A 1,153,433-nucleotide genomic window follows, 5' to 3' on the forward strand; every position below is an offset into this window, starting at 1 on the left:
CCAAGGGGTTTCAGCAGCCTGACCTGCATCCTCTGGGCTCTCTGCCTTCAGATCTGGTGCAGGAGTGCCTAATAAAGGAGATGGTTTTGATGCTTGGCGTCACTTCCATGAGTGCTTTCATGGGCCAGGAAACACCGCTGCCAGCGTTTTGCCATCTGCCCACTGGCACAATTCAACCCTGAAAAGGGTGACGTGTCAACCCTGCTGCGAGGCAGAGGAGGGGAAAGCGACACTATTTGCATGCTGACTTTGAGCCAGCTGTGTCTGAACTTCTCCCAGTGTGACCATCAAGACCAGTGAAAACAACCTGGAAATTAATTTTGAACCCCCTCCTCTGCAAATCCTCACTCCATCTACCTCTGCCAGTATCCTGGATTATCCTCCCCAGCAGTCAGGGCACCATGAGCTGGGGTGGATGATCCTTTGTGGCTGTGGCAGAGGTAAAATGTTCACTTGAATTGATCCACCCATCGATTTTTTAGGCTTGTCTCAAACATTCATGTGTCCAGTCCCACCTATGAGGAATCACATAATCCACAGGCTCACTCAGGAGCTGCAGTGTGCTGTAGTGTAAAGCACCAAGTTCACTGCTAAATTATAGATAAGTACTAAAGAGGAATCACATGTGAATGTGTGTGTTTATTTTACACCATACGTTTTATTTGTAAGAATTGTGGATTTCCCACCACCACCACCACTTTATATAAGCAAAGGAGGAAGCTTCCAAATGAAAATCCCTTTTTCAGTGGCAACCATAAAATGTATTGAAATGACAGCAAAGCCAATGCCCAGATTTTTTCAAACTGGGCCTCTAAACTGGATCAGAGCAAGAGCACCCATCTTCAGAAAGCTGGCAAAGAAAGGGCAGCAAAAATGCTGGTGCCATGCAAATGCCACAACATTGCCCAGAAAAGCCCAGGCACAAAATTATACAAAATCTGGAGAGAGCTGAGCTGTGCTGTCTGAAAGGAGACAGTCTAAAAAAAATTTGTCTCTACAAGCTCCAAAATCCAAGATGGAGTGATTCTGGCTTCTTGCTCCCAGCCAGGGGCAAGACAGTGCCGAAAGCCCTCACCATCAGCCAGCGCTGGAGTAATGAGAGCAAAGCCGTCTGCCTGGCCATGCTGCGCTCCCTCTTCCAGCCCCGAGCAGGGATCCCTTCTGGTAACCCACTCCATCGGCTGGCGGGGGATCTTTTGCATCATAAATCAGCTGTCCGGGGGGATTAGGAGCTGGGCCTTCTGAACAGCAGGGAAAGGAGGGCATCCCTGGTGAGATGTCAGGTGAGGGTTTATGGTAATAACTCTTGGCACCGTGCATTTCTTTATCCAGTTTTTCACAATGTTATTCTGCAAGCTGCTTAGTTTAATTAAAGCTCCCCAGCATGGGCTTCTCCCTGCATGTATTAAGTGCTGCCTTTAGGTCTTTCAGTGAGCTAACTATTAATTTCTGTAAATTAATCTGCGTGCCTGCCTGCTCTTTTGCCTCAGGGGACAGGAGGTTTCTGTGTTCCCCACTGTCCCATCAGCCACTCGGTATCCCTCTGCGGATGGGCATGGCATCGTCAGACCTTCATCTGTTACTTGATGCCTGAGGGCTGCACCCAGCTTTGCCCAGAGGTACCAGTGGAGAAGCTACAAGCAAGTTTTCCAGCAGAGACAAGAGATTTTAATGTGCAAATCTCTTTCTAAGGGGTCGTGAGGTGGCCAAACACATAGTTTGGTTTGTCTACCTGTTGTTTTAAAAAGCAAACACATGAAGGAAAAGCCTTGCCCTGGTTATGTACACCTACTTACAGATTTAATACACCCAGCAAAGCGGGCGAGTGCCCGCCCCGAGGTCAGAGCCAGTCTGTTCACTTCTCCCCACCCCTTGTTTCTGAAGTTTTCCTCATATCCATATTTATAAGTCCCACTGAATAAGAACAGAGCTGTCTCCTCCTGTCATCGAAATGCCAGGAAGAGCCTTTAGCTCCTGAAGAACTAATAACCAATATGCTGGGATTGTTTCGCTCCCTGTCCTTCCTCGACAACACATTAAACAGATGTCACAGTGTGCATCAGTGAGATGCACGTGGATAAGCAGCAACTGTCTGGAGTTTAACAAAACTGATGGTAGAAGGAAAAAGAAACGTATGGAGGAGCTAGTCAAAATCTGATTACCAGGATCTGGTGGGGACACCTGCCCTCTCAACAGCAAGGTGAACCAAAGCCTCAGAGGCACTGGTTTTATTTCTGCTCACTGAGAGTTACGCACCCGCAGGAGCAACTGCACCTCCAGTGCACAGTAATGTCGCTGTGTTTCTTGGGGAAACATTGGGTACAGACACGTCTCCAGGCTCTCCACTACTGTGCTTCCCTTACAGCGACATTTTCCTTAGACTTCTGCCGAAGCCCACTGTGGCTTTGTTTCATGCTATGTCTTTGAGCAGCCAAAGGAGCAGATACAGTCTGAAAACATATCAGGTGAGGGCCCTGTGCTCAGCACTGCTTCTACTGCAGTGCAGGGTCTTGAATTTAATCCTTGAGGCAAGCTGGACCATGGCTTCCCTGATGCCTGAGGAATTCGCCCTCTCTATACCCAAATCCAGGGTGGGAGGGATGGCACCAGCTTGCTGAGTTGCAGAATGGTGTCTCCAGTAGCGCTGCTGCTGGGTGAGCGCTTCTTCTGGGAAATCAGTATGCACGGATCATGTTCAAAACTCAACGCACACCTCATTTCCCCCTGGCCTTCACCCAGAGGATCTCAACGCAGCATGTCTAACAAAAGGAGATGATTGATGAATGAAGGAGTGTATAATCAATTCAGACCCTTGGCTAGAAAGTACACAGAGCTGTTGATTATGGGTTGGTAGTTTGATTTGAGATGCCACGGTTGTGATCTGATTCAGAGTTTGGGAATAAGAAGTATTTTTGGCCAAGAGAAGAAGTCTTCTTCTTAAATGGCAATCACTCTGCTTGTGCCTATGTAAGGCTATGGATGTGATGTGATGAAGCTGTAATATAGCAGGTCTAATCTAGTCTATAGGTGCAGTGCATTTAGCACTTACCATTTCTGGGACACCTGTTCATGAACTCAAGCTCATCTCAAGAAAGCCAGAGGTGGGAGCAGCTGCAGCACTGAACTAATAGTGGCAAGGCTATTTTCCTGATGAGATATCAGATCAAACTCTTTCAAGATACTTCAGGTGACCAGGCCATAGTGGTGTCCCAGAAAGCAGAAATAATTTACTGTTGAGGTCGCATACTTGACAAGGTAAGGCCATCCTGCTCATGGTGAGCTCATGGTGCCCAGCTGAAACCAAGCATCGCGGTGCTTGGTGGACTCTTTTTTTCTGTTTAAGGACTTTGGCAGTCATGTAGGGTTTCACCAAAGGGTTTCACCAGGAAAGCAAGGGTTGGCTAGAAGCTGTCTCCTCCTTCAGCTATAGTGGTTTGCTCTTGTGTCCACACAATGCAGATCCCTGAACTGTCCTGCGTATGCCATTTCCTGAAGCCGTGATACGTAGCATCATTGTTGACAGGCCATTACTGTTTCCTGTAAGACTTTTACTGGTTCTTCTGCTATATAAAGAAAGGTTTATGGTTATGCCTATGAGCTTCGAGGATGCTTTGCCCAGCCCACAGGCACCTGCTAGCTGGAGCAGTCTGTCTACATGCTTTGCTTATTCTTAAATTTCTTTTTTGGCCTAATTTAGACTGATGGCCCAAGTAATGAGCTTTCTCAGAAAGCCTTGAAAAGCTTTGGAAGCATTGTCAGTGCCAGGGAGAGAGAGAGACCAAAAGAAAGGTACATACTACAGGCAACCTGAGAGCAAGAAGTGACACAGCTCTGTCTCTTTATAATGAAGAAAATGTTAATTAAAATCCTTGTAAGCCTAGAAAGAGCGGTTTCAAAAATTAAGTACCTGTTTTGTCATATAATGAGGAACATGAAACATTATTTTGCAAAGGCTGAAGAGCTGTTTCGGCATCTGCTTGCTGGGTTTGTGACAGTCTCTTTTTGAAACAGAAAAACAGTTCCCCTAATTCCCCCTTAAATGAGAGAGCTTTGTGCCTTTTCTTTTAACTGCTGGTGCTGCTGGACTGCCATTATTTTAATGTATCCCGAGGTGAGGGAGAGAACGGCTCAGGTTTGTCAAGGCGGCGATGGCAGAGCCTAACGTGGCCGTGCTGCAGCCTATTTGTGCTCTTTAATGCTTCGGAGGCTTGCGCACGGAGTGAATCATGCCAGAATAATAATGCCACATCTTGCAATTCATTCTCATCAGTTTTAATGAAGATAAAGGGGCTCACTTTATGAATCCACTTGGGCTTAACAAATTAAACATGCTGCTGAAAGGGTACATGTGAACAGAATATTTGTCCTTATAATGTTCATTTAGGCGGACGAAGTTAACCAACCTGATTCCATATATTTTTGTTTTCTTCTTGCTTCCTAAGGAAGGCCTCACAGCTGCACAGTCGGCTCTGATCTTGTTCCCTGCTTATTAAACACATTGTTTAATATCATTTTACCACTGTTCCTGATGACGTAGCATCATTTTGATTTGAAAAAGTATTTTGGGTGTTGGGCGATCAGAGGGAAAGAGCAGCAGGGGGCAGGGGAGAGGGCGCAGCAACATGAGGAGATCTCCCTTGTTTTCTGCAGCAGCAAAATCAACCACCAACCAACCGGTCCCACCTGCAGGCAGTTCTCCAGCTCCTCCGCGAAGCTTCATTTCATGGCCCTGTGTCTATCGATCGCTGCCAGACTGCAGCAGCCACCTGGAAGGGAGAGAGTAACCCTCCCACCTTGCTGGGGAGGTTGGCTTCAATCTGCAAATTGCTCAGATTTGTTAAGAGCAGATGCTACGAGGAAAGCTTAAGGATAATACCAGCTTTGCCTCCAGAAACTCCAGAAATCCAGAAATAGATACTGCAAAGCAAGCGATATCTATTACCTCCTTTCTGTAAACGGTGGAGAAGAATAAGATAATAAACACTAGAAAGGAGGTCAATTAACACCCTGACAAGATTTGTTTCCAGCAATAAACAATCTCCTGCAAATAGCCAGGGAAGGGTTGCAAATACTCACTCGCCTGGAGCTGTGACCTTGGATAAAACACAGAGCAGAGGTGGACAAGCCGATGGGAAACAATGCTGGGCCGTGCTGGGGATTAGCATTTATTGCTGCGATCTGGGCGGCAAGGCAGGCTGCACACAGGTGGTACTAGGAGCAATGTCAGGACAGGTTCCCAGCGAAGCCGTGCCATGGAGCCGGTGCAGCCGCTCCCTGCCCACAGCGTCCTTCAAACTGCCGTGATGCCCATCACCACTTGCCTTTTCTGCCCTGCTAGTGGTAGGGAATAAATAGCTACAGGGAGTTGCAGGTGGTAACTTGGCTTGGTCACTAAGCAATGCTATGTAGCTAAACAAAATCCATGATTGGCCTTGACCTCTCATAGACACTCACTGGCATTAAAAAATGTTATTTTACCTTTCTCTTTCTTTAAAAAAAACGAGATGCCCCCAGTTCAGCAGTCTGTTGAGATGAAGAGAGGGCCCAAATGTCTCCTGGAGGACAGGAGGGCCAAGAGGGAAAGTTACTTGAGCCCTTGCAGTTGCTTTTGTTATGAAGAGTAGATCCTATTTTCTTGAAGACAAAAGAGTAGGTGCAAACACCAAAAAGGAGAGATGAGAACACTGACTCCAGAAAATGCAGCTTTCCTCTCTGCTGTTGTCTTTTCCTCGCAGCTTCATTGCTGAAGAAAGATAAGCACAGTATGTGGTATTATCAGTCACTTGAAACCTCAGTCAATGTGTGCCAGCATCTGTCTGTTCAAACTATTTCAAGCTTTGTTTTTGGTCACGAACTCACAGCAGTTGTTAGAAAAAAACCCTGGCTGGATCGGCGGCATTGGGCTGTTACTGGCAGGAGGCAGAGAGGGAGGAAGAAGAGGAGAAAGAAAAGGATGCAGAGGCCAGCAGCAGGAGCACTGGTGTCCCACAAATCAACTTCAAAGATCGAAACAGATTCAGTGATGCTGACTTAGATGAACTTACACTTATAGAGCCCTGAAACACCATCCGTCACCAGCACAGGCAGAACCCACAATTAGGATGCAGAGGTGGGCATCCCAGCCCCACAGGGTGAATTACACCTGAATTACCTTAAGATTTTCCAAAATAAAAACCTCCCCCTATGGAGCATGGACAGATTTGTGTGGACACAGTACTCAAGGTGACAGTATTAAAACTGATAGCTCATAAAAAAGCAACTAGACCAAAAGTTAAAGTACTTATTAGTGTAGCAGTTATTTAGCTCAGTGGTTTTCTTCTAGAAAGGACCAAAGATTTTGAGGCCATTATTTAAGAAAACCTGTCTGTGGCTTTTAAGAAGCAACATTTGAGAAGAGGTGATGGTGATTATTTCTGAAGTATCTGTAATAATGATTTCCCACCAGTCATCCACTCATAAGGAAGAACAAAATTTTCATCTTTTATTGTTGTCAGTCTTATCTTTTTTTTTTTTTTTTTCCCCTGGTGAAAAGCCTTTGTCAGCAAGAATTCCTCATTAACCTGATAAGACAGCTGTCCCTTTCCTGAACCGTTTCAAATGTAACCCCCCAGGTTCTGAGGCGGCTTCAATCTCTAGGTCACAGTATAGCATTTCATCTTGTAGGCAAGACCATCCAATTCAGGAATAATAAAATAAAAAATAATGAATAATAATAATAAAAGAGATCTGACTGAAGCCAGAAAAAGCCCCAGGCATCTGTGCCTGGTCAGGTTAATCACAGTGCAGATCAACCTGACCAGCGTTGCGCCTTCCTTTTCATTTCCCTTTCCCCAGCATCATCTCTGAAAGTACATCAGAATAACACAGCACAGGTGTTTGCTTGCCATGTGCTCTGGCCACCTTTGATTTGCTTAACCATCTTTGACCTTTTGATTCCTATGGCCGTGTCCGAGTAGATTTTGCCCAGTGAACCACTGCGGAAAAGATTCGGCTCGCACAGCTCCCTTGGACATTTGTGAGCCAGGATGGAGGTGCTCTTATTGCCCTCCGTGGGGTGATAACACATTAAAAACCCTCTTTCACCGTTCTCATTTATTACCTGAAATTGCATCGCACCGAAACATTAGAAGATCCAGCATCCACCGAGATAGGCTAATTTTAATGATTAACTGAGGAACTGTTAAATTTTACTTCAGTGCTCCACTGTCATTATGGAATTAGTATTAACGGCCATGTACTGCAAGAGCTATAATGAGACTGGCTGGAAATGACAGTGCCAGGGAGCTGGAGCTCTATAATTATAAACTTAGCACATATCATTAAAAAAGAAAAAAAAATTAGAAAAAAACTCTCAAGAGCCTCACTTTGTTGCCAAATTGTGCTTGGGTCCCTGGAACGTGGAGTCAAATAACTTTATTTTTCCCACCTCTCCTCCTCCCTCTGTCTCTCTTGCTCTCTCTAGTTGCTTTTAATTAAGCCTGGATAAAATTAGCGGACAGAAAATCAACACTTGTAAAAACGTCTCATACAGGATGATGGCGGGACAGCTTCCTGAAAACTCCAGCAGTTTTTCACTACGCCGACCATAAACCTGTAGTGAACAGGTGTACAGAAGAGGCAAGTAGATACTAAATTCAAGACTTCTGGTGTTGCCCTTTCCCTCATCCCAGCTCTATGTTGTTCTGTTAAAATTTGCCGCCGGTCAAGCAGTCTGTTTTATCACTGCTCTGAAGCCCACATTCCCTCCGCTCTTTGCTCGTATCTGCCTTTTGTTAACGATCAGCCTGAATTTGCTGCCAGCAGAATTGCCTGTTGTCCCGTGGACGTTGACAAGCTGAGGCTGTGACCCTTGCTTTGGTGGCGCTTCCAGCTCCCTCACATGAAACGCCGGCTCCCTTTGGTCTCCGCTGGTGCTGTGCTTTGTGTCATTTGTCTTTGGCCCTTACCTTCATCTCCATCTCCTTCCTGCTCACTCCCCACCCCCTTTTGAATGCCTTCCTGACTGTATCCTTTGCTTCAAAGCATCTCTGTCCTCTAGTGAATAGCCTGGCACTATTTGAAGATCTAAGCTCCCCCTTCATCACTTGTTTTGGCTGTTTTCACTTTTCTGTCATGAGCATCTGATCCACCCACTGGAGCTTCCTATTCTCTGACAGCCATTTATGCCTCATTATCTCCTTGACGGTTGCATTTTTCACTCTGTCTTCTCTACTTGATCTTCCCAATCTTTTTCAAACATTTGTTTTCAAAGTTATTTCAACTTTCTCTGTTTTCATGTGCTAATGTCTCACATCCTTACACCATCTTCAGGGCGATGCTGACCTTGACAGTCCTCCCTTCATTTCTGGATAATCTACCTCTTATCTGAGTCCTGAAGAACCTTCCGTCAGTCTCTCATACACCCAATAGCCAAGCAAGTGACCCTCTGGGCAGATTAATCAGGTAGGAACGATGTTTCCATAGTGAGTCCTGGTCCTCATCTGCCAAGAGGAAGAACATCCTCTTGATGGCAGAGAATATAAAATGGAGGCTCTTCTAGTACAAAGAGACATCTTGGTGCTTTTCTCTCCAATTCCTTTCCCCAGGAAGATGCACAAATGCAGTCCTTGTTGTTACCGACGGTTCATAATACCCATAGGGGCTTGATGTGCAAGGCTGTCCACTTGCTGTGCAGAATTTCATTTTATCTTTAGTCCTGCATGTTTTTTGTTATCTTAAACACAGAACTTATTTATCACTGACCTTGAAGAGCAGCTCTTGCACCATAAAAAGTGTGCTGTTCCTTGCTGCAACCTCACTTAAATTTCAGTTTTTTCTTTGGCACTATTACAGTGCAAACACCTGCTTTGTACACCACAAAACCAATTTTTTTTAAAACGCTCTTCTGCAAGGTGCAGCCTGTGCACTGCTCTGTTACCTGCAAGGGATGCACTCTCTTTCCTAACTGCCCTCTCTAACATTTATAACAACTACATCTGGTACTATTTTAAGCTATTGTTTTTCAGCTGAAAACATGGGACAGTACTTAGATCCAAAAGTTTCATCAAGTTCTCTTCTGTGTCTTCTCTTTACGGAGAGAAGAGATCTCTTCTGGATGGATAGTCTATAGTGTATCCTGAAAAAGCCGTCCTGAGATGTTCCAGAGCTTGCAGGAGGTGCCACTGTGCATGCTTTAAAGCTGATTCTAGAGATGTCCTTGAGTGCCCACGTTTGCAAAGTTGTTAGAGGGAGGGCTGGGGAGCTGGCAGCAAACCATTGCTCCAAACAATGTACCCAAAACATGTTAAATGTTAGAGGCTGCTTCTGCGTGAGCCACAAGAAAGGAGTTATCCAAAGGGGTTTCCATTGCCAGGAGGTACAAAGGAGAAAAAGTGGTTTGTGTTGAAACCCTATCTCTAAAATATAACAATGCAAACCCAGTTAACCCAATGGCTTCCAGTCTGACCTTCAACCTTCAGGCTACATCATATCCCATGTAACAAAGAAGTAAAGTATTTTTGTTGCACAGCTGGAAGCCATGGTAACCTATTTCTTTAACAGTACATCAAAATGCAGCAGTTTACCATTCTGGGGATTTGTTTAGACCCAACCAAGTTGCAGGTAGTGGTTGATATCTGGTCAGCACAAGATTTTGTACTTTCTGTCTGTTGGTACTTGCGTTAGCATGGAGGAACTGCTTAGGAGCAAGGTCCTGCTTTGTTATGTATGTTACAGACAAATATTTGGAGATAGTGCTGCCCTCCTGAAGAGCCTGCAGTGTAAACAGAGAGGAGGCTTAGGAGAAGAAGGGCAGAGTTGCAATCCCCGCTCTGTCGATAGCGAAAGTCAACCTCATGGCATTCACAAGGCAACATTGACCCTCCAGTATGGGCAGTGTCAAATCTCCCATTGCCTTCAGCAGCAGCACGATTTTTTTCCAAAGTGGTCTGCCTGGCTGCACTTTCTGATAAGCTGAATCATCTTTCTTTTTTTTTTTTTAAATTGTTATCAGTTTCTGTAACCTCTGCATCAAAACAAAGAGAGAATTGCACATGGCAATGTGGTTAAATAGCTGTGTATTTTATCTCTGGAGTAAGAAGGGATTAACTGACTTTTCTTAGATGAATCTGACCTGTGCCTCGTCAGAGACGAAATTATGACAATTTTTTCAAGTCAAATAGCTTTGGGACTTAAAATAGTTAATTGCATGGTATTGTAATGGCAGCACAAAGCACCCCAAGGACAGAAAAGCCTATTGGGCTTCATGAATTTGCATGCCCTCCCCCTTTTGCATAAAAACTACTTCCTTACATAGAAAAATTCCGAAAAATAATACCTCTTTACCCTTTTCATATAGATTCATTTCCTATCAGATACACCTTAGAGTTGCCCTGTTCCTGTGGTTCCTTGTAGAACCAGGATATCGCTATGTTAATGCTTTAAATGCTGCAATTCAACAGAAGCGGAGGATTCAAATGCCTTAAAAAACCTCTTTAAAACTAATTTGAAAACCCAGCTTTAGGTCACAGGCATTTATTGATTTTTTTTCTATATATCCTCCCTCTCGTGTTCCTTCCATTAGAAGAATTTTTCTGAAACAGTAATATCTTGCCGCCATAATTTAAGCAGGCCTTTAAATTTCTGCAGGTATTGCAAACTTTCAAACCAATCTCGTGATAATCATTTATCTTAATAACCTGCTAACTTTCTGGGTTATTGATCTGGCATTGCATCCTCATGAGGCCTCTTGCATCCGTACGTTTCTGCAGCACTTCTGTTGTCTCTTTGACTTGCATTGGCATGCTTGCCTAAATGTGACACTGTTACAATTGACTTTATAAAAAGAATGTGAACGTTGAAACCAAGAAAAAGAGAAGAAAAATATGATCTTACACCCTGAAGGCTTGAGCTTCCTTTTGGGAATGTGAAGCAACTCAATTTGCCCAATTTTTACCTTTGGAAATTTCCGTTTGGCTGAGGCCCTTACCTCCCAACTTGCAATAATCACAACAGTTGACAAAACTGGGAGATTTGCTTTTTATGTCATCTTTTGTTCATTACATCTGCAGGGAAGTGGGCTTATTGCGGTCCTCAGGAACTTCGCCCCCCTGCCTTTCTGGATGATTTTGTTTCCCGGTGCTGCCTGCCAGAAGTGTCCCACTGAATTTTTTCCTGTGCAGTAAACTAAAGGTGGGTAAGCACTCTGTAAGACTAAATAAGCTGCCTGTGTTATTTCCTGGAAAGTCCTGTGTTTTCCAAAAATCAGAATTCTCTTTATAAGCCCAGTGAGGTTATATACCATGGAAATGGGTATATTTTAGTAAAATATGTTCATTAAAATCTCTTCCCTTCAGAAAACTGTCACGCTAGTGGATGCCCCGCACCATTTTCTTTCTGAAGGTAGTGGCTATTACATACCACCAAGCATTGCTCTAGCACTTCAGAATAAATTAGCCAGTTGAAAGGATGTGGGAAAATTGTGGGGAAAAAAAAAAAGAGCTAGGACCTGATTTGAGATTTTACCAAGTCACTGGAAAACTTTTATTCATGTACAAGTATGACATAGTTTATGACGACACACTTCAAAGACTTAGCTTATTTATTTTACTGACAAGGTGGCACCTCACCCAGTGGTAGATCTGACAGAATTGGCTTTGTGTTGATGAGCAGCAACAGTCTGAGCAAGGGACAGTGTTTGGGCCACCATTACCATTTTATGGATTATCCGGTTTGCTCATTGAGCTCTCCAAAATCAATTCAAATGGGGTCCAACCCTCCTGTGTGATTTACCACACAGTTATGCAGCAATCAATAATATCAGCTAGAGTGAAGAAAAGTCCAGACCATTATGATCTAGAGTTCAATATCCACAGGAGAGAAAAGAGAGAGAGGCAGATATCTAGCTGAGATATTCTGAGCGGCAAAAGATAGTGTGGAGGAAAGGAAGGGTGTTTTAGGAGTGATGTCTGCATCCTTAAGCATTGCACTGTAGACAGATTATGTGGGTCAGAAAGGAGCACAATGGGAATAAAAAGATAGATCCACGTGAATGAAATAAGACATTGACTATTCTTGTGTAGCAATTAAAAAGAAAAGAAAGAAGCGGGCTAGAGATACAAAACATCATAGCAGAGTGGAAATTATGAAATGGTCTGCAGTGGGGAAATAAAGAAGCATGTTTGATAAGGATTATTGAAGCAGGGATTTGAACAAAGACAGAAGGATAAATAAAGGTAAAAGAGGATCTGAGCTCCGAAAGCACGCAAGAAATGGGAACCCAGACAGTGTGTCACTGGGGCTGTGGGAGAGCTGAGCAGAAGAATTTAGTGACAAATGAGCCCCACACAAATCAGCAGCTGTCAAATACAAGAGGGATCTGGGAAGTGGCTAATAGAGCAGTTGTACATCCCATAAGACTCCAAAAATCCAGGGATGTCCTACAGGACATCTGGCCTCACTGACGTCAGGAGTTGCTTTGCCTTCAGCAGTTAGGATTTCTTCTCTGGACTTTGGGTGGCATGTGCCTGAAACAGGTACTTTCTTGACCAAATTGTTTAACCTCAGAGATCTTGACTGAGTAACCAAATCTGGAGGAAAACACCATGACTCTAGCACTGGTTGGTGTATATTGGCTTGTACGCTTGTTGTCTCCAAAGGACCTGTATCAATTCAGGCCAGCCAAAGGGTCTACGTTGGTGGATCTAATGTACTTTGCACAGAAGACAGTAGAGGCAGGATTTAATTGCTATAATTGATCCAGACTGGATTACCAGACAGTTGTTGTAATGCTTTGACAACTTTCTGTAGAACCAGAGGAGACAGTTTCTAGCCTGAGGAGTGACATCTTTGTAATAAGGTATGAGGTGATGTCTTTGGGGTTCAGAGGAATCTGCCTACTCAAAACTTCAGTTAGGGAAGGCTCCACAAGGCTTTCACTAACATTAAAAGATAAGAGTGTTTTCTTGTGTGGCAAGTTATTATAACTTGTCCAAAATCAAGAGGTTAATGGAAGGATCAGAAATTAAATGGGAATCTCTTTGTAAAGGCCATGAAAAACAGCCTATTTCACAATATTTTAAATATGAACCTTATTTTTTCTTACTGTTTCATATTTTTGTTTGAAGATTGACTTTTCCAACAGGAAGTTCATTAAGTCATTGCAGGATATCTCATTTCAGCACACCAATAGCTTCTCCATTTTCCAGATGAAGCATCTAGAAGGGCTTTCTAAGAACTCAGAAGTTTTCTGGAACTAGGTGACATTTTCAGGAAGTTTTCTCAGGGACTTTATCCAGAATGGGTGAAGTCCAGATGACTCTGTCAGTTGCTTTTAAGATGCTCTAAATTAGGTCTGTCTTGCAGGATACCTTCCAGTACGTCTCAAGCTTGGTGAGAATTTCTGGTCCGCATAGGCAATGCATGCAAGAGCTTTCTTCCAAACTAAGCCAATTTATCAAATTTCTGTTTCCTGTAGGTTTCTTGAATGCATGTCACTTGGATCTCATGCTTGGTTAACATCAAGAGCCTTTGGTCTCTTCGCTCCCCACTTGTCCAGCCATTGGCCTTGCCCCCTGCTTTGCCCCCTGCAGACACTCCCTAATGCAAGCAGAAGGGCTCTTTAGAGAGGAGCCTCTTTGGGGAGCTGCCATTTCACCATTTGGCCTTCTCGCTTCCTCGTTCTGCTGCAGGCTCGCACGCCAAGTATTTGAAGACCAGCTTTGGCTGAAAATGCTAGGCTTAAAAGTTAAAGAAAGCTGAGAACACGTCCAATTTGCACCAGAGGGAGCCTCTGTAATTCGTTTTGTTGGAAGATGGCATCCAATCAGCAGTACACATATGGCGTAAATGTTTGAAAAGTTCATAGCCTGGCAAGCGGAGCTGTGCTGCTCTTGTCCAAGCTAGCAGCAAAGAGACTGGCCCATCTGTGAGAAAATCTTTGGGCTGGGGGCTGTTCTCTCCTTCCCTTTCTTTTATCTATGATTGGGGTTTTTTTTTTTCACCTCCTTCATTGTCATTTTTTAAAGGAAGTAACAGCGTTTCAGGAAGATGGTGCAGACAGCACGATCAGGATTTATAGAATTTCCACTATCTGCTTCTCATTAATATTGATTTTTTTATATTTCAACTCTGACAGCAAACATGACTCTTACCAAAAAAAAAAAAACCCACCTCTTCAGTTCCCAGCTTTTCATGAACGGGAGATAACGTGCCTTACTCACTCTGAGCAAAACATTTACTGCTTCTCTACATGGTTAACTACAGTTTTTTGCTTTATTGTCTGGCACTCTTAAACAATTGCTGCAAGTTTCTCACCGAAGTCTGCAACTGAGAAAACAATTTCTTGAGAGAGAACTCTATTTACTAAGTTAAATCATAACATGCCGCTCATTCTTCTAGACTTCAAGTCTTGTGTAAGCTGGGGCACTATAACACACTCTTGTAATTAATAAGATTGCAGATTCCTGGGAAATGAACTAGAGAAAAGTTCCAAATGGGGAATTATTTCTTGATGCCAGAAGGTGATTTTTTTTTTGTTAGTACCACTCCCACATGTTCAGACTAAGGAGTTAATTCCCCTCCCCACCAAATTAAGGCAACTGGCCTAAAATGGTAAAGACAGATATGAGAGCATTTAGCTTTTTTTTTTTTTTTTTTTCCCTGTCTGATATCTGCAGAGCTGGAACAGTTTGAAGCACAAAGGAAACACCTTTTTTTTCCACCAGCATGGGTAACAAAAGCTCTTCTGAAAGCTGCAAGCTGCTGTTCCTGCCTAGCAGACTGCAAGACTTGGGTGGCTGCTTTGGACCCCGCACCAGGTAAACTGGGTTTGCTCATCACGTTGCACCGTGTCCTCTTCTAGCCTATGTCCAAGAAATGCTGTGATCTGCCTTATTGTTTAAACTTATGCTGGAAGGGAAAGGGTATGTGTGTGCCTTTGCTTAACGCCTAGTATATGTTTTCTAAAGAATGGAGATTTGGGGAGGAAGGGGGAAATCTGTTAAAAGGAAAACACTCAGCTTATCAGCCTGTTTTTCCCCCATGCCAGGGCAGATGCATGTGTGTCTGGAGATGTATGATGAGATCATAGCTCTTCAGGAAATAAGGCCCAATGGATTGAAATGGAAACTCACTTTTATTGACTATTTGAGAATCTTCTTAGTTTTTCTAAAGGTAACTTGCTTGTCACAGGCAAAGCAAAATAAGGACTAGGCCTCTGTCAACATGTGAGCTGGTCCTCTTCTCACTCCAGAAAAATCCCCAACCTGCCCAAATTAGTGAAATTGAGAAAGGTCAACCCTTCTTCACAGGCCAACCTATGCCCATAAGCCAAGGTGTCCTCCAGGGATGCTCTGTGCCCCTGCTGTGCTTGAGGGCTGGAGGTGAAGAAGTGTGCACTTCACAAAGCAGATTAAAAAATAAATAAATCCCTTTTTGAGAGCTGATCCACTGCTTATAGCTGTAGCTTTTCTCTCAATATTGAAAAACGCATTTAATTGCCATTCAAGCATCCACGCACAGCCTAGCCATCATACTTGGGTTTTCTCACCACATTTCGGGCTGATTTAGCATTGGGTACATTGCAAATCCCACAAAATAAGGAGAGTGACGAGGACTGGAAGAGAGATGGGGAAATTGAAATGAGCACGTGGTGATGGAGGACTGGAATAATGGGGTCAACACCTTTTCAGTCGCTGGGTGTTCCAAAGGGGTTCAAAACCGGGTGTGAAGTTATCAATAGCTGTCAGGAAGCGATGCCCGTGTTTGCTGCTTCAGTTGCAGCTTGGTACTTAAAATGGAAAGATTGATTGGTTTCAGAGCACACTGTAATCGATACGGCATGTTTGGATGAATATTGCAGCTTTCCACTTAATTAGAGTTGACTCGGTTGTTTAGTATTTCAAATCAGTAAAATGATCGTGTCAATGCTGTAATTTCCTATGAAGGGAAATACTGCCTTATTTTCTGGTCTTTGTTTTATGCATATGCATCCTTATTTCAGTCTTTACTTACGCTGTTTTCTTCAGTGAATATGCTTTAGTGGTTTTGCAGGCTAAGATTGAGCAGACTTTGTCTGTAAGCAGAGATTGACACAAAAGCTTCATCTGCAGCCGAAACACTTATTTTTCTTTTTTCTCACAGGGATGTAAAAGGAGAAGAGTAATTGCACGGAGCATGGTCATCATACTCCAGCGCTCAAGAACCAGCGGTCAGCGAGAAGCGCTGCAAGATGTTTTTTGCAGCATCTTTGCAAGGATCTGCAAAGCCTCCGGCACTTGTGTCGGCTGTCACCATCCACAGCGTTACAGAGACACATCTCAAAAACCAGGCTAACCCCTACTTAGGGCTTCATTTGTACCATGATGTTTTAATGCCACTGTAAAATGCCAAGCGATGCTTTACAGCAACATGATTGATAAGCACACACCTTGTGCCCCAAGTGGCCCTGGCACTCCCAGGGCTGTGAGGTGAGCAATGGGAGTCTTGCTGCCTCTCCAATTAGCCAGCTCTCCAGTGCACACCACAGGTGCCTGAAGGGGATTTGTGCCTGCTAAGGCCATCGGCTGTCCCTGCAGGGAGACGTGGTAATAAATTAATCATGCAGGACTGAAGTACACAGGTACAAAAGAGGAGAAGGACCCTGCTGTCACAGGTACTTTCAGGGTTAAGGGCAGACTTAGGTGCCCCAAACCAGAACTTTAACAAATTTCAGGTGTCTAAACCCCATAAAATCCAGATCAGGACAATGTGATCCAAAAATCTGGGCAACGCAGTGTCTCTGACCCTCCCAACTGCACACCGACAATACTGGGTCCTTCCTAAGTGTTGTCCACTTTTAAAGATGCATCTGTCAGAGAAAGGGGCCCGACCTGCCTCTCTTGTAGCTATAGAAACCGAGAAGAGCATGTTCACATGGGGGAAGGTGAGATCTGGCTTGTAGGCTTCACTGAGCCACGCTTGCAATCTGTGGTTGCCATCCCACCTAATCGGGTTATCATCTACCCCGTGGGAGCGAGGGGACAGGGAGAATGATCCCTGGCTTGCAGAGCTGAGACCAGAGGGCCAGGCAGTGCGGCGAGCGTGTGCATGCCCGAGCAGAGCTTTGTTGCCACACTGAGATGAAGGTGCTTAAGAATTCATCCTGAAGGCACCACGGGGATGAGCCCGTAGGTCCTGTCCTTTCACAGTTCCTGGCAGCCAGTGTGTCCTGGCATGGCTGACGGCCGTCTCCCCCAGGTGCCAAGATGGATGTAGCTTTGCCTTGCTCGAGTGCAGGGAGCGTTTGCAGAGACACCGTCTGCAAGACAGCAACTGATGAATGGACCCAGGGAGGCATGCAAAGATAAATGAGCTCCATAACCCTTGGCTTTGTCCACTCTTCTAGTCTTTAATAACACCCCAGACGAGGTTAATCTGCATCAAATGCCTCCAGCAGCAACCCGAGCATGCTGAGACAGCCTATCGCATAGGCTTTTAGCACACCTCGTTGCGGTTTTTTTTCCTGTCACAAAGCTATTTAAGCTTGGTGCCGGGCAATTAGCTGCCAGTCTGCTGCCTGGAGAAGCAGTACAAAACAGGACATTTGGTTGGTGGTCGAAGGAGCCTTTTTTATATGTAGGTAGGTATACATATATAAACTAAATATGGCCTTACACCCTCCCAGCAGCTGGGTTGGTCCGGTCGTCCGCTGGCTGTGAGCGCTCACAGGGTCTCCCCTCGTGTCACCAAACCCCCCTCAAAGGCATATTTCCTCCAAAGAGAACTAAAAAAGGGCAATAATCCATGGCTAAACTGTAACAGGAGCCTGTCTGGGGGCACTCAGCATCAGACAGCACAACACGCCTAAGCAAGCAGCCTGAGCTGCCTGCTGACTTCTGCCTTTGGTTTCACAGCTGAAGCTTCCAGTCCTCCCCAAACTGTACCCATGCCTGTGAGAAGACATGGAAAGGTCAAAGGGAAAGTAGGAAAGAAAAGGACTAAAAGCTTTTGCCCATTTTGGTCTGGTTTTCATTGCTGACATGTCAAAATTTGAAACACTCCAATTACCTCTCAGCAGCATGTTGGAGATTTCAAGTGGCTCCTGGGTATTTAAATGTGCATCAGGGTGGTGGGGGATCTAATTGGGGACTTTCTGATTGTGATGATGTTGTCCTGAGAAGCAGCGGTCTCGGAGAACAGAACAATCTCTGAGGTAAGCAAAGAGAGAGGCTTGCCATCAGAAAGGGGCTGCTATCATTCCCTGAGAAGAAAGAGATGAAATTAGACCATCCCTCGTTTCAAAATGAGATTCCTTCACCCACAGGTTACTAGGACTGAGCCTGAAAGAGGTGAGCAGTGGAGATGGGCAATGATGAGACGATGGCGACTTCCAAATGCTTCTTTCATTGTAATGGCTTGGAAATACTGTGAAGATGTGAAAGCTTTTTTCCTGACTGATTTGTACTTCAAACCAGCCTTTTCTAAGAGTATTTTTTATACAATTGTCCTCTTTTTCATCCCTTCTTCTCTTCTCTCTCTCTCTTCCCCTCTATAACCTCTCTCCTCTGCCTGTATTATCCACCAGCGTGTTACATTTCCCGCACCACGTGCTGCTCGCAAGGCAACAGGGAGGAGAGAGCATGGGTCTTTTTGAGGGCAGGGGTTGCCAGGCATTGCCTGCTGGCAGGACCAGAGATCTCTGGCTGCCCATCACAGGCAGGTTCCACAGCTCCCAGAGCACAGCTTCTGTTGAGGCTGGAGGAAATCATACAAAGTCAAATGAAATTCAGTTTTGCATCCCCCCTACTCCCATAGGTCTGTTTGCCTTCCTCAAACCCTAAGGCCTAAGCTGCCATTGACAAAAGCAGGGTGTAAAAACATCATGAAACACCCCTCTGGAGTGTGGCAGATGGGCCTGTACTTGGCTTTCCTCTTGAGATCTTTCTGATCCCGCTGGTTTTGGCAAGAATTAAATCATCTAAATTCCCTAGCGGTTTTATTTGCATGTATCGATTCCTGGAGAGGCAGGAAGTTTAAATTGGAGTGATTGATCAGTGCAGCGTTAGCTCTGATCAATATGGCACATTTAAATGAATACAGTCATCTTACACTTAATTAGAGATGACTTGGTTATTTCGCAGAGCATTTGATGTCAGGATGTGTACCCGACGCAGCTGTTCAGCTCGCTGCAAAGGGAAACGTGGCCGGAGGGTGGTTCTGGTTTGCCCATAGATGTATAAAAGCACATGGAGAGAGAGCAACAGAACTTTGGAAGGGAGGTATTAGCCCAGCATTCGATGCTTTCGCTGAGAGATGGTGAAAATGAAAAACAAATTACCTTCTGCATGAGTAAATCGTGCATGCAGCTGTGAGGCGGAGCACTGCATCCCTGCTTCGTGCTGCGGTGAATATCCAAGTGTCCACAGTGGAATGGCCTCCCTGGCAGCGGGGGTTGGAGCTTGGCCCCAAAAACCCTCAAGAACATAGCTGAGGCCCTTAGGCAGGAGAGGAGAGCGGGATTGAGAAGGGTACCAGACCACAGCCTCTGTGCTACGGTCAGTTAGTGGGGTAATCGCCAAGCGGACCTCCACCTAATTTGGCTGCAAAAGATGGTGTGTTTTTCAATGAAACAAAAATGTATTTGACCCATAGTGAAGTCACTTTAAGTGAAAAAAACCCTAAAAAAAAAAAAAGATAAAATAAAGGTAAGATGCCTGTTTATTTATTTCAATGTGGTCTATTTAACAGTATTTATGAATGTTCCATTTCCTCATCCTTGTGCGCTGAGGATTATTTATGTTGGGGGAATAAGTCCATGAGCTGCACCCCAGCGTATAGCTGGATACCACGAGAGATACCCCCAGCGTCCTGGAGCGCGGTGATCCCTGGGGCAGGGGGATGTGGGGGAGCTCAGGGCTGCCATCCCCTCTCCAAGCAAGGGATGGGATTCCCCGTCCATCCCCACCCTGGCACAAGCACCTGCTGGTCCCCGCCTCCAGAGGAGCTTCCTGGGTACTGGCATCCCCCATTTTGGGGGTTTGCCTGATGTGATGGGAGGAAAGGCGTGGTCTGAGCCCAGTGTCCAGGTCTGCCGGTGCTCGATCCTGCTCGAGTCGATTTAATTCCTGTGCTGTTTAGCACTGGATGTTTAGTCACAGATTCCCCAGTTGTGTGCAGGCAAAGCACAGCTGAGCACTCATCAGGCATCATTATTAAAATTTTATTATGTAAATTAATTGCCTACATAAGCACTGGCATAGCACACTGGAGCACAGGCTTTGCAGACTCAGAAAAATGCCTGCAACTTCTCTGGATTTTTGCAGTTTGAAAATGTTTCCTTTCCCTTCCAGAAACACCAAAGCACACAAATAGGTTTTTCTTACCCCGGGGCAAGGACATAAATCATCCAGCACAGAAAAGGGGCATCCAGCATAAAGAAGGAAGGATGCAGTGCGGGAGCCTGCCGCATACACAACTCCTTGATGCAGCAGCCTTAAGTTCCACCACGCCATCGCATCGCTTTCTGATTCATATTCTCTGATTTCAGTGCAAATGTGAAGCTAAAGGTTTCCCCAGATCCCCATTAATTGTTTCCAAATGAATGTTCTCTGTAGCTTGGCCATATTTATTAACGTTAAGATGTTTCTTTGCCCCCCCATCCGTTTCCTTGTGCCATTGGTCTTCAGCAATCATCACCCCCACGGTGATGCTTCTCTGCTCGCATTGGGCAGGCAGCTGTTTTACCTCTTGGACCATGTGTCGCAGGGAAAGGCTCAATCCTGATACCTGTTGGACTGAAAACTTCTCAGAAACAAACTCCAGAAGACTTTTTTTTCCCTCTGCAGATGTAATCCCACACTGGGTGGAAACAGAGTCTCACTGCACCACAGCATCTCCTGTGTAATGTCACTTTGATGTTAATTTAACTCTCTGGGAGCCTTTCATGAAGATGGGGGGTGTGCAATGAGACACACCCTCCAGTGGAGTAACTCTAACCTGTCTGTATCTTCCTTGTGCTCCGTGTCAAAAAAAAAAAAAAAAAAAAGGGGTTGAAGCATTGAAGCAGTTCATGGAATTAATGAAGATTTAAAAAAATAAATAAAATACAATAAAATAAAATAAAATAAAATAAAATAAAATAAAATAAAATAAAATAAAATAAAATAAAATAAAGTAAAATAAAATAAAATAAAATAAAATAAAACAAATAAAATAAAATAAAATAAAAGTAAAATAAAATAAAAATAAAATAAAATAAAATTAAATTAAACTAAACTAAACTAAAATTAAATTAAATAAAATAAAATTAAATTAAACTAAACTAAACTAAAATTAAATTAAATTAAATTAAATAATGGGTGCAGAAGGTGAGCCTGCGTACCAGGGGATGGGAGATGAGCTGAAGATACGCAGGCTCAGGGGTGTGTAACAAGCCCCCAGGTGGACGTCACCACAAAGGGCTGGAGGTAGGAAATGAGGGCCCCATGCATGCCAAGGAACCAGTTGTTTGATAAATTACCAGGCAAATTAAAACAATTAAGCCGCACTTCCTATCAACTGCTTTCAGTACTGAAGTTTGATGCTAACAAAATCAGCCACCCAATTTTTCCCTGCCCTGTCCTGGAGGAAAAGCTGTGGGAAGGCACAAGGAGCGAACCAAGGGTAAAAACTGACTCCATGCACTGCTTCATCCTGTGGCACTGAATTCCCCTCTCAGTGTTTGGGGGAGGATTTTAAACTTTTTTTTCCAAACAGACATGTTTTGTCACAGTGCTGCCCACCTCACACTTATGCAACCTAGACACAGCAAAAAAAAAAGAAGCAAGTGCTCCCTGTCCGTTGGTAATTTGGGACAAATAAATTTGGGAAAACTGGGATAAATATAGGCATGTGTCCAGCACAATGGGGTTGGGGGATGTCCTACAAAGCCACGTAGCTCCATACTGGTGATTCTGGGTGCTGCTGATGGCAGGCAGCAAAACGGTCCAAGACATGTTTCCTTTGTGATGCATCCCTTCTTAATCCTGTTCAGGTCCTTCCGTGCTCCTGGAAAAAATGAAAAGGTTAACTGAAAATCATGAGATTAAAAAAAAAAATAAATTTCAAAGCATGTCAAGAGCCAGGCAATAAATAAACCACCAACTCTTGCATTGCTCCCAAGAGATGGCACATATATGCAGGGACATGAAAATTTGCCTGCACTGCTGCTTGCACACCCTCACCCTTCAAGGTCAAGTATTCCCTGTTGGATGTATGAAATACTCAGACGCACACATGCACAAGAAATGTATAGAGGCTGTCAGCTTTCATAAGTGACACAATTTTTGCCCTAATAGGAGAGGTAAAAGGGACTCCAATATCGTGATTCTTATGAATAAGGAGTTGCTTGCTGCTCCAGGTCAATAATTTTGGGATCACTTCCTAAAGAACCCAAGTCTTCCATGTGCTCCATCAACAGAAGTCCTCCCCCAGCAGCAAAATCTGATTCAAAGGATGGGTTTGATGGATGCCCGTCTTCTCTGATGTGCTGGGCTCCTGCAGCCCATGTCCTGGCCAGGGACCAGAGGAGGTTTAACTGCAGATGGAAGCTCGGGTGAACCAAGGGGACCCAAAGCCATGCTGGGTAGATGCTCCTGGGTTGGAGGAGATGCACAGGACATTAGCCCCGCAGTGTGACCCCACAGCACCAGAGGGTGCCTGTGGATGGAGGTCTGATGTAGTGAGTGGCCTGAGTCAAGTTAAAGCACAAACCAAGCAAATATCAAGAAACAAACCACCTGGAAGGAGTTAGTTCCTTTCAGCGTGCATGAAACAGGGATTCTCTCAGAAGGTAACAGAAGATTTTTGTACTGAAACTGTTCCTTCTTGGATAAATACCATTTTTATCCCTATAGACATATTTAAATATGTTCAGTGTGAGACTGGGAAACCACAGGGGAGAGGGATGCAGGAGCAGGAGAGGCAGCCGGGAATGCTGGGGAGATGTCGGGTCTGTCTTTGGGAGGAGAAAGTCGTCCCATCACCCTTGTCAAGTAATCCCCTCCAGTGGCACCACCACCATGGCTCCCCTCCACATGCCAGGGTGGCTTGAGTAAGTGGCAGATGGACTCTAACAGAGGTCAGACTCAAGAGGATTTTTTCAATATGCCTTATTTAAAATCTGTTCCTAAGCAGACACACTCAAAGCAAGCCATAATTATTTTAGCATCTTTTCCCCCTTCCTACTCTGCAAATGCATGTGGCTTTGCAAATCCTCAGAGGCAATTTTATGGAGGAAAACGTGCTTTTTCAGTATTTGTTTTAGATACTTTCCTAACAATGTACTTGCCAGGGAACTGGGGTTTTTTGGGTTTTATTCTTTTTTTCTTATTGGAGATAAAAATGCCACCACAGGCCATTAGGGATCAGTGAGATCTGGCATATAATTGCAAACTGAACCCTCAGCTCTGCACAACCCTTTCTGTCCTTGGCCCCACATGGCAACCACCTAGACTCAAATCCACATTTGTTGGTCCTGCCTCCCTCCTCCCTCGCACCTTTGATGACTGTGGCTCCATCACCTTCCTGTAATTACAGACCAAGCCATGCTGCCAGGCAGCAGGGACAAGGTGCAGGGTGGCCCTGGGGATGACAAGGTAGGACTTACTTTGGGGACTGCACCAAAGCCATGCCAGCAAACACTTCCCTTGTGCTTGAGGGCTTTTTAAAATTTTATTTTGTTTGTCCCATTGTGTAGTTTCAAGTCAAACCTTTCAGCCCCATCCTCCTGTGGGGGTCCCTTTTATTAAAACCTTCAGGGCTCCCGCAGGAGTTCATGCTCTTCTTGGAGCAACCCAACATTTGTAGAGGAGCCTCAGATCTCTCCGCCCTGAAGGATTCACTAGCAGCCTGTGCTGCCAGAGGTGTTTGCAGCAAATTTGTCCAGTTGCTGTGGGTAAAACCATAAAGGGAAGAGCTGCCTCCCAGAATAAAAATAAAATAACACCACTCACCACCACCACCACTCCCCCCCCCAAAAAAAACCCCACCAAAAAAACAAAAGGGAGAGCTCATGCCCCACAGGTGCAAATGGTTCCCCCAAACAAGGTAGCACCTGGCAAGGCAGGATGAGGCCAAATGGCTGCAGCTGAGAGAGATATAGCACCAGCTTGCGTTGCACCTCTGGCAGCCTTTACAGGTCCATGGGGTGAGAGCAGGGGATGCTCCACTGCAATGGGAGCATAGCTAGAGTTGTGTGTGCTCTTCTAGCAAAGAGCCTCAGTGGAGGATGTGAGCCTGGACCTGGGAGGGCATCTCTGCCTTGCTGAGTGAGACCAGGAGCTGGGTGTGGGAACTGCATTTAGGATGGGAGCTGTGATGATACCTAATCTCCTGCCAGCCCAAGGTAAGTGGTGACTGGTTGCTTCTTAGTGGGTTATGGTTGTGAAAACTATTTTGATTAAACACATAGGAAGTGCCTGTTTGTGCAGAGAGTCTCTGCAGCTTGGCATGTCTGTAGATGCATGTTATATTTTTAGTGAGGTTCTAAAGTAAAAAGCCCCAAATCCATTCCTTAGAAAATTTGATGTCTCTGAGAACATCTTTTGAACTTATCTCCTCTCCCAAAAATGGGAAAAGAGAGGAAACAACAAGAGTGTGGTTTGAGGGTGAGAAATTTGTGGTCCTGGGCACATAAGCTGTGTATTTATTATTCCACCTGGGCATTGGATGCAAAGGTTCACCGCTTTCTAGCAAAACTGTTGGCTGGTGGTTGCTGGAAACAGGAGAAGGGACCCTGGGGACTAGCAATGGGAGAGGCCTGGCTGTTTGTGTGTGAGATCATGCAGGGAGAGGTGCTTGTGGGAGCACTGCACGGCTGATGGGCAAACCTGTGATAGTCCCTGCAGCCAGCTCCGCACCCAGCTCACATGAGCATGATCCAGAGCAACTTGGCCCTTCCAGAGGTCCAAAACTGGGCTTGGTGCACTTGGAGGCCATCTGCCCTGCCTCTCATTTGTGAGCAATTTTGACACTGCATTAATGGGGTTCTTGTAAAAGTACCTGCCAAACATTTAGTGCAGTTTACTGAAGCGTGTTTTAATGGTGTGACCTTCAGCTGTAGGGAATGTGTTAAAGCCAAGACAAAGTGCTTCCCCCTCCCCGATGCTTTGCTGCTTGCCCTAGTGAGGGGCAGCAGCAGTGACAGGCTGCGCTGCTGCAGCCCTGATGGCACTACAAACCTGGCCAGAAATTGGTGCCATGTTTCAAACACTTAATAAACTCTGCCCTCAGTGTATGACCTTTCTGAAGGGTAGCTTGTCACACTTGTAAAGCTGATGCTGTAATTAAAGCAGAAGCTGCTCCAGATGAAGGAGCCCAATCCCAAGGCTGCCATGGGGCAGGCAGACCCTGCAAAGACCAGGTCAGATGCTTGGTTATATCTTCAAACTCAGGGAGACAATACATTGTGCGCCAGGGGAAAGAAAAATGACTACCAGCCAAGCCCTTCTCCAGTTTCACCTCTCTTGCTAACTAATTATAGAAATTTGTGGGGTTTTCACATCTATTCCTGTCACTTATGCTTTTTATATCCAAGGTCATGTGGTAGACGTGCTTGATAGATCACAGCTCTTTTTCATGCACAGCACAGTCAATCTCTGCCGAGTCCAAAGGTTGACATCTAGGCTGTAATTTCCAGCCACTGGGTTTGTTTCTATGATTTGTTTTTGGTTTTCCTTCTCTTTGTGTTTCCTATTGTGCTTGCAGCCTGTAAGATGCTCACTCCAAGGAAGAAACAAGACATTTTCAAGTCATCCTCCTCCACCAACAGTGATGAATTTGGCCCGAGGTGTGGATATCTGACTAGTGGGAAGCTGGCAAATGCAACCCAAACAAAGAAAATGCATCCTCTGGCAAGGCCTGTGGCACTGACTGCTCCAGAGAAGCAGTGAGGACAAGAGCTTAGCAGGATTTAAGGTAAATACCTTTACATTTATTTACTTGTATGGAGATAAGGAATGTTAAGGGATACAGTTATATGTGCGCCCATGCGCTGCCACCCCCCCCCCTCCCCCCCCCCCCAAAAAAAAGACAGAAAAAAATAAGACCAAGCAAGCAAGAAGTGTAGGAAGGAAAAAGCATCTCCTGGCCCACCTGGGACATTAATGAGTATCTAAACTGGGATCTAGCAGCACTCGTTCTCTCTCTGGAGTCAGACACCAGGCTGTGGGACCTGTACCCCATCAGTGGGTCAGGGCTACCCAACCTCTTGGCCCTACAAGCCCATGTCCTAGCAGTCACCTGGGACTTCTCAGGAGCTCATGGCAGCTCAAAAGCCACATGGCACTTGGCGGTTTGACCCCCACAGCTGTCAACTGAGACTTTGTCTGGAAACAACTGGCTGCAACCTTGACTGTAAAGCTTGTGGGCTTTCTGAGATCCTGCACTTGTTTTCTCCCCTGAACCCATCCCCTGCTATGTTGGGGGACAACTCAGCCTCCTCCCCTAGAGGGGCCTGGCCCTGGGCCCATGTGTTGCATTGGGGTCATTTCAGCCAGGTTTGGTGCTGCTGTTTGCTGCTCCCCTCTTAGCTCTGCTGCATCGAGGCTTATGTGGTGGTCGAGGGGGTGACTTTGGCCTTGGTGCTGTTCTCAATCTGGGTCACCAACAGCAGTCCTCAAGTCTGTCCTGTAGAAAGGGGCTGTGTATGCAGCTTGCCCAACTCTGTCCCTCTTTGTTTAGTAATAGGGCTGGAAACCCTTACAGCTGTCTGCTTTCCACAGTCTTGCATGAATATGTGCCTTTTCACAGCTGTCAAGAACACCTTCTGCTTGTGTTTAGCCTGTCCGTAACAAGGGTGTCTTTGGGTGGTTTGTTTAATGATTATGATACTGCTTCAACAATTTTGTTTATGTTTTTTCAGGACCAAGAGATGCTCATGATCCCTCTTATGTTTCCTGGATATTTCATGCCCTTGAAATATCATGTATTACAGAAAGGATGTAAAGGCAGCATCAGGTAAATCAAAATATGGGGTTGGGTCTTATTTTGGTGTAAGGTGCTGCAGCTTCACTAAGAGCAAGGGGCTTATGTTCGAGCTGACCGTAGAGAGTTGTGTCAACAGAGTGACTGCAAGACAGGCTTTTCTTTCTCTTCATGCTGGCTTAAACAAGACCCCCACACACACCAGAGGCTCAGGTACAAGATGAGGAAGAGAGAACCCACGGGAGCCCAGCATAACTGAGGCAGCCCAGCATTTGCAGATGGCTTTGGGACATCATCTCACTCAAACAGGTCTTTGGGGATAAGGGGCTTGTGCAAGGGGCCTGCTCTGTAGCACCTCTGGAGCAAAGCTATCATTTGCTTCCTTCAACTTCTTCCTAAGTCTCCTTGGAAGATGCTGAGAGCTTCTACTTTTCTGCGACACTACTGTCTTTTTAGAAAATTTTTTAAGTCCATGGGTCCAGAACTTAAGCAGCAGCTAAGCATGTTTGGGTAGAAGTGATACAGCCAAATGCAAGTTTGTGAAAGACATACTGCTCCCAAAGTTTTGGCTGTAGTCTTGGGACTAGTGGTGGTAAAATAGCAGCAGAGATCCACAGCAGCTGTGTGGGAAGGGCACAGTAGGCCTCCCTAATTTGGGCATGCTAGAGCTGCCCATGGCTCAGGCACCAGGCCTGGAAATGTAACCTGGAAACATAACCAAAGTATCCCTTTACCAAGGAGCCCTTTCCCAGGGGTTCGGCAATGCAAGTCAGAGCTTTAGCAAAAATGATTTCAATTATGGCATTGCCCTTGCTTGACACAAGAGGTCAGCCATCGTGGGGAGGGTCTAGCAAGTTGTCTCCACCAGCAGGAGAAACTGCTGACAAGCTGGGTACTTTTTTTTTTTTTTTGTAGGATCGGAAGCAATGATTCATCTCAGTCCTATTTTCTTCAACCACAGTGAGGCTAGAACAGCAGGAGGCATTTTCATTGCTCACAGCTCCAAATCTCTTCTTGGCTAACAGCTAGTGTAAAGCACTCTGCTTTTTTTTGGGGTCATGCTGCTGGGGCTGCCACGCAATCTTCAAGGCTGGATAGACATCTCTGTCTGCTGCTGTCACGTTTCCACCATCCCCACTCCTTCCCAGGCACACAGCCATCCGCATCTGTCTCACACTCAAATTCTCCAGTCTCCTGATGGGCCTTTGGCCTCAATTTTGGGCAAGGGCTGCTGTTTCAGAGCCCTTGGCTCTGTGATGAGATTAGTGGCTGGCTGGCTCGAGCTCAAGGGCTGCTGTGGCACCCACCAGCCTCAGTAATTTTTTGCTGTCCCCAAGTCTAACTGTGTATGAACTGACACATCCCAGGAAAAAAAAAAAGTGCTCCAGGGACTCCCCTTTGCAGCTGGAGAAGAAACAAGCATGCAGCTTTGCCAGACAAATTTTCTCTATTGCTCTGTATGACAGAGGGGATTGCAGCCTTTCTTATTATTTTGTTTTTAAATTAAACTCTACTTTTATTTTTTACATTTGTCAGTAGGTTTGACTAGAAACAAACAAACAAAAAAAATTGCTTCTTGTTATCAAGGTTTTTAAAACTTTGGTTCCTGTCTTTAGATTATGGTGCAAATCAGCTTAACCACACAGAGGCATTTCCAGAGATGTGAAGCAACAAACCCACTATGCCTAGTAGCTTTATTCAGCTCAAATACCCACTATTCAAGTCGTGGTGTAAAGACCATCAATTCATCTGCCAGCCCAGCTTCATCTGGACCAATGTGCTTGCTGGGATAGCCAGGGCTTTACGAGGACTGCAATGAGCCGTGGCAGCAGCGGGGATTTGCCACTGCAACAATCCCCCCCTCCTCCTGCGTGGCCGGGGGTGACTGATGAAGCACCAGGATCCATAGGGCTGGTTTTTCTCTGGGCTGATGTGAGGCTGAGGACTAAGTTTCAGGTAGGCAGCAGCCTTGTTTACAACTTGCCTGGTAGGAGGGTTGCTGCACTATGCAGCCGATTTCTGCACCTGGCAGTGGAGTGGCTGGACTGTCATGATCTTGTGCTCTTTGTGTCCAGACAGCAAGGACCAAGCTCCCTGAAAGGACTGTCAGGAGTGGTTCCACAGCTGCACCCGTGTGTGCACGCTCACTCTCAGTGTGTGCTGGGCACTAACGGCAAGGACTTTACCGAGGCGGCCAGCCAATGTTGTTGTCTGGCATGTGTGTGTTTGTTTGAAAAGCCAGACGGTGGTGGTGGGGATATGTGATGCGATGTGGCCTCTTGTCAGTCCCTCCCTTTGATCATGGGGAATATGCCAATAGAACTGCTTTGGCAAAAGTCCTCTGCCTCCCTGCTCTCAGCCAAGAGGCCTCGTATACTGCTTCCAAAAGCCTCTTGGCCTCATTACCCCCTGCATAGTGTGCAGGACCAGGATGCTTCATACCTGGCTCTTGTCACCTTGCCCAGCCCTGGGTGCAGGGTGCCCTGTGCAGGGTGAGTGCCTGCCAGCACTGACCCTGCCCCTCTTATTGTTTTGCAGCAGGTGCTTCACAGCAGGAATGAAACAGCAGCTCTTGGCCACAGCAAGAGATTGTGCTTCCTGTTCCAGCTGGGCCTGTGATGGGGACAAGCATCTATTCAGAGGTAGATTTTTGTTGTTGATTTCTGCAAGTGCTTTGTGAGGAGGATGCTGAAATACAGCAGCAGAGCCTTCCTGCCACTCCATTTTGTGCAAAGGACTGTCCTGTTTGTAAGGTGGTTTGTTTCTTTTTTGCCCCCTAGACTGTGGAATTGCTGTACAGCCCAGAGCTCTCCTCTATCCTGGTATTACACGAGCCTTGCACGATTTGTAGGGTTCTTTCTCTTTCTGGCACTACCTTGTAGTGACAGAAAGAGCCCTGTCTTGCTTTCCACTCTATCTTGTCTGCAGGTAGATGAAAAGGGATGTTGTAGATTCATCAGAAGCAATGGTGCATCCAGCAAACCAGATCTGTGACCCACCACCCACATGCAAGAAGGAAAACACTGTTGTGTCAAAGTGTTGGAGTTTTTTGCTTTTGTTTTTGGAGTGGGGTTTTCCTGTGTATTGTTAAGTAGGAAGTATTTCTGGGCAATGAAAGCTCAACTTTTTAAAAATGTTGCTCAAGTCATAATGACTTTGACTCTGCAAAGGGGTACAGTTACAGGTGGCTGGAGAGCTGCCAGTCAGAGAGGGACCTGGGGGTGTTGATTGACAGCTGGCTGAACAGGAGCCAGCAGTGTGTCCAGGTGGCCAAGAAGGCCAATGGCATCCTGGCTTGTGTCAGAAATAGCATGGCCAGCAGGGACAGAGAAATGATCTTACCCCTGTACTCGGCACTGGTGAGGCCGCACCTCGATGACTGGGTTCAGTTTTGGGCCCCTCACTACAAAAAGGCCATTGAATGACTCGAGCGTGTCCAGAGAAGGGCAACGAAGCTGGTGCAGGGTCTGGAGCACAGGTCTGATGGGGAGCGGCTGAGAGAACTGGGGGGGTTTAGTCTGGAGAAGAGGAGGCTGAGGGGAGACCTCATCGCCCTCTACAGCTGCCTGAAAGGAGGTTGCAGAGAACTGGGAATGAGTCACTTGAACCAAGTAATAAGCAATAGAACAAGAGGGAATGGCCTCAAGCTGCACCAGGGAAGGTTTAGACTGGATATTAGGAAGCATTTCTTTACAGAACGGGTTGTTAGGCATTGGAATGGGCTGCCCAGGGAGGTGGTGGAGTCCCCATCCCTGGAGGGGTTTAAGAGTAGGGCTGGCATAGCGCTCAGGGACATGGTGTAGTTGGGAACTGTCAATGTTGGGTTAATGGTTGGACTGGATGATCTTCAAGGTCTTTTCCAACCTAGATGATTCTGTAATTAGTTCCCCCACAATATTAGTGGTTTGTTTTGTACTATTAAGTATTTCTTGAGTGGTACTGATGGAGTAATTGTAACAGCATGAATATCATTATTGCTAAAGTACTGGTTCATCTCCCAGAGAGCACTCAAGGTGAGAAAATAAGCAAGATGTCTGCAGAGAATGCGTTTCCAGACCACCATGTGGGATGTCTCTGCATCGTCAGAAAAGATCAATTTGACAAAGTGGTGTGAACTCTGGAGCAGAAGTACTGTGCAGAGAAGAGAAACAATGAGATCCACCATTGTGGTTACAACTCCTACCACAAGAAACCACCTGCTATGGATGTAATTCAGTCTTAAGTTGCTGTTTATGATGCCAAGAAATGTAATAAGAAACAGTAAAACCATACAATCAAAGCTGGGCTTAATGTTCAGATAGATCTTGAAGACTGTAAAAGAAAAGTACTAAGGGAGGGTGAAGAGAAGGTGAGGGGAGATAGAGGGAGGTGTAGCCCCTTCCCTATCTCCTGCCACCCCAAAGGAAAAGAATCCCTACCATTCCCCCACCCTTCCCTTCACTTTCCTGCCATTTCCCCAGCATTCCCTGGAATTCTCCACAATTCACCACTAATCCCAACCATTCCTTGGCATGTCCCACCATTGCCTGTGATTCCCTCCCTTTCCTTTACCTTCCATTTCATTTCCTGTCCTTCCCCCTCTCTTCCCTGTCATTTTCTGCTCTTGCCTTCATTTCCCTCCCATTCCCTTACTTTTCCCTCCATTCCATTTCCTACCATTGCCCGCCATTCACTCACATTTCCTTCAAGTCTCTGTCCTACCCTGTGATTTCCCTGCCTTTCCTTCCCCCTGATTAAAAAGAGAAAAAAAAAATAAAGCCCCCCCCCCGAGCCAGATAGGGGGGATATCCTTGGTGGGGGGGGTGCATGAATTGAGACATATCCCTCCTCACCCTCCCAAAGATATGGGGCAGTAAGGATATATGTCCCCTGCCACCTATGGGGGGGATATACTTAGGAGGGAGGGAAGGGACTCTAGCCCTACCCACTGAGTGTGCATGGGGTATGCACAGACACCTCTTTATACAGCTAAACATACACACAGAGTGCACAGCTATACAGTATATGCATGCATATGTACACACACATGCTGTATACGTATAGCTTATGTATGCATACAGCATAGAGTTTATATACGGTGTGCTTATATAGAGAGAGAATTATACCTATCACATATCTGCTGTATTTCATCTCTCAAAGTTTCCATAGCTGTGCATAGTATATCTGTATATCCTGTTCATGCACCCAGTATATATGTATGTATTTAGTACAGAGTACATATATATGTGTAGTGCATGCCTTTAGTATAAGCTAAGTACAGTATGCACTATGTGTTCTCTATGTATAGTATATAGCATTTATGTTTTATGTATTTAGAGTATAAATCACAGACTATATCATTAGAGGATACACTGTTCATGGCATTTTAATGTATGCACTACGTTATGCAGCACATGCTGTGTTATATAGTACAAATAAGCTATAACATATCATCAAGCAAATACTGTTCTTACATAAACTTCCTCAACAACGTCTAACATACATTGCATATTCTATATTATACACGTGGATTGCGTATACATGCAAGTATTCTTTGTGAGATGAGAGATGCTACATATTTTTTGTGTATATATATATGATTTTTAAAATGTTATTAAATGGGTATACTACATGACACATCTACAACAACATATATGCCATAGATGATATATTATGTAATGTATTGTATCTTGCTACTGACATATACAGACAAACAATGTAGTATGATGATATAATTACTATATAGTATGATACCAGTATAATCTCTTATATATAGGAATAGTACACATACCAGAATATTATAGGATAGACATCATATACTACATAACATAGACTACTCTGTTGTGTACAGATATAGCACCTAAGTTACATGTATACTACATAAAATGCCACTATTATGTTACAGAATATGTGTTGTTACATGTCATACATTGACCATTACACAGTATATAATATATATGTTATCTATAATAAGTGCTCTGTAACACTTTATTTGTAGTAGATTGCTGGTATATATTATCTCCATACTAGACCGTACCTGTAGGCTGTAGGTTACATAGTATTTATTTTAAAGGTATTATATATTTATTTAACATTACAATCTTTACCTGTATTGCTTAGAGTGTATAAAAATGAGTTTTATCTATAACACATTTTCTATAAAGTACACAGTTTATCTGACTTAGATATAGTATATATATAACATACACCATACTGCCTAAAGTATATAACTACACATCATCTGATATATAGTAAATACAGGATATATACCACATCACCTATTATGTGCTATATATCATACATACTACATATACTGCATACTAGATATTACATCTAATATTCTGTGTTTGTTAGAGTATATTTTATCTAAATCATGTATGTTAGATGAATTGTCTTATATATATGTATCTATAAAAAATGCATAAAAAAGGCAGCCAGAGGTGAGGGCCCAGGAAGGAGGAGCCTCCTCATCTCGATGGGCTGGGGTCAAGGCTGGCACCTGTGCTGTCCCCATTGCTTGGCCCGGAGCCTTCCTGGGACGAGGGACTCCCCTCCCCAGGTCTCCCAGCTGCCCTCCAGCTGCTCTCCATGGGGTGCCTGAACCGACCTGAGGACGGTGCTGAAGTGCTGCACCACCCATGCACAGAGGCACTCGGGTGCTCGCTGCTCCAAAGCTGAACCCATCCTCACCCAAACTGCTTTGGTAATCGCCCTCTCCTCAGCACCTGGCCTCTCCCCAATTTCCCTTTCCTGTGCAAAAGTAAACATAACCCCTCTCTGGTGCAGAGGTGATGGGACTCACAGGGCAGAGAAGGGAGTTTTAATTTCAGGATGCCCTTTGGATTGCTTCTGGGTTCGTGGGTCTTTGCTGCTCGTTTCGACTGTCTCACGATTTGATCCTTCTGTGCTCTGTTGGTCTCTCTTTCCGCTTTTATTTCAAAACTAATTTCCTGGCTTACTAGAGAGGGAGAGGATAAAAGAAAAAAAATTATTAAAAAATTCAAGTTTAGGCTTACATTTCCCATCCAGAAGGACGATTCTAGCAAGCAGGTGCTTGGAAGCTGGTGTGAAACGAGTAGGAGTTGGAAGTACACGGCACAGACCCAACCGGCTCCTTGGACTCTGCAAAACCCAGTGGCAGTGGCAGCACTGCTTCCCAGGCTTGCACTGAAAAATATTAGTAAAAGCTTGCTCCATTTTTGCCTGCATTGTGCGACTTTATGACATGGTTGTTCTTGCTGGGCTTGGTTTCCTTGCCCTTTTCCATGAGCGCTCATGTTGACTAAACACCATTTCTAAGGGGTAGGGGAGGCTTTTCTCAACTCTCCTCTGCTGGACATTTGTTTTCTTGGTGGCATCGTTTCTAGGTGAGATGTGACCAGACACATTGTGATGGACTATACAACCTATACAGTAAGAACATTTAAGTTAACTGGGTACTGTTTCCCCTGCCATCTCACAACAGCCCCATAATCCTCTTGAGTATGCTTACCTGGCGTCACGAGAGACCAGCAAAGCTTTTCTAGCACCGCTCTCTCCACAAGCTTGTTGAACTCGTTGAGACAAGGTTTATTTCAGCTCAGAGCACAAACACAACCGGGGGGGGGGGGGGGTGTGGGCCTTCCGCATGCTACAGGGGCTGGATTCAGAGCCGGCTTTGGGCAACGTGGATCTTCACGTAGGGGGGGAAATGGGAATGCGAAAATGCTCAGTGGCAAACACAAATGCTAACCCTGCTTTCCAACATCAACAAAGCGCACACACGTATGCTCTGCTATGAAGGAGGGGGTGTCGCTTGATAGGTTTAAACTGGAGGGAAACCTCACCTGACTCCTGCAATCCGAAGTGCCCCCCAAGCAACGAGCCCTGAGCTGCCACCAGATGGAGCAGCCTCCCCGAGTACCTTCTCCATCAGCTGCGTTTTCATCAGGACTCTCTTTTTTTTCTTTTTTTCTACAGGAATTCATTACGATAAATGTTTTATCAGTGAATTCCGAAGGAATTAACAGTGATTTGCCACATACTTGAAGCAGTTGCCGATAATTCTAATGGAATGAGAAATTAGGGTATTTAAATGTCTCCTGACACTTTTATTTCAGAAAAAAAAAAAAAAAAAAAAGCCCAACCCAAAACCCCAAGACTAATTAAAATCCCAAAGCAGAGTTTTCACCTTATGAGATAGATCAAGGTCATAAAGACCCCTTCAGAAGCTTCTGTGCAAGAGGAGAGGAGGGTGAGGAATCAAAGCCAATTTAAAGCATGCACAGAGCCCTCTGAGGAGTGGCAGGTTCACAAGGAAATCCTGAAAGACAACCCTCTGCCTCTGGGAGAATCTTTCTAAGAAGGCTGAGCAGGAAGAATAGTAACTAGGCCTCCATTTCTGCAGCCTTGGAGTGATCTCTGATGTTATCAGCTCAGCAAAAGACTTCCCCAGGCACAAACCTACCACTTTTCCAAGCAAGATCTGTAAGGGGAGGTGTCAATCTGGCCAGCAGCAACAGGAGTATAATTAAGAATAGTTTATTGTTCATCTCATCCTAGCAGATTCACTTGCTCTTTGCCTAATCCACATCATCTGGACAAACATCCATCGCTGCGATGGTCTGAGCAGCTTCAAACACATGACCTTCTTCATACTCCAAAATCACGGAGGTTTTCCTCTTGACGCTGTGCTATTCAAAAAGGGTGGGATGGACAGTACTCCTAGATGAGATATGAATTTATGTTTCTCCTTTTAAACATATATACCTGCCATAGACAAAAATGTTCCCTTGCAGCAGAAACAGGCTACAGCATGGGGAAAGTAGGCACCTCCTTCTAGGCTGTACAGATCTTGAGATACAATGAAAACAGAGTTCTTGACGAACTGAATTCGACAAGATGCTGCGTTACAGCTATTGCTGGAGTTTCTCAGGTTAACTCGCTGCTACTAAGACCACACATGACAGTTGGGTCCTGCATCCAGCAAAAAGGCAGGCATTCCCCACTGCCACACGTCTCCTGTGCTTCGTCCTCTTCCATTTGGAAGGCAAGGAAAAGTCAAATTTCAGAGAGGGAATCCATTGCTCAGAGAGCTTTGAACACACAGAGCCAGCTCCCTAACTTTGGTTATCAGCAATTAAATCCTTGGCCTTCGATAAGAAGAGTAAAGCAGGGTCGGTACAAGTGTTTTCATCTATATTGGTGCCATGGAAAGAAAAAAGCCACCTTCACAATTTTTGCAGTATCTTCTACCCATTCAGTCTTGAAATAGCGATGACAGGAAGGGCAGATAACATCTAGTGGACACTGCGTGTTCGCTATTATACCTGTAGATTGCATATATGTGAGAGTATTCTTTGATCGATGATAGAGCTGGGAATTTAGTACTAGTACAACTCAGGAGACAGGTTTTACAACATTTCTGGTGCAGCGATGGGACCAACCAAGCGACCTTTACCCCTCCGAGCCGCAAAGCTCCCGTTCCTACCTTTCGCTGATGCTGTCCAGAAATCCTTCCGATGTATCCATTTCTCACAAGACTCACCAAATTAACTCATTCAAGCCATCAAGGGAACGATAAGTGTAAACAAGGACCCATCTGCGTACGCTGGTGGCTACACGTCCAAACTGAAACACTGACAAACGAAATGACTGCTACACGATCAGCACAGTTAGGAGGGAATAAACACACAAGTGGCATTGCTTCGTCTTCAGGAGAAGCTTTATTAACGTTTTGCTTTAACAGACATCGCAGTATGAAGGCATCGGTTCTTTAAATTTTCCAACGCATGGCACAGACAAAAGGAAAAATAACAGACTCGGAGGCAAATTCAGCATGTAAATGACAGTAACAGAAGAGGCATGTGTTAACCAATATAGCTGCTAGACCATCTATTAGAAGACATTTTGCAAGCAACAGTCTATATTTCTTTGTATTGAAGTAGAAACATATTTTTGGATCAAGAAAATTACATTTTTTAATTTTTAATTATTTTTTTAACTTTCCTTTATATCACAAATGTCAGGGTAAGGCAAATCCTGGATGAATCATATGATAAAAACCCCTATTCCCCGAGAAAATAGATCCACATACTCTGTTAAGTTTGTCTTTTCAAAAGCAAAGCTGGCACATGCACTGCATATAGAGAAAAGTCTTTTTTTTTTTTTTTTCCTTTTTTTTTTCTTTTTTTATATTTTTATTCAAGTGCCTAAAGCAGAACAGTGTTAATTCACAGAGAGGCTTTCTCAGTGCTTTATAGAAAGATTGACAATTAGCTGCAGCGAATGTGTGACCCATTATTACAGATTGTGTCTCAAACATCCCCTTTGGATGTCTGCATGGAAGGAAACCCATTCGTCATTGGAGCAGTCACCGGCCCGAGGAATATTGTGCCTAATAGTAGGGATGAGCATTTCAGACATGGGAGAAACAAGGACCAAGCAGAGCCTGTTACTTTGTATGCAAACATCAGCATCAAAGGGCTGCTATTCCCTTTACGCCACCTACTGCAAACACATTTCGGGTTTAAACCAAAATCCTTGACATAAATCCCTGCGGGGCGATTCTTGCTCTGATGCTTGCTCTTTTACAAAACCAGCTCCCTGCATTTCTGCCGCTCCAGCAAGAGCGGCGCAGACTGCATCGAGGAGCGTGGGTCCAGCCTCGACTACTAACTCATCTGAAGAACTCACGCTGCCCCAACAACTCAAATCAAAACACACCTGAAGATAGATACATATAGATGTGGCTACAAATTGTCCTGTAAGGACTTAATCAACTCCTACGTTTTCCTTGCTTTACACTTCCTACCTGGGCTTCACGCTTTGCTGCTGCATCCTTGAGCAAATGGTTCATGGTTTCAAAGACTTGCTGCTGTTTGAGGACCAAGGCTAAATGAAAAGTGCAAGGAAATTACTGTCCGGGGTTAGAGAGTGTCTAATGTGACGCATCTTTGCAGTTTATTTCTTTTTAAACTATCAGACAGTCTTCACGAGGAGTCTCCCTTTGGCTCCCTCACTAAAACCAAGGCCGGCGATGGCGAGAGGGACACCAGGTAAGCAGCTAATGACAGCCTACAGCTCCATTAACATTGCCCATGGGTGACCATGATGGAAACAAGAGCAGAGGGGACTGGATACTCCACTGACTGGAGTTATCGCAGCTCTGCAGAGCTCAGTTCACCCTGGCTGAGGACCTGGCCACCTCAGATCTCCTCAACATCTCGCACAGCTCAAAGTCAAGCTTGCTGGGTTTGTTCCCAGCCCTGTGGGGCCCGTTCCCTCTCTTACCTAGATAGAGGGAGCCCTACAATCCTGGTCTTTTCACAGTGACCGCACAAAAGGGGAATTGAGAGGAGAGACACCCAATGTAGTTACTCCCCTTCCTCCCAAGGTATTCATCCACCCCTATTATGACGGGTTGTTTCAATCAAAATCACCTGGTATGGAAAATAAACAGAAACATAGGGGACGGGCACCATGTAGAGGTACTATCTGCAAGGCCTTCCACTGCAAAACTGCAATTGGCTAGAAACAAGGTGAAGGAAAGCAGGAAAAAAAAAAAAAATCCATGCCCCAAAAGACATGTTCTGTCAAGCATGACCACAGGGATGGGAAAAAAAAGCAGCAGGGACACTTCAAAGGAAATAAGGAGTCCTGTCAAGGGTGCTCTGAGGAGAACAAGGGCCAGAGGACGGGTATCTAGCAAATTTAGGTAAACTTAGCAATATTATAAACCCAAATCATAGGCTTACGTCAGCTCATTTACTCCTTCCGCAGTCGATCCAATTCAGAGTTATACATCCACCGATCTCCAGGACAAATGGGTGATGAAGCAGCTCCTCGAGATCTTCTCTGGCGCTAGTGCCACCTGGGTTAAAGCACCACAGGGCCAGCACACAGAATACTCTTCTGATCCCTCCACAAGCAAACATGCTGGAGCCACACATAGGGAGATGGGGACTGCCTTTCTTGGGACCGTACTCTCTGGGTGAAATCTGGGGCTTTTCTTGTTTTCCTTTCTAATCCTTGTTTGTCCTGACACCCTTCTGAATTAACCTGCAGCTGATGGCAGCCACCAACTGCCGTAGCCAGTGCTAGGTGTGTTAGGGCCACATTTGACTTGCTGTTACACCAGCAGACAATTTATCACCAAACCTACTCTAGCTGGGATAAACGAAGATCACAGGAGGATAGAGATACATCTTACCTAGTTTTTTACTTTTTTTTTTTACCCTTTCTTTCTTTTGGGGCCAGCTAGTAAACAACCATTTTGGGATTCATGCATATTTGGGGAAACAAAAAACTGAACAGAATCAATTACTTTGCTTGAAATGATCAATTACCAGCAGCTTTTAAAAATACAGTTTGTAGCACGTCACACCCTGGACACAGGCTGTGTGCTCTTCCATCAAGTGTATTGTCTATCAGTTTCGGTTACAGCATGGTTGGGAAATGTATGTGAAACCCTTTTGTTCCTTTTCTAAAAATTTCATTGCAGCATTTGCTAGCAGAACAATTGACATATGGTGAGACATTCTTATCCAAATAACTGTTAATTGCTTTTTTTAAAAATTAAAAAAAAAATCATGCATATGCAGTAGAAAATATAATGAGGGCTCACACAAGATACGGTGTGAAGTTGTTAAAGCCAGGAGCCATATTTAAAGATGCCTTGAATGCAGAGTGTCTGTTATCCTCTGTCACTCGCAGGCTTGAGGAAATATCTGTTGCCTACCCACACCCGAAGGTCATACTTACAGCACTGATTCTGAGGTGCGCAGAGCTAACTGGAAAAGAGCAGGACTGATTTGGGGTGCCGGCTGTTCGAGGCCACACGTGTCATTCACGTGTGGGACCCACAGAAGGACACGGCACAGTGTAGGCTTGTCATGTTTCAGCTTTCCCATGCTAGAGAGGAAGGCAAAGGGCAGAGCCACGGGCGATCCCGAGGCACTGTGATGATAGAGTTAATGTGAGAACTCTGCTTCCAGCATGGACTCAAGGGAATCCGGCCAGCGCCTCTTCTAGCAGCCAGGGATCTGGCACCACGGGTGCCAGCAGGAGCTGCCGATAGACAAGCCTGGAGGTTGGGAATGTACAGGGCTGTCTCTCAATATTTCTGAGATTTGGGAGCATCTAGTCTTTAAAATCCCTAGCACAAGGAGGGCAGTTGTTTATCAGTGTGTGTGGATTATAATCCTTTGTGGCAGTTCATGTTCTCAAAGAAAATCTCCACTTATATCCTAGGAAACAGTTTAAAAAAAAAAAGCTGGGGGGGGGTGTGTGGGGTGGGGCAGGAGATAAACTGGTTCCCACAGGTTGCCTGCAGACTGTACCATAACTGGGAAAGAAGATAAAGATGCTAGAAAAGGGGTGGGCCTGGAAACAGATTACTCATGATATGATGCAGGAGGAAAAGCGACCCAATATAAGACAGGGACTCACAGTTCAGAAGAAACTGTTGTAATTGCAGGGATAGTTGCAAAACATTGTTAGAACTGAGAAGTTAATGTTTCTTTCCAACAGGCTTACAGAACGAAATGCAATGAAGAACAAAGAGAAATTAAAGCAAAGAGTCATTTCCCCAAAGCTCCCTCCCTCCCAACCCACGGAGCATCTCTGCGTGCTCTTTTCTGCCAAGAATGATGCCCTAGGATGTCAGCGCCTGCCCGTTGGGTTTCCTCGGGTCTCTTCTCTCCTGCATCCTTCCTTCACCGCAGCGGGGGAGAGGGGAAAAAATAAGAAAAAAAAAGGCAAAGTTTCAAATGTCTGCACAGAACCCAGGACTCATCTTTCTAGCACAGATGCGTACAGTTTCTCTTTCCGTCACACGTGCAGCACGTGTTATGTGTCACACAGTTTATATATAACAGCCACTATTAACTCTATAGCAAATTGACTGTGCTCATTAGGGTTTCTTAAGTTTTCCATAGCACTATGCTACCTAGCTTGATATCAGAGGTCCCCAGCTCTGGTGGGTGTTTTGGTGCTAGAACAAAGAGCATATGTTAAAAACAACACATTAACATACTAAATATAATAGGCAAAGGGATCTCCTCAGCTCTGAAAGACCCTAGAAAGACCCTTTGAAGCTTAACAGGACCCGCTCCCTGCAATTAAAACAGCAGCAACAGGGTCGGAGGACTTCGATAGAGAGCTGCGAAGGATTCAATGTCTGCTTCTAATCCCGTGCCTGCCGTTAAAATGCTGTGCAAGACATGGTGCGCCCCGGCTTGGGCCCATCTGCTTCAGAAAGGTGCCAGCAGAGCCAGGTCTTGCAGTGGAATTGAGAAGATTCATTAATTGATTGCTAGCTGTGGTATTATTCCTGTGAACTCTGCCTTTGTAAAGCAAACACTGCTCCAGCCCAAAACATCCACAGGTATTCATTTCCATGGGAAAATGCAGAATGAAACACAGACTTCCTACAGGCTGTGTGAAAGCAGTAATAATTGTCAGATACATTTTTTTTTTAAATTGAAGAAGGGTATTAACCTTTCCGTGTATTTTTAACAGCAAGGATTTCATTAGTTCCTCTTCCTTTTTTTTGGTTGAACAGAACATACAACGAGAAGCTAGGGGAGGAGGAAGGAAGAGTTGTGGAAGCTGTATTTTAATGGTGAGGGCGCCTTCTAGTTTTACTTCAATACTTTTTACCAGGGACACCATCAGGCTTATTTCTCACTCCAGCAGTACAGCAGCACATTGTCTATATGCTGACAAGGACAAAGGGCTACGCTCAGTAATAAGACCTTGTATTTTGAATCTCTGTGATACAGCTGCCGCTGTTGTAATGCCACTATATTTGGTCTTGAGCTACATGAAATCCTGTTACAAACATCTTGTTGTATATGACATTGGCATCTCATGATATGTCATCAAAGGAAGCGGTGAGCATTAACTACTTTTGAGGGAGAAATGGCAACTGCTTCTTGCAATTGGGGATGAGCCTCGGGCTTCTGTCTTCCTACCAAATTATTCACTTTTATCTAGGGGCGAGGCTGGTTATGTCTATGAAAAACTCTGCCACAACAACCACCACTGCATGCTCTGCCATAGCACTATCTTTTAGCATATAAAGCCAAAAAAGCTCCAAAAGATGGCAGAGCTCCAAAAGGCAGCTTGCTGACTTTGCCTTGTTTTTCAGTGGTATTGCTACAAATGACGTTAGACATTGGAGAGCCAAGGGCAATAAAGCCCTCGTGACGTGAACCTGTTGTTCCCAGAATACAGATTGTACAGAACTGAGCTCGGTTCCAACCGGTATAAATTGCCTGTCATTTTCTTAAGCAATGCCAAAAATTGTTCACTCGGTTACTCTTCTGCTCCTTATCTCGGCACTGTCTTGCCTTCTGATGATCTAAGACAGTGCACTGTCTAAATCCATTACAGTTGCCGACTGTTACTATAATATTTACTTGACAAATCAAGTCTACTGGATATTTTCATTTTTTGGTGTAATACAGGCCATATTAGACAAGTTATTTTCCTTTGTATTCTGTCTTCCTCTTTTTTGGTAAATTCTATCTTTAATTAATGTAATTTTTAAAGCAAGTTTTCAAACAGAAACTGAATGGAAAAGGGGAGGAAAAGATAGCTATAAAGGTTTTACCTGTTACTTAAGCTTCCCGCTCTGTTTCCGTAGGATCATTTATACTTTCAACTTGACTATTCATTTCAGCTGAAAACAAAACGAGAGAGTCATCAAATTCTATTCATGATACTTGTTAAGTTTATCACATCGAGTAATAACCGCTTCTGCCCCAAAGGGGACATGTACTGCATTAAAAATTCTATGCCACAAATCTGCAAAAAGCTCTCCTAGGCCAGCCATCCTAACCTGTGGTTCCATGGAAACCCCAACAAGCAGCCCTGCCAGGGTGTAAGCTTTAGCATAGCTAGAGATGCAAGCCTCTGGAGCTAGAATTTCCCTTTGGTTTGCATCTACCAATTTGACTTTGGCACCCAACTGAGGCGCCCAGCTCAAGAGCTCAAGGACCCTCCTCTGTCTCTGTAGGCCACAGGCAGAGATACAGGTATCTCCAAAGGGTGATTTAGAGGTTTCGCTGGGCTAAGTGGTCTCAATTCTGTGATTCAGACATTCTCAGGCTTCTGACAAAGTCCCCGGCAGGACCTGGGGCTGAGCTATGGGTTGAACACAGATCTATACTAGATGATCTTCAAGGTCCTTTCCAACCTAGACGATTCTATCTCCAGTTACAGAGATGCTGCCGCTGCCTCCAGGTGTCCTTGAATTGCAAATTGCCGGAGGTGAGGATTCAGGGCAACATCACTATACTCCTACACAGACTAGTTCGCTCATGTACTATCCATTTACAAAACCAATCTTTTATTTTTTTCATTTAAAATTACTGAAAAATTAGCAATAATTTAAATATAAAGCTTAAACACATTTCAGCATGACTTGTCAAAAATACCATCTAAATCATGGCAGGTGTGATAGGTCCTATCTAGACAAAATATAAAAGGGTCACTTCAGCACATGTTTTCTTAAGATTAGTATTTAGTATTTGTTCTGCAATGAATTTGAATGGAGCCATTTATGTTAAGACTCTTTTTCTTTCTTTAACCTTGCTTTATGTTGTGGTATCAATTGCAGATTACGAGTCATTTGAGGCGGGTGATGGGGAAAAACCTCAAACCTGAATGGGAGATTTGGAAACTAAGGGGAAATGGGAGAGAGGAGGGAAAAAAAGCCAAAAATCAATAACTGTGCTACTTCCAGTCAGGCAGTATGATCTCTTTCTGAGTCAATATTGTGTCGATACACCTGTTAGGGTTTTGATAAATTATTTGTAAATTATGCATCATCTATATGCAGAACAGATACTGTAATGGCTTCCTGGATGTATACAATGAATAAGAAGAAAAGTATCTGTGCTCCTGATTATGGAGCTCTGATGCACATCGCATTTAGTGATGTTGCGTTCTTTACACACATTTGCATAGCGAAGACAGGATGCTTAATAAAAAATCATTAAGGGAAGGCTGCTGTGCGCTGATGACAGCAGCCTTTCTCAGCCTTATTATGCTGGCCAGTTTCAGTGGCTGGGTTTTCTGACTATACCATAAGGCTTCGCTCACGTTTTACAGAGATCTCCTGCAAAACTAAAGCTTGATTTGAAACCTGAGGTTAGGCTCCATCAGCATCCCAGATGAATACGCCTCCTTCCGCTTCCTTTTTTTATGGCTACAAGCAGCTGACCCCTCTCCATCACGCTGACAGTACGTCACACAGAGGGGGTCAAATTGCAAATGACCCAGGAATCCTTTAAAGGCAATGTGAAAGCACAGGGGAGCCCCGGAGGAGGTGTGGGACCTGGAGCCCCTGCCAGCAGAGAAGCAAGAGGAATTACTGAGTCCCACTGTTTTGCAGTGGAAATGGCAGCCGGGCATCCTGCGTCACTGGTGCAAAAAGCATCAGCTAAGGCACCAGCAGTTTCCACCGTTAGCTTTTTCCTATGTGTTTGTGACTAAGCTCAGCTCTTCATGCATTAATGCTGGTGGGAACAGGAAGATCTAACTGATGGATAAGCTTCTGCAGACCGCTGGGTGAACCCCAACAACAGATGTCACTACGAGGCCACCTACACAATCCTCTATATTTAGCCAGAGAATAACACAGCAGCAACACACCTACCACAAGAGCAGATGGAAGAGCTGCCACCAGGTACGGCGGGGATGTGACTCACAGCCCTCACTGCCTCCCAGCATGAGTTAGTGTCAGAACGACATCATTAGCCCTGGGCACGCCACATCCAATCGCATCACAAGCCAAAACTGACCTTCTCCCCACTAAACAATGTTTTTAGAGATGTTAAAACTGCTAACTTACATCACTGGCCATTTTGAACCTACAGTGATACACTACAACAGCCAGCAGCTCAGAGAAGCACCTGAAGTTCAAGGAGGGTGCGCACCTCCTAAATTCAGTTTTACCTGCTCCTTCTTCTGCAGCTTCACACAGAAGAGGGATTTTTTCTGGCTTTTTAAGCCAAAAATGGACATTTCTGTGAAATGGAAACAAACATTTCTCTGCACTTCTCCCTGTGTGTTTTCCCTTAAATTTAAGCCCGTTGGGGAGGACCTGTCTACACTCCTCTCTTAATCTATGAGCTGTTTAGCAGCTCTCAAATGATGACCAGGGAAGGATTTCCTCCCAAAAGGAAGCAAGTTCCCTGCAAGAGGAGAAGAAATAACCCAGCACGCAGTTCACATCTGTAAAAGCACTGCAGTTGCTGCGGAGCCGGTGGATGTGCGTCGGCAGCCAGGCATCCCGCCTCTCCCCCTACAAGAAAGCTACGTGCTTAAAGGTCAGCTAGCCAGGAGTCACAGCGCAGCATCTAAGTAGAGAAGACAGGCAAACGGGAGAGTGGAAACCCAAGTTCAGAGTTGTCTGCGAGAGAGCGAGCGCATTTCCCCACTCTAGGATATTATGCTGTAGATGCAGATGACAGATGACACCAAAATATTACCATCTTGATTTAAAGAGGAGCTCGATCGGACTCTCACTCACAAACATAACCTATTTCTGCAGCCACTTCCTAAACAATTTTTCCCCCTTGCATCCACATAACTTGGCCACAGCACATTCAGCTATGACTCCAGACTGCCTAAAGAGAAAACCATCTATCTTGAATTCAACCCGCTGTGCGGTGATGAAACACGTGCACCTGTTTACTTGGTAGTTACTTGCTTCTTGGATATTACATCAACACCATAAAAAGCATGAGGGTGTTACTGTTGAGATCTTCCTTTTGTATTGCTTTGGTGAATCACATGAAGGTCAGCTTGCTGATGGCGCATTCATGAGCCTGCACAAGCTTATAAAGAAAATGGAAATTTCAGGTTTGACACTGCCTTCATCTTTTTCTTTTCTCCTATTGTGTCAGCAAGTCAGGACGCAGCTTTCCACAGGCTTGAAATAAAAAGGGCGAATGAGTAACTCCATTATGAAAGGAGTGAAGAGTTTGATCCGCCTAATACCAGCTGGAAACGAACATCTACCTTAGTAATCTTTAAAGCTTTGGTGATGTAACTAAAAAAAAAAGAAGAATTAAAAAAGGCTGCCAGGAGGGAAACACCATCCAGGAAACCAATCACCAAAAGTAGGGTTTGTCATCATTAAAAGATATTAATCACCAAATCTGTCCTGGGTATAAGAAATTTAATATCCAGGGGTCTTTGCTTCGGTGGCCGATCGAGATTGCCAGCAGCAACCTGTATCTCTGTATGCACGTCCCTATTCAGGCTTATGTGCACACCTTCTGACACCTTTCCTGATGGGAGAATCACGCCCAGCTTTCAAATAATAATAATTTCTAAAATATATCACTATTACGGCCCTGCCCACTAGATGAACCAATATCGAGATCCACCCAAGCTGCCTAAACTCTCTGCATTTCTAAAGCACTTTTCGCTGTGACATGGTACATGAAATTAAAACACAAGAGCCGGGCTGCCAAGGGGTACCTGGTGATATATGCTTGTGTTTTCAGCTGTGAAGCGATGAGCTCTCCTGAGGCGGAAGCAAGGGGACCAGAGAAAAATAGGCAATTTACATAAAAATTGCTGTCAAAGGGAACCTTTTTATTTTATTTTTTTTTTTTTTAAATCTCAACTAGCACACAGTATATTTAAAAATTTTAGGGCTTTTTTTCAGCAAAACGTAACCCTTCAGATAAAACAGAGCACGGGGAGTTTGATCCTTCCTCTCTTCTGATTTTTTTAACCACGTAATATACGTCCACAAGAAAAAAACACCCTGTAATATAATCCCAATAGCAACTTAAGCTGTAGAGAAGTGAAGACTTCCCTGAGCAGCAGAGTACTTTTCTGCAGCCTTAGCAAACACCCTTTTCCCGTCCTTTCATATAACTTAGAAAGTTCACAGAAAAGGAAGTTACAAGACGAGTTTTATGTAGAAGACCTTAAAAGATAAGCAAGATTTGAAACAAAGAAACCTATCAAGGTCATAATTTCAGAGGCTGTCAGCTGATCCTCCTGTACTGTGGAACACGTTACGAGAGCTATACAATCGCTTTTCTTTCCAGTGGGAAATCCATTAAGATATTATTTTTGTAAATTTGGATTTGTTTTCACTAAGTTTCCACTGTTCCAGGGATTTGAAATTCAAATATTTTAATGTGACTATGACTTTTTTGTTTGTTTGTTCAGAGGATGAGGACAGAAAGCTGGTTTGGCTTTATTCTGCACACTTACTAGTAATAGCATAATCTCTAGTATTTTTTAAAAAAGAAAATCCATTATGCACACTTTCTTTTCCTGTGCTTGCAAAAACTTCCCTACAGGCCAGTATCTAAATCAGCCACCGATTCAGATGCTGCAGCACAATCTGACACATCAGAGAAAGGAAATCAGCATTGGATTCTTTGTGTAACTAATATCAAAAAGAATATAATTGTTTTGTCTTTGAGATGTAAACAAGTATGCCCTGAATTTATATTATGTCAAAGCTGAAGAGATTAAAGGAAGAGTTAAAAGTCAGCATTCGCTACAGAGAGGAGTCCACAATAATAAAACGAGGACTGGAACCCCAATTCCAAACCCACTGCCATTTGGAGCAGTAAAGACGACCCTTTGTGTAAAAACCAAGAAAATTCCTTACATAGCTCTGTTAAGCTGTAAGAGCCAATCTAGAGGAGTGATAAAGGGTCTGCCTCACCAAAACCTAAGCACCAGGACGCTGATCCCATCCATTATTTCTTTGCACACAGGAAAATCCTAGAAGGACAAAATCTTTTCTTTACAAATACGTTATGCACTGCAGAGCTCGAGCCCTTGGTACTCAACCGCTGCCAGGACTTTGCCAGACAGCTGGGTCATCTGCTCACTGAGGTCAATGTCAAAAAAATGTTATTGCCAAGTCAGGAGATTCGGGTTGATAATGTCCACAAACCTGACTGGAACTGCTGTTGGGTCACCAAATTGTGATAGTTTTATCACAATTAGTAAATGTCACAATCAGTAAATATTAGTAAATAGTATATGTCCTAGGGAGACACCTTCCATCTGCTACCAAACTGAGCTACACATGGACTCTGAAGGAGGAGGAGGAGGAAGGGAAATAGCTCCAAGCTAGGAGGGGGCCAACATATGAGTTTAGAGCAGTTATACATATAACATTTGCCCCAGGATGGAGTCGGGCACTAGCACAGAAATTTTCAGAAATATCTTCTGACTGCTGTGTGAGAGCACACACATCTTGGCCAATTCAATATCCAGACAAAAATTACAGTGGGCCTAAAATATTGTTTAGGTAACAGGCAGGTGGATTGAACATACCAATTGAACACATAAACCTAGTCAACTAGAAAAGCAGGGTTACGGCACCGAAAGGCATTTCCACCAGACTTCCAAGACAGTGAAGGTTGTGTAAACTCTCAAGAAGACTCAGATGAAGAGATTATAAATATAACTCCTATTGTGGGGGGGAAGTGTACAAACAAACCCCAGAAAGGCTTGCTATGGATCCACTTCAGCACAATTTAAATTTTAGAACAACATACCATCCTTATTTGAAACATCTGCTGCTTCACATGCGAGGTCAACATTCATAGGCTCCACAGAAGTTTCCTCTTTCCCTTGCATCCCTATAAGACAAGCCAAACAAGGAGAAAAATCAATACTTACAGTACTTGAATAATGTGTAATTCTCAGACTCCAGATACCTGTTTTTCTTCTTTTTCTTCTGGCACGTTCTTACCTTTATAGACTCTGCTGCTGTATAGTGGCAGCCATTAGAGAAAAGGGCAGAGGATACAGGGGGAGGAACATGGTTTGAAAATAATTGCTTGAATATTTGTAGCGATCTGCACTCTTTCCTAACTGGGATTGTTAAAGCCACATCATGGTGTGTGCTTCTGCCTCCCTGCCATTCTTTTCTCATCATTTTTGAAGAATCCTTTCTACTCATAAAATGCAACGTATGATGGAGACCTACTCACACTTGCGAAGTTTCTCTAGCTAGCAGAATAAAAATAGATACAATGAGAGTTCAAATATACCGGGTAGTCAGACACAAACTAGTATTTGAATTTAGGAAAATGCATTTTATCGCTGTAACTCAACATTTTTATCTCTTCTGCCTCAGGCTTGTCTGGAAGCTTAGATTCAATCTCCTAACAATATTTGAAATGGAAAAAAAAAGCGGTTTTGCTGTTTTGTACACAGTTCTACTATTCTTCCATTTAGAGTGCCGAGAAGCCAATTTTTAGTTAATTTCCATCATGCTACTTCTCTACTTTTGTGGCTGCTATAAAGTCTGTTGCAGCTATCCTGTGGTAGAACTACAGGATGTCAAGCTATTGGTTGCTAAGCGATCCAGACATTTGGGTGGCTATGAGACAGCAAAGTGTAGCAAGGACCAAGGTATCTCAAAAACGGTTTACTCTTAAGCTGAAATAATTTACCTCTTCAGCAACAGAGATTAAACATTCACAGTCCCACAAACACCTCCCTTCCCTTTCTATGGAAGTCTAGAGTGGATTTTTTAAATGCACTTCAGTGCACTATGGTTATTTTGTCCATAAACATGTATCTACCACTGAAGTTTGCAGCCAGTTTCCCTTCCAATCATATCTGCAAGCCAATACATTGTCATTCTCACAGGCAACTTCCAGCGCACTACCTACGGTCCTACCAATGCTAAAAAAAGGACCCAGCACATCAGAAACCAACAAAAAATAGCCACCGGAAAGCTCAATTAGGCATCTCAGCAAGCGTGGGGGAAGGCACGATGGATGACTTTACAGTGATGGAGATGTCACCCATCATTTTAACAGATCTTACTTCTACTGCAGAAATCCTTCAGTGAATCGTTGTAGCACCAGCTCCACCTCTTCCTCACTGGTTTAAAATCACTTCCCCATACAAACAAACAGAATGCCTGTAAACATCTGGGACTGTGAACCCCGCGTGTCAGCGAATGCCTGAGATGGCCCCTTTGCGGGTGCGTCAAATCCCTGATGCTTCTCCAGGGAATTCAGGAGAGTGAGTGTGGTTTTCCCCTGAGGTTTCTTATGCACCAACAGGCCTAAGCTTTCCCAGTGCTCGCCCACGACTGTTTTCGCCTCACACAAAGGATAAACCCAGGTCACCCTATCGCAGAAGCATGCGCACATGGCGGGAACTTGTCAAGTACAAGGCTGCGAAGGTACATTCAAAATCCCTGCATGACTTCTCCTAGCAATATCAATATTTGGGTGACTACGAAAACACTGATTAATCAAGGAAGATACAGTGAAATTCAGGTTGTGCTACATTTTGATTATCTGGGGGAAGCAGCTCTATAGAAAGTAAAGTTTTGGAAAATAAACTGTCCCACCACGAGTGCAGCCTCCAGCAGACGCAGCCTTTCCCACCAAGACACTCAGATGTCTGATGCAGGGATTTGGGATCCCTGCTAAACACCAATACACTCCGACGGGCAGCTGATGCTTATGCATCTGACTTTGCGTCCTCTAAAACACTATTAAACAAATAAAGCAGATATGGTATGACAGGTTACATCTTGACTCCCAGTTCCCGCTAACAGCTAGAGATACCTAGTTGCTCTCCTGTTGCCAGCTCCTGAAGGCACCCGCGTGAAGTTCCCAGGCCCTATGCTAAGATCTCCCATTAACTAGCCGGCGTGCTTGGCTTCACCACGCTGCCAAAAGTCTTCTTGCTTGAAATTGCAGAAATCTCCCATGCAGCTGACAGGTGCAAAGGACTATTGGCACGGTGCCAGGTGAAGACAGAACCTAATTAAAGAGAAGACCTTTTGTGCACACGCATGCGTGCGTGCATGTGCACACATGTGCACACGTGCTAATTAGGGCTGCTGTTACAGGGATGAAAGCAGAAGGCGTCGAGGGCACTCAATATCAAAAGCCACAAGTTCACCTCTTAGGGTGGGCAGCCCTGGAGAGAGGCTGGCAGGAGTAACAGCAGCAGCAGCAAATCTGCAGAATTACTTTTCAAGAGGTTTAGGGCCATAAACATTGTCAGAAGAGCACTAACGCATGTTCTGCTTTTTCACCTTCTTTCCAAGTCTGAATAGTTGATTCCCCATCCCTTCTATGAGGGGATTATTGCTGTATTGGGGTTTTTTTATAGTATATGTTGATTGTTGGATATTGTCAACAAGAAAATGATAGTGAGAAACAACATTCAGGGACAAGCAAGGCAGCAGATATTTTAGACCTTAACAAAGCCAAGCACCACCGCAAACCTTGGGAGGAGGCTTGCACATTATATTGTCCAATTTTGGGGAAGACTTTCAAACTTGGTTAATATAAATCTTCATTTCTTGCCTGGCTATTTTTGTGCGTGGGGGACAGGAGCATTCGCTATACTGCCATGCATGTGGAAAGGGTATTATCCAAAAAGCTTCTTCCCTGCCACGCAGTAAAACTGAGTGCTCCACAGAAATGAGCCCATTTCACCTAAACAGCAGAACTCGATCAATATCAGAACCGCCTTGACAACCAATTTATTCTAGAGGCGTCCCCTCACCCCCTTGTTTTGATTGCTTCAGGTTAGAGCACGAACAAGCGAGGTATTTCGGGTCTCCAAACAGGAGCAGAGAGTTACCGAAGGGGAGGGAGCCTGGGAGATACCACTTTCCATTTCAATTACCATTTCCAATTGCGCTCCTGACAGAGCTCGTTACCCGAACCCTCTGCAGACTGGTTACACAACCTGCCTAGCACTAAGTGACAACAGGCTCCCGGCACGGGCAAGGATGGCTTCCAGCCTTTTGAAATGCATAAGACAAGTATACACCAGGAAGATAGAAATCTCTGTACTGCTATTTCATCTTTTTCTCTCCTTCACAGTCACAATCTGCCAATAGTTCCACGTGATTACAGCTAACACTGTTCTTTCTCTAGAGAAACATGGTTCCAGATTCACATACGATTCACATGATTAAGATGTGGTCGTTGTTGGTACATTAGCATCAATTTTTGAAGTGCTCAAGTGCAGAGGTCAGACATCTATTCTCCACATCCCTGATAAATCCTAGTAAGTAAAAAGTGTAACCTTCCTCCTCGTCCTCCCTTTGCACAAGGTTTACATCTATTTCAAGTGATAAAAGCAGGCAACTATGCAGGCTTAGAAGCTGTAACACAAAACAATCCATAAAACTCATTTTTACCTGATCATCAGCCAGGCTTTGCTGTGTACTGAAACGTGCCTTTGTAATCAGGAGAGGCACATTTCTCTCCCAGGTAATTCAAAGCAAAATCCCAACATAGCCTCCCTAGAATCGATGAATCATTCCTGGAAGGCACCTGAACTGGGTTTCTGCTTTGAGCTGCCTGCCTTAAGGGAGATTATTTCTCTTTGCTGACTAGCAAGGGAACCTGGAAGGTTGGACTCTCTCAGCAGAGCCCAGCCTTCGAGATCAGCCTTGGCAGAGTCCTCACACTGGGCGTGGGTAAGGCATTGTCAAGTGGGCTCTGAATCAGGAATCTGGATTTCTGCTCTTAGTTCCTAGCTTGTTATAAGGTCATAGACTACCTTTAAGACAAACAGAAAAACAGATTTCATGCATACATTAATTCTGTCAGTGCAATCAGGCAACACCAAGATACTTTAAAACTTAAAAATTCCCCAATTTTAGAAGTCTTGCAATTAAGTGGGAAATCCCGGCCCTAAGGTCATTCTGAATATTTGAGGAAGAAAAGGACTATCAATAATACAACAGTCCAGACAACTACTTCTATTTTTACAGGTAAAATGGCAAGGTCATTGCTCCTGTAACATGTCTGCCCAGCAATTTTGGGTGTTGCCACAGGAATTCCAATAAAACACTATCCTGCCCATGGACAATTTGCAACCAGGAGAAATTCATTAGTCGTAAATTATTTGTGGAGCAGTTGCTTCTACTCACATTATGTACTTTGAAAAAATCACCTCTGTCATTATGCAATACGGAAACTACACTGCAGCTATTCTGAACGATGCAGATTTCCCTGATTCATACCCACTGAATAGAATTTATTATTTTGAGTTTAGCTGTAAATATGCTTCCCCTAATTGGGAGACTCTGAAAGATGGAGGCTCATTAAAATCCAAATTTCTCTGGTTAAAATTTGAAGGCACCATTTTTCATCTGCAGCAACAAAAAAGACAGACAAAGCTCTTCTGACCCACAGCTGCATTGTCTTATCTGTCAAAACCAGTTCCATTTTTCTTGCTCTGCAAATAGCCAGAGCTGGTTTTTTCCTTCTTCCCAGTCATTTCACTGCAGCTCTTTGCTAATGTGACTGTCAAGCCTTCATGTACTTTGTTTACCGCTGTATTTTAGTAGCATTATAAATGCTGCTTCACTTAGAAACTGAAGTGGTCCGTGATACAAGGGCTCAGTTTGACTCCTTTTTGACACCTCCGTCTGGGAGGAGACCAGATTCTACCACATAGAAGATTTATGCCGTCTTCTTGTATGGCTCTACATGCAAACCTACGCAACCTGCTGCTCTTGGGACTCTAAGACAAACACAGAAGTCGTGGTCTGTCCGTACTTCATTCCGTTCAAGTCGGTGGGCAGTTTTCCCCCTCGCTATCCTTCTGCAACACACAGGTCGAGCACGACAGCGCCAAGTCTGCAGAAATGGCACTGCTGCAAAGGTGCCTCTTGCTATTTGGCGTGGCTTCATTAACAACAAACGTCTCCATCTGTTAGATCAGGAATATTCTACTTTGATCAAAAAAATGCCCAGCAATTAGGCACCGTAGGGATGAAAAGAAAACTCAAGGATGTGAATTTCAGAGGAGGGTGTGCTGGCTGGGACGCTAGTTTTGCTGGGCTTTTGAAGGCACTGAGCATCATTTCTTAATGCCACGCGTGGGCTGTCAGGATTCACGTTGCAGCCCCTTCATCGTTAAATGGAGTGTTTACCCTCCCTTTTGGCATTTTGGCTTTGTCTCCCAGAGTAACCCGGTGCAATGAAGCTCCCCATCTCTCCAGTGTAGCGTGCATCATCTCAGCTCTCTGTGTTTGTGCACGCAACTGTACCTAAAGGCATCACACTGCTTCCAGCCACTGTTATTTCCAGCTCAAGCTGAACCGCAATTTTTTTTAACGCGATTTAAAAGTGTCTAAGATCCGCTTATCCCTATCCCCTTCCAGCCCTTTATTAAACATACTGTTAGTAAATCTCATTATGCCTCCTTTTCCCTAAAGGTGGGAATGGAGGGTAGTGAGGATTGTCTCTCAGCAATATGGTCCATAAGACCCATACAAATTGGGCGTCTCTAAAATCGCTAATGCCCATCAGGAGCTCTTTGTATCTTTTGTCTCTCTGTAACAACAGGATAAACCTGCACACAGCAGGCTCTTGATGAATACAAGGGCATATCGTTTTAAGGAAAGCCCTTTTGGAATTTTTTTTTATTCTGAAGAAGCCTTAGCTGTGTAAGAGGCCATGTTGCTGTTTTCCAGACGCTCTTTCTGTGAAACCTCTCATCAGGGAAGCAGCCTGCAGCACAGAGTATCTGAAATGGAGCACCCAGAAGCTTTCATCGCATTCCTCAATCACTGGCTGTTAACACAACTCAAATGTTGCCGGCTTGTATTCAGACTAGTAGGTCACCTGTCCCAAACAGCTTCCAAAGCCCCTGTGCTCTGTCTTCCTGCCTACAAATAAGGCAGACAGCACGCTCAGCAGTATTATGAAAAGTGAAGGGTTTCTGAATGAATAGAAATGGCATAATTATTTACCTTTCTTTCCCATTCTGTCATTTTCCCTGCCAGCTTCAACCATTTATAGAACTTGTAAGTAATTTAGTTCAGTTCCTGATCACTAGCTTCCTGATCCTAAAAAGCTGCGTAGGTGTGAGGAATTACAGCACTGGATGACCCTTTTGTGTAAGTCACAGGAAATCTCCAGGTCACCTAAGGCTCCGCTTTCACCACGGGGAATGATGTTGGGCATTCAGAAATGTTTTTCTAATTCCACGGCCACAGGAGCAAGGCTGCTGAATGACCGCCGGCTGCCAGAATGATACCTGCACCTCCACTCCCATCACAATGTTATTTTCTCTGCGCACTCACCACGCTCATTACCATATACCTAGTCTCTCCCCAGCTGTCCTCATACAGCAATTTTAATTCCTCTTTGCACTACTAATCTGGGGTGAGGACTCGGTCCTCAATTTGGAAGAACTGATCCAGGAGCCCACTGGCTTTAATTGGCCTTGCTTTCCCCTCCAACACGAACACCTTAATAGGTTGTGCTGCCACTGGGTTTTCCATCAGCACATACTGTGCCCCATTCCGTTTCAATCTTGCACTCACCATATTTTCTGAGCATTTCAAATGATCTTGAGGCAACCACAGCAAAACGATAGACTGTGAAAGCAAAGAGGTCCTGGATCTCCTAAGTAGGCCAGATTTGTGAGAACACCTTGCTATTTATTTCAGAAAAGAGAAAGAAACTTTCCATTTCCCTCCAAAGGAGCCGACCCAAACAGAAGACACTGTGCTAGTCCTCAGCTCTGAGCAACTGCATGAGAACTAAGTGGGTGCTAGGAGTGAACAGAAACAATATTTATTAAAAAAAAAAAAATAAAAGGAAAGGGTGCGGAGGGAGAGGGTAAGAACCTGAGAGGACAAAAATAGCTAATTGCCCACAAATTGGAAGTTAGAAAAGTTCCTTTCCAGACAAGCACCCTCATCTTTTACGAAGTCCCCACTCCCCAGCTACAGCAGAGAAGATGGTGGGGTGGAAAAGCACGCCATCCACACAGGACAAAACGAGGCTTTGCCTGAGTTTCTGATAACGTACAGGCAGGGCTTCTCACCCTTATGGCTGCAACCATTTATTTCTGGGGTCACTGCTTCTGAAAGAGATTACTGCCAAGTCAAAGAGGAGCCCTGGAAAATACTCTGTTCAATTCCTTTTCAATGAGACTATTGCCAAGTATATGAAGAATGAGCTTCAAAGTAGCGGGGAATAGAAGCAGAAGGGTAAATAATGAGGGTGTATGGATCTACCTGAAAGGCAGTAACAATATACAGTGTGGGAGAAAGACTCTTCCCTGTTATTTATCCACAGACACCAACACAAATTTTGCAGCTTAAAATAAAACAGAATATTTACAAGGAGAGGCGCATGAAGTTCAACAAAGCTCTGCTAATAGATGTAACCTTACAGGTACTCTGTAATTTTCAAACATTTTGTGATATAAAGATACAACAGCCAGCATGAAAAATAAAAAAATATTAAAAAACACCAAAAAACCAAATGTCAATAAAAACTTGGTAGAGTAGATAACACATCCAGCTGAAATGTCTTGCTCTTTGGAAAGAGTACTTGCATTTCTAAAGGCTCATCGTGTCCTGACCAAGCTCTCTGTTTTAATTTTTAGAAACCTGTTAGCAGCTAAAACCAAGCTGAACACAGTATGAAACACATTTTCTTGAAAATAAGTGGTAATTGGCAGCACCCAACAACAAAGACCTTACCGGTGATACTTATCGTATCTTTTTTCCCCTACCAAGATGCATGTTCAATAATAATTTTTCAAAAACAAGTAAAGAACTGTGCCCTTTTTTTTTAAATCGAGCTCTGCTCTGACTCCTTCAAAGCCAAAATTTTACAGTCAGCTTTAACTACATGGTGATAAACACAAATCTGCTATAACGGACTAATTTTGCTACGGAGCTCCTCACCTGTCCCAGTTTTCAGGGCTGTTGTTTCAGACCTGGATGGTGACTCATCAAAACATAACAGATGTTTAAACAAAACCCACACAGGCACACTTGTGTGTATTTATGTTCAAGGGCAGTAAGCAATTTTTCATAAATAAATGGCTGGGGGTTGTTTTCCCTCTGTAAAGAAGGAAATAGCCAAGTGATAGATGGCAGTGCTGGATGTATTACCCAAGGCAATGCTCCCCATTCTGCTTGGGAAGCGCCTTCCGCCCCGTGGAGAGAAGCCATCGCTGAAATCTGGCTTCTGGAGATTCGTGCGGCTTTCGCTGTCAGAGGATGTCATTAATGCTGATTGCTGCCCCCATGTCTCTGGTGAAAGCCTGGCATCCTCCTCTACAGCAGTGAGTGAGCCAACAGCGGCCAGCCTCAAAGAAATGGGAGGGAAAGCAAACATATTGCAAGTGCTGTATTACCTCCTAAGTGTGGATGATGTTTTTAATTTCTGTTGATAACTGGATGAATATAAGAGCAAAATTTTACGACGATGATGTGGAGTAAGATGTTTCCCTAGGAAATAACAGAACTATATCAGAGCAAGGGGTGGTCTAACCTCCTGCACTATGCCAACAGGCAATAACCACATCCTCCTCTGAACACAGAGCATATAGAAATAAGCCACGAGAGGACCCAAATCCTCAAATGACAGCGCTGCCAGAGGGAATCGCATGCCACCTACTCCCAAACTGAGACAAGCCTAAAAGAACAACCTAGCTAGTACTGCGGGCGTTTCAGCTCCATGGTGGCAATCACGCTCTTCCACCCATTTCAGTGGCATCTCTTAAAAATCAGCTTTTACCACTGACATGTTGGGGAGCGAGGGAGGTGCAGAGCCAGGCAGCGATAGCGTAGCTGGTGTTAAACACTTGAAATACCCACCCGTCCTCCTGACACTCCCCTCCTCCCATGAAGCCAAGAGTATTTCCAAAACATTAAAAAGCACAATGGAAAAGACGACTCCTGTGGGTTGCTTTTAGAAAAAATTAATCCACCAGCCTGGGTGTTACCATCTGCACCCTAGGAGCATATCACCACATGACTGGCTTGGCCAGTATTTCCTGGCAAGGCTAAAGGCTGGATTTAGATTACCAAATCAGTGAGGTTTATTTGCTCGATTTCTCGGAGAAAATTTTAACACCAAATTCAAAATTCACAGTGTGGGGTAGAAAAATGTTGCCCACCATAGAGCTTCCAGAAAAGCAATTTTGCAGGCCAGGAAAAAGCAAGTGTCAGTACTGGCAGTCATATGCTTGCTTCTCTTCCTTGTGGAGAGCCATTATGCAGTGTTTTCTAAAATTGTAAATGTACTTTCTGGCTCACAATGGGAAACAACACTAATATGCATCACAGGGTGTGAGATAAAATGTGCAGTGCTATTGTTGCCTTTGATTTGTCTCCCATTTATATCAGCTCTCAGTAAGAATTACACAAAGACAGAGCTGCAGATTTTTCTTCTCAACTTTTTCACATTTCATCCTTTGTTTGGTTCATAAATTCTAGTGTCTAACTAGGATGTTACATCAGAGACAGTAATTTACATTTAGATAACATAATGCGAAGAATACTAACAACCATAATCCTCCCCCCTCCAAACAGCTCCAGAGTACTTCCCAACTGACCTCAGCTTTGTAAAACAGGGATCTGGCTTATTTGCATTAAGCTGAACATTTCTTTCTCTTTCTCCAGTAACCTAACATTCAGGGGTTTTTTTGTGCATTTTGTTTGTTTGTCTTCCTGTCCCCCTCCCCCTCTTAATTTTAGTGAGTCGTGCTCCCTGTGCTGCCCCTGACTTAATCTCTACCTATGAAGATGGCTCCAGTTTGTAGTCTAGGAAAAGACCCTGAGCACAGTGGGGTAGTGTGCTAACTATAAGAGGAAGGCCACGTTGTTTCTTGTGAGTTACCTAAGAAAATAGGTAGCAGACACCCCCAAGAACAGCTCTGTGATTGCAGGACACTTAAGAGAGACAGCTTTTCTTCTTCAGTACCCTATGCAAGGACTCACTAGTCCTGGGCAAACAAAAAGCCGGCAACGAGCATTAGAGCCACAGTAAATCACTCTGGAGAAGTACTCAGTCAGGTTCATCACCTCTGACATCTACCAACGTGACACCCAGGTCCAGCGATTTACCAGATTTGCAGCTCAGTCTAGGTGGAAGAGACAAGTACGGGGGGCTTTTCTGTCTCCCAAACAGCTTTATTTCTAATAATGCTTCCCCTTATACGAGCTCATTCCCACTGTTTGAAGAGGTCCATCCTGGTGTTACTGGCCACTCTGGCAACTTCATAAGCAGGAGAAAAAGGGGTCAGAAATTTACTCTATGTTTCACACGTATTGGAGACTTATTTGTATCAAAATAAAGTAAATTCAAATGGCAAGTTAGACCAAGGCTGACTTAGGACTGTTACATTAGGTGGAAACTGGAGCAACTGATTTGGAAAGCTTAGGCTCATTTTTTCCTCAACCATCTTGCCTTTGCTCCAAATTACTGAAGGTTCCTCCAAGTCCTGTTATATCCCCAGGCACCAAATAGAAACTGAAGGCCAGAAATACAAGCCACATAATACAGAGTCTGAACAAAAGTCTTTAAGAAAAAAAGGTGGCGGGGGGTGAAATGAAACTTTCAGTTTTGTCTCAATATGTTTCTTATCAGAGAATATGCTTCAAAAAACCCAAGATTTTTCCCTTTAGCACTGGAGATCACATCCCCTCTCTCCATCAAACACTCTTTTAACACAGAGGTTGTTCTAGATGCCAGCAGACATAGGTCAGTATTTTCAAAAATAGGTGACTAACATTAGGAAGCTCTTTAAAATGGAGTTTAGATTCTGATTTTCAAAAGCTCTGAGAGCCCAGCATCTCCAGCTGGCTTCAAAGGGTCTTCCCTCATAAGGCGTTTGGGATGTGCTCAGCATTTTTGAAAATCAGGCCACCTATTTGGGATCCTAAACACAGACTTAAAAATTCAACGCCAATTCTCACTGAACTAAGGATCACACCACCTCTCTAACCTGTGCTTAGAAAGCTCAGTGACATTATAACTAACAATATGGCTTTTGCCTTCTTTTTCCCACAATAGAATTTACAGAACTTCTAATAAAACCAGTGTCTATCATGAAAACTGGCAGACTTTTGAGCCTAACAAGATAACTATAATTTTCCTTGAAGCTATTGAGCAGGTCTATAACATCTCCCAAAATCCTCTTAATGGCTAACACAGGTTCTTTAACAATGAGGTGTCCTGAAGGTCAACCAGAACACAGCAGCCAGTGCTGTGGGGTACTCAGAAGTACCACTTGCCATACAGAAGTACTGCAATCCATGCTGGCACACTGCAGTACTGAGCCCTTCCCGTAATGCCATCCCCCTGCTATGGGGTGCCAGAAAACTTTAAGGCTTATACTTGGGATCGTAGCACCAAAGTCAAGACCTCTACCAATTAAGCCAGAAGACAATAATTGTATTAGCAGTTGATAGCAGCAGACTTTCGTCCTGCTAAAGGAGGATGACACACGCACACATTAAAAGCATTTCCTCAAGCTAAACTCCTTCAGATTGCTGGATTTGGACCACGTTTTATGATTTATTCATAATGAAGAGCTTCTTAGCGCGTGAACTTGCAGCTGCCCAAAGCCTTTTCATTATACAGCTTTCAACTATTCTGGTAAAAAAAAAAAAAAAAAGGAAAGAAAGAAATTGATATAGTGTTCCAACCTTAGGTCAACCAACAGCAACATCTTCTTCTCCCCTTGAGCACCCACAGCTGAAGGACAACACAGAACACAGAGCTTTTGCCAGCACATAGCATGAAGGTCAGAATTAGAAGCTACAGATGTGCACTATTTCTCATGGTCCAGGTCTACCAATATTTGTACACCAGTTTAAGGATTGCCACTGCCCATAGTCTCCACAAATGCCTCAGCGTCTGTTACTTTCATGGGAACTACTGAAGCTTTCAAAAGAATGCAAAGAGTGCTAATCCCCCGGTGCAAGTGACTTCAGCCTTGACAGACATTTTCCCAGAGTCACAGATAAAACTGAAGGATTCGGCTGTAAAGGATTAGGAGTGGTGTCACCTAGAATTAAGTCACTGGCCTTGAACCACGTTTTTGTTCAGCCCTGTCAATAGCAAATTTCACAATCTTAAAAACAAGGTTTATTGAGTTTCTTTAAATATATGTATCTCTCTCTTGATTTCCTGAGTAGGTTTAAAGGTCTAGACAATTCACATCATATTGTTTTATAGTTTCCATTTTTTACTACACTTCAGTGCACTAAAAACCATCAATCTGACAGTCTGAGGAGACTCAACCAACTTCTTTTCACAACTGTGCACAGGATGTTTCTTGTGTATGTAAGGAAAGCAAGAAAACAAAATAAACACTTTGCATGGCTCTTTTCACATAGAATCTATTTTAAATACTACAGACCCTAAAAGGGGAGGGCCTGTTAAATAGAAAATAGGTGGTCTTTGACTAAAGAGTTTACAGTTCACAGCAAATCCAGATAAATATCTTAGCTACCCTGTTATTCTGATGTAAGCACCTAAAAGATGTCCCTACATGAGATGTGCTTTGAATTAGAAGTCTGCGGCCTCTCAGTTATCAGGTGTAAGAGTTTATTTGGGGTGGTAGGGAAAAAATAAGCGTTGGGTCTTAATGGGTTGTTTCAGTTCACACTGAGTATCTGTGACAATGATGAGCACTGACTGAAAATCTTACGAGGGTCCTAAGCACAGAGTACCACTGATCCTCAGCCTGGTAAAACCTGCCGTAATTTGGGAGTATTGTGCAAAGCTAACTTTGACGTAGTACCGTGAACTGCAAGTTGACGAGGAATTTACACGGCAGAGGCTAACCTGCGTTTACACATGATAGCCACAGGTTTTGGGTTTGTTCAAGGAATACGGTCTTGCAAAAATGCAACAACTGAATAAAAAAAACCCTACTTAAGCCTCAAACATACCCCAAACACGGGGAAGGGGGAGGAAAGGGTAAGTCTCCATGTCGTGCCACGTTGCGCAGCACCTCGCAGAAGTTTTGGCTGCTTTGCCTCCCACCATCAAAGCCTGAGAAAGCTCCTGGCTCAGGCTGGAGCCCGACCGGGCAGTCGGCAACAGTCCCGACACCGTGCCAAAGCCACCACCGCTACTGCATCCCGCAGGCAGCGGGTGGTCCTGCTGCACAGGGGAAACGACTGGAAAGGCACATGTGGAGTTGATCAAAATATTTCTAAAAAAACCCTTTCCAGAATCAAATTACTTTTCTTTTTTTTTTTTTGTTTTTTTGTTTTTCCTTCAAAAGAACAGATAGTTTTATGGGAAATGCCACGTTTTCAGGGAGTCATACAAACGTAGCCTGAGAAGCCCAAGATTTCCAGACAAATGTTGCTGGCTCTTGCCAAAACTATGAACTGCAGCTATCACATTTCTGCTAAAAAAAAAAATAAATTAAAAAGCAAAAAAACCTCCCAAATTCAAAAGGAAATGGGTTTTGATTTTGTAAAAAGTTTTCATGGAGGGAGGAACAGGAGAGAAGTGCTTCTGACTGGCTAGCAGGAAGCACCTATGAGTGTGTGTATTGGTCATTCATGCAACAAGTATTTCTGGCAGAACTAAGCGAGCTAGTCTTTAACCAGCAGGAGCTGGAGGAAGCCTGCTGGTCACAGATGATACATGTATAAGACAGCAGTACAACTGCGTTAGAAATCCATGAAACGGATGTTCCAAGTAGGCTGCTAAGCATTCAAAGCCATGAAATTTAGGCTGTGCATTCCCTGGGTAGAGACAATCGTGTATGTCGCACTGCACGATACTACCAGTTCAAGTTTAGGAACTGTGCTGCATGCTATACGGCTGTAATGATTCATGATGATAGTAACAATACTAATGGTTGAAAAGATCCTGCTTATCCTTCTGCATGTTCCCTGTCAGCAAAATTCTTCAGTTAGGTTTCATTTCCTTAATACAGTAGTAATTCATAACTCAAGAGACAACTTAACAGTGTACCAATTATGGTACAATAGAAAGTATAATGAAAATAGACCCAAATTAAAGCTTCCATTTACCAACTCTTCACTCTCATGGCACGTTTGCTATAGCAAGCTTAAAAGTTCAGATCCATTTTATTTCTGCGTGTCCTCTGGTTTACTAACTCTGAATTGATACAGCTCCTTCCACAGTCCAAACACAAAAGAACTCTGCAAATAGCTGAAAGAAACAATGAGGACTCCGGGTGACATAGATCACGTACTGTACACAGAATTACTTTCCCCAGAGTGAGCCCACGTAGCAGCGTTTTGTGACATTCATCATTAAAGTTCAGTCCTTGGAGTGCTGCCATTGTGGTCATGCGCAGCCAGCTCTCTGCTGATAGAGCGGAGCTTATAACCAAAGGCCATCCCTCCCGAGGGCAGTGCAAAAGTGATTTGAATATCAGGCCTCAGGAAAGGTGGTTTTCTATTCTTAGCTGGTTTTATTTCAAACAGCCTTTCAAGGGCTGCTAGTGGGCCAATCAGCTTAAGAGCATGATGGTTTATAGCAACAAAACTGTGAAGTCTCCGGAAACTAGAAGCCAGTGAAATGTGGAAAAAGAGTTGCCTTTTTGCCAAAACAAAGTTCCTGGTAATATATAGTGTTGGATAAAGACAAAGCATTTTGCAGAAACACAGAACTTGCACAAACATTGTCACGAAGGCTTTGGGGGCTGCTGGGTGGCAGCCTCTCTGGTGTCCTCAGCCACCCTGGCTCAGCACAGCCAAGGCTGGACCAGCCTCCTGTCCCTTCCTCCAGCTTCTCTACGGATGTATCCTCCCAGCTCTGATGTATTCCCCGTGTAGGGACACATATCACCAGCAGCAGGGCTGCTCAGTGAGTAACTGGGGAGCCCCTGCTGCTCCAGGCAATGCCTCCTCAGCAACTCCCAGCAGCATCGCAGCGAGAGGACAAGTGAAACAGTAATTGTGGAGCGTGCCTGGCAATTTGTACCTGCTGCAGTTGCTCTCGAAGGGTTAGAGCTCACTCCTTCACTTCCAAAGCTTGCAGGAGGCCTGACTACTTCAAGCTGTCAGACAGGACAGGGATACAGTAAAGCATGGAGCACCTTCAAGTGGTGCGGTTTCATTCTGCATATGTGTCCTTTGGGTCCTGGGGTCTTTGCCCAAAGACTCTTCCACCATCCAGTCAATTAAGAGAAGGTGCAAAATACCAGATAAATGGCATTTCCTAGCAATTGTAATGAACAAAGTATATAACCAGCTTCTGTAAAAGCAGACTTTGAAATGCCACTGGCTTGCTTCATTTTGAGCACATTCCCAGGGAGAATGTCAGGTCGCATAACTCATTTATCTTTACACAGAGGAGCTCCACTAAACACCAGCCATCATAAAAATACTAACATTCCTTTTTGTGGAAAACAAATATAAAAGAAAAACGCAGCATCTCTCTTAAAAAAAGCCAGTTAGCACTTCAAAGCTTGCCACATGGTCTGTAAATAGCAATGTCAGTACACCGGGGAGCTGCACTCCTCTTTGTTTAACAACAGCCTGAGTTACTCAGATGGAGGTAGCAATGATACAGGCCTTCCCTTTTGTGTGTAGACACAAAACTACATCGTGCATTCATTTAGATACACTCTTTGCATTTTATTTCCCTTGATGGCTTAAAAAATACCAAGAATTGGAATAGCATAAGAACAGCATTTCAATCTAGCCTTATATAAAGCACTGCTCTCCTCTGGGCAGTGTGCACCCAGCAACATCTACTTCATATGTACCATGAAGGGGAGTGTCAGGGAGAAAACTGCAGTAATTGAGGTCACGTCCTTGGCGTTTGTGAAGAAACCCCCTCCCACATTTTTCTGTCATCCAGACACTTCAATGTATTTACAGCTAGCCATTTTAATTATATCCAAATATTTATCTCCCAAGTGGCTAAATGAGTAGGTATTTAATTCTAGTGATGCAAACACCTGATGGCTGGGTGCTCTCATTTGCCTGTAAATGCAAAACACAAGCCACTGAATTGAATTATGTGGCAAATGTCCACAGGTACCTCTGAGGTATCCGACATCCCACACAAAATCTGTGCTTCACATGCTTAAACAGCTCTATTTCATGCTTTGTAGGGAGGAGGGAAGAAGAGAAAGAGTTGCGTTTTGGGGTTTTTTTTAAATCTCATTTGCAGTCGTACAGCTAAAGCTTGGAGATTAATAATAAAAGTGTGTATGTGACAATGGAGAAACAAATGCTGTTCAATGTCAAATACAAAGCAAGATGCAAATTTATTTTTCTGTTAATTAACCAAGCTTTCATCTCAACTGCTCTGATCTGTAAATAAAGCTCACAAGCTAGTTTCAAAACAAGTCTGGGAAGGAAGCAAACAACAAAAAAAGAAGCCCCTAAACCAAAATACCCCAAACTACAGTCTCCTAGCACTGGTTAGCTAATTATGTTTGCCATTTTTCGTTCAAGGGGATCTAAACAGATTAAAACAAGTTAAAAGCAAAAGTACCCAGGTGCTGGCCTAAGGGCAACAGCCCTCCTCTGACTATCACCAGTCATCAGATGCTGCCAAACTCTACCAAGAACCAAGGGGCATCCCTGAATATTCTGAGATAAGAATGGGAAAGGAAAGATGGACAGGAGGATGGATGGGAGGACAGACAGACAGAAGGAAGGGAGCAAAGAAAGAACAAACAACTGGTCCTCAACACTAAATGACATTACATTCTCCTGCAGCTATGCCTAGCCTCTAAGGAGTTGCTTTCCAAGGTCTTTATTGAAATTGTTCAGGTCCTTAACTGATCTCCTGGGGGGTGAATGGGGAGGGGGGGGGCGGGGGGGGGGGCTGAAAAGCCTTAAGCTAATTAAGCATGGCTGAGACATGCTTGATGAGATGGGAAAAACACAAAGCTTTTGAAAGGGTGAAAAATCTCTGACCATCTGGTAGTGGCGTTGCAGAGAGAAGAAAGAGGAAGGACAAAGGGGCAGCTCTCCACAGCGAGGAGATACAGGACTCCTTTAATTACTGGGTCACTGAGACCATTACCGCTCCAAATGCTTGTGAAAGCCCGCAAAACAAGCTTAGGAGGCTCAGCAAAAACAACAGCTCTTAGCAAGGAAAGCATCTGCAAGAAAGTGAATTGGAGCAGCTTTCCCCAAGATACATCCGCTAATTAGAAATGATAGGTAATAGATGGGGGCGGCAAGGCCCCCGGATCAGAACATGACTTTTTCTGGCGACCTTGCTACCTGTCTCCTCTGATTGCTGTTCTCCAAGGCCCCGCAGATGGTGCTCTCTTTAAATTAATACCACTCCGCCAGCCAGAAGGAAGCTTCTGTTGTACTTGGCAATACAGGTGAACAGCCTGCATTTAGGTTTCAAAATGAATGCCCCAGGTGTTTCATCAATATGGCAAGCAGCTGATGTGCTCCAGCCTCTTCAGGCCTGGTTAAGGCTCATCTGTGTTTTCCCATCTCTAAGACCGGCTAGAGAAAATCACAGCATTCCGAGGGCAAACTTCGCACACCGGAGCAAATCTGAGCTATCTTTGCTCTAAATGGCTTTGTCAGCCATGAGCTGCAAACGCGCCAGTGCGATCCAAATGAAGAGCCCTCCCCTGCCTTTTCCTCTCAAATGAGCTGGATAGGGCTACGGCTGACTACAGGTGCAGGCTAGCAAAGAGCAAGCTGGTTTTGACACCAGAAGCTGTGACCAAACCCTTGCCAAGAAGCAGTGCTACGCTAACTCTGGCTTCAGGATGTGAATACGTGCAGCTGATTTCCTTCCCTATCACATGCAAATTCTTCTCCAATTATTTCCGCTGTGTGCTGTGATCCAGTCAGATTCGCAAGCTGCGCAAGAGCAGGCTATATCCATCCTTGGATGGGAGACCTCATTAAAAGGAGAAAGTGGTACCAGCAATCTAAGGCATTGCTCTGCGCTGCTGTCTCCAGGAGCAGATATAAAACCCAGGCCTTGACTACCTGTGGTCATTAAATATCCCGTAGCAGTCGTGATAAGAACAAACAGCATTAACCCCGTTCTTTGGCCAAATCTTGACGTGAATTTCTCCCCTCTAGGCTCCCCTTGAACGTTCATTTGGAAAGAGTTTCTGTGTCTTAAACTATCACACTTTTAATTCAGTACTGTTAAACATTGGCTGCATTTAATGCCAGAAGGAACAGTTTCACAAGCAGATTCTGTGATCTCTGTATATATCAGCTTCTAAGATAACTTGGGTTCCTTTAGATAGGTACCGGATATATATGTATTTCTTATCATCTGCTTTTCATGCTCACACACTTCAAAAGCCAGCTGGATCTGCATGCAGAACTGCATCCAGAAAATCTACTCCCCTCCACATCCTACGTAATGCTGGAAGCAGGCAATATTAGAAATAGTTTAAAGATTTTTTCCTTTTTCTTTTTTTTTTTTTTAAAACTTGCCTATGTTGCAGGGCCAAGAGATTCAAAACCAAGCTAAAAAAGCATCCAAACTTTTGGACACTTACCTGAAAAGCAGCTGTGCTCCTGCTGGCCCTTGATGTCGTGGGGGACTGCAGTACCACTATGTGATTACCGAGTCACCTGCTGCAGACCGTGCAGTTCATGACTCAGGTTTATATGTGCAAGCAGATTTATGATGAGACACACATTAAAAAAATTTACAATTGTATAAAGTGACCACAATAGTTGTATTTACTACACACTGGACAGTTACTACTTTGGAAGACAGAGAGGTAAGACAAAACCTCAGAGGATGCCAGTTTTGCCACTCCAAGACCAGTGTGGGAGTTGTTACACTCATGTAAGAGTAACCATAAAATATCTGCTGCCCCAAGGTGGAGGCCCCAGAAAATGAGAGCATAACTCTGGTCTCTTTTGGAGATCCAGCTTTGTAGACCAATGTGACCACCAGAGAGGAGTTCCTGCTTATCCACAGGAAGGACAGGGCGTGCTGGCAGGGATCACACCAAGACAGAGTGAAGGTGTGAGGTGAGATGCCAAGAGGCAGGGTCAGGACTGAACTGAGACATGATTGAAGCAGCCGTGCAAAACTCAGAGCCATAAGCATCCAAACCCAACTGAGGGAGAGGGACTGTGCCAGTGCTTACCCTTGGTCTCGTACCCTGCTGATCAGAGCATACTGGAAATAAATCTAAATTCGAGTCTGTCTCTGTGCTGGGTCAACCCCCGACCCTCATGTCCTAGAGACCCCTGCAAGACAGCCATGTGGGAAAGCCCCTTCCATCCCTTCCATGCACTTTGGGACACCATCAGTGAAAACGCGTGACATGCAGAGCCCTTTCCACACTCAGAAAGAGCAAAACAAAAGGCAGTGTAGACGCTGCACACACAAAACAGCAAGTCCTTCTCAATTTTCTGCCCTCTTCAGACCAGCTGGGTCCTGGGCCAATGGGGGCACCACGCTCAGGTACTGGCACCCCAGAGAGGGAGAAATGGTAAGACACAGCCCTGCAGACTACCTCCCTGTTCAGTCTACGAGCTTTTCTGCTAATCTTCCCTGTTGCCTGGACAGCTGGAAGAATCAACCAATTTAATTTCCTTGAATTGAGCTGCTGCACTTAGGTACTGATTTTTCAGCCCAGTGACATCTTATTTTGAAGCACCTGAGGTATCTCCATTTGCGCTCATTTGACGCTTTTGTGCTACGCTGACAGATCATACAAACACATCCAGCAAATGCGTTTTAACTGATGAAACACCTTGTAACCATGATAGCATTTGGCCACAGATTGGGAATCTCAATTTCTTCCAGGCACTGAGACAGTGACTTTGCCACCCTGACCCCCTAACTGTATACCATTGTTAGATGTAACCAGGGGGCAATGGAGAAAAGATTATTGACTTTTTCTTCTCAGAATCCAGACACAGTTTAACTGATTTTCTATCCAGGTAAGAATGGTATAGCCTGTAAGTGACTGCTTATTTCCTCCACAGAGAAAATGCTGAATGTGTAAACATGCTGTCTTTCAAGGGCTGTCAAGTAATGTAGGTATTGAGTGTTTTTTGACAGGATGCTGTAAATGGAATAAAGGAGTTTTTGGCCTCTGCGGTAGCTATGATTACTGGCAGAGCTATGCCCTTCACACTAGTGATTGGGGAACAAACAAACAAAAAAGGCTGCACATCTGCAGAGGAGAATAATGAGATGAAAGGCTTACGTGTCCCAACATTTCAGGGTAAAGACCCTGGACCAGTGAAACAATAACGAAGGGCATTCTGTGGTTGAAATGTGCCAGCTGCAGAAAGCTATGGATTTTAAAACTCAACATAGAAGCCACAAGCAAATTCTGAACATGGGAGAAAAATCCTTAATAATTGTTAGAGCAAAGAACAGTGTTAATCAGGTACGGAACAATTATACTATGAATATTCCAGCATGTATATGGGTAAGTAAAAGACAACACTGTTCCATACTCCTCATATTTCTCTTGGATCTCTCAAATAAAACCAAGTGTTTTTGCAGCTGCCCATAGACTGTCTATAGCTGCAACTCAAAGTGCATCATCCAGAGCACCCACTTTACTGGACTGGTTTAATTGCAGCTACGAACACATTCACAGCCCACAGAAGTGCTCCAGGAGAGGACCTTCAGAGCTCATGCAAGACCCCAAAAAGGAGATGCTGAACTTTTTGTTAAATAACAGGAAGTCCCAAAAAGCTGCGCTCCTGCGCCAATATGTTGAGATACCACTACTGCATGATTAAGATACAGGTGCAGTTACAGAGATGTAGGAGGCGAGATTAAATACTAGCTTCCTCCCTGGCAGATCATTCAGTGTGACTAGAGACAGGGTCAGCTTGGGCTGCTGGGATAACACTATGGGCTAGGTATACTGGTGGTGACCTCACATGCTCATCTGGAGACAAAATGTGATGAAAGCCAACCAAGCGGAGGAAAACTGTTCCAGATGGCAAGATCTGCTCGAGAGAACACTCACCTGTCAACTGCATTAGGAAAAGGTGAGGGGATAAGAAAACCTGCTGCCAAAAAATAATGGGTAACGGGCAGAAAAAAAGAAGAGAAAATACAGAGGTATGAGGAAAGCGTAATGCTTCAAGGATCTGAATGAGATCAGGTGGGATTCTTCCTGCTCTGGGTCCACAGTAGTGAGAAGCAGATTTAATCTCAGTTGGGGTCATGCCCTATCAAGGCAACCTCCACTTTGCAAGTTGTAGACACATCTTCCCTCTCACAGTGTAATAGTCCCTCCTTGTACAGCACTGGCCTTCCTCTCCAAGCGCCAGGAGCAAGGGCACCTATGAAGCCATGGTGTACCTCCCTGGCAGAGCCCACGCTGTGGGGATGTGCAGAAGAGAAAACAGAACCAAGCTGAATCAAAAAATGTGCCTCCTGACCCACCTGATAGTATGCAGAGTAGATACCACCCTTCTCAAGGTCAACTACTTACCCACACCACTGGGCACAACTACAGCAATAAAGCTACTGACATTGAAGTGACAACGCTGCTCCCCTGCTCTCCCAAAAGAACAAGCAAGGGAATCTTTTGGTCTTAGGACATATGCTGCTTTCTTTGAATTTGATCCTGTTCTATACTTGAAATAAAAGACAGTTCTCCCAAATCGTCCCTTCTCCACTCCCACTGCTTGTGGTTTTTTTCCAACTTAGTTATGACCGCACTCTACTCACTCTATTTCATTAAAAACACTGGCTAAGTGAAGTTTCTTTCTCTGCTGCCCTAAAGTGTGTGGCCATTTGTGTTCATGAAGTTGCTATAAAATAGTGCAACAACCTGAGCGGCGTGGTACACCTATATGTAACGTAAGCAAGGGGGAACATGGAATTTCCATTTCCCAGAGACAGCTCAGTTGGATCTGTGCGTATTCCATCATAAATAAACTTTATTAAAGGAGGTAGGATTCCAAAATTAGTCAGTGCATAACAAAATTAATCCTCCTTTTGTAGCAGACAGGGCACAGGAACATTAAATTTGACCACAAGGGATCAAATTCTTTCCTCGTGTAGCTCCCTGCACTCCATCGGTCTGCTGGCCCTATTCTAATTTAAGACCGAAGTTCTCACTGCCACAAACAGGAGTTAAGCCCACTGCTCAAACAGACGCCTCTGTAGCCATATAGTATATTTAAAAATGGTGCCATTTCTCTGGAGGTGCTAAAGCTAATTTCCAGATATACTGTTAACTATGATGCCATCTGTAACAGTGCAGTCCTTGGCCAGTGAGCCCTACTTTTTCAATATGTTACAGGAAAAAGTTTCTAAGATGTCAGTGTCTCTCCCATATTCCTTTCACTTGTTCCTTGGGTGCTATTTGAGATGATTTGAAAGAGATACACGTTTCGTTTGCATAAGGCACCGCTGCCTCTCTGGAGCTTTGAACTAAACCCAAAGCCTAGTAGACTTGGACACCACCACATGAAATATGGATTCTATTACCTTTCCAGTTTTCATATGCTAAAAGGGCATTATCAGTATCTTAAAGCTCTTTTAAGCCTTGTAGCTCACAAGTACAAAACATGTAACAACATGTAATACTATTATAAACATATGAGGACTTAGAATGACTTCATAGCATCTGCTTTTCAGTGGGATTTCATTACTTTAGATTTTTTGGCATTCCTACCATGGAAAATAAAAACGAAAATGGCACTTCAAATTATGCTGTTAAAAATATCCAGTTTCTCCTCCAGCTTCTCAGAGGATTTAATTTTTTTTATTTCTTTTAATTTTCTGGATATGGAAAAGAGTTCTAAAAATTATTTTACTTGATTTAATGCTGAGTGTGTTTCAGTTCAGTACTGTAACATGAGTTAATTAAACTAAACAAAGGCCACATTGTCAACACTTTCAGCAAGAGCAAAGAGATGATATTTTAAAATGAAATAAAAATTGCCAATTTATAATAGTATTTCTATTCTGCTTACTGAAAATGAAATGAAGCAAGCAATCAAATACACACAATAAACCTTAAACACTATAATTGTTAAAGTGTTCCCTTTTCTTGTTTCTTTTTTTCTTTCCTTTTGGCTTTTTGTCTTGTACCCTACTATCAAGCCTGATAACATAAAGTGACTGTGACAGCAGGCAAAACGTTTAGGCTGAAAAATTCCTTAACGTTTTCTACTTTTTATTAGAAAAGCACACAGAAAAAATATATCATTTGTCATTGAAAGAGATGAAAAATAATTAAAACTTAAAATTGATCTTGCACCACCTATTCTTTACGTACATTCAGGCTAGAATCTGATATACAGAGAGTAATGAAAAGAAACAGGTTCCTTCTGTGGCAGGGAAAAAAATATGACTTTTTTCCCCCCCAGGAGACTGAAATCCATATCTGGAGCAGACTACTGACAGTGTAATAACCATCCTGTCCTGCCAACGCACAGTGCTGCTCAGCACAGCCCAGGCAGTACCCTTAGGGAAGGTTTGCGGGGGGTCTGCATCCCATTTGCTGCCTCTCTCAGAGCCTGGGAGGAACATCATTTTGGGCAGCATGTGCTGCCTGATGTGGTATGACTTCTGCACCGGCCTGGGCTTAGAAAATGAATGAACCCCATCACCTCTGTGGGCCTGCTGGTGCATACCACTGGCCACGACAGCCCGCAAGGGGACACGGATCAGCAAAGCTGGTCCACAGAAGCGATGCTCCCTCCTAATAATACTGCTGATCCTTTGCCACCAGTGAAGCAATTGCTCATAGTAAGTACCATTTGCTGATATAAGAGCCTGGAGACCTCCCAGTTCAGCACTGACAAAGCCACCACAAATATAACCATGGAGACTGGAACCAAAAAAAACCCACCCCTCCCTTTCCAAGCTGCAACATCCAAATGGAGCACAGAACATGCTTGCACAGAGCCACTCACAGGCAGGTCAACTTCACCTGTCTTCACCTTTTAACAGAGCTACCCCTATTCCATACCTATGCAGGACATTTTCAGCGCATTCATGAAATTCAACGTACCGTTTTGCAAACCTGTAATACAATGCTTCCTCCCCTTCTAAAAGTAAACTTGTGATAGGCTAAAAGGTTTCTTTTCCCTGCCTACAGTTATGGCCTTTGCTTCTTCCACAAGAAATTACCTGCATATGCTTTTCTGCCACAGCTGTGATGCCTTCAGAAAAGCAAAGTGCTTTGCACTTTGATGATGAGATACAGACCAACCAGCCCTTGGACCACCACAGACTGACCACAGCAGGCTGGCAAGTAGAATCAGGTCACAAAAGCTCCTCACCTGGCTGATATTGCAGCTGCAAAGTTCACTTGAGTTCCGTAAAGTTCTCAAGAAAATAAAGGCACATAAAGCGAGGCTTCTTAAAACCTAAAGGTATCCCCTGAATAAAGGCACTTTTTTGGCTTTCCAGAGATAATCTTGTAACTGTGTACCACCAACTACTTCCAGCTACTTGCTTTGCAACAGTCCATCTCTCTGCATAGCTTAGAGCTTTAGACATGCGAGTTTAAATACCCATTTGCAATTTTCTGGTTCCACAGCACTTCCAGCATTTCTGCAAAAGGACTAAAGATGCACCTTTTTTAAACTTTGCCAAATATCAATACCTGTCAGAGAAGATTTTAAAGATTTCATGATAAAGATTAAAGATTTCAAATTCAGGGCCAGACTATTCTGTAACAGCCCCCAAAATGTCATCTGATCCCTTCAGTATGGGTGGCTATCAGAGACCAAACACACAGTATCTGATTCAGGATATTTATTCCTTTCTTCTTTGTGCAACTGAATAAAAGAAGTTGGAGCCTTTGTAGTAGCTATTCAGAAGCCACAACACTCCAAAATACCTTTGTATTCTTTTCTTTCCAAACAAAAAGGAAATATCTTTTAAAAGATATATAAGGAAGATTTTTTAAATCTTTTTTTTTTTTTTCAAAATGCCTCATCCATCTCCTCTTGAAGCTGAAAAGTTTGGTTAAGATATAAAAGGTAGTTACAATTGCCATGACTCAAGAACAAAGATGTCAGATTTGTCTGAAAAGATCTTTCTCAAGAAGTACTTAGTTTCTCTATAGCCACAATGTCATATCAAAGAAAGTCATTATTTTGACAATATTTACGATGATACCAAGACATGTGAAAATTCTATATACACCCAAGACAGAAACTGTAAAGAAAACTGAGAGCTCTTTTCCTCCAGGTTTTGGAATACGTTATTGTCTCCAAGATTATGTCATAAAATTATCTCTCTTGCTAAAGTACAGATGCGTAAATGACCTGAAAATCCAGCTCTTTAAGTGCAGAATGGATGAAATGAAGGCTATGGAGTTACATAGCTATTCATGTAACAAAGACTGTTGAACAAAACTGGGCTTAGCTAGAACAGAAATTAGGCAGAATTCAAATTTACAGTAAACAGGCACTGGCCAGAAGACCAGCAAAGGAAATTGCACATACTGCAAATGATTTAAACCACGAAACTTCCCCCAGCCTATTCCCAAGCCTGCCTTAATATTGCGTGAGACATACAGAAAAGAAGTTTAATACAGTTCCCTAAACACGGCATTCCAACAGGCTAAGATGCAAGTGCACAGAAATACTAATTGTAAGGGCTGTGTCCTGCTCTTAAGCTAAATCCCTAGCTACTTTAATATCCATTTTATAGGCATTAATTGTGGCAGTTTGCTCCTTGATTGTGCTTCAGCAACAACATGCTTCTGCATTTCTGGACTTGTCCAATGGAAAATAAATGTGTCCTTTTTCCAGGGAGGATGCTACCCAACCACCTAGATCTGTTTCTTGGGTGGAAAAACATCCCAGGTCAAGCTTGAATCATGTTCCGAATGGCACAATAAGATGAAATATTTTAGCCCAAATACAGAAGAGAGCCAACAGAAAAATAATGGCTCTGTCTGTTCATATTCCAGTGCTCTGACAGAAATCCTATCCTCCAAAGAGTTAAGCAACTTCCAGAGACGATCAGTGAGGGAAATCATCATATCTAATGTCTTTATGAAGGGAGATAGAAAGAGGTGGGAAATAAGAAGATAGAGGGGAAAGCAGGCTCAGAGGAGGAAATGGCTACATATTCACACAAATAAACAAGAATTTTATTTCCATGTGCTGCAAATTGTGTTGTGGAAAAACTGGGCTGATTAAAGCTACAACTAAATGCTGTCATTGCAACATGACGGGACTATTTCCAAGTGTGCATTTAAAGGGACTGCTGAACAGTATATTAAAAGCATGTGCACTTACCTAGTCAGCAAATAGGTCAGTGATCACCACTTACTCTGTTTTTTAATAAAGGGATTTGAGATTATTCCCTAATCTTATAAGAAACACAGATTTTCATTATTCTTTTGTGAACTAGAATGAATGCATTATAGTAGCTAGAAAAAAATTAAAAAGGCATCTTAGTTTGTCTTTCTTCAGTTGCTCCCTAGTAATATATAACTTTAAGTTATGGTTGGAAAAAAGGGAATAAATTGGCACACGCTATATTTTATTACTGATTTTGGAAAAAAGCAACAGCAGGTTTTCATGAAACACACACAGTGCCTCACATTGTTAAATCCTTCAGGGTAATCTGGCTTCTTTCTTACTGCTGGCAATGGGAAACAGTAGTGAGATTGCCAAGACTTTGATTCTTCGTTCCTCTGGGCTCTCAGCGCCCCAGAACTTCGAAAGCACCAGGATCCATAACTCCTTGGTAATAGGTACTACGGTGTGACCCTGGAGCTGTGAAGCCAAATGAGCTATACAGAAAGGACCCTGCAAGGCCTAAAATCCCCCAAAACACGTAGATGAGCTGGTAGTAAAGCCTGCACAATTAGATCAGAAGTTTTACCTATGGTTTTGTCAGAAGTTTGCGAAAACTGAGACACATCTCAAAACCAGCAAGAAACAGTGATTTTTCCACGGAAAACCAGATCACTGAAAAAATTCCTAGCACACTTCAAAGCCATAATCAGTAACTAAGCAGAAATCTAGCTTTAGGTTGAAAAAGGGACTTTGATCTTTGTTGGTCATTTAGTGGCTTCCACAGCTCCAGTGCTGGGGACAGGTCACAGATGACTCCCATTAATCTAATGGGTCCCGGCGAGAGAGAGGGAGAGAGGAGAACAGCAGCTATGTGCTATCCTTCGCTCCAGGATGAGCTTGGTAACACCAAAAAATTATCAGGCGTAGAGCAGAAAGACCAGGTAGTTTGCAGTTTACTTGCTACGTTTGGCTATGCATATAGCTCTAGTACAGGTCAAAGCCACGTAAGATCTGTGTATTTCTATTTAATGGGACTAGCAGTCCCACGTTAGCTTTTTTCCACGTGTTTTTAGACAAAAACGTGGCGTTTCATTGTATTTCAAATGTACGGTGGATGCTGCTGGAAAACTATTTAACTGAATTAGTTTATGAGACACCACTTGGGTTACATGAAATAAAGTTATGTATTAAATCCCTGGTTTATGCCAGGTAATCTCCTTCCGTTAAGAGAAGTTTCTCTCTGGGGAATATACCTTATTTTATCAGCCTGAACTTCAGCTGTTTTTCTTTTTTTACCTCTCTTTGTCCGGATCCACCTTGCTTTGTGGAGAACTTTCAAAACTCACATGGCAGTGTATGTGCCTACCAGAACTGGAAGCATCTAGCAAGATGAGTGCTGAGGGTGCTCTACGTGTTCTTATACCCATAAGAATGAAACAAAGCAAGGGAATGCCTTAATTTCCTTTCCTTCTCAAAGCCCTGAAAAAGCAGAGCCTCAATTGCCTTTCCTTCTCAAAACCCTGAAAAAGCACCCATTTATTTTCCCTGACCCAAAGACAGTATGTTTGGAAGAAGCTGAACAGAATATCTATGCAGTAACCTAAGTGCTGTTACCCTGCAGGTAGACTCAACACATCGTCTCCTTTGATCATGGAACTGACCAAAAGTTCACTTAAATCAATGAGAGTCCTTCTATGAACTTCAATGAGCTTTGGATTAGACGAATCTTGTACAGGAGCAATACCTGAGCCCCCGGGTAGGAACACATTCCAAAACGTTTGGAAAGAACCTTTTACTTATTTAGTACTTGAACCTTTTAAATCAGAGGCAGGAAAAGGAAAAGTGCCAAGAACAACCCTTTTCTGACATTACCTTCGTTTCCTTAATGTTACATATTTTAATAGTAGGTAGAACAGATGGTGAAATATAATCTCTCCACTGAGAACTAAATGACAGTGACTAGCTGTAGGGGACACTAAAGTATTAAAGAGAAGGAAATGTACAAATAATGAAAGTACATTTTGTCCAACTTGCTTTTGATGAGGCATAAAATAAAATGTAAATAATTTCTATTAGGAGGAAATTAATATAACGACTTTGGTATTTGCAATCAGAGTGAGCTTGTATTATATAACCTGGATTTGCAACTGAGGTAGTGCAATACCATTTACTTGGATTTGAAGTAAGGATTATATCAATTCTATTTTCACCATCAGTAATAAAGCACAAAACCGATACCATTAACATGACTGATAATAAAGAGATGTGATTAGTCTCAGCTTGGATAGGCAATTAAAAAAAAAAAAAAGGAGAGGAAATGTTGTTTAGCTGTATATGAACAAAGAGGTTCTATTAACCTGGGTTTGCAGTGAAGAAAAGTGTCAATATTGCTAACACAGGTTTGCAATTAAGTTGGTGTCAATGTGGCTGGGAAAAGGAGTTCATAATTAGGACAACACAGTTAGTATTGACCTGAATTTTCAATAAAAATCATGTCTGCATTTTAATTTGGAACTGTAAAATTCATCCCTGTGCTCTGCAAATGACCGTATAATTATTAACTTGCAGTTACTTTACAATTAGAGAATTATTTACATAATATGTTATTTTTTTATATAACCATGTGCCTGTTACAAATGGTGAGCTGCATGTAGGGTTCCCAGAAGTGTCCAACACTTAAACTTCTACATTTCTTTGCAGAAGCATTCCTAAGGATTTAAATACTTTACTCACAGAAAAAATTACTGCTTCAGCAAGACTATGCTCCTGCTCCAAATATGGGTTTCTTTATTAGAATTACTAGTTCTAGTTAATTACTAGTTAAATCTCTATTAATGACCTCACAAATAATTATCATACCCATTTATTGTAAATATTCTCAATGCTTCTAAGGAACGTGATCGAGAGGGTACTTAAATGGACATAAATTGGTTGTTCAATCAGCCTTATGTACTTCAATGCAGAAAACCAACAATGAGAAGAGTATTTATTTTACAGTCACTTTAGAACCTGAGCCTGCACTTTTTTGCACTTACTTTCCTATGTAAATCCAAGTCCAGTATATCAAAACAACACTCACGGATAGGCAAGGAAGGATTTTTCTTAGGAAAAAAACCCAACCCGCTTTTATGTGCTCTTTCCATGTTTCCTCACAATAGAAAAGGAGAACATGAGCCCAGCAGCATTCTCTGTCTCAGTCTGTTTTAAAAGTTAACCTCACCTCCTTCTTCTTCTTCTTCTTCTTCTTCTTCTTCTTCTTTTCCTGCTTCTTCTTTTTCTTCTGCACCATGAATCAAAGGTATCTCAACTTCTGTTGTGCCTTCTTGGTTCAACAATGGCTCTGAATAAATTTGATAAAAAGAAGATGAACAGCGAGGCTTTTTAGAATGGACATAAAAGGATTAACATGCACTGGAGAGATTACCATTAAAAACACTGGCAGAGGAAAAAGATCCTTTTCCCCAAAGGTACAGATACAAAAGCTGTCTGAGGGAAATCCAAGGGGCTGTAGTTGAGAGCAAGGCCTTGATCCTCCAAGATGCTGAGCGTTCTGGGCTTTAGCACAAAACCCCCACGTGCCTGGCTCCAGGCACAGGCCATCACTGGGGCTCACCACAAGGGGAGAGACACGCGTACTCAAGTGTTTTGCTGGACTGGGGACAGAGCATTCACTGCTCTGAATGTACAAGGCTGAAATCCTTGTCATTAGGTATAAGAAATGCAATGTTCACTTGTTTCTTTAACAGTTGCAGCCATTAAGAAGTCAGCTTTTATCACAGAGAATCCATAGGTACTCCCCTGCTCAGGGTTGAATTTAGAGTTACCGTAAGATCGGGCTCCACAGATTTAGCTTAGTAGGTATGGAGAAAGAAAGGGAACTTAAACACTACTGATAATATCTGAGCAATAACTAGTGGTCCTGCCTGTTAATCTTGCTCTTTGGTGTCAAGGCGTGTGCAGTACCTTCTATTTCCATGCAGGAGCTTTGGGAATCTGCCCCAGTTTTCATCTCCTCCTCTGCAGAAACATGCTGTTGTCCTGTTAACACAACAAATTGAAAACGACATCAGTGTGATGGCCGCGTGCAGGCAGCAGCAAGTTCATCAAAACAGGACACGAACCTAACATACCATGGCCCTTTTCAGCCAAGCGCCGCTTTTTAAAGCGATTAAATGAACGATGTTGGACTTTATATATGAAAATATCACTTAACAAACTCTAAGCGTTAAGTATGTTAAATGTCTGGTTGAAACCGACCCTGAATCAACTTTTTTTTTCTTCTTTTGTAGCTCAGCCTTGACACACTGATTCTCATAGGAGCTGTTGCAAAGCGCTGGCACTTGACAGTCGACTTAACAGAAGGAACAGAATCACCCCACAGGCTTTTAGAACAACAACAACAAAAAGGACAATAATAACACCAGGATCAATATGGTTAAACCCACATATTTGAAGATGTATGTTTTCCAGCAACACCAGAGATTACTGCACCACAACTGGTTGGCACACAACCTCTACTAGCCAACAGCGTTTCCTTAAGGCAGAAGAGGTCAGGCTGAAAACCACTGGATGCTGAAACTGGAAGAACTAAGGTTCCCAACTGGTTCATTATCTCTGTCTTAAAGAATTTTGATACAAAACTTTACCTTCGGCTTGATCTTCCTTACATCCCACAGGATGCACTGGGTCATTCTCCTGTGCGCCTTTGGAGTCTTTCAGGGAGTCTGAGGAAACAGCAAACAAACAAACAAACAAATCCTGCAGCGGTTTTCATGCTGGAAAAGTCTGTTAGTTACTTCAGACACAGGTAGCCCTTAGGTGCTAGCTTCATATCTGGCATTCTGATACGCTGACAGATTTTCTATCTGTTTAACTACAGACTTATATACTACAAAAGTATACTCATGGGTTTCAATTATTCAAATTGATTTCAAAATCTGTACACTTACTGAGCAGTTTTTTGCCTGCAGTACAAACCTTAAACAAGGAGCTGGCACGATAGGACACGTAAGAATAATCAGCAGTGCTACCAAGAATTTTATTTCTAATGAACAGAGCGGCACAAAGCTATGAGAAACAGCACAAACAACCTACTTGATAAATAAAGTGATTCCTTATTTATTTAGAACAATGCCAGCACTTTTCATGGTTGGACTTCCACGAGCTTGACAAACATTAAGTCCTATAAATCCCAGTGCAAATCCTAGCCTCATTTTACTTGATGGCAGAACTCCCAATGTCATTATCGTGGCCAAGCTGCTTTTCCTTTTTGAGGGAGACCAGCAAAATGAACTGCTCAAAGCCATACCCTGAACCAGTGGCACAGTGAGGTTTAAATTAGATGATGTTGGTGCAGTTGCTATGCTATCTGCAGCCTTCACAAACACAGGGCATTATTTTGTTGTGCCGAATGACATTTTCTGACAGCTGCCACTTCTTAGTTCTTGTGCGGGGATGGAGAAATGCATCATTCCACTGCAGTCAGGAAATCACAGCAACACAGCCACCAGTTTTAGCTCTGCTCATCTGCATAACACGCAGCTTTTACTGAATAAAGAGCTCTCTTTGAGCCTTGTTAAAAAACACCGCTGATCTAACTGGACATTTCTGCAAACTACAGAGGTAAGTACACTTGAGGTCATAACAATGGTAACAGATAATCACTATTTGTATTCCAGAGTGGAACACATTCTAACATGCTGCTAGATGAGAAACTTAAGTAACAGTGCCAAAAGATCTATGGTGCATGATAATAAATTACGCTATGACAGTCTTGTTACGGCTCTACTTCCAGAAGGTCCCTTTCTACAATATAGCAGAGTAAATCTTACAACATACCAAAGGATGCCCCTGTAAAACTCCGTTCTTGAAACTTGCCCAGAACAATCTCTGATGGATAAGTGAGAAAGCTGGGTTGTTAACATCCGATCCAAATTTAATAATCTGTAGAAAAGGTATGTACCGAAAGTGTGTGGCTTTAATTAACTGCAAATAATCCCCCAAGGCAAATATTTAATTACCTGCACAGCTTCTTACTTCTTTCGTGGCATGACAATAAGTTTATAAATCCAAGTTTGAAAGCAGAATATCTCACTGATGTACAATTTGTTAAAATTTGCCCTTGCTGCACTTTTTTCACCCTACTGAGGACTTAAAACGCTACTCAGTGCTATCAGCTGGACCACTGCGCTGGCCTTTCATACCAGGATGCCACATTGTGCTACGAGTTACAAGGGATTACCCTATCAGCCCGAATCAGAGCAAAAATAAATTACAATTTCATCAAATTCCAAGTTTAATCAAAAAGAGAGTTGAAGGACCTCTTGGTATAAATGGGAACGGCACTAAAAATCTGTATGGAATTTTTCAGGCGAACTTTAAACCCATTGAGTGAAAATCTGGCTTTGCTGAAGTTTTTGACAAAGCTTTCAGGATATCAAACAAGCCAAGAGTTGTACCATCTGTAGCCCCATACCCTAAGTTAATATTATCTTTTTCTGTATGATTTAGTTGCATGTTCATAAAAGGAACTGTACTGAAAAGCTGGAATTGCAAGTCCTCTGCCTTAAGTAGCCCTTCAAATAGCCAAAAGGGCTGATAAAGAGTGATATTACCTGCTACAGGTGGGAGAGATGCATGTGGCTCTGTCCCATCTGACCCTTAGAGCTATCTTATCCTACACCTATTGCACAGTACTTCATACTCCCAGATCTGTGCCTTTAATCTCAGTTCACAGGTGCCACTTTTCCTCCTAGAATGAGGAATGACTCCAATTTCATGCAAAAATCAATCCCCAGCATCAGAGGAACAATTACGCGCTTTGGTCAATAATAACAAATGGAGTTTAAGGAGCCTCGTGCGTGGCTGATGTATGTGCCCCATTACGCTGCTGTTTGTGGTGCAGCATCGCGTAGCTTATGGCAAACTACGGTTATCACACGGCGTGGGGAGCTGTCGCTACTCCCAGCCTTTGGCACAGCTGGCAGTCTGACCCCGCAGCTGCGCCAGGTGTCAGCATTAGGCACCACAGCCAGAGACCACCTCTGTGCTATTTGGCACATCTTCACACAGTCCCATAGCTGGCTCTGCACAGTTTCTTCTCACAGGATTGTAATTTTGTGTTAAAACTTTCATTTTTATCATAAACAGTTTTCTAATTGTTCCAGGGTTCAAAACCGCAATTTAATTGCCCAGAATTCCAAATTATCCCAGGCAATATGTAGCGATAATTTTGAGCAAATTATTTTTTGTAAAGCGTGTTTCTGAAAAGAGCAGAACATGGACAGAAGTTACTGTAAGAGTCCGCTGCTCTTATTTCAGCAGTAGAAATAAGTCTTTGCATTAGCATGCAGATTCTGAGTTTCAAAATCTTTAAGGTCAGGACCATGTCAAAGATTTCTTCTTTTTAAATGCAAATATTAGATCAAATATTCAAGCCAAAAGGTCCAAAGACAGATTTACTTTTAGGATTAGCAAGAATAAAATAAAGCAAAGGAATAAACCCAGATTTATGCAGAAAATCTGAGCCAAGCACGAGTAAAAGTGTAAGACCAAATGCACCAGTCAATAAAAGCCGTTCCCAAATTGGATACAAGGCAGCAGTGCCACCTCCAATTCAGCTGGCAAGCAGCGATGGGAATCCCACAAATGCTGATGATATACCACTTTCTGCGTGCAAGTTTTCAGTAGGGTAGTGGCATTCCTTGGGCTCAGCCGGTCCTCTGTGCTCGCTTAGCCCTTTAAAGCCTTATGCAACTGGGCATAAGCCAGTATCATAGTCCTAAACAATTACAGGGTCTACAAAAGCTCTAGCCATCCCTAAAGCCTTTGTTCATCTCTAATTGGCTAGGGAACTAACTTCGATTTTTTAAATGGCATAAAGCAGTGTTAGTCTTCCCCTAACACAGCTACTTATCTGTTAAGTCGTACTGGAGAATCCAAGTCAGGATATTATTTCATGGCACAGTGTACTTAGTTTTTTGATAAGATGTGCTGGACACTATTTACCTTGAGTAACCACAAATTGGGACTGTAAGAGTTAACATTCCTCCAGGCAGGACTGAAAATAATCAGTGTTTTTGATACTACACTGGAGTACAGTTCCTAATGTCATTGTTGATCACACATGAATGAACCAAACTTGACATTTAATGACATAAATGAACCAAAGATAGGCCACTTTGATCTACTGCACATCAAGCATCGAAGTGCTCACTGAAGTCTGAGCATCCCTTAGTTCCTCCAAACCTGCTTCTACTTGGTGGCTGCAATGACAGTATCCACGTCTGGAGCACGGCGCCCTGCACCCCTCCGTTGTATTGAAACAACTGCCGTGTGGGGCTGCACGGTTGAATGCACCTGGGAATCTTCCCCAACCTTTAACAACCTCTGAAGAAAATATCTGGACTTTGAGTAAGCTGATCGGAATACTCCCCAAGTATATCCACTGTTCCAATATATCAACAGTATGTTGAATTCAGCTCCAAGAAAACTGTGTAGCTTGCAATAATCAATCCTACCCTTCCGGCTAATAATCAGACACTATTTTGTCTAAAAGCTGCATAAACCCCCATGCTTTTCCACACCATTCATACTTTTTTTTGACTGTATAAAGCAACGCTACTCAAACAAAATTTTGCAAATGCTAAGGAAGAGGAGAAATGGTAAGATCTGAATGTTAAGTGGTTTTAATGATCTTTTAAAATTCACTTCCCCAGCTACTCTCTGTATGGCTTATTTACTGAGTCGTTTCTAATGTGCAACACACCTGGGTCCTGCACACAGCATAGATAAATCACCATGTTTTAGGGAGCTGTAAGAAGATTAAAGAGGGAAAAAGCTGGTCATTATGAAAGAAACAGGTTCAGTGCATTTTATTTTTTAAGCATGATACTGTGAAAAATGACTGGAATATTTCCAGAGTGAAAGAAATCAAGCAGGCGTCTAAAATTACAGGTAATGGTGTGCATGGAGGCTGCCACATGATTAGGGTATTCTTTTGCCTCATAAACCGAGGAAAATGTGTTAAAATGAAGTACTATAAAAAGGTGATTTATGAGAAGTTAGGGAGATATTCTTGAGCTTTGACTTTAAAATGTTATTTTTATATCCACCAAGATTTCATTTTAATCTGTCTTTATGACAGATTAGATTTATTGGAGCCCAAGTTTATAGGGCTTGGTAAAACAGACCTTTTTAGGTGCAACAACCTGTAGAGATATTTTTGCAATAGACCAGGCAGTTCATCTCCACAGGTGGGGTCCACCGTGTAATGCTCCCTCCCGCTTGTGCTTCGAGCTGACAGACTGGCATCTTCACTAACCTCACCTTATGTCCACGAGAGAAATTTCAGTGCAGCTGGTACGATAACCATGGGCATTCTGCTGCTGCCATCAGGGGCAGGGCCTGTTGAATAGGGCACTGGGAAAGGAAAACGCTGAGAAATACCTGGCTGCTTTGGTTAGGCCCTTCCCAGGAGAAGATGCCACGCAGCTGAAGGTAAGGGTTGAGGGGGACAGATGGAAGGAGAAGGTGCTCACATCAGACTGACAGGAGCACAGCTGGATGGCTCCAGGTCAGCTAATCTTTAAAAATAAGTAGGATCTAAATAAACCAGCTAAGCAGATTAGTGTTAGCTGTTGTGGCTGCCTGTACTGGCGAAGAGTAGAGTAGAAACATCTCTTGAGTCGTTCATGGGCTGGACCCTGTCTGGATGCACAGTGCTACAGAGAGGCCAGATTAGAAGGAAAAGCGAATAACCTGCATTATGTACAGCTCAAAGTAAACATTACGCGGGGTGTTAGGAGAATAGGTGCTAGGTTAGATGGCAATGGTTATGTACGTGGTTTAGAAAAAACCCAAACCACACCATTTAGCTTGTGTTAGCCAATTTGCTTTCACAAAAATGCTTCTAACCAAGGGAGAGAAAAATGTTATCACTGTAGCTGGCATGAAGAGCCACAGCTACGGTTGGGGGTGTTGAAACTCTTCCATTAAAAAGGTTCTTTTTCAGTTACCTATAATTGAAATTTTTCAGGCTGAAATTTTCCAGGTCTAATCATAGCCCAAGGGTGAAGTAAAAACATTTCATTGGTAGCTGCTGAGCGCTCAGCACTTCTGAAAACCAGGTCATTCATTTAGATGTCTTAATATATACTTAAGAGCTGATTTTAAACACCTCTTTTTGAACATATTGGCCTTTCAGTCAATCTTTTTCACCCACTTATCAGTGTCTAATTTATGTTGATTTGCACAGCTCCCCTGCATTTGAAATGCTCTATCTTTCAGTTTATCCCTTCTCAATCATTTATGGCTTTAGGACATCAGATTTTTCCATGGTGAGAACTACAGCTGGCCAAACAGGAATTTTATATCCATTATGCTTTACAGGCAGGATACTTAAAGGCTTCTGGGTTGCACAAAGTGAGTTTTTAGGGCTAGACCCTAGCCAAGGCATATACCTAATTCTGCTTTTGACAACATCAGCCCCCCAGCTGACTGAAGCTGACTCCGTTTCAGAGAATGTAGAAAAATAGTGACTTGCTTTAAATGGCACTCCCACCGGAGCACAGACTTTGGTGAACACCTGGAAATAATTAATCGCTACTTTATTTTTAAAATTAATTAGCATATGATTTAATTTCGTTGACCTTCAAATGAAAATTCAGTTCTTATTAAGTGCTAATGAATTAAAATCAGCGTATTGTGCACAGAAACTTTGCCATGATTGCATAATGGGGAGTTCATTCTTCACCTGTACTAAATCCAGTTCCTTTTTTCATTTTTCTACCAGAAAGCCCTATCAATAAATCAGGTTAAATAGTAATTGGTAGGGCAGATAACTGAGATGAAGATGCAGAACACTCTCTCTCACACACACACACTCATGCGTATGCACACACATTCTTTTTTTTTTTTAAAAAAATCAATCACAGGTTCAAACCAATCCACAGCTATATACAATACGGTCCATTTAAAATGAGTTTGTAGTCCCAGCACAATCCTGTATGGACAGGCACACTAGACTGAGTGCAGCCTGTCTGATACGTGTTTTATCTGCTGCATAAACATTAATGACTTTAATCACTTTGTTCTGCCCTTACACTTCATAAAGAGAAGCATCTCTAACTTGAAATACGCTGTATATAAAGGATCTACTTCCATATGCACAGTAATGAAGCGCTACGAAGGTGCTGCCTAGAGATGTCAGCTCTCCCCCAAGAGCTAATAGTTATGCATGCAAGTTTTCAAGGGTAAAATCGCAACATTTCTTTGCAGCATTTCCAGACAGTGGAAATAGAAACTTGGCACAGACTGGAATAAGACAATACCTCCACAGCATAACATCAAACATCTTGATATGCTTGGAATAAGACTATTCTCCTTTTTTTTTTTTTTTTTTTTTTCTTCTTTTTTTTCCTGAGGACAGTCAGAGGAGTCAAAAAATTCAGTCTGCTCAAAGGTGACATGTAAACTGGGCCCATGGACTTTTTTTTCTGGACAGTGTCTCTTCTACCGTGAATAACAGAAGAGATATACTTTCACATTAATATGAGATTTGTAATCTCACATTAGGTTTTAATTTTAATTGGAGCCCCTCAAAACATGATTCTTGAAATGTTCCACGCACTTATCATGAAACACCCCCTTTCATGTTCCCATCCTTCCCCTTTTCCTTAAAAAAAACCTGATAAAGATGACTCAGGTAAGAAAAAAATACTAGAACTTCATGGTAGCAGAGATGCATGTGCTTTGTTTTGAATATCACCACATTTTTGAGCAATAAATAACTATTTCAATGTGTTTGCTACATTCTAATCCCAGAAATACAAGAAAAAATAAGCAGAAAAATCACTAGTCAACTCTACTTGGAGTCAAAATACTTGTTTTGGTACACTCACTCGAACTGACATTTGAAAGACTGCTGTACTTCCATAGAAGGCTTGGAAACCTCCTATTCTGAGTGATTTAAACTACGCATTTTGGAAATATGTAGCCTAGACTTATTTGCCACAAATCTCCTTTCACAGTAATTAAGTGGAAGGACTGGAGAAACGTAATTTCTTTAAATGCATTGCATCCAGTTCATTTAGTTGAAGATAAACTACAGAAATGAGTATGTTCCAGAACCTGGCAGGTTTTAGCTGTGTTAACTCAGTGGGCAAACAATTTGAAGGCTGAAATTTATTTCAGGAGCAGCAGGTGTTTTCAGAAATGCCAGGATTCTGTAAAAGCGCCATTTCCCAAGCGGTAGCTAGTTTTTTGTACCACTAGTACTCATTTGAAAACAACTCAAAATCCAAAATCTGAGAAGTTGAAAATCTACTAATGGAAATAAGGATTTATTTAAACCATGGCCTGGTGGACGCGGCGGCCTCGTCATTCAAAATTCTTGGTTACATTTAAAAAACTAGCAGGCAAATCCTCAAACATGTTCTTTTCCCCACTGTTCCTTTTTTCTAGTTGTACGACTTTACAAACAAAATATATGGAGGAGAGTCGGTCTCACTCCTTTTTGCCTACCAGATGCTTTCCATCTTACTTTTGAGGAGAGGTAGGACATCAAAGAGAAACTGCCCTTTGGATTTCTCAGGGCACTATCTCTTCTCCCAACCTCTCAAGATAAGAGGGGAAGACACTATACTCTTAGCATATTATAGGAAAAGTAAGACCTACAGTACCAAGATGGCTGCTTTCCTGAGAAGAGACAACTAATACAATGCATCAAAAAACTTGAGTGGTTACACATTGAGATGGCCACTGAAAAGCATATCAGAAGACACTGGCTATATAGTCAGGAACAAGCACTCAAAGCAATACTAAAATGTTGGGATCTTCAGTAAGTCCACAGACAGCCAAAAAAAAAAAAATCCAAACTCAAAGCCTCACTGTGACCCTCACATTACGAAACATAAAAACCACATCTGATGGGGGATCTTATAGATACAGGATACATAAACAAGTCAAATGCCAGCAAAAAAAGAGAAATGAATGGCAGGCAATCACCAACTATTCTGGGGCTGAATCCGTCACTATTTCTGCCTTCCACTAGCCTTGCCATGACTTTAATCTGTGAAGATATCAAAAACAAAAGCCAGTGCTCCAGCAAGGGTTTGTGGGGTTTTTTTTTCCCCCTGCAGGATCAATCAATCAGTTAAGAGAGCACTTAAATCAATCTGCAGAAGGCTTTGAACTCATAATCAGGTAAGTATGTGGGCTCTCTAGCATGTGTCTTTGGAACAAAAGGGCAAGATCTCACACCCCGTCACACTTATCTAGAAAAATGAGAAGAGAGTCAAGCAGTGATGCTGAATTAAACATTAAATCTTCTAAAATAAATAAGTTAATGGACGTTAATAATTATGTTATCTCAGTAAAATGCATTAAAATTTTCTATTAGTCTTTCTTGAAGGCTGTACTGATGGACTGTATTTATTATAGATAGCATAACTCCTGTTTTGAATTACCAGTAGCGAACATTTTATAAATCACTCAGGCTTTTTCCTGACGTACCCCCACAAGAATGCCAAAAACTGTAGACCCGCAAAAGCAATTAATAGCGTGATATCATAAGAGTATCAAAACCAGTATGTCTATGCACTGGTTCCTATCCGTAAACCAACAACTCCACAGGAAGAATCTCAGCTTGAAACATTTAAATTAGATCATCTCTCTTTCTTGTTTCCTAAACTCCCTGTCATTTGGCCCCGTGACACTTTTAAATATTTATCACAAACTAAATGATCTGAGTGCCCAGCACAGTCTGCACAAGATAAACATTACTTTCTCTCTCTCAATTATGACTTCATCTCCTCCTGTCTCCTCTTGATGTGTTTATAGCTATTGTGTTTTTCTTTTTCCCCGTCAGGAGAGCACTGAACAGGGAGCTAATATTGCTGAGATAGATGTGCGTGCTTAACTTTACGCCTGTGAGTTGCCCCAGTGAGCCCAAGCTTTGGGCTTATTTCTGATGTGTCATATATGATATTTTAGTATTACCTCTATAACAAGGGGACTTAGGAATTCACAGCATCTCTCCTACCAGCACAACAGCTGGTGTCAAGTACTTCATTACAAAGACTTTTGTAAATGAAAATCCAAGGGTTTCCCTATTTCTGAATTGTTTAACTGTGATTTTGGCAATTTCCAGACAAAGGAAAATAAGGCTTTATGAAATGTCCTCCTGGGACTGGATATTTTGAAACACAATTTACAACCTGTACCTTTATCTTCACTCAGCTCTGTTTCTTCTGATGATGATAGGCTGGCTGCGGCTGAAGGTTTCGTCTCATCTATAAAAACCAAGGAAAAGAAAGAGAAGTTATTCATTAGATAGCAAACTGATGAACCACTTTACTGAAAAAAAAAGTGTTACGCCTTATTGAGGCAAGATACTAGACCTGAATTTGATTTACTGGGCTTACATCCATCCATTCACATTGCATTCACCAGTCATTACTGGTCTGATTGCCCTCCTGAAGCCAGGGGTAAACTTACATTACAATACCACCAGATCAAGTCTATATTTCAATTTCTCATAAGACAGAGAGAGGAACAGCTATCAGTTTCATGGGTAGGCTGGTGTTTCTGTTTGCTTTGAGATTCCTTTTTTCATTTAATCCATCTATTTTGAGAAAAAACAATTACGCCGTTCTTAACTTTAATCATGTCCATGAATCCCATTGGAATCAAAATGATTCCATCCAAATGCTTTCCTGAAAAGAGAAGCTTTCATGAATCAGGCCTGAAATTTAGCAAGTTCCTGAAAAACTGTGGCTTGGAGTTTCTTAATGGTAGAGCATGCAGGTAAAACTACTGCAGATAAAACTAGTATCTGAATTTAGTAGAACTTTTTAACTTTCACCGTTGCTTTTTCTTGGCAATTTTTATAGTTCAAAAACCTTTATAAGCCTTTGTTTTCATTTCTAGCCTTTCATTTCTTTCAAAAGACTTGCCTCTGACGATTCTGAGAAATTTTTTTTTCCTAATATAGTCATCAAGTATTTTTAACTAGCTTGAAACAAGAGCTCTGAACCACCTGCCATTTTGTTTTTCCACGTGTTAACTGTGAAGTTCACTGATGATAGACTGGAGGCCAGACTTTTAAAAAAACCATACAGTAATAGCAAAAAAATTTCAGGCCAGTCTTTGTACACTATAAACTGGCTTTTTCATTACTGTATAATAAGAGTCTATAAATCTTCATGTAACGGACTGCGTAAGAATACAGTGTCTATTTTTTCTTCTACATTTCTTTCACATAATTTCTGATTTGTCGCAGTCAGATGAAGGTTATGCCTTTTGGTTTAGAAAATACAAATAAGAACCTTAACATTTGATGGGATTGCTCCTTACAGTGGTCATTCATAGTGATTAGAAATGTTTTAGGCATACAACTGCGTATCTTAGAAAATCAGGTCATTTCCTACTGCCAAGAAAAGGCTCAGAAGCAGCAGTCTCAAAGTTCCTGATGATGTTTTGTCTCCACAATGAGTAGAGTGGAAAGCAGCAGCAACTCATTAGCTGAATGTAACTAACTCGAGGTAATTGTACACCTCTCTGTTCTTGTCACTATGTGAACCAGTAGGGATAAATGTTAAGCCAAATAATTTTTTCCTGTAACACTGTGTGCCTGTGGCCGAGGAGGTGATTCATGGACTATGCGTAGGCACAACGCTATCTTTAGGCATGTACCTAAAACGTGTTCCTAAAGTATGACATTTTCTGGATCTGGGACCTAAAATGTCTGGATCTTTTCTCTGACGCTCTTCATGAGAGTAACAAAACATGACTACCAATACGAGATAGCAAAAGAATGTACATCATGACTGATAAACCAGCTCTGACAGCTCGTAACGCAACAAGTCATAATGACGGTTTTGGGAGAAATGCGATGCATTTAAGACACCTCCAGTAGCAAAGTAATAATTTAGAGAAGTACATGTTCCTTAATTCTCTTGGGAAAAATGAAATGTATTTCATTCAATCGAACTGTTTTGCAGATCTAAATACCAGGGAAATATGCACCCCATCAGAGTGAATATAGCTGACAAGCACAATGAGCTGTATTTGGCATCTGTAGACAGTAGTATAACCCGGCACCTCCGCAGTTGGAGCTAGGAGCTCCTAGCAGTACTACCTCTTAGGGGAGCTAGCAGCAAAGCAGTATTTGGTACGGTTAAAAGCTCAATATTGCTTGGGCAAAGATATCCCCCTGCCTAGTCAGAGATTCAAAACAGAGTCTACATTCACACAGAGTAACTCATGCCTCCCTTCTCCCTGGTCACCTTTGCCTGTTTAAAATATGGCTAGCATAAAAGTGAAAAATCCAGGAAAGAAAACCTGGTTGTCCTCCAGCACTTACAAAACATCACTGCATACTTATCTTGGGGAGGATAAAGCGCCTAGGTCCGAAGTTTGCTGAGATCCAATCTTTTTTATTCTGTAATACTGTGTGCCTATGGCTTCACCTCCCACTGCTTGCCCCAGGCAAGGACATAAAGAAGAGGTGATAAAGAGGACATGAAACACAGAAGGACTTCAAGTACTTGCGAACAGCATCAGCTGTTAGCACCTAGTTGCCAAAGACTGACCTGTGGAGGCAGAGAGAAATGCTGCACTTCCACATCACAGTGCCCAATTCATAGGACAAAAAGAAGGACCCTCACCAAATGAATTCTTTATCTGCAAACATTCACAATGCAGAAAGCAAACCAGGTAAGTCAAGAATCTAGGTCTTTTAAATATTTTTGCTGCATTTACTGGCTGGCCTTCTTCAGCTCAATCTTCCACATATTGAAAGCAATCTTCCATTCTGACTAAAACAAAAAAAATCTGAAGAAAACTCTTTCATGCTCTCTGAATTAAGTATGTGTAGGCAACATCCTGCACTACAATGAGAAAAAAACCCCAACCAGACAAAAAAGGCATTGTGTTACATGTAATACTACACTAAAAGAAATCCTTAAGAAATAAGGGGATTTACAGACATTTTGATTGTCACTTCAGCTCTTTTGATAACGGATTAATTGTAGTTGTCTTTTGCATTGAACAGAGTTGGGTAGGATGAAAAATACAACCATAAACAGAAAAAAATAATAGAAAATCTATTGTGAACAGAGTGACGTATTTTAAAATATTGAACTCACTATAATTTATAAGCATGCCATCTGCAAAACCCACTGCTCGTGAACTCTGACATTCATGCGCAGTATATGCAATATCTTTCTGTAAGGATTTAAATCTTCATAACCCCCGAGACTTGTGTAGACAATTTATTAAAACTTGAAAATACCCTTTAAAATCTTCAGAAGTACAGTTTTCATCAAAGGAAGTCTGTTTCCTTCTTCGCCAAATTTCCTTTTCCCCCGTTTCTATTCTGTGCAGAGGACTACTCTGTTGTAGGCAGAGGGAAAATTATTTCTTTCTAGTTAGAGGATTAGCTAGAGGTAGTCCACCTTAAAGGGAGAACTAGAGCTGGTAAGCTAAAGAGGGAAGTCTGCATTCTTGCACTACAATACATTCATTCATAATGAACGGAGTTGCGGTCTCTAATGGGAGAATTGCTCAAGACCTGAGCTAATCTGGTGAAAATGTACAAACATTCTCCGTCAATGGCTTTGACTAAGGTTACTGTTCACCAAGGTGGATAAAACCTAACAAAGTCCTTTAAGAAACTCGGCACAAACCTGTCTCTCGGCTCTGGGCCTCGGTTTCTTCATCGTTTTGCTTCTCCTCTGTGCTATTACCACCTATCGAGGAAAACACATAAAAATTATTTATGATATATCTTTTTTTATTGGTAACAGCAGCAGCAATATTAATTGCAATCAATTCAGTGCAAACTGCTAATTTACAGCAAGGTGCCGTGATGAAAGGGGAGAGATATAAAGGTAAACTGAAAAAACCTGCAAATATAACCAGTTACATTTAAAACAGTCACATTTTCACATCTCAAGTTGAGGAAGGGAGGTTAAAGATTTTATCTCAACAGCCACACTGGAAATAACCGTATACCAAATAAAGGCACGTTTCCCTAAACACTGTCTGCAATAGATGAAATTGTTGCTTGATCTTAGTCCGTGTATTTTATAAAGATTTTTTTCTAGGTTTATTTTCCTCCAGTAACATTCCCACAAGATCCTTGAGGTGGCTGTGTTTCTGACTTGCAGAACTTACTTTAACGCCTATGGAAAGTAAGACTAGGAGAGGGAGAATCACCCAAATTTTATTTTAGAGCAAAAGGCACACCATCACTTAGCATAAAGTATAAAAAACCATCACAAACGACTGCAAAGAAAAGAGCAAAATAAAACAAAGTAAGATTGCTAGGATTGAATGTATTTTTCCCCTTTTTACATTCACATTCATTCCAAATTTTCTCCACTACTTTGCATTCGCATTCATTATCCATTTTCTTCCCTCCAGCTCCCTTTCGGAAGGCAGGTAGCAAACAGCGAATTACCACTGAGAAAAGTAATACCCTGGGGAATGTCTATGGACATAAGATCAAGCTCTCTTAACCTTTGCTTGGCCCAATTAGAAATATATCGGGAAATCTGTATTTTCAACAATGGAGAAGGCTCTTTTAGCTTCATAATAATATTAGAGGCTGCAGTGCAGCATGCTGGATCAGATGCGATGGCTACGCTCCCTCTTTTCCAGCATGGCCATATAGACGGTGAGAACAGCTGAGTACCAGCCTTAATGAGGCATTTGAAAAACTGACTGCTTGAACATATACACTGGGAAAAAGGAAATTCATTCCCAGGCCTGTAAATGGCTTGATAATGATACACATATTTTTTTGCTGTGATCTTTTCTGGCTCCTGGGTTTTTCTGATTACAGCTTCTCTAAAGCAACACGGTTAAAGTTCCTTGTGCCACCACCTTACTTTTACTTAACACATGGAGTCTGTTGAAGAGAACAGCAGTAGCCCAAATGCAATTAGGTGGATGGAAGAAAAACAGAGAAAGTGCTGTTTCTCAGCAGCAAGTGTACATCTGGTGGTATGCCGCAATACTTAAAGGCTGAGGTTTGACGCTCTCCTGCTTTCCAGCAGGCAATACATCCTGGCATCCAGCAGATGGGACTAGCGGAGAAGTATTTCCAGGCTGACCCTGCACAGAGCTGCTCTCAGGAGGAGAGGAGATGGAGCAGGAGTTTGACACTTCACCTGACAGGGGAGAGGTGGGCAAGGAGCGGCTCATGGCCATCAGCAGGGACTTGGGCCTCCTGCCTGCTTGGAAACTCTTTGTACCGATTTTAACAACTCTTAATGGATGACTAGCTATAGTGATTTCTTAGCACATTAGTGAGCTCTAACCTGTAAAAAATTGCATTACATGGATGACCAAAATGGCTTGATAAAACCAGCTGGGTTTTTCCTTCCTCCGCTTGAAATCAAAAAGTATTATTTTCAAAATCAGTGTTCTGCCTGTCCACACACAATAGGAGGACCACATGCAAACCAGAAAGTTAGCTGTACTAGAAGAGAAACTCTTCTGTCCCCCTCCCCTTTTCTTTTAAAACATGGGCTTGCGACTTCGCAAGCTTTGCAGCAAGCAATTAATAAATAAGGAAGAAAATCCCTTTGCATCACCAGGATGTGTTTCAAAGGATAAAGTCACCTAGCTCAGGAGCTGCAGAAAGGAACAGTACGTTCAGACAATCCTGTAACACAACCGTGCAGTGACACTTGAAAAATCTTTACCATTAAGTCAGATCCAAAGAGAATATTGCATCACTGCGAAACAAGTGGTGCCAAAGCATAAGGGATTTCATTATGGCCAAGTGCAACACGTTTTGCTTTGCGCAGAAAGACTTTACATTCAGAAAAAGGAGGTCAGGCATAAATGGTAACTACTGATACATCACCCAAAATAATTTCAGCAATTACCTTACTGCATCCACAACATAAAAATACTTTTCCAGACGATACTGGTTTCGACATCCATTATAACATGTATGACCATAACCATGAGTTATTTGGCTGAAACCAGATATTTCAAGGATTCATTCATATTTATGACCAAGGGACTACTTCTCTTGATAAAGTCACTTACTCAGAGCAAGCTTAAACTACAAAAGAAAGTTTAAATGATCATCTGGTTCATCAGATTATCAGATAAAACACACATTCATCCGTACGCTTTCTCAACCCTAAGTCTATTATTTCACTGGAGGTTCGCTGTTTAAAACTGGTATAATAGAATGATAATTACAGCACTATATATTGGATTCTCAACATGTTTTCCACCTAACACTTAATTTTGTTCCTCTAGAAAGAAAAATGTAAAAGACTTTAAGCAGAAGCTTCACCTCTTGTACTCTGACCCAGTCCAACAGACTGACTGGATCGTGACATGAAAATTAATCTCGATCAGCGTATTAAAAGTATGTGTTGTGCCTGCCAAGTGACTTCGATAGAGAAAAGAAAACAGTAAAAAATTAAGAGTGGACAAGTGATCCTCAAGTAAATGACTTGCAGAAGGAAGGGTTAAGCTCTGCTTGGCCTGGAGAATCCTTTCCTCTCAGGAGAAAGGGAAGAAGCGGAGTATAAATACAGTGATAAGAAAGAAAACTACAGGGTGGAGAAGTGACTAATCCCAAAGTGTCTGACAAACAGTTCTTTCAGTTTTTTTAAAAACCCTTCTAATGAGCCTCTTACCAAGTGTCTTCTACTGATGAAGAGTCTTTCTGTAATTATTGCTCTCCATTGGAGCTGGGCGCAGAGCAAATGGAAAGGCTTTAAGAAGCACATGCTCAAAGCAAAGACCTGAAAATATATTTTACAAGAGTAGCAAGCCAGTTTTTCACCATATTTTTAATTCATCCCTGGCTCTCCTTTTCTCTAGGCAGAAAAGCCAGACCCAGTACATTTCCCTTGAGTCCTCCCCATGACATTACTAATAATAAAAATGTCTTTTCCACTGGATGGCTTCTACAGTATCTGCCATCCTTCTCTTTCAACTATTGCAGCAACTGGCGATTGCATTTCCTTTAGGTGAAAGCTGTCCTCACAATATCTGCTTTTCTATTATACTAGTAATTGAACAGCAATCTGTCACTCACTCCAAAGGAGATAGAAAAAGTGGCGAACGACATGTCGTGTCATTTTAGGCCAGTAAATGTAAATGATTTTGAGCCACATCAAAAGACAAATGGGAACATCTGTTTCTTTTCCCTGGCATGGCAGTCAGTCGAAAAAAACAGGAGTTTGAGAATTACAGTAGCACCGTAGAAACAAAATAAGCACATCAGACACTAAAATACCTACTTCTGGCCATATATTTTGCTTTCCCTTGCCAAGCTGACTACTGCCTGATAGGCGCTTGCTCTCTCCTCTTGGCCTTTTTCTTTGAGATCAGCAAGAAAATTCTCCCCCAAATGATATATACCCTCATTTATATTTGGTAGAAAACAGGCTAAACAGTGATCAATCAGCACACTCAGCAAGCTGGCAGAGCAAGCGGCACTTCTAACTAAACTAGAAAACCGGATACTCTGTGAGTGCCTGCCCACTTTACGTTAAGGAGAGGTATTTAGCATGCACAGTGATATGCCAGCTGCAGCAGCAGCCCCAAAATGAAGCAGATGATATGATAAATAATAAGCCAGCAGTCAGATGGGAGAGAGCTGGGACAAGATCCCTACGAAAAGTCCAGAGGACAAACTCTCCGCAGCAGCACCAGAGAAGGTTTTAGTATTCTTCCCATTTTCTCTGTGAGAGCCTGGAAGCACGTGGCTTTTTACATCTTTCACTATTCTTGCAACAAACATGGCAAGTCAAAAATATTAATAGCCTGCTGGCCTCTTGGCTCTTCCCATTTCAGAGCTGAATAAATGCCAGGTTCACTCATACACCTACTCCTCTTCAGCAGTACCTTTCTTCATAAGCAGTCAGCGACGCAGTTAGAGCTGAGGCTAAAGTCGGTGTCTCAAAAACCGGTGCAAAAAGACATCTCAAAAGCTAGTGCAAAAAAGACATTTTCCAGAAGAAAACAGAATTGCAGATAACGTATTTTTAGTTAAAGGAAGAAATTCTGCATAACCAGTACAAACCAATCTACTTCTACCCCTCCAACACAGATTTTATTAACAATAAAATTGTTTTCACTACTGAGAAAGCTGTACTTATATCATCCGTGTGTCAACAGTCAGAGTAAAGTTTCTTCAAACAACCTCCTCCTGCCTGGAGTAGAAATAAAAGAGATGGAGAGCCAATGCCTCAGGCTCACATCTGGTTTGCCACTCTTGCATGTCTGTGTACACACCACATCCCCTGAGTGCCAGGTTTGACCCTGTTACATCCCCGCACGGCTCTTGCCATGCAAGTCTGGGTGCATCCTCTGGTTCTCTGGGTGGCCAGCGACTGTGCATCTCTCCTACGGTCTGGCCTGAGAATGTCTCTTCAAGCTGGGCCACACTTCAATGACAAATGCAAATACAAACCAAGATCTGGCAGATAAAGGATGCCAGTTCTGAATTATCTTTTTTACAGCACAAAAATATTGCCACGGTAATCACGCTAATGATATGAAGGTCCTTCTAGGATAACAGGGAAACTAATTAATGAGAAAATTAAAAATATGGGCCTTGATCTTACAGCTGTTACATTCTGCACACATGAGTAGATATGCTGACTTCAGTGAAACTCCTAAAATGCGAAAGCACACATATATCCATATATACACTCAAGATCATACAGCCTGCAACCGTTTTCAGACTATTCCAGAGTCAAAATGATATTAGACATAAACTAAGAAGCACATACACACAAAGGCCATTATTGTAGAACTACAAATGCATTAAAATGAACCATTAGGGTGGTGGCCTGAGGTTACTGAACATTTTCCGTTTGCATTTTAATTTCTTTTAATTAAATTATGATTTAGGTCAGTTTTAATCACTACTTGTATATAACCCCTTTGGGGTAAATTTTAAGAAGGGTTAGTAAAGAGTTATCTGCAGTAATTGTTTAATGGAGTTATGAGACTTCTTCCCTCTGTGATGCTTCAACAATTTTCCTCACTGCAGAGGCAGACCTGAATGCGCTGCCGTCAATGCACCCAGCCTAGCGGAGTTGTCAGCATAATAAATAACAGGTTTTCATTTTCATGCAGCATTTTGTCAAGGATTGTCGAGGAGTGTGGGAAAAGAATGAGAAAACTGTAGCTCATGGGGATTATCTCAGAGGTTAAAAATAACACTATTGTATTTTACCTATTTAACGTCCTGAGAAATATAGAAGCCTGATCTAAAGCCCACTGAGGTCACTAGGCGTGTTCCCCTTGCCTCAGTCGTCCGTGGGTCACAAGGCAAACAACTCATTATACCTTTCCTGGCTAGGGAAGAACCAGGGCACAACAGCTACAGCATCAAATAAGATGCTTGGAAGTCACAAGCACTCAGATTTGTCCCAACCCACTTCACATACAACACTGCCATCCAGAGGGACCTTGACAGGCTGGAGGGGTGGGTCTGTGCAGACCTCATGAAGTTCAACAAGGCCAAGGGCAAGGTCCTGCACATGGGTTGGGGCAATCCCAAGCACAAATACAGGCTGGACAATGGGTGGATGGCGAGCAGCCCTGTGGAGGAGGACTTGGGGGTATCAGTGGATGGAAAACTCATTATGAGCCAGCAATGTGCACTCACAGCCCAGAAAGCCAGCTGTGTCCTGGGCTGTATCAAGAGAAGTGTGGCCAGCAGGTTGAGGGAGGGGATTCTTCCTCTCTGCTCTGCTCTCATCAGATCCCCCCTGCAGTTCTGCGTCCAGCTCTGGGGTGTCCAACATGAGAAGGACACGGACCTGCTCGAGCGGGTCCAGAAGAGGCCACAAAGATGATCAGGGGCTGGAGCACCTCCCTTACGAGGACAGGCTGAGAGAGTTGGGGGTGTTCAGCCTGGAGAAGAGAAGGTTCCGGGGAGACCTTATAGCGGCCTTCCAGCTACAGGAAAGGTAGGCAGGGACTCTTTGTCAGGGAGGGTAGGGATAGGAAGAACGGTAATGTTTTAAACTGAAAGAGGGTAGGTTTAGATTATATATTGGGAAGAAATTCTCTACTGTGAGGGTGGTGAGGCACTGGAGCAGGTTGCCCAGAGAAGCTGTGGCTGCCCCCCCCTGGCAGGGTTCAAGGCCAGATTGGACGAGGCTTTGAGCAACCTGGGCTAGTGGAAGGTGTCCCTGCCCATGGCAGGGGGTTGGAGCTAGATGACCTTTAAGGTCCCTTCCAACGCAAACCATTCTATGATTCCACGATTGCTGGGAATGTTGTGCTGGGCTGGTTTTTCACTGGGTCTAATTCTTCTGACACACAGTGCAATTCAGATTTTGCAATAAAGGTGCCTGGCCAGAGACATTTAAAATTTCATTGCCAAAGATGCTGATCATCGCTATTTCTGACAATCTGCAAGTGTGACTGTTCAAAACAGATGAAAGCAGACATCTCCTGGAAGCTTGCACTGTCCAACATAACCAGAATATGGACATCGCTCCCTAGACGTCATATGCAGCCTGTACAGAGGATAAAGATGTAATTGACAATTTGATGCAAAAAGTACACATGCTGTGCTGCACAAGTATTATCACTATTATCGTAGTATACAAAAGCAGACGGAAATCACTCATGTGAGTTGATGCATGTTGAAGAGCAGGCTGAGGCAGAGCTCAGAGCAGAGTTGAGGAGTCCTGACCCCTAGCCCTACAGGCAGTCCTGTCTAAGAGACAGAGAAAGAAAGGGACCCCATACGTGAAGGTGCACAGTATGATTGCAAATTTTATTGTTAGTGTATGAATTTACTTTCCTGGTATGCCTAAGAGACGAGGTAACTGCACACTGTTAAGGACTGCAGCACAGCTTATTTTCCAAGCCACGGTCAAAACAAAACATGAGGCTTATTTCAATTTTTTGGCATACAGGTCACAAAATCATGTGGTGTGGCAATGTAACAAAGTGAAGAAATGGACAGAGAAGCCACACAGGAGATCACACTTGTTAAAAATAGCATAAAACACAAACCAAAATGTGCACTATTTTGCATCAATATTTCAAAATAAAGGGACTAAGCCCTGTCTTCTTCACTGGACCTGAACAATCATGATGGTTTACTGTTATTCGCATCATGGTTAGAAATGAGAAATGAATTTCTTGACAGATGAGTCCCCTGCAGGTACGCTGGTTTGTCACTGTGTATAATTCTCCTCTGACAACATTGCATTAGTCACTTTAGTAACTTAGTATTTTGCACCTTAGCTCATCTCAGGAGAAAGAAAATCTACTCTGAAGCATCTAGTGTGAAAACAGGAATTGCAACTGTTTGCCTGGTGTGGTTTACACACATGTACGTTCGGCTGCTAAAAGAAACCCAAATGGGTAAACGGTCAACACAACAGGACTGCGTGTCACCTGCGGAGGACAAAATGAGCTGCATTTTCAAAGCTGTCTTGTGTAGCCACTGCACGGCAATTTAATGAAACAGTAGAAGCCACTTCAGCAATGAAAAGGATCTTCTAAGAAGGGTTTGCTTGGAGAGCAAATACAAATAAAAATACAGATAACGTCCTGTTTTTCCCCTGGCTAAGTGGAAGGTGATCACCCGATATTCTAAGAGCTGTAATCAGTCAAGACAGATGGTGGACTTCAAAACAGAAGTGAAAAAAGAAGCTATCAACCAAAGCGGATAGGGGTTAATAGCATCACTTCAAATATAACCAATCTGCATTAAGGTGAAAAATTTCACAGACATGTTTGATACACATGCTTCCCAGGGTACTTCTTCTGTAGTACTTTATCTTAATTTAAAATTTTATTTAAGGATTTGGTTTGGTGGCAAAAATAATACAGTAACTTCTAAGCTATCTCAATAAGAAGTAGCACTTTTAAGGCTGAATAAGAGAGTGTGTGTTTTTGAAGTATAATTATGTGTCTAGATGTTCATTTTTAGTACATTATGAGTGGAGCAGAAATTTACTGACGAATATTACTGCCCTGTGGGATGCAAAGAAGAAATGTGGCTCTAATTTCTCAAATGGTAAAAGACTTGCTTGCTATAAGCCAAGGAACATTTAAAAACTAATCAGAAGTCAAATCTAGCTAATCTTAATCCATACCTTAAAGACTGAGACAATCAGGCCTCCATAGTATTAGAAGGTCCTTAGAAAAGATGCTTGGAACATTACTTTGAACATACTTTGCTAAGTAATGGTAACACACAGCAGCTGTTGTATGCACCCCCCCACCCCAGCCCCAGGAAGGATTAAGCCACCTCAGAGGAAAGCAGCACAAGCCAAGCACTGCTGAGTTTTGTGTGTGCATACACTATATCCCTCTCTATGAAGCTAGGGAGCGAGCAGCAAAGCTGCAAAATCTGTGGCATATAAAGGAGAATCAGGAAGGGGAAGTCTTACATTAATCTCACAACCAGAGGACTAAGCCATAAAATGAGTTTTAGTTTCTAGTTCCAAGACTATGCATTTTCTGTCATTGGATAAAAATGTTTTGGGAGAAGGGATGAGGAGTGAGAGTGTCTCCCTCTTGATGAGCATCCTACCTAATCGCTGTGACCTGTTGAACCATTGAGTTGCCGAGATGGGATGCGACTCCATTTCACTTCATTTCTACTGTGTACTCCAATGGCTAGATTGACATCTCTCATGGCCAGAGTGTCCACTGAGCAACGCAGGGACCTGGTGGTGAGCCTCAGACTCCTGACACTGTTGAGCAACATTTCAGACATTTGATGTTGCCCTTGAAAGCCAAGGGGTCGACAGTGTTATGACCCCATCGGGCAAAGGAACCAACTCTACCAACTATCTTACAGGTGATTTGTGTTCATTTTGACCTTCCTCACTTGGCTTATCCATCAAACTGTTCTCCTTCCCACCAAGTGAACAGAAAGCAGACAAAGTTCACCCCGAATGAGCAATTCCAACACACCAGCTCCTCTCATATACACTGAGACTCAGCTAAGGTGATTGTGTGAGACCAACAACCTATCAATCCATCAGCAAGAATCTGGTCATTCATTTTGGGAGAAGCTTATAAGAAAAGCTGGAGCAAGACAACTTGCAGAGCTCCAGTCTCTCGAGGGAGGGCAAGGAGGATCCTGACCTCAGAAGGCACAAAAACAGCTTTTGCCACATGGATTGATCATCTTTCTCCTGAAGGAGGAGAAAGATCAGGCATTTGTGATGCTGTTATAAGATGTATTAGTCACCTTTGATACAATATTGATCACCTGCAGACCATGGTGGGAACGGATGGGGCAACTCTTGGGCAGGATCCATTTTATATCTGAGAAATCCCATAAGGAAGGAAAGGGCAGAGTTTTGCTTCTCCCAGTATCAAGAAAATCTATAGCTCACACCTCGCCATTCAGTACATACAGAAGGACATTTGGGGAGATAGCTAAGAGAAATAAGGAACATTTTAAACTTTTGTTTTGCTAGACTTGTAAAAATTGTTTGCTTTTGCTTGGTGACAATCAGCAGGATGAGAACAGGTGACCTGTGGCATTTGTGCTAACTCATGGCTGCTATGATGGGACAAGTACTGCCATTTTGCCTATGTAATTACTTTAGGATTGTGTTATGAAGCCACTGAAGTAAGATGTCCTAAGTTTTGTTTAGTGCTGAACATATTTTTCTCACCTGAGACTTTACAATTACTCAATCACTGAGTGTACCTGACTGAGGGGGAAGGCAAAATTGTCACTGGCTGATTTTACTCTCCCAGGATCAGGGAAAGGGGCAGGGGTGGGGGTGGGGAAAGACAATTACACTGCATGTTTGCACATGCCAAACATGAAATACTGCAGGGAACCTGGGAGTAAAGAATGTTTCTCCAAGTATCCAGTCTATCTGTTTCCCCAGATAATAATCCACGCTGCAATGAAAAACTACTGAATACAACCATTGACAGGAGAATCTGCTATGCAGTTCACACTTGCTTTTCTCTATCAACGGTCTGAAGGCAGAGAACAATATATCTAATAGCATAATAACAGACACCATTAATACTTTAGAGGTTCAGTATAAAATTGCTTTCATTAGCATGTCAAGTGTTTATTTTAGCTTACTGCAAAACAAGCTCCTTACATAGAGCCACTTATTTGACTTTCCTTGATTGCAGAGAGGGTAATAATGAAGGAGCCTACTTTCCCTGATCTTCTGTGGAGATTTTTACATGCACTGAAAAGATATTGCTCCATTACCTCTAGCCAATGAACCAGCTTGGCATGCTGGAGAAAAATATTACAGCAGAAATATTACTGAACTCAGTGGAATAGTTTTTACACACTGCCACAAGGGCATGCATGAGGCTGTTAAAATAGCAAGTTGTATTCCCATCTTCAGTCTAAAAGGACACTGACAACTAAGCAGAGGAAAAAATATCTGGTGTCTCCTATGCCTCAGAGTATATTTCTTAAATATTTTATATCTGGTCACGTTACCAAGGGGAAAATAATAACTTAGATTAAATGTAAGTATCTTTGGACTTGCTTTTATTGCTAAAAGCTATGGCTTGGGTTTGGTTTTTTTGTTGCTGTTGTTTGTTTGCTGGTTTTTTGGTTTGTTTTGGTTGTTTTGGGTTTTTTTTAAACTTGAAGTACCTAAAGCATGTGACCTATCCCAAAGTTAAAACACGCTGAACACAAAGCACTTCAGTTTTACCATGAGGAAAATTCAACAAAGTTGACCTCAGGCAGAGTTTGGCTTTATTGTGTTTTATTTGAGACTGTTTATATGCATTAGGTACTTAGAAGTTCTTTTAAAAAGAAAAAGAGGAAAAAAAAGAAAAAGGCAGCTTTCTGGAAGTGAAGACAAGCTCCTACCTAAATAAAATTATTCAGACACGTAGTTCTGGTTCATGTCACATATTAACAGCTTTCATAATCTTCAAGGCTCCCCATTAAAAGTTCTTTTAATTAGTCAAAACCAACAGCTAATAATTAGAACAGTAGAAACTAAACCCTATTCTCAGCCAAATGTGTGCAAATCCCATTTACTTAAATGGAAATGGCTCACAGGTGTGTTACATTAGACTCTCGCCACTTGGCAGCTTTATAGGATTTCAGTGTCTGGAGCCTAACTGCTTGACTCCTCTTCAAAACAGAGGCACAGGTAACACCACAGAAATCTGATCCAGGTTTCTTCCCCAGCCCCCCTCAGCAAACACTTTAATTACCTTTTTTTCCCCCATCACAACAACCCTCAAGTCTAAATTTAGACTTTCTATTCTGAACGTTACAGGCCTGACTCCTGCCTAAGAAGGAGTCCGTCACTGGCTAGATTAAATCCTGCAGCAATGTGTTACAGGCCTCAATTTTGCATCAGCAAAATCTACTGTATGGCATCAAATTCAAGGAGTTCAGGCATTTTACAGCTCAAGGGTAATGCAATCATTCTATTGCCATACTATTTAATTCCCCCTTCCAATGCATTTGTTTGTGCTCCACAAAGTGAACTGTAGGTCATCAGGAAACACTGACAAGCATAGTAAACTAGGAAACCGTATCTACTAAGCCACAGAAATAGTTAGTGAACAACATCAGTTATTTTGCCAATGGAGGGAAAACCTTACAGTATTGCAGCACTATTTCCCGCCCCCCCCCCCTTTTTTTTTTTTTTTTAAAAAGACACTGATACAATGGAAGCTTTTAGTCACACTCCATATAAAAACATATCATAAAAACTATTACTGTTTCACCTATTTAGGGATATGGAAAATGACACTGTGATCCCACACACTGTTTAGCCTCCATACAAATTGATATCTGGTTTGTCATCACTGAATTCTCTAATCCAAACATAAAACTGGTATTTTAATTTCAGCTGGGTTTAGTGCAGCATGAAAGGAAAGAGGACCAGTCAGGATGAGATTTCTTGGGTTCCCCCACACCTTCCAGGCGATGACAGCTATTGCTTTAAGTACTTGCCATTAACAACCAGTCACAATGTTAGTGACAGGATGTTACTAGCAGTTACTTAAAGTGATAGATGTTAACATTTTTCTGCTCTTTATGACTCAACACTATACCCCAGTCAGAATATTTTAGGAGCTGAATGCACAGCGCTAGGTCAAAATGATGAAGATCGTGGAGCCACTGGTTGAGGTGCAGAATGAGACGTGTCATTTGAGGAACATTAGGTCAAAGAGAATCCATGATAAGGAACTGTCATAGATTAAAGATTAAGGCTCATCCTTTTAACTACTTCACATAAGGGGAATTCTCCAGCATTGGAGCATTTTGCTCTTCCACACATACGAGAACAACATGAAACTCTGCACTATGAAGATAAGTCTTTGATGTTAACATCTTTTAACAACTCTCCCAATGAGATACTGATTAAGAAAAGATACTTTGATCCAGATTTAGAACAATGTAGACCACATTTACCTCCGTACACATGGGCAAGCTGCCCTGTGAAGACTCAAGTACAGGAAAGCTCTCTTACAGGAACAACACTATAGGCATAATGTTAAGCACCTGTGACTTTCTGGAGTGGAAAAGGATACAGCAAAAATTTCTTGTAGAAAAGGAAAGCAAGAATGTTATTGCTCTGCGTTTTGCAGCAGGTAGCTGATTTACTTGACCAACTTAACCAACCAGACTGACCCAAGCCCTTCATAACATGCATTACACTGTGTATTGTTAATCACATAAAGTCAGAACAGGTTAGAGAGAAATCAGTAATGATTTCTCATTTTATATCAGCAGTAATCAGTAGCTCATCACATAAAAATAGCATTTGTAATTCTGAATCTACCTTGAGATGACATACACTTCAGAAGAATTACAATCTCATGATCTAGGACAAAGGGAACTTTCCAGGTGTGTGCAAACAACATTCTTAAATGAAAGTTTTCCAGTTCTTTCCCAAGAATTCAAAGCAAACCTTTCCCCCCAAAATGCAAAATTGATTAATAGCTCTGAAAAGCTGTCAGACCACCTACCTTCAGCATCATCTTGCAGGTCCTCAGGCTGCTCTGCTTTGCTCTTTGTGGGAGATGGAGCCTGGCCTTTTTGTTCCAATCCTTCTTTAAACATTAAAAATAAAATACTTACTTATACTATTTTGAAATTGTTTTATTGTTTCAAATATTACTATGCATGATACCACAACTGTGAGTACATTTTTATCTCAGCACTCCATTCAGTACCTGATGCCTATCTTTCTATTATTAAAATTAATTACTGCATCATGTGTTATAAAAGTCAGAATAGGTGTCTTTCAGCCTAGGATGGACTTTCCCTAACTTTCACAGGACAGCAGTGAAGAAAGCTCATACTAAAATAACGTACTTCTTCACAAGCTCTTAATCTTTTCAGAAATAAAAAAAAAATAATGTTTTAATTTGTAGTTTTTAAGATAATATATATTTTACTGCATCACAGAACTGTGGAGAAATAATCTGAACAAAATGATTTTCTCCTCTCAGCTCAATTCTCCATTCAATGTTATAACACAGTAGCAAATGAATATTGACTGAAATTAGTAATGAAATGAAAGGTAGGGAAGCAAGTTTGACAGTGAAGTAAAGTTAAGGAAATTAAAGCTTTACAAGATAGAAATGTTCTGGTTGAAAAAATCCATTGCAACCTTCTAGCCAGAAAGCAACAGGAAGGAGGAGGACAGGGAAGATCTCCTAAGGAAGAACAGTAACTGGGGCCCATTAAGTTTAAGATCTCTCCTGTTTGTAGGGACTGAAGTTCACACTGTTTAATAGCAGTTGGTTAAACTTTAAAAATTATGCACTTTTCCTACAACATTTTCACAATATCCTGTCATCTCAACATAAAGGATGAAATTACTGTTTTTTTGCTATGATAGACCTCAAGGCATGAACCGTTAGCACAGAAAGCCCATTAGTACAAAAGGTAGGCCAAGCTGGAAATTAATCATAAAAGGTATTTGTAAATTAAGATGGTTAAAGAAAGCAGGTTCACTAATTAAAACATTCTTCAAACATTGTTGCTTAACCACGAAAGCAGAGAATGGCAGACAATTAAAACACAATTCATTGCACCTATTGAATCTATTCAACCACGACAAGAAAATGACTTTCTGTCATTTGACTTTCTGTCAAACCTCCCAGTTCCCTGTGGCCAGCTGAGGGCTTGGGATAAGGAGAAGCCTGAAGAAAACACACTTTTGTGTGTGCTGGAAAGAAACCTTGACCACTTGTAACCAGGAAATTTGGGAAGACACGTGACCTTGCTTGATTTACCCCTATTGCTGTGCTGTGAGAAAATAAGAATCGTGGTATTACCTCAAACTGATTAGCTGATTAGCAACTGGGAAAAAAGCTATCTACATGTGTATTATAAATTGCTTCAGTGTTCTGAAAACTCCCATCTCTTCTGCTGTCATACATACCCCGCACAATCATCTACTCTGTATGTCGTTGGATTTTTAAACAGCTCTCAGCAATCAGATGCCCAGTTCTCATAAAGTACTCAGCTCTGCTAAGAGCTGTTGATACTACCCCTTTTATCTTCCACCCTTCCACAACTACATATATCTAGAATTAAAATGCTGAAAGTTTCAAAACAGGAGGTATGAAAGAAGTAAGCAAGGATGTGGAAAGGTAACTTCCAGGGTCAAGGGGAATGCTGTGTTCGTGCAGGAGACAAAAAGGGAGTGAGTCATGGCTTTGCATGGAGCCCAGGAAACTCAGAAATGTTCTCTGCCTGCACTCCTGGGAAACTGGTTATTCTCCTGTACTTATGTCCAAAAAAAAAAAAAAAAAAAAGAAGAAGAGCCATGGATTGGGAAACTGGCAGGAATTTACATGAAGCAACAGCTCAAAATGTCAACAAAAATCCCCAAATTGAGATCTCTACGCAAGTACTCAAATTCCATCGCACTTGCTTAATTTTAAGGAATAAGCATTACCCCAAAAAGCCAAACTGAATATTGTTCTTAAAGGTTTATTCTAGAACAGAATTCCATATAGTTCAGGGCATGAAGGGCCCTTAGTGATCAGTAAGTAAAGCCAGTTACTGCAAAGCAGAACATGCTGTGAGGTTTGGCTTGGTATCAGGAGGCAGACCTTTCCCGACAGCACTTCACATAAGACATCATGTGTCATGTCATCGCATTTGCTCATGTGAATTTGAAATTAAAATACAATATTTTGAGGAAAACAAAGAGTTTTCAAGTGCTAAGATGAATTTATTTCTGGAGTGGTGAGAATGTAGGATTAACCACAAGAAATACTGTGGGGAAAAATAAAGGCAAAAACTGCCAAATAAAGAAACACTTTGTCAACTGTTTAAAGGGACCACTCAGGAGCAATGGTGATAGAGTTCAACAAGAACTTCGATACAAAAGAGAGATTCTGAAAATAACCAGGCTTTTAAAGATTGATTCCTGCCAGCATTCTCCCATTCTTTTAAAAAAGAACTTGAATATTTATAGTGGACCATATCGATGTATGGCTTCTTTGGTTCTAATGCCACTCTGAACTACCTGCTACGTTCCCTTTTTTGGTTGACAACAATTCACATCAGGGGACTGAATCAATAGGAGTGTTTCAATCAACACTCACTGCTCTAGTATGAATTTTATCATCTAACCAATCTGTAAGGCTTCCTCCAGTGCCACAAGTGAAATGTCAATCAAGTTTAAGTGCAAATGTCCAGCCAGGTCTTTCAGGAGTATCTGAACACGTTAGATAATATAACCAACATCTTAATTGAGAGCACAAAGATGGAGAGGGAGGAGGCTTACATTCAGAGAAGTCAGAAATGATACTATCTCAAAAGAAATGATCTTTGCACTCTATAAAGAACCTTAAAATACTCACAAAAGGATGTAGAGGCACTGTCCCAGGAGAACAAGATGTTAATCACAATTTCACTGCTCTTTAGCACATTTCCCCCATTCCAGAGACAGAAAAGGATTTGTGCAGGCTTCAAAATGATGTCTTTTTATTATGGTCAAAATACAACTCTTAACCCTTTCTGCTCTCCAACAGTATGTATGTCTTTCAGAACAGTTAAGCCAAATATTACAGAAATTTTGCGTGCAAATTTCTGTTTAAAAAAGCACACCTAGACAGGCGTCCGAACTGATCACATGATAAGCTTTTCTATTCGTCATCATCTGTGCAAAAAGGTTTCTGAGCTCTAACACTGGGAGAAATGATTCTTCTTTATAGGTTAATTCAGAGGGTCAACAAGCCACTTAAATCTCACAGTCTGTCTCCAAGTAAGCTATTCCCCAAATCCCTCGCAAGTTCCAAATCTCCCTGGTTACAAGGGATTGCTATTTTAATCTCAGAAAAAAAGAGAAAGTCTCCCTCCAAAAAAAGTATCGAAGTATAAGAGTGTGCACAGAGCGGAGTACACAAAGAAATTCTGTATTTATACAGCATTGATTATAATAAGGCTTCCCCTGTTAGTGTGAACGAGATCCTTCGTCCTGCCATTCTAGCTGGCTGTGGCTTCTGGAATAATGAATAGGTGGTTAATTAGGATGCTCAGTATAGAAACAGAATGACCAGCAGGGCATTTATGATGAACGACTACTAGATGGGAAATGAGAGACAGCAGTGTGGCAGCATTCATAGAGATGAGGACAAAAGGTTTTGGTACCTGGTGAAGAGGAGGCAGAATATAGATTGAGGGAGGGAGAATATAGATTCAGAACTGAAACTCTTTTCTGTGTGGGTTTTTTTTTTTTTTTTTTAATGGTAAGAGAATTAACTTATGTGAGTGCATAACGTGATACTATTGTGTAGGAATCTGGACCGTGCTTCTCATAATAGCACATGCTTCTATAATTTCCATGTGCAATCACTGCAATTGCACACACAATTATGGCAATATTAGGGCTTATTTTGCACGCTTCTTTGCATGGATATGTGAATCTATGGGTATAAAAGCAAAGTCCTTCGGAAGTTAAAAGTTTAGAATAATCTTCCCTTAATGGAGCTTAAAACATTAAGCATCATGACTCTGCAGTGTTAAATCACTGAAGTTAAAGGTGGACAAGACTATTAGGTCATCTGGTCCTTCTCTTTTCTTATGTAGGAAATCATTCATAAAGTAAAGCTGAGATGTAGAACTGCACAGGTCCGTACCCGCTATTACTATATCTGCCCTTTTGACTCAAGCCATTCTAACAGCAAACTGTACGAGATATGATAACATCAAAGCACTTTGAATTAAATGGTGCCATTAAGTCAGCAGCTGCTACAAGACACAGCATTCAGAATAACAAACTGATAGGTTAAAATCCTGAGTGTCAAACGTCATCAAAAGAGTGGTCTTCAGTGTGTATATTTAATAAGACTAGGTTATTTTTTATTTTTAAATGTTTTAAAATGGTTTTCTTATTCTAGAATATATGCGGTGACGTTATGTGATTAACTCGCTCAAATGATGATTCACGCTTGTTGATTTTATAGTATTAATGTAGATATTCATGAAGATTTTCTGGCAGATACAATTAAGATATTCCCTTATTTATTTTGAAGAGAAATCATAGAGAGAAAGGCCTTTCTGCATGTACTTAGGTATTTGCACTTCAGGGTGGTAGAAACACAAGACAGATTACTTTCATAATGTATCCATCACTCAATAATGCACACATTTGGTCATCTGTTATTCCTTACTCCTGGCTAATGCTCTAGCTGTTCCCAAGGCCTAATCTGGTGTGCACTGAAGTCCATGGACATATTTCCACTAACTTCAGCTGACACCAGACCAGGATCAGGCTTTTTTCCTCTAATTCTTGCCACCAGGTTTAAATTATGACTGATTCTGTAACCTCTACCTCATTCTACTACATTCTTCAAACAGAAATTGGTACAGATACAATGAGTCTACATCTCATTTGTGACCCTGTTGTACTAGTCTGTGTTTTCTCTTGGTTTGATATTGGCCCCCAGAAGCACCTAGCCAATAGGAAGTTGGAGACACAGGAATTTAGGTGAAATTTAGAATATTTCAATCTCTGCCAAAGGTCCTACATGTGTGTAGTCTGCAACATGTGCTCTCCAGGAATCCAACGTATTTTTTTTTCCTTTTTTTTTTTTTTTTTTTTCCGTTTTTCCTTTAAGAACAGGAATTGAAGAAATAACCCCAAAACAGATTGGATATGGACAGCTCAAAAAAACAGGGTCATCAATATTGGTGCCAACTGCTGACTCCATCTGCTGGAGTCATGACCCATGAAGTCAAGTGGAATGAAGAATGATTATTCAATTAATATCTTGAAATGGTGACTAGAAGCTGCTACTCTGGTTTTCCCTTAGTACAGTAAAAAGCAGATATCCTTCAAACTGATAAAAATCTGAATATAAAAAATGAAAACTCCCCTTAATGCAGAAATTACATTTGTATTTATAGTTCCCACAAACACATCCTACAATCATTAAGAAGTCAATACACAAATAGGTCAAAAGGGCATAACTTTTGTATATCTGTCCCACTACTTGAAGCAGATATACAAAAGATACTACTTCTCTTTAGCCATGTAGATATTGATTGCTGACAATCAATACACTGATTCCCAAAATATATCCAGGTGATAAAGAAATAAACAAGTATGTGCTGTCGAAGCTTATAGCACCCTACAGGCAAACCTGTGAGAGAAGCTATGATCTCAGCTATCTCATATGCACAAAGAAACAGACAGTAAGGGAAATATTTTCCTCAAATGACTTAATTCAATGATAATTTCCCAAAGCAGCTATGTAGCTTCACCTAAATCAATGAAGCTGTGAAGGATACAAGGCAAGAAAGAAGAGACCAGCTATTAAATGGAAATGTACTTCCTTTTAATTCTAATTTAAATTGCTTAAAAAAAAAATCAATGTAATTTGCATAATCTCCATAAAAGCAAGACAAAAATGCAAAATAATTGGGCTTATAAAAGTATACATGCCATGATAACTGTAAAAAATGAAACGTTAGATGAATACTGCAAATTCAACTGTAGGATAATCTTTGGCAAATGTTTGTTGTATAATGACAGTCTTTATTTTTTCTACTTTTATGTATGTATGTATAACTATATCAATCACGGTAATTGTATTAAAATTTCTAAAAGTTCCTATCCAGTAATCTTGACACCAAAAAGTAATTATAATTATATGTAATAAAATCAACAGGCCAGAACAGCCATAAAAGAATGTGCTAATCCATCAGTGTAACACATATCTATCTGTGTATATCCATGTTTTCACATCTATGCATACACACCATTCTTCAAATATTTCTAATTTCTAAACTAATTAACTGGTTGCATAAATCATCATAATCCATTTGTCTTTACAACAATCTTGCCAATTTAAGCAGCCAGCACACTGCTTCAAAAGCTTTTACCTCTGTTTTCTGGCTGGTATATCTCTGACTTTCTCCACGTGGCTCTCCTTTCTGATTCCGCATCTTTTCGTAAAGAGAAAAACTGGAAGTTTCTGTACAGTAACTGGGCTATGATGGGATCAGGGTCACAGAGACCTGGGGGGATAGTGCACGTGCCTGGTGCACTGTCACGGATGGGTACTAGCTGGTTAGGAAGGAGAGGCAGAGAAGAAGAGTAGGGAACTATGCTGCATATAAAAGGAGGTCCTTCACTGCACAGAAGTCTCTTATGGAACAGGATATGTCCACTGAGAACCTCTAGGAGAAGGTCAGCAGGGAAAGTAACACAGGGCGCTGTGGTGGAAGCCTGCTACAAAAAGCCAGGTCAAGAAGATTAAGCGGATGAAGCTCTCTACAAAAAACTAGCAGAAGTCTTCTGACTGGAAGCTTTTGTCATCATAGGAGATATCTAATCCTACATCTTCTCCTCTTCTTGTTCCTTGGGCCTTTCTTTCCTTTATACCTATCTATCATTTCCATTTCAAGTCTATCCACATCCACAAACCCTAAACACTGACACTTGTTTTAAGCAGCAAAGTAGGAGGACCAGGAAAAAAGCCCTCTGAAATACTGTCCAATCAAGTTTAATGTATTAAAGAGTTTGAGGTAGAGTTTTGCTACCGTTTTCATTGCAAACAAATCATGGCCGCTAATCAGAATTGCAAATGACTCAAGAATTGCTGTATTCACACCTTTTCACAGATAAAAAGACTGCAGAATTTTAATTATTTCCCACTGATGTTCAAACTAGTTATTAATAAGAATCAACTGAGTATCACCCAGAAGCTCGTAACAGATGACGACATTAAAAAGGTAGTCTCAGCCATTCTTGCCATGTACTATTTATTATCAGGGATGGTTTGCCCTATGTTATGTTAAAACCCAGAGGTGACTGTCGTAACATCGGCAGTAAATGACTGGCACTGCTTATCACAACCAAGGCAATTAGTTTCAAGAATTCTTTCAGTTTGGTTGCTGCTTTGGAGAAGTGATGTATTTTAGCATAAAATGTTGTTTACTCACCTGTCTCTTCACTCGGCTCAGTCCCTTCTTCATTAGCATCATCTGTCAAAAAAATTGAAAGAAAATGATACTAGGAAACATCTAAAATGAAATATTCCATGTTTCAAATTGCCTGTATCTTAGCTTGCCTCCTCCCATTTAACATTTTGCAGTGAGATCTGGAGGTGGATGGGAAAATAAGGTTTTGATACTAGACAGTTACTACCAGATACAGAAAATGCAGCAAATAAAGACAGGGAACAAAATTCTGCATAATTTACAGAATTCTGCAAATTATGACTTGTATAAAATGAAATTGCATTCTCTTTTCTAGCAGAGTTTTTGGTTTACTTGTCAAGTTTCAGTTTGCTTTGTTTCCTGGGAACAGCTGGCTATGTTAAGAAGAGAATTAGTTATCCAGAAATCATACCACATAAAGAAGTTACTATAAATTTGCCAGACAGGACTTTGGTTTAAGACCAGACTTGGGCCAGCCAAGAATTGAACACTTGTAATTAAGATGATATATGAAGAAAGCAGATTCCTTTTGCAACAAGTTGCATTTTGGTAACAAAGGAATTTCTTACCGCAATTTTTTTTGATGAAGAAAAAAAAAAATTAGCCTTAGTTAACATCTAGGTAATTCAATGTTCCAGAGCCTTAATCATCTAATGGAGAGCTCATTAACCACAGAAGTTTATGCCAACTATGTTCCTAATTCATACAGACTCCATTTATATCCTTTTAAATAGATTTGGGCATGGGCAAATTCTGTAGCAATCCTACAATTTCTGTCTAAAGCTTAACATCTTTCAAACTTGCATATGTGCATATTATGACCACCATTTGAATCCAAAGGAGTTTTGCAATATTACGATCAGTGGTAATCAAAACTAAGAGTAGTATTTAGGTCCTAATTTACAGGGTCAGATCTTTATACTATAAACTCTGCTGAGATCCAAATGCTGTGACACATGCTATGAGGATTAAGCTCTGTTTTCATCAAGATTTGAAGCCTGAAACTTTATTTTAAGTAGCGTGAGAACAGAACAATTGGTTAATAATAGAGGCTTCCACTGGGAATTATGTTTGCTATAAGCATTAAAATTACGAGCATGAGAATTTTCATGGGTGCTTGTGAATCTACAGTAGATGGATCCTTATCCATCCTTCTCTCCCTTCCATCTCATTCAGACATGATCTGGAGGGCAGGGCTTTCAGAAGCCACTGAACAACAGCAGGTTATGTTTCTCTTGAGTACGCACCCCAAAGGATCAGGACTGAAAAAAGTCATTGCACATTCTACTTCCTTTATTCTTATTCTGCAAACCATTATTTTGGAGATCAAAAGGGCACACGGACCCCTACTGTACAAATATGAATTCATACACAGAAACTTTAAGGAGCTTTGACAAGTAACTTCTGAGATAAGAAAATGAAAAATCTTGTTAAAGCTTATGGGAATTCTGCCATTGACTTCAACAGAGCCAGGATTTTCAACTGGAGTCCTGACATTTTTCAACAAACCACTCAGAAAACGTTTGGTTAACACAGAGATTATTAATTATTCAGTTTCCAATAACATGTTCTTTCTATGGAAGCGTTTGTAATGAAACCAGCATGATAAAATTTCAAATTACTCTAAGACTTGACACTAAATCAGCAGAATATAATATCTTAACATACATATATCACCTGGTCTTCTGCGGAAGTTCTTAATTATAGTGCTGTAAGTGACTTGGAATACGAAATTCCCAAAGCAACAGAATAGCTTCTAAGCTGGTGATAATGGACACAGACAAGAAATCTGATGTTATTAAAAAGTAGTGAAGTCATTATGCAATATAATTATGAAGAGGCAAAGACTGCTTTTGTGAACTAATTGTGAATTAAAGGCTGTTTTTCCTGGGAAAAGGAACCTAAGTTTTGCTGTAAGACAGTAAAGTCCTTGTGTCGCTACTGAAAATGGGAATTGGGCTCCCAACTGCTTGGTGACATGATCTCTAGGTCATTGTGGTGCCTTTGAAAATTCTACCCCAATCTAGATCTGAATCTGAGTTTCACTTTGGCACACAGCACTCCCCAGTCACTTCATGTGTCTGTAATTCTTACTCTTACACTATTAATGCATCTGGTGGAAGTGCTTCCCTGTCCAATATAAAGCAGCCTCTTTCACTGACCTTGGTTTGGCTGGCTGAAGTGATAAACACCACGTTTAGTTGGCAGAGCTCTATGCCAAAACCAATTATTTGAGACAAAACCCAGTGTTTTAGAAATCTATATCCAAAATTCATTCACTTCCCCCAAAAATAATGATATTACAGGCAGTTTCTTGGTTACTGGTTCTGAAGAAGTAAAAGCAAATAGAAATATTTTTTACTGAAGCTCTACATGCCTAGTATAAAGCAGAATCAGTGCTGAGATTGCTATAAATTAGATTTGTAATACCTAGGGTTTTGGAGGGGGAAGGGTGGTGTTTATGTTCCCTATGCATTTTTTTACTCCATGTAGAGGAAGCCTTCTAGAGGTTTGCTTTGGTTTGAAATATGCACCACAAACAGTCAAACTCAAAGCAAAATTAAGGAAAACCAGCGAAGAAGCCAAGAGTGAATCTTCGACACTAGTAAACATTTCCTTAAAGACATACCATCTGTATTTCTTGCCCAAACTCCCTCATTTGAAAGACTGGAAGTGAGGTCCTCTGTAACTCTCATCCTTACTCAAGAGCTGTTGAAAAATAACTGACTAGGAAAGCACACTATAGGGTGTGCATGAATGTACCCACTCTTGGTTACTCTTTTGACTGGAGAAGCAGAACAGCAAACTTTCACATGGCTTCCCCATTAAAGCCCTGAATTTTGGGAAGCTCTACCAAGATGACCTTGCTGAAAAAGGAATGACAGACCTTGCAGCCTGAAGTGAGAGGAAGACTGACAGCGACTCCCTGCAAGTGTCAGCCCACCCCCAAGAAAACTCGCATCACTATTTAGAAGGCTTAGGATACAAGGAAGCAATCTAATCCAAAATGTGTCATATGGTTGAGAGTACAAAATTTTCCAGCTTGTAGGTTGGGCTATAGTATATAAAATTAAGGTATTAGATGGCTGATGTATGGGAGAACAGTTTCCAGTCAAGTATAAAATAATTTACAGTTGAGAGTGAACCTATGATTGAAACTCGCCCTCTAACTCTCATGCTATCTGAGGCAACTATATCTCTAAAGATCACAGAGCTTTGCATTTGGGAGCAAGTTGCTCAGAGCATACACATTTGTATAAGTCATAGGCTCCCTGGTAGAGTCATGTTCCAAGTGATGCCTGTTACTCTTTCATTCCCCTCTCCCTTGTTACCTGCCGAGCTCTGTGAAACAGAATAATTGTACCATACCTGCTCTTACTGACACTGGAGAAGAGGATGCCTTCTTCTGTCATATACTTTATTTTTTTCCTTTTGCCTTGCTGGTCAGGTTCTTTCTCTGTCTCACTAGTCATTGCATACAAGCAAACACAAGCCAGATGGCTAAAACCATCAATCTGTGTTAAGATTTATGTTAGGAACAGAGAGGTGAAAGGCTCTAAATACCACTGCTAATCCCCAAAGCCATTAAACCGCCTCCTCCTTGTTGCTTTCGCTTCTATTTGCATTCTTCTTCATGTTAGCACGTGGAGAGTCAACACTGTACAAACACCTTTTATTTTTAACTGTGCATGCATTGAAGAGCCCTTACAGGAGAGCCAGCTCCACGCTGCAGGAGGCTGCTGTTTCATCTGCATTCAGGCCCTGCATCCCGGGCTGGCAGAGCTCCCCCAACAGCACTGCATGCTGCTAGCTCCTCCCTGCCTTTCTGCCTCTTCTCATCCTTCAGGATTTGCTCCTTTTTTTCAGCACTTTCTGCTGCTTCCTGATTTCCAGACGTTTCCTTATTCCCAGCCAACCCACGTGTCTCAGTCTGCTCCTCCTTGCGAACCCTGCATGGACTGAACGTAACCAGGGGAGGGGCTGGGATGGCACTGGGGGACCAGACCAAACTCCCCTCTGCAGCCTGTATACACACGCACTGGCAAGCAGGCAATGAGATGGGCAGAGCTGTACATGAGGTTGAGCTGATAAAATTGGTGATCATACTGCTGATGCCTCAGAAAAAGCCAAAACCAAAAAAACCATAAAACCTTTCAGCACTGACATCTGCAGCCATCCTTATAGTTTATTTGCTATACAGAAATAAGGGTCCAGCTGAAAAAATTCCTGCCGTCAAGCATTTGCCTAGCAAGTATTTCATGATCTGCCTGGACAGCTTCCACTAGAATAACAGAGAATATGAGGTGAATAGTCTCACAACATTGAGGAAAACGGATCCCATTTTGGGGCGGTTTCTGCTTGCTCAAACAAAAAACTCTTTGTGTCCAACCTTGGAGTGGGCAGCAGTGTGGGCCAGGGTACCCACCTGATGCAAACTGCCTAAATTGTGATAACATCAGGTTTCCAGCAGCTGAAAAGACCAAGTGAGTTCTCACTCTCCATATTTCTCTCTACCACAGTTGTCTTTCCAAAACTTTGTCCCAAAGCTTCCCCCATCTGTCTACATGATCATCTTAATATCCTTAGGGAGCTTTATGATCATGTGTTTCATGTCTATTTTCAATCAGTAATTGAAAAATCACTTTTTCTTGATTGCTTACAACCACTGCTGCTACCCAACAGGAGCTTCACAATAGTTTACAGGCTCTGTGTCCATCTCAACATAAAAGAGTCGATGTTCTTGTAGTATAGTAAACCACACAAAAACACCCTAGGGCTTGATGAAGCCCAAACATACATATGAGGCTTGCAATAACCTAGGAGCTCGCAAGCTCTTTTGGTTGTTTTGATCCCTCCAACACAGTTTTCCTCTGGGAGAATCCAACAGACCAATAGCACAGAAAAAGGAAATATTTTCTTTGAGGAAAAGCAGATTTGGAAAATTCTTCCAGATGAAATCAACTAAACCCAGGCCTGACTCTTTTCACATCTACTTGTAAAATATTGTATTTTCCATAAAGCTTTCCCTCATCCTCAGTGCTCATAAGAGGAAGAAGAAAAAAAGACAAAGGTAAACCCAACAGATCCTTAACAAAAAAAAAAAAAAAGCGCACATTCTTCTGCTCTGGAAGAAGAAATAGCACTTATTCTCGTTCTGAACTTTTGGATCCTTTAATCATGCAATCCTGCATATAGAGCAAGAGGCACTATATAAGCCTCCACCTGCTATTAAGCAAGTTGAATCAAATTTTTAGTGCGATTATAAAGAAACTTCCACTGATACACTCCGTACATCCTGGCCTTACTGCAGCACGGGTGCAGTTTTTCTTCCCGTGTTGCTTAGTTACACCAGTCCCACAACACCGGAGTCTCACTGAATGTAAAATGTGTTTGTAGCTTTTGAAGCCGTATCAAATAGAAATCCTTAGTACCAACCTCCTAAGAAGTTAGGCACTGCTTTTTTTTGTCACCACATAGATGGCTTCTTTTATGTATCATATCACTTGATCTGCTGTAAAATACATATACCCATATGAGACTCAGCCGCATATAAAGGCTACGCAGTAGCTGTCGTTCCCACCGCGAGTGAACTGGACAACATTGTTCCAGTGCAGGAAATGGTGCTTACAGCCAGGATCAGATTTGGATTTCTATTTCCCAGATGCTTCTACCTTACACAAAAGGAATGAGGCACTACTCAGGAAGATATACATCAGTTTTTAAAAAGGAACCTGTTGCAGAACTTCCTTATTTCCTCCCTGCCCTAAAATATTGAAAACAACTGAGTTTTGTTTACACAAGTGCTAAAGTGGGTTTCTCACCCCCATGTATGCTAATGTAGTAGTCACACACAAAATGGTATGTTTTGCATGTGGCGACACATTTCTAAATACGAACTTCTAACAAAATCTCATCAGTAACCTAAAGCAGAGGCAATCAGATGACGCAAACACAAATTTAACTGCATCCTTTGTAATTAGAAGCACTCGAGCACATGAAGTGACTCAGTGTCAGTGACCAGAGAGGACAGGGTGTTTTTGAGCATGACATAAAATGTATTTGGAATGCTTCACATGGGATGCTGCAATATGCAGCACAACAGGAAGAAAAGATCCCGGATCGAAGACATATTCATAGAAGGTATTATACAGGAAAAGCTTCTGCTTGTTCACCTTGTTGTACCAGGCATCCGTGTGTGAAGGACTGAGTACAGAACAGAACAGCAATACATTTCCCTCCCTCTACCAGTCTCTCCCTGAGCCTAAGGTTACAATATAGAGTGTGGTGATTAATAGCCACTGTTGGACCAGTCCTCTGTTGGTTGAGCTAATCCTCTTTTTAACTATATTTAAGACCTACAGGCTCCGCAGCACCTCATAGCAAGCATTCTTATACCCTAACTATATGTTGGGTGAAAAACTACTTCCTTTTGCTTGTTTTCACCCTGATTCATCATTTCCTGGGACACCTTGCACTTCTTGTGTTACAAGAGATGGTAAATAATTACTCCATATTCACCTTTCTAATTATCGCACTAATCATTTTCCCTGTGCTCTCCCATGCTGTTAACACACACAGCAGCTTGGTCCTTGCATCTGCGTGACCCCCGTGCCTTCAAGGGCATCCTCATCACTGTTTCAGTGCAGCCCTTATCCAGGTGTCTCCCAGGAGCCAGAAAGTTCAGGGATTTGGAGGGAATGGACAAATACACAGAAACAGCCATTTCCCCTGACTTCTGGATTGACCGCAGGCTCTACCGTGTCTCACAAAAGGAGACAAGGAAAATGTCTACAAGATGCTATTGGAGCAAAGAAGTGCTCCACGTAGCAAAGCAAAAGCTCCTGACAGCAGCACTTTAATAGGTTATGGTTCCATCGTCTGTCCATACCCTTCCAAGCAGTGCCATTGCTTCTATCAGGAATGAGGAGGCAAACAATTTTCCAGATCATACAGCAGACAGTATCACAAGCCTCTGTCAAACCACGTACAACCAGAGGATCCAAGCCCAAATTTTGAGGTTACCGGTACTTGCAACACACAGCCACAGTCTAGAGCAATGCTCTGTCAGCAGTCAGCCAGAAAATAATTCAGAAGGGATCATGCCAGGAAGTTTTATTGTGATTCAAACTGAAGCAGGAAACTGCCCATTAACTTTTTATTAGGTACTGGAAACCCACGGCCATGTCAGAAGGTGCTAGGAACCCTCTCTTGGTCTGCATATCTCTTAAGATGCTGAAAATAGTATCTGAGCCATCAATTACGTACTCTGACTCCCAAGCACCACTCCTGAGCTGCTTCTTATTCATCCTCCTGAACTACATCAAGACACTGGCAAAGGAGGCTAAGACAGACAACCCCAACGAGTGGTAGGACTGGCACAGTCATTGCCATGGCAAACGAAGACAAAAAGCCATAGAAAAATTTTGTTTCACAGTTTTACAAACACCTTTAGCTTTTTAGTTAGCTTGGTATTTTATGAGGTAAGTTGTTTCAGACTCTTTTTGAAACGGACAGATATTTTAAGCATTATGGCTATATTAAACTTTTGGGTTGAGAACAATTTTTACAGCATCCTATTTATGTTGGAGTGTACTTTATCGGGATCTGTAGGTGCTGTGAGAGAGAACTCGAGCAAAGCCAGCATCCTGTTCTGGGGCACAGGCTCCTCCAGCTCTCCCATATGGGTAGTGCTTCCTTCAAAGCCTCCGCTGCTGAGGGACAAGGAACCATCCTGGGAAACAGCGGGGCTGTGCTTTCCCCAGCTGTTTTAAATTAAGTCCTTCAGCGAGGGGTCTTGCAGAAGCCATCTGAGGATGACATCCTCCAATATAAAGACAGCTCAAAGGGGTGCAGAGAGCATTTCGCACCCATGTGAAATTGTCAGTGTGCCACAGCTTCTCCAAAACCACTGCTGCTTTTCACCCACTGAACAATCCTCACTTGTCTCTGCCTGAACACAGGACTCCCCCTCGAGATTTCCAATCTGGGGGGAACATTAAATGCCGGCATGGAGTCCAGAGCAGGCCAGATGGCTGTGAATGCATAAATACTGAGTGGTACCCTGGTATGCTCTCGATGGCTGGATACACAGCCCTGGAAAGGGATGCATGGTGCATCTCATTCACCATTTGAAAAGCCAAGCAGGATCTCAAAGTGACAAGTCAAAAGTTTCACAAGCCAGAGAAATCAGAGAGTCCCCTGAGCGTCCCAATGCAACAGCAGGGATGGCAGCTCCATCAGAACTGTGGGCTCAGGGAAGCGAGACTCGTTTTGCTCCTTCCAGCAAACAGGCCTGGGTTGCAGGTGATGCTGCCCACAACCAGGGCACAGGCCAAAGACTGTGACACCACGTCCCCATCAGCTGCTGCTGCTGTGGCTGGTCACTCCGGCTCTGTCCCAGCTTCTGCTCGGCCCCAGCCGTGTTCATGTACCCACAGCAGGTGTCTGGACACAAATTTAGGCTCTGTGTCATCAGCAAGGACCCAGCCCATCCACAGTGCTTTGAAAGCTTTGTGAGGGAAAGCAGTGAAGAAGGGGAGATGACAGTGTGACTGCCTCTAGTTTAAACCTGTGAAAACACAGGCGGTTATCAGCTGTGAACATGACAACCTGAAAAATCCACATGGAGACAGGAAAACTAACTGCAACCAAAACCTTCAGCATGGCCCTCACTGATCAGGAGAAGACACCCAAAGGGATTTCAAACTCCCCCAAATCTTACTCGCTAACGTCCATTTCCAGGGGGCTCCAAGCCCCAGTGGCCTTTGCATGCTTGCCCGAACCAGTCTGAAAAAATAGAGCCTTGTGACTTACGAGGCAAATCACTACCCAGGTGAAATCTCAGATAAAGGATATCAGGTACTTCCAGTAAACCGCTTGGCACCTATCCACATAGTAAAATAAAGGCCATGAAAAATATTTTGTGGAATACATTCAGGTGATGAATTAGGGAAACGAATCGGCTCATGAACACTGCAAATGCAAATAGAGAGGCTAAATTTATCAAATGAATTACCCATTTGATACAGGATTACTAAGGGGTAACTTATGATTCCTTTGCTCACACTAAGGACCGCTTCAGCCCCAGTGAAGTCTGCCATATTAAGCGGAGAGGGTGATGCTTCTCAATACAGTACAGAAATTACAATCTCTGCTTAAGAGTTCACTCACGTATTAGTGCAGGGATCTGCCTTTTTAATACAAAGCCCTTCATTCAGCCATTTAGATAGCTTCCAATTTGATTCCAAGCCTGGTAGATCTCTTAACAATGAATTTCCTCTGCAATTGTAATATATTTGCACATTTATGCACAACTAGGATGCTGTGCATCCTCCTGGAGTAACAGGAGGATTAATATGAGACAGGAGCTCTTATCCATGTGCCTTGGGTAGGGGGGACAGTGCTTTCGTCAACCAGGATAAAAGCAGAACATGCATTAAATGTCATAACCTGGAATAGAGGGGAGAGGAAGTTTTTTTCCCAAGATCAAGCAATTTCTCTTTTTCCTAACACCAACTGATATGGCTCAAAAAAAAAAAAAATAAAAAAAAGAACAAGCTCTTGTGCTCAGCATCCTTTCATTAGCTCTGAAAGGACACGGAGTCTAAAAGCTTGCATCTTCCATCTATCAACTGGTCTAATAAAAGTGCAAACCTGTCGTCTCTCCAACATTTTTAGCGATACTTTAGTGAAGTAATTTTGTTACTCTGTTTAAAGTAGTGAGAACGTAATATAACCTTGAAGGCTGCAGCTTCGGAGTATGTGCCCTTTATAATGTTATTTTTGTCTAAAGAACATTTTCAGAAAAAATGATTCTTCTCTCCAATCCACTGATAACAGGTGGTAGATTTAGAAATACTTTAAGCATTACAATTTAAGATAAACCTTTCATAATATACGACAACCACCATGAAAAATAAGCCTTTGCCAAAGGTCCTTACAAGATTATCTATCTGTCATATTAAGTAGGTAGGTATACACAGTATACAGGAGGGAAAAAAAAAGGTATCTTTGCCTCCAGCTGGCAACTGTTTACAAATACTCTTAATTTTACTCCTACGAATAGCATCCTAGAAGTACGTATCACTGTAAGGTAAATGTTGGTAAATCTAGCTTTTCAAGGGAGTCTGTATTTATACCATTTCCTGGTCAGTCCTATAAATACATATATTTAGCAATAAAAGAAATGCCTAGTATCCAGGCTTTATGCAAAATTCTGTTAGAAGAAACAATGAATTCCAAGAGAAAAAAAATGGTACAAGTACCAGCTCCTTTCCCGGAAAGCTCACTCATAATACTAGTAGCAATGAATCCAGCGATGTAAGAACTACACATTTGAGCCAGAACTGCAGGCAAGGATATTTTATTTGCCTGAAAGATATGCAGCAAGACATTCTCCCGGATTAAGCAGACAGAATTTCCCAACACAGCTGAAGGGAGAATGGCTGGGCTATCTCATTCCACTAGCAGATAGGACTCAACTGGTAAAAAGAAAAAAAAATAATAATCACTGTAGCACCTAATATATTAAAACAGTGATCCATCCTAAGCACAGAAGGTCGGTTGTTCTACCGAAACACGTCTTCCACCCTCGCTCGTTTTCTACCAGGACATACAAAAACTTCTCAGCAAAACCCCAGAGGTTAAAGAAAAAAATTCTGCGTGGACCAGAACCCTTTACTTTCTAAACCAGTGCTTTTCTGGACAATGACTAGGATGAGATCCTAAGTCTGAATTAAAGATTAAGTGGCGCTCCTCCTTGGAGCATGCTGGCTTTGACTCGGATTCTGTACAGGCGACTGATTACTGAGATGAAATCAGAAATGCTGAGACTGTGACAACTGGTCTGTTACTGAACAGCTTTGCTACACTTCTAAGATATGAAATTACTTAGAAGTCTGCCTCTTCCCCCTATATATTTAAAGTTTGCAAATGACAAGGCTCTTGGCAGTTGTCTTAATATCAGTACTATTACTCGACTAATTTCTTTGGCATTCCACTCACAAAATAGGCCTAATGATATGTTCAACTAATGGAACGATTTCCCTATATCTATATTCCACTTACTCTAATGCACTGAGGTGTAACTCTAGCTTCATTTCATTATCACTTGACTAGCTCAAGCACTTGGATGTCTTTTTGGATTTATTAATGCACCGGCTTTAAAGTAATAACTATTTATGTATATAACTCCATGAATATATTCTTCTTTCTAAGCATTTTTGTCCACATCTATTAAAGTAGATGTATTTCATAATGTTTCTGAATGCAAGACACACTTTAAAAACGTCTTGATATTTTTTCTCTAAGCTGAAAGCAGTATCTCAGTGTTATTCTCTCCCGTGAATGTTCAGATAGTGTCCTATCAATTTAAATTTAGGGCATGTCTCTCCTTAAAGACTTTCATTTCACTACATTAATAGATACACTTAAAAACAAAACAAAAACACCAGAGTTTTGTCAATTCCTTCCACAGCCTAAATATCAGGAATTTATTGCCAAAGGTAGAGACAGTTGCTAATTCCTTCACATAGAAATATGTTGACTAAGTCCTCTGTGCAAGAAACCAGTCCTGCAGAGAGATGGAATATCCCTACAGTAGGAGAGTCTGCTGATAACTTGTCAAAGCCTACTATGTTAAATGAAGATGGCAATTCACAAGAGACCAGAAAAAGGAAAAAACAGCAGACATGATGGTAATCTGGTGATCACCATCCAGACCTTGAGCTAATGTTCCCACCAGCAGGCTACAGGCAATTTAGGATGGGGCTTACTTCAGCTGACATCTGCTGAAGTGGTGATACCCTGTGGAAAAGTATTAATTCAAGACGGCAAAGATAGCTGGAGACTGTATATTAATCATTAGGGCACTCCTCCAGGAGACAGACCCAGATACTGATCATTTCTCCAGGGACACTAATGGAGAGTCATTTGGGTAGCCTGTATCTTTCCTGCTTCTCCCTGTCTCCTCCCAAGTTGAAGATCTAAGTGGCTCTTATAAGGGCACACTAAATGTCCATGGTGACACAAGATGTTAAAATCAGATCTCCCAAATCACTGACTACTGACCTAACCACAGGAAATCCTTCACTGAGTCAGGCATAAAGTTTTAGATGCTAAACTGGATCCTTTTAAAGCTCCGGCTCACCAGCCAGTAGGTGGTCACATCCTTCTGGAAACCAGCATCGTTAAGGCATATCAAAACTGGTATTCAGAATTGCAACAGGGAGCTTATGAAAATGGGTCCTAAAATCTTCTAGTAATCTATACCAAATTGTGGCTGCTGAGAACTAAAACATCTTTTCTCTGGACAGCTGTCTGTGTGTAAGCATTGGATCAACCTTTTGCATAGTCACATACCTGCAAACCACAGGATTTGCTGCACCTTAGAGGGTCCCCACCACAACCGCCTCTCTATGGTCACATATCAAATTCTCCGTTTTAGTTCAAGCAAAAAAATTGTAAAAACCTTCCATGCATGAGAATAAACATACTTTTAAAACTACGGTACAACTGATCATCTACATAATGTGGCATCTTTATATAACACGACACCCAACCACACATGTTCTCTGTAGACAGGAGTTCAACAATGTCAGGTTTTGAAAAACCAAAAAAAGAAATAAATCTCCCATCTTCCTCTCTTTTCCCCTTTGGGCTTGCCATGCTTCAGCTCTGAAGCATCTTCTTGTCTCTCAGGTTTTAACATTTATAACAACGATACCAGGCTTTAATCCATGATTTCAAAGACCTTAACAATGAAGGTGAGTACTAATACTCTAATTTGTTGACAAATTGACACGGTAGTCTACTCTCACTTAATCTGAAGGGCAGACACAGCCAAGCAACAGCAGGCAGGGTACTGCCACTTCATCCTGTGTGTTGGGGTACACTGCCAAAAAAAATAAAATCACACAATGAATGGATTAGACATGAATGCGGTCTTTGAAATGCATGTTCAATGTGCTCCAGACAAAAATATTAATAAGCAGTTAGGCACCATTCTATGCTACCTGAATAATTCAATAGGTCTTTAAGTTTTAGCTGCCAATCATTGCAAACTGGAGATTACAAAGTCATCTACAAAAAGCTTTGTTCTAGTGAGATGAGACAGAAACATCACAATTTCCACACTACCAGCCAAAGCGAAAGGAAAAAACCACTGTGGCCGCTGTGACAACACGGTCCTGTAGAATTAATGGAGACTCACAACACATCAAAGCTCTGCTTCCTATTACTCAAAGGTCCTTTCTACCAGACAGACAGACAGCATGGGGAATATTTAAGTGACTGCCACTTCTGAAATGGGTGATAAAACAAAATACTAAAATCTGGATCTTGTCACATATAGTAGGACTGATGTCATAGAAAACCAAATAAAATGGGAGAAGGTCAGGGTTGATAAAAAAAATGAACAGAGATTTCTAATGATATATGATGAAAATAAATCACAGGCATATGCGGGGGGAGGGGATTAACAAATTTACTATCCACCAGGTTTTCTTAAATTCTAGAAAGTAACCTCCTGCGTGAAACCTAAGATGAATGGCTAACATTTCCCAAGTGCTCCGGCGAGAGCCATCTTTCTCCCATTCATTCTTGCACAGGGACAGCTCAAGTTTAAAGTTCTCATTCAGACACAGTTGGGCTCTAACCCCTGCGGTATCTTTTCAGACCCAGAGAAACCCTACCAGCATTGTTAATGAAAGAGCAAAGCATGTACAAAGTGCATGGAAAAGCAATATACACTAGGTGCTATATACATTAGTGCAAATCATTTTCTTCTCAGAGTCAAGAGAGCCAGTGCCACGCACCAGGTTTCAGGAGCAGATACAGATACAGCAGAAAATGAAGAAACGAGCTGTACTGAGAATACAAACGCAGGCCTGGATTTTGCAAAAGCAGTATCACAAGTAGTTTTACCGGTTCACAAATTTTAAATGTCTGCATTTGTCCAGGATCAGAGCCTCTATGTACAGCTGATCTTTAAAGAAAGTTCACATTTTAATATTTGGGTTAGGCAGGGAAAGAAGAAAGGATGCCAACTGTTGTCTTTCTGCTGCATCATTTTTTAAAGTCAGATGGCACTCAATTACTACACCTACCTAGAGGGAAAAACTCGCCCATTTTCTTCTTGAAAATTTTGTAGTCAACCTCCAAAAAGACGCAGAAGATGATACGATCCACCTGTAAGAAACAAAATTATTCACGGTGAAATGATCGCAATCATAAACTTTGGCAATAATAGTTAATAAAAGCAAAGAAACTTTTAAGCCAACATGCTTTTATGCTCCAGGCAAGCAAGAAAATATCACAGGGATGCATGTTTTGACTTTATTGTGCATCTGTGTTGTAATTTATAAAATAACATTTGCGACTGCAGCTCACAACTGTATTCATTGTTAACTGCCTCCTGTTTATGCAAACCACTCTTGAGCACAGTATAAATGACTTTTGGCATTCTAGATGAGTACTGGGATGCAATGTTTGATGAAAGAGTCACATGGGGGGCTTCTAATAAGCATACAAATGAGTAAACGGGTAAGCAAAGAGCTCTTTTTCCAATCCTTGTCCGACAAACCTATTTGCAAAACCATTTAGTATTTTAAAATGGCTTTAAAAGGTTTCATGCGGTTTTAATTTACATGAAACCACTTGCTCTTGCTATAATACAAGTAGAATGCAGCAAAACCAAAAGCTGATTAGATGACAGGTAGCACACGGGGTAAATAAAACATTTAATATGCCATCTACTTAGCAAGGCTGAGCATATCAATGAAACCACGGCCCATAATGTATGCGCCACCCACCAACGATTTCAAATAAATTGTTTGGGACATCATTGTATGTGAAAGGCTTTTCTAAAAGAGACCAAAAAAACAAAGCCAAACAAAATGAAAAACAAACAGAATTCCAAAGCCTATTTAAGACTGAAAAACACCCACACTGGACTTCACTCTAGCCTTGCTATTTATTTATCTGTTTGCATAGCCCAGCACAAATTGCCTCTGCAGCCAAAACCCAGCTCCAGGAGGGAGCTGGGGAAGTCAAAAAGACCCTCCCACGGTTGAGCTGAGGGACCTGCAACCCGGTAATCAAGTTTTTCTCTGAAGTGCGCGAGAGCTTAACCAGAAAGGGATGAAGCCCAGCAATAGGAAATTCAGCATCTTGGCTGGCATTATGCTGTCCTCGTGTTTCTATGGGCAATAAGCCGATCTGTCGTAGCAGAGCTTCTCGAGAGCGCGTTTACACATACTAGAAAAAGCACCAGCCTCCCACCTGCAGGGAAACTGGTGGGAGGAACGCTCTTAAACAATGCCTTCTTTCCCTTATCTTCAGTAGAAAATGCTGTTCTTTTGCTAGAGCTGCTCTTCGAAGCAAAGTACAAGTCTTGGCTTCAAAGATACCATTACGCTGAGCAGCTCAGGACGTAATTTCAGAGTTCATTTTGGAGCAGCCTGGCAGAATATGAGGCAACAAGAAGGGAACAAGAGCAGGCGATAATCGGTTATGATGGAAAATGCTAGTAGTTGCTAACAAGGACATCTCTGAATCAAAGCTGACTACAAAACCTGAGAGAGCAAACTAGGTAGGAAATATGAGACTGAAGGTACAGGTTATATGGGTGTTAAGGAAGAAAGAGGCTTGTGAGCAGGAGAGAAAGCTTGGTGGGGAATGCTGCTTGCTGGGGAAGTGCATTGGCAGATCTGTGAGCAAGAAAACTGCCTGTTGCTGTCTGCTCATATGATGTTCACAGAAACAAGCTGTTCTGTGCATCCCTCAAACAAACCAGGCTAGACCTTAAAAATATGCTGGGCTGTGTCATCAGCTACTCTTCACAAGGGATATAATAAAGAACCCAAATACTAGTTAAGTGCTCCAGCCAAAAAGCCATACTCATCTGTGTACTCACAAATTTATGATGTAAAGCGCTGGTGGCAAGAGGTGCCACATTTTACCTGCATGAGAGTTTCCACCCAAATAAAGCTGTGTGTTTTCAGGGGGGAAGCTCTAGGCAGTGAATGCTTAAATTACATTTATTGGGAAAACTGGTTTAGGATAGTGTTGGGGTGATGCTGGATTGTTATCTTCTATTTCCGCCTCCCCAGCGGAGCAGATATTCAAGCGCTACAGTGATAGGCCCAATATGTGAACTAGGACAGACAAAAGAGCAAGGATGGAAACTTATAAACCAGAGGAGGAATGATATTCCCACGCAGAGAAGTTCTGAGTCGTCTCACTCTCTATATAGTCTTATATTCCCTGCTGTAAATACTTCAGATGTTTTCCTCATTTTACATAGTTCAACTTCTCAAGGTGCTCCCTTTTATTTATTCTGTGCAGTTCACAATGATAAAACTTCTGCAATCCTGAGAATTTCTACTACTTCTAATATAATTCCTTAATTCAAAGATAGGGAATCTCTCTAGAAACGGAAGACTACTTCAAAATTTCTAGCCTCCTGACTGTGTACATCCTATATATAAACCTGTTCGATTTCTTCCTGGTGTGAGAAAAAGGGCTCTATTTTTAAGTATGCATAAGATATTGTGATGACAGCTGAAATCCTGTGTTTATCTGATTGAATGGCATGTGTTGGCAGATAGTAAATCTGAAATTAAACCATATTCTATCATCCTGCCAGTCATTGACTATTTTCTCTAACATCCCCAGCTAAAATAACTTGAAAATAGGTACAGAAGGTAACCCTTGTCCTCACTGTTCCTGTTCCAGCTACAATAAGGAAAGGTTTAATCCAAGTGACTCCAAACCTGCCTTGCCTGCTTGCTCACAAAAGCTCAGCAGGCCTTTTGGGATGTGCACTTATGAAAGCTGCTTCTTATTCAAAGAGGAAATCTCTCCTCTCATGTGGCTAGGAAATGCCAACTTGATGAGACGTTTCATGCCGCCCTTTTACAGAGGGCAAGGAGTAGCCCCCAGGGACTCCCCCGGGTGTGCCCAGGGAGCCCCCAGAGCCTTTTGTAGGTGCCTGGCTCCTCCACAGCTGACCAGGCACCACTCAACTGCAGCAGAAGTTTAAAGGAGCTGCAAGTTGAAGGTATTAAAGCTCATCCTTGATTGACAGCTCTTTTTTGGAGACCGGTATTAAAATCAACCATCCCCTGTCAGAGCCTGATTAAATTCTGCTCGCTTCACAGCTATGAATAGGTGGATCAAAGAACCCCAAAATTAAGAGCGCCGCAACACAGGAAGAAGGGAGTTAAATTGCATGAGCTGTTCACTTAGTAGGCAGCTTCACAGCTCAAGGCTGTGAGTACATTGATTTTTTTTTTTTTTTTTTTTTCCTTGGGCCCGGCTCTTCTTGCCAGGCTCTATTTGATTTTGAGGGGGATACTTTCCTGGTGGCTTTGTTAGCTGCACCTGATAAGGATCAGTAAACTTCTAGGGCTCTGCGTGGCTCACAGGGCTGAGGCTGTTTTGCAGTCGAATGGACCCAGAGTCAGTCATTAACGCCAGGATTTTACAAGGATACAGCCAAATCTCATGAACTGGAAACCCTTCCACTGGGTATAAAAGCACTGTTGGTCTTAATAGCAGCAGCATTGATCTTAATACAAAGGTAGCAAAAATATTTCCTCCTGTTTTTGTTCAGTGGGGTTTTGTTTGTTTGTTTTTTTCCCCAGTGAATTTGCATCTAGTGAGTTTTAGGTTTATTGGTGGGTTAACACACCTTGGGTTAGTTTGCTCATAAAGCGCTAATGGTCTAGAGGAGCCCCATGGGAGGTTGGGGTGGGTGGGTGTTCAGCGACTGCATTGTCACTGCAGCATGGGAGCAATGAAAAGCTGCTGAGGGTCCCCCAAACCACATGGCAGACCTGGGAGCTGCACCCCTCCACGGCAGCAGAGCTCCACTGACACACAGACACCGCTGACCAGACACAGCTCTGCCCACAGAAGGCAAATGCAGCAAGACGGACATGTACTGCTTGAAGAAATAATTGCAAGCCTCACCATATCTAAAGCCACAATAAAACAAGAGTCTGCTGATGCTTTCTGGCAACTTTACACTCTTTTTTTTATGGATTATTTAAGAAGAAAAAGCACCCTGCCTTCCCAGCAAACTAAAAGTACATGCCAAGTTCCCTAAAGGATCCTTCCCTCCGGTACAGCGTGGCGAGGGGACGCCGCATGCGTACGCGCACATCTGTGCGTGCAGCCACTGATACAGGAGTTTACACTCTACCTATGCACATTTTAGGATCTCTGGTTTTTTCTCAGCTCTTTTGTTGCGGCCTCTGGCAGGTCATCCAATTCCTTTGACTTAATTTCCCTACCTGTTTAGGGGACAGTAATAGTTGTGCACTTATGCATCGCTACAAAGAGGTATTGCCAAGCACAATTCACAGGACATGCCAAATGTTGTCATACGTATAGCTCTGTGTATACCCAGGGGTTAAGCTGTATATATCAAGCACAGATTTGAAGCAGAAAACTGATCAAAAGACATTCTAGACTATTTTATCTAATGGCTGTTTCTATGTCATCGCCACCTTGTGTCCTAACAGCTTGCAATGAAAATAAATCCAACTGCATTTCAGCACTCCCAAGTATTTCATGCATATCCCCAGTACCAAGACATTTATCCAGCTGGCAGTGACTGCTTTTTATTATATGCAACAACAAGTTTCATCATAATTTAAATCTTACCAGAAAATACACAATAGAAAACCAATGCTAACTTGTAAACAATGTTTCCCAATCCCAAGGCAAATTAATGGTAACAAACAACGCAGAGAATGAAGCAGCTTTTTGCTTATTGTATGTATAGCAAACCCCTTTTAGGAAACACCCTTGCCTGATCCCACCAGGACCTATTGTAAAGGTGAACACCAGAAGCTTGCTGTAACGTTTGGTTTATCAAACATTTTGTGGACTTAATTCAAGCCCAGTGAAGTCAAAGGAGGCTTTTCTTTGACTTCAGCACGCTTGGATCAGTGCCTATACTCCGTAACACCAGAAGTAACATTTGCCTCCTTAAGAATTAAAGTTCTCCTGATATTCAAGTTTTGTTACCCTAAATCTTCAGATACTTTCTCAAACATTTCCTTAACAGTCACAGTTCAGAGCTGCTTGTACCCATTAAGACTCCTTGACTACAGTGCCTGTAAGGAAGAAGCCCTGAACCTTCAACTGTGCCACAATCCCACATTTTCCCTCTGTTTGGACCGTGGCTGCTCAGGCAGCCCTGTTGGCTTTCATTGCCCAACAAAACTTCCCTTGCAGGATTCCCTTTTAGTTCCTTGTAGGGACCCCATTTTCCATCTCTCTCTCTTCTGGTTTTCTGACAGAGTTCCTCCCTGCCCATGACCAAGCTGATGCACTGAATTGACTACGTGCAGAGGTACACTTCAGAGAGACTGATGTCTGTTTCTGCCCCCTTAAAGTACTGGGAAATGATGCTCCTGATGCTGACAGTCTCCCCTTCAGCATACCCTCTGCTCGATCTGCTCCTCTGCTAATCCTATCGCAATCAACTAACAGATGGAAATACCAGCTTTGTAAAATAACACAGGTATCTGCAATACCCCTCGCAGCAGTTGTGACCACTTTGCCAGAGGCACTGCCTTTCCTAAGAGCCATGCACATCTGGCCAGCTGTCCAGATAGCAGTCTGACCAAAAAGAAAGAGCAGAGAGGACTGCATCCCACTTGGAAATGAACTGTGGTGAAGGCCAGAAGTTTTCACACTTCCCTTCCAAAGGTGAATGCTTCAGTTCCCTTTAAAAACTACTCATTTCATAGCACCGTAAATTAAAATTCAGCCTCTTGGTACTATTACTAATTTCACAGAAACCATTAAAGCATAGAGCCTAGCTGACTGTCTGCTCCTTTTGGCATGACATCATGGTCTATAATTGCAGAATTACTCTCAAAAAGAACTTCAGTCAAGTATTTATATGGCAAATACAAAGCTTTGGCGCCGCTTCCATCCTCATAACAAGATTTAAGCAGGGCAGAGGTGTCAGACTGGTGATACGGTGAATTTGACAATCAACGAACTGTGTGATAACATTCACAAAGCAGTTCACCTAGCCTTAAGATCTTTACACCTGGCCCAGCTTCAAATCCCCTGAAGATCTGAGCCAAACCACCCCGCTGTTGACTTGAACTTGCAGCCACCCAAATGAGCCCAGCTTCAGGCAAACAGGCAATCTCTAGGTCACCCTTCAGCCCTGCTGGTAGAGGGAGAAAGATGTACTCTCTGAGAACAAAGCTCTTCGATTTTCATGGATTTGAGTTTTGAGATTCTTTGGATCCAAAGCAAAAATGTAAATAAAAATCCACATTACTGTGAACCTCCTACAAGTAATGGTATTAATGGAGCGTTATGATATCACATCAAGAGCAAATACCCGTTGATGACTAGCTGTGAAGAAGCAACTCTTGCTTAAACCATCATATTACTTAGGCAGTCATTGAAAGAAAAAATAATACAAAACACATGAATTATAAAATGATTTATGCTTATCACAAACAGAGTGGAATGTTTTCTATGGTGGTCTTGCTGAAGTTAAAAAACAGAAAGTTATTATTAGTGCTTTAATATGCTATTTGCTGATGGAAAGCATACTTTGCTTGGAGTGAAAGATAATTAAAAGTCCAAAGACAATTTAAAAAAACCCCCAACACATAACAAAAAACCCACCAGAAATTTTTTACAAGTTTAAAATATTAATACAGACAACATCCCAAAGGAATGGTCCATAAGGCTTTGCAGCAATCCCTGCCTCTAAACCAAAATGCAGTAGTAACACACTTAGCAATGAAACTCAAGATAAACTTAAAACACGGTCAGAATGTCTTTCCCTCTCTATTGTGCCTGTTCCTACAGCTCTGCTCATATTCAACAGGTGAGGGCAAATTACTCCCTGGATCACACGGGTACCACACACACCATTGCAGTTATCACTATGGCACAAGCCTATCTCCATATTACTGAAACACATTAGAAACCATAACACTTTCCAGTGGAGAAGCACTTCTACCACAGACCTCAAACACAGGTAAGCATTACAGTTTTGTGATAGTTCTGACAGATCTCTGCCTCCAGGTGGAGATCTGATGTGCCCAAGGTCACAGAGAACAACAGTAGCAGAACTAGACCAGGACCCTGGGATTTTTTTCACCTGTTCTCACTCAAGCAAAGATGCTACAGAAAAAAAAAAAAAGTCCTATCAATGACCACAAGCAAAGTTCACAAGCTTCACTGCACACCTCCAGTCTTCCTCTGGCATACCCTTTCGATGTACCCATGTATTGTGAGAATCAATAATGATAACTCTTTTTCCCTAATACATTGGTTGTTTTTTAGAGGTTATTTATTCTCCATGAGAGAATTCACTCTGTGTCTTCAATACCTTTTCAATACAATGTATTATTCACGGACAAGTAGAGCTTTCCCTTTTGGACCTGGCGACTCTTTGTGCTGAGATGTTACTTTTTTGTGTGAACAAAGCACCTGCCAGACAAGCAGAGTGGCTGTCCTAAAGAAACAATCTGGATCTAAACCAGGAAATTATGACAACATTTTTAGAGGAGTTTACAAATGGTCAGCAACAAAATTGTACGTGTTGCGGTTACTTATATATTGCATGATGATATGACAAATAAGACATGATAGTCCTGTAGTGCTAATATAAACACAGACAGACTATAAAATAACCAGTAGTTAATAGCACACATGTGGTTTTTTGTTCAACAACTAAAAGTTTTTCAGTTTCCTAAAGGTGAAAAAACCTGTAAAATCAGCCTAGGATTTAAGGCAACGTCTCAGTATATTTCTTTTGATGGTCACTAAAACTTGTCAGGAAAGGGGCAAGAGAGTAGTTTAAAAATGCATTTGTTTTTACCAAGACATCCATCAATCCGCACAATTCACTTTTATGCCACACAAACACGATGACATAAAGCCCATTCATCTTTTGCAGCTTAATACCTACTGTCCTTTGAAGATACATGTTTGGAATATCTGAAGGCGACCTCCATTTTTCACAGTTACCAGTCATAGGGCAGCTGACACAGCCAAGATAATCCTGTATTCAGCGAAACGGGGGGAATGAATGGATTCTGATGAATGTAATTTGCTATCTCAGTGACAAATGGCAAATGTGAAGAGAGGGTATGCATGCAAATATAACTGCGTTAAATAAGGGCTTGTGAAAGATAGTACTCTGAAAATATCTGATAGGCAGTTTTACAACAACCATGCGTTTTTGAGGAGATAAATCATCAGCTTACTTAAAGTTATCATTATATCCTCATTGTGGATCTCCACTGAGTAAGATGGTATTGTGGCATACAATCAAGCAGGGCACTGTAATCCCACAGGCCAACTTCTTGCACCACATTTTATCTTACAACATAAATTTTCTCAGTATCTTTTTAGCACAATTTGGACTTAAATACCTCAAAGTTCCCAATGATTATGAGCATCCTAAGCCTATTTGGGTGTCCAACCTGTGGTAGACTAATTCCCAGGAAATGTCATGTTCCGCTAACACCAAAAGCTCTTTGCTGGATCCCCTGAGGCTGAGGTGTCACTTTGGAACACTCTTGTATTCTTACTGTTTTCACCAGTTTGTTGTAGTACCACATAATATCTACCAATACAATTTCCACTCCTTCCCAGGGCCAGCAGCAGAATCAGCACTACTTGCTCAGAGTCCACCACTCAAAAAAAGAGAATATGCTTGAAAACAGAAACCTTATCTCCTGCTTGCCATCATCTCTGTGGCTGCTGCAAGATTCTGAATATAAAACAGCCCCAGGTTTTAAAACCACACAAAGACACCAAGTGATGGTACCTCCTACCCTTCAGACAGGTACGAGTAACTTAGGTTTGGATGCTAGAGCCCACGCCAGGAGGAAGCAGAGCTGCCTGAGGCTCAGGACCAACAGAGCGAGCAATGGGGATTCGCGCCCTGGAAAGCAAAGCTCCCTACTGCTGTGCTGCAGAGGTAGGGGATGGCATTATGAGAGGTGTCCAGGTCCCTGAGTGGTGGGAACCACATGTCTCTCAGTCCCCAAAAGCTCTGCCTCCCTCGCTCTTCCCTGTGGCACGGGTGGGCATCCCCTCCTGGAGCAGAAATCTTGGTGGCTGGCACAGAAACATTTGTTTCTGGCTGTGCTGGTGAGAAGCCCTGCGCAGGCTCCTGAGGATGCACAATAAATGTTTGAGCTGCAGAAAGAGAGCAGAAGAAACAGTTCCTTGAAGAAGCAGATGATTGCGTAAATAACTTTCTAAGTGTGCTGTTACAGGCAGGGCAAATTTGTAGTCATGATAAACTCAGCAACAATTTTCTCACCAAGGTTGTGCAAAGGTTTCACCTCACCTTGGGGCTGGGGTATTTTAAAACTCTTGACTGCTGTCACTTGGGCTTTTCGTATTATTTTGCAAATCACTGACAGATGAAAAAATTCTGGCTTGATCTTACAAAGTTGGTTTAAAATTCAACTTATTTAAGTATTTCCATCAAAAGAGACCAGATAAGCCCCACATACAAAATTATACACGCACCTAGAACCTGGAAGGTTTCACCTTAGAAAGCTTTGCAAAATACATGATTTGATGTACAAGTCCCTTAAACCTAATGCAGTTGAGAGAGGTTCCTGAAGGAAGCTCGCACTGGGTATTTCCCTTGTTTGCCATTGAATTTTCTTTAATCATTCTCACCTTCATCCTACATTAACGTTCACGTTAGTTACTCTTTATCCTAAAGCTGTTGACTTCAAAGGCGTTTTGGATCAGTGCAGCTACCCTGGTGGGAAGACAACAGCAGCACTTTGGACACCAAGTTTGTCTGACTACAGCTAGATTTTCAAAAATTCAACAACTGTCATAAAAACTGCCCTTGCAGGGATGAAGAGCGCTAACTTAACCACTGCGATCATCTGCAACGTATTGCAAGTTCTCGTCCCCAGCACCTCCATATATTCTCTATCCTTATTTGAGGGAGAACATAGGTAGAGATAACACTGGTGTGCAGTGTCAATAATAACTCCCCATGGAGGGGACTAAAACTCCTGTGGTGGAAGCAAAGTGAAGGGGTAACATACCTGCTACCCAGGTTATAAAGGAACAATATACACACACAGTTTGCAAAAGTCTTATTCAAAAAGTTTCTTGTAGATAAAGAAGAGCCCTTCTAAACAAAAAATTGCTTTCCCAAGAATATAGGCCACACTGCATAACTTGAAACAGCTCTGAAACCATTGCTCGTACTGAAACCTGGACTGAATCTCATTTATGTAAATATTACCTTATCTCTCTCCTTGAAGAACATGTTTTACGATTAAGTTATCTGTCATTTATAGATGAAATTAAACTCATTAATGCAAGCCATTAAAGACCATTTTTAAAGGACAAAGGCTGATTTTCTCAAATGCTGTATGTCTCTCATTCTAATGATATAGAGAATCTTTTTTACCATCAGAAAAAGACAGAACTAGGCAGAAGAGGAATTAAATTTCCAGTACTGCTAGAAAAAAAACCCACTTCCATTCTCAGGGTGCTCACTCCAGTGTCTCTTCCAAAAAGGAGATCAACTCAGGATCATTTGCTTACTGCGTGTCAGATAGATGTCAGGTAAAGTATATGTAAATTAAAAAAAAAAAAAAAAAAGAGTCTATTTATTTCCTTTCTACACAAAAGTTCTTTCTTCTTTTTGTAAAAAGTCACTTCTTACAGTCACAATTACACCCTATTCATGCCTGACACACCTAGGTAGGTATGACAAAATAATGTTTGGTTTTGTTAAATAAGAATGACTGTAGAATGATGAGTTATTGTCACAAGATTTTGCAATAGCTTCCCAACAACCTGGAAGAAACCAAGTCAGGAGTCTGTATGATCTAAATGCAACCTCTGCAGTGTTTCTGGCTACTCAGAAGAGAGATCAGGAGAAACAATGAGCAGCAAGACAAGAAAATTTGATGTGAAATACTTATTCCCCAAGAACTCAAGAACTTGAGCCGGCGACTGGGTCAGCTTGGGGAATGGCTGCACTTCAGAGCCTGCTTTTGGGATATTTGTACCTGTGAGAGTCTGGGACCAGTAAGGAAGATCTATGCTTGAGAGCACATGTGATTATAGATTTGGCATGTGAGCTCGGTCTGCAATTCAGCCAAAATGTCCTCATGTGAAAGGTCATTAAGCCAGCTTGATACAATTGATGAATGTCTTCCACAGAGGATACTGCAACTTTAATATAGGTTGTTTAGAAAAAAAAAAATAAATCTGCTGGGATATAAATGTCAACTGTATGCCAACATTTTTCACAAGGATTGGGAAGAGAAAAAAAAGATTCATCTCTAAGGGATCACTTTTAAATTAATTTTAATAGATGGTAATAGGCTGACAGTTCTGTGAAAATAGCCAGCAGATGTTCCAGTGCTTTACCAAGTCCTGATGTCTAACCTTGGGTACGCCAATTCCACAAAATCTATCTTCTGGACGGAGCTCTGTTTCTGCAGCTGGAATGCTAATGATGGCTCTTAGTGGTTTCTGACTTCTACCAATGTTTTTATTTCTGTGGCAGATCACAGCACACAAGCCACAGAGGCAAGTAAGGCCAGATTTACGTTTCATTAGAAAGGCCAAAAAGAGATCTTATTTATGGCATGTTGCTATCTACAGATAACCTTCGCTCTATCTAGCTGCTCATCATAAGATAAAAAGCATCTAAATTACTAAGATGTTGCTCAAATACAACTGAGAACATTAGCACAATTTATACGAGCTGCTCAAATGCACTGATGCGTATAAAGTCTCCAAAACCATTTATTGTCAAAATGTCAATGCTAAATGCACAAAAATGTAACTTACTTTATGCCATTAATTAACTAATGTTTGCACAGCACTTTGAAAATGTAAAAGCACTTTGAACACTGAGAGCTAAGCAGTATTATTTTTACTTGTGTGGACTCACTGTATGAATCATACATAATAATCACCTCTTGTGGAAAGTATTTTTGGTCCACAGCCAAAACCTAACCTAAGATTTGGCACTTCTATTCCGTAAAGCATCTGTAAATGGTCCTGTTCGTGTTTCAGCTGGAAATTTTCTGCAACACATTCATTACTGAGTTCTTCACAATATATACCAGGTATAAGGTGCCTTCACAGCTTTGTAATTAACGTTGTATAGCGAGGCAGCAAACATTTTATTGTATTCTCCTCATTTGCCCCACACATTTGAGAATAGTGGCTCACTAGTGTCAGCTGTGACTTGGCCTCTTCTCTTTGATCTGTTCAAGATGCAACAGGCTTAATGGATATAACACAGGATTGGGATTCCCTTTCACCTTTGTGAGAGCTGTAGCTCTCAAACTATTTTGTGATCTCCCGGTGAAAAGCATTACATAAGAACTAGACGGTATCATCATTATCCATCCTCACTCTGCGATTTCCTCCCCTCTCATGACCCTCTGTCTGGGCTTTTTTTTTTCCTTCTTGCCCTTTGTGACTGAAGAGATACCATGACCGTGAGTTTTCCTTCCCAAGTGAGAGCACAGAGAGCTTTCACAAGGTCACACTTTATACTGACAAGCACATCTGTTGCATCAGCCTTGAAAAAAAATGTGCTTGTGCAAAGATGGGATAGCCAAAATTGCTTCTTTGTGATCACGTTCATGGGGGAAATCTAAGTCTAAAATAACCAGAAACCAACAAAACCTCACCATTCTGCTGTTCTGATTAGTTAACAAGAACGGTGATGACTTACAGCTGGCCTGAGTACCACCTGCAATCAGGTCGTCCCCACGTTTCCAGAGGGTTTGGCTTCTTGGCTGACCTGGTGGTGATATGCTCCATCATTGTTATAACTCTCAAATCAGGAGATATTTTATGCATGCCTTGTATTTGTTTAAACACATGTCTATCCATAATATAAAATTAGTCTATGTGGGATTAACCTAGCCAAGAATTCCTCTTCTACAAATCCGTCCGGATGTTCAGATTTAAAGAGTTTTAAAGAACCTTGTCTGTAATACACCGCACCCATCTGCTATTAACAACTACCCTACTATACCCTTGATAGCTGAGAAGTATATTCAGCATTGTTTTTTATTCTTGAGCTAATGGAGAACTAAAACAAGAGTGGGAAATATCTGATGTGGTTAGCATTGATATATAAATCTTGGACCTATTTTCTCCACTTGAGATGGAGAAACTAATTTTGAGATTTTTAAAAAGAAAGAAAAGAAAGGAAGGATATTTGAACCGACTGACTTTGAACAGATGAAACATTTTGCAGTGTTTACAGTGTAAGTTTACAAACCACTCTGGGGCTGCCACACTGCATATCTCATCCATAAGGTAAACACAGCGAGATCATATACTGGCTCCCAGCATCGTGCGGCCTTGCAGGACTAGTACTCAATTCAGTGCAGCTGCCGGGCTGGGCTCTGGAGGGGCCCCGTGCTCAAAAGCGAGGGGTGCACCGAGCCTGTCGAGAGGGAGCTCAACTGCTGGAAATGTTGTTCAGCACCTGCTCTTATTCTGCCTGGCTCTGTGGCGAGCTCTCAGTCTTTCCCTCTCACAAAGCAACATCTTTATCTCATTTTAGCTAGGCACAAAAAGGGAAAAATGCAGGGAGGGCAGAGGAGAGTTGGCTGCTGTGAACGGAGCGGGCTGGCCCTGCTGTAAGTCGGTGTAGCTGCCGGGGGGCTACAGCAATATACAACAGCAAAGTCTCACGTCTGGCACCTCGCTTTCGTGCAGTTGCTCTCCAGGTTCAGTAATTCGTGGCATTAAAAATCTGTATGGTACAGTCAGGATTCCAGATATATACATTATTCAATAATAATAAGCTACAGACTTACGTAATACTCTCCACTGACTTTTAATCTGCTGTAGGTAGAGGGGGAACAAAAGAGAGAATAAAAGCACATCTCATGCAAATGTTGTAAATAAGCCATTTCAACTAAAATAACCAACTCCCATAACAGACACGAGTCTACCAGGCACCTCTTTTCCACAAGTCCTAGCAATTCCCAGCTCTCTGCAACCTTGAGCGACAAGAGGATGGGGAGTCCTTGATCTCATAGTCGAGGTAATTTGTGGCACTTTCCCCCGTTACACAGCCAGGATCTGACTGCAACACCTACAGAGACGAGCGGCTCCATTCCGATTCGTTACTACTGACTTCTCCTGCAAGACTCATGGAGCATCTGCAAAACTGATCTCAGAGACGACTCCAACTGTTTTAGCTTCTGACTCTAACATTCAGTGGTCCTACGTTAAAATTCACAAGGCATGTCTCTATATTTGCATTATTCATGATTATCAAAACCAAATTATTACTTGCTGTGGATCACGTAACACCCACCCAAAGCTCCACGTTCTTGTATCTGGTAACTCACCAACAAATTTCGCTTCTGTAAGTCTAGTGTGCTGAGCAGTAACTTGAACACATCTAAATCTCTGAAAAGCTAAATCAATTTTCTCACGTATTTTCTGTTATAAAAATATCTGCTCCAGGGCTGTGATTTTTATGCCAAGTTTCAAAGCAGAATGACTGTATACAGTTAAATTACAACCCTCTAAAATGGGGATTTACAATACATATAATGGAAGTCCTATAACTATAACATTTCAAATGTGACATTCCTACAAATGCCAGTTTTCAAGGGATGTTATATGATGGTTTGAACTGCCTCCTGATCCACAGCAAGATGATGCTTTCTTGGGGGAGGAAGGCTCATTATTTTCTGATTATTGTACAGAATGAAGATGGCATCTTCCTCCTTAGGAGGCAACTCTGCCTACTAATAAGAGATCCTGTTGGAGTGATAGATGATTGAGCTTCTGTGGGACTAACACGGTTTTTGGTTAGTACGTGCCTCATTCTGTCTGCAGAACTGAAAACATACTGTTGCTGTAAACACCATATTTACATCCTTAACCATCCAAAATCATGACAGCAACTGAAAAATCACAGCATTTCACAAACTAATAATTGTTGGTATCTCTTCTGCCTTGTCATTTCTGAGCTTTTGGGAACTCGGGTCATGTTTTTACCTGTGTTTTCCAACTACAAAGACACATTAAAAGCACACACGCGCCAATAGCTTAAAAAAAAATAAATCTGCATCTCGTATGCCTCCAAAGCTCAGGCTTTGAGAAAAACGTCAAATATCACAAGGGTTGGCAACAATATAGACTGTGCTACCCATACTTCAGAAGTACAGGAACACAAGACAACCACCGAAGCAGAGGCATACAGTCAAGTTGAAACTCCCTGATATGATTCGCAAGGTTGCTCCGGCTCTGACCTGTTCGTACTGAACTCAGCCGGGCTTCTTTGATTACAGGGGGACATGGGCCAGGCTTTCCACGATGGCTCTTGCACACTTCTGCCTCCATGGAAGAGAACAATGGGTCACATCCCTCCTGCCATCATCTGTATATAAGCGTCTCTGCATGGGTATCTTCTCTTTACTCCACTGAAAAGGGAGGCGGCATTTTTTTCTTTTTTGTAGAGTGGGTCGTTTTCTCCTGAAACATCCAACAAAGGACTCTGAGGATTTGAAGTAGCAGCAGAAGGAACAGCTCTGGGAATGAGCTTTTTATCCTCTGCCTTCTTCTTACCATGTGCCCCAGAACATACTGCCACTTGGATCTGTATTTCTAGGCCTCATTTCCCTGCTGAGCTCTTCCACCGGAGCCTGTGACGTGGCACCAGGGAATAACACCAATGATATGGAGGACCTGCTGCAGCAATGCTGTCAGGCACAGAGTGAGCAACTTAGGAGCGATCAGCTGTAGCTCACACTCAAAATCTACCACTATCCTAACACTTCCTTCGCTAAGTTGCAAGAAAACTCCAAAATAATCTTGAGAGGATCCTGCCTTTGGCCTTGGAAGCCTTCTGTGGGAGTTTCCATATGAGGTTGCAACCTAACCTATTAAGTTTACCTGGGAAGTTAATCACTTCAATAATATTGCCTGTTGCAAACTCCTGTGAGTGTGTGTTGCTTGATTTGAGAGTCCACAGTTCAAGGTGGTGAGTGGGGAAGTGCTGCAGACAGGATTCCTTCAGCGAGTATCAGTACAACTCAAAAAGAAAATGTTCGCTTTTCAGTAAACACCCCAGCCACAGACAGGTTTTAAAGCTTGCTACTAAACATGTTCTGGCAACAGAAAGTAGCTATTAAAAATATTTTCAATCAGAGGAACTGAAACATGCTCTCTGTTGAAATGAGACAAGTATACAAATCACTGTTTTTAGGAGTTTTTATGTTTTTTTACCCCATCATAACATTCAGATCCGTCTACTTCCCTTTCATTCATGTTGTGTTTATTTAAAAGGTTCAATCTGCCTTAATTCTGAGCAATTTTGATTGCAAAATGTTTTTCTATCATTCTTTTATGTGCCCTTCTTTTTCTTTTCATTTTTTTTTTTTTTTCCTCCTGTGAAGCCAGGCTACAGCAGCTCATCAAAAGGAAGCAAGGCGGCCTGAATTTTATCTTACTGTTATTGTGATATAGCTGCAGTGGGCAATCTGATCTCATCAAGAAACAATTGCAGTAAAGATATCTAAGTGGATGTCACAGCTCTGCTGAAAGATAATAAAGTGAAATGAACCAAAAAAACAATCTTTCCAATACAAATCACATAGTTAAGTTGTAGTGATTTGCAAGCAGAATATGAGTGCGGGAGGAGGGAGATATAGTCAGAAATGCCCGACTAACACTTTTAAATGATTTTTAACACATTTGGTGAGTGCATAATTAAGGGATTTACAACATTAAAACCTGGAGCTGTTGTGCAGTACTACACTAAATGAGACAATCAGTAACAAGGGAAAGGGTGAATTACACCACCTTCCACGGCAGTTTGAACTACTGTCTCCTAAGATAAACACTATTGATTGCTTTTGAGCCTCCTCTCTATTAGAAAGAGACTTCTAATTTTGGGAAATCAATAATAAAAGATAGCAGAAAAACCCAGATTCTCTCCACATAAACCTGCAAACAGGAAAGGGCAGAACCTCACATTAAATTGGAAGATCATCCCTGATTTGCAGGGTGGAGGATTTGCCCCTTGGGCTGCGTGCTTCTTCAGCGCTGAATCTGCATCAGCATCCACAAACTGTTGCTTTAATTTCCTGACAGAATAAAAATGTCTTGCCACATGTGTTTTAACATTTTTTTTTTCTTTTTTAATGTCAACTCTGCTTTCAGTGCCTGAAAATTAACTCATTAAGTAGTTTAACAAATATCTTTTCTTTTCTAAAGCAAAGACTTTCGTTAGAGACCAAAATAGCATCAGCTTTCAAGCTGTGGGGTCCTTTCTACTTCTTTTGTCTATGCAACAGCAAAGGAATGGCGTGGTGGTATTAAATTACCAATGCTGATGTGTTGGGAGGCTGTTTGGGTCTCTGCTTTCTGATGGGTTTTTTTGGGGGAGGGCTGTTATTAAAGGCACATACTATATAAGCCCAACAGACAATGCCAAATCTCTAAGAACAGATATACGCAGAACACTTCATAAACCAGATTTGGGCAGACATTGTGCATTATATACCATGCAAGATGCCCAACGCGCCTTCCAAGAAAAACACAACACTGACTGAACACAGGCCAAGGATTTTCTCATTAGCATGAATAGAGGTTAGGCAGGCACACAGCGTTTCCCCCTTCTGTTTTCCATTTACAGAGGCGACCACTCCTAGGCATATTATACCTAAAATACACAGCTGGATATTCTACAAAGAAATAGTTGTGGTTTTTGCCTGACTTTTGCTGCTAAACTCCTGTCTGCTTGGAATTCACATGATTTCCTCTGAAACTGGTGAGGTTTGCCATAATATGACACTGCTTTTCTTACAGTCTAACAGGGAATGGTCATCCCAGGCTGGTATTAAAAGAACAATTTCACTGGTGACTCTCTTGTTAAAGCAATTACCTGTGGCCATTATCTAAATGCATCACTTAGTCTTTGATGGCAAATTGTTTAAATAAATAAGAAGGAACAAAAATAGCTAGCAGATACCAGGAGATAATTGCATGGTTAACCCTATACATGACAGTCTTACGAGAACAGTGGAAGAATTTTTAATAAAGTAATCACAAACAGATTAATAGCTTGGAAAGCAACAGGGGATTTTTCTCTTCCACAGCAATGGGATTTTCAGCAGACCCAAACCAGTTCTCATCGAAGTAGAAATGCGCTTATCTATATCCATCTCCCTTGATCGCCTCACTTCTCACCATAAAGGGAAATCAATGTGAGGACTTGTTACTTCTGTGCAAGTGTTGTGATTGCACCTCTAATCCTGCAGGAATCTACTTCCAAGGACTACATCATAGCAAATGCAACAGGCACATTGTTTACAGCTGCTTTGCAAAGCCTACACTATAGGGAAGCAAATAAACCCAGGTATGGGGTATCCAAGCTGACCTCCTACCTCTGGGTCTGACTCAGTACCAGGAATAGTTGCACTAAAATAATCCTTCTGATTGCACGCATTTCTAGGATTGAGACCTCTGTTATTAGAGAAAATGGTTTAATTCTCTGCACATGTATGGATTTCTCTTGCACTCATTTGGCTGACCGATTAGGAAAACAAGGGCAGCGTTAAGGGTTAAACATCGATCTCTGGGTTCCCTTGGCATGCTAAGGAGCTGCTGCTAATAACACTGGTGGCAGTTTCCTGAGCTGTAACTCACAGCGTGATGAGAACAACTTCTGATCTGATGAAAATTCCTCCCTCACTAAAGAAAAACACCCTATCATTTACAAGTTTTGAATGTGCTAACAGCTAATTTATTAAAGGAACTCCTGCAGTGTCCATGTTTACAGGGCTCAGGCTGCATACAAAGGAAAGGCCTATTCCATGCACATAAGGGGAGCAGAATCGAGCTGTATTTTTGGAAAGGCAGCACAGTGTGCCAGAAGAAGGGCTGGACTGATGAAAGGAACAGCTATGATGTTGTGCTGAGACTTCTTTCAGCCTTGGCTAAAAAGAGCACAATTACGGATTGGAAAAGAAGAACAAATAAGAATAAGTTGTATTTTGCGAATGTCAAAAGAAAGCGAAACCAGTTGAGGCCACATTACAAGTACTGAGAAATATAAAGCTTTCCTAGATGCTCAGATATGGTAACGAAGGAAAACATACATGAGGACATACAGATATTTTAACTGATTCCTTGCTGTAGAGTGTCTTCTCTTTCCAGGAAGGTTTATACTTTTCCCTTTAAATCCCAAGCTAAAATTTCTCAGCCCAAGAACTAGTCTCTGCCCCAAACCAAGGGGCATAAAAGGGATGGAAGGAAGGAAGGCTGCATTTTCCAAAGGCTTTTGCTTTTAACGAAGAAAATAAGATACCTTCCACAAATTTTAAATGAAACAAATCTTCCCATCTTCTGCCCCAAAAAGCTGTAACAGACATTTTCAGCCATCTCCAATAACAATCACATTCCAGATGCCTCTCTCTGACAAGCTGTTAGACTGCCAAAGCCTGAAAATGGAAGAAGTCCAAGAAAGAATTAGGTGTCCTCTACATCTAACAACATTACCTCATTACCTGCAAGTAAATATTAGGCATAGCCTGAGTTTAGAAAATAAGGCTAAGTGCAAGGAGCACCTGGTTAACAAGCTAATGGGCTAAATAATTCTGTATAATTTTCAGACACTAACACTTACGTGCTAGATTTCCTCCTCCCAGCTGTGTCGCTTTGCTGAAAAGTGTTCATAATAATCTTAATAACTTTGCAGTATTCATTTAAATTAAATATATACACTTCAGCTTTTGCTAAAATACCATTGTTAGAAGCCAACCACTTGATGTGTTGTCAAGTGACACTCTAATGAGTATGATTTTTAATGGGCTTTAAGTAGCTGAGGGGAAAGAAGTAAAACCATGGATTGAACACCATGATGAAGGTACGCGTGCCTGAGGTACTGCATTGTCCCTCAGCCTCTGATGTATGCTCTGTGAAAATACATGTTTCTATAATGAGTATGCAGAGATAAATATGTTGACATTACCTTTTCCTTACTTCATTCAGATAATTTTTAAAGTATCAACTTAAAATATATTCACAATATTTCTGGCTCTGTGAATAAATTTACATATTAAGTAGCACTAATTATAAGAAGCAATGTTCTGCTCTTTCCTATGCACAGTCCATACAATTCACATATGTCTAGATTAACAACTTTCTTGCCTTGGTGGGGCCCCAAAACAAATGGTATGTGGTGCTTCCAGCATAGCACAGTCGCACATATGTGCACAATTTCCTCCTGATTCAGCTTTACCTTTTACCTATCCCTTACTGTTTTTAGCACCCCCAAGTCTCCTTGAAAGAAGAAACAATGCTCCTAAATCCTTTAGTGCTTACTATGTTTAATCCTTTCTGATTTACAAGAAGCTGTTCACAGCACAGCTCCATCCACTGAAGCGTTCTTAACTCCCCACTTGCCCAAGCTGTGATCCTACCACTGTCTTGTGGGTTCCTCGCCTTTTGAAGCAGTCAGGTCGCAATGCGTTGGCTAGTTTTATCATCTGAAGTACTGTCAATATCTCAATTGACCTCAAAAAGCTTAACAGTCATCTTCCATTTGTGATTTTCCTATGAACAGGATATTTCTGTGCCTCTGCCCCAGCCTATTTCTGCATGTGGCTGGCTAGTTCCGCCTCACTTGCCCTATAAACGGATTTATATCCAAGTTCTCCACCAAGGGCTCATTAATCTCCTGAAGCTGGTCAGCAGCCTTTTTAGTGCTTTTGCTCCCTGTACCAGAAAGGCGCCTAAACAACATTTTCTGCCACCGTTCTTCTCAGGGAGGCACAGTGGGAGAGTTTTAAGATGACCTTAATGCCCCGCTTTGGATGTCCTGCTTGCTAAGCTTCATTAGTGCCTGGCATGATCAAGCACAGGCAGATGTGGCTCCACGTCGCTATCAGCAAAGCTGAATGGCGATGCCCCACGGTGGGGACATTGGAAAAAAAAATTAGGTACAAGAAAAAGGGACAAGAAAAAACTAGTCTGGGGGAATGCACAGAAGGCCCGTGGAAGTGATTTAAACCTCAGGATTTAATCGGTAGGAGACCAGTACGCTCTTTACAGGAGCGCCAGGGCTGTGAAGTAACTTGAGGGGTTATTTTGATGCCAGTGGCTGCTCAGCCTATGGATCAGTGTGCTTTTGCAGCTATGGATGTATATATATCTTTCACCTTGTCTGCACCTCATTCACTGTGATATTGGCTGGTAGAACTATTAGCCTCATCATCTCCTTTAGTCATCATATTACTGTCTCGGTTAAAAAGCATCCTATATCATCCTTCTGAGGTTTCTGGAATTGCTCAAAATATTTTGCTTATAAATAAGTTTGTGACACTTGACATGAAGTCACCTATAATTATAAGGTACTGAAAAAATATAAAAAATAACCCAACATAATTTTTCGTGTATTTACTCTTGCAATGGTGATAATATGCTTGCACTAGGCTGAGAGGGCAATAATATTTTAATATCCATTTGCAAGGGGCCAGAAAACTTCCCTTCTGACAGTTATGTGTTAGATTAAATTAAGACAAATTCCTTACTTATGGATGACAGTCCCGTAAAAGTCACTACAAGGCCAGAGGAAGAGGGAAAAAGTATTTTATACATTGCTCTTCTGGAGTGTAACAAGAGAAAAAGTCTTGATGCCAGAAAGGACAATTTCATTGCAGTGGTAACCGTCCTGTTGAAAGACACACGTCCAAGCGTGTGATTCAGTCTGAGGTCTCTCTGGAGTGCAGCAGGAGCATCAGCATACGTTAAAAAGACTCACAAGAGGGGATATGAAAGTGCCCCAGCCCTAAAGGCACACGACAGGAGTGAGGGGGCCCAAAGGCAGCTATGGTGTTTCTGAGCCGCAGGTCTGGTTGCAGAAACGAGCAGCACCTTCAGCGGGGCAACGGGAAGTTGGGGAGGTTTTCAAAGAGCACGACAGAAATTCTGCTGTCCCTTCCTACTGCATCCTGTCTGAGAACTATTCTAATTTTACCTGATAACGCATGCATCAATCTGAGATATTCAGAAGAGTCTGAATTATTTCGAAGCACCTATCTGATGCGCTTTCAGAAGCATTGGTGCTAACAAGCTGCTTCCTTTGATGCTTTTGATTATTTTCCCTAAGCTGCTGGAGATTGTGATGGCAGTCATGAACCAGATTCCACAACAGATTTTAGTCCATAAAAACAAATTAGGCAGAGAAAAATTCTCTCTACTTATTGGTGCTGCATTTCCCTGTTTGTCCCATATATTCCAGGAAATCCTGGTCATCATATGGATCATAAAGGCTAAGTCAGTCACTGCATGAGAATGTAGACATCAGCTTTCAACGCTGATAAGGAGCCATAATACTGAATCCGGACTGGTTAAGGGATGCTGGTGGGGTTTGTGGTTGTTGATTTTTGGGGGTTTAAGTTCTAGCTTTTGTTGACCAAAAAAAGGAAAGCTCCAACAGAGATCAGTTATTTCTAAAGGAATATTTAAGTTCAAGAGTCAAAGCACCAATTTTGACAGTCTTAAAAAATGATACAGCTGCAGGATTTGCAAACAGAAACAGCAGAACTAATATCCAGGGCAGCATCTCTGAAGAGACATGTCAAATTTGTTCACCTGCTAAGTCCAGCAAATTCTGTCATCATTCGGTACCACAGAAATGTCTGTTGGATCACAAGGAAAAGCCTTCACCCAACAGTTAAAGAATATTTAAAGATTTGTTACTTATGCTCTCTCTAATCGTCTGCTCTGAGTCTGTGGCTGGGGACTAATTACAGTAACTACTGAAAAAACAAAACATACATTATGCCGTGTATTTTAGTGAAAATATACCATAATGAATTTCAGTGGGAGAAGAAAAACAGGGTATTTAAATCTCCTGGCAGAAATGTGTACTTATGAAAATCAGCCCCTAGGATGAGGCAATGAGAAGAAAGTATTGTTACCTATATGCTAACAAGATTTCTGACATATGTGCCCCTGTAGGTCAAATAACAGACAAAAAACCCCATCCTCGGGACTAAATTTGCCCTTTAACATTCAACAAATTGTAGACTAATTCTAACCTGACAAGTACAAGCTGGATGGGACAATTATTCTCAGAGAACAAACAGTAATTATGAAAATTAACACTGCTTTAAAGGACCCGCGTGAAGATGAGGCAGGGGTTTCTAACATTTTAACTAATTTTTCTTCATTCCTTTTTCTTTTCCATAAACCAGGACCTATTCCTCCCAATTCCACTCTTTTTAGACAGCTACAGCTTGGTTTTGGATGTGATTGAAGGAAGAGAACTTGTAATTCATAACATATTGTTGTCAAAATCTTTATGCCGTACCTGGCAGATGGCTCGATAAATAAACTAGGAACATCAATCAACACAGCAAAGAGCTGTTCTTTAAAGTGGAAAGTATGGTCCCAATCCTTGCTAACGTACACAGTGAAGCTCTGGCATATGCAGAGGACACCCGTGAGATGCTCTTGCTTGCCCCAGTGAGGAGCTTGGCTCACTCATGGCTTCCTTTGCTTCGATCAACCGAGCTGTTGCCAGTGCAGGCGAGGAGAAAACTGCCACAAGAGCAGGAGTCACGGGGTGCTCTGAACCCCTCTTTTTGCACAAGGATGTGTTTGCGAGGGACTGGGTTGCGCGTGGGTCCCTGAAAGCACCTCGCTCCAGAGGCCAGGGAGTCACTGACGTCACCTGCACTGCCCCTATCTCCCCATTTCATGGGGCAGCTTCTCTGCATAACCGTGGTTTCTTTGCTTCTCTTTGAGCACCAAAACAGCCCCAACGTGTAATGCACTTTGACCATGCAAACTGGGGAAAAGCTTTTCCTCAGGCTCTGTGCTGACCTGCATGGAAAGGAAGGAGAACCTGCTCCAGAGCCAGCTGGACGTGAACGTGAAAAGACCAGGCGATTCTGAAGTGAGGAATTAAAAGGGGTGACTCTTCTGATTGTATCTTACACATCAGAGACAAAGAAAAACCGAGAATAAAGAAGGAATCATTTCAGCTTTCCTGCATAGAAGGGCAAAAAGCAGCTTCAGCTACCAACTTCATTATATTTGCAGTCTTATAACTTACAGCTCAAACAAACTGTTCTCAGTTCTAACATTTGTTTCTGGTTTCAGACTAGTAGAAATCTAATTTCCTTCTCCCCAAGAGCAAATGTCAGCACAAGCGGGATCTGAAATTTGTTGCTTGACACCTGCAGCAAAGAGCTAAATTGAGAGTAATATTTCAAAGAGGTACTTGGGAGGTATGCGCTTAAATTTGGTTAACAGACAAGCAGGCTTGTGTATGTTCCTCTTGCAATCTGCCTCTAAAATGTATCCCCCACCACCCTGGACTGACGTGAGGCAAAGGAAGCGGAACTGCTAGAACCTCTCTGACTGGAACCATGCAGACCAAGTTCAGCGTTTTAGGAAACTTCATAAGCCTGGCTTCAGAAATTAGTACTATGATTTTACACTTCTAAACACACAGGCCAGAAGAGCTTGCCTGGCTTTTACATCATTTGATGGGTTAACAGTAAAAGCAGTCTACAAATAAAATAAATGCCTGATACTTGTGATTCAGGAGAATTCCAGATTAAAATCCTGACGGCTGTACACGGTTAGCATCCTCTCTCCTCCCACCCTTGCTTCGGTGTCTAGATTTCCACAGCACTGCAGGCAATCTGCCTCTGAGTTTTGCAAGAAGAAATCAGCGACCAGTACTGGCTGTGAGTTACTAACTGCAACCCAGGGATTTCTGGAGATTTTATGACACTCAGCAGAAATTCAGTATTTAAAGTGTCAAAGTGCATTTTCAGTTGTCACATCAGCCTGAATTGACACGTATCTTTTATATATATATACACACAAATGCACACTCAGGACAACTGAGCCACAGAAACGTAAGCAGGGAACCAGGTAAGATTAAAAATCAAATTGCCTGCCTTTTTGTCCTCTGCTAGAAACACAGGAGTGCAAGAATCTATACGGCATTTCAACTTACTAGAGCATAAATGATGTAAATTAACATTGCTTCCACAATGCAAAAGAACGCAGCAAAACTAAAAGGATGCGACACATCTTAAATTGATCTAAATTGGCACAGCTCCATTAAAGTCATAGGGACCAAGGTCGTAATCAGTTCGTCTTCAATACGGAAGTAGCAATATTTGGATAGGCTAACAGTTATTAGAAATTCCACTGGCATGGAGTTTCTTTAATCTTAAAATCAAGCAGTGTCTCAAAGGCGCTAACTGGAAGATTGCCATTACTTTCAGCACCCTCTTCTAAAGCTGCTACAGAACCAATAATTAATGCAAAGGGCAGATTATGCACATGCAGTAGTACAAACATATTAAAAGTTCTGATTTAAGTAAGAAAAAAGATTGCCTGCAGCCTGCCACCCACAGGGACCATTCTACTATTTTTAAGTCAATTAGTTCAACTTCTCTCAAAAGTCAGCCCTCTCTATCCTCGTTAGTGGTGACAAACACAGTTTACTGCACTTATTATTCCTTTAACAGCTCATTAGAACTGGAATACATTAGTGCCAAAGGATCTAAAGGCCATTTATCATCAATTTCTTTAAATACAAAACAAAAGACAAAAGCCATCTAAAATCTCCAGAAGGATTACAATTACTCTAAATAGGATAACTTAGAAAACTGAAACAAAACCCCAGCAACATCTGTATTTGTTGATCCTGACGTTCAGAAAGTGGGAATCACTGTTACCTCACTCCTACTGGGAAAAAAAAAAAAAAATTTAGTAGAAGCACATTCAAAAACCAATAGGACAATTCTCAAGACACTGCACTGATGAGAACTGATGTACCAAGGACAGGAAGAGTCTGAGCAACCAATACTATGAAATGCAGTATCTTCTTACAAGAAGCACCGTTCAGAAAGTGCCATATTCACCATAAAATCTGGTTGTTTTCCACGATAGCAACTGCACAGATCTAGTAAATGTCCACAGAAACCATATATTTCATTATTACTCACTTGGATTGGGCTTTTCCAGAACTGTTGTATTATGATAAAAAATCATCAGATGCATTTTAGGGAAAATAGTTAAGCTTTCTGCATGAAAAATTAATCATTATGTATAATTACAACATAATAATAGGAATTACTGGCTAAATAGTCTCATCAATTCCTATAAGGAAAATGCCTCTAGATGCCTTTAGCTGAAACTAATTGAGTTGAACAGGAAAATAGTCTGAAAAGCTGAAGAATTTATCAGAGAATGACAAGCTTTTTATATATTTTTGAACCATCTTATGATTTCTATCCCATGGGCATAACACTTTGTGCTTCATTTTTTAAAAAAAAAAAACCTCTGCAGAAATATTATCGTTACCTCTTAAATTTTACAGTAATTTTTCATAAGGGAAACACTTTTCACATTTGGGGAACTCTTTAGTACATAAAAAAGACTTAAACGTGTATGCATTAGTCTGGAAAAAAAAAAAAAAGAAACACGTATTTAAAAACAGGAGACTGAAACCAAATGGAAGTTCTTAAAGCCACAGCGCAACAAAAATCCTACCCAAAATGGATCCATGAAAATTGTTTACAGCCTACACCTGAGAGACTGTTTGAAATATAGATAAAGATTCGATAAAGACCCTTTTAGGTATCCATGCAGACTAGCTCTAGCATGGCTTTGTATTGTGAATCCTGCTAACATCAAAAGGGAGAGCTAAGAGAGGAATCCCAAATGCCAGCCCTAAAGAGCATCGCGTGTCCTCTCCCCTTGGTTAGCAGGAACAGAGGGTGGCTCAAGGTGCACAGCCAGCACCTGAAAAGCTGGCAGAGGGCTGAAGTGAAGCAGAGAGATGGTCCTCTGAGAATCTGTGGACCTCAGAGAGCATCGTTGTGTCCTGCTGAAAGCATCCTCTACAAGCAAGAGGAGGCCGACAGGCAAGAGGCGATTTACTACCAAGTTCCTTTCAGTCATAAAACACAATGCTTTTTGCCAAGAGGCTGGGATTTTACATTTGAAAATTTAGGTTAGAAGCAAAGAAAGGTGATCAAGTTAATGCAAATGAACAATTTACAGTTCCTCACTCAAGCACAGTAACCTATCGCTCCCAGCACTAGCCATTTATAAGTGAAACACTTTAACTTGCGGCACAATACTTTAACCCCGGAACTTGAATTCAAGCACACTTTTTAAGCAGCATCATAAGCATTTAAAATGGAGCATTACGGAAACACCTGCGATTTTTTTTCTATATGGACAAATTAGAGCCATTGACAGTAGCTTCTAATTTTACCCAAACCTATGCAGGTCAAAAAGTCAGTTTTATAAAAGCATTAATGCTTTAATGCTCTGAATTAATGTAGGGAAGCCTCAATTAGCCAACTTCTTTCTTTAGGGAGAATCTCTCTTCTCTATTTTAATTAAATACCAAACAATGTCACTAAAACACATCCCCAGCACTGTGCAGGAAACAAGGTAGTTAATCCAACTTTTTTTCTTTTTGAGGCTATAAAGACAAATGCATTCAGAGAAAGGGATAACTGCATTTAATATGCAGAACTGATATTCCCTACCTAACATGATAAATCGGAAAACACAAAAATATCTAATGCATATTTATGAAGGGCAGCATTTAACTGCTTTACAATATTCTGAATAAAATCCCGCAGAAGGTCTGCGCAGCTTATTCTGAAGGTGGCCTCACACCTACACAAGAGCAAAGGTGCAGACACTGAGGGTCGGGTGTCAGGTGCAAACCAACAAACCTCTTTGCTTGCTACGGAGTAATGATGAAGGACAGAGGAGGTCCCTGCACGGGCACCCTCTCCTGCATCCACGTGCACGCAGCTTCTCAGTGCTCAACGCTGCACGCAGGTGAGACGATCAGCATGTACAGGTACACTATGTTCTACTGTTCTTATTTTGAGTATTCCCTTCAACTTCATAAAAAAGGAGTTTGTTGTTCTCACAAACAGTATGAAAAGTCCACTTTTCAAGACAAGTAGTCTGAGACATTTTACAGGGCCCAAGTTGTCAGCATTATTAATGTTCTATAAGCTTTTTCATCATGTCATTACTAAATAAAACATCAGCTGAACCCTTCTAAAGTTCTACAGATATATGAGGCAATTGTTAACTATATTTATACGGGACATTTCTGCCATCCCGCTATAAACTATTCTTACTGCAGTAGATTCTGATTCAGCACTTCCCTTTCAGGTGTAAAATTCATGCAAAAAGGAGAAAATCTGTTGTTTTCATTTCCTATGGAAACACTAAGGAAAGTTACGCTTAATTAACTTAGGCACAAACACATTAATATGGTAAGAGTACACATCCATACCCGATAAATAGCTGTGCAATGATACCAGCCAATGTAAGAGGGGGGAAAAAACCAACTCTTTCCAGAACGACTGTAATTAGTAATAAGACTCCCCTGTAATTATATCAAAATAACCATAAGCATTATGAAGGCAGCCACCACTTTTCCCCACGCTCAGCCTGTCCAGCCATGGCTGGACACTGCATGTGCTCGGGGAAATGAAGATGACACCTCCACGCCATAGACACCCTGCAGTGGCGGCTTTTGCTGGCAAAGAGGAATGTATAAGGCCTAATATACAGAGCTGGTGGCTGGGGACACGGTGCGGTTCCCATCCGGTCTGTGACTTCTGTGCAAGGGCATCCAGGAAGGATTTCCTTCCCTTCCGCTTCCCTTCCCCAAAAGTACCAGCCACAAGAGGACAGAGATTATACCACCCATTTCAAAGCAGTGAGAAAGCCAAAAGGAAAATAAATATAGATCAAAAGAGAGATGAAAAAGAAAATACAGCTGTTGAAAGAACAAAAGAGAACAACTAAGGTGGTAAGGAGAAATATTAGTTATTTATTTTGCTAAAGACCATTTTCAATAGCAAATAGAGAAAGCCATCCTGGGTTATAATCCCTCCCCTCCAAATACATAGGAGCCCAAGGGGCTTCACACTGCATTTTCAGATCTGGCCAACCAGCCACAGGGGCTCTCCATTCCCACCTCCTTCACTCTGCCAGACTGCTGAGGAAAAGGGGGAGGCATTTTCTTTCTCTTATGGCCTGCAGGTTTGCAGTAGAGACAGAAGACAAAGGGCAATGTTGGTAAATGCAAGACGGAAGGTGAGGTGTCATAAGCTAATAAATTCAGAATTAAGGCTTTTTGCTTGTTTCAGATCATTTTTGCAGAGCTTTGTGCAGTGGGAAAGCTCCCAAGACACACCTAAACGTGGCTTTGCAATTAGGCATATGCATACGAGTTAAAGGTAGTGAAATCCCAAACTCTGAATTCTTAAATTCCCAGAGTTTAGTTCAAACCAGCTTTTGAACTAAAGCATTTTTACATTTAGCAGTAATCTCGCTAATAGATGGCCACTGACCATAGTCTCACATCCAAAGTACGTGAACTTCAGTTCTGAAACACAGGAACTGCTTATGTTAGAATAGACCGAGGGTCCAGTATCCTTGTCAGTGCCGGATACTTCAGAACAAGTTAGATTAAATTTTGCTGCTAGCAAGATTAATTCACATACTAATCAACTCAGCTGAAACAAAGATAGTGGTGAGCTCTCGACCAGATTTTGACCCTTATTGTACAATTTACAGCATTGCCAAATAAGAAAGATTTCTTCTGACCACAACAGATGATGCCCTGGAGCAAAGTGACTGATAAAAAGATTGGCACGCAATGGTAATTTCGTTTAAGCTAGCACATCCAATTTGGTGTTTTGATCTTTGAGGATAATGTTACAGGATAACATTTTCAGAAGTGCCCAAGCAACCTTAGCCCTTCGGCTCTACTTGCTTTTGGCAGGGTTTATACACTAAATCACCCAGGGACATTTGAAAACTTTGCCAATACACTTGAAGCTCTAGACATAAACAAACAGAGGCAGCCAGGCTTTGCACTGTGAGCTCCACAGGGCTTTTTTTGAGGGAGCAGAAGTGGCTTTTCTTTCCATCCCTGGTCTGCACCAATTTTTTACAGTCAGCAAAGCAGCAGTTGTCACACCTTCATGGCTTCACCCCACTACATCAGGAGAAACATGGGAAATGTCAGTCCTTCCTCCGGCAGACTCCAGTCCCCAGTTTGTGCTCATCTGGCCAGTTCCAGAATGGAGCAAACATGTTCGCACTTCCCAGAAGTTAGTGGGAACTTTCCTTGGGGCAGCCTGGTTTTTGTTCTTCTGTCTCCTCCCCTGGCATGAAGAGCTTTTAACAGGCACATTGCAAAGAGGCAGAATATTTCACACTTAGTGCAAGGGTAAGAAATGCAGGCCAGTTAATTTTGAGCCCTATTTTTAATTACAGACACCTCATTACTTATTTTGTACTCTGAACAGCTTATCACAAGATGATCCATTCCTTGTATCATTAATTAAATTCTGTGGGCATAATGTAACATCTCAAATCTCTCTTCCTGCTCATTGTGTGGCGATATATATCACCTCATCTCTTCGAATCTTCATTTCCTTGGAATTATAGGCTGTTTGTTTTCTTTAATTCTCCCAGATTATGTTCTCTGAGTTTTCTTTTTACATTGCATTCATCCCAGGATGTTAAAATGACACCCAGTACAACACCGCAGTGCGTGTCACTGATGTACTCCTGGTTTGGAAAGTATGCTCCCACTTTGATGGATGGGGTAAAGCTCTCTTTTTCAGGTGGGAATGTACTGCTAAATCTATGCAGATGGACTATTTTTTCTGTGGTAGAGCAACATGAATATGGATATCCAGCTGTAGTGCTTAGGTGTAATCAGAGAGGGAGATGCAAAAACACAATGACAAGAAGGTCAATATGTTTTGGTCTAATAACAAATCCTACTGTTGGTGCAGCTGAAAAAAAATTGCTGAAGGGAAAGGCAGGCATTAAGAGACATATATTTCAATAATTATTTCATTCCAGGAAATGTGATAATTGCGTATGCACAGAGTAGCCACCGGAGACCAACTGCAGGAGATATGTTGATTGAAAATGCATTAAAACAACAGATTAATATACAGTAAATATTGAAAAGATGTATTAAATGATGCATCAATTAGAAGAAATACATAATTTATGTGCATCTAAGTATTCTTAAAATAGGGGAAAGCCTGTCATGTTCACACACACATACACCTCTGGTTGCAAGTATACTCACAGTCAGCCTGTGTGTGTAGATGTGTTATATATAAACTGAGGCACTAGAGCAATCTCAGCACAGGAAGGCTCAGCTGCAAACAGCCAAGTCTTGGGATCGTGTAGCCAATGCCATGGAGTGGTCGCTGCCATGAATGGCAGCAGGCAGCCCTGGGAACAGCCCCATCTTCCCACCGCCTTCGCTGAGATGCCGACAGCCAACTCTGTGGCCTGTGGTGGACATAAGGAGCTCAGTCCTAAGTCCTCCTCGCTGGGCCATCGTACCCAACCCTGCAGCTTCCTACACAGCAGAACTGGGTAAATGGGGCAGAAATCCCCTGCTACAACGCCCTGCACATTGGGCACACACGGAGGTGCAGTGTGCCTGTGTTGCACTGGTCTTTGCATCGGTGCTGAACAGCACTGTGCCCACAGGGGAAGCATGGGAGGGTTAAAAACAAGCAAATCTCTTTATTTGCCCGTTCCCATGCCTACTGCCACAACAAAAGTAAAAACTGAGGCGCTCCAAAGTACAAAAAAGCCACACTTCTTCTGCATGCAAGTCTCTTCTCTGGGCCTGCAGGGTCAATGAGAATGACACCACGACAGCATAAGCCACCACATTCTGTACTTTACCAATTTCTATGCCGTATCTGAATCCTAATAGACAAGAAATATGAAAAGATCACATCAAAAGCAGCATCTGTTTTAAAACACTGAAAGAATTAGCAGCATAACTGGCCCATGTGAATCTCCAGTATTCACTTGTGCACCACTGCACATAAACTCTGCCTGCTAAGTGCAGCAACAGGTTAAACTGTTGACAGCAATTTACAATAAATCAATTCATTGATCCTTCCACTGTTGAACCAATATATATTCCCATACAACTTCAATTAGCCCTGTGAACAAACTGACACCTGGCAAACAGAGCCATAAATTACCCTTTGATGTTACCACATCCTAAGGCAAAGTACACAGGGGCTGTTTATTTTACTAGCCTGTCCACATTCCTGAGTATACTTTACAAGAAAAAAGGAACGAAATGCACTATTAACACCTTTGTCTAAAGGACACTTCTGTAGCTGTTAGAAAGTCCCAAGTCCTTTCTTCCTTAGAAAGGAAGAGACCAATAAGGAGGTGTTACCTGAAAAGACCCGCCACTGGAAGAGGCGTGACAAATATTATAACATCATAAAGTAACAGAAAATAGAAAATGCTGAGGTGTTTTCTCAGCACCCCTTCTAGTCAGCAAATACATCATGAAATGCAAAAGTGAAAAAAACAAAATAAAATGCTGAATGGGGAACGTTTGAAATTATGGAAGGCAATGAAGCATGTGTTTCAGAGCCCACAGCCAGAAGAGTCCTGGATTCTGCCACTAAATCATTCCTGGGTAAACAGTCCTTAAGCGTCCATCTCTCTATCTGGAAACTCTCATAACAGTAATTCGATTGAGTTTGGAGTAAATCACTTAATATTCAAGAGATATAAAGTCCTTTAATAGTGTGAAGTAATACTATAAAATATCACGGTTGCACAAACAAATCAATAACCTGAATCAGGAAGGACAGCCAAAGACTGAATCAGGGAGATGAGAGATGGCAGTCCAACACAATGAAACAATCAAAATGTGCTATTGATGTTTCTGAAGCTCTTATGTTCTGACAAACAAAGGTCCAGAAGGTCTAAAAGTTTGGAGTCGACATTTGAGGCTTTCACACTGAATGCTAAGTGAGCAAATAAGTTATGAAGCCATGACTCAGCTTTTACAACGACGGAAAGTTTCATCTATATTGAGCACTCTCAAAGCTGCTTCCTAAATCATCTGTGGTGATTGCTCCCTAACCAACACTTTGAACAAGTGCTGTTTAAAAAAATAAACGCATTTTTAAAAAGCATTTAAGTGTTAGAAATTCCTGACCTATATCCAGGATTTTGTCCTCTTTCTGCTTTGTTTTGTCAAGTTCACTGTCAAGGAGCCTGAGACATCAAGGATCCCCATCAGAGACCGGGATGCCCTGGCTAGATAATGAAGATTTTCTCTCTCAATCAAATCAGATTCTGGCATAGTTTAGCATTGGATTAAGTGTATCTTGCAAGATAAACGTAATGCACTCAATAATTGATAGCATGTTATGCTAAATTTGTTAAAAGACAAGCAACTAAAGCATTAAAACCCACAATATACACTGAAGATGAATAAATAGAATAATTAACAGCATACTCTGCTAGATATATTCCAAGTCTAATCAACCTAGAGGACAAAACGACAGACAGACACGGTACTTCACCAGCACTTCACAATCAGAATTTCTCTTCCAGAACAGCATATTCTGCAAAACTCAGTGCCAGTGAAAAGTATAACCTATCTGACTTTAAAGACTTAGCTCAACTATACAATAGCCTTGTTTTTTAGAAGCCCAACTCTTTTAGCTTCCAGCTGAAACAGTGCGGGCCAGACCCTCATCTGCAGTTAATCAGCATGGCTCCACCAAAATCAACAAATCTGTGCTATTTAACACTAGTTCAAGACTGACCCCATGTTATTTCCCAGCGTACTGTCTTCATTCGGGACTGCAGATGTAATTATTTTGATTCCAAAATCTGAAATATTTGATCAAGAACGAGTTAATTAGGTTACTGCCAGTAGAGTGTCTTAAACTCCCATCATTTTTGATGTTTGCTAAAACAATACATGTTCTGCAGCTGAGTAAATATTTCTTTGGGGAACGTAACGTATGAATTGGTTCTCACTCCAGATGTAGATTGCATTTATACAAATTTGCACTGTGGCTTTGATGTGAATCCTATCATCCTCTGGTCTGTGATAACTGAATGCCTGTAGACTCACAAGCTACATCAATAGTGATATTCTAAAATTCTGTAGTGCCTTTTTTCTATTTAGTGCTTTGCACACATTAATGAACTGAGCCACAAAGACCCCTGTGGGGCAAGAATTATTCTGTTCATTTTGCATATGGGAAATTTATGATGTAAAAAGATAAAGCCACTTGCCAAGGTTGTGTGAGAAGTCTGGAGTAAAGCTGGAGGGAATTGCAATCAATACATAAGAAAAGTTCCAGCCTACTGAATAGTGAGAAATGTTTGCGGAATTCAAGCCACATTTTAAAAATGTTGTTAGGTAGACAAGTGTCATTCAATATAAGAGCAAGGAAGAAAAAAACTGTGATGTTATTTTGCTGAATGAGAATTAAATGCAGTGCATATTTATTGAATATGAGAAGTTTTTTTTCCCAGCAAATCATTTTCCCAAAAGACTTAAACTTGCATGTACTGGAATTTCCTTTACTGGGAAAAAAAGTCTCCATTAGTGCATCTAGTAATAAAATAGCACAAGGAATAACTATTCTGGGTGGAACTTGCTGGCATTCATTAACAGTATTGGCTCATATGTGTGGCATTTCTGGAAGTGCTTGAAAAAAAAGGGGTGTTTCATCACTGACTTCACTGACAGCAAAGGTAGACCAGTCCTGAGCTATTTTTAGAATCCTGCCCTCTGTCATGACATGTTGAAGAACAACAAAAGCACGATTCACTGATCATCCCATAAAAAAATCAAGTTTTGAAACACAGATTGCGTTTTCAAATTAAATAGTGCAGAAGGATTGTAGACAGATATTTAAGAGGATAGTGCAGATCATACAGCTCAAGTCAGACAATGTTTTCAAATAACAATGGTTAACTTGACAGTCCCTAAGACAAATAGCTATCCCTGGCATTAATGGCTGCTGCAGCAGAATGAAACGCTTGGGGACCAAATAACCCTTGACTCCAGAATGGCTCTGACTTCTGAGGTGAGTATTATAGTGTGTTTGAGAATTACTTTAGGAAGGACTACCCTACCATTAGCCATGTAGGCTCAGGCTCAGCGGTCATAAGGATGGCAATGGAGATGCTGATTCAGGAAAGCTTCCTCCTTCAAGAGGGCAAAAAAATTTCACACCTAGCTGAAGTTAATGGACTTCAACTTGTGCCTTTGAAGAGCTTTTCGTGGGGGATGTACTAAATGCCTATGTCAATGTTCTAACAATACAGAAGAAAATGATAATTTATTTAAGGAGCAACAAGATTTAGCAAAATAGACTTTCTAACAAATATCTTGCTCTATTCTATAAAAAAACCCAGCCTGTATATCAGGTTGATGTCAAAAACTATTGAACATTTTAATTACTAGATAATATTCTCTCTTTATCATGGAACTGTCTCTTTTCCTAGCTAATGTTCTGTATTTCTAGTGGAAATATGACAATTTATTGAAAATGAGACTCTGGTCTTGTACATTTTCATATTTCAGAGGTCAATTTGCATACTAATCATGCACTTCTCTTCTGCTATATTCCACAATATGAACAAGTTCATTTGCAAAATGTGCTACAAATTGACAAGGCACAATAGTTTCTGTTAAAAATACAAATACATGAACACTGTTGAGTTACAGCTTAAAGCAGATCTTTCTTTTTGGCAATGTTAGTTTGCAAATAAGGTAGTCATGGAACTGCTGGAATTCATGGTACAGACAGGTTTCAGAAGAGGAGAAATTTATAAAGTGGAGAAATAAAGATGCTAGGCAACACTAGAAAGCAGGAAATGGCACAGAGAGGAAAAGGTGGAGACAAAAAGAAGTGGAAGGATGCACGTTCTAAGGAGAGATTAAAGGGTGGCAAACGAAGGGGAAATGGTAACAGAAACAAGGCTGATGTTCAGTACAGACATAAGGATCTCAGAAATAAAAGCTATTTTTTGAGCGCTAAATTTTGCTGTTAGATAGAACCAAATAATTCACTAATGTCTGCTCTGTAAATAACCACTTGCAAATGTATGCTTTCATTTAATTTTTATTTTTTTTTTAACCAGCTCTTCTGCTGGTGATAGACATTGGATAGACCTAGCTTTTCTAATGCTCTTTTCTGACAAAAAAATTTAGAAAGAGAAAATTTTGGTTTTTTTCTTTATTCATTCTTTAGTGACACACAAAAACACTAACTGCTCATAAAACACTAAAAAGAAAGCATCGCAGGAGAGTTCTTGCATGGCTGAAAATAAAATCTAAAATCACATCAAAAGTGTTGGCCCAAAGTCATTTTCAGTGAACCACAACTGTTATTTCTCATGCCAGCTGGGAACATAAAGAGATTTTATTAATGCATGATTTCTGCGTTTACCTCATATTTCTAACTTGGAATAAATTAGAAACAGACTTAAAGGCCCCATTCCACAGCATGAAGTAAACAAATGTGTTTTACTATATGTGCTTTTCAGAATGAATTAAATTCACGCAGCATTTGTTCTACTTGCTCACAGCAGACAGCTTTCATTCTGTACAAAAGTCTGCAAGAACAACAGACAACACAGTGAAGGCTGGCACTTAACCTTCAAACAACAACAGTCCCACCTACTTCTGCCTTGTTCCACCACTGCTGGGTCACTGCACTGAACGGCAATGGAGCCAACTATATTTTCTAAACAGTAAATACATTTCTGTGGCTGCCAACTGAAAATATAACTTCTATTCAGCATCGTGTTATCAGGCAAGAATGCTGATACCTCAAAATTTAACAATAATTTAATGCGGGAAGAAACATGCGAATTCAACTCCCTGCTCATCCCTACCAAAAGTGAAGCAGTAAACAGAAGCAGTACGAGACTGGGGAGGGGATGTGGCTGCCTGCTGGTTACATCTCATCCTTAACAGTTTCATCTCATGGCTTGTTCAGAGAAGGACCGTCCCACAGGTCAAAACGTGTGATGTTAACAATACCTAACCAGAAGAGCTTTCACTTCTATAAGCAACCTTAAATGGGTCTTGACCTTCTGGGGGACTCTTCTGTAAGTTGAAGGAAGAAAAAGAGCATTGCTCTTCCCAAACTTAAAACCATCAGACTCTTTTTTTTCTTTGTTCAAAGGGGAGCACCAAATTCTGCTCCAAATTCAACCACATTGATCGGAAGTTGAACTGAACTGAATGAAAGCTGGATCAGGATCAGGCTGAAGCTTTTGCCTTCTCTCTGAACAGAAGGACGCAAAGAATCACTGCACATGCTCCTCAGGCCACTTTTAGCAGCCTCTAGATCCACCACTGGGACAAGTGCTGCATGAAAATATAGCTCAGAAATGCAATAACTACCTTATAATAACATCTGAATTGCTGCTGTGAATGATAAAAGCAGGTTAATGCGACATCAACAACATCAACCCAGACGTTCAAAATATGTTTCTATCAAAGAGACTAACTGATGATGCCAACCTCTCACTGTAATCGAAAGCAACCCCCGCAGTTCATATGCACAGGATGTCTAGCTATCAATCAGGTAAATAACTTCAAAAAAATTTCATCACCGGAATGGAGTTTGAATTAAGAAGGGAGTTAGCAAGTCATTATTATGCACACCATATGCAGCACTTCACTCTTCTAAAAGACCCCAAAAAGTCACTAAAGTTGAACTAAACAACTTTTAAAAATATAGTCATAATCTTATACCTGGGTGAAAACCGCTAAGGCTAAGTATCATCTCTGGAACATCTTCTACTTGAAAAGAAAGGCTAAAAGCACCATCAGCGCTCAGTTCCTTTCTCATTTGGTGTGGTGAATACCCAAAATGCCTTGGTGTCTATGCAGTGGAAATCTTACTTAAGCTAAGCATGAGAATTAGCTTAAATTCAGAATTTCCCCACTAATTTTGGTTTACAGTGAAACATTAAGAATATATGCAATGAACAATATGTTGCTTATACGCCAGTTACTATTAAGGAAAAAAATGTATGGAAGAATTAATAATTATGAGAAACAGAGGTGCTTGAAGTTAAATACATAAGCAGTCCTTACAAAATAGATTTTCCAAGCTGTTTTTATGACAATTTTTACAGCCATATGGGAGTTTTAGTAGCATAAGCACAGATTTCCATAAAGAAATTCTTAATCAGATTTACCATGCCTTAATTTCTGTTTCATATCAAGTTTTAACATCAGTGAAAATAATCTGGCTGTACTGGTGAAAGACTGGATTCATACACTGAGGGGTCTCAATGCGAGTTACTAATTTACTGACAGCAATTTATGTTCCAAAGAAGGTGCATAACACATAGTAAACATCATTACATGAAATAAAATAAGACAAAATATTAAATCTTGAGTTAGCCCCTCTGGGATAAATATATTCAGGCATTCTGAACGATTAATGAATCGGGTCATCCATATAAATCTCTCATTTCTTAAGTGGAGTGTCTGTGTAGGTCCCATGTATGCTGCATTTATGAATAAACGGAAAGGATTGTATATATATCTTGTCCCTTCATAATGTGTCTGACCTGGTGTTTTCACTGACAGGGATTCTAGCTCTAGTGCAAATAAGCTACATCCCAAATGCAAAAGCAAACACATAATAAAACTCCATCTAGAAGCACAAATTGGAAGGAAAGATAATCACATTTTTAGCAGGCACACCTTAAGGTCACTGAATTCAGGTGTTAAGCAAACGTTTTAAACAACCTTTCATTACTGTGTTACACACATCCCTCCTAATCATCACTGGCATTGGCAAGCTCCTAAAGAAAGTTAACTAATCTGCCCATCACTATTTATTGTGAAAGTCTAATGCCACTCATTCAAATCAATATCAGGTTACTGTACATTTCAAAGGCAACACTATTTTTCTTGGAGGAAAGGAGATGGCATCTTTCAGGCCTGCGTAACCTTTCCACCACTATGTATGTTCAACCAACATGCTCAGCAATACAGTTAAATTAGTGAAATGCTGTCAATCAGAGAGCATTTCTATATACGACCTAGGGGCAAGAGGAATAGGGGTTTTGGGTACAAATTCTGGCTCCAGTTCAAGGAGAGCACTTTAGCATACTCCTGAGCTAAGCACTGAGGGTCTTTAAAGCCACTGGACCGTAAGCAAATGCTTAATTACAGAATTAGCTATTTTCAGAATTCAGTCCAAACAGCTTGATCTTGCAGTAGATAAACACTCTCGGCTGTCATTACACTGAAAGTTGTTAATGCTCAGTGCTGAAGCGACTGAAAAGTTTGAGTGTGCACGTGCTAGCTGGAAACCATGTCTCCAGTATTACAGAAGAGAGACAGAGCTGTGCTAAGGCCGAAGATCAGTCGCTCTTCCCCCCCTACACCAAATTCAGCAGTTTGAAATGTGGCACACCCCCTTTTATCCCCTGAAGATAAGAAATACAATCTCCAGAAGGATGAAAAACTCAGAGAGAAATTCAAGAACAAACAAACAAGTTTAACATCATAAAGAAGGTTTGAAGACATTATCCTCTGTGGCCAGGGTAGTTTGTCTGGGGCGACTTCTGAGAGCAGAAGAGCAGAAGTGGATTGTAAGTGTTTTAAGTGAATTGTAATGAAAGACCCCTTTTCAGCCCTACCTTGCTTTTAGCAGCGTTATTTCATTATTATTAGCATTCAAGTTTATTAATTGTCCATTGCATGCCTAAAAGTACTTTTGGGGAGCTATAATAGCAGGACTTTCTGTGATGGAGGGAAGACTTTGTTAGCAATTAGGCACTTGAAATGTGTTAAGTGGTTTGAGAGTGGTGCAACTTGAGCCCTGGGTGAAAGTGTAAGTAGATTCCAGAATATCTGACAAGCAGGATTTAGATACACAAGTTTAACAAGCGTGCACTAATGCAGATGAATGTCAAAACAGAAAGGAGATATGTCACCCTCGAAATGTCAGATTTTTTTTAACTGCTTGAGACTTTAAGAACGCATATTTGATTGCTCATTAAAGTGATCATTGTTATAGAGGTTCTTAAGTGCATTACACTGCCTCTTTGCAAGATTTTCTATCCAAACCATTCAACTGTCTTTGTTTTCTGTTTAAATAGCATTTAAAATATTTAACAGAAAAGTAGTGCAGTCTGGTGACCAGAAGTTCAAAAAAAAGAACTTCTAATGAATAAATTGCAGGTGCAATTTGGAAATTGTAGGTCTTAAAGAACATTATAAGTCTCATTTGAGGAAAAAAAACCTCCTCAAAGAATACTATTTATCATTTCAAACACATTTCCTTGCCTGCCGAGGAAGGAAGGAAGGAAGAAGCCTGCGATCTTTAAGACTGAGCAAGTGGATGAGATTTTGTTATGAGAACAGACTGCACAATTGCAGTAGCCCTAGCCTCAACCTTCAAAGCTCAAATGTTTCCTGTTGACAGTTTACGCACATCAGAGAGGCCAAAAACTTAGTAAACAACAAAAACACAAAACGTATGACCAGAAATCTAAATTTTTTAAGAGTACATATACATATTTCCCTCTTTCTTCATATACATCCATTATGCCATAGATGCATTAACCTGTAAGAAGATGCAGTCTCTATCCTAAATAAAGAATAATCAAGAAGCTTTCTTATAGAAATAATGGCAGTTATGCAATACATACACATGAACCCCAAAATCAAAATTTTACCTTCCATGTCTTGCCTAAATAGGAACCGTTTTAGAAACCCTGTCTTTAACTGTGGAAACCAAAATGTGAGAATCTGGCGCTTCATGCCTGTTAAATCCCTGACACACAGACAGGTCAAGGAAAAGGTAAGGAAGAACTGAAAGCAATCTGAGGATACTAATTTACAGAAGGTGGTTTCTATATACTTTCTCTCATGGATTTCTTGTTAATAATTTACAGGAACTACAGCTGAAGTTCAGTATGCAGTATATTACATGCAAGTCCACAGCATTACGAAATCTGCTTCCATTCTAGGAAACATTAATGAATCCAGCAAGGGTCGCTCATCCTACATGCAAAGATTAGCTCTCAAATTACTAGAAAGTTTCAAAATAGAAGAAACTTTTGCAATACGTTTACATCTTCCTCCTAAATATGTGGAATTACTTTTCCGCTAAAGTGTACTATCTTGAGTACTACTGTGAAATTCAGCTGCGGCACTGAGATAGCTTTCCTAGTCAAGTAAAGGTTATAATTTTTCAAAAAATGGCATTCACACAGTTGGCAAGAAACAAAAGATTTACTTCTAGATTCCTAGTTTTTCAATTATTTTGAGTACTGCAGATTTGGATTCATAAAGAGTAAGACACTTGGCTTTACCTAATATTTCCCAATTATAGACAAAACAGGGAGTAATATTATTATACTACCTGTCAAGTTCTTTGCAATGATAAAATTTACCGTTTTGTCTACTTGTAAAAACTAATATTACTCCAAAGATGTTTATTCAAAACATTTATGTTCTTCGTGAATATACATTTTTAAATTTTGTAATCATACAGTTTTCAATTTTTTCAATAGTTTTCTCCTAAAAAACTAGAGGAAATTTTGTAAGTGGTATCTATAGTCCCATAAGTTGACCAACAGCCACGTGCTGAGCATGAATCCAGTGGACTAGAATATCTTATTATCCCTTATTCTCGGCAGACCTGTATGGATACAGCTTTAGGCAGATTTGTAGCAGCTAAGGATTTGTTGTTCACAAATTAATACTTACATTAAGTTTCTTCAATTTTTACTAAATCATAAATTATAGGTTGGAAAACAAATCACCATGTAATTAAATTTAGAGACTGTTTGCCATTCTGGTAGTGTCACTACTGCACCCACAATGACATCATCACATCATTAGTAAAAGCACAACATGAAATCTCAAATGTAATTATTTTAAAATATTTATTGGGGTCACCATTAGCCGGGGTCCTTATTTCTCCGTGCGGGAACAGAAACGACGCAACACCAATGTGATGATCAGGTCGTCCATTTTTTTTTTTTATTTTTCCTTTTCTGGTTACATTTATATTCTACTAAGTTCCGTACACACACTCATCTATCTTCTAATAGGCTACAGGTCATCTACACGCGCTGTTCACGCGCCTCTACAAGCATTTGCATTGGTTAATTGCAATTAGCACGTAAAGCCCAAAACTTGCCAAAACTCCCTTATCTCATACCCTGTTTTGCTCAGACTTGTGTGCTTTTGCTGACCACAGGTGTTTCTCACTTATCTGCTATCTTGTGTGTTTTTGCCAGCCTTATTTTGCTGGCCTTGTCTTCGTCCTTGCATTCTTCTGTCTGCACTAACTTTCTCCCAGCGCGGCCCAGACTCCTACAAATATTCATGACTGGAAAGAAAAGGATATGAATAAAACTCTTCTGCGTGCACGTGATATCCAGAGCATTACTGTTTGTCAGTTTGCAGCCAACAAGCCAGGCCCCTGACTTGCAGCGTATGTATAACGGTGCCAAGCCCTCGCCATCCTTGCTTCTAACCTTCGCTATCCGCAGGACAGCCATGCTGTTAGCAGCAGTCTTTCAGGAGGCTGCCGACTATTCGACTTTGTGTCTTACAGGAGTTATTACGGAGCTATTCACTGTTTTGGTCACGTCCTGGCCTTACTGAAACACGCGGGCGTGGGGCCTAGAGGGCAAGGCCTAGCCTGTACAGACAGTTTTGCACAACCACGCTACATGAGTTTCGCACTTTGACCAGTTTGCTTTGCGAGGCAAGCCTAAGACAAAGTACAGTAAAATGATATGAATGTGTATTAAATGAGACAAAACATCTTTTCCTTTAAGGAGTTTTCCTGAGGAAAACAAATAGATTTAATGACACTTCCCACTAGTCTGGGAAACAAAAAGGACCAAGAGCCAGAACGTCACTAAGGAAAGCCGAGAGTGGCAGTAACAGAAACACCATTTTCACTATTTCTCCCTCTCAGCCACCACGATGACCAACGCTCTTGCAGGGCTGAGAGCAGTCTGTGACTTTACACCGAGGCAGGCTGCAGGGAGAGCTGCAGCTCCAGGTCCGCCTGCCCGCACCTCTGGAGGCTTACGGGGACACATTCAAGCTTGCTCCCAAATCCTGGACCTGCTAAAAGGTCATTTTTCACATTTGGTGGCAGTGTTTCGCAAGTCTCTGGCCATCAGCCTCCCAGCCCTGCCCTGCACCACCCTCTGCAGCAAGCCCAGCTGCTGAACACAGTGAATGGCGTCAGGAAACTGATCCATCACAGGATGGACACAGGGAAAAACTATGCTTTTTCAGCTGTCAGGCGTGTAAAAATCTGTCACAAGAGGTTGTGCTGGCCAAATGAGTTTTCCTCTTCGTTCGAAAGGCGAGATCTCTGCCCAAAGCGGAGACCTTCTGCAGGGTATTCCCTGCAGTGTGCTGGCTACAAACCCAGCTGCAAACGGCATGGCAGCTGCACACAGCCTGCTCTTTCCCTTGGTAATACATACAATCTGGGTAGCTGGCTTGGAAGAAATAAAGAAAAACTTGCCTAGCTACAATCTGGCGTTTTACTTCTTTATACCATGCACTGTACAATAATAGCAGTTTTCACTATCAGTCTCCCTCAGTCAGGGCTTGAACCTTTGCTGATGCCAGCAAATCTTCCATTTCACTTCCACGTGAACTGCAGAAGCCAGCAATCCTACCACAGCTTGTTACACTTTTGCTAATGTTAACCTACGCATGTTTGACCACCACTGTACGGGTGTATTTGAAAGGAGGCTGCAACCCACTGCCAGCTCCCCGTTCGGCTGAAGGCAGCATGGCCTGTCCCCAGGAGGAGCCCTGCGCAGGTGCTCAGATACCAACTGGACACACAGAAGGCAATGGGTCAGAAATGCCACCTAAATACCAGCTTATTTCCCCGTTATCCACCATGACTTCCTTTGCCTCTGTGCAGCCTGTTTTCATAGCTGTAAGAATCAAGTGAGGGACAGACTTACCGAAATCTCAGGTGCCTCTGTCAAACAAGCCATTTAAAGACTTGTTAATATATGGCATGGTATCAATTCAGAGCCGGTCCTCCAGCTCCTCGAGGTTACCTACTTTGGGTAAATGAGACAGACTACCCACAGCTTCCCAACACAAAATCCAGACTCTTTCAAAGCTGAGTGTTGCTGTGATAAAACGCACACAATGTAGATGCTTCTCAGTAAGCGGGAAAGCCTCATCGCCCTGATTGCCTGGAGGAACTTTTATTTTAGAACCAGGCAATAATCAACGGTTATCAGAAGTGATGTCTCCTTATTTTTGCTCTTTGACTTTTATTTTTTTTTTCAGGTGCCTGGGTTTGCCTTTTATATGATACCATCACCTGTAGAGGAAGTCACAGTAGTTACAGGCATCTTTACTCTCCCTGGACATGAATATATCCTTAATAGTTGAACAATTCTCAAATCCCAGATAAACCTTAGCCCTTGGAGGATCCTTCTGTGCTCTTATCTATGGCCTATCACGTGACTAAAACCTGCTTCAAAGCAAGTACAACACTTCTCCATAACAACAAAATCCTGCTGCTTTTAAAAGTAGATTATGTGAATTGGGGAACATGCTGGAACCCGTGTGATGAGACTCATGCCAGGATCTGGGGGGATGTTGGGACTGTGGCAGCCTTAGCTCCTTCCCCGCACCAGAGACTGGAGCTGACCCACATTGTGCTGTGGCTGTGGGCTTCATGGGCCAGGCCTGCATTAGGGAAATCAGCTGTGTTATAACTGCACATCAAGAAATGGGAAGTAACGAAAGCATATTAAAAAATAAGGAAAAAAAGTGGCATCTGCAGCAATTCAAGTTCTCCTTAATGGCGGCCTCAGTTAATAGTCCCAGGATGTTCACATACGGAGATGCAGGACTCTCCAGCACAAGAAAGTCTTCATTCTGTGTTTGCTTCTGGGGTTGATGCACTGCTGTTCTCCCAAGAGAAAGGGCAGTTGTTTTTTATCTCGTCCAGGAGAGCTGTGGCTGAATTACTGAACTACAATACAGGTGCTTGTGTGAAAGCAGGTTGCTCACCAGCCCACAAAACAAGTTTAAAATGGCTGGGGATCCCTGAAATCACGCATTCAAAACCCAGCAGGGCTGCCTCAAGCCTTCAGCTTTCTCAGCAAAGTAAATTGCAGAGGGTGCGTTTTAGGGCATGGGGTCTCCCTCACTGAGATGAAAGTGAGAAGGCAGGCAGGGGGCTGCCAGCTGCCTAGGAGAGAGCTGTGTCAGATCAGCCACATTCCCCTGGCCGCACGCTCTCCGATGAAGACCAAAGTCGATTCCTTTTCTCCTGGGCAATTCAAATGGAGAAATCATTAAAAGATGAGAGGGATGGGGGGAGAGTAAAACCATGTTATTATCAAACTGTATTTAGTGGTAAAGAAAAAAGATGAGTATATCTGAAGGTTTTATGCATCTTTAAAGCCAACACTGGTGTCCTCCAGACTGTCATAAGCCAACCCTGGTGTTTTAAACACAGTCATAATATACCTATACATTACCTCTCTGTCACTTCATCTGAATCATTAATGTCATGATGAAGAAAACAGTCTTACTTCCTAGGTAATTACTGTATATCTATTAAAATGAATTAAGTCTCTATTGAAAATGCTTCTTTGTTCCATATCCATCCTGTTAATGTACATCTTTTCCTTCATTATATCTGGTAAAATGTCAGGCCCGCTATGTTGGGAAAATCAATAATTAAATAGCTTTACAGTAATTACTCCAATAACACACATTCTCACCACGGAACAATACAAATTAAATTCACTATATTAAAATTTACACTAACAGACAAAGATGGGCATGCCAAGCACGAGCCCTCAAAGAGTGTCTATACTGGTCAGAAAGTCATTACACTGAGTGACAAGTCTCCTGCAGAATATTTTACAGAGTATTTTGTTTGCTCATTTGTCTTTATCGTCAGCGTGTTTCAAGGCATGAGAGGTGAGTCAATACAAAAACACAGCAAGCAGCAGCTGTAAGGAAAAGAGCGTACTTTTCTCATACGGCACAAACAAATTGAAATCATTTGCAAATAATTTCAGTGTAGCTGACCTCCCTGCATCTGATCCAGTATTTACAGTAAATGCCTACATGGAGACATATGTAATATGAATATAATTTTTAATATATACATACAAATAAAATATTTTCATATATTTATTTATAAGCATACATTCACTGCTTTGATAACATGTATAATCAGATGCATAAGATACTAGGCATTTTTCTTATTTCAAGAGGTTTCTTTTAAAATGTACTAAACACTGCTCACTTCATTATTTATCTGAGAATTAATATTTTGGCATATTCCAACTGAAGAAAACGAGTGCGTGCAAAGAGGTGCAGCTGCAGACATGTAGGCATGTTCATCCTGGATTATATATATGCTAAACACTTAAATTGCAATAGCTCACTCCACCATTATTAATCCCAACCTATAGGGGAGATCGATGGTAAATTTTTAATACCATGGGTTCACGTAGACAAAAGCCATAACAGAGTTGCACAGCTAAAATAAGTAAGCTTGTGCTCTCCCACCCACCCTGACTACTTCCTTACTCCTGAGTCACTTCCACCCCAACACAGCCTCACAGTAAAATTGATTTGGGATTGGAAAAACTAATTTTAATCTCCATCACTGCCATTCTCTGTTTCCCCGGGTTGGAGTGAGGAGAAGGGCAGGCAGAAGCCAGGACTGTCAAGCTGCTGCTTTGCAGGGTGGTGGAGACAGAAATTATGATCTGGCAATCCAAAAGCTGAGGTATCTGGAGTCTTGCTGAAGGACCAGCTACAGACATTGTGTTGTCCTTTAGGCCAAATTCTCTACCCAAGCAGTAATTTTAATGGCTTAGTCCTATCTGCTGAGATATGAACATTTTCAGATTCTCATTTTAGAATAACCAATATTTTGGCCTTGCCTACCTCAGGGAAAACGCTTCTTTTTTCTACAAGAGGAATAAAAGAAGTAATTCAAAACCCCAACTGAACTCATGGCAGAGGCAAGAATCCTGTAATTACTTTAAAAAAAAAAATCTGACATGACTATACTATATTCAAACCTACTCTCATTTTAACTATCACTTCTTCATAGATTGTAATAGGTATCTGTGCCCCGCACATGGAGTTAACCAGCAAACCCGAATTTCCCAGTTGCACTGCAGTACATACTAACATTATCTTGATTTTAATATTACCATATATATGGAACAATTTCATTTATTGAACATCATTACCCAGGCTTGAGCACTGAGCACAGATGGATGTAGGGGTGACCTCACGCTCTCTGTTCAGTGCAATGCTGCTCGCAGGGAAGCTTTGTGATGTGAAGATCTGGGCCCACAGAGTTATTTAGGCTTTTCTCTCATTTATAGCAAAGATTAGACTCACACATTTTTTAGTTCAGTTAAGCCACCGATATTCAATTTTTGCTGAAAAGTTTACAAAATAATCACTTGATATTTCACAAAATATCACAGTATTCTTCTTTATAAAAAAACCCTTCCTCAAGCCTTAGGTAGAGAATGTACTAGACCAGTGCTGCCTAAAGACTAAAGCCTTCAACCCACGCACCCTTTGGGGAGCCAATCACAATTCCTTCTAGTCTTATTGACTGAACCTTCACCAACGATGACCGAGTTAAATTTCAAGGCCACTGGTCCATGCAAACATATGCAAGATTATTTTAGATGTTGACATGCAAAAATTTTTACGTGAGATTGAGCGGGACATAGAGGGAGCACACCAGCCTCTCTATCCCGGACATTTCTGTTTTCACTCCATGCAGGACCACTGCTCAAACTTAAAAAGTCTGTTTTGGCAGCGGGGAAGCAATTCCCTAGAAGAATCTGAGAGTCATCTCTGTTATCATTGAACCTGAAGAAAGTGCTCTGCATTAGGGTGACTGATCCTTGAGATGAGGGCGTTTCAGATGCTAAGTGTACTTTCAATATTGCACAGGTCAGGAAAGGCTAAGAGGTGTGGAAGAGACCAGAGAGGGTGTAAAGGGTAATCACAGGGAGAAATGGGGGGAAAAAAGCAGCAAAAAGATCAGAGATCTCTACTGTGAAAAGCACTGCGTTATCTACTGATGCTTAACATAGCTATCACACAGAGCACTACTCGTATCTTTTTTATAATACATATCTTTCTTCTTTGTATGCTCCAATTTATATTTAACAAGACCTTTCATTCACCCTCTCTGCACCCAAATAATAAAAATAAAAAATCAGAAAGAAAGCCTCACTGGGACTCAAATAAGCTAACACTTATATACTTTTGATGTTAAGGTAAAGAGACCAACAAAATCATGGTCTCTTGACCTACATGGGAAGCACTGCTATTATGCTGAGGCAGCATAGGAAGAAAGATAAAATGCTTTCCCTTGAAACAGCTATGAAATAATGCAGACTTTGCTGTGTGCTAAGTGTACAGCTACTGCTGCTCTGGCAAATACTGGCGTGTTTTTTTTCCCCACATATTGCTTCATGAGATAAAAATTAAAATTTCCAGGAAAACACTTGAAATAAAGCTGAAGTTGAATTTTTTCCTGCTTTTCCAGTTTCGTTGCTAGATAGATGTTTGACATCTCCCTCGACTGCATCTGTGTTCATCTAATCCATTATTCTCACCCAGATTTTAAATTGTACATTAATTAAGAGGATATGGCAGCAGCTTCTGAACTGCTGCCCTGACTGTATTACAACTGGGAAATGGGATTGTATCAGCCTTCAAAAAATATAAATAGTGTGTGAGATTTGTGAGTTATGAATTATCCATGGATACTAAATTAACCACAGATAACCGAAATGTACCCTTTTCATCATATTCATCCAAAACAGAAAAAAAAAGAGTGCCAAATTGCCATCAGTTGCACGATTTTCAAAACAAAAACATACTTTCTGGACGTCTGCTATTTGTGTCACATCATGCTACTTGTAAGCTGTCATTTTGGGCCATGCTCTACCCCGACTGCAATCTCCTCTGCCCTCTCCAGATAAAGCAGCCCTCTGTGCACATAAACATTTATTCTCAACAGAATGGTCATTACTTAGGAGGGTGAGAGCATCTTGTTGAATGTTGTGCTAGCCAAAATAACAGAAGTAGGCGTGGACAGGCATCTACAGTAGCAGAGAGGTGATAGTAAAGACTGCCATACCTTTATATGCACATACAGGACAGAACTGACAGGTTTTTTTCCTCTTGCAGGATTATTGAGACTCCTGGAATAATTATTTAGCCAACTTGAGAACAGTTTACTCAGTGACAGAAGAACTATTTAATATTTATGGAAGCAATGGACAAAGACAACAATTGCATCTCATTAACTCTTGAGATAATGTTTATTCCAGAGCTGGGAATAACCATATGTTATTGCCCCACAAATGAGCAACGCAAACCTGAAGCGCTGAGCATAAATTCCCTGGCTGTGTAACTGAGCCACTTCCCAAATCCTGGTCCTGCATCACTGCCCCGGGGAGCTCTCCTGAGATGTGGCCGACAGGCCCACGGCCTCAGCTGCGGCTCGACGGGCATGGCATCAAAGCAAGTGGCAGGAACCTGGCTCAGCCTTCCCCAGGATTTGGCACAGTCAGACTGCTACCGAAGCAAAGGATCTCCTGAGCACAGCCCTGTTCTGGCATCTGCATGGAAGGTGTAAGTTGGTCATGTCAGCCCATTTCCCAGCTTTGCATCCAAATCTCAAACACTATCATTGAGTGCTGGAGACTACAGCGCAGCTCCTTGCTTTGGCTGAAAAGAAAATTTGCTAGTGTCTTTTTGAAATACTGTGATGGTTTTAGCAAAAATGAATACGCCTAGAAATATGGAGCACATTTGTGAATGATAAACTTCTCACAAAAAGAAAAAAGAGGAACAGTCAATTTTTCCAGATTTTCTGTGCATTTATTTAGGGTATGCATTTTCCAAGTATATAAATCATAATTAAACCTTGTGAAGGTCCTGCAAGACATAACAAGTATCTGACATGGCATGCTCTCAGTTTTTATATTGGTAAAGAATATGCTCATTCTTTAATTACACCGTGTCATTTATTTCAGATGCAAAACAAGAAAAGAATAATGTGTGCTCACAAAGTGCACCAAATCTATACATTTGCAGTCCCTGAGTTGGTGGTTATGGCAGGTTCCCAATAAAAGGGATTTGTGGGGTGATAGCCTCCCTAGCCACAATGTAGAGCTATAAAGACCAGTGAAAGAAATTCTTTGTTCAAGCCAGTTCTTAAAAGTAATGATTACAGAGAATGCAATCTTGCTTTTTATATTATTAAATGGTCCATTCGAGCAGTGGGATGGAGCTGTAATTTTTTCTAATTAAAATATCATTATTACCCTATGCATACTGTTTAAAGGAGCTTGAAAATTTTAAGGTTTCTGAAGAGAATCCCTTATTCTTTCTGCCTACTTACTGACTGCAAACTATGCATACCTTTTATATCACCAGTGAACACCTAGGATTCGTTCACTCCTAGTGAGCAGCAGGCTTATACTGACTGTCCAATTTTTATAGTTAGATGAATATTTGGGTAATAGAGTTTGTCTGAAGCCAAATTAGAAATCAAATAAATGATAATATTACATGCAATCATTTTCTGTGGCTGATAGCTTAATAATAAGGACCCATTTTAATGCTATGCCAACTCCATAATCCCACAAAATTGAATACATTGAAACGCATACCTCCTCTATTATATTTAGTTAGCAACTTGTTAATATTGTTCATCTGTTCCAGTATTTTCCCAAAATCCTCTGCTTGGAACAGGGCATTATTTTATGATTGAAAAATCAGCAAAAATAAAAGGAACAGCTGTTAACCTCAGCAATCACAGACCAGATGCAACTATAAACGCATAAACTACTCATTTTTTAACAATTACTTTTTTTTCATTTCTCTCCATTTGTTGAAATCCAAGTTTGGATACACCAAGATGTTGCCAATTAATCTAACACACACTGCAGAATGATCACTTAGCTCTAAGCAAATTATTCATATTACACATTATATCCCCATTCATATTTACTCTACAGCTTTACATTTGGACATAGCCAATAACCTCCTCAGCAGCATTAACTGCTCTGATATTTATAAATCCAGATCAAACAGGATGGACTGCAGCGGGAATCCACTGAACCATCAAAACACCACCGGGCTTCACACTTCTACTTTGCTCGGTGGTTTTATCAAATCTCTGCCAAGAACGTTACTTCTACACGTCGATTACTGAACGTTTATCCGGTGTCAGTGTCACCGGTACGTAAGTCATTCTAAAGTAACTACTTGCTTCTCAATTTAAAGAGTGTTAAAAAAAAAAAAAAGCTGATGAGAAACTAAAATGGCATGTGGAAAATGAGTCTGTGACAGAGAAGGGAGAGAGGTGGATCTGTCAAGACGGCCACTCTAAGGAGGGGGCTGACCTTGTTCCATGTAAACAGGTAAACTCTCCATGCGTAAACGTAAGCTGGGTGGGGAGAAAACAAACAAGTGAGGTGGACTGGTAGCACATTAAAACTGAAGAAGGTGGATACAAACATGAGGCTGGAGAGCAAGACCAGGATTGAGTCTGGGTACAAAGACCATGAAGAGCGTTGGGAGCCTCACAAGGAAACACTTGGCTTGAGTAGGCAGCGGGAAAACCAACAGAGCAGTAATAACTAGGAGACACCAAAAATCCCCAGATTAAGGGACCAGGCAGTTTCTCCTGTGGCGTGCCTGGAGGAGAAGTCACCGCAGCATCTCGCCACGCCCTGAGAGGCTCCACAGTGCCTCTCTAGTGCTGGGTCACGTCCAGGCTAACAGCGACTTCTGCCACCAGCTCCTCCCTTAGCGAAGTACAGAGGGCCCTGATGAGTAACAAAAGGCGTCAAGTGGATGCCTCATCACAGCTTCTTCTTTTAAAACCCTAGGCAGCTGCATTTAAAGACCTACACAAAAGAATACCAGAAAGGCTATCATCACTAAAAAGTTAAGAAATGCATGAAATAAATGGCCCTTCCTTCAGTTCCCTTCTCCATATGCAGATGCCGTGGCGACCCAGAACACGAGCGGCACCAGGCAGCTGGATTTATACTTGAGAAATGCTCTTAACATTGGCATTTCTTAATTTTTGACTGCTTTGCAACCATAATAAAGCTCGCTTCTTTTAAACACTGAGTGCCATTTTTATGTTCTTTAGTAGGGGGCTTCCAAATGCCATAATTACAGTGTGGCATGTACAATATTGCATTCGTCGTACCTGCTCTCTAAGGCTTGGTATTGAAATTGAAGCCCCTTGAGATCTTCAGTCTTTTTGTTCAATGTATGTAATCTTTTCTAATATGAACATATATGTAGGTTTTGTAGCATAAAACTCCTTCAGGCACACACTAATGCTTTTTCCTCCTGGACTAAATTGTTGGAACGAGCTGCTTTGAAAGCTGTCACAATGACATAAAACACTTACTCTATCTGCCTCTTCCTTCACCACCAGTGGGCAATATTATTTCATAAACAGTCTACTTCCTGGCTGTTGTTGCCCACAGTAAAGAAAAGCCACGAAGCCAAAAGGCAGTCTTTTCAAAACATGCATTTTAAGTATCCCATAAGGTCTAACCACATGTACAGTGTCACATAAAAATAAATGGGAATATTTTTACAGTACAAATTAAGTAGCCGGTGGAAGCAGAGGAGACGGTGGCAGAACAGTTACGGCATCTTGCTAGAGGTGCAGAGGGTTTTTCCAGACTCATGGAAAAAATACCCCCCTATTGACACAGCTATAATGGGCACGCATGTCCATGGCCTCACAGAAATTGTAATTTAACCAAGTGGGACTGTCTACTGCCACCTCAGAAGCTTTGATCTTCTGATTATGAATGTAGTCAGAGAGTATTTAGATTTCAGGCTGGACTCATCCTCAAATATGAAAAGTAGTTTTCTGCCAAGTCAATGCTCCTCCAAAAGTAACCACTTTGTAGAAATGCTCCACTTGCTGTGAAAAAGAGTGTCTTCTGAGAGTGGAAAACGTCAACCCAAACCATCCACCACTCCGGCACCTATGGGGGGGAGCTGCTCATCATCTCCTGCTCTCATTTTTTGTGCTCTGGACTCCCAAACCAGACTACAGCAGGCCTGGCACTTCAGAGTATTCCCTTTTTTCTAGCACACTATGAAAATCACAGGGCCATGACGTAAAGAGGCATCTGTAGGAAACTTGTTATGAAGAGCATCAGTGACTTTTCTGACACAAAGCCTTCTTCCCTCAGATGTTGCCTTTTTCCCCAGGGAAAAGGAACAAAAAAAGAACAAAAACAAATAATACATAATTTCTCAGTAACTTCTACAGATGGATCTTTAACCAGACCATCTGAAATGGTAAATCACAACTGAACTTTGAAAATATTTTTCCTTTATGATAATATACCTATATTCACCCTCTTGCTCATGAATGTAGTCTCTACCTGCCTGCAACTGCACAGAAACAATTTTAAAAGCCAGCAATATCTTGATCCTGCTGTACTCAAATGACTGCTGCAATCAAAAGGAAAGCCAGAAGTAGATGAAAACCTATTTCACTAATGTAATAACAATAATTCTATAAACATATTAACAATTTCCTGCCTCACTCTTAATTTTATTTTCCCTCCCTTATATTCATTTAGAAGGATAATGATATCATTTGTTATTCTGTCTAATTTTTGTTGAGTGTACAGGCTAGGAGAAAGACAAATGAGATTGTTGGCATTTAGACAAAAAGGCAGATACTGTGGGACATAATTTGGGTATAACAAATTATTAGGCAGGTACATACTTGTAATTGATACTTAGTTCTGCAAGTTTATTACAAATGTGCTTGCATTTGTAATGGGTCCACAATATGCTTCCAGCTATTACTCTAGAGAGTAAATCTCACTCAGGCATGTTCAACCGAATTCAAGGCAAACTCTTCCACAATGAAAGCTCGCTGAAGACAGTGCTGCATGAGTTGGGATTGATCAATATGTTCAGTGTCATTCATGGGGTTTTTTGTTTGGTTTTTTTTTGGTTTTGATTGGTATTTGTTTTTTTTTTTTTATTTTTACTTTATTACTTCAAATTAAATTTATCTGTAATTTCATTAGTAGAAAGTGGAGACAAAACATTAAAACAGCATGCTTTCAAATAAATCCTAATTACTTACAAATGCAAATGCATCAACTAAGCTTGGACATGCAATTAGATAGCTAATTATTATAAAAAAAGACAGTTGCAGATTGTAATACACGCTGTCAGGTCCTGTGTTCGCAAAATATAATATCATCTTCTAGTGGCCTGGGAAGACGCTTTTGCTATTTTTCACGGGATATAAATGATGGATGGAGTCACCGGGGGGATCGATAAGAGCCTGCCACAGTGGGAGGTGGAGATGTTTCACGTCGTGCTTTCCCTGTCAGGAGCTTACAAGAGAAACGGCAGGACTGGGGCGCTGGTTAGAAACATTTCCAAGTTGTGGCCTTCTCCTGCCAGCTGTACCCGGGCTCCCATGTGAGCACGGAGAGATTGTAAGAACTGAGCAAGAAGCACATTTGCCAGTTCCACAATTTCAGTGTCCGCTTTGCTTAGGGATTTTGACAGATGAGTTTTACAAAAATGAATATATTTTTACAATTCTGCTTGTCTGCGAAGAAACTTCTCCATGAAATTTTTCCTGTATAACAGTCTTATTCAGATCACAGGCCTACTCGTAATCCTTCGAAGGCCTCACGTCTCTTCTTACAGACATGTAGCCCGACCCAACAATGCCACTGCAACAACCACCCGTCACGCACAAAGCTGGGAGAAAGGGAAACCAAAGCTCTCCTGAGAAAACTTCCATTCCTAGGCTACTAGGAGAGCATAAAGCTGACACAAAGGTAATAAAGATGAAACCTTCTCTGCATGAGCCACCGATCAGCAGAATATGATTAGACTAAGATCATGATAAAAACAGATTTGCCCAAAAAAAGATTCTGCAGAAGCAATAACTCGCTAACGATACACCTCACGAGCTGCTCACTTGCTGATGTAAGAGAGATCTTAATCCTCTTATAAAAATCACCAGAGATGAATAAAAAGCTGTGTTTATTTTATACGTTATTTTTAAGCATTTTCCTGTTGATAAAGTCTCCACATTTCCAGATGCTTTTGAGACTTTATATATCATGGCTCTGATAGCAATTAAGAGAATGCTACATGAATCCATCTGATATAAGTTATCTTTTTGTGCCAGGATTTTGCCACGTAATATTTCCAGCTGCATGCGTTTTGAAGTGCTATTACCGCTTACAGAAATGTAAAACAAATCTGTCATTTACCTTTTTTTCACTGTACCAAACACACAAAAAGTATAAAAACACTGAGAGCATTTTAAAGCATTCCTAATTCGCTTTGCCTACAAGAAGCTAAAACAGTTTTCCAGATCAGCCCATGAATCGAGCATCAATATAAAATGCAGATGGCAGTGCTATTCCGCGTGCATCCACACCAGCCAACTTCCCCATCGGACCACTCTTTTCACTGAGTATTTTGCAGCCTGTGGCACTGGCGTGAGATTGGTTCAACTGATTGATTCAGCTCATTCCTAGAGTTACACGTTAGAAATGGCAACAACGGTAAAAAGCATGAGCAGAGACAGGGGCAGGAGAAGACGGGAGCAGGTGATGACCCTTGGTGTGACAGTAAGTTTAGCCCAGCGATCTCAGCAGAGGCAACTGTAGCAAGATGGGATTTGCCATAAATCCCTTTTAGATCCCCTACGGCCGGTATGAGTGCATTCAGGAGAGAGAAATGCTAACGTCATCTGCACGACCTAGGTGGCACTCGATGTACCTGACTGTTTCTGTCCTTTGGGATTTTTTTAAAAGCATTCTCAGGGATTTCTCTGCATATAAACCCCTCACAACTCACCTGCCATTTTTAAGGCTGTGCTTTGAAGCGGCTACTCAAAATAAATAATATCCTCCTGTGTGAGTAGCCCTGTTATAAGCGAGGAGACCATACATAAGCTGAAGCAGATCACTGTGATTAAAGGATTGCAGCACTTTTTCCTTAATCAGCAATTCACAGCCCCTTTTCTTTTCAGGTATACAGTACCATGGCTACTCTAACTACAGCATGAGATACTTTTCCTCTCAACAGATCCTTTACTTCTGGTTCCCCTTCATTCTCACTCATGTGCTTTCATATTATTTCTGTTTTCACAAAGCTCAACTTGGCTACAAGACTAACTTCTGTTCTTATTCCAATATTCTGGGGTGTCATATGATTTTTTGTTTTTCAAGATCGGAACAAAGTCAAGTCATACCAATTCCAGCCACCACAAACACAGAGGAAAACGCTTACAGTCATAAGCCACAGGAAGAAAATCCTCAAGGTGCTTGAAATGCTATATAGACAGGATATACACACTGTGCCCTATCCCTACTGAAATCTTTGATTGTTTAGGCAGCAGTCTATGTCAAAATCCATTTCAATAATACCCTGACTGGCTCAGCAGCCTCCTCTCATTTAGTAGATTCAATCATTTCTTGCTGATGGAAGGCAGAAATCACAACTAAAAGATGCCATTTACAGTACGTTTCACCCATGACTGTAAAGTTTTATCACTTACAATCTTTTGGACAAGATTCCGTATCTTGCTCAATGTGTCATGAAAAGGAAAAACAAACATGAGGCAGCAGCAGCGGCAGCTTTGTCACATCTTTACTGAACTCATTAATCAATGTTTGTACCGTTAGTGAACCAAAAACCAGGCAGGACAGCAAAGGCCCAGACTGCTGCCTGCAGCCTTGGGACTTTTATTTCCCCTCAACGCAAATAATTTGCCTGAATTTCATACTGACAGAAGTCACATCTATTATTCAGTTATTCAAAATACTTCAGCATTATTCATATTTTATGAGCCCATAGTAAAAGCAGGTTAATTGGTTTGCGTCAGATTATGAGTCTAATCCAGGAACTCCAAGCAGTCAGGTCAGATTAATAGTTTTTAATTCCTTTCTCAGAAAAATCCATTACACTGAAAGGTCCTGATCCTGTACAGTTGTGTGGGAAAACTGTCATTAAACTGAACAAGAACACTTTTTATCTCTTTTCCTAAAAAAAAAAAAAAAAGCCCAACCAACAAAACCCCCCCACCCTTAAAATATTTGGAAAATATTCATTTATAACAGAAGACATTAATTTTCAGATTGCTTTGGGGCTATATATATTTCTGGCTGATTAAGTAGATTATTGGAACTAGTTTTCTTTCCCTGCACATTCTGTACACTAAATTGAGGAGGAAGGAGATCTGGCTGGCTTTTGCAGTAAGAAGCATTCATTCAAGGAACGCCCTCTGATGTGTTTATGTCAACATCAGCTAATGACTATTCATTACATCAAGTGTACATCTTTACAGCTTGCTCCCCAGGTCTGCTGAAAAGAGCAACAACAAAACCATTTGAAAGAGTCTGAAAGTAATGCAAGTATACCAGCTCTGGAAAGCCCTGAATGATGCAGTCTTCCCAGATGGTCTCCTCATTTCTCATGAGGAAAGGCCCTGGTTGCCAGAGGTGTTGAGCACCTATAATTCAGTCAATAAAATTTCTGCCGTAGGCTCGAAACTGAGAACTGATTTTGTAAAACTATTAAACGCCCATAATAATCACTTTGCAAAGATTGCTTTTGTTGTCATATCTTCCATTTCCATGACAAAAAGGCATATCAGATATAAAGGACACAATGGATTTAGGCCACATCTTCCAAGGACATTACCTGGCAATAACACACAGAGCTGCTGGATACGGCTTATGCATTAAGTGTGCAGAGTGGCTGGAGTTGGCTGCCTTCGAACTCACCTTTCAAACTTCACCGCAGTTCTGCTTTGCCCTTTTTGTAGACAATTCCTCTTACCTATTATACTGCCTATGTCCTTTGCGCTAGGGTTGTAGAAGCCAAAAAGGGGTTTTTTTTAAAGGAATTGTCTTCAACTTTTTCTTGCAAGAAAGATACGAGAAGATATTCACCCTGCATAAAGACTGAGTGCTTATTCTGTGAGGGAAAGACATTGAAAACTCACAAGAAAATATCAGATTTCCATTACTGCTGTGAACATTATTCAAGCTCAGCTTTAGGTAAATAATTAAACTAGAAATAGCAATTACGGTCATCAGTTTTTCTACTCACATCTATCGCAAAACCCACTGGATCACGGATGATCCTCAATATCCCCCACCTCTCAGCCTGACTCTTTCAATGACTAATTCTATTTGTTCACATCATCAAAAGTCTCAGGTTACTACTATTTCATCAATTGCACCTGAATTCTTATCATCTTCATAGATGAGGTAATAATAAGTAACCAAAACTCATCAAAGGCTGATGGCTATGAGAGGACAGCCATTTCTGAACAGAATCTTCCAGCATCATTTATATTGTTAATCAACGTAAATGAAAACAGAACTGAATGCTTGAGATACAGTCACTCTTTCAGAAGGGAAGCAAAATGAGGATCTTCTCATCTTTACATTTTGGTGATGGCAGGTGAAAGGGGACATACACCCAATAATAGCCAACTACACACCCTGTATTTGCTGTAAGCGAATAATTGACCTGCAGATGCAACACACTAAAATCAATAAGCGCACCTGTAGGGATTCTGTAATTTACCCCGCGGCGAGACAGGGAGTGCAGGGCAACTGGTTATCCACAGAGAGTATGATTACCCAGCATGAAAAGGAATTTAATGACCTTGCAATGCCCTCGCTTTGATAGCCACTTGCTCTGTGTGATCAAAAGTATGAGGCTGCATACCACACCATAGAGTTAATAAACAGTTTCTCCAGGAAATCTCTTTCCGAGCACCAAGAGACTACAGATTTCTACAAATACAGTTGACCTTTACATAACACTTAATTCCCAGGAGGTATCCAAAAATGGCAGACCCATCTGTAAAGTCATTCTTTCATCAAATTAAATGTTTGACAGCATCCAGCAGATTTAACTTTCATCTAAGCAGAGATATAGTAACTTGCCCTGTTTTCGATAGTCTGAAATTTGAAGGTGAACACACTGATTAATTACCTCTTTTCTTAAACCATTGCCATTTTTAAGATAGAACTTCAGCTATCTAGTGGGGAAATATGCCTATAAAGTAAGGATTAAAAAACCCCTCAGAATCGAGCAATGCTTTATTGGAGATCAAAAGATAGGCAGGTGTCAAAATTCATCTTTGATAACACACCATCCATCAGCTTTGAGTCTCTTCCTAAAGTTTACATTTTTCATTCCACTGCTACAGTAATGACATTTTGCACAACACATCATGCTACATTTTATATTCTCCTATAAAAGCGATTTTCATTCTTGTTTCTAAGTCTGAATCCAAGCTTAACTTAAGCTTTGCATTTTGATAAAGAAAATCATATAAAAAGGTACACAATTGGCAAAAATCCATTCTTTCCTATTTTAAACTCCCCAGTGATTACTAGCAAAAGACAGCACACACCCCATTAAGAAGTGTTATGCTTCTGTATACAAACTTTACTCCTAATGGGTTATTCTTTCAGAATAAGATTACCTCATTAGCATGGTGGAATGAGTTTGGGTAAATGAATGGTACCTATATTGTCAGTAAAGCTGAAATACTATTACATACATACTTCTCTAGGGAGATTCAAGTAAGATTTAAATCAATTCACAGAACATTTTTTATGGTATAAAAAGGGGGAAGAAAACTGGTACATCTGGTGTGAGCTGACCTTCCCTTGGGACACAAAACTATTGATCCCATTTTCTCCAGCATCTGTTAGATGTCATGGTAAATGCAATTAAATATGTGGTATGCTGTAATTCTCATTTGTCGTGCTTTCCCGCAGGCAGAAAGCACCTTTCCAAATTCTAATATTTACCCCTTATAATATCTGTCCCCACTGTCAAGTAACAACAGCTGGACTTCACTAATCAGGAGGAAAGTTCACTTTACATTCCCTTCTGAACTCAGATGTTTCTCTAATGAAGAGATGACAAATTCCTCTCTTCTTCATCTGATTTCTTTATCATCTACAGAGCACTGACCTGCTCAACACTCAAATTCACAGGTGCTAAATGAACAAGCTCTAATTAAACCGATTACTACATACTTAACACAACAGAGTAATTTAAATAAACTAAGTATTTTAACACAGAGAAAAAGCTGTTGTTAATATGTTGGAAGAATACCTACATTCACGTACACTTCACATGATGACTTTCCACAGTTTTAAAACAGACTTGGTATCACAGATCCAAAGGATTTTAATACAAACTTCGTTTCACTAATCAAATTCAATGACGTGTGCATTATACATATAACACTCAGTCTTTTATCTCTATTCCAAACACAGATCATGCTCCAGATAACTACTTCATTATTAGCCAACAATACTCACACCGATACTCACACTACTCACTTTGTATCTTCTGTACGTAGATGAAAGATTGAGACCTGAGCTACATACCCACAGCAGTCAGAGACCACAACCTCCATTTAACCATGCAAAACCCACTTCTTAATATTTGGTAGTCATGCAGTCCTGAATGGCCTGAAAATCAACCCATACCCTTTCTATACCAGCCACTTCATCACCAACGAATAAGAATTTTATTAAAATTTCTGATTTTTTTTTGTTGTGCAGTTTTGAAGTCATTCATATAACTCCGTAGAAAATCAAGTCAATAGGAGGAAGCTTTAAAAGGATTAAAATCTGGCCAGTTTTTGAAAGAGTTGTTAGTCATTGTGAAGAACCAGGGCTTCGAAAAAGTCTGACCATTTGTTTTCAAACTAAAAAAAAAAAGTTTGGTTTTTACATGTAACACACATATCGCTTGGCACGAGGGTTTTAGCGAAATCTTCATTGACTTTTGGCTGCAGTAATTACAAAGCAATTGCTTTTACAGGTGACTTCCTTAAGATTCATGACTAAACAAACTCCAAACAACTCCACCCACAAGCCCTCAGCCTCGAAAACTTCTTTACAGAGGTCTATCGTTTGGTGCCACCGTGCACCACAGTGTTACAAGCTGAAAAGCAAACACCACACCCGAAATCAAACCACCCCACCTCTGACATTTCAGCAGGAACTTCAGTCTGCATTTCTGTGAGCACCTGAACAACGGTGGAAAAGGCTGGCCGCATAGGTGGCATAAGGAATCTTCCAAAATACACCGACCTGCTCTAGGGCAAACTCTGAGTAAAACACCATAATTCTCTCTTAGCAGTAGCCGTTATTCACAACAGCTTTGTCCAACTTCAGGATGAACTTTCAGAGAGATTTACCTACAGAGAAAATCTGAAGGTTGAAAGAAGCCAGACTTCAACATAAAAATTCCAGTTTCCAAACATGCTAAATTTTAAGATGCACCCTTCCTTCATATTTTAATAGGACCTCAGACAGATTTAATAAATCTCAGATAGATTTCTGAATGACTGCTTGTGAAGTAAAGCACCACTCAGCAGGAATAAAGCTCTGACACTGAGTGATCTGTAGAGTAAAAACTGTCAGACTTTGCAGGTTTTTACTAAATCTTCAGCCTAAATTACTTTATTAGTCAGAGCTATAGAGAGATTAATATGGCCTTAGAGCCCTAGAGCCAACTTAATTTGGTACTGCCATCTGTACAGGCTACTTAAATGTTTTTGTGTAGTTCTTTTTCTTTTCCCATCCCTCTCAGATGCTCAGACCATTATGGGAACCTGAGCAGCATTACCACTTCTAGCAATCCGAAGTGCAGAAGGCCTTTGCGTTTCTTTTGATGGGCGTTAAAATCAGAATTCATTATTTGAGAAAACATCTCTGTCGCTCTAATTAGGACTGGCCCCATTTCCCATACTTTTTGGGACAAAGGCACAGAAGCAGCAGGGTAAAATTACGCCTTCTGGAGACGGGTTGTGAGCAAACAATTTTGGCATAGGGGCAGCTGATTTTATCCATCTGTCCAGTACAATGTAATGACTGTACATTTAATATACGTGCTATAACTAATTTTCCCATATAAAGAGCCATCCTTCCTTTGCTTTTGCAGTGAAAAGGTTTGAGAACTTGGCACATTTGGAGTACACATTGGAACAACTTCTTGGCAGTCACACAGGTTTGGAGATCCAATTTGAACATGATGAAGGAGTAGTCCCTGACCCAGGAAAGCACTTAAATGTGCACTTTGCTTTACAGTAGTAATCCTGGGAGTTCACTTTTAGTGAGCTAACACTTTACTACTAAAACCCATCTATTTCTGAGCATGCAAAAATAGAGAAGGTGCCTTCATGAAGCTGAGTTTTGATTTGCAAGGGTTTGGGAAGTTTTTCCCTTTGCTGATTTTACAGCTCAGAAGAAGTAGAAAAGCAACTTTGCCTCTTAACTGAAGATGATGACTGTCAACTTTGCAAATAGAAATGCATGATTTTCTCTTTGCTGCTCAAAAGTAGTTTTCAAAAGAAGTGGAAAGACTGGAAAAAGTCGGTTTGGTATAAAACATTAAGGCTTTATTCTCAATCACCAGCTTGAGTTTTTGACAGGAGAGGGAAAGGGTAGGCTAGCTAGCAGCCCCAAAAGCTATCTCTGTGATAAACAAGTGGGAAACTCCTCAGGACATCTGACTTTCTGTTTAAGTGGAAACACAGGCTTGACTGTAAACTCTGGGGATCCTGATCAAAGCAGGTCACCCGCCTTTGCAAAACAGACCATCTGATCTCCATTTTATATCAACAATAGATGAACTGACGAACTAGCCACAAGTCTGACATAATAAAGGCAAAAAGCTTTCAGCCTACAATAAACTTACCTTGAGGCTACAAGAATGTCGTCTTTGAATGTTTTCTGGCATTACTTGATCTGTCTCACCCAATTAATACTAATACACTACCCAGGCTAATACAAGGACTTCAAGGATTTGTTGCCCATCATCATGGTGGTAATGAAGCATTCAGCACAAGGTAAGAGTCATAAGGTCATTTTGTTCTGGTTTTAAAAATATATTCAGTGAAGTAAAATTCCAATATTATGCTGCAGTACACTTTTATTATGTGGAGGTTTATAAAATCTTCTCCAGCACCCTGTGGCTGAAAGCTTCTTAAAAATGTTACTAAAAAAACTTAAAAATTCACATGCCATTCACTCTCAATGTCTTCTCTTTTTCTGGAAACTCAGTTTGAGATACACACACACACATATATAAGTATGCATACATAAGGGGATATACCTATAAATATACATTCAAAAGCATGGTTTATAATTGCTAATAATTCTAGCAGCACTATCACAAGTTAAACATTCTGAACAGTCTCACTCTTTAAAGGAAAAGATTTGTACTTCTCCTGTATGAGAGAATGCGAGATTTTCAAATTTCTTCCAGAAGCGTGCATGAGCTAGCAGTCCTGGCTACCTCGGCATGAAGGTTCATTTACCTTGATGAAAACCAGGGTCAGGGAATCTAAGCAGAGCCTCTATACACTTCCAGGCCTAAATAGCTCCTCTAAAGCTTTTATCTACACTGAACTCCCCGTGGGAGTGTCAACATACCTTGATCTCTTTGTACTCCATTCCCCATCTATAAAATGGGGATATTAGTCAATGCCAAAAAGGAGCTCTGTAATATATTAAAGAGTGTCAGGTTCTTCAATCACATGAACCACAAATTCCTAAGTACCACTGCACAAATAAGCTCGCTTCTGATTCCAATGCAAAAAGTTTTGGGCTTTAATTCAGTATTATACTTTAACATCTCTTTTTAAAACACAAAACCTATCTCTTTTGCAGAATCTGAACAAAAATAATCTCCTGAGATTGCTGCAATCTCAGCATCGTAATTACTGCATTTTTAATATGCTGATTTTAAAAGGCATACTTACTGAGAAAAAAATGATGTGATCCCCTCTATTTGGCTATCGATACCATAAGCTAAAAAATATTGTAAGAAGTCTACAAATGCATTTTATGGGCAGAGAGCATATTCCATAAAAATGGATCTTATTATTTTGCATATCTCTAGACATTGGATCCCCTCTGTCACAAATGCTCTTACTGCCAGCTCACCTTCAATTTTAACAGGCAGTCCATGCCTGACATTTAATTAGTGACCCAATTAAATCTTTTGCTGTTCTCAGCTTATTTTATCATTTAGAAGCAAAAGAAAGAAATCAAGACAGGCTTCCATGAGGAAGAAATTACAACTGCCTTTATTAGCTGTTAGAATAGTCATTCCAGCAATATAACGAGGTAAGGACTTTGACCATTTGCTTAATATTGGGATGTTTGTCTTAGGATCCTCAAAACCATTCCCATGGATTCTTTCAGCAGTTTTATGGGAATAAGGCAATTGCAAAAAGAGAAGTATCAATGCATTATGTACTGGCTATACTGACGTTAACAATACTAACACGTGGTTCACCCACCAAGGTATGCCAGAAAGATATCCATGGGGACAGTGGGCTGTCACGCATGGATAATGAAGACCTAAATGCTGATCTGTAGAGTTCTGTGTTCTCTCTTCAGTTCGATTTTCTCACCCTACAAAGATTTCACCGTTAGCTAGCTGTACATTGTGAAGTTGTTATGGCATCTGCTCAGCGTGGTTTCATTATGTTTATACAGCACAATTAACTAGTAATCCTGGGTATCTGCAACAGTATTAAGCTCCTTTCCCTCTTCCCAGCCAGGGAGATGAAGGTTTTTGTCCAACTGTTCCCTTTTTAGATACTTTTTCCCTGATGTTTTGTTTCTGAAAAGATGATCCCAGAGAGAAGTTTTCCAAAAGTTACAGCTTTTACTGAGAAGTCATTAGGAAAGCGCTGGTGCAACACCCGAGCTAGCAGCAGTGTCCCCAGCTGCCTGCCTGCCGCCTGCCTGAATGCGCTCCTGTGACAGTCTTGGGAATTACTCCATGCAGATGAACGAACTGAAGCCTAATCCCATGAAATCTCTCCAATTGTTACTGTTCTTATATCATCCTTCATCTGGATCCCATCATATATGCCTGGCGTTACCGTGGTACCACAGGGTCAGCCCAAAATGCAGCAGACATCAAAGATCTCCAGGAATTGAGCCCCTCTGCCTCGTCAGGCTAATGGAGGCAAACTGAAGTCCCCCAAGTTAACTTACAAAATCCAGCAGGCCACATTGCCCAACGGCCCTCAGTGCGTATCAACTGTGTTCACATGAGAGTAAAGCAGAGCAGTTAACGTTCTGTTAAATCCCACCTTGAATTACCGCACGCAATCATCCCACGCAGACAAACCCCGTTAAGGGCAACTGAAATCAACCGTTCCTCTCTTGCTAGCAGGGATCTGGGATCTGAGACTAGTGTTCGCCTTTAGCAGGGACAGAATCAAGGTAGGAAGGCTTTGTACACAAACCCACTAACTTCAGGTTTAATTTATGCCATTGTATTTATTTGAAAATCACAGAGAATTCTGTTTTCTTAATAATTAATTATGGAATTGTTGAAGCAACAGCCAAAAATGTCATCAGTAAGAGTCTGTGCTAAGGGTGTCTTATTAGAAGATCTGTTTATAGATTTTTAAAATCTATTTATCTTTCTTTAAATCAATTCGAAAGAGACTAGTGGCACATAAATTTCTATTTTTATTAATTACAACTAAAGCACAATATTAGGATGAGACGGTTATAAATAAAGCCTGTTGAGCAGCATGTTGTCATTATTTCATAAAGCTTAAGTTATGCCAAGTTAATAGATAGAATTTAGAACACGTGGCAAAACCAGATTTTGTTAACCCTTGCTGTGCTAGTAGCTGAAGACCATCGCTGTTTCATTAAAAAATGCTGTGCTGTATCAGTATTTACATCATTCTTTTGATGGTAGTCAAGGAGTTAACGAACATCTGGAACCTGCCTTTTTAAAGATCATGAACACATTCAAACTACTTTTATCTTGGAAGTGATTCGGTGCATCTGATCTACTGTGGTATAAAACTGGAGGAGCTGTCACATACAGTAACTGAACGGTTTGAAGGGAAAAACATTTCCAGCTGTAACATACAACAGTTTCCATATAACTCAGAATACATTTAGTAAATGATCTTTTTCATAAGAAAGGGGCTAAGTTGTATCACAGAATTGAAGGACAGCCAATGAATATACACTAAAACTAGGATTTAAAATTTATTATTGAGTATTTGACAACTGGATTTTCTGAATTATGAGCTCCATCCTCCAATTACTGAACTAACTCTTTTCCCTATCTGTGTCATGAGCAGTAATAAAGCTTTCGGTTTGAGTGGAAGAGTTTTGTTCAATTAATTTTTCTATTGCCAACACCACCTATACTTAACATGCTTTGGGGAGGTTCCAACAGTTTGCAAACATACACAAGTTAATAAGATCTGACAGAAGAACAAGGGGTCCAGCACTGAAACGAATTGTATGATGCAGAAATACATCTGTAGACTCACAGCACTGGAGATCCCTTGAATCGCAGCCCGGTGAAGTTCTGGCTGTCAAACTTCCATGTGGTTAAACATTGCAGTCTTTGACGGAGTGTCAATGAATTTTGACTACGTATTAGTCTGTGCACATGCTCTCCTTCGCCTACCAGGCAGATTTACAATCTGCAGCTGAGTTGCAAAACCATTAAATGATGTTGGAGTATAAGAAGATGGTCCTGTCGCTTAGGGTTGGAGTAGTAACAAGCCAGCCACCAGAACGATGTGTAATCTTTGCCAATATGTGGTTGTGGGCTAAAGCAGCTAGTGATAAGTGAATGCTTTGCTGTGGAAACACTGGCGTCTTCTAGCTGTGTGCTTGCTGGGAAAGACAGATGATCTACTTGGTAGGCCTGTCTTAGGATAGCACTGCATCTGCTGTTCACAGCTAATTTACAAATACTTAATATTTGTGACATTCTACAATGTACTAAGGAAATAATTTTCTACTGGACTTGGTCATTTTCTCTGTTCTGTATTTTAGGATATAAGAACAAACACACTGCAATTAAATTAGACTGCAAATAAACTGTCACATGGTGTTTAACTGAAAGCCCAGATAAGACATACATGGCCAGAAAACTGTGTCTGCTTTATTTTCTTAATATTGAGGAATGTAACCTCTGCAACAAACACTCTTACCTGAAGCTAATCTGGGTAACGATTGCATATGATTTTCTACCAAATATTTTGGAACGACTTACTGCTGGTCATGCAGGCTTATGTCTTACCTGGAACTATAGCAAGTCAGAGAGCCCTCTTCCGCTCAGTTTTCAACACATGAAAGAAGAGATTCTTGAAAAGCATTTCACCACCCTGATCCGGTACTAGGCAGCTGATGCATTTGAGTTTGTCCTCAATGGATAAAGAACATTAATGTGCGGATTTTTCAGTAAGAAAACTACACATCACCTATTAAGAGCTTTTTGCAGTATGACTTCTTTTGTAACCCACTTTCCTCTCCAGTACTGTGATGTTACCTGCTACAAGAGTCCTAATGTACACTATTTCAATTGACTATGTCATATTTCTGCTTGTTGATTCTCAGGTTTATGAAAGATTTCCATCTACTGTGATGAAACAGCTTTCTTCTAATACTTTGTCTATGTGCGGAAAATAACGCATAATTTTGTCACTAAAGACTGTCTCATAATATTCCTTAAAACTAATCACTCCGTATTTTCTCTCATTCTTTATCTTTATTATGTGCCAAATTATTCCATTATTTATCACTTTTTCCTTCTTTCTAGAGATCTCCTCCCCTTGATTTGCCATATTCTTTCTTTCCATTGTTCCTTCCTCCCTTCAAATCCCTGCTTGTCTGCATATTCAGAAATTCCTATTGTTCCTTTGTTCTCATCACTTAGTCTCACATCTGCGCAGTGACACACATCTGCCAGTCCCAGTCCTGCCGCTCACTCCAGCATTGCTGTCCAAATTTTCCTCCCTTTCTCAGACACTTCCTGCAGACTAACAGAGCTCACTTATTACTCCAGCTCTCAGAGGAAAGATGTCTTCAGTTCAAAACTAAGGTATCTATTATCCGAGTTAAATAATTTGCTGCTTAGCTATCAGCAGCGGCATACTCTCTGCCTGCACACAGGCCAGCTGGTAGACAGCGATATTGCTTGTTTTTCTGAGCTAGCTGGGTCTGTATTGAGCCCTGAGTTATACCCTTCCAAACTTCTACTTGTCTTCCAGAACCCGGAAAATATAGTCATTTACTTCATCCTCCTCTTGCTTACTGCAAGACTACTTCATCTTTCCCTGAAGAGGGAACAGAAGAGCAGGGCAGGCTGTCAGTCCCCACATGCTGGGAAATCATCCGCCACATGCATTTTTGGTTTCTGGTTCTTTGCTCGGTTAATCAGGCACAGAGTAAGCTATGAAATCCCAACATGGCATCTGCTATATCTAGAGAACACCCTTCTCTGGCAGACATGTAAGACAAGCTGCCAAATTCACTGGAGCAATGAAAAAGATCTTGAGCAAGTTTTGGGCGATGCCTTCTAGTAATTAAAGTCACTGTACAGCTTCCCATTTGCCTTCCACAACTATTAAGAAGTAAGTAGTATCATTTGTTGGTTCATAGACTGCAGGATGCACAGAGAGGAAAACAGTAACTCCAGCTTACATGAAAGCAGCATTTATACCCTTTATTCCTCACTATAGGTATTAGCTTATTCTTTCAAACAGAAGTTCTTTGCACTCTGTACACACAGAATGGACATGGAAATGAGGTTCCAATGCGCTAGAGTTTGGCATAGCAAAGAGGTGGCCTCTATTCCCACCAGTGTGACAACACCGCAAAAACCCTTCAGTGCTTTAATTTTAAATAAAAACTTAAAATGGCCCACATTCTTGTTCCAGAAGTCTTTAGAAGAACAAAATTTATCGTTTAAAGATTATTTGGTTTTATGTCATACTATAATAACAAAAAGTAATTCAAATCTATTAATGAAATTAAATTACCCTGACGAAGGAAAGAAAAAGAAATAGTTAATCTTCTTTTAAAATGCTCCCATTTCCGGCTGGCCTGATTTCTAAATGGTGCTTGTACCACAAATGCATTTCGATATCTGAATCCACAGGGCACAGAAAGCACTCTCACTCTTCCCAGGAACCAGCTGGCTAACAGGGCCTGTAGTGCTCAATCACATGACTCTCTTACAACGTTGAGAAACATTTCTTCAACAGACAGCAGTGGCCAGGTTTCTCCCTTTTTATTCCTAATTATCATGAAATTACCAGTGCTAAAACAAGGTCCTTCTAATGTTAAGGATGCATTCGCTACTGGGTACACTTCTTCCTCCTTAAAGTTATAATCTGCCATGATAACAGAACAACCATTGAGGAATAAGTAATACCGTCAGAAATGGGCAGCTTTAATTACATTTGGAACAACTTACAGGTACCGAGGAACTTAAAATTAAATGCAGAGATCCTAAAAATAAGTTTAGAAATGAAAGTAAATGGATATCCCCCATAAAATGCAATGGACATAAGATTTACCCATCACATGCCTAGACTGCAGTTGTTTAGGTCAATTTTGCACTCATATACTATTCACACCAGTAACATGGAAAACCAAGCAAGATAAAAATGAGGACAATTAATCCACATTAAAAAAGAAATAAATTGAAGGACTTGCATTAAAGTAGAGGGTTTTGAGCACTTGCTTGTAAGGATCGATCAAAAAAATGTACCATTTTAAGGCAGACATTGCCAAAAAAATACTATTAGTCCCTTTTGGGAAATACTTGCTATATAACTTGTCAGATGTCACAATCAATAAGATATTTTTTATTTTAACATGTTTCACACTAGTGTTTACAAATGTAATCTTTTGGTGTCGCTTTGGAAAAAGACTCAACAGAGATAGCATTACCCTGTAATGCAGAAACTGGTACAAACTAGGTCTTCGGATCCAGCTGAAATGAAAACATTGGCAAAAATATCCTTTAAAAAAATAGTAACGCGCAAGCCCACCCAAAAAATAAATACTCTAATGCCTTATTGTCTTTGAGAGGAACAGAAAGTCTGCATATATAAAGCTAATGAAAGGATTGCTCAATTTATCCGAGCAGAAGTGCTTTTAAAACCTTGATAGAACGTGCAGATACTCATTAAACATTGCAAGTAGCTCACAGGCAAATGGGCATAACTTTCTCCCATGGGAATATGCAGCAGATGATCAAAGACAAGCAATGAAGAATAAAACTGGCTAATATGACAGTCAAGGCTGGAAGGATTTGCTGAGATAAGAAATGGTTCTCAGCGTTCTGGCAAGTGCATTGTTGTCAGACGTTCAGCGCTTTCCATTTACAGAGTTTCATTGCTCTTTTTTATTTCAAGAATTAGCATATCAGAAGATGAAGCCTGAAGCTTTGTGTTTTTTGCTTATTAGCTAATCAAAAGCATGTGTTTCTATACCTTTTGATTTAGAGTACAAAGAAAAAATGAAGAAAATAATTCTATCCATCTTTCAAATTTCTAGCTTCCCTGAAAATACTTACAGGCTACCTTGGTTGAGGAAATTACATCAACCCTGCTCAGGTAATCAGAAAATGCGTAATGGTGAGCACTAGATGAATGTAATTTCACAACTAATATTACACAGTCAGTTTGTGATAATTTTTTCAATACAGCCATGAATTGTAGGGACAATTCCCTCAGAAATTCCAAAAACCGCAGGTGAAAATTCTGGAAGTCTATACAAAGCCAAATTCAGTATTAGATATCATCTTGAAAAATAAAAATAGACTGACCACATTAAAAAGTTATGAGTGCCTACAGGGAAATAATCAAGACGTGATTATTTTTATTCTACAAGGAAAACAATCTGTAATAGTTCATGGCTTTTTAAGGAGAGTGATTTCACTAAAACCAAAAATGTTTATGTACCAAGAAACAAAAATAAGTCTGAGTAAGAAATGTGTCAGATAATTAAAAATTGTTTAAATATATGTCATCAACTGCTTCATAACTCACAGTCAAGAAAGAAGGCTATCTATACACAGAAAATAAACTGGCACAAGGAAGAGAAAAAACAGCCCTCCATGAATAAACAGGCACACATACTCAGAATGGCTTAAGCAGAGGAAAAAGGGGTGGCCGTTACAAACACAAAGGGAATAAAAAGATTCAGTCTATGGTTATATACAGGCCTTGCAATGTAAACCTGTGGAGATATGCATATAAATAAATTCTATTACTTTTACTACAAGGTAGATCAGTAAGGCCCTTAACAGAGGTGATGATGCACTCAACTAGGAATTAAAGGCAAAGTAAGGAAGACAGAAGAAATTGGCAATTATTGGAGCTGAGAGTAATAATTTATTTTTTTTTTTAGAAAAACTGTGTTAGGTTACAAAAGGAGTCACAGCAATTTTGCTTGTTGATTAGCAAATGAAAATTATTAGTTGGCAATACCGATGTAAAAGGGTACAAGCAGTCAATAATTCCTCTGTCCTAGATCTGGAAAATAAGGCAGAAGAAAAAGTCATACCATTTAATGATGATGACCTTTATCTTTCATTCTAAAAGTAATCGAGGTCGATGTTAAAGAGAAGCTTCTAAAGTTAGATGTTTTCAAAGCAGCAGCCCGGCATAAGCTTCAGGCCAACACCCACAAAGAGGTTTTATCAAGGAGTAATTTTTACCATCAACATCAGTGTGGAATAACTCTTTGAACACTAAGGAAATTCAAGAGTAAACACGCTAATATAGCAAGAATAGTACTTAGTGATATAAGTAGGTAGAGACCTGCCACCTGAAATCAAACCTGGGCAAAATTATGGAACAAGCAACACAGCTTTTTTAAGTAAGTAAAGGACTATGTCAATCAAAAGCGTTTATGGTCTTGCCAATCTAACTCAAGATATGTGTTTATGACATTACATACTAAAGGGTTAAAAAAGTTCTATGGGGTTAATAAAGTTAAAAGTGCTGGGATGATAAACTTCCCCGAGGTATGTAATTTGGTGTTGTGTAATATTTTGTTTAAGAAATAAGAACACTACAAATTTAATGTAATATATTAAATATAGGAAAGATCAGCTGACAGGTTTTAAAATTGATTTGGATGCTTTCCAAGCAGAGGCTGAAAAGAAGCAAACTTCTACCCTACTGCTACTGAACATAAATCCAGAAACAAAGAATGAAGACCGTACTTAAGGAGTACCGACTTTATCCTAGAAAGCAGCAAGTGTTCTTCAAAAAGTTATGACAATTGTGCCCATGTCCAAGAAGGGAGACAAGGAAGATACAAGAAACTACAGGGCAGTCAGCCTCACCTCAGTTCCTGGGGAGCAAATCCTCCTAAAGCCATCTCCAAGCACATGAAGAACAAGAAGGTGACTGGAGAAACCATCAGGGATGCACCAAGGGCAAATCTTGCCTGACAAACCTGGTTGCTTTCCACATCCTCTAGGACAAAGGAGGACTAGCAGACGTTGCCGACCTTCATTTCAGCAAAGCTTTCATCACTGTCACTCACTATAGTAGCCTGTAGCCAAATTCTTGTGATGTGGTTTGGATAAATGGTCTATAACATGGGATCTTGATCCTTGAAGATATTCAAAACTCAACTGGACACAGCTCAGAGTAGAGCTTTGAGCAGGGAATTTGGATAGCGTGTCTCCAGAGCATCTTTCTAGTCTGAATTACTCTTTGATTCTGACTCTATAATCAACCAAGCATGAGTTCCTAATAAAACATTACAGAGTCTTTAACCTTGCAGATTAAAGCAAATGGGTAAAAAAAGAAGTTAGCTAAATTCAGGCTAGAAGTAAGGTGCAAAATTTAACAGCAGTGTAACTGGAACTTTAGTGAACTTACAACGAGTGATGGATTTTCTAAGATGTATTCCAGTTAAAAATTAAGACAAGACATTAAAGTCAGAGTACTTCTGTATCTTGTTTCCTTCAGAAGGCCTACGTGTTCATCACAGTCCTCTTCTCCAGCATATAATTTAAGCATCTCTGACAAGAAAACAAGATTATATTTTTCCCCATTCTAATTCTTAAGGGAATTATACTCTATTATCCCTGAGGTGGAAAGAAGAAATAATAAGGGAAGGTGAAACAACTGCAGCACAAATAAACCAAGAGTTATGTTCCAGCATTCAAAAATCCAAACATTGAAAGTAGTCCCGGCAGAACATTAAATCACTGCTCCAGGATGCCATCAGAAGTATAAAGCTGGGTAAACTATTAGGAACTCTACAATTGCAAGTATCACTTGGGGAGAAATTCTGACAAAGAGAAGTGATAGACACATCATGTTGTGAATATACAGCATTACTTCTTTAATGTTTATATGCCCAGAGTGTTTCGAAAACAAATGCTTTGTGCATAAAGAGACATAATAAAAATTCTTACCACTTCACAAGATCTCATTTTTTGCGAAAATATTTTTCCTATAAACATTTGATGTACACATCTGCTAGAGCTAAAAGTAAGCTAGAAACTTTTTTTTAAAAAAAAAATAAAAATCACTAGAACTAAAACCTGCAAAACACCCATAACATAGTCAGGGAGTAAAACTTTGCCTGTTATGTTTCTATACACCCGAAATCAAAAGATTTACAGGATTTACAGGATTTTACAAGATTTACATTTGTAACCTTCTCCATTGAAACCAATATTTTGAAAATTTTATTTTTAATTGTGTAACTTCTATGATGTTATTCAATGCACTGAAGTCCATGGATGCAATTTTCAAAATAAAATTAATTATGATTGGTCATAGCTTCACTGGCAATTTGAAGAAGTTAATTACACATTCAAAGTGCTTCTTTCTCTTTTCAAATTAAAAACAGAACTGACACCAGCATTACTTAACAACTTATATAACATAATTATATCCTTTTATTCATGCACAGGTTACATTTTTATATCACTGGTTTTGTCCAGTGTGTGTTAGTTCCTGCAGTCAAGAAAGTTCTGTTGTAAGATTCTGTTGTGGTTTTTTTTTTTTCCAAATTAACGACAGCAAAGCTCAATGGATTTAACGTGTAAAACCTCAAGATATTGCCAGATTTTCAGAAAAGAGTGCCACGAAAGCTGATGCAGCTTCACCAGTTCACCCCTATTTGGATCTGCCTTCTCCCACACTCAACACTTAGAAACACACGGTTTCTACTTTAAATATAGTTAAAGACTCAACTGTCATTTACACTTATCTTTTATCCTCTCTCTGCTATTGGATCATCCTTTCATCTCTGACCACCCACACAGCCTGACGGCTTGGATTTCAACGGAGCAGACATTCTGTAATGTCCACGATATATATAGTTTTTGCCATATGCACTTCTCTTACCACTTTCTTTTTAAGGACTTTTCTAATGTCACTTTCTGACAACAGGCCAAATGTTTCCCCTTCCATGGAGAAAAACAAAGAGGAGACGGGAGAAAAACAAAGCCAAAATCCCCTTCCTAAATAAAATTATTTCCCTGTAACAAGTAGCAATTAGCAAACTGAAGAGGTGATGAATCCAAAGCAAGGGTGGACATGGCGGCTCAGAGATAAAACATCTGAAATGCCACAGAGAAAAATACACATGCAATTACGCTGCAGATCCTCATGGGAATATGTACGAGTACAGCTGATGACCACCCTCCAAACATGCAGAGCTTGATCCAAGCAGAGTTTTCCACTGAATAACACTGCCAAAATTGCAAGTCTAGAAACATATTTCCCATCCTTTTTTTGTGCATTTGTTTTGCATTTGTTTTCTAGCATACTTGTAGGCCAGAAAAAATACCAAGCCAACAAATAACAGAGAGGTAAAGAGCATCTTCTACGTATCTATTTCAGATTTTTCTGACTATCATGCAGAATAAACAACAGTTACTGTTTGGTTACAGTTACTGAACTAATGGGTTATTTGCCTGACAGTGATTTTACAACATTCTGGTGTGAAGATATAAAATGCTGCAAGAAAAGATGCAGTAAGAAAAGAGCTTGTAAATACATTAGGAGCAATAAAAATGAAGAAAAGGAAAGGTCCTTTACTTATAAATACTAAAGTAATAGACAAATGGAGACAACTGATGCATTCAATGCCTTTTTGCTTCACTCTTCGCAAAAACATTCCATTGTGATCAAACCTTTAACGTAATTAATTTCAACAACAAAGAAAAGTGATGAAAACACTAAGAAGAATACATTTGAATGTATTTAGTTGAAAGAATTGTCAGTGGAGCCCGATGGAATTACTCCAGAGAGTCCAGGGGAATATTGACCATTCTCCTGAAGAATTCATGGATGATGAGAGAAATCCCAAAAGACAGGTAGGAAGCAAGGAAGGGAAAAATCAAGAGAATGAGGATTTAGGAAATTACAGAGCAATAAAATAAATGAGAAAAGTTCTAATCTAGAAAAAACATTTAACCATCCCTAAGCAAACATCTAGAGGATAACAAAATGCCTGAGGATGGTCAGCATGGAGCTGCTAAAAACAAATGTCAAACCAACCTGATTTTCTGTAGCAGTCTACAGTGGGCTAAAGAAAAAACATCAGATGGGATCTACCTTGACTTCAGTCATGCTCTTGATGTATTCCATGAGACATGCTCCTAAGCAAACCACAGAAATGTAGGTTAACATGAAACAACAACAGAACAGGTGCAGGACTATCTGAAAAACTGCTCTTAGGGACAATTACCAGTGATTTTCTGGCAGAACTAGAAAACATAACAGTACAGGCATCAATGTCCCTGATGCTTGATTGTTGATACCATTAATGATGGAATGAATGGACATATAAAATTGGCTGGTGAAAAAAAACTGAGAGGAAGTACAATTACTTTCGAGGACAAAATTAGAAAACAAATCTTGCTGAACTGGAGAAGCAGTCTGAAATGAAAGAAAATGAGAAGCACTTGACCTACAATACACAAGTCATAAATACAAGTGGTCAGTGTCAGACTATGAAAAACAGGATTTGAGGAATTTAATGTGCATCACAGGATAAATGAATAAACAACGTGACACAAAATTTGCCACAAAGGATGAAAAACATAATTCTAGGAATGCACTAAGAGGAGTGTCATTCATAATACCCCAGAACAATTAGTCCTTTGCTATTGCTAGCCCAACAATCATGAGGGCTCAGGTAGAGTACAAAAAAGATAACACCAGGCAAACTGGTGACAGCCCAGAGAACCACAGAGGAAAGGTTTAGAAATGTGCTTTTAGAAGGGCTTAGAGAAGTAAGTGTGCGTGTGCATGCTCAGCCTACAGAAAGATGACTGAGGAACATGCTCCAGCAACACACTCAATCATGGTTGAGTGAACAATGATCACCAAATGCTCCGTGCATCTGGTTTGGGGAAATGAGATCTCACCAACTGAACTTGCAGTGACATAAACTTAAGGTACTGGATCAAATTACCTCACTGTACATTCAGTTCATCACTGAAACAGAGCGACCTAAAGAAATAGTGCAATCCGCGTTATTGGAGAGTTGTTTCAAGATACAGGTTAGACACGTGTACCAGCTCAGTACTGACTCGGATCAAGAGGAATCACTACACCTTCCTGATGGCCTTCACAGACCTGTCTCTGTGACCTGCCTTTATGTTTGTTTATTGCTCAGGCACACATGTTTCTGAATTGCCAGCTGCTTTAATATACACATCACTCAGTAACAACTATATTAGTTGGATGAACTTGAATCTAGCTTTAAGAACAGTTCAGAGTCACCACGCATCCCAGTTCTGCACTTTTTTTTTTTTTTCAGCTGAACAGTGTTTCTTTGCATTATGGTGTGTATAAGCCTTTAATAACTGTGTAAAAAATGTTTGCACACCCAGCTACCATTTCCTCTGACAAGGCTACAATGATACACAATCGTAGAGCACATGAGGGTGCATGCTTTAATAGGGGTCCTTTAGAGCAGCTCATTCCCATGTGAAATGACAAACTCCAAACCTGTCCATTTTCCTGCCCCTTCAGACTAAAGGGAAACTCAGATCTCAGTCTTGTGATTAAGTGTCATTTCTGAAGACTAGTTAGGACTCAAAATTTACTAATACTGCACTTTCTGGTTGAAGCACTGTTACAGATACAACGGCTGGTATGTTCGAGTTTATCCCCTACTTCAACGGGACAAACACATTAATCACAGAACACACCTGGCAAGAGCTCAACATCAACAGCCTGATAAAAAGCAAAAGTCTGAAAAGAAGATGTGGGGCTGTCAACGTGAATGTGTGGCACCTTCAGTAACGACTGGATGCTTCAATTTTTTCAGCTTGAGTCACAAGTCCAGCCAGCAAAACCTGCAGAGAGGTCTTAGCCTGTTTCCTAAGGGTGAGAGCTGTTAACTGTGCCTGCTTGATCAAAAGGCAGCAATATAAAACAACAGTTATTTCTGCTCAAAACTTTCTAAGACTTTTTTTTTTTTTTTTTTTTTTTTTTTAAGATTCCAGAACTAGGAAGCTAAAATGAGCATGTGGCTACAGCAAGCACACAAATAGGATCTCTCAACCAGTAATTTATATCATAACAATCTTCTGCAAGGGATGTAAACAAAATATAAAGTGCTATTTTAGCATATACGCAACCTCTAGGGTTTGTTTGTAAGATGTTCTGGATCAGATTTTTGGTATCGGATGCATAAGTTACACCAGGAGAAAAATACAGAGTGCAAAGCAGACTTCACTGCACGTAGCCATCCCTTCCAGGCACAAAGTGGATTCTGCCTCACACAGCGTCCTGTCTTCAGTGTGTCATTCTCCTCACAACTAGCAGGGCATCAGGCCAGAAAAGAGACAAATACGTGTGCTTCATCCCATCGCCTTTGTATTTTTATATATTTGGCTGGTGAATTTGAAAATATACATGCTTAATGCTAAATATATGCTGCCATAAATAAATTGGCTGAAGAATAAAACGCAAAATGAAAAAAACACAAACCCCAGAAATGACAGAGAAGGTGCATGCTTACTTTATCTTTCAAAAAGACGACCAATTGCAAGTAAGTCTTTTCTCTTGTTCTTCCTCCATGAAAAATTGTGTTTTAACAGATCTTAAACATCAAACAGCCAATACTCACAATAATTTGTGAGACAGGCAAGTATCCCATTCCTTTTTACAGAAGAAAGCAGAGACAGATCAAGGTCCAGGCTGTAAGCATTTACTCACCAGAGTCATCGAATTGTTTCAACACTAATTCTGTGAAAGAGCTGCTCCGATATGGAAGTAAAGGTTCACAGGTGGGCTTTAAATGATTCTCTCAAGTTCACAGTGCAAATCATTATCAGAAATTCAATTTAATCACAGGAGTTCCCGGGGGTGTTTTATATGCTCAGTCCATTACAGTAAGCTACCACTAGGAACAATGATAAGGTAATAAAGTGGCTCCTGAAAAACTTATTAAATGTGCTTTTTGTATTACTGATACCCATGGAGATGACTGAGTTTTTCAAAATCATCATGCCATTCTACAGATTGCTTTATACAGAAAGGGTCACAAATCCACTTCAACTCTTTAGCTTTGTGTCTATAAAAAATTTAAAGTGAAAAGTTTCTTTCTGGTATTATGGTCATCAGGGACAGGGCTATATCGAATGAATATCAGGTCTGCAAAAAGCAAATGATGAAGAAAATGTCATGCATGAGGGGCACAAGCTGAAAATAGAATGGGAGAGGGCTGGTTCATAGAGACCACATTATGTGAGCACCCCATATGTAATCCATTTGGAAAACAGAGGCAGGCTAAAGTAAGGGCAAATGGCAAATGTGGAAAGACACAAGAGAAGAGTTCTGGCCCAAAGGAAGTTCAGACATAATTCTGGTGCTAGCATTTGGGCGAGATGTAATGTTTCCTTCTGAGCCAGAAAGCCCTGAAGAAGAGGTTATATGTGCAAAACGGAAAGACCTGCTATATATATAAGTGATTGCTCCACATCTTCAGAGATGCACGTGCCTCACACTATCCTCAAACTTCATTGCTTCTACTGGGGAGGGGCAGCCTCCCTTTTCCTTTCTCTTTAGCTGCTTTCTCACTTCTAATGCCATCCCCTCACATTAATTTCAGCTAATTACACTCTGGCCTGTGTTCAGAACCAAGAGCCTGGGTAACCGAGCAAGGTGATTCTTGAGAGCCCCCTGAATTCCTGAGTATATGGACATAAAACTTTTTCCACTGGGAAACCTGCTAGTTCTTTGGATGTAGCTCTTGAAATTCTCTTTCCAACACTGCTGCACCTGAGAAAGGGGCTTTCATCAGACTGTCTTACGCTACACAAATGAAAAAAGCTGCCAACAATTTACTCAATTTGCACACCTAACAAAATTATTGCTTAAAATATTTAGTTACAAAGTTATTTAAAAAATGATCACTACAACTCATGCATACTATCATTGCAGTAGTAAGTATAGTCTGTCATTGTCAGGTTTCTAGGTGTTTTAAATTAGGCCTGCTCTCTACAGGAAAGCTAGCGGAAAATGAGTTAGGACAGTAGCTTACAACATGCTATTTCACATCAATCTCAGTATGGCTATTTTCTGTCTCCACGGCGAGGATCTTTCAAAGGTGTAGGTTAATGTGTTTGAGAACAGGTCAAGCACTGGAAGTACCTGAATCTACACAGGTAATAGGATCTCAGGAGCTGAGTATTCACAATAGCTCATTTTAGGCACCTGAAGCAACTGTATCCATATTCCCTTGCAGAGCAGGCATCTGCTGGAGAGCTCAGGGCAGGTCCTTGCTCTCAACCACCACAAAAGCCTCCCCACCTGCTAAAAAAAGTGCCTAGGCAAGCAGGTTGACACCACAAGGCAGTAGAGAGCTGCTAGCAATCCATAAATTCACATTCCCAACCCTACCCTCTTTACACCCTTGAGCAGAAAAGTCCATTAGAATAAAACAGTGTTCAGACAAATAGAAGTCCCTCACAGGGGGACTATTTGTATAAAGAATTTTCCCAGTGACTGATGTCTTACCTATTTCATGCTCTCTTGCCTGTGCTGTGTATACCCTATCTAAAGGCACCCATAATATTTAAGTCTTGCAATAAAAGTTGTGGAACAGGGATTCCAGATGTTATTATTTCTTAAATCCTGGGTAGCATACTCCCCCAAATCGCTTGAACAATTCTTTCCCACGTTATGTATGCACTAAAACAACTTAACTCTGTTGTCAACAATTACAATACAAAATTACTCTCCAAGAAGCTCTGCACTTTATGATAAATGCTAAAAGGAGATTAAGTATCCGTGCTGCAGCATCACTCCTGCCTGAAAAATCATGGAGAAAACCGTTCATGTATTCTTGGCATTCTAACTAATATTTATCCATGATGTTCAAACAAATTCAATACTTGTTTTCAAGGCAAGCAAGGCCAGTGACTTCTAAACATTATATAAGCGATCGCTTAAAATATTTGGAATAGACTGTTCATTAATGATGAGTTCTATTATTACACTCCAAAACCCACTAATTATTGTCTCCACTGGTCACTTTTGGAAGGAAAGACGCAATAAGTTAGTAAGAGCGCATCGAGATGATGACGAGAAAGCTTTGACTTATGGCTTTAAGTAGATGAATAATGTGAATTAGCACCAGGATTTAGAACAGCTGGCAATGACAGAGTTTGCAAAATTTAATACCTTTCATTTTAGATGTGCTTATTATAAAATAATGATGTCCTCTTAAAACTTAGCTAGATACGAGTGCCAGTAAGCCCTCCATTACACACCACTGTAACACAAACAGTAAAGGCTACAGAAGAAAGGTTTCTGACAGTAAAATATGACGAGCAAATTTTTCAGCATATTGTTTACAGTAACTCAAAACTGTCATGGACAGTGAAGTCCCAGGAGGAATTAATGAGGCGTCAGTCCTTGGACTGCAAACGTTAAATGTCAGATAGTCACTTGCAGTTTCTTACAAATTTGTTACAGGTAAAGCAGACATCTTATGGACAGGTGGCAGAGCTTAGACAACTCCTTTTACTGTGTTGCTACTAGCAACACTATATATCTATATGTTCTTGATTCTTTTCCCATATGAATACAGAAGATTTAGTCAATAAATTTTTATGAATCCAAAAGTGCTATGCTGTATGTGATACAACTAAATCTTCTGTTGCTCCCAAAACCAGACTATGAGATATTGTAGTAACTGTTGGGAATACCAAGCTGATAAAAAACCCATACTTTTTGTTGCTAACATATCAAAACCCCAAAACAGACAACATTCCCCTCTGTCATTAATCTAATCAGTTTGCACAAATCATGCAGAATGAGATTTTATTAATTTTTCCTAGTTCTGACCCTCCCCCCAACAAAATTAATACAGGTACATGCCTGCAAAAAATCCATCGTTTCTATAAATTCCAGATGATTTTCTGATTATTTTGCACTTTTCTATATTCACCCATCTTTATTTCATACAAAGTAAAGGTGCCATTTCCTGTCACTATACCCTGGAAACCTCAGAGAGGGAAACACTGGTCGGAAACATTATTTTCTTGATACAAATCATTGCTGCAAACTATTGTCAGTTATTTTCCCTCTCCTCCCTTTCTTCAAACTGCAGTTCTCCACACCATTTCCTACATCCATTCATTCCCTCTTCCTGCCCTAAAGATAAATCTCTCAATCTGCTTGTAATCATCTATCATCAAACTCCTTCACTTGGCTATTTTGTACCAAACCGTACCGTACCCAAAATGATTTTATCAAAATTTTGTCTCTTACTCAACACTTCATTGACATCAATCTCTATTTCTCTATCTATATTTTATAGGTCTAAGCAAGGTGATGGACAGAGAAAAATTAAATTGTGCTTTGTTCTCTCAATTTACTGCCCCAAATGCTAAGCATAACTTTGAAGTAAGTAAACTCCATGGTTTGAGTTTTCTCTCTCCATCTCTAAAATCGCTGCTGGTGTCAGAAATGGTGGCAGACACCCAAGTATGGGAAAATCAAGGAAAAATACAAATAGTGCAGTTCTAGAAAGAATGACAAGTGATGGTGAAGTGAGATCAAAAGGGCTTGCTGAGACCCTAAAATTGCACTAAGGTCCCCCTGATCTTTTGCGCACCGAAGTTAACAGCGGATTGCTGAGGGTAAAGGATGAACTCTGCACCCATTTTACAAATTCCCTCCTGTCAGCTAAGTCTGCCATGTCGATCAACAAGCACTTTAGTAAATTCACTTCCAGTTACACTTTTTTCTCTCTTTCAGATACACAAAAATTATGAATCAGCTTTAGGCAGTGGAGTGTTTTCCATATAAACTGTACCCATGACCACTTCACAGAATTAATATAATCCAGTGACCAAACCACGGCCCTGCGTAATTTGCAGAAAACAATAGAAGGACCCATGGCCGTATCATGTCACTGATTTTTAAAATGAACTCCCAACTGGACTCAATAATGAAATATGCTTAAAAATCAATGACATGCCTACTACATAGTGATTAAATCTGTAAAATGAAGAAAATCCATTAAAACTTTGATACTTAAACACTCCCAAGTCACTAACATCCCTGTTTCTGAAATTCATCTTGACTGCATGTCAAGACAATATATGACTCAACTGCAGCAGTAGGAATTAATAATACAACTCTCAAAAAATCCCAAAAAGCAATTTTTTCTAAAAGCTGCAACATAGAAAGGCAGTGTGTAAGTGGCCTCAAAGTGCCTCAGGGCCAGTATTTGTACTTAAAACCACACAATCAGAGAATCACAGAATCATTCAGGTTGGAAAAGACCCTTGGGATCATCGAGTCCAACCATCAGCCCTACTCTACAAAGTTCTCCCCTACACCATATCCCCCAACATCTCATCCAAACGACCCTTAAACACATCCAGGGATGGTGACTCCACCCCCTCCCTGGGCAGCCTATTCCACTGTCTGACCACTCTTTCTCTGAAAATTTTTTCCTAATGTCCAGTCTGAACCTCCCCTGTTGCAGTTTAAAGCCATTCCCTCTTGTTCTGTCACTAATTCCCTGTGAGAAGAGACCAGCACCAACCTCTCTACAATGTCCTGTCAGGTAGCTGTAGAGAGTGATGAGGTCTCCCCTCAGCCTTCTGTTCAACTTATCCGAGTCTCTCTGAGAGCCTCCCTGTCCTCATGCAGATTGACATTCCCGCTTAACTTGGTGTCATCTGCAAATTTACTGATGATACACTCTATGTTCCTATCAAGATCATCAATAAAGATGTTAAACAGAAATGGTCCCAACACCGAGCCCTGAGGAACACCATATAAGGAGCCTCCACATTCCTTCCGGGTGGGGCGGGGAGACCCCCCAGCAGAAGGCCACAGCTGGCAACCCCAGAGATTCCTTAGCAACCAACGGACATAACGGTCCCTGGTGCTGCCACCACTGCAGCTGCCACTGCAGAGACGCCAGAAACTTCTGCTTCAGCCTCCCCAAAGGCTCCCCAAAACCTTCTCATCCCAAGGTAGGGACTCACCCTGACTCCTGCAGCCTGGGGACACTCTGGGGGGAAGGAGCGGAGGTGATCACTGACCATCGCTCCTGTCTCTCGCTCAGGCTCGGCCAACCTCTGCCCACTGCCCAGGCAGGAGCAGCATTTCCCCCGGCATGGGGAGCATCCCAGCAAGGATGGCACCCCCAGCAGGTATGGCCAGCTCAACCATCTCCCCTCCAAGCAGTGAGTAGCCTCCCTCCTCTGACACACCCCGGCCACAAGCTCCCACGGGCCTGGCACAGAGCCGGGGGACCTTGGCAATGGGGGTTGGCTCGGCAGGTGCCCCTCGAGGGTCCCCCTCGAGGGTGCCCCTGGCCCAGCACGGCTCCACTCTCCCACACAGGGCTGCAGAGGGCTCCCGGCGGCTCTGGATTTCCCCCACCACTCTCCTGCAGCCGGCGGATGGAAAACAACCTGCCTCCACCAGCCACTGCCATGCTCGGCCGAGGTGCTTCTTCTCTGCCGGGGGCTGCCCTGTGGGCCGTCAGCGACCGCGGCACCCCCCAGGGCCAAGCACACCACTCTCGGGGGAGATCGGATGCCCCAGCCCCTCCAGGGCTGCCACTGGCCTTCCCTGGCTACCAGCGCATGGAGAGGCAGTTCGCACTGCTCAGCCTCTCTGACACGGCCACCCCCGCAGGGGCGCCCCTGGGCACCAACAGCCCCCTGCGAAGTGACGTCCCCCTCAGCCCCTGGGCTGCTCCCTGCCGCCGATGGGCAGGTGACACCACGTTGCTCGGCGAGATGCTGTTGCGCTGCTCCCTGGCCAGCCACCGCGGTCCCAGCAGCGGCCGCACGCCCAGGGACCGTGGTGGCACTACCAGAGCCATCCCCCACCGCGACGTGCACTCGCTTGCGCTGCCCCAGGAGCTGCTCACGCCCAGCTACAGCGTCCCAGAGACCAGCGAGGATGCCAGCCTGGGCCTGGAGCACTTCAGCACCATTGGGATGGGGCCCCAGGACCTGTACTGGGATGCGCAGCGAGACCGGCCACCGCTCCGGCCTGCCATTTTCCAGCCTGGCAGCAGGGACACCAACACTGGGGCCAGCCTAGAAAAGCGGGGCCAAAAGCGCAAAAGCACCTGCCCAAACCCACCCAGCAAGCAGCCGGCACTGGGCTCGGAGCGGGGCATTAGACCCACGAGAGGCAAGAGATGAAGAGCAGGGGGGTGGCGTGGGGAGGGTGGATCTGGGCCAGCTCACGGCCTGCTCTGAGAAGCCAAGAGCTTCCAGGAGCATTTTCTTTTCTGTTGTTTTTTTTTTGTTTGTTTGTTTGTTTTTTTTCCATTAAAAGCCCTTTTACCACCACTGCTCTGTGCCTCTGTGGGAGGGGGAGGAAGCCAAGCGTGCACAGGGAAACAGCACCCAAGAGCTGCAAAAGCCCCGCTGAGCCCCAAAGCAGAGCCGGCCAGCCCCAAACCGCACCCAGCCACCCCCAGGGCTGAGTCACTGCCAGCGGGACAGGCCATGGCTGGGGGGGGCTCCCCCGGCGCCTTCCCTGGGGAAAGCAGCCCTTTGTCTGGGGGACACAGCACAGACGGCTCCTGCAGGACTCACAGACACAATCAGAGAATCACAGAATCATTCAGGTTGGAAAAGACCCTTGGGATCATCGAGTCCAACCATCAGCCCTACTCTACAAAGTTCTCCCCTACACCATATCCCCCAACATCTCATCCAAACGACCCTTAAACACATCCAGGGATGGTGACTCCACCCCCTCCCTGGGCAGCCTAATTCCACTGTCTGACCACTTTTTCTGTGAAAAATTTTTTCCTAATGTCCAGTCTGAACCTCCCCTGTTGCAGTTTAAAGCCACTCCCTCTTGTTCTGTCACTAATTACCTGTGAGAAGAGACCAGCACCAACCTCTCTACAATGTCCTGTCAGGTAGTTGTAGAGAGTGATGAGGTCTCCCCTCAGACTTCTATCCAACCTATCCAAGTCTCTCTGTAGAGCCTCCTTCATGCAGATCGACGCTCCTGCTTAAGTTGCTGTCATCTATAAACTTACTGATGATGCACTCTATGTCCTTATCAAGATCATCAATAAAGATGTTAAACAGAAATGGTCCCAACACCGAGCCCTGAGGAACACCACTTGTGACCGGCCGCCAGCTGGATTTAACTCCATTGAGTTAACAGACACGGCCCCAGGAGTCCCTGGGACGAGGACAGATCTCAGGGCCACAGGGTGGGGGACAGGCACACACCACAAGTCCTGCAACATCTTTGTCTTGAGCATCACCTGTATCGGCCCCTCCAGCGGGGACAGGGCTCACTGCAAAACCCTTCAAAGCCTCAAGACAATCACACCCTTTCTCAGGTCGCACCCTGCTCAGCTCTGGAGCCCGGCTTTGCCTCACTGCTGCACCAAAATAACCCCAAAGCACCCCTAGAATGGTGAGGGAGGGAGCTGCAGGCCAGGCAGGGACCATCTCAGGAGGATCTCAGTCACCTGGGGATATCTGCAGGGTCAACTTCTCCAGCTTCCCTAGCTGTGCCAGGGGGTCCAACAACACGTGAGCAGCAAGAAATGCCTGATTGCTTCCAGGGCTGTCCTCTGGAATGGGGTGACTCTCTTCCAGTGGAGGACAGGTCTCACTGGGGCAGAACTACCAATGCCCATGCATCTCTGAGACATCCCAGAGATCCCAGAGCTCTCATTCATGAGCTCTCATTCTCAGTGCTCACACAGACACAAGTGTTGAGGCTGCAGGCGCCAGACTCGGGATGGACAACGTCCCCTTTGACTAGTCTCTCTTCTGAGTTTAGGAGCCTGCCTTCCACAGAGACATTTATTCAGTCTCCTGGATTTGGACATCTCAATATGGAGGCTGAATCCAGGCGACCAGTCAGCATTTAGGCAGTTGACAGGAGCATTTCAGCCTGGGAATGTCTGAGACTCAAGTGCTGAACTCAAGCACAGGCCTGCTACATGCTGGATACAAACTGACCAGGCTGGCTCTGAATCTTGATAATTCCTGCACTAAACAAGAGCGGTGTGTCCCGAGTCCTCCAGTTCATACAGAGAGATGAGACAGACTCACCAGTGAAGGGCACAGACACTATTTAGAGGAGAAGATCTGCAGGCATGGGGGCCCCGAAGGAGGAAGGTGAACCTCTGGGCTGGAGAGAGGTCTTGAAAAGGGAGGAGTTCGATAGGGACAAGTGCCAGGGGATGATGATAAGAGCCCTTGGCAGGTCCTGCTTCAGACCAGTAACGACAAGCAGCCACACAGCACAAAACCGGCTGCAACTGTCCGCCCAATCCTCCAGGACCAGTGGGTCCCAGGACCCTGCTCCTACAAAACACTCTGGGATCACACCTGGGGTTTACAGCAGCTTCTTTTTTAATCCCAGTAGATAAATCCATCCGGGCTCCCACTGGCAACAGCCATGGCTGGCTTTGGACATGCCGCGTGTCCCTTGAGGTCGCCCAGGCTGTTGGAACGAGGACTTCTCCTGTCTTCTCCAGGCAGCAGCAGCTCCTGGCACCTTCCCACCCAGCCCAGGAGGTGCATCTTGTCCTCTGCTGCCGGCTGGGGAGAGCAGGGCAGTGCAGGAAGGCAAAGCACCAGCCCTGCTCCAAGAGATGCACCTGAGGAACCAGACGTGCTCTGGCCACCAGCCCTGCAGGGGCTTTGCTCTCACCCATCCTTCTGCTCTTCCCATTGGGCTTTGGCCACCTCTAACCCCTCGTCTGCATTGCCAGCAGGCCCGTGTGGCTGCAACAGCAGGGACAAAGTTGCTTTTGTGCCCTGGCTGAGACCCATCCTGCCCCAGCCCTGCCCCAGCCCCACACCCCTGTGGTCCCATTGGTACCCTCTGTCCTCAGCAAAGGACGAGCCCTAAGCACTCCCTTGGAGCTGCAGAGAGGTACCTGCAGGCAGGGGCTGACCAAGGTCACTCCCAGGCCAGGAAAAATTGGAGGATGCTGTATCTAACCCCATAGCTCAGGGTCAGGATCCTGCCACAAAACCAAAACTCTTGTTGCAATGTTAAAAGGCAAGAGCAGATGATATCTGCAATGATTTCTCAGGATGAAACTGTTGACTGAGTAATATTAGCTGCAGCTCTCTAATCATCTATTTTTTATTTCATCATAACACAAATTCATGACTATCTTCAGCCCTCCCCTAGGATGTTGTTAGTACAAATTATTGATGTTATGCTGAAACGGCACACAAAAATTTTGTCATTGCCACTGAGATAAAACCAGGTCCTGGCTACAAAACCTTCAGTTACTTCAGCAGCACTGAGAAATACTGAATATTAGCCAAAATTAAGGATGGAGTGATTAGTTTGCACCGATGTCCCATGTTAAAAAGAGAAACAATCTTTAGTTTCAGGTTCTCCAGCTGTCAGGGATGAAAGTGAGATAAGATGGACTACTAGTTTGGTCCAGATGGCAACCTCTGTTCCTATGGTTTTTGGAACTTCACTGAAAATAATACTGTGTTGTTTTCTTGTTATTAAAAGTGCAGGTAATAAGCACAGCATAATAGTGATTTACTGTACACAAGTGTACAGCAACCATTAATTATCATTACCTCTGGTTGTTCCAGGTGCAGACAGTAGCAAATAGAGCCATTTTCAATTATCCAGGGATTCCTCTTTAAAAGTTAAATACCACCACTCAAGTCCCCACCCAGAAATGTAGGAAAAGTTGAGAACTTCCCTTGGGCGATCTCTATAGGTAATACTACTTTACTGAACTGTAGGGTTGCTTTAATGAATTGAAGATTTAAAACACAGAGAATTCTGCTGGTAGGTGGGAAAGGAAGAAACATCAGGAAACAGTTGGAAAATTAGTAAGTAATAAATCAGCATAAATCTTTCAGGTGAGATTCCTATCCCCAAGGGCATCTGGCAATTGTTTTAGCTTCAGCTCTCCTTCCAAAATTTTGGGTGGTTAATGATGCAAAACTTGTCAGTGTTAGTCACTTTTCACCACTCTTTCCATGCCCACACACATTTACAGGTTGGCAGAAGCCAAGACTATTGGAGGAGCCCAGAATTTCAGCAGGTGACTCTGGCCCTAAAATGTGCAGCTTGGGCAGCTCCTTTACCACCTCACCTAGGGAAGCAGCTACGGCATTAAGCAGCCCATGCCAGAGCAGTTCAGATACACATCTATTTGTAGCTCTAGTCCTGTGCTTCAGAGAATATTTTGGTATTTTACTGTACTCTAGCCTAAGCTCAAAGCTACCTAACGACTTTGCCCTCCCCCAGCCAGGGCTCAAAACACAGCAGTTTCTGGAAAAAAATGCCACAGGTGAGAGCACTGACAGTGGGACCCTTTGCCACCATGGAAATCATCTCAAAGAAACCCAAACGTATCTGCCCTTTTAGTTAGTCATTTTCTTGCCATCTTTCTGGCTTGCAGTGGTTATCCAGCTTTGGCTGTCTCTGATCTTCACCTACATCCACTACATAATCTCAAGGGTTTGATACCTCCAGCTGATCTGGTGACTGTTCAATCAAGAACACCAGAAACTGATTCTTCACTTCCCAAGCCAATGGACACATTGGATCCTTTCCAGGTCATACACAATTGAAGACAAACAGAAAATTAGGCCCTGAGTTAATTTTCACTCAAGCACAACAGATCTGTATATTACTATAGACATCACCTTCTTAACCAGCAGAACCCAATCACTGAAAATATTGCCGCCATAGAGCACGACTTGACTTGGCTACAATAGCTTCTTTGCATGTTGCTTAGAAAAAGAGAGCCTGTGTTTTACAAAGTATTTCTGTGTCTTCACAGTTATCCGCTCGCTGATCTTTCTTTCACAGCTTTAAAGTCATAGAAAAGGATCGTTTTTCTTCAAGTTTACCATGGAGCAATGCACAGGAAACGAAAGTTTACTTCTTGAATTGATTTTATTCCAGCGCTTACATGCATGCATCATAACCATCTAAAAGCACGCATATAAAATGCAACAACAATTCAGATGCTGTTTCAAGAAACACTAGAGAACATGCTTAAATCCAGGCCCTGCGACTAATAGCACGCGTAAAGCTAAGCGATGTTGAAGTGTTTGTGAAAGAGCACCATGTACAGGTAAAGACAAAAGACTTGCATCCTCCTCTTCCAGCCAGCAGCCACATCTACTTACCACCGGTGGCCCTGAAAAGAAATGAGCCTTTGCAACGTGCCCCGAGGGTCAACGTAGCAGGTAACAGAAGGCGTATTTTAAATGACATGCTTTACAGTGAGCTACTAAAGCACCTGTTCAGCATTCACTTCTCCTAACTTAGTTTAAATGATTTGTGAGGCCTTTAATGTTTTAAGCATCTATATTCAAAACTCAGTTAACATCAAAATTTGAGGATGGTACTGCTACTGTGCTTTTCGCTTTGACCACTCTAAAAGCTTGAGATGAATTAATAGTTCAATCATACAAATATTGAGTGGAGCTTTGGTATTTAAGGTATTTTACCCCTGATCTTAGTAAGACAGATTTATATTTGGGATGCATCAGTTGACTTAGAAAACATCCAGAGTTAGGCAGTTTTGTTGGCATTAACCAAAAGATTGGGTAAATTATGGAACCAATAAAATTGCCAGGATTTGTACTTTTCAAAACTAGTTGCTTCATTCCTGATTTATGAGCTACAACTTCAAAGGTTTGTCATAAAGATAAATAAAAGAGCATGGATGGGAGCATAAATACATGGACTCGACAGCTCTAAAATACACTGTTTACAGTGAACTAGGAAAGAGCAGCATTTCAGGTCATATTTTATATCTAGAAGAGCGAAACATCAGAACTGATATAACTGATAACTGCTGTAAAGAGTGCAAAACCATTTTCCCAAAGATGGAAAACCTTTAGATACAGCTGACCAGTGTCCAGCTTTAAAAACTAAAAGCAGAAGAAGCGTTAGAAATGGACTCACGTTTACTGTGATCCCAGAGCCTTCTCAGCAAAAATTGATAGCCCTTTGGAACGGGGAAGAAAGCAAGATTTCTCTCTTGCATATGATGAACAGAATGTAAAAATGTGAGAAGTAGCCCAGTTAATTGATTATGAAGATTCATGCATCATAAAAAAAAAATCCCCCTTGTCCACCACCTTGATAAATTCAGGACAAGAAAAATGGTGATACTTTATCCGTCAAAACTCCCTATATTTGATTCATATGCTGTAATAGATAGTACTTACAGAGCCATGTGAGCAGGTAACAGACGTACGAAACAAGAGAAGCAGTTCAACCAATTTTATTCCATGAAGAAAAGAATCAAAGCAGATAGTGGCTCACAAATGACATCCTGGTACTCTGGTAAGGTCAATGCCAATTCTGCCATTCAATTTGCTGAGGTCAGGCTTTCACGATGTCCCATCACATTGTTTCTTGCCAAATAGTTTTTCACTTTGAGGACCAAGCTGTCATTTTTCACTTTGTTACCCTGCCCTTTAACTGTCACTAAAGTGACACTGATGTATATCCCAGGAAACAGAAGGACAATTTTTAAAATTATTATGTGCCAGAACTCGTTCTCTTTTAAATACTACAGTTGCTGAGTTGCTATTGCCTTATACCTTATTAAGACTAACATTTACAATGTTGGCGTGTACACAGTACGCTCATTAACTGGTTTTGTAGTTACCAAGTCTGAAGTTAGTATTTAATTGCCTGGAAACACTGGGTTTTTTTAATTCAAGTTCTCTATTCATACTATTCCTCTTAAAAATGAGTATGTTCAGTATCTATATCCAGTTTCACAAACATGAGGTTTTGGTTTGTTTGGGTTTTTTTGGTTTTGTTTTTGTTTTTTTTAAATAACTGTAAGCAATTAGTGGGAATATATAAACCAATACTGAATTTTCAAATTACTGATTAAAAGTGAAACTTTCACAATCTTCAAAAAACGCAGCTCGAGAAACATGTCTGTGATTTAACAGAAAAACGATGGCTAAACATAGTTAAGCCTTGGCATACCACAGTTGGTTTCTGGACAGAAATAAAAAATAATAATCCTGAAATAGTTAAAATCATTGGCTGAAAAAATACATATCAATGAATTTAGTGAACGTTTACCCTTTAAGGGATCAGATTCCAACCAGGGATGATCTTGTCTTGGGAGATGAGAGCACCATGAAGCTCTTGTGGGCAGCCCAGGCGGGGCTGGGCTGGGGAAGGCAGATGTGTCGGTGCCTGCAGGGCAAGTTCTTCTGCAGCAGCCGCACAGAGCTTCCGATCTGCATTCGCACAAACCAAGACTTTCTCCAACTCTTTAAGAACAATCCCCAGTCAGCCATTCCCTGCCAGGTGTGAGACACTGTTAACGAACATTTTAATAAGGCAGCAAAGGTCAGTTCCCAAAATTCACGCTCTAGGGGATCCAACCTCTAAACTCCTTGGCGCCACACTAGATATTTTCTTTGAGAGAATTGCTCCCTACCTGCTTTTATGCATCAGCAAAGCCTCCTACACCTTTCACAGAAGGATGAACAGCTGTCAACTTGGTGGTGTTTCAAAAAACATTTTCTTCCTCTCGGAAGTCTTTTTGTGTTTTCAAATTGGTCCTTGTCCTTTTTTCTTAACCTAAAGACATACCCTCAATACTTAACGCATGGAGAATTTTCACACCCGCTATTGCCATTCACCGTGCAAAAAATCTGGTACAGCAGGTTACTCTCCCCAGTGGCCACAGAGCTCCAGCACCACACGGCACAGCAATGAGAGGCCCCTGCCACCCAGAAAAACAGGCTCCCAAGCTCTGGGCCAGGGAGGACCAATTTTCCAGCTCCTCCAGTCAGAACCACGGTGTTAGGGAGCGTCCACAGGAATTGGGACATTCCTGGGGAAATTCAGCCCCTCCCCATGCTGCAGTCACCAAAGATTGACACTCCCTCAGGCTCCTTCTTAATTTCCCCCTTACATCAAGTACATTTTGGCCTCCAGAAAGGAAAACCGACTTCCTGGCTCCGACGTATGTTCTAACAGTTCATTTCAACATGAGTTTTGACAATTCACAAGGAGATGCGGAATCCGCTTCTGCAAACTTCTTATATTCTCCATATTTTAGTTTAATGGGGACTATTTTTTTTTTTTAAATGAAAAGCTTTCAATGGCTCTTTTATTTGAATAACGATGGAAATGGCACATTATCTTTCTGGCTAACATTTGGAATGAACAATGGTGCATTTACTTGGCCAGAGTCTCACCATAACCCAGTGATCTGACGTTTTCAGACTTCAGAGTCCATAAATATGCGCGGATGTTCTCAAAGGCTGTTAGAGTAGCCAGGCTGGGCTCATGATGCAAACAAAGAGAGCAAAAAAGCCAGTTTTCAAAAAGAAGTGTTATGTAACTGTTCAGAGACTAAAAACCATATAAAAAACCCCGAACTCCTTTTAGAGTAATGCCTCAAATTGAAAAGTTTAACCGATGACAAATTCAGTGAAAACTAAACCAAACTCTTCTAGCTGTCTTAACCTTGCCTATTTTTCCTCCTTTTCCTAAATACTTTTAAAATGCTGCTGCTCAGAAAAGTCAAATTAACAGCCCCAGATCCTGAAATCCTCTGCTCAAACTTTCTAACAATGCCACTGCATTTCAGAGCAAAGAAGGTTATCAGATTTTCTACCCATCTCACCACTGACCTCTGTCAAACCTGTGCGGAAGGGAAACAGAAGAGCAGAAAAAAGCATGTGCCCACTCTCCAACAGACTGTTCACTTCATAAAATTGGCCACCCAACAATACAACAATTTTCTCTAACTACCTGCCCGCACTCAAGTTAAAGTGGTCGAGTCTAAAGCCTCTAAGCTTTTAGTATTTCCCTTGCATGTCTAAGTATTTTTAATACCATATAAAACAAAATTTTACTATTCAAAGCTGAAGTTAATCTTTAGCTGTGATTAATAAAACAAAACAAAAAAATTTTCTGAACAATTTGATATAGTAAGTGTAACAATCCCAACTGAAGTTTTAATTAAAAAATCTGAAATATCTCTTTGTAAGATTTTTTTTCAGAAAACAGTGCAAACTTCAAGGGCTAGTTCTATGCTACAATAAAATTAACGCTATCCAGAAACGTAATAATTTTGCTTGACTTCTGACAGCGTTCCCACCAGCCTGAGGTGTTCTGTGACACAGAAGCAGCACACTGCTCCAACCTGAATGCTGTATTGAGGACCACAGGTATTTTTGAAAAAGCAGGAAAGGAGCTGAACTAAACAACAATACACCAATTTGAAAACTTGTAATTTTGCATTCAATTAAACAAAAGGATAGAAGCAGGAGTGAGAGGAAATCCAGTACTGGGAAACTAGAATAAGCAATACCAAATTTGCAGTTACATCTAAACATCTAGTAGGCTTCTAATACTTTATCTCTTGATATATAGTTCTATTTTCCGTAGCTTATAATTGACACAATTCCACCCAAAAAGCCAGAAACAGAAGAAATAGAAGAAAAAAAAAGTCTGATAATTGCACAGAAGCACCATACAGTTTTCTCCTGTAGCTTTGTGCTCAGGTAATGAAGTGGGATGACACCCACTTGGTGTGGGTGGAATTACCCATGATTTTCTGCCTGTCACTATTGCTGAGCAATGCATTGTCTTCTAATGGCTAATGTGCCTGCGTCCTTAAAGAAAGGGAATATACTGACACTCATTGCAGAAATACCTACTTTCTTGAAATTGAGCCATTTTGCTGTCTCTCAGCCTTACAAGCTGTATCATTAGTTACTTTCAAAGCCACAGGATTTAGGGATTTAGGTAACTTGGAGAAACTTGAACCCTAGATGATGCATATTTGTAGGGAATTGCGTGCCACACTGTTCTCCTCTCAGTAAGCAATACCTATGAACGTTCCATTTATGACATCTCAAACACATTCCCTCTAGTAGGTTGGAAGATTGAAATCTTCCTAAATATCTAATTCTCAGCAAAAAATTCTATCCTGCCTCAAAGTTAAACGTAGTAAAAATATGATATGAAGAAGCTGCAAACATTTATGAATATATCGTCTGTCACATACACCAAAGACACTTTGACTTCAGATCAGCTAAATCCATCTGACAATGCAGTCAGGTTTTCTTGTTGCTTCCTCAGATGGCATTCCTACTGCAGTCTCTGACAATGCTACACAATCAAGTTGCCTCTGCAAATTAGCACATCCTAATTGGCAGCAGCTGAGCTTAACTTCTAATGAGCCAATCCAATTGTATATGTAAATGTCTTCTGGGATTGATTATTGGAGCTAATAGCATTTGAAGTTTAGGTGGCTTGTTTGCCTCTCCCCGCCCACAGAGTTTTAAGGTAGCCTTGAAGTAAGCGACATCATCTTAATTTAGCTACAAGCTTTTTGGTCAGGAACCTTGGTTTTAGAAATGTTTTATTTCAACAGTTCTGAATTCTGATTTAAGTTCAGATAAAATAGGATAGCCGTGTGGTAGCACTTTACAATTATATTTGCAAAATATACTAATGCCCTTCTCAAGAATCACGTGTTCTTACAACCAAATTGACTCTCTGTCCTTGTTCATGATCTATCTCATTTTTTTCTGAAACCGATTAAAGAAAGCAGCAGAATTTCTGTCCTCTGTTTACATAGCCCACAGTCTAGCCTAGAGCACACAACTTCTGGACCTAGCGGCACGGCAGTGAATAAGGCGATTACTATCCTGTGTGGCAACTTTGGTCTCTCAACCTGTATTGACCAGGTAGCTATCAATACCTAGCTCAGAGTGGGGTCAGCATAAATTTAGAACTGCCTTTTCAGCGTGCCCTGAAATAGGACCTTTTTATGCAAGATTTTTAAAATATGTGTATTTATATATATATTTGAATATATGCTCTTTTTAATATATAAAAATAAGACTGATATAAACAATGCAGAATTTTGAACTTTGACTTCATCCATTTTGGCTTAATCCTGCCCTGAAGTCTTTGCAAATAAACCCACAATTCCAAAAAAGAGCAGTTACACTGGAACAAGACAAAGGTCTACCTGGAATCCAATTAATTGCCTTTATCACCAGCCAATAACGGATGCTCACATAAGAGAAGATGAACTGGGCATGCAAATAGCAGTCCGTCCCCTGAACATCATTTCATTATCAGGGAGAAAGTGTTTCCAAAGGCCAACAACTCTCAACATAAAACCACTCTGCACCAAGACCTCGAGGTGACTTGGCGGCAGCAGCAGCAGTTGAACATGCCAACAGTCAAAGTGGTGATGACTCATCCATGGAAATGTTCCTCATCTGTAATCACATCTTGAGGCCACCAAACCTTGACCACTTCTTTCTAGGATACACTGCATGCCGTAATCTGCACTCGAATCCTTCTGCTAAATAGCATTTCACTGTCTCCCCAGGACCCAAACCGAACCTGTTCCCATGCACCTCCCCACAAGTGGGAAGGGTTTTGCAATCTGCTGGGCAGCATTGCATCAATCCAGCTAATGTCATCTACACAGCACTTGCAAGCTGAACAGTGAAATGAGTCATTCATTCTTTCAGGAAGGAATTTCACAGTCTGTAAGTAAAAAGCTCTGTTTGTTATGAACATTTGCTTTCTGATGCTAAGAATTTGGAATCATGGAAAATTCAGATTGACTGGTCCCTGGAAGAGAAAAATGTCTAATGTAACACTGGTAAATGGACCGTGGGTATGGGTAGAAACATCTGTTACTTGAGCAACTTGGGCTTTATTTTTCTTTCAACGCAGTAATATGAAGCACCAAAGAGAAACGACATCTGGCACGGAATATTTCATTGTCAGCTAGACCTTTTGTGACTTGTAAATGCACTTAAACTGGGGATGCAGAAAACAAAACTAACTAATATTTTCTGGAGCAAAGGCATTGAGTGGAAAACAGATTAAGATATACATAGTATTTTTCCCATTTGAAAAGAAAAATGTCTTTCTCCTTTCATACTCCAAATGAAAACATAAAAATGTTCTGGAAACCAAAACATTCCTGACGAATTTGTTTGTGTAAGTAGACTAGGCAAACTTCAAGTGACAGCTGGCACCTGAAATTTTGTAGGAAATACCAATACTATCACTCTTCTGTATTGTTACTGACCAGATGGTTATTTATGGGCCTTTTGACCTCAATTTCTTTTAAAGTGGGAGTAGTAGAGTTGAACAGAATATAAGATAGAGGTAATTATTTTTAAAGAACTGCAATGTAAAACCAGAGCATTATTGTTTTTCAGACTGACATCAACTTCAATACAAACCAAAGGCAAATTGTCTGGCAGGAAATGAGACCATTTCAGCTGCTGATTCCAACTTTTCCTTCACATTTTTTATTTCCCTAGGTAGAATATATCAACTATAGAAATCATCACCAAATTTTGCTATAAATTACCCCAGAGAGTACTCAGTCTATATAGAGAAGTAAAAGATTTGTCTTGATATCATTTTGAAACCACATGGAAGTGATATCTTTTAAATGCAACTTCTGTTAAAGGTGGGTTTTAAATCACACCCATGCAGCAGATATTCAAATAACAGAGTGTGAGTAACTATGTTTTCTCTTCAAACAAAGGCAGCACGGAGGTTATAATCTTTCTAAATTCACCTTTTCAGACCCACTCAAAGCCTGGTGCATTTAAAAAAAAAAAATAGTTCAAAGCAAATCGCAACAGAACTAGATAATAAAGCCTGCCTGGGTATCTTATCTTTTTAGGCAAGAGAGGAAAAACTGGTCCTGAACACACACTGCCACTACGATTACAAATATGAACACCTACACAGCTACAGCTCCACTAAAAGCACGCATATTTTTACTAGAAGTTAACGTAGCTTATGATATTTCACCTTTACCTTTGAAGAATTCCAGACTTCACTGTATCCCCTATGGCCTTATCCCAGAGTCTTTTCAGTTTTGTCTACAATGGTATTTTGTTATTTGTTCTGTAAATCCAGCACAGAAGACCTGTTAGCTTCCAGCTCCCTGCAGATGTTACTTTGGATGATCATATACTTAAAAAGCTGATATTCATTTATACTGAGACATGCCCATTTTAAAGGATGCCAAAACTGTCATTTCTGATTCATTCAGAGAGAGGAGGGGCTGAAACTCTTTTAATGGTCTCTTATTCCAAAATTTAATTGTAAGAATTTAGTATTAAGCCCTTTATAGATGTACGGAGACAAAAGCTTGATGGATGAAGGTCTCAGTAATGTACTATCCGGGCTCTGCAGAAGGCAGGGATGCAGGACACGTTCTCACGTACCTTTATAGGTCACACACATTTATGTTTTCTGTTTGAAAGTGACAGTGTACAACAGCATCCAGAGAGCGTGTGTAATTGGTACGGCACTACTCCCCTACAACCTGCCTTATGAGCAGAGGTAGACAGATGTGGGAAAAGCGACCCAGTATTTCACTCGCAGAAGTAACAGCGAAACAGCTAAGGAAAGGATAACACCAGATGTGCTATGCGTTGCCCATGTCTAAAGAGCAATTTGTTGTGAGAACTGGTGCACTGTAGCTGGAATGGCAATTACAACAAACACACATCCACGGAAACAATCTGGGCCTGTTCTGCTTTACGGTGGCTCCATTCCCTACGTTGTTAGTGAGGAAGAAAGTACTCCATTTGACGTGCCATAAAGAAGAGGAGGACACAATATGAGGAAATAATGCACTGTGTGCCTTATAAATAGGTGCCCCTCAAGATTTCATCAGTATCGAAAAACGCTACTGAAAGCAAACATAAAATAAGTGGAGGACACGGAATCACAGAGAAGCATGGACAAAACAAGGGAAACTTGTTTGTATGACAAGTAATGAAACGAAACTCCAGAGACAGAAAGGATAGCCGTGAAAGAAACACAGCAACAAAAAAATGCACAATATAAGACCACAAATTCTTGCTCCCCCATAAAACTGCCATAGCTAACTTTATCATGTTTACATGGGATCTTGGCTTGAGCTTAAAGGAAACACTCACTATACTATATATAGTTGGCAAGAAAAAAGGTTCTCTCCAAAGCTTCTGGGAGCATATGTTTTTCTGAATACATGGAATAAAAGTAGCGATTTGTGCCATTAGAATATATATTATTCTAAAACGTGTCTGCATGGCTCAATCAGATTTCTTCATTTAAAAATATAATGCAATGTAATTCTATTCAACTTTTTAGAAGTGAAATACAACCCATGAATAACCTCTTTCAAATCTCTGCCATGAGAGCAAGTTCTCTAAATGTTATTCTGAAGCACCAGATAATGACTCCCAGCATCTAAACCCCAAACCACTTGTGAAAATTCAGCCTTTCAAAGTGCTCTAACTCTATTACTTCCAGCTGCTTGCATCTGCCCAAATGTACTGAATCTCACACATAAAGCCCGTAAATCAAAGGAGGAAAGTGGAGAAAAACGAGAGTAACAGAACTCTAAAAGATGCGTACTGAAAAATAATTCGCTGCTATTAGGGTCTACTGAATTCTATATATTTTCAAAAACATCACCAGCACCGAAGTTCCTAGACAGCTCTTTCCACAAAAGAAACCATTTCAATCTTAAACGTCCCTTATATTTCAAAGTAATTTTTCCTCTAAAACCTGCCCATTACTACAGTCAAGGATGATTCTCAGAGAAATCTCACAGTAAACATATATCCTAGTGTATGATGTTTTAAATATCTGCATATATATATATAGCATAAGACAGCTGAAACTGTCTTTTACACTACAAAGACAATACATTTTATAGAGGAAGCTTAAATACATATATAGCCATCCAAGTAACCTGCACATTCCTCATCAGATGCAAAGGGGTCAGTAAAAAATTAACGTCAGATTTCAGTAACTTTGAAGACAAATGGATACAATTTCTGATGCTTTATGATTTTAAGTATCAGACAACAGACTGACAAATGCTCTTCATTCTCTTAAAACACTTAAAGGTTTTTTGAAATGTCAGAGCGCTTTTGATTTCATTTTTCAAAAATACTTTTCTAGCCTTCCTGCTTATTTGGAAGGCAAGAAAGCGTGCAGTATTTCTTCACTCCCTTTGATTAGGCATACTTTTAACAAATATGTAACTGAGATAAAGCTCATATACAAATGCGCTCACTAACGAAGTCACCAGAACTGGACTCTTTACCCTTTACCTCTAAAATATTTTCCTTCCATCACCAGAGCTAAAGGACACTTGTTCCATTTGGTAATAACAGCAGTACTCTTTTCCTTCCCTTTTGGCTTGGTTACTGGAGAGCAACCTCTCTCACACACATGTAAAAGATCAACGTTTGACATGCCTCTCTCTACCATAAAATAGTACTGTCCTTTTTGTGCCTCTTTTCAGTTTTTCAATGGAACTGCATCTTCGACTTCAGTCAAAGGAAAACCTCAAACATAGCAAAATGCAAGGCTGGAGACATATTTTTAAGATACGTATCTTCATAGGTCTCATTTAAAAAAATCTTAATTGTATCGTCTATTAGCCCAAATTAATTAGTCATTTTAGTTATATAACTGTCTTCAGGTGAGAGGCATGTATGTCCATTATCTAGCTAAATCATATAGATCCCCTAATTTCCCTTTATTTTTAATTTCCCTGTATTTTGCCAAATCTGGCAAAATGCTTTGAAGTATGGCTAAACACAGGAAATAAAACCACAGTTTCACTGAAACCAAAGATTTTGCTATAAAATTCAACGGGAATAAGATTTCAGTTTAAGGACAGGCCTTGAACTGAGAACAAACTAAAACCACAGAGAGATTTAAGACTAAACGGAGTCGAGAGCAGACTATCCCCACCTGCTTTGAAAACATACCAGCAGACTTTGCCAGACCTCATTGCTAGCTCCTGTGTGTCTCTGTACCGTGTGTATACGTGAGCAAACAGCATGCTCATCCCAGTTAGAAATGGGATCATTTCACACAAAAGGTGAGGAGCTCAGTCCTGACATATTCCTCACCTCACTCTCAACTGTTGCAAATTTTCCCAAATTAACTACTAACATGCCCAAGTGGAGATGTTCTATGTAATTTATTATCTTGCAATCTAAACAGTAGGTAATGACACAAACAGAGTCTTAGGACACACAATTATTAAATGTTTGTGCTGATACTTTCCTAATTTAAATTGAATATATCAACAGAGTTGTGGTTACAGAATCCACTTCATCCTGAAGTGAGATTGTAATCTATGAGAATCTAACTCAATGAAATAATTGACCTTGGTGAATCAAGTGTCAGAAATATGGGCTCCTCTCCAAGCTGCTTGTGCATACCAGTCACAGGCCCTATGGCAAGTGATCCATCCTTCCCTTTGCTTCTGAATGGTCTTTCCACATTTTTCCACGAGGACCATTTTTAAAACCTGTGTACCTGAAGAAAGCGAAACACAGATATAACTTACACCATTTGCCCTTTTTTCCCTCATGTTAATATTTCAAGTTATTTTTCACATTAAGTAATTACTGTTTCTGTAGTTAAAAAAATAAAAGAATCTCTGTCATCCCTATCCCAAGCATTACATGGTTTTGTTTTACACCTTTGAATTGTGGTAGAAAGCAGGGCTTCACTATTTTACTAGTCCCATTAGTAAGGGCTAGTGGTTACAGTAATTAGGAGATTAAAATTCTGAGGAAGAAAAAATTATCAACTTCACCCTGTCACATCAATGAAATATAGAGATAAGCTCTTACACTTTCCTACCAATAGCTCTGTCAAAGAAATCTGTGTGTGTTTGAGCCTTAGAAGGAACTTTGAGCAAATAAAGAAGGTATGTCACAACCTTTCCCAAATCCATACTATGTGCAGAGCCACCCATTCAAACTCACGTCTGGGGCTTTGGCAGACTCTCGGTAGAGCACAACTAAGCCCCACCAGCAAGGCTGATGATTTGTATCAAACATGGTCAAAATTTCAGTGACTCACACTGATTGAACTGGAGAATGAGCCAAATCCTCAGCGCAGTTGAGCTGATGGGGTCTGGGATGTGACCTGTCTTTGACAGCTTGATCCTGGTGTTGAATTGGCACGACGGCTCCCACGTGCTTCCTACCCAGGCAGGACAAAGAGCAGATATCGTGCAGCCAGTAAGCTCGGGGTACATGCTGCTAGCGAGAAGACTCTTTGGTAGCCACATTAGGTATGCTAACCGTGAATTGTGCTTTATTACAGACACTTACCAATAAATATTCATGTGGTGTAAAGCAAGTACTTAGAGAACCGGAGGAGAATAGCATCTTTAGAAGCCAGCCTAAATGGTATCCACTACAAATTGCTCAACATTGAACAAAAGACACACTAAAATAACAGTAACATATCTCAACAACTATCAGGCCAATGGGTTAAATTTGAAATTTTACGGTAGGATTTGTAATAGAAAAACAAGTAAAGTGTCTTGCCTACATAAACTAGACAGGTAAACTAGACTAGGAGGTGAAAAAAAAGTTCCAAAGACACAGATGAATGATGCAGCCAATATGACAGATGGAGATTTTAACTAGAAACTCTGAGAAAGAGTAATGCTGATGCAAAAACTTACTTTCAGAGTCATTCCATAGAAATGATTGTGGTCCACAGTGTTCAACACTGTGCTAAAAGAGGGAAGGATAAGTATTTGCAAGGATCACTGATTGACAGAAAATGGAGAAATTATTTTTCATGCTGATAGAAGTACTCAGAAGGGAGGTATCTGGAAAGGTGAAATGGGTGAGGGATGTAATGCATGTTACAAGGGTTGAAAATGTGAGGCCTTCTTCAGGACTTGGCTAAGAAAGCATGCATTAGAGTCCCTGAGATAATGAAAACAAATAAAGCATCTCCTCAAAGTTATAATAGTTTAAACATTTTACCTAATATTGAACTTGAATCCTTACTACTGTGTGCAACAAACATAATTAAATCAGCACTCAATTGGTTTTGAAAAAATTTGACATACATAAACTTAAATCTTTCTTTGTCTTCTCGTGCTCTCTAACCCTCATATTACTAGTAGTGTTGTTGCTTAGTAGATAGGTCATCCTTTTCTTCTCCACTCACTTTATTTATTTTTTTTTTATAACATGCCAAGTGAGATACAGAAAAGGTGCACTTCATCTTGTCAGGTTGTGTCTTATCCTTGCTAACATTCAAAAAATACAGAATTCCTGTCTAAAAGAAAAAACAAATGGCATCAAGTGAAGCCTAAAATGTCAGCGTGAAACATGAAGGCAACTTCTTTTTCACACAACTTTGACCATAAGATATCAACATTTCCAAAGCTTGCCATTTCAAATAGAAAAGGAAGATTAGAGCCACAAGATAGCCAACTGAATTCATTCACTTGCAATCTGCTTCCGTGCTCAGGATCTCAGGCTTTAAGAGTCTACGTGGGCAACATAAACAAGCTCCTACAGGGAAAAGCCCACATTGCACTGCAGAGCGTGATAAGAAAACGTTCTTTATTTAGCTTCAAATGTAAGGCAGATAAACATTTACAAGATTAGCTCAGCACAGTTAACACAAGACTTCTGGGAATTTTGTAAATTTAAAGTTACATTTGTCACTCTGGACAAACACTTCCTCAAGTGGAGGCAAATTAAGAGAGTCTTTTCACTCTGTATTAGCAAATTTCATGGTGTGCTCATGGCACACTTGCTTGAAGTTTCAGAGTCACTCTAAGAGTCAAATTACTGCTTTATTCAGACTTACTCACAGCCTCTTTCAAAATACTAAATTCTTTTCAACCATATACATATGCAGCCAAACATCTAATTATATTTTGCCATACAAAGTAGTATGAAATAAACATTCACTTTAAATATCATTATCTTAATTATGGTAATGGCTTCAGGAGAAACCCACAGAATTATGGCTGATGATATTAGTCTGCTCCGTCTTAGAAAATAATACACAGCCAACAGCTACATAGATCTAATAATGAGAAACAGCAGAGCAGAAAGGTAGCTATAGCTGAAGCCATCCTGACAATTTAGTGAACGCTGCTAAAATCAGTGGATAAAGATGGACGAAGATGCCCTGTTTTCAGAGGAATCAGAGTTCAGCCTAGCTTTTTAAGTTTAGTCAAGAGAAGAGTTTTTATTTTAATCCTGATAATATACATGTTGGTTTCCCAGCTAGTAACACACTCCCTGCCTGATTGGGATAGCTCATTACTGAATGAGGTAGACTCCCATAGACTAGAAATCCAGAAATACTTTTCAAGAGTTTTCCAGCCTGTCTGCAATGGGCTGCACTCCAGCAAGAAAGACGATGGAGGAGGAAACAGAAACAAGAGAGCGAGGAGATGGAAAAATGTGGCATATGGATGAACATAGAGGATCTATGACTAAAGGAAAGATACGGGGGGAAAGAGAATCAGGAATGCCTTTACTCTGTGTAGATGATGTTGCTTTGCCTCTAATCTTGTGCCATTGTACTGCGCCTCTGGCAAATGTCACCACGGGATAATAAAGCATAAACACCATGACCATGAATGTGGTGTTTACAACAACCACATCTCCTTTATTTCAGACTCCAGTTTAAGACTTGATTTCTTTGCTTGTAATAACTACAATAGAATTGGCTGCAGTAGGTCTTAAAAAATCAACACAGTTTTGGTTCACTTTAAATGCATGATGGTTTCCTTGCTGCAGCAAGGCAGGAACAGGACCGCTGTCTGTGTGCTGTGCTCTACTGAGGGACATGCATGCCCAGCCTGGCTGTCCCACGCTTACTGAGTAAATCTGATGTTCTCAGGATGCCTCAGAGGAACTGTACTGTTCATGCAAAACTCCCTCCAATATGTGCTGTTATTGGGAATTAATGAAAAGATGCAGATGTGACCCTTGCTAGGAAAAGGAAAAGGCCTTTGATCATACTGTACAAACGGATGGCGCTGTTGTCATATTTCAGAGAAAGAGATCAGCAGTTTTCGTGCCATATGGTTTCTGAATCTGCGAGAATCACCACCACTCTGTAAACACCTTGATTTTGGTGTCACCTGCAACTGACAAATGCCTGCTTATTATAAAAAGGGCACAATAGCTGCTAACTAATCATAAAAATTCTTTTTTTTGTTTACTCAGGGATGAATATCCTTCTCTTCCTTCCAAGGACTTATATGAGTTGCAGAAAGTAGACTAGACTGTGCCTCGTATAGATAATGATGAAATTTTATGCTTCCAGCAGCAAATCTCAGCCTGTTGTTCTTAGAATGAAGAACAGCTGGTTATCTACGAGGTGTATTTTCTGGATTGCCAGGGATGTTATGCATAGTATACACTTCAGCAAAGCATAAGGAGATACAGAGTCTTCTCACCATCTGGGAACATCCCCTTAGCGTCATTTAAAAATAGGTTATACAAAGAGGACGCTAATGGCAAAGACCGTGATAATAATGCACAGGCAAAAACCCCTTCAGTTATCAACAGCCTGTCTGGCCCTGACAACAATAGCTGCTGCAATACTTCAGAGGTCATTGGCATAGGAAGGCTCACTTAAGAAATATTGTGTGAACATGAAAAAAATAGCCCTGAATTTTACAGCCTCATTATAAGATAAGAGACAACAGATGGATGCAGAGAGATGTCAACTATTTTGCAAGTATTATGCCAAAGGATATTTTAAGGAAGGACTTCAAGGGTTTAACAAATTTAAACAAATGTTTTCAGGGAGAACAAGGGGAATAATTTGCAGGACGCATAAAAGGTCTTATCTCAGAAAGTAACAGAGCGGCTGGCCCAGCTGAGGAGCTGACTTCTCGGTGTAGAATCATAAGGAGAAAAGGCCACAGAAGTGTACATGTCCATCTGTTGTGCTAGAAAAAGGCAGTGCAGAAAAAGAGGTAAGATGGCCAAGGCAAGAGATAAGGATTATGACCTTTACAGCAGCATCCCAAACAGATATGAGGCCACAGTTGAATTTAGGACAGCCAGTGTCAAAAAAAAAAAAGATAGCTGGAAACAAAACGTGAGATGTTTGGACCAGATTTTCAGTTCTGTGACTAGGTAAAAAAATAAGTGTTTACCTTAAAAATCTTCCAGCCTTAGACACAGCATGGATACGAGGTCCTAGAAAAAAACAGTAGCAGTGGCCCCTCATTACAGGATGAGGGGCAGCAATTTAAGTTGCAGTGACCAGGGAATGAGACAGAATTATTTTGGGAAAAGTGACTGTTTAGGAGCTGAGACAGGGATTAAAGAACAGTAAACCTCATGCTCGGATAAGAGAGAGCTCACCCTCACTTATGTATGTGCTTTAAACTGATTTCTGAGTAACAGACAAAAAAAACCCCACAACAGTTTAAAACCATTGTTCCCTCTCCCGCAAAAAATAATTGGGGTGACAGCACCGGTGCAGTTTTCTAACTATAGAGTTATTCTAACTATAGAGAATTGTAGTACTTGAGTCTTATGAGAAATAGTTTCCTGAAAGAAACTCCCTTAATGCATTAAGCCTTATGTGCTTCAATCATAAAGATGCACAAAGAAAGTGAGGGGAAAGCAATGTATTTCAGGCAATTAGATACAAGATGACATAGCTGTCATTGCTCATTGACTTCCTTTGACAATATCTACTGCAAATGGCACAAATCCCTGGGGAAGTCTTTCAAAAGCTCACACTATTTAATCTGCAGGCATTTTAATTAGAAATAAAAGTGATATTTTCTTCAAACAGTCTGAGAACAGGGTGAACAACAACGATCCAGACAGTCTTAAAGCACTTGAGAATAAGGCTTTCAACAAGTGATACGCCTTGTGCACGCTCACAAGCTGCGTACATAGCTTGGCATTTCAGAAGACTGAATGGCAAAATCAGGAATATGTTTTCAATGGCATGAGAAATGAGTGTTGTTTGATTCATTTTCCAAAGAATCTGAATATCTTGTTTAGCTCAGAGGCAAAAACTGGAGGCGGGGCGGGGGAAGGGGGGGAACAAACCACAAAAAAACCCAACAAAAAAGCCCTGTTCCAAGATGTGTCTAGAACGTAAAATCCTGTCTGGCATATGTTATGGCATGTTATTGAACAGAAACACGCTGTGCCCACATGCCGCTTACAAAGAGATGACCCTATCAGTAATTTTGTGAGAATGCCTCTTCTCCTGTCATCCTGTGGAAGAGCTCCGAAAAATCAGCTTTGGGCAAACATCTAACAGGAGGTGAGGATGAAACCAACAGCGAAAAGCTCTAACCTACAGCACTTGGTAATCAGCAAGCAGGTTTTCTAGGCTGAGGATGAAACAAGCCCCCATCTTCCTCCCACACTGGTAGGCACAGATCAGCATTGTGGTGTTTATGACACAGAGCACATGCCTCGGGCGTTCAGCCACCGTCCTGCCTTTCTGCTCAGTCAGCCCTCATCCCTGCAGAATCAGCTGCCGGTATTTTAAAAAGGGATGTACTGACTGTGTTCATTTCACGTGTTTATCCAGGTTTTGCTTTATCCAGGCTAACCCATCCCGTCAACATCCCCGGAGAGCCCAGAGTTGATTGTCTTAGCTGGATTCTCCCAACAACTCACAGCTTCGACAGCAGTTGGGCCATTCCCAGGCCAGGCAGCAAGCAAAGAGAGTGCTGCTCTGCCAAACTGAGGCATTAGTCCTTTAGCATTGGTTGCCACTTTTCTCCCATTTTGTGACAAATTCCAGACAACCAAAACCATATCAAGCAGTGACACAAGTTACACAAGTCACTATGTTTCTTCCAGCTGTATGCCTCTTCTAGGAGAGGAAATCCCTCACCTCTGAGCAAGGTGCCAAGCGAACACAGAGCTACTGACAGCGTTATGGTTATGGAAGTAAACAACATTCAGGCGTGAAAACAGGAAGGTATCATAGTATTGATTTTGCATCAAGTTTCTATCCGGAATCAACTGTGCGCTGCAAGACAAACCAAAGGAACCACGTAGTTTTCACAAATAGGTGATTTTCAATAAAGCCACAAGGCTGTTGCTCCTTCTCTGGGTTGGGACTCCCAAGATACAATCTCCGACATAGGCTTTTAATAGTTGAATAATTATAACTTAAATATTCAGAAAGTGGGACACATGGATAAGCCAAAGTCCAAGCAGCTGAGAAGTTCTGTGGTAGACTAAAAGTTAAATCAAAAAATGACCAGGTTGTTCCTATAACAGGTCCAGTTGTAAAAGTTTTGCAACTTCTAGCCCAGTAGAATATTCATTTCTAAAAGAAAAACGCTGCAGAGAGGGATGCAGGCTGAACAGAAGAACTACAGGCACAGCAGAAGACTATGGGATCTGTTTTTGTTTTAAGCCCCATGTAAGTTCTGTTTCTTCAACAATTTTCAGTTCGCCACTCTATGCCATGTTTCTCAGCAGAACAAGTCTCAAGATTTTTTCCTCTGGAGAAATCTTGCACAGATTGCTTGTACCAGTCCAGCCACAGGCTGAGCAATCTGTTCCTGGGTTTTTGTTTTGTTTTGTTTTTTTTTTTCTTTCTTCTTGGCTTTATCGCAATGAGCTCTTTAAAGGTACCACAAGCTGTTTCCTTCTACACCAGAAAACAAAAAATTGTCCTGAAATTTTAAGTTCACCTTTTGAATTCTTATGTTTCCCACCAAGAAGTACGTGCTCTAAGAAGATGTTTAGCTGAGAAGGAATACAATAGCAGACACAGATTGCTACTAGCAATTTGAGCATTTATTGTTTTTGACAGAAGACCTTGCAAAAGTTACAGCCATATAGGGGTATAATTTTGGTAATAAATTGCAAAGTGGTTTTCTAAAGACATCTTTTCCTCTGTTATAGACCCCAAACTTTTTAGGGGTTTTAGGTACTTGTACCAGGCATCTTCATGCAATTTAATGACAAATATGCTTCGTTCATGTATTTTCTTAGATCTACCAAGAAGTCTGGTAGCTTCTTGGTGCTGCTAAGGGATCAACAGAGAAGTTTGCCCTACTGTAGCAGTCCAAACCACCGACCCATTGCATTACACGTGATGCAGTGAGCTTCCCATTCATTCTTGTAACAGAGACAAAAAAGGCTGTCAAAAATTGCCCCAGAGGCTTCTAGAAAAGATGACTTGAAATTTGATGCGTCCCAGTTTCCTAATGGACAATCAACACAACATTGTTGAGACATGAAAGGGTTCTGACTACCTTTGGTTTGTGTAAGTCTACACTATTTCCCCATTTTACAGACAACAATGAAGCAGTGATTATCTGATTTAGAAACCCTAACAAATCTGGGAGAGCGCCAGAAAGAACCTCAGCCTGCTGGAGTCACTGCCCCACACACTGACCATGAAACTTCTCCTGTTATTGTCTGCTGTCTCTCAGGACTGAAGCTCTTAATACACAGTCACAGAATCTTGTTTCATGGCCAATAAAAAGTATATTGTTGTTGCCAGGGATTAACTGCTCTTGAAAAATGGAAGGATGAAAAACTAGGTAGTGAGAGAACAAACAACGTTTCTAAGTATAGATGGCTTGCTCCTAATCCCATGTACTTTAGGACATCTAACTGTCTTTACTGATCTGTGTCAAAAATAGGGAGGAAGCTGCTCCAATACTGCTGACAATAAGCATGAGCTGGTTTTTAATGTAGAACCCACAGAAAAAAAGAGAGTTGTCTTGATCAAATTACATTAACTTCAGATAACAACATGTGCTCATCAGGCAATCCTCAGAGCTACAAATAACACTATTTTTAACTCTTTGTATGTTCACTGATACCTCTCTGGGCATGCAGTTAAGCACTTTTTATGCTGTACATGGTAAATGGCAGATTACATCACAAAACAAAATTAATTCTTTCTCTCCTGTAAGAGGGAAGGGGCAGTGACTGAACATCGTTACAGAACAGAAGGATAAGTTATAAAGCTAAGTTATAAAGCTTACTTGTTCATGGGGGTTTTCTTGGTGGTTTTTTTTTGGTTTTTTTTTTTTTTTTCCCTCCCCGGGGCAGAAAATTATATGCTTTTAATGGAAGTGAAATGAAAAGGAACATGGATTTAATAATGAGAAAGAGCAGAGGGAGAAATTCACATAATTCAAAACTCATTTTGTGATATCCAAAACGTTTGGAAAATGTTTTATCTGAATTACAGAACTTCAAGCTGTACTAAGTTCCCCTATCCCTAACTTCAATTGTTAGCTCACTAAATGTTTTCCCAGAAGGAATATGAATTAAACATGAAAGGAAAAATTCCACTAAATACAGCCTAGAGAAAGCAGGTGCAGCTCCTAGAGAAGTGCCTGGCCCCAGTTCAATTTGATGGTGTAAATTACATCTCCAACGTCCATGTTGTTGGCATTAGATTAAATTAGGAGTGGATCCTACAAAATCCAAAATGTTATGCTGATGTAAAAATACGATAAGGGAAGGGAGAGCTGGGAGTGGGGAAAGAATTATGAGAAAAAGTGAGTGAGAGTGGCAGCGTAATGTAATGTATATGAACAAACAAAACCAGTATGAGTTATAGTCTCCATTAATTCCTTTCCTTCCTATATTTACTTTTTTTGCCTAGAGGGATTGTAACATAAAGGAGAATTCCTTGGTTTAGATTATGCTTCTACTATCCAAAAAAGAATTTCCAGAACCAACATGAGTCTGGAGACTTCAGTAATTGGACCCATACATCACAGCGGGTTGTCAAAATAAACTTTTACTCTGCTTTGCAGAGCTGGTTATTTCCTAAGCGAAGACCTAAGAAGGGACCAATGCTAAACAGTACTGAATGCCCCCTGCAAGGTGCTAAGTGCCTTGAATGTCCATTAAAGTAAGTGAGAATTGAGAGCAGCCAGAACTTCACAAAAGATGCTAAAATGCTTTGCAACACTGAGCTACAGATATGTCAGATCCTGAACCCTTTTTCTGTTGCTTTTTTTTTCTTTTCAACAAGGTCTGTGTGATGCCACTTTTATCCGTGTTCTTTAGAGGTGAGGATAGCACTGGAAATGTGCTTGTACGTAGCGCTCTGCCATTTTATAACCCCCTCTGGTTTTGTTCTACCCAGCATGTACTGCTGGGAAGGAGCAGGGCTCCCCGCACTACTGACGAGCACCACGGGAACCCGCTGAGCTGCGATGGCAGCCGAAACAGAGTCGGGAACCTCTGTCCTCCCCAGCAGTGGTATGTGGCCTTTTAGAGGATCGAGGGCTCCCGCCTAGCTCGGGCATGTTTCTTTGCTCCTGAATGCCGGAGCGTGGAGCAGAAACCTTACGGGAGCCAAGTGCACCTGGCACCTGCGACGCACACTCCATGACCCACTTCATCCATCCCTCAGTGCTAGGCTGGGGGGAACTTACTTGAACACATCTGGGACATATCTATCCTATTTACACAACAGTAAACAGCACGGGAAGGGTGATCTGCAACAAGACGCCAGTATCGCGGCACTCCCAACAAGGGAATAAGTCCCTGTTTGTGAGATGGTACAACTTAAAGTGGTGGACAGTGGTTCCTTACCAGTCCAAACATACAAATCAGCAAACAAATGAATTTACTATAATCTCACAGTTATAAATGTCTGGTTATAATGGAGTAGAGGATTTTTACAAGGAAATGCAGCAACAGTCATTGGCTGTGGTGGACAGCATAACGCAAGGCACTTTCATCTTGTATTATCACAGCTTGTCACATTAACAGAAGTACTTATTTCAATTTCCATGGTTTGGAGCAGCCAAAGGAAAACTTGCAGCCAATATAAAACGATGAAGCAGTCCGAGTAGCTTTAGAGCAGGCACAGTATTTTCACAAAGCAAGTACAAGTGCTTTCTGTGAATATAAAAAATACTGCCATGACATGACAGACTTGATCTTTAATTACCTCTACTCAGTACATGAGCTTTGTCTGACATAATGAACATCAGGGATAAAGCGAAGAGGAGATTCCGTTAAACAAAGGGTAGATACAAAAACTATTTCAGTGTGAATAAATTGACTCTGAACAATTTCTTGTCCACTGCTATTTTAACAATCTATTATATGTTTCCTGTAGGATGCCGTAATACACAAAACAAAGGCAGCAGCAGACTCACTTAAAAAACCAGACTTTTAAAAAAAGAAGTGACACAATCCATTTCCTGAAAACATGGGAGGAGGAGGGGGAAGGAAGAGAAAGGAAAGGGAAAATAAAAGAATAATCTCTCTTCAATTTGACAACATTTCATTTATATAAAGTTAGATCTAAGCAAAATGTAGGATGGATGGTATGATTTCAGCCTATGATTCAAAATCATAGGCTGCCTGATATAAAGTGATGAGGCATTGAAAGTATCCCTTTCTAAAGCACTGGTTCTAATTAATTGATTTCCATTTAGTGCTTGCTGATATAAAGCTTTGTTAAGTCTTTTCCCCCTTCAAATATCTGTTGAGGAACAGAAAACTGTTCCTGTGCTTTTGTTTCTCTTTAGAAAACATCTGACTTGAGAGTGGTAAATGGGAATTAGTGAGACAAGTGCAAAAATAATTGGGACCTGCATGATCTCTGTTGGTATGAACATCCCAAACCACAACCCAGCCATTAATAATGTAAACTGCAAGGCTTTGGGAGGCTGAGAGCATCTCCTAGGATACGTCCTGGCATCCAATCACGACCGTTTTGGAGACGAGCACCACCGGGAGCGTGTGGATTCGGGAGGTGTACGAGTGCTGAGGCCGCATGAGTCTGCTTGCGACTGTGAGTGACATTAGGCAAGTGCAAACTTGCAAATAGAAGAGACGGTGCAAACAGAGAGAAGCTGAACATGGTCGGATGGGAACAGGTTTATAATGCTTGACTGTCGTAATAAAAAGACATGCCAGAAAAAGGATTTGTTAAAACATATAAGGAGAAGGACTACATTTCCAACACAGAAATGCAGTCCATGTATCCAGACCTAACCTCTTTTGGATTAAAAACAAAAACAGCGGTGACATCGCCTTGCAAGTAAGACCCTGATCCAGGAAAGCAATGCAAATGTGCCATAGCTGTTCTGTGTGTTTACGGCCTAAGACAGATACAACCAATTTAAATAGCCAGAACGTAACAGCCTACAAGACACCAACCCTAACAGTTTACCTACAATGCTCTATTAAAAGTCCTAGGGTGCTTTTAGAAACCTTTAGCTACTAAAATCAATTCCCTGATTCTCTTTAAGTCAGAATCTCATAGCTGGCATCACACCTGTAATTGCCCATGAACCCTTGGAAAGGCATGTGCATCTCTGTAGCACCAAGAGCACAGCTTGGCTGTTACTCCTTTGTCCCTGCAGCCAAGGGAGCATAAGCACGGCTCTCCGTAGATCTGTGTTATCAGATTAAATTAAAGCTCTAGAGGGGAATTCTGCAGCCAGATCCTGACTGCGTGGATGGAGACAGATGAATGATGAAAAGAAAAGGCCCCGACATTAGTGCTTGACTTTCTCCACTAACGCAAAGTAGGATGTGGATAGTTCTGATAAATAAAATAAAAATGAAATAAGAACAATCTAGCTGCCTGGGTTTAAAAATTGTATTTCGCAGGGCACTCAGGCTGCTTTACCAGGCACTGGTTTTGAGCACTGGGAGCTGAAGAAACAGGAAGGATTTGTAGAAGTAAACACGCTGCAGTCCTGTGGAAGAAGAGATGTTCTGAAAAACTGACGGCATTAGTTATGGTTTTAAGGACAACTATCAAGCAGCTGCCTAAACAGGGGCTCATATCCCATCTCTGTCACAACGCAGCACAAGAAAGAAAACCTCTCTGTCTCCAGAGATGAACTGATACAAATGAAAGCACAAACCCCATTTTCTCCTTTGAATTTTTTTTAATTATTGTGAAGGCAAGCTATCTCCAAATGCATGAAAATAAAGTTCAGGTATAACACACATTGAATGCAGGACAAAGTTCAGGAACCCTCAACACACTAAGCTTGTTTACAATAAGTAGCATAAGAAAAAAGCATTTTTAGCAATTGCTGCCATACCCAAATACACAGATCAAGCAGAGACTGCATTTACTATCATGGGGCAGGTGTCCTCTTATCAGCATTGCAGATATAAGTTACGACCTTACACGTACACCAGAAGTGCATACACGTTTACATATTGGTATAGTGTTATGGAGATGACACTGGTAATCATGGGTTCTACAACACAGGATGCTATTTGTCAAGACAACAAAAATACGAAACGTTACAAAGTATATCACAGAATCACAGAATCATCTAGGTTGGAAAGGACCTTGAAGATCATCTAGTCCAACCGTTAACCTCACACTGACAGATCCCAACTCCACCAGATCCCTCAGCGCTGGGTCAACCCGACTCTTAAACACCTCCAGGGATGGGGACTCCACCACCTCCCTGGGCAGCCCATTCCAATGCCCAACAACCCGTTCTGTAAAGAAATGCTTCCTAATATCTAGTCTAAACCTTCCCTAGCCCAACTTGAGGCCATTACCTCTTGTCTTATCGCTCATTACTTGGTTCAAGAGACTCATCCCCAGCTCTCTGCAACCTCCTTTCAGGTAGTTGTAGAGGGCGATGAGGTCTCCCCTCAACAGGAGCCAGTGACACAACTCCCATTGGAGTTGACAGAACTGGAGTCAGCCTACAGTCCCTGCTGCAAAAAGCTTGTGAATTAGATTCTTAGCAATGGCGTAGATGGAGTGGCATAAAAATGGTTGGACAGTAGGATGAGTTGAATGTAAAATGAGTATGTCTGCATAATCTAAACAGACTAAAATAGCAATTTTCAGAGTAGAAGATTTTATAAATCTTCTAGGTGAGTTGAGCTGCATGGGTGTGTTTTACCTTCCCTAAGCAATGAAAGATAAGAAATGGATTATAAAGATATAAGAGATTTTCAATGCACTTAAGTTCTCAGTGTGGTAAGGCTAAAGAAAGAGTTCAATTATGGTGCAACATTCAAGTTAACATGGTGATAACAATGAGCAGACACTTGTTACCTGATTAGCTGAACAAAAGGAAAATGAATATTTGCAAGGAAAAAAAAGATTGGGTAAAAAATACTTAATCTTGAATACCTACACAAGTGTAGGCGACACTTGATAAGCTCATTCATTAGAATTGCAGAAACATTCTTTTTTAAGGAATTTATTTCACCGGGATTTCTAGACTCACACACCCCTTATTCTCCCTTTCCCTTAAAGAAATGAGATTTTCCACAACAATCTGCTCACTAATGAGAATTTAATGATTTAATATTATTTGTTGCTTGAGACTGCTCTAATAAAGTGAAGGATAGCAGCAAATCCAATGTAGAAAATAAGACTGATAAATTCCTTTGCACATTACCTGTCAGTCTTTTTACTTTGATTAGTATAAAGTAAGAAAATGTAATTCATTCTCACAATCTATACATATTGCCTAGGGCAAATAAAGAGAGAATTTATCAGTGGTGTTCATATTTCTCTGTTCATGCAAAAGGCCTCTTTTCAGAATGGCTATGCAGCAGCGAAACAGAGTAAACACAATTATTTATCACAAATACTGGACATACCTCTTACATAGAATTACACTATTCCTACGAATAGTAGTTTCATTTCTCACATAAGTGCAGGAGTGTGCCACATTCTTCTGAATATTTAAAGAAATGTATGCTACATGCAAACAAAACCACTGTTGCTAAACACGCTTCTACAGAAAAGGGTATTTCTAGGAAAATGTTTTACTCCAACTATCATCTCTGCCACTGTAAACCTGAGTGGGAGATAATATGGATAATGTAGTAGGGGCTAAGCTTTTTAGCAGAGAGGAATGCTACAAAACCAGCACAGTAGCATAGGATCTCCCAGTAAACCATGTAAAACCGTGCTGTTGCTCTAGTACTCGTTTTTTTCCAAAGCTTTACATATTTCCACAGTTACAAGTTGCCAGATTCTTAAAATCACATACTCTTGTCAGGTGACTTAATGTTACCATCAGGTAGAGCTGGAGAGAAGGAAACTATGCAGACTTTTGGGTTATCATTAGAGAGAAAATCTTGTGTGTTCTGTTTACGGTGAAGCAATATTCACTAGTGCCTGCGCAGGCTTCTGTCTGGCTTAAAAGCTGTTACAGATTTTCAGTGTTGACTTACAGCAGTTTTACTCCTCCTAAAAAGCAGTGCAAGTATTTTCTAGCATCGGACTCGTCACCCAACACATTTGTTAAAATGGCGATTTCAGGAGCTGCTATTTCTGGGGATAACGCCAAAGAGTGTAACTGCCTCCAATCTCGCGTGCTTTTCCATTCTCTGTGCTTTGGGTGTTGGAGTGCCACATTTCAGAAGCCCAGTGACTGCAGAGTCTCTGATCACTTAACAGTTATTAAAACCTCCACTTCTGTGTGTTTCAACTTTGTCTGCTAAGTTTTGGGGTAGAACAACGAGGATAGAATATGAATCACATTTAGTGTTGCTTTCCTTCAACAGTAATGGAAACTCAGCTAGTAAAAGAAGATGACTTCTAATGGCTTGACTTAGGAGAAATTTACTCAAGGGCAGTGGCCCTATACTGATGTAAAAGATCTTAAATATTAAGGGTCACTCCTCAATGAATATCTGAAAAAAACATTCCAGCTTAGGTGATATGATAATCACCTGAGAAGTATTTGATATTAGCTTCTCAGATTTTGGTGCTGCTAAGTGTGCCTGTGACAGAAGCTGCTGAGATAACCTCGGCATACAAAATTAACTGATAATTCTAAACAGGAGTAGGATAGAGAGCTAATTGGAAAGTCCCCTAGCATTAAATAATTCCCATCTGTCTTCAAAAGCATAGTATCAATCACAGCGACTGTTGCACTGGTCTTCCTTTTCTGGCATTCTCCAAAGAGGAAATGGGAAAAGTACAGAACATATAAATCATTTTGATATAAAAAGAAAGTGCTTAGGCAGCCATGTAATGAATCCCCGGCACTGTCATCTAGGTTAAAGGCCATGAAAAGTTTTGTAAGGTCCTGAGTATAGAGAGCATAGCATAATGGAAACCTGGTTTACAGCCTCACACAGCCGGATGAAACTCTATCTTAAACAAATACACAAGCTAAATTCTAAATAAACCCATAAACCAATAACCATAGTAATATAAGGACTAAGCTGTGTGTCTTCCTCTGAATCTTACTTTGGTTTTTGCATTTTAGCAGCAAATATTGGATTGCCAATTAGATAAGTCACTTGCAATTATTTCCATATTGTGAAAAATGTCTGGGTTGTTTTCAGACAGTCCTTCTTTCTTTCCCACTTATTAGAAAGCAGGAACTCAAGCATTCAGTGGAACTCAAGATTCAGAGGTGATGCTATCTCACACAGTACAGAAAGACTGCAGGTTAGCATTAATCATGAAAACCATACAGAACAATTATCAGATAAAGAATAAAATGGCTTGTACCTTCTTCAGAACAGAACCATACTCCTCTCTGTTTAAAAGAAAAAAAAAAAAAAGAAAAAACAGGTAGTGCTATTTTTAGACACGAACAGGTTTTCTCCATCCTACTCAACACATGCCACTCTGGACAACTTCTACGGCATGTCAGCAAATGTTTGCTGTGGACTCTGCAACACACTGTGCCTGCAATTGCATTCTCATTATTTGTGTATTTGTGTTGTGCATACTTATGTTTATCTAGAACCAGCGGCTCTTAATGTGAACTTCGAGATGATAGATACACATGCCCTTGCAGCAAAAAAATCAAAACTACGTAAGTTTTGTTTGAGGTTTCTGTAAAGAAAAAGAGTTGATGTCAAACAACATTGTGAAGAGATCTGCAGATTCGAGGTGGGTTGTGCCCTCCCATCCGCAGCCCTTCACTGCTGGGCTGAAGAAGTGGCTGACCTGGGTGTTTGGACTAGCACGGCCAAGATCAGCCTCTCCTTTTTTCATCTAAGTGGGCACCTTAAACTGCTCAGTCTGGTTTACCCCTGTATGCATCAAGCTGGATATAATGAGGTATATACGTATATATGCACGTATGATGTCCTCAGTAATAATGGTTTGATATTTGCCAATGCAAATTAAAATATAAAGTTTGCATATTATTAATAAAGTAATGCAAAAGAATAATTGGATGTTGGCTTGAGGACCCTTGGAAGATTCCTTGGCCAAAGTACGATGCAGAACAATAGACAATTTCAATAAGCATGAATATATTAAGGAGATAATTTTAAAACATACAAGAATTTGACTTCACATAAAATTATCATAAGACTAAGTACTGATTACTTTTTAAAAGCTAATTAATATAATGATGCCGATTTCTAATATACTTTCTATCAAGCTGATAAATATTCATGTTTCTTTAAAGCTGTCACACAGCAATGAACGAACATGACATACAGCTCACCGAGAAGCAGAATCTGAGCATTAAATGTATGCATTAGAGAAAGGGTATTCAACTATGACTATATGACTCTAAGCTCCATTTAGTGTGGTTTAAGAAGAGATAGGCAAAAAGCCAAAGATATTTAATAAAAACATTAACAAGGGCAACAAATTTTATTTCTGGTTCTGCAACTTAGCAGCCAATTCCATATTTTGAAAGTTATCAAGATCCCTCTGTCTAAGCTGTGGACATCAACATAGTGCTTACAAATCTGCAGATTACTCACAGTAGCTTGTAAAATTTACCTTACGCTTTCATCGGGCACCATTAGTCCTTCTGAAACTTTAGATATTTTTATGTACCTAGTGTTCTCCCCTGATTCCTCCGTGCAGGATTTTCAGTGATTTACCTTTAGCATATGCACTTTCACAGTACACTAAGTGGATTTCCCTAGCTTTTCAGGAACTTCTTGGTTCCTTTGCCAGATAAGTGAAAAAAGATTTAAAGCACTTCTGCTACTGACCAAATGTTGACATTCAACTGCGACAATCGGATTCAGATCTTAGGATACAAACCAAAATAATGCCCAGAATGAGGGATTAAAAATTAAATAAGTATTTTTTCTTAGCAATTTTGCAATCTACAGAAGAATTAGGGCAAAACCAAATAAATATTGATAAAGCAGAAAAACCTCAAGGTATTTCAATTAATTAAAAAAAAAAAATCAGTTCCATTTATTTGGTTTTGAATTTGCAGCAGCTTTTCCTGCACGCAGACAGCAGAAATGGACAATTCCGTCATTCTCACTAATGTTCTCCAAGGTAGTTGTTCTATGTGTCTCTTTATCTAAGCCTTTTTACACTCCTAATAAACCTAGAGATCTTGGTACCTCCCTTACTATAGCACTAGAAGACCACATTTGCTTTCTTTTAATGATTTTCAGTCACAGGGCACAATTCTACCAAATATGATGTATAGACCTTGTCCCAAGATAGGCAGTCCTGCAACAGAGCCCATCTGGCAATGAGCTTGGGTAGACAGATGCCTGATAGCTGTGGGATTAATAATACAGAAAGTCCCACTTTTGAATGCCCAGCATTAAGTTAAGAAAGCCTCCAATTCCATGATGCAAAGACTGACAGAAATAAATTTACTCTGTAAGATCACACTAGTCAAAAATTGTTTTGATGGTTAACAGTCCCACAGAAGGCATTAAGCCATATTCAGAATGATCTGTGTTTTCACCCTCTTTCCTAATAATTTATCATAAGCTCCATATCACATCCTTCAGGTAATTTGATCATACGTCTACATCAGATCAGAAAAGATCTGTACTTCTATTTGATGCAGCAATGGGTAAATCTAATATTTATAGGCATAAAATTGTGGTCTAAATTTCTAGTTCCAATTGTTATTTACCCAGCCAGCAATTTCTTTTGTCTTTTCCTTATTTCTTATTTCCATCCACAACAGCAGTAATGATTCTGAACTCCATCAGATACTCATTTAATGTAAGTGCCCACATAGCCAGTCTCAGAAAGGCTCAGTGTCAGGTAATCCTTCAATATGGAGAGACAGGTCCACATAAAACTCCTGTTCTAAACTCTCAGGCTGAGGGTCACTGAACTACATGCACGTAAGTGCAGGGAAGAAATGGGTATTTATGATCATTTTTGGTCGGGTGGGTTTAAAACTGACACACATCATGCCTTGCAAAGTCATAGGCTAAAAAAACTATATCTCACTCAGAGGGGACTTTCTAAAGAATAAGCAGTAACTTTCACTATTAAATAAACCTTTAGTCTATAAAGCTTTTGTTATACATTTCAAAATATAATTTTTCCATGAGTGCACTGCATCAGTAGTTACCCATTGTTGTCGTTTCTTTTATTTAGCTGAAAGTGGTACGGGCCTTCTGTGCCAGTATTAAAGGTGCCACAGTAATTGCTGTAGCTATCTAGGATAAACATGAGAACTGTCCTCAGTTTTCATTACCTCTTACTTGCATTCACTTTTAAATTTGGCTTTTGATCAGAGCATCACTAACTACACTTCCTACTATTGCTGGAAACTTTTGAAATAACTATATTTTCTTTTATTTTCATTCTAATTTTCACTATGAATTTAAATTTTGTGATTGATGAGACTTAAAAAGAAGCAGTCCTGATCCTGGAACTGCCAGATTGAGATGAGCAGAACTGTTATTACACTTTAAGTCAGGGACAGATTTCAGTATGTACATGGCTGTGGGCTGTGATGGTTTCACTAACTGGGACATTTGGTCAGGAAAGAAACACAGATTTTGGACTGTCACAGGGTGAGTTGTTATTCTCCCTCTACTAAGGATCCCAGAAAAGAGATGACCAGGTGAGAGGAGACAAGCAGAAGGGCTTGTAACTCTCCTGGAGACTGGCTGAGCAATCATCACTCTTTAGTCTGTTCTTGACAATGTTGAAGGAAAACTGGAGATTGGAATTGGCTGTCTCCCATTGCAGGGCCCATGAAGAATTTCTCCAAAAATGAGCTGTCTTGCCCCAAAGCAAAGACAACAGATACCGCACAGGGAAAAGCAAGCTTCTTGTGCACTCACAGCTCAAGAGGACACTGGAAACTAAGGGAATAATGCTCAGGGCAGCCAGAGAGACAAGAGTCAAATATCAGAGGTAAAAGAGAGCAGTAGAAACTTGGTGGCCAGAGAACAGCCCGCCACAACAGCTGCTGGGCTCTTGTCCTGTCCGAGACCTACAGATCCATCTGAAGGACTGCCTAACTATTTTTCTCAAGGCTCCTAAAGGGACCAGAGAATCTGGTTTCTCTCTGTTATGGAGCATGTACTAAGCCCTTCCAAGCCCCGCAGTGCACAAAGCTTATGCCAATTTACAGGCATGTAATATAGAGTCTAACCTAGCACTTAATCCCATCTGAGATACTTGTACAGGCCTTTACCCGAGCACTCAAACCAATGGTCTCATAACATCTGACTGCACCCTGGCTTATGTTACCACAAGCCACACAAACAAGAGCAAATCTTATTTCATTTGGATGATGGGGTCACTGGCATTTGGCAAATGCTAGGCTAAATGTTACTGATCATACTCAAGGAAAGTGGTAGAAAACTACTATAGCCAATAGGATGATGTCTCAAACTTTTTGGCAACTTGACAAATGCACTGCTTTTTTTAGTTGGACCCCTCATCCATAGGTGACATCTACACACACCAATACCTGAAGACACGGATTATGACAGGATGGCAACAGTCTTGTAAAGAGTACTACCAGTATTTTTGCCTGACCTTTTCTTTCTCAAAAACCATTTCAAACATACAGGAGAAGCTGAAACTACAATGACTGCATTAGAAGTCTGCTTCTACAAATTCCTGCTGTACAGAGCCTTTCTCACCATTTCTCACCTTTTATCCATTAAATTAATTTAAAACCGATGTTTAAAATATTCTGCAATAGGCAAGCAGCACTAGGCATTGCAGCTGTCCAACTGAATGTGTTAGTTGAAGGTTTTCCTACTTATATTGTTCATTTTTGTACTAGCTGTGAGAAACAACCAGTCTTGACAGTTTATTTTAAGACTCAGATGTTTGGTGTTAAATGACGCTGGGTTTAGAAAGTGAGATAGTTATTGAAGAAGTTTATAAAATATGTGTTAGCAATTATTAGGCAAACAATTTCTGTTTACTATAGTACTTCTGATAATAATCAGGAATAGGGGGGAAACCTCCTGAAACCATAAAAAGCCATAAAAACTGTCATGTTGCTATAAATCCCCATTCTGAAGAATGTTTTTCAATTGCCAGCTTTGCCAAGTGGAAGATATATTATTTGTTCGCACAGCTGGATTAGAGAGCTATATCAAAACACTTATTTTCCGTGGGGTTTCTTATCCACATTCCTGTACTGTACCTTAAAACATTAGCTTATACCAAGTGGTTGTTGCTTAAAGCTAAGTTACTGTGTGCCATGACAATTTCAGGTTTCTTGCCGCTAGCTGGAAATTCAGATCCTGATACTGCAAACATACAGACATACTGAAAATATTTAGATAAATCAGAATCATTAGAAACAAGCTTGGAAATAATGAGGGGCATTCACCATTTCATGAATCTTCATTGGTTCGGGATCTACAAGGGAAGAATTACCTAAGATTAATTTGCTGTGTGTAGTGCTTAAAGACTGAAGGGATTTACACAAGTCTGAGAACTGTATACACCCTAAGGCACTGCTAGATGCTTGTATAGTCACTGAATAGAGAAATATGAGTCCAGCCGCTCACCCTAGAGATCGAGCCATTCATAACACAAGTGTTGTACTAGCTGTCTTACAACCATTTTGCCAAGCACACTTCAGTAAGAGCTTCTTAAAAATCTTAGTGCCTCTCACTGGGACTTCCTTTAATATTCAGTGGGAATTGTAGGTGCTTAGCCCTTCTGAAAACCAGGCTGTTCATATAGGTATCCTACTTCAGAGAGCCATGTCAAAAAACGTCTAATAGTCAATCCCAAAGAGAAAGAGAGAGGCAAAATGTTTATCATAAATCTTCTCTTAACATGTTATGTGTTCTCTAAAAGTTAGAATTATTTTAAATTTGCACAAATGCTCAGATTTTAAAATTTTGTCACGTATCTCCATTGAGCAAGATTAGTAGCTTCATACAAGCTTTTATTGCAACAAACATGATTACAAGGATATTTTTAAGTCAAAATTTCACTACCATGCCTAAAATTCTCATAGCACTACATTAGCTCTGTGATCCTGAAGAGATGCACTTATCTCTACGCTACATCTGTTGCCCAAGTGTAGCTTTAAGCCACTTGATCTTCCACAGAGTTACAGTCGTGCGGATGGACTTAGGGAAGCCCTGGTAGGTGCAACAGGAGGGTCAACCTGCCCCACTGTTCCTCTTGGTACTCCAGTTTCTTGGCCATAAATGTAATCCTCTGGCCTTCAGCAAGGTCTGAGCATGGGTTCCCTGCGCTGCCTTCCTGGACTGGTGGCAGTGGACAGTGCTCACTGCAGGCTCATGGTCCTTAACAGCATAGACACAACTGCTCTACTGCTTGCAGAGATATAATAAACATCTGAAGACAATAAACATCTGAAGAGGCACAACTATTTCAATAAACCTGACTGGATGAAAGGGGGAAGGTTTTCCTTTCTGCTTCATTGAGAGCAACTTGCACTTTCGTTCTTCCACTTGACTCTTGACATGACAGAGAAAGTGTTATGAGAGGAACAGCACGTGAGAAGTACTTTCTATCAAGAAAGGAGAAACAGCAAACACTTCCTGAAGAAAAACACTTTTCTTCTCAGTAATGAAGATGATGACACAACTAGTGCAACTTAGCTTGGCGGCTTCTCTGAAGTACCTTCAGGAGTTCTTCTGCCACAGAAATCAGGGCACAAATCAATCTTGCGAGTGACAGGACAAAAGTCTCATCGGGACATGTATTTAACAACGGCTGTAAATATCAGAGCTTCTTTTTCTAACACAGTGAAGATTAAAACAAACCTACGTTATCAATCTGCCTGGAGAGACCAAATGTGAGAGAATCAGGTGGTGCAGCCTCACTGCATGAGATGATGATAACGTGCAAAGAGAATCTACACATCGATACTAAAAAAAAAAAAAAAAAAAAAGGTGGCCCCTTGCTTGTCTCGTAGACAGGGTGAGAAGAACACCGGACTAATCCCACGAGGAATTCAAGTTACTTGGCGCTGCCCTAGCACCCTGCCCTACAGGAAAGACAGACAGACTCCCACACCCTGGCACTGGGATACTGGAAACCCCACAGCAGCTCTCAAATCCCTCCCTGAGCTCACCAAAACTGCTGAACTGTCACAGATGTAGCAGGACAAAAAGAAGTGGTGCTCTTTTCTCATGCTATCTTCTTCCTTTGTTTGAGACTTCCAGGATAGGATTTATGCTATAAAGGGTGTCTATGGAGTGTCCAGCGCTTTTGGTCGGCAGTGCAGGTACTACTGTAAACTGAATAATAAACCACTACATAAATGCACCCTTGGAAATCCCATAGCCTGGCTTGCTGATGTGTCCCTCAGGATCCAAGTCCCTTACAAAACTTCCTTCTCTTTTGCCCTGCAAGCACCCATTTAATAGTAGTCACAAGCTATTTTTTACTGCAAAAATAGAACAGAAAAATTTGTCACTGATTCAACTGAAAATTACGTTTTAATATGAATCACACATTTTGTAATCCCTCCATATAAAATTATTCTCTGGATAACGAATCAGATATTCTTTTATTAGCATATTTCATTTCTAAGCCTTTCAATACCTAGAAATAATATTTTTTAGCAAGAGACAGCTCTTAGACAATGAAAAGATATTATATTGTAGGTTTAAAAATTTCCTTTCTACTGGAAGTCCATATATATTGAGAGGGTAACAGAACAATTGTGCTACCTCAAGATTCATTAACTGCTGATCTCACTAACAGACGGGCAAGAGAGAAAACGAGGAAGGGAACCTTTTGAATATTTCATTAACTCTGATATTCAATTATTATAACAATGCCACTCAGGAGGGCTTGCACTGAACTTCTGTTAGATTGTTATTTTAAGAAAATGATAACTGATCAATTTGAACACTCACAAAATTGTTTTCAGTTTCATGAATAACATATATTACTCATCCTCCCTTCGGAAACAGGAAAAAACTCTTCATACTGCACTAGAATTCTTGAATTTGAAGCAAAGTCACTTAAAAACAAAATTTGAAACTTACATATTTTTACATGAACGGAAGATGCATCTACAATTTCTGTATTTTATATAATGGAACATATACAGCAAGAGGACTAATATCTTTTTCTTTCTTTAACCTCACCAGAGCCTACTTACATGATACAGTGGCTTTTTTCAAATTGCCCTATTTTTCACATTATTACATTTATTCTCAAAATTTTCAACATTTCTCAACTATTCTCCTCTAGATTTTGGTAGCCTGCAGCAAGTCTTTTCCTTTTAATTATTAATAGGCACTTTTTCATTAACTAGACATCTACAATATAAACGGGTCCTATGAAATACTTGCCATGTCATTAAAAGCCCACAGTAGAAGTAATGTTTAAATGGCTCTTGTATGAAAGTGAGGCAGCATTGTTTCCCCCACTCCCCACCCTCCTTAGATACCTAGAACTGCAAAGGGAAAAATGTTTGTTTAATGCCTTTCCATTAAGCTAATTATAAGCAGAATTGCTTCTGAACGTAAATTAGTAATAACTGCTACAACAATAGACCCAAGGAAAGAAATTGTGTGTCTCAGCTGATGGAAAACCACTTGTCAGTTGGAGGTATGGCAACTGAGACAGAGAAAATTTACACATTTATTGCCAAACGTATGTAAGAGGTTTTCAAAGGATGTACATGCCTCATGTCCACTGGAATCAGCAGCTGTTTGGCACCTTGTTCCCTGCAAAGGAAGAGGTGGAGCTGCCCTTAGCATCTTGCTTTAAGCACCAGCGCAACTCTCCCGGCTCTGCAGATGACGTGACAGCCTGTGCACTGCTTCACATTGCACTGTTAATGGAAACTTATGCATATGCATCACCTGAAAAATTTTGGCTTTGGGAACTGTTTTACTGAAAGCACTATTAGGATATGATTCACAGATGAATTTTGGGGATAGTTTGTAATTTCAGAATACTCAATAGCTTGTCACAACTACATCTCCACAGTTATATTCAGAGTTTAATACGCATGTGAGAAAACACAGGAGGTTGCTGTTCTCCACATTAATCTTTACTTTTAAAATGCTAATTATTTTGCAGTCTCATATTACATCTTTGATATCGAGATCAGATGTCACAGCCACAAGTGCTGGTTATCTAATTACACACAAAGCACATCTCTCTATATTTTGAAAAACACAGTTAATGCACACATTTCTTTTGCTGAAAGCCAATTTCCTTTAATTTCATTGACTTCAGCAATAGTAGATGAGCAAAACTGTCCCTAGAACACAAGCAGACAAAACCATCCCAAGACAATCCTTTTATCTGCAGCTAACAATTATGAGCCATTAACTTTCTCTGAAAAAAAATTCACACAAAACCCACACTGAAGCTAACATAAGACATCAATTACGTTCAGCAGAAGCTAACCCACACATGAAAAATGTGTCTCTCCTGCACATAGCTCTAGCCTCAACCCAAGCTGTTGCAGTGTGGTCACACAGATAGCCATTTGTAAAATTACTGCTCACGTTTAAAAGGCTTTAGAACAAGCTTTATTCCAAGATTCAGGAATTCTGGTAATATATTTGAAGTCTGTAAAAAAAAAAAATCACCCCAAACCAAAAAGACCCAAGCACATATGAGTTCAGATGTTCAGATAGTTTTAACCTTATGTTCCCCATTTGTAAATCTAAGATGATCAAACCAGTGTCACCTACCAGGGCTGCCAGAAATTCGCTGGCTAATATTTGTGAGGAGCCAAGTGCCAAAGTTGCTCTTTGATGCTGACTTTGTCAAGATTCTTACTGTGCAAGGCCACAGTCCAATAAGGCTTGAAAACAAGCTGACCACTACAGATAGGCCACAATATGATAGACTGCACTTGAAAACTAGCTTTAAGAAACAATTATGTTTGCAGTTAACAGGACCTCTCTCTATACAATGATTGTGCTTAATTATTGTTAAATGCAATACACATATACAGAGAGAATTAAACAAACACATTTAACTTCAGCTGCTTTTGTTACAGGAAAGGACTCTGTTCATACATCATTGAGAAAGAATATTTTTTTATTTTCCTCAACACCGTTATTGGAAAAGATACTTAGCGTGAAAATTAGATACACATTCAGATTTTTTCTCTCAATAGATAACTGACACAAACATATAAATTCCCTTTATTTTCAATATAACCATTTTACTTCAGCTAAAACCATGTTTGTTAAAGGTTCAATGATTGAAGATAAACTAATCTTTAACTACTGTTGACAAACGATTGCTTGGGGACTCCTGCTCATCTAATAAAGGGAATCTGCGCTCCCCACATTTCTCCTTGCTATCACACCGTAAACTATTTTTATAGCATCTTCTATGCAATGCATCACCAGGCACTTTACATTATAAGACTAATCAGCAGATAAAACACCACTGGAGCTTATAACACTGACATAAAATTCAACATCTAGTAAAGTCTAAATCAAAAAGATTAAGTTTTCTACATCGATTTGCAAACTAAGAGAAATGCACACTCCTTGCACTTGAGGATGGGAGAGAAGTCCAGTGATGTGGAGCAGAGCAATTCAAAGCTTACATTCAATAAAGCTTGCACACAAACCTTAGAAGTTACTTTGGGAGATTTCAAAGGGCCTAACACACACAGAATGAAAATGTCAGATGCTTAACTCATGTAATGCACAGTTTTCTAAGAACACAGGTCTTAAATTTTATCAGAGCCTTGGCCAAAAGCAATTCCAATTCTTTCAAAATTGTCTGACGATTGCTTGTATTATCTCTGTTTTGGAGAGGAATAAGCAGCTGTTTCTCTCACTACAGAAGCAGTCAAATTATTTTATTGAACCACTGAGAAGGTAGAGAGGTAAAAATAGTTTGGAAGGTAAACTAACTCAGCCAAAACCCGATGAGAAACAAAATGATTCAACACTTAAGATATTTTGAAAATAACAACCTAATCTAACAGTTTATTTCAGAAATATTTGTTGGGAACCCTGCACTCCCACCCTCACTTATCAGGATTTGTGCCTATAATTACACAAAGTCAGTCCAAAGATAGATATCAATGAAGTTTAGAGAAAAAAATTAACTATGTTAACTTACAGTTGAAAGAGATTGCAATACTTATCTCAATATTAGTAAAAATACTCATCTACAGGAATACCACTCTTGCAATAGTGATTATCAACCAGATTATATGGGCAGAATTCAAAACTCATATAAATCAATCTTCAGTTTATTTCAGGGAAGAAGGAGCGTTAAGAGGTCAAAAAACTCAGCAATGAAATAAAACTCAGAACTTGTGAAAGTCCAGAGCTTAGATGCAAACCCAATTTGTTTCACAGTGAGCTGAGAAAACAAGGGATCTTTAGCTAAAATGCCCTGAACTATACAACATTTTAAAATAAACAGTAGCAAAAGACACACTTCATGTTGAAAAAAAACAGTGTAGCAAGTTCTCCAATGTGGGATGAGGATACATCACAAGCATCATCATAGGACTTTATATAGAGAAAACACCATTAGGTGGGCCATATGTGTTAACAAAACCAGCCTGAAGAGTTTTCATACAAATTGTCACACGGAAATATTTTAGCTTGCAATACCAAATTAAAAGACATCCCCTATAGAAATAACTAATAAAGGATCAGAGAGGAAAAAGGGGGTTGAGAGTGTGGCTAACAAGGCCAGAGGATGGCCAAGCCTATTAGCAATGCTAGAGCCTGTAATAATAAAATAAGATCTTCCGAGATCTGTGTACAATTCTGTGTATGACAAATGGATTTGCAACTCAACAGTCAACATATATTCAGTCATACACTGTGAAAGTTAAAACCTCCCATAATTTTATTCTTCTAAATCCAACTAACTAACATATTAGCAGGTACCAGTTAAGTTTCAGTGTAGTAAATGTTTGCATTTGCTGCAGTCACCACAGTGCTTGGCTTTTAATAAAAGCCCAAACTACACACCCTGTTACTTGCAACACAGAACACAAACAAAATGTATTAAACCACCTGATTATGTATCACTTGGATTTAAAAACCAGAAATTTTTGCACTCAAAAAAAGGAGCTGGATACACATGGCAGCTCAGAAGCCCTGACCCCACCTGGTGCACTTGTGTCCTGGCAGTGGTAGCGTTAACAGTATCCCACATGGGGTACCAGCACATCGCCGCAGTGGGAGCTGCTCACCGCAGCGAGGCCAGGTATTATACCTCTGCAACAACATAAACAGGCACAGACAACAGTCTGCCTTGGCCATGCTTCCCTTTCCTCTGGTGGAAAGAGGTGATATGGTAACAAACAGGAGTCTGCAAGGAGCAAGGGAGGATGACACTCGCAATTAACGTTTGAGGATTTGACTGGAAGACAGAATCTGACTCTACTCTGGGCAGCTGCTCCATAAGTACACTCAGAAATATGAAACAGTAAAGTGCCAAAAAAAGTATACTTTCATATGTGGCTTTAAATCCTTGCAAAATAATCCCCAATCCTCTTATATTTCCTAGTTTTAATCCACACAAATCATGAAGACAATAACACAGAGGCAGTAACCTTGGACATGGCCAAATGACCTTGCAAGATATGCCAATGATATTCACAGCGTTGCTTATAACCTTGCGAGGTCAAAAATGAAGTGCTTCAAGGTGCTCGTATGGCTCCTCACCGATCTTAAACCATCGAGGCAGAAGACACAGCAACTGCAGCATCATCTGCAACAGATGCAGTATACTGTATACTCGGACAAATTCCCTCACAAAGAGCCAAAATAGGGCTGTGAATAATTATAGACGAACAAGTAACTATTACAGGGAGCGTGGCCTGCACGTTGAACACCAGTAACAAAGAGCTAGATTGCGAGGCTTTGTGATGAAGAGCAACTGAAAACCCCTGCTCAGTGGATTGTGGTTTGAAAAGCTCTTCCTGAATTGGCCAGAAATTTGCATGATGATCAAAGGTAAAATAAGTTTAGCTGAAGAATAGCAGAAACGCGTTTCCATTTTTATAGACAGGGAGATGGCACACTGCAGGCAAAAAGAAGGAAAGTAGCCTGAGAGTTGCAAATCAAGGTTGAGACATTTGTCATTAGATCAAAAATTCAGCTGCACTTAAGATTTTTACTGATATGCAGGTGTTCGGTCACTGTCACATTAAGGCTTAGGATGTCGAGTAATGTGTACCCCCAGTGCTCTAACAGGACAGAATTGTGATCATGACCCTTGTTTACAGAGGATATAGGCTGCAGAGGCGGCAGAAGCGATAAACTGAAGATCCCTGTTACAGATCTGAAGGGCAAGGGGTCCTGAGAGTACTTCTGCTTCATAACTCTCTGTATTCTCACTGCCACAAAAATCAATTTTAATTGGTGCCTCAACAGCATAAATACAGATAGCCGCACATGCACGTACGTGTGGATGTGAAGAGTCTAAAACAGAGCTGCTCAAACATCAGCCACTCCTGTCCCATTCCTCTGCGCATTCGGGACTCACCTTGTTGTGTTAGTAGGACATTTCTATTAACAGCCAGATAAATCACATTCAAGAATTCACTGTACCTCTCATCAAACAAATAGACACGAATTTTAATACCTAAGGGACAGCCTCAACCTTAAGTACCACTTTGGTAGCATAGAATGAAAATAAGAATCTGTTGCTGACATAGAGCTGGTTGTCTTTTACGTATTCCAGATCCTAAGTTCACTAAGTAATTAAGCACTGAACTTTCAATAAAGCTGGTGTTCAATTGTGTTAGGTTAACTAGTAACAGGTAGTCACTTAGCTCACCTGTATTCAATAAATTGAAGTCCAGCAGAAGGCAGAACAGATACACGCAACCACGTGGCAAGAATATAATGGAAGGCATTAATGGCACTATTGAGAGGCACAGAGGATGCCAAGAGATTAACAGATTGTCATAAACTTAGTGTCCTTGAACAGCTTTCAATTAGGAGGCCTTAGACCAAGTGCAAATAGTAAATCATCACATATCTGAGCAGCATAAGTAACTAAACACGCTTGCTTCCTGGCTTAATTACGATCTAGTAAGAGAAGTACATTTTTATATATAAAAAAAGTCTATAATCAGAAGAATCATTATTCGGAAGTACACTGTTAAATTGGAGATGGCAGCCAATAGCTATATACATAATTCAAACAGTGAGCTGGGATTACTCACTGGTTCACATCCTCCTGGGCCTGAAACATTAGCTCCAACAGTCATCAAAACAGCAATGCAACAATACGAGTTGATGAACTCACAAACGAAAATCATCTCTCAACTGTGAATAGACATTTACTAATAATAAAACATAAAGAAATGAAAACTCAGGACAGTGTTAAGTCTAAAATTTGTAGGAAACATAGATGTGGGAGAGGAAGCATCTCCAACAATTCTATTTCTTACAGAAGAAAAATTTCCTGAAAAAGGTTGTTTCTAATTTCAGCTGCTACCTTATTCCCAATATTTGGCGCACACTGAGCAGATGATGAGGAAGAGACACTCAGCCCTAGTACTGGAGAATTCAGCCGTTGCAAAAAATCCACGTTCCCCGCAAAAAGCAGTTACCCCTCCTTGCAAACCTGTAAAATTTTTGACGGAGTGAAAAATGTCTTTCCAATGTAGACAGATGAGCTCTAACCTATGACTATCAAACATAACATTTCTCTACTCCGATGAAAACAGCAGAGTAGAAAAGAGTGAGATTAGGTTCTGATTTCAGTAACAGGAGTAAAATCAGAACAACTCCACTGACGTACTCTCCATACAGCTAGTGTTTGGTCCTTTCAGTCCAGAAATAAAACCTGACAACAGTCTCAATCATCCTTCTGAAAATCATGGTCTTAGTCTCTTTACATGAGCTGACTGAAGCATTGGCCTAAAGAGGACAACTAGAGGTTTGACAGTCGCTACATCAGATTTTCTGATGGAAACTGATGGAAATGGGATGCACCTAATGGAAAGACCTGCATGCAGCATTCATACAGACAGCAATATGCTGTGCAAGACATTTGGGTTCTGAAAGTTACTGAGGAATATGAGAAGAATACTAGAAAGCTGTAAAAGAACACATGGAAAACAAAGAGTAATCTTAATGAAAGAACAGAAGCAACATTCAAAGCAATCAGTGGTGAGCAGTTACCAAAAAAAAAAAAAAAAAGCTGGAGTGAAATACAAACTGAAGCCTTCAGTGCAGTGTGAGCTGCCTCTCAGATGGATTAGCAGACTATAAATAAGAAGAATCAACTTGCAAATTACAATGCAATTATTTCACCAGGTTCTTCCTCAGAAAAGATAATTATACTCTTGCAAATACTGATGGGACATGTAAAAAAATCTGAACTGTGCTGTTTCAAGAGACATTTGATAGTCCAGAAAATCAACAGGCAATTCTACCTTTGTCTGAGGTCAGAAGAGTATTTACAGGCAAGGTAAAGAGGAATAAAAAAAAAAAACAAAAAAACAAAAAAGAAGCATCTCGTATTAGCAAAACCCTGATTCAACCAACATTTAATTTTACGAACATGGATTACAATTACATGCTAGGGTGAAGAAAGTTTAAAACAAGTTACTGTATGAACTTAATGAAGAAAACAAGCCTGATTCAATGAGGAGATGGAAATCTGGAAGACTGGCTAACAGTTGTATCACGAACAACTAAATTCTTCCATGCCCTTTAGCTGCATTTGCGAGTAATAAAAATAATCTCATTCCAGATTTTAAGCATGACATCCTGGAGAGCTTGGTCTGTCCCTCACAAAAAGTTAGATTCTACTAACTTCATCGTGTATGCAACATTAAGCAAAACACAGAAGGAAAAAAAACCGCAGACTTAGTGTAGTTCACATCTCCTTTAGCTTTAGATGCTTCCAGGCAGAAACGATGCAAATAATAATAATAAAAAAAGGTCTCCTGTAGATTTTTAGGATCATATTTTTAAAGTCACATCATTCAGTCTTTCCATGACTTGAGGCATACATCGATATGTTCCTGTGAAATCCACTTAAAAATCCATGCTCTGCACCCAAAACCTGCCAGAGGTTAGGGAAAGCAATCTTCAAAAAATAGATGGTAATTTAAAAAATAAGATTCCTCTGTATAACTCTTTATAAAAGAAAACAGACTTAAAAATTAATTTCTGAGATTTCCTTTAAAAAGTAGGAAAATTAGGGTCTTTCAATTACTTCAGCCTTTGCTACTTCACAGGCTTTCTGCACTGTTTTTCTTTGCTGTGCCTTGGGGAACAGTAACTATGATTATACAGTGCAAATAAGTAGCATTAGCCCTAAGGTCAGATGAAACACCTAAAAATTTCTGACTCCTTTCAGGGTTATGAAAATGCACACTGACTTTCCCCCTCCTTCCTTAATGAGTAAGTTGTGCCTGCGGCCAGTCGAGTTCCAAGCAGCTTAACTAAAGGAGCCTTAGTATGAGTGTGATTAACCATTGGCTTCTTCTGGATGACCGTTTTGAGTTCCTCTGTACATATCAAATATGCCTTAAAAATGTACATGCATTTTTTTTCTTCCAATAAACTTGCCTTTAAGGTAACATTGCAACAGTGCAGGTGCAAATTTGCCAGACCACATCACATTCTCCGGGAAAAAGTGACCTTTTATATGTTTCCAAAGTTCCCCAATATCCTCCAATAAGAATAAAAAAGAAAAAAAAGATAAAACCAACTGTCTTCCCTTCCCCAGCTAGCAGTGTGGTTCTACGTAATAATGAATGCTGACCGTCCTTTTTAAAAACAAAATATGGAGAAAAGCAAAAAGACTCAATAAAAAGTTTGGCTGCACAGGTTGACAGAAGATTGATATTATGAAGAAACAACAGGAGTTGATCAAAATACTACTAACTTGGTCTAAATGTTTGAGATTTATAGCTATGCATGCATCGATTTATATAAGTGGTTTTGGCACGCTTTCATACTGCTAGAACAAAAAAATAGTGCTATTGGCTCATCCTGCAACTTAATGTCACACTGCAGTGAGTATCTGCACAGTGGAAGCCCACATCCCTCACTGTTTTACTGCTATAAAAAACAGGTTTAGCACAAGAGATGTTTACGACGCTATCTCATACATATCTGTTACAAACCTAGGGACACATGATGCAATGAGGACAAGAGATATTTGCAAGTCCTGTCACAGGTTTACCATATCCACAGGCACCTACTAACATTACTCACCCTCTTTGGATATTGTACATTGCCATCCTAGGCACCAAAACAAATATGTGAGGACAGTCCACAGCATACACCTAATGCTGTATGTAAAGCAGTAGTTACCATTTTACAGATCCACTATTTTACTTTAAATTAAGCATTGGTTTCAGTAATATTACTGTTTGCCCTAGGGAGGAAACTTTCAGCATTTTTAGGAGGTTATCAGAAGAACTAAAAATGAAATATTAGGGTTTGACAGGCAATTAGCACAAACACCTTTCCCAATAAAACTAAAAATGCCCTTTAAGTAAAGAAGAAAACATACTTTATTCTGTTAATTCTTATGGGTTCACAAGATAATACTCAAATCAAAGCAGCGAGAGTGCAAATTCCGACTAATATTGATAAAACTAGGAAAGGACGGTTGTTTTTGGCAAATCTGAGAAAGCAAGCAAGGCTTGCAAATCCTAAAAGCTTTTAACAGAATGACGCTGCTCACATGCAAAGTGAGGTTTGACATGGCAGGCTAGAAAACAATCAGCAGCTTGTCTCAGCCTTTCTAGGCTGGATGAATTCAAACAGAAAACAGCACGATAGGATTCTACCCATGTACATTTTATTCACTTCAAGGTCCTACCAAACCCTTTCTAACAAACTGTGAATTGTAGGTTATGTTTCTCCACATAACAAGGCTCCTAGGTAAAAGCAGAGCTTGCCTTTTACTACATTCAATTCAAACTTCTGTAATGAAACTATAATAGAATCAGGCCAAAAGCTCAGTTCATTTAATCATCTTAAAGTCACACTTGCTGGAACCAAATCCAGATAAATCACAGAATATCCCCCAGCTCAGTGGTTTGGCCACACTGTGATCCTAAAGTACAAGAAAAAGATGAGTAAAATAATGTTTAGACTAGCAGTATGTGCAGCATGCTCCCTAAAGACTTTAGTTTCATGCAGGCACCCTGATATTTTAGAAACACATGCCAGGCTCACGGCGCAATGCTCCTTCCTCTCCTGACCCCTGTGGTGCCAAGCTTTCCCAACTAGCTTACGTAGCTACAATGCTGCTACAGTTTAAAGCTAATTTAAGATGAACAAAAATAAAAGCATTTTATCTGGAATATCCAGAATAAGTGGCACAGTTACACAACTTTATAAAAGACATAGGTGTAGAAATTAAAGGAAAGCAATGCTTTAATTATACTGTCTCCTTCATACATCTCTGCTTATTGCACAGTTTCACTCTCTGTGCATAGTTTATGCCTGAGGTTGTACGTGCTAGACAGTGCCTACATCTGAGTTTTTTTCCGAAGATTTCCCTTTAAGGGAGAGTTTCCCCATGGAGAGCTTCCAATAAAAGAAAACCCTTGGAAGCACCTGTCAGAGCTCACCCTCACGTGGCTCCATCTTCCCTGACCATGTAAGCTTTTATAGCTAATCTCTCCTTTGAAGTTTCCCAGGTGTCCAAACAGATCTGATCTTTCATTCCAAAATGCACTCTAATCTCTCCTTATCCAGAAGATGGTCTTACTGTTTTTTTCTAATAAAATAATAATTGCTTTCCTCCCTTAAAGATGCAAACTTCTCTGTAAGACACAATGCCAGTACTGCGTGGTTACTGAGCAACTCTCCTTGTTTTCATGAAGGAAGGAAACCTCTCCCTGCTTCCCTTCCGAGACTTACTGCAGTGCTCCTGTATCTATCACTACAACTACATTAGATATAAACATCTAACAGGTACATAAACATGTGTAACTCCTGATTTGACTCTGGACAAACATGATGCCAACACATTTCTCTGAGGTTATAAAGGGCTTGTGGTCATCTTTTTTTTTTTTCTTTTTTTTAAATACTACATTGTATCTTTATTCTCATATTTAGAATTATACTGGTATCATGCCCACACGGTCAGAAATGTGTCCTCCACATCCTAACTTGCATCCCCCATTGCCTTTCTGAAATTTTGGGAGCAGCACTAAAATATATCCCACCTGTCTCAGGAGTCATCGCCTTGCTCCTTCTGAACAAAACACACTTTTGAAGTAAACACCCTGCAAATTCATCACATCTTTCAGACACTTCTCCAAGTGTTTCCAGGGACTGAATACAAAAAGTTTCAGTGTAGATACCTAGTGGGTATGAATGTTTAACTAACTGTATGGGCAATGTTGATCTGATGAGGAGTAAGGGGTATAAAGCACGGTACTTGCCCCATTCTACTTCCTTCGTTTCAGACCAGTCCTCTCCCTGTAGCTTGGGAAATAGGACTCAATGCTCATTCAGTACCCAGGAAAACACTGCTGTAGTTGAATAGGCAAAAAGATAATTGGAGCCATTCAGAACTCAGATCAGGAAAAGTGACAATAGGTATTAAATGCACAAATCCCTTTCTATTGTCCTCGTGTGTAAGCACGAGCTTTGCCATGCTGTTAACAAATTCCCGCATGTCATATGGACTCTCCCCAAGGTGAGTGAATGAATGTCTCATTCTTGTAGCAAATCATTTTGACAGCCTAGAAGTTTTAATGCAGCCACACTATTCTTGTGTATGTCCTGACATTTGGTAAGGCCATAACATTCATTTGGCAGCCCGCGCTACACAGTGAAGTAAGACAATGCATCTACACAAACCTTTGGTAACTTGCTCCTGACGTTGTCCTCTGTATGCTGTATCTCCCTGTAGGAAATGTAAAGTTTCCTGTTTGCTCTCTTTATTGCCTTAAACTCACACAAAGTCTGCTACAGCACTCAGATGGAAAGAGCTAAATAAGTTGAATCATAGAAGTGTATGACCATATACTATATTTTTCCACATTGTTTGCTCTCTAACCAGTACACAAAATACTAACGTTCACAAAACAAGCACAGGTTTAATATTCTGTACCTCTGAACAAAAGGAGAAACTAACCAGGTAAGTACTCTTTCCCGACATCCACATCTTGCTAACTGCGTGTTAGTAAAAATATTCTTAAGCAATATTAACTTTTCCCTAGTATCCAAGTATGGTGTTTCTCCAGTTTTACAGACATTCATGGATTTATGCCAGCAGGGTGAACAAGTAATACTGCAATACAACTTCCAGACAGGGAACCGGGGACAAGAAGAAGGATGAGCTAAAGAAATGTCCACTATTTTTGAGCATCCTATTTGAGGTAACTTACTTTTCTCACTAATGCTGACTCTAGTCGTTTAGCTGCTGAAAGCCAGATCTTAATACTTGTCCTCGGACATGTAAAGAAGTTGTGTTGAAGTCATGCAGGATGACTCATTCACAGGCCCAGACAGGCACTAGTTCTCAAGGCAGCTTTCTTGGTCACCATATGATCCTTTCTCTCTTTTACAAGCACCCATCATTTTTTTTCATGTTCTCAATTCTGCTACATATGGTGTGACACAACATCCTTATGAAGCTCCTTGAAACAACAGCATCTTTTTTTCTACTTAGCTGTGATTTGTCCAAAGCACATGCCATCTGTGCATCCTGGAGAAAAAAAAAAAAAAAACAAAAAACTGTAGCTAGTGAGTACTTGGCAAACTTTTAAGCAAAGGAAAGCAGGTCATAAAATGGGACATAATGGGCTATGTCAACCACGGATCTTGAAATCAACCCTCCCTAAATTATACGTGCTAGGACATTATATGTTAATTTTGCTGTTGCATATTGGTGTGATGCACAAATCTAAGCCACAGATCTAGATGACAAGCCACCACCATCACTACTAGTTTTTTCTCTGTTGGAGATTTGGAGATCTACTTATAAGAATAAACTCCAATGCCTTTCACAACACAGCAAACACCCATCCAACCACAGATCTAGAAGACCTGGCCCTTCTTCCTTAATGGGTACAGAGGGACTTCTCTGTAAAAGCACAAGTAATTTCACTCACTGAGCACAAAGAACGGGGAGAAAATAATCCCCATAACACCGAAAGTTAGAGACAGGCTTTCAGGATGCAGATGGATCCCGGTTAACACTTACTAATGCTATCTCGAGGTTTTTATTTTCTACGTATTTTAAAACATGAAAATAGTTAAAGAAACGACAAAAGCCTAGAAAGGAAATACTACTATTCACCCACGTTTATGACATGGAACTTGATGCTCTGCCAACATGCCTCTCCACAGAGACCTCAAGGGGTGACCATTCCCCACATCTCCTTCGAGGCTGCCAACAAGCACACTAATTACTGCCAGCGACAATAACACTTTCTGTGTTGTGAAACGGATACCTGGCACTGGGCTATTCAGCTAATTTCACAGAGGCGAACAGTTGTCAAACGATAATGATTTCTGGCCATGACAGAAAAAGCCTCTATGGAAAACTTTAGAAAAAAAGTCGTAAGACAACGACACAGAGGGAAAGAGAGTAACATAAGATACCACATCTTCTTGTCACAATGTTACATCTTTCTCCTTTCCCCTTTTAAATACGTAGCACGACCAAAAAGCCAACTGCTCTCATCATTTTGCTCTGATAATTCCTGGGGCTCCCAAACACACAACTGTGCTGCCACCTCAGCTGAAAGTGGAGGTCCTGGAAGGAGCAGCCTTGAAGACCCTCCCACACCCCTGCCAGTCTCTGCTTGTTTTCCTGATGCCAGTCCTGAAAGTGAAGCAGTAAGGGTTGGGAGAACAATGCTCAGAAAATGAACTATAAGACCCGTGAGGATTTTAGAAAAACTACTGTCCTCTCTGTACTTTTTTTCTTGATTATACAGAAGTATTTTATTGGGGATGGGTCCATAAGAACCAAGGAACAGAGTGGAACAAATGTCTGTAAGGTGAGAAGTGCTGTATTTTTACCACCAGACTGAGGAAATACAGTTCTCTTCCAACTTTCTTTACTTTAAACAAAAATGGTTTAAACACAGTGACTTTTCAAATTTTTACTTTATCAAGAAACCCTCCATATGAGCAAAGTTCATCCTCATTAATGCTGCTTAAGAGTACATATGTCCTTGACATTTTGCCATATCTGTGCAATAACATTTATTTTTTATTAAAGTCTTGATGCCATTTTTCAAATACTTGAGCCAGTTGTGTTCAGATTCACAAGAAAGCCCTCTTCAGCATTAGCATGCAACTTGATTTGCTTACAACACTGTCGAAATTATTCAATTTTGCCAAAACAAAACAAGCAAATAAAATCCCTCTAGAACACCACCCTAGCTATTAGCCTACATAACAGAAACGTTTTACTGAGAACATCTCCATTTTTTTCCTGAAAGACTTGATTATACAATCCCACATACAGTTACTACAGCATTTAGCAGATTTACAAGTTGTCCTTGGAAGCATCTTTTATCATTGTTTCAGTTTTCACCTATAGGCAACCTCTTTTAGGAAGTCTGAAAGTAAATTTGCATTTGTTAAGCATTCTGCTCAGAAACTTATTAAGGAGGTTACAGGTTAAGTGACAGGTTAAGAGGAGCTGCTGACAATTGGAAAACATTGAATCATTTTTGAAAAGAACTGTAAAAACACTACGTGTAAATAAAGATTTTATTGCAGAAAACAGAGCAATCTACTCTTTGTTCCTGTGATCTGTAGCTCTGCTAACCAAGGATTATGGTACCATCTACCAGCCATTCACCAGCTATATCAACGGCACAACATCCTCAGCAGGACGAGAAATGGTTCAGAGCTTTATTCTGTGGCATACTACAGCATGATGGGTGCAATCAGCTGCTGCAGGAGTAGAAGGAAGTCTAAAATAAAAATATAGTTCAATATGCAGAGGGTGAAATGGTGCTGGGGAAAAGAAAGCAGACTCATTCATATTCCCTCACGGGATAAGATACATCCTTCTCATCATTTCTAATTTTTTTACATATTCTACAGCCTGTAACAAAAGATGACCTGCAGGCACTTTCTGTCAAATGCCTGTCAAAGTTATGTTATGTATAACAACCTAGAAGGATAGCAACTAAAACGTGCTAACATTTTTTTAATGCATTATTTCAAACTGTTAACTGGTTTGGGGCTGTATTGTAATATACTTACTGAATATCTTTATTGCTATGATTTAAAGTGATACCAACTGACAGAGCAACTGGTGTAGCAAATACTCTTTCAGTGTCACTTGCCGTTGATACTAAACTGGGAACATGTCAACCATCTGGAATAAATACACGCACAAGGAAGTTTAGGGGGATCTAGTCCAAGCACAAGTTTTGGCTGATTTAGATGAAATTATTCAACTCTCCTTTTAAATAGCAAGAAGTAATGTAGAAGCAAAAGGAAAGAGGAGAAAATGCTGTCCTTTGTTTCAGCAATGGTCAAACCAGACCACATGAGTGGAAGGCTGCATAAACTTCTGCTCTTGCCACATACAGCCCAGAAGGATATACATGGCAGCGCACTCTTTTTCTAGCGAACTACCATCTAAAGAGTTGATTGAGATTCTGTTCCAGTCCAGCACAATGCTAATTTTTAAACTCTGGAGAATGATAAAGTGTATTACTTTGTCTGTATAATCACCTCCTTATTCTTCCACTCTAGGAAGAAAAATTATATTTCTGGGAGTTTGTTTTTTGTTTGTGTGGGTTTTTTTGGTTTTTTTGTTTTTTTTTGGGGGGGGGGGGGGGTTGGGGTTTTTTTTGGGATGGAGGTGTGTGGTTTTTTACAGGAAGGGGTGGGGGAGTGATGATTTGTTGATCAGTTAGATATTATTTTACTGTCAGAGGAATTAATACTGTCAAGATTTTACAGTTGTGTTTTGTAAAGCTGCTTGAAATATATTTCTGAATATTTCTAAAGCATGTGAGCCTCACACATTACATGCATTTAAAAAAACACAAATATTGAGAATGTGGGATATGGCCATTCAGAAATGTCAGTGTATCCTTGCAACCAGTCTCTCTGAAGATTACAACCCTGTACCAGTATCTTGAACAGATAGGAACAACATAGGGAATCTTGACATACCCATTTTAGTCACTCTGTACAGATCCTAGTGATGTACTTTTTTATAAATATTAACTAAAGAAACAACAGAGTAGATAGAACATTTTTATTTCTGTTAAAACACCAAGGTCAGATTCTGAAACCTCACATGTGGCTTCTGTAGTTTTATGATGTTTAAGTACTTTGTTCTTCTTGGTGTTAACCTCCTCGATGTGTTTAAATACCGAGGTAACTATGTGAAAGCCTGAGTTCTACAGATATCTCACTAAATCCAAGCAGATGACAGTACTTCCTGGAGAAACCAAAACTCTAGACTATTTTTGTTTGGATGTTTAAATACAGAATTAACATCGTAGCATTAGGTGTTCCTGTTTGAAAATTTAGACAAAGAGCAACTTGGACTCTACAACTCCAACTCTCCGAGTTCAGCCTCCTTTTGTCACTTGCAATCAAGTCATGAACTCCCTTCCATAAAGTGATTAACCTCTGTCTTAAAACTAACGGAGCTATTTTGTCCCTTGCTGGACAAGTTGCTCACAATTTCTCCACTCTGACAGTTAAACACCTTCTGTGTCCCTATTTTTACTAGCATATTTCACACCATATCTCCTAAGACTGCATTTGCCTTGGCCCTGGCTTCATCACATTGCTCATTCTCAGTCATTATGTGATTAAATAATCCCGAGTCTTTTTCCTCTGTCACTTCTGGCTGATGAACCTATATGATACAGCAGAAATCTGTATTAACCGCAACATGTATTACCTTGTAACTGCCCTGCAAATTTAATCATGTTTCTGTTACTCAGTCTTCAACGCTACCCGTTATTGTTATGGATAGCAAAAGCCCCACAACTTTCATCAACAAATTCTGTTGGCTTCATCTAACTCTCACACCAAAGCCATCAGTGGAAAAAACAAAGAAAAGCAAAACCATGGCCAAAGTTTGAGAACTGTGACCTTTCTCTAGTCCACCACTTGTTGTAGGCATCTCATCACCTCCACAACCTTGGCCAGTCATCATACAATTTTCCACAGATCTCCACCTTCTTCAGCTAATTAAAGTTTCCTATATAATATTGCATCATGTGCTTTATCAAAATGCAGGTGAGATCTAATGTTTTCCCTTCAAATAGGAAGTCAAGTCCATTATCAAAGAAAGGTATTAGCTAATATCTGAATCAACGTCTTTGGCAAAGTCATGGCTGCATTTTATCCCAGTTCTCCATTAACCTCTGTGCCTTTAATTATTCCTTATTTCCTTTCTTGCTCAAAAAATCTGCATATTGTTCAGAACAGATTAAAAAGTTTGTAATGGGCCAGATCGCTTTTGTCTTCCTCTTTTTATTGGTTGTCCCTGATTTGAAAGATTTATCACCAACCCTTGCTATTAGAGAAGTCATTTCGTATTATCAGGTCTTTCTGAATTCTGGAAAGGAGATTATGTTGGCTCCCATGACTTCAGGGCATTTATGTAAAGACTTTAGAGCTTGGCTTCCACCTTCATTATGATAATATTAATTTCCATATACTAATTCCTGTGAGGCACCCTGTCTCTGCCCTACCCTCTCAGTGAATGTCTTCATTTGAACTGTAGCTGTGCTAGCTTTAATTTTTCAGAGAAGCATATTTCCATCATGTAGTCAATATTAATGAGTGCAATGATGCTATGCATGTGCACACTGAGAATGTGTTACTTTGAAAGTGATGTGGAAATCAGGGGGGTTTCTCACAGAAGAGAAATTACTTGGTATGAATTGAGATGGCATAAGGCTTTTAAGACTTACTCTGAGAAACAGACCAACTGAAGAGCATCTGTAGGATTAACCTGGAAGGAAAAAAAATCAGTCTCTGAAGAAAAAAAAAAAAAAAAGCAGAAGTGTAATTGCCTCCACACCTCTGAAAGAAGTGCAAGCAGAAATGGGGAGCCTTCTGCCAGGTTATTTGAAGTAAGGGTCAGGACAAGAGACGCTTAACTAAATCAAAGCCTGCACCTCTTAGAGATGGGAAATAGCACAGGGCAACTGTCAGACTGCATTGCTCAGGGAAAAAAAGCAGCATCTCCAACGCTGCCTTGCCTCGCCTTCTCGTGGTCACCCACTTTTCTCCCAGGAGAGGAGAACAGAGAGTGTGACAGCAGCCGAGGACAGGCAGCGTCTTGTTGGGTCAGAAATATGAAACTCATCTATGCTAAGCTGAGAATGTGAAACTAATCTATACCAGGAGGAGAGCTGCCGACTTGGGCAGCTAAAACTGACAGTTTGAGATAGCTCCTGAATGTGTGAACTAAGGCGGGACGAGAACCACTTCCATAGTGAAAGGTGTGATCAGCCATTGCTAGGAAAGGAAGGTTGAAATAAGAAACGGGAAACACCAACCCATTATGGCAAGAAAAAGCTGTTTAAGATGTAGGAGGGCTCTGAGCTACTGCTATCCAAGTAGGAGTGCAAAGACTGGCGATGGCAGTGAGGACAGAGAGCGAGAAGGAAAAAGTGAAGTAACAAAGGCAGAAAGTCAAGAAGTTGCTCCTACTAAATAAGGCAATATTGCCACATCTAGCTACAGCGTTGTGAGATGAAGTCTATCTGGAACAGAACAGGGATAGTCAAATGAAATAAATTCCTGAAGAGGGTTTATTATCCTGGCCTTGGTCAAGAAGTAACCCTTCCCTGGGACAATCACGTCCATACCATAGGAAATCCAAAGTACTTTTCCCAATTTGCTGTCACAGTTTCATGTGCCAAAGACATACAAAAGGATAATTGTATCTGTATTCCAACCTGCTGTCCTAGCACACAGCAAATAGCGATGCCATGGTCCAGCACAGATCTCTTTCCAAAGCATTGCTGGCCCGAAGAGAAAATTGCCTCTAAACTGAACCAAGCTCCACTGTCTGTCTCCCACTTCAAATTCATCCTCAAAATTCACCTCTACTTTGAAGCCAGAAAAAAAACCCAGCTAGCCAATTATGGCTAAGTAGTAGCTGGGGACAGCTGATTAAAAAGATAAGCTTTTTGCAAACAATCATGCAATAAATAGCCAGTGTAACAGTGCAATTTTAGTTTGCACTATTATCTGTTTTCCTTTTCTGTTCCTTTCATTTGTCACACTTGAAGTTCAAATTAGACTGTTACCTCTTTAGAATAGGGACTTCTAGCTACATGGAACAATGATCTAAATGGTGATCATACTAAAATAATACATAATAGTATGTGCTCAGGGCAATAAAAAGGTACTTGCTTAACGTAAAGATGTCAGGAATAGATTCTTCAGTATCTCTTACTACACCACGGTTTGTCTTGATGTTTCTTTAAATTCCCTCAATGCCCCCCCCCGCCCCGGTTTATATTGTTACAAAGGAAAAAGCATCTCAAAACCACTGTGTGTGCCAGTTTAATGATAACTACTGCTAAATAATTTACTGCAAACAACAAAGGCTAAAGAGTTATCTGAAGATGCCACGGGAGCATTCTGTGCGCTTTCACCATCTTAATTTCAGTGCCAAATGATTTTGTTTGATTTTTATCCAAAGGCAAAACCCTGTCACTGACGAAGAGGTGCAAAAAGTGCTGATTTCAGAAAACAAAGCAATTGTGGCGATGACAGCATTTAGCTTTGGTCTGCTAGTGGCAGATATGTCACTTTTAAGCAACTTCATGTAGAGTACACTAATAAAACATGATAAAAGTCTGTTCTACTTACAGAGGCATGCAGCTGATGATAAGCCATAGTGGAAAGTTAATTTTAAAAAGTCAGCATTTAAATTCTGCTAGCTATGTTTAATTCTCCATTTTAAAAAGGACATCTTCAGAAAAAATGTTTGATTAGTAAAACTATATACTCTGTGTTGTTGTTTGGGCTGAGGTTCTAAAATATGCTGTCATTTACAGTCAAGCACTCTGAAATTAAAACTTCCTGAATGTTATGAAGTGTACTAAGATTTATTTTTGAAAGCGCTAGTTTTTGAAAAAGCAGCATACACTGAAATATGGGGAAGTTCGTGTTTGAATACAGTTTAGCGTATCCTGCCTGACACAATACCTAAGTACCAAAACACTCCAAACTTCTTCAAAGAAAATGCCCAGAAGATGTAATTTATGCCATTTTCTGAAGTGAATGGAACAGGCTTCATAATCTCACAAGAATACCTCTTCGAATGTAGTTTGTCCCTCCTGCTTTGAGCTCTAGCTGGATCCCAGAAATGAAGAAATTCAAGACATGTAGGATAATGACATACTTTGAAAGTGAGACTGAGTGCATGTGTTTCTGTTCCCCTGATGTTCCTTTTTATTTCAGGGATTAAATTTAAAGACTATTCTTATTCTACTTGAATCACATCTCTAACATTTGCCTATCCACAGGAGGGGAGACAAAAAAGGTAATAACATCGAGTAGTTTGGGGACCACTATCTGGCAGAATTCTCTAGCTGGCAGAATACTGGCAATCAAAAGTGGATCATGCACACTACATCTTATATAAAAGAGCCCACATGCCTCTTTGCACTAAAAAAACAGCTATGCTGTACTAAGCATAGTGTTCGTTGTCATCTTTTCCAGCAAAGCCATGACTGCAGAAGAAAACTGAGCGTGGAGTACTTTTATTGATTTATACGGAGTAAACATTTTTTTGGTCACAGCATCAGAGACGACTTTCTTCTAATACATCTGGGCAAATGCTTTAAACAAATAAATAACTTGCCAAAGCTTTTAGGTCACCACAAATATCAACTCTGACCTGTAAAAAGTAATGGAACAAACTGCAGACTTCTTAAAGGTGAACAGGTATTTGTGATCATTATAAATACTGCACTTAATATTTTTCATTCACTTCTGCGTTGTATTTTTCTTTCCCTAGATCTAATCCAATTTCCCAGAAAAGCTCTTCTTCTTCAGTCTCATTCACGTCCACACTCCAGCATTCAGAAGCTAGGAACATACACTATACAGCATATGCTGATACTTGCAAATACCACCATTGAAAGCAGTGCACTACAGTGCACGTCTCTGAAAGAGGCTATAATGAATCATTTCAGCATGCTGATTAGAATTTTTACTACTTTTAAATTTCAACTTTCATTTTTTTAATGCATCTTAATGCACTGTTCTTCCCCTCTTTGGCTGCCTGCAACTCACTGTTTGTAACTAAAGAATTCTTTTTCTGGTTTATCTCTGACTGTAAAGTAGTTTACGATGTTCTCCATGGTGAACAGCACATATAAAAATAAATTGTATGCTAAATATGCTCCGAAGGTAATATGATAGCAAATCAAGAAACAGGAAGATTTAAATCTCCCTTGCTGCCCAAAAGACAAACAGCTTAGCAGAGATGAGGGATATCAGCTTTGGTTCAATATTCTACTTCTCCCGTAGAATAAATATTTATATTACATATATGGATATTATGTTTTATAACAATAAATAGTGTTTCGTACCACTCTAGAATACCAAATAAGATAAAAGGCTGGACAGGCAGCTGAATTTCAATTCTCCATACAAAGCTACTGCATTTGATTTCAGCTCTTACTGCCATCCAACATTTAAAGGAACGATGCAAGCCTGAAGACATTGTGCGATGTACCCCATCACATGTTCAGAGGATTTAGCAAGGCACCCAGGCACGCGCCAGAAGTTATACACGTGCTGCAGTACTTTGCTGGGTAGGGGACATAACTATGGAGCAAGGCCACTGAAAACACCGACTTTCTAATAGCTATTCCTGGGGTACATAACGCTTGATGAGAGCTCACTGGAGCAACTGCCCCATCCTCCCCCAAAACCAAACAAATGAAGGAAAACTCTCCATCCCTCAGAAACAACTTTCTAGAGTGCATACTATATATTCCGAAAGGTTAGTGTTTGTGTATCTGTATACATACTAGTTATCAAATTACTCACATTAAGAAAAAGGAGCATTAACTTTAAACTAGGTCTTCAGAAGTTAAGAATAGCTATTACACTGTGCTACACACTTTACTACTCAAGATCACTGAGGAGGAAACATATAACCATAAATAACATACTACATTTAATAGGGAAACTATAAGAGGGCAGTATATCAAAACCTGCTATTTACTTGACACAACTCACACAGTAAGCTCATTTTTGTTCTAAGTAAATCACCTCAATATAAACAAGGACTTCAGAAAAACAAGCAAGAATTCATAGTCTAACTCAGGAGCACCATAAATCTGAATGTTTCCATATGAAAAAAAATGACACAAACCCACTACTTGCATCAAATTTTCAGCACACAAGAAATTTATCTTGTTAGCGTGCATCGTATCATTACAGCACTGCTCATTGAGATGCCAGAACTGAAGACTCCCCAAACAGGCTGAAATGGACAGATGGATAAAGCTTTTATGATGTTCCCAGAATGGCTGCTTTCATGACATGCCTGAAAGAAAACACAGACGTATATGACCCTTTTTAATTTTCCTCCTCCAAGTTGGTATGCTTCGCTGAACAGGACATAGTTCAGCAGCAGGTCTCAGAGACTGATCCAAGCGAGCGCTCCATTTATGACTCCCGAGAAACAAAGATCAGAGCACTGGATCCCAGATAAACTACCTTCAGTCAGAAACAGATACCTGTTCTCCATCTGAACGCTCTACAGAGCTGTAAATATCTTACTTGTACACCCAAACTAATTTGCAGAATTGCTTCGGGTGAAGAATTCCCGTTGAACAAGCTAAGCATAGGCCATAAACCTGAAATGTCATCAGTTCTCATCAACATCTTACTGGACTTTTGAAGCTCACAGTGATTTATTTTTAACTAAGAGCAAACCTCCCTGGATATGATACCACCTTCACACCACTATCCAATAGGCTGCTTCACTGCAATGACTTTTAGATTAAATTGTATTGATAAAACATGGAATTGTTAATAGGTTCACACAATGAATTTATATTTTGAATAGCTGAAACTACAGAAGCAGAAAACGAACTATAAATCTGCATTAGATAATTTTACTTACCTTTCTACAGTTGGAAATGTTAATCAGAGTGATTCAACCCAAATTCTTACGGCCATAATAAGAAATAAGTACTGGTGGAAAAACATTCTCTGCAAATATTCATTCCACGATACATTTCTGAACATCTATTTTGTGCTCATTACCCACAAAAATCCAAAGCACATGAGTTAACTCACAGTGCTACTCACCAACAGCATATTTTGATCTTACTTAGTAAAACATTCAGAAGAAAATTATCTACAGTATGTTCACGTGCTGACTTTCTGATTCATGCTGAGATGGCTGTTCATTCAACCCTGTAACATCAACATCACCATGTGACTTATAAGTCTAATTAGCACTCCATAAATTATGAATGGCAAATATTCTCAGCCAACCATTCCTAAATACTCTGAAGACTGAGAAATAAATACAGAAGTTTTTTATGACTTCTCATATTTAGAAAAAATTGGCCATTTTATTATCAGGGGAAAGACGTATTCTCTGCTATTTATCAACTGAGCAATAGGCCATGTTAACATGTACGAAAATAAATAATAAGCAACAAGAGGAAGAGATTTCTATTTAGCTTTGTGACCGTATCTCACTTTGCCTTCACAGCTAGTGAGATTTAGTGTCCTGTTGGGCATCAAAGAAAGGCGTGTCAGAGGAGTAAGACTTAGAGTTAAAGGTTTTACAATAACTAAGGTATTAGAAAACTATATAAGAGCATCTACTTCCCATGCAGAAGAACTCCATATATAACCACCATTCCCCAGAGCAGCTGGCTGAAGGGATTAACATTGTTTCTTACCTACATGGCATCAGCACTTCTTCTCTCCTCTTGCCGTCAGGGGTCCTTAAGTAAAACTTTAAAGAATGAAACTTGAAGGGTAAGAAATCTTTGTGAGGACTGTTCTTTCAATGTTGAATCAGCTGATATATAACTAAAAGTCCACTTCTCAGGAGTGAAGTGTGAGCAGCTTCAATGAGGCATTTGGTCATTTCATAACAACATTAAACAAACAAAAAAATAACATATTGAGTAAACCAAAATAAAATTCTATTTACTCACGTAAGTGCAAAAACTCATATACAGATCCTGTTGAGGTTGGAGGATCTATTAGTGTGAAGGGTTGCTTGTGAAAATAAACAAACATTCACAGTCAGATGCTCTTGCCACTACTCAGTATTCACCGAGTAAAATCCCCTACCATTAGAGTAAGGGATAGCGGGAGACCCTCAGTTACACAACATGTGAAGTGTTTATTTCCCAGTGCTTATCTAAGCTCACATCTAGCTTGCCTGTGTCAAAACTCTGTGATTGCTCTGGCACATACACAAATAAATACTTAATAGTCTGTTTACATCAAAGAAGCTTCATTAGTGGCACTGATCAGCAACAAATAAATTTCACGCTGCCAACACAATCCAAATACATATCAATCTCTGATTTTTCCCGGCAGGATTGGGCCACGACAAAAGACTCAAGGACAATCTTAAATCTAACATGGCACATCTAGTACTTTCCTAAAAGTTAATTATCTTGTGATGCCAGTCCAACAAAAATAGATCTGAGAAAGTACCGAAAATAATGACTGCTAGTATCTGGTAGAAAAGAACAGGGAGATGGGGGAGAACACTTTGTATTTAGCCTATTTTTTTTTTTTTTTTTTTTCCCCTCCTTCTAAAAGTACCTAACATCGGTCACTCAGAGAAACAGAATAGGGCCAGCCTGACATTTGATTTTAGTCATTGTGACTACTTCTACATTCTTATGTCACGTTTTTACAAGACCTGTTTTTTTTTGTCTCCGGGTTTGGGAGCTTTTTACGCCGGGTCTTCAAAGTTACCTTTACAGCCACCAGAAAAGCAAAACTCTTTCCTTTTCAATGAAAGCTAAGATTCTTAGCTTTTGTGATTTCATGATGCCAGGACCTAAAGCTTCAAGGCGAGCAAGCAATGCAAAATTAATAATAAAATCGTGTTAGCAAAAATCAAAATTATCAGAAGCAACAATAACAAAGTATTCTTCCTGAGGCATCAAGGTCATTTGGCATATATCTTCTGTGTGTGCACACTGGGTAAAATTCATTCCTGTGCAGAAGGATGGCATAAAACCTGTGAACCACTTCAGTCTCATTTAAGACTTTAAATTAGGACTTAAGTGATGCATAGGCCTTCAACTGGATGCTAGCATGGAGCTGAATTTTATTCACAATGGATATTGATCTCATCACAACTGGTGCTGGTCTTACATTAGGTATAAATTCATGTATAATTCATTTTAGATAAACAAAAAGATTCTACAGCTACAGACATTAACTCTCTTGCCGAATAAGCCACATGAAAATTTCATAAAAAAATGAAACCAATTTTTCAAACCCATCCTCTTATAGAGAAAACAAAGCACTCTGTATTACATTAGTTTCATCTTGTGATTCCTTAAAAATACCTGCCTATTAGCACATGCCAAGGCAATAAACCCAGAATAAGAATTTAGTAAAATAGTAAGGTATTTCCCATTAGTATGTCTATAACAACTAAGCAAGCATTTCATAACAGAAAGCCTTTGCTGCCACAACTAACACTGATGTGTGTATTACTAAGGTTATTTAGGGATATCAGAGTAGTTCGAGACCCTTTGTGCATATTATACAGCAGTAGATCACTTCAGGATTTACTGGGGGCAGCAAAGAAAAAAAGTACTGTTTTTATCAGGGAGTACGACCATGGAAAAGCAATGCAGAAATTCTGATGGCATTCCTGTGATTCGGAATAGATCTTTCCATTTACTTTGCACAAGAACATGCGAACTGAACTCCTGTGCTGTGCAACGTGATAGATAAAAAGAGAGGATCCCCCCTGAAAGTTAGACTCTCAAAAACTCACAATACAGAGACTACAAATTACTGAAAATTTAAAGGTTGCCTTTGGAAGCTGCCAACCAAGTGCACAGCAGTCGAGAAGGCTAATGGAAGATAGTGACACGTTAACTGTGTGATATATACAGAGGCAAGTTCAAAGCTGCAAATATACTGCCTGAGGAGAGTGGCGAAGAGCCAGATGCTGCTTCTGGCAAAATGTCTAGGAATCATTGCACTGACATCCATCAGAAGAGGACGGCATGTCAGGAGATGGTGAGTGTAAGCTGCATTTCCCCACATCAAACACCTAAAGCTGAATCTGCTTTCAGAAAGATTAATTAAGGAAAGGTTGATATTTGGGCAAAGAAAAAGCTAGGCAGAGAAAAACGTGATATCAAATTCAACAAAAAGGCACCATAAACAATGGTGCAGGGGCTGCTCATGGCCATGGATCCCACCAGTACACCTTGTGGTGGCCAACCCCACCTAAGGAGTGAAGACTGGCTTAACCAGGTAACCAGATAACACCTGCAGAGATACTGAAACAACATAGCTGCTGACAACTACAGTAGGATTCATCAAAGCAATAGCCATGAGGGCATGGAGAAGAGCTCATGTGTTACCATGACACAGAAGGAAGTTGCGCTATATTATTGAGAGATTTTGCTGTAAAGAGATACATCCTAATGGGCTCCTGCTCACAAATATCTGGTCATTTCCCTTCTGGGGCCAGGATGGTATTTGCATTGACACGTCCGTTTTCTTGGTCGCGACGGGTAGGAGGGAAGCTAACAATGTTGCTGATTCCCTTCAGCAACAGGAGGTGGGCAGGAAAAGGCATCATGGTGCTAGTGCCTTGTGGTGCAGCTCTCTGTTAGTTGACTCTGCAGAGGACTGGGGATGGCAGGGTGTTGAGTTGAAATGTTAGTGGAATATATTTTTGCATTTATTCTAAAAAGAACGGGGACATAAAGTTTTTTTTTCTGGCGCAAGCTAAGAATTTCTGGGTTCTTCCATCCAAGATTCTGACTCATTTTGCAGTGTGGGGAAAGACACAAGTAGGAACATTTGTAGCTCCTCTTTCTCTGTGACACGATCTGTAGTTGAGTCTTCTTAGTGGCAAGAAACATTTGGCTGGAAGTCTGCCTGGGAGGAAGGAAGTGAACGTTATCTAGTCAGAGCTTTCTGTACCATGTCTTAAAAGCAGCATCTAGATAGAAGAAGAAAAAAACATCCAGGGTTGGTTCAAGACTAGAAGCCAATTTAATGCTGTGGATTTTTTTTTTTTTTTAATGCCACTACTTATATCAGTTCAAGATCTGCAATGGCTTAAAGGTAGCAAAGGAAAAGGAACTCGATACCAAAATGTAAGATCTACTCTGAAAACGTCCAGATAAAATAAAAACAGAGTGAGAGAAACAGCCTTAGATGAACACAGGAATGCAGCTATCCTAACACAAAAAAAATTCAGTATCAAAAAGTCATTTACTGAATAGGACATATAGAAGAAAATAGAACACCTTCTAAGAAACAATACTTGGAAATGGAAGGGAGAAAGGAAACTTGAAGGATAAAGTCTAATGCAAAAATCTATTTCATCATATTTTACAGATGATCATTTATATAATTCCTACGGATGTTATTGGATTATATATTCCAAGACAGAGGACACAATGAATACTAATAAATTCATGAGAAGTGGGAAGTCTGTATCAAGTATTTAGGTCCAGCAGTAACATACAGCTTTGGTACGAACCCTCGGAATGAAAAAGGAACAGTCTCTGACGCATTGTTAAAAGCAAAACACTGGAGATGGTCATGCTTTCACACACAAACTGCTACATTTACAGCGCTCTAGGAAATACAATAGCTTATTTAGCTCCCAAGGTAGCTTCCATAATTCCACTTCTACTGATAATGTTGAAGACTGTGGACGTTTCTTCAACAGAACATTCATTAAAAAATACAACTTTGCCTTTTACTTTGTATGTTAACATTTTTGAACTGGTGTTAAACACTAGAAAACCAGTGTGAATCTTTACGACAGTGACATCACAAGTCAACCAAATCCTTCTTTCTATGCCAAATCCATAGAAGCTATCAGTTTGAAAGCACAGATAATATACAAAGACATAATCCAAATATTTGACAAACGCACATCTCAAAGTTACAAGCACATTTACAAAGACTTGAAAACTACTTTGTTTTACTTTCGTGTAGCCAATAGGGCACAGATTGCTAAATCATGAATTTTCATCATCTCCTCTGTTGCTAACTCCCCAAAGAGGGCCAATCCACATTTATTATCAAATATGAGGAAAAATATAATAACTTTATAAAATGTTTATGCACACACACTTTTCTCTCCCCTGTGAAACACATTCAGCAGATGGCTTCATCTAAGCTTAAAGGACCACTGCAGAGCGATGGACTTAAATAAAAAATCAGAGAAGCAAGAGTTAAACAGATGTAAAAGGCTGGTCTCTTTTGCCTGTCTAAAGGGCTTGATCCTGCTGAGAAAAAGCAACAAGTGCTCCATGGATTCATAAAGGCAAGAGATTTATTCCCCCAAGCTGCTGTGCATGTGCCCAGAAATCCTGAGGGGTTAATTTTCTGAGCAACCAAACTTAGGAAAAAATACCTTATTATTGTCTTTCATCTTAAAACTCAGAAAGAAGAGGAGCTTGGACGACAGTCTAGGAGAGAGATCTGGTTACAGCAGAGAACTAAACAGTTTATCATGATTACATTAGATGATCAACAGGGGTCTTGTGTAGTTGATTTGCAGCTTAATATTTACCTTGTACCACTGATTTACTGGCACATAGGTATTAACTGGACTGTGAGCATACCATGCAATTCTTTCATCTTTCAATGCGCTTCTTGTACCTTTGCCAAAAGTCATAATTTTCCAGCATCCTGGATAGTTGCATAGCCAAATGATAAATGCTTTCTCAATGAAGAGAACATCATTTGATTGGATTTCTCCTTAAGCTCAAGCCTCCCTAATCATAAATATATTGATTAAAATTCTGCCTGCTTGGAAACAAAGGACAAATTAAATAACTGCTTCAGTGTGAGAATATATGCGTGTGGGAATCTCCACTTCTATACACAGCTTCATTGAATTTGGTGAGACTTGGTTAAAAAAAATTTTTTCAACATCCATAGACTGATGCCTCTGCAATTCAGGAAACCATAAATCAAGTAAAGAAACCTGGAAGAGGCAGAATGCAATGACAATACACTGCAGTTGGTTAAAAGGCGTATCAGCTGTCAAATATTTTGCATGTATTCTGCTGAAGAGATGCTGTTTAACAATAAGAAGGTTTTTAGATATAGCTCAGTGAGCTGTCCTGCTCTGTAAGTCATATAAACAATCCCTTTTGGCTGAGTCAAATCTCCAGTCGCATTTAATTGTTATGTATGAAAAGATACAACACGCTACTTCAGAGGGTCTTTACCTTTAAAACAAAAGATATTTGAATGAGTTGCTTCATATAAACAACATTGACTGTTGCAGTACTGGAAAAAAACCTGACGTAACAGATTTACACCAGGGATTCCTCTGAGACCATCCATGATCCAGTCACATCTGTTAGTCCAGCCTTATCTGCTAATGGAAGCAGTCAAAAATGGTGAAATAATGAAAGCTTCATCCCACCCCAAAACCACTCATCCATGCCAAGGGATCTGATGGCTACCAACTATGGATGTCAAACCACTGCGATGGCCAAATAGGCCCAATGGGGCAGTGTGTACCTGTCACCACAAAACCTGGTCTATAAGTTACAACCATTTTAGGAAAAGCACTTACTAAACCCAAACATAGGTTGAAAGATTTGGAAAAATCTGCCTCTACAGCACCACAAAATAATGACTTCCAACTGGTCTTTGGTGGAAGGCCCAAATTTCTGACTCTGAGGGTTTCATAATATCAGGTCCTAAATGTCACTGATCCCGCAGAAAAGCAGTGATGTGCTTTGGCATTGGTTCAGCCCCATATGGGTATGTACCAGGCCTCACATTGGTTTAGTTTTCATTACCTGAAATGTCATTTTGAAGGGTTCCCCATTTAATATATAAATGCCAGATGCCAAAAAGATGTTCAGTGACCTTCTAAAATAATAGCACTATCATTTTGCTTTCAGGTACGCTGATTTTCTCCTAGGCACGGTGCCCACAAACCAGCCTATGACGCAGTAGCACCATCACAGGATGATACTGGTGGAAGCAATCTTAGACTAGAAGTGACAGTGGACATACGGTGACAATTACTCTGAGGCACAGTCTTGGCAGTTCAGGAGCATTTGTATTTCTATGCGAGGTATCTGAGTCCAACTGAAGTAAAACTGTCAGAACTACTTCACTGTCCAAGAGCTTTGGTCACATTTCCGAAGGTTACTTAGTCATTCAGCACACCAACTCTCATGGAAAGCTTTTGAGGTTTCTCACTGGAAGTTAATGAGACTTTGGCTCACAGGTGTATGAGATATGCTTGACATAAGACTTAAAAATTTGAGTAAAATAAGCATATGTAAAATATTTACCTGTATGAACCGCATTCATCCTGAACTTTGGGGTTAATGGCAAAGTTTCAAAACCTCTGGTAATAAATCCAAATTTTAGTCAGTTTTATTGTGTCACTGAATCACTGTATCATCATTTTATAGATGTTACTCCCTATCCCTTGCATCCTGGAAGGTGATGGCAGTATTATAAAAGCATTTCACATCGGTAAGAAAATGAACATAGAGTAAAAACTACTAGGGATTTTACTACGTGCACTGAGGGTAGCGTGGACGCTAGATGCTACCCGAATCTGTACTTGAAAGACTTGACTGACTTCATGTCAGTCTCAACATGGGGATGACAAAAACATGAAAAAAGAGAAAAATCTGGCAAGGGAAGAAAACGGCCAGTATTTTAAAGTAAATCATCCCACGGCAAGATAACCTAACACATTGCTTCTAAACAGACGTGAAAGAATGCAATGCAGGAACACTTTTATTTGATTATCCTCCAAGAGCTTGCATGTAGCTCAATTCAGGAAAACTTCTACAGCGGCCATAGTCTTGCAGTTCACCTGTTCAGAAAAAAGGGAGTCTCTCCTGCACGGTGCAATTCAGTACAATCCACCCCGGCAACGGGGAATGAATGCTCTGAGAGACAAGTGAAAATTGAACCGTCTGCAACAGATTATTTGAAGTGTGAACTGATACAAAATGTCAGCTGCAGCTTTCTTCTCCGATGTGGGCTCTCACACCTTCTGCTGTTCTACCTGTGCAAAAAGTGTCTTTAGCTGCAGGAAAGAGAGATGTACATCTGGCCAACAGTAATAAAAAGGCAACTGAGTGAGTGTTTTGGGGAAGATCTTGAACTAGTGGGAAAAAATAACACTGAAACGGCTATTGATTTCAACCAAACTATGTCTCTTAAAACCACCCTATATCTTTGGAGCATCATGCCTATACACAAACAGTCTAAGAAGAATAGACAATTTTGAGAGTTATCAAAACATACACGACACACTCACGTCCCCGGAGACTTTCAGCATAGAAAAATAAACTATTTTTAAACAAAGAACTGAAACCACAATATCCTCTGCCCCATACAATCCAGATGTAAGCTTTATCTGTATTTTTCAGATAGAGATACAAGCTGTATCCGCCTAAACTGATGCAGAAAAAAGGGATAGAAAACTATCCCAAAAATTCAGCAGTTTCCTCTAGGTCTCAAGGGCTGTTTCAAAAATCCTTCAGGAAATTATAAAAATAGTGTGACATACTTGTAACTAAAAGAGAATAATTCACTCATGACTCCATTCTATTGTCCATTTATGACCTTTTGTTACGCTGCAGGGATACAAGTACCAAGAGGAAGAAAATACTCGCAGACAACATCCTCCTTACCATTAGCCTAGTAGTGCATAAGGTCTTGCATGCCTTGTCTGGAAGCATGGAGAACTTCCTACAATATAGCAGTAATAGCTACAGTACAAGTAAAGTTGGCAAATTTGTCAGTGTTATGTCCAGATTCAAGGGGCGTTCTCTCAAAACCATGCTCTTGAACAATGTTCACCACCTTCACCAAAAAAAAAAAAGAGGAAATGTGTTAAGCTGTATAAATTTGCTTTTTAAAAAATTTACTCAGCTGTTTATTAGTTTAAAATAGAAGCTATGTTGGTTTTGAACTCTGACCTTTTGATTAGGAAAACTCATTAGGGAAGATAAAATTAATCAGATGAAATTCATAAACCTTATTCAAGAATGGCCCTGAACACTTAAATATGACTCATTACAAATAAAATGAAAAATTTTACAAGATTATAAAAAGAAATTTAGACTGTTCATTCAAGTTGTACACTCTGAGATGTGAAATAGTGCCTGTGAAATCTGTGCCTGAGCTGAGACGGTTAAACTGAAAAAAAAAAACCCAACAAAAAACCTGGGAAAAATAGCAAATCCGCACACCCTCATTAAAGGAAATTTAATTTCCAAGACACAAGCCAACAACACACCAACATGGTCCAGTTCTCTCATGAAATTTAGTAATATACAGTTCTACAATGGGAAACTGCAGAGATATAGACACTACTGTACTCTGATAGGGTATAAGAGCCTCTAGCTCTACGTACGTGCTATATATTAGATGACACAGAGGCCCAGGTCTTCACGTATGATAAAGCTTCCAAGCTTCACTGACAGGAGCTGGGAAGTGGCACTGATATTGTAATCATACTTCAGTGGTGAGAAACTTTCTTCACTTGTGTACTGTCTCCATCTATTTTTAAAACTACTCTTTCTTATATTTTATTCTACAGTTTAAGGTCAAATTCTTCCACTGTTTGAAAAACCTGCTTTTCTATTACAACAATTAGATTGGGTGCATCTAGATTTAAATAGCTTCCCTGTCAACATATCTCCAGAAATCTTTGATGTTACTCAAAAAGACACATCCAACATCGTGCTTTTTCACAGTAAGGCTGGGTTTGTAGGTATGATTTTAAATTGGCATCTGCTAGAAATAATTTTTCTGTCGCTTCTAAAACAATCAGTATGTGAATTAAATTATAAATCTGCCCGGACAAGCAATTATCAGTTTGTCGTAGCATCCTTCCATAATAATGATAGCGCAGAAGGACTTCATTTAGGATTTCTGCAGAAGGGAGATTGCATTTAGGTCCCTTAGAACTAGCACATTTGTTAAAGCTTTTATTATGCAAGTGTTGCTGCTGCAAAATGTTAAAGGTATCTTGTCCTACATCAAAAAATCATTAGAATTATCCAGAATCAATAACCTAACTCATAACTACAGGAATCACAGTTTGTTGTCCAAAGTAACTTTTAACTCAAGATTGAAAAGATTTTGCCTTGCTTAGACCAGAAAAGAAAGTTTTGAAATAAAGACCTAGCCACAATATGCTCCCCAGCTATATTTACCCATAAGTAATTAAGGAGTGCTCTGTGAAATAAAGTATTTATTCCAAAATCAAATGAACACTCTTGATGTCTACTTCCCCTCACTTGCTGACCCAGTACTCCTACTTCACCGTATTAATAATGAACCATTTTCAAAAAGCCAAAATGGTTAATACATTCCTCATAATCCCCTAGTCCTGGAAGCTGAAGATAGTAGTATAATTAATGTGCATGATGAATGTCAGAAAGCTGATGCTTTGTTTCTTTATTTATATAGGGGGAAACAGGAGAAGAGGGAGGTATAGAAAAACACTGAAGAAAAGCCACCGAGCCCTTTAATATGTAGTCGTTTTCTTCTTTTTTAAGTATTCTTACAGAAGACCAGTCTCTGAAGCTTTGGAAATAATTGACTCTTTTCACTGTTTCACAAAATGAGAAACGAGTGCCCAGTCTTGCAGTGTTGTCATTGTGCAGCAAAGACAACCCATGTGGAAGAGATAAAAAGCCCACACGTTCCCAGTTCACCTCCATGTGGATGAAGAAGAACAAAACCAGAGGGCGATGCATCTTTATCAACAGCTGCCAGTCACTACTGTTTTGCTGTATGCAAATGCATTAGTGTTCATTTGCTGAATTTGTTCATCAAAGCAAAATGCTTCTGGAAACAGAACTGCTGACAAATATAAGGAGATGTCACGTGGTGCACTTTGGCAGACCTGCCTTAAACTTGTTGCCTATTGTCATTTTTATTGTGCTTATAATTGCAAAAATAAACAATACCTCATGTTCTTCCACTCTCATTTTGAAGATGAAAATTGCTATTGAATTCAAGAGAATAGCTTTTGATCTAATTTTCTAGGGCTGCCTTCTCTTAAAGCATTAAAGCTCCTGCCATATTGTGCACATACTAAATGGCAATTTTTTTATTTTTTCCATTTAAGTTGCAACATTTGTAGGTGCTTTGGCAATAATTAGACCTAAAATCTCAAAACCATCACCCACAGGCTCAGTACAACAACAAAAAAAAATCACATATCTGTGTGTGTTCATCCAAATCCACCCAAAACTGTAGGTCTCTGACTCCCGCCCCTAAAGGCTCTATCAAATGTAATTGCCAGTGCTCCACTGTGAACAAGCCTATGACCTCTCTATTGATGTATTTTCATTGAAAGTAAAACTACAATATAGCTAATCTATATCTACTGTATTCTAAATAACAGCTGAATATCACTGACCTCAGAGAACACAAATAAAGCAGTTCACAGAAAAGAAAAGCCACAGAAATAATTACCTTTTAGTACTATATTATTTATAGTCTTTTCTGATCGCCACTGTCATTTCTCTAGTCATTCAAACATACACCTAGAACTGGTACTTGCAGAGTAATCAGTAAGCGCTGCTTGATTGATTCTTATTGCCCCAAAACAATATAATCTGCAAAATTTATTGACAAATATTCTATAGCCACCAATCTCGTGCATGACTGGTACTACAATGATGGAGTGTAGGTTCATATCGTTATTGAGAACTGGGTCAGTTTAGTCCAAAAGGTATTACTGAAATCATGTAGATAAATCAGATTATGCTTAGTGAACCCATAAATCTACAAAAAAGCTAATTTAACACGTACACGGAACTGTTTCCATCTTGCTAAGGCCAAGATGAGCTGCAATGTTTACTTTAGTGTACGCAAGTTGCTCAAACCACCTCAGTTACACAATCATTTGTATACATTCACCAGCATGATTTTCACTTCCACTAAATCTGTTCCCTTCCAAAGCCAGCATGACCTCCTTGTATTTCTTTCCCTGTGGGACAAGCTCATTCAATAGCTGAAAGACCCATGTGCCCACAAGAAAGGGGAAATATATTTAACTGTGTGCTTGCAGTGGAAGTTACGGAGGGCTGACTGTTTGTAATCATCTGGAAAACATTTAAGTCATTTTTTTTGTTTTCTTGATACAACTCCATGTTTTGTGATTTATTTCTTTATCAGTACCCACAAATAAACAATATAATGGGGCTTTTTTCTTCTTTTTGAGAAAACTCTTTTCTATACCCTTGTGAAATAGGAAGACTCTATTAGGGATTGAGACAAAGCCCACCTAAACGTCCACAAGGCACCTTTACACAAGCAGTAAGAGGAACTATGGATATTCACAGAAAACTTACAGCACGTATGTTGCCCCCAAGTACTTAGTAAGGTTGCTGAAATTGTAATTGCTGTTTGGGGGTAAAGGGTGATCAAGTTTGATGACATATAATTCATAGATCTTAAGTCTTTACATGTAAGCACAAAACATACATAGAAGTCTACGAAGTATTAAGAACTCTTTCCAGGTTTTTAATATAGCATACGTAGTGAAAATAAGAGGAAACAAGAGGACCTTCTTTACCCAAACTTTGTATGTATTGTGTAGGTATATGGAAGGCAGCTAAGCTAGAGAGAGGCAGAAAAAAGGAATAATACATACATAGCAAAGAATTAACCATATCCTGGAGGCCTGGAAATGCTTCCCTAACTTCAGGACACAGCACTGTCACCCTTGCAGCCGAAGTAGTCTCTTGGTAAACTTGTCTCTAACACCTTGTGCCTTAAAGCCTGAAGTTTTACCATGTCTTACAGGGACACAGGTTCCCTACAGGGGCCTGAAAACTCCTGGAGAGTCAGCAAACACCCTGCAAGGCAAGCAGGGTTGTGCTCTTTACAGCCACGTTTTCACCTGGCAAGCAAAAGCCTGCAATGGACTGATCTGAACCAAATACTTATTTGGGGTGTCCTCATAAAAATATCTTTCAGAGTGAATCTAGCAAAGTAACTAGGTTCCCAGGAAACACTTCTGTACGCCACTAAAAAGCCCTGCCTTTACCCGCGTAGCACGTAGCCCCGGCTGGTGATCCACAACTCTCGACGCACAGAAGTACTTCAAAGCTGCACTAGAAACAAGGAGCAGGAAAAGAGCACACTATTGATGAAACACAGAACTATGATCTCAGCTTATAATTTCACATTCGGCTTTTCAATTAACAAAACAAATGATGAGCAAAGAGTTAAGACGTAAACAAAAGACCTCGGTCAGGAATAAACTTCCACTTGGATCTTGATCTGCATTTTGTATGTTACAGTGGCACCTTCTGAACTTTTGAAGGTTGAACAAAATGTCTTGAAGACATTGTTTTAAGCTCAACTTGATATTATTTTAAGCTAAATGACAAGAAACAGAACCAGCCAAGGCACCAGGCTAGACAACCAATTTTTTTTTTACATGCCAATTCCTGCATTGCTTTTAACTGAAACGTGACCTGCCAGTAAATGAACAGCCAAGCATTTATTGTCACCAGATCTCTGAGGTGACAAGTCTTTAATAAGACTGTCTTCTGCAATAAGCGTTTTTTTGTAAGAAGAGATGAAAATTGTCTCTCAAAATGTATTAGTTAGATTGGACTGAATTATATAACAGCACAATAAAATAGCAAGTCATGAAGGATAAAATAATTATCTTAATAATGTCCACTACAATGATGAACTGAAGCGGTTTGTACATTAGTAGGCTATTTATGTACACTTTGATTGCATTAGGTTTCTCTGCCTATAGTCACCTCAGAAGTGCACCAACAGCTCGGTAATTCACATCCCTTTGTGGTATCTCACTCATAGTGCAACAACTAGTATTTCACTTTCTTCACAATTTTTAAAGCAAACATTTTTGCCTTTTTAGCAGTTGCCAGTGGAAGTATGGCAGAAGGAAGAAGATCATGTATAGATTTTTTTCGTATATTTTTGTATTTATGACAAAATAATTTTTTGTGGTTTGTTTTTTAACCCTTCCCACATGGGTCCTTTCCAGACATAGCTATATCACATCTTCTTTTCTGTTGTCAAAAAATGAAATCCAAAAGTAATTCCTGGTAAACAGAGATCACGTCTGGACTCACAGCTTTACTGAAACAAGGAAAGGCTGTATTGTCCACTTTCCAAACCGCTGCTTACATCCACTCTTAGCCTGGGTGGCCAAGAATCTGAAATAAGGGGAACATTGTCAAAATCCCACAGCAAAGGGCATTTCCCAACCGAGTTATTCTTCTCGCACTGATAACAGCTGAATACAAGCAACAAAGACGATCAGTGCTTTCCATTCAAAATCACTTCTCAGCAAGAGAAGAGCAGAAATAATTGTTTCCTCTCTTGGCTGATCTGCAGCACGAGAAGAGCAGAAGATCAACAGAGAAAATATACTGAGGTTCCCAGGATGAGGGAAGGCATGTGAGAGCAACTGTTGGATTCACACAGGCTTTTGGTGGGGGTTTTGTTTGGTTGTTTTGGGGAGGTTGGTGTTTTCTGGGGGGTTTTTTGTTTGTGTTTTTCTTGCTGTTGTTTTTGTAATGAAGAAAACCACTGCCATCTGAAACGGCAAACTGGAAACAGTCCTGCATACCAGTGCAGATGATGTATATGGAGCAATTTGAGGAAACAGAGCTACTATGAAGGTATAAATCAGGTTACACTGAAACCATTGAATATATTTTTCAGTGGTCATTCAAGATTGCCTGTTGCAACCTCAAGTTTTTCCAGCGTATCTCATTCTGCATCCAAAATGAACTCTCTTTATAGACTACAAATCAACCTCAATGTGTGGGAGTCTCTTGTATTTAGCAACGCATTTAAGGTACATTTAGTAATACAGTATCTTTGTATATTTATCATGGCATCGTGTATTCTCTTGACACTGCAGAAAAATGAATTGATATGTTTCGTTTGAAATAAACACACCTATCTTCTTTGTCATGGTTTTATGAAGATTTCCACCTCTGTTTTTATTTAAATGCTATTAAATGTGTTTGGTTTTAAACAGCCTTTGAGAAATGATTAGTGATGCAAACATTTAGATAATGGTTCATCTATTTTTGTTCACACTGACATATCAGATATGCCGTTCTTTGCTGGATTCTGAAAGGATGGGAGCAGTGTTACACAATATCCACCACCCCCTAGTCTTTTTGTTAATCATCCCTAATCAGCTGTTGCTTCACAAATCAAATTTTTAGTCCTTTTAGGCATGCAGTGTGATGCTAATGTGTGGCAACAGAATGTTGATTATAGACCACTGGGTAGCACTAGCTGCCCCATTAGTGGCATCCAGCTGTCCAGATTCATGCATGAGCAAGAAGGATTTAATAACTTAAGTTGAAGAGCAGTGAAATGCCTGTGATGCAAATAAGGACAATACAGAAATAATTAGTGTGAGGCAAACCATCTTTTCAAAGCAGAATTAGTTCTAAGGTAAATGACTAACTTCATTAATCACTAGGTGTATTGTAAACTTTTAAACTAAACTGCTCTGACACCACAGAGGAAGGTATTATAGAGTTTCCATACATAATTAAAGCAAAATTAAATTGTTTCAAAAGTTGTATGAACCGTTCCTACCCAATGCATGAGAACGCAGTTCTGATGATCGTGTGACTATTCTGAGATTACTAAAAAGCATCAACATTTAAGAACTAACAAAAGGACTATTTATGCCATAAGGAACGATATTTCTTCTTATTCTGAATGGAATGAAATGAGCACAGCCATTATTTGTGATGTGTTCACCTCACCACACAGTGCCAGACCCAAGCACTGACCACAGCCTGCAGTTCTTGTCCTGCCCAGAAAAGCAGCAACTCATCATCTGCAGAGTGCTGAGGAAACAGTCACACACTTGCTCCAGGGAAATACTACCTCGTGTATTTTGATGACAAAGCGTCTCAGCTGAAGGAAGTCTGTAATTCTTGAATTAAGGTCTCTCCAAGACAGTACAGCCACTTTTTTTTTTTTTTTTTCCTTCAATTCAACAAAATAGGACTTTTATTCTCAATGATTTAGACATTGCTATTTTCTAAAATATTTTTAATGTTTCTATTAACCCTGTTTCTGGCAATGATGAACATGAAAGCAGAGTGCAAGAAACTGGGCATTCCAAGGCTACGGTGCTAAAAATATCCGTGAACAGCTTGAGCACAATTTGAAGGATTAACTGTTTTAAAATCATTTAATTAATACAGAAGACTGTTACTCTTTTGGGATCCTTGTGTTTTCAGCTGTAGGGAGCATCAGCGTATCACTGGCCTCAAACTTAAATTCTGATAACATGGGAAAGTTGTTATTTTTAGTGTCATCTTTTAAATCAGAATCTGAAGCTTGCATATGGAGGAGTTTCTGTATTTTTCAAATGTAAAACAGTTCTGAAAGGACAGAAAACATGAGCATTCAGAGTGCTGTTATTGTACCTTGGTTGTTCATGATCAACTACCGTTTCTTCATTTACTATTTAGTTTCTCTGCTACGCAGTGGTAAAGGCTTTTTTAGAGGTCAATCTTTCCCCCCGCCCCCGACAAACTTTTCCATGCCTGCTATTTTCCATCTTCTGATCACAGAGCAAAATCCCCCATCACAAGTTTCCTTCCAAATTGCAAGTACATCCCCAGAACATCACGGAAATTCTTCACTTCGATATCCAATTGCTGTAAGTTCTAACAAGCTTCAAATAAAAGTGCTGAAGTTTGAGATTAGCCCATCATTACTTAAAAAATGAACACGGTACCATTTTTTTTACTTTATACGTCTTGGCCTAAATTTCCTTAGGGTATAGAATTTGGCTGTGTGTTACTCTGGTATAATAAACAGTCAACAGTTCCATAAGTACCAGAGTCCAGCTTCTCAGCTGATGCAAATTGACTTAAATCGAGCTAAGACGACTGACACTAGCTGAGGAAACAGCTCTGTATATCTAATTATACACACAGCAAAAAAGTCACTAAGAGCTCTATCTCAGTTCAGCCTATTTTACGTAATTAACTGTACAATAAAATGTTGCATGATCAAATAGCTCAGTTTCTTTGAAGTACTCACTTTCCATTTCCTTCAATAAGCACATCTAAGAAGAAATTCTTTTATAGGTCCATGAACACTTGAAATTATCAGCACTAGAGGCTGCCATTTTCCATTTTGTCCCTAATCCCAGCTACTCTGGAGAGAAAAGCAAAATCTCCAGCTGGGTGCCGTGACTGCAGAATAAAACTCTTTAAATAGATAATGTTCATCAGTACAACTAAAGTCATGTCAGTTGTGATAAGGACCAAAGCAACGTTCTCCATTTCATTGTACACAGGCCAGACTAGTGCAAAGGCCAAAAAGCTCTCAGACATGGACGAAAGGGTCTGGATTTGAATCAGTGACCTGGAGGTGAAAGGCTTGCTAAGTAACCTCCCCGGCTTCACTCTGCCTCTCTTCTTTAGTCCTCATTCTGAAAACAAAGATGCATTCATTTTATGCTCTGTTCACTTTGGGAGGGGGGAAGACAGCAATTAGCATGCCTCAGCTACATACATGGCTCATTTCTTAAACTCCTTGTCAATTCATTACTCCAATTTTTGACAAAGCAGCCTGGATTAAATCCGTAAGTAAATGGATCTATGTCACTTAGTCACTCAGATTTTAAAACACTCCGAAGGCTCAGTGCATTGCCCTACTCCTACAGGAGCTTATGTGCTACTCCCGCAGACAAAATTTATTAAGTCCATTGCATCATTATTTTCTAAATCAAAATTCTCTACATATGTTAGTAAATTGCCTCCTAGAATCAAGGTATACAGAATCTGAGAACTGTTAAGTTAAAATAACTTCTCTTTGGTTATCTCTGCTTTATTTCTCCCTAGAAGCCTTTAAGCCATGCACAGCAGTCTCTGACAGAATGTGCTGGAATACAATAATATGTCAATTAACTACAGTCAACCAGCTGCTAATACTATTTCTACAAAATGTCTTCATTATTAATGGGAAGCACTGTGGTGTGGCAACATGCTAGAAAACTAACTGAAAAAGAAATTATGACCCAGTTCTATGAATAATTACACTGCATTTCCTAACATTTTCCTATCACGTTAATTAGTACAGTTGTGGGTTTAAGTTCACAGATCCAATCTGACCTCTTTTAGCAACAGCCCACGGAGGCCACCCAGCCAGCAAACCCCTACTTGTCATATATTTTCATTTGATAAAGCTTTATATATTATACATCATCTATGCCTTTACATTCACAGATGTTTTCATTAACCACTGAATACTTCTTCAGAACCACTTTCTAGAGCATTTAGAAGAAAATAATCTGGAAAAAAGGTAACAGCTCTAAATGACTGTGTATGGAATTACTCACATGGGTGCTAACTGATCTAGTTGAAAACTGGGATGTGGCAGCCCTGGAGACTATTATAAAATATAGAGCCTTTTTTTGCTTGTACATCATTAGGTCAAACACAGCCCCAGTGACATGTGTCAAAGTGGAAACCAGCTGGGGCTGCTTTGTGGCCTGTGTGAAACGCACCGATTGTCTCCATCCAGTTCCAACACGACACGCGTCACCGTCACAAAAAATGCTCCAGGAGCTGGCACAAATTAACACCCCTTGTTGGCAGCCTCAGCGGTGGTGCCAAAGGCTGAAGGGGGTTTGTGATTGCTCTGTTCTTCCACTTACAGACGTTGTCATTTCTAATAATGCTGACATCTCAACACATCCACAGTCCAACACCCTTCAACCCCTTCCCTCCTTGCATCCTGCCAGGCAGTGTCACTACCTTGGGCCGCAAAGCCAGTAAATTACCAAAATACCTTAGATGGCACATATAGACTGTTCTTAGAGATACACTCCAATTACATTCAAATCTCATTACTTTTCTAAACAAACGTTAAGTTTGAGCAGTGATGCAGAGCATAATAAACAACAATGCATCATTAAAACATAGGACTGCTGCATTATAGTTCAGAGGTAGCAAATGGTTTGATAGCATTCATGTTCAATTTTGTTTTAAATAACAGCTGTCTGTGCTTCTCGGTGTCCCTGCAGGAGGAAAAATCAAAGCTAACGCACACAAAAAAAAATACTACCCCCCTCCTCCTTTCCGAAAGGAATTCTTCAACTATTCAGTCAATTCAAATCTAAAAATAACTGGAAAAAAAATACTTGGGAAGAAAAAAAGAATGCCTTCCTAATTGCATATTAATTGCTATACTCAATTGTAACTTTCTTTTGCACTAGCAAGTAACATCATTTGTGCCATTATAAGGCTCTCGAGGATCCTGCCAACAGAGAATGTGCACGTCAAATAATTGATTCAACCTGCCACTTCCCACAGGGTCAATAAGGAGCAGCTGGACTCGAAATCCCTACCTACAAACAACAGCTGCAACACACAAGATAGACCTAGAGCAGAGGTACAGGCTTTGTTTCCTCTCTCCTGATCCAAAGCGCTTAGTTAAGTGCCTAGGCAATAGAGCAGAATATAAAGAGACAAGTTCACCACTCAGGCAGGGGGCAGAACAGGGATAACTAAAAGGAAAAAATTGCAAAGGGAAAGAAGGTACAAACGAGGGGAGAGCAAGATGTACTGAACCTTCCAGATCCCTGTATCAGGAGTTCATTTTTACACTATGCAACTGCTCTGGATATGTAGGACATCCAAAATCAACTTCTTCCACCAGCAAGCTTCAGAAAACCCAGTAGCTAATGATGCACTTTCAAGGTCTATTGCAGCTTTCCCTTTCAACTAGGCTATCTGGGAACTAGGAAGCCGGATCAAATAGCTTCTCAGTACTTCAGTCCTAAAGTTCCCGCAATACTCTAGGTAAAAGACAGCATCAGCCTACCTTGCTCCTGCAGTTTACTTCCAGTCCTGACCAAAGGGCAAAAAAACATTCACACTAGTCATGGCTGTTCCTGGCTCAACATCTGCCCTCGTTTGCCAGACCTTAGCTTACTGGACCACAACAGGATCCCTTTTGCCCACATACAAAACATAGAAGGTGACCATAAACTGCCAGTAAAGACAGGTTACTGACCATTTACGTGGAAATCCCAGTTCACTGAGCAATCTGGCATTGAAGCAATACTTATACGTGTTATTACCTGCCTGTAAAGAATTCTTTATTCTCTTAATAGCCTCTGAAAAATCTTACAGTTACTTATTTCCCTCTCAGCTTCTGCTATTTGGAGGCATCATACAAGCTAGATTTATTTTTGTAATACCATGGCTATAAATTGCATGTGATGGGATTGTCCCTCAAATACATCTCTGTCTCAAAGTGAGCCTTGCAGAATCTGAAACACCATGCTCACAACACCACAAGCGCTAGTAAATATACAACTACATTTTCTGTAAATACTTGTACTTTCAACACAGGAGCGAATTCAGCCTTTTCATCTATCTTCTGTAACTAACACTGCGACCATTAAAGATACTAAATGCCTGCCCTTCCTCGGTAGCAACTATGATGCAAAAATTATCTCTCTGCTAAAACTTAGATCTTTGAGGACTAGTGTTAGTCTATAGAAGTTTACCCTCTGGATTTACGCTCAGAGCTCTGAATTACAAGTATCTTCGATCATCTGTGATACAGCAGTTTCTTGTATACGCAACTCCACCTTGCTAACAGGAGCTTCAGTACCAACAGAGTGCCAGGCACTTTCCAAATCCTCATGAGGACTCGGACCCCATCCTGAGGGGCATACACACATAAGTAACCTGTAGGTATAATGAGATTTTATTCTTATATGATATGCCCCATAAAAATCACACTGGAAAAAAAATGCCTAGGGTATTCTACGACTATAAGTATGTATATTAACTAGATATATGCACTTATGCTATATAAAGCTGTGTGAATGTGCATATAATCCAACAAAAATCAAGGGCAGTTGTGCTTCAACTGTCTGAAGGGAAATATATTTGCTTTGTAAATATTAATGAACTTAATATGGTGTCTGTAGGGAGAGATTTTAACAGGGAACACAGAGCAGTGAGGCAACAGCGTCACAGTGTAAGTCAGTAGGACTAAAGCATGTAATTTCTATTGTGCCTTCTGAAATATTTCCCTATCATGAGGTTATCATCACACAGATCATATATTATTAGTGTGCAGTCCCAAGGGAAAATGTTTGTTTAAATGTCCACAGGGAAGAGGTTATCATCTGACGGGTATCGAGATTAAATTCAGGGGAGTCAAAGTGTTATGTGACAAGTTTCTTTCATATTAGGGCAAGGTTTGTGCATTCACTTCAAAACAGTAAGCAGCAGTGCAAGTTCAAAGACTTTTTCCGCACGTGGAAAAGACATTTGACATGCACTCTTGCAAAACAAGGTGAAAGTAAAAAGAATTAATGAAATTAATCAAATATACAGTATTTTAGCAATAAAATAATAGTTACACATTAACATCTCAGCTAAAGGATAAGACTATGAATATGCAGAGAAGACTAAGGCTTTTTAACCTTTTGGCTTACAAAACCCAAAGGGACTTTAAATGAAAGGTGAAATTTCCAGCAGAAGAGGCTCAAAGTCACATATAAAATCTTTTCCCTCAACCTGAGAACATGTAGCTGGATTGAGGCTTAAATACACAGTCCCTTGTAAGTGGGGAAAAGCTGGATGGAACAAGCCAGAAAAGAACGCAGAACCTGAAAAATCCCTTCCTCGCACTTCATGAAATCCAGGACATTTGGAGATGGGCTCATGAAAGGCCCTCGTTTCTTGCAAGGGGGAGAAATCAGAAAGACACCACCTATCCCCCTGAACTTATTGTGCATTGGTCACGCGGATGAACATGTAACTGCTGGTTCTTAGGACTTTATTTCAGACTGCAGTACTAAAGAGTACGGCGGTGTATTAGCATGTGGCATTTTTAGTCTAATAGCAAAGACAAGACAAATATGTGGTTCAGAAGAGTTCAACACTCCTGGTTCAGAAAAGCATGACAAATTCAGTTCTGGTAATATTAAAATCAACTCCTGAATCAGGATGGAGACAGATAGAAAAGTAGAGAGACACGGGCAACTCCAGCCTGGTTATTTACAAGGCACAACTGCAAGTCAAATCTGTGCTCTGTGCCATGATGACTTTCATTTCAACTGTAAAATTATACTGCTCTTAAACCTACTTAATTCTGTTTTAACCCTCAGCCAGCATTTATCATCTTAACCACTGATTGTTTTCCAGTTATTTTACTAGTCCCAAAGTACACTCATCCTTTTAAAAAAAAAAAGACTTCAATAAATGAATCCAATTTAGATTTAGTAGCTGTAAACAGCCTATGCTAGTAAAAATTAAACTTCACTCCATTATCTCATGAGAAATCAGGTTAGAAGCAAGGTGAGAACCTGAGCAAGTCTTTTTGTAGCATTTGTTCACAATCTCTTCTCAGGAAGCACTCTCTATTCCTACCGAAGTCTAGAATTTCATAGCTCACTGAATTTATTCTCCATTTTTTCATTAATCCCAAATAAATGAAAGAATCACATAATCTCTCCTGAAGTCTAAGTAGGAAGACAATACACATGCTTAAACTGTGCTCACATTTGAATTTAAGCAAGTTGTTCTGTGTTAATTATCAGGTATTTTATCTTGGAAGCCTGCCAGTCATTCCCACGTTTCCACAGGTTCTTACTGTCAATGCTCCCCACATCCACAGTGCTCTTCTCATCTCTTCTGTCATTTTATATATAATAGACAGACCCATTTTTCACCTTCCCAGGAATACAGTATGATACAGAAGCTATGAAGTATGTGGCCAATATCATCTAACCTATTAAATGTCAGAATCATATATCTCAAACTATATGTCAAGATGCTGTACTCTAGCAGCAATAAACTCATTTTGTTCCTCACAGGGAATGCACTCTGGCTATAAGAATCTGTGCAGGTTTCCTTCTGTATAGATTTGATTGTGACCTACTGTTGATGGCTAAGAGGCTTGGAGATGATGGTAGGAGCTGGACAGAAAAAATCTCAGATGAGAAGACAGAATAAAACTACGTAAAATATTCCCTCTATAGTTAGCTAGCTTGTACCAGTTTGGTCCCTTGTAGGGTATTGTGTCCAGTTTTGGGCACCTCAATACGAGAGAGATCTCGAGGTGCTGGAGCGAGTGCAGAGGAGGGCAACGAAGCTGGTGAAGGGCCTGGAGAATAAATCCTGTGAGGAGCGATTGAAGGAGCTGGGACTGTTCAGTGTGAGGAGGAGAAGGCTGAGGGGAGACCTCATCACTCTCTACAGCTACCTGACAGGACATTGTAGAGAGGTTGGTGCTGGTCTCTTCTCACAGGTAATTAGTGACAGAACAAGAGGGAATGGCTTTAAACTGCAACAGGGGAGGTTCAGACTGGACATTAGGAAAAAATTTTTCAGAGAAAGAGTGGTCAGACAGTGCAATAGGCTGCCCAGGGAGGGGGTGGAGTCACCATCCCTGGATGTGTTTAAGGGTGGTTTGGATGGGATGTTGGGGGATATGGTGTAGGGGAGAACTTTGTAGAGTAGGGCTGATGGTTGGACTCGATGATCCCAAGGGTCTTTTCCAACCTGAATGATTCTGTGATTCTCTGATTGTGTCTGTGAGTCCTGCAGGAGCCGTCTGTGCTGTGTCCCCCAGCCAAAGGGCTGCTTTCCCCAGGGAAGGTGCCAGGGGAGCCCCCCCCAGCCATGGCCTGTCCCGCTGGCAGTGACTCAGCCCTGGGGGTGGCTGGGTGCGGTTTGGGGCTGGCCGGCTCTGCTTTGGGGCTCAGCGGGGCTTTTGCAGCTCTTGGGTGCTGTTTCCCTGTGCACGCTTGGCTTCCTCCCCCTCCCACAGAGGCACAGAGCAGTGGTGGTAAAAGGGCTTTTAATGGAGAAAAAAAACAAACAAACAAACAAACAAAAACAACAGAAAAGAAAATGCTCCTGGAAGCTCTTGGCTTCTCAGAGCAGGCCGTGAGCTGGCCCAGATCCACCCTCCCCGTGCCACCCCCCTGCTCTTCATCTCTTGCCTTTCGTGGGTCTAATGCCCCGCTCCGAGCCCAGTGCCGGCTGCTTGCTGGGTGGGTTTGGGCAGGTGCTTTTGCGCTTTTGGCCCCGCTTTTCTAGGCTGGCCCCAGTGTTGGTGTTCCCGCCGCCAGGCTGGAAAGTGGCAGGCCGGAGCGGTGGCCGGTCTCGCTGCGCATCCCAGTACAGGTCCTGGGGCCCCATCCCGATGGTGCTGAAGTGCTCCAGGCCCAGGCTGGCGTCCTCGCTGGTCTCTGGGACGCTGTAGCTGGGCGTGAGCAGCTCCTGGGGCAGCGCAAGCGAGTGCACGTCGCGGTGGGGGATGGCTCTGGCAGTGCCACCACGGTCCCTGGGCGTGCGGCCGCTGCTGGGACCGTGGTGGCTGGCCAGGGAGCAGCGCAACAGCATCTCGCTGAGCAACGTGGTGTCACCTGCCCAGCGGCAGGGAGCAGCCCAGGGGCTGAGGGGGACGTCGCTTCGCAGGGGGCTGTTGGTGCACAGGGGTGTCCCTGCGGGGGTGGCCGTGTCGGAGAGGCTGAGCAGTGCGAAGTGCCTCTCCATGCGCTGGTAGCCAGGGAAGGCCAGTGGCAGCCCTGGAGGGGCTGGGGCATCCGATCTCCCCCGAGAGTGGTGTGCTTGGCCCTGGGGGGTGCTGCGGTCGCTGACGGCCCACAGGGCAGCCCCCGGCAGAGAAGAAGCACCTCGGCCGAGCGTGGCAGTGGCTGGTGGAGGCAGGTTGTTTTCCATCCGCCGGCTGCAGGAGAGTGGTAGGGGAAAGCCAGAGCCGCCGGGAGCCCTCTGCAGCCCTGTGTGGGAGAGTGGAGCCGTGCTGGGCCAGGGGCACCCTCGAGGGGCACCCGCCGAGCCAACCCCCATTGCCAAGGTCCCCCGGCTCTGTGCCAGGCCCGTGGGAGCTTGTGGCCGGGGCGCTCCCCTGCCACGGGCCGGTGTGTCAGAGGAGGGAGGCTACTCACTGCTTGGAGGGGAGATGGTTGAGCTGGCCATACCTGCTGGGGGTGCCATCCTTGCTGGGATGCTCCCCATGCCGGGGGAAATGCTGCTCCTGCCTGGGCAGTGGGCAGAGGTTGGCCGAGCCTGAGCGAGAGACAGGAGCGATGGTCAGTGATCACCTCCGCTCCTTCCCCCCAGAGTGTCCCCAGGCTGCAGGAGTCGGGGTGAGTCCCTACCTTGGGATGAGAAGGTTTTGGGGAGCCTTTGGGGAGGCTGAAGCAGAAGTTTCTGGCGTCTCTGCAGTGGCAGCTGCAGTGGTGGCAGCACCAGGGAGCGTTATGTCCGTTGGTTGCTAAGGAATCTCTGGGGTTGCCAGCTGTGGCCTTCTGCTGGGGGGTCTCCCCGCCCCACCCGGAAGGAATGTGGAGGCTCCTTATATGGTGTTCCTCAGGGCTCGGTATTGGGACCATTTCTGTTTAACATCTTTATTGATGATCTTGATAGGAACATAGAGTGTATCATCAGTAAGTTCGCAGATGACACCAAGTTAAGCGGGAATGTCAATCTGCATGAGGACAGGGAGGCTCTCAGAGAGACTTGGATAAGTTGAACAGAAGGCTGAGGGGAGACCTCATCACTCTCTACAGCTACCTGACAGGACATTGTAGAGAGGTTGGTGCTGGTCTCTTCTCACAGGTAATTAGTGACAGAACAAGAGGGAAAGGCTTTAAACTGCAACAGGCGACGTTCAGACTGGACATTAGGAAAACATTTTTCAGAGAAAGAGTGGTCAGACAGTGCAATAGGCTGCCCAGGGAGGGGGTGGAGTCACCATCCCTGGATGTGTTTAAGGGTGGTTCGGATGGGATGTTGGGGGATATGGTGTAGGGGAGAACTTTGTAGAGTAGGGCTGATGGTTGGACTCGATGATCCCAAGGGTCTTTTCCAACCTGAACGACTCCGTGTGATTCTGTGATCCGATGCTTGCTCCAGTATGAGCCTCACCCAGTACATTTTTATATTTCACTATTATTTCACCCTCACGTGCCATGCTGGACATTCTGCTTTGCAGAAAATTGCAGGCAACAGAACTGAATTTAAATCAAACAGAAGCGGCAGCTTTCCAGAAGCAAAACAGCTACGTGAGTTTATTGGAAACAGAACACCAAAAAGCAGACATCGTACGCTCTGCAGGATGCCAAGAAAATGCCAGCAAAACAAAGCATGTGCTCTTGGCTCGTATGGAAGGGCCGCTGCCCATGCCAGCACAGCGGCTTCCCTCGGCACCGCGCTGTGCGCCGCGGCCGTCGGCTGGTGCCCGTCTGCCCCGGCCACCCCGGCTTCCAGCACACGTCGGGCTGCACAGCTAAAGCACCTCCTGGGCATTCGGAGAGACCCAGGTCGCATGGGCAGACGTTTCTCGTCTGCAAAGATGGATGAACACGTCTCCCGAGAGTCAGTTCAGAGAACTGAAAACCCTGCAGCTGAGTGAAACCCCCGAATCAAAGCCAACCTCGGCAGGCTGCGGCTGCGGAACAGGAGGCCGGGCGCTGGGCTCCCTGCCAGAGTGACCCTGCCCTGGTTTCTGCCAACACCCTGATGAGGCCTGGGTGCCTGACTGGCATCAGGGACAGATTGCAGCTGGCCACCTGGTTTATCTGCTGCTGGCGACTGCCTGGCCATACCCATCCTCTGCAGACAGCTTCCACTGCGAGTCTCCCAAAACCCTGCCTTCATGATGAGAGCCTCCTTGCAAGCCTCCACAGAGCAAAAGGCAAACCTTCTCCTGCCTCTCCTTCCTCTCACCCCATCTCAGCTCAAATCCTGTCAAGATTCAGCTGTAATCCACAGATACAGTTCAGTCAGACATGAGAGGATTGCAAGACATAAATCACAACAGATTTATTAATTTGAAGAGCTCATAAGCAAAACAAAGATTGTAACTGCAATTTCTCTGTTACTCGTGAAGTATTGTATCCATGTATCTCACTAGAGCTACACGGATTGCTGTTCCTCATTTATTTGTCTATTTATTCCTACAAACCCATGGGGTGAGGAGCACAAGCCAATTTAAAGAAAAGAGTGTCCAGATGGGTAACAACAATAACTGAATTTTCCCCAAATGAAAGCTGGATCTCTTCTGCATTAGGCTGATTTGACAAGCCAGTTGAAATTTTTGGGATTTCTGTCTGAAAGCCAGTACTGAAATAAAGGGATGTTATCATCATCTTTTTTGTCATGCAAGAAGTAACAGGAAAGAAAACAATGTAACATTGTTTCTATTTATTGTTTAAGGTCTTTTCACACAGCTCACTACAGCACCCAGACCCCTCCAAACCTACCGAAATCAAGAGGAAAGTATCAAAGAAACAAGACAAAATCTCAACCCTGAACAAGCGGCAATTTTGTTAATTTAGCTACGTGCATGTAGAATTTTTGAGCTATTCAGGTCCCTGTTATCATAACCGCCATTAAATTGTAAGGATAAAAGAATAAATGCTTTGACAAATTTCAATTATTAGATAGTTAACTACTGTAAACACAAAAGAACCCATGCAGAGACCTGTCTTGTATTAGTGACACTCATTAGCTGTAATGGAGTTACAGAAGTCATTATTTATGCAGTACACTAAGTGTATATAAACCTTTACAAAGACGTATTCATTGAAAACATCCACACTATGCCTAGAAGTGGACTTCCTTGATCCTCAACAAATTTTAGGGGGAAGGGGCGACAGTAAGCCATGTTTCCAACTGCCCCCCCAATTTTTATTTGGGTCACATGTGACACTCATAGCAATCACGAGCTCTAACATTTTTTTCCAAGAGGGATGCTTTCCCGCATTTCTTTCAATAGCTGTATCAAAAATAACAAAAGCTTTTTAAGTTTAATAAATAAAGTATCATGTGTAATGAATACAGGCTTTTCTGCTTGGCTTTATCAGCCTTCTACCTAAATAGCAGTCTGAAGAATATATAAGAAAGCACCGCTGCCTTGGCAGCTTACTTATCATTTCAGAAAATGACTTGTCTGTTGGGATGATAGTTAGGTTTGGGCTTTGGGGACAGCACTGAATCTCTTTGAGCCCAGTGAGAGAGCAGCTACACAGAGCAAGTAAATCATTTTAATTTTGTACAAGTTGAAAAGCATTTTTTCCTCGACTTCAGCTAGATGACAGTGGCATGATGGCTGATTTTCATTTCAATCAGAGCAGCATATGATTACCACCTAATTAGAATGTAGAAATAGAAAGGAGATCATTTTTTAACCTACCCAAGAGAATGGTGCTGGGGGAGGGGAGGAGATTATGTTAATCAAATGATACTGGCATATAAGAGCTACCAAAATAGCCGCCTGAATTTTTATGGGCACCCTTACTGTCCTTGAGGATCTGTCAGTGGCTTCAATCGAAACCTGTATTTTCAGAGCTTTATTTCTGAGTAATAAATATACTTTAAAATAAATACATGTCACTGCAGGCCCAAACGTGTCATAAAAGATATCAACCTTAGGCATAAATACATATATTATTTTCAAAATTACGCATAGTTTTGTTGACTATTGTCCTGGTTTCATCTGGGATAGAGCAGTCCACAGAAATACTGAAATTGGGTTGCCCTGATGTTTTCATGAGCTCGGGAGGTAAAAGCGACTTTTTGTTAACTGCCTGACCTGATTTTGAAGGGAGAGACATGCGAAATGTTCCTACCCTGCTGTCTTACACCTGCGAGGTATATGCCTACATAACATAACACTGCACAGCATAGACACTGCCGGACTAACCTGGTACCCAGACGGATAACGTGGGGTGCGCCATGCACACCTGCTGAGAGCTGTACATGATACAAAGTTGTGATCCTATTAGTTTACCCCAAAATAAAGCTCTAATGTTTTTAAAAGCTCACTGAGGCAGACCTGCACTTCCCCGCCTTGTGTGATGGAGAACAGCGGCAACTCTCTTTGCTCTGTCCTGCCAGGCAGTGGCTGTCCAGCAGGACGTCTACCTCCCTCCAAACTAGGCACCAGTACCTAGCACCATTTTAAGGTGGTTGGGATATCCTGCCTGGCACACAGATTTCCCTCTGGAGGTCAACAGCTCTCCTGTGGGGCCTGTGCCGTATCTGCCAGCCCATGCAGCGGTCCTGCCCTCCCTCAGGCACCTAAGACCAGTGCTCTTTTTATGTCAGCAATTGTAACTTTGAGCCAAGGTGCCTCAAGCAGGCTTAGGCCTGGGTGGCCAACATACAGTGTAGTCGGTTTAAGTTCTGCTGGACTTCTCAGCTCCATCTTACCCTTGAGGAAGCTGCTCCCTCACTGCCCTCCTCCAGCCTTTCCCAACTAGGAGACAGCTCCTCACCACAGCATCAGAGTAACGAGCTCCATGAGGACAAGGAAAACAGTGTAATCCCTGAAGCTCTGCTTTCTCATCACAGATCTTCCCTTCCTCGAATTCCTACATACTCTCCCCATCCTTAGAAACTCAACTGTTCACGCAGCTTTTCTCAGAAGGATAAAAGTCCCTCCAGTCACACTGCAGCATCTCCTCAGCTCTCCCCGCTGTCACACACTCACAGCTCCTGCCGGCGAGGACAGACCAACACAACCCCTGTGTGCCACCAAGGCACAAGCGCGTACGGGAATCCGTGCATAGGAAAGGTAATTCCACTTTAACTACCTCAGTCGTGCAAAATACCACCATGATTTGGGGAAGCACAGCACAAAATGAAGCGCAGGTGCTGAGCACCCATGCTGTGGTGTGCCTGACTTGACAAACCAGGTGTTTCCTCCTGAAAATGTTTCTCATGAGGCATGTAGCAAGTGCGATCCTGCTCCCCCCTGCCCTGAAAACAGAGTTCCACTACTTACAACTGTACCAGGATTTTGCTCATCCTGTTTTGCTGGAAATGCACAACATTTTTTTGGCAGTGGGATAATGCATAACTACCTGCTATAACACAGGGACCTAAATCTCATGCACTTCAGGCAAAATAAGAACTCCCCTCTCTTCAGTAGTGATTCTAATGAAAAGGAATCAGGAATGTGTTGATTTATTTTCCATTTATGTGCTTTTAATCCGCATCAGTTATTTCAATGGAACATATATTGCAATTGCACTTTCCTGGTTGTTGTTCTACTGGGGTGCATAATAAATGTTGTGAAATATTGTGCAAGAGAAAGAACAATACTTTGAACTAAATGTGCTGTTAAATTAAAGTCTGTTCTTGAGCAGTGAAAAAGTCCTGAGACTTTTCATGTCAGTGACATAAGGTAAGGCATACACTGAGCTTTTTTTATTTTTCACCCTTTTGAGAAACATCGCATGGTATTGAAGTAAAAGCAAATAATTTCTCACATTGCAATCGTTTGAAGATACTTGTCACAAAAAACCCACAACCCTCTACCTGCTGCCCCCCAAAATGTATGGGGTCCAGTATTTAAAGGTGTCACAAATCTGTTGTCATACCATTATGGGAAATTGGGTGGCAGTATCTCAAACCTTGCCAAATTATCCCAGAAAGAAACATTCTGAACTGTTCAAAGAGCTTAATGTGCATTTTTAAATGAATGCCAGTGTATAATTTCCTAAAGGATGGGATCCAATTCTATTTTGTGCTCTGAAGAATTCTATTAAACCTCTAGAGCACTTTGTGAAATGTGAAAATGCAGTTTGCTAAAGAGATAGCCTAGGTGGTCTGCAGTAAATTAACCGGTACTGCTGACTGTGGCCATTCTTGTGAGTTTGCTCCAAGGGATTTCTACACTTACAGTATAACACCATTTACCAGCTTCTAAACTAGATTTGCCCTCTGGCTGCAAGTCAGCAGACCTTGGTGTAAAACATGGCCAGAAATTAGTTTGACTAAGACTTGCATTTCAAGACCAGAACAGTGCTGCATGTTACATTCAACTAAGTCCAAACCGTTACTTCAATACTGTTGTTTTCCCTAGTGGACTTTATGTAGTTAACTTTTAGGCTTCTAGACTATGATGGCTGCTGCCCTGCCTAGCTGGTGTTCCGTGTTGAGTAAATTACAATAGATTTCTCTCTGTGTTGCTTTGTAACAATTAACCTCAGAAAGGAGCTAACTCCATTTGCATGGTAATGAGACATTCATCTGAGCGACATCGGAGTTAAGCATGTTAATAAGTTTTTATGCAAACACCTGAGGGGTCAAGAACAACCACGGACTTGGGTAAGAAAACCTTTTATTAAATGCAAATCACTTTTCTTGTAAACACTATGACAGAGAACTTCGTAGGACTCTAACACAGCTTGCAAGAATGGAGTCTTTAGGTTATATTTTCAGGCCCCCAGGCGAAGGAATATAGCCACTGATTTATTTATATTTTCAATTAATATCAGTGTGGATAAAATCTTCATTATAGCATCAAAGGAGAAAAGTACTACAGGAAGGTAGAGAGGAGAAAACAACAATATTGTCTTATCTTTCACGAATTTGTCACAGTTTCCGGGGATGCAGGAAGGCAGATAAAACGCTGCTGCTGTAGAGCACAGCAAAAGATTTACAAACTTGTCAGGTTTCCATCTTCTTCACCTATCTGTTTTTGCAAAGTGTGCTGTTATGTAAGCAAATTTCCTAGTGAGCAGGCTATCACTTTGGTCTCTATCTTGTACTAAATCTTCGTGAATTCATTCCGTCAATTCACATTCTACACTCAAAGAGTTGGAGATCTTGGCTAGGACAACCAGTACCAAACATTGGATTACTGTCTGCCAAACATCTCTGGTACTAAAGGAGCCCACCCTTCTCAAAGGCACAGCAGATTGCACAAGAAGGAACAAAGGGAAGAAGCTGACTTTGATTCATTTAACTCTGGCAGAGGCAAGTGCAGGAGGCCTCTTTTGTTCAGGAGAGGCTGTTAGCAGGACACACTGACTCACTTTGACAGCGCGGCCAGTGTCAGGGGAGTGGTTCTGGTTAGCTGGAACAGGAGTGAAACATGGGCAGCCTTCTGAAAAGCTGGCCTCGTGGCAAACGGTTAGAGGTTTTGCTCCTGGACTACAACATGTGAATTTAAATATCCAGTGGGTGTGTAGCAGGAGTTGCTCTATCTTTATGATGGAAGTTTATAGAAAGGACTATATCATACAGTTATCTGCAGTAAGAGAAGACTACGTTGTTGAGATCCAGAAAGTCTCTTTCATTTCCATTGCCGTATGATGAGCTACTTTTGGGAAAAGTTTGGGTGATGTATAATAATACTACTCAAAGCCCAAAATCTAATTTAGGCAAGTAAGTGTACACAGTATAAAATGGATCACCCTGACACCTGGCACAGAACTATATCAGTTCATTTAAACCAGCTGAACTATGCTCACCTTGCCATAGTCACTGAACAACAGCAGCCCAACAACTGTATGCTTCTCAAAGATCCCTTTCACTGCATAAGTTACTGCTATCTTCAATATAATTGTTAAGTATTTTTATTTTGCTGCGGACCGATTTATGACATGTAAAACATGCTAGTATGCCATAATCTAAAATTCAAGCTAGTAGATTGCAGAAAAACCATACGAAGAGGGAAAGCTTTATACAAGAAAGTACAAAGCTATGGATAACTGGACCCTCAAAACATAACTTGACTGAACTGTAGCACCCCACTTCCTTTGAAAATTAACAAAAGCTCTTATAGATTAGCTCTTAATTGTCATATTCACTGATATGTAATAACTGCATCAAATGCATCACATGTACGTCTTCAAGTGCAACAAACGGTATGAGACCTCAACTTGGTGAGTCTGGGATTCAGGGTGTTAGGAAACATTTAATATAACAATTATTAGCTATACTAGTCCAAATTCAAAAAACAGCTGTGATGCAACCACAGTAGGATAATTTTTAGCAATTGTTTTGTAGTCAGGAAGAGCCTGGGCTTCTTTCACTGTTCAAACATTGTAAACTACAGCTACTTATTTAGAAAGAATTCAAATTAAATTGGAGCTTGTGGGGAGCAAGATAGGAGGTTTAGAGCTAGGCAGCCAAGAAGGCCAAGACTTAGAGGGGAATTTGTTACAGAGAGTGAGAAAGGAGGAATCATGCATGTTCGGCGCTCATAGTTTATACTAATCTGCATGGACCATAAATACAGTGACATTTTGCAAACACAGGTCAAAACACATAAAAAATTATTATAACTCAGATAAGAATCTTGAACACATATGACAAACACTGTCACTTCAATCGCTATCTGCTGTGATCCTCAAATCTTCTTCCAAAACAGACCTGGAGCTTTCTGAGGACAAGGGGAGGAACTCACTTGAAGTCTGTGGAGGGGACCAGAAAAATGTGGAATACACACACTAACTAAAAGACAGAGGGAAAGATGACACGCAGGGCATACAAATTTCCAAGCCAGAAGCAGAAAAAGGAGAAAAAAGGGAAGACTCAAAGTGTATTGAAAATAAAAGTTGTCTTATAGCTGAGAAGCCAGGACTGAACCATACAACAAAATACTTAGTGTACCTTTAGGTCTGAAAACCTCAACTTACCATTCAAATCTCAACATAGTATTTCCTTTCAATTCCAAGTTGGTAAAAAACAAAATAAACCACATAAAACTGCTAAATTCATACCCTCACGTATCAGATTCTCGTGAGAAAAAGGCCCCCTGAATATATTGCTAGAGGAAAAATACTACTAATTATGTCCCTGTATCCAGTGCTTCTCCACTGGATGCTTTGTTAAATATTTTCAGGCAAAAATACTGAACAACTCTAGCTGTCTAACATCTGTTGGCTGTCATCATGAGGAAACAGGTATATCTTCAGTTTAAGAAATCATGATTATTTTATTTGTTCTGTCACTTCTTTGTTGCATTTCTCCAATTCAACACTAGGAACTATCAGCTTGCTAAGAACTCAAACCAGAGAAAGACAAAAACTAGAAAGGGGAGGTATGGAGATCATTCTGTTCAAAGAATTTTTTTTGTCTTGTAAAAATAATCGGCATCATGTTGTCACTGGAAGAAAACCAGTCCTGTTAAAAATTCACAGTTGTATCACATAGTTAGCGAGCGTTCCAGGGAAAACGAACACTTAACTCTAAGCAACCCAAAAACTAATGAAAACAGAAAATACTATCATACAGCTCTTTACTGTAAAGTGACCCCTGGAACACCACTGACCTTTGGTGGCTGTTTCCACTGACTACTGCTATATACATTTCCTTTCCAAGAATCTCCTTATTATTACACAAAAACTCTGACGCTCAGAAACACCTTAGGAAGAGAATAGTCTTTCACTTTGCCAGGAAAGATTACAATGCACAGGAAACACACAGTATGGTTTCAAACAAAGGTATTTCCCTTCAACTCCATTTGCTTTTAAATATAACGATCTTCCCCGGGCTATATTGTCCTGACCTGATTTCACTGGTCTTAAGACTAAATAATAAAAGACTTCGAGGCTCAAGCCTGTTTACTCTTTTCACAGACCATAAACTTAAACAGAAATTTGGGAAATGTATATTCCATACCTCACTGTGATTCTTGCTTAACCATTCCTTAATAGTGTTAAGGGCAATGACAGCAGCAGGCTCATTTGGAAAACCTAAAGACAGAAGAAATGAGAGATAAATAAATGGCACACATTTGTCTATCCATGTAAGAAAACAAAAATCTGGATATTTCCCTCCCCTCCCCCCCCCCATTTTTTTGACTATTTTGGGATTACAGTTGGTCAACTCCCTTCTTCACAGAAGGTTTTAGGTAACATCAACTACTTTTTTTCCCAGCTAAACAAATTGAAAAAATGGACTTTTATTTATTTTTTTTTAAAACTCGAGTTAGGAAAGCTCCACCGCTCAAGAGAAGTAGAAACAATAGAGCACCTAACATGTGTCATACTAGGCAGGCAACAACATAACACATATATCACAGTAACAAATACTAGGCTTACATTTTGTGGCATGCAAGAAAAGTTCAGACGTTTCTTAAGGCATAAGGACTTTCTTAAGGCTTTCTTTCTTTAATCCATCTGTCAGCAAAACTATACAACACTCTGACCCCAATACCATAGGCCTTATAAGGATACAAATGCTTGAGTTAGAAATCTCTTAATTTATGAGCTAAAACATAACGAACAACTCTGAAAATTAAGGAATTCTTGAAGCATAAGCGCATGAATTTAAGGCCTGATGTTGCATGACATACTAGCAATAGTAACTCCCCCCAGCACTAAACAGTATCAGAAATCTTTCCAGGGATACAGAGTTTTTGCTTTGATGGTCTCTATCTATCAAATCTAAAGAAGCTTTCATTACTTAGGCAGCCTTAATTTAATTTTCCTTTAAATTCTTAACTTGAGGGCAGCAAATCATTTTTGTGAGGATTTAAAAATAAAAACCCATAAGCTGTATGAATAGCTCTCAGTAGGTTAGATTAATAGAACAGTCTTTGAAGAGGTGGAGCTGCAGGCACAGTGTACAAGCAAGCACCAGGGCTAGACAGAAACAGTCATGAAATTTGGCATACAGCTATGTACATATAGCCTTTTTTACCTCATACATCACCCTCACACCGTAAACTGAAATGCAGACACTGCAAAAATTAGTAGATGTATCCAGCTTTTTGACCTGGCACATCATCCTCCAAACTCGTATCTTCTTTAACCCTTTTTCAGAACCTGTGCACTGCTAGATTAGAAAAAATAAACAAAAAAATCTCTCTACCCTGAGTCACATCCCAAAACATTACTCCCTGTAATTGGACCCTGCAACAATTTTGTCCAGCAGCATGTGTACTGTTTTGAAGTGATAGATGACAACTATCCAGCAAGAGTAGCAAGTAAAATAGTCACTGTTTGAGTAATATTATTTAGAATGTGCACCCTTTGCACACATTTCTCAATAAAGCATTATTTTTAAAGTTTTCTGAAATCTTTTTTTCCAGGTCTGAGATGAAAAATTTGCTAAGATCCTACAAGTGTTACTGTGGATACTTCCACTGCTGCTGGGCAAATATATTCTTATGACATTTAATAATGCTGCTGATATCATCAAGACATATTTCTTATGACACAAACTAATGAACACTAACGAAACCCAAAGCAGGGACTTCCAACAGCCTCGTTTTCATCATATAAAATAACAGATCTCTAAGCAGATCGTCTGCTCAAGTTAGTAATATCCTATGTGACAAACTGGGACTTTGTAACGTAGAAATTCTGTACCCTGAGTGTGCTGGATCTGCCTGGACATACAGCGAACGCCATGCAGAGGGACAAATGCGTATTTCAGACAACTTATACACCATTGTTTATGCACTGAATGATTTATTTTCAGAACAATTCTCCCTCTAGCAAGATTAACTTTTCAGGCTTGTTGTTCACTCCCTCACAGCAGGGTATTTGCCCAAAACTGTGATAAAGCACTGGCGATTTTATAGAATTTCTCCATAAATTGTACATTATTTAGAAACCCACTGCCATACTAACCAATCTTAAGTAGAAGCTTATCTAGAAAACTGGTGTTCAATTACTCCTAAGTGACCACAACGTAAAGGAAATAGTTCAGCAAGCAAAATAAAAAGCCTTGAATTCTGTGTATGATTTCAGAAAATATCTTGAAATCCATAGAAGCCTTTTATGACCAGTTACCAAAAAAAAAAAAAAAATCTAATTAGTATTTTACACACATTTCTGGTAATTTTAATGAAAGGATTACCTTCCTGGCTTTATACAGAAGCAGGATGGAATTTAGCCTCCTGTTCATACCCTGCACCAGCACAAAAGACCCTGTGTCTCTGATTCTCGAACAGAAAAACATTTTGTTTTATAGGACTGGGTTAAAGGGAGATAAAGTGAGATGGGATCTTTTTAAACATGTTGTTGCGTTGTTTTTATCTCTAAGCTACATTTGTCTGCCATAACATTTCTGATCCGCTCCCATACATGCACCCGTCCCCCTCCCCCCACTTTCCTTTCAGCAAAAAAGCAATCTCAGTGAGCACGTGGGAATCAAATTACTTGAGAGAAATGAGCTCGAGGAGCCTCACAGTTAACCGACTGCTGGAGCAGCAGCTCAGGCAATTCTGGCTAAAGGCTCAATTTCACAAAAGATAAAACAGGTAAAGTAATAAGAGTGACACTGGCCCATGTTACTGCAGTGAGTGCTCCTCCAGAATACTGAAAAGGACAAGGGCACAAAAAGGCAAAGAAGCATTAGCCGTAAGGTACAGGCAAGCGGTGCCTCCGTAGGACTTCACTGGGTTTATTTGGCTGGAGAAAAAAGGAGGGCTGGCAGGTTGTATGCCGTGGATAAGCATGGGGTGAAGTGTGTACTCACCCACACACACAGGCCTCTAACTTGGACTGGGCTTCCTACATCCTCCAGCGGCAAAGCCAACATTTTGGCAACAAATCCTGCTACACCACAGAAATGGTGAAGGCTATCTTTGGCTCCTGAATAGCTGCCTCAGCAAGTGGAAAATTTACTGTGTTTTGCAGTGCCTGCTAATCACGTCTCACTTCCTATTACCAGGATCTACTCCCAACCCTTCAAGTACAGCAAATCCTAGAAGCGAGCGGCCATCATCTCTTGTGCCCCTCTCAGTTCAGTAGCCCTCCTCTGAAGTACCGTTTTATTCATTACCGCTGATGCCACAGTGGGTGCAAGCCTGATAAGTCAACAGGAACGAGGGTGTGCAGAAAGTCCTGCATGGTTTGAAAGACATGGTGGGTGAAGGAGAGATCCCATGTGGATGCTTGGCAAGGGCTGAGCTTCGCTTTGCTTGTTCAACACTACCAACTCTGGAAAGCATGTCGGTGTTGGCTATCTCCACGTGCCTGTCCCTCTGGCCGTTTGAGAAAAGGCTGTATCACAGCTGTGTCTCCAGAAACACTTGCTACTCCAACATCTTTGTGATTTGTTTGGAAAATGTTATGAAAGCGCTCACATCTTTGTTCAGTTGCTTCACAGCTAAAATGTCACTCTAGACAGGACAGCTGCCTTCGTATACGCCTTTAGAGAAGCGACTGCCAGCTTTAACACTGACTTGGGTACCAGCATCAGCCAAGCCACAGTCGAACTTAGAAACTTCCTCTTCTCCTCTTTATATGCTGCTAATAGCTGTATATACTCCTACATTCACTCCCTAGGATGAATGACTGTGTCTTCATACTCCCCACTACAAAAACCCCCTCCTACTACCATCACATAAAATACACCTCATCTGAACTCTACTGCTTTCTGTCCTTGCACAGATATTACCCACAGTGACAGCCTATGAAAGCTTTAAAAGGTCTTCAGACTTATGAGCTTCTGCACCTCTTTCCAGGACTTTACCACCTTATTCCTGGAAATTGTAACGCTGACCTGAGAAATGGCTGCTGAAATAAGCTCTACACTGTGCAAGTTCTCGCAGTCATCATGGCCATAATTTTCCAAAGAAGGAAGATCTGGCAGAATTATTTTGAAATATTTGATATTAAATACATGTGCTGTTTTAGAGGAGAAGACTGTGGAGAACTGAGAAAGATAGTAACTATAAGAGATAGACGTTGAAGTTCCCCTTACATTTTGTATTTATTCCCTGGAACGCAACTGGTAAGAACATAAGTCCCCCTGTTTCATCAATGTATGGAAAAGATACGATGAATTCTCTGTTGTTCGACACTTTAAGTGTAAATACTCAGCCTTTTGTGCTTGGGGGATTTAGCAGAGAAACATTCACGCTATTGTGAGCCTCTGTTACTGTATGCCTAATTTGTCTGTGCAGCATCTGAAAAATGTATACTGGAAGTTCTTCAATGAATAACAGTGCAACAAGGATTTTGTGAGATAAAATTAGCAGAAATTCTATTTAAGGGACTCCCAAATTGTATGGAGATGCTGGTAGCTTCATCTGTCTCTTACTGTGTTCAATCCAACATTGCATCTTATTAAAAATGTCTAACTTACAATCAGGTAATTCCACCTCCCCATGAAAAGCCCGTTAACAAAACGTAAGTACTAAATAATCAACCTTTAATATGATATAGCTGAAGATGATGATAACAGATTATCTCGGTTAGATTATAATACTAACAAGCAAATGTCAATCCAGAAAATCACTTCAATAGCTGCAGGGGTAAGTCTCACAATTTGTCAGTTTAACTGAGATGCCTAACGTTTTCCATAAATCAACTCATTCTGGTAAAAAAAGGTCTGCATCTTTTTTTGTTAGCACAGCCTAAGTGTTAGACAGGTTTTTATTCATTTAAAATATGCTCCCTTCTCTATGGTTTCTGAAAGGCTCATCACCATCTTAATATTCTTATTTGCCAGTTTTAATGGTTTCATTTTGAAGCAAATCATGAAAAGAACTAAATGCACATCAACACAAATACTCATTATATATTTCTCATACTTTCTCAGAAAAATATCTACACTGGCATGTTTGTGCATATATCAAGATGCCACATTTTGCAGACTGTTCCCGTGTTCTAAAATCAAATGCGAGTCCCACTGTTTAATCAACATGACTGTCAAAATGCAATAACTTCCATTTATTTAGTTTATATATTTGTCAATTATGTTTAATAATATATAAAGGATGCTCTTCGAACAGTAGCTCAACAGTCACGTTTTTAAACTGTGGAAGTGTACTGAAGGCCCTGTCTGCAGTCAGTATGACAGGGTATTTCCACCATGCATCAAGTGTTTGCTACGTGGGAATCATCAGCACCAGATGGTGTGGAAAACAAAGACATTTCCCAGGTTTGTTATTAAAAAAAAAAGACACTAAGCTTTTATTCCGTATATCTTCTGAAATCCAATATTATTATTATTGGTGCTACAAATGCTTTCTGAATCACAACAGACATGTGAATAACTGTGCTTCATTATGGTCATGTGGGTTAAGGCTAGCTATCGACAACACACTAATCATAACACTTCGGCCTTATCACTTTTTGACAATAAAAGGAAACAAATGAGATGCACAGCCCAGCATGCCTGAAGTAGGGTTAACTCAATACGTTCACTTGTCCTTCAGCTGTGAGACTAGCAGTATAATCTTGCAACTGATTCCATATAATCATCTTGTCAAAGATATATTTTAGCAGTCAAAATGAATTCACTCATGCTAGGTTGATTCCCATTACCATGGTAAAAATGACTTTTTTTGGAAGCAGCGATGGTAGTATTCTACCAACAAGCTTAGGTTGTTGCTATTGTTGAGGTTTTTTTCTCCCCCCCCCCCCCCCCTTTTTTTTTTTTTTAAATAACCATGGTCACGTGGTGATTGGCTAAACAAGCTGACAAGTTGCTAGCTTGATCATTTTTGTGGACACTCGCAACCTGGAAAAGAAATGCCCTCATTTGGATCAGCTGCGTTGAAGACTAAACAAAAGAGCCATGAATCTTCTGCTAAATAACCTACCTTGCCTTATTGAACTCATTCAGCCAGAGAAAACCTTATTTGCTGTCCATTCAAAAAGCAACTCTGAGGAAGACAGTGAAATTAAGTACTGTGAAAAGCCAGTAACCTTTCTGTTACCCCAGTTACCCCAAGAAAGGAAGTTGCACATATTCACCATATCCTTTGTAGACTGTGCTAGGGTAATTAATTAGCATGCATATAAAACGTCAAAGGTAAATGAGAAATTTTCAAAATGCATAAACAAAACATTCTTCTGAAGACATCATTATATGTCTCAATTCCTCTCAAGCAAGGAACATGCCTTTTTATTTTCCCTGAGTGAAAAAGTTCAGCAGCAACAGAAAAATACATACAGTTCCTGAAGAATGATTGCCAATTGCATTCCACTGCTGACATGATAGAGGCGCAGCTGGTGGAAGATGGTTAAGAAAGGAACCCAAAATAAGTATCTAGCAAGAAACGGAGCATCTCTATTGCGATACAGTCACACAAAGCAGGTAGAGTACTGAAATGACAGAGTCCTTCTTCATCCACAGAAGTGCATTGGGTAACTCAGTGAGATCCCTGGTTAAGTCAACTAGAGTCAATGCTGGCACCAGGGCACATGATAACGCTCATGGCAAGTCAGGGAAACCAAGACAAGTGGCAAAATGAGATGCACTTGCTCTCTTAACAGGGCTGGCTCAGCCCCGGCTTGTCAGAAAAGGTGCCCCGTGTGTGCTCATTGCTGTGCTGACTGACAGCGGGGTCCCTTGTTTGATCAGCACAGCAACCCACCTTCACCATCTACAGCTCAGTCGCTTTTTTCTGTACGAGTTGCAAATCTGGACTCAGCTTACAGCTGCAGCCAAAGAGAGGCCTGTTACAAGAAGGTGGCTGGATGCAAGACTTGCATGCTAAGATGTCATTGCTGTTTCTCTGAAACACACGATATCATGCCACACTTCACACTACTATATTGATATAATTGGAAAAATACCTGCCATATAATTGTCTTAAAAGTGTCAGCTGAATATAGACATATACTGTAATTATTTAGGTCATGTGAGCAGACAGAGGCTTGCACTAACAAGTCTTAGGATTCACTAAAGAAAAACTAGATTTCAAGTTTACCAAGCTATTTGATATTTATTAGCATTGCGAGGAAAATAAAAACCCAAAGAAGTTCTACTGAAAATGCATTTACAGTCGGACTGCTGAAGAGGAATAGAGCTTCCCTACGAGCACCTTACTGCGGGAGGTATCTCACTGCGATTGTGCAGGAGAGCTGCGTATTTGCAAGAATTTCACTTTTCTGCAGCAGTCAGTAGATTTTTATTAGAAGTCAAGATTTTGGTTTCATTCTTTTTCCAGCATTTATAGGGAGTATGCTTGCAGGGGGACCACATCATGGATAAATGGGTTCTCTAACAGTCTTGTAAAAAAATATAGCAAGCAATACTCAGAGACTCTCTGGGAAGCAAACTGCTTCATAGCTGTGCTGTTTACTGTGCTACGTGATGGAGCTTTTCTGCCTGTCAGGGTATTTCTAATGCCCACGTGGAACATTAAGGCTTCCAGCTGAGCATAATAGAGGAAACAGCAGAAAGATACCACCACAACACTGAAAGGGAAGACATCTCACTACTCTGGCAATTAGCATTCTCATCTAGTAAGAGAAAGTATATACACCGCAAATGCAAGTGAAAGATATACTTGTGCAGGTAGTTTCATAATTATAAAATCTACCTATGAGAGTGTATACGCAATGTTTGCGTAAATTACACAGCCGTTTAGACACACGTATGCAGCTGTTCGTGAGCTCAAGTACATCATTCTTCTTAAAACCCACTCTATACTATATCCAGAACTGCTATTCCAGAAACAAGAGTTGTACAGAGAAACGTTAATTGAAAGAGGTTTCAAAGTGTACATGGGCTCCTTAATGCAGAGTATTTAATCTTCTATTTATCCATATATAGCAAAGAAGTTGTTTTTTTAGGGTGGCAACATAATACAGCAAAAGTAATTTGAAACAAAGTGTAAAGCACTAGTCAGCTGTGAAATCTCCCATCATACACTGAATTGAACAGCAATGGGATATTGGCTTCATTGTAGTTACAATTCCAACAAGGTTAAACATTTATTCTACCCACTGATTTAAATAAAAATGCCTTGTTGTTCTCAACTGAAGCAATGTCTGGAGACTCAATCCTACCTTCCTGAAGTGCCTTGCTAATGCTGCAAGAGAGAAAAACCAAACAAAACCCCCCACACCCACATCCTCTGAATTCCACTTGAAACGGGTAGTTTTTCTAAAAAAAAAAATGTGGTCCAATGCAGCGATGCTTAACCTTTACTGATCCTATTCCAGGCCCTCCTTGACACACAGTGTCTCTAAGCACCGAGGGAAGCCTAAGCATCCAGAGATCTGCTGTTCAGCAATAGGAATAAAGTAACGATCCTGGACCTCGCAAAGCCCGGTTCCCTATGGAAATGCATTTTGCAATTGATTGCAGGCTCTAATTGAAGGCTTGCCTGAAGTTGAGATATTCTCGACATGCTTCTCCTTGCCGAGTCCCTGATGTCTACTAATGCATCTGCCACTACAGGCTGGGCAGGGGGAGAAATTGCTATGAGAGGCTCTTTCTTCTTGCGGACAGGATCTTTGTGCAGACAGTGGGAGCTGGGAAAGTGCACTGAAGTGCAGCAGGTTGGGGTGGAGGAAGAGGAGGGAGCATAGGACCTCTTGCTGCAAGATGGGGTGCAGCGTTTTGGGGAGGAGGGCTGAATCTGGCCAAGACAATATCAGGGCTGTTGGCTTCGCTGGAGCTCTTGGTATTTTCACAAGACTAGGCAGCACATTGTGACAGGAGTTACAAGTACAAGGACTTGGGGATACAGATGTATATAAGGGACGTGAGGGAAGACGAGCTACCACAGCAAAATGAAGGGAGATGACAGTGTAAAAAGTCTGAGAAACTTCAGAGGAATAAAAAATACATAGGCAATGGACAAAAATACAAAGTCACATAAAGAAAACAAACAGCGTTGCCAGCCCAGCTCTATCCTTTAAATCACTTCCACCACATTCAATTGCTCTGACAGATGCAACCCAAAGACCTAGGTGGATTATCTAAAACTAACAGAGTACTTGGTGAAGGCCATTCTTAGTACAAGAACAAACAAAACAATCTGACGTTATTTCTACTGAAGCACAGTTTTTATCTCCTCTCTAAGGGAAATCAAAGATTTCCTAAGAGCACATAAAGAAAATCAGCTGAAACAACATATACTTACTCCTTGTGGGGGAAAAAAAAAAACAACCACCAAAAAAAAAAAAGGAAATAAAGATGTTCTTTTATCTTTTTCCCCAAAAGACATATATGGAAAAAAGTTATAAGGCAGGTTGGGTGAAAAAGCAAGATACTGTGTGAGGCATATTTAATCTACTTAGTTTACTCTTTTTAACAAATACATTATTGATTCTTGGTTTGTGTATATTATTCACACTGTGGATTTTTTTTCTGTTCTTGCCTTAGGCAGTGATAAACCATACTAAAGGGTCACACAGACCAGCAGCTATTGTATTCAGGGAACCTACAACAGCTCAAAACTGAAATATTTCCAAATAATCTGGAGTTCAAAAATGCCAGTACATTTTGGAGGAACAGAGAGGGGGGTGCATTTTATATCTGACGCTTCTGTTCTTCACTGTACAGAAGGGCACTTCATACTACTTCAACATTTGCTACGTGAATGATGCTAAAACAAGCGCTTGTGCTCCGGGATGTTTGATTTGACACATCATTGCACTATCTCAACATTCTATGCATTAATTTTTTAAGAGGAAGCATTTTTCCTCCTTGCCTAGATGCTGCTTCATTTCTGTGGAAGTCATTTGTCTGGCAAGAGGTGAGCTCCACCTGAAAATACATATCCTTCTTTTCGTCCAGCAAGGGTCACAGTGCGCCTTATTTGATTTTATGCTACTGTATATATCAGCAACTAGCCAATCTACTGCAGATACTTAACTTCATCTCAGGCTGTATTGCAGCAACTTTGTGAACAAAAATTACATGGAAGCCACTGGCAGCTGTTCAAACTTCCTCCCAATGCTGCACCAAAACTGGTTTTGCTTGTTCTGTTACCCGATATCACAGCAATATACACAAAAGGAGAAACAGTTTTAGGGACTGGATTAACGGGGAAAAACTGGTTTAAGGCAAGGATAAAGAAAACTTGAAATTTAGAACTCTGGTTTCATCAAACCTGACTGGTTACACCTGTGCATCTCATACTTCCGATGCTCTTAGCAAGTCCTCATATGCTAAAGAGCATAGAACAAACAATTAGTGGGTAAAATACATAATCATCATTATCTCTTGGAAAATCTTGACTCTTCTTCCACCATCTTTCTGTTTTTAAGGACTCGTTCACTCACATGCTGATTATATATACCTGCGTTAGCACCCCCTTATCGCAACACTTCTCTTGACTGACAATCAGCCCCCAGCATCAGTTGCCTTTTAAACCCCACAACAGGAGTCGATCAACAAAATATCCCAGATCTCATCAGGTTCTTCAGTGTGTCAAAAGATCACAGATTAATTGTCAAACAAGTATTTTTTAAAAATATGATTTCTGCTAATGTCTCTAATTTGCATTTCACTCACAATTATGCATTTACTGAGTCTCGCATACTTCAATCAAAAAGGAAATTAAATAACTAGTTAATGGCACTTCCAATCCCACAAATTCAAATCCAATTTAGTCTTGATATGAACTTTAGGTCTTATTAACACTTGTTTTAAATAGCATTTTCAGCATGTATTCCGACAAGTTGTCAGTGTGATATTTTTTTATTTTATTTTTTTTTTAAATCATTATACAAGAAAATGTGTTCTGCTTTAGCAAGTAATGGAAATTTCTAATGTTTAGAAAGGTTTAACAAACACCAACGTTTCTGGTTAGACCAACATTGGTAAATCCGGCTTTAAAGTAAAATGATTTCTTTTTGCGAGATGCCATTCTTCAGGGGAAAAAAAAGAATGGAGAAAAGAAACGTTTTCCATGTCATCTTGAACAATATTCAGATTGAGACAGGAGAAAGATAAATGCCAATGCAAATGCCAATTACTGTAGTCAGAAGCAATGCCCATATTTGAAAAGAAGGAGCCTATGCTATGGTTGGTTAGATCAAGCAGCGAAGGATGTGGAGGACTAAGAAATTCTTTTGTCCAACAACCCAGTACAAATAAGAAGCTGATCTGGACAATTTAAATGTAAATTTCTTACCACCTGTCAGACAAGTGAGATTTAAAGACCTCCACTTAAAAAACAGGCATCTCCAACCTCAGTCTTTAAGTGAAAATTGACCTCCCACCTCAATTTCCTTGTAAATGTGGCCATGTGGCAGCAAAAGGGGCGGTTTATTCCAGCGCTTTATTAAATTTAGCTTATGTGTACACTCAGTATGAGGTGACCCACGCTATGCCTGGGGAAAATGACACTTTCGAAGCAAATCTCCACGCTCCACACCGCAGCCAAACACAACTAATCCTCTTGGAAACACGACAACCCAGGTAGATTAGCAGCAGGCATACGGAAAAGCATTTAAATTTGTTGGATGGAGAAACCTCATTGATTATTAAGCAATGAAGCAAACTAGGGAAAATAAAAGATCTTTAATTAGGGGAAATGCAAAAAGAAAGTGGGTCAGTTCAAAAGAGCTTTTTACATAATCAAAACTGAATGTAAGTGTTAGTCGAGCTTATAGAGCGGCTTTAGCTAATGTGATTTCCATTAATTTTATCAAAGGGTCCTCTCTATGTGCACAATTACATTTGAGATAGCTTGCATTAACACGACAGCTGCACATCTCCAGATTGGGAAAAATACCACTGCAATATTGAGCTGGCTCCGAAGTATTTCAGTGAATCATCGATAAGCAGTCACCACCCTCCACAGCACAGTCTTCCCCACATCTCTGGCAACAGAAATCAGTAAAAAACCCCCAAAACTGCATGGAGGAGGGAAAACTATCACTGTATGGGACAAAATCCCTTAAAGCCCCATGAGCCCCTCTTGCAGGAGGTGGTAGAGGGGGTGATGTTGAGCCTGGAAAAGAGGGGGTGCAGGGAAGGCCTTTGTCTCTCGCTATCAAAACCTATTTTAACTGGTTTTTTTTTTAACTAAATTAAATTAATTTTCCCCAAGTCAAGTCTGTTTTGTCTATTATGGTACTTGGCAAGTGATCTTCCTGTCTATCTCGATCCATAAACATTTTCATCTTATTTTTTCCTGGCTGTCCTGCTGAAGAGGAGTAAGAGGGTGGCTGGGTGCGCGCCTGGCAGCCAAGGTCAAGCCACCACACTACCACAGATTTTTCTATCATAAAATATTCTAACTATTCTATTTTTCTTCCATCAAAACACACAATTGGAAAGTCTGCAAAATGAAGTCACAATAACATGCAGAAAAACTATTAAAAAGTCAGGGAATGGGAAATTAAGCCATGAGAGCATTTATAATGGTGAGACCTGCATAAGTTTGTTCAAAAACAATCCAAGAAGTTTTTCTTTTTTTTTTTTTTTTTGGGGGGGGGGGGGGGGGAGGAGGAGAAAATCTACTTAGACTTTTATAGTTAGATTTATAAAACTAACAGACTGTCACTCGGCAAGAAACAAAGTTGATTTTCATAAATCAATTGCTAAAGGACCTCCGCAATAAAGCAAGAAAACTCACAGTACTTATGAGTCAAAACCAATGAGATCAATACCTTGCTTATTTGAATGATACATATTTATGTATGAGCTTCTCAAAACAATCTCATGCAGCTTGATACTTATGCATATAAAAGCCACTGAATTTGCAGTAACTACCTGGAGACAGAAAAAGAATAACGGACTGAAAGTTGGTAGGGTTATGCCACTGAAAGTCTGAACATTACTACTTAAAATGATTTCAAAAAGCAAACAAAGGTGCAGTCACTATCTAAAATAGTTAAGAAAAAGAAAACTAAATTATACTAACACTAATTCATGCTACTACTAATTCAGCCATGTTAAAACCACCAATAAGTCCAGCACTCGGTATTTAATTTTAAAGTATTCCAAGAACAGAAAAAAAAGTGGTGGATATCCAAATGCAAGAAGAATCTCCAAAATTCAGAAAGCCAAAGAAAGATTTGTTTTCCTTAGAAAACAGGAGATCGCAACTAATCAAACGGATTTGAAGAAACAGAAAGACTAATTGCTGCAAGGTATCCTAGTTCACACAAACACGAAAAGAAGGGAAATGAACTTGAATGAAGAAACCCCCTCTCCAATAGGAATTTGGGAAAAATTTCTCTATACAGATTGAAAGATCAGAAAGGAGAAAACAAATGCTAAGGATAGCAGTCAGACTAGCTTTTGTAAATAGTTTCAGAACTGCTTAGAATGCACTTTGAAGAAAGACCTAGTGTGCAATAATAGTGCTAAGTCAAAAGAGGAAACAATGAATATGTGAGCTTATGGGACATTTCTTGTGCTGAAATTTTAACATGGATCTTGTTTCCTATCAGATTTCACATACACCTTTCTCAGGTTCTGCGTATGTAAGAGTGGGATAATACCACCAGATACACACTGAAAATAACTGATGATTTAAAAGGATTGAGGTACTTCTGAAAATTCAGTAAACAAATGAAAAAAGCCCACACGCTAATTTTAACAAAGCAAGTTCAGAGTGTGGAAAAACATCCCCTTGCAAAATCCAGTTTTAACAAAAGAAGATGCTACTGCCGTGAGCAGCTCACCTCTGTTCTGCAGGAGTTACTCCACACTCAGACCCGCTGGCTAAAATGTTTGTGTGACCGTCCTTTGCTTTGGTCCCAATCAAGTGGGATGAGTTGGCTTCAACAGTTTCCATCTAGGGTTGTTTTTCCAGCCACGCTCCTTGGGACTGAAATGGATTAGCAAGCAGGTGGACTGGCAGGCATGGGGCGGCCAAAGGAATCTGTGGGGTGAGCACCCTCACAGCAGATGGAACTGGAGTAGCCAAATAGTGCTTAGACAGGATTGTCTGGGTGTTTTGGTGGTGGTGGCTTTGGTTTGTTTGGGTGTTTTTTTAAAAGCAAAGTATCTTTTAAATAACTGCATCCAATGCGTATTAACGAGACGATATTGTCTTAAGCACTGAAAATTATAGACAGATAATCCAGGATTGGACTGAAGCACATGATTACCTCCTAGCGTTTACTAAATGGGTATTTATATTTGTTGTGGAGGAAGAGGGAGAGAGTTTCATCATCAGTTCTGACATTTCAGGGGAAGAGAGGAGCCTTATAATTTAGAGATCCATGGACATTAATGTATTTAGTAGGCAGTGATAAAAGCAAGTAATAATTAGAGTAACCTACATAGCAGAGATCATACATTAAAAGTTATAAAATCAAGACTACGCATGAAATTCAGGCAGAAACATTTTGTTTAGTAAGTAGAAAACCAGTGAAATATGTTGACAGTAAGAGTCATAAAAACAAATAATAAAAATAAGTAGATTAAAAAAAATTGTGGAGGTAAGAGAAAACATAAGACACCAAGAATGATAAAATGTAGAGCCAAGGCTGAAATATATTCAGTGCAAATATCAAGGTGACCTCTTCCTAGCTGGAAGCTTTGATACCGTGAAACTTCAATAATTGGTGAAAATTGGTCTATTAAGTAAACATAATTCATTATCCAACGTAATTTTTAAAAAAAGGAGATAATTTCTTGAAATTATACGTAATTTAAAAATAATATATGTTTATGAACTAGAAGTTTATGTTTTATTGGTATAAGTGCTGACAGAGAAACATTTCTATTTATTCCTTTTCAGAAAGTGTTCAGCTTAGTTAAGGTCGGCATAAATGCCATGTAATCAGCACGGGAAACTCCAAAGAAGGTCAACCACTAGGAAACAAAATCTTGAAAACAGGAAATAAGCTAAGAAAGGACTCAGAAGTTAATTCTTTACCATCAGATGCATGAAATTCCACAACTAGAATATCACTGACTGCCCTTGGTGAGACAATTTTGAATATACTGGCATTATTAAAGAAATTCAACTGGAGAGCAGTTACATATTTCCATGTCACTTGTGCACAGTTTTGAAAAACATCAAATGAAAATATGCATGGTGAGATAAAACCTTGTGTATGCACATAAATTAAACAGCTAGAGATTCTTGTACATTCAAGTTTGTCAGTTGTACATTCTCCACTTCTTGGCTGCCAAGCACGGTAAATACATTCACTGCTTCTGATTACCTATATTCAGTAAAATGGTGACAACTCATTAATCAGGCCACACAACAGCGAGACCGATATAAGGTTCCGCAACCTGAAAACCTCATTAGGAATGACACGGAAGCATTGCCAATATGCACCCTCATTATCTGCATCATGGCTGACAGCTTCGATTAGAAGGGAGCTTTGAGTCTCACATCTTCCTTTGTGAAGAGCCTACTATATATCAGTAAACTATTGCTTTACTGAAAACTAGAAAATTAGAACTTATGAAGTCGACAGCAAGATAAAATAGAAGATTCCTAGAGCACTGACCAGCATGGTCAGCACGTAAGTGGCATCACTCTTTTCTTCTATATTGTACTTAGTACTGCGGAAAACGCAGCAACTTTTCCTGTCTCACTTTGGGAACTAGGCTTCATTTTTCTAAAAGGGACAAAAATCACCTTCTCTTAATTAAGCGATGCCTATTTAGCAACTAAATTGTTCTTTTCTCTTATTCCTAAAGCCAGAAAAAAACCCCAGAAGACTACAATCAGCTAGCAAATATAGCTCAAAATGTCGTTGCACTTATGGCAGTAATGTTCCTAAAGGCACTCCACTAAAAGAAAGTGTTCTGGACTCATAATGGTCTGCGATATTGTGTTTACTAGCTACAACAAAAAGAATGGTTAAAAACCTTTCAGTGGCATAATGTTTAGCACCTATTATGGACACAAGTATAACTACCTTACGGTAATTAAAGGCGTAAGAAAATGATTAATGTTCCGAAGCCATAAAACTGCATCAGTTGAAAAGCTATTATGATTGCACTGTCTACAGCTCACAGCCTACACTGGGCAATTTACACTGATACGCATTCTGCATAAAACTGGTACTAATTTTTTCCAACATTGGATAATGAACTGGTACATAAAGCTTAAACTATGCACCACACACCGGTCACCGCTGGAACAGTCGATTTACTCATATCCTAAGGATGCAACTGGTTTTTTAAGATTAGGTTCTAGATCTGCCTATTCTGTATTTTTCTCATCAGAATGCCAAACATTTCACACTGCAATCTTCCCCATTTTAGAAATACACTTCTGATCATAAAAACTGAGAAACAGGAAAATGGATACAGAAAACATGCTATCCCCGGCTGCCAGCTGGAACAACATGCTGACATTTATACTGGCTCTTATTTAGCTCAGAGATGTCTGAACCAGGCCCTCTCCATGCAGGATCAGCAAAACATTATTCATATTGAATAGTACCTTCCTCAACAAGTGACCTGTAAAAGTGCTACTCCGTTTGACTAAGCAAACCAGAATTTGTTTTTTGACAGAACAAGTCACAATGTGTGACGAAAGATGATATGTTCCATATGGGATACTTCCAACTCCTTGAAAGGGAAGGTTTAATGTTCTTATTCCAGAGAGAAATGAAAACAGAAGGGGACAGAAAGTTTTCCACTGCCACAACATCACATACAGTAAATTATTACCCTATAAATAGTATTATACATTATTCCTGTTAAAGGGTTCTTTCGAACATCACAGAGAGGAGGGAAAGGGGAAAAAAAGTGATACGCTGCATTGTCCAAAACTAAATTGGAAAATGATAGATACAGTTTATCATCTAGTAATATATATGAAAGCAAGAACTTCACTCTCTCATATAGAAGTAATATATTGAAAGGAATGAAAAGAGAGACACATACAAATAGTTTACAAATCAGACTTTAATGTTCATTCCAAGGGGCTAGATACTCTTTCAAGAAAAAGTAAGATAACAAAGTCTTCCCTGCCCAAAATGAACATTATAAAAAAAGTATGATACATTGGACCACATTTCTCCTCTGCTGAAGTCAGTGAAGTTAGAGCCAAAGCGAAGAGGGTCAATTACAAAAAGATACATCTATGCCTCTAAATGCAGTGGAATATTTCACAGCTAGTGCAAACCACTATAGCTTCTCTGAAACCAAGGTATATTGACTTACTCCAGCATGAATTTAGCTCTGTTTCCATTTTAGTTACCAGATGAAAACCTAAAATCAGAGCAGTAGATAGTATAAAGAACATTATTATGAATAGGTCAGTTAAAATAGGGTGCTATATTCCAAATCTAGCCCTAGAAGCCACACACGTGCTGTAACATTCCAACACAGAAAGCAACTAACTGAAACATCTGCCAAAAGATCTCAAGTTTTTTCCATAGTGGACTGAGTAAATCTAGTTCTTTAGGCTGCCATTTTTCTCTTCCGTCTGGAACCAGCCTAGGTCCTATTCCCTGGGACAACTTCAGAGACTAGCTATCATCACTCCGACCTGCCAGCAATAACCGGCACTGCGACAGGCTTCTTGTGCAGTAGCCATAACACGCCCACCCCAACCAAGGACCCGTCTTGTCCTATGGGATCAGACTCAAAATCGCTCCTCACAACGTAGTTTAGTTTGCGCTCTCTCCAGGGATCTTGTAAGCCACTGCACGGTGACACTGCCTCCTCAGGACTAATCCAGGTGATCCCTGTCCCGCAGTGATCGACGAGGTACTAGGTGGCACTCAATAACCTTTATTGCACCCGCCAAACTCCAGCGCCGAGAGTGAAGTTTGTTTATGGGTGGTGCTGGTGACAGGCACACCAACAAATCCCCTCGCTCAGTCTAACGGGGTGAATTGAAAGATTAAGTCTGTCACATTGGCATGAGGCCTCATTTTTCTTCTGTGCTACATAGGTCGCCCCCTTCCCGCAGCTTGTATTTGATTGTGATTAATTTGTCAAGGCTGGCTATAGCATGGAAATGAAGAAATGGATTGCCAATTACAGTTAGTCTTCTCACAGAATACCCATCGAACCGGTGCTATTCTGCAGTAGTGACAGCTCAGAAATAAACTGAATTCAGCTCTATTGAGCAGAAACCCGACCCAAAGTGTATTTTAAAGCAGAAGGTGACTTCCCACCCCCGCCCCCCAACCAGCTCTTCAGTAAATGGTTGACTTCTATCCTGTCTGCCTGGCAGGTACACAAAAAGGCCATCCACATTTATTTCTGTAGTCACCTTGTTAAGATGTACTGAACTTCTGACTTAACACTCTTCAACAAGGTGCACATTTGTTTCTGAATACCTCACCCTGAGTAAGCCTGAAGGGGAATTTTATATGTATACCATTACTGCTAAGTAAACAAACCCAGCAATCATTCTTCTCTGTACAGAAGCTCTTAAAAGCATTCAAACTTTCTCCTGAACAGTACTCACAGAAAGGTAAATTTTGACTTTTGCTGTGTTTCCTCCACAGTAAACCTCACATGTTCTCACAAGCTGTTTAATATTTAATTGATCTAGACAACTAGCTTAAATTGAATGATCAGATTCTGATAGATTAATGAAATCGGAAACAATTCCACAATGACCTGATTTTTTTATTAATAATTATTAATATGGAATTTGATAAATAATACCTCAGTCACAGCAATGCATGCATGCAATTAATTTTATGCACTGATACAACCACCGGCAAATTACTCAAGTTGCCTAAACTCAAAGCATGTGTACAAATCTCACTTTCTATTACCTTAGAAATTCAGTTAAAAAAAAAAAAAAATCCCTTTTCCCTCAAGCAAATTCAGACAACTGTAATAGATGCTTCCTTCCATTGTGGTAATTCACTGTATTTTATACAATTGTGTTGGGTATCACACCTGCAGAGAGCAGAAAGGTGAATGTGTTTCCAACACTCAGCGGCACACAACGGCTTTTAAACGCGTTCTGAAGTCAAAAAGGCACAACTCTCTTCCAGTCCCAAGGTGGCCTTCCATCAGCACAACCTCCACCAAGATCTGTGGTGTGCAGAACCGCAGAATACGTCTTATAAACAGGATCCTGGCTTAGAAACAGGATTAGTCATTCATTACACTGAATCATCTGACTTTGCTATTCTTTCTCTGCCTCAGCAGCAGTTGCCCTTTCCAATGATACATGGTAGCATTCCTATCTAACAAAGATGCAGAAAAAAGGAAAACACAGTGAATGACCCTTGGAGGCAGAAACACCTTTAAATTGCCTTTCAGGTACTTTGCTGAGACTCAGAATAGCAAGTCTATTCTGTTGATATTTTCTTTCATTTCAGGAGAAAGTATTTGCCCTAACAGCAAAGCATTTTTACCTTTCAAAGGCCACCTAAAAGACCCAATATTCTCACACATACTTCTTCCGCACTTCTTGAAGTGACCTTTGGACACCAAACATATGAAGGAGTGAGATCTTGGCAACGTACATTTATGTATATGGTAACTTTCTGTATACGTACTGGAGTAGTATTTAGGGTCTCCAACACTAACTAGGCCCATTAGGATACGTAGCGTAAAAAATACACAGTAAGAGACAATGTCTGCTATGGAGAATGAAAAAGACAACAAATAAGGGGCAGCTCCACAATATTCTGTGGCCAGACCTATCACTGTGCACTAGAAATAACAATGAGAAAGAGGAGCTGTTTTCCTAAGGCATTTACTGTCTAACGGAGTCACAGAAGTTCAAAAAGATACAGTTAATAACTTTGTGGTAAAACAAATTGATATATGTCACACCACAAATATTATTCCTAGTCAACTTTAATGTCTTGGCTTTTAAAAGCTACTTAAGGACACACAAGCACAGACTAGTATGACTATTCTGTTCTCACAGAGTAAGTTCTAAGCTGTGAGTGGGATTCAATTTTAACTGAATACACTTAACAGTTTTCATTTGTAAACGTCAGATAAAACAACTGTACAGTATTAAAATGACTTTGGGTGATGATCTAAGACTGAAAATCTTACCTAGGTACTTTTTAGATCTTTTTCTACTGCTAAAGTAGAGAGAATGTGTGTTGTATCACTAAGATTACATACAAGAGCAGTTATGCCACAGTGCACGGGTAAATGAAACCGCTGCTAATAAAACACACATCAGCTCTAGCACAACTTCTCAAACCCAGAAATAGTTTTACAGCTGTCAAGATGATATCTATTCTTCTTTAACTAGACTAATTTTATATTAAGTTCCTCCTTTCAAGGAAGATGAGTCGCATCATGAAATTTGACTGAAACTATTAAACTAGCTGTCTTTTTATAATTCCTTCTTTTTACAATGTGTTTAAAAATCAGAGGTAACATACTTCATATACAACGTTTTCTGTAGAAATGAGAAGTCATGAAAAAAATGTTCTTATAATTAAATGTAGTGTGACAATTTAGTAATCACAAATATGGTTAAAAGACACCCACAACAACAGAATGTCCTCCTCTTGCAAAGAAAACCTGCTTTGCTATAGCACCTGGTGAGATCTCACTAAGGAATCTGAGGTAAAGGTGTGATTCCCTGATATGCATCTTACTTGTCAACGAAGAAAACACCTAAGAAGCTCGGAATCACAGAAAAACCCAGGTTGGAAGGGCTATGGCACCTCTGGGGGTCACCTGGTCCAATCTTCTGCTCAAACTTGGATGAGGTTACTTCAGGGCCTCAGAGAACCCGGAGAGAGCACACCCTTGTCTTTGCTTCTGAATGCTGACTTCTCAAGATGCAATATAAATGTAGAGAAGTAGTCATGAACAGCAATATACAACCTTAACTGGTTGATTTAACTATCTGAATAGCCATCCAAACGATTAGACTAGTTGCCACTAGTCTCTTAACTCTTTGAGACAGTAATTGTTAAGTTATCTCAGGCCAGTTCATTCCTTTATATACATTTAAAGCTAAATAAAGTGAAACTGCATAATTCTGAATTTGGGCATCCTTCTGCTGCTGGCTTCTTCCACAATGCTGTGGTATGTTCCACAATCATTAAAGCCAATGCAAACAGTGGAATTCACTAACAGATTGGGCTCCAAGTTTACTTTTAGAGACGTGCTCTTTTCTGAGGAAAGGGGCAAGATTACATCAAAGAAAAATTTTGGATAGCGGTAATTGGGCCTTTTACCAAGAAGTATTTTATATTTCATGTATCACATTAATTTAACGTCTCCAGGACAAGGTCCGCATATCTTTATTTTCATACTTAAATTAATTTCTTGACAAATTAGCTTCAAAGAGCTTTAGCCTTTCCTGATTGCAAAGCCACAGAACAAACATGTAAGATTATCTTGTTGACATCAGCCAGGAAAATTTAGGAAAGGGAATTAAGTGATACTGTTGGTATATAACAATACAGAGCTTTAACTTTCATCATGGTAATCGAGACATTCTTAATTCTTTGAATGGAAAACCACAAATACCAAAACAAACATTATAACTGACTAGCTGAAGCCCTGTTTGTGATATCAGCAATATGTTTTCTGAATACCAGAGATCTTTTCCAACTCTTTTATGCTTTGCAGAATAGTTTGCCTGGAGAAAAAAAAAAAACAACACAAAAAGTGAAAGGAAAAAGGGGAAAAGCACCCAAAGTCCAATGTGTTTTTGATGCCTTTGGAGATGTTTCTGGCTTTTCTTCAACAGTATGCAGATAGCCGTACAGCTCGTCGCAAAAGCAACTAGACATGGGCCATGCTAGGAGCTTCAAGATGTAAGCCACTGTGAAATAAGAGCAAGAGAGGACACAATTCTTTGTTGCAGAGTAGAACCAAGACAGTGAGGTTAAAGCGTGTGGGCAGAAGTTGCAAGATTGACGGGGGCAATTAATATCTGCAAATATAAACTCCGAGCAGTGAGCCTAACAAAGGAGCCAGGCTTTCCAGACTTTACAAAGCCTTAAGTTCTTCATGCTTCTGCTGATTTTAAAAGAAAAAAGTAACTACATAGACTCTCTATTTCTTCCTAAAAAGAAAAGGGAAAAGACAAAAAGGGAGGCCGTGAGGCAGCTGAGTATTCAGTGTTCAACAGTCTAAACTTTCGAAGGGAAATTTTTAAGGACAGTCACTAAACGCCATTTTAATGAAGGACAGGATTTGTCCTCTAGTATTCAGGGGAAATGCTGTAAGTTGGACCAGTCAGCAAGAACTTCAGAATAGATAAAATTCTAGATAGTCTAACTAAAATATCCATAAAATACCAATTTCCACTGAAAAAGAGAGCTTATTAAGTCTCTTGTCTGGAAATCAAGTTTGAGCTTCTCCTTGCTAAATACATCATATGAATGTTAATTTTAGACTGCTGAGAGCTCATTGATTTACACTTTCCAGTAATAATTTTTTTAGTATTTAAAATACGTGAGAAGACCAATTAGTATCATGGACACTACACTGTCTGAAATAAGAACACTGTTAAATAATGCATGCAACAAATTTTTATACAAGTAGTAATTAGATTTCTAGGATTACTTGAATATTATAATAGTCATTTCGTAGCTGTTACTATTATTAATTTTAATAATAATCTCAGTTAACTGGTGATCAGTCCCAAAAGAGGCATCAAAAAATGAATTATTGTATATCTTCATTTTTGCTAAAATATTACATTACGTAAATTATGGAGTAAATAACAAAATGCAATTAACTTCCCAATGAGTTACAAAAAATGACTTAAAAGGACACAGTAGTGTCAAAAAAGTTGATGCAGTCTGAGTTGAGGGATGAGGAGCTGCTGATCAAGTTAAAAAATTGACTTAGTTAAGAGACAACCTTCTTAATGGGAACTTTCCTTATGTGACCTATGGGATTTGATTTTTTTTCCCCCCATCACAGAGAATTCGTATGATAATATCCATTTCTTAGGTCACCATAATTGACATCACAATATTCAAATGCTGATGATCACATACCACATCAGGCCATTGTGATGGTTACAGGGACTCAAAGCACCAGACTGGAGATAAATACAAGACTGCTTTGTTGTTGCTTATTACACATTTGTGTCTAGTGGCTCTGAAAAACTTGAGGTTAACTCCTTCCTTTGAAAGATGATGGTGCAACCTTTATTAGAACTGCTCATTAAAGAAATACATATTTTCGGAATGAAACACCAACAGAAAATGAGAAGAAACAGGAAAGATGGAAATAGATTGCCTCAACCTTTAGCTCTGTGTCAGGAATTTATTCTGACTTTGAAAACATTTGGTTTAGTCTTCTGACTCAGATTTTCAGAGAGCTTTTATAATCCTTCACTAGTGCACCTGTTGGTTAATCCCTTGTTATAATCTATTTTGGATCACTTCACGGGGAGAAGAGCTGATGGATACGGTCGCAGCCCTCTGTGGATTGGCAGGATGAATCGTTCTTTGGATACTGAGGAGGACGCGCTGGAGGTCAGGACAGCTGTGACACGAGCTGGCACTAGACTGAGGGACCTCTCTCCCCGGATAAAGACAAAGCAGGGCAGAGGATGTGCGATACATCCCTGCATCCTGCCTTGAGAAGGTATTACATGAGTCTATTTTCTATACACACTGCATACTTTACTCTTTTTAAATTTTTTTTTTCTTTCCTTGCTTTCAAAGCTTGCTTTTCAGGCTCTCCTTTAGTAACACATAATAAATTTAACCTTGCAATGTTTTGTCGTGACCAGGCCAAAAGCTACAAGTAAGCATAAGTGGCCTGATTCTAAAAGAAACAAGTTGTACTCCAATGTAATAAAGGTGTTTAAAATGTGGTGAACCTGTGCGTTTCCACTGCCTAAATCACTGCAGACATTCTGCACTTTCATGGCTATTTGTCTTTCTCTTTCTCCGTGTTTTTAAAAGAAATGCAAATATACATTCGTAACAAAACCTAAGAGCTGCCATTATCTTTTTTCTCAGAAAGGATAGATGATATCAGTTTAGTGAAAGTCATGCTAAGGTAAAATATACAGCTATACTGATGTAGAGACAAAAAATTACCAACTGGAGAGTTCTCTTAAAGTTTTATATTTTCCCCCCCTCTCTTTTTTTTTCCCTCCCTTAAGTTTAAAATAACATTTTAATACTTGCTTATGTTGCCAGAGAGCAGTTTATGTTGCCAACATCAGTATCTAGGAACAGAAGCCAAACCATGTAATACTGTAAAATAACAGTAAGAGGGTAACAGATAGGTGTGCGCAGAGCGTAACATCTTCAACTCCTTCCATATGTAGTCCAACCCATAATTATCTCTCAACAGAGTATTGTGATAAACATGAAAGTTCCTGTCTTATATCCATCTGCAGAGCCTTGTTTTAATTTTGCAGTTCATAAGGTTTGCAGCACCGTATCAACCATCCTTGTTCACTTTGCAGGCTGCAGACACCAGAATTTGTGGATAGCTTCTTAAAAACATGATAATGAATTGCTCTTCCATAAAATCTGAAGAAAGTCGCCTTTCCCGCCCCCCCCCCCCCCCTTCTGGCAGTACCTCAGACATAACAAGATGGTAATTATGGGGAAAGTGGATGTGCAAATGGTGATTCCCTGTGTATGAGGTGAAAATCTAACACACTACAGCCTAAAGTAACAGTCTTTACCCTCTGGACTACAGATCTCTCTGCAGCTTTATTTTTATCACTTTTTTTTTTTTTTTAAAACCGACAGTAAAATTACTTTGAAAAAGGGAAAAGGAGACAAAATGTAAGAAAATCCCTAAAAACCTACAGAAAAGCTGTGATAAGGTTAAGATTGCACTCTCGCTCATGTCTGAGTGTTACTGAACAGCTACTGAGGATCTGTCACTTGATACTCCAATATCTCCCTAACGATATGGGAGTGACACAGGTCCTCTGTACTCCTCCTGAAGCCGTTTTGTTTATGAAACTTCATGCTCTTGATATAAAGGAAAGCATTTATTGCAACAGAAGAGAGTAACCCAGGGATCCATGGGAAAATGAGTCTTTACAACCTTTGCTTTCTTAAGACTGATTATCAGTTTACAAGCATATTATAACTGACAGGGATCTCTTAGGAAAAGATAGCACCACTCGTTTTTGGTCGGTGGTGGTTTTTTTTTTTTTTCCCCCCTAAAGTGTCTGTGGGTAGACCCTTACTTGTTTTGCCATCCTTACAAACATTCAGCATTGGTTGCTTTCAACTTCATTTTTTAAAGATTTAATCCCTCATTTGAAGCTATCAAACTTCTAAAACAAAGATCCCTCCTGAGTGAATTTGTTGCCAGCGTTCTTTAAATAGGAGCACATTAAAAAAAATCAAAGTTTTGACTCCTGGCACAGTGCCTTAATGGCAAATGGCCTTCTCGGGGCTTTAACTTGTTCAAGCTGGAACATCCACAGTGTTGTGGGTGGAGACGGAGTGTCAAGAAAGTGTTTGGGGAGGAAAGGCAGACCTTTCCTCTGTCCAACACCCTTCTCATGAAAAGCAATCCTTCCTTAGCCAAAACCTCAGAAAGAGGCTTGCTTGCTTATTTCTTCCCAGTTTCCTTTTTATGGGAGAAAAGGAGTGCTCTGCAGTGATGCAAACAGGAAAGGATTGCTCTCCAGAGAAGTGTGACTACTCTCTCCTAATAATAATAGAAAAGGCAAGCAATCTAAGCATTTACAATAATTTGGAGTAGAACGCAGTGCAGATTCTTAAATTGGATACACTCAGTTGATCTCTTGCAAATTTGTCCACTTCCATTTGGAGGTGAATGTCAATTCTCAGCCAAGGGTTTCTGAAGGGACAGCATTTGTTCATATGGATCTGAGGTGAGAAATCCAGGCTGTGTGTTCCTTCAATAACATTTTATTGGGATAGTCCAGTGTTAACTGCACAATACATAAAGCAACAGTAATCAGTTAGGCCACCAGGAATGAAGTTGATCCACTTGCTTGTCTAGACATTGACTTTATCTAAAGGAATGTGCATGTATAGACAGGGAAAAACCCAACAAAACCAGAAAGATGAAAGCATAGCTTTATGGGGTTTCGGTCTATTTTGCACCTCAAACATATCACACTGCATAATTTTAGCACTGCAACTGCTATCAAACATTCTCGAAAAACCTGACACCTGAAGCCTGATGTAGGGCTGCCTGTTTAGTTACTACTGTCAGGCAGGACATCTGAGAGTCTGGAACGATGGAAGTATTTTGTTCATTGAGGAATAGAAAGCATTTATTAAAATGTAAACAGTAAAATCAGTTAGAGATTGTATTCCTGAAATAAACAAAAAAAGCAGTCTCAGAAAACCAGAGTATTTTACCAGAAATGCATCTTAATCCATTTCCAAAGGTGAAAACAGCAAACTGTTGTTGAAAAAGCATCTGCCACACTATATCATGTTTCAGTAATGCCACAGCTTTCCAGTTAAAATCAACACTAACTTCAAGAAAAGCATCCGTTACCTCAGGAAAAGAAAACTCAAGATTCCTACCAGAGATCCTTTCCAACTTTCTTTACTGACTTCAGGGAATCATATTCCTCACCTGCTGAGACCTTTTCTATTAACTAGGCCAATTCTAAAATAAAATGAACTATTATTATTTGTACACTCTACTTACTAGTAATTTCCATATATTTACACCATGTCTTGCCTGTTTTAGTAAACTAGTAACAAAAATGCACGTATGTTAAAGATCAAGATTTAAGTCAGAGAGTCAAAACTAAAATGCAGAGCTCTCCTGGAAGTTCAAGAGGGACGCCTGAACTGAGGACCAAGGCAGAGCTTTATCTGAAACCAGATTTATATTCAGTGACTTCTACTGTTTGTGGAAAAGGCATCTGCATGTTATTCTGCAATAATGAAAATGCAGTTCAAGTAGAAAAGGATACAGCACACAAAGTAATTTAGATTCTACCTTCCGAAGCCTAATTCAGATTTACAATCATCAAACAATCAATTTTAAATAAGAGGTCCTTGAAAAAGAAGAAACAACCCTAAATATTCCTGACACTTTCTCCCCCCCTGCATCTGTAGTCTCTGATTAGTCAAAACTCAAATTACTTTATCTAAAAATTACTGTATGTTATTTTCACGCAGCAGCAGCTATGTCATACTACAGTGTTACATGACGACTGCATTTTTTAAATTTATTGCCGTTTAGCATATTTCTTTAAAACGTTTCAATTGTACAAGTAATCCAATCTACCATCATTTGTATGCATTTACTGAATCTAAATGAAAGAAAAAAAATCAGCCTACTTTTTTTAAATGAAAAAATTTTTTGTCCCCTCGTAATTTGCATGTCCTCTCAGATTTCTTCATATTTTTTTCTACCTATTGAACAGCTTGTCTTTTCCCTCCTTCGAACATACCCACTTCTTCCACAATGTCAACGAAAAAGCAGCTGACTGTTAGTGATGGATTGCCTTAAGATTACAACTAAGCAAGTGATGAACTTTTATAATAACCCTTTCCCTCCAGCTCTTCAAGCAGTATTAATTTGTATGTAAATTAATAAACTAAAAATGTGGAAGCACCACTCAAGGGAGCTAAGACTACTTCATGTTATTCTAGCAAGTTTGCTTGAGGAAAATGTACTTTTTTCCCCAGTCTTGGACATTGGGGAGTCTTGCTTTCTTGCCTTCTGGATAGAAAATTTTGACAAATGCCTATTTTTCCCTGCTGAGGCCACAGCAGTGTGTTTAAGAGTTACCAGGGCTGCAGCAGCGTAACCACAGCTCTGGGTCTAAGCTCACAGGCTAAGGGTGTGCTAAGGGCTGCACAAGGGTCTGCCACTTATCAGCATGCTAATATCCAGCCACAGTCAAAGGCTTTGGGTCTCTGTTATTTAACACAGGATAAATAGATTCGAAAGCCAAAATGACTGACAAGACATCTGATATGAAATATCACTGTTCAAAATAGTAATAATAGGAAAAACTGAGTAAGCAACAAGTGACATCTAAAGTCTTACTTACCATAAATTCCTGTTGAAATACAGGGAAACGCCTGTAAAACAAATGAAAGAAAACAAAAATATCAGTGGGATTTCTGTTTGCTGAACTTTTTATCAAAACCAAGGGTATTTTTAAACGCTTGTTTTTCAACACCCAGAGATTACATGTTGTAGCCTTCACTGTTACAGCAGTCAATTCAGAGGCATTTTCATGTCATTACATGAAACGTATTCCATATGAGCAACGTTTAAACCCAGAATCATTATTAAAACTGCCTTTTGAGCTAAAAATTAATGCCATAAGCTCTAGTATGGTAGACAAAAAAAAAGCCGCATTCTCTGGGTAGAGTTAGACAGTGTTTCTTCAGCAGTAAAATAAGCTTGGCCGGGTTAAACCCTGCCCTGCCCTCCCCTGCCTCTTTGCCATTCCCTCATTCACTATAACCTCCTTTTCAGTTTCAGAGCCTTTCATTTTTAACCTCACTTCTTTCAGACATGTGGTCTACAGTGCAATCCAACACAGCTGTACTGGTACAAGTCAAAGGCTTGCAAACTGGTGCAGGGAGAGGAATTAGAAGATGCTGGGTGAAAAGAAAGGGTCCATTTTTGGGTCAACTTGTGCACCAAAGAAAACGCATGGTTATAGACACTGTGCCAGCAAGAACGACAATTTATGTTTCTCCTAGCTGTACATGTTTGTCTAGAGATTTGCATTTCTGTGAGCCAGAGTCAGTTTTCCACCAGGAGAAACCAAAGCCGTGGTTTCATGAGAGAGACAATTTTCTTTGTGTGCAGTTGATATGTGATATCACCTTTGCCTCCCACCTCTGGACTGACAGCAAACACAGCTCAAAGGTACAAGAGCACCTGGGACCAAAGTCTCAAATATCCACCCTCAGGCTCCCTCCAGATCCCCTGGCGATGAGTCATCATACAAAAGAAAGGAATTCTTCTTTACTTAATCACACAGGAAAACATTATTCAAAGGTAATGCCTGCTTTATATTTAACCAGGGAATTAATTAGGGAATGGTGATTAAAAAAGGAGAGGTCTAATGGAAAGAATACATCCTCCCCTCCCCTCTGAAAATACTTAAGTAAAATAAAGTGAGGGAGAATTATAGTCTCATTCCTTCTCACAACCACTACAACTTACATCCTGAAAAATACTTAGCTTTGTAGTTTGTACCCAATAAATCACAATGAATCAGCTCTGTAAGGAAATGAGGAACGGAGTAGAAAAAAACCAAAAAAACATACATGGTTACAGAGCTCAGGCTGAGGTGGCAACAGATGCTCCAGCAATAAAGAGAGGCATAAAGGATGATTTTGTCCAGTTCAGTGACAGATTTTAAAATTCACTAGTGCTGAAGTTTCACATGTTAAGAGATAATTGCTCCAAAAGAGTGTTTTGTTTTCCATTCTTTTCCATAACTTGAGTAACAGCACATGATTTAGATACTCTTATCGGCCACAGGGAATAAGTAACAAGAGTATTCAAGGTTCCTTCTCTCACTAGACAGCACCTCTGAAATCCCATCAAATCCCGCAGCTCCTTGGGCCACACCACACATGGTGCCTACGGGAAGCATCAACACCGCCAATGACTTCGCATCCCCACCCGTGCGGCAAAGCCACCCACCTGGGGACCACAAGCTGGGGCGGCTCCACAGCCCCTGGGCAGCAAAAGTGCATCACGTGCTGGCTCCCCCCATGCTGCTGCAGATTTATCACCTGCACAAAGCCAAGGGGGGGCGGCTGATACGGCATCTAAGCAAGATACATCTAGTGAAAGCCCTGATGGTGATCTCGAAGGGATTGGGGAGGCTGGCCGCGGTGCTGTGGGACGGGCTCAGCACACACGGTCATGATCTCCCACCGCAGCTGTGTTTGTTGGGGCCCCTGGAGCCGAGCATCTGCAGGCAGCCTGCGGGCTCCAGGGGATGGGGCTTCCTGTTCAGCTTCGCTCAGAGAAGAGAAGATCAGACAACTGCGTTTTCAGCACTGCACGGCAGATGCTTGTCGCGTTTTGTTCCTCTCCGTTCACAGAATACGCTGCTCTGAGGCTGTTTAGCAAGCTCTAGCTAGCAATTTGTGTTGTGCGTATTTCTTAATACCTATTTTAAAATTACTGTGCAGACACGTCATAATCATTACCTTGCTTTCAGTTTCTGTCATGCAGCTGAAACATATCTGAATAGAGCTACAAGGGTGTGTAAATTCCCATCAAACTCCTTCCGAATATCAGTCTGTGCCATAACTTAGATGAGCTCTGCCCTCTCTCTCACTCAGAAATGATCACAGCATATAACCAGCAGATGTAATTTCGTAAAATCTGACAGTGCTTTTATTCATTCAAGAAAGGCCCGTGCCCGAGATCACATATCAACTGTGTTTCCTCTTGGCTCCTAGGGAGACAATTTAGTCTAGATGCCAGGTTGAAATTACTGGCAGAGCAGTAATGGGGAACTCACAGCATGGATATCAACATACTACAATATTTGGCTTATGGACAAAAGATCTTAAGGTTTCTAACCTTTTCTGTGCATAATAATATCTTAATTATATATTTGATTTCACTAAAAAATTCAGTTTCACAGTAGGAAACATTCACTGCTATTTCCACAATAAAACGTTTCTCATCTTAATTTGTTGCCAGTAACTGCTGTTTATTGACTAACCTTTAATTTCTTTGCTACTGAAATAGCATGTTTGCTTTACTTCAGGGCTAATAAGAAATGCTACCATGACAGCACTCAAAACGGATAGAACTCTGAAGTAAAACACAAGTAATAATGGCGAGAGCTTCCTACTACCATGCTGCTGCCATCACAGAGAGAGGCCAAATTAAATCAGCTGTGTGAATACTGTAAGAGTGAAATTGATTTAGTTCCTGTAGGAGAGGATGTGGGCACTCAGCCTCTGGTACTTTTTAATCTAATGTTTCTTTACTAAGGCTACAGCAGCAGCGCTAATTAGGATGAAATGTAATGCAGTTGCATGAGGGAAATTTACAATAGTCACCATGCGGAGGCTAAGTCGGACTCTAAGACATTTCAATAAGAGGTACCTGGGTATTTAAATACTTAAGGGCTTGTCTACAACAAGGGGTTCTAGTTCACACTGAGCTGCAATGTATTAACTGTTATACATTAGATGAATACAATTGCTATGTCTACATGACCAGATGCCTCCTACTGCAGTCCTAATAATCACTTCCACAGAGCAAGGACTTTCTTCAAATTAAGTGCTCGGCATTCCGCACCGGCATCCCAGTGACACTTCTGCCACGACCGAGCCACATACAAGGTAAGCACTTTTCTTCCAGCACATAACACAGCAGACAAAAATAATATCAAGCACAAATTGAGCTTTCTCCGATTTCACTGCATCACCTCATGAAGCGGACTAGCTAATACTTGAGAGGCATTCCTTCATGCAACTTGCACTACTGAATCTTCACAAAGAACTCATGAACTTTAAAAAACTTTTTTTTTTTTTTACTAAAATTGCAGGTAGAAACAATTTTTATCTAATCTTTCAACAAAGTCAAAAGTTCTTAGTATCTCTGGGTTGAAGGTAGTTAAATGTGTTACACACAAAACAACACAAGCTTCTCCAGCAAGTTCAAGATAACAAATATTCCCTTGGAAAAGAACATGCCTCTTCATCTCCTCGTTCTTTTCCACAATCTGAGGTAGCAGCCAGCCTTTGCTCGATGAAGATGATGCCCTCCTGTATCAGCTCAAGCTGGGCTACTTCCCTTCCCCTGTCATCTTCCTCCAAAGCCTGTGAAGCCTCACGTGCTCCTGAGCTGTCTGTCTTCATCCCCTTGACACTGCCAGGAGTTATCCATTCGCAGCCTCTCTTTCCGACCTTCTCCCTCTTATTTGCCAGCAAGTGAGAAGTTGCTTTGGGTCTTTGAGCTTTGCACCAGTGCAACTGTTTTTCCACAGCAGCCAAGAAAATGATATGCAGTTATTTCTCTTTGCCTGTTTTTTATGGACCCAAACCAATTAACGTGCCTTCCACTTTGAAAGACTATCCCAACAGTGCCTTAGCAGCATTAAGAAACTGCAGAAGCACTAACACTCAAACCAAAGAACGCTCCGAAATCGAAGCTCCAAAAACATAAGTGCCAAAACGCTCTCCATGTCAGACAAGCAGAAACTGGAATCCTTGCTTCAATAGGAGAATGCCCCACTCCTGCCACTCAGAGGACCTGACCCAAAACTCTGCCAAACTGTGCTCTCTTACAGTGCCTCAGTTTATTATTTTTCAAGCTGGACTCATGTTTTTGTTTTTCAGCTTCCTTCATTTATATCAAAATATTACAGTAAGATGAGTTCCTCTGTGCAGTAGGCATTCTTGCCTTAAAAGTAGTACAGTGAGCACCTTTGCTAGATTGTTTGTCTTACAGTTGGCGATTGCCTCATGAACTGAAGTGGCAGGTGAGTGGGCAGAGAGAAAATTGCTTGTTTAAGAGCAGCTCTGACAACGCTGCTCTGCTGTGATTCGTGAGCGTGCATGCCAGAGGGAATCTGCAGAGGTAAAGCAGAGGGTTACAAGGTAAAGCTGCCTATGCTAGAATAAGTTCTGCTAAGTAGAATTAAAGTATAATACGGGACTTTTCACACCTTGAGTTCCCATGTGTGTTTTCAGAAAGTTCACTAACAGAAATATATATTTGTAATAACTTTGTAGAATGTCACAGATTAATAACGTTCTGGTTTCCTTAGCACTTCACCAACTCTATGACTTGCATGTTCAACTTAAAAAAAAAAAGTATTTACTGCCTAAATCCTATGCTTTCTGCCAAAACACCCCCACATGTTTAGATCGCACGCTGTGGCACGTACATCACGGCATTATGAAGTGCTGTTATCAAGACGGTGGCACAGTGCTATGAAAGCTAAGTATCAGCTAAACCACAAAGTAAACTAATTTAAATGGTATCAATTGTTGGAATAATGAATAATTTATTTTCACAACAAGAATTTATGATTTGAATCTAGTGGGTGGTGAAGAGGTGTGGTGGGAAATATAGTGGCGTACGTTTATCACTTTGAGCACATTGTTGAGGTGCTGTAACGGCAGGGAACGTACAGGGCCAGGAGACGCGAAGATGGGAGAGAGCTCGGTGTGATTCAGCATAAGTTGGTTTTCATTTCCCTTGTTTGGCTGGTGATGTGCATTTTGTAGTCCCTTACGCCCCGCCCCGCCCCCCCCAGGTACTGCTGGCATTTTGAGATGAATTACGGTTGTCAAGCTGGAATATGAAACGGCAGAGAAGGCATGGTCCTGGATGAACTTAAGAGAAAACTTTTTAGTTCTTTTAGTGGCAGAAAATGATATTTAACCATCAATTGCATATGGTCCAGATGCATTGTAACCACTATTTTCAACGTACAAGCAGAAGGATTCAAGACTGGAAACTTTCAAGCTCATCCATGCCCACCCTGGCATCATCCATAAACATAACATCAGGTGTGCACAACAGTACCAGTCCCACGGCATTAACACCAGTACTCCCACAGCTGCTTTAGATTAAATCATCTCCATTGTGCAGACACTGACCTACACTATGCTACCAGAAATAGGATCAATCTATGCCCACAGGTCAACAGGAGGATGATCCGTAGAGCTGAGGGACAGCGAGAGGGACATAAGTGCACTAATTGGCCATCCCTATGTCTAGCATCAAGCAGTGCGAGTTAGCACCAGAACCAGCAAATTACTGTTCCTTTCCCCTTGCCATGACCATTAGTCTGCCCTAACTTGATTTCTGTGAGCCTAAAGAGTCCAAACCCAGTTATTGCACTATTTTTCAGTGTTCGTCTTCTAACTTCAGTATCAGCTACACTGATATTCCTGTTGATCAGCCAAAGCTCCTAAAAAAATTGTGTGCCTTAGATGCTTTTCAAAATAACATGCTCTATAAAATCATCCAACTCCAAAAAGCACAATAAACCTATAAACTTCAGGGTCTATTCTACCTCTTAAGCTGCACAAAATATTCACAGGATAGATACATACATATTTAAGATATCAGTAACATCAAACATTCAGAGTCAAGTTTTGCTGCTTGAATAGATCAAACTTATAAACCAAACCATTTCATAAACCACTAACTATAATACTATCTGTTGCCTTTTAAAAATCCTTATATTACTATTTGGAAGAAAAATAAAATAAAAGTTATGTTATTTCCCAGTCAATCTCCTGCCATAAATTCTATATTTGTCATCACTCTGGACTGTAATTTAATGAAAAACAAATTTTGCAAGTAACTATCATTCAAAGAAAGCTTATTAATAGAAAAGTCTAATGCAATTCCCTATATGGAAAAATGAAGAGAAAATATTAAATGGAAAAGTTGAATATGACAATGTTTAAACTTAGTTTTCATTATGGACCATATTAGCATGTTTATTAATTTGTCTTTAAAGAATACAAAAGTAATTATTGCCTCAAAAATGAATCTCTCCAATAAGGCAGATCACACACAAACCTTTAGGCACTCATATGAGCTTCCTCATTCACACACTGACAGGTTCATGAGCTACAACATCCAGCTGTTCAGCCCAGCCAGAAACACTGGGAGTGCAAGTGCCGAAAAAAGTTGGGGGGAATTTTCTCGTAGAAACATAAGCGTCCAGCTATTTTACACGCCTAAAACTTTACATGCCAGCTATGTGAAGGTTCTCAAAGGATGCTGATAGCTGACAAAGTGCTGGTCAAGCAGCTACAGTTGAAGTTGATTCTGACCCAACATGAAACATCCTTTCTGTATTGTTGCTCAAGACTTTTCTATTCACCTTCATTTACCAAAAGGTAAGTTAATATTGCACAGTTGAAGGACAATAGGTTTAGAAAACAATACACAGCATGAATTAAATTTAAAATAAAAATCTAACAGCTGGGTGGCAAATGATTATTGAGAGAGGACCTGTCGCAAAGCTACTGAAAGCTGATTGAAGGACTCCTATTTAGTAAAAATGATTTGCAACAAGCGCATAGGGAGCTTCATCGTAACTCAGAAACCACAGAAACCCAAACCAAATGTGTGTCAGTTTTTCAGAGGATCTCTACAAGTTTCCCCTGCTGGTCACACTTAAAAGTCTGCTCCAGATAAATATTTACCACAAAGACTGCAGTTATTCTTTAAGTCAGTTTATTTGTACAAAAGGGCAGTTACTGAAACAGGCCACCTGAGAGGTTAAAAGGGCCAAAAGAACATCTTTAATATTTCCTGTTAACTTAACTAAATAGATTAAGGGGCTGCAGGGGAGGTTCTTCCTTTGGTGACCTGTTTGCCACAAAAGTAGCAATGTTCTCATTGTTAAATTCTGTGTCTCATCTCACACAAAGTGTGACAATTTTGTTTAATTTTTACTGAAATAATTAAGAACTTAAACCAAAGAACATTCATTCAACAATGAGATTGTGGAAAAAAAATAATTGAGGAATCACTATCAAGATTTACAAATTGTTTTTAACAGTTGTGTAACTTTATATGTATTTAAAATAGATTTTGGAAGACACTGAAACCAGCTGCTGCAATGAACTACGGAAGATAGTAGAGCACTGTAATATGGAATTAGCTTAAGAAGATTCACTACTTGAGGAATGTCACCAAATTTTTATTTTAAAATTTTCAAATTTATTATTTTTCAGTAATTAAAAGTAATAGCTCAGCTACCTGCCTGGATAAAGACCTGGACAGAAAGCTGGTCAAGTAATTTATTTGATTCCCCAAGTACAAACTCACCTGTGGGGTGGGGGTTATCTGTGGTTTTTTTTTTTTTTTTTTAAACTGGTTTTTCACATTTGTAGCTAGAATTGAAAACTTACAGGAGAACTACAGACTAACAGTTTGGTATGCATTTTTAATAATCATAAACCATTTACATTTAGAAATCCTCAGAATGGAAATTATACGTTTTAAACAACTGCAGAATAGCTGAGGTTGGAAAGCACTTCTAGAGACTGCCTAGTCTAACCCACCCGCTCAAAGCAGGGCCACCTAAAGCCGGTCACCTAGGACCATGGCCAGTCAGGTTGAAGTACCTCCAAGGATGGAGACTCCAGAACCCCTGTGGGCAACCTGTTTTGCTGTTTGACAAGCCTCAGAGTAAATAGGTGATTTTTTATGTTTAGGTGGGATTGCTTGTATTTCAGTTTGTACCCGTTGTCACTTTTCCATTCAACAGGCACCACTGAGGTGATCATCATTACTCCCATCCATCAGGCATTTATACACATTGACAACATCTTGCCGCTGAGCCTTCTCTTCTCCAGGCTGAACAGTCTCTCAGCATCCCCTTCTGTAAAATACAGTCCAAGCTCTTAATCATCTTTATGGATCTTCACTGGGGTTGCTCCATTATGTCCATGTCTCTCATACTGGGGAGCCCAAAGCTGAGTAGAGGGGAAGGATCACCTCCCTTGACCTGCTGGCAACAGTTTTCCTAATGCAGCCCAGGAGGCTGGTGGCTTTCATTGCCTCAAGGACGCACTGCCGGCTCATGGTCAGTGGGACTCCCAGGGCTGCCTCTGTAGAGCTGTTTTCCATCTGGTTGCCCCCCAGCATGTACTAGCGCAGGGGGCTATTCCTTGCCAGGGGCAGGACTTTGCATCTCCCTCTGCTGAACTTCATGAGATCCCCTCTGTCCAACTCTCCTGCCTGACAGGGTGCCTCTGAAAAGCAGCACAACCATCTGGTGTATCACCTGCTCCTCCCAGCTTTGTACTGTCTGAAAACTCCCTGAGGTGCTTTCTGCCCCATCATCTCAGTCACTAAAGAAGATCTTTAATAGTATTGGCCCCACTATCAGCCCCTGGGGTGGACTGCTAGTTACTGGCATCCAGCTGGACCTTGTGCCACTGATGACAACACTTTAATCCCAGCAGCTCAGCCAGTTTTCAGTCCACCTCTCACACAACAAAAAAATAGACAGAAATATAATAATTGGGTTTATAAGACAGCATCTGCCTAGGATGTTCAGAAGCCATTGCAGTTGAAACACCAATTAAAGCAGCAAAAGTGCAGATGATGAGTAGGAAAGAATAAAACATCAAATGAGAACTTAGAACAGATTCAGTTATTTTTTTTCTTTCTATACCAACCCGTGCCAAAACAAGCTTGAAATGAATGACAAACTGATTTTGAACCACATCTGTGATGTGCTTTTAGCCCCGGTGGAGAAGAGTTATGAGTTTCCTTCATGCTGAAGAGCAAGAAATTTAAAATCTCCTTGTCTTTTTCAAGAGGCGAAAGGGACATGCACCTACGTGTTCCGCATTGCATCAGCCTCTAGGCACTGCAGAGCATGGAGCAGTTTCTAGGTTTGCCTAAAGTCCCTGAACTATCAGTGCCTAATTATTTTGTGAAGAAGAGCTTGAATACGCAACTTCCTTCACAAGAACAACACAGATACAGCCCTTATTACTTCTTTTAAATGAAGGATATTGACTATTTTCAGAAGACTAACAATAACCATACTCACTTCAAAACAACTTGTTGCATTAAGGGATTCTAATTCTTTAGCCTCAGAGGTCTTCTCGACAGCAGGGTTTGGGCACCTCTCCTCCACCAGCATATTTCTACTCACAAGATCCTGCAGGATCCACTGACCTCATCTTACTTGTATAGCTCTAAGAGGAAAGCTAGGATCCAGCTTCAACCCACTAAAGCCATTTCGAGGCTCGACTTCTGGTCTAAGGTTCTCTATAGTTAATAAAGAGGGTAATTCAGCTGTTTCAGGTCAAATGAATGGCTCTCATGGGGAACTGCTGACTACAGAATGAAGCTAGATACCCAAGCTAAATTTAGGTGAAACAAATCTCTCCCTGAGCACAGGAAAACATACATGTTTGCCAGAAAGCATATTCAGGAACTCTTTCTCTTGAGTCCTAACCACAGGAATATTCTTTCCATTGATTCAATATAAAATTACTTCTAATGAAAAATGATGGGCCAGACTTCTCCAGCTTCATGAGATCATCCTGTATGGTAGTCAGCCTCACGGGCGTGATGGCAAAGGAGAGCTTAAAACAGTCCAGAAAAAGGTCTTTCAGGCACAATCCTGTCTCAGACAAAAATACTCACATGCCAGCACTGAGTAGGCACCTCCAGGCCAGCGAGTAACACTCTGTTTCTCAGAAGCACTAATTCAGAACTACACAGAATCCTCAGTCTTGCGCACTGGTCTCATTCCCAGGAGCACAGCGTGAAAATCAGATCCGTTGGCCACAGTGCAGGCTCCCGATAGTCCAGGGTGGTTTCTACCCCAAGGGGATGCAAAGGCTGAGATACACATTGTGCTCAGAAGACACAGACACTGCAAGCCTGGCCTGAGCCGACACAGGCTGGTAGGAGAGGACATACCTAATGCAGCATCAGCATTTCCAGCATACAGGTCGTTATAATTACTAATACATTCTTAACAAGCTCAAATTTAGTGTGTAGGGCCCTGATCCAAATCAATATTGTGCCACATCTACAGATCTATAGTAGCTTTACATTTATAATATTTTCAAACGAAAAGAAAGAGAAATAAGAACGCACAAGGCTATATTAATATAAAAACATTTGAAAGGAGATATTCGGCGACAAAAGTGACAATACTGAAGTGGCAATAACTGCTTCATCCTTAACACTAGGTTAGCCTGTCCTTACTGCTTCATCTAAACCAACATACCCAAGGAAATACCGCCGCACCTTTACTGTGGTCTGATTCAGATCTGAGCCAACCTTGCAAGAAAAAGCCATTAAATGACATTAACGTACTACTGAAATCATTTTCTGACAACCAAGAATAATGAGGTAAATTAAGGGCAGATGGATGTTGAGGCTTTCCTCTAAATGTCCTTAATTTTGTAGGTTTTAGACATACTGTCTCCTGAACCTCGGTGTAATTTTAGTTTTACTATTTGTGATATTTATAGCTCCCATTTATACAAGTAATATGTAATTTTAATGCAGGTCTAATAGTTCCAACTGCCATTGACACAGATTGTAAAATGAAAAAGGGAGGATACCTTGTTGAATAAGACGCTATTTTATTTCCTTCCTGCCACCTTAGCCACTGCGATACAGTGGGTTAATGTCTTATTTGGATTCCAACCTTGTCAACACATCAAAGATCCTCCCAGGTGAAGAGGAGCAGGGCTATGCAATTGATCTCCCCTAACCTGTAACGTCTGTGTCACTCTGGTCCAGGGTGACTGACTGAAATGCATGTTTCTTTTTGAGAGAGGTAAAAGAGCCACTGATTGCCTTGAAGAAGTACATGATGATGAAAGGTATGAGACAGGAGTAGACCTTGGGAAATGTCAAGGGAGATCACAGTCAAAATTGCTTCTTTATCCAGAATAAATAACAGCAGTTGTGGATTACGCGACTGTAATTCTGTTGAGGAGGGCTGGTAATATAAATCACGATAAAGATGACTTGAGACTCTTTTTAAAGACCAAGGAGGTTATTTGTATTTTCTAACTTACTTTACTGGTCCCAAGCACAGTCTCTACAGATGTTTCTATGGCTATCGTGAGTCCCCTCAATGCGGTATTTTTCCTGTCCCTATTTATTCTCTGCTGTCACCCCACTCCAGCGTTCTCCTTTCCATCCTTCCACCCCATGCCAGATGACAGATTGCTGCCATCCGTTCTGTTCTGAATTCACTGCTTCCATTATCGCTTCCCTTACAGCTGTGCCACATCTGCTTTCAGATCTGCTTTACAATTTTTCCTAAGGCCTTTCCTTGCTTTCAGCGTTGCTGGAGTGCCTGTGCAAGAGCAGCAGCAGCTACAGGAACCTCGTCACCATCTGTGGCTTGATTCGGAGCCATTGCAGGCAGCAAGAAAACCTCAACTTCAACTGCAATCCAGATCCTATTTCTACCATTTTTCCTCTTACAAACTGCTGTCGAATGTCACAAATAAAGAAGATAAGCTGCACCAGTGCTGCCAAAAAGGGGTCAACAGCTCTGGATGTCTCACTTCTGATACAGTGGGGTTGGTTCAGAAAATGGAAAACAACACACTGTGTGAAAGGAGGTTTTGAAAAAATCAGAGGCAATGTGTTCAACAGGGCACGCAGAAAATGAGGCGTCCTGAAGAAAGGCCAATCCAGGTTTGCAGGTTCTGACACTTTTCCTCATTCTGAGTAACCTCAACAGTGTTTATACCAAGTTGAATGAATCTGCATAATGCTTCATCTGGCATCAGTAAATGTGTCAGGATACTTCTCAATAATACCTCACTGTCAATGCAAGAAAGGCCATTACACACATGGGAAAGTAAAAAAAAAAAAAAAACCCAGAGAAAATATGTATATTTTCTCTATGTTCTTTCAGCTTTCATTCTCTTGCAGACATTTATTCTTTCTCTCGATAGGTGCTGCTGCAAAAATACAAGGTTAACAATTTTAAATGGAAGTGTGACTTTAATTTTCTATGTCCTGCTGTTTAGTATAATGATCCAGACAGATTTTTGTATTGGATTCAAGTAACACTTAATGCCTTGTCAAATTATTCTTATTTTCAAAGGTTTTGTATGGAAATAACTGGTACATATATTTTTCTAAATGGTAGAAGCGGCAAAACCGGAGAAAAGGCATAAAGTTTTCTCTCTTTTTTAAATATGTATTTCCCAAATGAAGAACACTGCACAGAGTAATCAAAATGGAACAGAAAAATATAGCTATTGCTTTGATTTCCCTGTCTTTTCTGGTTGAGTTGCCCCCAGATGCCCTTTTCATTTTTTAAAAAAAGCATGTTGAGATCCCTGTGCTGTTGCTTTGAATCTTTTTTTTCTTAAAGGAAAGACAGACATGAAAAGGTCTAAACCAGAAACACATTATTATTCAAGAAACGTTATAAGGAACAACCACTTGCATTACTAATACTTTATCATTCATGCAAACCATTTAGTGTGAGAGACAAAAGCAGCATATATACATCTAAACAGCTATGTATGTCAAATAGATACCAGTTCTGGAGAACAAATACAGCACAGAGAGGCAGGGGGGTGGGGGGGGGGGGCGGGGAACACAACAAAAAAACCCCACAAAAAAATTCCAAAGCAGTGAGGAAAATGAATGAAATAACTTGTATCTGTGGATGGTAAAGGTTTAAGTTAAGAAACTGGTTTTACAATTTCTTGTTTTCAAATACTTTGACGAGAATTAATAAATAAAGGTTGTATACCACGTGCTATGGTAAAGACTGTATAAAAGAAAGAGGGAAATGTTAGTATTGAGGCCCCGGTTCTTCTTTCTGCCTTTTCTCCAAGCTCCCACTGATTTCAGTGAGAGTTCTGCACATGCAGTGATTCAAAAATGGGGCTCTAATGGCTTGTGTTTTCAGACTGATGCAAAGGCATTAACACGGAGAAATTTCCATTTGTGCTAATGGGATCTGTATGGCCAATGATACTTGTTTTTCTTCCTGAGCATATTCCCCTGGTTCTTGTTCTTCTGAGATCTGCTTCAACAGAACGCTTCTGTCTTGCATTAAAATATAGTTACGAAATTCATAACTAAACAGTACTTTAAACCATATTGTTTAATCTATGACTTTTCCTCTGACAAGTGTGAAAACGTGTGCAATATGACAGAAGGTTTGCTATAGTAATTGCATGTTGTGATTGAATGATAGAGTAACAACCACGGAAATAACTGTCTTGCTGAAATTGCTGCAGAAGGTAAGTTGCTCCTGTACAGTTTTAACTTATGCACCATCTGTTTTGCCAGTCCTTTAAATGTTCCTTTAACTAGTTAAGGGATTTTATTGTTGTTCCTATAGGCATTGCCACACTTTCTCTGACCTTTTGCACATTTCTTTCGGAAAGAGTCTCTCTGTCCCTTTCTGTCCCTCTCTGCCTCTCTTCCCTCAAACCCTGCTCTCCCCACCTGGGACTCATTCATCCGCCACCCACATCTGACAGAGCTACCACCCGTGTTTTCTAAATTGTTGCCACATTAGCTAGCAAAGAAGAGATTATATACGGGCAAAATGTGTAGGTCCTTTTGAGTATTTTTCCAGTAGATGGAGACACATCCACAAAGTGTTTATTTCTCTAAAAGCCGACATTATTAACCATCAGTTCAAGAATAAAGTAATATTCCAAAATTACTATTATAGTCAAGACTTACCCAGTTGTGAGAGAAGAAATATATTTGGATAATAATCACATTGTAGACTTGAATTAAAATGCTAAATCATTTGCAATATAGCACTAAGTAACACTACATTAAACTTAACAGATTATCAAGACTCTAATTCTATATTAAAAAACCAAACAGCTGAAGTTAAAAAAATTGAACAAAAAACCTCTTCAGCTAAAGCGTATGCATTGACCCCTTTACACATCAGCAAAACCCCACACTGAAATAACCAACACAATAAAACTGTGTTATTACAGTGTGACACACAGTGACAGTACATTACAACAATAAGAACTAAGGTTCCTTCAAATCAAAGTTCCAGGTGGACAAAAAAATAGGGGATATCAAATGAAACCAGCATGTTGCAAGTTCAAAACGAACAAAAGGAGATGCTTCTTCACATAAAGCAGAGTGGATGCCATACAAAAGAGAAAAGTTTATGGGAGTTGAAAATCAATATTACAAATTCACCTAAGAAAAAGCCAATGAGGGATTTAAAGCATGAAGATAAAATTTGTGGATCATAAAGTCCCTGAGTGATGAAAAGCCGGGGCTAGGAAAGCATTCTGGCAACTGCCATTAAATGATTGCCCTGTCCTTACACTCCTCACTAAGCATCAGCTCTTGGCCAGAGCAAAGGCAGAGCACTGAATTAGACAGACATTTGGTCTGACCCAGTGTGGCCCTTCATACGGTCTTCAATAAACTTTCTGCATAATTATTGAGAAAATTATGGAGAAGCTGGCAAGAGGAGGGCTTTTTTTTGTAGGCTAAAATCTGTGAAAATAACAAATTGCATCAGAACAACAATAATTGCCAAAAATAGGAAGGAGAGCCATTAAGAGTGGCAAACAGCAGGCATGGATCATTGAGCCAACCGCTGGCTCAAGCGTACGCGGCTCGTGGAGCTGTCGGCGTGCCACTGACAGTCAAGGAGAACGGCACACGGTGGCCGGACACCAGCGAGTGCTCACCGCACCCTCTCTCTCCGGTGACACAAGACTCTTCCTACTCAGCAAACGCCTCCTCGTCCTTTTACAAAGACTTCACAGAGTCAGCAAAGCTCAGAAACAGAAACGGCCTTAAAAGGCCCTATACAAGAGTCATGGGACTGCTGCAGTACCTTTTTGCAAGGGGAAGCAACGCCTCCACCACACAGAAGCAGCCCACCAACCTCCTCTACCCTGCCCAGGACACAGGGTTTTGGAGAGCGAGTCTTTCATCCCATTTTCCACCATGGATGTCCTTTAGAGCAACCCTCACTTGGAAAGAAGGTGGCAGGCGTGGGAGCACCTGTGCAACGTGCTCTTGCTTCCCCATGGCATGAGCAAGGAACATGTATCACACTAGTCAGTGCTAATCATTAAAAGGACTACTGATCCTCCATATCCTTGCTGGATTTGACTCCAGCCACAAAGAAGCCTTCTCAATTTCCCTGTGAAGATTTTGTCTCTTCGGCCTTCATTGTTTCTTCCCAACGTGCTGCCGTGGGAGGCCTTCTGAAGGCCTTCATCCCTGCACAGTGAAGAGCTCTCTGAATCCGGAAAGTAAAATACTAACTCGTCTTACATTGTTATAGCCCTCTCGCTTTATGACAAAATAAACATGTTTAAGAGGCCTGTTTTAGACTCTCCTTCCATGATCATAATGAATACACTGATTGTCATAGTATTTTAAATATTTGCAGATCTTTACTACTTCTGCTAGGTCCTTTTTTTGTAAATCAGTGTCCCACGTAATAGCAGCATTCACATCGTCCACCCCCTCCCCCACCCTCCCAAAAAAAATCACCCCTGGCCCTATCTTAAGAGCTGAGCATTTTATTTGCCTTTCCAGCCATCACTGTTTTCAAGAAGTCATCTAAAAACACTTTCAGAAAATTTCTCCCCAAGGAGTTACAACTAATTAAGAACCCATCCATGTTTTAGTCGTTTACATGACTCCATTGAGGATTCTGCAATTTTTATCTAAAGTCTTTGAAGTTTATATAAAATGTCAGTCATTCTGAGTCATCATCAAATTATAGCCCTCTTTACTGCACTGCTGGAAATGCTGTTAAATATATGGAGCAAAACTGGTCCCGGCATTGCTCCCCCTAATACTACTGCTAACCTCTCCCATCAAGAGAATGGCTTTTTTATTCTTTGTATTCGTTTCTCATCTGCTAATTGATTTTTAATCCATAACATCTAAAGGCTATCAACCTCTCGTTCTCATGAGGTTTTTTTTGGTCTATTGTCAATAAACAATGTTGCTTATTTTCTCAACAATACCTGGCAATGAAAGAGAGGCTGTCATTGCAGAACAAGCCTTCCTAGTCCAGATGGTGCCAGAAATAAAGCAGGAGACTATCTCTGGGGCTGCCAGACAAGACAGTCAAGACTTCCATCCTTAGCTCAGCGAAGGGGGGGCACACACTGCCCAGGACAGACAGGTAGAGCTGGGCCAAAATAGCAATACTAAGCACAAGTGGAAGTGCACAGAAAAGAGGGAGGCCAATACACGTAACATTTCAGTCAAGCTTTGACCTGTTATAATAGTAAAAGACAGAAATAGCTCTCTTTTATTATTATTGAGCAGTGGTCCCTGACCTTTGTTAGTCTTTACACCACAAGCAACATCAGCCACTGCCTTCCCTGGCACCCAGACCACTGTGACAGCAACCCTGGCTTCAGCTCGCTCGATCCCGTGGCCGCAGGACGGAGAGCACTAGTAAAGGTCTTTGGCTTTTCTTCTTAAGATTGTGTTTTATAAATGCTATAACAGTAAGCACCACTCAGAAAAATTGTGGCACACTGATTAATGCTGTATCAAAATACTGTGTTTTAAGACGTACATGGAGTATATTTGGGGTAATTCAGCTGGCTACCAAAGTAGCACAAGTGAGGCACAAAGCTGTCTCATTTCTCTCCTTCAAATTATTCCTTAAAACCTTTTGCTTTTATATCAGCATCTAAAAAACTTGACAAAACGTAACCTGATGTTATGCTGAGCTTACTTCAAATCATGACAGCTAACACTACCTCCTCAGTAGGCTCCTGGTCTTTCAGCTGCACTCTTAAATACATCAGCAATAAAAAAGCATCAGCTGTGACTGATTTGGTCTCTTCAACTGCTTGGGTCAGTGAAGACCTCCCATAAATTCTTTATGGACTAAAAAGCAGAACATTAAAATACACAGATTAAGCTAAACCTACTTTAATATAATTCAGAATTTTGGCTGCCACTTACACCCATAATTAACATCAACATTAATATGGTTTACTGTATTAGAACAAGTATAGCCATAAGTCTAGCATTATGGTATGGAACAGAAAGTGGTCAACTCCATTAATACAACTCAGAAAAACCATACATGATCTGGCAAATTATAGTCACTTCTACGCTCATCCCTGCAGCTGCAATACTCCTGAGAGTTTCTGGGATGTTGCTGTGCCCTCATTCAGGACAGTGAGGGGTCGGTTACAGGACACCCGTAACAGATTGCCATTTACAGAAAAGCCTTGTCTGGGAATTGTAGTATTATGCCCAACTGAGGAAAACTGGGGGATGACGGAGGGAAGAAGGGGAAAACCCACAAGGATACAAGTTTTGCTTTAAGAACACTTGTCAGATCAAAAAGATTCAAAGAGCATTTGGCTGCAATCGCACACAGCACAGACCCACCCAGTGTTTTATTTTAATGTAAAAACTCCAAGAATAAGTAGTGAACCTAATTCATGTAACACTTAGCACATCGTCCTGCAAAATAATTTGCCTCTCTACATGTAGCTGTGTGGACAAATAAGAGGAGGAGGGGCGAAAGAGTCCACCTCACCTCAAAGCTTTTTAGGAAATTCCCAGAAAACAACAAACACCCCTGTATTAGAAGTACGTAAGGAAAAAGATGACTTGTTTCAAATTTTACTTGTTTCCTTGTGCAAACTTCAGTATGAGTGACATCACTTCATTTTTAACTGTCATAATCATTTGTACTCTCAAAACATCATTAAATATTCTGAAATTCTGCAACCCAGAGTAATTAAATACTTCTAAGAACTTGCAAACCACACTGAATGTGCACCAGCCATTCCCTTGCTACGTTATGTTTTGACCATCTCGCTCCTGGTGATACACAAATCCAGCTGAACTACTGCATTATGCAACTGAAGCTGCCAAAATTCTTTATGATCATGGTTATTCCAGAACAGTTTGAATTTCCTAGAGTGTTTGGTATGCTTTTCTCCACGTGTCAGTTATACAAAGAATAAGCAAGGTCTGCTTGTGCCTAAATGCTTATGGATTGGTCCATGAAGGTAGTCTTTACTCTCCTGAAATTGATGGGAGGAGCTTCTTCGGGCTTTTTTGCTCTTTCTTTTAAAAATTACTTTCAAATCCAAGCCTGCAGCACTCGTGGACCAGCCAAACGCTCCCCAAACATGACAGCCAGTCAAATTTCCCCAGCGTTACAAACTCTCCTGTGCAGTTAATAAAGGACCTCCAAAGACGTGAACATTTGCTGTGTCACCGATTTCCACGAAAAAAATAACACAAGCTCTTACTAAAGGTAATCAATAGCTTCTCCTGATCAGTTTAAGTTAATTCTCAGGAAGTGAATTAAATCCAAAAAGCAATAGCCAAAACAAAACTAAATCTGTACATTAGCACAGATTTAGTGGACTGTTGTACACAAAACTGAAATTAATTTGTTTTCCTCAGTATCGTCCTAATTTCCAAATCTACTTTAGCAATGGAAGAAATTTTACTGCCAATGAACAATTCAAGTTACAGAACAACTTCAGTGTTTTTCTACCACAAAATAATTTACTTCACTTCTTGAAGGGCAGGAAGGTCTGTTCTTCTGTATTTTAAGCCAGAAAAAGACAACGTTTACCTATTCTGTTTCTAATGACTTAAATGCAAAAGGAAACTAGTAAACAAATACATTTACTCCACAAAAAACCCTGATAGACAATATTTTTCACCACAATCTAGATGCCACACACTTTGCCATGAAATCCATATATAGTGGTCTAAATCCCGAGTCCAGGCTAAGAAACAGCATAAATGGATCAAGTTTTGCCATCATAAACTAGAATAACGCAACTCTCTGCCTTAAAAAACAAAACAAAATGCCCCAACCACCTCTCACTGCACAAGCCAGGAAGGTACTGGAAGGCAACACGGCGCTCAGAGAGGGACCTCAGACCTTTGCCAAAAAGGAAGAGGCTACAGGCTCAGCACTGCAATGACTAGGGATGCAGAAGGATGGCATTCCCAGTACTCGCTTCTCCTGACTTTGAGGCTGCTGTGTTGAAGCCTTAAGTGCTCAAGTTTTGCAATAATTGGCCTTTACGTAGTTGAAATAGTGATCTGCTCATATAAAAATAATAGGAGTGCACATTGTCCTCCATAATTGTTCCTGTTGTGGGGACAAAGTCAATCCTGTCACAAATGGGACTGCCAATGGCTTCACCGACATGGTGTATTCAGTTTCTGATATCACTGAAACATTTTACTTGAGCTGCCTTTGCACAGATACTGTGTTTATTTCACATACATCGAATATATGGCAATAGTTTTGCCACAGAAAATACGATTTTCAATCTTGCCAGTGCATTCACTTCTTTCCTGACAGACAACAATTGAGGAAGAAACAAAACTGGAAGTGGATTATGCATATTACGTGAAAACCAGCTTCACAGAGGCATTGTTCTATATTCAAGCAAAATTTAAGGACAGACAGCTAACATTTTGTTAAAACACAACAGGATAATAAACACACTGAACTTGTTGCACATTTGGATACCCTACAGAAAAACCTATCCTAATCTAGAAGCAATTTTCCCCGTGAGCTACCGTCTCAAGTAGTCTCTTAGTGAAGGGAGGGGGAGAAAAGAGTCAACATTTCCAAGGATTTAAATACTACAAATATGCCACTCAAATGAACCTATCTGCAGCATATCATGATGAGAGATTTCACTGGCCCTGTAAGACCTGCAAGCCCCAGGAAGGCTGCTGCATATTCTTGACTAAGCCGATTTCTCCATCAAGGAACTATTTACATATAAACAAGCTTTGCTACAGAGCATGCCATGACATTAAAGATAGAGGGGGAAACAAGTGTTGGAGAAGTGTATTTGAAGATTGCAAAGCATTTCCTTCAGCACACAAAACAATTTTTATTCAGCCATCTCTATCACATGTACATTTTAAGAAAGATAAGCTCTTGGCTGCCAATTAGTTCCTGGGAACTAATGTAATAAAGCTCTACAAATAAAAACAGGTTTAAAGATCTTTCTTTAAGGCTGCCAATGCAGACATTTGAACATCACAAAACTCTAGAATTAAGATTCTTCATACAGTTTTTCATTCATTTACTCTTCCTTGGATATATTTTTCACAATTTAATGATTAGCACATTTCTTTCCGCTGAGTCCTACCTCTTTCAGTTCATAAAAGCACAATTCAGGTCTAGGTCATTTTAAGCATCTTCTAAAGGGTGTGCCTCAGCTTCCTGGGCCTTCCTGACTCTCCAAACCATGCGTGCGACCATGCAACACTCACTAGAGAGGCTTTTCTGATCCATCAGTGCTACAAACTTGACTGGGATTCAGATGGACGCATGACTGCATATCAGCTGAAGAAGCCAGAACACCAGATACAAAGTTTATGTTGGCTTTGAACTGACTATACTATAGCAGACTGACTCTAACACAGCATAAAATTAGTGAGGTGCAGAGAGGTAACACCTAATATGACAAGGTTTTCGAAACTGAGCCAGCATAATGATTTTATGCCAGAGCAGTGTTGTTCAGCACATGGCTGTGGCAGCCTTACCGCAGCAGTGAGAGACCCCAAATAGATTTACTGTATCATCAAACCACAGTCGAAACTGGAGCAACTTGATTTCCTAGTGTGGGGTATTCACATGTGAAAAAATTCAGTATCAGATAGACATATAGCTGCCTCGGTAATATTTTTTTTTTTTTTTTTTAAACTAGAGATTTGTTAAGGCTGGGGAGAAATCTGTGCACTTCTTTTGATCAGTGATGAGCTCCCCTTACATCCAAGCCTTTTAGAGCTACATCAGAAAAACAAATTTTGGAAACAGCACACACCTGTCCCTGAGTTTGGCTGACCTAGAAGGCAACCCTGCAGTGTACCACACGACTGTACTGCTTGATCGCTGGTCCAGCCAACTCCTCTGCACCCAGCAGTGATGAAATGAAGTCTGCACTCGTGTGCTGACAGTGGCGACGTAGAGGAAACACGCTTCTTGATGAGCCCCAGGTTTTGCTTCCAGACTCACAGTCTGAGCACTGACCCAACATTACCTGGCTCACGAAACCTGGCTGTATCACAGAGTCTGAGATGCTCAGGCTGCGGGCAGCCTTCAAACAACAGCAACACTGCGCAGGCTCTCAGCTCTGCTCACTCAGCGTACTTTATACAGCTGCCTCCTAACAACAGCCAGTTTTCCCATTTTCTGATATTGCAATAAATTATTTCTTTACACTTTGGAGATGTTTACTTCAAAACTAGTTTCAAAAGAATACGATTTTCAGAGTAAAGGTGAATTCATGAGACATACAAATAGCTGAGAAACAAAAACCCACAAGAAACAAGTCACTCTGCTGAACCACTCCTAAAAGCAATAGTTTTTCTCTAACAATTTAACAAGAATTTCAGCTCCATACACACATGTGCTTCACCCATGTTACCTCCTCAAGGATTTGCTTCTCTACTGGTGTGAGGTCCCAGATCCAGATGTCCAGGTCCTGTTGCTTGTCAAGCAGCAGCTTGTGCAGCATGGGCTGGAATTCTGGTATTTCTGCTGGTGGTTGAAATCACCAGCAAACTAGTTTATCAGACATGTCTTCCACAGTGTCTGCAAAGCTCTATAACTTTCCTGGTTTTTCACTAGTAAAACTTGATGTCCATCAGCTGCTTATTAATGGTAGCCACATTACCTGCCTTCCTATATTAATAGTGTATTATATATAATAATAGTTTTATATAACTACTGTTATATATATAATTATATATAATAATAGTTTTATATATATTATATATAATTATATATATGTAGAGAGTATATTAACAAGCAGCCCTGACTGTGAGAAATGCTTTTGGTCAGACAATGTGTGGTTACAGAGCATTAAAGAAAGCATTCAGCTATTTACAAAAAAAAACCCAAACTAAACCCAAACAAACAGAAAAAAAAGGCAAAAATCTTCACCTGTCAGCAGAATACAGAGGCAAGAAACTTTAGATTTAATTTGCATTTTGTATGCTCCCAAGTGCAAAATTAAATTGCTTTTGTTTTTGCTACCCTGATCTTTATTAAACATTCCATTTCTATTTGCATCCTTGAAGTGATGACATCTTACTGTGTATCAAACTTTGATTGGAGACAAATAAAAAAACTCGAACTCATCCTACCGGGATCTAATTACCACAGCTGGATTATGTTTTATCAAACGAATGCATGTAGATTTTCTCCTTCGCTGTTTCTTTCTGGAAAAGACCTCTAATATCCTTTTGGAAGTTTCCCACACTAGCTGTACTCTGTTAAACAAACTTCAGGGAGTGCAGAAATAGCCTTGTGTGCTCTACCTGTGAAAGTTTTCTGTTTATATATATATATTTTGAAAGTATCAAGATGAGCAGCTTTTTCAGCGAGCCCTTGCTCTCAGCAGTCTGCCCTCACAGACCAGCTCAAGGCTGGGGCTTCGTAGAGTCATTTTCATGATGTAATAAATCAGTAACATGAATCAGGCACATCATTAACATAATCTTGTTAGCTCACAAAAAAACCCCACCCATTAAAATCCTGTTTCCTTAACAAAGCTGAAACAAACAACCGCAGGCAACTTCTCAGCTCGGCAGTCCCTATGCCTGCAAAGAGTCAGCCAAGGCTGGAAGGTTGAGCCGACGGTTGGCTCTTACCCCATAGCAGATGGGGCTCCTGTCCTAGAGAAACAGCCACAGATCAAGGACTAAAAGGTGACGCAGTGATGGAGCACGATGGCTTCTACCAGAGAGGTGACTATTACACGTTCTCCGCACAACCCCGATGCCACTCTGGTAAACCCTATGGCGAAGAAGTCCCTTCTGCCTATTTCCACTTTCAGTCGCGTGCACAAGTGTTTTTCCCAGCTCTCCTCCCCAAGCACATCCAAGCCTACCACCAGTACAGTCATCACCTGCATTTGCAAATAGCACTTCTCCCTTTTAAACGATATTTAGTAAAGGAAAAACAAGGTTTCGGGAAAACAAAACCTCTGCAGGATTAAGCTCACCTGTAACATCTCTTCTGCCTCTCTGGTTCTGAAGCCCCTTGCTACAAAGCTTTCCCCCTCTACCCCAGGAGGCATTAAGCAATTCTCCCAGGCTCTGCTGCGTCCTGAACTACAACATTGAGTATCCTCAGTGCCCCAGAGTCACTAAACTCCAGTTACTCCTACTCCTTCTTGCAGGAGTTGCGGCCAGTTGAAAGACCAGTAGGAGAGCTTTCTTATAGCAGATCTGTTCTTCAGTTTTAGGTGCGGGAACAATGAATACTTGTATCATGACAAGCATTTCCCTTGCAGGGTAGGTGCACCACAGCTAGTTGATACGGCAAAGCTGAAGCTGATGCGCCACTGACTGGATCACAGTGAAAACCAGAAGATCCCAGTAAAAACAGGCTGAGAAAAAATTCACAAAATGATAAGTTATCTCCTGTTCTTCTCCTCTTTCCTTTGAGCTCAGCCAGGTTGGGCTATCTAGGCTTGATGGTACTGCATCTCCCTCATCTGATCTGCCATTCGTGGGTTCAAATATAATGACAGGCATAAAAATCACCAATCTTGTATCAGCAGCTGAAGTTTACAGGTTTCATATCCATCAGCATCCTCCAGGTTCAACCACTAAAAGCAAAATACCTCAGAAAAACCAAGAATGAGTAGGGTAAAATGGGAATAATGCCAAATTGTTGACATTCCTCCCAAAGTGTTTTCCCATTGTTTTGAGTTACAAACACTCTGGCTTCACCAGAGCCATCTTTATAATCTGACCATAGTATGACATAACTTCCCACATAACAACAGATATATTCATTTTAAAAATTATGATAGTGATCAGAAATTCCTACAATTGTGCAATGCACTACTATTAAAAAAAATATATATACAGCTACCATCCCAAAAGACTTTGTGCTGGGGGGTAGAGGGGGACAGGGATTCACGTCAGCTGACCTACAGCTCTCTGCATTTCTGAATGATCATTTTTTAACCTTGGGGAAAAAATGAATTCTGCTACTGAATAAATTTAGCATAGAGTCAACTTAATGATCACATTAGTCCCTGTCTGTTCTCCCAATGCCCATTCACTATTTAATTAACCTATTTTTGTAGGTTACTTCTTGGAGCTATTTTTAGGTAGTTTAATCTAAGTTTTGTCTTCTCCAAAGATGGTTACACGAGTTACCATTCTTCTACTAACTGCGTCATTGCCATTTGGACGTTGGCAAGAAAATGGTTATGCCAAAGCTCGCCCTGACTTCATTTGCCAGTATATCGCTGCCCAAAATTCATGAGGTTTTTTTTCTGGTTCATACCTAGGACAACAGAAATCATTCGTGCTACCTTACCAACCTGCTAAAAGATGGATGTTCTTTGTTGAGGCCAATAATGCAATCATAATCATGGGCTGATTTAATTACAGGGGGAGGAAAAAGACCCTACACGTCATTTTCCTGGAAGCAAGACCCGCACACCAGAGATCTTATGACAAAGCCCTCACGTGCCAGCCCACACAGATTGCAGCTGTACCAGCCAGAGGGGTGTCTGGTGGTGAATACACTGACAGAAAAACCTCATTATACAAAATGGGGAAGTGACGTGTGTATTCCTTTTGTCTGCAAAGGGTGCAGGATGGACACGGCTAACAAGCGAGAGAGTCGTTATTGTGGTTTGTTCGCTGCAGCTCATAGTTAACTGTAAAGCTAGAAAAAAAAACAGAGCCAAAAAACTACCAAAATAACCAGTAGGAGAGAAGCCCAACAAAGGCTTAAAAATGTATACAATTGCAGTTTAGAGCCTGGGATTTGCCTGAACTGTTTGAAAAGGGAACCTCAAAAAAGAGATCCTATTTCCCCAGCTGATCCATAGAGAGACTGGGCATCTTTTGGAAGGAATTCATAATTACCAGGGTAACATTTTGAGTGATTGTGATATTGGCTGTCAAGATCCCACATGTCTAACTGTAACAGATTGCTGTAGACTAGTCTTGCCCTTTGCTGAAAGTATCATGTCTGAGATTTTATCTGGGAATAACAAACCTGTTTTGTTCTGTATTCTTAGTGCATTTTTGACTAACCTGATAGCATATCAGCCTTTCCATGCTCAATCTCTGTTGAAAACACATCAAACAATTCCTTATACCTCTAGTAGGTAAGAGATGATGACTAAAGGCTTTCAAGTTCCTTTTCCAAAACATTCCATCTTTGTTTTAGTGAAAAAGCAAGCTTTTTGGACTTGGGGGAGGGCAGGGGGTGTCTCTGCAAAAGACCTTAGCTGTCTCTATGATTTTAATAAAGTCAGCTGAAGCCTCTTAAAAGTAAGGGGGAGATACAATGCAACCTGTGTAGTGGAGAATCTAACTCCATACTCTCTATGCGTTTCCAGCGAGTAATTGAACTAAGAAGCAGAAAATAAAGGATCGTCTTAAAAAAGTTTTCAAGTAAAAGTCAGAACTGTGTTTGACAAACATGAAAAAATAACACGGAGAAGGACAACAATAACAAAATGGCTAAGTAGTCAAAGAGATTGTTAGTGATCACGAAGCCTCACCTGTAACTAGATGCTTTCAAATTAACTCAGCATAAACATCAAACATTTGCCTTCATCTTGCAAAAAAAGTTATGTTCTTTTCTTCTGAGATGTTCCTCTATACATATATAACAATAATTATAAATCATTGTTGATAATATAATTTTTCCTTTATATTACAGTTGCTGTTTATATATCATTGCTAATAATATATAATTGTTATTTTATATGAATGTTACATATCACGTTAGCAAGAAAACAGTTATGGCAAATCTTGGTCTGACTTAATTTACCATCATACCACTGCTCATTATTAATAAAATCATATAAATTGCTATATAAAATAACAATATTATATTAATAATTATATATAATCATTATTTTTAAATATGTGTGTGTATAAAACCATGATTCTAATATAGCACATCATTCACCTTATCTGTATGTTCAACATCACTGTATATGTAAGGTACGTAATTTTACAGTGAAGATCTTATCAAGCAAGGATACTATCAGCCATTAGGTTTTCTGTAAATATCAGCAATGTTTTGGTTAATAATAAAACAAAAAAGTTAAATACAAGGCAAATGTAGTATAAATAATTAAAATGTACCGTTTACTCAGGCTGGGAAGTTTACAGGAGAAAGACAAGAGGGTGCATACCATAAGTATCTGCTCTCTTTGTATCGACTTTAACTTCCAGTATTCTGCTGGGATCTTTTTAGATTGCCACCCTAATTCATCTTAGGAGACAACATATTCATTAATATCCACAACAGATCCAGGACTTGTTATTCAGTTAGCATACTTAGTAACTGCATAAAGCAAGAACTGGTGCACAACCTGTAAAGTTCCTGCTGGATAATTGCTCCGAGTTATTTTTTTCAGGTGTACAGTGGAACACGTGGCTGGCTGCGGCATCTCGGGTATCTGACTGCACCAGTAACGTTCTGCAGCAGAAAACACCCTTATTAATGCAAGATCTGCCAGCAGATACGATCCCGGTTGTCTTTTTGCTATGTCTAGGAATAAAATTAGCTCTTCAAAAGGATGCCTGCAAGACTGAAGAAAAGTTGACACAAAACAGAAGCCAAAAATCAGTAGTGGAAAATGGGAGCAAATTCTGAACTTTGGGGTCTTAAACTTCACGTTATCTTACCAATAGCATTCTAAGTATTCCTACTTCCCCTCTCCAAAAAAAAAAAAAAAAAAAAACCACCAACCAAAAAAACCATACTGAATTTGATAAATACAACTAGTTAATGAAAATTAAACAGCATCTAGTTAAGGAGCACAGTTGTTTTTCACCTGTTCTAATTTTAGTCCCTGAACACCTTTCTTTTTTAAACATATACCTCTTCCTGATAACTGCCTTAAAATACTGTAAATATCTTGTAAAATCCCCATTGAGCTGTAAGATTACCTTTCAGCTCTGCTGCAAGTTGATATGCTAACAAGCAGCAAGCAGTAAGCTTTCTTGACCTTGACAGGACAAGCTACTGCAATAAAGTAAAAGACTGTATTTCACCAGAACTGCAAAACAACTCCAAATCTTCATTTTCTCATCCCAAGCCCAGATTGGAGGTGTTGTCTCAATGAAATTTGGAAACTACACATCAAAGAAACTTCGCTAAGCCTAACGTAAAGACAAATTTCTCTTTTGTAGGAACCGACGGAGCAAAGATACAGCGTCTGCAGTGCCAAAATTGATATGTGCATTCACCATCGAGAAAGTCAGTTAATAACTACTTGTTGCTCACATTTTCTGAGCTCTTCCAAATGGACTTCTTGAAAGCAGATCTTTATAAAGGAGGGGAAATCCTGGAAACAAGTGTTCGGACATCCAACTGAGAACTGCAGTGATGACAAAGAAATCTTTCATTTTATAACGTATGTGAGTGTTGATCAAAACCCTCTATTCAGGGTCAGCCTAATGACTAAATTTGTCATGGTCATGACAAAATTGTGCTCAGAATGCTTCTAGAAGTACTGGGAGAGCTCTGGCCTTGTTAGTAGCTAGCTCTTTGAGGCTAGGGGAAGCTTAAGGGGATTACTGGGGCTATTGTTGGTTGATTGAAAATAGTGATTTTTTTTCTATGGGGCAGAAGTTTTTAGACATATAATCGTTTGGTCCTTACTCAAAATGTAGTGTTCTGGAGTCCATACTCTTACTAACTCCTGTTCCTACTGCTGTCTTCCCTTTTTTGATTCCTACTGTGGAGAAAGGCTGCAGAGGGAATGGAAAAGCCTTCACATCCTCACCTGATACCATGTGGCTCTTTGCTTCGCCCATGCACAGGTAATGCTGATTTCTCCTTCCTCCTGGCAACATCCAAGGGCTGGAAGTTTTTATTTTCTTTATTGCTTACTGAGAAATGCCTGCACATGCCCTGACATTACTGTTTTATGAAATTAAGCAAAACATGCTACCATGCTGAAGATCTTGATTAGTACCACGACTGCTACAACGATTCTTTACGCTTCCCTGACAAAACAGGACCAGGCACCTTCACGATCCTCAAGGATCCTCTGTGCAGAGCTCCCTGGAGCCTGCTCCGTCACGCCTCGCTTCAGAATGCACATGGGACACCAAAAGAAAGTGCTGAGACCCTTCAGGCACTGATCCATACAGCATCCACAGCATAAAATAAACTATGGAGTTGCATGAGGAAAACCATAGTTGCTAAACCAACCACACATTTGAATTTCTTCCTTTTCCCATGCCCTCAAGGCAAATTACTTATATAAAGTTTACAGCAGTTCAAACCCAGAAATAACCATATAATAATGTATTCTGACCATATTGCAACACATGCATAGTACTTTGTTGAGTAATGTTTATTATGTACTCACTAATTGTAGCTTACCAGAAGACATTTCTGGAAAGATATTGCATTTTGCTTTAAAAGCTTCAATGGACAGAGCTTAGAGAAACCCAAAACTTAATTTAAAAACAAAACAGAAACCAACTTTGGCAGGGAACCATCCAAGTCCCTTTTATATTGTTTCTCCCTCTGTTTCCCTACCTCTGTGTCTCAGACTCCTCTCCCTACCCACCAGCCTGTGGCTTCCAGTTATTCTAGTTGAGTGGCAGAGGTCTGGCATAAAAGCCCACAACTGGACAGTTGAACCAGCATCAAATTCCATTCCACAGGTTTTCTTGGTTTAAGGTTTGTTCTTAAAGAAAAGTTGAGGACAACATTCAATTTTTTTCCACACTGCTGCCTCCAGCGATTCAGGCTCCTGTAATGAATGAGGCCTTAGTCTATAAAATCTATCAAAACAATTTGCAATCTCTCTGTCAACCAATTTGCTCTATCTTCTAAAAGAATCAGCACAGAGGTTAGAATGATATTGCTTTATTACGAGAGTTTTGCCACTAACTTTAAGAGGGACAGATTGTACCTCTCTTTCTCATTTTTTCCAGACTCCCCAAGGGGAAAAGCTCAAAGCCATGTAAAATTTCAGACAACTGGCTTATGTAAACAGTTAAAAGAGACACACAGAGGGAACACAGATGTTATACAAAAAGCCAGATTCACCCTTAGTAATGCAGCACCAAACATATCCCTTAGATTTAAAAACAGGTATGTGACAATAATTAGTTTAAATGTAAGGATTTTCAGTACTCTGCTGAGTTGAAGACTTCAACATTTAACAAACTTTAAAAAAAATACTCTAGTTGCAAAAAAATATGAAAAACAAAGTAAGTCCACAGGATGCATGCATGACCCATGCAGTGAATCACAAGAACCATTTATAACAGGACAAAACAAAATTATGGTGCCTTTCGTTCTGTTTGAGTAAGACTTTATTCCACAATAGTCCTTCCAATGTCCAAAAGAGGCAGTGATAGAATCAGTACCCCAAATGGCATATAAAGCATTGAATTTTCAGTCTGAATAGCTCACTACATACATTATCTATTCTTTAAGATAATTGCCATGGGCCCTCTCTATAAGATCACTGCAAGAAGCCTTTTGAAAGCTTACCAACTCTGACCAATACATTAGCTACAGTTTCAATTACCCTGTTAATGTGAAATGTTTTTCAGCATGCAGTCTCACAGAAACCAGTTAGCAATACTATTAACTTCACACTTAGTGGGTGAAGAATTGAGAAAGATTAACATTCAAGCAAAGAAATGCTTAGCTGACTTATGCAGGTAATAATCATGAGAGCATAATTATGTGAAATGGAAAAGAAAAAACACACATACAAAAAAGTAATGAAAATGCCAAATCTTAAAAACAATCCTATAATGAGTAGTAAGGCACAAGACATACTATTTGTAAGCAATGCTGGCATACAAATGAAATGCACTGAAAGAAAACTACCCAACACAGAGTGCAGTTGGAAATGTTGGTAAAGTGCACTCCATAAATTCATGTAAACAAAAGAAATCATTAAAAACAACTTTGTTTGCCAAAATCAACATACAATAATACATCTTCTTTTAGACAAATTCTTCTTTGGTCTAACAAATAACTATGCTAGCCAGCAATGCAATGAGGAAAAGAACACAGTAATCACTGTAACCCAAACTCCACTGTCCTTGCAGAAGTAAGCGTCCTTTTAGAATATATCTTATTTTCTCTCCATGTTTAAAACGTAAGATGCTTTTTATCAACTACAGTATTCTTGTAGTAAGTCTTTTGAAATGGCTACATTTACTGTAGCAACTGAACAACTGTGAACTAGCAGTTTTCTGTTGGTATTTTTCTTCTTTTGGTAAGAAACGACATGAGCTCTGATTGTGAAAATGACTGAAATTCCTTCATTATGGCCCATCGCTGAACAAAGCACTAAGGTTCTCATGTGATTTGCTAAATCGTGATGAAGTTAAGCGCATACTTAAAGACTTTGCTGAGTCTGAATACAATGTTTTGCTAAGCCCGACTGCACAAGATTGTATACACTGCCAAGCTAGCACAAGCTGGCGTATAAAACTTTGCTCATGTGCCAAAGAAGGTTTGCTACAGTGTGAGCCCGAGACATTTATTTAGAAAATTTCATGTACCAGAAGTCCTGGAGAAGTCCTTTGGCTCTAACCAAAGTAAACAGGAACAGAAGATGTTTGAAACACAGTGAGTAGCCGGCAGACCACTAGTACCAAATCACACGGGCACAAGAATCTGTTCAAGGGAGACGTTTCAGCTGAAAGCCAGAGCACCATTCGGTTCAAGAGACCTTGATTCAAATTCACAATTCTGCCCGGACACTTCACCTTTCTTGGTTGCCATCATCCTCTCTCATAGGTGGGCAATGTCCCTTGAGCTACTGCTTTGATGTAAAGGGATGAACAACAAATTTGAGACATCAGCAGTGTTGCTTACTACGAGGCATTGACTGTCTAGGATTTGCAGGAAGAGATCTCCTTTAAAAATTGTTTTGGACTGATGGTACCACCAGAACAAAATTCCTGACATTTGAAGATAACACAGGACTGAACTCCCTCCACCACTGAGCCCAAAGCTTTCCAGCCCTTGTCTTCCTGGGTTCTCCTGGTTTTCAGAAGAATCCAGCTTCTGGGGCACACGCTGGCTGGATGATGCTACAGCTGCCATCTTCCACGTTGTTTCTTACTGACCTCTCTACATCCACAGTCTCATTACCCCAATTCCTTAGCTCATCTGTCTGGCAAAAGTGCTTGATTCATCTAGAATTCAATCTGCTCTCCTGTTAATTAATATACAACTCTAAGCTGCACAATCTCAGTAAACCCAAGCTTGGCATGCTGTGGAAACCTGCTGCCCATACGGCAGGGGGACAGACAGACTCCAGAGGAAGGAGGGCCACCTACCGAACCACCCGACCCACCCTTCGTGTGCCTGCAAGTACACAGATTTTTCCTTGGAGGACTTCCATCAAGGCCTCCTTTGCCTCAGATGGCTTAAATCGCTGCTTTGCACCCCTGCTGCAGGCCATACGCTGTGCAGGAAACTACTGCACATTTCTAGGAGGCAGAAATCAAACAGAATTGTATTCCTTTGAAAATAAAAACCCCAACCTTTTTCTATCAGTGAAACAGTTTCAAAATGTCTTCAATGCTCGTCTCCTCCCGCCTGCAGCTCTGTTTTTTGAATTGGACTTTGGATGCCAGCACAAATTATTTGGCAAAGGCTGGACTGCTGGCAGGTGGGCTGCTACTTTGGCAATTGCGAGTTTAACACAAAAAAAAAAAAAAAAAAAAAAATCAATCTACAAAACACAAAACGGCCAAACAGATTACTCATTGGCTGGTAAGCCGTATCCCCTTGAGGCTGCTGATCAAGCTCTACCCCTGGCTGCCAGCCTGCTGTAGTACAGATGGAAGAACTGGCTGCTAAAACACTTCTCTCACCCACAGCTCAGCAGGAGAAGGGATCCCAAGCTCTGCTGGAGAATACTTCCTTGGTAACTTATCTTGTACTTATCAGTGCCTTTCCACCGCAGAAGCAGTATTTCTTTTCCTTATGCAAGATCTGAAGGAGATTATTAGTAATTTTCAAGTATTTCATTCAAATCAGTTACTCCTTGCAGAACACTGAGCACAGTTAATTGAAATTATTTCCTTGCTCAAAGACTTCATTTTCATTGCAACACAACTGGAGACATTAAAGATAAAAACTTTGCTGCTGCTCTTTTGTGGGCTGAACTTCTTCATTTCCAAATATCATGTCATTCTCTTTCAGTAGTTTTGACAAGGTCTCGCCTGTGTTTATAATGAATTTGCAGTGTTTGTATCTTACACACTACCTGTCTATTTCTGTAATAAACAGTAAGCTCAAACCCAAATAGGTTCTATACTACATCACAACGAATCAATGGATTCAAACGCAATTTTCTTCCTAGGTGTATTTAGAAAGCATGGTGTGGTTGTTCTCAATCACAAAGCTTTTTTTAACAGAAGCATTGGTATCATATCATGTGCGCTCAGCAGATGCCTGGAAATGGAGCAAAACCAACCCCCGGTTATGATATGCCACTGACATGATGACATGGATACAACTATGCCGTGTAGACACAGAAATTAAGCAGGTTCTTTTCGATTTTATGAAATCCTGCAAATTTAAACAATAAGTGAAAGAGAAAGTTGGAAGCGGTCAAGATTAACGCACATAAAAATAACATTTAAATGAAATCCAAGCCAATAAGTGAATCCTGCAAGTACCTAAAGCAAAATCTCAGACTTCAAGTCAGATGCAATATTGCATTGTTTTTCACTGAATTTGTATCGTCCCTTCCATTTCCTTAGCACACAGTATAAAATACACAAAACACAGACAAGAGTTTGTTTTTAATTTTCCAGTTTAGTGAGTTCTCCTAACGCTCTCCCAATCTCTCGTCCCCACCAACTTGTTTCTCATCCACTCTCTGATGGTGTCCTGCAGAACAAACGATCAGCTCAAAGGGAGAGTTACGCAGGTCAAAATACCTTCTCCCACCCCATCATTTTTTCCAGTTAACTGTCACGTTTAATCTTTGCGCGGTGCCAAGGGCGTGATATGAATCAGCGGTTTGTATAACTCTTGCTTCTTAAATTATATTCTCAGCTTTACCTGGGCCTGCTCAGAGCTGGCAGTTTGATTAGATGACAGCTGGGGGTCCCTCACAAGCGATGCGACTCTGCGAGTCCTCCAGCCCACAGTTTGGCAGTGGGGACATGCCAGGATGCAGGCGCAGCCAGCAAAGCAGCAGGGCACCCTCGAGAGCCTGGAGGGGACTTGCCAGTTACTGAGCTGACAGCAACAGCATGTCACGTTAACGTCTTCTTGCAACTTTATTTCCAATCTCCTACCAAGTATTTAATTCTTAACTGTAATCAAATCAACTTCATCTTCACATGCAAAATGCCTGGATGGCAAAGATGTCTAGGAGCAGGGACAGGTGGAGAGACCTCAGATCCCACAGGAGCTGTCACAGCTCCTCTTCCCGAGGAGGAACGGGCAGAGCCCAGCGTGCCTGCCACTCCGCACATGTTGCACGGCTCTCCAGAGCCCGGGCACATCCCCCCCGTGAGCTGCCAGGCTTAGGCTGGGCACTGCCGGTACCAAGTGGCAAGCGTGCCAAGAAGAGCATCCCCACGCAGATGTCAGGCTGGGGCCCTCTGGCAAAGAGCTGAGGAAAGGAAGATTACAGGTCCAGGAATAGTCACATTTGGGATGAGTTTTTCCCTGCCAAGAGCTACGAAGTAGAAGGACGGTCGCAAACAAAAGGGAAAACACTTTGATTTCTTGGCTAGCACTGGCATGGCAGAAGAAAACAAGCAAACCTACCAGAAATGGCTGAGGCAGTGATATCAGAGAAAGTAGCAGTCCATATTTTCAAAGGGCAAGTAGAAGGGGGAGGAAACAAGGGACTGTCATAACCTGAAAGGTGAGGGAGATCACAAAACACCAAAGAAAGCTGTTTCTGTACTACAGCCAAAACTAAAACCAGGCTGTAACAAATCTTTGGGGAAGGTGCTCAGGAATAAAACCACAAAAAGTAATTCCTCGGTCATTTTCACTAGGAAAGGCAACACCAGGACTGGATAAGGGTATTCTAAAAATTATTATTAGCCAAACAGAATCAATTGCAAGGTGTAGAGGACAAGGAATATAAGAAAGGAAAAAAAATTCCTTAAAATGGAAAGGAAGTGCCAGCAACAGACTAAATGATCAGCACAAGAGCAGCTTGAAGTTCACGCTGAAGCAGAAGAGGGTCAAGAGAGAGAACCATTAATCTCCTGTTTAATATTTTTAAAGATTCCAAGCCACCATAAACAGAGGGTCCATCAATATAATTCGATCACTTTCTAAGTGGCAGCTTAACTTTGAACTACCAAACTGGTTTTCTTGCTCCTTGATATTTTCCTCCAGCACCCACATTTGACTAAAGTCATTGCAGTAAATACGTGGCAAGCTGGGGAAAGTACTTGGCAGGCACAGCAGACGGTTGCGCTGATTGCCTTGGTGTTGCCTCTGTCACTTAGTAAAGTCAGTGATAGATTTGGCCAAGCTGCTACATCCTCCTAATGCTGCATTCGACTTGCTCGCTCACCATTCATTCTTAAAAACAACATATTCAAAACCAATATGTGAGACAAAATATATCACCTAAGATCTACACACAATGTACTTTTGCTACTGAGCATAAATGTATTCCACCATAAAACAGCAACTAACAGCAGTTCTTGGTGTGCCATGCAATTGAAATGCTGGAGATGAAAATGAAGTGGTGGAGGAAAAGCGGTTATAGAAAAGACAGAAATGAAATGGGAGTATTATTATGAAGGTCTTTTAAAATAACTTGTAAACCATAAATAATAAAGAAACAAGCTGGTTTAGCAGCAGCGTGCTGCTACTGCCGATTAGGAAGCTGGAAATGTGTTGGTTAAGTCTGTCCTCTTCTGCTCCAGACGTGAAAGGCTTTTCCTCTCCAACTATTTTTAAAGCTTTTGGGTCTTCCAGGTTACCCTTTTACCTTTACTGCATGGTCACTCAGACGCTCCATAAGCAGGACAAACAGTTGTAAAAAAAGAAAAAAAGCTTCAAACTGTTCAGTATACCGTCATTTCCCCTCTGTTTTTCACAGAGCAGGAGAAAGGCCCAGAGAAGCATTACACAATCGTGTGCTGAGATGCACCCAGGGCAGCAGAGCTCAAGAACAGGCTCTTTCATCGTTTAAGCACCTTTAATGAGAACAAAACGTAGCTGGCCACTACAGGCTTGACTCTTGGAAAATAAATGCAAAGGATATTGCAGAATTTAATAGTGGCAAGTTGGGGTAGGCAGAAATGTCTAGTTTAAAAAGAAAAAAAAGAGATTTATGTTCATACTAATGTATAGCAGCATTCCAACAGGGCTCAATATGTACCATAAATCACATTGAGCTGTAAGAAAATAACGGTGAAACTAGACAATGTAAGTGCTTTATGGAATAAAATAATTATATTAACTGACTGACTGCACTTTCATAACAATAACAGAAATACTCTACACTCCTCAACTTTATTTTCTCTTGCCAATAGTAATCACTATTGATGGGAACGATACCACTTAAAAGAAAAATCCACACATCAGGCACACATCTATTCTGCAACTAGAAAATACACATGAGATATCGTTGACCCCTGCCTGTTCATGGGAAGTGGTACTAGACAGGAAAAGTTCCGATGTTTTGCATCTGAAACCCAGCACACACACCAAAATCTGATGCAGGCAATAGGCAGAATGGCCTATTTTAATTGAATTGAACAGAGCACAAGCAGTTTCTTGCCTTAGAGATCTGCCTGCAAGTGACTCCTGCTGTTGTTTTTGACTTGCATACGTGACGTAAGTTGCATGCCAGATCAGGAAGCGTTTTCACTGCTCCAATCTGGTCTGAACCCTCTCTGATCGCTCTACTGCTGGACAGCATGGGAGGCACAGAGGAAGATGAAAGCACGCAAACCGCAAGATGATATAAAAATAAATTACATAAGAAATATCTACCAGGAATTTCTAGTCCCACTGAGAGATCAAAGTGGTAGTGAATGAAATTGAAAAATACTTGAAAATGCTAAAGGAATTGGTGCTTGTTTCGTTGGTTTTTATGTAACACAGAATTAACTATGGAACTAACTGCAAGAGAATGAAATTGAAAAGAACAGATGAACAGTATACAAAAATATCAAATAATAAATTTGAATGCAAGACATCTGGCATTATAAGCATTCCAGAAGAGATGCCATGTCTTCTTGTGTGAGGGTTGACAATCGCTCTGCTAATAAGGGATTAACGGTAGGTAATGGGCAGGATATCCCTCAACCGTGTGCCACAGGCTTTTTTCCTTGCTCTTCTGAAGCAGCTGTCAGACAGCAAACTGAGTTAGATGGACTCCCGCTCTGATCTGTAAGGGCAATTCCTACACAGCCCTAGGCAGAGTGCCAGCAGCTATAGGCGAACTCTTTGTAGAGCCTTGCTTGTACATATAAATCTTGATCTAAAGTACACCTGTTATTTCAGTTCTAAATTGCTCTCAAATCAGGCAAGCAAAAAGTGTCAAACTAGGTGGTGGTTCTGCAATGTCGACAAATGCCAGCTTGTGCTCGGGCTGACATTACTGAATTAATTTTCTCTTCTGATCTAAAGAAGATGTAGTTTCTTACAGTGAAAGACTAACAACTAACCTAAAGTTTCTGGAAAACCCGGCAGTGCTGTGTATCATTTTGGTAGCTTGATCCCCCCTCTCTGAGGATCAAAATTAGGCTAAACAAAATGGGAGCAGAATGACAAAATCATTATACAGAATAATTTTAAATGTAAAGCAGAAACCTGAACTAGGTTATTTCTGTATGTTGCACAAGTCTCACCATAATTCTACATTACATGTGCTTCTGTCTATATATAACATAAATCTATCCATACATAAAAATCCATGTATGTGTGGATTTATAGCTCCACAGTAACTGAAAAGCCTTGGACTGATGCAAGTGAGGAATGCAGGAGTTATTTTAATAACGTGCACCTCTCTGTCTGGCTTCAACAGATTAAGCCTTTAAAAACAATGAAGTATCATTCTTTAACCAACACAGAACAAAATTGTCTCTTTTGCCCACAAAAAAGCCATTAAAACTCTTCTTCTAATTCAATCAGAAATTTCAGCACTGACAATGCTAAGAACAGCACACTCTTCAGATCTTTTCCAATTTCCTAAGCTATCACAATCAATTTCTTTAAGACCTGGAACTTATCCTAATTAAGATCTTTGCTTTGATATGCTGAGAATGACCTCAAGGATTCATTCTAATAAACAGAAATGATCCTCGGTAGTCTGCGGTCCTCATAAGCCTTGCATCAGAAATCAGTTAACTTGTTCCATGACAAAATAACTTGTGGTTGATCATTCTGCCCCAAACGGTATCTGTAACACACTGACATCGACTTGAAAAGCAAGACGTGCGTTGCTCATCCGAAATGAATGTTTCTCAGGAAGAACTGTTTTGATCATTTCTTCTTTCAATGCAGTTTTGACAAATAAAATGAATCAGCCTCATCAGTGGAGAGGAAAAAAACCCAAACATTCTAAATTAAATGACACTTTGCTGAAGTAGGTATTCTGATTCATGCCCCCCAAAGACTACAATGTCTCAGTTATCTCCACAGGCTCCAGACTTCTGGTCTCACCCAAGTGTCCACTTAAGCTGACAGTAGGTTTTTCACAGATTTCAGTCAGAGGTAGCTTAGAGTAAATGACCGCAGTGGAGATGTTATACAGCTCTAAAGAGTTATTTATAAACTCTATTTTTTTTATAAAGTCTATGTTGTCTTCCCACCCTAAATTAACACTTTCAAAAATGTAAACTTTGCATAAAAAAAAAACCAACACTGGCTACCTGCTATAACAACACTTATTTACTGTGAGGGTGGTCAAACACTGGGACAGGTTGCCCAGCAAGGTTGTGGGGTCTCCATCTTTCAAGATATTCAGACCCCAACTGGACACGTTCCTGTGCAATTTGCTCCAGGTGGCCGTGCTCTGAGTAGGGAGGTTGGACAAAATGATCTCCAGGGGCCCTGTCCAACCTCAGCTACTCTGTGATTATGTGAAAAATATTCATGAATTATAGAGCAGGAGATCACTGCACTGTAGTCTACAAAAGACCACATTAATTTTAGTCTGCATGTGGTTCGTTAATAACTAACTGTAATTCAAAATGTAGGCAGATTTCATAGGGAAAAAACCCATGGTCACAGAAACACCACAAAACAATTCTTTATATCAAGAAGCTACTCCATGAAGTTAAAACTTTTATGCATGTAGAAAAAAAGTCAACACTGAACAAGGCTTTGTCAAACATCTTTCATATGACACTGGAAAGGATAAGGTCGTATTATTAAATAATAAATCTTATCTGCTTTTTCAGATTCCAATATATTACTGAGAACTGATATCAAAATGAGACTACTTTGAGCCTCTGTTAATGAACCACACTACTGTGCTAGGTCAGCACAGTTCTGTATGCTTTACTGAGGTGATTTTTTTTCTCCCCGCTTTAAAAAATAAAACTCAAATAGTCTTATTTTAGAAAAGAAAGACAAGACAGCACCAAGGAATCTGGCTTTTATGTAATCCCCAACCCCCATATTATTATCAGGGGAGCATACAAATGTGCGAATATAAAAAAATCACCTCCATTTTCTACTGCCTCATAGAGGAAAGCAATTTTATTCTGAATACTCACTCAAGTCTTGGACATGTCCAAGTGCACAAATGGACAGTAGTATACTTGTCGATCGAGTAAAAGTGCCAGAACTGCTTCTGGATGATACCATGAATCTTATGGTTATAATGTATGGGGGAACAAGGGGAATGCAAGTCTTCTACTCACTATTGCTTATGTCTTATATCTACTTCAACAACAAACTTGTTCTTTTCCCCAACTTTGTGTTTGGTTACTGAATTCCATTTTCTAATTCTCCATTTTCATTAGTGACAGTTACATAAATGTTTTTGAAGTAACTAATTTAATTGTTCCTTAGAGAGACAGATAGTTCAAATAGCTCTGCAGATACTTCTTCAAACTTTCAAGTCATTGACCTCGATAATAATCTGTAGAAAATTTGTTGCGAAGTGGAGAAATAATTTCACTTTTGTAACGGCTCATAGCATAAGCCTCTAATGAACACAGAAAGCCACCAATTCTGTGCAAGTATTTGAGGCAGCGTATCCAGAGGTCAGAGTGGTGATCTTCAAGCTCATTTAGCATGGTAATATATATTAAGACACAAACCACATATTTATCATTGAAATGGGTTGCTACACAAGCCCATTCATACTTGTGTGTCTGGGGCAGTTCACTTACTGCAGCTTTACCATGTACATGCAGGTGAGCCTTACAACAGGAATGGAAGAAACTAGCACCCGCTTAGATAATAAAAAGCTCAAACCACCAACCAAGCCAAAAATGAAGTATAGATTTCCTTCCCACACTCCAACAGATTAAAACTCAGATTTGCTGAAATCCATTTTGAGATTTCAGCAAATCCATTTATCTCCGTTATGCACCCTGCTGTCTTCCCATCTTACTGAGGTGAGGATGAGGAAAGGGCAGACATCTTTAGATCTCCACAGAGTATACAACGGAGCACGTAGAAGACCCTAGCCCTGCAAGAAACACTGCAGAACTGGATGTCCACCTGCAACATCTAAGGGAGCATTACTTTCACAGCCATAAGGGAATTTCTGAAAAACACCAGATTCCTCACTGACCATAAAAACATTAAGAAAAGGATTTTCAGTAACTTCAGAGCGCTATCCTATCCATTTCTTATGAAGTCAGGGTAGGATTGCAACGGACTTCAGCGAATTTAACATACTTGAAAACCTTCAACCAGATCCTTGATTAAAATTATTTTCTAATACTGATCTAAGGTACATGAACATTCACAAAGAGTAGAATAAAACGTGCAACATACAATAACGTTCACGCACGTTTTCCCCCCATTCCGGGTACATTATTTTGTACCTCTAAGCTTCTTTGTCTACATCTGTAGTGTCTATACCAGTTTGACTAAAACAGTTACACAAAAGTTAACTAACTGTGCTTGCATCAAACATGGCTGAAGTGTTTGGGGATGGATACGTGCCAAGTATGAAGCGTAAATGCAATTTATTGTCACTATTACAGTTACATCTAACAGAAAATTACGATAAGGTGCTATGACATCTACAAGGTAAAATTTCCCCAGCACCATTTTTTCCCCATTTGCCATAAACACTTCTCTCACACACAGGGTATGCATACATCTACTAACCTTAATTCAAAGGAAAGTGTACTGTTCATAAAAATACTGGTATTTTTATTTTCAAAACCACCACTACAAACAAATAGTACTGGACTAAAAGTAGCACAGCACATACAAAGCTCCAAGGTAAGGGTTTCAAGTCTGCAAGATTGTTTAGACATTGCTTAGATATTGTTTGATGGTAGTTTAACGTTTTTGAAAGTCTGAAGGAAGCCTTTATTAAGAAAGCTACCTCCAAAATTAGAGAGGAAGTAGGCAGGTTGTGGCTGGAACTGCCACGACTGTGCAGGAACAGTATGTGTGTGTCTCCACCAGCCCTTTCTAAAGAAGTTTTGAAACACAAAGGTATTTCTTTTTCCAACCCAATCTATGCTATTTTACATAGTGAGGAGATAGCTTAAAATCCATATGAAAGAAATATAAAAAATTCAGCTGAATTACGCATAAATATTCCTTTTTGACTGGCCAGTGTCAAGCACGCTTGCTCTCTCTCCATAAGTAATATTGCAATCACTCACATATTTTGGCCACATAGAATGAATATGCTCATGTTATGTTATATAGGTAAACAACAAACACATAAGGCCAGAAAATATTTCCTGTACTGAATGCTTCACGAAAAGGAACTCAAGTCAGCCAAACTTGCTAAGCTTCTTCCAAATGTTTTCTTCAGAATGATGCCAACATGTACCCTTTGTCTGAAAAAGGGAGAGGGAGGTAAGCTCAAAAAACCTGGAGCAAATTTCTTACCTGTTCCAAGTATGCACTGAAACATTTCCTTACCTTATGTGGCATTGTGTTACAGGACTAGGATATTCTTTTTTATGTAATAGTGTTTTAATACTTCAGTAGTTACCTTTCATTTGTCAAAATGGCACATTAGTGAAACACTGGTTTAAAAAAAATAATAATCAATCCATCAGGCACAATCTCATTCATGTTATATATAAAATTCATATTCAGATATCACACATAATGATGTACGGATATATAGACATCCTTTCAGCCTGAAAAGACTAAAGGAAGAGAGAAAACGTAGCCTTTGCTAATCCTGGGTTCACACTGAGCTTCGTAAGTGAAAAGGAACAGAATAAAAGTTACAACAACCTTGGCAGAGAAATTCTGAAAACAGATGAGAAAGATTTGGAACCAATTTTACTTCTGCAACGTTCAGCTTAAAATAGCATCCACGTCTACTCACAGTATTAACACAGCTAAATTTATGGGTACTCCTTACGCAAATTTTAGCTCACCTCTTTTTCAGGTTATTTGGTCAAGATTTGTCTTATTAGATAATGGCTAATAACAAAAGGTCTTGTCATGGCAAAAAAAGCCTTTGTAGTTAACGGAGATTGGTGATTTAAGTAATGAGATACAATTATGCATCTGATTCTGATTCATGGTGTTAAGGTCGGAGCTAAGATCTACAGCGAGTGAAGAAAAAGATGCTTGGCCTTCGAAACAGGTGCAGCAACATCAGCAAAGTTGCCTCTGCAAGCAGAGTAACATCAAATGAAATAACCAGCCCAAGCACAATCAAGTGAGAGTTAAAAGTAAAGTTACATAGCATTTGTCAAAGGCTAACTGCAGGCATGCAATTGTTAAATGCTTCTTAGCTATTAGAATCACTATTTCTTTGGGCATAAAATACAAAGAGAACTAAAAAAAAAAAGTATAATTGCTAATTCCATTTCTGAATTATGGTAAGTAATTTCACAATTAAAGTGGATCAGAGAAACCCAGTGAAACTGAGGATACGAAGAGACGAAGGCACTGGTAGAAAGCAGCACCTCAATATACACTATATCAGCTACATCTTCATTTTTAAAGCACAGCATGCAAGACCTCCCTGTGTCCCCAAAGCTTCTCACGTGCTGGGTCAGTGGTTCCCAGCCAATGGTCTGCGAGGCACAGCCAGGAGCTTGCATCTGCTCCAGCAAATCACATTAACCCGTAAAACTGCCACATCTCAGCTCTAAAGCATTCAACAGTGAAGAACAATGATGTTTTACCTCAAATCCTGAGACCCTGGAAGTAGCCATTTCCTCCAAAGTGTCTGTGAATCTTAGGTGTCTATCATGTGTGTTAAGTCAAAAGTAGAGGGAATTAATGTACTTGCATTAGTTTATTCTCAACTTCACTGATACTGCCGTTCTAAATTCAAACTATAGCACTTCAGCCTAACAAAATCTTTGTTCCAAAACACAGGTTTAATGCCTCAAATGAAGGTCATAACTATTTGCCTGTCTCTAACCTAGATTCAATATTTTCTCCATGTGATTTGAAAAGATCAGAACAAAGGTTCTAGGGTATATCATTAAAAAAAAAAAAAGCCACACGTCACTAAGACATCTGCCCTTTACCCAAACCTATGTAATCTTCACTTGTGTACAGTAATATCTTAGGGAATTAATATTCTCTGATAACAAACATAATCCTACCTTAATTGTTTGACAATAATCTGAAAATATTTGCCCAGAACCAAAAGCAAATGAAAGCATAAACGAAAATTGGATTCATTCTTTCCCTGAAGAAAAGGTTTTCTTAAATGTCAAAACTGCTTACTGCAGTCAAGATAAAACTCCAGCTCCTCCCAAATTATTAAAACAATCAAGCATCACATAATTTTTAGTAATTACCCATTAGCATTCCTTAGAGACTGATTTGATTCACTATATGAAACACACTTTCTTCTTACAAAGCCTGTTTTTCACCCCAAAGGAAAAGTATAAACAAGTACCGGAGATAGTGAATACTCCATTTTAGCTTCTTAAAACTAACTTCCAATGAGAGAGTAAAACGGTGCCATTAATATGCAATAAACTTCAATTAAACCCAGATTAAAAAGCTGCTCAACTTCTAACAAAAAACCTTATGCATACTCGATCGACACTGTATTGAACTCAGCAGGCTAAAAGAGAAGCTGTCATGGAGCAAGCAATCATATTACATCCAACTTTGCCAAAAAATAGACATTTTTTTCTAGCCACAGACAGAGCTGTAACAACAGCATATAGCAGATCAATAAGGTGGTTTATTGAAGTGGACCGATTTCAGAGGTGGCCCATTTGACATCTCTTTCCAACTCATATGTGTGTCTTCCTCTTCTGTCACAGAGGATAAAGCTTTCTGCGGTGATTGACTAGAAGCTTTAGATACACAAATCAAATAACGTGAAGGAAGGGTCTTTTAAAACCTGGTGAGAACCAATAGCTATTTCTTGCATATTCTCTTTGTAAATGTTCCTTCAGTATGACAGAGACCACATATGATATAAGGTGATGAAAGCAATTAAGTCTAATCCTTTTTCCATGTATTTCAAGAGCACTTCCCTACGTAGCAGGTTGAGGGGTTGGGGTGTCTCAGTCTGTCCCATCAAAGCTGCTTCAGTTTATATAGATGACTCAATATTCGTTTGCTCAGAGAGGACTGGACAGACTGTTACATGTTGAGAACTGTCAACGTTAGGTTAATGGTTGGACTAGATGATCTTCAAGGTCTTTTCCAACTTAGATGATTCTGTGGAACCTGGGTCTCCCACATGATGAAAAATCCCTAATCTTTAGCATCAGTCTCTCTCTCCATATGCATATCAAATATTCATCCAAATGAATATTTAATTATCTGTAATGACTAAAACAGGGCCATCAGGAGAAGCTGAGGAAGAGGCTAACAAAGCCACCTGAGGTTTAAAGAAAAGCTGCAGCGGCAGGGAAGCTTGCATTTTTCACAGCTCAGGAGATTACCCTATCTATGAGGCTCTTGCTTAGCCTAAAGCAGGGTTCCTACATCTTGCTTTGGGGGAAAAGGTTTGTTTGGTCATAAAAAGATTTTTGTTTCATCCCAAACAGACCTAAAAATTCTTTGCAAAACTGGTCTTTTGAGCAGTTCAATTATTAACAACATCTCATTATCCAAGTGTTTTAATCAACCAACCTTCAGAATTAGAGAAAGAAGAATTAATATCCCAACCTTAGAGCTAGACATTGTTGGCAAAGAGGCTTATACAAATTGTTAATAGATTAGTTAGCAGGAGTTTGTCAGATATCAGCTGCTCAATCATCCATACATTAAATAGCATCAGGTTTGAAGAAAATGCCCCTCCTTCTCTGTTTAAGAATAAAGAGTAAAGAAGCATCACTATCCTCAACTTGATCTCCCAAATCATTAGCAAAGGCTGTTGCCTCCTTTGCAGTAGCTCAGTACTAGAACCGCCTCTCTGAAGAATCCAGACACACCAGTGTTAGTGCTGGGAATGGAAGGACAGCAAGTCTGATGCAGTTAAGGCAAGTCTTATCTCAGTACTGAATCTAGGGACAACAACTGAGCTATGACAGCCTGGTCGTACTTTGGTAATAAAAATAATATTTAAAATCTCTCAGGTGTTACAGTGTTAAAGGTTGTTGAAAGAGAAGTAAGATGAGGAAGAAGTTGAAATATGACAGAAAAGATGTAAAACAGTATGGGCTGGAAGACTGCCTTAAACATCAGCCCCAAGACATCTGCAAGAGACTATCTGCCGAGACTAGTTTAAATGAAGTATCAGCAAGGTAATGCTGTTCTGAAGAGCTACAATGCATTTTTGATACTGGCAGTCCATAAAATTGGTATCCTCTGTTGAGACTCTGGAAACGTGCCTTGCCTTTGTGAGGACAAGTCTACAGACACAAATAACATGCAGGTTGACTAAACAAGCTCTCATTCATTTCAAATGGATTTTACAGTAACATCTACAGTGAGGTAATGATTCAGCACTGAAAACGTGTGGGTAGAATAGTGTGATACATTTCATAAACATACTGATATCATAATCCACCAGGGAGCAGAGCTGGAGCCTGCAGCTCTTGCTCCTATACGTATGTGTCTGCACCAAAACGTCAGCCTCATTTTTTTTTCCTAAAGAAAAGCTTCTCGCAGTTGCGCAGAGAAATGGTCCAACCATAACTGGCAAAGCAATTACCTGTCTGTGACTGCAGATCCCCCCCAAAAATATTTCTGCGATTTGACTTACTTCATGCATGTCAACAGGTTGTTGACACCGCAACGTACTGCTCAGCCGGTCCTTTCCTAACCACGTGTCGGGCAGCGGCAGCAAAGCCTATTTGGGCTGAATTACTCACTGAAGTGGGTATAGCTCTAAAGGTGGGGACAAGTGGTCTAGGCTCCTGTTGGTAAACATAAACACCCCCGGAGCAGGAACATCTCCTGCAGACTGGAGTAAAAAAGGGAGAATTTTGTTTTTCGAGTGATTAAAGAGATTTAGGGTGTAAAAATCTATGTGAACCAATGAAGTTTCAGCTTTTGAGATGGAGGATCCGCTCATGCTGTCCAACTCACCAACTCACAACTCACAGGGTACATAAATCATATTAGCGACAGAAAGAAACTATCAGCTACAAAAATGGCTGTAAAAATTTAGACAATTTGAACAAGCAGAATCTGTATGGCCCACAGAACTACTGCATCAAAGCGATATTGGCAGTTTCATAGCAGGCTGCAACTGGCAGAAAGGGAAAAGGGCAAAAAGCATTAAAAATTTGAGTTTAGAAATTTACCCTACATCATCTACTGCCCTTGTTCATTTTTACACATTTATTTAAGTTAAAAGAGTTAGTTTGACTTAATGTTTGAATCCCTGATTCAGCAAGTTATTTAGCTTAATACAATCCCTTCACAGACCTACGCTCTTACTAAATGGATCTTTACAGATTAATATTACACCAAATTCTCTCAGACTTTTTATAATAGATGGAGAAGGATGCAGAGCAGTAGCTTTAAAACTGTTTAAAAAACCCAGCATTTCTATTTAAGGGTATTTCAGCTTCAATATGGTCTGAAATTTCCACCTATCAAGGCTGTGTCCTAAGCTGAATATTTCTAGGTACTTTGAAGAAATTGATTCAATCATTTTTGCATGAACAGTCAAAACACATTTTTTCATAAAAATATAATTTAAAAATGCTTTTGTTCAACTTCTTCAGTACCGAAACAGCTGGGAGTTTAAAAATGACACTTTTCTGGGAAGTATCCTTCAGTGATAAGTAATTAAGTTTTCCAGTGAACAGTATTTTGATTTCAGTAAGCTTTTTGAAACTATTCATGGAGAATGTACAAAACTCTTAAGAACAACAGTGACAAATTAAATCAAGTGATTTTTCTCAAGGAAAGAGTGGTATACTGCACAGGTAGGTATGGTAACCAAAGGTAGTTTTTGCTACCTTGGACCTCCAGACCCATTTTCTCCACTCCTTATATGCAAGCAAAAGGTCACTGACTGGAAATCATGTAGTGTCCAACTTAATACAGGAAAAAATATCATCAGGAACATGGAGAAAAAAAAATAATCTGCATTTCACCTTGATCTCACCCATGTTTTTTATAGTTTCCTGGTCAATTCAGAAATCTGGTTTTGAGATGAGATTTTTTTCCTTCTTTTTCTGTTTTTCGGGGGGGGGGGGGGGGGGGGGGGGGCGGGAGGGGAGGTTTAACCCATCAAGAAGAGGAACTTGCCCAGTGCAGACATTCATGTTTTCTAGATTAGTGGTGAATAACATGTAATTTTATGTTTCTAAGCACTTTATTTTGCTGACTATGTTTGCATTTGTGTGCATTACATAGGAAGGAGCTTCCTCTTTTCCTCTTCTTGACCCCCTCCAAAAGACAGAGGAGAAATGAACATACCTGCCTAGTAAAGAATTTATCCATTGTATGTCCAGATGCATCAACTGTGCTGAAAAGCAGACACACAAGTGACACGGCTTTGTTCATGTCCAAATGTGTCACCATGGAACAGTTACCAGTTACGCCTACGGCAAACCACTATGAATTTAAGAATTTATTTATGAATGAATACAAAATGTTGAGGAAGCTTTCCCAAGAGTCTAAATCATCGTTCACTTCCCAAAAGTACCGCAATCCTTTAAGAGCTTAATCTGGTCAGGCAAGACTTTGACCAAGGGTTTGGGGCACGACAAGGATACACGCAAGTACCTCATGAGGCCTCAGGTTCCTGCTAATTCTAGCCCCATTTAAGTCTGACATCAGAACAGAAAACATGACTTAAATCATGCAGTATTTATAAAGAAGGCTTTTTTCAACTCTCACTGTTTTTCTCTCTGCAGATTGCCTAGGATATTTCACAGAATCACAGAATCATCTAGGTTGGAAAGGACCTTGAAGATCATCTAGTCCAACCGTTAACGTAGCATTGGGAGTTTCCAACTCCACCAGATCCCTCAGCGCTGGGTCAACCCGACTCTTAAACACCTCCAGGGATGGGGACTCCACCACCTCCCTGGGCAGCCCATTCCAACGCCCAACAACCCGTTCTGTAAAGAAATACTTCCTAATATCCAGTTTGTCCTTGTTAAAATCCAAAATGAAACTGGGAGATAACAAGAATTTTTCTCCTGGCTTCCAGCTTCAGGATAGGTGGTCTATACCAGTAAATGCAACAACAGTCATCAGCTGCTTAGAGGAGACAAAAGAAACTAAAGCAGGCCTGAAAAAAGTTGGAGAAAGAAAGGAGAAAAGATGTAACACATATGGAAACTTGTGGTTTGGCCCACTTGTAGAAAGAGTCACCCCTGCAATTCCTACAAACTACTTCAGCTTCTTCAGAAGTCCTCCCGTGTTACAGCAACCAGTCATTCTGTCCTACTCTGTCATCTTAAGCTGTGTGGTGTGGTATAACTAATGAAGAGAATGATCTATTCCTCCTAACGTGTATCATTAATAACATCATGCCGATGAAACTCTTCTGTTTCCCATATTGTTAAGTGGCCACAAATCATAATTAAAAGTGTAATTCTTCCAAACTATCTATTCGTACAGAACACTGCAGCTTCAAACAAACAATCCTTCAAACCTATGCATTAACATTAGCATTGTTCTTTTACATTTTTGTAAGATTGTGAATAGAAAAATCCTTAAAATATGTTTGGTCATGAGATATGCCTTACAGCATTTTAAATAACCCCGTTTTCCTCGCTTCCAAAGTAGTTAGAATATTGAAACAACTCCGAGACAAATATTCTCTACCTCTCAATACAAAATGCTCTCTGATAATTTAACTGTAGTATCATACCTCTAAAATAACATGGTATTTTCTGAGAAACAGTTAATATATTGCAATACCTACATGCAAAAGAAGGAAGTTGCTGGACTATCTGCTTGGTTACTCCTGCGGTACCATCTTCCCCCGCCAGTACAAAATATGACCATTCCATTTTAAGTACATTTAAATATATGTCTAAACAGAAAGTTAATGTGTGCTATGATTTTTTAAAGGACAAGAGAGATAAACCACATTTGCTACCACTGTACAAACCAAGAGGGATGGTATTTTTGAAAGAGTTTTGCTTTGGCAATTCCATCCTCACTTAAATCCTATAGTTTCACCTATTGCTCACTAAGAAACTCCCATTCTAGAAATACAGCAAATTGTGACAAAGGCTTCCTCTATATTTCAGTTTTCTCTAAATCTTAAAGAACTCTAACTTGATAAAGATTTTCCATACCTTTCCAGTCCTACCCTACAGATTTTTGTGCATGCATGAGTGCACACTGACCTCAAAGCATAGGAGAGTATCAGCTTTTCCAAACAATCCTTTGGACACAGCAGAATAAGAAAGCAAGCACGTTTAGCCTTAAAGAAGAGTGAGAAAGTAGAGGAATAAACTATCTGAAGATATTAGACCACATTAAGCATTCAACTAAAGTTCATGGACTGACATTAATAAAATCAAGTTAACCCAGAGTTAAAGATAACAAATATTTCATAACAGTTCGTATGTATTTTGATATTGCAAAAATGTTAACTAGGATCACTGCCATAAGGAAAGCCCAGGACACTGGAAACACTGGGGCATGCAGTAGACAGGTGTCAGCACGGATGATTTGAGAGGTTACGAGCGCACCAAGTACCACCAAAAGCATTTTGCAGAATTAGAGAGGGTTCAAAGACTCCTGAACTGCCTAGAAAAGCCCTCATGAAAAGCAACTGAAAAGATTGGAATCATTTACCTTCGGCTGCATCAGCATCGCGCAGGGTTACATGCAATGAAGCAGAGCAAATCAGCCTGTGCCAATGCCCATACGGCACTGCTGTACTGCTTTTGGTGTCCCAGCTGGCTCATCTTAAACTGATTTAAATACTCAGTGTACTGATATGTCGGAAGATGCATAACAGAAGTAGTACAGAGAGGGTGATTAATATATGCAAAAAAGCCAATTATGACTTCAATTTCCTTTTTTTTTTTCGTATTGCTACAAACACTATTAATCAATAGCATAAGATTGAACTATGGAACTCACTGTCACAGGACAGTTTGGAAATAAATTTACATGACTTAACAGCATTCTTGCCAATGGTTTCAATAAAGCTTAAATTTTCTTAAACGAGAGACAACACGTACATCAGATTTTAAGTTTAGATGGGAGGTCTGAGAATGAATTGGGGATGGGGATCTCTTTTGGAGACTAAGGAATCAGAAATCTCTGATGTTGTATTTGCAACATTTGTCTTGACAAGGAACAATAAACCCTATGGCATTTCTGAACAGAAATGGGATAGAGCGCTGTTTCCCATTTGAGCAAGACAGAGAAACATAACCGTATGGGCTTTCTCATTATTAGAAGAGAAGATTATTTTTTCTGTGATGCTTAATCATGAAATAGCACCGTGTAGCATTTTCATTATGTCTTTCTTACTCTGCTTGACAATCACTTTCATTCTCCATATTTTTTCAGTAAGAGACCTCAATGGACTAGCATGACATTTTCAATTGCCACTTTTTTTCCTTCCAAAAACTAAATTGGAACTCAAATTAGTTGATTTTTAAAAAATAATGAGGCTTGCATAAACCTACCCCCTTCCAAATCTTTCAGCACAGAATCGCAAATCTGCCCATCACTGGACTCATGATGCAGTTAAAGCTTCCAAAGCTTTCAGACGGACCAAAATGTTAACTATTAACACCCAAGTCCAGCAAAATGGGAGCCTGTAATGTGAAACCAGCGAGACATCTCTGACTATCCTAGTTCCAATGGGTAAAGCAGCAGTAAAGTGTGATTAATAAGGCAGCTAAACTGCTGCATCTTTCTGTGGTCCTTCAAAAATCATTCAGAAATAAAGCACAGCTTTTCCCTGCCTGTGAGATCAGATTTGGAGATTTTAATGAATCTTCCAAAATCCAATATTCCTGCCAACTGCTTTGTCACAACCTGTTTCTACTTCAAAACCTTCTGTCTATCACTTTCCAACAGTGAGCAAGGATTTATATGCATCTGAGAAAGCTGCCCAATCACCAGTTCTGCAAGATTTCTATGATACAGACAGATTTAAAACAGTGTGTCCTTGACTATAAGCATTACACCAACCTCCTAATTCTCTCACATCATTCCACGACAAATTAAAAGTAGTAAGATTATGAAATTTGCATTTAATTATCAAGAAATGTAACTGCTAATGATTAAAAAATCTTTATTAAAAGTTCTTAGTAACAGGAATAAAAACAGGAAAATTATTAAAACTATTATTTCAAACTGACATTTAAATTGAGTTCTCCGGTAAGAGATAAATTGTCAAAAAAAATAAAGTGTCATAATTATTGAGAAAATAAGCTGTCCCATGGTAGTCACTTAAATGACTAAAGCACTCATTAAGTTTTTTCTTCCAAATAAATCCTCTGTTAAACCTTTTTCTGTATTGCTTTAAACAACTTAGGAACATACAAAATTTCATATGACACCCCTGACAGTGTTTTGAAGCATCATTTAGCCTGGGAAGAGGGAGGATAGGGCTTTGGTTTTTTATCGAAAGTTAGTTGTTTAAGAGCAAGACATCATCAGTTAGACACAGTCCCATGTCTCAGTCACATCCTTTCTTACTGGTTTATATTTTATGTCCTGTCACCATTCATATGCTTTCCTACACCCCCCACAGCCCAACCCCCGTGTACAATACTCCTTTAGGAGGAAGTTTATTTCGAAGGCACATAATAAAATAATTAAAAATACAAATATTCTTCGCAATCCTCATCAGACCAAAGGAATTTTCTCTAAGGAGGCAAAGAAGTCCTACTTCTCCCCAGGCATACATTGATCAAAATATACCCGTATCCAGCCTGAAGATTTACACAAAACATCTAGACCATCTAACGGGCCATATTTAAAATTAATTAAAAAAAAAAAAAAGAAAAACAAGCACCCAAACCCAGCACGCACACACACACCCCAAACCAACCCTCAACTCAAATTAATGATGCTGCCTAAGGCGTGTAGTTCCATTTTTTCCAAGAGTACACCACCACAAATGTACGGCATTTATTCTCAGGAGACAAATAGTCTTTTGACAGTAACATTCTAGAGACACTAATGAAACACAAAGAGGTAAATGTTAAGCAAAACTCTTTATTATCTTTATACCAGCACTCATTTGTTGACTCGCAGTCCCCGCTAGGAGCCAAGCACCTCACTGACATCCATCTCAAAAATCTGAGAGCAGTTTAGTTTAATTTCCTATTACCAAAATTTGCAGCCTTTTTGCTATAGGCAGGTCACCAGAGATGCCTTTAGTCATTGCCATGGAAGAAGGATGTGCCAAAAACCAGGTTTTTTGCAATCCAATGAGAAGGGATCATTTATGAAAAAGCATGGCCAACAATAACAGCACAAACACCAGTAAAAGCAGAAAAAGCATGCTGATCTTTCAGAGCCAACAGCAGTGCGATTTCTGAAAGAAATGTTAAATTATAAAATCTGGCAGATTTGGACTGTGACCTGTCAAAAGGAGCATCTTGTATCAGAAGCCTTAACCCATACAAAAACACCCCGAACATCTACAAATGTTTCTGACCCTAAACATCTTTCCCATGAAAGCGAAATGCGACTAAGCCAGTAGGTAATTCAGGTGGGTGCATCAAATGATAAGGACTTTGAAAAGCCAGCAAGCCACCTCTAACACCCTAAGAAACCTCTGATGAACCACTTGAAAAACTTAAGTCAAAAAATGAAAGCAAGCAAAGGAAGCTTGTCCAAAGCTAAAAGCATTTCTAACGATGCCAGATGCAATCCAGCCCTTATTGAAATATTCTGAAGACTTACAACCCTTAACATTGTCTTGGGACAGTCCACCACCACCACCACTTCACCCCTGTTTGCTGATTCCTCTAAGGCTCAGCACAGACTGCCAGCAGTCACCAAGAAAGCATCTTTATGCCCAACAACCTTGTCCTTTGGCAGGGATCTGTGCCTGGGCAAAACTATTCAAGACAGCTGAAAAACAAATCCCTCTGCAAACAGCTGTGGAAAGATGCCACAATAATTGACTGCTTAGGTGATGAAACGCCAGATGAAATACTATGTTGACAAATGTAAATTAACACACATTGAAAAAGACATTCCTGACTTTACTTACACAACAATAAGCTGTAATTTAGCTATTAGAACTCAGAAACAAGAGCTTGGAGTTATATGTGATTCAACAAAAAAATCAGCTGAGTGCTTAGCAGAGATTAAGAAAAGCAAACAAAGATCAAAAATATTCATATTGCCGCACGTTTCCTCCTTTGCTCATATTTTTAAAGTATTTGCTTTTGGCCACGCTTCGAGAGCAGACACCAAGAGTTAGCTAGATCTCTAGTCTGACTCAGTAACACCTTTCTGGTGCTCCTGCTACAAGAACAGTTTGATAAAGGGACTATGAATTAAAACATTATTAAATTTACAAAAATTCCAATTTAATAGCATCAACACTAGATAGGCTATAACTGCTTTCCTAATTGTTACATATTTTATTTACAGGATGAGCCAGATGGCTCAACAAAAACTGATACAGATTTGGAAAGGTTTATTATTTTATATTGCCACTGCAGGTCTAAAGGAAGAGAAATACAGTGTGTTAAGGTTCAAGGTGCCTTAACACCCTATCTAACACTGTGCTTATTAATTGTGACCAAAATAAGGAATATATAAAGAGGACAGTTGCAGATCTCTTTAAAAGCACTTTTAGCTTAATATGGACCAAAATCAAATCCCACTGAAGTCAACAGCAAAATCCCATTAATGAAATGGGCTTCTACCTCAGTGTTGAGATCTGTTTAGTTAATAGTAACGACATACAGGGAAAAGGCAATTTCAATCTACCTCAGAAGATTCATCCATCCCGTACTATGCAATAATGCAATATCTAAGAACATCTTAAGGAGAACGCATAATATTTTAGTGCCAGTTTCCTGATCCAAGTATGGATTGTAAAATTTCACACCTACAAGTCAAGATCCAAAGAACGTAATTACGAGCACCAACACTGTGACCACCCTGGAGGAATTGCTCATGAACTGCCTACAAAAAAAAAGGGGGGGTGGGGAAACTCTTCTACCTATATAAAAACTCAAAACATCCCAATTTGTTAGAGGACAAGCAACTTAAACTGTAGTAAAATAACTCACTACAGTATGTCACTACCAGCTTAATGGCTTCAATTCTGACATTAGACATTCAAGACAACAGCAGCGAGAACAAGTATGCTTCTTCATAAACATTCTTGCTACCAACTCAAACATGCTGAGCTCTTGTTGCAATAGCTGAAAACTTAATAGTTTTTTTTTTTTTTTTTTTTCCCCTTCTGAAGCCACTCTACTGTAAAATTCTCGGATCACTTCTGTGGATTCTAGACCTCAGATACACTGAGGGGCAAAACCAGAAATAAAGTAAAATACAACATTACGAGTCAGACACTAAATCAAATTAAAAGATACCCAGGAAAATTTAAATTCCTTAGTGCTCAAGAAAACAGCATGAAGTCCAACTCTTAAGTCCTGTGAACATGTTTTTGATTGCCGTCTTCCAGCAGAAATAATTCTTCAAGCAAATCCTAAAAAGAAGCACTATCTTCGCAAGAGAAATTTGATCAAAGCAACATTCTTTTCAGAAAATATCTACTCTATATCTTTAGTATTATTTTGAGTTTGAAAAAAATTACTAGAGCAATTATTTGACTTAATTGCAATATTAAATGATTTTTCCTTACATTTACCTGTCCCCCTGATATTTTACATCAGGATATGAAAGAAAATGCTTATGAACCAAGGAAGCCCTCTTAGAATCAATCACATAAACAACTGATCTGATAAAAAAATCTCATGGGAACTGAGGCTTTGCTGGATCTCTAAAAATCAGCATTTTAAAGATAACATGGGAAACAGCTTGCAGTCATCATGTTCCTACAGGTGCTGTTATTTGTTTGCTCAGGAAATTCTTTTCTTCCTTCCAATTTTACGGCACACAAATTTCAAATTACGAATCTGAGATTCAACTTTCTAATATAATAAGACCAAAAACTCTGCAGTATCACATGAACGTTTTGACTTGCTGTCATTTTTTTCCTTTACCACATCCAAACAGACATATCGAGAATGATAACTAAAGCATATTAGGAGCTACAACTGTCAAGACTGAATGAAATAGAGAAAGACAGGTTTAGTCCTGCAATATTGTCCAGAAAAAAAATAAAATAAGAAAACGATCATGGAAATCCTCTCATTTTTCAACAGCAGAGTTCTTCTGAAAAGCTATTAGTTTAGATAATCTTCCATGAAACCACAAAACTGCATTTCTTATAGCATATGAGAAATCAAGCAAAATTGCAAGGCAGAAGTTAGTCATTCAAAGACTGTGACTAAGCTTGATTAGCTTTCTGCTGAAGTCATTTCAAAATGTACACATTTTCTTGGTAAGCAATACTGCCAATGGATTATTAAAACTGATCGCTTAGCTCTGTTACTATTTATGAGCTTAGGAATTCCATTACAGCCTTTACTAAGCACAGAACTGGTCTAAAAATTCGAAGCAATTTCAAACAATGCAGACCCTATGGGTTAGGACATTTCTTTAAACTAACGTTTTTTTTAATCTGAAAAGGCCAAATTTTTCTTTTTTTCTTTTTTCTTTTTTTTTTTTTACATAACAGTTGCCCAGTGATTGGTATATTTAAATATTTTGATGTTGCAGGGGTCACATGCAAGTTCTTTTATTCAAATTTCACACACCGCAAAACATAAAATAGACCAGAAGGTACCCCAAGTCAGTCACACAAAGACAAAACACACAACTTCCTTGATGAAATGGGTGTTGGTGCTCCAATATCCATCCAGGGTGGTCCATTTTGTCTTGGAAGGGGCTGCTCCTTAGCAGCCTTCCTCAGTTTCACTGCCTCGCCCAGCTACATCTGCAAAGCTAATTGCCTTTCCATGATGCAGAAATAAGCCAGCCAGTCAGCCAAGGCTGCATTAATTACAAAGGGAATTTTTTAGCAGGGTTTTTTGGTCTTACTCTAGACAAAAGAATCAGAGCTGGGGTAACATAATATCCTGGCAGCCTGAACAGACACCCCGTCTCCCAGATTTGGACTTACAACTAGACTTGACTGGAACCATCCCTCACTGAGTGCAGAAAACAGAGTTCCTTAAATAGCTGATCTGGCAAGCGCCACTCATTCGGGCTCATCTGGCAGAAATAGCATCTGCAAAATCACTGGGAGTTAATAACGCATTCATCGACACTGAAAATGACTGAAAATTCCCTTTTCACTTATTATCCTACCTCTCTAATATGTTTTAAAAGGAGCTGTAATTACCATTGTGCACTGTTGTTAGGAAAGAGAAGATCAAAGCCGCTCTAAAGCAGCCGCACGGTCCCATCTCTCTTTTGCCCTTTGCTAAATAACAAACGTGTGCCTTGAAGTGATTGCTCCACAGCGAGAAGTGACTTGTGGGAATGAATTGCAATGACCTTGGGTTATTTACCGGGGAACTTATCAGAGCTACCACTTAGGTGAGTGCAAAAGAGATTTGATGTAAGCAAACCCAAAGAGTTATATCTAGAACAAATAACACTGTATCTTCTAAAACGCCTATGGCACCTTAGCAAATACAATCCCGGCTTCCAAACTTTATTATGTTCAGAGTGATGATTGTTTGATATGGTTCGCATCTGATCAGAGAGTGGGCAAAATCTTTCCTAAGAGAAATGTTAATGTTAAGCCTATTTCCAATTTCCAAATAAAATAAAACATAATAAAAAATACTCAAACCTCACCCCTCCAGGGTCTTGCCACCAAGATTTCAAAAGTGCAAACGAAGTGGGTGAAACATGGAAATGAAACCACACACCAACAAAAATACTGCCCGTGAAAGGCTTTAAGAAACGTTAAATGTGTTACCTATTTGCAAAATTATAATGAAGCTTTGGCTGATGAATGGCTATAAATATAAGAGACTAATGGGACATAAACAAGAACAAGAGCCCTAAACAACAACAGAAACCTTGCCTGACTGGATGAGTAACTATAGCTTAACATGGTTTTGATTCACTGGTAATTTATGGGTATTTCGTCTTTATGAATGTAATAACTAATAGGAGACATAAATAAAGATAACAAATGTTAGATATGTATTACTATAAGTTCTGCTATACAAAATTAATAACATATAATAATGGTAAATGGTCTGTGTGCCAAAAGTACTTAAAAAGCTTAGCAGCATTTAAAACCAACAAAAAACAACCAGTTTCTCCTTTTCTTGTAACCACATATAACCTTCAGAGTGAATTAGGGCAAGACTAAATCCCAGTTTCTTTGCTGAAAAACATGGGAAAAACAAACCCTCGAAGAATGAATGCTGTATGTAATTTAGGTACTGAAAAATGCGTATGGTATTATTATAATAGCAGGGAAAGTATCAATAAGGAAATGATATATGCAGCAATTTTTGAATTTCCTCTTGCGCCAGAGGGTAGAGGGGCAAAATGGATCCCATTTTCACTGTTTAATAATAAACTGGCAAAGCACAGCTCAAACAAGCCTCATTAAGGTGAGTAACTTATGTGCTGTCTTTTATCCTTTAGTAGCCTGTGTGGTCTGTTGCTTAAATCAAATTACCAGACACTGTGTGAATTATAGATTGCTACTACATACGATTACACCGAGGTTGGCCCCGCTACGGACAATCTGAGCAGTGACTCACAGGCCAGAAGTGGAAGGGTGATGATTTGAGAGCTAGTTAGTAATTAATGGCTTCTAATCAGCCAGCTGGATTTCTTATTTGATGATCCCTAACTAGCCTTTTCCCAAAGATGAAACAGCTAAGAATATTACTATACAGTACATTTCCTATACAACACGGCTGCATAACAAACTAATATAATAAAAACAATTGGTTGCCTACGTGATATAGCATTAGCACCTTCACCTCAACCCTCTTCACCCAGAAAATAATTAAAAAGCATAGTTTCACTAAAAAGCACATGGGTTATAAGCTGTGTTTTCCTGGAAGAAAAAAAGAAAATTGGTACTAGCATCTCCATATCTGATTCATAATTCTGCTCCATCTAGCTCTAGCCATCTTACTTTGAATTACAAACAACTGAGATTCAGTGTGTTATTTTCCCTGCAGTATTTAGCTGTCAAAGATACTGATCTAGAACATGCATTGTTATTTAGCCTTTTAAAACTTCCTATAGCTGTCCTTCCCCCTGAAAAAACAAGGCTTTCTTTCTCACTATGATCCTTCCAACCCTAAGCACGTAACCAGGCTTTGTTTCGTGAGTGGCAGCTGGCCTGGAGCAGCGTGGGGACAGGAGGCATCCCAAATCCAGAGCAGTAGGAAAAACCCACTCTGCAGCAAGGGCAGCAGCCCCTGGTTGCACAAGAAACCAAATACAAGTCCTGACGGCAGGGCAGGTCCCCCCCAAAAGATGCTTCCTCCCCTGCCATAAGCCATTCCAAGAGCTTACCCCGCCTTGCACATTCGAACTTGGGGCTGTTCAACAGCACCTCATAAAATCACGTTCTGTAAATGCTTCCAATCTCTCATCTCTGTTGGAAAAACTATAACGTCTAGTATTTAAATATGCATGTGACTAAAAGGGCATTTTATGCCCCAGCGGTCAGTAGTTTAGATAGCATTGCACTGTCATTCAATATGGCAAAGCTTTTTACATCCTAAGGAATACGGAGAGATGCTAAAAACACCATCAGTGGTTTCATTTCAGCCTCACCTGCGAGGGCACGAGAAAGTTCACAATTGTATTTTGCTATCTATCAAACTGCAATAAAAAAATTACAAATACAAAGCATCTATTACATGTAATTATTTTATATATACCTCCATAAAGTATCTATTCTAACTGCGTAAAAGCTTGTGGAAGGGTGAATTGTTTCACAAATAGTCCAAAAATAGAAAACTTTCAACAGTGTTTACCAAAAGTACTAACTTCAAGCAACATTTTCTAATTTTTTTTTCCTCTATATAGATCTTCTGTGGGAACTTTTTACTTCTTTGACACAAAAGCTGCTTTTTCAAAAAAAACATTAAAGAGCAGCAACAGAAGTCACTAATGGTTAGTGCTTCCATTGAGAGTAAAATAAAAAACATTTAAGAGGCTAGGCATTTCTCTCTTTGCCTTACATCTTTCTTGTTCTCTATTAAAACCAGAATGTGAAAGAAAGCATCCAACACCATCACATAAGAGGAGACATCAGCTAATTTTGTGAGGAAACTCATCAGTCAACAGTTACTGGAAACTGTATTATTCGGCTATCAGGCAACTAAATTTTATATTGCAACCATATAACTGCTCTTAGAACCATTTATTTTTTAAAAAAATATTGGCAACGTATGCCTTAAAAGAAATTCTCTCATATATTCTCAAACCATCATGCAGAAAATAGCAGCTATACAAATTTATAAGGATTTCAGTCTTTCCAATGACTGGAACTAACAAAATGTATGGCATACTAAATGAAATGGTTTTGCTTGATGAAGGCTGCAAGTTCTTTGAACAGTGAACCAACAGGGATTCAATATTCTAATTCTCAATCATATAAAACACCATGATGGACAGCTCTGTCAAGCTCATTAATACTAAAGCAACTGCTGATAATTGCTCCAGGTTTCAACCTCTAATTAAAGCTAAGTGGTTAGATTTGCATGTAGTAAACAATAGAAGTTTCTTGCAATCACACTCCCAGAGGCCTTATCAGCTTCACAAATACAATATCATTAAAACTTGAATGCTAATTACAGTTAATTTCTCAATGCAAATAGGAGTAATTCACTGGATATTTAGGTCTTTCTTGCTCAGACTTAGCACAGTAGTTTATCTAAATGCACCCTAGACGCTTACCAAAAATAACACACCAGGAAGAACAAAACATTCCACCACTCTTCCTTTTCCATCATGCTTAATAAAATGATGTCAAATGTTATCAAAAGCATTCCAATAAACTGAGCAAGGTAAGTCAATTAGCCTTTCTCCGTTTATTCCGTTTATCCATTTATTCCATAACAACGTAAAAAAAACAAAACACCCCTAATTAAAAATACTTCAGGCTAAGCTGCTGTGCTCACATTACAAACTTTGGTAATAGCATAAAAAGACTTTTCAAAACTACCCTTATTTTAAACATTGCCTATATAATGACAAAAATAACAACAATGTGGAAATCTGCATCTGTTGGGAAAATGTGTAAGATGCACTCAAGTGTCTTACAGTAACATGCTTCTAATGTATTTGTAATCTGTCCTACAACCTTCCGTGTCAACTATAAAAGAAGGAGCAGGGGAACAAGCTCATAGAAACCATTTTTCCCCCCCGGTGAAGTAGCAGCCAGCACTCCAGCAGCCTCAAGAGCGGGCTAAGAAATGAGCTTCGCGTGCCGGCCCGCAGACCGAGAGCCCCTCGGCACTTGCAGCCTACAAGCACAGAGGATGGTGTTGCACCTCCGTGATGTTGTGCCAAGGCTTCTAGGAGCAGCACCAAGAGGTGAATCCCTCTTACTCAAAGCAGGAGCCCAGTGGGGCTGCTACTGCTCAGCAGCATGCGCAGTAGTTGTTGCTCGGGATGTGCCACTTTGTTAGGTCAGGCTTTTCCTATCCATCTGCTTCAGAAAAGTCTAGGATTTTCTCCCATCTGCTTCATTTCAAAACTCTGTGTGGACTAAAGCACAAGTTTCTACAATGGAACGACGAGTCACCTAAGAACAGCTCATCCGTAGCTACTATAAAAATACTAGTGCAACACTGACAATGTCACTGGCTAATTACTGACTCTCTATGTGCCAGGGAAAAGTTACAGTTTTCTTCCTGCTGCCACGAAGGCTGCATTAATGAGTCAGGTTATGATTTCCATTGACAGTCCCTACTATTTTTACATGCATCCCTGTGGGCTTCCACACTCCTCCAGCCCACACCAGTTAAGTACTGGGTGGAAAGTGAGTAATTAGGATTCAGAGATACCTGTTTCACCACAGCTGCATCATGCACATTGGAGTAAACTTCACTTTCCATCTAAATATTTATGTATGTGGCCTCTATAGTGTCACCAGGGCACTCTTGCCACTGCTTTGCATGGAACTGTCTTCTCCTCGGGTCTGCCCCTGTCCACACCTGCCCATCTGCTTTTCCAAGGAAAAAAATAAACCTTTCCAAGTAGTACTATGAGAAAGTACCTTGTAAAACCTTACTGTCTTTTCCCCCTTCCCTTTCAGAGAGCCTCCATTTTTCTTCTTTCTTCACTAGCCTCTCATCCTGTTTTTTTTTTTTTCAGAGAGGCTGCAACCTTCAGGTCACCTCCCAAGGCTTCTCCCAAAACATCCAAGCTTTTGTTTTACCTTGACACAGAATTCACTTAAAAAAATAAAAATAATTAAAAAAAAATTCCAACACTCACTATCTATTCTGCCTCCTTCCTGTTCCAAGGGTACTGTGTCTCAAACTACATTCTGCAACCAGATCATCTATCTAATCTGATAGCCTAAATTTTCATTTTTTTAAAAAATTACATTATTCTTCACTCTGTCAATGATGTTTCTGTCAGTGATCCCATAATCAGAGTCCCTCTAAATTTAATTTCCTATCCCCTTAAATCGTGTCTTTTTCCATGCTGGACTTTACTACAGGAATGTCTCCAAGTCTGTAGTGTGTCAAGGTTTTTAACCCTCTCTCAAGTCAATCTAAACAGGACACAAAGCCTCCTCCATGAAACTCTCACACACTAGCCTGTCAACCACATTTATATGCTTTCATGTTACTTTACCAGGAAAAAAGGTTAAAACGAAGTCAAGCAAAATAAAGCAAACCTAAGATCAGCCCGGGTTCTCTGTGCACACTGTATTACCTGCTACAGTTTATGAATCTGAAATCTACCCACGTCAAACACTTCCTTGCAGACAGAGCATCACACTGAACGAGGCAGGGCTTACTCCTGCAGTTAGCCCTCAGCACACATCCCATTATTTGCAACTCTTCCACTGCTGGGGCTTTGTCTGTCAGTACTCCTTATGGCAAAAGTCGTCTTATAGCTTTCAAAGTATACCAGCATTTTTGTCTTTTAAATTACTACTTTCTGTAAGCCTTTAATCATTTTTGTTACATTGAACTGATTGGAAGCCCGGGACCATGATCTGCAATAAGCATATTCAAATGGCTTGCAGCAACAGCTGAGCACTTCTGCAGTGAAACCCCAAGTAGACGATGATTCATGTCACATTAGAAATGAAAATTTATAGAAAATCATGTAAATTTTTTGCAGAAACTTAGATTTTTGACACTCTTCTGCTGCAGAATATTGCCCCACTTTGATCATTTCCACTGGTGCTGTTTTCTGACATCAACACAGTGATGAGCAATGTACCAGAACATTTACAGAGCCTTCCCTTCTCCAGTCTGAGATTTGATTATTACTTATCGATTGCAGTTATGCCAACTGAAGTCATTATGGGCGCTGAGAGTTTACAAGGTTTACTTCAGATACAGAACATGGCAGCTTGACTCCAATAGCTTCAGCTGAGCCCAAGTTTTTCATCCACAATGGTAGGGAAAAAGCACACTTACTGTGGTGGCTTGACCCTGGCTGGACACCAGGTGCCCACCAAAGCCAGTCTATCTGTCCCCTCCTCAACTGGACAGGGGAGAGAGAATACAATGAAAGGCTTGTGGGTGGAGAGAAGGACAGGGAGAGATCATTCACCAATTACCGTCATGGGCAAAAGAGACTCAGGAAAAGTGATTTATTGCCAATCAAATCAAAGTAGGGTAATGAAAAATAAAACAGATCTTAAAAATCACCTTCCCCCCAGCCTTCCCTTCTTCCCGGGCTCAGCTGTACTCCCAATTTCTCTACCTCCTCCCATCCAGCGGTGCAGAGGGATGGGTGTTGAGGTCAGCTCATCACACATTGTCTCTGCCACTCCTTCCTCCTCAGGGGGAGGACTCCTCACTCTCTTCCCCTGCTCCAGGTGTGGGGTCCTTCCCCATGGGAGACAGTCCTTCATGAACTTCCTCCCACGTGAGTCCTTCCCACAGGCTGCAGTTCTTCAGGACCTGCTCCAGCGTGGGTCCCCCACGGGGTCATCAGTCCTACCAGCAAACCTGCTCCAGCGTGGGCTCCTCTCTCCACGGGGCCACAGCTCCTGCCAGGAGCCTGCTCCAGCACAGGCTTCCCACAGGGTCACAGACTCCTTCAGGCACATCCACCCGCTCCGGCGTGGGGTCCCCCATGGGCTCCAGGTGGATCTCTGGTCCATTTGTGGCCTCCACGGGCTGCAGGTCACAGCTGCCTCACCATGGGCTGCACCACAGGCTGAAGGGGAATCTCTGCTCCAGCACCTGGAGCACCTCCTGCTCCTCTTTCTTTACCGACTTTGGTGTCTGCAGAGCTGTTTCTCTCACTCCTCTCTCCAGCTGCCATTGCTCTCCCACAGTTTTTTCCCCCCTTCTTAAATATGTTATCCCAGAGGCACTACCACTGTTGCTGATGGGCTCAGCAATGGCCAGAGACAGGTCCTCTTGGAGCCGGCTGGCGTCAGCTCTGTCAGACACAGGGGAGGCTTCTAGCAGCTTCTCACAGAAGCCACCCCTGTAGCCCCCCCGCTACCAAAGCCTTCCCAGGCAAACCCAATACACTTACAATCAGTCTATTTGAAAGTCAAACAATTTCATAGTTTTTGTTTTTGTAAAAAAATACAATTGCACCCAGCAATTGCTCAATACTATTGTGTTCAAGAGCCCTTAAAAGGCTTTATTTCTCCTGATAATACCTCAGAAGAGGATAGTGGTATAGCTGCAAGCCTACTCTTCACCATTAAGAGAGCCTGCTGCATTAAAGGGGTTTGATCTATTTATTCTTCAGTATAAAACATCAGAACAATGTATTCTGGAAGAGCTAAATAAACACGCTAGAAACACTCTAGAAAAACCTTGGGAAAAATAGGAAAGTGGCCCACTAGACATATACCCTTTACTTATATACTTCATGCCTTCCAAAATTTTACAAATAAAAAACCATTCTTATGCTAAGTGAGCTATCATTTGACATGAACTTAGCTCATAGTCTCTAATTCTAAGTCCTTCAGGACAGTGCTTTCCCTGACATCCACAGAAACCATAGGATTTACAAAAATAATATCTCCTGAACCATTCAAAGAAAGAAAAAGAACCAAACGTATAGTCTAGAGGCACAGAAGATTTCCAGAGACCTTTTTAAGGCAAAGATCTGGACATGCATTCCTAACAGTTAATGTTTCTTGTCACTGTAAACCAGTTCTTCCTACCAATGGAGAGATCTTAGGACTATTAATGCTACCACTATTGCTTACTAATTTTTGGAAGAGTGCGTAATCTTGATCAGCTGCCATTTCTCTAATGAAATTCAGCCTGTTTTGCATATGAGAAGACACTAAGATAAGACATGCAAACATCTCGGTGAAAACTTCACTGCTGACCTTGGTGCTGTCATGCTCTTAAGCATACCCCAAGGTGAAAAACGTATGCACAAAGCATCTAGTAAGTCTTTCTAGGAGCAGTTTAATTAAACATCATCACCTGTATGTTCATAATGCATGAAATGGTTATATATATGCTTTTAGCAAGTCTTTGACTTCAGCCTTCCCAACGCCTGCCACCGGTCCTGCTGTAAGTCCAAAGAACTACAGCATCTGCTTCTAATTATCCCTCTCCACAGCGTTCATACAATTTACAACTTTGCCTTGGGTAGGATTTTTCAAGCTCTTCCTGATCTATACTTATGTTGCATTCATGCCTGAGTATTCCTGCCTATTTGCTATTCTCCCTTTTGGATTTAACTTCTGAAATAGCTACTATTCACAAATCAGAATTACAAGGGAATTGTTATCTTTAACTAACAAAATCTTTCATGATTCAGCCCAATCTATCTAACATTTTATTTGGCTGGAAATGCTTTTAAATCCAGGCTGTTATTTAGGTACTAGTGAGAGTTTAACTTTGTATTTTGTACTCCACAGACTTTTCTAGAGCCTGTCATTTAACCAAAATTTCCCTGACACTTGTGTAGCATTCCATTATTCTCCCCAAACTACCTCATAAAGACCTGCAAGGTGCATGAATTTGTTTTATAAACCCTCGCAGCTCTCCCTCCTCTGGCAGGACTAAGTACAAAGGGATTCGGTAGAATGTCATTCTGTGAAATGATATTTTGCATATTTATTCAGAGAAGCCCTACACTTGGGGAAAAGGCAAGGGCTGGTTTTCTTAACAAGGAGATAATAAAGAAAAATGGTTTCATTTACTTAAAGTACATCTGCACTGCAAAGGAAATGTATGACAATAAATTGTACTAAAGCATTCAAACTACTCAGTTCAGGGACTACAGGTGGTGCAGCTATCACAGAGCTCTTTTTGGTTGAGATTCATGAGTATTTAGCCAAAATGGGATAAGTTATTTTGATTGTCTCTGGTACGTGCAGAAATCCTTCAGATGATGTTGATGACACTGGATTAGGCCTTCCAAAAAATAAATCCAACTTAGGACAAACACATGACAATGGCAAAAGATTCCCCCTACCAACCATAAATGAGGAAAACAGATGCACCACTGAAATGAAGCACAATAAATGGTGATGAAGAACACCGGCAGTTCGTGCTTTTAAAAACATCGATCACCAGCAATTTTAATTAAAGTCAACAGTGCAGTAGCTGATTTGGCTCAGCATCTTGAACTTATCAAGTGGGTTGTTTCTAACGCCCGATTACAAGCTGTAGTCACCACCACCATCGGGCCAAGGTAGAATTAGCTGTCATTAATGTCATTAGTTTCTAGGAGTGGAGTCCTAAAATGAAGTATGATGGATATACATCTTCTTAGACAGCAGCTTATTTGCATGAACCAATGTCACACAGCATCACCACCTTGCAGGTTTTTTAGCAGTATGTTTCTTGGATCACCAAATGGTTCGCAGTCTAATTATTTTTTTTTTTTTTTTATTCCCATCTTTTAGCAACATTTTTGTATTTTATTTCAAATACACCTGGATATGGTGCTAGAGGCTTGCTCACTTTCCTAAGAAAACAAGTTGCTGCATTTTCTGAACTGGTGAATTCAGATACTAATATTGCATCAGAAACTCTGTTTATATGCCACGCTCCTCATCTCTGTGCAGAGCAATGGAGAAAAGACATGTTAGTGAGATAACCAAATGAGAATCTTTACGTATCTGCTCTTTTAGTTAGGTCTGGATACAACTTTGCTTCTATATAATGCGACTCAGCAGCTCTGATAGTCAAAGACCCTTAGTAATTTTGCAGATGATTCCAATCGGTGAAATAACGAAGACATGTGAGAATGCAGAACAGAAGGGAGATGGGAAGAGATTAGGATAAATAAGTGTCCTATGGAATTTAAACATTATGAAACACACTTTGAGTTATCAAAGAAGGGAAGTATGTAAACACTTAAAAGGAACAAAGCTACAGTCAACAACAAACATAACAGCTCAAGGTTGAAGTAATAATATAACATTTGGAATGCTGTGTTTCTCTGTTAAAGAAAGAAAAAATGGCACCAGGCTACATAAACAGGGGAATTAGAATGCAAGGGAGACATTAATTCAGCAGAAAGAAAGAATGACAGTTCAATGTCTTGAGCTTGTCCTTGTCACCAAACTTAGTCTTGGTGTATTTGAGAATGGAAGAACAGATAAGAAAATGCAATGCCTGCATGTAACAGATGTATGAAGAAATGCTTTGCACCATCGTGTATTTTGCTTTGCAAAACAAAGATTCTGATCTGCAATGATCCAGTTAGAAAAGATGCTCACATAAGAACTTAAAAAGGACATAAATGAGAACTGAATCAGAGATGGAGATTTAAGATCAGTATGAAAAACATTTTAGTAACCCAGAATCATTAATAGCAACATTTCCTCCTTCTGCAGGAGGCAGACAGGTACAAAGCTTTCTGTATCATGCAAACACTCAGATGTTCAGCTTCAGGGATTTGACAGGGAGATGGAAACGTTTCGGTTCCAACATGCCAAAACACAAAGGAGCACATTTACAAGGGTGGACATAGACAAATCCAGGGCAGGTGAAAATAAAGAGCACAGAGAGGTCGTACTGAAACAGCCTCATCTGCTTGTAGGCTAGGAGGAATAATCTCATCACTACTATGGTAGCAAAATTTCCTGCACAAAGGCTGACTTATCTATGCTTGACTCAGGGAGGGACACGTTCCACAAGGAATACCAACAGGTAATAAATATAAAAACTTGTTGGGCTTACCCTCTCTCACCTTTCATATAGGCTCCGACAGATGTGCAGTTTTCCTCATTTTTGCAAAAGCAGGGGGAAGAACTGCATTGTGTTTATGGATCAGCTGTTCAAGGAGGACACGTTAGTAGATAACTCTGCCCCAACACTACTTAAATTTTCTCAGCTGAGATCATCATCATCCAAGGTTTCTGTCCAAACTATGTCATTTGGTATGAACAAAAACCATTGTCTCATGATGTCTGCTCCTCTTCTGAAAGTGCACGGTTGTGTGGAACACACACAGGTCGAGATTTAATTCATAAAGATTTAATCCAGCCAGTATATGCCAGAGAAATCTCAGAAAGGTATGACAACTCACAAACCCCATCAATATGCTGATTTATTTCCTTAGAAAAATAAAACATTTGCAGTGTAACATATTCTACATTCCAATGTGAACAGAATAAATAATAATTTTTAATAAGACCACTAGTAAAGCAAACGCTCAAGCTAACTGCAGTCTACAGAAATGTGTGTTCTTAGCATATAGCTTTAACTTAGGTAGTCATCTTTTAGGAAAGGCATAAGAAGAGAAAAAGAAAAAATCATTCACCTATAATTATCCCAATTTTTAAAAAAAAAATCTCCCCCCTTGCAGTGATATCCTCCTATGACAAACCACAGGAAGTCATGCTACAATATGCATCTTTTTTATCATAGTTTTCTTTACCAAAACTACTAACTGTATTTGTTATATTTGTTTTCATCCATAAGCAAGTCAGCTTTGAAAAAATAAGGCTGCTAAACTGTTCACTCGAATATGGACTGCATGTAGTTTATATTTGGTGAGAACAGTTCTTCAGACAAAAAAAATATGAATATTTCATCAGAATACAAACTGAAGTAACAGTCACATTAACTATATTATTCAAATTACAGTGGTTTTACACTGTACAAGCCTTAAACGATAATGTGACATCATCATGCTGGAATAATATAAAAACACCTCTCAGGTAAGGGTATAAATTTTGTAGCTAACTACTGATCATGGCTGTTTCTTTGTATGTAGCTATGACATAATACACCATTTCTATACAATGAATGTAGCTCCAAGTGACCAGTAGCAATTCAGGGAAAACATATTTAATGAGCTGGCAAACAAGACTCATGAAAGCATGCCCCTTCTGTTTATTTTTCAGAACGACTTTCCAATATATTTACTCTGATCCTAAACAGATATTACGCCGTAATGAAATTTTTTTTTAACTTAGTAAAGTATTATGACGCCCATCTGATCCACAGAAAAAAATTTATGCTTTTAGTTTTTTATTTCTTTGCTTTATATTAGCAATATAAATATAAAAAAGTGTTCAAAATATTTTTTTAATCTGCTATTTGAAAAATAGCTTGATTTCAAGTAAAAAAGCAGATACAACATTCATCCTATATTTTTTCTTTGCATAGTAAATTAAAGCAATGTTTAAAAAAACAAATGGGATGTACAGAAGCACTTCAAAATTATCAGATGAAAAATGCCAAGTGACAGGGACCTTGCGAGCACCACGCAGTGCTAAAACGCAGCATCACGCAGTCTTTTCCTCACCATTAAACCGCGAGGAAAAAATCTGGTAGTGACAAGTCACTATCTGCCAGACAGCTCTTTGTACATTTCTAGGCGCCACGAAGGGTACCTCCAGCATAAAAACCTGTGAATAAGCAATTTCTAATTTCAGCAGAATTTGACTCCACTTCTGGTGATGGTGAGAGTCACTGCAGTCTGCGTAAAAAAAAAAAAAAAAAAAGACCCTGTCGCAACTATTATTTTCCATTACTGTTATTGCTGTGAATCCCACGAGTCTCAACAGGGATTGCACCTTCTTAGCACACACAGACTGTTCTTACAGAGCAAATACAAGCCCTCCCAAAGAGCCTGCAAACTGCAAACAAGATGACAGGGAAGAGGTCAACGAAAGGAAGCAAAGTAGAAGGACAACAATCACTTTTTGCACAGAGCCTGATGGCCACAGCCCACCAGCTCTATGGGCTTTGTTAGGAATTGGTATTATGCCATCAACTTTTACTATGAATTTCCATTATAAGAACCTGCTATTCAAATAAAGACAAGCATCTTATGCACTTGAGTCCATAGAGCCGAGATTTGCATGCAACTAAGAATTCCTCTAGTCCATTTTTACAATTTTTTTCTTTTTCAATCAAAATGAAGAGTTTTTTTCAGTACAATTTCCTCTGTACAGAAACATCAAACAATCTCTTCCCCTGCACTTTATGGTGTAGACCTTCCAGCAATCCCTAGTTTTTATGAGCTGTCTCATATAACTAGCATTGTGGTCCACTGTCTGACAGATCTGTACTTTGTCCTTCCCTAATGAGACAGTTCCCCAATTATCGAGCCAACAGGCAGTGTTTCCAGAAAGTTTCATCCTTTTAAGGACTGGATTCCCACATGGTGATTGGTGAATTAGCACACATTAAACCCATCACATAAACTTGCAGAACTTACTACTGAACAAGCAATTTTCTTTTTTATTCCACCAGATCTCATTTTTTTTCTTAAATGTAGAGTCAGTGTTTCGTTAAACTCTACAAAAATAACTAGCCTTTCTCCCTTCTCCCATCACAAAACCACCTCAGTGCAGAACAGCTACAACAGTGACATCACAGAACAACAAAATGGAGAACTGAGACTCCCTTGTAATGCAATCTGCTTATTAAAGCACCACTGTTATTTATTTATACTATCTAGACAGTTGTTTGTGGCCAGGTAGAAGATGACCTGGGTGGGTGGAAGGGCTACAGGGGCTTTTGTCCTCTGTTAATGCCACTTGGTGCAGTATCTAAGCCCCACCATCCTGAGACCTGTCTGTTGGTAGAAGTTCAAGCACTTGCTCAGTTTGGGGCTGTACCTGTCCCTGTCTGTACTCAAAACACTTCTGAACACCCAGGATGGGAGCGTGGTGGGGAGGGATCTCCCTGGTCAGGAGTCTGCACTGTACAGGCAGCGCCCGCAGTGACTAGGCTACCTGCCCATTTCCCCAAGGCTGCAACAGCCTCACTGCCGGAGCTCAACCTTCTGCCTTTTGCAACCGTTGGGCTTTTGGCAGCGCTTAATGCGTTAAGAACCTGGGTTTCCAAAAAAACTTGTGATGGCCCACGTACAGATACTGGTGAAGCCATAATTCTCCTAAACAATTTTCCGAAAGCTTTACCATCCTTCAACTAGGAAATTCCTCATCATCTCTAACCTAAAACTCCGTTCCTATAAATTCAGGCTGTCACTTCTTGTCCAGACAGACAATAGTTTATTAGCTTTTACTCTTTGGCAGACTTTTCTGAGGTTTGGTGGTTTTTTTTTTTTGTTTGTTTGTTTTTTTGTTTTGGTTTGGTTTGGTTTTTGGTTGTTTTTTTTTTTTTTTTTTTTTTTCTGTCTTCTATTCTCTGGACTTAAACTTTTTCTTTCACTCTACTCTTGGTGCTGTTTCTAACTCCATAATCACCCCTGGCTGACACACCATCTTCCAGTTCCCTGCTCTGAACACAGTGGTCCAGTTAGTCCTACTAAAGTAGAGCAATAAACTTCACACATCCTTCCTGTTTAATTGTCACTCTACAGCTGCTCCTTTCTTGGTTTTCCCCACAACAGGGCGATGTTGTCAACTCAATTCCGGTGAATGATCCACTACAAACTCCAGCCTATTCTCTGAGGAACTTCTGCCTAGGGCTACAATCATTCCTCAACCTTTCTTGGTTGAATGAGCATCTCTGTTCAGGTGTAACAATTTACATTTGATCTTGCTGAATACATCTCATTTAATGAAATCCTTATAGAAGAAACAGGATTGTAATTCAATCTGCCAAGATCATTTTGGAAGAAATGGTTGGGAGCACATGCAACACAAAGAAGCAGGTTCACCTTGGGTTAATAAAAGCATGGCCAGCTATAGCAATTTCTGGAACCAAAATGAAAGATCACAACTGCCTCATGTGATGCAGATGTAAAAAGCCAACACGGTAATTAAGCAAACTTAAAAACTTAGTGTAGTAGATATATATTTTCCAGATAATATCTTTAAAAATTAAAGAGAAGAAAGTTAATAAGCAAAAAAATGAAAAAGGTTAAGCTGGAGAGAAAACTGAGTTCGAAAATGTAAGATCAGTCATATCAAGTTAAACAAGTGTTTCAAAGGAACAAATTAAGTGGATTTATGATGCTGCGGAAATTTTCTTCCAAAGCAAATCTTCTGATTGATGGATATGAATCTATATCGAAAAACCAGATGATAGAATAAAGTCAACCTTTAGGAATTTCAGACTTGTAACTCATTGCTATGGCAACACTCTCAGCAAGAAATAAGTTTCCTTAAAAATAAAAAACATCACTTCACTTTTCCCTAAAACATAACTCTGCATCATGAGAGAACAAATCAGGTAAAGGCAAGACTGTAATACAATCTCTTAGACCAATACATTACAGTACCTCATTCTAAGTGCCTTTCTACAGTTCAAGTAAAATTCCTCTTTCATTAATTTTACAATTTAGAAGAGGAGGAGCTGAGAAGACTCTGGGTTTGAAATTAATATTAAAAATTTAAGTCCACGAGTTATAATTGAAGATTCAGGCATCACAGAGGTTAAACATGTCTCCACTCAAACAAAGCTCGAAGAAACACTGCAGCCTATCAGAAGTACAACATCCTTTTAAAGATGAATGCATACCAAGGATATCAGCGCACAGCTGCAAAGTCTGGTTTTTAAATCCCAAATTACAGGTGGGGACAAACATTTAAGACACTTAAAAAGACAATTTGGTTATTTCTTAAGTGCTATAAACAGAGAAGTGACAGGTACCCTTCTTGATGTATTTTTAAATGCTGCTCTGAATAACGATTCGGTGGTGCTTCCGTACAAACAAGTTTTATTAGTATTGGTATTAGTTTTGCCATTATCCAGACAACAAATACAATTAAAGTAAGTGACCTTTGTTTGTGAAAAACACCTACCAAAAGGATATGAGTCGAAACTCCCTGTAGACTAACTTAATATTTATACGAAAGGAATATTTGTCTAACAAAGCCTCAAATAATACTTTAATTTAAAAGCACTGCATATGCACAGCTAGTAAGATGCACTGTGTACATTGATTTAAGACCCCAGAAACAGAGGCACAACGTGGACTTCAAAAAGTGCTTCCTGATCTTAGTTAGCATTCTTCTGTAATAACCCTAACCAAGACGCAGCGTAAGCTGCATGCACAGGAGGGACCCACTTGAGCCAGAGACAAAAGAGACAACCTACTCTCCCAGAAATATCCCATCATTACAGGTCACTAGCCACCCCACCGCCAAGCGATGGCTTTTCCACTCGACCTGAGGATGAGCAAATCAGCCCTTGAATAGGTCCTCTTACTTCTGAGGTATTTCTAGACAGCCTTTTGCTTTTATATACTTTAGACAGAGCAGGGTGGTTATGCCGAGAAGTAGAGCCCAGCTAAGAGGCTTTCTCTGGAGCAAGACTACCTTTTGCATTCACAGCACAAACATCCAGGCAGAAGGACAGACTGATATTTTTGGTGCACGTTTATTTACGCAAACTAAATCAGTAAGATGCTAGAATAGCATGAACTCTTCCCAGGAAAATTTTTGTATTTTGTATTTAACCCTGTTAATATATTTGTTGGTGACAAGCAGGCTCCTTCTGCAACTCACAAAGCCACATTCTTTGAGGATTTCCTCCAGCCCCCCCGGCCCAGCCATAATTCTCCCTAGAGGTAGAGGTCAGAGCGCAAGGTCTAAAGAAATGCTTCTTGTTAAAGCTTTACAATTCACCCCCTGCCAACATGAAGCGATCCTGAAGACTGCAATGCCAAACACAGCCCTGAACAACATCAGGGCTGTACTCCTGAATAAAACTTCTCCGTCTCCATAACCATCACAGAGGAAGCCTGCCCGGCCTTCTGCGTGAGGGATCAGCACCAACTTCCCTTCTCTGCAAGCCACACTTTTGACTCGGATCCCACCCACAACAATGCACGGTGCCTTTTTTTATTTTCTGTGTAGTTCATAAAGTTTCTGTTTAACTGCAATCCTGGCTTCGACTGACATCAACTGCTTGAGATTTTTTAGCAACAAGCGAAGTCTGAAGGAAGCATGTGGCAGGGAAGTGCTTGATGTTCAGAAAAGTTCCAGGGCGTCAGATGGCTTCAAAGCAGCGTATGCAAAGAAAAGCAGGACAGGAGGTCCTCCGAAAAAGTCAGAGCACACAGAGTAAATAACTTCAAACAATGTGTGAAGAGGGGAGCAATTTAATCCCTGGAAACAGCGATTACAACACCCCCAGTCTGTCTGATAACCTAACAATTAATTGGCCTGTAAGACTCTTATTTAGAAAACCAATACAGGAAAACAGAAGAAGTATCTCTTGGACTATTTTCACCATTTCTTCTTTTAGTGAAGATTTAGAGCCTATAATGTATTCCCAGTGTTTCAGACAAGAGGAGGTTTAATTGATGCAGGGCAGCAATTGCTACCGATGTGTTAAAGAGACCAGCATCAAAATACAATTTTTTACATTACTAGGAAATTATCTGAATAGTTAAGAAACTTAATTTGCTTAAATGTCAACTATTTAATCCTCAGATAAACTCCTTGTATTACCTTAAATATTTTTTCTCCCATTGATCTGTACCAACTTAAGTGGAGATAAACAGAAACAATGTCTCAAGTATCCTCTTCACCAGACAGAGGATTGTATAAATAAGACTTGCACAACACAAAAGGTTCACCCAGCACCAATGACCACACAAACAGTCAGAGAGCAGCTCAAGCGTCCTTACAGTGGGCACAGCTATGTAAACAAACATGAAAGAAAAAAAAGCAACGCGTGGTTTTGGGAACGCCAGATAACAAGTACAAACACAAACTTTACTTCGGTAACCTAAAAGGTAGATGGAGTAGATGACCTAAGAGAGAAACTCCTGTATGAAAATAGCTCATATGGCATTTGAAACCTCATATTGAGCATAAAAGGTTTGAGAAAACAGGCACGGGAGACAAATGTCAGGGGCTGTTTGATTTCTCTGAACGATCCTGCGGACAATCAAATTTGTTCCTGAGGCTCTTCTTTCTGCCTTAATGGCTATGCAAATCCTCGGCCCATGGCTGGGCTGCTGGTGAATTATGAACCTTGGGAATCATGCTGACTGGCATTTCATTATATTCCCTCATCTCATTTCTGGTTTTACCCATCACATCTTTCTTTTATACACTGAGATGATAACATTTCCAGATGAGATTTCAGTGCTCCCCCAAGAGTTAGCACAGAGTTGCTGTGATCCACGCCTGGACACCTTGGATACAAACACAGCCCAAATTAATATGAGCTACACCATTTAATTGACATTTTTGTCATACACACAGTGACATTCTTCTCTAGCCCCCTCCATAAAAAAGCTGCATCTCACAATTTACACAGTTATTTCATTATTGCTTCCCTTCCTCAGTATGTAAAACATCTATGTATGTACACATATATGTGGCATTTGATCTATTCCAAATCTTATTCCTGTTCTCCCCAGCCCATTTTGAACAGAAACCACAACTTTTATGGCACCCATCATTTCTCTATAGGCAGCTCAAAAATATGTAATACTGAAACAAAACAAGCGACTGCTGTAAGCATATCTAATTTGAGACTTATTATTCAAGACCATTTCCTCATTGCTCTGGTTTTCCAGCACGCTTCTCCCTGTGACTATTTGCAAACTGGGGTTATTCTTCCCCACCATACTCTACTTCATCTTTTCCCATGCCCAGTTACGCTGTAGCTCTCAGCTCTGGTTGTGACCTATCTTCCACTGAAGTGGACGCAAAAACTCCCTTCTGGTGTTGTAGCGGATGCTGGATGAGGTTATATTCACAGTCTCTGTAATCAATTGTCATCATATATCTCTGTCCTTTTCTAGTGTTTGCAACACTGCCTAATGTAGTATCATTTGTAAATGTAATTAATGAGCTGTTTATGTACTCTTCAAAAATCATTAATAAAGATGTTAAATTAAACTGCGTTTAGCGGTGCACCCTGAGTCATCCTGCACACTTCTGTCCAACTTGATACATTGCCATTCATCGTTACTCTTCATTCATAACGCCTCCAGCAACTCTAATTCCTACGACACCATTCATGTTCAAAACAATTTGAAATGGGGTGTGTGTGTGTGTGTGTGTGTCCTCTTTCTGCATTCATTTCTAGACTTTCTGTTCTTTTTGTTTCGAAGATAAGTAACACATTCATGTTGTTACAATCCTTTAATGCCTTCCTGCTCACTTACTACAACTGCTAGTGCTTTGACACTTTCTGGTTTAGTTAATTCTTTTAGTATACCACAACTTGCTATCATCAATGCCTATTTATACATTATAAATATACACTGCTTTTCCTGCCTTTAGTCAGTACCTATTTTAAAATTCCTCATTTTCCTCTTTCCCATACTTACTTCACCTTCTTGTTAAAGACCAATCAAAAGATGCCATTAATCAGCACAGCTGATTTTATCCTATTTTACACAGGTAAGCTTCCCCCCCTCCCCCTGCACAATTTTTGTTTGCCTTCTCCCTATTGCCAATGTATCTGTTACCATAATCCAGTCCACACTCCGATGTTGTCTATTTGAGTCAATCCGAGTATTTCTGTTCTCTCTACTGGGTCTCTGTAAGCCTCAGGAGTCTGTAGACAATTTTATTCATTTTATTTCCTTTCCCTTTATGTCTACTGTACTGGATCTTGTGAACCCACTTGTACTTTGCATTCTTTTCTTCAGACTCACAGTAATCTACTGCTCCTTAATTGAATGAATTATACATTTTACTTTGCTCCAGGCTTCAATTGTTCGTTAGGGTAGACACTCAAGTAGCCTTCACTTCCCAAAGCATCACTGAAATCACTGGACTTAGGGCTTCTCAGAACATTCCATGATCTGTCATGTGGACTTTAAAATCCATATTGCTTGCTAAGCTTCTTAATGCTGGTATGAATGAATGGCTCTTGGCTCCTGTTCAGCTTGTGCAGCTGTGTTCTGCAAGTCTGGGTGTCGAGTATTTTTTATCTCAAACAGGTGCACAGTCAATCGCTCTTAACCAGCAAGGAAATAATCTGTGGATGATTTCTCCTGTGGTCATCTTTTCTTACTAAGATATCAGGCTAGTTCTCGTGAAAACCATGAGTATGACCACTCTATTATTCCATGTTAAATACCAAGCTACCACCTAGAATGTCCTAAAATTACAGAATGCCTGTAATTACAATTACAGCATTGATCAATGCCCACTGCACTTTTTCCTTTGTTATTTCAATATTCTTTTTTCACGCCATTTCATTAGCTGCTTTTCCTTCCTTCCTTTCCTTTTTCCCCCCACCTCATGTTAGGAACTTTATTCTCAGTAACCTGAATGCTCCAGAAGCAGCATGTAATTGCCCAGAGTCTAAAGGCAGGAAAAAGGATGAACATAGGAGCAACAGCACTGAGATCTTACCTGCTCCAATAAGAATCACAGCAGCATAGAGAGATCCTTGTGTATTTAAACAATCTCAGAGAGGAGTTCAAAATATTCCCCCCCCCTCCCCCAAGTTGCTTTCAGTTCTAACTTATGTGCCTAGCATTACAAGAAAAAAAAATAAAAATCAAGTAACAACTAAATTGGGCACCACCTGTCTTTCATGGCTGGATAATGGCAAAGACAGGGCTCACTGGACACCATTTTGAGACGTACAGAGAGGATTTCATTAGCAGAAAGTGTGAAGAGCACAGTTTACAGCAACAAGAAAGAAATAAGCAATATTCATCAGGTTTGACTCTGAAGGGCACATCTAACTCGGGCTCAAAGCCCTACGACTGTCCTGCCCCTCTCCTCAGAAAGCTTTATTTTCCATTTGTGACTTCTCAATGTTAATAGCTTTCCTTTACTGAATATTTCATCCTGATATAACATCACTGGTCCAACGAACAGTCTCTAGATTAAGCGTCTGCGTGTACTAAGTTGACAAACATATGTGCTATCACACAAGCAGCCAAAATGACCCAAAAGGTGTGAAGTCAGGCCCAGGTGTTAACTTCCTTCTCTGTTAAACGTACCAGGAATTAATCTATGGATATCTGAAGACTTCAGCTGCAACAGTTTGAGCTACAGAATCAAAGCTCCAGAGATGGAGAGGGAACAGCTCCTTTCCTCTGTGGACTTGGAAAATCTGGCCTTTTTTGGTACAGACATGTAACGTGTATTTCAAGCAATCAAGGAACCTTTATAATTCAATGGAATATCATACAACAGGTTATTTTATGATTGATTTGGGTGAGGGTGGGCTATAAACAGTGCCACTTGACCAATACCTTTATTTTCAGGAAGAAACGTTAACAGACAGAATAAACAACAAATTAATCACTTCTCAGCCATTTAGGGGGCAATATCGCATGCAGTTATCCTCCTGATCAGCGGCTGCTAAAGTCTTTTTAAATAAATGATACAGTCTAAGAATGAGCCGTGGGAACAGCTTCCTCCCTTTCTTAATGAGACAGTTGTTTGCACCCCTACTACCAGGCCAACTTTCTCTAACTCCTAATATAAGCACATCCCTTTCCTCTAAGCAACTATTTGGCCCAAATTATGTTTAGTTTCTTGCTTTTTCACATCACATACAATAAGAAATCCTTCTGGAAGCCTACCATTGTAGTTATTCTACAAGCAAGGAAACAAAGATACAAATCAGAAGAAATAACGTGTTCTCATACAGTACTTACAATTGATCTGATGTTGTTTTCTTTTGCCAGTTTCAGAGAGGATTTATAGCAATTTGCCAAGTTTTCTTTATGAGTGTCGGTGAGATGGCCTCTTGCAATCGGCCCAACCGTATGGATCACATCTGCAGGAAATAAAAAATAAGATTCAAAAACAAATTAGAGATCCTGTGGTAATCTTTTTACTTATGTCATGACTCTGCAAAACTATTACATTGCAAGACAATCCATTCTGGTATTGTACCTAGACACAAGGGTAGAAGTAATATTGTAAGAAAAGGTTTATAACTGGAAATCACATAATATGCTAAATCTTTGATAATTAAAAGTGAAAAGTAGTAAAGGTTAAATTTTGAAGTACCTGGACTAAAGGAAAAAATGAAAAGGATGCACTGAATGCTTGTTATGTATCTACTGCAATCTACATGTAGGATAAAGGAAATGTTTTCACAAATACCCTAAATCTTTAGGGCTGTACAACTGTAAATATTGCACAACTTTGAAACAGTTGTTCTCACTCCCTGAAGGTCTGCTCACTGGGAAAGTTCACTACACAAAACCTCAGCACATTGATGGTGATACACAGGTCATCTTTTTTTGTCTAGTTAGTACTTTAAGTCTTTTCTCAGCAACCATTTTAAGAGAAGAAAAGTTGTGATCTATGTGTTAGTTATTCAAAGAATGCGCTTTCCTCTCACATCAGACCAGATAGAGATGCCATGCAATGAAACAAAATATTCTGTTTGAAGAAACTTATAATGAACAAAAGGAGAAAGTACAGTCAAGGAATATCTTAGGTATGACTCCTCTGGACTCATCAAAATCAGATGCTGCAATCAATCAAAGTCTCTAAAGTGCTACAAGAAAAATGAAGTTAAAAGCCTGGAGGGGAAAAAAAAAAACTTGAAAAGAAATCTACAAACTAAAAGCTGTTATGACTTTTTATTTTAATCCCCCCCAACTTGACTAGTAGGGAGCACATTTACTTTCCTAACATCATCTTCTACAGCATGTGTGAACACAACAGAATGAGTTATGGTGGCAGATACATCTTTTCCCTTCCTTATCATCCCCTCCAATATATACCAGCAGCTCTAGCAGCAGCAGCAATAAACAGTGGCACTATTTTTTGCAATGTTGCCACAAACAGGCATTAGGTCAATGCTTTCAACTGCAGTACCGCTGGTCCCACTGGTTCGGTTGTGTTTGTCCCATATGGGACAGGTTTCCAAGCAACATCTGCTGTTGGTACACTCCAGAATATTTTAATTTACAAATCTTACAGAATTCACACCATTATTCTTTGTCCAAGCTGTCTTTGATTATTTCCCTCTAACCTATAGCAAAGTCTACTTTAAAATGGACAAACTAACATTAAAATGTATGCTGGTGGGGTGGTGGTTTTGTTTTGGTTTTTTTTTTTTTTAATCCAGACATCATCTGCCAAGTCCTAGTCTCTACTACTTAAAAAGGTGGCTTACATGCTGAGGCATAATTTTGAACACTTCCAGAATTTTTCTTTACATTTGCCAGAAAGTATTGATAATTCAGCAAATAAAAGCATGTCAGAGAATCCCAGTGCCCAGAGACACAGAGGAATCGGCTCTGATAGAAAACTGAAACCCAGAAGAGCTAAACTTCCCAACTGCTTTATAAAACCACCCTACTGAGAAGTAAATAAAAGGTTAACTACTCTTCTTTCCATTTTGATCACAGTAATTTTCTCCAGTTGTGGGAACAAGACGGACAGATTGGATAATTTCTGTTGAATGTCACAGCTGCCAGACGGTGACTCCAGTAAACCCTCCCTACAGCATTTCAGGCAACTGAACCATCAAGTAGGTGCTGAGATTTTATCCACTGATAAACAGGATGATAGCAGGTGATTGAAACAAGCAGAATGGCTTTACCCAGGAGTTCAGAAAGAGAGTTATTTTTTTACATGTGTTTTAGCTACTATAATAAACTGTGAACTATTAAGACCTAGAAAAAAGGAAATAGCATGGCTAGTTTAAAAATTGCTTCTGCATGCAGAGATAAGGTTGTGTGAGCACTTTCATTAGGAAAGACCATAATTTCAGACCACGACTACAGCAGTTCCCTTCAGGTTGAAACTTTCCAAGGAAGATTTCTATTCAGAAGTGTTGACACTTGGCTGTTGGCAACTTCAGAGAAAGAAAAAGCTTCTCTTGACTTCCCCCCCCCCCCCCCCCCCCCCAACCCCTTGGTTCTTTGTTTTTGAAAGGGACAAGCTGCAACTACTGAGCAAGGGGGAAGGAATATACTAGTAAATCTGATCTCATTCAAGGTCATTCTACGTTTGTAGACACTAAGAACAGAGGTATGGTGATGCATTTCAAATTCACAACACCCACCAGCCAACAAGCAAATAAAGGAATGACCATAAAACCATTTTAAAAAGAAAGTGTAAAATGTGAATAAAAGAAATAATCACAAAAGATTTCCCTCTTTCTGCTAAGGGTGAGTTAACTTGCAGTTCAAGGTGTAGCTGCTCAAAAGCTGAAGCTTAATGACTTAAATTATTAATTTACTACTTAACAACACGGAGGAGTTTTAGGGAACAGCCCAAGTACCAAATTCTTGCTTGGGTTTTTCTGTATAAAACTGCCCCTGGTATAATTTCTAGATGCATTTCACTCATTAAATGTTTAACTCCATTCCTTTAGTCTTCCATTATTAAACACTAATTTTAAAACTTCTCAGCTCAATAAATGGGAAATGTTTTTTCTTGTCATCTTTTTTTCAGAACTTCCTGATTTAGCATTTTCATGGTGCCTCGTTAGCAACCCTCTATCACTGCACCAGACACTTCACATAAATAGGTAAATTTTAATGCAGTTATTAGCTTTTAGGTTTTAGTTTTTACAAGCCCATCACAGGTGGCTCTTTAAGCAGGATACTGAAGATGGTTATGAAATGGTTTATAAAATATCAAAACTATTGTAATTGTTTACAGCGTATCATTGGCAAAAATTGCTTTTCTTAGGCACGTTATTATTCTGAAATACCTGATAGAGTAAGATTTTACCAGCAGAGCAGCATTTATAATATGCCAGTGTTTCACGGTCAGCAGACAAACAGGGAAGTAATAATTTTATTGTTGTACTTTGCCAATAAAATCAGTGTATCCATACATTGCCTAAACTATACATTATTCTGCTCAAGCTATTCCACAATACATTAAGGTTTGCAGGCAGGCAAAACCCTTTGAGATTATACAGGCAGAAAGCAAACAAACCAGAAAATAAAAGAGCTCTTCCCCCACCTCTCAGCTCATGCAGCTAATATATGAGGATCAGACTTCACAGGCTGAAGCAGAGCCATTTATTTTTTAATATATCTACGAAGACTGTGTCAATCTTCCAGCTTGTCTGTCACAATAAAGTTTCCTTTCTGCTCACACATTCCCCCCTCACCCAGCTGCACAGAGCCGGAGAAATCTGTACACTACGGAGCTGAAGGATGGAGGAGGGTGGGTGTGCTGGATGGGGGAGGTCTACAGGCATTTGTCTGCAAGAAAATTAAGGGGGAGAACTACTGCCCTGCTGCTCCAGCCACCCACTACAGCAGCCAGCCCCAAATGCAAACCTCCAGCACCGCTGACGAGGACAAACAGACATGCAAGCCCTACAACTAATCACCTTCCACACCAGTCTACCCGCAGCCAGAACGACCATCCACCCTAGAGAAGCGCACGGCCTTTCTGAAGCAAACAGGAGTTCCAGGTGGGACTTCAACGATGGAAGAGGACCATCACAGGACACGTGTAGGGATGACTTTCACTGCAGAAGGCAAACCAACTGCAGGCAGCAATACAGATGGGAGCACCAGCCACGGGGATGAGCATGACAAGAGCCTGAAGATATACTGTGCATGCAGAGGCACAACAGCATGAAACAGAAGTGGTCTCATCACCTAAAGACTTTGAAACTGGGGGAAATGCGTGTCCAGAGAAGGGCAACGAAGCTGGTGCAGGGTCTGGAGCACAGGTCGTACGAGGAGCAGCTGAGGGAACTGGGGGGTTTAGTCTGGAGAAGAGGAGGCTGAGGGGAGACCTCATCGCCCTCTACAACTCCCTGAAAGGAGGGTGCAGAGAGCTGGGGATGAGTCTCTTGAACCAAGTAATAAGCAATAGGACAAGAGGGAATGGCCTCAAGTTGTGCCAGGGCAGGGTCAGACTGGATATTAGGAAGCATTTCTTTCCAGAAGGGGTTGTTAGGTCTTGGAATGGGCTGCCCAGGGCAGGGGTGGAGTCCCCATCCCTGGAGGTGTTCAAGAGGCAGGCTGACATAGCACTTAGGGATCTGGTGTAGTTCGGAACTGTCAATATTAGGTTAATGGTTGGACTAGATGATCTTCAAGGTCTTTTCCAACCTAGATGATTCTGCGATTCTGCGAAATATTTAGTTTGGCCAAAAAAGCCTGGTAGAGATCCCTGCTACAAAATAGCTCCTGTTCCTCTTGGAGCTCCTGCACCCCTTTGCTGTCTGAGCATTTCTTAATGAGGTCAAACAGGAGCAGGGGCCACAAACATCTCCGCAGAATGTCCCCTAATATGCTTTTTTGCTTTCAAAACCAGGTAAACAGAGTAAAACTGGGAACAATCAGCTCTGAGAATGCGACGCTCGCCATTTGTAGTATTTTAATTTTTATGTCAAATGAAGCTGCCACAACCGCTTTGAAGCTTCTGATTTACTATAGTCAGTCTTTCAGCCAAGAACATTGATAAGAAACATCATTAAAAAGAAAGCTGCAAACCGCACGTTTGTAAATCAGTTTCTCTGTGTACACCGAGCAGAGATGTTTGCTTACATTTTTAATATTACACCAAGGTGGAGAGCCTGAGGAAGGTGTAAGTCTCATCTGGGATTTGGGCCACAGCAATGGATCAAACTGCTTTTAATACTAATGAAGCTGCCTAGTTTAAAAGTGAAATTTATAAGGGAAGGAGTTATTTTTTCCTACAGAAATGCTTCCTAAGAGAAGGTAGCAATGGTTGAAAGAAAGCATCAGCACAGAGCTACACTGTACAACAGTGTTTTGGAGCTCCTTTCGTGCAGAAGTAACGTTTTATTTTTACACTGGCTTTTCTCAGGTTTGCATTGCAACACATGGTTGATGCGAGGAGAGCTTATAGGATCTACTGCTGTCTTTTTTGGTCGTTTGACTTTTAGGCATTTGGTTAGAAATTCTGTCGGCCAAAGCAAGGCCCGTGACAACCACACCCCAATTTGTGCATGCACACCCTCTTTATCATCTCTGCTTGTTTTCATTCAGTTTATTACTCTTTTTCCCTGAAGCACTATAATGAAAGCAGACAACTGAATCTTGTATAAACCACAAACTAATCTGGAAGTATAACAGGAGCTTGGACATTTAAAACATCCTTCTCACTGCTTCGTCACCAGTGAAAATAAATATAATTTGCATGTTTAATCAACACTTCAAAAGCACAGTGACTCCCCTCCTCAAATTCCCATATAGGCCAGTCAAAAATGAAACTACATCTGCTGTAGCAAACAAACTCTACATGTAAAAAGGCCAATAACTCTTGTTTGCTTTGGTCATTTTTATGAAAATGTCTCAACATGCCTTACCATGACGTTTGTCACACAAGCTTTTATCTACACCGCTACAGAAAAAAGGCAGAGCAACGTGGCCAAAGTCAAAACACAGCTTCCAGTTGCGAAAGGATGAAGAGAAGTGGCCGTGCCTCAAAAACCAACCTGGAGGACTGATGTAATTTACTTTTGATGTAATTTACTCTTCCCTTGTTCTTCGTGAAAGTGACACTAGATGGCAAAAATAGCATAATGAGTTCTTCTAAACAACTGGAAAAGTACAAGTAAGTTTCTCTCATTTCTTCCCTTACAGACACGAGTGTGGCACATTCACACCGTTAATGAACCAGCTGACCACGGCTAGAATCAATTACTCATTTCTCTCATTCATCCCATTCACGCATTCATAGCCATAATCGGCCCATCTAGTGAACTGCATAATGAAGCTGTACCCTGTCAATCACAGCAGGAACCATATGAATTTTAAGAAGGAAGCTACCGCACTGCGTGTGCCACTGAATAAAAAAAAAAAAAAAAACCCTGACAAAAAACTCAGATCATTTAGGGCTCCATTTGTAAATCTTATCAGTTGATTTACACAATAAACACCCATCATATTGGTGCTGAAAAGGGATAGCTGAGGTTCAATTGATGGGAAATGGAATTACCTCCACATATTTGTACGTACTGAACTTCCCTGTTCTTAAGAAATGCATGTAGCCTAACGTTTTGGTATACAAATTTGCTTGGCTTGTTCATTTTCTACTTCTAGTTACGTGCACTTGCACATAAAATGTGCATTTTCAGTGTATAACAAACAATAGTTAATTTATGTTTAGCTTAAATGAATCCCCCAGCACCACAGTCTAATTTATTTACTAATATGTGTCTCCAAAACTAGATTAGCAGAGTTGAATGTTTTAAATGCAAGATGACATCTATTATAAATCATGCAATGCTATGTATGACTACGTATGACACAGCTCCTTAGTTTAGAAGTATTTATTTGCTTTATATAGATATATATGGCATTTATCAGCAGTTAAAGAGAGTATCTCAGGTTTTTAGGCTTGAAGCGATAAGCACTGCTCAATCTGAAGTTTGTACCTTTTATAGCTGCCTTCAGTGATTAATTAGCTGCTTTGGGTGAACCAAAAAAAATGTTTCATTAGCCACAAAAGCTATGATATCTAGAAATCATTCGTGTAAAACATTTAAGCCATTTTTCACCTAAATGGCATTGTCTGCCCAAGAAAAAGTAAAGAATATGTTTATTGTAAATGATTAACCAGCATCTCTCTTTGTGGGTTAGGTGTATTTTTTTAAGTACGAGATAGCAGAGACAGTCAGAAAACAATATTCCCAAAGGGAGAGGCGAAGGATTTGCCGAGCCTGAGAGATCCTTTGGGGAGCCACAGAAGTCTGTGCTCAATAGCCAGCATTTAGCAGAGAGCGATCACTCGGCATCTGTGGGAAGCTAAAAAACACAGAGAGCTTGTTTGCAATGGTTATACCACTGCCTCAACAGCCGGCCAGAGAATTAAGTCACACAAGTCAAAACCCAATCCTTTTTGGCACTCGTGCTCGTCATAAAATACAAGGCCCAAGTATGCCCGTGTAATCCCAGAGCAGTTCCCCTCCTATCAATGAACTTACAGCATTGCTCTGCCATCAGGGCCTCGCCATTAACATCAGAAACAAAAGTGGGCTCTGTTCAGGCAGGAGAAGCAAGTGGTGCAATTAAGAGACACTATACTATATCCCAAAGTAATAGGTTTTACAAAGCAATTTAGAACTATGATGACAGATGTCAAAGCAGCGACTAGACAGACGGCCCCAAAACTTTGATGGAAAGAATTGCCTACACGTAAAGCTAAAAGGCAACGGCTCCATTTGGGAAATTCATAACGTTATGTGATACAAGTGAACATGAAACGAGCTCGACATGACTTAACATGAAATTGTGACATCCATGACTTGCTGCTTCCGTTTTCTTTTTTAATCTGGACTTGAAGAATTTGCAGCAGAAATGCTCAAACGTCACCCTTGTTCCCCTCTACAAATCATCTACCCAAATAAAGACCTTAATATGCCTAGGAAAACAGAACAGATGAAATTAAATTATGTTGCCCCAAGCAGATTTTGTCCTCATCGCACTACAGCAAACCTCATTTCCTTGTAGCAGCAGAGGAGCTCGGCCAAGCATTGTCCTCATTGAGCAGCTCAGGAAACACATACCAAGTGACCCCTTTGACCCAAGTAATGCTCTCCACCTCTCTCTGGCTATTATTCTTTGCCAGTGGACAAGGCTATAGACAAAGATGCCTTAATCTGTCTTTTTGGCTTATGTTTGCTACATGTAGGAAAGCATGAGCCACAGAGATTCTCTCTTTATCGAACAGCAAAAGATGTTTGGGAGTGAGCTTGGCTTTAATTAATCTAATAATTCAGTCAGAAGGCTTTTCAGCACTCAGAAATAAACTTGTTTGCTCTTAAACTGAGAGTGCTTATTCTTAAGACACTGAGAGTTTCACTCTGCCATTCCACAAAAATTTCAAACCAAAATACACAGCATAGTGAAGAATGTAATACTAGCCGCATAAATTCAAGGTATATTTAACCACACTTGATTCTTGACTCAGAAGAGTAGCTTGCAAATATTACCCTACAAAACGTGCAACACAAGTCATACAAATACGCAAATGGAGTTTAAGTCAACTTCAGTTCTATTTTTGTAAGTGCATTAATTACAGGGGCACAGAAATCAGAAATATAAATGCTCTCAGCTTCTCAAAGCACAGAACCCTTGCTACACTTGGGCTGTTTTCAGTGTCCTACCCAGCTGATTTAGTTACCTCTGCTGGTGTATTGCACAGTTAAAGCATAAATATACCCATTAGGGGGTGGGGGGAAAAAACTCCACAACGCAAAAAAGCCCCAAACTAAAAAACCCACTCAACCTCACTACAAAACATAGTACCAGATGAATTTTATCCAGAAAAGATTAGCATTCGGAACTGAAATTCTTCCACTTTCCTCTGAGTGCCAAATAGTGCTACCGAGTGCTCTAGCATTTTAACAACAAGCTGTAGCAAAAGCCCTTTATTTCCTATTTTAAGGATTTTTCCTGTGCAAATTCTGTTTTCATATCATTACTAACATTTCTCATTAAACCATCTTTTATTATTCATTGAGATTACTGCAGTGACACTGAAAGAAAGGAAGGCATCCCAAGAGAAGTACAGGAAAAGGACTAAGAAAAAACCCCACACAACCCAACATGTAACATTTGCCAAGGCCACGGGAAATCTTGAACTGGGTCTTGAACACAAGCAGGTCCCCAGATTGTTTGTAGGGCGAGTGTCAGAACCAGGGCTTGTTGTGGCAATACTTCAAGGCTTTCTTTCCCTTCATGAAATTATCGAATCACTCAAATTATTTTATCCTTCACATAGGATTTAAGAACATTAGCATAAAAGTTTACAAAACACTGATCTTCATTAGAAAGGACCAGTAGTTATAGCAAAAAGTTCAGAAGACCAAACTAAATAACCTTTAATCACGCATTAGTGGCAGAATAACCTCAGATGAAACGAGAGGAAACTGCCAGCACTAATTTTATTTGCCTAGTGAAGGGATACAAATTTTTTAATCAGATCACTTCAGGTAAAAAGGTTTTTAAAAAAATCAGACCGAAAGAATTGTTTCTTTAATAGGAAGTTTTATGAGCTTCTTAAAGAGGCAATAAAGTATGACTTAAAGTTTCAAGGAAAATTTTATTATATTCCTAGCTTCACTGTGGTGCATCTATTCCTTGATGGCAGCACATTACAAAGAGTTACCATGCTCATTTTTTCATTTACTTCTGCTACCCATTTTCTTGAGTATAAACAAACTTCTTCCACCTCCAACAATTGAAGCACATCTTTTTCACGTGACACTTATCTACGTAACTTTCACAGTAGAAAATACATGCTTTGCTAAAAATTTTGTGCATTGTCTTTAAAAAAAAAAAAAGTGACAAAATTACAGGCTCTCCACATATCTCCTAAAGAAACCATTAGCAGCTAAATCAGCCTGATTAAAGTTTGAACACTTAAAGCTTAGGAAGCCATGCTAGGAAAGTTTATTATTTCCCTTGCCATGAACACACTGCTCTTGGAATACAGACAGGAGAGGCTCGTGCAGCCTGCTGGTACCATTTATCACCGCTCAAAGCAGAGTGAATGCAGAGGGAGGAGAAAGTTAGAAACATGACTGAAACCATTACATTTTTAAAATACATGTTTCCAGTTTAAAAAGACACAGCTGAGGAGACGTGAACCATGCTACAAGACTGCATTTTATATAGTTGATGCTGTATCTTCCTCGTAAGCAATAAACAGTGTTTATAGGTCTGAACTTGCAAACTGCTTCCAAGCCTGGGAGCAGTCCCACTGAAATCAGTGAGACCACTGCTTAAAGTTAGCAAGGATTCAAACACAGGCAAAGGCAATGACAGCACACCTCCAGGATGAAGGAATGCACCTTTATCACTTTGGTTTTTTAAGGGGCATCACTGAAAAAAAAAAAAATCTCACTTTTACTACTTGATTTTAGGAAGAAAAATACAGTCTCTCCAATTTACTTCACCTTAAGTACTCCTCTTCTGTACTTACAGCAAGCTGCATTTCACAGAACTTTGTCTACAGTCAGTTCCTTTACAGATGGTTTCCCCTGCTACGCCTATGAGCCCATCACAAAACAATGAAAACAGGAAAAAACTAAATTTAGTACCGCCAGCTCTCTCCCAAACTCACTCAAACACAGTCAATGGAAACAGGGACATATGCAGTACTCAAAACTAAGTTCAACTCATTTTTAAAACCTGACTAGATTTCAAGTTGGCAGCGCCACTTTAATTGCTTCACATGAGTGTGATAAGCAAAATAACTGGACAGCTCTTTGAACCGTAACATGAGACTTCAAGGCTAGAAGAGGAATCTCGCTTTCTATCATCAATTTTATTTTAATTTTCGGTGGCTGAAACCACGCTAAAGCACCCTCCTGATATCAACATATTCCAGATACTAACTTGTAGGAATGCAGTACATGCCAAGCATCCGTGATAAATTCCTTTGACCGTTTCCTCCCAGTCTCTTCCCCAGAGATGTTCTCTAGTTTGAAAGATAGTTTCATCAGCTGGCAACGAGACAAACATTAGCACTTGGAATTCACTGCTCTGCAACCCATCTTCAAAGCAAACCCAGCAGATGATGGGGGCAAAAGTAAGCCTGAACCTAAGGGGGGTAAGGAAAATGGAAAGATGTGTCTGCACAGACTATAAAAAAAAACCCCAACAGATTTAGAGAAGAACTCCAGTGCCTCAACCCTGCTACCTGCATGCTTTATTAATAAGTAGCTATTACTTCTCAAAATATTTCAAACAAAATAAGCCAACAAGTTAATTTATATTATTAATAAAACCAACAACTATTTTAGCAGAAATAAGTAAACATAAGGCTGGAATCAAGACCTAGAGCAGATCCTTTACCCAGGTAAGCAAGGGTATGGTTGAGGTACGGTTGCCCTAACAGTGCTCGTTCCATGAGCTCAGCAGACAGAAGCCTTTGCCCAGTGCAAACAGGACACAGCCCAAGACTCCAGCTATACCTTGCTCAGTCTTGGGACACCTTAAATTTGAGTCCAAGCTTACAGTTTGCACGTCAGTCCATACCTCTGCAGCTGGGGCAGCAGGACGTGCCTCGTGGCAGGCAAGGGGAAACAGAAACTGTTGTTCTGGCCGATATGGCTGTGTCTGAACATGGCGCTCTCTCCCTAACGCTGATCCTGCTTTTATCAGTTTTCTTTCAGAAACCTCCACAGAACTGAGCTTTCACAGACACCACAGAACCATCGTATTGAAATCTTGTGACCTCTACTCCCTTCCAGCTCGGACAGATAAACGCACCACAAGAGAGGAACAGCAAAATGTAAACAAAGTTCTGACAAGAAAATAGCACCCATCTTTACTCTATTTATTGTCTGAATTGCATTCGTGTCACAACATCAAACTCAGCAGTATTTCCCATTAAGGCACACACACCCTCTCACGGGCTGTGACCAGCTCATCCAGGCTACTGGCCTGCTGTGGTACAGAAGGTGCCTGCTTACGTTGCTGCTTACCTCACCAGCGACACGGGTAAGCACTGCTGAGGTGGAAAGGAGCTAAGAGTCTCCAGCAAACGTGCTCAGAAGTGCTGGCTGATACAAAAGCTAAGTAGAGAAGTGAAACATGCCCAATGAGGATATTTAACGAAAATTGCGGCGTGGTATTTTGTACAAGACGTAACACATTTGTGTGGATCCAAGTGACAAACAAGCTTTGACAAACATCTTGAGTGTTTTGCATCAGTGGAAGTTGTAAACAGTTGAATTTGCAGCAGGAGCAAGCGTACCAAAACAAGATGTAGGGATATTTTTTTTTTTTCCTCCAAGATAAAAAAAATGTATTGCAAAGCAAACTGTTAGCAACTTGCAGGGTCTTATTGCACTGCTAACAACCTCCATGTCAATGTTGCTAGGAAGAGCCCTTGGTTTTAAACACTGGTGTCATACCTTGTTCAGCTCAATTGAGAAAACGTACGTAAAACAACCTTCTGAAAAGTCACGTAATGACCTAAAAGAGCTGCTGAAGGACAGTCTTGAGCTTAGCTTTGCTGTAGAAGAAACAAATGTAAATACAGTCAACTTATGTTGTAAGTAACATCGTAGCATCCCACTAACCTGTCACAAGCATTTCATGATAATCACAAGTGGGGAGGTTCAACCTCAAGACTCTTCAATAGTCTATCATAGTTTAGGAACTGGGAACCAGAAAGAATGAGGCTAGAAATGGCAGCAATAATTTGTAAACACAGTAATGCCTTTGGAAAAAACCTAACGTGGCAATGGCAAAGCTTGCAAGAGTGACAAGTGTCAGAACAAAATGCCGTTTCCAAACATAAGGCTGTGCTTTGTTGAGGAGAACTGCTCAATTTCTGGGAAACCACATTGAGAAAAATATTTGTAAATTTTATTGCACTTCTCATTGAAGCAAAATGGGTATTTTGCCGTCTGCAGTGCCCACAAGCTCAATGCGTTATTTCTCCAGGAAAAGAGGAAATGTCTGCAAAGTCACATTATCCACTTAAACGCCAGCTTGAGGATTAGGGGGAATTCTTAGAAGTCTGTGTGCAAAGTTGTACTTCACAGCGCCGTCTCCCCTTGCGTGGGTTGTCAGAAAGACATACTAATATTTTCACAGTAAAAGCAATTGCTTTGAGAATAATGTCAGCTCTTATTGTTTACAAAAACCAGAAATCAGAGCACGTGAAGCAACAAACAATTTGGCTGACCTTACCAGCTGAGCAATATACAGTCAAGCAAGCAAAAACATGTTAGGCAAGATAGCAGTAAAGAAAACTAAACACAGACATGTGCTTTCACACGTTTTCAAGAAGCCGCTGCAATATTTTTTTTCTAAGGCAAGCCAAATGCTTGATACTAATCATGGTAAACACCCTGAACTCATGCACATGAGTTTTTTCAATGTAGTTCCCATGTCTGAAAGAAATGCATCGGAAAAGCTAAATCCAATTGCTTCCCTAGTGCCACTTCCATGATGAAGTGCTCAAACAGGCCCAGGCTGTGGCATGACTCAGACGATCACTTTGCAGCAACGGCTCTTAGTGCTTTGAGAAGTCTGTAGATGCTAACTGTGCTGCAGCAGCAGATGGAAGAGGCGAAGGATAAGGAATTAGGATGATGATTTCACTATGCTCATAAAGTTTTAGAAAAAAAAGCAAGGCTTTGGCATAAGCACAAAGGCATCTTCCAATTTTTAAACAAACTCAAGAGGAAACTTTTCAGAAATAAGTAATTTAGCCCGTGTTAGTGCTGACACCGTTAATGTTTTATGATTTAGATATTTGTAATACTTCAGCTTAGTAGAAACTTCGTCTTCCATAGAAGCTAGGATTTTTCTGCATGTTTGCAGTAAAATCTATTAAAAATTACTAATCCGGAACCTTGTAATCTTTAGGTACAAGATTGTGGTTTCCTCTATAGTTATCTTCAGCTGCTTTCAAGATAACTTTTTCTAACCTGATACCCTTGCTTTAGGGGGGAAAAAAGCAAAGGCGAAGAAAAGGACACCCAACAAAACCAACCCCGTTCCTGATTTCCCACAGAATGAAATTCTAATATATCTGAGTGTTCCTTTTCTCCTGCTTCTCAAGCAGTGAAGTTTTTGTTGGGAACTTCACCTCATTACAGGGTCCTCATCATCTAAATAATGTTCAGCAATAACAAAGAACCCTGTCATAAAGCTTTTGATAGATGTTTTGCAGCCAACACATTACGGTCAGGATTTATGGGAACGATTTGGAAAAGTAAAAAATGGGACTGCCTATCATTTAGCAGACAAATTACAAATGCAAATTCAGAGGAAGACAGTATCCTTTTCTTCACGAAGACAAATTTTTAAACTAGTTTCTGGAAAGGGGGACCATATAATAAACTTCTAATTTCAATAGTAACATTAGGTAAGGAAGGAAAATTACAATAGGCCAGGTACTATGTCAGCCCTGATATACTGCTACACTTCTTTATGAGCACATTACAATTCAGAGAGCTAATAATAAAAAGAAGTGATGCTGAGATGATGAATTGATGCTATGCAATTAGACCTATTAGAATTCACAAGAGTCGACAGGCAATAATCAAACCACTTCCATGCTGCCCATTGCAATTATCTTTGCACTTAAGAATCAACAAAGCACATAATGACTTGCTCTCGATTAAGGAATTCATGAGAAATGGAATTTTAATTAGTGTGTAGAAAATTTGGGCCATTTATTACTTTACAGGACAACAGATTGTGAAAACTAGTTGAGTAGTTATAAGTGTTCAAACAGTGGTTCACATCCAAGAACACACTGATGCTTCCAAAAAGAAGTCCTGAATAACACCCCTTAAAATGGGATTGCCAAAGTAAGCGCATATTCACTTCTAAATTCTGTAAAAAACCTCACAAACAAAACTGTTGGAGTTTGAGACTAAATTGGAAACCATTGCTGATGTATACAATTACCATGATACAATTACCAATCTACCAGTCAGGTAGAATTACATTTATTTGTGGTACAAACCCCAAACACCAGAAAGTCTAATTCTACATTCTCATCACAACGTAAGACAAGACGACAACAAAAATGCATCATCAGTTAAAATAAACAGAGTCTGAATAGTAACTTGAACGCTGATTTAAGTTTTCTTCTAAAAGCCCTTGAATAGGAAAATTACTTACTTTCAAACAAAATTACTTCCTATCGTTCGCTGATCTTAGTGCAAAACAATTTACTAATAATTTGAACAAAAGCACCAGTTAATTTCTGGAAGTGGAGTTCCTTGATAATGTGAAATAGAGGTTGATGGGGAAGTCGAACAATTACGCTGAACTCAAATGCTATGAAATGCACTTTTAAAAAAACAAACAGAAATCCATACTTCAAGTGTGAATCTTGGCAGTATAGAGCTGAATATAACGTTATCTGCTCACCGAAAGTAATGGTAAGTCAATATGACATTAAATAACATTTCAATTTGTTAAAAACACAGTAAGTATTTTTAAAAAATAATACTAGAGGCCCAAAACAGTTAAAGAACAGTGAATACTGGGGCATTTGGATTATTCACAATCAAATGCCAGCGACAAGAAGCATTCCTCAGGGGTTGGTACTGGGACCAGCACTGTTTAACATCTTTGTTGGTGACAAGGACAGCGTGATCGAGTGCACCCTCAGCAAGTTCACTGATGACACCAAGCTGTGTGGTGCGGTCAACAGGCTGGAGGGAAGGGATGGACCATCCAGAGACCTAGACAGGCTGTAGAGGTGGGACCATGTGAACCTCATGAAGTTCAACAAGGCCAAGGGCAAGGTCCTGCACATGGGTCGGGGCAATCCCAAGCACAAATAAAGGCTGGGCAAGGAGTGCATTGAGAGCAGCCCCAAGGAGAAGGACTTGGGAGTAACAGTGGGTGGAAAACTGACTGAGCCAGCAATGTGCACTCACAGCCCAGAAAGCCAACCGTGTCCTGGGCTGCATCCAGAGAAGTGTGGCCAGCAGGTCGAGGGAGGGGATTCTCCCCCTCTGCTCCGCTCTCATGAGACCCCCATCCTGTAGTGCTGTGTCCAGCTCTGGGGGTACCAACATCAGAAGGACAGGGACCTGCTCAAGTGGGTCCAGAGGAGGCCACGAACATGATCAGGGGGCTGGAGCACCTCCCCTGTGAGGACAGGCTGAGAGAGTTGGGGGTGTTCAGCTGGAGAAGAGAAGGCTCCAGGGAGACCTTATAGTGGCCTTCCAGTACTTAAAGGGGGCTACAGGAAAGGTAGGGAGGGACTTTTAACAATGGCACATAGTAATAGCACAAGGGGTAATGGCTTTAAACAGAGAGGGTAGATTTAGATTAGATCTTGGGCAGAAATTCTTCCCTGTGAGGGTGGTGAGGCCCTGGCACAGGTTGACCAGAGAAGCTGTGGCTACCCCCTCCCTGGCAGGGTTCAAGGCCAGGTTGGGGCTTTGGGCAACCTGGGCTAGTGGAAGGTGTCCCTGCCCGTGGCAGGGGGGCTGGGACCAGGTGATCTTTAAAGTCCCTTCCAACCCAAACCATTTTATGGTTCTATGACTAAATAATAAGCAATTTGGATTACTATGTGATTATTATCTGAAAAGTGTGCCCCATGCTTTGAGCATTTCCTATTTTGCTACAAATAAGCAATTGGACATTTAGTGCTTAAAGTCCGTCAGAATTATGTTATTTTTCTCCATTGTCAGGGAACTGTTTCAACACTTCTGGTTCTTGGTTCTGTGGGGGAGCCTTGTCTTTCTAATAGCCCCATTAAAATAACATTCATAACAACCTGAACGGCTTCTTGTAATTGATGATACATCAAAAAAGGGAAAAAAAGGCACACTGGGATTCACCCTTAGACTCACCTACGTGCTCTGTGTAGCGAGGGCTCTGGGAAACAGCAGGGAAAGCAGCAGGCACTCTGCTGCCCTAGGGCCATCCCTCCCACAAAGGGAACATTTACACACTGCTGTAGAGTCACCATTTTCACCCCATGCAGCATTTTCCGGAAAAGGGCTCTCATAGATACGTCCTTCTGTCCCCAGCATCTCTCCAGCCCTTCTGGAATTGCCCCTCAGGAGCGGGGAGGGCTCATCCCAGGTTAAAGCAGCTCAACGTGCCGCTGTCACTTGTGATCAGAAGAGGACTGGCGACCGGCTGGCTCAGACACAAGGATACAGAAAGCTGGCACCGAACCCTCCCTGCCTCACTGCCCACCTTCTGGTCTGATGTCAAGCGCATCATGTTTAAACCAGCACATCCCAGCCAGGGTATTAAAGCCACCGCTGAGAACTGCCCTTGCTTCCTACCCAGCGCTCATTCCTGCAGCTGCAAGACAAGGAGGTTGGGGAAGTGGCATAACCTCTTTACTTTGCTACAGTTGTTAAACATGAGTACTATCTGTGAAAATAATGGAATTTGACTGGTCTAGGTGTTGCAGCAAAGATGCTTTTGGAAAGGATTTGAGCGCGGTGAAGCCCCTTGGAGCCCCAGGGTGGATGCAGGGTGAACTGTTCAGACGTACCAGAAAATTTTGTTCAGAAGGCAAGCAATAGTATCAGTGCTTGAAAAACATAACACAATTAATTCAAAATATGCTTACAAGGTAAAGAACACCATTACTCCAAAAAGGGCTCGTAGATTAACATCAAAATCTGTTAAACATGTCATAAAAAGCACTGCGCTGCTGAGGATTGTTACAAGTGAACCTGAACTAAGTGATTCTCTGTGCCGCAGAATTTACAAGATCATGGCTTAGTACCTCATTAAAATTAGGGTTCCGTTAATTAAAACCTTCTTTCAAGTGATAGATGACTATTGTGGATATAAGCTGTGCATACTGTTGAAACTTCATATTAGGAATAGATAACGGACATAAAGTGTATAGCCCTCGGTGGAAATAAATTTGGGGGACTGCTCCTATGGAAGCAAAAATTCGTTATACTGCAGTACAGGAAGTGGGGACAGGTAGAAGGTTCTGTAAAATTCAGGAATGGCTTATTAGCACCCAACTTATCCAAAATCTCTGAACTAACAATATCTTTTTCACAGGTTTCCCGTCTTGCTAAACCCGAAAAGTTTACAAGGAGATTCAATAGCCTTAGCAGTGAAGTTTTTTGCACCCCTGCCCAAATCCTTTCATTCGAGAATTTAGTAACTACACATTTCATTAAAAAGCACAATGATAAAGAAAAACAATGGGTAGAAGTGTGCTTGATATACTTAAAGACACAGAGCGCAATTTATTTTATCCTGAAAACGTCTCACCTAAAAGCTCATCAATTTCTAGGAAAACATAACACTACATTTTAACACTGAATGGGACTTCTTAGAGAGGAGGGGTATCTCCTACAGAGAATGAACCCAACTCCCCTTAAGAAGAGCAGAAAAAGTCTTCAGATTTTTAGAGATTCATCAGAGACAACATGGAAAGTCCACTGAGTGCAAGAAAATCAATGAGGCATCCCTAAGGTCGTGTAAAGGGGAGGCGTCAGCTGTGCTATATCCTGAGAAAACAGGTAACAGACTTTAAAAACTTATTTAACCAATAAGGAATAAAATTGCTAAATATAACTTCTCATTAAAAGGAGGCTTTTTTGTTTTTTTCATTTTGGTAACTTCTTAAAGAAGAGTGTGTTTGACAAGAACCTTCAGTGCTATTTGGATATTCAAGTCTAGTCTTTATACAGCTGACCCTTCAAAATGCTTTATTTGATTCTTTAATGGTTTCTGTGGTTTGAGTGAATTCAAATTCCTTCCTTATTTCCATGGCTAAATGGTAATTTCAAGACCCAAAGGTTTGGATTACTTATAAATTAAGTGTGTGTAGAGTCTAGGTAGTATTGCAACAAAAGAGAGAAATTATGGAGATCAGAACTTGTTTTTCCTCCCCCATATCAGAAAAGAGTAAAGAGGAAAGTGTTAACCTTACTGATAGTCACTAACAGCTCTGAACCAACACAAACCTATCTACAGAGACATCAGATCCACGAGCACCTTCTGCAAATACTGTAAATTGAATGTTCGGGTAAAGTTTCCAGAATTAGCTACAACTGAGGAGACTCAAAACTGTGGGTCTTTACTCACAGTTTTGACCCAGTAAATGCAAAAGGTGGAAAATGGTACAGACCTACGTTCAGCATGAGCTCAATTTTAAACATAGGTATTATCTTACTTCCGTGCAGTGTTTCTGTGACTTCGATGGGAATAAGCTACCAGGCAAAAATACAACTGCAGAGTATTCTCAGCATTTACTTGCTTTTGACCCCTAAGAGTATCAGCACTGGCCCATGGAGTAACTAACACCGCTAACACAATAATTAGAGTAGCAAAAAGGTAGGAAACAAACTGATGAAACAGTGTTATGTGAATTTGCTGCCTGTAATGGAGGGAGCTGTTCCCAGATGGGACTTAGAAGTTTCTGTACCTTCACCCGGTATCATCTTGATGAGAAGCTGTTACTCCCCCGCTTTCCCCCAAAGGAAAGCATCCTCGCTCTGGGGAGCTAATTCCCTGCCATAGCTCAGGGCTGTGCGGAAAGACACTCAGTAATTAGGCACAGCTATACAAGTATTTTCAAAGGGATGATGCTTTCAAGAAAATAAAGAGCCAGTTGGGCCTTGTTGACCAGAAACCAGAACAGCAAAACCCCGGAGAGTTCATACTGATTGGCTTCTTTCTTCTGCATTTTATTGCAAGGAAACTTAAATGAATGAAATGCAGCCAGACATGTTTGGACCACATAAATCCATTTAAGTCCAAGATTTCTACCTTGTATTCATATCTCTTCTGTACACAATGGAGCCTCTCCCTTTTGCACTCTGCCCCTATGCTTCTTCACTAACATGCTTATGTATGATAATGATTTTCTGAAATATAAAATTAAATCAAACCGTATTTTAATAAAAATAAATGGAGCAGAAGATAAACAAATCAATATTAAGTAGCATTTTTTACAACTCTCACAGAAATAAAACAATTAGCACATTAGCAGTGAATGCAATAATAAAATTAGCCAATTAGGATATTTAAGTGATTACCACACTGAATCAAAAGATTAGCTGAAATAAATATGGATAAGCTCTGCTGAGAGAAGAGAGTCTGCACTGTCCTCCTCTGTGTCAAGTGGAGAGTGTTTATGCAACACAGTAGATTTATTGCCGTACACGCAACCTAATCTGATCTGTTACTCTCACTGCACTAGTGTTTGTAGAAGACACCTTAAAAGCAAATGAGATTATAGTTCTGCCCATGTTAATTGGTGCTGTAATGCTTTTTGCAGCATCCTTTGGCATCAAGATTTACCACAGTTATAATCAGTTTTTTAGCAATGCTACCAACTCTAAAATAATCTAAAAGGTTTAAATATTAATAGCACTTCAATGCTTCTCTCCCAGATGGCAACACAGCTGACTGCCATTCCCTCCTATAATACAGCACTGTTTATCCTCTGAATGTCCCCAATATAAAACCGTTTTAATCTTTTGTTGCTGTTGTAAAACTTGATCTACTGTGGGACAACATAATTAAGTGTCAACTTTTGGATATACGGTACAAAAAGTAGATGGAATAATCCAGCCTGTACGTCACCAATAATTCAGTTTACAGCTCAGTGATAATGGGATTCCAGATTATTAGCTGAAAGGCGCAGTATTTTACCCCTCACAGCACTGGACTAAGATGTACCTCTGTCTCACGCGGCGTGTTTTCGGCACGTTTGCTTGCTGCTCCCTTTTCTCTTCCATTAGCCTGTTAAAAGCTTTATGATACTCATGCTGTATGACTGCACTGCGTAGCCAACTGGAAAGAAACAGCACTTTGATTACAAGTGTCTGATGATCTGTTGGTTCTTGTAAAAGTTATGGAGCGGTTATGAAATCAAATATTGGGTGCGTAAGGAGATTAGCAGAGGAACAGGGTTTTGTACCAGTATCTTAAGGAAGACTAATGAAGGAGAGAGCGCAATTAAAGTAATTGTTCTTGTCTGGGGTTTGAACACCTCTATGAATCTGGACATCCACCTATGCCTCTGACAACATGCAAACAGAGGACTGAGTGCCATCAACAAGTCAATATTTCTCTTCTATCCTTGCTATCCCTCCAATAAAGAGAGGGAAATAACGACATTGCTACGTTAGGAAACATTTGAGAATATCTATTACACGTCTATTAGATGGTTATAAACATATGCAACTATAACAAAGCTAGATGAAAGCGAGAGAACAAGGGGAGTGGGAGATTAAGTAGAAAAAACTAAACTGAACGTTAACACAGAATAACGTATGTGTTGAACTATTTGTTGGCTTGAAATAAGCTATTACATACTTTAAGCAAATAATTCAGAAACTAGGCAGCATGCTGAAAAAGTGCGTGGCCATCAGTATAGTCATCACCTATCCGAGCAAGCCAGAAGCAGCTGTAAAATGAAAGAAGAAACTCACTCTTCTGTAGCCACAATTTTAATCTGTGGGTCCTGATCCTTCAAAGCTGATTACACGCAGGTGAGGTTTGCCCCACTGGGTCCTGTGCCAGTGCACTCAGTAATAGCAGCTGAGCAAACAACGCAGCCTTTGAGGCAGCAAAAGACATCGAATATAAACCAAGATCCACGGGCTCTCTCAAATATGGGATGCTGTTATAGACAGACAGGTCTTTGACAAACACAGCGGCTGCCGCACCGGCTAGCTCCTCCGAAGGACTCGCCCAAACCGCCCTGGCTTCCATCATTCCAGCTCTGCCGCAGTCATCTGGTGGCCCGCGAGAGGGACCGCACACCCACAGTGGCTTTTTTCTTCCTTTTTAACTGCAAAGACGGATCTCTGCTCCTGAGGGCTGAATAGTGCCATGTGAAGTAAGGCGGCGAGACTGCATCCGTGAGGCACTGCCATCTAATAAGTTACACGAAGGACAGAAGGGTTTGCTTCATCGGCATATAACCTCTATCTACAACAGTTAACCTAATGTGTTTACTTTATTACCCACAATATGCACCCGTCGAAAGATGCTGCAGTGTGTTATTTAAACACAAACCATTATGAATATTTTTATACAGCCGCTATTCCCCCCTAGCGCATATTATTTCCATTTTAGCTTGGTAGTTTTCTCAACGAAGGCTCCTTGGCGTAGGTCCACGTGGGAACATCAACTGATAAGACTTTAAATCAACCTCCTTGTTAGTGGAAGCACACAATACTATTATCCAGCGACTTGATATTCCTGCTAAAGAGCAGGAGGTCAATTCTCTTCACTAAGTTAATACCTCCACAGAATAATTCCCCAGCTAGCCCATCAAGAGAAAAATCTCCTCACTGCATGGCACAGCCCAGGCCACCGGGACTCAGGCATGACCCCGGGCATGACCAACTCTCCGGCAGCTGCCACCGTATTCAGATCTGGCCCGATGCTCCACTGCATTTCACCAGCTTTTAATCCACATTAGCCCAAAAAGCTGTTGCGGAGACAATAAAGCTAACTACGTTAGGGTAAGAGCAGAGCAGTGTACTGAGGAATCAGGCGTGATACTGTTTCGTTGATGCTTTGAAGCCAGCAGGGTTATGCATTTTAAAATGTTCTTTCTTTGTGTAGATCCAGTATTCAAAAAACAAATCCAGCTAGTTCAAACAGCATCTGTATACCAAAACAACCAAAGGGCAAAATTTTTTGCCTATGTGTAAGAAAAAATAGACACTGTGAGCAGCATGGAAACCAGTCAGTTCCACAGATTTCATCCACACATTCAAACAGATGCCCAACTGTAAATACACACATACATCCAGCAGAGCACGTAACCACATCTTTTCATTTAAATTCTACTAGAGTCAATCAGATACAAGTACGACTATCTGGCCAGTGACACTGTTCAGTGCTAAACTGGATTTTAAACTTAATATTGAATTTCATTCTGACATCAGTCTCATACAATTTTAAAAATGAAATAAACCAAACCACACTCCACACCTCTGTGGACTATGTATTAAGAAAAACAAGCTTCTGGAGAGAAGCATCTTTGTACAAGCTTTTGAGCAGTTCAACAGTAGCAAAATAGGAGTAAATCATGCAAGCCCATCTACTAATTTAATTCCCACCCTTGAATCATTGTGTTTTTGAATAGATAATAAGCCTTACATCCAAAAAGTGTTACACTAAACATAAATCAGAAAAGCTTGACATGATTAACAACACTGGACCAGACACCCTGATAGAAGGCAAACTGCCATTATTAAACCAGTGATGAACGAGTTTTCCTCTTCTCAGGCACTAGCTAGTATTATAGCATTCCCACCACTTACCAAGAATCAGACTCTCAATTTTCAACTGAATGAACTGAGATCAATGTGACATCCACTATCTGATTTATTAGACTACATATACTGAGGATGTTTATAAAATTTTTTAAAACTCTTGTGCATTTATGCTCACTTCAAAACAATAGTGTAGCATACTATTATTATAAATAATTAAAAATAGAAAACATGGCAATTTCATCATGAGAAACAAAACTATACAGTTGGAAGAATGAGATTTAAAGATAAAACATTTTGAGTACATGGAAAAGAATGCCATCCTAGAGATGGTTACAGGGTAGACAGATGCTTAATTATAGGGTTCAGACATCAGGAACTGACCATGTAACACATGAAAGGTTGCCAGTATGGTAAATAGATAAAGCATGTGAAAATACCATCATATAAAATGTTGATAAGCCCAAAAACAAGAGAGAAGAGTTTCTTTTGCTTCTTTTTAGGGAAGATTTGCAATCGTCAACTTCAGTGTTTGCAAAAGGACTGAGGCATTTTGCTGAATCACAGAATGAATGACCAGTGACTGAAAATGTTTTGCTTTATTATCATGCCCACATTCCCAGCTGGGACCACTTGAAGCACCGGAGTCTCAGCTCAATTCTGTACCAATTATTCCTTGGCTTTCTGGCAGCATTTTTGCCAGATGTCATTGGCTTTGAGGGCTCTCTGCATAAGTTCACGTGTTCACATGTTGTGAACATGTGCCACTTGGAAACCAAGCTGGATTTGTCCCTCTCCAACTTCAGTTAGGCACTTGCAAAAACATCTGGTATTGGGGAAGAGCTAAACATCTGTTGGCTTTCAGTAGAAACAGGTAGTTATGCTATAATGTCTCTGAAGATATCTTTTTTCATCATCGTTTGGCCATCCCTTTGAAAGAACCTGACTAGTATTTTGGGAAAAGAAATAATGTTTCCTACTACAGAAAGAAGCCAAACAAGATAGTCCTTCAGTGCAAGATTTCAGAGTGGTCATTATTGATCCGTTTTATACTATATTAAAGTGAACCACTGTGCACCAGCAGCACCGATTTTAGCACAACCATTTAGGAACCTCCCCACGCCCCGTCCAACCACATCCGTAGACTCCAGGACTTTTCAAGCCATTACCAGAGAATACACCTGCCTGCTGTCAGAACACTTTTTATTTTCATTTCAAAACTCAAAACACTGCAACGAAAGGCAAATTTAGAGGACCGGCTGCCTTGGTGAAAATGCAGAGCTTGCTCTTCTGTCCACACTGGAGAAAGTTTTGTGGACATTTCCAGCACAGATGGATTGAAGCTAAGACAATTTATTTTGTGAGTGAAACAAATAATGACTATAAGCAAGACCCTGGCAGCACTGCCATGATTTAGATGCAAGGCGCCCTGGATGGCTCACAACTATAGATTATTCGTGTCTTGCACTATGCTTCTGCACAATGCCAAAATTATTGGGAAGAGTTAAACAACAGATGCTAAGGTCCCCCAAACCCTGTAATTGGAGCTAGAGGGATGATCATGATCTTTGATTATAACACTGTTTTACTCTGAAAGCTCCCAACGTGCAGAGAAGAGGGTTGTGTTCCATACTTCAAAATGACAAAAGCTTTTTTGAAAGAGTTGGCCTCTTTGTCCTGAAGCACAGGGTAAACTGAAATCCCAAGAAGCGTTTATAAATGCTACCATAACAACGCACTCATATAGAGAAAAATGTCAAGAGTCACTAAAGCCAAAGAGATCCACTCCAATTCAGACATCATGTAAAAGACTGTGCCTTTGCAAGCTTAATACCTGATGGCATTCTGGCAGCGCTGTAGATTCAGTGGAAATTCCACTAAGTCCCAACACAATTAAAAACCAAATAACATCACTATATTTACGATCTCTGCATCTAAGTCCTGACCCCATCCTACCTAGGCTTCTCTTACAAACTCCACGTCACATGACAGTAGGCTGGTATCTCGTTATGAACAATCTAGATCCAAAATTAGGCTTTAACTGTCAAAGAAAGTGGGTCTAACCGAATTTATACCCAACGTAAATTGCTACGCTATTATATTCTGCAATTATTTAATTTGGGGATTTTTAAATGGAATACTGAAGCATTGCATGGGACTGTTGCCTGCACGTACCTCTTGCAGATCTCATGAATTTCATGAAGCTTAACATGACGCAACAATTTGCACTTGCAGCCCAGAAAGCCAACTGTATCCTGGGCTGCATCCAGAGAAGTGTGGCCAGAAGGTCGAGGGAGGGGATTCTCCCCCTCCACTCTGCTCTTGTAAGACCTCACCTGGATCCAGCTCTAGGGCCCCCGACATAAGGAGGACACGGACCTGCTCGAGTGGGTCCAGAGGAGGCCACGAACATGATCGGAGGGCTGGAGCACCTCCCCTGTGAGGACAGGCTGAGAGAGTTGGGGGGTTCAGCCTGGAGAAGAGGAGGCTCCAGGGAGACCTTACAGCAGCCTTCCAGTACTTAAAGGGGCTACAGGAAAGATGGGGAGGGACGTTTTACAAGGGCACATAGCAATAGCACAAGGGGTAGTGGCTTTAAACTGAGAGAGAGTAGGTTTAGATTAGATCTTGGGAAGAAATTCTTCCCTGTGAGGGTGGTGAGGCCCTGGCACAGGTTGCCCAGAGAAGCTGTGGCTGCCCCCTCCCTGGCAGGGTTCAAGGCCAGGTTGGACGGGGCTTTGGGCAACCTGGGCTAGTGGAAGGTGTCCCTGCCCACGGCAGTGGGGTTGGAACGAGGTGATCTTTAAGGTCCCTTCCAACCCAAACCATTTGACAATTCTATGATTATCGGCAAAAAGTATAATTTGCAGGCATAAAGTCAATATAATAGATAACTAAAACCTTTTCAACCGAATGTGAACGACAAGTACAATGCTTAAGGCAAACTGTGGTTAATGTTTCTGAATACTTAATGATATGTTTATTCTCCTATCTTTTTCTCACCAGCTAGTATCTGCATATATTTTTTTTTTTTGAGAGCCAACCTTATATATTTTGATTAAAGCAAGATTATATTTCAAGCACAAGGAGCCAAAAAAGCCAATCTTGCTATAAGCTGGAAAAAAAAGTGGGTTTTGTTTAAACTGTCAAAAGTTAAGCATGCCAGGAATGAAACATTAATCTATTTTCAATACTGATCTGTCAATCTGTATGAAGTCTTTACTTTTATTAAGTTCTGTTTCTCTAACAAGAATAGTATATTTACAAATCTCAATTTGCTTAGTGCAAACAAAGTACCAAGGTAATCTATACACAATATATCATGCAAAAAAAAATAAAATTGTGGAGAGTCTGATGATCACTGTAAGCTATAGTTCCTTAAGTTATAATTCATGCTGTTCTATGTTCTTCATTCGACAAAAGATTGAAATACTTTGTTTCCCGCTAACAAATACTTCGGTTGGCCTTTATATTACCTCTGGTTATGCCAACCCACCCGATTCTATCATGTATTCATTATCTCTTACATTATATAGCCAAATGCAAAGCAGAGAATTGAAATACGAAGTTCAATTGCTACATATCTTGCAACAGAAACTTAATTTGCATTTATAGTAAATTCAGCTGCACTAATTTGATAACACAGAAACCAAAAAAAGTTAATTATGTCTCTCAAATTTCAAAGCTTGCTCAAAATAAGTGATTTTTAGTGAACGAAACTTGAGTATCTTGCCTATGCCCAACTACAATAAGACACAAGAGGTTTTGCAAATGTATGCATTGCACACAATGGCAGAACTCCTTCCTCAACACAAACTGCATTCAGAGTTAAAATAAGAGTGCCAAAAAGAAAAAAAATCAAACTAGAGGTTGTTGCAGAACACAATCCACGTGGAATTTATCAACGTACGATTTCAAAAAGGAACTTCTCACTCTGGCAGACCCTACAGTAAACTCATAATGAGCAATTCGCTCTTTCTGAGGTGATGGAGGGATACAGTCTCAGCGTAGAACCAGAAATCAAGGGGCAGAGCAGGGGGAAGTAACGCACCAACAGACCTCAGTAGGCAAGAGAAGTCAGTCATTTAGAAAAAAATCACCAGTGTATTACACTGGAAGCCCCTGTCTCCCTATAAATTAGGTTTTGAGGAATCCCAACAACTTCTTGCCAAGTGACACCCGATGAAAGCAGGGATAGTGCAAAGCAGAACATGAGGCTCAAAGGGTCCAGAGAAATTCAGACTGATGTTCACACAATTGGAGGGGAAATGAGGGAGCAGCAAGCTACGCTCTGCCAACCTACCCCACTCCACCATGTTATTTCTTTAATTTGTTCTACCTGTCTGCTCAGATTATCTAATGTGAATCTCAAGCTGCAATAACACTGCTGGCCAAGCCATTGGATAAATTACTTTTGACGGAATTCGGAAATTTGTGCTGTAATTGGGTGTTCCTCAGTGATTGACAGTGGGCCTTGCCTGGTCACCACGCTGAGCCGGAAAGGAGATCTCAGGCCTGGTGGGTTTTCTGTGCCAAGAGAAGATTTCTGCAGCTCCTTGAAGCTAGAAGTGAAATTCCTTCCTCACACCGTTAACTAAGCTGCTTACAACACTTCCTAGAAAATAGACCTAGTACTGCTTACAAATATTGGGGATCATTGCCAAAGGCTTCAGTGGGGAAAGAAGTGGTAATTTCAAGAGTAAAGCTTGGTCCAATTTAAGACTACATACCCACAGAGACCACAGAAGGTAAATGTGTTGCCCAGCTTGGGGGTGCCCAGGAGCCAAAAGCAGAAGGGAGAGCAAGACCCCAATCATTGCAGATTAGGCATGTCCTGCCACTGCTTTTCCTACTAAGAAACAGAGTCCATCCGTGAAATTCATATCCATGTGCATTTTCCTAGCCATCTACTACACAAGTTTCAGGCAAATATGCTTCCCCAGAGAGCATCTGAGCTCACACAGACCAGAGGAGAGTTTGGGCCAAGTCTTCCCCATAGAGGAACAATAACAATATTGGAAGACTCAACCAAAAAGTTAGAGTGTTATATAAAGTGTGCAGATCTATACTACCCATCAGCATGCACACAGCAGATACACTTTTTCTTTCCAATTAGTCTGGTATTGGAGGGAGGGGTGGTGGTGAGGAGAAAAACCCAGCACAGTTTCAAGTGCACAGAGCCTGCAAGTGGACTCTTGAGCTTTTCGGGTGATTTGTAGCTGATCTCCTGAAGGAACAGAAACTAATGAGAAAAACAAAGTCCCTCTAATCTGCCTTTGCTTGCAAATTCTTTCCTATAATCCCCATCTTTGTTCCCTCCTGGTAGGCTGTTCACCAAATTTACATTTCAGAGTCTTCACAAACATTCCTTTCGTGCTGCTACTGACACAACATATAATCACCCTACCTGAGCCCACTACTTATAAACAAACAAAAGGATTGCCAGCTTTTTTGTGTGCCTTTGAAAAACCCAAGTGATTAAATATTGAGAACATTCAAATATTTAACAATACACTCAGCACAAAGAAACCTGGAAATTTAATTTTCTAACGGGGGGGCGTCACCCATTTAAAATAATAGGATGGTGAAGAGCTACAGGTGGATTTCAGTATCTTAAATTATATTTACAGAGTAAAGAGGAAGCAGTAGGATGTGATAAAAATGTTAACTACCATGTAAGTATTAACAAGTAAAGGGAATAACCAGATCTGCCCTGAGCAGATGCAGTGAGATCGATTAAAAAGGGAGGAGACCTAAAGGTGAACATATAACTCAGCTATTTATATTCTTGCAACAGTTCTGAAACTCCAGGTTTGTTATAGGGGAAAATCATATAAGACAATATAACAAACTCGGATATGCATGAAGGACTAAAAAAGCAAGATGTTTTGATATATTAAAGCACTATAACTGCCATTACTTGAGCTAAATATTGCTATTAATTTCTATCACCTTATCTCACAAATTAAAGAGCTCAGATCACAACAGTCCATATAAGAGCTATAAATCTGTTAAGGAACAGACTTATTTTCTTACATATAAATACACAAAGAAAATTTAAGCCATCTAGTCAGACCCCAGCTAAAAAGGGGCAAAGAATACAGTCTTCCCTGTGCTGGGCTCGTTACTGGGACAGGTCATGGAACAAATCTATCCCCCAAGCCCTTCTGGGTCTGTCCGAAACACGCAGAGCAGAAAAATTTTCCTCAAACTAGTGACACTCAAACAGCTTGCATTCTTTTGCCTCCCCCATGCTTCAGTATCAGTCTTTAAAAATGGGAGAGGGAAAATGACATTTCCCTGCATAGTAATGGTATTGCAGAGCTGCATTTGAAATTCTTCCTGAAATACCTTTAAGATTGAGGGGCTGGAAGAGGTCACCAAGATAAACTGTGTAGAACCATTTCAATCACAAAGCACAGAGAAAGCAGTGGATGAATTTCAAAACCTGACCCTTGCCAAAAAAGAAATTTTCCTCTCTCTATGACTGCATTAATTTTCTAAATTCACTGTTTAAGACTTTCACCCTCCTCCTGGGAGTCAGGTACCAGTGAGGGCTAGAAGGAAGACTTTTCCAGACATGTGGCCCAGCAAATTTTTTGGACATGGTACTTCACTTTTTGTGACCTAGAAATCAACTACACTGACAGCATCTTTTTCAGCATCTAAGTTCTCTTGTACAAGAGCCATTAACAGCAAAAAGCTACCAATTAAAAGAATCTCTTTACAAAAGATACAATTATCTTCTAGAGATGACTTGTTAACAGGAACTGTTAATTTTAACAAGGTAGAAACCCAGACTTTCAAGGAAAGCTCCTGTTATTTTTAAAATATTGTCTTGAGGGAAATGTTTAACATACACTAAAGGTTTGCTTCTTTTTGTTGGGGAGCAGGGGGAAGCGATCCCTAAGGAACAAACATTAGGTCTATTTGCCAGGATGAACATTTAGATTCAGTAAGAACACTAAGGGCTGGTGGGGTTGTGTCACAGCCCCGTGTTAAATCTATTAAATCTTTATAGCAACCGGCATTAGCAGAAGTGTTTGATTAACAGGCTAATGAGTACACTGGTACTTGCTGGTACTCTGGTTTTAATCATCAAAAGGTAATTCTTATCCCAATTCCCAAACTTGAGGATACATCTACGTTTTAATATTAGTGCTGGTGATCACAGCAATATCAAAGTCAGACTGCACCACAAGCCTACAGGAAAAACAGAGTAATAATGAGATTTACATCAGTGTTTCTCACAACGGTTTCAATTAAAAGTATGCAACAGTGATACCATCAAACTAAAAATTGGTTCTGCATGACTGAAATGAAGGCCTACTGCACTGACTGTATTTATACTCAGTTATTGAGCAGTGACCCTTGACTTTCTGAGGAGGCAGGCAGCCAAAAAGTTGCATTAAAACATGGCTTGAAATCCAGCCAGTTTCCAGAATTCTCCTGAAAGGGAATGAACTCTATTCTGTGCAGAATTAGATTAATTTGATGACAGTCTTCTCACCCATATTCTGTAATTGTGGCCCTTTTTTCTACTGGAAGATCATTTTCTGAGTTGCCAGCTCTAGTGACATACTGCCTTGCACATAAGTAGAGAAAACACAAAAAAATTAAATCTGAAATCACCCCATCCCACCCACTCTACTTCTCGATAACATTTTGTCCCCTTCTCCCTCCCCAGACTGGAGGGATTTTCTGGCAGGCTCTCAGTTTATTTTTCATTGAGCAGGTTACTCATGGGTTTAAAAGCACCACACATGCAGAATCCATTTTTATCACCACCGAGGTGCGATTCAGGAATTAATATCCAGGTTCCCTGCATAGCCAGAGTCCAACAAAGATTTAACACAGAAAGCATACACTCTATTTGTTATTGTCATCTTGACAGTTCATACCTGAACTAAAGTTTGAACTGAGACATAATTAATGCAAATTGTGTCCTAGGTTTATAATTTAGCTGTTACAATATAAATGAAATTAGCACCCACCACTAAAAATGACTTTGACTAAGGAAACACACACAGGTTACATATCCTGTCAAAGCACATCACAGATATAACCACTGTTAAGTTTACAAAGCCTAAGAAGAAATTTGGTTGCTTTTTACAATGCCTCCCATAGCTTTGAAATGTTTCACCTTGAAATGTTTTAGATTTTTGTTACTGCCAAAATGACAGTATTTCTGGTAGTAGCAAATACATTTCATAATATTTTAAGATTACAAACACCAAGAACCTACACTTGTTAACCAATGGAAGTTCTATTGCTATTAAAGACAAGGTGAGGTTAAATAGCATCTGAATTAAAAGCTTTTATGTCATATCCATATTTAATTCTCACACTGAGCGTGGGGATTGAATGTTTGCATTTCATTAGAAACTGTCAACTGAAGTCAGTGGGAGCACTGAAAAAAACCTACCACATTTCTAATGTCACAAGATTTTTAAATTACTTTTTTTTTTTAACTCCTCATTTTTCTTCAAAAGGAATAGCCAAGCACATATATTTGGAAAACTGTCGTTAAAATAGTCTAGCATAGAAAAGCTAGTAAACATACAAAACACACTCAGATATAATTTTAAAACATACTTTAGTGACTGCATTTATAAATATGTTTAGGACATTAACAAAAATACAAGTCTTTAATCCAGAACCATGCAAGTTATCTCATCCAAAAATATATCATGATGATATCAGAACATAAAAGAAAGGATATATATGCATATATGTATGTGCCTGTGCTCTTGCCTCGACGCGTGCGTTCGTTCTTCACCACACACGCAAACACTTATTACTATGAAGATACACAAAACTTTGCTTCGTAAAAGCCTTGTGTAATATGACTGAGCAAACATAACGCAAGGAGTTCACACTAAATGTTTCCCATTAAAGTTCTGCAGAAAGAGTAATAAAACATCAGGCTTTCTGAGCAGTGGCTTCAGCTGCCCAGGATGGTGCAAGGATTTAACCATTGCAGGTAAAACCTGCACTGGGCTTTACCAGGAGGTGACAGTGTTACACCTGGCCGGAGGCAGCTGAGGCTCACCTAAGTTCCCCCTTTGATGAAAGCCTGTGTTTGGGGCCATAAATCGGCAGTTTCGACGGGATAAATAACCTAAAAGCTTTGTGATGGAGGGCGCTCAGAGTGGCTGGGAGCTACCAGTCAAACCGGGCCCATGAAGAATCCAGGTATGCTACACCCCAAAAAAATAGCAGGATATTTCTCTCCTCCTTCCCCGTGATTGTCATGTAGACATAGGCAGCTGCTGTGTTTTGCAGTGGACCTTGGGCACAGTCTGAACATGCCTGCTGGCTGGGTCCCAGAGGCAACTGGGGTATAGAAATGCCAGATTTGTGCCTCTGCAACAGGCTTAGCTGTAGGAGAGACCCCGAGTTACTGAGAACAGCTACACTGGGGTGGCCTCTGGACAACACATAGGCAAGTATGCAACTTTACACTTACCCAGCAAAAAATGTATTCGTTTACAGAAACAACCTCACATCAGTTATTTTCGGTTTTGTGAAATCATGATATTCTGAGCTCCTTCAAACCACGTCTAAAGCTGCAAGAACACCAAGAACTTTGCAGCTAAGATTTGAGGAATCCTTCTCCAATGAATGTGCAAATTATTCAAACTTGAATTATCACCACACTGGCTGTTTATTAGTTTGAGTCACTCCAGTACTGTATTTGGCCTGGCATCAAGGGACCATGACTACGGCTGCTGCCTTCTCATTTAACTCGCATAGTTAAAGATTCAACTGAATGACAGCCTGCTTGGTCTTGCAATATAGAAAAGGTTATAGAAAAGGAGAAAAGCCATGACCTGCGTCATGCGGGAGGTCATGTGAGATGGTAACGTAAGCCTTCCAGCTATAAAGCAATACACCTGGAGTCCGGGGTGCTCCATAAAACCCAACGCGAGAGGAGAATTTCTTACAGCGCCTCTCCAACTTTCACAATTGGCTTTCATCCTCCAGTGAACTACAAAAGTCTCTTCCTTTCTCTCTCCCAAATCGGAGAAAATTCTTGCTGAAATCAGGTCAACGAAGCTTTTGCCAACAGCTCCTAAAATTCACCAGGACTGTTCACCTTGCAACCCAGAAGAGCAGTTTTGATAGCACTGGTGGTAGGCACAGGGCACTTGGGCAAAGCGAGTCCAGCTATGAGGCTCGCAAAGGGATGGGTTAAGTCTGCTCCAGCATCTGTTGGCAGAAACAACTCTCACCCAGTCAGTTTTAAAATGGAAACACCCACTTAAATAACGCTACTGGCAGTGTTATAATATTTTTTTCACATATTTCAAAACAGATCCATTTATCCTATTGCTGCTGTTCCAGCTTTTTTAATGTACATCAGCAAAAATAAATCTTTTCCTGTAAATGTAGAACATAGGCAATATTAGAACAATTACAACTATGTTACTGATAATGAATACAAATCTTACTGGTTTTTTTTTAATCATATATTATCTTATTCAAAGAAATATGCACAGGTATCTCAACAGCAGACATAGCTACGCCTGTTAACCTTGCACCTTACTGTTGCCTGGTTTATATCCTCTTCCCCATCTGCTTTTTGTTTCTGTGAAATAAAGCAGATGTCTCCCACCAAGTTTAAATCTTCTTAGCCAAAATACAGAAGCCAATCAAGTCTAGTCCCTTCTCTCCCCCTCCCTCTCCACTCCAATCCCCTGATGATAATAGCTGCAGATGAACCCATACATATAAAATGCCAGATGCTGCTCCACATTACTTGTGGTTACCTGACCGCAATAGACTTTGTTTGTGTATATTCTTCTTCTTCGACATGAAGCCATCTATGCGCCCTTCCCCTGGGCACACTTTATTTGAACAATTTATTCTAATATTTGTCTGTGGAAGGGGGATGGAAAGGAGAAGACTGCAGACCTCTTTGGAGGCTTCCAGTACAAGCTTTGAAGATGATATTTTGTTATATTGTTGTATCTCGTCACACTAGATTGTGTTCAACTAGGAGGCAAAGCAGTGTGCTGCTAAATAATATAGCTGCTCTGAAAACAAGCAGGATTTGGTCAAATTTGGCTCAGACTGGACATCGAGACCACAAGAGAGTTTTCCTGTGATGAGCGGACATCTGTGACTCCTCTCTGACTATCACAGGACAAATCTTGTCGGCAAAAATCATTGTCAAAAATCATCCCACTACTGAGGGTTACGTCTTTCCTTGCAGAAAGAGTTTCTAAATTGTTCTGTAAAGTTTGTAAGTGGTTGCAGACACGATTAAAACATCTAGAAAAAAATGCATACCAAACAATTCAAAAGGCTAAATCTAAATATTTGAGTTCTAAATTGCCTGTGCAAAATCAAAATCCATGTAATACTTCAGAGACAAATTAAGAAACCAAAAATATTGTAACCGCTGCACATTTTACCATGCGTGTCAGCTAAAACTGCTCTCCGATTTGCCCCGAGTGTCGTGTAAATTACCATGTAACATCCTTTTGACCACCGATATATTGTAATTTCATCAAGCAAGCATACAAATCGAATTGCCTCCAGACTTTTTCAATTTTAATGAAAAAGCATTTGTTTCCAGGCATATACAGTATTAACTTATTAGTATTAACAGTGCAACATGCAAGTGACAGTTGATTGTAGGAAAAGCTTACATCTCTAAAAACCCTCGATTTTCTTTAAAGCTTTAAAGAAAGCCCCTGTACTCTGTGGCAACATTGATAAGGAAAATTCTTTGCCTGTGGAGCTAAGCCTTCCACGGGCAGCAATTAGCAGCGACTGACAGACCTAAAATGCTGAGAAGCCCAAGAAAGGCTTTTTTTTTGCAACCTGTCTTGGGGTTGAATTTTAACTTTTCCCCACCCTCATGTCAGTTTTTGGGGAAGGTAGGGGGAAAAAGAGGAGCATCTTGTGTGAATGATGTATTACTAAATCCCAGGCAATGCCAACCCACCAACTGGATCCAACCGAAGTGCTAGCCATGCGTACGAGGATTTCAGATACAGGGGACAAACATGGTGGTTCACCATCAGAAAAAAGGCATATCTGTAGGGTGATCACTATCAACGCAGAAAAATGGAGCACTAGCAAATACTCATGCTTCAAGCAGAAAGTATCCTTCCTGCTACAGGTTCAGGGTGTTTGGATTGCGGTTGTCTTCTCAGCATCAAGAAATCAACCCAAAAAACCATCAAATAAACCAAAAACAGAGCCTTGGCAACCATGCCGTATGACCACCCTACAGAACACCACACACAAACCTAAGCACTTATGGGGACTCCAGAAATAGCATATCATAATCAGCTTGGTGCAAAGCATCCTATATGCTGGGAGCAAGAGGGTACAATCTTGGTCTGTCTTTCTGTTCATAATCTCTGGCTCCGATTCCTGGATGGAATCAAGCGCTGCACGTGCTGATCTGAACCCATCTGTAGCACAGCCTGATAAGCTACGTACAGCGATCCCAGCTGGGGAGCTCACTCGGGCAGAGCGTGCAATGCTCGCCCTCCCTCCTCCGCCACTCTCTCCCGTGATCCTCTGCATCTTTATTCACAGCGCGCCCTGCAACTGAAAGACCTTTCACTGCCTGCCCCAGCTGGCCTCTCTCTTTTGAATCCCCAATAAAAACATCTCCCCCCGCCCCCCAAGAAGATTGTCATGGTTAATCCTCCACTTGCAGAACTCCATTATCTCTTCAATAAAATGGCAAAACTTCTTCCAGCCCGAATCATGATGCGATTGTTTCATTTCCTGTTTGCTCAAAGCTGATTTTCACAGGTCCTGAGCACATGATCTAATTGGAAATTTTAATGAAAATACCACATTTCATTGGAGCTGAATCATTTCATAGAGACATGCTTTTTCAAACTAACTTTCAGGGGTAGACCTAAAGTATTTAAGTTGACAGGTCAGTAGCTAAAAAGATAGGAGGGCTGTACTCAATTCTATACCTTGTCTAATTTTGCAACTTGTGATGAAAAAACTTGCCTTACTTGACGCAGATCAGGGACTTGAATTTTTATTTCCTAGCTCAGTAATGTAACTGTCCATCTGTAGGGCTTGTACATCTTCTGCACACAAAGAGACTTTTGTAGTTCACTGGAGGATGAAAGCCAATTGTGAAAGTTGGAGAGGCGCTGTAAGAAATTCTCCTCTCGCATTGGGTTTTATGGAGCACCCCGGACTCCAGGTGTATTGCTTTACAGCGGGAAGGCTTACGTTACCATCTCACATGACCTCCCTCATGACGCAGGTCATGGCTTTTCTCCTTACCAAGCCTGTCTAGCCCAACTGCTTGCGATCGTAATAGAGCGTGAGACGTGATTTAAATGCTTGCAGTGATGGACAGCTTTGCCACATCCACTGGCAAGTTGTTCCAAGGACTAATTACCTTCACTTAAAAATATGTCTTGCATTTCCTGTTTGATCTTTGCTGACTTGAACTCACAGCCGCTGGATCTTGCGGTTTTGCCTGCTAGCTTAAGGAGTCCTTTGCTCCAGACATCTTATCCCTCAGTGGGTACTTACAGACCATGATTAAATAGCCACTTAACCTTCTCTTCAGTAAGGTGAGTCCTATGAGAGCAGATGGTGCTGAGCACCTCTAAAAATTAGCACTGCAGCTATTTATGTCTGTAAATTGCCAGGCGATTGTTTCATAAGGCTGGTTAGAGAGAGCTGCTGGCACCATCAACAGAAATTACAGGTGCTCAGCGTGGTCCAGCATTTATTTTTCATACCCAGTTCCTAAAGGCAAAGGACAGAGTCTCCTGTGTTAGCTAGCCCCAAACTAATACAGCAAGAACCAACCTCAGCCACAGGAGGTGAAGCTAAAGAGGACTAAGTGCCTCAAGACCGAGACAGCTTTACCTCCATGGACTCTGCAGTGTTGGCACAAAATGAATACCCAAACAAACTCAGCGTCCAATTTTTGGCATTCTGAGGAAAAAGAGAAGATCTCGTTCTGCTAAAGGGGGGAACTGAAGCTGCTCTGTGTGTTGAGGAGAAAACTAGGTCCTGGTGTAGCACAGGCAGGAGCACTCGAGTGTGGCTGACTGAATGACAGCAATAGCACCAGCTCTTCCCTCTCTCTACTCACCAGAAAACATCTCTGCAGCAGCAGCTGCCCAGGGAAGGTGTCACTGTCAGAAATTGCTCTGCAGCTTTCAAGCTTTTCAGACCTTTTGAGTTTCTTCTGCCCAAGCTGCTGTCCTTTGGAGAGCAGCTAAGACTCAACTGAAATGGTTCTTCATCACAGAGGCATTCCCATTGCCTCTCAGCTTCCCAGAAGTGATTGTCATACCACAGCAAGTACATCGTTCTTGGTATGCTGAATAGTGAGACAATTACCTGTATCTTCCGCCCAGGCAGTTTAGCAGCAAGGTTCAACTGTTGTAATTCCTCCATAAATAGGCTTGGGATGTTGGTGTCAAATATATAAAAAGTCTCCAAGTTCCTCTGCTACTGGTGCTGACCCATACACATCTCACAGCTGCAAGGTAGTCCCAATTAAGACCTCAAAAGCTCTAGAAGTGGAATAAGTAGATGCCTCCGAGGAAAATCTTTTCATTCACACAATACAATAAAGATTACCTTCTTACCAGTTAATGAAGGAAACGTCATGAATTCCTGGACACACAGGGACAGGACCCGGCAAGATTTCTGGAGTATCAGAACCAGATGGTGCTTTGCACCAGATGGAATATGCAACTTCCCAGTCACGGCAAACTCCAGCCTTGAAAAATTCTGATCAGTAAACAAACCCAAAACCATCACGCTGATTCCCCAGCCATTCCTCTCTCTGTTATATTTACCTCCTTGTGAGAAATGAGCCCAATGCTTGCAGTTTTCTAATAAGTGCCTTAAGAGACACTCAGGAAGTTGGGTAGAGAGGACGCCAACATTGCATACTGTAAACTGAGAATTTCCCTTGTGCCCCTGCCATTTAAGCCACAGATAACCAAAGGCACAGAAAGCACATGAAGCGTCAGAATAGGGTTGTGTTATTCTCATAATTGATAATGACTTCCAATGAACTGAATTCAGTTCTAATCTGAATGAAACCATCTTTTTACATCCAGTGAAAGGAGAAGGGCAGTTGCAGGCTTTTAAACCCAACCCCCGCCCCGGAGAGAATATACATAAAGTGTGCATACATGAAAGGGACAAATGAGACCATAAGACAGAGAAGAGACAGAAGCAGAAAATGTGAATAAGGAGGAGGCAAGCTACAGGCCTCTGAAATAGTCTCCAGATTTCCTGCCAGTAAACATCAATTGAATACGAAGCTACTGAAGTATAATTACCTCCTTGTCAATCCCAACATTAACATTTTTCTAACTCTTCAATGACAATCACTTCTTTCAACACTCCTTAATAACAATTCATTTACTTATCCTTTCACGGATGTGTAGGATCGTCAATAACCTCACATCCTTAAAGCATAACTGGAAAGCTGCAGATCAGATACAGCTACTGAAAGTGAACTGGGTTTCTGAACAGCCAGGATTTTTCAGAGGATGTTTTCCACTTCCTTCCAACACCAAACACAGGCAAAACAGTTTTTTAAAAGTTACCATATTCATTCTTTTCTCTTAGATTAATGAAAACTGGAAATATTAGTATTCAAAAGGCAAAGATTATTATGGATAAACAAATCTGTAAGACCTCTCCTGCATTTCCTTTCAAGCAGCTTAGGAAGTACTTTTCACATATATATGCACATACAGAATACCAGACAATCCAGTTATTGTTCTAGTCTTTATCACTAACAGATTACATGTCTTGGGCAAGTCACTTAGCATACACCTGCTTATTCTTTCAATAAATGAATACTGTAATGGTATTCATCTTCTTCAAAATACCAGCAAGAATAAGGAAAGAAAAACTCAATACGGTGCTTTACATAGCATCAAGTGCTTCTGATCAGGTCACAGCAGCAATAGGATAGAACACTTGTTGATGCTTTCTACAGTCCTTCTGAGCCACGACAAACATGATTAAAGCAAACTACTCTGAATAAGATAAACATCACATTCTTAGGTATAGCACAGTCCCGTGACCTGCATTCCCCCTCCTTGATTTTAACAACAAAAAAATAATATTCTAGTCTTTCTGACAAGGTATCTTCAAAATACAAACTCAGTGAATAGACCGCATGGGGCAGAGTTGCCTTTTCCCTAGCTTTTCTTTCTCCAAATGCACAGTTATCCTTAAAGACTGTAGAAGCTCCTGCGTCCACACTACACAAAAGGGTATTTGATCACAGAAAATGGTTGTTCACAGAGGAGCTGCCCCAGTTGGATGTGAAGGCAGTGGAAGGGGTGTACCAAGTAACCTAATGAAAAAAGTGATGCAAGATACAGAGAAGGCTGCATACTAAACCTTTTTTTTGGGATCACCATAAACTCAGAAAGGAAGTTTGTATGCAGCTAACTAAAGTATGAATTTCACCTGAAAAAAAATAATCTTCTGATATGAACAATATTTGCAAATCTGGACCTTAGTCCATGAATTAGTCATGTGGCCCCATACTCTAGCAGCAGGATAAGGACCTAGGATGAACCATGATCTCATTATAATTATTTTGCTCTCAATTCTACCAAGTCTCAGGTGGCACATTTAGATCCTTAATGAACAACTGCCAGTATAGCTAGAGAAATACTAACACACCTAGCTAATTCTCAACTGCTCTCTCAATAGATCGTATCTCTGCCAGTGGTTTATCAGGAAAAAAAGTAATCTTGGTTCTTGCTGCTAAACAGGCCCCTGCAGGGTCATATAAGAGAATCCCAATGTTAAAAGGTTAAGAAGTTTCCACAGGATTGCAGAGACAAATCACTGGGAGTAAGCCTGTCCTCATAACCCAAAAAAAAAAAAAATCTTTAAAGCCCCTTCAGAAAACAATTTCTGTTCTTGATGCACATCTCCCATGCACAGACACAGCAGTGTCTTACCTCTGATTCATCTGGCTACTTAACTTGTCTGCCAGAGAGATGGGCCCGATCATCAGGAACACTAAGCAACCACCAGCGCTCAGCATCTTTAAAACCACAACTAATACTATGATGTTGGGGGAAAAAAAGCTTTCAATAAATCTCAATTTCTCTGCATCCTTAATTTATAACACTTACAATAATACCGTCAATTAATAAATCCTTACGAGAGCAGCCGAGCAATGCTGTGCAGCAGTATATAACTTCAACTTTAGTCTTGCAATGAACTCCCCCAGGGAAGAACTCTCTTTTCTGTGCAGATGCCAGAGAGAGAAACCTAAACAGTTAAATATTACCCCAAAGAAATAAGAAGTGTTAGGCTTTTTTCTGTTAAAGATCTGCAGCCAGTTCTCTCACCTTGGACTTGCGCTCTTGTTGAAGTCAACAGCAAAACTCCCATTGACTTCAGCAAGAACAAGGTCACGGTCCTTCTGTGCTGCTGACTGGGTGATAGCGCGGTCATAGGTCCTGAATTTAAAGAAGAAAGAAATCAATAAAAACAGCCTACAGCTGTCTGGTTACATCTCCCCAGCTACCTACAGACTCACATAGGGGACTTTCAGTAGTTTTTACTTTCTGGACAAAAGGTTCATATGAGAGTATATGATATGTTAGGCTTTATCTGGACTCTCAACTAGGCTGTAGCCAAAACACCGCTGAGATAAATGCGACTTGCCAGTGTCTGGGTGCCCCGCTGATGAGGCCGTTCCTTGTATATTATGCGCAACCTACTGTGAACACACAGACAAATATAATGCTCTCTTTTATGGAGCAGCTAATGTCAACAGTGGTGCCGGCACCACATGATATTATACATCAGGGAAATCCAGCCCAAACACTTCCTATGTTGCACAGAAGAGGCATAAAGTCAGACCAGATGACTACAGTGGTTTTGGTATCTGCTTCCATTCACGCAAAACTAAGCACAAAGCTTGCCCTCAATATGTCCAAATACAAAACTACCTTGTCTTTTAAAAGAAAAAAAAAGAAATAAAGTCCATCTGCATGAGCATTCATAGAAAAAAAAAATATAGGTCCTCTCAATAAATACACATACATTACATTCACATATACACAAGCATACACATAGAGGAAGATCTTAATCTTCTGCCTTACAGAGAACTGGATTTAATTTACAGGAATTTCTGTTGCTTTCACACACTTTTTAAAATCCCTCATTACGTTTAGTGTTTCCTTTGCTTGGCATCAGAAGTAAATATCATAAAACCAACAGCGTAAGAACGGTGCTGACTGCAATCTAGAGATACAAATGAATCTTTTATATTACTGGCATCAACTATCCCTTGCCTAAAAACACAACTGCTTAACAAATGAGTGCTTAAATGTGCTTTTACTGAACTTTAGCACAAACTTCTAATTAAAGCCACCGGCCTTATAAACTGCATTGTTTCTACTTCTTTCCCCCCTCCCTGTATTTGTCAGCTTTCTCTCTTCCCAGCTTTAAGTGAAGAGGCAGATTTGTCTGAAGCTACGGCCAAAGCTAAAAATCAAAGCCAGTTCCATTTCCTGGGATGGCTGTGAACACAGTTTACAGCAAGGAAATACACCCACGCGCATTATGGATGACCTTGGGAGCATCAGTTCATTGACTATGCTCCTGGCAGCTGAGAGCTAGATCATCAAAAATCCTCCTGAACATGGAAACACACGCAGCGTTGGCAGAGAGACAGCGATCCAATACACTAGGCAAAGCGACATTCAGGGAACGGGGTGGGGGGGTGGGGGGGGGGAAAGCTCATGCATACAGTCAAAAGCAGCCAACTGTCTCTCATTCAGCTTTGCAAACCGGCAAAAGCAACACATTTACCTGCTGCATTTTTTCTTTCTGAGAAAATTTTCACCGTAAGTACCGTAGGTATAAATACAGTTATATAATCCATGACAGCTGGCAGAGGGCAGTTTCACAGAAACATATTGGCTTATCTGGAGAACTTTTGCCAAAAAAAGGTGCCTTTTATCCTAAGCATAACAAAGACTTTCTTAGAGCATTAAAAATATGACAATACTATACAAATGTCTACAAAACATTATCCCCGAGATAATTCATGGCGGACTAACAGAGAAGCAAAACTGAAGCGACTTGGAAAACACTGACTGCAAAAGCTATCCACGTTAAAGGCAGCATTCAGAATTTTAAATAAGCGGCTACAGATGCAATCTGGGAAAAATCTAGCATGTTGGGATGCACTGAGAATACAATCCTTTAACTCATTAGAAATAACACATTTGATTCTTTTGCAAAGCTCTTAATTAAACGTTAATCATCTAAGTAGCAAACTGTTTGCATTTGTCAAAAATTGTAACGTATTGCCCCAAACTTTAAAAATCCCATATTAGCAATACCCATCAAAAGACTTGAACTTTCAATCAAACACCGTCTACAGAGGAGTGATGAGGCAAATTACGCAACAGTAATTTAACGATCAATCCTTGTCATTTCAGGACGACGGTACTATTTGGAAAAAAGCGAAAGGAAAATGGATTAAAGTGCTAAAATAAAGACGCTTTGTTCATCTGAATAAAACATTTGTAACTCTGGTCTGAGAGGTTACTTTCATTTGCAGCCAGTTTGATTTGCCACTCATCTTCCTTTGGGAATCATTCTGTTTCAAGTGCATTAAGAGATGATTTATTTGCATAAGCCAACAGAGGGTTATTCTTCCTCAAAAAAAAACAGAGAATGACATTGCTGTACAGATGAAAGAAAATGTTAATAACTCCTGAAAGTTCTCATAGGTGATTAAAGGAATCATGCCACATATCACAAAATGATTAGCACCAACATGACATATATTATATTTTAAGCATAGTTGAGCTTTTGCATTGTTTCCCCAGCAATACACTTTTTTTTTTTGAAGACACATTAGAAATATTTGATCTTCAGAAGCATCTTTCAGACTAAAAGGAGAAATCACTATCCCTCATTAAAATCTTTTTTGTATATAATTTGGAACTATGTAACATCCCTACACATTCATTTTGTCACGCACCTCGAAAGAGGAGAAAATGAAGCTGAAGTTGGTCTCTGGTATTATCCTGTTGTTCCCTATTTCTGGGGGCAGAGTTGCATCATGGCAAGGCACAAAGGTAGTTGTCACAAATATACTGTTGCCATGCCTCCTGTCTGTGGATGTCACTGTTGCACTTTGTAATTACAAATATTAAGGGTGACATTCTGTCTCCTGTGGCCGAGGATACTGCCACAGCAGCCTCCAGAGCAATCTGGTTTACTGTAGCAGATCTGGGCACTCTCAGCCAGCGCCTGCTGCTGCGGTAGCAGTGCTAACCCGTAATGGAAACATCAGGTATTTGCTCCACGCCAAACAGGCTTTGAAAGTCAATTTAACAAAAACCAGCCTCAGAGAAAGGTGGATTTTCAAGCACATCCAGAAGGACCACATAGGGAACCAGCTCCGAAACCAAAGGTCTTGGCAGCGCAATGCGTTACAGAGTCCTCACGCATCCAGAACAAACCCAAACCAAAACACAAACACCCTCCACAGCTGACATAAAATAAATAATCACAGAATACCAGGCTGGAAGAGACCTCAAGGGCCACCTGGTCCAACCTTTCTTGGCAAAAGCACGGTCTAGACAAAATGTCCCGGCACCCTGGCCAGCTGAATCTTAACAGTGTCCGATGTTGGGGAATATACCACTTCCCTGGGGAGATTATTCCAACTGGTGATTGTTTTCATTGTGAAAAATCTTCCTCTTGTGTCCAATCAGAATCTCCCCAGGAGTAAGTTGTACCTACCAATCCTTGTCTTTTCCATGTGACTCCTTGTAAAAAGGGAGTCTCCAATAATAAATGTAGTAATTTTCTGAGGGAAAGGGTGGGATTACAAGAAAGCTGCAGCACTACTTATTTGTTAGAAGCTGAGACCAGCTCCTTGAATTTCACTGGGAAGTCCATGAATAGCAGAATATTCTCAATAGCGTTGTCTTGCAGTGTTGTAATGTTCAAGAGATAACTAAACCTTTCTCATTTTTAAAAGGTGCTGGCAATTATTTTTCATTTTTCCATGCCACCCAGACTACCATTCCTCTCCTGGTGAGCCCAAGGAATGGGGCTCCTCCTTTCAAGTAAGGATTTCTTCATTCAGTAAACCTCAAAGTAACACTTCCCCACTTTTAGGTCCCCGACTGGAGAGGTATCATTGCTGTTTTTCTTTGGGTTTCATAAGGAAAAAGACTGTTAGTCACTAATTTCTCTAGGTCTGTTTTCCACACTGGAGAAGAAAACCCTTATCATTTATATTGTTTCCCCTCTCTCACCAGACCACATTACAATCAAAAAACCTAGGATACAGGTACGGCATAAGACTGAGCTTAGTCTAGAAGTTTTGTGAAGCTCAATTTCTTTACAACTAAGCAGCAAAATATAAGGAAAAAACAAGGGGCACGGAGATAGCAATATTAAAAGTCACGGCTGCCACCTCCTAACTCACCCAGGGCACAAGCCAAAACAATTATGGTGAGACATATGTTGATGGCAATAAAACAATTACTTACATTCTGTGCCTATTTTAAATATTAAGTGTTAGCAGCATGTTGCCTAGAAATTTAAAAGCCCTCAAATTTTAGTTTTAAAATGTGTGAATAAAGCACCGCATATGGAGGAAAGTCAAACCCAAACATTTCTTTGTTTGCATACTGAATACCTATAACATTACGTAATAAAAAAATTATGGCTTAGAATGAGTTTAATACTGCAACCGATAAGCAAAATTTGGCATCGAGGATGACCATTTATATGCTAAAGTCTGATTGTACACTAAAATATGTAGATGTATAACAGCTTATCTTTTAAAGATAATATACTGCACACATAAACGCAAGTGCTGGATCTAATTTAAGAAGATTTGTGGTTATGAACACATGGACACCAAAAATCCAGAATGAATGCTAAGTTACAATCCAATGCAGTTCCAGCTGGCTAAGAGAGAAACATTTCTTCCCCAAACTGCAGTTGCTAGTAAAATCAGTATAGAAAATTTGATCATACCTACAGCAAATGCTAGTTTTATATTTTACTCTTTCCTAATATAATGCAAGGAACTCTCTCCAAAACAGCTCAACAAATGCTCAACAGCATCCTTTCAGCTTTCCTCCCTCAGCTATAGGGACAATTTGCCTATCAAAAAACAACTGGTGGACCAAGACAGCAGTGAGTCTGGAGATCAAGTCTGTGACTAAATTTGGTCTCACTTTTATTCTTTAGTACGGCACATATGTATGTAAAACAGAGAGGTGGAAAGCTACAGCAGTAGAAACTCACGTAAAAGAAGAATGTGTTAGTGTAGCAGTAAAAGCACATTCAGGCAGTAATGAAAGCACCAATTACTCATCTATGTAACAGGCATAACATACACTAACTAGTCTTACTGCAATGCATAAGAACTTGCACATAGGGGTCCACGCTGAAGCAAAATTCAAAGCACTGCAAAAGACATGCTGTCCAGCAAAATTAATGTCACACTGATCTTCTATTAAGAGACTCTTTTTAAGAACAGCAGTAACTTAACTAGTATACACAGTTAAGGCTTCTTTCTTTGTTGGTATCACTACAGCTGTAAATTGCAGCATGTTGAACATTACATTAATCACAGCAACACAAGCCAAGTCACAATGGTTGATCTTTGGTATTGACTTCTGGCCTTCAAGACGTTTTTGTTTTTAACAAAGTCACTTTATTTTAAAAGCATTGTGGTACTATTGCAAGACATCCGTATCGGTAAAACCAATAACTCAAGGATTTGGTACCTACAAACCAAATTAATTTGTGTTTCACACTTACGAAAGAGACCCTTGTGAAATATTGCCTAACCCAAATTTAACAAACAAAAGTTAAATATTTATAAACAAGACACATTGAAAGCACAGGAAATCCTTACAGAAGATATACTCCAATATGATTGACTATTCATGTATAGAGTATGACATACGATGGAAATGAATAAAAAGTAAACAACATACTCCATTACTCCAAACATCTGCAAAGCCTATTTTAAACTTCCTAAATCACACAGATGTAACAGCATGGAGCTCTTAAGCCTCGAGTGCATATTGATGAGATCGCGTTTCTGTTTCTGTGATCCTGAAGTGAACAATTAAAGAACATACATTTCTGTACCGCAACCGAACAAACCCAGAAGGTTAGCATTTCTATCTGCAAGGCCGTCTGATGTGTACAGCTGAGAGACAAATTAGCAGCTTGCCAGCAGCTCACGAGGAATACCTCATTTTATTTTTTAATAAAACGAAGCAGACTGGGGCTAACTTGGGTGTATAACAGAGGCATTATAACAAATGCTGAAATTTTTCTTCTTTATAACGCACACCATCTCACATTAACTTGGGGGTAAGAGAAATCTACACAAACAACAAGGAAGAGCAGAAACTAAACAAATTACAGTAACTTCAAAGATGACTTACTCAGCTCTGGAAAAAAAAGCAGGTTTTGCTATCTCATTTTAACCCTCAAGTTCCTCTCTCACCAGAACCTGTTCTGTACTATTCCCGTCCACCATCCTCCAAGACCAAATCTCACGTTCCAGCCCAAACGCTGCAACGCGGCAGATGCAAACAGGAACGGATGATCTCTGCAAACTCTGAAATTATCATACTTGCACAGATGAAAAAGTAAACCCTGCAGCTAAAACCCAAATCACTCCTTTACCAAAAATGACCAATCAAGCAAGAGCACGCAAACATACTGACCCCTAGATGTATCTTCTGATTGAGGTCATTAAAATCTGAGGACTCCAGAAAAAATGCTGTTATCACAAGGACACTACTGCAGAGAAATAACTGGTTTTATTACTTTTTTTTTTTCTTTAAACTTGTGGTCCTATCAATGTTTGAGTAAAGCATGGCTTTCACCACGACCACATTCCCTCCTCTTCTGTAATTCCCCTGATGTGAAATCTAAAAGAAAATGAGCTACTGAAAGAGAGGGTGACATGAAAGCAAATCAATAGGAAAAAGAAAGAGAAAACACTGCCAACTTATGTGTTCCTTTGTAATAGAGTCCAGAGTGAAGCACTGCATGCACTATCCCAGTAGGAATAGAAGCAAGGGTAAGCAGTATCTGGAAGGAGGAGAAGGGAAAATCTTTAGCGGAAACAAGTTTTTGGAAACCCTAGGGTTCAAGACCATGCACTAAGATCACCGAAGTCTGACGTGCCTGGAAGCCTCGATGAAACAAACCCTTACAGAAAAGGCAAAAATTCCCCATTTGAGGCTCTGGGGGTTTTGTGCTCTTCTAAGAAAGCGGCGGAGCGGCCGATACATTGGCATCAGCCACCACAGAGCCAAGTTAAGTGGCTACATGAATACTATTACAAATGAGGGATATTATGCATTACAGTTAGGTGCAACACCTTTTTATAACCAAGATCCAATGACAACTTTGGTAACACAACCGAATTTTTTTTTTTAAAATCTAAATAATCCCTTTTCCATCATAATAACTGGTTCACTCAACACTGCTCCAAAGATAGATCATACCGACATTAACAGATGAAGATGGCACTTTTGCTTATCAAGTAATTACCTCTGTAAGCCTTTTCACTTACAAGGAAACAACAAAGACACCACAAAGATAATCCTCTTTTTCTACAAGAATCGCTCCAAAACTAAATGTCTAAATATGATAAGAAAATGCAGTATTTTTTTATTTTAAAAAAGCGGGACTGGAAACTAAAGTTATGTATTAAAAATCACTGGAATTCTTCATGACAAAGGATATTTTAGCACTACAGAGGACTTAGTGCCCACAGAATACTACAGGACTCTGCAATCAAGGTCCAGGGCAGTAAAAAACATCAAATACCCTTTTAAACCAGTGAAAGTGGGTTTCTCTTTTTGTGCAGAGTCTTTGTTCTGTGCTTCTGTGCGCTGTTTGTCTCTAAAATGTAATGCTACTATGATGTCATTGTTAGCATCAGAGCTCAAAAAGCCTGACAGAAGCACTGTTTTCAATTTCATCGTGGATTATTATTTGGAAAACATTTAGGAAAATATAACGAGCCCAACAGGAGGCTCAAAATCTAACAGATCCTGTCATCTGCCTTTTCAAACAACCTTAAAATCTTTAGCTCAAAGCTACTTGGCTTTACGCTTTTCACTTTTTTTGGAATGGCTTCTCATTTTCCATACTCCATTTCTATCGATAGATTTTATTTTTTTTCTTCCAGTCAGTAAACAAGGAAGCTGCTGCTTACTTAGAAAGTGACCTTCAAGGCTAACAAGAAAACCTACAGCTATTAGGCACACAAAAGTAACACTATCCCAGTACAAGGGAATGCACGAGATCTTTTTTCCCCTAAGAGACATTTCAATACTGTAAATACCAATCACAGTTGTGACGACAAGGCTTAACAGAAGCCAACACATAGGTTGAGAAACCATTCTAGAAAATCCTGTACTGTATTATTCCTGCTCTAGATCCTTCATGTACACAGGGAGGACTACAGATGAGACAGCCCTCTGGGGAGAGGCACACTCCCGTCACCACCCGGTTCACGTTTTACACTCAAGCAGTTTTGAGCAGAGCTGCTCAACTAGAGAATAGGTCACCATGTTGCAAACAGGTAAAGGTCAGGAGCCAAGGACCAATGTGTAAAGAAGGCATCTGTCAAGTCTTCTCAGGTGAAAAACACAATCATGAGATATAACAGCTCTTTTATTTTTTGTTCTCAACTATTTCTTGAAAGTTTTTCTAAATATTTTCTCAGTGGCTTGATACCAAGTACATTGTTTTAACACATGTGTGATCCTTCTGCTTCACAAACCCACTGTGTGTACACGTTCCTGAATAACAACGTACTCTGACATACGTGAGAACAGGCTTGGTCATATTTCCAAGACCTGTAGTAAGATGAACAGCAAGTTCACTAGTAACAACAGGGAAATGAAAATGCCCGAAGAATGATTCAATATACAAAGCTAGTAGTCAGCGTTCAGAAAACGTTGTTAGCCCTATAACATTACTGTCAAAGGAAACTACAAAAATCAAAAGATACAAGTGGACTTGCTAATTTAAAAGGAATTAAAATTCCTGGCTGGAGCACAGGGGGGAGAGATGGTTTATTTGTCATCTTTTTGTTTATTTTACATATTTGATTACATGAGTGGGAGCCTGTAATTGAAATAGTTTCCATGGGCAAATTAGACAATAACATTTTTGTTCTGTAAATCAAGCATCACACATTAATGCAGAAATTATATTTATATTTTAATACAATCTGTACTGCAAAAGAAATATCGCTCTGCAAGAAATTCAGGGCCCACACAGTCAGTGCTGGTTTTGCAAAAAGTAACTTCCTGTTAACCTTCGGCGATTAATTCCATCTGTAAATTTTGCTCCAATAATCCCAAACCTAAAACTTTTAACACAGAATGTCCACTGGAAATATCTGCCAGGAACAGCAAACAATTAAATTAAAAGGCATAGCAGAGACCAGAAATTAGAATAACTAAAAATTCAAACATGAATGGTACGTGTGTGTCCTGTGTTGGGATGATATAATGTGCCAGAGTGATTTTTTTTTTTTTTTTTTAATGAGAGTAATGTATTATTATGGATTCCCAGAGGAACACACTTAAGACAAACATCTAACTATGCTTTCAGAAATGTAATTACAGGATTTGCACATGTAACAAGACAGGCTGTATTCCTTCCAAAAATGAAGCCAGCTTTGGCCAACTTTTTTTTAAAAAAAAAAAAAAAAAGGGGCAAACAAAAACCCCACAGTGGGTCTAGTTTGCTACAGACTCTCATTTCCACTCCCCTGTAAACACAAGAGTTACTGGAACTAAAACTAAACGAGGCCATTTGAAACATCAGACATGAAGTGCCACCAGCCTGGCTGGTTTCCACGAGCCACAGGAGGTGCCCAGGCCAGCGAGGAACCCCTCGCAGAGCTAACCCACAGGACAGGGACCACGCAGAGGCTCTGCCAGCCCAGCCAGCGCGATGATGCTCCTACCCCAGCGCTGCTGCTGGGCTCAGATCTTTACCTTTCCTGCTGAGCTGTGGCGCAAGTACAACACTATGAGTTCATTTACAATGCGTCTGTCACGGAACCAAACCTAAAATGCAAGCAACAGCAACTTTATTAGCACTTACTGATCCCAGGGGTGATAAATATGTTTGTTTACTTCTGCGCGAGCAAGGCTGGTGGTAAAAGGGAAACCGATCAGACTGTTAAGTGGCTGAAACTCGCATTAAAAATCAAATGATAATATAATCCCAGGAAATTGCCAGGATATAGAGATCGAAAGTGCTGTAGTACCCAGGGCCACGCTGACATCTTGCCAACAGCCTGAGGGTCAAAGCTATTCTGCGTGTATATTTACATAAATTTACATCTATTTTGCATAACAAGTAAACATAGTATTAAATGCACTTTATAGAGGGACTGTCCTGAACTAGCTTACCCACTCTTGCAAGAGCACAAGGCTAGCGATTCCCTTCCTTATTTTTAGCTTCCCATATAATAGCTAATTTAGTTTTACAATGCAATCATATGAAAAGACTCAGATCCTCACCACAGGAAAGTTACTCCTAACAAGGTTGTGTGCAAGAGGATCAGTGCAATGAACAGGGAGGGATACACTATTTATTTTACAAGGAGTGCAGATCCCGTCCTCTTGTGTAGGACACTACGGAAATTTTTAACTGCTTTTTTCCTTTACTCCTACGACTCTTCCCAAATTGAAGTTGTGGATTCAGATTTTTCTTTCTTTTTTTACAGAAGAGGTCAAGAATCTTCCTATCAACATTCAGGGCGAAAAGAAGAAGAAAAAAAAAAGGGGAGGGGAACTTTTTATTCATCCCTCTATGCACAGAAACACAATCCTTACTATGATATCTATGGTCATATACAATCACATATACCTGTGCTGGGAGAGCCAGAAAGCACTTCCACAGTAAGAGATGAAAAAAGTAATCACAAACATACTTTCCTGGAATAAAAATATGGATGTGCCCTCACATTACGACACATAAGCACAATCAATTCCTCTGCAGCTACAATCTAAGTAATTGCTTTCAGCTGGTTTTGTGGGATGTTTTACTTTTTGAAACTATCAGAGTCCAAATATGTCAAACTGCAAACTATGCAAAAATGTGAGTTCTATTATTGTTTGCAAAATGTTGTACCATTTCAGAAAGTAACTAAACCTGAGCTATGCATAATATTTTCTTCCAAAAAAGATTACTTTGTGCCACATTTCTAGACTCTCCTCTCAATTCATCCCTCATATTATACTCTTCAGTCATAGATTCAGGATTAGATGTTTCATAAAGCTGTCCAACTAACTCAGATGGAAATTTCGAGCATATAAAAGTAACTCAACGCTTTCTGATATTATTGCAAAATAGGAACTAGTTATCTGGAATGAGAAAGTGCAAACTTGCACAAACATCAAAAACCAGCAGGGGAGCTACAGTGAGCGTGCTTTGGACTACACACACATCAAAAAATCTGGACTTAAACTATTATCCCTTCCTAGTTTACATGTTTGGGGCACATCTCCAAATTCTAGGATATCAGAAACTTCTAATTATTGTTAGAGATTGTAATCCTGAAAAAGGCTCAGACTACCTTTATGCAGCACAGAAGTTACATTTCCCAGTGCCATGTCTGCACCCTCTGAACCCATTCTGCCTTCTGTCCTGAAAAAACAGACATCAAATGCCAAACAAGCATTACAGCCTTCAGGATATTAAGTCCAGGCTATCATTTTTCCCTTCTTACTCCCCACACCCTGAAGTCTTTTTGATTTTGTTTAGAGATTCTTTTGAAAAGCTAATGTTTTCACACCACCTTTCACTTCGCAAAACAGTCAAGCGACTAAGTCAAATCTCTTCAGAAATCCTACAATAACAAACTTATGTATACAGGAAAGAGGTTGGGAAATTTTGTAGAGTAACAGATTTCATGTTTAAGCTTCCAGGGAGTTCAACTAAACCAATCAGATTTTTTCCTTAATTTTTAAAGGCAATTTCATACGTTATCCATAATAAAGTAATTTAAATACTTCGCTACTCTGAACTGATTGCTGCTGGGAAATGAAACCAATGCATCTCCGTACAAAACCACATGCTTTGCCATACTGCCATACATTTCCCTCATCCCTCTAGTCATTTTCTTCTCATCCGTCCAGCTATACTTCTCATCAGCATCAACTGCCAATTTGTACCGTCATAAACTCAAGCTGTATTACTTCAGCAAAGTTTATAAATTCCTTATGCTTCCTTATAATCTCTGCAAAGAATTAAAATGAGATTTGTCTGGACAGCCATCACATTTACCATGTTAGCACAGTTCTGCTCAAGACAGCAGTTCATCTTTTCACTTCCAGTCTTGTATTTTAAACAAGAGAAGACGTCTTAACGAGACTGCATAGTCTCACAAACGCAGCAGCAGCAACAAAAGCTTTATTTTCCTTTATGTCAATCTATGTAAATAACACGTAATCTGGGTACTTAGTTTTCTTCTAAACGCTGCAGCTGAATGCAATGCAAGGAGGGGAAAGGGCAGGGGGGAAGGGCAGGAGGGAGGTAAGTCCTTGAAGGATGATGGCTTGTGATTTTCTTCTGCTGCTTGTACGTACATGGCAAGAAACACAAAAGGCAAGCTCACTGGAATTTAATCTTGTTATGATCCGTTTCCACCCATACTTCATACGCCTGGATGTTAAACAGACACGTATCCCAGCCGTGTCAGTCCCCTGCAGCCCGTCTGCACTTACAGAAGCAGCAAATAAGAGGGACCGGGCTCACCGGGAAGCCAGACTGGCTACACAGTCGTCATGGACAGTAAAGGCAGCGCTGGCTGAACCATACCGATGTAACGTACTCTTCCATAACCCGAGTTACTGAAGTGCTCGAGATCTACCTGAAGTATTTTTATCACTATCTGGGGGAGTTATCATAGAATTACAGACCGTATTCAAGAATGAAATATGGTGCAGTCTGATTGGCATAAAAGCCCAACAGACTGTTTGGGGAATAGTTTGTTCTTCTAATGTTGACATTATATCATTTGTTTTTGGCAGCTCAACACCACCGACAAGTTTCATCTTATTCAAATTGTCTTGAAAAGCTTAATAACTCTCTTTATTTGGCATATCTTTTAGAAGAAAAAGAAAATAGATACATTATTTGTAAAGCAACATATGTCTGATGACTTTGATCTGTGCTGAGGCAATACCCTTCAAGGATAAAAGCAGAGCTGTTTAAGAGGAGGAGTCATCATATGAATATACACTTCCTAGCAGCTTTTTGAAAATACATTTCTACTCAATTAGCACTTACAGTGATATCTAATTTTAGATATTAAAGCACTGAACTTTCTGTTGTTATGCTTTCATGCTACAATCCTCTCAATTAAAGCAGAATTTATTCAAAATGTTTCCCTAACACATTTTATGTATTTTCTCTGCTTGACTACATTAATACACAACACAGAGGCTGAAACACAGGTTAATTATTCATCTGCTAAATTCCTACAGAAAAGTGAAATTACAAAATGGTCTAGGTTAAATAGATACTATAGAGCTATAACACTATAGGACACACATTATTGCTCTTGATATGATTGTCCTGAGCCAGGAACTAGTTATGCGGTGGCTGTTTCAGCATTCCTGACTGTATTTAATGTGATGTCAGGTTTGAATTGTTCATTATGCAAATGTATTTATACTACTTAAAATGAGAGATTCGGGGTTAAATTTTTGGGTTTTTGTTTGTTTGGTGTTTTATATATTTTTTTTTTTTTTAAACGCTGTAAAAAAATCACATGAGAAATAACATATTCCTGTGGAGGACACAATCCAGCCACACATGTGCTTGGCATTCAAGTTTACACAGATGCTGACCCTTCATCTGGGTTATGCTTTGTCTTTCATTTTGGTCATCCCAGACTGTTTATATGAAAACTGAAAAGCATTTTAAAAAATAAATCCTGACACATTTCTCCACTATCTGCGGCAGTGTAGTTTATGTACATTGCAAATGAAGTTCATTGTGAATACATACAAGATCAAGAAGCGCTTATGAAAAACAGAAGCAGATCAGCACTTGAAAAAACCTGGGGCGCCAGGGGGCTTTTGTGGTGGTCAGAAGACTGGCAAGCTGAAACACTTCAGAACAATTATTTCTTTCCCAACTAAGTTTTCCCGTTAAAATTCAAATTCAGTCGTAAAACCACCTAAATCCTGCATATAACAGTCTAAAACCAAATCACAAATACAGTAGGCCTCTTTGACCATACTGGATGGATGCGCCTTGAAAGCAAGATCCAGATACCCTTAACAGTTCACAAAAGAACTGATTTACATCACATCCTTTTTTTCAAGAAGTGTGTATTTATGGGGTTTTACAAGTCTGTGTGATGCCAGCCTTTTAGCAACTGGGTACAGATACATCAGTATCTCCATTTTGGATTAAGGGGGGGGGTTTGTTGTTGATAACTCTGGGGATCATCCTCCCTGTCTCGCTTTATCTCCGTATTTTGTAGCTGTGATACCAAAAATCAGAAAAATCAGTAGTCTTATGGGAGACCAGTTATGCTGTATGATCGATTCGAGAGAAAATAAATACATCATCTTTTGAATTTTTACGCTGATGATAAAAAGACTGACAATAAAAATGCTCCTCTGTCTGTTCCATGCACTTTGCCACCTTTTTCTGAAAGGCCATCATAACGTGTCCCATGTGGCACCTCTTACATGATGGACATCTTCCCTGGTAACTTCAGTTGCTGTACTCAGAATTATGCTCTGATTGTTCAAGTCTAGTTTGTAGGAAGACTACTCCACCCTTCTGCATATACAGTGAGGCTATGAACACAGAGTTTATAGTTCATATATCTCTGACAAATATTGGTGAGTGAATAACAACTGACATAACTGCCTTGCCTGAAATTGTTAAGTGTCATGTCAGTTTTTCCTATATTTCACTCCAGGAAAGTAAATTATATTTCTAAAGAGCATCCTTCCCATAGTCGAATTCTTTACATTCTGTAAGCCACATGTTCACGTGTGTGTAACAATTAACAGAAATTTGCATCCTCTCTACAGCTGCCTTTCAGCTATTTTCAACATTTCTTTGGAGTTGACATTGTTTTACTGTACCCAGTGATACACTATAATGGATTTTGATTGCATTTGCCTTTCAATACACATTATGATCAAGTAGCACGTTCACATTTATAGTTTTCTCTTAAAAATACTTTGAAAGTTTTGGACTTCCAGTCATTACATACTTAAGAGTGGGTTTTGCAGAGAAACTGTACGTATTCAGTTCCTCCTTTCACAGCCATCACAGAACACTTCAGTTTATTTGACCAACCACCACCGCTTCTTTTTCCATAAGAAAACGTGTCTTATGTATACTTGAGAAGTCACAATACTGGCAGTATTTTTTTCCATTATGGTTTCCGCTGTTGCGTTGTTTGCATTAGCATTTCTTTCACGTGAATGTTCACAGCCAGCCAGTTCATTTGAATCAGTTGTGCAGCTTGTCCTTTTGTGCTCTGTTACTTTTTCCATCAGCTTTTCCACTGAACTTTCATTTCAAGATCAATAGACTTAGTTTACTGCAGACCTTCCTGCTATTGCCACTGTCATTTTAGTCACCTTCAGTGACTTACCAATTCAGTTTCATTTGGTGAAACTCAAATGGCTTAGCAGGTAAAATATGAATACAAAGTGTTATTTTCTTTTTAATGATATCATATGAATACAAGTCTTGAAAGGGGCAGAGTTAGTAGCTGTGCCCTACACTAAGAAAATTGATTAATCTCATGCATTCCATTATGCATCACAGCTCCAACACAGTAGCCTTGAGTTTATTTGACCAAATCTAATCAGGACTGATGCTACAACCTGAAAAGCAATAAAATTCAAATATAAAATTTGAAACCGTTCTTTATATGGGCTTTCTCACTCAAGTGATACAGCAGAATTTTCCATGAAGCCAATCTGATTATAGCATAAACTTCATGAAACTCAAACCTAATCATGAAAAGCGATGGCACTGGGAAAAATCAACATATTAGAAAAGTTATCTGTAACAATGGCATAGCAGATAAAATTCAGCCTTCACCTAGACCAGAAAGAGACTTTTCTTTTTTCTCCCCCCTGCCTCTTTCCTTGTGTGGAGCATACTCAATAGCATAACATGCTTAGTAAATCATTGACAGTTGAAAACTTAGTAGGAAATACCACCTCACTCACAGCAAGAGCGCAGCTAACATACACAAATGCCTACTCGAAATCAATTGCCTGAAAACTAATAGGGATCCATATAGTTACTGGAATGCTTTTGCATTGATTTCTTCCTTTATCATCTTTTGCATGTTAGTGTGTGAGCAAAAGCACACTGAAGACAGCACTGCATATTCATAATTGCTGCTTCTTCTATTATCTAGAAATCCTGCTGATCTAATTTTATATTTTTGTAAAGGAAAACCCAACCAAATTCTAGCCTTGGATATAGATAGGTTTAGGGGGGGTGGGTTTTTTTAAGGAATATATTAGTGAGAAGACAAAATCCACAAACACACCCAAAAAGCCCTGGCTTCTTTCACACAAGTTTCCACTAAAGCTGATGTTTGCTGGCCTAAAATACAAAGCCCTTGTCATTTCTACACAGTGTGATTTAATTTGTTAGCTGTAACACTACAGGTGGACTGGCACACATGACTGACTAATCAGCTGCCACCATCCCATGTCTGAGTCAGCACAGAGGGGGATTTAACCTTGCAGTTACAAGGTCAGCACACCAACATTCCCCTCTTCCCCCTCAACGCAGCAGCAATAATTGCACAGATACGTTGAGCAATTTAACTTCACAGAATGTCAGAACTTCAACCTTCTTTGACGTACACTAGATTTGGTGTACATTGCACAGACATGACATTTCCGTGCTCTTCTCGGCAATTCTATTTCTATAATGATCAAGAAACAGAGTAGTAGAGTAGGGAAATAGAAAAAACCCCACACCAACCACCGAACAACGTGATGTTAAAGCCCCCCCTTTAACTCGTCAGCGTAAGACAAGGGGATATATTTAACCAAAACTGCAAAAAAGCCTTCCCTAAACAGGTGAATAAGTCAATTAATCACATTTTTATGAAAGTGAGAAACAGAAAACTTTCCTATTAATAAAAACGCAGGAAAAATTTGACTTAACGTAGCTGTTCCAGCCTATCCACCTTAAATTTCAAAATAAAAACATGAAAAAGGAAGGAAGAACCAGAGCTATCAACTCCAAACTACTATAACCCCTTAGGATGCACAATTACTTTATCCCTATTACCATAAACAGAATTCTTGGCTGAGAAACATGATAGGAACCATGATTGAATAAGGCATGTTGCACAGTTAAGCAATCACAAATCACGCTGAATTTTGATTTTAGTGGGATGTCTTGAAAATAGAAATTAAATATCTACAGCTCCAGAGACTTACAGCCAGATTTCATTTCAAGTAACGTCTGTAGCTAAAGAAAATAGTAAGATAACAAGTGTCGTTTCATAGAAAATGTAGCTCAAAATTTTTAAGTCTTAAGCAGCTGCATATCTCTCAATATATTTTAGAAACCTTTTATGCTGGCTGAAAAGAAAAAAAAACAAACCCCACATCAAAAGCCAGTGCATTTGCTGTACACACTGTATTTGAGTTAGAGAGAAATTCTACTCTGTGTGTTTCCGATAGCAGGTAATTGGGAAAATTCAGTGTCTTAATTCAGAATTAAAATAAGGAAAATAATTCACAGTAGGACTGGGCAGAAAAAGGCTAAAGGGAATCAACCTGCACACCACCACCACACACACACCCCCCTGTCAAGTAGCAACCACAATAATTTCCTACCAAGCCCTTGCAAAATAAGGACTATTCAGCTGTGGAACAGACCAGTACAAAAGCCTATCCAACTTAAGAGCAATCCATGGCCACTACATTTGAGGATTTCCAAGTGTGTGATTTTAGTGCATCTCATAGGTGTAACAGAACTCTATTTAACATCAGTTGGCTCAAGTCTCTAAGCCGTACACTTCCCTCCCCAACCCCCCACATACTGGATCCATCATGCTGGATGGCTTCTCCTTGTGTTAGAAGTTCTCAGAAATCAGTCACCTTAACACCACATCATACTTCCCAAAGCTTAGACATGCCAGGGCAGTGAACTGCTGAAAAACAACTGTAACGAGTAAATTGCGAGCTCTCACTATTAATCCACCAACCACTACAGCTACAAGGAAGCAGAAACCTGGAACCATGAAATCCCACTGCCCTGAGACAGCCCATACAACCGTCTTCCCCTGGTGCTTGCACACAGCTGCAAGCACAGTCTGTTCTTCTGATCACCTCCCACTCTGTGACCTTTAAAGATCCTTGCATACTTTCCCTCCCTACAAAAAGTGGCTTAATCTAACCTATAACTGACTTAAATTCAGTACAAAAGTGTGCTCGCTGCTTGAAATCCTACTGGAATTTAGCACTGTTAGATACAGGGGAGATAAAAGTCGTAGAGCTGGAAAGTTGTGTATCTGACCCACCCACTGTGGGCATAATCCCTAAACTATAGATAAAGAGCTGACCGCTTCAAAATCCCTTTCCCATTCTCCCTCAGCTCTTGTAGGGGGCCTGTGCTCGAGATAGTAACTCATGCATACGGAGTGGCAAGCAAACAGCAGATTCTATACCCAAAATGTCCCTTCTGGATTCACACAGCAGCTGCAAAAACACGTGTTGGCCAACCCCACTGGATGTCCTGCTCTTGGCAAACAATCACAAACACATGGAGCCGCTGGGGAGTAGGGAACAGCCAAGGGAGATGCAACAAAACAGGAAAAAAAACAAAACAGAAAAGAAGAGAAAGGAACAATAGAAAAGGGTGAGAGGGGTAAGATGAGAAGGTCGTTGCAAGGCAAAGAAAGAAAAGGCCAAGAGAGTCTGGGAAAGTGGTGAGATAAGTGAAGCATATGAGGAAACAGGCTGTGAGGAAGATGTCCCGCCATCAGCACATAAAACCAGGCTCCTGCTGGAAGATAGCTGGGAACAAATGACCAGCAGAAACAACAAAAAAATGCTCAGTCACACATTAGTAACCAGAAGGGCTTTGCAGTCCACAGCTACTTCTGTGCTGGTGACTGAGAAAGCAACACACTAACAGGTTTGGACATTGTCACTGGCTGAGTAAGCAGGTTAGGCTTGAGAAGAGATGATGCATATCAAATGTAAGATGGATACAATTAAACATTTATTGACAATAGAAACAAAGTTGGGCTAAGCTTCCAAAAATACTGAGCACTACCAAAATGCAAGTCAAGTACTGAGACCGAGAGACAGCCAATTGAGCCTCCTACAGCTTTTAGCTTAAACGGCTTGCAAGCTATTCCTTCAGGTCTTTCATATAGCAAAATTAGTGCTTCAGTTCCTGCTGACTGCTTTAACTGCTGCACCTGTGACTCTTTAAATTTGCCACAGCTGGGCTGCTCACTGCATAATGGCAGTCCTCATCAGGGAGGGGCTCGGCACATAACATGCCAGATCACCCCGGGGTCAGGGAGGAGAGAAAACAATGTTGTTTCTCAGTCAGGTAGGATAGCATTTATGTCCCCATGTTCCTGTTCAGAAGAGGCAAATAAATGAAAGCTTTTCTCTCTTTCAGTAAGAGACACCCATCTGCCTTCCTAAACCCAGCAAGCTTCAAGCTAAACAGGGCAAGAAAAAAGAAATGAGGAGAAGGCAGAGGAAAGCGTCACTTCTTTTCTCTGCTGGAGAGGAAGATGCAACCGTTTATACTGCGGTAGGGAACAGGTAAGAAAAGGCTCATTTGTAAGTTGTATTCACACACTACTCATATTACATTCCCTTCTACATTTATAGCAACTTGGAGTCACAAAGAAGCCGTAACCTCCAATGGCACGTTTTCTGGACCCAAGAGATAAAACGCTTCCTCAGCCTTCACAGCACAGCGCTGTTCCTGCTCCCAAGCTACACAGAACCATCCTGGATAGGAGGTAGCACTGCACTTTTGTTTGCTGCTAGAAGATATTTTGTTGTTGGAGGGTTTTTTTGAGTTTTTCCCCACCAGGGGGGATTATCTCCAGGATAATAGATGTGGTTGCACTGTAAAGACGCTTTACACTGACTCAGCTTACTCCTTCCTGCCAGCACAGGAACATCCATGTTGCAGAAGTCCAGAAGGGTGACACGCTTGTCACCGCACTTATTTAGCTAACAGGTACACTATTTTATTTTATTTTTTTTTTTACATAGACAAGTTTTCATCTCTAAAGGAAGAGTAACCTGTTAAGTAACCTGCTCATAAAACTAAGTTTATTTTTAATTTATGAGAGGATTTCCTTCTACACAATTTTTTTTAAACTGTGTGATTTAAGCTTACTTACAGTTAATCCATTTTTCTAATTACTTTGTTTCTCTCACTATAGATCAACAGTTGATTAATCAGACTCTTCAGTGAAGCAGCAAGGTGTCTGACCTTCTTACTTGCTGTATTTGTCATGAACTTCATCTCATATTCTTCAATGAGATAAAAACACAATACATTTCAAGCTATCTTTAGAATATCTGACTATGGGGAGCCCATCAGGAGCTCACCTATGGCCAAGGCTATCAAATTTACTCTGTCAGCACTTCTTCACAAGCTTCTCGTAGCTTACTACACGCTCCTAGTGTTAACAAAGATAGGTTTCAAACGCCAGTTTTTCATAACTTAATCTGCGTTTGCATGTGACAACTTTGTAGTTCCTCAGGACAGCTACGCACATACAGCAGGATTGTAATCCACTGCGGCAGAATGCTCTCCTATGAAGCTACAAGAGATCACCTTTAGTTGTAAGAAAAGCTGTTACCGCTTACAAGAGATGTAAGCGCCTGTCGTTCTTCTGCATCTAACCTGTACAGTGACTAAATACACAAAATCTCAGCAAGTCTAAACCCAGTCATTTTCTCGCATTCCCAGGAATTTGCTAGTTCACCACAAACTGCATTCACACAAAATGGAGGCAGAATACAGTACCCAGACTGAGAGTAAGGCTGACAGGGATTTGGGGAAGTTATTACCCAGCTTTAAAAGAAGATCAACTAAACAAGATGTTTTTCAGTCATATTTTCTGGACCTCCTATCAGTGTCCTTCAGGTTTTCTTTAAATGGTTATTCTCTTTCCAAACTGGCACAGTGTACTAATTAGAGACTTTGCCAAAGCTGAACAGTTCAGGAGAAATACTGGGTATCTCTGGCAGGCCATTACCCTGGTCATACCTTCAAATCAGGTGTCTTTTTGTGTAACAAGATGTCACTGAAGTCCTCAACAACTTGTGATCTGCTATAATCCCATGATCCCTGACTATCTGCTATTTGGGTGGCTGATCTCTGCTATTTAAAGCCTGTAGCACAACACCCATCCACACAGAATGTCATCCAACTTTTTTTTTGTGTTCGTTTCCCTAATTTAAAAATCACTTTGAATTCAACTCCTGCCTTTCAGTGTGCTCACAGTCCAGCCCGAAACACTTGCAGATTTAATAAGTACACACTCCATTCTATCATCCAGGTCACGAAAAAAAATACTGAACAGGTTTACGCATGATGAAACACATGCAAAGCACATCTCAAAAATCCCGTGGAATTCAAATCCCTTTTCCCCAATCTTAAAAAACATTTCAGAACTGGTAAATACCAACCGTGAATAGGGCCAAGTTTCTGTAAACTTCCATAGTTTCAACTGATAGATGAGGTTATGAGTACTCCAAGTTAAAAAAAGCTTTCAGTTGGAGTGCATTACCTTAATTCTACTTTTAGAAAAAGCTATATTAAAGCAGATCTTTGTTTTGGCAGGCTTATTTCCTAACATACTAAAGGAGTACTAACTGAATACATTATTTGAAACAGAAGAATTGAGATTTTTAAAATTTTTTCTCCCCCCCAAAAAATGTGTGTGTAAGGAACAAGCACACTGAAAAAGAAATAGTCTGGGCTAGCCTGCTGCTTCATTTGTAAAAGCTGTTTTATTTTAAAACTCTGTTCCTCCCAGGACTCCCCACTAACATTTGGCTAGCTGACTCACTGAATGTTCTCTTTAAACTTACATGGTATCAATTAATAGATTATAGGAGCCATTGATTTACCTTTAAAGTTCCAGTTTATGATCTCTGGTCCTCTGGGAAGTGAGTACATACCTATGTAGTAGTGACAGCTCACATCTTCAGCAGCCTACAGCAAAGGCTTCCTTTACAGTCACTGAGGTAAGACTAAATAGGACAGGGAAAATACTATACAAGCTTCAAATATCAGGGTTTCTAGCAAGGAGTTTGGCTTGCCTAAAAACCACTTGACCGTAGGCTATTTGTTTAGAAACACCAGAGACTACAAAGACAAGAGATGGTACTGCTGAGCCATATACTGAAACAATAGGAATGTTTATTTCTGTTAGCTCAACATTTCCAATTTAAAATCACGGAAGTGTAAGAATGCTCTACAAATGAACTAAAACTCCACAAAATGGAACAACTGGTGGACTAAGTCCAAACTGGACCCAGGTTCAAACCAAAAGATTCCTCAGACATCCAAGTCTACTGAAGATACTCCAGTTCAACCACACTGCTATCTCAGTCATCGCCTGACTGTGGGATGGCCAGATGTTCTTGGTCTGGACTCTCATGCTCCCACAGACACCCATGCTACCTCCAAGACTCAGATACCAAGCCTTGCTACCATATCAAGAACAAAATCTTGGTCCCATTTATCAGACCGGTTACATCTGAAAATTACAGAATGGTCATTTGGAAGTTGGAGCAATATGAATGCTAAAACGTAAAACAATTAAGTGGGTATTCTAAATGATGCTTTTTATTGCTCCTTCACTTACTAAGCACCTGTGCAATCTGCATATTGGCCTTCATCCAACCTTACAACTTCAGCTTCTTGAGCCAGGCTTGGCAACGGCATATTGAAAGCACAAGTTTGCACCAAATCCAACCAAGACACAAAGCAATGCATCTTAACATTCTTACATTTTTAGTCACTTATTATATCACTTAAATCATTGCTCCAGCTCACATGCCATGGTTTCTTCCATAACAGTGAGCATTCTTTAATTGGAATCTCCTGATAAACTTCAAAAATACCGTGCTTATTAATTGGAATATTTTCAAAAGCTTTGTCTTTAACTGCAAGTTGGAAAACTCACTGAAGCATCTGAAGGGATGCTATATAGAAGGGAAAGGCATCACTAAAGTATTAGCACACCAACTGAAGAAACCTTACCGGACTGAGTGTTATTAAAGTCACTTAGTTATTTTTAAAATCTTGAAAGATACGGAAAGGGTGATTATCCCTTCCTTCAAAATCCCATCTGCTTTGAATTCTTACAGCTTCAAAATAAGCACACAGTTCTAATTAATTTTAATGATCCATGCTGAAATTACTTACCATCTAAACAAAACTAATTTGTTAGTGGTTTTGAATTTTATTGTTTCATCTTTGCTCGTTTATAAATGCTTTTCATAATGCTTTTCATAAACAAGCTACAGTTCACCTTGAAGGAGCCACTTTCAAGTGTGATGTAAGGCTGCGTAGGCCTGTTGTGTTTAGGCATGCTGGCAGGACAATGCTGAATCCAAATTAATACACAGCATTTAAATACAGATCACTTGGTGCTCTCTTTTTGAGGAGGTTCCTGAATGAATGCAGATCTCTAAGTCAGAGCAGGGATATCACAGTTAAAAGGACCAATCCACATTCAAGTGAATTGAGGGCAAGGAAGGAGAAAAATCACCATTTAGCAAACTTGCACATCTTTCTCAGTTAATTTAATCATTTATCACCAAGGAAAGCCTGCACAGTAACATCTTTCGAAATGGTTTTGTCTGAAGATACACTGTATTCAACAGCCCAGTTTTCTATGGCTGTAGAGGGATACAAGAAAAAAATGAAAATGAAAAAATGAGGATGAAATTCTTACTTCAGACTTGATGTGAATTTTGCCATTTAACTCAATGGGACCAGGGTTTCCCCTGAATATTCCTGGTAAAATGAGGAAGTAGCCTGGGAACTTTAAGAGTTCAGTTTATATCCTTGACCTTAAACAGCTTATATACTGCTAAACTTTAAAGTTTTTCCCCTTCAAGTTAACATGGTGAATATTATAAGCAGAATACTGGCAACGTAATCACTAACAAAACACTGTCTTATTAGCCTGGGCAAACATTGAATTTTGACCTAAATGTCCATCCCAAAAATGGCTCTTTAGAGGTCTGTGAAACTTGTGTTGAGAAGAGGTACATAATATTGTGTTCCCAAATCAACATCTCTATTTTGCCCCGTCTTGCATCACTTGCTTTTTTTTTCCTCTCAATACCCTCCTTTTGCATCTACACTAAAAAAAATTCACAGGACATAACTCAATTCCAGTAATTAATTTAATGTCAAAATACTATCAAACAATGCTTTTTTTTCCCCCCTCCCTATTTCCTTTCAACTCAGGGTTAACTTTGAAACATCTGTCACGTCCTGTTTTGTGTTTTATATTAGAATCTTGTTTCTCTCGCAGTCTTAAGAGTTTGCAGCAATGACAACTGGCATTTAATAATTAGTTTCCCAATTTCCACAAAAGCACTCAGATGTCACAGAGTATGACCTGTGGGTAGTTTGCATACAGACACTTTACCCTCACTGACACTTTCTGGAAAAGGAACAGCTCATTACAATGCAAATTAAGCTAACCCATGTCATGGGCTATTATAAGAAAAAAAACAACACAAAAAAACCCAAACAAAACCCAAAACATCCTCCTCATGGGTCTCAGATTCACTGCAACGGACATACTACAGTGAAGCCTTATGTATTACAAGACTATCATGTTTCTTCTGGCCCCAAAATCTAAAGGTTTCCAAGCATTACTACCACTGAGCCTCCTCCCCTCCCCTCAGGCAAACCCATTTAACTTTCAAAAATACTACTTCTTCCCAAATCAACTTGTGTTTGATCCATGCATACTACAAAATGTAGACATTCTTTCACTGAAAATGCAGCAGAAACCCTAACATGGGTACACAGCTCTCACTTCTCCAAGTGTATTTGTATGCTGCGAATGGAAAAATCATCTACATACTAAATTAAGACCATCAGAATACTGGGGGAAGAGGTTATGTTTGTATAATAAAATGTTCCTCTGCTTTCAAAATATGCTATATTAATAATATATTATTCCATTAATAATATATTAATGACCCTCCTACTCCGTCTCACAGAAGCTTCAGTCGCTGAAGACAACAGTCAGAACGTGGCAGGAGTCAGCAATGTGTTTTCCATAATTTCAGTTGACTATGCAGCAAATAGTGTACAAGTGGGTGATATCTCTTATGAATTAAGAGGGTTTTTTTTCCCCTGTAAAATGCTAAAGAATATTTGTTACAATTTGTTCAGTGTCTGGACAACCTCCCCTCAGCTACATATAAAGGATTTATCCTGCCTCAAATCAGCTAAAACTCTCAGTATTTGTAGACAACTGATTTAAGCTGTTAGTAAAAAAAAAAAAAGTTACTATTTCTTTTCAACTCTTATTTGACAAGACCATCTTCTCCCTTGCAGGTGCCAAGGCTATGTGGACTTGATGAGAAAGATTTTGGGACTTGACACTCAAGCATTAGAGATTAGAGACTAAGTCTCTTACTGGCCTCCATTTTCTATTTTCTAGAGGACTATGAAATAGCACTGAAAACAGATTCAGGGCCAACAACCGAAAATCTGAGAAAAACTGCACGCTGTATTCAATGAACTTAATTCATAAAGCGTGTGCTCATTCCAGCATCTAATGTATATCAAAATCTTCCTTATGTTTTTTGGCGAGGCTTTTTTTTTTTCCCCGTTTTGCTTTTTAAAAAGCTTCTCAAGCTGGAACAATAATCAATTGACTATTATTTCTCCTGTGACTTGTGCTGCTCAATTATGACATTTGATTTCAACCTTACTCTCCCAACACCTTGCATTAATCCACCCAAATAACTACTGGAGACATTTTTGAGATGATTGATTTTTCACATCTGAAAGACATTTGTTCTGGTATGCTAACAGTAATAAATGAGAGAGGGGCCTTCAAGAGTACAGAAGGAAACTGAATGCCAAGATAAATGTTACATTTCAAAGTATAATGACTGAAAAATTCATATAAACATCCTGCTTTTTTTTGAAGAGACTTCTTATTTTCTTCCACAATGTACATATCTGTTTGTTTGTCATCAAGGATTTGAATACTACATTATCAGCACGATTAGAAACAACAAATTGACCTATTTGTCATATCAATAGCAGCTATAGCCAGAGGATCAAATATCCGAATTTGCTCTTGCACATCAGAGAAACCTCAAGAAAGCAAACTAATATTTCAAGAACTCAGCAGGGAATACATGACAAATTAAGTCTCCAAAATAATTACGACATCCCAAAGGGAAAATGTACTTCACTTGCAAATTACTCCTAGACTTTTACATATCTTTTAAAACACATTTTAAAAGGGCAGTACTGTCACAGTTTATAATAGATTATGTTTCCAGGATCTAAGGACTCATGTTTTGAAGACCTGAAATAGATCCCCAGCACAGGACATACTTGCAAGTAAGATCAGGATTCTTTGCTCTGAAAGGCCAACTACCTTCCCAGAAAGGATATTTTCTGCAGGGTTTATTTTAAATGCCACAGTCTTGATATTTATAGTCTTTCATAGTTGTGCTTATACTGATAATTGATAATACCAGGGAGCTGAAATATGGGGTTCAGAAATGTGCGTATCTGGGCGTACACATGCACTTCACACAACTGGGTACACAACAGCATGAGCAGCTCCCACAGAGGGACTAACTGTGGAGAACAGGAAAATAGGTGGTGGTCAGGAAGGGAAAATAATGGTACAGAAAATACTGAAATAATGGGTGAAATTCTTAGAAATCACTCCTACTTCAGAGGGTGGCAGAGCCACATAAAAAGTGATACCCTCGCTCACTCTTCCCAGCCCTCCAATGCAACTGTGGCATAGATCTAACCCTTAAGATTTATTTATGGGAATTATATACATTTTTCAAGAGAGAACCATTAATTTCTCTGCAAGTCAGGTCAAGCAGTAGTCTCATTTCTTCAAAACGAATCCAGAAAAAAGACTAGAGAACCACAAAATAACGTGGGTTTTTTTATAACCAATCCGATAGACTTAATGTCTATGTACACACATGCAACTACAAACTGTTTTCTCTTATTCAAGCTACAAAGATCTCTGTTGTCTGAACCTGAATCAGAAGTCTAACATTGTAGCAAATTTTCAATTACTTCTCTAGCTTTATACTACTTTTTACTCCAATACAGGAAAAAAAAAAAAAAAACAACACAATCATTTGGCAATGCCAGAGGCACCATCAAGTCCAAAAATAGTTAGATCTGAAAACATCTTTTTCTACAAGTCAAGGTAGAAAAGCTGAAGAAAATCCTCTGTAAATCCCACAGGCAAAATACTAAAAGCAACGAGTAGGCTAAAATACATTAGTTGTTAGTAGGAATGCACAAGCAGACAAAAGGTTGGGGTAGCTTTCGTATGTTCTTCTGTTAAGAGACTTTAAACACTGTGTTGTGGTGCCAGCTTATAAAGAGCAGTGAAACTGAATTTTTGGAAGCTATAAAAATGCAGTAGGTGAAGCAAGGAAAACATTATCACATCTGTCAAGTTTTTTAATACAAAGGGATCTGATGACTACCAGGGACAAAAAAAAAAAAGCAATATATGTAACTGAAAAAAACCATACCAATTTTTCCATATAATTCAACAGCTTACTATGTTCTACTCTCTCCCCATCCCTTTAACGACTTTGTGTTTTCAGAGAAAACACTTTTTGTAGAAGGCTCGAGTATGAACACAACACCCACCAAAAATAGCAGTGTTATGAATGGATTGCTTAGGTATCACAACTATATACATGTTTTACAAAGGCCTGAGAAGCTTCTGCATAGATTTGGTACCATAATGAAGTCTTTAAGAAACTCAGAATAAATATCGACGTATCCCAGTATTCAAACTCAGCATCCCAGTGTTCAATAAAGACTGGCACACCAAGTACCTGACAGTACATCGCTGGCGTTCAGGCCAGGAACCCAACAGCTTCTGAGCTGGATTGAGGCTTGGGGATTTTGTCTTGTTTTCACAGAAGACAATCAATAGAATTTCCACACAATTCAAACCATAGCACTGCCAGCAAAGCAAAGTTTTATACCTACTAACTCAACCCGAGCAGCTCAAGTAGGAATTTAGGAAAGCCTCCTACTCAACCACAGGTGTGTTTTTCCAAAAAGGATAGATTCAAAGCCATTACAATCTGAATCAGAATACATTTTGGCATGTATTTTAATATGCTTAACTGAAAAAATGCTATAAAACGCAAAGTGAAAATTCACCAATTCTTAAATACCCTTTAAAGTTCTGAACTGAACTTCAGCATAGTTTCAGCGCTCTCGGCACAGGAGTAATTTCTAACTTCTCTGAAGCTAGAGCCATCTAAGTTTCTTACAGTTTATATCATCTGGACAACCCTACAGACCTGTTCAATTTATATTACAATATTATTGTGTATGAATATTGCGTATAAGGCTGAACAAGTCAAGAATGTCAACTCTAACACTGTTCCATCTGCTATTCATAGCTCAAAGCAAGGTTCTTGTATTTTTTATATAGGCCTAATTTCATTCATTCAAGCACATATGGAAAAACAGCATCTGATAGCATATACGCAAGAAATAGCAGGCCACATATTTAAACTACCTTTTATTACAAGTTAAAAGCCACTTCCGCACACAGGCATTGCTTCATTTAAACAGACTTAAGTATTTGAGAATGGCAAGACTGAATCCGATTGGTACGGTAGTACTCTATACAAGCTTTTTATTTTTTTTGGTCACTAAACACACATAGGGTCGGCAGCAAAGCGCAGCCTGATTGAGACACAAGACAAGCACGCAGATATGTGATTGTATTTCACAGTGCTGAGACATAACTGCATCATGCCCTAGGCAGGTCAGTTATCCTCTACCTTAACTTCTACTCTATAAACAAATGAAATAAGAAATAATACTTATATACTTCCCAACCCTTCCTCGAGAATGAATGTCCTAATTTTTTCTAGATGCAGCATCTTCAGGGCCATAAAACTGAGACGAAAGATCTGTAACACTGCAACTACTGCACTGATTCTGAGCTTATAAACCTCCTAATGCTACTATAAATACTGCTTTGTTTGTCATGATGTGTGTTCCGACCAAACAGTTCAGTCAGCCTGGGGAAAAGAAAAGTATCAGCAGTGAACATCATCTATTTTGTTTGTGAACGAGTTTGTTGCAGCCTCAGAGGTCTGTTCTTTACCATATATGTGCTTAATTCCCATCAGCATTAGTGAAGCTTAATGCAGAATTTATGAAGAAAAATGAAGGTTTTGTATTAACCCAAGTAAATGGTTCAGCTTATCTTTCGGTCCCTCTTAATGAAAAATAGCAGTTGCTTTTAAGCATGCTTTGTAGTTAGACAAATCTTTGTTGCTGCAGAGAAATGTAAATTTATGAGAGTAACAAAACAAATTGATTAGTGACATGGAAACCACTTAATTCTTTCTTCCCATATGGGAGACAGTTAAGCAACCATTTAACCTATTTGTGCTTTGTAAGGAAGATACTGCAAGCCTTCAGCTGAGATGCTGAAAATTCAAAGTTATCATCTGTTATTCTAACCTGCCTGCAAAACTACAGCCTCCTTACAGCTTTACATGGAACTAATTGTCCAACCCTTAAGTTTTTAGAGCACAACTAGGTTGTGCTAGGAATGCAGGAAAAAGTGCCAGGACTCTGATTTAGAACAGCTGCTAATTGTTGCTGTACAGTATCTGGTCAACTCAAGGCAGATGAAATGATCTTTTTGAGTACAATCTATGCAAGCCCAAACATCTAAAGAGTCCGAAAAACAGACTCATGTATGCAAGCCATGTGTATCTCTAGCTATGGCATTACGCAGCATTACACAGACATTACATTACATAACACAATTACCTGCTCCCCATTTTTATGTACAAAAATCATACATTGGACACACAACCTAAATGCCGTGCACAGGTATCTCGTTGTAGTTCTAATGCAAACACAATCTGCAGTGATCAATAAGGCTCAATTCACAGGCAGATACACTTCCAAACACTCCTTCCAACACATCTAAATGTGATAAACATGCATCATCCACTTTGCTTCCTCAATTTTGCAATTTCATATAAGCAAATAAAGTAGACTGAATCCACAGGCATTTTAGAGCAGAATGTAGAACTACAGTTTATAGATAATTTTACAAATTGCCAATATAAAACTGTCCCTTCCTGACCAAACTGCTATACATTTATCATTCCCCTACAAAAAGCTCAGTATTTTAAAACAGAAATACAATAGCAAAATATTGAATTGACGCTTATGATAAAATGCATTTGATTAACACTTAATAAAGTAGTCTGTATATTACTAGTGAATAATGCATCATAAGATAAAGCTAGACATAAAGCAAATAGAGTGTCAAAGCTAATTCCAATGTGCATTTTTCAGCCATATTACTTATTTTATTACTGGATTTTAAAATGCACATGGAGACTCAATAGCTTTTTTTTTTTTAAGCAAATAATAAATCCCTTAAAGAAATTTACCTGATTTAGTCACACTGCTAAATTAAAATCAGTGCAAACTTTCCAGGAAACTAGTTAGTTCCCTGCCTGTCCTCATACTCTGAAAAGCATGGTTTAGAAGCAGAAGACTTTTAAGAAAGCTTTCAGAAACAAAGGCTTTTTTTTTTACTCCAGGGCATCAGGAAAAACAGAATATCACAAAAGAGTATCATAAGATGTGACTGATTAAATATCTTAGCTGAAATGAATTTTCCTAAAATATTTTCTTAATATTCCACATGATCCTTCCCAAACCAACAAGCCATAAACTAATTGTCTCGATAAATGATATGGCACACGCTGGATGTCAAAGCACAGAAGCAAACACTTGAGGCTTATGTAAATGTATCTTTTTCCATATTGGTAGCAGGCTGGCCTTAACTGAACCACAGCAGTAAATCCAAAAAATACCTTTCCAATAATTAAAGTTTAAAGATATTTGCAAAAGCAAATATTTGTATGCAAAGCCAACAGCACATTGCTTGGAAAATACATTTTATATTCAAGTTGGAAGTTTCAGAAATGAGGTGCCCAGAATGCCTTTCATTTCACCAAGTCCCCTATATAATTCCTAACTAAAATATTCACTAAAACTTTAACCTAAAGTTTATAACAATTATTTTTCTACACATTGTTGAAGTACAAGATTATGCTATGGGGTTTGCCTGGCAAGGTTTTTGCAGTGGGGGGGGCTACAGGGGTGGCTTCTGTAAGAAGCTTCTAGAAGCCTCCCCTGTGCCTGACAGAGCCAACGCCAGCCAGCTCTGAGAAGGACCTGCTGGCCAAGGCCAAGCCCATCAGCAACAGTGGTAGCGCCTCTGGGAAAACATATTTAAGGGGAAAAAAAAACCCTGCGCAACTGCATCCAGAGAGAATAGTGAGAATATGTGAGAGAAACAGCTCTGCAGACACCAAGGGCAGTGAAGAAGGAAGGGGGAGGAGGTGCTCAGGAACCCGAGTAGCCCGTGGTGCAGCCCATGGCGAGGCAGGCTGTGCCCCTGCGCCCACAGAGGTCACTAGTGGAGCAGAGAACCACCTGCAGCCCATGGGGGACCACACATGAGAGCAGATGGGCGACCAAAGGAGGCTGAGACCCTGTGGGAAGCCTGTGCTCGAGCAGGCTCCTGGCAGGAGCTGTGACTCCGTGGAGAGAGGAACCCACACTGGAGCAGGTTTGCTGGCAGGACTGGTGACCCTGTGGGGGACCCACGCTGGAGCAGTTTGTGAAGAACTGTAGCATGTGGAAAGGACTCGTGTTGGAGAAGTTTGTGGAGGACTGTCTCCCATGGGAGGAACCCCACGCTGCAGCAGGGGAAGAGTATGAGGAGTCCTCCCCCTGAGGAGGAAGGAGCAGAGACAACATGGGATGAACTGACCACAACCCCCATTCCCCATCCCCCTGCACCGCTGGGTGGGAGGAGGTAGAGAAATTGGGAGTAAAGTTAAGCCTGGGAAGAAAGAGGCAGCAGAGGGAAGGTGTTTTAAGATTTGTTTTATTTCTCATTACCCTACTCTGATTTGACTGGCAATAAGTTAAGTTACTTTTCCCAAGTTGAGTCTCTTTTGCCCATGACGGTAATTGGTGAATGATCTCTCCCTGTCCTTCTCTCCACCCACAAGCCTTTCATTGTATTCTCTTTCCCCTGTCCAGTTGAGGAGGGGAGTGACAGAGCAGCTTTGGTGGGCACCTGGTGTCCAGCCAGGGTCAACCCACCACAATTACTAATAATGCAGATGGTTCTCCTACAAGCCAGCTAGATTCAGAAACCACCTTCCAAGGCACAGAAGCAGCACTGCAGGACAGAGCAGCTGAAAATGGACCCACTTGACCCAAACACTGCCCTGCTGCTTTCCAATCTCTGCAGGAATAAACCCCACATGTATCTGTCATGTATCTGCCACATTTCTCCTTTTGGTCCTCAGCTTCTGTGGACCGGGGTGAGTTAAGTATGCCAGAGAGGGAACTCACCCTTAGATCAGGTATCAGAGAGAAATCAAGACAAAAATCAAGACAAAAGCACTGATGCTCTCAAGCATTAACACTGGTACAAGGCTTCAACTGCTTCCCAATGTTTGCACTTCGGAGATTTTCTCCCTTGGTTTTCCAGCCCGGCGACAGTTGTTTTCTCTCAGTGAAATTCCATCCCTGGCTTTCATCTCCCTTTTCATTTGGCAAGTTAAAATTTTACTCTCCCTCTCCCACATGTACAGATAAATATAGATAGTAACTGTAAATCACCACTCTGCTTGCATGTTAAAGCCCTTTCTTCCACCCCGTGCTTATCCTCCTTACTACAGAGATACTGTCACCATATATATTATTACTCTCCTGAAGCCACATTGAAGAAAGCAAAGACAGAAGCAGCAGTTTAAAAACATTTAGAATTCAAAAAAGTCCCTAAGTTTCAGGAGAAGCCACAAGGCCCATTTATATTTCCACTGAATTGACAGTGACTCTTTCCACTTATTTTAAAACTTTAATAGTTGAATTTGATATTATAAGAAGTTCTGATGCACAGCAGTATGAAATTTCTAAAAATCTTACTTACAATAACTCTTAAAGAGCTTTAAACTTGGAACATTTTAAATATTTAAGTATTGTTCAATAGCTTAATTTGTCTCACAAAAAGTTAACTTCCTTTTTCTCTGAATGAATTTCAAAGCTCTAAAGGCATATTTTTGGAAAATAATTATCAGGCTCTCTGCTTTTTTTTTTTCCCCAAAGCATTTTGTAATATGTGTTCCTAGTCTTTCCTGGTAAAAGGGAACACTGCCTCATATCTAGAACAGTACTAGTTATGAGAAAAACAGAAAACATTTTTGTTAAGAGATTGATGCTTCCACAGACGGGCCTCTTGACCTGGATGAACACAGGCCACTCCTTATCCCTGAACACTCCGCATGCCACGTATTTCAAATCTGCATTTGATTCTATGTACAATTGCAGAGAAAGCCCCAACACAACACTTTCCCCGTGCACTGTGCTGAAATGGAGCCTTTTAGTGATGCGCAAAGCTCACTCAGGATATTTACACATTTTAGTACGAAAGACCTTCTATTGGTTCTCTCTAATCTATATAATGAAGGAGTAAGAACAGCCCAAAAGTATGACTTATAACCTGTAAAGTGACTGCTAGTTCCCTAAAACTCCTACGGAGCAATAAGAGCATCATTGTTTAGAATGATTAGCTCTGCAGCAAGTATAGGGAAGATTTGCTTCTGACTGGTTTGCAAGGAGTGCCAAGTGCTACACACACTTCTAGTCCAACAAGTGATTGAGCCACATCCTGGGAAGTCCTGCTGAAGTGGATACAGCCTGATTTTAATGAAAATTTAAAACCCGTCTGAAAACTAGACAAGAAAAGCACCTTTTTCAGACAGATCCTGTAAAAGTAAGACTCACTCTGAAGAAAGAATAGTATATCAAAGAGCTGCATAAGATGCTGCATATGTAAACTGAATTTGGTTCCTGTACATTAATCATAGAATTGTTTGGGTTGGAAGGGACCTTAAAGACCATCTAGTTCCAACCCCCTGCCACGGGCTGGGATAACTTCCACTAGATCAGGTATCTTCCTTCCGCTATTTTTCCCCAAGTACACGAATACATTTTGAAACTCAGTAAGGTATTATGTTTTGATGACTAAACCCAGCCTATGAACCAGTAAATACAGTCTATGAAAGCAGCCTCACCTCAAGTGCTGCAAGTACCAGCCTAGGAGAGGAGTCGGGTGCAGCCTGAGGCTTCCGTTTCCACGCACAGCCTTATGCACTACTTCAGTCTCCAAGTTACCAGGTCCTGTGAATTTTAACATCTCAAAAATCCTAAGATTTTTTTTTTGTTCTCCTCTTAAGTTTTCAGAATTAAAAAATTTTTCACGATTCAGTCAACAAATAAAAACTTCTGTTAAAAAAAAAAATCTCATTTAACAGTGTCCTAACCCTGTGGCCTTTAACATTTACATTCTAAAAATGTTCTTTCCAATTGGGAAGATGTGAAGCTTTTTGCTAACAAAATACTGAGCTCTAAACAACTAGTGTAAAAAGCTTTTCTGTACACATGAGCTCACTCTTCATGCTGAGTGATGATTGCTCTCCTTGCTTGCTCTCTGAGTCAAGCTGACTTCCCAGGGAAAGAAGAAAAGTGTATTAGATCAGGCCCTGGCAGCAAACTAGCACTGCTGGAGAGCTTCTAGCCAGCTCAGAGCATAGGCAGAGCTTGTTCAAGTTTGCTTGTAAATGATCATGAAGACATACCCTCAATAATACAGACCTCTGACCACTCTGTCCTGATGACAGCACTCAGAAAATCTGCAGAAAACATCTACAGCCCAATTCCACGTACAGCATAACCGAGTGCAGCTCAGCCCAGAATGATCCAACCAAATATATTTAATTCCCATTATATTAACGGTTGCCAGTGTTCTCGGTGAAATATCAGAGTCTTCCTAATATTTTAGGCACAAGAAACAGTTCAAGGTATGTTATTCACCTTCTGTCCCCACCCCAGATGTATTAGAGGGGCAGAAGAAAAGCAGAACTGGAAGATGACAGCTTACCAGAGAAGGAGCAAACAGAGAACAGCTAGGAAAAGGTCGTCTGATTAGAAAGCACAGTGCTTGGGAGTCAAGCTAAATGCACATCATAAATGCTTATAGCAATGCTTGCTTACACAGTAGCCAGGACATTGTCAATTTTTCTTTCTATTATTAAGAACTACTTTTAAAGTTTTATTATTTACTCAGTTAATCTCAGTCAATCTGAAGACTAGAAAGGGAGTTCAGGAGTAAATTTCTTGGAATAAGATTGGTTTGCTTCATTATAATGCTGTCTTTTCCAACAGTCTGTTTAACGAGTTCTTTATTAGGTTATAGCAAAAATTCCAATAGACTTACGAATTGCAAATTGTAGTACCTGCAGCTTAAAATTAATTTCAGTGCATTTTCAAGAACCTAACACAAGAAATAACTACTAATGCACATTTCAAGTAGCTCTCTTGGTCAAAGCAAGAAAAATAAAAGTCACCAGAGGATCAGAGAAATACAGAGCTAGAAGAGATTATGTAGTCCCAAGCCTTCTATGGAAATACATTTCCATATAACTTCTACAGAAACACATTTGCATATCTACAAGGTTGCTTTAGATAGATAGATAAGTATATATGGATTCTCTTCTATAAAGGAAATTAAAAAATTATTTTAAGCCTATGACTTAGAAAAGGTTTTCTGACATCCAAGGAATACCATCTTTGCTTCTAATTAAACCAATTGCTTCTTGAGCTTCCCCCACAAGACACAGAGCATGAATGATTACTATATTTTTAAATAGAAACCTTTTGAAAGGAAAGACTTGCCCCCCCCCGCCCTTGTCTTACATTTTTTTAAAAATGGAAACAATTCCTACATTTTTTTCCTTTTAAGTCATGATTTCTACACCTCCTCATGCTCTCATTTCTTCTTTGGAATAGGCAGTGTAGTCCTGAATAAGTAGTCTCGAAAGCACTGGAACAGAAATGTTGCTCTCCTCCCCAAATTTAGGCATGCAATTTCTAGTTATATGCTTGTGCACTTTTTTGCATCTTCATCACACTGATGACACAGGGTAGGCAGCAAAACAATTCCAAAAATGTTGTCCATTTTGAAAGCCTTTACATAGTAGCTCCCTGACTACTGGCAGTTTTGATGACTTTGTGCTACAGTAACCAACTGAGTTAGCTGGACATTTCTATGCTGCACATCCTTGTTGCTTTTGTCCTTATAGCAGCTGCTATGCAGCAACTCAGCCAAAATTACTTCTTAATTTTATTTTATATTTACAACAAATTCACAAAGGAGATCATATTTTGTTCCCCAGTCTGTTCTCAGACATATTATTTGGGGTCTCGAAGCAGCTTTAATGTTTTCTGAGTTTATACTTATTTACATGTAGCTCTTCACATAAAATGGCCTGAACATAGAATATTACTTGCTGGACAAGATGTATGCTAACCAATAGGTAATTCCCCTCAATTTAGACATTTTACTCACAAAAGTAAATCTTGTAACTTGCCACTACCATACAAGATGACTAACACCCATCAGCACTTACCTGGCGTGCTCACTTTAGAAAGCCAACAAAGAAAAAAGTTAACTTAGTAGAAATATATATGCATTTGAAGTCAAAAAAAGACCATACTAGTTGGTTGACTTAAAACCGGAGTACTTTCCAATAGTCCAATCAAACTGTTTAGCAGAAACCTAACAGAAAATTATATAGCATTTCCCCTCCAACCTTACACAAAAGTATGAAAAAAATAAACCTAGTACTTCTACAGCCTCACCCACTTTCATCACAAAAAAGTAATTTTTCAAACGTAGGTCATTAATCTCTTTAACCAAACTCTACAGTACTACCCCCCCAAAAGCATGTGCTGCAGAGCTGCTTCAGCTCCCGTCAGTTTACACGGAGCTGGACCTGGCAGGGTGCATGGAGACCCCCGAGCTCTTCAAGAGATGTAATCTGGAAGTAAAGCTTGCCATTGATTTAAAACCGTGTAGTATAATTTACACTTAGTATTTCAAACCTTCACTGATGCAATCAGATAAACAGAATATTTAATTAATCCCATTCCTAACACAATTTCTTTTGAGTTGTCAGGAACAATTGGCAAATGACAAGTTCCACATCATTAGTCTTTCTTGTGATTGTTTTCAAACAACTAAATTGTGATCACCAGAGGCCTAAAATACCGCTGGTCTTATTGATTATTGCTGTGCAAAGACATTTTTCTTTCCTGTGTTCCCTTTCCAGCTTTGCACACAAAGATAATTAACCAGCAAGACAGAGGAGTGCTGATAATGCACATCCCCAGTTGGGCAGTGAGGCGCCCGGGTGAAGCCGAGCACCTTCGGTATGCACAAGTGTGTGTTGATCAGCACTCAGCTACCACATCGTCTAGCACATCTCCTCTCAGACTACAACTGTTTATTCTGAATAATAAGGACACAAACCTGTATTCTTATGCCAAAAAAAAACCCCAAACCCACATATTAAATGACTACTACTGGAAAGAGCACCCTAAACCTCCAAAGTGTTTGATGAGCATTAATTTGTCAGGTTCTCAATTATTTATTTTTTAAATTTAATTATCATTTTAAAACAAACATTGTTTGAAACAGTAAAGAATTGGGTTTTAATATTCTGGGAACTTACAGTTTTATTCCTGAAATGTGCTCTCTGGCTAGATACAGCCATGTTCCTACTCCGTTGACTGATAGTTAAAAAAATAAGTTGAGTAACTGCACAGAAGTGTCATTGGGATGTTCCTTACACACAACAAATAAAAAGAATCCCTGTGCAATAAGCCAGGCTTTCTATGAGCTGAGAGAGGACGAGGAGACCCAAGATGAAAGAACCGCTTTTTGTAGGAAATATTTTGGCATTTTTTTTTTTTCTCTTCTTCTGTTTTAATAATGAGTTGCAGCTACATTCATCCAACTTATCTTCTGTTTTCCATTGCAGATTCATGTGGGAGCTGCTTAACGTCACCGCAGCCCACTGTACGGAAGCGGACAGGCCACCTCAGTGGTGTGCTCACGTTTAGGAGTGGCACCAGGCTCACCCACAGGTATTTCTTCTGAAGGTCAAACAACTGCTTACTTTCCATAATCAGAGAGTTAATTAGAAGGAATGCTAGCACAACGACCAGGAAGGGTTCTTGTCCAAACCTGGCATTAGACAAAACATTAACAGGTTTTGTGCATCGTGTGAACTGCACAAAAAATAACAATGCTTTAAACAATTCCACTTGTCTTTGCAAACACAGACCCAAAACAGATGGAAGAGCTCTCATCGAGTTCAATGCACACGGGATCAGAGAACCTTAACAGTTCACAGATCTGCTGCAGGTGACGTTTCTGTGGTATACATCACATCGCTGCCTGAGCTCTGTATCTATACATTTTAGATCAACTGCTAGTTAAAATGTATTTGTGTTGGCAATGCTAATTTTCTTTAGTATCTATGTATGCATAAGCTATTAAAAGTGTATATAACTTACCAAAAATATTCTCCTGTGCATTTAACAAGGAAATCATGTGGCTGAACAGAGAATGTGACTAAGTGTAAAACTGAAAAAAAACCAGCTACTTAGCAGACCTGATTTGTAATTTTCCAACCTCTACAACTAAACAGATTTCAGTACAATTTAACTGTTTTATTTAAATTTCATACTAGCTTTAACAAGTTAATAGCATAACTGTATGCACAAATGCTCCCCAGTATGGCATGACACCACCAGAAATATATTCTGCTTCTTTCATATGTTTATAAACTTCATTAAATTGCAGCTTCCTATGTTGTTTTATGAAGTAATATGAAAATTTCACTCCTGATGCTATCACTGAAAGTTTCATACAATGTATGAATCTGTAAAAGCATTTGACTTCACCTGTTAAGGATAGCAACTTGCTAATATGTCATCATACAGCATTAAAAATTAAGCAAATGCACATGTTACAAGACTTGCTCATCTGTAAAATAAGTTCATATACTAAAAGTCTAGGTGTTTCAGAACAAATTCTTCAATGGAAGCTTTATTTGCCATATTTTAACTCATGACCTAATGCTTTTCTTGAAATACGATCACAAATTTGGTAGAACATACATGAAAACTGAGAAAACCCAGGAAAGAAATAGTATGCATCTCTTGTAAGTGAAATATATGCTAGATATCTTACAATCTTCAACATACTTTTGTCACAAAACATCAAAAACAAACCAGAACACAGTATACACTATACTACATGCTAAGAAGCCAATCCAACGTGATCATTCCTATTGCATAAATGATGACTGTGATAATTAACATTTGTGCACGCATATTTTGCAACAGGACAAGTGCAAGAGCCTCCTCCATTTGAATCAGAGGTGGTGATGAAAACTGCTAGCTCAGTTACAGATGTGAAGAGAACATATGCAAGATATAAAATACTTAATGTTAGATTAGGCTCTGCTCAAAATGGCCAGGAATGTCTGCAACAGAACGAGACCTTGTTTTGCAGATGATACAAAAAAAACTGAGTGCATTCTCTGCCTCCTTTTTAGATATTTGTTTTCTTCCTTGGCTTAATACCATCTCCATAGGAAAGGGCCTAAAAATACAGAACTAAGGCAACGCACACACAATCTTTCAAGGAAAGAGCATTCAGAAATGTCAACATGCTCCATCGCACAGGTCTCCTTGCAGCACAGCCAGCTGCAAGAAGACTCAAGCATTCTTGCTGTTTTTACTATGTAGAAATAATTACCTGGAACGGCTCATCTTTTTTATGTATGTATACGCATACATACTTTAAGTGTTGCAACACTGTCCTTAAAAAAACCACCAATAGCAAACTAAAAGCATGAAGAAAAGTGAAACAATGCCTCGATGTAAAAGAGAACACAAGATCATGTGCTGAAGGGAAGACCAACATATCAAGATGTAGAAAACAAATGCCAAGAAGAAGGGAAAGTGGAAAACAAGTCAGTGAAGAAGGAAACAGAATTCTTTAGCATCCGGTGAAGTGAGTAGGACTACCTTCTACCACTCAACTGACATTCTTGATGTCCTCCACAATCTGTATATCTGGACTAGTTAATAAAAAAACTACAGAAAAAGCAAGAAAAACCTCAGAAGATAATCCGATCTTGAGTTTATAGCTCAAAGAGTGAGATGTAAGAAACAATTCATGAAGCCTATTGAATAACATTAGTGACAAAAAGTTACATAGCAATTTTTGTTATAAATACCATTTAAAATATTTACTGTATTTTTCTGAGCCTTAAATGAAGTTTGAGTATTTTACTCCTGAAACAGGATCTTATAAGACAGTAAAATGTAATCTACCTTTCCTCAATTATTGCCTTTTAAAAATCTTTTCAGCTGTAAAACAACTGACTCAAATTCTTACGCAGGGAAGTCTGGAGCCACGTGCAGACTATATCACATTGCCAGTCAGTAACGTTCATGTGTTGTACACTTCAATTATTATGTCTGCCCAGAAAAGTGCAACTAAGAGGAAAAAGAAGGAAGAAGCAGTGAAGAGAAGAAAAGGGATGAAATTCATTTGTTGTCTGTCAATAAGCCTATAAAGCCAGCAGCCTTGTTAGCGTATGTTTAAAAGTGCATTTGGAAGCAATAGAGCAGATATCACCTGGTTTTAATTTTTTTTCCTTATGCAAGCAACTGAAATAAGTCTGCCTTGTAACCAAAGAATATAAAAGATGTTACAAATACATTTTATTAACTCCATTTCATTTTCTTATGATAAAAAGCACAAAGAAATGAGGAAGAAAAGTACTCAAGACTTGAAAAAAATAACAATCAACAACTTGAAGCTCCTTACTTCAAGGTTAATGTGAATGAAATTTACTCAAGTTGAACATCACACCAATTACAAAAGTGAAAAAATGGTAAGCTCTGATTTCTAACAGTAGAGGTAGACACGCTGTTTCCAGAATGCTCATTATATATAGATTTAAGTTGCTCCAGGGACTGATTAAGGCTAGAGAAGTTCTATCAATACCATTAAGCTCACTAAGATGCAGTTCTCCCCTCTCAATGCATTTACACCTTTGAAAATGAGGACACAACTACAAATGTTTTAAAGTATATAATGTCATGGTTGCTCTTTCTTCTTAAACTATAAGGGAAACTGTTTTAACTATCAACTATAACAAAATGATCTCACCTAGATAAAACAGCAACACATAGAAGCAAGCCCTTCACAAGTTCTCAGTGTAGCTGGTCCATTATTTTAAATGTTGGGTCAGAAAATGAGAAAAGCATATAAAACTGAAGTCTCTTAAAATGGCATCTTTAGAAAGGCTGTGCTCTTTGAGAATGTTACTCAGCCTAAAGTTTTTTAATGATTATTTCATCCTACACAGATAAAGAGACTTTTACACCCAACTTGATGACTCTAAGATTAGTCTACTTCAGATTGAAAAACCCAAACACCAAAGGTATGAACTTACACAATTTGAGATTAGTTCATCTTCATATGCAATGTTTTCATTACTCCTTTGCAATTAAATATTAAGTTAACTAATATTAGTTTTCCTTTCCCAGGGACAAGCATAATCCAGTTGAAGACCATGATCATTTTGCTGGTGACAAAAAGTATCTGTCTTTAGAAAAACAAACCCAAAACACCCAACTTTCATTCAACAGTGACATTCACAAGTCAGAGTATCATTCTAACAAGCTTCCCAGCCAGATGTTGTATTGAAAAACGGGGTTAAACCTGTTTGCCAGGAACTACTGCATTTACTCAAGAGTAAGTATTATTTTTTAACACTAGCGAAAGTAACTTGTATACCTGTGAACAAAGCTTTCTTTATAGAAAAATTCTAGCCTTTTCCCATTGATGGTATCTCTTCAAAAGGACCTACAGACCTATATATGCAGAGATTCAAAATTCACTAGTTCAAGTTACTTTATGTATTTACCAGATCATACTGTTAGGATTGCCAAATTTGGACCTACTTCTTTGCATTCCAATGCAAAGATGCTGCCACCAATTTAGGAGTAACAGGAAAAGTTGTTTTCACTCACCACCTTTGAGATGACCTCTCCAGAGCATTTGCCTCATTCATCTTCAGGTGCCAGCACAAGCAATAGCAACAAATTACATGCTTATTTGTTAATCAACCACAAACTATTATCCACCTAGACTGAGTTCAGAAACATCCTGAATTGATGCAGCAAGCACTGCTAGGTAAGGATTTTTAATTTACACAGCTGGATAAATCGTAGCTCTGAGTTGATGTATATACACCTCACACAGGCTGTCAGAAGCCAACATCTTCCAATGATGGGTCAACCAACTACAGACACACAAAGGAAACCAGACAGTGTGGAAAATCTATTTAATTTCTAGTCAGATGACACTTCAGTCCTTTAAGCTGAACGGGTTAAGCAGCGGTGAGGAGCCACCGGTAGCGTCTGTCTTGCATAGCGCTCTACTGGAAGAGATGAGCTCTGTAACTAACGTGACACGAGGGAGATTGTTCCTGTTTGCTGGGTGCCGCTGGAAAAGGTACTACCAGGAGCCTTGTAGAACATGATCATTTAGGTGCTAGATGATCCCAGAGGCATGATCAATGCATAACCCTGCACGTAACCTTCCGTTCAAAAAAACACAGAGAGTCTTTTCTGCTCATACCCATGTCTTAAGCAAACTTCACTCCTCACAAAACTTTAACCTCCATGAACACCAAGCCATCAGTTATCCAAACTGGAAACAGTAAGAGTCCAAGCATCTCACTGCAATCAGTGCAAAATAATGACAATGGGCAACCACAAAATTATTTTCAGCAAGTCTGAAAAATACATTCAGTGTTTGAGCCCATTCTGACCTGAAGAAAGCACTGCCATAGTTTTAGTAGCGATATTTACCCTCACTGGGCACAGGTAATGTTTTTTTATTTAGAGCATCATTCCCTGTTATTCTTCCAAATAACAATGTAATTTTCATCTTTATAGCATGCACGTGAGAAAAATATGTAGGTGCTATAAGGCTAACTGTACAAAAAGCAACACTGCCCTGGGATCCATTCCAAGCCAAAGCGTATGAGTGCGTAGGGGGGAAAGCAGAAGGGAAAATTCATTAAAGAAAATTAAAATATTTTAGGCCCAGGGAATGGTGCAGTTAAGTCTTCCAGTTTCAGTAAATTGTGTCTATTCTTTGAGAAAACAGAAGCTCTCTCAGATGAGCTGTTTCCTATTATCCTCGAGAAAAAATAAAATAGGATCACCTTTTAGCTCCCAATATTACTACTATCTTCTTGGGAATGTTTAGTTTCTTTAGTGAAATCAGATGTTTTCTTGGATCCCAAATCATTTTAAAGACATACAGATGGTCTAAATGCTTGCTTTTCTTTTCATCTTCTTGTCAACTAAGAAATGTCAGCTCTGTGATGGCCAGACCATTATTGATAGTATCAAGCACTTAACTCCCCTGCATTTAGACAGTCTTTCCTGGCTACCAGTTCTTCTTATTTTTTTTTAGAGCCACAGGGTTTAGGTATTAATTTGCTAAATGATTTGTTCACAAATAATGGGCAGGTGGGCAGTGGGTAGAAAGAGCAGTAATCTAACATCAAACAGGTTTGGACAGCATTGTGACTACCTATAGGAAAAAAGGTAATTAGAAATCTTCTACCACCAGCTCCCTACCTTCCTTCAGACTGTCAGGTTTCCATTACATAAGGAGGGGTAGTAGTTGAAAAATGGCAGAGTTTAATGTATTTAAATTAAAATGATATGAATTTTAAGGTGGATACAGCAAATAAACTCATTTTCTTAGAATTATGCACTCCACTGATTAGAAGATGACCTTCTAGCACATCAGGAGGGGCCATTCCCATTAAGAATAAAAAAAGCTGGTCCATTAACTACTCATGTAAACAACCAACACAGAATTCCTAAAAAGCATGGAAAATAAACATGAGTATGTACATTCTGAGCAGTACTCAGTGCTACCGACATTACAAACACATCAGCTAGTACATTTTTTCCCTGCATAACCTTCCCCACCAAAGGGGGAAACATTCTTCTGCTAGAGATTATCATTAACTAGTCAGAAAACTACTGCAAAATGGTGATGCAGTCAAAAGAAATTATACCGTAATTATTTTCTTATTAATAAACAAATGCATTCCTCCTTTTGGCCTCTTCCCAAAAACACTAATTAATGTAGATACTACATTTTATTTCTATTATGAAAACTGGAGAAGCAGCTAAGCCTTGCAGAAGTTTTAAGAGCTGTGCAGGCTGGATGAACAGATGAATTAACTGCTTCTAAATGTTTACTGTTCTTCACATCTGTATCTGCTGACTAATAGGAATCCAACAGCTAGTCCAAGCAACATGCTAAATGAATACACACTGGGCATTTACATGCTGTTACCTTAATTTAATATATCAGTGGCTATATTCTTGCATTTTTTAACCGTGAAAACATCGCTTCTACATTTTTAACTTGCCAGAATCATGCAGCTCTCATGACTTACATATAATCACAGCAACCGTTCTTTCACAGCAATAAAACTGCAAAAGCACAGCCAATGATGCATCGCTAAAAATGCATGGCCTACAGTTTCATCTGGAATTCTGCATTTATTTTAAATCCAAGTGCCTAAAACAAGCATACACATGTACCCATTGCACTTCAAAACTGAAATTCTTCTGAGTTTCCATGGCCTTGGGGAAGGGGCAAAGAAAAACATTCTTAGGACTTCACATCCAAAATGCATCCCATTTACCACACAACAATCACAGTTACATTGAACAACTGGATGCAGCTGACAGATTTTCTCAAGCAAAGATGTTAAATCCAATACATTTTACTGCAGAATCCAGTATTTTATCATAAATGAAACACACACTATAAAAATTAGAACGTCTGTTTTCATATTCTAATAACAATCTATTCCATTAGTGTCACACAGATATTTTGTCAAACTGGGGAGCTTCGACAAAGGTATGATGGTGTCCTGAAAATATTCTCTGTGCTTGTTAAATATTTCCATCCTTTTAAATTTTTAGTAGAGTGTAGAATGTAATTAGTCTGACAGTTTACGAGTTGTACATTACTGTATGTGAATTACAGTATGAAAGCTATCATGGAACTGATTTAAAAAGGAAAAGAAAAATCAGAAAAAATTTACAGTCAAAAGCCCCAATTTAGAAAGACATTCACATTCAGGTATCCATCTTAAGCATCTATGACTAGACTGGGACCACAGGTCTTACTGAGATACATCCCAAGGATTTTTTTAAGATATGATCCCACAAATTCTTCTGTTGTCAATATGCCAGAAGTTATAGGTGATACCAGCTGAAAGTATCACTCCTGCTTCAGTAACGAGGAGCAACAATGAAAAACTGTGTGAAGCTAAAGCCATGCTCTTGTGCTTCTACTCTCTTACTGTTTCATAGAAAACAGCTGTATTTCACAATATACAAATTTCTTGTTTCTATTATTTTAGGATAAAAACGGTCTAAGCTTTAAAGGGTTTTTAGATCTCCATTCTATTTTGGTATTTTTAGGAAGACAACCACATTGTGAGTCTCAAACCTAAACATACTGTCACAGGAGGAGGACATACTGTCTAAGTTTACTCACAAAGGCAACTGTTTCATCTGTTACTACACTGGAAGTAGAATGTCAGGCTCAAAAAAAATAAAAGTGAAAATATTCTGACTAGAGTACTTAATTTTCTCTTCTGACACATCCTCACAAGAAAACAATCAGGGAGCATATGTATCAAGTTTCTACCATTATTTGTCTTCACAAATATCTAGCATCTTAAATATATCACAGGACATGGCAAATTAAATAATTCAAACATATTCCCATCATAACCCAACTGTGACAGTGGGAATGTTCCGAAGCCCTGTGAATTCAATGGAGAAAAAAAAAAGAAAAAAACACCGAAAAAAACCCCAAACAACAACCACAAAGAGTTGCAACATGATTACCAGCTTCCAGTAGACTTCATATCAAGCCAAAAAATCATTAGTACAGGATATTATCAAGTCAAATCTTCTTTATAGATTAAATACTACTTAGCTTTCCATAAACTTCATAATATTTAGCTGTATTTTTAGCCAATGCTGTTTATAAAGACAGCCATTCTGTTTGGAATTGGACTGGTGATGCACAAAACGGAGTGGTCATGTGATGCAAAATATTTTGCCTTTTTTTTTTTTTTAAGTCAGGTGGCTTCTTAAACAGAAAACCAGCTTACATTCATCTTCAGGATAACGTTTTTCCATAGATCCCCTGGGAATTCCCTCTCCACTTTTGAAATAAATAATTTAACTTATTGTAAGGAGCAGAACATCAAACAGCAGCAGTACCCTATGGGCAATACCTCTGGTGTTCTAAAAATACACGCTCCAAAAATCAGTAATTGAAAAATTCAGATTTATATAGAAATTTTCCTAAGAACCGCCCAGGAAAGTATTACTAAGGTATAGTGTGTTCGCAAAGCAATAACACTGCTAACATGAGACAAACTTTTCTGAAAGAAATGAGCAGCACAATGGAAAAGTGCATACTTGATCATATATATTTGAAAGCCACTATATGAAGTAATTTGGAATAATTAAAGATATAATAACCTCCGACAGCTGTGCTGCTGTGTAGAAAGAGAGAACACTGTCTGGATTTTGCCCGCCTGCCCTCCCCAAATTATATAAGCTTTATTTCTCTCTGGATTTAAAAAGAGATAGGCTTGTAATTTTTTTTGGCTTTGTTTCACTGTAGGAATGAGCCTTACAGAGCAGCAGATTTACAGCATCCTTTGGCTGGATGACACGGGACAGCAGAGGCTCGGAGCAGCGTCGGGGACACGCACACACACTGAAGAGCCACGGAGTGTCACCAGGCACAGCCAACACACCGACTTCACGCTGATCCGCTGTGTCCAACTTTAATAAGCATTCACTTAAAAATCAGTCTAGGAGGATTTTAAACGCTTCCTTCTCGCTCTCCCCATGGGAGGCTTGAGAAACGAAGTCTGGAAAAAGCCTCTCGGCAGGACAGAGATGTAGTTGAGCCACCTTGCTGCGATCAGCAGAGCAGGGGTGGCACTGCCACAGCCCTCCCTGTCTGCCAAGCAACAGCCAGAGAAATTGATCCGACATCTTCGTTAGCGTGAACTTTTCAGAAGAGGAACTAAAGACTGTTTTTTCCTTTTCTTCTGCAAATTTGGGCTAGACTGTCTTTTCCCAGCTGTTACCACATGGAAAAAGCAATTTTTTCAAGGGATCTCCTCTCTCCATTGCAAGAGCAAAAAAAGCCAAAGCATTTTAGTTTAGATCCCGATAGCTTACAAAAGCTATATTTTCTTAATGCTCTAGTCTATCCTTCAACTCTTCCCATATGCTTGAAGAGGACCTTTGTGATCCCAGCTGACTGAATCACTTGTGCCGACACTCCCTTCACCCCAAGATACTCCCTACACATACGAAATGGAGATGGTGGAAATTAAGAGGTAAAAAGAAAAATATCTGGAAAAAGAAAAGACCCAACAAGTCAATATGCCACCTTCCCACGCAAGCCAAGTAATTCTGAATGTATCAGAGCCTCCTTGCCAGCCTACTGAGCTGTCATGGACTCTTAGAAGCGGCCAACAAAGTAACAACATTGAAAGTAAGCTTAACATCCTTCCTGAAGTTAAAAAAAAAAATCTTTTTCTTTTGAGTTTCAAATACCAGTAATGCCTCAGACTTAAAGAAAACACTCTACTTGCATCATAATGACCACAATTAGTGTTAGCAATCATTTACTGTCAGAAACTAATATAACCAACCAAGTATATTAAATTCAATGTATTTTCATTAGTTATAACAGAGACTTGGCTTTTAAATGACATTCACAATATATTCATCGTTATTACTAGCACTATACAAGATAATGGAAAAGTGGGTGGGGAGAAATGGAAGATTTAAAAAACACCATGAAAGGAAGGTCTTGGTTTTCTATGTAGAAAGCTGCCCAAAAGCTGTGTAAATCACCTCTCAGTCTGACAAGCGCTCTGCATTTTTAATCAGGCCTCCTATTAGCTATTACAGAATGTACAAGGAACTTGAATATACTGTAAGCCAGAAGACTTATGTTTTAATGAAAAAATGTTATATTCAGCAGCTTACATAAGTAAACTTACTTCAAAGAATTCTCATGTACTGTGATTTCAAAGTGAGGTGAAAATAATAAAAAGCGAAATTCCTCTGTGACTTGGACCCAGTAAGCTCCAAAAGCATCAATAAAAGTATTCGGCGACCCAAAGCATGAGCTCTTTGGCACTCCTAATGAAGACTTGCTGGAAGAAGCCCCACACTGCTTCCTCAAAGAGCGTGCAACACTTCATCTGCATTATTCTCCCTGTAAGAAGCCATTTCTGTATGGATCTATTCTCTTTAAAGAACTGAAGAATTAGCCATTCATTTTTTCCAGCTACCATTCGGAGTATTTATCTTCTCATGCGATATTACATAGTAATGCAATTATTGGAAATTAATTATATGAAATGACTCCCATAAGAATTACTCCATGCATCACACACTTAATTATGAATACTTTTGAAGTGCCACTAAATACGGAAGATACTCTACCTATGTATGCCAATGCATTTCAGATAATAATCCTCTGCCACAACCCATTTCTTTCTAAAAATCTCTTTATAAAGACAACCCTGTGCTTAGAGTGTTTCAGCTCACTTCCATTACACTACATAATGATTGCCAAATAATTGAAATGATTGCATGCAGAAAGAAAAATACAGAGTTAAGGGCATAACAACACATTTAACTCTGCTGGAGTGGTTTGTGTTTTTGTTTTTTGTGTTTTTTTTTTTTTTAAATCAACACTTGTTATACTGCATAATTTGTTGAGAACTCCAAGTACACTATGAAAAAGTAGATGAAACTGCATAACTGCATTGAACTAGATTATATATAATTTGCTTTCACCACTATATCAGAAAATAAACAGTACCTACCAAAAATAAATAACCATTTGTTATTTTTAGTATGTATCCTTCACCTTATCTTTGCTCACTAAACTCTAGGCATCTTACTACAGTATCCAAACCATATCAAGCTTAAGTTGCCTCAGCAAAAGTAACAGCAGAAAAACACACCTGAAGAACAAATTCATGAAATATTTTGCAGTATGTACAAAAGGCTGCTCACATAACTTTCTTGAAAAGCAGTTTTCCCTTAACAGCATGGTAACTGGTAGCAGTAAGTACTAACGTCCAGTTAGGACATGGGAACGTAGAGAAGAGGGACTTCTAAAAATCCTCTAGCGAGGACAGTATCACATAAACCCTTTCACAAACTTTTCAAGTTCCATCTTCACTCCCTCCCCAGCACCCCAAATCAATATCAGAACCTACTTTTTTGAGTCTTTTCCAGGTTCTGACATCCAGGGCCAGCTCAAGCTACCATCAGCACTTCTCTTCCATCTCCCTACCTGATGCATGTCCACACTGTACTGATGGATAGCTCTCATTTCTCCAAGCAAGCATCACTCTCTCTCTTCCACCAGTCCAACAACTCTTTACCTGTCCCAGAGAGACTTCCCTTGAAAGCAGACAATCAGAATCATACACCATATTCCAGGACAATACCTTCCCCAGCACTACCCCATCACTCTCTAAGGCACTACAGCCTGCTCTCATCTTCTTTTATCAGTATCAGCTGCTGATCATCATCTTCTCCTCAGCTAATTACCCAGGAAGCTAGCACACCTGTGTCCTTTCACCCCACCCTTTCTAATCCACTCCCCACAAAATAGCAGCAGCTTTTATTATTCCACAAAAAGACCCATTTCTCCCCCTTATCTCTTCTTACTAGCACGACTGCAGAACTCTGTAACAGATTTTACCAAGTCAACCCCTTGTTTAGCCTGTGTCATGTAACTCATGACACTCCCAGGCTCCCGCACACACCTTCTAAAACATCTAGGGAGCTCAGCTGCATGGATATCATACAAAGAGGATATAAGCCCAAAGTAACAGAATCAAATCTGTTTTTTCCCTGATTTTTTTTGTCTATTAATGGAAAAACCGTGTGATAAATACAAAAAACCCCTCAGTATTCTCTGATTTCACAAGATCTTCTATGCCACTCTTTACATCATTGCATGTAAGGAGAAACTTCTTGCTGATTTTTTAAGATCTATTTTTAAAGAAACACTGAAAATAAGCCCAATTAGTTACCTTTAAAAGTGGGACTTCCACCATCTCAGCCTTAAAATTCTTCACAACTGTTCTTGCCTTCTAACAACGGCAGAGATTACGCTAACTGAACACTCACGCAATGAAGAAATCAAACTTCTTTACATCCTAGTAATTAAACCACCTTCCTCTAAATTAGCCAAAGTGAAAAATGCAGAAGCTCAAAAAGGAAGGACTTTTATCAACATGAATGTAACACGATAAAACTATGGTGTATCTCTAGTCTCGGAGCAACGTGCCAGCAAGATGCATTTCTGGGGCAAACCAAAACCAACCCCCAAAGTAACAATATTAGGGCAACAAACGTAGCAAAAAGAGACCTGGGCCACCACTCAGGAGGGGGCTGGTCTGGACACAGACTGTACCTGTGGACCCCAGAAAGCAGCCACCGAGAGAGTACAAAGCCACGGTGTCCAGGGCAGATACTGCATTCCGCAGCAGTAATGCTGAAAAACAGCCCACAGTTCTTTTCTGAAAAGAAGTTCTTCATACCATCTCCTCCTTTGGGATCAATCACCTCTTTTGGGTATGGGGGGCCCACAGTCAATAAAAAATCCCTACTGAAAAACCATCTGAACATGAAGTTAAGCAGAGACACGCTTACATGCTATTGCTGACTGGAAGCCATTGCTCAATTTAGCAAAGCAATTAAATACATGATTATTCAGAAGCGAACTTATATTCAAACCATCTGAACTTTCCTTATGCTTATCGTTAAGCAGATTCTAAAGAAGTTGACTGAAGGAAGTCATATGGATCTGATTTTTTAAAATATTTACGAGCAAATGTGTAGGGCTAGCTGTCAAAACAAAGGAAACAAATATGTCAAGTAAATAAATCTAAACAGTCCCTGATTTGCAAAATCTTTGCAGTTTTTGCATTTCTGAACATAACAAAATTCAAATCACAAGCCAGGATGATGTTATTTCACATGAACATCGAGATCATCTTTTGTCATTCACAAAGTTGTCATCTACATAAGATTTTATTTTCAATCTACTAAGGATTTTGCTATACCCTGAGTAGTACATTCAATGTGCGATACCACCAGGTGGCAATTTGGAGCACAAATGTTTGAATCTTCTTCAGGTGCACATTATCACTCTACAATCAAGTTACACTGAAAATTCCTTGCACCAGAAACAAATCAGCTACCTACTGTTAGAAGTAGTAGCTAACAAAAATCTGGTTTTTTGTTTTAGACACTTGCTATACAAGAACTTTTATGCTTCATTACCATTTGTGAAGGTTTCTTAGTAATATAGGAAAATGTGTGCAAAAAAATGTTAAAAATCTTTCATATATGGACAGTTTGAAAGATGAGGAACCCAGTTGAATCTAATCTAACAGAAAATCGATTTTGCTACTAAAAAATCATTCAACTTGGAAGCCTCTTTTTTGAAGATGTGGGGAAGCAGGATAAGGAGACCGCTGTGGAAAATCTGTTTACAGTCCTACCCCCAGGTGCCTTTTTCTACCAAACAGAAATTATAAGAATTGCAAGGAGGTTGTGGGAGATAGAAGAAAGTATCGCTATGTGAGTGAAGTTTGGCAGCAGCACTGGTGGGGAATATGGGTACAGGAGAAATTGTAAGAAATCACTAGGCTGCTTAAGGAAGTTAGGTGGGGTATGGGCATGAAGGCCTGTCATAAAGGGAAGGAGCAGATTCTGTAGGTTGTTGTAGATTGAATCAGTTTGGATAGAAAAGCTGAAGAGTTTAAAGATACTTCTTAAGTCCTGAATATTTATTTGTAGAAAACCTTCTGTCACTTTCTTATCATGCATTTCAGGCCTGTGTTGTCTGTTATCAGGTAATTTTACAGTCCTCATGGCCTGAGTCAGTTGGAATCTTTAGTAACACACTGATACAAAATGATAGCAGCAACAAGCTCCTTGTTTTACTGTTACATTTTGTCTCAAAGGCAGAGAAAACCTATTCACATTAGAAATTCCACTAAATGAAGCAAAAAAACCACACAGGATTTGTGCTGCATGCTCCTGGAATTAAAGACAGCTCTACAGGGAGGTCAGTTTTAAAAGAACTAAAAAAGATAAGTTAAAAAACTTTCTTTACCCCCCTCCAAAAAACTTTGTAGAAATTTAGTCAGGAGAGTTACCCAGAGGACGATCAACTGGCATGAGCTGAGAGAAGATATTTAAGTTCAAGGCCTGGTCATCTTAATTGGAAGAAAGTATTAAAAGTTAAAAAGCCAAAGTCACTTAAATTTTAAAAGCCCCAACGAATGTTAGATGTCAAATAGGGTCAAAAACAATAGAGGGGACTCGGCCATCACCCTGTAATTGAGGCCTCTTCAAAAGCTTCTTTTAAATTAATTTCTTACACTTTATACTGCTAGAACAGACTGGAACCAGAGGTGGCACTGAAAAAAGGGCTACTTCGCAGTCCTCAACGTGAAGGACAACCCTGAATCACTCCAAGCATTTGCACATGTGCAAGGCAGCCTGAGCGTGGGTCTTGAAACTGAAAATAAACAAACGCAGCCAACCTTCTAGGGATTCCTACTGAGCAGGGAGGGACAGGGGAGTCCCGTGGCTCACTTTGATTTGGAGATGTCTTTTGCAGATCTTCGCATCTCTCCCTTCAAGTATTAAAAGCACCTTAAAAACATACAAGTTAATAACATGCGAAAACCTTTGCTATGCTGCATAAGCCCATGCCAGTCTCTTGAGAACCACCTATTGTCACTTTGATTTTATAAAGGCCTTTACAACTCTAGCAAGGGAAGACTAATTCTGAGTACCCTGCCTGATGTCAGGGAAGTTCCTGTATCTTCGCAACTCTCCCAACAACCCACCAGAGGAGGCCACCAGCAATGCTGCCCTTCCGTGACAAGGAAACCCAGAGCAGTTTATTGAGTAAGTGCATGGTACTTTCTCACTGCATTATTTACCCCCTGGCTCTAGGCAAATCGTTTCAAGCAAAGTTTTTAAAGGCACAATTGGATGCAGGGAGAAATCTTAGGGGGAAAAACACAGGGAATTATCACCTAAAAATCCTGTGTCATGAAGAGTCTCTCCCTTTATCGATGCTTCTCCATCCAGAAAACAAGAATACTGCTAGTTGCTTAAGTATCTTTAATGATGCTTTAACAATTAATGCATTATAGTGCCATTTAAGTGTTATTAGAGGTAAGTGCAGGCCCTTGAACGACAACATAGTAGGGCTGAATATGTGGAAACCAGATTAACTGATTCATTCGAAAAGGAATCCTTCTGAACGTGTAGTTTAAAGCTGGCAGAGCAGAAGGCCTAGAGAAGGCTGAGCAAATAAACCACAAAAATAGCTGGACAAAAAGCAAAAGACAATGAGCGTGCAAGAGAGTACAGAGGTGAGCAAAAGAACAGCATCAAGAGAGATGCAGTTACTTTTCAAAAAAGTGGAAAAATAGAGAATAGGAAAGATAGGAGAAAAATAAGATGTAAGGAAATGGATAATTTATATTGGAGAATCGGGGAAAAAACATAATGGAGAGAAAAATATAACTAAGCAAGCCATGCTGCAAACAGAATTAAGTATAAATGCGCTTCCATTTTGCTGAACTTCTTGGGGGCAGAAACTCAGGGATTTCTACTGTGAATCTAGACGTGGGTAATACAGGAATGCAGTGAAATTCTCCAGCCTGAATGATGCCGTCTACACATATAGGCATAGAAGCTTTCCCTATGAAACTTCTGCTGCATCTGACTGAGCTAAGGAAATGGCTTTACATCCAAGCTGAAGTTAAAAGCAGGAAAGGCAATCAGATCTTCCAATTCTGAGATTTTTTCTAACACACATCTCTTTCTGAGGCATATCTATTAAAACCCAACTCAGTTAACAGGCTGTTAATGACTCAGTAGTGACTCTTTCATAAAAATTTTTGAGCAAAATGTTAAAGACTTGTCTTTAAGGAAGTAATCAAAAGATGAGTACTTTGTACTGGGACTGGAAAGAATGGCCTACCTTCCTTCATCCTTTCAGCCTCTCTTACAAGGAAGTACAAGATATATTTAATTCTTTAACCACCACAGATTTTCTGTGTAGATTTCTTGACAAACAACTGTGATGTATTCTGAGATTATCTTCAAGTACCTATATATGTAAGGAAAATTTCTGTACTAGCATCTGAGGTCTCTGAACCTTACATTCTTTCATTTTATTAATTTTTCTTAGACTGAAATTTTAAAGGAGCTTTCAGATTGCATAGAACGAGTTGTGTTACGTGACTCAAGAAGCCATGCAGGGAACTTTCATTATTTTGAATATTACCCGAACTTTGGAATCTTTTGGTTGGTTGGCATGCTTTAGGGGAGCATCGGCACATTTTAACCCCCGGATTCTGGCTTACTTCGGATCCTTACACAGTTCACCCATGTAACCAACATTTAGTTTAGCATACTTCAGTTGATAGCACACTTCAGATTATAGAGAGGCTAACTGTATTAGGATATTGAAGCTATCTGCCACAAGACATGTAGGTCACAGAAATACAGTGTCAGATAAAAGGAGCTAAACCTGATCTCTCTTTTGTCTCACAGATTACAAACTATTCCAGAGTCTAAAAGAAGATGTGTAAATCCTGATTATTCAGGACTGCCGGGAGTATCAGTTTCTTGCACAAAGAAATACCTGGCACAAAATAAACCTGAACAAGTCTGATGTGAATATTTTTTTAGAGGACTTCCTGGGCAGTGTCTTCCCTTTCTGGCTAGTACCTTCCCCACCCTTCCTTCTAGTGTGATGGGAAGCTTAGAATCATGCTTAAATCATAATTTAATTAAGTTGATTGACTAAAATAATTGCCTATAGAAAGCTATTCTCCAGCCTGCACATGGCTTAAAACTCGATCCTTTACTCACAAACGGGGTCCCCTCAATGGTGATTCAGATATGCACCATATTGACACTCCTGCCATAAATAGGCATCCCTGTAAGTAATACGAAGGTTCAAGCTCATGCAAAATGTGGCTGCTCAGAAACATTCATCAGCATTTCTGCAACTAGAAGGGATTAATTTGTTTCACAGTCCCTCATGGATATTATCTTCTGCTCCTAGTAGATTCTAGCCCACAACTAGTCAAGCTGAAAACCTCGATCCTGATCTCCAGGGCCATTCAACAGAACAAGTCCTACTTGTATCAATCAGGGATAATATATCCCTTTCTACATGCCAGGTTGCTGCACTCCTTGAGGATTGTGCAGTCTGTAAAGCCCATGGATGACTTCATGTACCATTCTTGTTCGGAAGGATTTGTCAAATGAATTTTTTGAGCCTGAACACCTTCGCAGATTTCCTATTCAAAAGAACACTATTACAATATGTGGCACATACAAAATGATTATTGCCCAAGCTTGGATTTCCTTACCTAGGGGATAGACACTGCCTCAAATGCTAATAGCAAGTAAGAAAACGTAATTTCCTTAAATAATACTTAAATATTGTTTTGGTAAGAATAAAAGAAAATTGCAATATTCTAAGTTAGATGAAAAGAATCAACCTATTTACATATTTACTTTATAGAAAAAGCTTGTAGCTTATGTGGCTCTATTTCATGTGTCTAGATATACAAATATAAAAGACCTTGACATAAAAAGTTCATTTTCAACAAAACATTATTTACCAAACAATAAAAGCTGCTAAATTCAAAGAGAACATCAACTACATGATTGGCTTAAATACACTATGCAATTTCCCTTTCTAAATATTGGCTTGAATACTTTTTGACATATTTCCAGCAAAATGCAACAAAATTAATTCTCTACTTGTGCCCTGTACAAGCTACGTGATTTATTTAGAGGAAATAAAAGTTTTCACAAAGTGTTTGATAATGGACCACTTTCATCAATCACTATGGCATTCCCCTCCCATGACTTCCTGCAAAGTCTCTGAATGATCCTGCTTCCCCTCCATCCAAAAGGCAACGTGAGTTTTGTTTAACCTCCCTAACCATAAAACACAGCTCTTCTGTTAATCTGTCATCTACTAATCAAGACTCCATCCGGAAGGGCCCTGAATATCCATTAGTAGCTGGAATGCTGCATTCAAGGCCTCATTCCTAGCTGAAAAATGACAGATTTTGGAACTATTACTGGTCTAGGATAATTCTTCTTCTGCAGATGCAGGTGCTTGTGTGAGTAATTTTTAACAGTTGTAGTGCAAAATGCAGCATAAATCCCAGAAGTGCTAATGTAGAACCACTCTGATAGGAAGAGTTTCCAAAACACATCTCTCTATTAAATCCAAAACTTTTCAACAAGTATGAAGTGTATTTATAAAAATATATGTCTCTGGCATAACATTTGAAAATATTGTACCCTTTAGTTACCAACACAAAGAAAATATTGCTTTTGACAATGAAAATCAGCTTGTTTTCTGATGGTTACAGATAAAATATTGGGGGAAGCATACTGCTGTTCCTATGTAAAATAACAGATAAACTTTAGTGTGATAAATTATAGCTCAGCATGTACTTAAACAGTAAGATTTACCCATATTTTTGGCAGAAGAAAGCAGCTTTTCTTAGGGTGGCCAGGCAGCTACTATGTATTCTCAAAATCTCTGCATATTTCATAAGTTTCTGAAAGTTGGCACAAATTAATATATCTTATATAATCTTTATTACCAGCATCTTATTCATAAGGGACTAATTTTGCTCTATCCTGCCATACAAGGTAGGTAGTGGAACAAGTTTTGCTCAATTCAGACTTTTTTCATCATCTGTCAAATGATTTCAGAACTTCTCTGTTCTCAGTGTTTTAAAGAGGGAACAATGACATTTTGTGTAGAACTTAATCTCAAAATATGCTGTGCTTTCTACACATTTTAAACCCAGTTTTTGATGGTATCATTTTTTTCAAACCTGTTTCATATAGTTATCCTAACAGTTCATGCTAATTCACAATGGAGAAGCAGCTGGGAACAAATTTATTTTACTACCTTACATAAATTACCATGAAATGAGGGCATATACTGTAATGACATTGATGCATTAAATATCTTTTAACTTCCAAAACATTAAAAATCCACCCAAACCCCCCCATCTTCCCTCACAAACGCCTGCAATTTCATCAGCAGGTAACAGGCTGAAGTACAGAATAAAGTGCATATAGTGACTACATGTCAGGAATTTTACCAATATGAAGATTTATGACTGTCGCTGTACCCCAAAATTCTCCAACATCAAAGAGTGGTGTTAAAGCACGAACGATAGCCAAGACAACAGCTGTATGGATAAAATATAGTAACACCTACCCTCTTGATGTAAAAAAGGTCAAGGGATGCTGCATTCATACTAAGGTGTTCTGGATGAGCATAAGTTCATCAGTAAAGCCTACTTTCAGGCAGTGAGTTTCTTAACAGTGACTGTTAACTGTGCAGAAAAAAGTATTTTAGGGGTGACGTGGGAGAAAAAAAAAAAAATCTAAGCTTGCCTTCACTGACACTGTGAAGGTTATATATTGGGAAGAGCTGCTGTCAGAAGTTCCTGCTCATTGGAATTCCACACATCAAAACCAGGAGCTTTCTGGAACTATGGAAACTTACTCCCAAATTCATAGACAAGCACACAATATCGCAGATGAAAGACTGCTGACTGCTGTGCAGTTAAAACTACTAATTTACTTAGCATATTCTCTCTTTCTGAGATCTCCTCGCAGCTGTTCATTGCAAATGATCCAAGGCAACATTCACATGCTTGAGACAAGCATAGCAAATTTGAACTAAGCAAACACTTTTAGGAAGAGGTGAAAAAGGATCTGAACTCAAGAGAAAAATATGAATACCTCCTGATCCCAAAGCATTCAAGATGTATGCACTGATTTTGTAGTTTCTACAAAAGCTAAAAGTTTGTGCGTGAAACTTAAAATAAGAAGGATTAAAGGGCAAATGTCAGCCAGTGAACTTATACATGTTATTTTGTCCTTGTTGCATTTATAGTACACGGTTCGGAGTTCAAATTTACTTTGGAAAATACTATTAAGTATAGGTAAGTGCACTTATGAAATGGTGGAACAATTATGGAATCCAGTCTAGAGAAACTGGATTAAGAGCACCGTGAGAAAAAGTCCAAATTAAAGGAATGGGGACACTAGGAAGTCACTGGGTTTTTTGCACACGAGGAAGACACTCTTTTTTTGCAGCTTCTAGTCAAAGGTTTGGAGATCTCCATGCAGACAGAACTGTAAAACTGCACCGAGGCCCACCTGGGACCAGGGAACTCATTTTGTGAAACGGGACTGGGAAGCGCTCAAGTCAAGGGAGCCGGACTTAGTGAACTACAGTTGGTAGACTTCGCTGATCTACAACAGGTTGACGAGCGCTGTTTTCTGGCACTCCCTTGACCTCTGCACATTCTGTTTGGACCAATATATTAAAGTTTTGGTAACAGAGTTTTGCTTCATCTTGCTTTTGTGAGCTACAATTCAGTGACTCAAGAGGCAAAGTAATTAATAACTGAGATTCTGAGGCTTGAATTCTCTCTGAATTTTGCTCATGCCATACTGTATAATTTACCTTCTTTCCTCAAATAAAAACAGTTTGTGCCTTCTTGCTTCCAACTAATCCTGTCTGCCTGTTAACAGGAATGAAACGTGAAAGGAAACACAGTCAGTTGAATGCTAGATTTTGAAAATCTGGGCGTGCTTCAGGTAGAGTTTGATACTGATCATTTTATTTAACTATAATTCTTAGAAATCTCTAGAAGAAACAGCTGTTATTGTTAATGACACCTCACAAGAAGACGACATGTATTTGCCACCATATGCGTATACATGCTCCACAGCCTTCGTGCATGTCTCATGGTGAAGACTTACTGACATAAAGGCACTGATGCAATCAGCCATGCAGTTCTTTGTACAATATTTCTTTCCACTCTTTTCATAAGTCTCCCACTGTTATTTCAACCTGTCAAGTTTTCAGGGAAATAGTGTCAGCTGCAGTTCTTATGTTATAACTAGACGTGGTATGCACCCAGGTGCTCTCAAGTTTCCTTTGGTGTAAGTTAGTACCAGCTCAGTCTCTTTCTTCTGGCAAGAGTTATTGAGAGACGTAATCCCCAGCTTCCCTAGTTCTTCACAACACCTCTCATAAAAAATTAACAACCTGATAGCTTAAATGTACCCTTTTCTCACAGCTCCTTCCTTCTGGGCACCCTGGGTTACAGTGCCTCTCTTTCTCCAGCAACCAGGGCTGGATGACACATGTAACGTGCAGCTTTGTAAAGAGGTCTTATATGAACCTCTACTTTAGATATACCAAGAGATAAAAGAACCTGGAAAAAAATAAACCAAACATCCCTCTATCCCAAAGCCTCACTTTCTTCAGTCCTGAATCCCTTTTGGAATTCAGCAGAACCATCCCTGATGTCCTTTGGTACACGGTTTTCCTTCTATGTAATGCTGTCCCTCCAGCAAGAGAGCTCCATCTCTCCAAATACTTCTGAATATTTTGATTCTACCACTAATCCTGGTTTCTTTGTTCTGCTCCTGTCTAAATTCCCTTTCTTCTCAAGATTCCCCGTTCTGCAGGGAAAGAGGACACAGGAATCTCCGGTTTAAAGCAAAGCCCACATTTTCTTTTGTTCTAAGTAAATTATTACCAACAATTGAGAAGACATCAGATAACAGTAAACAGATCAGAGGCTGACAGCTTGGCTCTGCTCTCTGAACCAGCAGCTAACACTGAACTCAGGTAAAAAGCAGTCATTCAGCCCAAATTAATTATATACAAGGCAAGGAGTAAAGGGGAGAATGATCTACTGGGAGCTCCTGAAGGAAGCTTGGCTGACCCAAAAAAGCAGCACTGGTAAATTTTTCCTTGCCCTGGCCCTTTCCTTCTGGCCAGGCCATAACTGCCAATGCAGCCATGCAACTAATTGCTACACAGCTGATCAGTGCTATTGCAAATACCTGAGGGAGAGGGAAGATACAGGTTTCTAACACTTGTCCCCAGGTTCACCTGCCCACAAGTGGCAGCCCTACTCTCTCTGTGTAAAATCATCCTATAAAACTAAAATTCCAGCCTTTTCAACACCATTCTCTAAAAAAAAATATATAAAATTCTATGCAAAGCTAATGTGTCCTCAAAGAGGCCAATGGAAAAAAGTAGGCACCATGGAATAACTGAGTCTTTCAGATTTTCGTGATACTCTGCTATTGCTCCTCTACCTAAAAGTGATATTGTTCAAATTTACACAAAAGCTAACACTGTAGGCTAGCTCTCCACCCAGCAGATTCTATAAGATACACATAAGACTTATTTTTATGTTAAGTTTTTCATATCCACCTTTTAAAAAGAATTCTCTTAAACCTCACAAATCTTATACAGAGATCAGGGCATTATACAGTGAGTCAACTGCCTATTGAAAATATGATTCGTTCACAATACTGAGCAAACCTCTGCTCTCTTATAAATTCAAAAAGAGAAGAAAAAGGGGTACACTAAAAGCTCCCACCACTGTAACACACAACATGTCTTCTCTGTACCTGTCATGTAGGCTGTGAAGTCATTGGACAGGAAATAGTTTTGCATTCACCTCTTGCACAGCCCAGTGTATATTGTAGGCATACATCTAAAAACATCTGATTATTGGTAATAATTTATTAGCAGCAGATAGCTAACTACAGATGCCCCATCGATCACCATCATTTGGCCTGGAGGAAAAGTCTCAGAGACAAACCTAGCCGCTCTCCAACCAGTAAAAGCAGCTGCAAAAGCTGCCAAAAAGAGGTACTTCTGGTGATTCATGAATTTCTGAAGTTTTGACGCGTTTTCCTGTGCTAACTGCTCTTTTGCTTAGCAGATCATCTTTACTTTCCCTCCCTGCCTCTACCTTTCAATTCAGTTTCACTGTTTATTCATTTCTCCCTTCTTAGTGTCACATTTCCTTTCAACTATCTTGCATCTTCATAATCAGTTTTTCTTCTCCCTTTCTCTTCTTTCTCCCATATTCAAACTGGAACTAGTCTGATATTTGCTGATATCAACTGTTCATGGATTTTACTGCAAAATCACTCACCCCTGGCTACTACAGGAGATTATAAACCTGTCCCCATGTGTTTCTACATTACCAAGCAAAGCTGGACTTTAGGCATTACCAAAATAAACAGTATTAGCAACAATTAAATCTGCTTGATTCAAATCCCACTACATATGGTTACACCATAGATTTGCTTCAATCATGCATCCAAAAGAGCATATAAATTTTCATTACTTTTACTGATTTAAAGCTTTACAGTTTTTAAAATGCCATTGAGCAAAAAAACCCCAAACACATTTCTGTGATTAAATACTGCAGTTAAAGTAAATCAGGCTTAAAATAAAAAGTTGGCATTTTAAAGGCCTGCAGATAGGATTAGATCTACCTAGTCTGTATAAACGTTAATAAGTGGAGCTCCATTCAGATCTAAGGTAAGATGCACGCATCTGTGAGTCACGTGAGGACTAGCATGAACTCTCTTTAATTTGCAGCCAGAAGGTCTGGAGGTTGAAAGAGGTAAAACAACTCAACAGAAAGGTTCACCAGGACATAGATTAGGATCTTACACTTTCAAACCTCTGTTTCTGTTGGCTGCAGCTCTGTCTGATCACTGCTGAGCTTGAGCACTCGCCCACTTTACATCTTTAGCACTCTGAAGATATAAAAAATTGAATTCTTTATTCAAGCTGCTTCTCAGCCTAACACATCCTAAATAGCAGGTTTCGGGTCTAGGATATTTCTCCCTCCCCACCCACTCCCAACCCCCACCAGTGCTGAAAAATGACATGACAGTAATGAATTAAATGATACTCTCGTTCAACTGTTCCTATTTTTCAGTACTGTAGCTCTACTTCTGAGTAGTCCCAGCTAATGCTTTGTACAATTCCCCACTGATACTCCGTGGAATGTTATCCTGCTGTAAGCTACTTGTACGAGGAGCCTTTGCTCCTCTGTGCAAGCCATTGGCACGATAGGTCACTGAACGCTGGGAAGAAAGCAGCTCTTGGTGAAGAGCTTTGTCTTTCCTATCTCGCTGAAGGACACTGCAGAGTGGATGCATTTCAGACACATCTCTGCCCCTTAGCACAGCCAAGCAGAGATAAAAATCAAGAACAAGAAGAGTTTCTGTTGGATTTTGGGTTTATTTGTCTGAGACTTTGGCTTTTTTCATCCTAACCAATGAGAAAACCTGAAGTAAGGATCAAAATCCCATCTTTTGGTTTCAGTACAGTTCCTGTGCAGCCCCTTGGGCAGCCTAGTAAGGCCATGCTTTCCACATGAGGCAAAATGCAAGGCTGCAGTCTAGACTTACAGCAATGACATTCCCAATGTGTATAAGACCAAAAGAAATGAACTATAAAAAATGAAAAATAAAACCTAGCGTTTGCTCAGTTGTGTGTACAGCCATGCAGAGGACAGAACGTCCAAGTTTCCATATCCTACATTCTTTATTCAGATGAGCCTACCGTAAAATAAGATTCACCCTTAGAAAAGAAGAGCAAAAGTTTAGGAGTTAACAATTTAGCAGAATAAGTTTATAAAAGAAAAGTCTAAACGTAGCCCTGCAATATATAATGCGAAAACTGACAAAGAGATGGTAGCAGTATACCATCAAATCCTTTGCCAAAGTAAATGAAAAAAGTCACCGGGCAGATAACATCTGGATATGTGCAATCTCAATTTAGTCAAAATCCCAATGTAAACAAGTCCACTGATAGCAGTAGGGTAGTTAAACATTCCACTAGCTTTGGATAATTGAAACCATCTTCCTTTTCTAAAAAAAATAACAAACCTTTCAATTATCAAACTCTGAGGAAGAAAATGACAGCTATTGGAAGGATTCCATTAAAATTTCAGTTTTCCACTTTGCAGACAAACGTCTCTGCAAACAATTTTTGTTTATACAGGTTAGAAACTGCAATAGCTCTCAAATGGCTTAATACTCGTAAATACTAGTAATATACAGTATACGGATTATATATAATACAAACACAAGATATTTTGATCTGAATTCTTAGACTGAGACAGAGATACAAGTTCTGCTAACTCTGTCATGGTATTATTATTTCCAGTGATATCAATATTAAAAGAAAATTTGAAAGAATATGTGTTTGCAGCTGTGTAACATGGAGTTTCTTTAAAGTATGCACACCCCCCTGCAAGAATCCTAAAAAAAATGGTAGCAGTCGCTCTGGGCATGGTAACAAGGCAGCAAGGGAATTCAGACTCACAGATTTCAGTTAAAGGCTCTGTAGGATCAGTAGAAATGTATCATACTACTCCAACCTAATTATATATTGCAATAGTCATTCAGTCAACCCCTATGTCAACTTACTGCATTAGCATATTATCACTGATAATGAAGTTTTGACAAGAATCTGAAATATCTGCAGCAAGTACCATCAAAGCCATTGAATACAGAATAGCATTAACAACATACTTCTTTTCTTCCAGGGCTAACAACTCAATATAGTTCCGGGGTAAATGTCACATTAGAAATAATTGTAATCATATATGAATCAACTTTTATGCCTATTGCTTGAATGCACGTGAAATGGAATAATCTATACATTCTAGCAGCATCCAAGCAATTTTTATGCAACGAAGCTGAAGCCTACACAGCAGGTCAAAGTCAAACGCTGAAGAGCGCTAACAAGGTTAGGAAGCACTAGGGGGTTACGAGAAGAAAATAATTCCACTAAGATCCATTGCAAAAGATAACAATTAAAAGGAAAACATCATCTACGCGTGCCCCAGCAAATCCTAATGGCAACAGCCTAATTAAAAATAAATTCTAAAACTCTCTTTTCCTGTAGCTAACAAAGCTAAAGAGCTCATTTTTAAAAATAGGTCAAGTCTCTCATCTCCATGTAACAGTGACAGAAGCAAGTATTAAACTGGTTGATTTAAAAAGAAAGGGATTATCAGAACACTTATTTGCACACAGTTATGCAGAAAAAAATCATCTCAGATGAAATTCAACACAGCCATATTACATTGAGTAGAATACACAAGTAAACCTGATAAACAACAGACAACTTGAAAATAAGCTATGAAGTTTCCAAAAAAAGAAATCAAAGAGGAAACCACATATTAAGAAAGTTAAAACATGCAAAATTCAAAAGCTTGCTCACCAAGACCTATCTAGTTTACTTGAAAATAAAAATGTTACATGGTGCATGCGATGTTCACTAATAACTTCATTTTAAGATATACCACATCCTGACTGAGAGATCAACTGACTTACTCAAGTCTCACGTGCTACAGAAGGTAAAACAAATATGAACTAGCTTTCCGGTTAGGGCTGGAGATGAATTTCACAATACGGTACCCCTTAACTGATTTGCACAGTAAAAATCACATTCCGGTGCCATTTAATAACGAAGAAATCTGGAAGAGATTATCTGACTCTTCTTGAGCACACCATGCCCAAGTATCTGTGGACAACATTTTCATAAGTGCAAAGATACAGGGATTGAACTTTCAAGACAGTCACCGAGACAGCCTCAAAATGAACCATTTTGAAGGTGTTATTCTATTGCCTTGCACTTTGTATAACCACAGCCTGGACACGTTCTGTATTACTGTCTCAATTAGATACGGGTGTGTTAACAGTCCTGCATTAGACATGAATGACATAGTTCCACCAATCTCAGTCTTTGTGCTTAGACACCATATTCCTATCATTCTCTAATCTTGGGATGCTTAAATATTATCATTCTAACCACAAACAGATACACAGAAAGATGTCTCAAAGTATATGTTTCAATCATTCGTACTCCGGCTACATTTTAGCAAGATATGACTAATCAGTTGCCATGCATGGTGGCTATACTTGGGGAATGTTTTGTTAATTTTAAACAACTTCCACTGAAGGAAATAAAACTCATTCTAAAGTTACTTAACTGTCAAATATTGTACTGTGCATTAAAAAAGGAATGGCTTATTTCTGCTGGAACCTGTTTCCAAATAGAAAAACTGGAACTGAAAACAGCCTAGAATTATCTGATTAATAGAGCTATCAATCTCCTGAATCAAGTTTTGAGAAAGAGAACATGTGCAGAGTCCAGGATTTTTTCAGATATTACAATTCAAATTTTTAAATTACATTAATGTGTGTATTCATTCTTAGTTTCACATTAATACGAAGGCATGCTGGGGTAGTTAACCTGCTGCATCATGTCATAATTCAGCCAGCCCACGAGGACTTTCATTTAAGTGGCACCCACAAAACTGCGCTGCAGTGCGTCCCTCTAGGGGCTCCGTATTTGGAAATGCTCTGCATCCTCTTTTGAATGTACGTTGTGAAAAAAAAACACTTCCTAACTTCACCCAAACGACGTGCTTCCAGCTTAGAGATCCAACGCTCCAGAAGCGGAATCTCAGATCTCACCAGTGGACACTCCTTTTCCCCCTCCCTGAATTCTTCCAGGAAAAAAAAAAAAAAAACAAAAAACAAAAAAAAAAAAAAAAAAACAAAAGAAAACACATTGTATCTGAGATACATCAGTCTGGAGGATATTCATGTACCACACAACTCATTAACTTCTCTATAATACTCTTCAATAGTTGCACTGCTCCATTTCAGAAATAACATTTCTGGAAGGTATTTATACTATGTTAAACTTGGATCCCCTGAGCAATGCATTGAAGGTAATCACTGGTACATCTGTTTCTGTCATATTTAAATTCATAGCCTAATTCAATTGCAAATAAATAGCTATTTATCACCATGAAGTTCACATTATAAAATTATAAAGGGCCAACGTGGTCCTAATCATTTAACAAAAGATACAGGCTTTAAAAGGAGGAAAGGGGAGAAAAACAAAATAAACCTTAGCAATCAATCCCCCAGTAAATCAAATACAATCAGCTCTGCTTGCCCATCACACCCCTGCATGACCCAAACCCCTTTGTTTTTTTCACAGAATTACAGAATATATTGCCATATATATCAGTTAAGTCCATCTTTCATTTTTATAGTCTGAAGAGGAGAATTATTTAGTCAAAATAACATGAGTACACAGCTCCTGTAATACTGTTGTGACCTCGGTTTCTAACATCTACTTCGGAACATTACAATAACTCAGGAACTTTTTTCACTTGCAAGGACATCTTAATTATCCCACCCATGACATGAATGTTTTTGGAAGATAAAGTTGGTAATTAACTTGTTGCCAAACAATATGTTTACTGTCCCTGAAGGTCAGTTCTCGTATAAAGACATAAGGACACTTAACTTTGGGAGATGTGTACTGTAACTGCCGTCAAACATTAACCAAGTGGTCATCCATTATCTATAGTAGCAGCAATGCAGAGTATGAAGATACTCCAAGCACCATAAAATGGCTGCATTAAAATAAACCTCTACTGAGGCTTGCAACAAATAAGTACAACTAGGGAGACAGTACTTGACCCATTGTAACAAGATTTGTTAGGAATTCCACTTAATCTCAGTAGTGAGTCGGTAGTAGGAGATTTGCCCAGGACAGTCAATGAAGATTGCTTCTGTACTACAGAAATCTATCTTTGCTGATTGCCTTTGTCAGGAGGAATTAAATTCTGAAACTGCTTTTGAAGGTCTTACCAAAACAACTGTAAGGGCTCCTCGCCTTGTTTAGTTCTGAATTTACACTAGAAATTTGCACGTACCAGTTTGACTAAGAAATCTGTGATATGCAAAGGGCAGTGGGAGGGTGGGGGAGGTACGGATAAAACAAGAGGTTTCATTAGCCACGCAAAGCCATGAAGGGCAGCTTGGCACTCCTGGTACAATTCCTATACCTAAGGAGCTCCCTGTTCCAGGCAAGTGAAAAGGTAACCATGTTTGAATAAAGATCTCCTATGATGCGTCGATTAGTTGTACACACAAGCTAGGATATGCACAAAGAGAAAAAAAGAAGGACAAACAACGGAATGTAAAAAAGGAAAATTATAATAAAGAAATATATGTAAAGTACTTCTATGCTGTTGTGCCCAGTGTTTACTCAGTGTCTGACTCATGTCCTTATCATTACTCTGCATTTCAACAGGAAACCTAACAGACACTTGGCCCTCACTTTGCCTTATACTCTGCTTAGAGACAGATGGAAGGCATGGAGGGCAAAGAAAAGCTGCTAAGAAAATCAAGGAGGAATAAAATAATCTTTGTCCAATAGGACGTGTTCCTCACATCCTAAACTCACAGCACCTGCTTTTTCACGTAGATGAACAGGTAACAACTGAGAACGTGCATTTCCCTCAAAGTGTTCTTGTGAAGAAATGGCATATGGAAGAACCTAAACATGGCAAACAGGCAAGAGTGAAAAAAGTAAACAGGAAAAAGAAATTCAGATGAGAAAATAGGAAAAAATTGAAATTATGAATATTCAAATAAGGGAGGGAAAGGTTCAACTACAGAAGGGAAAATATTAAGAAATTAGAAAGGGAAAGAAATGAGAAATTAGGAATGCCAAAATCACTGAAGGTAAGAACTGGAGGAGGAAGGGGAGTCTGGAGACATTCACCTACAGGTGTGGCTATTAGCACTGCAGTGAACTGGTAAACAAGAAGTTCTTTTGGCACACCACAGTCCATTAAAGAAGATACTTTGTACCTTTCATGCAAAAGTAGTTGATTCGCATCTCTTGTTGTTTGAAAAACTCATGTCTGTCAGCACTTTAGATACTGGAATAGCTTGTTCATGTTGAAACATGGGCTATTTGCTCTTTTCCATTGAGAATAGATTAGATTTCAAATTCCCCCACTTGGTTACCAAAAGCATTTCCATCAGCTGGAAACACTTTTCAATCCATCTTGCCAACTTTTGACCTATGCTAGTTTCTTTTGGAAGGTGAAACCAGTCAGGATCAGGCATGGATAAGCAATTCTCCACTGAGAGCATGTCAAACAGACACATAGCCTTCCCCGAGCCAGAATCCAGCAAATGTGTATTTCTTGGGAACGGACACTTACTCAGAGCTGTTCATATGGAAGCAAATAACAAGAACCTATGTCGCTCTGCAGTTTCTCTTGTAGATGAGTGTGGGCATCACACGTGCTATTCATTTTCAGAAATAATATTGGAGTGCTGTTTATATACTGCCTGTAGACCATCTAATTTAAAGATTGTAGCATATTAAAGCAATTGAAAAAGGCATTTGTTTCTGCAGCACAAAATGAAGAGTCTGATTACTAGACAAAATAATTGACACACTGTTACACTATACACGTTTGCCTGAATACTGTGGTATAATAAGCCATTACACGGTAAGAGAAGACTTCAGCTAATCTCAGCCTAGAAATATCCAGTCTTATTCCTACGCTACTGTCAGTGAACCCCTTGAAGTGCCAGCCAGCCGCAAGCGATTTTTGACTGAGCTCTCCCCTTTGTATGTGAAATGGAAGACAAAGATCTGTTGCTACGGCTGGCCGGCAGCTCACAGCACCTGATACCACAGCAGTATTATCTTTACAAGACTGCAGATGGAAGCATACCTAAGCCCTTCCTCACGTTCTTCCCATCATTCCCCTTCACCATCCATCCACACTCTTTCTTTTTTTAAACAGGTCATCACAAGTCCAGCTCTGATGTCTCTTTAATTTCCCAGATGATCTGCTGACTTACTTGTGGTTTGCAGGAACGAAAGCTTCCTGCAGGCTGGTTGCACCCAGCAGAGAATACAGATGCCTTGTTGCAGCAGGAGGAAGAAAATCAGAGCTGAAGTCATTACCCCCTTCACCACCACCACTCTCCATCCTCTGTGTAAGCTCTCTGACAGCATTCCCCCCTTATCATCTTCTAGAGTGTCAAGTAAAATGAAAAGGTTAAACTTGAAGGCTTGTACATGGCCTTTGGGTTAGATAGTCACTTTTTTTGAAAAAAAAGCTCTACAAACAGCAAAATATTTTTAAAATCGCAGAAACATTAAGGTTCAAGGACTAAATTTGCTACCTTAGCTGAATTACATACAAAATCTAATATTGCTCCCCAGAGAAATACTTAATATCTGCTTCCCAAACTGACTATTGGAAGCCAACTTCAGAACCAAAAGCTTGTTCCAGTATCCAACAATGTCGCAGGTGCAAATCCCCATGCTTTGAAACACCATACTCCTTTACATCACTCTTCATATAAAAATACAGGGATGCTAAAACTGGAACAGGTAAGTATTCTTAACTTCAATCTGGTCACGGTTTCCCTTTTTATTTTCTATATTTAGCATCTCCCTGTTCAATTCTCTTTTCCTCTTTCACATACCCACATTTCCTTTTCTTGCTCTAATGGACGATATTTGGACAATCAAGCAGACAGTAAGTACAGACATAGTGCTGTGAAACCCTCTAACTAAAAAGCCTGCTGTGAATCAGCCTCTCTGGGATCACAGCCTACCACTCAATTTCACTCACAGCAAGAGCCATAGGTAAAGCTTCACGTGAAAAAAAAAGAGCGTTACTAAATATTCAGCTTCCAGTGCTCCGTGCCAGCAAATGTCCACTGGATGATGGATTGCCCTGCAGACTCCCTCCGCATGCAGTCATCCGTGGCTTGCCAGTGGTTTGTTACCCCAGGCTGAAGCCTACTGAATGGAGCAACTTTTAGAGCAGTTTGTAGTCTTTGCAAAACATCAGCTTTTAGGCTTTCAGTCTTTTACACTTAATTCAGAGGTATAGGGTCAAAATACATGAGCCTTGGTTTTGCATTAACACCATAAATGATCAAAACAACTCATTAGCTATGATTCATCTGTTTGTCTAGAAACAAGTAAATGTCAGTACTGTCAGGAAAGGGAAAAGTTTATGATTAAGCTCCGGCTATATTAATTCCTCATAACATCCGCTTGAAGAGAGCATTCTAAAGTTTTTTAAAAGATTCAGGACTTGATTTTCCATCCATCTCATTGAGATAGTATTGTAGAGAATTCATGCAAAAGAACATGTAGAAACACATACCTTTACATTCAATATTCTTGTATGAAACCATTATGCAATTAGCTTAATTCTCAGGCAGAAAAATAATTCAACAGAAGATGACACAGAATGACTGGAATAAGCCTAGAAAGCAACTGTGTTTAAACACATGGTAGACATCAAGTCAACAACCTTCTACAACTCAATGGAAAGCTCGTCTGCAGTTCTCTGTTATCTTAACTGACTGTTTCAAACACTGACAGCCTTAACATTTCTGCTGCATGAATTTTTGATCTCCCCTCAAAGAGAAACAAGGAAACTGCCCAGTTTTCCAACATGTACAGACTAAGTAATCCACATCATGATCCCACTGATAAAACCTCCAAATCTGTCCTCCCCATCAGTGAAGGTCTCTGAGGGAACCCCGAACTAAGAGTCATTTTAGGATGCTTAATTTACATTATATTCATCTTTATTTGTTCAAGTGATAGCATGGATAAGGTAGTAAAACAGATAGGGCACAGTGCACAGAGACCACCTTCCTGTCTCCTGAGAAAAGGCTTTCAAATGAGGAAAGAGCTGTTACGTTAATGCAATCTGAGTTAATAATAACAATAATAAAATACTATACCTTTGGGTATTTTGAACATGGAATTAAGTAATTTATTTAAAGTATCGTGTAACAGCTCTAGAAACAATAGGCACAGGGACTGTATTTATTTTTTTGATGTATGAATGAGTTTTGCATGTAGATACATAGAGTCTTGCCATGTCATGACTGCAGAACAACAGCAGATACTTATCAGATCAGCCTTAATTAATTTGCTCCCAAATGAACAGCGCATTTAGAAGGAAATAAATTGTAATTTTATCCGGGAAGACCACTTCACACAAATGGGACAAACTGTTACCTTATCTGATTTGTATCTATTCTCTAATCATGCAGATACTCACTATAAAGGAATTTAAAATAATTCTAAAAATACCCAGCTGCTATTGCACATAAATATTGCATCTTCCTCTCTGGATAAAATCCTTCTGAGGGAAATAGCTAAGTTGCTTAAGGCTTATTTTTCTTACATCTCACACGGACATGCCTCAAACACTCATATCACTGTTCCATCAAATTTTAAATCACCTATGTGGAAATATCTACAAGTTCAACAACGTTCCACTGCTTTTGTTCTGCTATTTCGGTGTTTTAATTATGTTACTTCACACAGCAGAACAAAGTTTGACATTAGTACTGAATCTCATAAATCATCACTTTAACAAAACGCATTCCCTTGAGGAGAGATAATACAGGCCACATGAAAGTCCCCTTTTTAGCTTAAAACCTTCTCAAACAATCCTAATTGTTTTCAGAAAGTCAATGGCAGGATTATGCTGTCTGAGGCACAGAAGAAGTGAGTGAGTGATATTTATACGTTAGCTCATTTTTGTTTGTTTTTCATTGCAGTGGAGGTTTTTAAAAAAAATAATATGAGGAGTCAAAAAATAAAAAATGAAATGAAACATGAATTCAACATTAATTCAATACTACTGACTCTGGAACAAAAGCACGATAACATTGTGCTGGAGATGTACAGTTAACATTGTGCTAGAGACGTACAATCCTTATCATTTTTCTTCAGCTCTTCAAAACATTTTACTAAGGAAATGGCCAATGCTACAATACAAAGACTAGTGTACAGCACATAAACATAAAAAAAAATAGTTTCATAATAATATCCAGTGATTCAGCATGTCAGAAGTTCACACAAACTACAAATACCAAAGCTCATCATGTTGCAATAAATTCCACTAAACTAATTTGTTAGAATGCTAATTGTTCCTTTTATAGCGATGAAATCAAGACACCATAGGTATCACTCTCTAAAAGGAACCCAGCAATCTGGCCTAATTGTTAATTGACTAATGAAAGGTAATTTTTAAGTTGGGGCAGTGGCAATTTCACACTTGCATAACAGAATTTCTACAGTAAGAGGGGTTTATGCTTTGCACCTGACAGAGATGCACACGGACACAGACTGATATCAAACATCATGATAGCAGCAGGCACACGTAGTCATCTGCAAAGGTTCAGATGTTTCTCACAACAGTGTCTTCTTAAGAGAGCTGCGAAGAGAATGAAGTGGAAGCGTGCAATTCTTTAAAAGAAATCTGTCCAACTCTTCCCACTGCTCTTGCCTATTCTTTCAATTTGTGTATCAAGAATACGCCACTGAGCCACACTCCAAGGATGAGCGTGTCCCCTGTCAGCTGAAGAGTGGCCATAGCAAGTGATGGTCAGTTTTGTAAACATATTCCTATGAATTATCTCAACACTCTGCAGTCTCTCTTCCACATTTTCAGCCTATTTACAAAGGGAAGACTTGGCTACTGCCAACCTCTCCACTTTCCCCTCAGTGTACCGTGAAAAGGATTTCTGCGTGCTAAAAATCAGCACGGCAAAATGCAGATCTTTATGTTTTTCCAAAGGCTGCCTCTGGAAGGCAAAATGCATTAGTGCCCTTGGTTTCACTGAGGTTTTCACCTGGTTTTAGGCTACAGAACCACTCAGCAGGGGGGAAGGTGGAGAGGAATGAAAGCACATAAGTTCTACCACTTTTTAGCTAGAAAAAAGAAAGTCTGCAGTCCTATTGCTACAGATGAGTGATCCTTGAATCCTCCCTTGCTCTGCCCCACGAGACACTCTTCAAAAGAACTAGCATATATGTGCTGACCTAGGGGTAACGAAGACACTTCTTGAAGACTGGCCTGTGTCACAGGTTTAAGTAGCCTGTGGGGTCCTGAGCTGCCCTTACCTCACCTGTGTGAATATAACTCCCACTAAATTAATTTTCTCAGAGAGAGAAAAGAGAGAATCAATATTTATTCCGGGATCAAAATGTTTTTCGCTTAAAGAACTCAGCAGTCAAGAAAAATGAGGAGCAATCATTTTGTTCCCATGACAAACAAAAGCTTCCTTGCCAGTAGACACTGTATATTGACAATAACCTGTAAGCATCGTAGCACGCATAGTAATAAGATGGTATTTCACTGCAGTAGATTTCTATCTTGTAGAAAGTATTTTTTGGTTCTAAACAGAAATTTTAAAGAATCAAAATATTGTATTTTTCATTAAATAGCAACATTAAAATAGTTACAAACACTTAATCCACCCCCCCACCCCCCCCCCCCCCAACCATCAGCTTTATTTAACATGTCCTAATTTAAATACTGAGGCCATAAATAATGACTAAGAAATCATCAACTGATTCAAAATTCAAGCAGCAGGAAGTCCGGAGTTTTTTGGAAACTATTATTTTATCTTATTGCAATTAATTTGGTAATGCACCGAGCTACCACCAAAAATGCCACACCAGATTAACTTTCTTTTTATTAACCATGGCAGGCCAAATACTTCAAAAAAAGAAGGCGTCTTGGTAATGAGGCTTAACTCAAGGACACTGATTTATAATGACACCGGTTCTTCCCTTCTGTATTACCTCACATACTTAGTAAGAAATCTTCGAAGGGTCAAATTCTTATGTCATCTAGAAATTATTCTGATCGCTCTCTATCTGAACTGTATTTGTTTTGCTTCTAATACAATTTCCAGTTTTCACCCTGTCACATCAACTCGGCCTTTAGTGGCTTGATTCTGTTTCAAAAGATGTCATAAACCATGCTTGTCGTCGCCTGCCGCATTACATAGACCTCAGCAGTAACTATGTCACAGGCCAAATAAAACCAGCTTTTGTTAGCCACCCACTGATTGCGACATGTATGAACAGTTTATAAAATGGGATAAGCTGGTATTTAATCAATCAAAAACGTTCAAGGGAACACCAATTCTCCATAGTTTTTGGCATATTTCTCAGTCTATTTTAAACACTTGTGACAGTTGTGTTTCCTCAGAGATATTGATTGCATCTATTTCTTTCCAATGGTCTTTAACCAAACCAAATCAAATCCTGTATGTACCATTTCACTGTGAGGTAATATTTTTCTTCTCTTTTGGATTTTGTGGTTATTTCTGATTGCTATTTTATCTCATTTTTCAGAGAAACGGCACCTGTAAGACTGGTCAGTGAAAATAAACAGCAACTGTGATGAATAACTTGCTCTTCAACAAGGATGAGACAGTGTAGGCTCACTGTATCTGGTAAATACAAAGCAGTGCCTAGTCCTGAAGGTGATAATCTGATGTTACAATACTGGACATTACAAAATGGATATCAATATGGATTGAGAAGACAGTGAAAACAAGATTAAAATGCAATCAGAAGTGCTATTTTATTTTATTTTTACAGGGGTTTTACTGAGGCTTAGGAAAACCCCTGAGTTGAAAAGAGGTGGAGATTAAGAGAATACTTTAGAGAAGCATAATCTATGCTTGCTCTGTTCCTGCTCTTCCCTTTGCACTCATTTATGGTCATTAGGGGACTTGTTGCCTTTTTTTTTTGCTTTTTTTTTTTTTCCCCACACCATTCTAGAAACACAGCAATAGCCAGCTTCATGCATGGAGAGGATGGCGTAAGCTCCTAGTACATTTCCCAGTCCCCAAACTCATTTAATATAAAATCCTCAAGTTGAGGACATAACAGATATTAAACTGATAAAAACATATGCTACACTTGATCTTTGCCAAAAGGTCAAGAAGCAAACACGAATCAGCAGACTCAATGGTTTCTTGGTCTGACTCAGTGAGCACACTGAGACTGAATCATCGCAAGATTTTAACACCACAGTAGCAATAATTATGTAGCTTTATCACTCAAATTTATTTCAAGAAGCTGCAGACAGACTACAGACCCCAAATAACTCACTCCAGGATTTCAATGAGTTCATGATTTTGCACAAACAGTAACTGTTCCAGGACAGGAACTTGGGAAGCTAACGATGCTACGTCCAGCCTCCCAAAATATTCCAGTCTTGGTCTGATTATTTCCTCTATGGTAAACTCAATAAAGAAAAAATACCCAACAACCTTCCCCGTAACTTCCTGCTGCCCCCCTAATCCCTGCCCCAGACACTTAAGCAATCTGCTGGTTTCTGAATCATTACGGAGTTATTTTAGAACCTTCTGCCATGGATTAGAGAAAGACACGTCTCCCCTGCAGCAAATATTTCACAAAATTCTAAAAAGTCAAGGGACCTTTTTGATAAATAACGTACCAAGGACAGAACTACATACTGCAGTGCATTTTCTTAATGCTTGGTGGACTCATTAGAGCATCTTACACACTAATTCAAAGGCTATATCTCAGTTTTGTCAAAGCATGATTTTTAATTACTCTGTATCAAGCTCCACAATAAAGTAACACAGAAGATGTCCACACACAAAGAACACTAAGACAATACTGCTAAAGCTTCAAAAAATCATCCCTGTGTGTGGAAACTAAAAATGTCTTTTGAAGATAATGAGTAATAACAAAAGACATTTCAGTAACTTGGAACAAGACGACAATTTCTTAAAAATTATTTCCATTTTCAAGAATGCTTTCTAAACGAGCTTGGAAACCTTTTTATTTCCCATTATATTTTCAATCACTCATTATAATCACTAATCATTTATAGGAATAGAACAGTAGGTCTAAAGTAAAAGGAAATGTATTGTCACAGCAGAAATACCCAGCTAATACACTGATGTTGGTGTTCCAAGCTGCACAAGAGAGCCAGCCAACTATAAGGTTAATTGTTCTATTTTCAATACAGAGTATTCAGTGAATCAGTATCAGCAAATCTACCGGGTTTTAATGAGTTAAAATATTTTAATAGCATAGCTTTGTTCTTTAGTTTAATCACCTTTCCCTAAGGCTCTGAACAACATTTAAGCATGTGCTTAATTTGCTATTGAAGTCAACAGAACTTTCAGTGAATACTGGAAGTTAAACATGTGCTTAATGAGATTTACTGAATCAGAATGCGTAAAAATCGATGTGAGCAGAATCAAAGCCCAGAGGCATTAGTCAAGTCCACCCTGAGTTTCCCTAAAGACACAGGGCCTCTAAAAGGCAAATGAAAATTTTGTAATTATTATGACATGTCTACTGTACATCCGTATTTCTGAAATACAGAGCAAAACACATACCAGACTTTACAGGTCTTTAAAGTAGGAAAGGGAAAAAACCACTGAATTTACCCTGAAATACTAACTGGAGGCTTTTGTGGAATTTTGTTTGGTATCAGTAGTTCAGCAATACTCTTTGACAGGAGACAACAATTGATTTGTCTTATGTTTCCTCCAAGAAGAAAATGTAGTGTAATTAAAATGTTTTCACTGGGGGGAGGAGGGAATGGAGAGATGGAGTTAACATATATATTTTAGCTATCTGTTCCTCTGTGAAAAAGAAGGAATGTAATCCAATATTAGTATCTCACTTCCTCAGTCATTCAGGCAAACTCTGTAATCCTCTCAAACCTGCGTATGAACATCTGCATTATACCAGATTATACTCCTTCTCGGATTAAATTAAATTAAATTACCTGCATGCTTTTAAGTCCCCTTTTTTACCACCAAGAACTATCATTTCTTCCTAGTGCGGAGGAGTTTAGTTTAGCAAATAGCAACTCAATGATCTTTGAGTGCAGCATATAAAACTGTTCTTTACTATTTTGTGTGACATTTAAATGGCTTAAGTGAGCATTTAATTGAATTGCAACTAATAAATATTTTCCTTGAGAGTAAATATTAAAAAAAGGATTTGACTCCAAGAGAAAAATTCTTCAGAATCCACACTCACTATAAATGTTCAAATCTGACTTAGAAGTATTTTAATTCTTTCTCTTCCAGCTTACATGGAGGATCTGGTTCTGACATCAAATGTCAGAGAGACTTTTTTTTTTTCTGCCCAGAATAACAGCGTATTGGAGAAATGTTTAGCAATTTCTCTTAACAATATACTGTCACCAATCCTTTCTCTAATATACTGTCAAATCAGCAAACCTGTTAAAGACAAAATTTTGCAAATTTAAATTTTGAACATAACAATTGTTACTTCAATATGGCAATCATCAGCATGGAAGGAGTTAATCTCCCCCACTCTTTTTAAGAGTAAAAAAGGCTAGGAACAGCTGTCACTCAGGTGATGAATACAAGCTGCCAGCCTTTTAAGCAGCAGGTACAGCATTTGAGCTCTGAATTAATTAGCATTCAGAAAGCCTAAACACCGCTTGATAACTCCACAAGATAATTTTTGTCCCTTCCTGCAAATTAATACTGCTATTAAGATGAGCAAGGACACAAAGCAGATCGTAATTGTACCCATTAAACAAAGTTTCACAAATAACAAATTGGAGGTTCTAGCCGAGAATGCATCAAGTCAAATAAAGAATTGCTGCAAACAACATACATGAATTCATCTTCAGTTTCTCACAGCATTCACAAAAACACATAGAATATGAATTCCTGTGTAAATGCATGAAATGTTTTCTGCATGTAAGCACAGGCTTCTCAAAAGTTCAAGTTTCTAAATGTTTAAATAGCGGCTTTGTCTCAAAAGCATTTGGGCTGCTTCCATACAAGAGCCCCTTTTAACATAAGCATAGACACTGAAATGACAAGTTAGCAAGGCCTCGGAGATTATACTTACAACATTTTAAAAAAACAAGGCCTCCACCAAATGCTGTTGCAGCACTGCATCTCAGTCTACACAACTTGGTGTGAAAAACCTTCCTCTTATATAAATAATTTCATTTAAACGATGAGCATATTTTAAAAAGCACAAAAATGATTGATATCGGCATTTAATGATGTTTAATAAGTGGCCATCTGTCAACAGTCAAGGAGTAAAAAAGAAGCACATTATTATTTCCCAAAAGATTAGAAATATTGATGCTAATTAAAAGGCACATTATCACTATCTCAAAGCAACGTCTAAACACTAATCAGACTTCAAGTCCAGTGAAGGGGAAGGGGGCAGATCTGTGGCTACGCGTGTTCCCCAAATGGGTTGAGTTGATAATCTCTAAACTGGTGTTATGATAGTGTGCAGATTGGAACTCGGCAAGTAGCAGTTAACTCCTGACTAGGTGGGCAAGCAATTAAACCCTGACCTGACATATGAAAGATTATTTATTTTAAACTTAACTCTTCGGAAGAAATCTTTGGTATATTTTTATACAGAACTGTAAAAGAAGAGAACTATGCTAAACATGGCATTTCACCATTTTTTTTTTCCCATTTTTCCATACACAGTATTTTGAAACAAAATAAAACCTGGCATCGCGGTGCCCAAACGTACTATTAACTGCACTATGCTAAACTGCAATGTCATAGGTATTTTTAGCTGAAAAAAGGAATGATGTCACACACGCATAAGGGACTTGCATGGCCAGTTATGACTGAAACCCACACACAAAGTAACAAAACCCATAATCATGGTGTCTGTGAAGCATTTTTGACTATTTGGGCCTTTAAGAACTCCCGTCTGGGGTTCAGGGCTGCTACAGCAACTCATGCTGAGTGCTGTGGAGGAAGAAGGTGCACAAAGGTAGGTGGTTCAGGTGCTAATGTTTGCCTGGAGCTCTGCCTTCAACGTTAATAGTCAGCTTATTACCTTTTAAAATGTGGTATTTATTGACATTTTCATAATTCATCTCGATCAGAACCTCTTTTAAGCAAACAGACCTCTACTAACCTCAAAATCCATGCTTCATGTTTGAACAGAAGCAGTCAGCCGCCCATGACATGCTTTTGTCTTAGTATGCAAAAAGCTGACAAGACTCTCGGCATTTATTGCTTGCAGAGAGGCAAAGTATAGGCTGCTGGCAAATGCTTCCCTGCCCTTGGGATACAAGAGATGTGTAAGCAAGATATGACTGATCCCTCCTCCCACGTCACGGAAACTCTATGTACAGTCCCAGGTATAGCAATATTGACTGTCTGAGCCTTGCTCAAACGTTCACCAACTTTACGAGGCCAGCTGAACAGTTTGGTGGTGCCAGAGGAAAGAGGCAGGTGAGTGGTGCAGAATGCTCCAGCGCTGAAGATAAGCAAAGCACAGACAAACACAAAGTAAAAGACATACTGGGAACAGATGGCAAAAATGGGGATGAGAGAATCATATTGAAAGTATGCAAAAATGGTAAACTGAAAGTGTCACAGCCGTGGCTGCAGAAAAGCACAGGTATCCCGGCAACCGAGGCCCAAGGGCATGAGTACCCGTACATAATTAAGACCAGTCATTTCTTCCACCATATTTTTAACAGCAAACTTTTTCACCTGTAACTGCCACTATCAAATTACCATCTCCACAGTGCAAAGCCACCTCTAGTCTTCCTCCTCAGGTCAAGGAACCCATTCATCACCATCAAGTGAAGCATATTTCTATTTCTACTTGTCATTTTCATACCATCGCTTCACACAGGTGTGACCTCTGATCCTGATTTTCCTTCCAACACTCCCCTGCCATACTCTCACAGTCCTCCATTATCTCCTCCCTAAGAAATATTAAAAGACTTAAGAAAGATGTCCCTGGTTTTGATTACCCTATTCCAATCTAACTCCTTGATCTTCAGCATAAACACTTCAATCATTCTGGCATTTTCATTGACTCAAATTAAATGCAGAGCCAGTAATTATTTCACAATCCCCTTGCCCTTTTATACACAGGTCTTCTGCCTTACACAATGACAAAGTATTACCTCCCAGATCCTTAAACGGTTCAGATACTTCAGATACGCTTTGGATATGAATCTGACACGAGGGGACTCTAAAGTAAACCTTGTGAGGCTTAGCCAGTACTAATTATTAGCAATTACAGTGCTTTTCTAATGTTGAGCTCCAATGCTCAAACATGATGCAAGCCATATAACCATACAATCGTTGCACTTATTAACAGGTTCCTCAGGGTGATCAGGAGCACTAGGTACAAGATCCCCTGTATTTTGCAGCCTGCTAAACATAAATTCAGTGGAGCTGATGCCAAAAGGGAAATTCACAGTACTATGTAGGTAAATTTGAGGCAGGATGTTTAGACAGACATACAGGAAAAAAACCCACCATCAGTATCCAGTTTTACTTACGTTATTTACTTCCATATTCACTACAGGTTTCTTTTAACTGTCACCAAATTCTTTATACTTTGTGCTTCACAGATTTGCCTTCTGACTCTGTGCGACTGTTGGACATTGTATAGCTGTCAGAGCAGAAGTGGAATGTATGAAAAGCTGGATAATTGTAACTTGGGGCATATGGCACTAAGGAGAATGTAGGAGTTAGTGGGAAGAAGGGGGTTTTGTTTTGATTTTTTCAAGAGTCCGGATATGACTAAAGCTTTTTCCGGTGGGCAAAGAAAATATCCCTTGTTTCTCTGTTTCTTCACAATTTGAAAAGTTGCTTGCTTTTTTTTTTTTCTTTTCTTTTTTTCTTTTTTTTGGTTGGGGGCTGGGGAGAGGAGAGGAAGTTTAACATTAATTCTAATTTACATGAAAAATAATACGCCTTCCTTCTGGTTCTCTTCTCCTGTCCCAAGAAAATACATTCTAAACCGGCCTGCATTACATTGAGGTTTTTACAAAAAAAAGCACAGAAATGAGCTAGCTGCTGTGTAAACATATCAGGCTTCATAGCTCACATGCATTGAAATGACCAGCACAGTTCGCTCTTCTCAAAGGTATTGCCTCAAGCTGATTGCTGACTCAAGACAAGAACACAACTCTGGTCACAGTGAGTTTCTGAGTATTTTCTCTGCAGCTGCAGGGTATAGAGGGTTTTCTGTTTGTTTTGCTTTTTTTCCCCTTTTTCATATGAAACCTCAGATTCTGAAGTACAGTTTGGCAGCACCAGGCTGAACTCACTGCCAGTTTCCTAGGGTACAGAATCTCTAATAACACAAAGCCCTGACTATCTTCTTGCCCAATAAATAATCAAAATTTTGCACCACGATCTTCCGTAAAAATATGACTTCTTGTTTTTATCTCTCAGTTGCAGCTAATCCTTTCTGTCAACGGGGTTTCATCCGTAACAAGTCTGCCTGTGACATGTTAAGTCCCAATGCATCTCTTAACAAATCCCCCATGCACGGCATGGTTCACAGAGTGCACAGGTTGCAAAAAGGGCCGCAGAGACAGAGCCTCTCTTCTCTAATGGGATCAGAAAGGCTGCGCTTTCACATGGAAGACGCTCATCAAATGAGAGGACGGGAGAGACAGCGCGCTGTCAGGGAAGTCCAGGCTTACGTTATCGCATTTCGGGTGCATAAGCAGAACAGAGCATTCGTGATATTTGTATTCTTGAACACCACTTCTCTCGGGTTGAATTATTGGTCACATGTATATTGCTGTCATGCTGGAAAGCTGACCCAGGCGATGTTTGCTTCATAGTCAGCAATTTTAAACAGCTTTTTTCTAGGCTTTAAGGGCTAGCATTGTATAACTAGCTCTCTAGGACTTGTCCTTCCTTTTCTCCTCCCCTCTTCTGTTCCTGCTTCAATTTTACGCTCGTTCACTTTACCCGACATATCAGAGGAAAGCACACGAGGGAGTAAAAACTAGACAAACGTTTTTGCCAGGGGGGAATTACCAGAGGCTTCCCTTGGCTTCGCAGAAGCAACAATGGGAATAAACTCAGCGACAGCTGTTTGCTCTCCCCACTTTTAAAACCTGCCTGCCCCCCATCCCCAGCAGCCTACATTTAACGTACAGTTGTGGAGGGGAGGAAGGTGACAGACACCAGCGTGCTCTCCTGCTTCCTGCAGCACCTTCACCAAGCTCTCTTGTAAAACACTATTACACCGTGTGGCAGCTTTCTTCCACTGTGTCAAGGAAACAGCTCCGTTTTCATCTCATTGACAAACGAAAAGTGCGCTTAAATTCGCTATAGGGACACATGACACCTAGGGGATCATTTCTTTCAGTTATGTGGGATTTTAAACCAATTCCCACAGGGCTTGCTGGGCTTCCCTGAAATCTTCTGTCAAGCCAAGAGTTTCCGTTCCACTCAATGACCAGAAGTGCTTCAAAAGCTGCTCTTGATGGTGCCAAACTGCTAATAACAGAGATTACAGTGGCCATTGTAATCAAAAATTACAGGTACTCTAGTTTTGTCTTCTGAGATGCCTGAGAAAAAGAGTATGCTCTGTCTGTATATACACCCAGACATTTTCTCTAGTAGAGAGAGTGAAACCATGAAACTGAGGGCATTTCGCAAAGGAGTTGTTTATATATTCTGTTCTCGGATAAATTAGATGGTGCAGCAGAATGACACAGCTAAGCACAGTGACAACGTGTTCACTCACATCCTGCATCATTTTAAATCCTTTCCGATTTAGCATCTTATAACACTTCAACAAATTACAAAAATTATTTATCTGTAGTAACTTTCAAACAATTCTATCATTTACATTATGTTTTATATAGTGATTTAATCAGTTGAGACACCCTAAGTATCCTTTATAAAATTTCACCTTGGGCTTCCTGCTGAAACGCTGGCATTACAAAACTTCCATGGGACATTTGCACTTAAGTAAACACTGTTTCAGGCACTTTGGAAACATTCATACACATTAGTCTATTAATATTGTTTCCTATATACAAAAATCCCAAATGAACCAGAGGCATTAATTAATAATGTACATTAAAGGACAGAAATTTCTGCACATGGACTCTATAAAACTTCAAATACTTGCAAGATAAATACTTTGGTTTTGTGTAATAAGCAATGACAAAATTTTGCTTTTGATGAAACACTGGGACCTAATTTTTGTTATATCAGTGCTTGTACCAAGCACAGATGGTAAGAAGTATGAATTTATTTTATGCTCCCTTTCATATGTTCATAGCAATATAAATTTAGGTTTATTGTATTGTTGCTAACTAAACTTGAGATTCATTCATCTTGGGAAAACATGCAAGGAACACCCAGATTCCTGAATGGATGTTGTTTGTTTGGGTAAAAGGAATTAGGCCACAGGCACTCTATACACCTTGTAATTAGGTGAGAACCTGAGGATTTTTAAAAAAAAAAAAAAAAAAGAAGAAAAAGAAAAAAAGAGGCATCTGAACAGATTTTCCCATCTGCTTTCAGAATGGCTGGTCAATTGGTCATCAGCTAAAGAACTCAAAAAAAAAAAAAGGGGGGGGGGAGAGAGTTAACCTATGTTATTTCAGGGGCACACTTATCTCTGAGCAGTAACTCCACTTCACCTAATAAACTTGGTTTATGTGCTTATATCCAGTAACTTCTGCTGAATTGAAACACCTGTTTAACCTGTTGGTTTTTTTTTAACTGAACGTGAAGGTAAAAAGACCTACTTAGACACCTTACAAATGAATCAGATCTGCTGGAGGAAGGTAATAGAACAAAGGATGCAGAAAAATGGCACCATTTCCTTGTAACGGTCAAAGACTTTGGCTTTTTAAGGCATCTGGTGATCTAAACAAGTCCACTGGGACCACATGGCACGTAAACAAATTACTATTTAGTTTAAACATCAATCAACAAGATCTTTACATTCAAACCCAGGTCAGCTGCACTGGCAGCTGTTAAAAGCAGTGACGCTCCTGTCTTACATGGAGGCTACAGACTGGAAGTACCTTTCTGCTTTTAAAACATCTCCCTAACACCTTACACTTTACAGATTTCAAAATTTATATAAATACATTTTATATTACAATACCTGGGGACCATCTCCTCAATTCCTTCCTCCACCCTCTTCTCCTACAAAATGTTGGAGGTTAAAAGCCAAACCCATTCCCCGTAACCAGCAACTGGTGCCATTTTTGTACATCACTCTGTGTTGCTCACCATCACGGCCATAATATACTTTAGACCTGGCTTTATGGGGTAGTGACACAATGAAAACTCTTTGAAAAAAAACACAAAAGGAAAAATACTGGCATAAAATGTCAATCACCAGATCAGAGGATGCTTGCAAAGAATTCTGTCGGATTACCCTCTTAAGTTCACGGCATTTGCAGAAGGGTAGCACCTCGCCACTCGGGCAGCGCAGCGTGAGCCCCAGAAGCCAGGCAGATAACACCGTATGATTCCGACACAACCGCTCGGCCCGTCAGACTGAATCCTCAAAATCCTTCACTGAAGCTGGCACATACAAATACAGGCTGAAATATGAGGGCACACTCGGGCGGGAGGTGGGGAAAGGTGCTGGGGCAAAACCAGGAAGAAATGAAAGCCACTCACAAAACCAGATAAATCATTTCCCTGGTTTTTTCTTTAACTGTTTGTCAAAATTTTATGTAGCTTTCTTTAATGAGGTTTTTTTCAGTATGAAGAAACACTTAACTTTGCTAAAAAGAGTCTGAATTTGTTAAATACATTACGAACAGCAAAGAACACTCACAAAGACATCCTTCCTCACGTAAAAATACATGATCAAATTGCAGGTGATGGACAGTCAAGAATAACAAAATCCGGCCTACTTCACTGCGAGCGAACAAGTTATGCACATAATCCCTTTCCTAGATATTCCTAGCACACTGTACAAGAATTTTAAAATGTGTCGCACATGATGGTTCTCCTAATACCTTTAATTAAAACACTACTAGAAGTTAAAATGAAAAAGGATTACTCCTTTTTTAATACACTAAAACCTCAAGCTCCTGTTATTTTACATTCTGGTAAAAAGGAAACGAACAATGAAGCCACATTTTGGAATTTAAGATAATTGTAAGATTTTAAGTTGAAGGGCAGGAAGGAGGCTTCATTTTTAAATTTGCTTTTACCAGATACAAGCCTTATGTTCTTTTATTATTACAAAGACTCTCATTTAAAATTTCACCCCTTTAGACTCCCAACATTTGTTCACAAACTGCATCTTCCCTCTGCCCCAATATAAATGACAAACATGGGCTCCCACTACATGAAAGGAAGCTAGTTAATAGCTGGCTGTCTTAATAATTTCTGGCTGTCTTGTAACACCCTCTGCATTTTGCTCTGAATGCAAAATTCTTAATATTATCTTAGTTTTCATGGTGCTCAACACGCTAGCGTGGGACTACTTAAAACAAAACGAGGCTATTTGCTGTTTGCAAACTCTCCTGCTCCCATCTGACAAAGACATTTTATCCTCTCCTGGATAAACGCTGGGATACGAGGGCCCAGCAAGATGAAGGTCAACTGACTCCAAGATCCTTGCGCACCCATCTGAAAAGCCAGCAGGGCCACCCACTAGGGGTATTCAGCACTTTTTAGCGTTCTATGGAGTCCAGAGAGTCACTCCCCTGATTTCAGTGGCAGCTGTAAGAACTGTAGTTGCTCAGGCCTCTGTCTCTTCACTCCAGGAACGAGGACATCAGTAGGTGCTGTCTGCTTCATGTGACGATGCCAAGTCCTCCACAGAGAAGACAATGACGGTGGCCATGCAGCCAGACAAGTAACAGGCTTGTCTCTTCTTCACAAGACTCCCACCTCATGATTTTGGCAACCAAACGAGACAGGGAGCTCCTTCACAACACCAGCCTGATTCCTAGAGCTGTATCACTTTCGGCAATCAACAAATCTTCTGCGGACTATGATCACATCATTAAAACCGAATGAGGACAATCATATACAAAGGAGAAGACTTAAGCAAAAGTATGCAAGTGATTATAACTCTCTGACCTTCTTTTAATGCATAGGCTATGTACGTAATTTTGGGGATTTGGAGGCTGGGAAAAAAGATTGAAATTGGTTTGTTTGGATTATTGGTTTTTAAAGTAAACTGGTTGTTTGGATTTTTTTTTTCATGTAAACTGGAAAGCCAAGCTGATATCCCATTATGGAGCAGCATGTTGATGCTGGCAGGCATATCGTCATTCCAAAGATCCACTTATCAAAAATCTGGTACCTAAGCCATTGAAGTAAAAGACAGAGGTAGCCGATTATCTTCTGTGATAACAGGACGATAACATACATATCTGCTACTGTGATTCATAAAGTGTTTGCTAACAGCAGAGAAAAATCCTGAGTTCAATTCCAGATTCCTGACAAAGGTGTTACACTTATCACAGATCCATCCCACCCAGCTCCATCCCTCTTGCAGAACACAGCTCTAAAACGTTAACACCTCTGCTGAGCTTGAGACAACAGGGGTTTTCAGTGCCTTACTGTAACTTTGAACAACTTAGGCAGATGTTTTACAAGAAACAACAAAAAACATAACCCCTTAAGAATTTTCAAACCCTTATTCAAAGCATGCACTCTGCTTCATAATTAAAAAAACATATTGCTTTTGTTTTAATATGGACAAAACCTTATTCTACTTAACACTTTGTCTCATAAATGCAACTGTTTCCAAACGAACTTTTGGGGAAAAAAAAGGCATGCCTGGGCACAGAATGGGTATCAAAATATCTCAATTCAAACAAGTGAAATATGAAGAACTTATGAGCAGCTGACAAAAATAATTAAAAATTAAAAGTAATAACGTAAAGTAAAAATGCTATCTGCTCCACCCACAATTATTTATATTACTGGAGTGCTCGAAGACCCAAACTGGCACACAGTTCCCCACCAGGAACTGCAGGACAACAAGGTCCCTGCTCTGAAAGGATTTAATGAATGTTGGCCTTAAAATCCTACGCTGATAATACTGCAGTGCAACTCCAGTGAGAGCTTGAGTGTAACTGTGCTGCACGAAGAACTGTGTCCCACTTACAACAACAAAACCTGATTTAACAGATTGGAATAAATTTGGGATCTAACTATAGTATGATGTAAGACAGAACATAAATTCATCGCCCCTGCCAATATATTTTGCGCAATCGTTCTGCCAGGCCGTATCGACCTGGAAAAAGAAGTATGCATATGTGTGCAAATCTGAGTGCATTACACATGCACCTCTTCGAGAAAGAACACCTATGCAGGATTGATGGCTACGAACAGTATTTCTAATGGCCTTTTTAATTGGCACTATGATGATTAATTGGGGCCTTCAGAGAACTCCAGGAGTTCTCATTACCAAACAGCATGGTGTCCCGGCACACTGCGTGGGTGACCGTTATTACTAAATAGTCACCAGATCATGAGACACAGATAAGATAAATTTTATACAAGTCTACGAACCCCAGAAATTGAAGCCTACTACTGAGGCAGTGGGAAAATTCTATTTCCTTCTTAATATGTTATTTCTGCAGTGCCCATATGCTCAAGGAAAACAGAAGAGGCCTTGAGAAAGATACTGAAAAAAGGCTACATGTATAATAAGGATTAAATACCGCATGCAGCACTTCTTGCCATTGTGAAAGTTTACATTTGCTCACAGAAACGCCCAGGATTGCAACTATCCCCACGGACAAGAGCAGGCTAACCAAGCTAGGCCTGGTTACTGCACGTCAGCGATTGCGGGGAGAAGGTATCTGCAGGAATGGCCATCAACACAAATACCTCAGCTACACCCGCTGCTGCTGCCTTTCACCAAGGAAAACGCCTGATGTGCTGGTTTTTGCACAAGACCCAGTTTATGTGTCTGCTGAGGCCGGCTAACCTGCCGCGGGCAGCCAGGACACGACGGGCAGCTGGCACGCAGGGCCAGGCGGGAGGAGGCAAGGCGGAGACGACCTCGAGGGTTTCTGCTTTTGCTTTTTGGGGGGTTTAGAAAGCTCTCATCCAGCTTCCTTCATCTGCCCTTCTGCCATTTCCCAGCTCAGCACCACAGCGCTCGCCTCCACGCTCACAGCAGCCCTCAGCGCCTGCCAGGTCGCCGAGCCTGGCTACCCCCCTGCCACAGTTAAAGGAGCGTTTTGGGTCTCAAGGGCCTCCGGCGCCGCCACCTCCATCACCTTGAGGGGGACCCGGGCTGGCCCGGCCGCGCTGAGGGGCTGCGGCGGCCGGTCCCGGCCGGTTTCCCGCGCGCCGACAGGCGGCCAGGGCGGGACGCGGCCTGAGGAGACGCAGCGGGGCCGCCCCGGGCGGGGACGGGGAGCGGCGGCGGAGCCCGGCCCGCCGCCTTTGCGGCAGCGATGGGCCGCTCCCGGGGGCTCGGCAGCACCGGGGGGGTGGGCGGCCGAGGAGACGGGGCTGCCCCGGGCCACAGTGCGCGGCCGGGACCGCGGCACCACCGCGGGGACGTGGGGGAGGCTGGTGGCCGGGGCTTCCCTCACGGCCGGGTCCCGGGAGGGAGCGGTGCCGCGCTTACTTTTACTTCTCAATACCACAATCGGTGATTAAAAGCAGTTTAGCTGCCAAAAAAATAAATTGATTTAAATTCTCCCGAACCAAAGCTGTTTCTAGCCGGTGACCGCACCTACACCCAAGTTTAGAAGTCTGCCATTTTGCTTCCTTGCTAAATAACTATTAGTAATACCAGTGTACCCCTGAATTAATAATACTGAGGTGCCAGTGTACCCCTGAATAACTATTAATAATACTGAGGTGCCAGCGTAGACCTGAATAACAATAATACTGTGGTGCCAGTGCACCTTGCACATCTGTAACCGTGAAGGCTAAGGGGCTTGGGTGTATTCACAAACTGGGTGTGTAAACCCATGAACGTCTCCGATACATCGTGAGGAAACATTTAGCCTTTTAAAAATATTCTGTAAATAATCTTGGATAACACTAACACCATCTTAAATTCTGTGAATGATTTAGGATTTTGTTGCGCACTGACAAAGGACTCAGATTCTCGTTAGAATTATGCAAAATCTTCTTACACAAATCTCCTGTCAGCTTCAATCCATTAAAAATAATAAAGGTATGCTCAAAATTAGGGACCAAAGCAAATTTTGTTTAGACTTAACAGATTCAATTTACTATGGTGTTAATCGGAGAGCACTGATACATTTTTTACTTTGCCTTGACAACCTGATCTAATATGACATTTGACTCCATTTGCATCACATCATGAATCTATAAAATGCTGGTCACTACTCTGTTACCGTAAAAGCTTACAACTTAACACAGATTCAACCCCAGCTGCAGGTCAGAATTAAGCACTTGGGCTGTTACTAGGCAAAGCTGGTGCTCCCAAAGCATCATCCATTGTGCTGAGCATCCTGTGTTCATTCCTATGCAATACCCACTCCAAAACCAGAACCTGCAATAACGATTGTCCACCAGCCAGTGGAGAAGAAAAGCTTGGATCATCTCTTGCCCAGTTAACTGCTGTTTCATTCTTTTCCTTTCCTCTTCCCACTCCAAAAAAAAAAAAAAAAAAAAAAAAAAAAGGGGGTGGGGGAGTCTTTGCTGCATCTGAAAAGGCTCTCAGCCTAACTGGAAGAAGATAGGTAATAGATATGATAACCAGCAGAATATAAGCCCCATGAAGAGATGGGAGTAGCCTCCAAGAATACTTTTCTTAAAGAAATAAAAATAAAAAAATTTACTCTTCTGATGAGGACAATGTTGAGGACTGTTTCCTGAGCTGAGCCCATACTGCTAGATGCCAGCCAGGGTTAGGGGCTGCACACCCCACATACCCACGAGGCACACGGTTGTGTACAGGCTAGTTTGGGGGTTTGCTTTTAGTTGCAGCCTTCTGTTAAGAAACCCACCTATTCTCCAAGAAACGTATCTTCTCAAGTGCATCTCCGGCTGACTTGCACCAGAAGGATATATTGCAGTAATGTGTTTTTCCGTCTCATTTTGTGAGCTAAGTAAAGGCAACGCCAAAGGAAAACAAGCCGACCAAACAGTTGTCAGGAAAGCGTGCTTCTTTAGCCATGACAGTAATGCTGGAGTAAACTGGCTTTGAAAGATTTCAGAGTTTTGTGTCCTTAAGGATTTTATGAACCAGTTTTAAATGCATCTGGATCATTAAGAATTAGTTTAAGTTGTACTTCCCTGGGAAAGAAACTACCATAAATCAATCCTGTTTTAAATACACATGAACAGCTTAAAATTGCATCGTATGCCATCACTAACATGCATTAGCTTCCAATTCCAAAGTAGATTTAAGTTGCACTACAGAGCTGAAGATATCATTCAGAAACAGATGTTGAAGTGTCATGAAAAGCAACTATCTTACTGAATAAGTGAACTTCTTTACAGCATTAAAAAAAAAAATAGACAGGTTAAATAATAGATGCCCTATTCAACATTTTTAGATGGTGTAAACACCCACCTCTATGAATCACAAATCATTGGAAATTGCCATGATTCTGGAAACGGATATTAATCTCCTTAAAACACATGCCCTTGTACTCATGATGCACGGCAAGGCTGCCCAGTAGAAGCTCATGGAAAAAAAAAAAAAAGAAAAAACAAAATCGGAAGAACTGACACACGTGACACATTTGTAAGAATAATTGAGCTGGTGAATCACAAATCCCAGTCTTTTTTGCAGGAGCGCTGTTTCTACAGAAAAAATAATAATAAAAAAAAAAATTAAAAAACCACACCACAGAAAAAAAAGCCCAACAAAATATGGCTCTGTTTTGAAGCGATCTAGATTTTTTTGCCATTCTAAAGAAATAAGGGTAATAACACACTAACTGTTGTTAAAACGAACCTTTACTTCACGTTTGATTTAATAAAGAGTTTGTAAAAATACTGCGACACAAATGAACTCAATATGTTCTCTTCCCTGGCCTCCAGTAGACAGAAAATTATATTTTCAAAATCCATTGACATGAGTCAAATTCTCTTGCCTCTAGAACTTTTATGGTTTCAGACATATCTGACATATCATTTTTGCTACCCTCTTGTTAACTCTCTCGAATCATTAACGGCATTTCAGTGTACAGGCGGAGAACGCTAAATTAAAGAGTAGATTTCAGTTTTTAAGCCCCAGGGCAGAAAAGGTTGAGCACATCACAGAGGAAATGTATTTTACTTCCAACTTGGATTGCCTGTGCTCTCATTACATTACCTCAGCACCCCTTCAGCTTCTGTGTGAAGCAGAGGTATATTAAGCTCTGAAGGGAGCTCATTCTTCTGTCCTATAAGCTAAAGAAAGACATTTCTGGAGTGATGAGAACTGCTTGAGTTGGATGGAGAAGATACTTGAAAATGCCTCGTGGGGTTCCAGCCATACAAGCCTAAGCATAATAGCACTGAATTGGGGGTGTGGCACACCAGAAATTTATAACTGCTGGTGGACAAAGCTTTTATTGCCTTTAGAAACACTAAGATGAAAGGGAAAAACAACTCTGTATTGAGGGAAAGGGGGGGGAAAAAAAAAAAAAAGTGAATGCACACAATGGGTTTTTTATATATTACCGAGACGGGCTTCTATTGCTATGGGACTTCTCTCATTCATTGAGCTAAGAGGATAATTTTGTGGTGTGTCAGCAGACCAACTGAAGGACTTAACTGCAGCGAGGAGGCCAGTTGGTTCATGCACACCTTGACAAATGGCTAATTGCAGCTGTGGGCTGTTTTGAAATTCTGAGCATTCGTATGTCAGCTAAAGAAATCACAAGTGAAGTCTGGTAGAAAAGGAGAAAGGAAAAGCACAGCACGGAGATGGTGAGAGAGGGAGGGTTCATTACACACAGCAGCGGAGTAACTACAAAAGGACGTGCAAGAAGAGCACCACTGTGCGACTGGTGCCAGTCATGAGAGGTGTCTAGAGACATTTGGCATAGAAAGCAAAAATACAACAGAAAAATTAAAGTGAACGTGTATCTTTTCCCACAGTTCTTAAAACTACAGATCTGAGTTCCAAGAAAACGGGTATTATGAAAAAAGAAAAAAAAGAAAAAAACACCCAACCAAAAGACCCACACCAAAAAATTCCCATGTACCAAACAAACCAACCTCCTTCTCACCCCCATCTCTTTTCCCTTTCCAAACCCAGCAACTCTAGAATGAAAGAAAAGAAGAAGAAGAAAAAAAATCAGTTCAGTTACATAAAGGCAGGAAGAAAGAAGCTTTGAACATGGTGAAAATCAGGGATAAGATGACTGCATAGAAAGCAAAAGAAAGCTGCACCAGCAGAGTAAAAAACATAACCAAGCCTAAGAAATGTGACTATTCACAGAAACCTCATTCCTACCTTAGTCATGAAGGACATCCTCTCACAGGGCCTAAGCTACCAAAAGGAAACTGTTGAATTGCCTTTCCTCAGCCCGGGCCCTCAATGGACACCTTCATCAACGTCTTTCAAGTCTGCACATAATCCTCATTCTGTAATGGCTGAAGATGCGCAGCATAGTTTCTTTGGGGACTGATACTTTATAAGAGATGGTTGTGAAAGAAGGCTGCCCAAAATATCTCAAATTAGTTTCAAAAAATCCACTCAATACAGCCCGCTTTTCAAAATACTGGCTTTTCATGCAGCATTTGGCAGTCTAACTCCTCTGAAGAAATAAATTCAATTTAAGAGGGGAAAAAAGGTACAATTTGCTATAACTGGAAAAGGCAAATCAATACTTCATAAGTATGGTATGCGCTAAGATAATTAATTTTCCACAATATGCTCAAATCTCAGCAGTGAAAACAGTATAAAACCAAATTAACGACTAAATATTCTACATACTAAGAGCAAGAAAACACTCTTTCATTCTTATTAAATAGATTAAATGAGAAAAGGTTTCTATGGCTGTCAAACTGCAGCCAGTCTGAACACCTTGAATTCTGAACCCTATGGATAGTATCGTAATTGTCTTTTCTTAAGGGTTCGTTAGAAGCTTCATATTGTATCAAAAACCTTTTTGAAGGGAAAGGCAACCTTTAAAGGTCTCATTCATTTGGACTGTGCCTCATTTCCATTATTCCCAAAGCTCATGTAGATTTTATCCCTCTCGTTCTTTGCAAGGTCATATCCTTCTGTCATTTTACTCATTACATCCCGGGCTTCAAGATCAGCAAACACAGCCTTAAATGCACTTCACCCTCACGCTAAAAAAAAAAAAAAAAGAAAAAAAATTCCTTCAGAAAAGGCGATTTTGACATTGGCTGCCTGCAGTTTGACTCCCTACCGCTTCGCAGTGAGATCAAGAATAATACTTCACTTTATAATGCTCACCTCGAGATTGCGTCAGTAATGAAACACTCCAAGCAGGGATCAGTTAGAACAGCAAATGGCTTTAACATTTCCAGGGAGCAAAGGAATTGAAACATACCACACTCCACATTTTCAGAACAAAGAGGGGACTAAAAGACACAGAAATAAAGAAAATAACAAAAAAAAAAAAAATAATTTCTTCCTGGTGGAATGTCTTGAAAGAGTGAAGGTGTATGGCCGAAGTAGCTGCTGTGCTATATAAGGCACTGTAGTTTTGTTGACCACATCTTAAAATCAACAGTGAGTGCTAGATAAATTCTCACCAGAATATTTTCTGTAAGTATTTCAACCTATTTCCACTTTTTGATAAAAGCAAATACATGACCAAAAAGCCTTCCTGAAGGAAAGCATTGCACTGCAATGGTTTCATTGAGATTAGTTGTAAATTTATTCCCAAATTTCTAACACCATACACAGATATACACAGGAAGTTCAAAAATATAGAGAGCAAACGCACAAGCAGAAACAATAAAATAAAATCCAGTCATAAAATCTGCCCCCCTCTGAGTGGGATTTCACAGAACCTCAACTGGAGGAAAGTAGGCAATAAAAGCAGATCTGTGGGTGTTCGCACTATACACAAGAATGCATGCAGGCGTATCTCACTGCATGATATACATGTTATTTCACTGGAAATTTCACATCTTCTGACGTGTCGTCCCTACAGGCCAAGAATCTGATCTAATTTTGATCATTTCTGACAAGGTATTTTTATACAGCGATGCATGGACAGAATCCAATGCCAGCCTTGCGCCATTAGAGAGCAGGGGAGAAACTGTTACCTGCGCCTCTTCTGAGGCCAGAGCCTCTGTAATGAACAGAGGACTTCTCCCCTTCTTTGAATCAAAGCAGAAACAGTAATTTGCTTCTCAGTTTTTCAAAATTCCTAAGTGCAGTTTTAGCCTGAAGGGTGACAAGTTGAATATATTTCCTCCTATCTTTAGATCTCCTCCATGTGCCTTCAGTATTTAGTCTGAAGCCAGATAGGGAGATGATAGCTGGTTAGAAAGCACGAAGCCTGACTCTGTAACTCTTGGAAGAATAGCCAGCTACAGACAAATATTTTTATTGTGTGCATGACGTTTAATCTGAGTCACGATGAGAAATGAAATGCAAAAATTTCACATCTACAATTATATCCCCTACGTTCACTTTTCAGAGCATGACTACATCCCTAAAAGAAAAAGGCTTAAAACTGTGCTTTCCGATGCAGTGAATTGTTACTAAGCTAAAACGGGGCTGCGGGGATGATAGTCTGGGTGTGTGAAACGGTCGCTCAATGGGATGAGGCCTAAGAAGATCATAAAAGGCTGCCGGTGACGCCAGCTAATGAAGTCACTCCTTCAGCTCAAGGGCTTTGGTACTGTCAGTCTTGCACTCAGTCCTTGCTGAATATGTATCTATCGGTTTAGACTTCAAAGCTTCCATGTGTATTTTAAGCCTACTTAAGGAGAAAACTATAGTATTAAGGGTTTTTTATGTAACAGTAGCACTGAGAAATAAAACCAACAACCCATTTTCTGAGAAACTGTGAGTTCGAAATAATTCAGAGTGATCACGGGAAACAGAAAAAACCCTATTTCTTGATTTTGATATTTGCAAACAAGCTAACACAAGCACCACTATATATTATCAGCCACTCAGACTTGCCAGTATTCTTAAAAGGCATGTAAATATGTTAGATTATAGCAAAATGATGTAATATAGATATATTTTCTCTCTTCTGTATATCTCCGTTTTGTAGTTACAGTAAATATTTTGCCATATTTTAATTTTAAGATACAACCGAATGTATACTAGCAGCAGGGAAAGTTTTCCATTAAAGAACATAATACTGGAAAATCTAATAAAAATACCTTCAGAAAGTCCACAAGGATTTTAGTTCAAGGCTTTCTTATTATACTGTTAAATGATTTAATGTCCACTCTGTGTATGAAGCAATGTTATTTATTGCATACCTTCTTCCAGAAGAGCACTTGAATATTTGCAGAGAAGTACAAATACATCATAAATTTTCCTGTAACTAACATTAAAAATGAAAACAACTGCTTCGTATTAAAGAATTACACAGTGCCAAACAACAAATTTGGAAGAAAAGCATCAAAAATGCTTAAACTGGATCTTGACTGGTACGCTTCAGTTGCATTTATCCCAGGGTTAACGTCAACCATCTTAGATTATTTAAAAGCTACGTTATTTTCCACTGATCTTGTTTTTCTGTTCCCATTGTCGTACACAGATACCAAAAGTTTCTCTATTGTAGACAGTATGCCAGGTTGCCATCCCACTGGTTTGCTGCAGGTTACTGGAAAAATCTAACACTTATCTAAGACTTCTCTGCTGATGTAGCAGTGTGAAACAGCTCCCACGTGCATCAGACCTGGACCACCGAAGGGGCAGAGCCGCATGCCAAGAACGGGGCTGCCTTTGGCTGCAGTGAGATCAAAGCCTCAAACAGAGGGCATGCGTAATTGAGCAAGAGCAGCTCATTTTTTTTCTTTTAGCCTGGTTTCAAAACCCCTTTGCTTTCTCCTCAAGTTAGATGGCAAGTGCTCACATGGCTCAGTGACACCTTCTGCACATGAACGGTGCTTCTGTGTGTATAAAAGGAACAAAAAAGGCATTCTCAGCAACAAAACTTTGTTCAAGGAATTGAGCAGAATTTCTTCAAAGGCACCTTGGGAGTTTGGTTTCCAGGCCAAAGGTGAACTTCAACATAATAAAACCTGTCAATTCATAATCTAGGGCACTGCTGAATCACACCAGCTACATTTCAGAGTTAAAACTCAGCTTTCTACAACTCAGATATAGTATAATTCAAGAAGTAGGAATAAAAGAAGTAGAAACATTAGAAAAAGCTCGGAATGGTACAAAAGAACGATTATGACCAAAAAAAGTAATGGGAAAGTCTTAAATGACAGAACAGAATTGAGTTACAGCATCAAAACCTAAAGGATCACTTGCAACGATGCAAGGGTAAGGAGCACCTTCCCACAGAATGCCCTCCTTGTAAAATAATTTGTACTAAAGCGTGACACCAGAAAAGAGGATGGGATAAACACCAGCCCCAGAGAGCAGGGGTGGGCTGCCAGCTGCCGGGGACTTCAGTGGAAGACGTCAGTCTTTCCAAAACCAAGGGGAATGTCTGGGACTTACCGGAGTATTCCCATCACACCAGAAAGTCTTGTGGGGAGGTTTGGAAAGGAGAAACCTGCTGTGCGAGGAGTTGGATATTGGGGCTGACCCAATCCTCAGTGAAGCAGTTTGAGTTGACTCAACTTGGAAGTACAAAGCAGTTGGCAAGAGGGACCATTCAAGCAACAGGAGCCTGAATTGAGACTTTCCAGCATACAAATGAAAACCAGGGACTGCAGCAAATGGTTCTCAAGAAAGTAGATTAAGAAAAGCCATAGCCCTTACCCAACCTCTCTGGTCAGAGACCAATAAATTCTATAACGATGCTACGGGAATTATGAATGTTGTGTTATTGTTGGGGAATGTATAACTATAACTTCCTAAAAGGGCTCTGCCTGGTCTCAGGGCTTATCCTGCTTAGCTAAAGGGATTACTTTACCACTCAAAACAGTCCCCATTTGTAGAGTTAACTTCTGATTCTTTAAGAGGGTTGGGTACTTGACTATGGATGGTTATCTCTGGGGTGGGCAATGACAAGCCAGGATCACTTAACCAGCCTGCTGAGGCTCCTACCTGACAGAGGTATCAGCACACAAAACCATTGTCAAAATGCATGCTGAAGAATAATATTCACTAGCAGATGGAAAAAATTACCAGTAAGGACTAGGGACCCTTGACATTATCGAATTTCTAAAACTCCTAAAATGAAGATTTTTGGACAGTAGTTTTTGCTCAGTTTACTACCTTTTACTCCAATTTTCAGTAATAATACAAATTACAAAGAAAGTTTCTGAAGAACTCTCAGAATACACTGAGTCACTGGAAGGAATCTCTTTAAGAGTAATTTAAAAAAAAAAAAAAAAAAAGTCGTGAAACTTAACCTGAGGATTTGATTGGGCTGTAATTATCCTCTTGAAACTCAATTTCGCCGGCATCCCACCTCAAAGATGAGCAAAACACAACATGATTCTGTGATTGAAACCTGTCTGCCATCAATCCACATAACTGCCTTATACTTCATATGGACCTGCTCCTCTTGTCAAGCAAAGAAAAATCTCATAATCAGTTTTAGCACCCCGGAGCCCTTCCAATTCTCAAAGTAATATTCCAAACAGCTCAAGTAGAGCACAGTAACACACAACTCAGCAGCCAGCCTATTGTAATGCTATGAAAGAGCAGAACTTCAGATGATAGAGGCTGTAAATTTATAAAATCCTTTTAAGGCTATCCATACCACAATATGAAACTCAAATGAGTACTTCTCCCACCTGTTTGTTATGGTTCCTTTTTTTCTGGAAGAAATGGGAAGCAACAAAAGGACAGACAGTTACCTAGCACTGTAAATCTGTATGTTTAAAAAAAAATGTATCACGTACTCCTTTAGTCTATGCAGCACGCTACAGAATGGGCTATAAACAATTATAAACAGCTCTCAGCTCCTACCTGACCTGTGCGCGTACACGTACATGACCACAAAGGTGTCCTTGGAATGGAGATACACCTGGTTTTCTACTAACCAATCCCTAGAACAGCATCAAAAGAAGGAATCCATAGCCTGTAATTATGCTGTGCGGGCAATATATTTCCATTCTTTTGGGGAAAATCTTCTGAGGAATAAATGCTAATTTATAGTAATCTAATATATGTATTATTAAATATAAGTATTCCTAATAATTCAGAATTATCAATATAATTTTATTACAGTCTGCAAATGAAATTGGAATCAAATACATACAATGAACACCTTGTCCACAGGTTTGGGAGAACCTTCATCTAGGAAAACTCATCAAAATACCTGCTTTTAGTGCTTCTGATACTTCTTAAATCAGCCCGTACTGCATTTTTTTTAATTGACCTTCAAAAGCATTAATACAACAGAAGTACTAAAGGCATCAGTTAGTTGAAATGTACGGGGCAGAGAAAAAGGTTGAGTTTAGATTGCTAAAGACCTGTTAACAATTTTGTCTATAAATACAAGCATATCAAAATTAGGGTGCTGGGACAGGGCATTGCTTACTCCTGATGCTGTTCATGAATTATGAATCAATAAATTGTATCTTGGGGGAGGAAATGGAGTACAAGAGAGCAAGAAATGAAACTCGGGTGTCAGGCAGCGCTGTTTTAACACGTTATCTTCCACATCTGGAATCCAGCAGTGGGAGCCTGAGGAAGGGATTGGGAATTCACAATTCTAGATCAATATTTCAGCATCACAATGAGCTATATCATCTGTCTAAAGAATGCCTCATTTAGGTAAAGCTTAAACATCTGTTGCTAACATTAATTTCTCCACGTAACTCATAAAGCTCCTTCAAACTTTCATCTAAAAGGAAGTTTAGCACCAAATACTTTAGATATTTTTCTAGAAAATAAGCTAGCAGCTCTCAGGCAGCGGGAGATAAGGGTTTGGGGCTTGGTTTTTTGTGGAGAGTTTTGTGTTTTGTTTACTTTTTTTTAAAAAAAAAGGCCATAAAGTGGTGCCAGGCTCTGGCCCAGATGATGAATACCCTGGCCTTCATGTCACACTTGGGTTTCTCTGTAGCTCAACCCTGCCAGCTCTTGGCATGCTGAGTCTGCTGCAGAGACAAATGGATTTGCCAAGTCCGTTTCTCTCGGCAGTAGGTTGTGTGAGCTTTACACATGAAAGGGTTGCTAAAGGGAACTCGCTGAAGTGGTAGTCGATGTCCTTCCCAGGGCCTTTTCATGTGTAGAGCCACTTCTGCTGCGCTTTGGAGTCCGGTAACAGATGAAGTTGCACATCGGAGTGTAAATATGCAAGCCACAGAATGGGGTGAAAACAGTGCAAAAGAAGATTCATTGCTCAATGCTTTACAATTATGAAACTTCTGCAATCAAGGAAGCAAATTCAAAAGACACAGCAGGAAAGGGAGAAAGGGCAAAGGATAGAAAAGCAAAAGTCAACAAAAGGGAGAAAAAGGAGAAAAAAGTTGTAAAATTCCATTTCTTCAGGACATACAGTTAATAAAATGTAAAAACATTTCCAAAGGTTAAGTTGCCCATTTGTCAAGCAGCCTAGCCTCCTAGAAATCTGCATTTCATTCCTATTAGGATACACTAAACCTGACTCAAATACTTACACGAAGTCTGAAAAAAGAGGCAAAGGACACTCAATGGGGAAACGAAAGGTGGAAATTCCTGTGGTACTCCTAGGGGAGCCACAGCATTTTCCTATTGAGTAACAATGAAAGCAGAGATTATCTTTATACAAATAATTCAGCATGCGCTTAGTGCTTAATTTAGGTGCCATTTCAATGCCGCTTGGTAAATAATTACACTTCACCTTTGTTAGCATTGCCAAACTCTAGATTAAACCCTGAATCAGGGTTCTTGCCAAAGAATGAATTTGAATCACATGCTCTAAAACAACTCCCACCACTAACTTTTCTCTTAGTAAAATCAAAGAAGAGAACTCAGTTCAAATACCTGGAAGGCAATGTTTCAACTTACTTTTATAGTTCAAATTAAAAGCATGCTTCTGCCTTTACAACACAATGCTAAATTTAAGTTTACCACAATAAAACAAGAATGACTCTACTATTACATAGGTATGGTATCTCTCCAAACAATTACTGTTTACATGTTAAATTAATTGTCTGAACTTTTAAAATGAAAAGTCTTTTGCAGTATTTCACAGCTGAGCTTCTAAATGAATCTTACCAAGACTTGCAGGTACATCATTTAGTGACAACATAATTGTATTTTAAAATGGGCGTGCAAAACACTCCCTAGTCCAGTTTATACTGAGGCTTTACCTACATAATAGTATCAACCAGTATGGCAAACCTGTCCTGACTGGAGACAAGACCTCATTAGGTTACGTTGCATTATACCAAATTCGTAACAGTTCCTAATGAAACACTTGCCATCCAGCAAAGTAAGGCGATTAAACAGCGCTGCAGCGTGACGCCACGTGGTAAAAGGCCATGGGGAAGGCTTTAACTGCAGAAGCTTGCATTAACTGCTGAGCTCCAAGCGAGCTGATCTGAATCCGAAGTGATAGGAGAAGAAATAGAAGAGCACTCTTAAATATTTCTGGACTGTACTTCTCCTTACTTGTGGATGGAAGCTAATGAAGTCTAAAATATGCCCAGCAAAGCGGGAGACATGCCAGTGTGCCTATGTACATGTGCTTCTAATTTTTTTAACCCATATAAAATTCACAACCCAAGGTTGCATATAGAGTGCATTCGTTAGGTCATATACGTGTATTTTCACAGCTGTTACCAGTCAGGTCTCCTGTTTGCATAAGCAAATGCTGAAAGACTGATCTGATGAAAACCTCCACCAAAAAAATACTGGGCGAGCCCCGCTCATCAGGCACCACATCTTGATGTAGGAAGTTCACATCACCTTCAGGTGCATACTGGCTCAATGGAAGTGAAAGTCTTTGCTTCTTGGCAGAAAACAGAAAAGTTGTTGCCTTGCCATCCTGTTCCCCACCCACAGTAGGTCAGTGTAGGCATACTGAAGCTTCAGTGTGACATTTTCATAAGAGCCTAATTAACTTGGTCCCATCTTCCAAAGTGATACATATGCCAACATATCACCGGAAACCAACAGGACCCTCTGAGCTCGTCACTTCGTACTTTGGAAGATTTGAACATTTTTCCTCTCAGAAAAGAAAAATCTTCTCATTTTCAAATCATTTGATGACTTGAAAACTTGAGAGTTCAACGAGCTCCCCAACAAACTTCCTCTTAGCGCAGCAAAGCATCAGAGCATCTGCAATTTTATGAAACTTTGCAGAACAGTTTTCAAATGACAGCTCAGCTACTGTAGGTGCTGCACACTGGCAGCCAAGCTCTGATATTGTTTTCCCTGAAATGTAGAGCTAGACTTCCAGACAGACTTGGCCCTTGATGCATGCAAATACTAGACAGCCGTAAAGGAAACTGCTCTTTGTTAAATGAAATAACACAGCTTGAGAGGGATGTTTTAAAAATAAACAAAAGACTGAAGACCCGAAGAGGTACTGTGTTTTTGGAGGCTGGGTTATCCTCTTAACTTTGGATAAGGCCAAGTCAGAAAATCTGTCTCACCTCCTGCCCTGCTGGACAGCCCACCTCAGCATCCCCAGCCAGGGTAGGCCAAAGGGGTTTTAAGCATTTGCTGTAGTAAGAATCTGAAAAGGATCCGTGGAGGAGTCCTCACGAGACGCATGGACTGACCAGCTACCAGACCACCCAGGCAGGGCCCAGTGAGATAAACCCACACTGCCCAGGCTCCTCTGCCTGCTCTTCCAGTCCAGACAGCAAGTGCCACGGACATGGCAGAGTTATCGCAGGGAAGCAGCATCCGGGTTGCCTGGGCTCTGTTTATTTTTAAGCGTAGCCTGGAAGAATAAAACATGCCATAAACTAAACAATTAGCCTTCCAAGACAAATGGTATGGGTCGGACAGATATTACAGTGTAGCTTCTGATCTGCCAGTGAAGTGGGCTACAGCTGCAAGTCATTACACTGAAGTGAAAATAGATTAACTGAATACATAAACTGCCTGATCCTTCTGTAAAACTGAGCAGAGGATTTGTGGGATCTGTAATCCTGGTATTCAGGTCTTTCTTTACGCTCGGCAGAGATGTCTGAATCTGCTTCTGGCATGTCACACATCTATTTCCAGATGAGTCTCCAATATTGGAGATTTTAAAAAAGGTCTTTGCAACAATATTCAGCTACACTATCATGTAGTTTTAAGCACATGCATATTGCCATTCCCCTTGGAGGGGAATATTTTTAATGCAGCACATAGTGTTGCATATTACGTGAAGATTGTACTACTGTGACATCACTGTTTTCCGAAATTGTCACTTTTTCATTTCAATTTGCAAGTGTTTGTCTCTATAAATGAAAACCGTCTATACTATAGAAAAAACCCCATATCTTAGGGCCATCACTACTTTGATGTTTAAAATACAGATATCTCCATGTAGAATGTAATGTGAGCACACATGGTGTTTGTGCGTGTGTGTATACAGATAAACCTAAGTATGGAGGTGCACATTTAAAAAGTCACCAAAATAATAGTCTTGTCCTAGAAGTTAGAATGGAATTTAGCAAATATTTCACTAAATCTAACCAGTCAGTCTACAAATACATATAAAAGAACAAAAAGCCAACATCACAAAACTCTTCAGATGGTAAAGGTGCTTGAGGAACCTACGACTGGTGGCTCAAGCTCTGGAACCCAGAGCAGGTCTTCAGTTCATCCTGCAAAGAGGGCAGCAAGGACTCTGAGAGGCTCCCCGTAATATGATGTCCTTAAAGTTGGATGAAGTTCTAAAATATATATTTTGCTAACCATAGATACTGTCACTGAAGCAGAAAGTAGTATTAAAATAAATGCTATTCTTGAAGACAACTACCTCATCAGAATGGTTACCTAGCCAGGTCTCGCTTCTATCGAGTTCTGTTTTACATAATTAACCTGAAATCTGGGAAGAAATCTCATTAAACACACAACACTTAAGCCACGTTAAGCATATCTGTACCTTTATTGAAACTCTCCCTTAAGAGTCCAAAATGCTCTCTCCTGGACCTTCTAGGGGAAGCAAAACCATCCATACAATAAAAATTATTTTACAATAAAAACCTATTTCCTTGAAACACTATTTTATGAAGCACAATATTAACTCTTATAAAACCATAATCGAGGCTGTTACTATTAGTATCCATGAATATGCTACTCATTAATATGTAGGATATGCAATGTAAATTGTTAGATGATTGACAGTTCAATGCAAAAATCGGAATTTTGCTCAGATTTTAATAGGTTCTTTTGATTTAAAAAAACCTGCATACGTGTAATACCAAAAACTCCATTTACAAAGGATGATCTCTAGATTTTGCTTACACTGTTAGCTTTCAGTAATACTATGCTCCTATTCCAAAAGCAGTAGATAAAAATATGCATGAGAATCTGCAAGTAGACTGAAGTTTTCTTTGAAGAAATAAGGAATAATTAAATTATCATAAGGAAGTGACAGTTTTGAAAGTATCTTTGTCAAGTTATTTTGAAAAGTGTCACTTCCAGCTCGCCATCAAGAGAGGGAGCATATACTTATGTGACAACGAGGGAGAACGAGGGAATGCAAACTATTAAGATCTTTCATAAGAGCACTTAGACCTCCTGCCTCTCTGCTAAAAATCCGTGCATCCGAGAACCTAGTATTAGACCATAATCTAACATCAATATTGTTTTGGCAAGTAATTATTAATCTGTTCAGAAATAATAGAGTTGAGTTAAAATCTAGCTGCCACTTCACATGTTGAAGAAAGAGCCTGACACTTCTAAAAGACAGAGATACCTAAACTATTGGCATGTGTCTTGACTGAGGTATAAATTAGCCTCTCTCTTAATGGGTTTTCAATGAATATACAAAAGAACTCCTTTAAGCCAATTTCCTTTGCTTCTCCATCAAACTTTCAGTTTGAGTCATTTTGTTACACAGAATAACAATTTTCTGATTTTAAAAAGAATGTTAAACAAGTATATTTTAGGAATTAATTCTGTCATACCATAGGAACATTTGTTCTTTGGTTAAAGGGTTATCAAATTTAAAAATAAAAAAATAAAAAAATCACAGTTTATATTTTTATCTCCACTACCAGGCAGGTGATGGAAAGATCAAAACAAAACTATATTTTCCCCCTGTTCTCAGTTAATGTTGTGCTCTTGACAGGGTTATGTGGATAATCAGTTCTGAAACTTGCAATAAATTACTCTGTATGTACTTTGTATGCAGGCAGCATGAAAGACAGATACACACAGAATAACCATATCTGTAGGTATCTTCTTGGGTCGGTTTTCATCACTGAGAAAATTTTTTTGACCAAACCAAATCCTTCGTTTTCTTCTTCTATTTGTTATTTATTGTGACTCATGGAACATTTCTTTCTCTCCCATTTCCATGATTGTGCTGGTACACTCAAACAGGACACTTGGTTATGAAAAAGGATCCATTTGCTTTTTTGCACCTAATGCCTCAGCCTATGTCACCCAAACCATTTTCTGTACTTTGGCCAACGAGGCTGTTCCGCTCTTCTGAAATCCCTCCCTTCAGACAGGACTACAGCGCGTAGTCGCAAGAGTTACTTGGTCAACCACAGTCATAGAAGTTATTTGATCTGCCATGGACATTGAAATAAATACATTCCCTTCACTTTGTTCTGGAAAATTTACATGTCAGAGGCAACAGCAAGATGGTGGATTGCATGTATCCTGTAGCCTCCTGTAAGACATAACAAAGCCCTAACCAAAATCCTTACACAGTATACACACTCTCCAGTTTCATGTACAGGTCCACAACTGAAACACCCTGGCAAAAGTAGTTCCTTACAATTGCCTATGGACATTTCAGATGAACAAAAGGTTTAATTTTCATGTATTTATATTTCACTCGGGGGGAAAACCCCTCAGCTATCTTCACTGAAAACTATTTTATTACTTAATTGAATGCATTTCCTCATTCTCTGTACTTTCTCAGGAAAAAAAAAAAAACACCAACCAACCAAAAAAATCCACCAAAACCAAATTAAAAACCCCAGCCCTCCTGAGCAGCTTCACATCTGCAAGTACAATCCAGCCACTCTCAGATCTGTTAACTTTGGCAAGGAAGCATAACGCAGTCCAAAGGGGGGGGGGGGGGGGGGGGGGGGGGGGGGGGGGAAGTATAACTAGAGACAATCAACTCCTGCAGAAAAGACTAGCAGGGTTTTCAAAACCTTTGGGGCCAACCTACACCAAAAATCATTTGAGATTATGAATAATAGGGGATTTTTTCCCCTTACCAGGACGATTCAGAAAATATATTCAAACACTCTTTGGCTAAAATGGGTCCTGTTCTTTTGTAAGGGTGATACTGATGCCACAAGTCCATCTGCATCCAGAAGGACTTGCATGTCAGACCAAAATAAAAAAAAAAAAACTATTCTGTGAAACTGGTGCACATTTCTGCTTGAAAACTCATGGTCTGAACTGAAAACAGCACTTGTGCATTCAGATGTTTTTCAGCCTAATTCCGTATTTTTTTAACTAATTTTTGGTTGTTCATTTGAACAATGTACAAGAGTAGTGTGTGTATCTACATGTATGTACCAGAAATGGCAAAGTATTTAAAAAAAAAAAAAAAAATCCTTGGTTTTTAGTAAGCTCGCAGTGACTACAGTAAATAAAATCTTATTACTTGTGAAATATAAGGTCAACAGCTCCGGTCTTAAACAGTTGCTCTCTGTTTTCAGACTAGTTTAACAAAACTGAACATGTCAGTTCCTAAAATATAAATAGCCACCAAGAGACTAGGTCCACAGAAAATATGTAGAGTTTCACATATGGCAGATTTTGTTTTTAAACATTCCTTCTAATGGCCATAAAAAGAAATTAAATAACCCAGTGGAGTGCATCTACCTGATGCAGCCTCTGGTAGCTGCCTCAGGCAAGGGGAGAGAAGCACACTTTGGATACCACCAATTAAAGGGTGGTGGAGCATTAATCTTTGCTGTCAGAGCCCGAGTTCTGCTTGGTTGGCTCCTGCTGCATACAACTTGTTGGATATATTTTAAACCAAACCAGCTGAGCTCACCTTGAATCTTTTTCGAAACTTCTGAATCCACTGATTAATTATCATCTATACTACAGGCACAATTAGTGAAGCAGCTTTCCCGTAGATATGTATCTTGACCCTTTTATGCACACACACCTTTTTTGTTCAGAAAGTCAAGTTGCCAAAACACCTTCCATCGCTGCCGGTAGCAGTTATCGTAAGGGTTTTCCTTGCTTCCTCACCCAGCCTAAACTCTGAGGCCTACTATTTCATTCTTCTTGCATACAACATTCGCTAAACAGTTTTGCAACATCTCAATGATGGTTTTTTGAAAATGAATGCTAATTTATACAATTATTACTACTCAGAAGTCAATTCCTCAATAACAAGATGCTTCCTTGTAACCAGAATAGTTTATTCACCTGACCCAAAGTTCACTGGAAGTCCCAGCTTTCAATAACCGACCCTCAGTAGACAGCAAAACAGTTTAAAATGGATTTCCTACAACGCACGGGACACGCTGATACGCTGCCCAGCCTGGAGTCTACAGCAGTCACGTTAAACTGCAGAGTCATGAGACAAAGGCTTCAACTTGTACTGTTGGAGGGGGAAGTGTGTGCAAGGGACCCATCCCTAGATGAGACCCAAAGCCTAGAATAATTCTTACAACGCACACAGGTGCTCTGTTTTGATCCTGGCTCCCTAGAATAAACAAAACCCAGGCAATTTCCTCCCATCTACCCGCCTCTCCATCCTTTTCTGCGGAAACTGTCTTCTAACACATTTAGAAGCCATCATTCAGCTTCAATCAGACCTGGAAGAGGGGTGGAAAATGGTAGGCAATTAATTCCCCTTCAGTTTGGGAAATCAACAGATGGGCAGAGGGAAGGCCCCTGAATTCACCCCCGCACGAAAACAAGACGATCCTGCCGTTGCCAGCCCTGGCCGGGCGGATCCCACAGACACCAGAGAACTGCTCAGATGGCTCCTGGCTCTCAGCTACTTGCAGAACGCCAAAGGGGTTCAGGAACCAACAACAGAAATTTTGAGGAAACTCCGGGGTTTTTTTCCTCTGCTATCCAGAGGACTCTATCTTTTTCAATAGTGGTCATGATTAAGGATGCTTTCTGAAGGTTGAGGTTATGGATCATACTGAGCGCAAGCAACCACTTCATCTGCCCGTGTGAACCATTCACCACGGTCATTCAGAAGGCAGCTGTAAGCCTGCCTTATGTGACATGCCAATCCATTTCCAGTTATTTCATTAGCTTACTTTATATGTCTTCCCCTATAAATTACACACAAAACAAAGAAGGTTGTTAGAAGAAAAACCTCCTTGTTTCTCCCAACACATCCTACCTGCAAGATCTGGACAAGAGGGGTTTTTGTGAACTAGTTTAACAGAATGAGGAACAGTGAATAATTAAAATTGCAAAAACATTTTTCAAAAAAATCTTTCAAGATGGTGTGTTAGTGGTTTGTTGCCTTTATTCTAAACTGAAAAAAAAAAAATTAATTCTGCTTTGGCATCTATGGCCTGGGGTTGGATTCCAAGTTTTATAGTTAAATAACTCTCTGTTCCATTGCACATGTGTGCATCTGTGAAAAAGAGCATTTGTGTATCTGAAGAGATATTAATAACAGATAACAGATTAACTTTCACACTAAAAGGCACAAGACAGATTAAATATTTGAAAACATGTTGAGTCATGAATAAAATTATTAAAAGGGCATTTTGAAAGTATTCTAATATATTCTTTACAACATTAAAGCATGAATTTTGGCTGTAAAAAAAAATACAACATCCAAGTCTCTTCATATTGTACAGATTTGTCAATGGAAACTTCAGCCTTTGCCAGTGGGCACAGAATCAGTTTAGTTTTGCAGTTGAGAACACAAAGTTCTTTAATAGGCTTCGAGCTGTATTTGAATGATATGGATGCAGTCCTTACAATAAACTGCAAATCTGTGTAATGACATAATCAAATATATTGTTAGCTATTACCTCCAGACAGAAGATGCTGAAGAACCGTTCTCATTTTTCCTTTTTTTTTTTTTTTTTTTTTTAATCACATTATGTTGTGGTGCAAGCTTATTATTAAAAAAAAAAAAAAAAGTTGCGCAGTACTTAAAAACTCAGAAAATTTTTGAAAGGAAATCTCAGCTCTCTGTACGTCTCAGGTAGCACTGTGTGGGTGTTTTTAAACATGGTATGAAGAGACATTAGAACCAGGGAAAAACATACTTTACTTGGTGGTCCCATATTCCCATGTAAAAGCAATTAAAAAAAAAAAAAAAAAGAGTATTGTGTAAAACAAAACCAGAACAAACCTACCCAGAGCAGTCATACTGCAGCAAACCAACCTATTACATTCCACAGGCTTCCCAACAACTTCACTGCCATTAGGTTGGTTTGTATAATTACTGTTATTTTAGTAAACACTTCACATTCCGACTATATAATACATTATTCACTGCAAACGGCTCCATTCTGCTCTTGTTAAGTCAGTATCAATACTCAGCAACTATTTGGGATTGAGATTATACTCAAAGAATATTTTTGTATTATTTTATATATATAAATTTCTCTATCTGTCCTTCTCTCTACAATACTTTTATAGAGAAAACAATATGCGCCAGTATGGAGGCATTTCCTACATTTGTTTGCACAACAAATCTCAGAACGTAGATGACCGCAGCAAGTGAGATCTGTAGTCCCAGATCCTGGTGATTCCCACATAAGGACTGCATTTCAGGCATGGTGAAATGCATAATAACCTGGGTTTAGAAAATGACAGAAGCTTCATCTTTCTACTAGATTTAAGATACTTTTTTTCCCCTTGATCAGAATTGTTTCAAAATTACCATACCTGTATGCTCTGGGGAAACCAAAGCATCACATCTATCTTTGCAAAGCTTATAGGCCATTTTTTTGATCAATATCTCAATGCATTAGGCTGCTCTCCGGTGCCAGCTTTTATCCTTCAACATGTTTCCTTTCAATATTCTTCCCTTATTTTTTTCCTTCACTTTTTTTTTTTTTTTTTAAAACAAACTGACATTCTTGGTCAGTGTTTGCCTCCACTCTGCCTTGCCTTCAGTCTTTGTTTTCTGCCCTGGTTGCACACATCTCAGGATCGGGTAGTTTTGAAGAGAAATTCTCTTTCCGTGGTTTTGTGAATGCAAATGTAGGATTATTTTAATTCTTCCATTTTCTGTCTGACACTTCCAACTGTCCACACTGAATTGCAGTAGTGAACACTATTTGATCTTAGCTTTTTTTTTTCCTCCTTCTCCACTTAAAAAGGTAGTTTCCCAGATTTGTCTGGCATATCTGTTGTATTTCTAGCTTTGTGGAAGTGAAAGAATGGGATAAAGAGAAGGGGAGGGTTTGAGCACTCCCAAATGTCTACCTAGCACCAACTGAGAGCAAATACAAACTCGTCACTCATAAAACCCTTGCCTCCCCAAACATAAATCAAACTGTGTCTGTGGGAAAAGATTGAACCTTGGTTTAGAAAGGATAATTTTCAATAGAACTAGAGATTTTGGAAATTTTGCACATGCTACCAAATGCTTTAGGAGGAATATGGAAACACATATGATGGGAACATTTTGGAGGAAGAGCAGAGCGATCTTGAAGTGGAGAACTTCACACCTTTCCCACGCTCTGCTGGGGGCTTCCAACTCAACAGGGGATCAAGTAATTTCCTCCAAATCAGACCGCAACACTTGCCACTTTATAAATACATTCAAAAAATATTTATTCAGCTTCTTTAACGATAGCTTCCAGAATATTAACTTTTTAAAATATTAGATACCAAACACTGAGATACACTTACCTATTTCAATATTCTCTTCCCTCACCCCAGTGGAGGTAAAAATCAAGTCAATATAAGTATCCTAGATTGGCAGTACTGTTTCAGGGAACTTATTTGATTTTACAGACATTGGTTGGGTTTGTTGGGGGTTTTTTTGGCAGGGTCAGGGGTGGTGTTTCTTTGTTTTTTAAGGAAGAAAAAAAAAAAAAAAAAAAAACCCTGACTTTTCCAATAGAAGAAAAGTAGCTTTTTGTGGAAAAGATATATCATTGGGACAAATCACTTAAATGTGTTGAGTTTAGCTGAGTGTTTTGTCACCTCACCTTAAGCTGAGTGTTTTATTTTACCCCTGATTGTAGGTCTCTCTCCATGAATAACTCCAATAGTTGTGAGCAGCAGGAACCCCACTACACACATACACACCCTGATTCTTATCAATTCTACAGCTTCCCACCAAGACTCCAGTAGTACTGATTTGTTGTTTTGTTTTCTTTCTCTGCCTGGGTAGGTTATAAGTAAAGAAACATGGGAGACATCTGTTTGTGGATGTTTGATGATAATCTCCCAAATGTAAGCCTCTACAGGCCTATCTCTAGGAAGATAAATTCATTTGATTTTAATTGAAAACTTAATTTCCTAAGAAATTGGTGAAATGGATCCCACTTCCTACCATGCCCTTCCAGAGACAATTTCCTACTCACCAGTAGCAAACTGATCTTTCAGTGCTGTCATTAGCCCAGATAGAAATTCTACTGAAAATTTAATCTAAATGAATCATGGAGGAAACTAATTGGAGGGGTTTATTTTGCTTACCAAATTCAATTCTTAGCATGAATTTACTATCTATCACCTACCTGTTCAATATATTCCAGCATTCCTATAACTTCAGAATCAAACTCATGACCATACTTCAATGCTTTCTTTCCCCTTTGATCTAGCTACTGTCTTCATTCAACAGATCCCCGTCTGGCTCCGGTAAGGGCATGGTCAGGATAAATAAGGCATTTCAGATCTTTTTGGGTGTCATGATCAGAATATCACAACATCTGTCTTCTCCTTCCCACCAGTCACAAGCTGGACTAGAATTCGGTATCCTGCAAAGGACACAGTCCCTTGGGTCTTGGGCCAACCTCTGTTGCAGTATCAGATACATGGGGTGTAATACTGGGAATATATGGGAACTGTTTGACTTTCCTCAGCCTTTACACCTGGAAGCAAAGCAATGCTCCCAGGAGGACAGATAACATAATTCAAATTGGTCCTGTTTCTGAACATTTAACTTCTTGAAATTTCACCTTCACCAAATAATGTGAGCACAATTTTGAATGTGCTTTAACTTAAGAATGAAGAAAAAAGAGAAGGAAAAGTAATTTGAAACTCAAAGCGATGGCAAAAAAAGTACTGTTTCTGCTCCACTACTGACAAAGGGCACTGGACTTTTCTCATTACCAGATAAATGGTCTCTGGTTTTCTTTCTTCACTGAGGATTTATTTAAAATAAGCCATATAACCAAACCATTGCTGAAAGGTGAATGTTAATAAACTAGCTAAGATACAGTCTTCTCAAGCCTAAATTAAAACTTGCCATATTTACCTGTTTTCCTTTTTTGTTTCTCCTCCATACAAATAAAAAGCCATTCAGAGTCAAGTTCTGATAAGAATTCAGACGTTGAATATGTTGAGTGCCTCTCAATTTATCAGACTCCATGCTGATCATCTCGTGGTTCTCCACTGGCTAGCTCTGACTCTCAGCAACTCTATCATCTCTTCATAGCAGGTTCCTGACTGCATTAATTTTTATTTGTTAAAATAAATTACTGCAACAACCTAAGAAAAAGTGAAGTTGATTTTTCACTTTATTACAACTAGCCGTGCTAGCAGTCTAGCTGCTTTTCTCTGATTACATTGTATTGAGTCTGGCTTGTGATATGGAAAAAGATCCCATTAGGAACTGACCTAATCCAATCATGCAAAGAGCCTACAGGCTTAACGGAGAGGTTGGCCCTGTATCATCCATCTATCAAGAGTCCTACGTAATTGTTGTCAAGTAATACAGCGTATCGATAGAGCCACAAACTCTGAGAGTAGTTCAGGTATAAAGCACTTCACGATCAATAATAACTGCAATTATTTATCTTTAAAAAAAAAAGAAAAAAAAATCCTTCTCCCCCCCCCCCGGCCCCTTCCCATGTTGGAAACCTGGCCAGACACTTGACAACACATCTAGCTGTTAGGTTTTGCGAAAAATGATGGGCATGAGCAGAAGCTACATCACTGCTCCTTCTTGGTCAGCCAGTGGAGTTTCTGTTGTGGCTGGGCTGTCCTCCCTTCCCAACCTCACTCTGAGCTATCTCATCCTCCCATAGCTCCTTCAGCTGTTTCACCTCAACGTGGAAGTCTGCACAACCCTGTTTCTACTGAGCAAATGCACTCAACTGTCAGCTCAGTAAATGATCAAAATTTTGGCAGTACTCGTCCGTACAGTAATTGTTGACAGAGCAGCATAAAGGCTGAGTCTGCTGCCTATGCCCCAAGAAAACCTTCATAACGAAGTTGCTGGAGGCAATGGCAGAGAATGAACAAATAACACTGGGTGGTTAGGGAGGTGGCATAGTGCACCCTCTCCCTTCCTCCTCTCATTTTGCCTTGCTGGGTAAGGCTCTGTGAGAAGTACAGCAGGGCTTTCACAACAGACTGGAGATCGCTTGGTGCTCCAGTCCAGGTGGGACTGGAAACGCCCCCAAGTCCTGACGTTGAGCCCTTGGGCCCTGCTGAGGAAGCTGAGGTCATGCTAACACAGCCCCATCTCTGGATTTGGATCTGGGTTCTGGATGCCTGGCTTGGAGAATAGGCAAATAGGCAATGTGAGCAGGTCAGCCTGCAAAAGAGACAGAAAAGCCAGACAGGATGAGAGCCTGGCACGTTCAATATTCTGCGAACAGCACTTCCAGTAGCGAGTGTCTGAGGCCAGGCAGGCGTTTTTATGCAACACAGAAACAGTTCATGATCTTACGATATCTTTCTGATCAAAAACCAGATCGCTGCTGTAGGCATAAAGAAATTAAAACACCAGTTCCATTCCATTAGTATCAGAGCACTGAGGTGAAGGGGTGGGTGGGTGTACACATCCTATCCTCCCTCCAGAAGACACTCACAGTTACAGTAATTCCCTGCCAGCACCTCTCGCTGCAATAGTCATGACCCAATACAACTCAAACTAAAAAGGCCAGAGATGCTTGTAGTCATAGAGTTGAGTTAGGGACCAGCTGTACAAACTGGACATATACAAGTCCATAAAATAGCTCTGCAGTAAAGCACTTGGTGGTCCTTGCAGACAGCAAGGTGAATGTGAGTCAGCAGAGCACCTTTGAGGCAGTGAAGACAAACCATGCCCTGGTTTGCAGCAGGTTAAGGGATGTGATTACTGCACTCTATTCAGCACTTGTTAGGGCATGCCTGGAACACTGTGCCCAGTTTTGGTCCCCCCACGTTTCAAGAGAGACATTGAAAAATTGGATAAGGTCCAGTGAAGGGCCACCAGGATGATTAGAGAATTGGAGAACTCATCACGTGAAGAAAAGTTGAAGGAACTGGGCTTGAGAAGAAAGGGCTCAGAAGATCTAGTGATAATCTTCCAATACCTAAAAAAAGTAGTTATAAAGAAAGCAGAGGTACTCTTCTCATCAGAATGCATTCTGACAGAACATGAGGTAACGGGCATAAGTTGCTTCAGGGGAAAGTACAGCTGGATATAAAAAAATAAAAATAAAATTCTTCACTATGAGAACAACTGAGTGTTGGAATAGATTGCTCGGAGAAGTTGTGAAATCTCCTGGCTCAGCTTGGTCATGTCCTGGATAACCTAATCTAAGGCCTGCAACAGAACATCACACCAGATGACCTCCAGAAATCCCTTCCAACCCAGACTTTTCTGTGGTTCTAATTCAAAACCAAAACAAAGGGGAAGAAAAAGCAGCATTTTTTCTCTAAATGAAGGTATTTCCACAAATTCATTTCCTTCACTCAATTCATTTAGCAACAATCTTTTTAAAATAATACAACTCCCTCCCTCTCTCTCTAAAATCTAATAAAAAAAGACGACAGCAAAACCCATCAATGTAACTTGCCACGTACAAATTAAACCCCTGGGTTGTAAAACTACGCAGCTTGTTGGAGCTACATTTATTTTTAGAATGGTTAAGATCCAACTCAATATCAATGGCAAAGAGCTTAAGCAATCATCAATAGCGCAAATTATTGCTTTACCCTAAATGCCAAATTTAAGTGACTCCCGTTACTGAAAAAGGAGAATTCCACATGACTTCCCTGCAGCATTGTAAAGGAAATCGGAGGACGGAGCTGCCTGGCGTGCAGCAAGCCTTGGCTTCATTGCTGAGTGGTAATCCACAACCAGATAAAATGACAAGTGGTTGTCTGAGACAGAAGGCCTAAGAAATGGCTAATAACAGGCTTTTGATGAATTACCTAATCAAAATCAACACACATGAAGGGAATAAGATTGTCAAGATGATTTACTAACAACGACGAGACTCCAGGACCATCTTAGTAAAAGGAAGTGTCATACATTATTTCTACATTCAAATTTGGAGGGAAAAAAAAAAATATAATAAAGTCCTGGATAGAACCTGAGAAGAAACAAGATGTTGAGTTACGTTAGGTAGTTACACAGTCTGATCACAACGATCCAGCCCCATGCCAGAAACCACTAGCAAGACATCATTAAGACACAAAAATTAGAACAGATTAAAGTATTCCTAATTCAGTGCTGCTCCAGGGACAGTAAGGAGTCTCATTTTTTCCAGGGTCAGGTTGGACGGGGGCTCTGAGCAACCTGATCTAGTTGAAAATGTCCCTGCTCATTGCAGGGGGGTTGGACTACGTGACCTTTAAAGGTCTCTTCCAGCCCTAACTATTCTATGAATCTGTGATTTTATTATTCCACAACTTTTAAGTTTCCAAGTTCAGTTGTGCAATCTGAATGCTTGTCATAAATTGTACATATTATTTCAATACTGTCCCTCAAAACTCTGTTGTTGCCTTATGCTGTTGGGAAATGACATTTGACCAGCAAAGTGATGCTCAACTGGAATCAAAACTGCGCAGAGACTTACGCTTACCAACTGCTCTTACTGATTCTCTGAACTTAATGCTCATACAATGTCACTTCTCTTTCTCCCCTAAAATCAAAGCAGCACAACAAGCATTTCATGCTTTGAAGTCTCTCTAACGGGAACAAAAAAGGACAACAGATAGCTCCTCACAGGTGTCTAGCAGGGGAGGAAAGAAGCACCCGGTGTGGAGTGTGAGCTAGCTCTTGGGGTCTCCCATTGAGAAACAACAGAGAATAAAACACACACACTGGGGGAAAGCAAGATCTGGGAGATAAGGAAGAGAATACATTATTTTTAAAATGAAATAAAGGACAAGAGGGAACGGGAGGAACCTTTGGCAATTAAGAAAGGAGATGACAAAAAATAATTAGGAAGAAGCCTAAATGACACCTAGGAAGGAGAAGGCAGCTCATCTGCTCAAGTTGCTATGTTGCCATGCCTGCCTTGCAGAAGCTAGGGAAGGAAAGGAGGGGAGAGCAAAGCCCTTTACTGAGAGCAGTGCGATGGGGGAATACTCTGGCTGGCTGATGCAGTCTGTGGGAGGAACTGCACAGCAGCTCTGTACTTCCCCCAGTTTGATCTCTGAAAAACAGCACTAAAGTAAATATATGCTCCTGTGGAAGTTCAGCGATGTCCCTGGAGCTCATTCATTTTCTAACCTTTTACCAGCTGCTGGCCTGAAATGGTAGGAGTTCACTTTAAGCCAGACTGGATTTCAAAGGAAAGGTCCCAGAGGTGACAAGCTGCTCATTAATTCACTGTAATGCTTTAGTGCTGGAGGAACTGTTTTAAACGCACAATCTGAAACTATTTAGAGACACCAAATAATTATATCATGAGAAGCCACCACACACTTCACATTTACTAATGTTAAAATCTAGCTATATAATCTGCTGATAGAATTAATGAAGAAAAAGGAGGAGACTGGCATTTTATTAAGAAATGCTAATCAGCCCGGTTTTGAAGTGTCCCTCATTTGCATTACAAACATTATTATGAAAATTCAGCATTATGCTTCTCTGTGCAGCATTGTACTGCTCCACTGAACATCAAAAATATTCACTTCCTTAGAGCAGGGAAAAAAAGGGAATGAAAAATCATGATCAAAGATAACTTCAATTACTTGTTAATTTCACCTTAATTCCACTCTTGGGATAATAAGCCTTCCTCATAAGTTCCCTTCCCTGTAACAAATTCTGATATATGCTTATAGGTCCCTAAATATATTCCCACAAGAACTACATGAATAAATATGCATCAGAGTAATTTACATAGCCTTCACCACAACCATGGTAGGACTGTTCATAAACTCACTACTGTTTACTGTGTGAAAAACTCATTAAACTCCCCTTTGAATACAGGAATGAAACTTATTTTTTAATTTATTAGATGTATTCTCATTGGTCTTCTATTCAACATCGTGAGGGATGCACAGAGACACTTTTATTCTCCAGTAAAAATAAAATAACAGCACAGAAAAATCAGAAGTATATACTTTTCATTGCATATTAAAACTTCACACACTCATTCCTGAATGAAATACTTCTTTTGCTGTTGTATAGATCTGGTAAGTTGATAAGAAGTAAAACTAAAGAATTTAAGTTGGGTTATCTGTCAAATATTTATCCACAATTTATTACTCAATATACATTCTTCTCTTCTCACAGAGCACTGAAATATTAACTGCAAAGACTCAGGGAAACATACCTGACTCACTGATCGACTCTATAAACAGGTAGAAAATTCAAGAAGTATTAAACTTGAAATAGCAGACAACAAATTGGTAGATCTCAGTTACTTATTTAGCTTCTTCAGCTGCATATGAAATAAATTTCTTGAAAATATTTCTCTTCTGAGGAACTGGTGAGCTCTGAAGAAAAGATGTTATCTTGACCAGCTCAGCCTAAAAACACGGACTATGTAAAGTGATTTCCAGAATTTTCAGTGAGGCCAAACTCAAACTGGAAGAAAATTTTTAAAAGATACCTGATCATCAACATAATGTATCTTCTCTGGCTATGACTCAAACTGAATTGATCAGATGGAATGACAAAACGGCTAAAATCCAGCAAGCACACACAACTGCTTCTTAAAACACAAGTCTTTTGAAGGGAAAGGTGAGCTCATCTCAACTTCTGAATAGAAAAATACCTATTAATTATTTTTTTTGGGGGGGTGGGGGTGGGGGGGGTGGGGGTGTGCGTGCTTGTTTAGAAAGCAGAACCTGAGGACCAAAGATTGCCAGAGTCTTTTCAGAAATGGAAGCCACCAAATGTCGGGTATCAAAATGGGAAAAAAGCCCTTTTGTACAGACATGTACAAAGAACAAGCTCTCTCAGGTAAAAGGTGGACTAACTGAAATCATAAAATTAAACTGTTCTGGAGACACAGCAGGAATTATCGTGGCACATCGAAGGAGCCCAGCCTGCTGCAGTCTTGCACATGCTATCTTTTTGGAGCAGTTCCTGAAGCGGGTTAACTCTCCAGCCAGCCCCAGGCTTGGTCTTTGAGAGAGCAAGCCAGAGCTGGGGGAATGCTCGAGGCTGCTTCATCATCCTCTCTATTCAGCAGTGTGGATGCACCCAGTGACACTGTGCTTTTGTTTCTATGTGAAGTCACATATTAGTCACATGTTTTCCTTCTTTCTTTGGAAATAAGGTTAATCTCAGGGATAGGAAAATAAATCTTTATTAGATTCCATTTTATCTGTTTGGAAGAGTATGAGTATGTCTTCATTAAGCCAAAATGTGAATGTTTCTGTAGGATACTAGAACCCCCCCACACTTTATGATGGGTTTCATAATTTGTTAAGCATACACACTTAAGAAAATAGCACCTCGCATTGGCCCTTCACATGAGCAGGACTGAACATCAAGACTATAAAATGCATTTTGAAGATGTGGATAGTGATTTGAGAATGACTAAACCAGAGGGTACATAACTCTACCCTCTTCTCCTCTGTCCCCAAACTCTATTTCCCCACCATTTTAATTTCACCAGTGGTATGGTTGACGTAACGAAAAGACAAAATACATTGTCTCCTGCTGTTACAGATGCTTTCTCTGCACACTGAGACTTCAAATTTTTCTCCCTACTTGAAGACCAGGCCAGGGACCATTTGGCCTCAGTGCGTTAGGAAGGGGTCTCACTTGTAGCCCACTGAAGCGATAGATTCAGCAGAAGCCTGCTTCTCTGTCAAGAGGATTATAGATTTTCCTGACACAGTGGGTCTGCCCAAGGAAAAAAGGCCATGTTGTGTAAGAGAGGGACAGCTAACCATGATCAGGAGTACATCCTTAAAATGCATCCTTCTCTTCTGTATTTCTGGCTGTAGATAAAAAACTAACCATATCCCCAGTGAGCAGTGCTGTGAAGAACAATACGTTCATTACTCTTCTTTCTACCTGGACTGCAATTTTAGACGTCCTTCAAATTTGCTTTCATTTTACTAATCTGGATGGTTGAAATGTCAGACACCTGAAGGGATATATAAAACATTATTTACTCAGTTGAAATTTAGTTTCTAAGCCACAAGCATTGGTCTGTCCGATCAACGTGACTTGAAACACAGCATGCTTGCACACCAAAGTTCTGCGGTATGTTTACTGGATTTATATTATTTTTGAGTTGTTTTCTCTGCCGCATAATCCTCCCAAGGATATAAAATCCCAGGTAAATCAGCATATGATTTGTCAAACAGGCTGCATTCATTTTATTCAGCAATTTCCATTCACAGTATTTAGATATGGCAGACCTTAGGGAGCTGTTTGAGAAGCTGCTCAATTCTGTTTTCCCTTTTCCTTTTAAAAACATGCATTTGTATTATTGAGGACTGTGATTTAGGAAAGACAGGAATATAGCAGACAACTTGAACCATTCTGATTTTCCCTCTTAGGCTACCATATTTTAAGTGACAACACTGGTTCTTCCAGTGGGCACTTCATCTTTTATTGGGGTGCTTGACAATCTTCACTACTACAGTATTTTGTCTTCTGAGGTTCAACAGCTGTAGCAGTCCTTAATTAAGTCTCCTCTGTTCATATCTTTTTACTGCACAGCAATTTAGTAAATACTAGGAATACAAAATCTATTAAACAGCAGAGTTAATAGAAAAAGAATAAAGAGGAAGAAAAAAAAGCATATGGCAGTACAGGCAAAGGCACTACTTAGATGGCTTTTTGAATAAGCACCTGGAACCAGATTCATCAAATCAAAGGAACAAATTACATTTGTGGATGGGGAGCTGCCTTTTTTTTTTTTTTTTTTTTTGCTAATTCACCACATTCACTGTATTAATTCTCTTGGCTTCCCATTCATATTGAGTTTCTCTTTTAATCAATACTTTAAACCAAGGGCTTGATCCAAAGCCAACAGGGACCAATGAAAAGTTTCGTCAACTTCAGTAGAGTGCAAGCACCAGATTTACATTAAGTAACTAGACTTCATTGTAGATTGACTATATGTGAAACGAAGCATAAAATATTTGAAATTACAGCTTTTTAATAATGCTTCAATACCACTTTAATCACACAGACATTTGCTCTGGGACTCTTCATATACTGAAATTCAAAGAGAAGCTATCATTTTTGTCTCATTTACCCAATAGTGTAAACAGAAAAACATACATTACAGCAACTATATTAAAACTATCCTACAGCACCTCAAAAGACAAGTCTCAATTTAAACCACCACTTCTTGTAGTCTGAATTTCAACCAGGATACCTGAGGCTAATAATTAAACTCCACAGAAATTACAGAAAGGGAACACTGAAAAAAAAAGTCAATAAAGATACCTTTTAGAGGAATATGTCTCTGGAACGAATGGTTGCAGTATTCATTCTATTAAACTGTACCTGAAGGAGACAAGACCTGACCTTAAGCCAGTCTTTAGCATAAATGCTGCAGGTGCTAAAGAACAGCTTCCTATCACTTGGCAGATGCAACTTCATTGCAGGGGGCTTTACTGCCTTTTAAATGACAACAACAACAAAAAAAGACAAAGCTCAAGTTTACTGAAAATCATGGCATTAACTTTCATTCACAACTTTGCACTGCAGTAACCACCAGTGATGGATGCTGTAGTTGAAACATCAAGACTTTCTTGTCCTGTGTGCCTAGGAAAGTCCCGTTATATTGTCATTCAGGGGTTCTAACACATGGCAAGTGCTGCCTCACTTTATTCTTCTTTCATTCTAAAAATAACTCTTCAAATGATAATCTCAGGGCGGTTCCTCAAACTTGTGTGAAACTGCATGGAGCTAGGATAACTATTCATGCCATTTATCATTCCTTTGTTTCTTGCCTGACAGGGATGATAGCCCAATTTTTCCTCTGCATTAATAGAACATTCACGTCACATCAAATTCTGAAGTCATTAGTTAGTATATTCACCAGATCTACATTAATAAAGCAATAACTTGATCACTGGCTTTTAAAGTGCCAATTCAAAATGGAAAAAAGCAGGTGCTGTTTAAACAGCATAATCATTAGTCTAACCGATACCTTATAGTTAATGCTACAGAAGAGGGAGTAACTCCGAGTACTGAACTCCCACATACATTTCAGTTCAAGCAAGTGTCTCTCACTCAGCGTTTAAGGCACAAGAGTTACTGGCATGGGAACAAGAACTGCTCCCGCTCATGCTTGCAGATCTCCATCCTCATGAATGTATGCTATTGATTTAGCTTCCAAATGCTAAACTATCAGGCTTCCTCACTGTGGGGGAGTTGTAGAGGAACAGGAACTCCAGCCACAGACATTAAGTGAACCACCTCTGAACAGACCCGTTGCCAAAAATAAAAGCACCTGCCGTGATTCTGTACTCCGTAGGTCTAAACCTGCTCCATGAGATTCAAAACCCTTTGAAACTGTAAGGTACGTCGATCTAAATCCCAAAGCCTGTGAAGCAGAGAGATGGAGAGAACTGGGGTTAAAAAGAGGCTCCACCGCATGCCCTGGAAGCTGAAGGATCGCAGAAAATGTCTAAAGCTTGAGAGAAGAGCTTAAATCACTTTCCTAGTAATCTCTCACAGAGTCTCTTGATTAGGCCTGCAACTCATAACACGCTCTGGACTTCAAGAAAACTTTCCTCCAAGTTATATCACGGACAGTATGGAGTGCAGTCCAAAAAAATGAAGTCTGAAGTTGCCTAGCAGTGGGGAGAGATGAAAAAAATCCAGACCAACCCATTTCACAGTAACTGCCTGAGTGTGCGCCCTGTTTACCGAATGACCAGGAATGAGGAAGTTTTCACCTGCAATTCTGATTAATCTGTCTCTAGGTATCATGAGTACTTTTTAAATGGGCATAACTCTCATTTAAAATGCAGCATAGACTAATCTTCTTAAAATTTACAAATATTTGGAATATTTTATTCTATCGTTACAAAAATAAATACAGGGAGAAGAGCCCCAGATTTATTGCAAAATACCTTTGAAAGACTGCAGTTCATGTCCCAAGAAAAAAAATGAATAAAAAGAAGCTGCAAATCTTTTGGTTTTGTTATTTTAACTGTCTACCATGCAAAATAAATGTGCAAATAACAGGAACAATAGTACTCAAATTTCAAGCATATTCATTTTCACACAATTGTTTATTCATCTGTTTTTTACATAATCCCTGTGACAGGGACTCATGGAGGAACATAAAATACGTGTTCACTGATGATACAACTGCACAAACAGGGAGGTTTTGAAGTAGTCCAGGTACGCAGACATCTCTGCTCTACCTCAAAGCTCAGAGGTTTTACTTTGTTTAAGAATACAGGTCTATTTGTAAGAGGTCATCACTACTGAACAATTTACTGTTACTGTACAATTAACTGAGAATGTAGTACAATTTCCTAGTGACGCTTCTTTTATCAATATGAAAAGGTTAAGTAAGAAAAAAGCACAAGTAGAATATATGAAAAGGCAACATATCTTTGAACCTTTATATGAAAACTTAACCAAAAACACTGAGTTGGTACTAACAAAGAAGAAACACATTACAAAGCTACAATTTTGCAAAGCTTGGACAAAAGACAGCAAAAAATTGCAGCATAACAAAATGTTCTAGAAGACTTTCCAAGAGGAGAGTTTGCAGATGACCCACACAGTGACAGATCATGAGCCAGAGAGTGTTACCCTCCACTACAGAGAAAATAACTATGGTAGAAAATGGGTAGTGGCCACTGAGGGAGAAAACAGAGGGGTGGGGAAAACACACCAAAGACAGTTCAATATGGAAGCAAAAAAAGATAAAAGATACATAACTAGCCAGAGAAATAGGTGGAGGAGCTTTCAAATATTTTAACTTTACAGTGCCTCTGAGGTAAGTAAATATTACCTCTTTTTGCTTCATAATTGAGGCAATAAGGGTAAATGATTTATCAAGATTGCATGGGAAGTCTGAGCTAGAGCCAGGAACCCAGATTTATTACCTAACCTCTACACCATGCTGACTCCCATGAACGATGTAGACAAACTGCAGGGAGTTCAGAAAGAAAAAAAAGTAAGACTCCAGGCTAGCAAGATTAAGATACAAAATGAGATTTTTTTTTTTTTTTTTAAAAAAAGAGTGAGGTTGGCACAGGTTTTCAATGATAAAGTGACACACTCATAACTGCACACCAAACCTAAATTAGATACACAGCAGCTCATGCACACTAAGGAAAAGCAGCAAAAGACCCAGCAGAAACAAAATTCTGGTCTGCACACTTCTCTCCCACTAGTAACAGAGTAAGGGAACAAACAAGAGTGACAGGAATTAGTCACATGGCTCAGTTCAATGCTTGGTGAAGTGCTGGACATTTCTGACATACTCTGGTGCAGCACAAGACCCAAACAGAATAGTGCACCTAACAATTCCTGAAAAAGTTCAATCCATTCCTTGGCTGAGGGATGATTAAGTAGTCGTGGGGCTTGACTGCTTCCATACTGTAAAGGCTATCAATGGAAATGACGAAGTTCTTCAGGTTTATCTGAGGGTATATATTATTAGGCATAATGGGCTGAACGAAGAACCGTAAAGTTTAGGCCTAATAAGAAGTACCAAATTACCTATGGATAGAAGTACTCCTCATATGACTATTGAGGAAAACAATAAACATACTGGACAAAATCACCCTGTCCTGATAAACAGTCTAAACACCTATTCCAGCTTTAGTATGTACATTTGCTGGGAAATGGACCAATGGACTATTTAGGGGGACTCAGTTTGACTTATCTGGAAGCTGAAAGTTAACAGCCCGGTAATTTCAACTTTGAATGTAATGTTTTTGAGGTGGGTGAGCGTTATACAGAAGTGGAAAACTACTGCTGCTGAAGCAGCGACCTTCACTTGAGAGGACCTGTCAACACATGAAAGATTTGAACATCAAACGGGTTTAGGGTCAATTTTAGCTGTAACCTTTTAACTATTCCTTTAGATTTAACATACATAACTGAGATCACAGAATTGACATCTATCCTCCAGGTCCTCCAGCAAAATTGATGAAAACAAGCCTAACTTTAGCAAAATACCCTGAAGAATTCTGTTCCTGGGATACCACTTCTAAGGAGTTATTTTACCTATTTATTTTTAATTAAAACAACACTTAACACAATACAAAGCCGAAATGAGAAAGTATAATTAGTGCAGCCTCAGAGACAGGGCAGCACTTGCTGGTCAAGCAGGATGAAGGAGGTCACAGACCTTTTCTGGTTTATGGTTCATGTCCTCAGGTCCTATTTAAGTTAGTTGGTTTTGAAAGAGGTCTAAGTAAGGCAGGGCATCATCTGTCCTAGCTGACAAGGTATATGGTACACATGTATTTTTTCAAGTGCAACCCACTTTTGTAGCCACAGTAAGATACAATTTCACTGTGCTTGATGGACTTGTCAGGATAGGGAATGATTCCCTCTTGCACATTCCAATTCCTTTCCTCACCACCACCACTGCTTTCAGTACTATCCAGGCAGATCAGGATGCTGCTGTTTAAATCAATTAGCAAGTGGCAGATGTCCAGGGCAAGTATCTTTTCCATGGAAGTCTAGTTACTTGAAAACAGTTGAAAGTTGAAGACGACAAAAGTTGAAGACCCTGGCTGGGCTCTAACGCCTGCCACAGGGATGAGACCGTCCACAGACAGAAATCAGATCAGGAAGGGAGAGCAGATGAAGGCAGCCCTACTAAAATTGTCAGATACAAACAGGAACCTACGGTGCACTATGCAACTTTTTGCCAGATACGTCTCTAAACAAATTAGTTCAGCAAAGCTGACATTAATTAAATCTACTCTTTAGTGTGTGTCATTCTTCTTGCAAGTCCGTGTAAAAAGGGTTATAGAAAACTTTTTGGCAACATTAAACACTGATAGCTGAATACTTAGACCCTCATTCCAACTTACCAGCTCTTACATCAGAATTTATGCCATGCATAGGGAAATACTGCACAGCACACGTGAACACATCAGGATCTTTGCTGTAAGCAAAACTAAAAGCAAATCTATAAAGATCTAGTACGTATCGGAAAAACATTATTTAAAATTAAGGGGGGGGGGGGCACAAGGGGACGGGGGGAGGGATCAAGACCTATTTTTCTATCGAGTAATGTGTGGGTACTGAGGGATTTGAAACCATTCTGTGTTATGCTCCATACATGCTGCTGACAGCCAAAACTCATAAGGAAACCTATCCTAGTGGTATTTGATGACTGACAAACTCCATGCGGCAATATTTTCATTGGCAGAAAAGAAACATAAAAGAGACAGAAAAGATAACTTTAAATTTCCATTGATCTGTCAGACTAAGTTAGAATCCTCATATTATCAAGCAGATTTTTTTAAAAGCTGAACATGGAGTAAAAAGGAGACTTCAAACTTCACAGGACTTAAATCCATTCACAGTAAGAAAATTTTAACAAATGGTTCTTGACATTGCACAATGAAGACACAGTATAGTGGGAAATTGTCACCTTAAACCGTAGTTATACATCTCTGTACATCTATCTTTTAATCTGTAAGCTTTGTCAAAATCTTTTAAAAGTGCATTTTAAAAGGAACTGGAAGTACAAGGCTATGAAGATGAATACTCAAGCCAGAATTTCTTCAGATCAGCAGAGAGGTAGAGGACTCATTTTTTCAGTGGTTTATTTTGACAGTGCGTGACTACTCTTCCATGAAAACCAGGTCCATACAAAGGTAACAAAAAGATAAATATATCTGAGCAAATGAGACCTGTACAGTGTTCATAATTGCAAAAATGATGACTGCATATCATACACACTTTAGGTAGCTGGAAAACTGAGTGTTTGCCATGTATCTGACGGAGTTTATAACATGCATGTGCCTATTGCTGTTGCATCTTTCTTCAATTTACAGATACTTACCAGTCAAAAAGCACTATGAACACCCTTAATTGCATCATGATTACCTTCTCAGTAGGCTGCCACTATCATGTATTGTGACAGCTTTATGTTTTGCTATATTTAAGGTTTTCACACATCACTAAAAAGAAAATTATGAAATTGCTCATCATTACATAGACAAGCACACAGACTGCCATGTTTGTGCTGTTTATGGTGTTGACTCTAAATGGTATACATGATTATCCAACCACAGGTAATGTTGCACTTAAATATTTCTAACACTGGAAAATACTTAAGCACTGGACAATAAAAAATGATTTCTTTAAAAAAGCATTTAGAGAAACCTCAAAACCTCAACAGGCTCACATATGTAAAATTTAAAGTCAGTGACCTCACTGACTTTAGACAAGTCATAACAGATCTACTTTGGTGTAGCACCATTTGATAGCACAATTTGAACTTCATCTGTTTTTCAAAATACCACTTAAAGCCACAAAAAAAAAAAAAAAAAAAAACCACCACATCAGAATCTTCATTTGTTTCAAATACTTTTAAAAATATACCCAAAAGTATGTCTTTATATGGTATGCGATAGAGAATCGTTTTCCAGAAAATAGTCTCGGGGATTTGGAAAGCTCTCTGGATGAAGGCTGAGGAGTCTGTTGGGTAGCTATGGCTGATGGACAGAAATCTGCTTCCGATGCTAAAACTAACCAAGAATCCCTTTCCTTACTTTGCTGTTTCAGTATGATACCAAGAAAATACATCTCTTTTCCTACAGTACTGTATTCCTTTAGGTTGTTTTCATAAAAACATTAAGATTCTTGGTCCCTTCTGGACTATAGAGGCTGTCAGAAGCCCCGGTTTCCTACTGTCTCCTTGACAGCCTTTGAAAATCTATAGGCCATTATGGGATGCAGGAATGTCGGCTGCCCCACTCATAGCCAAGCGTAACCTCGTCGCGCCCCGACGTATCAATTAGACCTGCTCGATGCATGTTTAAACAGCAGAGCGGTTAATAAGATGCGGCAGCAGACAGTTCATCTTCATTGCTGTTTTCTATGCTATTAGCACTAGGGAAATCAAAATGAAGCCAGCAAGACCGGGTTCACAGCACTGCAAATGTATTCTGCTATTCCTCCTCTCCGTAGGAATGAGACACAGGAGTTTCTCATTCCTTCAGCAAGTTGGTTTCCACATTAACAAAAGTAGACCCGAGAAAACATAAGTAATTCCTAGCTGGCTCTCCATTCTTTTGTTTAAATCACTTCTTCTCTTTTCCCATCTCATTTTCCTGACAATTATCTTCTCACTTTTATTACTCCATTTATTTTCTTCCCCTTGCACACGTTGCCAATAGAAATGTGAAAATGCTAGTGTTGCTTGTAAAATATGGGTTTGGGTGATATAAATGGAAGGATTCCTCTGACTCATGAATTTGGCCATCGCTGCAAAGAAGTAACTGGGTCCCAGTTGAGTGTCACAAGATATGAAGCTAGCGTATCTCAAACTAGGTAAATCCAGATGAAGAGTCTAAGTCAGCATGTCAAAAGTTCACCCTTCACTCTGCAAAAAGCAAGAGCCATAAGTTTTCCTGGCTGCTTCCTGCTTGTTACATAACTTCCAATTTAAAATGTTGTGGTCTTTGGGGAATTTTTTTTTTTTTTTTTTTTTAAACTTCCTACTTATTACCTTACACAAGTCACATTTTAAACTGCTGCTGTTGATGGAAATAATCACAGCTCCAGATGACACACTTCTTATATTTGCTGCTCTGATTGTAAAATTGATTAACGAGCCCTGAATATAGAAGCATCTATACTAACAATCTTGGTTTTTAAATAGTCTCACCTTCCTCTGCTAAGACAGAATACATTGTTACTTCCTGATGGTGAAATATGTACTTACAGTTTCAGTAGACAGAGATTTTACGTCTACAAGCACATCTTTTTTAGTAAGAACAGCATAACCTCCTGCCACAAAATTAAGGTAAAGATATTGATCTACAGACACACTGTCTAATATCTAGAACATCCAGAAAAAAAAAAACAACTCACAATAGTTAAGCCCAAGGTCAAAAGTAAGCATTTGATGCTCAAAACTTGAAAAGTGGAACTACTTTAAATTCATATTCAGGAGATGTCAGTCTTGTTCATGTAAGAACACTTACGCTGGCTCCAGTTGCTAGCACAATGAATTGTTTACTACCAAAAACGTGTCCCTTTTTTATATTATCCCAAAAGCCACATCAACAAGTATCAACAAGTATGACAAATCTTTGATGAAATGAAGTGGAAAAGCTCAAGTATATTTATCAAAATATTCTGTTTCTTTTGCAAATTGACTCCTTTTACAGGTGAAAATCAAATAATGACCTTATTTACATACAGCTGTAATGGTCCATATATGCAAAGTAAACGCATTCGTTTTAAAACCATTCATTTAAAAGCAAAAATAGAATATACCAGCACTCAACCAGCATCTCTTTAGGAAGAATTTTGTCACTAGGGAACACAACTGCAGGAAGCTGTGAACTTTCATTTACTTGACTGCTCAGCCAAGAGCACTGGCATCTCTCAGCGTTAATAAGGAAAGAGGAAGTCCATCACGGTGAGATAGGGTTCTTGTTACAAAACTGACATCAGAAACTGAATAGGGATGATCAATATTAATCGTAACCGCTAAATATAATTAATAATTTAAAAATAACATGAGGAAACACTCCCTTCCGGAGCAGCAAGATTCAAAAAGTCATGTTCAAAAAAGAAAATGTGTTTCTGACTGAACAAACATATTGACACCTCAGTACCACAAGACCAAGACATACCGCAATGCAGTATTTTCAGAAAAAAAAGAAGTCACCCCGGCGGCTTTGGAAGTCACTCATGAGGCAGCACAGACGAAACTAGAAATTCAATATCTTGTTTGGCCCTAACTGGGGACTGAGCAAAGAAGGATTTCTTCCTTTTTTGAGAGGCGAGCAGTTGCAAAGAGAGCTGACCCTTCACCCCTGCTGAAGTCTGTGGGAACAGGAATCTTTAAGACTGGACATGATTTATTAAAAGGGCAGGATTAATTAAAAACTCATATTTCTAGCTGAACATTTTATTGCCAATAAGTGTTAAGACATTATCATTACCAAGGGGTAATAAAAACTACTCCTGCTGTGGTTTTTTTTCCTCCAGTTTTCTGGCTACGTGCACATGCCAGTTTGGCCAGGTAGCTCCCAATAGCTCATGAGTATTTCATATGTCAGAATGATAAAAACAGGCCAAAACCATGTGGTTTTAAAGGCTAGAAATTTTCAGGAAGATGTCATCAGTGAAATACCTGAAGCTATCCAAACTCCCTCTTTAGCAAATTTGAAATATATAGCCTGTATTTAAAGGGAGAAAATATACAGGTAACGTAAATGCCACCTAATTACAGAGATTATCTACAGCATAATATATTGCATACAAAATACACAGCTACTTATCAAAGTTTTAAGTATAGCAGGCTTCTCTTCAAATATTAGTATCTTTTAAGTCACTTTCAAGTTTTATGTTTTACATGCATTTATCCCATCTACTGTGTGTTATTTCCAATGCAGCAGACCCCTGTAGTGAGAAAGTTCTTTAACAAATAAGTGAAAATTTTGCTGCCAATCTTGACAGCTCAGAAGATGATGCAGGTGACATCTTAGAAGCAGATCTCAGAAGGTAACGTGGTATTTTTTCCACACATGCTTGTAGGTGGTGTGACACTAAGTTAAATTTCCCTCAAGAACTTTGTACACAGACAAGTTTCTTCAAGTCTCACCTGAAGTGCTATCAGCAGAATGGGTGTCAGCATTATAACGATAACCAATCTGAATCTCAGGATTGTGACTTCTGTATTAACACTGCCTGGCCCAGACTGGAACCGTCAGAGAAGTCACAGCTGTATCATCATCTTTCATCTAGCCTACACCTATCACGGATCGCAAGGAGAATGGGAAAAGCAATATTTGCTGAATTAAGATTTCCACTGAATGCAAATTAATACAAGAAACAAGCCTCAGCTCCCAACTACACGCTGCAATACAAGCATTTACTTGCTCCCGATGGAAAAACATAGCTAAGTCTGGAGGTATCCAGCTAAAGGTTACCAAGATCCCACCCCTCAGCACTGAGTAGGCAGAAAGAAAAATACATTTCAAATCAAACCTGCATCCTTGAGACATTTTTGTGTAGTTCCAGCGTTGGAACATCAGTTTGTACACCGCCAATACACAATGAAAATGTTATAACTCTCTCAAGGTACGTGTTGTGCTGAACCATAGGCTATCAAACAGCATAAACTTCTTGGGTGTCTCATGCTCAAACTGAGAAATGTGCTGCTCTGAGAGAACAGAAAGCTTAAACGTGTGGATTTACAGTTACCTGTAGTATTTTCTTAGGCAGATTCCATGAATTCATAAAGTATTCACCTTCAGAAGACTTTATGGTGGCTATCCTAGAGAGGCCAAACATCTATTTAAAACTACACAAAGCACAGAATAGTTTGATGAAGACCAAGTATGTGCAAATAGGTAGCAATAAAGTAGAGCCCAAGAGCTAGTTTTAGCATTTTACTGATTTATAGTATTTTCACTTTTTTTTGATGCCTCATTCCGAGTCCTAAAAACAAAACAAAAATCCACTTGAGTCAGGACAGAGGTCAGCAATCACCATTTCAACTTAAAATATCTCCATTTAAATGCAAATACTAGCCTTTCTTCCTGACCTTTAAATGCTTATTTCATAGAAATGGAATAGAAAGTGTAAATTTTGTGTCTTGGTATCAGCAGTTCCCATGTCATTTAGTCACATTTTTTGTCACATAATTCCTTCTTATTAAATACATTCCTTCTGATTAAATATATGTCATTGTATCAGTGTGCTCTAGCTCCTCAGAGACAAAAACCAGTAATTTTGCATGATGTTTCATTTCACAGAGTACACAGATTAAAATGGATATTATCATTGCTTCTTGCTCTCAATTATTTGAGATAAACCCAAGTTTATGCGGTACCAACAATAATGCTACAATATTCTTTCTGAGGCTCTATAATAACAAATTTAAACAATACTGATAGTCACAACAGGCTTACAAGCTCTCCTCAAACCAGTTCATCTAACTCAAAACCTCACTCCCCACTCACTGCAGCTATGTATTACCCTTAAATTTCTCGTCAATTAACAGACTATTATATGCATAAAACAAGAAAATAAATGAATGAATATTTCTTTTAATATCAAGGAGGAAAATCTGGTCATCGCCCATTAAATTCTTACAGCAAAGAGTTTGCAGATAGGGCAGGACAAGGTCTAACGACTAGTAAAGAAGTGTGAAATGTAATATTGAGCTATTGATGTCTTAGCCCTGCCGGACACCGTGTGGGATGATTGCCTTCATTACACGTATTGTGGTGGCATCCGAGTCAAGCCCTGGACCGACACATTCAGCCAGGTCCCACGCAAATAGATCAAATTGATTCCTCCCTGCTCCTAGGAAGAGCCACCCCACGTTTCTCTTCCACTGAAGTTCTTCTGCGGAGGTCCCCTGCACTTCCGCAGCAAGGCAGGGAAGGCCTCGTTCCTTGAAAAAAAACTTTTTTCTGCCTGTTTAAAAAAAAAACAAAACCCTGACACTGCCATTTCAATAACTTCATAAAATGTCCGGTTTTTACCTGGAGGGCAAAAAGGAACCAGTTCCTAGGTCAAATATAGTTACATCATCATCACTCTAGAGCAAAGGTCAATTATTAGCTGTATCACGATTTCACGTGTCATGGTCTACCCTTCCTGTTTCACCAGTGAACCTTGTTTATAGGTACAACTGTCCTCTCAGGGAGGCAAACAAGGTTCTCTGTGCCTGCACATGCAAAAATATTCATTGTTGCTGTTTTCACCAGTTTAGTCATTAGTTTTTTTGATCAGATCCCATCCCTTTCCATATATTTTACTTCATGCAAATCAGGACAGACTTAATTTTATTGTCAATTAATTAAACATGCAGAATCACATTGGTGCTCTGGCAAATGTGACTCTAACTTTGATTAAAAAAACATAATTATGCTTTATTATCCCCTTTATTGGGGGACGGGGAAAAGAGTTTTAAAGATTGATTTTTTGTGACGGCATTTCTTTCTCTTTGACTATCAATCTGGCTAATAGCAGTAGCAAGTCTAAGGAATTGTCAGAATCTCATCTCTCAAATAAAAAAATCATGAAGAAAACCCAAGTGTGAAAATTAGTGTTTTGTACAGATTATCAGAGTAATTTCTGAAAAATATTTCAGAATGAAAGATCATTGCTTATATAATTTTGTCATGGTATAAAGAATTTCTCTGACAATTCCGCAGTTCAGAGTTTAACTATTAAACAACTCTTTAACAAATCGTATGGAGTTTAGAAAGACTTATGCATGCAAAGGACATAGCATAACATCAGACGATTACTAATCACAGCAACTAGAGAATCACAGCACAGTCAATTCAATTTTCAGTGATGCCTCTTTAAGCTCTAATGAACCATGGTGCCCTAATGAGAGGTTTCACTGAATCCTAGCCAATCAAGCAGAAATTTTATGGAAAAAAGGGAAAAGCTAAGAAGCAAAACCACTCAATAGCTATATTTTACAGCAAGGTATTCAACCATGGTTTAATGGTTACCCTTTAAATCTGTAAAAACCGATTACAATAGAATTTTAACTTTGCAGTGTGGATTTGGTTTGTTTCTTCTCTCCTCATGACCCTAGCTCTCCCCCCAAAAGTGGTAGACAGTGAGCTGTATGGAGAGGAGAAACAAATGATGAAAACCAGTGAAAGGAATCGTTACACCCTGGTTTGTCAGCCACTGTGGCAGTATCTTAGGCTGCCCTCATAACTTGAACCACTTTGATTTATTGGGCCATTAAAGTTCTAGTAATAATTCCAGCACACTTCCACTACTAATGGTTACTGACAGGAAGAGTTTCTGTCTTTCCACTTAACAGCGTTAAAAAATAATGGATGCAATCCTGACCTCACTGAAGTCAATAGCAAAACTTCCACTCAGTTCTGACTGATGGAGTTTTATACAGAGATGTCTTCCAAGCTGTAAAATGGTCTTCTAAAAGAGTAATTAAAGTATGCCAAATGAGTGTTGTCAGCTGGCAAATTCTGTGCTAAAATGAAAACTCTGATCAGAGGGATGGGTAGTCTTTTACAATGTAGAGGACAAAAATGGGTGACCTGGTAAGTGTCTTTCAAAATATTCTTGGGTTTGACTAAGTTGCAAGATGAGATACGTTTCCACAGTAAACATCTGAATCTGCTGAGGACACATGAGCCTTAGCAACAGATTTAACTTTTGTCTTATTAGAGCAAATCAGAAGAAAAAGAAAGGAAGAAAAGTAATCAATATGTCTGAACATTTCCTTGTTGAAAGGGAAGAATTTGGATGTTGCTGACTTAGCAAAGGTTGTTCTCCTTACGAGAGTTCAGGTTGGGACAGAGGAATAGCCCTTCATGAATTTCAAGACTATATAAGCTTTCTCTTCAAAAGATGATGATGAAGGATACTATAGGAAAAAAAAAAAAATATCTTTCCTTTCTGGCTTTAAGAATTACAGTAAGATTAGTGTGTCAGCAAATCTCTCTTGTCCTTCCTCCCGAAGGAGCAGAAGTGGGACATGTCATACTTACTCAAGCTCAAGAGCAAATTAATGGATTTTGGGCCTTACTCTTTGAAGACTCCCAGAAAAACCATGTGTTACAGGGAAAAGAACTTCTACAAAGCACTGAACTGAGGTTTCATGGGCAAACTGGCACAGGAGATTCTTCGAGGAAAGAAGACAAGAAACTAACCTAATTTGCTTGGCACTGGAATAAATAAAAGTCATGCAGTGGTCACTGACATACTGCCTTTCACCTTTATGTTATGTCCAGTAGGTCAGACTTGCTTTCCACTCTTCATCCGTAAGATGGGAATGATATCAATGGAATAATATCAGTGAATAATAATATAATAATATCAAGGAACTTCTGATCGTCTAGGTTCAGCCTCTCACACAAGGATGGTAGATCGTATCTGGACATTAGTACATCTTTTCAGTCTTAAAACATGTTTCACTCTGAAGCTACAATTGCTCTGTTTATAAGAAGAGATTGCCATATGGCTGTGATGCTTCTAAACCACATAACCTTATAATTTAAAATGTGCATTAAAAGATTCTAGTGCTTCAAATTCTAGACTAACTAGAGACAAATGTGCGAACCAGACAAGCAAAAACTGATTCTGCTGCTTTTATATGAGGAGCTAATGAAAATTTAACTGAAAAAATATTGTTTCATAAAGGTCCTGAAAATTAATTGTATCAATGAATTTTAGCAGACAAATGTAATTATACAATCTATATGCCTGAAAGCATTAAAATTAAGAACTGAATCGAGAGCTGCTTTATTGTTTTTTTCTGCCAGAAAGACATCTACCAGATCCTTCCCTTTTCAAAGCAATCTTTCCAGTTTCCCACTTTTTTGGTTTAATTTCTAGGAGTTTTATTAAATAGTAAGAATATTATACAGATGTTCCTTATAAGTCGATGATTTTCTGTCAAAAGTTTGGTGGTTTTGTGGACACCTAAGTCCACATATCCTGAAGAAAATACAGGATTTAAAACCAGTTCAGTTTAGTATGGTCTAGACAGTATAAAGGATTGACATCAAAATACAGAATTTTTCACTGCTGTACCTTCATCCTGACTCTGACCTGAGCTCATAATTACGTTCATGTCAGTGAATCAATTCAGCTGTGCTGCTAGAATTCATAAGTACTGACCTTTGATAAATGTGAAAGCAGATGGCTTTGTTGGATCATTGGAAATTTGGCACATATCACACACCACAAAAACTATGCTGGCCTGTCAGCATCTTTTTTCAGACCCCCCCCTTTTTTATAAGGGTAGAGAGCTGGATCAACACAGAACATATGTTACGTTCAAACGTCAGTGACTGCTGTTCCAGTTTGTTCCTCAGGCACATTGAAGGAGGAAGGCAGCAAAGTAGCACTTTCTCATCCCCTCACAAGCCATTCCTGCTTCAAATGCAAGAGCATTTTGGTTTAAAATTCACCTTTTAACATCTTTCAGAAGGAATAAAAATGTCGTGACCACACAGAAAATAAATTATCAACACGTACAACAAAAATACTTAGAAAAAGAAGAATATATGTAAGCTGTATTAGTCAGGATAACTAGGACAAAGCAGTAGATGAATGAACTTGGCAGTCTAGGAATTGCCAGACAAGATCATATCAGTGATTCAACTTCTTCCGTAGCGTTTCACCAACTGTGGCCAATACCAGATGTTTCTGAGGAAGATACAAGAAATACAGATGGACACAGTTAAGGGATAACATTATGCTTAAAGATAAAACTTTATCTCCACATTGTGAATGTAATCTGAGTTTGTCTTTTGCCCTGAACCAGGGTCATTTAAATGACTTCCAAAACCCAGGTTTTCTCATTTACGTCTAGCTTCACATAGCAAGATGGATTGGGTGATTGCTCTGGCCATGACAGTTTCCCTTCTTCCACCACCAAAACGTGACTTTTGAACCTCTTGGCCAACTTCATCAAAACTCAAATGAAAGGGCATGAAAGTCTAAGAGACAATTATATTCCCAGAGTATCATGAAAGCCAGCCGACACACCTAAAGAAACACCTACGTTCATGCATCTGCTGAGGGAAAGACAGGCCACAGCCTGCAGCTACACGTCCCGTTTGGCAGCACCCAGCCAATCAATCACATCACACTTACAGCCTGATCAACCAAATCATGGCTAACCCAAGCCAAAGCCTTTTGACCCAGGAGAGGTAAGGGTCTCCTGCGCAGTCTAGGGGAGGAGAAAGAAAGGAGCTGCTGTTAACTCACTGGGGATATTCAGGTGACAAAGGACACATACCCAGAAGAAACCTGGTTTCATTAATTTGACTGAACACCGAGTAACTTGAGAAGCTTTTCGCTCCGTGTTAACTACTGACCCTGCAAAGGTCTAATCCCAGCACCTCCTGTCCCACCTTTTGCTTTTACTTCTTTCAAAGGCTTGGCCTAATATTTTAGAGCTGTAACTAATCAAACATCACGTATTTTTTATATCAGCTTTTGCTTTCTGTAGCTTGTTCAGTTTCATTAATCTTCTCCCATCTTTTTCCTCATGCACGACAAACCAAGTTCTCACCTCTGTGTTGTTGTATATAACAACTATTCAATGTTTTCTATGCCTTCCTCTACAGGGAAAAACAATCTTTTGAGTTTTTCTGTATAGAAGATTCTTTCTGTGCCCCTAAATTATTTTCACTGCCTAAATGTGCATCATTTTAAGTTCCATGACAGTTTTCCTCTGAGAAAACACGTCTAGAACATCCAAAGTACAAAACTGCCATTAATTCATCATTACAGTATCTTCTGCACACACTTGCAGTCCATGCCTCAGACAAGCTAACATTTGATTCATTTTTTAGCTGCAATCATACATTGGTCAACAATTCATGATAACGAACATTTTAAAAAAGGGGGGGCCATCTGAGATTCAATATATGTCTACATAGAAAGGCACTATATCAGCAATACAAGCGTGTACAGGAAAAGGAATTTTGAAATGTCTGATTCTGAGATTAATTTCATCTGCATTCCCTTGGAGATGTTACAATCACAGATGTAATACTATAATACCAGTAATATATACTATCTGTTGACAAGCACAATAAAAATATTTACTGAAAATTCAACTAAACTTTCAAGGATGAAATAATCATTGCAGACCGGTTTTATGATAGAAGATATGCATGCACAAAGTTTGCACAACAACAGACAGTAAGAAAAGGCAAGTTAAAAAATAAAACCAGAAGTGAACAATGCCACAGCATTTTACTGTCACTGATTCTACTGAATAAAATCGCAACTAACAGACCTACAGGCAGAAAAAGACCTGGAACAGGAGGAAACAGGTCACCCATGCTAGAACATAAGCTGATCTTTTCATATGAACTTCCTTGCGTGTATGCCAAGGGCACAGGGATCAAGTTCACGTAGCACCTGAATGATACATTGCACTGCGACACATCCAAGCACACACCACTGAAAATACAGCATAATTCATCATGTAGGGGAAGGGCTACTGCACCTCCTGACTGTAAAACAAAGGACTGATGAACATGTCCAAGAAAAAAAAAAAACCAACCAAACTTTTGCCAACCTTCAGCTTTGACATTATTTTATTCTTAAATGCCTAAATAATAAGCATTGATGCCTTAATTTGTGCATTCAAACATTAGAGGCTTCCAGATCTATTAATCTGATGCTCTATTTAAATAGTCTACTGAATTGCTAAACTTGACTACATTCAATTTGAATTTTAAGTGATTAATTTAAAACAACTTTTCTCCTGGAACAGCAATTGGTATTTAAGCTTTTAAACTGCTGTCAACATTTAAATTAGTCATATATAAGTGTTTCAACCTGAAGGGGCAATAAATTAATTAGGATTCATTTACTATGCCTTATCATGAGCACATGTCACAAATGTAACCTGTTGGTCCCAGGGCAGTATTTTAATATTTTAAGAGAGAAAAGGAGTGGCTACAAAGCAGCACGTGGCTGAGGCACATCAACACAACGCAGAGCAATTCAACAGAGACACCAAATCTGCCCAAACCAGAATAAACTATTAGAACAACAAGGAAGTGGACAGTGAAGCGTGTGAGAGAGTGTGGGTGTGATAAGATCTAGGTGGACACAGCGTAGGCAGTGCTCTGTAGCAAACAGAAAATATAATCAGTGTAGCAAAACCCCCTTTTTCCTGGGAGGAAACAGACTCTTAGACTTTTGTAGAGGTGATCTGGAAGTCTTTTAAAATGTCTCTGTGCATCCTTCCTTTCATAAGATTTTATTCTTTTGAAAGAACATATCTTACTTCTCTATCAGACCACATGTGATTCAAATCCATGTTGTCTGAAAGAGAAGATGAGAACCCAGCTCTGTGACTAAGATGTGGGGACCAAGCTGCTGCTCTCAGTTGGCCACTCACTGCTTCTCACCATTTGATCTAGCAGCAGCACACAGAGGTCAAGGGATGCACTAAAAACATTCACTCTTGGACCTGTCCCAACCACTACCTTCAGTAAGAGTTTCTATCTAGCAGGGATGAGGCTCTGATACAACACAGCACACCAGGTTACGTATCTTTTTTCTAGTGAACAAACCATCTAGTATTTATTATGGAACCTGGATACGCAGCACAAATTTATCTTCTCTAAATCATATCCCACCCCAGATTAAAAACCTAGTAATGTGCAGATCAGGTTAGTAATATAAAATGCTTAAACAATGAAATTTGCTTATGAGTCCATGCAGAAAACTCAACAAGCTGTGCTTTGTAATCTCATTTGTTATTTTCTGTCCCTGGACTTATTTTATATGAAGCAGAGTGTGATGTTACTGCAGCTTCTAGTGAGGCAACGAAGCAGCACTAATAATTTTATTAAGTTCAGGAGTAGGTTCTGGCAGTTTTTGTTCTGGTCCTGAAGCCCTAGTGACAGAAGTCACTGATGTCTCAGTGACTGGGCAAGCTTTTGCAACCAATCCCACTGTGGTGTTCTTTGCAACAGAAAACTAATTTTTAAAAAAAAAAAAAAAAAACCCACAAAGACTGATAAGCAAAATAAGTCCACACAGCAAATACTAGGAAGCCAAACTAAACGCTGCTAGTATCCCAAAATTCATCTCAGTCAGTTTTATATTTTTCTGACAGGAAATAATAGCAAGAGCCACCTGCCAGAGTAGTACTAAAACCCTCTTCACATTACTGCCATTTCTACAGGAAATTTGTTTAGGAATATTAAGGGAAAACAAATGTTCTCCCACAGTAAGAAAACAGTACGGACAAAAAGCAATTGAGGGGAGGAACGAGTGACGCCACCAGATTTGCACTGGCTGGTCTGAACTGGCTCCTTCTAGGCAACGAGATGGAATAACCAAAGGTCACAAAAGGAGCGAGTGGAATGGAAAATCTGATTTTGTCTAATCAAATTTTGTGCATACAGGTATGTGTAATCTAATTCCAGGCTGCCAGATTAAGATATTAACCCAATTACATTCATTTTATCACCTTGTAAAAATGAACCATCATTTTATTTAAATTTGTTCAACTGTTAAAGGCTAAGAGTAATATATTCCAATACGTTCCATATAGAAAGCATCTATTTATATGAATCTTAATCAGGCTAGACAAGTGCAGAAGCACTTCTTAGTGCAGACCCAGAGGCATAGCGGATAGTAAATTGTGTGGGCATAGAGAAGATTTACATTAGTGAAACTGAAAACTCATTTCCTAGGCCCATTCATAATGGGGAAATTATTGTCCCATTCCCTACAGACTTTCCATTATCCCATTATAGGAAAGCCAGAACTTCAATCTGTGCTTCCACGCCCATGCACATACTGCATCAGGAGAGTATGTGAACTTAATTTGGCCGAGGGCCATAAATTCACTGTGAAAGGCAAATGAAGATCCTCTCAATCTGGTCACCAAGGCATGACATCTAAAATCCAAGTAAGATAGAGCTCAAAAGCCTTGTTGAATACAGCACATTCTACCTAGGTGGTAAAGACCAACTGTGCTCTAACAACGTATGTGTCCCAAAATTAACAGAGTAAATATATATACACATCTCCTCGGGGCCCAATGACCAATTTTCAAACTGTTAAACTCAAGCAAATTGAGAAGGAAAGTGCACAGTGCTGCAGCTTAGTGGCACTAAATTCTTCCAAATTGTATCCCGCAAAGCCAGCCCAAACACCAATTCTTCTAATGCTACAATGTTATATTGAAGACAAGGGACCATTAGTGCTAAAAGATGGCAATTTGCAGGAAAATGGGACACCAGCAAAAGGGAAAATGGATTTTTAAATCAGATCACTAGAGAACTTCCCTTATCAGCCATTTGTTTACCAGGGCTCTTCAGCCCATGCTTAAGTGCTTTGGTGAACTGGGGCCATGTCACCTTATCAATCACGTTCATGTTTAAAAAAAAAAAAACCAAACTTAAAAATATATACTGGAGATGTTGAAAAAAGTTTATCTATGAAATAACACAGCATATCCTTGTCAGCAGCAATCTGTTATGAAAATAGAAGTTTCACAGAACTTCTGAGGGCCATTTTATAAACTGTAGACTAGCATTCTCTTTTCTCAGTGGTTTTTTTCTTTTCCCTTTCCTGTTTTGCCTGCCATCCTTCTCTAATAAACCATCATCATCTCTTATGAAGATTTTATGAGAACCACTGTTTTATCCTGTCTTGTTGCCCATTTCTATTCTTTATGAAACCAGCCAGATTGAGTCACCTACAGGTGACTAAAGTTTACCCTTGGGAGAGGGATTCTGAGAAGGTGGTGAAGTTTATATCAGCACTGTCTAAACACGCCAGGGAGGACACAGAAGCAGCATCCAGGTCAGAAAGAGGCACACATGTGGCACTGACCTCTCTGCTATGACTACTGACTAATGTGCGATTTATTAAGGCAGGTTCTTGTGCAAGTTACTCAACATCAGCTAGAAGGGACAGCTTATCCAGTAATGGAGGTTTCAGTATGTTTCTACCAGCCCTCAGAACCACCCCATCCCACAGAGCACCTACCTGTAACTATTAGGGTTTATACCCCCAAGAGATATGTCATAATTACATTAAGAGGGATGCCTGCCTCTCTTACAGCCAACATATTAAGGGAAATGTAAAGCAAATTACATTAAGGCAGATGTAAAGCAAAACATGCATGATGTAAAATAGATGGAAATAAACTACAGTGCACTGCCCTTTGAAAAACGAGTTATCTTACCACATGAGCAGCAGCACTGTGTGCTATGCTATGTAGATGATGTACCTCTCTCCCAAGAGCAGCTCAGGTAAAGCTCACCCTGGAGAACAGACACTGGCTGCTTCCTGGGTACAACATAAACCACAAGAGCAGATCAAAGGTATTACCTAGAGTTGTAAAAAAAGACAAATCAAACAAAAAAAAAATGCAGCTCTACACACCCCTTTGGCAATCTAGTTATTACCTGTGTTTCTATGAACGCATGGACACTACCCTCTTCTCATAACTGAGAACTTCAGGACGTTTCCTTCAGACCCCACTGAGGGCTCCAGGAACTCAGCACATAGCCCTAACCGATACGCAGAAATCATTAAATGTACAATTCCCCCCACTCTTTTTATAATTAACATAAAATATTTTAAAATATCAACTATAATAATTATTACCTTAAAAAATTGTGATGAAGGATCATAGTAACTTGAGTGGCCTGGAGAAGGTGATTAAGTAGCAGCTGTTCACCTCTTCACATGCAAAAACCGGAGAAGGGAGGTTGAAAAAAAAACCACCCAAACAGAAGAAAAACAAGGGGACGCGGTTCTTCATTAAACATGCAATAATACAGTGAAAAAATGTGACAGAATGCTGCAAATGTGAAGCATTACACAAGTTCAAAAGCACCAAGAGACATTCAGGAAACTAAAATATTGTAAAAGTTACTTAAAAAACAACACTACGGTTGGCTGAGGAAGTCTCTGTTACAAATACCTGGAAGACAGGAGAATATTCTGAGGTTTGGGAATACTCTCCGTGGTCCCTGACACAACACTGGGCTAAACACATCTTCAGTCGGATGCAGTACAGCCAACAGCCTTTTCTTTTTTCAGAAGTGGTAAAATTTGTAGATGGTAGTGGGGGGACTTCAACCTTTAAACTCCCTTTCCAAAACTGAGACGCAGGCACTTTGATACAAAAGGCTACAGACTTCTAGTGAGCCGTTAGCTTGTATCTGACAGTTTTCCAGGCTCCTTCGGAATTAGAAGTCTGTTTCTTTTAGTAGCCTTCCAGTAGACTGGATGTCCTCTATCAAATATCTTAAGTAAAAACCTACTCAACTTCATGGATTTTCTGTTTTATTCATTTAACCAGTCAAAACGCACTTCCCCTCCCTCCCCCCCCCCCCTTGTTTACACACTTCAATTATTCATTTGTTTTATCATTTTACACAACTCAAATGCGATTTTGTTTTATCAGGAGGCATAATAGAAAGATCACTTTAGGGCCAGCACCCCATATAATGTAATTTACCTCCATTATCCAGTTTGCTTAAAACATTTTGCCTGGGAACAGTCAGTAATAAAAAGCACTTCAATCCATCTCATCCTTGAGCTATGCCATAATTTTCAATACAGGGTGTTAGCACCACAGAAAGAAAAGTAAGCTAGAGTCTGTTATAAAAACATCAAGGTTATAAAAAAAAAAATATCGGTGGAAAAACTCGAGAGATCACTGTTCCCCTACTTCTTCAATCATTCTAACAATTTCAGTCTGAATCCAGCTTAAACAGATTAATACATGCATGTACATCTACACTATTTCCTTATACACCACATACAATTTTAAAGGTATCTTTCTCAAATGCACAAATCCAACTGACTTTCAACAAAATTCATATTCTGACCTCATAGAGAAGTTGGGGTTTTTTTAAGCTTTGACTTCAGTACAAGAGTCTTTAAAAGTTTTCCTCTTCTCTTAGCTGCTCTAGTGTGGATCTTAACTATTTTACTAACCGAGTTACTCAGATTTCATATCACCACAGACAGTTTTATTTGACATATCAAGGATTCTAAAAGATAACAATTTGCCCCTTCCTATTTTCTGACAAACTTAGATTTTCTTACAAGGTAAAAACTATAGCTGTATATAAATAAGAGTTATAAAAGATACATCCTTCTTTAATTTAAAAATTACTTTAACGAGCAAGCCAAGGAGATAAAGGTACCACTGGAAACATTTAAAAGCACCGTGCAAATCTGTGACCTAATTGCACGCTTGCAAAATCTTTCTCACATTACAAAAAACACTAAGTGCAGAGGCAGCAGGTTTAACTATAAGCACGGATTACTGTGGACTGCTGAAGAATAACATCGTATGATAGCAGATTGACCCTCCTTTATCAGAGTAAAGGGAGACTGCACTGATCAGATCCACCCGTGATACTCACAGAGCATCTTCCTACTACCAAAACTGAACATTTTGGAACTGCCAGATGGATGAGACATGAGGATACACAAAGGAGATTTTTTTAAAAAAAAATAAAAAAAAAAAATCACTTCTCGCTCACAGAGTTTCTCGACCCTCAGAAAATGACAAATAATGGTGTCACTGATGTCTGATTGAAATAATGGAGCTCGATGAGAAATTATAAAACTGTAGAAACAAAGAAAAGGTAAACAACAAAATAATGAAGTACAAGACAGGCAAAAATGAGAAAAGGCCAGGTTTGCTACGTATTATACATATCAGATAGTCCCTGTTATCCCCCCTTCTCCTTGCCATCTCTAGAAGGCAGCTCGCAGGGTATAAAGTTACATCAGCAGGTGTAGGAAAACCCAAACACAGACCAGTTATTTTTCTATATGACCTAAACTCACGCAGAGACCATCCAAGATTGTAAACAAAGTCTTTCAAAGTAGGTAATAAGGAAAAACTCAAAATTAAAGTACCGTGTGCCTCTGTGAACGACTTGATTCAACAAATGATCGAGGCACATACCTGTAAAGATTTCCTTCAATAGCATATTCCGTGTCCTTTAAATAATAAACGTAGGCTGTTTTCTTAATCAGGCCAGTATTTTCCACTAAGTTATCCCAAAAAAAGTTCTGCTTCTTTCTTTTCTGCTTGTTTTCTTTTCTTGAAGTGAGAGCTCTTGCAATTAATTTAAAAATATATTTAAAACCATCTTACAGACAGTAATGTTAGTGGCTTGATATCTGACAAGCCCCTGGTCAGAGTCACGGTTAAATCATAAGAAAGAGTTATGTAACAAAACTAAATTTTCTAAGAAACATTTGATAGATGTTGGAGAGCTAACCAAACCAGCAGAAAAACTCTTGCAGATCTGCAAAGAAGTCATTAGCTGTGTGAAAGTGGATTATTCATTACTAAGTTGTTTGATTTCCTCCCCTCTTCTTCCAAAAGTCAAAACAACATATTGCACTCAAGAAGCCGTTCACTTTTCCTCTAATTCTTCCTGTGTCTCTAATAATTAATTCATTTTGCTTACACTGTAGCAGCCTCAAAATCATGGTTTCAGTTTCTCAGTAATAGAACTCTGCCAAAGGCAATATGCCATGCCATAACCTCAATTACAACTTACACAGGAGAGGGCTCCACTTATTTTCTGCTGGAGTCACTCTTTTGTCTTAAAGGAAATTCTCTAAGGGTTATTGGGTGCCAAAGATGTATGGCAAAAAAAGCATACCAGATAATATGAAAAAAATCCATTTCAGAGACAAGATAAAAGATACATGTCAGAAAACACAGATTAGAGAAGTGCATCACTATTAGTGGTTATCCTGTCAGATGCTTTCACAACTACAAAATATAGCGTCATATTTGTGATTTAGCCTGCGACAGAGGCTGAAAATAGCACGGGTAATAAAAAATTGTTTCCAAAAACATATGATTCTCCTACATGAACAACTGACAACTGTGTGTGAAAGGGTTTATTCATAAAAGACAAACTTTTAAAAATACCTAACATAGTAGAAGATTAATTCTGACTTTCCCGAGGTCTCAAAAATTCCATTTCAGCATTTAAAGAGCAGTGCATTTATATAAATAATAAACTACTCCACCCCTGCCTGATCCTGCAATACCCTCAAGAGCGTTTTAAGGGATACTACATTCTTCCACATCTCGCCACAAAAAGCTAACCAGGTGCTCTGCCACATCCTTTACCCCTCTTCCAAGGCTGCCGACAGGTATCAACATTCAAGTTCATGTTGTAGGCCACAGCTAATCCTCCAGGAGCCATTAGTCCCCCAGTAAGTCTTTATGGGGCTACAAAAGCACAATGCTCTGATCTACCTCACTGACAGAAATTCCCAGCCGCCGCCTCAGCGCTGGTTTTTACAGTCCCCAGTTCTCTCTCTCATTTGCCCAAGAAGAGTCCTCTTGGGCAGCCACACACAAATACTTTTGACAGACTTCACGCGTGTTGTTCCTTCATTTATCCATCAGTCAAAAAGGTCAGCCGCTCTCTGCGAAAGAGGAGGCAAGCTATTGAAGACTCGTGGACAGTATAATTGAAGTAGGTAGAATTAGCGGTGCAGTTTTCAGAGACAAGCCTAAAAATCATTTATTGCCCCAACCCCTGAAGTAGAGAGAAAAAAAAAAAAAAATATATTGGGTTCCCTGAATGAAGTCTTTTTAGAGATCTGACATTCCAACAGAAGTTCAAAGACTTTCCACAAAGTGAAAAATCAGATAGAAGACTTTGAAACATGAATGAAGAAATGCTTTGTCCAATTAACCTCCAACCTTAAAAAAAGACAAAGTCTGCTGGCTTAAGATCACAGAAGCCAAAATAAGTGAGAAAGGATCTTTTACAGGGAAATGGAGGAAGTGTTTAAAATCTTTTAAAGAGTCAAGAATGACTTGGTGTGAATTTTATTTATGAAATCACCAATGTAGTGACAAAATTAATTTTTATTCCCTTGTAATGAATAACAGCGAGTTAGTTGTTTATCTTAACGAACGGTATTTATTCACCTGAAAAGACAGAAAACGATTTTGTTAGTTAAGCTTATGTAACTCCTATTGGACATGCATAGCAAGAAGTAACTCATGGATGTGAATATGACAGGAAAACCCCAACTCTGTTTTCCCTTCTACAATTAAACTAAACAGTTATATGTTTTTATTCACAGGCTGTATGTAATTTCATGTCAAAAGAAGCATTATGAATCAAAATACTGAAAGAAAAAGACTAGCATTCAGTTATAAATAAAACACAAAACCACAAGAGCAGCAAACAAAAAAGAAAGCTGTTGTGACAATTTGCAGCAACTTTTAAAAAACGCACAACTGTTTAATGGGACTCAACATAAACTTAGTTTAGCGCAATGAAGTAAGAAACCGTACGATGAGGGTCAAACTGAAGGCAGAGTTTTCAACAACTGTTTAAATTTCACAAGTTTTGTCTTCTCTCTTAAATGCAATTGAGAATGGTCTAACGCTTTTCCCCAGAGTGTCTTCTGTGTTTAGCGTAAGTTTAACATGTGTGGCATGTCCCTTAAATCACCATATTCATTGTGCAGGAATATAATAGTCAAGGCATTTGCAATTTTAAGAACTAGAGTGTTTAATGTATGGACAGTGATGCACTGGAAAAGAAACAGTGTAATTTGAAAAGAAACTGAAAGAAAAACTGACAGGTGGCAAAGACGATAGAATTTTGCCAAATGTTTTCCACAGCAGGGTTTTTACAAACAAGAGGATGGCCCTGCTCACTAATGCGTCTTTCTGTAATGGAGGTGAAAAAAAATAAAATGGAAAACTGAATTACTGTATGACCTGAAACAACTGAAACCAGAGAGGAAAAGTATAGAGACGTCTGGGATAACGTTAAAGGCAAGAGCAATTCTTCTTCCCTTTGTTGTATTCAAACCTGTTTCTCTTGTCAGAATTAGTGAAATCAAGTGACAGCAGTAACTGACACTGTCAACAAGCTTAAACTAACTTCAGATCACATAGTCCGGGGATGAACAACACAGCCACACAGTTGGCCAGAATACATAATGCCTTGGGTGTTAACGCTGGTATTTGGTTTGTTACCAATCCATCAGCCTCATCGTGCCCTACGACCCCTACAGATTGATGCACATAAAATATCTTTAACCAGAAGTATCAAAAGGATACTTGTACTTCATTCAACTTAGAATACAGCTCTGTGAACAACATTGTCAGTGATGATTCTGACCTGGTTTAAAAAAAAACCCAAAACACAAAGGACACACTCTTCTTTTAGACTCCTCTTGGTAACGCGCTTCAGATAAACTCTCTCTACATATACAAATGAGCATATATGTAGTTTTAATCCATGCATTATCATCCGCTTTTACAAAGGCATTCTAATCTGAAGTCCTAATCTGTTAATTTACTCCAAATTCAGTTCTAAATCAGCTTTAAAATAATACAGAGACAAATATAGGAAATGCAGTTCGGAAGCTGAACTGAGGCTATCAAGGCTATCTTGATGTTTAGCATAGTATTAAAAATTCCATTTAAAAGGGCTACTTGGTATCCTTTGGACCAAGAAACTTAAAACTTCATGCATCAGGTCAACTTTTCACATCCACGCTGAATTTATCTCATGTAGCTAGTAACAGTTCACATTTGTTGTCACAAGCTCAACCTGATTTACAAGCCTAAAACTAAAGAAGGAAAAAACCCAAACCGTGAGCATATATCATCTCTTTAAACCTTCAGTCTGGACTCTCCCCTTATTCTTTTTGGCTTTTGACACCTCTGTCATTCACTCTCACAACTGTTATGTGGGTATCTAGAATTGATACCAAGTGCAGTGAGGATGTCAAAAAGTGAATCTAATCTTTCTTGCATAGCATCTTCTCCGGTTTTTTGATATGATGTCACCTCACTTAGTTATGTTCTGCTCTATCAGTGAGTGATCTTCTTATACAACATATCATGGACTACCTTTATGATTTATAATTGTTTCTTCTTTTCCAAAAGACTAACCAAGCATCAAAACTGAGGTTATAAGAAGCTTTAATAATTAATAAAAGAATTTATACCACGTAAAACAGCTTCACGAGATTTCTGAAAAGAAATCCTTCATAGAGGCAAGATACACATATTCCTGTCTATTTAAAGAACCATGTGTGTATCTTGGAGAAAGCTACACATTTTGGATTTAATGCTTTCAAGTATTTTTCAAGCGTTTTTAAACGCTCTGGAAAATTATTTAGTTGGTCAGTATATCACTGATATGATACTAAGCTGAAGTTTTCCTTTTATCTGTCTCCATGTTCTATCTTCCATATACCCAAGTCCCAGAGAGAGTAAGTGCTCTTCTCCTGGAGTACAGGAAAGGATAACAACAGTGCATACAAAGAGAAAGTTAGGCAATTAAGCAATACAATCTCTATGACCTTTACTCATGTAAGAAGAATTTGACCTGATGCTACTGAAGTGGTCATTTAATGGAACATGGCTCTCCGCTAGCAGTTTGAGCAAGTTCATTTCTGTTGGCCTCCGTATTTGCATTTAATCTTTTATTTAGTCACAAGAACAGTGAGGTCACCTTTTTAGAAACCACCTACAGAAATAGGGGAGCAAGTGTTATCTCTCCCCAGTTCCCGCAGAACATTGCGAGATAATGGCAAGCGGAGACTATTTCTTCCATTAACCCTTTGACCCTTCCACTTAATGGCCTTCTGGTTCATAGAGATACAACAAACAGAGCTCCCTCTGAGATCCTAAGCTATAGGTAACCTAAGCAAGTAAGTTACTTGAAAAACATCCTAGGTCTATATGCGGAACACAGACCACACTTAACCGCCAAGTCACAGATTCACAAGTTGGACCATTGGTTTAATCATCTCATGCAACACAATCGTTCCTTAAAAAAAAAAAAAGGCGTACACCAAAACATTTTAGTTTTGTATGTTACAAAGCACAAATATTCAGATCAACAAAGCTTTCAATGAAAATGCTCTCCTTCAAAAATGTGGTTAAATAATGGTGGCAGTGCCTTTTTACTCAAAAAGAACGCATGGTTAAATACCTGCAGAACTTGTTTCAAAGTTAAAAACAACGTCCTTGCAACAAACAAGCACTTATAGCTAGTCAAATTAATACAAAATCTTAGTAAGATGATAGAAGCAATTATTTTCACTGATTTCATGCATTATTATTACTGTTTTGCAATGCACTGAGTGGGAAACCTTTCACACAGTGAGAATACCTTAAGCCACAATGAACAGTATCACTGGAACAGGAAAATGTTTCCAAGGCCAGTAATATTTTCATCATTTGGTGCTGAATACTGAGTTAAGGTATGTCAATGTTTCTGCTACCACTTTCCCTAAAATCTAACTCACGATACTAAGACTGTGCCTGAGTACAAGAACTTGGCTGCAAGGGTAATCTTCCATATATTGCACAGGATTTATGAAGTACTGGGTGCACTTGGGATTTCATAACCCCAGAAGCTGGCATTCCTGTGATTTGGGATTAAAAAAAAAAAAAATACCCTATTTTAAAGCAAAGCTACACAAACCCAATAGACAAGCATACGACCACAGAAGGAGTGCCAAAGCAGCCTGCAAGTAGAAGAGTAGCAGAAATATAGAGAAGGCTTATTCCACCACCTGAAAAGGAAAGAGACCTTTCAAGTGTCAAATTAAAGGGAAAACAAGGTACAGATGCTCCTATTCCGATTCCCATTTTCCCCTAATACATCCCCATCTTCCTACTCTTTTCTATCTCTTATCACATCATCACTAGATGATTTTATTTTTTCCATAACACAAGTGATGTGTCGAACTTGTGATCATAGATACGCCCAGCTTTGCCGGCCTGCCTCATACATCTATTCCACCTACATAACCTTCGGAGGCATCAGGATGTGGCATGTCAGCACATTCCCACTCTCTTCCAACCTTCGGCTCACCTCATGGGAATGGGAAGGTGTGATGGAAGACAAAGCTGAGAAAAACAACACAGAATTCCTAATTAAAATGTTTCTTCTGTGGCACACAAGGAAGTGAATTCCACCCCCAATAATCCTCATTAAAAACCAGTAAAATAAGATGGGTATCAGATCCAAATTTCACAACTCAGTAAGACTTTTGTGGGCTTTGGATCAGTTTCTACATGAGGACAAAATAGATGCTGAGGCCCAGTATTATGCCTGAGAATGAATCAGGGCAGAATATCTGTCTAAGTGGACAGAAAAACACATTAAAGCTCAGTAGCATTTTCAGCATTAAAGATGATGACAGTGTTTATGTACAAGTTCATTTATATTTTAATTTGCGCAGAAATGGTTATTATTTGTAGACATTCCCATGGTGATTTTCAAAATAGCATCGGGGTTCTGATTAGCTGTATGGTCTGAAATTAAAGTCCTTAGGACTGCCTTTTAAATAGGGAGCCATACTGCACATGAAGTCATGCTGTATTCCAAACTTGTTCACTTTTTCAGTGAAAAACTTCTTTGCTAACAGATCAAAAATTTTTGCCAATCCCTATTCTTCAGATGTCATGAAGGAGACCACATTTCACTGTCCGTAAATACATGTGTAAAGCTGAGAGCTGCCGTATAACCTGACCCTAAACAGACTCCAAGAAGGATCCTTTTGTTTGGGGCAGACAGTTGTTAGGATTGTCGGACACATGATAGCTTAACCACTCGAGTGCTACTGAAACTTTACGTGATTACGATTTTTCCTCAATGAAAAGCCCTTGTGAGACACATCACCTCCCATGTTTCAAAACCGGATCAATTTTCTCTTATGGATTCCAGTTGTTTCAGGATCAGAATGCTCCCCAGAGCTATGCAGATCAAACACTGTACTTAAACTGAAGATGAGGCAGCCTAGCAGATGATTCACCCTATCCAAAAATGTGGGTTATTTTTATTCTTTTTTTGCTTTGTTTTGGCAACTGGCACTCATAAAATATCTGAGAAGACCACGGCTACGTATTGTTTAAAAAGAAAGAAAAAAACAAACAAAAAACAAAAACCCACTTATAAATAATTAGACCTTTAGGAGACAGCAAATTCCTCCTAGAGCCAAGAGAAAAGCAGACTGCCTCAGGCAATATGTCATCTTCTTAGTTAACACACTGTTCTTTTTCCCCACCCTTTTAAGTGAACTGTTGGAAACATTTTAGATCTTGTCTAGAGATAAAATTTAATTTTACATGGTGCATCAAAGTCGCAGTATAAACTCATAACCGAAATAATATTTTTCCAGCAAGCCTTCTGCTGGCAGTGCAAGAGCCTGACTTTGCCCTGTTGCAGAACCTTTAAATAAGAGCAAGTTTCTACATATAAAGGTTTAACTTACTTGTCTATCACCAGTATTCAATAAAACAAGTTCAGATTTATTAAGTGAAGTTTATCACCGCTTAATATCAAATGTCTTCCTCCACTAAAAAGGCATTTAAAGTTTTAAAACTATCAAAATCATCTCCCATTGCATGAGAGTAGAGCACGTATTTTCCTCTCAACACTGAGAACAAAACAGACACAAACCCAAAATGAACTATTAAATAATAGTCATTGTCTTAAATACTAATTTAGTTATTATTTAATTATACACATAAATTAGTTATTATACTTATTTTTTCCTTGCTTCAGTAGATTGTTTTTAATTCTTTGCTTTCCCTTGCACAAAAAAAATGAATGTATTTTTTGTGGCACTTTCTGCTTGCATTACAGATTTATTTTGATTAAAATTATACTTCTGGGTAACCCATGGAGTTCCAGCCGATGAAGAACAGCTCTACATATGTGGCTCCTGTTTTTACAACCAATAAGAGCTACCAGTTACTATGCTCTGAACGAGCTGTTCTTCTCAAGAGACTCATTTATCAACTGAAGAGGAAAACCATGAAAAGAAAGTCCAAAACAACCTCTGATGATGTATTTGTAATATGATAAGGAAGAATGTTAACATGACTTCAAGGATTGAAATACAAATGTTTAATACGTCAGCACAAGTATCTGATGCAGGCCAGGTAACCCAAGTGTTTTGAGATACAGGTGTCCTCAGCTAATGACTTTGTGCACCAAAGATAGCGGCACAGATAGCTGCCTGGTTATCTGAGTGGTTCTTCAGTTTGACAGGAAAACCTCCCCCTACAACAAGAGTGCTCTGGCAGATTACCAAATGATTCTTTCATACCCATATAAACAGTTTTAATCCTTAGAGGCTATCCTAGCCAATCCTCCGCCAATTATAATGAATGCAATTAAAGTCTTACCCTACAGTACTGAAGTGATAACCTCTCATTGTGAGGAGCAGCCAGCTGAATACACGCAATAAATATCTTCATTGGCACATATTAAAAACTGAGGCAAACAACCTTCCCAAACAACAGTCAGGATTTCTGCACTTTTTTTTTCTTTTTAGAAAAACAAAACCAAAAGAATACACGATAAATATGAAATCATTTCAAAGAAAAGCACACCAATTAAATTTTATTAGTTATTATAAATACAAAGCAGTACGAGAGGGCCTGGTGATGAACTCACCAGTATGACATAATAATACCAGTAAGCTGAGCATAGAAAACATCATGACAGTAGTACTTAAATATTTCCCATGTGCCTGAACAATCTGTGCATTAGCAGTCTATTGCCTCATCACTTACAGACAAAACAATCTGGACTGATAACTCTTTCTGACAAAGACTGCCATTTATTATCCATTCTTACAGCACCCAGAATGGTGGTATTCAATTTATATCAGTAATAATTAAAAAGAAAGCATCCAGTTAGTAACGCAGAGCCGGCGTCCAAGAGGGGTTGCAATTTGCAGCCCATCTGCCTATAAAGATGTACAGAAGAGCCTACACTGGTAAGTGCAGCTTCACACAGGCATCACAGGGCACATATAGAAGCAGCCTGGTGCTCACGGGGCCCTGAAGAAGATGGTCCTTCCTTTCTTGGTGGAGACCCTCTGTTATTTAACCTCTTGACCTAAGGCTAGTAAGCAGGTAACCTGCCCCCAAGGAGGTCACAGCAGTGGGGCAGGGCAGGCAGGAGAGATTTACTGGCATTTGCAGTAAACTCAGACCAGGGCAGGGCAACAAATCATGCAAGGTTTTGGTTGTGCCCCAACTCTGCTCCCCTTGCCCCGAGGGTGGTATGAGACAGTAAAGATGGAAGAGAACAAGACAGTGTGATCAATATGGCCAAAGCACAAACATATATGCAGGGGTCAACTTCCTCATCAGAACGTAGGAATAGTAGTTTTAACCCATTTCTCTCTTTTCTTTGCCTCTGTCTTATGCTCATCGTTACATTATAAAATGGTAGCAACTGAGATAAGACCTTCTTCCAAAAGGGATTTTATACATGGTGTTTATCCATATATATATATATTTTTTTTTAAGAGTATATACAGGTTGATAATATAGGCAGATATAAAGTAGTTATAAATACAACCATGCAACCAAAGGATGGCCACCTGGCAAGAAGACTCTGAATCAAGCTGCTAAGAAAATAAATACCTTGTCAAAAATATGGAAATACTCTGTCATTAACAAAGCCTGAAGCGAACCATTTACACACAATACCACCAGGTCAATTAATTGACAATAACTGGTTCTACTTTGAAGCATCTCAAATCCACGTTTAATTATGCTTAATGCATCATTTTATTCTCCTAACATAACTGGTTAGCATAAGCACACAAAGTGCTGACAGTGACCTTTCTGTCTCAAATATGCTATTCACAGCTATTTAATTAATCCCTTACGTGTATCAGGACATACAGCCTAATGTCCTACAGAAGGGCACTGAATTGGCCTTATTGTCACCATATGAGATGGCATTCAACTCCAAATGCCAAAGCGCAGCATAAGGAATGCAGAATAAGAATAGAAAGCATTTAAAAGAACAAGAGAAGAAACTCTTGAATAGCTTGCTCTTCGATTATCATTTACAGACCAACTTTTTCAATGAAAAATATCCAAGAGATTGTTTTCCCACTTGTGCAGTCCAAGTCTTTAAACGCAGTGACTGCTTTTGCACTTCAAAGGAGCGTTTCTTCACTAACCAGCAATTAAGAGTCCAAAGTCAATCAAGGCAAAACTCATCTTTTCCAGTTTTGTAATTTTCTCTCTTATCAAACTATATGTGCGTAAAGCACAGACTGCAACAGCTGTCATAGAACAGCTTGAAAGTTTCAGAAGCAAAGAGAAAATGAACTCTATTTAGCTGCTATTAGAAATTTGAGGAGATTCTACTTCTCTCTTGCCCCAATCCAGAAGTCTGTCAAAAAGTAAGAGATTTACAGTTTGGGGATTATTTTTTTTTTTTTTAAGTTTTGGTCTGAATAAGAGTACATTAAAAATGTATTTTAAATAGTTCCAAGCACAATTTGAAGAAAATTTAAAAAAAAAAAAAAAAAAAAAGAGCAAACTGTAAGTTACTAAAAATATACAATGTGCTTAAGGTTAATATTATTAAGACAAAATTGTGTTTCCCAGTGTATTTAGATGTCCAGTTATTTTGCTTCAAAAGCCCAATCTCTAAACGACAGGTAAAAGTGATAATGCTTCTTCACCTACTAAACCTTCTGTAGCCTGTCCTCCACTCTGTGTTTAAAATTCACACCGCATCTCACACATTGAACTGTCAACTTCTAACTTTATCAAGAAAAACAACTTACAATGGGTTACATATTTCTTAATAATGACAACCATTTACAGCTGCAAATCTCTATAGACAAATCAGCAGTTGTTCTTATTGAAAACAGGGACTGTTCCTGTTTCTTATTTTGCTCTGTGAAGTGTTAAGCAAACTTCTTTCCATGGGGCACTAGGTAAACACAAACAATTCAAATGTCTCTTTTACACTGGAAATTTAACATACCTCAGAAAACACTGAGATTTACAAAAATTTAATTGTATAATCTTTAAACAGTTCTACTGAAGTACCTTTAGCAAATACAGTTCTCCAGATCTCTTCTTACTTCACAGTTATTACCAATAGCACGTGCTCCTTACACACATAGACCAAGACATTAAAACAAACATCTGCGGTATGCAAAATCAATTTTTATTGATTGGTGTTGAAAAGCAAAAATACCCCTATGTTTATATTACTTTCTTAATTGCATAAAACAAAACCCCCTTCATTTCTCACAGCAAGAATCCATGCTACATTTTTAAGAAACTCTCTTTCCTGAATATGTTTGTCTGCTCTGTACCTGGAGAAAGTTGATGGTGGGAGGAAAGGTGAGGGTTGGGGTTTTTTTTTCCACTTTTGGGGTTGGGGTTTTTGGGGTTTTTTTTTTTTAGAGTTATAGACACTTAGGTTAGTCCCAATGTTTAAGTCAAACGCAGCTACATACCTGTTTCAGCCCATCAAGGAAAAGGTTTTATAATTAGTCTACAGTCTTTTCAGGCCCCAAAGTCTCTTTTTAGCTTAGCAGCACCAGTTAAATCCGCAGCTCTGAAGCTTACATTGAGTGTCACAAGTATGATACTTACTACACCATCAGACTTCTAGCGAAGAAAACAATAGGAAAACTATCTTATCTCATTGTTTAGGCTTCAGAGGTTATACACTGAAAAATTATGGGATAAACAATTAAGGAAAGGTTAGCAGAACCTTATCCTTTTGCACATGCACAGTACAAATTAGACTACTAACGCCAACTTACATAAATTTGAAGAGTAGAGAAAGAAGTATTTCTTGGCACTTCCTATCCCTGTTCACTTGCCTGTTATGGTCCCTACCTAGTCTTCTGCTCTTCTTCAAAACACACCTGCTGCTGATTCCGACTCACATCACGGGGGTATAAACTTAAATTCAGAATTGTGCTATTCAGAAAGCACATTCTGTTCCTAAAATGAAGGGACATTCTGAAAACCCAAACAGTTCAAAAAACTATATGAAACGTGGTGGGACACCAAAAAAAGATGCATGTAGCAGGCCTTTGCTTTAATGGCAGAAGGAAGAATTACAAAGTAGCAGGCTTGTTAAGACAACTGATATATCAGGAAATATATTCACTCAGTACTACATGCTGTGGGGACGCATGATCACGTGCTTTGTCAAGAACAACTTGAAAAACACTGTCATGTTAAAACACAGGACTATGCTGCGCTAAGCCTTACGTCATTATTATTATTATTATTATAAACATTTCGAGCAGCTCACGGGCATTCACACTCTGTGTGTCAGAGGGATCTTCCTGGCATTTTTGGATAGCTGCCTTTCAGATTTGACAGTTTATACTCTCATTGATCAATATTGTAAATCCCAACAGTCCCTCATCACCCCCCGAGGGCCTTAAAAGTAGTTTTTTGGCATTTTATCAGAAATAACTGCAGAAACTCAAGTCAGAAGAGAAGCAGAGGTGTGTCACTAAGAATTGCAATCTACTCCATGTAATAAAATTGAGATTCTGATTTGGAGCAGCTAAGCTTCTGCAACTACCTTTTCTCTTCTGAATCAATTAGCTTTTTCTTTTTTCTTGTTCTTATTCAAACTCCTCTGTTTGGGCCATTTTTACCTTTAAAGGGTCCTGACACCTGGCTGGCAAAAGCATGCAAAGGGACAGTGTGAAAGCCCTCAGGATGGCTGGGGAGAAGAATATATAGTATAATTCTTGACAAATTGAATAGCTCTTCGAAGCCTGCCATTCCCTGCTTACACATCCTTTTAGTACTAGTCTTTCTGTTCCATCCTGGATTTTAACAGTAATTAAAGGCCCTTCTCAAAGGCTATGGATATTGATTCTAGATCAGTCTTCTATTCCCAAATAGCCCCATAATCTCTATTTACTTTCCTAAATTAAAACTGGCATGCTTTTCTCAGAGTTGCTATGCTCTCATTGTTTCCAGTGGAAATTGCAAGTGCCCAGCTTCTCCAGACTCTGGCTGTACAGCGGGAAAGGCCTGGCTTGCACGATTCTGAAAATGCTACAAAAAGCAGCCCACGTCAGAGGCAAAAGTAGTCCTTTGTTCAGTCCACCAGATCACGCAGCTTCATGTTACGAAGTCTCCTCTCGCTGCGAGAGAGATTATACTGGTGTTTTCCAAGGAAAATTGCTCAGTTCCAGACTGTTGAGTTGTGCGAAACTTGAAGCAGCTCCTGGACGACAACCAATCAATAATGGTCCATTCACCTTCAACACAGCCAGCAGGGAAGTGGGAAAAGCAGAGCAGGTACCCTGCATTGCTGTGAGGCAGCTGCCAACAACCAGTCCCATCAAGAAAATGAACTCTGAACACCAACAAACATCCTATACTTATTTCTTACACCAAAGGCCAGCTAACTAATGAAAGGGTGAAACTTCCCCTGTTTTGTTTTGTTTGTTTGTTTTTTTTTATTTTAAAATATGTGAGCATAGGTAACAGATGCTCCTTGATATTTCCCGTGTTGTCTCAATTAGTGGCCCAGAAATCCTGGGTTTTAGATTCACACTGAATTTCCCCTATACTAGACTTGCAATCTGGCACACAGCAGGCACCAAAGAAAATGACTAGTGTGGGTAGGTACGCAGCAGAGATCAGAAGTGTGGATACGGTATACCTGTCCATCCAAGCAATGTGTGTTTTCAATATCCAGGCATTCAAGTCTCACATTCATCACATTCAGTGCAAGACAGAATACTTGCTTTTACCTGCAACCTATTCAGTGTACAGAGAATCTATATCCACATCCATCACATCCAGTGAAATAGAGTCTATCTGCAAATGCTAAGCTTCAATTTTCCTGCAGTGATCTGAATTACAATATGCTGCAGGTGAACGTTAAATTTCTGAATTGGTAGATGTGAAAAAAGTTCTGATGGAGTCAATAATAAATGTGGCTAATGTGGAAGAAGACTCATTTCAGAACGTAGCTGTGCACCATTAAGAGTGCTGGAAAAAGCTCTTTTTCAGCTAGCAAATATAATACTTATGGCAGATGTCAGTGTGTGTAATAGAGATAAAGATGGAGCATCTGCATTTATTACTATAACACGTAAAATGCCGGTATCCACAGTGTAATCCACCAAGGCAATGCTGCTTCTAAACCTTCTAAGGCAACATCATGCACTTTCAAATTCATTTATCATGTCCATGTTGAGCTCTTTTTTTCCCCCCCACTGACAACCTATCAGCGATGCCAAGTACCAATGACGAAAACCTGGTTTGGGAGGAAAAGTCTATGTAACATATAAAACAGCAAACACCTATCAGACTCTTGAAATACTGTTATTGTTTTCAGGCGCTGCTGGTCACTGCTATGCCACACAAAAAAAGAAGGAGGGCTTCACGTGAAGCGCATTGTCAGTGCGCCTTTGCCATAAATTATGCAAATACAAATCAGGAAGCAAAGAAAAATGAACTCCACATAAAGACTAAGTCAATTCACAAGTCATGATAATGCCCGTAAGCCATCTGGATATGTGAATACCTTTTAACTGCAACCTTGAAGAAAAAGATTTTGTTTTCTGGAAATGAAGAGAATTAATAGTTGAATACTGATAAGTTAGGTAAGAGCACCTTGGTCCCTCAGCAATGTACTGGTTTGTTTTCTTTTTAATCTCTCCTGCTACACTGTTGGGAAATAGAGTATCTACTGGCTTCAAAGTCTAAAATTAGTTTTCCAATGAAGGTAAAAACTCCTAATATATAGAGCATTATAAACAAATGAATCTGCAAAGATGAGAATCAAAATAATCTTTGGACAACGGGTAGAGGGCTAACAGAAACCCTCAGGGGGAAAAAAAATCCCATCCTTGCTGCCATAACAACAGCATATGTGCTATTCTTGAACAAAGGTAATATGAATTGACTAAGAAATTGGAAAAATCTCATATGATTTACAAAAAAACTCCCAAACCCCAACCAATCAACTAAACAAACAAAGCCCAAACCCAAAACTGAGTAACAAAAGAGAAGATTCAAGAATTACTTTACTTTCAATCTACTTACCCCAGAATCCTTCCCAGCCAGGTCCACCCCCCACCACCAAAAGCTACACCCTTTTTCCCCTAAATCAGAGATTTCTGCTGGAGCAATCCTACTTCCACCCTTGACTCTTGAATAAACCTTAATGGCCTTCAGGAGGGATGGCACAGATGCACTTCATGCTGCTGATTATTCCCAGCTGAGAAGTCGCTAATCATTCAGAGATGGGAACCGGCCCTGTCCCACCGACAGGCTCTATCCACCCTCAGTGCATGAAGTTAAAAACTGAGAAGGAATTTAGCTTTATTCTGCCTTCATCCAGGCCAGAGCTAGTTGGTTAAACAAAACACATACACCAAACTGTCTGATGCAAGACATTAGATGCTTCTCTAACTGTTAGAGATAGGAAAAAAAAAAAATGAAAATCCCCTTCCATGATGGCCCAAGAATTTGGTAAATTCAAGTCTATGGATCCTGTGGAAAAGTACAGACACACCCAACTTTTACTGGGCTTAGCTTGAGAACCCTCTTAACCATGAAATAATGAAACTAAGATAGAACAGTACTGAAATTGTATCAAATGGAGTGTGGAATGAGTATTATGTAAGAACAATTTTCTTGTAATAACAAATCTTACTTATTTTTATGAGACTCTAAATAATTTCCTCCTAGACTTTCTATATGGCTTTTCAGCACTGCATAAATGAATATCAAACAGCTATTTCAGATCTTTCCCATTCCTTTTCTAGTTTCCTCTTGGCAACCAGACTTCTTTAATAGGAAAATATTTGATATTTGTATCTGATATGGCATTTCTGTGATACAAAAATAACTGACATCCGTTTAACAAGAGAATGGGGTGTAAAAACACCCATGCTCCTGAAACAACCTTTTGTAGACTTTCATACAAGTTTTTCTCATTATGTTTTTCTGTTTGGAAGAGGCATTACTAAATATTGTGTTTTAGTCCACAAGTTACCCAATAAAAACATCCTTTTTATATTTTTTGAATTAAATAAGTCACTTCTGTATTTTTTCATTCATTACTAAGACTGCTTTTTCTTCTTTTTTTTTTTTTTTTTTTTTAAAGTATGCAGCTGTCACAGGCTAGCATTAAAACATCACCTGGAAACCAGCAGGAGAAATGGATCACTTAATATCTGCTTTGGCAAATAACTACGCAGACAACATTTCTCATGGTCCCCTGGAATCCGTGGCAAGTCCCATTTGTTTGTTAGCGGTTTATTATCATAAAGCTGACAGTTCTGTCGTGAAGAACAAGAGATTTCTATCCTTCAAGGAAAAAAGAAGGGAACATCCTTTCTGCGTTAGGTCTTCAAACTGAAGATGGGGGATTTCAAGTTTTTCTCCAATTCCTAACTATGCTCTTTTAAACTTGTATTTCTGAGATCACGTTTGGACACGCAGGTTATGCTGTCTACTGCACTCATCTGCTGGGTCTGTTTTTTTTTTTTTTTTCAGTGGTGTTATATTTCACTAAATGTTTCCTCCGTCTCCGTGGAAATTTGATATTTATTTTAGTATATTGGATGCTACAATTTGACAGATTCATACTTCTATGTTTTTATTCTTCAAAAACAGTTAAGGTTTCCATCTAGTGTTTGTTGAAGACACTCGGTGTCATGACTGACAAATCTAAGACTGCAGGTAGCCCTAAGAAATTTGGGCATTTTCCATCAAAAAAGTTTTCCTACCTCTTTCTTCCCCCCTTGGTCCCTTCTACCTTGCCCCTTCCACTCCTCCTTCTGACCTTAACTAATTCCTCTCGGCCACTACCATACCACTACATACCCAAACTGATGGCATTTTTTTTTTTGATAGACTTCAAAATTAGCAGTTTTCTCCTACTGTCTGAGCTGTAAACTTTTCAACCTTTCATTATTTTCAGTATTGAAGAAGAGGCTTATAAGAAAAATTGCTGGACTCATTTAAAGCAGAAAAATGAGTTTTTCTGTTCACTAGCAGAATTTCATATTATTCCATAGGCTCCACTACCTAACCTGCCATTTTCATGAATGTTAGTACTACAACGATGCCTTTTTAGTATTTCTTCATCCATTGCTGCATCCCTTCTCTTACATGATTTCCTCTTCCTGTTCTTCACTGAAAATGTGACATCTTCTAACTGGTTTCTTCCCTTGCCTTTTGATCAAATACTTCAGTAGGTTGCCATCTGAACTCTACCACTGAAGCTGAAGTTTTAATTAAGTATATAATATGAATACCTCTTCGTTCCTGCATTTAGTTGTCTGTCTTTCCCTCTCTTTTCTTCGGAGTGCCTTCTTACTCTAATATGTACAAACCAAGAACTTTATCTAGGTTTCTATATCTACCCAACACACATTTTCTGGATTTCTGGTTCTCATTCACTGGCTGTTTGACTTTGCCCAACCACTGCACAGAAGAGCTCTGCCCTTCATTTACACTCAGCTGCAATCAAAGTTGGGAGGTGCTCTTTATGCCCTCAAATGAACAGCTTTTCTTTCATTGCTGGCAGACAGCCATCTGTTTCTTAAAACTCCCTCCCCACTGCAACCAGAGCCACCAACAGTGTTCAGTCACTTCTGCTTTCTTAGTTCAGTTTCACCTGCCCACTCAAAAGAGAAAGCAGTCGGTGAAGAACACAATTGAGAAAACACCATTCAGAAAATCATTATTCCCAAAGGACCGGTGGAGTTTGTTACGCCAAAATGTGAGAGTGCACGAGTATTTCTTAAAAGTCACTAGTTGTGAGTGAGAATTAAAATATTTCTTTGAGGGACTAAGACAAGTAAACCTCAAGAGGCTTAATACTCAGATTCAACAACTTAAAATGTCACCTAGATTTCACTACAAAATGTTGCATTACCACTTTGTTGTTTGGGGTTTTTTTAACTATCGTTCTTCCATCCTTAAAGTATTCATGGCACATGTAACAATCACATCCTTATTCTTTATTCTATTTAGAAGAGATACAAATCTAAACAGAAACATTATTATGTAGATATTAAAATACAAATTATTGGATCAGATATGAAAATCTGATGAAGAAAGATCCTACTTGCATGAGAAAGCAAATAAATGCTGGTTCCTTATAATAGAGAAGGAAATTCCAATCTTTTCTGCAATAAAAAAAACGACACTTAATGATCCAGCACATAAGTATAACTTGTGCAATGAATAATAAGTGAACCTCGACTGTATACATGCTTTGAAATTTGAAAATTTTCTTCACAAGTATTACCCTGTATAGATGTGAATGCAATTTAAATTTTAGGTTCAAGGAGGATGTTAAAGGCATGTTAATTCCAAAAACACCCGTACCTTACTTAACACATAGTAAAACGGTACAAATGCAAAAAACCCCAATGCTTTACAAAATCTTTAAGCAGAGTCTCTACTTAATTTCTAGGATAGAAATTAATAAAAAGGACAAGCTTGAAAACTAAAGAGAAGGTCACATCATAGGATACAGCGGCATAATTGCTGGGATAACAGTGTGCCGTGTTTGAACATTAAAAGTGTGAACAATTTATCTCTTCTTAGATGTCATACAGTTTTTAAAATTAGGCACAATTAGACCTAATAAACATCACACTTCTTTTTCAAGTTACTGCACTTTTGACTGTAGGCTACAATGATAGAAGTGTTGGGAAAGACATTTTATAATGCCATTGCATAGAGAGACAAAATCATTATGAACTAACATCTCTGAAAGCTACAGATAGTTCGAAGATGTCCAACTTAACTGTAGATGCCATATTAATAAACTGCTTTGATCTGAAATACAGAAAGACAGTCATCCCTGAGAAGAAATCTACCTTTACATATATTGTTGGTGCACTGTACTCTGCCATGTATACAGAGTTCATAGTGGACCTCTGATATGTAGAGTTAGTCGCGCTCTTAACTGAAATGAGATACGTTTATGTCTGGTTAGAGCAGTTTTTTCACTAGACACTCACTCTGTTTTATTGACGAGATACTAATACATATTTATACTACAGACAGCACACAACTCCTGCAAGGAAACTTTTCTTTCTCTCTCTTCATCTCTGAAGAACATTTGGAGAGGTAAAATTAGACCCTCCAAAAAAAATCATTCCTATTAACTTAAAATTGTTAACAGAGCAAAGAATGTGTCTTGTGTCAATGTTTAAAATCAATTCACTTTCCTTTGTTGATTAAGATTTTTTTTTGAGATTAATATTTAATGATATATCAGGGATGCGAAGAAATCAAACAAAAGTCATACTGAATGCATTTAGCAGAAGTACTCCTCCGTGCAACAAGTGAAGCAGCAGATGGTGAACAGGTAAGTCCAGCTCTCCAATTCATTTCAAGGAGCAAGTGTGATTCACATGAGGTTGTGATCTGACCCTTTTTATAGCTAACTCAGTTCAAAGAATACTATAAAAAAGCAGCCAGGGTGTGGGAATTAGGAGGAGAGACACCACGGAAAGAGAAAGATTAAGATAAAACTCCTGATGGTAACAACTGAGGTTGGTACCTCTTGAGTTTTGTCCGTGTGAGCTATTGGCTCATGGCGGCGCGTATGGGTGCTCTGAGGAACTGGATTCACGTGGACAGACTTTTTGGGACAAGCAAAATTGTCATGCATTTGGTGCTTTCTGTCCGATTAAGGAGAGGGTTAGATAAACAATAGCTACAAATGACAGTTTGTACAACATTCCAAGTCAGCAAAGAGTTTTTAAAACGTAAGTAAAATCAACTTGATCGGTGAAAAAAAATAACACACCTTGTTTTTAAAAGACCACAACGTAGCAGCGCATGGTATTGATTTGGTTAATACCAAGTACTCATAATACTTCATATATGAAGTTTAGTGCTTCTTTGTAAGAAATATTTAAGCTTTTTTTTTTTTTCTGCCAAAAATCATTTCACACTTTCAAATAGGTGACAAAATAAGAACCACATTGCCAGTTTACTAAGTTGTGAATTTTGTTTTCTACCAAAGCAGAGAAAGGGCCCTAAATCACAGGTACGTTGTAAAAATAAAGCACTGTAGATCTACAAAATCAACAAAAAGTGAAGTCATCAAGTTTCCCTGTGAAACCACAGCAGTACAAACACCCACTGTGTCTTTGATTTTATTGAACATTTGGTTTTTGAACTGAGCTGGGCAAAACATTTCTGGAAAATATCATGATCAAAAATGCAGAAATTTTCCCTTAGAAATTTTCTTTTAAAAAATAGAGACTAATGCTAAAGAATTAAGCTCAGTTGACACGGGATATTGTCATTAAAATCCCCTAGCTATTTTCCATTCAGGAATTTGGCAAAATATCTCAATGACAAAGTCAACAGCTCTACAAAGCCAAGTTTATGCAACATTTACTTGGCTGTGTGCTGCCAGGAGTGTACTAGTGGAAAGCATGTGCAGTACTTATTTTGTGATTAAGTTAGGATTGTACAAATATGAAAAAAAAGTCACTGCCTACCTGTCAAAACTTGATTTGAATATACTATCCAGCTGGGGCTTGAGAGGACTCAAGGCACTGCGGTGGGAATAGCCACACCTTCTCCCCTCCTTCACATTCCCCCAGGTATCAGAGACCCAGAAAAGGCAAGAAGCTGGGACACCAAGCCAGCTGATACACAATCAAGCAACTCACATGTGTTATTGAGGCTTAACGTTAAGAGAGGCTGCTCTGATCATAACAGAAAATTTGATAGGTGTCCATTTATGCTGCAGGTAACGTCTGTGGCATGGGAAAGAAGAGTTGTATCTGAGGAACCTATTTTTTTTCCAGAAATAAAAATTATGGAGGACATCTGTGAGCCTCCAAAGACCACTTTCTCAGAGAACTCACTCTATGCAAGGAAGCTGGTACATAGCAAAATGGAATGAATGTATGTATAGCGTATGGGGTCCTAACTGCACCTGCTATGGCTTAGACTAACTTTGTAAAGTAAAGCTACCTCATTCTGAAAAGAAGATTATTATTGAGCAACATGCTATGTGTATATATTTGCTTTCTAATTTATTATGTTCTACTTCGGAAGAAGCTATTAGCATTGGTTTGCTATAGAAGGAAAATGAGTGTATCTCAAAAAAGCACATCAGCCCAAATCTTTATTTTCATATCCAGGTCTCAGCCAACACTACTGTTACAAGACAATAGTAAACTAGATGTGCGTCCTGGGTGTGGATGTGCAAACAGCATAGGAAATGATCTCAGATTGCTTCAGATTGTTATACCTGGGTTTGCCACGAGAAGTAGCTTTTGAACTAGAAAATGTGCAACCATGGGAGCACATATTTTATATTCTTTGGAGGCTCATTAGCACATTTCAACAATCTGCCTGGGAAAATAAGCCTTGCTACATAGAATAACAGTCAGGCCAGGAATGGGAGATACTTCCACAATTCTGGCTTGCAAAACAGACAGAAACGAACCGTGTCATCCCCATGCATGCCCAAACCTGTTTGTTCCCAGAGCTGAGACAGCAGCACTGCTCATAAACAGCTGTGAGCAGGGTAATGACATGCAAATGCTGATCAGGTTAGATTTCTTTACAAAGCAAAGGAAATATTTACTGTATAATACATACTGCCTTCATGTCTTAGGGTATCACAGCCTCAGTGAAGCAGTGATCCTGTGAAAAACCATTTTAGAGGGTAAGTTTTATGAAATTTATGTTCATACACAGAGCTGATTAGTGAACAACCAAATTTATGGCAGTGCATCCAATTCATAGAAGATACACTCTCTTTCAGAAATTCTCAAAGGACTCTGTCAGGAAAATGGCAATTTCTGATTTACTCAATCATTCTACTTTGAAACATTTAATAATAACCAAGAAGCTTTGTGTTTTAATAGAGAAGATTCTTTAAGCAGAGGATGATAGGAAATCTTCTGAAGTCCTGCAACTTTTCATAAGACTTAGTGACTAACAAGCCTGAATAGCATAATTGGCCATGCTTCTTCACTGCTCAAAAAATATTCTCATGTTTTATCCTAAAGGGGAGAAATGAAGAAAACTTTTGTCCGTGCTTTGCAGTAAGATTGCAATATAGTATTCTGAATCCTGACACTCGTGCTGTAGACTTCTACTCATGCTACAGCCCCAGAGAGGGGAGAAATCCACACAAGGGAAGATCTCTTCGACTATAATATATGCAAGTCATGATGTTGACACTTATATATCATCTACCTCTTTAAACAAGGAGTTGCACCATGTGATTACATAAACTACATTTTGGAAATTTAGTCCCCATTATGGCAGAACTTGACCATACCTGCCAAATAAGATAAAAGACTGCTTTTGAAAATATTTTTTTTCCATTTCAGTGAAGAAAGCAAGCAGAAATGACAGGATTTCCCCACAGCTTAGATAAGCTGTAATTTTGTTGAGTCAAAGATAGGTGGTGCAGAGTTTCCCTTTCTTTCAGAGAGATGGGACGCTGTTGAGCTCCATTCCTTGCCCACAAGCCATGTTCAGAGATAAGTCCAACATGCTGTGTACACTTGCACCAAATGCTTTGGAGGCAGCAACACAGAGGAGGTCTCATCAATCAAGTTGAGTCAAGGTATCACCCCATCAGAGAGCCTTCCTAGATATCTTTTTTTGCAAAATTCTTTTGCATAAGCAGATATGTACACTTTGCAAAAACATCTCACATCATCCCTTTTACTGAACATGCTCAGTAGTCTGAATAACTTGAGGTTGGCTTGGTTTTATTGCCTTGACCATATAGAAGATTCTTTGTTCAGTTTTAATCTAGGAAGACATGCAATTATAAAATTAACACAGGCAAAATGTTTTTTTGATATAAGTTCACGCCTTTGATGACTTTAGACAGCCAAATAGATTACAAAGGCACCTGCTCAGCTACTCAATGGGTGTCTCATCAGTAAAAGATCTCATGATTGGATCTCAAAGAAAATGTGTGGGTAGTCTTCAAGGAAAAGAGTCCTAAGTGATATATGTTCAATTAGAGAGGATCTGATGCTGCAGCTAAATTCCTTTGTAATGCTATCTGATGTAGGTGATATGAGCTGCATATGATTTCAGGGCCATCCCCATTCAAGTGCAGTGTAAGGCCTATTTGTGGAACACATCTCATTTGCCCTCTACCCCAAAAATACCACAGGAGGGCAGGTCATAGGGTAGGAACTGAAATATTTTGTAGTATCTATGCTTGGCAGAGTTGAAAGAAAAAGCAGTAAGACTAGATAATCATACCCAGCAGTCTGCAACACCCGGAAGAAACATGATGACTATGACCCAGTCTGAAATTAGGTAACACGCATCTGAAGAGGCCAGAATGGATCCACACTCCGAAGGCAACAACCCTCTGGACAAGCTGGAACTGACAAGTTCTGGCCTATGAAAAGTGGACGTAAACCTTTAGACAAGACTGGTCCCAGTACATGGAAAAAGTGTATATAAGCACCAGTGATGCACAGTGGAGGTTGGGGAGGAAAGGTGACACCCACTGGCTTTCCTTGTCAAAGAGCTCTCATGCTGAGCCAGCTCAGCCTCAGGGATAAAGAGCCATCATGGTCTGCAGCCAGCAGAGCCAACAATATAGCATCAGATGAATGATTCTGTGATTCTGTACGGTACTGTACAGCTAAGGCCTGACTGATATGTCTGAGTAATACTTGATTTTTAGTTGTTGAGTGATAAATGGCATAGTAGTTTAGTATAAATAAATGCTTCTTTGTGGTTCCTGAAATTTGCCAAAATATTTCCATCACAGTGGTCCCCAATTTCCTAATCAAAATAGCAGCTACACTTCCTAAATCACCCACATCTGAACCACCCGTTTGCATATGAGCTCTTAACAAATTATGAAACTTGTACTGGATTGGTTCCAAAGTCAGGCCCAATGTACCATTTCAGAAATCTCAAATTCCTTGTTGCTGTAAAGAAGTGAAAAGCAATTCATTTACTTTGGAGTCAGGCAGGATCAGCTAACTATCTCTGGCAAACATGCTTGAATGTTGGATACGGACGCTATCTACAAACCTACTATCTCACCCAGGCAATCAGACAAACACATCCTCCAAGAACACAAACATACCTGCTAGTCTGGATTGTACTAAAGGACAAGCTTTCCAACTCTTGTATTCTCTTACAGCAACTATGTGTGCAGATAAAGACTATGGATCAATGCCCACGGGATCTCATGAGCGCAAAGAATCCCTTTCATGTGGTAAGATCACAAAACTGAAGCAAGCACAGAAAAGCTTTCTATTTAATGCATGAATTAAACACCCAAGACACAGAGGTCATTACTGCAGTTGGCTATGATTTCCAACTGCACAACATACAAGCAGCAGTCAACCTAGCTGCTTAAGCAAAAGTTCACTGCTATCTGCGATAAGGAGCGCAAACACTTCTTTTCTCAAGAGGCTGGAAGCAACAGGGGACAGCAAGGCAAAGAAAGCTGTGCCACAAAGACATGATTGGGTCTACAGAATGCTACTCTGTGCAGAAGCATATAGAAAAAGTGTCTATGGAGAGAACAGAGCTGTAAACACAACAATGTGCAAAAGGCAGCTAAAATCGAGATTGTGGTGTACTGAAAACACAAACATTACTTTTCCAGGCAGGTGGCATTGCGTTTCTCTGAGTTCTGGAATGCCATCCCCAGAGGTAGTCGTATGACAGTCCCCCAAGTAGGGGGGATGTCTGATTTTCTATTAATGCAACACGTTAAGGGTGTTAAAAAACTCAAGAAAATCTGAGACAAAGTATACCAGCTCATGTCACATCTTTCCAAGCGAAGACTAAGTGATGCAGTTGGTTGACTACAGGGAAGCAAGACGTTATGCAGCACATGTTCTTTGATAATGCCCTACTTTAGAACCAAAGAGCAGGTTGATTATGTTTTGAAAGCTACATGATCAAAAGAATTCAGAAAAAGCCTTTTGAATCATTTTAGTAGATGCTTCTATCAAACTGTATTAGGCCAAATCCTCCCTTTCAGTTCGAACAGTTTGAGCCATAGCATTAGTCTTCTGCTCTTTAAATCTATTCATAAACAAAAAAATAAAATCCTTCCCCAAAGAAATGACCACACTAACCCATTATCTTGTGTAACCAAGTGCAATCAAAGAGCCTCATTTACTTTATGTAAATGTCCTCTCCCTTTCCCAGGCCTAATGTTTTCTTATTCTCTGTTGTGTCACCTCATATCTAACCTAGATACTAAGATCGTCTGGGTGGAGACTCTGGGTAAGAAAGTCACTACTGACTACAAAAATTCAGCACCATAGTAACTTAAAGATACTTTTGAAGTAAATGGCATGGTTCCTCCTTCTCTGTTTACAACATTAAAAAAAAAAAAATGTGCATGCACTATATCCAAATATTTCCATATTAACTGCAACCTATTTTCTCTCAAGAAAAAGTTTCCAATTCTTTATGATCTAAAATCAAGACTGATTTTCAGTAGCCTAAGATGCGTAAAGCAGACAGACATACAGTATGACATTATTAAATATAGAATTTCTTAACGCTTACAGCATTTCCTCTGTTAATGTTAATAAACCAGGCATAGAAGTCAGAACTGTTTCCTCCAAACAGCACCACTCAATCTGCCATTGTTTCCAATTACATTTCTGATTCAAAGACCGGTAGCAGAGAGCCAGCAAATGACAGCTGCTCCATTGTCAACACGTCCTACGGTACAAACCCACGAGTCATGGAATAAAGGGGTTAAAGTGTGTGATGGCAATGACAGGATTTTGGGGGGATATTAAAGCTCTCTGAAGCCTTGGCGGTTTATTGCTGAAGTGCAACGTATTCCCATGTTTCGTTCTGCGGCTGGTTACGGCAGTGTGAGGTAGTTACTTGTATGGCCATTCTTCCACTCCGCTTCTCTCCTGAAAACTACAGTACGGTATTGGCAAAAATAAAGGGAGATGACATTTTGTGGACCGAGGTCTCCTCTAAGATTCAAACACTAACATTCACTAAACAAACGTGAGAGAAAGACTTGCCTTATATGCTTTGATACAATAGAGTTTGATGGAAGAGATTTTATCTCCGTTTTCCCTTGTTCTGTTTTCATTTAACAGGAGATCTTTATGCATTGGCAGTCAGATTTCACAGCTAAAAAAATAATACCTGCCTTGAAAATTTGAGAGTCTTTCATCTATTTTCTTTTAGCGCACATCAATGAGTGTTTCATCTGAGACGCATCAGGATATACACTAAGCTCTTAAACACATTAAACCAACTGGATCAAGTCCTTTAAATGTGTTAACTTATGTCTGCCTTGCTCTTTCATTTTACATCTTGATTTCTTTTTCGCTTATTAGTTCTACATGTACCGTACTAAAGCAGAATAAACTAGAACTAATTTTTTCTCAGGCCATTTTATATCCCTTTCCCCTTCATCTCCTTGCCACTTTACATATTCCCAGTAATCATACCCTGGATAGGTAACTAGTATCTCAAATACGCAGGCAGGAAAAAATTCAGTTGTTCCTCTTTCTTGATGAATCCCTTCTGATTCCAACTATCAGTGACATTACCACTGCTCCACTATCAACTGAAGTTCATACTTTCTTAGGTTTCAGTTATTTTTCTCCTTCCCAATAGTATCTTCGACAGTTTTTTATTTACCCATTGCAGAATTTGTAATAGCTATCTCTTCAACCCTTTTAATTTTTAAGTTTCCCATTCAGGTCCTAAGTATCTTTTACTAAGACGAAAAGATCGTCCTATTCTTAAGCTTCCACATATCTGCTACAAATCCTTTTACATACCTCCAGAATATTGCTACTCCAGTCATTTCATCTCTCTGATCACTTTGGCTATGTCCAGCTTATGTTTATCCAGATTTAGCTATTAACTTTTATTAAACAATACAACTAATCATTTTATTCACCTATCTAATATTACATTAACCCATACTATCATTATAGCTGAAAGACAGATTAACTGTGTCATCAACCTAAGCATCACTGTAGTATTTAAGCCTTGTACTGGAAGTTGATTTTTTTTTTTTTTTTTTTTTTAAAACTCTGGCATCCAGCAAACATTGTGCTACAGCAGCAGCATGTGTACTGATTATAACAGGGTATGGAAGGTCATAACCTACATCTACTGCATGGCAAAGATCTGCTGACTTTGGGGAAATGCTTCTTTCCCGCTCTAAACTCGAGTAAAGGTGATGTAACATGCTTCAAATGAAAAGGAAACTGTGAATCTAAACAAACAGAAGATGGAGGTTAAGTTCGTATTATAATTTGCACTGTTAGCTTCCAGAGGCTTGCAGTTTTCAACATTATTAAAGGTCATAGATCTGGCTTTCACAGTGAGCTAGGTCACATAATCTTTATTATCTTTGTTTCACGGATGCCTACTGCACACAACCAAAATAACAAGAAAGAGGAGCCCCCGCTCTGCCGTGGCACAGCCGTGCATTTCAGCAAGTCGGAAACTACCATTTAAACAGCCAGGAGAACAATCCGTAGAATTTCCGAAGCGATTTCAACACCATCTCTTTTAGTAGCATTGCAGCAGAGTGCAAACAGCCAGAGCCATTTTATGAAGTATTTCACATAATTGTTGGTGGACCTTTTCTACCCAAAAGAACTTGGAAGAGGTAGAAGGAGGCTATTTCTTTATATACATTGATTATATAATTTGGTCTATTTCTTGAAAGAGAAGAGGAGTTGATGACAGGGTCCATCATCGGTGAGACTTTTTACATACGTAACTCATCTCCTTGGCTCCCTGCTAGCTTCAACCATGCTAGCAAAAAAGGGAATGGACAGAAATCTTAAACCTCTAGGCACTAAATAAGAATCCTGATGAACAGAAACAGTACAAAAATACACACACGTATGGCCAAACTTCAGACTTGACCACAATAGCCCTATGTTCCACTGTGGCTCATCTGTAACAGAGGAAGAAATCTGAATCTCAGACTCATTCCTGATTTCATCATTAAATGCTGTACCGGTGGGATACAGGTTACACAAGCCCAGAGGATGTAAAGCTTGTGCTTAATACTTTTTAAAAATTATTTGCTTCTAGGGATGGCTTGTATCAGTTTTTATTTCGGGTCAGCATATATAACATACAAACACTTTTTTTTACTACACACGCACTATATTCGCATATTCACCTTTCCTTACCCTCAGTTCTTCAAGACCTCCCATTCCATTGAAGTCCAAGATGTGACCAGGGACAAATCACTGGATTTTCCATGTCTAAGGCCATACTCAAAATAAAATAAAGAACTGGAAGGACAAGAAACTATCTGAATTTGAAAGCTCTGTTTCTGCTATGATTAGCTTTACTAAAAATGGTGTTAGAAACCTAAAGTACGGCAAAAAACTAAAACACAGCTTTCTGCATAATAATTTTCCCATCCAGTGCATTCTACGGTGAGCAGTAACAGGTGAGTTTGGGACTTTAAAAGCCATTCCCCCTTGCCCCAAAGCAAGCCACTGACAGGTCTAAGTTGTACGAACGACAGCATGCATATATATGTTAATCTGAAACATGAGTGAATATTACACATGGCAAAAAACACTAAAAAAGACAGGGGAAGAAGGGTAAATCTCTAAAAGGGAAATACATTATTAAAAGATATCTTTGTAATATATGCAAAGCTGTCTTTTTGACTAAGCTATTGACCAGGGAAAAAGGACTACAGGTCTTTGCTATTATAGTGTGCTGCCAGCTTTCAGCTTTATATACTCACTTCTCCGGTGAGATTTGAATATCCTAGTCCTTTGCCATTTTTACCCTCTCTCCCCAGCATTTGACTGAATTTTAAATGTCTAACACATTGAAATTCAGTGAATGAGATGGAATAAAAGTGTGCAGTGAATAATCAGCAGTGAATAACATCCGGAAAGCACTTGTGTATTTCTTTCCTACTGAGAAAAATGTCCTAAACAACATTTGATTTATTTACCCCGATGTTCTCCTTACAGGGACTGACATTGCTGTTGACTGGGCATTTATTTATGATCAGATGGTACCAGGCTCTGTGGGTTTCATAGCAGGAAATGTGAAATTCATTACTCTTATCACACTACACAGTCCATCTTTTATGTATTATATAGTGTACCGATTTACCACAGGTGTAGACTTGAAAACCTGAAAAATGAATATTTAATGATCATAACATTATATATGCCTGTATTTTGTTATAAAGAAAATGTATCAGTGTATTTTGCTGCATATTTTCCATTATGTTTTTCTAACAGGTCAGTATTTGCAATGGATTGTCCAGCTGTTGGTACCAGACATTTATTTCTGCTTTAACTGGCATCACTTCTATCACAAGAGGTTCTACTAAGAACAGGAAGAGCAAGATGACATCTCTTCAACGAGCAAAATTATTGAATCTGATAAAACAAAAGCAACTTCCCTTGAATCAGAATTAGTATATTTTCATATCTGTGCCTGGGAACCAAGCTGTCGTCTAGCTTAAACTGAATGACCATTGGATTCAGAATATGAATTTAACATCTGAGTTCTGAAGTAAGTCTTTTTCAATAAGATGCATTCAAACAGAAGTATTTCCAAAAAAAATGTTTCTCACTAAATTTTCCTTCATAATACAATTAACATATAATGCAATATTGTGGTTGTTGACCTCAAATAAAACTTGCTTATGTTTCTATTTATAAGCTAAAGAACTACAGCACACAAATAAAGTAAATACTTCAGCTTATACTCTAAACCTTTCGTACATAGTCCATCGTATTAACTCTGCTTAATTCACTTGTTTGTGTGTTATCATATGTTATTAAGAAACATAAAACTTCTGTAACAAAAGTGAGCAGACAAACACTTCACATACCAGACTTGATGTCAAGCATATAATGGCTCAGCCAACCTAGCATTCTTAATTTGCTAATCTATAGCAATGAAATGAAGCATAAAGGAAAAAAAGGGGGAAAGGGGAAGAACTCACAAAACCTCAAAAGAAAATAGCAATTCGGTTACAAGATTTTTCTCTGAAACCATGAATATTTATGAAAAAGCTAGGAGGTTGGGTTTTTTTCACTTAGCTTCAAATGTCTCCTTTAAAAACTCTTCTCAAATATTAAGACACATATTAAAAAAAAATAAACCGTGCATATAAAAGAAGGCCAGAATGAAAGACATGCAGCTTTTAAGATAAGAATGCTTTCAATGCAAGCATCTGCACTCAGAAGAGCATTTACACAAATTAACATATTTTATCCACTGTAAGGACCATAAAGAATTTCCAATTCAGCATATAATTTTTATTTGAATTGGTATGACAAAATCTTTAAGTGTAGCACTAGTAGAAGATATAAGAAGCTGCAATGACCAAAGGCAACAATGGATTTCTCTGCATAAAGAAAGGAATAACAATGAAAAAAAAAGAAGGTTTGGATATTTGGGGCAGAGGGAGGGTGTTATTCTCAAACTTACAGAATCAGCTTCTTGTTACCATGCTGTTTTAAAGCAAATATAATCTCTTTCTGAGTAAAGACAGAAAAAGATTACATGATACAGTACACTCCCTTCTCTAGAAACATGGAAATTTTGTCATCATACATGGGTGAGAGATGGCATTACTCTTGGAAAATAAAAGAATTAGAAAGCTACCATACAGCTATCAGGCACGGCACTACGCCTCGCAAACAAGGTCACTCCACATTCAAAGTTCTATACCGTTTGCAGATTAAGGTCTGCTAATACTATAGCTAGTCCCTTCATCTACCAAAATTCAAATTCCAGTGCTTTGGTATGTGCCACAGATAGGGTTGCTATGGTACAGCACTCACAAAGGCAATGACTGCTTCCAGCACTTTATTTCATGGCTGCAAGGACTTGTCTTCCTTGATTAATTTTAAGTTAGTGATGAAAATACTAAGAAGACTGAAATAGGAAAAGCAAATTTAGGGAGCTATGTTGGCTCTTGGACTGTGCCATGATGTACTTCTCTGCAGTAAAACTTTCACAAGAGATCATTGCTTCGCAGGTATATGTAGGAAAAATACTAAACTACCTTCTAAATATACACTATGTTTAGTTGTATGTATAAAGCATCAACATAGTAGATAATAAGTTACTTGTAAATTAGGTTTTTCCACTTTACTAGCACTTTGATGCACATAAGACATCTTCCCAAGGTGGGTTTTGTATCAGAAAAGAAATTTTATTCTACATTAACGACTACAGAAATGAGACTTGGTTAAATATATAATGTCCAACATGTACTACCATCCTCTAAAAAGACTTTTGCAATAACAAATTGTCTTTTTCACACGTTTATGGGTGGCATGTATCCCACCCTACCATCAGACACTTAACGAATATGTCTAGGTTATAAACTCAGCTGTCCCTCTCTGGGAGGGAGGGAGGGAGGGAGGGAGGGAGGGAGGGAGGGAGGGAGGGAGGGAGGGAGGGAGGGAGGGAGGGAGGGAAGGAGGGAGGGAAGGAGGGAGGGAAGGAGGGAGGGAAGGAGAAGTGCACCTCCTTTGCACCCACCTGCAGATACCTAAACTCAGATCCCTCAGTTAAGCTCCCAAAGACAGATAGCACAAATCTGGGCCTTACCAGGCCACAGTCTTGCCAGTAGACTCCACGTCCTCACCCGAATACTTTTAGGGAATCAAGATTTTTTTTTGCCTGAGGCAGACTATAGCAGAGCTCCCTTTCGCAACCCTGTTTCTCAAAGGGCTCTTAGTCAATCAGAATTTTTTGTTTTAATAACACAGGTGCATATAATATGGCATATGCACAGTAATCTGTCTAAAATCTACTGCACATTATATCTAATATATATTACTTTTTAATGTTCCTCATTGCTTCATGAGCACCACAGTCTTACAGATTTAGAAACTGTTATTTTAATTTACAAACTGAGAGTCAAGATCCTAAGTAAAGGTAAAATCTGCCCCAAAACAGGTGAAAATACTCTGAAGAAGCTGCCATTACTACCACATTTGAACCCTCAAAACTAGAACCTCCACCTTGAACCTAAAGTCAGGAATCCACAGCCTGGACCTAGGCAAGAAATCTTGGCAGCTGCATTGTCAAATAAAAATCTCACTGAAATATGTCTGAAATGATACCAGTAATTTGTTACCCTTGCTTAAACAATGTGTAGGAGAGAGAAGGCTCCTGGTGACTCAACATGCAGGCGAACTGGCACCGTATTTACCCCTTGTCACTGTCTGGAACTCCAGAGTAATAAATGGATGAAATGCAGCTCATAAAAATATTCATATGATGAAATTTATGGCTTACATTAAAGCATGTTTAACTTGAAAAATGACTATGTAAAGCTCAACTGATCTGTTCCCTGTGTATATTCACAGTCATATCTGTTTACTTTGGAGCTGCATGTTTAAATTTATTTCCACTTGTGCATATCAAACTGTGTGCACGTCCCAAACAGCTGAAACTTCTTCTCTCTCTCTTTTTTTTTTTTTTTAATTACATGCAGGCACTATATTTAAAACAGAGCCTGGGTACAATTCAATCTTCCAGACCACAGACATAGCCAAACCCTGAGATGGATAGTCCAAAACTCCTGTCTCCTTCCCTCTGCAAATCCAAGGCAGAAAGGACGGGCGAGCTTTGCAGCTCACAGTGGAAGTATCCAGCTCTGCAAAGCCCGGCTTGCCGGGAAGAGGACTGTCTCCAGAGCGCAGGTTCCCCTTTCTTTTAACACACTGTTCACATGGGAAGAGACCCAGTTACCCTCCATGCACAACACACCTGTCTGGGACCACAGAGGCGAACACGTCTAATATTGAGCCATCTTTGCCCACCTCAAAGGCTGCTGGGGGCAGGAGGCAGCTGGAGGAGGCTGGCCACATGAATCGACCTGCGCGGGCAGAGCCAGCTGGCTGCCGGTTAGGCAACCCAGCCTGAAGCTTTGACCAGAAAGCTGTTCCACAGATGCCAGTATAGATTACATAGGTCGTCTTATTTATACCTCCATTAGCATAACTAACAAGGAGTAAGCAGGATTCTTGTCCAGCCCATATGTAAAGCAAGTATCTCCTCCAAGTGTTTTTCACTGTAGATAAAGAGTAAAAAAATCTTTCACATGCTTTTAAGCTTCTCAATTTTCCAGTAGCAACAACGTACTTTTTCTCTGTTTGGGGAGCAGCAGAAATATAATACTACTACTTCTCAATTTAACTTCCCCTACGTTTTTTTTCTGTGATCTTTACTCTGGTATCTAAATTTGTAATATACTGAGGGAAAATAAACACGAAACTTCCACAATGCAATCTGCATGGTCTTCAAACAACACACCACATTCGCAACATGACTGAGTACCACCAGGGAGTCATCCCAAACTCCTCACCAACATACCGATAAAAGCAGCTAGTAATGAAACACCTATGGACAATGTTACTCTTTGGACTTACTACAACGCATATGGGAAAATGAAACATTCTCATTCTAAAAATAATGATGGGATAGTAACAGGATGAGGTGGACTTGCACTCATAAGGACAGTACTGAACCAGAATGTTTTCAGTATGGAATTATTTTCCCTTTGTTTCATTCACATGTACAGGTCAGCCTTATGGAAGTAATAATTTAAACAGGGAAGTACAATTTCCAGTACGTACAGATCAATTTGTGCTACAGTGCAATTCATGCTACTCATGTCCTGAGCTTCTTTTAGTTGATCTGTTTTGTGTAAAGAACTGCTTTTCCTTCTGCCTCAAAAAGAACCTATCCTTCCGCCCAAATACATATATAAAAATGAGTTTTATCTGAGAAACAGTTCATCTGTTTATCTGAGTGCAGGTTTGGTTTTTTTTCTTTTCCCTTTCCTGAGACAAAAAACCCAACAAATTGAAAACCAAACCAGCAAGTGCAGAGGACAATCAGCCAGGAAGACCTGGCAGCAACCAGATGACTTCACAAAACTATTGTGTATTTAGATGTAAATATTTGCAATGAAATGCTATTATAATTGAATAGCATGTACAACCTTTTCAAAACCAGCATCTATTCCTAGTTCCATTACATCCAGTTTGCTAAAGAACAGTCCAAGTGACCTGTCATTTACAGCATGAGTATTCCTCAGACAGACACATTTAATGAGAAAGAAAAAAAAAAAAGACATAATTCATAAGAGACATGTGGAGTGAGAACCAAACTCTTCTTAAATCTTTCCTGAACTGTCTTTTATTGCTCAATTGAAAGGAATTTGCAGTGCAAAATGATAAGAAATACAAACCACCTTCTTAATACATATGCCAAAACATTTACTTTTCTTTTTAATGCCACTTTAATTTCTGGTAAAATTCCAAACCAAGGGTTTATATTTCATGATATTGTCAACTTTGCATAAAACTACTGGTACTACTCATGACTTATACAGCCTTAGGGAGACTATTGATTTTTTCCCCTTCATAAATCTGAAAATGCTGTGTCTCTTCCCAATGGACCCATTATATTTATTGGTATCTATCCCAAAACAACTCCTCAAGGTTATAGCTATGAAAACATTTGGGGTTTTAACTCACTATACCAGTCCCGAGAAGGCCACAGATTTTGGCTTAGAACCCAAAATTCACCCTGACTGCAAAAGATATGGGGTTTTTTTATTGTGTGTCAAGACCACAGGGTAAAAATTCTTCTCTGGACAGGACTTATACCCTCTCTAATGGAATATTAAGCAAATTTTAAAGGAAGGTGAAGAGTGAAACAAGCTCTTCTTTTATAAGCAGTCAAGATCAGACAATGACAGTTACCAATAAATACTGATATAAATATATATTTCATAAATATTTATTGCATAAATATTTCTCCTAAAACTCAAATTTTCTTATGGAATAGCTAAAATGAAATTATTCTGGCCCTCAAGAATAAACACCCAACTTCTGAAAACCATTTGAATGTCTGACATCTCAGATGGAAATAAAATATGTGAAGGTGTGGTCAAAGATGAAAAAGGAGATTCAGGTCATTAAAATACAGTATGCTGTAATGCCTGATTATGTTGCTATTGCTTTAATTGGCATTTGAATCTTCAAAGATAACTTTGCATCAACTTTTAAGCTAATTTATGAAGGAACGAGGGTTGGCATCGTGCAATAATCTTCTACTCCCTCTACCTGTACTGAGTCCAAATGGAGTATTTGCATGTGAATTTTTTAAAAACTATACTAAGCCACACATCTTATGCCATAATGATCTTCCAAGAGAGTATATGCTGACTATACCCATGCCTGTGGGATGTTCCTCTCAACACAAGAAAATTGCTGCCAGTATACACCAAGGAACTTCAATCTGAGTCATGGGACTGCTTGTGAGCTGATCCATGGCCACCCCTGGAGCAGCTGTTAGAAGTACGTAGAAGAGCATTAGAGTAATGATTTTGATTTCTCTCCCTATGTTAATAGTACAGACTTGAAAGGTGGGAGTACCATCACCCTTAGCACAGTACCTGTTTCACAAAGCCGCTGTGCACCGCACTGCAAGGAAATGAACACTGCCTCCAAAATCAGCAGCTACAGCAATGTCATTTAGTTTTAAGACATGTAAAAATATAGTCATCACAATAAAAACTGTAGCCTTTGCCAACAGATTTCACTAAGTGGTATCTGAGACACCATAATTTTGATTACATTTAGAACAAAAGCATATGCCTACTGTACAGCTGAAGTACGCAAATGCTGACTATATATTGCTTTGCACTGTACTTTAATAAATTAAACACAGAAATCGCAGTATGTTATCCATATTCTACATGAAAATACCTACAGCATAATTTATAATTGGCAGCTGACCAGTTGGCAAGCAGGCCTAGACTTTGCATATCACATGAATACATAGTCTTTCATTTGTAATCTAGCTTTCATAAAATGAGCAGTAGCAAATTTTCAAGTCTGTAAATTCTACGCTGAACCAACACACTCAACTATAAAATCTTGTCTCCCAAGAGTATGACCTGTTCCAGAAAAAAACTGGTTTTACTTTAGATCATTTTACAGTGTCAGCTTTTATAAACATGTTTGGTAAATATATATCACAGCACGTACTTCTGTTTTGCTATAAACCTTCCAAAGAAAACAGCTTTCAACAACAATCCAAAAATGAGGGATATTTCCAATAACCCGAGATTGTCGAACGTTAACACCACGGGTTTACTTGCTTTCATGATGTGCTCGTTATTTGTTTAATGGCAATACTTTATAAAATTGTTCTTTTCCTTTACTCCTCACAATATTAAAGTTATTATCACCCTATTATTTTACCAAGAGAATTATCACAAATCTTTCCTGCTTTGCTCAAGTTACATTTAACAAATTCAAAATGAGAAAAATGCTCCACGTGTACCTACCACTAACTGTACATGGAGTTTGTTATAGATACATAATAAAACCAGAAGGAGTAGCTTTCAGAAATTATTTACTAATACTTTATCATTCAAATATGTCATAACTACAATTTTAAAAATGGTTGTCATAGCAGGAAACATTCTTAGCCTACAATCACAGAAAAACCGTACTTCCTCAAATTTTTGAAAAATGTATGCACTGTATTTGACATGTAGACTTAGTTTTTCATATGACAATTTGCGAGAGGAAAATGTGGAATGTAATTTTACAGATAATTAAAATCTCTCAATATTTAACAATAAAATCTTTACATAAATTACCGAGGCTGTGGGTAGGGAGAAAACACAGATAGAATCCAGGCTTGTTTCAGGATTCAAGCAAGTGACTTCAAAGTAAATAAAAACACCTCTGACAAGCACAAAACATGATAAAATGCACCTTTTTTTCTTTTCTAAACAGGACTCATTATTAAGTAAAACCTCTCTCTCCAGGAGAAAGCAACCATTTTGCATGTTAAAAAAAGCACTGGAAAGCACCGCACTTGGGCTGAGAGCCACAAACACTGTGCGGCAGTTTTTGCCTTTGCTTGAGAAGCAATGACATAGTTACTTGAAACGCTGAGCTGGTATGATGTCCACGGCAGGTTTCAGTGCCAGCTGCTTGCATCATCTTTAGGAACAAAGGGGCGTGATTTGGGACTGGAGCCACGTTTGGAACCTGCCTTTGGCTGTCCGAGAGGTCACCACGCAAATAGAAAAAGACACAAGGTAAGGAAAGATTAAATGTATTTGGAGTTATCTTGGTATCAATGTGCCAGTGAATATGGCATGATTCACTTGGCCCTTGCAACCTGGTTTCTCTCGGTACAACTCAGATTTCTTACTGCTTCCCCTTTTTCCTTCTGAGCACAAAGAGAAAAATGATGCCTAGCATTTCCCATGATTTCCCATCTTTCCCAGCCTACCCTCTTCTGACCCCAACATAAAAAGTCATCAAGCAGATTATGCAGAATTCCGCATTAAGATTCTTCACATATATCTGTACGGCAAAATGAAGATGTGATTTAGCATTTGCTAGACTTATTTTACGTGTTAGCTAAGTTACGCTCTTCTTTTGTTTTCTCTGCTAAGCAATGAAACAACGAGCAGTGGGGCTAACCATGATAGCATCTACCTTTCGGAATCACACTCCCTGAAATAAATATGACATTCCCGGTTAGAAATATCTAAAATTTCAAATAGAATTGACTATACAAGTTGTATTTGCCTCACAGTTACTAAGTTTTCTTTTCAACCGACAGAGACTCTCTCACCCCTCTCTTTAAGTGACAGTTATGGCTCTGAGCAACAAGAAGTCAGCCGGGTACAGACTTTAGGCTGAAACACCACTATGTACTTAACCCTTTTTTCAGTGAATACTAGCCTGTACGATACTGTTAGGGGAAAAGATGCAGCTGCATCATGTTTAGATTACTAAGAAATTGTTGCTGTTGCAAGGAAGTGCCCCGAGAGCCCAAGAAACAAGTCATGACACTGTGATTTTGCATTGATTTTACAGAGAGGATGTCCGAACGCTGCAATGGTGAGTGATATATTCATATCCTCAAGCCCACAAGACAAAACAGAAATGGGTTAGTTAGTGAAAGTAATTAACTGCAACAAGAGAATTTGAAAATGGAATTTAAAAACGAGATGTGCGAAGAGAGAAATGTAAGTTTTCTAGCAAAGACAGCAAATATGAAACGCCTCGAACGGTACCTGTGAAGGTATCTCACTTTCACCTACACAGAGGTTACCTTCCCAGAGGTAAGGTTAAGGTATTTCACCAAATTACATTTTTTACGCTCCTGTCTCTGTGTTTACTGCAGTTTCAAAAGAATGTGTACAAGTACCACATGAACAGCAGCAGGAAATAAAATCTATTTTTAATGGGAACTACTTAAATAAAGTTTAAAAATAAAGTACTTATTTTCAAAACTAGATTGCTTAATTTTTAAGGGCTTTGGCTCTGCAATGTACAAGGGTGCTCTAAGATGCATATACCCAAAACCCCGATTCACTTTAAAATTAGTGCTCTCTTAGAAGTATGAATTGCTCCATCTGGAAGTGATTAGGGTTCCAAGGATGTGCAGCATTAAGTAATTTAACTTACTGAAGTACTTCTTTTTTAATAAGCTCTTCAATTTAAAAATAAGAATAGTTTAAAAAAAACAACCCTTCCTAGTACAGCTGTTCAAGTCACATGAACCACTTTATTCATTTAATATACTGAAAGAGGTGGGGGAAGGAATTACTTGAAGCTGACAGTAACAATTGTAATAGCAACGACCTACAGGTACAAGTGTACAGGGGAAAAAAAAGTCAAATACTTGACCTAAAATGTTTGTCTGTGATAGTCACCAGGCTATCCCTTTGCACAGCTACCACCTGGATACGTCTTATTTCCATTGGAAGATCTTGATGGAAAAAAGTAGGGACAGCATTATACCTACCGTGGGTATTTGATCAATCAGCAATGCGTATATACCTTACACACAATAAATCTTAAACATAACTGTTGCAAGTATAATGCAAAGGCATTGAGCACAGAAATCACAGTGCATTTCACAGGGGCAGAGACTGATGCATGCTGACACAGATGGCTTTTTTTTCCCTCTTAAAAGGCAGGGTGAGTAAAGAAAGAACTTATTAACCTTGTCATTTGCTTTCACCAGTCCTGATAGATTGTTATTTGAAGCCAAACCCAAAAATGCGTTGGGCATCTTCCAACTGGAAGAATGCACCGAAGCACCAAGGGCTGCGCACCCCCAGCAAAGGGGGCGCATGAACAACACACAGGGACAAACGGTGCAGCTTTGTCTGTCTTTGAAATTTTTTGATTAATATTTCTTAGAGGTTTTTAGGGGGTTTTAACAGAAAGGAAGTTAAAAGGTAGTATTTGACAATGGCAATTTTGGCATTTTTCAGGTTAAAATCTCTTTGTGATTTTGAAGGGTGGAAATGTTAGAGTAAGAGATGCTAATTTCTCTGGGGAACATGAAAATTAAAATATATTTCTAACTTGAATGAACTGACATGCATCATCAGTTGTATTTTCAATTAAGGTTCTGCAATGTTGATTAATTCACTCATTTGAAAACAATTTACATACAAGATGGTCAGGGAAGTGGAATGTTGCCCTGGGGGAACTCAAGAGAAGACTCAAGGATCAAAGTTTGAAAGCAAATTGACATATTTGGAGAGCTTTCAATAGCATGATAGCAGTGGTTGAAGATCACAGCAGACAGATTAATGTTTTTTGCTTAGAAGATGGTTACTGCCATCACTGAAGATTTAAGCCTTCAGATTTTTCACAAACACACAGCCTTGTACTTCAAACTATCAGGAAAATACTAGCCATCAGTCTAGGGAAATATCTGAATACTGAGATGGAAATCAGCTTTAAAATTTGCATTTAGGAATGTGTAAGCGTGTGGATGGGCTATTACATTATGAAATTATTTCCTTGTTTAAAAAACTGCACAGTCTTTGCCAGCTGACTCCAGAAAAACCCTGACTTTCCCTCTATACTCAATTGTTATGATTAACTGGGAATATTAATGAGAAATAGATCTATTTATAAAGAAATTTACAGAGAAAGATTACCGATAGTTGCTATAGTATTTCAATGGGACACCCCAAGTTAGATTTCAATTTGCTATGCTCAAATTGCAAAAACAATTCAAGTTGCAATCAACTGCACGGTCTCCCTGAATTGTACAGAAAGATCAGATGCAGCATCTGAGGAAATTAGTGTAGCTAACATTTTAAAAGCAATTCAACCAATTATAAAATTTACTTACAACGCCAAAATACCATGCCAAGACTGTTGGTTTCACACTTCCCACGTAAGGAAATGTTTAGTAAAGTAAAAAGCACATATTATATATAAGCTAAATCAATGTCAAGCAGAAACAAAAAATTCAGTAAATATTAGTTTGAACTACGAAGTATGAAACCATGTGCTTTTTTTAAATCCATTTCATAATGAACAGCTAAAAGTGCCATTCACCAGCTGTTGCTGGAAAGTTGTCAGTTCATTTTTAAATAGAGATGTCAAAGGTCTGCAAACCTCTTATTGAACAAGACTGAAAAGCATATGACTAAGAACAATTGAAAACGACTGGGGTGATGGGGTTAGGTGCAGGGACACATGATTTTAGGCAACCTTTTGGCTTGCCATGTTCTTTGAAACTCAGTCCTCTGGAGCTTTCAAGGCTCTACTGTTACCCCAGTGATACATAAATTCAAGACTGCAAAGCATACCTCAGCCTCTCTGCTCTAGGGGCTCCTAATAAGTTTAAAATGAGAATGTCAGCACAGATGAACTTTCAGAAGTGAAAACTTATGCTACACATCTCTAGAGGTAAAAAGTAGACCTAACTCTAAACTCAAACGCAACACGCTTCTGCTCTAATAATACATTCTGCAAAGAGAAAGCACCCATGTAAAACACCCTGCAGTTAGTGCCAGATACATAGAAAGACATTTAGAGCTCTTACCCTTTATGATGAAAAATACAGTTCTTCACTATATAAGTATTTTTCCTACGATAATGTGAAGGTACATAATTTTACTGATTTAATTGTGTAGTCTTAACTCTGAGGTGGACACTAAGCAGAAAGCTGCATTCATGTAAAAGTTCTACCTGTAGGAACAAAAATTTCTGTATTTGCTTCAAATCTAGTGCCACAAAAGTGGTTGTGCTTGGGCAAAATTGAGCATCCAGCCTGAAGGGAAAAAAAAAAAAAAAATATATATTAATATATCAACAGGTCCTCTTTAAATGAGAAATGAATAATACTGTGTAATCATTAACAGAAATCAAGGATAAATTGCCCCTGCCTGCTACATTTAGCAATGGCATCAAAGGCTCATGAATGCAAACAGTGAGGAACATATGCTCTCTTTTGCAGTGGGGGAAAAAGAATGTATGCAAGAGACAAATGCATGAAATGCAGAAACAAGTTATTACATCTCATGCCACCGGTATCATGCGGACAAACCAATAAAGCAAAACCACAGAGAGGTGTGGCTGAGCTGGGTGTCAGCCAGGGGTCCTTCTGCATGGGCCTCGGATTAGTGCCGTGTTCCTTACGCAGCATTCGCGTGTGGAACGATGCACGGGGCGTGTGAAAGACAGCATTACGTTTTTAAAGATATAAACCCAGAATACGGCCAAACACGACGCACGGCGTTTCAAGCAAGTTTGTTTAAACGATGAAAACTCCACCGCTTAATGCGTGCACAGAGACCAACAGATTATCCAAAAGACTAACTGGACAGTCATGAAGAGTGCACAGAGTGGGAAAAACACCTTCTAGAGATGGCAGGTTAAAGTAATAAACTATACTGGAGCTATCAGTATCTTGCACGTTCTCAGCATCGCCACAGTCACAGCGGAGTCCTTCCTGGGCAGAGTGATGGATGACTACAAGGAAGCCGCGCAGAAGGGATGCTGTTACAGGTGTTGTCACGAGGATCCTGGTTACTGAGTCTAAACTGCAGGAACTCGGGGCATTAGCTCTCGAACTGCCTCGTTCAAATCAGAGTGTGCCAGCTGAAAAAGCAGCCATCACACATCTGTAAAACCCACTTCTCTCTGTGGGCCACTCGTCACTGGCCTCCCATGCAAGCAAAGGGCTAGATGAGCTGACAAAGCCAATTCAGCAGAAACCCGAAAGCAAAACATTTTCCTTGTTTTTAAAAACTAGAAGTTGATGGAGGTGTCCATCCATTGGCCTCTCTGACTCTGGAACCTGTGCATGCTTCATTTTTAATGCTGTTTACTTCAAGCAGTTGACAGCACCAGCAGTAATCATTGCTACTGTCTGTCTACAGGCAGCTTTGCAGGATCAGAGTCTATGCTAGTCGTGCCCCCCAGGCACGGATCTTTCCCGTAGCAAGAATTTAAAAGAAAAGAAACAACGATCAGGAAAATACAATCATTTGAAAGTTTTAGAAGAAAAACGTGGAGGACACATGACAGTTGAAGATATTTTAACCATTCTTATTTAATAAAGGCAAGGTGACTCAAAGAGACAGAATCAAAAGGCAGAAGACTGCAAATTTATACATAAATAAAAAGGGGAGAGCAACCAGTTGTATACTTGGATATGAACCTTAAGTAAGGCAGTTAAACAGCTACATGTTCAATTTTGCTAATGCTATTGTCAGATTATTTCTTTTCAAGGAAACATAACAAAGTGTTAACGCCCATTTAACAAAAAAATCCTGTGTAACTGAATGACTGTAAGGATTTTGCTGTAAAAATATCAGAAACATCCCACTACTTGAAGAGCATACATTTTTAAAAGTCGTATTAGGCAATGAAAAGAATATGTCCTTTTCCCTTCAGTAGGCCTATTTATATGCCTAAAATTAAACACATGCCTAATAATTAAGCGTGATTAGGTTCCAATTACTTCGTTTGTGCTTCTTTAGTGCTTCTTTCATTTCATTCTAGCTGCATCAAAACGTGAAAACCAGAGATGTGAATGGCTGAGATTGACTGCCATCGGTTTCAGACACATTTCAGCCCACCCTGAAAAATGTAAGCTTCCTGTCATACGCTGTCAGTAAAACTCATGTCTTCCAAACAAAGGTTCTGAGAACAGAGCTTACATGGCACCTTTAGATTTTACATTTTGTTTGACATCTACCATTTGTGAGAAATGGCATTTTATAACCACTTTCAATCCTGTCTGTCCCCATCACCACCACCCCCACCAAACATAATTGCTTTTACTATAAATATCTGACAGTGCTAGTGAAAGTAATAGAGAGTAAGATTTAGAAAGCGCTTTTTGACTGCCTAATAGATTTGTTATATAAGTGCAAATCTTCTAGTGTTAGTGTTAAGTAGTTTCTTTTCTACCAGGAAAAAAAAAAAAAAAAAAAAAAAAGGGAAGGAATAAGTCATCCTTCCCAAATGAATAGCACAGTCCGACCAGGGAAAAAACAATTCTTGTGCTTAAAGCACATTTGAAAAGCTAGCTTATCATCAGGCAATGCACTACATGCCTGCAAGTTTCATCTCAGAGATTCAATATTAATGTCCTTTTTATCAGTTTCTTATTTGAACATATCCTAAGTTTGGTAGGTACAGTACATTTACTAAGCAAGAAAAAAAGGAATTGGGTTTGCCCAGGTAAATCCCATTATTTTCTGACTTAAATACTCATTAAAGTAGGAAACAACTGATATGACACACTGTATCAGCTGCTATGGAAAACGACCCTCGATGAATGTTCAATTTACTGAGGGGATCTTAAAAGTGTTCAAGAGCTGCCAATAATAACAGAGCGGCAAGCCTTGACAGCAGAAAAGCAAATCAATTGATCTAAAATGACATACACAGAAATCAATCTTGTATTAAAAAGAAGCTTGAGCAAATCAATCAGATGTTCACTTTAAAAGATAAACATTCCAACACAGTTATAAATTACAGGTATAATTCAGATTATATGTGTTATTCAGAGCACCAAAGAGTTTCCAAATTAAAATTGCTGGAATGTCTCCCTGCAGAAATCATTCTGGTCACATTAAAAGAGGAGATGAGGATCTAAGCAATTCTTTGCACTTCTCTTACCACTCAAGTAATTCTGTAAACTGAGAGAGCAAATCGAGGTGAGAGCTATTGTGAAGACACAACCTTAAATACCAAAACCAGAAGATATTTCTGAAAGTGTTCTTCATGGAGCAAAAGGCCTGGGTTTCAGAATGGCTGTTCACAAACAGCCAACACTTGCTGCTTTGTGCTTTTGCAAAATTTTACCCATGTAAAACGTATTTTGCTAAACTCAGTGAAGAACAGAATCTCAGCCAGAAGGTCCCACCTTATCCCCAGGATCTTGGGAAATTATGAAGTTCTGAAGCAGCACTAGGACTGATGCATATCTAGCGATTTCTCACATGATTACACAAAAATGTAAGGAGGAGGAAATGCGATTTCACAATCGGCGTCAAAGTTCAGGAACAGATTACGGCAACCACAGCCCATGGAAAAACCACCCTTCCAGCAGTACCCCTTAGTGGAAGTGACCCCCCGCAGGCTACCCCTTCGAAGCCCAGACCTCGTTCCCTGCCCCACGCAGCATCCTCCAATAAACTCGTATGTTCTCGGATCATCCAGCACGGTGAGTTACAGGAGGAACAGCCTGAACGTGATGGCAACTTGCCTCTGAAGCACATGGGACAGCTTGTACCTCTCAGAGCTGCCATTTCCTAACATCAAGAAGTAATTAATCTAAGTTGACTTCCATCATGGAGCGAACAGTTTGCCAACAGTTACCACATAAAATTATGTTAGAAATTATACATGTTCACTACACTGGAGATGTGCCTAAGGCATTAACTGTAAATGGTATTTTCAGCAGGGATGTGTACGTGGGCATGCGCACTGGAGTAAGAAAAGCTGTGACAGTCACGGATTGCACAACACTTTCCATAAACAGAATCTTCTGTTGAGAACTTTCCCTCTGCTGGACTAAAGTTTTCCATGTTTGGCCTTGGAAAAAAGCAGAATTGCTCTAAATACTTTGGGAATGAAGGAACTGCTCCCATCTCAAATCCATCACTGGGGAGAGAAACAGGAGTCTGATTTCACTGTGTTTGATCTCTTCCAAGATTTACTTCAACACATGCTCCTTTCTCCATTTTCATCTTTAATTTTTGCTTCTTCCATTCAGAAAATACTAAGGCAACGTTTACACAAATGGCTAAACATCTCTGAGCAGAGGGAAGCTCTGTCAGTGCTTTAAATCAGTTGGAACATCTAGGGATGGAGGGCTCACCAACTGAGCCTCGCAAAGCTTGGATCAGTTAGGAAAGACTGGCCAGCAGCTTATGCCCTGCTTTCTGTATTCTGGAGCCTTGAAGGTACTGAAAAGCTGTAGTAGGCCTAAATCTACACAGTATGTAGAACTGTTAGGAAGAATAGAAGAGCAGCACTGGCAAAATTCAATCATTGGTATGTAAAGATCAGGGCAAAGAGTCTAAAGCATTATTAGTTAAATTCAGTGTGATGGATGAAATTCAAACAGGGAACCAATTCCTGCCCTACATATCATTTAAGTTGTTATTTCCTCAGGTAGTGCATAAACCCTATGAAAGCATTTTAAGCAGGGTGATTTCACACTGAACCATTTCCAGAAGTCCTGTGAGATATGAAGATCTACTGAGTTGTTTACATTCGTTATGTTCAAAAGGAGGCTTTCTCCAGAAAGACTCACGACATAAGGTAGATAAGCCGCGAGCAAAGGAAGGTATCAGTCACATACACAGAATAAAGTTTTCCCTTTACAATCTGACATTATCTACCTAGGCTGAAATATTATCTGTGTTTTCTTCGAAACATTAGGAAAACAAAACAAAAGCCCAAGCATACACATTAAATTGCTATCAAGAGGAAAATCCATATTATGCAGGTGACAGGTTCCTCTAACAAGGCATTTAGAATAGCAAAATATCGGAAATACCACTGCCTGCCTTCAAATACCCCCAGAAAAGGTTAAGGAATACAAAAGGCAAAAGAGGAAGAAATATTAGCACACAACAGCATAAGCTAAGAGTGCAAAGTATGTTAATTAGCGTATTGTAATGAATTCTGACAGCTTCACATAATGCCTTTTCATCATCATACTGTTTCAATTATGCATTCTCCACTTCCCACATTAAAACCAGCTTCACTATTATTTTTCACCTGCTGCTTCAGTATTAGGTTTAAGCACTTATGTCTTTCAAGAAAATAATTTTATTTTCCGGAAGTTAATCACTGATTCCCTCGGTAAACACTAGGGAAAAAATTCCTCTGCTCCATGAAAGCACAAAAGGAAAAGAAAGGGAAATGGTATAATGTGGTATGCTTTGTTATCTCCAATACACCATGATCCTCCATGCTTCACAAAGCCCTTGGCTAGAAGCCAGTCATGCAGCTCAGATTTGGAGCACATTGGTACAGAAACCTTAAAGCTGGCCTAACTTTCCTCAAATGCTGAAAGAATGATGAAGCAGCCCATTTTTCTTAACCAGCTATTAAACATGGGGAAAAGCATTAAGAGAAATGTCTGGAAGTCTGAACTACTAACAATATAAGTTAAAAGATAAAGTTCGCTATTTCATTACTAATGACCTGCTGGGGAAATATGTACCTTCCAATTTATTTTTTTTTTTTAACCTTGCACCTTGAAGAATCACAAATGAGATCCAAGATGAATGCATAATGGGTCTAAATCCTTTCCAATATTTAAAATACTGGATTAAGTCATTATTCCCATTGAAACAGGGCATAACGAAGATTGGAAGACTACCTCGCTCCTCTCCTTGAAAGGCCAAGAAGCACACCAAGATGTCAAAGACAAAGGATCCGTGCCGCAGGGCAGAGCGTGAACACGTTAAAGGAGCACAACTCCATGGCAGATCCCTACAGCCACTCGCCGAAGCGGGCTCTGACAACAGACCTGAGACATAACGAATGGGTCTCCTCCTACACACGCCTCTGAGATCACTCTGGGGAGAGGCAGCAGCGGGAGGACGATGATTGCCTCCGGGAAACAATCTTTCCCATCCCAAACTTCACGGGACACACCCTATCTCCAGTCATGGTATGGGTGGAAGAATTTTTTCCATGCACTCATAGACTGCTCTGTTCCAACAAGTTTGGTACATTCTTCCTCCATCCACTCCTGAAAGGTGCCAAGAACCTGTAAAGCAAGTTGTGATTTTTAGCAGCGCTCTAGAGGCACCCAGAGCCTTACAGGATTTGGTGTTCAGAAAACCACCACAGGCAGACAAGTGTTACACAGGGCAAATGATCTTGACCATTTAATGATAGTTTACTGTAGTAAGCGTCAATATATCCACATTTTCAACCACTTCTCCACTCATTTTATGAAACTACAACTTAGTAAGAAAATTCTTGACACAAAGCCACAAGACAGAAGCTCCTCCTTGAAATTTTCAGGCAGCAACTCATCATCCAATTATTCCTCTTCCTTTTACATCTCACTGAATTTTAACACTGAAAATGGCATGGAACTAAGAGGCAACTTTTTGGCCTAAACTCTGTATTTGGTCAAAGTTCTCAATTCTTCTTCATGTCTGCCCCTTCCTCCCCCACAACATAATGCTTTAAGCCCTTAATTAAAAGTTTGTATGGCTAGAGTGACACTCCCAGGCAATGAAAATGTATACTTGGAGATTTGACAGCAATATTTTCCATCAAGCAATGCACCCCATTAAGTAGCTTCAACCAAATCATGGATTGCTGGACTGAATTTTCAACCCCAGCCACCTTTTAAGCAAGACTCTTCAGGCTTCACAGTGCTTTTTTTTTTTTTTTTTTAATCTAAGGAATTATTTAGTGACCAGATTTTCCCCTGTGCCTAGTACCCACGCACTCATTCTGCAATCTCTCTGAAAAGGCGTCTAGTAAGATCTTAAATCAGCACTGGAGTGCTTAGAATTAGTATGTAGTAACAGATTTAGGCAATAAAATTTTAAGCTACTAAAGCTTATTATTTTCATCCTTAAAATCTATTCATGTAAGTGCAGCTACCTTCTGATTCAGAGCAGAAGATTTGAGATTTAAATGTAGGTTCACTTGAAGTGAGTTTAACACACAAAAAGTGACAGGAGTTGGAATATGGCTCTTTTGTGAATTGAAAAAGAAGCGAAAGAATAGAAGCAGCAAACAAATTACAAGACCTGTCAACCTTGTTAGATATTGTGTTGAGAGCAGTAGGGATGAATGGGGACTTCCCACTTCTATGCCTATCACAAACAAATGAAAATACATGCATAGTTTTGAATAAGGTATTTTAGGAAGTGACAGACAAATCTTGGGAAGGCAAGTTTGCTTCCTCTGCTGAGAAAATAACATATCTCAGTAATATTACTTTCTTACAAATTCCTCAGGACAGTGATTCACATTGGGCAATTTTAATTTATTTTGACTGTTTACGCTGTGTTGACAATCTGAATTGGTAACTTCCCATATTCTACTGTAGGAAGCAGTCTTAAACGTGGCAGCTCAAGCTGTAAAGAATTAATACCTTCAAAATTATACATCTCTTAACAAACCGCCTTTCTTCCCAGCTATTCCAGCCTTAATTCCAGCATTCCAGCTTTGTGTTTGTTTAGTCCAAAAGGAGGGCATTTCACTCCAGAATGTTATTCTTCCCATTACTTTGGAATTACACACATCAACCATGTCTAGGTAAGTCCAGAAAAAATTAAGAAAAAAAAACAATTTGGAAAATTATTTGAATGGCAGAAATTTCTATCCTCCAGAAAGATCTGTGCTCATTTATGTACTTGAAAAATTCCTTAAGATTTCTCTTATTTGAAGAACACAACCATATGCTATATGAATATACAGAATCACAGTGCCATCCACAATATCAAAATAGATTTATGCAGACAGCATATTTAACTCTACAATAACCATCTTAACATGAAGGGCACAAGCCAGAGAAAGAAAAGCAATCTCTGCTTGCATAACGAAGGATCGTGTCACTGTCACAACCTAACCAATTGCTTTTAAATGTCACAAGAAAATCCGCAAACTACGTTAAGCTCCCGAAAACGCTTTCCAAGCAAAAATTTTCTGCCACCACTTTGTTCAGGTTGCTGAAATGACATCTTTAACAGAGGGCGAACTGAAATTTCTTGGTCTTAGAAGTCTCAAACAAGCACCATTTCTCTCAAGCAAGACACTATTTTTATTTTTTTAATTGTTCCATTCCTTTCTCTAAGTAGAAAAAGTACACCCTACTACTTGCTCGCTACTGTCAAGTAATCTGAAAAATATAGGGATGGAAAATTAAAGCTCTAACAAAACTGACATAAGCTTCAAAAATCATTCCACATCATTTGAAGATTCCCGCTTCACTAAGTTTTATTGTTCTCCAGTTTAGTTACTCTTCTGATATGTAAAGGTCATTGTTCCATGTATTTTGAAGGTTTATACTTATGCAGGAATGTAGGAATGGCTGTGTAGGTAACTCCGAAATCAATCCCATTAGGGTAGAAGAAAGAATAGATGCCAAAACTCCTCTCTTACAAAGATAAAATGTAAATGCTCTACAGAAAGTGAAAACAGCTCCTCGGGGAATTGTTAGGAACTGGGCAAAAGAGCAATACAAACGTTTCGTTAGTCAAGTAGAAACTTGAAGAAAGAGAACTGGGAGTGCTTGTGAGAACAGAACAGCAGTGCCAGCATAGTGCAGTAATAGAGAAAGCCCATGCCTAGTTCACTGACCTTGCATGCTGATGTAACGTCAATAAAAGAAGAGGAAATAGATAAAAATCTGTACATATGAAGTATATCCCATTTATTCCTTAAAGGATTTAGTAAATTCCACAAGTCTTCAGAAACATAAAGATAAGCCAGCTACTCATGAAGGGCAAAGTGCTGTCAGTTTTCAAGCTGAATTCACTGAGTTTAGCAAGGACTTCGGGGGGAAACAGTGTCTAATACCATCTCTCACTGCTCTTAAAAATAATAGCTACCTAAATGGGACCCGTAATTTAACCTTCTTCCCTTCAGAAAATTGTTCTCAAGAAAACATTTCAAAATGAAAAAAGAAAACCAATTTACTCGTCTCTTTCTCAGCTTGTTAGTTAAGATTGAATCCTTCATACATTACAATTATGTTCTGAATGCATTAAGTATGACTGATATTCAGGGAAAAAAAACAGCAGGATGTATCAATGATCCACCTCGAATTTCTTTTACTTTTAAAAAAATTTTTAACATAATTTAACAAAATACAAAAATATTAAGTGTTCAGCTGGAAGAGGAAAATAGAATGATAAATATATCACAGTCTCTTTAATCCAAATATTTTCTTTAAAATAAATTCCACTTTCAAGCTTCATTTACAATCTCATTTGCACAGAGTTGCCAATCCTGATTAGCCCAAATGAACTCCCTAAACATGAAGGTGAAATCTCCCAGACAGTGATATAGCAGGAGATTAGAACACCTGCAGACATCCACTGTGCCACAAGAGACTTTCTTTTTACTAGGAATTACCCTCAAATGAATACCTTCAAACATAAATGTACAAAAGAAAGGATCTCACAATCCTTGGTTACACAGAAACCTCGCATTTTAAAGACTGAAGAAATGCATGCTGTTTCAGACTAAAAGCTAAGAAACAAAGAAGTCTCTCTAGCTTTCAAAAACAATGATCACTTTAAAAGGGAGAAAAGCATGATTTTTACCAAAGTCTCAAGACACTTTTAATACAACAGCTAGTCATGAGTGATGCTACAGTAGGCAAAGAAATATTTGTGCAGCCCATTCTCCATGAAGACCCAAAACACAACCACCTGAAACACTGTGGTTTCTTTCTTTAAAAAAAAAAAAAAACCAAAAAAAAAAACCCTGATAATTTTATAGATAATACGCGTATTATGAGACTGATTGCAGATGAAACTCATGTCATGACAGTAAGTAACAAATGCCTTAATAAAGGCGGATTTTCACACCAGCAAATCATCACACGCCATCTATTCCCGTTGATTATGGCATTTATTTGGTCAAGTATTCACAAGTTAAAACTCTGTGTGTTTAATCACAGAGCCTGGCCTGTTATAGAGCGTTATGTCTTAAGACTTTATTTGATCAGAAGGCAAGCTTAGACTAGTTCTTGCAACTTTGAGAAATTGCAATCAACCATTTCTCAACATCTGATAGGAAAGAAGCAGAAGGAATGCATTTTAAAATGTGTATGGTTTGATCAGTGATATACAAGTCATGTTTCAACAGTTGTGACTGTTAAAAATGAAGGGGTATTCCCTGTACGTATAGAAAAGAGCATTGTACAGATCATACCTCATGCAGTAAAAATAAATGTCAACAATCTTTTTAATACATATATTAAAACAAGGTACATAACCAAGACAAAAAAATATCTTTAGTTCCTGGATTTGTACTGTGAATTAACTATGGCCTGAATTAACATATTGGTTTAGATGAGAAAATAGTATTTCCAGATCAACTGGAAATGCTGGAGCCTAACTACACAGACACCTGATGAAAGAGGACTGGTTTGCTTCTGAGGTGACAGCATTTCCATCTCCCTGTAGCTCAAGTTCAGATGCTTCTCTTACATTTAGTAAGAATGAACTCTAAACCTTAATGCAAACTAGTCTGACTTTAATGAAACCCAGGAATAACACACAATTTTGTACGAAGAGGAAGTGTTCCTCTCACTAGGTGGAAGGAAGAAATAGAGGTAAACACTAAAATCAAAGAACCAAAAAAGAGTTTACATCAAACAGAAGCAAGCTGGACAATGAATGGAGAAGGAAAGACAGCTGAGAAACGGTGAAAGACGGTTGGGAAAACACTAAACGGATCGAGGATGCTCTGCCAGTCTATGAAAAGACACAGTAACATCATGGAGAGATCACCGCTGAAAGTGGTGGAAATAAGGGGGAAAGTTTGAAGAAGCGGAAAAATTCAGGGGTAGGGGAGGGATAATATACTTGCCAGGCACAGCATTTAGATAAGAGACACTGTAGCTAAGTCTGTTAATTGTACGCCTGCCATTTTATCAATTTGGAGGCTAAAGGTGCAAGATATATTTGATGCTGGGCTTGGAGCCAAATCACAGCTTCTGCTGTTGAACATCCAGCTACTGTAAGCCAATAGGGGTGCTTTTATTTTTTTAAAACACTGGTAGGTAAATACATTGTTTTCCAAACATCAACAGCACATCTCCGTTACAACTTCTCCAATAAAATACACAATAATTGAAATGAGCGTTAGCACTGGTTTGTATTAAGAATAGCCTGGAGCTAATAGTTAAATGCAAGGCCTGGTATCAAAGAAATAGATTGAATTCCTCTGCCATAGGCTGGGAGATATGTTTGGCTGGTTAGATAATATGGAAAAGTGAGGAAAGTGTGGGAGGAGAACAAACGTGTATCGCACATGCGGCCAAAAATGGCACCACCGAGAGGTGACCACCATTTATTTCAAAGCAGGGCTCAGTGTGATTGGCCCTGCCCAAAGCTTTCCCAGTTTTAAAGCCACTGAATTCACCTCCTAAAACACTTGGTAGATTAGGAAACAGTTCGTTCACTTTACAGTGATACATCGAAATCTCAGGTTGCTCACACTGGCTGGCTGTTGGAAAAACACAAGACAGGGATTACTACACCTGTGTCTAATGTGAATCGCCATTTATTTAATAAAATAGGATTCCTATGAGGAACTAGATTAGAGAATGGATTATAGAGCCATTTACCTATACAATTCTGCTTCAAATCCAACACTGAATAGCAGTGACTGAAAATTATTACCAACTGATGCTGGTTCAATGCATTACTTGAAATGCACTGATACCCTCAGTTTGTTCTTGGTGGGTAAGTTACTCGGATACAAAAGTCAAACTAATTCAAAGAATATTTTTTAAGCACAGAATATTCCAAAAGCTGAAAAAATTATGTTCCTCTCCTATTAAAAGATAGTCATCTTAAGTCAGATTTGGAAGCTTCCTCTTTCCCACTGCTGTCATGCTGACTTACCTGTCTAATACGGGTTACACACCAGTGGGTTTTTATTTTTTATTTTTAAACAGGCACCTAAAGTCTGCATTCCTGCAGGCATGAGCACAGCTCCAAGCTGTCTGGGAGAAGGAGAGCAACAGCAGTGGAAGGAGCTCTGCAGCTACGGTTTCTTCAGACACCACAGGAACACACGACACACCAAACAGCATCACAACGTGCGAAAAAGGCCAAAGTCCCCCAAGCTCTTTGGTATATGAGATGAGGACGTGTCCCACCATAGAGGATTTCCTTTCAGAACATGCTGTGTCTGCCATACAGGTGATTTATTCATTTGTACAGCCCTGATTTCTTATTCATAGTCGTTGGGCCCCTAAAATATTGTTGCTAAAAAAAAAAATAAAGACCAAAATTTCCCTTTCATTTTCAGCCTCACCCCTCTATTTATGATCACAAGAGAGTCTCTGACCCATGAACTAACTACTTTTTTTGATAAAACCATCTGGTAGAAGAGCTAAATAAAGCATTGTCTAAAATCAACAACAAAAAGACAGGGAAAAAGTAAGATGAAATCTCACTGTGTTTTTAGAGATCTTGAAGTGTCACAAATTACATTAGTGTGATAAAAAGTATCTGGGGAACTTATATAGTTGCATATTTAAGTTTTTAAAAAAGATGAAAACCCCAGATACCTCAATTGCATAAGTAAAGTTCCATAAAGTAAGAGAACTCGTGGATCTGTAGCTGAAATAGGACTTCCAAGTACCTGTAAGATTCACAGACCTCTGATGCTTTGACATGGATCTTCTCTGCCTCTTCTCTGATGACTCTGAATTCCCCATGGGGGGAAACCAGTACATAAATTTTCTTTACTATTACCCTAATTATTCCCATGCTAACACAGTAGCATTCCAGTTGATCAAGCATAATTTAGATTTTTCTTTCACATCCCAGTCTGGGGTGTCGGACAGGTCCCTTCCCTTGCCAAAAGCAGCAAATCCAAGAAAGGCCAAAGCGGTGGCTGTGCCACACAAGAGCTAATTTAACTCAGGAGCATGAGCTAGTGAGGAAGGTAAGGACAATACTGGAAGCATTTTAACCATAACCACTGTAAAAATTTTAACCAAGATTTTTTTTGTTGTTGTTTGTGGGGTTTTTTTATCTTGTTTCATTTTTCTTTTGTAATCTGCAGGGAAATATCTGTCTTGACTAAAACTCATTTTTATGTCAAATGCAGTCTCCATTTATACAGTCCCTAAGCAAGACGGGTAATAGATATTCTTTAACAATAAATCACAACAAGAGGGGAGTTTTTACGCCCTTCAAAAACCATGCAATAAGGAGGGATCCTGGCAGTGAGGGGGAGACAGTTTTATTCTTAAGTTGTGGCCAATCGTTCGAAGCCAAAACTCAATTTCTGAAGTTGTCTTTCATTGCCAAGTGTAAGATTCTAACTTTAAATTACTTGGTTTGCATCTTTGTTTATGTTGAAGTCTCTAAACTGAAAGAAATCCAACAATATCCATGGCTCCCAAGTCAATTTTGTGTTAACTTCACTTTCAGCTTCTCATGAATAGGGCTGTATTACAACAAATTAATTTTAAATGAACAGTCTTCCCTGGAAACATTTCTGCTCCATTTTGTGAAAAAAAAAAAAGTATTTTTAAACAAGATTACACCCCTGACAGGATTACACCTGACACAAATGCAATCTTTTACTCGAATGAATTGTGATTTTCAAAACTGCAGGCTTTCAGAGCATATTATATGACATTATTTTGCTATCCATGACACCTCTCAAAGTCTCAACGCTTTTTTTCCTCTCTCAGCTTCATATACAACATGTGCAGAGTTTCCCCAGTTTTACTAGAGAATTAAAAATGAATAGTGCGTCTGTTAAAACAAAAAGCTTCAACAAGAAACTGTTTCCTCCTTTGTGTTCATGGGTACTTTAAACAGTCTACAGTCTTGATGACCTGCTGTTTATAGCCCATGCAGGCTACGAGATATTAAACAATATTCTTACTGTATTTTTACTTTCTCAAAGCAGACCCACATGTTTTCATTCTAATGCAAACACTGTATAAAATTATACTGAAAGCGTCGTAAGAAAGTCACAAAAAAATAAATGTGATCCAGACAGACACACATATAATTAGATACCAAAGGGGTTATTTTTAGTGTTGCAAAGCATTTCTCATTTATGCATTTATTTGTTTGTGATCCTGGAAAAGCCTTGGAAAGCTACCAACTACTTTTATTGAAAACTAAATAGGAAGCATACTTAGAAGTGTGATGTATCAAACATGTTCTTTTTTGCCACGTTGAAACATTAAAATGGTCAGACATTTCTCTGTCCATCTCTCTGATACATCACTAGAAAAATATAAGAATTTAGACCACCATGTCTGAGGTTAAGGGGAATTCAGTATAACTCACTTTCCTGAGGAGCCAGAAGAGAGATTTGTGGCATGACAAATAGCTAAGAAAGAGTATGTAAGAAGATGTAATTCAAAGTTGGTGACAGTTGTTTAATTAACACTTTCTTCTGGCTTCTTACTGCATAAATTATATTATACAAATTATACTACCTACGAACCAGCATGTGGGCAGAAACAGGTATAAAAAAGTTTACACTGAAAGTACTGTATCTTGCATTAATACGCTTCCCTCCTAAACCTGGGCCTAGAATTATTATCAGTCTCTTGGAGTACCGCTGGGTTTTCTTTGTTACTGTTTAGTTTTTGTTACTATTCAAAGACATCCAGAAAGGTGTAGAGCCCAGATCAGAGCGACTGCTGTACCCTGTAAATGATGCATTTCAAAGTTCCTCTGTATTCCCAACAGTGAAACTTCAACCCTAATCCAGCAAGCTAAGAGTCCTGTGCTGCAACCACTAAAAACTAACAACATTTCTTCTCCAAGTGTTCTGAAAATGGCCAAAAATCAGTGACATCCAGAACCAATTTTTTTTCTTATCAGCTAATTAACCTAAAACATACCGCTATCTGTCTAGAAGAGAGTAAGTGGTAGAACATTTACAAGTCACCCAACAGTGTAAATAATCTACAACACTGACTAGCATGCACAGAGAAAATATAAACACACATATAGATAAATCACAGAATCATTCAGGTTGGAAAAGACCCTTGGGATCATCGAGTCCAACCATCAGCCCTACTCTACCAAGTTCTCCCCTACACCATATCCCCCAACATCTCATCCAAACGACCCTTAAACACATCCAGGGATGGTGACTCCACCCCCTCCCTGGGCAGCCTATTCCACTGTCCGACCAGCTACAGATACATAGTAATGTAAATGTATCCTCTCCATCACTTGGTTTTCCTTTTTTTTTTTTTTTTCTGTAAAAAGGTACAAGATCACTGGTAACTCAAGAATCTTCATAAATATCATCAAAAACTCACAAACACCAAAAAAGGAAAGAATCTGAGAAGTCTAAGAAAATATGAAAAAATAAACCCTAACGTATCCTCTACAACTTGTATGAAATATTTCAAACAAAACTAAAAAAAAAATAAAAATCCGAGCGTGAAGACAATGTTAAGTAACGGGGCAAGGTGTGAGAAATTTAAAAATACAGGGAACTAATTGCTCATAAATTTCTAGTGCTGCACAACAGCAGTGATGAAAATTGATGCAATTTTTATCCCCATACTTGAAGGCAAAACATCATGGATGATGGTATCTTTACACCAGTAGTGAAACAGCATCTTCAGCATGTAAAATAATACCTTTTTTCTTTTTTTTTTTACTATCTGGTTAATCAGTATTTAGATTCTTTCCTACAGCAATTAAAACATTATTTACGCCCTGCAGTCTCACACCTGATGCCTTCTTCCTGAAAAGAAATGTTTTGAATGTCTGACCTCACTTTACATCAAAAAACCACGTTTTGGTCTGTGCACTTAGTTTATGTGGAACAGCCTCAAGATTCCTCTGCTCAGTGAAACAAAGATCTTTTTAAAACCATTTTACGTAACCTTCCCACCTCATCCACTTTAGACTGCTCTAAAGGAATTAGATTACAAGTAAAGAACTCCTCTTGAAACAGTCCCACTTTTAATCTGTAAGATTCTTTCAAAATATATTTAGAAAAAATAAAAATAAAATTAGCAGCTTTAAACTTCAAGTAAACAGCGAGGTTCCTGGGTGAGTGAAGGGTAAGTCAAAAACAACAACAGCACCTTTCATGTCCATATTCCTCTTTTTGCTTTATTTCAAAATGATAGAATGAAAATAGCTATGTCCTTATTTATTACTTACGATCTGATTATTTCCACTTGCAAATACTAACATATTTTTGGCTGAGGAATATGCAGATTCAGCACAAAAAGAAATCCTATACTTTGCTTGCAAGAAAGAAAATGAGGCTGTACTGCTTTTAAAACATTCCAGTGACAATAATATAATTATTATTAATCTGAAGAAATGATATGAAGTTAATGACCTCTGAGAGGCTACAATTTTAAACCTCTTTCCTACCCTAGGGAGATGGAGGATCAGCAGTTAGTGTTCCAATTCAAGCCCCAAGCCTGTGCCAACATATTTTATAAGCTAAATCCAGGTTTGGGAGACGGGCTGCATATTTTTCAGAGACTAAACCAGCATAAATCACAAAGTGCCAACACACTATGAGGTTAATGTTGTGTTTTACTACAGTAAGCAATTTCTATCACCGTTTAAAATGAGACAAGCAAAATTCAGGCAGACAAAATCTCATGCATCAAAGATTAATTTTTCAGGTACTGAGTGTAGGCTTTGGCTACTGAGGGAATGTATTAGAGTGGGAGCAGCAGCAACGGCTGCAGTTAAAGGAGCATAAACATCTCCATTATAACCCATTATAACCCCTTCACCTGTCAGCTGACTGTAGCGATCAGAATTTTGTTTATTTTTCTGCTATGCATTATACTTTTTTATTATTATTATTATTATTTGAGTAAAAAGGACCAGCTATATCCAAATATGGAGGAAATAAACTACAATAGCCTTAAGGGGCACAACACCCTGCTCCAGTGCCAACATGCCTGAGGAATGACTATACGCCACCAGTGTGGAAAGACATGTTCCAGTCAAAATTATAGTTCACTGAATGAGGAGACATTTTCAATAGCACCTTACACATAAATTAAGCATTAGGAAAGCGTTTACACCTTGTAACTTACTGTTTCATCAAGGGGGTATCCCGAGGGTGACCCCCAGTACGCTGAACGCTAGCGCCAGGGAACTGCAGTATCACCACCACACCACACTGCAAACTCCCTTCTTTAACTGCTTTCAGTAACACGGAGAATTAGACCTTTGCAGAAACTGTAGATGTCCAGAATTACAGAAATAAGGCCAGGGCAGGAAACTCGTGGCATCAAGTTTCTACCACCCAACATTACACTGTATTAACACACAGGTTATAAGCCAGTGGTGGACCCAATTACTGAGCAAACGGTTCAGTCTGCCCATTAATTTTGTCTGTGCCCACTCCTGTCCTGGAGTTCAGTGTTCAACTACCAGATTGTAACAAGTGATGCCCAGAAGAGGAAGATTTAGATTTAGCAGTGAGGATCAATAGTAAAACATTTCCTTTAGCCACAGCACATACATTTATTAACTGAACAATTTGATCTGAAATGAGGGTTTCCAGCAGTACATGCCGCAAGTTAAGCATGGCACGACGCTACACAGAGCACTGACAAACGTGCACTCTGGTCCATTCACAAATTAAATTTTAAAGAATCTATCCATTAAAAAATGTATATGAGCTAGGCTCAAATCCAAGGACAAAGACTACATACTCCCGTGATGGAAGATTCTTGCCGATTCATAACCACACACTTCAACTGGTAGCTACAGCACTTGTCCCTTTTCTATGTGACCTGATGACAGGCCCTGAGCCGACTTGGAAGAGAAGAAGATGTTTAAACTTGTTTAGTTGAAGTTGATAAATGCATTTCCCATCGTTCTCCACGAGTCCTAACTTCTCCCTTTGTGTGTATGTGGGAGGGGGTGTACAGAAGGGAGAGACAAGCCATAAAGCTTTACAATATACGGTAAAACCCTCTCTAAAATCTAAGCAGGTTTTAGGACCAAAGAAGTAATCAGTAATATTTCCCTTCCAACACATTTACAGCACAAGCAATGCATGCTATTGTTAATGGTGAATATAGCAGGTCATTAAGATGACTAGAGCCAATTAGACCAAATTAAAACACAATAAAGACATCACTGCACTTATTTTCAAAATGGTCATAAAATACATAAATTGAGCTTATAAAAAAACCCTTTGAAACCTAGACACAACTCAGAAGAAAAACACACAAATACGTAGTAAGTGGTTTTGTTAACCATAAAAAAAGCCTTTCCCAAAGAAATCTAAACAACAAAAATATCACGTAAGAACAAGGGGTCTTGGACATTTGATTAATATTAACGTGCTTTGCTTCATTTTAAATTTAGTTTTAAATATTTAAGCAATGATAAGGATTTAAGAAATACAAAAACGGGTTAGCAAACAGCTGCTGCAGCTCAGCGCTGTTTCAGGAAATACCTATCTGGAGCAAATTTTTCCAGCTTTATCTATTTTTCCAGTAGGTGTCACGCAGTTCAGGCACAACGCTGACAATAACGTGATGCTACTCTGCTAAGACAAAGAGTGCAAAGACATCCCTCCTGGAAAACTACCATAAGATTTATGAAGCTTCAATTATATTAATGATTGTGTCACCCTATACTTTTCAGCAGCCTTTTTCAACTGAAATGTCGTCAAACTTCAGTCTAGTTATGCATCTGGTGGCACACCTGTTTTCACTTAAATATTTAAAAGCAAATATGGGAGAAGATCAAGGACCTTGACAAACTGGGGGTTAGTAGTCAAGTTAGTCTTCACCAAGCAATCTTCTCTTGTCCACATATTGCTCACTTTTAATGCCTTCCTTTTCAACTCCCAGACTTATTTTCCAATTCACAGATTTACCTCTTCCCCAAAAAATAGGGAGGTAGCAAACTGAACAATCATGCAAAGATGATGTTCTTATGCACATCAGAACCACGCAGAAGAAAGCATCTCTCTGGCTCTCACGTATCAGAAATTTAGAATCATTCGAAAAAAGTTTACATATCATTATATCAACCAAGGTTCTAAAAGTATGTAAACCAACAAAGTTCTTTGTGGAATCCTGGAAATTCAGATAATACACTTGAATATTATGCCCCGTTTTTCCACCTGATCATTTTATGAGTACTGGAGTAGAGTTTTGGAGTTCTGTTTCTGAATAATCAACCTTTTAATTACAGCTCTGTAAGCGATCTCCAAGAAAATATAGGGAGATTTAAAATCACCACCCTTACAGCTTTACTTTAAAATAATACCCTCCAAATATTCATCTTTTAAATACAGAAAATCATGTCTCTATACTAGAAGCATACTTTTTAATCTCTACTTTTTAATCTCCACTTTTTAATCTGATTAAACAAATTTAAAGGCTGATTCCTCCTACTGCGTTTAATACTAGCACTCCTTCTAACTACTTATTTCACAGCAGGAACCGTCTTTGAGAGCACATTCACATTATTAGTCCAGACTGATCTACACAGTGACTTTGGACCAGAAGACTACGCTATATATGGTATTTCCTAAAGGACACTGCTTGAAGTACTAAAAATATCAAGCAAACAGAAAAATTTATTCTACATATTATAGCTTTATTAACAACATAAAACAATGTATTAGAAACTGCCTAGCACTTCCAGCAAGGTACCTCCACTGAAAGTCCACCTTTCAGATTTAATTTACCGATGGTTGGCTCTATCCCATATTAGAGGCTGTAAGGTTTTATTTTCCTAGGTTTAGGGGTTTTATTATCAAAGATTTTTCAGAAAAAGAAAGAAGTTATTAGTAGACATATTAACAACAGGAAAAAGTTAGTTTGGGGGTCCTTTCCTGCCAAGGTCGGGGTACTACTTACCTGTGTCACATGTTGTTACCACGTCTTCAATTGGTTTTAAGCCCGTTAAATACCTTGCAGAACGCGACTGTATTTTCTAATGTGTTCTGACAAGGTCTTTTTTTATAGTGAACCTCTGCAAGCAGATAACAAGCCACGAGGCTGTTATGGACCCTTGTTTCCAGCCATAAACACAATTTACATTCAGACCATTTTCTGCCAGTAGAGCCAACTGAGACTATTAATCAAATGAGAAAGAAAACAAGCATTTGTAGAGCTTTAAACAGATACTCTTCATCTGTTATTTAAAGCATGATGGTATCAGAGTACTGCTCAATGTTTGAGGACCGGTTGTACAATATTTAGAATGAACTTTTCTTTAAAAGGAACAACAATATGAAATACAGAAGTTAAGTAATTGATGATCAGTCTGGGAGAGCATTAAAGGCAAATAGAGCAAAAAGCACTGCCTTTTTCAGCCCTCCAAAGCACTATGAAAACTTGGGTGCCTGCAGAGGTGTTTGCTGAAAAACAACAATAGATGACATCAACCAAATTATGTATTCAGCAAGTAACTCAGTTGGCATTTGGGGGGGCTTTGTGTAGGCTTTTGCAGCACAGAAGGCAGATGGTGATTACACTGACTTCTGTAAAACTGTACTGAACGTTACATTAACTGGTAATTAGAAAACTCAATTTGATTTCACTTCTATTTTCATGCAGACTATTTTTTGGCGTTCAAAAATATATATCTCGAAAAGTTCATAAAGCAACATCTCTAGGCTATAGACATGTTAATCTTGGACTGTTCACACTATTAGGATAAAAGATGTGGGGAAAAAATGAACTATTTTATGTATTCTCTCCCTGAACATTTACTGTTACTTGTGTATTTCACAAACTGATCTCTGACTCAGATGCAACAAGAACAAATCACAGAAAGCTAGCCTATACCCTAAATTTTTGCATTTTTCAGTCAGACATTATTTTTCAATTTTTCCTGTGTGAAGAAATTATTTACCAGACCTGTTCTTATTTAACCTAAGTAAATACAAAAAAGCATTCAATAAAAATACAATAGATCATAAAGAAGATTGCCAGAGTGTTTTTTATTTGCCAAGTACCAGCTTCCTAACAAAGCACACCTTCCCTTCAATTCCAACTTCCTCCAAGTTGTCTACAAGGCAAAGCAATATGCTGCCATGATCTGAGTCCTCAGCTTAAGCCCAAGTCCTGCATCATACAGCACACACGCAGGCTGCTCCGTCCCAGAACAGCTTTGCTGATTTCAGCAAACTGCTTCCAAGAAAAGCATTTCAGGATCAAGAACTAGAGATGGGAAAATCCCAGGGGTAGGCAATATGACTGTAACATTTTAGAATTCTGTTAAATAACAAAAAAATAACAATTCATCACGCTAGGAAATACATTTCACATTTACTATCAGTATTCACCCAACTACAGCCATGAGAAGAGCAGAGACAACAAAATAATCATTGCACTACTCAAACTGTTAATGGATTATTGTGGTTCGTCTCCTATATACAAATAGGTAAGTGAAAAGCAAACTCATTGTGAAAGCTGGCAGTTATCCAATCATTTATAACCTTCAACAAATTGCTGACACACAAAATTGCATCACAGCGCATCTGGATGGGGAAGTTCAGACTTCCTGTCATGTTGCTCCTCTCATCACAAAAATCAACTGTAAAATAGTTTCCACAGTTAAACTGTCATACTATTATGGAAAAGTGACACAGAGTGACAAAAGATATCCAGTGGCTCTATAGCTCTTTAAAATATGAAAAGAAAGCTTGATTTTTTGATCACTTCCAGATGAATGGTCTGAAAGGTACAATAATTTAATGAGCCTACAACCAAAAGCTTCTAAAGGGAAAAGTAAAAGAAAACAACAGCTGGTGAACACAAATAAGTTTTAAGGCAAAAAATCTAAGAAATCAAGAGGATCAAGATGAGGGGTCATGGTTTTAAACTGCGAGAGGCTAGATTTAGATTAGATCTTGGGAAGAAATTTTTCCCTGTGAGGGTGGTGAGGCCCTGGCACAGGTTACCCAGAGAAGCTGTGGCTGCCCCCTCCCTGGCAGGGTTCAAGGCCAGGTTGGACGGGGCTTTGGGCAACCTGGGCTAGTGGAAGGTGTCCCTGCCCGTGGCAGGGGGGCTGGGACTAGGTGATCTTTAAGGACCCTTCCAACCCAAACCATTCTGTGATTCTATGATCCAATTCTCAGCCTCTGCATGCAAACTGTATATCTCCCTCCCTGTGCCTGTTTGTCAGTTAATGTATCCTTCCCTCCTCTCATGCTGATGCATGATCAGCTACAAATAGACGTGTCTTTAATGCAATTTCAGTTTCTAAGAATATTGATTAAGCAGAATATTGACTTTTCTCTATGTCTGGTTACAGGTTTTATTTCCAACTGCAAGTGATAATGGGTTTTCTCCTTGTTTTGTTTATTATTCTTACATAAAGAACAAACCAAAATATTTTCCTATAGTCTTCAAACAGGATCCCAATCTACACACTTAGCTTAAGCAAGACCCATTAAACTGCTACAAAATTTAAAGAGAGGCCACACCTCAGACATGACCCTTTCTCTTTCTAACACAGTTCAGTGCTCGTTGCTTTGATACCCTGTATTTAATTTCTCTCATTAAAATACACGGGAGGAATTATGCACCTATGGATGAGCAGCTTTTCTGTACCTCCCGTGATATATATTTTTTTTGAAGGGGAAGAATTAAACATCAAAAATCTCCAGTAAATTACAATGTGTTACATAACAATCCTAACCATTTTACCGGAATCTGGTGAAGATTTTGGCCATACACAAATCCAACATAATTACCACATTGACTCTTCCTCAACAATTTCCCTGCCCTATAGTCAAATTAACCTTTCATAAACGATCAGTTACACACGGTAAAACTATATATAAAATATAGCAAAGCTTTCCCATATATAGCAGTCATCACTCTCAAGGAAATAATTGGCAGCTCTCATCATCATCATCATAGAAGGTGCCAACAAATGGCTGGGAACACAATTTTCTTCTTTACCTAAGGTATTATGGGCCACAAGAACCTAAAAAGATACCTGCTACTGCAGTAAGCATTTGATTTTACATGAAAGAAGTGTAGAACAAAGTAAGAGAGCAGATCTAAACATTTTTGAATGAGCCATGTTCTTAGTGCAGGCTGCATATAAAAAAAAAAAGAGACCTTGAATTCTAGTTATATGCGGTTTGTAATGCTTTCTTGGTATTTGTATCACCATATCTTAATATACTATTCCGTAAGATCCTAACTTGCAGAGATTTCCTACTTTTTATTCTTACATAATAGACTGGCCTACCCATGTGCTGTCAACATGTTAGTTTTTTTCCAAGACAAGCTCAACATCTACGCAACAAGGTCAAATAGCCGTCTTCCTTTTTTAAATAAGATGGGAATTTTGACAATTGCACTTTCAAAGTGCAAAAACATTCCAGCACTGAGCTGCACTCTGTTGAAAGCTAAAGTGTGACAGATGCCTTCACAGTAATTGCCAATCAGCCTCTACGTAGCAGCTGAAAACACAATACATCACTTTGATCTCCTCAGCTCTCAAAGTATTCACAGTCAAGGAATCTGCATGAAGAATATGAAATATGCAACATTTCCAAAAACTGTCTCCGTGGAACTTAAATATGATAATGTATATTTTGTTCATATTTCATAAAGCATTTCCAATCCTTTATTATGCATATGAAAGGATATGTTTTAGCTTGCAAAAAATAAACATGAAAGATGCTTCATATTTTAGAGATATGTAGGTTTCCATCGGATAACACAGGTGAAAAAATCATTTAGAAAAGCCTGAATTGCTTTGAGGGAAAGACATTATTACAGAACATGCTTAATTAAGTCCCACTGCTAATTTTGTAAAATTAATACCTTGTTGAATTAGACTACAGGGAAATAAAGCACGCATACCAGCTCCACGTGCTTAAAACAAAAAGAAAATGCTGAGAAAGAGTTGACTTACATTTTGCAGGTAGGTCATATCCACAGGTAATTTTAGCTTGTCCAGTCTCACAGCCACTCAGGTTGCGACATTCAGCAACCAAGCAGGGCCCAGCAGCTCTGTGTATACAGCCATCCACTACAAAAGCAAACCCAGAAACTTTTATTTATTAAAAGCCAGCCTTTATGTTGCCTTCACACAAATATATGGTCTCAAACATTTACTGCTCGTTTTTACATTCACAGCACAGACCTACTGATCTATAAGTAAACCTCCAAATATATACAAACACTTTCTTCTGCCAGAATTACTCAGTGTGTTTATCAAAAAAATAATATTGAGTCAACTTCTGCTAATTGAAAAGAAAACACCTAGAAAAAGTAAAGCAGAATTAAAATTTCAATATTAGAAAAGGGTCTTATTCAAGGCTCCAAGAAATTCTCACTACAGATTATGAAAACAAATTTGATCCCCAGCTAAATGCCAAAATCTCTTTTACTACATACCTCTGATACTTCTGCAATTACGCAGACTGTTTAATGTCACCATCATGTTAACACCTTACACAAAAATTCCAAGAAATAACGCATATAGATTTGAAGTATAAAAAATACCTTGTTTTGACCCTTTTTTACAATTTTTAGTTTTGCATTATTCAGGCAATACTTTGGAGTTAATTAAATAAGAATTACTAAAGGTTGCAATTGCATCTAAATACGCACGAAAATTAGTAGAGTGAGTAGATCTTTTTACCCTCCAGAGCCAGCAAGAGAATAGTAGCAGCAGCAAAGAATAAAAAAAAAGGCTGCTGGCACAGCATTTCTGCCCTCTCAACATGCAATCAAAGAAATCATTTACTGTAATTATGGCAAAAAGTTTAAGAAAGAGGAAACAACCAAAAAAAAAAAAAAAAAAAGGGAAATACTGTGTGCATGAACATATTAATTACAGTGAGGCCCTAAATCAGCAGCAGTGATGACGTTCAACTATGAGAAATAATCGTCATATAAACTGCAACATCAATTCAAAAAAGGTAAAATAAGCTGAAGCATAAAGGCTAAACAAATACTTATGGAGACAAGAAAGGAAGATTCTGTATGCATATCGCTCAATATTTGATTTCAGATTTAACCAGTTCAAAGTTACAGCGGTTCCCAACAGCATGTTTGAAACAATTAAACCAGAAAAGGTTTGAAAAGCCAAGTGGAGACGGGTTTTCAAGAGATGCATGTAATCTGTTCATGGCATAACCTGTGTAGTTTTCTACAGGCTAGCACAGCAAGATTTGGGCAATACAAGGCTTGGGCACTCAGCATATGTACCGGGTACCATTCGCTGCCCACCGGGATGCAGGGAGACCAGCTAACACCCTCACCCCGAGATGTTTTTTGAAGCTGGAATGGAAACGACCACCAGCCTTTCTGCATTAAGGGCATAGCTAGTTTTGCAATATATTAAGTATTTTCCTGAAGCCACGTATCCCCAAATGGAGAGACAGATAATTAACTGAATGAAGCCGCCTTCTACTAAGTTAAAAACTCAATTGCCTTTTTTGAGCTCTTCTATGTGAGAGTTAATATTCAGATGACACAGTAAAATTGGATAAGCGGGTCCTTGGCACCACCTGGTCATGGTGCCACTGATTTTTAAACGTCATTTTGAAATGCTTACAGAATTATGTGATGTTGCACTTCGAATTACATTTTCTAAAATGTTCATATTGAAAAGAATGTGGGTGCCAAGCCACCAGTCATAAGTTCATTGTGCACTGACTATGCCAAGACACCAAGTCTCCTTACTCTACCTTAGCTGAACTTTTAGTTTTAACTTACCCAGAACCTCTGCTCAAGAGACTCCAAGATGCTAATGCAAGAATAATATTTTGTAACCTCGAGGGGGAAAAAGAATGCTGGAAATCTATCCTGTGCTCATAATATCCAATTTAATTATTTTAACTTAATTACTAAATGCTTTTCCAAACCAAGCAGGATAAGTAAACCGGTATGCATTGAAACCTCAAGTATATTTTTATAAGCACCACCACCACAATCTTTACCAACATTAATATTTCCTGAGACATTAACGTAAAAACAGCATCGATGCTTAGGACTAGCACTTTCTGCATGATTCTTTACAGAGGAAGAAGCCTTTCTCCTCAGGGGTACTGGACAAGGGCTCAAATCCATGCAATTATTCCCTCGGCAGTGGATTAATCATTTCCACTCCAAGCTCCTTCTTGTCCCTAACAAGTAGGCACCTTCCCTTGAGCAGTGTCTGTACAACAATTTGTTCAACTCTCAACCAAATCATCTGGATAAACCAACCTCTCTTCCCCCAAACTCCATTCATTTTCACCCAAGTCCGGCTCAGAGCACAGCCAAACGACAGAACCCACAAAAAGGAACCACTGCCTCTGGCAGGGAAGTAGAAGCACAAATTTATCGCTACTTCTAAATCTGCAGTGTATTAACATAACCGATATGTTAACATACCATGTGCCAGATCAGCTGTGACGGCCAACACACAGGCGGTCCCAGCTCCCTATCTATAAACCACATGTCATTAAGGAAGAAGCATGCTCTTAATGCACACACAGTTACGATACAGATGGTCTATCACTAGTTTCCTGGAGCTGACTCCACACAGGTCCATGTCCAGTCTTTACAATCAAAGCAGCCTCCAGAAAGATGAAAACATAATTGAAAAAAATTAAATTCTTAATGGAGGAAAATCAGTTCTATCGTAACCAATTTTGACATATGACAAGGCAAATGGAAGACATCTGCCAAAACCAAACAAGTAGACATGCATACTTCCCTTATAAAGGTGGCGTAACAGAAAATGATTGAATACTCCAGACAGGCATAGATGGAAATGTAGACATAAGCATTTGATATACTTCAGTGACTGATGTCATGGAAGAGTGAAGGGGGGGGTGGACGACAACCACAACCACCACAAAATAAAAACAAAAAATCCCCACCAACCCACCCACAATTTTCCAAATAACCTCTTTTTTCTACCATGCTTTATTAAATACTTGAACAGAGATGACCTCTGATCTACGTACGCATTTTCCATTTAATATGATAACTCAATAAATCATGCTAGAAATATTCTGTTTCCAATAATATATACAATCTATAACACAAGTTTGATAATACTTAAAGCAAAAACCCAAGCAGTGAAATATCTTGCCAAATATGAGCATTCTGCATAACATAAAGAAAAAAATTGGCAAAGGTAGAGTAGATTAGCAAATCTAAACATGATACTTCAGCCTCTGCTAAAACATGTCTTAGCTGTATTAATTCAAAAAAGCATGGAACGGGCATGCTCAAAACACTTACGTGAGATATTTTGTTTTCTGGAAGTGTGCACTGACTAGTAATGTAAGTGAACAGAGAAGTAGGCATTGTTAACATGGAAACTTTATGGAAATTACAGGTAACAGCAACAACCTCAGGAGGAAAAAATGATGGCCAAGGATATATTGTTATTGTGCAGAAAGGAGGAAGAGATTTACATGATAATAATGGCCTACTGCCAAATTACTTTTATAGGAAAGTGAAGAATCTTTCATATATTGGTTTTAGATACTTCAGCTGTATCATCAGTTTGATATATAGATCCTCATTTGCATGTTTCAAAAGAGATTTGGAAAAATGTTAAACCGTATCCCACTGTTCCTTCCCTGGAATTTCTTTGTGCAACTGGCTGAAAAACCCAGGCACTTATGGCCAAATCTGACTTGCGTCACGTGACAGTGATAAGGAATTATGCATTACCACTGTTTTCTACAACCAATGAAAAAATGTCATTTTACTTTGAAGCTATCACTCCGCTTCACAGTATGCCTTGTTTCTACAGGCTGCCCTTCCTGTCCAGATTTATGGAAATCACATATATACTTTGGGTCATTTATACACACACGAGACCTGCCATTTCACAGCTACGGGAAAGATGCGGGAAAATCCCACAGACAAAACTATCGATCATAACTGACAAGAAATCCCATCTCCGGTCCGCAAGCTGATTAACTGGCATTTCTAAGTACTGGTAACACTTGAAGGTACTAAAGACAAGGCTGCTAACCGTCCTTACTGATACTGTGCTTCTTGATATGAGTTTCGTGCTTATAAACCAAGCTATTTCTAAGGATTTTTGAAAGCATTAATAATAAATGAGTCCTGCCCAGGGTCACCAGCAAGGCGGCAAATACCCACAGGATGGTCTCTCTTCTCTTCGGCGTTCCCCTCCCAACAAGCAGGCTGCCAGGCTGCCTGATGTTCCCCACAATCTACCTTGAGGTAAAATAAACGCTTTGAAAAAACACACAACACTTCTGCTTTCAGATGACTGCAAAGACTTAAAACCAAGTCAATTTGTCTTTTGAAATGTGATCCCGTTGTCCACTGCACTGTCACGTGCGGAGACCCCATACACATGAGGTTTCTATATTTACCACTTCACCATGGCTTGGCTGGATGAGCACGTGGAAGTGGTTTCTTAGTTTTGAAGACTTACCTACATGAACTGTATTTTGAGGGCTGGAAGAACAGCTCAAGGAGCTTGAGATTTAGCCCTGCGGTTCAAGTCGTTCATGCTTGCATAAAGCTATTAAAAGTACTACTACAACATTTTTTCATTAAAAATAATATTAGCAATCTCATTGCATGCATCCGTAAGTTTTAGGAGCCACTAGGGACAGCATTTTGGTCTCCCAACAATTCAGCAGAAGCCGTTAATGAGGAAAAACTCTTTTCAAAGCTACTGCAGTCAATGGTATTGGTTGCACAAAGAAGTCACCTGAAAATAATTGCTTAAAATACATGGACAAAATCAAGTATCAAAACTCCTAGGCATAATGACAGTGTATTAAAAACAATGCATGAAAAAAATGGAATTCTTTGACAGCATCTTTCTCACTGCACACTAAAGGATACTAAACAGTTAAATACTTTCTTATTTAATTTACTGTAAAGCAACTGTATTTGTTCTCCAGAATTAAAGGGTTAAAGTTGTATAGTAAAAACTGGTTAATTTACTGATGTACAATACAGAATAAATCTATTTCTTATAGAAAATCTCTTAAAATTGCAAATGAAGCAAAAGCGCAGGAAATGCAGAATTAAGGGTATCATGGGATGCTGCTTAAAAAAATAGAACCTCAGCAAAACTAGCCTTCCAGTGCAGATGGTAATAAAAATGGGTAAGGTAATCAAACACCACAGAAAAAAAAAATACAAACTCCTCCAGGAATAATAAGGCACAAACTTCTTTTGTGACCTTGTGTGTGAGTCTGGATAAATTGAAGTTACGATGTAAACAACATATGCAGATTTATCATGTTATATTTTAAGAATCTATACTCTTTTTTTTTTCCCCCATAGTGATTCCCTGTTCTCTGGTGCTTTTCCAGATTCTCATTTCTTGTTTTCACTAGGAAATTCAGGAGATTTACTTATTTAAGAAAGTTAACTGTTCATGATTTATCTATGAGGCGGTACTGTTCTTCCACATGGCAAATGCCAGGAGTTAATAAAAACAGAAATATGTCATCATATCAGATATATTGCTAGGGACACACAAAAGGAAGCTGTTTTGCCCAGACTGTAGCACACCTCTGGTATACAGTGCCCTCAGTTCTTGTGGATGTTTCAAAAATGCCCATTGCAAAAATGTGTGGAAACCAGAAAAAAAACAAAATAAAACAAAACAAAAAACCGAAACCACCACACCCAAACCCCATCCCCCTAAAACTCCCCTGAAACACAACCAAAAAACAACTCCCAACCAAAATCAAGCTCATTCTGCAAAACTGGTGAAGTACCTCTAAGAAGTCAATTGCTGCCAAAGTTGCAACTGCACCTTTGAGACTGATGTCAAGGGGAAATAAATCCTGCCCAGCAAGAGACAACAGCTGCTGATCTAATGAACAAAGGTGGGGATCTTAAAAAGATTACAACACAGATGCCAGTCTGCTGCTGCTGCTAGAAATGGCAGTTTATATTACATGGATGGCCTCTGCCATTGGGAAGTTTAATGAACCGAAGATTTTTAATCAATGCACTGGTTTATAGGCCTCCAACATAATTAATTTTAAATACTTAGCATTTATACAGTACTTTCTGGCCAGGATCTCAAATACTTTAAAAGAGTTGAAAAGTCTTTATCCTTAAAATTCTCCATCTTAAAAGCAAAAAGCACAGATGAACTATTTATTTTGAGATGGCTATTTCACTGAATTAGGTTCACGTTTCATGACAGACAATCTAAATTTATAGTTCCTTAAATATTCTTACTTTCAGAAACTCTTAGTGCCTACACCTGAGTTAAATCAAGACAAAACTGAGAGTTGAAAGTCTTGATGCTTAAGCTACCGATTACCCAATGTGTCAATTCACATTCTCTGTATAGAGCCTGTCTTAAGAACCAACATTCTGAGGCTGCACAAGGGGCCTCACTGCAGCCAGAATTAAAATTCTGGGTCCTCCCAGCTCCAACCCCTAACCCATACTGCAGAGCGAGTTTAATAAAAAGTAAGATGTAATGAAACCATTATTTCAGTACAAACTGCAAGGAACACAACTACTCATAACAATGGCACGTGTAAGCCTTACTGTAAAGTCATACATGGAAAACTTGTATTTTAGAATATCGTTTAGTGAAATCCTCCAAACTTAGCATTAATACCCACCAGTTATTGCCTGCTACAGTGAAAAGTGCTTGGAATTAAATTTTAAAACGTACTGGTTCTTTTAAGAGAAGGCTGTCCTTAATTTGGATGCAGTTCACATTCAAGCATAACAAAAGCTGCTGAAAGATCCAGCATAATCAATGTCCAAGCTATAAACTGGCAAAAAGACATATGGAAATAAAGAAGTCAACAACGTTTCAAAATAAAGCTCACTTACCCATGGACCTGTTAAATTTTAAGTGTTCTACATTTATTGCACACAACCAACCATTCTTACTTCGACAAAAACACAAAACAACAGTAAACTCACAAATTTTGGCAGATTTTTTATTTTAGTCAAGTATCTCGGGATATCAAAAACTCATATTAAAAATATATGAAAAGCCAAGTAAAAGTTGTTCTGTCACGTTAGCAATGACGATTGGTAAATTCCTTCCCTAAACGACTAAGCAATAAAGAAAACGTTCATTTTATCTCACACTTAGGACGTCATCTTTCTTAGTCTCCAAGTGCTCCACTCCAATTTTGTAGACAGAGTTATAATGTCAATAGGATTCACAGTTTTGTCAGCCCACTCAAGCAGCATAAGGGCTCAGAGAAACACGGGTCTGATAAACCTGTCTGAATGTCACACTTTTGGCAGGAAAAAAAGAACTAGGAAAGGCTCCAATAGTGTTTTTCCAGTTTTCCCCAGTCCAAAATGCTGACATTAAGGCATGTGTGAAGGAACCGTTCACTTCCTTTTAATTGTGTTAGTGTTGAGACACCTGACACACCACACTCCTCTACAGATGGAAATGAGACAGCTATGCCTTAAATACCTCACTGCACCAAGCAGAAAAACTGCATGTTGTTGTTTATTGAGAAGTGAAATGATAAGCTGAAGTCTGGTGAAATTTCAGGCTATTCTATGCTATTAAACCAAACTCAGCTCACGTTCATCTCAACTTGCTCCCCGAGCTTCCCCAACTGACTATTAAGAACCTGTAAGGTTTTTTTCATGTGATATCACCCTGAAAAAATGGGTTTGGTCACTCCAAAATCCTTCCCTCAGCCTCCGGGGCAGTCAGTGCTGCATTTCCAGATGGATACCGCACAGATTGGAAGGACAAAAAGGTTAATCTACATTTCATTGCTAGGATGTCTACTTTGTCCTGAATTTCCATCCATGTTAGTGTGCTGTTATTTCAGGACTCTCACTCTTCATCAAGAAAACACCTCTGAAGTCCAACTTCAGAGAATCACAGAATCACAGAATCTTCCAGGTTGGAAAAGACCTTGAAGATCCTCCAGTCCAACCATGAACCTCACACTGACCGTCCTCAACTCCACCAGATCCCTCAGCGCTGGGTCAACCCGACTCTTAAACCCCTCCAGGGATGGGGACTCCACCACTGCCCTGGGCAGCCCATTCCAACGCCCAACAACCCCTTCTGGAAAGAAATGCTTCCTAAGAGCCAGTCTAACCCTGCCCTGGCCCAACTTGAGGCCATTACCTCTTGTCCTATCACTTGTTACTTGGTTCAAGAGACTCATCCCCAGCTCTCTGCAACCTCCTTTCAGGGAGTTGTAGAGGGCGATGAGGTCTCCCCTCAGCCTCCTCTTCTCCAGACTAAACCCCCCCAGTTCCCTCAGCCGCTCCCCATCAGACCTGTGCTCCAGACCCTGCACCAGCTTCGTTGCCCTTTTCTGGACACACTCGAGTTATTCAATGTCCTTTTTGTAGTGAGGGGCCCAAAACTGAACCCAGTCATCGAGGTGTGGCCTCAGCAGTGCCGAGTACAGGGGTGAGATCCCTTCCCTGTCCCTGCTGGCCACGCTATTGCTGATACAAGCCAGGATGCCATTGGCCTTCTTGGCCACCTGGGCACACTGCTGGCTCATGTTCAGCTGGCTGTCAATCAACACCCCCAGGTCCCTCTCTGACTGGCAGCTGTATCATGTATCATAGCCTCTTCTTATGCCCACCAAAAAAATAAAAACTGTGTGAAACAGATTAAGACCCTGTGAAAAAAAATAAAGCTGTGTATAGCTGAAAAGACAGGAAATTGGGAGGGTTAGTTACACTCTTTGCACCAACCATTTTAGGGATACAAATAAAATTCTATTAGTTAAGCTTTAACCTACTATTTAGGGGGTTGCACCACTTAGAACTTAAATGATGTAAATCTTTAGGGAGATGACATCAGAACTTTTCCCACACACACACACACTTTCACAGCCATTTGCAAATTAGGATCTGCTTAACACGTATTTCTAACTCCACACAGGAGAGTCGATGCCCACCTTCACTTGGACCAAGATGTCAGCCTGCTTCAGCCCCTCGTTTCTTTTTTAAACAAGCACCTTTGTGCTTCCTCCCTCAAGCACAGGAGAAACTCACAGTAAATATCCACATTATTGTTTTCAAAATCTCACTGAAACTCTCTTTTGCTGTGATGGCTATTAAGCTATTGATGACATTAGGGTACTACCATCATATCAACCTCTGTCTAGTGCATAGAACTATGGAGTCTGTTTTTCCTCCTGTACTGTTTGGAAACATTAAGTTAAATTCTAAGAAGCAGTAAAGAAACAAGTATCTAAAAAGATAAAAAACATGCCTGCAAGGGCAATGAAACTCAGATTTTATTTTAAAAAGCTACTTACTAATGTTCTCACGCTGCATGTAAATGAAAGTAAGAACACAGACACAGGACAAACTGGTAAGACTCGGTGTCCATCTGTCTCGGCAACCTAAACCACATGACAGCCAAAGGAAATCCTTAGAAGAAGAGGGCAAGATCAGAGAGAGAAATTATCAGTGCTTCCACAGAATATTCTTCCAACCCTCCAACACTGGCAGCTCACAAACCCCAGCAAGAAGTCTTTTCTGTATCACTCTGGACATGGGGGTTTTTTTGGGTTTTTGTGGGCATCTTGTGAGTATCTCAGATTCATACAAGCATTTGGATTTGTATCTTCCAATTTTATGTAGTCGTCTGTGTCATGTGGACAGCACCATTAGCAAGAAAATAAATACTGCAGATTATTCTGAGTAAAAGCATGCTGCTAACCTAGAAAAAGAGAATGAAAATAGAAAAACTACTGCAAAGTCTTTAAGGAAGTTTTTTGTTTGTTTTTTCCCCATTTACAACACACACAGACAAGCACTTCCTCTCTGTTGTTCGATAACTATTTTTCTTTGGGTTTTTTGTAATACATCTTTTCCTTCTCTGTAGGTTTCAGCATTTCAGGGCTCCGCATGAAAAGACAGGAGACTGCAGTGGCGTGCTCCATTACCTGCAAACGTTTCAAAAATACTAAGTGCATGGGCCAGTCACGGCAGATGAATTGTATTAAGGCAGAAAAGATATTTGCATATTTGGAGTACAGTTATTAAGCAGTCATCACACAGTGATTATACAAATTTATTCACTATGATCAGCTAGCAGTTGTCAGGCGCAGGTCAAGGATTTAGACAGAGCAGGCTACCATGTAATAATTGTAAAATGACTGTGTAAAAGGGAGCCTTATAACTGTGGTGCATCCTCACAGCCCAACAGGCTGTTGGCATGTCATTCCTAACAGTTTTAAAGGTATAGTGACAATTTAAAAAAAAAAAAAAAAGTCTAAAGTTAACCACTTTTTCCCCACTGAAATGCAAGGGGATGTAATCTAAGACCTTCTCTTCACAAGGAACATAGAAGGAAAGGCATTCTCACATAGGTCTTTGTGGATTTGAAGCCTGAAGGCTTCTGTAGCAAAATACGACTTCTAACTAAATATAACTAAGCCAGACACAGGAGAATGTGATGTTCCTGTGCAGCTATAAGGTGCACCAAGCACCAGAACACTATACATCACTGCTGGAATAAAAGAATACATTAGAGCCTTTGAGAAAACCTGGGAGAAGACACTGAGCCTGAGCCAGACAAAGGAGATACGTGATGCAAAGTGAATAGCTCCACTTCCCTGAAAAATCTTGCAAAAGAAAGCTGGGCAGGTCTGCCGAGAAAAAGCTTTCATGACTTACGACTTCAAATATTATGTTCTAAACACTTTTCACAAACAATTTGTTTGTTTTCAAGAGTCACCTCTTCCCTCCCCTCTAACCCCTACGAGTTCAGCGTCACTACGCGACAGCACTGAATCTTCATGCAGGTTTAAGTGATGCATTATCTACGAGAGAGAAGATAAAGAAAGTAACAGAGGAAAGGTTAGTTAGAGAAGCAAAGTACGTCCAGTTCTGGACATACTTCAAAAGGGACTTAAAAAATCACAGAGATGTAGGAACTCTGACTTAGGGCAGCAGCTGGAATGTACAAAGGAGTAAGACTAAGTATCAACAAGGAGATATTCTCTTGCTTGCAGTAAGGCTTAACAGGCTATAGGAATACTACGAATTATTTACTGAGTAGCAGCTGGTTTTCTTATTTCCTGGACCATTTTCACTTGTGCTAATTTACTTTTATCGTGAACCACTGAAGGGAGAAAACTTGGTTGAGATACTTCTCAGTCTGTAATCACAGAAACATCCTCTCAATTTGGAGTGCTGTTTCAAGCCAGATTAATTAACAGTATTAATTATACAAAAATTGCCTTGCAATAGGTAAATCCAATGGAACACATTACAATGTATTCAAATGAAACAAATACAAGGAAAGAAAAAGGTAAACACTAGATTAACCAGAAAATGATGTACGAACAAGGTTCCTTCAGACAGTTTTTTAACACAAGCGTAAGAACTAATTACCCATAAAGTCTCAAATATTCTTTCCTTTTGTTGAGAGGCTATGACAAATCACATGTGCAATACTTCTAAGACAAAGATAACTTAAAAGATCTTGCCAAAGGATAACTTAAAAGATCTAGGACACAATCAACATTCAGCAATGTTGAAATATCAAATGTTTTCCAGAAACATGCAAAAATACCACATACACTAATGACAATTTCCCCTATAAAAACAGTATCATATCCTGATACAGACTCATACCACAAATCAAATGCAGAAGAAAAACTATTTACTCTCACTAATATGTCAGATTGCATTGCAGAATCTGACAAATCTACAGAAGTATCAGAGGCAGCAGCACAACCTTCGCACATAATTAACTGTGTATGGAGTAAAGGGAGCGAGCTGCCGCCATCAGACCCTACCTTCCATTTCCACTCCTGGACAGATTGTCTCTGACAGTAAAGTTCTGTTTCCAAAGTAAATGGAAAAGCATTATACCAGCCTAAGATTGTCAGGTATATTCATATTGATCAAGCGGAATTTAAGTGACTGAATAACCACGGATAAAATGAAAAGACTGAATAACCATGAATAAAATGAAAATGAATAAAAAATCTTGTGCATTTGGGTTTTTATTTATTTAACGTCAGAAATAAAAACAAGATCATGAAAGAGCATCAGATTAACAAAAACACCTTCCACATAGCTCACTGTACTTGGGGCTTTTTGCAGTGTAATCACTTTGGACAAAAATAATTTAAAAAAGGAGAAGGACACAAAGCCTCATAATAGCAAGTGACCTTTAGAATTAATGGAAGACTCTGAATCCAAAAGTTGCACAGGGAACAGCTCTGAGCTGTTCAGCATCCAGCCCTCCACAGCGCCGTACCCCAACAGCTTGTTTAATCAAGTCCCACACAAGCTTTTCTAACCTACAAGAAAGGTAAGCCTATAATTAATGAACTTATTACTTATCTGAGCTGGCTACAACCCTCCTTATGCTCCATGAGTTGTGGGAAGGGAAATTAAAGTACTAAGCACAGCTTAAAACTACAATCTAATAGTTTTCAAGTAAGAAACAAGACATCCCACTCGGATGGCTATATTTACCAGTTCAGTAATTCTGGTAATTCCCTCCCAAATAACTTTATGTTTGTCCTAAAACACTATTAAAAGAGAGATAAGGAACAGAAGAACTAAAGAGCTGGTTAATCTGTGCAGCATCATTATGTATTATTTAGTTTAATATCTTCTTGTAGTAAATACAAAATCATTATGTGCCATTTTCTTCAAAAGAACATTGTAGTAAATTTGGTGTTGCAACAGAACCATTAAAGTATAATAGTGTACACAGAAAAATTCTACTGATTAGCAAGCAAAAATATGTAATTATAGCCACAGTGTGGGACTCAGTTGGCTGGTGTTTTATTGCATACTGCTTTGTAAGACCACTTTGCTGCCAAAACTAATGAGGAAAATACTGAGTTGTTACTTCCAGTTGTACTAGAGGGTTTTGTCTTGATTTTATTGACATTTATAAAGCGATCATCACATGTAACAAACAAGCCACAGTGCCAACACTGTGAGCTGCAGTCTACAGTAATTAATGAGTAAACAGCATCAATTCCATAGCAATATTCCACAGATACATAATGTATTAACTGAATTTTTAAGACGTAATTCTGGACAACAATTTACACAAAGCATCTCAAGTTCTCTGCAGTCTGAGCAATATTAAAGAAAGAATACAAGAGCACCAAGACATGACTTTAAAAGGAAAAAGCAGCTCAACATTAGCCCATGAAAGTTGTAGTAAACATATTCAAATGTGCATATGTCTAATATATAAAAATACTGTTTCTAAAGAAAATACATATGATCATAAGCAGAAAGACTGAACAATATATATCCTATGATATTTGGTATTATACTTAAGCCTCCAGATTTTCCTTTCACCCCCTTTCAGAATCACAGAATCATCTAGGTTGGAAAGGACCTTGAAGATCCTCCAGTCCAACCGTTAACCCAGCACTGACAGTTCCCAACTACACCACATCCCTAAGTGCTATGTCAACCTGCCTCTTGAACACCTCCAGGGATGGGGACTCCGCCACTGCCCTGGGCAGCCCATTCCAATGCCCAACAACCCCTTCTGGAAAGAAATACTTCCTAAGAGACAGTCTAAACCTTCCCTGGCGCAACTTGAGGCCATTCCCTCTTGTCCTATCGCTTATTACTTGGTTCAAGAGACTCATCCCCAGCTCTCTGCACCCTCCTTTCAGGGAGTTGTAGAGGGCGATGAGGTCTCCCCTCAGCCTCCTCTTCTCCAGACTAAACCCCCCCAGTTCCCTCAGCCGCTCCCCATCAGACCTGTGCTCCAGACCCTGCACCAGCTTCGTTGCCCTTCTCTGGACACGCTCGAGTCATTCAATGTCCCTTTTGTAGTGAGGGGCCCAAAACTGAACACAGTAATCAAGGTGCGACCTTCATTGGTGTGCTGTATGTGTGTGTGAGGTATCTTTCTAACATTGTACAAAAAAGATGGAAAGTTCCCGTTTTAAAAGGCTACAGAGAAATAAAAATAACAGAGTTAATCTGTTTCTGAAGAGTTGCATCGGAACCTTTAAGTCATCAAATTTACTGGTTTTTTAACCATACATGGTTCACATCTAAAATGCAACCCGATACCATCAGAAAGAAATAATTATTCTAATAGGCCAAAGAATAAAGTGGACATGGAGAGGACATGTAATGCTCGCTGAAGACACCAAAGCTCCAAAGACTGTACCCGTGATGGACCCTGGGCATAAATTCCACTTCCAGATCGCCCTCCTTTCTCGAAATGTTTATGGAACAGAATCTTTACCCATATTTAAAAAAAAACCCAACATTTAATAGCTTATGTCAATGGTGTCAAATGCAGAATAAATTTCAACATAATTCTTAGCATTACTCCACCCACTGTCAGAAAGTATACTTTTTAAAATAGCTTTGCCTAGTTACTTTCATGATAGTGAAAGGCTTGCAAATAGGAAGTCGTACGCAGGATTATGAAAAGAGACTACAGTGTATTTGGCAAGGAAGCCTGGAGAGGCATTATGAAATGCCATCTGTACAAAGGGTACATTAAGCCCCATCTGCATCTTTCTATTAAAATTTAGCACTTTGGGTACATCTTCATTAGAAAATACAGAGGACCAATAAGAGCACACCTGTGGAGTGTAACAACTGGTGTTGAGAACCTGTTGTATAAATACTATACAGATTTCAGGATTTTTTTTGGTGGTGAGGAGAGGATTTTTTTGTTTGTTTTGGTTTTATTTACTTTTATTTTGGGCTCGTTCTTATCTAGTCCTAGGACTGAATGCCAGTTTTCCAGTGGAATGCATTAGGGACACATCCTCCAGTCTACTTTTACCAAAAAAGAAACCTAGCTCGTGCTCCAAGATACTTGACGATGCTAAATACCAAAGCAGGGAGGAGAGTCAGGGAATTTCTTTCAAAAGCACCTTCTAGGCCCCAACTATAAACAACAAGGTAAATACACCCTTTAAGTATTGTTTTTAGTTGAAATTGATTTGAATTTTTCAGAATTTTTAGCAATGCTTGAGTTAGTGTACCTGCAAATAAAGGGGACAAGCCCTTCCCAAACTAAGTAAAACAAATTTCTGCATTACAAGAGGGCAGCAGTTTTGTTACTGAGCCCCAACAAGCTGTATGAATCAAAGTTCAAAAGATCAAAGTAACAATTCCCATCAAACTCAAACTCTGCACCAGCCACACACAGAAGTCAGCACGATAGGATATTCATCCCTTAAGGTTTTAGTTGTAAACAGGCACTAACAAACAACTGAGCAATGGCAGACAAAAACATTCAGCAGTCACCCTAGGGTACAAGCATAAACAAGCCTTGTCTTAAAATGACTAATATGTTCTGCTTGCAGTGGTGATGTTAAGGATGAAGCGTTGGGAAGCAACAAGAGTGAGGGAATGATGGAGAACCTCTTTCAGAGCATCGAGACAACTTAACACAAATAATCTAATGCCATAGATCTAGTTACTTCTGAAGGGAAGATGACTGAGAAAAGTAATCCTCCCCTGCTTTCACAATATTATACATAAAATTTTACACAGCTAAGTACTTGTGAAATACGCACCTCAGTTCAAACTGAATAAGCAAAACGCAAGAATATGCTGGTGAAACATTTTATAAGACAGGCTCCAGAAGACCTATGGTTAACTTACCATCCCACACCGTAAATATTTCACATGTTTCGGTACTACCTGCATCACACTGTACAGACAAGCTCGTCACGGTCCTATGGAAAGATGATGTCTTTCACTCCAATAAATGGACATCTTAGATTTACTAGCTTTAACAGTATTCATGTATTTTATTTTCAACACGTATCCTTTCAAAGAATCAGAGAATAACTTAGGCTGGATTGGACCCTGGTGGTTATGCAATCCCACCCCCTGCTCTGTTTTCCTTCACAAAACAAAAGCATGGTTGAAATAGAACTGCCTTCCACCCTTCTGAAGTGATGAAAATCTACAGAAAAAGTTGAGAAGCTGTTCTACCTTCTAAAATTATTTTTACTAATTATGTTTATGCTCCAGGGTAAAACAACACCCAACACCTACATGTTATTGAAAATAAATGTTTTTCAATTATTAAGATGGAAGAACGAAAGCTAAACAATAATTGGCACAAAAGGCTCACTCAAAAACAGTCCCAAGATGACACCTATTCAGTTTGGCCAGGCACCTATTTGTGGTGATAGCAAGAACCACAAAAAATAGGTGTAGCTGAAGTATTAAGGAGGATGAAAGGTCTAAGCTGACAGCAAATACAAACCAGATCTGAATACTCCCGTCAGACCTCCATTTGGGGAGGCCAGACTATTATTTGTTATCTGAGGATTGAGGTATGCACAACATGGGCAGGCACTGCAGGCAGAGGGATGAGCGCAAAGATCCTTAATGAGGGACAATCTAAAGCCTCAGATCTCTCAATACATAACATGGTGTGATTCAAAAAAGAAAGGGCTGACTTTTAACACAGATTTCAGCAGAAAACTGGGGTTCTGATTTCTTTTCCTCACATCTAGATTATTTTTCATAATTTTCCTCTTCCTTTCCAGCAAGAACAAGTTTTTTATACCTACCTCTTCTAATTAGAAGGCCAGCTTCCTGATCTATTGACCTATTGCACAATATGATTTTAATTAGTTCACACTGGCATGCAATGTCAGGAGTTTAAGTATTGTTTTGCCTGAACAAATCTATTTGCCCATTGAAAGCACTTACATAAACAACCCAACAAAAGCATTTTATTGTATAAAATCCAGTAGGATATAGTTGATTACTGTCCCGACTGTCATAAAAGGGTGAGAGTGACATTCACGACCTTCTGAAAGGCAGTTTTCTCTATTGAACTACACTTCCTACTTGATTTTTTTGTTTAAAATTAATAGGGTTTTTTTTGTCAAGTACCAATATATTGTTCCTTCTCTATTAATGCCTCATGTGCATGTCAGCACAGATACAGATATTACAAGAAAATTAGATTTGAATAGAAATCTCATTGAGCAATGTTTTACAGACCAAACATAATTTGAAAGCAAGAGTTTTTATCACATCAAAACAACTCCTCAAAGCTTTACATAGCTTTTTTTATTAGAGGATTTTATGTACTTCACAAAGGAGATGGACACCAAATAGGAAAATGCAGACATGGAAACTGAGGGCAAAATGACACACGGTATTTTCAATACCTTCCAGACCTTCCTTGTATCTCCAGAAAGCCCCACATCTCCAGTCTCCCTTCACTTACTCTACACTCAGCTCTTCCACGCCTCCAGCCTGGATGGTTTTGGTTTACTGGCAGGGTAAAAGCCACACATGCTATACTGAATCTGAAGTACTGGCCAGCCACAAGATGCCAACAAAATATATAATGGTTGAGTCTCCCTGGATTTCCCCACCTTCAGAGAGGCTTTAGCTTCTCTCTGGACATCAGTTTTCAGAAATGTGCAGAAACCTACTTGTTTTGAACCTTGCAACCCTCTGTCAAGCACATCCACAAATAACCATTAGATTAAATAACACGTTGGGAATTAATAGTAGGCAACAGACAGCACAAGGAAACCAGAATAAGAGTGTTTCAAAATCTGCAGACTGCTCATATAGGATGTGGCATAAACAAAGCACAAATGGATACTATCACATATTTCCTTTCCAGTTTGGCAAGAAATCCCTGATAAAACTGTTTTGGGCTTCAAGGAGCCCTAGGTTTCACTACAACAATCTGCCCATCTGTGAATGAGTAAGTGAAGTGTGTGTACCTGTGGTCACAAACATTTATGAAATACAGCAAAGATCACGGACGTGACTGACAAGATGACTCAGTGAACATTATGGTTTGAACTTCCACCTCTAGCATTTACTGGTGGAATATTGACCAAGAAGTCATTCAGTCTGAACATTTTCTCATGTTCAGCAGATTCCCTATCAAATATGAGACAGGTTAGTGTTGCAAGCCTAACTACTTGAAAGCAACAAAATAGCTCCTCAAGACAGCATTAGCACTTTTTTTAGATGCCATAGAGTTAATCCTTGTGAAACTAATAATGTTCTCTTGATACTTCAAATAGATACCCCAGGAAAGTACAGAATAAAAAGTGAAAAGAAAAAAACTTTAGACAGCCATGTTCAATCTTTCCCTTCTATTCTTCAAAAACCTGCGGGTTTTAAAGGAGAATATAATTGTGAAGTGTTCTCAGAGAAACGTAGCCTAATTAAGTTTTAATTCCAACAGTTCAGGAGGTATACCTCTTCCCTGCAAACACAGAGCCACATTTTAGCAGCATTTCCCAAAAAGACAACATTCCTCTGTAATTCCACAATGGATTGAATCTGAAATTTGGCACAATCTGTATATCATAATAGACCTTCGTGATACAGGAGTTCAACCAGCTTCCTTGTCTATAGGACTCCAGATAGTCACCTTAGCCATAGATGCCCCCAGAATCCTGTGAGGAATTAAAAACCAGTGCAGGATAGCTCCAAAAAAGCCCCTTCCTTCCTCCTAAAACCTCCTTCTACTTACTGACCTCAGGATATGCTTAAAGGGATGTAGAAGTACTTTAATAGTAAAATTATATTACCCAGGGATTGACCCTTTCAAAAACAACAACAAAACAGCAAATCAAGTCAGAGGAACTGCAGTGGGGGGAAGGAAGAAATGTAGAGATTTGTATGTAAAGCTTTTTGTAGATTATAAACGCTAGGACAAGCCAGAAGACCCAACCGTCAGTATCGCTATTCTCATTTCCATTGATACAGTCCTAAATTAATCTCAAGGACAAAATAAACTGTTGCCATGATGCAGCAGACAGTAAGGAGAGCAACTTCTCACAATACACAAGACTCCTTGACTCAGATGAAAACTTCACTCACGTGGCCATCAGTCTAGCATACTCTTTAATGGCACTTTCTAAACGTATTCTGGTCTTGAGCTTTGTGAAATAGTTAAAATGGAAGCATTGCTAAAACACACTCAGAAATAATGTCTGCATGGGGCAGAGTCATCACTACAGTCAATTAGGTATTCATGGCTCTGCTCCCATTTCTGCTGCAGTAGGTGTGATTGTTGTACTTTACTGTTTCCCCAATTCTTGCGCTCCATTTAGTTACACTGGTCTAGATATCGCTTCACTACACATCAAAACAAAACTCGCTCCAGAGTGAAGCAGAAACTGATTTACAACGTACAAAACAAGACATAGTTTTTCAAAAGCCCCAAAACTGGATGCAATACCACCCGGTACACTGCAGAGGGTAAATGTGGATATCTGAAAGGTCTCTTCAAAAATGAGGATTTTGTGAGCATTCTCTCCTGAATGATGAGACACTTGGGTGTACGCACAAAGCACCATGCTAACTGCAGCACGTACTTTTCCCTGGCACAGGTATGGGAAAACAACAATTAAGCTTTTTCAAACATATCCTTTTTCCAGCAAACAAATTCTTCCTAAATACCTGTGCTGCCAATGTCTCTCTCACATCCATAGTTATATAGTCTTTCTTAAAAGACTAGAGACAGTCATATGGCATTGTTAAATAACCAAATGTGTTTTCTCTATCTTACTTTCGATTACTCAACATTAGCACATAAATTGACAGTTATTAAGCAAATGATAAATGTTATCTGTTCATACAAAGAGTGCTTTAGTGAATCAAAACCATTAACAGTTCCCAAGAGCATAAATGTAATGCTTTTATAATACTGAAAAGGAAAGCTAAAGAAAGAAAAAAAAAAAAAAAGAAAAAGAAAAAAGATGTGTAGATGTTATTACATTTAGGAACATATGCAGAGATTCCCCAGAAGAGGCAAGGAACATAGCTGACCTAACACAGTACAGCTTAAAAATCATTGTAAAAGGAATTTAACGTGTGTAAGAATAGAAAACATGAAATTTGATTTCTTTTCCTTATGCCTTAGAGTTTCTGTTACACTTCTAGTCGATTTTATCAAGCTGAAGAAATACTACAAATTTTAGGAATAAACTTTCCCTTGTACAATTTTTTTGCTACCTATAAAATAAGTATCCTTTGTCAAGCATAATTACCATAGTAAAGAATGGGAACTTAACAGAAAGTTCTATCTTCCTCAGAAGATTCAGACACTGAAGAAACTGAAGGGACAGATTTTGAAAATTCTTCCAGGACAGCTCATGGCCACAAATAATTGAAGTTACAGTCAAGATGTGCCATGTCTTTCTGTCTTTTCAAACATGGTATTATGATGTTACTCTGACGTCTCTCAGGGAAAGAGATTAGAAATGTGCTGTGAAAGAATCAACATTGTTTTTCTGCTTGGAGAAAAGCATATCGCCTCATAGCTGTAAGATACCCCTTGCCCTTTGGATGACTTCTTGACCTATCAACACCAAAGTTTACTAAACGCCCGTTAACAAAAAATCAGCAAAGCCAAAGAGAAAACCTTTTCTGTTGGTTTTGCTCTGTCACACTTTTGATGCAAATGAGTGATACGAGGTCTCAGACCGTAAAGTAAACATCCTACAAGAGAGTTAGAATATGGTTTTCCCAAAGAAAGGGAACAGAGGTACTTCTGGATAATGAGACAGGAAATGTGCAAATCCCATCCCACTTTCTCGTTTAGAGTTTTTAATAAAGCAGCACTGTATTGTGGCACACCAATATATTTTGGCAGTATTTGGAAAGATAGCACCTCCTGAGCTGTGAGTACCGTATTTTACTGCACCCTGTCAGGTTAGATAAAAGCTGTCTACAACTTTTATATTTTTCCTAGACAGAAGAGTTACACAATATTGCCAAGAAGCTTTAGAACCATACACGCTAGCCTATCACTACTGCCAAACAATTTTTTAAAATTCTATTTCCCCCTCTGTCTAAAAGGCGCTCTGGCAACTCTACAAACATTTAAGAAAGCAGCATATTCTCCAGCTATTCTGCAACGTGCGTTGAGACAGGGCCTTAGAGAGCCTGGCTTTGGAGACCAAAGCCTTACAAATTCTTAAACTATTTATAAAATGACCTTCCTAAGAAATGATTTTTTATTTTTTCAGTTTCACATTTAGAGAATAAGGATTCTTTTAAAATTAAGTTCCCTCCTCCAAAAGTAGCCCTAAAGGAGTAAGGCACAAAGTAAAAGGAACAGGGAAAATAAGGCAGTAAGAACACGCAGTAAATACATTAATTATCTTAGCATGTTAAATATGAATCGAGAGGAGAGAAACTTCAGTTAATAGCAGCCTGATTATTCCAGTAGGGCCACTTAGTAGTACTGATGGAAAGATAACACTTGCTTAAATAATGTTTGTGAAGTAGTTCACATTCCTCAGATAGAAGAACTACAGATACACAAAGTATCATCATCATCATCATTACGCTGGCTCTGCTGCTATGACTTTTGTAAATAATTAAAGGCTGTGACATTACTCCTGGTAAGCATATTGTAATATAACATCTGGGGGGTGGGAGGAACAGACATGACCAATTCTTCCATCCGATATTTTATGCATGAGGAGTGATACTTCACCGTGTGGTCAGAGCATGACTGCCAAGAGGGATAGCTTGTAGCTGGTAATGTTTCCTGGAGAGACTGCGGAGTTCCTTTTGTTAAGACAATAAGCAATCAATAAGCTTGAGAGGTAAGTTGCAATAATACAGGTCAAATTGCAAAGCAGTCTTGCTTTTAAAGAAATTTGTTTTGTTTATTTTGTTGGAAGCTTTTAAAAAACATCTTCCAGTCCAGTGCTCGATACCTTCAGGGGACAATTACTGCTTTACCAGAAGCATTAATTAATTTTAATTACTCCTTCTGACAAATATTTTGTACAGAGTATAACATAGGTATGTTTTATTAACGATCCGGGAATTTAAGTATTTTACATCAGGAAAAAAACCCCGTTTCATTATTATGACAACAATAATTAAAGTAGGAAAGATACAAAACGTGCAACACAAAATGCGTAAAATTCTGACTTTCAAACTAGGGAGGCCACTTTGTGAAACCCTTTTTTTCAGACCATTTACAGTAAACACAATTTAGATGGACTTGTTTCTGCCCAAATGATTTTTGCTGCTCATCTATCAGATACGGAGCAACAGTAGCATACAGCAGCAACAGATAATGGCGCAGTGAAGATGGAAAGGCATGACGTAAGAATAAGCCTCTTCTAGCACAGAGAAGAAACACAGAGAAGTTAGGAGACACTTAAGTTATGAGAGATTGCCATTATTTTCAACGGTGAGATGACTCATTAAATGATCTTGGGCAGACACGTCTGTCAATACTGGAACAAAGCTACATACAAAAACATCATTTTAATTAATGTCTTAGACGATGTCCAGTGAGTTAACGTATTAAATCACATACAAAGAATGTTCTTATTTCATCTGACGTGTGTTTTCTTCCAGACATTCATCTCACAGGAGGAACGCTAAATGCGACAATAAAATGTCTTCTGTCCTTCCGTGTAGGAAAAGATTAGAAGCAAGCTAGGAATTAACTGCCACTGAATTATCACTGCACAGTAGTTAATTTTATATGGCACATGTGGTTGTATTCCAATTAGATATATATTTAATTCATCTAGAAATTCTAATATAAAGATGGTGCTTTAAAACATCTAAAACCGTGCATGTTACGAAAGCAGGAAAACCACCCAAAAAGCACCTTGTTAATTGTATCATCAACTGAAGTTAATTAAGTTCGTGACACTCAGTGTGTCAAAAAGCATCTCTTTGTGCCTAATGTGACCTTAAGCCATGGCTGGAGATTGAAGGAGAATTACTAAAAGAAAGAGAAAAGAGAATGATCTCCACTGCATGCCACAACACCGCAGAAAACTGGTTTTATTCCACATCCCAAGAGCAAGAATGGAAGCAAACTGAAATACGCTATACAGCAATCAGAAATATTGGTGAGGAGAAGCCTCTGGAGGTCCTGAAGTCCAGCCCCCTCACTCAGTGCAGGACAATCTCCAGACACCAGACCTGGTCAATCTATGCATATGCCATTTTGGGTGTCTGCGATGGAACTGGTTAGAAACCCACTGTTTCAGCAGAACGCAGTTCCTATCGCCTCACTGCTGTTTCTCTGTCTTATTTCAGAGGTATCTGCACGGTGAGCTCTCGCAGTCACCTGGGTGAGCAGGAAAGCATCAAGGAGGAGACAAGTTGGCTCCCTGAAGCCAAGGCAGGGAAAATCTTACCCACTGCTTTTAGCAGATGACCTCCACCATGCTCCTCCCATACGCACCCAATTAGCAATGTATTTCAGGCACCACATTTTCCACTTAGGTAATGAGGAACATTTATCAAAACCATTGTCTTATTTTTTCCAGTACACTACAGACTTTGTAAAACTGATGCTCTTTCTGCAAATATATTTTCCTAACCTTACCATAACATTTCTGCATTAGTTATTAACATGATTTTTGATGAAAGTTCTCCTTTCAAACAAGAAAGATCTGGCTACTAGCAGTGCATTAAATATAATGAGAAGAGTTTTCCACATATTTGGGTTAGTTTTTCAACACACGCTTCAGTGCTTTTCCGATTCAAGGCCAAACTCTTGTACACACATCCTTCAATATTACTCATGAGCTAATTTAAACACAGGTATCACCCAGTTTCAATGAAAGACTGAAATGAAAACAAATACAATAATTTAATACAAACTGCTATAATATGATGAATAGTACATTTTAGAAGACCATGCTAGGAAAATAATTTATATTGTATACTAAATAAAAAGGATCATACTCTCAAGAGCTTTTGAAACATTACTTTCCCCTTGATGAATTACAATGCAATTTTCTAGCCAACTAATTTCACTAAAGAAGATAATGACTTGAGCAAAAGGCTAATCAACTGCCAATCAGGATTCCTTGAAGCACAGAATGTCAAATATTGAAGCAATTTTTTTACAAGTCATAAAAGCACTTAAGTTCCATGATATGTCATAAAACCTGTGATGAAAATCTGAAGTTGATGAAGCATTCTTATTTCTCCAGTGATATTCCTAAACAAACAAGTTTCAACTTTAACCAAATCTTCCATTAATATTCTGATATATTAAAGAATCATCATCACTACACAATTAGCTGTGTAACTGTCGGTCAGAGAACTAAACAGATTAATCATCCAGGTTGTTTTCTCTACCAGGTGTCTGAATTGTCAATGTTATTTAATTTCTTCAGGAGTGGAGGGAAATATTTTTTTTAAATATTCATTTATTAGAGTAGATTTTTAACATGATCAGAAGCGCTAATTGATCATGAAAATTTATTGCTAATTTAAATCCACTTTGTTTTTGTGTTCTGTAATATTCCACTTACACCTTTTTTGTAATTCAGCAGAAAATGTTTCAGAAGTAAAGCTTTGTAGAAAAACATTAATTGCCATCATCTTTTCTTCACAAGAAACACAGGTCACTACTCTTTTATGTGTGGATAAATAGTATTCTCTGAAGGCAGAACTTAATTATTTTTACGTAGCTTGTCTCTTTCTTTCTATTTTTAAAGTCAATAATTAATTATTTGTCTGGGCTTCTATTTCACCATCTTGTATATTCTTCTGAGAAGAAAGCAAGGCAGCTTGAACCTCTATTACCCACTTGATCTTGTTATGTTGTTTTAGTTGGATACAAGCAGAATGTTAACACTGATGAATACTGGAGAATGGAAAGTAACATCTTTAAGCAATCTAAATCAACAGCGCAAACTCCAAAACTTTTGGACACCAGGAAGGAGAAAAGCAGACAGTCTAGTCTAATATCTTAAAAATCTATTTCTGAAAATTGAATATACTGCATAATCCCAGAAGACACGCAAAAAAAGGTTATAGATTACAGATTAAATCAAACATTTTTAAACAGGACATTGTGTGCCAGCTAAAACTACTCGATTCATTTTTGGTCCTTACACAATTAAGGACCATATCTAAATATAAGAAACTAAACTCATCAAATGTTTTATTAGACTACCATATTTCACCCTGCTTCCAAAGTCTGTTTAGAGTACAATGTCTGTATTGATTTATGCAAACAGAATTGGTGTAATTCTTGCAATGAGCTTAAAAAAGAGTGGATATGATGTATAGCATGTAAGCGAGGCCCACAGATAACCCCCCTAACCACAGCACCAGTTATTCTTCCCATCTCCCACCCTCACACACCACATTGCTCCTCACGCAAGCCCCCTCTCCTCTGCTGGGCTTGGCAGACCAGAAGAAAACATTTTCCCCTCCTTTCTCGCACTATTGACTGTTATGTACAGGATTCATGTGGTCTTACTACTAGTGATACCACGTGTTTGATTCTGCTCCCTTCCCTAGATATGGATTGCATACAAATAAAGACCTGCTCCAACAAGCTAGGTGCTTCCAGCTGCTGGCATGAAGAACTCCTTGACAGCAGCTTGGTAGCTGTTATGCTTTGACTATTGCCTAACCCAAAATTCATGATCACTTCTCCATTGTGCTGGGCTTTCCAGGCCTGCTCTCTACATTTGCTTGTTGCCTCTTGTCCTCCCCTTACACGGTGAGGTCTTCAGGGCAGGGATGGTCTTTTATTGTTCCATGTTGGCACTGAGAGAGAACAGCAGTGCCATAGTCACTAATTAGAGACACCTGGTGTTGTAGCAATTTTTAAAAGAATTTTAAATCCTTATCAGACATCGGAGGCAGCAGAGCAGCAGGAGAGAAGAACTTCCCAGCAAAGCAAGGACCCCTGACAGAACAAAGCAACAGGTAAGAAGCAGTCTTGCAAGAGAAACAGCTGCAACCCCTGCTTATTTCACTTACCATCGCTGACCCTCACTTTTCTATAAATTAGGGATGAGTGCTAGAAGAAGCAGAACACTTTTCAGTGGAACAAAAAGAGATCTCGGCAAAGACAGGAAAATCGGGGGCTTTCTAAGGCAATGGGCCAACTCCTCAGCCAATATAGCAGGGACAGGAAAACTTCATTCCCTTTTTTCAGGAGAGAAATTTTATATATATATATAAAATATATAGGGTGTATAAAATATATATATATATGAAAAAAATGTATATGTGTACACGCACACACAGAGTCCAGGAAGAAAAAGACATACAAGCAGCCCTTTCCAAGACCCTAGGTCTTCCTTAGGCCTCTATTTGTTCCTAGAAAAATTATCTCTAACGAAACTACTTAATGTCATGTTAAGATTATTAAGCTCCCTTCTATCTATCAATCACTTTGGAAACAATCAGTTCGTTTCAGGGAGGGAGGAGGAAGAACTAAGCTTAGGTTTGCTGAACAGCCGTTCCACCTTCCGACTAGCCTCCCCAAATCCCCCCAGGTCTGCAGAAAGCTATCAGGTGATGACAGAGTCAATCAGCCAAGCATCCAGTTAAAGTAAACGTATTAATACAAATTCTCACTGCCCAAACAAGCACTGAGAGTATACAGCTGGAGAGAGCCACTTCTGAACGTTGACCTGCCCAATGTACATGCTTGCACCTCAGGAATTAAGATCGCAGACTGAGGAAAAAACCAAGCCTGGAAAAAAAAAACAAACTCTACAGGCAGCAAACTATAAAATGAGTTACAGCACTGTGAGCACAGTAAGACGCTACGTGTTCTGTATTCTTTGGATATTAACTCCAAGAACATCCTTCTGTCTCGCCAAACACTTGTTGAATGCTTAAGTATTTTAACATATCAGGTTTATTAGATCACTGTTTGGAAGCCTTTCCAAGAAAACTGATCTGGTAAAGCAATCACTATTTCAGGGAGCATAGCAGAGCTGTGGAAAGCCACATGTGCTAGAAAAGCTTGACTTGTTTTAAAGCAGTCACTGGAAGGGCAGGGTGGAAGAATAGGATAGAAATAACTTCCATTAAAATCCAGATTTAAGGAAAACAGGAGAGAAGTAAAAAGGTTCACGAAGGCCTATCAGACCTAATAAAATTAGACTTCGCAAGACTTGAGTCATTTTCTAATCATGTGTATGGACACTGCAGACAAAAACCATAGCCCCAGACTTTCCAGTGCAGTGCACTGTTTCCAGATGCTTGTATACTCTTCCGGTGTTTTGCTTTTCTGACGCAAGTGAGACAGACTTGTTCTTTGATGGGAACACTTTAAAAAACGTTTCAACCAAATAGCTAATCTGTGTCCATACAGAGGGAAAAAATGTGTACATTTTACACTGTAAATTGCTGTCTCCTTCCTCACAAACTTCTAGGTTTATGCTACTTATTTGGGATTACGGCATCACAGAATCACAGAATCATCTAGGTTGGAAGGGACCTTGAAGATCATCTAGTCCAACCGTTAACCCAGCACTGACAGTTCCCAACTACACCACATCCCTAAGTGCTATGTCAACCTGCCTCTTGAACACCTCCAGGGATGGGGACTCCACCCCTGCCCTGGGCAGCCCATTCCAACGCCCAACAACCCCTTCTGGAAAGAAATGCTTCCTAAGAGACAGTCTAAACCTTCCCTGGCGCAACTTGAGGCCATTCCCTCTTGTCCTATCACTTGTTACTTGGTTCAAGAGACTCATCCCCAGCTCTCTGCACCCTCCTTTCAGGGAGTTGTAGAGGGCGATGAGGTCTCCCCTCAGCCTCCTCTTCTCCAGACTAAACAACCCCAGTTCCCTCAGCTGCTCCCCATCAGACCTGTGCTCCAGACCCTGCACCAGCTTCGTTGCCCTTTTCTGGACACACTTGAGTCATTCAATGGCCTTTTTGTAGTGAGGGGCCCAAAACTGAACCCAGTCGTTGAGGTGCGGCCTCACCAGTGCCGAGTACAGGGGTAAGATCCCTTCCCTGTCCCTGCTGGCCGCGCTATTGCTGATACAAGCCATATACAAGCCTGATATTAGCCCCAGCCGGTCGGCCAAACTGTTCAGGTACGTCCCTAGGTGGAGGGGAAGGAGTTGGAGTGAAACAAAAATGCCAAATCTTTCTTGATAGACAAAAGTGTATCCAGGAAGAGACATCGCGATACAATTTTGCAGTTGACTGTCAGAACATACTGAACCCCAGCTCAGACTTTCCAATAGCACCGCAAAATTACTTGCACACAAATTAAAAAGACTGATGAGACTTATGATGGAGGTATTAGGGAATCACTGAGGATTTTTTTCTTATTTATGTGTGTGTATATATATAACTGCTCTGCTCCTGGATTATTTTATGAAACAGTGAATCTGAAATGAAACCACACTAGGGTGTGATGGAGTGGAAAGCAGTGGTGAAGACTGTGATGGGGCGGATGAGGCGGCAGGCTGAGGCAGGGAATAGCAAGGCAGGTACTGGGAGTGGGGTTCTTCACATCCATGGCACGTTGCAGAGCAACGTACACTGCGTCTCCTTGATTAACGTGATTTCTGACTGCTGCTCCCATTTCTGAGGAAAATGTTCCAGACTCCCTAGAAGACTGAGGCTGATGCTGGCGCAACCTTTATGCACCAGAGCACAATACCTTTACATGCAGGGAAGTTTAACTTTCAAGGCTAGAAAGAAATATGGGCAGTGAGAATATGACCGCTAGATCACCCGCCTTCAGAAAAACGAGCAAAGAAAAACCATTCACAATAGAGATCTTCTGAAATCAATGGGGTACATTAACCAAGAAACAGGACACTGATTTTTCCTGCTTTTTTAACCCCTGTATGCCATCATTTTCTGTCTTTCCTGGTTTCCCTTGCCATACACATTTATATTGATGCTTTCTCCTTCCATTTTCCTGTCTCCACCTCAGCTCTTCTGACAAAAGAATGGCTTTTGCCATCTGTCTTGCTCTGCTTCTGCCACCAGGGAACAATGTCACTGACTAAGTCTCATATAAAACACCATAAAGACCTAGTGAGCCATGGGACCTTGATGATTCAGGGACGATGGAGCGGCATGCACCCTATTAGCATGATACTGCTGCCTGGCCTTGCAATAAAAACACAGAAAGGGCACATATGCCCCAAAGACACATTGTTGTACATTCTGTGACTCTGTTGAAAATAACAAGCTTCCACGACAGCATGGAGTGAAGGGGCTGTCATAAATAAATGACATTCAAGTGAACTGGTTGGATTTTAGTCCTACTTTCAATTTGTTACTGATTTGCAAGGCTCTTTTCTCTTGAACCTGATGTTGCCCAGAAGTCGTGGCCATCATACGAACACAGGTTCTCTTCTGCAAAAGTTTAACACACCTGTCTGAGCTGACCCTCGTCAGTGCCCCAGGGCTTTCGGAGCCAAGGCTGCATGCTTCAGCTTTGCTCTAAAGGAAGAGTGGATGCACGCACATTTTATAAACAAATTGGAGACAGACCTAATAACGCCTCCACCAGCAAAAAAAAAAAAAAGAGCCATATTCAACATCAGACACTAAAAGCTACCTAATATAATTTCTATTCATTACTTGCAGTAATCTTTTTTCCTACTGTTTTTCCTTGCTATGACTTACCAACTTCTCATATTTCAATGTGTAAGTTAACCCTCTACTTAATACCTAACTATACTGTACAGAGGAACAAAACTTATTGTAATGGCCCACTACTGAGAATTAAATACTTAATAACCGAGCACGGCATTAATTTGTGCTTAAACCAGCTTCCTCTTGATGATCAAACATCTGGGTTGATATTTTTCACCCAAAAGCTCTACAAACAAGGTGCAATGCTGAACAAACCTAATATATGTTTTTGAATTTAGTTTCATAGGTATAAAAGCAAGAGATCCACATGCTGCTGCCAAGAGCCCATGAGTGCAATTCTTTCCGTAGATAATGTTCTCTTTTCTGCTTTCTAAAAAAAATCATTGATGTACTTTACGATTCAAAGTCTAGATAAGTGCCTGAATATTCTGTCTCACAACCCCACACCTCATTTTAAAATGTAGGCAATTTAGGAATAATGAAAATCTGTAAGTAGTCAAAACATACGGCGTATAACAAATCATAAAACTTGGGATCAGTGATGGGTATATTATGAGAAGCTTATATAGTACTGTCTTACAACATAATAGGAGAGAAAAGCTCTGTGAGGCCAAGTAGAGGCTGGTACATGGCAATAGTTAAATTCTGAATTTACAATAAGTAGAAAAGTCAAAACCCCTCTCTCTCCCTTCTACAGCCCTTCCACCTTCAACTGACTTGCAGAAATTCTTCAGTCACATTAATAGCACTTTGGGGGAGCTGCCTCTATGGAATGTATCAGTACAGTGGTGCTTTCTAATAGTCCTCAACAAGGCACAGTGCTGGAAGTCTGGACGTCATTTATAACGGGTAGCAGAAGATATAATGTCCATTACATGCTTTGGGGCAAAACTCCTACTGAATACAGAATACTGAATACAAAGCAGCCAGACACAGAAATTAACAGTGAAGTAATGACTTTCCATCTCTCCAGTAAAGTAAAAGTCTGTTTTGTTATGGGTTAGCCTTGTGCAACATGTAACAAAACAATAAAATAACCAAGTGAAACTAATTATTTGACATACTTTGGGAGAAAAGTCTGCATCCCCCGCAACACACACAGGCCAAGGACACGGCCAAGAAAACTCTGACATTGCACACATCCACTTGGCACATCATGAGTACGTGAAGAACAGACACTAGACGTGAAAATTAGAGTTTGCAGCATTGAAGTCACTCAAAATCGCATAGGTTGAAACTGCTGAAATTGGGGCAGGTGGGCAGTGAAGTAGTGCTTCGTTTGCAGGCAGCTCTTGCAAGAGGACATCTGTGGTAAAAGGGAGCTGCAAACGCTACAGGCGAGGCTGCTTGTTTTCTGAAACAACCAAGTAACACAGAGATTTGGACTTAATTTAGTAGCCAACTTGTGCTGCTGTACTTATGCTGCAGTGCAGGGTACAGATACCTGTGTTAGTCTTAAAACCCCTATGGCAACACAGAGCCAGGCGTACGTTAACCAGTTTGGTGTTTATACTTCAGTGGATTTTACAGTTCATGCTGGACTCCAGGCTCCAGCGGTTCTCGGTTATTGCTAATGCCCAGACAAGATCTGCAGTGATCACAGTCCACATGTATCCTCAGAAGTAGGCAAGAACGGCAGATTTAATGCAGAAAAAGGGAAACCACAACTGTGTTATGAGAAGAAACTGATTTTGCCAGAAATTTTAGTACCTAATGCAAACCTTAAGAGCAATCCTACTCCAGAACAATTCTGACAAACTGTTGCAATCTGAAAGCAGTTTTATACCAAAAAGTGGCATTTTCCCAATCTTTTCATTGATTTGAAAGGAATCTCCTTTAGAGGGAGTATTTTATTTTGTTTTGCATCCCAGTTTACAGTTACGGTGTGTTGCCTTAAAAGACTACAAAGGGGCACGGGGAGAGGGGGAGACCAGCTCTCTGCTGGAAGGAGCTGCCCCTTCCCCGCGGCAGAAGGGTCCCCCAGCCGGCTGCGGCAGACAGGAAAGGGGGGACCCCCAGCAAGACGTGGGGAGCCCGCACTCCGACACAGGCTGCCTCAGGAGGCACGGGGCCGGCAGCCTGCTCTCCAAAAGCTTCTTCCCATCACCCTGCTGCTCTCCAAGGGCACCAAGTTGACTGAAACAGAGCTTGAAAGCAGGAAGCTGCCTGCCAGGACAAAGGGGGAGTTTGTCTATAAACCCTTTTTATTTTTGTTCTGTCTTGCCTAATCACTTCAAGTTTTCTCTCTTTAAGATGTGAGATATTATAGCTCGCACCCAAATACAATGTGGCTTTTTGAGTTTAAAGGCTCTGCTGCTGAGCAGATCCCCTTCCCAGCTCTGGTCAATTCAAGATCTTGCAACAACTTCACCTCTCCCTTTCCCCAGTGTAATCTACCTTACATGACCACAGTATTATTTAGGGTATCTTACCACACTTAAATGCACTATTTTTTTTTGTAAGCATTTCTTCTATTCCAGAAAATACTTATTTCTTGCAAGCCAGTGTCCTTCTAATGCATTACTGGGCAAAACATGAGAGCCAGCACACACCATTTGCTATCAGTCTGGAAGTTCACAGCGGGTACAGGAGGTGGCCTGTGTTTGTAATGTGAAGGGCAACTTCATACTAAATGGCCAGTGGGTGAGACTTCTGGCTTAACAGGAAAATGGAAAGCTGACATGAGCAAAGAATCCTTCCGGCCCAAGCAAACCTGCTTTGTACCTATACTTTGCTGTCCAAGGAACCGTTGTGCCTTGGAAACTGGACAAGAAAAGGAGCCTCACCCTACGAGGGGAAACGGAAAGGAAGACCTAGGAGAAGGACCACAACACCAGACATTACAAGTCCCCTTGACATTCTGACCCTGAAGAACAGCCCAGTTAACAGTGAAAATAGATTGGAAGATCAGTAGTCTGGGAAGAGGAAATACATTTTGCATCCTTCAGAGTAAAGACATTAATAAGAAATCGCATTTTTCAGGTTGAAAAAAGACACTGTAAAAAACATTAATCTCTGCAAAAATTTATGTAAACCCCACTTCAAATAAATAGCAATCACCACCCATTTTTATTTTATTGTTAAGAGTAACAATGTCAGTAGCGGTACTGCATAACAATATTTAAATGCCATAACATACACAGAAAAATTCTGCAAATATTATATTTATAAGTTGAAGCTAACCTCATTAACTGCCTGCGGCATTGCTTCAGTTCATTACATGACACAAACAGAACAAATTTATATAACTGCATCTAAAATTACAAACAGGTAGTGCTATACTTCCGTGACTGCGTCTTAGCTGTGGTATTTATGCAGCCATGAATAAAGTCCTGGATTTTGATTATAAAACTGTATTTGTAGGATTTTTTTCTTAAGTTGGTTATTAAAATGGGATCTGGCTTCAAAGTTACTATTAAGATTTTGTCTTTAGCGACCTTGTACAACTAATAAGTCCTTAATATCTAGAATAATTTTACAGGAAAAAACCACACAGTCGCAAACTAAAGGAAATCAGTAATACAGGAATGAGATTATTTCTTAGAGAAATATTGACAAGTTCACTAGGACAGAAATTCCAAATCTAAAATTGTCTGCGGTGAATGTGAGCATTATCCTTTTTCGAAATTGCAATGGATGTCTGTAAGTGTGAGAATCCTTACAGAAATACTGTAACAATCTAAATAAATGCTACTAAAATGCCAAGAGATTAAAGGCTGAGTTAAATATACATGCACAAAATATTTGTATCTGCAGATGTTGACATCAGATCAGTTCACAGCTATACTCCTTTGTTGTCTTAAAAAAAAAAAAAAAAAGATAATAAAAAAATGGGACCCTAAGAGTACTTTTTTCTTCCATAACAACAATGTCTTTTGTCTTGGACACAGAAGCGGCAGCAGGGGTATGGTTTAGTTACGTTGTAATTCATCTCCACTAAGAGTTATCTGACAAAAACAGTGTGAAGTGACATTCTTTCCTTCGTCTGGGAGCTGGTGGAAGTATTTTTGTCTTGTTTTTTCTGTCCCTTACAATATAAGGTGTCAGGAGCTTCCGGTCTATTCCCCCAGTTTTTCTGGCATCTTTTGTCCATTTTTATCGCTTGGCATTGTACCCTCCCACGAGTTTATACATCTTTGATGAGATCGTGTGCCGCTATTCGCTGGAGGTCTATATCTGGAAGGTGCCATGGGTGCAGCATTGTGCAATACTCGCGTGTCAAGAGGTACCCAAACATCACTTAACTCCAAAGCCACTGCCATTTACCAACTCCTTAGGGGCTGGCTACAACATGGTGATAAAAACATTGAATTAAGTGCTGTGAACACATATCTCGGAACCTCACTGCCCCTTCCCTCTCTCCTAATCATAATTTAAACATTTTAGGTAAATATTCACGTAAATACTAGTTTTCTAGTATCTTTTCAAAGCAAAGAAAAAAAAATTAAAAATAAAAAATAAAATAGGAACACGTCCCTGATTAAAACCAAACAAACTAGCTAAGGCCTGTGACTCTAGGGTAGGCTGAGATGTCCAGTGCTACGTGTCAGTTGTTACTGCCTGAAATATAACAAACCAAGACTTTGGAGCGTGGCTTCCTGGCCCCACACAAGGCAGAGGATCCATCAACTTAAGCATGAGTCAACCACCAGACCGCTGTCTGGAAACCACCACATCTGAAGCTAGGAGGAGAAACGGGTAACAATTTGGTAAACGTTTTTTCCCCAGTGGATGCGAAAATTATAAAGAGATGGAGAGCACACTGACTTCCCACCAGTCCCTGCAACACACGCAGAGATATCCAACATTAAAAGACTCTTTGATATAAGAAACAAAGCAAATGTCCAGTGGTTAAAATCTGAGTCCAGAAAAGTTCAGACAGAAATAAGGTTCATAATTAACATATATAATTAACTAGCTGGAACATCTTCTGACACAGGATGTTGTAAATTTCTTAGGAGCATATAAAACAGACTTTTTTGCTAAATTTTCATTTTAATCTTTCTAACAGAAAAGCTATTTTGACCCAAAAAATTGAATAGCTACCAACTGAAACAGGTAGGGGTAAAAGGGGAATTTTTATAAATGTGTGACTGCTAGATTTTTATTTTTTTTTATAATTCAGATTAAAGAGACACAAGCTTCAAAATATTTGCCAACAAGCAAATTGTGCGCTTCAAGCATTGCAGAATCAGTCCTGACTCCAATAATCTGTTCATGCCCTGGAAAATGTTCTAACAAGACACACAACAATAGATTATTAAGAGAATTGTTTTGGGGTTTTTTTTACTTTTTAAATTGTTATTACTCATACAGGTAAAGTAATATCTTTATTTTAAATATGAATCATAAGCTGACACAGTGCATTTAAAAAATCCAAGCATTTATATGGCATGTCTCACAAAGTAGAGCAACTGAGATGCATTAGATTATCATCTGAAGTCTCGTCTCCAGGGGGAAGTGGAGCACTAAACTGGACAATAGGCTATCACTGCTTTTGTGGGACAACCCTGAACGTGCCAGGAGATGGAAGAGATGACCTAACAAGTTTTATCATCAAAGTGAGAACCACAAGGGATTTTTTTTAAAAAAAAATCTTTAACATTTACTGTTTGAAAAGTATTTGTCTGCAGAAGGAAAAGACTAATGGGAGAAACTTGGTAGTAGCAGCTTCCAGGAAAAGTGATGAATAAATTTATCAGGAAATTATGGGTTTCTCATCACAACAGGGGAGGACTCGCTCTTTCTTCCAGAGAGACTCTTCAGCTGAAGAGAAAAATGTGCAGTCCCCTGCTTCTGTCCACAAATGTCACCCCAAAAAAAAATAAAGATACTCTAGGGGAGGTTTCCATTTGCATCCTTAGTAACCCTTACCTCTTCTAAATTTCCACTGAAGGGAGCCCTATCTCAAATTAATTTTAAAGCTTATTTCTAATGTCAATGTGCCATAAGTGGGCATCCAGCATCAAGGAAGAATGGACCCCCCAGGAAACATGTAGGATCAAGATAAAATAGCATCCTCAACAGTCATGAATGGGTAAGCAAGAAGCAGAAATATTAGCACATTTTAAACATCAAAAGTTTGAAACAAAACAAAACCTAAAGACTAAAGTAATACACCATCTGGGGCTAGTTTGTGTGCATATGAAGTTTTAGAACTGAGCTAGTTAAACAAGTGCCAGGGATAACTCTGACCACATTTCTCGTCTTCTCCAGGTGTTTTCAAAATATAATTGTCATTTGGCTGGAAGGGAAATTTCTTCTCCATCCCAGTCTATTACCTATACCCTGAAGCTGTAACAAAGGCCTGTAATGGAGTTTTGTGGTTACAGTTTCTCTTCTAAAAGCAAAGGACATTTTCATACTGCTGTGGGCTCTGTTATCAGAAGTTCTGATTTACTGAATACAAAGTCAACGATATTTTAATTTTTCCAGGCTTACACAAGAGGCAGCATTCAGCTTGATTTAACAAAGCTTCTTCAACAATGAGGCAACATTTGGCTCCAAGTCTGCCATTCAAACAGCAGCTTACCTTCGGGAATGAAGAGTACATTTCTTTCCCAGAGACAGATTTTTGTGATGATGAAAAAGTTCCTGTTAAGCAGTGATGCATATAACTAATTTAGACAAGTTAGGAAATGTACTCTTTGCTCATTACCTGAAATTTACAGTATCTGTGGGAAAAATATCAGTTATGGCACAGATTCTCATAATGTCATCTATGTATCACCAGTGCTTAGCAAAGAAGTTTCTAGATAAGCTTGCTATTATCTCATAGCAATAGGTGCTCTTCACTGTTGAACTGCATTAAGAGGCACAAAATACTCCTGAAATATTTATTTTCCTTCTGAGCAACAGCTAAAGTATTGATAAAGCAGAAATGCTGCATATAAAGTCAGAAGTGGAATGCACAGAATCTGCAACCTAAAGTACAGCTAAAACATGATCCCCGCTATGAAAACATTCACAAACCCTTGACATGAAGCAGTTAGAGGGTAACAGGACATTCACAGACATGCTTTATAAGGGCAAACACTTACATAGAGAGTGCAAGCAGAAAAAAAAAAAAAAGGACTGAGGTTATGAATAGGGGCAAAGCAGCTGAAGATGTGTAGTAACAGCACATTATTCCACACACTTTCAGATATGGATCTCCTCAGCACACAGTTTGATAGAGATATCACTAGCTACATTGCAAATGTTTCTTTTACATCAAAATTATGTTTTAAGATAATTATTGTATGGAGAACCACTTGAGAGTTAGGAAATGCCAGGGTGAATTTTATGTGTATAGCCTTAATTAGGGCCATTGTGTTATGGTACAGGGGTGGCTGCTTTTTCCCCAATAACATCTGCCTGACTCAGTACAAAGAATGGATGATGCTCTAACTACTCCAAGTTTTCATTTTTGCTGTTCGGCGTGAGGCCACTTCTTGCTTACTTTTCAGTTTAGGTTTTGCTCAGATGCTTCTCAAGACCAGCCATGAAAACCAATTTATAAAAATGTCCTGGTAGGAATCATGACACTTGACATGGAATTATCCGTGAGCTTAGTAACGTTTCTCAGCTTATTTTCATACTAATGAAATAGCACTATTATTTGCGTTTGTGAACTGCATGGAAACATAGTGCCTAAAAAGTCTCTTTCATCTCTGAAGCAGACAACGTTCCACATGGATGCACTCTTTACTGAATATATTTGTTAAAATGCTAAGAAGTCTGAAAATTCAACTATTGTTTAAAACTTGTCCAAGTAATAAAATACTATCAGAAGGGGGGCAAATGCTCATCTTGTAGCCAAAGATCAAATTTGTACTCTAAAACTCAGGAGTACTACAGCTATTTAAGGAAAAGAACAATTCTAGTCTTACTGTTGGGAACTGGAAAGCCATTTTACCTGAAAAATATGAAAAATGAATAAGCTTGGCAAACATCCAGCGATGAATATTTCATTTTGAACAAATAAGTGGGTAAATTTCCAAGCTATAAGAAGATGATTGTATGCAAAGGATCAAGTCATCTTATAAGTATCTTGCTTTACTTAGAAACACTACTGCAAACATTTTAACCATTTCCCCTTTGGTATCGCATAAGTGGGTAGGACTGTTGTTTAGTAATGAGAGAATCAAGTTTAAGTTCCCTCATCTTAAACCATCATTGGCCTTGTCCTTCAGTTCCTGGTGCCAAAAAGATTAACACATCCAAGGCACTAACATACTTCCCTTTGTCTGGGGTGGGAACCACAGGAGTACCTAAGATAGTTAGAGATGCTCTGTGCTAACAGTAAATTTCAGCAAATGTATTTTTAAAATAATTTGTGTTACAGCAAGAACTTTTTCCTTTAAAGAGAATATGAATGATTTAATGCCCCCAAAAACCCATTACTTTCATGCACTGGAGCAAAATAAATATTTTACAAACAATGAACTTCCACCTCTCTGCCTTTCAATTCCTTTTCATCTCCAGTTCCAAACTGTTTAAGCCTGGTTTCCTCTCTTACAGAGCTATACCATCCTGAAATGCTAGAAAGTTTCAGCATAAATGAAGTGATCTTTTCACGGTATGCTTCCTGTATAAACTCAATTAAATATGTAAATCTAATGATTTGTCTCAAAAGTTTCTGAATACGCATTTTAAAAAATCCAATATACAGCAGAAGTCTATTTAAGGTCGTAATGCTGAAGTCAAAACCTATAGTCCCATAGAAGAACCCATGATCAAATAAATTGACATGTGGAACCACTAATTCAGAGAATGAGATCTGTTAAATTACTCCATTAAAACAATGTATATACAGTTGTGAAATCTGTGTCATTAGGAGCTTTTTTCTTTAGTCTATTCTGAACTGTTTTTCAAATCTTTTCCACAAGGTATCAGCAGGTCTTTAAGATCAAGTATTGTTAGCAAATGTTCTCCTGATACAACCCATCTGTTAGGTGTTAGTGTTGATCTTTTCTCAACATTCATAAAACAGTCTCTTCTCTATTGTAGATTATAAATATCAGCAACTGTGCAGAAACAGCTTTGCTTAAATCTGCCAAGACCCTCAGTCCTGCAAAATGTTATTAATTTCCAGTAAAACCAAATTTCACAGGACTTTTAATATTTCTTAGTGTGTGCTTTTTAATGCCATTAAAAGTATAACCAGCAGATCATTTGTTAGGTAAATATTTCAATTTCTGTATATTGAGAAAAAAACATAAAATTTGTATTTTATAACATTAATACCTTTCAATGATGTTCAATTCATCCAAAAAGCTGTCAATTTACATTTTAGACACTTGCAGTCTTTCAACCTTACAGAGAATCTACTTAGTCATAAACAGTTACACATATATAACAGTTTATACATTGAAAGATGAAGCTAAAATAGCCATAAAAAGGACAAAGGAGGAGGAAGCACGTTTTGTACATCTGAGGCAAAGCAAACAATTGCAGCAGTAATTATAGCTTTTTTCTTTAAAGGAGACTTTAGACCAATTGTCCTGAGGCCACTGAAGGAAGAACGAGATTTAGTTACAGTGGCCATTTGATACTGCAATTTATTGCTTGCTGTATTTTCCTTGAAACAAGATATTTGAGAGAGCCAGTTGCTTGGTGTTAAAAGCTTAATTTTCAAAGCAAATTTGAAGAATGATTCCAGATTTTGACATGGCCAGTCTTCTTATTACTGCTCACATATTTTCCTTTGGCTATGAAAACAATTCCAGATTCTTTTTTCATTTTGACCATAGCAAATGAGTAATGTGCCCATGCAAGCGATACAGTTAGAAAATCAAGGTCAGGCAATTCTGCCCCCATGTTCTTTACTTATATCCTATATTAACATTGTATTGTTATTAAATTACATGCTGAAATAAGGTTATTTTAAAGCCACTATATGCTTTATAAAATATTATATTTTGAATATTATTCCATTATTAATTCTTCAAATAATAACTCAGAATGCTCCAGAAGTACTTTTTTTAAAAATATTCTGTTTATGAAATGAACAGACAAAAGAAATTCAAGTCAGGACTATCGATATGTATATCCACACACTCACACACATTTTTCAAGACTCAGTCTGTAGACATGAGACCAGGATCATCTTTGGGAACCTGAGCTACTAAAAAATGTATTTAAAACTATATGATTGAGATTTTTCAAACATCCTATACTGATTTGACTTTAAGCATATTGAAATAAATTGTCACAGTGAAGTGATCTGATGAGGGCAAGTCTAACCTGCTGCCTGCCCTCGGGTCAGAGAGAGCTGAGCCTTTGGAGGAACCGCTTGGCACTGCACAGGACTGAATTTTTCAAGTGCTTGTGAGACAGAGTCATGAATACTCAAATACATACTGATGGATAAAACCTATTTTGAAACACATACTGATGGATAAAACCTATTTTGAAACGATAGCTCACTTTGCTAAATGTTCGATATACAGTAGTCAGTCCCGGCTCCCAGGAGCTGACAAAACAGACAAGGATTTGCTAATACAACATGCAAGCAGAGGGAATATGATGGTCAGCAAATATTGAGCGAGCTACGCATGTTCCTTCCCTACAGCTGGAAGGGGGCTTTGCAAGGAAGTTATTGGGAAAGTAAAGCCACGAAGATGACATAAGAAAGGGCATAATCAGAAGGCCAAACTAAATGAAAACAAGGAAACAAAGACAGAAAAAGAGTGAAGGAAAAGAGCAATAAAGTTCATATTAGACTAAAAAAGAGTGCTTGAGAGAGGGCGAATGAAAGGGAGCGTGTTGAACTCACAGCTGCAGATCAGATTAGGCTGGAATAGAAAATGGTGGGAATGGGGAGACAAGGGACATATCCAACGTCTGAAAGCTTCACATCCAACTGGTTTTACTGGCTTCTGCCAACTCAATCTCTCTTCTGAGCCTGTTTCATCTCTAGGGACGTTCTTCTTTCCTAAACCCACATCACACAGAGCAAAGCAGCATGCAAAGTGTCCTGCTCCCTCTTCTCGTCCTGCGTTATCTCTGCTCTAACTGGTCCCATGTAGCTTCCTGCCAACTACCCATCCACACCCAATAGCCCACTCCAGTGTTATGAACACATGTGCTCAAGTGCTGCATTTTTTTCCAGCCATCAATCTCTGTTCTCCTATCACAACTGAAGGAAATAGAAAAATCCCTGTCTGTGCAGCTGCTAGAGGAACAGATGGGAAATAAGAGAATTGATGAATCTAGGGCTAGCTCCTCAAACATCTCGCCATTAAAAATGAACCAACATTATTTTGCATAGTTCTTCTTATCTGTACCCTGGGATTAACATTTCCAATCTGTTTGTGCAGAGTCCATACGATGATGAAATTTCCTTTAGCTATGCTAAATATTAGTACCATTAATGTCATGGCATGGTTGAGAGTAGAAGTATTATTTAATATCGGATATGAGCATGTGTCAAATTCCCATCCCACCCAAACTTTTGAAATACTGGAATGGAAAAAGCCCTGAAAAATAGAAAGAAATGCTGATGCTGCTCATTCGAATAATATGAAGAGCTAGATATTAGTGATCTCAGCTCAGTTTCCGATAGATGGTTCCTCAGAATGTGCAGCTGCTCTTGATTTTCCCTATCATTACTAATAGTAAATGTCTTGAATATATCAGATGAAGACATTAAATAAATTAAAATCTAATTTTCCCATCAAAAGTAATTAGCACATTTTTTTGCATCCTTGCCAGGTACTTCTTTCATTATTGGTTATTCTCTTTGGCACATACATTGGATAGTGAGAAGTAATTTATATTTTCCACTGTCCAACAAGACAGATTTATTCTTCAAGGACTACTAGCTAAACCATTCCATATATCTGTTAAGAAAAACATCAGCAAAAATAAATATGCAAAATCATCATGTAGCTGGCCATGAGAAATTCCAACGTAACTATTTTTGGCAGAATCACCACTATCTAAAATGAAGGAATTAAAATATATTGCTGACATTAATACTACCAAAAAAAAAAAAAAGAGGGGAAATAAATTTGCAAAGTGATGCTGTAATTAACACAGCCCTTGGGGTCCTGAGCTGATGTTCTGCCCAACTACAGAGAGAAGAGGGCAGAAACTTAAAAGGCAGCCAAATGCAATTCCAGCCTGCCACAGCACTATCTACGACAGCAATAATTTGTGTCAATGGCTTCAGAATTACTGTCGATGAGATGTGCTTTATTATGTTTCACCCCTCCTTCAGCATACTTTCAGTGCTATAGAGCAGAAGAGGAGCTAGGTCAGAAGCAATAACTCACTACACAGTGAAGTCTTCATCTTGATGACAAAAAAAAAAAAGGGCTAGTTACCATTTTCAGTCAGAAGGCTGCCACTTTATACCACTTAAACGACAGAAAAAATTCAAAGAATATTTTGATATAGCTAGATTCAGTCATGCTAATATCCTTAAGACAGAAAGGCAAGTAATACATCATTAAAGATCCAGCTCATATTTCCAATCCCAGAATTGCACAAGGCCTTTTGTCTCAGGTAGTATTCCGCCTTTTGCCAAATTTTTTCTCAGCTTCTACAGCTTGGTTGCTTTTTAAGCTCTATTCATCCATCCTTCCAAACCAGCTACGCCCCAGACTGATAGCAAGCTGGTTATAAACATTTGTTTACTCTTGCCTCCTTCCTCTATACTTAATTTATGTTACATTTTAGAAGCTTTTAATTAGGGAGCATCTACTGATAACAGGAAGGAAATGGTTTAAAAGTGCAAGAACAAACTCACAGATAGGAATCAAGTTAGAATAAAAAGAACACATGAAAATGTTTTTCATGCTAACTCACAGCTGGGAAACATAGCAGTGACTTCCTGGTACCTTGTATCACTGACTACAATTTCTGCTTGAGAGAAATGCAGGCGGACTACCTGGAGATAAATCTTTTATTCTATCAGACAAAGCCTTTGTTTCATATATGAGAAAATATTAACATTGCAAATTAATTTGTATGCTAAAAGGTTTTTCTAAATTGCTTTAGCATTGTTCAAAACATTTGCTAAAAATGACAGTCACCGGGTTTTGCCACACAAGTTTTTTAAACACCATTTGGGTCTGGCATATTTCACAGCCGATAATGGGAGAAATTAAAAATATTTTTTTTAAAATAAAAAGACCATATGTGCACAGATCAGAACAAGGAGAGCAAATCTCCTGGGTTAGAGCATGAGCTGTGAGACTTGCAGCTTGCCCGTGGCAGGCTGGGGAAGCTCCTCTCTGTAGCTCTGGCTCAAGTGGCCACTCTACTCTGAAGGATCCCAGAAAAACCACTCCTTACTATTAGATGTAGAGCTGGTCCACAGCCCAGAATAACCACTTGGAAAAGATCCAAAGCTCTTGGCTCTCACATCTGCTTTCTAGATAGTGGTCTTGCCCTTGTTCAGATATATTTATGACCTTCGTAAATTAAAGATAAGGTTAAGAATATACTGCCCTTAATAATGGGCTTTAATAATTAATCTTTAGAATAGATTATTATAAAATTGGTATTATTTCCATAACACAATAAATCAAATACTCTTAAAACAGAAAACATACAAATCAGTAGAAAATGGGCCACCAGTACTTGTGAGAATATCTCTGACCTTTCCAGATGTATTTTTCTGTCCTTTCCCACTATCCTCCCTGCATTTTCTGTTTTGTAGCATGGCTTTTATTTGTCTGAGAGTGATAAGCTCCTGGGACTCAGTTTGACCTCTCAAACAAGATTCCCAGAATATAGCCATCACAAGAAATCAAAAAGACGCATCCACAACCGACTAGTTTAAAAGTTGTGCTTATCACAAGCCATTTTAATTATCTTACATAGCTTTGGCTCCCTTCCTTGGGGATACTAAATACATGAGTGTGTTTTGTTTTGTTTTGTTTTTTTTAATTTTCATAACATTCACTTTTTCCACATTTTCAAGCAACATTCTGAGTGCACACTACTCAAAAATAGCACAACATTCAATTCAAGCCATAATGGTAGATTGGCTTTCATCATCTGAAACATGCTATGCCATTTCTCTAGTGTCAGAGAGAAGCCTGACTTATTGGATAACCTAAATGACACTACTAGCAGTTTTGGTACATCAAGTCCCACTTACTTTTCAAGTTCAATTATTGCTATAAAAATGCAAAATGATGCAGAATGCATTGCAAGTTGCAAAGTAAATGCTAGGTATAACAAATTTGAGTTTTCAGATTAGTTTACATAATTTGTCATTATTTTTTGTGCAGCAAATCAATTACTAACTATCAATTACTAACTAAACCAAATCAGTCAACAATAAGCATGTTACTGAGGACAGATATCCTTCACTGTCCAAAGTTAAGTTGCTATAAATGTTTTTTGGTACATAGATTTCTATTTTCTTTAGGAGCTCTCAGATTTATTTACAAGAGAATAGGGAGGCTTCTGTTCAGATCATAACCATAAAATAAGCCAATACTAGACTGTCAAAACTCACAGTTGCAGACAAAGTGATATAACCAAAAAGATTAAGGAGTTATCATGTATTACTCTCAAGAACATAACTTCTCCTCCAGCCTCCCTATTCCCCTGTCTTCTCACTCTGTCCGCAAAACAAAAAAAATTCCAATCCTAACAACTGTTTGAACCAAGTCTAGCTAATTTTTTTCATCCTCAGCTGGAAAAAAATCCAATGCAAGTTGGAAAACAGATGTAATATCAGCAAGGACATGAACTGGAACATACATTTAAACAAAACAGAGGGTTCCTTACATTAGCTAATTTTATGTTTAATTTGGATACTTTGCAATGCCAGGTCTTTCCCCCACAGAAATGCTCACAGTTTTGCCTGGGTAACTGAATGCCAACTCTTTCAGATGTGTAGAACTGCAGAAATTACCCTTGGCTTTTCCTGATTTAATCCAGACAGTTTACACATCATTTATGTAGGCAATGTATATGAAGGATCTGCTTTTATCAAAATGAGTATTTTCACTTAGAAAACAGAAACCAATTTTGGCTTTATTATTCTTCTGAAACCTTTCCTCAAATGACAGGCAAATAAACACATTTGCCAAGCATCAAGCACCTAAAAATTTCTGGTTTATACCTAATGCACAGCGTGCCCCCAACAAATACACACTCTCATTTTCCTGTGACACATTATATTCTCTGCTCAATGAAACAGGTTGCGTAGGAAAAAAATGTCTTCCTGAAGCATATCTCACAAAAACCATGAAAGAAAACTAATGTCTTGGATTAAGTGTTTTTGCTTTAATCACAATTGTAAAAGAGGAAGAGAGAGGAATCCCTCACCCTGTTTATACTTCAGTCAACAACAACAAAAAAGTCTTTAAATGCAGGAAGAAGTACGAACCAAGTAAAGTTGGGTCATATCTGCATTCCCCTGCATTCCCCTGAAAACATTTATAGGCGAGTTTCATGTTAGCTTTGCAGGTAGAAGTCCTCCAACATATAGCCACAAATGAGGGAAAGACAGAAGGATTTAAAATCAGGAACGCACAATGCGGGAAGAGGTTCAAGAGCAGTATTCCAGGAAAGCTGATGAATCACTGACCTAGGAGGAGATTCCCATTCAAGTACAAGTCACCTCAGAAAAAATCTCTGTGCAGATTCTCTGAATTGAACACAGGAAGAGGCAGCAGCCAAAATCAAAGCAGTCAGTTCCAAAGAGGGCTTTCAGCACCCAACATTTACAGTCCAACTATTCAGGGGTCTTTGAATTAGCTTGCATATTTTGGTCTTTAAAAACACTAAGACAACTTTCATATTTTATCTGTTCAGGGTTCATATTTTCAGGATTTGCTGGAAACTGGTAAAGTCCGCACACAGAAGGACCATGCTATACAGAATCACAGAATCATCTAGGTTGGAAAGGACCTTGAAGATCATCTAGTCCAACTGTTAACCTAGCACTGACAGATCCCAACTACACCAAGGACTATGTTGACCCGACTCTTAAACCCCTCCAGGGATGGTGACTCCACCACCTCCCTGGGCAGCCCATTCCAACGCCTAACAACCCGTTCTGTAAAGAAATACTTCCTAATATCTAGCCTAAACCTTCCCTGGCCCAACTTGAGGCCATTGCCTCTTGTCTTATCGCTCATTATAGATATGGTATTCATATCCAGCAGTAGGATAAAGTTCCCTGCTACAGCCCACTTTGAGAAAGCATGAGCAGCAGTAACTTTTCAAATGAAAGATCAGATTTTCATGTCATCATTTGATTCCACACATCATTATTTTAAAACAGATCTTCATTTACCATCCCGCTTAGGATCTAATTGCCAATGAAAATACCGCTCAAATCATAAACTTTGCTAAAGCTGGAAGCAAGTCACAGTCTTGTCAAACACAAACACGCCAGTTTCACTAACATTAAGAAGAGCAAGGGGTAGGGAGGAAGCATATTTTCCAAAATAATCCAAACTAGCCCCCTTAGCTTCCCATGTAAGAGACACCTCAGGTAGAAGCACAGTGTTCAAAGGAGAATCCACTGTTTAACCCATGAGCAGCAATGTCTTCCAAGACTTCCTTCTCTGATTGCTGAGCAAGGAATCAGGGCACAGAATTTCTATGAAAGAATTTGTTTCTCAAGAAAAAGATACGAAAATAACTTTCTAAATGAAAACAGACACAAAGAACAGCAAAGGAATAAGATCTACAAGGTGTTGAATGCCCTCACCTCATGCCATATTAATAACAGTCACAGGAATCCAATAACTTACCAAACTGGACCCAGAAAGAATGAAACAGAGCAGTATCATTTATTTTTCATTAAAAATAAAAAAACACCCACCAGCCTGAAATCATATCACTGGATACATGGAAACAGAAGTAACAGAACAATCTCCCTAGCCCTCGTACAACGTCAGAATGCACCACCAGTTTAAAGCTTTATCCTTCTCAGCATAGCACAAGCGCTACCTAAAGAGGTAATTTTTCATTGAGCGACTGAATGTAGGAGCATGGATTTTTCACATAAAGTACATGGTTCATTTACCTTAGAAAAGAAATACATTTTTAGGGACATTAAATACAAACTACCTAAATGCATTGCATAGTTAGATGCAATTGCCATTCCTATTCTTTCATAAGCAATGCCATCTAAAAGGATAGAGCCAGGGTTAAGACCTTCATTTAAACTAATCAGGAGAAATGTCAACATAAGCATCAGCAGAGGAAGGCATGCCAAAAATAATAGAAAAATAGTAAAGACATAACAAACAATAAAGCTAGTTAAAATCTTGGATACCAATTTATCTTAAAATGCAGCACAAAATACTAAAAGAAAAAAAAAGTTTACTCAATTTCCATCTATTTAAAGGATCTAAACATAAACACTGTCCCTGTGATTTCTGCAAACAAAGGATTTTGAAGTAAGTTCTTTGTATTTCTTTTAAGGAGCTATATGTGCTAAGCTGGGACATTTCTGAAAACAGAAATATGTTCAGTCAGTGTAAAATAGAGAAATGATACAAGAGGAAAGGTTCTTCATGCCCATCTCCTCTTGGGCATTGAGGCAGGGGTGCCTGTACAGATGCTGCTGCTGGGAAAGGCACGTATGTAACAGAGGGCTGAATTTCGATGACATACCCACCAAAATTATGGCTACAAACGCAACTTCCAAAACCAGCAAGTTGGCACTCTTTAATAATTGCTATTTGTCTTAAATATTCAGAGCTATGAAGACACCGTTATGTCTGGCAAACTGGTAAAATTATAACTCCCAACAATACAAGCCAAAATTAGGCAACAGATAAAGGAAGCAAATACAGCTCAAATTGTTCAAAACTCTGGTTGGCAGCTGTAAACATGAACATCAGGATTCTTGGGTTAAGCCTCAGAGCTGGGTCCACTCACTAACTACATAGTTCCCATCGCTCAGTGCTGACCTTTGCTGAAGTCGTCTTCTATGTCTGGACATCAACCCACACACAGGTCAGCAGTCCAAAGCATTATGGGCTGCATAATGTTTTTTTCTCTCCAAACAAAGCAACTGAAACGCTAATAGGCAGTCATTAAAAGAAGAAGAAAAAAAGAAAAAAAAAAAAAAAAGAGGGTGATTCTAAGATGATTATGAAGTATGATCAACAAATGATGCCTTTTTCCCCAAAGACTGAAATATTGACAAACTGATGTCCTGTATGCATGACTACATTAACTGTCAGTAATCACTAATCAGATCTGGAATGTCATGATGCATTTAATCATTTCCTTTAAGTACCTGGCACTCATTATTTAATATGATGACACAAACCTGGACTGTAAAATGACCTACTGTAGTCTCATTAGTCATGTTCCTCTTTTGCTCAAAAATGCAACAAAAGTGAATCTGCACATGGATTGAAGCAGACTGCTTTTAGTTAAGTGCCCAAATACATTGTAGTCTTTCCCTCTCTGCTCTCATGGCTACCAGCAGTCTTGCCATTCTTTAACAAAATTAACCTTGATCTAAGGCGTTTGTTGCTACTAGGAGTGGGCTACCGAACATAACTATCACACGCAAGATGTATTAAAAACTGCATTAGTTCTGCTAATGGTAAACTTACACTTGCAAGACATTTTCTTTCTTTCTGTAATAACAGAATAAAGTTGAATTTAATGAAGCAAAGAGACCTCTAACCTACTTCCGTAAACTGTACAGAGGCATTCAACTCTAAACCAAGAAGATATTTTGCATGGACTTTGATTCCAAATCTATGACAAATTTCTGAAACAGACCTCCGTTGGAAAGTCCTTCTATTTGGGAATATTCAATTGCAGGATCAACGCCTCAATCTACAAACCTGAAAAGCCAGTAGTTTTCCATTTTCTTCAGAAGTTATGCATCTTAGTAGTAACGCACAGAACAGTAAAAGACAACTGTCTGTGGAATTTTAATGACTTAGAAATAACTGTATTCTGACCAAACAAGCAAACTATTAGACATGCATCTATGTGCATATGCTTTCTTCTATTTGCTACCAAGTCGATTGGCTTGAAGCGAGACACATACTGGTTTGTAACTTGAAAGCCAATTTGAGTGCGCGGGATTTTAACAGCACAACAAAGGGTTAAGACACATGCCATCACCAAAGGAAATCAAGAAATACAATCTCGATTGATCAAATATTTCCCCAAGGAGAAAAAGGCCCAAGTACGACTTCAGTAAATTGCTACAATTGCTATAAAATCAACATCTTTTAAAAGTAAAGTAGGAGAAATGAGAATAAAAGGGTTTAGGTGGTCTAATGCTGATCACCCACCAACATCTCTAATGACTTTTGGCAATTACAGAGATTTCATATATGAACAAACACCTTTTTTCTAAACTGCTGAGCACATACAAATGTGAATTAACCATTTAGTGAGACAAGCAATTAAGACAAATTAGAAAACAGTTTCATGTGCTTTCTGCATCACAAATACCTTATAGATGCCTTTCAGTGACCCAAAAAGTGAACAATAAGGACTATGTTAAAGGCCACTGTCAGAGAGACAAAGAGCAAAGACATGCAAGCTTTGTCTACACTCATCCAGAGAAACTCAGCAAATTGCTCTGTCATGCATCTTGTACCCTCCCCAGCAATCATGCGAACCTTTGCCCTTTTGCCCTGACAGATTAAATCGAAGCATGAAGGAGTGGGATCCTAGCCAAGGAATATTACATTTTAAAAGCTGACCTAAGCTCTTTTTATTTGCCCTTTCATTTTGATCTCATGATGATGTTTGAGTACTTTCCTCAGATATTGAGTTCATCAATCTCTAACGCTCTCCCGATGTATTTTGTGTTTCTACATTTCTTCCATTTCAGGGAAGGGTAAGGTGGTTTGCACTTTACAGATCGACTTTAATAAAGGGGCCTATCTGATACAAGAGATCTAGAACACTTAGTCATAAAGAAAATTTGTAATCTGGATTTTTTTTACCTCTCATATGATGAATATTATTTATGCATTATGAAACAGTAAAAGAAGTATCACTTGTTTAAATTCTAATTTTGTACTTGCAGATAATTTATCACTCGTGAAAGGATTTGTGCAAGCATCCTTTTCACTCACCCACCCACCCACCATCACCCTTCCTTAAACAGTTGCATTAAGTACTTTGCAAGTACTTTGTAATTAGGTGTTCGGCTTTTCTTAAACCTCTAAAACTGACATAAAGATTAACGACATTTGACACTGTGAGTGAATAACAGCATCAACTACCATACTATTTTATTTGAATTAAAATTCCCTAGCCTGTCACAGTTACCTTTTAAATGTGCCTCTGGCTTAAAGCTTTCAGGCCTGAAAACCCAGGGTGCAATCTGCAGGGCTCAGGACTTAAGCAATGAAACACTGAACCTTCTAGCTCATTGAGTCCCAGATTTTTTAAGCACCTTACAGAGGTTTAAACAAACTATTTGCCTCAGTTTAGTTTTGAAATGGATGTATCACTGTCATTAATAGGAACAAAAGTTCATGGACATTTGAACTACCTTCATACTTTAAAAAATATACTTCTAAGTTTGGTCTGAAGTTTGTAACACCATTGTATGAGCTATAAAAGTACTTGTTTGGGCGATTTTACTTGTGGAAACATGTTCAATTCATACAAAGCAAACGAAAACACTATTATAGAGAATAGCATTATAACATTCAAAAAAAAAATCAATTTATGAAGCAGCACAGTAGAGCCAAAGACAGCGTATACCAACTCTGAATTTTTATGTGGGACACACTCCACACTAAGCACACACACTGAATTTATGTAATTCCTGATGACTAAGAAGCTAACGTCTTTTCTTTGTACACAATGATCTAATATTACACACAATCACTCAAGTCTTCCTGACAATGTAGTAGGAAAAGCACACATATTTGTATACAAAGGATCAATATTTAGTGACTGCATAATTTTTCATCTCTTCAGACGGGCCATCCTAGAAATTAGTCATCTTTAAAAGTGATATTCCCAGAGAAAAATGATTTTTTTGCAGTGTGCAGATTGTTGTGATGGATACAGGACATTCAAGTCCTCTAGATACACTATGCTTTCTCATTTTTAATTAAAAAACTCATTTTTTTTCTATTCCATTTTTCAGAGATAACAGTATAGAAAGGTGGTAAAGTAACAGTCCCGATAACAGAGTTCAATTTGATTCTGAGAAAAACAACACTCATTCAGATTGTTTAAAATGCTTCTTAGTAGTATTTTATGACCAAATCTCTCTTAAATCAAATATTCGATGAAAGCTGCAAGACATTGCTCAGCTGTTAATGAGGCCTTACTCCTTGATTTAAAGACTGAGAAAGTTCACAACAGATACCTGAAACTTCCAGTAAATACAGTGAAGACAATGCTTATAATTAGTAAAATTTAAGTGTAATAATCATAAAGAAAACACAAAAATGGAAGATAAAAAGAGGGAAGGGAGAATATTACGGCAAAACACAGACATCTTCAAGCCTTTGGCTTTTTGACATACATATATCTTTGGCACATCAATTTTCGTGCATAAGGAAAATATTTCTGTAGCACCTAAATCTGATACTAGTTAATCAGCTTTGGAACACATCAGCCTGTTGTTGGCACAACCGACGAAAAAGGGTTTTCAGGCCAGTGTTGAAATGAGCTTGACTTTGGCTGTTCCAGCCCTAACAAGAGCCTATGTTTCTGAATGCAAATTCAACATTGTTAGAACGGAACAAACCCAGCATATTATGGCTAGCAACAGTAATTTATCTCTTATTTAACGGCAACTGTTTACATTAAGAAACCTCCCAGAAGGATTTTGCATACAAGTAATTATCTGGTAACTGACAGTAAGGTTATTAGCAAAGTTATAGTCTATTATCCGAAGGTCTTTTATTATTATTATGCACATATTAGCCCTTCATACTTACCAAAGGACTACGCAAAATGTTTCTAATATTCATCGAAATAAAACTATTTCAATTCCACCCAGAACGCGTATGTACTTAGACAGAAACTAAAACTGTTAATTATACACATACTTTGACAACTGAGACCTCAGCCACTTCCATTATATGTAGTGGACAGCTTAAGAAAAGAGTCTCAAAATACTTCTCTGGTCCTATATACTGCTGAAGAGAACAAGGTTATGTGTTTGTGGTCTCACATGCCTACGATGTTTATCAACGTGCTTTCTACCATAACTTCATACATTTTATACTGAAGATTTAGCTAGCTGGTATTCTAAGCAAACAGATTTGGTAGGCCTCTAGGTATTCCATTCTATTTCACTGGAAGAGCATGGTGAAGATGTGGATGGCTCTAGGGATGTTCCACACAAAGCATTCTGAGAAAGCTACCCTGTAAATGGTTAATGCATTGCTGGCAATCTCTTAATTTCTCTCCTTATCCAGCAGCAATAAAGCCCAATTATATAATCTGACACTTCCTATGCTTGGATGCCCAGATAGATAAATTGAAATAAGTGAAGGGTTCCTCAGAAACTGTGGGGTTTCTACCCGAAAAAGAAAGTCGCTCTTGATATGCCGATGTAAATAAGAAGGTATTTCTGCAGACAGAACTCACAGAAAGTAAGAGCAGACTTCAAGAAGTCACGCAGTCCATCACCTCCCGCTCTCTGATGCTACTTAAGTATCTATGGCATCCCTGCCGAAATTTTATCTATCCAATGTTTAAGAAGTCTTTCTGCCTATTCAGTATTTAACTGCTCTGTAGCTGAGATTTCCTCCTATTAAAATCCCCTTGCTGCAGCTTTAAGCTGTTATTTCTTCCACTGCAGACACCAGGCATGGAAAACAACTGATCATTACTCTCTTTCAAACAAAACAAATCCAAGTCTGTTAAGCTTTTCTCAAAGATCAGTTTTTAAATATATTTGGTTTTGACAGATTTCTCTGGACTCTCCTCTCCAAAACTGACTGATACGCACGAGAAGCAAACCGAGAAATACGTGGTGCTAAAAAGGCACCTTGAAACCTTTTCCAGCATGAGAAAGGTATTTCATTCCAATCACTCAGACTTCTGTATCTTTAAAAACCCAGGGCCAATCTTCACAAAATCCTTTGTAGCTGGCTAGATGTGTGGAGGTTCTTAGATATTCCAAACTACAGGAAAATGTTTAAAAGCCAATTAAGCTCCAAATCTCTCTTGTACCAGGGAGCCCAGAACTGGACACAGCACTCCAGATCTATATCTACTATTTATCATTCCTAAGAAAGTCATCAACTAGATAGCATAGCACTAATTCTATATTAAAGAAAAAAAAGAAAAAAGTCTATGTGAAACTTTGACAGTGTGGGTGAAATTTCTCAAGTGACAAGCATTTTATTTACTTTACCCTAGTTTATACATCTGGCAAGGGCAGAGAAAGCTTCTTAATTGCCACTAAGAGACCAAAGGCAATTCCTGCAAAGTGGTCTCCGTCATCTAAAGATGACACACACAGAACACATTACAAATACTTCCTTCTCTTAGGATGATGAAGCTAATCCAAATATGCTACTCACTGATTAGGTCCAGGCCATTTTATTAGATTTGAAACCGAAGAGAATATTTCTTCTATTTTTCAAAATAAAATGCAAGAACTGAAAATAAAAGTCAGGCTGATAGGCATCTGGTTGAGTGAATGGGCTCTTTAGTTATCAATCCCCAACCCACAGAACTGCCCAAAGGAAGAGGGATAAAAATATGAAACAATTATCATTCTGGAATCACAGTTTTGTGTGATAGCATAAACAGATAGATAGCGGTCAAAACTGACAGTAATGAAGTATTCAAAGACAAGATATACAGAACAGAGATACAAATCTCTTTTCAGTACTGGAACTTGTAATGCAAAGAAGGATGAAATGCATCAGTACAAAGAAAAAAAAGATTTAAATCTGTTAAAAGGTCCAGAGTTTAGTTCATAATGTCACCAGATTTTAAATTTTACACTTTGGAATTTAAGAAAAAAAAAAATAAAAGAAGAAGAAGATTCAGCCAAGAAAATTCAATACTTTCAAGAACATGTCTGGACTATTTAATCTAAGGACTGAATCACAACAGCTTGGGGGCAGGGGAGGGGAACTACACAGAAACAAGAACTTGGTACAACTCCTAGTTGGAAGGATGGGAAAATAATCTGGGACAAAAGAGCTAAGAAGTAGAGACAAGGTTACAGCTGGGAAGGCCTGTACACTGATTTGCAATTTTTTGTGTTATGTTAAAGTTATTCTATTCCCAATTCTCAGTTTATTTCACCTACATGCAGCACATGTAATGAGAACACACCTTCACAAAGAAACCTGAAAGACCAAGAATGAAATTGTCCCTATCTCCAAGTTAACAAACACCAAGAGACTGAGGTGAAAACCCTTTTTTTCCTCCTTTTTTTTAAAAAAAAAATAAAAAAAGAGCTAACGTCAGCAGAGAATTAAACACCTTTGGGTCTACAATACAAGATATTATACTTGTATAAAACCTGATGCCTGAAATAATGGAGACACTACAAACTTGGCCAGGCCAGAGTTAGAGTCTGAATATATGGAAGGTATAGCAGTAATGAGGTTTCTACAAAACAAAGCATTCATTTAATTTCAGTTAAACCACAGAAATGGTGTGTGTTTACATTATCTACTCCAAAGTCTCATTTCCTTTTCACTTATTACATATATGAGAGAGGAACTTCAAATAACAAAGCTGAGGTACATTAATGAAATGGAGAATGACTTGCTCTTTGTTATTTACAGCACTTATGGAAGACATACATGTATGTGCCAAAGAAACTTGGGTGAGCGTTGGTACTTTTTTTACCTTTTAAGATTTAAAATAAATAACTCCAACACAGATTACCCTATGTGTCATGAAGTGTTATACACTAAGGTGAGGGAATAGACACACACAACTCTAATGAAAACCAAAACACACAGGAATTCTGCATCTGATTTGGACACCCAAATATCTGTATGGAGTAAAGGAACAAATTATGCTCCCCACCTATGTTTCAAGGGATATTTTTATTTTTGCAGGTGAAGAGACATTTCTTTCCATTTTAAAAACTGCACATTCCAGACAGGCAATGAAGATATGTCTGCCATCTTCTTAACACACTATATTTGTTAAAAGAAATTTACTATACTCTACAAAGGAAGTTATCTGTTTAGCACGCGGCCAATGCAGAAAGAAATTCTACACATAGGGGAACTGACCGGCAGAGACTGGTTTTGGTTTCCTCGTAATCATGCCTGCTATTGTTTGTGAATGTCATTAGCTACAGATTTCTTAAAACGTACCACATTTCAGCCAGTTGCAAGTTTGCTACAGGCCTGCCTTCACTGCAACAACATACTCTTAAACAAACAGTTTGTCAGCAAAATGAAATGAAAACATTGATTGCTTCAACATGTCAGTGATGTTTCAAAGAATTTTTAAATTTACTTCCTGAAGCATATTTCCAAAGATCATTCCAGACACAAGACAATGATCTTGTGCCCAGAAAGGCTGTATTGTCTCACAGCTTCCTCCCAAAAGGTCTGTGTTTCATTCCATGATCCAGCAGCAACCCAGATAACATTCAAGTACCACACATACTCCCTTTCATCTTATTCATACCTTTCTTCTAATAAGAATCCCCTTTCCTCTCAGGCCATACAAACATCTCCCCTTTTCTGTACTCTATCCAAGGAGCACGAAAGGGAAGACACACTATCCTCCTTCGCTGTGTCTTGGGGAAATCAGAGTGACAATACAGCCTTTAGCATTTTCTAGTATTAATCTATGAATTATCCTCGCTTCCTAAATAATGTACATTGACATACAGACACCACCATATCCATCTGGAAAAATCTCAGTGTTTTGTATTACCAAGGGCATTTCAAGAGGTACTGTGAGATTGTTTCAAAACGGAACTAGAATAGAACAGAATTCTGCTTTCTAAGTGGGTTCCACGCCAGCACTGAGAAGACAGCCCACTGAGGATCAATGTAATTCTGCCCTGGGAGGAGTTTATAGTGGTCTTTTGACCTTTCAGAGAAACTCAGAACTTGGCTTCTAGAGATGGAATAAACAAACAAAAAGGTCCCCTCCCAAAAGCTATACTGGTCTGAGACTTCAAAAGATCAGGCCCATGCCGAGTAGCTTGTCAATCATTTTAGTGTCCATCCATCACCACAAAACACTCCTCAAATTTTTTGTTGAGCTGTGTATTTTGCTTCTTGCAAGTCCGAGAAGTTAGCCTTTCTAGATACTTTTAACCAACAATTCTCAAATATTTTTTAAATTATGTGTCACATCTTTGTGATAATCCATCTTTCACACAGGACTATAAATACAGCAATGTCCCTATTACAGCTGTTAAAAAAGTGAGAGCATGAAAACGAACTCCGCTAAATTCCTATCTTTATATCTGCATTTATTTTATGTATATATACACACAAACATGTTTAGATAGACAGATACACACACATGCCCCTAACATGAAGAAAGCCAGTACCAAGGGATTACCTAAACCTCACGCCACTACCACCACATGACTTGCAGACACTGAGAGATTCACTACAGTCTAGCAGTCACAGTTTTAACTTATACCAGCTCAGCCCCTCTCTCTGTTATGTTTCTACAAATACAGGGAACCAACTCAAGTTCATATTTAATGTTTGGGCTGCCGTTGGTTTATCAACCTGCATCTTTCTCAGCTTAAGACCACGCATTCTTTGCTCCATTTACAGAACCAGAAGTTTCAATCTGATAATATCCAATCAGGTCTCTGCCAAACAAATAACGATTAGTAATTATTTCTCATGTTTCAGATGCCCAAACTGCAAGGGAAAGTGGTTTGGTTGAGCTCACAATCAACTCAAAGCCACAACTTCAAAGGAACTCAAAGTTTTATTAGTTCTAGTATTCCTAAAATAACTTGTTGTTACTAGTGGCTTGATGGCAATAAAACTTACAAAACTATTATTTCTGTTCTGGAAAAGCTATGTCCTTAATCAGAGTCACTTCTTCTGAACTTGTGTGATTTATATGCAATACAAAAAAAAAACCTCTTTCCCACTCCCTGCTTTCACCAAAGCAAAGAGCCGCTGCTTAGTGAATGCAACTACTACACAAGAATTGTTCTAAGTGACCTCATCTTCTTAATTCACACTTCTAAAATCACAACTTAATATATTCACTTCACATGATAACGATTGCTTCTTATGATTCTCTTACACAAAAATCCTCTTCCGAATTAAAAGAAATTACCCACAGTATGTTATGCCTCAAATATTGAAAACTACTTTTCTAGAAACACATCTGTATTAGTAATCAGTAACAGTAGTAAACAGCAGATAGATATTGCCCAAAAATTGTGCAATGGTTTTTTTGTTTTCAAAGCTTCAAATTCTGGAAAGCAGCCTCATCTTAAAGGAGCTTACAGATTCCCCAACAGTGTAAGTTTGACCCTATAAATAATATGTCGTGACGAGTGAAGGGGCAGACAGGGGGTGGCAGCACAAAATGGCCAGCCGAGAACAAACTAGGGGTAGTTGGGTCTTGGGGGGTTTATTTTGAGAGAGAGAGAGAGAGAGAGAGAGAGAGAGAGCATTTATGTAGAAAGAAAATCTTCGAGGATTCATTTTCACAGGAGCAACATCCTCCATAGTATAAACCTGCCAATCAACCAAAGTATTTGTTTAAAGCTCTTCTTGATGAGTTGAAACCTCCTCATGGCTTAGGTACACATTACAGCATCTGAGTTCAGAAAGGACAGATACACCCTCAAAAGGCAATTAACTTCAGTGCACTTCAGTATTGTTTATTTAGAAACAGGTCCTCCTGGCCAACGTTTAAACTGCAGCATTCCATTTTTGCAAGTGCAAGGTCAGAAAATTCCCCCAAAAGAAAACAAACTGAAAGATACGATGCTGAATAAGATTCTAAAAGACGTTCAGAAAGGTGATTTCTATGTACACATTCTTCTACAATGACTACAATCTTCATTGTACTATATGAAGCTGCTCCTAGGCATTGCTGTGGTACTGAATACAAATCAAACTATACATTCCAGTATCTCATCTGAGCATGTAATCACTTGACAAATCAATCAGCACTCACTTCACTCAAAAATACAAAGGGACAGATTCACCCCCTGGTTCCAGGGGGATCTGCAATCAGAGATTGAGATGAAAAGAGCCCAGGGCTTCTCCTGTTTCTCTCCTCTGCCTGTTCTGCTTCAGGCAGTTCCAGCAGGAAACCGACCGTATCAATGCTGCTCGCCAATTAAAAGGAGGCACACCTTCTCCTCATCCGGCTTTTGAAAAAGTCCAAAAGCCAGCATGGGAATGGGAGATGAACAGGGGTCAAGCTTGGTGCTCAGACTTCTTGGCAGGTACCTTTCCTCTCCACTCGCCGGAGTGCCGCCCTTGCGGCGGAGAAACCACGTACCCCGTAGCCAGCCAGGGAGAGGCATTGTTTTCCTTCCTGGCCAAAGTACAGGAGTTACAGAAGAGAAGTAGGACAGAAGAAGTCTACCAAAGGGAGAAATAATTTTCCCACAGGCGGTCTTGAGGGAAGAATCTGCCTTATGGATGAACCAGACATGAGGTAAAACTTACAAAAACATGAAACGGTGCTGGAGAAGAAAGATGAGTAAAAAAATCCTGTATAATGGGTTGAGCTTTCTATTTGTGCTACCCAAAACTAAAGGGCAAGCCCTCAACTCAGAGATCAGTTAAACCTTGCTGCACAACTCATTGTGGCACGCTGCGTGTCTAAATCCTGTGAAACACAGGTAATTAAGGAATTCATTTAAAATTCATTTTTTTTCCTTGCAACGGGAGAAACGGCATTTATATCCTTAATAATACATTTTCACAGTGGAAAGACTGGCTTATAATGAACCCAAAGCAGTCATTAGAGTATCTGCGAGATGGTGCCATTTTCCTGTATGTTTCAAAGTCAGTGTTCAAATCCAAAGCACTCTGGTCCTTCCCAAAGGAATTCTGTAGCAGGTGGTGTTAATAATCCTTGAAACAGGATTCTCTTTGCTGCACCAGCTAAAAGTTAGGGGAAAAGGGATTATGACAAAGACTTCACCTGACCCAGTAATGCCTCTGTCATTTGTCACCTATCATGTCAGTTTTAGAATAAGCAGGTATAACATTTCAATCATAATACTGCAGATTTACTTCTACACTTGCCAAGGTTGAAGGCTAATATGCTCTTAGAGAGCCATTCTCCTCCAGGAAAATATATGGAAATTAGGAAGAGCTACATTCTACAAGGAACTGTCAGTTTTCTTGAGGGCTTTTACAAACTCCTTCTCCTCTGTTTAATCACAAAAAAAAAAAAAAAAAAAAAAAAAAAGAAAAAAAAAGAGAGAAGGAATGGTGAGGTAGAGGTCAAACCAGAATGTCTCCAGTGAAATATCTGTGTGACAGTTTTCTGAAGTCACCTTATTGAAAGTAACACTGCTTCTCGTCTTAACATGAATGCTTTCTAGTTTTCATTTATGTTGATTGCTCATGCAGTAAAAAATGTCTGGGGCAGCAATGTCACAGCACATAAGGAAGAGTTGAAAGATATGATACCTTTCTAATATCTAATCCCAGAGTTACAGATACATCAGAGCCATTATTTTGTCATTAAAGTCCTATCTTTATAATAAATTAAAGACCTTTGGACCCATATTATACACTGGAGTTATATAAGTACATAAGCAAAGCATTTCACTATTAAATATGTACTTTTCCAAAATGCAATAAAAATAATTTATTTCACATGGGACATTCACCAGACACATTTTAAATATACCATACAAATTCTTGGATGTTTTCCCATAAATATTTAAGGTGTAGATGAAAAATTATAACAGATATTAAATAACTTTAACTGGTATATTTAATTAATTTTAAACTATTCAATGCATTTCCAGGCTTCTTTCATCTCTTAAATGGCAATTTAGCACTTTAAAATGCTATAAGGTAGGTATATCCACATATTTGAAAACAACTCCAAAAGGCAAAAATCACTGCTTTAACAGCAAATCTGTGCCTAGAGATCTAATTTACTGATTTTTTTTTTTTTTTTAAAAGGAAGAACAAAATTTTCAGGAGATGGGTCATATTAGAAAGAGATTCATAGTCTAGTGCTGCTAGCCAGAACCAGAAACATTAGTCTAAAATACCCTTACTTTGATTTGCAACTTTGATGCATTCAGATATAACTGGACAGAGCTACTGTTTAATAAGGACAGAGCTCCAGTTACTGGTTTATGAATAAAATCATAATTTTCAAAAATGGTTATTTCTATGAAATTCTAGTCTGTGGCGGTTACAGTGTCATCAGACCTGTGGATTTTCTATCAGCTTTTCAATTCAAAGCAGACTATCATGACCACCTTAGTCACTAAAACCAAATTTTAGCCCAGAGGCAATTCACATTTCCATTTTCGGATCATATGCTATTTTTGACTCTACTAAAGTAGGTGCTATGATACCTTGTTAGAAAACCAGGGCACTGGTCTTTACATGTGCAAAAAAAAAAAAAAAAAAAAAATCAGTATATATTCAGTTTAAATAAGAGTAAAATGACTAGGAAGATTTCAGCTACACAAATTATATACAATTGTATGATTTTAAAACCTTTAATCCTTCAGCATTTGAGAGAGATGTTTGTTTAAAACATTAAGCTATTGAGGAAGTACCTTTTGGTGCTTTAGCTCTTCATAAAAAAAGCATTAATGTATTTTATTTCTTGTTTTAAGCAGGTAATGTCAACATCTGGTCCTCAATGAGTAAAGTGGAGGCTATCTTACTGTAGGCTAGCATCTTTAAACAAAACAACACGTTTCGGGAGTTTTCTTCCCCCATCCAATTTATTCCTGCCCACAATTCCCAGTGCTCTCCATCCCACACTCAAGATTTCCTGTTCTTCCCACTCCCTTTCACACACTTGTAACCACTCTTTCCCCCTTCCTTTTCAGTCCATCTCCCTTTGTCCTTCCAGCTCCATTGCTCCTATAAATCTACCTTCTCCTCCCACTTCTGCTATTTCCATATTTCTTTAAAAAAAAAACCCACAAAAGCCAGAGGGGGAGAGAGAAGTCCCCAAAGAAATTAATCTATAAAAATGGAAAAATAACCCACAAACAAAAACTTAGGGGAAAGAATGAATAACCCTGCAACCATACAGAGCTCTGTTGCTCTGCATGCAACATTAGACTCCGTTATCTTTTGCTTTTTTTTTTTTTTTACTTAGACTATAAACTGAACAAGTTAAGATCAGAGCTTTAATTCAGTAGGTCACTTATTTGATTTGAGGAGGCAAAGATGGATGGCTGGAGGAGTTTAGGTGGTTTAAGCAACTACTGCAAAACAGTCAAAATTAAGCTTCCATCAAGGAGATGCAAGACTCTTCCTAAACTCATTGTCTTAACAGCATCCTAGCTGCATCAACAGGATTACTTACATCTTGCACTACAACAAGTAGCAACCTGGAGGGCTCTGCAGTGTCTGGTTGCCATGTAACTATCATCTGCATCCGAAGACACATTCATGTCTGGAATAAGAACTAAGCTTTTCCCATGTAACTGGCTTTAATCGGAGTGTGGCTTCCCCTTTATCCTCCCCTCTCTGACTTCTCTACTTCTTTTCCCCAGGCGCTGAGATTAAGTGCCTATATATCAAAGAATGATTGCCAAGGAAAGCAGAAGTTAGATTATAATCAACACAGAGCTCGAGCCTCAGTCCTTACACTCCTCATATGGCTGGTGTCAAAACAGTAAGTGCTCCATATGCCTTTAGACACATTCAGCCTCACGTACTCTTGTCCCTTCATGAGGCATGTGTCACCAGCCTGCAATGAATAGTGCAAATGCACCTGCACAGATCTAAAAATTTAACCTGAAGTTCACATTAATAATGAAGCACTTCAGGTGGTCTGCAAGCTGGGACCATAATGAGGAACTTTCAGTGACACACTAGTTATCAAATGTTGAGCCAGGTCACTACACATGAATAAAGTGATCCCCCTAGAAAGATGAAAGGGGAATTATTTTTTTTTTTTCTTTTTAAGAGAGATTACACTGAAGAAAGACAAAGCGCTAAAACATTTAACTTGATTAGACTGGAACTGAATAAAACACATCAAGAGCTATCAAAGGAGCAGAAAATTATTCTGAACTGTATATGCAACAGTGGCTAAATCCCGGCCGGTGCCCTCTCAACCCCTGCTGCCAGCAGACCTCTCAACTGGGGTTGCACAGCTCGCAAAACGGGCGGAGGAATGACGCTCACCTCAAGCATCGCTGCTGGGGGAAGGAAGCAGGGGCACAGGGAACGTCAGAGGGGACAGCACCGGCCCTGGCAACCAGGAGCACCTTTCTCACAGCCCCATGCCAGTCTCTGTTTACCACTTGCCAATCCCAGGGAGCAGGCTGCCCCCAAGCTCTGCAGGGACAGCCTTCAGGAAGAGGCATGACGAGCATCTGAAGGAAAATTAGGGTATTTTTGCTCTGCTTCACACACTGAACTGTCCCTTGGCAGGTAGGAGGGATACGAAAACTCTGGAACTCTTCACAGGGAACTTGCTCAGGTCAGAGGGTGAGGGACAGACACTGTCTGTAAGGGATTGTTCCTGCTTCAAAGAGCCCAGGAAATGTATCAGGAAAAACGTACATAGGTTACAAAACTGATGGCCTATGTTGCCCATGCGTCAGAAGGTCTTCATACAGCCCTGGATGGCAGGTCATTATGGCGGACAGCCATATAAGCACCTACGTAATAGTTCTGATCTGTTTAGTCCCATGTCACACCTGGAATACTGTATTCAGTTTTGGTCCCCACTTACAAAAAAAAAAAAAAAAAAAGAAATGTGGCCAGGCTGGAGACAGACTAGAGAAGGGCCACAAAGATACTCAAAGGACTGGGCAGCCTGCCATGTGAGGAACGGCTGAGAGAACTGGGCTTGTTCAGCCTTGAGAAGAGAAGGCTTAGGGGAGACCTTATCCCCATGTTCCAGTATTTAAAGGGTGACTATAAAGAAGATGGAGACTCCCTTTTGACAAGGAGTCACATGGAAAAGACAAAGCGTAATGGGTACAAGTTACTCCTGGGGAGATTCCAACTGGACACAAGAGGAAAATTTTTCACAATGAGAACAATCAGTCACTGGAATAATCTCCCCAGGGAAGTGGTATATTCCCCAACATTGGACACTGTTAAGATTCAGCTGGCCAGGGTGCTGGGACATCTTGTCTAGACCGTGCTTTTGTCAAGTAAGGCTGGACCAGATTGTCCTTGAGGTCCTTTCTAACCTGCTATTCTGTGATTCTATGTGTGCATGACCCGTACAGCACATCTAGTACAAACCACTTTCTGTTCTTGGCTGAAGCAAGGTTTTGCACTTGCTAAGGAATGGGAAGGGGGAAGCAACAGCGTACAGAAGGCAGCTCATTTGTACAGCCACCTTGGGCATCCCCTTTCATCCCACAAGAATAAAACAGAATCAGGATCCAGAAGTGAAAAAGCTGAGGTCTTAAGCTTTACAGCCTTTTCTAAATTTTTACCTCAGTGGCTTACCCATAAGGGCAAATTACTTTTAAAGCTTTGCTTATTGAGAAAGAAATGCCAGTTACTGTAACAGGGAGCAAAGAGATATTGGATTGCATGCTCAGCAACATGTATTGTGACTGCATAGGAGTAGACTGATGAAACCTGGAAATGGGGAAGAGAGCAGGATGGTCCCCTGGAAACTTAGCAATACTAGGTCTGTTAGAAGTTCCCTACCTATTGTAATATTTCTGTGACTAAGCGCTAGAACAATACAATTATGCTATAAATCAAGTTCGTTTCAGACTAGGAAAGTTCTTCATATATTTCACAGATGGGTATAGTACAAGGGCACAGAAAAATACAAGGAGTAAAGTCTCTGAATTTGTTTTTGTACCTGATCCTGTAATCAAAGGCAAGCAAGCTTTTACTGCTTTCTACTCTATTTCTTCATGAAAAAGGTATTTCAGTGTGATACCCAAAGTTATAATAAAAAATATCCCCAAAGATAGAATAAATCAGTCAGTTGTTTTTCTCATAAAGATAATTAAAGCACTATACAGAAATTATGGGTAAGTTTCCTTGCCAATATGCACAATTCAAAATCAACAGCATTCAAACCTCCTCAGAAAGATGAACACATATGCAATCGTACCAGCTTGAAAAAACAAAAATAAGTCTATTTACTGCGTGACTCTGGAAACTAAATGTAAAGCTTTCCCTGAGAGAAAGCCAGCTCCAAATCTTATGAAGCTGTTTTAGCTTAATTGTTTTGAGATGTAAATGTAAACAATGCAGAGTGACATTCTTCATGTGGGAGAAAAACCAAAACCAAAGAATAAACACAGTTGCTGGATCTGAAGCAAGCTGTTCACTGTCCTGAAATAATATAACTTACTTAGACATGTTTTCATGCTGAGAAGTTGGAGAAGCCAAAGCGTTGCTAAAGGGCCATTTGAGACACTTTTGCACCTAATGAGGCCAGCATATTTTTTGCAAGATAGTCTTATTTTCTTTTTTTCCAAGCATCCCTACATGCAAACAGATACCAACTTCTGAAACATCACAGCCTGTATATTATCACCCAAATGAATAATTGTACTTCTGGGGAAAAAAAACAACACCTGGAACAAGAATAATCGAAAGATTAATCCAAAAGCAAAAAATATATAGGAACTAAGTGACAAGTTATTATTCACATCAGTGTGCAGGCCTCGTTGCCAGAAAGAATTAATCCTGATACTAATTTGAAGACTTCTATGAACTAAGTATACTTATTTTAATCTTGTTTAAAATAATTTTTAGTAAAACCTGAGCACTACCTCTAGCATGCTGCTCTCAGAAGTCAAGCTTACTATTTTTCACATCACCTGAAACATGGTCTTCTGCTCCTAAAGAGCTCTTTCTGAAGAAACAGTATGTTAGCATTCATTACTGTAACCCATTGATGTATATTTTATTTGTGGTTTTAAAGTTTTCAACCACTTTTCTTTGATGGAATGCATAATCAGTAGTAGTTAAAAGACGACCTTAAAAAACGGAAGCCTCTGAACAAATTTTGTGATAAATCATCAAAGGAGTGGAGTTTGAATTCAAAGCCTGAAGGGTAAGAAACAAACTGAACTTGAAACAACTGAGATCTCCAAGAACAATGGCAGGGATGGGTGAAATCTCTATTACTAACGACACTGGAAAGCTTAATTCAAAACCAACTATCAGACACAGCTTCTTTGTTTACCTGGATCTAGAATTAAAACAACAGTTGCCGTCAATCTTACGCCAGTATAAATGTGAACCTTTATGTGTCTACACTGAAAATGGTTCAACAGTCACTGTAAAATCATACTTCACAGCCCAAAGAAAAGGGATCACATAGGATCCTTAAATGAAAGGTAGCCTATTTCAGGTCACTACTACTGACTTGTAGTCCATGGGGGGCTTAAAATCCTACTTTGAAGGAATCCACGAAAGGTAACTAAGAGAAGAAGACATGCTGGCAGCAGGCTTAAACTCACGGTACATACAGGCCATACTTCTACTACGAAATGTATAGTCATTCACAAATTAGAAAAGGCTGAAAAATGCTTCCGTAGGCAATTTTCATTCATTAGTAATGGGAATGTTTTATGGGTACCTTACACTTTAGAACAAACACACATCAACACTTTATCTAATTTTTCTATTACACTTAACGCCATTACTAATGAACGACTAGAAACTAGGAAATACAAGCTTTACTTATTTTTACTTAATAGATTAAAACAATTACCAATCTACAGGTGGAAAAGCTTACCGCAATTCCTGTTCACTTTATTTAAAAATTAACATCATAATTTCAAAACCTTTTGCGAGTCACTTGCCTCTGAACAGGTCTTTTATATCATTTCAAAGCTCAGGTCCTTGAGCTTTAAAAATAATACTTGAATTCATTATTCCAGGCAAAGAATTCTACTGAAAACTCTCTTTCACTGTCTGAACAAGCATTGATGAAATGGTGGCAAAAAGTTCACAGCCAGGCTGGCAGTCACAGAAGCAGTTTTACCAGTGCTCCACGAAATTCAGATTCAGACAACAGACCCCTACATAGTTCAGACCTTTTCAAATAGACAGGGGCAGATCTGTCGTGGAGTGTGGGAAGTCTGCCAAACCTCAAAACGAGCAGTATAGCTGGGAAAAGGAGTCTGAGCTATCGCAACACCTGAAACCAAAAATCAGAGCTCATAAATAGTTCTAAACACATCTAAACTAGGAGTAATATAAACTTTTAGTCCTCATTAATGTTTCCTATGTATATCAATCAGAAATGTTAATGTAACTCCTTGGAACAACCAAATACTGTATGCATTTTTTTAACTGCAAAATTAAAGATACAGAAAAAAGGTCTTGCATAACACAAAGATAAAAGGTTTCCTTCTGAATTCAGCTACTGTTAACATTTGCACCTGGTGCTTACATAATTAAATACAGAAAACAACAATTGTAACCTAAGAAAAACTTAATTAGATTAGGCATGTAGTAACAAATGCAAAATTACCATCATTAGTATGTCAGTGTTCTACAAATGGAAATGCTTAACTGCCAAGCCTACAACTCTCATGTCTGATTTATTCCCACAGATGAGGAGGAGACAGCCATTTGCACCCTTTTGTAATTTCAGGGCAACTGCATCCAGGGGAGATTTACTCACAAAGGAGCAGGCTGTCATCTTGTCTCTCTCTCCAGAAATTCAGAAGGTGTACTTTCATTTACAGACATTTTGCGCTACAAAAGCAAAACCAGGTTGTCCTGATCCTTCATCATTAGCCTTGTGGGCTGCTTCACAGGCACCTGCTTTTCTCATAGATGAGACACTGTGAATGAAATGACAGCTTTCCCCTGCCCGCCCCCTGAAGCAACGGGAAACCTTTAATTTCAGGCTCAAGGCTCTAACAAAAAAATTTTAAAAAAAAAAAAAAAAAAAAAAAAAAAAAGGATAAGATTCCAGGAAAAAAAATGTTTCAATGGCATAATGGTATACGTAGTTACGCATTGGAAAAGATCGCCTACAGAAGTTGCAGAGTCACAAGCAAGAACACAGGGAAGAGTTTGACAAGTATCCATCAGGAGTGACCTAAGCAAAAGTGACACTATCTGATCCAGCCTTGCTTTCCTCTGATTATATGTAGAATCTTTTCAAATAATTGGAATACTCTTACCCAGACCTGCTAAAGATTGCACAAAAGCATCACAGCTGCGGAGTCACATGAGGGAAAGAAATGATCCCCACAGTTACAATAAAACAAGAACTTTTCCAGTTGTCTTAGTTGGGGGAAACGGTACTTACAAATCTTTAAATCCCACCACCAAGAGATCAGACTCAGTATGACTAAATACAGCCACGTACGTCATAGCCTTGTGAACCCAAATGTTCTAGTTCCCATGAAATGGGCATACTGCTGTAAGGCCCAAACTTACTGCTAGACGTTTGCAATTCTCTAAATGCCAAGATACTTTAATTTGTCAGGAATTAATGTGAGCTTAAAATGGGTATTTAAATGCTTTGTATATTTAATCAACTTTCCTCAATTATTAAACTGTAAATATTCCCTGAGTATTAGGGCATTAATTTGCTCTAAGAAGCTCCTAGAGACTAAAGCAGCCTTCCTGGATATTTCATGCCTGCGAAGTTATTTAAATATTACCACTGAAATTGTAAAGCTAAACAAGTCTTCCTCATAGTCCCTCCCTTGACAGGGCAGATATTTAACTGAAGCTAGCACCTAAAGCTAGATAATATTTAAACTGCTATTTGATAGCAGTTCCAGAGGAGACCTGATACAACTTGTTCAATAAGAAGTACCAGGTTTTAAAAAATATAAACTAAGAAAAAATACATAATTAAGAATTCAGATCGTTTTTAAAAAACATACAAGCATATGGTTGATGGCAAACCTGTCACATCTGCCAGTGTGGACTCTTCCCCCTTCCTTGTGCTGCAACACTAAAAGCCTGCACTCACATTTGGCCTTGCAAAAGGAAAAAAGCCTTCCCTTTATGAAGAAAACCCAGCGAAGCACTAGGCAAAACTCTGATCTGACCTTAAACTTTACCATGTAGTGTAGAAATAAAAAATAAGAAGTTTGGTTTATGAATTTTTGAAGCAAAATTCACATTAAGATAGTATGGGGCATAGATAGGATTGTTTCTTGAGAAAACTATAGATACATTAGGTTACCCAGCTGTGCAGTCCTGAAACGTATTTTTCTTGATTAAATAAGGAACTATGGCAACCAAGGGTACGATGGCCTCACATATGCTGTAATAATGAGATATAATGAAGGGTCTTCTGGGAGCTCTCCCACAACTGTTAAAATTTTATAGCATCAAATTCGGGAATTAATTTTGAAAAAGAGAGAATCCTATTTAATATTTGATGTGCATCAGTACTTTTTTCCCTTTATAATGAAACAATTTCCTCTAAACATCCACATCCTTTATGTTCAAAAAAATTAAACTGTTCCTGCTCAATCAACTCTCAAGGGAGAAGAAAATAATATCACATATGAAATTTGCAGTATTTGCTTAGTATATCCTATTTGCAGATATCATCTTATTTGAATAATCGTATGTTTGCAATTTTCCAGCTCCTGATGAAAAACTGACCTGTCATCAGAGCAAATTTCCTTCAAAACTCACATATGACTGTTATCTGTACCTGGTGTTATTAAGAATATTCATTTTTTTGACACTCATTCCACTAGTTATCTCCACATAAACTTATACATATAAGAGGTCTCATCTCAGTCCCTGGTGAGGTCATGCTACTGCTCTTTTCCATAAAAAATGACTCGAAATAATTGTCTGATAAATCTGCCGATTCTTTGTCCAGCTGCCATTTCAAGGGAAAAGTTTTCTGCTGAATCTTTTGTTCTCTGGGAGGGCAGGCAGTCCTGGCTGAAGCACTAATTGCTTGTAAACCCAGAGAAGAGGCTAAATTCCACCGCAGCTGGGTTATATCTGGATTGAACAGAGGCCCCACCCTTGAACAAATAATCCCCGTGGAGAAATTATTGCCCAATCATCAAGGGTGAAGAAATACAAAGGTAGTAACACCAGGGGTTTTATCCTTTTACACCGACAAGACTGCCTTCATTCCTAAGAGCAATGAAACAGCAGACAGGGTGACCACCGTGGGCCGGCTAGGTTGGGCTAACCATTTTAAATCAAAATTGTGATTAAAAGAGAAACAAAGATGACAACTGTAACTGTAGGCTTTCATAAACTTTTTCTTCACTTCCAGAAACTCTGAAATTGGCAGTTCTCTTTCATTTGCTTGAGTAATGAATTAATTTGGCTCAACAAATCACTGCCTGTTCAGAAACCCTTCATCCCAGTACAAACTGGTGAAAGGAAGGAGAATGGGTGCTACCTGCATTAAGGGGCAGATGAGAGGGACTGGTGATTAAAGCTGTGAGTAGGAAAGGGCGTTAGAGTAAAGCTAGCAATGAAAGGGCACAGGCACACGAATTCAGAAAGAATGTAGGAAATTGGCCTGGGACTAAAACTAAACCATTTCCCAGAAAAGAAATCAGACAGTGAGTCAGGAGCAAAGAAACCGTCACGGCTAGACACGGAGAATCATGTTTAGAAGTGAACATTCAGGTAAGAAGTTAGAAAGGGGACACTCACTCCCTGCACCCCAAATGTTTGAGAACAGGGTCTCACCTTACCGTCTTCCCAGCAGCAGAGGAAGTTATCACTCATCTCTTCCCCTTCACACTTGTTTCCACACCCATCACTCCTCTCTCAATCAGCTCTCTGCTCCTTAATCACATCAAAGCAAACCTTTTTAAGACCATAGGCTGAAATTGTCTAAGTAAAAACCCTCTCTAAAACCAGTCCCTCTTTAATATGTAAATTTAGGCCAGCAGACTTTTGAACCCATGGGATTAAGGGAGCAGTAAACTGTAAGGTACAGGTAGTGGGACTGGGAACAAGAAGCAGATAAGAAGGGGGGAACCTCAAGGTGAATTTCAGTCTGACGATTTATAACGTTGCATTATATCCTGAGTTGATATACAAGTTCCAGTTTGCAGAATCGCTTGAAATTTAACAGACCCACTTTTTGAAATGTAAGGACTTACATTTCCTTGCAGAAATTAGTCCCCTGTTGCATAGCTTGGGCCTTAAAATTAGAATTCTGACCGTAATCTCTGCTTTTTTTTTCTTTTTCTTTTGGTGTAGATAACAGCACTGTTTGGGGGAAGACTAATTACCTATGAAATCTTTAACTTACTTACAAAATCATATTCCGAACTAATAAGTACTGTAACAAATACTGATCTGCACACCAGAGTTTAAGTACACAAGAAGTAAACCATGGGTTTGATTTGAACAAAGAGGATCACTGAGATGAGGTTCCAGCTGGAGAAACAGTACAACTGTACAGTTAGAGGCAATATCATAATACATAAATGCATAGAGACTGAGAGCCTGCAGGCAACTTTAATTTTGGCACTTCCTAACTTTAAGTACTTGGTTTTGCACCTTAATAACAGACTTCTAACATTGTGTGCATATAATAAACTCATAGATCACTCAGCCAAGACATAATTGATTTAATCATCCACATTTGTGAATGATTTGAGAAGCTTACATGAGTTTGTGAAGTTGCAGCCCTGCCCAATAAAAATTAAAACAGATGCCTCCGTGAAGCCCAGAGAAACAAGCTGATAATGTAAAAGGAACAGACTGAACTATAACAGGAGAAGTGCGACAAAAAATATTTTGTTCTTTGCTACTGTATATGTAGCCAAAACTACAACACTACAGATCTGTCAGTCCAAATGGCAAAAATACGATTTTGAATTTCAAAAAGATAAATTAGCTTTAAAAGAAGCTTGAATTATAAACCCTACATATTACAAGGCATTTACGCAAGAACAAGATGTAAATAAGGAGACTTTGTCAAGAAAAAAACCCAACTATTTACACATAATTAGAACGTAGCATCTTTAATGGGAGAATCATTGAAATTCTTCTGCTGTTGGAAGAGGCTAGATTTGGTCGATAATAAAATCAGATAATTTCTTAATCCAGAAGACTCTTTCTTTTTGTCATCAAAGATTTTAAAATGCTTTGTTATTATTATTATACAAAATCAAATTAAAAGTAAACAGCCCTTCTCTAAATAAGATAGAAAAGCCCCAAATAAGAACAGTGAATTTCTGCCCCATTAAAACTTATTAATGGTGGTGGCCTCAAATATATCACATTTTTCCTATATTCAAATTTTATCTCCATTAGTGTAGAACTGGTTATCTAGAATATTTATTTCCTGTTGGTGATCCCTCTGCCATTTTTTTTTTTTTTGCTGTATAATCAAATAAGGTCTAATTGTCAGAAAGTTGCTATCAGTAGAGTACGTTTTCTCTTTGTCCATGTATCATCCCGTTTCTACCCATGAAACGGGTACTAAAAATAAAAATCCTCTTCCTTCCAAGCAGGAATTAAAATTCCTATTTGCAAAACTGATATAGGCGTTATGAAACCCCAGTGACTTATATTTTGCCTTCAGAGAGCTGATTTTTGCTCTCTTCTATTTGGACCTCTTGCAAAACGTGGTTTCATTGTCTCATTTTTCCAACTGAAAAATGGAGAAAACATTACTTTTCTGTTTACAGAGCAACTAGGATAAATGCACCAAAGGTCTGTGGAGCATTTAGATTGTGTGATAATAACGCTCAATAGAGATGAGGTTCATCATGTGCTTTCTTTCATATCAAAGCCATCTTCAGCAGTTCCTGTCCCTGGTTACCTCACACTTGAGTTTACTGTTCCCCCACTACAGCTGATTTTAAAAATGAAGTCTAAATTGAATGTACAAAGTCGTTCAGGCTAAACTTGAAGCCCTAGACAGGGTGGGGAGCTTTTTTATTTGTTTCTTAAATCATAGGAGCTGTCTACCTTGCAGCTTGCTGTATGGCATTAGAATGAAAATTAGCAGCTGGAAACTGCATTACGATCCAGTATTATCAGTTAGAAAAGATGAGCAATTGCAAAGACAGACTTGTACAAGCAGGTTTTCCACTAATGTCTCTAAAAATCAGTTTCCACCTATATAAGAGTTTTAATCCTTTAGCAATCACCACATTTCTTTTTTTTTTTTTTTTTTTAATTATGCCAAAAGTTCATTCAACTATATACTGTCTGCTTGATAGAGGGTTCTCAAAACTGGATGGAAGATAGGCACACAGAAAACAAAGGAGGACAGATCTTTCCAAGACTCAACCATCTTGCCAGCTACTCTGCTGGAGATTTTCTTGGCTTTTGAAAAGCCGCATGTTATGATCTGTAAGCATTTTGCAGAGAACAAAGGAACTTTGGAAAAATGTGATCAGCAAAGAGCAACTCAAAAATGAGTAGTGAAGCTCTGTGGAAAGAGCAGAAAATTTGAAACACAAGGTGAGAGGTGAACGCAGACCTGGTTTCATAATCCTTCATTCTGTGCAGCAAGAAGAGAGTTGTAAACTCTTTGTATAATATCAGTAATCTCAATACTTGGTTTGTGCTTGCCCCTATAGTTTAATTCTGGGTTTTATTCAATATTTTCTCTGAAAATTTAGTGACTAAGAAGTAATCCCTTTCATTAGAAACAAAAAGAAGAAACTATTGTAAGTTCTGTCCATTACGGGAGGTGGGGCATTAAGGACGATGACAACCTCCAATCTCTGACCTTTGGGGGATGCGAGTTTTCATCCCCGAGTACATCAGCAGACATAGTTACAGCTACCTGCTCCCTCCTTCTGGGGAGGTGCTAGGTATTGCAATGTCCATATTTTCATTTTGCTGGACACGCACACATTTTGAAAAGAATAACCAACAAGGATCAGCAAAGAGTTGTTGCCATTTTTCTACGCCATTTTTCCATGCCTTGTTGCTCACACCTATATGTCCATTTGGTGTGGAAAGTAATGAGCTTGGGGCTTGCAGGTACTTTGAAGGAACTCTCTACTGATTAAGGTCTTTTGTATTTAGGCATACCAGCGTGAAAGCTTCAGTAAATGGGATGACATTCAAAAGTCCCTCTATGTCTACAAGTCAAGTACGTCCATCGCTCTTTTATTACATTTGTTTTATTTCCTTTAATATCAGCTGTATAAAATAAACGTGATTTTTAGATGTTTTAAATTGCATTTCGCATTTTCCTCCTACTGACTAGTCAGTACTTCTGTTACAGGATCAGGAAAATTAGCTGTAGACCTTAAATCTGAAAAACAGATTTAAAAACACCACCACCCCACAGTTTGAGCCTAACAAAAGATGTCTTTAGTGCAGCGTTCCCTTCATTCTTAGCCCAGCAAAAGGGACCCTGTTGAGATTGTTAGGCCTGAAACTGAACAACTTTGACACGTGTCCCAATTTACAGATTTTTCTTTAAAGAAACCAACTAAACGCTTAATTTTAAAAGCTGTCTTCTGTAGACAGGCACATATATACGCCCAAATGTCTGATTTAATACATTCGCATTGCAGCACACGGCCACATGTGTTGCTTCCTGCACTCCCAGACTCTATTTTCACCCTGGGAGCTGTGCTGTTCACCCACCTTCAACTACAGGGGGAGAGTCTCCACACAACTATCCTAAGATGCCTGAGCAGCACCTCGGTAAATGAAAAAATAATTGTATTTTCTGCATACAAGACATACATGCGAGACATACACGTATTTGTCTATACGTGGAAAAAGTGTTTAACATTTTTAGAGCATATATCCAATTCACATAACAAACATGCCATGAATTGCCTTATATATCATGTGATATCTGTGGATTAGGGAAGGTTTGTGACTCTCATCCTGATTTGCAGCTCTGTCCCATAACATGAAACAAAAAGGAAAAAAGAAAGAAATACATTCCTTACGTAACTGCCTGCCTTTTCGGCTTGGATTTTTATCAAGAGCACCTTAAATTTTCAATTACCTTGAACTAAAGGTCTTCCTCAGCCTAACAAAATTAATGCCCCCTTTTTTTTTTTTATTTATTTATACACCCCCCCCCATCTGACTTTCTGAAGAGACTGCAATTCAGTCATAAATATATGTAGTGACATGCACATACCTGTGCAAGCCATATATATATATATATATGGCAGAAAGTATGGATGTTAATTTTTCAGTTGTGGGTGCATAACACTGTAATTACCTCGTAACAAAATTAAACAAAACGAGAAGAGTGAGTGTGACCGCCTATCTGAGAAGGAAAAAGGCCTCACCATTAAGTGGAACCTCAGCGTGTTGTGGACTCAGCACACCGTAACTGATGAATGAAAAATAAAACATCACCTTCTAATGCCTAATTAAGTCAACAGAGCAGCACTATTAAAAGGCTGGGGACAGCAGTGAGTAAGCATGCCCAGACACACTGAATTTTAGATTATTTTCATGACCAAAACATACAGCCATGTCCCTATACCACTGGCTGGAATAGGAGCACTGCTTTAAAGGATCACAGGCTGAACATGTATTCTAAAATAGTCATCATTAGGGAAAGTCATTTATGTGCATCAGCAACCATACGTACACATTTGAAACTTAACACCTGATCGCATACCTGTATCAGTTCCTGTAAACTGCAAAACATAATTTTTTTTTTTTTTCAATAACTGCTGGGAAAGTGTAATTAACAGGATACAGTTAGGCAACAACTAAGAAATACTTAAAATCAATCCAGAGAGTTCCTGTTTATGATTATTACCCATAACTATAAGAATGTATAAAACGACTGGAGAAAGGAAGTGAGCACCCTATATAGCCAAAGAGCAAAATATATATGACGTTTAAACAAAAATCAACAACAACAACAAAGAAACTAGTGTAAAGCACACATTTTGAAAACAATCATGGCAGTTTGGGTTAAGGGTCCTTTGAAATAAACTATGCTTATTTATTTATAGACCTATCATCATGATATCTCCTGATGCACTACAAAATGAGAAAACCCACTCATTTTAATTAAGACTGAACTAAAACTCACATGGAAATTCACTGCAATAACAGAAGGCAAAAAGCAAACATACATACACAGATTGAAGAAAGAAAGAAAAAACATTTCAAGAATAACTGACCCGTAAAAAAAGACTTTGCTTACATAGGAAGTTTGAATAAATTCTATAAAAGTGGTTAAATTACAAAGAAATCTATTTGCTTTGATCTGATTCAACAAAAAGCTCATAAATAATAACAAGATTTTGGGCTGAAGCAAACACCTTGAAAGGGTTATGGTCTACCCTGAGCTACCGGGCTACCAATGGAACTAGTATTACAGCTGTACAGAAAGAAATACATACATGCATAAATATTAAAATTTTAATTGGCTGATGTACTGTCACAGTGGGGGAACTGGTGGACACAGCCCTCTCAAACCCACTCTGTTTAGAGAGATGAAAAAGAACAGCATGCAAATAGTAGAAAGAGATAAAACACTTTAACAACCCTACAGAATTGCAGCAGCAATCTTCTAGCAGAAAGGGATTAATTAGCAACAAAGGCAAATGGCCATTTACCTTAAATTATCAGTTCGTCTACATGATCATTATTCAGAAGGAAAATCTTTGTACCTTCATAGCTATTATCTAACTACCTAAGATATGATGACGCAGTGTACAAAGCAACTGAAAGCTTTTGAAGCTAGTTGAAATCCCAGATGAAGCACATTTGTTCCATGAAGCCATTTGTTGCAAGCACACCCCAATCTGACAAATGCATTTGACATGATACAAGAACATGCCAACAGACTGACAGAAAAAAATACAAAATAATAATGCTTATTTTCTTGATGAAAGAATCCTGTCAGTGCTCCCTTCCCAAACTCTTTCTTCTCCTCTCAAGGGATGCATTCATGTTATGCGCACGTCATGCACAAATTTGAACTTTGGATTTAAACCTTTGCTTCACTTGCATTTAAATTATGTAAATATCAAGCCCAAGCCCTGTGAAATCCAAAACAGAGAGCATCTCATCCTGGTTCAGGATAAAACAGGCTCATCTTCTTCCTGTTATACATTCTGAATGGACTAGCGTAGGGCCAGTCTAATATTTAAAGAATTCTCCTTTTACACTGCTATGGGGTGCTTTGCAAGTTGTCTCGTTCCTGTCTCCAACCTCCTCTCGTACAAATTTCACTTCTCAGTGTCATGAATATTCATTTTTCATGTAAATTGATGTCAAGTTACTATTCAGACCTTTTTTTGGTAGATTTAACCGTGAGAAGGTGGCTGGAAATGGCTAGTAGTGTAATATTAGCAGTGTACAGCCACGAGAATAAAAATTTTATCCCTGGCCAAGGGGAGGGATGTCAAGAAAAGATATATGTGTCAGCTGTTCCTTCCTGCCACTACTGACTGGATAATCACTGGCTTTTTGAACTCATTAGCCTGCAGTTATCCCGACAAATAGACAGAGTGGCTGGCAAACCCCAGTGACTCTGCAGCAGCACCCTACCAGCAGTTACCCTCCATTTGTACAGCATTAGCAGCAGCCACGCTGGCTGTGCTACACCCCCGCTACACCCGTGTTCGAAGACGAACAACTCCACCACCAATCTGGACCCAAGCAGGACAATCCGGATGCTGAAACACTCATACCTAGAGGTACCTCAGCTGCCCCAGACAAAGTGACACCCAACCCCACACGACCCTGTGTCCTATCTGCCAGATCCATGCCTATGTCTCGGAGAGCCCATCGGGCTGCCGTGGCACTAGATGCCTGCACGTAGGCGAGCGTAGCTGCTCACACGGTGAAGTCACACGCTGACCCTTGCACAGAGTCTGTCTCCTGCATCATGTGAGTTTGTGCTCAGGCTCAACAAAAGACTCCAGCCACTGAATAGCTCATTTCCCTCCCGATAAACCCCTTTTCCAGGATAGAACTCAGCCTGTGGCAATTTCTTTCCAGCAGGAGAAAACACTTTTTTTGCCATTATTATAATCTAACACAGATATAAAGGCGAACAAAGAAGGCAAGCAAATCCCACATTCAGAATGGAGTCCACCCAATGATGTACAGAGAAACGCAGTTCCCTACTGTGATCGCGAACACAATACAAGTTCTCCATGCCATAACAGTTGCTTCAAATGACGTGCCTACAAACCATATCTTGGCAGACAGGAGAGGTAGGTCTGGTCTACATTTAAGATATGCTAACGTACTTATGGTTATATGGGAATTATTTTTTTCCATGCCAGCAAAAGCCCTAGAAAAGACATAGTTACACTGGCCAAAAAAACAGAGAGAGACGGAGAGAAACAGAAAAGCATACAGAGCTTTTGGGGCAACCAACTTAAACAGGGTTCAAACAATGATTCCAAAAGACCTGTCTCCTTCTCAGAGTTTTTAAAAACAAAATTATCATTTTCAAGTATAGAGTTGAAAAAAAATATGTTCATAGCAGGACACACTAAGCAATGATGTCTCCTTCCCCAACTCTAGCATAGGGAATAAAATCTTGCGAGGCAAAAAAAGAAAAAAAATCTCTAGCTTGCTATTTTAAATATACCCTTAATTTAAGGTCAAAGAAAGCAAGCCAATCCAGAAATCAGCATGCAACAAGAACTCAGTTACAACCAGCAAATGGAGTAAAGGAAAAATGAACCCCAAGGAAAATAACTGAAAACGAGGTGGGCACACTGGGGCACAAAACTCCAGCCAACCCCACAGAGTATGGGGTTTTTCCTCCTCCTCCTCCTGTAAGGGGGAGGAGAAATCTCAGATCTTGCTCACTTTGCTTTAACAAAGTGCATGAAATCACATATTTTCATTCCTTGACACAGCTATAGAAGAATGTAAAGAAAAAAATTGCTATGCAAAATAGGGCATTTCAGTTTCACAACAGGCAAAACTTCATGATAAATTTTTTAAAGGGGTCACTTTTTCTCAAAATATCAAATGTTTTTTCCTCACTCCCTCCAAACGCAGGTAATTTTCTTAATAATTTTCACCTTTGCACTGTTGAACATATTGGGACAAATAATACATGATGCACAAATAAGTCATAATGCTCTGTGCAAGTTAATAGGAGCCATGAGATGCTGAATGTGTGATAAATCTAGACCTGAAAGCGAAATATGCCTCCTAATTAAAAATCAATTATTAAAACCAGCAAAGAATGAAAAAGAAAAAAGGCTCACTCACCAAACTCATAATGAAATCCTGGAAACTTCAGAGTTATTTGAAAAGCAGAAAGAAACCTTCGACATCTATATTTAACTAGAGATTCTTCTAAGACTCTATTGTGAGTTTCTCGATTTTATGATTAAACAGTTCTGTGAAAAATTATTTCTAGTATCTTTTGTGCTTTATCTCTTCATTCCAAATGGTCATGAAATTGAATAGACAGCATTTAAATGCGGAATGCAAGAACAAATCATTACTCTGGCTCTGGGAAATTGAAGTACACAGATGCCCTGATGTGGCTCCCAGGTGACGCAGGGATGATAAGGAGCCACCCAAAGCCACCAGCACCTGAACCTACAACCAAGTGCACTATGTTTACTGACAACATCACCGGTTGGATTCCTCAACAGTTCTCCTCCAGAAGATGGTTTTAACATACTTATTGAGTAATTCACAAACATTAGATCAGGGTGTTCAAATAACTGTTTCCAACTCATTTGTGTTCAATTCTGGGAAGATTTCAAACACAGAACAGCTAAAAAGTAGCTTAATATCACAGAACCTGTTGCATGAGCTTGGACAAGTGGAAATTTCTGGTTTTCATTTTCTGTAAAACTAAGATACGTTTTTGTACCCCCAGCAGTGACAGAGAGATTAAATTAATGACTGTTACTGAAGAGGTCTGAATCCCATTATTGGAGAAACTACACTGGTATTATGCATTATCATAAATATTCAGCATCTGCAATCAAAAGAAGGCTTTGGTGTTTACGTATATAATAAAGTTTTAATAATTCACTAGCAATATTTCACACAGAGTGCTGCCACCACTTTCTTTCTGGAAAAAGGAAAAAACATATCCAGAATTTAAAATCCAAAACCATTCAACTGGAAACAAAACCATCTGTTCCACAGAGAAACGCACGTTGCCAGTAACAAGTCATTTTTCCAAGAGGTAGGAGCTCCGGGCTTTATCTGCCTGTGGCAGGCGAGTAGGCCAGCCAGGGGTGCGGCCATCTTGTGCTCCCCTGAGCAAGCTCCAGCCTGCAGACCCCTGTGCACCCTTCCTTTCTCCGTATGGCCAATGCACGCACCCAAGGATGGAGCCACAGACACCCCATGGCGGCTGCCCAAACTTGGGAGTACTTTGGCAACAAAATTCTCAGGATTTTTCCTCAAAAGACTCACAAAACCTAAGCGAGTGCACACATCGGCCAGCCTACCCAAGGGCAGCTCACGGTACCTCCAGAGCATAAACACAGCCCCTCAGCCATCAGCAGTCAAACTCTAAGCCATAAAATAGTCAAATTTGGTATTTTACCTGCATCACAAGCAGGGGGTATGTTGTTATCCTTCCACTGGAGATTAAAGGATCTGCGATTGTGTTTCACAAGGTTTTGGCCACGGGGGGTGCTGCAGGAAGACCTCCTCTGTGGGAGGGCATTGGGGCTGCCCAGTGCCACCCTCAGACGGTTCCCCAAGGGACCCAGCATGTGCCAAAACTCAACCTGCCCACAGAAGCTTCCCAACATCACTGAGGAAACTTATTTAAGAACTGGTGGTAAAAGTCCAAAAGGATGCCAGGTCAGGAGGAGAGAGGGGAGATGCAGAAGAGAAGGTGCAGCAGCACACTGAACCAGCCTCGCGTGCTGCCATCCCCTCAGCCTGCCCTGAGAGGGTAGGAGACAGGTGGGGGGGGGGGGGGGGGGGGCTAAGATTGGTTTAATTGCCAATGAATTAACTTCATTGAAACTCCACCACTTTTAACATATAAAACACAGGAGAAAGCCCAACTTGACCCACAGCGTCGGCTCACCCATCTCCCACAGAGGGAGAGCCACATTATCTAGTGCCATGCTGATTGGACATCAACTTTTGAAGTACGGTCCGGTCCAGCTGAATAAATACCACGGAAAGTCAACAGCCAAATCCTTTCAGCAGCAGCACTCTGGGAACCAGATTGGAATTTGAACATTTGTATTGATTTATATTTTTTTCCTGACGTTACCAGCTGGGAGCAAGCACTGGAGAGGAGGTACACGAATGGCTCCACAGGAACATGAACGGCCTGCAAAGGATTACCTTTTAAAGGATTATCTTTTAAACAAAGAAAAATTTGGTATACTGCAAACAACTAACTCGAATCAAAAGAAACAGATTAATCCAACAGGATTGCCAGGTAAGGCTTCCCTGTACTTTAATGTCCAGACACACAGCTGAGAAACTTGAACAGTTTTATTTAGGTGTTCCGGTGCAGTTGTCAAGCTCCTTTTCATGGTCCACAAATAAGGGCTGCCCGTTCACTTAAGGCTGTTAAAACAAAAGCTTTGACGACTTATCCTCAAGCTTCACAAGCAACAGCGATCTTCTGTCTTTTTACACAGCCCTTTCCTTTACCCTTGCATATGTAAGCTCTGATCATCAAGTCCTTTTAACTCCAGCCAGGAAGAAAGATTAGTCGCTGCCTGTACGGCTCCTGCACTGTGAAATTTCCAGAACTGAGCTCTTTTACTTCCCTCTGGGAGACAGGGAAAGCCACAGAAAATGGAGATCAAGCTCTTCATGAGGTTTTTTTTTCCTGAATTGTTAACACCCGTGTAAGCTTTTACAGCCATGGTACTACAGTATTACAAAAAGCAAAATAACATCAGTCTACTAAAATAAAACAGCATCCATATATTTGGGAACAATACATACACTACATGCACTTGAGCACCTCTGTCTTACTAGTAGACATGTTGGTAGCATCTCTTACATGCAGCAAAAACTTATATTGAAACGTACTTGAGTATTCTGGCAAACAGAATGGGGTAAGCAACAGAGTTTAAAAAAAAAAAAAAGATGCAAAGATAAAGCCTCATTAATCTACTAAAATGACTTTTTACTGTGTTTTAATTATTTAACATTTCTTTTAAAAGTGTTTATTTAACACACATTCAAGGTTCCCTTGAAGTAAATTTAAAATCCTAAATACTTAAACACAACATAACATAAGGCAGTTCAGTTCCTTCATGTTTCAGTCAGCCTCACATACAGGTCAGCCCCAGCCTAATTCAGAGGAGAAACCGGACTCAGCAGCACTCACAAACCCTGCCTCTCGATGACACGAAATGTTATCGACTTTGGTGAGTTTTCCCATCTAATAATTTTACATTTCCATCTTTTGAACTTACCACATATTATATCCAACTAAACACTACATTTGTTCAGCATATATCTCGCACTTATTTAAGAATAAATACAGCATTAAAAGCAAAGACTCACCTCCTCCGCCTCCAAGAAGGCTGGAATTAGCTGCAAGAAAAACAAAAGGAGAATTGTTAGCGTTGAGCTTCCTAAATATAGATGGAACCAAAACAGAAGATGTCTCACAAGAGATTTTCCAGTTTCAGTAACTTTGTTACTCTCCACTTACGCAAAAACATCTATTGCAAAAACAACCATTTATGTAAATTGTAATCACAGTCTTTACCTTTGCACTCTTCTGCAATATCTTTGAACATATAAGTTAATAAATAAAACAGTAATATAATTATTAAAGCCAATGTGTTGGATAGCTTACGAAATTACAATCTTGAATTTATAATTCTATAAACCACATTCCTTTTTGATTGCTAAATTAAATAGAAGTCTTTCATTTTAGAGAAACTTAAATAGACTTTGATGCAACTTTTGATTAGCTCTCCTTGTTTTCTGTGACATGGAGCCTTTGAGGATGATGATGAGAAACCTTGGCCCCATTGATATCAAAGGGTGTTTTACCATTGTATGCAATTAAGTCGGGATTTCACTCAGTATGCTTAATTGCCTCCGTACTGTAACCATCCAGCTACCCATGCCAGAAATGGATAAATCACTTATGGAAAGCAATTTTCAGAGCATGGTGACACAAGATGGTCCTTCAAATTAAGCTAGCAGAATTGGAGCCATGCCAAACATTTTCCTTTCACAGGCTGGGCAAAAACAGAAGGACAGCCTAGGCTTCTAAGCCTGCCTTGAGTAAAGTATTCACCCTTTAGATGTGTGGGAGACAATTCCCTGTCGTATTGTACTATAGATAAAACACAGTATAAAAGCAAGAGTATAAGGGATGGACACAGGTACTTCTTATTGCTTGCTGATGAGTAAAGGAGAAGCAACACATCAACCCATTTCCTGCTCCAGGACAAGGGTAGATGGCAAGATACACAGAATAAATTACACATTTTCCAGTATCCAAACTTCCTACTGCTATATGTTATTGTTTTTATGATTTCCCTCTGCTTCCTGAATAGGAGACTGTAAATAGCAAATTCCCTGCTGTTGTTTTTTTCCATCACTTTGAGACTTTTACAAAAAATCAACAGTTACCTTGGTCTTCCTCAATTCTTTTTCAGATATTCTACAAACATCTTTGACTAACATCCACTGTCAGCTCAACCACTTGCAGCCAGCTTTCCCTGACACTGCATTGAAAAGATAGATTTTCCATCAAAGTAGCATACCCAAGATCTCTTAATTTTAAAAGCAACATATACCATCAATACCACTACCTTACAGTGACTCAAGAAGTAGCTCTAGAGCATTCAAAATGCAATGCTCTTTAAAGAAATAAATATGCAGCTTTATATCCAGCATAGCTGACAAAATCAAATAAAAATAAACTGCAAACTACAGGGACAGTTATCCATCCTAGGATTAGTTGCTCCTACACTCGTTGAGTGAGTAAATTGTTGAGACCAAGACCTAGAGGTATGTTTTCATGTATCTTTCTGATCCAAGTCTGGTTCTAACACTCTGCAAGATTAGATGGAAGAAAATGGGGTAAATAATCTTTGTTTCTATAACAAAGCCCTTTGTAGCCATTTTCAAAGAAGTGCCTGACTTCCTTTTTGCTGTCTGGATGCTTTTTTCGGATGCAACTTAGTAAACCAGCTGAAAACTATCCACTATTCCTTTTGGTTCAGATTTCCTACACATCACTGAGGTGAACTGGCTCACGGAGAGATACACAAGCGGCAGGACGGTGTGGCTAGGAAAGAGCAGACGTGGCAACACAGCGTGGAGAAGACAGTGCAAGTCCTCCTTTTTGACTAATATAAGTCACATTTTGAGCTAATATAACAGCCACATACTGTTATATTAGCTCAGCTCCTTAACTTTCATTATCTACATCCCATGAATCAACTGCTTTGCTAGGACATCACTGTCACAGCTACTTTGCTTTTATATAGCCTAACAAGACTGCTTTTTAGACTCTTGGCTATCCTCTAGAAAGTGCTAGCGTGGAACAAATATTGCCATATATAAATTGCCTTTGAAAAAGATATAATGATAGTAATAATAAATGCATGCAGACATATTGCAAAGAGTGCCACTGAACTTCAATCTTTCTATATTTAACCTGCTCTTGCCCTCACTGAAATTCACTATTAAAGAAAGGCACAAATTCAAAACAGCCCCACATATTTTTATAGCAGCTTCCAAAGGTGGCCTGTAACAGGTAACATCATCTTCCCTGCAGTAAAATGAGTTTATCTGAGATAAAAATCAGCATACTTCATACCAGAAGAAAATAAAAGTAACAAAGTGTCATCTACTGCCATGAGAATGCTATTCAAGCTTATTCTTTTTGACACTGTAGAAGACACCTACAGTTACCATTCTAGTTCTTGAATGAGTCAAATTCTAGGATTTCAGTTATTATGTTTGAGAGACTGAAGTGACACAGCTATGACCTGTTATACCTCACTGTAACCAAAGTTTCCACTGCTAGAAAACTTTCTTCTGATACCCAGCCAACATCCCCATTGCAAACTCTCATTCGATGGCTTCTCAGAGAATTATGTTTCTCTCATTAAGTTTCCCTGACAATGTTCATCTTTCCAATACTTTCTAAAACTTGTTAATAACACATACTGTAAGTCAGCATCACACACTTCTCTATAGAAACAGCAAAAACAGCTCAAATAGATTTTTGGCTGCAGTGCATCTACTACAGCTATTGAAATTGCAGTAATAATTCATAGGCACTTTTTTTTTTAAAGAATCATGCTTGCGTACTAGAATGAAAATCAAACAATTTTCCTATGATGCCAGGAAGGACATGACTGAATTATATCCACAGTATCCTTTCCAGAAAGATAATGTGTCACTCAAAAAGCAAGAACTTTTATTTTCAGATTTTTCAGACTATACCTGAAAGGTTCAATAAATTATACCTCTCTTCCCATCTTTGGGAAAGCCTTACCATGAAAGAAGTAACTTGTCACTTAGCACCTAATGAATACTTTTCCCCAGTCGGAGCTGGGGGTTTTCACCTGGATTCAGAGAGGAGGTCAGCACAACCCCATGGCTGTAATCACTCCATATTATGTTGGAACAAGCATGGCCTCTCTTCTCAAGTCCCTCAGTGTTAATCTACAGCTGCATTTTGTCCATCAGTGCTCCCAAATGATCAAGTCTCGCAAAACACTTTGCAAGGGGCTCCTGCTGCAGAGGTTCAACTATGGGTAGTTGAGTATGAGTAACCAGTGGTGGGATCCTGGGAGCTTTCAACCTCCAAATGTGATGCAGTCCGAATTGCTCGCCAGGCTGGACCACTACACTGTGCACAGGCACAACTCCCCCACCTAACTCAGGGCATGCCCAGCCTTAGGTAGCACACGTTACAACATTTGTAGACAGCTAGTAAATCCATCTTGACTAACCCCTTGCCCTTATTTCTCTATTCCAGAGCTGCACAGGATTCTCAAGTCACAGGAGACCTGGGATGAGAAGAGAGAGGAAGACTGAATTGCTACCAAGTTACCAAGGCAAAGAACAGTAAAAGAAAACAAAGAGGGGCTCCAAAGAAATGTGAGGCAAAGACTTCTTGCACCTCATTTCAGTCCCTACGTTACCCTTTCAAGTCGACCTGCCCAACCTTTCTAAAATTGCCTCCTTACAAACTACAGTCTAAAATAGATTCCTGGGCATTAATTCTGAAAATCCACTCCCAAGAAAAACCCTGAAATATTATTTTAATATGTACTCATTTATACTAAGAGGAGTGATGACACAGAGCGGTCAAGCAGCCAGCAGACTATGTACTTTCTTGTCAGACTGAAATATAACACACATTGATAAAGCCCCATCCAAAACATCTCACTTAGTGATGGCTCGCAAGAGGCAACAGAGGTGAGATCTCATCTAATTGTAAATAATTTTGCCTGCACCAGTAACATAGGCTTCAATAAAAAATAATAATAATTTTTTAAAAAAGCACCACATTTGGGGACCAGTTCCTGTAGTGTATTTTAAATAGGGGCTTCAGGATGAGACAAATCACAGCACAGGAGATGGTGCTCATTGCCACTACTCTAAAAGGAGTGGAACTCTGCATTTTGAGAGACAGATCTCACCTTCACAGTCTGCCTCAGTAGAGAGAACGGAAATACACCTACAAGTAGTAATATGGCTTTCAGAGCTTTAGTTCTAGCCTTCTTTTCATTACACTACATGCATTAGCCGTAAAAAGTGTTTCGAAAAAGTTCACGCCCATCTCGAAGAAAAAATCCACTTAAAAGAAAAAACAGTCACTGAGTATAACGATTTAGCCCTTAATGAGATGTTTATGACCCCAGATTCAACCAGAAATTCAGTATTTCAAATGACTTGACACCTCAACGGACTAGACTTTTATGCTTTTGAACATAGATTAGCAGCACCAGGACAGCGCTACTAAACAAACTCCATGAATGCTGGTCTGGCCTACACACAAAATTCCACTCTTGCTCTAAGAAACAAAATTCCTTCCAAAACACTTCTGTGGGGAAAAAGGAAAAAAAAGAAAAGAAAAACAAAAGACCTGGAAGGGAAGAATTTAAAGGAAGCTTAGTCTCTCATTATGAAATACCCACAATGAAATCTCAAGTTACTAAAATGTACAAATTTGAATAATGAATATACCAGCATACTTGACAAATAAGAACTGGACATGAATGCTTTAAATCTCAGCCTTCTTAATGAGTTAAGTCATACGGCTTTCCAACACTTTTTTGACTGAACAAGCAGACCAGGAACTCTGGCAAACATTTTCTTCAATGCTCTCTCTACAACAACATCCTTGCCAAGTAGTAGGATTATTTGAAATTTTGTGGTATGCAAATGAATGCTGAAGAAGTTCACCTCAAATGAAACTGAAAATCTTTCTGTGCTGTAAGCCAAAAGGTATAAAAAGTGAAAAAGGATGTATGGATGGATGGCTTAAACAGACATTTGCAGGCACTTAATTATTTTTTCTGCTGTCAATTCTGTGGAATTTAGAAAATAGAAAAGATGCGAATACCAATTTTTGTGATGTCTCTGGAGATAACATGCTTTTAGCTTTGTTAACAACATAGCTGAAAAACTCTGGTTACTTTTTGTTGGCATATACTCATCTGACAACATTTTAAAAACGTAAAATCTTCTGGGAGCATGTCTTTGTCAAGTATTAATGGCACTAGTAACTTAAATTGACATCTATGTCATGCAGCCATGCATCTGTCAGTATAATAAAAATATACTTTTAAAAGATTACTTGATATTGTCTGACTTTGGCAGCAGATGTTTGAGCTTATTTTGATGTAAAAAAGATTAAATATTTTTGTCAATACTTTCTAATTGTGAAATTTATTCAAGAAGACATCTTTATAACTGGCAGTGTTGTAAGATGCAAGACATTCTATTGCCTCAGACACCATTTTTATTCATCAATAAAACATCATAACAGGCAGCTGGTAAGCAGAGTACCAGTAATTTATGGAACAGGAAGCTACATTTCTCCTACAAGTTTTGTGAGACATCCTTACCTGTCACTGCATTTTGTTTGATCTTTTCTCAAGAAAGCAGAGAGAACAAAGAAGAGTGAGGTAACAACTGCACCTGGTACATTCAACCATTTTAAACACGAGATGTGTTTTGGTGCCTTAAAGTAAAAAGCTTTACGCTTAAAGATCATGAAGTGATTTTGAACTATATATAGTAAATAAAATACAGCCATACACAATATACTACAGTATAGTCACCACTATAATTAACTTTACTCAAAATACTTCCTTGCACACAAAGCCACGGCAATCAGGAGAGGTAAAACAACATTATAATAACAGACTGGGCCAGATTTGCAAAGTTATGTAAGTGCCTAATGATGCAAAGCAGAGACTACTGGAAATTAGAAAACCACCCAGCCTACAAAATAGGATCGACTTAAAACATTTGGGCACATCAGCAAGTACCACTATTAGCATCTTCAGACACCTTCTGTAAATACAGTCTTCATATCCTCCATATAGAGGGTGTGACGAAAACCTGCATGCAACCGTACAGCAGAAACAGCTCCGTAATATGGGTAGCAGCAATTTACTTAACTGTTTTCTACGCTGCAGAAGATTTCTACAAACAAGTGGCTTCTCTGTATGCCTGGAAAGAGCTTTCATACCTCTGGACTAACACCAAAGAGCCGAACTGGGATTGAATTCTTTGGTTGACGCACAAGCTGGAGCCTCACACAGGGGGCTACGCCCTGGGTTAGAGGGCAGCGGGCCGGTCCCCGTCCCCGCAGAGGACTGGCTGCTCTGTGCACCCCGGCCCTCAGGTCACAGCTCCTTGGAGCAAACCCCGCATCGGCCAAAGGCCTGGCCTTGACCCGCTCTGCTCCTGAGGGCTCCTAAGACACTTCAGAGTTTAGCCCAAAAGTTTTGGGGTTTGCCTGCTCTTCATGGGTGATGGAGAGCACATCACATTCTCCATGCACAAAGACTTGAGCTTCTATATATTAAGAAATCTCCTCCTCTTCTGCCCATAAAAAACCTCTGTAAACAGAAGTGAATGTCTACCCAGTCTTGTTTTATTGTTACCAAAACAGTACTGACTTCAAGCTCTCTTTCTAAAAAGCCAAGATGTCTAGAAGCATGACCTAATGAGTCCAAACAATTCAGCTCATGAAGTTTCCATCATTTGTCTTAGCAAAGCAGATGATGTGGGAGACAAAAGAAAGGGACTGAATTTTCCATGCCTTACTTTCTTCCTAGATACTGAAAGTGCACACTACAAATCTGTCCTGCTTTAAAAGATAAATAAAATCTAACGGAAGGCTTTGTGCAATTAAAAGTACAGGTTTTGTATCTGGAACTAATAAAACGGCTTTGTGGTTTACTTCTCATACAACCTGTGCTATTCTATGCCTCCCTCACAAATTTTGTATTGAGAACAAATTGTTAAAACTAAGTTTTGCCATCCTTGCAAGTAAAGTAGCCATTATCTCCCATTTCAAGCTTGTAAAGGATATTTCGTAGGTAGATCAAGGAAAAAAAAAAAATCAGCATACTAGTAAGTGCTCTGGAGTTGATCCTGTCAAGGAAATTGCCTTCACAACGTTCTGAATTCAATAAGGAAACAATAACTGTCATAACTTCTCAGTTATTTTTCTTCTTCTAATACATTGCCAACTCAATACGTTATGTGCATTTATGCAAGAAAGCTATTTTTTAAAGTTATATATTACACCCATTAAGCTTAATCAGTCATATGCAAAGCATCTCTGAAATCTGATATGAAGAGCAAAAAAAACCAACCACACCAAACCCAGAAAACCCAATGTAGGCAAGGCAGCAGTCAGCAGCAGTGTACTGTGAACACAGTATAGAAATAAGCACACAGCTATCAGTCTGGCATTTATAATTCAGAGTACATTGGAGGCAGACCTTCAAAGTAGAAGGAGCAAAATGACAGGTTTTTATCTTACAGTGAAATACACTAATTACTTTAATGCAGAGTAAGAGAAAATTAACAGAAATTGAAGTTGACTAACACATACTGAGAAGAACACATGAGAGAAGGCTTTTGGCCTCGAGTGCCTGCTGCTGTATAAACTTCCATATGGACTGAAGATTAGGCTCCAACTTTAAAAGGAGCATAAACTTTACAGTAGCCTCAGGACTCCAAATCACCACAACTGCTTCTTGGTGGGGAGGTCAGTCAACCACAGCAAAAAATGTAACTTACAAGAATATCCCAAAAAACAGATGAACTTGTTTTTAAAAACAGTATTCATCAGGAGATGTTCAGTCCCAAGCACACCTTTGCAAAACATTTCCAGGTGAAATCCCGCAAAAACAGCAATTCACACACACATTCATACCAACGAAATTCATACCCTTCGTACCCATCCACTGGTATTATTTTCAGCTAGACAGAAACATTTATTCCAAATCAAAGGAAAAAAAGAGATGCAAAAGGAAAAGGTTTCCCACCAGCGCCTCATGAAGGACAGTTAGAAGAACCGGTTTGATGTCTCATCATTCAACAGACTTGTTGAATCAGAAGCAGCAGTTTGAATGAGAGCGAGCTAGAAAAAGGCTAAAACTGGCTGGTAAGCACAGAAACAGCCATCGTCATGTTTTGCATGAACCCCTTTGCAGAAGGCATGCTCGCTTTTCACGTTCTTCTCATTTTTCTGGCAAACATGAGAAAGGTGTAAAGCAGCAATAATTTCATTCTCAAACACAGGTTGATAAATTGTCACACACACTACCCAATGCTAAAGGGAAAGCTATGAATTAAGATTTCATCCATTTTGTGTGTCAGTTTGTGGTTTTCTCAACCACTTAAAGTTGCCTTCTAGATCATCAAGGTATTTTAGAATATAGGCGAGCTGAAACGTAAAGCAACAGGAACTTCTTTCAGGGCAGAATAATGAGTAAAAAAATATTCAGGTCTACTACATCCAATTCTTCATCTCATAATTGGGGCCATTTGTGTGGTTTGTAAATGTAACATGAAAGGGAATCAAAGTGCTGCAGTATATAATTAATCCATTTAAGTAGAGTAATCATCAATACTTAAAAGCCTACGCAAAATACAGTAAGAGGCAGTCCTAAGTTCTACCTGCACAATTAGAAAAGCAGTTTTGGTTGTAATTATTTCAAAATAATTAGTGAAATTTATATAATTCATGCATCTTTCCAGTATCCCAAAGCTACTAGAACACGTTATCTGGAAAACAGAAAAGAACTGGAGTGAAGTGAAGCTCTTTGTGCTTTCTTTGCTTTTGTCTTTGCAAGATTACAACCAGCTCTGAACCTCCCAAAGCCTACCTGTACACAAGATCACTACCCTATGAGCTTTTCCTTTTTTTTTTCTTTTATTTTTAAAACATTGGTATGGTACTTATGGTGCAGCTAATCACAAATTCCATTTCAATTTCCTTCCCTAGGAAATAATTGCATAATATTTGATTTCAAGAAGGAAAATGTCTGATTGCAGAAAGTTTTAATAAAGCAACAATTATGCTCTGAAAATCAAAAAGAAATCAAAAGGTGATAAAAACTAACACATTTCAGTCTTGAAACATTAATATTCAACATTCAGGCTTCAAAACAATAAAAACCCCTAAGTTGTCATGAAATCAAAGGCCACTGCTGAAAAGAAGCTACCTGGGGCCTTGCCCTGACAGCAGCACAGCGCATTTTTCCACAGGGTAACCAGCAGTAAGAGGTACCCTGTGGTGCAGGCACACCCCGCGGTGCTTCTGATTTACTCATAGATAGTCTAAGCAAGGTCAATCCCAGCTACAGCTGCAGGGCTGACCTCACTTGGGCGTATTTTGGAGAAAAAGTAGTAAGTGCCCCCACTACTGTTTTTTGTTAGGGTATGAACAGTCATCAACAATATTCAGTTTTTAAAAAGAAAAAGAAGAAAAAAAAAAAAAAAAAGGAGGAAGAAAAAAGACACACCTCATGCCCCACCAAAACAGCCCTCACACTTTTTTCCAGCTATGCAGACAAGACTTCACTTGCAAGTTTTGCCATAAAGTTCCGAGGAAGGCAAGGTGTTATTGCACTGTTTTTGCAAGAGCAGCCTGGAAGGAAGATTTTGACAATGAATTACAAGCTCCTGCAAGCAACTAGCGCAGACACGTAGGATTTGAAGAGCCTTCAAGTAAAGCACCGAAGGAAGGTCTGCTTTAAAATGTGTCCAACTGGGTGAATGTAACATGCTCTGCATACGAACGTGTTGTATAACCTCTCTAACGATCCTTTCTTTATATAGCCTGAAATTAGAAGCAGCTCCCACTGTGGTCACTGTGAGCCACATGACAGAAGAAAGAGAGAATCTGGTTATGTATTTTACTGTACTTCTTTTTGTTTTCAAACATAGGCCCAAACTGTTGCTATAGGGCTAAATATTTGTGTTACAACAGTCATATATTCCTTTGTAAGGGAAAGTGGAACTTAATAACCTCAGCGTTTCAGTCAAACCAGGAATAATGCATTACAGTAAAATATTCACTGGACATCTTACACTGTCCGTAAGAATACTGTCCCAAATCTTTCTGTATACTGTTGTCAAATACACTAGCCATACTTTTATCTTAACGGTTTCAAAAAGTTACCATCTATAAGCTAAAAAAAAATAAAATCTCGAGAAGACGTTGCGAAATATTAAGAATAAAGTGTAGCCATCAAATTAGTCTCTCAGAGAAATCAGAAATTGGCCCTTTTATGATAAATCAGCTTAGAATCACAGAATGGTTTGGGTTGGAAGGGACCTAAACATCACCTAGTCCCAACTCCCCTGCCGTGGGCAGGGACACCTTCCACTAGCCCAGGTTGCCCAAAGCCCCGTCCAACCTGGCCTTGAACCCTGCCAGGGAGGGGGCAGCCACAGCTTCTCTGGGCAACCTGTGCCAGGGCCTCACCACCCTCACAGGGAAGAATTTCCTCCTCATATCTAATCTAAATCTACCCTCTGTCAGTTTAAAACCGTTACCCCTCATCCTGTCACTGCACCCCCTGACAAAGAGTCCCTCCCCAGCTTTCCTGTAGCCCCCTTTAAGTCCTGGGAGGCCGCTATAAGGTCTCCCCAGAGCCTTCTCTTCTCCAGGCTGAACACCCCCAACTCTCTCAGCCTGTCCTCACAGGGGAGGTGCTCCAGCCCCCTGAGCATCTTCGTGGCCTCCTCTGGACCCGCTCAAGCAGGTCCATGTCCTTCTTACATTGGGGGCCCCAGAGCTGGACACAGCACTGCAGGGGGGGTCTCACAAGAGCAGAGTAGAGGTGGAGAATCCCCTCTCTTGATGCAGCCCAGGACACGGTTGGCTTTCTGGGCTGTGAGCACACATTGTTGGCTCATAGTCAGTTTTCCATCCACTAATACTCCCAAGCCCTTCTCCACATGGCTGCTCTCAATCCACCCATTGTCCAGCCTGTATTTGTGCTTGGGATTGCCCCGACCCATATGCAGGACGTTGCCCTTGGCCTTGTTGAACGCCATGAGGTTTGGACGGGCCTACCTCTCCAACCTGTCAAGGTCCCTCTGGACACTTAGTCAGAGAGAGGCCAATTATCTTCTCCATTTTACTGTTCCTGGAACATACAATCCATTACATATTTTAAATGGTGAAACATAATCTAAAGTTTGAAAAAATACAGGAAAAAAAAATGTTACTCTCAGCTTACCATTTTCACATGTCCCAAAAGCTTAAAAAACTCTATTCAGGAACTTTAAAGAAAAGGGAGATCACAAGTAATCACAATGATGTGAAGGCCTGTAGATATTTTCAAAGGCATGACAGAGCCAAAAGCCCAGACGAAATACCTGGCAATGACAGGATTTCAGATTGTGTGGGACAATTCTTTGTTCCTGTCAAGTTGTTGGGGGTTTCCAACCTTTCCTAGCTTCAGATGCTCACAGGTCATGATTTATCTCAACAATCATCAGGTTGGAGCCGTACTCCTCAGTTATTTGCCTACCAAAAAGTGCCCTGCACCTCATTTGCCTGCGTAGCACCTCCGTACTTGCTCCTTGGGTACCCCATGGCTGCGTGAGAAATAAAGCAAGGAGTGTTTTATTATACTCTCCAGATCTCTAAGATTCCAGGCACTTCTTAACGATGAAGGAGATTAAAGCTATTATCAAAAAAACCTGCAGTAAATAGGCACTGTTGTTACAAGATTGTGCATTCAAGCAGATAATATCTGGCAGAAGTGGTATTAAGGCTTTGATGAAAAATTTACTGAGGTTAGGCTGGACAGGAATCTTTCATTTTCTCTGAAGCTCAACAAGAGGGTAGGCTGGCTGCACTGTCACACACCCATAATGCCATGCAGAAACAGAAATCATCAAGCTGCAACACCTAATCAATAATTTCATCGTATATGCACCAGAGCATCATCCCTTAAAAATTTCCATCCTTGCTTCCTGCTAATTCCACTGGTCAAATTTAGACATGAAAATGTTGCCCACACCAAGCAGGACTCATGCCACCTTGTCATGTAGGGTTATTCCCAGTTAGACAACGTAGTTCAGCTGTCTAGAAGAGACATGACTTTTGGATGCAGATCAGAAGACCACATGAGGAAGACCGATTTCCCTAAACGGGAAAAGTGACGAGAGGCAGACACTGTCAGGTGGCAATGTGGGACATCTGTGTTTTGTGAACCCAAGAGGGATGATGTGAATTCACCCTCTGGTGGCAAAGATGCTTGTGGTTAACTTACCATCGTCACCACAAGCACTTCCACCACAAATCCTTTCAGCTATAACCACTACCCAAAACCGCAAGAACTGCTTGTACTTGCTATTTTTGCTAACGTTCTCTTTTGTTGCTTCTAGTAACAGTTTGCCCATTGACTCAAGAGTAGTACCACCACATAAAACAAAAAAGCAAACAAGTTTGACTCTGCCTGGGCCACAGCTCAATCACAAGCTTTTTTATACCATAGCACCTAACTGTTGGAGGTATTCTCACTGAAAGCTTCAATAAAAATGACTGTGGCTTACTAATCAGAGCTTAGGACAGAGGAAACAAAGCAAAGAATAAAAAAAAAAAATCCTACAAACAACTTCTACAGACAATTAGACCAAAGATAAATTTGGGGAAGCTGATTAATCACTTCAAAATATGCTGCCTTTTTTTCCTGTTAGTGAGTATTGATCAAAAGTGTGGATCAAATAAGTACTTCTATGTTTTTGGTTTACCTATTTTTCTGTAAGGCAAAAAGGGAGACAAATACACGTAGCACAAAAACCACACTAGGACGAATGTGTGCGGTCCAAGTTTAGTCATTTTTCTCCCAAATGTTGCCATGTATACAGCCCATCTAGAGCAACTTTCTGAAAACACGTTCTCAGTAATTTGGTATTTTAATGAGTTATCATTTCTCCTATACTTTATATCATAAAAATTCACAATCTTAAGAAACTCCAACTTTTATATAGACCTTTTGCATCCAGGATTAGTACGTACTCACAGTGATCTATTCCACATCTAGGAAACACAAACATGGATACTACAATCTAATTTTTGCATAGCAAACACTTCATTTCATTATTCTACTACTACTAGTATGATTTATGAGTCAGCTGAGTACTTCTGAAAAATGTATTGAGAAAACAAAGACAGAATTAGGCAAATGTTGCTTATATGAATACACAGACCAGTAATGTCAAAGGATATTACAGGCATCTTATGCTATATATAAACACATCTGTAAGGCAGGTAAAGTATGTTTCTATAGCTGCTCAGAAAAGAAAAAGGTATGAATCATCTTTTGAAGCTCTCTATAAAATTACTTCTCTAGTGGCAATTAATAGAGAGAGGCCCCAAAGCACCAGTCACACGCTCTAATCATCAGGGAGAAAGAAAATAAATGACAATTTAAAAAACAAACAAACAAACAAAAAAACAAAAAAAAAAAGCTCCACCGAAACAACACTTTATTGAATGTGGAAAATTCTGTTTTCTCTTGAAAAGCAACTACAGCAATCTCATATTCTATAACCACATTAGCAAAGAAATGGTTCACTGGATAGCTGGAGAAGATCTTAATGTCCCTGAAGCATCAGGTAGGTAGATTACAATATGAAACCTGCACTACTAAATACATAGCATCGGTTTATGGTCACGATTTGCAGGAGGAGATGTTCTGTTAATTTAGCTCTAATAATGTTGTAATCCAAGAATATCACTCCTACTGATATGCATAAAACCCACAGACAGTTCAAAAATTTTACCAGAATTTGTTACAGGCAGCAAAAAACATACTGCTCTGGCTGGAATAAGTGACTGCACAGGAGCACGGCTCTTTTCTTCCCCTGAAGTCTCAGGCAGTCTTTTCGTTATACTTCAAACAAATTAAATCTGCTGCAATTAATGATTATAGTTTTTTCCTTCAATCAGCCTATATTCCTCTAGGAAATTAACTTAGCTATTAAAAGCCTAAAGGCTGGAAAGGAACCTAGTTAGATGAGTTTTACCTCCTCTGTATTGCCTGTGTAATCAAATGCAGTTTCCCCACCAGTTTAATTCTAATCAGTTTAATTACTGAAAATTACAACAAAAAAAAAAAAAAACCACCTTACTTCTTACACCAGAACAAAGGAGAAAAGCTACACGTGGTAGCACAAGAATACTGGGTGGCAACAGTTTGATACTGCACGTGAGCGAGAGGAAATAACCGAAAATAACTACAAATTCTAATATTCCTTATTCCAGCTATCAGACTGAGGAGGTGGAAACAGCAAGCCACAAGCTAAGAATAAAACTCAGAGCAGACTACTTCCAAGGTGTGAAATCTGGGGAAGAGTTTATTACTTCCGTATTGCAAAGCCTTGATCACACACGACCTGCGCAGCTCCACTGAGGCTTAAGCTGCACCTCCTACTCAGTCTTTTGGTCAAATGCTTCCTGCACACAGCAATGGAAAAGCAAAACATGGCACCACCTGGGATGGCTTAATTCTCTCTTCCCCGCCAAAAGAAAGAAGCTAATAATTCCAGCATAGGAGAGCTGTCCATGCACATGGAGAGAAAACTAGGCTAGGAGCCACACTCTTTTCTTGCCACGTCTCTGAAACAAAATTGGTTTATTAGTCCACACTAAGGAAGGAGAAGCCAAGGGAAAACCTGGAGATAAATGCCCCAAGTGTAGAAAAACGCTCTGGTGGAAACCAAACTGAAGAATAACACCAGGAGAAGAATGGATCCTAACAAAGAAGCCCAGGACTGAGACACGAAGGAAATAATCTCTAAAGCAGAAATGGAGTGAAAGAAAAAGTATAAGCTCCAAATTCAAATGCTCTATTTTATATGATATAAAAATACTGAGATGAAAGGTCTCTTAAACAAGCCTGTTAAGATACACACAGAGTTACACAGAAATATCTTGAGAGAGTAAGTAAGTATGCATGTTTTCCTCCACCCGATTTCCACAGCGGAAGTATTTCTTAGTGTTATGAAACTCCTTTTTTAAAAGCTAATTATTTGACGGTATGATTCTCTTATCTCTTGCCACAAGGAAACTTCTATGCTGATCAGAAAAATACAAGGTAATATAATGCCTTTATTTCTTTTGAAATACACAAAACATAAAACAAATCCATTCTTTCATTGCATCTTAATGTCTTTTTTTCATTTTTCCTCTTTGACCATAATGGCTTTACTGCCTACTTCATAATTTTAAGGACCTCAATCAAGTCAACTTTAAATCTTCTTCGTCCAGATGGCTAATCTCAGTAACCTCATTTAAACTGCTAGTTTACATTCTACTAATACTGAAAAGCCATCTGATCCATACAAGAAAGGGGTAGGAGGAGTATGCTAGTGCCTCTTACTGGAAGACATTGTGGTCACTGCCAAAAGTGGAAAACTATCTGCCACAGAGCCAGGACTGGTGCTAGTAAGAGATACCAGCACTTAAAGTCTAAAAATATTGGAACAAATTATTTTCTTTTTGCTGAATTCACCAATCAGGCAGCTTTGTGTTTTATAAGATGCACCGCAGAAAGGAGAAACTCTGGCTCACCACAGACAAAAATTATAATCCTTCTCCAAAAAGGAAACTTGAGAAATCCAAGACAAGTTTTTAACTAATTGTGTTCACTGTTCTTTTAATAATGGAAATGGTGGGGTGGGGGAGCGGGGTGTGTGGAAAATACCATAGCAGTACTTAGCATCCTGGAATCTGCACAGAAACATGGAAAGCTGAACTATATAAACTTTACCAAAAGGCAAACCATGAATGCTCTTAAAAGAAATATGTCATGTCTTTTAAAAAAAGATCACTCTGTTGCAAGACAAGACACATGCTTTTCACAAGGTCTCCTTTTGTGCCAAGATGTCTGTACTCATGAAGTCTTTACAAATTCCCTTAGTTTGTAAAGAATTGCAGAAAGCAGTAGTATCTTGATGAGCAAACACACCAAGCCTGTATCTGAGTCTACAGTGCTCTCCTGAAGGGCCTATCTAATCACGGATATCAAGATACAAACTCCCAGGGTGAAGAATCCTCATAGTTACGGTAAATACACATCGCTTACAACTTTTGTTCAAAAACACTCAGCTTTGAACATTTAAAAGGCTGTACTGTAATGGGATCAAGTATATCTAATAGGACAATACACCTCAATCAAAGCATTTAAAAGTTCTAGACTTAGATAAGATGTCCTCATGTATCCTATCCACTCCCAACTGCTTCATCATCATAAACAGTTAAGGTGATATTTTTTCCAATCCTTTCCCAATTTTTTCCTAGACTTTTCTTCTCTTAGAAGATGGGGAAAGCTGCAAAATTGTACCTTGCAAATCCTGAAGGTTCTGACTTTTGAAGCACTAATAAAACCTCTACTGAATAAAATGGGGAAAGAATTTAAAAATGCCAGAAGCGTGGAACTATTAGCTCTAACTCCTTACTAGCTGATGGCTTTTTTGTCTGTTCCATTCATGATAAAATTTGTTTTTCCTCTGCAAGATCAACAACTAGAAAACAGAATAAGAGAGGACCAGAGGAAAAAAAAACCAGAGACCCAATGAACAAACAAAAAACATTAGTCACAAGGAAGTAAATAAAGGCAAGATTGTGACAGAAGATTTGCCAAAAACCCTGTCTCTTTTTTTTTCCCCAAGAAGATACACCAATGTATCTGTATTTTCAATTCACATTAAAAATTTTAAGCACACCTCTTGAAATGTATCTATGAGACACTTTTTAAAACAATTATGGTTATAAAAGCTGCAATAGATCCTACAAGAAGCAACACAAAAATGAGTTGTACGTGTTAGTGGGGAATACCAGTATCGTTATCATGGGTACCTTTTCTGTAACAAATTGAAGAAAACTTTCATTGAGACCCACACTAGCTGCATTTCATATGGCAGGATGAAGTCAACTGTTATTAATGCAATCAGATGATATGTTCCACCATTACAATTTCCAAATTAATCTTCAAGAGAACAAGACTATATTTGTTTGAAGCACCCAAGATAGTTCTTTAAAATGAAGGGGAAAAAAAAAAAAAAAAGCTGAACTAGAAATGAAACAGTCCACGTTAGTTTTAGAACAGAGAGGATATTAATATGTACTCTGTCACTGCCATCCCACTGAACCTGAGATTTGAAATGCATTACGTCCGGTATGCAAAATATCCTTTCATAAAGATAAATTCAACCATTGGTGGACCCAAAGGACTCTTGAGAAGAATAAATGCACTTAACCTGTATTTCCTGTTCTTCAAAATCAATCATTCCAGACGATGTCCATTTGGAGGTTCAAGCCCCTTTCATGCAATCTACAAACCTCCTGTGGGATCCAGCCAAAACTCAGACCTGCATGGAAAGCTCTTATGCCACAACCACCACGAAGGTCAGTACTGACTAAACAGCCAGGCTTAAAAAGATTAAGTTCCCTAATCTGAAAAATAACGTAGAAGCAGAAGACTGGGTATGTCCTCAGTACAGTTTCAGAAAACAAATCCTGCAGCTCAGCAATTTCACTTTTTACTGTATGGGATGTTATGACAGCTTCACAGTGGATTCATATTTAAATATAACTTTAGTCCCCTCTTGCATCCTCCAAAACATCCATCACTGTAACTTTAGCCTTTTCATAATTTAAATGAATAATCTCCAGCTCCTAAGCACTGCTTTAGTCTGTTTTGACAGACAAAATTAATACCTCTTGCAATTACTGTTAGAAAGTACTAGAAGCCCCAGTTATCAGACGCTTTGACCTTCCCCCTGCAGCCAGTTATTCATGCTGCCAGCTAACTTCCATAGGTCTCCGTAGCCAGCACCCTCGCCGGGAGCAGCCCAGCCCAGCCGAGAGATGCCGGTGAAGATCTACTGTGACAGCCCGGCGTGGGACTCGGCCAACGCCGACCTGCCCCCAACAGCGCTTTTAGAAACCAGGCTTCCAGTTACGCTTTTGGCTCCAGAGCAAGAGGGGGTTTATGCTTTTAGAAATGGCGTCTATTGTTAGAGGAAAGGAGGTGTTTTTATAACCTTTATAGGGAAAAATGTCCCAGTAAACCCAGTGGGCTCACTTTAACCTGCTGCGAGAGAGAACTGTAGAGCCACTATTGAGAAGAGGAGAAAAAAGTTCTACGTATCCTTCTGTCAAGGCTGGGTTATTTGGGGGGTTTGCTTATTTATTTAGGGGGAGTTCCAGTTAATTTTAATATATGCATACCTTCTGTCTTGGGACTTTTGACCTACACTGAGCCTATAGATCCACTGAAGAAAAAAAAAAAATAAAATAACAAAAATCAGTTCTCCGCTTTCACAAGTCTCTGAGAGTCCCCAGTCACAAACCCCTTTTCTGGCCAGTAAAAGAAAATGAGTACAGGAAGAGCAGTAATGTTTTGATACCGTACCGTTGCCATGGTGTAAAATTACTATTCCATATATGAATTTTCATTAAATTTGTCATCAAAATCATATTCAACAGGTAAATCCTAAGTATAGGCATGGGAGGCATAAGACCCTGATGGCCAGCAGCTTTAAGCGGGGTTGATAAAGAGCCAGCAAGCTGGAACTGAATCTTGCATTATTTCCCAAGGTATACACCAGGTTTTACCAATATTAATTAAGAAGCTTGGCGAATGCATTAAGAATCCTCTATTAACATCATCTATTTAATAATGGACGATGACCATTTATAAATGGTATTGTACTCACATGTGAAAGCGTTCTGTTAAAGAAATACAGTGAAAAAGGATCACACATTCCACTTTAACACATCATCTAAAAAGCTCATCAGAAGAAACAAAGTCCGTGAGAAAAGATGCAAAATATTGTTTATTCACAGGACATCTTCTGAAAGACTAGAACCTATAAGAAAACTCTCTAGATCCCAAAGGAATATTTTTAAAAGCTAAATTATCAGCTTCTATTTTGTTAAGCAAGAAATACTTTGAGCATTTACTCAGCTGCAGTTAAAAAAAAGTCGTTACTAAAAATTCTGTATAGTATCACCTCCTTATTAAAGTTATGAAATTAAAAAAAATATTAGTTTCTTTTGTTGAAAAAAACTACTAAAACTCATAGCAGCTTTAAAAACTGCCACGAACACATAAGATTTTTCTTCTTTCTTCCATTTTATTCTCTTTTTGTAAATGGCTGTATATATATCATGTCTAGAACATCAAGTTGAGATATTTTTATTACTATTCAACCGCTTAATGCTTTTACTTTTCCATGATTTACACTTGAAGAATGTAATAGCAAATATACGTAATGACAAAAAATATTTGCTACACCAGCCAACTTTAACTAACGCTGCTGAAGCCACATGAGCGGAAAGCAAATTGGGAATTTGTAAATGACAGTGTTTGGACTATTATATTTCAAAGGGTGTTCACAAATAATCATTTTAGCACAATGTACTGCTCTCCTTGGTTCCCCGTGTAGTCGTCAGTCCTTCCAGAAAGCAAGCTGGAGCACACAGTGGACGTAGCCACCGAACTTCCCAGCCTGTGGACCAACCTCCCTCTTCCCACCGATTGTATGGTGGATCTAGTTAGCTTTTGTGAATATCCTTCCTTAGGTTCAGAAATAGCTTTGACCTATAAGCTTTACAGCATTCACACCATGCATATTCAGAGCTGGAAATATGCACTCTGGAGGAGAATAAGGGACAGCCAATAGCGGTTTTCAAAATTTTGAAGAGTAAGAGGTTACGGCCAGTTTGGGAGCATGTCAGCATTTTTGCTTTGGTGCAATACAGTCAAACAACACAGCAGAAAAGTCCAGGTTTTCACCCAGAGTAACACTCTTAAGCAGAAATCCACAGTTAGAAATGAAGTGAGCCCTTAGCAGAAATGCACAGCGAGCACAGCAGGAGAACTCGAGCACTCAGCAGATACTGTCACAAGGAAGTAGAAAGGCATCAGAGACTAATTCAGACCAGGTTTTCATCCACAGACACAAGTTTAAGTCAGCTTGTATGAACTTAAAGTTAGCAGCTGTACTTTCGCATTACTCATTACTTCTATCTGGCCTGAGACTCCTGCAAAGGATTGTCTTATATGACCCTTTTGTCCTTCCACAACTGCACACTTTTAAAGACAGTTGCGCCCAAAATACCACAATCGGTAGTACTTAATTGAAAGCAACCCTTTGGGAACTGCTACTTCAGAGCAAAGAAATAATCTTGAGCCCGAAAAAGAAGCTGTTATCAGTGCCAACAAGCACTATTTGTTTCCAAGATTTTCTTTCAGAGGAAAGTCATCCCTTCTCAGCGCTCGTACCTCTCGAGCTCCCCTCACGGTTTCTTCCCCCTGACCTAATCCCTACATTTCTCCTCTCTTCCCAAGGTTATACGTATGACCTTTTTTCACAACCACTTCCTCTACCAGGTGCTTCTTTCTTCTTCAGTTCCTCTCCCAGCTGCTTTCTCCCTGCCACAGGTCTACCTTGCCTAACCAGTTCGCTTTTCTACACCCCTCTGCTCCATCTGCTTCTCTGTCAAGCTGCCCTCTCACCCATTGCTGTCCAGCTTTCCACTGCGATAGGACATTTTTCTTTCAGTCTGGTTTCCAGTAACCAAATTAAAGTAACTTAAGTTAGAAAGAAGGCAAATACGTAAACAAGCAGCTATTAGATGTCAATGCCTAAAGTAGGCTTCATCCAAGCAACATTCACATTTAAGATAATAACCCTTTTTTTCATTGCCCCAATAAATATTGCCTGCAACTTCCCAACTGCCTTCCATCTTTCAGAGTCATCCTTCATGAAAGATAACTCCAACACACCCCTGGGTAGTCAAGAAAACTTCAGATTCAAATTAATTTATCAGGCCTTTCTCTTGAGAGGGAATATAGCTGCTAACTAGAAAACCTTATCTGAGAGCTTGGGATTTAAAAGATCGCATGAGACCGGGGAGTATCTTGATTGAAGAATAGCCATTATTTCCTCATATGCATTATGGTAATTTTTTTCTCTCAGAAACAAAGCTCTTAAGAACATTTTACTGGACACCATATAGATCATTTACAGTTTGTCCCTTGGTGTGTCATAAGTGTTGGCAATAGAATTATGGAACTGTAAACAAACGTGTGGAGGAATCACACTATTTATTGAAAAACAAAAGTATGTAAGATTTAAATGTATATATGCACTATTAAGATTAGATATTAAGCCATTTTTCAACAACTCAGATGTATATGCAAAAAGTTTCACTTACCAAGATTTATCATGAATATTGAATTATTAAACAAACAACCTAAATTAGATATTGAATACCAATCATTATCACATCGTGAAAAAAACTCGCTCCCTTGAGACTAGACAATTTAATCAGCCTACAGGAAATAAATACTGAAAAAGTTAAATTTAGTGCTTAGTGAGTAGTATTTTAACCTCCCTGGTTCAGCAAAATTTAAGATTTGTCTCAGAAGAGTTATCTCTTCTCAAATTAACTTTACTCTCCCCATCCTTTCTTCCACTTGTTTATGCAGTTAACAACAAATAAAACAACAAAATCCTGTATCGCGATGGCACTTCAACTGTAGTAGGACAAACAACAACCCTTCTCCTACCATTCGCTGAAAACTAACAGATTAAAACCCCAAGTTTTGTTACTCATGACCATTTGCCTGATTTTTATCCTGTATTTTCATGAAGGAATACCGATGGCAACATCTAGTTTCTACCCACAGAAGTAGACAGTGGAAACCTGAAATTAATGACTGAATTGGAGGCTTTATGACATAAATTAATCTGCCAGTATCCTGCCACCTGCACTACAGGAACTCCTCAGGGGTGAAGTTGGGCTCTGTAGCTGTGTGCAGTTAAGAATATAAGTGATGTTTAAACGAGAAATTTCACACCGTAATATGTCATCTGGAAAACAGAGACTGAGCAATCATATTTGAAAAATAATTCCATCTAACAAGTTCTTAAATATGAAGGTGAAGAAAATACTGGACACTTAATACTGCAGGTCAAACTCTGAAGAAAACAGCATGCACAGTTTAGCTCCAGGTAGGAATATGGTATCGTTGGCCTCTCTAGTTCACCTCCAAATGCCACAGCAGATCTGTGGCTGTCAGTAGAGCTTGGCTATTCAAGAGCCCAGAAGGTTTTCTGAAGAAAAACATGAGCAGCTCTTACTAAGAGGAGCTTATGTATCTTGATTATAGGCAAGGCAGTCTATTATGAAAGGAAAGTCCTCAGAAGGCCCCATTCAAATCCTCCAAAGTAGGTTTATTTTGAGTGGGTGGATGTATATCAGCTATTTTTTCTACAATGGGCAGAATAAAGATATTTTTCCCTTAAATAAACTACCCAGAAATAAAATTGTACAGATACTCTTCACAAAACACGATGCTTTCAAAACGCCACTTGTGAGAAAAATGAGACAGAATGGAAACAGCTTACACAAACAGGGAAAAACTCAGTATTTCATGACATGTGCCACAGCTCTCCACGCGGCTTTCAAGACACTGCCAGGCAAGTCATGAACAGTGCGTGCTAACTCCTGCTTTCTTTTTTTTTGGCTTTTTTTTTTTTGCACTATCAACTCTTATCGCTATTAACCACAACGTGATGGGGAATACACAAGCCACGTTTACGTGGCGTTTGGCACGTTTGCTCCGTGCAGGGTTTTGCAGCCCTGAGTAATTCTTTCACCAGAGTTTAGTCCTTCCTCAGCACTACTCTCTAACGCTCATTTGTTCTGTCAGTATGGTTTGTGTGCTGCCCATCGAGGCGCAGGCCATGGAAAAGGTGATCACAGCATCTAAAAACTAAAAAGACAAATTACTGACAGACTGAAGTCTTTGTCCTGTTTTCTCCTTCTTGACTTTATTAATTTTATGTGGCAAAACGTGGCAATCTCAAGCATCCTTCCCACTGAAACACCAATGTGTTCAGGGCTATGAAGAGCCATAATGAGGAACAAGCCATTAAGAAAAACGTAAGCAAAAGGTCCACCCAGACATCAGCTCGTTCTCCTGCACCCAAATGCACAATGTTTAGTCACATAGACAGAACACAGAACAAGCTTGAATTATTTTTACCTGAGCGCTAAGACTGCTAGAAAAAACTCTGAAAGTTCAGCTGTAGCTATTTTGTTGTTGGTTTTCTACATGATTAGAAGAGGAAACCTTTGGAGCGCTTAAAGGACTTCATCATTGCCCATTTAACAAACACAAAAAGATGCCTCTTGCATCTGGCAACAGCAATGAAACAACCCCATTGGTTTGAAACAAAGGTTGAAAAACTGGGAAGCAAAAGCAAAGCACTAACTAAACACAGGACTTTCCAAAACAATAGAAAGCATTAGCTGGATGAATTCCTGGCTGATATCATGACTCTCAAAAAGTATGACTTTAAAGGCTATGAATTTCAAAACCATTGTCTCTGACAGGATTAGAAGGTTAACGACCATTTCTCTTACTACTATCATGCTGCCTTATCCTGGCTGTCAATGAAAAACCTGCTATGGTGATTACCTCAGGCTGAGCAGAGATGCTCAGGTGGAAAACTAGCTAGGCTCACTTTCCAAAGTCCTTTCCAAAAGAAAAACAAATTCTCATGGGCCAAAATCATGTATCTTTTTAATTTAGATGAGGGATTTAGAGGAAAATACAGTGAAGGCCTTTTATTCCAGTTTCTTCGTGTTACTTAACCAAATAAGGATCCTATAACAAACCAGCTGATTTAAAAGCTACTATAATTGCTAAGAACTGGCAAGCATCTTTATCTCAGCAGCCACAGCAGCCGTCCTAGGAAACTGCCTGCTGCATACATTTGTTTTGGGTTTTTTTAACTTGTGTCTTTTCTTTCTCCTTTGACATGGAGAGATAAAACTTCCTGCTCCAAGGCAGATACTCCTCCCTTCATCCACACCTGGATGCAATGAAGGATACATTCCAGAAGTTATGCCCATAACACTGGTAAAAAGCTATTTTAAAGTATTTACAATGTTATTTAAGAAGTATTCTGTTCTTATTAACATAATGTACGTACATAAAACTAGACAGTGAATTCCAACTCAGGTGCCCACAGGTAATCCATGAACTTCAAGTGACTCAAGATTTAAGAGTCACTAAATGAGTTAGCAACCAAGTCCCATCACACTCAGTGGAAACTTTGTTGAGGAAATCTCAGGATTATCACAAACAAAGTTCAGAAATAGAAAAACAAAAATTAAAAAGTGTTACTTATGCGCATAAACAGTTGAGATTTTTCTAAACTTCAACATATGATATGGAAAATATGCCAGTCAACCTTAAATTCTAATTAAAATGAGTAAACACTGATTGCCAGAGAATGAGCAGTTTTTACAAACAGATATTCCCCCATACTTTCACATGCACTGAGGATGATTATTCACAGACACAATTCTAGGAAGTCTATTTCAGCATCTTTTATTATGGACTAAAAACTGAATCCTCACTCTGTAACAATGGAAAAATTGTTAACAATATCGCCTATAGAGAGGGTTGGATTTGGTTTTGGTTTTTGTTTTAAGACCCTAATTACTTGTTTTTCCATCACACTATTTTTTGCTGTTGGCTTCAGAGCTATCAGTTGCAATTAAAAACATAATATATCATAACTCTGCTTATAACCCATCTCTACAAACAGTCATAAATTCATACATCATTGCAATACAAGTAATTGTCCAAGTATATATTTATCTTAAATATTACAAGTGTTATCTAGGCTTCACTGGTTATCATATTTCCCCTCTGACTTTTCTTTCTAAAGTAACCCTGCCTTTCCAATCCTGGAAATAAAATACTTTACTGCCTGTGTCAGACTGAATGCTGCTGCTTCCTCTGTCACTAACTAGAGGTCTAAACAACTTAATGGTCCTAACAGACTGTAAAAAAATCGATGTGGAAACCAAACTAATGCTTAAAATTAAAAGAATCACAGCCTTCTACATGTGACTGCATTGCCTGCTCCTCCACCAGGAAGAGAGATCCCTGCCACAGCATCTACTGACAAAGCAGACGACATTTTCATTCACGGCAAGTGCCGCTGGACCACTGTCCAACGGCTCCCAACAGAAGGGCGCCAGCTTGTTCATGTAATTCAATATGGAGAAGACCCCCATCCAATCTGCAGTGTACTCCCCAGCCTCTCCCCCCATCCTGCTTGGTTAGACACATTTCTCTGGTGTAAGGACTGCATCACGCTGTACTGTGCCTGTACAATGAAGTTCTGATTTCTGTGTGGGTTCTGTAAAAATTCTAATTTAATACGACCTAAAAATTTGCAAAGTCATATAAATGTAATACTTCAATGTGGAAAGTTTAATTGGATTTTTCCTAATCATACTATTTTAATACTCCAATGGCTGGACAAATGGAAGTTAAAGGCCTCCGCACTTCCAGTTCCATACAACACTTCTCTGATTTACAGCCTCAGGAACTGAAAAATAAAAAGATCCGAAATACAGCCTTTTCTTGCAAGGCAACAGGAAAGGAAATCAACACCTAGCCTGGTTCTAGAAATTCAGGTCCTCCAAGACAGAGGGCCAGTATCATGAGGCAACTAACTGAAGTAAAAATGAGGCTATGTGTGGAATTTTTTCCCAAAAGGATGATTTGGTAAGCATGCCTGATACCCTTCAGTAAGGCTTAGTTTGCAGTAACATAGAGGCTCACAGAGAGTTTCAAGTCCACTTTGCTTTTTATAGACAACTTCTTACTGGATCATGTTTTATCCTGCCCCCTGCAATTGCCTTTTCCACGTCCTGCTTCCAGAAAATGAGTGCTCCTGCTGACAAGCTCATGCCCGCTAATCTCAGCAGAAAAAGACAGCCTGCCACTTCGTACAGAAGCAGCAAAACAAGATCTGAAAGGTCCTGCCCTCAGGAGAAGCACCTCTTCCTCCTCTTTCTGTACACCAGCCTGGGAACCGAGCAAAGAGTAACCCCAACCCCAAAGAAAGAGCTAATGCAGCTCACAGGGCACAGGGAGCAGTGATGCACAAACTCAGGGCTAACGATAGATAATCAGGAGCAAGGAATGCAAGCCACTAAACAAAGCCAAATACTATTATTTGACCTCCCACTCCCCTCCAGAAGTTCCCACCCATGCCTTTTGTACCATAAACCAGAGCATGGGATAACAAACAGACCACGCAATCCCTTTCAACCCTCCAGACAAGCACAAACTCAGAGGCCCTGCCCTAATCTTCCTTCCAGCATTTCTTTGCCCTCTTGTTGATAACTCAGCATTGTTCTGCAGAGAGGAGAGGAGTACAGTGAGACAACATGATGGATACGTGACTGGTCTACTGACCTCTTCCCGCATACTGCCACAGGATTTTTCTACTAGGCTGTGTTTTCTGCCATTTGCTGGTTTATTTTTGTAGCCAGCCTTTCCTACATGGCAGATGGTGTTCTGGAAGAAGAGACCATGAGAACTGCAGTACTATTTCAAAGCAAAGATCCACCTCACCCAAGATCCTATTTCTAACAGATGTCATGAAAAGATGACCAAGAAAAAGTACAAGAACAGGATAATCAAGCACAATATTCCCAAATAAGGTTATTCTTCCTAATACTCCATATGCTTTCAGCTCAGGGAATTCCTCAGTTGGCTGTAGTTTCTAAATAATTCTCAGTGGTTTTCTTGTCCGTGAACTCATCCAGCCTCTCTTTAAACCATAAGCATCTGCAATACCCTTTGGTAGCAAGTTTCATAAGCCTAGTACCCATTGCATAAAAAGCCTGGCCTTTGCTTGCTCTGAACCTGGCGTTAGCTTTATTTATGCAGGTGTTAGAAGTTTCAGGTTTTATTACACTTTTTAATAACTTGCTCCAAACATACGAAGCTTGCAGCCTTGCTGTCCTCAGCTTTCCCAATGCAGTGTTCAAGATAATGTTGTTCCATCTGCCACCTTACACACCAAAATCGTTTTAGCCAACCATTTACCACATCTAGTGATTCACCTTTTTCATTCTCGAGCACCTTCACAATGTTTGAGAAACACCACCTCATCCTAGAAGCATGCTACTGCCAGTTTTGCTTCATAACTTCTTTCACATTCGTTTTACCTTCAAACACAGCCTCTAAGTCTCCAACAAGAAAGTTTTCCGTAGCATGAAGCTCTCTAGTTTCTTCCAGAGACACAAAGTCACCTACCCTCTGCTCCACCTCTCCTGGGCTGCACGTTGTTTCAATCAACAACCACGTCAGACAGCAGCAGTCACCTCTAGTCCGGGCAAAACTATTTTGCCAAGCCTTAGGTTATCATCTATGATAGCCAGAAGTAAATGGATTTTTCACAGGGGCAGGAGAAAGAAAAGCCAGGTTGTTTTTAAAGAATACAGTAATCTCCTCTGACCTTTGTTTCTTTTTGTTTTGCTAAGTGAAGTCAGCGAAAAAAAGTCTTGCACTTTATACAGTTTTATTTAAAGTCTCAACCCCCAAAAGAATCCTTTAAATCATTCACAACTGAATAATCAAATCACTTATTTTCGTCCGTAGTTGTCAAACTCATTACCGATTTTAAGTGATCGATTTTAGACCCCTTCAAAAGGTTTGAGGGGGACTGTAACAGGGATTTCCACAATATATTGTAATTCACAACCAAAATAAAATACAAAGGCAATAGAAAAATGAAACTCGGTGGGGAGCATCCACACCAATTTGTATATCCCCACCCAGAATCACACTGGAAAGATGTTAGTCACTGACTTTCTGTAAATAAGAGATTTTTAATGTGCGCCTCATTTATAGCAAAAACATTAGAGCTCTTTTTACATCCTTTCCAGCTTCAGCTTTGACATAAGAGTTTGCTTCTTCTTTACCAATCTGACAAACCTTCAATGGCATGGGCCTTATCCTGGAAGGCATCACGCACAAAGTGTGCAAATGGAAAAAACTCCAGCTATGCTCAACTTAAAGATGAGTGAGCCCGAGTCGCCTACAGAAGAAAAAGGCACTAAATGTAATCGGCTTAAATTCTTCTCTCGGTATTTTTAAATTCATTAGTATTTTTAGGTAATGTTAAAAGTAATGCTGAAGGGCTCTTGGGGAACAGAGGATCTTGGGTAAAGCAAGCATTTTCTAAATTTGATTCTGATGAGAATAAAATAGATGGAATTGCCTAGAATATATTTATAACAAAAAGACTTTGCAAGTCACAGTATTTTGACCTGATCATCTTGGCATACAGGTATGCAACTCGTCTCTACAAGCTCTTCTTTAAACTGATGACAGAATGAAAACAAATTAATTTGAATAAGAATGTATTCCAAGCAAAACGTTATTTAATTAAGAAAACTCCTGTTATTTTCCTATTGCAGGAAACAAACTTCAGGTGACAAATATGAGGTAAGACTTTTATATAACTATAATTTTAACACATTAAAGAACCTTACTTGAATATTCATAATAAATTTTAAACATGAGACTTGCAGAATAACATAAAGACAATTATTTTTCATTAGAAAAAATTACTTTTTATAAATATTTTTTAACCTGTTCAACTCTTCTTCATGCATTGCTGCTGCTATCAATATGCAATTTATTTAATTATATTAAATATTCTGTATATTTATTTGTAAGAAAACAAGATTCTTTGTTTTGTCTTTTGAAAAGACTGTGATGATTTGTCTTCCCCCAATGTTGAAGGTCTGTCAACCTCTCTGGCAAAGTCAAGGTGATCAACACAGTTAAAAAATCCGTATCTATTGATGGCATCTACATTCTCTTTCAAAGCAGAAATATTCCAATCACTGATTGGATGAATAAGAAACAGAAACAAACAGGTTAATTATTAAAATTAGTATTATGAGTCAAACTAATGCAAACAGTCTAATCAACCAGCAAGAAGTAAATAAGAATTACAAAAGGACTATGCTAGTTTAAGATACAGTTTTCTACTTTCATGCTAATGTTATGTTCAGGGAAAACAAAAAAAGCAAACCAGTGGTCATACCCCCAGTCCTTCAGTTGTTTGCACAATGCTGAAACTCAGACAAGATTAAGATTGCAAAGAAGCAGATTTCTCCTCTGCTGTCAACACTTTTATATTTGTGTTGGTTGGCTTGACTCCTTGATCTCCAAGGAATTGTCCTGAAGATCACAGGCAGATACAGAACCAGAAGAGCAAAGAATATTTAAGTAGCAGAATTACTCAGTGGGAATATGCAGGTGTTTGTCTGCAAATACATTAAGATTCTGATGTTGTTTTATTTTCAAGTTCCTTTCTAGCCTAAACAGGATAGATTTAAAAACAGGCCTTAAAACAGCATGCTACTTCAACTGAACTGATTACCCTGATCATTAAATGGTCGACCGTTTAAAGTGTTACTTCTGGCATTCACCTAAAAGTAAACAAAGCAAACCTGGTAATTTTATACTGCACTTTTCTTTTTTTTTTTTTGCAATATTTATTTCTTGATGTCAAGAGAGGTGTTGATTTGATCTCCAGACACAAAAGCAAAAAGCAAAACTCAGCTCATATCGTGTCAAGCAAGCACTTCTCTCCTGAAATCTATGTTGGATCATCTCTGACAATGGAAATTGGCAGAGGAAAATTCTCTGCTCTTTGTGGTTACCAGCGTTTCAGTGCAAATCCCGTCTGGTATTTGTGTTATACCACAGCAATGTCATTCTTCATGTTCTACCAAAACTCTCCATGACACACTCACGAATTTAAGAGCAGACAAGCTTTGGTACCAGAATACTCACCTGAAAACTGATTTCTGATAACCAGTGCAATTTATGTAACATAAACTTCCTCTGTAATGTTTGGGACTTAATAAACAAATACGGAAAACTCATTAATTACTTTGGAAATTATCCTAGCTCTGTGCAAGGGTCTCCTACTATAGATGAAATATCATTTTTTTAAATATAGTCTGGTCTGATCCTATTGCATGCCCCTTCCTGTTGGCATAAAGGGTTGCTGTGTCACACTACATATTTCAGCCCATTTTCATCACCACAGAGTTTGCAGATGAGCCTCTGACGCAGAAGACTATGCCAAGAAGGCAAAAGAGAGTTCAGCGTTACACTCACTTAAATTATGGACCCGTCGAGTCTTTCCTCATAGTAGAGTCAATGTCCAGTTAAGTGAAAGGAAGTCTTCCAGCAGAAGTGGAAGCCATAGCAAGACCTGTATCAGCCTAATGAATGACATTATACGCCTACAAAATTTGGACAGATATAATCAGCGAGATTTTTCTTCCTCCTTGAGTCAGTTCCGTCATTAAAAATAACTCTGAAAGACTGTTTCCTAAATTAATTCTTCAAAAGATTCATTGCAATAGACAGCTCGTTCACTCGCAACCAGCTTCATGCAAAGGAAAGACAAACAGCAACAGTGCAGTAGCAATAGTTATAACGTCTTGGAGTGAATTCTAGTTGGGAAATCAGGACTGACAAAGTACTCTTGAATATTAATAGTGCCGAACGAATGTTGGTAGAATCCAGAAAACCTGTCATACCATCTTAAAAATACATTATTTTGCTTGGAATCCAAAACATCTTTAAGTAACACAATTTATTGCCTCAATTCCTGATGATAACACCCAATCAGCAGATGCTTCTGTGACATTTTTTAAGGTGTACTTTACAAAGTCTGAAATTTAAAAAATTAAAATCAAATTACAATAGCTTATCTGACTGATTTGCAAAGACTAGATTTTAGTTGGAATTGTATTTTCTGTTATGCCAAATATTCCACATCTAAACCCCTTCATATTCGGAAGTGGAAAAAAGCCAAAAGACAGTCACAAGCTTCTGCAACCCATTTCTGGAAAAAGAAAAAACTTTTTACTTTTTTAGTTTCAGTGTAACATTTTGTTCTAGATATACATATATATTTTTAATACAAGCTTATGTTAGCAAAAATCAGAACTAGGAAGCAGTTTGAGATCCAAACATTTCATGCTAAAAGAGATTTTTTTTTTCCCCCTAGAAGTAAAAACTCCCCATAAGCTCCAATTTTTTTTTTTTCCCCTCAGAACTTCAAGTTCTTGATCACACAATGTTTTCCTAAAGGAAAAGCAGTGCTTCAGTCTTTTAAATTGCAAACGGGCTTCCATGCCACTGGAAAACCTGTTGCAGCTACTGTTGAAGAAAAAAAATAATCACTTTTCCTGTCTAACGTAACCGTATCTTGGATTTCTATGCAAAGCACTCTGGAATTTAGTAAAATAATTTCCACGCAAATGCCAACATTGGAACGAGTATGTCCTCGAAATTCCACCTTATATTATACTTAGGCTGCACACATTTTAAAGATACTGCAGCCTGGTCCCAATAGGATCAGGCATTATACTCGTATTAACCCACTACAGCATTTCTTTCCGTCTGTAATTCAGTGCATTAGGTAATGAGCTCTGGCAATTTGCAAAATGTTTTTTAAAACTTTGCTCTAAATCACATCAGAGACTACAGACAAAACCGAGTAGGATGCTTATTGTTTTACAAAGCATTTCCATAAAATTATGAGACCAGCAACCATTTCATAGCTTTGGTAAAAATAAAGAGTAAAAATTATGCAGTCACAGAATAAAACACAAGACCATTAAACTCCACTGCGTTTTATAATGGTTTTTCAGAGAGATTAACAAGATCTACACAATTTAAAGCTACTTAAACAAAACTATCACTGCATAAATAGTCAACATCACAGCTTCACACCATTGACAATAATTTCTATCACAAAAGAGATATGACACAATCTGCCAGTATTTGCCGTTCAAAGGATTTGGCATACCACTATGTTTAAAACGATCCTGAAAATTTGGAGAAACCCTAAAACTATTTTTTTTTTTTTTTACAAAGCCAGGAAGAGTTCTGAGTTTACAAAGTATTTTCAAAGCAAGCCATCATATGGTGCTTCTTTCCACAACGCCATCTGGAAAAATCTCTTCCATAGAGAAGAGAGAGATCTCTGCTGCCCATGTCAATTGTCTGAGCACAAAAACTCTCCGCCGCCGCACTTCAAAGCAGACGCTTGTTTTCATGACAGAAAGGCACCAGCAGTGCGCAGCCGGAGACTCCCGAGGATTTGCTTGCTCCGTGCGCAATCCCAGGGGATCCCGGCCGGTGCTGAGCAGCAGCAGAGCTACAGAAGCTCGGGGAAGGGCTTTTTAAGATGTCTCTGCTTGTGAAAACGGCCACACACCCCGTCTTCTACAGGCCTTCAACTTCGCATGGCTGCAGGCCTCAGAAAAGCTCCTCAAAACCAAGACCCCCCCTTGCACTCAGTTCCGTACAAGTAAAGCAAATGCTGGTGAGGCGTTAAGAGAGACCTGAGAGGTGAACAGCCTGAGCCCGGCCCCCGAGCCCATGCCAGCAGTGATGCCTCCAAGCCTCCAAACCTTCCCACTCCCTGAATTCTCTTTTTCCCCACCACTCCTCCTTGAGTTTCTTTATATTATACAACCCAGCAGCCTTCTAGGCAAAAGCCCTTCGTCCAGTGTGTCAACAGACACATTACCTACAGAACACGATACACAACCTAAACAGGGATTATACAGAATTTCTGTTCACAATTTTTTTTTTTTCCCTTACGGCATTCGGGATTTTCAGAATTGCTGAAGTTGCTTTTTGTAGACTAGTTTGTCTCTGATCAACCTTTCTCCTCTGTGACGGGGAATCTGTCCAACAGCGTTGTCAGAATATCACCGCAGGATAAATCTGAGCTGTCACTGTTATTTCTAGTTTTAGATCTCGGTGAGACATAACCAATGGGACACCCGCTCACAGCACACACCAGCAATTTTACATTAATTTATGCCAGGGAACCAGTCTTTAACAACCTTATAATATTCTGAAAACTTCCTTTGTGCCAAGATTGTTCACACGGAATGAGAGTTCCTTTCTGTACATGCAAGAGCCCCGGTTTGTGTTTGTACAGTAGTTGTGCCTGAATTTTAATGCTTTATAAGCCTTGCTACGAAATGTCTGTTCATCTGTACTGCGCGTACTTTTTTCTGTTCCCTTCTTGGAAACCACACTCTAGCTCATCTGCAGCAATGAAGACACCCAGCTGAATTCCTCTCCCTCTGCAACCTCCTCAATACAGTTTTACAAGTTCCCACCTCGCATTTCTTCAGTTCTGTGAGAGGGTGACAGTCTCTGCAGTAACAATGTGCAAGCTAAAACTCTGGATTTTCTGTAACCTTCAAAAAGTTCCTAAAACCTGTAAGTGACACAGATTTCTCAGACAAGTAAATACCAGTATAAAACTGATTTTCAAATAAAATACTCCTTCTTAACAATACTTTTGTTTGCAACCTCTCCTAAAGAGCTGGCCATCATTTCCAACATCAAGACTACAGCGTGTAAAAGGCTTGAGGTACCTGAAATTTTTGAGTGGTACTCACCACTCCTTCAGACAGGCACAGATTTAGAAAAAACACTGAAAAGGTGGAAAAAAATGAACCCTAGTCTGGAGTTAATCTTTTTGCAACCAGTCCTTCCAACTCAACCTTGTAACTGCACAAGGGCCGCTGCTTGCAGGTCAGCGCTGTCCCTGCCAGACCGGAGCGCAGAGACTTTCCATTACAAGATCTATACAAAATATGATGACCCTTCAGCAGCTCCTTCCTTCTCACCCCTCTGTTCTCATCGGGGCCATACCCATCCTTGCTCTACAGAGGTGATGAATAGTCATCTCTTTTAGCTCAATGTTTTCCACTACAACTTTCCACTCCCGAGCAAAGTTTTCCAATTCTGAAGGAGCTCCCCCTTCTCGTCTTCCTCTTCTCCCTCCAAGGAAAGGGAAACAAACTTGGTACTTGGTAGATTCTGCAGCTAGAGGCACCCTTTTGAAACATTTTATTTTACAGAAATATGTTATTTTCAACCAACCCATCCTTATTGTTCGTTAGTATACAACTAGCTTTTTTATTGCAAAATAACACTTAGCAAGAAATAGTTCTTTTGCAGATTTCATTCTTTTGCTATTTTTCGCCCAGCTCGAATGTATACACACAATAAATAAGCTATAATTTTGGTTCTAAAACAGCTGTCATCTCTTATGAAAACTTGCTGCTCACAAGCAATGTTTGTTGCAAATTCAATCCTATAAAGATATAATACCCATAATTATGCTATTGTTATTAAGGCAATCATAACAGATACCATATGGACTTTAAAGTGGCTTTGAGTACAATTTTTTAATAAATGCAACATCACTAACACATTTTGCAAGAAAAATGCATGCCACAAACTGTACACTATTGGTAACATACATAGCTTACTCTATTTGGTTTTTTTTACTCTGTATGTACTGAGAATAACAATGCAACTCATAGCTTCTATTGATATCTCACTTTCAAAGGCTCTCCAGACTCGCTGCACATCATGTTTTTAATACAACAGTGACTGCGTGCCAGAATTCAATGCTCCTGCAAATATGCCAACTTGTAGCTACTTTCAAAATGAGCTACTCACCAGGAATTAGTGCCAGGGTAAATCAATGGCACATTCAGCTAGATGTTCTAGCTCTACAAAATGAATTATACGCTATATACAGTCCTTTTGTACATGTCTGTCTTTTTTGCATCTTTATCAACGAAAGCTGAAAAGGCTAGAAATTAAGTTCCAGAAGGCTGTCAATTATCCAGCCAAGGATTAGCAGAACAGGAAGCAATTTTTTCTACCTGCACGTTAAATACTGGATTCACGTGTTAGAATAAATTCTGCACTGTCTAAACCATTTCACCCCTTCTCAAAAAACACAGCTTTCTTCCGATCATTACTGCTGTAACACACACAGAGCGGCTGGATGCTCATAGCTGCACAAGCAGTCTACTAATAGCTGAGTGCTGGGGTGCTGTTGGCAGGAAAAAGAAGTAAATTGTGAAAGCAGATAATCGGGGGGAGCAAAACTGAACTTTTAATGCTCAAACACAAACCTGCTGCTTGCTAGCTGAAGCTGGCAGGGACATGAGACAGAATTGCAAACTAGGAGGGGGATCACACATAGTGCACGTGGGACAGTTAGAGAGGGAAAATAATGGGGGGGCTTGGGGAGCAGGGAGGAGGAGGTGAAGATGCTGGTTGGAGAGCAGATCCCAGAGGTCAGGCTCATGCATGGAGGCAAATACTGGGGACCACCTGGGGACTGAGGCCAGTGATGCCCAAGACGGGTAACAGCGAGCAGTGGCACAGCATGGATCAGCCTGACTTTCGGTCCCATGTCCTCGCTGGGAAGGGAAGCAGAGACCTAGAGAAGGTGGTGCTGGGAGGGTGCGATGTGAGTGTGAGATCATCAAACAGGGCAAAGCTTCTCATCTCATTGGTTCTTAAATAAATTGCAGTACCCAGACCCAAGGTTTTATCCCCTGTTTTTAACTGTTTCTCATTCATGACATGGACTTCTTTTTTTTTTTTTTTAAAAAAAAAAGACACTGCCAAGTTGCACGCTTTACCAATACTTAGTGCTTTTACTGCAAAATCTGATAAGCCCGAGGGCTATCCTCTTGTACAGTCAATACCCCTGACCAAACAGCAAGTAAATTTTACAAGTAATTGAAGCTCATGGAGTTGTGATTGTGACAGAGGAGAGGAGAGCCCTCTCCACAGAGCTAAACATTAATTTGCAGAAGAAGCTTCAATGGCCTGATTGTGTCCCATTTATAAACCCTTCTTATTCGCTATCCTTTCATTTCCTTCAGACATTCAATCAATTTTCCATTCACATCTCAAAAGTGCGACTGCCTTACGAGTTGTGTGCATTTGTACCACGTGTTAATCATCCCCTCCTACAGAACCAGATTCCTTTATCTACTACAACCTCAGAGGCACGTGTCTAATTTTACCTGACTTCACTATTCAGAGATAGTATATCGTATTTAGTTTAGTATGGATTATGCACGATGCCTTAGGTGCTTACACTATGGGCATTTTATAAGTGTAAACTTGATTGATTGGTCACAAGACTGTTTTGGATAGCTGTAAAATGGATTTGGCCCCCAGCCACGGCTTGCTCAGCACAGATATACTGTAGGACAGAGATAACTTAACATTTCAAGAATTCATAATGAATATGCTAAGAAGTATTACAAACCCGTATTTGTACGGTTGATATTATACATGCATTTCTAAACATTTCTCAATAGCATACTACAACATGGAAGAGAATTCTGGTTGGATATTTATCAGCAAAGAAGCCTTATGAAAATGTGTTTTCAATAACTGGTGTGAAGTCAGCCCACTCTCTGCTGATTAGATATAGTCGCAGTTCAGAAACAGCCCTATTCAGCATAGTAGGAAGCAATCACTCGCTGTATGGAGGCTTGAATTGAGAGCTTCTTGCTTTATGCTGAATGACTAAATGCAAAAAGATCAAGAAGACTGCATTAATTGCCATCTTCAACTTGAATGGCTAAAAGAAACCAAAATTTAACGCAACACCTTCACCTGGATTCTCTTTAAATGGCTTTTTCAAGGGCTGTTTCAAAAAGTCCCCTTTGTAAGATTAACTCACTACAATAACACTGTTTTATCAAAACACGAAAGCACCGATATCCTAAGAAGCTATAGCTTTTATATAAACTACACAAGATTAATATCAAGATTGTTTCTTATATACAGAATAGTCTCTTCATACCATTTTACACTCCCAAGTTACTGACTTGACTTTTCAGTCTCAGTAGTTATAAAGGAGCCCCCACGTAAGCTGATGCACCTCTTCTTGAAATGTGGTCTTTAAGAGTATTAGTCTTAAGAGGAGAACTGGGGAATCTTCAAAGCGGTTAAGTCATCAGCATAACCATTTCACATATGAGATTAAAGCAAAACAAAACACTCTGTTTTCCCCAAAGCCGTAACTTTCTAGGAATTTGCCGTTTCTCAATACTGAACTGATAATGAAAAAGATTGCAGCCATTAGAGCCAACCACGTGATGGATCATCCGCTATTCTATTTCTGCACTACCTTCGAACAATATTCAAACCAATACATTTCAGTTTAGAAGTGTAATTCTCTTGTTTTAATGTATTCGCGTACCAACATCTGCAATATGTGGCAACATGACAGCTATCTTGACTTCAAACATTTGAATGTTATATTTTTAAAATGCTACACAGTCGTGTTAATTTTGGTTTTTTAAACAAAAGAAATCAGGCTGTTCCTGATTTATTTAAAAATTCTCTTGCAAAAGGGGGTATATTACTGAAGTATTGTGTAAAATATGTATGGTCTGGGTTCTTAAAAACATTTGAGAAGGAATTTATTTTTAATCCTTATGCTTTGAATAACCGTTTCTATATCAGCTCACACATACAACTTTATTGCTAGTATAAAGCAAAATCAGACAACTTAGGCAATACTAATAAGATATCTGTGACATTTATAAAAGAAAATTACATTAAATAATTTAACTTACGCATATTTTTAGAACACTCTTTGATACTAGAGTTTTACTTTCATATCCAAAATAAACTAAATACTGAAATGATACCAATACAATGAGCACCATTTTTCTTTCTCTGGTGTTTAATGAATCCGTATTTTATTTTAAGAATCACACTGTATCTAAGCACATGGCCAAACTCCAACACATTCACACAGCAGCCCAGAAGGCAATGAGAACAGGGGATTATTTTCCCCTGACTTTCTCAAATCTAAAGGAGAAACACACATTTTGACAGTAGAAGAGCTAGGTGCCCTACCTCAATTACCCAGTACACAAACAAGTTCAGAAACACCAACACCAACCTTTAAATGAGAGAATGCTTCCTTTTAACAAACATGCCATGAACAGATAGACAATATTTAGTGTTACATTATAAGAATATAAAGTGTGAAATTTGGTAACGTGAGGAATATTTCTTTCAGGGGAGGATTAGCTATGTATTTTGGAGAAAGTCTTACTTCTCTTCACAGAAGAAGCATGGGTCCAACCACAAAGAGCATGAAACTCTCACGGACCTCTAAACTTTTGACGTAATAATATGACAAACCTCAACCAAGGACGAAGCAACATTTGTCCAAGCTAGATACAGGCGCCTCTTCCTAAATTTTGAGTCAAGTCAGACTGGAATCATGAATCTTATCTACAAGAAAATATGTCAGGTCTCTCCCCTGTAATAAAACCTGAAATCATTTCCAGGTGGTGTCTCCAAAAAGCTCTGCTGGACACCACCGAAGAAGCACTGCTAAGGAAAAGCCACCTTCTTCCTCTTCACAACAGTTCTGACATTAACTTACAAATATCCTTGCAGACTGATTCACTAAAGCACCAAAGCATATGTTCACCTTTAAGAACACATATAGTCACAACTGACGTCAATGAAGCAAGGTCCATGCTTAATGGTTTGCTGGATCAGGTCCTAATCCACAGTTGGTTACCCATAAGCAGCACTTAATCTGTTGCTGATCATCTGTGTGCTACCACGGCCTTAGAAGATAGCATGGGAAAATATGAAAAAAAAGATACAGAGACAGGATGGACCATTATGACAGTTCACTGAATCATCAAAAGAGCGGTTTACCAACCACAGACAACAGTTAAATAAAAATAGGGTTTGGGGAACAATAAAATCATTCTGTTGAGATCATGCTGTTAATGGACACCTAAACATAAACTAACATGATCCAGCTACCACAGTTCGGGCTACCCATTCAAGCTGAATTTCACTCCTTGGACTGCAGAACTTTCATTTTTAACTTCCTTAAATTAAGTTGATTTTTAAGGTAATCCATTAAATCATTAAGGTCAGAAAACATTCTCTCCTCAACAGAGAACGCCCTTTAGTGGCATGGCAATGTCAGTTCTCCAACAACTAAACAGGCATCGTTTATACAGTCTTTAGTATCAGTGCGTGGGCAATGAAATGCTTCCAGAAAACTGAAGGATTTTGTATTTTCTATCTCAAGGGAAAGTCAGTAAGACATAGGCCATCATTGTTATAAGTCATTTACAAAATGAAACATGGCACTTCACAAAGGAAAGAATATCTTCTAGGTAGGATGCTTGCTAAGCAGGTCCTAGCTCTCAAAGCATCAATCACCCTTTCCTCCTGTCATTCAGAGCACTGACAACTGATGCATTACCATGCTAAGAGAGATACTACTGAAACTGTTTTAAAAAAACTTGAATCTTTTGGCTTGTGCACTACATAACAGTCCATCAAGGGGAGCACAAGAAGGTTAACTTTCTCACCTGTGAAACCAACATTAAGAAAACATTTTTTAAAAATTCAGTGCAGACATATCTCTTCACTGAATGCCCCAATTCAAAAATCTTCAGTAGCTTGGCAACTGCCAGGTTTCAAATGGTTAAGTAATGCCTTCTTAAAATGTGTATGCCTATTAATGAAATGCTGTAATATTTATATACATTTTTAAAACTGTATAAACTAGAATTGGGGTGGGGTTTTTTCTCCTCCCATTATCATCACTTTGGCTTCCTCAGGTGATCTTAAATCCAGCAGAAGACGTACGTTTAAGAACTGAGTGGGTACTCGTGGCGTACTGGTGCACAGTCCTCTGGGTAGGACACATCCATTACAGAACCGACGCATGAATGCCATAGAAGTGTGCTTGCCTGAAAACAATCACCCGATGACGTTTCGGAGTTCTTTGCTGGAAATCACAAGAGACACGTGTGGGGAGGGAAGGCTTGGAGCTTTTTGAAGAGAAACGACGTGGCTTGGGCAGATCAGCAGCGCAGCAGGAGCAGGTGATGGAGCACAGAGCTCGTCACATTGAGTAGCAGCAAGAACTGTGGGAGAATTGTTTACAGTGCACAGGCCTGTATAGCCCCGTATACGCTACAGCTGGTTCAGCCACCCGCTGCCGGGGCACTCTCGTCTGCAGTTCTGAAGAGCTGACGATAGCTGCAGCATCCAGGGAAGTTCTGAACAAAAGCTCTTCCCCATCCATTCCCTCAAGATACATACTAATAGCCTAAATAGACACCCTTCCCACTACCGCGTATGGCTGCTGACAAAGATTGAAACTGAAGATGATGCAGCTCCACACACACTTCTCATCACCCACCTGGCAAAATCAAGTGCTGGGGTAAAAACAACAGGGTTTGAGAGTAAAGACCCACACCGTTCTGTCCGAAGGGTAGTTCAGGGGAAAGAGGGAAACCATAATCTTAAACCTGCCACGTTTTCTTCCCCAGGCAAGCTACTCTCTTGCTCCTGCAGGTACCTCTCTTCTTTACACTCACAGCATGCATCTTACAGGCCTCAAAATGCTCTTTTTCTCCTTTCGAGAATAAATCTCCTGTAGATCTTAAAACGCACGCTCTGATCGACCCAGCATGGTTAACGAAGTTAAATCCTGTAGCCTGGAGGGAAGCAGCTGCCCTGGAGCAGAGGAACAGCACTTCAGTCTCTCTTCATTCAACTCACAGTTCACCTTAGCTCCTACGTGTGTTTTGGCCCAATGCCATCACTTTTGGTACAAGTTAAGTCCAGGCTGGCTGGCTACTCTGGCTTGGGCTGCGGTTACAATTCAGATTTCTTTTTTAAACCTGGGCTAACACCTGTCATCTCTGCAGGGAGCACAGCGGCAAATGCATCAAAGTGTTCATGGTCTTCTGATAACTTTCCTGCTATTTGCCCTAAAGGACATGCCTGCTCCAAAACTGTCACGATTAACTTGGGCAAGGGGGAGAGTTGAAGACTGCAGAAGTATCTTAGTAGAAAGAAACACACGATATGTCCCAAGATGCTCTCGTGGGAGCACAGAAATAGTGCGCCAACAAGAACAGGGGTGCAGCTCTGCTCCCAGCGCCGTCACACAGACGCTCGGCCCCAGGTTCCTCCGCTCGCAGCCTCAGCTCCTCCGGAGAAATACACCCCCTTGGTACTTCAGGCAGCCCCCGTAAGGCAAACCCCTGCCTGCCTCGGCTGCAATACAGCTCCGCTGCTCAGCAGCACCAACATGGCTATTTAGCTTAAATTAGGAGCCAGTTTAGGATTTCAGTTCAGCTTTATTAGTGAAGTTGATGGACTGAGAAGAAATTGCACAAAGCCACTGTCCCCGAGCCAGGGCCCCCGTAGGATGGAGGCAATTTTATTGACAAAATTGTTCCACGAGCCGAGCAAACTGTGGTTCAGGTAAGCATTGCTTACTGCTGCTGTCTGCTCCTCCTGCATTATCAGAAAGCGAATCATTCACCCCCTATGATAAGCATTTTAATGACAGTATCTCAATATTGTGGCCATTGCGATAGGCGAAGGAAACCCGTTCCCCAAAAATCACCATCTAAGACAAGAGATGAAACATATTCATATGGAACGTTGCTAGCTTATAATAAAACACAAATATATTTACAAAAGTATTTTCCAAAGCAAGTAATGAATAGCAAAAGCGTGAACAAAATAGATCACCTGGGGGTGGGGGGAAAAAAGGAGGGTGGGAACAGAGGGCATCAGGCACTGAGTTGCAGGGGTGACACACAAGGATGTTTCTGCAGTTAAAGATTTTAAAAACAACTGGTGGGACAAACAGTAACCCAGCTAATCCTTGGTACTGGCACGCTGCCTATTTAGAGGGAGCAGCAGCTGGTGAATCTGACGTAAGTCTCTGCATCCAAAGCAGGAACTTACTGTAATGAAACCACAGCCCACATTGGAAAAAAGACTGTAAACTCGACAAAAAAAATCAGGATCTCAATACTTTATGTGCTGCATTAAATTATTTCCATCCAAATAAAATTAACCGCATAGTATCACAATTAAGCTGATTCCAAAAAAAAACCCCAAAAAATCAAACCCATCACTTGGACTGAACCTAGTATTTAAAAAAAAGGGGCGAGGATGAAGAAATTACAAAACTTGCGTCTTCTTTGGTTTGAAAAGTACAAATCTGAGACCTTAACTGGCATAAAAACACCGTTCCAGAAGCCCGAGGCGCTAGGCAGAACTACTTGGACTGGAAAAAATACGCACATTAGTGAACCACCTAATTCAGGATCCAGTTACTCCTCCACCCCCATTAGAGCGCTGCAAGAATGTCAGTCCCTTTATCTTGGGCACCGTGAGAAAAGCACCTTCTGATAAAAACCTCCACACCTCTCTTTCCCCCTCCCTCCCTCCCTCTCCCCAGAGGAGGGCTAGGTTCACGCATGGCTCCGAGCATCAATAGATACTAACCCTCTGCATTTCCCTGACCCATTGGTTTCCAGGATTATTTTTATCCTTTCTTTCAGGGAATATAAGGGGGAAAAAAGGCTTTGAGGCACACGGTGCCTTTTAATCTTTCTCTTAGTTGTTTGATATTAATTAGCAAGGGAAGAAATGACCATCTGCATAATGGCAGCAGCAATTACACGATGTCCCTGAATCTCATTTCAGGAATTCCAGTTGCTGCACCTGGCAAGGGTAATGGAAGGTGCGGATTTCACAGACAAAATCCTTTAAGGGTTTTTGGATGAAGGGATGGGCTGAGAGGCACACAAAGGGGTGAAGAGGGTTATATTTCATATAGGGAAGATAAAGAAGTAGTCATCAGCTCATTAAATCATTTCCTTTGCTCCACAAGCAACTGTGTGCATAAACATCAGAGTTCTGGTCATATTATCTCTCATTGACCTTCAGTATCAAATATGCTCAATTTAGAAAGAAAATGTTTTCTTTTGTTTGTCTTTAACAGCCAACCTTGTAAAAATAGCTCTGGAGCTGAAAGTCAAGCTGTGTTCTTTTTTGTTCATGCATCACCATAGAAATTGGTGATGGAAAACTTAATAGAAATTGTCACTGGAGTCAGCAGATACAAGCTTTCAATAATCTTTGGCAGCGCCGTCGAGTAAGAAAGGGAATGTTTTCCAGAGCAGAACTCCTCTTGAAACAACTAGATTGTGCCTCCAGGGCTGCACTTGAAGCAAGGGAGCGGAGAGGGGCTGTGCAAGACTAGGCGGGGGGACGGACAAGACTAAAATGACTCGCTTTTTTTTTTTTCCCCTGACTAGCAGATCTTTAATGCAACGTACGTATGTCGTGCCCCTCGCCCCCGCCCCCATCCGCCGTGCAGAGCGCGGTCACATTGTGAATAGCTGTGATTTGCTGTCTCCCTGCCAGTAGCTCCCTGCCTTCTCCCGCGCCAGCAGAAGCGCTGGAACCGTGGCTCTGAAAACACAAGAAGCGCTATGAAAATTTTAGCTATTCTGATCAACCACTCCCGCTTCTTAACCCTTCGCTAATTCCCTCCCGTATCACAGGCTGTGCTGCACATTTCAGGGAGCTGAACCTCAATTTGCGGTGGGGAACTTTGCTGAAACGAGATCAGCGTGGCTCGATTCAGACTCCAGACTGTCTTGATGCTGAGCCCAATTCTGCTAAACGTTCAAAATCTTCACAGATTTCTCTGTGCAGCCAGGAGAACCAAGTTCAACACTGAAACTAAATCTGTTCTACTTTCTCAAGATTAAGATCTTTCATTTCCAGCATTTAATTCACAGCTTTTAATGCATAAGAAATAACACTTATCTGAATTAGCTTCTCCCTTGCTTTTACAGACCATATCACGCCGATCCAGGCTTCCCCAATGTAATGTGCTTTGGGATCACCATCCTCCAGAAGAGAAAGTTTGCTGCAAGAACGGCAGCGGCAGAAGCAGCTCCACGCTGCGTGATGGGCAAAAAAGAGTTTCAGGAGGCATTACAGAACCAGCCCAGACCCTTCTCCTCCCGTGTAACGTAGTAACTTGCTCGGGTCTAAGGAAAATTTATGCAGCTACAAAAGGCAATGCTCTCCTCCTTTCCCTTGAAGAAAAGGCAGTTGAATGTCTCCATTTAGTTTCTCAAGTGCTTTACATACCGCTAGCGCTATGCATCTCACATTTCAACTTCACTAAGCTATTATACCACCATTGAACAACATTAATATGTTGAAAACAAACTTAGAAGTTTAAATTATATTCACTGACTCAAAAATAGTTGCTTTGGAAGTCCCACGCCACGGAGCCACTTGCCTCTTAATTATAGACTGCTGACCGTCTTGTTAACTTTGTCTCCCACAAGTGTCTTAACAGGGAAAATGGTGAGGTACCAAGTATGGATTATAGTTAATAAAGGTGTTTAACATGGATGAAATTATTTCATATTATATTCATTACAGTAATCATGCATAAAATAATTTCTTGGCTTAATATTCACAGAATTTCAGCATTCTTCACACAGGCTTTGCTTTAATTATCTGTAATGATTAACTCTACCATTTAAATGGTAATTTGAAGCATTTCTGGCACTACAAGGAAGCTTTACGATGATGTGATACAAATAGAACAAGACGCAAATAGGTCAATGAAACGTAATAAATGTAACGTATCGGACTAAAAATTTCATCATATTATTCAAATATTTAAGTCATCTTTATAGAGTGATATGAAGATGCACTGAAATAACATTCTGTGTTGTCCTTCACAGAAGGATTAGAAACCAAGTTATGTGCCTGGTCTATAACATGAACTGGACAATGCTCTGGTGGCTGGACATGCCAGGACACTTAGAAGTATTCTATATTTTGGACTTCTGTGACTAAAGGAGGAGTAGCTTGTTAAATATTACTGTTGGTGGTAACGGACAGCCTCCTTCTGTTGTTGTTTTTCAATCGAGTGGTTTTTCTTCCAAGACGTCTGCTGGGCATGGTTTCTTGGAAGGTAGCAGAAGTGCCTTGGGATTTTATTTCTGCAGTGGGCTTTGAAGGCACTCGTTTCTGACACAGAAATCTGGAGAGAAAACTTCCTTTTTAATGAAAAATTATGGGTGAGGGAAAGGGGAGTATGTTTTTTTTTCCGAAGGTGCTTAAGTGATCCCCCCACTTTTAAGGATGTTTTACCTCATCCTGAAAAACAAGGGCACGTCTCAAAGAACCCGTGGAAACAGAAGATGTTTAACACCAAAAAAAGAAGCGTACATTTATAAAAGCATAGCAAAGAGATGGTGGCTTTTTGGCAGATACGCTCTGCTCCTTCTCCTTTGCAGGGCTTTCACAGAGCTGCACGCTGGTTCACAGGCTTCCCACGGTAGCAGGAATTTCCCAGGACGTCAGCTCAGCTGCGTGCTGGGCACAGAAGAGCAGAGGGTCCACGCGCCATCACATCCTTCAGGCTCATCCTTCCTCTGACACGTCCCCCCCATCACCGCTGAGTCAGTCGGAGTCAAGCTGGGCGTCCGGCAGCACAAATTGTCTGTGCTATGCCGGCTACCACACAGCTCGTGCCAGCTGACGAGGAATGGAATGGCTTTCGCGCTAGGAGATAATTTGCCAAGCTGTTTTGCTGCTCCTGAAGCTAATCTGTAATTTTACAGCGTGTTATTTGATTTTTATAGGAAGGCTTCTGTTAAAACAGAAAACTCTCAACTCCAGCCTGGAAGAAGCTCATCCACACATTCAGGAGGGGAAAATCTCAGATTCAAACATGCTGGGCCAACTTTTTTTCCCTAGGAGCATTTTGAAGTAGTTTATGAATCAGCCCCAAAATGTATACAAAGAAAAGTTTATAACATTTTAAAAGGTATTGTATTTCACCCCAATTTCACAGTTTTCCTCTTCCTACAGCGTAATGACCTATGTTTCCAATCTTGCTGATGGGTTTCTTTTTGTTTCGTATAGTAAACACGGTTTTCTTCATAATAGGCCACTTAGGATCTGTATAGTGAGAGTATTTCCAAAAGATCTGACATCCGTTCATTAAAATAGGTTACATCCCTGGTAGACTAAATGTTAACTTGAGAAGTCTAAACAGATGCTGTACGAGAAATAAATTTTTCAAGGCACATGGTGAAATAGCATCACTGCTGTAACCGATTGATCCTGTGACATTACAGCAAGAAGATGCTGCAGCTAAGAAAAACGTCAACTTCATTTCAGCCCCAAACAAGTTATAACAGCAGCAACATTGGCTCAGGGCATTTTTAAGGAATTAATAACCAGCCAGGGTTAGTAGCCTGAGGCAAAGTCAAAGATTAAGCACTATGAGGATAAACACATACAGCAGCTTCAAATAATGTAGTTGACTTCAGTTTAATCATTTTGTTTCGCTTTCAAAAAAACTTCTGATCTCCAGACAGAAAATATAATTCATATCTGCAAAAGAATATACACATACACACACCCGCGGGCAAGAGCTGAAGAGATAAATGGAAACACTGTAAAAAGTAAACATTTTCCTCTTACCAACAGAAGGGGAAAGCTTCCATTGGTTACAATTAAAACAAGCAAACAAACCCTCCAGAAAATAGGCAAATACTACCAAAAAATAGCCAAACAATACTAACAACTGTATGGAAGAGAAAAGGTAACTTAGGTGATCCCAAAGCTCATCATTTCCCCACGAAGAATCGTGGAGCACTTTTCTACCACAACTTCACCGCCCAGAACTGTTTACAAACCTGAGCTAATACACCAAACTGTATATGCTTTCTTTTTTGCAGAACCATTAAATAAAAATTAATCTTTGCTACGTGTGTTGTTTAAAACGACTACATACTTCTTTTCTCTAAAATAAATCAGTCCAATGAACTTCAGGTGAACCTGGAAATGTGTAGTCAGAATGAGATTCAGATTTCACTAACATGTAAATTAAAAGCATCTTTAAGCCATAGTCATGAGCTGTAAGTTTACAAGACAACTCCAATAAAGAAACTAAACAACAAAAACAACCCTTCGATTTTTAATAAAAATATTTCCTTCTATCATTCCAAGTCAGGAAGGAATAATCATAAAATAATATGCTTCAGCATCTTTTTATTTGAGCAGGTCTAACCAGCTGAACCATCCTAAGTCAGAGAGCCTACTGTTGGAAGGTTTAACATCTATTTACCTTTGCAGACCAAGAGGAGAAAGAAGGCTTTTCCATCCGGATGACTTTTTAACACTTATGTCTAAATACAGTAGTTGGCATTTGCTCCCCTGTGGTAGGTTTTTTGGGGTTGGTTTTTTTTTTTTTGAAGCAGTGAAAGGTCACTCTCTTACATCATTGCAAAAATTTAAAGGACAATGCAAAGCTCTGATAATACTTAGAATTACTTTAGGACTCTTCTTCCAATATTAAATACAGTATAGAAAATTTACAATGAGTAACTACGAAGATCCCGAGCTGAATCTTTCAGACAACACCCTTCATTTATTATATATATAAAAATCTGTGGAGTCAGTTAAATATTAACATACAATGGAAACGCTATCCATCTTCTTAATCTCTAATTTTTATTGATATGGTGATAGAAATGCATTTTTTATTAACAATTTACTTTTTAAAATGTAGAAGAAGATAAGGCTTTTTAGACAGCTTTTCAATACCTGAATGTAAGCTGACCTCAGTGAAGTCAGAGGATGCTTTGTCATGGACCAAATTAAGACCTCACCGTAAGCTTTTATTTGATCACTCTTTGTTTAGGAACACAGCAGTTATACCCTCAGAGATCTGCTTGATTGGAGTTGTTTCTAGTCAAAACATTTCTCATGCACCAGCACTTCCTGACTCACCTAAAAAAAGCCTGCCTCTTCACACAAAAGCATCATCTACCTCCCTGAGCATGAGCTTTACAACAAAGGACTCAAAAGCTTTAGTCCAAGTTCTAACAACATCTTCCTGTAGCTCCGGGGGGATAACGTCCCTGTAGACTGAGACAATATTCATGCGTGAATATCACACAGGGATGTTGGAAAGGTTAACATTTTGAGAGCACAACACTTCCTTCTTGGTGAAGGAAGACATGCACGAGAAAAAAAAAACAAAACAAAACAAAAAACACAACTCCTTCTAAGTTATTGAAGACAGAATGGAAAACTTCAAAAAAATAAAGTGACATAAAACTTTAAGAGGCTTTACATTCTAATATGGAAAAAAATCAGAATATTTTAGTAAAAGTTACTTTCACAATTGCTGGTGATGAACTATGAATGAATGCAATTCCGAGCACCCAGACATGTTTTCATTGCCTCTTATAGATGGTATACTTCTGAATATTGAGCTATATTCTTGCAGTGCCTTTCTGTCTATAAATTCTACACTTAACATAGGGTTATCCATTTGGTGAATTGCAAAAGCACATAATAAAATGCATTTTATCATGTATATGTGACAGCCTCACTTGCTATTAAAGTATCTTCCGAATACTATCATGCTCTTGAAGAGCTCTAAAATAAACATCAAATCCCAACCACAAGTCAGAATCTCTTTCCTCCTGAACAATCGAGCGTTGCTGCAACCTTACCCCCATCTCAAAGCACAATATTCAGTTTGAGTCCAGAGTTTGCAGTGAATTATCTCATAAATTATCAGCCGCAGGTGCATCTTCTTTCTACCTCCGAGGAACAACTGGTCATCTGATTTTTTTACTCCTTAGACAAAACAGTTTCCATGCCATCAATCCACAAAATTGACAATAGTATGAAAAAAACGGCCCCAACCAACTTGTAATAGATTCAGGCTTCTACATTACATTTTATTTCTGCCTTTACTCCTAACTCAAAAATACTGGCCAGTCTCCATGTTTCAAACAAGTATTTTTTTGACAGCTAGTGCCCATAGTTCAGAAGGTTAGCCACCTAAAAAAAAAAAAGAAAAAAGGCAAAAACCACCAAACAAACAAAAAAAACCCCACATTTTCTCTTTGCAGGTCATCTAGTGTCTTCTCAGACACTTGAGTGCTGGCCTCAAGTGGGAACAGCTTGGCTAAAACCAGTCTTATTACTATCCAGACCAAGTACAATATTTCACATGTACTTATTTTCATGTGTTGTCAACATTTGCATAGTCTTTGTGTCTGGAAATTTCAGACCACCATGCACGGGCTGTCAGCTAGCTTTACAGAGTGCTATCATTTGTCCTTCCTCAGAATATTTTTCCTCAGAACTCAGAAAATACTGATTTCTAGTTAGGCAACGTAACTGTCACATCAAAATACACTCAATCATTTAAATCGTAACACATCGCTCACCCCAGAATCTTTCCAAAGCATTTCTGTCACTGAATTTGTGACATTAAACAGACGGAACTGCTGTCTGCTAAAAGCAGCATCCATAATTAAGCAAGCAGAATATATGAAGTGCAGTACAATAACAGGAAGGTGGGATTTCAGTCACCTAAGGCAAGGTTTCCACGAGTTCATGTACCTAGCTCACATTTAACTGTCAAAGTTTCCTATAGACAATGGAAAGGAATAAATGGCTTAAGACAGCAATTACTCTAACTTATCTTCAATTCCTAATTTGATCAAGCTGAATCACTTCCTGTGATTTATTTCTCTCCATTGATTGTAACAGAAAGCTGAGAGATGTGTAGCTCACATTTAGGTATTTAAAGGTTAGACATAAGAGGAGGATCTTCCCTTGAATGAAAATGTTTTATCCAAAAGCATGAGTTTGAGATTAGACGTATGCTCCATACCAGACTCAAACTACTTAAAATTTGTGGAAATGCAGTTTCACAAAAACAAACAGTGCATATTGCTAGAAAAAACAACAAGGTCTTGCTATAGACGCTTACAGAGAGGTCGTCTAGGTTTAAATAATGTGTGTTTAAATAGAGCGTGGAGAAGTAGCATCTACAGCAGGAACATGATCTGATGACTGTCATAGACAGTGCAGGCAGCAAAATCACTTGGACTGATGATCAGTGGATCCTACCACTCAAACCCCAAAATTCTTGCAGGCACATGTCAAGGACCTGAGGCAGGATTACTGAGTCCCAACGGTCATGCCTTCAGGAATAAAAAGAACTTTACATTTCTGGTCAACTTACCTGGAGTCCAACCAATCTCCTCCCCATAACAAAGAAGCCAAAGGAGCAGATGCTTAACATTGAATGTCAAACCATTTACCTCATTGCTCTGTCAAGAAACCTCCCACACCGCACAGAATATAAGCGGACCAGTAAGAAACACCCTAGTGTGCGTTTATCCATCCTCTGCACGACGTGCTGGCACCTGCCACCTTAGATTTCCATTAACTGGAAATTTCAGCGAGACATAAGGCAAAACTTTTCCTCATTTGGGCAGGTAAGCATTAGAAAAGCTTGCCCAGAAAGGTTGTAAAATCTCCACCCTTAGAGACATCGGAAGCTGGGCTGGACACAGCCCTGAGCAGCTGGATCTAACTGGACCTGGTTTGAACACGAGGTTGGACTGGAAGACTCCAGAAGTCGCTTTCAACCATGTGCATTCTGTACCTGTCCTTTCAGAAAACAGCATCATGTATTGCAAAACCATCATCTGTAGTCATGTACAGGACAGCAAACGCAGTAACAGGTCATCCTGGTTTTGACAATTTATACTCAGAGATAAAAAAACTCACTTTACTCTCAAATAAACATGCTAGAAAAATTTGCAAAACTACCACACTTTTGGCGAAACTACCATTTTGATTATATTTTTGAAGGTGCGAACATCTTTTATTATTTGCTTTATAAACCTGAATTTAGCACCTCTCCTCCTCCCTACCATCACACCACCCCCAGAAAAAAAGAAAAAAAAGTCACCAATACACAATCAACCACAAACAAAATCATTTAGAAGAACGCTGAAAATTCATCTTTTATCATCTGTGCCACCTAGCAACACACAGTACCAGATCCAACACATTTGCAAATCTGACACAGAGGAGTGCATAAGCATCAGAACTGCAGGACAGATAAAATCTCCTTTTTCATTTCAAAGATTCTACGGGCACAAGAGTTTTCCATTAATTTTGAAATACTGTCACACTTACAACAGAATACATACATTACTTTAAAATTGCGTACTCAAGCTTTGAGTAAATACAGGGTGGGTTTTTCTGTGGCTGATAATTTCATCTTCTATAAATCAGAACCGGGGCAGGTATTTTAGAGATACTAAAAATTATGCTGAACTTCAAATTGAAATGTAGGGTGACTATGCTCTGCCTGATCTGTTGCATGCAGCAATAGAAAAGGCAGACTTTTCTCTTTAAATTATTAGAAATAAATGGACAGACTTTAAGGCTTTAAGCCCAGTTCCTCTCTAGATAACATTCAAATTTCTTCCAAAATAATAAGTATTAGAAAAAAATTAACATTATTATATGCAGACATAATTACTAGCGTGCTGCTCATTTCATAAACTTTCTCAGTTAGGTACATAAATTCCTTACCCACTCACACGTTCATGAGCCAGGGAAGTAAACGTTAACAGACTGCACACAATAGGTCACAAAATTACAGCACATCTGGGGATGTACTCGAGGCCTACTGGCTTCAGTGTTCTAGCATTGGAGTAAATTTATTTCTGTTTTTAATTTTATTTAATACTTAAGTAGTGTTATCTATACAAACAATGCATGTGACAGTTCAATAAACAGCACGGTGTATGTCATTTTATATCTTTTTAAAAATTGCACGATTAGTTTGCTACAGTACTTTGAGAGTCAGTCTAAAAGAAATAAAGTATTAAACATCTCTAATTTCAGTCAATAGTCTGGAAACTATTGTAGCTTTTCACTTTTTAGGCATTCCTATTCATAATTCACAACTGGATACAACAAAAACAATGCCTTATTTATAAGCTGCAGAGCAGGTTCTGTAATTTGTGTGTACAAAAAATTCAATTCAGGCTACATCTCTGGGAAACTTTCAAAGACATCCCTCTCCTGTTTCTCTTTCCTAGAAAAAAATTCAGTGAAATTCAGTTTACGTAATGGTCAAAGTGCATTTAAAAAACTGTTTCGACAGATACATACATATTCATTCTGACAATTTCATCTTGATTTTCAGCCAGCCATTTCCCCACTGAGGTATCTTTTATATATATCTCTATCTTATATTAGCCATTCTGGACAAAGGGAACTTCATTATTCATCTTTAGACTGCTTTTTCAGATTTTAAAATATATCATCGTTCCTGCAGATTCTGTATTTTTAAAAAAAAAAAAAAAATTAGAATTTAAAAACAGCAGCCTACTTATATCTTTGCACATGGAGGGGACTCCAGGAAAGCGATGAAAGGTTTGCCACTCAAAAGGAAGAGGCAACACGGAGACCAGAACTTAAGTGAGCACAGGAGACGAAGCAAAAAAAATTGAAAAGAAAATCAGAGATGAAGATCACTGAGGCAAAGCAGAGGTTTCAGAAGCAAACATGAAGATTGACAGCTGTCAAGAACTGAATCACCTATTCAATCAACTAAGCAGCTCATCACGGGCAGAAATAAGCTCCTCCAGAACACTTCATCAGCCTCCCTCGAATATGACCTAATGCAGCTTGGATCTCGCTGTTACAAGAAACCCCATCTTTGCATTGTTTCTTCTTAAAATTCTGCGCTGCAAAGCAATAATCAGCAGTGACTGGTGATCCAGTATAATTTGAAAATCCATGAAAACCAGGCAAATCACGGCTTCATTTCACAAACTGTCACACAGTAGCAATTACTGTTGTGAACTAGTACTTAAATGATATACACAGCACCTTGTCACTAAAATCAGAAGGAATATTTGTTTCTGCTTAAACAGGGGAAAAAAGTCAGCCAAACGTCTGTGTGAAATTGCATTCTTAGCTCTGTTACACGTTCACATTACAATTACAAAGATAAAGCTGAGAACAGGAGAAGCACGTGAGCTTTGCACAGGGTAGGACTGGGGTGAACCTCACGCAGGAGGGCTTCAAGGACCTCCTAGAAAACCCCTCCAAACGCAGCTTTAGGACAGAGGGAAAAAATTATCCCATTTTTAAAAGCTCCTTAAAAGCAATATTAATTTTATTAAGACTGCAATACGAGATATGCATAGATTAGTCAATTAAAAAATCAGTTCACTTTTATGAAAACCAACGAAACCTGGCCTATTCATTTTTGACTCTTTGGGATATGGAAATAATTCCACTTCAAGTCAGAAAGGGGTGAGAAGCAAGTAACTCCTCTTCAGGTTTTGCTTCTACTTAGACAGCTTCATGACCCCCACTCGTGCACACTGCCAAATATCCTTACGCACCGAAAGAAGGGAATCTAAAAATCAGAAACATTTTTTCGCTTTAGCTTTTCTATTGCCATGCAATCTACTTAATATTTACTTTAGCATAGGCCAAAAAAAAATATCTGTCCTTTTCTTTGTTTGGAGAGTTGATTCTTAGACTTCCATTATCAACAGATATGTACTGGTTAAAGAACTTTGAGAGGATTTGGATACAGTGAAGCAGTAACGCAAGCCATAAAACAGAAAACCTAGCACTATGTATTAGTTCATCTCAAAGTAAACATAGAAATTAAATTATAGATTTCTCTATAATGTCTTAGAAACTGCAAAACAACGATAAAAGGGTAACTACCATACTGAAGTAAATGTTTTTTATAGGATCCAATTAAGATACTGCATTGTTGTTTTGCCTTTTAAGTTCTGTTCAGTACTTTTTCTTTATCTGTGTCTAACACCCCTTCACCTTCTCAATTCTAAAGAAAAATTCATATCAGCTTACTTTTAGTTCTTGACACAAGAACTTCAGTTTTCAACTTGACGTAAAGAGCCAAGAGCTGAAGCTCTTTTTCCAAGAGGGCTTCAGTTAGCAATTTTTCATTCATATACTACCTTCGGACCATCTTCCTCTCTGGAGAGACGGGGGAAGACACAAAATGGCACAGCAGATCTTGAGGCTATGGTGGAATTTCCTGGTGTTTCGAGTCTGAGAGCTGAGATGCTACAGAGGTTTTGGCTGCTTAGGGAAGCCAGCTCCTACCTGCATTTCAGTAGCCCATTTCAGCATGGCCAGTGACTGCTAAGTTTGTAGAATGAGCATCTGACTTTCATTTGCTACTAGGCAGAAAACCCACAACTTTTTTTAATTCTTCATAAAACAACCAAGTTGGGAAGTTACTCCCATCATTTTTACTATTTACTACGTAAGTCCCTTTTCACCATAATCACTTGCTGCCCTATGTGTTTTTTATTTACTGGGAACTTTTTTTTTTTTCCCCTGGATGCACAAAACACTTTCTACGAAGGAAAATAATTTCCTTTTTCTTTCCTTAACTTTATTTTATACATTGGGGTTTTTGAACTCTTCAAACTAAGTATTATCTTCAAAGTAAACAAGTTTACTCATCACTTTAGTCTGATGCAATGAAACAACATATACACTGATAATCTCCATAAAATGCAAATGGCCAATTGATTCATCAACCAACTGCATTGTTTTGAACTAGTCTGCTTGTGATTCTTTAACCAGTTTTCAACACATTGCGGAGAGTCAAACAGTACTTAACGGTAATTTATTTTTCAGGATGCTTATTTCATGTGAAACGAACAAAAGGCTTGGATTCATTTAGACTATCTTATGTTCTTTGTACAAAACGTTTGTAATAATCTCAGTAATTTTTTTCAGCAATGCTTAATTATTTCAAGCTCATCCCACTCACTGCTCACAGCTCCATTATCTTCTGGCTTCTTGGTTTTTCCTTCCCAAAAGCTGTTATATTTAGTTGGAAACTAAAGACAGCTTTTGCTAGATAAAAACATTAAGGCTATTTTCTTCACTGTTCGTAAAACTTGAAATCCTAATCCCCTTTGTTCCCTTTGCTTTCCTCCAACAGGATCAGCCTAGGATATGGTTGTGAAGGTAACTGCCATAATTGCATGAAATGAACTGATTTCTTACAAAGTTGGTGATACTTTGTCACCCAAACATGTCACTTACTACACAGAATAATTTTCCCACCCAGCAAAGCCTTCTATAGGTGTATCAACAGGCTCTTCATCACTTTCTAATTGCCTATGCTTCCTTCTTGCTTAAAAGCTGATCAAATCAAATTCTAATCTCGGCTCCATACCGAGCCTTTCCATAGCACTGGGTAAAGCATCTTTGCTTCTTCAGCTGGGAAATGAGGCGAAAATATACCACGTACGCGCACCCCGTGTCTGTGTGCGCACGCACGCTGCGTAAGGGCAAAGCGTTACGAAACAATTAACGGCTGCATCCTCGCCTGCCATTGTGACTGAGCTGGCCTCCCGCTTCCTTCTTGGCACTACTTGTTTATTTGTGTTTTGCTTCAAGAATCCTTTTCTGTTCTCCTTGGGTTTTTTTCCTTTGCATGAATTTGCTTTACTTCTAAAATGGAATGTAACAGCTGGTTAGTAGTTCGTAGCTCATTTATAGTTTATTCACCTTTTGTTGCTCTACATTTTAGTTCTTCTTATTCAAATGAGCATTACATGCTGGGATTTTAGCATTAAATAAATGCTTTTCTGCTCAGTTTCACCTCTTACTAGCTCCAAACCCATCAAATATGTTATAAACAAAGACCTACAACAGAACATACAACGCAGCACTTAGAAATCCAGTTTACCAGTGATGGATTAGGGATTTACATTCCCAAACTACCAAATACCGTGGTCTCCTTGACCACCCAAATACAGTGATTTATGCACAGTGACAGATTAAGCAGTCTTCCTGGTTACATATCATTAGCGGAAATCAAAGTCATGTCAGATATTGATGGTAATACCTTTCAAAGGTACATTACTAGCCAAGCTTTATGAGCAGCTTTCACATGAATTATTCAGCGAACAACAACGCTTAAAATATATGCATATATATACTCTCGGATCCTTAGACTATATTCATCACTGATGATTTTAAAAGAACAGAAAATGTACTCAAACTTGAAGCTAACCTGTACATAGATGCAGCAAGTTCAGGCTATTCAATTTATAGATTTACTATGGTAAGTGCATTACATTAAAGTGGAACAAGATATCTCAACTGCAAAAGCAAAAATTCCTGAATATCTAATTTCTAGCATTCAATAAACACAACTCTTTCTTCATGTGCTGCAAATCTACTAAAATCACTGACCAAAACAAAAAATTAAACTTTTAAACTTCCATTTAAAAGCATGCAGTCATTCTGGGTTACGTTATTGTGGATTAAAACTAATCTATTATAGGAACAGAGTAATCCAGTGTTGATGCTTATTTTAAAATTGAGAAGTGATGAAAGCAATTTTCATAGCCCATTTTAAACTTTCACTCAAAACATGTAGGTTAATGGAAGTTAATATAAACAGCATGGAACAGAAGGACTAAAATCTGATGAGGAACAATCAGAATAATTTGGTCTACCAGCTGAAAGGATACACATGTAGAACTAAATTGAACTTTGTTTATGCATCTTGATTTTCAAGCCTTCTCTAAGATGATTACCCTATCTCCATTTCTATCAAGGGAAAAATGCCTTCCTCTTTCTTACTCGGCTTCTGAATCAACTTTTTAAATATTGGGGTTTTTAATACTAGGTGTGTCACACTATTTAGTTTCTACTCTAAACATCTGCAAAGAAATGTACCTACCGCAACTTCTTGCCAACTCCTGACTTTCTCGAAAAGTGCTACTACTATTTTATAGGCTCGGATTTGTTTTTGCCATTCTTGGATGTAAGCAGGATTAGGGGAAGCCCACTTTTGTTTCTCCCCTGGTATACCTTTGAGAAATGGGATCATAATTACAGTGCCAAACCATTTATGCAGCTGCAAGTAGTACTCGCAGGCACTTCAGAAGAGTTCTTGACCAAAAAGAAATCTCAGAAGCTTTACAAAAATAAAGATGTTAGCTATGAATGGAATTAAAATGAAACATTACCTAAGTAGTGGTGCACAGTAAATGATGAGATTTAATATAAAAAAAAAGAGGCCTCAACAAGCAGACTGCATTATGCTTGTATTTATATTTCAAAAGCTGCAGTACCTTCTACCCTTAAGCGCTCGTTTCATTTTTGTACACAGATTACATCCACTCTGCCAGACACCATTCATAATGGCAGACAATCTGATCGGACACGACACTTAAGGGGTCTTTTCGACTTCATAATAAAAAAAGCAGAATGTCAGTACATTTCGATACAAGTTTCCCACATCATTTAAGTCACATTTGTCTTAAATTGGTAAACAGCTTAGAAGTTGTTGTACACAATCACCCATGTACCTGCACCTCAGGTGCAATGGCACAAGCCTCATTTTTTCGGACATCACTGTGAAAAATCTACTTTTCTCCTACTTTCAAAGTCCAGGGCAATTAGAACATGCTTCACATTGAAAAGTCTCCGTTTTGAGCTTCCCAAATCCATTTTTTGAGATGCAGAAATCATGAAAACTTTAGTTCAGCAGGTTTACTTCTATGCAGTGATGAGGATAGCAGTGGTTTGTTACATAAGAAATAGGGAGTGGTTTGTTACATAAGAAATAGGGATAACTGGCTTCACTGTGGCAAAAAAATAAAAAAAATCACAGTAACATGGAGATACCAGAAGTTACTTAATTACAACGCATTAAAATTGTTCTTCAGAAGTAGACTAAAATTCACTGTAATTTGTCCTTTGAACAGTTCCATTTTGCACAGTAAGACTAGTATAAAACCAAATATCCTGAAAAAATAATTACAATATTCAGTAATTTTTGATTGGTTCCCTTTCTGAATCTTTGTGTTGAGCCTCCTCTTATGCAAGTTTTTTATTAAGAAAATGGACACCTAATAAAATATCCTGGAGACAAGCGACTTCACGAATTGTAAAACCTAAAACTAGAAGAATTATATCTCACGTAAATCAGAGCTCCTCTATTAACAGCAGGAAAGGATGGTGGAAATTTCCAGCCCCATCAACTGTTTCCCTGAAAGAAACCAGACCTTTGAAGTGACTAGCACAGGCTGTCCTGGAGGCTGTAAGAAAGAATTATATTCAGATAGGGGAAGACGTAGGCCAGTAACAGTGCCTCGAGTTTCACTGTAAATGAAAGCTCGGATACAGGGACTACTGATGGGGCAACCTTAGAACGCACAAGAAAAACAGAGGCTTCATGGAGCTGTAATAAAATAGTTGCAAAAGAAAGGACGATGACGTTGTTCAAAGCAGGAGAGAGCAGATGAGAGAAAGCAGGGGCCTGTGCGCTCTGCTGTCAGTCATTCCAAGGGATCTCTCGAGCAGTGCAAAGGGAGTCGCTTCAAGCGGAGGTTTTGCAAAGGTGCTCGCTGCCATTTTCATGCAGTGGCTGCACTGAAGCCAGTGAAGGATACGGGTGTTTAATGAAGAGAAGAAATGCATCAGAGAACGTGGCTACAATAAAGCATGTGTCAGAATATGTGACTTAAAAGCTAACGAACACACTCACTACTAAGTTACCAACTTTCCCTGGGTTTAGTGGTTACCCTGGGCAAGGATATGGCACAGAGATTTGTAGCCAGAGATGTTTTTTCCTCTTACAGTATTTGTTCTATCAGGTTTACAATTCTTTTACTATAACCCATCAGTCTGCCTCCAGCGGAGAATCACTCTTCATCAATTAAGGAGATGCAAATCCCCTCACTACACTTCATCACTGGGACATGGAAACTATGTCTTACCTTTTTCTTTCAAGTGTTATGGAGTAATAATATGATTTTAGACATAGTTGCTAACAATACTAATAGGCTATCTAGCGAAGCACATACGGTAGGGCTCTAGAAATCAAGGGGTCTTAGGTTACATTTTCAATGTCTAAATCAATCCATATACAAAGGGATGAAATGCTTACATTTTCCCACATCACAAGCACATTACGGTAGCTGGCTAGTGTTTCAAGTTTAGGGTTGTGGGTTTCTTCTTTCTTAATTATGTGATTCTGTCAATCACGTAAAAGTGATTCAAAATAATGACCATAAAATATCATGTCATTACTGATCATTAAATGATCACAGCCAAATCAAACTCCAGCAACAGTGTTTGACAACTCCCAGAGGACACAACCGCCGTGAGCTCAGACCTTGTCACATTAAGAAATATCTTTGTTGAGATGTTCTATCAATAAAGCATTGAAAGGTGCACAGAGCTGTAGGGAAACAAGTGCAAGAGTTTTGCAGCAGCTGCTTTTTCTTCGTCTTGCAAGAGAGTATCTTTACATTAAGAGGTCAACACTTAAAACAGTCTTCCCTGTCCCAGGATGGTACCAGTACAAGGACCAGCAGTGCCTCACGTAGTACATAGTGCTCTATCAACAATTTACTATCAATGCAAATTGGTTTTCTATGTTGGCAGCGTTGCCCCTGGCCTACTGCATTTAGATATTCTCTTCCACTTTAGCTGTATGCCACAGGCTAAGTCACGGTATTTAGTACCTCCAGGTATGTCACATATATGAAAGGCCACAGTTTTCCCAAGGCCAAGACAAACCAAATTACTCTTTAAGAGAACTACTCTTTAAAAACATCAGTTCATTTCTTAAACTCAGCTGACATATGAAAGTCTCCACAACTCTAATACGATTACAAGAATTGATGCAACAGAAGAGTTGAAAGAATTGAAACTTACTTCCAGAGCGGGCTAAAAAGATAGGTGCTAAACCAGAATGCTTTCACAGGGGAGGATGTGAGAGTACCAGTGAAACATTTGGGCTGGGGGAGAAGGGCACTGTGAACACAAGAAACAGGGGACAGCACTTACCTGTCAAGTACTGCGATAGTTTTCTGAGGAAGAAAAGGAAACTGCACTGGGCCAAGTCAATGAGAGCGCTATAAAGAAAGAGGCTGTAATGCATCCTACGGAGATTGGAAAAGTAATACCGGAAAATAAGGAGTCCCTTCTTTCCCCTTACAGCAACAACAAAAAAGTATTTGAACCTGACTAGAGTGATCTATTCTTCATTAGTATCGGTACAAAGACAACTTTGCATTCATGGAACTGGATTGAAAGGAATGGAATCTGATAAATAACAAATATTAAGATAAAAAAGGTTTAGGAAGAATACCCAAAAAGCTAACAACTCACCTTTCAGAGGCAGAAGCAATGTATTAATGAATCTTATTTTAAAGAACATTAAATATTTATTTGTTATTCTCCTAATACAGCACCACAGAATAAGCCCTGACAGATCAGCATTTATTTTGGTGATCAACAGGTTTCCAAATTCTTCCGCTACAATTAATTCCAGTGGATTGAAAAGGAAATACTACACGGTTCTGTGTCAAGCACAAGAAAAGGCTGTGAAACAGCCCCAGGTGACCAAGGTCCTCCCAGGACCAACGTTACTCTTCCATCCACCAGGATCAGCACACTCAGTCGAGAGAGGCTCTGACCCCACTCTTCAACTATATTAGTCTTATATCAACAGTTCCTACTTTCCTGCTGTCAACTATCCCGATGATGAATTGATAATGCATTCTGATGAAGGGTAGAATATATATGTAATGAAAAATATTGATTTTGCTTACATACTTCACTATAAACTGTTTTATTCCTTTCATTCATTTTGGTGACTTACACACGCCATTAGTTGGATTTCCATTTCAAGAATAAATTCATGGTTCACACAGATGGTGTTTCAAAATAAGCAGTTTGCTGAAGATATTCGGATACCGTGCACATGAAAGTATTTTACTTGGTTTTGGGGATTTTTTTTGGTTTGTGGGGTTTTTTTAAGACTAACATAGCGATGACGTAAGGTCATCCACAGCTTCTCGTTTTAGTGCAACATGCATCATTCTCTGAAAAAAGCGCAATAGTGCAGGTGTGCGAGTAATAAGATCTTATAAAGGAAAAAGCTTCTTGCTCGTAAATTAAAATGATCATATAGCTGCTTAGTCTTCTTGAATTCTGATACAAGTGTGCTATGTCAGATCAAACCACCAAGGCCTATTCCATGAGGAACCCTTATAATTCATCAAGTGAGCCATATTTCCTTTTTTAATTTAAAAAGTCTCATTATCTAGAGGAAGAACGTAGATATGTTTCTAATATATGTGTGACTGTTGCACGTATGAAGAAGGGCTTTTATTAATAACTAACAGAAAGCAGGCACATAAACCACATTACTCTCGGCTTGTGCGTCACCTCACCGCTGCGAAGAAGAGCGCACGTCTTTCATGAAGAATGCTAATATATTCTTCCAACTTACTATTTTACATCCTCTCTGGGGCTTTTAACCACTGGACTGAATCCTGGACAAAGGAATCGGATGCTCAGAAAGAAAGGCACAGGGGAGCAGCAGCTATTTATCCACTCTTTGCAATATTCTTCTGACAGTGTGAACCGAAACAGCCCGCCACCGATGCCCACCGCCGCTCGATATTGAACGCCGGCGCGCAGCGGAAAGGACCTTTCCATCAGATGTCTCCAAAGATCCTCCTATTAGCAAGACTTAAGAAGGCCTTTGTCATATCAAATATGCTCAGCTGCTTACCGCATGGCGAAGCGGTGTAAGAACCATTTAAAGATGTGTCTGACATCATTAATCTATTTGCCCTCTGACCCACGGAGCTGAACTGTAACTATGGCTACCAAAGCCTGACCTTACAATGCTGAGAAACTTTAAAGCTGGGTAGTATTTTGGGTCACATTGTTAGGCTGAACAAAAGAATAAAGAAGAAATGTGACAGTTTCCTGGGAATTAAGGTCAGCAGGTCAATTGCCGTAAAGCTTTATTGTTATATGATAAGCAAGACTAGCTGAAATAATTTTTCAGCTATTAGAATAAAAAAAAAAAAATACTAGTGCTTTTGTTGTCTAAAGTAGAAAATTGGTCTCCGTAAAAGCAATATATAACCCATCATTGAGCAAAATTACTAAATAGCCTTCCCTGTACCATTTACAGCACAAACACAGGAAAAATGTGTAGCAGGTATCAATTTCATATTCTCACATCGGGTGTATTGTTAATTCAAGCTTTTGGGGGAGTGTGGAAAGTATTTATTAATGTGTTTCTGGGGTTGCATTTGATAAAATTGACTGTGTTTTCCATCCTCCCTTTTCAAATGATTCATGAAAGTAAGTGGGAATAAGCAGCCTGAATGTACTGATTTTGAACATCTGTGTAAAAGTAGCCTTAGACTTAGAATAAAAACAGTATAGGAACTTGCCCTAACAAAAGGCTATGACAAATACCAATCCAAATATATACAGTCTTAATAATTAGGCTTATTAACATTGTTTATACAATTGTGTACTGTGAAGCTAGCAATGTTCACTTTAAGGATGTGTCAGCAAAATTCACAGGTGCCTCCATTTTCAAGTGGTTTACAGTTTAGTTAAGGAAATTAATTCTGGATTAAAGTTGGCTAATTTATGATCGTATTTTTTAAGCCTAAAAGCTTTTCAACTTTTTGGTATCCCAACCCATACCATGTAGGACCATAAACATAACCTATATTACCATCTAAAAATTATATAGATACAGAAGATCTAGACTTTGGATTGATTTATGATGTTGGGTTTTTTTAATTTCTCATATCATTGCTGAAAAACTAGCGTAATGCATATGTAGAGCAGAGCACGTACGTAACATGCCAGTTTAGCAGAGCTAAAGTATAAAGGGAAAGTTTGTGAAGTAGTGTCCTCTTTCATAGCGGGTAAATTAAATATATATCAATACAGTGTTTTGGGGTTCTCCAAAACTAGTATATTTTATTCAATTATCTAGGAAATATCATGCCCCATGAAGTAGATGCTGAAACAGTGGTGCCTGTTCATTAATAAACATGCAGGAGTACCAGTTCAAGATTCTAAGATATTCTTGCGATTACTGAAGAATACAAAAGCAAAATTCCACGCTGCCTGTAAGACAGCCTGTTTTGCTTTTCATTTTATTAATGCTCTAGCGGTGTCTGAGAAACAGAATTCTACAAAATTGGTTTTAAAAGGTCTGTAGACTGCCAGCCTGACAAGAAAGCATGGCAAAAATTATGCAAAAGTGGGGATGCTATCAGTAAAGAATTCAAATGGTCTGTTGGTAGAGCGCTATCTGAAGCTGTCACTGCTGCAGCTGTATCCACCCCAGGAAAAAAAATGTTAATGGCTCTAGAAAAGCACTAGAAAAACTCTACAAGAAGGAATTAAAAACTTAGAAAATCTGCTTCAATGGGGGCAAGCGGAGGAATGTAATCAATATACATATTCAACAGCACCTTAAGAGTGATTTACCTGCAGCCATTAAAACCCAGAATGTGTGAGAACTCTTATCAAGTAGATTACTCATCTTGCAGAGAACGTCCAGAGCCACCAAAGCCAGACAAATCACAAACTAGAGAGAACAGATTTTAATAGCGAGGGCAGTTTGGAGGACAATCACGCAACAGTTAATATTTAAGATATGCAGTAGATTCTTCATTTCACCTTGGAAGATCAGATGCTTTTTGAAGCTGTGCCTGTGACAGCTCTGATACCAAAAAATAATGTCGAGAGGTTATTTGGGCTCCATTATACAGAAGGTCACGCTAAATGTCATAACGGCACACCAGGTTACTTTCATCCTCTCTGAACCTGACACAAAACATTTAAGAGTCAAACAGCATTGGCTCTTAATAAACTATCCTGTTGAAATCACTGTATTTTCAGTTTATTTTAAAAATAACGACAAACTAACAAACAACCTGGTATTCTATGATTCTATGAAACTTGCCAACTTACTGTGCCAACACACAAGGCCGAGGCTTGGCACAGAAGGGGGATGTTACCAGGTGCCGGATTCCTATTACCCACTTGTGAACAAATCCCTACTCTGGAAGTGAAAAGAGACTCTGAAAAACTCCTAAAACCTCAACAGTTATTACTTTCTGTACAAGTGAATCCCATCTGAAGTCATACATTTAAGTACTACTGAGTTGGCACAGAAATGGATAAAAGCCAGGAAATTCTAAGTTTAAGCTGACTCGCCATCCTTAGCACACACTATTGTCCTTTATCCCTAAAATTTAATTAAAACCCAGTCCTGACCAGTTGTAATAAGTAGTACAGAAAACTGATTATCGGAATTGCTTTCCTCCAACAGTCTATTGTGCTACACTTCCTCTCTGCAAAATACAAAAGACTCTATGTACATTTTTCTTTCTCTGTGAAAAGAGGGCTTGGAAAAAAAAAAAAAAAATCCAGTCTGAACTTTTATTTAGTTGCCAATTGTGCTGTGGAATGAAACTAAGCATTTTCTTTTAAAAGCTGATTCAAATTCAGTACTTAATCATGCCATAGCAGAGCAAGAGCAGCAACAAATTATGTTACAATTACATTAGAAATTCTTTTACAAGATTTTGTTTTCAGTCACTTCTAATCTTTCAATAGCTGCCATTTCCAGGGTTGATATTTTCCTAACATTTTTGCCTGAAACTAGCTGCTCTGATCAGAAACATTTGGAACGTAAGGAAAATATGTACGTGCGCATGTGTGCAGAGCACAGACAGGGAGAAAAGCAGTCACACTCAATTATAAAAAAAGTTCTAGAAGCCATAAAATATTTCCTTTATTCTTCCAAATGTTTTTTTTTCCTTATTCTAGCAGATTATTCACTCCTGTACTCCTAACCAATTTGTTTTCTGTGCTGCAGACCACTGCAATATACTATTACAAAGTAATTGTTTTAAAATTTTAAAAGGCATATTCTATTAACTCCATTTCAAATAACAGACCCAAAACACTGGCCTCAAGTACCTGTATTAAAGTAGACACACCACTAACTATGTGCATGACTAAGCCATCCAGACAGAGGTAAAGGAGCTGGCAGGCAGCGGGACACACAAATTGGCAGCACAGGTTTTAAAAGTCCTCTTTGTTTGCAGTGTTCTCCCTCTTAACCCAGAAAAAGTCAGATGATTTGAAGATACCAAATAACATCTGTTTTCTAAACAACACACTAAGGTCTGCAAAATTTACAACACCCACTGTTGAAACAATCCCAGAAAGACTTAGCTCAGTCTGCAAATCCAAAAACTTTAAAGGAACTTTAATTTGCGATTTCAAAAAGGTGCCTGTAATCCAGGCAACATAGTCCTGCCATGAGATGAAATAAAAAATATATGTAAATCTACCTACGGTATTATAAGGATATCCAACAGAATTAAGAAGTTTTCAGGTAAAAACTATTAAACTTGTATAGCTTCAAAGAGGAAAGGTACAATCCTTCGCAGGCCAGCAACAGGTCAGTACCTGTTACAGCAACGCCTCATCATTATGCTTGTAAATGAGTTATGGTTTGGCTGCCACGGCTGCCTTCGTTCTCATCTACCTCTGCTTTTCACCACAAACTCAACACAGCAACGTGTTTGCTGGGTGCAATGGGAATGCAGAAACATCCCATATCCTCCCGGCTCTCTGGCCCAGCCTATAGGAACATGCTTCTCTGCTATATGGTCTTCCACAGGTTGGGATCTCATAGCAAAGGACAAAGTGCCACTTCCCTGCGTTTCTCCGCAGCATTCCTGGGTTTGCACGGTTACGGGGATGTTTTTCCAGCAGTCGCTCCAAAAGCAACTAGCGGTCAATGTTAATAACTTCTCTTCGTCTACAAGAGGGAAAAGAACCCAAACCACCTTTGGATGAGAAGGCGGGTGGATTTCATAGTTGGCTACGTAAGGTTAATGAACTGTACTGCCCTGGGTAGCTACCAAGCAGCAGCCCCGCTGCTCAGGTGACTACCAGCACAAACGCTGCACGTTTCACCGATAGTTACATCAGACTGTTTCTACTTGAAACCTTAAGTAACATAAGCCCCACGTTGCAAGAGCGCAAAGGGTTGCTAGTCATGACAAAATGAACAGCTGCCACACAATTTGACGAAAGTGCCAGTTTCCATGCCAATACCACAATCCCTTCAATGAGGCACTTTGCCAACATATTAAAATCCTGAAGACCGTCGTGAAAACAACAAAGTAATTCCGCGGTAACAGCCCCAGAATGTTATGGTATCTATCACTTTTAAAAATACAGTAGATGCAGCATTACGGGTTACAGAAAGAACTGAGTATTTTTTAGTTTCGGAAATTAAAAAGCAAAGAAGAAAACTGTTTTTGTAGTAATATGACAGGCGACATAAACCATAAGAAAGTTGATAGCTGCATATGCCAGACTTGCGCGTTTACTAAGAACGAGTTTATACGAGAGCTCTAAGGCAGAAGTTCACAGATGCAGCGTTGAAGTCAGTTTTAAAAGGCGATGGTGGGTGGAAGACCACAGCTAACTAGCAGGCAGCAGGGCTTTGCAGTTGTTTTGCAGGCAGCACAGAACAGGGAAGTAAATAAACAAATAAGTGAAACTGAGCCAGCAGCAATTTGTGACATGCACTGTCACTGGCTGTCATTCAGAGCTGGATCAGCTGCTCTTCCAGCTGATGTGTGCTACTTGCAACTATTCCACGTACACATACGCGGAGAGTTCCCACTAAATCTGGGGATACTAAGCGGAACCCCTATGGAGGCTCGAAACTTGACTTTTCATCTTTCTGAAAAGCAGCAGCATACCTGCAGTAGTACTGCCGAAGCCGACCACAAAAACCACCTTCAGCTCCGCAGTGCAGCACGCCTGACCTAACCACCAAACTGCAGCGGGAGAGGACGGTCCTGCTCCCTTTTCGCAGCGGCGTGGGCACCAGCTCTTGTCTGGCTCCATCATGAGCTGGATGGAAAAGCAGCACCGGCAGAACATATTTTATTTTGGGAGGAAGTCAGATTTTCTGGCAGCTGAGCTATCGAAAGGATTGGCCAAACACAAGCACTGATGCAGAAGCGGAGATGGGGCTGCCCTCTGTGGTAGCAGCCAGCCATTATAACAGCCCAGCTGTATTGTTAAAACCCATTTTTAGATGCTCTTGCCTGGAGTATCAGGGAACTGAACTCAATAACCTGAATCCCTTCTGTTATATGCTTTTAGGCTCTACTGTGTGCACAGAGTACAGAGCTGACCCGGCACAGGCCTGAAATGATTGTGGTTGAACAATCCATAGCAATCATGACTTGTTCACTAAAGAATTTACAATTGCAATCAGAGCCTCTCTACATCCCCTGGGAAAAATGATCAAGAAGAAATGGAATAGGCTTTGTTATAGCCACGAACAATAACGTAAAATAACATAAACTAGAAATAAAGACAAATGCTAGGCAAGCTAACAACAAACAGAGTTTTCATTTCTCATTGGGGCTATTTTTAGATGTGTTCATATTTAAATATGAAGGTAATTTCCCAGTGCAGCTGTTAACAGCTCTTCCTGAGCTTCTCTTGGAGTTTGGGTGTTGCATCTGCTGGCATTTGCAAGGCAAACTTCTGGGTTTAGTGCTTTAAAACTACAAAAGCAAATGTTTCAAGCATTACTTCCAGAAATCCTACTTTGTATCTCAGGGGATACTATGGTCATTTTATTTGTAAAAGGTTTGAAGTTTTATGTGTGCTGCTATTCTAACAAGTATCTTGTGTGTTTTTTAATCTATCAAAAGACATACTGAGGTATGTATCAGATGAACAACAACTATAAATAATGTGCTAGTTCAGGCACTGCTGGTGGTTTTAGAAATGCCTGATTTTAAAGAACCATTGTTAAGGTCAAGAACTACTCCAGTTTTAATTAGGGGACTTGGTCTGTTTCTCTCATTCAAATGAAGACTTTTTTTCATCAATAAGTGGAAATTAAATATTTCTCACATGTGTTACTGTATCTGAAAGCCTGCTTCTCTGAAAATAGCTAAATTAATGCTTTAATTAGGACCGCAGACATACCATATTTGATTCAGCTCGTGGGTCCACTAGCCCTGTCACACACCACCAAGTCGTTTTTTGCTTTCACAGCAATGTGCAAAACTGAGTTTTGCACTTCAAGCTTTGTCATAATACCTGAAAATTAGAAATTGATTTATATTCTGGTTTTATAACCCATCTAGACTACCAAGCAAAGAAATGAAAAGCCAAACCACCTAAGAGCATATATCACTGATCTCTCTATTCCATGACATCACTTATACTGTAATGACTGTAGTACAGGCCGTTAGCTTTAGCTGCTGGGCTGGCAGACCTAGGCCTGCCTTTGACCTTCTCTCCAACTCCTTTCCAAAGGGAATGAAGATGAAGCCTCTGGCACTGATGCCACAAACCTTCAGTGAAGAGTTGTGGGTTTCAGGGTGGAGGAGCAGGTTGGGAGAGTGGCTGTGAAACAGCTTTGAAAATCCTCTTCCCCATCAATGAATTTAATACAAAGCTACTATTGCATAGACCACTCAGGGGAGACAAAACCATGCTCAGCTATGTATGTGGAAGGAAGGAGTTTGCTTTTCTTACTTCTAAGGTGAGAGGAAAAACAAGGAACTCAAAAGAAAATACAAGACCTTGATGAAAGTGTTCATCTAATGCACAGCTGTCATTCCTCAAGATTTCCATCCTGCCTTCTACAATTTCCTACTTCTCTGAACCATCCAGAGTCAGAAAGACTCTGTTCTTCAGTAACAAAGCCACTGCTGTCACCTTCTCAGACAAGATGTCTCTCTTATATGCTGCACATCATGCAGAGCCACATCCACCCTGAGCTCAGCCAAAACTCCTTTGTTTTCCTGAGTCACAGAGCTGAAGGTCTCTTATGGGTTTCTACAGGTTGCTTCTCTTCAGGAATCCCAACATTTCCCCCAAGGCCTTGGGATTGGCAGCAGCAATTAGTGCGTGTTCACAAAAGGCCAAAGAACAAAAACTTTGAGGAAGGAGATTAAAGATGGATTAAGGAAGGAAAAAAAAAAAAAAACATGTAGAACACTGCTCCAGATACTAAGCTTGAAATTACTTTCAGATCCCGTTTCCCATGAAACTTCAGTCTCTTACCACTTCAAGGAACTTCATCCCCAGTAGCGGCAAGGCATACCAACGACATCATGCGTGTCCATCGCCTGTTCAAAGGAACTCCCAGGTCTCAGGCCTTCTCCTCACTTCCCTACTGGCCAGCGAGCTCTGGGCAGATGCCTGGCAGGGCAGAGCTGCTCCCCACTCACCAGTGTTCCCAGTCATTCTCTCCAGGTGTGGCAGCTGGGACACAGGGCAAAACTGAAGAGGGATGGCTCTAGGAATAGCTGGGAAACCCTCCAACATGAGTGTGCTTCTGAGACTCGAAGGAAACAGTATGCCTCTGCTGAGCATGTCGATGCTTTAGAAATGAGATCTCCTTTAAATTCAAGGTAAATTCTAGAAGAAATTTCCCTAGTAAAAAGTAAAATCGGTATTAATAATGTATAACTAGGGAAAGCTAATGTGAAAGAATACACATATGCCTTGCAACTGCTTTTTTTTCTGTTTAGCTTCAAGGAGCTTTCCACAGTACATTCAGCCAGCAGATGCTAAAGACAAGCCAGCTTCCACACTGATTCAGGCAGATGGTGCTGGTGGAGCTGATTCTCATACAAGAGCGGCCTGTCTTCTCAACTGAGACAAAGTTTCTGCATATATATCCTTTTTCTGAGTCAGAATCTCATCAAATGTAACTACACTCCTCATGGCCAGGGAAATTTCAAAATTCCTGTTAACTCATTTTTAATCACCATATCAACTTGTAACTTTCTGCCAGCGGCATTAACTGCTGTCGTGCAAAGCCATTTCTGAAACGCCCTCTCTTGCTGAATAGACAAAGACAGAATAATCACCCCGACTTACGACTAAACAAATCTGTTCAGACAATGTAAACTTAGTCCTTCCTGAGAATAAACACTTTTGAGTTATTCATATATGCAACACTGGCACATAGCCTTTCGTAATTTCAAACCCAGGTATTACACAAGCAAATCAGCAAATGCACAGACTCCAGCTTATTGCTAGATGTTAACACAGGCTAGACACAAACAACGCAAAGAACTAGGGTGGTGCATTTGGCCAAAATAGCACGCTAGTGCTTTGATTTGATTTGCATGCAAAGCAGGGACTGTACGTTTTTTTAGAGATAACAGATCACCACCTAAAGCCTTCAGCAGCACGATATCCACGCAATCGCTTTAAGTTTACAACGAATGCTAAATATTCCAATTGGGTAACTAATACATTATAGATCTGCACAAAACTTGGCCACTGAACCTTTACAAGATTAGACCTATGTGAAACTGCTCACCTAATTTGGAACCAACGGAAGGAAAGAAAATAGGAAACTCTTTAACACGTTAAAGGGGGCCAAAGGAGGACAACAAATGAGGGAGAGAAGGTTCAGCAGAAGCAGCTTCTCATGGCAGAAGAGCTCTCATGCACAAAGAACTGGAATGTAAACGCTCCTGTGTGGGTTTGATGTGCAGAAGAACAGCTATTGGGCATTGCAGGAGAAAGAGAGGAGGTGGGAAGAGGCAGGGCGTATGCAGAAAGCCTGGCAGAGAGAGGCTGACAACGGTGAGAAGAAAGAGAGAGGCGGCAAAAACACTGGGGCTATCAGCAAGCAAAACAAAACTAAGGGAAAGGACCAGGAGAAGAACCGTTTTTGGCGGCCTGAAAATAAACTCGCGAGAAAGAACATCAACTTCAAGCTTTCAGTATGTAGCTATGAAGAACTAAGATTTATGAAAACTGCATATGGAAATATAACTGTTCTTTTAGCTACGTGCATCGTTTAAACTCCTACCTCAGAAGAGGGGAAATTCCACCATAAAAAACATCACTAAGGGAACATTAACTCCTCTATGAAAATATTTCTTTGTCGGAGAGAATCTCATTTTGAGTCAAGATATTTAATGTGAGAACTGGTCTAAATTTTGTAAAGTGAAATCACACTCAGTCAAATAATCCTCACATCTAGGTAACTAACACTTCAAGATAACTTGTAATCTAAGTGCGCTTACGGTAACGTTTTTGTATTTTGTTATTTAACTTCCAGAACACAGATTTTTCATCCAAAAAGTCTCCTGAAAACTGCCCAATTCCTCGAGTAATGGGGAAAGCAGATTTAATCTTCAAATGGATATACACCTCTAGACCCAAAGAATCCAACAACATGAATTTTCACCAAATAGATGCCTGCTTGGTATCTGCACAGTCAACTGTAGGAGCAGCAGAGGGTTCACAAACACCAACAGGCGAAACAGGAACACGGACAGAAAGGAGCCATCCATCCCAAGCCCCTTCTTAGCAAGCCACGAATCACTACTGCCTTCCATCTCTCTCTATTCTTGAAGGCTACCTTTGGGCAGCTGTCATGTAAGCAGCAATCAAAGCTCCAAGAAAAAGAGTCCAAGACCAAAACTGCACCAGAATTTTTTTTTTTTTTTTGCCATTTCAGAAGTTTTTTTTTTTTTCTCTACTACTGAGAGTCCTTATACAGAGGCAGATGTAAAAATGCATTTACCGCTTTGTTCGGCTCAGTATAGGCTGCATCCATAAAAACCTGAATCTGCAAATATAAGAAATACCCTTGGGGAAGAACAGCAGTTTTGTCCACTACGGTTTTCTTCCTTGCACATACTACACGTTACAAACAACCTCTAAGTTTTCGAGGTTGTTTTCAGGGAACACTGTTTTTCCTTTCTTTAACACACTTTCAAAGCCACATCAAGCGTACGGACAGTCTATCCTTCCTTTGTCAAGTTTACAAGCAAAAAACCCCATATTCTTCATAGCTCTGAAGGAGTTAGCTCCGTTTCCCGTAAGAACTTTGTCGTGGTGGCTTCATGGTGTGACAACTAACAAATAGAGGAAATTGCCTTCTAAATACAAAAAGCAATCGGCCTTAAGCATTAGGAGCAAACTTTCTTGGTATGGACTTTACCCACTCAGCTCGCTCTATCCATTTCTGCATGTTCTGTAAATAAAGGGAAAAATAAATACCTTACTCATAGGCTTTGCAATTTCAAGTACTCCATTAAGTTACTTAATTTTGCTATCAATAGCACATGATCTGATAAGCAAAACTGTTTATTTGCCTTAGGAAAAATAGAGATGTGGTTGCATCAGGGGTGTTTCTGAGTTGACAGGGCTTTCCCCTGGGGCTCTTTAGGAGACTTGGAAAGAAGAACAGGGAGAGAGCATGGAGAGAAGCGAGAGGAATGGCAGAAAACACAGGTGCAGCCGTCTAATCTCCTGGCCCTTACAGACAGAACAAAAGAATAATCACAATTACAACTATTACCTCTCAAACATTCCTCTGTCAGGAAAAAAAAGAAGCACTCCTGAGCCCACCTAAATTTAACCAAGTGTTTAGCTTTAGCCTTCACACCCTTTTAGCTCTACTGTGGACTGTCTTGCATGATTACATTCTCTTTTTTGTTGCATTTGATACAGAGCTGCTGCCCCAACTTTGACAAAGTGCTTTATTGTACTTATACAATGCTGAAAGCTGAATCTGACAGGCATTCATTTTTGAAGGAATGTATCCAAAATTGGATTCTAATTTTGAAATGGTTCAGATCATTTAAAGATTAAGCTCAAATACAAACTGCAATAAATATTTGCTGCAAAACTGTACTTAGTCAATATCAGAAAGCTTTATAGGACATGTATCATACAAAATTTCATATATTATAGTGTTTTCTTTTCTTAGATGTCTCTACAAATCAACCAATGCCTAGCTTGGATTTGGGACAGACTGCTTTTAAAAATCAATATAACCTGATAAAAGCCTAAAGCTAAAAACCACTAACATTCATTTCAGGGTATATCATTGAATATCAAACTATTACTCTCAGCTTTATCTAAAAGAAATCTGTCCTTGGGAAGCTCAAAGAAGCAATGGTTCAGTTTCAATGCCTGAAGAGAGCTCTCTCCTCTGCACTGAGGATGAGTGATCTCAGATGCAATTTCACTTCCCGGTCAATGTGTTTGGTTTCATAACATTTCATAAATGTCCTGCCCAGAAACGTTTATGACTGGAACCTGATCTACAGCAGGACAAAGTAGATCCAAAACACCTGTCAAATCATAGCAAGAGTCATTCAGGTCAACCTTTGGCTGAGGGAGTTCCCAGAACTTCGATTCTTATCATACCATCAGGGTGCTCAGAAAAAAAAACAAACCAAGCATCATCATTATCACATTGACCTAATGGCACCTTACAAGTGCGTGCTATGAACTTGCATTCAAATTCTTTGAATCACATTATGTAGTGTAAGTACTCTGAATTTCCAGTCTGCCACCTTTTAAACTCTCTCAGCCCATTAAGCGTTAACAAGATTGCCATGTCTTCCAAAAGCCAATTTCCCCATAGGTCTGACAAGAACTTTAATCTCCATGTCACGAGCATTAATTAATTCCATAAACAAAATACAGGTAAAAGACTACTTTAACTTAGAAATTCAATTAAAATATCTCATTATATTCCTAGGGTTTGATACATCTGTGTTACATATTCATATTTTTATTCCCCACATATGAGTAAGTCCATCAGTATTAACAGAGCTCCTCCATTCTCCTGGAACACAAGAGACCTTGAATTTCCAGATTTTAGGAAGAAGATGGAGAATGTGGTTAAGCTCGAGCCACACACAACAGGTTTTTTTGTGGAGAGTATTTTAAAGGCTACCCCTGTTCTTAAGAAGTATATTTACAGAGTTTACATAAAAGAATGCAGTCAAAAATCTGCTTGCAACAGCACATTAAAGACCTTTCAGTACTCTGGAGCAGCTGTGACCTGATAAAATCTAATTATTTCTCACATGCCCTTTGGAATTCTCCAGGAATATTTACTGTAATTTCTAACTGATGCCACCAGCACTGGGCCAGCCTTGGAATAAAACTGAAAGATAGCTGAATGCGTATCATATACATCTTTTATGAATATCCCACAGATGTATGCTAAGGCTTAGCAACATGGCACAGCAACATAATGCTGGAATCTGTTAACTAATACAACTAAGTCAGGCATGAGAAATACCAAATACACAATGGTTTTGAAAAATACTACTACAATCTTAACAGAATCTCAGTTTGAAAAAATCTACAGGATATTTGCAGCATCTCGGAACACCTTCTGCATTACCATAGCCCACTGTTCTGTCCCACGTGACGAGACACAGACACGCTCTAATACCAGGCATATCTATGTTTGTATAGTACGTGTACATAAGTATCCTTACGGACGTGCATATAACGTGTTATATACACATTAAGATGTACATACAACAGTTCAGCTCACTCTGCCAGGACTACCAATACAGACAACTGTACCTTAACTTGAAATCAATTTATTATTAGTTTTTAGTCTCCCTAGGGAAAGATTGGAATTGAATTGATAGAGAGAAAAAAATCCTTTTCCCTCGTTGTCAAGGAAAATCAAACTAGATTTTTTTTTAATTAGTTGAATAAATACAGCATGTATATAACATTGCAAACATCTAAATACCAAGTACATCAAGCAGTGTTGAAAATCTATTAAGATTCGAGGTTTGACACTTTCTAGTTTGTCGTATTTGTTTTTACTAAAAGGTAAATAAAGGGAATTGAAGTATTCAAACTTTATACGCAAGTGCAACTCTCTGGCAGTTTCCACGGGCCTTAAAGAAATCAAGCTCTCTTTAAGCTCAACGGAGCTTGGCCTTGCCGTCTTCTGATACCAGCAAAAAGTGCAACTGCAGGACAACTGGGATGAGCGAAGACAGTTTTGGGAAGCCTGCCTTCCCCCAGACATCAGCTCCTTGTGCTGGCGAACACACACGGTCAAAACGCTGCAGGAGATGGCCAAGATCACCCATGCACTGCTAACGAAGAGAACAGGATACTCATGAAGGCAGCGGCTGTCAACCTTGGAAGAAGCCCGTGTTTGATGGCAGATTTACAAAAAAAAAAACAGCAGAAACATCAACTTGTATCTGCCAAACCCAACACTACTTGTATGAGTTTGTAAGCTGCGAGTAAAAAGAAACTAGGTTTTAGGAACAAACATTTTGAGGAATGTATTTTCTAGATTGTCCTGTGGCTACCATGAATTTTGGGGTTTGTTAAAGAGTAAAAAGTTTGTTTTCCAACGAAAAATCCCTAAAGACTGCAGACCAGCCGGGCCCCACTCGTCCTCAATCTCAGTCTCGCCAGGCACGATAAGATATCTGCAAGCGAGCGCCGTCCCGGGTGGAGCACAAAACCAGGCAACTCTTATCCACTTGCTGATTTTAAATGGCATTAAGCACTAATACCTCGAGAAAACCCTTAAACCTCCCAAAGCAGCTGCCATCGCCTCAAGCGCGGCGCTACGTTGCTTTTGGAGGATGACGCCAGAGGAGCGACCACGCTCGCGGCCATTTGTTTACGGAGGCTGAGGAAAGCGACACCGATTTATGAATATTTTTTCTTTGAAAAGCGCTTGTACGACTTGTAACCACCCCGATCTTTGGGCCAAAACCACGGGGAAGGCTGCGGCCGGGGTTAAACTTCCCAGCGTTGCCTGCGCCTTCGGGAGCCCAACCGGGGAACCGAGAACGGTCACTCGGGGCTCTTCGCAGCGCTGAAGGGACGAGGGGGCGCCACCTTCCTCTCAGCGCCGCCAGCAGCGGCACCGCCGTTCTGCCCCCCAAAAAAGGGGAAAAAAGAATTAAGAAACGACCGACAAGCTCCCCCCGCCCCGCTCCCCACAGGGCTGAGGCGCCGCCGCCCCTCCCCCGGCGCGGCGCGGCCATGGCGCCGCCTGCTGCTCCCCCTAGCGGCGGCGCCGCGCGCCCCGCCCCGCCCCTCCCTCAGGCCACGCCCCCCGCCGTGACGTCTGGCCCCGCCCCCCGCGGCTCGCCGCTGCCGCCGCGACTTGAGGGCGCGCGCCCAGCTCCGCGGCTGCCCCGCGCCCGGCTCGGCTCCGCACCGCGCACCGCTCCGCGCCCGACCCCGGCCACCACTGGGATTACCGCGGCGGCAACCGGGATCGCCCCTTCCCGCGCTCCGCAGGTTAGTGCGGGATGAGCGCTTTCTCCGCGGGAGTTGCGCGGGTCGGAGGATGGGGAGGGAGGGAAGGGTGCGGAGCTACAGGAGGAGGATGCGGCGGGAAGTTTGGGCGCGCACATACGCGCACACACCCGCCCCCCCAGCCCCCGGGGTGCGGGCAGGGCGCTGCGGCGGGGGAGCGCCCCGCTGGTTGCGCGGCTGGGCGCGCAGGAGCGCGGAAGCCACCCCCCGCGGGCCCGGCGGCAGCTGCAGCCGGCCTTTGCGCACCCAGCCGCCGTAGCCGTGGGGCGCAAGGCGGCTGGCTGCTCCGAACCTGCCAGCGCGGGTGCCGGCGTTGCACCAGCCCCGGGAGAAAGAGCGCTAAGACCGCCTTCCGCGGGGGCGGAGGGGAGCGCGGAGGGACCCGCAGAGCAACGCCGCCGGGCCGGCCGGCTCCCCACGGCCCGCGTGTGCTGGGACCCCAGCCCCGCATTTCGCTCCTGGTTTGAAAACTTCCCCCCCGTCTCCATCCTCCCCTCGATTTTCAGCATATATTTAAAAAAAAAAAAAAGGGGGGGGGGGGGCGAGCGCGGTTGTGCCCCCGCCCCGCGGTGCCGCTCCTCACGCACAAAGTCTGCGGGTGAGGAGATGGGGAACAAAATGGTCGCACGTAGGCTAAGAAAGAACGCAACAGGCCCAAATTTCCTCCCAAACCCCCCACTTTCTTGGGGCAGAGCGGCCAGCCGGGCAGCCCCCTGCCCGGCACAAGGTCCTTACTTTAGTTTTAATCAACTTTTCCGCTGTTTTCAGTTTATTAAGTGATTGCCTGCCCTCGTGCAAGCGCGGGAATGCATTTAGAAATGGCTCGCAAATCAATATTTCGTCCAGCCCTTTCCTCGGCACCCCTCGTTTCGGCGTTATTCTCTCACCCCGCAAACCGTTTCACGGCTGCGAGAAGGGGCCGGAGGCTTTTGTTTCACCCATTTCCTCGACTACAATTAGGAGCTGCAACTTCGTCGATGAGGCGAAGCCCGGGTATAGCCCTCCCCGCATTTCTCCGCTGCTCTCCCAGCATCTGCCCCAGCTCACAGCAGCCAGGCACAGCTCGCTGTTTGTTTTTGGTTTTTTTTTTTTTTTTTTTTGAGGGGGGGGTGTTGGGGGGTTGCTTTTTTTTGTTGTTGTTCCTGCTTAGTTTTCAAGATTACCCCCCTTGGCGAATAAAAGCCCTGCTCCTGCGGAGGCAGCTGCCTTTCTAGCTCTGAGGTAGCCTCAAAATTTTCATCTCTCTGCCCGCAAAAGGGGGTTTTGAGCGCAACCCTGGCGCAGGCGGGCAAAGTTGCGAGGAGTGTTGCAAACGCGACGACGAGTGCGTGTAATTAATTCGTGGAGTGCTGTTAGCCAGGGGTTACTAATTGGGACTGAAGGCAAGTCGCTTCCCTTCTTCAAGGGATCAGCTCTGGTCAGTTGACAGAGTACAGCGGAGTCTTTCGTACACCAGATTCACACCGAAACGCAGATTTACTTTACAATTAAATCGTATTCCTGCGAACGAGCACATCGGCTGAATGCGTCTTCTTACTGCCACTTATGTATTTCCATGTAAATCCTCTACTGCAGAGAAGTATAGAAAGAAGAGGCTGAAAATGTTCAGACTTTACCCCGAAAAAAAACCCCACCAAACCCAATTCATTATCCTGACCCCAATTTCCTTGCCTAAAATATGCTGCCCAAAAAGATAGAAGCATCAATTATGCTCACCATCTATTGCCTGGGGATATGGCGTCTTAATGAACATTTCTTTGAATTAGAGTGAAAAATGCATTTGTCAATTCAAGTGTACAAAGAAAAGAATTATTTGCTATAAAACTGAAAGATCAGTATGTGTTTTCCTTGTCAATATATGCCACGCATTAGGTCATACCTAAGAGGCTTCAGTGCCCTTCCCTCCCTCAAAAAAAAAAAAAAAAACACCCACCCTCAAGTTTCCTTTAATTTATTCTAAAACCATACAATACAGCCCAGTTTAAGATCGGGTTTCAAATATTTCATAAACAAAAGGTATACCTGGGTTTATAGAAAGCCAATTATCTTAAAATATACTGAGGTTATTCTAATCCTTTTATTCATGCTGCTATCAAGCTTTTCTATTTTTCTATCCACGTTTAATCACTTCTAAAAGCTGTATTTTTTCCTGCCTTCTGTGCTCCTCCTGTATACCAGAAACAGTGACAACCCTTGGCATATATTTTAAATGCTAATTCTCTTTTTTTTTTTGTACATTCATACCATTTTATTTTAAATGGAGAACGACCAGCTTAAATACCATAGTTAATCAGCATGGCAAATAAGATTCTGTAAACTCTCGGAAAGAGTGATTTTTTTTTTTTAACAATCATTTTTTTTTTTTAAGTTCCCTCCTTTGGTGGCTGCCTGTGTTTTTCTCAACAGGAGACTTTGTTGTAATTAAAGCAGAGAAAACTGGACAGCAGCAAAAAACATCTGACTTGTGGCTCCTAAAAGCACGGTTTTTGTAGCGTGTACCACCCCCCAGTGGGCAAAAAACTCTGTAGTAAACTCACAGCAAGCTTTAAGCTCCAGAAATAAAAGTGTATACATTTTACAACAAGAACAAAATAAAGATGTGTTTCTGGGTAGGGTTTCTTTTTTTTTTTTTTTTTTTTTTTTTCATTTTTCCTTTGTCACCAATAGCTAAAAGTTGAAAGATTCTATGTCAGTCGATGGTGACTAATCAAAGCAATTGCTGGAGTTTGCAAACTTTGCCTTGCAATTATTTGAAGGGGCTTCAGTTGGTGAATGGCCACCTTTGCCTCCTTCTAGCAGGAAGCATGGATGTTAATGGCTAGTTATTTCTGAAGTTTTTTCCTCAATCACTTCAAAGCACAGGAATGTGCAGAAGAATTAATATGTGATTGCTTACGTTTATTCATAATAAGTGAACAAGTATCACTCAGGACAGGCATCTTGAAAAGCGTTTCAGTAAATATCTGTTATATCATCACAAACTCTTCTTCCTTTCATGGGCTGTAAGAATTCAAGCAATCTTACAGCTTCAAGTTTTCTAAAGTCTTATTTTTTGAGGAGTAAATTTAGTAATGGGGAGATGAGCACACAACTGTTTTAAAAGGGAAAGAAGCAAAACTACTGAAACTTTATCCAGTGTTTAAGTAATACTTTTACATGCCTCTGTTTTGTGCCAGGAACTCCCCATCAGGTATAATTCCACTTAAACTTGTCAAGAGGGGAAAAAAATAGATTTTACTTCGAAACAATGGCAGCATTTGTTCTCTATTCTTTTACTTTAAGCATGGGCGAGTTACCTCAGCAGCAGCTCTCAAAAGAAAACCTAGAAGCCATAATTGGCTAAACTCAAAGAGCACTAAAACACCAAACAAAAAGCCATTGCAAAACACTCCCCCTCAAAGTGCTTTTTTAACGTGCAACCTTTGCAGGAGCAGAGTAGTCAAAACAAGAGAGTGAGTAGGAATAGCTTAATAGTCTGGATCTTTTCAACCTAGCATCTTCAAAACCAGGAAGGGTTTTAAAAGTAAACTTCAGAAGGGAACAACTCTTAGTTCATTTCCATCCTCTACAGCAAATACTGGTTTGGCTCATCTTAGGTGTGGAGTGAAGCTTTTACTCAGAATCCATTTCTAAGTCAGATTCACTTGCATTTGAGGGAAGATCACATCAAAATTTGCATTTTTTTTTAAGACACTTGAGTAAGAACTAGGAAGACAAAAGCAATATTATATTCAACTACTACACAAGGCGGGGGGGGGGGGGAAGAGCAAATTTTCTGCAAGTAAATCTTTTCTAACAGATACAAAAAAAAGCAACCCAAATTTCACCAAAACACAGAAATACAACCTGACTGACAACTTTAACAAACTCTTTTGCATTCTTTACCCCTTGGAAAGACAGCTAGGGGACCTTCTGCTTGCCTAGCACCAAACAAAAGACTGGGGCACCTTCCTGAAATATGATGATCGTGGAAATTGCAGCTCCTAGACAGGGTGCTTAGAAAGCATTTTGCTGTCACTGTCAACTAACCCTGAGAAATAACACTTAAAGGAAAACAAAGTATAGGCATTGTTTTAAGTGTAGATTAACAGTGTGGAACATTTTTTTAAAGAAAAAAAGTTGGTGAAGATATTTAAGAGGCAGCATGACCTTTGTAAACTAAACTGGCAGTATATACAGTAGATAGACTTCACAGGTATTTTAAAAGATAAGTACATTTTGTGTTTCTGATACATTTCAGATAATAAACAAATACGGAGGTAATTCTGGAATGTAAGTAGGTAAGAAAAATTGTTAGGCTTCTCAAATACGTATATTCTACTGTTAACTTGAAACGATACTCTTGTCATTTATAACCTAAAAATACCGAGCTAACGTTTCCCTTCCCCCTGTTACTTTGATGGTTAGAAAGAAGCCCCTGAACTACCAGAGTTCCTGCCAGAGAACACAGAGGTAGATTAGAAATTCAAATAAGCATTGTGTGACCTCGAGTGAAGCAGGTCTTGATTTTATTCACATTTTATCACAGCTTGGAAAGAAAAGATCTCTTTGGCACCGTTTTTTGAAAAACTCCCAACTTTTCAAATATACCAAAACTATTTTTTTTTTTACTTTTTTTTGCTGTCGCCTGCCTACAGGACAGGGAGTGCAGCTGGACTCCATACCTTATAGTAAATACAATGTTCTCCTTCAGTACGTTTTTCTTGTATAGCACAAATTACTTTGAACTTTTTAAAATAAAATGTCCCCCTGCTTAGCTGTACCACAGCGATAAGTACACGCGCGAGGCTCACGCATTACCACTATCTGTAGTAATACACTTGCTTACACAATGTCCCAGGAAAAGTAATTTAACCATGCAGTTCAGCAAAGTTCATGAAAACATTCAACTTGGAATAAAGATAAGCAAAAAAGCTGCTGTTCAGTTGCTCCAACGTTACTTTTGTTACCAAAAAAAAAAGTCATTTTTGCATTTAAAAATGAATTTTAGCACACGCTTTCTAAAATCTGCTCTGTTCAAAAGTAATGGCTTCTTTCAAAACCATGTGTCCATGAAGCCTCTCAATTTGATGTTGCAGAAACCTGGACACAGTGTCTGTACCAGTGGGGGTCACTTTTCTTTTCATCCTGCCGGATCAACTATAATGACTTGATGTCAGGGAATATTTAGAGACAGCTCAAGAAGGGGAAAGTTGGAGCATGGCAGCAGGATTCCCTTCTTCTCTGTAGACAGATCACTGGAGCCTTTGATATGCAAAAACATTGTTTTCAGCTATGGCTTGAGATATAAAAGGGAAGTGCAAGATATCAAACAATCACAACCTGAAGAAAACTATTCTAAGTTTAGAAAAGGGAGTGGGGGGTATAGTCTTAATCCACATTTTTGAAACAGTGTAGTCTTCTCCAAAGAGACCTGCTTTTATTTTTCTCTCTCTTGTTTTCATGTAATTTTGAGAGAAGGGATAAAAAAATTCCAAGAACTTAATGAGCTTTAGTGCTTCCATTTTAATCCTACACATTACTGCTATAATAGCGGCAATAAATGAAGGGAGGACTATCAAATGGAGCAAAGAGGAAACAGTTTATATGCTAGAAAGGTAAAACAAATGAGCTCACTTTCTCGTGTGTACGTATATATGTAATGTATGCATACTAGAGCCTCTGTTTTGCTTAATACTAACATGTTTTTTACAGCTCTAAAAGTTCTAAAGAAAATTTATGATTTTTTTTAAGTACTTAAAAATTACTGTAGCCTTCAAAGGCCTATTTAAGAAATTTATATTCCTGCTTCACACTGGACTTCCAGAAAATACCCTCTATCATAACTTCACATCAGTTCCTAAGAGATACCATTTTTTCTACAGCTTTTAAGCAACTGTTTATTGCAAAGTTTCAGGAATAGATCCTAGAACTTCTTTCCCCAAACACTTCAGTAATACAGACTAAGAAAACTGGACACTGCAAGAATATGGAGCCCTTTTGTTCCATTTTATAATGATTGCATAATTTACCCAAATTACGTAAGTTACCAAAAAAATATGCATTCCCTCGTATTCTAAAACGTGGCCACTCGGGTTGAGTCTTTGCCTTAAATAAAGCATACGTTAAAATACTTATTTATGCCACAGTAGCAAAATAAAATGTGTCTCTCATTTTCATTTACTACTTTCATTACACAACTGCTGAAAACAAGGTGCAAAACCAAAGCTCAGACGAGCATGAAAGCAGCATCAGGAGAGAAGAGGCTTTACCATTCCCTCACTAGACAGTCACGCCATCTCTAATGTGGGAGGCTTTTTATTTTTTTCGTAATGGTCAACATTTTTCTGTGAAAAAGAGCAGCATAATTAGTATCTATGTCAGTAATTTTGTATCAGTGCAAATTTCCTGTTGCTATAGGAGTATTACTGGTCTACTTCACGATGGAGCTGCTTCAAACTGCAAAGACAGAGTTTTAAAACAGAGGCTGTTTCTGTTTTTGTCTAGTATTTTATGAAGGACTGGCAGCTACTCTAGTTAAGCTCACAGGAAGGCAGCTAAGCAAGCAGTATTCAGCATGCTGTTTCTTCCTAGCATTTCAGTTCTGAGAAATTTTGCTCAGTTTTCTGGACAACGTGCAGTCACGAAAGTGAGAAGCAAGTAAAGGTTAAGGATTTTTTTTTTAATTTCAGATTTAACCACTTCTATTTCAGACATGCTCTCAAGGAACACAGACTTGGTATCTCACTGGACACTTTCTGCAATAGCGGTAGGAAGTAGCCCAAGTTAAAAATACCATTCAAAAAATAATCAATTACAGTTCAAGAAATAGGAACAGCCAAGCTGAAAATACTTTTCTTTTTTTGAAATTAGATAAATCAGGTAAAGTGCTAACCTAAACACCAGTCCCACTGTGCAAAGTGACAAATACAATAGCTTACAAGTTCAGACCACAAATCAAGCATGTTTCACAGACCAAACCCACATATGTATTTCTGTTGTCAAAGAGTTGATACAGATGCCTAGCTAGTCCCCAGTTCAGAATCAGCATGTTGCATATGTGAAATATTAATCCAGTATTTTAGCAAAACCGTTTCCCCTTTTATCCAGTAACTACTGAATGGTAATTAGCTCCCTTTACATTTAAAACCAAGGAGAGGATCATCGTCTACCTCAGTTTACCAAGAACACAAAGCAAGCAACCATTTTGGCCTCCTCCAAGGAGGCAGGACTGGCCTTTGTAATCAGGTGGGAAATATAATTTACAAATATTTTGTCTGTCAGTTCAGGATGACTTTCTTTTCTACTGAAAGAAAGGAAAAAATAGTTCCAGCAAAACTGCAGTAACATGAGACTAAACAGCAAAATGTTTTCTTAAAGAGCTCTGTATTTTGCTGAAATACCAGTATTTTGGGAAACCAAGATGTGCTAGTCATGTATACAATAAGCATAGCATGGTTTATATAGGGGATGCAACACAACTCTGAATACTAGTGTCCACCAGTTGTTATTAATTCCAATTTTTTTTGTTTGTTTTTAATTTCACAGGAAATTTAAGAGTTCAAGGAAAGCTTTAAAAGGCGAGTTTTCTGGGAAGGAAATCATATTTTTGTGGGGTTTTTTTAATGAAGAAAACCATCTGAATTGCTTAACATTTCTACAGTAGAGAAAGTTGCATTCTTGCAGCGCAGGAGGAATTCTTTCCTGCATTACAAATTTGGAAGAAGTGTTAAAAAGCGAGAGTCGGAAAATGGTTCTCTCAAAGAGGCGTGGATGTATCAGGATGTAGTTACTGCACAAAGTTTATACTTGGATAATTCTGGACAGGAAAAAGCAGCCCCATTCCTGACCTCCTGAAGAGGCTCCCATCCTTCAAGCCTCAGCATAATGAATAGTTTGCATCACGCAGCGCTGAAGTTACCACCTCCGACTACTACGCTGCACAGAAGAGTTTGTAAGAGTTACAAAGAAAGTAATTCCTGCTAAAGGCATTAAACCAAACAAAAGAGGTTCTTCATTCACAGACTTTACATGAGGACAAAAATAAGAGGGAAGCTGAAGCTTTTCTCCGCCCAGGCCTGGTGTGCTTATGTACCATGATAAATCTTGGTTGGAATGCTCATTGAGTATCGTGCCAGGAGCCAGGAAACACACACCACCAAGAAGGACCGTCTGAGTAAACGCCGTCGAGAAAAAAACAGCTCCATGGAGTAAACCGTAAGAGTGACTCGCGAGAAAGACATTCCTTTACTGGATATCCTCAAGCACAAAATTTACTCATACCTTTAAATACGGTAGGATCAATATTAATTTCTTTTCCTTTTTGTGCCTCAGAGAATAAAGTTCAATTAATATATGAACCCACAAGAGAAAAGGTCATGACACCGCTTAATGCATAGGTCATCTTGCAGAAGTTCTCACAACCCTAATTACAATGGTAATTGAATTATGTTGTCTTAAAAGCTATAAAAATGCTAATTACCTGAGCTCAATGTACAAACACACTACCAATGCAAAGTACAATTTCAGTCTCAAGAGTTAATTTATATTACCCTACCTTGCACAGTTTGAACTAATAAGATGGGAAAATGTGGTTAAACCTGCCAAATAGTCTCTTATTAGTGTACTGCTTAGTAAGAAGACTTTTGAGAATGACAAATATTTAAACATGAAATTAAGCACGTAATGAAATACTCCATCCAGTCAACTAGAAAGCCATAGCTGTACCAGCTATGTCAGGTTGTTAGCTACCTATCAATTGTAACATTCACCTTTCTAAACATTCCAGCTCGAAAACCAAGAAAAGTAGGCCGCAGTATTTATAAGATAAACAGCATGACATTGAGCACTGGGAAAACCTTGGAAAAAAGTCTTCAGCTGGCCCTTGCTCTTTTGTCTGCATTTTATGCTTCACCATTAGAACTCTTTTGAACCTCCAAAATAGCCACCTGTAAACTTGTGGGTTTGGTAAGGGTTTTATAGTTCACTTAAGGGCTGCTGGAGTAGTTAGCTGGCTTAGGAATTACTTCTTATCTTTCAGATATAGAATGATTTACTTGAACTCTGGTGTCACGTCAGCTCTGTACTTATCGGGTATCTGCGAACAAAGATTGTCTCTACACATGAAATGTGAAGGAATCCTTAGAAAGAGCCTTCTGGCTTAAGCAAAACAATTCACAGATCAGACATACTTGATTGTATTATTTTCAATTACTATGCAGAATAACATGTTAATTTACGTGAATTAGTACAAGAAGTAGTACCATTATTGATGTAAGGAAAAGAAAGTAAAATGTCTCTACGAGCTTGAATTTTAGTTTAATATGCATGTTTCAGATGTCTTCTGTAATGTTGAAGTTGAATTTTCACTGCAGTTTCTTCACTGATGATCTGGATAATTTTGTTTGTTTGGTTTTTTTAGATTGTTGAAGATCAGAACTGTATACAAATCTCATCATTCCTGACCATGATTAGTGTAACCTGGAGCATCTTCCTAGTTTGGACTAAAATAGGGCTGTTACTTGACATGGCACCTTGCTCTGTTAGTGCCAAACCATGCCCTTCAGTATGTCGCTGTGATGTGGGTTTCATATATTGTAATGATCGCGATTTGACATCTATTCCTACAGGAATCCCAGAGGATGCTACTACCCTCTTCCTTCAGAACAATCAAATAAATAATGCTGGGATTCCTTCAGAACTGAAGAACTTACTTAGGGTGGAAAGAATATATTTATACCACAACAGCCTAGATGAATTCCCCACTAACCTCCCTAAGTATGTTAAAGAACTGCATTTGCAGGAGAATAACATAAGGACCATTACTTATGATTCACTTTCACAAATTCCTTATCTGGAAGAACTGCATTTGGATGATAATTCTGTTTCCGCTGTTAGCATCGAGGATGGAGCTTTCCGGGACAACGTCTATCTCAGACTTCTTTTTCTCTCTCGCAATCACCTTAGCACCATTCCCTGGGGTTTGCCTAAAACGATAGAAGAGCTACGCTTGGATGATAATCGTATTTCCACGATTTCAGAGCTGTCCCTTCAAGACCTTACAAATCTAAAACGCCTTGTTTTAGACGGAAATCTTCTAAATAATCATGGATTAGGAGACAAAGTCTTCATGAATCTAGTCAATCTTACAGAACTGTCGTTGGTCCGCAATTCGCTCACAGCCGCACCGGTAAATTTGCCGGGAACAAACCTAAGAAAGCTTTATCTTCAAGAAAACCACATCAACCACGTGCCACCCAATGCTTTCTCTTACTTAAGGCAGTTGTATCGACTAGATATGTCCAATAACAATCTTAGCAATTTACCTCAGGGTGTCTTTGATGATCTGGACAACATCACTCAACTTTTTCTTCGCAACAATCCTTGGCACTGCGGGTGCAAAATGAAATGGGTACGCGACTGGTTACAGTCATTGCCTTTAAAAGTTAACGTACGTGGACTGATGTGTCAGGCACCAGAAAAAGTACGTGGAATGGCTATCAAAGACCTCAACGCGGAACTGTTTGATTGTAAGGACGATGGCACGATAAGCACCATCCAAATCACTACTGCGGTACCAAACACGTTATACCCGGCCCAGGGACACTGGCCAGTTTCTGTGACCAAACAACCAGATATCAAGACTCCCAACCTAAATAAAAACTACAGAACCACAGCAAGCCCGGTACGCAAAATTATTACAATATTTGTGAAATCCGTAAGCACGGAGACTATTCACATCTCCTGGAAAGTTGCACTACCAATGACTGCTTTAAGACTGAGCTGGCTCAAGATGGGTCACAGCCCCGCCTTTGGATCTATAACTGAAACGATAGTGACGGGCGACAGAAACGACTATTTGCTGACGGCTCTCGAACCAGAATCGCCATACCGTGTATGCATGGTTCCCATGGAAACCAGCAACATCTATCTCTCCGATGAAACGCCTGAATGCATCGAGACCGAGACGGCACCTCTTAAGATGTACAACCCTACCACGACCCTCAATCGGGAGCAGGAGAAAGAACCTTACAAAAACTCCAGCTTGCCCTTGGCCGCCATCATCGGTGGCGCGGTGGCGCTGGTGGCCATAGCGCTGCTGGCCCTGGTCTGCTGGTACGTCCACAGAAACGGGTCCCTGTTCTCCCGGAACTGCGCCTACAGCAAGGGACGCCGGAGAAAAGACGACTACGCCGAAGCGGGAACCAAGAAGGATAACTCCATCCTAGAAATCAGGGAGACTTCTTTCCAGATGATACCTATAACCAACGACCAAGTGTCCAAGGAGGAATTTGTAATACACACCATTTTCCCACCCAACGGCATGAACCTGTACAAGAACAGCCACAGTGAAAGCAGTAGTAACAGGAGCTACAGAGACAGTGGTATTCCAGATTCAGATCATTCACACTCATGATACTGAAGGACATGAAAGACTGGTTTGGGTTTTGTTGGTTTTTTTGGTTTTGTTTTGTTTTTTAAAGAAAACGAGAAAAGACTGACAACAGTTGCTGTTCTACTGCAAAACACTGGATTAAAAGACTGACAAAGCAATGTACTGTACATTTGCCATATAATTTATATTTAAGAACTTTTTATTAAAAGTTTCAAATTTCAGGCTACTGCTGCGATTAATGTAGTGGGGATACCTGACCACAATTCTATATTTTAGTATTTTTTAGTAATTTGTACTGTATTTTCCTTGCTAATATTGAAGTTACAGACCATTTAACTTTTGTGTTCTACTGAGTAAGATGACTTGTTGACTGTGAAAGTGAATTTTCTTGCCGTGTTGAGCAGTCAGAACATTCATCTGAGATCCTTGTAAGTGTAAGCACAGGCCATTTTTCACTTTGGTATCAATAAAATAACGTTGAAGCTGGCAAATCGGGAAGATCAAGAATTGGTTGCAAAAACTCACAGAACTTTCAATGTTGGGTCTATTAAATCTGTAAACCACAACAATATTCAATAAACAAAAATGCGTGTAGTAATGGGCAATATCAGCTGTCTGGATATATCCATTCAACAATGGTGAAATCCAATTTAAAAGAAAATAATCGAATCGAGGACATGCATGAGACTGAAGCTTTTGACACACGAGGAAAAAAAAAATTTGATCCCTGGAAGAAAGCATAATCAAATTCCTAATGAGGAATTTAAAAAATTGTGCTAGTCTCTACAAACCAAGGGGGTGGATGCAGTTTAGGGATAGATTTCTGGTTATCAAAGCCAGTGGTCTGCTTATGACTGAGAAAACGATGATGGATGGTCACAGGCATAATTTAGGAGGCAAGGGCAGGAGGACAGAGACAACACTTAGAAACTGCTTTGAACAGAAAAAGGGCTGAAAGTGCAGTTTCATAAGAAAAAAAAAGCAGGACCAAAAAAACCAGGCAATATGAGCAAGGTCTCAAAAACTTTAGTCACAAAGGTAAGCGGATAATTGGGGAATAGAGCTATTTTAAACCGTATACTCAAACAGTATACAGGTATGTGTTCAGTATACTGCCATTACAGTCAGGAATACTGCCCATTACTGTCACAGTTTTCCAGAAATCCCTTGATAAATCTGTAAGGTAACATGTTTCTTTCTGCCTTCCTATTGAACTATGAACTATTTCATGTTTATTAAACCCCAAGCCACTCTTTGTTGCCATAATCATTTTGTTTCTTCAACTAAAAACCAAAGTGCTTTGTACGCCCTTTGGCCAGTCTTGTGTGTGCCTTGATCCAACGCTACATGTATCAAGCTTTTAAAAACTAAAAAAAGGGAAAAAAAATAAAATACCCAGTTTTTCATATGTAACTTAACCATGAAAAATATTGGTCTTATTGATGAATAAAGTTGAAAACTTAGTTCAAAATAATGCTGCACCTCTGCAGTGCTCTGATAGGAAACCCACTCAGAAGCTACTACTTTTCGGGTCATGAGCTTCACCTTTTTCTTTGTTCAACTTGACAGCATTACATTTGCAGGGTTTCTTTATTATTAATTACTTGGAAAACAAGTTTTCACAACTTTGAAATGTGTGAACAATGAAAGGGGGGGAAGGCATGGAGTTGCAACCCTCTGAGAGATTTTTTTTTTCCAGCAGAAACGTCAAATAAAAAGAAAAATGCTTAATATTTTGGACAATATCTCAGACAAGAAGGAATGTATACCAAATGCAATTCAATTTTAAGAGAATTTTAGCAGTGCTTGGCCTGTCTGTTTTCCTGAGAGTGGTAAAGGATGGAAGACGACAAGAAAAAACAGTGACAAACACCAAGACTGATGGTTTCAGCAGTCAGCCTGCCAACAGTTCTCCTGCCAGATATCCATCTAACTGCGCAGACCCAAAACTTCCAGTAACACACAGTTCTCTTCATCCTCGTTTTCCAGATGTGCCCAGGGAAGTTCCTCTCCAAACTCCCTGTGCCATTTCCTCAACCTCACCTTCAGAAACGCCTCCTGCAGTTCCTGAGCAGTGGAGGAGTCCCAGATGGAGGAGCAGCACTGTGCTTCCCTACCGACCTTACACAAATAACATCTTCTGCTTCACGTGGAACACTGGATCCAAGACACCAAAAGCAACAGAAAGGGTCACGTTATGCTAAACAACTATGTGCTCAGCTCAGTGTAATGTACTAGACGAGACTATTTTGCTCTATTTTCCTATCAGGTACAAATCTAGGGAAGGGCATGAAAGCCAAGACTAAGCACATGGAGCCTCATTACGTTCTTGTGCAAAAGGCTTCCCGAGCAGTAAGTGGGAAAGGAAAACCAACACAGATGGAGAAGACGGACCTGTTTTTCATCTAAGCTAGCACATAGGGACCCCCTATGTCAGAGATACATTTAATGGCTGGGTCACTGGCACTAGATTACTAATTCTTCACCATCAGCTCTCCGATAACAAAATTAAATCGGTTTTGCTGGATTTTCGAGCTATTTGCATGAAAATCTCTCTCCTAGTTGACGCCAAATTTGTGTTGTGAAAGGGGTAAAATAACACTCAATGAGTACTCTCCCATGCCTTTTCTGAGGCACCTCAGCCGGAGGTGGCCTGGTAATGGTACATACCACCTACTGCGCATCTCGGGTGATGCCCCGCAAAGGTCATATGGGCTATAAAAAGTTGCCATTTCAGGAGGAGATAATTGCACGTGAATCTTAAGTATGAGGACTTTTCATGTGAAAGTCATGTACTGTGAGGCAGTAGTATGCAAATCCAAAGCAACTCCAACAAGTTGGCCCAGTTGTTCCTGGTTCACCTCCATCGGAAAGAGAGTGAAAACCTGGACAAGGGATTCTGGCCTCTGCTGAGACCAAAGCCAGGTTCCCAGGGAGAGCTCGTGTCCTCATACCGCAATTGATGTCAATGGAAAAAACGGCACATCCACGCATGCAAGATCTTCCTTAGGTTCTACAGCAACTTTTATGCAACCTGCGTCATATTAATTTGGCAAATGAAAGATTGATTTCAAACCAAACTCTGTATTTTTTTCTTTGGATATTTATACAAATTTCTATTCCACTCCATGTCATGCCTGTCTCTCCAAGACTCTTCAACTTACCATATAGGACTGCAGTTACTGCATGCAATGCTCTCTAGCACCATCCATAAATTCATTCTATTAGACAGTTATATACGTAGGCAAATCGGATTACTACATTGAGCAGTTTACTCAACACATTTATCAAAATAACATTAATCCACATTAAATTTATCTCAGATAATTTTCTAATTCCATGTTATTTCAGTGTACTGTTCAATATTTAATTGTGGAGCAAGGAGTGGAATTTTTTTCAGCGTTGCCTAAACCTACATGCAGGGTTAATTTAACCAGCATCCTCCATATTAAAATACTATGCCAAGTATCTTTTACATTCTTTGTTCTCTCTCTCTTTTTTTTTTTTTTTAAATTTATATTGCTATCCTGAATTGCTCACAGTTCTGTTTTAACCTGAAAGCTGACTCCAAAAAAGCCCTGGTACTTTGGAAACCATATTCATTTTGTCTCATCTCGGTACCTTCCAGAACTAAATCTGCTTCATTTACAAACTATTCTTTCCTAGCTTTGTACAACAGCCTGAAATGCAACAACTGTTGGGGTTTGGGTTTTTTTTTCTCCTGGCTTTAACAGTACCAAATTCAAAGTATTATGGTCTTGGAACACAGTTACCATTTCTTCTGCTAATGCACTAGCTAGCATGCAAGCTATATTGTGCCAATGCTGTACATATTGAATGTAGAGCAGCAAATGCAATAAAGCAAGAGCAAAAGTAATAAAGCCTTATGTGCTATTAAAATAATTTACCGATGACATAACGCACTAAAGCACGTATAGACTTCTCTGCTAAGAGGATGCGATTTTGCATATTCACCTGCAGCTAAAGTTGGATAAGATCTTCAAACGTGAGCTGGCAGATGCCATCTGCCTGGATTTATCCAAACCACATTTGTTTGGGATAGTTTTGGATGGAATCATAATTCACACGGATACCCTCTGCTTTCAAAACACTTTAATCTTGCTTCCAAATCCATATATTGTTTCAGCATCACCTTGGGACTGATCTTTGTTTAATTAACTGTTTCTTTACTGATACCAGAACAACAACAAAAGCTTCAAGCCACAAGCCAGCACTTACCACCAGTGACTTTTTTTTACAAAGCATAAAGTCACTCCATAACTGGCAAGTTTCTTCTTCCAAACTAGCCCAGACTGGTTTAGCCAGAAAGAAAAAGCCCATTGACTGAATTCAGCCATGAAAATTTTATACTTTTTTTTTCCTTTGCAAATGAATTTAATTTGGGGGCTAACAGAGTAGAGTCCCATCCCTATGATAAAATCAGAGCCCTTTCAAACACGCTGAAGGTACAATCATAATACAGGTATCAGATTCTGGACACAGATGCTTTCAAAGTTTTTTCTTTTGGTAAACATGCATGTTTGATTTAATTTGAATAGTTATTTCATCAAATCATTTCCTGCTCTTCTAAAAAAATCTAGATGAAACACACACAAAGTAGGTGGGTCTCACTAAGATGGTGACAGAGCATCTAGCTCAAAACAAACATCATTTGTGTTTTACCAGCGCTGTACATCAAGCAAGACACTCATTTTACGGTAGCCTTTAAATGATGGCTGGGAAACAATCCTGCCCTAGGGGGAAACCAAAACACTTCAACAAAATGGGTGTTAAAAGAAATAACCATCCTCTGGATTATCGGTGGTCTAAGGCAAAGGCACACAACACACATTTTGGAAACTGAGCAGATGTCCACTGTGCATGGACATCATAAATGTCCTACATCTAAAACCTGCAGGCCAGGATTGCAGAAGTGTTATTACCCAACTTCAACCACTTTTCAGACCCCTTGGTGTTTTCTTAGGATGAAAATGTTGTGGAGTCGTAGTATAAAACCCTGCAAGACTAACAACTACATGAGCTGAAAACACTTTTTGAAATCTGAAGCTGGACCTTCTAAACTTAGCAAGAGCACTCATAAGTTATAAAAATAGAAGCATCTTAATAGGGCTAATTAAATAATCTGACTTGTTAAGCTGGTTGATAGTATTCATATAGGCTGATACTTTGTCCTGAACAGCCCTCTTAAGTAATCAAAAAAGGGAGCGGGTCACCGTCAAGTGTTAGCGTGTGCTCCTGTCCCCTTGCTGAGCTTAAGGAGTATCTATCTATAGATGCAGCCGTGGAAGGTTTACCTGTTCAAAATCAAGGGACTGCATGATGTTCTTTAATCATTAACTGTGGGAACATCATTTACAAAAGGATTAAATTATGCACATAGTATGCATAATTTAACTTTATTCATTTATGCAAAACATTTAAAAAATTATTTAGATCAGAAATGCACATCCGATTTATGTAATACTGCTTTCCTCCAGTGGCCTTAGTCCCTGATAAATGCCTACTAGGCAACTGGCTTTCCACATGAAAACAGATGTTTTCTGGGGCTGTGGGGATTGGTTTTGTTTAGTTTAGGGGTTTTTCTTGTCTTTTTTCTTAAATTAAGAGGCATAAATAACTTCACTCCAAATGTTTCAGTTTTCATTGCATACAAAAGTGAATTGGTTGACGATTTCAAGTGAACACCTGTCTCACATCAACACAGGTTTAAGGCAGCTGCTCATGGGGTAAAAGATCTCTCCATGAACTTTCCCTTCCCATCTCTCCTCACAGTAACAGTTTCCAGGATTTTAACTTGAAGTCTTGCTTTTACTGCAAGAATTGCACGAGGGTAATGAGATCAGTTTTCACCACTGTAAGTTCCCATTCAAAATTTGGGACTTTTTAATTTTGAGATGCACGTGAGCAGCCGTATTTACATACACAGTTACGAACTAGAAGCAGAAATCTTTCAGGCTGGGTCATACACAGCAGGCCACATCAAATCTAAGCCTTTGTCCAACTCTGAGCCTGCTATATTCACATCATTTCCTAAATTACTAGAGCAAGCATTAGCAGCTCAAACAGAGTAAGAGAAAGCATCCTTACCCTATATTTCATCTTAGACTACCACTCCGTGTGTGTAAAGTGGAGTTAACTTGGCTTCCTTAAACTTAAGCGTTGGTTTTGCATTGATTCAATGTTAAAGTACATAAATAAAATTTTTGAAAAAGGTAAATCCATCTACGCAGGAATGCTGATGTTCTGACAAAGCAGAGGATTTAAGAAGTCAACATCGTAACTCTTACTCCAGAAACACATGCAAAACCCAAGCCTGCATAAACCCTACACATTTTTTGATTGCATGTATTATATGCTCATCTCCTATTTAAGCTACACTAATCAGAAACGAAAGTTACTTGCATTGCACTTCTCTAATAGGAAACAAACTAGAAACTCAGTCTATTTTCATTTTCTACACAGTCTGAACAAGGTGAGAATGTGGACAACTACAGAATCTGTGGGGTTTTGTTTGTTTACCTGGTTTCAGTAATCTTCACAAGAAATGTTGAAGATGCTTATTTTTGAAGCCTGACAGAATACTGCCCACAAGGAACATGAGCACATTAACAGATAGAAAGCCACATACGGGGAAAGTGCTAACCCAGTGAGTAAACATAATTTTAGGGCATTAGCTGATAATACAGAACCTCTGTGCCTCATGTCTTTAAGGCAATTATTTGACTCTAAGAACTGCTTAATGGCATGTTACCTACTTCATCCACTAAAAACCTTTTCATTTCTCCCTGATACGGAAATGACATACAGCACAGCAAAATAAAAATTAAGGAAAAACCCCACAGTATTCCCAGATCTTGGAAGTTTTTTTAGTCACTGAAACTCGGCACTTAGCAGCCAAATGAAGTGAAAAGTCAGGTACAGGAGAATACCACTGGAAGAGCTAAATTGCTGAGCTCATGCGATTTCCTTAGGTAAAGGAGAAAAGGCAGCAATGGCAACACAGGAACTGTATGTAGGACATAAACAGCTCAACTACGGCTGTCTCAGACCCCTCAGCTCTCAAGTTACATATCTTGCTGCTTTTGACTACAGGAAAATTTTTGTCTGTACCTTGAAGGGTCGAGAAGGTTGAGCACTAACAGGACCATAACTACCTCTGAGCTCTTCTTTCCATTCATTTTCTTTCTTTTCTTTTTTTAAATAAAGCTCATTGAGAGACTTTGTTCAGTAAACATGACTGATTTGCACGTAAAAACCTCTTCATTGCTAATTGCACTTGTTGATACATAGTGGAATATGTATGGAAGAGGGCTAAATCCTCCTTAAAGAGTTTGCAATTAAATCCAAGGTAGGCACATCACGAAATACTTACCCTGGAAATCTCTGCTATTACCTAAGCTTACAAATACATGATGTTACGGGGGAAAAGAAAGAAAGAAAGAATCTTATATTCCTAAGAAGCTGCTCTCAACACTGCTACTTTCCTCTGGCTCATCTTTGAACTTAGGAAGTCAAAATAAACAAGATCAATTAAAGGGAATTTGGGGGGAGAGATGCAACACCACACAATAACATTTCTACTACTGAAAAGTGAATTATACTGAAAATAAGAATAACTACTTGATTTATCATAGCTTATCTGTGTCAGTAAGCGCTCAAGTCTTTCTCATTATCTGCTGGCCTGGGGACCCAAAGGGTGACAGGGCTGCACTCATCAGTGCGTTCCTTGGGTACCAACAGAGGCATTAAGAGGAGCCAAATGCACCCAAAAAACAGTAATGGCGACTGGTTTTGTCCAAAAAATTTTGTCCTAAATGCTAAAATCTATTACTATCCTATGCTACGCTTTAAAAAGAAAACCAACCCAAAGACCAAATGACAAAGCTTCCAAGCATGGATGATTTGATGTAATGCCCAGTTTTACCTGTAAAATAAATTTTAAAGGTTTGATTTCATACTCAATGTTAGCTCTCATGAGCATATTTTAATTAAGGCCTCTTCTGCCCCGATATTTTTCAATACATATTCTGCATAGAAATAAATCGAGGTTTGTTGTCAACTGACTTCTAACATTTGTATCATTTTAGTCATTAAATATTAAAAGCACAACTTAGTTATGTTTGTCAACTAGGTTTGTCAACTTAGTTTTAGAGATAGGAGAGGGAAAAGAAAAAGAGACATTATACTAAGATGCTTATTAGGGGGGAAAAGTGCTCTACAATATGCTGCAGGTAGATTCCATGTTTTCCTGATAGGAGAAAAAAAATTAAAACTTTCCAAAACTATACTGACAAAAGGAGCTGCTCATGCAAGAAAAGAATCCTCTTCCCAAAGCAACTGCATCACATTGGGACAGGAGGGGAAGGGAGTATCTTTATTGATACTGATTTGAAGGTGATATTCTGTGTCCCATGAAGGAGCGCCCCGCCGATACGGTAAGTACAGGCTTGGTTGTCTTAATGTCCATTTTAAACTCGATACTAGCATTGCGGCTAAACTAGAGGGCAAGCAACCCAGCGACTTAAAAAAAACCTCAACGCAAAGAAATCAAAAAACAACCAACCCTGCAAAATCCTCAAAAAGCACCTATCAAAGTGATTTCAATCCAGTGATCTGGTACAAAGTCAAAGGATGTAAGCTCTTCTAATCCCACGCTTTCAGCTCCTCCAGGCTCCAGGCAGCCTTGCGAGGGCCCGGCTGACACCTCCTCCAAAGGACGGGAGCCTGGCAGCTCGGCAGTGCCTCCCCACACGGCTCTTCAGCCATTTGCAACCTGACAGCTGTTGGCTTTGGGTTTACACGCTGCAAAAACAACTGAGGAGGCAAAGAGCGTGAACGGCACCCCGTTCTGGGCCAGGAGGTTTTATTACAATGAGTTTAGCTGTGGGCAAGCTGCTGTAATCAGCACATTTTTGACAGGTATTTTATTTTTCCTCCACAAAATACCTAACGCTACTGAAAGCACTCACTGCCACATTAAACACTGCTGTTTTGTTAAAAATAAAAAAAAGATACCTATTGTTGTTCTCCTCCTGCTAATAAAGACTAACTTTATCCTTCAGTATAATCCCTCCAAATCAATTAAAACGCATTCAGTGGGTTGAAAGGATACTAGTGAAGTATTAACAAAAGCCTGGTTTGGATTATGCAAAACTTCTGCAGCAAATGGCTGATGCAAAGATTTCAGTGGCAAAATACTTTAAAGAAAAGCAAAATAAATCTAGCTCTTAAAAAATATTTCTCATTCTGTTTGGCTCACTAGTTCTAGCAAGATATTAGGTCAAATCCCCACATCACCTCTTTCTAAGGTTTGCAAGTCAATCTGTGAATGAAAAGTGTAGTCTCTCAGAGCCATTGATAGAAATCTCTACAGCGCTGCCATAAACTGGTGCTTAAAGACAATAAATAGGAATCTTAAAACAGAAGCAGCTCGTGTCTGGGTATGCTTGGTCCATCACCATCAACCGATGAACTCATCTAAGATGTACTCGAGCCTTCCCAGGAATGAAGCAGCATTCCTGAAGACAGGGAAATAGCCACGCCAGGCGTCAATGGGTGTTGGAGACCAGCCAAGGCATTTGTTGACATGTCTCACAACCTGCTAAAATGCCAGTATGGAGGGGGAAAGGATTTTTTTCCCCTGCCCAGAAGAAGCTTCAGCAGGTGATGTTACCTGCGCTGGGTCTGCTCAGTGGACACTTACTGCTAAAAATTAGGATGAACTTTCATCCGAGAAACAAGCCAGGGATCACGTTTTCTACTGCTTTTTCAATTTGTAGGAAGCTGTCTCTGATGTCTCACCCTGGGGCTTGATCAGACAAGGAAGGAAAAGTAGAGAATTTTAAAGACACTGGCAAGCATCTAGTCTTTCAAAATGTCATCGCTAATCTTCACATCATCCAGCCTGCTCAGTAATCAAGAGAGAAAAACTGTACAAGTGCAAATTAGTGTCACTTACGTCCTGAAAACAAGTAAGAAAGAGGATATGGAATAAGCATGCCCAAAAGCAACATCAAATTTATTCTCCATGACCAGATGAAGGATTACTGAAGTTTGCTTCACCTCACACAAAAAAAACCCAACCTAACATGAAGATATTTCCATGACATTTACCATTTGGCTGAGCAGGTTAGTGCTACATAAAAAGGACCACAGGCTCGATGGCAGTGAGAACAGGAAGGCAAGGAGTGGTTGTCAGCTCTTCCAACGATTTTCAGACACTGCCAAGAGAGACAATGCAACTCCTACAAGACTGATTTTTTTTTTTTTTTTCTTTTGGGTCTGTTAACAGAAAAATTAAGAGGAGCACCAAGGTTATTTTAGGGCATTATGCATCCCAATGACCTAGTATGAGTAAAGGGTATAAATTTATGTCATGTCACCCATTCAGGTGTAGGACAGACATCTAAAGAGAGCAGCCCCGGCATCAATCCCAAGACACCACATGCCAACCTGAAGCACCTCTCTCTTTCAAAAGAGGACAGCAGCACTGTGAGCCCACAAACGAGCGACCTCAGCATAGGACTCAGCACATGAAAACCTGCCAGCGTTTCCCTAAACCGCTGGAGGACAACAGGAAGGCGTACGATTGATACGTGGGCACTAGGAGTTGTCCAAGACCTTTAAACTCTTATTCTTCTGGGGACTAACCCAGATTTGACTATTTCTCTAATGGTAAAAGAATCGCTCGCTACTTAATGCCTGTGATACATGACTATATGCTGATGATGCAGGTTCCTGGAAAACTGCAAAGTGCTGGGGGGTTCATTGTTAAATTGACAGTTTTGCAGGAGTAATCATTGTACCTGCCTAGAAAAAAACCCATGCCCTATATGGTGAAAGGCAACAATGATAATTGCAGGTGTTCCATATTAGAATAAAACTAGCAGGAAATGAAAAGAAACAAAAGATAAAAACCACTGCTGCCCACTGTAGTGATCAACTTCCATATTCCAACTTGATTTTAAAAACTTGGAAGTATTCTGTCTCCAGAAAAATCTTTTTTTAAAAAAATATGTTTTATAAGGCCTTTTTGTAATATTCCTTCTTCATTAATGATTTTTAAAAGTTCTTGTAATCAGCTTGAAAGAGACCATACAACCTGACAATAATTCTTAGCTCAACTGTAGCAGCAATAGCAGGAATCAGCACAATATGCTGAGGAACATAAAGTGTACTAACCAGATATGAAAACATCTACAAAATACAGAAATCCATTAAAGTACATATGGGATCATCTGTTTAACACTGCAAAATTTGTGATATTTACCTTTCCATTCAAGACTGCTCTTCAGACGACACTTACCCTGACCTCTCAAAAGCATGTATTATGCACAGCCACAGTGCAAATGAGAAAATTAGGGCTCTAAATCCATCTACTCACCATTTTCTTTGAAAGTATAATGTATAATAATAATTTATTTTTCCCTTTAAATTAAATTTCATCAGTCATTGTCCTTTGAAATAAAGATATAAACATATGGTCAGATATTTTTCTGTATACAGCATCATCATTCTTTGGGCAAAATTAATAGCTCTTCCAAGCAATTTTTGCTAAGTAGCCAAAATCCAAAAGTAAAGACTGAGCAAGTTACAATACTAATACTAATTTATTAAGCTACTTTCAAATGTGTTCAGCTTCTCCCTTTCTTCATTCGCAGCATTATAGGACCATTTGATAAAGCAAAATTGCAGATGTTCAACCCTTTGTTTACTAAGGTAACTGTGGTTGAAAACAAAATGGAAGTGACAGCACTAGGGCTACCTCATCTTAGCAGGAGTAATGCTGTACTGGAGCAGCTGCTGCTGGAGCAGTTTAAATAGTAGTAACTCTGAAGGATGACATTACTGGGGTGCTCTGCAATCCAGACACACAAGAAGGCAGGAGCAAGAGCCTTGGAGAGCCGCTACTACCTCCCTTCTATAAACCACTTGGGTACCTTTCCCACTACTTTGTTTTCTGGGCTAAGCAATATGTTTTCTTACACCCACCATCCATAGGGAGACCTGGACACATTACACTGAGCCAAACATACTGGCCACTCTTAGTGTAAGCCAAGCCTGCCACATTTATATCTCTATCAGCACTAATTCTGCCACCTTTTGAGGCAGTGATAAAACTCACGCTGCTCTGCTGCAAGCAGAGGTTCATCACAGTCAAGCACTTCTGAACATAGAATCACAGAATCATCTCGGTTGGAAAAGACCTTGAAGATCATCCAGTCCAACCATGAACCTCACACTGACCATTCCCAACTCCACCAGATCCCTCAGCGCTGGGTCAACCCGACTCTTAAACACCTACAGGGATGGGGACTCCCCCCCTGCCCTGGGCAGCCCATTCCAACGCCCAACAACCCCTTCTGGAAAGAAATGCTTCCTAATATCCAGTCTAACCCTGCCCTGGCCCAACTTGAGGCCATTCCCTCTTGTCCTATCGCTTGTTACTTGGTTCAAGAGACTCATCCCCAGCTCTCTGCACCCTCCTTTCAGGGAGTTGTAGAGGGTGATGAGGTCTCCCCTCAGCCTCCTCTTCTCCAGACTAAACCCCCCCAGTTCCCTCAGCCGCTCCCCATCAGACCTGTGCTCCAGACCCTGGACCAGCTGCGTTGCCCTTCTCTGGACACACTCGAGTCATTCAATGGCCTTTTTGTAGTGAGGGGCCCAAAACTGAACCCAGTCATCGAGGTGCGGCCTCAGCAGTGCCAAGTACAGGGGCAAGATCCCTTCCCTGTCCCTGCTGGCCACGCTATTGCTGATACAAGCCAGGATGCCATTGGCCTTCTTGGCCACCTGGGCACACTGCTGGCTCATGTTCAGCCGGCTGTCAGTCAACACCCCCAGGTCCCTCTCTGACTGGCAGCTCTCCAGCCACTCCTCCCCAGTGCTGCTGGGGGTTGTTGTGGCCAAAGCGCAGAAAACATACCACGGGTTCACAAGACAATTGAAAGCTCTCAACTGTTACTTGCAGGTTGTCCTGTAAAACTCTCTCATTATGGGTACACCTATCTCACAGCAACTTCAGTTTTTTAAATTTTCCTAGAGCAGGTGCTTTTGAAGGCAAGCACCACAACATCTGGTCTTTGTGACTGCGTTTTAAATGACAAAAGCTAAAAGGCTCTGATTAATCAAAGCGATTTATTTTTTTTCTATCAGAAGATCAACTGTTTCACACATCTACTGTTGGAAAGAAAAGAACAAATCCAGGCAATATTTTCTATTCCCCACTCCTATTCTAGGAAACGTGTGTGACATTTATAACCATGGTATAAAAGCTCATTAATACTATATGCTGACCTATATAAAAAGCGTTATTGGCTTAACACAATAGGAGACACTCTTGTGGAAAACAGGCAAGGAAAGGAGAGAACAGCTCAAGATAAGCCATCTCTCCACAAACACTGGCTCAAAGGATGAGATCATTAAATGACAGTATTAAAAGCAACCAACATTTTTCACCTCCTCTCTGCTCATTTAAAAACTAGTTTAAAACCACAGAATAAAAGCCCAGCAAACATCCCAGTACATTTTATAAGGTAATTCTCTCTCAAAGGGCCGATAGCAGGCAGGGAGTGGGAGAAAGGTTTATTTTAGTTGAGCTAATCTGACAGACTGGCACCTACTCAGAGGTGTCGGAAGAAGTCTGGCGCGTCCACACAACCACCAAGAGCAGCAGTAAATCCTTAAGGAAGACAGCTGCCTATGCATTACATTCTCTTTTTAAATACTTCTCCCCTAGAAGCTTTGTTCTTTCTTTTCAAAGAAATCGTTTAAAGCAAGCTCCCCAGTCAATGTGCTCTGAAGAGAGTTACATCCAACGTTTGACCTTGGGGTTTGCCAAGACTAGTTAATGCTCAAGGCACCATGCCCATGGGGAAGCACCAAACAGGGGGTGAGAAATAACCCACCTGCCAGCCTAAATGGATTCCATAATTACACTCGATCCTTTAGCTTAAATAACTGTGCTTTTTTGTTGTTTTTCTAGGCTGAAGCCAAGCTCTTCCAGGCTACTTGTAAAAACGCTGGCCAATCCTTCCACCATCACCCTAATTACCCTTCCTTGACCTGTGGCAGTTTAAACTCATCTTCCTACATACAAGTAGAACACTTTCATTCTTTGCTGCTCCCAAATGATGAGGCTGAGCTTATGGAAGAAATTAATACCATCCGTCCTTAAGCACATGACATTCTCCTGAAACCAATTAATGGCAGAGGAAAAAGGTTCTTCTCACATAATAATCCAGTCCTCCCCCGCCTTGCCAACATCTCCCGGCTTTGGAGTTGGCAAATTTATTTAGCATGCTTCTAATTCTTCTGTAAAGGCTGCTAATGAAAATATTAAATAAGGCATGATTTGATCCTTGAGGAACTCCAGCAGTGACTTTGTATGTTCAGCAGAATGAAAAAAATAAACTCGCAGCGATACAAAGTTATCAAGAATGACAGTGTTGCAAGACTTCCGTTTTTAAAGGTATTTTAACCACCTTAAAAACCCTTCTTGCAGGATACAGGATTTCCATGATGCAACCAAATTATGCCCAATTATCTCAAGTATTTTGAGCATTTGTGCCAGCCACCCACCCTGAAGAAAAACAGAAACTGAAATAAGACTGTTTGACAGACACAGATGCAGCAAGACCAGCGACCGCTTTTATTCAAGCTAAACTGAAAAGGCGGCCATCATCATCTTCTGGTTCTCCCGAGAGGTCCCTATCATCCTCATGAAGATGCTTTTTTAGCATCACAAAACAGCTTGCAAAGCACAGATCCCCTATGATACCGCAATTAACTCATTTCCTATACTGAAATCTCTTATACAGTGAACAGCATTTTAATTAATTCTTTAAATATATATTCCTCCAATAGGTTAAACCTTAATTAAAATTAAAAGTGCCTGATAGCATCTTCTTATCTAGTTACAGATGCATTTTTAAAAAATTTGCGGTGATGATATAGCAACCACATTAAAAGGGATACATATTTAATCTTACATTTTTTTCAGTTCAGCATAACACTAAGAAAACTAATTCAATCTGCGTTTGCACTCACAGAATCTGTCTCCTGTTTCTGTAATAACTGTTTTTGCTTTGTTTCAAACACAGATTTTACAAAGCCGATTTGGACTTTGCCCTGGGCACGTCTCTGACCACCGGAGATTTGCTGATCCTTAATCTCATATTTCATTAGCTATTGCTTAATTAGAACCCCATTTGAAAGAAGTTGAATAAAAATAGACCGTTTAATTATCATGAGACATGAAAGAGGCAAGAAGTTCTTTGTAATCCAAGCTGCTCCTCAGCAAGTTTTTATCGTGTTTATCACAGAACATCATACCTGACTTTACCTTCTATCTATATTTCAGCTCTTCATCTCCTGATGCAGCTTTTCAGTCAGCACATCTGCCACTACTCCTACATTCCTCTTCACACAACTTTCCTGGCATTGGAGAACACCACAATCCCGCTGTTGGGAGACAGGTTCATGCAGTCCATGAACACCACCACCAGAAACTTCCCAGGCCCCACCTCATGCTTTATCTTACTTTTAAACCAAAAGAGCAGCACAGCAACCACAGGAAAAGCTCCAGGAGTATCTTTTAGTTGCGTAGAGTATGCACAGGAGTCCTTTTCAAACCTACCAGAGTTTCTTACACCTCTAAAGCAAGCGGGGCTTCTCCAGTACTAGCACTACCCTCAAATATTGATTAAAAAAAAAATAGGTTTATCTTGATTCAGTCTTAACTGCAGCCTTTTCTCTTTATAACCACCTAATTAACAAAACCGGTAAGTTTACGATGCAAGCACAGAATAACCAAGTTTACCTATTACATGCACAACTAAATACAGAATCGTTTCAATACTTCCCCACCATCCTTGTTCAGGAACCATTTATGCACAAATGCCAAATTACATTCTGTTTTCAGGCTTGGGCATCTGAGTACAATTTCAGCTTCCCAATAAAAACCAAAATGTGCTCAAAACCAGCAATTTACTCGAGAAGCATTCACAAATTTCAGTCATGTCTAAAACCACTGTCTGAAAGGCTTATCCGTGAATTGTGAATTAAAGTGTTACTGCTCTGTATTATGCAAATAGCCAAATTCTAGCATTGTAACAGAAGCAATGAGCTTGTTATCCTGTCAGTCCTGCAAGCAGAGAGACGCCGCCTTAGCGCGTGATTTCCAAAGGTGCTTCTGTGTTGCCTTAACTCTACTAGTTCCAATGCTAATGAAGGATTTACCACCGACTTAAATAAGATGAAATTCACCCAACAATGAGCACTTCTGAAAAGCTGACCATTTATCTGTAACTTGGTATGCAAACGATATTGTCCTACTTAATAAATATTCCTATAAGAACATTTATATTAACAAACACAAGATACCCACTGAAATACAGGAATAGAAAAATAAGATACCAGATATCGGGACCTTCATTAAAAAAGCATCACATGATGCATTCTCAAAACCCAACAAATAGCTTCGTTTGGGTGTTTAACAATTAGCTTTGGTTAGCTAAATTCTATAGCTAAACAGTTGTCTGTAAAAACCAGAGTACGTGCAACTGTCTTAAATTCAAATCATATACATCCCAACAGTCATCCTTTATGGAAAAATTATGCATATGGTGCGTGTGGGTGGATTGAGACCCCGAAGGGATGAGCGTTACCTCGCTGCACCTCCATAACGCAGGCCAGGGTGCAGGGTTCAAAGGAGGCTGCGCGCTTGTCGTATACATCAGCACATAAATCAGTGTATCGACATCAGCAACTCAAGTCACATGGATCCCATTAAATCCTACAAAGTTACCTCATCCCTGCACCGCTCAAGAAGGCATCTTCAGACAGACGCTGCCTCCCACCCGCTCCCACTCAGGTAAGCGCCTTGCAGGCGGCGGGCGACGCGAGGACGGGCTGTGCCGGGGCACGCCGACCGCCCGGCGTGCTGGGGCACGAGAGATCCCCACCGCCCGCGGAGCAGATAGCACCAAATGGCGAGGCTGATACTTGCTCCATTTGAGATGCAGCCCTAAAAAGACAGTACAGATGCGCCTTCTGCAACAGACAAGGGGATTGCAGACGCACCACATCGCTGGGGACAAAGGCGCAGTCTTAACTGCTCTGCCGCTACCACACGGGGAGTCTCCTGGCCTGTCTGGAGAGAGAGACGTAAAAAAAACCAAGAAAAGTTTTGGAAACAAACAGGATTCTGAAAGCAGGAACACATCTGAGCCCCTAGTCCATCCTATTTCATCCCAGAGCAGTTAGCATGATGTTTGCTTATATTCAATTCTTCTTCCTCATTTAAATTGATTACATTTTACAAAAAAGTACACGACTTTAATATATTTCCCCTTTAATCTTTCCCACTACATTATGCTGCTTTCTTTGTAAGTCGCATTACAGAGCAGCTTCCAACATCCGTGTGCTTTTGTTCAGAACAGAGGTTTCAAACGTATCTGTCATGTCGAATCAAAATTAGAAAAAGCTAAGCTCTGGTGTCTTGGGATACTAAAACACCAACGGTAGTTGCACGTTATAGTTGAAAACAATAAACTGATGAAGCATCAAGTGGTATTTCTATCCGCAGACAGGGAGAACACAAATAAGGCTTGGACACAAGGACAGGAACTGGTATGGAACTTCATAAGCCACTTCCGTTTCCTCTCATTTTTCACAACTATAATTTATACAACTGGGTTTTGGTTTTCTTTTAAAAGTGGCTAACAGGGTTTGCATGGCTTGCAGGTTTATGCACGCTATGCACGAACAAAGCAGTCACCACCATCATTAGAACCACGGCAACATCAGAGGTACCATCAGAAATGATGTTGAAAAAAAGGATATTTGGGTGTACTTTGTTTCCTGAAATATCAACACACGCAGAGCTCTGGCCTGCAATCTAAATGACACCAGGGGAATACTTCCTCTTAAAATGCATTGATACTGCTCAACTGAAAAGTTTTTTGCTGATGGGTTTTATGTGCATCTGAGCTGAGCCAAGTGAGCTCAAGACAATCTAGCAATTCCACCATTTACCATGTTACAGTAAAATACGGCCTTTTGCTTGTTCCTAATTATATTCTCAGACTGCATAGACTTATCTATTCTCAGTACCCTATAATTGACAATGCTGTTGTAATATATAGTAACATATTTGCAAACCTTAAAAAAAAAATACAGAAAAGGAACAGCAAACACAGAGCAAGAGGATACTGTCCGTGCTTCCACAAACACTCGGGCTGAGTGTACTTACACACCAGCATAAATCAAACAGGCACAATCCAATTTAAATATGAGTCCTGCAAGGCTTTTTCATTAGTGCATTGTTTATGCTTTTGTCATCTTTTGACTAATTTTATTACATAATACTGAGAGATTTACTGTATTACATTACAGCTCAGCTAGTCATAGCAGAATTAAAAAAGTTAATTTTGGTCCTGTTTCAGAAGCTTGATAGTATATTACATCTTGGTTTTCCATCAGTGCATTCTTCTGAAATCCCTCTTTTGTTCCCAATTCCCCTTTTACATTAAAAAATACATGTCCTACGTACTATCCCTATTTTAAAAAGCATACCTAAGAATGTTTCTATTCTTGTGTGCATTGCCTCTCAAAAAAAATCAGATAGTTTTAAATTTTTTAGCTCCTTCTCTCTTTTGCCCCAACCTATTTTTTCAGGGTCTCTGGTCAAGCGGTAATAGCTCAGCAGTTCAGCAATGACCTCACGAAAAGAAGATATAGGGCCACTGCCTTCATATTTCCCTTACTCGAAACAGCACAAATAATTCCACTTCAATTGGTGAGATACATTTATGGCCCATTTTTAAAGATGGGAACATAATTCTGGTGAGCTATTACTAGCTTTTTGTCTTTTTTTATTGTCTTCCTTAAACAGCTGCTACTGAAGACTGTCAGAGGCAGGATGATGCTCTGCCCTGAGACTGCTGTGCTCGGGAATGAATCACCACGTGCTCCGTCGCAGAGAGAGGAGCACCACAAGGAATAAACCTGCTGTTGAACATTACATACACGCTTAGCTCCATTTCACCATTTAACTGGGTTTTCTCTTTGTTTTATTCATGAGTGTTTTGTCCATATTTATTAGTTCCTCAGCAGCAATACATAAAAGGGCCCAGCTAGGGTCCAGAAAATTATCCCAGGCAAAGCAAAGGTTCCCGTGTCTGTATCACCGAACTGGAGTCTTGCTTAGAAACTCAAGTCCAGTGTCCCATATATTAATGTAAAAAGAGGTTTTGGCCCAGAACACTGCGTAGTGTGGATTACATGCAGAGCAACAGAATAAAACAGAACGATAGGAAGACAACCATCATGGTACAACGTGTTGCACATACAGCTTGATGCACACATGTGCTGGTTTGGGCTGGAATAGAGCGTATTTTCTTCACAGTAGCTCATATGGGGCTATGGTTTAGATCTGTGCTGAAAACAGCGTTGATAATACAGGGATGTTTTAGTTATCACTGAGCAGCACTTACACAGCGTCAAGGCCTTTTCTGCTTCTCACCCCACCCCACCAGTGAGGAGGCTGGGGGTGCACAAAAAGTTGGGAGGGGACAGAGCCAGGACAGTTGACCCCAACTGACCCAAGGGATATCCCAGACCATCTGGTGTCATGCTCAGCATATACAGCTGGGGGAAGGAGGAGGAAGGGGGGAAACATTTGGAGTGACAGCATTTGTCTTTCCCAGTCACCGTTATGTGGCTGAGCACCTGCCTGCCCATGGGGAGTGGGGAAAAAATTCCTTGTTCTGCTTTGCTTGTGTGTGCGATTTCTGCTTTACCTATTAAACTGTCTTTATCTCAGCCCATGAGTTTTCTCACTTTTACCCTTCCGATTCTCTCCTCTATCCCACCGGGGCAGGGAGTGAGCGAGCAGCTGTGTGGGGCTTAGTTGCCAGCTGGGGTTAAACCACAACACACCAAAAAGCACATTAAGAAAACCTAGAAGCCAAGTAACTGATAAAAACACCTTCCACAACACACAGTGGATGATATACCTTGTATTATGGATTTTCTAGCCTTTTTATTTGCAACTCATTTTAAAAGGACCGCTCAGGGGGGCTGTTGGTTCCAGGCTAATTACTTCCAGATTGTGTCAGATTTTCCCACACGCAGAAACAAGTGGCATGCTGAATGTGGTCAGATCAAGGCGTTTCCACCAGCTGCTTCACAACCACTTAGAGAAACTCATCTGGATGCAATTATGACTTTATTGCAAAGTTTCTGTTGGTTTTTTTTTTTTTTAAACACTGGACCACAGAAATCATGTTCCTCATTCAATTCCCATTGAAGTAAATAGGGTAGTTTCCACAGACTTTGATGACTTTTGGATAACGTCCCATAAAAAGATGAAAAATAAGAACTCTTTGTCTACCAGAGAAAGAGGTTCATCTATAATCCTTAAAGGCCGCACATCAAAGAACTCCAAAGTTGCACAGGATTACTGTACACAAAGACCAATATATAGCCATATCAGCAGGTGTATTTATAAAAACCAGTATTTTCACCAGCATTGGTTTTAGGTGGCATATTACAATGCTCCAGTTGTAGTTTGAAACGAAAAATATTTATATAAAACGCATCTCCAAGACTAAAGACTTGGATTCAAAAAGACTAAGCTCTTCTCAGTGAGGTAGCAAGTTGTCAATTCAAAAAGATTAGCCTTTAAGTTAGAAAAAAATATGAAAACACTAATTTCATTCATGGATTTTCTTTTAATTTCCCTACAATTAAGATACAGCAAACCCTCATCTGAGTAGGGTTTACTCTAATACCTTTAATTTGTCACAAAGCGTGGTAAGGCATATTCATACAAACTTTATATGCAGTTGATGTAAAAAGGCAAAACTGTTTAAACGCCCTTAGGGACAGGGGAATCCATTAAACCCTCTGCCCAAGGTGAGAGTTACAGCTGCCACACAGAAGGTTCTCAGCACGGTCCTCTTCAGGAGATACTAATCTCAAGAGGCACTTTGAAAGAAAATACTCATTTGCCTGAAAGCCCTCTACAGAAACCTCACTTCTGAATTCAGACACAACTTGTGCCACCTGTGGTAAAGGGCCCTTTGCAACAGTCACCCCCAGTAAGCTCTTTACCAGAGAGCAGAGCTTGTAAGTCACATGTGAACGACCACAGGTGCATATTAAAAAAATATATATTTATTCTTTGCTCAAGCATCTACAATCAACAAAATCATTAAGTGAGAAAGGTGTAGTTTTAGAATAGTTGCTAGCTACAGGTGTCCAAAATGTACAGCCTTCACACCTTTGCTTTTGCTCAAAAACATTTTGAAGCTTCTTCTGTTTTTCTATATAGCCATGATAAAAGGAAAGCAGCTGCCTTAATGAACCGTACAAAGCATACTGGAAAGGGAGGCTGGGGATGAGACCTTGTTCTGCCTACTAATAGGTTCCTCTGCCACTATTTTTCCTCACTGTCACATACTGAGTCTCTGAAGTAGACACATATTTCACCTCTTCAAGATACTTAAAATATGTAACAACACCATAGTCTACCTTTTGTTAGAACTGTGTTGGCAGTGTTGATTTTAACTTTATTATGTTAAAGACTGAGCAGGTTCAAACAAATATTCTTAGCAAAGCAGTTTTTCCTCAAAGTTTAAAAATCAACAAGTGAGAGGTGGCCTTAGCAGCCTTTTCATGAAACTAGAATGCTGCCCGCTTCTTTCATCAGCGATGGACCAATTCTCAACGCATTATATCATGCTGAAATACAAACTGCTGGCATTCTTCTGCGGCATGCCAGCAACAATGCTGCTGTTTCATTCTGAAAATGGTAACTGATGTTTTGCATATACTGAATAATCCTATACATAATTGTTTGCTTTCATGTGGCTTGTTCAAATCAGACCATAGTTAGCAGTAACTGAAAATTATCAGTCTACAGGAAAATAGATGATGGTTTCATTCCTTGGTAACAATTAACATCTTTCTTTTGACTCTAAAAGCTTGGAGATTGGTACCTGCAAACCTCTCCTCTCTACCTGTTCTTCCAACCCTGTGAGAAATAAAAAGTACTTTTTGCATACTGTAAAATTTAGGCAGAGTCTACAAACAGACATGTAACAGCAGAAGACAGACCAGCTAGACTTGCACAGACTGCAGCGCAGGCTAGGAGGGGAGCAGGGAAGGAAAAGATGGGTTTTGTTTATAAGTTCATATAAACCGCTGTAAGATTAACATAAAGCAACACTCCACCCTTCACCACCGGCAATTTTTCAACCATCTTCAATAGCCATTTGTTGGATATCCCTTAATTTGGGAACCCAAGTCTATTGTTTATCATGTCATATTCTGGAAATGCTTGTACAGAGATTAGACTGTATTAAAGTGGATTTTTTCTGATAGTTGTTAAGGCTAATTATGTACTTACAGCACTAAGTAATTTACTACACGTATTTCCTAAAAATGTTTCAGTAGTAGGTTGGGTTCTTTTCAGTGAGCAAAAGATAGCATCACACCAGTACAATAATGTTGTATGTGCAAATACCACCGGCAAATTTGTCAGAAAGCAAATGTTTTAAAATGTAACAAGTGAATTGAATGACATTAAAAGAACAGATTTTAAGAAATGGAAATGAGAAAATGCAAAATTGTTCAATAACCAAGGAAAGCATCAGTGTAAGGAAAGCCTTAATGCATGCAGCCAATATCGGTTTTATTTGCTTCTTTCTCTGCTGGTAGCATTGTAATAACGTTGATGACATTCAATATGATATCATTTTTTCACCTGTGTATATCTGAAAAAACACAAGAAACTGCAGAGGATGAAACCACATTCCACCAAAACCAAGAGAAGTTTACCTTTGATTTAATGAAAACAGTATTTCACTCCCAGTTGAAGTGATTTGCCCCAAGTGGCACAAGTTCGAAGCAGAGCTGCTGGTTGTAATTCAAGTCCCTCGACTCCTCTTCTCCCAACTTACTCTACCGGATCATTTACCTGCCTGGCTTTGTACAGAACAAGCCACATGTTACAGTACAGATTAGCTCTGCTCCGCTGTCAGTCATCTGTCCTCCTCTGAATTTAGTCCAATACTCCATGTAACTAAGAAATGACTGCAGATTTCATATTTTGGGTGGGGAGCAGGAAATCAATAAACACTGCAAAGAGTGCAGAAAATCCTTTGGCCTGACTGTGTTTGGCTCAAATTGAGAATCCTTTCACAGATTCCTCAAGAATTCAAGTCTTCAGTTTTCTCCCAAGTGTCACTATAACCAATCAGAGCATCACTAAAGCTTCAGAAGAGTAAGAATCACATCCCAAATGCCCCGTAGGAAATGCATTGATGATATCATGCAAATGCCCTCTCTTTTCCACCCGAATCTGCACCCAACAGTTTTTACTGCACTTGTCCACAGAGCGCACACATTTTGCTAAGACCCTGTCATTTTAGGTTTTAATGGTTATCTATAACAGACCAAATTCTGCTTGCCTTTTTCTCCAGATAAGCAGCTCCAGTCACTGCAAGGAATTTCTGATGGTAGAAAGGAAGCAAAACTTGCCCCAGTTTCCTTAACTGGCTAGATTGAAAATCTGTTCAATTAACCCTCTTAAAAAAAAAAAGGTCTATGAATGCACTGAAAATTACAGCTCTATTGCATGTAGGACCGAAAGCCTCCCAGCCAAAGACCGCAAAAGACCCTTTAAAGAATAGTACCGGGGCTTTGGTTTTTGCCATTTACTTTCAGTCACTGTGGGGAGGTACTTTACCCATAGGGGTGGGGTTTGGGGGATTTTTGTTTTGGTTTTTTAAGAACAGTTGTGAATATTACTAGCTGTATACCTTCAAGATTAAAAAAAAAAAAAAAACGCTGGGAAAATTCACACCGAAGGTCAAAATTTAAACAATGTAATTTACTGTTAAGAATCAGCTTATCTGCTAAGTTAACTAGGACATGAGCTCTGAAACACAGAAATGAACTATTGAGATTAGCCAGTGCAAAACCACAGTAACTATCATCTCAAATGAGTCTCTTCCCTGCATGGGATGGGGTCCGGTGTCCAAAACATCCTTATGACACGTCTCAGGTACAGATGATCTAGTTTTCTGTCAGCAAGCAAAAGCTACGTAACAATTACCCTCTGATCCCTGTAGCATCTACATTATCCAAATTCTCTGATGTCAGGGGACTGCTTTCCGCTAGATTCACAAAGGGTGTTTGGTTTTTGCCTCTTAAAAAAGAGCAAGCTGGTAAATTAATAAGAAAATCTTAAATAGAGAATACAAGAAAGACTGTGTATTCTTGAAGGAGATCGATCAAGCCAAACGAAACCAACCAGAAGAAACTGTCAAGGAGATAATAAAAGCTGGCAAGCTTCTATTGGACTTCAGCTGCCCCTTGGTGACGTGAGAGTTTTCATCTTTCCTCAAGACAGTGCCAGACACGCATCAATGCTTTTGATCGCCAGCCTCATTAAAGTCTGCGCTGGTACCAGCTCCTATAGCCAGCGCAAAATTAATATGCAAACTTCAACGGAGAAGATTGTCACAGTTGCTCCACCAGAGTTTGCATACAAGGAAAACAAGTGTTACAGAACAGGAAAATTACATTAACTGTGTTCTCAAATTGCTGCTCTGAGCATTGCATACTAATGTATTAATATTTGTTTTTAAAATAAGCATCTGCTACTGGAAGACTGGAAGAGAACATAAAAGCGGATGCTACCCAAAGCAACACGATAGCTCAGGAAAAGGAAGGCTGCAGGTCACTGGCATCTGTCCATCCACTGAAAGTTAACAAGGACGTTAAAACCAGACCTAGTTAGGGCAAGACCAAAGGAAAGACCTTTCACAAGTGACTGGAAAGAAACAAGGCTTGGAAATCGCTTCAGAGCCAAACTTGTGGGCAAGTATTTAAAATACAGATCAAAGTCAACTCTCAATTTCATAGCAGCCAACAGACTGTGAGTGTACGGGGAGAAAAGACATTTTCCTTCTCACCGTCAACCAAAAGATGTTTGGTCACCTCAAACCAGGCAGTGGCTGATACTGGAGCTGGGAGACAGATGAGAGTTAATCGATATTTTAGGGGCCTCCCATCCTCCCCGCTTCATCCTCCATCACCTCCTTGGGCTTAATGTGCCTCTAGCCCAGTAGCAAAAGCAGCAAACACGCACACAGAGGGTGCAAGACTGTACACTGATAAAAAGTTGCTAAGCTAACTGATGGCAAATCTGACCTTGCTAAACCACTTGACAAGAATTTAGGAAGATAAGTATTATTATTTCAAGGAGCAAGATTCTCATTCCCCATTAAAATTTAGGAACAGAAAACCACGACGGGGTGCAGCCTGAACACGGAGAGCAGGAGAGTGATGTGTATCCGTAACGTCAATGACAGAATTATTCAGGGTGAATAGGTACATACAAAATATAAACCCACTTCTTTATTTTCTAATAACATGCCAAATGCTTCCAAGGTGTCCGAGTACAGAGCACTTCAAGATCATCATACTTCACTCCTCCTAATGTTTCCCTTAACTGCATTATTACTTTTTGTGCCAATACACATCCCAGTACCGCTTCCATACTTGACACCACCTCCATCAAGAAACTTAAAGTTCAGAGCCAATATAAGGAGGTAAAAGCAATCTTATTTCCACCCAAGAAGATTCTGTTCTACACTGTATTTATTTTAAAAGCCTCATTTTTAAATAAGTGAAATTACATAAGCGATAGAATAGTTTACACAGAGCAGTGCTGAATTCTTGAACACCACCCTTCCTATCTTCAGGACAGCACTATAATTCAGCCATGGTCCAAGTAAAAATGACCTGATTCAGTTCTACTGTAACACTAAGTCTTAAAACTATTTTTTTTTTAATAAGTCATTTATGACTAAGTGGAACAACAGACTGCCAATTTGAATGATTCACATATACTTATGTGTATTATTTAAAATAGTAATATTTTATCTAAAAATAGGTAAAAAATTATGTTCCAGAATTCTAAGCTAAATACTGAAATTTCCTCAATTTCTTCCTTGTAAGAAATATAATTCATTTGCTCTTTCAATTTTATTTTAAAGTTATAATTAATATTCAGCAAGCCCAGAAGTATTTTATCACTTAGGGCAGCAGGACTGAGAAATTACCTCTCGTCCCGAAAAGAATTGTTCCAACATACTAAATTCTTTTATTGATAAAGCATGAAAGAGCTTTTTTTAATGACGAGCCACCAGGTCAGTAAACCGCTACCGCAGATACCACTATTCTCAGCTAATGCCACTGCAGAGATGGAGAAGAGCAGTGGAAGGTATAACTCTGTGGCCATACTCCAGGGAATTGACAGTAGCACAATTAAGTTATTTTACATTATTCTGAATCAATTCTATTTTTTCTTAGGGACAATTCTGTATAAAAATCCAGCAACAGAAAAGCGAGACCCGTAATTATGCTCTCCAAGGGAATGAATGCTTTGTAATGCAGAGACAGATGGTTTCGTTTCATATGCTGCACTCCCCCTTTTTTTTTTAAAAGTTCTGCTGCGATCTTATTGTATGGGCTTTTCAACTTGTTTGTTTGCATCTGCCGTCATATTTCATGAGCTGTGTGGCCTCTGAATAGGAAAAAATGTTTAGTCTTTGAGATGGGAGCAGATTTTGCCCATTTATCATAATAATCCTCTCAATTGGGATACAGTTATTTTCTCATTAAGAAAAATTCAAAGTGTAACATGATTTTATTGCTCTGCAGTTTTTAAAATGGAATAACGCCTCTGAATCAATAAAGGTCACAGCTACATGGGTAAACTACCTCCGGAAGGTGCTAGGTGGCCTTTTGTCTCTGAATAAACCTGTCCACGTTCACAGCTAATTGTAATAACTCGGTCTCAGCCAAATAAAACAACCTTTTATCACTGTAAAGACCCAAGCTGAACACAAGATTAGTATTTCCTGCAATGGTCTCGTCATATGTGTCACCTTTATTTGCTTTAAAATAATCACAGTTTATTTTGCACGTGCATTCCATTTATGTCGTTGATCTCCATGTGTCCATGAGCCACTGAATACTCCTATTAGATACAAAAATTTAAATAAAAAAAAAATCAGAAATTAAATACCAGAGAGAGTTTTGCTATCAGTTTCAAGGCAGAGCAGCTCCTTTTAGAAAAACCGTCACAGTTTTGTCTCTGCAAACCTCTTTCCTCCCCTTTCGCCCATCTGTCGAGCCATGGCAATCCTGCGGGCTCCCTCAGCAAAGCGCCACCACACCGTTTTCAGGCGATTTGGTACCAGGGAAGATGCACCCTTTGGCTACCAAAACTGCAGCTCATTGCAATTTATTTTTGGGGCCCCAAATTCTGTTTCTCCCCTTGGCTTGCACTACCCCAGAAAAACTGATTTCCCCCCTCAAGAGCTCACGCTGACATGGTACCCAGACACTCTGAGTTCGCTGGGATGGATACGATAGAAACGTTTAGACAATTTCTCCTTCTTTCCCCTTGTCTGACCCCAAATCACAGAAAAACCAGCACTGTCAGGCTTCACAGCACTACTAGCACAAAGTGCCCCCCAGAGTTAATGGCAGTGATTTACCCGGGAGCAAATATTAAATTTGTATTCTGCGTGCGCGTGCATGGGCACAAACCTCTTGCCAGCAACGGGGAGGAGAGGTTTCACACCAACCTCTCTACAGAAAACGCCTGTTTGCTTTGAACAAAAATCTGCATTAACAACTGAAAATCTGCCTTGTCCCTTTACCCAAATTTATGTGCCTGTTTCTATGATGTTAAAACACACAGAATATTTTGAAATATTGTTAAATCCCATAATCCCCACCCCCACCGAGGCTCTTATTATATTGATAAGCTCCATGAATAGTTTCAGCCTTGACAAAGATAAATATTGACAAAGCTAGACATTTCAGAGCCAAGAGAGGTGTAGAAAACCCACTAGGTCTAACACCAGGCGCATGAGCTGCGGCAGGATCTCGCCTTCTCAAACCAAGTATAGCAAACGGGAGAGTCTGGCAATCTGACACAGTTTGTAACTTGAGATGTTACTCAGATACGTTAAGTAAATAATATAAAAACCATCATTGCATTTCATGCAACGGAAATACTTCCTTAGCAACTGTAAAAGTAAAAAGTTTATTTATTGCAACGAAAGAGGAGAACTTTGATTTTACAGCAAGTCCTGCAGCAACTCGGTATTAAGCTCATGCAGAGTACACCATAATATTAAGATTCTGTAGTTAGTATTTCAGCTAGTACGACAAAAAGCAATTGAAGGGTTCCTAAATCACGTGTGCCTTTTTCTCTCTACATATATATCCATCCATATAAAAATTTTGTGCATAATATAGTTTCCAGTAATGCTCAAGTCCCACTTTGACAATTTTATTTTTAATCTCTTTCCACCTTACTCTCTCAAATCGAATAGAGGACATGTCAACTATCAGGCTTAATTTCTGTTCTCATTAGCTTCTACATTATGCAGATGTCAGGTCAGGAAGAACTGTATCAGATAACCAAAAATTAGTAATAATTAACCAATAGCAGTGCAGATTGCCCAAAGAGACCTATTCCTTCCAAGTGGTAAATTATTTTTTAATTATCCCATTGAGATGGAGACTTCTAATTGCAAATACTCTAAGCAAGCAAAAAATATACACTGGGGAAATCCCAGATTATTAGCAACTGTGCAACTTTCTACATAGGTTTTGCAAGTAATAATAGATCTTTTTCAATTAAAAAAAGAATTTCTTGGAACACTTCTTCATTGATGCAGATAAGCCTGAAATTGAAGTGCACGAGGAGGATAATGGAATTGACAATTCAATTTTTAGTGTCCAAATAAAGTTGTTTTTTTTTTTTAAATCGACAGAATAAATTGAAGTCAGACCTATTTAGAAGGTGGAGATATAAGAATATGAAACAGGTTTTGAGCAGCAGAATATTTTATTAGCTTAACAGTAGATGATGTCAACATACACCTATTTATTTTGCACTTGAGAGGCACTTCATTAGTTCCAATACAATTTTACAGATCCAGAATCATTTTATCCCACCTTTCCATTACAGGGAGAAAAGAAGAGATGTTATTCAGTACTTGGGAACTTCAAGCTTTTTCCAGTATCCACTACCGTCAGATTAACAGCTCCTCACACACTAGAAGAAAGGAATTTAAAAAGTCCCCAAATTACCACCAGATCTCCACCACCACCACAGTAATCAACATTTTGGAAACCACACACTTGTGACACTACTGAGCACGGCAGCTTTAAATATCCATATAGTTTTGCTTTCAGTGGTCAGCAAAGCATAGTATAGCCATCTACTGCCATCCCCTAACCTTGCCCAACCCATGGGACGGATCAGAGGGGAAGAGCAGCTCCAACACTTGTTTTTTTCTGGTTCAGCCCCAGAACTAGTGCTCAAAATCCTCACCCCATGCCCTAACAGTCCTTTAGCTTGATCTTGCAGGGAAAGATATGAATTCCCCACCTCTGTCTCCTAAACAAACCCAGCCACTTCTTCAGGGGACAAGCTGCAACTGTCCCTCAAATTGAACAAAATTAAAAGTATATATCAATATCCTGAGCATCACACTTTTAAGATGTTGCATCTAATTAGATGATCACTGATTTTTTCCTCCCCACCCCCCAGGAATAACATTCTCAGGTGGCCAAAGACAGCAGTAACATTATACCTTTAGCACATCGATTTCTGAGGCCAAAACGCCCTGCAACAAGCATTTAATAAAAATGTCAGCTATAAAATCCTAATGGCTAATTTGTCATTTCCACATTTCATAACAAGCATTATCAACCTCTCCCAGGATCACAACAAGCGAGGTTAGTACTAATGTGGTTCAGCCACAAACATTTCTATTAATATGGCTCATGCACACATTTTCTACCTAATCAGCCATCTGTCACCAACTGGAGACTTTCCTCAAAGTTTGAAGGGTAGAGGAGAATATCATGCACTAAAGTTAGAAAAATCAAACACCCTATTTCATGGCTGCATTTTTTAAACCAATGTCTTCGCTGTTGAAAGCTGGAAACGGTACCTAGGTGCAGAAGGTGCACAGATTTCAGCTCTGTGGGTGCAAAATATAGTTTATAGGCCAAGCGAAAACTATAGTCAGCATCCAGTGAAATGAAGTGCTGGCCTTGCAAACAACCATACTGCAAGAAGAAAAAAAGTCAAGTATGTCTCCTGAGATGGAGCCTTCCGGTGAGGCAACACATACAATAAATATGTAGAGATTAAGAGCCTTTAGTTTGGGCTCCCAGACAGTTTGGGAGGACGATAGTTTCTGAAAGAATGCCAATAAGACATAGAAAGCTTTTTGAATATTCAGCCTACTGTCTTACCACCTTCGTTCACGTGATTTTGAATTTCACATACAAACCAAGGCTGAAATGGCTGACAATAAACCCCATACCTCAAAAAGAAATCAGGATTCTTCTCTAAATCTGTGGACAACATTACCAAAGCTCAGCTAGTTTTGAGGTTGCAAACAGGTAGAGCAGTACAGTTGCTACATCCATTCACCAACTCTTTCACTGAAAAGTTACTAGAATTAAAAAAGCTCAAAAATACAAAGTTTTCAATGAGAAGAAATAACAAGCAATTACCCTCTGCAGTATTTTCTAAAAACCACTTTAATATGCAGATTCTTACCTAACTCCCTCAGTGCTACCCCTTGCTTTTCAAACCCTTGTCCAGACAAGAAACAAGGTCATTGCAAAGGAGTCACCAAACAGCAAAAACCCTCCTGTACACAACAGACCTGGTTTAGCTTAATACTGCAAGCCTGATATTTAGATCCAGGCCATCTTACTAACTTACCCCCACTCTTGCTGGAGTGCTTATTTTCTCATTAGGCTATTAGAGGAGAAAAAACTATCTGGAGGCATGAGCCAGGTCTATGATCTGACCTAAAACCACACAAGCTGAAACATCTGTAATTAATTGGCTATTCAGTGTATTGTCTGACACATGCACAAACGACGACATGTTAATTGGAGAGGGCCTTTCAACTGCAATTTGTCCAGCTCTCGTGGTTAGAAAAGACCCCTGAAGTCAGAGCAATTTTTTTGATTGTCATTACTATTATTCCAGTTCAAAAGTAGCCCCCAGAAAGCCTACAAAATTAAAAGAAAATTTTATTTTAGCTGCATCAGATTCTTCCCCTTTTATATAAGCTTTAATGTAGCTCATAATTAGGCACTGCTATTTAAGGGAAAATTAATGAAATAAGAACAGGCCTCCCGATGAAGATTTTTAAAGCGTGTGTCAGTGACACGAAGTTTTTTGTCATGTTAACATATTTAATTGAGAGAAGAGTGGCAGAAACTGGCTAGAAACACAGATGACCTCTTATTCTCCTTCAATGCATCTGATATGTTGTGCTCAGATATGCTGATATATTGAAGATATCAGTGTGCTTTTTCTCCCCTTTCCCAAATACGAATCAGAGGGAAACAGAAATGCCTATAGATTGGGGGGTTTGCTGTTGTTATATCTTTTAAAGGAAAAATAAGATGTTACCTGTTGCCCTTATAAGATGTCATTTTACTTGAAAACACAAATGTTTCTCTCCGGGTGCACAGAAGATACAAAGCATGCATTTAAAGTGCCAAAGTCAGTGAGCCCATTTCAGAATAGGAAAGGCTGTATTTATATTTACAAAGAATACAATGTATTTGCCATGTAAAAAACAAAGAGTTAAAATTTCCAAAATTTCAAAAAATAAATAGAAATTTAATCAAAGGCATTTCTTTTTCCTAGCATTTTAAGATTCAAATATTCACTAAAACCCTTTCAATAGAGTTTAAAATTATGTTCATTTAATAAATTCTTTACTCAGCACTACAGTTATCCTTTGAATACCCCAATTATATGATTAAGCACTTCTCAGACTGCTTTGGACAAAAAGACACATTACAGTATTGTCGCTCCAGTAAATGCAACAAAATAGATATTCTTTCTGAATACGGACACTGTTGATCTGTAATTGCAAAGCTGCCTATAAGGCTGCCATTTCACCAAGAAATTTGCTAAACACACAATTATTTTAACAAGAATAAAATACTCCAATGCAAATATATACAGCAGCCTGCATTCGACAGAGAAGGGATCAAGTCCCTCAGAGAAGTCTTGTAATTTCCTATTAGATTTGTGCCATTCGCATTGCCGCTGTGACACCAGATGCCTTTCCCATTTGGAATTGTACTTTGACATAAGTTATTTACAAAAATAATACTCATTTTCACCAATTAGTTTTCCTGCTTTCTAGTGCTGCTGCCCTATTTTTACGTTGTTATTGCAATTTGCTACTGAAGTAGAAGACTGAGTCAAGGAGGAGATTTCATTCTCCTTCCTCTCTGTCTCAATGTATCACGTTTTCTCAATTTTCAGTTTTTTTAAAATGGCTGCGTTTTCTGATCAAAAACAAACCACCTCTCAAAAGCTTAAGAGCTAAACAAAGAAAGATCAGAAGATAATAAACCGAAGCCCCAAAAGGAATAAAATTAGAGAGGTCTACTAATATTTGCTCTTTTCTCAGCTGATCAGGAAAAATTGGTATGAAGCAAGAATTTTGTTTCTGATACCATGATAACTTGCTTTATTAACTGAATTCAGAGAGGTAACTGTGGGATATTAAGGTCCTCATGTGGACATCGAAGTAGTTAAAAAGATGGACTGCAGACAGAAGTACGGAGCATGTGGTCAGTTCTTAAGGCCAAAGAAGGATCGTCAGTGAAATCCCACAGGCAGGAGAGCTAGGGCCTGTGTTCTTCACCATTCCCAGGTGACCCGGGGATGAGGTAAAACAGGGACATGATGAAGTTCACTGACTGTTTTCGCCATATAGCACTAGAAATCTTCCACCTGCAAAAGCAAAGCTCTTATAAGCGAGACCGGCAGAGAGGGGACTGCTGGGGACTGCTTTTCCTCATCTTTTCCAATGAAATGATTAGGCAAAATTCAATGAAACTAGCAAGGAGCAAGTTCAAAAGAAACCACAGGGTGTATAGTTAAGCTATAGTACAGTCTGAACAGGCTCAAAAAGTGACTGGATAAACTCCCAGCAGAAAAATGACAAATACTAAAACCAGAGACCACCTGTACTCAAGCAGTCTCTGAGCTACCCGTCAGAGGAGGCTGAAAGAGCACTCTAGGGAAATCCATTACTGCATGCTCACTCTGCTCAGCACCCCACTGCAGTCCATCATAACCCTTCTCACATCCTTATTAAAAACTAGAAGACTAAAACAAGTGAACACCATATCTCATGATAAGGGCTTGCCACCACAAAGTCAGCGAGCAATTGAAATCAAGGCTGGGAGAATGAATCCGCTCACCAGGACACAACAGTCAAGGCAGGATTTGTATGTAAACCTCCTCTTTTACACCTTCCCATATCATTTGACTTCTGTCTGAAGAGTCAATTCTTCTACCTTATAGTATAATAAAACCTGCCTTTTATTTCCCATTTCAAAGCCTTCCAACATTCATCGGAGCCAGTGCAGACCCACCTCAGAGCTCTGCCTGGCAGGAGGACCCTAAAACCTACTTCTAAAACCAACAAGCCTACAGCTTCTTTGGTAAAAAAAAAACCAAAAAACAAACAAACAAAAAAAAAAACCCAAACACAAACAACCCAACACAAAACCCCACAAACAACAAAACCAACAAAACTCAAACACCAATGGTAAGTTTTAAACGCATCTCATATTCAATTTAATAGGTTTTTCCGGAAGAAGAAAATAGCTAGTTACACAATTTCTGCCAAGTGCCATCTAGACTGTCCCTCAATATCACCATCTCCACAAATCAGAAGGGTTGATTTTCAGGAATGAAAATTTATGATGGAACACCACAAGGAAAATGAGAGGAAAAGAGAGAGAAACAACTTTAAAACTTGATTACTTAGCGATGAATACATAAAATTTATCTAGACCTGTGAGTAATTTCTATCCTATCTTAAAACAATGGATGATAGAAGGTAGCAGATTTCTTCTTCTCAAGTTTTGTTTTACTTTTATGCAAATCACTTAGAACCTACCTTCATATTCCATTATGCAAAGTAAGTCTTCATGGAAAAGTGTATCATACTTTCCTATGTCGAGCATGTTTGGAAAAGCTTTACCTACAGACCAATTGAGGTACAGGGCAAGGTTCTCCATTTGGGGAGTCAGTGACACCTTCATAACAAGTCCTGAAGCTCAGCTGGTTTTCCACAGTTGCAGAGATTCCTGGAGGGGCTGGGCTTGGTTTCTGTTCTCCCCCACTTCTCTTGGGAAGAAATTGGAGAAAGGAGCTTGCATGGAAAGCCAATCTAACATCACTCCTCCGTAAGTAAAGGGAAGTGGAGCGGAGCAGCAGGGAACCAGAGCGAAACAGAGTATTTGGAGCTAGAAAATCGAAAGCACTACCGATATACATGAGAGGATGCAAGTGTGTTCAAGCCTGATGAACAGTGAAAGGAGCACATGCGACTGTAAAAGGTGAGCAAACATGTATTTTGGGAAAGGTTTAGAATATGTGAAGTACAAATTGCTAGATTATAAAGAAACAGAGAATGAAAAGTTTGATTAAAATACCTTGGCAGGCAGAAAAATGGAATAAGTCACTGACAAAGAAAAGGACTGTGAAGGGGAATAAGTACACAGCAAGATAAATGGAAGTAGAGACAAACAGAACATAGTTTAAGATAGAAGAAGAGTACAAAAAACGAGGTGTGGATACAAAAACTTAAAAGTATGCTTGCTAATCTACTCAGATCAAATATTACCATAAAAACTAATGCACTACAATGGCAACCCCTAAGACCAGCGTCACAGCCCCAGAACTCTGCTACAAGTTGAGAATATACTGTCTTGGATAACACACGAGCCTCACTCAGGACAGCTGAGACCCCTGTCCCTGTGACCTGCCAAATCTCTTCATGCAACCTATCCAGTTACAGTCATTGGCCACCTGGTTATTGGCATAGAATAAATTTAACAAAAAAAAACAAAAAATGAAGTCATTTTTACAAGAGAAGGAAGACAGAAAAATGCAATTCTCAAAAAAATGGTTAGCTGTAAGAATTGATGTAAAACTGTCCAAAAGGCAGGCATGTTTCAGACTGAAACTAATCATTTAAATCCCAGTTGTGCAACTGGCTGAGAATCAGAGACGTGCTTGCACAGGTCGTCTACCTTCAACAGACTGTGGGAAAACCGCCGTAAAAGCTTCCTAGCTTTTCCCGTGCACATAATGATGCAATGTCTGATATCTGAGGGACACAATGCTTGTGTGACAAAGTTGGGGCGGGGAAAATGATAGAGACGCCAGATGGTTTAATGTCAAACTCAACCAGTTCCATGAATTTGAGGTTTGGTTTTTTTTTTCCAAGAACTTTAATGCCACAGAAGATTTTTTTGAGAGTAACTCAAGAAACACACACACAGTGGCTTAACCTCACTCTTTCATTATGTTTTCATCATCTGAAGTCTCTTGAGTATTTTTGTTAAAAGCATGTTTTAATTCTTTACAGATCTCTGAAGTATAGCTCTGCAAGGACATTTTTTTCTCTTAGGTGAAAACATTTAGCCTGACTGCTGCTTATCCCCCAGCAAACACTGACTGCAAATGCTGCTTAAGTCCTGTACATTACATAGCAAGCTATAATTTAAAAACTATACAGCTGAAAACCTACACTCCTGCAGCCACATTAGGAGAGACTGGAAAGGCTGTGACTCTGGACCAGAAAGAAAAAGGTGGAGGTGAGACACAATCCAGGTTTACAAAGCAGCCCTGGTTGTGCAAAGTCTGAAAACACAAAACAAACCTAAAGGGATTTAAAAGTAGGAAAAAGTCCACTTAAAACATGTAAAATCATTTTTCATCCAGGAGGCAGAGGATCCCCAGAGCTTGCTGCCAGGGCATAGCAGAGGCAGTCTGCAACATCAGGTCAGAGACGGTCTCCGCTACCTTTCTGCAATCTTCTCTCTTAACTCTCAAAAAAAAAAAAAAAAAAGAGCAACTGAATTTAAGTTAAAGGCTTTTCTGTGACGGTGCGGGGAATGAAAAAGCCATCAGAGGTGCGGTTTGCACCTCCCCCTTGGACAACCAGAGCTCGTCACCTATCACCAGCTAACACCCAGGCACGGAGTCCTGCGAGAGCCATATGTCCCACCATATGTCCAGAGAAATGCTGACTTGAGGGAGGAATTGACCCGTCTTCTCTACAACATGCTACTCCTACTACAGTCAAGGCTTCTGGATAAACGTATTTGCACTGATCGATTAGGAATACCAGGGTTTAAGCCTTTATTTCCTGTGCAGTGATAGAATTAGGTTACTTTGATTGGATTCAGACTGAGATTTCTACCAGCTTTCTAGCTTCTTGCATTTGTATTTCCTAGACATAGCATGGTAAACAAAGAAGCTGCATTAACAGATGGGAGAGAATAAAATTGATGATCTTGGATCCATTTCTGCTAAATTGACAAGCCCCTTTCTACAAACCAGATATTATATACATCATACAGCCAACAAATTAAGTATTTTAGTCCCTGAGCTACCTAACAAAGCAACACAGGAAATCAGACGTACCATTATCTTGGAATGCCCCAGGGGGGAAAAACAAAAAAAGGTAAATTCACAAGCACCTATTTCACAGCATTACAGATACAAGACCTCAGATTTTTTAGTCTCAGTCAGTACTTCTCATCGGTAATAAATCAGCTTCGACAGTTTGCTAAAGGAATTAATTTATAAAGCCAAGACTTCCCATAACACATGAACATGCTGCAGCTATCTAATATTCAAGGTTTTGTGTAATATTGTCACTTTCCTCAGCTTTGTTTCTTCCACTTTTTCCCTCAGAAGAATAAAAGTAACTCTGAAGTGAAAAAAAAAAATCATTCGTTCCTTAACTACCTTGAGAAATATGCTGGCGTGACTATGAAAGCCAAGCAAGCTTGAGGGATACAAGATCTTGAGATACACAAATTGACACAGCTATTGAAAAAACTCACAGATTCTCCTCAGGAACATCTGAGGAGAGAAGACTCCATGAAATTTGATGATATCAAAGAAAACAATCTGGTGTACTAAGTATCAGAAATTTTCCTAAATGAATACAGACAAACAGTCTGATAAACTTTGCCCTCAGAAAGGGAAATGGAAATTTTTATGCATGAACAGGAATGAGACCTGGTGCCACAGCCAGGGCTGTATCCCCTGTTCCCCTAGGTATTACGGAATATTAGAGCCAAATGAGAAATTCTGATGAATGACAAAATGTATGAGTGAAAGAGCCTGGACACCAGGAGGATAGATCATGAACCTTACAGCATTAAGCTTTATAAGATCTCATCTTCCTGCAAAACACACGCACAGAGAATCAAGTATTCAGTAGATTTTTAATAATACACATTTTGTTACACGTTTTCAACTGTGATGACTTTTTCCTCCAGAAATCTTTTGAACAAACAGCAACCGTGTTCTTAAATGTAGAACTAACAACTGTTAGCAATGACCTTATTTTGCTTTTCAGAAGTCACTTATGAAATCCATATTATTTTTGCATTTTCTAGAATTCTAGCTACTGGCAGTCTTTGGAGCCCCATCCTCTAAAGCTACTCCGAGGTAAGAAGGGGAAGATATTGGCCAAGGCAGCTCAGGAGCTAAGAACAGCTGTTCTTCATCATGGTTTTGAAAATTACTGTATCAAGAGATATAAGCCAGGCCTAAGATACAACCTTCTTTATTCAGTTTGGAAGCAAGGACACCACAGAAGAGCAGTAGCAATAAATATTAGTCCAAACTGAAACAAGCCTTCACATTCAGCTGCAACCAGGGTCAAAAAGAGCAGAAAAAGGGTATTTGAATAGCACAGTGATCCATGAAACTAAAATCAAGGCGGTAAATAACATGTGTGCCCAAGTGAGCTATAACTCTTTACAAAACAATAGCAAATGGTTACACTTCTGATTGATGGAAAAGTATTAGATCATACAACAGGCAAAACTGTTGCCAGTGTAATCTTTTTTTTCCAAAGGAAAGGGACTTTCGTGATCATTCCTCCCTGTACTAACTTTCAACCTTGTTAAGCAACTTCAGAGGCACAGAGATTAACAGTCTTTATTTATATGTTTGGCAACAAATCAGTGAGTCGGTGCGGATTACAGAGACCTAGGTTAACATCTTGCCAGCCTTACAAAGCAGCATACATGCACCAGCATCAGCCAGGGCACAGAGACCTCTTGCCCAGCCAGTAGCCAGGGACAAAAAAAAAAAAAATAAAAGAAGAGAAGGAAAGGTGCAAAGGGGACACAGGGAGGGAAAGATGCACTCTTAACATCTAGGTAGAACAACATATTTACTTTAATGCACATCTGCATGAGCGCTCCATAAAAGAAAGTCCTGGAGACTTTAGACCATTAAGAATCAGAAAACTGTTGTCACTCTTCCAGCAATGCATGGACTAAGTTTGTCAGGCCAAGACGCTTTTCAACTGAGTTTATTAAAAACAGATTAGGTTTATTCCTCTTCATCAGTGCCCATTGAAGGGGATGAAAAGCAGTCCAAAAAAAAAAAAAATCTGGTGACTCTCTTATTCTATATAAAGCACGAAATTCACAGGTTTGCTCGTTTTGTGACACAATGGAACTGGAAAAAATACCATTCTTCATGCTTCAGGGATTTTTCCCTCAAATGAATAGCAAAACAGAAGCTTTAGACAGGTTAAAAGAATCTAGCCAAGATCATTACTGAAATTGTTTTTCATCTAATCAAGATCCAGATTTCACACAATTTTTTTATTTCGAAATTTCTATCTAAAGTACCATGAGAACTAATCAATTTCAAGTTTGGCCATCTAAAGCTCAATCCAAGCTTAGTGACTCCAGAAGCAAGAGACAAAAACACCCAAACAATCATCTTCTCTTTCTTTTCCTTCCTTTCTCTCAGAAAAGACTCATATTACCCGTTACACCTTGACTTTACCATCCTTTCACACACTGCCAACTGTTGACTGACCAACTTTAAATGTTTATAGAACAGCTGACTTTATATACACAAACCCCAAAACGTTTGAAAACTAGAAGTATACAATCAACATCTCTCTCATGTCTAAGAGTCCAGGATACATCAAATGAGCATTAACTCCAGGTACAACTATAAAATGATAATTCCAATAAAATTGTTGAGAAAGTTAAAATATCACAGGTTTCTAGGACAGTTTTTAAGAGTTTAAACATTATTTTTTATAAGAACTGATTTTTCTTCAACTTCTGAGCCATCCCTAGGTGCAGATGTAAAAGCAGAGTTGCGGGAGCAGTGACACATGTGACCACCGTGCATTACTTGCAGGTAAGAAACTTACTTCAGAGAATTTATTAATTTAGAACAGCAACAGACACCACAGTAAAAATAAGCTATTGTACACACCGTTTTGACAATGCTTATTATATAGGTGTTATCAAAATGCCCCACTTAATGAGATCATCAGCATGTGCTCTCACAGAGGGGAAGCACTGCAACAAGCTGCTGGCAATTTCAGCACACTATGGATGTAAGGGGCAACAGTTCCAAAGAGTCCACCAATCATTATTTACCCAATTAATAAGCTCTAAACCAAACTTGCACTGTCTGTAAGTCATTATGCAGCCTAAGAAATTGTATCAGAGGAAATTATTTGCATTTATTTCAAAAGATACTATTTCAAAAGATACTTTTTACATTTGTAAAAAAAAAATGCTGATACGCCTCTCTTGTTATTGTTAATTAGATGTGCAACTGGAGTTACATGTGGTAGAAGAGGCCACTGTTCTTCAAATGATGCAAGCCCTTGTAGTAGTTGGGCTTAACAAAAAAATAGCAATTACAGATTTATGGTACTTCCTTAAATATGAATACAGACTTCATGTAAACAATTCTCTGCAAGTTTGCTATACTAATTAGTACTCACACACTTTGTGCGAAAACGAACATTCTAGTGACTGTTTAAAACACTTTAAATTTATAAATTTATAGTGCAAAAGCAGTAATAGCAAACAATTAACTGAGATTCATACCCATCATGCCATTTCTGGTTATTATAATTATTGGGTTATAAATTTTATATATGGATATATATACACACATATATGAATAATTAATTCTAAGATAAACACTGCATAAGCTGTCATTTCTGTGTTGCTGATTTAGCTTAATTTTCCTTTAAGAGTTTCATTTTATTCTACTCATCTGTTTTACAGAGCTATTTCATGTTAAATTCAGTATTTAAGCATTTGTACAGCAAGTGTAACATCACGTCTTGCACAATGCGTTAAATTGTTTTCTTCTAAATCAAATCATTTCAGAAACTACCTTTCTCTCAGCTATTTTTCAATTCTAGTAAGGTAATAATTTCATTATTGTCAAAGTATTCTTCATTGACTGACACTTTATGTGGAATTGGAGGCTGTAAGGCTGCACTTGAAAAGCTACATCAAGGACTGTTCCGTAAGGGAGAAGAGTTACAACCTGATACTGCACATCCTGGCTTGTTTGCTCCAGCCTTGTAATTTCTTTTCTTGTTTTGAAATAGAGCATCCTAAATTTCAATATACTTCTGAAGCAGCTTGTTGCTTTTAATGATCATGACCATTTTGAAACTAAGCTGAATGGTGCCTTCAGGGCCCCGTTATTAAAGGAGGAGAAATTCACTGATCCAGCCACCAGCACACGCTGCCTCTCAGGCTCTGTTTTTATAGACCATTAGAAAGCTGCCACGTTTTGTCACATTCCCTAGATGTGACACTTCAGGGCTTTGCTAGTGCCTACTCAACGCAGGATTATTCCATCAAATCTTATGAATACCTTGCTGAGTCTTCAAGGATTTTGATAAAACTCAGTTCCAACTTCAGTACTCTCCCCGCCCGCCCCCATAGACACACCCACTACCTTCAACCTTTCTTGTACCTGTCTGTAAAAACCCAAAGAAACTTTGAGTTAAAAACAACATGTTTCTTAACAGACAACAGCAAGTCACCTATACCTAACAGTACTTGGCATCACCATGTGTAAACTGTGTCCCTAAAGTTCAAACAGTTTGGCCAAGGATTTTTAAGACTACATAGTCTTATCCCCCTCAAAGGCAAATACTGCAACCCCCTATGCATGGGCATTAAATGGATTCTCTACGTGTTCCCAACAGAAGCTGAACACTATTTCATGAGGATCAGCATCACCTTACCATGTGGAACATCCCTGCCTGAAAACATCCTCACCCAAGTTTGGGAGAGTTTCCTTTCCTTTCTGTTATGATTGTAACTTCTTCATTGTTATGAATCATCCTTTCTCTCCCCTACTGCTTTTGTTCAATAGGATTTGCTGGAACTTCTCTTTGGCATCAAGCAGCATCTGCTGCTTTTATGCAAAACCAATACTTTTGTATTAATATACAAATCAAACATTTTCATAACAAATATTATTTAGTCACCAATCCTTTAAGTTTCTTCAACTCCCCTTGTTATTTCCTTAAAGAAAAAACACTCACTAATATTCCTTAACCAAAGTTTAAACATTAGATCTCTGGGATGTTCCTCTCCCTTCCTCTGTGCTCGATCACTGACAGGACCAGTTATCCAGTTTCTACAAACCAACAAGACTATGATGCACTACAATCAGCAAACATGTTTTTCTAATGCAAATTCTATCTGAAGAAGGTTCAGCAAAGAGGATTATTACATAAGAAGGACCAGACCTGCTCAAGCAGGTCCAGAGAAGGCCTCAAAGATGCTCGGGGGGCTGGAGCACCTCCCCTGTGAGGACACATTGAGAGAGTTGGGTGGGTTCAGCTTGGACAAGAGAAGGCTCCGGGGAGACCTCACAGGGAGGGACTCTTTATCAGGGAGTGTAGGGATAGGACGAGGGGTCATGGCTTTAAACTGAAAGAGGGTAGGTTTAGATTAGATCTTGGGAAGAAATTCTTTCCTGTGAGGGTGGTGAGGCACTGGAACAGGTTGCCCAGAGAAGCTGTGGCTGCCCCCTCCCTGGCAGGGTTCAAGGCCAGGTTGGACGGGGCTTTGGGCAACCTGGGCTAGTGGAAGGTGTCCCTGCCCATGGCAGGGGGGCTGGGACTAGGTGACGTTTAAGGTCCCTTCCAACCCAAACCATTCTACGATGATTCGATGATTACTACAACTCCTGGCTGGTAGCAGCACTGTTAGGGGCATCAGAACGAGCTCTCAGAAAAGGGTGGGGGTTTTTTGCCAGAAAAAAATCCACAATACTTTGAAGTTTTACAAATGCCACAATCACCACTGAAAAGCTCTAGCAGCTCCTGATGATGGCTTCTGCTCATGCTCACCAAGAGAAAAGCTGTCTGCTCCAAAAATTGTATACTAACGTTTATACTTAGTTGGCAACATAAGATACACAAAGAAGAGAACTTGCTTTCATTATAGCTCTAGGAAACAAAACATTCAAACAAACCTAAATTCAATCTGTGAAAATTACCATGACTGAGTAAAAAGCCATTAAAAACACCAAAACACAAAACAAGAAGCTAACGAATTCCTGTTTGTCATCCCATACCAAATCCCATATAAATTAGTGGTGGGCACAGACACGTGGCAATGTGCTTCCACAATAACCCTGAAGCCCTGATTCCTAGAGTCCTCCAAGTCCTGTCTCTTGCTTTGTAACTTGAAAATAAGCAAGAGTAAGTTAGGGAGAATGAGCAGGGGAAAAAAATTATTCAAATGGTTTTTGAGTACTTGGGACAAATGCCTACTTGTGTATGAATTTATTTAAAGCTTATACAAGCTTTCCTTATCAGATTTCATTAAAGACTGAAAACTTGGCCATGACAAGGTATGGAAAAGGTTAAAAATATCAGGCCTGCCAATGCAGATGTATATACACTGGCAGAAAGCAACAGGACTAAGATCCCTAGGATCCAGGAGAAAAAAATTTAAACAACTGAAGCAAGGGGAAGCAGAGACAGGGAGAGCCGTCCACCTTCTCCATCATCTTGAATTTCTCACTACCACCATCCCCACTCCAAAACCCTTAACAAGCAAAAGAGCACTGCCATCCAGCACTGAATAGTTATGTTCCAGAAAAAAAGCTAAAGTGGCAGGAGTAAAGTACTCCCTGCAACAAGCTTCTCATTTCTTTGGATAATCTTTTCCAGTTCCAGGGTTTGGGGTTTTTCAGTTCTTTAAACAAGTCTTGCTTACACTTAATGCAATATACAGTGAGCACACGGTAGGAGAGAAAGATAAAAACCACACCAGAAATCTCATGTTCTTTTGCAACACTGCAGGAAAGTGTAAGTTACATGGACAATTTATTCATCTTATTTGAGTTTGCAAGTGCATACAGTTGTTTAACAGAGGTAACAGAAAACTTAGAGCTGATTTTTTTTTTCTGCCTGGTAACTGGCAGCCCCAATTTAATTCTAACTATAGTAACTAAGAATTACGAGTGGATTTTAGCTCTTAATAATCTGGAAATAGCAATTAAGTCAGGGCTGCCAATTACCAGCATATATACATCTGGATAAACCACTATATGCACAGCAAGAGAACTGAATCTGGTGCCAGTACCCATATACGAGCACAGTTTATATGAAGATACATTTCAAATCATCCTGAAAATGCATTCGTTTTCCAATCTGCTCCAAGAGACACAAGAAGCCGGGGCGGGTCCAAACTTCTCATAGTAGGGCTTTTAACATGAAACCGTTAGTCACCCACAGGCATTTTTAGCAGGATGCCACCGCATGAAGGTAAAACAGAGCAAAACTGACAGCGAGTATTACAGGTTCAGCGGAGAAAAACGAAGCCGATCAAGGTTATGCATGGAATTACTCTCACAGCTAAGGGAAGCAGCATGGCGCGGCGCTAGAAATCAGAAACAAAGCCTGAGCCTGCAACAGCCGACGGAGACAGAGCCGGAGCGCGGTGCCACGGCTGCCTGGCAAGAGGAAGCAAGGACCCATCCCTGACAAACACCAGCGGCACATCCAACAAGCCTGCCAGTCAGATTGCTGTGAGTTTTGGTTCTGAGCTGCCAGTGGAGCCCAACACGTAAGAGAAGGTTTTATGGTTATAAAAGTTTTTTAAAGTTTCCTGATGGTAGGAACAACAGCACAAATTACAAAAGCCTAACAGGTTGAAGCTGAAGAATGGAAGTAAATCTGTAGAAGGAAAACAAGGTCCTATTTTTTCCAGTGTTTTAACCTTTCTAGAAAAAAATATTTCCATTTTAACTGCGTCAAAATAAGTTTCAATTTCTTGTCTAGAAAAAGGTAAACATTAATTATACTGATGTAAGTGCTTTCCTATGCTAAACAATTACTTACCCAGACTTGGGTTATAAAAGCAGAGATTCAGAAGTTTGTCACCTTTTCAGAATTCATTGCAACCCAATCTTTCATTCTCTAATATATTAGAGACACATGCTACTTCTCTACTGGTTTTTCCCCCTTTAAAAAAAATTTACACGCAAAATATTGTCTCTTGCATCATTTCATTTGCACAGTAACATTACACAGGAAGTATTTTAGCGGAAGGGAAAAACTTTTTCCACAACCATTCACAGCACCTGTGTATATGAATTAAGTTAACTCAGTAGCAGAAAGATTTGTGAACAGGCCCCACCAGCACTGATTACTGTTGAGGGTTTCAAAGCAAGACTATTGTCCATTTCAAAAGAGTGGCTCAAATATCAGTTCTCATTTAAGAGGGGAGCGAAGTTAAAATATCAGAACATATTTCTGGCCAGGGAAAAAGAAAGGAATATACCTAAAAAAAAAAACCATGTAGCAAATTCAAGTTACGCAAAGCTAAATGAAGAACTAAAGTATTTTTAGCTACCTATAGTGTTTATAATGGTGTATTTTTAATATGCAATGCATTTGTTATTGTGGCATTATGTTACAGAAATAAAATTAAACATAAATCCTGCAAAATTGAAGTCGGTCACTTCTTAACAAGTATATAGCGCAATGCTCATTACCAAATGAAAACCAAAGCAGAGGACACAGGCACTCACTTGTCAGCGCTGAGCATCCCCAGCTCTGCTTTACAGCTTTGAAGAACTTCAGCAACAGGAATTATTGCAATACAAGTATGATAAATTACAGCGAAAACTTGACCATAAACTAAATTAAAGGAGCTGTTACTACTCCCATTAGTTGTGCAGATGCAGTTTTGCTCATGTGTGTGCGTCTGCTGTACCTGACCTCAGGACTTATTTGGAGCAGCACTAACTCTTACAGTGTCCTCGGGGCAAAGACAACAGCACAGAGGCATCTGGTTCTTCAACCATTCCCTTTCTTCAATACTTTTTCATCTGACCATGAAGAAAAAAAAGGAAAAAAAAAAAAGAAGAGAAAAATTCTGGAGGGAAAAAGAACTATCAACATAGGTCAGAGAAGAGATTAAGTGTACTTATCTGTTGAAGTATCAGATAATAATTGTAACTGTAATGAGTTTCTAAGTAAAAGGCTGCATGTCACTAATTTCACATTAATTCAAAGGCAGGCTTTTAGCAAAAAAAAAAACAACCCTATACTAGCATATTTGTTAGCACACATTGTTCAGCCACGTTTCAAAGTGAGAGACTGACATTTATTTTTGCTGTTCCGGAGGTGTAGTTTACAATTCCATAGTTAATAGCTGAAAATGTTTTCACTCAGCAATAACTCCAGCATTTACTACAGTCATAGAACCGAGATTACAGCCAGCTTTTGATCGCTGCGTCAAGGAGCTTCAACACTTCTGGAAGATGAGAAGGTCATCGTCTGCTTCCCAGCATTACCATACTTACTCCACAAGCTCAGAAAGAAAAAAATTCAGAGCTCTATACCCTCTAAGTTTTGCACACCAGAAACCAGAGAGCGTGCACACACAAGAAGGATCACATACAATTACAGCAGATTCATGCTATGTGTGCATGCTGTCTGGCAAGTTAAGGCAAAAATGCAAGTTAGACAGCAATTACAGACAAGCATTCAGCATAAGATACGGTGTTGCAAATGCTGGCATTCTCTTGACAACAAACAAGTCGTACATTTGACCTGCAACTTGACAAAACCACCAAAACCAAGCAGATGGCAGACTGTAAATTAACATCTGGAATTCAGTCCCAGGAAAACAGATGCATTGAAGGCATTTTTGTAACATTATGGCAACAGCAGCATTAGTTCTAATGATGTGAAATACAAGGTACCTGTTTGCAGAGTATCTGTAATTTATATTCTGCCGACTCTTCAGGAAAGTTGAAAAAACACCCAAACAAATTATACTGCTGGTAAAATTAAGCCTTCTTCAGCTGATTAAAAAGGCAAGTATAATGGCCAACTTGCCCTTCAGCTTAACAGTTTTATCACATTCAAGAAGGAATACAGTGGGTTCAAAAATTTAAACCTAAATCACTTCACACAAAATACAAAAAAGGAAGCAATTTTTGCTTTGTTTTACCCTTCAAACTGATACCAATCAGTCAACATTCAAAAGGAAAACCCACTGCTGGTCAAATTACTGTTCTAAATCCACTTATTTCGTGGCTTTTCTTCCTGCATGATATATTCTATGACATGTTTTAAATAGTCTTGGCTGCTCCACGAACTCTTTTATTTAAAAGGAAATAAAGATAGATGTTATTTTACAGAATGCTGGTTTTTTTCACTTCCTGCTTAAAGGAAGGTAACAGAAGAGATGACAAAACCATTAAGCTTAATCCAAGCTACAGAAAAAACACTTTTGTGTTCGCAATCACAAGAGCTAAGCTGGCTCACACAGAGCTAACAGCAAAGCTACTCCGCAGCAGCACATTACCAGGACTGAGCAGCACGCATTTGTCTCAAATGCGATAGTGCAAGGCACGTCAACGAACGAGGACTTCCAGATTAAACCCAAAAAACCCACAAGCCTCATGACCCCACAGACTCAAGTTCTCCAAAATCCTGCTGTGTCAGACAGTTTCCCTGGTTACCACCAGCCACATCTTTTGTTGAGCCCCTCTGTGGCCCTTCTATATTGGCTCAGCCAAGTCTACCTGGCTTATCTGGGACACCACTGTTACCCTTTGGATACTCGGAGAAGGTGCTGGGAAGCACCTCGTTAAGGTGTCCCAGTTCAAAGGCTGTCCACGTTTCTGAACAAGAAGCCACTTATCTCAATCTAAACAGTTTGTAACATCCACTAAAGCCCAGTTCAACTAGATGGAAATAATAGTCTGAAACAGACAGTTGTTGCAAACTTCCATTAGAGGTAATGGAGAAGTGAAAGAAGCTACATTTATTTAGACCAACACAAAGGTCTAAATTAGATCTTTTTCTGAGGTTAAACACTTTCCATCTCTGTCTACAGGGAATAGAGAGATATCAGTAACTCCAAAAGAGAATCTACCTCAGCCCTGAGGCACCTATTTTAGGACAGGTTGGATTGGCTTTTGGAGATGCCCTCTTGCTCCACTGCCTATAGAAGAAGCAGAAGACCAACTAGGACAGCTGAAATCGAGGCAAACTCCATCCACACTATTTTGTCTACAGAAGAAATACATTATTGCAGAAACGTCACCCCTTTAGCTCATTTTAATAAAAGAGGAAATGAAAATGTGAAATTAAGAAATCCTTCTTTCCCACATGCCGACAACTGAAATTCAGCAACTCTCTTTTTAGTTTAAGTCAACAAGGTTTTTCCTCAGAAGTCAAAGTGCAGACTTGTAAGTGTGGACAAAGTGGACAAGAAGTGGCACGCTGTTGCAACACTACTTACAGTCTAAATACTCTCCGATGACTTGCTGAACTACAACATTGTGTAATTACATGGGTATATTAAATCTGAGAACTACAAGCCCAGAGCATCTTGTAGAAGAAAAAAAAAAATCATTTTTGTTATTACTTGGTTAGTTATGGCATGGTATAATTAGCCTAGCTCATTAAACCTAAGACAATGAGTACAGAGCATCTTGTATAAACTTTATTGGTAATACTGCATGTAATTTGCATCTTGCTGAAAGGAGTAATAACTGCATCAATTTTCTTTTTAAAAGGATAAGTTTCATATTGCTTAATGCTAAAAGAAATTAAGATTTCTACAGAAACTAAAGTTTCTAGTCATTATTCCCCAAGACAGAAGTCATACCAAAAATGGGCTTCTGCATCTTTGGCTGGAGTAACCCCATCCTGAAGAATCAGGTAAACTTCATTAACCTCTTTTCTTCTCTAAACCTCCACACCAACATTTACCCTTTGTATCTGCCCCCTTCAGTTCTGCTGATTTCCCCTTAGCCATTTGTCCTCATCGTATCCACCACCACCCCACCACTGTTTGTTTGTGGGGTTTTTTTTCCCCTTATTGACTTGTATCTTCTCAACAAAACAATCTTCTCCTTACCAAGAGAAAAAGTAGTAAAAAATTACTCTCTGCTGTCATCCCACTACCCTCCCTCTATTTCACAATTTCTTTATGGATGTTCCTTCTGTCTGCTATTTAAAATATGCTTTTGAGACAGGAGCTACCTCTGCAGCTCTTGTGGAGAGTATTTCTAAGCACTTCCTCCACTACCTTCCTCCCCACTCCCATTTTTCATTTTAAAATAAACTCTCCCTCTGACAATAAAAAAAAAAAGGGGGGGGGCATAAAAAGAGTGGTAAGTAACTGTCTTAAGTCCCGTGCCACTTATATGTAAGAGAGAAAGTCTTTTTTAGTAGTTTACAACTACTACGAAGATACTCTGGATGGAAGAAGCTTTCCTTCACTATTTAAGATTTACTAGTTACTAGTCATAAATATTTTTTCCAGGAATTGCAGCAGAGAAGGTCCTGGTTATTGAGGGAGAATATCAGTCTCAGATTTCCAGGGTGGGGAGTTCAACCAGTGATTTAAGGTGTCCCTGAAAGAACTGTGAAGTTCTTCTGAAAAACACATAAAACACAAGCAGCATTCAGAAGAGTGGGTAGAGTTGCAAATGAGAATTGTTAGTTTATTAAAAATAAATTGCATCTTAGACATTAACAGTCTGTGTGTCCTATCATGCATAAAATTTCAATCCTGTTTTATTTGTCTCACAGTTATATGAATTGTTTACAATATTCACTGATTACAGTTATATTAGAAAACAATAAAACAAGGAGTATGAAAACAAGTCCATTATTTAAACCTAATGTTTAATTTTGCTTTGCATCGATATTCAGCAATACCAATTGGGAGCAAATAGGTTTTGTGCATGCTATTTAAATAGTAAGAATGAAGAAACTTGATCAACAACAGGAAAGGCATACAGAAATGAAAGAATGAAGTGACTACATTAGAAGTCATAAAGCATTTTTAAAAGCATCATTAGATTTAGAAATGGATCAAAAAATTACCTCTTCTGTAAAAGTCTATAAAATTACACAATTGAAATTACAAAGCATGAGATCGCCTATAATGGGGGAGAAGAACGGAATCTGAAACTTCCCTTTGCAGTCCAAAAAAACCAACCCTTATGGAGGCGCACAGCTGCGTCTGAGTGAAAGAGATAGGCAGCTCAACATCTTGTATCAGTAACATATGGCTTAAGGCAGGTACAAAGAGATTTACTTCCCATGTGATCCATTAAAATCTCCAGATACGTTTAAAGCTCACGCTGTGGAATTACAGTAATGGAACCATCCTGGGACCTCAGAGCTCTGGACCACAAGTGTCTTTTGTTAAGAAAGCTGCCAAGGCTTGAATTTCCATTTAATACCAGTTTTCTACAAAAATATAGATAGCTTATCTAAAACATATGGACAAATATGCTTTTCAACATAGAGCTTTTCAAGAAATTTTTTTTTAGTATTAACCCTTTAAACATATCTCAAAGTGCTTTGCTTGTCCTATTGGGACAGGACTTCAGGAAAGCATTTCCTACTTCTTTTTGGGGTTGGGCACGACCATTTACAAGTCCTAATCCCTATTCTCCTAGAATGCCAAACAGAAAAATAAAATCCCTTTGCCACACAAACTAAAGAAACAGCAGCTAGATCATCTAAGACTGATAATCAATATTGTGAGGGATTTTTTAAGTATTTGCATACAGTTAGAAAATGCAGATAACATGTCCTATAATTCTATATAGTTTAGTCCTATAATTCTCTATAGTGTACTAGAAAAGCAAAAGCTTGCTGAGGTATTGACATAAAGACTCTGCTTTTCAATCCTGCATCTGAATAGAGTCAACACAACAAATAAAAAATTCTCCTAAAGTGACTGTTAAAGATGCAGGCCAAGCATCTTACAGTCACATCACCTGTCCTGGCTGCTGCCTGCTCTCATCCAGGCTGCTAAATGAGTGGCTCACATGCCCCTAACACAGGAACCTTAAAAGCACATTAAGATACAAGTTTTCAGCAAAAGAAACCTCAACAGCTCCTGGTTTTATTTGCATCCTATTTGCAGTGTTTCAGATGAGCTCTCCTGCCTTATAGGCTAAGTCTTACCGTAACACAGGAGCAAGCTTAGCTGTATTTAGGCCAAGCTGACCCATTTGAAAGTTGACCTCTGTGTACGTCACTTGTAGCAAGCACTGCGCTTTTGTCCAAGTCCACAAAAACACTGCCAGTATAAACTGCAATTACCACTCGTGTAGTGACAGTTGTCTGGGTTTTTGTTTTGTTTTAAAAATCAACGCATTACTTAAAACAAAGTTGGGGTTTTTTATTCTTTTATATAGACAGACACACACACGTCCATGTAAAAATATGTATAAGCTGTCCAAATCTCAGGGTTGCCCGTGTTGACGTGGAAGGCAATGACTAAGGGAGCATTGCTCTACTACTTCCATGCAAGCTTGCCCTAAATGCTCTCCCCAGATGTTGCCTTCTTCATGAGCCTCTAAGGAGGCTTTCATTAAAACTAAACATCTGGAAAAAATTAAATCGGAGACAAGTAGTTAAGATGCTACATTAATTAAATTATCAGTTGATTATAAACCTATCCCATAAATTCCTTCAGCACTTCCCTGTTTCAAGACTCATTTAAGAACCTGGTGACTCACAATTAGTCTGGCAGGTTATCTGGAAAGGGATACTATTCCTGCTCACGCTACACAAAACTTCACTTGCCGTTACGCTGTATGGAGACCTGGCTAGTGAACATCTCATCTGTTGAATCAAGCAAGAGCTCAATTTTGTAACAGGTTAATTGATGAATAAATCCGAAGTCTTGCATTTGAATTTCCTTCCTTAGAACAGCAGCACTTCGTTGCAAATTTCGTTCCATGAAGTAGTTTCAACTCCATTACTATTAAGCACTCCAAAATTATAAATGTGTGCTGAGGAACTTGCTGTTCAAGGCAGAAAATGCTAACACCCTCAGCCTTCCTGGCTGCTTTAGAGGCAGAAGCTGTACGAGGTCGGGCCGTGCCTCGGCTCAGAGCTGGTGCAGGTAGCGTGTTAGATTTTCTTTCGCATTACTGAGCTCAGCTGCTAAGACTATTTTGCTCAGGAGAAAGCTCCAAAGTCTTCCCTATGATTCAGCTGACATGTTTGCTCTCTCAAATTTATTCCAATTTCCAAACCATAACTTCTCCTTGCAGGCGCGTTCCTCAGAAATAAGTGGATGTGCACCCCAGCTTCGTTACACACGCAGCACACCTTCGCCCTCCTCCTCTCATCTAGGGGATGCCTCTCCAGGCCGTCACCCAGACAACTGCATATCTTAGGAATAAAACTACCGCAGTGATTTCCAAACACTTGGAATTCAAAACACAGGTATTTCTAAAGAACTTGATTACTTGTGTGAAATAGTTAAGATACAAAGAGGTAAGAAAAACCTGACAGGGAAATTTATCACCACCGAGGCAACGGGGAACTTCATCCCGAGGCTTACTACCGATGCAGATCACTGAGCAGCAAGCCTCAGCTAACAGCCTTCTAACACACACCTGAAATCCACAGTTTTGCTATTATCAGCTAACCAAATGTTAGTTAACGAAAGCTTTCCAGGACCCCGGTAGGAGATTTCAAGGGGAATCAAGGAGTGCCTTTAGCTTCGTTTCAATCCAGCTAAAACGTTTAAGCGCAAAGCAACTACAAGAAAAATTAATGTCATTAGAAAAGACTCAAGTTCTACCACTATTCCCATCCCTCTTTCTTACACTGCAATCTCCAACCTAAAGTCAGTCTTAAAGGAATTTTTTCCTTTGTATTTACATTCCAATGCAACGTTGGCTGTATATAAATGTATCTCTTCATTTCTGCACCAAGGAAAAGAGACCAAGAAGAAAACTCCAGATCAATGAATAAAGAAATCATTCTGGTCTGTATACAGCTGCCAAACAAGCTCAATAAAATGCTGCTATATCAAGGTATTTATGTTTGAAATGCCAACAGATACTTTCCTTAGTATATTAAGATAAAATAAACTATTGAATTTCTTTCTTAACTCCAAGAGGGAAATCTCCAGGATTGTCCAAAACGGGCAGGCTTTCCAATGAATGTAACCTCATCCCAACTTATTTCATAGCAATATAACCTTTTTTCCTCCCTTTGCCTGTATTTTAATATCTTTAGAGAAGTGGAAACAAATACATTAATGAACAAGTAAGTGTTCTTGTTTACAGTAAGCTATAAGGCTTTTCAGTAGACTCACAAAAGAAAACCAAAGATGCCCATATGGCTAAAAGCGCAGAGAACACCAGAACAGATTCAGTGTAACTCTGATCCCACACGTCTGGATTCAGATCATGTACAGTGCTTAAAAACGCTGGGGAAAAAAAGAGTTACAGGGAATTAAAAGCAATTAAGAAGAGCCTGATACAATGACTACCTTTTGAACCTTATCTTTGTATCAGAAGTAAGTTTTAAACAATTCTTCAATTAAATAATAAGCTTAATGAATAAAAACGCATGCCATTTGTTTTCTTGCCTGTCAACATCATTAGCAGTCCAAGGGAAATTATTTATGCATATTCAAATTTCTTACTTGTACATCTGGCATAACTGAATACACTCTTGAATTTGTTGATAAATTTTTCATTCTCAAGGAAAACAATTTATTCAAAATACCTGGCAGTGATATTCTAATGACTAGTTGAGCATTACTATTGTGAGGCAGGGAAAAATAAGAGTTTCCATTAGAGAGAACAGGAAATATTTATGTAAGTTTTAAAGGTGTCATAACAAAAGCGCTACCTGGTGCTACCTTTTTGTTAACGTACACTGTAGACAGCATCTTGATATCCTACTGAACTTCTGCATTACAGTTGTAAGAGAATGATTCTGCCTTGCTACAGAAATTTTGAAAAGGAAATTGTCATAACACATATTGCTTTAAAGACGGTTTTAAATTATTCAGACATTTCTGTTGTTGATTTCTTGTAAAAGCACCGAGAAGTCTGAATTTGAAAAGATTTGACTAACAGAAGCCCAAGCACGTGTATTCACAAATCCTGTTCTCATTTGGTAATACTGAATTCCTTATTAAGTCATATGAAACCAAAAAAAACCGTCTTCAAAATTATAATTCCACTGAAATCTCTCTGGTTTGATGATACTCCATTGCTTGGACAGAAAACAAATTTTGGGTAGTCCCTCTCCAGAGTAAGTGACCAGACCCAGCTCCTGGCTTTCCCTAAGAGGAGGCAGAAACATGAGGGAAGCTAAGGTTTAAACCATATTTCTCCTTCATTTTAGTGCAGCAGGCTGCACTGGAAGGGAAGCAGAGAGCAGCTCTAGCACAAAGAGAACTGCCAAGAACTACAGTGGATACTTCTGCTACTGCATTTCTCCTTGCCTCTGTCTCATTAATGTCTCCCCTACAAAGGATTTCTGCTTCCAAACACCAGGCTACCTGTCTCACTTCCAGAGAAATCCCATTAGTTATGACATTCAACAACACCAAGGAATCATTCCAAGGAATTCTGCTGAGCTGAAGATACCACCACCAAAAAAAAAGTTATAAAGGCCTTCAGGAAAATCTACAGTAATACTCTAAGTGATTTCTCTTTTTTTTTTTTTTTAAATTAAGTGATTGAAAGGAGGAAAGAAAGGTGAGAAAGTTATGCTCACATGCATACAAATGAATTTATGCATGGCTAGATACAACCCTTCCCTTTACTCTTCCCCTTCTTTCCCCCAATGCTGAAAGTCATATGCATAAAAATGAGTGCAGCGTCTGTCCTGAAGATTGGCACAGGACTGATCAAGAACACAACGCAGCCTGACATGGATACCCAGAGGAACCTGCAAAGCTAAAAAGAAAAGGGTCTTGGGGGGATGGGAGGTGGGCTGAGCAAATGCTTTTTCTCATCAAGTTAATAAGCTATGGAAGTAAGAAAGAAAGAAGTAGGTAATATTCCATTAAACCATTTCTCTTTAAAAAAAAAAAAACAGATTAGACTTGCATTATCTCAGGTGTCCTTGTTACCATGACAATATATATATACCGTTAATGGCTCTAATACCATTAAACTGTTTATTCTATACTTTAAACAGAAGATTTAGCAACAAACCCCATTTCTCCTACTCGCAAGTACATGTGCAACACAGTTTTGTTTGCATGTTCATTGCTGGGGAGGCAGGGAGCAGTTATTATACGGTACGTGCTGTCATAGCAATCGATTAATCCACCAGATACCGCTGCTGGAAGCAGGCTCTCTGTTTGACCAGTCTTAGAAAGAACAGAAATATGAAGAACATCTTTGAGCTGGCAATGCTACTGTGCAAAGTCCATAAACCAAAATAAACCCTAAAATAACACACATTAGCAGCTGAAACGGAATGTATTTCATTGCCTCCCCATGTCAAAATTAGAAAAAGTTCAATTTACAAACACGTAAGAACATAGGTACTATTAACCAGGTGGGCATAAAGGCAGCAATTAAAGCCTCAGTCTAAAGTCTTCTTGGGGCTCCCTGCCAATCCCGTAAGTCTAAATTTCACCAGTTAACAGAAAGCAGATGATGGGCACAACGTTAAAACAAAGTCCACACAACAAAACATGCAAGAACCACTTTCTCAGCCACACTCACTCCAAAGCCTCCTGAATAATGCTTCTTCCCTTCACAAAGGAACAAACATGATTTGAGCCTTGACCGTATTTACTGAAATTCATGTAGCAAACCTACTTTCCTTTTATTTTTTTAAATACCAACAAGCAAGATGTGCCGACTCCTCTCCATCCTTCAGCCCATGTAACAGTTTGCGGAACACCAGCGTGAAGGACAAAAATCCATGTGAATGGGGGGAAGGAGGATGAGATCAAACCTAAAACCCACTAAGCTAATGATATTTTTTTTTTTTTCAAATATAGTCTTTAAAACTGTATTTTAGCTCTTGCCATCATTACAACAATGCTGGTAGGAATTGTAGTACAGCCTGCCATGTCAGTACATTAGCTGTTAAGGTTATGTATTTAAAGAGTTATTGGTTTAATTCAACCACTTGCTTGCCATCTGCTACTTACTTGCGGTTTATGCATTTTAATTATTCTAGAGACTTTCAAGATCTCTACTTTTTAATAACCTTCTGTCACATTCTTAGTTATCAAAACACTCAGAAAACAGATTAGGTTTTGAGCAAATATTACATAAGACCCAGATAATACACGAGGTTACTGTCCATTTTCAGCACCAAGACACTACTGGTTATAGCCAAGACAACATTGCTCAGGTGGTTGAAATGATTCCCTGTCTCCTCCCTTCCAATCTTTTTTTTTTTTAATCAGAGATAAAGATATTACCATACTTCTGCCCTTATGTTCAGTTTTTTTCCAGAAGCACCCAAGACTAGTTTCTTCTGACTTGTGCTTTCATAATCTGTTCTTAAAAATGACAAAAGTTTATATAATGAAAAGATTAAACTAAAAATTAAATTACATAACTATAAAGCTATAGACGGAACAGCTGAAGGGTGTAATATTAATAACCAAAATCAGAGACCTCAGCTTCGTTTTCCAGTAGTAACTGTTCAGGTTATAAAAATATATTCTAATCTTTAGGAAGAACAACCACCAGTGCAGATTACTTCATAATGTTACAGAAAGCACGTTAGCTTCATGCGACATCGAGTTTTCTGATATGGTATGGTAAAGTAAAATCCATTTACAAGACACACACGGAGGAAAGCAGATGCATTTGCAAGAACACCGTTTTTCTACAGACAGTCCACGTGGAAGAGAAACTTCAGCAAAATATCAGGCAAGATGCAGGTATTTGTGAAACCCAACTCAAGACAGTGAGCCTACATCGCTTCCAATACCTTCCAACGCTACACTGGCAGAGTTTTATAAAGCAATCATTCATAATTTCATACATGCATAATAAAGAAAATTATTATTGAATCGTGGAAGAAAGCCACAAGCAAAGAGGTGGACAACAGTCTAGTCATTATAAGAAGTATAGATTGTACATTCATATATAGCATGACTATGCAAGATAAACTTTTTAAAAAGCACTTCATCTCTAGCTTCATCCATAATGCATCCAAAGACTTCTCAAAAAAAGCAAGGGTGACATACAGATGCATCTCCTTCAACTCCTAAAATAATGCAGAAAATAGAGATATTTCTGCAGACTCCCCACAGTTAAATTTGTTTCATGAAGTTTCATGTTTTAAAACCAAATGCTGCATTTACAATAACCACACAAAATACAAAGATCTTCAAACACAAAAGGAGGGATCAACAGTTTTATCAAAAGTAACTATGGATTGGTTTAAATCCTAAATTCTCAGAGATTAAAGCACACAATACACATGGCATTCACAGAGGCAAAGGGAGAAGAACCAGCTGACAACGAGGAAAACACAAACACCAAGATTTAAAACTAAGTTTAATTCCATGCTGTATCCAGGAGTACTTCAAATCTCAAAGAAAACAGTCTCTGCATTTCCCATATATTTCCCAAAACAACAACCCTCCCCCCTCCCTACCCCTTCACCCAGGGAGGCTGTGACCCCACGCCGTGAGTACCAGAGAGGCAGTGGGAAAGCTGCCTGGGTGCTTTGTGGTGAATGTGTGTGCTAAGCGGCCCTTGTTATGGGAGCAGCTTCCTGTCAGCATGGGAAAGCACACCTGGAAAGGAAGATCCAGATGTTTTTAAAAATAAAAAAAACTTCTGCATGCTAACAGCATTTTTTCCAAGGTTGTGACTGGCAGTACTGTGAAATGTATAAATTATGACAGTATCTTCACATATTATCAAAAGGAAAATTAGGGAGGTGGTTTTTTAGTCATTCAAGGAATTAAGAAGTGTTTTAAACTTATTAAACTACCTTTCCTGTAAGCACAGCCATATGGAGGTACACAGAAATATTTCCAACACTGCTTACAAGAGACCTTTGCAACACCTTTTTTTGCAGGTCACCAGATAAATTTTCTCCCGTACAACAGAAAAACAAGATACCTTCAGAAAAAAAATCTTAACTTGATTTTCTCATGGTACCCAGTGCTCCAGCACAAAGTAACCAAGCAGTAGAGTTCTCAGTGCTTTTATCTTTCAAGTGGCTTTACTATAGAGACATGGCTCTGCAGCACGTAGAGGAGAGGGACGGAGATGCTTGTGAGATTACAGCCTGCTCTTCATGGAAACAAGTAAAGGGGATCTGTGTTGCAGCTCAGGCAAGACAGCGAACAAAATAACTCGAGACAACTTTTGTTCCTAAAGAAGTCCAGAAGGTAGCACAGGCACATCTCATCCACCATCAGCAACTTGGACAATTGAGAAAGAGGAGGGAAGTTTCTGATGCACAACGAAAGCATCTGCCCCTAACCTTCATTAAAAGTCAATGGGATTTCAGCTCCTGATTCTCTTTATGGCTTTTGAAAGTCTCCCCTTTTGTCCCGCCACTGCAGACCACAGATGAAAGCAAAAGCATTTCTGTTAGAGACAGGCAGCAGCCACTTCAGTTCAGGCTGACCGGGAAAAGCGCGACTTTCACTTCTGCCTCGTCCTGGGGTTTTTCTATTTGCACAGTATTGATCAGCCGATGGGTAATAACCAAATTATAGCAGAGCCCGCAGTTGAGATCAATCTGTTCTTGGATACAAACACGACCTCTCTCACCAGCTGCAACCTAGAAGCTTTGGGGGTTTTTCATTGTAAAGTAGTAGATACTTATTTGTTCAAGCACTGGTATGCAACATGAAGAGCGTATTTACTGCTTACCACTAGTAAGCGAAAAAAACTCCGCTTTATTTCTCACTGTGAAGTACTCAACACTTACACTGAAGTACTCTGTGATAAAAACCACCATGTATGTGTACATAGCACGCAAAAATTATCATCTTCTGACATACAGTTACTGAAAGTTCAAGAATTTTACTGATGGAACAGCATTTTAAACACTACAGTTACTGCTTTGGCACCGTTTAAAGGCCTGTCTCCTTTACAATCATAATTTAATCCTAAAATTCCAACAAAACAAACCAAAAAATTAAAAGAAACCCAGCGTGCTTTTTCTGCTTCAAAAGTCTTATTTCCTACCTGGCATTGGTAGCCCTCAAACACCCCAAAATAAACCCCAAAGCAAGCAAACAAGAAAGCTATTACAAGCTTTAATGCCTTCATAAACAGATATTCACACTGGTTTTAATTGTTCCATGATAAACAATAAATAAAAACCTTCTGTTTTAGAAAAGGAGATTTAGTAGCTTTTTCCACCAAATTTCCATGTTAAAAACAGGATTAAATAACTGGTGGGCAGTAGAAACCAATCCCCATAAGCATACTGAAAAACAAGTCATCCAGGACAGCGTAACAAGCTAATCCATGACTTCTTAGATTTGTTTGCTTGTTCGGGGGCTTGTGGGTTTTAGTGATTAACATAAGGTTTCCAGATATCATTAGCAACTCAGACTGGCAAGCGCAGTTTGTCATGGTGTAGTTTTGAAAGCAAACTTGGAAAAAATCTGACAACCCACTGAACTTCGCAAGAAAATACCCTACTCTTAACTGTGCTATGTACACAGAAACAACATCATATTTTCTCCTACATACTCTGATTAAAATGCTGCAGTAAAAAAAAGCGTGTATGTGGACGTGTATTTCTATTTTAATGGTGATTGCTTATTAATGCACCCAACAGCTACCATGTTCCGATCACTCGGTTATAGCTACATGGATATCTGTGTTTCTAGGAATAGTGACCCGCTTCATGTCACTGCCTAGGTTGGCTTTAACTACTAGAGTGCATATATATAAATATACATGTCACTCCATGACATCCCAAATAGCTACGTGTTGCTGAAATAATTAACTGTCAGTTAGTACAAGACAGCCTGTGAACATAAAAGGGAAAAAAAAAAATTAGAGGAGGTGGACTTAGCTTATGACATTTATTCCTACAAGGGAAGAATGGCTCCAGCTGTCAGTGCTATTGGAAATAAATGCAGAAGCATTTCCTCTATATTTTATGTAAATTTAAACTTATTCCTGATGACAGGGGCAGGGAGGGGAAACAAACCTGCCCTGAGAAGCCTGAGCAATTTAGTTTTCAAGAGTGAGAGATACCTACTCCAAAATACTACTAAGAGGAAGAAATGCCTCACTAGGTAAGACTAAAGGTCTGTCTAGCCCAGGATTTTCTCCCTGTTGGGAGCAACAGGGGAGAAGTTCAGGGAGAACATGTCAGCCTGGCACCTGCCCGCAGTCCCTTCCCCTTGCATTCCCCCTGCACCCATAACTGCACCATTAAGGATGTTAGAGCATACGTTTATGTTCAGCCCTTTTACTATGCATTTATGACCCGTTGACTATGAACCTGTCTAATCACTTTTACAATAAGAAGATTTAGAGGTAGAAGAGAAGTTTAACACTGAAGCCATCTCTTTTCTTCTGGAAGACTGAGGGCAGGCAGCCCTCCTTCCCACAGGGTGCAAGATGGCCAAAACAGAGCAGTATGGTAAAAAGTTGGTCCAATAATTTTACAGCAATAGCAGCCAACAATTTAAAATACATTTTGCACAATGAAAGTTGGCATTTAAAGGCTGCTCCTTGATGCTAGAGCCCAAGTTCCCAACACCCATAAACACTGGAGAGCAAACTATGGTCCGACGGTGCCTTTCTCCTGCAAAAGCAAGGGGAGCGCCAAGCAGACACGGAGGAACTGCCACGGCTGAGCAGTGGGTAACTCTCTCAGCAGGGTAACACATGAAGACATCATCCAATCTAATATGCTCATAACTTTCTTTATTGTTAATAAAATACTTTTAACATTCTTTTAATAATAAATTAAGTACCTCAATTGCACTTCCTTGCCTTTCTCAACACACTCAGCACAAGCCTATTTTTCCTTTTTTAATAAAAAGGTTTTGTTAGTTTTTAACATGATATGTTGACCACTCTGGAGTCATCTTCATGGAAGTTTCATGAACTGACTTTCTGGTCAGATGGGTTGCCTTCCCCACAGTTCGAGGCAACAAATTGCTAAACCCCAGCCCAGGGAGCACCTGCTATAACTATGAGTTATCCCGATCCCACAGGGTTCGTTCGTGTCGCTTTAGGTCGCCATTCCAGTCCGGTTAAATACGTCTCCTCTGTGTAGTTGCTGTTGAAAGCCTGTTGTGAACCGTTACAGATGCAGGAACTTGCTATAAGGGTAAGCTCTATAACAGCAAAAATTCACAGGAAAGGAAACAGTATTATTTCATAATTGTGCTTAAACATTATTACTAAAATTATACATAGACGCTATAAAGTCCAAGCAAGTCTTACACAACCTGTTTGATCTCATATGTTTACAATTTCCATATATGAAAAATATCTTGGCAACATAGTTAATAGCCATAAAAGTGCCTCTTTGCAACCTGCAATATCCACTAAGCTTTTTTACTTCCTAAGACTAACACACAAAGTCAATTTAACCCAATACCTCTAATGAAATATCAGGGTTGAGACATCCAAAAGCACAGAAAGTCAACCCCAACTCATGCTTTCAAGCTTGTCTCCTCAAAGCTCCTCATTATATTCATGCACCATGGATATCACATAGTAAAATATATATACACACACAGAGTATAACTAGAAGTACCACTGCAAAGCCACTCACGTAAAATAAAAAAAAAAAAAAAGGAATAAAAGCACCCCAAATGAATTTGCAAGGGCAAATTATTAATCATGCCAGCTGGAATTTAGCCAGTCAAGCCTGACATCTACATTTCATGGTAAGTCCACAGTAGAGCTAGGTGAAACTTTAGAGGTAAAAGTTTTTATTAGACGTGATATATAAAAGTGAAATACATCCAGCGTTTCAGCAAATAGCTCTGGCTGATACAAGCCTCTTCACGTCTCCTTAGATCTTTTTTCTCCCCATGTACAAACAAATCCAGTTAAATTTAATAATAAATCTTTAAATGAGTTTTTAAATATTATCAACATGACTTTTTGTTTTTCTTTTTGGAGGGAAAACAGTTGGACTAATAAATCACAGAATGGTTTGGGTTGGAAGGGACTTTAAAAAGTCACCTAGTTCCAGCCCCCCTGCCATGGGCAGGGACACCTTCCACTAGCCCAGGTTGCCCAAAGCCCCGTCCAACCTGGCCTTGAACCCTGCCAGGAGGGGGCAGCCACTGCTTCTCTGGGCAACCTGTGCCAGGGCCTCACCACCCTCACAGGGAAGAATTTCTTCCCAAGATCTAATCTAAACCTACCCTCTTTCAGTTTAAAACCGTTACCCCTCATCCTATCCCTACACTTCCTGATAGAGTCCCTCCCTATAAGGTCTCCCCGGAGCCTTCTCTTGTCCAAGCTGAACACCCCCAACTCTCTCAATGTGTCCCCACAGGGGAGGTGCTCCAGCCTCCCAGTCATCTTACTGTGCTCCTGTGGACTCACTTGAGCAGGTCCGTGTCCTTCTGATGCTGGATGCCCCAGAGCTGGACACAGCACTGCAGGATGGGGGTCTCATGGGAGAGGAGTAGAGGGGGAGAATCCTCTCCCTTGACCTGCTGGCCACACTTCTCTGGATGCAGCCCAGGACACGGTTGGCTTTCTGGGCTGTGAGTGCACATTGCTGGCTCAGTCAGTTTTCCATCCACTGATACCCCCAAGTCCTTCTCCTTGGGGCTGCTCTCCATCCACTCCTCGCCCAGCCTGGATTTGTGCTTGGGATTGCCCCGACCCATGTGCAGGACCTTGCCCTTGCCCTTGTTGAACTTCATAAGGTTTGGATGGTCCCACCTCTCCAGCCTGTCCAGGTCCCTCTGGATGGCCCATCCCTTCCCTCCAGTGTGTCAACTGCGCCACACAGCTTGGCCTTGTTGGAGCACTGAGGGTGCACTCGATCCCACTGTTTATGTTGCTGACAAAGGTGTTTAAAATAACGCAAACATTTATTTCTAGATACTTCAAAGCAAACACATAAGTTTCACCCAGAGGCATTCCTGAGCCATACTATGATTTAAAAAGTGCCTAAATTTTACATCTCATCTAGATAAGAATTTTACATCTCATCTATAAGAAAAGCATGAAAGAATGACCTGCTTGGCTATGTCTTTTCAACACACACATGTGTGCACACATGTGCACAGGCACATAAATGAAGCGGCTTCCAAAGGTTCATGCTGTGGTGTTGCAGAAAGCCAGAACTGGGTATGTAAATGCAGCAAGTTCGACACTGGAAAACACATTTTTAAACTTTCCACCTCCAAACTACGAAATGAAAGATTGCAAAAACTCAGTTTTAACATGCTGAAATCAAACCTTGAGTATATACACCTACCTCCACATCAATGTGCATGTGATAGCAAAAACAACAATAATCCCAATTCCATTCTTCATAATCACTTCAGATTTTTAGGAACAGATGGATAATGTATCCTCATTTATACATAGAGTTATTCCTTCTACAGATTCTCATGAACACCTACTACTGACAGTGAGTATGGGCTCTCCATCCTTGAAAGTGCCATAAGCATATTTTGAATGATTACATATCAGTATTTGCTTGAGGAAAGAATGCATTTATGATTTAGAAAAAATCTTGCGTTTCAGAATGGCTACACCACTTAAAACTGGCAAATTCATGACTACCTTCATGTCCAGCAGCTCATTCAACAGCATTTGAAATCAAGTCTATTTCGCATATGACATTTGAAAAATTAAGAATATTTTAGAAAATGTAATATTCTACCAGACTTTACATTCTAGGAACCCATATTTTTTCTCCTGAATCCTGTACAGCTGTTTTAAATAGACAAAATGACCCAGAGCAGCTTTTCTGAAACAGAACATCTTAAAGCAGCCTCCTGATGAAGTTTCTTCATAAGAATTCCTCCCCACAAATGAAATAGAGTAGCAAAGGAAAAGGCGAGCAGAGACAAAAAGACTAATGGGTAGAGCTGGCGAGACAGGTAACTCCATATTGTGGCCTGAATATACCACTTGACATGCTAAAATAGACACATGCAAAAGTAAACATACATACAAGAATGAGAAGGTTCTTGGAGCAATTTTTATTATGAAGACAGCTGCAAACATGTAGCTGTTATAGAGTTACTGATTGAGAAAAAGATTCATTTATTTCAAGTAGCAGCTAAGCAACCTTTGACCACTGTAAAGACCTGACAACTTTAATTAGTTTTAGCTTAAAATGGAACCAAACTTGGCTTTGGCATCTCTCCAAATAATTTTATCCCAGACTGCTCTCTGTTGCTAGTGGAGCATTGCAGTATAATTACTTTAATCTCTTCATAGGCATGTTCCATTTGCTAGCTTTCCAAGGAAATTTACAACTTTAACATATAGCTCAAAAATAACAAAAAAAAAAATTTCTCACATTAGTGAAGCAAAAATTAACAGGAAGCATTCATCCCTCACCAGCCTGAAAAGAGAATTTTTACTTCTCAAAAGTTAGTTTGCCAAACTTATGTTCATCACATTCAATTAAAGACACTGGACAAAACAGCTCCATGCACTGTATGAACAGTGAAGCTGCCAGACCTGTTTGTAGGGTTGGGTTGGTTTTTTTTTTTTTCAGGTTTAGCTTGTATCATTCTAGACAAGAAAATGACCATCTGGCACAAATTCCAGACATACTAGCAGCCATAACTATTTCCAGATTAAATAATGTTATCACGTTGCCATAAAACACTAACACCACTTAAAGATTCTGCCAGTCTGATTTGGCCACTTCATCCCCATGCTCAAGGGAGGCAGAAAACAGCTGGACAACCTATTTTTGCATAAAGTCAAAACTAACAGAGGGGGCAGGAAACGGGACTCCTCAGCAGAGTATTTTTTCCCTAGTTTTCCTAATCCACACTCATATTGCCCACAGTTTTCTGTTGAATTGCACGAGATGGCCTGCCCGCTTCGCAGAACAAGTTACAAGATGAATACTGGCCCATGCAACAGCACACGCTGCTGTGAGGAGAATGAAAGAGGTTGCCCTGACAGTAGCCTGATGCTAGTAACTGCTGGTAATCCTGTTGTGTATATAGGGGTGCTCAGACAGACCTTGCCCTTATGTTAGATTGCCTTCCAGCAGAGAATTAAGCAACAAGCAGAACTCTATCATTTGTTGCATTCTTTGCAGAATGTACAGGTATAGAAACGTGTATGTAACAATGTTTTTTCTTAGCAGGCTTTTGGTTTTGGAAGGTTACGGCTTTAAAAATACATTTACTTACATGGAAGACAGGTTAGTCTCACACTTCAGGTGGAAGGCAATTGTCCTTCATTTCTGTAGGAAGCCTCACAACTTTAGCCCTGTCCCTACGAGAACTGCTCCCTGCACAGCTGAGCTTTTATTCTGACAGCACAAATTCGCAATATGCCCGCAGAGGAGAATCGTCAACCGTGATCTTCATCCAAGAAGAAGAGAAGACATTATGGATTTCCCACTATATTTCAGAGTGCAATTTTCATCAGAGAATGAACTTAATTAAAATAAGACAGGACAGCAGAAGTAATAAAAAATCTTTTAATTACATTTCTACAGCTTCGGATTTGTCCTCAAGCTAGACATCCAGACTGCCTCAGCCTTCACCAAAAATATGAAAAGAATTCAACTGTACAAAGTTTTCCTGACCAAGCAGAAAAGCACTGAATGTCGAAAAAAAAAAAAAATACTGTTTTCAATTTGTGCATCTCTATCACAGAATAACTTGCAGGAACATGGAAAACAGACCACATTTATTCTAAAAAGGCAGAACTAAGACTTTTTGATAAAGAAAATGAATAAATTTACAAGCACTGTATATAGAAGCGTGCTTGCTTTCTAACACAGCCCTATGCAGCAGGTCTGCATTTTCCTCCCCACGTTCACCACCACAAAGCTCAAAAGCCCAACTCCATAAGCGTTACTACACAGTGCCTGTAAAGGGTTTAATTAAATGCTGTTGATACTAAGTCTTTATAAGCCATGAGCGTGGCAACCTCGTATGGGCTCCTTATTTGGCAAAATAAAGGCAGCCGTAGGGACGTTATAATGCTGTAATGCTTCACGACACGATGCTCTCCTGGGGCACCCAGGTAGCAGGCTAACAAGCCACCAGGTCATTCACTGCCAGGGAAAGTGGGTGTAACACAAAGAAAATAGCAGGGGAATTCGCTCAAGTTGCCCAGGAGACAGCAAAGCAACATGATGAAAAAATTCACGGTCGCCCAGCAGCAGGGAAAGCACCGGGGCGAGCTCGCAGCCAGCCCAGGCCGCGCAGGGCTGGGCTTGCAGCACACTCTAGCGACCCGAATCTCCACAGCGAAAACTAAATAAATCCAGTGCTGCGCTCACCAAAAAAACTAAAGGGTGGCGATTTGAACTCTGCCTCCATTTATAAAAAATTTGATGCTTATTAGGAGGCAAAGGATAGGCCAGCATTGGTCCGGAATAGCCAACCTTTTTGCTCTCAATATAATGTGAAGGCAACTGTGGTGGTTATACAGCTCGCCATTTCTTAGGATCACACTTAAACATTGGTAGTGAATCATTCACGAGCTATGGCTTTGCATTTCGTCTTAGTGGCTGAGAACGATGGGCAGCAGACAACGGCATTGTACCCCCCGTGCAGCAGCCACAGCCGCATGTGCGGCACACGAGCTCCAGCAGGATTGCACCAAGACACCCTCCCACCCCCCCACCCCAAAACCACCCGATTCAAGAGATCTTTGCACACTGTGGCATCTTATCGCACAGTTTCTAGGTTACAAATACAGTCTGCACTGTAAAAACAACTGAAAATCAGCAGGTTTTTTACAGGTGGTTTGGTTTCATAGACGGAGAATAGTTACTGCAACAAACAGTCCATTGGCAAACCAAAAGTAACTGAAAACACAAGCTATTTCTCTCCCTCGCCCACAGTATAAGCATTTCATAATTACCTTGCACATGCTATCAACAAAAGTTATTTACCTACAGTCCCTCACTAAGGTTGGAAAGGTGAAAGGAATTTCACCCAATGGCTGACTTCCACATTTTCATACACTTGCCCAGGACAGTCTTAGCTTGACAGTTTCCAAGGGAGGGGTCCAAGCACACAGACAGACCCCTCTCACTCAGAGTAAATTGTTAATGGTTTTTATTGCTGAGAAGCTTCCAAATTTCTGTATAATTACAGCCCCAACCCACAACACCCTGGTCAAATGACCCTCTCCCGCTCCCTCCCACTCACATCTTGAGCACATCTAAACATTCCCTTATCTTCTCACAAATTAAACGCATCCATTTCTTCACCTCCTAGGGTCTTACTGATCAAACTTCACAATCTGTAGGCACTGTCTTAATCATTAAGAGCTGAGTCCATGAAGTTGCAATATGAGCATCAATAATTCAAACCATCAAACCACTAAGTTTCTTCTGCATGTGCCCTCCTGTATTTTAGCACTTAGGTTTTATTTTCTCCCCTTTCCCTATTTTCTTCAGGGTTCTCTGCACCTTCATTTCTCCTTCTCTTCCTTACATTTTTTTCCACCTGTGTTTTATTTAAAGCAGCTTTTCCAATCGTTCTGCTACGTGTACAGTTGTTGTTCTTGTTCTTAGCACAGGCATGAATTATTGGTAAATCCAAAGCCACGTACGCATGCATGCACACGTTACGCACACAATTTCCAATATTCTTCCCGTAATGACTCTGCAGAACAGCTCTTATTGCACCAAGACACATGGAATTGCACTTGGTACACCTGGCAGTACTGCTTCAGTCAGGAATATCTATTTAAAAATCATTCTGGAGAGTTTAAGTTTCAGACTGTTAAGATCATCATGACTACATCAAGTACTTACAATGGATCATTGTACTTACTAATGAACAAAGCCTGTTGAAACACCAAACTACATGATTATTGCTTAATTTCTAGATGTGGATACACCTCATTGCCTCTCTGTACAGACTAAACTTTGAAGCTGAAATAATGAACTACAGTGATTAGAGAGCAGCTTTTAAAGAGAACAAAAATTAGTACCTTTTTATTAAATACTGGAAAAAACTTCAATGAGAAATAGCCTTTTAACATCATTTTTCAAGACTTGTATATGTCCTTACATTATGTGTGAACAATCCTTCCAAAGTGAACGTGACTACGCCTACACTAAAATTAAAGAACTTGTGCAGCTTTTTCTAGGTCCAAGGCTTAAACTCACACCTATCCTGTGACACAACTGCCTTATTTTAGTTCAGCATTTTCATAAAACTTGCAAGCTATTATATACAATGCAGATGTTAAGCTTCAGAAGAGTAACGTGCTAGTACCAGAAAGAGTCACCCACGCACTCTGAAAAGGAAACATTTTGGACAAAGCAGAAGGAAGTTGCTTTGGAAGTACCAGATTCAGATTTCCCATTCTTAAGCTGAAACAGTTCCCATGACTTGAGAATGGAAATCCTACATCCATTAACACACCAGCTTCTCCCACCAAGGTTTTCAAAAGAAAAAGAGAGCCACCGCTTGCATCAGTATGAAAAAAACTAAGTAAACCCATAAACAGTCTTTTCAAACACCTTTCTTTCCATTCCCTTCTCCCAGCAGCTATCTTCACACATGCATGCACGTTACATGGCTGGAAATTCAGTTATGATACTATACAGGAAAAGAAAAGAGCATTTTAAAAATGATTAACTGAAATAAAGATTATACAAACTTCTGTAGTATAAAACCAGCACTTTGATGTGTGCGCCACTGGAGTTGTATTGATACATCTACCTCAATCTTGCTAAGAGTTAGTCCACTGTGGGATACCTGGACCAGTTTGCACAAAAGTTGAATTAATAGCCTAGGGCTGTTCAGCAGCTGTTTTTATTTCCACTTTATATGCACATTCTCTTTCTTATCTAGTTCATAGATTCATTATATGCACTCACAAGAGATATATTAAAAGGGAAACAGAATTCAGGGTCATAATTTAACACTCTTCAGTCTCACTAATTTTATAAGACTTCTCTTCAGTATTTGTACAGTGCTGATGGTGCAGACTATTCACATAGCTAGTCTGGAAAACACACTTAAAACCGCTGCTAAAATTAAAAAATTCAAAATACGAGTGTATATATACACCCATATTACATGTTGCAGTATAAACGTTGAGAATACTATGCCAAAAGTATATGAACATCAAGTAAAAAGATCCTGTGTCTAAAAAACAATCCCAAGTGAAAAAAAAGTAAGTCGATTCATGATCTGATTTCACCACAAACAGAAAGCACCCAAAATTCCACTTCCTAACATTAAATCATTCTCTGCTTCACCAGACTAACTCCAGATTTGCAGCACCGTATTCATGCCCGGATTGAAGAAAAATTAGACCCAAGGTAGAACTAGAAAATATTAACGAAGTTAGATATTTAGCAAGACTATGTAAAATAATGTTGTTTAACTGGATCAAGGGATTGTTTTTTAAATTCCCCGGCCAAATGCAACTTCCCTCCTGCTAGAAGTGTTTTTTCAGCTTTTTTTTTATTAGAGACCATGCTGGGCAAGAAAAGAGACTATTTAGTTTGCACAGATCCAACGTGTCTGTCCCCTTTTCCTAAAACCCTGGATCTTGAGGCCATGTCCTTCCCCCACTCCCACAAACAAGTCCTTAGCTAGAGCTCCAGGCTCCCCTTGCTTGCTGAGGAGTGATGCTTTACCATCTTCTGCACCAGACACAATGCATGCCTGCCTTGATTCCTCCTCCCCTTACACAAAAAAAAAGAAAAAGAAAAGAAATTGAGTAACAAATCCAGCAGGGGTGGCAATGCCACTGATAGATCTGATCCATGTTCCAAGCCAGGGACAGGTAACAATATGCTTCAGTTTTCAATTTGATCAAAGCAGAAGAGTAAGCTTTTCACTTTATATCCTGACTAAAAAAGGAACATGTCCTAGCTTAGCTCCATCATGCCTACACCAGTAAATTGACTTAATTGTCAGCAGGGGATTATGAAATATGAAGTGACTCCAGTGGCGCTCAGGGGAGACTCCTGAGGCACGGTGTCTATAGCAGAGATACCAAGGAGCCATCCATCTCCCTCTCACCCCCAGGCAAAGCAGAACAGCCTTAGATCTCTAAAAGAGGCCGACAAGAAAGAAGAACAAAACTTGGCTTTCCTGGATGATTAGCACTGGCCCAAATAAGAAAAAGCGGGTCTAAATACATCAGCCAGCTTCCCTGACTGCTGGTGCCCACGGCTGCTGAAACCAAAAGGTTGAAGGTCATGATTTTAGACACTGATTTGCAGTTATGAGGCTACATCTGCTAACAGCTCACAGGGGCCTTCCTAAGGAGAAAGGGCAACACGGTGTATGCTGCTTCCCCTCTCACATCCTCCTCCCCGAGAAGGATAAGGGTGGAAAGGGTAGAAAGGGAGGCTGCAGTCAACTGCTCTGCTGGGTGCTAATGCAAAAGGATGGGAGGGAAGAGGAAGGCAGCAGTGGTATTGCTAAATTATACTCTCTGGCTCAAATCCTGGTTTGATTAATGATGATGCCATGAACAATGACAAGCTGTCAACTCGACCCCTGGGACACAGGCACTAAGAAAGAAGCTGGGAACTAAAACCTTATGCTGTATTAGTGGGAATATATAATAGAGAGAAGTACTCCCACCTGAAAATACCCCTTGTGCTGTCTGTCAGGGGATTCACTTTGAATTTAAAGAACAGTTTTTATTTTCATCTAACCTATTACTGGTGTTGGGGTCTAGTCTGAAGTAGAGTAGCAGCCTCTGAAGCTCTAAACTCCTGACCTAAAGAGCCTTTGGGCTCTAAGCCCCACCAAAACACCAACTTTGGGCCTCTTAAACAGGTTCACTTTTGCCAGAAAGGAGGTGCAAGGTACAGAAATCACTCTTTGTGGCAACACAACCCTAATGCTGATCACTCAGCTCTCTGAAATGCTGGGTTTTGTCATCTAATGGGGGGGAAAGGGAGAAAGAAACTATAATTAGCTGGGTCATGGCCAAGGTTAGAACTGCTGGTAGGCAAAGCTCTGCTGTTACACAAGGCAAAAATCATCTGGCCTCCAGCATATGGAGATGTCTTCATCCAAGGGATCAAAGGAAAACTAAGTAGTGCTGTATTTGTCGTAGTCCACCCTTCCCCCAGGGTAGATTCAGTTGTTTTATTTTTTAAGGTAATCACCAACCTGAAATAAAAATTGTCACAGAACCTCAGAAATAAGAAGTCATGCATAAATTCTGGATTCCTGTTACTTTTCCCCAATATAGTTTAGTGAACTCTGCAAGTAAAATCCACCATTTTTCACTGACTGACTATTCTGGAAGTCATTACAAAAATCAATTTTCATTTCAGAAAGAGTAATATCAGGACTCAGATTTGCAGAAATTCAGACCTAGGTTAAGTAGTGACCTGGACCACACTGCTCAGCATAATCACTTCAAAGTGGACTGAAACCGCCAGGATGAAAAAAACTAGAGTTTCTCTGAAATAGGCCATACGCCACAAATTCTTAGAAATGTAAAGGAAATGGGTTGCCAGTTAATATTATCTAGCCTATCAAGTCACTGGAAAGACTTACATTCCTCTATAACCTGGTTTGATGGAGTTGAAAGCAATACCATCTCTTTCTTAAATAAAAAGTTATTTCACATGACACAAGAGTACAGTTCTCTTGAAAAAGCAATATGGTTCACACTTCAAATTTAAAAGCATTTCTAACATGGATTTGCAATGCAAAAAATTCCAAATACAAATCAAATATAGCTGACAGAACCATCTTTTTGAGACAGCCTACAACCAGGCATACCAGATATTAACTATTTCTATTTATTACTCTACAGGAACCAACTTTAAAACATAAAACGATGGTGCTACAGAGACATACTTAAGTGATTCATGTTAGACACCAGATCTAAGGATTACTGCTCTTTCTCTCTGTCACTTGCATGTCTACACTGCAGTAACTTTAAAGTTTTCTGAATCAGTGTTTTTCCACCAATTTCAACTACTCCAACACAATAGGCAATAAAAGCCCTAAGCTTCAAGGCATGGCTGCTGAAGCCATCTGAGAACAGGGGCCATTACAACATAGCTCCTCCAAGAGCCAAGTAATCTCCCCTTTATGAGGCTGCCTGCCCTCCAGCACAGCTTGGGAGAAGTTGCAAAGCTCCGAATAGCTCCTCTGCAGCCCGGGGGGCCAGTATTTGGGACAGGATACCCCAAAGGAGGAACCAACGGTACCACTCGTGTCCTCTCGTGGCCATTTGAGCACGTTGTGCAAGTGACAATCCAGGCAGGAGGTATTAAAGTGAACCTGGAATGATCCTGTCACCTCTGAGGGAATTAGAGACGTATGGGAGCAGCGGTAGCTCGTCACCCCAACTGTTGTGAAGAAAGCATAGGGCTTTGCAGCATCTTCAGTGCTGTAATTAAAACAATTCCCACATCCACCCAAACAACACAGCATGTTTCAGAAACAGCTCCGAACAACAGCATATAAACATACAAGTGTCTATTACTTGCACATGATGCAAACAACACTTGCCATTGTGCTTGGATTAACAAGCAAATACCTTTCGCAAGCCTCCACTGTGCTTTGATGTATATTTAGCCGCCGTTACTAATTTTTATGACTGAGACAGCAGGTCACACAAAGGGGTTTGGAGTCCAGATTTTTAAAGCCAAGCCATACCCTTAATACTAATTTTTAAGTGAGAGACATTCGGAATTCCTAAAGAAAGCAACTTCTGGTTTTGCAACAGAAATGTTTTCCTTCTGTCAGAAGAGTCAGTTTCTAACAGCCATAGGTCAAAACAAAACCTAAACTGCATTTCACAGTCCATAATTATTTATGTAACAAGTAATTGAAACTGTATTTCAAGTGACTAACATTTCTGAAAAGCTTCCCCAAAATCTACAGCGAATGGCAAAACACTAGGCAAATCTAAAATCATAACAAAGAGTGGAAGACACAGCATCAGTCTCCGACTCAGCAGCTAAGAGAATTAAACAAAAGCAATGCCTCCTGCCAAAGGAGAAAGAAGGGGAGACTGACAGGGTTAGCCAGACTGCTACACAACAGCATTTTTGAACATCAAATCTCACTACCATTTTGGTGAGTAGGTATCCCATTTTCTGCATCTAGTAAGTCAGATGAGATAAACCTAAAGCTTACTCGCTCCAATCAAAGTAGACCTTAAGTATTCAATACTTAACTGCATCTATTTTATGGGATTGCGTTACACACAGAAATACTAACTCCCATGCTAAGCTTATTGTATTGCCTGCACTGACTGAGATCATGTTGAGCTAGTATCTGTACAAACCCAGAACAATCTAGTCCATCCCAGTGTGTTTATAGTTACAACACAAAGGTAGGAAAGAGCAAACACATCTGGACAGCAAAGTACAAGGGGACAATATTAACACTACATGGATAGTATCAGCCTCCCAGCTGACCACCCGCGGCCAAGATTTTGTAGGTATTGCAGAGAAAGAAGACTTCTTTGAAGTCTTCTCTTTTGTGTCCTAACACTCTACAATTACTAGAAGCTTGACTGGTTTTTTTTAAATTTAAAAGCTTGAAAAAATACCATGTTTCACACATATCTTGACTGAGAACACACTGTTGCCACTATTGGCTTAGTTCTTTGGATAACGCCCCACAAGTCCTGCTTAAAAGTGAATCTAGCGTTACAAAACAAAGCATAATTGTTCAAGACAACCTTGAGTAGTTTCTTACAGCACATTGCTCCATCAGTGCACTCAAGATGACAGCTGCACTGTCAAATGTAGGACGAGACAGGCTGATAGCAAGGTCCTTCCTAAATATTTTCCTCTGTGAAGCAAAACAGATGCTTACAGTTCTTCCAAACCACATCCATCTCCTGTTCTATTTCAAACACACACTAAACACACATAATGAAATGGAGCAGACATTTAATAAGTACGGGCCATATCGACGGCCTATCCAACAAGCAGTCCTAGAATACATGCATTTTGTTTCCTCTGCTTAAATCATTACTGATTTTGTGTCCAGGAAAATTAAGGTATACAGGCAAAAAGTGGTTTCACAATAACAGTGATACTATTGCCACCTGCTGTCAGAAAGCATTCATGGCAGCCCACACCGCATCACACTTCACAACTGCAGGGAGTTCAAGCCTTTTCAGAAATCCAACTTTCCAGGTGTTTTGCCTGTACGGTGCTAGTTTCCTCTAGAAAGAGCACACACAAAAAAGGTCCAGGCTAACCATGGCATGAAGGATCAATGATCACACTGAAAGTCCCCATTACAATCCTGGAATACAGGAAAGAAGTTCTACTAACAGGAACAAGGATTTTAAGTTACCACCCCCTCAAACCACAAAGGATAAAGTGGTGTCAGAGGACAGAAAAGGTAAAATAAAAGATGATACAGTGAAAGGCCTGACATTTCACAGCCTGTTACTATTCCCCTTAATTACTGAACACTGCTAGAAACCTGGATCTCCAGCAGAGTCCACACACCTCTGCCCTGCTTGCCACACATACAGCCCCTGGGTTTAGTGATATAAAAATGTGCCAAGTTTAAGTGGCCAAGTACAAACCTGAGAAGTGAAGAGATGAAGTGAAAGCACAAACACTGCAATACAATGAGTTACTTCTAAACCTGACAAGTCACAAATGATGCAAGTCATGTCCTCTACTCCCACCCACTCTTTCTCTACTTCAGGAAGTGTCACAGTTACTTGAAATGTTTTATTTGTAGTCATAAAGCTCCTAAGCAGTTTGTATTTGTTTTTTTTAATAAACAAAAATATCAGCAACACATGGTTTATATAGATAATTATTGCCCCAAGGAGTCTAGAAATAATCAGAGATAATAAATGGGTTCAACAATGGATGCACAAAGAAATAAGAACATAGTGGCCTTAAAGCATCAACACTGAGGAAGACCAGATTGTTAAATAAATCCATGTACCATAGACCATCAGGTTAGATTAGACTACTGAAGTGTCTAACACCCATGTTATGTCAGATTCTCTGAAGCGTAACAGACTGCTGAATCCAGTCAGAGGAGATAGCTGGCCATCTAACTTTGTGCCAGGGTACTTCATAAAATCACAGAATGGTTTGGGTTGGAAGGGACCTTCAAAGATCATCTAGTTCCAACCCCCCTGCCATGTGCAGGGACATCTTTCACTACTATCAGGTTGCTCAAAGCTCCATCCAACTTGGCCTTGAACACTTCCAGGGAGGGGGCAGCCACAACTTCTCTGGGCAACCTGTTTTAGATGTTTGGATATTAGATACTCAGATATCCTGCACCCTCATCTCATTCTACTCAGACTTCTATGCCAGCATGCAATAACATAGAAAGTCAAACAGCATTGCCCTGAACCTCACCTTCCTGTGCGTCTGGAACCTCAGTCCACAACCTATTAGTTTAAGGAGCCTTTTGAGCACAGCATTCCAATGGAAAGTGTATTTCCTTCTCTACTGCTTTTTTATGGCTTCTCAGTAAGTCACTGAACGCTCACATCCCGCTGCTTGTTAACACGAAGCACCTCTCTGTTTGCAGTATCTGGCCACGTGGCAGCAAAGCTCTCCGTGGAGGTGTGCGAGGTTTAGGTCTTCATCCCATCCCGAGACTCTCTGTTCACAGGCACAACTCGATTCGGCAGGATAACGCCCAGGCCCGTGTCTGAGGCACAGACCCACCCAGAGTCATCTCTGTTAGGTAAGCGACACAGCCATAAGCACACTGGTGGAATATATTGGCATACTGAAAACATTTCACCACAATTAATTTCCCCCTCCCAAAGCACCCTGGAACAAGGAAAAAAGTTTGTTCCTGCCACGTGTCTGCAGCACTGCCAATCCTTTTTTTGTCCTGAAGTTCGAGTTATACTAATTATACATGGGATATTTTCTAAGTATATTGTGAGCATCTTGCTGCAGTACAGTTCTGAATTAGTCTCCTCAATCTTAAGCCTTTGCCACATCCTTAGAGCAAATGGTGTTTGACTGAGACAGCAGCTAAAGTAATCCACCTAAATTAAACCGCACCTCCAGCTGTACTTCTCTTCGGTTTCATTCTCTTGATCACAGTCACTTTACACAGATTTTTAGTTTTCATCCAAATGAGTATTACACTAAAGGGAAGAACTGCACTGAAATCATATTAGACCAAAAGCAGAGGGCAAGTTTAACCATGTCTACTACCCACCAGCTACACTTAAAGTATTTTCCACAGAAAGCACTAATAAACTCACTCACAGATGTCATGATTGAGAATGACCAATTCCCTCAGCTATTAACACTGACTTTTCTGATGAATAAGTGGGGACTATATAAAATTAGTCTGGGGCTTTACACACAAGTGTAATTGCACTAACTGTAAATTAACTTGAGAAACCTTTGATTAACACCACAGTCTGCTCACACTAAAGATGAAAACCAAATTAACAACATTTTGTTAGCATTATTGGTTCTATTCCTAGAGGAAATTATAACAGTTACATAGGCAGATGCCAGATGACTCCATGCAAGAGATTTCAATACAAGTTTTTGGTTTCCCTATCTGTACACTGGAGATAACACATTTAATACATGCTCACAAAACATGCTACCAGACAAACTCACTAAGAAGCTCTCCCAGCGTAAGCAACCATTTGTTTAGCTCAGGAAAAAAAAAAAAAAAAAACCACAAAAATCTATGTGATTAAATCCAAACGTGGATGAGACCATGAGAATTCCTATAAGCATGGTCTTATAGGACTTAGAGATTTTATGTTTTGTTGATTCCACTTTCAACAGTAAGAACATTTGAGTTAAGGGACTTCTAGTGAATGAAGAGCTGAAGAATAATTTCAAATAAGCTCCAGAGTAAGAACTACTGGTCACTGCAAATAAAAAGGGGGAGAGGCACTATATACACAGTACTAGTTCAGACCCAGCAACTCAAATAACTCCATAATATTCAGACAGGCCACTTCTGAAGTAATTTCTACTTCAGAAGCTACAAGATGAAAATTTTGTGTGATAAATTAAGTTGCCAAATGAAATGGATTAGCAATCAGTGAAATTGCCTGATGTCAGATCTGTTCCAGATTAGAATCCATCCTTTTTCCCCCACCTGTTCATTAAGCACCAAGTTCAAGGCAACTGCAGTGACTGATTGCACATTAACAAGCTGTTTATGTGGAAAGGCATAGTTCAGCCACTATCTATACTTCCACACTCGTTTAAGCATAATTCACTGATAATATATTCAGTTCCCAGTTTCAATACATCGTACTTCTACCTTGATGTGTAATTTTGGACTTGAGAAAAATGGGATGCCTCAAAATTAAACAATCAGATTATACTTCTAGGTCAAGGCCAGGAAGAGTTCAGAAGAAAATCTGTTGCTATCTCCAGTTAAGAAATCTGGAGAAAGATACTGCTGTTATCAGAAGCCTGAGGGAGGAAAGGCATATTTCATTAGGGAAAGTTGAGACAATATGAAAATGGCTATTTCATCCTCTAAATCGAGCCATGCAGAGGCTCCAGCTGAAACCAGTCCCCCAACAAGCAAAGCAAACACAATGTACTCAAAACCAAACAACTCTAATGCCACATGCTTCCCGTACTGGGACACAGAGGTACAGCAGGACAAGCGTTTCGGATTTACAGATTTGTTATAAAGACTCAGACTTTTGCTGTCTGAAAACACCCTTGCCTCTTACAGCACCCAAGAGATCCTCCCCTCTGTGCACCTTCACTCAGCTGCCCCTGCACAACGAGCCAAGGAAGCTAAGAAACAAGTCTGCCAGCTGAAGTGCCTCACTGCAGATATGCAGATGATTTCCTGGAGAGGAAGCCTCTTCTTGAACAGTATGAGGTTCAGTAACTAAATTCCAGCATCAGAGCTTAGTAAAAAGGGACATAAAAAGTTGTTTACCTCTTTTCTTCACTAGCTCTTTTCACTGTTTATTGGACTAAAATTTTACTTCCCATTTGTTTTCTCACATGGAAGAAATAATCTCTTCAAAAAGGGATTGTCTCTCCCCATTGGGAAGATTAGAGATGATTCCAGCAGTCAAGTACAGTTTTGAGGGAGCCACCTAGTTGCTCGAACAGCAGCAACCGTCTAATTGCTATTTTAGAAGCAACACTATAGACATTACCAGAAATACCTACTTCAATAGAACTGATCACCTTCCTTTCTCCTGTAGATTAAAGGTTTCTGTTCTCAGTACCATAGTTCTGTACAGATATCCAAAAATATTTTTCAAAGCTAAGAAAAAATAACATTTCTTCTAGTGTTCTGCAAGTCATCCCCTTCCCCCAATCAAATAAAAATAAGGATAATCCTTTTTTGCCCACATAATCATTTCCCCTCAATCTTGCTCCTAGCAAAAACTCACTTACGAGCACATTAGTATGTGCCTTCTTATCTTAGAGCTGGGCCAATAAGATTTTTTAACAGGTTGGAAGTGAATGTATTACCTGAGGTCAGTAGTGATTAACTGCTGCTTAAGGTATATCAGGTACACAGACATACGTATCAGACCCACTCTGAAAATGCAACTCTTACGTACTTCAGATTTAAAAGTTACTGCATATGACAAACAGCAACATATTTTTCCCTATATTTATTAAAAATGCAGAGGAAACGTACTATTTACTGCTTAGCTGATACTATAAATATTGCACAATTTATTTTTCAAACCTTACTGAGGCTTTTACTGTTTATTTCTGGTTTTGGGATTGGCTGCTCTATAAAAACAACATACTTAAAGCCTAAAAACGAGTACACTGGTGGACTAATCCTTTTTGTTTTTCCAATAGGCCCTAAAGACTTTAGTCAGGACCAGTATTACTACATCAGACCTACCTAAGCCATGAGACCACCATGTCATACAGTCCAGACTTTAAATAAGCAGAAGCAACAGGCAAGCAGACTCAAACAATTTTTTTTTTTTTTTTAAGAGTGACAAGTCAGGACATACACCACTTCTTTTGGACTGCTGCTAAATTAACTGCCAGCAGAAAGACTTGCTCCCTAAATCTGTATCATACCTTGGAGAAAGCAGCTGAAAAACATTAAAGTAGAGGGAAGTAGAGGGAGCTTAGTGAGGCAGGAGGGGTGGTATTACACATTTGGTGGCTTTAGTGTTCTAGTAGTATCTGAAACTATTTTTCTCACATAGCCTATTTGGTCCACAGAAATGCTATCAGGAAATGCCTGCAGTATGAATAAACATATGTTAAAAGAGCTGAGAGGGAAGGGGCAGAACGACTAAACCACCTCCCTCTGCCTCCCCTAAATGCAGACACACACACACACACACACCCCGAGCTCAGTTCCCACAGGTTATTTGGAAGTCAGCTAACTGTGGTTATCTGGCTTCCAGGTGCTTGAAGCACTTTTGGCATCAGGATGAAGTGACATCCAGGAATATTTAATTTGTTAAAAAGGCCAGTTATCATGGATTTACGCTGTAAGTACATGCCTCAGGGACAGCCTGTTTGCATTCTTAGAGCGTAATACCAAAAGAGCAGAAAAGGATATAGGAGTAAAAATAAGGTTTTTGTATAAATCTTACCCAAATCCTTAAAAAAAAAAAAGGGGGGGGGGGGGGGGGGAGGAAGGAAATTAACATAACAGGGCACCTTAGGCAAAACATCAATTTAAATTAAAACCTGTCTGCAATGCGATCAGTAGCAAGGAAGTTTTAAGGAACCCGTCTGGAAGGATAACACATTTACAGGGGTAGATAATTGACATTGATTTTAGCAAAATGGCATATCAGCTCCCTTTTTTCAGCTACCTTCTCCGTCACGCTGCATCTGAGGTTGTCTCTCCCTCTCTTCAGAAACCAGAAAATAGATCCTCACTCTGATCACGAGTTATTTCAAAGTGGCTGTCTCGATAGGGTTGTTTTGACAGGGTTGTTTTGACAATGAGCAAAGACACAAACTTTTACTTCCACTGTTTCCATAGTCGTCCTCTTTTAGCATAAAACATTTGCAACATTTTTAACATCATAGTCTGTTATGATCTGGGAGAAAAGGGCAGTACTTATCAGTGATATCCTGGTACTTAGCTACTGAAGATCACCATTAACACCTTGGTTAGCCTAACAAAGTTCAACTGATAACTGAATTTCTTGGCTCATACATAAAGTCAAAGAGAAAACAGAATTCAGGGCATAAAGCAAGCTACTAAATTTAACGAAAGTGTTTGTAAAATACAGCTCAGAAATAAACGTGGCCATACTCCAAAGAATCACGCTGTTATCTGGATACCCAAAGGAGGGCATCACAGCAGAAAGTCAGCACTATAAGCAAATTACTGCACATTACTCACACCCCTGGTTTAATCAAGTAAATCCACTTGTGTCTCATTTACCCCTCACAGGCAGGTATTAGAAAATATACCCGGTTTTGCTAATATGTTTGTATCCAAATCTGGAGACAATTTGAACCACCTGGCACCCTTCCACAGCCCCCAAATCTGCCATACTATTCCCTTTACTGAAGGCATATTTTGTTGTTTGCATAAGTCAATGTAAATTAAAATTCAAACTCTTAGGTATCTCCCTGCTGCTTTAATTTGTATATGACTTGCTATATGTTAAACTATTTATTACAGGAGGTAGTTAATGGAATTCCTAAATTCAGATAGGAAGTCCTTCCCCCTGCCAGCTGCATGCCCTAGGTTAGGGAGGGTGTCAGACATTAACATTCAGGGTAGCCAAAAGACTTCAGGAAAAGAACTTCCACAAGTTCACCTCTAAAACGTCTGTCTCCTATTCCATGTTTGACAGTCTGCATTTTATTCAACTTACAGACAGAAATTCGACCTGTGGGGCCAGCGTTACACCATAAGCACATCTGCAAGATGGAGCTTTCCAAAGGAGAAACAGGACGTGACTATTTTTTGCTTTATCTCTTTGAGGCCTAGATAATTTTAGTTGCAGAAGGAAAAACAATGGAGTTCTTTGCAAAAGCATCAGAGAGCACAGAAACATGTTTTTAGATACCATTCAAGAGACACTAGAATTTCACTGAAACTTTGTTTGATTTTTAAAGAAATATCTGTGTGCAGCAACTGGATTTTTGCATAAATAATATAGATACTGAACCAAAACATCCTCCACAATAAGTTTAAAAGGTTTAACTTCAAAAGTAAAAAGTAACACCGAAACCATGAACTAATCAAAGGCTTACACTTAAATTTTAATTACTGCATTGACATATAGAGAATATTTGATTTTTCAAGGTAACCATAGGTTAGTATTTTAATCTAAGCATATTAACAATTCATAATAGTTACTATTTTAATGCATTCTAGGAACTATAAAAGATTACAGAAGGGCTACAGAAGAATCTCAAAATCTGTACTAATGTCCTGACCTCAGACTGCTGCTACATATCAGCCTGGCACTGTGGAGCATCGCCACCCCTTCCAATAAGTAGCTTTGCCAACATCTAATCTGAATCTCTCATTAAACCCAAATCCAACTCCTCTAACTTCCTTACAGAAGACATCAGTAGAAACAAGTTCCTTCTTTTTGCCAATTGCCTTCTAGAAACTTGACAAGTCTTATGTCCCTCTTTAGATCTTTCAACCTCAGTTTTACTGTATGGTTTTGAATTGTCTTTAATCCTTTCCTTAAAATTGCATGTTAATATCTGTTGATTTTAATTGGGTTCTATTTTTCATTTCTACTCTGATAGATGCACTCCCTTCCAGGATGGCAGGCAAGTTTACAGGTAGATAATGTCATCAGCAGCCTAGGATATAGTTTTTGCACATTTCAAAAGAAAGCGAGAAAAACCCTTTAAATTGAGAAAAGCGAAGTATTCCCATTCTGAAGCTAATCTGCAACCAGTTCCAGCCTGCAATTCAAGGGAGACCTATGAACAAAGATAATCTAAATATAAATTGAGAGAAGTATGCTAATATTGACTTACTGTAGAGTAATAAAGTAAGGAAGCTAGCAAGAGCACTACTGGAAATGTCATCTCAAAAGAATCCAGAGAGAAAAAATATTAAAAGATTAACGTTTCGGAGGCTTTGCCAACACAGTGAGGAGAGGATCATGTTACTACATGGATGCTACCGTATTGTTTGTCTGTAATTTGAAGTGGCTTTTGTACATCAGTAAACTAGAGGATTAATTAAAAACGTTTGCACGGAAATACCATTACAATACATCGTTACTTGCTGGAGTGCAAAAATGCATTTTGAGATAAGTAAGGATTCTACCTGTACTACACAAAAGCCTGTAGCACATCTCCACTGGAAAGTGGGAGTTAGGCAGACAGAAACAACATCAAACAATCCAAGAGAGTCTGTTTACTAACGTCTACACTGTATGAGCAAACATTTCTGTCCTCCTTAACTCCGCACAGCTTTAGTGTGGTAAACCAACACATCAATTTTGGCCAATACAACCTTGGAAATCTCTGTTCTTTATTCTATCATAGACAAAATACTGCAGTATGTTTCCTTCCAATAAATGATTAATACCAAAATTAGCTCTTGAAAATGAATCAATACTCCTAACAAGTAAGGACAATGCCAGTCAAATACTGGGAGGGGGAGAAGACCTTCCAGCCTCAAGACACACAAACGATATTCTTTTCAGGGTGGGGAGTGTGCAGGCAAGACTTGGCTGGGGCATGTGTGTAGGGGAAACCTTCCCCTAGGCTTTTCCAACCAACCAAATTAGCTCATTATAACCCAATGCACAAAGATATTAATTGTGTCGGGATTTCCTCCCCCTCTTTGTCACAAGATGACGCTACACGCAGTTCTTCACCTCAGTTGCATACATGGAGACATGGTCACCAAGCAAGAAGAGGTACTAAAACTAAACCTGGAAACATTCAAGGCCAGGTTGGACGGGGCTCTGAGCAACCTGATCTAGTGGAAGGTGTCCCTGCTCATTGCAGGGGGGTTGGACTAGATGACCTTGAGTGGTCCTCTCTAACCCAAACTATTTCGTGATTCTATTGCAAACTCTCTAGGTCACAACCAAACACTTGAAGGATTCAATCTCCCTACAAGAAAGCAAATATTCAATCCACATTTTTCTTATCACCTTACTGTTAAGGTTTCCACATTACTTAGTGCACTAATGGCTTGACTTGTAACAACAGACTGGAATGTACTGCAGTAGCTTAGTATCAAAGTTCAGTCTTCCACAATATCAAATATGCAGTCTCAGCTACACAAGTTAACTCAAAAGATGGATATAAGACCATTATTTTTTTCTTGGTGACCATGCTACTAAAGTTTCACAATAATCCTTGTCACAGTAAAGGAACACAGGATGAACAGATGCAACAGAGAAATGGGGGGAGGGCACGAAAGTAGTTTCCAACAGATTTCCATAGGACATACCGACATACCAATTTTATACAACTTTTCAAAGTTCAAACTTGTAACATGGTGCTATAAAGGATTTTCAAGACACAACAATATAAAACATTGAACCACCTACCAGCATTAACGATGGCATCAACCTCAAGCAGTGTAATGTCACCTCTATAGAGAGAGACTTTCTCGCTCAGACTTTTCTTCCCTTGCAGATCTTCTTTAGTGTTTTCACCTACAAACCAAGAAAGCAGTAAAACCAGATTACAAACGTCGGTCTGAGATCACTATTTACACATCCAGAGCAAGTATCAGCAGTTCCAGTCACACTGCTGCTGTCTGACCGCAGCATCCTTCGGTTTCGCCTCGAGGGGGCACCGGTAACCCACAAAGATACCTGTGTTTCCCGAAAAACACACTACTTGCTTTTTATTTGTTTTCAAAGGCAAGCTACTATGAAGCACGGATTCCTTGCCCACATATCATTTGACAAAAAACCTGTATAAACATACACATTTTTGGAGCTAGATCCACCAATTAATTTTCTTCAGTCACCACATGGGTGCAAATTACCAAAAAAATGAAGAATTACTTAATCATCCTACTGAAGCAATAATTTAAGCAACCCAGAATTACTCCAAATGCGTACAACACACAAGCACACCGTTTGCCAACAGCCCCAAAATTCAGAACTATCCCTGGCAGCAGGGAGAAGGAAAACACCAGCAAATTAAAAACTTGGAGCTTTGCCACCTTAAACTGCTCAACTAGAAGAGGAGGTGAAGACAACACACATTAGCTTTCAAAAGATTTGGTACTAGACAACGTTATAATAGGTCCCTTACTCTGGTAAACTTAATTTTTGCATCACCAATTCACTTAATTTGTATCATAATCTATAGAAGAGTTCAGTTACCTCAAACATTTCCACAAACACCTATTGGCCAAAAGCTTAACATAGCCTTGCATTGTTAGACATCCACATCATTAGCAAAGAACTTAGGAGAGAAGGAAAGATTACTTAATTGATTTTTATTATTTTTTTTAATTAATGCTTTCCAACACAAGCCAAGTGTCTCAAGAGGCCCGAGATCATATATTGGCCAGAAACAGAACTGAATTGCTCAAGTGACAATTTCAACAGGAAACAGTTCCCAGTCTTCAGAACAAGGGAAATCTATTTGTAAGTAGAAGAACCTCATGGGAAGGTTTAGTGAGAAAGTAGCAGCAGTCCAAACAAATTTGGCCCCTTCGATTTTTACATCAACCTTCATTTTAACCAGTTTTCACCAATTTGCACATACTTGCTCAAATTTGTCAGCATTACAACAACCAGTAGAAATAAGAAAGTTGCAGGTATTTTAGATCTTGCTCTTCTAAGTTTGGCACAAATAACTGGTATCAGAAATCGTTTATTTCAACCAGTCCAGAACAACTAGTCTCACTCAGTTTTACTTTAGATCAGCTATCACATGCCTTGTGCAAAATCCATGCCACCCCCAGCAAAAGATACATTGCTACCATGACATACATTAGCATAAAGATAGGCTTGTATTCAGGTGTATTCAGTAGTTTAATTCTTGCATTTGTATTAACCTGTATTTTGTATTTTCTGGATAGTCCTAAAGCAACTATTCCATTGCCACTAGATCACCCTCCTCAGTGTCTTAACCAAAGCAAAGCGTGTGTCTGTAGAAAGGTATCAAGTTTTTATTATCCTAAGAACCACTTTGTACCACTCTAACCTAAAAGTTAGGTTCATCCATTTTTCCACAGAAGATAACCATTGCAGTTAGCTGTTGAGTTGTATTAAAATAAAAATCAGCCTCTGTGACCAATTTAGAGAGTCTGATTTATTACCTGCTTTCATGTTAACTGTATTCTGCCAGCAAGTAGGACAGTTGTTTTCCCCATCCCTCCCCAATGAGCATCCTACTGGAGCTCTGCCGAATTTAAAACGCACACCATCACCCTCCCCCTCCACCTTCTGCCCAAGTTACTGCAACACGAGTTAACATCAAATCAAAACGCCTTGAATCCTCCAAACTAAAACCATTTAAATAGAAAATACAGTGTGGATACTACATTATGTGTGCCAATACGATACAAAAACAACTAACAAAAAAAATCCACCAGGAGGAGACAGGAAGACAACAGATATGATACAATTAAAAAAGCTAATTCACATTATCGCTAATTTCTGAGTCAGAAGAAAAGCAGAGATGTCCCTTAGTCGATTCACCAGCAAGGTTATCTAACTCCTTCTGTAGGGTGCCACACTACACGATGTTGCGCACACCAGCACTGCCTCCTGATTTTCCATCCTCCACAGCCTTCACAAGTTTGCCTCTAGTTCGCACTCTTTACAAGTACTGAATATATTTGAGTGTGGTTCTCCCGAGACTCCTTCCCCACAGAAAAGCATTAGTAAATTCACTGCCTTGTAAAGGTGGAAAAAAAATAATGCAAGAACCACACACAAAACCAAGCAACCACTCCTATATGATCTACCACATCCTCTTCAGCAAGGCCCTTACCTGCCCACAATTCTTGGAAGAGCCCTGATGACCACTGTCTTTAATACAGTTCAGCAGTAAAAGCATACACTGCCTTGGACATCTTTGATAGATTACCCTCATTTCTTCCAATAAAAGTCTGACTTAACACAAGATTTGAGCTTGCACTTACTTTATTTCATTCTGCTTGTTACAGAAGGATGCTCAACACTGATGGAAGTCATGGAGAGCCAAGTCTTGTTCACAAAGACACTCAACAAGTCTACTAATATGCTGCTGATTGCAAAAGTAATCCCAATATCATACAAATAGTTGTAGGAGAGACAACTGTTTTTCTTTTGCCATCTGTCAGATATCTGGGGCTGGCAGACAGCATTTCCTAACAAAGTCAAAACTGATATCTGATTTAGGATAATCAAATCTCCTGTAATCAATTTAGTCACCTTGGCAGGGACAGTGAAGTCATTCCTGGACATTACAAATAACTCACTTCCTGCCTTTGTCTCCCATCCCTTCCTTCACCACACACATTTTTGTCTGCTTCTCAGATTAAAAAAAACAACCTGCACTCTTTTACTTCAAAGCCTCTTCCCAAGGTAATAATGAATCTCATTTCTGTGAATAACTATGGTAGATCTGCAAATATGCCCAACAAACTCAAATGCTCCAATATTACCCTGTAATTCATGGTACCATAACTCAGCAAGGACAAACCAGCAATTCCAGGGCATTGCTTTATTTTGCAAAGGATGCACACCATGGGTACATACTAGTGCATTAATAAAAATCCTAGCAGTGACAGATTTACCTTGTGCTTGTGGTGTAATGAGAATATTTCTTGCTCTCATTAATGAAACAGCTTGACATACATTCTCAAGAAATAAATTCTCTGAAGTGGTTGCTATATAGGCTAGTCTTCAGTACGAGAAACAGAACAGGAGTGGAGTCCCTGGACTCAAAGATCTCAGTTTTTAGAGATAAGGAAGCCTGCTTGCCAAGCAAATCAAACTTTCAAGTCTGTCTCCACATTGGTTGTTCAGATTGTACCTTAAAGGCAAAACAGTTGGAAAGCCATGAAAATTCAGATACAGGCCTAAAAAACACCCAAACAAAAAGCCCCACCAACTAAACCCACACTACATCAAACCTATGACAAAGTCCACGTCAGTTTTAGATGGAGGCATCACAAACTCCAAGAAAATAAAATATTTTGTTTGGCCTGTAGCTGTGAATATGATAAATTTTATTCTGCTTCTCCTTTGTCCTGAAGAGAGACTGAATTTTCTGAAGTACCTCCACAAGAATCCCAGCATAGCTACAGTAAAATTTAAGAGGAACTAGAAGATTTTTTTAAGATCATCCAGATGGGCAGTGAAGACGGCCTAGGAAGGAAGGCTCCCTCCCTGCTGGAAGAACTACTTGCATCTCCTTCATCACCACAGCCCTCCTGGCTCACAAACAGAATTACTTTGCAAGCACCTGCACCAGAAGCCTGGATGCCTTCAGATCACTGGTTTGAATCAAGCCATGGTTAGTAAAGTGCTAAAATAGCTGTTGAAATAGGATTGTGGTAGTATGACGTATGAGCAATAGCTTCTGCTATTTGGAGTTTTATCTTTGTGTACCCCTGGGGAGACTGTTTTTGAGGCTTCTTTCCCTCTGGATTAAGACTCTGCCTGCACATTCTACCCCATGTCCATCTCCGTTGAAAAAGTAAAAATAGAGGCTTTTACTGGGAAACACTCCTAAGAAAAAAAACAAACAAATATCAGCACACCCGTGGTAAGCTCTGACAAAGCAGTGATAATCAGCATTAGTCTGGCCATCTTGATTCCTTCCCAACTCTCACATAGTGAATGTTGTTATTCATTATTCTTTCTTAATCTCAAGAATTCTGCAAACAGTTACGTACATTTCGTCACGAGGATTATGGACTCAAACTGCAGTTTAAGCACATTAACAATTCATATAATTCTTTACAATTATGTGTGTGTCAAAACCAAATAAACCCTGGTTTTGCTTTGTTTCGTCTGAACTTTACAAGGTACACTCATGTAAAGTCTGGCTATCTGAGTTCTGAGACAATGCAATTCCAGAGTCTTCATCCCTGATGATTTGCCAGGACCAGTTAAGCCAGCCCTGCCTCTGGAATGAAGGGCCCTAATTAATTCAAGACCTTGGGCTAAAAGCATCAGCAAAGCCACGATCTCCCAATACAGGTAGATTTCAGAACCATTTACAGCTTTCAGGTTCAGGTGAATTCAAAGAATTAATTAGCATACAAAGGAAACTATTAAGGAGGAGGGTAAATGGAACATTCAAATTTTTGAAATGCCTTTCTAAATTCCACTCACAGCACAACACAAACTCTATCATAAAATGGCTGTAGGCATAACTACAGTCAGTTCAAGTCTGTTCACTCAAAAGAAATGAAATTAAAGTTGTAAAGCAAGACGCTGAGGTGTAAAGCAACCCCACACACATGTCAAATCTGCATCTTCACAAGCAGGTGAGGACCTAACAGAACCCTAAGGAAACACCCAACATGAAAGCAATTCATAAGACTTAAGTTTTGAACTTTTTCCCCAAGTGCCTACTCAGCCCCTCTGCCACTCTTCTGACCTAAATAATTCCCAAACTTTTCCCCTCTGCTTACCTAGCCTTAATCCACATCTTATCCACACTTTCTCTGGGGCAATTTTGATAGGGAAAATAAAAAATAAAGCCACATCAAAAACCACACCAAAAAACAAAACAAACACCGGAGAGGGAAATGTAGCAATATACTGAAAAATAGCTAAAACACAAATAAAGCAAAAAAGACAGCTTTTATTTATTTAAGGCATATATTAGTTGAAAATATTTACCATAAACAGTTGAAAATTTATGCCCCACCACCATTTTTTCCTTCCACATCCACCCCATCATCTTCCATCCCTCTGTCCATACAACCCAACTGTCTTTAGCTTTTCCTCCTAGGTCACAACCCTCTGGGCCTTTAATCATGCTCCTAACATCTGAGTCCACAGAGCCACATCTTAAAGTATGAGGTTGGTCAGTCTTAACACCAAATAGGCAGTCCTATCCCTCAGCTTTACTTCCAGCTCCTTCCAGCTCGCACCAGAGGAAAAGGACCTTTGCGGCTTACACATGTGAGTAAAAACACATTAGATATAGTGAACAAAAACTGCAATTGGAAAGAAAGCGCATGAAGTTCTTCAGAACTAAAAGGAAAAAGGACTTTCAGAACAGCTCACTAGAGGGAGCCCCCATAAAGGGCATGAATATGCTCAGCTAGTGCGATGGAAAAAGATGGCACAAACCTAACATCACTGTAAAATCAACTCAAACTCAGTCACTGCTAAAATATCCAGGATTTTAAAGTCTAGTACACTTTAAAGTATCGTAATTTTTGAAATAGGTCTCAGAATCCAGTTACAGAAATCCCTACAGTAATACTGAAGAGCTTGCAACCAATGGGAGGAGAACAACCTACAGCTGGAAGAGCTTCTGTTAAAAAACCCATCTTCATTTTAAAACTATTTGATAATGAAGCAGTAAAGCACAAAGGAGTAAAAATAGTTATTAAAGCCCCATAGTGTAAAGCAATATCTATGGCAAAGAAAAAGGCTCTGGGCACTCCATAAGCAAAACCAGTTAAGTGAAGAAATCGAAGAAAGAACAAGTGAAAAGGATTTACAGCAGCTAGACTCACAGGCTTGTACTATTAAAATAGAATTTTGTTAAACAAGTCAGACAACAATGTTTTTTTCCCCTCTAGTTCATAAAAACAAGAGTAACAGACTGAATTTCAAGAAACAAAGCTGAAAATGGGACTGTTTCATCATTTATAGTCAGCTTTAGAATTCACAGCTGAAGGAAGTAAATTAATTACAAGTTAAAAATAAATAATAAGTCTGCCTGCTATCTCATCCCTGCTACAACAGCTACGAGTAGAAATATCTATCCCCACAAGGAACGTTTCTCCAACAACAGTCGATAACATGATCTGGAAACAGCGCTGGGAAAAGAACCTGAGCGAGGGACAAGAGCCCCAACATCGTCCCCAGACAGGCACCAGCTCTTCCACTCCTAAAAGAATCCTCAAAGGCTGGACTGGGACACAGCTCCACTTTTCTTGGGCTGCTGAAAAAACAAAGGAGTTGAGCAAGCTTTAAGAGTGCATCTGACTAGAGGGAAATGTGCAGCAACTACTCCACTACATATGTTGCACGTTCTTCCCTTCAGTGCTTTTTTTCTTAACGCTTTGTTTTTACATGTGTCTTGTACAGATTAAAAAAATGACAAACTATTAGCAATTACTAAGCTCACATATAACACAGCTTTCCATTCCATTTGTTTCTGCACAGGCTTACAGAGCGTGTTAGAAAGAGACAGATTGTAAGATCTGTTACATTACGTGCCTGCTTCCACTCCTACTAACCGTGGATGATTGTACAGGAAAGGCAATTGCTTATCTAAATCAAGATAAGCATTATTTCCATATGTTCCATCACCAGGGGGAAAGCATTCACAGATGCACTCTAGTACTTCAGATTTGTAGTACAGATTTGCTCTATCACTTCTTGGACTTAAACGAGATCAGAACCTGAGCACAAGGAAGAAACATCTGCTGCAGACAAATCACTTTCTACCTCGCCAAAAGCAGCACAACATGCAAGTCAAAGGCACTCGATAATGAACACCAACACCTTCTCCCTGGCTGCATGCTCTGCCAGTAAGCTCTGTTTCAGCTAATTACAAAGTGGCATAATTGGATTAGCTGAGGACTATAGCCAAGCACGAAGTTTACGAGGCATACAGACACCACGAATCACAGAACAGATGAGGTTGGGTGGGGCCTCTAGAGATTTAAGTCCAATCGTCCCACTCAAAGCGGGGTCACCCTGTCCCAGCTGGATTTTGAGTATTTCCAAAGACAGAGACTCCACAACCTCTCTGGGCAATCTGTTCCAGCGTTCAGCCACCCTCACAGTAAGCGTGTAGGTTTTGTTTTCTTATGCTCAGAAAGTATTTCCTCTTTCAGCTTGTGCCCATCGCCTCTTGTCCTGTCACTGCGCACCACTGAGAAGACTCTGGAGCCATCTTCTTTACACCCTCCCATCATATGTTTATAAACACTCACCAGATCCCATCTGGGGCATCTTTTGTTCAGGTTAAACCCAGATCTCTCAGCCTCTCCTTGCAGAAGAAATGCTCCAGTCCCTTAATCATCTTTGTGGCTCATGTTGTGCATTAATGACACTTCCCACTTTTGCAATATCGACAAATTTGCTGAGGTTGCCCTCTGACCCATCTTCCAGATCAGGAGGTCATGGTATCTCCCATTCAAGGTTTTTCAGGAGGTATGAAATACCCCTATCTGAGAACATGAGCATCACTTGATATCCACACGTTAACCGAGGAGCCTACCTCCCATGAACCACACTGAAATGGAGTTCAACAGTGCTACAACACAGCACTCCAGAACTACTGCAAAAAGCCCAGAACTAACTCACTCGGTCCAAGTTAAATGTAGTGATAGTGTTTAGAAATTCTTTTACCAAACAATGTTCAACTTCGTATTTAACAAGGCCAATGAGTGATTAAAGTGTACAGAGAAGATATCCTAACCTTGAGAATAGATAAATCCTGGCAGAATTGCTCAAACAAGGCTGGTAGGAAAGAACAGCTTGGCTGGACAACAAAGTTGGGAAACATCCAAGGAGAATAAATTGTCCTCAAAAGACTCATGACCATAAAAGGGAAAAAGGAGCAGGGGGCTAACTCCCCAAACAACCAACAACCACCACCCAAGACCCCCCACATGCATAGTGTAGTTTTTCAACATCAGCATTATGTAAAGGTAGTAGATAGGTGGAAAGGCGAAGACTACTTGGAAAACATATGAATATTCATGTCTTTAAGGTATATAAAGGAAGAACTTTTGTTTTAGCGTGTGCATGTTAGGAGGCATGATTCCCCCATGCAGCCAGTGCCAGATCAAGAAGTGCCTGCTTCTTAATGCTACACTGGTGTTAAGAGGTTTATTCACAATGCCAGTGACAACAGAGCTATCAGCAGCCCACCAACAGGGATGAGCCTCTACTTTTCAGCTGTATGATTGAATTGGAGCGGTTGAGTACTATGTTGCACATTAAAGCGAGGAAGAGCGGCACATCATGAGAATTGTTAGAAAGCTAGCCAGCCAGTCCTAACAACCCACACAACACTCATGCAAAATACAGTTATCCTTGTGTTACAAAGGTCTTGCATAGTCCTTACAGTGTTATGTTCCAACCTTTTTCTCAGTCTATCCCCCACAGCTGTGTATGTCCCCCAAAAACAGAACTGAGACACAAACCCCTTTTGAGTCTGGGAGCAGAGGAAGGAGAGAGAATGGAGAAGCTTGCCCTTTTTCTGAAGTTTCTGTAAAATAAAGGAAAACTTGGTATGGAATGCAAGAGTACTGAAGACCAAAGTTTAAGAAAGCAGTAATAACAAACAAGGAGAACAAGGAAAGGAATACATTCTCAATGCTTATTTGTGATGCAACCTGGTCTGCAGGGACACGCAATTGTCAATTCATAAATCAAAGTCTTCTCACTTCAATGGCATGCACAGCGACAGCAAAGACACGACATAAGTAGGCTGAGGCCCCAGGGTATTTGTGTGTTTACTTGAAGAGTCAGCATCCAGCTGCTATGGTTGCTATGCTTGCTTCTGCTGGCTTGAGATTTCGTGATTTAGGGTCCACAGGAATGGCTGCTGCTTTAGCTGTGACCCAAGAGATGTGCTTTGTGTATTTGAAGAAACCCATTCAATCACTGCCTTGTTGGCTGGATTTTTAATGTGAGCCTTCAGAGGGATTCAAGACTTTGACAATCTACTGGAATAAAAATGCCACTGGATAGCATATTTAGTAAGCTCTTGCCCAAGCCTGATCATCAGTACCTCAATATGATACCAAGAATTTTCATACACAGATCCTTCTTCCAGAATGGCAGTGTGAGTTGTACTGAAGTACGTTAAATGGTCAACAAAGGTCACGTGGAGGCAAGAACTAGACTGCATCATCTCCAACTCAATTCCTACTTTATAACCTCCCTTTACTACAGAAAGCTTGTCATTAACAATGGAAGTTCAGAAATTGAGAAAAAAACATACTACACTCCTTTAGACCACTGTTCACAGAAATATGTGGATACTTTTTTATAAAGCTAGAAGACTACAGGTGATGCTACTTTGCCAGATTCCTTCAAAGACAAAGCAGATCACCTTCACTGCAAGAGTTGTGTCTCGGTAATATCACAGCATTCATACAACTATTCCTGCTGTGCTCAAGTCAATCCAGTACCTCCTGGGATAACTAGGAGCCTTCATCCAAAACTTACACCACCAGCAGCACAGTATTCCTTCACTCAGCTTTAGAAACTGTCTGGAAAAAAAATGCCTTTTGATGAGCAACCAGGTGCTCGGTCTTCAGCAGCATCTATTTTATTTACCAAGAAGTGAAAACGCATTTTTGACAGGTGTGAACAGCACATACAGCATCAAGCAGATTTAAAGTAAGTTTATAGTGGGAAACCATGAATTCATTAGCTTTCATTCATTAGCTTACTAAGCAGTCAGACCATTTTTACATTCTCTTCTTTTTTTAATTCCCTACACCATTGCTAAGCAACAGCTTCTCTAGTTGAGCATTACAGCCTTTTGTAGGACTTACTATGGAGCTTGGCGATAAGAAATCACTACCAGCAAACTACGAAACTTCTGCAGAACTGTCAGCAAATATTTCATGGCATTGCCATTCAAGAGCCTCTCTGCATGAGTTACAGGGACAACTGTTTATCAGATGGGAGCAGGAACTTTAGTTTTCTAGTACCAGAGGACAGATAGGTAAGTTTTTATGCAAGTACAAAAGATAACGTTTTCCCCATGAAGACGTTAAGCTTGGGCAGTGCTTACCTTGCAGCATTTCCCCTCCCCTACTCCCTGAGATACCACATGTAATTTGCTACCCTACAAAACAGTAGGGCTTCAATCCAAACAGCAAGATACAGAAGAAAATCTTCAATATTTGAAGAAGACTCTACCAAGACCCATTAGTATTGCAAGTCATACTTGCTTACTTTAAGGACTTGAAAAATATAAAGTAATGCAAACTCACAAGCAGTTACAAACTCACTAGCAGTTCAGAGAAAGATTTAGCTCCATCTTCGTCTGCACGTCTACCTGGAAAAAACACACACCAAACCTCAAAGCCCTTAAATCGACAGAGGCATATGTTGGTGTACATCGCCTATTCTGTCTGGATTTAGTTATTTGTGATACACTTACAAACCTTCTCTGTAAGAACAATGCAGAAAAGGGGAAAAAAAAAATGGAACTCTGCTTTTTCTAAAAATATAACTGATCCATACCCTCAGTGACAGTTACATAAAGTCTGGGTTTTACTTTCAGTTGATGCAGATTCATTAAGTATTCCCACAAAAGGACAGCACTGCAATACACAGTATGTTTGTATGAGAGCAGTGTCTTTTTTTCAAGTGTACCTTATCCATACAGAAAATATGACATTAAGCATACAGGAATAGATTCAACACAGGCTGAACTTCAACTACAAGTCGTATTTGTGCAGCAAATGAAGAGTACCTTACAACAGCTTTGCAGACTAACCATCGGTACCAAAGAGACCATCAAAAGGGCCCACATTTGTACAAACAAGCCTCTGAAAAAGCAAAGGGCAGGACAACGCAGGTAAATATTTCAAAGCAAGACAGATGTGCAACCAGTTCTGCACTTTTTTCATATCTGCATTACAGATGGACCAAGTCTTCTGGCCAGGATCCTCTTATAAACTACTGAGTAGTCTTTTCTAACTCAGTGTTTGATCATGAACTCCTAGAGATGCTGCTAGCGCAAAGGTGCATGTAGAAAACTACTTCCACTTTCAAAAATAAATGTATTGGCTATACCAGCACAAGGCTAAGAGGTTTAATTCTGCAATTCTATAGCATCCTGTCCACAAAAAAGTCATTTGGAAATTTTGGTAAAGTTGCTTGTGACACACACTTCTGCAAACATGCCAAGCCAACAACCCGACACCTGCAAGTCTCTCTACCTTTTCTGTGCACAAACATTATGTTTATCCCTCCCTCCACCCTGTTCAAAGACAAAATCTTTCTTAGTGAAATGGAGCCACACATAAAATTGTAATTTCAGTGGTTTTTAAAGCCGTACAAAATAGAAGTTTAAGTATAAACTGGATTGTTAAGCCTTCTCTCCAGCACAGAAGAGCATTTTCTGTGCATGGTAACAAACACATCTGTGTGCAGCACTTCCTACAGGGCTGAGGAATTCCATGTCAACTGGATTTTCCAGTGGCACATCAGCTAGATGGCCTCTCACAGGGAAAGCCATATATCCCTTCACATAGGAAATACTACAACAACTTCTTCAGACATTAGTTGGTTTGTTAGAGACATTTCCACGTGGTGAGCAGTTCAGCTCTAATGAGCCAAAGAAGGGAAACCAAGCTTATCTGGTTTCCAATGATGGGGTTTTTAACACATGTATAATCAAGTGTTTAATTGTGCATGAAGCAAATGCAGCTGTGCATGAAAGCTGGTTAATATGATCCAAACAGGGAGCTCAATGAGCTTTATCTGCATCAGTGATCCCCATACCTTATCAAGGGAGTTAAGCCAGTATCCTTACATGGTGGTGAACTTTCAGACTTGATGCAAGCCTCCCACATCCAGAGAGCAGCAGTTGACAGGCCTACCCTGTGTGATCACTAATTATTAGCCCCAGGCAGCAAATCCTAGTTGAAGCAATAGTTCAGCACCGTCATAAATGTCTGTCACATATAAGCTACAGTGCAGTAAGACAAGCCATACCAGTCTCTTACTGTCTTATCAAAAGAGGCTCCCAATCTTCTGCAGAAGGACGTCAGCTTTTTCCACCTACACCTGAAGATACCCAAAAGTCATGTTGCCAGTCGACAGGGCAACAGGTCTACACTGGGAAGCCATGACAAGGGTGCAATTTAACAGCTTCATCTTGGCCTCAACCTAATTGAAGACACGTGGCTTCTAGTCAGGCTGTCACACTGGCTCACATCTATCTGCAAAAGACTGTGAGGACATATGCCACAATCCATCATAAATTATAGATTAGGGCTTTAGCCAAGCTACCATACTGAGCAAATCTAGATGACTTACTGCAAATGTCTTTGTAGAGCAAGAAATTAAATTTGGGGATTTGATCTTGCAATTCCCCATGCTCAAGAGGGCCGCATCTTTTAAACACAAAAAATGTGGAGGGAAAAAAAATAGAAGGAAAAAAGACAGACATATACATAGATACACATTACTGGAAACCAATATGTATAACCTATTACTTCTCCCCTGCAATATATTAAGCTATCTCACTAAAAAAGTTAATATTATTCTTCTTTCCCTTAGTAGCTTTGAATATGAGACAAGTCAGCCACTGAAAAGCTCCAGGCTGGAACCTAAGAAACGCTACACTTTGTCAGCAGTTTCTGAGGAACAGCACATACCAACTTACACATCGCTGCTGCTAAAGCCAGCCTTCCTCACAATCTGAACGAGCCTACCAGCTGACAGCACACTGCAGCATCTGGACTTTCTAACTCTGGTTAGTACTTCCTTAGGGACCTCGGTACAAAACTTCAGCGCACAGTGATGTTCAGTAGCTACAAAAAACGGATTGTTTCTCACATAGCATGGGACAGAAGCTTGGGAGTTATTAACCTGATCAAGACTCATGTAATCAGCACTTAAACATTAGAAATAATCTTTCTGGCAAAGACATATTTAACTTCCCTTTGCATCTCCACCGACTACTACTTTCTAAGACACACTGAGAGCTTGTGGAGCTTCAATAAAGATACTAAATTGTTGTTAAGAGCAGTATTGTTTCCTACAGTTAACTCTTGCCCCTCAAGGAACTGGCTGCCACTGGAGTTAAGAGGGTTCTCTCAGCCACATGCAAAATGGCCACCAAATGGTAACTCTATCAAGGACCTGTATAAGCTTAAGGCTGTGTGCAAGTTAACATTTTTAAAAAAAAATCACGGAACAGCAGCTTAAAAAGTAGTCATCTTAATTACATCCAAAAAAAGTGATTTACTTTCTTAGAGAGAGGATTAGCCACACTGGATTATGTGTTCTTAATCTATATGAAGAGAGCTGATTTTTTGCTTTTTAATAATCATCTCTCACTTGCTGAAAGCAAGATTTTTTGTTTTTCCCCAAAACAGTTTAAGAAAAACCAACACAAGTGTCATTTCTTTGACAGCTAATCCATCCTATAAAGGTTATATTCATGCAGCTCACCAGGGAATTACAAGGTCAATTGAATACATATTGGTCCTTTCTGTTTACTGTAGTTTTTTCCCCCCACCGTACTAAACACACTGCTTTATCCGCTTAGATCAGGGATATCACCAACTAGATAGGAACACTCACCTCTAAAAACAGACCAACACCCCACCCCCCAAAGGTCATTTCTCTGTTTACAAGTAAACTTCCACCTGAGGAGTTTTTCCCCATCTCTGTGCTGTGCAAAGCTATCTTTGGAAAAGAATAGCTGAGGCGTGTGTTTAGTAAGACAGAAAGGTGTGTGGGGTCAGTACATCACATGGTCAGATTTGTACCACTGCGCAGCTTTGCATCTGTTCAGGACAGATCCCGAAAGGGCAGCCAAGAGCCTGGGAGCCGCAGAGCACACGGGGCTCCGGTTACTCCCTATCGCTCTGGCAGCCTTTGGTATCTGTTGCAGCCAAACGTGAACCACCTCAGCCTTAAAGTCACTCCGCATTATGCCATGGGCACACAGACTCCTTGTCACCTTTAGAACAAGCTAATAAGGTGCAAACCTGGTTTGCTGTTGTTACCACTCCAATTCCTTTGCTGCTTTCTTCATGTATGCGTAGCATTAACAGACAACAGAAACAAACAGATTTATAGCCACTTCCACAAAAAGCACATGTATAAGTATTCCAAATAATTCCTTACCATGATCTCCACAGAACTCAGAGAAGCCACAGATGTTAGTCTTTTAGTGGAGCTCCCCCAGCTATTACACACAGCAATTAATAAGCTGTGATCTCCACACGCATCTAAGTGACACAGCTTTCTAACCTTAAACACACTAGTCTTCAAGAGACCTTGGGATAACACGTTTAGCATGAGTAACAGAGCGGCATGCCAATATATGAAAAGGATGGACAAAACCCAATACAGCATGAGTTTAAGTGAAGCTGAACTCACATTCAAGGCCACAGCTAATAGCAAGAGATCCCAACTGTGTCATGCAAGTTACTGCAGTTTCCTATGTGAACTCGGCAGAAAAACTGCTGTAGTGTGAACTTCACCAAACAAAGAGTTTCAGTAGCAAAAAGCACCATTTTCTTTCACTGACAGATAGCAAGCACCACACTGAGCTAAGATGTCTCAATTTACTTTCATCCTTGTCACTCAGCTAGAAATCTGTTCTAAAGACAATTGTTAAAGTCACTATAAGAAAAAAGATAATGCAAGCTGATGGACTTAGTTTTTCGGTGGGGGGATGGTCTTGAAGTGCACTGGTTTCACATAGCTATTACAGATGGAACTTGTTGATTGCCGGGCAACTTTTGACAATCTTAATGTTCTAGTAGAACATGATTTCTTTTTCTGTGTAACTCACTGAAAATAACGAGTGAGTTCGAGATGCTCTCTCTCACTTGCAGACACCTGACTGAATTTCACTGCAGCTTAGTAGTGGCATTACTTTCAAAAGGCTGTTTGATGGTCATCACCTTGATTCCTGGTTCCTGCAGGACAGATATTCACATTAACCAGAGCCACGTGGGGATGCACTGAAGAACTCAGTATTACCTGTGGTTAGTTAACCATCTCAAGAAATGCTGGTCAACAGAGCTCAGTTACCACACGTCTTTTTTTCAGCATGAAGCATTTTGAGTGGCTCATCTAGATGCTTCATCTCTATAGTCTTGTATGAACTCACTGTGAATATTCAGAAAGCTAGAGATTCACAGTACAAAGACGCTTTTACTGAATCCAAACCTTACTATTATACATAAAGCCCTCAGTGTTAAAGTAGATTAATTTGAACACAGTTTGAACCATATAATTTTCTAAAAATATAGCAGATTAAGAAAATCCAGAGGATGCCAAAACATCTAAACATACTTCAAGACTTGCTTAAAAAAAAGGACTGCAGATCTTTCATGTCATTTGATCTTCAACAAAAATAAAATAACTCAACAGTAACTGTGTCCTTCCTTTTTAACTTCATCCAATCAAAAGTAGTTCTTACTATTAGCAAAGATCTTTAAACCATCACCTGAATTTGCTGTTTTCTTGGCACTGCTGCTATACCAAAGAATCCCAGAGGCTGCGAGCGTCAGCAGGACTGTCAGCTGCCTTGAGTTAAACTATATAATTTACTCCATTTTCTGGATTATCCCATTAATGCAACAAAACATTTTTCTACCAGTGACACACAAAACTCAGTGACAACAGAATTCCCAAGACCCTAATTTTTCAAAAAGCCTTCAATAAAAACTTTTCTGAAGTCATCTCTCACATTCCGCACTGAAGAGTAAAGACATCTTTGGGAATAACTGTGTACCCAAGAATAAGCTAAGGTATGGAATCAACTTCAAAAAACACTCTATTTGTCTACACGGTGGCATTCTATCCACCAAACATCACAAAACATAAGTTACCATTGCTGTACAGGATGAGTGCCTAGCATAAAGTGGTATATAATAAATAGCACTGAAATAAAGGTACACAAATTCCAGAGCTTCAGAAAACAAGTCCATTATTTGCACGTTGTCAGGAAGGAACTCTACTTCACAGCACGTAACAGAACAGATGAGATGCGTCTGCCTTTGGTCTATCTGAAGGATGAGAAGTGGGAGGAACGATGGATTACAGCATATATGCACTGTCCAGCCCTGTATGACAGGTTCATTCTTCATTTCCAAAGTGGATAGCTCCTCATTTCCTTAATAAATGCAGTTAAAACAAAGAAAGCTTCCGTTTACAAATACACTTCAAGACTTATTTTCCCTTCCTACCATCCCCTCTGACATTAAAGAGGGCCTCTTGTCAGTAACAGCAGTGGAAGGAAGAGGGGCAACGTTACGATACTTGATCTCTGAGGTGCGCTTGTGCAGCCTGACAAGTTGTATGCCAAAACCCAGGGACATTGACAAGGTCACCCTTCTGGAAATGCATGTACCCTCGACAGCCTGCTTCCCTCAGTCCAGAGCAGTGGGCACCAGGCTTAGGCCCTGCATTCCACACTGTGCAGCCACTTACCCCCCACCCCCAAAAAAAAAGGTATCACAAATATTGACCACACTCCATGCCAAAACACACACCAACTTAACTTCTTATGGCTAGTCATGTCCATATGAGGAGACCTGCAAACATCATAGGTTTTTGGTTTAGTCACAGAAGAGCAAAACAAAGACAAAAACTACACACAGCTGCTTTCAACTTTCAAATGTTTTCAAACACTTTTGCTGCTATAAAAAAAAGCAAATCCTTTGTCAGCTGCTGTTCAGAATTCCCTAACTTTACTCCTCAGAAGCCTTTACATCGTTATACATCCCTCTGTTATAAAGACTTCCAGCCTTGCCAAAATTTACCTTATCATCAACTTATTCCAAGCTGTACTGGTTGTCTTCAGAATTTAGTTCTGAACACAACTTCATGCCAAAGGGTAGAGGAGGAGGGGTGGGGAAGAAACGCTTCTCTCCACAAACTAAGTTACCTTCTCCAAACTTGTCAATAAAGAGCATGCAGAGGTATCATGGCAGTCAGGCTGGTTCCTTCCCAACGTGAACCTTTCAGGTCATTTCAGTTTCAGCAGTTCCACACACAGACTTTTCAATAATCTTCTGTTAAACTTCCATATAACAAAAACGTGTGCCTAACTGGAACCTCCTAACACCCTCCAGTGAGTCATTCACATTTAAAAATGGGTACCCTAAAGCTTTTGTATTTTTCACGCAAATTTCCCTACCAGTCAGTACAAAAATTTGTGCAGTACTAAACATCCTTAATCTCCAGTTGACTATCTACAGGGACTACTGCCAGCCCAGATGCTCTCTACTTCTCCCACAGCTTCTTATTCCAGCAGCTGATTGATTGCACCTGCTTCACTTTATTTGTTCTTGGTTCCTTTCTTGATTTCTCCTCATCACTCTTCCTGAACAACCACTCCACACTTTACTAATCAATCTGTCATTTTTTCACTGTATACAGTGTTGGAAGTAAATGGTAAAGAACTTTTTCCACATTCCCCATCAGTTGCTGTTTTGGCTTGTCAAGCCCACAGAGGATTTTCCCTCCCCCCACCCCTTCAGACCTCTTTAGTTTGTCACTGCCAGAATTAGCCTTTCACTTGAAAAAAATATCAGAACTTGGGCATAGCACTGTCAAGTCATCACTGATTTCATCACACCTGGGACTTCACTTGCTCTCTCCAGAGTCTCATTTAGGTTGTACCAGTTGCCCTCTGTGTGTCCCAGTATAGGGAGCTGAAGTTCTCAGCAGCAAGGAGACTTAAATTCTAATTTTTTCAGTATTTTAACTCAGAGAGACAGTTCTTACACATTCTTGATACCTTCAGAGTGGGGTCAATATTTAAGGTGAATAAAGTTTGAAACAGTCGCATTAATATACATATTTCTTTTAATTGTACTGACCAGTTGAAACACAGAAACATTTCAGCAGTCTAACCTTCTAGAAGATCACTATTCCACACGGCTTATTTACAACAAATACATCAAAGAAAACAAGTGACTATGGATATTTTCTCCTGAATGCACAGTATAACAAAAGCTTCAAGTAGCAGAGGAGTGTTTCAGCACAACTTTTGCCTTCCAGCATTTTTTGCAGTGTACTGGGTACTAACAGAAAGAATGCAAGAGCAGCTACAAGAAAATAAATTCACCACTGCCATGATTCAATACCCGCATATTAGACACTGACATTTTGCTTATGTGAAGTGTAACAGCAATCACAACGTAAATCCACACCTTGTCACATTCAGCAGCCCAAGTAATACAAGATCTGCGAATTTTAGCACATTATACAGAATCTGAGAGTAGTTAGAATGAAAACATAGTTTAGGCTAGAATGGATAAGGAGTCTCCCAGTTAAACTGCATGATATATTGCGTATCCCCATCTACCTCAGGCCCCCAAAACGAACTTTGAAGAAGTCAGGTCATCTTATTTATTTTTATGCAGCCTTTGCTTTCTAGATGGACCGGCTTCTTGATGTTGTAAGTTATAAAAGGCCTACTCTAATGGGAGAAAGAGGTCTATGGGTACTGTTGTAATACAACTACTCATCAGCATTGAAGAGCTCAGCAACCTCTGACATATTTTCACTTCAAAAGCTTTTAGGAGTAGATGATAGCATTAGTTGTTTATGACAATGGCTTCTGCAAATCTGTCAGCTCCTCCAGATTGTGCTAAAGTAAGTGTTATAGCTTTCCCATTTTATTAAGAACAGCTGATTAGTTCCAGGCCTCATCTCACCTGGAGTATTATCATAAAGATCATGCTCACCTACAGCCACAAGATTACTCTACACAGGTGTTCACACAGGCCAGTATTTGCCCTTAACAGTAACAAAAGGATCTTAATACTAGTCCTGAATCTGCAGGAGCAGGAAACACTTTAGGTCTCATCGTTAGAACCCCCTCCAAAAAACACAAGCTGCAGCCAAGTAGGATAACAAGACATGGAAATAAAAAAGGAGGAGGAAAACAGCTCAGAAGGCATCCCTCTTCCACACCCCTGTATGGATGAAAGAGAATTAGATGAAGAACGAGACACTTAAACAATTCTGTATTCTGTACATAATTTTGTAAGTGACTTGGATTCTCATTTTTGGTCAGCCTTCACTGCAAGTATTTAGACAACTCTACTGGTGATCATAACTGCGATAACGCTGTACACGCCAAGAGAAGGGGAGTTAATCCAGGCCAGGCTGATGTTCCTCAGCCCAAGAAAGCAGGCAGGACTATAAGTAAGAGAGGCTTCAAACCTCAACTTCCACCATTTCTGGATTTTCAGAAAAACAACACAATTTGCGCACTTCCCCTCTGCTTTTCAGCCACCTACCAGAACAACACTACTTTGCCCAGATTCCCCATATCGTTATGCTCGCTAAGTTTCAAAGACAAAGTTCATTAGGCTTGGCTGACTGCTGGAGCATCTGGAAAGTAAGACTGACTCACGCTGAGAATAGCTATTTTACACACTTCAGGATATCAGTGTTTTTATGACTCGGTCGGGGGATGCTTGCAGAATTAGTGGACACCAGTGAGGCTTTAAGAAATGTTGCTGGGGATTTTCCCCCCTGCCCCCAAAGTGCCCTTGTCCCCACGTTAGGCTGCCACTGGTAGTAACAACATGGGTTCTAAGTCTTGGCCCTCCTAGAAGTAACTTCAGACTGAGGAAACAGTATGTCCTATATTTAAAGAAATTCCCCTGTTTTACTTACCATCACTTTCACTCTTACTTTTTAAGTCTTCCATCCATGTTGGAATATTTTTCAATGCAACATAATCCCTTAAGTACTCTTTGCGTCTTTCTTCCAAGGTCATCTTCAGCAAACGCTCTGTTTAGGGGAAAGAGAAATAAAAAAAAGGTTTGCAAGCTTTCATATATTCTTGCACACTGGCCAAGTAGTGACCAATTCCATGTCCTTGCTGCAATTAAATCCCATTTGAGAGAACCAAGCACAGGTGATTCAATGAGTTACAAGTACTAGGAGTAAACCACAGGCCATCTGAACAACTGCCTCTTCACTACTCTCTCAACTGTCCAGACTTCCTCCCCACATCACTACTGTGCCTCTTATTCCTCCCACTTTAATTCAAGGATCAGAGAACTAACAGCAAGTTTATCAAGTAGGGAATTGTTTCATAGAGAATGTTCAGGTATTAAAGTCTATTCTTCAGGTTCTGCATTTGTAAACCAGACCTTTAAAAAAAAAAAAAACAAAGTTAGGAAGATCAAAATTGAACCATTTTACTGAAACAAGTTCACCAATGCCAGCAAGTAAAGGCAGGGCACAAAATTAACGAAGTGCTACTACATTACAAAAGAAATGAGAGCTAAAACAAATGTTATGTCACTTTCTAGATGGCTGGGGCGATAAGAGAGGCATTTTTGTTTGGTTGGTTTTTTGTTCTGCAAACAATGTCATTTTAAGCATGAGAAAACCAGTCATTCGCTTTAAACACATCCAGTGGCGTTTAATCCCATTTCGGACGGAAAAATAAAAAAATCAGTAGCTGTAGAATATACTAGGATATTCATTAGGTACTCAAGAGTAAATAATACAATTATGTAAATCTGACAAACTTTGGTTGAACATAATCCCAAGTGCTAGGAAGGCCCACTGCCATCCACCAGCTAAATATGTTTCAAAACAGCAGACCAGGACCAGCACGAACTGCATCAGCTCCATTTAAAGTGCTGCCAAACAGAACCTGGATTTAAAGTGAGCACCGTGGGTTAAGCTTTAGAGATTTTTATTTGAGCATTAATATAACACACTTGGTTACCACACTAAAACCCATATGGATGGTTGTTTTGTCCTGAGAAAGTCACCATGTCTTTTTCAGACATTTAGTAAAAAGTGAAGCCTCAAAAATTGTACAATTATGACGGCTACTGCCAACTTCACTCTTCTTCAGACCTTGCTATAAATGGACTAAGTTCTAAGGTAAGAAAAAAAGCATCCTAAAGACACAACACTGCGAACAACCCCAGTGCTTCAGCAAGACCCTGCACCTGATTTTTGCAGCCACAACCTCTTCTCCCACCCCACCTCATCAATTCTTAGTATTAGCTCAGCATGACGCAGAGCTCTTCCTCTTCCAAAAGGAGGGAGGGGAGGAAAAACCCAAACCAAGCTGTGGAGCATACCATGATGCCCATACACTAATCAGATCTCTGGGTCTGTTTTTACCAGTGGCACTGTACTATTATTACCATACTAGTAGTTTTTCTTGACACATTAATCAGTAATAAATGCTCTTTGATGATTCAAGAGTTTTTAGGGCTGTAGAGGAGGGCTAGACCCATATTATTTGCCTTGGGCACAAAGGATTAGATGGACATGAAAAGAGTATTTTCATCTTGAGGTGAAGGAGCAGTGAGCAAGCTGAATATGAAAACCGCTTCTCAGATCAAACCTTCAAAACAAAAAAAAGAGAAAATCACTTTCACTGGGTTGGGGTTTTTTTTGCAAAATAAAGTTTCCTAATTATGCAGGCCAGCACAGTCTAATAACCAGAGGCAGGTTTTGAGCAGATTGCCTTATCAAAATAAGGCTTTTTCGATATTTTTGACAGTACTACCAATTTCTTCAGTTGACAGAAACATTTCTGTCCCATTATTCAGGCTTGGTATCTTAACTGGATATTTACAACTGCAAAAATAAAGCTAATATGATTAGGATCACCGTTATGCACAACAGATATGCACTTGACTCCATTACTTGATCTTCAGGTATACAAAACACCAAGTATTTAATGTGCCTGTTCGAAGCACTACAGAAAGGCAAACCTAGGAGAGTGTGCCAGGTTTGAGGGACTGACAGGCAGAGGAAGTTTGAATGCCTTTTGCTGAAGAGGTTACAGAGCCAGTTCTGTGCCTTCAAAACAAAGTTCCTCTCTCTAGGAAGGTTTTAGACAACTTTGCTCTTGCGAGTCAGCAGCAAGAACTTAAACTGAGTCTTAATTATGCACAAACCTCTGGGAAGACACTTCCAACAGCCTCAGCTGCAAGTGGTTTTCTGCCTGTAGCTTTATGAAGTGCCTTTCAAAGTCTGCAGGCAGAACAGTCCTGCATCTAAGACTGAAATCAACTGCAGTCCTGCTCCTATTCTGTTTCAGCTGTCCTCAAGCAGGGAGTCTCCTGGGAGAGCACAGACCAACCCTTAATTACCATGAAAGTAATTAAGAAAAGCAAATGTATTGTCAGTGGGTTTGAACTCAATATTTAGCAATCAGTGCTTTTTCTTTGTAAAAAGTTCTTCAGAATATAAAAGGCTGAGAAGGATTGCACTCAGAGCTTCATGAGAGGAGTAGAACCAGCAAGCACAGCCAGCTTCGCAGGGGTTCAGGACTACCTGAGAAAGGCAAAGGCAGACCTAACAAAAGATCTGATTTCAAAAGTACAATGTGGGTAGAAAGGAAGGAAGTTGGGCTTCTATAGTTTTTGTCTCTAGCAGAGAAAGTACTTGGTAAGAACAGTCACACAGGGCTACAAGCTGAAGAACAATGCCAACAATGAACGCTGAAGTTTTTTTCTACCCTCCTCACTCAAAGTACTCCAGGCCAGGATCATCAGCATGACACTGGAAGAGAGTTACTGGAGCAGAAGACTGGCAAACACTGTTCGTTCTCACTAGGCAAAGAGACTCTGAGTTCTGGCCAGCTAGCATTCACAAGCATGCTCCCCTGGATAGAAAAATCTCCCCAGCAGTCGTGAGCTCTGGTTTGCACTCGGTAACATCACCGTACTGATGGAGACCATCATCCCCACAGCTGACTACGACAACGAAAGCGTGCCTGCAGCTCAGGTTTGCAGCTTCGCCTCCAGCCCCTCCACTCGACCCTCCCTACCCAGGGTTCAAGTTCACACGCCAGGCTATGAATTCACACAGACGGCAGCAGAGCTGGAAGAAACAAGTGGGAATAATGGGAACACTCACCAGAGCCTACCAGAAACCTTTTCCCATCTGCCCCCAGCATAAAACCATCATTTTTTGAAGGTAACAGCATACAGCGTTAGGGACTTGTAAAAGGAAAGTCAGTTACAGTTGATCACACACAATCAATGCCTGAGAAGATTTAACTATATCTTCTCTATTGAAAACAGAAACTTAAAATGTCTGGTAGAAATTTGTTGCCTCACCTTAACTACAGAAACACGCTTTGTAAGACAGTTTTGAAAGAGAAAAGCTTGCAACAAAACTCACTTCATTTGAAAAGAGTTTGACAGGAGCAGCTAACCTACAGTTTGTGTTGTAATAATTTTTCCTTAGAAACATGCACCTGATTTCTGCCACAGACAAAAAGGATGAATCCTGTCCTTCAAACTGGTTTTCTGCCTTCTTGGATTGAAACACACACACACAGTCATAGGGGTGATGAAAGAAAAGAAAAAAAACCTTAAAATATGACCCACTGGTGTGTTTTTGTTTTTCTTCCTCTCTTCCTGGTATATTTCTAGATGATTTGTAAACATACCAGGCAATAAACATTTCCTCCTAGCCAACGTAAACATTATACTTCCACCGTGTGAGTTTCTCTTAATTTTGACATTGCCCTCCACGTGATCAAGATAAAGTATCAAAATGGCAAGGTCTGAATAAAATGCTTGTCCTACGGTTTTCCTGCTCTCGAGTTTGACATCGGGGTTTCATAAACTGAGACTACACAGGGTGGGGGGGGTCCTTAAAAAAATAAAAGGAATAAATATTTCTCGGGGGGGAGTTGTTCTGAGAGCCACCAATCCTCGAACACCTCACCCCAACTGATCAAAACGAGAAGCTGAACTCAAGCGCGTTACACCAGCGATACCAATAAACCATATTTTCCCTGGGAAACCTATGCACTAAAATGAGAAAAGGCACGTTTTGACGGCATGTGCTTAACTTTTCGGCCTGAAATACTTCCACAAGGTGACTTGGGGGCGGGAAGCCCTCAGGAGAGGGGCTGCTCCTCCCCAACCCCCGCTCCCCTCAGCCCCAGGGCCCCGCTCCTCACAGGCAAAGTTAGTCAGCGATAACCGAAGGTGGAGGGGGGGGCGTGGGGTGTGTGGAACGCTCCCAAATCCCGCACAGCCGGGGTCCCCCCCCCACCCTTCGGGGTGCCGAGAGGCGGTGGGGAACCCCGGCCGTGAGGGATTTGGGGGTGTTTCAGGGGAAAGACAACGGCAGAGAGCACGGAGCGCCCCCCTCCCCCACCCGTCACCTCAGCCCCGGGCGCGGGAAGCGCCGCCGGGCACCCCCCGGCGAGGCGGCGGCTCTGAGGGGACGGGACCCCCCCCCCCCCCCAGCACGGGTCAACGTGAGGTAAAGGCGGGAGAAGCGGGGCCGGGCCCGGCCCCGGGAAGGGCGGCAATACCTTTCTCCTCCCGCCAGAGCTTTTTCCGCTTGTTGCCGGGGTACATGGTGGTGTGGCTGGCGGCGGCTTTGAGCTGCAGGTTCCCCAGGCTCACGAGGGGGTGGACGAGACGCCGCGCCAGAGCCGACCGCTACCGACGCCGCGCGCCGCTGTCTGCCGCCGCCGCTCCCGCTCGCCGCCGGCTCCGCGCCCGCCGCCCGGCTCCGCACGGCGCCCGTCAGCTGGGTCACGCCTCGCTCTAACCCGACACCCCCGCAGCGCCCGCCCCCCTCCCCGCCGCCCGTTGGCTCCGGCAGACGCCGCTCAGCAGCCCCCTCCTCCGCCCGCCGCCGCCGCTGCCGCCGCCGGACCGGGCCCGGCGGACGCACCGGCCGGGAGAGGCCTGAGCGCGGCGGCGGAGCGGACGGCGGCGCTGGGTGATGGGGGGCAGGGGGGCGGGGGGGGTGAAGTTTTTTCGGGAGGGGGGGGGGGTCCTCCGGGGCGGGCAGGTGTGGGGAGTGCTTGGGTGCGACAGCGGCCGCTCTGCGCGGTGGCGGCGCCGCGATCGGTGCCCCCGCGGGGCGGGAGGGAGGGAGGGAGGGAGCGGGCGGGCACCCCCCGCCCCGTCCCGCCCCGCCACCGCCCCCCGCCCCGCCTCCCCCGCGGGGGCGGGGCCGAGCGCCCTCTGCTTCCGGGTTGCCGGCCGTTACCGAGCGCGCCGCCGATTGGCCGGGAGGGCGGGAGCCGTTGCTAAGCGACGGCGTCGGGGCCCGGCGGGGCCGCGGCCTGCGGGCCGGGCCCGGGCCCGGGGCGGGGGCGGCAGAACCCGGCCCGGGGGGGGGGGGCGAGCGCTCCCTCCCGCCATCGTCTGCCGGGGATTCCCCTGGCGCCTCCGGGACGAGGGGAAACGGCTGCCGGGGTCGGTTTAAACGGAGGTGCGGGGGGCTCTGCTCGTGTCCCCGCACCGGGGCGGGGAAAAGGGCCGCTCGCGGCTGCAGCCCCGCACCCCCGGGCGAGGTCAGGGTCCACCGGGGGAGCGGGAGTGAGGGAAGGTGCACGTCGGCACCTGCTGTGCTCTCCCTTTTCCCTCCTCCTTCCTGACGTTAATTTTTTCCTTGTCTAAATAAACACGCAAACTTCCGTACACTAAATAAACAAATATAAACGCTTCCGTGCAGCTGTACGGATCCGCTTCACTTCACTTGTGTGCGCACGAAGGTAAAGGCCCTTCCTCGTGTAGGCGAAGAGGAGGGTGCAGAGAGGGGGGATGAGTCTCTTGAACCAAGGAACAAGCGATAGGACAAGAGGGAATGGCCTCAAGCTGCACCAGGGCAGGGTCAGACTGGCTCTTAGGAAGCATTTCTTTCCAGAAGGGGTTGTTGGGCGTTGGAATGGGCTGCCCAGGGCAGGGGTGGAGTCTCCATCCCTGGAGGGGTTGAAGAGTCGGGTTGACCCAGCGCTGAGGGATCTGGTGGAGTTGGGAACGGTCAGTGTGAGGTTCATGGTTGGACTGGAGGAGCTTCAAGGGCTTTTCCAACAGAGATGATTCTGTGATTCTGTGAAGTGATTTGGCCCCAGAACACAGGGGGTGCTGGCAGGTGCTTCACTTGGAGCTTCCCGGGAGTTATGAGGGGTTGGGGTGACAAAGGACATCCTCACGGCCTTCACCTGCCTCATAACGCTTATGAACCAGCACAACTTTACCTATAAAGAGTAGTGCACGGTGGGATGTCGATGTCTGGGTGAAGTCAAGCCTGTGAAGGTGCCCACACCTGTTCACATGGAAAATGCACCGTTTCAGGTAAATCATACCGAGAGTACCCTACATACACCTTCTGGCCAAGAACAGGCTTTCCTCTTGCCTGACCTCTAACAAAGAAAGGTGAGGCCCAACGTAGCAACGTTTCAACTTCTTTTCTCATAGTTTCTGATAGACAAACACATTAGCACCTCTGCTATTACCATTAATGTTAGGTCATGGTACAATTCCTTACAGCCAAATCCTTAGTCTTACCACACTTATTGATGCGAGGGAGCGCTCAGAGTTTACCTTGTAACCGGTTAAAAATCAGACTAAGATTCCCCTTTACAAATCATATTTAAATATTTGTATTAGATCACCTCCTAAGGGTATATTATTATTTCCTGTCTTAACTTCTTCACTTTGCCCAGGTGATGTGCTTGGGTAGCCCAGTTTTCTCATCTTGGTAATAAAAATGAGAGAGAACCTAACAGGTAAACAGGCATTAAAAAAAGAGATCTTAGTTTAGATCATGCTTGCTTGCGTGATGGGGAGCAAATATTTGAACCCGTATCACTGCACATTTACCCAGCTACTGAATATTCTAGTGTCCTGTGGGACCTGTTCCACATTTTATAAATCAATGTTCATTGGACCAGAAGCAGGGAGAGAGAAAACTTAACTCTTCCTATAAAGGGCACCTGCACACATTCTTCAGTTTCATTTGTAAAAGCAGCTCCAATAACCATAATTTTAGAAAATATGTAAAGAAAGTATGTACATAAAAGGAAAAACATTATGAAGCCTGATGGTTATACCAGTACCAAAATGGAAGACCAGATAAAAGATGGGAAAAAAACTTTCTTCAGCTTAAAAATAGAAACATACAAACATTCCAATTCCAGTAAGAAATTATTATTGCATTTAATTTTTTTTTCCTCACTTGCCGGTAGTACAATTGTTTCCACTGAAGCAGAAAGAAATTACGTCACTGACTTCAATAGCAGCATGACCTGTCCTTTGCTTCTTAGACTCGTAGATTCTGGAGGCCTTAAACCAGAGAAGTGATCAGCAGTATCACACGTGGTGGGAAAATTTATCTATAAAGCAGCATTTCAGTACTTGGATTAAAACCAATCAGGCTGCAAAATAGGAGATTATTTTTCTGAGAAAACTGAAGAGAGCTGTATACATGGTAGGCTATAGCAATGCTCAGAAGGCTTAAAAAGGTTCTGCTGAAACAATGAGCACGAAACTGAGACGGATAGGAAATTGGCATTTGACTCATGACCTGGGTGTATTTAGCCCATCCAAGGCCTAGTGAACGCACTGGTGACATTCTACAGGAAAACTGGGACATGTCCAAAAATAGCATTTAAGAGATATATAGCCTGGGCGGAATAAAGGTTTCTACTAATAGCTGTAAAATGAACATTTAACTTATGGATAAAGTAATAACTGGTTAGAGAGTTCCTGTTAGAGATATAATAGGAAATGTAAATTAATACAAGAGTGAATACTACACTATTTAAGTGAATAAATGTACCAAAGGAGAGCTAGAGCTTCAATTCAAACTGCTGGGTCATCCAGTCAAACTAGCATTAAGCACCTACACACAGCACTACGATCGTCATCGACCGTCTTGACCAAAATAAAGGCCGATCACACGCTGAGCCTGGAGCGGGGCAAAGCCGAGCAGATTTAGGTCCCTGGTGGCGGCAGGTTGTGGCCGCTGGATAAGCAGTGGCTCCGTGGGGGTCCGCTGTGGGGTGGGATACAAAGCACACCAGAAGAGAGGAAGGAGAGCGTCGGTCTGAGACACAGATCTTAAAGAGAGGATAAAAATATTAGTTGGTGGAGAAATGGAGAGGACAGGAATGGAAGCGGGCTGTTCCAGAACGGAATAGTCTTAAAAACATTTGGAAAATTCTCTGCAAAAGAGGGAAGGGCGCTTAGACGTGGCTGACTGATGAACACAACAGAACGCGGGGCCAGGGCCTGCGCTTGTGGACGATGAACTGAGGGCAGCAAAACTGAGCTCCTCTGTGAGAAAAGCCTCCATGTTTAATGAGAAGAAAATTTATATCTGCTACTATATAAAATTTATATCAACTGTCAGAAGCTACGGCCCCATAAAACAGTTTAAAACATGCCCATGAACTACACGTAACCTGAAAAGTAGGTATGCTGAGTTCAAAGGTCATGTAACAGGAGTTACCTGGAATAAATTCTTACTTCTTTATACTTCACAAAGCATATTTATAAAGATAAAAACACTCTTCTATTTGCAGTAAATGCTATCCAAAAAAAAAAAAAAAGTATGTTTCTTTAGTTGGTTTGGGGTTTTTTTTGTTTCCTTTGATTTTTTTAATAATGTGCAGTAATGACTGTACGGGCATGTTTACCTCATTTTTCAGTTTTTATATTTTTATTTTCCTTATTATTTTATAAAAATCTAAACCAACAAAATAGTACACAAACTGCAAACAGAATACATAAACAAATTTTTTAATATTTTCACCTAAAAGATTTTTTAATCTCATCTAACACAAAATATTTTCATTTCTTCTTATCCCTTTTCTTTTTTTTTTAAATTAGAAACTGTTTTGGTTATGAATTCACTTCAAGAGCTTCTTGTACAGCTACAAAGTTAAATGCTGGGGCATGAAACACACGTGCTTTTTTTTTTTTTAGAAACTGTCTTGATTATGAATTCATTTCAAGAGCTTCTTGTACTGCTACAAAGTTAAATGCTGGGGCATGAAACAAAAAGAAGTGAAATTAAGAGAAATTAAAATGACAGTAAGCAGTCCTTTTCAGTGTGTACAATGGAAAGCAGTCCTTTATTTCATTGGTATTTATGCTGTTTATTCAACTTTTTATTGAATACAGTAAAAAAGGTAAAGATGAAATTAAGATATCTTAAAACAATGTTAAATGTTTTTGAACTTTCATAATATAAATGTAATTTCAATTAATTGATAAAAATTTTAAATGGAAATTTAAATTGAGATTCTTTCCTCAAATTCTACCTCACTTAAAAAAAAAAAAATAACAGAACATTATGGACAGTTTCACGTGTTAAGAGAAAATGCCTTCCTCATGCATGTGAAGGTACATTTTTAAATGTATTAATTTCAGTAGCTATTAAACAAAATTGATTTATTATGCCAATAACAGAGCAATATAAAAATCTAAAACGGGTTTATAAATTATTTATATTTAATAAAAATGAGTTCAACCATCATTATTCTTACATATCAAAGCTTGCTTGTGTAGCAACCTGTGTGTTATGCATGGTCTTGTTGATTTTGAATAAATCCTGTGCCGATGCACGCTTCCACCACAGGAAATTCAAATGCAAACTTACAGCCCCATAGATTATCCATGAAGTCTCCCCTCCTGTCCATTCATATCACATACTAGAACTGTTCTGAGTTCTTTTCACAAGGCTTCCACAGTATCGTTGGTAAAATGTCACCTTTTATAAGAAAATTCACTCTCAGGTACGCTAAAGTGCATTTAAAACATAAGATGTACATCATCTGTCTTTTATTTGACAGCTGCATCCTACGTTTTGACCTTTCAATCTATTAGCTCACCTGGGTCAAGTTTCTGTTAATAATGATGAGTAGGGACAGGTAGGGTGGGAGTTAAGTGACTACAAGCATTTGATAAACTGTTACCTGTAATTCCTCTGGTTTGTTGCCTTGAGCAAATGAAGTAAAGAAGAGGCAGGTAACTACAAGCCCCATTTGTCCAGCTGGGTGATTGGAGAGAAAGATGAAAGGCACTATACTCATGTGTTTCTTACAGCTCTGTGATTTTAATCCATTTTTTCAGGGAAACAGATTTTGGTCCATCAAATAATGTGATAACTAAACTATTCAAACAAAGAGAAGAAGAATGTTTCTGTACTGTTGATATGTTTGTCAATATGACTTACTAACGATACTATCTCATGAGTAGTCAGATGCATAGTGTTTGAGTTTAACCACTAACGTTATACTTGTATCTGGAAATGGTCATTTTTGATAGTAAGGAAATAAAATATTAAACACATAAAATAATTTGAGATAATTATTCAAATAATCTAATATATACACATTATTAAGTGACTCTTCTGACAATTCAGACTCTTATTTTCTAGTATTTAGATATACACTCGTCTTTATTTGAGTTATTAGAGCATCACAAACTTTAAAAGAGCAATTGTAGATCCTCTGAAGTCAGACCTATTTTAAGTCAATTATTTTGGAAAACGTAGTTCCAACACAGTAGTATCCTAACACAGTTTGGTCTTACAACGCAAACAAATGGAGCATGTTCCCAAAATTTGCGGAAGTCCTAAAACTTAATTACAGCTCAGAAGTATCAGGTGTAATTATGTATATAATGTGTGTGAGACTGATGCATGTTTTAATTATCGCAATGGCTACTGCGCTGTAGCTGAATGCTACAATGCTGTGAACGTTACTGTTCCCACCAGCCATATCCTATGATCGAAATCCATGCTCGCAAAGGTAAAGGAGAAGGAGCTTTCCAGAGTTTCCAAAAGAACCTTCACTGACCTGAATTTTTATGTGCAGCAGAAGACTCAGAAAGAAGACATGAATGTTCAACTTGGGCTCCTCTCTGGGATCAGCATCATATGGAAGAGATAAAAATACAAGGTTAAAAAAAACCAGCAGTTGATCTAGACTGAAAATGTCTTCTGCTCCTGGCACTATTCCTGGCTCATAGAGGAGAAGAGGAAGAAAAGCAAAGTGTCCCACCTTGGAGCTGACTCAGTGGAGTGGGGAGTGGAATGCCAAACTGGCACCCTGATCGCAGCTTCCAGGGAGTTTGCCACAGTTCCGATGTTTGTAGCTGTGGTGGCGGTGCTTGCACAAGCCTTTGCAGGCCTCTGCCAGTGGCTGCTGGAAACAGAACTACCTTTTAGTCTGAGTCATAGAGTATCAGAATGAACTAAGACGTATTCCAGAAAGTACTTAATAAAGAGGAAAACTTTTAAGCAGGAAATCACTTTTCAGCGTGCCACTTGAAAATGTGGAATTCCTGCTCAGCCTACAATGTCCTCTGTAAAAAATGTAGATTGAAAGCACAAATAGAATGAAACAGTCAGAGTGACCTCAATACAGATGAACAGAGAAAAAAAAAAAACAACAGGGCTTAACCATGTGCTCAAACTGCAAGTACATAAAAGTAATTCTATTGACTTCAGCCAGCACCAGTGACGTAGTGTATGACTGTTGGGAACTTGACCTCTGCTGTGTACAACCTTTTTATAATCAAGAGAGTCACATCATCAAGTGGCTTTGCAAGGACAGAAGATAATTAAATGTGATCAGATCTAGCAGAGGAAAGCATAGCATTAATCTACAGTAGTAGTAGAAATATTTCCTAATTATAAAATTCCTTAAATTATTGCTTCTTTTCTTTCCAGAAAAACAACATCCTGGTACTAGGAAGGTTTATGTGGGGTGACTATAAGCAGAGGTAAACAGATGCATTTTGTTGTTTTGGTTCTGCCAGTGTCACTGCACACTCCTACATCTGGGCTTTGATTTGTATTTTAAGACTGCAAGGGGCAGAAGGTGAATGATTTATTCCAACATGCTATGCCAAATCCCCAGTATACAGCTGAGCAACTGGGACTAGTTGGGCTGGGAACTAATTGGTTGCTAAAAACAATAAAAGACGGGAGTACTTTAAAAAGACATCTAACATGCTGACTGTATAAAATTAGACTGAAATGACATTATTAAAGAAAGCTTTCAAGTGTCAAAAATGAAAGAAGGTCATATATACTCCGCTGAGGAAATCTAGCTCTCACCAGAGGGGACATCCACTTTCATAATTCTGCTATTTTATCTGTTTTGTCTTTTACAACAACTTTGTAGCCAGACAGAAAAAAAAGCTAAGAGAGTTGAAAGAATGAGCACAGAGAGGAGATAAAAGATGTAAGAATTGGAAAGACAAGTCAAAATTTTAAAATTATATATAGTGCAAAGCAAGTACAAAATACTTCTTGATGAAAGCTAGGCTGTCTTGAATGTAAATGTTATACATCTTACTATTTTTAAGATATCATGTATCATCAAAATCAGTGGAATCACTAAAAATATACGTTTAGTTTGTATGTTACAAGAAAAAACTGAATTAAGTTTTCAACTCTTCGCTTTTCCATCTCTTTTCTTTCGTTGGTTGGTTTGTTTCTTTTGGTTTTTTTCCCCTCCAAACGACGCCATCTATTCATGGCTATCTGTTCTCACCATTTCTGATTGACTCGGGTTTAAATTTCTCAATTCCTACGGACCTGTTGTAGATTGGAGGCAAATGTCTTCTCCACGCACATTTCAGTTACAACAGTACATCTGCTAATTAACAGCAGTGAGGTAGCGCTTGTGATGCATACAGAATCATAGCTTGTACCCAATTAAGGAATCACAAACTCACCGTGCCTGGAGGGTCCGCAGGAGGTCTCTAGTCCAGGTTTTTCCCTAAAGCAAGGTTGCACTGAATTCACACCGGGGTGCTCAGAGTTGTTACAAGTTGGGTGCTAAAAACCTCCGAGGATAGCGGATCCGCAGCCTCTCTGGGCAACCTGTCGCAACTTTTGCCAGACTGGCTAAAGTTTATCATCATCCTTCTTATGTTTTCACCTACAGTCAAGTTTTACAAAAATAAAGAATTTTGGTTCCATCAACTGATGTACCACAATACATAAAACTGTACGAGCGTATCACCATTACCCTAGACCTTTCTTGCACTGCATTCATTTTGTCTGTTGCCTTGGACTTCACGCTGGGTTACATGGCTTTTAGGTGAAGAACTGTATCTTTTTGCTTGTGTGGAATCCAACGGGAAAAAAAGAGGTGTAGGGAGGATGGCTTTCAACTTTGTTGAAGCAATGGCATGGTTATTTTCCAGGTTATTTTTATTTCTAATTTTACTTTACTCTCTTGCCTTCTCTTGCATTTTGTTTGCTTCGCCTAACATCTCATGTTGTTTATTGCTCACCTTTCCATTAGTAGTACACTCTATTTTTATCCCCTTTAATACAACACATACTCCTGATTCCTTTCTTATGATGCTTCCAGCACTGCAAAAGCATATCTAGATTTTTCTTATATGTTTCTTTCATCTTAATGCAATATACCCCGTATCTGCTTCACTACTTCCCTCTCAACTAAATTGTTCCAAATTATTTGTTTGGTGTGAGGGGAGAACAGTAATGTAATATAAATAACTGCTTTACCTTTGATCACCTGGGTATCATAACAGTTCATGAGTACTGGTTTTAGTTTATTTATGTTATATCACTTGGCAAAAATTAGTTCATAATTTGGGAGTACAGGTTTTATAGGAGATTCACAATAATACCCACCCCACATGCTGGTAATTAAAATGTCCTCCCCATCAATTGTATTTTATTACTTTGTGTTACTAAATATCATGTTACTGCATCATTAATGTTATAGTACATGATATACTAGGAAAGTAGGATATTTACATCAGAGTTCTTCGATGCTTTAATTCTGACTTTCCGTTTTTATTGTACTCATCACCTTTAGCTTTAATGTATGTTTTACCTTGTTACAATATTTTTTGCTGCCAGTACACTAATGGCTTTTCCTAATGTCCCCAAATCAGTGCTAATCTTTTTAATAGTAAACCATAATCCACAAGTATTTCCTGATCTGTAGGAAACAGGTTTGTTTATATTTCCCTCCTCAAGCTGGTCAAGAACTCTATTATAAGCTCTATTCTGCTCGTACTGAACTTACCAGGAAAACCTCTTTTGATTTCAACCGAGTGTGAATTATTTACCGTGGATACAGAATTTCATTTACTACAGTGAATCCAAAGACAAGGTGCTAACAGTATTAGAGAAAGCAGGGAGTATAAGACATTTCACTCCTGCTCTGAGCTGGGTAGGACTATAATGATGGTCACAGCCCATTCTCTGTGATCTGGTCTCCAAGGATCTCCGTGATCTTATCGCCACGGCTCTACAATGCCATCTTCCTCCCACCAGGTCATTTTCTGGTTGTACAGTAATGCAGAAGGTGTTTGCATTGTGTATCTTCTTCCATGGGTTATCTACAAGCTTGACAAAGGTCCTGATATCCTTCTTCTTGTAAATCCATCAGTACTTATATACAAGAAGTAGTACAGTTAAGGCTAATGTATAGCAAAGTCTCTTAATCATCTATTCTGAGAAAAATGCAGACTTTGTGCCTGCTCACGCATAGCAGTCTAGGGGATAAATGGCTGCCTAACCAGGGAAACACTACTTAATTTATGGTTATTCATGGAGGTGGTTACAGCTCTGTACTACATTCTCCCTTTTGTTATAGGTCGGAAAATAAATTTAATCTTTTTTTCTTATAGCAATCCCTTCCTGGAAGCCCTTTCAAGAAGAGGTCTGTAGTGTGCTCATTAGAATTTAATCTCTTATATTTTAATAAGTATCCTACAGGGTTATTAAGGTGTTAGAATTACCTCTAAAGAAAAAGAATGACATTATTAGTTAGCAAATTAAGAAAATTCATCTCCCAAATACATTCTGTTTGAATAGAAACAGAACAGTTCTATAATAAAATATACCTTCTTACTTATAATTTGTTTATTTTCAGAAGCAGAAAACATTTTTTGAAAACCACCAAGAAATAATGTTTCAAAACATGTAAAAGCATCTCAAAGTATAATTTATCAGGATGAAGGTTTAGTCCCTCCAACACAGTCACAAACTGTGCTGCACAGTTATAAATGGGGACATTATCTCTCAATAAATTTGAAAAATTGCCTTAAATATCATTATTTTTTACTAACACCCAGACTGCACCCACCCAGTTATTTAAAGGTAGCGTGGATAGGCAGCAGTCCCATGCATTCACTGTTGAGGGAACCTTTGGAGCCAGGCCTACCTGGGAAGCAGGTTTCAGGAGGCTCAAAGCAATCTGTGGTGGTAGCTGGAATGACCCAAACTGATGCTGTGGGGGCCAGCAGGAGCCGAGAACCTGGTTTAATTATCCCCTGGCTGCCACAGTAATGCCAAGCTTGGCAGAAAGGAGCTTACATCATTTACATGCATGTAACAGAGCAAGAGCAGGAAGCAAGGGTCAGTTACTGCACGGATCCCAAGTTTCCTGGATGCAGGTATCCTTCAGCGAACAGCATGGTTGATATTGGATTGCAGGAACGACTTGCAGAGCCTGCCACAGCTGGAAGATTACAAAGCAGTGACAGTGATTCTAGTCGCTCTCTGGGGCACGTGTAGGGACGCATGTTTCTTGTTGAGCCCTGGCTTAGAGGGTTACTATTCCATCTGGACACTGAAATAATACTTGGGGAAACAGCAGACGGGAGCAAGGGAGAGATCAGCTGATAGCTGTGGAGACGCCCACAGCTGTTGTAAATGACCAGAGTGGTGAGAGAGAATTGAAACACATCTCCAGAGGGCAGCTTCCACAGAGGGCAGCTTCCACAGAGAAGCTTACGTGTGCAGGAGGTGCTGAAGAAATAAGTCTATGCACTTAAGAGCGCAGCTGCCCGCGTTCACAATTTGGCTGTCCAACTCCGGCCACCCAAGCGACTTGTCACCAGAAGCAGCAGGAGATGTCAGGTCTGCACTTCACAGCAGCAAAGTCCAGCCACGGTGTCCCGTGCTCAGGGAGGAGCAGGACCATCCATGGGATGCGCTGCCTGGCGTTTGTCCCCACGACCTCACAGGAGTCGTGCTCCCTCCCACAACTGCACGTCTTACTACAGATGGATTTACTGGTAAGTAGTTGAGCCACAAACATCTCTCCTCTTCTGTCCATCTCTCTGGTAGCTGGTCATCAGTACATAAGTAGTCAGTGAAACACATTTGGACGCAGAGCATCTGAAATGATAGAACAAAGGAGAGCCAATTTCTAAGTCCTGAGTCTTAGAAACTGTTTCTTACAGTAAGTGTTCTCTCATGTGATGGTTGGAAGTTTTCAATAAAATTCTTAAAATTATGATATAATATCATTATTGTGGTGAAATAGATCATTATTATTGGAAAAAAAATAAAATAGCAGTAAGCTTCTGTTACATATAATACCATATGATGTCAGTGTCTTTATATCCTGCTGCTGGTAGAGCAAGAACCTGAAAAGTACTTCCAAGACTGATAAATGAGTCCAGGTTCTTAAGCAAGCAATCAGGTGGAAATGGCAATTCACCAAATACAGCTAGAGTTGCCCCACAACATTTGAGTACAGCTACGTTTTGCAAAGTGGTCCTTATTTTTGGATCTGCTCATTTTTAGTATCCGAATCAATATCTCTTAGATGTGATTTGTGAAGATGCCACTTACTAAATGAGTTCAATTTCAAGTGTTAAGCTATAGCTGTGATTTATGTAAGAAGTGCTTATCAAATATTTGCTTCCAGATATAATTATTTTAGTAGTGAATTTTTGAAATACCATCTCATTTTACGCCTAAATCCAGTTGCATTTCAATGTTTTTATTTTAAATAAGAAGCTATATCAAAGAAGGTTCTTATCTGTAAACAGTGTTATCACAGGCTGCTCTTCCCAAGCTTTTTATTGTTGATCTTTTTCTGCTGGAGACTTGCGCATATTTTAGACTGAACCTTTTTTTGCTGATGCTTTGCATGTAGAGTAATAAACAGGTTTATTAATATACAATCCACCTGAAACCAGTATGTATTTATCAAATAATTCAGTTCTCTGGACATTGCTTAAGTTGCATTTGAAAACAATGTTAACTTTTCTGGATAGGTAAACAGCATGGTAAACAAAGAAAAATACTATGTTCATCATGAAGGGCTTCTGTAGTTTGTGAAATAGTAACAGCTTTCTGTGTACAAAATATGTATTATAGTTTTAAAAAATGTTATCATTATAGACAGTCTCCGTAAAGATAGCAAAACAATTTTCATCATGATTTCTGTTTTTGACACTCGTCTTATTTGTTGATCATTTCCCATATTTAACTTCAACCCAAAAATTAAACAACATGAAATGTTACCCAAAAATAGTTTAATCATAACAGATTTAAAAACACAAAAGAAACACCTCGAACATGCCTTCTCAGACCTTAATAATAAAATGCTCCTTCTGACAATTTAATTGGTCAACTTAGTGAGTTTCTTGTACAAGGAAAGCCAGCTACTTAGACAAAAAAAAAAGAAATTGTTAGATCAATTAGTAGTTTGTGTCATAGACTCAAGTCTCTGCAAGACTTCAGGCTCTTCATGTTGCTCTAGTTGTACAAAATGGGGTAGAAATAGCCTCAGGGAGGAATCCAAGAGTAATGAGGTTAGTTCAAGTAGAGCTGACAGAACAACTCTCCATCAGTCCCTTAACGCTAAGCCGTATATCTAGATGCAGCAGGTAGAATTCACCTTAAACAATCACAAGATCAGCTACAATTCACCTGTAGATAAACTGTGCTTCCTAGTTCTGTTTTTCTGGTTAAACCTCCAGCTTAAGAGAGCATCAGAAGGTAGGGCATCATAACATTTAGAAGAAGTTAAAATGCTAGATTAACAGTGGATTTAAAAATATATGACCACATCTGCCTTAGAGTTTTGCAGTAAGTTTTCACTGTTTTCCCTTTTCTATAATTAACAATATCTGCTTAGCATTAAAACAGTTTCTACATGAAATAGGGAATAACGGAATGCATTTTAGTTTGTCCTGGCCATTTGATGGCAATATACATGCTGGATATACAATGTCACAAGGATAATTAATTGTGACATTGCCGAAGGGACGCAACACTTTTTCTGATAAATTCTTTACATCTTTCAAAAAGGTCACAGTCAGGATTTCAGCTTTAGGCTGGTTTATTGCCTAGAGCAAATTTGATTTTAATAGACTTACACAAGCTATAGAAAAGGTGATCTGGAATGGTTACATGTTTAAAATGTGAAAAACGTTCCAGGGAAAATAGAAAAGCTGCTGCACTTGAACTTCTTCATGCAAATAGTCTTACCTGAATATAAATGATGTACATTCTTGAACAAGACTGCCAAGCTGAAAACAACAAAGCATATTAATATTATAATACCAAGATGAGATAGTTTGATAGAAATCATTTAAAACCTAGATTAAGGAGGCCAGTAGAATGCAAATCATGAATAGGTGAAGGAAATGAAAACCCAGAAAATAGAAATCCTAGCAGTATTTAGCAAAAAATCAATTTAAACCCGCTCTAAAAAATGTTCCAACTTAGAAACACTAGTGAATTTTTTTTTATGAATTCTCCACTATCCTTCCAGTATAGATACAAAAAGGCTGATATTAAAGTGCTTTTGTTAGTACAACTGCTTGATAAACCAATAACAGCAATTCTTTTCAAAATGTTCATTTACCGATGTAACTCTGCCAGCAGACTTTTTCATATGTATTCTCCAGCCTCATACAAGATCTGTCTCTACCTTTCTTTCTATGCTTAATTGGCCATCACCTCCTATATGCAGTTTCACGTTATGCTATTCAAATGAAATACTGCAGTGATTCAGCAGTGACACTACAGGTTTAGAACATCTGCATTAACTTGACTTTTTTGGTATGCTGGCCTAATATAAGTAAACTGTATAAAACTGCCAAAACTGGTCTGATGGTAGAGTCTTCTGGATTCTCGTGGTATATTCCTGCATCTGAGCAGCACGAGAGAGAAGTCTCAACAGGTTTTTAGGCCCAAAGGGTGGCTGCTGCAGACAAAAGCACCCGCTGCCTTTAATGATGGTTGAATACCATCCACGGGCATAAATGCCATTTCAGAAGTGATGTCAAATGCTAACTGAAAAAGTAATACCTTGAAAGAGAAAACTAAAATGGGATAAGGAACTACCTGAACACAAGATGTTGTGCTCCAAATCCTGATGAAATCATCATGGGGATGCTGAAATTTTATTTCTTCAAAGTATTACAAGATTCTCCCTTTATAGAAAAGATTTTTGTAAGGGTTTCTTTCTGGAAGAAAAAGTAGAGCAGGAATAGCTCCAAACAGGAAGTAACAATACAGGGCACTAACAAAGATTTATATCAGTAGTCACGGACAGTATTTTGGTGGGTGGAGGGGGGTGGGAAATTGTGTGTGTGCTTTGTTTTTAAATAAGGAAACAACAGTATGCTCTTCGGAAACCACAGAAATACTCTAGTCAGCTCATATACGAGAAAGAAAAGAACTATAGGGAAAAACAGAATTTGGGTTCCTTGGCTTAAGAAACAGCTTCTGCAGGCTAAAAACTGAAGCAAGGTTTCTTCCTCTAGGTCAAATTCCAGCAATAATAAAACAAGGCATATAGCTGCTTTCCCTAGATCTGTATATATCCCCAGGCTGTCAGTAGAGGCTATACTGACTTACAGTGAATGAAACCTGACACAACCTTTCAGATGTGGGTAAGTTAGGTCAGGCTAATGTGAAATACAATCAGACAAACATTTAGAAAAAACATTTAAGTGCTTGTGATGCCCATGGCACGCACAGTAAATGAAACAATAGTTTGAGGGAATTTCAGTGGATTTGTGTGCGCTTTAATCGGGAACGTAAGACTCTTCGAAGTATATAATGAAGGATGTCACCAAACGTGGGCAACGTTAGTGTAAGATGGAACAATGATCCCTAAAAAAAAAAAAAGATCAGCTTTCATGCCGCGCCTGCCACGCTTGTAAGGACTGATATAAGTCAACAACAATAGACTAGACCTCAGTTATTCTGTCTTAAAAAATTGCCTACCTAAGAAATTTTAATTCACAGCCACACGGTGGCTTGAAATAAAATCTCTTCAGCTTTAAGTCAGAGAGTCCTGATGGTACTGAAAGGAAGATACGTAAGTGTGTTTAAGTAGAAGAAAATAGTTCATAACAAAAGCGATCTTAATTTTAAATACGCTATCTTGATACAGTGTTTAGCAAAATTAATAATTGCCAAAGAAATCCTGGACACTACTCCAAAACAAACTCTTGCTCTGAAGTGAGGGTGTTTCACATCATACATTTAGCTGAGTGGTCAACAGCAAAGTCCTCTAGATCTGCAAACATTAACCACAAGTGCCTGGGCTAGAAGTCGGGTTTGCTGCAAGTGGCCAGGGCTATGAACTTCCACAGTGGCCCAGCTACGAAGAGATGGGGAGCAGTTTCACCTGGGGCTTAGAATGTAGGTAGAGGGATGGTAACTCTTCATAACACATTACTAAGCCCCCCAAAATAAGTGTATTCGCATTACATTTGACAGGTACTATACTTGGAAAGAATCTATCAGATTTACATACAGAGACACACACTGTGGTTCCAGGTCTGCAAATTATAGAAACATGTTGACTTGGGTGAAATAATTGTGGTGCATAAATGTAAGCAAATACGTTAGCCTGGAAAAGAGCGGGCTCTTAGAATGAGAACAATTCAAGCAAAAAAAAAAAAAAAAACAAAAACAAACGCAAAATTAATAACAGTAGCAAATGGAAGACATAAATGTTTACTACACAACTGTTCCTTCTTTTGCTTTTTGTTTTCTGTAAAATCTAACAACCATTAACTATCATTAAACATGAGATTTCATAGGTAAGACTGGACTTCCCGTACCCGTTATTACTAAATTCCTAGTGTTAATAAAGCAGACTCTTTAAATACTTACTGAATTGTCTTCTGCTAAGCAAAGCATGGGCCATTACTCCTGTATATTAAAAGTCAATACACACAGTCTCTGTATTGATGATCACCCTATTTGCTGCTACCAATTATAACCTATTTTTCTTAAGTCTAAGAAGCCCAGATTCCTTCAGCTCATAAAATAGATGAACGTATTCGTGCCATCTCAAAAGTAGATAAAGCTGAATTCTTAGATGTTTTATTTATGGGATTCCAATCTTGACAAACGTTGCAAACACAGCTCAGTAGCTCACACAGCAGCATAACAAAACTGTTTAATTTACACCCTATATATTAAGAATAAAAGTAGAGAATTGAGGTGACATTTTATTTCAGTTATTGTTAATGTGAATGATGTATGATACCTAGAAATAAACATAAATGTATGTATACCTCAAAAATAAAAACGGTTTTAAAAGAAATGGTGCATAATGTCTTTTTTTCTCATATCCAGGACACAGAATGAAATTCAAAGATTAAGAATGTAAGACATAACCTCTCTGCAAGCTAACAGCCTTGGCTGTAAGTATTTGCTTTCCCCACATGCTGTTTGCCTTGTGTAAAGCATGCTGACAGTGTAAGACAATGGAATTGCAAAGCTTTTCTAAAATAGATGTTTCTACGAAATTTAAAGTACAGTCTTTAACAAAGTTTCACTTTCTTGTACTTTTACTTGTTATATCATGTCCACTCCAGATGTCCCTTGTAGTTAATTCAATATTAATGAACACTTTAATGACACCAAAATGAGGATTGTCACCATAGAAAATGTAGTAAAAGGTCATTTCTGCCTCTCATTTCACACGTAGGGTATAAAAAAACTTTTCATGCATGCACCAAAAAACTACAAGTTGCAAGTAAAGCATATGTATAGACGGGAATACCTCTTTGCCTGCAGATCAAGCATAGACGACTGCAATCCCCAATCTCATCCTCCTTATCACCACTATAAAAGAGGACAATGAATCAGTCAGTAAATGTAAGTGTGACACTTGACTTTGGGGTGCTCACATTGTTGCCCTACAAACATGACCTGCTTTCCCAGTTCTGCATGTTAATCCCATACAGGGTTAATTTTGAATTCGTGCTCAAAGGTACTTCCATATGGTAAAATGTTTGAGCTATTGCTTAAACTTTTAATTGAGTGGGTTTTTTTGAATGCGAGCCCAATTCACCATTGTTTACTTAATTTGTATTTGGGAGTAATTATGTATTTTACAGAAAGGTTTTCAAAAAATAAAGTTATACATTGCTTCATGATATAAATAAGTGACTCAGTGGGGGAAAATGTGCAGTCAGCATGTTGAAATGAAATAGTCATAGTTAGAGGAAAAACATGAAGCGTTCTTAAACTCTTAAACATTCCATGTATTTTAACTGTGAAATACACAGACTTTAGATCTATATCGTGGTCAATAGTAATTTTCAGTGTGTAGTATGTGTCAGAGGGATTTGTGAGGCAACAGAATTTCCTGACCTAGTGCTTTTAGAGCACTGAACCATCTATACCAAATATTTTTTTACCGCCTACTCAGAAATCAATTACAGATTTATAGTTAGCAAAGTTTATATTAATTACAAGCTAATTCTAATAAGCTCCCTGTTTCACATAAGCTCCAGCTAAGTTGAGCGTCGATGACATTTTGTCTCCTCAGGAAGCATTATGCATTCTTTTAAGGGCAAATTACAGAGAAAGGCAAAAATCAGAGGTGGACAGTTTGAACAATATAACAAGTTACTTCAGTTTTCATACAGGTCATCACATTTCTAAGTGCTTTATCAGGTGTACCAGGTCCAGGAGAGTCTGATCTGCTTTGCTGGCAAAAATTAATTTGAAAATAATTAGATTTCCTACATTTCAGGAAACAGGTCCAAAGCAAAAATTGTGTTGGTTTGGGAACTGCATTTTACTTAAACTCCTGGTTCTTCAAGTAATAAGTAGCATCTGTAAAACTCAGTCTTGAAACCTCTGCTAGAGCCAGACTAATTTGCAAGAGGCTTTGGAATTAGCTAAATCTATCTGAAATCATCTGTTACATTTAAACTGAGGCCCATCTGGAGTTGAATCTGTTGAAGGATGTGGAGTGCAAAAAGATGGGCTTCTACAAGTAGAACAGCAGCAAAAAGTAGTCTAGGGAAAATGTCGGCCTGCTGCTGAATGGGACAGAGGCCCTGATGACAAAGGACACAGAAAAGACCAAGGTACTCAACGCCTTCTTCAGTTCAGTCTTTCCTGTTTCAGCTGACCTTCAGTAAAGGTCACACTCTTCTCAGTGGTATCTAGACAGGACAAAAGGCATATTAAAATACAGGAAATTCTGGCTGAATATAAGAAAACAATTTTTTAAGTGAAGGTGTTTGAACACTAGAACAGGTTGCCTGGAGAGGCTGTGGAGGCTCCATCCTTGGAGATATTAAAAACCTGATGGGATGGGGTCCTGGGCAACCTGCTCTGGGTCACCATGGCTGAGAAGGGGCACTGGACTAGGTGACGTTCAAAGGTCCCACCCAACTTCATCCATCCTGTGATTCTATGACAAAATTAAGCAAAGCAAGCCAATTGCCTCTATTACAAAAGACAGAATGACAGTATTTTTCCCTTAATGTAATCTATACTGAAGTACCCAAAAAGAATAACCATCTCTTATGTAAATTAACTGCTGGATTTTTCCAAGTAGCACGTTGCAAGTGCAATTCTTCTAATTATTTCAAGTTGATGTTGTCTGCTTGTTTCTGCTTTATAGTCATGTGCTGAGATTGTAGATTCTTTCCAAGTTCAGCAAGACTCCTATTTTGTGTCTACAAGAAGATTCAATGAATGTGTCATTTTCTGAATGATAACTACAGATAGCAGATAGAATTATATTACTTCCATGGTGATTGACAGTCCTTTTTAAATACATTGAGAAGTCTGTTTCTGTTAACTATTTATTACTAAAGCTGTTTCAGTAAGCTATTAGACAAGGAAGAAGAAAATGTCTCTTAGCTATTATTGGTGCTGTAATTTATTTGAGTGGTTCTGTTTGCCTGCAGAACAGCCTGGCAGACTGCAGCAAACCTCATTGTGGTAAGGATTACTGCCATGCGAGTAAAGGGACAGTCCCTGTTAGTGATGATAAAGGCATACCAAACATAAAAGCAGATAGCTCAACCATCTATTAATCACGGAGCAAAGCAGAATACTGCCTATCATTCTACAGAATGGATGGCGTCTTTCTTAAGCAGTAGTGTTTTCCCAAAGTCTGAAAAACATTTTCATGAACTTTTTTTAAAAAAAAAGCCAAAACTTGTCAAATACATATTTTTCTCTAGTCTGAAAAAGTAATGACTAAAAAGGGGTATGACAAAGATCTGCAAAATCATGAGTGGTATAGAGAGGTTGGATAGAGACCAAGTCTTCACTGCCTCTTCCAAAACAAAAACTGCGGGGGATGAAACTAAGCTATTAGGAGCTACACTAGAAACAAATTAAAGAGTTTTCTTCATGGAGGACAGAGTAGGTTTAAGGAACTACTTTCCAAAAGGTATGGTTAGTTCCAAAAGCTTACAGGAGCAGTAGAGGAGCCTGGACAACTTCATAGAACGTAAAACCACTGAGGGTTATTAAATACTCAGACACCATATCTAAGTCAAGAAGTCTCTGAGCTACTCAGTAGATGGAGGCTAGAAAGTATACTATGTGCTTACCCATTTTTAATCTTTCAGAAACATTCTCATTTGGTCACTGTTCCTTTGAGTCTCCTCTTAAGGACAAGCAGAAGTCTGCTCTCAAGGCTGAAGTGTCCTCCCTAAGCAATGCAGGAACAAACAAATAATTAGAGAAAACATGAAACAGAAAAGGTGGAGGGGAAGATCAAAAACTGAAGGAAAAAAAAAGTAAAAAAAGGAACTGGAAGAGATCAAGACCACCCTTGACAGTACTCACTGCTCTCTTCAAGTATACATGAGCTGGTGAACACTGGACGGTGGTCTGGGACCACACGATCTGCGGTCTGAACTGTAAGACCATTGTCAAATGTCAAACATAGGATAAACTGTACAGTAAATGTGGTAATAAAATGTATCATTCTATAATATTACTGCAATAAGATAATGTTACTTTATGTCATTAATGTGAATGCCCAAATTATAAATAATGCTATTAATTTGTATCACAGCAATGCATTCCTATTACAAGTTAAATAGCTCTATAAAATAAGACATTAAATATGTCAGACATTATGTATTGAAATAAAGCTTTTAGAACAGTGGCATTCAATTAGAATGTGGCTTAGGCTAAAAACAAGATAAGCACAGTAATACCCAAATAAAATATTACATTTAGCTTTAATAGATTTTATAAGTACTAATCTTTGATAGAAGCATCTCCTTAAAGTAATTGTAGGTTTTAACATAACAAAAACAAAGAAATATGCAAGACAAGGTTAACTTTTAATCCTTAAAAACCACAAAAATAGCTGAAAACCTCATTGAGAACTTGAAGATGATGGAAGGTAGACTGAGAAGGAAGTGTATTCTTCATAATAAGGCAGCAATTTGTACTTCTCTAGCAGCCATTCACAGCATAAACCTCTACTAAACAATTCAAGAAATAACTTGTGGTGGCATACCCTCACTCGTCTTTATTATGGAAAAATAAGCATCCAACACGATCAATAAGAATATAAGACGCATGCATTGAAAGTTTTCAGTACCTAAGGCACCTTCCTCTAAAGATCTGCTGTCTGATGCACAACACTCCCTACAGAGAGAGCACTCGTGGCTGTAGTACGCTACAAGAGGAAGAAAACTCCTCCACTTAAACTTCCGCAGTACTGTTGCCTAATGTCACCTTTACCAAGTGTAACAACACTGAGAAATTTTACTTTAGCTAGTGGCAAACATTTGACAGCACCAGTTTCAGGGCATGTATTTTTCCTTTTTAAGGAAGTGCTTCCCTATTTGTTCCCCAGAACAGCCCAACTGACTGCCAAGGTGCAAAGCAGTTGTGTAGCACACAGACGTGTACGTACTATGTCCCTCTTCTTTCTCCTCAAAGGAAAAGTCTATGTGGCTGGTAGAAACAAGGTCTCCAAACCCACACACTTTCTACCCAGAAATCAGGCTTCAGAGCAATACATTTCCAACCAGAGGAACTACTGGTGATCGCTTTAGGTAGAACAGAGGAAAATGGTTTTTTCTCTTCTGCTGAATTCTCAAGCAGAATTTCCTTTACACCAAAGGCAACTGTCTTATAGCTCCACATAAAGTTGGCAGAGCGTTGGTGCCAGAAGAAAGAATCATCCGTACCTTGGTCCCTCGCTCTTCTGCCTTGCCATGCTCCCCTTGCACTAGCACGAGGGTTGATCTGGGTGAAGAAACTGATCTGGGTTATCAGTAACCTGACAGTGTTTTACTGGCCCTTCTTCTGGTGGCTCCCTTTAGGTTTCTGCATCTTTCAGTGTAAATCCAACTGTGGCTTTTAATAAATGCAAAGGCTTTAGAAGTCCCCTCTCTCACCAGAGGCTTTATGTAAGCCTGAACTTTTTTATCTCTAAATTTTATCTCTAAAAGTTAGCTTCCAGTTCATCTGGTTTGTTCTTTTAATGTTATTAACCCTAACCTGACATTAATATTAATGTTACCAAGTAACAGTCACATCAAGTTGAAACTACAGCTCTGAGAGTGTGGGAGGAGAAACAGGACTTGAAAGATCTCTGTTGCCAAAAAAGTGTATTGTAGTTAGCTCGCAGGCAGTGGAATGACAGCTATTGGTGTTCAGACCGGCGCTCTACACTCTCTCTAACTACTCTTAAAGGCCTTGGGAAACATTTAAATTAAATAATTAAATTTGAACCCCACAATTCTGAATCAGACTCTACCAATGCCAACAAAACAAGTTGTGGGAAATTTGAATGCAATGGAAATAGTAGCTCCTGATTTAGTTTTCAGTTATGATGGCTGGCTGCACAGAATGCCACCACAGCTGTGCTGCTGTATGACATCTTGGTGAAAAGAAAGGACTTTATAGAAGCCAAGCTAGAAGTACTATTTTAAATTTTCTTTTAAAGTGCATAAAGCTTTAATTAGCAGTACTCAGCTGGAAAGCTTATAAATATTTGAATAGCAGTAAGATGTAGTTTACTTTTACATATATCTTCGCATAAATTGGGGTCACATGTAATTATCAAAATGACAGTATCCTCTTTGAGATTGTTTTAAGAGGATCACATTTCCTGATCAGTGTTGGGAATAACTAATTTTAATGAGAGCCACTGAACCTTTAATGTACTTCCTTTTTATTCTTTAAAAGGATTACTTATGTTCAGAGCTTCATTCATACTGGAATAGGCTGTTCCATGTCACTTTCTGTGACAAGTACTAGAGTTCTGTTTTATTCTGTGGTTCCAGAGATAATTGGCAATGTTTAACTAAATATTAAATATGATTCCCCATGAAGGTTTTAAACCTGAATTTTGAGTGAGTGTATAATGTGAGAGATGTTTTGACTTTTACTTCAGACGTTCTTACACTACCACTGGAAACTATATTTAGCCGTTGAAGTTATAGGTTTGTTTTAAATGCTACCAAGGTCAAAATGTTTTCCTCTGGAAAAACATTAACTATTAAAAAATAGAAAGTATTTTAACTTACCACAATGCAGCCTTTCGGATTTGCACAAGTTTCTTAAATACCAGGTGTCATTTAGAAGAATTTCGGGCTGAGTAGAACTCCTTTGTGACTACATATGCACTAACTATGCGGGTTATAGGGATTCCCTTAAAAATACTACATTATTCCCCGTTGCTGTTTTCTGGTGATTCATACAAGATTCACTTCCCATTACGACTCACTATCATTTAGTGTACCTTCAGCTCCAGAGCCAGCCAACACTACCACTGCGAACTCCCCACTGGGGATCTCATTATGAAAAGAAATCAGGTGCTCCACATGCTATTAATTTCATTCATAATTATCAGTGGATGAGATCCTCAACCTTGTATGGCAGCTAATAGCTTCCTGGATGTTTCTCACTGCATTGTTTTGTGCAGACTAATATTTAGTCCAGCATAAGCTAAAGTGTTTTAATTGATGCTTCATTTCAAGTAAAGGGGGATCTCCAGATGCCAAAGATTTACTTGTGTAAGCTTGCTTATTTGGTGTAAGGTACAAAGTAAATGTGAACTAAGCAGAATTCCCTGTCACTCAAGAGGGTATTTTAATTGACCTTACTGTATTCCTGTTATGCCTTGTATTGCTCTTATCAAGGTTTAGCACTTTGGTTGCATTAATTTCCTTGTGAAGAATACTTTTTAAACTTGTTTCAGATCCCATGGCAACTATGACAACAACGGGATGAGCAGACAGGGTTTCTAGTTCAAACCCAATCTCAGATTTGTTATACATCTGGCAGGCAGACATTTGAAACAAACGCTTCCTGCAGAGGGACTATATTCTACACAGGACAACTTCCAACTTCTACTGAGGTAACACATCTGGTTTTTAAGGTATTCTTTACAAAAACATTCAAGAAACACCAGACTGATCCAGCAGGAATTCACTGCCCAAATGCTGAGATTTTACGCCACCCGTCTGAACAAACTGCTGTAACAAGAAGTTCGCTATAGACATTAACATAGTTGCATATTACAGACACCATCCCCTCCTGCTGTCTGTAACCTTCTCACATACCCAACACTGCGGTGAAAGTCAGCCAAGTTCAGTGACAAAAAGCCTACTCCAAATGCTTGGTTAAATCAGAATTTCTGTAATTTTAAGCAATGGTAATTGTTGAAATGAACAGTTAGGAACCGTAAGCAACTTGGTATATTAGAAGCCCTTCAAAATGGTAGGTAAATGCCACACAGCAGGAGTTGTTCACAGCCCTTGGATGAAGACCGTTGAATTTGGAATGAAAGTAAAAACCAAAGCACAAAGACAAGCCATTCACCCATTTTGGCAGCTGGGGCTTTGCTTATGACTCCAGTTGCTCCATAAGCCTTAGCTAAGCTTGCTATGCGTGGTCTGGTTTTCCTCCTTCTTTTCTGTTGTTTGAAATGTCTGTTTTCCCATTGGGGAAAAAGGAAAGGATTGGCATATGTGCTATGCTGCAACTTGTTGCCATCTTCCTGGGTTTAGGATGGAGGGTCTTGCGCTGAGGAATCATCTGTGCTCATTCCTCAATGTTACTACTGGGTACGGTGTCCTGAGAGTTCCATTCAAGTCCCAGTTTTGTAGCCCTTTCTTTATTGTAACTTCTGGTGCTGTATTTCTATTTATATTGCATTCACACCAATATTAGTACTTCAGTTACAAATCTCTACAGCATGAAGTACTATGGATTTAATTCCAGCCTATCGGAAGCAGACAGTTTATATCAGTAGCTCCTATCTAGGTCTCCACTCTGAAACCACCACTTCCTACAATCTGGAAAGTAATTTATGATAGAGACACCAAATCCTGGGACAGAACCCCTCTTTCCAGCAGACACGGGTTACACTATTAGCTAAAGAGCTGTCACTCTTCAATGTGGCTCCCAATGCTTAAATGAGACTCTAGATTCCATTGGAATCTTATTCAGGATGAATCAATTTAAATTTTTTCCCGTTTAACTTCCTGTCACGGTAACCATGGCGATAAGTTCTGCAGGAATTAACAGAATCATCTGAAATATATTAAATAATGTCACCCAATATCCATTTTAATGTGTGCCATCTTCAGATATTAGCTCAGAATACTGTCAGTGTTGAGGTCCAATGGACTTCCGTAAATACTATTAAACTAATTGATCCATCTACTCACAGTATCAAGAGACATTTGCTACCACTTAAAGTATAGTATTTCACTTTTCTGGACCAGTTCCAAAGTACAGCATTGCATATGGGCAAGTCCCATAGCTTTCTGTTTATTTATTTAAGAGGAGAATTAAATCATAGAACTAGAGCATTATCCATGGTTATTAGCAACGCACTTCTGCTGAAAAGGTTTTAAGGATTTATTCAGCAGTATCAGTAGTAGTTCTACAGACTGCTTCTCCATTTTATGTTCTTTGCATTACTGTACAGTGTGGTTTTTTTCATAATACTATTGTGCTATTTGCATTCACTTGAGTAGGTGACTGTGGTGAATTTTAAATATAAAATTATTCAAGGAATGTATATATACCTTGCTATATTTGGAATGAAAAATGAGGAACAGAGTTTGCAAACAAGAAAATAAGTAAGCTAGATATATCATCAACAGAATACAGGAAAAAACCATTCTTTAATCACAGGCAGCAAGACATCATTATCTTGGAGTTAAGGTTGCTAAGCAACTTAGCTGGTACAAAACCTACACAGCAAAAATGGTACTGTTAATGAACTATAAGTATGGTGATATCCGAAGTAACACACATTAAATTGATAACATCATATTTTATATACTCCCTGATCTGTACAAACCAGACAAGTCATAGTAAAAGTACGTAATCTTACTCCCACTTTTCATTATATTAATTTTTAACTTTGTTGAACCATTTATCACTGTGTAATAATACGGTATAGAAAATATAGTCTAAAAGACAACGCATATCGGACAGTAAAATAAGTATCAAGCGAGGGCAGAATTTTCAAGACGTATTTTCACTTACTACACATACTCTGGGAAGTGTCTTACCTGAAGACTCGTGTGCTGCTCCTTACTTCATTCATAAAGATCCCATCACTGTAGAATTTGAAGACCTTTTAGGAATTTTAGGTCTTTAGGTCTAAATCCTACATTTCATTCCAGGTTCATCAGTTAATTTGTCTTAGAGGCATAAAAATCATTCTGGAAAATATTAGTGGAAAGATAAAACAAGTAGATTATAATAAATCCCCTTAAAACACTCTGTGGATATATTGAATTTGTCCCAGTAATTACAAATTGTGCCCCAGGTATGTTCTAAATAAGCATTTGATGTGAAAAGAGGCTGAGCACACCAAAATGATGACTAGAGAAGTTAATCAGGTAGCTCTTATATAGAATAAAATAAATCAGGATATCGGAATCACAGATCAGGAGTGGGAGAGAAAGAAGACTACACTAATTTTATTTTTTTTTTTTTTACCAGTAGAGGCAAAAACTGAAATCGTCCTCTTTCCCATCAAAACAAAACCCTGCAATTTCAGGAACTACCTCCCTGGCTTCCTTCAGCATTGCCCACATCCTTGCCCATTATGTTTGCATGGAGCTGACACTGGTGTCCCCAGAGCTTGAATCTGAGCACCCAAACGTTATGGCACTGAGCTCTTCCCAATGAGCAAGCTGCTAAGACAACCGTTACTTGTCCTGGAGCAGCACTGGGTGGGCTGTGGCTGGACACAGACTTTCTCATACCACGTCCTCCTCCTGCTTCTGTTCCTTACCTACAGACTGTATTCTAGGTTATTATATCACGAGTCTTTGCCAGAAAATAAAGCAAATTCTAGGCAGTGTTATTTAATGAAGGTTATGTCTCAAGGAAAGAATTCCAGAAGTTCAAACAATGGCACTTACAACTTCAAAATTCAATTGCTCTACCTGGTGAAATACAAAGATTTACTGGGCCAGTATTCAGCTTCTTGGGCACTCTGTTCTGCAGTTCAGACTATGGGGATAAGTGGAATAAAAGTAAGAATAAAGGCATTTAAAGTTGATTTAGAACTTACGTTAAACAACCTTATTTCCCTTATACCTTTGAACCATCATGGCTGCAACAGTACTTACACTAACGCTGTCTCTCTGTAGGACTACGATTACTTTTAAACTGCAGACTATGTAACCCTTCAGATTAATTTTTCTGGATCCTTGTTGCCTCACTACTCATCCCAAGGGCTTTTACTCTTGAGCATTTTTCCTCAGCTGGTCCACTGATCATGAAGTATCACAGCAAGACAGGGAGGGGAGGACATTAAACACCCAGTGAAAGATCTCTGCTGACTTGAGTAAACATTAGATCAAGCAAACAACCATGCATCAAACTATGTTTTGATTAATGGTTTCAGTGAGAACATATTTCACAAGAAAAGCTTACAGAAAGAAAACATCCATTCTTGTTTCTCTGAACTGTCTTTTAGTGGATGGAGCATGGAGTTAGAGCACCTTGGCAGTGATCTCTTCTGTTGGTTACTTGCACATGACCATGAGCAAGAGAACTACTACACCAATTTCTCATATAGGAACCACAGAAGAGGTCGAATAACTGTCCAGGGAGCATGGACTGTCTTTGTAAAACCTGAAACTGAATACAAGTCTTCTGCATCCCAGCTGAAAGCCTAAGTGAACAGATTAGTCTTATCAACATGGGAACAGCTCTCCTTAATGGGTATCAACTGTCTGGCCTCTATAACCTCTCCTCTTTAACCACACAGCTTGGAATAACTTGGTTTGACTATTGTTGTGTCTCGGGCAGTTTGAACCTCCAGATTCTTCTGGCACGAGAGTACCCTTCAGACACTGATTTGAATGCCCATCTTTCTTCTTTTACTCCTCTGCTCAAAACAAAAGACTATCAATCTCTTGTGACATTACTCACTCAAATGTAGGAAGTTAGGTTAATTTGGACTAAGAACTTTCCAAACCCATGAGTGGAAATCATTTGTATAATAGCTGTAGACTGTCCTCTGTAGATTTTTTTCTTCCTCAATACCATTTATAAACACTACTTGTAACCAAGCTCATTGTTCCCCCTTATTTAAGAGCTATTTAATATAATGGCTTTCCTGTTCTGCGCTTTATATGCTCAGGGAAGGGAAGGAAGCCCGTGAAAAGAAGGAAAAAAGAGAACCATCACTTTGATAGCTCTGCAGTAATAAATAGTTATTGCTACCTCTAGACTACTTAGGTAAATGACCCGTCTAGTGATTACCACATCTCTAGAGCTGATTGAACCTGTGATCCCTGTGTGGTCTCCCCTCAAGGGCACGTGTTTAACTTTCAAGCAGAAGCAGTTATCTTTCTCTGATCAGAACCTGCTCCTTCTCTTCCTCAGCAGGGTACTGACCTGAAGCCTCCTTGTAAATCATGGTGATCCTTCTCCACTCTTCTGAGTGCAGGTTCAGCACCTGCAGAACTCTTCCCTCAAAGGATAAGAGAAAAGCAGCTGATCACTGCCTCACTTTTGCAGAGCAAAACGACGAGTTTAGCACGACAGCACTAGGGAAAAAGCAGATAAATTACTGTAAATTACTTCTATACATGCTAATCAAGCCAAGATTTGTATCAACTTTGCCCACACCGGGATTGAGCAAGAATTTATTTTCCGAAGCGAGGGCTCTCTCTCCACTCATTTTGCCTTTTTTTCTTCCTTCTTAAGATGGAAGAAACAAGCATTCGAGGCTGAATTGAATCCACTGAAACCCTGGCAAGATCTCTGTTTGCTCTTCCCCATGAAGTTTGCATTTCAAAGGAGTGGGATACCACACCTGGCACAGTTTGGTACCTACCGGGTGACTGCATCCCACTGCAGAGGAGTTGATGCAAACCGCCTTAGATAGCATCAGATGGAGAGAAGGAAAGGCACGTGTTGGCCCAGCACCATTCGCCTCCTTCGCTTGTCCCTACCATTCAGATCGGCTCATTCCACTTTCTGTGCGCCAGTTTTTTTGTCAGTAAAATGATTTCACTCACCTACATTTCATTTGATGCACCCCACAGACAGACACCTGTGGCAGCTGCCCCTCCAGCGTTCATCCTGCCAGAGCTCTGACACTGGATGCCCTTTCCCACTTGGCTGTCACACTTCTTTGTCACGTGTATTAGGGATTTGGATTAGTTTCTAATTCCAGTCTCTACAAGAAATCTGTCTTCTTCAGCCAGGAACTAGAAGGCTTGTATAATGGCAATTCCATGTTCCTCAGCTGTTCCACACTCCCATAGCATCTCACATAGCAAGGCTTCTTTTGAAACTTCTGTCTGGCAGCCTGCTCAAGTCTCCCGCAGAGAACCTGAAAAATAAGTTCCTTTTCCTGTAATTCCTTTGCGATGTTTCCTGTAGTTTTACGGTAGACAAGATTAAGAGGCAACAAAATGCCATGACCAACAAGGAGTTCTGTACTAGGCAACAATTTAAGCTGCGATTGTACAATAAAGGATAAACTTTTGTATTTGTATAAATACATTGTACAATAAAGGATAGCAGTTTGTTATAGCTTTACAAGAAACAGCATGCCATGCTGCAGGCATATTTAGATACTGTCACTCTGAACTATGAAGCTATGAAGCTGAACTATGAAGCTTCCACCGCCTTGGTCGAAAGTCTCTCAAGAGCTTCAGCATGTTTTTCCTTTATACTTAACTAACATTTCAGAGTTCAAACTGTGGAAGAGTTATTTAACATTCCAACAGCTTTTAAACTGTACAGGTGTTTGGGTTTTTTTTCCTCTGAACCTTCCCTCTTGTGCAGGATGGCGGGCTGCAAACGGTACGTGAACTATGCACTCGTCTTTCCCCTTCACCCATTTTAAAGGCTCTGAAGAACTGTTTCTTAAAAAAATACATTATAGACATAAAATGAAAATTAATTCAATTAAAATTTTAAAAATTTATCTCAGAGAATATGTTATACACGGTACAGTACTATTTTCTTGGGTACATGGAAGGAGCTTTGCTATAATATCTGCAGGAACTGCTGTAGATTTTTATCCTTCTAATCTCATAATCATCATTAATATTTTTAATTCCAGATGGTAGCTACTGAAAAACTTGGAATACATGGCAAAAATTACATACCCGAGATTTCATATCAGTTTCCATCACAGGCTTGATTTGTGGGCTCCCAGCCTTCATGATTACACGATTATGTGCATTTCTAAGCCATTACCACCAGTTTACGTGTCTACATCCAGCTCTCAGTAGCCCACACTGGAAACAATGCCAGTGTTTTTGAGATATCAAAAACATTTTTATTCTAGACTCAATCCAAAACTTGAGGTTTGGAGGTGGGGGTTTTTTTGTTTTGTTGTTTTGTTTTGTTTTTAATGAAAAAGATGACTTCCAGAGGGGGAACTTGGATTTCACCACCAGCCAGTTAAGTCTTTTCCCATTCTTCATCGGAATTTCCAAAGTGTGCCTATGAAATCTTTACTAAATCAAATGGGTATACTTCTTCCTGAAAAACGTTTCTGGTTTGAATAGCTGACATATTCTAAGAAAAAAGTTTGCAGAGCTTCCACCTGATGTAATTTGATGCATTTTGTGCCACTGCAGACTTGCATCTCAAATTTCAACTGTGCACTAGTGCTTCAAGCCAAGAAATTAATCTGACTGTAGAACTTTGCAGCTTTAACGGCTTCACATTTGATTATACTTATACCCTATTTAGTCTTGCAAAGCATGAGAGAACTATGTTTAAGATTTCATAGAAATCAAGCTCAGCCAGCAGAGCCACAGCTCATGAGACCTGTACTGCTTCACTAACATTATAAGCAAAATCTGCTCAGCCATTTGAGTTACGAGTTCCCCAAATACTTTTTCCTTTATAAATGACCATACCCTACATTAACTGCAAGAGTAGGTGTTAAGTTTTATCATACAATTTAAAACTGTACTATTGCAATTTATTTAACAGAGCTGACTAAGCTTCCTGTGGGAACTGGTGATGAGCTCCGTTCTGCAAATGGCAGGTGGGTAGAGACAGGAGCAACGTTGACCCTCATACTGAAGCGTTAACTAGAAATTTTCCTAATTCACAAGATTATACAAAATAAAAAAAAGTAGCCATGCTGTACCTTAAATCATATAGTTTTACTTTTAACTTTGTTTCTAAAGCGTAGTGAGCTTCATAAGAAATAGTATTTGTAATGGCTGAAACCATATTTTACCATTTGGAGTTAATATAATCAATTTGAGTTTTCTCATATGTTTTCTCAGAAAATAATTTTATCCTTAATGCTACATCAGTAGAACATCAAGTTTACACGTGCGATGGTAAAATGAAAGTATCTTATTTTGCAAACCAACAGGTCTGAAATAGTTCCATTAGTAACATTCATTTAGCAACACAAAGCTCACAGAAATACCCGACGTTTTGGTAAATACGATCATTCTTTCTCACTTCTTGGTGGCCTTGTATCTGCAGCCACATGAAGGGCAAACTGTTGATAATCTGCAGAGTAAGCCCTGTCACTGACTCTTTTTCCAACTTTTAATTCTTACCTTTTGCCTCACAGAGGACAAAAGAATGGAGGTTCTGTCTGCTTCTCTCATTCTTAGATCCAGCTCCTGTTGAGCCATTAACAAAGCAATCAGTATGATGATTTCTTAGAGGCTTTTTGGTGGCTTTTTAGGTTTCACCAATATACTTGGGTACACAGGACCAGGAGGCAGACCAGTTATCCTGAATCATGCTACAACAATAACAGTAGAGCTAATGCATCATTTCTTAACAAAGAAACCTATCTATACATCATCCCGCGTCCCCACAAAACAACCCACTCTGTGCTGACTTGTTCAGGAATTTTGCCATTAGTAAAAAGTGATCTTACACAAAGATACTGTTCTTGTTTTTCTGAACCATCTAATAATTACTAAAAGGAGAAATGAAGAGCATTGGGAATATTTTCTTGTGCATGTTTATTCTAGTTACCCAACAAGTTTATGCACAGTTCCATTATGTTTAACATAAACTGGCTGTTTCAATATCTTTGTTTTACTACATACACTACTATTTCATCTCAACTTTAGGTCTTATAGCTTATTAACAACTGCTGCTAGGTTAAAAAGACTGAAGATATACCAGTTAAAAAAGCTGAGCCTTTAACCACTAAGCTATGTGTTGGATAACAGAGGATTTGGGGGACACTCTCAAATATTTGTTAAAATTTTTGTGGGGTATGGAGCAAAAAGGGAGCACTACAAAAGGAAACACTGTTTTGGGTGATTATGTGGGTGTTTCAGCCCTCTGCTCTAACAGTGTTTCCTGAGTTTTGCTCCAGGTAGTCACTGTCATACACAAAGAACCTTTGAGTGTTATTTTGTAAGTCATTAGGGCCTGTGTTTTGGGCACCAAAAATAATAGAAACCAAGGATTCATTGCAAGGTATTAAGCCATTGGTTTCAACTGGATTCCATTCAGATACATGGATTCCTTAGACACTCAGGATATGAACTTCTTGGGCACAGATAACGTGCTTGCGCTACTACAACAACATATTTTACAAAAAAAGTCATGGGTGTGCTAATTTTGCTCAAGAATGTACCTTCAGAGTAAATCTCCTGATGGTCTCCACTTACCTGCTTTAGTTCACATTTTGGACCATTTTTGGTGTGCACTCGACTAGTTTAAGATGAAACTAAGTTGGAAGTGCACATCAACCATTAATGGGCATTTAGTTCACAGAATGAGATCTTAACTAGTCTGACATAAACCCCACCACTTCAAAACACATACAGTGAGTACATTGAGCCTGCAACACCACCTGTTTGTTTCTGCAGATCCACATCCACTGCTCCACACTATTTGCTAACACAGACACAGCCTACAGAACTGCAAAGCTCACAGAAGAGCAGATTGTATTTTAAGACTTCTTGGGGTGACAGCTAGTTCTTGTACTTGTTTTCACTGTGCCCAGAATAATGAGACTCCAATCTAGATCCTAAGAATTTCTAATATTGCAATAGTTACAAAACCTAGAAATATGGCAAAAAGATAATAAGCTGCAAATTTGGAATCAAAGTAGGTTCTAGGTCTCCAACTAAAGGGGTACTGAGGCTGCCAGACAGAATGAAACTAGGAGAAAGTTCCTTCCCACTTTAGAGCTGTAGGAAAAGCAATTAAATCAGAAAGTGAGTCTCTTGTCTTTCTATTCCTACAGCCAGAAGAGAAGATGAAACAACTTCTGACTTACTAGGTCAGCACAGTCTGCACGGCTTTGCAAAATAACAAAGATGCAAGTACCTTCTTATGCCTAAGGCTTGCCCTCTCAAAAATACATAACTCATACACACATAAATATATATATATTGATTACATTTTATACCTTGCTGAGCACTTTTGGAGATAGTATCATCAGCTGGGCAGAGCAGGAATGTATTTGAAGTGATAATATTTATGATTTCACAAAAAGTAACGTATCTTCCATATATACCAATTCATTGCAACAAGCATTTCTGATTGTTGGTTCATATGGTTCTAGGAGAGTTAACCTGACCTTATTCTTTAGAGAGAAGTCTTTTCAGCTGAAACATATAAATGTTCTCATATGACCTCAAATTCAGCCACTTTCCACCTCCCACACTAAACTAAGGCTATTTTGTTGTCATGAATCCCTGTTGAGTGGGACTGAACATGCAATAATCACTTTTTGCGAGACATTACAGATTGAGAACCTAATCATGGAAACACAATTTTATGCTTTTTAATACTCTTCAATCTATATAAAACAAAGCAAAAGCGTATAATATATCAAGCTTGTTCCAGCTTTTGGGGGTGGGTGGAAAGACTGTCGTATTTTAAAGAAAGCTTTCTACTATTTCATAAAGACAGCCAAAATAGGGCATGCTAATGATATGGCATTTGGGAAAAGGTATGTGTTATTTTAAGTCTAATTTGATAAATTGCCATAATTAAGGACTTCACAATGGCTAGGTCTAATGCAGCTGCTCAGGTAAATAAGAGTAGTATGATGCCTGCTCTTTGTTCTTCTTGAGAAAATGCTGTAGCTTGCCTCAAGCACTGGTGGCAGAATGGGCTGACTGCCACTACATCACAACCATGTAGGATGGAAAAAGGTACAAAAGAGTAAAGGGCAGAGTTGAGCAGAAAAGAGCCAGCACTTCTGCATAATGGGAATTGTTTTCTTATAGGTGCAGTAGTTAACTAGCATTCTTCTCACCTCTACTTACCCTCAGAGCTGGGAAACAGAATTTAGCTCTTAGAAATCATGTAATTAGTGACTCAGTTTGAAACCAGAAAAATTAGAGTTAGTGACAGTATTATCCAAAGAAATCTCTCTAGGAAACAGATTGAGATCGCTAATAACATACACATAGTTTATATTTAAATCATACCTGAACCAAACTGGGAGAAATGTATATTTGCCTACTACTTAACACCAAAGACACAGGACCAAGTTACACTGAGCACTGGGATTACACTGAGCTCAGTGGAGTCCACTGAGCTTATATCCCCCAACTTTAGCCACTAACAGAGGCACCTAGATCAGGACTGTGGCTGCCTTGCACTGCCTTATGGTCAATCATAAAATCACAGAATGGTTTGGCTTGGAAGAGACCTTAAAGATCATCCAGTTCTTAATGGGCAGGGACACCTTCCAACCCAAAGCCCCATCCAACCTGGCCTTGAACCCTGCCAGGGAGGGGACAGCCACAGCTTCTCTGGGCAACCTGCTCCAGTCTCACCACCCTCACAGGGAATAATTTCCTCCTCATATCTAATCTAAATCTACCCTCTTTCAGTTTAAAACTGTTACACCTCATCCTATCCCTACCCTCCCTGATCAAGAGTCCCTCCCCCCTTTCCTGTAGACCCTTTAAGTCCTGGAAGGCTGCTCTAAGGTCTCCCCAGAGCCTTCTCTTTTCCAGGCTGAACACCCCCAACTCTCTCAGCCTGTACTCACAGGGGAGGTGCTCCAGCCCCTGATCATCTTCATGGCCTCCTCTGGAACTGCTCGAGCAAGTCCGTGTCCTTCTTACATTGGGGGCCCCAGAGCTGGACACAGCACTGCAGCGGGGGTCTCACAAGAGCAGAGTAAAGGGGGAGAATCCCCTCCCTCGACCCACTGGCCACACTTCTCTGGACGCAGCCCAGCACAGGGTTGGCTTTCTGGGCTGTGAGTGCACATTGCTGGTTCATAGTCAGTTTTTCATTGACTAATACCCCCAAGTCCTTCTCCTTGGGGCTGCTCTCCATCCACTCCTCACCCAGCCTGGATTTGTGCTTGGAATTGCTCCAACCCATGGGCAGGACCTTGCCCTTGTTGAACTCCATGAGGTTTGGATGGCCCCACCTCTCGAGCCTGTCCATGTCCCTCTGGATGACCCATCCCTTCCCTCCAGCGTGTTGACCGCACCACACAGCTTGGTGTTGTCAGCAAACTTGCTGAGGGTGCACTCGATCCCACTGTCACTGTCACCAACAAAGATATTAAACAGCACAGGTCCCAGTACCGACCCCTGAGGAATGCCTCTTGTCACTGCTTTACACTTGGGACATCGAGCCGTTGACCACAACTCTTTGAGTGAGACCATCCAGCCAATTCCTTATCCACCAAGTGGTCCATCCATCAAATCCATGTCTCTCCAATTTAGAGACAAGGATGTCCTGTGGGACAGTGTCAAAGCTTTGCACAAGTCCAGTTAGATGATGTCAGTTCCTCTTCCCTTATCTATCAACACTGTAACCTCATTGTAGAAGGCTACCAAATTCATCAGGCATGATTTGCCCTTAGTGAAGCCATACTGGCTGTCACCAATCACATCCTTACTTTCCATAGGCCCTAGCATAGTTTCCAGGAGGATCTGCTCCATGGTCTTACCAGGCACAGAGGTAAAACTGACTGGCCTGTGGCTCCCTGGGTCTTCTTTTCTCCCCCTTTTGAAAAATGGGGGTTACATTTCCCCTCCTCCATTCAGCAGGAAGTTCACCAGACTGCCATGACTTCTCAAATATGATGGATAGTGGCTTAGCTACTTCATCTGCCAGTTCCCACAGGACCCGCAAATGCATCTCATCAGGTCCTATGGACATGTGCACCTTTGGGTTCCTTAGATGGTCTTGAACCTGATGATCTCCTCACAGTGGATGGTTCTTCCATCTCCCAGTCCCCACCTTTGCCTTCTGCAACAAAGGAAGAGAGGTGCTTTCAAAGGTGATGAGTCTTAGGTGGGGACCAAATCTCTAGAACAACTAATACCTCTCTTATTTCTATGGAGAATCTTGACTGAAGAACCTTAGTTATGCAATTGATGCTAAATGGGTTGAATTTAGATTTGGGACTCTGCAAGATCATATGAAGAATGGCTTGGGTCCACAATGCTTGTCTTGATCAACTTTTAAAACATGCAAGAGAATTTTTATAAGTAATTCTCTTAGACTGATTTGACCCTAAGTAGCTAGTGGAAATAGAAATGTTATTTTGTTATAAAACAAATACTTACCAAAATAATACCTAAGCCTCTACTAGGATTCACATTTTTTTCTCTGTTCCTTGAGCTCTACTAATATTTAAGTTTGCTGATGTCCAGATAACCCATATCCAACAAAAATCTTTGAAGAAAGTCATTATTACCCAGAGACAGAAAGGATAAAACAGGCAAAGAAAAAATTCTCTTTAAATGGAAATCAAGTGGGAAAGAACAGAGCACATTTCATCTGAGATTTCTGACTTTACTGTTACATCTATAAGGAGAAGATATAGTTTTTATAGCTCTGTCTATAGCTCTTCTGTCTTTTAGAATTCCAGAATGGCAGCTGAAAGGCTGTCATTTCTTATGTTTTTAATATAATATTGCAATATAATTTGATCTGCACTTAATTATAAGAGGAAACCATGTAATCCACTTAATGAGACAGAATTAAGTATAGCAGAAAGGGGTACTATAATATATAATGAATTGTGACAGCTGCTTATACTTAGGGAAATAATAAATTCTATCCAAGTAGAATTGAAAAAGAAAGCAAATTTTCATTGTATTCCTGAAATCTGAAGGGCTATTCACCAGGGTACCGAAAATCTTCAGAGCCAATAGCTCAAGGTCTCATTAAACCATAGAACAAATTACGCATATTAAAACACTAAGGTTTGGCTGATTGCTCAGATGTGCTGCAGAACTGTAGAATCTCACTCAGTTCTAATGTTAGTTTTCTGTCCAGCTTTACCAAAGTGCTTTTGAACTGGAAAGCAGCTCTAAGAACATCTGTACTGCATTTTTTTTTTCCCAAATTGGTGAAATCAATCCACATTTGTTTTGGTACTGCTCGAAGGATTTATTCTTGCATCAGTTTACAAAATAAGATGTACTGTAAAGCCTTAAGCATATTAAAAATAATGGACAGATAGTAGGCTTTCACATCCTCAGGTTGTACAACCATACTAATCATTTACATAATCATACATGAATATTCTTTGCATCAAAAATTATCTACCATGTACAGTCTGTATATCTACAATCAGTACAACTGTAATAGAAAAAAAAATGTTGTCTTTAATGAATCTCTTCCAGAAAAAAATGTTTTCTAGTTCACTCAAAAAATGGAAGGAAATTAAAAGTTGAGGGAAATAGGTAAGAAGATATTCCTCGTTAAATACACAGTACTTAGTTCAATTAAATACTATTTTAAGAATGAACAGTTTTAAAAACATTTACTTGATTCTTCATCCAAGTGTGTTAAGATATAATTTGATCACCATTCACTCTTGGGTGAGATTCGACTCTGAAGGGCTACAGTCATATAGCAATCCATAACCAATTCAACAGCTGGAAGCTCAAGATTTAAGGCTGAAGGTAAGATTCACCATTTAAAAAAAATAAAATAATCATTGCAAATAAGGTCTGTGGCAGGTTCTCTGGCCTTTGAGCTCTCAGACCTGGATTAAATGTCTTTTGGGTCCTTTACTGAAGTCATTCAGGCTTCTTTGGTATTATGAATGATGCCCCTGTGAGGTGATGGCACAAAGACAGATATGAAGCTCCTGAAGTAGTCAACACCCTAGGCACAAAAGGCTTTTCCAATCAACATGAAAAACTCCAGGATATTTTCAAGCACAGAGGACTCCTCTGGAACCTTCAAAAACTAATGGACTGTATCATATGAAGCTGCCAACATGAAGCAAACAGATATTCTTAACTACCTCCTCACCTGTATCCTTAAATCTATCTGTAATAACAACTCCTACTGATGGACTTAACTTTTCCTTCTAGATGGTGAAATATTTATTTGAAAAACAGAAACAGGCCTTCTCATCTGCCCGTTAAAACTACTCAATTTTGCTGTTGATGCCTTCTCAAGTGATTTAATCCCTGTCTGTGTTCCTACCTTCATCTAACAATTTGTATGACATCTTTCCTCATTTTTATTCACTTATTAGCAAAGCAAGCAATTAATGGGGCAGGGAGGGGCAGGGACAGGGGACACAACATGACAGGATGGGGACGATGACACCTTGCAGACCAATGGGATGGAAAAAGCATAACCTAAGAAGAGCCAGACTTGCTAGGTCTGAAACAGTTGCCATGGCACTGTGTCTGACTTCTTATCTACAATGGCTGCAGACTTACTCTCTCTCAGGCAGGTAGAAACAGCCACAGGAGCTGCTTTTCATCCTCTCTGGGAAAGGAAACTTATTTTCCCCTCACCTCCTGAGCATTCAAACTCAACCTTGTTCACAGTGCTAGGAAGTACTGAGCTTACCCTGAATTTCATGTACAGTAGTGTCAGCCTACACTACTCTCCATACCAGCTCTTCTCTCATTTTCAGCCTCTCATCTTCACTCCCAAAACTGCCCCAGTGAACCCCTCTCCAAAACTTTTTCAGTGTTTTGTACAGCGAAGTAAATCTCGTTGCTTCACTAGATCTAAAACTTTTGAATCTACAGCATACTTCTCTCCCTTTCCTTCACTGAAGTTTGACTTATCCAAGCAACCAGGAAGACACTGACAAAGTCCAGACCTTATCTTCATAATATTTAATCTTTTTGATGATTACACCTATTATATCACCTATATAACATCAAAGAAAGGGGAAGTAATAACTCTTCCTCCTCCAACTTAATCTCATTGAATAAGCTGATAAAAGACAAATTTCCTTTTCCGGCAGCTTTGAGGGGAGCTCTTTTGGTGCAGTTTGTCTCTTTCACCTAAATGACATCACCTATTCTCAGTATTTCCAAAAGCCATTTTTGCCTTTGAGGTATCTAAATCTCTACTGGCTGTACTCCCAGCTCCCATTTTTAGCAGTGGAATCAAAGGTGTGCCTTGTTACCTCCAGCTAACTAACAACAACAAAAATGCTTCCAGTTTGCTAGATCTCTTTCCCTTCTGTTAAACTTTTCTTCCATCACCAGAACACTCAAACCTATTTTTCCTTTAGCTTAAGCTATTGCTAAATCCTATCTGCTTTCTTTGCATGTCATTCTCCAAATCTGTTTTCCCCTCTCTCTGATCCTGAAACCACAGCAGATACTTTTGACATTACCCCCTTTCCTGCTTGTCACCCTGCATTCTTTGGTTTATTGGCAATACAGCTGCTAACCAATCCCTGCCCTTGGCACCTGGTTTTGTCATTCCTTTATCTTCCACATCATATTCAGGCTTTTCATTTTCAGCTTCAGAACTCTCCAGCTCTTACCTAAACTGACATCTCAGGCTTTAGTTTAGCCTATGGTACAGTCTGAGTTCTCCACTCCAAATGCCCTGTTTCTGAGTCCTTTTCATAGTGTTCTCTGTCAATACTTTGACACCTTTATCCAATACTATTCTTCTGGTTGGAATAGCCTCTATAGATTTTAGGCTGACTTGTTTTCTTTCTTTATCTCTCTCCTATTGATTATAAATCATAGGATTTTTATCATAGAAAGTGTAATTCTTCATGTATCTTCATTTTCACAACAGATAAAAAGAAAACTTTGATAAGTTCTGCAGAAAAAATAGTTTAAAACTTTTTTTTTCTCAGAAATGCTTTCTAAATTTGAAATCAGCAATTATCACTCCTACATTTGCAGAACAGATTATATTACAGCTAATCACAGCAGCACTCAATCCACATTCAGTTTGGCATGTATTAATGAACATGGTTTAGGTCCTTCCACAAGTAACATGGGACCATGGTGAAGCTGAACATGTATAAAATTAACAAGGGAAAAAGCAGTAATTGATAATTTGAATTTTTACAGCTGATTTATTATTATGATTTAAGAGGCTTGGCAAGGCACAATCTCCTATACGAGGGAAAGTTCAAACTAAAAAGGGAGGATCGAAGCAGCTACAACAGACAGGTACACACAGAAACACATGTCATAAGTCAGTTGTGTCAAAGTCTGTTGGCTCTTTGGTTCTCTGATGTTCCATGGACTACCCTCTCCCTCTGACAATTCTTTCTTGGCATTTCCCTAAGAAACGGGGTAATCGCTGTAGAGTCAGTATTAAATAAATTGAGCCCAAAAGCGATTGGATGGTTTCAGAATAACTCCTGTGCCATCAGCTAGGTTAAATCTAGCGTAGTTGCCTTCCTCTGGCGAACGTGGGGCAAAGGGACATATCTTTAGTGTGTCTCAAGCAGCTGTCCCCTCAAAATTCTATGTAAGTCCACTTCCAAGAACTATTTGCAAGGGCAGAGAAGTCACTTTTTAAACAAAACTGTAAACCCAGAAAATCTGAATTCAGAGTTGTGCTCTGGATACATTTATAGTATTCTGGCTCTACCTACCATTCAGTGATGAAAGGGGATTTTCTGATGCCTCACTCCCATCAGCCTTGTGGAGCTAATGTAACTATGATAAATACAGTGGGATCCCATCGACTTTTAGTTTTCTTCCCCCTGAGTTTTAAGTAGTTACACATGTGCAATCCCATGAAAGCAATACAACTTCTCTGGCATAGCTGTAAACATTACTAGTTTAATAATACTTTTTTTTTGGTAACAAGAAGAGGAAGCAAAAACGCTATCTTGAGTCACATCCCAAAACAAAGGCTTTGCCCTCAGAAGCCCCTCTACTTTCAAACTGAATGCACAACTGTAATAAATATGTTGCTCTGGACAGCTTTCATTCCATTTGAAAAAAAAAAACAAAAAACAAAAACAAAAAAACCAGGAGAAACTTTCAAGCCACTTTGCAAGCTTTGCACTTCAGGGCCTGAGCAACAAGGGGCAAACAGAAGCTCTGAGTAAGATTAATTGTTCAATTCTTTGTGTCTCCTCCTCTTCCTTTGCAGAGGCACACTCACCAGGAGCCTTTAACTGGAACTTCCAGCCCTGTAACCTTCTAGAACCACTTAGAACAATGATATTATTTATAAGCTGGCCATAAATGCCAGCTTCACTGTTTGTAGCTATACCCTTTATTCCCTTTCAGAGTAGCATATGGTAATAGTCACCAGCTTTAAAAAACAGTAATGATTTCACACAGCAAAAGAAAACACAGATTGCAATAACTCCATAATTTGGAGGTCAAAGTTCCAGACCTGTTCCATTCAGGCTCGTGTGTGACCTACTGTCAGATTATACATGCAACCCTGCAACTAATTTCTGCACAAGTAATAAAAATACCTGAGTTCAAGCCAGCTACAGGGCTTATTTCCACGTCTAACCACATTCCAGTTCTGTAGCCACACATCTTCATTTTTTTTTACCTTTTTTCCTTCTTACATTTTGCAGTGAATTTGCGAATTTGCTTTAGCCATTCTGGGGCACTTCTTGCATTGACTTTCCATGAGTGCTCAAACAATTGAGTTTTTCTGACATAAATGCCTGTGGAGAGGGAATGAATGTCAAGGTCTTAAGCCAAAGCATTTGTGGCAACCTAACATCATTCAATGCAGAAATGATGTGTACTCTTTCATTTAGTAAATGGAAAGAAACAACCATTGTGATTTATGATTGAGTACCTCTAAGTAACACAGCTTGAAAATGAAAAACTAGCAGAGTCGTCTACAGTATATAAAGGGGAAGGCAGAGCACGAAAGGTGAAATAGAAAAATACATATGAAAATCTAAATTATTAAAGAAAAATATTATTTTTTACTTTTTAAAATCTTCAGTTGGCAATACCTTTAAGTCTTTGTCATTAGTTTTGAATGTGAACTTCAATATACAAGTTGAGATCCATCTTTCTTTCCCTAGTTTCCTTCTCTTGTCTTTGCTATTCTAGTTCTTGGTGAAAGAGGCAGGTCTTGGTGGTTATCACACATGTTCATCTACTACAGCTGTATCTTTTCAAGTTGCATTTCCCTTCCATCACAAATTTCATTCTCCTGTGGTCAATTTACACTGCATTGTTGAGTAAAATTTACCAGAACAGGGATTTTCATACATAGTTTTATAAATAATTACGCCTTTTGAGAAAAAAGTTAAATATAGTCAGCAATATACAGTTAGCTGTTTTCCATAGAGTTGGACAAGCTGCGAAACAACATTAAGTGACAATAACTGCAAATATAGACACTACAAAAAGAGTAATCACATTCTGTATTTCTGCAAAATACATTATAAAAAATGAAAGATGCATGTTTTACCAAAATACAAACCGTATATGGCCCATAGAATACTGATTTTAATGTCCTTGTTACTGTTAAATGGTTTTCTTCTCATGTGTACCATTTAATAATAATATTGTCAGTTAACAGCACTGTATTGGAGCTTAAATGAAGTATGTTCAGAAAGTCTATTCTGTAAGAACGCTGCTAAAAATGGGATTACTACAAAAACATTAAGATCAGATTGCTGTATGGCTCTGAATGGGTGGCTGATGGAGGTCACGGTAGGTCCCTACTCTGAACACCGACTGTTGCATGAGGAGGACTGCATACACGTGTGTGTGCCGGAGTTTACGTTACCAATCTTTAGCTCTAACTTGTACGCAACCCAAAAACTGTGAGAATGACTCTGCAGAAAAACTCCAGCCTGAGAAAGTTATGTGAACATAGATTATTTTACTGTTCTAGTCATTGCAACACTGAAGCATCTTTCCCAAGCAGTATCTCCTTAACATCACATTCTCATTTTCATTTAAAGATGTGTCTAGGATTTAGTAACATTCATACATTCATTACAAAGCACAAGCGGTCTACTTCCTGTAGATGGTGAAAACCCATGCTAACAAAAAAAAAAAATATCACAGAAGAGAAAAATCAAGTATTGGACTGCAACAGAAATATTCTTACAAACATTCATACTTACCTGGCCTTGCAGCCAGCTTCCAAACTTACCCACATGTCCATTTTTTATATCTGAAACTTCTTGGGAAACAGGGCTTTGCGTTGTGCTTACATCTACTTCTATTTTGTCAGTCCCAAAGCATTTTACCGCAGGAATACACATTTTTATTTCCACCTTAAGATCTTTCTCTTTAGCTACTAGTAAAGAGAGATGCAGTGATTCACCGGATATGAATACACTCTCTCAAGAGATTTATTTAAAACTTTGACCCACCTTTTCAGTGACCCTCTCTGAACAAGACCTGAGTACACTTCTCCTGCATGAGAATTTCTGTTTTAGAAGAGTACAGCTCAGTTTGATGGAGGCCAGCAATGGACTGCTCCATGCTTTTCTCCCCTTGCTGAGGGGTTCACACTGAGTTCAGAAACTGAAAAAAGTATTTTTTTTTTTTAATACCTGCTTTTAAATACTATTTCTTGAATAAACTAAAGTTATAACCTGGAATGCAGTTGTTAATCCAAGACCAGTAAGAAGATCAAATGTTACATACTTAGGAAACGTAAAGAGTGTATTTATTTCTATAACGTATGCAAGTAATAATAAAATAATTTACCTTGCCCTGAGTTAAATCCTAGAAATGTAAAGATACATCTTTTAGCGGACCTACAAACATGGAAACACTCTGCCTGTTTGTTTGGCAGGCTGCTAGCCACAGAGTACACATAGTGGCCCACCAGTCCACAAAAGCAGCCCCGGATCAGCCACACTATTCCATTTGCTCAGTTAGCATTATGAGGCAAAAGAGGAAAGCAGGCAAGTGTGCTGTACAAGATTATCAGGTAGGAAAAAGTGTAGTAGGGCCTAAATGCCTAGAAAAGTTAGTGCCACTAAGCCGGGGTTCTAATGCACAAGAAATAACTTGCTGCTACTTTCAGTCTCAGTTACAATTTTACTCAATGAACTTCACAGAACAATGTAATAAAAGTACTTTTAAAACGGCTGCACCGTTGAAATAATTAAAGCATTTGCATGATTGAGAACTCCGTGATAGAGAAGTCTTTTCCATTCCTCTTTCCAGTAATGCCCGTCTGCTTGCAGAAATGAAATCAAAAGTCCATCATGAAAACGTACTTCAAAAAACTTACTCTGTTCTTCAAGCCTCAGCTTTTTTTGTTTGTGTTCTCATGGCCCATAATTTTCATTACTTCAGTCTCGGCAGGTCACTGCAACTTAGCTATGTCTTCCTCAGTTTTCTTTAGTGTATGAAGATATGGTCACAAATAAAATTTCCATCATAAAAAAATCAGCTCTAGAAGGGAGGGAAAGGGTCCTTTGGATTCTCTCAGCTAGAAATTCTGAAGTGCCCCACCCCTGGTTACAGGTTACATCCAATGAACTGCACAACTGCTGGCAGTGTGTAGAGCAGCAGCGGCCTGAAGCAGGGTTTGAGAACCTGTATCAGCAGTGGGATTGCAGCACCCCTTCCTCTTTCAGCAGAGTATTAACATGTATTTTTATCTTTATAATCTTTGTCTATAGTCTACACTCAAAAGAACCGATCCAACTGTTTTTATGAGGCTGCACATACGGAACTTGCCTGATACTAGACACAGCTGGACATGTATTACAAGTTGAATATATAGTCATAATACCATGTTAAAAAGGGAAAACACCCCTACTGCTAATCCAGGTTAAAAAAAAAGGGTTTTTTCTTGAAAGAACTTTCAACTCTGCCATCCTTGTTTGAGCCAATACTTCAAAAACTTCTTGTACAGAACAGATTAGACTGATATTTTACAGTCGTGTGTTTTATCAAGGAAGCATCCAATGGGAGCAAGTTACTGTATAGACTAACAGAGCTTGCCACATTTTTGCTAGTGTTTTCAATGTCCACACAATAAGAAATTGCCCATTAAATTTATAGACCAATTTTATTCTAACTGTACTCATTACAGTCTGTGAGGAAACTAGGTAATTGGGTTGTTATACTTCTATCTTTAGAAATAAATTAGAATTACTGCTTAGTTAGAATAATTTAAAATGTCTGACTGTGCCTGTTCTAAGCATCCATTAACAAATGCTGGCTTCTACTTGACTTCCCACTGCATTAAACAGGCCATTTCTGTACACAAGACAAAACAGCTAATCAACTGGAGGTTGAAAATAAATATGCAGGGAGCAGGCATAAAAACCGCAGTGTTAAAATACATTTGTCTTATGCCAAGATTCATTTGTAAATTCATCTCAAGTGTTACACTTACTAAGCCATGTTGATGTGTTTTCAAGATGGTTAACTGCTAGAAAACAGATAATATTTACAATACAGTTAAAAGGAGTATGTTATTCAGCAATACTCAAAAGCAGAATCTGAAAAGATAGGTGTACAGAAGCATCTGTATGCTGCAGTACTCAGTGCTGTACATCGAACTCTTAGATCCTTTTACAGCTAAGGGACTCTGACTTCCAGGCTCAACATTTCTGGAATTATGCACAGTCTCTAGGTGACTGCTCAGAGACCTAGGAAAGCTAGTATAGCAAAGCCAAGCTGCCCAGTAGAAAATATCAGCAAGGAGTGCAGAGACAGAGTAATTTTATATTTGAGACGATATAACAACTCTCTGCAGGGAGCTGCAGGGAAATGCTTCCCTGCACACATGAAGGCTTCGGGTTTATAAACCTGAATCCTTTCCCAAAGTGGAACAACTAAGTACTCCATATCTCAGAGGCCAATAAATAATCATACTATGATTTTTTAACTCCGTATCTTTGAGATAGCTAACCACAGAGTTTCAAAAGCTATAAATTAATGTCTTTCTGAATAAGGGATAATTAACTCCCAGCTACCAAAAAGTCCTGGTCATCATGCTGTAAAATGTCCTGAACAGAGATGCAATCACCCGATCCATTCACAGTTCTACTTTCCACACAGTAAAGATTCACTGAGCCAGGAGGAAAAAAACCCCACACCACCACACAAAAAAACACCCCAAAACTGTAAGCTACTATTTGGAAAGCTCACATATAAAAAAACAGCAGATGTTTTATTTGTTTTGCGAAAGGTGGTAATGGAAGATCAGTCATCCATGCATCAAACAAGTGCTGTAAGTCTGTTCCCTGAACAGTGCTGTGAGAGCACCACAGCTCCTCCTGAGAATGCCTTCTAAGTTGACTCCTGTAGGCAAAATCATCTAAGGATTGCTTTGCTTGAGATGTGACTAACAAAACCTCTTGGCAGTAGCTACAGCTCTGCCGTTTTTTTTGAATTCCAGAAATAACTATAGGTAACTAAAGAAATTCATAGACAAAGAGTTAGGCACGGATGGGATGTTACGCAAATGCATGTTATATGAATACTGAGCTATGACTTTGGTTTCTATTTTGAACCTGGCTACCTATGAAGTTCAGCATTAGTTCACCCTCTCAATCTTGCTACAGCTGTTGCCTTAGAACAGCAATATTACTCCTGTAAGACTGGACATCCTGCTGTTGAGTCAGGAAAGATATGGACGGGGAATATAATCATCAAATCTAAAGTGGTTCTTTATGGGAACTACATTTTTTTATTTCAAAACTGAAAGCAACTGATACTAGTAAATAACATCAGAAGTCCTGTATCAAATGTCACTAAGTTCCGCATCAATTTAAAGCAGTGAGTAATTCTAAAACTTGAATAAACTAATAGATCTTCACAAAAATAGCATACATAGTAGAAAAGAAATGGGAGACTTAACATTAATGAAGTAGCTTTTGGTAAGAACAGATGCACCTGCCACCTGGATGCTAAAGCAGTATATACTTTGTAGAGATGAGATGATGGAGGAGCTGCAAAAAGGAGCTCAGTTCAGGGAGAAAACAGAATACAGCAATTCTAGTATCAACAAAAATTTTAAATTAATACCAATTAGATGTACACTAGACATAATTACCTGTTACCCATTAAATTCCCTTAGTAAATTGTTAATTTTCAATAGTATTTCCACAGAACAATAATTTCTAAATAGCTTCAAATGATTTAAATTAATGCATGCACTCAGTAAAACAGTCACTTTTTTAGGTTGTTCTTTTGGCTAAAAAAGTGGTATTCTATACAGCAGAAATGCATCCAATGCGTTTCTGTCCCTGTAGTTTTGTCATCCATGAAACCAGAAATTACATTTGATCAGAAGTATGGAAATTTTCATGGTAAATAAATTCACAAGATTAGTTTTATTCTTTGTTTTCTTAGTGTACTCACACAAACTCTGTGGGCAATATTAAAAGAATAGATCAGTGATGAGTAGTCACACATAACACGCAGATCCCAACTTCAAGTTGCATTTCTACTTGCACAAAGCGTAAGGAATCCCTACAGAATGCAAACAAATGCATGAATTTGTTCGCATTAGCGCAGAGAAAATGAAGCCTCCTTATTTTACACATCATCATTAGAAAACCGCTATATTTGATACATTCTGGCCTATCATGAACACGTTGAGGCCAGTTAAGATTTCCCCAGTACTCATCGTCACTGCTCCAACATAAGGTTCCAAGCAGAAACATTTTTTCTGAGGAGGACTTTGTCTCTTAGTTTATGGAATGCACCTTGTACCCCAAGAACCAGCTCCACATCGTGGGGGAAATCCACATAGCCTCCTCCTGGCAAAAAAAGCCTGGACAACATCAGCTGCTAAGATAGAAATACGAGTGGAATGTGTGTGAACAGAATATCCAAAAGTGAGAGGGTGCTTGCTCAGCACCTGGTAAGGCTGAAAATGAAGACAACCATCAGCCACATGAAACACTAACCAGGCAGTTACCAAGAGAGCTTGTGTGTGTGGGAAAAAAAAAAAAAAAAAGAATCAGTTTAAGATTAAGTATAAAAACCACTCAAATTCCTAACAGAAGAGAGAAGCAGTCAACACCTGGTCTGACACAAATGCCCTCCTGGGATCTCAGGCTCTGTTGAGGCCTGAAGGTGCACCCTGCCCGGGAGCAGCCTGTGTTCTGGCCAGTGGGCTAGCGCTGGCCACCCCTGGGGTGTCTGCACAGCACCTCACGGGGTGCTACCCCAGCAGGTGGGTGCACTACTGGAGTACAGGGAGCAGCATGGGTAGCCCTGCAGCTACAGCACCCACATCTCCCAAGAAGATGGATGTAAACAGGGTAACCGGTGGGCTCTTACAACCCAAACCTCCTGTTAAAGGGATAGAGGTGAGCACGGAACAGCAAACTGGCGGGGGAATTGCTGTAGAAGGGTGTTTAGATATCTGAAGGCATTTACTGAGGTTTTGTAAGGGTCTAGTACAGTCATTTATCTTTTATATTGCTGCCATTAATCCTGCACGCATAGTTCACAGACTAACAGTTAATTACAAGCTATTAATAAATCAACAAACCACTTAAATTTTACCTTGATTTAAGCCAAGAGTTTTCTCCCCCTACAAGCACATGCACTCTCCAGTGTTTTTTACTTCACACTGATATGCAGCAGCCTTCAGCTAAAACTTGACTTTCTCAGGTTCTTCTTTTTCTTTTTTTGATTCTCTTTTTCCTTTTCCTTCACCTGAGAGCACCCAAGATATACAGGAAATCAACCAACTAACTATACAGGTCGCGTTTGCTTCAGTACTCAGACTGATTCCAATCAAACTAGTACAGTAACTGTACTCCCCCAAAATAATAGCTCCAAAACCTGGACCAAAATAGATCATGTCTTTGGAAAGTGGATAATAAGTTCTTGAGTTAGACAAATGAAAATTTAAAAGGTTTAACATATATGCTAGCTTTCTTAATGTGGCTTCTTGAAGAAGATGCTGTAATAAATTTAATCCACTAGATCAGATCTTTGCATCAGGAAATTTCAGTTAACCCCATATGAAAGATTGCTGTGTTTCTTCCTCCTGCAACCGACAAAGTTTAGTTTTAGCTCACTTCTAGAAAACATTGAAAAGTGTTGTTCCTATTTATTTCTTCTTTTAAGCAGAGTAAAAAAAACAGTTTAATTTTGCATGGTTCACTTCTGAACTTCTGCAGATGACATTTTTTATAAATTAGAGGTAGTCAAGAATCCCTTCTCTTTCAACTTCACAAATTCTCAGTTTTTTGAAAGCACAGGACCTGCAAAATCTAATGCCTGGGCTACAGAGTGTTAGGCCTCTATCATCCCTACATCCTAAACAGACTTGCATAAAACTATACATGGACAGATCCTGTAATCAAAGACACTGAACAAGCATGCTCGTTGATTCGTGACTCGGACTCTCAGAACCTTTTGGAAGCTCAAAAATACTAATGTTCATTAAGTGTAAATGAGCTGCTTCTAAAATTTGTGTTTTGTTATTTATGGACTACTATGCATCAGGATTTTTAAAACTAAGCTTACAAGAAATCTATCACCTAGTAACTACTTTTTAGAAGTCACTTACTCTGCAAAAGCTGATTTTTAACATGCACTTAAGAGTTTAAAATAACTTCTAGACTAGCAACTGGCAACCACATTCTTCTTCATTACAATTTCAGAAAGCCAGAAAGACTTAAATCTGTAAAAGAGAACCAGAATATAACAGAGTCTTATGTGAAAAAAAAATCTCTTCATAGTAAACTGTTTTCGAAGTTATTCATACAAGTGCCATACAAATAAAGTGGCTAGTGGAAACCAGAATAACCTAGAATTCCAAGAAGAAATACTACAGAAAAAAAAAATGCAGTTACAAACACACGTAGAAGGCAGTTATTTTAATGCAGTCAGCTAGGGAAACAAACCCCTTACCTGTCAGTTGCACACCCCATAATTCCAACCAACACTGCTCCAATGCCCTATTTATTACTCCCCACTTCTACTGCTCCCCAGCCCTTTTCCAAGTTAATGGAATATCTATACTTTTTTTCTTCCAAGTGCTAGGAAAAAATCTACTCTTCACTTCTCCCTGTCCAGAAGGTACCTTCCCCCATTAACAACCACATTCTTACCTACTTTACTGTTTATATATTCCACCCATGGAATATGGAATCAAAGAACTGGAAATTCTTCCTTTTCTCCGTAACTTAACTGAGTGCTTGAAACAGGCACAGTAGGAGCACTTCTCCAATTAACATTTACCCAGCACATTCCACCTCCTCATTCCCTTAACACATCTGAGTCACAACCACCAGCTCAAGTGACTGGAAATTAACCTACTAAAGCAAAAATGCATGAAGTTACACAGTCATTTGACACATAACTTCACAGAAACCTACATTTGGGAAAGAAGAGAGTTTCCCTTTGAAGCAAGTGAATTTTATTAAAGACAGAGAGGACCTGTAGAGAGATGCAGTGTCTTGTATTAAGTCCATTGATGTACTATGAAAAAAATGAAGTCTTTCAGAGAGACAAGCTCTTCCTTTAGTCTTAACGTTGTTATAAAGGTTATCAGACCACTTACAGCTTCTCCCTCTTTTTCCAGGAGGGTTAGTCTTCTTTTCTAAGGAAAATGAAAGATGAACTCATTCCCCTTAAATAATTATGGATTATGGTTGTAAGCAAAAGCAGGACAGAAGATTCCTGTCCTCCTTATCAGGATGTTTTGTACCTTCTCTGCCCATTTCTTATTTAAATTCCCACCCTGGCAGATAAAATAAACCCCCAAATGAGGCCCTTAAATTGATCTTCTGGTCAGCTGAATACTCCACGAATTGTTTCTTTTTAAACAACACTTCTGTTATTTTGAGAATTGAGTCTTGGTTAAGTGGTAGAAGGTAACTAGTGTCTGTATTAGTCTTTGAATCATAAATCAGTAATTCCTGACAGAATATGAAGGCTTCTGCCTACCTTGACTATTTGGTCTGTGCTGCACCGTTCTGTCAAACTCCACCTGCTGGATAATCCTCTTACAACAAGCCCAGAGAAGCTTCTCTCTCACCAGTATTGATACAACACCTAAATACAATGATAAACCTGACTGAACAGTACACCTGGTGATTATCCTTTAGGCTTTTCCTTCCTACCATTCTCTATCAGTACTACAATCAAGTGAAATCTCTGGGTAGATTATTTTTTCTAAACACCTCAGGTTAATTGGCCACATAACTAGTATCAATTTCTGGCAATGCAGTTATACACAGGAAAAGTCATAGCTCCATGTCACAGTTAAAAAGAAATAGCGTACTTCATGCTTTTCAGCCTCTCATAGCAGAAATGCAGAAACTAACATGCAAATATAATTTTTAACTAATGAAGTACCACCTTTAATTTTTCAAATGCTATGAGATAAAAGGTTAAAAAAAGCCTTGGAACTCCAAAGTACTACCAACTCCAGAGAATGCCAATTCTAAGCTAATTAGTAAATTTGGAACTTACACATCCAAGTGCCACATAACTCGCCTGCTTGCTGCTCCTTTCAGTAAATTCAGTCAAATCACGATACGTACATTCTGTTAAAGCTACAATGAAGCATCCAACTTTCCTTATGGCTGAGCTCTATTATTCATGTTCAGAAACTTTTCTGGCTTTGGGGGTGGAAAAGTAATTGAGTTTGAGGGCTGTAGAGAAAGGTAGCAACTTGAGATATTTTTATAATACAGAACTTACTCAACCACTTCCTTATGCACAAGTCAAACATTCCAACTTCAAACAATAACCGAGAGTAACTTTTTACCCATAATTTCCAACCCACAAAGAACATAGTAATTTAGATCTGTATATCTGCTGGTATTTTCTCTTATAGGATGTCTTATAAATACACTTGCCACCAAGTACTACTCTTTATTATGATCTACCACCCTTTAGAAATAATTAAAAATTAATGCAGGGTGATATACACTCAGACTTGCAAATGGTACCTGGAGTAGTCTGTGATACTGAAATGCTGGAAGAGGTGTTACATTTGAGAATAGTACTTTAATCCAAAGTTGGGAGAGCATGTATTCACTTAGAATACTGCTCAAATATTTCTTTAGAAACAAAAAATAAACCTATTTTACACAGCTGATGTTGTCACATAGGCAGTAAAAACCAAAAAACCTGCTGCCTGCAGATTATCATCATTTCAGAATGTCATCACAAAGTAAGCACGAGTGAAGACTATCCGCAATCAGAAGTTTTATAGAAGCTTCAAGACAACTACAATTTCTGATGAAGAACTATTTTTTTCCTCTTGAAATAAGTCCATTTATTTTTGCCAGATCTCCAAACGAAACTGTTGCAGAACCTCTCTGGGCTGGTCTTGCCTGAAAAAGAAAAAAGAAGAAAACATATATAGGACTAATTTTAAGTTAAAATATTTTGTAAAAAGCTTTTAATGCATCAGTAATTGAAAAAGTACCTTCAGACAGAAAATAGTTCAGGTTTACTTTACCTGTGATTCATGGAATTTCCAGCCAATCATGTAATAGATCTGAAACGTGGCAGGTACTGAGCCATCGCTATTTCCATACATTTCTGTAAGGCAGGAAGGGAGAGGAAAAAAAACAGGTACACAAAACATCAGCTCTAAGAAATACTTGGTTCTCAGAACACTAGAACTAAGTATGACATATTCATCATAATGACTCTTGGTGAAAGATTTGGGACAATAAAAATATCCCATACTGGTGCATCAACATTGTTCAAACCCTATCATCATAATTAAGGTTAAAAATATCTGTACAATAAAGGTATTTTGTCTATTCCAAAATGGTGTGGGGTTGGTTATGTTTTTTTTTTTTTTCACACAGAGGTCGAAAAAAAGACATAGAAAATATGTTCTTAAATATGTTCTTAAAGTCATTTCATATTAACTCTTTTATCTCTCAAGTACTTACCTTGGTATATTGCAGCAGCTGCCAACATCGTGTCCCTGTGTAGCAGAGGTTTTCTATTCCAAGAACAATTACTCTCCCCCATACCTAAAAATATGTTTTAGCTTTAAGAAAAAGAAGATATAGCATATGCCATGAGTTAAAGGTCATGCACTAATGACAGATTTTTACTACACCAGAATAAGTATAGAATCCTCCGAATCTCACTGTAAGAGAAAACAACATACTACAAATAATTAGGTGGGTTTCTTACTTATAAGAATTCAAGTCTTTTAATGCCAATGCTTTGCGATTTACAGTTTGTATTGCTAGGAATGATTTCAAATTATTACTTCTTCAGCCTGAGACTTCAAACATCTAGGCTTTCTAATATAATTTATTTTATGCAGGACTACAAAGTGTTTATTCAGACACACCACTCATATGTTTGTTTTTTAACAGATAAGCATCAAAATTACTATCCCAAGAGACTTTTAGTAAGAAATGACCACAATTCTAATTTCTTTAATCACTTACCGCATCTGAATGTTTCTGCAGAGAATGAAAATTTTATTTTCAATAAGAAATTACTATAAACAACAGCAGCTGATCCAGAGTAGGAAGATGCCCTGAATTGCTCTGTAAGTAACAACTGACTGCACAGGACTACTTTACAAACCATGACAAATACAATCAGAATACTAATTCAACTGTCCAGCATCTCAATTTTTTTTTTTTTTCATTGCTTAGCAGACTCCAATTTGAGGGTCTATTTATTCTCATTCCAAAGCAGTTTCCTGAATGTCCTGATAATTAGGGAGGTTCACAGGAAAAGTTAGTATGTGGGATATGTGCTTCTGCCTCCCTTTCAGGGCTTTTCAGCAGCTTACACTGGACAGGGTCACAAAGAATGGGAATACAAGGGACACAGAAAATTCATAGCAGACCATGAAGTAGCACGTGTTTGACTTTTGCTTCCCAACACAAATCTGCTGACAGGCATAATCTCCTGACTTAGTAGAGATCAGAAAGAAATTAATGCTGCCACTGTTACAATAAGATTTTTTTTTAAGGAAGAAATTTTTTACCATGAGGGTGGTGAAATACTGGCACAGGTTGCCCAGAGAGGTGGTAGGTGCCCCATCCCTGGAAACATTCAAGGTCAGGTTAGGCAGTGGTCTGAGCTCGTTGCAGGGGCGTTGGACTAGATGACCTTTAATGGTCCTTTAGTCTATGATTTGGAGTTAAGAGACACGCAGTGTCTACACCACTGATAGAGGAAATGTTTATGTTTCCACAAAGTATATACTTGCCTTGCAAGTCTTCCATAACCTCAAACAACCCTGGGTAGTTCACTTGAATTTCATCAGTATCCTAGAAGTATTGAGAAGCTTAGTTTTAGAGCACATCAAGTTAAAACGGTAGCATTATGCTAGCCTTCAGAGCTGCTAATGGACTATTCATCTGTCACTTCTGTTCAAACTGTGCATTTCTCAGAAGAATACACTGTCTTAACATTTCAAAAAAGTTTTGTTTAGTAGCCCAAATGCAAACGAATTTTAATTGAAATGCCATTATTTTCTTCTTGGTCTTAGGACAAACAAGCAAGAGCGTCTAAAGGTTTTTCAAGCAAGTTTAACATTCTCTGACATTTATCCATGAAGACCATCCAAATTCTACTGGGCCACTAGCCAAAGATATGCTTCAGTTGGTTTCATTAATCACTGTGAAGCTGAGAACAGAGGCAGTCCAGGCTATTTCAGAAACTTCTTCAACAAGGTGCATGACATGCAGAAGGAAGCAGTACATTACTAATACATTAGTAAATAGTGTTTTTTATATACCAGCAGCTCTGATGTTCTGGATTGTTCTGATTGTTCTCTTATTTATAATTACCACAGTCAGGGTGTTAAAGCCAGCTCTCGACAGCAGATGTCCTAAATCAGAGACAGCAGTGAACGGTGATACGTGAGGAGAAAATCCCCCTTCTCTCTCCAATTCTGCTAGCTGCAAAGAGCAGCGAAGCTCATACAGAGTGTCTCCCCCAAACATTGCGCCAATGAATACTCCATCTGGCTTCAGAACCTGGTGAATCTACAACACAGGGAAAAAAAAATTAATGTTTTTTGTTATTAAGCCTATGTAACTAAGAATTTCTTAGGACTTTTTTTTTTTCGAAATGAACTTAAAAGCAATTGTTATGACAGTTCTAACAGATTTTTAATATTGACTGTATTGCACGAGGCAAGCTGCGCCAAAGCTTTTGGTAACACTGCAAGATAAATAATCTGTCTGAAAAAAGACTATTTGTTCTTAAGAAAGAGTAAACCCACAGAAATTACTCTCACAGTCAAGGAACACAAAATGCATCGTGGAAATCTAGGGTAGAATTATTTTCAATGGGGTATTTCTAAAACAATATCCTCAATTAATTTACTTCTGAAAATGAGGTAGATTAAAATAGCTTCTGCTTACTTTTACTTTCTCAGATGAGGGCAGCAAAAATACTTTTTAATGGCTTAAAAGCAATGGAGGCCTTAGTTCCTAGTAGTGATCTCTGTACTTCTGAACACATAACAGATAATGCAATTCTTATGTCTACCCCTACTTATTTTTAACTAGTCAGAAGAGCAATATTGTGACTCGAACGCCAAGGCTGACAAGCTGCTTTCTTCTCTATAAGCCCTAGCCCCCTTCCAACTGACCAGGCCAATCGATGCGTTCTTTTTTCCTTAAGAATTGGCAATGATCCCTGGTTTAGGTATCCAGAAGAGCCATACTACATAATCAGGCTAAGGAGACAGCAAAAGCTTCAGTTTACCTTACTGATTTGAAACAAAAATCTTTTAAACTGGTTTTTAATTATTAATTAAGCTACATTTTCTGTGCTAATAAAGAAGCCTTTAATTGACATTGAAGCAGCTGAAGGCAGCTTTCATTAAAGCCAGTGGTCCTGAAGAGGGAAATGAGCATTTATGATGAAAGCTGGCCAAGAACCCCAGTTCCCTCCCTTTGTGAGACAGTATAATATGTCCATTATTTTTACTGTGGGGGTAAGAATATTTGACACTCCACAGAACACTTACACTCCAGAAAAAATGATAAATTTCTTTCCAAGGTTTTATTTTTTTAGGTACTAAAGGCATTCCAATTTATTTTTATTATTTCCATAACAGCACTGTACTCCTGTTCATACCAACAGGTGACAGAGTAGAACTGTAATGACTGACCAATTTGAAATAAATGAAAAAACAGCAAACTGGTTAAAATATTCCTTGCTCTTGCTCTGAAGTTAACTGATTTGAAGAAAGTTTTCACCTGCAGAAAGGAGCTGAGATAATCCAAAATCAGATTTTTTCAGTAACAGTTACAGTTTTCTGTCCTCAACAAGCATTTGCTTAATTTCAAAATCTAAAAGCCTTTATGTGATTAAAGTTGTTTTTCAAAATAAATAGCTGAGACATGAAAATAATACAAGTTCCATAAACCAGTTGTGGAGAAGTTAGATTTAGAAAACCCTTGTACTACAATTAGTAAGAGCTAACACAATAAAAATCAATAGTATCGCCTCAGATTACATCACTTACCATGACCTCAGCTATTGAGGTTATAAAATATTACACAAACATGTTGTTTCAGTTATTTATTCCAAATTCATTTGGTAAATCAGTAGAAATATCAACTGATGCTCCTTAAACTGCCAATACTGTAAAAATACTGGTGTGAAACATGAGCTATTTCTATGCCTCTTATTTAAAGAAGACCTGAAAATAGCACTCAATGCAAGTAATGGCAAGTGTTGATTTTTAGTATTAAAGAACAGTTTCTTACCTCTTTAAAAGCTCTAGGAAGGTCATTCACCCAATGTAAACTGAAATAACACAAGCATACATTTTATAATTGCATATTAAATAACATTTAGGGAATGCAAATAACTGTTACATTATCTAAGTATGTTTCAGAAGCCAAAGCAACAAACTAGATCTGAAATGCCAGCCTAAAAATGATACTAAGTAAAACCAAAAGCTTTGTTTTGGGTTTGTTTTAAGTTGTGAAGTCCTGAAGACTAGCTTGTCAAAATGCAGGAAAGAGAGAAGCTACACGTATTTTAAAGGAAAACAAACAAACAAACCAGCAAGAACCACCAGGACAGCAGTTTTTCCTAATGTACACTAGTATGTGTCTCATCACTGTTTAACAGACTATTAATCTTTCCCTTTTTTTTCCTTATACTCTAAAAAGAATGTTATTTAACATCTTTAACCAAAAAATAAAATGTCAATAAATAATTAACGCATACCTTAAACTGCTAACAACAAGATCAAATGTATCTTCTTTGAAAGGAAGGAATTCCTCATCAGCTACAACACTGACCGTAGGGATTTCAGATTCTACAGCGTTTTTCTAATGTTGGGTTAGAAGAAAAACAACATCAGAAATTCACTTTTGCTTTCCCATAGTATGGAATTGAAGAACATTAACATTCAGAAAGCTACTTACTAAAGCATTCTCTGCAATATCAACTTGAATAAGTTTTTCAACTGTTTCCTGAAATAAAATTTTAAAAGTTTATTAAATATTCAAGTTGTTTTATAAGTTGGTATTAGTCATTTTTTGGAATGCTTACACATATTTATAATAAGTTAGAAGGAATCTCTTCAATATTTGATATAAACTTTATATAAAGCAAAAAGCATTTTTTTGCCCAACGCAGTACTTAGCAATTGCTCCCAGGGATAATAGCTGAAGTAGAAGAAATAACAGAAGACACATCCTGTGGTTTTAGGTATCAGTTCAGTCAAATACACACCATGGATTAACACCAGCCAATGAAATACCTTCACTTATTGTGCGGTTTATGAAGAGTAAACTTGTTCACTGCTCAAAAGTCTCCATAATGACACTTCTCTTCAACAACTAACTATGCCCAACAGATTGATTGAAAAACATGCAGGTCCCTACTCAAGACTAACAATTAGCCATCATACAACAGACAACTTCCCTTGCACTAACTACCATTCGTCTAGTCTTCGGTGACAATACAGTAACAGCCTGCACAACACACACCTTTGGATTATGGCTACAGATATGAAGGGAAACAAAATTACCTCATCAAGACTCAGTGAATTACTTTGAGTTATAATAAAGCCCTATTTGAAAACAAGGGGATAAGCACATACTTATCTTAAACACTTTTAAGCACAAAAAACCAGTACCTTGGTTAAATGCTGAGCTATGTAGCCTCTTCCAGAGCCAACATCCAAAGCAAGAGGAAATGTTCTAAAAGATAAGTTTAGCAACATAAAACATAATCAAAACTTAGAACTACTTTAAATTTTAGACTATATTAAGTTTTATCCACCCATTTCAGCATCACAGAATCATTTAAGTTGGATAAGACCTTGAAGATCCTCCAGCCCAACCATGAACCTCACACTGACCGTTCCCAACTCCACCAGATCCCTCAGCGCTGGGTCAACCCGACTCTTAAACATCTCCAGGGATGGGGACTCCACCCCTTCCCTGGGCAGCCCATTCCAACACCCAACAACCCCTTCTGGAAAGAAATGCTTCCTAATAGCCAGTCTAACCCTGCCCTGGCGCAATTTGAGGCCATTCCCTCTTGTTCTATCGCTTGTTACTTGGTTCCAGAGACTCACGTCCTTCCACACGTCCTTTCGACCTAAACGCATCGAGCATCCCCCTGCGGTTACCGCTCAGAGGCAGGCGCGCACAGACCAGCGTTTCTCCCCGCGGGTCACGTCCCCCACCCGCGACCCTACAGCCGCGGGGGAGCGAGTGTACCCGCGTCCCCTCGCGGCGAGGCTTACCTGGGGATGTCAAACACCCTGTCCGCTATCCTGCCGCCGACCTAGGGGGAAAGCCCGCCGGTCAGCGGCGCGGGGCATCGCCCGCGGCCCCGGCCGCGTCCCGCCCCGTCCCTCGCCGAGGCCTCCCCTCACGGTGCCGAGGGGCCGCCCCGTCCCGCCGCCCGCACCTCCTCCCGCAGGTAGTCGCACTTGGCGGGCTCGGCCTGCAGCGCCGCCCAGTTCTTCTGCTTCCGCTTCAGCCCCCGGTCGAAAGGGCTCAGCGCGCCCGAGCCCGACGAGGCGCCAGCGGGAGGAGAAGCAGCGGCCGCAGAACCTCCTGAGGGCGCCCAGAGCCGGCGGCCCCAGCGCGCCCACAAGAGCGGGCGGCCGGGTCCCCTCAGCGCCCGCGTCCCCACGCCCGCCGCGCCCATGGCCCCCGGGGCGCGCCCGGTGCATGCGCGGGGAGAAAAATAGGGCACCGCCGGCCGCTTTGGCGTCACACCTCTCTGTGCGCATGCGCACTATCGCCCTGCCCCCAGGCTTCCGCCGACCGCGCTGTGTGATTGGCTGGGGCGGGTTGTCCCGCCGCGGCCGCCATAGTGCCGCCGGAAGTGGCCGTGTCAACGCGTGGTGGGTTGTGGCCTACGAGTGAGGGAGCGTAGCCGGGCGGTGAGAAGGCGGCGGCCGGTAACGGTGGGTGGGGGACCCCGGGCAGTGCAAGCGGCGCTTGGGGAGGGAGTGGGGTGCTGCAGCCGGCGCCTCGGGGAAGGCTGTGACGGTAGTGCTGGGCTGCGGTGAGCTCCCGTCTGCGCCGCAGCCGCTGGTGGTACCGGCCTGCGCTTGCCAGAATGCCCCCCTGTTGCTGATTTCGTTCCGAAGTAGCGTTTTGGAATGCTTTAGTCTTAAATGTGGAATACTCTAGTCCTAAATGTGGAATACCCTAGTCCTGGGGGAGGTAAAAGTCTGAGGTCTGACTTACAATGAAACTGCTTGAGATTAGGAAATCGGTTCGGGCTGCGTGTGTAGCCGGTATGGTCTTCTTACTTGCGTATCCATTATCCGAGGAAGCTAGGAATTGTGGCCAAGACTGTGGTACTTACAGGGTTATTTGTGGCTCATTTAAATGGCCGCATGTGGTTTTGGAAATAACTTTTTAGGTACAGGTTAGAAATCTGACTTTGCTTAATTCTTTATAATTTTTTTCAATTATGTTTCTAAGTCTACGTTAACCAGGTTTTTTAGTCGCAACTGTTTTGGTTTTTCTTTCCATATTGTAGATGTCCAAGTCTTCAACAGCATCAAAAATGTCATCCCAAGAGGAAATACTGAACGATGGGCGGTTTAGCCGCGTTACCAGGGATCCCAGATTTTGGGAGATGCCCGAAAAAGAACGTAAAATCAAGATTGACAAACGGTTCCGAGCTATGTTTCATGACAAGAAGTTTAAGCTGAAATATACAGTGGATAAAAGAGGTCGCCCTGTTAACTATAGTTCTACAGAGAACCTCAGGAAATTTTACGCCCTGTCAGAATCCGACTCTGATCTTTCAGAAAATGATAGTAAAGAACATACTGAAAAGAAAAAAAAGAAAAAAAAAGCTAAACCCAAAGGAGAAGCAGATTCTGCAAAGTTGCTTACTGATGGTCTCTCTAGAGAGGAGAGTGAAATAAGCAAACAAGGGGTGGACCAAACACGTGAAGTGGTGACTAAACTGCGTGACCTTAAAAATGAAAGAGAAAAAATTGCATCTAAACTCTGCTTGAAAGAGGACTCTAAGAAAACTGCCACAGAAAACGAGCAAGGAGATGCATCGGGAGGAAGATCAATTTCAAGTCAAAAGAAGCAAAAGTCTTCACAACCAACTAGTACTAACTCGGTTAAAGCTCCCAGGAGGGACCATTCCCTAGGAGGAAAAATAAAAGAATCAGGTTAGTTGTTAAGATAACAAGTAGAATTTGGCTCTGTTGACTTGAATGGTGTTGCTTTTGCTTTATCCATGGAAGATCTTTCATAAGATCAGTCATAAAATAGCTAACTTGGGTTTGGTGTTGCTGAAGAATCAGAGTTGGTCAGCTTTTTATAGAATCAGGGCTGATTCTTCAGTAAGATTGTGAACATGTCCTTTTAATTGCTGGAGCTGAAGTTGTTGGTTAGAAAAGTAAAATGTATAGTAACATATACACTACTGTATTTATCAAGTTGAATAGCAAATATAAGGTCTGATACCATGAAAGTTTCAACATATCAACACTCGTTGACTGAAAGCTTAAGGAGGGCAGCATGAAGCCGTTAATATTAGAGGACATTAGAGAAAACAAGTGACTTGAAGAAAAACTATATTGCTTGTGCATGTGTATAGCCTACATGACAGAAATCTAATTTCTATCTGTTGATTCTGCACATACGAATAGAATAACAGAGTAATATTTCCTTAGAGTTTGAGACCTAAAGAGCAATTAGATTAGATTACACAAGATGAAGAGGCAATGCTGATGATTTATGTTGTTTGCACTTCCCTGATGTAATTTGTTCCTGCGAGGTTACACGTTTCAGGGCTTCAGTAAACTAGGATGAAGAAAAACTGAGGTTTTTTTTCCCCTTTGTAAAGGATCATATGTAATTCCAACATAAAAATAGATATCTGATGTTTATCTTTCAGTGACTGCAGACACCTGTGATCAAAGTGACATTAGTAAAAGCCACTTAGAAGAAGAAATTTCTGCAAGTGATGCTTTTGAGTATGCAGAATCAGAAGAAGAGGAGCCAGAAGATGATGGGGAAACAGGGGAGGAAGAGGAGCCAGATGATGGGGAAACAGGTGAAGAAGAGGATCCAGAAGATGATGGGGAAACGGGCGAAGAAGATAGTGATTCAGAAGATGATGAAGAAAGTGATAGTGGGCCTGATCTAGCTAGAGGCATAGGGAACATTGAAACAAGCTCAGAGGATGATGAGGATTTAAATGAACTATTTCCAAAGGAGCCAGAGATAGAGCATTCATGGCGTGAGCTAGATAAAGATGCCCCTCGTGGAGATGAGGTAACAATACTTTGCATGTGAAAACTTGCTACATGACAAACTCAGAAATGTACACTCTTATGAGTTCGTTATAGACCTTCATCTATGAAACAGTTTGTGAAAGTATTTTTTGTAAAGGTTTTTCAACCTTCTAGTTACAGAATGCGAGTGATGATGAAATTGGGTGAGAATGAGACTTGCAGTTTTCACTGGTGTCTTCCCTCTAAGCAGAGGCTTTCCTATAGATAGATATTTATGAGTGAAAGTACAAACAGAATTGAGCTTTTTAGAAATTCCAGAACTTAAATAGTACTGCTTTAGTTCACTATTGGGTGTTTTCACTTTTTTTAATTTTTTAATTCTCACTTTAAGAAAATATGAAATCATTGGACAATGAAGTAAGACTTTTAAACAATTAGTGTGTAAGAAATCCCGTACTCTAGTGCTGTTATAATACTGTGATACTAGTTGCTGTTGTGACTAACCATATGATGATAATGAAATCCTAAGTGCTGATGTTCTAACTGCAGCCCTAAATCTGTGATTGCTGCAGTCTGTTCTGTGAAGCTTCACTATATGTGTCCTTTTTGTCGGCTCTGGTGATTGCTGCTTCTGAGCTTTGCTAGTTTAAGTGATACTCTTGAGGAAAATGCTGTTTTTATTTTTTTCAGCTGTTTGTTGCTGACTTCAGTTTTTACCGAGGATAGCTGCTAGAGTAGTGTGTATTCGCCACAGGAATTAAGGAATTAAACCTATGAACTTTATGTCCTGTTTTTTTTCCACTGTTCAGGTTACAAGCAGATTGGCAGTTTGTAATATGGATTGGGATAGATTGAAGGCTAAGGATTTACTGGCTCTATTTAATTCTTTCACGCCCAAAGGAGGAACAGTATTTTCTGTTAAGGTAAGACCGGATTTTTAAAAGGAGTACTGGCTTTTACTGTAAAAAAAACCCAAAAAAAACCCAACAAAAAAAAGCTACAAAATAACAACAAAGACATTGTTATGGAGAATGGAAAGAGACATTAACATGATAAATGAGAAACTGTGTTGCAATTTAACTTCCTGGGTTAGAAATAAACATGTGCTGCTTTTCAGCAACAGGTATGTATTAGGTAGAGTTAGATCCTGAAGCTGTTAAATTCTTGTGTTTATGAGGTTGGCTCTAAGTGCTGCTTTTCTGAGACAACTAGTGAAGTTCTCAAAGTCTAGCAGGCAGGGGGGAGACTACATTTCCTTGGCTCGCTTAATTTTCAGTGGTCATTATGGTAGATAACCCAACCTTAAATCTGGCAATTTCTAAATGCCTTCCAACCCATTTACTGTTGCACAACACCTCTTGTCTTTCACCGCTTCTGAGTTACTAATAAACTGAATTCTCATTGGTTAAGTTATCTTTTTCTGTTTCTAGTGTCTGCCTCCAGCTTTCTGAGCAACGTTAGACAAATACCCTTTTCTCAAAAGGGCCATAGCGAAATGAATGAAGTCAGGGTTCCCGTTGTTCTTCATCTGTCTGAAAATATTCTCATTCCTAACAGATAGTTTTTTATTCTACTGTCTTTTCTGTAAACTAAAATTAAGAGGGTATTAAAGTTTATGGCATTGATCCCTTTACTGATTTTAGATAAAAAACAAAAAGTCTAAAAGACTTGGTGAGATATTTTTTTCACATTGTACATTGCGTTGCTACCGTTAAAAATTTACTTTTGTGTGTTATATGTGTAGATTTATCCTTCAGAGTTTGGAAAAGAGAGATTGAAAGAGGAAGAGCAAAAAGGACCTGTGGAACTGTTCGATCTTCCAGAGAATACCACAGAGAATGACGGGTATTAACTTTATCTTCAAATGAGAGCTTCAATATGTCTAATTCTCAGTGAAAATCCCAATCAACTCCTCTTTCCAAAAGTCACGCTGAAGTTCCCCGTGGATGCCTTAATTTTATAGCTTTTTCAAGGGATGTTTTACAGCTGGCCCTGGTCATTATCAGTGCATTGAATAAATGCGTTATGATGAAACTTGAGAAGATTTGCTTGTTAAGCGAGTTCAAAATTTTTATTACGTAGTTCATTGGAATAATAAATGGAACAAATGTGTGGAGAGCTTAATATAGCATTTCTTCTCCACAAATTGCCATTTATGCAGTAAACTCCCTTTGTTGCTTACTATCAAAATTTTTATCTGCATAATCAACAGGACCTTAACTTAGGCCAAGAATTCCCAGATTGAGTTTTGAATGCCACCAGCCGCAGCCCTGGCTTACCAGGCTGAGCTCATCAGGCCTGCCATTGTCCAGGCTTCTTCAGGCATGTCTTTTTTTTTTTTTTTTCTCTTCCCTTTTGTTCTGCTTGAAAGTCTTGTATGGAACTCGAGAGGTTTTGCTTTCATATTTTTCCAGAATTTCCAGATGTTTGGCAGCCTGACTGGGGCCACTTTTGTATAATACATCCCACTGGACTGCCCTACATTTGAAAAATCTGGATGCTTCTAAAATAAGTGCAGATCCCTTTGAAGAAAGTGTGTAGAGCATCAGGGAATTGTATGATGAACTCAGCGCGTGCTGAAGGCAGCTTCGCTGTGTGCATCAGGGTGCATCCTGAAACATTGGATTTACTGCTCAGTGGGCTCTAGAAATTCTGGAGTACAACAGACAGAAATCCAGATATCCCAGAGACACCTCAGTGATACCTGTGAACGTACCCTTTCAATCCACAGGACAGGACCTTGGCCCTGTGATCTCTCTCCTGCATCCTTCCACCAATTCATCCACTTCTCAGTCTCTTTTCTGCTTTTCTTTTACTCTTGCTATGACACTACCACCACCTGTGCTACCCAAGATAGTATCCAATACCTGTCCTCACCATACCACTTTCTTACTCATCACTCCTACACCTCCTTTTTCTACCGTGAGCATCTGCAATCCTGTCCTTACAGTCTCCCAGTTTCTCCTGTGTTCTTAACATGTACTTTTACTTACGTGTGAACGTTCTTTTCACCAGCCTTGTTAGGAGCTAGGATAATTGCAAACAGCTTGATGGGAACTATTAAATACTACTTTCTGTGGCCTGCACAGAGGTAGACAAATATGCTACTCTATGCCCTGCTCTAACCTTACAATGCCTGTGGGAAGCAGAGTCAGAAACAGAAAGCATACACTTAATAAAATGGTGTCAATAAGTCTTTTTACTTGACTAAAACTGAACAGATACTGGTGGAACTTCATACTGTTTAACATCTAATCTTATTATAAGATTAGGAGAGTGTTTGGAGCATATTTTTAATAAATTAAAATATTTTGCAAATGAAAAGTTGTTAAAGCCAGCTCACTTGATTGTGTTTTCCACTTTTTCAGGCTTTATAGGGAAAAACTGCGGGAGTATCAATTTAAGAGACTGAAATACTTCTATGCAGTTGTAGAATGTGATTCTCCTGAAACAGCCAGTAAAATTTATGAGGAATGCGATGGACTGGAATTTGAAAGTAGCTGCTCTTTTATAGACCTGAGGTAACTTGAGTGGTGACTTAATTACATGTTGGGCCAGGGAGGGGAGGGAGAATTAAAGCCAATTTAAAATAATTTGGAGTAAACCTTTTTGTCTTTATTGTGTAACTGAGATATGTAAATAAATTAGGCATCCAGTGAGTTGTTAGGTTTCCCTTTGATTCTTTTTCCTTCTTTTTGAGAATTTTTACTGGAATATGGAAAGTTTGAGAGGATCTCTGCATAGAGAGAGTATTCTCAGAGAAGTCAGGTAAAATGTTGTAGTTGTATCTTCAACCTTTGGGTACAATTAGGTAAAGTGATAGGATTTAGAAAACAAAACAACATACTGCTGCCCTTTTTTTTTTTTCCCCCCCAAAGGTCCAGAAGTGGCTCTTTTTCAGGATTGCATACCACAAGGCAAGAAATTACTGCTGTTGCCATGAAGCTGCAATAGATTACTATGCTAGCCCCTATGAATGGGCTGGAAGCTCTAATGTTTCAAAAGTCATGTTTGGGAAGAAAGAATCTTAAATTATAATTGTGCTTTATTGTTAGTATATCCTTTTGTTACAAAAAAAGCCTTCTAGTCTGAGCAGAGGAGAAGTTACTAAATTGCATTGAGTTTTGACAGAAGCTGGCTTTGTCTGCTAGGGCCCATGTTATGGGCATTCTTGGAAGTTAGTGAATACGTTTTTTGCTTTGAATCATTTTCTAGTAGAACTTAATTAATTTCCTTTGAACCACTTTGGAAAAGATGATGTATGCCAAATCACCATGTAACTTTTCATGCGTTTAAACCCAAGGAAGATAATGTTTTACGACAGCCACAGCTGTTTAAAATTCTCCAATGCTTTTCCTAATCTTGTCCTTTGTTAAATTTTAATGTTGAATAGTATTCATCATATTACATTTGCAATGATTAAAGAAAAAAAAAGCCAACCCAAGTAATTTCTAATATAGTGTACAAAGGCGTTTGGGTTTTTTTATCTAATGTCTTCCATCATTACGCGTGACTTCGGTCTTCTTAATATTTTTTCTCCCTGCTAATTGTAATGTTAAAGACGTACCAGGCTTTTCTAAAATGTTTTGAATTCACTTTTTTCTTTAGAATTTTTAATATTAAGCTTCCTGAAAAGGTGATTCTTAAAACAAACTAAAACACCCAGAAAACCACCCCTGACCCTGCTAATACCAGACTGAAAATTATGTAGTTTGCTTCCCTAACATGGTGTTGTTTTATACCTTGAAAACCTGTGGAATAGCTGTGCAGAAGCCAAGAGTTAATCTTACATGTGGGGAGTACGTGTCCATTTCATTTGTTTCCTTTTCAGGCTTACCAACTCTTTATTTTAGCAAATTCTTTTGTACTGATGTACCATACCTGTGAAAAGTTTAGGCTGTTTATACTATGAAATTTCTCAGTGTATTTGAATAGTAACATGTTTGCCTTTAAGATTTATTCCAGATAATGTTACATTTGATGATAAGCCAAAAGATGTAGCCTCAGAAGTAAATGTAGCTGTATATAAGCCAAAGTACTTCACATCTGCTGCTATGGGAACATCAAAGGTATCTTTACAATGTTTTTGTAATGTTTTTCTAATTTGTTTAGTTTTATTGTCAGCTTATAAATTATATTAAGTAGTGGGGAAAAGATTCCTGGTTATCTTCACCATTTCGAAATAAAGACATCAAACATTAAAAGATGTAAGCACATTACAGAGCCACAAGTTGCAACCCCATAAATAAGCTGGAGTTTTGGATTTTAAGAGATCCGGCTTCTTTGTTACAAATTAAATAGTACATTTTGACCTCATTATACCTCTGTTACAAGCTGCACATGGAATTACTTTGTTATTCACAGCTAAATCTTCTAATTTGCCTAAAAATGGGTATTTGTGTGAGGCTCAAGAGCCTTTCTGATGGTAGTGCCAGGCTTAAACAGTTGCTTCCCTTCCTTGTAGCTATTCGTTCCTACTCTGTCTTAAGTGACAGCCAAAACTTTCATCTGGCCGTGAAGTGAACCAGATTACTCAACCAGATTAGTTGAGGAATAAGTTTCTGCTGGATCATTTTTCAGTCAGATCTCTTTCACCTTCCAGTTGAGGGTGAAGTTGCGCAAACACTTTCATTGTCCCCACTGCAATCCACGCCTGATTCCAGGAGTGAGCTGCTGCTGGAAGAGGAAAGAAACAGGAGTTGGTGGCTGCTTCAACACTAGTATCTGCTGCCACAAAGGAAATTTGTCTTACAGAGATTTCGTGTTGTGTGACCTGCTGTTACAGAACCCTTCAGTGCATGAGGAGACTTCTTCATCCTTTCATGTAGTTAAAACTCCTTGAAGAACAACTTTCAAAAAGTTGTAATTAGTGGTTATTATAGCTAATTGTTGTGGAGAACATTAGTAACAGGTTTACACTGCTTCTTAAATGGAAGGTATCGAATAATTTTCCCTAAAAAGACAGTTACAATGTTTAATTTTAGTGTTTCAGCTTCTCCAAATGGTATTCTTATTTTTAAGGTAGATATCACATGGGATGAGACAGATCATGAACGAGTAATGTCACTTAGCAGAACTTTTAAAAAAGAGGAACTTCTTGACATGGATTTTCAAGCTTATTTGGCTTCATCTAGTGAAGAAGAGGAAGAACAGCAGCAAGGTACTTATATTAATAAATGTTATCCACCAAATCATTAGCTGCAGTGTTTTGTACACAAGTTATAAATTATATCTTTAGAAAATGCTTTGAATGTCATCTTTTATAGGGACAATATTGTACTTGTTGTATAAAAACTGTGGTCAGGCTCTACTATGAAAATAACCAACCTTTCCTCCAGAGCTAAACATCTCTGGAAGTGGCATAAACTTACTTTTTTTTGTGTGTGTGTGAATTAAAGGTGGAGGGAAATTGGTGGTGAGCGCATTGGTATTTTTTGTTCAGTCTTTACTATTAGGAAATAAATGGATTGATGACAGAACACTGAGAGATGTTAAAAATTTTTTTTAAAAGATAAGTTAGGCATGTTGACATTGAAGCTGTAGAGTTCTTGAAACTTACTGGAACTTGACATTCCTTTTTAGTTTATTTCTTTTTTTTTGTTTGAGTTAAATACGCTTTTCGGTGTTCTTGATACATGGTAAGAAAACACACGTACAAGACTTTAAAACAGTATCTCTAAAGCCACAGTTGAGATTTGTTATGCAAACCTGATTCTCCAAATAAATACTATGACTACTATGACCCCAAAATTACTACATTCTTTTTGAAGGCTGTGTTTGCTGAATTTGGAGTTACAGCTTACTTAGAAGGTTTGTTAGTGAGAGTTTGACTTCAGTATTATCACCCTAGCTTTAAAGCAGCTTTCTGGTTTTTCATTTCTGTACTGCAGAATCTCTTTACCTGATGTAATTAATGTTTGATTAAGCCAAGTGTAATGATTGTAATTGAAGTGATTTCAACTAGTGAGATTACAGGTGAGCTGAATCATGGCATATTTTCTTTATTGGTGATACAATAAATCTGTTAAGGAGAAGCTGCTTTTCGTCATACATTTGAATGATTTATGTAGAGAATGTGGTAGCTGTTCTGTTCATACAGTGCTAAGATCAGCTGTCTTTCTGTGAAGTCTGAGTAACACTGATCAAAAATTACCAAATGGTAGGTGATTAGGAGTTACCCTAATGATTGACCCCCCAAACTGCTGGTTTCTGAATAGGACCTTACACCTCGTGAGTGTAAAATCATATTCTTCCCTTTTTTTACATCCCTTCTACCCCTCTCTTTCTTTTTTTCAGGGTACCTTAACATTTTTTTGTCAAGTTTGGCAATGCCTACTTTAATCTCTTTATTTCAGAGATAAAATTATTTTCAATAGAACTGGAGATGCTTCCTTTTCAGAGGAAAAGTCCTGGTTTGAAATGTGAATAAAGGAATTAAGTACGATGTTCACTGCAGAAATCTATCTATGGGTTGATACAGTGTTTTGTCCTCTTCATGGCACTCTGTACACATAGTAAAGTCCTTGCAGGGCAAGGAGATACTGAAGAAGCTGCCCTAAAACTGTGCTTGCTGGAATGGCCTAGACAGGGTGTTGAATGCACTCCAGGCCTTAGAAGGTCCTGAGGGAGAGGTAGATCGTACAGAGCGGCTTCACTCCAGCAGCAGCTCTCTTTGGGTGACCAGGGGAGTGTGAGTGGCAGCGGAGAAGAGCTGTGCTTGGGGCTTCTGGTACTCCTAACCTATAGGTCTTAGGTAGTGAGAGGAAAAGTAGGCAGCAGAACATATTTAAGGGAACTTTAGAGTGTAGTAGTAACATCTTTCAAATGCTTTTTGGTTCACATACTTCTTAGGAATATAAAGGGAATGTCATCTAACTTCATAAGGTATGCAAATCTTCTGTGTATGGTGCACCAACATGTAAATTCCTGAATTACCTTCCTTGTTTTCACTCTAAAATTCAGTCTGCTCTTAATTAGTAATACATATAGCCAAAATTCCAAGGCAAAGCAAATGTCATTAAGCCTTAATAGGTCTTTCAAACAGATGTTAAAATTGATTTATACCGCATAAAAGCAGGTTGTTGCAATCAGAGATGATTTTGGAGCGTGCGAAAGAACATTACAGATTTTTCTGGTTAGAGAGTTGGGAAATCTTCTGGCAGCAAACTCAGCTTGGCAATATCTTGGTAGGGTTAATGTCCATTTGTTTCTCATCTTACATAAAAACGCACTTACAAACTGCACCTCCGTGAGCTTTAGTTTATCTAGTAATGCTTAATAAAGTATCTAAATGGGAGCAGTAGATGCAGGGGAAAGCATTTCCATCTTCTTATTATGTACAAGACTACTGCTGTGTTAAAGAATAGCATCTGTAATAGGGGTATGATAAGTGAGCAACACTTCAGAAATTTTAAAAAGTAAACGTCCATTGCTGGGAAGGAAAAGAAATTGACCTTAAGTAATCTTATCAACTAATAAATTTTAGACCTGGAAATGTCTAGATTGTAATGATGTTTTGAGAAGTAAGTTATTAGTAGAGGAATTACATTGCCGTGTCTTTAATGTGTTCCTGACCTTTTATCCATTCAGTTATGTGATAAAAAGCAGGATTCCATCCGACAGGATTCCATCCAGCAGAATTATGTGGCACTATGCACAAATGGGAAAAATCAGTGTCAGCTGCTTGAATGGAAATGTAGGAGTGTGATAAGAAGGACAAAAATGTTCTGGTCTTTTACTCATATTTTTTTAACTTATTAAAATGTTTTATTTATAAACAGGTTTTTGTTGGCCTGTTCTAATCTGGTTTTTATGGAATTTTTCAACTTAAAATATGTGTGTCATGAATGTTAGTATTACTATTATACAACAGTTTTGTAATGTCAAGTATTTCAGTGACCTGGTATGTTGTGGTTCGTAGCACAAAGTACCTCCTTTACATTGCTTCTGAATTTTCTGTTACTTGGATGCATGTGTTCCAGTTAGGAGGCATTTGTGGTGTGCATCAAATCCAGCCCGTAATTGCTATTTTGACCATGAGCACCAGTGACTTAGTGTATGACATTTTAAATGATACTTCAAATGAAGCATTATGGTTTTTATGCCTAAGCTTTTGTTCTGTTTTTTCAATCTTTGCAAGAGCAACATCTTTTCTGCTGTTCTGCTTTGCACAGCCACATAGAATACCTGAACAGACTCTATGACAAAATACTTTTATCAGTGTATTTTTAATTAGCTGTTCCTGATGGTATAATCATAGAATATCCTGAGTTGTAAGGGACCCACAAGGATCATTGAGTCCAAGTCCTGACTCCATACAGGGCAACTTAAAAGTTAAACCATATATCTCAGAGTTGTCCAAACACTTCTTGAACACCAACAGACTTGTAGGGAACTTCTGTAGAGCCCTGTTTTCCACATGGAGTCTGAGCAGGGAGCACAGTCTCTTGGCTTCCAATACAAGACTCTACAAGGACAGTAGATCTTTTGCTTTGTGCCATTACACCGATGCTGGAGATTAACAAGTATAGAGAAGGAAAATGTAGTAGTTGGGAAGGAGTAGTTGCTGGTACTTTTTTTTTAATAATGCTGCTAATGTTATTTTTTTGTGATTAATGTTAAATAAAATCAGAGCATTTATTAAATCTCTTTAGAATTTTGAAATCTGTTTGGTGCATTAACTCTTGACTGCATATATAAATTAAAATGCATCTTTACCCTTTTATCACATGACAGTACAGTCCTCCTTCCTGTCTTAAAAATGAACAGTATTCACATGTGTTTATATCTGCTAGAACTATTACAGAAGGCTGAGCAGAAGAAGGTGACAGAAGTAGAACATACAATTATTTAATATTGTCCCTGAGTGCGAGGGGTATTTATAAAATGCACTAAACAGGCTTGGCTTCTGCCCCTTATTCCTGTGTAGCTTCTTCAGATGCTCTCAGGCATTACTTCTGCTTTGATAGTAACAGGGATCTGACTTTAGAATATTTCTGTTGGGGTAGTTTTGGCATATTGATAAAATATTTCCTAAGGAAATAAGCTAGCAAGAGGAGTTAGCAGTTGATGATATAGCCAAACTCGTGTGGAATTTCATGGGACAGAATAGAAATACCACAACCTGGTTATTTGCTTTCTATGAAGCGTCAGGAGCTTAATACAACTGATGCAGGTGTTGGAGACTTTGCAGGAGCTTTTGGGTTGGGTTGGTTTGTTGTTTAATAAAAACCAAAAGGTGCTTGGAAGGCTAGGAAGAAGGGTCATCTCAACTTTCCTTCTGAAAAGCTCATACAAGCTGTTGGAGGTGTCCAGTAACTTAGAATTGAAGAAGACATCTGTGTGTGCTTTTGCAGGCCAGTGTGTCCCCATTCAGAAATGACTGGACAAGCCAGCTCTGATTGCAGGCGTGTTGATCTTGGCTTACATCTGGCTGGCTCAAGCTTAGCTCTAGGAACATCCAGTCACCTTCATGCACAGCCAGGTGCTTAAAGCCTGCAAAAAAAACCAGAAATTTTTTTATAGTTCTCTGTCTGTTTGAATTATCTTATTTGGGTATCTGTCTTCTTCCTGAAAAATATTTTACAAAAATATATCTACTGTGATACCCTTTGTATAAGCTTATTTTTATTACTTTAAATTCTAAACTTGTCCTCTTTGTATTATCATTTGGATGAACTAATGGGATGTGCACAACTTCTTGCTCAGAGTGTGCTGAGAATGTGGGAAAGGTGGGGTTAAAACCCCACAGTGACAGTGTTTGTCACTGTTTTCTGGCTCAAGGCTAAGGTCAATGCGTTTAATTTTTATATCGTGTTGTAATACAACGCAATAACCTCTACCTCAGACTTCTTGAATGCTGGAGCATAGAGCTTTTTATTTTTCATTCTGCAGGGTCTACATGCATTGTAGGGTTTTTTTTCTGAATTTGAGTAACTACCCTGGATAAAATTGAGACAGTGCATTTTTATGGTATGGCCACCAGTGTCCAGGTTAGTAGCTGAATTTTCTGGTGTGCCATTACATCATGAGGGGGAATTTTATCTTTCCATCTTTAAAAGAAACTCAGCTTTGCAGCAGACCTCTTGTCAAATGTTGTGTCTGCTAGAATTTGTCTACTCTTTAGTTTGTAAGGCTGAGTTAAAACAACAACAAAAAGGAATGATCTACTCAGCCATTGCAAGATCACCTTAAACTGAGAATATGATCTCTTCAAAGCACTGTAATTACAAGAATGTGATCCCAGCTAACACAGCTGCCAGTCAACAATTTAGTATATTGAGCCTCTGCATTTGTTCATATTTTTGATGAATTATAGCTTTTAAAAACAAACCAACCCTACAAACTATTGTATCAGAATATTTGTGACCTGCCTCAGGATTTTAACTTTTTTGGCCTTTATTCCTTTTAGCACTTCTCTTACTACTCTCCTTTGAAAACATTAAGAATATACTTGTATTTTATACTGTAAATTTCATCAGCTTTTACCTTTTTTTCCTTCACAGGTTAAGCTTTTTTTCTCATAATTGTATTTTTCTTGCAGTGCAGCTGTTAATGCACCAGAACTTTTTGTTTTGTTTGTGTGTTTTGTTCAAAAAGCCTTTGAACAGGCTATTGGCAGAAAGCATTACTGCCTTAATATCCATCAGAAAGTGGTTCCTCATGTTGTGCAATGCAGCGTGATACTTGAAAACTAGTGACAAGGTTATTTGAACTCTGAACAAGCTTTGAAAACATTCAGCTCATTTTTCTTTCTTGCAGCTGTTGTCAAGTTTTCTTTATTTGCTTACAGAATGAGAAGGTTCTTAAGGGGTTTTTCAAGGCGATGTTGAACATTTGACAAAAGAAATCCGTGTTTTAGCTAAATGAGAAAGTATGACAATACGCATTGTCACTTAAATTTGTCCTAGCAAAACCAGTCATAAATACAAATCAGTAGCACTTTCTTAACCAGTTCCCATCCAGTATAGTTTTAATTCTCATTTCACCTGATAGCAGGAAGAAGAAACGACATAATGGCTTATTTTTCTTCTCTTCTTCAAAGCCGAATGCCTTTTGCTTGCTGCGTGAGCAGATGATTTCCTCTTAGCAGATCCCAGCTACTGAGAAGGAAAGTGAAAAAGCAGCTGCAGTTTACTGAACAGTAAAGATTTCTGCTCCCAGCCAACAGCCAGCCGCTTCTGGTGATGGGATGTGGAAGAGAACAACAGTGTCACACCTAAATTTTAGCCAGTGACCAGAGGTCACTCTGTGTTACCTTGCAACTGCAATCTTCTAGATACCAGTTATGCTCTCTGTGCTACTTGGTACTGTAGGAAGCATGGCTTTTCTGCCAAACCAGGGAGAAAGAAAAAAGGACCCTGCCACAAACGTAGTTCTCTACAGTTCAAGGAGCTGCTGCATCTTTAAAGCCTTAAAAGCCTGTTCTCTGACATATTTTTTTTTAAAGCTTATTGTAATCGTGTTTTTCTGGGGGGGGGGGGGAAGAAGAAAGAAACCTCTTTCTGTCTTGCTTCATTTGTTAATTCAGCAAGTCACTGAAGATTAAGGCATTGAATAATTATCTTTGTTGCAGAATCTTGCAAGGTTTATTTACTAAAATATAGCACTTCAGGTTCAAAATGCTTCACACAAGTGTCTTTTGAGATTTAGGTAATACTCTGCTGTAAGAGACTCTGAAACCAATCATTTTAAAATGGAGCAAAAGATGCTGTGTCCGATCAGCAATTTTTCCTTTTCTGGAAAAATTTCCTTTTGTCTTTTCAGATACTATTCTTATTTCATCTTAAGTATGGGAATTCTAAAACTGGTATTCTTTGCGAGAATAACAGACGAAAATATTTTAGATTTTGTTAGAAACAATGTATGTGCCTTAGGTGTGTTTCCTAAACATTAACTTCAGTTGATCACTTTCTTCACACTGTCTGTGATAGCCTTACTCTCTCTTTCTAGGTGGTGATGTAGCTCATGAAATGGAAGATGACAAACCCAGGAAGAGCCAAAAAGATGATGAAGAGCAAATTGCCAAGTACAGAGAACTTTTGAAAAGTATCCAAGAAAAAGAGAAAAAACAGGAAGAAAAGGATATAGGAATGGAGATTAAATGGGTTCCAGGTAAACTTTTTTCTTTTCTTTTATGAACTTGGAGGATATGCAGTATTGGCCTGCTGATAGGGATGTAAGGTGTCAGATTTATAGTAATAGAAACTGACCTTTTTTCCATAAATTGAAATCCAGATGGATTACAATGAGAGAAATAAATAATATGACAGAACTCAGTTCCTCAGCTATGAGATTCTCTCTGTAGCTTATTTTTTTTCCAGTTGTGCTTGCTTTTTAATTCATGACTTTATAGATTTTCTTGAATAGAATTCATGTGTTTGCCATAGTCATAAAACATACCTACACTTTCTAAAATGAAAACCAGTATGGTTTGGAAACATAGCATAAATTTAGATGGGAATGGTTTTAAAATTTTGTTTGCATAATGCTGAAGATTCAGGGGAACAGAGGGAGAAGGAGCCTGACCTTCCATTGAGACTGCTCTGTGGGAAAGGAAGTTACCAGGAAGAAATCCCAGCTACCAGGGATATTTATTTGTATTTAGTGACATCCAGATTTTCATTTGGAAATTAAAAGAGGTAACTTCACCATATAGCATCCCAGCAGAACTCATCCTGAGATCTGAAAACCAATGTCTGGGCTTTTTTCCTTTGTGATGAAAAGACAGTCAGGCTGATTTTGAAAATTTCTGTATGGGTGTGTGTGCCGTCCCTGAGATGTAATGAGCAACTTTAACAACTCACTACATCCGCGAAGGGAAGAGTTTTCACTGTGGCCTGTCCTCCTTGATCCTGGCTCAGAGCTCATTCTGACTGCCTGTACCAGCCCTGCCACTTGTTAGATCTCTTTGCAAGCTTAAGTTTGTTTGCTAAAATGACAGAACTACTCTGGAAAAGAAGAAAAAAATCTGGATCTTTTCCACTGAGCTAGCGAGTCAGACAGGCAAATGGAAGGACCTGGTGAATGCTCAGAGGGTTGAATTATGCAGCTCAAAGACTAGGGAAGTGTGACGTTCTCTTTTTGGTGGCAGCGAGGGGCTGTATTGGCTCAGTAGGTTCAGGAATGCAGGCTACGTAAGAACACAGCTAATCTGTTACTGTAAATACTGAGACCAGAGACATACTAGAATCCAGCCCCTTCACCACTGATGTGTTAATTCCAGCTAGGAATGCATATCTGATTATATGGTTTACACTAATATTATTTTGAATTCACTCGGGTAACTTCTGTTGAATATAAATGCTCACTTCTTAAATCTTGTTCTGGTCTGTACTGATGCACTGAAATTGATTGAACTGAAGGGAATAGTTTTATTCCTAGTTCTTGATAAGATCTGTATTTGAAAGTATACACTGGCATTAAAAATCGTTGTGAGTTTTCAGTTGTGCTGATATAATTCCAATAATTCCTGGCGTGAATTCTCCCAAAACTTTTTAGAGAAAGCATGTTATCATGCACGACAGGGCAAGTGCTTGTGAACACAGCTGTATTGTCATGTTTTACTTCATCTGTCCACCGTGTGTCAGTATTTGCATTCTTGATGTTGCTCACTGAGTAACTAATTCATTGTGTCACTGAGCATTCAAGGCAAATGAGTTTTCATACATAGATAGCTATTATAAGATTTTAACAAAGATTTGTTGTTGCCACCTTTCAGACTGAAGGTGGAAACTGCAGTCGAAACAATTGCTGCTAGGAATGTGTTCTGTATTTATATAGGCCAGGCGTTGTTTAAATAGTTAGAAAAGCCACCATTTTTTGTGTTGGTTTGGAAAACACGTTTGGGTTTTTTTGGTTTATTATACAGTCTGTCTTCCAAAGAATCTTTCAAATTTTATGAATGAAGTTCTGTAAATTAAAAAAATCTAAGCAATGTAATGTGGTGATGGAGGAATCTAGAGCTAACCATTCATTGAAGGAGATGGAAAATTGTTTTGAGAGTGACTAAAGGAAGCTCTCTTTAGTCTGTCTTGCACAGGGAGAACAAGAAGTCTTCTGGAAGGCTCTGCCTCTTAAAATTGTGCCTTGCGTGTTACAAGTAAATTATATTAACATTTAAGAACTGTAGTAGAGATGGACTCCAGTTCCCTAATACACGGGCTCCCTGTTTCTTTGCAACTGAACTTGACTTTGGAAAATTGGATTTGTTCTGTATTGTATCTAGTTCAACCCCTTCCTTACTGCACCTTCTTGCAGGGCTCCGAGGACTTTTGCTATATCTTCAACTTTTTGAGAGAGGGATGGGGGGAAAAAAACACAACCACCAAACCAAAAAAAATCCCTATGCTGATAAATATGACTGACTTTGTCTAGAGTCAGCGGGATGTCTGTGCGCTGGGTCGGATTTGTTTGTGTAGTGATGGGTTGAAAGTGCATGTGTGCACAATGACGTTTACATGGGTAGTTTATAGTATTTGATGTCAGTTTAGCAACTATGATTTTGCAGTATATGTTAGGGTTTCCTCATTTCTTACCCTGAGAAAGTTACAGTATTATCAAGGAGCAGAGGTTCTGGAAATCATAGAAGTGTTCACTTGCCTTCACTAGTTAGACTATTCACCTCCATGAGGTCAGTCAATACCACCACTAGCTGTTAGCCCCTGCGACATGGTTTTGTCCAAAACAAAAGTCCTAAAAATGAAGATGAGTGTCTTAACTTCCCTTTTGAGTCTAATGGATGGGAACACTTTAGCCGTTACTCATTTCAGGCAGCATTTGGAGAGGAGATCTTGCACACCTGAAAGGGAGATTATTTCTTTTTAATTTTTTTTTTACAGTGGAGCATAGTCAGCACGTGCTGAACAGTAGTTTATAGCTCTGCCAATTGCACACACTCGAGGCTGTGCCTTCTTAGAGAAGTATGTCAGTTGTTATTTTTTTCTTGAACAAATGTGCTTATTTAAATTCCAAAATAATGTAATTATGTTCAGCTGGAGCATTCTGGGAATTCAAAAATAGTTTTTGTTATAATCACTTAAGATTCCCTAATTTTTTCAAAACTAGTTTATGTCTCATGAAATATTTTTATTATCAAGCTCTATCTTAATCTGCTTGACTTATTTGGGCAGGAAAAAGATTTTACAGCGTTTGATATACAGAGAGTTACAACAGTTAAATCTAGGAAGCTTTTCAATTGAAAGGCAGAGATTTGAATTAATTTAAAAATTTGAGTTTTGGCACAAATATTTACACATGGTTATAGAAAGCATACTTTGTGAATGATTCAGTTATTCTTGAATCATAATAGTTTTAAATAAACCACAGTGCCAGCAAAAATAAATTAGATGTAGTTCCAACTCTCGTTGGTCTGTTTCTTTTAGGCACAAAATCAGTGTTATATTTAAGCATCCATCTGTTTTCTTAATCATATCTGATTTGAGTAACAATTACTATGCATCTTTATCCAGCTCCCAAAGCTCCCTTTAGAAGGTAAAGAGGGAGAAGCCACAACTGCATTTCTTGATGATACTCAGCCAGTTTTTCATACACTTTTTTTTTTTTTTTTAATTTGACTTAAAAATTCTTCCTTTGGGAAGAATGAGATGTAAATATTTAGCTAGGCTTAAAGGCATATTTAAAATTTGTTTTCATCAGAAGTAGAATAGCAGGAAATCATGTCTCTGTAAAGTTCATAGTAAACCCCAACTGTATGTTTTTACAGATTATATGGAGCACAAAAATGCTCATATGGAATATATATTTCAATCTATCTCGTTGCTTAAGCGTGTCCTCTGACTGAAGCAGTCTTACCTCTTGCAGCACAAAGCAGTGTGCTCAGCTGCACACGGGCTCAGCCCTGTAGTTCACAGAATCACAGAATCATCTAGGTTGGAAAAGACCTTGAAGATCATCTAGTCCAACCATTAATTAGTTCTTCACACTTGACATCCGAGCCGCTAAGCACGGTGGGTTTTCTTCACACAGTTATACTATGTCAGGAAAACTGTCTTGAGTTAACATGTCTTATCTCTGGATATGACAAGTTCTAATGTTACCAGAATATTTCTGTCTGCCATTCCTTTTAGCTATCTGCAACAAGGTGTTTCTTTTTTTCTGGTAGAACTTTACATGCAAGATTAACTTGCTCATTTACATTTCCTGAGAATACAAAAGTATCTTCTTAGCTTCTAATAACTGTGACAGTTGCATGCTGTTAAACTTCCAAAAGTTTTCAAAACTAAGTATTTAGAGAAGTAAAAACTCCGGCCTGCCCACCCTCCCTCACTCTCCCACCAGCGTGAGAAGCAGTATACTTAGGTTTGTTGCAGTTAGCATTTCTCACACTTTCAATCCTTTAGCTCAGGTATGATTTAGTTGTATGCTAATATAGATGATCTTTTCCCCCTCTTTTCTTGGCCCTTATTTATGAAGATTAAACTACTGTGATTCATTTATTCTAAAAAACATTGATATCCAATAAGGGTATAAATTAGCCTTTTCTATGGCCAGTTAATAATTCTACCTAAAGTAGACAATTTCTTTCCCCTTCTGCAATCAAAAGCCTTTTGACCACTTAAATGCACTCTTATTCTCGGGAAGTGGTCTGGACAGTAGTTTCTAAGCCGTTCTAATCTGTGGAGAAACTCTAATGCCTTTCATGAGACTGCCAAATACCACAAGAAAGGGCTGTATTTTCCTCCAAGTCCTTGTGTGCCAGATGGATCAAATGATTCCATTTTCCAGGCAAATAAATCAGAAATCTTGTAACCTCCTTTGAGATGTTAGGTCTCTTTTTTTTCTGGAGATGTGACATATATATTTTTAAACCAGTATTTACTGTCTTCAGAGAGAATCTGCAAGGTTGCTACCTGACCAGTATTTTTTTTCCACAAAAAGTACTGCAAAATAATATCCAAATTAATAGTAGTTCAATTTCTGGGGAGCTGATGACTCTGCTTTCATTGACTTTGGAGATGAAGCAGTATACAGTTGGAAATAACTAAATATTTGTTCTTGTTGTATGAGAGGGTTTCTTAGTGGCACGATTTTAGTGAACCTATACAATATCCTTCTTTTATCGTGGCTCTGCATTTGTTTGCTGCTTTAGTACCCAATTTTTGTGGTTATAACAGTTTGCCACTTACTGTTAATTCTGGCTTCTTTCCAGGGTAGTAGAAGGATGGTTTATCTTTTTTTTTTCCTGCTCCACTCTTTTCTTCCTATAGGGCATGGTTTAATATGATTTTAGATGTTGTCCACACTTCGTGTTTCAGACATGTTGTAACCAGCTCTCCAGCCTTTGAATTATTTTTGGAGTGTCGACAAGCACAAGAACAGGAATTGGTGTTTGCAGTTTTTCAGAAAAATGTTCTGCCTGCTTTTCTGAGGACGGGTAGAATTGTCCATGAAAGCTGCCCATTTTTTCCATTATAAACTCTGTTTTCAGTTCCTTGTTACTGAGGAGAGCTGGAAGGAATGATGAGGAACGGGGACTGGCCAACTGAGAAACCTGGGAGTTGGGAGAAAGAATGGGGTCTAGTCTAGGACATCTGGAGAGGTCCGAGTGTGATTTCTGAGCAATAAAACTGGTATGAGGGGCGGGAGAGTAGGATTTGCTTAGGTGAGGGCTGGACTGGGATGGTAAGAAGGGGATGCTGAAGAGAGACAATTAGAACAAGCAGAATTAGGTAAAGAGACGACAAGTATCAGGCTTGGAGGGGGAAGTGGAAACATGATTCCTGGATGTTCCCAAGATCTATCAGTCATGTCGTAAAAGAAGATGTTAACTCTAGGATATCTGCCTCCTTTGTTACAGAAGTTAAAAATAAAAAATATAGTGAATGAAGCAAGGAGTTGCAGGTAGGAGAAAAATACTTCATTGCTCAGGCTGTTACCTCCTGCCAGGGAAGTGGATTCTGTCTTTCTGCCACTGAATTCTGCTCCAGTGTGTTGCAAGGCAAGTCAGTTTATCTCTTTACATCATGAAGTTTTGTTTTTGCAAGTGCTTGTCTTGTGAAGAAGGGGCTGAAAGTGTAAATGCTGCATCTGAAGTCAGCAGTTGGCTTGGTAATATGCAAGTGCTGTGTGATATAAAGGCTTTTGAAAAAGCATTCCTGAAATATGTAGAATTTTTCACCAAAAAATTAAGATCACTTTTAAATTCAGTGCCTATTCTAGAGTTCAATTTTCTAGATGTCAAATGGGGATGCTCTGGTTATTTAATGGATTCTTTCTTAAGGTGATGTTCTTGCAGCATTGCATACTGTAATGATACATATTAGAGAAAACTCCGTTCTGTTTCAGGGTTCAGATATGTTCAGTAATTTTGTTATAGGTTGTTTATTATGTTCTGTAGCTTAGCTATGCACTGAACAGTAACAGAAAATTCTGAGTAGCTACACATTCATGATCTGTAGATCAAACAGTTAAGATCCTCTAGAAAACATAAAATGTGATCATGTGATGAGAAACTATCAGAATACATATTTACAAAAAGGCAAAATTAAATATTAGGACGTACTTGTGCATGCAGCGTCAAGTGCTAGGCATGGAAAAAGTGGCAGTCTGTGCTAAATAATGGAATTTAATGTAAACCTAATTAACACATCCAAGCTTGCTGTTGGATCCCACTATGCTAGAATTATTTAGAGCTAGATATGTTGCACTTCTATGGGGTTTACTTTTCTAGGACTCTCGGAAAACTGTCATACTCTGAAAGTAAGGAGGAAACTTTCTTCAGCGAAGTATGTAGCCACCTTTCCCAACTGTTGTCAGGTCAGGAAACACGAACTTGAGGGCTTCTCTTACACCATACCCGTAACAAAAGGATATGAAGAGATGCAGATCTGAGTTAATGGTCTAATAGTTACAGCTCCTCACCAGATCTTGTGAGAGAATGGTACTCCTCGCCTTTGATCTTTCAGGTCACGTAGCTGCTAAATATGAAAATTACTTTTGGTAACTTGGTGTGGCTAACCAAGTAAGAGGATGGTTTATTTCTCTTGCTGCTGCTTTTTTTTGATCTTGAGTTACTACAATTTGAACTGGTAATCCGTGATAACAGAAAGCATTCTTTAAAATTTTTATCTTTTTTTCTTTGAGAGGCTGGTAAGTTTCAAGCAGTCTGTGCCCTTAATCACTGCTTCTTGTTAGCTTATTTTTTTAAAAAAAATATTTGTTATTTACTTTAAGCATTGAATCTGAATCTAGGTTTACGGTCATACCAGGTGTGTACTGTTTTTTAATTTTGGATAGTTTGTTGTTAAAGCAGACTGGTACTAAGTAGCTTTAAAAGGCTAGATGACTTGAAAATAATTAGTCTAGTTTAACTTAATGCATATCATGTTATGACATTAGTATATAATGAAATTATTTGAGTTTTTATTTATGTTTTTCTGTGCTTTCTAGCTGCGGATTCACTTTTACTTTAGATTTATCCAAATAATAGCTTGTTCTCTTTTACAATGATGGACAAAAAATACACTGATCATCAGAGATACTGCAGAATTATTATCACAGGCAGAGTTTCAGCAGTGGAGATGCTATATATAGCAACTTTATCATGTGAGCGAGGCATACTGATACAGCAACAGCCAGATAATAGCTCTGTGTGAAATGGAGAGCACTAGCTATATAGAGGTTCAAGCCAGCTGTGACATGACCCTATATTCTGATCATGATTTAACATTTCAGAATCATTGTCAAGTCACTTTATCTTTTGTGCTTTGTTTTGCCATGCACAAGAAATGAGAATGACTGGAGTGTATTTGAAGTGGATTTGTGAATCTTAACTAATTAGTAAAGTACGTTAAATATAAAGGCTCTGTAAATGTCTGTTGTTCTTTTTATGGTGTTACTCTCATCCTTACAAAGTGGCATCTGTAGACTGCACAGTCTAATGTCTGGAGAGGAGACCTTTCTGAGGAAGAGCGAGACTGTTGGGCATCAGATATCACATAAGCAAGCTCTTCTTCTGACTTGTACAATTTATTACTGAAGGAATGTTTTCTTTGGAAAAACACATCCTGTAAAGTGATCTTATTTATAAAGCTGTCATTTTAAGCAATATTTATGTTGTTTTCACAGACTCGTTGAAGAAAAACTGGATTATTCTTTTACAAAAGAGGAAACAGTTGATTTTTTAAAAAAAAATCAGATTCATCTCATTTTGTTAACTTACAATTTTTTGTTCTAGGCCTCAAAGAAACTGCTGAAGAAATGGTTAAAAACAGGTTGGAAGGAAAGGATAACCTAACTCCATGGCAAAAATATCTAGAGAAGAAGAAGGAAAAAAGAATTCTTAAAAAAAAGAGGAAGGTAATGTTTGCATGGCTGCTTGGGGGAGAGTTGTTGTTTGTTTGTTTTCTTAAGTTACTGTAATTGCTTGTTTTGGATAAACTAACTAAAAAATTGTATAGCTTCCAGTACTATTTTAAGGTTAGAATGTGCAGTGATCACTTGTGGAAAGACTGAGAGTGCCTCATCAGACTTGGAGAGCAAAAAGATATTCAGGATACTACTGATCATACATATGCATAAAGAAAAGTTCATTTTATCTACTTGTGTTGCTTTAAAGACTAATGAGTCATAGTAACAGTTGGGTTTTATTTTACATTTTTGAATGCATTAGGAGGAGTCTTTTTGCTACTGTGTGCATATCAGTTCAAAGTTGTTATGATAATGCTCATTGTAGTTTCGGAAATTTTTGGCCTAAAATAATACAGACTTGTTGCCCAAAGCTGTAACAGCAAAGAATTAAGAAGAACTGTTCAAATTCCAAATTGCAATTCGGTAAATAGTTCTGTGTATTAATAACAAAATGGTCCTATAGTAATGTGAAAATTGCTGTTGCTTCATCTTTCCACACGCAGAAAGTAATTATGAAGTAACTGATTCCCGTGGCAGTAATGTGCAGGAATAGGCAGATAAATGAAATGTCTGTGCATATGCTAGGGAAAAAAGCATGTGGTGTACGGAATGTAGCTTCCCTAAGTTATTAAATTACTCTGAATATAATTCATGTTGCAGGTTAGTATTTCTAAGAGTAATCTCTACAACTTGAGTTACGTTGTGCGTCCCAGTTAAACTGGCATTTGATTAGTAAATTCTTAAACCTTACAGAAAATGAGTGCTCTGAAGAGAGTAAGTAGCACTGTTAGGTAGCAGAGCAACTTTTGCTAGATAATATTCTTGTTCAGTCTGATAAACTACATCAAGGGGCAAGGTGTGTGACACAATATTTCCAGCAGTCAGATTTTTTTCTTTTAAATCCAAACTGAGTCTTTTGAATTTCAGAGCACAAAAGAAAGCTTATTGCTCAAGTTTTTCCCCCCCGAGTAGAGTTTTTGTGGAACATGAAGTAAGGACATAACAATGCTGTGATCCTGTAATTTGTCGGTATGGTTAGCTAATGCATCACAGTTTGTGGGTACATCTAATAAAGATCCTTGGAATATATAAATAGACCTTCTTTGGGTTCACAAAAAGCTTTCAATTGGTGAAACAGATTTTAAATTGTTGATTTGTCTTGACTAGCAATTTTCAGTGTATTCTAGTTTTACGATGTTCAGCATACAGTAATTCAGTTTTTATCTTCATAGTTACTAACAGAAGGAACATCTAATTCCAGTGAAACTTCAGTAGTTTGTGCTAAATAACGTTTGTGCTTTGTTACAGGCTGCTGCTGAGAGAGAACAGAGCGAAGATGAACTTCCATCTGATGTTGATCTCAACGACCCGTATTTTGCTGAAGAACTTGAGAAGACAGGTGGGTCAAGGCAGGTGACTTCTGGAATAAATCTGCCCTTTCTTTACATAATGGGCCTGAGAAGCAAAGTCAGGCTGGAGTAAATGCAGAGAATGTTCAGAATGAAATAAAGTAGGTGTCATTTCCCCAAAATTGCAGGTTCTATTCTTGTAAAACCATGCATATTGTGATATGTGGAATGGTAGGGAACACTGTTCTCTTAGCTTTCAGCAGAGACCATTATTTAGCCAATTTCTGTGGACGGCTGTTAGAGACAAGCTGAGCATCTGCTCCCCTAAATATTGCAGAGAAAAGAACTTCATTGCCTTCGAAGCCTGTTTCCTTTTATATAAGAGGAGCCAGATATGTATGGGTCTCTGAAGTTTGGCTCAATTATGTAAATGTCCAATGCTTTTGCATCCTAAAGAGTCTTTGAGAACTCCATTTTCTTTTCTCATAGTCTGATACACGTTTTTACTAGTGTACTCTGGCTGCCTAGAAACCCAATTAGTGAAATGTAGTATTTTAGGAAATAACTTGTCCAGTTCAGATTTTTAGGATACCTTTTTTACAAGCTTTTTATTCTGATGTTTAAGTTAGCTTTTGCCATGGTAACAACAAATTTATTTTGAGTACGATTTTGCTGGTTAAAATTTTAAGGTAGGGGTAATCAGTAAGTGAGTTCCTGGCTTTCCATGCTCTTGGGAGCCAAAACATAAGGGTGGCTCATATTACAAGACAACAAAAATACAGCGGGGGAAAAAAAAGTAGTAAGAAAACAAACAAAAAGAAGGTAGCAACAGATTTACAGATATCACCAGCCTGTTGTTTTGGTTGGTTTTCTTTGAGTATGGCAGTGCAGATCCGAGTTCCATTTAAAAAGAGAAAATTAATTTCAATTTATACCAGCCAGCATAGACTTCTGTCCTCATTGTTTGAAGTTTATGTTAGGAGAAAGTACGACACAAAGAAGTCCAGGTTTTGTTTTTTCATTAATGTGCTTATGTATGTGTCTTAACAGTCTGAAGTACAGAACAATAGGGTGAGTCCTACCCATGTTTTATAGAAAATACCACTATTTAAGGTGTCATACAATGCTCTTTTCTGCCATGCTTTGCTTTCCTGGTGAGTTGTGCTTAGGTTATTTCAGGACTCATTGTAAAGATGTCATTCCTTCCACCAATTTTATTTTTTTTTTAACTAGGAAGATTATGTAGGTACTCTCATACTGATGTTTGATGTCTCAGTGTTCTATGTGAAATCTCCGAAAAAATGTTTTCTTCTGAATTAAGCAAGAAATTTTTTGTGTCATGGAGGGGCTCAGCAGAGAACCATCACATCTGCAGATTTTTAAACCTTCTTGTCCATAATACAGAGGATAGGCTTTTAGTGTATGTGGAGTCTTTGGGGATAGTAAAATAGATGTAAAGGTTAAGAAAGTGAAGTTATTGCCTGCAAGATTACTGATAAGCTACTAAGAAAGAGGAGGAAAACAGAATGTGGCTAGCCCTGGAGAAGTTTTAAAGGGAGAGTACAGTGGTTGGCTGAAAGCCCGTTGACATTTTAACGATGATTACACAGCACAACTTCGTCTGGCTTTCACCAAGTTTACCCAGAACTGCCTCTGTCTCATAGCTGGGGTTGCTTTTAAGCACAGCTAGGTTATTCAGTTGGGGAAAATGGGTTACAGTCTTGTTTGAACTAGGCTGTACCTCTGCCAACTTTGTATTTAGGGTACAGGCAGCAATAACTGGAATGATCATAATTTTTCATAAGCCTTCCACAATTCCCCTGGAAGATTGAGATTTCTCCCTTAAACCAACCGCCACATGATCTTAGATTATGCTGAAAAAATGTATGACAGGATATATTTGCAGACTCAGGTGGACCACTGCAGAAACTGTGAGGATGCAGTAGGGCTGTTAGGGTTTTGCAGTGGTGTATTTGCTCCCATGCTAGATTCACTTGTTGACAGTAACGTGTATGGGTCATGTATAAGTTAGTTTTTGACAAGCTGAGGCAGTTGAAGGGAAGCAAGAGTGTAAGGAGCTGTTAGACAAAGGGCCTAACAAATTTGAGTGCTGTGAAAGGAAAATTGGAAATTCTGAGAAGTCTACTTGCACGTATATTCATCAGGTTTGTCTTTGTTCCTAAAAACCGTTTGTAAAGCAGGCAGTGATTCTTACACTGTGGAGGCTTCATCTTGGGAGAGGTAAGGTAGAGCAAATTCTTTGTGCCTGCTGTGCCCCAAGTGTGCAAGGGTGTGCAAATTAGCACTCCAGAAATTCATGACAGTACTTGTTTTGCACAGTTTTCATACGTGCGTAATCCCTATGTGGCTTTTCAATAGTACCATGGGCTAAAATGTAAAATGCTGTGTATAATCAGGCTCGATGTTGCATTTCAGAAGCTTCATTCTAGTTTGGTATTGTCAAGAAAAAGAATAATTTCTCACTTTCATTTTATATTGAGGCACATATTGTTTAAAAAAGTGTCGTAAAACTTTCATTTGGCTTGGCCAGTTTAAGTCTTACTGCATCCGTTTCTGTGGGGTCTCTGAAAAGGTTCATGTAAGACAGAATGACTTCCGTAGCTTAAACTGTTGGAAGGTGAATAGCTGAACAGGGTAATTGCTTATTAACATGAGAGCTATGTCCTGCTGGCTTTGGAGATCACTGAATAGTGTCAGAACGCTTAGGCTATTAAACATAGTTTTTGTTGATCCTCCTTTGAGGAAAAGTACTACATGTCTTTACACATTATTGTAACTCCTATAGGTTCCAAGCCATTTGATGCCTTCTTATGATCTAATTTATGGTATATGTAGAAACCGATGGCTGGAAGGTAGCAGTACGACTGAGGGGACGTAAGAGACTAACAGCAAAGTCTAAGTATAGTTGTAGGACCTGTACTTGGAAGATAAAGGTCTTAGCTGTATTATGGATTCATGTACTGTGTGTCTTTTCAAGGCTTTTGAGACTGACTTTCAGGCTTCTGAGTAAGATAAGAGATCTTGTGAGAGGAGTTTTTGGTCTGGGGTCGGTCTCTGTATTTGAAGTCGCAAAATGATGATTAGGTTTTACTGTTAACACTGGAAAGTTGATATACAAAATGAATGTTGCAAACTGAATTCTTGAGCGGAGAAAGAGCCGAATGGCAGCTTGAAGGGGAGCTGCAGCAGAAACTAGAAGTTTTTCTCACTGGCTGGTGGCAGCTGTCATTGAAGACAAGTATCTGCTGCTGTAGGGTTCTGATTAGAAGATGGCAGCGGGGATTAGGTGCCAGGAAAAATCTGAGGTTTTGCAAGCGGTTTGGGAAAGACTCTTACCATAGTTTTTACATTCGTAAGTGTGCAAAATGGGGGCAGGAGACTTCCAGAACATATATGGGAAGAGGGACTGTGTCAGGAGTACGTTAAAAAGACAGAAAACGGTGCATTTGTGAATTCTGAAACCAAACTGTTTTCGGGATGATGCAAAATTTTTAGTGCTAAGAGTGATTTTAGGTCCCAAGCTGGTTTTATTAGCGGCATAGTAAGAAATAAAGTTTGGGGTACGTTTTTATTTATTTATCTTCATGGAAAAGAGCTCAGTTTGATACTAGCTCCTGATTCACCCCCATCTGCAGCAACAGAAATCTTTGAAGGCATAAAGATAAGCTGTCTTCACTTCAGTGACTCTACATATCGTGAAAGGTGAGGGAAGATGACTTGAGGGGCCCTTCCTTGGGGGATGGGTGGAAAGGCTAGGAGATTCACTGATTTAATTTCTAGAATAGTTGTCTCCAATTTGTCATGTCTCTGTTTCCTTTTCTGTAGTTTAGCCAGTTCTGGGAAAATACAAAAGATTTCATAGTTGTTGAAGTCTTACAGAAGACATTTATTTCTCCCTTCTACACATAAATTATGTAGGTTAGGTAACAATATTATATCTGAATCTGATTTTTCTGCACATTTTCTGGAACTACTAAATCAACAGTTTAGTTCTTGAGCTGATGACATTGAGCATCTGGATAGTTTAGGTTTTGGTGGTGGTGGTTTGTTTCTTCTAGAAATCCATTTCCAGCTTGGAATCCATTTAGAAATAATCAAGAGAATAGTCAAGGGAGAAAAAATGTTCTTCAAGAAATGTGTCCTGTTCCAGAGTATACTTTGTGATATAACTTGACATTTTTCTGGCATGTTTGTATTTCTAGTCTGACTGCAAGTATGGCTCAACAAAATGGAGCCAAATATCTTCCTTAAGAGCACCCCCAGTGGACTGTAATAAATTGCCTGGGAATGTAATTCCAAGCTCAAAGGTCAGAGTATGTGGTTCAGGTCAGGAAACCTTCTGCTTTTCCTGCTCCTTCTTGATCAAGGTCTACAGGCATTCCAAAGAGAATAATTTGATTTTGTAGGATGTATAAACAGGTCTATTTTCATTAAAAGTTATGTTTGACTGATGATTTATGCTGTTACTATTCATTATGTCTCTCTAATCAGCACTGTGTATCTAAAGTAAATTCTAAGAGAGCAAGAGAGCTTCATCAGAATAATATTCAATCTGAACAGTCGGTCATGTTCTCATTCCTGTGATTCTGTTCAGGACTTTTTTGCAAGGGTTTTTTGCACTAGCATGGCTAATGTGACAATGTGGTCTTTTAGCCTTGCTTATAAATTTTAAAAACTGGGTTTGGGATTTTTTTTTTTACTGCTGAACTCTTATTCAGCTGGGAGACTTGTATTCTGGATACAGAGATGGACATTTGCTATATATTCTGAAGTATTTACTACATTGTCTACATAAGTAGAGTGAATGAACAATTTGAGAACTGCAGGACACAGTTACATTTAGGAGTACACAAACTAATTTCTTTTAAAATGCCCTGGGAGTGGAGTAATATCATACATTTGCCTGCACTGTTATGATACTTCCCTCTACTACTCTGTGAAAAATTTTTTCTAAGTGTTCTTTTTTTGTTGACATGTTTATGCCATTTGAATATTGCTGCCTTCTTAAATTGAACAAATAGTCAGTGGATTTTTATTGCTTTAAGTCTAGCTGTTTTTTCTTAACTTTTCAGCCTTTTTCCACATCTGTGATTTCGGTATTGATTGAAAATGAGATGCACTTAGAGGTTCTATTCATAGGTAAATGATGCTCTCATGCATAAGCCTGAATAAATGTGTGTGTGTCCTATATTTGCACTTAGGTTTAAAGAATAAACCAGAATCGGTTGAAAATACCTCAGAAGACGAAGATGAAGTTGAAAAACAGAAGGTAAAGTGGTTTAACATGTTAAGAATTATGGATGTTGCATTGTGTGAATTCTGCAGATATTCATGTTACGTGTTTGTGAGTGAAACTGCTGAATTCCCTAGGACAGCAATAGAATAAAACTTATATAATTTCAACAGTGAGGGCTTTCGGAACAAAAACTACCCAGGAAGAATGGTAGATGGTCCATGCCTTGATCTCTTAAGATTATGCCAGGATATCTTTCTGGAAGATGATAGTTGAACACAGCTCAACTGTTAGGGAGCACTGAAAGGCACAGAAGCCATACTGGTTGATAGTCCCTCTAGCTTTAAAGCTACCCCAGTGTGTTTGTGTGTTGGGCGGTGCTGACCATGTGCTTTTAACGTTAGCATGGTATTATATTGAAATATTTGTGTCTTCAAACCTTGTCCTGTAGACTTTTAACCTTGAAGATTGAATTGTTTGCTATTGCATGTTTGCTTTTCGTTCTTTCTCAGAACAAGTTAAATAAATTTATTTAACTCATATATGTTATTTTTTGATTTTGCTATACAAATATCAAGATAAAATTGTAGCCATTTGTGATTTCCACATTATGATGTACAATTTTCAGATTAGATTATTAGTACGTTTGAAAGTTGAATGTGGGTATTTGCGTTTATTTTATATCTAATAAAAAGGAAGTAAACTATTGCATTTAATAACACCTCAAAGCATTAGAAGAATGTTGTTATGGATGAAATAACACTGCCCTGACAATCCTATTTCAACTCCTTTATATGTGTGTAGACTCACACAGACTTTATTAATGAGATGCTGTATTTTTCATACAAGACTTGATTTCATTGTGTACATGGACCTTCTTATTTTCTAACAGGCTGAAATGGCCCTACTTATGATGGATGATGAGGATGACACCAGAAAACATTTTAATTATAAAAAGATTGTAGAACAGCAGAATTTGAGCAAGAAGAAGAAGAAACTTTTAATGAAGAAGAAGGAATTACTAGAAGATGACTTCCAGGTAATGGTGTACTCTTGATTTCGAGGCTCAGCTCGAACCTTTGTTAATATCAATTATTTTCAGGACAAATTTGGTGGTTTCATATCCTTCTGCTCCCTTACTCTTTCTGAAGGAGAACTAGTTCTACCTTTTTAGGGAGTTAACAGGCTGTTCTCAAAAAGCAAGAAATATTCTGACGCAGTGTTGAAGGGAGCAGACTCAAACTCTGTGTGAGATAACAAGACACTATTTATGCAAGGCCTTGTACAGCTCATTGCCCGAAATACCCATCGGTACGTTTGTTCTGATTGTTATCCACTGCTGCTTTCGTTCTGGTCAGTTCTGAACAACAAACCTTTCCTTGGTCTGCCGATAGCAGCATGCACACAGGAGTCGTACAGGCATTCACTTGTCTGTTTTACCAGTAGTATCTTCTGGCTCTCTTCTTCACACTCACTGGGACTTGGTGACTGGAGCAGTTCCAGGAATGGTGAACAATCTCATGAGCTATGACTCCTTAAGCACCTCATATTTTATTGTGTTTAAAAACTTTGCTATTGTGGGTAAAAGTTACCTAAAATAAACACTCCCTTTCTGCCTTCAGGTAAATGTTGCCGATACGAGATTCCAAGCCATGTTTACTTCTCCCCTGTTTAATTTGGATCCTTCAGATCCAAATTTCAAGAAGACAAAAGCAGTAGAAAAGATCTTGGAAGAGAAAGCTCGCCGAAGAGAAGAAAAGGAGCAAGATCTTAAGGAGGCAAGCAAGGGGCAGGAGAACAAGATGGCAAAGAAAGGAGAGGTTGCTAAGAAAGCCATAGATCCTGCCTTATCAATGCTAATAAAATCTGTCAAAAATAAAACCGAAGAGTTTCAGGCAAGGAAAAGGCAGAAAATCAAATAACTGAACTTGGGTCTCAGCTTTTCTAATGGGCAACATCTATTAAACTTACCACAGTCTGCTCTGATTCCTATCCACCTAAAATTCCTGGAAAAATCACTTAATTATGGTAGTGAGTTTTGAAGTAACTAGGAATAATACTCACTCTTTCCTTCTACCACAACAAATAACTGTTTTATACTATTATTGAAAAACTACACCTTGAAAAACACGTAAGTAAGGAATTGATGGTTTGGGGGTGGGTGTTTTTTGTATCATGCCATCTTTTAAAGCTAATAGAAGTGCTGAAGATGGCTACAAAAAGTAGTCGTAATTATGGTTATATTTATGAATAAGAAAGACACTTCTGCAGAGGTTTATTGCTGAGACTAAGCGGTCTTAATGTTTTTAATGCCACAGAAGTCTGTAAAACATATCTCTTGATAAGGAAGGTAGTAATATAACTAAAAATGGAAGAAATTTTGTATAGAGGGTTTTTTTGTATATTTTTAAAAGATTACATATATGCTTCATTAATTTCGCCTTTAAATACTTGAAGACTTCCTGGATAATAGAATTAATTAACAGAAATATGGCCATTTAGAAGTGTTTCATTAATATATATTGGAAATAAATGTTTTAAATTGGCCTGAAGGAATTTTGGGTACATAGCTGGTTTTTATTCTTCTGCGCCTAAGTGAAATTATGTCAGTATTTAACTTTTTGCTATTAATATTGCATTCCCATTAATATAGATACACTGATACAAAGTCTTTCAGCACTGCAAGTGTTAAAAAAAGAAAGAAAGAAAAAAAAGGCAGATCTAGATGAAACAATTGTAGAAACCCTTTTGTTTGACCATGTTAATATTAGTGTTGGTGGTGAAGGTATCAACGGTGCAGGGAAAATACAGTAGTAGAAAATGATCTTTCTTTCCTGGAGTGTGGGGATTGATTTCTCTTAAGGTTTGGTTTGGGGTGTTTTTTAAGTGTTTGCTATATCAGTTCTAATGGAAATACAACTCTATATCAAAAAAGAATGAAAATTTTAGAAACAGGAGCTGAAAGGTAATTTGTAATTTTAAAGAAGTATTGTTAATTTCTAAGACATTCTACTAATTTAAACAAAGAATTCTGTCAAAACAGAGGCTAGAAAATACAGATAATCAAAACTAGTGTTTATATGAAGCAAATATATCTGAATATGTAAAGGAGGTCATGGAGTCAGATTAGCACAGGAGATGCTGTATATCTAATGGCCAAAATGGACAGAGTAGTTAAGAGACACAGTATAGAAATACAGGTGGAGATGGTTTTTACTAGAGTGCTTTGCCTGAGGAGTACTTGCAGACCTCGAACATTTTAAATGTAATTGCTCTTCATAAATATTTGAACATCTTCAGATTCATTTTCAAGTAGCTGACAGGAAAAGTTGAGGAGCTACTACAGTCTTTTGTACGTAACTTTGATCCAGCTTCTGTGGCTTTTTTGCCTTTCAAGCAGTATGGCAGGACCCAACAAACGCATGTTTTGTAGTTTGAACTGAGCAGCTGTGATGGAGAACAAGGAAGATTTGTCCCACTGGAAGTGGAAGGAAGCTTCTGAACATGAGGGGAGAACAGCATAATGATGTTCAGCAAGACAGGAATTTATAAAGAAAGAAAGGAAAGTATCCTGGCAAAACTGGCTGCTCGAGGCCAACTGTATGAGCTTCAATAAGGCCAAATGCCGGGTGCTGCACTTTGGCCACAACAACCCCCAGCAGCGCTACAGGCTTGGGGAGGAGTGGCTGGAGAGCTGCCAGTCAGAGAGGGACCTGGGATGTTGATTGACAGCCAGCTGAATAGGAGCCAGCAGTGTGCCCAGGTGGCCAAGAAGGCCAATGGCATCCTGGCTTGTATCAGCAATAGCGTGGCCAGCAGGGACAGGGAAGGGATCTTACCCCTGTACTCGGCACTGGTGAGGCCGCACCTCGATGACTGGGTTCAGTTTTGGGCCCCTCACTACAAAAAGGCCGTTGAATGACTCGAGCGTGTCCAGAGAAGGGCAACGAAGCTGGTGCAGGGTCTGGAGCACAGGTCTGATGGGGAGCGGCTGAGGGAACTGGGGGGGTTTAGTCTGGAGAAGAGGAGGCTGAGGGGAGACCTCATTGCCCTCTACAACTACCTGAAAGGAGGGTGCAGAGAGCTGGGGGTGAGTCTCTTGAACCAAGTAACAAATGATAGGACAAGAGGGAATGGCCTCAAGCTGTGCCAGGGCAGGGTCAGACTGGCTATTAGGAAGCATTTCTTTCCAGAAGGGGTTGTTGGGCGTTGGAATGGGCTGCCCAGGGCAGGGGTGTTGTCCCCATCCCTGGAGGGGTTTAAGAGTCGGGTTGACCCAGCGCTGAGGGATCTGGTGGAGTTGGGAACTGTCAATGTTAGGCTAATGGTTGGACTAGATGATCTTCAAGGTCTTTTCCAACCGAGATGATTCTGTGATTCTGTGTGCTTTGAGAAGCAGGGAAGTGTCCCTGCATCAAACAGGAGAGCCAATTGTTACTACTTAAGAAAATATTAAGTGTTGTACAAAAGTGATAAAAGCATACTCATACGCATCTGATACAGTTGGTGGATAAGGAGCGAGCCTCTTCCCTAAGGAGAGGTCACATGAATTTTATAATAAAATTTGCAGCATGGAAAACTAAGTAGTTGTCTTCAATGCAGTTTCTTAAGGCAGGCACATATATGATTTCCAGGCACCATGTAGTGACACCAAGCTGAAAGGGTAAAATTTAGACATACCATGTAGTATTTTTTTGAAGCTTGATTCATTGTGTGGCTTATATATTGTAGGCGTATGAAATGCACTAGGGGCAGTAGCTTGAATTGTATGAGATTTAGAGATTAGATTTACTAGCATTAGTGGTGACAGAAGGGCAAGTGTTTATAAAGTGTGCGGAAAGTTGGACAGCTGAGAACAAAAACAAAAGGTCTGAACAGAAGCATAAATCAAATGAAGGATCCACCGAGCCCAGCGTCTGGGTTCTGACAGTGGCCGGTGTCTGGAGACACTAATGGTGCACTCGGAATATTACACCTTGTCAGTGGAGAAGTGGGTAAGTTCATAATTGTTTTAACTGTTTCTTTCAGAAATACAGCTTGGGTAGGACTAATTGTAGGTACTTACTTTGTAAAGGCACCTTTTTATAGCTGTAGGAACAACATTCTGTGTTGGTGCGATTACAAATGCTGTTTTCATACCAGGTCCACAGACAGTCTCCCATAACTTTGTTTAATGATTCAAAAAGCAAATTTAGCGGGGGATGAAAGGCAACAAACTGCACTGTCTCTTGAATCCTCTAACCCTGCCGAGCTCTACCAAATACTTCTGTTTTGATGCATTTGATGTGCATGCTCTTACAAAGGAGTGTTCCTTGTTTGTGCACTCGCAGTAGGCACAGCCTGCTGTGTTTGACTTCCTGGCAGCACTTGAGTCACTTAAATGATCGGGGCTTTTCTCATTGGCTCGGTGCTTTTCTAACTTTACTGGAAAACAACGCGTGGCATGGGTGAATCTCAGCTCCTCCGGAGTGCCCAGATACGCTCAGTGACTCACTGGTACAAAACTCTCAAACAGAACTTCTGTACTTCTGCAGTGCGTCTTTTACAGTAACCGTGCTGGAGGACTAAGTTGAAAAAAATGGTTATAAAATTAAAGAGTCACAAATAGTGATGACTTCTTACTGAAATTGGATGGTGTGAGTTATGCTGTGTCTTTTCTCCATGTGTACATGTGCTGGCTACCTCCTTTCTTCCAGTTAGGGAGCCTAGCCTGTACTTGAAATTCAGAGCAAGACAAAATGCACAAAAATACGAAGGCAGACTTGACAGTGATTTTTTAACTACTGGTTGAAAAAAATATTTTGCTGTCGAGTAAGGTGTGTGGGGTGTCATGTAAATGCTTAATGTATGTGAATTTTATCTAATCAGATGTTCTTGTTGGGTTTTTTTTGTTCTCAAGTTGCTGAGTCCTGAGGGGACATCTTGGTTGGGAAGCACTGCAGAATTAGTGCCAGCGTGCATCTTAGATGGGAAATTTTTGGTCTGTTTACAAAATGATTAGGTCTAAATCTTCTCCTCCCCCCCCCGCCCCCCCCCCCTTTTTTTTTTAAATCAAGTCATTAATTGCTAATGGCTCAAAGGCCATAATCTAATCTCCGTAATGCCAAAACAATGCTAACAAAATCTGAAGTGATTTATTTCTGTGTTTTCAGCAGAAGCGTATCTTGGAAGTCTAGTAAGAAGTGGTCATGTCTCATTTAGATTTCCTTGCAATTCATTACCCTTGGTGTAAACAAAACAAAGGGTATTTTTGACCATCTCATCCTTTTAAACATGAAAATAGGATCTAGAAGTTCTAACCTCTGAACTTTAAAATATGATTTTATTTTTCCCTTTCACTAAATGTCATGTAACCAGCAAAAGTGATGGCAATTAAGTAAAATAACACATTAAAAAACAGGACTGTTAAAAGTGAGACAGAACTGATTTTTCTAGCAACTTATGGAGGTCTGGTATAAAGTAGTTTGTCTCCAAGTTGGCAGCCATCAGAGCTCATGCTAGAGTGTAAGCCAGACATTTAAAGATCTAATATTACAAGTGGAAATCGCAAGAGGGTTTGATTTATTTAAAAACTGAGAAAGATCAGACAACCAGAGATGAAGAGCCACGTATGTTTTCTATTAGTCCTTCCTTCTAAAAGTTAAATGTGTTATTTCCAATTAATAGCAAGTTGGCTTTTTGTTCTTTTCATATTTCACTAGTGTCCAAAAACAACAGTAAGTTGTGCCGTCACATACTTCTTAGCAAACAAGACAACCAACCAAAATACTGTGGGGTTTTTTTGAAATAAAGTCTTAAAAACTGATGTTATATATAATATATATTTAAAACCACTAGACTAATTCAGTTCTTCTGCACTTGTCTTAAATCATGATTTAAATGCCACAATCTCAGTTTTGTAGCTATGATAAGAACAACAAAATTAGTAGTTCGGATGGCACAGTAACTGTCATTATTTCATAGAATACTTAAAAAAAGACAACCTTCCCAATGTAAAAATGTACTTTTTCATGCACAGGACTAGGTTACTGTATTCCTGTAAAAAGCAAGACAAGGTGGCAGAAGGGTCTATTGTCTTGTGGTTTTTTTCTCCGTTTGACATACAGTGTTACCAATGGGAATATTTTTGTCTGGGTTCTGGATCCAATCTAGATTAATGTCACTTAAGGTCATTATTACTTTATATCTGCCTCATCACTAGCATATGAGTAATCCCTGCTCAGTACTGTTCCAGCTCTGTACCTCAGCCATCCGAGACTCTGCAAGTTTTAAACAACATTTTAGCCTCCAGTGAGCGCACTGGCAAACCTCGGTCCTGTCCCATTCTCGGAGACACCCGATCCAGAGGCTGGTTGCCACATTTTCATGGGCAAAAGCTCTTGGACCGCATCCCATGCGCTCCTTGGCACTGCACAAATCCCTTGGCTTTGCACTGAAACCCTGCCCGATGCACTCAGACCTTTCTCTTTTTGTATTTCTGGGGCAAGGAAGGACAGAAGGGACAACTGAGGCAGATAGGGTTTGTATTGACTTCCGACAGCGTGAGTCAAAGACGGACATCGCGAGTCCGAACAGAAAAACTGCCCGTTGCAGTCCACAACGTGTGTGGCTGAACCACTGCTCAAAGGGGTTGGCAGTTTGTCCATGGAAAATGTAAGTCTGAAAGGACTAAGAATAGCCAAGAGTCTGTTTTAGGATGGCTGTGACTGCTGGAGGTGATGAAGAGTTAAAGTCATCTCTGTGGAGTGCGAAACCCCCTAAGCATGAGCTGCTTCCCCTCCTCCTTCCCCTACCTGCTTTTCCCCTTAGGTTAATGCCTGGGCACTCCAAGAGGGGAGTGGGCGCCTGCGCTGCGCCAAGAACGGATGCCTTGGGCTTTCGGAGGATTTAGGGGCAGGACAGCCTGAGCCATTGGTCCCTCTCCTTAAAGAGTTCTGTAAAGTTAACGACTGAGCAGCGCCAGCAGGGAGAGCCTGAGAAGATGATGAACGCGGTGATGAACGACCCCTCTGGTGTTGACCAAGAGTTGTTCTGAAGGGTGTCCTTACAGCTGGAGGTGGGAAAAAAGGTCAGTAATTCCCAAACCAGACACAAGTTTGTCATTTTTTCCCCGCATTTTTTGGTGAATTTTAGAGCTGTCTATGAGGAAAATAAATACAAATGCCTAGGAACCAAAACTATGTCAGAGAGAAAATCAAGCATGGTACATGTGAAATCAGCTCTGGTGTTTGTTTCAATTACAGAAACGGATGTTTTTCTTTAAACTGACATGAACATGCCATGAAGGGAAAGAGTCTTCATTATGCTATATTTTGGTGTCCAAGTGCTTGACCTTTGCAAAATAGCTGTTTTGTTAGCGGGGTTTTAATTTTACTTTATTATAATGAAATAAAACCCACAACCCTTATGCTCCATGGAAGCCTGCCTGCCTCACGGATGGATCATCACCTTCTGAGTCCAGAAGACCAGACTGACCACTTCAGTTGAACATCCTAACAATTAGCAGAGAACAGTAGGGAGTTGTGTACGGCTCTCTGCGGAGTCTACCGGCTCGAAGGACTAGATGATCTTCAAGGTCTTTTCCAACCTAGATGATTCTGTGATTCTGTGAAGGGATGCTGCGCAAGGTGATGGCTACAGAGCTACTTGCTGCATCAGGACAGGTGTTGCAGTCTACTAATGCTTAAAAGGAGTATAAATCTATTGCTAAAGTTAGCTGGTTTTCTTAAGAAGACCAAAATTTACATTTGACAGCAAGGCAAGTTGCCTTGGCGAGCAAAGAGGCATTTGTCACAGAATGGCTGACTGTGCTCTAAGTCAGATTTTTGGAAAGGCAAAAGGTAGAATATACAGCAGGGTAACAGTAATGACCTTAAATTTGTGTATTAAAAAATAGGTAGTTTAAACATGTGAATTCTGTCCTAAAATAAAACTGCATCAATCTTTGTACCGATCTCAGCCTCTCCAAAACATGAATTTGCTGATAGAGCTCACGAGCTGGTCTGAGGGATGAGAATGGATTTTTTTTCTCCTCATTTTACATCCTGAAGATCAGAACTTCCCCAACAAGAGAATGATTCTGACAATTATTCTTAAAGTTTCACAGTGAAATTAGGCATCCTGAAGTCTCTTTGTTGCAACTGGATCAGTATCACAGAATTTGAAGAGGAGGGTGTTGTCAAGACTGCCCTACTGAAATTGTATCACACCTCAAGTGCAATAAAACAGCCTTGGTTTGGACTAAATCTACCCAGGGAGAGCTGCAGAAAGCAACCATGCAGGTCAAAACCCATAAAAATAATGAGATGATAAAACCTGTGGAGAAAGCCTAGTCCAGGATTTACTTAGTCACCAACTTGGCCTGTTTTGCCAAAATACATACTTTTAAATTGTCATATTTAAATGTGCACCGTGTTTTGTGTGGGCGTGAAGAGACATGATCTCTGACTCTGAAAACCACTGTGCTGTGAGTCCTGGCTTCCTGATTTCCCACAGCGGTTACGGGGAGATGAGTATCCTGCTGCAATGGCCAGTACGTACCCAGTAGGCATATAACTCACTTCCATCTTTAAGGAATACAGACAAAACCTTGCAGGGATTTACTACTGGTGGTTATTTTGGCAACAGCTGATGAACGCATATTTGAAGTTTCATTTCTCAAAAGTCCTGTGTCTTATGATTTGGCCCCATCTAGTTACAACTGTGAAAGCTGGCTGAGAGAAGATCGCAGTCGCACTGAGTTAGAGTTTTTTGAGATGCGATGGAACGAGCGTTGGAAATAACCGCGTGTGGGTGTTGAGCAGCTGGGAGTACGTGGAATGCTATTTAGACAGGTCCAGGATGCTAGAGTATTTTCCTCATGTAAAGTGGCTCATTATCTGGAAAAAACATTATTTTACTGGCTGGAAGTCAAAGAAGGGGCCTCTTCATATGCAGAGGAAACAACAAGCATGCCTGGAAAAGACTGCAGGCTTATTTATGCTACCTGCAAAGATCAGCCAGTCTTTCAGGGGGATTAATAACGTGGTATCTGAGTGGATTGGTTCCAGCCTTTACAATGGCCTTCAGATGCTATTCTCCTCCTGCATGCGAGCATTCAGATAACAATTCCTGTTTGTATTTTTCTCTTGACTGTAGAAATGACTTGCAAAGTTCCTAAACTAAACTGGAATGGTCAGTAGACAGCTGTATTTCTATGTGCTTGCCTTTCTTTTTTTTTTTTTTTCCACATGGCCACTTCCCAAGCAACTTCTTTGTTGAGCGTTAAAGTTGTCTTGAATTGATTGTTTAAGGTTGTCCTCCTATCTGGATCAAAAGGGATCGGAGAGGGGTACAAGTCTTCTCCTCTTCTACTGCCTTGTCTCAGCATCTCTGCCCTTTAACAGGTGTCCAAAAGCACTGAAACCTCCCACCCCAAAGGTTCAGCTGTTTGTTGCCTGGCATGCCTTCTTTTGTAAAGCAGGGATAAAGTGGCTTTGTAAGGTCAGGAGCTCTTTATTCAAAGCAGCTCTCCTGTTGCCCCACAAAAAAGCTAAAGAATTATTAGAAAGGAGATCTAAACTGTGATGAAAAGTCTGCCTTTCTCGTCACTATTAAATATTCTCCTTCATCGCACCTGATGGCTACAGTTTAGCATCTCTAACTCCAAATCCTAGTCTGCCTTGAAGTGAAGCAGCTGAATAACTTCACTATAGGTTTGAAGAAACCTATAAAAACCTAACAAAAAGCAGCAGCCCTGGAGGGTTCTAAGTATCAGAGGTATCAAATGGTTTCTCCCTTTTCTTTGTACTTTGTCCACATCATTGTAACGAACTCATAGGATATCTGAATGTGTGTTGTCAGAGATGTGGGCCTGATTTTACAGAACCTCACAGATGCATACTGTGTTGCCTAGACTTACTCAAAGAAGCTTCAAAATTTATCTCTGCAAGGAATTTCCGCAGTGTAGGAACTATAGGACACGTATAGAGCATCCGCCCTAACCCTGTTTGACAACAGTTTATACTGCTGAGTCTGAAACAGGAGTTGTGAGGCAGCAGAGAGGTTGGACTTCATCTTGATTCCCTGCGCTGAGGCAAATGATTTTGCTTGGCACGGTGTTAAGCAACTCGCTGAGTTTAACAGCAAATTGTTAAAGCCCTTGCACATAGCTCCTAAGCGAGTGTCGCTCACACCTGTGGAGCAGAAAGCTTCTCAAAACCCTGGTCAAAGGAGAAGTTGCCAGCTGCGTGGTGTTCCAGTGCTTCCTGTAGGGATGTGTTTGTACCCACATCAATGTCCGTGGGTCTGCCTGGCTGCAAACGCTTTTAAATTCTTCTTACCGAGCACATGGGATCACCCCACTCAATGTTTGGTCAAAAAAGTAGAAAGTACCCATTCTCTGAGCTTTTATTTCAGGAAATGGAGGGTGTCAGTATTAAAATAATCCCTAAGTTCCAAGAAGTAATTAAGTGGTGGCATACGTGCCTGCATTCTTACCCCAGATTTTATTTAATTAATGGTTTCGTTATAGTACAGCAAGTTAGATGAAGCCTCACTGAAGCCTCTGAGCTTGAACAGCCGGTTTTCAATAAATTAAAGCAGTAGATAAAGATAAGCTTTTCATCAAATTAGGAAGTAAAACTAGTAGTGTCTGCTTCAAAACACAGACAAAGTGCAAGAAGAAATTTAAGATCATCAAAAAGAAATAGAACAAAACCAAAACTGGGCACCAAAACACAGCTGGAAACTTTGTAAAAGGAATAAAGGAAGCCTTTCACTGCAAACCTGTACACTGAGGAATGATTTACAGAATGAGATCACCTTTTTACTGGAGTAGCACCACAAATCCAAAGAAGAGCAAAGACCAGAAAATTGGGAAAAAACAAGAAATATTTGGCCAGTTTAGAAACTGTCACCGGCAGCAAGGGACAGGTTATGTAAAAGCATCAAAAAACAAGTGAAAACAGACATTTGGATTTGAAATCCTGTTCTCCTGGAGAAGGGGGTAGGACCAAACATTGACAATGTTTTTAGCTTCCCGCCTAAAGAAAGAAGGGCTCCGTGATCACGCTGTCCATCTGTCAGTCTGTCAGCCTACCTTCATAATTTGAACCTGCTGTCCGACTTCAAGGAGATCTGACAGAAGGGTCAAGTCAAAATATGTGTAGCTCAGTCAGCCACATGTTGTGCTGCCTCTTTCTTAGCCGACAGACAGGCGAGGCGGACAGAGAAAGGGAAAACGGGGGGCGAGTGGGCATAGGACCTTAATACAGGACATAGAGACAAATGCACAAGGTCAAATCGAAGTTGCTGTGGTAGTGGACAACATTGTGTGTCAAAGAAAGGCTGCAGCCAGAAGGCACGTGTGCTGCAACGCTTCCACACAACACCCTGGCTTTCCCCCAAAATCAAGATTGTCCTAGCTCAAATGTGACTAATGCCATCTGAGAAGCAAAAAAAGGTATTTTGTGAAATCTCCTTGGTTCGCTTCAGCGTCACTATCAAGAATAACAAGGACTATTTTAAACAATGAAAAAAAAAAATGGCAACAGAACAACTCACAACCGGGATTTGGACCTCATATTAAAATCTGTGAAAGGACGCCAAAGATTTTCTAAAGGTTTGTGGACTTCACACTATTTCCTTGTAGTTTTATCCAACAGAAGAGGAAGCACCTGGTAATGTGGAAGACAAAAGCCGATCTCCATAAGCCACATAGTTTGTGTGCCAAAAACATGTGTTGAAAAAGGAGACTTGCATTTGTTCTTGACATTTTTCGCATCGTTAAAAAAATTTAAGGCTGGTCTTTGAAGAAAAAAAAAAGTCAATAATATAAAACTTAATGGAAGCACATTATTATTTATTGGGAAAAAAAAAAAAACATAAAAGGGGCTTCTGTGATTATAAGGCAGACCAGAAAGGAGCCTCCTGAACACCAGGGGAAGATCCTACGCAGGAAGATTAGGACACAGTGAAGATGGAATAAAGTCTGGGGTAAAAAGTTTAATTTCCAGATTTTTTTGTTTGGTTCTTGACAGTTCAGTGCTGAAGTTTTTATTAATGTTTAATATACCATATATCTTGTGTACGACATGGTGGCCACAAGCTAAAATATATTCACTACAAATACGAGTGAGACCAAATGATGTTTGTCTTACATGGTAATGATGGTAAGAAGTGTAAGTAATCTATTACTAGTTATTATTTACTTTGAAATGTGTTTTAGCTAGTGAATGAAACTGGTGTCAGAAGTACTGTAAAACTTGATGTGTAAAAATTCCCTTTAAAGATGTCATTTGGCTGAAGCAGGTAACTTCCTGACAGCTGGTTTGCAGAGAACGAATGATACTGTGGCAGGAGCTACTGCTACAGCTACACATTGTGCCTCCTTTTAGGAAAAGAAAAAGGGGAAGGAGCTAAAATCTGTTTCACCTAGAGGGCTCAGGAGAATCTTTTATATAAAATATATCCTGTCGCTTCTCACGTTGGAGCTTGAGCAAGAGATCAGGGACCCCCTCTTTAGTGAACTCTGCAAAAAGAACAACTGTGTCTTGATCCGATAAAAATTTTAGTTTCAACTTGAAAAAGCTGATTTTTGCAAATGAAAATTTGAGGCATTGGCTGAGATAAATGTACTCTACAATAAAAGTAAGTCCATAAGGGCACCTGGTGTTGTTTCAGATCTACAAAGAAGAGGAGCTGGGGCTGTAAGAGTGAAGGCACTTCAGGAATCCTGGACATGAACTGGGATACATGAAGTGATAGGCACGTACGCAGCTGGTTCCCAAACCTGACAGTAGTGATTAGCTGAGAAGGTATTAAGGAAATGGGATTCGGATGTGGCTGCCTTCATTCCTGGGAAGGTAGCTTTAGAAAGTGACACCACCAGAGTGGACATCCAGTCTCCTTTGGAACAAAATGGGCAGAAATTAACAGGAACTTAACATTCCTGTGACCGTACACAAAACTCAAACGCCCCTCAGAGCCAGAGAGGGACCTGGGGGTGTTGACTGACAGCCGGCTGAATAGGAGCCAGCAGTGTGCCCAGGTGGCCAAGAAGGCCAATGGCATCCTGGCTTGTATCAGCAATAGCGTGGCCAGCAGGGACAGGGAAGGGATCTTGCCCCTGTACTCAGCACTGGTGAGGCCGCACCTCGATTACTGGGTTCAGTTTTGGGCCCCTCACTACAAAAAGGACACTGAATGACTCGAGTGTGTCCAGAGAAGGGCAACGCAGCTGGTGCAGGGTCTGGATCACAGGTCTGATGGGGAGCGGCTGAGGGAACTGGGGGGGTTTAGTCTGGAGAAGAGGAGGCTGAGGGGAGACCTCATCGCCCTCTGCAACTCCCTGAAAGGAGGGTGCAGAGAGCTGGGGATGAGTCTCTTGAACCAAGTAACAAGCGATAGGACAAGAGGGAATGGCCTCAAGTTGCACCAGAGAAGGTTTAGATTAGATATTAGGAAGCATTTCTTTCCAGAAGGGGTTGTTGGGCGTTGGAATGGGCTGCCCAGGGCAGGGGGGGAGTCCCCATCCCTGGAGGGGTTTAAGAGTCGGGTTGACCCAGCGCTGAGGGATCTGGTGGAGTTGGGAACAGTCAGGGTGAGGTTAATGGTTGGACTGGATGATCTTCAAGATCTTTTCCAACTGTGATGATTCTGTGATTGAAGGAAGGAGATACAAAATATCCAAATGGTGGGAAGATCTCCTGACAGGACTGTTCTAAGAAATACTTATTTGTAATAAGTAAAGTTTGTTTTGTTCAGCGCTGACACTGTAAGTCATGCATCTGCGGGGAGCAAGATACCAAACCCTTTGCAGCTCCTCAAGGCAAAACACATCAGGTCTCGTTCTTCATTAGGTTTTGCTCGGTGGAACCAGCCGTTCGCGAGGAAGTCACGAGAGAAAAGCGGCCGGAAGGCCCAGCGGGGGCGGGAGGCGGGCTGGGGGTGGCGGGGTGCAGCTGCTCCACAGACAACGTGCCCGGCTCCCCCTCGCCCGAACACCTTCCCCTCGGGGAGGTTGCGGCCGCCATTTCCCCACCCCGCGGAGAAGGCGCCGCCCGCTCTCCCTCCAGCGTCCCCCCACTAGCCCGCCGCTCCGGCTCCACCCGCCCACCCTGAGGGTGGAAGTGGCGGCGCCCTTCCCTTTAGCGGCAGCCACAACGCCCGCCCCCGGGCCGAGTCCCCGCCCCCGCCCCGCCGCCATTGGCGCTCCCGCGATAGCCGGCGCCTCATTCGCCCTTCCAGCCGCCAATCGGCGATGTCGCTATTTCCGCTCGCCTGGCCGGCCTCGTCCAATGGGTGGGCGGCGGGGGGCGGGACGCCTCATCCTCACCGAGGCAACGGGCGGGTGGACGGTTCCGGGTGTGCGCGAGGCTGGCGGCGGCGGAGGGTGAGTGCTTCGTGCCTGGTGCCGCCCTGCCCCGCCTTAGCCCGCCGATCCCCGCCTCTCCCCGGCCGGTCCTTACCCCCCCCACCCCTTTCCCGAGGCTCCGCGGGCGGCGGCGTAACGGTGGCGCCGCGAGGCGGCCGCGCGGGCTGGAGCGGTCCGCGCGCCGCCGGTCGGGGCTCCCCGGGGGTGACGTCACCGCCACCGCTGCGGCCCCGTCTCCCGGGAAAGGGGGGTGGGGGGGGTGGCCCTGGGCGTTGCTATGGCGACGCCGGGGCCCGGCGGCGGCGGCTCCGTGAGGCGGTAACGGGGCTGAGGGGCTGCGCCGCCTTCCCGCCCCTTCCGCCGGTGCGGGGCTTGAGGGGCCGCCCGGCCCTCCCGGGGAGCTTTGGTGGGGCGGCCGCGGCCGGTCTCGCCGAGGTTTTTTTTCCGAATAAAAGTTTCTTTTCTGCTGCTGTTTCGTGGCTGGTGGTTGCTCGTTTCCTCGTCAGCTTCTCGGTTGCTGCTGCTCCCTCTTGGTTGTCGAAGCGATCGGTCCCGTGGGGGGGAGGCTTGGCTGCTCCCTCGTGGGGTTAAGCGCTTTCCTCTCGCCCTGTTGCTCGTCGTCCCCCCTCCCCGCCCAGGCCTCTCAGTGTCAAACCCAAAAGCTCTTAAAAACAAACTCTTTCTTATTGCCAGTGTTGAGACGGAGACATCGGCGTGTGCGTCTCCCCCTTCACCCCTCAGCCGCCTTTGTAAGTGTTTGCTCTTTTATAGAGCTGTTTTCTGTGCAGTGACACTTGGAATCACGGGGGCACGGTGAGGGTCCCCTCTTGGCCCATAGAATAGCTGCAGTGTCTGCGGCTGAAAGACTGAGCCACTCCTGAACGTCGGGTGTGACACGCCCTTTTATTTACGTTTTTCCGAGTGCTTGTGTAGGATTCAATGTTACTTTTTTCAGCGGAGGAAGTGCTTTGGGCTACTTTGTTGAAAGCATTAAGGTTTATGTCCTTCAGGAGTCAAACCAGAGTATATTTCTCCACCATTTCTGTAGCTGTACAGATGTAGAAAAGTGAACTGTGTAACAAGGAGCGATGAGATCAGAAGTCATGAATCTATGACAGCCAGGAAGGAGAACAGAAAAATCTGGAAAGGGAAAGGTTGAGTCCGACAGGAACTTATGAAGTGGAAGCAGCAGGTTTGTGAATGCAATTTGAAAGGCCTTGAAGAACGGTTTGAGATGGAGGGGGTTTGACAGAATAGAGTTGATGTGGAGGAAATGAAGAAAATTATTGAGAGGGGTTGACTGTATGTTGTCTGGTAAAAATAAACGCATCCTCAGACCCAAGTGTATGTAAAGACCTAATTATGGTTTTCAGTCTGGAGTTATGCTATTAGGTAGTCTTTAAGTGGCATCCATATCTTCATTTTCTAAAAGTATTTAACTACCATCATTATCACTTTCCCTACCACCACACTATTTCTTCTATTTCTTCATGAATAGGTTCCTTACTTGCTCCTCTGACATTTAACTTAAGTCCTTGTCACGCCTGTAAGGACATGGTGTGCTGTAACAAGTTGTAGCAAAGCAGAGTTTGCAGGAAACAGACTGTGTTTCAGCTTACTGCCTGTACCAGTAGCTGCTGGAGCTTTCCTCACTATTATTAGCAAAAAGGAAGTAAATGTGGTGATTAAGACTTGACTTTTAGCTCTGAAGTTTATACAGGAGACAATTACAGTTGGATGTAGTCCATAAATGCTTTTGCTCTCTGTAGAGTCTATGTATTGTAGCAGTCTTTTGTATATGTATATAACAATAAGTTCTTATTTAATTTTAAAATATAAACTTAAAAATATATGAAGATACCTATGTATGTTTAGCATCTAAGAAAAAATGAGTGAAAATAAATAACTTCCTAGAAAGCTGTGCTAATTTTCATTACTGAAAGGATGGTTGTGGTAAACCAGCAAGTTTCTCTGTTCTGTGCCTGTGCTGAATCTTGCTAAACATCATTTGCATTGTTTTGGTTGCTTAAATGGAGTGGTATTTAATTACTGGAGTAAGCCATATAGCATTAGCAAAGTCTGTGGTTTAAACCCTATGTATTAAACACTTCATTTTTTTCATTTCTATTAACTTTCTAGTATTCTTAGGTTACAAGTCTCTTCCGAGGTGGTAAGAGTGATAGACATCATATTGGAATACCTTAATATGTTATAGAGGTTTTCTCCATTCATGCGTTAATGCTATATGCTTTTTTACTTCCTGAATTAATTCAACATGTAGAATGTCTCTGCTTTTGATTTTAACTGCTGAGCTAGAGAAACGGTATTGTGTCAGGATTAACATGTATTAGGCTGTGGATAAGAGGAGCAGTAAATACAGTGAGTTTGTTTTCTGGCTCCTGAAAGATACATAGTTTTGTACTTTAATTTGGGAACTTTTTTGTTTTGTATACTAGAAAATACTGACAGTTTTTCCATTAACTTTCTATAAACTTTAAATTCTATAAACATCTTGAGGGTTATGGTCAAAACCAAATAGGGTTACTAATTTATCTGAGGTCAACTTAAGCATGTTGTGGTTCACTAATAATCATGGTAGCTATTCTTACACTTATCTAGGCAAACTTTCTTTTACTGTTTCAGGCTTATTTGGCATTTTTTTTAGAAATACTTTGCCATAAAAAAAAAAAAGTTAATTTCTCTTTTTCTCCCCCCCCCCTCGCAAGTCAGTGGAGAATAACAAGGGTAAGGGATGAAAAAGTATGGAAAAGTATGGAAGAGTAGGAATTCATTATAGGTTCTTAAACAGCTATTTCCTGCAAAAGAAAGGAAAAGGTATGGCATTTTTAAGTGTTACTCATATGCTACAATTCTCTAGAGCACATGTTCATAACTTCTTATGTGACTGTTTAATTTGTGTTAATGCACAGTTTCTACATCCCCTACATAAAATGTAGACACAAAATCACGCAGGCAGAGGCTGGTATGTGATTTGAGGACAGGAGATTCTGCTGTGCAAGCATTTACACTGTCTTTCAGCTTTTGCCAGCATTGATGCAGTGCTGCTTAGGACTTCGCACACAAGCAGGGAATGACACTTTTAAAAAGTAAAGATTGTGGCTATGGAGCACCATCACATTAAAAAACAGGCATGATGAGTGGAGAAATAAAGTGTACTGTTGAATAAAAGGAGACCATGGAAAACAACTTTCAGTCATGGACAAGCCTTCCATCACCAATTCCCTACAATGTCTGGAAAGATTATTAGATTCAGGTTAAGTCATAACGAAAAGGCTGCTTTTCAACTTGCAACAGGGATTTTGATTATTTTAAGTCTCATTAATACTGGTAGCTGGGGAAGGTGCAGAACTTAGAAGGCCTTCTTTCAAGAGGCATACTCTCCTTGTTTCAAACCTCTCTTCCCATGGTTCTTTCTGAAGTTATTTGTATGAAATCCATCTCTTGAAATCAGCATCTAATGTATGCATGTGATTTGGTTTTAGGATGATTCCTCTCCAGAGTTTATTTTTGAATGGAAGGATGCTCTTTTCCAGTAGAAGATGGTGATCCTAATGTATGATCATGGAGAAGGGGATAAGTTCAGTAGAAGTGTTACCTTCCAAATCGTCTCAGGTTACAGCTGTAAAAGTGGTGGTCAAAGAGCCCGAAACAAAGCAAACCCAAAGAGGGAAACGAGTGGGATTTGTGCTTGTCCATGCAGGTAAGATGCAGAAGCGTAACAGCTGGAATGGAAATAGTGCATATACAAACTAAATAGCAACTAAACTTCTATATTGGCTTTGGAATACTAGTGTGTTAACGAAGTGCTATTAACTTTGGGTGTAAATCTGGGAGTGGAGAATTTGATTGGAAGCTGCATTGGCTGGAGGATCTTGGAAATTGTTAATAAAAATGTCAGGTTTTGTGTGTTCTGAATGGTGTTTTTTTTTTTTTTCCTTCTTGACAAAGAAAACCCCAGACAAAATCCCTAAATTAAATGGTTATAATATGTTAAATTCTGCAGTTATCTGCTAAGCTTAGGAAATCTACAAAATGTGAGAGATGTTTCAGTCTATTTTCTTATCCTACAGAAAGATCAAACATAGCTGTTTTGTTACTGACAGTTCCTTGTCTAGGTTGTCCATAAGGACAGTCTAGTTAAGACTTTTTGAAATCTCCTTAGGCTGTTCGTTGCAGCACTTCACTTTTTTTTTTTTTTACACTTTTGAAGGTTTTCCTCCAAGTCTGTTTGGGTTTTTTTTTATATTTTTCATATTTAAGTGAATTACTATTTATTTTCTCCACATGTAATGAAGAGGTCATCTTTTTGTCATACAAAAATGATGTGTTGTGTGTCATAAATTCTTTTCTAATAGATTCTTTCTTAAATACTGTTGATCTTGAAAATATCGGTGATGCTTATATCTGGCTGCATATTTGTTTTTAGCATATGTGTGATGACATGGAGTGAAATTGAGCAAAGTAGCTTGGTGACACCTAAAATATTTGAAAAACCAACATGCTTATTTTGGTTTATAAAATCCTAAGGTAAAAAAAACAAAAACAAACCCTCAAAGAACTTATTCTGGGCTGATATTTGATGACCCTGGTATTCTTTACTCCATTTAAAATTCTTTTTCTTTCACTAGTAGTCTTAAAACTTGTTTTAGTATTGTTTCTCAAAGCTAACAGTTCTGGAGGTGAGGAAAGGAAAGTTGAGATAAAGCATATTTGTCAAGTTCAAAAAACAAGAACACAGAAGAAGATGGAATTTAAATGTCAGCCTGCTAGTCTTGTCTGTTATTTTTCTGAGGCTGTATTTAGTCAAATAGTGGGCACTGATAAATTTTTCACGTATGGAAGTAGAGGGCAGTGGCTGCAAAACAGGGCAAAATGGTTAGATGCAACAGGGTAGACATAAAGACTGAAAATGAGAAAAAGGTGAAGAAAATTGTCTGATCTTTATTTCCAGGAAGTCTTCTGTCTCTAAAGCAGGAGTAATGAGCTCTAAAAATGCAGCATAAATATGAGGAGATGAACAGAACGGTAACTGCAAACTTGCAAATCAACGGTAAAAGGAAAATTGGAGTTTGACTTAGAACCAAGGTTTTTGCTCGGTGATAGACAATAAATAAAAAAGCTATGCTGGAAGTTCTCCAAGAATGAACAAAACTGGAATCTCTTGGAGAGTGTTTATAGGAACAGATTGTATGACACTGAGATTTATACCTGTATGCTTCTGCATATTTGCTCTCTATCCTATATTTTACTGTGTGTATTTGAATTAATGTTGGAATGCAAAGGTTGTCAATCATTGATACAAAAAGGAAATGCCAATGTAATCCAGAATAAGGAAGGCTGTATTTGTCTGTATCTTAATTCTTTATGTGAACTATGGGCTATAGTTTGACAGATAGTCTAATCTCTTTTCCTTTTGCCTTAATTTTAGGTGCAGGTTATCATTCCGAATCCAAAGCTAAAGAATACAAGCATGTGTGCAAAAGAGCCTGTCAGAAGGTATGTCTTACCAGCTCCACACTCTTATAGTGGATATGCAAGAAATATATTCGGAAGCACTGTCCCTTCTATATCCAGGTTTAGTTACTCAGGCTGTAGGTATTTCTAGTGGAAAAACGGAGCAGCAACAGTGAACGTGATACGGAGTCAATAGAGCGCATGGCTGTGAGGTGCAGCAAGTTCTCGTCTGGTGGCAAATGGCAGACCCCAAAGGAACAGTGGGGGAACAGGAGAAGGTCACAGTGGTATCTACACGGAGTATTCCTACAGCTTCCTGCACTGTTCCTGAGGCTCTGGGATTTCTGGAGCTAAATATGGCATTTAGATTTTTCTTTCAATGATGTCCACTCTTTTTGGAATTGATTTAAACTCTAGCATCCGGATTGCTCCGTGAATGCAGGGATTTCTAGAATTATTTTCTTCTTGATAGATCTTAACTTCTTGGTAGGAGGGGAGGTAGAAACAGGAAAAACAAAACAAAAAAATCCAAACCCTCTTCCCAAAGCTGGGAAGAGAGAAATGGCAAGACTTTAATTTCCATTGAAATTAATTTTTTTTTTTTTTTTTTAATCTCCCCGAAGAACGTAGCTTTGGAACTAGCAAGTCCCGTCTAGTAAGTGTTGAATGAGAAGCTGGAAGACCTGTCTCCAAAATTTCTAATGCCTTTTGCTTTCTCCAGGGAGAAGGAGCTGGGGAGCTTGGCAGGCTTTTTAGAAGAGTCTCGGAGTTGGCCTCTGATAGTTATCACTTCATCTTGCAGTTCTGTTGCTCAATCCTAATAACAATCAAATTTCGTAATGAGAAGTCTCAAAAATCATCCAAACTTAACACTAGCTTCATTAAAGTTGTATATTAACCCTGATGATATTCATTTTCCAGCTAATTATGTGTGAAAAAAGGTTGTTTGCTGTTGAATTTAAGTCTTAAGTTGAGATTCCATTTGGTTCCTTAAGCTAACATAAATAACTTGTATAAAGAACAAATAGTCACAGATTTGTCTCGCAACTGAAGATGTAGCCATAGTTGTTTTCTGGGGTTCCCTGAGAAAACTTGGCTGTAAAGTCTTGTCCAGTATGGATCTAAGAAATAATATTAGGCTTTAGAAGTTCATTTTTGTGTGCATATATAATTTGAAGATAACATTGTATTATTTGATTTGTTTTTGTGTGTTGGCCTTTAGATGAGCTGACTTGTAGATTCTGTTCAATTTCATGACAATTGCCATATATGGTACTAGGGATTTTTGTTGAGTCTTGGAAGGAAAATTAGAAACTTCTTGACTGAAACATTGTTTGAGGACACTGGGTATAAGAATTTATTTTGCTATAAATTTGACTGTTCAGGAATCTGCTATTAAATGCAGTGTCGCAATGTCGGAGTAGTAAAATCATGCCTTCAGATCTGCCCTCGCATGGTGCATACTATTTCCAGTGCCTCTTGTTTTTATGTTCTCTTACACTTTAAACTAATTTGGTGAAGATTTTGTTTTGTACAGGACTAGGAATATGTAGGGCTTAGCCACAGAGTGTTAGAATTTCCTAATCATCCACTAAAAATTCTGTTTTACAGGCAATTGAAAAGCTACAGGCTGGTGCTCTCGCAACAGATGCAGTGACTGCAGCACTTATAGAACTAGAGGTATGAATTTCTGACTAGTAGTAAATAAGTCTCTTGGATGCATCGCCAGATTTTTCTGTAGGAAGGTATTAATTCAAATGGGAAATCTACTGAGATTTCCATTTTTGTGCTACGCTAATTTTATACTTCACTTTTCCACTATGTTTTGGAGTAAATTTATTTAAAGACTTTCTAAAAAGGCAAACTGAATAAAAACTGTCTAGTTGGTGCAGTTTGGTTGTCATCTTAGGTGTGCCTTATCAGATAGTCTTTAACCTTCAAGAATAAATACAGTCATTAAAGACTTACTGAATACTTTGTAGGGAACTTTATTTCTGACTTACCGAGCTACAGGCAGACTCTACTGGCTCTGCTTCTTAGATAGGGAAAAAAATCATACTACTGGTCACATATGTTAACTAGAAATTCTAGGATGAGTCCCCATTCATTTTGTTTGCATTAATATCTCACACTGAATTATGTTTCAATTCTTGAAATTGTGATCCAAACAATTTAGCTGAAGTTAGTCTTTAGTAGTTCTATTAACACTCTCACGTAGTAATTATGTTGAGGTAACTGTCTCTGAGTATGCTTTCTGGGGTTGTGTTATTAATACTTTTTTCAGTTCTTCAGGGTAATTCTACAAAAGTGATTGCATAAATTTAACGCTGCTTGTCTCTCCATCCAGCTAAAGGACCCTGTGAAAATGAAGTAGGAATTTTAAGTTCTCATTTGTCCAACAACATACTTTTGTTATGAGCTTAAATTAGTGCAGTCCCCAAAGGCTTTTATTCTTACATTTTTTTCCTTTGTGCCTGTATGATCTCTGATAGGATAAGAGACTAGAAACAGTCTGTCCAGAGAAAAGTGTCTTCAGTGTAAGATAATGCTTTTTTCTGGTTTTTATGACAAAATAATTGTAGAAGAATAGGACAAGTAATGCTTTTATTTCAAAATGGTACTTGTTAATTAAGATAGATAGAAAGTCTTGATAATCATAACGAGATGAGCAGCTGTTTGTGAGGTTTTTGGAAAAGTGTCTTTTTGGAGTGGTGAGATTTTTATAGCATCTGACTTCAGTGAAGGATCCCTGTGAAATAATGTAGAAGAGAGTAAAGCTAAAAGAACTTCTGGGATGTAAATGAGGCAGATTGGTTATTGTCCCAGGTTCACTAATCCCTCGTGTCAGTAATGATTGAAACAGGTATTCCTCTTCTCCTGTAAGGAGTAATTGCTTCTTCCTCTCCAACTTTATTAGTAAAGAAGGAAGGCAAAGTAAGTGTTGTGCTGTAAAAATGATTTCCTGGGTTTGGAATTTATAGTAGTATTCTGAGAGGATTAGCAGTGGATTTGCTTACACGTATGTCGGGAAAGTGTTAAATAACATACTTGATAGGGTTAGTGTAAGGCAGGCAGTACCTACTTTAATATGTGTTAAACATGCTGACTAGGAGCCAAGACTTCAGTCATACTTTTAACTTGGCAAGCTTCTTGGCTTTAAACAGTACTTTTTGGTCTCCACTGAACTGTTCAAATATGCTTTCATGTGTTATCTTATACGTTACAATATAGCTACGTGAAAACAAAAGGTATCTCTCTAATAGAATTATTTATAATGCACTTCCATAAACTAACTGAGGCTGCGGTTACTCCACCAGATTGGTTTGTGTGTCAGTTCCCTCCTCAGTGGGGAAAAAAAAAAATCTACTTTGTGTTGTGATTTTTATCATGTTCCTGAGCTACACGGAAGAAAACATATTTTAAGAAGCCTAAATTAACAGGTATATATCTCTTTGCAGCTGTGCCTGGGGTAAATATTTTATCTGTTTTTGTTATCCCCAAGAGACTTTTCTTTTACTTTAGTAGATTTAAATACTCTGAAGTGACATCTTGTGAGAAGTTATGGCTTTAAGATGAAATTAAATTAAAACCCTTTTATGAAATTACTTCAATCAGCAACCTTTTTTTCCTCATCTGTCTTGATACTATTGTGGTGATGCCTGCCATCATTCCACTTCCTGGTTTTATAATTGTCTCAGGTAGTATGTTTATGTGTACTGTTGCACAAAATGTTTTCTTTCTAACTTCTTCCTGGTTTTAAGTTTAAATATTATTTTGTTCAGGTTGTACTGCTGTCATTAATGTAATTATTTGCTTTCGTTTATTAAATGATTTATATAATCCCTTAATTGTGAGTTATCATCTCTGTTACTGGGATAAAGGATATGGGGGTTGGGATTTGGGCTTCTTTTAAATTAAAGTACGTAGCTATGCAGTTACATTGAGGAGAAATCAAAGGTATACTCAAAACAGAAGACGGTGTGGTTTGCAGGGGCAGTTTTTCAAATCTGGTATAAGAAATCCCAAAGTGTTAGACTGTCAGCTTCCAGAATGTTGAAAGGTTTGTATCTACTCATATCTCATTCTGAACACCACCTCCAGACATCTCTGTCATCTCTGGACAGACAGACATTTCTGTGTCTTCTGTTTTTATTCTGCTGTTTTTCCTATTGCTCTATGGAAAACAGAAACTGCATGTGGCAAGTCAACAAAGCAAACAGAATAGTTTTGCTCATCGATTACCAAATTTTATGGGTAAAAATGTCGGTTTGTATGTTGACTGTCTCTCTAATGAGCTTTCACTACCCTTTTGTTTATGCAGGAAAAAATAGTGCCTTTTTGTAAAGTACTTTAGCATTTTGAGTTGGCAGATACATAGCACAAATCTGTATGAAAGCGATGTTTGTTTACATGTGTCACTGTAATACAGATTAAGATACAGAACAACAAAAGTTTGTCTAACATGTAATAACAGATTCCATTGCGGAGTACTGTTTGTAACTTTTTGGTATTTTGGCTGCTGTAGAACACATTGCTGTGAGGTTATCTGAAATATTTAATCACTGTTACAGTTCTCCTGGACTTTTAACGCTGCATTCAAAAAAATCTGTAGTCTTTGCAAGGCACAGATATCTTTTTGTGGAAGTGTCACAAAAGATGATTTTTTTTTTTCCTCAGTTCCGCTCAATTACACAACTCTTATTACACAGAATTTCAGCTAATCCAAGAGGCATCACTTCAAAGACTTGTTGAGGCGCAAGACTTGCTCTTGATCTTTTATGAGCAAGCTGACAGTTTGCTTGTGGTATGCTGTCTGCTTTTTGTTTTGTTTTTGCAGACTAAATGGAGAAAGAACAGCCTTTCTTTGTTGGACTGTATGAATCTCAAGTTGTTCTGTGATTAAGATCACAATGCTAATAGTTAACTAGAGGGAAGGTAGACTTCTTTTCCGAAGTAACAAGAGCAGCTGACCCAGAATACTGTTAAAATAACTGTGCTGGTCTTTGTAAGCATCAGCTGTATTTGAGTTGATTAAAAGCAGTTATGTTTTCCAGTTTGTGAACTCTGTCATTGCAGGGAAACAAATGAATGGGTTACCTCTTTCAGTTTTTGGTAATAAAATGGGTCTGGACAAGGTGCTTCATAAGAATCATCATTTACACTGTATGCTTCTACAAAGCCATTATTGCAGTACCATTCCTTTTTGCACTCTTGCTGTCAGCCGCCATATGAAGTCTGAGTTTCTCTTGAAACACAAAGGGATTGGAGCAGCTTTTTTCTAGGGTGGTGAAGGTCCACACACCCCACTTAAAACTTGCAGTTTTCAACAAAACCACGTGCTGATTGCATTTATGGCTGGCTGGGAGAACAATGTGCAGTTTCAAGCTTTTCTTTGACTATAGAGCACATCAGAAAGTCTACTGTTCAGGTTCTGGAGACAAGAACATAACTTTGTTGTAAAGAATGATGAAGATTTCAAACTTTTTCTAAGTTAAGTCTCAGTTTATTAACACTGACTGTAGATCACTTTCTTTAATCTGACTTCAGTAGAATGTTTTTTATGAATTTAAATTGGAAATTAATATGATTAGCGGGGAAGCGGATGTCACATTTTGGGTTTCAATCTCCTTTAGTGAAAATGCTCAATTTACTTTGCTTCTTTTTGTTGTTGTTGTGGATCAATGCAAAAGAATATTTTGAACCTGTTGGTATACTCAAACAGTGGGGTTGTCAGCAAAATTTTGCAGTGAAACAACTTGTTTCTTGATGAATTGTTTTTTCCTTGTTTTTGTTTATTTATTAATTTCATAGTAATTAAGATTTTTGAATCTTAGTCCTAAGGACTTCTCTTTAAAGATGAAAGCAGAATGCCAGCGGCCTTGTTGTATTAAGGCAGTCACCATAGATGAACTTTTAATGGGTAATGAACTGGAAGTTGTTAATTCTAGTTAAAAGCAATACTATGATGTTTTGCAGCAGAGCGGCTAACAGTAATCTGTGACAAAAGTGTTCTTTGAAAACATTTTAGCTGGTGTAATTGAAAAGGACGTGACTCATCCTTGTACATCCATTACTTCTTGTCACAAAAACCCCACAGAAAAATAAATTTTAAAATTACAGTGTGTCAAAAGAAATGCCCGTAGACTTTGAATCCCTTTTAAAAGTTGCAAATAAACCATGGCCAAAACTGTATCAAAGATGGATGGAATGTTCTTTAATGCATGTTGAAAACAGAGCATTTTTTGCCTAGATGTAATTCAGGACTATTAGTGTTATAGTGTTGAGTAACTTCTTCAGGCATTCCAACTTTGACCACAGCTAGAAACTTCAGCATGCCTGTGTTTGCTGCCAGAACATTTATAAATATATCTTGAAGTAAAAAGGATTCTAAAAATAAAAATGATACCCTTGGTAGCTTGAGAGTTTTTATGAGATGAGTAACTTGGGAAAATGAAACTCTTGTTTAACGTCTTAAAGCTTTGTATTGTCTCCTTTGCTACAGGTTTAAGTTGTAAGTTAAGAGACACTTCAGTGGTGAAGTAATTGCCAGGTAGATCAGTATTTTTCACATAACTGAAAGCTTATGTTTTGTTAAAATGCTTTGAGTAGCCATTTGTTTGTCTTTTCCCTCTTCTTTTCTACTTTTCTATGGTGGTAGGGCTTGCTGTTAACATGAAAAGCTCATGCTTGGTTTGCTTTCTTGGGTTTTTTTGAGTCTCTTTAGAAATATAACGGCTGTTCTCTGCTTGGTTTTTTAAATAGAAGTATATTCCTGAAGAATTATATTATAAATGTATTATAAACCTTTTCTCCTTTCCCTTCCTTCCTATTCTTGGATGCATGCCTTGATTGGGTTCTTCCCCATCCTATGGTAGTCCTCTAGTTCTTGCAGTACTGCATTTTTCTGTCCGAGGGTATGAAGAGACTGCTTCAGTTAGCTCAGTTTATTTTCTTCCCCCTTTGAAAGCATGCGTGCTTCTGTTTTAATGTTTCTGCATTCCTTGAAGGTTTTGAATTTTCATTTCAAAATACACCTTAATTTTCATAAGTTGTATTCCTCCATTTGTATATCAGAGTCTTGAAATCTTTTGGTCAGACTTCGCAGAGACTCGTGTTTTCAAAAAGAGATGTATTTGTGTGATGTATTTCATGTCCTTGCCTATTTGTAGAAGTAGGTGTGAATTTCTGTTTCCATTTTTTGTAAAGGTTTTTCCCTGCCTCATTTCAAAGGCTTTATGTCTCATCTCGGAGACCCTCAGGTAGGTATCAAAAATTCCATGCATTCACACCCAGTTCCTGCACTGTCTGAAGCTGTTATCACATCACCTTTCAGGTCTGTGAAGTTCAGAGTAGACCATCTTCCTCTTGGCAATTCTGAGACAGTCTTCTTAATTGAGTGCAGTCGGATTGTAAAGCTAAATAAAGCTCCACAGAAATTTTGAACAGGTGCTTGGAATTTGCTCTTTATTTCTTTTTACTGGAGAAGGTATTCGTGTTGTGACTGATTGTACTGGTAAGATTCCTTCTGACTCCTAAAATGAAAGAGTTATGCCACTGAAGAGGCATCTACAATTTTGTTGGTGTGGAGTTCTAATTTATCCAACATTCTATAGTATTCTGATAAATATTCTGTAGGGAGAAGCAGGTGGCATTCTCTTTGTCTTGAGATCCTCTGAATAAGTTGTCTCGGTGCATCCTTGATGTTGTGCCAGGGAGTGTGCTATGCCAAAGCATCAGGCACATCCAGATTTTTAGAAATAAAGTGAACTAGTGTCACTCTGTATCATGTATTTTTTCCCTACCCTCTTTTGATTATTATGTTTATCAGATGGTAGAGAGCTTTTTCTTGTCTGCAGAAGGATTCTGGACGGTGTTACTAGGACTTCAGTTCTGCTGGGTCCTTCTTCCTCCCTTTATTTGGCCATGACATCTAATCTTAAGATAACAGCTGTCTTTGCTTTGTGGCAGTGACAAATCTGTAGAGCATGAAATTCTTCCTCTTTGCTAATGCTTTTTAGTATAATGCACTGAGCAAATGTTTTTTGGAAGAGAACATTAGAAATTTGTCTCCGGGCTTTCAGGTCTATGCACTCTGATTACCCAGGGGCAAGGAACTTGGACAGCACTAGGAGTAAGAATTGTTCATCCTAAAGCATTCCTGTTTTTACTTTGTTCTCTAAGTACCTTTCACCATTCGTATTCTGATTCCTCCCATCGCTTCTCTGACCCTTTTGTTCTAAACTTCACTGACTCGGTTTTCTTCATGCTTGTGGAGCCTGGGGAGCAATGAAGTCTGTTAAGGCAGCAGCTGCTCTGCAGTCTTACACCTTTTCAAAGCCATCATCTTGGTAGCCTTTTTTAAATCGTATTCTCCCCCCTCACCTCCTTCTAGGGAAAGTTATTGCCTGTGCACAAAACTACAAATGTGTCATTATCCTAAAATCTTTTCAAATTTATTTATTTGAATATATTTGAGCTGTGAGACATAGCTGTCAAAATGAACACCACAATGAATATACACAGTGAATTTGAAGATCTGTTCTCGTGTGGGATAAAATGGGATAAAATCTTGTACTACTTCTTGGATGCAGAAGGAAAAAGCAGAAGATGAAGATGAGTAGTATAAAATGAACATGGAGAGATTGTGGTCTGTTGCATGATTACATATTAATCGTGTATTATGTATTCATGATTCTTCAGGAAGATGGTGTTTTGGTGACTCAAACCCTAAGAACACTTGAAATATCTCTGTAAATTAGAATCAACATCTTGCAAAACAGGTTTTGAATTTACTCATTACTTGCTCATTTGAAACTTAACAAAAACTAACTGACTTACTAACATCAAATTTATATTTCATTTCTGTGTGCTCTCTCTTTTGTTTCCTTGTATTCATTACAAATTAGTATGTACAAAAAAGAACATTTAACATTAACATTTAAGACAGAGCTTTGAGCTGTTTCCAGTAGATTTGTTTCCTGATTCAGCTTTTATTGCATGTACTGTACTGTAAAAGTATGACCATGTAATTTCATTGATGTGTTCACATGTGGCCTAGACAACCATTTTTCTTTTTCATATCAGGTTGTTACGCCGTTGTAATAAAAACAGATATGAAACTCCAAAAGCGTGTAGCATTTCTCTGAAGTTTTACTGTTTGGCAGTTCTGGGCTGTTATCTTTCTTTGTTCTGTACTTGTTTTGTGCTTGCATCTAAAAAGAGGGGATTATATTGAGCTGACAGTGAGACTCCTGAACCGTGCTACTTGTAAATTTTGAATCTTTAAAGTCCATGCGGGAGCAAAAATGAGTGATTTTAATTTTAGCATGCAAAGCTTTTTGTCTGAGAGCCTTGAGTTTGCAAAAAGCTACAGAAGGTGCTAATAAAAGAGGAGTTAGTTTTATAATTAATTAAATGTTGTTTCATACTTTCTATGAAATATATCTTGGTTTTTATTCAAGAAACTTCCAGACCGCAGTAATGCTAATGGTTGAATAGAAATTTTACAAAGTGACTTGTTGCTGATGCCGATACTTTATTTCTGCATGCAGAGCTGCAGTCATAGGCTTAGGATGTTAAGGAAAGGTACAGTTCTGTTTTACTGCTCTGTCATACTTAAGAATTTCCAAGGTAGACTGGGGTCTGTGCAATGATTATTAGACGTTACTTAAGTGTTACTTGATGGGTTAGGGACCAAACGAAATGTGTATTTTGGGGGAGGGAGGGAGAGATTTTCACTCATGTCGTAAGGCTTTTGCTTGCATATAAATGATCATCTTAAATTGTTGGGTGACTGGTTTCTATATTAACGCATTATTACACCTGAGATATATCGCACCCTAGAGAGGGTATAAGGTATCTGTTATAGTAATTTGAGATGCCCTGTTCAAATTGCTGTTGTTTTGGTTGTGGAAGATTAAACTACTAGAATAAGAAAGTGCACTGCCCCAAGCTCAGCGTCATCAGATCAGTTATACAGAGGTTTTGATCTAGTCTGTTATGGATGTGGCCTTATAGTGTTTTGTTCTTATTTTTAGGATTCTCCTTTTACAAATGCAGGATTGGGGTCTAACCTAAACCTTCTGGGTGAGATAGAATGTGATGCCAGTATAATGGATGGAAAGTCATTAAATTTTGGAGCAGTTGGAGCACTGAGTGGTATGTTAATTATGTATTATAAAGCTAACTAGTGACTTAAGTGCAAAGATAAATTTTGTTCTTTTGTTATTTTTTTGGAGGGGAGGACACATTGCAGATACTGCCCCATTTAAATAAATTCTGCCACCTTTAAAAAAAGGGGGGGACGTTCCTGCTCCCTGAAATACTGTTTTGTGTTAATTTGCTTTGTGTAACATATTGTCATATTAGTTCACTGATAATCCTTTGATGCAGAACCATTGTATGATATTATACAGTATTCACAATGGGAGTGAGTTTGTTCAGATGAATTTTTAGAATGATAACTTTATAATAAAAAGATATAATAAAAAAAAGATTACAAGCATTTAAACTGGGATTTATATTTGCTTTTGTTCTCTGTCTCCTTGAAAAACTTAGTGGTATATAATTCAATCATAAGGTCAATTGATATTTTGGTCTCTTAGTTCAGTTGCTCAAATTAGGGACCAAAAAAAGGGACCAGAGTTTCTTTGATAGTGTCAGAAAGCTGGTCAGGGTGCTAGCCTCCAGACTGAAGCCTCTCACATATTCTTGAGAATGGACGCAGCTGCTCATCTGTCAAGCTGTTTGCTTGGGACATAAAATTTCTGTACGCTGTAGCTGTTTTCGTTATAATTTTTCTCACATGATCAGTTACATTTGGATTTATTTTGTGTGTTACTATTACCAGGTTAGATACATTTGCGTATGGGACATTTAATCTGAGCTAATGTGCTTCTCTGCTTTTTTTTTTTTTGTCTAGTTTTAGCTTTCAGTACAAACCAAATATAGGTATACAGTCCCAAATAGGGATTGTTGAAGTTTTGTGTTAAGTACATTGAACAGCCTTAACTGTTACTATTGAATAGCTTTTCTGACAACATTTCAAGCTTTGTTCTTTATCCTAGAATAGTTCTAAACTGTGGTAATAACTTTCTCATGTAGATATAAATCTAAAATAAATAGTAAAATTAAGTGTTTCAAGGCTTGTTTGTTACAAAATGTAACCTTCCAACCGTGGGGAAAGAGGAAATGAGGGAGTGAGAGAAAGCTAAGCCTGAATCCTATAATCCCTGTTCTGGCCAGATAGATCCAAATGAAAGCTCTTTCCATCTCAAAAAATTAATACTCGTAAAACATCTTTGGCCTGTAGAATACCATAGATTTAATTTGAGATTTCTGTGGTAGGAGGTCACTCCTAATATTTCAATATAATTCTTTCTTTTTAAAACAAACAAACAAAAAAAGTGGGGGGGGGGATGTTGATTTGAAGTCTTTGTCACTACTGACTGATAGAACATGTGAAGGAAGAACTGATAAAGTTGTTGTTATTAGATTGAAACATAACATAAGGTGTCTCTTAATGACTTGGAAAAGCCTTGGAAATTAAAGGAAGCTGACTTCCATTGCCAAAATGAACACTACAGTGCTATGTGGAAAAATATTTTAATGTTTTGTTCCCATTTTTTGCTAATTTTTTTTTTCAGGAATCAAGAATCCAGTTTCAGTTGCAAATAGATTGTTGTGTGAAGGGCAGAAGGGAAAACTCTCTGCTGGCAGAATTCCACCTTGGTAATTGCTTTGTTCTGCTTGACTTTACTTTGGTCTTTCGTCTCTACTGCATGCAAATTTGAGGGTTATATCTTATCCCAAGAAGGCTGGTGCTGTTTTACATAGCAGTGATAGTGTGCCTTTAAAAAGAAGATAAGCTTTGTTCTCTGATCTTGAAACATCTTGTACACTTGATGAAGCTGTGGGTAGAATGAAGTATTGTGAATAGATGGCAACATCATTTTGTGATAATTTCTGCCTGTGTTATTTCCAGTTATGTCATACTGAATTCTTATGTTTGTTACTGTAGCATTTTGAAAAATCCCTAAATACATCAAGATTAAAATGCAATTCTACTGCCTTTGCCTCTGCCTACCTTTAAAAAAAAGCAACAGTTTTTAATAAGTATATAAAAGAATCCTACTTTACCGCCTGTCTTTGTGGCTTTATTTTGTAGTTATAGTGTGGAAATGTGCAGTGTTCAGTAACTTCCTCTTAGCCAAAATGGGAAGTTATTTTAAAAATAGACTTAATAGTATTTACAGCAAGAATAAAAACATGCACTCCTTTATTGAGATGGATATAATACTTTGATGGAAGAGGTAACGATTCAGTGCATAGCAACTTTAAATATTACTGCATCATTTTGGGAACAACCCACTAAATGTGTCAGAATTGATTGCTCTTAAAACCATCTTATTTTCATTAGCAGCTTAAATTGACAAGTAGAGAACTTGAATGATTCATTCATATTAATTGACTGCTATCCTCAGTCATACCTGTTGCAGAAATTTGCTACCATTTGCTAACTAATGGGCTACAGTATTTGCAGATGTATTAAACCAGCATTTATGTAGTTTAAAACGTGTATGTTTAGATTCACAAATTTTACTTTCCTTATTATGTTATTCTTATTCTGTAAAATTAGCCAAATAGTCTGTAGCTGGATGGTATAGTATTCCAATTTAAACAGTGATGAAAAGAGCTGTTTCAGTGTTCTGTCATGCTGCAAAGGAAGTTCATAGATCCAAAAAAGGCACCCTGAAACAAAACCATCAACAAGCGGATTTTGCATTTAAAACTCTTTATGACAAAAGAGTGCCTGTAATTAGTGAGATAACTTTTTTCCAGAGAATCTTACTGAGGAATAGGAACTTGAATTTCAATTGCTGTTAATAGCTCATTTCTTCAGATGTCAGAAGAAAGAAGGGCATAGCTGAGTTACGTTAAAGAGAGTGTCAACTGAGGTGGGGTTTTTTGGTGTTCAGAACTAGCACTGGAGTCAGCTACAGAGCAAGCACTTGTGATTTCGTTTTGTCTGTATCATCACAATGTTTCGCAAATTGTTGTAAGGAAGAGCATATGGGCATGACCGAGTTTATGCTGCTATTATCTTAAAAATAACTGAATGGAAAAGAAACTATATCCCCTTGCCCTCAAACAACAAGACTAAATCTTTCAAACCCTGTGCAAGGTCTTGGCTAACAGATGCTTTAAGGACAAGGGAGCTCAAAGTCTCCAGGCGAGAGGTGAACTGTCTTTGGAGCCAACACGTACAGTTCACTGTGCAAATGTTGTGGACCTGAGTTACCTAATACATATTTTCTTTTCCTTTTTCCCATTCTGCATTATGAATGTATATTTTATTAGAGCAAGTTAGTTACCCCGGGAACAGTCTATACTGGTGGAATATGATGGCTTGTGCTTGCCTTGGTAGATGCTCCTGTACATCCAGGCTACCCCAAGTCCAGAATGATAGAGTTCACGCTCATTGTAGGTGATGACTATTGACAATTTCATGCCTTGCCTTTCTGGCAGGGTTTGGCATGGCACACTGTTGTTTTGGGACTGAAATATATTCCTGCACAAGCTTGGAATATATATAGTCAAATGAGAAGAGAGCAGTTGTATTTTGGCATTCCTACCAAGTGTCAGGATTTTAGTAACTGATTTTTGTTTGTAAAGATATGCAAGTTTCATCTTGTTTCTCATGGACAAATAGCATATTTGGGAATCTTTCAGATACTGCTTAGCCTAAGAACCTGTCTTAAAGAAACCTAGTGGTAGAGTGTTTCTATAGCATGATCTAAGCTAGCTTAATGTTTCCTGGCCAGAATGTTTGGCACATGACTATACAAGAAAAATTCAGGAACTGTGGGATTAATAAAAGTGGCATTATGGAGATTCTTGTGTATAAAAGAACACATGGAGGAGTTAGTTTGGCCTGTTTATCCCTGTTCAGCACCCGTTTTTATAGTGACAGTTCAAAACCAATTCAAAGTGGTATATTTCTAATTTTCAGTAGAAGAGATTCTAATAAGTGTGAATGACTTTATTCTGAGATGGTAAGCTTATTGGGAAGGAGCGATCAAGTGTCCTAACTGATATATCCAATTTGCTGTAAATTGCTCTGTAGAGTGTGTCATTCTGGATCAATATCTTGTTGCCTTGTTTAAAATACAGGATCCCACTATCCAAATTAAAATTTAAAAAGTTTGAAGTAGAGAAACCCTGAATGCATGAGGGCATTTGTTGAAACTGTTAAAGTTCTTACATCTTTCTGTCATATTTATTCAGCTTGATGTTGTCAGGATTTTCTCTGCCTGTGTACGCAGGAATGGAAAATACTGAACGTGTAAATGTTACATATTATCATAGAAGATATTCCTGTTCATTGTATAACTTTACAAAAGAAAGCACTATTATAATTGCACAATTATGTATTGGATGGATTTTTGGAAGTGGTCTTTGGTCACAGAATAATGGATTAGATATTTTGTGGTAATAAGTTTGAAGGTTTTCTATTTTTTACTCTGAAACCTTGACCTTCCTAAGGAAAAAGGCGTATTTACATCTGTTTACTATTAAGTGTAGATATGTAAGAGTTGCAGGATGGTACAAATATACCTGAATGTCTCCTTTCTTAGAACTCTTCAGTACTGCTGATACCTAAGTTCATGTCTGTATCCCTTTTTCAGTATTAATAGTAACCCATATGGGAAATAATCCCTTCTTAGGGTTGGGTTTTTTCCCCCTCTTTGGTTATACAGGGATTTGTAATTTCCAGTTTTACAGTACTGTAGGCAGGATATGTATGTAGTGTAACTTGTAGGGCAGTGTGTAGTCAAGAAAGTGCCTAGAGTGAAGGCCTGAACCACCTTTTTATCTCTGATCTATATTCAGAACAGTTTCTTCTTTGGAACAGTGATTTCAGAGTGATTGCTGAATTTTATAATAAATGTTACAAAGTGGGTTTGTTACATTCAGGATCACCTTGGCCATCTTCAATGAACCTAACCTCCTTCTGCCACTTGTGTTTAGCTTGGTGTGGCCTGTCTCCCTGCAGCCCATATTAAATGGCCCTCTTTGGAGCAAACAGCACCAGGATAACAATGTTTTTGGAGAAAATTGCCTAAAAAGACCATTTTTAGAGACCTTGACTTGCATTTTCCATTAATATGGTCTAGTTTGCCTGGAACTGGAAAGAGTGTTCAAGCATCGGCTCCTTGCTGGGAGGATGTTTTCATCTTCTGTGTGTTCTGAGCCTTTAACAACTACAGAGTACTCTTTGTTTGATGTATTTGCAAGAAAGATCTTTTTATCTTATTTGTGCAGAACCAACTTTCAGAGTAGCAGAGCACAAACTCATTCATCCTTGTTTTTTGGTTTTTGTTTTTGTTTTTTTCCCCTTTGGAAAATTGTATTTTGAATTAGCCTAAAGGCTTTTGAAACTTGGTGGGGTTTTGGCTGCTTTCTATAGCCCACTGGCTTTATTCCCTCTTTTCCCTCTCCCCCAGTAAATCAAGCTTGGTGGTAGTTATTTAAAGGTAGTTTTGTTTTTCTGTCAGCTTAAAGTATTGCCCTGCTCATTCTTGCCTGTTGCAGTTTTTCTGCGTGGCTACATGGATGATTCTCATGACAACTAAGGCAGTTCCCCAGTGCCAGTCTGCTGGTTCCCACCCTCTCGCCACCCTATCATCTGTGGCTGGTACAACTGTGTGTGTGGCTGTGTGCTGAACCGGATCACAGAACTTGCTTTTTGGGATGGTGTAAAGACTGTTTAGTCTTGTTTAGATTATATGTATTTGGCTACCTGCAGAACTGAGTTCATGTTGTATGTTCTGTAGGAGTCTCTTACCAACTAATCCTATATCAATTAATAGGAGATACAGTATAGGTAGTACAGACAACAAAGCACTGAGATCCTGATTTTATTTATTTTTTTTTTTTTTTGTAAACTGTTTATTTTAACTTTTCTGTGATTATGCTGTCCTTTCAAGACATCTGAACTGGAAAGTTTAAACAAGGTGGATGATCTCTGTGGTGTTATGGGGCTTCGATTTGATGTCTGCTTCGACTAATCTAACTATTCTTTGGGACCAGAACAGGAAAATATTTTGTCTGTGCCCATCTTATAGGAGGGAAGAGGAATCTAGGAAATAAGAACGCAAGTGTGAGCAAAGTAAAAGTCACATCACCTAGGTTTTGAGACATTCTTGGGTGCTTTTTTTGCACTCTTATTAAGTATTACTGACTGTTTCTGTGTTTTTAAGTATTAAAAAGGCAATTGTGAGATTGCTTGTAAAATGCAGTGTTTCTGACTGATCTGTGCTATTCAAGTTACCATATATAAAACTCCTAATGTTTGAGCTTGATACTTTCTCCACTTACCCTTCTCCTCTGTGTAAACTGTTTTATTGAACAGGAAGTGCTTATTCACTTCCTGAGAATGTATTGTTGATAGAAAACTTTTCTTTAAAGACTAAAACCACCTTCTTTTAGTCAATGGAGAATACTACTTAATTAGGTTTGGCTACAGTCTGCATTTCTCTCTTACATTAATGAAGGTGACAGGTTTCTTGAGCACTAGCTTACCTAATAGGAGACGCTCGAGTTCTCCCAAAGTACCCCCTAACTTATTCTACAGTATCTTGCAACACGAACAATATTTATCTGGAGCAGCACTAACGATGGTAAGAAATATGTATTTAACAATTCAAATTCTCATCTAGATAAACTTTTGTTTTGAGACTTTTGTAAGGAAAGACTGGACACACCTCTTGTATTGGTTAAGTCATAGAGAAGACAAAGTACCACCTCAAAATACCACATACCAAAAGCTGCAGGTGTCAGATACAGCCCTGTCAAGAAAACTTCCAACAATATTAATGCCAACAGATCTGCTATATCAATAATGTTCTCAAAATTGTAGTGCTAGGTAGCCCCAGGGACATCTTTGTAGCTGAAATAACTTCTTTAGCCTTATATTCATAAATCTGGTATTTCTGTAACACTTTTTGAAATTGCTGTAAATCCTCAGTCTTTACATCTTGTGTCCATCAGGCAGTTGTGTTATTCTTATTTCAAAAGGGGGATATGAAGGTAAGATTGGAAATAGTTGTCCTTTATTGTGTTGCTGTTGTTGGTACTGTTGAGCAACAGCTTTCTGAAAATGTGTGATTTTCAACTACTACATTCCCCTTTTCAGGGAATCAGATTAATTTCTTTAAGGGGAAACAGTATAGATCATTGAGGCTTGCTTTTTTTTTTCTCCCTAAAAGTTAAATGTGTGTGTATATTTTTCTGCTATCATTCATTGTCACAGCAGTGCATACTGTCTCACTACTGTAAAGTGTTCAGTACTGACTAGAAATTAAGACAGATTGTTGGGTTTTTTGCAAGTGTATTAAAAATGCGGTAGACTTGTCTCCTTTGCAGATGCTTGGTAAAACTCCATGACATAGACTTTCATCCTTCTAAATAAGGCTTATTTTTAGCTCGTGTTGTACTTCTCAAAATACTTCTTGATATTCCTGTGGCACTGGCTGACTTCACTGGAAATACCGTACCATTCTCACCTCATTCATCCCATATTGTTGGTCTTCAAGATCTTACTAAGTTGTTATAGCAAGCAAGACTCTAGATGGCTTGGTCCTGTTTTAGCTGCAATTAAAAGCTGGTGCTATTTAGTAATTAATTTCAAATTTAATAGCACGTGTTTTTATCCAATACTAAACTTAATGACAGAGCTGCATAGTCTTTTAATGAAACTACTAAGGTTGCCAAATGTAATTATAGCTGACATTTCTATGAAATGTAGACAGCTTACGATTTTAAAATGACCAAACCAAATAGAAAAAATAATTGCAAGAAAAGGGGGATTTGTTATATGGTTTTGTTTAAACTCCCTCTTCTGTGTCTCCTAGCTTTTTAGTTGGTGAAGGAGCTTACAGATGGGCAGTTGATCACGGGATACCAGCATGTCCTCCAGGTATCATGGCTACAAGTGAGTAAACTGGTGGTGTCAGTAGGAAGAACAGGACAGAGTAATTTTAAATGGTGCCTCATATTTTGAGGTGTACATCACTTGACTGTTCCTAACATTCAACTAGCTTATGGTATTATGGTATACAAGGATGGTTTAAGTTTACTAATTTTCTATTAAGTATCTAAACAGAAAAAAATATAAACTCTTACTTCAGCTGCATTTTAGAAACATCTAATTCAAGCAAATTTATGATTCTAGGATTAAATCCAATGAAGGACTTCTTCTACCAAAGTATAGGCTCTTTAACAGTTCAGTCCTGCAAGTCTCCGGTTCCGGTCCATCTTGGATCCTAAAAGCACCAACTAACCATCTATCTAAATTCAGCAGGTGCCAGTTTGACTCTCAGATTCTATAGTTACACCCATCTCTGAGTCTTTGTCCAGAACTGCTCTGGTCTAAACAGGCTGTCAAATTCATTTGCCTTTTTTTTTTTTTTTTTAGCCTAGGTAGACTTTGCTTCATCTAATATAGTGGAATAACCCGACCCAGAGAATGGACTTGGATTATACTGTATGCTAGCAATAGTCAGGTCTCTTATAAAACCTTTTGTTCTTAAAAATAAAAGAAGTAATTATGTTGTATTGATACACCATCTATAAAGTAGGCCAAAAAATTGGTTCACTTATACCTATGGAAAGGAGGGTGTGGTTCCCCTTCCTTCTCTTCTTCAATCCCCCTCCCTTTTGGAAAGTGCTGTTGCTACTAGTCTGTAGTTTGCTATAGGTGAGAGCATGCCCTACGCTTCCTGTTAAAGTTATGCAGGAAAGAAATCAGAGATCACTACCCAGAGAAAAAGGAGAACACAGAAGATTACAGAATGTTTCTTTATTTTACAGTAAACAGTATTACTGTATAAAATATATGAGAGTCCTCAAACCAGAGATTGAAACCCAGAGCTCCCATTAAGGTCTAGTTCTAAATGTAGATAAGCATCCAGAAATTGCAGTTCAAAGTTGCTAATACTCAATGCTTAAATGTAACCTCTGAAACAGTGGCAGCATTTTACTTGATCATGCCGATTTTCATACATACTCATGGTACATTTCATTTTGATCAGAAAGTTTTGATTTCTAGTTCCACATGACTGAACCTTTTGCCCGATCCATCGGCTGTCCAAAGCAGCATTTGCAGAACAACTTTTGGGCTTGGTTAAGCAGAACAGCTTTATTTCTGTGACTCTAGAAAAAGTGAAAAAACCTAAAAGTTTGGGGGGGATGTGTGTTTTTTGTTTGTTTTTTAAGGAAGTAGTTGCTACTTATGTGTAGGAGATACTCCAGAAGGAAGGTTTCTTGTCTAATTCTGTTTGCATGCACAAAAGTTTCCATTGTTTCTAGTAGCAGTGTGTTTCTGTTGTGACAGAGATGATTAGATTGTAACATTAATTGCTAGATGATCTCTTACTAGCTAAAAAGGTACCCTGGTCAGAGCAAATCTACACGTTATGGCTTAAAAATAAGGATGACCACTGCTAGTTTGGTTTACCTAACCCAGACTATTAATTTACATAGTAGAAGCGTCAGAAGTATAATCCCAGCCAATGTATTCTGACCAACCTGCTCCAAAACACCAGTGATTTCTTTTTGTCTCCTCAGTACATTCAGCATACTTCTATTTAGCAAAACAGTTACCAGGATTGTGAAGCTAATCCTATTGCAAAATCAATGCAGAAATGCCATTTGCAGTCGCAATGTCAATGAAAATAATATTGGTATTAAAGTTGCCAACCCCCCTCCGCTCCCCACACCCCTGCTTTCACCCCGGTTTATACATACTGAAACACGCACCTGCGTGATTATATGCTTGAGCCATTGTGCAGGATGGACCTGCTCTAGGAATGAACTGATGCTGTGAAGCAGGCTGTGACTGTTGAGACTGGAGTGTAGACTGTGTGAATGTTTTCCTGGAAGAATGATTTCAGATTAGGGTAGTTGAAGGATATGCTGAAAAAAGCAGTGGCAGAGACTGAGGTATAATCAGATATTCTTTGTAATACTGAGCAATTTACTTAAAACTGAATTCTTTGCAGATGTTCTCTGTTACTTCACCTTAGCATAAATGATAGCCTGTGTCTAACTAGATTTACAGAAAGGAGATGTTTGACTTACAGTCTTGTGCTTCAGTTTCCTTCCCAAAAAAAGATGGGATGATAGTGTCTGCTATTTAAGTGCCTAAAATAGATACACAGGAAAGCAGTACTAGCTTACATAAAGACTACATTATTAGCCATTTTAAGAGGCATCTGAGAAAAGATTGCCTGAGCAACTTAAAAGTTGTCATTTTTCCTAGCATTTTAGTACACTTAATTTTGCAGTTAATGGTAGTATATCTGATTTTTCTTTAAAACGAAACAAAACCACAACACCAATAAGGAGCAAACAAAAACCTGAAAAATCAGTTATAGAAAATGATATTATGTTGATTTCCATACCAGTTCTTAGCAAAGCTAGTGTTTTAATGTGTAGACTCCTGGTCAGTGAGGCTGGATGGTAACTGTTAACACCATGTATGACAACGTGGGATTATTATAGCTGAAGAGAAATTGAAACTGCCTCACAGTAACATGTAAGAAAGCCACAATTGTTTTTTCCAGTGTTACTAGGGTAGAGAAGCTTAGAGGTGCTTCTATTAATTAAAGAGCGTTAAACAGAATGTTGTTTCCAAGCAACCACAAAGGATCTCATCTGAAGTGAGCTATTGCACTAAATAATGTAACAAATTTCAAAAAATGGGGGAGTTTTTTATTATGCTTGCTGCAATTGCTGTCGTAGAGCTTGCATGGAGAATTGGGGGTAAATTAACTTGAAATTACGTGACTGTTGAATAGCTCTGTAAAATGAAGAACAAAGTGATTGCCAAACATCAGGAAAATACGTTTAGTAACTTAATTTCAAAAAACAAACCCAACCGCCCCAGAACCGCCGAAGCCAAATCTTAGACATCTATGGCAATAAGTATTAGCAGGGAGAACTAGGTGCATATGTTTTGGCTTCTCTGTCCTGCACATGGAAAATATATTCTTGAAGTCACATTATTCTGTCTCATTTTTCCCAGGCCTGAGATGGCAAGAGTAATGTTATACATGCTGTAAGGCTGTGGGATTGTGTGGTTGGTTTTGCATGGATGGAGCTCTCCGTCTGATCAGTTACAAAGAAAGCTGCACGATCAGCTTTGTGGTCGCACTCCATAATTCTCTCTGAACTATCCAAGTATCCGAGCACCAAACTGAAATGATGTTTTAAACCATGTTACTTGTTGAACTACATCAAGGTTATGTCAAGGCTCACCTGCTTTGTCTTCTTCAGTTTGCCAAGTGTGTGAGGAAATGGGATTTCTACTGTTAGTAGAAATCTGGTGGCTTTCCAGGGTAGCGAGTGGGTGGTTTTCTGGTTTTTTTTTTTAAAAGAAGAAAAGAAATGTGATCTGCTTGTAATGCCTACAGTCTGCGAGAAGGCTGAATTTATTAATTTCTGCCCGTACTAGAGCTTAATTCCTGCCAGTACTAGAGCCTGTACTACCTTATGCTAGACCTTTGTTACCCTGTGCTAGAGACACTACTTTGAAAGTGTGATCAATGTGTTAAGAGTGTAATCACAGTTCAGAAACGCTAATTTACTGTATTGTGCAACCTCTTATAAATGTTAAAAGTATACTTTAGGCAACGTAAGCTTGAGGTACAGCTTCGACTGTCAATATCCGCGCCTGCATTAGTAACAACCAAACCACTTTTATCTGAATTTTTCAGTTCAGCCTATAGTAGATGCCAAGTAGTTGATTTGACAAAGATAACGTGGTGTAAGACAGCATCTTACAATTGCTTACAATGTTAAGTCTTCAAAGGGAATGAGAAGGAAGGTAACTACTCGTGCAGCAAGATTGTACCTCTAACAACGTGGAAGTGACCATAAGTACTTCAGTAAGTTGTATTACACAAGAACCAAAGCAGCTGCAGTGGATTCACATAGCTTGATAACTGGAATCCAAGAGTAGCCACAAATGATGCTTAAGGAAGAACCTAACAACAGAGCAAATATATACTTCCCTTTCCCTACCCCATTTGCTATCCCAGACTCTACATTCCTGACTTATGACTGGTTCCTGCATACATGAAGGTCATCAGTGGCATTTTCTGCCATGAAATTGTTGTTTCCTCTTGAGCCCATATTTCTAGCATCTGCAAAAACCTTTACTGCTTAACCTTGGGTTGCCTGAAGAACTACTACATTTTCTTTATTTTGAGACTTGAATAAAATCTGAGCTTGAATATTTCATTATTTTGAGACTTGAATAAAATTTGAGCTGAATAAAATCTGCTATTTTATTGTCAGGTCACTACTCAGAATCCTTCTTCACTCAAGTTCTCTTATTACCTTGAATAACTTAGTGTCATCAGTAAAATCACATCATGTTGTTGAACAGAGTAGATGCTACTATAGGTTGATTTGGCATTGCACTTGTAGCAAGATATTTATTTACTGTTTTCTTTTTTTTAACCAATTTTGGGTATGTAAGGGTATTCCCTTCTATCCGATGGCTGCTTGGCTGCTTTAATGAGTGAGAGCCTTTTCTAGATAAGTGTCATGCAGATTGTCATACTTGTAGAGACACCATATGTGTCCCTGTCCACCAGTATTGCCTACCTAGCCTGCCTCTCCTCCAGACCCCCAAACCTCACCTCACCCACAGTTCTCTCCTCCACTTCACTATTATTTCATTAAGCAAAACATGTGTCATATTGCTGGAACTGTGCTACGAGGCTCAATCAGTGGCTCAGGGCAGGGCTTGTTTCTTTGTTTTTAGGGTGAGGATGAAAGAGATCTGAAGAGAAACTCGGGTCTTGGGGGTTTGATTAGGAAGCTTGGTTAATCTGAACACATATCTGATTTTAGGAAGCTAAGAGCTGTCTCTCAAATAGAAGATGCTCGTCTTTTAAGCAGTGAAAGTTAACTACCTCTGTTCTTTAATACACAAAGTCAATGAGCTCTGGTAAGTGTATGTGTTTTGTTGGCAATAAAAAAAAAAAAGAAAAAGAAAAAAAAAAAAAGAAAAAGGCCAGGCACGGTGTAAATCCTCCCTGGAATTGAACATAGTATTGTAGGTTCACTTGTAGTTCTGTTATCTGAATAGCTAAGTGCAGCCAATAGAATGGGTATAAGTTAGCCAGGAAAAAAGTTGGGCTGAAGTACCCAGAAGATGCTTTGAATGAAAATTTTTCAGGGAGTAGAAGAGGCTGCTTGATGGAAAAGAGATTTCTCCAGGAAGCAGTAAGAAATGCTACATCCAGCAACAGTTTACCCTGAGTGCTTGTTATGAAGAACGGATCTATACAGTAGTGATCTGAGAAAAATAGGGGGGGGGTTATATGCTTTTGATGTGAAATGCATTTTTTTTTTCCCATTCACGTTGTCTCTGTCAAAGTATGACAACATGGGAAGTAGCACTTAGTAGTCTTTGGTCCCAACACAAGCATAAGTGGTGTTAATTTGTCATTTAAAATAGCTTTGTTAAAATGAAATTTATTTTCATTTGTCTGTTTTCATTTGTGCCATTTATTTTAGCAACTTCTCAACAGAATTCTTCACTGGATCATTTTAATTCCTGTGGGTTAACTAATTTGCTAGTATATTCCTTTTTAATTCACTCCTCTCCAATAGTTGCATTCTCTTTTTATATGGAATAGAAAGATAAAATGCAGAAAGTTCTCCTTTCTGGTTCTTTCATTTGACTATAAGAATATCTGCCAGGGGGTGCTATATGATTGGTCAGAGCTCAATCTGTACTTCAAAGATTTAAAAATATTCTTAGACTTGGTATTTTCAATTTACAGTTTGCTTTTAAACAAAGATTGCTGAAAACTCATAGGTTGCATAATGTTTTGTTGCATAATAATTTGTTATGCCTCTAATAGAAACACTGGAGTTTGTGTTTGTGTTCCCAGCTTGCTGTTCCACCACTCTAAATAGGAAGGTTTGAGTATTGTCCTGAACTTGATTTGTGATTTAGTGGTGTTAGAAATTTGTATTTGTTAGTTCTATTTGCAAATTTAATTGTTCACTTACATATTTTCTTAATTTTCAACCTAGCCTGAAAATATGTAAGGGAATAGATGTAGCTTATAAAAGCATGGGAATTTTAAGGAAACTTGGACTTTTTGCTAAAAACATTTTGCATTAACTTTGGGCAAGAAATGTTAGTGTATTATAATAAACAGCCTGTCAGCTACTGGCCTATTTAAAGTACACAGAGATAGAATTAACAAGTAGATATGTATCCATTTTATCATTATTTTTTTTTTTTTAAAAAAGTGCCTTAGTCTTGCAATTTGTTCTGTATGTACAATTCAGTAGTTTCAAGGACTCCATGAATAGGACAATTCTAATTTTCTCTCTAATAATTTTTTCTTACCTCTGCTCTCTGGATCGTTTCTAATTGGCTGTGAAAAGTGACTAAGAAAAAGTTCTGAAGAGCTATGTAGAATGGGGAATACAGTTGTCTTTCATTTACTTAGTCACTATATCATTATATAATAGAAACGTCAAGAGTTTTGGCTACATTTTTACTTGTACGTAGTATAACGGTAAAAGGAGTTACGGGAATGATCAGACTGTCAGAGTGCCAACAGGATTAGTACAAGAGATGAGTAAATGATGTGGAAGTTTTACAGCAAACAAGTGGCACACAGATGACATCTCTGAACTGACTCAGAGACCAATGATCTCTTTCTTTTTCTTCCACTGACCTGCTTGCTGAAAATTACTTTCTCATCTCTTTAAGAGGTGAGAACAATGTAAAAAGCCTGTATAAAAGCTGTATTTATTGTCTAACCATGATAAAGTGGAAGATGGATCTTGTGCTAATAATTATGTAGTGAAGGTCTCGTGGTCCTGTCTCATCAGGGTACCCAGTAACATTGGAACCTTTGGAAAACGGGAATATCTGTAACAGTCTTAACTTTGAGCAAGATGTGCCTGTGAGATTTTTCTTCTGCATTTATAGATAATACTAATCATATTATCAAGCACACATTCTGACATCACATCCACTAATACCAACCTCTCATGCAGACAAGTGGTGTTGAGCAGGAGCTACTTCCACCTGTTCCGTGCTCAGCCCCTGAGCCTTCTTACACTTGTCTCAACTTCTACAACACCACCGTGACCAAGTATTTCACCCAGTGCTTCCACCACCTAGCCCATTTAGACCCAAAATACCATATATTTGAGTACAGAGTACCTGTGGATACCTCCTGTCAGTACCTCGTGGGGTTGAAGGGAGAATGTGGAGGACTGGGAAGATGTTCTCAGGTCCTTGAAGATTATTTGTTCTTAAAGAGGCAGCCCATGCTGCATTGCAGAGATATCTGATAAATACCATAACTGTGAGCCTGAAGTCCTGAGCTTTTAATAATAATCTAGTTCTGATACGCTTCTGTTGTCAGTTGTTACATGTCTTTAATCTGGATGATGCCTGAGCATGGAGTTTAAACACTAACAGACAATCGTTTTGTAAAGCTGTGGGTTTGTTTGTTCTTTTTTTCCCTTCCTCTCCAAGCAGCTCTGAAGTAGTTTTATTTATGACAGTATGTACATAAATGAGAAAGCAAAACAGAACGGCTGGTTGTACTCTGTGGCTTCCGAGACACAGTTCTTTTAAGAATGAGTCTGAGCCTACATGCTATTACTGTGTGGGGTATTAATTGTCAGGGACTTTTATCTGAAAGCACATATTTTGTTTGCATCTAAACTTTTAAATTCTTGAGCAAAATCAAAGGATGTTGTATTAAATACCTTTCCATAGATTGCAACAACAATAGCTCTGGGCTGTGATTCAAGAATTTTTCAAACTAAAATTCCATCTACTCCCTTCTCTTTTTCTAGCTTCCTCCCCTTCTCAGTCAATAAGCTCTACCTCTCTTACTTCCCTTTCTCCTTGGCCCAGGCAGCATCAAGCTGATGTAGCTATATTGCATTCATTTTAGGAAAACATGCCTCTCTTCAACACTGTGTTGTGTCCTTTTCCTCTTCTCAAGCTTGGAATATGCTGTCTTGTTGGAGAAGGTGAGAGTGGGTTTTGTACTGTCATTTAGGACAAATGAAATTTCTTGGCATCCTTGCACCACAAAGCTGAGTTTTTGTTTTAGATTTAGTACGAATTATGAACTTAAACTGTGTGTAGGCATTTTCCTTCTGTGTATAGCGCTTATTTTCAAAATAATTTTTCAGTGGGTTATTTTTCCATGTCATGTGTGCATCATTAACTAAGCGCATTTGAATCCTGGAATTTTTTTTAGTTCATAAAATGTTTTATTGGACTTAAAACACCATAATGTATTCTTTGTCAAGGACCAAACTTACGGGATGTTTTCAGAAAACTAATTTAATCTTTCGCATGTTTAGTGTGAAGCATAGTTGTGTTTTCTAGTTTCGTTTGTCACTAATAAAGCAAGACAAAGCAACCAGAGCACTAACCAGTTTAATGGCATTTGTAGTGGTTTTACACGGATAGAACATTGCAAAGGCAGGAATAAACTGAGAGCAGACAGCCTTGCACTTGCTATTAGTCTTTATTCCCTTCTTCTGGGAAAAAAAAAAAGTAAAATTTAAGATTCAAGATATTTTAACTGATCATCTGAAGATGGGCATAAATCTATGTCAGAGGAAAAAAGAAATTGCTAGGTTTTCTTTTACAAACTGGTCCTTTATTTCACAATTCTTTGGTCACTTTGGAGATATTAGCTGTTTTATGTTGCTAAGAGGAATTGATAATTGCTGATAAAAATTATTTTCCCTAAATACTGAAAGGTGATTATTAATCAGTCATTGCTAAAACAAAATCTTCAGCTTTCAGATGAAAGTTAATCCTAATAACTATTCTGAAGTTGAATGTAGCCTGAGCGCAAGAATTTCCACTCTAAGGGAACTCTGAATAGTCTTTCTTTCCCTCACAGTATGGAAAGGTATGACATTTCATGCTCAACTGAATAAAACTTGAGAATGATTGAATTACTACATTAATTCATATAAATAATTCCGGGAAGGGAGGCATGACATTAAAAAACTACAGTCCTTCACCCCTGAAAAAGAACTTCCTGAGCCCCTACCCCTCCCAACAGACTCGGCTGTTTCTGATCACAATTCATGTCATCTGGAAGTACAGAACCATGACTGGCACCTCTCTGATATCTCTCTCTAGTGTAACAGTATGAACTTTCCAATGTGACAAATGTTACAGTATCTGTTCACAATAGGAGCTGATGATTAAGTTTGGTAGATATTTTGATGCAGGAGGCTGGGAAAGTTTGTGTATTTTACTAGGCAAGTGTGCTAGCTTCCTTAACCTAGACTGTTCTGTGTTTGTGCATTTAAGTGTTATATTACTTAGGTGTGGTGGTGTCTGCACAGGGATAGGATGAGAGAGGACTGACATACATTAAAATATGTGAGATTTTGACTAATTTAAAAAAATATAAATTTTAACATGAGGTTGGTCAAATATTGGAACAGGGCCCCAGAGGGGTTGTGAAATCTCCATCCCTGAAGGTGTTGAAAACTTGACAAGTTCCTGTGCAGCCCTTTTGAATTGGACTTGCTTTTCCTAGGACGTTGGACTACGTGACCTCCTAAGATCCCTTCCAACCTACATCATTCTATGTTACTAGAAAACTTTCTTCATCTGTCTGTCTGACGTGGCCTAAGATATGCAAAAAATGCATTCCACAGCATCTCCTGGGGCACTGGACATCTGATCATCCAGTTAAAGAGTCCTTGATGCACTGCACCACTTCTCTCACGTATAAGACTAGCAAAGTAGGAAAAGAAAGAAAATGCATGATAAATCTTTACCCTAGCAGACAGTTGAAAGACAATTGGGGTGCCCAGGAACTGAAGATATTTCTGACACCTGAGGACTAAGCACAGGTTTTTTTGTTAGCCCAAATCATTGCTTTGTAGGGGAGTCACCCATTCTGTCCACATGGACAAGGTGGTACATCACTAGCCTAATTTCATACTTAGTGTTTCTTATTGCCTAATAAAATCTATGCTGCTTTGTTAATAATGACTTGTTTGCTGCCCTATGTCTCCTAGCTTGCTGGTACTACTTTGAATTAATGCAGATAAGAAACTACTGTGAACCATTAGATCCTTCAAAGCAAATCTTCAGGGTTTTTTCTTGTTTTGCAAAGACAAATAGTATCTTAAAGCACAAGGTAAAATCTGAAAATTGCTTAATGGCTTAGCTAGAGACTGAGGACTTCAGTGAATGAAACATCTCTCTTAAGCTTGGAGAATTTCATATGTTGTGGAAAAAATGGCAGCAGAAGTAACAGCCAAGGTATAGTTGGAGTGATGATGCTGAGAGGCCATATAGCAGCACTCTGAGTAGCTGACAGGGCATCTCGGAACTAGCCCCTGTGTCCTCTAGTTTTGATGTGATCTTCGTGCAATATATTTGAACTGGTCAACATGCAAATATTGCAGAAGGTTTCAGGACACCACTAGCATTAGGTTTTGGAATACAAGGCAAACTTCTGTTCAGGTTTTCATGTGTGGGCTCCTGCACCCTCGTATTTGTCTTGCTGCTGTAGCTTTTTTCTGAATTGGTGGGGGGCAGTGGCAGCAGGAGATAACAGGTTTAGGCATATTTATCCCTGTGTAATACCTACTTTTGATGAGTACCAAGGCCAGGCACCGTTCTCACTTGCCCATATTGTGGCTCTGCCCATAGGTGTTTGTTGTATTTATTGACTGTCAACTTACAAGTTCTCCTGTTTAAAAATTCTGTTAAAAACGACGTGCTGGCTTGGTTTATTTTGGGACACTTCTGTTTAACAAATTCTTGATCTGTGTGAGGTTTTTCTGTTTGTTCCTCCCCACCCCCAATTAGCACTAGACGAAAATGATTCCTTGCCTTCTCCCCCTTATCAAGTGTTTGTTTTTTACCTCTTGGACCTCATTTCAAACATAGAAATGTGTTGTCCAAAGTACCTGCATTAATCAGCAGTGGTGGTGGAAAGAGTTCCTTTCTTGGTGATGGCAGATTAATATGTGTTTACAGTTTTAAAAAACTGGTATTCATTAGGTTTTTGGAGAGAAATGCCAGCTTTCTCATTACTTTTAGGTTATATACTTGAATAACTGTGGTGGTTTAAGGTCCAGTTTTATGTACTTAAACACAGGTTTAAAAAGGAGGGTTCACTAGGTGATTTTGGCACCTGCATGGGGAAGTTTCAAAGAAGTAAAATGCTCACTGTCTGTGTACTTTGAGAATGGTAAATGAAAGCTTTGTGTTCTGTTGGCTCTGCAATATTGATTTTATTCATAGACTGTTCTTGCAGCTGTTCCAGTCTTCTGAATAATAGTGATGTAGCTGTATTCAGAATTTCATTTAAAATTACGGTTTTTAAGGCTTATAGATTAAATAGGAAACCTGTGCTTTTTAACTTCCATTGAATTAGTGACTTACCTGTGTATACCTCTGCCCTCCTAACAGCTTGATTTGCATGACTAAACAAGTGACAAAAGACATTTTCCCCCCTCCTCTTTTCTCTATTCCAAAGAGGATGTTAAAAAAAAAATTTCTGTGGATAATAAAACTAATTTAAACTAAATATGTCAATATCTGCAATTTCTTCATGAACTGAAACTTCTAAAATGGGAACATGTCATTTTGGTCTCTTAAGCATAACAATTTTTTTTTTACTCCACTTTAGAGAACACTTCCTTTCTGAATGTGGGACTTAGATGTGGAAAATACATGTTTGTCTTTGCAAGACCTAGGTGGTCTTTATACTGTGTTGATTACGGAACATAAAAATATTGCTAGACTATTGTGTGTCTTTAAATATATGGGTAAACATACAGATATGCAATTAAGGTAATAAAATAGTAGCCTAATTTTATGGATATCAGAATGAGCTCACATGGTATCTATTTACTTGTCAGCAGTCAAAAACAATAATTTTAACACAAGCCACTTATTCCGTTCTCTTCTGTGCAGCGTTGCTTCTCTGCCAAACAGAGATATTTAGACCAACATAGCTTCCATATGTGTTCAGCGACTTGTTTCTGCTAGATGTTTTACCCATCACTGTTGTTTAACAATAGTAGAACTTTTTCACTTGGGAAAAGATGTAAACATCTTGTACTGAAACTTAAAATACTTAGTTGCTGGCTTTTTTTATTGATCCTTTTTGTGTCAGTAAAGATGTGGGGAATGAGACTTCCAAAATGTCAACTTATCAATATTTGTTTAAATTAAGTAGATTTTACTTAGTTAAATGCTTTTGAACTATTTTTATAGGGTTTAGTTTAGCAGCTTTTAAGAGGAACAAGAGGAAGCTGGAGTTGGCCGAAAAGGTGGAAACAGATCTCATTCAACTAAAGAAAAGAAGACAATCAAATGAAAAGGTTAGTTCCTGTTTAAAATTTCGTTGTGCCATCCTAAACTTACAGCTGATTGCTAATAAATTTCATGTCGTATATGATGAGACTTAATGTAGCATCAGAAGCCACTTCTCCTTGGCCATCCCAATGTTTAGATGATAAAAGGATAACTTAGTGCAATTAAAACTTTTTGCCTTGCTATTTGAAAACCAAACGATCACTTTGTATCTTGTTTGTGCTATGAAAAATATTTTGCTCATTTTGAACTGGAAATATGACAAATGTAAACACAAACAGATAATTATTTACTGAAACATTTTCTTTAGCTTGGGATCTCTGTCACTGTTTCCCACTTTTTAATGTTTCCTGAGCGCACTGCATTATGGAGCTGGAATTGGTGAAATTTGAAATATCAGGTAGGTAAACATGTGCATCTGTGCATGCATCTAGCATTGACCTGGCCCATATTACTTGTACTACAAAACTATTAGGATTCCCTCTGTTCCCCTCACTCTTAGTTTGAATTTAGAGCCTTTGCTGCCATTTGAGAATGTCAATCACAGGATTTGTGTTTACTGCTGAATATCAAAGCATACCTCATTACATTAAATGCCTATACTTTATTTAGGGCCTATGGGCTTTTGGATTGGCCATTTCTCTTTGCTTTGGTAAGCTGACTGACCACTGCCTTATGTAGTTGCATATGTTGATGTAAATAACGCATAAATCCGAGAGAATTGGCAAAAAAGTTTATTCTCTGTAGTCTGTGCAAATGCAAATTTGCATTTTTCTTCTGTGTTCTTAGATAAGAAGTGTTCCCTAGCAGGGTGCTAATCTTTTTATTTTCAAGGAGATAAGACCTGTAAAGAAAGTAAGGATAGAGGGGGGGAAAAAGTTAGTTTTTCATTTCGAACTTTTCCTGTTTACAGGACTTCAGGTACCTCCTTGTGAAACTAACAGCCTTACAATGTAACTGAGGGAGGAGGGGTCTCTGTACAGTATTGATGTTCATGTAATAAGGGGCAAGTCAATGCTTGAAATATATGCCAATGCATGAGCTTACCGACCTGCAATTTGAAATTTCAAGGGCTCCAGAGTCATGTGCAGCGCTTGTGGGAGACCCCCAAAGGCCAATGGTGGTAGGTAAAGGAGGTGATCAAATAGAGCTCTCTACTCACTGGTAAGTAATCCAAACATAACACAATGGTTTTGTCAACTTTCTGGGCACATCCTGTCCATAGAGGGGGGCATGAAAACGACACCATGCTAACAATGTGGACTGCTTGTGTTATCCATGGAGTGCAAGATAATTGCAGCCTTACAGGAAGTTTAGTTTTCCAAAATGAAATAGAAATGAAAAATCAAATTCTACAAGAGCAAATTCTAAAAAAATAAAAAAAGTAGCATTCTCTCTAAGCTCTTAGAAAAGGATCATTTAGCAAGGATAAGGTACATGATCTGTCACCCTTAAACTTGTACTGTCAAAGCTGAACTCTCATAAAAAGCTTAAAAATAATTGTTTAAAAACCTTTTAAATACTTGAATAATTACAATTTAATCTTCTTGTTGAAGTTAAACTTTAATTGATAAATACTCGTTTAATTTTTTTATTTGCAATACTTCTCTGGAGCTGCAGACCTGTCCCTTTCAGCAGGACTTCATAGCTGGTTTATTGTCTAATTTGACTCACCTGCTTCAACCCTATGCTGCAGCTTAGCTTCTGTGCCTCTGTTGCCAGTACTGCACAGTTGTTATAAATTCTGGTCATTATTTTGTCTATGAAATTTTATAAGTTGGGAGAAGAGCAAGGTAGAAAGGATGTTAACAAATTGAAGTTGAATGGAAATGAGAACTAAAAGGCCTATGTGAAGAGATAGTATTGCAGACCAAAAAAGGCTGAACTTACTTGGAAATTTTAGCTGCTGATAAGTAAGTTTCACCAGTGAAAGATAAACATAGAGTTTTAAAAATTACATTTCAATAAAAGTTAAATTATACCAAGCTCAAAAAGAATGAGAGGCTGTTTAAATTTAATAAAGATTGTATGGAAAAACTAGGCAGTGTAACTTATTAAAGGACTTTTATTTCCCAAGTAAATGGAATTTTCTCTTTGCTGTATTTTTCATTGTTTACCCAATGTAGGATTTGTAGAGGGTTATGTGATTGCACACAGGAAGATCCATTAATAACTTCACCAGATTTTGAAGGTGTGAAAAGTGAGACTTTTTTTTAAAGCTGTAGTGACTTATATATTGATTTACATGGTTAAGAAATCACTTTTGTTCGGGTGTGAATTAACTAAACATATTCCTAGGGGGGCTGGCTATGATGTGTTAATTCAGCCAGATGCTATTCTGAAGTTCTCACCTCAAGCACCAGTAAACATCAGAAGTAAATATTTGTCTTCTTACTGTTAACCTGTCTTTTACCAGAGGAAATTGGCATTGAAAATAGCGTAGTAGAATTTGGCTAAAAGCCCTATTTTTAATTTGTCTTCTGCTATTACAAACTCTTTTTACAGCTGTGCTGAAGTTACTTGTAAGAGTTGTTGTCCTCTCCTTGATTTGAATAAGAATTTCCAGTGCACATGAATTTTTTCATAGGTTAGTATTTATAAGTTATTTTTATAGGCTAGTTATTTAACTCTATAAATAGCATTATTTAGTTTGAGGTTTATTAAAACTAATTTGATTTTTATCTAGTTTAACGTACATACTCAAGTATGTGTACAACAGTTTGAATTACATATATGGAATCAGCAGTTTTATATTCTTCAGCTACTGTATTGAGACAATAACACTGAACGTATTTAGAAAAGAAAAATACGTCTGTTCAACAGAAAAAAAAAAATATTTTCTTTGAAGTATTTTGTGCATTATAGTTTTTATCGTTGATCATCTTGAATGTACCATGTGAACTTTTAGCCAGTTCCAGCTTGAACAGTTTGGGTGAGCAACAGTCAATGCAGAGCAATGTGCATCATTCCCATTTTATATGGTGAATTTTAATCACTTAACTTTTTCCTCAAATTTTTTATGGCTGTGTGAAGGTAATTGTAAGTGTACCAGTCAACTATGACAATCCTAGTGTCTGCCTTACTTATTCTTGCAGTATGAACAGGAATTTGAATTTTATGCATTTCCTTTTCCTTAAAAAAGAAATTTTCTGTCCCACATCCATGCTGAAATGGTCTTTGATGATGATGATAATACTTTTTAGACTTCCAAAGCATACTTCAAAATCCATGTAGTATGGGAAAAGAAACCTAAATACTTTCCATCCATTCCAGTTAAAAGAAAAAAAAGAAAACAAAACTCATCTGTGGAATACAGTATAAAATAATTCCCTCATCTTGAACATGGAGGTTAGACAAAATGTTCTGTTTACACACCAAACCAACCATTAAACTGGAAAGGCTAGGGCTGTTTATCAAGCTTTGTACGACTAGATCGTAACTGCCCCTTTTCAAACATATGAATGTGGCACCAATTCTGCATACTCTGTCAAGATTTAGATTGCTGTGGGAGTGTATCATGCTATGCTGCCAGTTGCCCTAGAGGAAAACGTTTCTGGAAATGAGTATGTATGAATTGGTCCCAGTGCTCACAGAGTAGTGACGTTTTCCTTTGACTTAGATGAATTTAGAAGTATTTCTTTAAAATACTTTAATAAATAAAATGTTGCTTAAAAGATTGCCTCTCGCCTTATTAAGTACTGCTGTAATCAACAGAAGTGCTCCATCAAGAACACCTTAAATCTGAGATTTTAAAAGACCAAAATATATTAATTGTTGACACATTATTTTCTAGATAATGCTATCCGCTGTTGTGCTCCTCTCTGTTCCCACAGGGTTAATATGGGGCATACTACAAGATTTATGTGTTTCCCTGTTCTGTCTTGAGTAGGATAATACTGTACAACCCCCATATTTTCAGGGGAATCTACTTAATCTAAATATCACCAAATATAAAATCCTATTTATTTGCGTGGATAGTTGGGTATAGCGTATAGATGTCAATTGCTTCAATCTGGTTCACTTTGTGTTTTGTCAGTTATGATACTCAGAGATGAGATTTAATGGGAATTACTCTTCATGGAATTTCAGAACAATCTCAAGTTGAGAGGGAAAAGGCCCTGTGTGGAGATATCTTTCAGCTGGCGCTGGGTAGAGCTTTCCTAAACTCTTAGTTCCTTCCTTAGGGGCTTGTAAAATTATGACTATTTATGGGATTTTTTTATGTGCAGAAGAAGGGAAGGATGAGATTTCTAAAATACTCTGCATTTGTGCACATGAGCATCTTCCTGCTTTGTGTGCATGTTCTTAGCTAAGTTTGACTATTTGGTCCCTGATTTCATAAAATTAGCTTCCTTTCCTGTCACAAGGAGCAAATTAATTAAGTAATGTGAGGTCTTACTTTTCACATTGATGTTCTGTTGTTTCCATGTGAAATATGAACTACATAACAGATTATTTTTAGGTTGCAATACTACATTGTTAAACCCCACAAATGGCTTTTGCAATGGACTTGTTAATATAACTTATTAGCTGAAGTCAGATACGGAATTTGTTAACAGATATCACCAAGTAATAATCAACTTGCAAAATTTTGAAATCCAAGCTGCTAAATTAATGAATCAAATACATAAAAAGCTATGGACAGGCAAGCTGGATCTTCTTTAGTCCCTGTTGGACCCCATATGGAGTTTGGGCTTACTTTAGACTATATGAATTGTTGTGTTTAACATATTTATATTGATTGTCTTGATATTAGCTTGAAAGGAGGCTGCATTTTTCAACATTCATACGGTTTGAAGAAATGAAATGTGTAACGTTGAAAGTCTTCTCACCAGGTGCATTCTTCCTGGAGCTCCTCAGGTTCATAATGCCTTTTTGTACGGAGAAATACAGCGAGTGCCTTGGTTAAATTGTGATGAATTCTTCATTCACTGGTTCAGAAATGGTCCTCACTGGTTTTCAGTTAGTTGAGTAAGGATAAATATAGCATCAGCAGTGATTCTTTTTCTGATCACAAAAAACCCCCAAACTTATATTACTGAGAAGGAAAATATGGAATTCCTTTGCTTCGGTGATAATGATTTCCCTCAGAAGGTTGTGTGGGCCAGGTGTAAAAAAAATACTTCCCTCGGGAAAGGTTTCCAGCCTCCTAAGTTGCCCCATCTAAAAATAAAATAAGCCAAAGCAAGCAAACTAGACCACTGAATTGACAGCAGGTAGTGATAGGAGAGATCTTTTTTTAAAGGAAATACTGGTGAAGAACATTTCCATGCAACATAGACTTGTAAATGCTTGTGGTTTTTTGATTAAAATATCTTTTAGAAAAAGAAATTAGTAATATAACTACTGAAGGCAAATATTTTATGCATGTGAGAGCTAAAGTGGAAGATGGATGGCAGATTGAGCAAATAGTTTTACAGATGCTGCAAAGAAGGCTGCAAGCATTTTTTCTTTGCTGTCAGATGATATGGAAAACATACTGATCCACACTGAGCCTCATCCTTCTGTTCATTATGGGAGCCCCAAGTGTTTGATTTAATATGAATTAAGATTACACAGGTGGCCTTAATTCTGGCATTTCCTAACTTTGACGGGCTTGATTTTCATATCTGTAGTTGTCTATTAATCAAGTTTTTTGTTGTGGATATAATTTCCTTTGATAAAAGGGGGCAGGGGATGGACAACAAAACCTGCATCAGATTAGTAGTTCTTCTCTATATAGAAATCATAGGATCATAGGAAAATTCATGTTGGGAAGAGCTTTATTCAGTCTGATCTTGAAAACCTCTAGGGATGGGAGTCAGCACCTCCAGTGAACAGCCTGCTCTGCTGCTTCAGATCTTTTCAATCCACAGAATAGTACTGTTCTAACTGGATTAATAATACCTGAATTACATTGTGACTGGCACTCCTGGGAGCTGTGAAATACATTTGCCCATGAGATGTTAAGAAAGGGTTCCTTTATTTTCTTTTATCTTTTCAACTTGGAAGGGAACTTCCTCTTTTCTTATCCCCTTTGCTCCAGTCCTCAAAATTTCTTTTGCCTCTCCTTCTCCTACCTTCCTTGATCCAGGTTTTTACCTTCCTCTGCTTTTCAACTTACTCTTCTTCCCATTGCCAGCTGAGACCCTAGATCTATAATTTTTCACCTCTCTCTTTCTTTAAGCAGTTATTCTGCTTTACTGTTAGGACATGCATCTGTTTGTTTTAATATTGAATGTGGTTAGTGCCAGCCTCTGAGTGTAGAACTTGTTCCAGAAGATCTAGGTGTAGGTGAAGAGGAGAAACTTACTGTTACTCTAGGTAAAAGCCAAGGATGACACTCCTGCTTAGGAGTTCCAGTTGCTTGAAGAATATTGTAGAACACTGTAGTGCTGCATTGCATATTTTTCCTTTTAAGACTGGTACAGTATTAACTCAAGTGTTATCTCTTAAATTAAGTGTGGCCAGAGTATCATCAGCATGAGTCTACGAAGAATTCTACCTGATAAGTGATGTTGTATGCCCAAGGAAATTTTAAGTGATGATGGGAACTTGATAGTTTGAAGTTGAATAGTTGGGTGTATTTTTTTTTTTAATTTCCTCCCTCTGGATCCTAGTCCAGAAAATACACTTTTATATGAATAGCTTAATATCCTGTGGCATTATTTGCTTGGGTAAGTTTATGTAGGATTTTTTTTAACACAGGTGAGTTTTTGTACAGGAAAGATTGAGTAGCTTAAGGCTTGAGGACTTGTGCAACAGCAGCGTTCATCTTTGGAGTATGTGATGGATGATGTATCAGTTTTGTTTATTCATTTTATTTTATGTACCCTGCATGCTGTGTCACAGCAAAAGCGTGTGATTAGGCATGAAGTTAGAGTGCCTTGCCCTGGGTTCTGCAGAGAAGGGAATCTGGGGCAAGACTAGGCAGAGAGGGGAAAACGGCTCTTTCTCTTAGAATGACTGAGCGTGATGTATTATGAAGGGGAGGGAGGAAGGAAAGATCCAGGGTGAGACAGCTGAAGTGTTTGTGAGACAGCAGGCAGAGAGCTCGCATCAGCAATGAATGCTGGAAGAGCCCTGCTCTTAGGGGAGCAGATCTGCCTCAGAAGCGATGGAAGTAAGGACACTTTTCTAGTGACCCAGAGGGAGCGAAGGGTGATTTGTTTCAACCAGGAAGCCACTAAAGATTACTGAACTGAGAGCAGGTCTGGGAAAAAGAATCTGTCCTGGGGCAGATTTCTTCTCAAGGCTTCTAATTATTGTCTCACTCAGGATATCGGAATTTTCTCTTTACTGGCAAGTTGCTTCTTGTGGAATTTCTTTTTTTTTTTTTTTTTTTTTTTTGAATCATACATAGCTGTAAAGATCACTGTCTTTGAAAATGCTACCTTGAAGCTTTTGGGAAAGGCCTTTTGATATGACACCTTTGGAACGAGTTGCTGAATCATTTCTTAGTGGACAAGTGCCCGCCGCTAAGAAAACAGCGTTTTTGGCACTTTTCTGAGTAAAGGCAGGTAATCTAAGAATAGGATGAGTTCCGAGATGTTTATTACCTTGTTTCCAGAGGAGTTTTCTTCAGGTCCTGTCTGAGGCAAGAGAGCATTTTGGGAAGATTTATGACAGCACGATCGGTACAATATGCATGATAACAAAGTCGTTTTGCTGATCGGCCCGTCACTTGGTTTTGTGCACGTTTGTTTGCACACTCCTAAGAAGTATCATCTGACTTTAATATACTATTTTTAGTAGTTGTTTCTGTTTGTGTATCCTGCAGGAGAATGACTCAGGAACACTGGATACAGTTGGTGCAGTTGTTGTTGACCAAGAAGGAAATGTTGCTGCTGCTGTTTCCAGTGGAGGTTTAGCACTAAAGCATCCTGGAAGAGTTGGTCAGGTGATTATACCTTTTCAGTTGGGAATGATTGTTCAGCAATTGTGGCACTAAGCAAGAGCTGTGATAGCACACGGATGTTCTCTCTTCCTTCACATTTATCTCTGAAGGCATTTTCACTGCATTGGAATGCAAGTTTTGTTTTTAGTTTCCTCCATCAGCGTTATAAAACATTGATAGGTAAGAAGTTGTTCTGTAGTTAGTTACCTTTTGCCAGAGCTATTAATGAGTTAATTTCTTGGGTTTAAATACCTCCTTTATACCACAAGCAGTCTCTTAAATTCTTAGTGTGTTTTTAAATAAGATTTTCATCAATATTTAAGGAAGCTATTAATTTTTAAATGATCTTGGGAATTGGTGAAAGTGACAAAGGTATTAAAAGAACACATCAGGTATAGGGATTCCTTATCGTTGTTAGGTGGGGGAATTTTGGGGTTCATCAGAAATATCATACTCCATTGCTGTACAGCTGTATTGCTGGTTGACTTTTGCCACTCTCTTTTGAAATATATTGAAGATTTTCTTTTGGAATAGCAGTGTGAAAGGGACTTCATAATAGGGAACAGCTGGAATTGTTTTGTCTTTTGATATCTGTACCCTCATTTTCTGTAAAGTTAGGTTACAATACCAAGCATCTATGATAATCAGTTCTGAAGAATAGTGAAAGAAGAGGTAGCAAAATGAATTGGAACTGCAATTTTGACTGTTACAATTTTCTTATTTATCTTTTGTATTAATACTTGGATTTTTCTTGGGTGTCATTTTTTTGTTGTTTTGAGGTTTTTTAGTGTTGGAAGTTTTTTCATTTTGTTTTGTTTTTTAAGGGAAGGGAACAAACCCCAATCCTTGTATACCTAAATTTATGAAAGATGCACTTCTTTCCTTAGGCAGCTCTTTATGGTTGTGGCTGCTGGGCTGAAAATACAGGAGCTCATACCCCTTACTCCACTGCTGTGAGTACTTCAGGTATTTGCTACTTTTATAAATATTTCAAAAAGTTGCTATCTTTCTCTGTAATTAGTTTACAAATACCAAGTAAAGTATTTCTATGAGTGGTGAATGTAGTCTGGAAATAATGTTAATACATTCTACATGTGTATCATGTATTTATGTATAAATGCATGTATATAATTTATACATGTTAGTATTGTCTTGACATCTGTGGAATCTCCGTTCGTTGCATACATTGGTCATTTTACTTAAAGGAACAGATTAACAACCATGTGAACTTTTGTCCTGTTCAGAAGATTTTGTATTGCACTGAAAGGATGTACTCTATTTGTTATGTATTAAGGGACTTGTCCTCCTGTAAAAAACTGCTGTTATAAGCCTAATATTGTGCTAAACAAAGAATGCTTCTGTGATTGGAAGCCTTCTGCAAAGGACTAAGATAATTAGAGGATCCTTTAACATAAGAAGGGTCCCTTCAATACAAAAATGCTACAAAATTACATTTTCCCCTCCAAAAATATTTTAAGTATTATTTTTTATATATACTTAAATATATGTATTTAAGTATTATTATATTTAAGTGAATATTTAAGTGAATTTGTTCTTCATCTCTCTTTTCCTCTCAAAAGGAAGGGGAAAAGGCAGAACCAAATGACTAGAGTAAGTGTCTTGGAAAACATTTATTTAGAAATTGTGAAAGTACCATAAGAATTAGGGTAGCCTCTCTTCCATTTTCTGAGATTCTGGACACACAAACATATTTTGTTCATATGATGCCTATCAGCCAGCTGTCACACAGAGCTGTTCAATCAGTTGGTGTGCTGAGCACCAGAGATAACAATTGTAAAACCAGATTTGTCAACAGATCTACTAAATGTAACAGGACTGGAGAAATAGTAAAAATTAGAAATGAGAAAAAAAAAAAAAACCAAACACCCAAACAAGCAAAAGACAACTAGGAAAATAGTACATACTGCAATTTAAGATTTGAGAATGTAAGACAGGATGTTTTTCACTTGTCAGGAACAGACAGTGAAAAAGATAATTGTATTATTACACAATACCAGGTGAATATTACAGAACCCAAAAGCTTTAAGGTGTAGTTATGCGGGAGTTACTTTGCAACTCCTGCATAAAAGCAGTTGAAAGGACTGCATTTCATCTCTTCTATTTTTTTTTTCCCCTTAGTTTTATGAACAGTCTCAAATAGAAAAACTACTTGTAACACTTTTTCATAAATGCTTATGTCAGGACACAAAATTTATGATTTGGACTACTCTTAATGGTCAGAGTTATTAGTGTTCAGTATAGAGAGATGAAAAAAATCTGAAGAGTTCAGATTTAGGTAATGTAAACTATATCCCGAGAGTACTGCAGAGTTATGAGTCCTGTTACAGAAATAGTGTAGGTAACAGCGTGTAGAACTCAAATTTGACAGAGGCTGAAAAGCATCAGAAATACCCTGTGTTGCTTTTGAATTCATATATCTTTCTAATTTCCCCTATATTTAAGTCTGTCTTGCACTGTTGAAAATCTGTGTAGATGTTCACCCTTAAGTTCAACGTTAGTAATAGCAAGTGTCCTTTCTAGTACTTATCAACGGAAAGTCCTACTGAATGCAGAAGTGCTGGAAGATCTTTCTACTCAAGGAGCACCATATTGATTTTAGTTTAATAAATGTATACCTATGTAAGCAAATATATTTAAATATTGCAGTATTGGGGACCATAACAATTAGCGATTATAAGTCCAATATTAGAGACTAATAATAATTAGAGATTGCTTGTGGAAAAGCTGAAAAGGACACTTTTGTTTATTTTTTTTAAACCGTTCTTTACAAAGTCAGCTGGATTTGAAGTCTGCGCAAGTGCCAGCAAGCATCCTGATACACTTAAAGGAGATGTCTGGGTTTAATGATAGCCTTAAATAGAAGCCTCCTGTCTTTTTGCTGGTACCAATTTTATATAGTGGTAAATACTTTAACGTTATACTATTTATGAGTCTTGCACATATATTTATATATATATTTCTGTTACTTTGGTTCAAATCTAGCTTCCATGACATTACGTTAGTACTGATCCCAGTTAATTGAAATAGACTGCTGGCTGTCTATGAAGCATGGCCATCTGTTTATGCAGTGATTTGAAATTCAGACTAGTGGTGTTTAATTAAACTCTTGTTTCTGGTTTTCCTTTAAAGTGTGTGTGTGTATGTGTGTGTGTGAGAGAGAGGGAGATAGAAATGTTTACAGGAAGTGAGAACTCTTCTGTAATCAATACCATTCTTTTTTCCATTTTCAGAAGCTCATAATGTTTTATAATGTAATTTATGTTTAGTACAGTTTTAAAATATATTGATGTCTGACTCTTGTTTAAAATATGAGCATCCAACAATGTGAACCATGAAGTTAATTAAGGGATACAGGGATGAAAAAATTAAATTATAGGAAAGGTTGAAAGTATGAAACTTGGCTGGATCACAACAGGGGATGAGAATGGGGGCATAAACATCTGCAGATATTCAAAAGGTGAAATTGCCAAGGCTAAGTGAGAAAATAATATGTTAACATACATTGTTGTTGGATAAAATTTTTAGAAAATAAAGGTGCTGTCTAAACTCTAGAAGATGCCTTGGTTTGGAAAGCTCTAAGATTGACAGTGCTTCCTAAGAGAAGATACGTGTAGTTACTCGATGCACCTAAAATCAGACCAGACTGTATTTGTGATATTATATGTAATGTTATTTGTAATGATTCTACCCTGCTCTCGTAGGTTTCTAAATCGGTTTTGTGTGGACATACATTTTTAAAAAACAGCAACAAATGAAACTTGCATGTTATATATAAATAAAAAAAGTGTGTGCATGCACATTCATTTCATGTTTCATTTTACATACAGATATATACACTTGTATGTAAAAGTATTTAAAATATGTACATAAAATAACCAAAATTTATAATCAGTTTAGATTTCTGTGGTTTTCACAATATAACATTTTATTGTTTTAATTTCACATGTCTCTTCATTTTAATTTGTCTTTAAGTGGTATATTTGGCACAGATTTATCCTAACATTTTCTACAGGGATTTTTTTTTTCTGTTTTATGGAGAGAAAAAAAAAAAAAAGAAAATTTAGGCTTTGCTTGCTGTGTGTATAGAGCTGTATGTGTAGATTTTTAATATTTATTGTTAAATGACTTCACAGAATAGCTGATTCATCTAATCAACTTTGGGATTTAAAAATAAAAATCTTGAATGAAGAGAAAAGTTTAACTATGATTCCCTTAAAGCTTTATCGGAAGTACACTCAAAATGATTAAGTATTAATATATGTTAAACCAAATAATTTTAACTTAAGGATTCTTTGGGAAATGAGAGTTTTCACAATTGTGCTGGTTTAGACTTTTTAAATTGTTTTAATGATAGCTGGGGATAGAAATTCAAGCTCTGAGAGTTTGTTATATCGGGCTGTATATTAGGCCTTGAAAAAAGATGTTCTTTGGCATTAGTTTCCTACAAGCAATTTTTAAGGGTCAGGTTTTGTAAACTATTTTGATGCCATACTTATGAAATTGCTCATGTCTTTGCGTTTTGGATGATATGGTCAGCAAGAGATTGAATGGGTTGGGGAAAACCTCTGGTGTGGGGAAAGGAGAGTTTGGAACAGTAATTCAAAGTATACAGAGTACAGTGCCTTGCACACTGAAATCCATGCACAATTGGCAGATAGAGGGTGTTTGCAGGTCTCCAAGGAACAGTATGGGACTGGGAAAAGCAACTCCACTGTGTTATCCAAGCTTCTAGAAATTTGTAATATTTGGACTTTATAAGCTGGAGATATCTTTGGTTTTAATAAGTCGGGATGATTTTCTCAAGATTTCTTATTTCTTTTTATACTTAGGAGACCAGTTATTTAAATTTTGCTGGGAATGTGTTTCTTATTCTGTGATGGTTTACCTTTGTAGAAGCTTTCTTGGAAAAATAAAAGTGTTAGTTTAAATGCCACAATTAGTAACACAGTAGGTTTTATTCTTGAATTTTTGTTAATTTTGTTCTAAAATCCTCCTATTGAAGCTTCAATTTAAGACATGTCTTTCAGTACCTTCCCCATAAAAAAAAGGGGGGGGGAGGGAAGGCATCACCATAAAAGTACTTGATTAAAAGTACTTCCAAATTCATGTAGCTTTCTTTCAATAGTCATACATTATTTGAAGACATGCTTTTCCCTCTAGATCTTCTGTTGGCCCTGTGGATGCTGGCAGGTTTCCTGCTTTTGTGTCTTCAGGGAGGATTTGGTATTAGTTCTTATGCCTTTAGCAAGTTGTTTCTCAAATATTTTTGGCCATTTTTATCGTGATTTTATATTGAATGTGCCAAAGGTGGTGGTTCTGAACTTGTTTGGGCATGACTTCAACTTTTTGAATGGTATTTTCTTACCTCTAACAGTCTCTTGGCCTTGTTGTTTAGCCACACTGTCTTTGGTTTTATTTTTTTTGGCTTTTCAAAAGTTAGTTCATGATTTATAAAATACAGGATATTGTAAAACTCATATTTTATGGCTATAGTTTAACAGGGGGTGGGAGAACTGAAATCAAAAGATGAAGATTTTCTAAAGACAGGATGGGGGAGATGGTGGAGCTTAGGAATGACTGAATATAAAGGACCTTAAATTCAAAGTTTATTCTGTAACTCTCAGTCTAAAATTCAGTTTCTATGTAAACAAGTAAAATATTTCTGATTTTTTTGGAGACGTTTCAATGTGTGAACTCTGAATTATATTAAAATTATTTTTTAAAAAAAATACAGTTGTGGGACTTTACTGGCAACTGAAGGATAAACATTACAGGAATTCTCTAAGTATCTCAAAACCAATATTAAAATTCAAGAAATTCAGAGAATGTTGCAGTTGCAGACATAGCTAAGGTACCTGGGCAACCTTAACTGTGACATCTAACAACATAATGCAAGTGCCATTCCATGCAAGAATAATGATAGAGAGTGAGCGAAAGCTTGTTAAATGAGATGAGCATTACCAGTGGCCTTTATTTAGTATAAATGTAGGTAACAGCTAAACTGGTTTTTGGATCAACATAGTAGAAGCTGAATCTTTGGTCTTTAAAAGCTTGTACGTGCATGTGCACACATTTAGACACGCACACACAAACAAAACGGCCTCCTCTTTAAGCACCCCTACTGCCTCCCAAAAGAAAGAGGCCAAAAACACACTTGTAAGGCCACTTGGATCTCTTTAGTGAATGTTTTTTGTTGGTATATGAATGTAAACACAGGAAGATGGGTATTATTTGGAGGGAAAACATTAGTGAAAAAAAAAACCCAACCGCAGAAGAAACAATAGTCCGTTTTTTGGCTGTAGTTTAAGAAAACATTTCCTATTTTTTCCTGAACATAATAGGAATCAAAGACTTTGTGTATATTCTTCTCATTCAAAATAATATCAAATGTGACACTGAATCTCCTCCACGGTTGGAATATCCATGATGATTGTGAATATTCATCTGCTAACTGTGCCAAAAGTAATACCAGTGGAGTAAGAGGCAGGCAGTGTTTTTCCTGGGAGATAAGTTGAAAAGTAATAATTCTCTTTGAATATACAGAAACTTAAATATAAAAGATAAAGATAAATAGGCTTTGAAAATGCAACTGTAAGTGGCATTTTTGAGTGGAAATGTTGAGACTGAGAATAACGTGTTGCATTCATTTTTACATCTTTACAACAGTAAGTAGTAGAAAGCATACCTACTCATTCATCATGCATGGGTGGTGTGCTTTGTGTATGTCTATCAGCCATCGAAGCCAGCAAACCTTTTAATATTGCGTTTCTGAAGATAGACAAAAGGTCCTGTATTATTTACAAAATGCAGAAATTCTGTAACACAAAGCCACAAAGTCTCCATCTTTTACTAGAATCCATCTGAGGAGAATACTTTATACAAGAAAGGTACAGTGATGTGCTGGCCTAGGGAGAATTTAAATGGGACCTCATTATGGTTTATAATCCTAAAGAAAAAGGAGTAGAATCTTTAAATATATTGAGCTCTTTTAGAAGAATTAACCATGTTAACAAATATAACTGGGCTTCAGGACTGAGCCCAAAGTTGTGCTTTGTTAAGAAAGTAGCAGGGATACCAGATTTATGGACCCACACTGAGGTGTAGTTGAGGATTCAGTCTGGGAAGAGTCTTTCAGTGATGTCTGGCTCTTCTCCCGTGCCCAGAGTCTATTCCTGACTGACTGAAAATCAGATACAGATAACAGCAATGTTTTAGGATTACGTACACAGACTGTATGTATTCTGTGTAAATAAGCAGAATGTGCCTGACTCCCTTAAGAATTTCTTGTGTTGGTGAATTCACCAAGATCCTAAAGGACTGGCTACTAAGGTCTTTGGTCAAAAGCAGTGACCTCTGTTCTCACAAAGGTGTTTTAGGGATTACATCAAAATACTTTAAAAGCGGTGTTAGATATACATACGTATATGTGATGCATCATTCCATTAAGTGAAAAATAGCATGTTTTGTGTTGTGAGGAATCACTGAATTGTTAGCTTGGAATGAACCTGTGGACATCATCTAGTCCAGCTCCCTGCTCAAGGAGGGTTCTCTTGTTTTCTAAATCCTTATCAATAAGGAAATAAGCGTGTTCACTCTTCCTCCCCCTGCCTTTTCCTGCTTAGACTTTTACTTTTTGTTCAGATCTGTTCGTCTTTCCAGTCCATTGTGTGCCTCATGGATGCTTTTGCTGACAAAATGGAACAGGTAATGTGGAATAGGAAATGACACCTAGAGATGGGTTGTGCTTGTTGAGCTATGCCCTCAGCCAACATTTTGGTCTCTCCTTACGGAAGCCACTGAGCTGTAGATTCTGACTTGAAAACTTGAAAACACAAGAACCACAGTGATGTGCAAATCTATGAAGTAAATATTTTTCAAGGAAGCTTTAACGCCAGTAAATTGGCTTGTGAGGTAGGACTTTGGCTTTGTGATCCCCGTGTGTTGAGAACAGCAGTGGCTGAGCTGGAATCCAGTGATGGCGGATGCCTGGGCAGGTGCTGTCTGTCTGTCTGGCCTGAGTCCTCCTGAGTCATTGCTCCAAAGGTCCAGGGGAATTTCACATCAAATCTTATATCCTGTATAGATCATTTGAGCTATGCTATGTGAGATAGGTACTATGATACAGTTAATCTCTTTGTAGAAATATGTATTATCTCTCAAAATCAGTTTGGTTCTGTAAGATTTGGGGAATAATAGGTAATTTAATGCATCACAGATGAAGCAGCTGCATATGGAGGAGAGTTATGTCATTGTTACAATGAACCAGAGGGTAGAGGAAGAAAGAGGTCTATCTCCAGACAGATCAGTATTTACCTCTGAAGTGAATGCTTCTGTCAAGAGCTCAGCCTTTGTGTCCAGATGGCGTTTGGAGGCTCCAGTGCTGTAGCATGTGGTATCTGAACTAACTCACTACCACCGCAAGGCTGTGTGAAGAGAGAGGAAGCAACAGCCAGAGATGATTTGTGGCAATGGTAGCATTAAGAAGCAGTCAATTAAACCCAGTACCGCAGTGTTCAAAGCTGAGGGGTTTGTCCACAAAATAATCAGAATGATTGTTTGAATTGCCTTCGGAAGGGTTGTTTTGAAGCGGAACTGGATGGATGCAACAATCAAAGAGTGCTTATTGCCTCTTGAAATTTTAATTGGACTTACAATATATTATTACATTAAGTGTGAAGTTGCACGGGCTTTTTAGAAGTGGTAGTCTCCTGCAGAAGGCCCGCTGCTCACAGAGCAGTGCGCTCATAACCGGGGGCAGCAGCCAGCCGTGCAGCACCATCTCCTCCTCTGAACACTGTTAGTCCTGTTCCAGTTTGCTGTGCCTTGCCCAGATGGCTTGAAATAGGTGCAAGGATATAAAGTGAAATGGAGATGGCTGAACTCTTTTTTTAGGTCTTAAATGTTTTTCTGCGATTGGAAGAAAACGGTTGTATACATTTAGTTAGCCAACACATAAGCTGCTCTCTTATTTCCTGTAAGTTTTATATGACAAAAGTGGTGTAGTTTGGAAAGCTGTAGTAGTTTTACAAAGAGATCAATACCAACAAAGCTTCTGATGAAGGCCTAGGCAAAAAAGAGTTTGCATTTTCCTTTTCAGTTTAACTGAAATTAATATTTCAAAATATATATATAAAGAAGAATGTAAAATGCACATCCTCTTCAATGGAACTACAGTTTTTCTTCATTCGAGGTATATCCGTAGTTCTTGTTCATAATAATTGAAACAAATAGCTTTTTAAAATAGTTAGTTACCTGGCATTTCCCATTATTTAGAAGTGAAGGATTCATACATTTGGCATATTTTAAGTCTTTAGCCTTTTTCTTTTCCCTTATCCGTAAAATTATAGAAAAGCCAGATGAGTTGTTCTTCAGAGTGATTTTAGTTTATTTTGCCCATCTTAAAAACTTTAAGATATAGAAAGTGTTTTGCCACCTTTCCTTAGAGAAGCTACTTTAGACAGAGTTTCTCTGGATGTTGAATTTGACTTTTGCTATCTTTGAAACCTACCCAAATTTACTGAAGTTACAACCTCTTGGAAAGTTTCTATTTGCATATTCTTAGTAGGTGTTCGTTACTTTGGAAGTTAAACCATCTAAGAATTTTCTGTCTGCAACAAGAACGTTCTCCGTTGATCCCTCTAGGATCAATGATTTAGGAATTGGACAGGACTTTGTTTGCAGGTGTTCTTCCTGGCAGCAGGTCAGTAAGTTAAAAATTTCCCCTGCTAGTATGAAGGCGAGATGCAGCAGCTGATAGAGTACAAAAAGCTAGAAGTTATGCAACTTTAATTTAGTAGTGTAGTGCATTATGCTAGACTGTAGCATTTTATGTCTTTTTGGAATTAGACTTTAAATTTTTATTTTAATATGTAACCGACTGTATCAGTATCTTACTGGCCAAATATCTTTATTGTACTTTGTTTTTTAAAATCACTGGCTTGCAAGCTTTTAGTCAGCTCTTTCTAGAAATACTGGTAATGACAACCACAGCTTACTAAAATACAGGTTTCACTGTTTCCATTAGGTGTAACTAGAAGTTATTCAGGAAATAAAGCAGAAATAGTAGGTTTTTAACTTGTTAACTGACACTTCTAGGCACTACTATGTAACTGAAAATAACATGAAAGTTGAAACAACTTAACAGGACCAGGTTCAGACTCTGCTGTATGGCATGGATAATAAAATACAGATAACCTGTATCTTCTATCTTTAGCTTCTGAAAAAGAAGAGTCATACTTTGGCAGTGGAGTAAACTAGATTAATTTTTCCATTCTCGAATGGATGTGAGTAATGCAAGTTTCCATTTTGTACTCCTTTAAAACAAGTTCCAACACTTTGTGTTGAGGTACTGTATGTTTCAATAGCTAGACAGGCTCCGGCAGCTTGTCAAAGCTCCATAAGCTCTCTGCTTATGGCTTGCAGAAAGAAAGCTAGATTTTCATTTCTCCTTCCATTCAACAGGAGTCTCTTTCATGTCTGAAAATTGAAAACGCGTGTTTTTCAGTGTGGTGCATGGATGTGTGTGTGCCCTCTGGCACACCTGTTTCTAATTTCCTGACTTGAAAGCATCTCCCATCAAAAGAAGCAGAAAAACAATTTCTTTCTGACACGCTGCTTGGAGGCCCTTGCCTTGCAGAAGGCCTTCCTTTCGTTTGGCATCTTGGTTCCATTGGTAGAACATTATAAGATGCAGAGCACGCGTTGTATGGGATGTTCAGCTTACATTGTGCTGGGTTCTTTCCCTTCTTGTTGTGGTTATTTCAAGCATTAGAAATCTACTTGAGAAGTCGCTATGTTGAGGAAAAAACAGTAATTTAATCCTTAGTTTCTTGCATGAAGCTCAAATTAAGGACCAAAGTTAAGGTTTGTATAACCTATGAGTAGTAGTTACTGTTTGGTGCAGAAGGTTAGGTTAAAGTTTAAACATTATAGCTCAGATTTCTTACCTTTTCTTTAAAATAGCATGCACTGTAAAATAGTATCCAACATGATAGCTGAAAATTACAGATGTTAACAGTCTTAAAAAAAAATTAAACAAACCCACAAAAAAACCCAGTAACTTGGTTGTGAAAATTGTGCCTAGGCTGACTAGCAAATTGCTACAGAATAGAGTTATTGACTGTTAAAGATCGCTTAGGAAGGAAAAATACAAAATTTTAAGCTCCAGCTTAAACATTACAGCCTTGTCTATTTTCTCAGTTCAGCAACTGACACTTTCACAAACAGCATCTGGATTGTCTCCATAGCTACTGTGCTGCAGTATGTACCTATCTGGTGGTATGCTATTGAATTACATTGGCTTCATTTACTGACAAGCTAAATAGAACAAAACATTCAAAAAGTCTTAGAGCTTAAAAAACATCATATGCGTACAGCTAAACAGTGCTTGAAATGCAAAGACTGGCCCTGGCTCTACAGCGTAACAGCTAGTGGTTCATATGCTCATAAAACTTGCCTTTGCTAAGCTTTGTTCCTTGCTAATGTGATCAGGTATACGCAGAAGACACTAAAAATGTGAATCATGTTATGCACTTCTATATAACTTTATGGACTATAACAAAAAAGTCTTCAATCTTTAAATGGGTCGGTAAGGTGTGCAGTTCATATTTCTGCCTGCTAAGGTATGCAACCCTGAGACATTTCTTGTCTTGTGCATATATTGACATTTAGGTACCAGAGAGTTGCTTTCTAGAGTATCTGCCCACTGCTGGAATTATGAATGACAGTGGAAAAATTATTGTCATTTGTCAGCATAGTAGCAGGTTTCCGTGATCGGTCCCTGTCTCTCATTCCTCTGCCAAAAGACACGTATCTCACGTGTTGTACAGCACTGTGCAACGTCACAGGTACTGCTGGTTTGCCTGATTCATTAATCAGCAATATCTGGTGCATGGAGTGCAGGAATGACCATCTTGCTGTGCTCAAAGCTCAAAAAAATGCCTTTTGGGGGCTTGGTGCTATTTTTGGCTGAAATAGTAACTTGAGAGGACTGCTGATACATATATAGCTGTTAAGTTATAATAGAATAGCAGGAGGAAAAAGAGACTATGAAAAAAAAAGAGGTTGTAGATTGCCAGATTGTTCTTGTGGGGATCTTGTAGGAATCAGTGAAGAGTGTCTGAATAGGAAAAGTGGTATTATTCTCAGAAATTGCACATTTAAATATCCATGGAAGAGGGAAGTCCTATTTCTCTGTTGATCAGCTTTGCACTTTGAAAGAAACACTGCCTTAGAAGCTGTACTGCGGCATGCTCCGAGAAGATACGTGTCTCTGAAAAGCCAGTTCTGATGCTTTCTGTGTGATTATTAGGGGTTTTCTCTATGATCTCCAAGTGGTTTTCAGGCAAGGTTAGAAGCTTCTGGTTGAAGACAGGTTTTCTGGTTGGGTTTTTTTTTGTGAATTTTTGTGAATTTTGTTGGGTGGGAGTGTTGATGTGCTTGAGGGTAGGGAGGCTCTGCAGAGAGACCTGGACAGGCTGGAGCGATGGGCTAAGGCCAACTGTATGAGGTTCAATAAGGCCAAATGCCGGGTGCTGCACTTGAATGACTCGAGCGTGTCCAGAGAAGGGCAACGAAGCTGGTGCAGGCTCTGGAGCACAGGTCTGATGGGGAGCGGCTGAGGGAACTGGGGGGGTTTAGTCTGGAGAAGAGGAGGCTGAGGGGAGACCTCATTGCCCTCTACAACTACCTGAAAGGAGGGTGCAGAGAGGGGGGATGAGTCTCTTGGACGAAGTAACAAGCGATAGGACAAGAGGGAATGTCCTCAAGTTGCACCAGGGAAGGTTTAGACTAGATGTCAGGAAGTATTTCTTTACAGAACGGGTTATTAGGCAGTGGAATGGATTGCCCAGGGAGGTGGTGGAGTCCCCATCCCTGGAGGTGTTTAAGAGTAGGGTTGACATAGCACTGAGAGATATGGTGTAGATGGGAACTGGCAGTGTTAGGTTAATGGTTGGACTAGATGATCTTCAAGGTCCTTTCCAACCTAGCTGATTCTGTGATTCTGTTTGGGGGTTTGGGGTTTTTTTGGTTGGTTGGTTTGGTTTTGTTTTCTTTTTGTTTAGATTCTGGTTCTCACAAGTCTGCTGGTTCAAGTGCAAAATAAATGTGTTATGTCTGTCAAGCCTTATCCTTCTTTGCTTCCCTTGTCGTAGGAGCCTGTTGCTGGCATATACCTCAGGAGCCTTTAGGAATCTGGGGTTTTTTTAAACGTCTTTTCCCTTAACCTAGGAGGCATCAAAATATCTTTCTTTGCATGTATGTATGTATCAAAATAGACTATACATTTCCTGTATAGGCAACAAATTGTACATAACTCTGCAAACATGGACAGCAGTAGTTCCAACAGGAGTATTTTTGTCAGTGGAGGGGTTATGAGTAGGCAACGTGGTGTTTGCACAACATTATGGTGTTAAGAAAATAATTTGTTTGCTATATGAAACAGTTATTTCAGTGAGAAGCACTAATTTAAGCCAGTAAATTTTTCCAGATAGTCATCTCCATTTGAGTCACTCTTGTGTGAAGGCTTATGGAAGCTTTGGTCTGTCATTGCAAAGTGTTTCTCTGAGATATAATGAGCTTCAGGTTACCAAAGAAGTCATCATCTTAACTGGGAAAGGATAATAAAATTATTTAAACTCTGTTTACAGGAAAGTTACTAGAAAAATGCGTTTGAGACTTTAATGTAGAATTGCAAAATTATTAGGAGTCCCTGTTGATTTGGTTTCAGTATTATTCAGTGACAAACTGCAAAGTATAATAACACATTTGGTTAAACGTAGTAAAATGTGAGATAGTTAAGCAAATGATCCAGATTAACATTCTCATCAGTTTATGTGCATGATTTGGAAATGCGTTAAAGTAGTTTTGACTGTAGTTGCTGTCTTAAGTCATGTTAATAAAACTTTTTTGGAAGTTGGCTAATACTGGTGGTTAGATTACAAGTAACTGGAACGATAAATTTGAACCACAGCTTTATATTGTGAGTTATAAATTAGGTTTCAATTGCTGTAATTCTGTATACATTTATTTTGTGTCTATCTTCAGTGTTTTCCCAGTTTGAGACTGTGGACATATATAGATCTTCTAAACCTGCAAGACAGTTCACACTCTAGTATTTGGTTCTAACTTGAGGTAATAGGAAGGGCAATTCTACTGGAATAATTAGTGTAATTCTTTTTCTCAGCCCTTATCTGGTCAAAGTATGTGAAACACTGCTTTGTTATTTTTCTTGTTCAGAACAGATGTTCCTACATCAAAAACTGCAGTAACAAATTTTTCTTTTCAAAATGGGGGGATTATTTTCCTTACTTATCTGTCCCTGCAGATTGCTGGCATGTGATGTGTTGAAAGATTTTTACGTACGCTGCCAGCAGCAGTCTGTAAGTTTGCTGCCTTACAGGTTGACATAAATATGACAAAAAGAAATGACTTTGTCTGTGGGGATGTAGAGATGTGTGATGTGTTAGTAGAATTGCAAGGCTGCTTTCCTTGTGGTTGATCCTGGATCACATCAGTGGGCTGCAGCTGTTCTTAACTCATATTAAGTTTTCTCTCTCTTAATTTTTTTTTTTTTTTTGTAGCAGACTTGATGTTATGGGAACTCTTCAATAAAATCATTCTCTTAGGGGAAAATAACATTATACATCATGCTAAAAAATGGCTATTGTCTTTTTGATGCCAATTTAGGAATTAAAAATGTTGAAGTAGTAACATCTGGTTTTATTACTAGATGCATAGGAGATGCATAAGCACACTCTGATTTTTTTGTCTCATTTGCTTGATTCACATGCTAAGTCCCATCCTTCTTACCTCACACAGAGTGTAAATGTTATATTTAAAGGTGTTAACAGGTTCTTTTCAAGAAAAAAATCAACTTGCTAAGTTTTTGTTGGAGCATACGCTTGTTTAGTTTCATTCTTTGCAGCAAAACTTCATGATTAAATTTTCTTAGTTTAAAAAAAATTGATAGCCATGTTGTGATCTATGGGTAAAATACGTCTTGCAGTATTTGCATATTGTTTATACATTACTTTGTCTTGAATAAATGTTAGTTCACTCTCAATTCTATTGTGGACAAAAGCTTTTGAGCATGGAAGTAACGAGGCAATGAATGGACAGTTCCTCCTGTAAGCAGCTGTATTGTGTGAGCCTCTTGAAGATAATATCCTAACCAGGACACTTTTCTCAATAACTCAAAAGCTTGACAGTCTCAGTGAAAACACTTTTTTCTTGTGCTCTCAAGACCTGCCTCACTTTGCTCTGTAATTGTTGTAGTCTTTCAGCTCTTTCATTTTTCTCTAAGTTTATAACTGTTTTTTACTCAATCTGTTTGCTATGCAGAGAATTTCTTGTCTTTCTGTTGTGCCAATTATATTTAGACTCAGTGCCAAAGCACCCCACTTCAAACAATTCAGTGTAACTGTATTAATTGGGAGACACTGCCCATTAGAAGGAGTACAGAGCTGAAGACTGTGTGATTTTGATGATTGAAGATACCAAGGTTTTAGGACGTGTACACAATTTTTCTGCAGTTTGGTCCCTGGGCTTATTCTCCGACATCTAATGCATATATAGTGCTCAAAAAAAAAAAAAAAAAAAAAAAGTTTGTTTAATTTTGGAAATGAGGGGTGAGGGGTCTTCTTTTTTTCTGCTCTGTTAGCAGTCTTTGAAGAACAGTGTTTTTAAACTCACTTTGCCTTTAAGGGCAAGGGTGTAATTGTGCGACAAGTAAGCAGAAAGAGAGATTCTTGGAGTAGGTTGCCATGTTAATTAGGGCTTAAAAGTGGTGGCAAGAACAAGAAGCCAGTCAGTGAGTAGCTCCAAGACACAGCGATGTGTGTTCATGCGATGTGGTGCCCAAACCAGCCAGTGCTCCAGACTCAGCATATTGGGAAGCACAGGGACAAGATGCTCAGCAGGCTGCACCGGAGCCAGTTTGGGTTGAGTTTATTTATTAGTTCTTTCTCTGTGCCAGATCTAGGTTGGCTTCAGCCAGCGTCACTCAGTTTTCTCTGTTCTGGCCTTGTTAGTGCTTCCAGTAACGTGAGTCCGAAGCCAGCTTAGGTCTGATGTTTTACCAGCTCTGGCTTTGCCGTGTGAAAGCAGTGAGATTGTTTCCAGCCATGAATTGTCTCCGGAAGCTGCGTAGGTGTGTGTATGTAGTTCTGCACCTGAGCTAATAAATCCAACTGGATTATAGCAGATTTTTTTATGGAGCCAGCACAGTGCTTGCATCTTGTCATGGTTAATGAGAAATTTGCTGTATATATATATATATATAGATAATTTGGAATTGACTATATTTGACTTCTCTCTATATATTCTGGTGTCTAATGCAGTTTTAGTCCCTGATATACTCTGAAATTACAAGTCTGATCAAACTGTAATCACCTAAATTTAGATAATTTGAAATCATTGTCATATTACAGCTGTAAATTAGTTGTATTTTCCCTTTTTCCTTTCATTTTCCATTTCCATTTCAGCTTGGTTAGACCTCTTCCAGCTGCTTCATTGCCATTGAGGAAAATTGAGGAAAAATATCAACAAATGGGAGGCATAGTAGTATAATGACTTTTGTATATATGCAGAAGGTATCATCAGTATGTTTCCCCATCCAAGAAAACATTGATCCAATAAACGTGCACTGTACCATTTGGCCAGAGCTGTATGTCCCAAAGCACAGTATAGGAATGGAAAAGAGCGTGGGAGAAAAACAGCAGGTGTGAAAGTGTTCCTACAGAGTAAGAGTAGCACTAATGACCTGTTTGTCTTCATCAACAGGTTTCAGGGGACGGTTACAGAAAGCACTGAGGCAATAAGTGGTTGTTTGCTGGAGCTTTTTAGTTTTTTGAAGTCAAACCTTTAAAAATTACAGGAATTTTTATTAGGAGTGCAATGAGAAGCCAACCTGTCGAAAAAGCATAGGTAAATTCACAGATTCTTCTGTTGACAAAAGGCCAAATCAGATGGACTAAATAGAAGATTACATTATGCAAAGGAGTTATGGTGGCATTCACTAAGATCTTCTTGGTTTGAAGAGAGTTGCATCCAAGGATCATTCCTGTGAGAATTATTAGTAAGTGGATTCTTTAAGAGGGAATTGCAGGATCTGGGTAAAGATTACAAGTTAGAGACAGTCTTGCTGTTTCTTCTCACTATTTCCGTTTCTTCTTTCTGTGTTTAGCCTTTTTTGGTTTATGACTTCATGCTGTAGAAATTTCAGGAAAGTTGTGAGTAAAACTGCTGACATTATTGAATTTTTGTGTGACTCGGTAACACTCACTTTAAAAATAAAAAAAATACGGCAGAAACCTGCCATATGCTTTTTTTTTTTTTTTTGAATGTGTCTGTGATGATGTAAAATAATGACAGTTTCTTCATAGTGATCTCTGTATTCTGACTATTCCCAATCTTAATGTTTCTTTAGGTTGTGGAGAGCACCTTGTCCGAACCATACTGGCCAGAGAATGTTCATGTGCTTTGCAAACGGAAGATGCCCACCAAGCTCTCCTAGAGACTATGCAAAACAAGTTTATTGGTAAGTATATGGTGCTAATTGCTTAAACATTGCATAACATTGTGTAAAATGCAATTAACCCTATTAAACAAAATTAAGATACTTATTTTTGTGATTTCTGTTGAAGCCTTATGTTGCAGTTGGCTTCAATTTTAGTGCTGTGTTACATCTAAAAAATGTTAAATCAAACCACAGAATATTATTTTAGGAAATCTAAAGGAAAACCCTTGGAAATATCTCAATTGTTATGTGAGTCATAGAATACCTGGAGAGGTTTGAAGAATTTCCTGCCTGAATCACTGGCTGTGGTGTACAATTGCATGTTTTAGAATTGGTGGTTTAGGAGCATTCATAAAAATTATTCATCATGTTAACCCTTTTAAATATAATAGACCTCAAAACCACTGCATGTTCTTATTAACTGCTTTGAACAGACAGATTCTGGTTTGCTGTTTACATGGTGAAATTATTTTCTTGAAAAAGTGAAGTAGACTTCATTCAAGGCTATTGTAAATTAAAACCAATTTTTTTCCTTGATTTGACTACATGACTGCTTATACATGTTTAATTTCTTGTGAATATAGATCTAGTTTTCTTTCTTCAAGTCATAACCAAAAATATGGATGTGGAATTTTAGAATATCTGTATAAGCTTGAACTTTTGAAGACAGAATAGTGTCCAGTGAGGTTCTGGCATCTATGTTTACTTGCACTGTCTTTAGAGCCCTTAAAATTTTTGAAGCGTCAGAATCCACAGACAATTTTGACCTTCAAAATTTCTTGTGGACAACATTAACATTTCTTGTACACTGTGTTGCCAAAGTTCATTTTTATGGTGGTTTATTTAGAACTGAAGGAACCATTGCTTTTGGTCTTGGCAAGCAATGTGTTCCAATTTCTTTATTTCTGTTTATAATGTTGAATCCATATTAAACTCTGCTTCTGACAACATTACATTTGACTGTTGGAGGGGAAGCCACCTTCACATGATAATCTATTACTGTATTGCAGTCATTTCTCAGTGCTGTAAGAATGCAGAACAAAGTAATCCTGGTATGTTCCCCAAAGAGACTATAATCCAAGCAACTTTTTGTATTTAATCACTTATTCCAGTGCACAGTGGCACAACATTGGGGATTTATTTACCCAAGAGAAGTCTTTAGGAAGGGTGCTTGTCATAGCTTCGCTAATTTGGAACACTGCTCTGAAGGTGTTGTATGGAAGTGGCCTAACTTCAGGAAAGTCAGATCTTTAGTCCATACTCTCAAAATTTATTGTGCTGTTTGTGGTAGGAGTACTAAAAGCAAGCACAAATTGTACATATCCTTATGCAATTTCATGTTAGTGCAGGCATGCACACAAAATGGAAAGCTACTGCCCAAGTAATTCTTAGAAACTGTCTGATAAAGGACCAAAAAATTCAGGAACTTTTTAGTTGAGGTACCTCCTTTAAGTTGCTTTGAGTTTTCTGGGTTTTCTTTTGGGTAACTGTTAGCAAAAAATGCAATTCTTCTCTTGCTGTTTAGTCCAAATGTATTTTGCCACCAGTTTCCATAGCAGATGCTTTTTTATTTTAAATGTTAACTGGCTAGTATGTGATATATGCACCGTGTTCTTTCCTGAAAATGTGAAAATGTCTGTACTGGACTTGAGAACACACTGAATGTTGCTAAGGTTTTTGTTATACCTGAAACTATTAATTGCAGAGAAAGAGTTGCTGCACAGAGATACCAGGCTAATGTGTGATGTCATATTGCCTTGGGAAAACAGACTAAAACCAGCAAAACATGGGAAAGTGAAAACGATGAGAGACAGTATCAAATGAATGCTTTTCATGATAGGAAAATTTTAAAAAAATAGTGGTTTAGAATTCCTTTTTAAAGTTTCATGTTTTAATTAGGGATAGGTCTGTCTGGTATTTTCAGAAACTTATCACTGCAAATTTTTGTTGCCTGACAGCAGCAGGTATGTGTATTATCTTCTCAGTTATACTTTGGGGCAATTCTGATGTGGGGAAAAAAAAAGATAGAGCCACCTTTTTTTTTGTGTGTGTGTGTAGGTGAAGTGCTTGGATTCTGTGTTTTGATTAGAAAGCATAAAATCTAGTTTACCCTCAGCTGTCATATGAATGAAGACTGGCTGAGGAAAAGCTCAAAATCCAGATACCTTTTGCTCTTTACATGTGACATACACTACTGGCTACAGACTTAGTAGTAATTTTGGGGAATATTGGCAACTCTGAAAATGGAATGCAAAGTTATGTCTTGCTAATATAGTGCAACAGTTGAAAACATTTGTTATGCTTAAAACAATAGGCTTGTACTAAATAGTTTTTTTTCCTGTGAATTTTCATAGATGATGTGCTAGTTGATATCTCAGGATGTATGGTATGATGCAAGATTTCTTACCGTTGTGAAACAATAGGATAAAACGGGCTAACAGCCGACTTGCTGATAGCATGGATTCTTTCCTTGCTGGCCTTTCTTGAAGCCTTATTTTGTGGTCTTGTCAAACTTTCACCAGAATTATAATGGCCCAAGGCCAAGGGAAAAAAAAAAAAAAAGGGGGGGGGGGAGCTTTAACAAAGCAGAGATAGAATGTTTTGTCAGAAGTCAAAATGTGCGTTACTTGTACTGGAGGGGGGAACAGCTGATTTTGGCAGTTGCCATCAGATTGGTGCTTCCTGTTTACAGAGCTCTCCGAGTCTCCACAGAGCCCTGGGAATCCTTCCAGCTAGGGAAAGCCTGGCTTAAACAGTGAGTGCTGGTTAAACAGCAGGTGATGAGCAAACTAATGGCAGATGTGCTTCTCTCATCCTTTCTCAGAGGCAGCCTACTATGGATAATGCACAATGATGGTTGAATTGGAGGCGAGAGAAATTAAATTTAGATTTTTCTAACTTGAAGGGCTTGATATCTGTAGCTGAAGAGCACCGAAGACTTGGTACACAGTGAAGAATGGGGTTCTGTAAACACAAATACCTTCCAAACAGAAGAACAGAGGGTTTTGTTACTCATCATTCCTTTCAAATGTGGCCAAGTTTGTGGAATGTAGACTTAGAGTAAATGTTTGTGTCATCTCACTGGCGGGAAATCTGGGCTGTTAACAATGGCAATGTTACGAATTGTACTTTAAAGCTGCTTATAAAGTATTAGAAAATAATGAGCTGAAAGGCATAGTTAGAATCTGATATTTGTTCTTCCCTCACTGGAAATATGTTTGTCTATTCTTGTATTTTTAAGTTGTGCTTCAGCTCACAAATGAGCAATGTCTGCAGAAATGTAATAGCAGAAGGATAACGCTGATGCTTTCTCCTTTAGAAATTTTGTGTCAAGTGCTTCTCTCAGGAGTGGGAGTTTCGGCAGTTAGCAATCATAGAATATGAATTTCCTGATTATGAGTTATGCTTCTTGGGGGGGAAGAAGCTTCATACTTAAGCAGTTAGAGGACTGCCAGTGACCGTCATTGCACAGTGTTCTTGTTACTTTATATTTTGGTGCTGCATCATTCTAAGCTTTGTAGTATCCTTTGTGATTTTTGTAACGGAGGAAGAATGCTATGGAAGCATTATTATGTCTTCTCTATGGCACAGAGGAACAGATTTGAGAAGCGAATGATGCTCAAATTTCATATAACCTATTTCATCCACTGCAAGGTTATGATTTCACAAGTTTGTATTTGATGGTAGACAGAATTGAATAGGCCTCTTCATTATCTATACAATAAAAGCAGCTGAAAAACTAACACAACATGGTGATGTTACACGAAGATTTGTCTAGGTCCTGCATGTGCTTCTCCTTGTCAGGGGCACTGGTATTTTGTTGGATCGTGGTCCCCTCAGTTATTTATTTTGTTAAATCTGACCTGTAAAGTTTGAAAGTACAGGTGCTTTTCTTTGCAGCTTCTTTAAAAATTCTAAACAGATGTTTTAACTTATCGTGAAATAAGATCTCTGATTTCAGACAGCTTGCGCTTAAACTTTTAACAAATAGTGGTGCATAAAATTAAAAGCAGGCTTCATTTAGTGCTTTTCTATTCCTCTAATGTTTATTAAATTGTTAGCTTGAAGTTCAGTGGGATACACAGCAGAAGCAGAGTGGCAAACTGCTTCACTTTAAACACATTCTGTACACAAGCTGACAAAGTCCAGTGGCACAGGTAGATTATTGACCTGAAAAAGTCTGAATTTCACTCACATTGCAGCACAAGAAGCTTTCGAATTGCTTAGCTGTACTCGCTTAAAACTGGGGGATGCTAAAGTGCTTAATTGGTCACACCACGCCACAGTCAGTGTTTAGAGCAAAGTTCTGAAGACTTTGAAAGCTAATGTAAGCAATGAAGCTGGTAATGGTTTCTCTACTATGGAAGAGTATGAATGTAAAACATCTGATGAACAGCTGGTTAGTCCTTCAGCTGAGTAAGTGTTAAATAAAACACTTCTTTCAAAGTTTAGTATCGAATCCGTGCTAGAATGCATCTGCCCAGTAGCTACAAATGGGGAAAAAAGCACGGGATGAGAAATGAACATGTCCTATCAATCTCATGCTCTGGAGGAAGCAATCTTCATCATGGGAGCAGTTTAATTTATGACAGACACAGAGGAAAAAACATTCTTCACTTGTAACTGTATTTCTTCCAGAGCAAGGCTGAATGTTGAGGCCTTTATTTGCCGTAACGCTTGTGAAATCTATATGCTCTATCCCTGGTCTGAGGCTGAACCTGGGTCTTGGTGTTTGGTTATGGTTGCTCTTGCAGAACTTAATGAGATCAGCGAATGTGGAGTTGCTGTGATGACTTGCTTATTTTTAAGAGACCGTTACTGCAGATTAATAATGTACAAAATATATAAATGAAAACTTGACACTGCTTTCAGATAGCAATAACAGAGTCGTTGAGCTTAGAAGGAGGGAAATGTGTTTTGTAAAATGTAATTTTGTGACAGGGGGAGGTGAGGATTTAGACCAAAACTGTTGAAAGATGGTTTTTGTTTGTTTTTTCCTACCCCTTCTCTCTGGTATGGCCAGTCAGTGCTAACATTATTAGTTAATGCTGTAGCTGAAGTTTTGCTTTGGATTTTTCATGCCAAATTCTTCAGCGGTATGCCAGTAGAACTGGGAAGGAACAATGAGTTTCATGAGACTTAAAATGGTATTAAAAGCCCCAGGTTTTTGTAGCTTTGTCACTAGCAAGCTATGAGATCAAAGATTTGTCTAGCAATTTGATTTTATTGCAGTAGAAAATATTATTTTGGGCTAGTAGGCATATTTTAGTTTTTACCTAAATTTTTAATTGTACAGCAAGATCTGTCATTCTTAAGAGTACAGAGGTGCAAAAATGGTCTAGGAGTGTGGGAGCCAGATTACTTTTTCCTTCTTATGAGAAACCATTATGACCTTAATATACGTGGCAGTATTTCAGTTGCACCTTTTCTGTTCCTGTTTAAATACTAATTAAATATAATGTATATGAAAAAATGCCATTACCTATATTGTTATTTTTTACAGAAGTCTGCACTATTATTTCTTTTTCTCAATGGCTTAGCTGTAACAAAATGATTTTTAGAACTAAATTAATGAAATATGTTTCCAACCTTTGAATTCAGAGTGTTTTGAGAACACTCAAATTAATTCCTGTGTACAGTACATGGATCCTGTTTGGAAATAAAGTATAATACTGCTTTTGTACCATTATTTTTACAGATTTAATGATGGATGCATAGTGTTCAGCTGTCTAGAATCTTGCTTAACATAGACTTATTCATCTGCACTGTATGTTAAAATACACTCTTTAGCATAATTGTAATTCTCAGTAATAAGTCTGCATATCCAGAAATATCTTTGTTTAAAAAAATACTAAAATATTTGAATCCCTCTTTTAACTTTTTTTTTTAAATTGCTTTAATTGGAAAATAAAATACATTCTCTGTTTTAAAGAATGTGCTGTTTCGTGTGTATTTAATTTGGCTTAGAGTCTGATTTTTAAGAGAGGAGAAACAGTCTGTCTGAATTTACTGTGATGTAGAATACTGTAACATATTACTGTAGGCAACTGTTTTTTACTGCCACTTTTTAGAGGTTGATTCCTCACAACGTAGCCAGTGAAGTGAATTGGAGGCACATACTATATTGTTACTGATTTTGCACTGACATGGTTTAGCTTGAAACTGCTGGTGAAAGCAATTGGAAGGGATGAGGGTGTAGTCACACAATTTGCTTCCGATGACTCTGTGGATGGCAACCTTCAGCAGAAGTGGGGAAATGGCCCGTGGAAGTGGCGTGGGTGAGAAGATTGTGAAACATTGCAGGGGTTTGGCAAGTGATTGTATGTTTGTGTCTTCATTTGCTGATTGTGTTTGGAGGTGAGAAGGAGGGATATGTTCTTGTTTCAGACTTTTTCTCCTTTCCAGAATAATATTCATTCTGCAGCTGATGATAAAACGGTGTGAGAGATTAAAAGTTGGCTCTGCATTGGTTTTTTTTTTTAAAAAAAAAAAAAAAAAAGAAAAATCTTCAGTAGCTCAGCTGACAATAATAAATCTCAGTAATTTCTTGAGTTGCAACTGTATTTTGGCTCAATCTTTATTAGTACGGTTCTGAACCATGGCTGGCTGCAACAAGAAAGCCAACACAATCCAGTCATTTTCATCGTTGCGTTGTAGTAGATTGGTCAAGGTGCTACAAATGAGGGTAGCCTCTAGGTTCTGGGTTTTGATGTGCACCACTGGGCAAGTAATGCAAGTAACAGATAATGTGTCCTGTCGTCTTTGCTTTATTTCCATAATGCAAACTTTTAAGACATTTCCTGGTTTAATATTCCATTCAAATTACCCACTACAGGTCACTCTAAGCCATTTTACTCATCTCTATTACCCCAGTACTACCGTTATGGTCAATTCTTACAAAGTTAGTGCAGTAAGACTTGGTCTCATTTGGCATAACCAACATTTGTCCTTACTCCAAGGGCCCAACTCATGTTATTCTTAAAGAAGTCGGCTTCTCGCTTATCTGGTGTGTTTTATGAGTGCTGAAGTTAAAACTGTACTTCATCATGTTTTTATCATGCTTTTATCATGCGCAGTGCTATTAAATTAATCCTCTTCTTGAGTTTTCTAGTTGAAATAACGACAGAGTGGCAATGGACTTCAGCAAAGGCTGAATTAATACAGTCAGCTTTTGAGTGTTTAGCATGGACTTCAAAGGCTCTGAATTATGTGGACTGGTAATAGAGCTTCCACGGTGCATAACCGTTGAAGGAAGTAACTTGGTTCAGAAAACAAATGTGTACATATTTAGGGCAATACAATGGACAGCGTGTTTGAAATCAATAAATAAATGCTATTTATGCTGACAGAACTGGGGTTCTCATGAGCATAGTTGTGCATGTCTAGGTAGAGCAACTCTTTGGATGAAACTGTAAGATGAAGAGTTTGTTTTATGTGCTTGAAGCTCAAGTTTTAAATTTTTTAACCCCTTTAAAAAAGAAGTCTCACAAAACACACGCTTTGAGTGATTACTTTTCTCATCTTCTACTCCACTGAAGAAAATGAACATTTTGCTCTTGCAAAGAAATCCCTGTAAAAATGAAAGAATTCTGATGAAAATGTAGCGTTACGTGTTTTGCTGCAGACTCTTTACATGGAAAGAAATACACTGCCAAGTCTTCTCTTAAAGTTTAAAAAGAGAGAGTCTAGCATGTGCAAGTTATTCAGAATATTGAATATTTGAGCAGTGATGATGGCACATAGTTGACAAAATTATTGGGAAAATGAAGAAATACGGGATTGGTTTATTTACAGACTTTTCTTTCATCTGCTCTTTTCTGAGTGTGCAAGAAAGGAAAACACTAAAAAAAGAAGTAAGTGATAACCCAGTGTAAGCATTTCTAGAACAAGACTTTAGTGGCATCAATTCTATAATCTGTAGTTGCTGTCTGTTTTTATGCACATTCATACAGTCTTAGTGTTTTAGTATGGCCTCAAATATGCTATCTGCTTTAAATAGTGTTTGCTGACTGTGTTCTGCTGAAATAGAATATTTCTAACCATTCTAATTAAAGGGATTATTAGTATTTTTCACTGGAACCTTGAAAGAGGAGGAGAAACATTGCTTATTGAAAAACAAAACAAAACTTTTTCTGATTGTTTGCAATGATTTTTCACCACAGCACAGCTTATAGCCTCAATAATTTATGAAATTGGGTATAAGATTAGGTCTGCAGGACCAAGTTCAGGCTAAGACATTGTCTTTGAGGTACCCAAGTTTCTGAAGTAAAGATTAAAGGATGCATGTCCCCTATGAAGAAAACCACTTTTTTTTTTTTCTTTTCGTTCATTTGCTTGCAGATATCATACCACTTGGTTAATGCAGTGAAAGTATAAGAGATATACTTAGCATCTTGGAAAGCATAGAATAAAAGATTTTGATTTGAGTGGTAAAACTCTTCACAAGCCTTTCATTTCTATTTTAACCAAACATATTTTCCTGTTTTGTTACCTATTATGTTAGGATTGGCTGGATTCTTGGTTCACGGGGATTTGGGTGCAGTGAATGAGTAATACAGTAGGTGTAATTGGTACCTACTAATAGTTCTTGTACAAAGCAAGTGGTGCTTTAAAGATAATATCTGTTTGTATTAGATCAAATAAGACATTACTGTTTATTAAGCATACCACATTTATTATTTTCCTGCAATATGGGCTTCTATTGTAATGACCACCTTGTATCACTTTTGAACATGCTTTTATGTCAAAAGAAAACATGGTAAAGCTTTTAGTTTTCCTTACAGTAAAGCTTGAAGTTGGTTCTCATCGGGTTTTTTTTTTTGTTATTTGCATTAAAGGAGTCATTTTAATTGTACAAATAGCTGTGGGCAAGTTGAAGGAGGCTGATGAGTAGATCTGCTCTAAAGTTCTTGTGGCCAGCAAATCCTTTTACAGTGACTGTACACTAGACATAGTATGCTAATTTATTTAAAAGAAAATCATTGAAAAGAAACATATGAGATGCTTGTTGCAGTTGTACGTTCAACTTTAAAATCACAGTGAATTGCAAATGTGTGACTAGGGTCTCTTTGGGCTTAAATGCAAGAACTTGGTTAATTTTGTGGCTCAAGATATTTTAAATCATATGTAAATCATACCATTGTTTCCACATTTAAAACTTATAGGAATCTCATTTCAAATTACAAACCAGGAAAAAAAAATACTTAAACTTGATTCAGCTCGCTTTAAAACTTTTCCAGCTTCTGATAGAAGATGTTTTATATCATATGTCTTAAATTAACAACAGAAAAGCCACTGTAAAAAGTAGGATGTGTTTTGGCCTTTCCGCTAATATTCATAAAACAGCAAGGAAGACAGTCTATATCAGTTTGATGATGTCTATGTACAAAGTGCTTTAAATTGGGAACAATGAATAAACTGTAAAAGTGACCCAGATTTGCTTGATTCTTTTCATATGTGGCCATCTTTATATTAATTATGGCACAGAAAGAACTAAATATTGAGACATGGGTTTTTTTCAACTTGACACTCCATTATTCATTATTATATCTTCCTTGAGCCACAAACAAATGGTTTTGCACTCACAGATGTAATCTCCAATATGTTTTTTACCCATGTAGCTCTTTTTCCTTTTTTGATTACCAGTAGATTAGATTACTATTTAGGAAGTTACTCATTAGAAACACTAGAAAAAAAAAAATTGATGCTTTTGTAAAAGCACTGGTTGACCTGACAGTCTTGTCAACCCTTAGTGACAGAGGGAGGGCAGGAAAGTCAAATAAAAAAATACCCAAGAAACTATTCCTATTGCAAATAATTCTCCCCAATGATTTTACCCAGGTTCACCTTTTCTAGCCAATGAAGATGGTGTACTGGGAGGTGTGATAGTTCTTCGCTCTTGCAGGTGTTCAGCAGAGCCTGAATCATCACAGGAAAAGCCAACTTTACTAGGTAAGATATTTTTATTCATTTTTACTTGAGCTAAGTGCTAACTCAAAGTGAAAGATGAAATAAAAACTGCCTGTGTGTGTTTACCATCGTTCAGAGGCCACAGACAAAAAAAAGAATTGAAATTGTTTGAGATGATACTACTATTTCACTTTCTGGAGTTTTATTAGCCTTCTTTGTTCTCTAAAACTGTGGAAAAGAGCATTCTTTCTGACTCATTATTTCTAAACAGAATTGTGATTCAGAGGGTTGTGTGGGATCCTTCTAAAACCATGGCATAGAAATAACGGTTGCTTGTGGTGAGGCAGGGTATGTTCCTCATAGAAAAAAAATTGCATTTTTAGCTAGGGGTAATGCATATGACTGTTTACTGCTTCTCAGTGGTTTATATGCTAAAAATGCTATCTAAAAAGTTCTTTGTTCCTCCTTTTACAGGACAAAATGTGAAAATTGAGAGGATACACTTAAAATTTGGAAGAGAAGTTGGTTTGTGGTTAGAAATTTATTGTTATGCCCAGGAAAATCTGTTCAGATAAGTCACAGTTACTATTTGCACGTGCAGACAACAGGAGTACTGTCCTTCTGCAGAAAACTGTACTTCTCCATCAGTAGCTGACTGGTTAAAAAGGCTCTGAGCTTTACAGCTCTTCAGCCCTGTTTATGTCCTAGAAACAAGATCCTCATCTGTCTCGCTGCTTTACAGCGGAACAAGTGTATTATAGTAAACTGTCATGTGGTTTGTCACAGAGAAACAGCTAGGAAACTGAAGGCTGTAGACTACAAGCAGAGGTGGGTGGAAATACAACCCAGAGACAGTAAAGCCCATGTTTCTCTTTGAAGGCAGGGATTTGGGACTGGGGGCAAACAAATTACTTCAGCATGACACTTGTACCATCTCCTTTCCTGTGGTCCTCCTCAGATGTGGGCACATGTGTCCGGTCATGTTATGTGTTGGATCACATGCGCCTGTCTAGTATTTATTTATGTTATGCTACCAGAATTAAAGTTTTTTCCCTTTGTATAATCCTCTGCTTTAGTGTTCCCCCAAGTATTTAATGAATCGCTGTCAGTAGCATTACAGATGTGAAGTAGCTTTCATACCTTTTCAGATCTGACATGACAGATTTGATCCCCTAACTTTGTGTATTAAGGCAGGTCATAGCATCTCACCTGCTAATTCTTGAATTGCATCATTTATTTTTAATCTACAGGCTACTGTTTAGAAAGACACCTCACTGTTTTAATTCATTACTACTTTTGTCCCACTAAATCCTAATGTTGTGTCACCAGAGTTTGCCTGCTTACAGCCAGCCTGAAGTAGCAGGCAGAGCATGTGCTAAAGATGGCTGGGCAGATAAGTTCTGAATGATGGGTTAACCCACACAAAATCCAGTATTTACTGCTGTCTGCTCAGTCACTTCTGACATGTTAGGGTCAAGTTATTACAGTTGCACAGGGTGGGGTGTATGTTATCTTTCAGTTTTGTTCTCATATTACATCTTGCTAGTTTGCATTAAAAGAATCTTTAAATATCACTTACTAGTTTGTGTTCATCGGCTCAAGTCTGATAGTATCCCTCCTCCAGTCATTCACTCTAAGATGTAATTTTGCTCGATACAGTTAATAACATTCTTGTTTCTCTACCCAGCAGTTGAAGTTTATGTGTGTTATATGCTTTTGGTCAACATCTCATCTCATCCATAAGAGTTTCATGTATTTTATTTTGCTCTTACAAAGAACAAGAGATTTGAGAGGTGAATCCTTACAATTCTGATGTTTCTGGGATGGATAACAAAGGAATTTTTGAAGGCTTGTTATATTTTTTAGAGTTATTACTTGAAGAGCTTGGTTTTTTGAAGAAGTAAACTATCAAATAGACTTTGACAATCATCTTACTCTTGTCTAACTATTTGAAAGCCAAGACTGTCTAATCCTGACCCCAGGTTCAGGGCATGGGTTGCTAAACGTACAGAGAATGGTACAAGTTTGGTTTACAGTTTTCAGATTTAAGAATGGAATAATTGTGAAAAGCATCCTACAACAGAAATTCTATCCCTAAAAAAGAGTTAAGAAAATGAAAATACAGGTTTGATTAAATAAGAACAAATAAGATCAACTTAACTTTCAATTTCTTATGTTTGGAAGTGAGAGAGTTATTTCTATGCATTTAATGTTTGTCATTCATGTAAGAAAACATGTTCCTATTAAGGAAGATCTGTTATTTTTTCCTCAAAAATTAATAAAGAAAATCCCCATATATCATGCATCATAAGTAAAGACTATTTGTCCATTGATTTTTGGCTTTCTTTCCACTGAAATGAGATTGATGTAGCATAGCTTATTCTAAAGATATTTTTTCTGTACCACAGAAATTTCCTGCCTTACAGTGTATGCTGAGTTAATGTATAGTTAAACATATGTAGTATTTGTGTTGTTTGGACTGAAGATAAGTTGTGTAATACTGAAGAACTTGGTGTATAGATTAATGAAATGTCATGTCTTTGTTGCAGGGATGATCTTTTATTATTATTTTTTTAACTATTGAAACAAATTGCAAGGGAGTGATTTATTAAATGGTTGAAAATATGTGAAATATCTTCAGATAAGTATGTAATTTAGGATTTTAATTGTAATTCCACTACTTATAATAGCTAGCAATAACTGTGTTTCATGCTAGTCCACGCTACCTTTGGTGGACAATGTAGAACACAAAAACTATTAAAAACTTAAAAGAATATGCCTGGAGTTATCAAAGGCAGAGAAATAATATTTTGAGGATACTTGGCCTGAACTATTGCCTAACTTCTCAAAACTGAAAGATTAAATTTGCCTCCAAGAAATAAATGCTTTCACTGATAGTTGGACTTTTAGGGTGTTAGGGAGGGGTTGGCCTCATCGAATGCAGTTACGTTGCGCTCAATATGTTTCACTTTCTGAAAGCTTTTGACTAAACTTTGGTGATATCAGTCATGAATCTATTACAGGGGGAGCATATCACATACCTAAATGAAGTTCGTTTCTCTTTTATGATGATATCTGCAGAATCTTCAAGTCTTGCCGGGATTGTCTAAACTTTGATCTTCCACTCAGGGTTAATTGCTATGCAAGGATAAATGGTTCAAAGGAGAAGCATACTCAGCATGCTGTGACCTTCTTCAGTCATATTAAAGGAACATGAGGAATAGGAATGGATAAGTTTTAAAACCATCTAATGATGCTTTTTGCCATATGTGAAAGTCTCTCTCTAAAGAAATACCTGGGAAGAGGTTTTCATGGCATCATGTGTAATTCATGTAAGACTCCTCCTGTAATCCAGTGGAAAAATTTACACTTCAGTTTAATTTCTTACACCTTTTACAGTATTCTATGAAACAACCCTGAATTCTGATCAACAACTCCTTCTTTCTTTTTCCCCCCTCCAACTTATGTACTTAATGAACAGAAAAAAAAAATTACTGGGACATAGAGCAGGAAGAACACAGTGTGGCATGAGTTATAAAGCCCCATTAGGTGGAAGCCAAACGTATGAATAATACGTTCTTTGTCTGAACTTTGTGTTGCAACTGAGTAAAGGGGTGTGTGTGTGTATATAAAGATATCTATGTATGTATCGGGAAATTAAAGATCACTGTAATGGGCTGTTTAAATGGCTGATAGATCACAGAATCACAGAATCATCTCGGTTGGAAAAGACCTTGAAGATCATCCAGTCCAACCATTAACCTCACACTGACTGTTCCCAACTCCACCAGATCCCTCAGCACTGGGTCAACCCGACTCTTAAACCCCTCCAGGGATGGGGACTCCACCACTGCCCTGGGCAGCCCATTCCAACGCCCAACAACCCCTTCTGGAAAGAAATACTTCCTAAGAGCCAGTCTAACCCTGCCCTGGCGCAGCTTGAGGCCATTCCCTCTTGTCCTATCGCTTGTTCCTTGGTTCAAGAGACTCATCCCCCCTCTCTGCACCCTCCTTTCAGGGAGTTGTAGAGGGCGATGAGGTCTCCCCTCAGCCTCTTCTTCTCCAGACTAAACCCCCCCAGTTCCCTCAGCCGCTCCCCATCAGACCTGTGCTCCAGAGCCTGCACCAGCTTCGTTGCCCTTCTCTGGACACACTCGAGTCATTCAATGGCCTTTTTGGAGTGAGGGGCCCAAAACTGAACCGAGTCATCGAGGTGTGGCCTCACCAGTGCCGAGTACAGGGGTGAGATCCCTTCCCTGTCCCTGCTGGCCACGCTATTGCTGATACAAGCCAGGATGCCATTGGCCTTCTTGGCCACCTGGACACACTGCTGGCTCCTGTTCAGCCGGCTGTCAATCAACCCCCCAGGTCCCTCTGACTGGCAGCTCTCCAGCCACTCCTCCCCAAGCCTGTAGCGCTGCTGGGGGGCCACTTTCAAACTTCAAAACAACACCTTACTCGATTAATATGCATTAACAATACACGATAGCAATGGTTAGTTTTCTTTACCACTACAAACACAAAACTGTTTGTCTTTAACATTTATATCCTAAATTAGCTGTGAGTGTACAGTACCAGAGCTGATGCTGTATAGCAAGTGCTAGAAGTCAAGGTGATCAGACCTGAGAGTGCTTTGATGGGGAAGCCAAAATCAAAATGGGTTCATTTCTTCTTCATCTTTCTTTCCTCTCTTACCTTTGGTGCTCCTTACCCTCTCCCCAAACAAAGGGGGTGATCAAATATGCTCTCGATGTAATTCAGCTTACTTTTGGGACCAGGTCTTGAGGTAATTTTGCCAGGCATCTATCTTGCTTATTGTCCAGTGTTACTCTGCTTCCATCAGCAGACATCTCTCCTGCTTCTTCTACAGGATTATTTTGCTTTCACACAATTTCTTTCCTGCCTGCTCTGTATCTTCAGTTCTCATCTTGCAGACTTTACTACTTCTGCATGTTTTCCTATATCCTACTTGTGCAGCTAAACCACAAATCTCCGTTTACCCATTGGTAGTTACATATTATATGTATGTTCATGCTCAGTTCTGTGAAAAAATGTTTGTTACTGGTTATTCTGTTGATAGCGTTACAATTCTACAGAATCCTTGTACACCATCTGGGTTTATGCTATTGTAGTGTGCTTGTGTCTGGGTTCAGGGCAATCAAATGCAAATTGTATCTGCTTCTACTTTATGGGTGGAACAGGCCTCTGCTTTAAAAGTTGATCGTATCTTTTTAACTGTAGTTGCTGTTGATGTATTTCTCATCTTGGAGGCTCCATGTCTTTGAAGTAATGTTCTCATTCTGGGTATTAGTGTGTGGCTGCAAACAGTGTAGGAAGATCTTGTTTGTTTGACAGCTGTATCTTTTAAGATTTAATTATTCTGGTAAGTAGTTTTTGTTCTTTAAGTTTGTTTTTTGTCCTTTCCCAAACTATGTTTTAACCTATATTTGTTTATCAAGATTCCAGTCTTGCTAAATTACATCTGGTATTTTAAGCCAACGTATTTTTTGTGACTTCTTGCATTTTCCTTTACAGTGGAATTTCTGTGGAGCCATACAACAGAGAGCATGTGTGTAGGATATATGTCTGCACAGGATGGCAAAGCTAAGGTAAGCCGTGAAGAATAGGTTCTAATGTGGTAGAATGAGTGTAGAAGGTAAGGAGAATATCAAATGATGATAATGAAATATATAAGAAATTTCTATCTTTAAGAGAATGGAAAAAGTAATGGGTGTGTAAACAGTTACATGTATCTGTTGACTGGGCATTTTTAATTCCTTTTTTTTTTTTTAATTGCAGCAGTTAACAAACCTCTGCTAACATGTGTATTACGTCAGGAAAAGATGCCACAAACACATTTCCATTTCCTCTGCTGACAGTAATTGTATTTAAATAACTTTAGCTTGATTCAGTTGTGCTGACTATTTGGGTCGGCACGGTGTTTTTCTATGGGCCTGTCTTCCTTCAGGTAAAGCATTTGCACCAAGGAAGCAGGGAGAGGGTATAAAACAAACTTCAAGGTAGTTTCTAGAATAGACTCTGTGGTAAACAATCAACATCCATGATTATTTAGGTTTCATGGGGTCTAACTATTTTATTTTTCTTCTGGAATGAGAGAAATATTATTTCAAAACTGAGTTTAGCAGCGGAAACTGGGAAAATCCTTAACATGAAATAGTAGGGATTAACCAAGAGGACGAGAGCCAACTACTCTTAGGAAGACAGCACTGAAAGGATTAAAAGGCAGGCTTTGCAATGTAACTACTAGAGCGTTTAGGAGAGGTGTTTGGACAATGAGAATGAACATGGGAGAAGCTGCAAGCTAAGACAAAATCATAATTTCTTAGACCTTTATAAATGTACAGCCAGCAGTATTCAAGACTACGAGTGAACAATTGGAACTTGTTAAAGGAAGTGACAAAAGTGGGGGAAAGAGCCAGAACAAGAAGGCTTCTCAGTATGGTTAAACTAATGAGGGAGGTGGGAGTGTTTAATGGAATGTTTACATGTATTAGAGAGATGACAGCCAGGAAGTTTATACCAGCAGGTAATATCAAGAAAGACACCCAGCATTTCGATGGTAGATTTTAAAGAAGGATTCGTTTTAAAGCCTGGAAAAGGAAATAATTTGAGGGCCTAGGTTTGCTGACTCTCTGCAGAAATGGCTGCTTGTGGATCTGCTGAGGAAGAAAGTTTAGTCATCAACAGTGGAGGGGGAGAGGAGTACAAAACCCAAATATTTTTTTTTTTTTTAAAATCCTTTATTCCCCCCCCCCCCCCCCCCCCCTTTTCATTTGAGAGAAATACAAGGAAGACATGAGAGAGATAAAGGAGTGTATGAAAGAAGGAAATTGAGATCAGATATTTTAAAGAGCAAGAATGGTGGTTGAAGCGTTGGGAATGAATGAGTTCGTCCTCAAGGAGTAAAACATACAGAACAAAAGACAAGTATGTCCCAAAATGAGGAGGAAGATAAAAAGCAGCTGGTGAAGGAAGTGCTGGTAGAGCTGTTAGTGAAGCACTCGCTTTCATGACTTATGTGCAGTTCCTTCCAGTTAATTATCCATGGAATAAAGTGTGGTTTTACTTGTTTTCTTAATATTTATTTCAGATTTATTAGTAAAGAATCCAAACTCAAGCTAAAAGCTCAGACTGAACTGAGTGAAACTAAAGCAAGCTCAGCTGCAGATGTTCTAGTATTCACTAGTTAGTTTTAAAATCATTATCTTGTGTTCGCAGTGAAAGAAGGAGAATTTTTAGAATGCGTGATGTTAAATTATCCCAGTGTGCACACCTGCCTCTGGCTTACACTGCGAGGCTCAAAATATTATTGTTTCTTCCTGGTAGTGTCTGTCTAACTAATAAATAAATGCTAAATATGAAGTCTGTCTGGTAATGAGTACTAGCATGACAGTGCCATGCCCAGAGATGTTTTCCTACTCACAGTTGCAACATTTGACATCTGGTGTGCATTGTTTTCATACTGCTGGTAAATTCTCCAGCTGGTAATCTTGATTGCGCTGACAGACACAGCTGCTCTTCTTGGTTCACTTTTAAATTATGTTTTTGACCTTCATTGAAGAGTTAATCCCCCTCCCTTTCTTCCCTCTTTGAGTCTGTGGCCACAAATGCTTTCCAGAGAAAAACCACAAATGCTTTTGCTGCTGACTTCTATTGATCAAAAAAAGTCTTCTGTCATAAAAGCTGGAATTTTATTCTGCTACAACTAGGGCTAAGTTATAGATGGAAAACTGGGCCTGAAATAGAACACAATGTATTGCAAGTGAAAAAAAAAAAAAAAATCCTTTTCTTTAATAGAGTATCTGTTTTGGTACAATTAATTTTGAGTGCTTGCCATAAAAGAATAATGGTGTAAGAATTCATAAAAGTATAAAATATCACTTGTTTATGAGTACCATAGGAAAATGATCAGGCAGCAGCTTGTAGGGAAACATCTTGCTTTCCTGTTTTTCTGGGGTGGTGAAGAGCCTCAGTTTCTATTTCTTTCATCAATCTAGGACTCAAGTTTTATTCTTAAACCAAGGGGTTGTCACAGTGGCTGACTTTGGGCTGGTTCGATTTAGTGAACATGAAAACATACTTCTATAGCAAGACTTTTAGAAAGTGAGAAAGGTTTTAAGTGTACACTGTTATGAATTAGACTAATATTAGAATCATAATTATATAAAGGGGTACATACTAAGGAAAAAAAGGATCCTGCTTTATAATCTTAGTGTGATTCTTCATGCATTGGAGGTTAATGCATTTCGTAATGGGACCTAGCAAATGGTGGTCCTGAACCCCACACAAAGATTGCAGAGATATAGGAGGCCTTTTTCTTACAAGGCACTTACAAGCTAGATGGCAGCTCACCTGCAGGCACTGGTATGCGCGAGAGGTGGAAACATACTCAACCCATTAACTACCAGCAGTTCCTGAAAATGTACGTGGGCCAGGGAAGTGGAATCAGAGACTTGAAGTGGTTTGTACATCCTGACTTGCTGGTGCTTCTGACTTAGCACTGTGAGCTCTCCAAGTACTGATTTAGAAGTAGCCTTGCAACAGGGGTTTATTTCCTCCTGATTTAGAAAAGACTGGGTTCTGCAGCCGGCCACTCACCTCCAGACTGGGCTCTCTGAATGCTAACTTGCCAGCATGAAATGGCTGAGCCTGCAAGAGCTGTGGGACAGTTTTGCATGGTGACTAATAATTGTTTGATTTAAAGCATACTTTCTGGAAAGGTGGCCAGTTTGGGGTTTTTTTTGTTGTTGTTTGTTTGGTTTTTTTGAAAATCAGTTGCCTGAAAAAGTCAGTTTCCTGTTGAATGTTGGTTTAAAATGTTTGGTTGAAGGTTATTTTAAAAATACCGTGGAGGCTTGCCAGATGAACTAAGTTCACACCTTATTGCTGACACACTCATCTCTGGTTGCATGTCTTATTACTTTCCTTTAGCTCTCTTTCAGTGCTCAAAAAGTATTTCAGCTCCTCCCCCACTGCTGGCACTGGCAATGTCATCTTCACTACCTGCACAGTGGGTATCTCATTGACTTCCAGCCCTTGAACCCTTACGTCACTGCCACAAGCAACTGATCAAAGCTGATCCTTGCTGGTTCAACTGTCCTCTTCTTTGCTTCTTGTCATCCCTCTTGACACGAGCAGTTTCATAATCACTGGGAGCCAGTGTTTGTCACATAATGGATGTGGAAGGAAACAAACTTTCTGTCTGAACAGCTCTGACCCTTTTATGTGCTTGGAACTAACCTGTACCACCTATTGCTACAACTTATCCAGGCTGGTGCCTGGGAGCCTCAGCTATGGTGAGCTTAAAGGACACATACATTGTGTTTTAGAGGTTGCTAGTCCCAGACTTCCTTCCTGAAGCAATACCATGACAGATTGTGTCAACCTAATGCCTGTTCTTTGGGAAGATGAATGGACTTCCCAAGGGCTCCCGAAGCAAGTTCCTGCATTGCCATCTATATGATGGTAGAATTGTCACATAAGCTGACACTTAACTATTTCTAGCCATTAGGCTGTCAGAATATTCCAGGCTCTGTGGAAGTTTCTGGCCGTGGCCATGAGAATAGACAAAAATACAAGTCTGTGGACTTCCTCTGAACTTATCCAGCTCCTTTTGTGGCAGTAAGTGCTGCATCAGCAAAGGTTAAGACTTCTAGATTGAAGGTTTGGGAGATTAAATATCTTCATGGACTGAGTATGTTTTTTTTTCTTTTTTGTTATTGTGATGTTGACTCATGAATTACTTGATATGAATTCAAGAGCTTTGATAAGCAGTTAGCTCTTTTAGATTTCCTGCCCAAACTTTCCTCTCTTTCTGAGACACTAGTCTTCAGAATAACCTTCCAGATGTTTGGGGTTTTTTTATTAATGGACCCGTAATAGATCCAACAGCTGATCATAGCATAAGCTAAGAAGGTCATCCTGTTACCAGCACTGTGACCTCTTTAAAGATACTCTGGCAGCTTTTCATTAATTGGTTCCAATTTTCCTGAACTGATTAGGTTACATTCCAAGAGCTTAAGCAATTGTGTTGTCACCATTGGGAAGATAGCTCTAGTCTGATGACTACAGCATTGCTGCTTGGAGCTCTGTCCATACTGTGGCAGGCAATGTGCAATATTTGAGGTCTTAACAGTTGGTGCAGCATTTGGTAGAGCAGTTTAAGCGTCAGTTTGCATGAAGGGCTTTAAGACCTTCTGCCTTGTAATTTGGGAGTGGGAGAAATAACTCCTTGAATTCATCCTTAATGTGATTTTCAGATGTAAATGGAGAATGGGAAGGAAAGCAGGTTAGCGGGTAGGTTACAAGTTAATTGAGTGCTCTTAGTTACGTAGTCTTCATATTTTCTTGTTCCTTGTCTGCTTGCCCAATGGAGGACGCTGCAAAGGAAAAGCATTTCTTCAATCTCAAATGACGGTGCAGCATATGCCTGCAATGTGAATTCACATACCAACTGCATCTCTTGAAGGTTCTGGTTATGGGTAGGCAGCCTTTTTTTGATTTGATGTTGTGTATCTGTGCATAATCAAGCAAGAGCCCTTTTATCTCAGGCAGGATCTGCAGAGTATTTGTTCACTCGAGGCCCAGAGTATTCTGTGTGCAGAAAGTGTAAGTGGGCAGGATGTGCCACAAAACTTTTTTCCTGGATGTCCCGTTTCTTATATTATCTTAGTGATTAAAAAAGCAGTTGTTGGTGTATGATGTTTTTGCTTGAAAATAGGTACTTCCTTACTGTGTTTTCAGTAGCATTTGAAGTCAGAATGCTTTCTTTCCAGTGAAAAATCCAATCTCAATACCAACAATGTGCAGTTTTGGTCCTGGGTTATGTGTAGGTATTTGAAATAATTTGTCAGCTCGCTATGGTTCTTAGTATATATGAATTTACTATATGATCTGTGTGTAAATGTTGCTCAATTTTGCAATTATTGTAGATGTTGCAATACTCTTGAGATATCCTTGTAGTTCAGCTTCATAGGTTTTAGTTTTTGTAACAGCTAGATGACGTAGGCAACAAATTTCTAAAAACCTAGTTGTAATATTGAATGTAATCCAATTCAGTTGCCAGTTTAAATCTCTCTTTGGCAGATACTCTGTTCCTATAACATGAATTACTAAGCTTTATGTTATGGCAAAGCTGCATATGCCATTCTTTCCATTTTCTAATGAACTAAATTCAAGTTGCTTAGCAAGATATGGGGTAACAGTAGTGGAGAGTGTTGCATATTGCTGTGTTTGAAAACACCCCTCAGCAACAACTGCTGTCTACACCAAATGTTGTGGTTGCAAGATGCAAACAGAAACTTTATCTCTGACAGTTAATTTCATTTTCCAGTGTGAGGAAACATAGTGGACAGGGAGACCATTTCCAGTTCCTTTTTCCTGTTGAGATGTTAGGTGTTGTAATTGGATTTATTTGCCTTTGTTAACACTGTAAAATTTAGCAAAATTACTTCCCTCTATGTTTGAAGTGATACATATGACAAACACTTATGTAGTGACTGTTGGTTTTCTGATGGTGGACTGCTGTATTTTACCTTGTGAGTAAAAGGTCTGTGAAGCCCTTTGTCAGGAGAAGAGCAGTTATCCGCTGCTCATTGGGTGAAGAAATACATCTTGGAAGAATCTAATTCTAATTTAAAAATTAGTGGAAAAAATTACTGAGCCTGTTTAGTTAAGAGAAATAAGAAGTCAAATAATTCAGTCATTCAGTTCAGACTACAGAGACAGTCTTTAACTTCATGAGACAGGAAAAGTATATGTCACTGTTATACTTTTTTTTTTTTCCTTCTTTAATCTGCACTCTTGTCTGGAGACGAGGGAATCGGTCAGAAATTTTCACTTGAAAAAAACTCTGTGCATTCAGTAAAGCATCCAGTTGTCTCATAAAAAATAAGCTATTTATATTTGTTGGAAATAACCTTCAGTGCTAAGATACCAGTTAAAATATTTGGCTCGTAGACCTTCATGGAAATTATGGGCTCTGAGATGGGAAGATAAGTTCATTTTTTTGGGTTGAGTTCTTGCATAAAGCCAGCAGTTCTGGAACTCTCCTCATATTTGGCTGACATATTTTAGAATGGAGCAGACAAGATGGGATTGTGTATCCAAGTATGCAAATATAAATGCAGTAACCTGACTTAGCTTCTGCAATTCAGAATGGTAAAAATCATGTTTTAAGATATATGGCAGTATTTTAGAATACCTCTACAAAAGCCTGAGACACTGAGCTGAATAGATGATTGGTTGGTACATGGCTGTAGAGTGTCTAAGTACATGTATGAATGATTTCAAGAGATTAAAATGTTGTAGTTTTCAACTTTCTTAAGGTTTGATTTTTTTTTTCTCTCTAATGCATTACATCAATGTTTTTAGATACATAAATAGTGTATAGTAATATACTTAGCCCACAGAATTAATTTGAGCTTGGGAAACTGTTAGCTTCCTCAGCAACCTATATGTAGAATCAGTATTTTCAGTGCCTGAGAGCCAGAAGCACACCATCAGTATGTCTGTTTTTCTGGCTTTTGCCCACAAGGACAATCATTCTGCAGCCTCTGTCCCCACCACCCCTTCTTTTTTTTTTTTTTTTTTTTCTTTTTAAAGATTTCACCAAGCAAGTTGCATATGGGTTATTCTGAAAGCAGCAGTTGGCAGTATTTTGCAGGGCATCTTCTCCTGTCATATGGCAGGTGTACATTCAAACCACCTTGGGAGAAAGCTTCCCAGCAGACAGAGCAGCAGAGGATGGCTATTGCTGCCAAACCGGGCTATTACTGCCTAGGAAATAAATTGAGAATAGGCTGCAAGGTGGTTCTCATGGTGGAAGCGTATACCCAGCTAGAGCCTGTAGATCTCTGAGTGATTCTGAATTTCTAAAAAATATATGGGTTTGGTGGTACTTTTCTTTAAGGAGTAAGGTGGTAGAAAGCAACTTCGTTAAGTATATGATGTCCTTGGTCTTCCATTATATTTCATCTCAATAGGGTAATGAATGGAAAAAGTTTGTTTTATAAATTACTCTGTCCAGAGCACATCCTGAGCATGTAATAAGAAAGCTAAACACATGAAGTACTCCCTAGATTTGCTTAAGAACTGAATGTGCTGCCATCTGGTAGTTGTACTCTGTCCTTTTGGCAGCATTTGATTGACTTCAGTTTTCTCATGCAGCACTGTCTGCCTTTTGGCTTAAACTTTATATTCATTTTACATTATATTTATGCTTTTAATGAAAAAAAACCAAAACTGTTGTGACAAACTAATACTTTTATGTGAATAAAAGGAGACTAGCTCTTTAAAGACTAAAAGAAATCCTTTTTATATTAGGTGGTTTCAAGGTTGTTTCAGAATCTTTGTCTATAAGACATGAAGTAAAGTAAGTCTTGGCACAACTTGTAGTTCTGGTTTGTTTTGTTTTATTTTTAAATTATACTAAAAATACGTAACTTGAAAAGTAGATCAAATGTTCATGATGAAAAGGTGAAACCATATATTGTCCCTGTTAACACTTACTCCAGTGTAGTGGGAAACTTCCCCATGTGCATCAAAAGGGACTGAGAGGTGGTAAGATTCCACAGTGTCTGCAGCATTGGGGTTGGGGGAGTTGGTTGCTCCACGGTTTTGGTTTGGTTAGGAGGGAAAGAGGGAAACGTGTGGCAAATACACAGAGCAAGAATCGGTGTCTGAAGGTTGATTAGCCAGTCTGTGCTTTGTGCAAGGCTGGGAAGCAAGATCAAGTATTTCATCTAGCATTTACCTTTTTTCCTTTTGAACTGTGGGCATGAGGCTCCTCCTTTCAGCTGCAGACAAAGATCTGTGGCGGCTGACTGGTTTCCTAGCTGTCAGGACCTCTGCTCCTACCAGGCCCTCACCAACCTCATTTTCTCTAGGAAGGCAAATCAAATTGGAATATTCTGGGACAGTAGAATTTCTATTTATGAAGCTGAAGATATAGATAGCCCCGTCATTCTTAATCTACCTTTCCTTAGCATATGGTTTCCTCAAAGAGAGGCTTCCATGAAGCTGAGTGGAGGATTAATTCAGAAAAACTTTTTCTTTTCCTGTTTTTGTGATCCCAGGCACAATTTCCCCCAGATGTGGGTTCATTCAACTTGTAAAGTTGATGGACTAATCGAATCCAATTAAAAGCTTTCCAGTGTTGTTCTTTTTTGTTTGCTTTTTATTTTTATGTTTTAAAATCTAAACCTAATCCACTGTACAATCTGGACTTAATGTAAAATATGATGTTGGGATATAAAAATGTAACAAACTGTACAAATAAGTTCTGTGGTTGCATTTAAAAATATTAAATGTTCTTTGATCTTTCTTTTTATTTACTAGAGTTTGTTCTTATGGCTAAGAACAAGGGAGATATAATTGTCAGAATTCACTTGGGAGTTTATCTGAAGCTGTCTTGACATGGCAATGTTATCCTTTCATATTACTTATTAGGTAACATATTTTAAACACTGTCATCTTGGATCTGTCTCAGTTTTGTTCAACATAAGACAGCCATTGGTGAAAGTAATAAGTAGTCAGTGTAAAACAGCATCTGTATTTTCTCTGTCGTATAAAGTATGCACATAAACAGGATGCAAGTAAAGGCTTTAAGAAAGGTTTTGTTATATGTGGTTGGGATGTTTCTGTAAATGGAAATGTACAGATGCTAGTGAATAGTTGTTTGGGGTCTTTTATATGGGAAATGTGTTTTTCCTTTTATAGGAAATGAGTTTTTGTATAGGAAATGTGTTTTGGACAGCTATTTAAGCATAGCTACTTGATAATGTATTGATAGGTATTGACTGTCTTCTTATCCCCTCTTGTATATTTTCCTTTTCTTGCTCAAAAGCTTATTGGGGTATTATGCTTAACTAACTTTTTACATTAACAGGATCTATAGATTTCATGTGGATTTAATGAAGCCTCACATTTTGCTCCTGCAATTACGTAAGGGTCTATTAGGCACTTAACTTTGGGTTGTGGGATAAATCAATCCTATGCAAAAAATTAATTTATAACTTGGGTCAGAAAACTAATTTACACAGATCAGGTCTGTTGTAGTTATAATGAAAAAAATTGATTATAAGATTCAAGATAATCATGAGAGTGCTAATATTTCTTCTGTTTCAGTAAGAAGCTTCCTCTCTTATGCCTCTTGGCAGCATCCTTGGGCTCTGTGCTTTTTATTGTATTGCTACCATGATCTGCTAATAATTCTGACTGGTCACTGTATAAGCAATCCCACTTATAAATTATGCCTGCCTTAGAGTGGACCACTGGTTTGCTTTGATTGCAGTATTTCACTAAACAATTGGTGGCATTCTTCCACTGAGGAAATTTGCTACTGTGACCATCGAACAATGCCACTTCTACACTGTCAGGCTGTCCCACTTTTCATTTAGAAATTTTCACAGACCTTGAAAAATGTCTTGGGGGTCTCAGTCATAAAAATATCCTTCTTCCACTTGTTTTTCTTCCATTTTCTTTCTTTTTTTTTTTTTTTTTAATTTAAACTTACGAAATAACATCTCCAAAAATTGTCAGTTACATTTTGGTGGAAAACTGTAACAGATTTGAAAAGAATCTTTTCTTCTTGAAGTGGTAAATCACAGTTGTAACCAAAACTGTTCTCAAAGTAGGAAGATGTTCGTATATCAAGCAGGAAGGCCAGACATCAGAGTTTTAGCAGTAAAATGAAAACCTTTAAATGTTTTTAATTAAATCTCATTCTGTAATTTAACTGAAAACAAGACCACCTAAGAGCAGGCACCAGGATACCCTTATCAAGAAATTAATTAAAAGAAGCTGCCTCTGAGATACAAAACATCTCTTCGATGCAATGAATTGTGGTTACAGTCTCAAATCACTTTCCACTCAATTGATTCAAGTTATGCTTGCTGAACTTATATACTTGTTGTCACAACCCATTGCCTCATTGCAAGTTATACATTTTGCAGCACTTAAATCTTTTAAATGGGATAATGTATGTATAAAAACTTAAATATGTAGTTGGCTGCACTTACAGGAAGCTGTAATTTCTAAATGCCAGCAACTTCTGTGTTGTGACCTTTATATCATAGTAGGAATCATTTCTAGTTCCTAATTTAATAATTGTTTAAGCGTTATATTGTCTGAGCATTAATGAACCACTTGGTGAAACTCGGAACTCATGAGGGAAATGAAGGCCAGCGGGGGGGTGGCTGAAGCGTAGCTTGAGCTGGTGAGTCCCTGCCATTGCTATTTTCTGCCTCAAGCCTGTGGAAATGCTGTTATCAGCCCTATTGCATTTTGGAATTCCACAAAGGCTTTTTTTTCATGTTTTACAAGAGCCCACTCAGCAGCTCTGAGAGTAGGAAACAGTGAAGTTTGTAGAAACATGCTTCTGACTCCTTTTGTTGTTCTGTTTAAACGTTGCTTTAGCCACTTGGCCCTATATAAAAGCAGTCGATGTATCTGTACATGGCTCTTGCTGTAGCTCAAAATCAACACTGTGGATGAAAACATAAGCAGTTCTCACAGCATAAACATGTGCAAGGGGGAAAAAAAGTCATTACTTTTAAAAATAAGTCAAAGTATCTTTTTCTAAGTGAATGCTTTTGCCCATCAGTAATAAAATGCGCCTCAGAATATAAAGGATCTTTAACAGATTTTTAGTGTCACTAAGTTACAACAGTTATAAACTGAAGTTTTGGGTGCACACACACATGCGCCCACTTTTGGGCTTTTACTTTCTGGCTGAAATATTACAGAGCCATCTCAAAGGCCTGCTTTTAAAACTTCTCCATGGAAAAGACGCCTGTAGACAAAAACGCAATTGCTCTTTGGGTCCATTTATTTGCTGGTTGGCAAAAAATATTTTAGAGGAAGTCTTTGGGTATTTTTTAGGTGGAGAAGTAGGTATTTTATGCAGAGAAATTTCTTCTTTGCATCCTGATCATCGCAGTTGCCTTATGCTCTGAAGTGTTAGTTTATCTCTGCCAAATAGTTTACTGTGTCTAAGATTTCTGTAAGGTGTATTTCTGTATGCAGGACTAAACTTCTATGAATCTCCCTAAGAAATAGACCTATAAACCATGGAATACCATGGTTATTTTTCTTTTGTCTTCACGCTGGATATTCCTTTCTTCTACTTTCAGTGCACTGGTTCATCCAGTTTACCTTTTCTACACATCTGTCATGGTCCTTCCCTTTATGTGTTAAACATTAATGCAAACAAAATAAAAGAATCCAGTTGTTTGCAGCTTTTCAAGGTGCTCTGTAGTTTGCTCTCAGACTTCAGTGATGGAACAGCTTAATCGTTCAATACTTACAAGCTTGCTTTGTGTCCTGCACAATTTTGCCTCCCTTTCTCGCTCGATAATACTGTCTTGAATTTTTCACAGACTCACATTTCAAGACTTCCTCCTGGAGCCGTGGCAGGACAGTCCGTGGCAATAGAAGGAGGAGTTTGTCGGCTGGAGAGTCCAGAAAGCTGAACAGCTGATCCCTCACTTCATTGCGAAGAATGTGAATGACTTTTTGTACAATAAGTTTTCTGTGTTTTTACAGATGTTGGAAGTTCTATTCTTGTTTTATACCCCGTATTGCAACCATGTGCACCATAACTTGAGACAAGTGCTGCTGTAGTTTATGTTCTCACTCTGTGAATGGGGGTGTGTGCATGTTCATTTTTTCCCTAATAAAATAGGAACTCTTCCCAGTTGTGCAAAGAATATGTATGATTAATGATTGCATTCTCATTGTTTTATGTTTGAAAAATAACTGAAAGGGTTTTTTTGAAAAAAAATTAATTTAAAGATATGGTCACAATTGTCATTCATGTTCTAAATTTTCAAGTAACAGGCCTTTGAAGTGGCTATATAATTATGCAAAAATGATTATGGTTTCTAAGTTTCTCAGTGGTTTAAGGAAATCCAGAGGTGGTTTAAACATGGGTTGGTTTTTTCCTCCCCAATAAGGAGGATATTTTTTTTGTCAAAGAATGGTTTCAGTGAAACAAACTAGAGCAAAATTAAGGCTAGAATTGTTTTTAAATAGTCTTATAGGTCATATCTCTGTTCCCAAACCAAGATGTTAATAGCTTCAAGCTGTATGTATTACAAAAAGCTATATGAAGATAATGTATCGTAACGCAGTCTTTATGTATAATGGAATATTACAATGTAAATAAGAAAACAAAGTTTATGGAAAGATTCGATATTATTCTTCGCTTCTGTTTTAAATCTATTTTTAAGAGAGGTACAGAAATGAACATATTACTGGATGCGAAGTGCAATGTGTATTAAATGGATGTTGGGAGGTCTGATACTAGCTTTCTTATCGATAAAGCAACTTCCTGAAGTCCAGCCACAGCATGGGTATTTATATAACTGTGTGTAATATGTATGTACTGTGCATAAATTTACTGTAATTCTTTTTATACCTTCAACAAAACTGCATTATAAAACAATGTAATCCTTGTCTGCCTTGTGAAGCATTGGCAGCTGAACTGTCATTTGTCACCAGTTCTGATATGTTAGCCAGATCGCCTGAGTCCTAAAAGTGAGTTCTGACATACAATCTTCCGTTCAGTACTTTTTCCTTCACAGCACTGGCAGCAATAGAAGATTTTTGTAATTAATTCATCGTCCTGATAAGTATGCCAAAGAGAAACTAAAATAGTTCATCTTTTTCCCTGGTGGATATTTGATAATTCTGTTTTTCAGAAATAGTGGATGAATAGATATTCAGACTGTATTCGCTTAATCAGGCATTGTACTTGCCTGTTTTGTAATGTTGTGCCTGCCTATAACAGACATACTTGACTGATTAAATGGTTACATTGATTGTAGTACCAATCTTTCATTGAAAAAGATCTTAATAAATTTTTTTTAATAGCCTGAGTTCATTTTCGCTCTTATGTTACAGCATATATTGACATACTGTCACCTCTGTGTGCTTTTTCAATTGTGACGTCAATGTAGCCCTATGGTTGAAGGTATTTCTATATGGTTCTGTAAATAATATGAAACAGGGGCTTTCCAGGTTGCAGAAACAAAAAAGTGGAATGCACCTGTCTTGAAATAGTTTGCGCTGAGAGATCAGACTGGATCCTCAGACTCATGGTCTGATGAAATGAAGAACTATCCTACAACCCTTCAGAAATGTTGCAACAATGAAGCTGCATTGTCACAGCCCTTAAAATTACTCTAATATGCAGCATTAAATGATTGTGTGGAAGCTTCACTATGTAGTGAGTGTAAAATTGAAGATCATGTGTATGGGTTTGTACGTACCCGTATTTGAAAATGGAATTGTTTTTGGAAAAGCTAAAGTAAGTGTTAGCCTCCTTTCATTCTAAAAGCGCTTTTCCGTGCCGACTTCATAGAAACTTTGGCATAGATTCATTCTTTCATAGAATATGCATGGCAAAATGGCTTGTAAAATGTAAACTGTTCAATTGTTTCTTCTCCTTGCTTGCTTAATATCTCTTTATGGAGATTTGGATTCCAGCGTATGATTTTTTTTTTCCCTGCACTATCTCAAAATTTTATTGTGTGTATACATACATACATATAGAATCATAACTCAAACAGCAGACAACTGTTTTAGTTTTGCTTTGCTTTTGTGTCTCTATAATACTCAGATCAATTTTTTTATTTTTTTTTTTAATCAAAGAAGCCAGGCTTCTTCTGGAAGCTACTTAGGCAATGTGCCTTTTCATTGTCCAACTTCTCCTGCTTCGATCTAGGTGGAGGATAAAGGGAAAAAAAGGATACTCTTGTCTTGAGAATCACAAGCAACATACAGGGCACAAACCAGGTACAGAGCTGACTTTCTAGCTAAGGTACTTAGGAGAAGAAAACTGTTAGCACGTACGAATTTCTGTATCAGTAATCATGAAGACTGCCAGGAGCAGAATTTTCTATCATCCAACTTCTACTTAAGCCCATGAAAGATCTTACGCTACTTTAATTATGGGTCTAATTCTGCTACTAGTTCTATTTTCAACTTAAAAGGGGCTTATGAAAAATAAATGGTGAGGACAGACACACTTTGCGATGACGTGGTCTGTAAACTCTTGTACGTGATGAGTAACCATTGCCACTGGCATAAGCAGATGCAGTCCAAGAGGAAATTATACAGTTGACAGCACTAACTGGATAAAATTATAAAGGAAAGGCAACCAGATGAAATGCATATAAATACAAACAATTTGAATACTATTGATTTTATACCCAAACACACAATTACGTGTCCTAGAGTATTTTGTAGCAGACAGGTTGGTGCCAGAGTGGTCAGTCTTCTGCCATAATAAATTTCGCTGCTAAAAGCTTGTAATAGCCTAAACCAAACCTAACATATAGCCCATTTTTTTTGTCCTTCTTTGCTCCTGTACCTTCATCTTTGCTCTCTACCTTAACAGTGTGGCTCTGCAATGAGTGACTTCAGAGAGCTGCAGTTGAGCAAGTCACAGAGGAGAGGCCTGTTACACTAAAATAAGTTTAGAGGTGATTTGAATTCCATATTGTGTGTTCTGTAGGTACAAAGAGTATGCTGCTCTGCTTGTGAATTGACCTCCAGAAACGCTGTGAAATATAAGAGATTTGACTGAGGAAGAAGAGGGGACCTGATTTAAGGAAACTGCAGCCATTCGCTTGTAAAGGACAGTATGGAAGATGCTGTGAAAGGAGAAGGAAGCCTAAGAGGAAGCAAAGCCAGTAATTAATGCCGGAGTATTAGCAAGGCTGCAGTAACTGCTATTGTTACTTGAAGTGTTAATGTTAATAGCAGAGTCTAGAAAAAGAAGCCAGAACTATTGGTTATTATGGTGTTACAGGTGCAACATTTCACAGTGGCATGTGGTAATGGTGCAACCAGACAGTCTTCACAGCTCAGTTTTGAGCAGAATGATCCAGAATTAGATGGGAAGTTCTAGAGTATATACCTACACATTTTAAAAAAGAAAACCTGGAATTCCACCGTAATTTCTGTTTCTTGTGGTTGTTACACGAGTCATTTGCTTTGAGTCAACAAGATACGCCAAGAGGTCTGTTCATTCGGTTGCAGCAGGATTCATTTGTTCAAAGACATTGAATTGCATGAAAAGTCTTTATAGCGTTATGTTTGCAAATAACTGAACAGCACCTGCAGTCTATATGCAGCCCTATTTCAAAAGCATCTCCTGAATCTCAAAAGGTTTGTCACTCTAAGAGTATTTGGACCTATGTAATTCCAGGTGACTGCAATCCCATCTGTTCAATAGAGAGGCACCTAGAATATGACTTAGGAAAGAATCTGTTTTTCAGATCAGCTTGGTCAGCAGGAGAAGACTTAGAAGAGACTGGAGAGTTGAAGGGAAAGTTTAGAATGTGGCTAGGTAAGGAAATAAAGGCTCTTGTTAGCAGAGTATACAAAGAAACTTCTCTAGAATGGGAATCAATGTAAAGTGAAAAACAAAATTAGTTTTAAGGAAAGAAGATAAAGAATAAGAGGAGATAGCTGTAAGAATTTCCAAGAAATCTGGGTAAGAATTGATACATCCTTCACAGTGCTAATAAGGAAGGGATGAAGGAATATAAACTGTTACTTTATACCTGGCCAACATTTTCATGTGAAAGGCGCATTTTGGTTTATGGCAAAATGAGGATAAACACAGAGAATTTCTATGGCTTTTAACATGAAGTATCTGTGGGGGGGTTTGTAGATGCCTTGCAGGTGAGTTGAGAAAGCGCCACTGCCTCATATCAGAGTCCAGATCTGCCAAGAAATGCCGAGAACCTACAACTTGCAGAAAATTGTATTTAGATTTTATATGGAAGCTGACATCACTGATAGCTTGCAGTAAAGGACTCCTGTAGTGGGTCTAAAGATAGCACTACCAATTAATAAAACTTTCCTCTTTTCTTTTTGTTCATTTTTTACAGGAAAGCTTGTGGGAGGTTGTTCTGCTCTAATAGCCCTGTGCTTGATTATTCACTCCGAGATAACACAGAGATAAGGAGGACTTGTACACTGACTTTTATTATTTAGATCCTATAGTGACAGAACATTTATCTTCCACATAACCTGGGCAATAAATCCTCATAAAGACCATTAGCATCACTTAATGGTGATTTGAACACAATAAATGTCTTGTTACCCACTCCTGTCTGCCTAATGAACCAAATAAAATATGTTGGCGAACACGTGAGCTACAGATACAGTGAGACCTGCTTTCCTACGGCTTTCTGCCTTAACGACAGGCACAAATGTGACTTCCTCACTTACCTTGGAAGGCTCCTGTGTGACAGTGATGCAACACGCTTATTTTATGGCCTGTATCCTATGCCTCTTTATCAACTCTTGAGTTCACAGTTCCTTGCAAGGTAATATCCTGCTCTTCTTCCCATGTTCCCTATCCCAGTACAGAAATGTCAACTGCCCTGGCTCCTCTGCCTCCACCTGCTACAAGACTTTTGGCCGAGTATCCACATGTCTGTTATGCAAGAGGCAGAGTACCTGAGTGCCAACAGTGCACGTGGCTCCTACCTCTTGGCTGCTGGTCTCAAGAGTTGCCTATAACCCTCAGGCTGCGCTTTGTGCAAGCCTCACGTAGGCAGTGAGCATCTGTCAGCTCTGTAGGCCTCTCCAGATTTGTAGAAATTGGCTAATGGATGCAAGAATTGCTGAAACCGTACAGATGGACAGCATGAATGTGCAAGCATGGTTTCCTTAGGGTCCAGGCTACAAGAGTTTGAAGCAGCAGCTTTTCTTTGTTTCTTAAACAGCATCTGAGAAACAGCGAGCGAAGTTCACCAGTCGCTCCAGGGTGATGACAGGGTGTAAATGTGGCAAAGCTGGCAGGTTCCAACCTGCTCATAGTGTAATCATCCCGGGGAGAAAAGAGCTGTGAAGTTACGGTGTCAGCGCTCATCCTGGAGTTTGTACAAGCCTGCTAAGGACTAAGGGTGTCACATCCTCGCAGGGTTAGCCCCCACTAGACTCTGTGCACCTTCAGGCACACAAGGGTGTTCCTATGCGTGGTGTGCAGGTGTATGTTGGTCAGACATCCAGGTGGACTCACAAGGAGGAGCCCCCATAGCTTATGTCATCATTCCTCTTGGAGCTGATCAGCTACAATATATCCTAACAGATATTTAGGCTGGAGTCGCCCAGTTTATTATACTCAGTTATATTGCTGTAAATACCCACATAGACGTACAGAAAGAGACCAACTAAACTCATCTTCCTAAACCAAAAAGCCTTTCAAAGCTGTTAAAATGCTGTTTTCAGAAAGCACCGCATGAAGGCAAATGTTTGAGGTGAGATCCTGTCCCCAGCAAGGTCACTTGGAGCTCAGCTGTCAGCTTTGGCGGAGGCATGGCGTCACCCTTGGAGGTATTTCTCTTAGAGGACTCAAACATTACGAGTCCCTTAATGTCAACACTGGAGGCTTTGGAAGTGAGGCAGTGCGAGATGTTTTGATGACTCATGCTTATTTGTTGGATTATTTGGGAATATCTGGTGGGTGTGCAGGGCTAGAAAAGCCAAGTGGAAGAACCAAACCACAGATTCCTCTGGGCAAATAATCTGATGCAGCCAGGCAATGACTGCTCCAAAAGGAGCTCTTCACTAGCCAAGGGCTCTCGGCATAGTTTTATAATTTACAACAGTTTTCCTAAAGGTGATCATTTCTACAGCTCTGGTTTCACTTTGGGTGCATGTGTTTGAACGCTACAGACTACATCCCATCACAGCACAAATGTGAACAAGGATTTCGGTTTGCTGTGATACAAGTCACCTGTGGCAAAACCACGGTGTTCAAGTTTAAGTGCCGATAAACCATGATACCAGCCTGGATTGTAACATCTTCTGTATGTACTGTAGATGGGAAGTTCTAGAGTATATATCTACACATTTTAAAAAAGAAAACCTGGAATTCCACCGTGATTTCTGTTTCTTCTGGTTGTTACACGAGTCATTTGCTTTGAGTCAACAAGATACGCCAAGAGGTCTGTTCAATTGATTGTAGCAGGATTCATTTGTTCAAAGACATTGAATTGCATGAAAAGTCTTTATAGCGTTATGTTTGCAAATAACTGAACAGCACCTGCAGTCTATATGCAGCCCTATTTCAAAAGCATCTCCTGAATCTCAAAAGGTTTGTCACTCTAACAGTATTTAGATAAGGTTTGTCACTCTAACAGTATTTAGATCTATGTAATTCCAGGTTCTAGAGAGGCACTGCAGTACCTGCAGTAGAAATCCTCTTAAACATATTTTTTAGGATTGTTTCCTGAAAATGTGAGTTGTATCTGCCTGATAGAGCTGGGCAGTGTGACGCTGTGCTGGCAATCTCCTGGCCCCACTGCCCGTGGGCCAGAGGAGATTTGATTTAAAGTTGAAATCAAATTGTCCCTATTTGAAAATGTTGTTTCTTTACTTTTTGTGACAAAAAGGGAACTCTTTCCTCTCGGGTACTGCATTGTGTGGCAGTGTGATGGCGCTGGCCGGGGGGGGTGTGAGGGGAGACATGGCCGCCCCGTGCCCGGGGCAGCCGGTTCTGGCCAGTTCCAGCCGGTTCCGGCAGCTGCACTGCAGGGCACAGCCCAGCCCCACCACGACACCAGCAGCACCTTGGGGGAAGCAGGTTCAAGAAAAGAGAAAACAGTGCCTGACAGTGAGGAATGAGGAAAAAAATGTGAGAAACAGCCCTGCAAGCCCCTCCTGGAGGAGAGGGTGGAGGATTTGGGGGTGAGGGGGTGATGTTGAGCCTGAGAAAGAGGAGGTCGAGGGAAGGTGGTGTTTTAATTTCCTTTCGTCTCTCACTATGCAAACCTATTTTAACTGGCAATAAATTAATTAAAGTGATCGCCTTGTCATAACTTCAACCCAGTAACTTTTTCATCTCAATTTCTCCCCCCACTGTCCTTTGGAGGAGGGGGAGGGAGAGAGCGGCTGGGTGGGTGCCGGCAACTGTCTGAGACCAACACACCACCAAGTATCAATTACAGTTGCACCCAGCACTCTCTTCAGGACTAAATCCAAAAGCAAAACTTTGCAGGAAATATTCTTCTGGTAGGTTAGTTTTCTCTTGGGCCAGTGAACTGATTTTTTGTGCCCTGCAGCTGCATGGTTGTTAGAGCTAGCATAAAGGAAACACAGGAGCACAGGGATGGGGAGGACGGGATAACCTGCTTTTGGCTGATGTTAAATCAGATTTGGAATAAAATGAAACTGCCCCCTCGTTGCGCTCACTGCGATTATTCATCTTGTTGGATGTTGCTCTTATTGCTTCAAGTCCATCTCTGGAAGTAACTGCTACACTGTGGATGGTGTTGGGAAAAATTCACTGTGTTTATAAAATTGCATTTGTATCTAATTTTACAGGAATGATCTCTAGTTAAGTGCAATTCTCAACCCGATGAAGAAACAGTTTCCAAAGTTTAGAGGTTGGCCCTTGTGAAAGGCAGTGAACTCCTCTGGGGAGATAAGAGGATGCCAAGTCTTGAGGTAATTAACAGCCAATGCTGTGACATGATGGCCTTTGAAACTAATACTGTGTGTGTCTGAGGAGGGAAGGGAGATTGTCTCAACCCCATGTTTATTGCATTAATGTGCCATGTAATGTCCATGAAAGAAAATTAGCAAACCAGAAGACAAAAAATGCCATGGCACAGCAGAAAATGCTTTACGAAACATGATTTGCAAAATGTCACAATTTGAGAACTGCAGTCCAGTTCATTCCTCAGAGAAAAGGATGAATGGGTAGAAGAAGCATATTTCTGAGTGTCTTCTCTGCACATCAAGAAAATAGTTATTCCCAGGTAAGTTTCAAGAATCTTGACCAATATAAGGGAGGTACCTAAATTAGAACAAAACTCAAAAATAAGGTAACTCCCAACTACAAATGATGAACAGAAACCCAGGATAAAGTTCACCATTAAAAACAATATACAAGGGGCAGAAGGCAGCTGAATTATCCTGTTGTCCAAAATGTGACTCAGAGTTTTAAGTTCAGATATGAACTAATGCTGTTTTCTTCTTTCAGTACTTTTCTATCTTATTTGTTTTGAATTTTGAAACTAAGATGCCTTTTTTGTCTCGCTAGAGTAAAAAATGCTTTCATTTTAGGTATCTCTAAAGTCACATAAACTCATTTTAAACTAAGATGCTTTTACTTCTGTAGAGATGACAAGACCAGATAAGGTATTAGGGTAGTGGCACCCAAAAGTGTTCAGGTGTCTGAGGAAATGGGCTAGGTTTTCAACACCTCCCTGTTCTTTGCCTTCGATCTAGTTCAAAATCTAGTCCTTTGTCTATTTAACCACAATAGAATGAGCCACAGACATGTTAGGTGGTCTTATAAATGACACACACAAAGAGGTAAGAGGCTTCCTTTTACCTGTCCTGGAGAGGTAATGAAGAAAACAAGACCTGTTGAATTCCCCCCCCCCACCCCAACAGAACTGTACCACTCACTTTGCCTAAATCCTGCCCTGAGGATATGTCACAATTTTTTCAGGATGCCTTCTGAATGCTACAGCATGATGATTTGCAGTCGTAGTACTAGGAGTACTAAAACCTGTTTCTACCACTCTGATGTTGTTGCCCCTTCTAGCACTGAATTACTGTCAGAGGTCAGCAGAATAATTTAGTGCCTGAGAAAACCCTTGAAGCCCCCATTTTAAATAAGTCGAAGAGTATTCTCCATAAACTACATTTTAATGGTTTTTCAGTAATAATGGTGGCCAGGCTGGCTAGTAAGTGTGATTACTTATTCATGTGAAAATCTTAGGTGTGGGTTTCTTCAGCCTAGTGTGCTCCTGTAAATAAAGTTTATATGTGCATGTGCTGCCTTTATGTACGTCCATCTTTACGTCCTGTTCTCTCCACTCTTCTCTGTTCCTCTTTCTTCTCTCTTCCCCCAATGGCATCACTTGTCTCAGTTCAATACTATTAACAGATAGTAAACAATCAAGTTTCCCCAGTTAAATTAATGTATGTGGCTAGAAAGGATAAAGAACTACAGTAAGTTCCTGAAGACTGATGAGTCCCTTGAGGATCCATGCAGGAGAAAGCCTTTATATGGGATTTTTTTTTCCCACTTGGGGTTGCTGTGAGCTCCAGTTGGCACAAATCTGAAAGAAACCAGGCATTGTTTGTTCCAGTGATTACAGAACAGCTCGATTCACAATTAAGAACCTTTTACGTTGATGCAAAAGTTGTGTTTGTTTTGTTTTGTTTTGTTTTTTCACCAGTTGATTTGTCTTTTTTATTTCTCAGATTTTGCACAACTGGTAAAAATCACCTGCACAATAACGCGGTGCCAGGCTTACACTGAATATCACCTGAAGAAGCCAGTGCATCCCTGCTGGCAACAGTGGAGCTGGTGAAGGTGACAAAGGATCCACATCTGCTTTCTGTACTGATACAGTTCATTTTTTCTGCCCCGCAAATTTTCCATCAAAGATGTGCCTCCATTAGTGCACTTGCAGTCCTTCTTCTAAGAACAATGCAATGTTCAGGTAATTTTGCCTTAAGAAATCCTGTACCCATTATATAAAAGTAGATACAGTGGCTTTTTGGAACAGGACTTATAACAGAAATACCACATAATCTTTTGTTTCTTTGCTGAAAGCTTTCATGTGGCTGAAAAGAAGACACAAGCCCTTTTCCCTTGCCTGTTAGCCAATCAGTTCTCTTTTACCTGAAAATAACAAAAAGGCATAAGTCTTTCAAATGAGAGCTGACATCTCCTCCTCATCTCAAATTTTCTAACTATTTATATTTCACTGGCAGATAGGCTGCAAGACCTTGTTCTTTCTTAGTCACGTGCCAACAAGGATACCAAATACATTTTGTTTCAGTCCATCTTGCCAGGAAAAAAATGCAGTAACACTTGACAGTGGATTTTTCCTCCAGTTTGCTCCGTGGTGAAACAATGCAGCTCTCAGATTCACTGTCCATGCACACACATGCACAAATCCAAGAAGGGTCACCTGTCATTTACTCTTTCTTCTTTCCTGTCCTCCTGAGAGCCTGTAATGCATCCCTGGTGAGCTATGGAGGCTTCATGCTGCACTTGTGGCCTCAGTTTAAGGAAGAGGGTTGAGGACTTTGATCCAACTCCAAGGAGATGATGGGGGGAAGCTCTGTGACATGCTGATGTGTCCTGGCTTTGAAGTGTGGGATTAGGCAGGGGGGAAGGAAGAAGTCCTGCACGAAGTATCCTTTTGATTTGAAGCTCTGGTGAGTGATGATGTGAGTCCAGCACAGGACTGTGAGGCTCCAACCCTCTGCCGAAGGGGTATAATGAGCCCTTCCTCTCTCCTGGGACACAATATCCTCACACGCAGAGACGGAGGAATCCTGGGATTCCCCCATTCTGGGCTATAGCTTTGTTGACAGACTTATTTTTTACTTTAGCATAGTAAATAGAGTTTGTCTCCTGCCTGGAGATGATTCATCTCTCATTATGTTTAATAATTAGAATTCCCTGCTCGTGTGCTGCTTCCTCCGTGCTCTGCCAAAGTGAGCGGTCTCTGCTCTGAACAGCTCCATCTGTTGGCATCGCAGTGCCATATCGAAAAAAAGGCTAAAAAAAAAAAAAAAAAAAAAAAGGAAAAATCCCCCCCCAACCCAGCAGCAGCAAGAATAGCCTTCCCGCTTGGACTGTGGAGGGAAATGATGGGCATGGGGGCTGGTGCCTCTGAGACCCGCTGGGTAAAACTCCTGCATCCCTGGGCTCTCCTGCCTCTTTGGCATCCTCCGAAATCAGGAGGGGCACGTCTCTGCTGAGCACGCTGCAGAGCTGGGCCGAGGCGAGGCGGGAAACCCTCTGCACCTTGTGTCCTCACACCATTTCCTTGCGTGGCCCAGCCCAGCCTGCCAGGGGCTGCGCTGCCCGGGACGGAGGAGCTGGGGGTGGCTGGAGCTGTGGAGTGGCTGTGGGGGGCTCCTGGGCCCTGCCCGCTGCACACAGACAGCTGGAGGGGATTATAAGATGCGGAAAGAGGCAGGAGCCATCCCTCCAAAGCTGCCGAGCTGTGGAAGGGACAGCTCCACTCCTCTGGGCAGTCTCCAGTGAGCAGCAGAGCTCTGTGCCCACCGAGGGCCGCGCTCTGAAACCAGGGGCCAAGGGTCAAGGACAGCGTTGGGATCGCTGGGGGTGAAGAAACACCGCGGGTGGCTCGGGGTGGGGGGGTTGCACGGAGATGGTGAGGGATGAAGAAGTGTTGCAGGTGGCCCAGAGGTTGCTGTGGATGGATGCGGGGCTCACGCGGGGTGAAGGAGTGTGGCGGGTGGCGGTGTGGGTGCAGGAGTGCGTGGAGATGGCTGTGGGATGAGGCGTCGCAGGTGGCACGGGGATTGCTATGTCAGACCTGGCCACAGGAGGGTACCACAGACAGTGACACGGTTTCGATATTGGAGCTTACACATGTGGAAACATCACATCTTGCTGCTCCACACCCCCTCCTGCCCCTCCACTACAAGCCTGCGTGAGGGTGAAGGTGTGAGCACGGCTCCTGTCCCAGCTGGGCAGAGCACCAGCCTTTTCTGCCTTCGTACATAAATCCTCCGCCGTGTTTCCTCCCCTGGGCTGTTGGGAGTGCATCTTCCAGATTAAGCCTTCACGTTGTGCTTGAGGCGTTAGCAAAGATCTGTGACACCACAACTGTGGAGACCGAGGCTGCTTCCCAACCTGGGGCTTCGTAAAGATGCTGAAAGTGAAGCGGTCTTTGCAAAAACTCTGTTGCTTGGGGAGGTTGAAATTCAACACAAACTCCTTTCTGTTTTTAAGGACCTAGAGCCCAATGCTGAGCGCCAGTAAATTCAGTCATCTCCCTGGTGGCTCTGTACATGCTGGGCTCAACTCAGTGGCTGTGTTTGAGCAGCTGCATAGCTTGTGCTAGGCATGAATAAGGCTGGCATCAACGAGGGCAGCTTCAGTTGCCTGTAATTGTCCAAAGCTGGAGCCATTTAAAAAATTAAGGTTACAAACATGCTCACAAGCAAATAGTTTTCCCTTGTATGGTTTATATGACTTTCTGCTTCAAAGAAAATATTATCTGGCTTCCTGAAAATGTCTTCTTCCATCTGCCTTCTTGAAAATATTGTCTTCTTCCAGCTGCTTGTGGTGTAAGTATGAACAGACTTACAGAACATCCAGTGCTTGACATCAAATACTGGATGTTTTCAGTATTGATACCTTTTATATGTGGCCTGGTCCTAAAGCAAGAATAAGGCTTTATTCGTTGTGCATGCTTATCATTTGTTGGTTGTTTTTTTTAAAAGTATCTTCTTCTTTAAGGGACATCAGATGTTTGGAATATCAGAAAGCAGTGTTCTTTATAATAAGAGTAAATATTCTGATTTTCTAGCAGAGGTTTTAGTTTTTTGCCTCCATAAAAAGCAAAAGAAATCTGTTAGCTAAATTAATGCAAACATTTTGTTTCTCATGCTGTCAAAAGCAGCATGCAATATGATCCAGCCTCATTTGTGAAGGAACAGTTCTAGTTACACAGATGAAAAATTATACTTAAAAGGCAAAACCAAACAAAACTGCGTAGCTTGTTTGCTTATCTTCAGTTGTGATTGTCCTTTGGAGACTGAAGGCTGGCCCAGAGCTGACATAGCGCAGGATAGATTGCTTCCATGGACTTCAGTGGGAATTTGGATTGCTCTGTGTGATGTTGCAAAAATATAAATGCCTCTCAGAGGGACGCGAGTATAACTTATTCATGATGGTAAAAGTGGGATATGAACACTGCGATGATCACTTCAGATTCCCAGATTTCTCTGCCTTGAAAAGGGATAACTGCATATTCACGTTGAAGTTGGCCACTCCCAGCGGAGGATGGGCGAGCAGAATTTGAGGTTTCCCCACACAGGGGGATACCTCCAGATGCTCTATTATTGTCCTCTGGCATGGTTTGAGTTGCCTTGGCTGGGGTGCAGCTATGGCCATCCTGTGAGGAGTGGCATGCCTCAGCAGAAACCCTCCCTGCACGAGTCAAGGCATTGCTGTTTAGCAGACACAGGGCTGCTGTGGGTGTCGGGTGCTCACACGCAGGCAAGGACCCACCCTGCGGCCTCAGCAACACCTTGGCCGTGTAGTTGAGAGTTTGGAGAAGAGCAGCATTCCCTCTTTGGTAGATGGGAGGTAGAGATTCAGGTTGCTTAGCAATGTCAGACAGAGAAAATTATACAGAAGTGAGCTGGGTGCCCCAAGAGCAACCTTCTGGATTTTTATATCCCTTGTCACAGCATTGGGACAGTCTCAAGTCTGGCACTACAAACTAGTGGCAGCAGCACAACAGTTTGGTCCCCCTGCTATTAAAGCAGACTTTCCTTCTGGGAACTAAAGGAAAAGAAGGGAATAAGCAAGCTGCTGCCCCTGCTCTCTCGCTGCAGCCTGCCCATGTTGGGAGGCAAGCGCTCCCTGCTGGGTTTTGACTGCAGTAGGTTTGTTGGGTGCTTTCACGGCTGCCCGATGTTGTTGTGCAATTGCCAGCCTCCCGCAGGATGCTCTGCACTTCTGCAGCCCGAGATGGCTGTGGCCATAAGGTTCGGGACTAATTCTTCCTGAAAAGCTGGGCTGTAAAGAGACAAACACGAGTTGCAGTTGTGGGTGCATTTCTGGAAGGTGCTTGGCTGATGTTGTGTTGGGAGCTTGAGAAGAACGAGGAGTGGAGTTGGTGGAGCACCTTGTAGATGCAGAAAAAAGAGGAAAACTAAAACTGAGGTGCTTTCACTTACACTTTGGGGTTGTATTTCTAGCAAAGTGAAGTTCAGATCAGAGAAAGCAACTATGTCCTCCAAACAGCCCCACGTTCTGCCTCTTTGCTGGGCTACCCTAACCATTTTGCAGCAGCCTTGAGATGTCTTCACAGTTTGAAGAAAAACTGCTACCAGGGCTTGGGAAATGTGAGCGAGTCTGACTTTGGTTATGGAAAAGCTACTAGGCAGAAGTATGAGAAGCTTGCTGGTAAATCATTTACAAGAAAATATCTTGCTCAGCATGGGGTTTGCAATGAGGGGGTCATATTTAATGACCTGCTTCAAATGTTATTATAAATCATTACTTCCTCACCAGCTAAATCACGGCTGCTTAATACTCTATATGCTCTCCTGTAGAAATGTCACTAACTCGTGAACACTTTGGAGTTTGGAGCCACGTGGCCCCATGGGATGGAGGGAAGCGCAGGAAACATGAGGGGCCTTCAGGCGTCCCGGGGGGGGAGATGCCCGTCCCTGGCTTGGCTGTGCAGCTCCTGTGTTTTCATAGCACCGTCCGCCTCTGCAAAATGCAAGACCTTTGGGAGCTTTTTGACAAGATGCTAAACCTGAATAACCTAAATGAAAGCATGTCACTGCTGCAGAAGCAAGAACAGTCTTCGGGAGGATAAAGAAGGCGAGTGTTTGGTTGAATGATGCCTTTGAGTTATGCAGGGAAACTTCTTCCAAACTGCTTGATAGACCTCGTGCTCACCTGGGACAGACAGCAGAGCTTCGAAATAATCTGCTCCAGAGCCATCCCGGGCAAAACCTCTGAATCCTCCTCCGGTTATGCACAATCTGCAACAGTTAGAGGTGCAGGAGTGATAGCAGTCCACGGGTGCATGGCCAGAGGAATGTCTGTGTACGGGGGGGAAAACTCCCTCCCCTTGGAAAACAAACATCTCACCTCTGGAAGGCAACAGTCACTACAAACACGAGGGAACGCGAGTCCCACATCCATTTCTTGACTGGTGATCCACTTGGTGCTGGAAGGAGGCTATGGGCTGCTTTCCCCTATTTATTTTACACAAAGAATTGGGGGAGAAAAACCTCAGAGCAGTCTGTCTGCGGCGGTGTAACTCCTTAGGAAAGTGTACAGCAGTGGGGATGTCAACAGAGAATTAGTAGCTCATTACTTTCTTCCTACCTTCAGATCATGACTTTAAAAAAAAATCCCTGTGCATCCCATATTCTTTGTCCTTGCTGCCTGTGTGAGAATCACAGTCAGCAGTTCTGTAGGTCATTTAGAGAGATTTTACAGTAACAATATGCAAGTGAAAGCAGCATTTCTTTTGATGAATATGTTTGATACAACAGCGCTTTTACACTTTAAAAAATGAGAAGAATGAGCTTTAATATTATCTCTTCAGTCCATAGTAAGCATGAAAAACAAAGTCAAAGCATATTTGAGTCTTAGCCTTTCTTAACAGAACTATCTTAGCCAAGGAGGGGAAATAGGGCTTGTCATCTGCCTTCAAAGTAAACAGACAATTTTGGATTTGGGGTGAAGGTGAAGCAAGGAGGTGGAGAAGACTGTGTGGATTGTGTGAATGGGAAAATGAAATCTTCAGCAGAATCACAACTACCATAAATATAGCTGTAAGAGGGCCCAGAGACCAGCGCTGTCCTGTTCCCCACAAAGAAACCAAGACCGGTGTTTGCCAAGCTGTGTACATCGTTATGTATTTTCCTCAGTCTCTTTTTTTTAATCCTTTATGCATGAGTAAGATTTTAATTTTAGAAGAAATTCTGGTAGGCTTTTGTGGGCAGTTTGGAGGAGGGGAGATGAAGGATGGTATTTTTATTTCTGCTTACAAATGCAGGACATTTTGTCTGAGCTCAGCTGGCAAGGCCACCATCAGACAGGTGTCACAAGCCTGGTTTGCATTTAACTTCCCAGGGCTTTATTGAGAAGAGAATATTTGAAGACACCATGCATGGGCAAGCACAGAGCTCATACCATTCATACAGGTTTGTCCGTACGTGAATTGTACACTGGTACGCTGTACACTGGTACAATTACAGAATCACAGAATCATTTAGGGTGAAAAGGACCTGGTAGATCATCCAGTCCAACCGTTAACCTAGCACTGACAGTTCCCAGCTACATCATATCCCTCAGCGCTATGTCGACCCGACTCTTAAACACCTCCAGGGACCGGGACTCCACCACCTCCCTGGGCAGCCCATTCCAACGCCCAACAACCCCTTCTGGAAAGAAATGCTTCCTAACATCTAGTCTAAACCTTCCCTGGTGCAACTTGAGGCCATTCCCTCTTGTCCTATCGCTTGTTCCTTGGTTCAGGAGACTCATCCCCAGCTCTCTGCACCCTCCTTTCAGGTAGTTGTAGAGGGCGATGAGGTCTCCCCTCAGCCTCCTCTTCTCCAGACTAAACCCCCCCAGTTCCCTCAGCCGCTCCCCATCAGACCTGTGCTCCAGACCCTGCACCAGCTTCGTTGCCCTTCTCTGGACACGCTCGAGTCATTCAATGGCCTTTTTGTAGTGAGGGGCCCAAAACTGAACCCAGTCATCGAGGTGCGGCCTCACCAGTGCCGAGTACAGGGGTAAGATCCCTTCCCTGTCCCTGCTGGCCACGCTATTGCTGATACAAGCCAGGATGCCATTGGCCTTCTTGGCCACCTGGACACACTGCTGGCTCCTGTTCAGCCGGCTGTCAATCAACCCCCCCAGGTCCCTCTCTGACTGGCAGCTCTCCAGCCACTCCTCCCCAAGCCTGTAGTGCTGCTGGGGGTTGTTGTGGCCAAAGTGCAGCACCTGGCATTTGGCCTTATTGAAACTCCTACAGTTGGCCTTAGCCCATCACTCCAGCCTGGCCAGGTCTCTCTGCAGAGCAATTGACCCAGTTTAGTCTGAGCATGCCTCCTCCTTCACACCATGCTGAATCTGCCTGCGTGCCTGTCACTCCGGAGCCTCTGGAAAGTGACTGTGCACCCCAGATCTCTTCCCTCACCCATGGTTGGACAGGAGGGCTCCCAGGTCCAGCTCCTATTGCGATGTGGCCAGCAAAACCTATTAAAAATTATGCAACTCTGCTTATACATTTTGGAGCTCTGGATGGGCCAGCATCTGACTGGATTGTAGAGGAGTCTCACTGACCAGGGTAATTCATCCAGGGGCTCAATTTCCTTCATGTTGTGCTTCTTTGATACTACTGCAAGGGGCTTGTCTAAGAATGGGATGAGTTTTCAATGGGTTTAACCACAATGAAACAGGTAACTTATTTCACTAATCCAAATAGGGACCCGAGGCAGCCATACCCGTGTCTGGTGTGAAAATAGAGAGAAAAACAGCACAGGGTTTCTTTTGACTCCTACTCCACTGACCAACGCTGGAGTCCAAAAGACATCCTTAGCCTGCTCTGTTTGTTTGTTTGTTCAACACTCGTACACCCCTATTTACTTACTGACACAAGGGACATCGGTTCGTTTGGCCGCCTCTAATGACAGCTTAAGGCTCACCACCCTGTACTAATTCTGTGGTGTTAAAAATGCAAGTTTTTCCAAATGAGGAGGAGCAGTAAGTGAATTCAGGGAATGGCCCTTCTCTAACTCACAGCATGTTTGTTTTGTCCCACACCTTTGTTTTGGGAGTTGCTGTTTTCACAGAAAATGAGTACGAAGCTGGGTAAGTCTAACTCAGCTCTTTTTAAGTATGTTTTCTGGGGATTATCATGTTGGCTGAAAACCAAGCTACTTCTCACAGCCAAAAATGTGAACTGAAAATGAGGTCAAGAACCATTGATTACAAGATGAACGGAGGCCTTTCAATTAAGACTGGCCACACTGCCGTAGGATGGTTATTATTGGTTAGACACTTCCTGAAATGCTCAACAATTCCCATAGAGTGGTGTCAGGAGCTAAAATTACCAACATTTCTGTGGGGTTTTTAAAAGTAATTCTTATCCTCTTCCATCAGCCACTGTATCAGGTACAAGGGGAAATAACCAGAGGAATAGCAAACGAGCTATTTATAAAGATGTACTGCTTTGCACACTCATCAACTTCCGATGAGAGGTTCTGGCCATCAGCAAAACCATGAGGAATTCTTTGTGTTTAATTTTGTAGTTTGACTTTAATCTACAGCATTTGACCTAACACCGTTCCAACATCTGAGCCTCAGACGCATTTGTGCGGGTGAGACTTTCCCTGGCTGCTCTTGCCTGCCTGCTGAGGTCGGATGAATGGACGGAGAGGTTCTAGCGACACATTAAATAATAACTGTTCGTGGTGGCCGTTTGCTACTTCCATATGCAAGCAAAAGCTCTTTGGTTTAACAGAGGACTTTGTGTGCCACTCCCTCTAACCCCTGTGTAAGTAAATAGTATGCAATATGCATTTGCTGTGGACCTGCAGGCTGCAGAAGGATTAGTGATACTGTCATATTTTCAGTTGATGTCTGCTCTATTGATATGATGGTCTTGTAACACTTCTAAAATACTTGGGAATATTTGGTGAAGGCTTTACTTTAACGGAAGTAAATACTGACTTTCAGTGGGTATAGACAGCCCTTTGTGTTGTCTGAAGTTGAATGTCCTTTGCAGTGCTGAACTAACAGTGTATTTGAACTCCTCTCTGTGGTCTATCTAAGACAGTCATTTAGTGTTGCACCACTGTTGGGTAGTTCAATTTATATCCACTTTCAAAAGTAACTTGCTTATCCATTCAGGTATGAATTGGTTAAACCAGGTGGACATTGCTGTCGTGCTGATAAAGAAGCAGTGTCAGGTCCTGGACATGGCTGGGACCCCTCTAGCTGGGGACTCGGCTGGTGAGGGCCCTGCTGAGCTCTCGTGTTTATGCACATTCAGATTTATCGAAGAACAAATAAAAGTGCCATTTGGCCTCCAGCATATTCTGGTGATTAGTCTGTGGTTGTGTTTGAGTTTGGGATGAATAACCACCCAGAGCAACTCACTCCGAAGAATTTCCTCTCCAACCCCAGGTGTATTTCGGCCAAAGTTATCCTGAAATAGTCTTAGAGTGGCTTTGTGGACCTCCAGGTTGTAGTATCTTCTCATGATGGGTTGGAGAGGCATGGATGGCTACTGAGGTTTGTTATGGGAGCTGGCTGTATGCAGTAGAAAGTGTAGTCTTGTGTCTACAGGTTCGTAATCAGAACTGCCTATTAACGCCGCTTTTGGGGAATACGCGATCAACCAAAGCAGTCGTGACCAGAGACCAAAACTAGGTACCTCTGTCTCACTCACTCTTCCTCAGCTTGGACACGGGGCTTTTCATGTCCTAGAGTAGTGCGAGCAGGAACTAATTACTATTCTGTGAGGCAAATAAGCATGTATGCACACATGTAAATTATATGGTGAACCAGATGCCCTTCTCCAGACAGCCTTCTGAAAAATGACTTCATATAGGAAAGTTGTATTTTTCACGTCTGGCTCTTGAACATTGTTTTTCAGTTACATGGTACTTTCTGTAATTAGTAACGAGAATTCAGGCACAAGAATATAGTGTGTGTTTGTTCCATGAGGAGCTGGGACCATTTTGATATTTTGCAAAAAAAATGAAAAGCTCATTTAATACTAGTCCAGCTATTTATACCTCTTGCACAAACTTAAACATAACAAAAAATGCAACATAACTCATGAAGCAAAGGAGTGTCTTTGCCAAGTGTAATATTTGTATTTGGAAACATGGTCTATATTGTATGAAGCAGTAGCCTTCTAACTGCCTCCAAGGTTTCTTTTGGCTGATGTTTATCCAAACAGTCTTGCTCTTCATTCATTTTAATGGCTGAAAGGGAGCTGAGTGTTTTTACAGTGTGAGACTGGCACAGCTCAGTCTCTGCTTTCTCGGCTGGCGCCGAATGCCCTCCTCCGCCCGCCCAGGCGAGCATGGTGCTGTGAGCCCCGCAGCGTGCTGACAGCGGGCTGATGTGCGCAGCCCCCAGGCACAAACGCCTGCCTGTTCTGCCACGCCTCAGTCACATCCCAAAATCTTGTCTCTTATTGTGCCTTTGGTTTTGCCCTACGTGTCCTGCAGATCCGCATGGTAGAAACAAAAGATCCACGGTACCTGTGTTTAAAGGAAGCAACGCCCTTTGCTGTCACGGCCATGGGCGACCTGAGCAAAACCACTGGATGTGGGAGAAGCACTTGCACTGGTGCCACCAGAGAGGTGAAGACTTCGGGAAGTTTGAAAAGTTTGCAACTGGGAAGCATCCATGGCTCCTGCTCTGAAGATGACAGTAGTCACGTAGAGAGCGGGAAATGTGTTGCCCCCGCTTCTAACTACCTGTTGTGATAAAATGTGGGCACTTCCTTACCTCATATGTGAGGCTGGTGTCTTTGTCACTCTTCTCCCCTCTAGAAGAGGTTAGCAAATATTCCCAGCTCTTTTTTTTTCCTCTTTGAGTTCTCTTTTTAAAATAATAATAATTAATAGTAATAATAATCAAATCCAATAGACGTGTTGTTGTCTGGACTACCAGACTGCATTTAAGCCTTATCACTTTGGTAAGCTTAATTAATTGCAGAGGCCCATGCCTAAATGACTGCAGGACAAGCTTTCCAAATCCTTGCCCTGAAGAGCCCAAGATGTCAGGATATATTTCAAGGGGTCTCTTAAACACAAAATTACTAAACTTTTGGGAATGGTACAATTAGGAATAAGGTACAATTGCTACACAAAGCAGTGGGAGAAAGGAGGGGGAAAGACATGAGTCATTCAAATATGAGTCAAAGAGGCATATTAATAATGGAAACTTTGGAGGAAACAAAGACCAAGAGACATTTCTCTGTCTACTTTTCCCATCTGTCAGCTATATAGCACGTTACCATAGGCCTCACTGATCCTGACACTATCGCAGCAGCCATTTCTTCATGTGGATGAGTTGTTCCTGAAAAATGCAGTTGGCACAGACCACTCTTATTTTTCACACAAGGAATGCAGGTCTTCCTGTTCCACATATTTTTCTTCAATGAGCGTAGTTATTGTTGTCACTGGGAGGAAAATCCTCTGTCTGTCTGCTAAAATACTTGAGAGGGGGAGATAAAGCATGAAATCTTTTTGTTGTGGCTGAGGATTTCCTCTGCAAGCCTCCACTTCAGTGATTCACTGCTCTTTTCCAAAAGAAATGCAAAGCTGGGTTGGGTATTAATTACGATTTGCAGTCCCAGGCTAAATCCTCAGCTGGTGCAACTCAAACGTTCACCGGCACCTATGAAGAAGATTTAGGTTGGCCTTGATAGTCAGAGCTCAAGTATGTGCCACCTCCTCATTCTGCTCTGGGCTCAGGGATGTGCCGTCACGCAGTCTGGGGAGCGCTGCTCAGTGCCGTTGGCGCTGAGGGGCATTGCCAGGTGTGGGACATGGTTTGTGCCGTACCCTTCGGCGTTTGCATGGCAAAGCTCAAGGCATTACGCAGCAAACTCTCTTTGGAAGTCACCTGCCAATCCGCATCACAGCATGGGGTCTGCTTTTGTATTTTTTTTCTTTTAGTGCAAGAAAACTATGCAGCTGATGGAGTTGTAACAAAATTTGGCAGGGTTGAAGCAGAAAAATAAAGGCAAGTGTTCTGATTTTTCTCTAAAGTTAGAGCTATTGTTCATCTGGGCAACTTTCTGTGTACGAAATGAAGGCAGAGATCTGTGTTTTGGGGGAGAGCCACACTGTGGATAAGTGCAAAGGAATTCTGCCACAGCTTCACCATGAATTATATGTTGTCTGAAGGA

The 1,153,433-nt window shown here is 39.6% G+C and overlaps 5 protein-coding genes, 1 long non-coding RNA gene and 1 other non-coding gene across 15 annotated transcripts; 4 read left to right on the forward strand and 3 right to left on the reverse strand.

Moving 5' to 3' along the window:
• The first annotated feature begins 25,596 nt into the window (after positions 1 to 25,596).
• Positions 25,597 to 31,215, forward strand: LOC141941930 (uncharacterized). Of its 2 annotated transcripts, XR_012628473.1 has the most exons (5): positions 25,597 to 25,911; positions 26,858 to 26,952; positions 28,536 to 28,875; positions 29,458 to 29,561; positions 30,921 to 31,215. It is a non-coding gene; the product is annotated as an uncharacterized LOC141941930 (long non-coding RNA). The 2 variants fall into 2 exon arrangements; XR_012628474.1 differs by lacking the exon at positions 28,536 to 28,875.
• A 5,368-nt stretch (positions 31,216 to 36,583) lies between these two features.
• Positions 36,584 to 937,890, reverse strand: MACROD2 (mono-ADP ribosylhydrolase 2). 3 transcript variants are annotated; one of them, XM_074864379.1, is made up of 19 exons: positions 937,672 to 937,890; positions 933,048 to 933,146; positions 913,071 to 913,178; positions 743,405 to 743,434; positions 662,668 to 662,784; positions 415,009 to 415,130; positions 336,940 to 336,970; positions 309,093 to 309,166; positions 127,352 to 127,433; positions 113,250 to 113,291; positions 105,806 to 105,889; positions 92,533 to 92,595; positions 89,068 to 89,136; positions 79,492 to 79,569; positions 78,809 to 78,883; positions 78,066 to 78,185; positions 48,432 to 48,515; positions 42,494 to 42,562; positions 36,584 to 40,590 (listed from the first exon to the last, which is right to left on the reverse strand). In XM_074864379.1, the coding sequence occupies exons 1-18, from the start codon at positions 937,715 to 937,717 to the stop codon at positions 42,501 to 42,503; spliced, it is 1,386 nt and encodes a 461-aa protein (XP_074720480.1). In that variant the 5' UTR covers positions 937,718 to 937,890; the 3' UTR covers positions 36,584 to 40,590; positions 42,494 to 42,500. The 3 variants fall into 3 exon arrangements, with proteins under 3 accessions (XP_074720480.1, XP_074720479.1, XP_074720477.1); XM_074864378.1 differs by having other exon boundaries at positions 105,806 to 105,886; positions 933,030 to 933,146; XM_074864376.1 differs by having other exon boundaries at positions 933,030 to 933,146.
• On the reverse strand, positions 529,881 to 530,070 carry LOC141941948 (U2 spliceosomal RNA). The gene has a single exon (XR_012628484.1). It is a non-coding gene; the product is annotated as a U2 spliceosomal RNA (small nuclear RNA).
• FLRT3 (fibronectin leucine rich transmembrane protein 3) lies at positions 818,707 to 833,708 on the forward strand. Its single transcript, XM_074864375.1, has 3 exons — positions 818,707 to 818,841; positions 826,387 to 827,132; positions 828,260 to 833,708. The coding sequence occupies exon 3, from the start codon at positions 828,305 to 828,307 to the stop codon at positions 830,252 to 830,254; it is 1,950 nt and encodes a 649-aa protein (XP_074720476.1). The 5' UTR covers positions 818,707 to 818,841; positions 826,387 to 827,132; positions 828,260 to 828,304; the 3' UTR covers positions 830,255 to 833,708.
• A 51,806-nt stretch (positions 937,891 to 989,696) lies between the features above and the next one.
• On the reverse strand, positions 989,697 to 996,873 carry NDUFAF5 (NADH:ubiquinone oxidoreductase complex assembly factor 5). Its single transcript, XM_074864380.1, has 11 exons — positions 996,593 to 996,873; positions 996,426 to 996,466; positions 995,811 to 995,874; positions 995,095 to 995,142; positions 994,895 to 994,998; positions 994,426 to 994,465; positions 992,491 to 992,688; positions 991,908 to 991,968; positions 990,619 to 990,702; positions 990,174 to 990,256; positions 989,697 to 990,045 (listed from the first exon to the last, which is right to left on the reverse strand). Exons 1-11 carry the CDS (start codon positions 996,833 to 996,835, stop codon positions 989,959 to 989,961), a joined length of 1,053 nt encoding a protein of 350 aa, XP_074720481.1. The 5' UTR covers positions 996,836 to 996,873; the 3' UTR covers positions 989,697 to 989,958.
• Positions 996,874 to 997,002: 129 nt separating this feature from the next.
• ESF1 (ESF1 nucleolar pre-rRNA processing protein homolog) lies at positions 997,003 to 1,029,932 on the forward strand. Of its 3 annotated transcripts, none has more exons than XM_074864381.1 (14): positions 997,003 to 997,097; positions 997,682 to 998,333; positions 999,065 to 999,444; positions 1,000,214 to 1,000,327; positions 1,001,149 to 1,001,249; positions 1,002,773 to 1,002,925; positions 1,004,359 to 1,004,473; positions 1,005,426 to 1,005,564; positions 1,012,356 to 1,012,517; positions 1,020,601 to 1,020,722; positions 1,022,082 to 1,022,172; positions 1,027,345 to 1,027,412; positions 1,028,269 to 1,028,415; positions 1,028,999 to 1,029,932. In XM_074864381.1, exons 2-14 carry the CDS (start codon positions 997,682 to 997,684, stop codon positions 1,029,296 to 1,029,298), a joined length of 2,544 nt encoding a protein of 847 aa, XP_074720482.1. In that variant the 5' UTR covers positions 997,003 to 997,097; the 3' UTR covers positions 1,029,299 to 1,029,932. The 3 variants fall into 3 exon arrangements, with proteins under 3 accessions (XP_074720482.1, XP_074720483.1, XP_074720484.1); XM_074864382.1 differs by having other exon boundaries at positions 997,004 to 997,091; XM_074864383.1 differs by having other exon boundaries at positions 997,008 to 997,073.
• Positions 1,029,933 to 1,042,666: 12,734 nt separating this feature from the next.
• TASP1 (taspase 1) lies at positions 1,042,667 to 1,132,862 on the forward strand. Of its 4 annotated transcripts, none has more exons than XM_074864384.1 (14): positions 1,042,667 to 1,042,749; positions 1,046,235 to 1,046,452; positions 1,048,181 to 1,048,248; positions 1,049,818 to 1,049,886; positions 1,058,244 to 1,058,364; positions 1,059,852 to 1,059,936; positions 1,066,122 to 1,066,201; positions 1,078,541 to 1,078,647; positions 1,086,399 to 1,086,518; positions 1,087,403 to 1,087,481; positions 1,103,965 to 1,104,075; positions 1,113,895 to 1,114,005; positions 1,119,499 to 1,119,572; positions 1,131,363 to 1,132,862. In XM_074864384.1, the coding sequence occupies exons 2-14, from the start codon at positions 1,046,308 to 1,046,310 to the stop codon at positions 1,131,453 to 1,131,455; spliced, it is 1,263 nt and encodes a 420-aa protein (XP_074720485.1). In that variant the 5' UTR covers positions 1,042,667 to 1,042,749; positions 1,046,235 to 1,046,307; the 3' UTR covers positions 1,131,456 to 1,132,862. The 4 variants fall into 4 exon arrangements, with proteins under 4 accessions (XP_074720485.1, XP_074720486.1, XP_074720488.1 ...); XM_074864385.1 differs by having other exon boundaries at positions 1,066,122 to 1,066,186; XM_074864387.1 differs by lacking the exon at positions 1,086,399 to 1,086,518.
• Positions 1,132,863 to 1,153,433: the final 20,571 nt, after the last annotated feature.

Source organism: Strix uralensis, chromosome 3, assembly GCF_047716275.1.
Source record: "Strix uralensis isolate ZFMK-TIS-50842 chromosome 3, bStrUra1, whole genome shotgun sequence".
Classification (NCBI taxonomy): Eukaryota; Metazoa; Chordata; class Aves; order Strigiformes; family Strigidae; genus Strix; species Strix uralensis.

Bases quoted from the DNA above. Each gene is read 5' to 3' on its own strand.
- NDUFAF5 (XM_074864380.1), bottom strand. From the start codon at position 996,835: ATGGGCGCGGCGGGCGTGGGGACGCGGGCGCTGAGGGGACCCGGCCGC. The intron at 995,143-995,810 runs GTACTGGTTTTT...ATTTTATTTCAG, and splicing joins TAGCTCAGCATTTAACCAAG to GAAACAGTTGAAAAACTTAT. The intron at 990,046-990,173 runs GTAAAGTAAACC...TTTCTTTTTCAG, and splicing joins GGAAATTCCATGAATCACAG to GCAAGACCAGCCCAGAGAGG.
- ESF1 (XM_074864381.1), top strand. From the start codon at position 997,682: ATGTCCAAGTCTTCAACAGCATCAAAAATGTCATCCCAAGAGGAAATA. The intron at 1,002,926-1,004,358 runs GTAACTTGAGTG...TTTGCCTTTAAG, and splicing joins TGCTCTTTTATAGACCTGAG to ATTTATTCCAGATAATGTTA. The intron at 1,027,413-1,028,268 runs GTAAAGTGGTTT...ATTTTCTAACAG, and splicing joins ATGAAGTTGAAAAACAGAAG to GCTGAAATGGCCCTACTTAT.
- FLRT3 (XM_074864375.1), top strand. From the start codon at position 828,305: ATGATTAGTGTAACCTGGAGCATCTTCCTAGTTTGGACTAAAATAGGG.
- MACROD2 (XM_074864376.1), bottom strand. From the start codon at position 937,717: ATGTACCCCGGCAACAAGCGGAAAAAGCTCTGGCGGGAGGAGAAAG. The intron at 105,890-113,249 runs GTGAGTAAACAA...TAATGTTTAAAG, and splicing joins TGAGCCGAGTGAAGAGACAG to AAGGATTGGAACAAAAAGGC. The intron at 42,563-48,431 runs GTATGTTGTTCT...TTTTGTTTTCAG, and splicing joins AGATGTTTCAAATAAGGATG to CTGAAATGAATAGTCAAGTT.
- TASP1 (XM_074864384.1), top strand. From the start codon at position 1,046,308: ATGATCATGGAGAAGGGGATAAGTTCAGTAGAAGTGTTACCTTCCAAA. The intron at 1,046,453-1,048,180 runs GTAAGATGCAGA...CCTTAATTTTAG, and splicing joins ATTTGTGCTTGTCCATGCAG to GTGCAGGTTATCATTCCGAA. The intron at 1,086,519-1,087,402 runs GTGATTATACCT...TTCTTTCCTTAG, and splicing joins ATCCTGGAAGAGTTGGTCAG to GCAGCTCTTTATGGTTGTGG.